General features: G+C 39.4%; 10 protein-coding genes and 1 long non-coding RNA gene across 30 annotated transcripts; 4 read left to right on the top strand and 7 right to left on the bottom strand.

Annotated features, from left to right (window-relative positions):
* Positions 1-41,441: 41,441 nt before the first annotated feature.
* On the bottom strand, positions 41,442-73,209 carry man1b1a (mannosidase, alpha, class 1B, member 1a). Of its 3 annotated transcripts, none has more exons than XM_057819388.1 (14): positions 73,139-73,209; positions 71,314-71,446; positions 66,705-66,813; positions 66,311-66,462; positions 66,025-66,155; positions 65,822-65,940; positions 59,811-60,002; positions 59,559-59,707; positions 59,288-59,476; positions 59,019-59,209; positions 54,065-54,185; positions 53,752-53,946; positions 49,300-49,431; positions 41,442-48,961 (listed from the first exon to the last, which is right to left on the bottom strand). In XM_057819388.1, the coding sequence occupies exons 2-14, from the start codon at positions 71,413-71,415 to the stop codon at positions 48,752-48,754; spliced, it is 1,992 nt and encodes a 663-aa protein (XP_057675371.1). In that variant the 5' UTR covers positions 71,416-71,446; positions 73,139-73,209; the 3' UTR covers positions 41,442-48,751. The 3 variants fall into 3 exon arrangements, with proteins under 3 accessions (XP_057675371.1, XP_057675370.1, XP_057675372.1); XM_057819387.1 differs by lacking the exon at positions 73,139-73,209 and adding an exon at positions 72,532-73,116; XM_057819389.1 differs by lacking the exons at positions 66,705-66,813; positions 73,139-73,209 and having other exon boundaries at positions 71,314-71,447.
* A 5,580-nt stretch (positions 73,210-78,789) lies between these two features.
* si:ch211-196i2.1 (collagen alpha-1(I) chain) lies at positions 78,790-286,422 on the bottom strand. The gene is made up of 68 exons (XM_057818339.1): positions 286,392-286,422; positions 276,742-276,889; positions 275,645-275,803; positions 270,669-270,861; positions 258,796-258,927; positions 256,302-256,382; positions 199,962-200,666; positions 184,644-184,688; positions 178,491-178,610; positions 173,795-173,833; positions 173,653-173,706; positions 173,529-173,582; positions 167,729-167,836; positions 165,132-165,185; positions 164,838-164,891; positions 163,410-163,454; positions 163,081-163,134; positions 162,854-162,898; positions 162,706-162,759; positions 157,188-157,232; positions 157,034-157,087; positions 155,258-155,302; positions 151,512-151,565; positions 150,879-150,923; positions 150,732-150,785; positions 149,212-149,319; positions 133,574-133,627; positions 132,187-132,240; positions 132,060-132,104; positions 131,752-131,805; positions 127,619-127,663; positions 123,211-123,264; positions 122,457-122,510; positions 120,644-120,697; positions 120,192-120,245; positions 120,037-120,090; positions 117,490-117,534; positions 117,271-117,315; positions 114,149-114,256; positions 113,959-114,012; positions 113,792-113,845; positions 110,790-110,843; positions 110,607-110,714; positions 110,343-110,396; positions 110,139-110,246; positions 108,555-108,608; positions 108,432-108,485; positions 105,400-105,453; positions 105,249-105,302; positions 104,993-105,100; positions 104,868-104,921; positions 104,722-104,775; positions 101,798-101,851; positions 101,424-101,477; positions 93,709-93,762; positions 93,572-93,625; positions 93,348-93,401; positions 89,044-89,097; positions 88,894-88,947; positions 87,071-87,124; positions 86,933-86,950; positions 86,736-86,789; positions 84,916-84,978; positions 84,594-84,759; positions 84,262-84,371; positions 81,363-81,443; positions 81,066-81,248; positions 78,790-80,136 (listed from the first exon to the last, which is right to left on the bottom strand). Exons 1-68 carry the CDS (start codon positions 286,420-286,422, stop codon positions 79,987-79,989), a joined length of 5,421 nt encoding a protein of 1,806 aa, XP_057674322.1. The 3' UTR covers positions 78,790-79,986.
* A 57,252-nt stretch (positions 286,423-343,674) lies between these two features.
* On the bottom strand, positions 343,675-754,887 carry cacna1bb (calcium channel, voltage-dependent, N type, alpha 1B subunit, b). 8 transcript variants are annotated; one of them, XM_057818687.1, is made up of 52 exons: positions 754,751-754,877; positions 745,857-746,009; positions 745,575-745,743; positions 744,426-744,723; positions 730,484-730,779; positions 720,338-720,444; positions 708,118-708,257; positions 591,343-591,434; positions 585,912-586,064; positions 560,951-561,138; positions 541,429-541,532; positions 537,469-537,584; positions 537,301-537,390; positions 524,040-524,129; positions 520,251-520,469; positions 520,038-520,150; positions 519,827-519,939; positions 517,311-517,442; positions 501,157-501,229; positions 500,780-500,897; positions 497,991-498,058; positions 497,820-497,926; positions 491,199-491,261; positions 481,514-482,215; positions 481,188-481,372; positions 480,355-480,484; positions 479,900-480,029; positions 474,754-474,813; positions 474,523-474,629; positions 458,463-458,559; positions 453,136-453,296; positions 447,944-448,093; positions 442,820-443,021; positions 442,298-442,462; positions 435,887-435,997; positions 430,832-430,915; positions 413,397-413,513; positions 403,360-403,425; positions 393,916-394,007; positions 393,673-393,823; positions 393,422-393,549; positions 388,736-388,832; positions 383,358-383,463; positions 380,947-381,054; positions 380,682-380,791; positions 380,432-380,607; positions 373,350-373,479; positions 373,144-373,254; positions 365,126-365,164; positions 360,609-360,876; positions 347,384-347,607; positions 343,675-344,842 (listed from the first exon to the last, which is right to left on the bottom strand). In XM_057818687.1, exons 2-52 carry the CDS (start codon positions 745,857-745,859, stop codon positions 344,297-344,299), a joined length of 7,605 nt encoding a protein of 2,534 aa, XP_057674670.1. In that variant the 5' UTR covers positions 745,860-746,009; positions 754,751-754,877; the 3' UTR covers positions 343,675-344,296. The 8 variants fall into 8 exon arrangements, with proteins under 8 accessions (XP_057674670.1, XP_057674668.1, XP_057674667.1 ...); XM_057818685.1 differs by lacking the exon at positions 388,736-388,832 and adding an exon at positions 392,472-392,568 and having other exon boundaries at positions 745,575-746,009; XM_057818684.1 differs by having other exon boundaries at positions 745,575-746,009.
* A 9,081-nt stretch (positions 754,888-763,968) lies between these two features.
* On the bottom strand, positions 763,969-829,625 carry ehmt1b (euchromatic histone-lysine N-methyltransferase 1b). 4 transcript variants are annotated; one of them, XM_057819335.1, is made up of 26 exons: positions 829,542-829,625; positions 802,458-802,545; positions 801,681-802,192; positions 800,633-800,861; positions 800,397-800,545; positions 800,110-800,265; positions 792,252-792,323; positions 792,037-792,139; positions 791,687-791,818; positions 791,037-791,314; positions 788,617-788,849; positions 785,974-786,189; positions 785,809-785,891; positions 785,610-785,716; positions 783,464-783,586; positions 783,243-783,344; positions 780,729-780,833; positions 780,495-780,649; positions 778,898-779,068; positions 778,606-778,750; positions 778,437-778,514; positions 772,657-772,772; positions 772,424-772,510; positions 768,815-768,893; positions 768,531-768,709; positions 763,969-765,126 (listed from the first exon to the last, which is right to left on the bottom strand). In XM_057819335.1, exons 1-26 carry the CDS (start codon positions 829,560-829,562, stop codon positions 764,937-764,939), a joined length of 3,909 nt encoding a protein of 1,302 aa, XP_057675318.1. In that variant the 5' UTR covers positions 829,563-829,625; the 3' UTR covers positions 763,969-764,936. The 4 variants fall into 4 exon arrangements, with proteins under 4 accessions (XP_057675318.1, XP_057675314.1, XP_057675317.1 ...); XM_057819331.1 differs by lacking the exon at positions 829,542-829,625 and adding an exon at positions 829,302-829,497; XM_057819334.1 differs by lacking the exon at positions 829,542-829,625 and adding an exon at positions 829,302-829,497 and having other exon boundaries at positions 778,931-779,068.
* A 7,203-nt stretch (positions 829,626-836,828) lies between these two features.
* LOC130905897 (microtubule nucleation factor SSNA1-like) lies at positions 836,829-854,133 on the top strand. The gene is made up of 4 exons (XM_057819675.1): positions 836,829-836,956; positions 837,040-837,213; positions 848,000-848,199; positions 854,069-854,133. The coding sequence occupies exons 2-4, from the start codon at positions 837,162-837,164 to the stop codon at positions 854,123-854,125; spliced, it is 309 nt and encodes a 102-aa protein (XP_057675658.1). The 5' UTR covers positions 836,829-836,956; positions 837,040-837,161; the 3' UTR covers positions 854,126-854,133.
* On the bottom strand, positions 838,859-842,053 carry LOC130905898 (uncharacterized). Of its 7 annotated transcripts, none has more exons than XR_009061169.1 (10): positions 841,882-842,053; positions 841,262-841,360; positions 840,697-841,196; positions 840,468-840,567; positions 839,801-839,861; positions 839,679-839,730; positions 839,414-839,482; positions 839,191-839,304; positions 839,038-839,107; positions 838,859-838,909 (listed from the first exon to the last, which is right to left on the bottom strand). It is a non-coding gene; the product is annotated as an uncharacterized LOC130905898 (long non-coding RNA). The 7 variants fall into 7 exon arrangements; XR_009061168.1 differs by having other exon boundaries at positions 839,801-840,567; positions 840,697-840,744; positions 841,090-841,196; XR_009061170.1 differs by having other exon boundaries at positions 841,090-841,196; positions 841,882-842,048.
* A 2,137-nt stretch (positions 854,134-856,270) lies between the features above and the next one.
* On the top strand, positions 856,271-882,546 carry ssna1 (Sjogren syndrome nuclear autoantigen 1). Its single transcript, XM_057818065.1, has 3 exons — positions 856,271-856,381; positions 874,635-874,834; positions 880,813-882,546. Exons 1-3 carry the CDS (start codon positions 856,330-856,332, stop codon positions 880,903-880,905), a joined length of 345 nt encoding a protein of 114 aa, XP_057674048.1. The 5' UTR covers positions 856,271-856,329; the 3' UTR covers positions 880,906-882,546.
* Positions 882,547-884,643: 2,097 nt separating this feature from the next.
* On the bottom strand, positions 884,644-950,623 carry tprn (taperin). The gene is made up of 4 exons (XM_057818919.1): positions 948,360-950,623; positions 896,017-896,218; positions 890,381-890,505; positions 884,644-890,304 (listed from the first exon to the last, which is right to left on the bottom strand). The coding sequence occupies exons 1-4, from the start codon at positions 950,415-950,417 to the stop codon at positions 890,242-890,244; spliced, it is 2,448 nt and encodes an 815-aa protein (XP_057674902.1). The 5' UTR covers positions 950,418-950,623; the 3' UTR covers positions 884,644-890,241.
* A 7,649-nt stretch (positions 950,624-958,272) lies between these two features.
* tmem203 (transmembrane protein 203) lies at positions 958,273-963,353 on the bottom strand. Its single transcript, XM_057819274.1, has 2 exons — positions 963,215-963,353; positions 958,273-959,757 (listed from the first exon to the last, which is right to left on the bottom strand). Exon 2 carries the CDS (start codon positions 959,572-959,574, stop codon positions 959,158-959,160), a length of 417 nt encoding a protein of 138 aa, XP_057675257.1. The 5' UTR covers positions 959,575-959,757; positions 963,215-963,353; the 3' UTR covers positions 958,273-959,157.
* Positions 963,354-963,574: 221 nt separating this feature from the next.
* Positions 963,575-985,012, top strand: alad (aminolevulinate dehydratase). Its single transcript, XM_057818114.1, has 12 exons — positions 963,575-963,665; positions 964,266-964,391; positions 964,507-964,557; positions 967,849-967,945; positions 968,162-968,297; positions 971,904-971,987; positions 972,320-972,408; positions 972,488-972,543; positions 974,504-974,591; positions 974,797-974,883; positions 981,735-981,864; positions 984,410-985,012. Exons 2-12 carry the CDS (start codon positions 964,273-964,275, stop codon positions 984,466-984,468), a joined length of 996 nt encoding a protein of 331 aa, XP_057674097.1. The 5' UTR covers positions 963,575-963,665; positions 964,266-964,272; the 3' UTR covers positions 984,469-985,012.
* Positions 985,013-992,514: 7,502 nt separating this feature from the next.
* Positions 992,515-1,153,202, top strand: npr2 (natriuretic peptide receptor 2). Of its 2 annotated transcripts, XR_009061042.1 has the most exons (23): positions 992,515-993,648; positions 1,032,050-1,032,231; positions 1,037,377-1,037,490; positions 1,037,613-1,037,748; positions 1,045,408-1,045,502; positions 1,062,288-1,062,423; positions 1,067,697-1,067,781; positions 1,092,068-1,092,188; positions 1,098,881-1,098,955; positions 1,105,138-1,105,215; positions 1,118,089-1,118,193; positions 1,121,796-1,121,867; positions 1,125,224-1,125,383; positions 1,125,458-1,125,613; positions 1,128,750-1,128,918; positions 1,135,924-1,136,070; positions 1,139,203-1,139,326; positions 1,143,927-1,143,995; positions 1,144,069-1,144,243; positions 1,145,432-1,145,530; positions 1,146,479-1,146,570; positions 1,146,915-1,147,402; positions 1,152,741-1,153,202. XR_009061042.1 is itself a non-coding variant. In XM_057818207.1 (22 exons), the coding sequence occupies exons 1-22, from the start codon at positions 992,949-992,951 to the stop codon at positions 1,152,801-1,152,803; spliced, it is 3,153 nt and encodes a 1,050-aa protein (XP_057674190.1). In that variant the 5' UTR covers positions 992,518-992,948; the 3' UTR covers positions 1,152,804-1,153,202. The 2 variants fall into 2 exon arrangements, 1 of the variants encoding a protein (XP_057674190.1); XM_057818207.1 differs by lacking the exon at positions 1,146,915-1,147,402 and having other exon boundaries at positions 992,518-993,648.
* Positions 1,153,203-1,153,433: the final 231 nt, after the last annotated feature.

Raw genomic sequence — 1,153,433 nt, 5'->3', positions numbered from 1 at the left:
GTAAAAAAAAAAAAAAAAAGAGAAAGCCCTGGTCTCATTATAAGCACTAATTAAATGCTGTGATCTGATTTTTTTTTTAAAGATATATATGAAAGTATACTATTTTCATTTGACTTCGACCAGGAGTGACACAAGAGCCAATAAAAAGTTGTTTAATGTCTGTTCGCTTGTGTTGGCTCATGATTCACAAAAAATATGCTTTGCTTTAGAATTCTAATGCAACCCAGGCTTTAAGGCTTCGCAATGCATTGCCGAATCGAACCGAATTGAATCGTGACCCTCTGAATCGAATCGAATCGAATCGTGGCCTTCCGAATCGTAATCGAATCGAATCGTGAGGGCGGTGTCGATGCACACCTCTAATAGGTACCCCTGAATGTACTCTAAATCTCAAAATAGCGATCCAAAACCATGTATTATACGTCATTGTATTTTCCTCACTGGAGTTGGAGTTAAGTCCTATCATAGACTTTGTAATATATTGAGGGGACACGGGGCGCGGGGCCAATTAATAGGGGCCTATCTCCGTCAAAGCTGACCGCGTGGAAACACAGACAGAGCTTTTTATGTTGAAAACTCTTGTGAATGAATGTTTAAATCCCTGTATGCTTTATAGATATGGACGTAAAACAGTCTCGACCAGTGGTTAAAAGAGCAAAAAAAATAAACAGGCAGTTAGCATTTATTTTAAGTAAATATGTCGAATGTGCTGCTAGTCTTTAAGCCACTGCAGTGCCGCCTTATCACAACAAAGAGCTTTTTAGGTTGAAAATTCTTGCGAATAAATACATAAATCCCTAAATTCTTTATAGATTTGGATGTAAAACAGTTTTGATTCTTGGTTAAAAGCAAAAAAACAGGCAGTCAGCATTTATTTTAAGAAAATATGTCGAATGTGCCGCTAGTCTTTAAGCCACTGCGGCGCCGCCTTATCACCATAAAGAGCTTTTTACATTGAAAATTCTTGTGAATAAATGCTTAAATCCCTGAATTGTTTATAGATTTGGATGTAAAACAGTCTCGATTCTTTGTTAAAAGAGAGAAAAAAAAAAAACAGGCAGTTAGCATTTATTTCACGAAAATATGTCCAATGTGCTGCTAGTCTTTAAGCCCATGTGGCACAGCCTTATCACCACAAAGACCTTTTTACGCTGAAAATTCTTGTGAATAAATGCTTAAATCCCTAAATTCTTTATAGATATGAATGTAAAACAGTCTGGATTCCTGGTTAAAAGCAAAAAAACAGACAGTTAGCATTTATTTTACGTAAATATTGCAAATTTTGATACCAATGCCGTAGTGGTTAAATATTCCCATTGATTTTTTTCACAACATTTCAAGATGCATGCATTGTACGTAAAATATAATTACCTTGAAGCCTCGAACAAATCACTCCTGAGAAAATCCTTCCTGTTTGTATGTGGTACAGCTTTCGTACTTTTTCAACCTAAATCCGTCGGTGGATTGCTGCATGTGTTTGAGAATAACTGCGAGTGACTTTTACCGACTGAAGCGGAGTGTGGGACGGCCCCCTACTTGAAGGTGTGGCGAAGTGTCTTAGGAATGTGTCCCGTCAATATCACTGTGAAGTCTTGGTCCTAGATAGACAGCGAGCTAAGCTCTAATATGACGATGTCAGATGTCCGTGTGGTTTGCTCACTTTATTCAGCTGCTCATGACATCAACACTTGTATAATGAAAGTAAAATAAAAAATAAAATTAAATTTGTTTCATTTCAACAACAGCAATTCAAATTTGCGCTTATAACTAGCTGCTGATACAGCAATAAGAATCCACATGTAACAGTTACACTAAGGTGCGTTATTGACGCAGTGGTTAGCATCCCTACCTGCCGAGTGGAAGCGTCGTGGCACGCGGCTTCGCGTCCCGGCCTGGTCAGAGATGGGAGCAGAACGCGGTGCGGCACTGACACAAAGGTTACATTAGTGCTGTGACCCGGATCGGCAGCGAAGGTTTCAGGGGATGAGTGTAAGAGGTACACACAGGTCCGTAGCGGAGCGTGGAACCCTCCCTGCCGATTCCTGCATGTAGGGACGTTGCTGGCTGCGAGCTTTATTGGCGCAGTGGGCAGCGTCTCTACCTGCTGAGTGGAAGCGTTGCGGCGCACAGGTTTGCATCCCTGCCTGGTCAGAGGTGGGAGCAGAACACGGGGCGGCGTTGACACACCAGTTACAAACGATTAGCATGTATTAGTTAGCCTATACACATCATCAAAAACTATAGAGATAAAATAGTGGCAAATGAAGCGAAGTTGTAAAATTAAAATTGTACCCGTAAAATGACAAATCTTCTAAGACAAACTAAAAAAAACAACTTCTATTCCCAAATTTTGCGTAGTGAAATAAACATGAAAAAAACCCACATTGTAATAAATTGTTACACAAGTTGGTTTTTTTTGTTGTTGTTGTTTGCAAGTGATTTTTTTATTTGCTCAAGGTAAGAAAATGAACAATTACAAGTGTGCAAGTTTTAGCATATCCTGGTCGAGTTTTTGGAGACAAAAAGTCATTTGTAACCACAGACAACAAAAAAAACCTACTTGTACATCCAAATGGCATGTTGTAAAATAAAATCAGTAAAGAAAAATTACTTTAAGTTAAATAATTAGAAGAAAAAACATGATGTAGTAATTTGTTCGTTGCTTTTTTTGTTCGTTTGAAAGTGATATTTTACTCCCTGTGGGTTGAGTGCACGAGTTTTGTCTCACCCTTGTCACATTTTTAGAGACAAAAGTCACTTGTAACCACTGATGAAAAAAAAAAACGACTTGTACATCCAATTAATCTGTTGTAAAACACAACAACAAAAATATTACTCCAAGTCACGGCTGGAAAAAATAGACGTTAAAAACACAATCTAATGAATAGTTCTCTCTTATATTTCACTCTGGCATACTCAGTCAGGACGGGGGCCATACAGTCCTGAGCCGGCTCCCCCTTGATTTTAATGCATCACATGCCAAGGTTGTGGGATGGATGGAACCTGTTGGAGGGGGTAACATCACTGTTACCTCCTTACGGCAGGCCCCGCCATTCCTGCACCTCTTTTAACGCACCACATACATCATATTCCACGATCTCGCGCCGCCCAGCGGGTGCTTCTCGACATTCTCCTGCAACCGCCTTCCCCTCTCCTCTCTGCCTGGGTATCCGACCTGAGCTCCACCGTGGGTCGCTGGCTGGATGCCTGCGGGTTGGCTGGGTATCGTCTGCTCCGGCAGGGGCTCCTGCCCTGCCCTGGGCTTGGTGGGCAGTTGGGGGTCCCATGATGTACAATGCGGGTTGGGGGGCTGCGGCTGTGGCTCATTGGCCGGGTGGGCAGACGGGGGTGGGGGTGGGCATGGTGGTGCATCCCCTTATCCCATCCCTGAAGTCTGGTTGATGGGGGCGTGGCTGGCCTGGGGGGCCACCCTGGAACCCTGGGGGGTGACGATGGCCCTTTTGCTGGGCTTCATAAGGATGGATGGGCGGCACGGGCACGCACCCACAAGGCATCTCCACTCGTCTGCGGGACTATCACATGTTAGGAGACTTACACATGAGTGGTTGCAATTAGACACGCTCGAGTAAAAAACCTCAGTGTCAGGTTTAGCAATGAGACAGCATAGAGTAGGATGCCAACATGCTCACACTCAGAAGGGATTCACACAAATACTGTGTTCTAGACCAAATGGCTGATTTATGCACACTTCACCCCTCCCAATCAGTTATCTGTCAGACCCCCCCCCCCCACCTGTTTTCTTGCTTATCAGCCCCCCCCCACACACACACACACACACACATGGTGTCAAGCACAAATATAACCAGCTAACGATAGTGTCACGACTGGACTCAAGGCAGGACCCAAATGCAGAGTTTTCTTGGTTAACAAAAATGATTTATTTAACAATGTCTCTCTCAAGGTAAAAACAAACAAGGCAGGTTCTTAAAAATTCACTTCACCAAGGAAAGCAAAAATGTTATCAAAAACACAAAGTAGCAAACAAACTCAGAAATTCTTACAAAAGATTCACAATCAGAAGGCAGGTTCTTCAAAAATTCACTTCACCAAGGAAGGCAAAAATGTTATCAAAAACACAAAGTAGCAAACAAACTCAGAAATGCTTACAAAGGTTTCAAGATTGGATTTTCTTCTGTGGCTGTTGACAAGTGAGCTGGGGTGACACGACAGCAGACGATGACACTCTGGCACAAAACAAAGAGGAGACTGATTATATACAGTATATATATACACACAGAAGGTAATGGGGAACCAATAGGTGATTAGGTTACAAGGAGGGTGAAGTCTTCAAAATAAAACAGGAAATGACATGACATGACAGATAGCACCAACATATTCACATATAGCACAACAAGTTAACATATAGCACAACAAGTTAGAGTAGGTGTTTAATGTATTTGTTGTTGTTTGTGCTTTTTCTGTTTTTCTCTCCCTCGTTTCTTCTGTTCCCCCATAACCCCTTCCTGTTCGCTGCTTTCTCCTAATAAACAAGGTACGTTGAATGATCACAATGGATGTATGTCATACTCCCATGTGATATATTAAAACTGTTCAGATCAATCGGATACTCAGATCTCCATTCTCCGTGTCAAGCAGCTGAACAGGACAGGTTAAAAAAACTAAACAAAACAAAAACACAATCTAATTAAGAGTTCTTCAGGGTTTTTTTTGGGTTTTTTTTTAAGTTATGTACAAGTATTTTCTGAGCATTTACAAGTGGATTTCTGGAGAAACGCATGTGTGCAATAATTTGTGTGTGGAAGTACTATCTTCTCTGTGCTGCTCTATACGTCTTAACCCGGGGACTACCGGTAATGAAGTCAAATGAAGGAATAAAACATCAAAGCACATTGTAATGTATAGTTTAAAAAAAAAAATGTAACCCTCAAACAAACTGTTATCTTATGTACTCTCTACCATTTCTGGAAATATTTGTGTGAGAGTTGCAACTTGCAATCGCAAAGCTACAGATAGACAGTATTAACATATTTCCCTACACAGATGGAAGTCCACACACAAAAATGCGCATGCAAGCAAACACACACTCTGTGACTATCTATACAACCAGCTGCAGAATGTCTAGGCATGGCCATCAATCATGAAACACTGCGGTGTTTACAGTGTTTTAAAAGTACATTTTCACATCACTGCCCCCCAAATGCTGCAAAATTACATGCACTCTACACTCCTCACTCTGGTCGTTTAGCTGGGAAAAGGACCATTTTTGGGGTATGTAAGACTTTTTTTGGTGTTAAAATAAAAATTGAAAACAATAATTAAAAGAAAAATCATGATGGGAAAAATTTGGTTCAGCTACAGTTTATGGGTCCTCCACCAAGATAATGATCATTCTTTTGAACCCTTGATTAAATCTTTGGGGACATCTGTGGGATGAATTAGTTTTAGATGTTTCAACTTCACTATTCAGTTTTGGGTTTTCACGCATTTCTCCACATCTATTTTGTATATGGTCAGTATTAGATACTGTCATTACAGTGAAGAAAATAAGTATTTGAACACCCTTCTATTTTGCAAGTTCTCCCACTTAGAAATCATGAAGGGATTTGAAATTTTCATCATAGGTGCATGTCCACTGTGAGAGGGATAATTTTTTTAAAAAAAAACAATTTATTTGTGTGTTGCAGCTGCAAATAAGTATTTTAACACCTGAGAAAATTAATGTTAATATTTGGTACAGGAGACTTTGTTTTCAATTACAGAGGTCAAACGTTTCCTGTAGTTTTTCACCAGGTTTGCACACACTGCAGGAAGGATCTTGGCCCACCCACCCACAGGTTTCTGGCTTCCTCCAAAGATTTTCTATTGGGTTTAAGTCTAGAGACCGGCTAGATCACACTCAAAAAAAAATGGGGTGTTGAACTGACATAAAAAATTATGGAAAGAATTTGCACCTGATAATATTGCTTTCCTTCAGCATTTAGCAGTTGTGTCCTTTTAACATAAAGCACACATGTCTAGCCAACATTAGGCACTCATGTTCACCCCAAATTACATGTTGAACCGACATTAAAGAAATACATAATTTGCACCTGATTAAATTGATTTCCTTCAGTATTTAGCAATTGTGTTCTTTTAACATAAATCACACATGTTGAGCAAACATAAGGCACAACTAGGGCTATCAAATTTATCACGTTAACGGGCGGTAATTAATTTTTTTAATTAATCACGTTAAAATATTTAACGCATGCACGGAACAAACCACTCACGCATTGCCGCAAACAGACTACAGTGGCACCGTTTTATGTATATACAGAGCTAAGAAGCAGTGACAAGTGAGTGGAGTGTATACAAGCATTCATTTGAACCGTGCTTTCAATTGCCAAAAGCTTTGACATCTCTTCCACAACAATTATAACTATTGAGGCGAGCGACGTGGGGAAGACTAACAGGAGTTGATCTTTTTCTTAACACCCTGCATTGTACACAACACAGAGAAGATATAGCATTTGCAGCCACCACACACAGTCATGGTTGCCCCACTTCCCATCATGCATTTGGGCAGAGCAGTTTAGTCCCTACAGTATTATTTACTGAAAGCTCAACAAATACACTAGATGGCAATATTTAGTCACAATATACAAACTCACATTTATCCTTTAAGAATCTATCCGTGGATCCCTTTCACAGAAAGAATGTTAATAATGTTAATGCCATCTTGTGGATTTATTGTTATAATAAACAAATACAGTACTTATGTACAGTATGTTGAATGTATATATCCGTCTCGTCTTATTTTTCCATTCCAACAATAATTTACAGAAAAATATGGCATATTTTAGAGATGGTTTGAATTGCGATTAATTACGATGAATTAATTTCTAAACTGTGATTAACTCGATTAAAAATTTTAATCGTTTGACAGTCCTAATTTTAACGTCAATGGCATCGATTTATATATGCCTCAATGGAATCCAGTACATTGGCATCAATAGTAGCGACATTCATGATAGTCAATGGCATGGACGTACATAGCTGTCAGTGGTATTGACTTAGGCGCCAGTTCAATGTCAATGGGCTGTAATGGTAAGTGGTCAAAAATCACAACCATCTATGTTTTCCTGTCTTTGAAAATGAAGGGAAAATGCTTGCCATTAAAAATGAATGGAATTCCGGTCATTTTGATATTTAAACGGTGCCGGTCGGTCAAACGGTTTGGAGTCTCCAGTGCGTGGATAATAAGATCATGAAAGTAAGAAATAAAAATAAAGTTGAGGAATTTTACTAGCTGGGCCTGTGCCTTGCAAAACCCCATCTAGTAAAGAAAAATCACTTTTCACGAACAAAATAATAATTAAATGGTGACGGTTATTGGGCCGGCCAGCTCTACCAATGAGGTGTCGCTTACTTTTTCAGGGAGTTGGTAACCCTACTTTTAAATCTCGCGAGAAATGACAAGACTATTGCATTTGGTTGTAATGTCACATTAACATTATGTTGCATCAACATGATCTAATCTAGCTACTCATTCATTGTTCATGTTTATGTATGGACTACATGATTTAATCATGCTCACCTTGTAAACATGATGTGTTCTTGCTGAAAATGCACATTGTCTTTTAGTAAACTTTACAACCTACCGGAGTCATTTTTTTGAGTGAACCTTGTTATGCTTCTTACCCAACCCAGCCACTCCTTGTTTTTTTCTGGCTGTGTGCTTCGGGTCATTGTCATGTTGGAAGACCCATGCACGACCCATCTTCAATGCTCTGACTGAAGGAAGCAGGTTGTTCACCCAAATCTCAAAATACAGGGCCCAAGTCATCCTCAATTTAATACAGTGCCCCCGTCCTGTCCCATGCGCAGAAAAACACTCCCAAAGTATGATGCTCCCACCCCCATGCTTCACAGTAGGGATGGTGTTCTTGGGATTGTACTCATCATTCATTTTCCTCCAAACACGGTTAGTAAAATTATGACCAAAAAGTTCTAATTTACTCTCATCTGACCATAAAATATGCTCCTATGACTCCTCTGCATCATTCAAAAGGTCATAGGCAGACTTAAGACAGTCTTTAATATGTGCTGGTTCAAGCAGGGAAGCCTTCCGTGCCATGCATGATTTCAAACAATGGCGTCTTAATGTATTATCAACAGTAACCTTGGAAACCGTGGTCCCAGCTCTTTTTTTAGGTCATTGACCAACTCCTGTTGTGTAGTTCAGGGCTGATTCTTCCCCTTTCTTACGATCACTGAAACCCCACGAAGTCATATCTTACATGGGGCTCCACATCAATTGAGTTTGACCGTCATGTTTAGCTTCTTCTGTTTTCTAATGATTGCTCCAACAGTAGACCTTTTTTCACAGCGGTGCTTGGCAATTGCTCGGTAGCCCTTTGCAGCCTTGTGGATATCTCCAGTGTCTTTGGACAGCTCGGTGATGTTAACCATGTTACAAGTTTAAGTCTTACTGATTGTATGGGGTGGACAGGTGTCTTTATGCTTCAATCGACCTCAAACAAGTGCATCTGATTCAGGATAATACATGGAGTGGAGGTGGACTTTTAATAGGCGGACTAGCAGGTTTTTCAGGGTCAGAATGTGAGCTGATAGACAGGTGTTCAAATACTTATTTGCAGCTGTATCACACAAATCAATTGTTAAAAAAATCATTCATTGTGATTTCTGGATTTTTCTTTTTAGATTATCTCTCTCACAGTGGACATGGACCTACTATGAAAATTTCCGACTCCTCCATGATTTCTAAGTGGGAGAACAAAATATCCGGGTGTTCAAATACTTATTTTCTTCACTGGATAAAATCTCATAAGCAAGCAACGTAAAATTCATGGTTGACCACTGCTACTCATGAATGTATGGACATTTTGCCACTCATCTGTAATGACCTGGGTGAAAACAAACAAACAAATTAGTTGAAACACTGCATTGTAAGTGATTATACAGGCTGTGGACTTCTCATCTCTTATGACTAATACCTTAAGTCCCTGTCTTTTCTTTTAATCCCTCACAGAGGAGACAACAGGGTTGCATTTGGCCTTTTGCTGACTGATAAGATCTCATCGCACAGTCTGGTGCATGCCAACTTCTCCGCAGCATCTTTGATCGATTCAGCTTTCCGTGAGCATGAGTCATGTTAGCATGCAGGGGGCATCGTCTGAAATATAAAGAAAATAGTCCATGGTTGTGTTCTACATTAACTACTTTCCATGGTAGAATATATGATATGATATAGAAATATGCTTGATTTTTTTATTAGACTTATTACACAACTATTAATGTTTTTTTGAAGATTTGACATGAGTACATGGAATCATGGGCTTCACCAGACGTTTTTCACTGGGGCACATCTACAGAATGTGCCTATTTAATGTGGTCATATTCAGTGTTGGGCACGTTACTTTAAAAAAGTAATTAGTTATAGTTAGTCACTACTTCTTCCAAAAGTAACTGAGTTAGTAACAGAATTACTCTATAGTAAAAGTAACTAGTTACCAGGGAAAGTAATTATTTCCGTTACTTTAAAAAGAAGTTGTGTTATGTCAAAGCATTTGAAATTTTCTGAGCAGTATTCGAGTCAGTTGAATAGAGAAGAACAGACAGGTACTTGTGTTATAGAACCTTGTAATATTTATTGCACCTCACCAGCAACAGATTTATCCTACACTTGAAGTGCAACAAAAATAAACAGTTAACAATATAATAAAATAACAATCAGCAGTAAACAATATAAAGTGAATTTAATCAATTAAATCTAACTCTCACAACCTGAGACAACTGGCCAAGTAGACATAGCCTACTGTACTTCAAATATTTTGACTTGAAACAGTGTTTATATCGCCACCTCATAAAGGACAAATTTTCCCCTGAATGCTCTGCCATCTTATCCCTCTGCATCTGTTGTGCGTGTGTGTTTTTGCCGCACGCGCTGTTTCGGTTTGCGTGTGAAAACACCGGCTCTGATTGGCTTACCATGACACATGCCTCTAACCCTCAGCCAATCACAATCACTTCCATCGCATCTCTCCAGGTGGTGTATTCAGGTAGCCTCGTTCCCCCTACTCCTCCCGTCACCCTCAAAGCGTCTGCCGTCCTCAAGATGGAAGCAGCATTCTTGCTGGCTGACAGTGGGGGATGGGAACGAGGCTAGCATTCAGGTGGAGCAAAAACAGAAACGTTAGCAAGCTGTGAAAAGCATTGTCTAATTCCTTGGCCCTCAATTAGCGGACCGCGGTCTACGACCGGACCACGGCACACCTCTCTGCGGACCCTCTGATGAACGAAAAAAAAAAAAAGGGGGTTTCGACATATATAATTTGTATGAATCGCCAATCTATCGCTATGCGCTACTATTCTATCGCTAAATTCTATTTCATTTTTAATCAAATATCTTATATGTTCTCTCTTCTGTTGTTATCTCTATGACAACGATGCGCTGATTGACTGATAGTGCGTGCATGGATGTGCTGATTGGCAGATCTTGTCAATTATGTAGTGTACATGTGTAAACATTGTACTTGCATGTTTTTATTTTAAGTCCAAAAAATGTTGTTTTTTATTTATTTATTTATTCTATTATTGTTTATGTATTTTATTTATCATTTAATCAGAATGTACATTGTACTTTTGTTTGGTCAAAAGAAAACCACCTTTATCACCTTCAACCTGCCTTGTACTTCACTGACATTAATAAATGGACCCATGCTTGTATGAAAAAAAATAATTGTGGACCTTCAAGATTTGTATTTGAGGACCCCTGGTCTAATTGAATGAGGAGGGACAAACAGCCTGGAGTCATAAGAAGTACGTGCTTTAATATTCTGATACAGAATTATCCGAGGCACCCTAAAGTGCACTCGGCACCAATATTGTTTTGTTCACACGAAGCGGGTGTGTGTTAGAGACACGGCTTACCAAGAGCCGTACGTGTGTGTTGATGTTGAAGTTATATGTGCTATTAAAGAAACAGAGTGCCAGCAAGTCCTGTGTGGTATATCTTTGCTAAGAAAAAGCACAAAACAAAACACGTGCGCTATTCTCGAACCTGAACGCACCCCAAGTCTTGGATGACAAATAAACAGAGCAGAGCAGACTCGCTACGGCTGGTAGTTTATTCAGTTTATTCAGAGTAAGTAACGCACCCCTTTTGGCCATCAGTAACGGTAATGGCGTTATAACGGCGAAAAAAATAATTAGTTAGTTACTGAAAAAATAACGCCGTTATGTAACAGCGTTATTTATAACGGCGTTATTCCCAACACTGGTCATATTACTCTATTCACTCCTCATTAACAATCTGCACATGGCTCCTTAGTAAAGTAATTTATGCACATAACTTTGGCTGTGATGGGCATATGAGTTTAAACTTCCGAGAAGAACCTTCGGGAAATATGCTGCGTTAAGGTATGTTGGGAAATCTGAGTGTAAAAATCATTCTGATATGTTGTCAAGTCATAATGCAGGATAAAACCATGGTTGCTACAAAGAGGAGAAGCTTATTTTAATGCTCCAACGATACATCGAAAGTTGAGTGCCTGTTTGGTGCTTTTTATAGACACTGTGTAATAGAGAATCTTTTTTTTTTCTGATTTCTCCAACAAGATGTGAATACGGCATCAATATTACGCTGCGTGTGTCAAACTGCCAATCATACAGTCAATGGTGCAAATGACACCCTCCCAACTGCTGTACAGGTTAGTGCCAGATAAACTTCCCATCCTTGGCAGTTAACTGTGGTAATTTACTCTGCTGGCAAATTAAAGTGACAGATTAGCTGCCATCTTTTAGCCTACTGGCATTGAATACAATGACAATCAAATGCGATTTGAATGAGAGGCTCTCACTCAAGAGCTTTGTCTAATATTGTGTGAATATAGTATGTGGTATTTGAACTGTATCAATACTGATGCTAATTATTGCTATTGTTGGAATTTTACCTTTTAGCCAGGCTACCAGAATCACACAAGCCAAACCGCCAGAACCACGCTAGCACAATTCCAACGACCAACAAACTGGCCGAAAGGCCAAATTCCACGCGTTCACCGAAGTTTTAACCCCTTGTACTGACTCCATTTTAAAAGCTGGAACAAGGCTTGAGAGGATGTTCTTTCATTTTTCTGGACTGTCCATTGCTGGTTACCAGAAGAGCTCATGGTGGGATCTGGTGGTCCAGACGTGGGCTTGTAGATCTCTTGGTATCCCCTGCTTGTCTCGCTCCGTCAGCGTCAATTTCGCTCAGTCAGCTGCATGACATGCGTTGGGCTTCTGTAATCAGCAGGCATCCTGTAGTTGTTATTACCCTTATCTGCCCGTTGTCGTATCATTTAAATGCTATTTATCAGGGCCCGAGCACTAAGCGGTAGAAGGCCCTATTGTTTTGCAAAGGATTTTTTTTTTTTTTTTTTTTTTTTTTTATCAGGGCAAATGAAAACGGCCAATTTGGAGGCCTGAACATGCACGAAAAGTCACCAAAATTTGCACATACGTGCGGAAAATTGTAAATTTCGATAATTTTGCAACGTTGCAAAAAAATATAACAAAATGGCTCAGTGGCGCCCCCTTGAAATTTTAAAATTGGCCTATAACATTAGGGTCTGTCGGCGTAGAGCAATGAAATTTGGGGGGTCTATACCTTATCCAAAACCGCTCCAAAAAATCATTTACACCCATATTCCAAACCCAACAGGAAATCGGTTATTTTGGATCAAATATGAATTTTTTATCGATTTACAGGGTGCACATTTGAGACCTTTTCGCCGAGGGAGTTAGTTGGATCATCTTCAAAATTGGTGAGACTGTTCAGGAGACATATGAGGTCTCAAGTTTTTAAAATGGTGCGTTTTCATTCACGGGTCTGACCTGGGCGTGGTGCCAAAGTCGGCCATTTTTTCGGCAAAATGACAAATTCAGTAAATGACTAATAGTTCCTTGACACAACGTTCAATCTTTTTCATATTTGGCATATATGTGCGGTATCCCACCCTTAACACGAGTGCATTGAAATATTACCCATTAGGCCTAGCGCCCCCTAGTGAGAACAGGAAATGCCTTTTTTTGCGAGACAGGTTCCTCCTCCAAGGGAAAAAAATCTGTTGACCTCAAACCTGCATCAGGGGAGCCTCAAGACCTGTGTTCAGGTACCTGATGAAAAATATTGAGGTTTCGTTGAGGCGGAGGGGTCCAAACAGGAAAGTGAAAATGACCGTCAACAATTTGTCACGCAAAAAACTTTGAACAGTCATAACTCAGCAGATATACAACATATCTGCGCCAAACTTCCCGTGCTTGTTGAGAGTCGTACCCTGAAGGGTCTTGTAGGGGTCATTTGCATCAACTCTACAGTGCCAACTAGTGGCGACAGAAAGGAGTTTTAAAAAAGGCCTTTGCTATTGGGTTTTTTCAACATAGAGCAATGAAATTTGGGGAGTCCATACCTTATGCAAAACTGCTCCAAAAAGTCTCTTGCACCCATTTTCCAAATCCAACAGAAAATCGGGTATTTTGGATCGAATGTGAATTTTTTTTATCCATTTGTAGTACAGTTTACATTTGGAGGCCTGAACATGCACGAAAACTCACCAAATTTTGCACATACATGCGGCTTTGCGTGTATTTCGATAATCTTGCAACGTTACAAAAAAATGTAACAAAAGGGCTCAGTGGCGCCCCCTTGATTTTTTCAAAAAGGCGTTTCCTATTAGGTTTTTTTAACGTAGAGAAATGAAATTTGGGGAGTCGATACCTTGTGCAAAACTGCTCCAAAAAGTCTCTTGAACCCATATTCTAAACCCAACAGGAAATTGGGTATTTTGATCGAATGTGAAATTTTTATCAATTAACAGGGTGCACATTTGAGACCTTGTAACAGAGGGAGTTAGTTGGATCATCTTCAAAATTGGTGAGACTATTCAAAAGACATAAGAGATCTAAAATTTTCAAAATGGTGCGTTTTTATTGACATGTCTGACCTGGGCGTGGACCTAAGTCGGCCATTTTTTCGGCAAAATGACAAATTCAGTAAAAGAGTAATAGCTCCTTGACACAACGTTCAATCTTTTTCATATCTGGCATGTATGTGCGGGATCCCACCCTTAACACGAGTGCATTGAAACATTACCCATTAGGCCTAGCGGCCCCTAGTGGGTACAGGAAATGCCTTTTTTTTACTAAACAGGCTCCTCCTCCAAGAAAAAAAATATATTCACCTGAAACCTGCATCAGGGGAGCCATAAGACATGTGTTCAGGTGCCTGATGAAAAATACTGAGGTTTGGTTGAAGCAGAAGAGTCCAACAGGAGAAGTAAAAATGACTGAAGCCATTTCGTCTCACCACAAGTTTTGAACAGTCATAACTTCTACAACATATCTGCGCCAAACATCTCATGCTTGTTGAGTCATACTCTGAAGGGTCCTGTAGGGGTCATTTGCATCAACCCTACAGCGCCAACTAGTGGCAGTAGAAAGTCACTCATTTTTCTAATATATGTCCAGTTCTTTTCAGGTTGGTCATTGTAGTTTCAAGACCTTTTAAAATACTTATTTTACGACCCATGTCCACATGTCTCTGTCTGTTGCAGTGACGACCCTTTATTCGCTCCTTTTTTGTAGAACTCTCTCCAAGAGGGGTTTTTATCTCTTAGGTGTGTGAATGTAAAGAGGCGACTTTCGAGCATGTTAGGTTCTAATGAGATGATTAGAGAGGACGATCTGCCACCACCCTGACCTGCACACTGTCCGAGTTGCGCTAGATTGCGAGGGCCCGTTCAGTCCTGCTTGCAGGCCTAGTTTTATATTGGGTCTGTTAGAGTAATACAAACAGTCAAACAGTCAATATGGGAAAAGTATACTAATTCCTTCCGTTTATATGTCCCAACTTTGATTTTGAATACTGATGGCTGAAAAACAAAAAACAAATGTCACTGTTATACAGACACATGTATTTTGGTTTGATTATACGTATATAGTTGGATAGGGCTTTGTCAGGCAGTAGAATTCCTTGTTTTTCTTTTTGAATGGCGCTTCCTCGGCGCGCCTCACAGTCAAAGCAGTTTGATTGACCGACACCGTTCAAATATTAAAATGACCAGAATTTTCGCGAGACAAAAGTTTCCAAATGACCCCCCATAAATTTTCCATTTGCCCGTAAACGCAGGTTTTTTTGAAACTTTTTTTTTCAAAATGTATGTAGTCTTACAATTTTTAACCAAATTGCATAATGTACACATCAAAAACTCCGCGATGGTAGGGGGCATAAAATGTATATAAAGAATTCGCCAAAAACTGTCCCAATCATTTCATTGACATTTTCATTGACAGCCATGTACGTCCAAATTTCCCATTTATTTTCAGTGGCAGGAAAACATAGGCCCTTGTGATTTATGACCATTTACCATGACAGCCCATTGACATTCAACTGGTGCCCAAGTAAGTCTATGCTATTGACAGCCATGTATGTCCAAATGTCCCATTCATTTACAATAGCAGAAAAACCTGTGTGGTTGAGATTTTTGACCAAAAACTTACCATTACAGCCCATCAACATTCACCTGCCGCCCAAGTAAGTCGATGCCAATGACAGCCATGCACGTCCATGCCATTGACCACCATGTATGACCAAATTTCCCATTCATTTACAATGGCAGAAAAACCTGTGTGGTTGATATTTTCGACCAAAAACTTACCATTACAGCCCATCGACATTCCACTGGCGCCCAAGTAAGTCATGCCATTGACAGCCATGTATGTCCAAATTTCCCATCCATTTACAATGGCAGAAAAACCTGTGTGGTTGAGATTTTTGACCAAAAACTTACCATTACAGCCCATCGACATTCAACTGGCGCCCAAGTAAGTCGATGCCATTGACAGCCAATGTCCCCGAATCAATAGGAAGTGACATGATATCAACAGGATGTGTACCTGAAATGTCCCCAAATCATTAGGAAATTACCTGATATCAACAGGACGTGTCCCCGAAATGTCCCCAAGTCCGTATCTACCACAGCAAAGCCCTATCGTAATTTTTCCAGAAATTGCTTTTTCTAGTTCAAAGTGCTATTTCTTTTTGTGCAATTTTTTTGGGGGGTGACGTCCCTGCGTGAAATACACTGCATTTTCACATTACCGCACTCAATTTCCACCTTCATCAAATCAGTGTTTACAGCTGTAGGTTTTTGTTCTAATTTGTTGGCCAGAGCATACGGACAGCTTCAGGGTTTTCAAAGAAAATCTCACTAAACTCCTCCTGGGAAACAATTAGTTTCAGAAAACTTATTTTTGTTTCCATCTGTGGGAGAGCTGCAGCTTTAAGCCTCAGGCAAAAGCTGCCAGCCTAACCAGAACCCATCGTTTTATAATACTCCTAACCGAGTATCCCATGAGTCATCAATATCATGAACCTGAGAAAAACACCGACCTAATTATGCACAATCCGAAAGTGTTAGCTTATATTTGGAGGCTATGGAAGTACGGTAAATCCCACATTGCCCAATTTCCAAGTCAATATAGAGCAACAGTGTATGTAGTCACTTCTAACTGTTGCTTGAACAACTTTCTTGAATTGAAAAACACTACACAGATAAGGTTAATTCAGTTCTACTTGGGTCACAATTCAGACCATTAAAATGCATACAATGAAAGCAAATTTGGCCAATTATACCGCTCAGAATGATAAACTGGCCTGTGTTTATCTTTTGTTTCCATACATTCATTGACTACATTTTCATGTACAACTGCTCTTTTTATTACACAGTGATACCTATTTTTACGGGCACAAACAAACGTAATTTTCAGATTACGACACGTTTATAGGAGACAATATTGCTTCTTGTTATGAAAGACATTTAAAGTTACCAGAGGCAAAAATACTATACAATACTGTAAAAGATACGTATGTACAGTGGGGCAAATAAGTATTTAGTCAACAGTGTTGGGCACGTTACTTTAAAAAAGTAATTATTATAGCTACTCACTACTGCTTCCAAAAAGTAACTGAGTTAGTAACTGTATTACTCTATAGTAAAAGCAACTAGTTACAAGGGAAAGTAACTATTTCCGTTACTTCAACGGAAGTTGCTGTATGTCAAAGAATTTGAAATTTTCTGAGCAGTATTCGAGTCAGTTGAATAGAGAAGAACAGAAAGGTAGTTGTGTTCTAGAACCTTGTAATATTTATTGCACCTCACCAGCAACAGATTTATCCTACACTTGAAGTGCAACAAAAATAAACAGATTTGAATTGCTTACCACAGTTTTTTTATATGGCATGAAAAATGTTGATGATGCTTACGAATACTTTTTACAGGAATTTATATCTTTATGCAACAAAAACTGTCTAATAAGAAGAAATAAGTTTAATTTGAAAAATGATGATAAACCATGGATCACAAAGGGTCTAAAAAATGCTTGTAAGAAAAAGAAATTGCTACATAAACAATTTATAAAGCAATAAACAAAAGAGTCAGAGCTCAAATATATAAAAATATAAAAATAAATTAAATAGTATACAGAAATTATCTAAAAAAGACTATTATACTAAAGAGTTAGAAAAACAAAAAGATAACATAAAGGGTATGTGGAAATTAATTAATAATTTAATCAGGAACACTACAACTAATCAAGACCATCCAAACATTTTCCTTAGTGAGGACGAACACATTAGCAAGACGGAAGACATAGTTGAGGGATTCAATGACTATTTCGTAAGTGTTGGGGAGAAGCTGGCTGCGAATATTGGGGAAAATCAGATCATTGATCCAACTGCTTTTAAATATATCTCAAGAAATCCAAATTCAGTATTTCTAAGCAAGGTGAAAAACAAGGAGGTTATTGATACAGTAAATATATTCAAAAACAAGACTTCAACTGATTGCAATGGGATTGACATGACAATTGTAAAAACTGTAATACATAGTATAGTAAATCCACTAACCTACATCTGCAACCTCTCTTTTAGTACTGGAGTTTTTCCACAGAAAATGAAAATGGCCAAAGTCATTCCACTTTATAAATCAGGTGACAGCAAATTATATTCCAATGATCGCCCGATGTCTTTATTGTGCCAGTTCTCAAAAATACTAGAGAAACTGTTTGAAAAGAGACTTAAAATTTTCTTGGAAAAATTCAGTATTTTGTCTGAAAGCCAGTTTGGGTTCAGAGAACAAAGATCAACTGCACTTGCATTGCATGACCTTACTGAAGAAATATCTAGTTGTATTGACAAAAGTAATCACATAGTTGGTGTTTTTATGGATTTAAAAAAGGCATTCGATACTATTAACCATAATATATTACTTGGGGAAATGGAAAGATACGGGTTTAGAGGCATTGTTCTGGAATGGTTAAAAAGTTACATGGGATATCGCAAACAGTACGTACCAATTGGTGATTACAGATCATCATTATCGGACATTACAGTTGGAGTACCACAGGGCTCTGTATTGGGTCCAAAACTCTTTACACTATTTATCAATGACCTATGTATGACATCTAAAAAATTAAAATTTCTACTCTTTGCAGATGACAACAGCATCCTATGTTTAGGAAAAATTTTTAAAGAATCTGATGCATGAGGTAATGACTGAATTAACATATCTGAATCACTGGTTCACGCTAAACAAATTATCAATAAATAGGGAAAAAACTAAATATATTTTGTTTGGAAATAAAAAGACAAACTGAAGAAAAGATAATTACATAATTAATAATTAATTAATTAATTAATTAATTATTTTAATTAATTAATTGCGAAATTGAGTGAGTAACTGAGACTAAATTTTTAGGTGTAATACTGGATGAACAGTTGAATTGGAAGTCACAAATAAAGAACATAAAAGCAAAACTGGCAAAAAGTGTTGGACTACTGAACAAAACGAAACCCTTTTTAAATTATAAAGCACGCCATATTTTGTTCTCTTCATTAGTAATGCCATACCTCAGCTACTGTGTGGAGGTTTGGGGCAATACATATCCCAGCAATTTACAGTCACTTGTGGTACTTCAAAAAAAAAGGCAATAAGAATAGTGCACAAGGCTAAATACCTCGAACATACAAATAGACTGTTCTTGGAATCCAAGCAGTTAAAATTCCTGGATGTAGTCAAATTCAAAATGGCTATAATCATGTTTAAGGCACGGAAAAACGCATCACCTGGAAATATACAAGTTTTGTTTTCAAATAGACAAGGAGGGTATAATCTGAGAGGGGAGTTAAACTTCAAAAAGCAATATCACCGTACAACAAAAAAGAGCTTTTGTCCTTCAATTTTAGGTGTGGACTTGTGGAACAAACTTACTGAGGACCTAAAGAAAAGCGCTAATTTGAGCGTGTTTAAGAGAAAATACAAAGATCTTGTTTTCTGTAATTAAAGAAATGAATTATAGTATTTATGTTGAGAAAATGTTGAGTGATACCAACCATTGTTCTTCAGGCATTATTGAACTGTTGTGAATTGTATTTGTTTTGTCTGATTCATGCTGATGAGGATGTAGCGGACAAAGGGGTAGGATTCATATAGGTTTTTTACTTCTTCCTACTCCTTTTCGAGTCTTATGTTTTGTTTGTATTCTTGTATATCCATAATGTGATGCATGTTTTCGAAATAAATGCAATCAATCAATCAATCAATCAATCAATCAATCAATCAATCAATCAATCAATCAATCAATCAATCAATCAATCAATCAATCAATCAATCAATCAATCAATCAATCAATCAATGTCGAAAAAAGCTTTGCCCCAGGTCATAAATTACACTTTACATGCCGGTTCTTTCCTTTAATTTCGACCAACTTGAAATAGTGTTTATATCTCCACCTCGTAAAGGACATTTTTTTTTCCTCTGAATGCTCTGCCATCATATCCCTCTGCATCTATTTTGCGTGTGTGTGTGTGTGTGCGCGTGTGTGTGTGTGTGTGTGTGTGTGTGTTTGCCACACGCGCTGTTCCGGCTTGTGTGTGAAAACACCGGCTCTGAATTACGTCCGCTATTAGGCTCGAGCGTTTACGTCACAGAATGGGAGATCACGTGAGATTTGACATAAACGCAGCCATATTGGAAGCAGGTCTGGCTTGCAGGACAGTAAACTGGATGTGGAAAAGGATGTGAACAATGTTGACCCTTACGAGCAAGCTGAAGTCAAATGGACTAAAGATGTTGAGGGGCTTCCACACTTACGCGAAATGGACATTCTGCTTTATTTATTGCTTGGTGTATGTTACTAAACTCATCAGCGATTCCGAAATTACAAATCGATGGGTGCAGGACCTGCACATTATGACCGTATCAAACGGCAACTCCATCATTCTTGCAAAGGTAGGCTATGTGGGTTTACTATTTTCATTGCCATAAACCTGAACGCACCCCAAGTCTTGGATGACAAATAAACAGAGCAGAGTAGACTCGCTACGGCTGGTAGTTTCTTCAATTTATTCAAAGTAAGTAACGCACTGCTTTTGACCGTCAGTAATGGTAACAGCATTGTAACGCCGGAAAAAATAGTTAGATTACCCCGTTACTCTCTATCTCTACTCTCTCTCTATGGCAACCGTCTGTCTCAAAAGACAATGGTGAATGCGCCGTTACTATAACCACGTTATTCCCAACACTGTTAATCAACCACCAATTGTGAAAAGGAAGCTGACGATGTCTTCGGCGATGTTACAATAATAACTGTCACCTTAACTTAAGAACGGAGGAGGACCGCCGAGATCATAGATTTAATTGAGTAAAGATTTTAGCTCCTCTTTTCACCCCTGGCCAATAGGAGAGAAGAATCCCATTATGGAAGCATGATGGGAAAGATTATGACCAATTAGGGCAGCAGGATCTTATGGCGCGACATTTAACAGCAGGAAATACAGTGGGGCAAATAGGTATTTTGTCAACCACTAATTGTGCAAGTTCTCCTACTTGAAAAGATTAGAGAGGCCTGTAATTGTCAACATGGGTAAACCTCAACCATGAGAGACAGAATGTGGGAAAAGAACAGAAAATCACATTGTTTGATTTTTAAAGAATTTATTTCCAAATTAGAGTGGAAAATAAGTATTTGGTCACTTACAAACAAGCAAGATTTCTGGCTGTCAAAGAGGTCTAACATCTTCTAACGAGGTCTAACGAGGCTCCACTCGTTACCTGTATAAATGGCACCTGTATTAACTCATTATCTGTATAAAAGACACCTGTTCACAATCTCAGTCAGTCACACTCCAAACTCCACTATGGCCAAGACCAAAGAGCTGTCGAAGGACACCAGAGACAAAATTGTAGACCTGCACCACGCTGGGAAGAATGAATCTGCAATAGGTAAAACGCTTGTTGTAAAGAAATCAACTGTGGGAGCAATTATTAGAAAATGGAAGACATACAAGACCACTGATAATCTCCCTCGATCTGGGGCTCCATGCAAGATCTCACCCCGTGGCGTCAAAATGATAGCAAGAACGGTGAGCAAAAATCCCAGAACCACACGGGGGGACCTAGTGAATGACCTACAGAGAGCTGGGACCACAGTAACAAAGGCTACTATCAGTAACACAATGCGCCGCCAGGGACTCAAATCCTGCACTGCCAGACGTGTCCCCCTGCTGAAGCCAGTACACGTCCAGGCCTGTCTGCGGTTCGCTAGAGAGCATTTGGATGATCCAGAAGAGAACTGGGAGAATGTGTTATGGTCAGATGAAACCAAAATAGAACTTTTTGGTAGAAACACAGGTTCTCGTGTTTGGAGGAGAAAAAATACTGAATTGCATCCGAAGAACACCATACCCACTGTGAAGCATGGGAGTGGAAACATCATGCTTTGGGGCTGTTTTTCTGCAAAGGGACCAGGACGAATGATCTGTGTAAAGGAAAGAATGAATGGGGCCATGTATCGGGAGATTTTGAGTGAAAATCTCCTTCCATCAGCAAGGGCATTGAAGATGAGACGTGGCTGGATCTTTCAGCATGACAATGATCCCAAACACACAGCCAGGGCAACAAAGGAATGGTTCGTAAGAAGCATTTCAAGGTCCTGGAGTGGCCTAGCCAGTCTCCAGATCTCAACCCCATAGAAAATCTGTGGAGGGAGTTGAAAGTCCGTGTTGCCCAACGACAGCCCCAAAACATCACTGCTCTAGAGGTGATCTGCATGGAGGAATGGGCCAAAATACCAGCAACAGTGTGTGAAAAGCTTGTGAAGAGTTACAGAAAACGTTTGGCCTGCATTATTGCCAACAAAGCGTACATAACAAAGTATTGAGATGAACTTTTGGTATTGACCAAATACTTATTTTCCACCATGATTTGCAAATAAATTCTTTAAAAATCAAACAAAGTGATTTTCTGTTTTTTTTTCACAGTCTGTCTCTCATGGTCGAGGTCTACCCATGTTGACAATTACAGGCCTCTCTAATATTTTCAAGTGGGAGAACTTGCACAATTAGTGGTTGACAAAATACCTATTTGCCCCACTGTATTTCCTGCTGTTAAATGTTGCGCCATAAGATCCTGCTGCCCTAATTGGTCATAATCTTTCCCATCATGCTTCCATAATGGGATTCTTCTCTCCTATTGGCCAGGGGTGAAAAGAGGAGCTAAAATCTTTACTCAATTAAATCTATGATCTCGGCGGTCATCCTCCGTTCTTAAGTTAAGGTGACAATTATTATTGTAACATCGCCGAAGACATCGTCAGCTTCCTTAAGTTATTAATCATTTTTTAGCAACTTCCTGTCAAGTTCAAATACAAATCCTTAGGTAGTCATTTATGTTACCCAAAATAAGGAGAGAAGGCACTCAATTTGGTTGAAAAGCTTGCAGGAAGAAAGAGGGGAACTATCCAGCTTCCGCAATCATTCTAACTAGCCCCTCCTTCACCTCGCTTTTTATTTGGGATGGCCCTAGCACAGTGCTTCTCAATTATTTTCTGTTACGCCCCCCCAAAGGAAGACATAAATGTTTCGCGCCCCCCCCAAACTCTCTGCCGCCACTGTAAATAGTATCATTTGTCTATAAAATTACTATTATAAATACGCATCTGCCTAACATTGTGTCCTTTTTTTTCTACTAAAGAAAAAAAGTAACATAGATCAACTTATAATAAAGCATAACTTTATTAACATTGTTTTGTTTGTAACAGAGAAGACTTGACGCGCATCAATTTACCTAAATTTTAAAAAAAAGTCACATCCAAAATGTATAAATACACTCAACGTACATTTTTGACCATTTGATACAGAAAAATAAAATGTAATAAAATCAGTAAATAATAACAAATTCAAATTCATTAGAAACATTCACTCATGAGGACAATATGCCAAAAAAAAATTGACCGAAAAAACAAAACTGAATAAAAGAAAAAAAGGTGTCCTTGGACAGAAGGACAGTTTTTATTTTTGCTACTCACACCTCCTTTGCAATGGTGTGGAGTTATTTTGCAATGAGCATGCTAACAATGCTCACTGGTTTACTGATATAACACTGACAAAGCAGGACGATTGTTGGCAATATTCCGGCACGTTTTCGCTGAAAAACAATCAAGCGGCTTATCAATGAGATTGGGATCTAATATCTTTAAGTGGTGTCTTAATTGATTTGGCTTCTGGCTGTCCGCTATAATTATTTTTTAGACACAGTAAACAGTGGTCTTTCCTCATCACCCACTGCATTAAAAGTCAAAGCTAAAAGGCAAACGGCACGGAAAAAGCGCATTCTCGGCGGCCGAGGTAGAACCGTAGGTGAGGGCGGTCGTCGTGACGATCCCAAGCCGAAAATGGCACTTCTTGGGCAGCGACGTGAGAACCGGACAAGACAGTGGGTCGCTGTGTGAGTGAGTCCGGTCGGGAAACGGCTTTCGAAAACGGCAGCGGCGCACTGCTCTTCATATCTGTTTTCTGTGTGCTGAGTGCTCTTCCTTAGTTCAAAAATACTGCGCGCACTCTGAAAATGAGAGCGCCACTGCCACCCACTGAGTGGATGTACAAGTACACTTTATTCCAGTACGGCAAAAAAAAAAAAAATCATGTTAACCGAGGTCACATGCGCCCCCCCCCCTGGCATCGCCCCACTATTTGAGAAGTACTGCCCGAGCAACAGACGGGTGTCTTGCCCTAAAAGGGAAAAGCGGAAACAAGCTGGCGACACTCCTTGTTTTTGTTTGGCTATGTAGATGGAATTATATACATGTGTGTCAGCACATTTCAGCAAAGCAAAACTGCCTCTTCTCCCAGTCCTCGAACAGGGAAGAGGCCTCCTCAAGGCTTCTTCAAGACAAAACATTAACAAATGAGCAATAGCATTTCTTCATTGCGAGCAGCACTAGGCAAAAGCATTTCTTCATTGCGAGCAGCTATTGATTAGAGCAATTATATAACAAACATCTCAATAACTATCACATCAAATACAATTCATGAAGCAATAGCATTTGGCAAGTAATAATTTGCAACAATATGATTTCTGAAATGTCCCAGACAGTTTAGATCTCAATGTCTGTGGCTTGTCCTTGAAGTTGGCCTGTGGAACCTGGGCCAGTTTTAACCGGTCAGAATGACAAGGCAATTTTATCAAGAGCTAAACAGGTCTATAGTTATCAATCACAAAAATGTCCCTTACTGCAATCAATCATGGAACATCCTATTATAGCAATCAATAGTTCATTATGAGACTTCATTGGTAAAAGCAAATATTTGATAACCATTTAATAATTATCATATCACTTCCGTCTCAGCTGAACATATAAAGTGAAAGTAAAACGTCCTCCCTCACTCTGACACGTCAACCACGCGGTGCGTTCAGGTACACCATGCAAAAATACATCTGCCACATTAGAACCCAATTCGTTACATTATTACAGGTATTATAATTATTATTAGTATTATTAGATTATCATTCCGATTTTTATTCATAATTTATTTGTTTTGCTCTGTGTAATTGCTATTTGCAATAGTACCAGCAGTGTTTATCAAGGGCGTAGATTTGGTCTCAACATTGGTAGGGACGATATAACAGCATAACCTGCATGTACACTTTCGACTGGGGACGGGACATTAATAAGACCAAACAGACTGGGTGAAAGGGGGTTCAGGGATACTTTTCTCACGAATATGAACCTAATTAATTGATAGGCTAAATGATCTATGCAAAATACATCTGTATTCACTTATACTAACTTTCATATGTGTTAGTTCAAGTAATACATCGTTCGATTCAAACCTTATTGTTCAAAAACTACTAAGGTAACATTTTGAAAAATAATATATTTTTATAAATGTCAGATTTTTTTTTTGTTTAGCAACTTTAAATTGCAATATTTGAAAATAATTTAAATTATATTAACACGCACCGTAATCTCTTAACTATCCAGGGATGCAAAAAAAAAAATGAACAATTGTCTTAAGACCACTCAACATTGTCCGTCTTAAAAAACAAAAGAAATTACATACAATTGAAAAAAACGTCTCAGTTAGGGAATACTAAAAATAAATAAAAATGGAATCTTCCTTCGGGTAAAACATTACTGCTTTTGTCCACAAAATGAAAGCTCCTTTGGGATGCTTTAAGGCCACATAAATAAAATAAAAATGAAAATTGGGGAGAAGGGGGTGAACCTCGGTTCCCTACATTTCTCACAGTTTAATTAATGTTAACAGTAGAAAACATCCTGAAGGACACTTCTCTCTAAGCAGCTTCCTTCTCGATTTTTGGAGGTTAGCAAATTCATACAGTTTGATGTTAAGCTAACTCTGATGCAGATCGGACTTTATGTAGCAAAACTAGTGGTGTGTTCCCTACCTCCACAAAATTGACGTCTTTTTACATTACTTACAGTGGTTGCTGCTGCTGCAGGCCGAAAAAAAAATCTACTATCCCTCGTCTTTGAAGGGGACGGAGGAGGCGGCATGTTCTCGACATGTTGTATTTCTATCTGGGCTGTGGAGTGCGCGCGTGTGTATGTGTGTGTGTGTGTGTATCAGGTTGGGGGGGTTGGGTTTCATGTCATCAGCCAATCAAACGTGTGTTTGAGGGGAAAAATGGACTGGAACATTCAGCAAGTGAAAAGGGGCAAATGCCAGCCTGAACATAATGAAAGTAATTCTCTTAATAATGGTAGAGTCAATTACATACAAGATATGGAAAGACAATCTAATTACCTATATAACTGAAGTAATTATATAATGCAAATAAGGTTCTTCAAAAGTTGGTGGGGACAATTTGAGCATGCTGAAAAGTTGGTAGTGTCATGTCCCTACTGTCCCGATGCAAATCTACGCGCTTAGTATTTATTAATGATTTGTGTAGGTTTTAGGGCTGTGGAACGAATTAATGGAATTACAATGCATTCTTATGGGAAAATCCTGCTCGACATACGACCATTTCGACCTACAAACAAGGTCCTGGAGCGAATTAACTTTTTATGTAGAGGTACCACTGTCATTTTTTCCCAGCACATCATCGACAGTGAACCCTCATTTTTCTCGGTAAATGAGGACTAGAAACCGCCGCTGTCATTGTTTCAATGCTATCCTTATTAAAACATGAAAACCTATCAATGTCTCGGTGTTTTTTGATAAAGCAGACACTGTATTTTCATCTGTGTGATTATGACAAAGATCAGATCACATTTGATGATGATTTAATGCAGAAATGTGAGAAATTCCAAAAGGTTCAGATACTTTTTCATACTACTGTATCGCCATATCGTGACATCGTTATCCTGAGCCTGGAATCACAAATCATTTCGTATTGCCAGGTACCCAGACGTTCCCATCCCTAATTTGAAGCCACTTTTTTTTTTTTTTTTAATGAGTCATAACAATGACTCATAATTTATTTGGTAGTTAAATAGTTTACAAGCATTAGCCATGCCTTAATCACAACAGTTGTTGTTTTTGTAACGTTAAAATGTGTAGTGTATGCTTTATATAACGCATTCTCTTATATTTGCTTGTGTCTAATTCATTCATAGAATCTCTAAGTGAAATAAACAAAGTGGCTGTTCATTTGAATTTGGAAAAAACAGTCACGAATACTTTCCTCGGCATATGTCATAAATTAATTTGTGCATTTCTCAACTGATGCTTTTCCTCCAATCTAATTTTCATTCCATTTGCATTACATTTAATGGAACCGTCAGGTCTGATTTTGGTTATGAGTGCCTTTAATTTGTCAGTAGCTCCAAGTCCGTATGTGTTCCCACTTACCCATCCATCCATGGGACTCCCTGTGTCGCCCTAATCTAATGCATCAGCATCTGGATGCTTTGGCAGCTATATTTGCCCGGCCTAAAAATACTTTAGGGTTTGCATTTATGGTCGACGGCCATCCTTGTTAAAGTTGTATTCACACTGTTAAAATTCAGAGCATGCCACCTTGTGAGGTCAATGACCCCAAAATGATTTGGGCTAGCACTGCTTTAACCACATAAACCGACTACATGACCAGGAAGAAGAAAAATGTTATCCTGTGGCTCAATAGTATGTTTTATTATTTTACTGAAATGCAGTTCATATGATTAAATCTATCTAGCTAATTGGCCTTTTGACCAAATGAGTGTCTAGCACCACCTACTGTGCATTGCCTTACAGATTAAAACATGACGTTCACCAATTCTTGGTACAGTATTCAATTCGGTGAAATGAGAAAACTACATTGATAGAAGATTAAATGGCTAATTACATTTCGATCTACGTTCCATTATAATGTGCTGATGAAGACAATTGGATTATTGAACACTTACTTAGGGACATTACAAGAAACTTGAATAAAATCAATATCAGCAGTAATTTACATTGCACTGTGAACTGAAATGTGTGTTTGAGCCATGATATTTTTTTTTCTAGGTAACCTTGGGAGCAAAAAAAACAGCAAAACAAAAACAAGAAATTAACCAAGGAGGCCCGTCAATAAAATATATAAATGTACAATACTGGGAAAAGAGTTTAAAGAGCTTGGTGACTGTGATTTTTTTTTTTTTTTTTTTCTCAAACGGACGCATTAAAGACATTTCAAAACATTTCATTTGTTTTTTTTGACAAAAGATTCCATGTCATAATTCATATATAGGGTAACCATATTTTGATTTCCAAAAAAGAGCACTTGGCTCGGTCCCACGATACTTAAATTTTACACAAAGTTCGCTCAAAACGCCTGATCACTTAAATATATTTAAAGTGTGCCTCCTCTGTCTGGATAGAAAACTAAGCTTTTTAACAAAAAAAATATCTATATAACCAAAGAAACAAATTCTAAGAGGTTACTCAACCAGCTTTATTATTCCTAAAATAATGGAACAATAAAAACGTTTAAAAAAAACTGGAATTAAATACTGATTTTTAAAAAATAAAGCCTCTTCTGTATTAACATATCGTCCTTGAACAAAATAATAGCTGTCTTTTCAAATCTTACAATACAAATAAATAATCTGAAATAATGTTCTAAATAAGACCTCTTCTGTAGCTCTCTGGCTGTTGTGGCTGACACCCCTCTACGACATCGCGTTGACATCGGGGACAGTGCCTCCTACCAAGCTCCTTGGTAAGGGCTGTTCGGTCCCTGTACGACCGGTGTCAGAGTTTGGTCCGCATTGCCGGGAGTAAGTCGAATTCGTTCTCAGTGAGCGTTGGACTCCGCCAAGGCTGCCCTTTGTCACCGATTCTGTTCATAATTTAAGGACAAAATTTCTAGGCACAGTAAAAGTGTTGAGGGGGTCCGGTTTGATCACCTCAGTATTGCATCTCTGCTTTTTGCAGATGATGTGGTGCTGTTGGCTCCATCAGCCCATGACCTCCAACTCTCACTGGAGCGGTTTGCTGCCAAGTGTGAAGCGGTTGGGATGAAGATCAGCACCTCCAAATCCGAGACCATGGGCCTCAGTCGAAAAAGGGTGGAGTGCCCTCTCCGGGTCGGGGATGAGATCCTGCCCTAAGTGGAGGAGTTCAAGTATCTTGGGGTCTTATTCACAATTGAGCGTATGAGGGAGCGGGAGATCGACAGGTGGAGCGGGAGATCGACAGGCGGATCGGTGCAGCGTCTGCAGTAATGCGGACTCTGCACCGGTCCGTAGGGGTGAAGAAGGAGCTGAGCAGAAAGGCGAAGCTCTCGATTTACCAGTCGATCTACTTTCCTACCTTCACCTATGGTCACGAGCTATGGGTCCTGACCGAAAGAACAAGATTCCGGATACAAGCGGCCGAAATGAGTTTTCTCCACAGGGTGTCCGGGCTCTCCCTTAGAGATAGGGTGAGAAGCTCAGTCATCCGGGAGGGACTCAGCGTCGAGCCTCTACTCCTCCGCGTTGTGAGGAGCCAACTTAGGTGGCTCAGACATCTGGTTCGGATGCCTCCTGGACGCCTCTCCGCCCCATGCTAGAGAGACTATGTCTCTCGGCTGGCCCGGGAACGCCTTGGGATCCCGCTGAAGGGAGCTGGTTGAAGTGGCTGGGGAGAGGAAAAGCTGCAACGAATACAACAATGGATTCAATCATTTTAAAAACACAAAGCTAATGTGTATATACAATGAAAAACATCTATTTAAAAGATAAAATAATGCATGTGCATTTTTTGAGTGTACCGTAGTATTTTGTGCAAAGCGTCAGTCAATTTCAACACACACTGATTGGTCCCGTTAAAAATAATGAGAACCAGTCATTTTCATGAGTTTATAAAACTCCGCCTGGCGCCGCCCCGGACAGGATATAAAAAGTGGACATGACCGGGAAAAAGAGGACGCTTGGTCAACCTAAATTCATACACATTAGGCAAATCAGGTGGATAGTAAATTAGAATTGAATAGAGTGTGCTATATTCATAATGGCGCTTCCTTTTCTTTTAAAAATGATTCCAGATATTAATTCATGTTTAAATAGATATTACAAATCTCCTATGAAAAGATGAAAGGCTATATTGAATTCACCCCCAGCTAGAGAAAAAAAAAAACAACAAATTCAGCTTGGGGAAGTTAATTCTATTTCCTGTTAAATCGCATTCACGTGTTACTAGGCAGAATAGCAGTCGTATAACCATGTGCGCGTACGCGTCTTAAAATGTGAGTGAGCCAAGGTGAGCACCGATGATAATGATAAAAGGTAAAGGTGACACTAAGTCTCCATGTCCTTAGCCCACCAACTAGCTTGCAAGCTGAATAAATCAATCCCATTAACACAAATAATATGGATTTTTGTTTTTAACCACACTCACTCCAAGAAGCTGATTGAACTGCATTATTGTCTGAATCATTTTAAACGAACGTCTGCATTTTGGTGCCTCAAAGCCACATTTTAACAAATGGGCTGAATCACCATGGCAACTGGAAACATTTTTAAAATAATCAGTTTGCCATTTCTGACTGTTGTTTACCAGTATTCTATTTAACTATTTGTAGTTATTAAAAATATCAACATGAAGAGAAGCAGATGGCGGAAAGCACTCAGGTGACTTGAAGTTCCGATCAGAGACCCCCAATTTCGGCATACTCAAAATTGTCCTATATGCATGTGTGATACATCATTGGAAAGCTTAAAATTTAAATTTTCTGGGGGAAGAAACATTTTGAACAGGAGGGCATTTAAGAGAAAAAAATTTAAACAGCAAAACCCTAAATGGAGGTGAGAGCGTGAGAGAGCATAATTAAAGACGTTACAATTTTAACGAGATTTATCGCGCACTTACCTCTTTTCGATGCAAAAACTCCAATTAGCATGTATCACCGAGTGTGAAGACACAGCTGTGAATAGCCACAGCTGGATTTTCTGGGGATTTTCTGGGTGAAACATGGTCATATAACAAGGGTCGCGATACAGAAATCGCAGACATCAAGGAGTGGTTGAGATTTTCTTTTTCATGTATTTACCCTTTTAAACGTTTTGTTTTTCAATTTTTCTTTGTTTGGAATGATTATTTATCATCTAAAATATTTAGGAAATGCGACGGTAACAAAAAAAAAATACAATTAAGCGATAGTTATGAGGTAGATATCCGTGACCTTTTTACAGACACCATTTGTTTCATTGTGATGTAATTTGTTTAAAAGTTTAAAATATGCGAGTGAATAATATTTTAAAGTTTTTTTTTTTTTTTAAACTAAATATTAGACATCAGTTAATTATTCTAAACTAAAAAGGACAGACATTTCGAATAATACATATAATTACTGAGCTTCTTTTTATGGCTGGTTTGAAACAAAAGCAGTTGCGCGACGTCTGTACACAGGGGTTTCCAGGGTAAAACGGAAAAATTATCTAACGCTTAATGCGCCATGAATCAGCATATAGACATATTTTTGTAACAAACACAACAGTTCTTTTGGCTTAAAATACAGCAGTTTATTTTAAAGAGGGGTGCAAGAGCAGAAACTGCTTTTTCAGCCTTGTCTGTGTTTTTTGCCATATATTAATATACAAACTACAGTGTATCACAAAAGTGAGTACACCCCTCGCATTTCTGCAGATATTTAAGTATATCTTTTCATGGGACAACACTGACAAAACGACACTTTGACACAATGAAAAGTAGTCTGTGTGCAGCTTATATAATAGACTTATTATTTCCCCCTCAAAATATAGCCGTTAATATCTAAACCCCTGGCAACAAAAGTGAGTACACCACATGGGAACTACGTACATCCCTACACGTCAAAATTGTTGTTCGATAATTTGCGACCTATGGTATACAGGGGACGGGATTTAATAAGCTTCGACTTTACCGTCAGCCCTTTTTCTTTTCGGGTTTAATTGAATGTAAACCCAAATTAATGCTGTACTTTTGGATTGTTGCCTGTCCATGCCTGAAAAGGTGAAAAAAAAAATAATAATAATAATAATTAAATAAAAAAAATGTCCAAATTGAGTACTGCTTGTCATTTTCCCTCCAAAATGTCATGTAACTCGTTACTGGAGTGCTGTCAGCATTGCTGCGGAGGGAGATTGAAGGGGTGGGGGGTCAGCACATGGATTACTGGAACCATGTCCTATGGTCTGATGAGACGAATATTCTTTTGTTTGGTTCCGATGGTCTCAAGCATGTGTGGCGGCGACTAGGTGAGGAGTACAAAGATAAGTGTGTCATGCCTACAGTCAAGCATGGTGTTGGTAATGACCCCCCCCCACTTCTTCAATATCTGCAGCAATGCTGACAGCACTCCTGTAACGAGTCACATGACATTTTGAAGGGAAATTGACAAGCAGTACTCAATTTGGACATTTAGAGATGTACGTAGTTCCCATGCGGTGTACTCACTTTTGTTGCCAGGGGTTTAGATATCAATGGTTATATTTTGGGTTATTTTGAGGGGAAAAATAAATGAACTCTATTATATAAGCTGCACAAAGACTACTTTTCATTGTGTCAAAGTCTCATTTTGTCAGTGTTGTCCCATGAAAAGATATACTTAAATATCTGCAGAAATGCGAGGGGTGTACTCACTTCTGTGATACACTGTAGTTCTTTAATTACTGGGATGCCTGGGAGCTATTTTCAAATGGGCATTGAAAGCTTGCATTTCATTTTTGTATGATTGTTACATCTGGACAAAACTGGCCAATAATGTGGAAAGCATTTTGCCATTTTATCACTTCATTGAAGTGTGCTAAATGATGAAAATGGGTGATTTTTTGGCTCTTCCTGACTCACAATTAGTTTGTGCCAAATATAAAAAAGATGAATTCCTCATCCCTAATATTTAAAGGCCTATTGCAAATATCCATGAGTAGAATATGAGTCATGTTTTCTTTTTTTTGTTCAGTTTAAGATCCTTTTTCCCCTCCCTAAAAGGTATACAATATGGCATGCAAAGCATTACTGCATGCTATCTATTTTGATCGCGTTCTATCAGAACAACCTATGTTCATTTATTAATTTTCTCTATTTCATTAAGGTGTCACTTATAAATGACAGATTTATGAAGTAATCAGACATATTACATTTGCCCATTTATCACGCTGATTAGAATAGTTGCATCAAAGTGCTCATGCAGGATTGATGGGCTGATGTTTTTTTTTTTTTTTTTTTAATGTGCACTCCTTTCAGAAAAGGACAACTGTAAACACAAACATGAGCTCAAATGTAGTAAATGTGGGCATACCTATTTTATCGGAAGGTCACATTGACAATTTTAGACATGATGCACTGCTAACATGGGGTGGCGTGGCTCAGTGGTAGAGTTGTCGTTCACCAACCGATTACCTGGTCTAAGTATCCTGGTGCTGCATCACCAATAGGTATATGGGGATATAGTAAGGATAATCGATAATCGGCTGCACACAACTGCGGTCCGCAAGCTCCGTCCCATCGTGAGCTCTTGCGTGATCGCGAATGATAATGTGGCATTAAAAGCAATGACAGACGAAGTCTGTACTCAACAGAGAAGCAGAGAGGTGGACTTGATTTTTTTTTTTCCCAAAATTTATTTTTTCTTTTACCACTACCATATCAACAACCCCGTTCTCCACTATTTACTGTTTCAAATGACATAACTTGCCTCATAGTTTTTTCTAAGGCGTTCCATGCAGCTTCCTTTTTAATGTTGTCCTTACTAAAAGGATCTGCTGCATCATAAATGACTTGTGACTTACCACCTCTATAATGAAGCGTTTATCGTCCATGTTTGCTGGTGTTTAAACCGTGAATAAGCACCTGGCCTGTTGACTGCAGGCCTGGGTCCGCCCAATTTGACGAACGCGTCTCTGGCAGAAATAGAAAATAGCCCAAATCATCTGACGGGCTCCGGCACGTCAGAGATGGTTGCAGTCAATCCGTAGCGCATATGCAGCCGGAATAATTTGAACAATATGATATAGAAATAATAGAAACGGATTGGCTCTGTCCCTATATTTTGGCGGAGCCATACCGCAAACGCGTCCAGTATAATTTGGCCTGTAGTTTCCTCTGCAGTTCCACTTCCTTCCCAGAGAGGGCGCCGTCCTAAAATACTAGGACAACAACAGATGACTACCGCTACTTTTGCCCAGCCAATTTTGGACACAAATTGCATAACGCCATGAGTAAGTGTATTATCTCATGATATACTTAAAGTATTGTATATGTAAAAGGATTGCAGTCCATTGTCAATTAAAACACGCAGCCCTGAAACGTTCAAGACTTCCACATTTACTTCATCGGCACACTTTCATGTACAACACAACGACAAACAGTAATGTAGTGCCACATCTGGTTGAGTTTATACAGTATTGCACTATACCACACTAGTGACGGGATAAACTGTTCACTTGAGGGAATGAATCTATTCCGGTTCGTTCAATAAAAAAAAGACTCGTTTAAACGAATCGTTCACACCCCTCATCACCCTACCCACACCCCACTAAAGTTCGTTTAGTGAACAGGAAGTGACGTTGCGAATGAATCACCAAAGACTGCTTAACAATGTAACTGAACTGGAAGCGACATTGTTTGGTCCCGCCCCCTCTTGCACACAGCCGCTCGCTGTAGATTCAGAAGTGAGTGTCACTGAGTGACGGATGTCGTGGGGTTGGTGGTGCGTCCCCTCTTTCCATCCCTGAGGGCCGGTTGATGGGAACGCGGGTGGCCTGGGGGACCACCCTGGATCCCGGGTGGGGGCCGTGGGTTGGCGCCTGCGCGGTGGCTCCGCTCGTCTGTGGTGGGGTTCCCGTGCGGCTGGATGTGATTGGGCTCGCTTGGGAGGGGGGGTCCCGGTGTCGTGACTGGCAGTGGGGCGGCGTATGGTCGGTCGTCAACGGGCTTACACTCACAAGGGATTCACACGATTACTGGGTTCTAGATCAGAGCTGATTTGTGTACACTCTACCCCTCCCAATCACTTAGCTTATAGACTTCCCCACCCCTCTCCCCTCCTTTCCCTGGCCCCCCACATGGTGTCAACCGGAAATACATCTAGCTGATAATAACACCATCATATTAATAGTTAGTGTAGGCGTTCAATGTATTTTTTGCTGTTGTTCGTGTTTCTTTTCTTTCTTCTCCTGTGTTTCTTTTTTTCTGTCCCCCCATAACCCTTTGCTGTTCGCTGCTTTTTCATAATAAACGAGATATGTTGAATGATCACAATGGGAGAAAGTCAAACTCTCAATGTGAATTGAATTGAATTTATGAATTTATTGTCATTCTAGTCATCATCAAAATCATTGACAGTTTCAGAGTGTGGAATTTTACCCGAAGGAAAGACGAAGACAGACAAAGGAAAGACGGGAAAAGCAGATTAAACATGAAACATTAAAACTGTTCAAACCAACCGGACACTTAGACTCCAATTCTCAGTGTCAAACAGCATATTTCAATAAAGATGAAACGACCAACACATTGTATTTACCTCATGCTCTACATTGTTTTTTTGTTTTTATGCTCATCACTATTATTTTTGGTAACTTTCATTAAAGCTAAAATGTTATAGCAGGTTGTCAAATTTGTTGCTCTGAAATGAAAACAATGAAACAACACCAAATTTTGATATAAAACAGTTTCATTGCAAATCAGGAAGCTCCCCTGTCTTCCCTTCATCTCAGATCGTCAAATGCTCACGAAAAATAATCGTTTGCTCTTTACAATGTCACCTTTCCACTCCCATTAGTCTTAAGAAAATTGAGACATATTCTAGATCCCGCGTGCGTTGCTTTTGAGCACTTGAGTAGAACAGGATGGATGGACGGACTCCACATTAGTTTGTCAAACCAACCAACACTCGACACGCTCGGACACTGAAAAAAAAAAGAATAAAACACTCGAAAAATAAATGGACATGAAAATACTCTTTCATTGCAAATCAGTATTATTGTGATCGTACTAAATTTCCTGGACTTTCCTGTCCACAGGTGAGGTAAATATCGCTGCCGTGAAGTCTCCTTAGACTGACAGCCCCCCTGCGGTGCCGTGCCGTGTCCGCAGCTAAGCTTTTGCTTGCCTTGTAGCTACTGGCGAAAGTGTTATGAACTATTGTAAAGTTGATAGTATGTCGTCATATGTAGTCTCGAGTCTGATGAGAAAAGTCGTACACTAAACCATGTTCACTACAATACTAGTATGTTTGCGTGGTGTTTTTATGTGTTTGAGTAGCATATGATAGGCTCTACATTAAAGAATATGTGACACATCCCTTTCCTTTCAGTTTTTCCATTTGTTCACTGAGTGACTTGGGAGTCAAGTTATGTGTCGTGTGCAGCAATCTCGGTTATGACCGAGTAGGTGAACGGGAAGTGACATAACTCTCTTGCCCCTGTCTGCACGCTGGCTGCTTATTGGCCACACGAAGAAGTGAGTGACTGATGCTCTGCTGGCGTCTGAGTCTTCCGTAAGAACTAATCAGAGCAGAAGGGGATTAGTTCGGTCTCGTTCCTCCAAACAATTTGTTCAAAAAGAACAAATCATTCACGACAGACTCAACACTAGCGTGTGTTTGTGTCTGTCAGTCTCACTGTATGTGTGTGTCCGTCCTCTGTCTTCTTTTCCTGTCAAGATTGCTGCTACTAGATTACAGTAACGGTTGTTTTTGTTTTAATACAATTTTGGCAAAATGCATTTGAATATTGAATATACACTCACCGGCCACTTTATTAGGTACACCTGTCCAACTTCCCGTTAACACTTAATTTCTAATCAGCCTATCAAATGGCGGCAACTCAGTGCATTTAGGCATGTAGACATGGTTTAAGACAATCTCTTGCAGTTCAAACCAAGCATCAGTATGGGGAAGAAAGGTGATTTGAGTCACTTTGAACGTAGCATGGTTGTTAGTGACAGAAGGGCTGGTCTGAGTATTTCAGAAACTGCTGATCTACTGGGATTTCACGCACAACCATCTCTAGGGTTTACAGAGAATAGTCCGAAAAAGAAAAAATATCCAGTGAGCGGCAGTTCTGTGGGCGGAAATGCCTTGTTGATGCCAGGGGTCAGAGGAGAATGGCCAGACTGGTTCGAGCTGATAGAAAGGCAACAGTGACTCAAATAACGACCTGTTACAACCAGGGTAGGCAGAAGAGCATCTCTGAATGCACAGTACGTCGAACTTTGAGGCAGATGGGCTACAGCAGCAGAATACCACCCCGGGTGCCACTCCTTACAGCTAAGAACAGGAAACTGAGGCTACAATTTGCACAAGCTCATCGAAATTGGACAATAGAAGATTGGAAAAACGTTGCCTGGTCTGATGAGACTCAATTTCTGCTGCGACATTCGTATGGTAGGGTCAGAATTTGGCGTCAACAACATGAAAACATGGATCCATCCTGCTTGTATCAACGGTTCAGGCTGGTGGTGGTGGTGTAATGATGTGGGGAATATTTTTTTGGCACCCTTTGGGCCCCTTGGTACCAATTTAGCATTGTTGGAACGCCACAGCCTACCTGCGTATTGTTGCTGACCATGTCCATCCCTTTATGACCACAATGTACCCAACTTCTGATGACTACTTTCAGCAGGATAATGCACCATGTCATAAAGCTGGAATCATCTCAGACTGGTTTCTTGAACATGACACTAGGCACGTTTACATGCTGACTTTTATTCATACCGATTCAAATCATTCCGAATGGAAATTTCACATCAGCTGTTTACATGTCACTTCATCTATTCCGATCCAGCGTTTACATGTGTCTGCCTTTATTCCGAAAGGACGTTTGACAACTGCCGTCTGACATGCGCAGATTAATCAAAACAAAGCGTCACGTTGCAAAACATGGAGATCGATCGTCAGATCAGCTGCTGTTTTAACTTTTCGAGTGGAAACAAAACAGAATGATACGCCGTTCATTTAAAAAGTTGTGTGGGTGCGCTGTGCATGTGCTTGGAAGCCATGTTGCAAGTGACGTTACTTACGTCACCAAGTGACGTCACCACGTCAGTACGGAGCATGTGCAGAAAGAACGCAACCAGACACCATTCCGCTTCCCTGTTTACATGATATAATTTTACTTCCAATCGGTTTGGGAAAAAGGAATATTCCACCCCTGTGAATCGGAATGAAATTCCATTCGGTTTGGGCCTGTTCATTCCGAATGAGGTGTTTATATGGAACACATTTATTCGGCTTGAACAAATATTCCGATTGTAATTGGAATATCTGGCTCCATGTAAACGTGGCAACTGAGTTCACTGTATTCAAATGGCCTCCACAGTCACCAGCTCTCAATCCAATAGAACATCTTTGGGATGTGGTGGAACGGGAGATTCGCATCATGGATGTGTAGCCGACAAATCTGCACTGTGTGATGCCATCATGTCAATGTGGACCAAACTCTCTGAAGAATGCTTCCAGCACCTTGTTGAATCTATGCCACGAAGAATTGAGGCAGTTCTGAAGGCAAAAGGGGGTCCAACCCGTTACTAGCTTGGTGTACCCAATAAAGTAGCCGGTGAGTGTATATGCACGGTGTTCATTGGCCCATTAATGTGTTTGACGTGACGTCTTTTGTAAAGGTGAGGAGCTCATAAACCTGAGGGATCATTCTGTTTGTTACCTTCACTGGGGTTTGTTTAGACAAGGTGATTGCCACCTTGCATATTGTTATTATTGAGTGAGTTCTGCACTGATCATTGATTTATGCAAGTAAGACCAGAGAAAAATGTGCAAATCACCTTAAGCCTGGCTGCCTTCCTACTTCACCTGACTGACTTGATTGACTGACTGGATAGCTGGTTGGCAGACTGACTTGCTGACAGACTATTTGGTTTCCAGACTGACTACCTTTTCTCATTATTTTGTTTGAAATGGTATATACACTTTCTTGTTTTATTATCACTTTAATTAAGAACAGAGCTAGAGTGTTATGTATAAATAAAATAATCTTAATCCCAGGGAATTGTTCTGAGTGTATTAACAGAGTTAAATTCACTGGTAGTTTCAGAGAAAAAATTAAGTTTAAATAGATGACATTCCAAAAAATTATTTTTGGGTTCGAGAGAAAACAATCGGTATTTTCTTGTTAAAATTGAACAGCCGTAGGATGCAGTGTGAAGCACTTTAAGGGTTCTTGAAGGTGGAAAGGCGCTATACAAGTATAACTCCATTTACCAACATACTTATAATCACGAGTCAATCTCAAGGTAAATTCAGAAAGTGATCTACATTGTAAATTAATGAATTTCATATGACCTTGAAATTTTCCATTAGGGGCAATTATATGACGCACAATGGGATAAAATAACTAGATATACAAAGTATTTTTTTAATTAGTCATTTACAATTTCCCCACAAACAAAATAAAAAATGGATCACTTATTAAGCAAACATTAGTCGAACTTTTCTTCTATAAGTGTAGAGAAAATGAACTCAATACAACAAGCAAACATTAGTTCAAGGTAAAGCAGAAGGCATTTCTATGTAACAATAGACTTTACCAGATATATGGCAAATATGGCAGGGGATTTTGTGATAAAATCAAATACTAGGACTTAGAATGAATGGTGGAGGGGGTGGAAATACAAGTTGAAAATCAAGTATACAAAATATGTAGTCACTTCACGAGCTGCATTGATAAGAAAAGAACATGGAGACACAGGAGACTGCAGGTAACTTTAGTGCACAATCTGCTGTGTGCAGACCGCTGTCCTATCAGCAATATATCTTTAACAATCCTAAAATGGTAAGTAAATGCCCTTAACTCAAAATCCAAGTGCAATCCAGGCAGCACGGTGGCAAAGTGGTGAGCACATCCGCCTCACAGTTCTGAGGTCAAGGGTTCAATCCCTGGCCTTCTTGTGTGGAGTTTGCATGCCCTGCATGGGTTTTCTTCGGGTACTTTCCCACGTTCTAAAAAGCATTGTAGACTGATCAAACACTCTAAATTGTCCCTTTGTATGAGTTTGTGAGTGAATGGTTGTTCACCTTGTACCCTGCAAGTGGCTGACAACCGATTAAGGGTGTACCCCTATTGCCCATAGTTCTTTGGGATTTGCTCCAGCACCACCCTTGTGAGGATAAGCAGCTCGGACAATGAATCCATTCCACCTGGGAGGGCTTGCACACAGGTCCAAATGGCTCTCTAATGGCATTGAGACATGCTCATTAACTGCCAGCCCTCTCAGTTCAAATGGAATACACATTAATTTTCAATGTGAACAGAGGATGTGGTGTAGGCTGGCAAGTACAATACAGTGATCCCTTGCTATATCTTTGCACCATCAGTTGGATCAGCGGATTGTTTTCAATTAAAAACAGTATTTTATTTAAAAATGTTGATATATGCATGTAAACCTGTACAAATCATTCTTTTCTTTCATATATCTCATTTGTATCATGATTTGCAGTACTTTAAAAACAATTGATTAGAGGGAACCTTGGACTTAAAGAATTGTAGACTCTAAAAGCCACAATTGTTCTCTTTTACAAAATATGTTATTAGAAACACATTTTGCCATTAATTTAACAATCAATAATATTTAGTACGTTTTGACCTACGGACGCCGCCATGTTTTACATGCACAATGCACTCTGGGGGTGATGAGGCGGTTGGGCTGGACTGGGAGAATAGCTGTGCTAGCTAGCAGGAGAAGCTTGTATGACGACAGGCATGATTTTGTCACATTCTGCTGCTGGTCAGATTTTTTCGTTAGAGAGATGTGGGATGAGTTCCCAACGTCGTACCTGTATCCAATTCCAGCTCATCAGCAGTGTCTTTAAACCGATCCTGGGAAGCTTGCTGAGATATTGACTTACTGCCATTTGAGTTTGTGTACCCCTGTGGTGCTAGTTGCATCATTTCCTTGTTTTTTTTTTCCGTTTGTCTGCCTCTAACCACAGTTTTCCTTCAGTTTTTTTTTTTTTTTTTTTTAATTGATCGCGATTGATTTTTCTGTGCTTCCCTTTTTGAGATCATGTGTTTTTTTTGTGTGTTCAATAAACCCTTTTACCCAATCCCCTATGTTATTGTTGTCTGCTAGCTGTCTGAAGTGAGCCACGTTTTCTAATTCTGTGGTCAAGCCAACAGCACTCTTTTCAGTTGCGTTTCCCTTTCAGGGTTTACCACATGGAGACAAAGCATGTGGGTTGTGATTGCTTTATAAGGAAAATCATGACTCATGTCATGCAAAGTATAGTCCTGTGGTCTATGAGCTCGTCTGTTGCACAAGAAACAAGGGTTCGAATCCCGCTGGAGACCTTCATTTAATTGCTTTTGCTGCTCGTTTTGTAAAATATTGACAGTGCTGTCCTGCTTTTCACTTTTCCGCTCTGGTTCTAATTGGAAGGGCAGAACCGACGACATGTTTATTAGGGGTGCAATGGTTCAGTTAGCCTACGGTTCGGTTTGAACCTCGATTTTGGGATCACGGTTTCGGTTCGGTTTTGCTTTTTTTTAATAAAAACTGCCTATATTTTGCTTTTAAAAAATGAAATAAACACTTAAAATGTAAACATTTTCAACTGTTAAAATGCCTCTTAGCTCTTTGGCTAGTGTAGTGACTGACTACCGAAATACACACACAGTAATAAAAAAGTTACTTGGCAACTGGTGATACCTTTCATGTTTTTTTTTCATTTAAAAAAAAACAAACAAACCCAAAAACATAGTAACCTTTGCTATGTTTGGAGGTCATTTAATGTTGTGAATCAACCGTTAAAGTTGATAAAAATTGCTCCCGTTTTTGCATTAGTTCCCTTCTGTCTACTTTCGACATGTGAACATTTTAAAACTGTTTCATCCTTTAAAGATACACTCAAGTCAAGATTTTGTCAATTTAGGAGTATTTTAGAAAAAAAGTTGCTTAGGTTCGCTCGGAAGGTTTACTACAACTGAGCCTTTCTGAGAAGTTTACTGCTCTAAAATGGCGGCTGTTTACTAACGCTACCGAGTGTCATTTCGCATGTAGTTCTATATGCATGAGATATCTAGGCGTAGATTGTATGCTGTCGGCTACAGCCAGGAAATATTGGAGCCACCTAGCCTACCATCGCGTTTGCTACAGCGTCTCAACAAACACTCTTTCCTCTCCGTGTCTGACTTTTGTCGCGTCATTCAATCAACGTATTAACGAACATTGTCTCGTTGCAGAAACGGTGAGAAAATCTGAACGGATGAAAAAAAAAAAAAAAAAACGTAATGCACGAAAAACGTGCAGATTTTGAACGTAACGTACGGCGTACGCATTTAAAAATCAGTGCTCACTTATACAAATTACGACGAGACCGTACAACTTGACAGGTATGAATTAAAGTGGACCATCACAGTTAGGTAGTAGCACTCCGTAGCATGGGACGTCTATCAGTGGTCAGGGTGAAACTATGTGCTTTAGCGAAATCATCTTCGATGGCTTTGCGTGCCATTTCATAAATGTCGGGGATTATGTTAATGGAGAAATATGTCCACGAGGGAACAATGTAACGCGGGTCAAGCGTTGCAAATAAATTAACGAAGCCCGCCGTGTGTTTTCACTGGTGTCCTCTTCGGGGTAGTCCTGCTCTGAGAAAGTGATATCTGTGGGTGATGCCAGCCGGCCGAGATGCCGGAGTCATGTTATAAGTGTTGCCATTAGCATAGGGAACAAGCGCTGAGCAATGCTTGAAAAATTGTTTTATTTATTTTTTTTCCCAGTATTTTCTCTCCCTCCACATTGTAGTCCACGGGGAAACCGAAATGTTGCCACACCGTAGATTTGAAAGAGGCCGGTGCTTCCTCAAAATTCGGTCTCTCCACTCCTCCGCTCGCCATAGCATTTTGTTTTCTTTGTTTCACTTTCACTTCACTCATAAGCGAGAGAGGGCGTTTCTCTGCTTCTATTACACAGCTGCTTGACAGCAATCCGACATTTACAGTGGGGAGAACAAGTATTTGATACACTGCCAATGGGTTTTCCCATTGACTGTGTATCAAATACTTGTTCTCCCCACTGTACTTGCGGGGCAGGAATTTCTCCACGGCGGTGCTTCACGTCACACACAGGCACACAGAGCTCGAGCAATTCATTCCACAAGCGTTCGGAATACATTAATTGCAAAACTGAAAAGGCGCGGTTCATAGAGGCGTATTGAACCGTACAGGGCGAACTGTACGGTTCGGCTTTGAACCGCAAACCGTTGCACCGCTAATGTTTATGTAGCTAAAGAGTGACACTGTGGTAGCTAGGCAGCGCCACCCAGTGACGTCGCCGCCCAGAGTGCATTGCGTCATCAACAACATTTTATGAAACGTTTTATTAAAACGAAAACATTAAGAGGGGTTCTAATATCAAATTATTATAACTCATACTAACATTTATCTTTTAAGAATTACGTTTTTCTATCCGTGGTTCCCTTTAAAATGTAAACATTTAAAATATAAAAAAAAAAAAAAAAAAAGGGGAAAAAAAAGGGGGAAAAAAAAGGAAAAACAGCTTATATGTATCTTTCCAATGCTGTTAAACCTGAATAAATACATTGAACACACATTCCCAATTTTAAATATTTTTTAAAATCTACTTCGCAGATTTTCGAGGTCCCAATTAACCGCGAAAAAACAAGGGATCACTGTACAGTAAACTAAACTCCTGCACACACTCACAAAAAAAGGGAGAATCACAGTCAGTGTGTGTTGAGAGGCACATATCCGGAAATGTTAGATTTCACATTTTCCTTTTGTTCACGCTGCCCCACATAATTACAGAAACAACAGTTAGTTCTTTAAGAAGGGGGGAAAAACAAAAAACAAACAAATGTTACATTAAAACCGACTCATATTTCCTTGTGGAACATCTCATCCACATTACCAAAAAAAAAAAAAGGGATCAGGAGTACTCACTTGTATACTAGTAGAGGCTTTCCTCCTAAATAAATATCACCGAAAATTTTAAATATCAGCCAAATACTGCGCCTCTGAAGGGAATTTATGACATTGACAATAAAATCATCATGTCTTGTTGAATAAGGTTCACACTCACCGGTCCACAGCCCAATTACTGGTCCACGAACCATTTGTTACCGAGTCTCACTGAGAAAAATTAATTTTCTAGTATATGGCGGAAAACACAGACAAGACTGAAAAAGCAGTTTCTGCTCTTGCACCCCTCTTTAAAATAAACTGCTGTATTTTAGGCCAAAAGAACTGTTGTGTTTGATAGAACAATATGTCTATATGCTGCAATAGCAGATTCGTGGCACATGAAGCCCCCAAACTATTTTTAATTTGTCCGTTTTACCCTGGTAACCTCCGTTTACAGACATCGCGCAACTGCTTTTGTTTCAACCTAGCCATAAAAAGAAGGTAAGTAATTATATTACTTATTCAAAATGTCTGTCATTTTTAGCTTGGAACCATTAATTGATGTCTAATATCTAATTTAAAAAAAAAAAAAAAAAAAAACGACTTTAGAAAAATATTCACTCGCATATTTTAAACTTTTAACCAAATTACGTCACAATGAAAAAAATCGTGTCTGTAAATACGTCACGGATATCTACCTCATAATTATGGCTTCATTTCATTTTTTTTGTCACTGTCGCATTTTCCCCGATGTTAGATGATAATCGATCCAAACAAAGAAAAATTGAAAAAAAAAAAAAAAAAGTTTAAAAGGGTATACATAAGAAAAAGAAAATATCGACCACTCCTTGATGTCTGCGATTTTTGCATCGCAACCCTTGTTATATTACCATGTTTCACCTATAAAATCCCCCAAAAATCTGGCTGTGGCCATTCACATCTGTGTCTTGACACTCAATGATACCTTGTTTCGATCTAAAAACTCCATGTAGCATGTAAGTACGCAATAATATCTCGTTAAAATCATGGCGTCTTTAATTCTGCTCTCTCGTGCTCTCACCTCCAGTTAGGGTTTTGCTGTTGAAAAAAAAAAAATTTTTTTTAAATGCCCTGTTCAAAGTTTTTCTTCCCCCAGAAAATTTTAAGCTTTCCAATGATGTATCACACATGCATATAGGACAATTTTGAAATTTGGCTAAATCGGGGTCTCCCAGCGGAACTTCAAGTCACCTGAGTGTTTTCCGCCATATGCTTTCTATTCTAATGATTATTAGTCATAAAAGGTGCTTTTTTGGCAAAACAATCAGGATTTTCTAGGAAGTCACATTGGCCTAGGCCTTCTGGGACATCATGCTTGTATTGGTGACGCAACAAGTCAGTATGCATAATGTGAGGCCACAAGTACGGTCACAAAGCTTTCATAATTGCTTGGGCAAAGGCAAGCACCTAGGATCAAAAGAGAAGCTTTTAGAATTTTTGGAGGAGAGAAGAAAATAATGTGAGCAAGAACATAAGCTATTACTGAGGGTCAACATATTAAAATACAAGTGCAGGTGCCTCGCCACTGACGTAGAATATTCTTTGATAATCGAAATCCTCTGGCTTTTGATTGGCTGATAACTATCCCTCTCAGCTGAAATTAGTATTTAAATGCAGCCCTGTAGTGTGTGAACTACCGTAAAACAACCTAATGTTACCTCACGAAAATTAAAGTGAACCATAGTGAATGCACAATGCCAAAACAGTACGTGACCAAGTACAAAATGAAAAAACGCACATCTACATTCATCAATGGTACGAGCTTTTGTGATGTTTATTAAGGTGCCTTGAGACATGAGTGACTTGACCTTTTTTTTTCTTTTAACTTGAGCGAAAACTAAAAGTGCAGGCTTGGTCACAGCGAAAGCACATATATCACAATGCTAACATTTGTAGTACATTCTTTATCCTCGGAGAATGCTAAATATTCCTGCCTCACTCAGAGCAGAGAACATCTCCATATATTAAAATTTTGTACGTCTGAATTAACTCATTACCAGCACCAGCCCTTAAAGTTTAAATGGATTGGACATCTATCACCGTAATTGGCTGGCAATGAGAAATAACAAAAGGGCGAATTCAATTGGAAAAATATGATGTTATACAAGTGTTCAGTTAGGAAGCATGGTCATGGAATGGAATAAACTCGCATCTCAAGGCACCACTGTGGTATCACTGTCAAATATTGTACCTGTAAATTGTCTTTTTTTCCCCCACAGGAACAATACAAAAATTAATTTTTGAAAAGTATACGGAGGCCCTCTCGTTAGTTACGGAATTGTCATTTCAGCACATTTTGGACGGTTTAATTCTCCCTGGGAACAACTTTTGTTCCTACACTGCTGGCCAAAAGTATTGGCACCCCTGCAATTCTGTCAGATAATGCTCAATTTCTCCCAGAAAATGATTGCAATTACAAATGCTTTGGGAGTAATATCATCATTTATTTTGCTTGCAATGAAAAAACACAAAAGGGAATGAGGAAAAAATTTTTTTAATCATTATCCTTTTACAGAAAACTCCAAAAAAGGGCCAGACAAAAGGTTTGGCACCCTTTGAAATATCATGTGATGCTTCTCTAGTTTGTGTAATTAACAGCACCTGTTACTTACCTGTGGCACATAACAGGTGGTGGCAGCACCTAAATCACACTTGCTGCCAGTTAAAATGGATTAAAGTTGACTCAACCTCTGTCCTGTGTCCTTGTGTGTACCACATTGAGCATGGAGAAAAGACCACCAAAGACCGTTGAGGACTTGAAAAGCAAAATTCTGAGGAAGCATGGGCAATCTTAAGGCTACAAGTCCATCTCCAAAGACCTGAACATTTCTGTGTCACCCGTGCGCAGAGTCATCAATAAGTGTAAAGCCCATGGCACTTTGGCTAACCTCCCTAGATGTGGGCGGAAAAGAAAAATTGACGAGAGATTTCAACCAAAGATTGTGCGGATGGTGGATGAAGAACCTCGACTAACTTCCAAACAAGTTCAAGCTGTCCTGCAGACCGAGAGCACAACAGTGTCAACCCATACTATCTGTCGGCGTCTGAATGAAAAGGGACTATGGTAGGATACCCAGGAAGACCCCACTTGTGACCCAGAGACATTAAAAAGCCAGACTGGAGTTCCAAAAACGTTTTGGAAGAATTTCCCCTGGTCAGATGAGATAAAACTAGAGCTTTTTTGGAAAAGGCAACAACATAGTTTACAGGAAAAAAACACAAAGCCTTCAAAGAAAAGAACATGGTCCCCACAGCCAAACATGGTGGAGGTTCCCTGATGTTTTGGGGTTGCTTTGCTACCTCTGGCACTGGACTGCTTCACCGTGTGCAAGGCATTATGAAGTGTGAAGACTACCAACAAATTTTTGCAGCATAATGTAGGGCTCAGTGTGATAAAGCTGGGCCTTCCTCAGAGGTTGTTGGTCTTCCAGTAGGACAATGACCCAAAACACACTTCAAAAAGCACTAAAAAATGGTTTGATAGAATGCACTGGAGACTTCTAAAGTGGCCAGCAATGAGTCCAGACCTGAATCTCATAGAACATCTGTGGACAGATCTGAAAATGGCACCCTTCAAATCTCAGAGACCTGGATTAGTTGGCCAAAGAAGAATGGTCTAAAATTTCAGCAGAGCCTTGTAAGAAACTCATTGATGGATACCAGAAGCGGTTGTTCACAGTTATTTTGTCTAAAGGTTGTGCTACCAAGTATTAGGCTAAGGGTGCCAATACTTTTCTCCGGCCCATTTTTAAGTTTTGTGTAAAATGATAACTATTTAATTTTTTAAAAATTCACTCTTGTGCTTTTTCATTGCAAGCAAAATCTATGAAGATATTACTACCAAAGCATTTGTAATTGCAATCATTTTCTAGGAGAAATTGAGTACTATCTGACAGAATTGCAGGGCTGCCAATACTTCTGGCCATCAGTGTATATTAATGTGCCTTGCACAATAGAAGGTCCTTAAATTTTTGTTATGGGACCTCAACTAGTCCTGGCCTCCACCTTGGCAAACACTTTTGTAAGAAGTGAAATTAAAAAAAAAAAAAAAAAAAAATTAAATTAAATGTGAATCAAGTCACATTGTAAGGATACAAACCTGCTTTTTGTGGACTTTTGTGGATCTTGTCAAGTTTCACTTTAGTTTTACAGCTCATGTTTTGGTTTGCTGGGTTCTCTCAACCATTTTTGTAATCAGAGAACCCCCCCAAAAAAGACAACACGAGGAATATGTACATGGGAATTGGGCGACTTAAATAATCACATACAGTAAAATCCCATCTTGTTTCTGTACAGTGAGGCCCTGATATTCCTTGGTGATGATCTAGAGTAGAGATGGATAAACTCAACGTTCTTCTGGATTCATAGGCGAAATGAGCAGACTGCTAGATAGAACTGCAAAAGAGCTACAACTCACCGCTTGAAAGTCCAACAGCAATGATCCCAACACTTACATTCTTTGTCTTCACAAAACATGTGAAATTGAAGGTCATCTTTTACCGTTTGCAGTTCTCCAAGTCTGAAAGCCTCGTGGGACTTCTCAGCTCTTTGGCATCTAATCTTGGTGCCATTCCAATATTACATAATTAACAAAGTGGTCTTGCAAACCTTTCGAAAGCCTGCAGTGGTGTGGTACCCTTGAACACAGTGCAGTAATTTATTTTACTTTATGCCAAGAATATGCCTGTATGAGTGACATGGCTAGCATTGGACATTCTGATACCTGAACCTTCAAAATGAAAAGGTTCTGAATTTAAAAAAAAAAAAAAAAAAACTTCACAAAAGTTCTTATTGTCAAAAATGCTTATCAAACAATTGTTCATTCCTGCCTCCCACGTCATGACAAGCCTCAGTTCCAATTTTTAACCTTCTTATTCACAGCAGAGACCAGCTCAACCCTTTTTTCCTTAGGAAACATTTAAACAGAAATTCCTCCACAAGGAAAATGTACCAAAGTACAGGTGGCCTGCACTGACCTGGGTCACCGGCCTTCACAGTAATCCAGTCCTTTATGGAACAGCTACAAGTCTTATAAGGAACCCACAGCATGATCTAAGCACACTTCTCCTGCATGGTGACATCACTTGGGTGGAGATGGCCAGATGGGGAGTGGGTGAGCCTCAGTGTTGAAGACATATTTATCCAGACTGAGAAGCTCAGTGTCGTCAGAGAAGAGCAAGTAGAAGTACTTCAATGTCTCGCCGAGGAAGAAACTCTCCATCTTGTCTCTAGGCTCCGGGTTCTCAGGGTCACGGACGTTGTTGATCGACGTGTAGCCCCCATCGGCAACCTAGATTTAACAAGGTTAATGGTCTGGTGTCTTAAATATGAAGTGGAAATCAGAAATAAAAAAATCCAGACACTATTTTTTTAAATAGCCTAACTCAATAACTTCCATTGATGGTGATAGACATTTTATCCTCAACACAACTGCATGCATCAAATACAGTATATCAATCATTACTCATAAAGTACCATTTATAAGTAATACATAAAACAGCAAAAACATTTGTTGTTTCGCAAACTATAACATTGTGATACTGTAATAAACATTTAGAACCCAGGGTATATTGTCACATAATTAAGTAGTTCAGTCACAACCCACTAGTAGATGTGAAAACATTTTACCTTTGTATACTTGTTGAAACTCTGCAGAATTTCCCATCCCCACTCTCTGTATTTGGGGTCTTTTGTGAACCTATACATGTAGAAAAGACTTTCAACAGTCTCCGGCCTTAGCAGGTTATGTCGGTCTGCAGACTGTAATAAATACAAAAATAAGTAAATTGTCAGTTATTATCTGGTATGGAACATGACATTTAGTAATGTACAGTAGCAAGATGAAGCATGTGAACTCTTTGGTCGCATTCAGATCCACACAGTCCACTTGTAGAGCAACATGTTTAACTCGAGCTAGGAAAAAATATCTGGCGATACATCGCAATCCTTTATGTCACGATCCGAGTATTGATACTTTTAGAGTATCAATACTTCTTCATGAGTATCGATCGATACTTTAGATACTTCTAATGTGCTGCTCAAACGCAGGGCCGGCCTCACGCCAACAAACTAGAGATGTCCCGATCCAATCACTCTCCGTCCTGCTGCTTGTCTTGGTCCGCAGAACTCAAGATTGCTTGTTAACTCATTCACTCCCAGCCATTTTCACCAGAGCAAGGCCCTTCGCTCCCGGCCGTTTTACTGGATTTTGACTGATTTTGCAAGGCCCACAGAAAATTCTGTTCTATTGCTATGTAGACATGGAACCCACCAAAAGTAAGCTTAGACTCTCTTCTTTCAGCAAAAAAAAAAAGTTCATATCTTTTTCCATTCTTTCGAAATCAGCATTAGAAAATAGCTTAGTTTGAGCAATTTTCCAATTTCTGATGAAAAAACAGAGAAATTGAGCTTTTTGTAAAAGCATACATTTCAAACATAACTTTGACTTTAACACAGCTATTTTCGCTTTTGTGACATCCCAAACATCTAAATAATGTTTTCGTTCAACAAAATAACATAAACAAGACAAATAGAGCTATTGATTGCAAAGTAACAATTTATTTACACATAACTAAACTATTGAACTGTTGAACTTTTTGCGCACATAACAACGGGGAAGGCTCTCGGCTGTTCCCGGTTGAATGAGGTGGTTCCCAGTATTCTGAGGAGTCCGGATCAAAATCGGTCTCACTTTTTTCATCACCTTCATCGTTGGTTTCAACCTTGGACAGAACGAGTGTGAAACCTGACGCTGCTGTGGCCGTCACGGTCTGTCTCATCATGATATAATTTTTTTTAATCCTTCTTTGAAGATGATTTCGTTTTCTTTTCAAAACACTCCTCCAGTGCCGTTTGCCTCTTATTTCCCCCAAATGTTCTCCACATTTTTCTCAAATTCTCATGTGCCTTCACAAGATCCCTCCAACTTAAGTTTCATGACTTTTTCTTCACTTCCTTTCTTGGCCCGAGATGAGTTCTTACAAAATACGCTACTGCCCTCCAGTGGCCAGTTAAATTGCTTTAAAATGAGTTGTGAGCATTATGCATTGCAGTTTAGGTGCAACAGAACCTAGAGATGCCTCTTGTAAAAAGAAAAACGCAAAAGACAGATAAATATATTTTTGGGACACTGAAACAATTAAAAATAGAACATCTTTATACATTTTTGGGAGCAAATGAGTTAAAGATAACAATAAGTGACAGCTGTTGAGGCTTTGATGTTGCTAGAGAAGCCTGGGAGCGCTATACTTGAAAGATGCCGCATCGTTGAGCTTATTTTTACACTTGCGGCAGTGTGAGTGGCAATTCATTGAGAGGTGTGTGTGTAAGTGAGTAGCGTGAGGGAATTTGAGTGAACTGACTAAATGAAGCATTTAATAAAGACAAGTATTTTTCTAGCTTATTCTTGTTTAAAAATAATTCAGTGGGACAGTAAAATGTTTAAAAAAACATTTTTCAACAAATTATTTTCGGTGTCGGATTGGGACTCTGTATAATATGTAATGTGTTTTTAGAGTTTTTGTTTTATTTTACACAGGAACAGTTGCTGAGATACTTAATGCGCTTTTCTATGTGAAAAAAAGAATATTGTTATCCCTCGCAACTTCACGCTTCAAACTTTGCGACCTCACTCCATCGCAAAGTTTTTTCCCCCCCAATTAGAAAATTAAATAATTAAATACGGATGAACTGTCCCGATCCGATCACGTAGTCTCCCTCCTGCTGCTTTTCTCGGTCTGGCAGTGCACTGAGTTGCTTATCACATTACTTGGACCACTTTTCTATTTATCGAATTCTTTGCACAAATGACGCTGCTTAAATTAGGACAGCATTGCACGATGTCCTTCATGGACATATTTCATTCTAAGTCAGTTATAATTATGCACTTATAGCTCTATAGCATATATTTTTCTATTTATTTATTTTATTTATCAAATACATACTGGAGTGCCACGTCCAATTTCGTTGTTCACAATGTTCTGTTGTTGACAATGACAATAAAGACCTATTCTTATTCTTCTTATTAAAGTTAACGAGGATTGATAGACATTAAGGCTTGATCTTGCCAGAGACGCTCGGAAGCCGAAACTTCGAAGCGCAGCTAATCCGATCTGGATTACTTTCGTATGTGGTTTAAATCTGACTTGGGGCACATTTTTCCAGAACGTAGCGGCGGTCTGAACTGCCAAGTCTCCCAATTACGTCAGAAAAGAGCGAGAGAGACAGGGCGCTACAGGTGCGCATTAACGTTATTAGTTTGATTGCGGCTTTTGGGGAAGGAGCGGGCTTGACAAGTCATAAAAAATAAAATGGGTGGAGGATAGGCCTCAGAATGCTCGGTTTTCTCTCTACTCCAAATGAGCAATATTTAAAGATTGCTTACATGGCCGGGAGTCGGGGCAAACTGTCCGTCCGTATGTGTGTTTGTGTGTCATGTGTAGTCATTTGTTTTGATGCTGCTGCGCATGCGGTTACAGTGCGAAACAGCCCCACAGCATCACTGACCCACCCCCATACTCCACAGTGGGTATGAGGTGCTGTCTACACGCCAACAATCTGTTTGGGAGGCATGCACAAAGAAAACCTTTCCTCACTCACAATCATAAACGCAAACGTCTGGAGTTCGCCAAGCGGTATTGGGGCTTCAACTGGGACCGTGTGCTTTGGTCAGATGAGACGAAGATTGAGCTTTTTGGCAACAAACACTCAAAGTGGGTCTGGCGTGCCACGAAAGATGCGCTTGCTGAAAAGCACCTCATACCCACTGTGAAGTATGAGGGTTGGTCAGTGATGCTGTGGGGCTGTTTCGCTTCGAAAGGCCCTGGGAACCTTGTTAGGGTGCATGGCATCATGAATGCTTTGAAATACCAGGACATTTTAAATCAAAATCTGTTGCCCTCTGCCCAAAAGCTGAAGATGAGTCGTCACTGGGTCTTTCAGAAAGACAATGACCCTAAACATATGGCCAAATCTACACAGAAATGGTTCACCAGACACAAAATCAAGCTCCTCCCATGGCCATCAACCCCAGACCTCAACCCCATTGAAAACCTGTGGGGTGAGCTGAAGAGGAGAGTACAGAAGAGAGGACCCAGGTCTCTGGATGATTTAGAGACATCCTGCAAAGAGGAAGATCCCTCTTTCTGTCTTTTCCCATCTTGTGAAACATTATAGGAGAAGATTAGGTGCTGTTTTGTTGCAAAGTATTAACACCACGGGTGCTAATAATTGTGACACACATTATTTGATGTCAAATAATTATTTCTTTATGTGGGATTTTTTCCCCACTGAATAAATGCACTTGTATTGAAGGTTCGATTTTTCTCTTTTTTTCCATTAAGGTCCCATATTATTTAGACAAAAAATATTAGAAGCTAAAAAACACATAATTATTATAAATCCAATAATTATGGAGGGCACTGTAGTTGCTCAGTGCGTTTCGGACTGCGAATTAGTGCGCATGCATGATACTTGAACGGGCTCAATGGACAAAGGCAGTCTGAACGGGCACACCAAAAAAACATGACAAAAAAATCGGAATTGTGCATTAAGACCTGCGGTATGAACCTAGCATAAGAGTTCTTGAAATTAGAAAAATAGCTAGCTGAAAATAAGCCTAACAGACTTATTTTAAGCAATAAATTTGTATATTTAATGTTAATAAAAGCTTGCCATAAATGTTCTTAATTCAACAATAAATATTGTTCAAAACATTATTTGAAAGCAAATATTTCTTAAGTGAAAAATTACCAACTTAGATGCATAAGCTTAATCAAAACAAATATATACTTATTTAAAGTAGACACATTAATCTGCTAAGCAGTCTTTAACACTCAAAACAAGATTAAGAAATTCATTTGACTAGATTGAAGAAATATTATATTATCTGATTAAAACGCTATAAATTTGCAGTGTGGGTATTGGCACTGGATCGGTATCGGCAAAACATATCGAGAAATAATCGGATCAGATCTTAAGTCAAAAAATCAGCACCAGGAGATCCCTAGTCACCGTATGCATTTTGTTTTGACTGTCATCTCCAACTATGGGTAAAAATGTACTTATATTATGGTGACGCACCTTAACAATAATGTCGTTACTGTCAGTGGCGTGCAGGTTAAAGTGTGCTATCTCAGGGCTTAGCCCTGTTTCCATCTGTATGTACATTTGATGACACGTCTCCATCAACTGTGCAGCTAAATCCATGTGGTCCCCTGGAATGTCATTGTGTGCTCCCAATGCCAGAGTTCCTGGCAGGAAGCACACCAGGTGGTCCTGAAAGAAGAGGAATTTGATAAGAAGAAAAAGAAACATCATTTCAAATAGATGTTTTGTGAAACAAAGACAAGCTATGCAAATTCAATACTTGGCAAGTATTTTTGTGCATTTCTACCATTTTAGGGTTGAAGCGATTATGGGACAGCTCTCCAACAAAGGTCAATTTGCGTGGCCCCGTCTGCCTCACAAGGTGCTTTTTCACTCCATTGATTGCTTCAACGTAGTCCTCCAACAATCTAACACAGTACAACAGCAAACATAAAACCAAGTGTTGTTTTCATCAACGATGACGATAACGAAAATATTTAGTCAACAAACAATTTTTTCGTGATGATGACGAGCTAAAAACGTTTCTTGGGAGACTAGAACATAACAAGATTCGCCAGTTTTCGTCTGACGAGAGGAAAACGACATATAAATTTGCCATAGTTTGTAATTCAGTAATTCAGTGTTGTTTTTGGCAGCCCTTTTAAATTTCGTCTTCGTCTTTTGGACGAAAATACTTTTAGTCATTTCAAAATGTGTTCGTCTTCGTCTAGTTTTAGTCAACGAAAACGCAGACAAATTTCATCTAGTTTTAGTCCACAATTACTTAAAAGTTTTCCATTCATAAACTTCAAAAGTTTTATTCCATGAATAAATAAAGGTTTACAACAATTTGAAAGGAACATTGACAGACGAACACACAGGGCAGGCCCAGGCCATTTGGGGGCCCTGAACAAAATAATGCAAAGGGGCCCATATTTTTGGCCCACCATTTGGTCACAGTGTACTGTGAAACCCATACATGCAATCCAGCCCATACGTCCATATTTTGTATATTAATCAGATTTTGTTGCACTGCATACTTCAAACTTCTCACCCCAAATGATTGTCAGTACTTACAGTAGATAACGCCAAACCTTTTACTAAAAGAGGAAAGAAAGAAGTTAAAGTGCCTGTGACACGAAAAAGCATGTTTATTTCATAATACACGCGGTATTTTATGCCCCTGAATGATATGGGCCGCTTGGATGTGTGTGGAAGCGATCGCTATTTTTATTTAGTTTTTTTAATCCCGCGCCATGAAAATGAGCGACATCCTGTTTTGACGAGGATTGCTAATGTGACGTCAGCGGGATAGCCATCTTCAGTATACAACCAATACTACAGTACGCGCTCTCCTAATGCTCATTAGCAGCAGCACGTTAGCTGCACAACAACTCCAGCCACCCTCCTCCGGGGAACGAACTGTAAATTGCTCTCCGCCGGGCGGTTTGCCGATCCGCGATGACAATCGACAACCGGGTCGTCATGTCAAATAATGCAGGATAGTTATGTGTGATTTTCCGCTTCGAAGACTTTGAAACATCACTCGGTTCGGGTTAGCATGTCAGCTAGCTGTCACGCCTTCTGGTTTGTTTACATTCTCCGAAGCCGGGGAAGGGAAATGACATGTCCGATTTAGGTGTCATAAAATATCGTTCGGGAGGTGCGACAGTAAAGGTGAAGTCGACAATTTTGACCATTATGGAGTAATTTTGCCATGTCGTCCTGAATAAATGCATTTTTATTATTTCATATTCCATTCAGCACAGGACTGTTATTTGTCATGACCATGCCATTTATTTAGCAATTGGGGAAAATACTTGGATAAAAAGAATATCCTGTAAAAATATTGAAGTAAAGAGAAACAATGACATTTTGCCGCTCTCTTCGTTGCGTTTTCCTCGTTGTGAATAGTTCCCCTTCGACGGGCTGACTGGTCCTTCTCAAGCCATTTAAATAGCTATTGGGGAAAAATACTTGGATAAAAAGAATATCCTGTAAAAATATTGGAGTAGAGAGACTGACACAATGACATTTTGCGGCTCTCTTCGTCGCGTTTTCCTCGTTCTGAATCATTCCCCCTCAATGGGCTGAATAGTAAAACCGATGAGCCCAGTCTACCGCTGACGTCATCCACCTGTTGGGGACGCTAAAGCCCTATAATGGTAGGCGTGGCTAACCGGCAGATTAAAAGACTAATTTCTCGTCATCTGTGCTTTGCTAAATTGTTGTATATAGTCGAATCGTCTCAAAATATGATTCTAATTCACATAATAATGCCATTTAAGACTTTTTTTCTCGTGTCATATGCTCTTTAAGGAAGAACTTTTATTTTTTTAAGCTTGTAATCAAGTATCAAAACTCACAAAAGTCAAATAAAGCAAACTGTAGTAAACAAAATAGAATATAAATTAAACAATTGCCAGATTGGGGGCCCCCTAGTGGTCAGGGGCCCTAAGCAGCTGCATAGTCTGCGTATAGGCTGGGCCGGCCCTGCGAACAAATAACTGTAGAGGCTACTACGACATCATCAATTAAGTGATGAAAATATACACTCAACAGGAAAACACCACATTATTTTCAATTAATTAAACTCACCTGGATGCCACAAACAGTATAACATAGTTTTCCACCAGAGTTTAAGACAATACTCACTACACTAAATGCTAATGTTTTTTTCGTCAATGATGACGATAACGAAAATATTTAGTCAACGAACTATTTTTTCGTGATGATGACGAGCTAAAAACGTGTCTCGGGAGACTAAAACATAACAAATTCGCCAGTTTTCGTCTGACGAGAGGAGAACGACATATAAATTTGCCATAGTTTGTAATTCAGTAATTCAGTGTTGTTTTTTGGCAGCCCTTTTAAATTTCGTCTTCGTCTTTTGGACGAAAATACTTTGTCATTTCAAAATGTGTTCGTCTTCGTCTAGTTTTAGTCAACGAAAACGCAGACAAATTTCATCTACCGGTAGTTTTAGTCCACAATTACTCAAAATGTTTTCATTTATAAACTTCAAAAGTTTTATTCCATGAAAAAAAATAAAGGTTTCCAACAATTTGAAATGAACATTGACAGACGAACACCTAACTGTAGAGTCTACGATGACATCATCAGTTTCGTGAGGAAAATATACACTCAGCAGGAAAACACCACCTTATTTTAAATTGATTTAACTCACCTGGATGCCACAAACAGTTAACAGTATGTAAAAAGTTTTCCACAAGAGACAATAGACCCTTCTCACCTACGTCACAAAATGACGTGTCGCTGTATCCGGCCGCCATATTGTCCGTATTTTTTAGACTTATTCTCATTGTTTTCAATTAGTCGTGCAAGTTATAGAGCAATTCATGGAAGCCCCGGTGTTATCAGACGCTGTGAACTCACTGGATGCGTTGCATAAAAGACGTTATGTGGAAAAGCTTCAGTTTATCCATTTGCCAGATCCATATTTGATGCCTAAATCGATGTTTTTCGACCCGCTGTCTTCGCCGTCTTTGCCTGACATCTGCTAGCTACCCTGATATTTACAACTATCTTGTCCACACAAAATCAGCCTATTCTCACGAAAGTTTGAAAAACTTTAAGAGCTTGGAGGCTTATAAATACTTCGTTGCTGGTTAGGTGAAACAGGTCCTCGTCCACGAAAATTCGGCAGGAATCTATCGTGTGCTCGGGAAGGTGAGCTACGAAATTTTCAATTCAAAATCTTTTGTTCTTGCTAACATCCACTGTCAAGTCTAATGTATTTCATGTCATTTGTCAATGGAGCTAGGGCTTTTAATGTTTATATGGTTTAGCGATAGCACTCTCACTACATACATATATAACATGTCATAAATATGAAGTGCGATAGCACTACTCCAGATTGTCCCTAGTTGAATTTATTTTTTGGCTTTTGACCTCAATAGTGAAATTGTAAATTAATTGTATGACAACTGTCTGATTATCCCCTTATAATTATATATTTTCAGGTAGTTCATTCACAACGTCTGAGTGTATGTTGTCAGCGATTAGCCTAGAAATGATCTTAATTGTGGTTGTCAGCCCGAAACCCTCTAAATATATATTAAATGCATCTTACCAAATATAAAATAACTACTACATAATCTGTGGTAGTCGTTTGGAGCCCAGTTTTCTCGTCGAATTGCAGCAGTCAATCTCGGTCTCCTCTCCGGGTCTCTCGGAATACGGTAAAACTTCAAGTCTCTCCGTCTATCTTCTCTGTTTTTGCAACCGACCGCCACACACGACTTCACCATTTTGATTATTAATGTTAACGAGCAGAAAAACACGCCATAATAGAAGGGATTTACGAAGCGCTAATGCATTAACATGACGAGTATACGGACAACATGGCGCGGGGGCGTGGCTGTGACGTCACGTGAGTAGGGTCTATACTCACTACGCTAAATGCTAATGTTAACGTGAATGCTATGCTAATGTGATCGTTATGTTAACGCTACAAGTTACGTAGTATGTGATGATCACTCAGCACAGACCTTTAAAGGCTAAAGGAACATGACATACAGTATCTAGCCAAGATAAGAAAACAAAACTTACCAGGCAGTACCTGACACGTTCTATAAAAGGAGCCTTGAGTGTGCACAAGCTTACTAAACTGGCATCCATCTCGTTATGTTTTACTCTCCTAAGACACTTTTTAGCTCATCAACATTATGACAAAATTGTTCGTTGACAAAATAGTTTCGTTATCGTCATGGAGTGTGCACAATCTTACTCACCCGCCGATGAGTAAGCGTGTGTTTAAGGCGCAGCATGTCACATGAGTGACACGACCAAACACTGCTAAGATGCGTGCCAACTACACATACGGTAAGAAAATGTCACACATTGTGAACTTCTGACAGAATGTTCATCTCGTTCTCGTCTAGTCAGACGACAACCCGCATCCATTTCGTTATGTTTTAGTCTCCTAAGACACTTTTTAGCTCGTCAACGTCATGAAAAAATTGTCCGTCGACGATCTACTTTCGTTATCGTCATCGTTGAAGAAAATTTGGAATTGGAATAATTGTCGACTAAAACTAGAAGAAGACATTTTAAATGACTAAAATATGACTAATAAGTATTTTTACTATTAAGTATTTATAAGGAGAAAATAAAAAGGGCTGCCAAAAACAACACTGATAACACCCAATCTCTTGTTTAAATTAGCAGTGTTGCTAATAATTGTATTTTCAAAACAATATCTAAGTAACCATCACACACAAAGTTAAAACAAATCTTACTCGTCTTCGGTCTTGCCGCCCTGAAGCCATTGCTTGAGCAGGTATTCATAGTAACTGTCTGCTCTGGCGCCCAGGGTATAGATGCCTCTATGAGAGAACTGGCCGCTGTTTGTGTTGATGAACATTGGTATCAGACCATCGTGCTTGCCCGGAAGGTTGTGGACCTGCTTCATCACCTCGTCTACAGCTTCCTGAAAGACAGAACGTTATATGGATGCATCAGTGTAAGGCATGATTTGACTGTTATGGTGGTGGTCCTGTTTTCTTGCCTTGAACTGTGGTTCCTGAGTGAGGCGGCTGAGCTCTCTAAATTCCAGCTGAATGCTTGTGACCTCAGCCATGGAACTGTCAGACGTCCATCTTGGCGGGTGAGCTGTTCCCTTACCGATATTTACGTCAGAGAAAGGAATCTTAGAGGGTGTTTTGAAGGCAGGCATCAACCGGGACCCGAGGTCTTTCTGTAAGCAGGTATGTGTAGTTTTCTTTTAATGTACAAGCTTTGTGTGATTATGTTATTCTTGTCTTCAAAATTAAACTTACAGCTTTATTCAAGAACAGCTGGTCTCCAGTTAGATGGTAGGTACTCAAAAGACCACCCAGGACACGTATGGTTGTCTCGAAAAGATTCACGTCCACATTTTGGTTGAAGGAGAGCTCCTTTTCTATCCATTGCTTGGCCTCTGCGAACTCTGTGACACACGACACAATGTAAAGCTTTAAACAATAAACAGCTCAGTTCATTGTTTAGGAACTGAATCGTTATACACCTTCCAGGTCAAAAACATACAATACCTTCTTTCAGGTTCATGATCCACATTGTGTCGAGGGAATCAATGAGGGTCAAACCCAGACCAAACCACTCGCTAAAAGACTTTGAAATAGGCTTTAGCTCATCGTGACCCCAAGCGTTGTCCTTGTAACCCTTCCATGCATGTCTGAAGGCATCTCGCACAGCCTCAAGCCTGTTCACAGTTCCAGTTGAAGCTATTGGCAGAAAAGGAGGGGCAAAACTATATGTTCAGTGAGTGTAGGAGACATAAAATGCACGTACACTGCAAAAACACACAAGTCCCTTGTTTTCAGTGTAAATTTACTGAAAATAAGTAGGGCTGTCAAACTAAAGTTAATTAAAATTTTTAAACGAGTTAATTACAGCTTCAAAATGAATTAATCACAATTAATTGCAATTCAAACCATCTATAAAATATGCCATATTTTTCTGTAAATTATTGTTGGAATGGAAAGATAAGACACAAGATATATACATTCAACATACTGTACATAAGTACTGTATTTGTTTATTATAAAAAATAAATCAACAAGATGGTATTAACATTATTAACATTCTGTTAAAGTGATCCATGGATAGAAAGACTTGTAGTTCTTAAAAGATAAATGTTAGTACAAGTTATAGAAATTTTATATTAAAACCCCTCTTACTGTTTTCATTTTAATAAAATTTGTAAAATTATTAATCAAAAAATAAACTAGTAGCTCGCCATTGTTGATGTCAATAATTACACAATGCGCATGGTGCTGAAATCCATAAAATCAATCGCACCCAAGTGCCAGCAGAAAGCGACAAAGCACCAAAAAAACACAAGTAACAAGTGTTTGAGCGGGGCATGTGCGTTAAATCCGTCAAATATTTTAACGTGATTAATTTTTAAAAAATTAATTAACGCCCGTTAACGCGATAATTTTGACAGCCCTAGAAATAGGTGAAATTATCTGCCAGATTTCTTGAAATAAATTAGGCTTTCATTAAGATGAAAATAAGCTTAACAGACTTATTTCAAGCAATACATTAGTATATTTAATCTTAAAAAAAACTCTTAAATGTCAAAAATGTTCTTATTCAAGAATATATGTTGTTCAAAACATTATCTAAAAGCAATGTTTTCTTGATTAAGGTGAAAAATCACCATCTTTTAGATATATGGGCTGAATAAGAACAAATACAGGTAGTCCCCAGGTTAAGATGTACCCGTGATTTTGTGATTTCGACTTTACAACTCAGAAGTTTGTGGTCGGCCATTTTGTCTCCAGCAGTTTTTTATTTATTTATTTTTTTTATGTCGCGTAACAGTGTCTCGCCCGCCACATCTCAGCATTGATGGTAAGTAAAGATACACGATAATATCGGCTACCGATAATTATCGGCCGATAATGGCAATTATGACGTCACACAGATAATACAGATAATAAAAAAATCAACCGATAATGCAATCCGATAATTATATACTTGATTTAGCCTCCAAATGTGCGCAACCAAGCAGTTTTCTCCACTTCTTCACTGCCGCCTGCTCAACCCCTCCCCTCTCTGAAGCCCCTGTGGGAGGAGGGGTTTAGGAGTACGGCGTCATAGAGGAGGCGGTGTTACACATCAGTGTTGAGGCGCTCTCACTAGCGTGCGTTGCTTTTCCAGTGTGGCTCTCGCCATCTACAAAAACAGTTCCTCAAGACCTAAAGAAAGCATCCTCATTGAACACCACTAGCACTAACCCAGCAGCCATTTAAAACTGCATCACAATGATTTTTGGAACGAATATGAGGCTGCTGCTAGCACGAATGCTAAAGCTATTGTTAACAAATAAACTATAAAGGAAGCTACGGGGCTTGTGACAATACAGAGACGCTGCGGTCCTCCCGGAGTCGGGGTGTTTGGGAATGCAGCCCAAAGCGAGTGGTAAACTCCCATCTATGGCTAAACACCTCACGAGATCGACAGTTGACAAGTAGCTCTCTTCCGACGGAGCCCGCTGGTCCAGCAGGCCGCCGCCGCCTCGCCCTAGGCGGGTAGAGCATGAGAGCAGAGCCATGCACCGAATGCGCCGCAGCGAGCCGGCCGGGGCGGGCGGATATCCGGTACGAACTTAGCTGCCGCCGCCACTCCGGTTCGAGACAGAGGCCTGGCGCGGGTGCTAATTTGGCAGCCGGGCGGACTGAAGGGCACAGGCGGGAGGAAATTCCCGAAATGACCCGATAGCCAAACCCCTGGATGAAAAAATAATGCAGTTTATACGACCACGATTCTTCGTGAAAGACATGCCGATCACATCAGTTTTACCGCGGACATTTACACAGGTGAAGTCAACAAACCATGTTTATCATGACGGCACAGTGGTTAGTTGATAATTGTAACATGCACCAAACGACGCAAAGAAGTCATCCAGTCAGTAATGCATTCAGTACGCTTTAAATTTATGACGTCTTAATCAGATCATTCTTCTTAAATCTAGTCAAATAATTTTCCCCATCTTGTTTGAGCGTTGAAGACTAGTTGAATGCGCCAGATTATTCCACTTACTTGAACTAAATATTGCAATTTGTTCTTATTAAGCCCAAACATCTAAAAAAATAAGGTCATTTTTCACCTAAATCAAGAAAAAATTGCTTTCAAATAATGTTTTGAACCATACATATTCTTGAATAAAGAACATTTCTGACAAGTTTTTTTTTTTTTTTTTTTTTAGGATTATGTATAATCATTTATTGCTTAAAACAAGGCTGTTAATCTTATTTTCAGCTGGCCATTTTTCTTCAAGAAATCTGAGTGAAATGTACTTGAAGTGCTGGCAGTTAATTTAACTTATTTCCAATAGATTTACACTGAAAACAAGGGACTTTAACTAGTCTTAAGGAGCTGTGTTTTTGCTGTGTAGTAATGTTATACTTTAGGAATGGCATACTTTTAAAGCCATTTTTGTGCAACTTATGTATTTACTCTGTAAGTAATTGTTGCCAAAAGTTTACCATTACACAATGTCAGACAATCTGTCTTTATTTAGATGTTGGAATTTACTACTACTACTACTTGTTCACATTTGATGTTGAAAAAAAAGAGCAATATTATTTTTGCACAGCAATATTTTCTCTTGAGTATACTTTAAAATTTTACATAAATCTTTAATAAAATTATCGGCTTGACATTATCGGTTATCGGTTGGAACGAGGAGGAAATTATCGGTTATCGGTATCGGCTGAAAAATGCATTATTGTGCATCACTAATGGTAAGTGCAGTATATTATTTGTCAGGTAATTTTGTTATTTATTAGGTCGAATTAATCTAAATGGTTGATCTGTAATTGCTATACCTATCTGGTATTTCATTACACACTGCAAAAACACACCTCCTTAAAACTAGAAAAATTCTATAGAAATAAGTGAAATTATCTGCAAGTACTTCAAGTAAATTATACTCATCTAGATTTCTTGAAATAAGAAAAATAGCTGTCTGAAAATAAGCTTTACTTATTTTGAGCAATAAATTAGAATATTTAATCTTAAAGCTTTGAAATGTCAGAAATGTTCTGAATTCAAGAATATTGTTCAAAACACTATTTGAAAGCAAATTTCTCCTCATTTAGGTGAAAAATGACCGACTTTTAGTCTGACTGAATAACAAGTAACATTTACTTAAAGTGGAATAATCTCACACATTAACCTGTTAACTAGTCTTTCACACTCAAAACAAGACAAAGAAAATTATTTGACTAGATTTAAGAAATATAGTCATAATAAATTTGCACTGTACTACATGAGCAGTCCCCTTTCCTTTGTTTGAAATTTCTTCTTCTCCTCCCGTTATTTTGTTGTGTGAATGCTTTTATAATTCTCATAAATATATGTAGACTATTTAAATATTGAGTAAACTTGCGTTTTTTTCCTGCCAACTGAGAATTCGTTACGAAAGACACTTTTATTCACGCACACAAAGGCAAATGTGATCCTTTTGAATCTTCTCCTCTGTGTGTCTGTAAAACCGTGTTTTTTTTTTTTTTAATCAAACTTTCCCAGCGTTATTTCGTTGTGTAAATGCTTCTATAAATGTCATAAAAATATGTAGACTATTTAAATATTGAGTAAACTTGTGTTTTTTGTCTGCCAACTGAGAATTTGTTAGGAAAGACACTTTTATTTATGCACACAAAGGCAAATGTGATCCTTTCGAATCTTCTCCTCTGTGTGTCTGCAAAACCGTGTTTTTTTTTTTAATATTAAACTTTCCCAGCGTTATTTCGTTGTGTACAGGATTTTATAACTCTTATAAAAATATATAGACTATTTAAACAGTAAGAAAACTTGAAGAAATGAGAATAAATTGCTGCTGCTGCGGTTTTTTTTTCCGCATCACTCGCTCGGGCATGCAAATCTATAGTTAATTGATCTGGCCGGTCGGGCTTCAATACCAACGGGCCGTGTCGGGTTGGGCTGGAATTTTTTAGGCCCGATCTAACCTCTACGGGCTTGCTTTGAATGTAAAGAAGCTCTCTCTACAGGTAAACATGAGAATAACAATACAAATGGGGAAACCAAATCCATTGCATCACCGGAATTGCGCAGGGAAGATTTTTGAACGTACTTATATATTTTAAAATGCGCTGAATCGATTCAGCGTGTTGCCCGCATCGAATCGAATCGTCCCTGCCCCGCATCGGGATGCATCGCCGCATCGATTATTGTTGACACCCTTAATTACGACCGGCCCAAACGTCAGGACGGCCCACCGGGAACTGTCCCGGTTCTCTCGATTAGCCACTCTGGGCCTGGTACTGTGCGATTGCCTGATGTTGATGCTAACGGCGCGCACGCACGAGGTGCAGTGCATCGTAAAATTCTACGCGTCATCTTCGTTATGGATAAAAAAAAAAATTGTTTTAAACTTTGTCACGGATATAATTTAGGTTGCACTGAGATGTTCTTGAAAATTAAAACCATGGTGAAAAAAATTCCAGACTTACGACAGTTAATTTAATACTTTTAATACCTTTAATAATGGAAAACTAAATTCAATGCCTTTTTAATACTTTTAATAACCCGCGGGTACCCTGTGTAGTATATTTACTTAAAGTAAGTGGAATAATCTGACAAATTTTTCTGTTACCTAGTGTTTAACACTCAAAAGAAGATGGAGAAAATTATTTGACTAGATTTAAGAAAAATAGTCTGATTCAAAGGTTATAAATTTGCGGTGTAATTGTGTGCAGTTGTCAGGAGAAATAATTTCCATTATCGGAGGACATTTTATGCACTGCAAAAAGACACCTCCTTAAATCTAGGTAAATTCCCTTGTTTTCAATGTAAATCTACTAGAATTAAGTGAAATTATCTGTTACTGCTTCAAGTAAATTTTACTCATCGAAAGAAAAACACCTAGGCTTTCATTAGGCTGAAAATAAGCTTAAGAGACTTATTTCAAGCAATAAATTAGTATGTTTAATCTTTTTTTAAGCTTTAAACACTCATTTTAAGTAACATTTTGTGTATAATGATAAAAAATCCCATATTTCAAACAACAAATCTAGGAAATGAAACCTTAAAAAGTTTAAATCACTCATTCTAAGTAACAGAAAAACTCAATTAAATCGTTAAATAAACTTGAAGCACTTGTTTTCTAAGATTAAAATCAGTTATTTGTTACTTGTTTTATGATTTTTAAAAATCTGTTTGAAAGTTTAAGATGAACTCTGTCAATAGAAGTGATTTGTTACAAGTTCTATTCGAATGTTTCATATTTTAGGTGGGGGGGGAGTAAATGTATCAGAAATTTTCTCAATTCACGAATAGGTGTAGTGCAAAACATTATTTGAAAGCAAATTTTTCTTGATTTAGGTGAAAAATGACAGACTTTTCAGTGTATTGGCTTAAGAACAAATAGTAACATTTACTTAAAGTTAGTGCAACAACCTTAGACATTATTTGACTAAATTTAAGAAAAATAATCTCATTAAGATGTTATAAATTTGCAGTGTAGTTGGAACGAGCCAAAAATTTCCACAAAAGGAAGTTCAGCACTAACCATTGCCTGGGACAGCATCAACTCGAACCACTGGTGCAGGGATGGCCGCAGCAACCTTCTCATTGGCTGAAGGTGGAGGCTCAGTGATTTGATCAGCTTCAATCATTGCTCCTCGCCAACTAAATAACAAGAAAAGAAAAGCAAGTACTGTAACGAACCAGTCAAAAGATGATATCACCACTTTCAAGTGAAAACAAACTTACCTGACTAACGTTTTTTGCTTTTCCCCATTTTCCGCCTCTTCATCTCGTGGTTGATCTTGTTTTCCGACGAGATTTGAAACATTCAAATTTTTCTGAAGGCTTGGTGGCCCTCTCTTGTTTGGAAATTTTTTCTGTAGTAATGTAAAACAGACATTTTTAATTGGCTTGAAAAAGTAGCTGAAGACAATTACACACATAAATGAATGTCTGAATTATTAACTTCACCCATAAACAACAATACTCATACGTGCGCACATGCTCACATATGTTTATCAATGTTTCTCACATTTATAGGAGGTTTTTGAAAAACTGGGACATTTATTCCTTTCATGTCAGTCACGGAATCGGGATTGACAACTGGTTTAAGATTTACATCAGGAAATGGAGGCTTTAACCTGCCACCATTCATTTGCAGCCATTCTTCAGTTTCTGACAAACCTACAAAACAGACAAATGCATACGCTGTTGAGCAATATAAACCATAAAATCAATGTTTCAACAAACATTTTTCTACATTTCAAATGGCAAACAATTTAGTTTAAGTCATTGGCTGCCATGGATGGTGGTCGACGTCCAATTCATGTTTCAGTAAAAGAGAAATCCAGCTCAGTAATACTAAAGATACGACCAAATTACCGATTGGTGTGTGCATGCTGACTTGACCTGATAGTAGCACTAACCTGTCCTTGGCTTTGATATGCGGGAATAAGACAGTAGTGCCAAGACTAGTGAGAGAGCAAGTAGGAAGAGGATAAGGCTTCGCTGGAGCCGAGACAGCTGCTTCCATTTCTGTAGAAACATAACCTGAAGTTTAAGAAATGGTCAAGTTTGGCTTACGCTGCACATTGGGGGTGGGAACCTCTGTGCACCTCACGATACAATACAAAGCTCACGATAACGATGATCTCACGATATGGCATACAATTATAGATACATGGATTAGAAAATCATTCTACAATCAACAATGTATTGATTTTAGGTCACTTAAGGCCCTTTCAGACAAACACTGAACTCCGTTTTTAATCCCAGGATTTAAATGGGCAGCCCATATGTCTCAAAGCAATTTCCCGGGTCGACTGACACCGAGATTAGGGCTACCCAATCCTTGTGCACCAAAAGCGAGAGTTGTCTCTGTGTCCTCGGCAGTAAGTCAGACTTGTTCCAAGAGGGTGTTGGCATTTGCCAGGGTTGCGCTGTGTCACCAATTCTTTTCGTGATTTTCATGGAGAGGATACCGAAGCGTAGTTGTGGTGGAAAGGTTTACAGTTTGGTGGGCTGAGGATTGCATTGCTGCATTTCGCCGATGATGATGTCCTGTTTGCATCATCAGCCTGTGACCTGCAGTACTCAATGGACCGGTTTGTAGCACAGTGTGAAGCGGCAGGGATGAGAATCAGCAGCTCCAAATCTGAGGCCATGGTTCTCTGCAGGAAACCGGTGGATTGCCTCATCGGGTAGGGAATGAGGTGCTGCCTCAAGTGAAGGAGTTCAAATACCTCGGGTTCTTGTTCATGAGTGAGGGAACAATGGAGCGTGAGATTGGACGGCGAATTCGGGCAGCAGGAGTGGTATTGCAGTCGCTTTATAGCAATATTGCAACAAAGAGGGAGCTGAGCCAACAAGCAAAGCTCTCCATATACCGTTCGATCTTTGTTCTTCCCCTCACCTATGGTCATGAGCGATGGATCATGACCAAAAGAACAAAATTGCGGGTATAAGTTGACGAAATGGGTTTTAACAGGTGGATAGGAGGCATCTCACTTAGGCTAGGTTCATACCGCAGGTCTTAATGCAGAAATCCAATTTTTTGTCATGTTTTTTTGGCATGCCCGTTTAGACTGCCTTTTTCTATTGACCCCGTTTAAGTATTATGCTTTATGCAGCAGGACCTGGCCAGCTCACAATCGTAGAATCCACCATGAATTCTATCATGTACCAGACGGTGCTTGAGGAACGTGTCAGGTCATCTGTGAAAAAAATCAAAGCTGAAGCAAAACTGGGCCCTGCAACATTACAATGACCCAAAACATACCAGTAAATCCACCACAAAGACTGGCTGAAAAGAAAGAAATGCAGAGTTGTGGAATGGCCGAGTCAGAGCCCAGATCTTAATCCCATTGAGATGCTGTTGGGTGACTTGAAACAGGCTGTACATGCAAGAAACTCCTCAAACATCTCACAGCTTAAAGTATTCTGTGTTGAGGAGTGGGGCAATCTTTCTTCAGACCAATGTCGAAGACTGGTAGATGGCTACAAAAACAGTCTCACTGAAGTTATTTCAGCCAAAGGGGGTAACGCAAGAAATTAGGTGGTAGGGTGTTCTAACTTTTTCCTCAGAAGATGCATTTTTGTTGATATATTGAATTAAATGAGTAAAACAATGTCAATTTTTGTTGTTTACCTGCACGTAAATTACATTCTTTTCCAGAGATAAAGAAAAACAAGATCCGACATTGATATGTGAACATTTCTTAATTAAGAACTGAACATTTAATGGGGTGTCCTAACTTTTTCACATAACTGTATGTTACTTTTTTTCTTTAATATGAAAAAGGACACAATGCTATGCAGAGGTGTACTTATAATCATAATTTTATACACAAATGATACTATTTACAGTAGCAGCAGAAGGTTTGGGGGGGTGTGAAACGTTTACGTCTTCCAGGGGGGGGGGGGGGGGGGGGGATCAAGGAGCGTAACAGAAAATAACTGAGAAGCACTCCATTATGGTAACAAGTCATCATAGTAAGAGTGTTAACAATATGTAATCAAACTATTCATATTCAAGGACTACAAAATCTCAGGAATAGCAGACAGAACACCCAAATTTTGGTAGCATTTAGGTGTATTGTGGTTGCCATTCGACATAAAGCAGAAAGTTATATTTTAATTCTTAACACAGCAATATGAATGGGAAAGGTTGTTTGTTTATGAATTGCAACCCGGGTCACATGTTAATAAACAAGGGAATATGCTGACATTTGATGTGGCGCACTGAATAAAAAGCCATCACCTTTGTTTTTTTTATCTTTGCAATAGGCAAGAAGCAGATTTAAGAAATGAATAAAAAAATACTAAAATGTCAGACAACTGTGAATAATGAGTTCCTGGACCTTTTACACAACAAAAAAAAGAGAAAAAGAAAAGGAAATACAAACACTTCCTTTAGGGTGCATAAAACAAATAGTTTGCAGAACTGGAAGTGGAATTGCTGAAATGCACATAGGTAGGTAGGGCAAAGTCCTATTTGTGAAGCGCAAATAAAATAACGAAAGGTCACTGAACATATAATTCAATAGTATTTTTTTAACCATAGGCAAACCTCTGAGATGTGAAAACCTAATTATATTTCTGTTATAATATTTTGTTCAGTGAATTACATGTTCTTATATACTGCTAAAACTAGATTGAACAGACGAAGGATGTTGGGTAGGGCTGTCCCAAACGACTATTTTTGTCTCATTAGTCGACTAATCTATTTTTTTTTCTTTTTACTAATTTAGGAATTAAATTTTTGTTGACGCTTATTAATTTGCAAAAACCATTTTGAAACACTTAAATTCTTTACTAACATACAAATAAACACGTAAATAGCAACAATAAACCACAAATAAACAGTAAGGTAAAATGCTGATAGCATTTACATGTGCAAAAGAATGGAATGTAAACAGATTCAGAACACTGACTTCGCCTTTCTAACATGATTCAAAACAATTCATAAAAAAAAAAAAAAAAAAATAAAAAAAATAAAAATAAAAAATAGCATTATTTTATAGCCAGTGTTGGGCACGTTACTTTAAAAAAGTAATTAGTTACTCACTACTCCTTCCAAAAAGTAACTGAGTAACTGAATTACTCTATAAATAAAAGTAACTAGTTACCAGGGAAAGTAACTATTTCCGTTACTTTAGAAAGAAGTTGTTGTATGTCAAAGAATTTGAAATTTTCTGAGCAGTATTCGAGTCAGTTGAATATAGAAGAAGACAGGGAGTTGACTTTTAATGCAATATAGTAATATTTATTGTAATATTTATACCAGCAACAGATTTATCCTACACTTGAAGTGCAACAAAAATAAACAGATTTGAATTGCTTACCACAGATGTCGACAAAATCTTTGCCCCGGGACATAAATTACACTTTAGATGCACGTTCTTTCCTTTAATTTCGACCAACTTGAAATACTGTTTCTATCTCCATCTCGTAAAGGACAAATTTTCCTCTGAATGCTCTGCCATCATATCCCTCTTCATCTGTTTTGGGTGTGTGTGTTTGCCGCACGCGCTGTTCCGGTTTCTGTGTGAAAACACCGGCTCTGAAGTACGTGCGCTACTAGGCTCGAGCGTTTACGTCACAGAATGGGGGAATCATGTGAGATTGGACAACAACGCAGCCATATTGCAAGCAGGTCTGGCTCGCGGGACATTAAACTTTAACTTGCCAGTTCGATAAAGAGACAAACTCGTTACTAAGGCGAAGAACAGATATGTGATCAAACTTAAAGATGTGAACAATGTTGACCCTTACGAGCAAGCCAAAGACAAATGGAGTAAAGATGTCAATGGGCTTCCACAATTACGCGAAATGGACATTCTGCTGTATTTATTGTTTGGTGTATTTTACTCATCAGCGATTCCGAAATTACAAATCGCTACAAAGCTACGAACAGTTTTGCTGTGGATGGGTGCAGGACCTGCACATTATGACCGTATCAAACGGCAACTCCATCGTTCTTGCAAAGGTAGGCTTTGTGTGTTTACTATTTTCATTGCCATGAACCTGAACACACCCCAAGTCTTGGATGACAAATAAACAGAGCAGAGTAGACTCGCTACGGCTGGTAGTTTCTTCAATTTATTTAAAGTAAGTCTTTTGACCGTTAGTGACGGTAACGGCGTTGTAATGGCGGAAAAAATAGTTAGATTACCCAGTTACTGAGAAAAAAAACGCTGTTTTGTAATGGCGTTATTTATAACGGCGTTATTCCCAACTCTGATAATAGCATACTCCTACATATTACAGTATTATAATAATTATCTATTGTCAATCATATTTTTCATAAAGGGTGCCATTTTAAAGCTTTTCTTACTGTAGAATCTGAATTCTGAAGTATGTGGGATTAACTCCAGAAATCGTTATTTATATGACGACGATGACGTGCATCTATTTTGAAATGTTAACCGGAAGTAAGTTCGCTAAACTGCTAACTGTAAGCTTTACACTCCGCACAAAAAGCACTTTTCATTGCATGTGGTGTCTGTAAAAGATTTTTTTCGCTTGACTACTCACCCTCCAGCACGACTGTTTGCGATGTTTCCCGTTGTTGTAAATGTAGCAGTTTGGGTCAGTCAGGCTTAGAGAGATGAAATCCTTTCTGGTTGGCGGATACATCTTATCAATGGATTGAAGATGGTCATCGACGCTACATTCAGAAACCAGACAGAAAATAAGCCTCAAAATATTGTTAAAATACACAATGTTTATCTAATACGGGTAGGCTATTAAGACACATGCAAAAATGTTACTAAAACGTGAATGCTTTTAGATTAGTTTGAGAGTTTTTGTTGTCATTTTTAGGTAGCTTTCAGCACATTCTGGGCAGCCTTTTTTTTTTTTTTTTTTTTTAATCTTAAAAGGTCAATGGGACTGCAGCATATCATTTAAATTGATTACTATTTGGCCCGCCCTATTTATTCTCCCAAATTTGGCACATTTAAGAAAATATCCTCAACAACTCCACATTGTATATGGGTGTACTAGGAACACCATTTAAAAAATAAAAAAACACACTGATGGAAATAAAATTTTGATAATCCAACAACAATTGTCTTGTCATTTATTTAACTTCCCATAAATGTAAACTTTATATGCAAGAGCCGAACAATTAAGACAATTTAAGCTTTATTAGTCTGCCAGAGTGGGAAATTTGCCAAATGTAAAGATATGACAACTGTGTTTATATGCCGAGCCTGGAATATGTAATGTCCATAAATTATTTACTAGTAAGATGTCTAGTAGTGAATCCAACTGTTGAGATTGATATTGATTTTTGACCACCACTCCACCGGAATGTGTCACTTTAGTCAAAATCTTTATTGTCCACGGATGTGGAAGGAATGATGGAAAACAGACTGCGGAATGCATCTGCACTCAAATCAATGTAGTCTTAGCATTACTATCCTAGTAAAATTTGAATTGCCAAACTCTCAATCGCAATGTGTGTTATTGATAGCCTCAACTAGTATGGGTAATGAGTGAAAACATTTTCACAATCTCTGTTTACAACTGAGTGACATGCTGACAGCCATAACTTAGAAGGAATGTTATTTTGGTATGTTATATTGATAGAATTCATAAACATCTTATCGTCTTTCCATTAGCAGGTGCTTGGACCAAATGAAACAATGCATTTGGATTCTACAATCGATGTGACATTGCTTGACATCTTCGAGTAATATGATACAGTCGAAAAGCCCAAAATAGTTTATAGGTAAACAGACTTCTTACCTTTTTGTCTGTTTGACTCTTCACGTAAATGTTGTTCTCAAAGCTAACAAACCACTGTATTAGCTTGCTCATAGATCACGAATATATGGCAAGATGTCTAAAGGCGGAATCGGCGGCGTAATAACCTGGCGGCCATGTTACGTCGGAGCTAACTTGTGGAGCGGACGTGAAAGGGGTGATATTCTCAACGAAAAATGCTGTAAACTCGTTGATTTCTTCACTGATTTACAAAACTGTGGTTTATAACTAAGAGTTATTCAGTAAAAATGATTCGGATATACTTTTAGTTAATTTACTGCACTTCTGATGTTTAAGTCAACCAAGCAGATTGCCAAATTTTAAGTTATTTCAACACACACGGTTGCTACTGCCCCGACGTAAAATGGCCGACAGGTGACCATGCTCATCCCCACCGGCTCACAGCGCGTATTAGACATCTAGTTTTATATATACATTATCTATGAGCTCTCCGTCCTGGCTAGTGTCTTGTCACAGGACTTCTCAAAGAACGAACCCAAAAGTTTCAATCAATGAATTCCATGACTGCGATATAAAACAACGACTAAAAGGTGAACATTTGAAAAGTAAAGAAACTTAAGCTACGAACTGTTATGATGAAACACGCTACAAAGGATTCAGGAACCGGACGTGTTGTATCATGTGACGTCACGTGCCCAGTGCCCACTTGTCTGTCCTTCGCCCACGTAAGAAATGAATGTACTTGCACCCCCTTGAATTTTTTTTTTATCAGGGCCGTTTTTAGGAAAAAGACAAAGAAAAACGTGAACGTATATAAATAGCAGGGCCGCGCAGAGACCGATGGAGGGGCAGGTGCTCATAGATCAAAAGGGGCACATGAACAAAAATTTAATAAACCTCACAACAATATAACTTCCAGTTTAACCAGCTTTACAGTATAATTGGCTTTGACTGTGCCAGACTTTAACTCATTCACTCCCAGCCATTTCCGGAGCAACCCCCTTCGCTCCCGGCCGTTTTACTGGATTTGGACTGATTTTGCAAGGCCCACAGAAACTTCTGTTCTATTGCTATATAAACATGGAACCCACCAAAAGAAAGATTAGACTCTCTTCTTTCAGCAGGAAAAAAAGTTAGTTCATATCTTTTTCCATTCTTTCGAAATCAGCATTAGAAAATAGCTTAGTTTGAGCAATTTTCCCATTTCTGATGACAAAAAAAAAACAGAAAATTGAGCTTTTTGGAAAAGCATACATTTCAAACCTAACTTTGACTTTAACACAGTTATATTTTGCTTTTGTGATATCCCAAATGTCTGAATATTGTTTTCCTTCTACAAAATAACATAAACAACCTGAAAAATAGAGCTTTTGATAACAAAGTAACAATTTATTTACACATAACTAAACCATTGAACTGAGAGATGACGCTGTTGTGGCCGCGGCTGTCTCGCCAGGTGGGGTAAACCTTTCCCTCATCACCGACTGTCTCATCAAGATAGTTTTTTTTTTTTAATCTTTCTTTTGTAGTGACCACTACCTCATTACAGAATTCACCTAGGGAACTTGTGTGGGGCATGTTGTGTTCCTGGGGGGGAACTAATTTAGCCGTGTGCGTTTCCGGCTGAGTCACGAGACACTAGAGAGACACGAGCGGCCGAACACGGCAACGCGAACTGTACTCAACGAGCAACACAGACTCAACATCATGCGCTACACTGGTGATCCCGATTGTTCTGCTCGGTCGTCCAACGCCTGGCATCCCGGACGTCCTCCCGATTGTTCTGCTCAGTCGTCCGTCGCCTGGCATCCTGGACGTCCTCCTGATCGTCGCACTTGGTCGTTCATCACCTGGCATCCCGGACGTCCTCCCGATCATCCTACTCGGACTTCCCACACCTGGCATCCTGGACGTCCTCCTGATCATCCATTCGGACGTTTTCCACCAGCGCCCCGGCCGTGCAACCCGACCATTCGTTCCGTTAAATCTCCTCACTTCCTTTCATGGTCCAATATGAGTTCTTACCAAATGCGCTACTACCCTCCAGTGGCCAGTTTTATTTCTTTAAAATGGATTTTGAGCATTGTGCTTTGGAGCGAAGTTGCATCAGAACCTAGAGATGTCTCTTGTGAAAAAAAAAACGTAAAAGATGTATAAATACGTTTTTTGGGACACTGAAACAATTAAAAATAGAACGTATTTATACGTTTTTGGGAGCAAATGTGTTAATTGGGAGGGGCGAACAGTGAATAGAAATCAACACTGTCATCAACACTTTCTGGTTGTGACTTAGTCAGTCTTTGCCTCTTTTCTTCCTTCAGCCTCTAAATCAAAACTTCCTTACTCAACTTGTTGTTTATCTGAGAACAAAAACATAAATATAAAGCAAAAGCAAAAAAAAAAAAAAAGCCCAGTCAAAAGGGGCACTTTGGGCATGTCGCGGCAAAGGGGCAGGTGCTCAAGCACCCCCTGCTCCTGCCTGATATATAACATGATTAGTGCAAGTCAGTAAGCATAGGAATTTTCATAACCTGATTCAAATCCTCAAGACTCATCAAAGTATTTAAAGACTGTTAAAATGACCAATTGAAGATATTTATTTCATGCCGAATGATGTAAACCTGTTGAACAAGAAAAAGTATTTGACAAAACGTAAACATTTTGCACCGTCAACTCATTTTTAGTGTACACACAGAAAAGGTTACAACTTAGAACACTTGATTTACAGCACAACATTCTTTATGGACTGCTTAAATTAGGAGTTGAAATTACAGTGGTACCTCTACTTACGAATGTCTCTACATACGGAATTTTCAGGTTAAGACATGCCTCAACAGGAAAATATTGCCCCTTGTTAAGAAAGAAATTTCAGGATACAAAAGGCAAAAATACAGTATGGTTCGTACTCGCAGCTCCCAGAGTTTACTTACGTAACATACTTATAGGTGCTCTGCCATCGGCTATTGCCTAGCATTCCTGACATCATATTGGCTAAGGGGGACCTCTACTGTATGTGTATGTGTGTATTCCAGCGTCCTTTTCATCTGCCACACGTGTTCCGACAGCTTTACATTAGGGTATTAACTTTTTTTTAGGGCTGTCAAAATTATCGCGTTAACGTGCGTTAATTAATTTTTTTAATTAATCACGTTAAAATATTTGACGCAATTAACGCAGATGTCCCGCTCAGACAGATTTAAATGACAGTACAGTGAAATGCTCACTTGTGTTTTATGGAGTTTTGCTGCCCTCTGCTGGCGCTTGGGTGCGACTGATTTTATAGGCTTCAGCACCCATTACATTGTGTCAGTAATTATTGACATCAACAATGGCGGGCTACTAGTTTATTTTTTGATTGAAAATTTTACAAATTTTATTAAAACGAAAACATTAAGAGGGGTTTTAATATAACATTTCTATAACTTGTACTAACATTTTTCTTTTAAGAACTACAAGTCCCTCTATCCATGGATCGCTTTAACAGAATGTTAATAATGTTAATGCCATCTTGTTGATTTATTGTTATAATAAACAAATACAGTCCTTATGTACCGTATGTTGAATGTATATATCCATCTTGTGTCTTATCTTTCCATTCCAACAATAATTTACAGAAAAAATATGGCATATTTTATAGATGGTTTGAATTGCGATTAATTGCGACTAATTAATTTTTAAGCTGTAATTAACTCGATTAAAAATTTTAATCGTTTGACAGGCCTACTTTTTTTCTTTATACTTGTTTTTTTACATTATGCACAACTCAGATTTTATGTCTATTGTGCAATAATAATAATAATATAGGGCAGGGGTCGGCAACCCAAAATGTCCAAAGACCTAATAATGACGGCAACACATGCTGTATGTATCTGTATTTGCTATATTAGCCTACTATCAAAATGATGAAGTCGGCTAAAAAAACATTGAGCCTGCATGATTTAATGTTTATTTTCCCTGCAGTGCATCCAACGCACCACGTGACTACTGTGCTGTATGACGCCACCTTAAGTTTAAATTCATTTACAATACTAATGAATTGTTTCATTGCTTTTATGAAATTATAGAAATGCAATAAAGAAATCCGATTTTTGATGTCGATTTTATTTTGAGGTTTCAAAAACAACAAAATGGAACGTCTCATGTATTATTGTCACATGTACTTTCGTGATTGTAATAATTACTGATGTCGCGCATGACGGTAGTAGCATGTGCTCAGTTGAACACGCAGAGAAAAAAAATTGATGCGTGCAGGAGTCGAGAAATTGAGCAAGAGCAGGAGGTATGGTCAAAATCCATTATTGCTCGCTAAGGATAGAGGCGGCAGCAATATAACGCCATAGCATTCAGCCCTGCTGATAGAAACGTGTGTTGCAGGCTATGACGCAAATCTTCGTTGACAGAAATGTTGAAATTTAATATTCTACACATTTTTTACAGCATTGGAAAACGTTAAGAATGTTGGTGTAATTTTTGTCCTCCTACAGAAACCATATCAAAAACAAAAATATTGTAGCGTCACCGGGGGCTGTCATTGGCACGGAAATTTATGCGGGGCTCTTATTGGTGTAATGGTGCGCCAGCGCAACGCTCCGATTGGTAGACTGCATAGCCGCCAGTGTATATGCAGTGGGGCAAATAAGTATTAATCAACCACTAATTGTGTTTAAAAGTTCTCCCACTTGAAAATATTAGAGAGGCCTGTAATTGTCAACATGGGTAAACCTCAACCATGAGAGACAGAATGTGGGGGAAAAAAAACAGAAAATCCCATTGTTTGATTTTTAAAGAATTTATTTGCAAATCAATAAGTATTTGGTCAATACCAAAAGTTCATCTCAGTACTTTGTTATGTACCCTTTGTTGGCAATAACGGAGGCCAAACGTTTTCTGTAACTCTTCACAAGCTTTTCACACACTGTTGCTAGTATTTTGGCCCATTCCTCCATGCAGATCTCTAGAGCAGTGATGTTTTGGGGCTGTCGTTGGCAACACAGACTTTACACTCCCTCCTCACCCCGTGTCGTCAAAATGATAACAAGAACGATGAGCAAAAATCCAAGAACCACACGGGGGGACCTAGTGAATGACCTACAGAGAGCTGGGACCACAGTAACAAAGGCTACTATCAGTAACACAATTAGTCGTTGACTAAATACTTATTTGCCCCGCTGTAGTTGTTGTTTTGCACTGGTGTGTTGGCGCAACGAGGAATAAAAAAAGGAGGTAAAAAATGTTATGGCTCCTGTGTTATTGTAGCTGTCAAGCTTTCACTTAGCTAGCGTTACATTATATTTCCCGCAACCATCTTTGTCCATTTTCAAACATTTTTGGAAATGCTCCAGGGAGCGAATAGGGGCGCGCTACAGAGCTGTGCAGCTCTCAAAACACGGATTGCCGACCCCCGGTACGGGGTGACCAAACATCCTCCTTTGCTCGGACAAGTCCTCGTTTCACATACTCTCCGTAGCGTCCGGCCGGGTTTTATGATTTTTCAGGGGACCAATTCGAGGAGAATCCCAGCGCCTGCCTGCGTTGACGTGGCTCCTACTAGTAGGGAGGGAAGGAGTTGTTCTTCTTGTTTTTGTTGGCAGGTTACCCCTTGTATCATTGGGCATTACCACCATCTACTGGGTTGACGGTTTGGCAAGAGATCAGGCAGTTACAGACTACAATAAGTTGTAGTTCTAAGAGATGTGGTTCCATACACCTTTCTGTAAGTTTTATCGTGTCGCATCGTTGCGCTGCCAATGACTGTAAACTTTTATAGCAAAGTTTGATTTTGCCTCTGCTCCCGGTACTCGCTAATTGGGTAGCTATCAGTGAGCTAAGCCACGCTAGGCATTATGGGAAATGTAGTTTTGAACTGCTGCATTTGGAAACATGCTGGTTGAATAGTTTGTCAGTTAATTGTGGGTTATTGTTTGCGTGCAATCTAAAACATTGAATGAGAATTACAATTGAGTGGGAATAACAATTTGTTAACAACAATTGTCGTGATAGTAATTTATAAAAATGTTTAGATGGCACATAGCCTACTGTGTGTGTGTATTGACTGGACTACATTTCCATGGGTCTGCATTATATACATATTTTTATCATTATTTAATTCGTTTATATATATATATATATATATATATATATATATATATATATATATATATATATATATATATATATATATATATATATACAGTACATGTATATACTGTATATAAAACTGAATTTTTCTATCCAGACGGAGGAGGCACACTTTAAATATATTAAAGTGATATAGGCATCTTTGAGTGAACTTCGAGCAAAATTCAAGTATCTTGAGGCTGGGCCGAGTGTCCTCTTTTTTGAAACTCAAAATATTGTCACCCTGTAAATGGTAACATGTAATTATTACATGTTTTGATGCATTTTTATGAATTATAAAAGAATTTTGGGGATCTTGGAACAGATTTAGGACATTAATATGGAAAACGGGTCTCTACTTATAGAATTTTAGAGTTAAGTAACTATTTCCAAAACCAGTTAATTTTGTAAGTAGAGGTACCACTGTAATTTGTCAAAAGTCTGGAGATGTCACAAGAACAGCAAGAAATTGGGTCAGAGATATACCATTATGTACTCTATGAATAGTAACCAGAGTGTACATCATCATTCTTCCGTTGCATTTGTCTTTACTAACAGGGTTAGGGTCTTTACCAACACATTTTTTGATTTGGGGAAATCCTACATCAATGTAAAAGGCCAAAAGAATATAGTGATGTTGATATAAGGTAATTACCATTTTGAAAGTTAGCCATTGAGGTTTATTGCAACACAAATGTGTGGTAGTGAGCGAGTCCAAACCTTCTGAATAACTGTTAACCGCAGGTTTCAACAGTCACTTCAATTTGGTCTTTGACAATGCCAGCATGGATGTCATTTATATTACCATCATTGGAAAATAAGCGGTGTGACATATGAAAACAAAAGTGGCTTCAGTGCCCATGTGTACAGAACACAGTACACCCTACCTGAGACGTAAAGAGGTTGTGTTTAAATGAAAATGAAAAACACATGAACTAACTCTTTGTATGCCTGATAAAAGTAAGCACCAATATCACTTAAAAAAAAACAACAACAACAACAACCCTGCCCCACATATGGTTTTGTATGGACTCCAGACATGTGGAACTGTTGAATAAATTGTGATCACCACTTTGAAAAGTGGCCATTATCTCACCAATATCCATTTTCCAAATACTGTACTAAATGGAAGTGTTTTTACACAATCAGAACTGTATTTACATCATAAAAGTGTCTGTAAACAGTGTACCTCTTAGTAATCTTGAGTACACGACAGTCATTTAACTTCAACACCCCAACACACACAAAAAAAGAAAACAAGGGCATCCTTGGAAGTTAGTGAAAAGTAGGAATCTGTCTTGTGTTCATGTCCAGGACCTGAAACGAATGAATCTGGGTTGTCCCAACCGATGAGCAATTTCAACTAAAACAGACGGGTCCAACACTGAGGCCAAACTCATGTGTAAAGTTTCTACCCCCCATTAGTGCCACATCTCTCACAGGAAGTAGATGGAGGTCCTCAAACTCAAATACCGACTCCCGGGGTCCTGACAGCATCTTATCTCCAGGCTGATGATGACACAGAAAGAAAATTAAATGGGATTCATCCACTCTACTGCAGTTGTAAGCGATCGTGATTGATTGATGGGTATTGAACAGTATACAATGCAGTGTGATACTGTACATCAGGGGTCTGGAAACTATATCTCTCGAGCCATATTTAGCTCTTTTGATGAGTGCATCTTGCTCTACAGCGTTTGTTAAAATAACCTCCAACCACAAATTAAAACCCAGCTCACTTGAAGATTAAGCCTAATGTCAAAAATTCTTAACTTGCCCTTTAAGTCTCCGCTGAGCTAGTAGTGGGGCTGGCTCCTCCCAACTCAAAGCCGAGTGAACTGGAGTATATTAAAAAATGCGTAGAGGAAAATTAAACCACGAAAGTGAACTGCATGGTACCCCAACAGTACAATCAGTTTAACTTTCATAACTTTTTCACCTGTCAAAATTGTCGCCACTTCTTGGAGATTGAGACTCACGAAACGGCTGCTCTGAGAGGCTCCACCTGTCTCAGCCACTGTTATGCACACGCCCCCCTGCTTGGGGTTTTCTCTTCCAGGAAAAATATACGCAACGCCACACCATTTTTCTATTTGTTATTTTCCAAGTGGTGAGTGCGCAACTGAGCAACGATTGTAACATCCCAAGTAACGATGCCAGGCTTTCATTGTTGTTTTCTACAGATTTATTTCAATCACAACTCAGCGACTGCTTGTAAAAGCAGAGCATACTCTCGCTCCAGCATGATGCATTCAAATGCGCTCATGAAAAAGCCAGTGCCCACAGTGTATGGCTCTCGTGGAATCATATTTTAAGATATGTTGGGTGTTTTGGCTCTCTCAGTCAAAAAGGTTCCTGACCCCTGCTGTACATGATTTTTCAATTCCAAAGTTTTGGGTCGTGAAGTCTAATTAAAAAAAATTGAAATGTTTCCATACCACACAATCTTGAATTGCTCCAAGGAAACTTTGCTTTCTTGTGTCAGTGAGGAATTTGATGTCGCGTTCTGACTGGCCTAACTTGTGTCCTGGGTGGCAGGAGTAAGTCATCTTTTGCACGGCTGTGCTACTATGTAATCTGAGAAAACGCATCTGAACCAAGTTGGCACCTGGATAAATAAACTGAACAAGAGAGACATGAAATGATGTTAATTACTGTAATTCCAGTTAAATATTACAAATAAAAAATAAGTTGTCTTTTTTTTGTTTGTTTTAACAATATGGTCATTTTCCCACCTGAAATCCTTGGTCCAACCTGCTGAGCCACTGAAATGAGCCATCTGCAGTAGATTCTTCCATCCAGGCTTTCATTGGCAACTGCAGGCAGCACAAAAAAATGCCCATTTGTACATACAGGACTGGGCAATGTCATTGCAAATTCTGTTACAGTCAGCAGCGAATCACAGTAAGGAGAACTGTTTCTTTGAGTAAACTGTAAGCCATTTGGGAACATGCCACATCATGCTACATTAAAAGCTGAACAAAACATTGCACAACATTTGTTTTCGTTTCATTGTACAGGTAGTCCACGGGTTACGATCGAGTTCCGTTCCTACGCTGGCGAGGTAAACCAAATTCACGCGAAAGTCGTAATTAACCCTTTAAGTACGCCTAAATCTCAAAATTACTATCCAAAAGTCCAAAAGTATTAATGATGGAGGATACACTGCCCTCTGGTGGCAGCGTTGGGTCTGGCTGGACTGTCGCCTTGTCCATCTGGGGAGCAGACTCAGATGTCTGACATGGATAAAGGGCAGCTGTGCTCTGATTTGACCTACATAATGCTATAAGTTGTTTCAACTAATATACAGTGAATTGAAAAAATTAGGACACCCCATTAAATATTCAGTTCTTTATCAAAAAATGTTCACATATCAATGTCTGAGCTTGTTTTTCTTTATCTCTGGAAAATAATTGATTTTATTGTACGCAAACAACAAAAATTAACATTGTTTTACTCATTAAACCAAATTTATCTTCAAAAATGCATATTCTAACTTAGGAAAAAGTTAGGACACCCTACAATCTAATAGCTAGTGTTAACCCCTTTGGCTGAAATAATTTCAGTGAGACGCTTTTTGTAGCCATCTATCAGTCTTTGACATCGGTCTGAAAAAAGTTTGCCCCACTTGTCAACGCAGAATACTTTCAGATGTGAAATGTTTGAGGGGTTTTTTGCATGTACAGCCTGTTTTGAGTCACCCCAAAGCAGCTCAATAGGATTAAAATCTGGGCTTTGACTCGGCCATTCCAGGACTCTCCATTTCTTCCTTTTCAGCCAGTCCTTGGTGGATTTACTGGTATGTTTTAGGTCATTGTCATGTTGCAGGGTCCAGTTTCGCTTCAGCTTTAATTTTTTTCACAGATTATCTCAAATGTTCCTCAAGCACCCGCTGATATGCGATAGAATTCAGATGATCTCACATGTTCCTCAAGCACCCTCTGATACACCATAGAATTCATGGTGGATTCTATGATTGTGAGCTGACCAGGTCCTGCTGTAACAAAGCATCCCCAAACCATGACACTTCCACCTCCATGCTTCACAGTTGGTATGAGGTTCTTTTCCTGGAATGCTATTTCACACAAACTACACCAAACATGTTCTCTGTTCAGGTGTCCAAATACTTCCAATTTTAGATTCATTTGTCCAAAGAACATTATTCCAAAAGTCCTGGTCTTTGTCTACATTCACTCTGGCAAACTTCAGTCTGGCCTTCATGTTCTTCTTGGCGAGCAAAGGTTTCCTGCTTGCACACCTCCCATGAAGGTTAAACTTGTGAAGTCTCTTTTTGATTGTAGAGGCATGCACTTTCACATCAACAATAGCAAGAGCCTGCTGTAGGTCCCGTGATGACATTGTAGCGTCTGCTCTCGGGGTGAATTTGGAGCTTGGACGGCCAGACCTGGGCATGTTGGCAGTTGTTTTGAATGTCTTCTACTTGTAGACTATTTTATGGACAGTGGAATGGCAGATTTTATATTCTTTTGGGATCTTTTGAAATCCCTTACCAGACTCATAAGTGTCTACAATTTTCTTTATGAAGGCCTGAGACAGCTCCTTTGATTTAGCTATGGTGTTTTCTCTCACTTCAACAGTCAGTCACTGTTGAAAGTAATCTGCATTGAGGAGTGGTGCAAACTTTCTTCAGACCGATGTCAAAGACTGGTAGATGGCTACAAAAAAGCGTCTCACTGAAGTTATTTCAGCCAAAGGGGGTAACACAACAAATTAGGTGGTAGGGTGTCCTAACTTTTTCCTCGGTTAGAATATGTATTTTTGTTGAAATATTTGGTTTAATGACTAAAACAATGTTAATTTTTGTTGTTTACCTGCAATTAAATCACTTTCTTTTCCAGTGATAAAGAAAAACAAGATCAAACATTGACATGTGAACATTTCTTAATAAAGCACTGATTATTTAATGGGGTGTCCTAATTTTTTCACATCACTGCATGTTTGTATGTGCAGTTGTAATTAAGTTTAGAGCTACAGTTTGTTGAGATATGTGTGAGCGATTTGCTATGAAAATTCTAAACACGTTAGCATGTTTAGCATTTAAGATAGCGGACTTTTGTTAGGCAAATTAGGCTAATTTACTTCACTAAATTTACATATTGATCAGTATAGATGGATGTTTGAACACCAATTGTTTTGTGTGTGTGTTTTACTGGTAAAATGTGTGTCATTTTGAACATAGGTGGACATATGTGTGTTACAGCTTTATAAATTGTTAAAAGTGAAGGAAGTAAAAAGTTTCAAAATGCACAATTGCCTTGTTTGCTGTCTGTAAAGCTGAACAACTTCAAGTTTGATGAGGACAGAACACGTAATATCAATAAAGTAAAAAAAAAAAGATACTGTGAGGTACAATAAGGTACTGTTTATACCAGTACTATTAAAAAAAAAAACACACACACACACACACACACACAAAAAATGACTGGAGACAAAATGGCGGACGAGACTACGGTTTCGTAAAGTCGAAATCATGTAAGTCGAGTACGTCGTAACCTGGGGACTACCTGTATTTAGTTTTGAGAGTACAAATGTGCGGCAAGTAGCATCAATGATTCAAGTACTAACAGTAACTGGTGTGACTATACATAAAGTTTATGTTCTTGTGTTTTGGACCTGAGAATGTTGAGGATGAAGGCATGTCTGTATTGATGTGCTGGAGAAGCTGCAATAGGCCAGCAGAGCGTCAGCAGGGCTGCCTTGGTTCGGGTCGATGTAATATGTTCCTGAAGAGACCAATTTGTCAGTCGTCAAGATAAAAAAAAAAAGTAAAAAAACAACAACAAAAAATCAACCGCAAAGCTGAATGCGGCCACCATCATCCTTCACTGTTGGTATGCCATTATTGGGAGAAACAATGTTCAGTGTCTACCAAATATACAAGATTGATTAAAACGCTGCAGTTAAATTAAAGTGTTCCATCACACGTTTTGTGGTTGCAAACTGACCACTCTTGTATTCCGGGTGGCAGAACCAAAGTTCTAGACAGGTGGTAGCAGGGTGCTCTTTGGTGCCATCAGGAGGATCCATTAGTAGTCGGAGCTCCTGCTCCAGGGACTCCAGAAGAGGTTGGATCAAAAAGTAATTAGGCTTGTCGGACAAATACGTTAGCTCCTGGAGAAACAAAGAAAAAAGTATGCATTTGTGCATTCCAATCATTTCTTAATAAATGCGTCGTGTTATACTCTCTCATGTTCTAAAAAGGTCAAAACCGCATCCTGGAATGGATTGTGTTCTATAGATTCCCTTGCAAAGGGGTTCAATACATACCTTGAGTTCTATCAATGTCATGTTTAAAGATGGTCCCGGAGGGCCAGGAACACCAGGTGGACCCTAAAGATACGGATGGGAAAAAAATGTTGAGACAAATCATAAAATCCAACTACGCAGTACGCACCGTTTCTGTTAATTTGTGGTGATTAATTTACAAACTGCTCCCTTGCATGCAGTGGTAAAAAGTATATGAACCTTTAGGATTTCTCACATTTTTGCATAAAATCACCATCAAATATGATCTGATCTATGTCAAAATCACACAGATGAAAAAACAGTGTCTGTTTCAACTAAAACCACCCAAACATTTATAGGTTTTCATATTTTAATGAGGATAGTATGCAAACAATGACAGACGGGGGGATAAGTAAGTGAACCATCACATTTAATATTTTGTGCCCCCCCCTCCTTTGGCAGCAATAACTTCAACCAGACGCTTACTGTAGCTGCAGATCAGTCTGGCACATCAATCAGGAGTAAACTTCCCATTCCTACAGCCCATTCCTTTCTACAAAACTGCTGTAGTTCAGTCAGATTCATGGGATGTCTGGCGAATCGCTGTCTTTAGGTCATGCCACAGCATCTCAATAAGGGTTCAAGTCTGGACTTTGACTTGGCCACCCCAGAACCTATATTTATTTCTTCTGAAACCATTCTAAAGATTTACTTCTGTGTTTTGGATCATTGTCTTGTTGCAGCATCTATCCTCTTTTTTGCATCAACTGTCTGACAGATGGCCTCAGGTTTTCCTGCAAAACATCTTGATAAACCTTTGAATTCATTCTTCCATTAATGATTGCAAGTTGTCCAGGCCCTGAGGCAGCAAAACCGCCTCAAATCACGATGCTCCCTCCACCATGATTCACGGTGGGGATGAGGTGTTGATGTTGGTGAGCTGTTCCATTTTTCCTCCACACATGACGTTGTGTGTTACTCCCAAACAATTCAACTTTGGTTTCATCAGTCCACAAAATATTTTGCCATAACTTCTGTGGAGTGTCCACGTGCCTTTTTGCAAACATTAAATGAGCAACAATAGTTTTTTTAGACAGCAATGACTTCCTCCGCGGAGTCCTCCCATGAAGACCATTCTTGACCATAATTTTACATAAAGTTGATGTGTGCACATAGACATAGGACTGTGCCAGTGATTTCGGTGTCTTTAGCAAACACTCTAGGGTCCTTTTTTTTAACCTATCTGAGTATTCTGCGCTGAACTCTTGGCGTCATCTTTGGTGGACGGCCACTCCTTGGAAGAGAATCAACAGTGCCAAACTCTCTCCATTTGTAGACAACTTCTTTGACTGCCGATTGATGAACATCCAGATTTTTAGAGATGGTTTTGTATCCTTTCCCAGCTTTATACAAATCAACAATTCTTGATCGCAGGTGTTCAGACGGTTCTTTTGACTTAGCCATGATGCACATCAGACAATGCTTTTTATCAAGACAATTTTTACCAGGCGTGTGTTTTGTAGTGGGCAGGGTAGCTTTGAACCACTCAGCAGTGATTGGGCACACACCTGACTTAAATTGTTTGGTAAAAAGTGGTACAGTTGCTCTTTAGGTCTACTTAGGTAGCGGCTTCTTTTCCCCCCTTCTATCATTGTTTGCATGCTAACCTCATTAAAACATGAAAAACTATAAATGTTTGGGTGGTTTAAGTTAAAGCAGACACGATTTTTTCATCTGTGTGATTTTGACAAAGATCAGATCACATTTGATGGTGATTTTATGCAGAAATGTGAGAAATTCCAAAAGATTCAGATACTTTTCCATCACAATGTAGGAGCAGGTACTGTATTTTATGAACTTACTGGGAGGCCTCTTTTGCCGGGTTGACCAGGCAAACCTGGGTAGCCTTTCATACCCTTTAAGGAGAACAAAACATTATAAACTTAATAAATATTATTCCACAAAGACTTTCCCATTATGTTGTATTTATCAGCCTCATAAAATATCCCTATCCCTCAGAACTTAAGTTAACTCAACGAAAATGTATAATTTTTCTTACCTCTAATCCAGATGTGCCCTGTCACATGAGTGAGAATGGATTACATTTGAACCATACACAAATTCTTGGCAATTTTTGTGCTTTCCAGTACGTTACTGTAATGCTATGTATAAGTTTTAATGACATAACTATACTTACAGGAAATCCAGGCATGCCTGATGTTCCTCTTGGCCCTGGTGGACCAATAGGACCCTATGCAAGTTAGAGAGGAGGCAAACAAAGATGCACGTGAGTTTATGTTTGCGAAACAGGTGAAGACATTAATAGGTTTTATTCCAACGACTTGGTTGTCAACCAAAGATTATAATTAACCTAATGTCGCACTACAGTGACTCACTTTGACTGCACTTTGACGTATATGCTGCCTCTTGGCAATATCATCAGAAAACATAGCATTAAATTTCATTGTTACACTGACGACACACAATTGTATTTATCAATTAAACCTGATCAAATCAGGAAAGTGGATTAACTAACTACCTGCGTCCGAGATGTAAATACCCGGATGAGCACTAATTATCTCTTACTTAACCCTGAAAAGACAGAAGTCCTTATAATAGGCCCTAAAAGTGTGAGAGACTCTCTAACTGCCCAGATAGTCACTCTGGACAATGTGAGTGTAGCACCACAGTTAAAAACCTAGGAGTTCTATTTGACCGAGACCTATCATTTAAGGCTCATACTAAACAAACCTGCAGAACATCTTATTTTCACCTGCGCAACATAGACAAAATTAGAAATATTCTGTCAAAAACGATGCAGAAAAATTAATTCACGCGTTCGTTATATCTAGATTGGATTACTGTAACTCCTAACTCGCAGCTTTTCCTAAAAGTTCCCTAAAAGGTCTTTAGCTAGTCCAGAACGCAGCAGCAAGACTTTTAACAGGAACTAATAGAAGAGAGCACATAACCCCTGTGCTCCAAGCACTTCACTGGCATCCAGTAGAGTTTAGAATGAAATTTAAAATCCTCCTTCTTACATTTAAGACAATTAATGGTATGGGGCCATCTTATCTAACAGATGCTCTGGTTCTATACCGCCCCAACAGAATACTTCGTTCTCAGAATGCAGGTCTACTGGTAGTTCCCAGGGTCTCTAAAGTAGGAGCTAGAGCCTTTAGTTACCAAACTCCTGTCTTATGGAATCAGCTTCCAGCTAATATTAAAGAGGCAGACACAGTCTGTACATTTAAGATTAGACTAAAAACGTTCCTATTTGACAAAGCTTATGATCAGGCTAGTTGAAAACTGACTGGACTCACAGTTCAGTCTAAGCTGCCCTAGGAGCTATAATGCTGGGGGAAGTACAGCCACTGAGTCCTATCTCCTGTTTTTCACTCTACTTACCACTGTTCTTACTTTATTTCTCTTTTCTAATTCTAATATCTAGACGACTAGTCTTTTCATCACTAGGCACCCGGTGTCCCCTTTCCCCCCTCTCCTCTGGGGGAGGGGCTATTTTTTCAGCCGCAGTCGCCTGACTATCCTTACCCCTGGCTGGATGGACGTCCTCGTTGCCCCACCCATCTCATCTAGCGAGATGGACCCCCTCATGTTCCCTCACCCGATTGCATCTCTACAAACTGGAACTCCTTCTGCTAGTATCCATCATCAGTCCTGGTGCATCTATATCCTGTCCGTCCTGGGAGTGGAGCTCTCCTGACTGTGGTTCTACCCAAGGTTTCTGTTTTCCCACTGGGTTTTTGGAGTTTTTCCTTGCCGCCATGGAGGGTCTAAGGATGGGGGATTCCCAGAACATGAACTCATCTCATTCATCTACTGTATTTGACTGTGTATCAAATTGACTCTGTAAAGCCCTCTGAGACAACCTTGTTGTGATATAGGGCTATACAAATAAAATTGAATTGAATTGAACTTTGTTAGCCCACAGGCGCACAAAATATTACTTATAAAATCTACTTGCGTTGTTAGTTTCGACACATCAGTTTCCAGCACTACCTTTTCTCCCTTTGGACCGACTTCACCTGGCAACCCGGAAGGTCCTCGGATTCCCTACAGAAATAAGTGGGAGTCAAGCATGACTTTAGTGGCCATTCGTCAACCAAAAAAAAAAACCCAACCCAAACCCTATAATTATGCAAAGACTACCTTGGGGCCATCAAGTCCAGGAACTCCTGCCAGCCCCATTTCACCTTTCTCACCCTGAAAAAAAAATTAATAATAATAACCCTCACAAACAAACACAATGCAATTTGTGTCAAGGATTTATGGTAATGATATTTCAAAAAGTACAGCTTTATAATGAAAAAAATAAATACAATGTGACTTTTTCTGCCTTCCAGAAACTTTTTTGGCCGATTTTTATGATCCCAGGAGCCTAATGTCCTTTTCTACATTATGAAAAATACCATCTACTGAATATTGGGGTCATTTTACATCTGGGACACAAACCTGCTTCCTGTGGACATAACAGGTATGCATAGTAGGGGTGTGACAATATATCAAAATGGTGACATGTCGCAACACTTTGTGCTCCTGCCAAGAATTGATATATCGTTTTAAAAAGGTGTCACAGTTACCATTTTGACAGTCATTGACACTGAAACCAGAGCATCTTTTGTGGGCATTTACTTGAACTTCCTGTTCATTTCAGGACATTTACCTGTTACTTCCTGTTGATTTTGAGTCACTTCCTATTCATTTGGGGACATTCTTCCTTTTCAGTAACCCAGAATCAATAGAAAGTAATCCGTAAATGCCCCATAATCAACAGGAAATGACCCAAACATGCCACAAAATCAACAGGAAGGGACCACAAATGCTCCCACTAAGAAAATATATAAAGCTTTGCAAATGTGTCACAGTTTAAAAAAAACGGGAACCAACAAGTTGCTACCAAATTATTCCACAAGAATTGTGTCTACGTCACCTCAGTGGCTGCAATTTACGGCACAAGACGCCCAATCTATTCAGACTAGAGATGTCCCGATCCGATATTTGGATCGGATCAGACGCCGATATGGGCAAAAAAATGCGCATCGGTATCGGATCGACCGACACGGAAAAATTCCGATCCAGACTTCCGATTCAGTTTTTTTCGTGAGTCTGGTCCGGGTTTTCCAGCGTATCGATTTACATAATCCATTTCAGTTTTTGCTTCGGTTTCCCTAAAATGCGGTCCGCATTTTACGGCACACCTTCAACACACTACATTACCGTCTCCCAATTTACCGAGAGACTTTATCGGTAAAAATGTCAGCTCTGTGGGATCATTTCACCTTAAAGGACGACAAAGACGAAGAGGCAGAGTGTAACATATGCCATAAAGTCACGCGTGGTGGTAAAGCTGTAAGAAGTTTTAATACAACCAACCTCATCAAGCATTTAGCGACATACCACCACAAACAATATAAGGAGTAGGTTAAGAAAACCGAAGACAAAAAGAAAGGTCCTACGCAACTAACACTGGCAGAAACGTTTGCTATGCGTGACAAACTGGCACTCGACAGTCCCAAAGCCCAGGGAATAATAAGAGTCATTGCAAGAAGAAGAATCAAGAATTCATTCTGGATGACGAGAGTATCTCTCGTGAGTAAAGACGCACCATCAAACACATTATGCTGCATTCCAGAGAAGTGGGAAGTCGGATTTATCCCACTCGGATGGTACCAGTTCCGACCTCAAAGCGTTCCAAGCAAATGTAAACAACAAAGATGGCTGATCGCGACGAGGTGTTTTTCATATTGGCCATCCAAAGACATTTTGACCTCCAGCGAACCTACCTTCCTGTAAGCGATCAAATAGTAGAGCAAAAACGACGGCTGCGTTATAGCCCACACTGTAAACTGCCTTTTTTTAGTTACATCCTTTGCTGATCGTCAATATAAAAACATAGCACAACAAAGATAATTCACTGTATGAGGAAAAAAATCCATGGCGTCTCAAGTAAACTTGATTTACTTCATTATTGTGTTATCATTCGTGTTCTTGAGCGCCATTTTGTCCAGTGACGTCAGATTGAAACAACTTGGAAGTCGGGGTAGTTATTTTTTCTCCGACTTCGCAACTTGTACCTCCCAGTTCGAGTGGTGCTCCAATGATATTTTCCTAGTCGGAGGTCGGAAAAGTCCGACATCCCACTTTTCTGGAACGCAGCATTAGAACCACGGTACAACATGCCCAGACGTCATTCCATCCTTGAGCGATTCTGCCGTGGAAGATTCGAGAACGATTCACAAACATCCAAATTCCGATTATTGAAATATGTCAAGTAAAGCGAAACTAATACACAGCGAGGTCTTCGCATTGCGTCCCGAGAGTAAACGTGCTTGTCTAATAGATATCATATGTATGTAGAACTAGATGCACAATGACAGACTCGACAGCGTGCGTAACAATTTTTGTAACTAATGCACGAAACATTAAAAACATCTAATAGCATGGGGGATTTGTGGAATTTTCCACTGACAGTTTACAATATTATTTGCACGTTTTACTGACTGACTATGCCATTTCTGTTTGTTATTTATAATCTTTTGTGTTTGTCACTGAATAAACAGGTCAGTTTCTTGTTACCAACCATCGTGTGTTATTCAAACTCACCTAATTCAGCTGGCTAGTTGTTATAAAGAGTACTAAAACCCTTTTTAACATGAGTCTGACAACTAAGTAAGGAGGCTAAATAACTTAAAACTTTAATACATGCTCAGATAGGCCGGCATCGGTATCGGCCAGTATCGGTATCGGATCGGAAGTGCAAAAACCTGGATCGGGACATCCCTAATTCAGACTAGGGGAGGCGAATGAAGGCAGCAGGGCCGAGAACAAAAAGTGGTATTTAGTATGTGGCAAAATATATTTTGGCATGTGTCATTTTTGTGCCATGGTGAATTTATTTTTTGGTATGTGGCAAAATGTATTTTGGCATGTGGCATTTCTTTTGCCATGTGATTTTTTTTTTTTGGTATGTGGCAAAGTGGATTTTGGCATGTGGCATTTCTTTTGGCATGTGGCATTTCTTTTGGCATGTGGCAAAGTGGATTTTGCCATGTGGCATTTTTTTGGTTTGTGGCAAAATGTATTTTGGCATGTGGCATTTCTTCTGCCATGTGGGATTTTTTTGGTGTGTGGCAAAATGGATTTTGGCATGTGGCATTTTTTTGCCATGTGGCAAAGTGGATTTTGGCATGTGGCATTTTTTTGCCATGTGGCATTTTTTTTTGGTATGTGGCAAAATGTATTTTGGCATGTGGCATTTCTTCTGCCATGTGGAATTTTTTTGGTATGTGGCAAAATGGATTTTGGCATGTGGCATTTTTTTTGCCATGTGGCAAAGTGATTTTTGGCATGTAGCATTTCTTTTGCCATGTGGCATTTTTTTGGTATGTGGCAAAATGGATTGTGGAAATATACTGTAATGGTAAGTTTGTGGTCAAAAATCACAGCCACACATGTTTTTCTGCGATTCAAAATGAATGGAAAATTTGGACGAGCATAGCTTTCAATGGCATAGCCTTACTTGGGTGCAAGTTGAATGTCAATGTGCTGTAATGGTAAGTGTATGGTAAAAAATTACAGCCACATATGTTTTACTGCCATTTAAAATGAATGGAAAATTTGAATGTGCATAGCAGTCAATGGCATGGACGTGCATGGCCTGCAAAAATGCCAAGTACCCCCCCAAAAAATGCCACATACAAAAAACAAACAAACAAAAAAAAAATGCCATATACAAACATTTATTTTGCCACATACCAAAAAAATGCCACATGGCAAAATTCATTTTGGCACATACCCCAAAAAATGCCACAATGGAAAAAAATGCCACATGCCAAGATCCATTTTGCCATATATCAAATCCCACTTTTCGTTCTCGCTGTCTGTCGATGAAGGTTTTTTCATTCAAAACCAGAGCATTTGCAGCCAGTCTTTCTCATTTTGAAGGAATTAACAAGTCACTTTCTGTTCATTTTAGGGCATTTACAGATTTCCTGTCCCGTTTATTGATAATTGTTGTATCGCCATATCGTGAGATCATCGTTGTCGTGAGCCTTGTATTGCAAATCCTATCGTGAGGTACCCACCATTAATCCATAGCCAACGTACCTGCTCTAAAAATAGTAATTGTGACTTGGAAACGTTGTAGAAGTTACCATTCGAAAATGCAAACACTGAGAGAGATGTAGCCATTTTGTCATTGTTCATAATTTATTTTCAGTAATCATTAACATGTAGAGGAATATTCTTAATGATTGATAAAATTTAACAATGGTAATTGGAATATTTATTTGTTTGAACAGTCTATAATTATAGCCTGTTGCATTAATCAGCACCAAAGTACTGTAGATCTCACTTTAAAAATTTAAAAATATTAATAATATCAAGCACTTTTCCTGTTCAGGATGACAGAAACCATGTATCTTAATACAGTATGAAGCCAATACAGCGTTTACCTCTTTTCCTTTTTCACCTCGTTCCCCCATCTCACCACGTAAACCTGGGTTACCCTTGAAGTATAAAGAACATCCATTAGGTGGTCAGAACATTTTAAATGATTAGTGATGATTGAGATACTGTACACTTGATAATTCTGCTGAAGTGCAATAAACAAAATTACACGTTAATTTTTGCGGAAGACCACACAACAACAACAAAAATCAAAGAATAAGACCCTTACAATAGTGCCTGACCAGCCAAGGTGACCTGGTGGTCCTGTTTCTCCCTTGTCACCCTGCACAGAAAAAAAAAATTACTGTGAACTCATTTTCCGAAGAATGTGAACAGAACAAGATGTGATGTTTCCAGATAACCTACTTTTGGTCCTCTGATGCCCCTGGTTCCTCGGGTTCCAGCTTTCCCTCGTTTCCCCTGTTACCGGGATTGCCGTTATTATGAAAGAAGCAAAACAATGGTGGATTGGAGAAAAACAAGTGGCACCGAATCAGTGCTGTTTTCGTCAACAATGACGATAACGAAAATATCTCGTCGACAAACAATAATGACGACGAAAAGCTAAAAATGTGTCTTTGGAGACTAGAACATAACGAGTTGAATGCCAGTTTTCATCTGACAAGACCAGAACGAGATGAAAATGTTCCATAGTTTCCGTCATAAGTTCACAATGTTTGACATTTTCTAATCGTATGTGTAGTTAGCATGCATCGAAGCAGTATTTTGTTGTGTCACTCATGTGACATGTTGACCCCCCCACCGTAAACAGACTTACTCACCGGTGTCCTCTCCAGGCCCTAGACTTGCTTGTTTTGAAAACACATAGTAAGATTTGTTTTCTTATCTTGGCTACTCAAAATATGCCATGTTGCTTGACCATTTACCACTACACTAAATGTAACTTGTAGCATTAGAATAGTGTTTCCATTAGCGTTAGCATTTAGCGTGGCGAGCGTCATCTTAAATTCTTGGACAATTTTATTTTACATCCAGTTCGTGGCGTCCAGGTGGGTTTAATTAATAAAAAAATAAGGCACTGGTTTCCTGCTGAGTGTGTATTATCATCACGAAGGTGGTGATGTTCTTGTAGACTCGACAATTATGTGCTCGTCTGTCAATGTTCATTCCAAATTGTTGGAAACCTTTTTCACTTTATTAATTTTAACTATGATTAACTTTTGAATTTTACAGATGAAAACATTTTGAGTACCGTATTTTCAGGACCATAAGGCAGACCTAAAAGTAAAAAAAAAAAAATTCTCCAAAATGGACGGTGCGCCCAATAATGTGGTGCGCCTATTGTGTCTGTCTGTCTGTGCAATTTTTGAAAAGGCGGACTTTTGTGAGAGCAACATAAGAACCTTAAAGGGAGAAGGTTGAGTGTGAAAGGGGGCGTGCCCCCAGTAGCTATAAAGTTCGAGTGTGTGCGCTTGGCTGTTCAATTGATACAGAGGATGAGGACTTTGATGGATTTGTAGTTTAAGATTGATGTGAGTACTTTGTTAAATTCTTTAATAAAGTACAATTGAAATTGAACAGTTTTGCAGCGTCAGCCTTTAAAAAAAAAAAAAAACGCTAGCGCGCAAGCTAGCATGCATGCTAGCGAGAATGCTAGTGTATGTTTTTCATCCGCCCAATAATGTAGTGTGTGTTGTGGGTAGGGTGACCTCTTCCAGCAGGTCAAAATGGAGGACATAAAAAACATGACATGAAAAAATGAATTCATCAGACTTGCGGTGTATTTTCATAAACAATAAAGTTTTGTACGGTGTATAGACAATGTTTCTGTAACTAATAATTGTGTAATTGTGGTGGGCCATGGCGCAGTTGGTAGCTGGAGTTGTCCTTGGACCGAAGGGTCAGTGGTTTCGATCCCAGGCTACGACTGCCCACTGTCAAAGTGCCCTTGGGCAAGGCACTAAACTCTGATTTGCCACCAATGGGTTGACAGCGCCTTGCATGGCAGCAGCCCCATTGGTGTGTGAATGTGTGCATGAACGGGTAAATGTGTGCTAATGTAAAGCGCTTTGGGCATGGTAACCATGCAGATAAATGCGCTATATAAGTACTGTCCATTTAACTAAATAATTAAAAATACCAATTAAAGTTTAGGCTTTTTTAGGGCCCGAGCACTAGGCGTGCGAAGGCCCTATTGTTTTGCAAAGGATTATTATTATTTTTTTTTTTCAGGGCAAATGAAAACGGCCAATTTGGAGGCCTGAACATGCGCGAAAAGTCACCAAAATTTGCACATACGTGTGGAAAATTGTAAATTTCGATAATTCAACAACGTTGCAAAAAATTGTAACAAAATGGCTCAGTGGCGCCCCCTTGAAATTTTAAAATTGGCCAATAACATTAGGGTTTGTCAGCGTAGAGCAATGAAATTTGGGTAGTCTATACCTTGTCTAAAACCGCTTCAAAAAAGCATTGGCACCCATATTCCAAACCCAACAGGAAATCGGTTATTTTGGATCGAATATGAAATTTTTATCGATTTACAGGGTGCACATTTGAGACCTTTTCGCCGAGGGAGTTAGTTGGATCATCTTCAAAATTGGTGAGACTGTTCAGGAGACATATGAGATCTTAAGTTTCTAAAATGGTGTGTTTTCATTCACGGGTCTGACCTGGGCGTGGTGCCAAAGTCGGCCATTTTTTCGGCAAAACACCGAATTCAGTAAATGGCTAATAATTCCTTGACACAACTTTCAATCTTTTTCATATCTGCCATGTATATGCGGTATCCCAGCCTGAACACGACTGCATTGAAATATTACCCATTAGGCCTAGCGCCCCCTAGTGAGAACAGGAAATGCCTTTTTTTACGAGACAGGTTCCTCCTCCAAGGGAAAAAAATCTGTTGACCTCAAACCTGCATCAGGGGAGCCTTAAGACCTGTGTTCAGGTGCCTGATGAAAAATATTGAGGTTTCGTTGAAGCGGAGGGGTCCAAACATGAAAGTGAAAATGATCGTCAACAATTTGTCTCGCAAAATACTTTGAACAGTCATAACTCAGCAGATATACAACATATCTGCGCCAAACTTCCCATGCTTGTTGAGAGTCATACCCTGAAGGGTCCTGTAGGGGTCATTTGCATCAACTCTACAGTGCCAACTAGTGGCGACAGAAAGGAGTTTTAAAAAAGGCCTTTCCTATTGGGTTTTTTCAACGTAGAGCAATGAAATTTGGGGAGTAGATACCTTATGCCTAACTGCTCAAAAAAGCCTCTTGCACCCATATTCCAAATCCAACAGAAAATCGGGTATTTTGGATCGAATGTGAAATTTCTGTCAATTTCTCGTACAGTTTACATTTGGAGGCCTGGACATGCACAAAAACTCACCAAATTTTGCACATACATGCGGCTTTGTGTGGATTTCGATAATCTTGCAACGTTACAAAAAAATGTAACAAAATGGCTCAGTGGCGCCCCCTTGAATTTTTCAAAAAGGCGTTTCCTATTAGGTTTTTTTAACGTAGAGCAATGAAATTTGGGGAGTCGATACCTTGTGCAAAACTGCTCCAAAAAGTCTCTTGCACCCATATTCCAAACCCAACAGGAAATCGGGTATTTTGGATCGAATGTGAAATTTTTATCAATTAACAGGGTGCACATTTGAGACCTTGTCACAGAGGGAATCAGTTGGATCATCTTCAAAATTGGTTAGACAATTCAGGAGACATATGAAATCTAAACTTTTCAAAATGGTGCGTTTTCATTCATGGGTCTGACCTGGGCGTGGTGCCAAAGTCGGCCATTTTTTCGGCAAAATGACAAATTCAGTAAAGGACTAATAGCTCCTTGAAACAACGTTCAATCTTTTTCATATCTGGCATGGATATGCGGCATCCCACCCTTAACACGAGTGCATTGAAATATTACTCATTAGGCCTAGCGCCCCCTAGTGGGAACAGGAAATGCCTTTTTTACGAAACAGGCTCCTCCTCCAAGGAAAAAAAATCTATTCACCTCAAACCTGCATCAGGGGAGCCTTAAGACATGTGTTCAGGTGCCTGATGAAAAATACTGAGGTTTGGTTGAAGCAGAAGGGTCCAACAGGAGAAGTAAAAATGACAGAAGCCATTTCGTCTCACCACAAGTTTTGAACAGTCATAACTTCTACAACATATCTGCGCCAAACATATCGTGCTTGTTGAGTCATAGTCTGAAGGGTCCTGTAGGGGTCATTTGCATCAACCCTACAGCGCCAACTAGTGGCAATAGAAAGTCACTCATTTTTTAAAATATATGTTCAGTTCTTTTCAGGTTGGTCATTGTAGTTTCAAGACCTTTTAAAATTCTTATTTTACGGCCCATGTCCACATGTCTCTGTCTGTTGCTGTGATGACCCTTTATTCGCTCCTTTTTTGTAGTCCTCTGTCCAATAGGGGTTTTTATCTCTTAGGTGTGTGAATGTAAAGAGGCAACTTTCGCGCATGTTAGGTTCTAATGAGATGATTAGAGAGGACGATCTGCCACCACCCTGACCTGCACACTGTCCGAGTTGCGCTAGATTGCGAGGGCCCGTTCAGTCCTGCTTGCAGGCCTAGTTTTTTTTGCATTGTGTTTTCTTGTAGTAGCTTTAAAGCAATGTTTATCTGTTGAACATATTAATCACGTGGTGTATTTAAACCACCCTTATTTGATATTATTAGGGCCCGAGCACTAGGCGTGCGAAGGCCCTATTGTTTTGCAAAGGATTTTTAAAATTTATTTATTTATTAAAAAAAAATTTTTTTTTTCAGGGCAAATGAAAACGGCCAATTTGGAGGCCTGAACATGCACGAAAAGTCACCAAAATTTGCACATACGTGCGGAAAATTGTAAATTTTGATAATTTTGCAACGTTGAAAAAAAAATGTAACAAAATGCCTCAGTGGCGCCCCCTTGAAATTTTAAAATTGGCCTATAACATTAGGGTTTGTCAGCGTAGAGCAATGAAATTTGGGGAGTCTATACCTTGTCTAAAACCGCTTCAAAAAAGCATTGGCACCCATATTCCAAACCCAACAGGAAATCGGTTATTTTGGATTGAATATGAAATTTTTATCGATTTAGAGGGTGCACATTTGAGACCTTTTCGCCGAGGGAGTTAGTTGGATCATCTTCAAAATTGGTGAGACTGTTCAGGAGACATATGAGATCTTAAGTTTCTAAAATGGTGTGTTTTCATTCATGGGTCTGACCTGGGCGTGGTGCCAAAGTTGGCCATTTTTTCGGCAAAACACCGAATTCAGTAAATGACTAATAATTCCTTGACACAACTTTCAATCTTTTTCATATCTGCCATGTATATGCGGTATCCCAGCCTGAACACGACTGCATTGAAATATTACCCATTAGGCCTAGCGCCCCCTAGTGAGAACAGGAAATGCCTTTTTTTACGAGACAGGTTCCTCCTCCAAGGGAAAAAAAATCTGTTGACCTCAAACCTGCATCAGGGGAGCCTTAAGACCTGTGTTCAGGTGCCTGATGAAAAATATTGAGGTTTCGTTGAAGCGGAGGGGTCCAAACATGAAAGTGAAAATGATCGTCAACAATTTGTCTCGCAAAATACTTTGAACAGTCATAACTCAGCAGATATACAACATATCTGCGCCAAACTTCCCATGCTTGTTGAGAGTCATACCCTAAAGGGTCCTGTAGGGGTCATTTGCATCAACTCTACAATGCCAACTAGTGGCGACAGAAAGGAGTTTTAAAAAAGGCCTTTCCTATTGGGTTTTTTCAACGTAGAGCAATGAAATTCGGGGAGTAGATACCTTATGCCTAACTGCTCAAAAAAGCCTCTTGCACCCATATTCCAAATTCAACAGAAAATCGGGTATTTTGGATCGAATGTGAAATTTCTGTCCATTTCTAGTACATTTTACATTTGGAGGCCTGGACATGCACGAAAACTCACCAAATTTTGCACATACATGCGGCTTTGTGTGGATTTCAATAATCTTGCAACGTTACAAAAAAATGTAACAAAATGGCTCAGTGGCGCCCCCTTGAATTTTTCAAAAAGGCGTTTCCTATTAGGTTTTTTTAACGTAGAGCAATGAAATTTGGGGAGTCGATACCTTGTGCAAAACTGCTCCAAAAAGTCTCTTGCACCCATATTCCAAACCCAACAGGAAATTGGGTATTTTGGATCGAATGTGAAATTTTTATCAATTAACAGGGTGCACATTTGAGACCTTGTCACAGAGGGAATCAGTTGGATCATCTTCAAAATTGGTTAGACAATTCAGGAGACATATGAAATCTAAACTTTTCAAAATGGTGCGTTTTCATTCATGGGTCTGACCTGGGCGTGGTGCCAAAGTCGGCCATTTTTTCGGCAAAATGACAAATTCAGTAAAGGACTAATAGCTCCTTGAAACAATGTTCAATCTTTTTCTTATCTGGCATGTATGTGCGGGATTCCACCCTTAACACGAGTGCATTAAAATATTACTCATTAGGCCTAGCGCCCCCTAGTGGGAACAGGAAATGCCTTTTTTACGAAACAGGCTCCTCCTCCAAGGAAAAAAAAATCTATTCACCTCAAACCTGCATCAGGGGAGCCTTAAGACATGTGTTCAGGTGCCTGATGAAAAATACTGAGGTTTGGTTGAAGCAGAAGGGTCCAACAGGAGAAGTAAAAATGACTGAAGCCATTTCGTCTCACCACAAGTTTTGAACAGTCATAACATCTACAACATATCTGCGCCAAACATATCGTGCTTGTTGAGTCATAGTCTGAAGGGTCCTGTAGGGGTCATTTGCATCAACCCTACAGCGCCAACTAGTGGCAATAGAAAGTCACTCATTTTTTAAAATATATGTCCAGTTCTTTTCCGGTTGGTCATTGTAGTTTCAAGACCTTTTAAAATACCTATTTTACGGCCCATGTCCACATGTCTCTGTCTGTTGCTGGGATGACCCTTTATTCGCTCCTTTTTTGTAGTCCTCTGTCCAATAGGGGTTTTTATCTCTTAGGTGTGTGAATGTAAAGAGGCAACTTTCGCGCATGTTAGGTTCTAATGAGATGATTAGAGAGGACGATCTGCCACCACCCTGACCTGCACACTGTCCGAGTTGCATGACGTCCGAGTTGCGCTAGATTGCGAGGGCCCGTTCAGTCCTGCTTGCAGGCCTAGTTATGTTTAGGTTTTTTCTTAAAGCATTTTTGAGTCCATTCTTCTTGTATCCATCTAAATAAAACAAGCTGCATAGTAGTACTGAAGGTGTCAAATTTGCCATTGGTAGACGTTTCGGTGGTGTAGGATTTTTTTGGCAGAACAGCAGTATAAACAAGGAACATTTGTAACAAACAAGAATTTTTTTGTGTAAAAACAATGTGAGCATTGAACTGCTCACATTGATTAATTGAACCCTTTATATGAGGAACAACTTTACAAAGTTCAGCTGCAGTTATTTTGTTATCCAGAGGCGCTATATATATATATGTATACAGTATATCTTTCTGTCTCCATCCATGTACCCGTTTATAATGCGCACCATGATTTTACAAGTTGATTTTGGAGAAAAAAAGTATGCGTTATATTCGGGAAATTACGGTAACGTCCGGCTAATGGGTTGTGCCGGACACCGGACACATTACTGAGTGTTCGGGTTGTCACCCTAATTCTAGCGTATGTTTTTCATATCCCCAATAATGTGGTGCGCCTTGTGTGTGCGCACAATACTAAAATATCACCTGAAATTAGCCTGCGCCTTTTTATTCGGTGCACCCTATGGTCCCGAAAATACGCTAATTGTTGACTAAAAGTAGACCAAATTTGTCTGAGTTTTCGTTGACCAAAACTTGACGAAGACAAACACATTTTGAAATGACTAAAATATGATTAAGACTAATAAGTATTATTGTCCAAAAGACTAAGATTAAAAGGGCTGCCAAAAACAACACTGCAGTTAATCCACATGAAGAACATATTGTATCGAATACAACACAAGTCATAAACCTTATAATAAGAAATGACAACAAGGTGATAAACAGAAAAATGCCTTCTCTTGTTGCGGTCATGCTTAAAAACAGATCTGCAACATGCAGTGTATACAAAAAAAAGATAAGGTTTTACCCTTCGCCCATTATGACCCGTCTTTCCTGGTAAGCCAGTCTTCCCATCAACTCCCTGTAAGGGTAAAAAAAAGTTCTTACAGATAAAAAATAAATGCATTGTTTAGGAAATATTTGACAATGTCGCAAAAGGCTCTGGGAAAAACTAATGTATTCAAAATTTGAATATTTTTGGATTCAAAACAAGAATAATATGTTTCAGTGGTGATACTGTAGTACAAACAGAACTCCCACAACTGCGTTAAATTTTGATTACAATCCAGATGTCCAAACTTGATCGAACACCTATTTTCTATACTGATTTAGTTCAACACGTATCATGAGGAACTCAGCAAATACAACATGATCAAAATATGAACATTTTATTTGTTTTACCTTTTCACCCTTTATGCCCTGTTTCCCCTCCGGTCCTGGTCTTCCTTGTCCTCCCTGCAAAGTCATATTTACTGATTCCAAAACGTGACATCTGTTGCAAAGGTAATACAGTGATCCCTCGTTTTTCGTGGTTAATGGGGACCAGAACCCGCAGCGCTAAGAGAAAAACCGCGAAGTAGCGCCCCGCCCCCTCAAAAAAACAAAAACAAAAAAAAAAAAATCTTTTTTTGTGTGTGTGTGTGTGTTCAATTTATTTATTCAGATTTAGCAATGGAAAGAAACACATACAAGACTTTTTTTTATTTTTTTTTTTTTACTTTTTTTCCCTATGTATAATAAAAAAAACTTATATGCAGTATATATATATATATATATATATATTAGGGCTGTCAAAATTATCGCGTTAACGGGCGTTAATTAAATTTTTAAATTAATCACGTTAAAATATTTGACGCAATTAACGCACTCGGCCCGCTCAGACAGATTTAAATGTCAGTACAGTGAAAGGCCAACTTGTTAATTGTGTTTTATGGAGTTTTTCCGCCCTCTGCTGGCGCTTGGGTGTGACTTGCATATGTTATGTGGCGTAATGTCGCCCTCTCCTGGCGATTCAGTGCAGCTGATTATTTGGGTTTCGGCGCGCTTTTCTGACGTCATTATATGTCGACGCGAACTCACACTAATAGACAGTGCTCTTCAGACCAGGTAACGTCCGCATCCAGTATTCACTGGCAGTTCTCATAGCCCCATCACACTGTTTGTGTCTAATATATGCATCGCTTGTGAGTTATATTCCTCCTTTGTTTATATTCATGAGCATTAGATAGTTATTGATGATGTGTATTTGAATTTGTTCACATATATGGTGAAATGCAGTTACATTGTTAGATGCTTGTGAGCTAATTGGCTAGTGCTACTGCTCAAATGGACACGTGTGTGTACATTTTATATTATTTTGTGATTTATGCCAGTTATTGACACATTGCCTTGTTATTTTCAGTTTTACAAAAATACAAGAAACGTGCTCCTGTCAAAAAGAGATGACTTCAGTAAAGCCCAGGCAACTTTGCCACACCGTCTGATTTCTTTTTGGAACTTATGTTCGCTATCTGTCAATTTGTGTACTCAAACACATTGAGGTCAGAATAGGGCTACTAGTTTATTTTTTGACTGAAAATTTTACAAATTTTATTAAAACGAAAACATTAAGAGGCGTTTTAATATAACATTTCTATAACTTGTACTAATATTCATCTTTTAAGAACTACAAGTCTTTCTATTCATGAATCACTTTAACAGAATGTTAATAATGTTAATGCCATCTTGTTGATTTATTGTTATAATAAACAAATACAGTCCTTATGTACCGTATGTTGAATGTATATATCCATCTTGTCTTTTCTTTCCATTCCAACAATAATTTACAGAAAAATCTGGCATATTTTATAGATGGTTTGAATTGCGATTAATTGCGATTAATTACGATTAACTAATTTTTAAGCTGTAATTAACTCGATTAAAAATTTTAATCGTTTGACAGCCCTAATATATATATATATATATATATATATATATATATATATATATATATATATATATATATATATATATATATATATATATATATATATATATATATATATATATATATATATATACACATATACAGATTTCTCTGTAAATTATATATATATATTCTGTAAACTAAATTGTTGGAATGGAAAGATAAGACACAAGATGGATATATACATTTAACATACGGTACATAAGGACTGTAGTGGGCATTTCACTCTACTGTCATTTAAATCTGTCTATGCTGTCCTCACTCCGAAGCGTCTACTTTTTCCAAAGCTAGACAGCTAGTGAACGATTCCTTAATAATCAGACTTCTTCCTTTTTCATCTGATTTATTAATAAAATGGCCTCAAACCATTGTCCTCTTTAGACCATCGTAAAACTACAAAAAAAAAGTACACAAGCATTGCATTAGCAACAACGTTAGCTTAGCACGCTATACAGGTTCACTAAACATAAACAAAAAGCTTCTCATACAAAAAATATAACATTTCGCTTACTAACATAATATGTACATTCTTTACAACAACCATACTTATGGACAAATCTTGTCCAAGGATCATATAAGCACAACATTACAACGTAGGCGTCAGCCCGAGACGTCGTGCAGCCATATTGAACTGGCAAGAAGACAATAAACCATGTCACAAAGCGACCACAAGAGTTCGCTGTTAGACAGCACAAAAAGCCTTGCTGTAAAACTTACCAAAAGGCAGAATACTGTCTGAGCGGGACATGTGCGTTAATTGCGTCAAATATTTTAACGTGATTAATTCAAAAAATTAATTACCGTGCGTTAACGCGATAATTTTGACAGCCCTAATATATATATATATATATATATATATATATATATATATATATATATATATATATTAATAAAAATTTTTTAAGCACTTCAAAACAAAGTTTTAAACATGTTACCGTCCCACCCAAATATTTTTAAACAAGAATAAATTATAAAAATGTTTGTCTTTATTAAATGCGTCATTGATTGAGTTCACTGAAATCCGTTCAAGCTGCTCACTTACATACAAGATAAACGATGCTTGGTGCATGCGGCGCTTTGAAGCTTCGGGTTCCAGGCATCTGTGGCAAGATCAAACATTAAACGTCTGTCAGTCTTCGTTAACTTTCATTAGCAACTCCAGTGCACTGCTTGACCAACAAAGAGCATGGCGAGGGAGGGAGAGGGAGACTACGCGATCGGCTCGGGGAAAGTCATCTGTATGTTTTTTTGTTTTTTTTTAATTGAAAAAAAATCCGCTATGGACTGAGGGCGCAAAGTTTGAAGCGCGAAGTAGCGAGGGGTCACTGTACCATGATCTGCTATATAGAAATTGACATACAGTTTTCCCAACAGGACCTGGAGGGCCTTGGGGTCCCATTTCTCCAGGAGCCCCCTGTAGGAAATGGGAAAAAAATGAGTTGAAATTGAGCATACAAAAAAAATAAAGGCTCTAAGCAACAAAATATTTGGTAAATTTGCTTTCACCTCTAAGCCAGGAAGAGCTGAAGGACCTTGGATTCCTGGTAAGCCGTCTTCTCCCTGCAGGTAATAGAAAATCAATTGTCAAAATGATTTTTAATAATAACTTAAAGGTTATTATATGCAATAACCTTCTGCCCTGGTGGGCCTGGGGCTCCTAGCTGTCCTTTTGTTCCTGGTTGCCCTGGTTCACCTTTAGCTCCTTGGTCACCTTTAGGGCCATTCTTTCCAAGTTGACCCTTTGTCCACCACAAAAGAGGAAAATTGGAACATTGATTAAAGCTATTAATTTCTACTATCTTGGTGCCTTTTTAATATCCCCCATGTTTTGTTACATACATATTTATAGTACTGTTGTACATAGTGGCGTTAATGTATGGCACTTACATGTAAACCCAGTTTTCCACTGTCCCCCCGAACACCTCGCACTCCAGGCATTCCCTTTTAATAGGACACACACAAGTCAGATACATTTACATACAGTTGATGTCTATCTGCACATGTTGTGCAAAAATATTGAATAGAATTCAGACTTTACCATGGGGCCACCTGTCCCTTCAGGTCCGGGTATTCCAATATTCCCAGTTTCACCCTAGAGAAGTAATTAAAAGTAAAGCACGTGACTAAAACTGGGTGGTACAGAATGAAAATAAGTAGATACTTTAATAATGCAGCTCAACCATGGACAACACATTTTTTGTCACGTCATATATTTTACAGCAGTGTTTGGCCCCCCAAAAAATACACAATTAAATAAAGTTAGATTTATCATTGTAATCAGGGGCGCCGTATAGGGGTGAAAAGTGATATTGATTCTAAGGGCCCATGCCCTGATGGGGCCCACAAAGAAAATTAGAACATTAGGTTATCGTTTGCAAATTTAAATATTAATCATTCTAATTTTAATAGGTATAAAACGAAGGGTTCCTTTCTCTTGTTTTGTTTTTGGCAAAAAGTGAACACCCAGAGAGCATATGTATTGCCAGCCAACCCCCAACCCCTGAATTTTTATTAAATGGTTTGGTCCGCCCTTCCTTCGATCAGACCGGGAGCAGCGGTGCGCATATACACCAGTCAATGACTCAGAGTGCGCGCAGCTACAGAAATGTTTTGAAAACAAAAATCGGGTTATCAAAAGAGGAAAGAAAAGAAAGCAAAACAGGAGAGGGGTAGAAAAGGCCAACAGGATGTGACAAAGTACTTCATTAAAAAAGGTTGGTGTCTTGTGTCAGTGTAGTGCTGAAAATTAACCTATTATCTTAGCCTACTCCAGCCCCATCTGGAACCTCGAGATGTCTATTTTCCCGGCCTCAATGAGCGATATTCACCTATTCAAAAACAATGGATTCCAAATAATTAAGGCATTTTTTGGTATCCAAAAGATGTTGAAAGTTGGTGTGGAAATTTTCTTTTTTTAAATCGGTTTGAATCCAGTTTGTCAAGCATTTATTGAATTTAGTTTGTCATCAATTGAATTTAGTTTGTTAACAAGGGACCTCGCTTCGGAGCTGTAGCCTATAGTGGAGATCGCGAGTTTCCAGATGGGGCTAAGCCTACTCTATAATGAAATACTGTAATGGTTTGCTAGCTAGTGTTTGCTCCATTTTAGCTTACATTTAATCAGTACAGCAGGCAAACCCTTAGCAAGCTCTTCATACTAAAACAGTTATATACTCTATGCTGTAATGCATACTGTAGTATAGTTAAGTTAAAACAAAACATTTATTCTAAGTTATTCATTATGGTATTTGCTTTGAGAATATTTCTAATAAAAATATATTTAGATTGTAAAAGATGGCCTTCAGTACATTTCTTATATAGATGATATCAGTCTATTCATTAGTGCTCTATATGCTGTATGTTTACATAAATATATTTTCATCTTAAGTTAATGCAGAAAATGCACAAATCAGTGTGTAAAGATTCACCAGAATGCAGAAAATTACGTAGTTGATATTTTAAATACAGTGGGGCAAATAAGTATTTAGTCAACCACTAATTGTGCAAGTTCTCCCATTTGAAAATATTAGAGAGGCCTGTAATTGTCAACTTGGGTAAACCTCAACCATGAGAGACAGAATGTGGGGGAAAAAACAGAAAATCACATTGTTGTTTAAAGAATTTATTTTCAAATCATGGTGGAAAATAAGTGTTTGGTCTATACCAAAAGTTCATCTAAATACTTTGTTATGTAGCCTTTGTTGGCAATAACGGAGGCCAAACGTTTTCTGTAACTCTTCACAAGCTTTTCACGCACTGTTGCTGGTATTTTGGCCCCTTCCTCCATGCAGATCTCCTCTAGAGCAGTGATGTTTTGGGGCTGTCATTGGGCAACAAGGACTTTCAACTCCCTTCTCACCCCGTGGCATCAAAATGATAACAAGAACGGGGAGCAAAAATCCCTGGAACCACACGGGGGGACCTAGTGAATGACCTACATAGAGCTGGGACCACAGTAACAAAGGCTACTATCAGTAACACAATGCACCGCCAGGGAATCAAATCCTGAACTGCCAGACGTGTCCCCCTGCTGAGGAAAGTACACATCCAGGCCCGTCTGCGGTTCGCTGAGAGCATTTGGATGATCCAGAAGAGGACTGGGAGAATGTGTTATGGTCAAATGAAACCAAAATAGAACTTTTTGGTAGAAACACAGGTTCTCTTGTTTGGAGGAAAAAGAATACTGAATTGCACCATACCCACTGTGAAGCATGGGGGTGGAAACATCATGTTTTGGGGCTGTTCGTCTGCAAAGGGACCAGGACGACTGATCAGTGTATCAAGAGATTTTGAGTGAAACTCTCCTTCCATCAGCAAGGGCATTGAAGATGAGACGTGGCTGGGTCTCTCAGCATGACAATGATCCCAAGCACACAGCCAGGGCAACAAAGGAGTGGCTTTGTAAGAAGCATTTCAAGGTCCTGGAGTGGCCTAGCCAGTCTCCAGGTCTCAACCCCATAGAAAATCTGCGGAAGGAGTTGAAAGTCTGTGTTGCCCAACGACAGCCCCTAAACATCACTGCTCTAGAGGAGATCTGCATGGAGGAATGGGCCAAAATACCAGCAACGGTGTGTGAAAAGCTTGTAAAGAGTTACAGAAAATGTTTGGCCTCTGTTATTTCCAACAAAGAGTACATAACATAAGTATTGAGATGAACTTTTGGTATTGACCAAATACTTATTTTCCACCATGATTTGCAAATAAATTATTTAAAAATCAAACAGTGTGATTTTCTGTTTTTTTTTTCTTCCATATTCTGTCTCTCATGGTTGAGGTTTAACCATGTTGACATTTACAGGCCTCTCTAGTATTTTCAAGCGGGAGAACTTGCACAATTAGTGGTTGACTAAATACTTATTTGCCCCACTGTATGTGTGTGTGTGTGTGTCCCAGCACTGGTGGTGGGGCCCAAAGTGATATCCTTTCATGGGGCCCCAAATCTCTGGCAGCGCCCCTGATTGTAATTGTGCCTACTTAACATAGTAGTGTTGCAAATTAATGCTAATTTTAGAGTTTTTGCTCAAGAGTACATGTTTGCTTTTTGGCTGCCGTTGTTTTATTTCTTATTACCTTTTGTCCTTGAAGTCCTGTTGGTCCTGGGGGTCCAGGAGTTCCTTCACTTCCCTTGGAGTCAAACAAACGCATTGATTAAATACAGCCATTGTGAACAACTTGTCATTGATACAGACTCACCTCTAACCCCACAAGACCTGCAGGGCCCACTTCCCCGACCAGACCAGGTTCACCCTATTTATCAGATATAAACAGATCAAACCAAGCATTTCCTCTGTAAATAATCAGCTTGCAAATCTTTGCCAATCCATCTACATTTAACCATAGACTTCACTACCAGTTGACAGGACACGGGGCTCTGGGCCGATCTGTAGGGGGCCTATTTTCAAAAACTTGAAATTTAAATATTTTCAAAACTAAAGCAGCTAGCGACCTAAAACCAAAACAGGCACCTCCCTTAGGCATATATGAGTCTCCATGAGCAGCGACATCAAAATATTCAAAAGTCCTAATTAAATACCAATTAATTATTTTTTATACAAGTATAATAAAACATAAGATGGCTCTAAAATTCTCATATTTTACGCTAGATGCACAAAAAAATCACCAAATGCAGAGGTAATCACCTATATTTTCAGGATCAATAGCAATATTTAAACATATCATTTACGTTTTTACCCCTAAATAGTAACTGACACTTTTTTTCCCAACAGCTAATAAATCACTCAATTTTCACATAGAAACTTGCATACAGAATCATCTTACTTTTACTCAACAGAATCAAAATTTGCATTTTTCTAAATACAGTCAACACTTATTTACCCCATTGTGTAGAGATACAAAATCCAACAGGGCGGCCGTCACAAAACAAAGAGCTTTTTAAGTTGAAAATTCTTGTCTTCTTCTTAAATAACGGAATTTCTATCGATAGGAAAATAGAACAGTCTAGATGCATGGTTAAAAGCAAAGAAATGGGCAGTGGTTGTTCCTTTTAAGTGAATATTTCAAGCAAAAGTTACGGTATTGTGTAATCCAACATGGACAAAATGAAACAAAGAGCTTTTTAAGTTGAACATTCTTGTATATAAAAGCTTAAATCGCAGAATTTCTATAGATATGAGCAAAAAACAGTCTAGATTCTTGGTTAAAAGCAAAACATAAAATAAAAACGGGCAGTTATCATTCATTTCACGTAAATATTTCAAGCCAAAGCTACACTAATTTTATCCGTTCATTTGTTTCACAACGTTTCAAAGTGCAGGCATGGTGCTATTTAATATAATAATTACCTTAAATCCTCAACCAAATCACTCTTGAGACACTCCAGCCTGCTTGTATGCAGTAAAACCTTTGTCCTGTTTCCACCTATATCCGGCGTTTGAACGCAGCATGTGTTTGAGTTTATCACAGTGACAGCCAACTCAACGTTCTGCATGGGTCGGCCCCTACGGGAAGGCGTGGTGCAACGTTTGTGGGAGCTGTCTTGTCAACTGATGGTGGAGTCTATGATTTAACACATTAGCACAGTAGGCTACTTACAAACAAATGTTACTTTAACTACATTGTTCCTGTTATTCACCTCAACAGTAATTTCCATGCCTAGGCCATTGGTAAATTTCCACAGACTAGATATGGACACATATGTGGTATTCCCATAGAAATTCAACAGCTTTCACCTTTGAGGAATCCATTGTGCACCACATTTCTAAGACCATGATAATAAGCACATTGCAAAAAAAACTAAACAAGAATAACTGGGCTCACCAATAATCCAATATGACCTTTCTCCCCCTTTGGACCTCTTTCACCATGTTCTCCAACTTCACCCCAAGCGCCCTCAGGTCCAGAGAAGCCATGAGGTCCGACCACACCCTAACATGAATAATCAACTATTATCAGTTATAAACATACATTAAAGGTACCATTTACCTTCATTACATATTTAAAAACATCATTCAAAAAAATGACCTTCTCTCCTTTTAATCCAGGATCGCCTACTTCACCGGGTAGTCCAACATCTCCCTGCAGAGGACGAGTACATGACACGACTGACATAAATACTTGGGAGTGTTCATGCTAATCGTCATTATTAATCGTTTGATTGTTGGCTATAAATAACCATAAAAGACCAACAAATGGGTATTTTTATATAATACATTGCATACAAAGTTGTAAAACAATGCTTGTCTTGACAAAGTAAATAGAATTGAATATTAAAAAGAATGTACCAACCTCTTTACCAACAGGTCCAGGTGGACCCTGTAGTCCTTTAAGGCCCTGAAGTCCTCTTTCCCCAGGTAATCCTGGAGCACTACGTTTCCCTCGAGGCCCAGGGTCTCCCTGTCATAAATATTGGCAATAAGTTAACATTATTCCAAGATAATGATTCACAACAAATCATCAATGTTGACCAACCGGGTCTCCTTTTGAGCCAGGCGGTCCTTCATCTCCTGTGTGCCCCGGTAGACCCTAATAAGTAAAAGAATAACGAGTTATATTTCAAGAGGAATAAAATGCCTATGTAATCCAAATATTAAAGCGCAAGACAAGAGTCAAGTGTATCCCAGTGGAAAGAATCTTTTTTAATAAAGGGAAAAGACAGTATTTCATTTTTCCCATGTGTAATAGTAGGGATAATTTTAAATAATGGCCAATATTTCGCGGAAGAAAAAAAAAAGCCAGTGTCGGATACAGTGGTATGAAAAAGTATCTGAACCTTTTGGAATTTCTCAAATTTTTGCATAAAATCACACAGATGAAAACACAGTCTCTGTTTGAACTAAAACCACCCAAACATTTATAGGTTTTCATATTTTAATGAGGAAAGCATGCAAACAATGACAAAAGGAGGAAAAGTAAGTAAGTGAACCCTCTGCCTAAGGAGACTTAAAGAGCAATTGAAACCCATTTTTACCAAACATTTTATGTCAGGTGCGTGCCCAATCACTGACGAGTGGTTTAAAGCTGCACTGCCCACTATAAAAAACACACCTGACAAGAAGTATCTTGATGAGAAGCATTGTTTGATGTGCATCATGGGACGGAAAGCACATCCGAACTATGGCTCGGACCAAACAAACGAACTCTGGTCCGCTCATAAATCGTGGGCCCCAGTCCGCTTGAAGTGCACCCTGCTTTGCTTGTGAATGCAATGAAAGCATGGTGCGCTTTTGCTACTTAATGTGCAGCATCACAGCGTGGAGCTGTGATGCTCCAGGCTATGACGCTACACTCCGGCCATCCTTGGAAGCGGAAGTACAGCGCGCACCAGGGCCATGCAGAGACTGATGGAGGGGCAGGTGCGCATAGATCAAAAGGGGCACATGAACAAATATAAATATATATATATATATATATATATATATATATATATATATATATATATATATATATACACACAATTAAGATTCCAGTTTAACCAGCTGTACAGTATAATTGGCTTTGACTGTGACAGACTTTAATTGAGAGTGGGGAACAGTGAATAGAAATCAACACTGTCATCAACACTTTCTGGCTGTGACTTAGTCAGTCTTTGCCTCTTTTGTACTGTGTTTAAAAGTTGTGAGACACGGAATCTGGTTCTAAGGTGGCGGTTGTGTTTTGCATGTTTTTCTTGAACGGACCGTCTGAGAGTGACAGTGGTCAAGACAGACGAAGCCTCTCGGGGCGGCTGTTTCATGAGTCTCGCTCTCCTGAATGTGGCGACAATTTGACTGTCCAAAAAGTCACGAAGGTGAGAGTGATAACACGCTTGGGGTACCACACGACTCCCTTTCGTGATTTAATTTCCCCTATGCATTTTTTTATGTATTTCAGTTTGCTTGGCATAAAGTCGGGAGGCAGCGACCCCGCCGTTGGCCACGCGGTGACTTCATTTATGCTGCAATATGTGCATCTTAGGTTCTTCTTGCTCGGGTTAGTCTATAGACCCTACCCACGTGACGTCACAACTCCGCTCTCCTGACTGGTGCCGCCCACTTGTCCGGCAACACATCGTGTTGACCTGTTACGGCTACGTACATTCCTCCTATTTACGACGTGTTTTTCTGCTCGTTAACATTAATAATCAAAATGGTGAAGGCGTGTGTGGCGGTCGGTTGCAATAACAGAGAAGATAGACGGAGAGACTTAAAGTTCTACCGGATTCCGAGAGACACGGAGAGGAGAGAGCGAGATGGGCTGCTGCAAATCGACGAGAAAACTGGGCTCCAAACGATTACCACAGATTATGTAGTAGTCATTTTATATCTGGTAAGATGCATTTAATATATATTTAGAGGGTTTTGGGCTGACAACCACAATTAAGATCATTGCTAGGCTAATCGCCGACAACATACACGTATGTATGTAGTGAGTGCTATCGCTAAACCATATAAACATTAAAAGCCCGAGCTCCATTGACAAATGACAGGAAATACATTAGACTTGACAGTGGATGTTAGCAAGAACAAAATATTTTGAATTGAAAATTTCGTAACTCACCTTCCGAGCACAAGATTCCTGCCGAATTTTCGTGTACGAGGACCTGTTTCACCCAACCAGCAACGTAGCATTTATAAGCCTCCAAGCTCTTAAAGTTTTTCAAACTTTCGTGAGAATAGGCTGATTTTGTGTGGACAAGATAGTTGTAAATATCAGGGTCAGGCAGAGACGGTGAAGGCAGCCGGTCAAAAATCATCGATTTAGGCATCAAATATGGATCTGGCGACTGTATAGAACGAAGCTTTTCCACATAACGCCTTTTATGCAACACATCCAGTGAGTTTACGGCATCAGAAAGCACCGGGTCTTCCATGAAATGCATTTTAAATTCCTCGATCAATTGAAACCAATGCTAATACAGAGACAAAATGACGGACAAGAGGGCGGAACCATACAGCGAGCACGTGGTTTTATGACGTCGGTGGGTAGGCTCTATAAACATGAAGAAGTAAACAGTAAAGTAGGCCTCATCTGAATCTCAGACGGAGAAAGACAGAGACATTGTACAGGTACAGAATGTATAAAGAGTGCGTGCATATTTTCTTAGCTACTTTTTAACCTGTTTCATATGTATCAGCAATTATCTGCTGTACACTCGTGTCTTGACAGAAGACATGTTGGTCACATAATGACTGCTGAAGCGGTTTTCTCATTTATTTCTAATTTATTCTAAGTCTTTCCCTTCAATTCATTGGCTGCCATTGACAATGATAGACGTTCAATCCATTTGAACTGGGAGGGCTGGCAGCAAATATTTGAACATTCAAACTCATTTAAATTCACAGCAGAAGGATGAAAAGAGCCACACGATTGGGTGTCTATGATCGTCAAAGGCACTGAAAGTGTTAAGATGACATACACACATACACACTACACATCACACATTTCAATATATATCTTTTCATCTATTTTTTATTTTTAAACATAAAACCAACCTGTTGCCCATCAAGTCCAGTAGGGCCTTCATCACCAGCTAAACCAGGTAAACCCTAAAGGTATCAGAAAACAACTTCATAACATAAGAGGTGGCTTAATCACCACAAGATAACAGGTGGTAATTTTGTTTTGCTGTTGTTAAAAGAATCTCAAAACTGCAGGTGACCTTGTCTCCTGTTTCTCCTGCTGCTCCTATTAATCCAGCTGCACCTTGAAGGCCCTGTGGTAATCCAAAAATTATACTTGTGACTCAAATTTAAATTATGAACACATATTTGTTACATTTCTAGACTAACAGAAGCAACATGTACAGTATAGTGCTTTCAAATGGTAGTTGATAGTAAATACCCACTCACTATGATTCCTGCTGGCCCTTGTTGCCCCTGAGTTCCAGGAGACCCATTACTTCCCCGTGGACCTGGTTTCCCAGCGGCTCCAGTAGCACCTGCAAGACCCGGAGCACCCTGGATATAAAGATAGGAATCAATATTTATGACGCAAAATTGTTACAAAGTTACATTTAATATAAACACATGCCTTTTGGAAGGGTATTCCACAAGCTTTGAACATGCTTTCGTCACTCAAAACCTTTTTGTGTAGAGTTTAAAATGATTCTTCTTGTAACACCCAGTTTTGTTCCAGTTTCAGCCATCTAGCCTTGTCTATAGGTGAATTGGGGTACCGTATTTTCCGCACTATAAGGCGTAGCTAAAAGCCTTTAATTTTCTCAGCGGTGCGACAGTGCGCCTTATATATGGATCAATGTTAGTTAATCATGGCATGACATTCCCTTTAGCGCAGCGTAATCTAGTGCAGGGGTCGGCAACCCAAAATGTTAAAAGAGCCATGATGTACCAAAAAAAAAAAAAAAAAAAAAACCCCAAATGTCTGGACCCGCAAAAAATTAAAACCTTTATACAAGCCTAATAATGAAGGCAACACATACAGTATGTATTTATATTAGCTTACTCATAGACTTCATAATTATATTGACGGGACACCTTCCCTAGACACTGCGCCACGCTTTCAAGTAGGGGGCTGTCCTAGACTCCGCTTCAGTCTATCAAAGTCGGTCGCAGTTATTCTCAAAACACATGCAACGATCCAACGCTGGATTTGGGTTGGAAAAGTACGAAAGCTGTACTGCATACAAAAAGGAAGGATTGTCTCAGGATTGTTCAAGGATTCAAGGAAATTATTTTATTTTTCGTACCATGCATGCATTTTGAAACGTTATGAAAAAAATTAATGGGATAAATTAGCTGCTACAGCATTGGCGACATAGTTCGCAATATTTACGTAAAATAAATGCTAACTGCGCGTTTATAGACTTCAAGGATTTAAACATTTATTCACAATAATTTTCAACGGAAAAAGCTCTTTGTTTTCATAAGGCCGCCTCTACATTTGCTTAATGAATGCTAACTGCACGTTTCTTTTGCTTTTAACCAAGAATCGTGACAGTTTTTCGTCCATATCTATAAAGAATTCAGGGATATAAGCATTTATTCACAAGAATTTTCAACGGAAAAAGCTCTGTTTTCACTAGGGGGCCTCTACATTTGCTTACTGACTAGCATCATAGTTTGCAATATTTACATAAAATAAATGCTAACTGCACGTTATTTTTTGCTTTTAACCAAGAATCGAGACTGTTTTACGTCCATATCTAAAAAGAATTCAGGGATTTAAGCATTTATTCACAAGAATTTTCAACAGAAAAAGCTTTTTGTCTGTGATTCAACTTTGTCAGCTTTGACAGCCAGGCCAACAATGCAGGCCCCAATTAATCGCCCCCACATCCCGTGTCCCGTCAATATATTATGAAGTCTATGGCTTCCTATCGAAATGACAAAGTTGGCTCCAAATACTAGTACATAATGAGCCTTCATGATTAAATGTTTATTTACTCTGCATCTACTCTGTTGTATGATGCCGCCTCAAGTTTAACTTCGTTACAATATTAATGGATGAGAAGAATGTTTGTGTCATGTTAGTCCTCCTACAGAAATTACATTGAACCAAAAAATTATACAGTGCCTTGCAAAAGTATTCGGCCCCCTTGAATCTTGCAACCTTTCGCCACATTTCAGGCTTCAAACATAAAGATATGAAATTTAATTTTTTTGTCAAGAATCAACAACAAGTGGGACACAATCGTGAAGTGGAACAACATTTATTGAATAATTTAAACTTTTTTAACAAATAAAAAACTGAAAAGTGGGGCGTGCAATATTATTCGGCCCCTTTACTTTCAGTGCAGCAAACTCACTCCAGAAGTTCAGTGAGGATCTCTGAATGATCCAATGTTGTCCTAAATGACCGATGATGATAAATAGAATCCACCTGTGTGTAATCAAGTCTCCGTATAAATGCACCTGCTCTGTGATAGTCTCAGGGTTCTGTTTAAAGTGCAGAGAGCATTATGAAAACCAAGGAACACACCAGGCAGGTCCGAGATACTGTTGTGGAGAATTTTAAAGCCGGATTTGGATACAAAAAGATTTCCCAAGCTTTAAACATCTCAAGGAGCACTGTGCAAGCCATCATATTCACAATGCAAAACGATATGTTTGGCGTAAAAGCAACACAGCTCATCACCCTGAACACACCTCTCCATCCAACCTCACTGAGCTCGAGCTGTTTTGCAAGGAAGAATGGGCAAGAATGTCAGTCTCTCGATGTGCAAAACTGATAGAAACATACCCCAAGCGACTTGCAGCTGTAATTAGAGCAAAAGGTGGCGCTACAAAGTATTAACGCAAGGGGGCCGAATAATATTGCACGCCCCACTTTTCAGTTTTTTTATTTGTTTAAAAAGTTTAAATTATCCAATAAATTTTGTTCCACTTCACGATTGTCTCCCACTTGTTGTTGATTCTTGACAAAAAATTTAAATTTTATATCTTTATGTTTGAAGCCTGAAATGTGGCGAAAGGTTGCAAGGTTCAAGGGGGCCGAATACTTTTGCAAGGCACTGTATGTGAAAACTGTTGTAAAATAGGCCATTCATTGAAGGTGTGCCTTATTTTCCAATGCGCCTTATAGTGCGGAAAATAGGATAATTTGGAAAGTCGTGCTTCATTATTACATTAACGTTTTGCAATGAACGCAGCCCCAGAACACAATGTTTCCAGTCCACCACATTGCTAGACAGTTTATACAATGTTGTTTGTACATAAACTAGATAAAGTGATACAACAAAATCAGACGACAGTAGTATGTCACAACAACCAATGAGCATTCATGAAGGCTTGGCCTTGTCAGTTTAAAGGGTGCATTAGATAAGAACCTTCAGACAAAATATCAAAAGACAGATGCTGTATATTTTCTGTCTGTATGTCTATATCAACTATTTATCTCCAATACTCATTGTAGATCCACCCATCTTCTATATAGCTTATCAGTTTCAGGCATGTCCATAAAAATTCAGTTCCCTGATGAGCCTTCATTTCACTTCATCAGAGCTGTGACTTACTGGTGCACCCTGAATCCCTTTGGGGCCATTATCTCCTGGTCGACCCTATGGAAAAAAAGAAGAAAAAAAAAAATTACGCTTGATGCAAATCCAGTACACGCAGGAAAAGCACATGAACACAATACGCACATTCACTTATCAACAACAATATTTTTAATGACAGCGTATTTCGCTAAATATTCTCTTCTTTTTTGGGTTAAAAAAAAAAAAAATCCTTACCTGAGGTCCCTGGGGGCCTCTCTCCCCTGGGGATCCTGACAGACCCTAAAACAATTCAAAACAGGCAATGTAAAAAATGTTTACTCCATCTTCAACTTACATAAAACGCTCCAAATATACCATATTTTCCTCATCATATGGCGCAGCTAAAAGTGTTAAATTTTCTCAAAAGCCAACAGCGCACCTTATAATCAGACAAGTCTTATATATGGATCAATATTGGTTACTCATGACATGACCCAAAACTGATAAAGCTACCACAAATACAACAACAGGGTGACCCAAAAACAAGTTTTAAACAATCCAATAAAACCAAGAGTGATGGAATAAATAAATACATAAAATATTAATAGGAACTGAAACTTTAAAAGATGCCATTTAGAAAATAATTATGCAATTTTACCATAATTTAAAAAATTATGTAATTTAAATGGTGTCCTCCTGCATGAATGCATTCTTGAAATCTGCAGGTGACCACTTAAAAATGAAAAAAAAAAAAAAGAAAAAAATGGAATGTTTGCGTATTGGCAGACATGAGCAAGGGGCAGCACTGCTAGACAGTGACCTTGATGTGAAGTAGACAATGTGTCCATTTAATAACCATGGTGAAATCAGGATGAAATTCACAGTATTACAGCTCATATGAGAAATCAATGAGGAATCTCAACAGCAGATTTCATGAATGCATTCATAAAGGAGGATGCCTTTAAAGAATATCATTTTTTTTAAAAGTGAAAATTCCAACATTGCTTGTTAATTGGCATGTTTTAAGGCTTCAATTCTGATTAATATTTTCTATCACTCTTTGTTTTATTGGACTGTTAAAATGTTCCGTTTTTTTTTTTTTTTGGGGGGGGGGGGGGTCTCCCTGTATATAGATCAATACTGGTTACGCATGGCACCTTATAATGCGGTGTGCCCTATATATGAAAGCAGTTTTAAAATGGGCCATTCGTTGAAAGTGCGTGTTATAATATAGTGCGGAAAATATGGTATACACAATATTCATTTATATATTACAGAAAACACAGACAAGAATGAAAAAGTAGTTTTTGCTCTTGCACTCCTCTTTAAAATAAACTGCTGTAAAATAACAACTTTAACATTTTTTTCACTCACATATTTTAAACTTTTAAACAAACTATGTCACAATGAAATAAATGGCGTCTGTAAACAAGTCACAGATATCTACCTCATAACTATCGCTTAATTGTTTATTTATTTATTTATTTTTTTTGTAACTGTCGCATTTTCTCCGATATGTTAGATACTAAATAAAACGTAAATATATGAAAAAGAAAATCTCGACCACTCCTTGATGTCTGCGATTTCTGCATCGTGACCCTTGTTATATTACCATATTTCACCCATAAAATCCCCCAAAAATCCAGCTGTGGCCATTCACAGCTGTGTCTTGACACTCAGTGATACATGCTACATGGTAAGTACGCGGAAATATCTCGTTAAAGTCATGGCATCTGTAATTCTGCTCTCGCGTGCTCTCACCTCCAGATAGGGTTTTGCTGTTTAAAAAACATTTTTTTTTTTCAAAATGCCCTCCTGTTGAAATTTTTTCTTCCCCCAGAAAATTGAGATTTTAAGCTTTCCAATGATGTATCACACATGCATATCAGACAAATTTGAAAGTTCGGTGTCTCAGAGCGTGTTTTGCGTCAGAGAGTGTTTTCCGCCATATATTGAATTTGTACCAGGGTTATATATAATTACTTTGATCAAAGCACACTCAAACACACACAAAGGGTTCTTCTTTGCATCATGTTCAGTCAATCCCCTCCACATTTCAGGAAAAATCCCAGAAAAAGTTTTCAAATACAACCGAAAATCAAACAACGGACCACGACAGATAGCGAACAAATAAGGTTTCTAAAGAGAAGTGAGACGCTGGAGTAAAGTTGACTTGGCGTTACTGTGGTAATACTACTCTTGACAACAGCACTGATATTTTCTTGTAAAACCGAAAACAACAAAACAATGTGTCAATAATTTGAAAAAAAAAAAAAAAGTCACAAAAAAAAGCAAGTATACAGCAATCAACAGCTGTCACTTTCAATAGCAACTGTTAGTACAGCTTGCAAGCAATTAAAAATGTAACCACATTTCACCACAAATGCAAGCAAAACGAAATATGCACATAGTTTAGTCAATATACTACACAATGCTCTTGAATATAAAACAAAGGAAAAATATAACTTACACGTGATGCTTGTATATGGCACAAACAACATGGTGAGATGGCAAGAACTGCTATTGTACATTGTTTGCAAACGTTAGCTCGTCCGTTTAGCCTCTCTATTTGCAATGAGCTCACGTCGACATATGATTATGTCAGCAGAAAGTGATGGAACTCATCAAAACTAATTACACCTAAGCGCCAGCAGGGGGCAACAAAACCCATGACATGACAGAACACCCTATGCATATTGGTCCAAAACCAATAATGAAAAACCGATGTCAATTTTATCCGATATATTTTTAAAATGCTTTTATCGGTCGATATTGTCGATATTACTACTGGTATAAACTTACTGGAGGTCCTGGTTTCCCGGCAGGGCCAGGAAATCCTCGCATACCTGTTTCACCCTGGAGCAGAAGACAAAGATTTTTTGGGGGGGGGGGGGATACTGTCTTTCACAGTTTTAAATAAACATTATGAAAGAAAGCACTGGGGAACACTGGTTTACCCTCTCTCCCATGTCTCCTGGATGCCCACGCATGCCTACTGTACCAGGGATACCCTGATGGTTGAAGCAATGACATGGAGAAAAATGTCAATATTAACTAAGACATGTCAAAAAATCTATTATCTTTTATATAACTCAATAGCTGCAAGAGATAATCTTACAATACTGCAACAATACCACTAAAAGTTCACGTTTTAACTTGTTTTGGTTTGCGTGTAGTCCTTTACAAAAGAGTAACACTACTAAGGACTCTTCTTTTGTTGTTGTTGAAAGTGGAGATGATGAAGAAATACTAATTTAGAAATTAACTCAACTAAAATGGTTATTAGAATATTGCCAAAATAGTATCATTTATTTTGCTGGTTGAAGTTCACATTCGATTGCCACGCAGCTTACAATTGAAATTCAAGTTTCAATAGATATAATATTTAATATGTTGGAAAATCACTTACATACATGCCAACTGGACCCTGCGGTCCCTCTGTGCCGGGCTTTCCTGTGAAACCCTGAGACAACACACTTTATATTATATAGTATACTGTACCTGTATGCAATGTTCCCTCTAAACTTTCATGTGTCTGAGCAGACACACAAGCTCCCTGAGCACACTGAGGACCACTGTTAGCACCATCAAATGTGTATGCTGTGGCCACTCACCGGTATCACGCCTGTTCAAAACTTTGGATCCTAGCACGTTACATGGCTTATTAAAAGAATGAAATTACAGCAAGTTTCATTAGTTATCTTTAAATATAATTGATTTGGACCACTTAAAATGAAAAACACAAAAATTCGTTCATGAGATGTGTACTATGTTATATGTGAGAGTCCTGCTTTAACCATAGGAAGAGTTTGGCCTGTTTTGGCTTTAGTAAGGTCCAGTTGTAGCATGGGTGAGTTGATAAATAATGATAATGATATTGACGGGACATAGGGTGCGGGGCTGTTTAATAGGGGGGGCCTATCTCCGTCAAAGCTGACCGAGTGGAAACAGACAAAGAGTTTTTTACGTTAAAAAATTCTTGTCAATAAATGCCTAAATCCCTGAATTCTTTATAGATATGGATGTAAAACAGTCTCGATTCTTGTATAAAAGGAAAAAAAAAAAAAAACGGGCAGTTAGCATTTATTTTACGTAAATATGTCGAATGTGCTGCTCGTCTTTAAGCCACTGTGGCAACACCTTATCACCACAAAGAGCTTTTTACGTTGAAATTTTTGTGAATAAATGCTTAAATCCCAGAATTCTTTATAGATATGGACGTAAAACAGTCTCAATTCTTCGTTAAAAGAGCAAAGAACCGGGCAGTTAGCATTTATTTTACATAAATATGTTGAATGTGCTGCTAGGCTTGAAGCCACTGTAGCTCCGCCTTATCACCGCAAGGAGCTCTTTACGTAGAAAATTCTTGTGAATAAATTCTTGAATCCCCGGATTCTTTATAGACATGAATGTAAAACAGTCTCGAATCTTGGTTAAAAGCAAAAAAAACAAAAAAAAACCCCAGCAGTTAGCATTTATTTCACGTAAACATTGCGAATTATGATGCCAGTGCCATAGCAGTTAATTTTCTCCCGTTGATATTTTTCACAACGTTTCAAAATGCATGCATGGTACAAAAAATATAATTACCTTGAATCCTCGAACAAATCACTCCTGAGACAATCCTTCCTGTTTGTATGCGGTACAGCTTTTGTACTTTTTCAAGCTAAATCCAGCGTTGGATCATACCGTGTGTGAAAATAACTGCGACCAACTTCGACCTACTGAAGCGGGTGTGGGACACGGAATCCTACTTGAAGGTGTGGCGCAGTGTCTGGGGAAGGTGTCCCGTCAATATCATTATGAAGTCTGAATCAGCACAGGAATGTTGCTCACTTTTTACTCGTTATTTTTCTCCGCACGCATCCAGGTCATGCACCTCACAGCTATGTACAATCGTGCTGTAGTAACCCACAAATAGGAGCGTCGTGTTGCTGTATAGAATGAAGCAATAGGAACGTTGCGTTTTCATATCGAACACACAAATAAGAGCGTTGCTCTGACACATCACTGCGGCTCTGACAGTCCTAGTGATGCTATAATACGTTTCTGTTGAATTTGTGTGCTGCATAGATTTTCTTGTGAGCTGAGGATGAGGTTGCGCGATTGCGCACGCGCGCAGCTTAGAGGGAACATTGCCTGTATGTATTGTACATACACATTGCACCATAACTGTTGCGTATGTTATGTAATTTTATTTAATCCCAACACTATGAACCTACCTTTTCGCCTGGGGCTCCAGGCATGCCCTGAGGTCCTGGAGACCCTTGAAGGCCCTTAAGAGTAAAATGCACATCATCATAATGCTATGAGATCGACAAATACTTCTCAGTCAGTGTCTTTAAAAATGTATTTCAAATAGTGTATATGTATACAGAATAGGGCTGCAGCTATCGAATATTTTAGTAATCGATTAATCGATGGACTAGTTAGTTCGAATAATCGAGTAATCGGCTAAGGAACATGAAAATTAAAATATCTGAGCTGAGCCTCAAACGTTATTATTATTGTTATTATTTTTAATGAGGATCTATGTACAACAAAGGAACAATTGGCTAACTTACATAGAAAAGTCCGCTAGCTTAAATGCTATAAAATGCTAAAGTTTTTTTTTTTTTTTACAATGCTCTTAACAAATGGTTCAGACACGTATTCCCACAAAAAATGGCTAAATATACCAATAAACTAAATTATGAATGCATTAAAAAACATTAGCTCAAACAAAAACTGTACTCTACATTGGTCTTAACAGGGAGCAGTTGGATTCAGACATGTGAAACCATAGGGCAGTGTATCCACCCTAATCAATAAAACTAAATGCAAACACTTTCAAAATAAACATGACAACGCCACTTTAATCAAACGAATACTTGAAGCAACAAAATTTAATTCGACTATTTTTTTTCTAATTGAATACTCGAGTTAATCGATTAATCGTTGCAGCACAAATACAGTAAATGGTATACTGAGGCATACCATCGAACCCAGTGGTCCATCAGGTCCTCTTTCTCCAGAAACTCCCTGAAAACCCTAAAAAGAAGTCCCAAAGAAGAGAAGAAAATTCACCGACTGTTTATCAGACTTCAACAAAAAAATTAGAAAATGACAAGTTTACAAGTGTAAATGAAATTATAATTCCGTGCTATTAGAAAATGTGGATGGAGATGTCAAATCACTGGTTGAACTGTAATTTGTAGCATTAAATAGGAGTTTATGAGGATATTCATGAAGCATTGGTGTCAAACTAGCGGCCCGGAGGCACTAGTTTGACACCAATATAATATTAATTTAATATTATTAATATTAAAATTAAAATGTTATTATTTTTTAAATTAAATTCCATAATGAAATAAAATAGTGATTTGATATCCGAGGGATATTAGAAGTCGTTTTTGGCCAGCAGCAGCCTCTTTAAGAAATGTAAAAAGATGTCACTGTTGTGGAGATAGGGAACACACGACTAATTTTGCTCCTGAAAGTCCGACTTGCATCTGAGTTAGCATAACAATAAACACTGTGAATTTGCTAAAGTGCAAAACTCGAGTCGGAAGCTGCTTAGACAGAAGTACTGTCTTCCTGTATGTTAACGTTAACTAAACTGTGAGAAATGTAGTGAACCGAGGTTCTCCTCAACTTTCATTTTTATTTTATTTATTTGGTCTTAAAGCACTCCTCCGTCAGTCATCACCTTATCGTGGTGGAGGGGTTTGCGTGTCCCAATGATCCTAGGAGCTATGTTGTCTGGGGCTTTAAGCCCCTGGCAGGGTCACCCATGGCAAACAGGTCCTAGGTGAGGGGCCAGACTAAGCATGGCTCAAACTGACCCCTTATGATGAGAAAAAGAAATGAACTCCAGTTTCCCTTGCCCGGACGCGGGTTACCGGGGCCCCCCTCTGGAGCCAGGCCTGGAGGTGGGGCTCGAAGGCAAGCGTCTGGTGGCCGGGCCTGTCCTCATGGGGCCCGGCCGGGCACAGCCCGAAAAGGCAACATGGGTTCCCCTTCCCATGGACTCACCACCTGTGGGAGGGGCCAAAGGGGTCATAGTCGGACTCTCCTCCACACACAGCTTGGGTTCTGGTACCAATCCTCTCGAGAGGGGTTGGACTCTCTTCCATTCTGGAGTTGCCCACGGTGAGAGGCGCCGAGCAGGTGTGGGCATACTTATTGCCCCCCGGCTTGGTGCCTGTACGTTGGGGTTTACCCCCGTAGACGAGAGGGTAGCCTCCCTCCGCCTTCGGGTGGGGGGACGGGTTCTGACTGTTGTTTGCGCTTATGCACCGAACAGCAGCTCAGAATACCCACCCTTTTTGGAGTCCTTGGAGTGTGTGCTGGAGAGCACCCCCTCTGGGGACTCCCTCGTTCTACTGGGGGACTTCAACGCTCACGTGGGCAATGACAGTGAGACCTGGAAGGGCGTGATTGGGAGGAACGGCCCCCCCGATCAGAACCCGAGTGGTGTTCTGTTATTGGACTTCTGTGCTCGTCACGGTTTGTCCATAACGAACACCATGTTCAAACATAGGGCTGTCCACATGTGCACTTGGCACCAGGACACCCTAGGCCACAGTTCAATGATCGACTTTGTAATCGTGTCATCGGACTTGCGGCCACATGTTTTGAACACTCGGGTGAAGAGAGGGGCGGAGCTGTCAACTGATCACCACCTGGTGGTGTGTTGGCTCCGATGGTGGGGGAAGTTGCTGGCCAGACCTGGCAGGCCCAAACGTATTGTGAGGGTCTGCTGGGAACGTCTGGCAGAATCCCCTGTCAGAAAGAGTTTCAACACCCACCTCCGGCAGAACTTCTCCCTTGTCCCGGGGGAGGTGAGGGACATTGAGTCCGAGTGGGCCAGGTTCCGCACCTCGATTGTTGAGGCGGCCGATCGGAGCTGTGGCCGTAAAGTGGTTGGTGCCTGTCGTGGCGGCAATCCCCGAACCCGCTGGTGGACACCAGCGGTAAGGGATGCCGTCAAGCTGAAGAAGGAGGCCTATCGGGCCTTTTTGGCCCGTGGGACTCCGGAGGCAGCTGACAGGTACCGGCTGGCCAAGCGGACTGCGGCTTCGGCGGTCGCCGAGGCAAAAACATGGGAGGAGTTCGGCGAGGCCATGGAAAACGACTTCCGGACAGCTTCGAGGAAATTCTGGTCCACCATCCGGCGTCTGAGGAGAGGAAAGCAGTGCACCATTAACACTGTGTATAGTGAAGATGGTGTACTGCTGACCTCGACTCGGGACGTCGTGAGTAGGTGGGGAGAATACTTCGAAGCCCTCCTCAATTCCACCGACACGCCTTCCTTTGAGGGAGCAGAGTCTGGGGACTCTGAGGTGGGCTCTTCGATCTCTGGGGTTGAAGTCACTGAGGCGGTTGGTAAGCTCCTCGGTGGCAAGGCCCCAGGGGTAGATGAGATCCGCCCGGAGTTGCTAAAGGCTCTGGATGTTGTGGGGCTGTCATGGCTGACACGCCTCTACAACATTGCGTGGACATCGGGGACAGTGCCTCTGGATTGGCAGACCGGGGTGGTGGTCCCCCTTTTTAAAAAGGGGGACCGGAGGGTGTGTTCCAATTATAGAGGGATCACACTCCTCAGCCTCCCCGGTAAAGTCTATTCAGGGGTGCTGGAGAGGAGGGTCCGTCGGGAAGTCGAATCCCGGATTCAGGAGGAGCAGTGTGGTTTTCGTCCCGGCCGTGGAACAGTGGACCAGCTCTACACCCTCGGCAGGGTCCTCGAGGGTGCATGGGAGTTCGCCCAACCAGTCCACATGTGTTTTGTGGATTTGGAGAAGGCGTTCGACCGTGTGCCTAGGGGAGTCCTGTGGAGGGTGCTCCGGGAGTACGGGGTACAGAGCCCCTTGATAAGGGCTGTTCGGTCCCTGTACGACCGGTGTCAGAGTCTGGTCCGTATTGCCGGCAGTAAGTCGAATTCGTTCCCAGTGAGGATTGGACTCCGCCAAGGCTGCCCTTTGTCACCGATTCTGTTCATAATTTTTATGGACAGAATTTCTAGGCGCAGCCGAAGCGTTGAGGGTGTCCGGTTTGGTGGCCTCAGCATTGCATCTCTGCTTTTTGCAGATGATGTGGTGCTGTTAGCTTCATCAAGCCGTGACCTCCAACTCTCACTGGGGCGGTTCGCGGCCGAGTGTGAAGCGGCTGGGATGAAGATCAGCACCTCCAAATCCGAGACCATGGTCCTCAGCCGGAAAAGGGTGGAGTGCCCTCTCCGGGTCGGGGATGAGATCCTGCCCCAAGTGGAGGAGTTCAAGTATCTTGGGGTCTTGTTCACGAGTGAGGGTAGGAGGGAGCGGGAGATTGACAGGCGGATCGGTGCAGCGTCTGCAGTGATGCGGACTCTGCACCGGTCCGTTGTGGTGAAGAAGGAGCTGAGCCAAAAGGTGAAGCTCTCGATTTATCGGTCGATCTACGTTCCTACCCTAACTTATGGTCACGAGCTGTGGGTCGTGACCGAAAGAACAAGATCCCGGATACAAGCGGCCGAAATGAGTTTCCTCCGCAGGGTGTCCGGGCTCTCCCTTAGAGATAGGGTGAGAAGCTCGGTCATCCGGGAGGGGCTTGGTGTCGAGCCGCTACTCCTCCGCGTTGAGAGGAGCCAGTTGAGGTGGCTCGGGCATTTGGTTCGGATGCCTCCTGAACGCCTCCCTGGAGAGGTGTTCCGGGCATGTCCCACCGGCAGGAGGCCCCGGGGTCGACCCAGGACACGCTGGAGAGACTATGTCGCTCGGCTGGCCTGGGAACGCCTTGGAATCCCGCCGGAGAAGCTGGCTGAAGTGGCTGGGGAGAGGGAAGTCTGGGCTTCCCTGCTAAAGCTGCTGCCCCCGCGACCCGACCCCGGACTAAGCGGAAGATAATGGATGGATGGATGGATGGTCTTAAAGCAGCCAAAGTAGCTTTCATTTTCTGTTGAGTTTGGCTGTGCTTGTGGACAAAATCAGTAGTGTATTACCTAAAGGAAGGCTCCCTTATTTATTCTCAAATATTGAATTTAAATTTGCTTAAAAAATCCAGACATTTCTTTCAAGACAAGTTTTCAAAATGTTTCTTTCGTAGCTTTTGAAAAAAAAAAAAAAAACAACGTTTAAATCGAACGGTGTATCACCTGAACCAATACATATGGAGGTTAGTGTAAGTCACTACAGATTTATTTTGCATTGTTCATTTAGCCAATCAATTAATCAGGTTCATATTGATGAGACATGCAGACCTGACCCCTGTTCACCCAAACTCTCGTCTAATTAATGCCCCGTCCCCAGCAAACTGTACATGCAGGTTATGCAGTTATATTGTCCATACCAATGTTGAGACCAAATCTACGCCCTTTCTAAAAATTCAAACAACCACAATTATGTGATCAAGTAAATCATGCTCTTACCATGAGCCCTTTACCACCCACAGGTCCAGTTGCACCCGAGGGACCCTAATGAAGAAAAAAAAAAAAGTTTTTCCTCGCAGCCTCGGTTAATAAGTGCATGGACTTAATATATTTCTGAGCATGTTTATTAGGACTGTTTTTGTCCCACAAACAGTACGAAACAATGTAAATGTAAGCTTTCCCCCCTCCTTTTTATGTGGAATCGGGGTGGAGAGGTGTACTGTATATCTTTACTAATACTACTGAATCTTGCATATTAGCACAACACTTCTGGTATTTTGGATACTACTCTATAAAACAAAGCTCACATCTTACATCATCTGAAGATCATAAAAGGTAACAGTGGTATGAAAAAAGTATCTGAACCTTTTGGAATTTCACACAGTTTTGCATGAAATCACAATCAAATGTGATCTGATCGTTGTCAAAATCACACAGATGAAAAAACTGGTTGCTTTTACTAAAACCACCCAAACAATTATAGGTTTTCATATTTTAATGAGGATCGCATGCAAACAATGACAGAAGGGGCAAAATAAGTAAGTCAACCATCACATTGAATATTTTGTGCCCCCCTCACCCCTTTGGCAGCAATAACTTCAACCAGTCTGGCACATCGATCAGGACTAATCTTGGCCCATTCTTCTCTAAAAAAGGTCATGCCACAGCATCTCAATGGGGTTCAAGTCTGGACTTTGACTTGGCCACTCCACATGTATTTTGTTCTTCTGAAACAATTCTGAAGTTGATTTACTTCTGTGTTTTGGATCGTTGTCTTGTTGCAGCATCCATCCTCTTTTTAGCTTCAACTGTCTGACAGACGGCCTCAGGTTTTCCTGATAAACATCCTGATAAACTTCTGAATTCATTCTTTTATTGATGATTGCAGGTCGTCCAGGCCCTGAGGGAGCAAAACAGCCCCAAATCATGATGCTCCCTCCACCATGCTTCACGGTGGGGATGAGGTGTTGATGTTGGTGAGCTGTTCTGTTTTTCCTCCACACATGACATTGTGTGTTACTCCCAAACAATTCAACTTTTGTTTCATCAGTCCACACAATATTTTGCCAAAACTTCTGTGGAGTGTCCAAGTGCTTTTTTGCGAACATTAAACGAGCAACAATGTTCTTTTTTAGACAGCAGTGGCTTCCTCCGTGCAGTCCTCCCATGGACACCATTCATGGAAACGATAGTTGATGTATGCACAGAGATATTGGACTGTGCCAGTGATTTCTGCAAGTCTTTAGCAGACACTCAAGGGCCTTTTTTTTTTTTTAACCTCTCTCAGCATTCTGCGCTGAACTCTTGGCGACATCTTTGGTGGACGGCCACTACTTGGGAGAGAAGCAACAGTCACAAACTCTCTCCATTAGTAGACAACTTCTCTGACTGTCGATTCATGAACATCAAGACTTTTAGAAATGGTTTTGTATCCTTTCCCAGCTTTATACAAATCAAGAATAATTAATTGCAGGTCTTCAGACAGCTCTTTTGACTGAGCCATGATGCACATCAGACAATGCTTCTCATCAAGACAATTCTCACCCGGCGTGTGTTTTATAGTGGGCTGGCCAGCTTTAAGTCACTCATCAGTGATTGGGCACACACCTGAATTAAATTGTTTGGTGAAAATTGGTTTCAATTGCTTTTTAAGTCTCCTTTGGCAGAGGGTTCACTTACTTATTCCCCCCCCCCCCCCCCCCCCCCCGCCTCTGTCATTGTTTGCATGCTATTCTCATTAAAATATGAAAACCTATAAATGTTTGGGTGGTTTTAGTTGTGGCAGACACTGTTTTTTCACCTCTGTGATTTCGACAACGATCAGATCACATTTCATGGTGATTGTATGCAGAAATGTGAGCAATTCCAAAAGGTGCAGATACTTATTCATACCACTGTAGTTTGAATCTGAAAAGTAACACTCAGTTTAAATGGCATCTGTCTTGACATATGTAGGATAACATTTTAAATTAGAAAATGCAATTTCTGGAGGCATTGCAATAGTAGTTTTTTTTTTTTTTTTTCACTTCCTGTTGATTTTGAGGCAACTCCGACTTCCATTATATATCGGGTCATCCTGTTGATTTTGAGGCATTCCAGGGTCAATTCCTGTTGATTTGGGGGCAATTTAGAGTCACTTCCTGTTCATATTGGGTCACTTCCTGTTGATATGGGGGAATTTCAGGGTCACATCATGTTGAATTTGGAGAATTTCGGGTTCACTTTTTAGCAAAAACTGAAGCACACTTTTGTGTCCGTTAGTTTTTTCATGTATAAATGATGTGATTTGGACAAAAATGAAATTTCACTTTTTCAAAAAAACACGCATTTTTTGGGCGAACAGCTATTTTTGGGGTGTCAAACGAAAGAGCTCTCGTTGCATGAGAATGTTGGTGTCTCGGTGAGTCAAATGGTTTTGGCTCTGGAAGAAACACCATTAAAAAAAAAAAAAAAAAAGATGGTTGCTTTTGCATTATATGCAAAGCTACCATCAATCAGTAGCAGCGATGATTAAGGAGAATTACAGTCATCGTATTATATACAGTGCCTTGCAAAAGTATTCGGCCCCCTTGAACCTTGCAACCTTTCGCCACATTTCAGGCTTCAAACATAAAGATATAAAATTTAAATTTTTTGTCAAGAATCAACAACAAGTGGGAGACAATCGTGAAGTGGAACAAAATTTATTGGATAATTTAAACTTTTTAAACAAATAAAAAAACTGAAAAGTGGGGCGTGCAATATTATTCGGCCCCCTTGCGTTAATACTTTGTAGCGCCACCTTTTGCTCTAATTACAGCTGCAAGTCGCTTGGGGTATGTTTCTATCAGTTTTGCACATCAAGAGACTGACATTCTTGCCCATTCTTCCTTGCAAAACAGCTCGAGCTCAGTGAGGTTGGATGGAGAGTGTTTGTGAACAGCAGTCTTCAGCTCTTTCCACAGATTCTCGGTTGGATTCAGGTCTGGACTTTGACTTGGCCATTCTAACACCTGGATACGTTTATTTTTGAACCATTCCATTGTAGATTTGGCTTTATGTTTTGGATCATTGTCCTGTTGGAAGATAAATCTCCGTCCCAGTCTCAGGTCTTGTGCAGATACCAACAGGTTTTCTTCCAGAATGTTCCTGTATTTGGCTGCATCCATCTTCCCGTCAATTTTAACCATCTTCCCTGTCCCTGCTGAAGAAAAGCAGGCCCAAACCATGATGCTGCCACCACCATGTTTGACAGTGGGGATGGTGTGTTCAGGGTGATGAGCTGTGTTGCTTTTACGCCAAACATATCGTTTTGCATTGTGGCCAAAAAGATTGTGGCCAGATTTGTGCAGTGTACGACTGATTGTTGTCCTATGGACAGACTCTCCCACCTCAGCTGTAGATCTCTGCAGTTCATCCAGAGTGATCATGGGCCTCTTGGCTGCATCTCTGATCAGTTTTCTCCTTGTTTGAGAAGAAAGTTTGGAAGGACGGCCGGGTCTTGGTAGATTTGCAGTGGTCTGATGCTCCTTCCATTTCAATATAATGGCTTGCATAGTGCTCCTTGAGATGTTTAAAGCTTGGGAAATCTTTTTGTATCCAAATCCGGCTTTAAACTTCTCCACAACAGTATCTCGGACCTGCCTGGTGTGTTCCTTGGTTTTCATAATGCTCTCTGCACTTTAAACAGAACCCTGAGACTATCACAGAGCAGGTGCATTTATACGGAGACTTGATTACACACAGGTGGATTCTATTTATCATCATCGGTCATTTAGGACAACATTGGATCATTCAGAGATCCTCACTGAACTTCTGGAGTGAGTTTGCTGCACTGAAAGTAAAGGGGCCGAATAATATTGCACGCCCCACTTTTCAGTTTTTTATTTGTTAAAAAAGTTTAAATTATCCAATAAATGTTGTTCCACTTCACGATTGTGTCCCACTTGTTGTTGATTATTGACAAAAAAATTAAATTTCATATCTTTATGTTTGAAGCCTGAAATGTGGCGAAAGGTTGCAAGATTCAAGGGGGCCGAATACTTTTGCAAGGCACTGTATAATAAATAAGTGAGAACACCAGACTGGTATTGATTATATAACACAAACACACATGATTTACAGGTGATTAAAATATGACAGAGAATGGGAACCTGTGTACCAGGCTTTCCTTCTGGTCCCTCTGGTCCCGGGTGACCCGCCAAACCCTGAAATGTGTCAATCAAATACATAAACGGACATGCATGAATAGTGAAATTGGAGATGTCGAAATTTAAACAACTGCGATTGATGACTGTCAACATCTGTAACTGTTCAAATAATCTTTTCAAGCATGACATAAAGGATGACAACTGAACAAAAATGATGACCTTTTCCAATGATCGCTATCTTTAATACACAGCCTGACCTTTTAAGCAAACGACTGTCTGCATGTAAACAGATTTTTGAAGGGCGAGATTACCGGTGGACCTGGCTGGCCAATGGGGCCCCTTTGTCCTGTCCGACCCTGGAGAAAAAAAGTTAGGATGACGAAGGTGCAATTATTTTTTGTATAAAAAGGCTCATGATTTTCAGAAAAAAAGGTGTACCCTGTTTCCTCGAGGTCCTGCTTTACCATTTCGTCCATCTGGTCCTCTGTTGCCCTTCAGGAAAGTTAATATAATAATAAAGGCAAGTATGGCACTTTATCTGTGGTTATTGCATTTGCATTTTGTGTTTTGACTTCTTTTTCTGTTTTGTAAATATTCCGTAATATCAACCAGTGTTGTTTTCGTCAACAATGACGATAGCAAAAATATTTCGTTGACAATTTTTTCACGTTAATGATTTCACGATGATGAGCTAAAAATGTGGCTTGGAAGACTAGGACATAATGAGACAAATGTCAGTATTCGTCGGACCAGACAAAAATGTGACAGTTTTTGTCATATGTTCACAATGAAATTTTTATGTTTTACGTGGAGTACTTCAGCTTGCATCACTCATGTGAGCTGTGCGGCACCTCTCCCTCACTCTCCACACTAGAGTTTAGGATGTGTCCAAAGCTAGGCTGCGCTCCATCCTGCTTGTTTGGAAACACGATGAGATTTGTTTTCTTATCTTTGCAAGAGAGAATATGCAAGGCTGCTTTAGCTTTTGAAGTCCTGTGCTGAGGGATCATCAGAGGTTAAATGTAACTCCTAGCATTAGCTTAGCATTCACATTTCTGTTAGCATTAGCTTGAGAATAGTGAGTGTCCTCTTAAAGCACTGGCCAGTCTAAAACAGAGCTACTTGGTTTTTTCTGGTCAGCAAGTCTAGAGAGCCAGTTGGTGAAATGGCATTTAGCTATTGGCCCGCTTTTTTTTTTTTTTTTTTTGTAAAACGGGAAATACTGATTGCTTGCAACTTCTGGCTAGACTCTAAGAATAGCAAGAAAAAAAAACTTCCCAGTGTTAATACACATTTTTTTTGACATACAGTTCGTGGCTTCCAGGTGGGTTTAATTGAAAATGATGTACTGCTTTTCCTACTGAGTGTGTATTATCAGCACCAAGTTGGCGTTCTCCTTGTTGACACTACAATATGTGCTCATCTATGTTCATTTGAAATTGTTATTTATTTTTGGACCAAAACCTTTGAATTTCACAGACGAAAACATTTTGAGTAAATGTCGACTAAAACTAGACGAATTCACATTTTGACTGAAGTATGACTGAGACAAATAAGTATTTTTGTCTAAAACCAAAATTAAAATGGCTGCCAAAAACAACATTGACATTAACAACATTCAGAAACACTTGCTTAAAACTGCTTTTGTTCAGCATGAACACAAATTCTTATTAAAAATGCATAAATAATTTATCATTTTCCACTATAGTAATCACCATAACGTGTTCCAATTTAGGCATTTTTTTGCAAACTAGTAATGTAAATCCCAGCTGGTTTATGTTATAGAAAGTCATTGTGAATTTTAGAAACCCAAGTGCCCACTGACCTTTAATCCAGTACTGCCCTGTTTTCCCTGACGACCCGTTTCACCATTCCCTCCCTGAATGAGAAAACACAAGTAAGTCAAGACAACATAAAGATTGATGTATCATGGTGCTTTAAAAGGTCAGTGGCTGGTTTAAACTTGATTAAAACAACTTGTTGTACCATGAAAAGCAGGTGTGTGTACCTTTCGATAAATTAATAATTGTCCTGACAAAACTAAATTAGGGGACAGCTAAAATATCAACTACCGTAATTAATCACCCCACAATTGTTAATCATGCAGTAAGTTGTCTATTCATCAAAAATTGGAATTATGATCTTATTATAAACCTAAAAAGTACTTCAACCGCATTACAATATTAAATTGCCCTTCTCATCAGTATTATATATTATGTTAAACAATTTACTTAACTAATGAACAAGTCAAATAATGAATGGTAAATTTACCGTATTTTCCAAACGATAAGGCGCACCTAAAAGTCTTCAGTTGTCTCAAAAGCAGACAGTGCGCTTTATAATCCGATGCGCATTATATTGTATATGGATCAATATTGGTTAATCATCAATGACATTCACTTTAGCGCAGCACCATCTAGTGGATGTATAATGCAACCGCAACCTCTACTACTACTGCACCTTTTAATGCGATGCGCCCTATACAGTGATACCTCTACATACGAAGTTAATTTGTTCCAGGAACCTGTTTGTAAGTTGAAATGATCATATGTCGAGCAGGATTTATCCATAAGGATACATTATGATTCCATTAATTCGTTCCACAGCCCAAAAACCTACACCAAATTCTTAATAAAAACTGATGTTACTATAGACCCCAATCATGTGATGTAACATATTTATGTCACACTGCTGTTGCCATAGTGTGCACTTCCTGTGGGTGTGGTATTACAGTATAAAAGGGGATCTCTGTTATGTCTCTGTGATATATATGATGAGAAGCACACTGAATAAAGAAGTGTTGTTCCATTCAAGTCTCGGCCTTACATGTACTTAGATCAGGAAGTACATAACAAAAGTGGCGACGAGGACGTCTGGACCTGCGTCAGCTTGGACGTGCTGTTTTTGGAGTTTACTGCGGGTCGCGGTGCTCCTGGGGACAGACGGCACCGACCTCAGCTTCCACGTCGTGACTTCGTGGGGAGGACGAGCGGAGTTTTCAAAAGGAGCTTGAAGGTGCTGTATAACCAGGCGCTATGGCGGGAGTTATCGGCTCTGTTGGTCTTTTTGATGAGCTTGTGGAACAGTGGAGCTCGTACACAGAGCGGTTCGGCTATTTCGTGGAAGCTAACGAAATAGCGGAAGAGAAAGTGGTGCCCACGTTTTTGAGCGTTATTGAGCAAAAGACTTTCAATTTACTGAGAAAGTTGCTTCAACCCGATAAACCTGGTAGTAAAACGTACAGGGAAATCGTGGAAACTCTTAATGGACATTTTTCACCCAAGCCCCTTGTGATAGCAGAGAGATTCCGATTTCACAGGAGAAATCAGGAAGAGGGGGAATCTGTCACTATGTTCGTAGCGGCGCTGCGGAAGCTGGCTGAACATTGTGAGTTTGGTGATGTTTTAGAAGACACATTAAGAGACAGATTGGTATGTGGACTGAGAAATGAAGCAACACAAAATATGTTACTCTCAGAAAGTGGACTGACATTAAAGAAAGCCTTTGATGTAAGTGTGGCTATGGAAATGGCTTCAAAGGAGGCTCAACAACTGAACATTACGAGCAGAATACACCAAGTGACAAGTACCCAAAGCAATGTTGCTGGTCCCTGTTTTAGGTGCAGTAAAACAGGGCACCTTTCCTCCACCTGCTGGTGCAAAGAAATGAACTGTCATCATTGTGGGAAGAAGGGTCATGTTGAGCGTGCCTTTCGGAAAAAAACAAGCACAGACAAAGATAAGGAAATGAATGACAAGAAGAAAACAAAGAAATATGTCAAAGCGGTAGAGAGTGCCTCTACTTCCGAAGATGAAAGTGACGTGCACACCGTGCATGTAATGAGCATAGACGGGAAGTCAGGGTGTTACTGGGTCACACCAAAGTTAGAGGGTCACCCAGTCAAAATGCAGATAGATACTGGATCACAGGCATCGCTTGTGTCTTACCAAGTCTATAAACAGTGTTTGAGACACCTTCCATTACGACCGTCAGACACTGTGTTCAAAGCGTACACTGGACACAAAGTGCACATGAAAGGAATGACTGAGATGACTGTGCAATGCAAGGATTAAACTGTTAAACTTCCAGTGTATGTCACAAAAGGGAATTTTGCTTCCATCATGGGACGACTGTGGATTAATGCACTTCGTGTAAATTGGCTAGAAGTTCGGCAGCTGTCAGACGGTTCTTCACAACTACAAGTCATCCTGGACAAGAATGAAGAGGTTTTCCGTGAGGAATCGGGCAGCCTGAAGGACATTACAGTGAAATTGCACATTAAACCAGGAAGCAAACCTGTGTTTATGAAGGCTAGGACAGTGCCGTATGCTATTCGTGACAAAGTCGAGGCTGACCTGGATGCGTTGGTCAAAAGTGGTGTTTTGGAACCAGTCACCACCAGCGAATGGGCGACACCAATTGTGCCGGTTCCGAAAATGAATGGCGGAATTCGCACATGTGGCGATTTTAAAGTGACTTTGAATCCGGTGCTTTGTGTGGAGCAGTACCCACTTCCATTGATCGATGATTTGTTTGCAGGTCTGAGTGGTGGGCAAAAATTCAGCAAAATTGACCTCAACCAAGCTTATCTGCATATGCATGTGGACAAAGAATCACGGGAGTGGCTGACAATTAACACGCACAAGGGACTTTTCAGATATTGCAGATTACCTTTTGGCATCACATCTGCTCCTGCTCTGTTTCAACGGGCTATGGATCAAATTTTGAGTGGATTGCCAGGAGTACAATGTTACTTGGATGACATTCTCTGCACCGGTGCCAACAATGAGGAGCATCTTCGCAACCTGGATGCTGTCTTAAAAAGGCTAAGGCAGTATGGTCTTCGAGTGCGCAAGGAAAAATGTGAATTTTTGAGACCATCGGTGGAGTATCTCGGGCATGTGATAGACCACGAAGGACTACACAAGGCTCCATCAAAGACAAAGGCAATTGTGGATGCACCCGCCCCAGAAAATGTGAGTCAGCTTAGATCTTTTTTAGGTCTATTGAACTATTATGGACGGTTTATTCCCAATTTGGCATCACTTCTTAAACCATTGCATGAGCTGTTGTGCAAAGATGTAAAATGGACATGGACGAATGAGTGTAACAAAGCTTTTCGAAATGCGAAAAACGCCCTGATTTCATCAGAGGTTCTCACTCATTTCAACCCTTCATATCCAATACAGCTGGCATGTGATGCTTCACCCTATGGGGTGGGTGCTGTCATCTCCCATGTGTTCCCGAACGGAGATGAAAGACCAATTGCTTTCGCGTCGAGAACACTTAACAAAGCAGAGTCAAACTATGCTCAATTAGAACATGAAGCATTGAGCATTATTTTTGGTGTGAGGAAGTTCCACCAATATTTGTATGGAAGGAAGTTTACTCTGTTAACGGATCACAGACCACTGACAACGATTTTGGGACCTCATGCAGGAATCCCTTCATTGGCTGCTGCACGTCTTCAGAGGTGGGCTTTGTTGTTGTCAGCTCACTCATACGACATCAAGTATCGTAAATCTGATTTGCATTGCAATGCTGATGGACTTTCGAGGTTGCCGCTTCCTGTCACAAAACATGAGCCAACCTCAGTGGAAATATTCTATTTCCGAAATGTTGAACATGCACCTATTTCAGCGTCGCAAGTGAAACGTGCAACTCGGAACGACCCCAACCTGTCAGTCGTCATAGACATGGTAATTAAAGGACAAACCAAGTGTGATAACACCGCTCTCATACCTTTTTTGGATAGGAGGTGGGAACTTTCTGTTCAATCGGGTTGTTTACTGTGGGGGAGGAGAGTGATTGTGCCACAGTCATTGCGTGCTAAAATGCTTGCGCAACTGCATGCAGGTCACAGTGGTATTGTTAAAATGAAACAAATGGCGAGAAGTTATTTTTGGTGGCCAGGATTAGATAAACAGATCGAAGAGATGGTAAAAAGTTGTTCATCTTGCCAGAAGATTCGCAACAATCCACCTGCAGCCCCACTTCATCCTCGGGATTTTCCTCAGGACCCTTGGCACCGCTTTCATATTGACTTTGCGGGGCCTTTTGAAAATCAAATGTTTCTGGTTGCTATCGATGCCCATAGTAAGTGGCCAGAGGTAGCTATCATGAAATCAACCACATCGGAAAAGGCAATTGAGAAGTTAGGGGAGATGTTTAGTCGTTTCGGAGCCCCTGCACAACTCGTCTCAGACAATGGGCCCCAATTTGTGTCAAAAGAAATGGTTGAATTCCTGCAAGCCAATGGGGTTCGGCTCCCTATCACCCGGCAACCAACGGCTTGGCAGAGAGGTTTGTGCAGACCCTCAAACATGCTCTCCAAGCATCACAAGGGCAAAGTACACTCCATCAGAGACTACACGAATTTCTCCTCAAATACCGAACATCTGTGCACGCAACTACCAAAGTATCGCCAGCGAGCCTCATGTTTTCTCGAGAGATACGAACTGGCATGGATCTTCTGAAACCACCAACCCAGAGCGAGATTGTTCAAATGGATCAACGGAAGTAAGTCAGGTACAGAGACCTGCATTCCAAGAACCGAGTTTTTGCACCTGGTGACTCTGTTATGGCCCGGAGTTACCAGAGTAAGGAAAAGTGGGCCCCTGCCACCATCATTGCTCAAACTGGGCCTGTTTCCTACACAGTTCAGACAGCTGATGGTGTTTGGCGTCGCCATGTGGATCAATTGTTGGGAACACCAGACACTACTCCAGAACTGTCTCTTGATTGTGATGATGCTAGCAGTGTAATTATACCAGAAATGTCTAGCTTACCGGATGTGTCAAAAATACCAGAAATGTCAAGCTTACCGGATGTGTCAAACCCAAACAATCCTGCTGTAATTGTGTCTAATTCAACCAATGCACAAACGGAACCTGAAACGGTATCGGAACCTGTTTCCACAAGTGGAAAATCGGAAGAGACTGTTGAACATCGTTATCCTGCCAGGCGACCGCCTGATAGATTGGATTTATAGGTAATAAGTAATGAGGGAAAAACAGAAGGTATTTTTGTGTTTATTTCTGGGACATGTTATGTAAGGGGGGAGGAGATGTGACATATTTATGTCACACTGCTGTTGCCATAGTGTGCACTTCCTGTGGGTGTGGTATTACAGTATAAAAGGTGATCTCTGTTATGTCTCTGTGATATATATGATGAGAAGCACACTGAATAAAGAAGTGTTGTTCCATTCAAGTCTCGGCCTTACATGTACTTAGATCAGGAAGTACATAACATGTGACGTCACAACTCCGCCCCCCTGACTGGTGCCGCCATATTGTCCGTCAGCTCATCGTGTTTACATATTACCGCTACATACATTCCTCCTATTACTGCGTGTTTTTCTGCTTGTCTAAGGAATCACTGCCTAGTAAACGAACCCTAAAACCTTCCTGACAATCGTTAACATTGATTAATCAAAATGGTGAAGGCATGTGTGGCGGTTGGTTGCAGTAACATAGAAGAGAAACGGTCATTTTAGTAGTTGCTGTGTGCCCATTGTTAAAAGGGCAAATCTCGAAAGCAGCACGGTTTGTTTATCTTGGTCCATGATGCGTTTGTGTTGACAGCCGTTAGACAGCAGCGAAAACATCAATATGATGCCAACACGATCGCAGACATCATCAGACGGAGACTACGAAGCTCGTCGCCACGGTCGCGCAGCAAGAAGGTGAGTGCAACATCAGGTGTTGTGCCGAAAAATAGCCGCCCTGCGTGAAATGTCCCCCCTGACAGGAGCGCACACACGGAAACGACTTTCTTGTACCGTGAATATGTATTATTTTACTTTGTTTGAACTAATAAATGTCATACCTGTGTGATTGTCATTGGGATATGGTCATGAAAACCTGTAGACTAATACATTTCTGTTCAACGATGGTTATGTGGCCCAGTCCATGATTTGTCACTAAAATACAGTACTAATATTTTGTGTAATTTAATTATTTAAAGCTGATCTTACAGTTGTAAATCCATTACTGTAATGCGTCCATGAAAATATTTGATGTTTTCACGTCAATAAATAAAATAAATGGTAAATGGTGTTATACTTATATTGTGCTTTTCCACCTTTCAATGAATAAAATAAATAAATGATTGGAAATTTTGTGGTCTCAGGACGAGCTCTGACGCACGGGACGGGACCGGATGGGAGGAAACATCGGTTTGGGCATCAAATATGGATCTGGCGACTGGATCGACCGAAGCTTTTCCAAATAACGGCTTTTATGCAACTCGTCCAATGAGTTTACAGCGTCTGAAAGCACTGGGGCTTCCGTAATTTGCTGGTGAATCCACCTTTAGAAACTACGATCAATGACAATACGGAAACATAATGACGGACAATATGGCGGCACAATATAGCGATCACGTGATTGTGTGACGTTGGTGATTGGGGTCTATTGCTAATATCAATTACAAAGAGCAAAAACAAATACATTATGAATAAAAATTGGAATAATAATAGTAATAATAATAATGCTTGTTATAATGTAAAATAACGGGTTCGAATGTGGCGAATGTGTTTGCGCAGTGTACCTAAATGCATCGCGCGGCTGACATGATAGAGTGAGCCTTAGTTTCACTTTGCCTACTTACTGTGGGAGACATTAGGAGTGTTGTGTTGCACAAGTTGATGGAATAAATGATTAGAAACCTGACGAAGCTGGCGATTTCTTTGGCGATGTTACCACAATAATAATTGCCACCTTAAAGTGTGTATCACAGCAAAAAGCATGCTTATTTCATAATTTGCGCGGTGTTTTATACTCCTGAATGAAATGGACCGCTTGGATGTGTGTGGAAGTGATCGTTATATATATTAAATTTTTTAATCCAGCGCCATCAAAATGAGTTACTCCTGGCTCCAGTCTCTCTGCTGCTTCGCTACTGTGCAGACGTCTCTCTGCTTTGCTCCTGCTTCTCAAGCTTCAATCATCTTTTTAATCATTTTTAATCACCTCTAAATTACTCAGTAAGTCTTGGAATTTTCTTTTAATCTTGTTTATATTCAAACAAAGGCTTTTTGAGCATTTTTTAGCCTTTTAAAATGCTTTTTTGTCATTACTGGAACACAAGTCTGCCTTATCGGAGCTGAGGAATTCGGCTAACGAAAGCTAAGTAGCAGCAACATGCCTCCCCTGTCAATGGATGATTACCACAAACTGATCCAGAAGATAGCAGTACTGGAAACAAAAATCTACCGGCTTGAAGTGAATATGGAGGTAAATGGACAGCTCGGGAATGAAACCACTCTGCCGATCTCCCAAAACAGCGAGTGGGAGCGGACCCACAGAATGCAAACAAACACCATCGAGACTCAACGGGACCCTGGCAGAACCCAGCACTGGCAGATTTACGATGAAAAGGAATGGCCACCTCTGCAGAAGACAGCGTCATCTACTCCGGCACCAGAAAGAAAATTATCACAGATCAAGGCAACAACAAAGGCTCAAAGCAAAGTGCCTCAAGCTGCTGGAATTCTACTGGAAAATAGATTTACGCCACTCTCCGAGACTCCTGACCCAGGGAAAGTTGGAACACCCAGCTCGAAAGAGAGGTACGATGCTAATGCATGTGCTAGCAGGCTACAGAGAAAGCGACCCAATGGGCCCCGCACTCTGATAGTGGGCGACTTTGCTGTGAATGGGATGAAACACTTTTGTAGCAACAATACCAGAGTATGTTGTTTTAACAAAGCTACCATGTCTGTTATCTCTGATAATATCCTGAGCATTGCTGCTCAGCATCCAACAGCCACTACTCTGATAATACACACAGGAGCCCTCGATATTGCGAAGCAAAAATCAGAGCTTTTAAAGCAAGACTTCACTGAACTGATAAACAAAGTCGGAACTTTAAATACTGAGGTGTTTTTCAGTGGACCCATACCCGCGCCCAGTCTGGGGGATGAAAGTTTCAGCAGAGTGATGATGCTCAACAAATGGCTCAAAGCAACATGCGCTGGACAATCGATGTACTTCATTGACAATTTCAACATATTTTCAGGGCGCAGGCATCTCTTTAAGAACGATGGCCTTCACCTAAATAAGTCAGGAGTGCGGTTACTAAGCAGCAGCATGTTTTATCTCTTGAGGCACAGACAGTCTGCTTATCTCGAGGAAAGGAGGCAAGCTGTCCCAAAACATCGGATAAACATGGTGGCTGGGATGAGTGCTGAATCAGACAGTGTGCATGCAGGATCAATGTCTCCTCCAAAAATGGAGCCGATAGTCGCTGAAGGGGAGGTGACTAAGCCAGCCCTGCCAGGCTGTGACCAACCCTCCTCTGCTGAGGCTCCACTGCCTCAACGGGAGGAGACCCTGGTAGCAGGTGATCGACCCCCTTCAGACGAGACTCAAGAAGTGGCTCCATCAGCTCAACAGGAGGAGAACGACCCGACCATGCAATCCTCTGCTGTCGAGGCCCCATCCAGCCCCAAATCCTCGCACTCCAAGACGCCACCACGCCGCCGACTCCAGGATAAGGCCCCATCCAGCCCCAAATCCTCACACTCCAAGACGCCACCACGCCGCTGACTCAGTCAGGCTAAGGCCTCATCAAGGCCTAAATCCCCACAGTCCCGGAAGCCACCCCGCCGACGACTTAGTTTGGATGAAATAATGAGTCAACCTGATCGGGACTCCATGGATCTAGATAGCAAGGTTAACCAGTCTCTTGATCTCCTCAAGTTCATGTCTTCGCTTCCACCCTGGACCTGTCACACCCGACAGGTGCCAGGGGAAGATGGCAAAAACCAACCAGCCTCCCCTGGAATTCTCTCGGGGCAAAGCCAAAGCACTACAACTCTGGAACTACACCGTATTATCCTTCTATGGAGGAAGCCATGTTTGCGACACCAATATGATGTGCACCGGGTCCAGGCTGTGACAACATTACAAAGACTGTTCTGTCCCAGCAAAAGCCGGGGCCTTATGGAGTACAGTATGTATGCTCAACAATCCCAGTGGTGATAAACAACAAAAAAAGGGCTAGACTGGTGAGAAATAAAAAACGCTCAATCAACTCTGCCAACCTGTTAAGCATAGTAAGTCATTCCCAAAACTCACCAGTGAATCCAGTCTGGCATCTCCAATTGGCTCTGCTAAATATTAGATCTTTAGCTGGCAAATCTTTCTTAATTAATGATTTTATCAGCAAACATAACCTTGACATGTTGTTCCTAACAGAAACTTGGTTAGATCAAGATAAGAGTTCGACAGTTCTGATTGAGGCAACCCCCACAAACTTCAATTTCTTTAGTGTGCCAAGAACCCATAAGAAAGGAGGTGGGGTTGCCAGTCTGATCAGGGACAGTTTTCAATGCACGAATATTTCATGTGGTCAGTTTGATTCCTTTGAATATATTGTCATTCAGCTAAAAAGCCCTAGCAGAGCTGCCTTGGTAACAATTTACAGACCACCGAAGTATAACACAATGTTTTTTGATGAGCTTACCAAAATACTGTCTTCCGTCTGCATGGACTTTGATTGTGTTGTTTTAGTGGGTGACTTTAACATTCATGTTGATAATCCTGAAGAAGGATGTGCTAGAGAGCTTTTAAATATTTTGGATACATTTGGTTTATCTCAGCATGTCACAGTTCCAACACATAACAGAGGGCACATACTGGACTTAATAATATCCAAAGGTCTTAACATCTCTTAGGTCACAGTGAATGATGTTGCTCTGTCTGATCACTACTGCATTATGTTTAAAATGACCACCCCTGTCCATCCTCTGAAAAAGGGAAACAGAGGTGATTAGGAAGCGTTACATAAGTGATAACACATGTGCGTTATTCACACAGGCCTATGCCTCATCATTAACCTCTACAATAGCTCCAGTGGAAGAACTTGTGAATAGTTTCAGTTCCAGTGTGATGACTGTAATGGACACTATTGCCACGATTAAGACAAAATCTTTGTCAAGAAAGAAGAGGTCACCCTGGAGAAATGCCATACTAGCTATAAAACAAAAACAAGTTTGTAGACGAGCAGAACGCAGATGGCGAAAAAACAAACTCCTAGTTTTTTATGATATCTACAAAGAGAGTCTTCGCAAATACAACCAGGAACTGAAAAATGCTAGACAATCATATTTTTCAGAGATCATTAGTAGAAACACCAACAATACTCGCACACTATTTTCTGTTGTTGACAAACTGACAAACCCACAAGCATCAATACCTCAGGAATTGGCATCTGAGGTGTCCTGTAATAATTTTCGCAGCATTCTTTACACACAAAGTACTAAAGATTAGACAGGCTGTGTGCAACTCCGGATTAACAAATGTTACACTAAACAATTGTGTCGAAATTAAAGCCCACAACATGCTGCCTTGACATCCTTCCTTCAAACTTTTTCAAAACTGTTTTTCATTGCATAGCCCCAGACATACTTCAGATTATAAATACTTCCCTCCAAACAGGAGAGTTTCCTCAGACTTTAAAAACTGCAGTAATAAAACCTCTCCTAAAAAAACCTAATCTGGATGCCTCAACCATTAGTTGGTTGGCCAATATCAAATCTGACATTCCTGGGGAAAATTATCGAAAGGGTTGTGTTTGAACAGATCCAGACTTTTATGATGCAAAACAATCTTTTTAACTCATTTCAGTCTGGATTTCGGCCACAACACAGCACCGAGACCGTGCTTATCAAAGTCCTAAATGACATTCGTCGGAATACCGATGCAGGCAAATCATCTGTTCTGCTACTATTGGATCTCAGCGCCGCATTTGACACGGTTGATCACAACATACTACTCAGCAGATTGGAACAGTGAGTAGGGCTTACTGACACTATTCTTCAGTGGTTCACATCCTATTTACATGATAGAGATTTCTTTGTGTCAATTGGAAACTATCAGTCAGAACGAACCAAATTCACGTGTGGAGTCCCTCAAGGGTCAATTCTTGGACCACTCTTATTTAACATCTATATGCTTCCGTTAGCTCAGATAATGGAACAGTATGACATCAGCTATCACGCCTATGCAGATGACACACAACTGTACATTTCTGTATCCCCACATGATTATAGTCCCTTAGTCTCCCTGAGTAAATGCATTCGTCAAATCAATGAATGGATGTGCCAGAATTTTCTCCAGTTAAATGTAGAGAAGACAGAGGTGATCATTTTTGGGCCAAAAAAGGAAAGGTCAAAGATAAGCAGCCAACTTAGCACAATGTCACTAACAGCTACAAATCAAGTCAGAAAACTTGGCGTAATTATTGACTCAGACCTAAAATTTGATAGCCATCTAAAGTCCGTCACTAAATCCGCTTATTACCACCTAAAAAATATAACCAGAATTAAGGGGCTTCTGACTCAACAAGACATGGAAAAACTTATGCATGCCTTCATTTTCAGCAGATTGGACTACTGCAACGGTATATTTACAGGTCTTGATAAAAAATCAGTCAGGAAGCTGCAGCTAGTACAGAATGCTGCAGCCAGAGTCCTCACAAATACAAGGAAGCTGGACCACATTACACCGGTTTTGAAATTGCTACACTGGCTTCCAGTGAGTCAAAGGATAGACTATAAAATACTACTGCTCGTCTACAAAACACTTAATGGCCTTGGACCAAAATACATGCTTGACTTGTTAGATTCCTATGAGACATCTAGACCCCTAAGGTCGTCTGGAACGGGTCTTCTGCATGTTCCAAGAACAAGAACCAAGCAGGGTGAGGCAGCATTTAGTTATTATGCTCCTCACCTCTGGAACAAGTTACCCGAACGTCTGAAGTATGCTCAAACTGTTAGCTCCTTTAAATCAGGGCTAAAAACGCTTTTGTTTGGCACTGCATATCCATAACTGTCTATATATTTCAACCTACCTGCCTTCTATTCCTCTTGTGCTTATCTCCATTGCTGATTTCAATGATTATTAGTAGTAGTATTTTTTGCTTTATTTTTATTTTTGTTTTATTTTTATTTATTTATTTTTATTCTGTGATTAAATGCGATCATTTGTCTTGGTTTTTACGTTTTGTTGATTTAAATGTGATTTTTATGGTCTTCATGTGATGTAAAGCACTTTGAATTGCCTTGTGTTGAATTGTGCTATATACAGTGCCTTGCAAAAGTATTCGGCCCCCTTGAATCTCGCAACCTTTCGCCACATTTCAGGCTTCAAACATAAAGATATGAAATTTAATTTTTTTGTCAAGAATCAACAACAAGTGGGACACAATCGTGAAGTGGAACAACATTTATTGGATAATTTAAACTTTTTTAACAAATAAAAAACTGAAAAGTGGGGCGTGCAATATTATTCGGCCCCTTTACTTTCAGTGCAGCAAACTCACTCCAGAAGTTCAGTGAGGATCTCTGAGTGATCCAATGTTGTCCTAAATGACCGATGATGATAACTAGAATCCACCTGTGTGTAATCAAGTCTCCGTATAAATGCACCTGCTCTGTGGTAGTCTCAGGGTTCTGTTTAAAGTGCAGAGAGCATTATGAAAACCAAGGAACACACCAGGCAGGTCCGAGATACTGTTGTGGAGAAGTTTAAAGTCGGATTTGGATACAAAAAGATTTCCCAAGCTTTAAACATCTCAAGGAGCACTGTGCAAGCCATCATATTGAAATGGAAGGAGCATCAGACCACTGCAAATCTACCAAGACCCGGCCGTCCTTCCAAACTTTCTTCTCAATCAAGGAGAAAACTGATCAGAGATGCAGCCAAGAGGCCTATGATCACTCTGGATGAACTGCAGAGATCTACAGCTGAGGTGGGAGAGTCTGTCCATAGGACAACAATCAGTCGTACACTGCACAAATCTGGCCTTTATGGAAGAGTGGCAAGAAGAAAGCCATTTCTCAAAGATATCCATTAAAAGTCTCGTTTAAAGTTTGCCACAAGCCACCTGGGAGACACACCAAACATGTGGAAGAAGGTGCTCTGGTCAGATGAAACCAAAATTGAACTTTTTGGCCACAATGCAAAACGATGTTTGGCGTAAAAGCAACACAGCTCATCACCCTGAACACACCATCCCTACTGTCAAACATGGTGGTGGCAGCATCATGGTTTGGGCCTGCTTTTCTTCAGCAGGGACAGGGAAGATGGTTAAAATTGACGGGAAGATGGATGCAGCCAAATACAGGAACATTCTGGAAGAAAACCTGTTGGTATCTGCACAAGACCTGAGACTGGGACGGAGATTTATCTTCCAACAGGACAATAATCCACAACATAAAGCCAAATCTACAATGGAATGGTTCAAAAATAAACGTATCCAGGTGTTAGAATGGCCAAGTCAAAGTCCAGACCTGAATCCAATCGAGAATCTGTGGAAAGAGCTGAAGACTGCTGTTCACAAACACTCTCCATCCAACCTCACTGAGCTCGAGCTGTTTTGCATGGAAGAATGGGCAAGAATGTCAGTCTCTCGATGTGCAAAACTGATAGAAACATACCCCAAGCGACTTGCAGCTGTAATTGGAGCAAAAGGTGGCGCTACAAAGTATTAACGCAAGGGGGCCGAATAATATTGCACGCCCGACTTTTCAGTTTTTTATTTGTTAAAAAAGTTTAATTTATCCAATAAATTTTGTTCCACTTCACGATTGTGTCCCACTTGTTGTTGATTCTTGACAAAAAATTAAAATTTTATATCTTTATGTTTGAAGCCTGAAATGTGGCGAAAGGTTGCAAGGTTCAAGGGGGCCGAATACTTTTGCAAGACACTGTAAATAAATTTGCCTTGCCCTGCCTTGCCTACGTTAAATACTGGGATTATGGCACACGTTTTAAGACCGAGGTGACTCGCATTTTGTGGCTGACATGCTACTTGTCCACCGGAGGCTTTCACACATCTCCCTGCCGGGAGAGCACTATACTCTGCTTATTGCCCTCTTCGTGTGCCCAGTGTTCTGTCAAATTTTCCAACGGATCAGAAATTGTAACTTTAACTGTGTTAAAAATACAGCAATTACAAAGTAAACACTATAAACTTAAAATGAAGGACTATTTACTTGCGTTTGCTTCCGAGATCAGACGAGAATCAACCTTTGTGCTGCACACACGTAGATATCCAGGTGCTAAGCACCACCCTCTGGCGGTCAGGAGGAATGAAATAGAACAAGAGTTACTTCTGTAACTGGGGTTCTATGAATTCCGGATGACCGCCAGAGTTGCCTGTCACTCAGACTCCCTGCGAGTACATTCCGAAAAGAAACTAGTGCTGGGTGAGCGGGTGCCTTATTGGCCTGTGACGTCACCCAGGTCATGCCCACTGGAGTGACTTTGTTGGCATTTTATTCTCGACCTTTGTGCTGCACACACGTAGATATCCAGGTGCTAAGCACCACCCTCTGGCGGTCAGGAGGAATGAAATAGAACAAGAGTTACTTCTGTAACTGGGGTTCTATGAATTCCGGATGACCGCCAGAGTTGCCTGTCACTCAGACTCCCTGCGAGTACATTCCGAAAAGGAACTAGTGCTGGGTGAGCGGGTGCCTTATTGGCCTGTGACGTCACCCAGGTCACGGCCACTGGAGTGACTTTGTTGGCATTTTATTCTCGACCTTTGTGCTGCGCACACGTAGATATCCGCGATCATGGATGGGCGTGCAGAAAAGCTCTCCTGACACATTCTGCCATGTGAACTGCACAACAACTGCAGTCGTTCTTCTATGACTCGCTCGCTGTCTTCGCCGTGTAGTAAAGCATTATTTTGCCAGCTGGGGACACTAGAGCGCTAAAATGACAGGCAGGGCTAAAAGGCAGATTAAAAGACTAATTTCTCGTCATCTGCGTTGCCAAATTGTTGTAAATAGTCGAATTGTCTCTAAATATGATTCTAATTCACATAATAATGCTATTTAAGACTTTTTGTCTCCTGACGTACACACTTATAAAAACTGGCGAACGGAGGAGGACCGCTAAGATCATGCTGTCTATGGCTGTATTGTTGAGCCATATCACGGATGCGCACCCCATGCTCATATTTTTCTATCATCTAGCCATCTTAATGTCAATGGTAAGCATCACCTTTTCCCTTTTTTTCACCACCTCCACTAACATCGTTGGAACCCATGTTGATATCTCTCACAAGAAAATCTGCCGTGCGTCCATCTTGCGGGAAAACAAAGAAACTGCGGTGCTGTCATAGATGGTCGTATTTAGAGCATGTCGTCGGATGTAGAAACAAATGGCGAGTCAAATTTTACGTCGGATGCCGAAAAGATCGTGTGTCGTAGCGATCCTATGTCGAGGTACCACTGTATATGAAAACAGTTTTAAATTAGGCCATTCATTTAAGGTGCGCCTTATACTCTGATGCACCTTATACTGCGGAAAATATGGTAACTAGAATTGAGAAATGATTGCCTTTCGCTTGAATAGTTTCATTACTTATCTTATCCTTTCACGTGTATAACATTGACAATATATTAGTCCGAAATGTAATATGTACAGTACATTGTACCTCAATGCCTTTAGGACCAGGTTGACCCTTGGCTCCAAAGTAACCTGGAAACCCAGAAGGACCCCTCTCTCCCTGAGGACCTCGAATACCAGTTGCCCCTTGAAAACCCTAAAACAAACATCAAAAACCAATTTCATGTCAAATTTGTTATTCTGACATTTACTTTACTAAGTCCCTGACAAAAGTCTTGTCGCTTATCCATTTTGTAGAAACAATTGTTAATAACCTGACTTTTTCATAAATGGCTCATAGGAAAGCTAAGACCCTCCCAAATTATGTTGAATGTACAAAAACATATTTGTTTCACTGAAAAAAGATTTATCATTTAATGAAGACATAAAGGTCAAATTTTGGCAAGACAAAGGTTTTGTCGCCTACAGAAAATAGTGTGAAAATTGAACAAAAGATGTACTTCAAATACAAAAATATGTTACATAACATAAGCGAATTAAGTAGTGGTGCTGTGAGATCCAAATTTAATATTCTGTCTGACTTCCATGGGCTTCGGCAAGGATTCATACAATTTATTGATGAAGTCATCAGGAACATCAAAGAAAGCAGTCTTGCATGACTCCCAGAGTTCATCAACATTTTTGGGTTTCGTCTTCCATGCTTCCTCTTTCATCCTACCCCAGACATGCTCAATGATGTTCATGTCTGGTGACAGGGCTGGCCAGTCCTAGAGGATCTTGATCTTTTTTGCCTTGAGGAACTTTGAGGTACAGATTGAAGTATGCAATGGAGCACCATCCTGCTGCAGAATTTGTCCCTTTTTATGGTTAGGAATGTAAGAGGCAGCTAAGATTTGTTGATATTTCAGATTATTTATGTTGCCTTCCACCCTGCAGATCCCTCGCACACCCCAGACTGGATGTAACCCCAGACAATGATTTTGCCACCACCAAATTTCACTGTTTTCTGAGTGAATCTCAGATCCATCCGGGCACTGTTAGATATTAGTGTGCAATTTATTTTATTGTTGTGAAAAGGGGGTGTTAACCCAACCTTATTGGACCTTTTAGTTTTCAAATGTGTTCGTGTGTCATTGCGCTGTCTAGCTGCAGGGATTTGCATTATAATACACGGGCGTTTTTTTTTCCATTACAAAACTCTAACACATATTGTCAGTGAAATAGAACGCTGTCTTTGTAGTAGCCTAGTAGTAGTATATCAACTATCCAGCATGTGTGGGTACTGCCATTGAGTTCTTCTATGGAAAAAAAGCGTGATCATGACAAATTTGGACTGAAACGGCTGTTTTGGAATGGGAAAAACAAAATAAAATCCTCAGCACCCCATGCTGTGAGTGATTTCTAGTGTCCCTGTACCATGAGGTCAGCCCTGAAAATCAGATTTGAGTAGGAATCCGATTGAAATCAGATATTCCTACAGTCTGAACGTAGCCTTTATGGTTATTATTTAAAGGGCAGATATTAAGAATAGTTTTCATGTCCCGTTATAGAACCTGCTTTCATTACGATACACAATAGTATTTAGAAATATGGAAAAGCATTTCCTACTTTATCTCCTTTAGGACCTGGAATCCCTTTGTCCCCATCCGTTCCCCGGATGCCCTGCACATCACAACAGGCTTTCAATATTATTGTTAACCAGTAAAAATAGCTGTACAAAGTGAAAATGGTCATGATATAGGTTGTTTTTCTTACCGTAGCTCCAGGGAAACCTGGTTCACCGGGTTCTCCGGGTGCACCCTGAAAAGATCAATAAGGTGAATCAATCCATCAAATGTCTTTTGTTTATCCAATAATAAAAACTGTTTCTTGAAGTCTTTAAATGGTTTGTGACAATCTTCAGTTTAAAAAGAAAACTAAACGAAATATAGGTATTGCCGGTATTCACACTACAGAAGAGACAATTGAAAGAAAAAAAAACAAAAAAAAACATGAGCTGCACAATCAATATTTAGATGTATTTTGGACCTATGTGATGCTGCACCGTGGACAGAAAGAGTAAAAACATTTTAGTGGTTTATTGCCTAACAGCTACCGTAGACCCTGATAAGTAGTCAACCAGTAGATGTCACTGTTGGGTTGTAGATGTCACTGTTGGGTTGGCCACTGTTTCAAATAAAAAATAAGCAGTGGTTCGGTTTCATGCCATTAAAATCTTACAAAGGACATTTCAAAATGCTATCCACGCAAAAAAAAAAAAAAAAAAAAAAGAAAGAAATTATGCAGCATACTTAATTTCTTGTCATCAATGAATTTTAGTGTAGGTCATACATATTCAAAATATCAATAAGTAATAAAATCCCAGGGGAAAATCTAAGGGTAACTCACCACTGGCCCTTCAAAGCCGGGTTCACCCCGCAAACCCACTGTGCCTGCAGGCCCCTAGGGTGAAAACAAATTGAGAGCAAAAACACAAAAGGACAAATTAATACTGTGTATGACACTGTGTTAACCTGCAGTAATTTCGAAGTTGTGGTTCACTAATGTCAATCCAACCATTGTACAGTAATTTTAACCCTTTCAGTGACAGTGATCGTCTATTCAAATGTTTTCATTAGCTTAACTCATTCACTGCCAACCAGGTTACTGAGTATGTGTTCTAGAAGTTAGTAAACGTGGGACATCAATGTTGAAAATACCTATTGATGGCAACAGACGTCCAAATCCATTTCAACTTGGATGGGCTGGAAGCAATCGAATGATTACTTAGCATGATTTGTTTATTTTTTTCACTTTTAGCCAATTCGTAATGTCAAATGCTCATGGACCACACTTCCTCCTTTTTTCCTATTGATTGCATTTTGTTTTAATAATTGTATATAGAACTATTTATATTTTTTTAATTGCAAATGGCTTTTTTAATTTAGGGGTTGTTTTTTTTAATATGTATGACTATTTTTTCAAATTGAGTCTTCAATTAATTCATTTAATTTAAAAATACTTTATACAGTATACTGTATATATACCGTATATAATACAGTGCCTTGCAAAAGTATTCGGCCCCCTTGAATCTTGCAACCTTTCGCCACATTTCAGGCTTCAAACATAAAGATATGAAATTTAATTTTTTTGTCAAGAATCAACAACAAGTGGGACACAATCGTGAAGTGGAACAACATTTATTGGATAATTTAAACTTTTTTAACAAATAAAAAACTGAAAAGTGGGGCGTGCAATATTATTCGGCTCCTTTACTTTCAGTGCAGCAAACTCACTCCAGAAGTTCAGTGAGGATCTCTGAATGATCCAATGTTGTCCTAAATGACCGATGATGATAAATAGAATCCACCTGTGTGTAATGAAGTCTCCGTATAAATGCACCTGCTCTGTGATAGTCTCAGGGTTCTGTTTAAAGTGCAGAGAGCATTATGAAAACCAAGGAACACACCAGGCAGGTCCGAGATACTGTTGTGGAGAAGTTTAAAGCCGGATTTGGATACAAAAAGATTTCCCAAGCTTTAAACATCTCAAGGAGCACTGTGCAAGCCATCATATTGAAATGGAAGGAGCATCAGACCACTGCAAATCTACCAAGACCCGGCCGTCCTTCCAAACTTTCTTCTCAAACAAGAAGAAAACTGATCAGAGATGCAGCCAAGAGGCCTATGATCACTCTGGATGAACTGCAGAGATCTAAAGTTGAGGTGGGAGAGTCTGTCCATAGGACAACAATCAGTCGTACACTGCACAAATCTGGCCTTTATGGAAGAGTGGCAAGAAGAAAGCCATTTCTCAAAGATATCCATAAAAAGTCTCGTTTAAAGTTTGCCACAAGCCACCTGGGAGACACACCAAACATGTGGAAGAAGGTGCTCTGGTCAGATGAAACCAAAATTGAACTTTTTGGCCACAATGCAAAACGATATGTTTGGCGTAAAAGCAACACAGCTCATCACCCTGAACACACCATCCCCACTGTCAAACATGGTGGTGGCAGCATCATGGTTTGGGCCTGCTTTTCTTCAGCAGGGACAGGGAAGATGGTTAAAATTGACGTGAAGATGGATGCAGCCAAATACAGGAACATTCTGGAAGAAAACCTGTTGGTATCTGCACAAGACCTGAGACTGGGACGAAGATTTATCTTCCAACAGGACAATGATCCAAAACATAAAGCCAAATCTACAATGGAATGGTTCAAAAATAAACGTATCCAGGTGTTAGAATGGCCAAGTCAAAGTCCAGACCTGAATCCAATCGAGAATCTGTGGAAAGAGCTGAAGACTGCTGTTCACAAACACTCTCCATCCAACCTCACTGAGCTCGAGCTGTTTTGCAAGGAAGAATGGGCAAGAATGTCAGTCTCTCGATGTGCAAAACTGATAGAAACATACCCCAAGCGACTTGCGGCTGTAATTGGAGCAAAAGGTGGCGCTACAAAGTATTAACGCAAGGGGGCCGAATAATATTGCACGCCCCACTTTTCAGTTTTTTATTTGTTAAAAAAGTTTAAATTATCCAATAAATTTTGTTCCACTTCACGATTGTGTCCCACTTGTTGTTGATTCTTGACAAAAAATTAAAATTTTATATCTTTATGTTTGAAGCCTGAAATGTGGCAAAAGGTTGCAAGGTTCAAGGGGGCCGAATACTTTTGCAAGGCACTGTAGTTGTCCATCGCAAAATACATGCGGGCAACACATAATAATATTGTCCCTTAGGCCGCAATTGGCCCCCGTGCCGCAAGTCTGAGCCCCCTTTCCGATATGAATGTACGAGCGTACCACATAAATGCTATTTTTAGACCATGACGTCGCCATCGTAACCTGGAAGTGGGTCAACATCGACACTCCCTTGCATACAATCAATGTTATTACAGCTTGTTTTCTGCCGAGAATCTTTAAAATAAGAACATGCCGAGTAAACACTGCTGCTATGGAACCACTCTAGACACTGCGACATATGAAGGATGTTTTCTTCATACATGTTCCAAAGCCAAAAACTCAGAGGAAAAAATGTGAAGAATGGATCAACTTGCTCGGACGTCCAAAACACCAGTTTAACTCCAGCAAGGTGAAGCCATTCACATTTCATATGCAGTAAACATTTTGTTGGGGGGCATGGTCCTACAGAGGATGGAGAGGTAAGCCATTTTGATATTTTTAGTCATTTTTTAGTGTGGCATTTTGCTGTGCTGCTTCTGTCTGACAATGAATGACCTGAAAAAAATCAAAATGGTATCTGACTGCCACTGTTGTTACCTTTTCTGTTGTAAAAAATCAACTTTAGTAAGGAGGAAGTGTAAATAAATTATACAATTAAGATTTGTTATTAATTAAAAAATTAAATGTTTGTTGTCTGTCACTGAGGAGCATTTGCGATCCCTACACAAAAATAGCGATGTAAATTACTCCCAAGAACGGTCAGAGACGTAAGACAACCAGATGATATAATATATAAAAAAGAGAGGGCATATGGTGGTAAAGGATAGATTGTTGAAACAAGAGAATGTCTTCATCAGTGGCGTAAGGCAATTCACACATGAAAAAGGGGTCGATAAAAAAGCTACCTCTGGATCAGGTCGGCTCTTTTTCAGCCCTGGACACTCAAGCCATCTCTTTAATTGAACATTTGTATGTTCTTTCATATCTTTACCGGTGAATTTGGCACCAGGAACATCATTTTCGGACAGAATTGGTAGGTTTAGCTCAGTAAACATCTCGTTCGTACACTATTTAGTTAGCATTAGGGACAAACGCCAGCTTGACCCGTCTAGCAACAATTGCTAACATCATGAATATTAATGAGCAAAAGTGACGTGTTGCATGCGGTAGGCCATTTAAACATTTAAGACAAACAAAAAAAAATCATACTTAGTACATGAAAGGGTTAAAATCATGAATTTGGAAGTACAGTTTTAATAATGACAAATAAAGATTGAAGAAAGAAAATTTCAAAAATAAAGAAAACTAATTATACATATTTTCATTTTTATCCACACCAGAAGCAGCCAGGACACACATGCAGGCATGCACAAAGAGATTCTAAAGTCAACTACCAACTTTTTTTCTTTTTAAAAATAGAACTTTGAAAAGTTAGAAAAGAATGAACAAATAAGCCAACAACATACTCACAGGATCTCCTTTAGGCCCTTCTCCACCACTTTGTCCTGGGGTTCCCTACAAACCAATGTAAACATGTAAACTTTTTATTTTAATAGTCAAGTTTTACACTGCTGGCCAAAAGTATTGGCACCCCTGCAATTCTGTCTGATATTGCTCAATTATCATTTTACACAAAACTCCAAAAATGGGCTGGACAAAAGTATTGGCACCCTTTGAAAAAATCATGTGATGCTTCTCTTAATTTGTGTAATTAAAAGCACCTGTTACTCACCTGTGCCACATCATACCTGCAGCCAGTTAAAATGGATTAAAGTTGACTCAACCTCTGTCCTGCGTCCTTGTGCTTTGTGTGTACCACATTGAGCATGGAGAAAAGAAAGAAGACCAAAGAACTGTCTGAGGACTTGAGAAGAAAAATTGTTAGGAAACAGAGGCAATCTCAAGGCTACAAGCCCATCTTCAAAGACCTGAATGTTCCTGTGTCTACGGTGCGCAGTGTCATCAGTAAGTGTAAAGCCCATGGCACTGTGGCTAACCTCCCTAGATAGGGACGGAAAGGAAAAATTGGCGAGAGTTTCAACGAAAGATTGTGCGGCTGATGGATAAAGAACCTCGACTACCATCCAAACAAGTTCAAGCTATCCTGCAGTCCAAGGGTACAACAGTGTCAACCCATACTATCCGACGGCGTCTGAATGAAAAGGGACTCTATGGTAGGATACCCAGGAAGACCCCACTTCTGACCCAGAGACATACAAAAGCTAGGTTGGAGTTTGCAAAACTTACCTGAGAAAACCAAAAACATTTTGGAAGAATGTTCGCTGGTCAGATGAGACAAAAGTAGAGCTTTTTGGGAAAATGCATCAACATAAAGTTTACAGGAAAAAAGACCTTCAATGAAAAGAACACGGTCCCCACAGTCAAACATGGTGGAGGTTCCCTGATGTTTTGGGGTTGCTTTGCTGCCTCTGTACTGCTTGACCATGTGCATGGCATTATGATGTCTGAAGACACCAACACATTTTGCAGCAAAGTGTAGGGCCCAGTGTGAGAACGCTGGGTCTCCCTCAGAGGTCTTGGGTCTTCCAGCAGGACAATGACCCAAAACATAATTCAAAAAGCACTGGAAAATGGTTTGAGAGAAAGCACCGGAGACTTATAAAGTGGCCAGCAGTTAGTCCAGACCTGAATCCCATAGAACACCAGTGGAGAGATCTAAAAATGGCAGTTTGGAGAAGGCACCCTTCAAATATCAGTGACCTGGAGCAGTTGGCCAAAGAAGAAGGTCTAAAATTCCAGCAGAGCATTGTAAGAAACTCATTGATGGATAACGGAAGCAGTTGTTCGCAGTTATTCTGTCTAAAGGTTGTGCTACCAAGTATTAGGCTGAGGGCGCCAATACTTTTTGGAGTTTTGTGTAAAATGACAATGATTTTTTTCCTTTTCTTTAATTCTCTTTTGTGTTTTTCAATTGCAAGCAAAATAAATGAAGATATTACTACCAAACCATATGTAATTGCAATCATTTTCTGGGAGAAATTGAGCATTATTTGACAGAATTGCAGGGGCTCCAATACTTTTGGCCAGCAGTGTACGGTATATAATATTATAGATGACACATTGTACTAAATTATCTACTTTGCGCCCCACTTCATTTTTGTTTTGGAACAATGCTAATATATGACAGTCAAAGTTGAAATAATCTTGAGAATTAAAACTCTGGTTTGGGGTACTCATTGCCATACGTCTAATGAGTACTATACTACACATAGCTACTTTGCTCACTTGGGGTCCTCTAGGTCCCGGAGGCCCGAGCTGTCCCTCTAAACCTGGGGGCCCCTGTTCAAAAAAACAAAAGAACATGAAATTCGTGAAACATAGGTAAAACACATCTAAAGAGCAAAAAGCCCAATTACGATCATGTAAAATGATTATGTACCTGTGGGCCTTTGCGGCCTACATTGCCTGCAGGGCCAATTTCTCCCTAAAAATAAACAAATCATACAAAGTAATCAACCAGTACAGAAGCATCTCAATGGGAAAATGAATGTGCTTATTTAAAGAGAAAAAAATAACCATCAGTCACTGTAAATGTAGTTATTGCTGGTTGGCCACATACACAGTTGTGCTCCTAGGTTTACATACCCTGAGCATAATTTGTGAAATTTTCAATGTCGAAACTCTGCTAGACACCTACACAAAAAAGTTGTTTAAAAAAAATAATAAATAAAAAAGTGAAGGTGCTAGTGAAGTTATCAGTCTTCAATCAGAGTATCACTGAGCCAATCTTGGACATGCCAAACGTGCAGTTCATGTAAAGCAACCCAATAATTTGCGGTCAGGACCTGAAGGCTTTTTTTTCCAAAAACAATGAACGGATTTACATCCTGAGAAGTTTTTGGCATCCCCCACGCCTGACATTGTTATGTTTTAGTAATATTTGCACTTAAATTGCTTGGACGTGAAAGAGTTGAAGTCTTACAAGATTGTATTGATATCTTATATGGTGACATGTTTAATAAAGATGTTAAACCTGCAAGACTGCAAGAAAAAGTAATTGCGCAATGGATTAGAACAAGGGTGCATGATTGGTCTCAACACTAGCAGGGACGATATAACAGCATAACCTGCATGTACCGTATTTTTCGGACTACAGTCCCTGACAAAAGTCTTGTCGCTTATCCATTTTGTAGAAACAAGTGCTAATAACCTGACTTTTAATGATTCAATTGGTTTAAAAAATGGCTCAAATGAAAGCTAAGACCCTCCCAAATCATGTTGAATGTACAAAAATATATTTGTTTCACTGAAGAAAGATTTATCATTTAATGAAGACATAAAGGTCAAATTTTGGCAAGACAAAAGACCTTTTGCCACAAAACAGTGAAGTTTGGTGGTGGCAAAATCATGGTCTGGGGTTACATCCAGTATGGAGGTTTGCGAGAGATCTGCAGGGTGGAAGGCGACATAAATATTCTGAAATATCAACAAATCTTAGCTGCCTCTTACATTCCTAACTATAAAAAGGGACAAATTCTGCAGCAGGATGGTGCACCATCGCATACTTCAATCAAGATCCTCCAGGACTGGCGAGCCCAGTCACCAGACATGAACAGGATGAAAGAGGAAGCATGGAAGACGAAACCCAAGAATGTTGATGAACTCTGGGAGGCATGCAAGATTGCTTTCTTTGATGATCCTGAAGACTTCATCAATAAATTTTATGAATCCTTGCCGAACCGCATGCATGCAGTCCTTCAAGCCAATGGAAGTCTTACAAAATATTAAATTTGGATCTCACAGCACCACTACTTAATACGCTAATGTTATGTAACATATTTTTGGATTTGAAGTACATTTTTTGTTCAATTTTCACACTACTTTCTGTAGGCGGCAAAACTTTTGTCTTGCCAAAATTTGACTTTTATGTCTCCATTGAATGATAAATCTTTTTTCAGTGAAACAAATATGTTTTTGTACATTCAGCATCATTTGGGAGTGCCTTAGCTTTCATATGCGCCATTTCTGAAACCAATTGAATAATATAAAAGTTAGGTTATAAGCAATTGTTTCTAAATAATGGATAAGCGACAAGACTTTTGTCAGGGACCGTATAAGTCGCACCTGAGTATAAGTTGCACCAGCCCAAAAATGCGCAATGAAGAGGAAAACAACACATAAGTTGCACTGGAGTATAAGTCACATTTTGGGGGGAGATTTGCTCGCTCGATAAAATCCAACACATAGAACAGATATGTCATCCTTAAAGGCAATTTAAAATAAAAATACAATAGAGAACAACATGCTAAATAAGTGTATGACAATGTTACATGATGCATGAACAACGAAATGCGTACGTGGCCGGTATGTTAACGTAACGTAGCTATTAAGAGTTATTTAGATAACGAGAGCATAAAGAACATGCTAAAAAGTTTACCAAACCATCAGTGTCACTCCAAAACACCAAAATAACATGTGAAATGATATAACAATGTGTTTATAATTTCACTCATAAGTCACTCCAGAGTATAAATCGCACCCCTAACCAAACTATGAAAAAAACTGCGACCTATAGTCCGAAAAATACGGTACACTTTTTTACGGGACATTAATAAGACCAAACAGATTGGGTAAATAGAGGTCAGGGCTACAGTTCTCGCGAATATGAACCTAATTAATTAATAGGCTAAATATTCAATGGAAAATACAGTTGTGGTCAAAAGTTTACATACACTTGTGAAGAACATAATGTCATGGCTCTCATGAGTTTCCAGTTATTTCTACAACTCTGATTTTTCTCTGATAGAGTGATTGGAACAGATACTTCTTTTTCACAAAAAACATTCATGAAGTTTGGTTCTTTTATGACTTTATTATGGGTGAACAGAAAAACAGTGATCAAATCTGCTGGGTCAAAAATATACATACAGCAGCGCCAGTATTTGGTAACATGTCCCTTGGCCATTTTCACTTCAATTAGGCGCTTTTGGTAGCCATCCACAAGCTTCTGGCAAGCTTCTGGTTGAATCTTTGACCACTCCTCTTGACAGAATTGGTGCAGTTCAGTTAAATTTGATGGCTTTCTGACATGAACTTGTTTCTTCAGCATTGTCCACAAGTTCTCAATGGGGTTTAAGTCAGGACTTTGGGAAGGCCATTTGAAAACCTTAATTCTAGCCTGATTTAGCCATTTCATTACCACTTTTGATGTGTGTTTGGGGTCATTGACCCAACTGCGCCCAAGACCCAATCTTCGGGCTGATGACGTTAGATTATCTTGAAGAATATGAAGGTAATCCTCCTTCTTCATTATCCCATTTACTCTCTGTAAAGCACCAGTTCCATTGGCAGCAAAACAGCCCCACAGCATAATACTACCACCACCGTGCTTGACGGTAGGCATGGTGTACTTGGGGTTAAAGGCCTCACCTTTTCTCCTCCAAACATATTGCTGGGCAATGTGGCCAAACAGCTCGATTTTTGTTTCGTCTGACCACAGAACTTTCCTCCAGAAGGTCTTATCTTTGTCCATGTGATCAGCAGCAAACTTCAGTCGAGCCTTAAGGTGCCGCGTATGGAGCAAGGGCTTCTTTCTTGCACGGCAGCCTCTCAGTCCATGGAGATGCAAAACACGCTTGACTGTGGACACTGACACCTGTGTTCCAGCAGCTTCTAATTCTTGGCAGATTTGCTTTTCGGTGATTCTCGGTTGAATCTTCACCCTCCTGACCAATTTTTCTCAGCAGCAGGTGATAGCTTGTGTTTTCTTCCTGATCGTGGCAGTGAAAAAACAGTGCCATGCACTTTATACTTACAAACAATTGTTTGCACTGTTGCTCTTGGGACCTGCAGCTGCTTTGAAATGGCTCCAAATGACTTTCCTGACTTGTTCAAGTCAATGATTCCCTTTTTCAGATCCATGTATGTATATTTTTGACCCAGCAGATTTGATCACTTTTTCTGTTAACCCATAATAAAGTCATAAAAGAACCAAACTTTATGAATGTTTTTTGTGACAAAGAAGTATCTGTTCCAATCACTCTATCGGAGAAAAATCAGAGTTGTAGAACCAAACTTTATGAATGTTTTTTGTGACAAAGAAGTATCTGTTCCAATCGCTCTATCGGAGAAAAATCAGAGTTGTAGAAATAACTGGAAACTCAAGAGAGCCATGACATTATGTTCTTCACAAGTGTATGTAAACTTTTGACCACAACTGTAAATCTGTTTTTAATTATACAAACGTTCATGTTTTAGGTGATACACCGTTTGATTCAAACCTTTGTTTTAAAAAACTACTAAAGAAACATTTTGAAAACATCCAGAATGAATGTCTGGATTTTATTAGCAAATTTAAATTGCAATATTTGAACATAAATTATATCAATACACACAATAAATACAAACTTATAAAAAATCTCTTAACTATCCAGGAATGCAAAAAATAGACATTTGTCTTAAGACCACTCAACATTGTCTATCTAAATAAATCAATTAAATATAACTGAAAAAACTTCTTAGTCAGGGTATAACAAAGATAAATAAAAATGGAGCCTTCCTTCAGGTAAAACACTGCTGCTTTTGGCCGCAAGCACAGCTAAACTCAACAAAAATGATGAAGTTTTACTTTGACAATGATTAATGTATGATTATCTGAAAAATGTCTGCATATAAATATTTTTAAATAATAAAGGGAATGGTACCTTTTGTCATTTTTACCGTTTGACTGTTTGTATTACTCTAACACACCCAATATAAAATAAATAGCATTTATATCATAGTTTAAGAAAAACAAGCAGAATATATTTGATATTATGGACTTGGAATGATTGGAAATTGCTGTGCTAGACAACAGGCAGATAAGGGCATAATAGATACAGAACGACGTCTGGCCATGGAAGTCCAACGCGTGCGTCATGCAGCTGACTGAGAGACATTGACGCTGACAAACAGGTGATAGGCAAGACATCTACAAGCCCACGTCTGGACCACCAAAACGCCGCCATCAGCTCTTCTGTGGGGCCAAATATGGACTGTCCAGAACAAAGGCAGGGCATGCTGCCTTACCACAAGGAACGCCTGATATCCAACTGATAACACAAGAAGACCAAGGCTGAGAACTTGAACACTCAGTGCCTCTTTGGCGCTGAGGTGGCCAAAACCTCCTACTACTGTGACGCACGAACTATACAGCCCAATCTGCAACAGAAGATTATCCTAAACAACACCCTTCTTCAGGCCCACAGCCCGCCCTGCGAGAGGCTTCAAAATGACTGAATGTTTAACTAATTGTTGTCATTTTTCTCGGGAATCTTTTGTTGACTTGTGATTTGGTGACCCTGGATCCAGTTTGCCTCCTCGCCTGGTTCTCTCTGTGCTATATGATTGCTGCCGACTTGGATTAAATTGTCAACTTGTGTTTGGAAGTCTTTTTCCAAATTTTAATCAAGTCAGTATAAGGGGTAAAGATTAAGGTGAACGCGCGGAGTTCGGCCTTTTGGCCGGGTTGTGGGGATTCTGCTCTGTGGAATTGCGCAAGTGCGGTTCCAGCGGTTCGGCTGGCGTTATTCCGGCAATCTGGCTAAAAAGTCGGATTCCTTCAATAAATAATGTCGACAATACATAAATACATTTTAAATCAATTCGGGTCATCAGCCAATCAAATGTGCGTTGGAGGGGAAAAAGGGGACCGGCACATTCAGCAAGTGAAAAAGGGTAAATGTAAGTCTGAACATGATGAAAATAATTCATTGAATAATGGTATGGTCAATTCTATCCTTATAACATATGGGAAGACAATCTAAAGGACGTATATAACTGAACTCATTATATAATGCAAATAAGGTTGCTTATAAGTTGGTGGGGACAAATTGAGCATCCTGAAAAGTTGGTACTGTTATGTCCCTAACTAAACCTACGCCCATGGATTGGAATTTGTGTCATAAATAGCATTTTACCCTTGAGCCGTTAACTCCTTGAGCACCAACTTGTCCTGTAATGCCTGGTGCACCCTGTCAGTGACAAGCACACAAAAACATGTAAAATGCAAGTATTTTATAATATACTGTATTCTATAATCTCAATATTCGATTATCCGCATCTTACAGTCAGACCCGGTAAACCTGGAGCGCCGTCCAATCCATGCTCTCCCTAAACAGAAGTAAAGATCACCAAATGCACTGAGATTAAACACCACCAATAATAGTAATATCACGCTAAGATAGATGTATCTTCAAAATGATTTCAAAGAAAACACTCAGGCAGTAATTTTGTGTAACACTGATCAAAGTTCGATCAGAGCAATAAAAGAAATCTGATTTTTAAATACTCACGTCAGGTCCACGCGGGCCCTCTGGACCATAGCCACCTCGGATCCCAGGAGGCCCCTGCATATTATATACAGTATAAACAGTATAATAAAGTAATATATAATAGAAGACAAAAAAATGTTTTAAGTGCTATTTACCATTGACAATGATAATATTGAATTTAAATTACTTTGTCACTAGGAGACATCCAATCCATTTGAATCAGACATTTCAAATGGATTGGACATTCGTTGCCTTCAATGACAGCCAAAGGGTTAACAACAACAGAAAAGAAGACTTCGCTCTCAGTTTTGCAATGCTTAGTACTTAAAATTGTGATAAATAGAACTCACCCTTGGCCCGACAGGACCAGGTGGTCCGGGTAAACCAGTTGAACCCTGGAATGCACAAAGACATCGCAAAATAATTAGTTAGACATTCTTGCATTTCTCATCAAATAAAAATGTGATCTATAATCATGACCACAGGTCCGTCAGACTTTACATATACAGTGGTAAAAAAGTATCTGAACCTTTTGGAATTTCTCACATCTCTGCATAAAATCACCATCAAATGTGATCTGACCTTTGTCAAAATCACACAGATTAAAAAAGGTGTCTGCTTTAGCTAAACCCACCCGAAAATTCATAGAATTTCATATTTTAAAGAGGATAGTATGCAAACAATGACATAAGGGGGAAACATAAGTAAGTGAACCCTCTACCTAAGGAGACTTAAAGAGCAATTGAAACCAATTTTTACCAAACAATTTAAGTCAGGTGTGTGCCCAATCACTGATGAGTGGTTTAAAGCTGCCCTGTCCACTATAAAACAAACACCTGGTAAGATTTGTCTTGATGAGAAGCATGGTATGCTGTGCATCATGGCTTGGTCAAAAGAGCTGTCTGAAGACATACGATCAAGGATTGTTGATTTGAATTGTTTGGGAGTAACACACAACGTCATGTGTGTATGGAACAGCTCACCAACATCAACACCTCATCCCCACCGTGAAGCATGGTGGAGGGAGCATCATGATTTGGGGCTGTTTTTCTTCCTCAGGGCCTGGACAACTTGCAATCATTAATGCAAGAATGAATTCAAAAGGTTATCAGGATGTTTTGCAGGAAAACCTGAGGCCGTCTGTCAAACAATTAAAACCAAAAAGAGGATGGATGCTGCAACAAGACAATGATCCACAACACAGAACTAAATCAACTTCAGAATGGTTTCGGAAGAACAAAATACATGTTGTGGAGTGGCCAAGTCAACATCCCGACTCGAACCCCATTGAGATGCTGTGGCATGACCTAAAGACAGCGATTCATGCCAGACATCCCACCAATCTGACTGAACTACAGCAGTTTTGTAGAGAACAATAGGCCAAGATTAGTCCTGATCGATGTGCCAGACTGATCTGCAGTTACAGGAAGCGTCTGGTTCAAGTTATTACTGCCAAAGGGGGAGGTGGGGGGCACAAAATATTAAATGTGATAGTTCACTTACTTATTTTTCCCATCTGTCATTCTTTGCATACTATCCTCATTAAAATATGAAAACCTATGAATGGGTGGTTTTAGTTAAAGCAGACACAGTTTTTTCATCTATGTGATTTTGACAAAGATCAGATCACATTTGATGCAGAAATGTGAGAAATTTCAAAAGGTTCAGATACTTTTTCATACCACAGTACATTGAAAAATTTACCCAATAGTTTTTTTTTGTTTTTTTTTTTAGATAAAGACCATGTAACAATTTTGCACATCAACCGAGAATTGTACCTTCTCGCCAGTTTCCCCAGTGTTCCCTCTTGGACCTTTACGACCAATGAGACCCTATGAGTGGGGATATATGTACATTTCAGTGTATAAGTTCCTAACAGGGCAAACACTCCAAGCATTCCATATGACAAATGAGAACACAATTCTAACTCAAAACTAAATAAATGAAATGCAAGCCAAAAAGCCAGACTTTTTAAACGACTCAAGTTCAAAATAATATACAAAATTGCACTAATCATTCCTAAATTGGGTAATACTACAGCCAAAAGCAGCTGTGATCACTTCAACCCTCACCTCATCACCTTTTTCACCTTTGGAACCTCGCTCGCCACGGTAGCCCCACGGGCCCTGAGGTCAATTAGATATGGGACATTAGAACACATAATTCAGTTTGAGCTGAGTATACCTCACATGCTATGTAGACTGTCATGTCATTTCAGACCATTGGCTTGACCCTCCCAGTCAAAATGTCTAGCGGCCGCAATGGCAGCTAATGTGTTAAAAAACATACTGGCATACTGGCATAAATGGCTTTAATAAGCACCATTCAGAAACTGAGGATGAACATGGTGACTGCCAGGTCTGTACACAAACTCATATCTTGACAACATTCGGCTTTTTATCAGAGGTGGGTAGTAAAGTCATAGACTTCATAATGATATTGATGGTTCAGATTTGACCTTCAGTGTGCCACGTCTTCAAGTAGCGGGCCATCCCACAATCCGCTTCAGTTATTCGCAGTCGGTCGCAGCAACACATGCAGCGATCCAACGCCGGATTTATGTTGAAAAAGTACAAAAGCTGTACCGCATACAAACAGGAAGGATTGTCTCAGGAGTGATTTGTTCCAAGATTCAAGGTAATCATTCTATTTTTCGTACCATGCAAGCATTTTGAAACGTGAAAAAAATCAATGGGGGAAATTAGCCGCTACGGCATTGGCATTATACTTCGCAAAATTTACGTAAAAAAATACTACCTGCACATTTTTTTTGCTTTTGAAAAATAATTGAGACTCTTTAACGTCCATATCGGTTATGCAATAGGTTATTCTACAGTATAATAATAACAGTTCATATAGGGCTGAAAACACAGACAATGCTGAAAAAGTAATTTCTGCTCTTGCACCCTTCTTTAAAATAAACTGCTGTATTTTAAGCCAAAAAAAACTGTTGTGTTTGATAGAACAATATGTCTGTTAGGGCTCCTTGATTGCAGGCTGGTGAACAGACGGGGGGAAACGGCGACAGCTGCAAGCCATCAAAATCAGCCGTCTACAAAAGCATGATCGTCGTTGCCGCTCGTTGCCAGACAAACGTTTTCGCATTCCTGTCAATCAAGTCCGGCACTCAGGTATTCTCGACATATATACACCCGGCTAACTTGACCTTTGTTCCGTCCCAGGATTCCCGTGCCTGCTACCGATCTGTACCATTGCCTGATATCACGCCTACGCTTGCCAGTGACCACACGATGTGCACGTGTGCTGCTACGACCCTCTACGCGCTCCTGAAAATAAACCTTGTAAATAATAAAGGAATTCTCCCTTGTCTGCTTTGAGGACCAATTCCCAGCGCACCATAACAATGTCTATATGCTGTGATAGCAGTTTCATGGCGCATTAAGCCCTTGAACTATTTTTAATTTGTCCGTTTTACCCTGGAGACCCATGTTTACAGACACCGTCATTACGTCACAATGGAAAAATAGTCTCTGTAAATAGGTCACAGATATCAACCTCATAACTATCACTGAATTGTATTTTTTTATTACTGTCATATTTTCCCCATCCAAAAAAAAAAAAAACAAAAACAAAAAAACAAGCGTTTCAAATGGTAAATATATCAAAAAGAAAATTTCGACCACTCCTTGATGTCTGCGATTTTTGCATTGCGACCCTTGTTATATTACCATGTTTCACCCATAAAATTACCAAAAAGTACAGCTGTGTCTTGACACTCGGTGATACATGCTACACAGAGTTTTTGGATTGAAAGAAGTTAAAATCATGGTGTCTTTAGTTATGCTCTCTCATGCTCTCCCCTCCAGTTGAGGTTTCGGGGTTTAAAACAATTTTTTTGAATGTCTTCCTGTTCAAAATGTTTCTTCCCCCAGAAAATTGAGATTTTAGGCTTTGCAATGATGTATGACACATTCATATAGGACAATTTTGAAATCTGGCCAAATTGGGGATCCCAGAGCGGAACTTCAAGTCACCTGAGTGTTTTCCATGATAGATAACTTTTTGCTGAGAAAAAAAAACAAAAAAACAAATCAAACATCGTAAGCAGTTACTCACAACGTTACTCATTACTGAAGTATTCTTTTCACCGAATACTTTTTTACTTGAGTACATTTTTTGGATGACTACTTTTACTTAAGTAAGTTATTTTGAAGTAACGCTACTCTTACTTGAATAAAATTTTTGGCTACTCTACCCACTTCTGTCAAGTATACAGCCTCTGAATTTAACAGCCGGAATTATTGTGTGCCAAAAACACAACACATGGTATCTTTTGTAATTTTCCAATTAAAAGGCAAGTCAACCTTAAATTAAACATTAAATATTGTATTTAACTGCATCTAGAATATAACCTCCTATCCTACCGCAGAGCTGAAGTCATAATTACAGTGAATTTCAGTGAACTTGTATAAAAACATGAAGTTGGTGCTGTCTCATTAAAAATTGTATTGTCAAGACCATACAAAGTGAGCATATGATGTATTCCTAAAATATGTTTTACTGTCGTGTGTCAGTATCCTTGTAAACCGACTCTGAGTAAAGTTTTACTGCAAACTATCCATAATGGCTTTGTAACCCACTTTTACGCCCCACCCCACCAATTAAGAAGCTCTGTTCCAAAGCTTTTAGAAAGAATCCAAGTACCCACCTGAGATCCAGCAACACCAGGTGACCCCTGCACACCGTCTTCTCCATTTTCGCCATCTCTTCCTGGGACCCCTGGTTTTCCAGGAGGACCCCTCGGTCCCCGCTCACCCTTTCAGACAAATGCATGATTACAAATCGAGTTGTCTGACATTACTGGTTTTCAGTGGTGAAATGTTACAAAGCAAAAGTACTTCATTGCTGTACTTACTGTAAGTACATTTTTGTGTATCTGTACTTTACTTGAGTACAAATATAAAGTGGTACTTTTTATTTCACTAAAATTTACAGCGCATATCTGTACTTTTACTCCGCTACTTTTCAAATTGTCACTTGCTTTACATGTTACTTTTGCTTTTATGTTTTGTTCCCCGCATTGTGAATTGATAGTTTCGTTTTCATGCCGCCAGTGCAATCGATAAGCCCCGTGCAACTATACCGTAATCGAGCACTAGAGGCAGCTTAGGCAGGTGAACGAGATACTGACCAACAGCGAGCAGCGCGCCTTCAGATGGTTGGGTGCTACACTCTTGTACAGTAGGTGGGAGTATGCACTTGACTAGGGCATGAATAATTTTGGAAAGATCCAGCGAGCCACGGGACAGGAATAATAATCAACGGGAGCAGGAACACCTAAATGGATTTCACCTGTGTTAAAAAACCTAGAAGACCGAAGTGTCCATTTACGTAGTTTTATTTTCGTGGCTAAACAGCAGATTGAAAGACTCATTTCTCGTCATCTAAGCTTTGCCAAATTGTAGTATATAGTTGAATTGTCTCAAAATATGATTTTAATTCACATAATAATGCTATTTAGGATTTTTTATGGTGTCACAGGCACTTTTAAAGGTATTTAAAAACACGGGAGTGGGAGTAATTTTGACTGGGAGCAGGATGTGATTCACTTTTTGACTTAACTTCGGGATTGGGATGGAATGGCAGTGAAAATGTACTCCCGATTCATGCGGTAGTATACACCTGATAGTTGCTTGCAATCCAGCATAAAGCTACTGTAAATTTTGAGCTTGTTAAGCTTCTGTTTATAGTGCAGTCGTTCTTTTTGCTTGTGTTTTTTCCATTTTGCACAGTTTTACATAAAATTAAGGAGTCAATGAATTTTCTGGTTCTTATGTTGCATATTGGCCCAGATCTCATATATCACATTTTTGCATTGGGAGAAAGTACTCTTTTTTTTTGGACTTGTAAAGTAAATTCTATGGGAATTACTTTTGTACTTTTACTTGAGGATTTGTTTTCTTATATACTTAGTAATTTTTTGCCTCTGTATTGTACTTATTGTATTGTACTTTGCCTCTGTACTGTATTTACTTGAGTTAAAAAAAAAAAAAAAAAATGCTGGTTTTGGGCCAATATGCATGTTGCCTTCAAAGGAAAATGTCTTCTGCATTTGTACAAGGGCTGGTCACAGTTTAGCACAGCAGTTATTCTTATTGTCCATTAGATGTTTCCAGACTACGATGCTTGGGATTTGTTATGTAAGCAGACTGTTTTCAACAATAAACATAGCGCTGCAATTTTGGCACTTTTCCCATAACTTCAGTTGAAGTTGTTCTTTTATTTTACACGGAATGTTTATTTAGAAAACCTTGAAGTTGTTACATTTATCATTATTAAAGCATCCGTTGGGGCATCGTAACACAAATCGCTATAAAATGTTAAGTCCCAGACTGCATATATCGGTATTGGTTTGATATTGGTAACAGATTTTTGGAGTTGCACTGTATCGGGATACAGTGGTATCCAAAATGTATCTGAGCCTTTGGAATTTCTCACATTTCTGCATAAAATCACCATCAAATGTGATCTGATCTTTGTCAAAATCACACAGATGAAAAATGTGTGTCCACTTTAAGTAAAACCAAAACATTTAAAGGTTTTTATATTTTAATGAGGATAGTATGAGTACAATTCCAGAAGGGGGAACATAAGTAAGTAAACCATCACATTTAATATTTTGGTCATAGTTCTACATATAGTTGATGTGTGCACAGAGATATTGGACTGTACCAGTGATTCCTGTCAGTCTTTAGCAGACACTCTAGGGTTCTTTTTTACCTCACTGAGTATTCAGCGCTGAACTCTTGGCATCATCTTTGGTGGACAGCCACTCCTTGGGAGGGACACAACTTTCTCCATATGTAGACAACCTCTCTGACCTTTGATTGATAACGTCCAGACTTTTAGAGATGGTTTTGCATCCTTTCCTAGCTTCATACAAATCAACAATCCTTAATCTCAGGTCTTCAGACAGCTCTTCTGTCCGAGCCATGATGCACATCAGACAATGCTTCTCATCAAGACAATTCTTACCAGGTATGTGTTTTATAGTGAGCAGAGCAGATTTAAACCACTCACCAGTGAGTGGGCAGCACCTGACTTTAATTGTTTGGTAAAAATTTGTTTCAATTGCTCTTTAAGTCTCCAGGCAGAGGGTTCACTTACTTATTTTTCCCCCTTCTGTCATTGTTTGCATGCTATCCTGATTAAAATATGAAAACCTATAAACGTTTGGGTGGTTTTAGTTATAGCAGACACTGTTTTTCATCTGTGTGATTTTGACAAAGATCAGATCACATTTGATGGTGATTTTACGCAGAAATGTATGAAATTCCAAAAGGTTCAGATACTTTTCCCATACTTCTATCTTTTTAAAGATCATTATCGAACCACTGTAATTTCAAGTACATTACAAGCTATTTAGGAAAATCGTAACATTTAACCGATGGAGAGCAAGTTGTAACAGATATCTTGAATGAACTACTGAGGCAGGGGGAAATATCGTTTATACTACCGCTAAGAATGAGGAACGCAAGACTCGACTATAAATTATATTTGTGTGAGGACGGAGGGCCTCTTAGACTCAGTGGAACCGTATTTCACACAGACAAGGCATCACCTGGGTCACAACATCCTGACATGTAAATTGTAGGTAGCAATAACTCAGCTTAGAGACAGGAGGTGAAGAAGAAATGATTCACAGGGTTTGAGAAAAAAAAAAATCACTCAGGGCCACTACATTATATTCCACACTGTTGAGGATGATTGATGTCATGGTTTTTTGCTGAATGCGGCATGATGGATGGATTGGAATATATTTCTTTTGGGATGTGTCATTTGAGAATACTGTATACATTTATACTATAAGCACACGCTCGCAAGCACAAATTCACTTAGGAGTCTGATTCAATGTATTAAGATGTCATCCTGCAGATGGTGCTGTTCTCCATTCTTTGTAACAGTCTTTCCCCACTCCAGTATAACATGTGCCTTGACTTGAAATGTAATTTTTTTTTTCTTGACCAGTGCCCTTTTTTGGTCAACTTTAGAAAATAATTTCTATTTCGTCCAAATGTCATCTCCTCAAGTGCCGCCATGCTTATTGGCTTTGAGAATCTCAATTAACAAGATGGAAAAATGCTAACTTCGCCTTATGTCTCAGTGAAGGCTTATGAAGTCAGCATGATTAAAACTAATTCATAATTGGTTCGGATTGATAAACAAAAAAAAAGTTTTAAAAGGAGGTCAAAAGCCATTTATAGTCTACTAGAGGTTAATGTATTGTGAGATTCAGGGTGGCTTCACCAACAGAGACTTCGAAACAGGGCCGGTAAACCAGGTTATATTGCCTAAGGTGATGGGAGACGGCTGACATTAGATCATATCAGTGATAAAGCACCGCTTAGATCCTGCAACAACATTGTGTTGCCTGTCTGGAATCCCTTTCATAGGGCCCCTTGCTAGCTGTTGCTGGCTTCGAGTGATGACTGATATCCATATCAACTACGCAACTGATTCACTTAGTTTTGTTTTTTTCCATGGTTCTTACTCCTTTGGATCCCCAGGGGGTCTAAAATGCCCCTGTTCACCACACACACCAAATTTTTGATTTAGAATTATGCTACACTGTCTGGACTTAAACACTAGACATGGAAGTCTGCCATCTCTAGCACGCTTCACACTGCAGTGTTTCTAATGAACGTCAGTGTTTGCGCAAGTGCTGTTAGTCAGGCAATTAACGTAAGATCTTCCAAATACACAAAGACAAACCTATTTCCATTAGGTCGCCAGGTCTTCCAGGAATTTTGTTTCATCTTACTTTACATTTTTTTGCACCCATTAATCAAAATTATGATATGTTCATATAACTGTTCATTCATTTTAATTTAAAATACATTCATAATGCAGTGGTACGTCTACATACAAATTTAATTCGTTCCAGGACCTGGTTTGTAAGTCAAAATGGTCAAATGTTGAGCAGGATTTTCCCATAAGAGTACATTATAATTTGATTAATTTGTTCCACAGCCTAAAAACCTATGGTAAAGCCTTCAAAGATACTGCAGGTACCGTCGAGATCGTAGACATATTCGGGCTGTATTGTCGAGCTTGTCGAGGCTATTGTAAATCGTCGTAATTCGAGCATGTCGTCATATGTCGAGACTACGCATGTGCCGGTATGATTTTGACTGTATGATAACCATAAGCAAAAATACCGTGATTTCCCGGTATTGCAATTATAGCTATAAAATGTGTTATTTTGAGATGTACGGATTAAAAAAAAAAAAAAAAATTCCATTGAACAGGATTTTTTATTTTTCACAACATATTTGCAAATTGGAACATCAACATGAATATAATGTTAAAATAAGTACATTTAAAAATGACTGAAATATTTTAAGTAAAATTGAAATAAATAGAATTTACAGACTAAACCCATAGCCACAGCTCAAATTGCTTAACATTAGAAAAAAAAAACAAAAAAACAAAGAACTGGACTTAAACAATATATGATCAAATTGATTTGATATTGAAAACACCCTATGACTACTACAATTAATATTTATTATTGAATATAAATGGAAAGCGAGAGTAAAAGACGGAGCGCGTGTGTATGACTCGTATCATTACGTACACCATTACGCACACCCACCAAGCCTCTCTCAATACAGAAAGTCACAAGAGAGAAAAAACACCATAGGCTGTATTATAAAATTGTTATTTTGAACAAATGTTTACAATGGCGAAAAACTTTACAAAAGTAGGTTAATGGTAGAGAGGAAACTAGTTAGCCGTCTTGCCATACTAAGTAGCCAGTTATCGGCCTAGTTAAAAAGCTTACGTTATAGTATTTATTTTACCATCGCGACATACCATAAACACGTTGGAGTGAACTCGTTCATGACAGCGTTTACTTACGTTAAATTTTGTGTCAAGTAACAAATGATGATCACGTAAATGTAAAATCATGTTGGAGGTATTGCCTCCCCTGGCAACCACCCTCCGCAAGCATGTCGGCTATCCTTCCTCCTCTATGCCGCGGCCGTCTGTTTCTTTTCGGTAGCCGAAGTACTCCCATACGCGTGACTTTGGTGTCTTTTTTGATGGGGGGAAAAAGCTCAGGTGTAGTGTCACCGACAGACACAGGACACAGCAACAACCGGAGGTGTAGGGCTGAGCGCTGCCACTCCAAGCCTCGGATTTCTTGCTTCATTTTTGGGACATAAAAAAAAGCTAATACCGCACTACGGTATGATGTAAAATTTTAGGGGTTTTGAAACCGTGATGTTTTCATAACATGGTAAACCTTGAAACCGGTAACCGGCACATGCCTAGTCGAGACAAATGACGAGTCAAATTTTACGTCAGTTGTTGAAAGGATCGTATGTTGAAGTACCACTGTAAGTGTAATTTGTATGCATATTTTACCACAAAACTACATTATTTTAAAGAGAACGGATGAAAAACTGCCATATTCTCGATCAAATTATGGTTTTGGCGCTCACCATTTCGCCTGGTATCCCTGGTCGCCCACGTTCCCCAGGTTCCCCAGGTGGCCCCTGAGAGGAAAGATCAGCAAACAATTAAAAAATGTGATTTAACGATCGATAGCTTTTGCTAATTCCTAACCTGCATGCCAGTCTTGCCCATTTCTCCAGGTGGTCCGCCAGGGCCATCTTTACTCTGAAAGCTCACAAAAAGGTGAACAAGGCTGAGAATAAAATAATCACGTGACTTTTTCATGTGTTATCAATCTACACTGTGTACTTACAGGCCAACCAGCACGAAGCAACTGGTAGAAATTGGTTTGCTAAAAGTAAGCACACAGAAGATTCAACAAACAATGAAACAGTGAATCTACAAGATTCTTCAAATGACTAAATAGCATGGACTCCAACTTCCCTCTGTCAGTCATCTCTATTATTGTAACTTATCTGCAATTAATTTCCTTACTTTGTCATTGAAAGTCCTCTTGGGGGTGACTGCAGATAAGTTCAAAGCATGTCTAATAACAACCCACAAACCACTAACAGATTCATTTCTCTCATCTTCTCCTAACATAAAAAACCTTCCATCATTCTGACATGCTGGGGGTGCATTCCATGACATGGACTGAAATCATTGTACAAAGAATAAGCAGATGAACGCAGATGTTCTTCTTGCACGCACTGACTGTGTGTTTGGTCTTCATTTGTGGTCTGCTTCAAGGGACTTAGCTGGTTTCGCACATGAAGATAATCTGGGTGATTTCAGGACGGATTCCATGCTTCCACCCACAGACTGCTTATATGGGGCAATTGGAAAAAAAAAATAGGGCTGCAGCTATTGATTATTTTAGTAGTCGATTAATTGATGAACTACTTATTTTGAATAATCGAGTAATCGGATAAGGAACATAGAAAGTTAAAATACCTGAGCAAACAGTATTAAAAAAAAAAAAAAAAAAAGGATAAGTAAAACAAAAGAAAAACTGGCTAAGTTAAATAGAAAATGACCGCTAGCTTAAATGCTAAAAAATGCACTTTTTTTAAACAATGCTCTTAATAAATGGTCCCAACGCATATTCCCACAAAAAAAAAAAAAAAAAAAAAAAAAAAAAAAGACTATATATACCATTAAACTACCGTAATTTTCGCTCTATAAGGCGAACCTAACTATAAGCCGCCAACCACCAAATTTGACACGAAAACGACATTTGTTCATAGATAAGCCACACTGGACTATAAGCCACAGCTGTCCTCACTGTTTAATGGGATATTTACATCAAAAGATATTAACCGGTAACATTTTATTTGACAGCGGCATCATACGACTGTAATAAGACCAAATGAACCACCATGAAGCTTTGAACCAATTGGCTGTAAAGCTTTTTGGTTTCAAGAAGCTTCATTTCATTTGGCCATCACTGCTTGCTTGGGGGAGACAGTCAACCTCTGCTGCCACCTGCTGTCAGCACTGTTGCTGTCCAACATGCCTCCTAGCATGCATTGCAGCGCTAAAGATGTAAATAACAATAAAAAAAAAAATCATGTTCTGTGCTAATTATTTTTTCAGTTACAGTTGTTTCATTAATTGCTAGTTATGGTATTTGGTAAGACTTTATTTGACAGTGACGTGCTAAGATTATTATAATTATGGCATGGCACTACCATGAGCATTAATGAATGCTTATGACAGATGTCATATTGTGTCATCCGGCGAATTATCTCTTTTGAATGGATGTAAAACATCTGAGCTGGACATATTGACATAATTTGCCGGATGATACTTAACTCATTCACTCCCAGCCATTTTCACCGGTGCAACCCCCTTCACTCCCGGCTGTTTTATTGGATTTTGACTGATTTTGCAAGGCCCAAAGAAAATTATGTTCTATTGCTATATAAACATGGAATCCACCAAAAGAAAGATTAGACTCTCTTCTTTCAGCAGGAAAAAAAGTTAATTTATTTTAGCAATGACGAAATGCTTTTGCTTATTGCTGCCCGCAATGAAGAAATACTTTTGCTTATTATTATTGTTCACAAAGAAAGAACGATTTGTCTTGCCTGGTCAGGGGCAGAAGAGACCGCTTTGCTTTGCTGAAATGTGCTGACACATATGTATGTAATTCCACCTAAATGCACACATAGAGCCAAACAAAGACAACGGGTGTCGCCAGCTTGCGTCCCCATTTTCCCTTTTAGGGCAAGACTGTTGCTAGGGCCATTCCAAATAAAAGAGGTGAAGGAGGGGCTAGTCAGAACGATTGCGGAAACTGTATAGTTTCCCCTCTTTCTCCTTGCAAGTTTTTCAACTAAATTGAGTGCCTTCTCTCCTTATTTCGGGTAATATTATAAATGTCTAACTAAGGATTCACATTTGAACTTGACACTTATTTGGTCCTTCGAGCCGTCTTGCGAACTACCTGGAGTTTCGGGAAGCGGAGAGGTTATGCAGTCAGGTCCGTGCACGGCCTCAGTTTGCGAGGGGTACTGGACTCACCTTCACATCTGGGAGCCGAGGGTTGATGCAAAGCCAAAGAACTGAAGGCATCTCAGGTAGGAAATTCGTTCACCCAAAGGTATGATACAATTTGTGCGGCTGACTAATTGAAAGGGCGACGGAGTCCTGTGTACACTTAATTTCCGTGAAGGCACGCGGTGCTGGTTAAGGGCGTAGGTTTGCATTTTGATAACAAACCTTTGAATCGAACAGTGTATCACCTAAACCTATACATATACACTGCAAAAAAACAGCGGGCTCGCCACTAGGGCTGAAATTTTCTCTCCCTTTTCTTTTCATATCGGATTTTACTTTCCCTCAACTCCTCCAATGACTTTCTCTTTCTTAAGTTGTCTTTTTTCCCTGGTACTTGGCCGGGTGCTGGGGGTTTCAGAAACATGTCTTCTTGTAGTAGAACGTTAGGTGGGTACTGAGATACTGACAATCAATCAGCAGCAATTAGGATGCGCGTGTTCATGCAGGAGCGAGCGAACGAGGTGTGTGTGCGCCCAATGGAGAGCAACGGCTGTAGAATAGACTGGGTAACACTTTACAATAAGGGTCCCTTAATTAACATTAGTTAATGCATTTTTAAACAATAACTAATGTTTAAGTAACATTATAATAATTCATATAATCTCTTATCTAACATTAATTAACATACACTGTAAATTAACATGAGTTTATGCAGTAACTGACGGTAAGTGCCGAAGTTATTTTTTTGCATGTAACTGTTGAAGTTAAGATGTCACCTATTATAATGTTTCACTGTTTTCAATAAAATATGTCTGTGGTTGTGATTGCTTCAACTTCACTTATCTGAACTATTATTGGTTCAGTTTATCTGCTACCCAAGAGTTACATGTAGTCCACTTTACAATAATGGTCCAAAAAGCATTTAGTAATGGGTAATTAAGGTTAAATATACTTAAGCATTTAAAAATCTTTAGTTAAGGGACACATGTGCTACAAAAAGGGTCCAAACAGTATTCAGTAGTAGCTAGCTATGGATAAATAATACTTATGAGGCACCTGTATGCATATTTTAAGATTAATATTAGGTAACTAGTTAAATAATACCGTACTGAAAATTAGGTTTGCAGCACCCAATGGCTGACAGAGCAATGTTTCAAATTTGGAAGAATAGATTCACTTACTTGGACCAGTATACATTAATAACTGTGTGTTATTGCACTCATGTACTGTATATGTGAATTTTTGGTAAATATTGCATTGTATTCATTTTTTAAATGGTACTTAACCATTAGTTTAGCTACTGTCTGGTTATGCATTAACTAAGGGTAAAAAATACATCAACTAATGTTAGATCCTCATCTTAAATTGTTACCACAGACTGTAAGGTTGTCTTTGATCAGGATAGCGTAACGTCATCAAAATATGGAACCACTGGGAATTAATGTAAAATAAGATTTTTTTGTTTTAAAAAAACGTACGGGCCACTGGGCCATTTATATTGTCGACTCCTGGAATGGATTGAAAATATAGTGGAGCGAAGCATTCAATAACACACTAGGGGTGTGACAAAATATCGAAATGGTGATATAGCGTGATACTTTGTATCCCAAAAGGTTATCGATATGCTCCTGCCAAGAATCGAGATATCGTTTTAAAAAAGTGTCAAGGGCTATTTGTAGGCCATAAAATTGACTGGATGAGTCTGTCTCCAAGGAATGCTTTAACAGTTTTAGGTCTTTGGCATGATGCATTGTCATCTTGGAAAATGACAAACATATTTTCAACTGAAAGGTTAAGAAAGCTGTCTAAAATTTCAATGTAAATTTGTGCATTTATTGAAGATTTAACCACAGCCATCACCCCAGTGCCTTTGCCTGACATGCAGCCCCATATCAACAAGGACTGAGGGAATTTTGATGAATTCTTCAGGCAGTCATCTTTGTAAATCTCACTTGAACGGCATCAAACAAAAGTTCCAGCATCATCACCTTGTCAAGAATCTGCATCAGATAAGGTGTCAAAAGTCAAGAATGTGCATTGGACAAGGTGATGATGCTGGAACTTTTGTTTGGTGCTATTCCAGTGAAACCTTAAATGGCCCGAAATTACCTAATTGCCTGGCATTGACTGCCACTGACAGCCATAGACGTTCAATCTGTTTGAAGTGGGAGGGATGGCAGCGAATGAATGAATGTTCATTCGCTGCCACCCTCCCAGTTCAAATGGATTGGGCGTCTACTAGTGATAAACTCATTCCAATTCACACTAGATGCTTGTTTTTCTGTTAATTAGTTGTTTGTAGAATATCCTAGAATGATTTCCTGACCAATGTATCGATAATCGTCGTATCGCCATATCGTCGCATCATCGTTATCGTGAGCTTTGTATCGCAAATCGTATCGTATCGTTAGGTACCAAGAGGCTCCCACACCTATAACACACTGTATGTGGGTTTACCTTGCTTTACCCAAACAAAAGTATTTCATTCTATTAGGTGTGTATTTTACCTGGAAGGCAGCCCATTCCTCAGCAGTGTTCCTCCACAAGTACAGGGTAGGTAAACCTGGTGGTCCTGGAGGTCCACGGTCACCCTGATTTCCTGAGCTCCCTTCAGGGCCAAGCTTACCCTTTATGAATCACAATTCATTTTACACAGATCAGCATTGATACCAGTGTACCAATGTACCAGTGTACCAGCTTGACATGGTGCAGCCCCCGACTCTCTACCGCCACTGTAAATAGTAGCGTTGGCTATAAAGATTATTATTATTATAAGTACACCTCTTCATAACACTGTGTCCTTTTTAATATTAAAGAAAAAAAGTAATATAGACCAACTTAAAATAAACTTTATTACATTGTGTTGTTTGTAACATAAAAGCACATCAATTTGCCTGAATTAAAAAAAAAAAAGTCTCATCCAAACTGTAAAATTACACTCAAGGGACATTTGACCATTTGATACTGAAAAATAAAATGTAATCAAATCAATAAATAATAATACATTCAAATTGGTTAGCAACATTTACTCATGAGCAATGTTTCCTCTAATTTTTCATGTGTCTGAGCAGACACACAAGCTCCCTGAGCAAACTGAGGACCACTGTGAGCAACATCAATTTTGTACACTGTGACAACACACCAGTATCACGCCTGTTAAAAACCTTGGATTGTAACAATTTACTAAAGGAATGAAATTACAGCAGCAATTTTCTTTGGTTTACTTTTAATTAGGGCTGTCAAACGATTAAAATTTTTAATTGAGTTAATCACAGCTTAAAAATTAATTAATCGTAACTAATCGCAATTCAAACATCTATAAAATATGCCTTATTTTTCTGTAAATTATTGTTGGAAAGGAAAGATAAGACACAAGACGGATATATACATTCAACATACTGTACTGCTCAACAATCCCAGTGGTGATAAACAACACAAAAAGGGCTAGATTGGTGAGAAATAAAAAACGTTCAATCAACTCTGCCAACCTGTTAAGCATAGTATGTCATTCCCAAAACTCACCAGTGAATCCAGTCTGGCATCTCCAATTGGCTCTGCTAAATATAAGATCTTTAGCTGGCAAATCTTTCTTAATTAATGATTTTATCAGCAAACATAACCTTGACATGATGTTCCTAACAGAAACTTGGTTAGATAAAGATAAGAGCTCGACAGTTCTGATTGAGGCAACCCCCACAAACTTCAATTTCTTTAGTGCGCCAAGAACCCATAAGAAAGGAGGTGGGGTTGCCAGTCTGATCAGGGACAGTTTCCAATGCACAAATATTTCATGTGGTCAGTTTGATTCCTTTCAATATATTGTCATTCAGCTAAAAAGCCCTTGCAGAGCTGCCTTGGTAACACCTTACAGACCACCAAAGCATAACACAATGTTTTTTGATGAGTTTACCAAAATGCTGTCTTCTGTCTGCATGGACTTTGATTGTGTTGTTCTAGTGGGTGACTTTAACATTCATGTTGATAATCCTGAAGAAGGATGTGCTATAGAGCTTTTAAATATTTTGGATACATTTGGTTTATCTCAGCATGTCACAGTTCCAACACATAACAGAGGGCACATACTGGATTTAATAATATCCAAAGGTCTTAACATCTCTGAGGTCACAGTGAATGATGTTGCTCTGTCTGATCACTACTGCATTATGTTTAAAATGACCACCCCTGTCCATCCTCTGAAAAGGGAAACAGAGGTGATTAGGAAGCGTTACATAAGTGATAACACTTGTGCGTTATTCACACAGGCCTATGCCTCACCATTAACCCCTACAATAGCTCCAGTGGAAGAACTTGTAAATAGTTTCAGTTCCAGTGTGATGACTGTAATTGACACTATTGCCCCGATTAAGACAAAATCTTTGTCAAGAAAGAAGAGGTCACCCTGGAGAAATGCCATACTAGCTATAAAACAAAAGCAAGTTTGTAGACGAGCAGAACGCAGATGGCGAAAAAACAAACTCCTAGTTTTTTATGATATCTACAAAGACAGTCTTCGCAAATACAACCAGGAACTGAAAAATGCTAGACAGTCATATTTTTCAGAGATCATTAGTAGAAACACTAACAATACCCGCACACTATTTTCTGTTGTTGACAAACTGACAAACCCACAAGCATCAATACCTCAGGAATTGGCATCTGAGGTGCCCTGTAATAATTTCGCAGCATTCTTTACACACAAAGTACTAAAGATTAGACAGACTGTGTGCAACTCCAGATTAACAAATGTTACACTAAATGCCTCCCAAAATGTCCCCCACGTCAATCTTAGACAGTTTAGCCTCTTGGACTATGCCACTTTAACAGAAATTGTGTCGAAATTAAAGCCCACAACATGCTGCCTTGACATCCTTCCTTCAAACTTTTTCAAAACTGTTTTTCGTTGCATAGCCCCAGACATACTTCAGATTATAAATACTTCTCTCCAAACAGGAGAGTTTCCTCAGACTTTAAAAACTGCAGTAATAAAACCTCTCCTAAAAAAACCTAATCTGGATGCCTCAACCATTAGTAATTACAGGCCAATATCAAATCTGACATTCCTGGGGAAAATTATCGAAAGGGTTGTGTTTGAACAGATCCAGAATTATATGATGCAAAACAATCTTTTTAACTCATTTCAGTCTGGATTTCGACCACAACACAGCACCGAGACTGTGCTTATCAAAGTCCTAAATGATATTCGTTGGAATACCGATGCAGGCAAATCATCTGTTCTGCTACTATTGGATCTCAGCGCCGCATTTGACACGGTTGATCACAACATACTACTCAGCAGATTGGAACAGTCGGTAGGGCTTACTGACACTATTCTTCAGTGGTTCACATCCTATTTACATGATAGGGATTTCTTTATGTCAATCGGAAACATCAGTCAGAACGAACCAAATTCACGTGTGGAGTCCCTCAAGGGTCAATTCTTGGACCACTCTTATTTAACATCTATATGCTTCCGTTAGCTCAGATAATGGAACAGTATGACATCTCCTATCACGCCTCTGCAGATGACACACAACTGTACATTTCTGTGTCCCCACATGATTATAGTCCCTTAGTCACCCTGAGCAAATGCATTCATCAAATCAATGAATGGATGTGCCAGAATTTTCTCCAGTTAAATGTGCAGAAGACAGAGGTGATCATTTTTGGGCCAAAAAAGGAAAGGTCAAAGATAAGCAGCGAACTTAGCACAATGTCACTTACAGCTACAAATCAAGTCAGAAACCTTGGCGTAATTATTGACTCAGACCTAAAATTTGATAGCCATTTAAAGTCCGTCACTAAATCCGCTTATTACCACCTAAAAAATATAACCAGAATTAAGGGGCTTCTGACTCAACAAGACATGGAAAAACTTATGCATGCATTCATTTTCAGCAGATTGGACTATTGCAACGGTATATTTACAGGTCTTGATAAAAAATCAGTCAGGAAGTTGCAGCTGGTACAGAATGCTGCAGCCAGAGTCCTCACAAATACAAGGAAGCTGGACCACATTACACCAGTTTTGAAATCGCTACACTGGCTTCCAGTAAGTCAAAGGATAGACTATAAAATACTACTGCTCGTCTACAAAACACTTAATGGCCTTGGACCAAAATACATGCTTGACTTGTTAGAGTCCTATGAGACATCTAGACGCCTAAGGTCGTCTGGAACCGGTCTTCTGCATGTTCCAAGAACAAGAACCAAGCAGGGTGAGGCAGCATTTAGTTATTATGCTCCTCACCTCTGGAACAAGTTACCCGAACGTCTGAAGGATGCTCAAACTGTTAGCTCTTTTAAATCAGGGCTAAAAACGCTTTTGTTTAGCACTGCATATCTATAACTGTCTATATATTTCAATCTACCTGCTTTCTATTCCTCTTGTTTTTATCTCCATTGCTGATTTCAATTATTATTAGTAGTAGTTTTTGTTTTATTTTTATTTTATTTATTTATTTTTATTCTGTGATTAAATGCGATCTTTTGTCTTCGTTTCTACGTTGTGTTGATTTAAATGTGATTTTTATGATCTTCATGTGATGTAAAGCACTTTGAATTGCCTTGTGTTGAATTGTGCTATATAAATAAATTTGCCTTGCCTTGCCTTGCCTTGTACATAAGTACTGTATTTGTTTATTATAACAATAGATCAACAAGATGGCATTAACATTAACATTCTGTCTAAGCGATCCATGGATAGAAAGACCTGTATTTCTTAAAAGATTTTAGTACAAGTTATAGAAATTTTATATTAAAACCCTTCTTAATGTTTTTGTTTTAATAAAATTTGTAAAGTTTTCAATAAAAAAATAAACTAGTAGCTCGCCATTGTTGATGTCAATAATTACACAATGCTCATGGTGCATAAAATCAGTCGCACCCAAGCGCCAGCAGAGGGATACAAAAAACACAAGTAACAAGTGGACATGACACTGCTGTCATTTTAATCTGTTTGAGCGGGGCATGTGCGTGTAATTGCGTCAAATATTTTAACGTGATTAATGAAAAAAAATTAATTACCGCCCGTTAACGCAATAATTTTGACAGCCCTACTTTTAATATCATTGATTTGGCCCTCTTAAAATGAAAGAGACAAAAGTCTCATTGTTCATGAGATGTGTACTATGTTATATGTGAGAGTCCTGCTGTAACCATGGGAAGAGTCCTGCTCTGGCCTGAAAAACCCACTCAGTTTCACCGCTTGTTCTTCTATTTGCACATACTGTACTCTGACAGCCATTATATCTTAAAAGAACCACATATCTTTTTTACTTAGGCTTGATGAGTGTAGTATGGCTGCCCATTCCTTTTGCCATGATAAAGGGTTAGCATTGCGTCTCTACTCCGCTGCACTGTTGTTGGCTAGCTAACCTGCAAGGCACCTATGGGCTGCGTAGCGTAAGTGAACTGTGTCACATTATTGGCTAGATACCTGTTACTCAATGAATTACGTTACAAAATGGTATAGAAAACAATTTTATTTGGTGTAATTAATTAGATTATGTCAGTTCTAAAATTAGATATGAATTAATACTCTAGCGCTCGCAAAACTGACAGCGGAAGTTTACTTCTGTAAATCAGCACAAGATCCTAGCTCACTTTTCATTCTAATATTTTTCTCCGCCCGCTCCCAGGTCATGCACCTCACAACTGTATACAATCGTGGTGTAGTAACCCACCAATGGGAGTGTCGCGTTGGCATATGGAATGCACCACTCAGAGTATAGCGTTGGTGTATAGAACGCACCAATGGGAGCGCTGCGTTGCCGTATCAAACGCACCAATAGGAGCGTCGTGCTGCGTCGTCGACAGTAGCCTTAGAGACACTACAATACGTTTCTGTTGATTTTTATTTTGTGCGATGCATTAATTTTCTTGTGCGCTGATTCTGTGCAAGTAGTGCGCGATTGTGCACGCGTGAAGCTTAGAGGGAACATTGCTCATGAAGACAATATGCCAAACAATTTGACCGAAAAAACAAAAAATACAAGAACAAAAACGGCAGTGTCATTGGACAGAGGGACAGTTTTTATTTTTGCTGCAGGCAGTATCAGTTCCTTTGCTATGGTGTTGGGTTAATTTACACGAAGCAACTTGGTATGCTAACAGTGCTCGCTGGTTTACTGATTTAACACTGACAAAGCTGGACAATTGTTGGCATTATTCGGCACGTTTTTGCTAAAAAAAAAAAAAATCAAGTGGCTTATCAATGTGATTGGGGTATAATGTCCTTCTTAAGTGACGTCTTAATTGATTTGGCTTCCTGCTGTCCGCTGCAAACATTTTTAGACACGGTAAACAGACTGTTCTTTCCTCGTTTCATACTGTATTAAAAGTCAAAGCCAAAAGCCAAAAGCCAAACGCTACATAAGCTTTGTCATATTTCCTCATCTAAGCTCGCCATATCTCTAGTGCTCTTTGCTGTGTGCTCTTGTTTGGTTAAAAAATACTGCGCACACTCTGAAAATAAGAATGCTACTGCCACCCACTGAGCGGATGGTCAATTATACTTTATTCTAATACGGCAAAAAAGTATGTTCCCCAAATTCACATGCGCCACCCCGGTATCGCTGTGTGCCCCACTATTTGAGAAGTACTGCCCTAATGAGTCACGCGAATTCATGTCAACACATCATTGCTAATTATGTTTGTCTTACCTTGTCACCTTTAAATCCAGGCCATCCAGGTTCTCCAGTACAGCCCTGGGGATAAATTAACATTGTGACTATTTAAAAAAACACAAAAGACATCAAACAAAATAGGTATTTATCATTATTGGTAATGATACATGGTGTATACCTTACACAGAGTCTGGACATCATATACTCTATTAAGCCAAAACAGCTCCAGGTTAATGAATTTTCCTCAATATTTTACAGTAGGTAAGTTGCACTTTCTGTTACCACTGTGGCTTGAACAGATGTGTACCAACACTTTTGACTGCTGTATCTGTGTAAACCCGAAAAAAACAAAACTGAAATGCTATCAAGGTAATTGGGGGGTTATTTGGGGGGGATTGCGGCGAGTCCCCCAGGGTGACGATGGCCCCTTTGCTGGGCTGTGGGAGGAGTGATCGGCTGCCCTCCTTCCCCGGGCTGCCTGGGAGAGGGCCGTGGCTAACTCCGGTGGCATAAAATACCGTTCGAGAGGTTTCAGAATTTGGCAGTTTTGACCATTATGCAGTAATTTTGCCCTATCGTATTGAATAAATGCAATTTTAATATTTCATATTCCATTTATAACAAGATTGATATTTGTCACGACCATATCATTTATTTAGCAATTGGTGAAAAATACTTAGATAAAAAGAATATCCTGTAAAAATATTGGAGTAGAGAGATTAAGACAATGATGACATTTGGATTCTCTCTGTCGCATTTTCCTCGTTCTGAATCTTCCTCCTCAATGGGCTGAATTCTGAATCAGCTGAAATCGTTACTCTGCCGACATCATCACCTAGCTGGAAGCGCTAGAGTGCTATAACGACAGGTGTGAAGAACCTTAGTCTTCTTGTGATGACATAATCAAAACACAGTGAGCGAACACTACTGGGTCACCGCCAACATGTCCACGGTTTGGAAGTATTTTCAAGTATCAAAGAAATATAGAAATTGTAAAATTAAGGAAAGTAAAATAAATTTCCTTTATCACTGCTACACGCTCCTTCTGAAGTTGCTTTCCATTAATGTCCTGCATCATATCGAGTACAGTGCATTTTCAGTTTAATCAAGCAAATAGTATACAATTCTGTCGTAAAATTTATACAGAGTTATGAAAAAGTAAACCTTTTGGAATTTCTCACATTTCTGCATTAAATCACCATCAAATGTGATCCGATCTTTGTCAAAACCACACAGATGAAAAAACAGTGTCTGCTTCAACTAAAACCACCCAAACATTTATAGGTTTTCATATTTTAATGAGGATAGTATGCAAACAATGACAGATAAGGGAAAATAAGTAAGTGAACCATCACATTTAAGATTATGTGGCCACCCCTTTGGCAGCAATAACTTCAACCAGACACTTCCTGTAGCTGCAGATCAGTCTGGCACATCGATCAGGGCTAATCTTGGCCCATTCTTCTCTACAAAGCTGCTGTATTTGAGTCAAATTCCTGGGATGTCTGGCATGAATCGCTGTCTTTAGTTCATGCCAAAGCATTTCAATGGGGTTCAAGTCTGGACTTTGACTTGGCCACTCAAGAACGTGTATTTTGTTGTTGTTCTTCTGAAACCATTCTGAAGTTGATTTACCTCTGTGTTTTGGATCATTGTCTTGTTGCAGCATCCATCCTATTTTTAGCTTCAACTATCTGACCGACAGCCTCACATTTTCCTGCAAAACATCCTGATAAACTTTTGAATTCAGTCTTCCATTAATGACTGCATTAATGAAGTTATCCAGGCCCTGGGGCAACAAACAGTCCCAAATCATGATGCTCCCTCCACCAAGCTTCTCGGTGGGGATGAGGTGTTAATGTTGGTGAGCTGTTCCATTTTTCCTCCACACATGACGCTGTGTGTTACTCCCAAAAAATTCAACTTTGGTTTCATCAGTTCACAAAATATTTTGCCAAATCGTCTGTGTCAGCAGTGGCTTCCACCATGTAGTCCTCCCATGAACAACATTCTTGGCTATTGTTTTACATATAGTTGATATGCACACAGAGATATTGGACTGGGCCAGTGAGTTCTGTAACTCTTTAGCAGACACTCTAGGGTACTTTTTTACCTCTCTGAGTATTCTGCGCTGAACTTTTGTCGTCATATTTGGTGGACGGCCACTCCTTGGGAAAGAAGCAACAGTAACAAACACTTTCCATTTGTAGACAACTTCTCTGACTGTCGAGTGATGAACATCCAGACTGTTAGAGATGGTTTTGTATCCTTTACAATCCTTGATCGCAGGTCTTCAGACAGCTCTTTTGACCGAGCTTTAAACCACTCATCAGTGATTGGGCACACACCTGACTTAAAATGTTTGGTAAACATTGGTTTCAATTGCTCTTTAGGTCTCTTTAGGCAAAGGGTTCACTAACTTATTTTTCACCCTTCTGTCATTGCTTGCATGCTATCCTCATTAAAATATGTTTGGGTGGTTTTTGTTACAGCAGACACTTAATTTTCATCTGTGTCATTTGGATAAAGATCAGATCACATTCGATGGTGATTTTATGCAGAAATGTGAGAAATTCCAAAAGGTTCACATACTTTTTCATACCACTGTATTACAATACATTTGAATGCAAACTAGTACAGATTTAACCAGTTTTTAAATCAACGTCCTGTTCCCACCTCACATCCCACTATGAATGGCTGCCTTTATTAAATAACACAATGATACACTCTTCTAAAGACTTCAAAACCATATTGATCCCAGTGCTACACTGTAGATCAAAGACATTTTCTGCGCGTCTGTGACATGTTTGTGTAGCGTAACATCCACTAATCAGGCTCAGATGGTGGCTGAGAGAAAGCAGTTCTCATCAGCTGTAAAGCATAAATGCGTGCCAAACAACCTCTGCTCCAAGGATTATCGTGAAACTTTGCCTTTTCATTCATTTGCAAATCGTGACGTCAGATTAAGCCCATATGGACACAGGTATCATTAAAAGATATCTTCGTCACATGTGAGTGATAAAGCCAATTTTGTTCTTTTTTGACCTGGGAGGTCAAACACTACAGTATCTTGCGTTCTACAAGATTATCCCCCATGACTGAAGTGTTTTAAGGGTGGATTTGTTGGGATAACGGAGTCCAAAACCGGTAACGGACGATTAAATTACATAATGACTGTGTTTACAACTAATTTCATATTGTGTGTGGGGAACTGACGTCACAATGCAGTGAACTCTGAGGTGGAATGGAACGCAGCTAATCAAAGAAGTGCCTTGACTGGCGAACTAGAAAGTGTCCATAAATAAAACCAAGACCTTACTCGATGTCATTTTTTGGTATTAAAGTGGCTTCCCCAGATGGCAAAAAGTATTTTCTAAAACGAGTTGTTTTTGTGACATCATATGTGATCACACAAGATCTATAGCTCAGGCACCTGTTTCTAAGCTAGGTGAAGGAATTCTATCTTTTGTTGCGACTGTCAGTGCACGCTACACTAAACCTGTTAAACACCTAATTTTATTTCCGTCTATGTGTGGGGTCTGCCACAGAGAAAACGGCTTTTCATCATTCATTCAGATTTGGAAAATCTTTATTCATCTTAAATCTTACCATCATTTAATCAGTCAGAAACTTGGAAAAAGAAATTTTCCACCTTAAAGCTAATAAACAACAAGCATTTTTTGTGAAATTAGGGGTTGATTTTTCTATGAGTATTTATAAATAAAAAAATTAAAAAAAATTAAAAAAAATAAAAAAACAGTTCAAACATGACTCTTGTATACATTTTTATTCCGAAATCATCAAAGGATTATGTGATGTTCTGTTTTACATTTTTGAAAATGTCATAACCAGGGGTGAAAGTGGCTAGAAGCTAGAAATGTTATTTATTTATTTATTCATTCATTTTCGGGGGGCTCAAACCTCCTAAAATTACTGAAATGCAAAGAAAACTGTTTTGGCACATTTGTTTCTATAACACATACAAAAACTGATTTTCATTCAAAGTTGTATTTTTTTCAATGATTTGCAAAATAAAAACAGCAATAATCCCAACCTCCATCTCCTAATTTTTATTTCCCCTCATTTCCTCACATACTAAATGCCAAATCTCAATTTTAACTACTTAAGAACATAGGATGTTTATTAAAATTGAAGTTGATGTAAACATTTACTTTTTAAAAAAATAATAAATATATAAGCAACATACATTCAGAAAAATAAGTACAAATGACTTATATTATGCAGAGTCAAATGGAATATATTTTGAAGATCGCGCGCAAACATTGACTTTTTAAAATCATAAGGAAATGAATACGTCGCCTAACATAATGTACTAAATGAACAAATATACTGTAAGTCCAAAGTGCACATTGACAGCTAAGATGTTCTAAACCACCCCATCAGAGTAAAAAAACTAAATATGATAAATAAGCCACCTCAACTCCTTCCTTGCTCTTAAAGATTTGATCTATTTCCTCTTGCATTGCCCTTTTTTAGTCGCATCAATCCAACAAACTTTTTTTTTTGTTGTTCATGGAAACATGCACATTTCAACTAATCAGAGCTAACTATCTCTGCTGATCACATGTCAGTATGTCATCTAATTGAACCGATAAATTAGTCCAGGCGTTTTGCTTTGCTGCGTGCATTCGCACATTGACATGACTCGTCATCGTCAGACTCCGATAACTGCAGCAGCTGGGGAAACCTCCATGCCGTCCGTAGAATAAAATAAAAAATATTGGTGGAAACGGATTACGCTACACAAGCAATTTATTACACTTGTTGTTAACACTTGTGTATGTAAATCTGATGTTTGTAGATTGTTTTCTTCTTGGAGATGAAATGCATGTGTGGCAGCTTAGCTTTTTTTTTTTTACATAGCGTTTTTACAGTTGCCGTCACATTTTCGGAATGAAAGCAACATACACCAGAACAGCGTTTCGGCCCTGCATCTTATACCGGAAATGCGTTCCTGACCGTTCCGGCCCACTTTCACCCCCGGTCATAACAAGTCAAAGTTGGTAAAGACGTAAAGAATTTCAAATGCCAAATATAGAAAATTCCACACATTGCTTGATTACTGATAAACTATAAATTTCAGTAAAAGGTTTTGACAACTGATAAGTAAGGTCTTAAGAGGTTGCGCAAATGTGCACAGACTAATTTACATTCCAAAAATGGCACATTTTGACAATAGTTTGTAAACAATAGCTATTATTGTCATGAAACTTGAAAAATAACATTTTCTATAGACAAGTTTCCGAGGTACTTCCGCTTTACGTCCTATGTCTGCCAGTAACTTCCATTTTAGAATTTCTCAGCTGGATCCCGAGATCAAACTACGAACTTTTTAACTGCAGCAACTTTAAGATATGCTATTGGAGCAAGAATTATCGAAGACATCGGGAAAAAGCATGTCTGAATGCCGCCGAGGGTCTTGTAATCTCGGGTGACAGTTTGGCTCCCTTAACCTCTACTGTCTGATAACACATTCCTCGTATGCTCAACCTTCGTTAATATTTTTCTAATCGTTTTATAAATTGCGATTCATTGACCTGTTTTGCACCTAACCCTAACCCTAAAACAAGAAATGGAATCATGTTGTCCAAATGTTTTATTGCGATCAATATCTGCAATAAAAAAGAATGACATACTATTTTGGTTTATATGTACATACCTTGTAGTATTTCCTTATCACAACAAAATCCGTGTCAGCCCTCATGCATTCGGCAAATGTAATCTAATTTGTAATTTCACCTCATTTTGGTCACTGAAGTGGCAGGCGTATCAATCTATACCTCACGTCAACACAGGCTGATAGGTTGTTATAATTTTGTCCATGAATGATCAACGAAGTGATGAGAAAAATCATACAATCTCATCTACGTCGTGCTGAATCCAATTTTGGAGATTCCTTGAGTTCCTCTACTTAAATTTGACAGTTTTACCTCTCTCAACACACACTTCAATCGTAATTCATGTTGTTTTTTCTGAACCGGAAGTTCGGGGCAGACATTGTCCATGATGGTGCCGCTCATATTTCACTCAGGAAACTTGTCTAAACAATGAGCATTTTTTCTGAAATTAGGGGTTGATTTTTCTATGATTATTTATAAACAAACAAAAAACAACAGTTTTAACATAACTTATTGTACATATTTTTATTATAAAGAGTCATAACCAGGTAATAACCCCTTCAGGCCCGCATTTTTTCTACTGGGCAAAAAAAAAATACATCTTCACTGATTTTTACTCTACTCAAAAAACAGAACAAAAGTGCATTTGCTAAATCTCCTGATTTGATTTCAATGGGTAAAGTCTCGTCCAATCGTTCTTCCAGATGTGGAAATAGCAACTAAATTCAATGTATTTATTGGTTTAGAGACGTGAACGTGTCATGTCTTTCAGCAGCATGCTCAAGTCTGAAGGGGTTAAAGGTAAAGAATTCAGAAATCAAATGCCAAATATGGAAAATCCCATACGTTGCTTAATAACTAATAAACTATAAATCTCAGTTGTCATGTATTAATGTTTCAGCCAGGGGCGGACTGGTAATCTGTGGGTTCTGGAGGATCACAGAACGGCCGGTGCCCTGGACGGCCGGCGGCCACCATTTATTATACATCACTGTTTTTATCCCCCCTAGCCTCTGATTATCTACAATTCACATTCAATCCGACATGTGGCAGCAATGCGCCTGCTGTTCATCGCCAGTCTGATAGAAGAACGAAGAAAGCACAAAGTAGCCTTCATTGGTTCTTTGTGGAAGCAAACTAGCGACGAGCGTCAATGCCCAATATGGATGGTGGTGGCAAAAAAATAAAGAAAAGGGTGGCGTGGAGAAAGTTAGGGAGAAAAAAAATAAAAAAACTGGAGAGCGAAGCATTCAAATGTCATAAGTTGACAAATATTTTCGCAAGCAGCAGTCCATACAACGGCCACGTCGGGTAACAGCAGCTCAGCCCCCGGCGATGGTGAGAGGGGGAGCGGGAGCCGCTCTGACGTGCAGCCGGTGCAGGGAGAGAGAAAGGAAGAGGGAGGGTGTAATGATAAGCTGGTGGAAGTTCCCCAGACAAGCGCAGGGCAAGTAAAAAGGGATGAAGAGGGTCACTTGCTCGGTATACTGGCAATTGTTATCCACCAGGTAGTTACATTTTAAATGAAATAAATGACAAAGGGTTAGTGCCAGCTAGTCCGTTTGCAATCGTGTCAAGTTACAGTATGCTAGTCCTACAACACTCGCCTTAGGAAAAATATTTTAGCTGTAAAACAACGTATGCTCACACAGCAGCAATATTAATTAAGAAGAAATATAACAAAATATTAATAAAATGAATGGTTTTACTTTAAAGTTCAGTTATTTAAATTGATACTTTTTTTTAATCATCTTGTTTTCTGGTTAATACTTTCCAATGAAGGTTATGTATCCAGGATTTGTCTTGAAATGTTTATTGTATTTTCATTGAAATGTATTATTTGTATGGCAAGATTAATTATGGCAGGGGTCTCCAAACCAATCCTCAAGGGGCGCTGTGGGGCCTGGTTTTTGTTTCAACCGATCGAGTACCGACAGTTTAACCAATGAAGTTTCTGCTAAAACAAGCAGCACCTGACTGCAATCAACTGATTACACTTGTAAGACACCAGATTGGTGCATAGGTGTTGTCTTGTTTTGTTGGAAAGAAATCCTGCGCCCGCTGCGGCCCTATGTGGAATGGTTTGGAGACCACTGAATTATGGCATAAACAATGAAATCATTTTATATATAGAGATATATTGTAATCAATTGGATACATAAAACTTGCTTTGAAAAATAAAAATTCTTTGTTTTTTTCAGGTTGATCATAGAGCTAGTACAGAAAATGAACCCAACTCCAGTTCAGCCTTGCAATACTTTGAGCGCCCCAAGTCAGACAGTCACAGTCTAGACACATTTTCTTCATTTTCTCTCGAAGTGCGCGAAATTGATGCATATTACAATAAAATGTAAAAAAAAAAAAAAAGTCTCTCGGGGGTATGCCCCCGGTCTGTGTTTCCCTTCGTATAGCAATTCTTGTGGGCTGGGCCGAGTCAAAGTCCAGGGCTGCTTTTTAGTCCCAGTCCGCCCCTGGTTTCAGCTATTAATGTTTCATCATATTGCATGTATTAATTTTGCAGATATTAATGTTTCAGCATATTGCATCATACTCATGCATCACAAAGCTTTCATCACATGTTCCTGTGTACCCTTTATAATGTCACAAAGAACAACTGAGAACACTATATAAGCCTCGAGCAGACAACATCCAGTGTCAGGTCGTACTGTCATGTACGAGACGGGGAAACCAGTTGCGTATCGCAGACACAGGATTTTATTGATTTTGACAGGCAAAGGAAACAATCAGGTTAAGCAGTAATGGCTAGTTGGCATGCAGACATATGCTGAATCGCTGACGACGTATTAATCACGTCCGGCAGGTTCTGCGCCGTCTCCTGGAAAACTCCCTGTTTGTCAAAGCAGAGAAATGTGAATTTCACGCAAGATCGGTATAATTCCTGGGACAGATAGTGGCAGAGGGAAGGCTTCAGATGGACCCTGCAAAAGTGACGGCAGTTACATCCTGGCCTGTACCGGAGAACCGCATAAAACTGCAACAATTCCTGGGCTTTGCCAACTTCTACCGACGATTCATCCGGAATTACAGCACAGTGGCATCTCCCCTCACTGCGCTTACCAGCACAAAGGTTCCCTTCAGGTGGACTCCGGCAGCCAATAAGGCCTTCGAGACGCTCAGGGCATGCTTCACTTCTGCCCCAATCCTCCAAATGCCCGACCCAGAGCGACAATTTGTGGTCGAGGTGGATGCCTCTGACGTGGGGGTCGGGGCAGTGCTTTCACAGCGCGCAGCATCGTACGGCAAGTTACATCCGTGCGCCTTCTACTCTCGCCGACTGTCCCCGGCAGAGCGGAATTATGACATTGGGAATCGCGAGCTGCTGGCTGTCAAACTGGCTTTGGAAGGATGGCGACATTGGCTTGAAGGATCAGCCGTTTTGTTTTTCGGTGTGGACCGACCACAAGAACCTTAAATACATAAGAACAGCTCGGCGGTTGAACCCTCGGCAGGCCATGTGGTCCCTATTCTTCACACGTTTCAATTTCACCCTCTCTTACCGCCCGGGTTCCCGGAATGCAAAGCCCGATGCCCTCTCTCGAGTATTGCAGAAGGATGAAGCACTAGCGAAGGATTTTGAGCCCATTCTCCCGGATTCCTGCCTAGTTTCCACGCTGACCTGGGACATTGAGGAGCAGGTTAAAGAAGCCATCCGGGATTAGCCTAGCCCCAGCGCCTGCCCCACAGATCACATCTTTGTTCTTGATAATCTGAGGTCCCAGGTGATCCAGTGGGTCCACAACTCCCACCTGGCTTGTCACCCTGGTGTCACACGCACAATCCACCTGCTCTCCCAGCGATTCTGGAGGCCATCGTTGAGAGCAGATGTCCAAGACTTCGTGAAAGCCTGCCCCACCTGTAGCCAGAACAAGACCACCAGCCATTCCCAGCCGGCCTGCTCCAACCCCTGCCAGTCCCCAAACGCCCCTGGTCCCATATATCAATGGACTTTGTAACTGGACTACCTCCTTCTGAAGGAAACACCGTCATCCTCATGGTTGTGGACAGGTTCAGCAAGATGGCCCACTTCATCCCGCTGCCAAGATTGCCCACTGCTAAGAAGACGGCACAGGTGGTTATGGAGCAGGTGTTCCGAATTCACGGACTACCGAGGGATGTCGTATCTGACCGGGGTCCGCAGTTTGCATCCTCCTTCTGGAAGGAGTTCTGCCACCTCCTGGGAGCCACAGCGAGCCTCACGTCAGGCTATCAACCCCAGTCTGACGGCCAGACGGAAAGGCTCAACCAAGAGCTTGAGACATCCCTCCACTGCATGGCTTCACGCAACCCCCATTCCTGGGCGCAACATCTGCTGTGGGTGGAATACGCTCACAACTCCCTTCCCAGCTCTGCCACCGGCCTGTCTCCCTTTCACACTGTCTTCGGCTATCAACTGCCCCTGTTCGCCAGCCAAGAAGGAGACGCTTCCTGCCCTTCCGCCCAAGCCTGCGTACAGAGATGTCGCCGAATCTGATCTCAAGCTCGTACCGCTCTTTTAAAGTCTGTTTCTGGTTATGCCATCAGAGCCAACTGACGACAGACTGCAGCCCCTGCATACCAAGTGGGCCAGAAGGTATGGCTTTCTTCCCGGCATCTGCCACTCCAAGTGGAATCACGTAAACTGGCACCCAGGTTCGTTGGTCCGTTTCCCATCGAGAAGATCATCAGCCCATCAGCTATCCGACTCAAACTACCCAGGTCTATGAAGGTTCACCCAACCTTCCATGTCTCCAAACTAAAGCCAGTCTATGAGAGCCCCCTGGTCCCCAATGCAGCACCACCTCCCCCTCCTCGCCTGGTGGACGGGGGTCCTGTCTACACAGTTTGTCGCCTGCTCAAGTCACGCCGCCGGGGCAGGGGTCTCCAATATCTGGTGGACTGGGAAGGATATGATCCTGAGGAGAGGATGTGGGTTCCAGCTGGGCGGATTGCCGATCGGACCCTCATATCAGACTTCCACCGCCTCCATCTGGACCAACCGTCCGCCCGGCGGGGTCGACCTGGAGCGGCTTGCTCTCAGCCCATGCATACATATGACTCTGACTCTGAACCCGACCCTGTGCCATCGGTAGTTGATTCCTCCACTGGCGAGGAGGAGATTGAGCCAATGCCCTCAGTGGATGAGGCCATGGACTCTTGAGATTGAGCCAATGCCCTCAGTGGATGAGGCCATGGACTCTGATTAGTAGCCCTTGGTGGGCTCAATTCTTGGGACTTCGGGAGCCGTCCCTTGAGAGGGGGGTTCTGTCATGTATTAATGTTTCAGCTATTATTGTTTCATCATATTGCATGTATTAATGTTGCAGATATTAATGTTTCCGCATATTGCATCACACTCATGCATCACAAAGCTTTCGTCACATGTTACTGTGTACCCTTTATTATGTCACAAAGAACAACTGAGCACACTATATAAGCCTCGAGCAGACAACATCCAGTGTCAGGTCGTCAGCGATTCAGCATATGTCTGCATGCCAACTAGCCATTACCGCTTGACCTTATGGTTTCCTTTGCCTGTCAAAATCAATAAAATCCTGTGTCTGCGATACGCAACTGGTTTCCCCGTCTCATACATGACATTAGTAAGGTTTTGACAACTAATAAGTAAGTTGATAATAGGTTGAGCAAATGTGCACGGAGTAATTTTCATTACAAAAATGGCACTTTTCTACAATAGTTTGGAAACAATGGCCAATATTGTCACAAAACTTGAAAAATAACATTTTCTATTCATTTCAATGAAACTTCATCTTCTACATATGTTCATGCCTTTGGCTCTGCCTCTTTTGGGCCCTGGCAGGGGGTCGATCTAAAAAGTAAAAAAAAAATATATATTTATTAAATTCATGTATTTTCAGTATTATATAAAACTAAAAATATAAAAAAGCAATCTCATAATCTATCAATGTATTTTTAGTAGGGCTGTCAAAACGATTAAAATTTTTAATCGAGTTAATCACAGCTTAAAAATTAATTAATCATAATTAATCGCAATTCAAACCATCTAAAAAATATGCGTTATGTTCCTGTAAATTATTGTTGGAATGGAAAGATCAGACGCAAGACGGATATATACATTCAACATACTGTTCATAAGTACTGTATTTGTTTATTATAACAATAAATCAACTAGCTGGCATTAACATTAACATTCTGTTAAAGAGATCCATGGATAGAAAGACTTGTAGTTCTTAAAAGATAAATGTTAGTACAAGTTATAGAAATTTTATATTAAAACCCTTCTTAATGTTTTCGTTTTAATAAAATTTGTAAAATTTTCAATCAAAAAATAAACTAGTAGCTCGCCATTGTTGATGTCAATAATTACACAATGCTCATGGTGCATAAAATCAGTCGCACCCAAGCGCCAGCAGAGGGAGACAAAAAACAAGTAACAAGTGGACATGACACTGCTGTCATTTTAATCTGTTTGAGCGGGGCATGTGCGTTAATTGCGTCAAATATTTTAACGTGATTAATGAAAACATTTAATTACCGCCCGTTAACGCGATAATTTTGACAGCCCTAATTTTTAGGTTTCTAAAGGATCTTAGCATCTTACAAACACAAAAACACATTTTTTGTCATTGTTTACGTGGGCAATTATACGAGATGTTATTGATTCAGCAGTGAGGGTCACTGTCTTCAAGGTAGGTCTCGAGGGTTCAAATCTTATCTAATTTAACTGGATCTTTGATTTGTTCATGATCAACGGCAAAAATGTTTTATTTTATTACCTTCTTTGCAGGGATTAATGCCATTGTTTATCAACTCCTCTTCCTCCTAGTCCATGTCCCCTCTTTCTGGAGACTCCTCATCAGACTCGGCATAATTTACTGCTTGCACTTGCCTCCTACGGACTGGATGGTCTTCTCTTGGTGCTCCACACATTCTTCTACCCCTGCCTTGTCATTGTGATGCCATATTTCCAATATAATTGTGATCAAAATTCCAGCAGAGAGAGGATATAAAACTTTGCGGATGCAAAATAGCAGCTACTGACGAGAACTCCGGCTGGAATCACCTCGGGAAACTAATGTAGTTACGATGCAACAGTGCTACCATCTGGTGTTGAATGAAAGACCTACTATTCGTCTATATACTGGACAAAAATGATGTTTATGACGAGTACAATACACGGTATAGCCCACAGAAATCAAGGGGACGCCGGCGATCTTTGAGTTAGCATGGGTTTAATTAGTTGGTGGAGTCTGTTTCCACAAATTCTGTGCAGGTTGTTAGTTGCAGGACTCAGAGTGGCTAAGCTAGCGCATGTCAATGGTGCTTGCTAGCATGACCAAGAAAAAAACGATGTTAACAGATCTAACATAGTTGAATAAATTCAAAATGCAGATCATTGTTCGAAATACCTATGTGGCCAAAACAATCTCACACCAAACTGCCGTAATTCATTTCATTCTGCAGCACTATTCTTTTTTTTAGATGTGTAATGTGACCACAATAGAGAGGAGTGCTTCGGCCACTCGTCCCTTTGCTTCCCATCAAAAAAATCAGCAGTGAAAAAAGCTCTGCTATCACTCCACCCTGCTTTCCAAGACAGCCTGCTCCTTGCAGAGCTGCTGGATTACAAATGTTGCTATTCATACTTCAACTATTGACATGCAATGGTAAGTTTTAACAACTTCATCCTGAAAACATAACCAACACTATTGATTTCATGTGTCATAGGTGATTCTCATGCGTGAATATGTTGTTTTTTATTGGCATGCTAGCTAGCACTATCGACTCGCGCTAGCTTAGCCACTCCAGAGCCCTGCAACTAACAAATAACTAACAAACTGCACAGAATTTGTTGATACCAACGCCACTGACTAATTATACCCCCATTAACTCGGAAATTAAAGTGCCTATGACAGCCAAAAGCATGTTTATTTCATATTTCAAGCGGTATTTTATGCTCCTGAATGAAATGGACTCCTTGGATGTGTGTGGAAGCGATCGATATATTTATTCAATTTTTTTAAACCCGCACCATGAAAATGAGTGACTTCCTGGAATGACGAAGTATGCGAATGTGGCGTCAACGGGCTAATACTCTTCAGTATAAAGCCAATACTACAGTGTGCAGAATGACTGCAGATTCAGCTGATTTTGTGGATTATTTTGTTTATCTTCCACATCACGCCAGCCCAATGCGCTGCAGGCTTTTGTTGCTGTAGCAGGGAGAGACGTGTGAGCCTTTTTGGGTTTCAAAAAGTTCCTGTACACTGTGGAGAATGGCCAAAACCAGTGAGACAACTGTGGGACCATTGGACTGACGAGGAAGTGAGTAAATGACATGTTTTGTATTATGTCAAATACTGGGATCATGGGACACGTTATAATAAGGCTTGCATTATGTGGGTGACAATGCTCCTTGTCCACCGAGAAGGCCACTCGGCCGACGATTGACGGCTTGTCACACACACCATGGTAACTTCCGCCCCCTCAGTCCTCTTTGTGTGCCCGCCATTAGACCACTATCCACGGCTTGGTACCGAGCAGCCCCTGCTTTGACGTCGACTGTCCACCGAGAATGGGCTATTTTCGGTGTTCATTCCCAGTGACAAGCACTGCCAGCCCCCCGTGGCCGCAACAGAACGACGAGCCGTAACTTGCTCGCCGCCGGGGGCTGGCCGATCAGTGAAGACAATCAACCCCGCTGCCGTGTGTGACATAAGTCAGGGTAGTTTTGTGTGATTTTTCGTTGTCGAAAGGCGAGTATATGACTTGAAAAAGCTGCTCGGTTCGGGTTAGCATGTCGGCGTGCTGTCAGGCGTCCTGTTTTGTTTACGCTCTTTCCTCCGTCTTTGAAGCCATGGCGGGGGAATGACAAAAGCCAGACTAATTCCGATGGTACAAAATACTGTTCGGGAGAAGAAGTCGGCAGTTTTGACCATTATGCAGTAATTTTGCCCTGTTGTACTGAATAAATGCATTTTGTAATATTTCATATTTCATTTAGCACAAGACTGTTATTTGTCACGAGCATACCATTTATTTAGCAAGTGGTTGAAAAAACTTTGATAAAAAGAATATTCTATAAAAATATTGGAGTTGAGAAATTGAAACAATCATGACATTTTGCTGCTCCTTGTCGTATTTTCCTCATTCTGAATCTTCCCCCTCAATGGGCTGAAGTCATGACGAAATTGTGACCCTGCCGACGTCATCATTCAGCTGGGGATGCTGGACAGGCGGGGCTAAATGGCAGATTAGAAAGACTAATTTCTCGTCATCTGCGCTTTGCTAAATTGTTGTATATAGTCGAATTGTCTCAAAATATTATTCTAATTCACATAAAAATGCTATTTAGGATTTTTTTTTATGCTGGCACCGACACTTTAAGCGTAATTTCAAAAAGTCTGAACTTTCCCATTAATAATGTACAAGTATACCGCAATGTAGTTTCTCAGAGTAGGTAACATTATCACTTGCAGTGCAGTTGACCCCAAGGCATTATACTCCTCAACATGTCTGTCTGACTTGTTCGATTGAAAATTTATGGTCATGGTCTTCCCCTCTTGTTCTGGTGTAGAGATATATTGCAGCCCATATTTTTTTAAATCTACACTTCCTCCATAGCCAAAGAATTCGTCTTTAGGGACCCCTAGTTTGCATATGGACCCAAACCCAAGATGTGAATAGGACCTTTAGCAACTACTTATGCAATGCCGTATCATTTCAGTTTACTTACCTCTGGTCCAGGTGGACCCATTCTGCCTGGTCGTCCAGGTTTGAGACGATACATTTTGCCATCTGATCCAAGCAACATATCTCCATCTCTAGAAATAATTCTTATGGTGCCAAATTTGTCTTTGTTTTGAAGTTCTACTTTGCGTTTAGCTGTCAGGTCAGTGTATGTCATGTTCTGTGTAGTAACCTGTCTGCTTCGCTCATCTGACTTTTTGACAGATGGACTTTGGCCGATGACATGAGATGGAGGTGAGGCAGAGCTAGCCCATTCATCAGTGTACCTTCTTTGTCCAATAGACTCAAAGGTCGGTTTGGGTTCTGTGGGCAACCTAGGCGGAACAGTAAATTCCACAACAGGGTTTTTGCGTGTGTTTCTACTGTCAAGATTAATGATGTCATCAGTTGGTTTTCCAGGGAATGTTAATGAATTCCTCCCACCAGGGTCAACCTTTTTATCAGTAGTGATGTTGTCCTCCAAGTGCTTTGACGACTCTTCAGATTTCCCCTTCTGGTTTTCTCTAACTCCATTTTTGAAAGGCTTCCACTGCGGATTGATTTGTCCACCAATTTGCAAAGTCAGATCCAGCAATTCGGTGTCCTCATCCACAACAAAGACATCTCCATGTCCAACTGCACCCTTACGTCGTGTTCCTGAAGGCAAGGTCCCGTCTCCTCGGGCTGCACCTCGTCGCCATATTGCATTTTTCTGACAAAAAAAAACAACATTGGTGAGTTAGACACACATACATACAGTAAATAACTGATGGTGATACAGTACAATACAGGTAGTCCCCGGGTTACGAATGAGTTCCGTTCCTACACTGGCAACGTAACCCAAGTTTTTGCATAAATCGGAATTAAACCTTCAAGGACCCCTAAATACCCTCCAAATTTCAAAATAACTTTCCAAAAACGTATTTATTGCTAATCAATGTACTGTCCTTGCCAAGACGTTGGAGCTAAGCCCTAACTAGACAGCGAACTAAGCTCCGAAATGACGATGTCAGACGTCCATGTGGTTTGCTGACTTTAGCTGCTCATGACAGCAACACCTGCAGAATAACACAAATTTTTTTTTACCATAATACCGTACTGTATAAGCCGCCACCCACCAAATTTGACACGAAAAGGCATTTGTTCATAGATAAGCCGCACTGGAATATAAGCCACAGCTGTCCTCACTGTATAATGGGATCTTTACACCAAAAGGTATTAACTAGTAACACTTTATTTGACAGCGGCATCATACTACTGCCATAAGACCAAATGAACCACCACGAAGCTTTGAGCCAATTCGCTGTAAAGCTTCATCGCATCATTTGGCCATCACTGCCCCTTGGGGGAGACAATCAACCTCTGCTGCCACCTGCTGTCATCACTGTTGTTGTCCACACATACCTCTTAGCATGCATTGCAGCACTACAGATGTAAATAACAACCAAAATTCATGTTCTGCACTAATTATTTCTTCAGTTACTCATCCAGTTGTTTCATTAATTTCTAGTGATGGTATTCGGTAACACTTTATTTGACAGTGGCGTCATAAGACTGTCATTAGACAATCATAATGATGACATGAGACTGACATGAGCATTAATAAATTCTTATAACAGATTTCATTTAGTGTTATCCGGCTAATTATCTAACTTTTGAATGGATGTAAAAGATCTGAGCTGAACATAAATGGAGTTAGAGACATAATTGGCCGGATGACACTTAATTAATCTGTCATAAGCATTCAGCAATGCCCATGATGCTGTCATGTCATAATTATGAAGGTCTTATGACGCCGCTGTCAAATAAAGTGTTACCTATTAACTCAAATAAATGAACAAATAAGCTGCACTGGACTATAAGCCACAGGATTCAAAATGAAGGAAAAAAGTAGCGGCTTATAGTCAGAAAATTACGGTATATTAAATCAGTTTCATCTTCAATAACAGAAAATCAAATTTGTGTTCATAACTAGCTGCTGATACAGCAATAACAATCCACAGAAACGATTAGCATGTATCATTTAGCGTCCGCACATCATCAAAAACAATCACATAAACTCGCTCCAAGTAGTTAACCACAATTGAAAACGCACAATTAACAGTACAGAAAGTGTTATACAGTATATAGGTGTTGCATCTGTGGATCATTCACAAACAACAAATGTGCACGCAGGTTTGCAGCTGTAAACTATCTCCTCTCTCTCACTCAGCTGCGCGACTTCTTCTTAGGAGCAAATACGCTCTTCCGGTTGTGTGCACGTGCGCTCATCTTCGTGTGCGCAAATACATTATTCTTTGCGTGTACATGCGCTCTTACTTGCGTCTGGAAGTACTACCTGCTCTATGCTTCCTGTGCCAAGACAAAAGCATGCATAGCTAGACAAAAGTTAACATTATTGAAAGAAAAAAAACAACAACTGGAGACAAAATGGAGGACGAGACTCCGGCATTGTAAAGTTGAAATTATGCAAGTCGGGTACGTTTTAACCCAGGGACTACCTGTAGTTATGTTATTGATTGCCAGTTTGGAGTTTTGTTGTTATCCATGGCTAATAATAGTGAGTTCATCATTTATCGTCAATAGTATGAATACTGACTTAAAAATATCCTGCAGATCAGTGGACATGCCTTAGAACAGAAGGGACATGAGAGACGACAGCTCTGAACTGACAAGACTGAACAAAAACTAGCTGAACAAGGGGAGCAAAAACAGCCGATTCATGGAAACAGAATGACTGACACATAACGAGAGATACCGTAGGGCATGGTCAAATTAGCATATTTAAGCCAAGCACAAATCCATAAATCAAGATAAGAAGATGATACTTTTTGAAACGTGAAAAGGGTCGGCATAGAAACATTTGCGATTTTACTCATTTTTACATCATCACTTGAAGCAACACTTTGTAGCTTTTCAGTTTGGTTGATTTTAGCGACGCCCGTGGACAAAAGTGGTAATGTTTTGCCTTAAGGAAGACTGCCTTTCCCATGAGGACCAGTGCACACCCGAACACTGTCGTAAAATCAGGCATGAAAATATATTACCTTTCGGCGAAATTCGCCGTTTTGAATTCAAATAGGGTGACCTACGTGAATTGTGTATTTTAAGGGGGGGGGGGGGGCTCGGGTTTTCGGGAGATTTTTTTTAATGTTGGATGCTTGGTATGCAAGCGGGGAGAGCGGCACAAAGCCAAAAAAGCGCACCAGAGTGGCCAGAACATTGACTTATTTCAACGAAAGAAAGGAGGGTACACTGTTGTGTCATGCCTCTTCAATGCCATGCTTGGCTGCACGTCGGCCGTGAATGAACACCTAAAGCACCGTCAACCATTTTGGAAGACGACAGGAGACAATTACAAGCTGGCAGATTGTAAGTCCATCTAACTAACTAACGACATGTTTGATTGAAGTTGCTAAGCCTGTCGTGATATGCAATGAGTCCATTTATCGCACGGTAAATAAAAATGACAGCGATAATTTTCACGGCTGCATTTTATCGTTGTGTGCTTGCGTGCGTGCATACATTTGTGTGTGCTTGTACACGTGCGTGTTGATGGCATATGAGACTCCGGTTCTTTTCACAGATGTTTATTGGTCATCAACACGCCGTAGAATTAAAGTTCAGACATACAAAACAAGAAAACACATCTATATTAAACACTGTAAATGTTAGCATTGCTACATTGAGGCTCATGGGGGGAAAAGACAACCTACTTTAGCCTGCTATAAAACATTGGCTGTCTTCTCCAAAACGCAAACTTGCGGTTAAAAGGTGACACTTCAAAGATGAAAAATCGCTGGTTAACAGCATTTGCAAACAAAAACAAACATACAAAAAATGATTACTGATGCCACATGCAATGACAAAAAGAGCTATTTTTGTGGAGTGTAAGGCTTCCTGTTAGTGGTTTCGCGAACGTACTTCCGGTGAAAATTTCAAATTAAAAGCACGTCATGTTCGTCATATAAATAATGATTGCTGGAGTTAATCCCACATACTTCAGGATTCAGATTCTACACTAAGAATAGCTTTAAAATGACACCCTTTGTGAAAAATCTGACTGGCAATGATTATAAAACTATTATATACTGTATACTATAATATTAATGCTAGATATTTTTTTTAAAGAATTGTTTTGAATTATGTTGGAAAGGAGAAGTCAGTGTTCTGAATGTTTACATTCCATTCTTTTGCACTAGTTAATGCTATCAGCATTTGACCTCATTGTTTATTTGTGATTTATTGTTGTTTATTTTTACTTTAATAAAGAATTTAAGTGTTCCAAAATGTTTTGTAAATTAATAAGCGTCATCAAAAATTTCATTGCTAAATTAGTAAAAAGGGAGAAAAAATTATTAGATTACTCGACTAGTCGTAAAAATAGTTGGCTGACTAATCGGGAGAAAATTAGTCGTTTGGGACAGCCCTAGTTGTACAGTGTACCGGAACATATTTCTTCCACACCCTTCTTACCTTTTTAAGCCCTGACCCATTTTCATGTCTGTATTAATATGTACTGGTCCGAGTATGTGAATCTATTCTTCCAAATTTGAAACATTGCTCTGTGAGCCATTGGGTGCTGCGAACCAAACTTTCAGTGCGGTATTATTTAACCTTAGTTACCTAATATTAATATTAATATATGCATACAGGTGCCTCATAAGTATAATTTAACCATAGTTACTACTACTGCTACTACTACTACTACTACCTACTACTGAATACTGTTTGGACCCTTATTGTAACACATGTGTCCCTTAACTAAGGGATTATAAATGCTTAAGTATACTTAACCATAATTAACCATTACTATATGCTTTTTTGACCCTTACAGTAAAGTAAACCACATGTAACCCTTGGGTAGCAGATAAACTGCAAATGGATTAAACAACATTTCTTTTTCCAGCGGCTGTGTGAAGGACTAATAGTAATAAGGTAATGAATCTAGTTATGGCTAAACAATATCAGCATATGATGGTTAGCAACTGTGTGGCTAATATAAAAAATGTTATGAAAATATTTTATAAAGGTTGAAAAGTTACTAAGTTGCTGCTTTAACTATGATAATGAATTATATAATTTACAAAAATGAACAAAAACAGAAAATGTAATTTTATCACATCAATTAAAATTAAGCTGTAAGTGATATTAATAGAATGGTAATTTACTGATAGTTTGGCTTTATACCTTCATTACACTTCTCCATGTATAACCAGTGTAGATTTTGATATTAGTCTTGTAATATCAGATGATTGTTTTCTTTTGCCTTCGTTTGGATATGAAGGATCTAAAGTTCATGATGACCCTGTCATGATACTGCTGCATAGATCTTGTTTTGTTATTTTTGGATACTCGTGTTCATATAAGGAAATTTACATTGGCTTAAACGTAATCCTTTCTTTAAATCTAATATATCATGATGATATATTATATTATGGTACTTCCCAGCAGTTATTTCTTCTCTATTTTTATTCATTTGTATTTAGATAGTGTATTCCAATTCAGTATAAGTCTCATAGCACTTCATGAGAACTCCACTCATCAAATGGAATTAGCGGTATAATAATCCATTCTAAAAATATTAAATAGTGAAAGGCCTAATCCTAAGGGTAAAGACTGCAGCCAGTCACAGCAAAGATTTTACAGTCCGGCTCATTTCACCTTTTGGCATTATTTTACCACCCAAGATAAAAAATGAGAAATAACAAGCTACATAAATTGACATCCACAAGTCCACACAGTGTAGAACACAAACATGTTTATTATTAAACTGAAACCATTGTTTGGATGATAGCAATTTATGATTTTGAAAGAACTGTTGTTTTCTGTGCAACAATTTTACTGTTACTTATACACCGCTTCTTTTGTTAGCCGTTGAGTGGTATATGAAATTTAGCTGCAGCCACATATGATAGAGATTAAGGGTGTGACAATATATCGAAACTGTGACCAATAGCGCGGGAAGTGGTGTGCTGAGGGTGCTGCAGCAACCCGTGATGTTAGGGAGAAGAAAAAGTGTTTTGGTAGATTTTTTTTTTTTGGTGTTGAAAATAAATCAATAAATGAAACATATTAAAACAATAGCACATTTAACTTTGGGGATAAAATAAAGTGGGCCCAATAAGTATTTAGTCAACCATTAATTGTGCAAGTTCTCCCACTTGAAAATATTAGTCGGGCCTGTAATTGTCAACATGGGTAAACCTCAACCCTGAGAGACAGAATGTGGAAAAAAAAACAGTGCTCTTCTGAGTCAAAATCAGTGGTCTTGTATGTCTTCCATTTTCTAATAATTGCTCCCACAGTTGATTTCTTTACACCAAGCGTTTTACCTATTGCAGATTCAGTCTTCCCAGCCTGGTGCAGGTCTACAATTTTGTCTCTGGCGATGCTCAGCGCTGCCCATCCCTCCTCCTGCAGCCCAGCAAAGGAGTTAGACGTCTTTGACAGCCAGAGATTTTGCTTGTTTGTTGGTGACCAAATAATTATTTTTCACTCTAATTTGGAAATAAATTCTTTAAAAATCAAACAATGTGATTTTCAGTTTCCTTTTCCACATTCTGTCTCTCATGGTTAAGGTTTACCCATGTTGACAATTACAGGCCTCTCTAAAATTTTCAAGTAGGAGAACTTGCACAATTGGTGATTGACTAAATACTTATCTGCCCCACTGTATATGCTCGCTACCAGGTCACGTTGGCTAAGGCGCTATTGGAACAGAAAAGTTACCTGTTGACAGACGAGGCGTTTACATGGCGCAAAAACGAATTAGCGATTTTTTCTATACAAAAACAGCAAAATTTTCTAAAATTCAATTTGAAAATGAAGATTATTATGATAGTTATTTGTGATAGTGGCGAGTGAGGAAAAGTTAGCTGCAGATTTAGACCATGGAGAACTTCAAATAGCTTGCATTGTAGCCATATTATTGTTTGTTGTTACTGTTGAGCTGCTGCTATGCAGAGTGCATTTGCATATTCGTGTGCAATTTATTTGAGTGTTGTGCAAAGTGTGCGTTAAACTGAGGCTTATTGGACCTTTTAGTTTTCAAATGTGTTTGTGTGTCATTTGCATCGTCTAGCTGCAGGGATTTGCATTATAATACAAGGGCGCTTTTATTTCCAATACCAAAACTTCAACACACACTGTAGGTGAAATTGAAAGCTGTCTTTGTAGTAGCCTAGTAGTAGTACGTAAACTATCCAGCATGCGTGTGTACTGCCACTGTGCACGCTTTGCATGGAGAAAAAGCGAGAGCATGACACATTTGGACTGAATCGACTGTTTTTGGATGGGAAAAACAAAACAAGATCCTCAGCACCCCCTGCTGTGAGGGACTTCCACTTTGACCATTTTGACTGTCATCGGTATCTTCTGTGGGCATTTACCATTCCCTTCCTGTTCATTCTACTGGTTGCTTCCTGTTGATTTTGAGTCACTTCCTATTCATTTGGGGACATTCTTCCTTTTCAGTAACCCAGAATCAACAGGAAGTGATCCGTGTAGCCCTTATGTCTGAAAGCAATGTTCCTGGTCGACTGACACGGAAATTTACCGGGGCGTGTCCTAGTATAATGTCACTTTCCCGGGACGCTGCATGTGTGAAAGCAGGCGTTTAATTCTCGGGTCACAGCGCAAAGGATGATGACATAAATATCATGTCCTCATTCAAAATCATATCGTCATTTCCTCTTTCTTCACCGTGAAACGAAAAGCGGTAAACAAACATCACAATTATCAACATGGCAAGCTTGAAATCAAGCAAAATTAAACTGGAAAAATAACAAAATGAAATTGCTACTGGATCGTAGAGCCGTGGAAGAGACAGTCCATCTTTGGCAATGCGTTGTTTATTTTGTTGTCGAAGCAAATAAAAAATGACATAAAGTCCGTGTCATAAAATCCCGCTGACCACCCTCGCCAGACAGAGTGTCAGTCGCCAACAAGGGACAAGTCTGACAATGTCCAACTCGGGTCTTTCCCGGGATATCACAAAATGTCTGAAAGCCATGACATGGGTAAATCCCACGTCAACTTACACGGGAATTTACTGGGATATACGTCTGAAAGGGGCTCAGGTTGCTCCCAAAATCTTCCACTAGAATAGTGTCTACGTTAACTCAGTGGCTGCCATTGACGGCAATTGACGCTCGATCCAGACTGGGAAGGGAAAATGAAGGTTTGTTCATTTGAAACCATAGCATTCGCAAAAGAGATCGACCAATATGAGTATTTTTGGACCGATACCGATTAGCAGTAGTTAAAGAGGCCGATAAACATTTTTTGGAGCCGATATTCATTTGAGGTAAAGAGTAAAAATTGGCGTAAAAATTTGAATAATTAAAACACTGAACTTCATTGACTTGCCTAAAGCATGTTTATTGAATGACACAGATAAAATATAATAGCTCCATACTCCATTGAGTGAGTCCCTTGAAATCTGCTCACTGCTGAGAACAGCCGCGCACACACACACAATGAGTTGCCACGGCACACTGGTGTTTAACAAGCTAAATGATGATTGACACATTCTGCGTCTTTGAAGGTAGCGCTGCCAAGCTTCTCTGGCACGATCAAAGTTTCAACGCCTGTCAATAATCATTAACTTTAACATGCAAAACTTGCTATAATCAGCAGGAGGGAGAGCAAGGCCGTGCGAGCATAGAGCAGAAAAACATAAATATATTTATTTTAATTAAAAATCCGATCCTTTTCATCCGATTCGGATCCTCTGAAAAATGGAGTGATCCCTAGTCCCTTTCCCTAGATTTAAAATGACTTTTTCGTATCGGCCGGTCGGACTAAAAAAAACTGATACCAATATACAGTACTGTGCAAAAGTCTTAGGCAGGACACCTGCCTAAAACTTTTGCACAGGACTGAATATATATTTTTTTAATTATTAAATTTATTAGGATCATGGAAGCTTCCACTTGGGGAAAAGATATACATACAGTATATCCTGTATATACATAACATAATAAAAATATACAGTACTGTGCAAAAGTTTTAGGCAGGTGTCCCGCCTAAGACGTTTGCACAGTACTGTACGTCACATTTCCAAATATCGGCCCGATATATCTTGCCTGGCACGGCCAGACTGTTCTCCATGTATTTTTCAAACACTGAGAGAAAAGTCTGGTCAACCAGCCCATTAACGGCCTCTCGAGCAGGTACAAAATCAATCGACAAATCAGATTCGTTTATTTGCGTGACGTGTTCTTAACGAGCAACGTCACTCTTGCGCGTCGAAATTCGTCTCCACAACAACACAGATGGTGAACAGGAGAGCCGAGAATATGTTCCAATCCACGGTAAAATCAGTTTTAAATTACCAAAAACACACCGACACGAGTCTTTGACAACAGTCTGTCTCGCGCTAGCCATGTTGAATAAACTCCGCTCTCCTCGTATGTTTATTTCCGCACGCAAGTCCCTCGTCCTGCCCTCGTTGTTTTAGTAACATCACGTCTGCACGTCGCTGATTGGTCCACTCCGCTGTCTGTTTGCTGTGGCTTGCTCCGCCCTGGAAATGGTATCCGCTGAATGGTGGCCAGACTCAATAGCTGGAACAGCGGTGAGTCTGGTGTACCAGGCAACGATATATCGGCCAGCTGATATTTCTAATTCTAATTTGTATTGTAGAATATCGTAGAATGATTTCCGGACCCATGTATCGATAATTATTGTATCGCCTTGTCGTGACATCATCGTTATCACTTTGTATCTCAAATCGTATCGTGAGGTATGCAGAGGTTCCCAATTCTAAAAGAAATCATGTTAAAGCTCAGGAAGCAGTAGCAGAGCAAGGGAGGCCGCTCAGGACAAAGTGTTGTAAATTATGTTAGATAATAATGGTTTGACAAGGAAAGCACCGAAAGACATGGAAATTAGGGGGGCATGTGGAGGGGAAAGCGTGGGAGAAGCTCCTCCCTGAGAAATTGAAGGGCAGAGCATGCTATGGAGAACATCATGTTGCAGCGCATACTATTATATCTGATCTTACAAGTCATTACTCCTGACCCGTTGCATAATGTCAGAAAACTGGAACATTTAGAACAAATGAACTTTGATGGCCAGGTGGGACACAGACATCCTATAGGGGAGCAATTAAAGAAAGGGAAGATAGAACAGCTGCAACAGTGAGTGAATTTCAATTTTCAGGTGAGAGCTGCGCAAGCAAAAACGAGGATGATTTATTGATAGTTTGGAAAGTTTTTTTGTTTTTTTTAAGTAACCTACTTGACTCTCGCAGCTTTGTGGTATACGTTTCATAGAGTAGGGCCGCAAGAAAGACTTAATGAAATTGCTAGAAGTGTTAGCAACAAATGTAATTGATTGAAATGCGAGATTACAGTGCGATGAAAAAGTATCTGAACCTCTTGGAATTTCTCACACTTCTGCATAAAACCATTAAATGTGATATGATCTTTGTCAAAATCACACAGATGAAAAAGCAGTGTCTGCTTCAACTAAAACCACCCAAACATTTATAGGTTTTCATATTTTAATGAGGATAGCATGCAAACAATGACAGAAGTAAGAAAAATAAGTAAATGAACCGTCTGCCTAAGGAGACTTAAAGAGCAATTGAAACCCATTTTTACCAAACATTTTAAGTCTGTTGTGTGCCCAATCACTGATTAGTGGTTCAAAGCTGCCCTGCCCACTATAAAACACACAGCTGGTAATAAACGTCTTGAGAAGCATTGTCTGATATGCATCATGGCTCGGTCACAAGAGCTGTCTGAAGACCTGCGATCAAGGATTGTTGATTTGTATGAAGCTGGGAAAGGATACAAAACCATCTCTCAAAGTCTGGATGTTCATCAATCGACAGTCAGAGAAGTTGTCTACATTTGGAGAAAGTTTGACACTGTTGCTTCTCTCCCAAGGAGTGGCCGTCCACCAAAGAATATGCCAAGAGTTCAGCGCAGAATACTCAGAGAGGTAAAAAAGAACCCTAGAGGGTCTGCTAAAGACTTAATGAAATCACTGGCACAGTCCAATATACGTATCTGTGCACACATCAACTTTATGTAAAACTATGGCCAAGAATGATGTTCATGACGCCACAGAAGAAGCCACTGCTGTCTAAAAAAAGGCATTGGTGCTCGTTTGATGTTTGCAAAAAGGCACTTGAACACTCAATAGAAGTTTTGGCGAAATATTTTGTGAACTGATGAAACAAAAGTTGAATTGTCTGAGTAACACACAACGTCATGTGTGGAGGAAAAATGGAACAGCTCACCAACATCAACACCTCATCCCCACCGTGAAGCATGGTGGGGAGAGCATCATGATTTGGGGCTGTTTTGCTGCCTCGGGGCCTGGATAACTTGCAATCATTAATGGAAGAATGAATTCAAAAGTTTATCAGGATGTTTTGCATCTGTCTGTCAGACAGATGAAGCTAAAAAGAGGATGGATGCTGCAACAAGACAATGATCCAAAACAGGATGGTTTCAGAAGAAGAAATTACATGTTCTGGAGTGGCCAAGTCAACGTCCAGAATTGAACCCCATTGAGATACTGTGGCTTGACCTAAAGACAGCGATTCATGCCAGACATCCAAGGAATCTGACTGAACTACAGCAGTTTTGTTGAGAAGAATGGGTCAAGATTAGTCCTGATCGATGTGCCAGACTGATCTGCAGCTACAGGAAGCTTGCCTGGCACGGCCAGACTGTTCTCCCTGTATTTTTCAAACACTGAGAGAAAAGTCTGGTCAACCAGCCCATTAACGGCCTCTCGAGTACGTACAAAATCAGTCAACAAATAAGATTTGTTTATTTGCGTGACGTGTTCTTAACGAGCAACGTCACTCTTGCGCATCGGAAGTCGTCTCCACAACAACACAGAGGGTGAACAGGAGAGCTGAGAATATGTTCCAATCCACGGTAAAATCAGTTTTAAATTACCAAAAACACATCGACACGAGTCATTGACAACAGTCTGTCTCGCGCTAGCCATGTTGAATAAACTCTGCTCTCCTCGTATGTTTACTTCTGTGTGCAAGTCCCTCGTCCTGCCCTCGTCGTTTTACTAACGTCACGTCTGCCCGTCGCTGATTGGTCCACTCCGCTGTCTGTTTGCTGTGGCTTGCTCCGCCCTGGAAATTGTATCCGCTGAATGGTGGCCAGACTCAATAGCTGGAACAGCGGTGAGTCTGGTGTACCAGGCAAACAGGAAGCATCTGGTTACTGCTGCCAAAGGGGGGCTTACAAAATCTTAATAATGATGGTTCACTTACTTATTTTACCCCCTTCTATTATTGTTTCTATCCTCATTAAAATATGAAAACATATAAATGTTTGGGTGGTTTTAGTTGAAGCAGACAGTTTTTCATCTGTGTGATTTTGACAAAGATCAGATCACATTTGATGGTGATTTTATGCAGAAATGTGAGGAATTCCAAAAGGTTCAGATACTTCTTCATACCACAGTATTACGTCAGTTGTGCCATGTGATGCATTGGGGAGTGTCCGAATTTGCGACTTGAGTAAATGCACCAAATAAACATAATCTGGATCATGCGTGTCGTACTTTAAATTTTGGTTTACTGTTTTATGGAGATTTTTTTGCAGGGATTCTGATGATGTGTTTGAATGTGGTGAATGAATAAACCTGCATTTATTACAGTTATGGTAATAAATTCATAACTATGTGTCAAGTGTTACTGTGGTGAAATAATCCTTCCGCTGTACTGTAGTTCATAGAGTTTATTCCAAGTCTTTCTTTCATGAAAGCCTATACGTGAATCTGACAGACTGGGAAAAGATAAGTTGGGAGGAACTTTGATGAGGAGAGCAGGCGGCCTGACTTTAGATCTGGATTGAAAAAAAAAAAAGAATGAAAGGGGCTTTGTTTTCTCTTGGGGAACCTTATTAGGCCTCTTGCTTGCCTTCACCCTTTCAGTTGCCTCACATTGACTTGCGGTCTTACAGCACGTACGATTTTTAAAACATATCTTGTAATGGTTATTTTTATTTCATGGTATTAATTCATTGGCTGCAATAAAGGTCCAATCCATTTGAACTGGACGGGGCTAGCAGTCTTCCCAGTTCAAATGGTGAATGACCGCCAGTGAGAAAATTAAATTTCATGGTTCATTTCATGGTATTTAATCGAATTATCACTTTTTTCACGAAGTTCCGGAATATTAAAGTGCAGTCTAAACCTAAAAAAACATCTTGTTGAATACATGAAATAGTTTTATCTTCCGAAATTGTAATAATAACAATAATAATCGGGTACATACAATAGACTTTCTTTCTCTCTCCCAAATTTATTCTGCTGAAAACAATTAGCGCTACCCGCAGTGGAGTGCAAAAATTCTTTCGCAATCTGTTAAAAGTGAGTGAACACATAATTTAGTGTCTGCCATTTGCCATTTTTAAAAGATCACAATCTAAGTCGATCATGCATAACACAACCTCCAAGAGTGCATGCAATCTTTTGGTGTTATAATAAAATGTAGACTTCTCTATTAACTCTTTGGCTGCCAATGACCGCGCTAAAATTCATTTTGAGATGACGGGGTAAATGAATAAATGTTCATCCGCCCTTTCAAGGATAAAACCTTAAATCAGAGTCATGAAAAGATTAATGACTAGTGTTATATAACTAACAAATAAATGTTCCTTAATGGGAGGACAAATGGGACAGAATACAATAGATGAATACACATTTAAATTAGAGCTGAAACGATTACTCGAATAATTCGAGTAACTCAATTTAAAAAATTGATCGAGGAATTTTGTCCGCCTGGAGGAATTGTTTAATTTTGCCAGCTCTAAGCATGATGTTTTGCCCGGACTACTTTTATTGCGGCACAACGCTCTAACGTCACGTGTGTTCAAGAAGACAGAGGTGGCGGATACAGTGCTGGCAAGAAGTATTGGCACCCCTGCAATTCTGTCAGATAATGCTCAATTTCTCCCAGAAAATGATTGCAATTACACATGCTTTGGTAGTAATATCTTCATTTATTTTGCTTGCAATGAAAAAACGAGAATGAAAAAAAAAAAAAAAAATTAAATATTTATCATTTTACACAAAACTCCAAAAAAGGATCGGACAAAATGCACCCTCAGCCTAATACTTGGCTACAACCTTTAGACAAAATAACTGCCAAAAACCGCTTTCGGTATCCATCAGTCAGTTTCTTAAATGATCTGCTGGAATTTTAGATAGGGTTGTTCCGATCATGTTTTTTTGCTCCCAATCCGATCCCGATCGTTTTAGTTTGAGTATCTGCCGATCCTGATATTTCCCGATCCAATTGCTTTTTTTTTGCTTCCAATTCAATTCCAATGATTCCCGATAATTTTTCCCGATCATATACATTTTGGCAATGCATTAAGAAAAAAAATGAATAAAACTCAATTCAATTTCTCCAAGTATCTTTTTTTATTGTCCAACATGACATTGTTCCACTGCTTTGGATCAAAACAAAGTTTATCAGCACTGTGCCATAAAATATGTAAACAATAAACATGTTAAATAAACAGTCTTTTTCGGTGCCACACTTTGTGAGTGCGACAATAAATGGCAGGGGAGGATGTTTGATGTTATTATGAACCAATCTTTAAACCAAACTTAAAGACTCTGGATGAGTGTAAGACATTTGGTCTGTAACGTTAAATACAATTAGAAAATGATTTAATTAAAATATATTTATATTTAAAAAAGGCATGTCTGATATTTTTTCGCCGATTCCGATACTTTGAAAATGACGTGATCGGACCCGATCGATCGGGACATTTAATTTTAGACGATTCATCTTTCGCCAACTGTTCCAGGTCTCTGAGATTTGAAGGGGGCCATTTTCAGATCTCTCCACAGGTGTTCAATGGGATTCAGGTCTGGACTGATTGCTGGCAACTTTAGAAGTCTACTGTGCTTTCTCTCAAACCATTTTCTAGTGTTTTTTGAAGTGTGTTTAGGGTCATTGTCCTGCTGGAAGACCCATGACCTCTGAGGGAGACCCGGCTTTCTCACCCTGGGCCAATATTATGCTGCAAAATTTGTTGGTAGTCTTCAGACTTCATAATACCATACACACGGTCAACCAGTCCAGTGCCAGAGGATGCAAAGCAACCCCAAAACATCAGGGAACTTCCACCATGTTTGACTGCGGGGACCGTGTTCTTTTCTTTGATGGCGTCGTTTTTTTTTCCTGTAAACTCTATGTTGTTGCCTTTCCCCAAAAAGCTCTACATTTGTTTCATCTGACCAGAGAACATACTTCCAAAACGTTTTTGGCTTTCTCATGTAAGTTTTGGCAAACTCCAGCCTGGCTTTTTTATGTCTCTGGGTCAGAAGTGGGGTCTTCCTGGGTATCATACCGTAGAGTCCCTTTTCATTCAGATGCCGACAGATAATACGGGTTGACACTGTTGTACCATTGGACTGCAGGACAGCTTGAACTTGTTTGGAAGTTAGTCGAGGTTCTTTATCCACCATCCGCACAATCTTTCATGGAAATCTCTCGTCAATTTTTCTTTTCCGTCCACATCATGGGAGGTTAGCCACAGTGCCGTGGGCTTCACACTTCAGGGTTTCCCCTACACATTAATTATTGTGGCGCACTGCCACACCAAAATAAAAGCCGCCGCACCATGCAAAAGAGAAGAGAAAAAAAAAAAAATTAAGGCCGTTTCAAACTAGCGGCAGCCTGGTGTAAAGGTTTCAGCGGCAAGCTATTCATTGTGTATTGTAATGTCTGTAACTTTGCGAGGCCCCCTTAACAGACATTCGGACGAGGAGCTGTGACGTAGAGGGAAACGAGATAGCGGTCGCATGTCACGGAAGCCCTGTTATTTTGTTATTGTTTTTAAGTGGGTAAGCCGATACAGAATCCTCCCCTTCTTCCCATCATCGTGGGCATTACAGTATTTTGGATCGGACTTTTCGGCAAAAATAAGCAGTGGACGGCCATCTTGGACGGAACGGCAAGTTTGAATGAAATTGTGCCCAGAGATCTGACAGAATTGCAGGGGTGCCAATACTTTTTTGCCAGCAGTGTAGCTTGACACAAATGTAAATTCAAGCAAAACACGTTGAAAAAACCCCAAACTTTTAAGTTATGTGTGTTATCAAGCATAATTACATTTTTAGGTAAGAAATAAGATATGTTTTTTGTTTTTTTGTTATAAGATGTGAATATGAAGTGAATTTGTTTTTTTTTTGTTTGTTTTCTAGTCACATCTGAGATGCAATTGTTGGCTGTTTTCTATAATGTACATCTAAAATAAAGACAGTGATTGTTTAAAAATGGTTCAAAATTAGGTGAAATGTCTTGTTTTCATGTCTGTTTATAATTGCTCCATACCTTTAAAAATAGATGGAATTTTGGAGTACTATATTATTCGATAGCTGCAGCCCTACATTAAATGAATATTTTAACGTGTCATTAATTACCACATTTTTTACACTATAAGGCACACCTAAAAGCCTTCAATTTTCTCAAAAGGACACAGTATGCCTGATCATCCTATGTGCCTTATATATGGATCAATGCTGGTTAATCATTGCATGGCAATCACTTTAGCACACCTAATGGACTATAACTCAACCCCAACCACGACTACTACTACTACTACTACTACTACTACTCCTGCTGCTGCGGTGCACCCAATACAGTATATGAAAACAGTTTTAAAATAGGCCATCCATTGAAGGTGTGCCTTATAGTGTGGAAAATATGGTAATTAAAATGAGAATTAAATAAATAAAAGTGTGATATTAAATTTCCATTTGGTTCTCCATACATTTGTCCATGAAATAATTAGTTAAACCCTGAAACAAGTTTAATTTTAATTTTTCATATGCATTTAAATTGTTTTGTTCTTTATTTAAATTTTAATGATACATTTAATTATTTAATTCCCACTTTAATTTTTTTAATGACACATTTAAGTATTTATTTAAAGATGTATTTATATATTTGATTCTGTCCCATTTGGTCCTCCTTACATATCGCACAAAGAAGAAACTAAGTGCTTAAACATGTCACGACAGAAACACTATGAACATGAGCCATTTTAAGTTCATTCATCACGGTCATGGTAATTTTTGTGGTTTGATAAAAAAAAAACAAAGATAACTTAACCTGTTCCAGCCTGCGTTTGAAAATGTATTAGACGTTTGACAATCAAATAATTATCCATTTGTCATATATCAACACCATAGTTCTATTCTTCCCTTTACCCTCATGGAAAATTAAACCTGTGCAGACTTGAAGCTTAAGCCTAAGACTGTACATACTTTATTTTCTGTCTCAGAAGTATGGCATATACACCACGGTACATATAACAAGAAATATACTGTAACTGAGCTTCTGAGAATGCATACATGCTGACTGAAAAGAAAAAAAAATTGGCTCTAGTGCGACTTTCTTAAAGGCATTACATGGCACCAGCCTGTGATAAAACATACCAGAATGATCATTACACGGTGTCTGTGCAACTCTCAACAGGGAAAGTCACTCCTTCAGAATGAAGGCAGATGTTGGCAGACTACACCTGGATTGTGTTAATGGTTATTACTGTGTCCCTCCATCAGCCTGCTTGGGAGTCTGTCTGCATTTATAGCTGACAGATAGACTGTTACGCGTGTTAAGGGCAACGAGAACTCAATGGCAGCCGTACCGAATGACAAAGTGCTGTAAGCAAATCACACACGCGCACTATGAAAACTTGCTCTTACAAAGGCCTAATCAAATTGCAAGGTCCGTAAATCTAGCCAAGACACAGGTATGCAAACATTTTCAGACTGGCTGGGTCTTGTATACAGCAGTGGCTGACCTGGAAAATTAGACCAAAGGCCTGATAGTTTAGGACCGTGGCTCCTAATCTGAATTGAATAAGGCACTTATCTTAAATTGGAAAAACTTCAAAGCAAAAACGTCAAAAAAAAAAAAAAAAGTAGGAGTACTGCAACTTGACGTTTTCATCTGAATTTACTCAAAAGGAATGTATGGGCCTGTATGGTGGTACCTGTACTGACAAATGTCTCTACATACAGAATTTCCAGGTTAGGATATGTCTCAATGGGAAAATGTTGCCCCTCGTTACAGATATTTCAAGATACATAAGACAAAAATACAGTATGGCTGGTACTCGCAGCTCCTAGAGTTTACTGAACGAAACATACTTATAGCTGCTCTGCCATTTGTCTAATGTCAAGCATTCCTGGCATCCAATTGGCTAAGAGGGACCTTTACTTTATGTGTGAATCCCAGCATCCTCTTCATTCGCCCCTCATGTTTTGACAGCTTTACAAAAGTGTACAGTGATCCCTCGCTACTTTGAGCTTCAAAACATGTCTTATGTGTATCTCTTTCAAACGATAGTTCTGAATAAATACATTGAATAAAAAGGGAGGGGGGCGCTACTTCGCGGTTTTTCAGTTATCACAGCCAGTTCTGGTCCCCATTAACCGCGAAAAACGATGGATCACTGTAATCCTAAATGTATGTCATTTTCATCCAAAAATTAAAATTATTCTTATATTTTTAACAAAAAAAAAAAAATTAATTAATTTATTTATTTTTAATCCGCAATGGACTGAGGGCGTGAAGTTTGAAGCACGAAGTAGCATGGGATCATTTTTTACTTTTCAATTCAAAAAGTAAGGTTTTGTTGAGAAGCTGAATTTTTATTAAATATAAGCAAAGCCCTTTCAGGGTGAAAAATACTTTTGTAAAAAGAAATTTTAAGTCAAAAAGATACAATAGCAAAATTTTATGATGAACATGGGAAGTTGAAATTTTTTTCAACTTCAAAACAATGGATTTGTTGCAAAGCTCTGTTTTTATGAAACAAACTTTCAAGGTTAAAGACATTTTGTAAAAAAAAAAAACATATATATATATATATATATATATATATATATATATATATATATATATATATATATATATATATATATATATATATATATATATATATATATATATATTTATATTAGGGCTGTCAAAATTATCGCGTTAACGGGCGTTAATTATCTTTTTAAATTAATCACGTTAAAATATTTGACGCAATTAACGCACCCGCTGGCATATTGCCTCAAACATTACAATGAGACCGTTTTATGGACATTAAGAGTGAAGAGAATGCCACCGGCCGCTTGAGGGCAGCGCTGTTCCATACTCATGTTATGTCTTCTAAACTTGGGAGAATTAGTAGTTGTGAGACGTTTATGCTGTATTCACAATACAATGCAAATTGCTATTTGTGCTCCACACGTATTTCGGTAAGTTTTCTTTCTTTTAGTGGCAATTATGTGTCTCTTGTTTTATTTTGGGTAAGATATGTACAGGTACAGTGGGGAGAACAAGTATTTGATACACTGCTAATGGGTTTTGGCAGTGTATCAAATACTTGTTCTCCCCACTGTATATGTTATACAGTAAAGGCGAGTGGACACAGGCGCACCGTTTATTGACATAAGCTTCTCCTTCACAACAAACATAAGTATCGTTTAGTGAAAGCACAACAAAAATAATATTCCTATCTCTCAAAAAAAAAAAATAATGTTCTCAAAAAGAAAAGCACTTCAGTCTATAGTAATGAGGCCCTATTCCGACACACAGTTAAACAACAATGCTAAATAAACTGGCATTCCATATCAATTTAGCTATGCAAAATACACGTAAAACTTTTCACTCTATTTTTATTATTGTTATTTTTATTCTTATTATTATATTAACTCTACTTTTGATTGAAAATTTTACAAATTTTATTAAAACGAAAACATGAAGAGGGGTTTTAATATAAAATTACTATAACTTGTAACTATAACATTTATCGTTTAAGAACTACAAGTCTTTCTATCCGTGGATCACTTTAACAGAAAGATTGTTAATAATTCCATTTGTGGATTTATTGTTACAATAAACAAATACAGTACTGATGTACAGTATGTTGTATGTATATATCCGTCGTGTGTCTTATCTTTCCATTCCAACAATAATTTACATAAAAATATGGCATATTTTAGAGATGGTTTGAATTGCGATTAATTGCGATTAATTACGATTAATTAATTTTTAAGCTGTAATTAACTCGATTAAAATTTTTAATCGTTTGACAGCCCTAATACATATATATATATATATATAAAATAGACAAATAAACAAAACCTTACTTTTTGAATTGAAAAGTAAAACATGCATACAGTGATCCCTCACTACTTCGTGCTTCAAACTTCATCGCAGATTTTTTTTCAATTTAAAAAAAAAAATTCCTCCCTTTCTCTCCCTGCTCTTTCTTCGTCAGAGACTGAACTGGAGTTGCTTATTAAAGTAAATGATGATTGACAGACGGTTAAGTTCTGATCTTGCCGGAGACTCGACCTTCAAAGCGCCGCATGCGTCAATCATCGTTTAACTTGTTAAACAGCTGCTGTGGCAACTCATTGTGTCTCATTGTCATTAAACAACTTATCATCAGTATTACATTTAAAGAACTTAAAAAACATTTATTAAATTATATAGAGACATAAAAGTTTGTTAAATTATAGTTTGGGGAAAAAGGTAAAAAAAAAAAAAAGTCTTATAAGTATCTATTTCCAATGATAGATCTAAATAAATACATTGAACAAAAAAAAAAAAAAAAAAAAAAAAAAAAAAATTCACATGAAAAATGAAAAAAAAAAATGTTTTGGTTTTTTTGGGGATGGGGGGGCGCTACTTCGCAGTTTTTCACTTATCGCGGTGAGTTCTGGTACCCATTATCCGCAAAAAAACAGGGATCCCATAATTGTACTGGCAAGTTCACTGCCCCTCTCCTGTTCTGCTTTCATGCTATTCAGTCCTGTCCTATCCTAACTTGTGCTGTACTCGCCTCACTCTATTGTAATTCTGAAGTATTTGCATGTAATTTGCTGTTTATTTGTTTTGTTTTTTTCAACAGCTCTTTTTTTAATTTTCACTATGTCCTCCTATTTCAAACCTTTGTTTTTGACTGATATTACATTTCAGTGAATATCCAACAGCAAACCAAAACAACTAAAAACAATATCATTTAAATACTGATGTTGTAAAAAACATCCATTTACTTGAACAGAAACTTAAAGGGGAAGTTCTGAACTTTTGACATTAGGCTTAATCTTCGAGTTAGTGGGGGTTTAATTAGTCGGTGGGGTTGATTTAAAAAAATCCATGTAGTTTGTTGTTAGGTTTCCACCTAGTGTGGCTTGTCCCTGTGATTACCCATTGATTTCACCTGTTGTGCCTGCTCCTTGTGTGCTGACCTATCTGCTGCCTCTTGTGTCACCCACCTGTGCCCTATCGTCTTGTTATCCCATGTCTGTATTTAAGTTCCCCATGTGCTGTCTGTTCTTGTTGTGTCATTGTCTTTTTGTACGCCCAAGCCCCCTCGTGTCCAAATCTCCGTACAGGTAAGTTTTGATACCGCTTTGTTCGATTCACTGGTCTTCTGTTTTGAACTCTGTATTTTGTTAGCTGCTATTAAAGCATTTTCAGTTCCCACATACCTTGCCTTTCCTTTTATTTTCCCTGAAATTGGGTCCACCTCATCCCTAAAACCTGACATTTCTCAGATATTTGTTAGTTTCAGGGCTCAGGAGTGGCTAAGCTAGCACAAGTCAATGGTACAATCTTAGCATGCCAATATAAAACAATGTTAACAGATCTAAAATAGCCAAATAAATTCAAAATGCAGATCATTTTTCAAAATACCCATGTGGCCAAAACAATGTCACACCAAACTGAACTTCTGCAGGAGTATTTTTTTTATATGCATAATACGACCACAGAGAGAGGTGTGCTTTGGCCACCCATGCTCATGCTGCATTTGTGGAAGGTAGGAAGTTGGACTTATCCTACTTGAATGGAATCAGTTGTGACTTGATAGCGTTCCAAGCGCATGTAAATAGAAAAGATGGCTGATCGCGACAAGTTGTTTTTGACCTCCAGCAAACCTGCCTTCCAGGGGTTAATTTGTGCCAGATCCTGCCGAAACAAGATCCGGCACCTCTTGATTTTGGCCTCCCTGTATTCCGGGACTTACTTGGGTAGATCCGGCTCCTCTCGTGTATAGAAAATAATAATATTAAAACGTTTTTAAATTGGAATTGTTGTCAGAACATTTATACCATGGATATTATCTGAAATTTAGTCTTGTAAGTCCCACAGCATGGTAAGTGGGCATGTGCGTGTTGTTTTCAGCACCATTTTTAGCCTATGTTCCGGGACCTGTGCTTTTCTCGTCATCCCTGCGCTGTCATATGTACTTTGCATTCCGGCACCTTATGATTTACAAATTAAGCACTGCTGCCTTCTCGTAATCGATCAAATAGTGGAGGAAAAACGATGGCTGAGGTAAATAGCAAACACTGTAAACTGCCTTCTTTGGTTTGACTATTGACGGTGTGCTTTTCGAGGGCAGCGCCATTTTGTCGAGTGATGTCAGATTGAAGAAACTCGTGATGTCTGGGTGCTTTTTTTTTTTTTTTTTTTTTTTTTTTTGACTTCGCGACTAGGACCTCCCAGTTCGAGTGGCGTTCCACTGATATATTTCCAGGTCTGAGATTGGAAACTCTGACTCCGAAACTCAGCAGTGAAAAAACACTATGTGATATCACTCCGCCCTGCTCCTTGGCGAGCTGCTGGATTCCAAATGTTGCTATTCATACTACAATTATTGATATGCAACGGTAAGTTTCAACAACTTTAACCAGAAAATATAGCCAACATTATTGATTGCATGGGTCATCTGCGATTTTCATTTGTGCATATTTTTTTTTTTTCACACTTTGTGGATTGTACCACTGACTCGTGCTAGCTTAGGTAATGTCAAAAGTTCTGAACTTCCCCTTTAAAGATATTCATTCGCTAAAGGTTTGCGTGTGACTTTCTGTTATGACTCTGCTGAGCCTGGCATTAATGCTGTCATGTTTTTTTTCTCATTTTACTCCAAGGGACCACCCATGTTACAAATCCCACTGTTGGTTGGGATCAAAGTGCAAACCCAAATCTCCAGTGGTGGTCTGGGAATATAAGATTGTGAAGCATGCATGGCTGAGAGGTGTAGGACCTCAAAAGACGTTTATTACTTGTATATATAAATTGAGCTGACTTTCACCTAAAGCCAATGTTCTATACAAGCTCAAGTAAAATAGTAGAAACAACTGACAGATTACCGGACTTGTGAGTTCAGCTCATATCCCAACAGTAGCCATGTATACATTTCAACCACATCACCACTCTGCTGACTACTGATAGACATTACTGCTCAAATATAAGGCCTTTGTTTGACACTATAACAGCAAGGTATAGGAAAATTTAAGTTACAACAAAAATATTCTCGGTTCTTGTCACATAGTGTTCAGAGTGACGTCAGCAGAGACGGCTGTATCCCTGCAGAACATGCTTTTAAACAAGTATTTGGCAGTGACATTCTCATTTTCAGAAATTGCGCAGGGATAATCAGATCTGTGTCACGTTTTTATGCAGCGAGCACATGTACACACAGCACAGAGCGGGAGATTTAAAGTATAGTGAGCAATCATTCTCGCTCGACTTCAACGTCACTATGGTGAATCTCAAATTTGAAGCGTACCTATGTTGAAAATTACGGGCCTCTTGCATTTCTTTAAACATGACACCTCGCAAAATAGTTGGCAATAACTGAGGAAATTTTGAGAACTCAAATAAATAAAGGCAGCATTTGATCATATTGAGTAAGATTTACTTTTTTCCCCTCCATGATAGGACCAAATCCATATATGACAAGCCAACAAGTTCATCAGTCAAAACTTGTGTAACTGATAACTTATCATGTGAAACAGCAACGCACTGCGAATGGCATGCAAAGAAGTATTCTTGGAGGAAATCTAAAGTATGTCACTCAGTGGGAACGGCTGCACCGAAGTCGGGCAAATCTACCACAATATCATCAGTAACTAAGTAGCAGAAGAATTTTGCATTGCACTTTTCTTGGAAGTGAAAGTCGCTTAAGCTCAATCGGCCTGTCTCTACATGTAGGATACATTATTTTAATCCACAAGGCACTAATATTCAGTTGTTAGCTGCACCTGCAAAAATCACAGGAGACAGAGAAGAAGAGCAGTATTATCAGACCTGCCCTTACATGGCGCATGATGCTTACTTCAATCGATTCTGATTCAATGATGTTTTAAGTAGTGGTGGGACACCTTTAAAGTGCCTATGACAGGATAAAAAAAGTCTTAAATAGCATTATTGTGTGAATTAGAATCATATTTTGATACTATTCGACTATATACAATAATTTGGCAAAGCACAGATGACAAGAAATTGGTCTTTTAATCCGCTGTTTAGCCATGCCTACCATTATAGGGCTCTAGCGTCCCCAACAGGTGGATGACGTCAGCGGGAGAATGGTTTCATCTGATTTAGTATGCAGCCCATTGAGAGGGAATTATTCATAACGAGAAAAATGCGATGAAGACAGCCGCAAAATTTCATTGTTTCAGTCTCTCTACTCTAAATTTTTAAAGGATATTCTTTTTATCTAAGTATTTTTCCCAATTGCTAAATAAATGGTATGGTCATGACAAATAACAATCTTGTGCTAAATGGAATATATGAAAAAATAAAAATGCATTTATTCAGTACGACATGGCAAAATTACTCCATAATGATCAAAACTGTCGACTTCACCTTTACTGTCGCACCTCCCGAACGATATTTTATGCGACGTCGGGCTTTTGTCATTTCCCTTCCCCAACTTTGGAGAATGTAAACAAAACAAGAGGCGTGACAGCGCGCCGACATGCTAACCCGAACCGAGTGATTTCTCAAAGTCTTATTTTTGCATTTTGAAGCGAAAAATCACACAAAACTAGCCCGGAATATGTCACACTGCGGTAGGGTTGTTGATTGTCTTCGCCGATCGGCAACCCCCACCCCCGGCAGAGAGCAAGTTACATCTCATTTCCCTGCTACTATGGACAGGAGAGCTCGCCGGGGAAGCAGCTGGAGAGTACCGCCGGACAAACTGGCCAACCGGCAATTTGAGAGCCTCAAATTGTCATTGTTTCAGTCTCTGTAGTCCAGTATTTTTGCAGGATATTCTTTTTATCGAAGTATATTTCCCCAATTGCTAAATAAATGGTATGGTCATGAAAAATAAGTCTTGTGTTAAAAGGTATATGGAATATTAAAAATGCATTTATTCAGTACGACATGGCAAAATTACTCCATAATGGTCAAAACTGTCCACTTCTTGCACCTCCCAAACAATGTTTTATGCAACTTGGTTCACAACGATTCTCAAGGTTCTCGTCTTGGAGGTCACTGATTCGAGCTATTACTCGACTTATACATATAGCTCGTCTTTTCAACACAACTTTCAGAGGCAACAAATTGTGTCAAGGTTGGCATTATTGCAAATCAGAGTGCACGGTGGAAGAATCTACACAAGCAGTACACGTGATTATGCAGACGGTGCAGCATGAAACCTACTAGTGACGAGATTTGTCGTTCACTTGAGTAAACGAATCCATTCCGGTTCGTTCAGTAAAAAGATTCGTTCAAACAAATCGTTCAACGAATCGTTCGCCCCCCTCATCTCCCTCCCCGCCCAAACGAATCGTTCGGTTACTGAACGGGAAGTGACGTTGCCGAACGAATCACCAAAGACCGCTTCGCAGTATAACTGAACGGGAAGTGACATTGCTTGGTCCCTCCCTCTCTTCCACATTGACCACTCGTCGTAGTTTCAGAAATGAGTGACAGGCGGTATCATTCTGCTTTCACAGACAGCCTCGTCTCCCTCCTGCTGCTGCAAAAGCGAGGGAGAACTTCCGCGTCGTCTGTCATAGTTCTATGGGCTCAAAGTCATGGCTCGTGCTTGCATTTCGATTTAGGACACGGTTAAACATTTTCCTTTTGTGAGGGGAGTAGGGGGCGGGGGCGCACGGACTTTCTTTAGCAGGTTCTTGATCACACATACAATCACATATACAGCATGTTTGCTGTCACGAAAACAAAAATACATCGAAAGTTTAATTTCTGAATATGGAACGACCAACACATCATATTTACATCTCGCTCTGTTGTATTTTTGTTTTTTAGTATTAAGATGATCGTGTTGAATTTTTGCACTGGTATTAATAAATAAAATAATCCGGACCCCGCATCTCAGATCGTCAAATGCTGACGAGAAATAATTGTTTGCTCTTTACGATGTCGCCTTTCTACTCTCATTAGTCTGTTAAGAAAAATGTAGACATATTGCGACATCTCCCGTGTCCGCGTGCTTTGTTTTTGGGCGTTTGAGTAGCACATGATGGACGGATTGACATAATTTGTCAAACCAACCAACACCTGACACGAAAAAAAAAAAAAAACACTCGGAAAAAAATTACATGTATATACAGTTTCATTGCAAATCAGTATTATGGTGATCATATTGTTTTGTTGCTCTGGTATTAATAAATAAAATAATCCGGTCAGCTCCCCTGTCATCCCCGCATCTCAGATCGTCAAATGCTGACGAGAAATAATTGTTAGCTCTTTACGATGTCGCCTTTCTACTCTCATTAGTCTGTTAAGAAAAATGTAGACATATTGCGACATCTCCCGTGTCTGCGTGCGTTGTTTTGGGCGCTTGAGTAGCACATGATGGACGGATGGACATAATTTGTCAAACCAACCAACACCCGACACGCTGACACGAAAAAAAAAATAAAACACTCGGGAAAAAATTGACATGTATATACAGTTTCATTGCAAATCAGTATTATGGTGATCATACTAAATATTTTTTTCTGTGCACATATGAGGTAAATATCGCTGCCATGAAGCCTCCATATAGTGACAGTTCTCTGCCCGCTTCACTGCCGTCACGCGACCGCAGCTCAGCTTTTGCTTGCCTCGTAGCTACCCGTGTTTTAAATTACTGTAAATTTGATAGTATGTCGTCATAGGCAGTCACGAGTTTGTTGAGAAAAGTACTACTCTAAACAATGCTCGCTAGATTTGTGTGGTGTTTTTGTCTGTTTGAGCAGCATTTGATAGGTTCCACGTTAACAAATATGTGACAAAGTCATTTCCTTTCATTTTCTGATTCGTTCACCGCATAGTCATTACTGGAAAATCAAGTTAGCAGCAAGCTAGGTCAGGAACCGGAGGACCGAGTCACTGAACGGGAAGTGACAAAACTCAGTCTTGCCCCCCTGCCTGCACGCTGGCTGCTTATTGGCCACACGTGGACGTGAGTGACAAACGCCCTGATTCTGTTTCCGCTCCCTCCCCTGCCCGCGATGAGGCTGGCGTCTGATTGGTCGTGTGCGATGTCAGAAGACGCTGCCGCTTGCTCAACGCCCTCCCACGCAGCGAACAAGCACCACCTTCATAGAACGAATCAGTGCAGATGATGATTAGTTCGGTCTCGTTCACCAAAACAATTCGTTCAAAAAGAACGAATCGTTCGCGACCGATACAACACTAAAACCTACAGCCAAGAGATCCAGTGCATCCAAAAACGTGAGAAAATTCCTAAGAGCAGTCCTCTCAAAAACCTGGATCCATTCCTTGACAAGCACAACCTGTTGAGAGTTGGTGGCCGCCTCCACAATGCAAACCTCGATCAAGTTGAAAAGACTCCGTTGATTGTTCCCGGTAAGCATCATGTTGCCGCCTTGCTTGTAAAACATTACCATGAACAAACTCAACACCAAGGCCGACTGTTTACGGAGGGAGCTGTCCGTACAGCAGAGTTTTGGATAGTTGGTGGCAAGAGAAAGGTGAGCAGCATCATTTACCAGTGTGTGACCTGTCGAAGACTCAGAGCTCCTCTCACTGTTCAAAAAATGGCCAATCTACCTGCGGATCGCCTCTCGACAGATCCTCCCTTCACAAATGTTGGATTGGATGTCTTCGGCCCTTGGAATGTCTGTTCCCGTCGAACAAGAGGAGGTCTTTCACACAGCAAACGGTGGGCTGTCCTTTTTACATGTATGAGTGTCAGGGCAGTTCATATTGAGATCATAGAATCTCTTGACACGTCCAGCTTTATCAATGCGTTAAGGCGCTTCCTTGCGGTTCGCGGTCCTGTGAAACACATTCGTTCCGATAGCGGCACCAATTTTGTCGGTGCTTGCAAAGACTTGAAGATACCATCAAACATTGATGGCACAACACTGAAAAACTACCTATCAAACCGGGGTTGTTCGGCTTTTGTCATTTCCCTACCGCGGCTTCGGGGAGCGTAAACAAACCAGGAGGCGTGACAGCTAGCCGACATGCTAACCCGAACCGAGTGATGTTTCAAAATCTTCGAAGTGAAAAATCACTGAAAACTACCCGGGATCATATCACACGGCGACGGGGTAGTCGTTTGTCTTTGCCGAACAGCAACCTGACCGGCGGCGAGCAAGTTACAGCTTGTTGTTCCCCTGCTGCTGGCAGGAGAGCTCGTTTGCCAGGGAAGCAGCTGGAGAATGACGGCCGGACAAACCGGCCGACAGTGGAGGAGCGCGTAGCTGCCACATGGTCAACACGAATATGGCGTACATTAATGCTCAATTACACGACGAAGACGTAAACAGTGAGAGAGTGGCGTGCAGTTGTTGTGCAGCTAACATGGCAGGATGTGTCTGAGGAGAACTTTTCTACATGTCCGTCATATGATCAAACGTAAGTAAATAGTTCTTTATTTAAAGGAAGTTTGTAGTGTTTACTTTGGAATCGCTGTATCCACGGCCATTTTTAACACAAAGTTATAATTTCTGATGGGGTGGAACATTTGACAGAGCACCGGTCGTCGGCTGAGTGGCATTCTCAGTGGACAAGGAGCATTGTACGCCACAAAATGCAAGCCACCTCCGCATTAAAACGTGTGCCATGATCCCAGTATTTGACATAATACGAAATACGATGTTTACTCGCTTCGTCGTAAGTCCAATGGTCCCACACTTGTTTTGGCCATTTTCCAAGGGTGAACGGGAACATTTTGAAACCCAAAAAGGCTCACACGCCTCTTTCTGGTGCAGCAACAAATCCCTGCAGCACATTTGGCTGGCGTGATGCGAAAAATAAACAAATTAATCCGCAAAATCAGCTGAATCCGCAGTCCATCTGCATGCTATAAAGCAATGGTGTATTGCGAGATGCTGACCAAGGTGACGTCACATTCGCATTCCTTCTCAAAACAGGAAGTTATTCATTCGCATGGCACTGGATTAAAAAAAAAAAGAATGAATAAAATGATCGCTTCCACACACATCCAAGCGGTCCATTTCATTCAGGAGCATAAAATACCGCGTGAAATATGAAATAAACATGCTTTTTGGTGTCATCGGCTTTTTGGTGTCAAACTACACACAACTTTTGTCAGAGCACAATTTTCCAATGCACCGATTGACGCATGCATTAGAAATCTCAATAAATTAGTACATTATCTACATTTTGTTTTTTTACTTTGATAAGAAAATGTGGGTTTGTGAAAATGTATCCATAATGGGTGTTATAAGCAGTGTTGTTAATAACTGCGTTAGAGTATAACGGCGTTTCTAACCGTGTTGTTTTTTTCAGTAGTGAGTAATCTAATTCATGACTTTTCCCATCCTTGCAACGCTGTTACTGTTACGAAAGATGTGAAGGGGTGCGCTACTACAATTTGGTTGAATGAAACGTGAGTTGTCTGATTTTGTCACAGCTTCCTGGGAGAGAGCAGAGTTGTATGTGGGAGGAAGGAAGGGAGTGGTGACTGAAAGGAATAGTATCTTTTCTCGTAATTACTGTTTGACTGTTTGTATTACTCTAACACACTTAATATAATCAATCAGGGAATAGTATCTTTTCTCACATTTACTGTTTTACTGTTTGTATTACTCCAACACACTTAATATAATCAATCAGGGAATAGTATCTTTTCTCACATTTACTGTTTTACTGTTTGTATTACTCTAACACACCCAATATAAAATAAATAGCATTATTATCATGGTTTAAGAAAAACAAGCAGAATATATTTGATATTATGAACAGTTGTACTTGAAATGATTAGAATTTGCAGCGCCAGGACAATGGGCAGATAATGGCAGAACAGATCCAGGACGCCATCTGACCACGGAAGCCCATCGTGTGCGTCATGCAGCTGACTAAGCAAGATTGACGCTGACAAGCAGGTGATAGGCAAGATACCTACAAGCCCACGTCTGCACCACCAAAATCCGCAATTAGCTCTTCTGAACAGTCCCGAACAAACGGCGGGACATGTTGCCTTGCCACAAGGAACATCTGATACGGAGGAACCCGCGACCAAGAAGTGAACACTCAGCACTCATGTGGCACTGAGGATGGCAAAATCCTTAACTCTCGCTGCCCTGACAACAGTAATGCCCGAATTCTTCTGTCCAAGTTGTGTTTGGAAGCCTTTTTCCAACTTCTAAAATTAAGTCAGTACAAGGGGCTAAAACTAAGGTGACCGCGCTAAGTTTGGCCTTTTGGCCGTGTTTTCGGGATTTCGCCAGCCTGGGTCATTTGAATTGCGCTAGCGCGGTTCCGGTGGTTCAGCTGCCGTGATTCCGGATATCATCACCAAGTTGGTGTTGTGCTTGTAGACGCTACAATATAATATGTATATATTTTTTATGGGGCTGTAAAAATTATCGCGTTAACGGGTATTAATTAATTTTTAAAAATTAATCACGTTAAAATATTTGACACAATTAACGCACATGCCCCGTTCAAACAGATTAAAATGACAGCAGTGTAATGTTCGCTTGTTACTTGTTTTTTGGTGTTTGGCGCCACCTGCTGGCGCTTGGGTCCAAATGATTTTATGGGTTTAAGCACAATGAGTGAGCATGGTGTAATTATTGACATCAACAATGGCGAGCTACTAGTTTATTTTTTTTATTGAAAATTTTACAAATTTTATTAAAACGAAAACATTAAGAGGGGTTTCAATTTAAAATTTCTATAACTTGTACTAACATTTATCTTTTAAGAACTACAAGTCTTTCTATTCATGGATCGCTTTAAGAGAATGTTAATAATGTTAATGCCATCTTGTTGATTTATTGTTATAATAAACAAATACAGTACTTATGTACCGTATGTTGAATGTATATATCCGTCTTGTGTCTTATCTTTCCATTCCAACAATAATTTACAGAAAAATATGGCATATTTTATAGATGGTTTGAATTGCAATTAATTACGATTAATTAATTTTTAAGCTGTAATTAACTCGATTAAAAATTTTAATCGTTTGACAGCCCTAATTTTTTTATTACCAAAAATAGTCACTTGCCCAAAAAGTTTCTTGAATGATGTTTCCATGAACCTTGTGTGAGGTTTTTTTTTTTTTTTTTTTTTTTTTTTTTTTTTTTAAAAACAAAAACATCAACAAAAAAAACAAATAGAGAACTGATACGAGAGGCAGAGCCCCATTCAGATTCATAGCCTCACCTGAATATTGAAAAATATATCTATGTATATTAGGGGTGTGATGATATACACAAGTCATGGTTCAGTATGTACCCTGGTACGGGGATCACCATTCGCTGCGGGTTCAGTACAGGCTTTTTTCTTACATCATTTGAATTTAAGTTATAGTTTGTATAGCATTGCACTACTATATAGGTGAAATTTAAATTAAAAAAAAAAAAAAAAAAGTAAAAATGGTGACCTATGTTTTTTTTTTAATACATGAAAAAAATCAGTTTAATTCAATCAGGTAAAATAAAGATCTTTGATGTGAAAGATGTTCTAGAATGAAGAATGTAAGTAGGTGTAGAACATGAAAAGTAACATCACTTACTTTGCTGAGTAACTAATTACTTACAATGAGTTGACTGTGTTACTAACTCAATTACTTTTTGGGAGAAGTAATTTGTAACTGTAGTTAGTTTTGAAACGTAAGACTAACAACACTCGTTATAAGCCTCTCAAAAAATAGTTTATAATCGAATGGCGTGCACTTGCTGCCCCCCAACCATTTAAACGTCTTAAATTGACACTTCAACTTAAGATCTTCTAGGTTTTTGATACGGTAATGGTTTTCCAACTGTTTTGTTTTGAAACTCAATTAATTACATATTCGAATCTTTCAAATAAAAAATAAGAGCTTTTTGGGACAAATTTTTCAATAAAATTAAAATGTGATTAATCAAGTTTAATTAATCATAAAGCCTCTAATTATTTAGATTCATATTTCTAGTTGAACCCCACCCCTAGTTATTAGTCATGTAGTAGTTTAGTGCAGTTTTTGTTTGCAGATCATCACACTGGTCAGCGGTTGTACTGTAGTTTCTAATAGAAATCTTGAGAATGTTTCAAATCATTTGACTGTCTTGTATATCTAAGATTGCACAATAAGATAGAGCAACACAGTTCCAATAATGTTAGAAATAAATGCTGACATACAGATTTGACATTTGTAAATGTTGGAGTAGATAACATTTACAATAGAATTTCCTTATTTAAGTAAAATAAGTTAACCAAATACTGTAAATAGAACTTTTGTAGCCAATAAACTCTATTTCGAAAGAGTACATGTATGAAGGTATAAATGACATTAAAGGAATTCCCCATTCCCCAAATTGTGCTGCATTACAAAAAAATAGATTGCACACAGCTGCAAAGATAACATTCCATGAAAAACACACAGAAATATTTCAGAACAGTTTACCTCCTCTCTTTCTTTCTCTCTCCATAAAGAGGGGAAATTAACCATCACCGTTAACTATAAGCAGTAAAACTTGTACCTGTTGTTTTTGTCTTCTTTGACCATGCGCACACCACCCATTTAAATCCAATAGCAAAAATCCCAGCAACAGACACCATCCAAGATGATAGAACATGACTGTAGAGGAGACACTGCAGATCTGTTTGCAGTTCAGCTGTGTTCCATTCATACCAACGTGCAGACCTCTCAGCGCAAGAGCTGATCCAATGCGCAGCTAACACACTCACACAAGGTGCACACCCCTCTTCACTGGTATCAACTATACATCTATTGCACACAATATGCTTAAAAAGAACAACCTTTGAACTCTTTTGCATTTTTGGCCACCGCGTATAAGAATAGAAAATGATTTGTTTTTACACTTTTCAAGAAGAAAAAAAGAAAAATAACATCCCAAAAATACAAAAAACATCACCTTAATTTGATTAATTGATAGATATATAGATTTTGGAAGTCCAGTTCATTTGGACTGGGAGGGATGGTACGAATCGTTATCCAGTGGTACCTCTACATACGTATTTGATTCGTTCCAGGACCTGGTTTGCAAGTCGAAATGGTCTTACGTCGAGTGGGATTTTCCCATAAAAATACGTTATAATTGATTAATTCGTTCCACAGCCCAAAAACCTACGCTAAATCTTTCATAAATGCTGCAGCTACAATGGACCTATCGCAAAACCACGCCCCCAAATAACAAAATTCTGTCACCTAGCCGTATTGTTGCATAGAAATACTATGTGGTCGTGACTTAAAAAATCTTTTTTCTAACTTTAAAATAGCAAAATCCCGATGGTTTAATGCAGCGGACCTGAAATTTTTTTTGTGCCTTCGCCAAATTTTCGCCATGGATAAGGCTATGTCATCGACCACGTAAACAACTGAATGTCAAGACAGTCACCCAAGGACATTTATGCTTGCTCAAACTCAAAGGTAAGTTAATAGTTGATTTGTTTAAAGAAAAAAAAAAAAAAATCATATTTGATAACATGTAGTAAAAACGTAGATTTAATTATTAATGTTAGTTTGCTAAATTTGACTGCCTACTTGTTTAGTAGCATGTCACTACACAAATGGAATAAAAAATAACTAATCTAAGCCGTCAAGACCCCAGCACTGAAAGTCCAAATTAAACACCACAAGTTTTCCATAAAAAAAGGAAGATCAACTTATGTTTTGTCACGGACGCACACGAAGGAAAGTCCTCCCCACGCACACACCATTTGGCTGCGATCAACTCGAATGCACGCCTACTCTCTTAAAGTTGAGCATTACATCGTATTTATCTTGCACATGTATATTTATAATATAAGTTGTTTATTTAGCACCTCTGGATAATATGGAGAATCCAACTGATTATAAAAGACAGCATATTCATCGCCACAAAAGCTTCGGGAAAAAATTCTGACAGAACACATGACATATTGATACTAAGTAGCTAATGTTATATCTAGATAGATATACTGTATGGCCCGTGGGATTTCTCGTTTTTAAGTTGCGAGTGATAGCATTTAATATTAATAGCAATAATGGTCTGCTCTCTTTAAAGTTGAATACCATGGACAAACAGTGGCATAAAAAAGTATGCTTTCATATTTTCCTCCTTCTATCATTGTTTGTGTGCTATCCTCATTAAAATATGAAAACCTATAAATGTTTGGGTGGTTTGAGTTAAAGCAGAAACTGTGTTTACATCTGTGTGATTTTGACAAAGATCAGATCACATTTGATGGTGATTTTATGCAGAAATTTGAGAAATTCCAAAAGGTTCAAATACGTTTTCATCCCACTGTACCTCTCCACCTCATACTGCAACACTCTCTGTCTCGTTCTAAACAAAAAAAAATTGCCAGTTGTGGTAGTGCAAATTCAGAAATTTGAACTCCTGGCATCACCCATCAATCGTGCGTTTACTGTTTACTGTTATTGTCACTGAGAGAATTTGGCCGCGCCTTGGATTGACAGAGCTTTGCCATAAATCCATTACAAATAGCAATTGCACATAGCAAAACAAATAAATTATAAATACAAATCGGAATAATAATAATATTATCAATAATAATGTAACGAATCGAGTTCTATTATTATTACCTTTTCTTTTCATGTTCTGTTGTCGTTGACGTTCGCTACGGCGGACAATAGCCGTGTTGTGTTGCAAAAGTTCTGAAATAAATGATTAAAAACCTGACTAAGCTGGCGACTTCCATGCCAATGTTACAATAATACTAATGATAATAAACTGGAAATTAAAAAGCGTTTTTATTGTCACCTTAAGAGACGGCGGGTGGAGATAAAGGAGGAGGACCGTCAAGATCGTAAACATATTCCAGCCGTATTGTCGAGCCAGTTCGCTGACGCGCACACCACGCTTATATTTTTCTCTCATTTACATCTTAATTTCAATGATGTCACCTTTTTCCTTTTTTCACCACCAGCACTAACGTTCTTGGGACCCATGCCGATTTCTCTCACACGATCATCTGCCGTGCTGCCGTCTTGCGGGAAAACAATGAAATTGTGATGCTGTTGTTAATCGTCGTATTTCGAACATGTCATCATGTGTCGGGACAAATGAGTCAAATTTTATGTTGGGCATCAAAATAATTGTATCTCGAGGTACCACTGTATGTTGGGAGCTTTGTAATAGCAGCTACAAGGGGTGTTCTGGTAGAGATACTGTATAAATGAGCCATAACAGAGGGAGGTTGATTCAGGGTGAAAAGCCCATTCGTGAATGGTTTGGCATTGCCAAGGCAGACAGCAAGACAAATCAGTGCTCTCTGTTGAATTCTCAACAACTTCCCAGCGCAGAGTCTTCCTTAACCTTTAAAAGTTAATGGCTTCCAGAGCTGTCTGACACATGCAATAAAACTCCTCATTTACGTTTTTAAAGGCAGATGCAACATGCAGTGAAGTAATGTCTCTCTTTATGAAGTGTAAATTGCTGATATAGAAGAATGTGTATGTTCATAAGCATAATATCAAAAGCTAAATGGAATCATTTTGATGGTACACTGAGTATGAACTGTATTGTTTGATTTTGATTGTCGTGTTTTTTGGGGTGAAACAAGTATGAGGCTGAGCAAGTCAGGCATTTTGCACAAACATGACATGGCGTGTACAATAACCAGAGTTCAATGATAACATCCATGACTTGTAGGCTGCCAAGGGATGACCACAGGCTTACTGCTCTATCACACTCTCCTTAAGGCCCAGGTATATTTCTATGACCTGGCACTGACCTCAGCTTTTTCAGATTGCCCCCTCAGGCAAAATGGCTACTTAGTTTAAAAAAAAAAAAAAAAAAAAAAAGTATAAAGGAGGAAGAAAACAGTACAGGAAAACATAAATGACAGCCCCCATTATGATTGCTTGTGAAAAAAAAAGTATCCTATTCAGAGGCGGTTAGTGTTACATTTACTCCATTACATTTTATTGAGTAACTTTTTGAGAAAAATCTACTTCAAAGAGTGGTTTAACCACATGATACTTTCTACTTTTACTTGAAGAAGAAGAAACACTACTCTTACTCTGACACTTTGGGCTAAACTAGCGTCGTTACATTATTCCTCTTCATTTTACATATTAGATTTTACTTTATTTTTGCCAGAGAATGGCTCTATCAATCTCACCATTCAGACGTCGCAACAATTATCACATTCAGGGGTAGACAATGAGAGAAATTAGGGCCTTTGAAGTTCACTGGCCCCACTATCAAAAAACACCGATCAAAGCCTCAGTTATTAAACTCATTAATCCTGAAAAAGAACAATTGGCTTGAATAACATGCATATTTGTATACTATTATATTTGTATGTAATATATGAAAGTTTTTTGTGTAGATTTAATGAAAAGTGCAGCAAAAACATGAATCTAGTGCAAATAATCCTATTTCAATTCCATAATCACATCCATAATCACTCCAAGTATAGCCAGTTCTTCATCCATCTCCTTCTCCTTCTCAGTTGGCTTTTGCACCCTGATGTCCAAGTAGTGTATCCTGAATGTCTGCTTCTGGGCCCTATTTGACACCATCTCAAAACAGCCCTCTCAATATTTAAGTTTTCAAGATTTGGCCCCTCGATAATCAGGTACCTAAGACGGTTAAGGGTCTGTGTTGAGAGGTTTGAAGAGATGCCTAAGGCAATTATGGCTAACGATTTTAAAGCTAGAATGTTGTTATGACAATATTATTTTCTTTGTAGTCACGTTCAGTGTTGGGCACGTTACTTTAAAAAAGTAATTAGTTACATTACTCACTACTTCTTCCAAAAAGTAACTGAGTTAGTAAGTGAATTACTCTACAGTAAAAGTAACTAGTTACCAGGGAAAGTAACTATTTCTGTTACTTTAAAACTTTTTACTTGTTGTATGTCAAAGAATTTGAAATTTTCTGAGCAGTATTCGAGTCAGTGGAATAGAGAATAACAGACAGGTAGTTAACTTGTTAGGTGCTTCAGCAGATTTGAATTGCTTACAGCAGATGTCGACAAAAGCTTTGCCCCGGGACATAAATTACACACTACATGCAGGTTCTTTCCTTTAATTTCGACAAACTTGAAATAGTGTTTATATCTCCACCTCTTAAAGGACAATTTTTCTTCTGAATGCTCTGCCATCCCGACCCTGTGCATCTGTTTTGCGTGTGTGTGTTTGCCGCACGCGCTGTTCTGGTTTGCTTGTGAAATCACCGGCTCTGATTGGCTTACTACGACACATGACTCTAACCCTCAGCCAATCACAATCACTTCCATCGTATCTCTCGAGGGGCCGCATTTAGGTAGGCTCGTTTCCCGACAACTCACGTCACCTTCAAAGCGTCTGCCGTCCTCAAGATGGAAGCAGAATTATTGCTGGCTGACAGTGGGAGATGGGAACGAAGCTAGCATCAGGTGTAGCAAACAGAGAAACGTTACCAAACTTTGGAAAGCATTGTCTAATTGAATGAGCAGGGACAAAGAGCTTGGAGTCAGAAGTACGTGCGCTGTTCTCGAACCTGAACGCACCCCAAGTCTTGGATGATAAATCAACAGAGCAGAGAGTCGACTCGACACGGCTGGTAGTTTCTTCAGTTTATTCAGAGTAAGTAACGCATCGCTTTTGACCGTCAGTAACGGTAACGGGGTTGTAACGGCGGAAAAAGTAACTATTTAGATTACACCATTACTGGAAAAAATAACACCGTTACGTAATGGCGTTATTTATAATGGCGTTACTCCCAACACTGGTCACGTTTATATAAATTATCACGTTATGGTAATACCATAGGTCTCATACTTGTTAACTTTTCTTGAATTTACTTGTCTGCATATGTGGGTATTGATCTGCACACCTCACAGTAAACCTCGATTTTTTTGTCTCATCGTCGCCGAGCCAATAGCGTACCGCATTAATGCTATTTTGAGACCATGACGTCACTATCGTAAACCAGAAGAGGGTCAAGCGCCCTTGCATACAACCCATGTTAATACTGCTTGTTTTCTGCTGGTATTCTTTCAAAAAAGAACATTCAGAGTAAACACTGCTGCTATGGAACTTGTAGAAACAACTCTAGACATTACGACATATGAAGGATGTTTTCTTCATATGTTTCCTGAAGCCAAATACTCAGAGGATGACTGTGCAGACGTCCAAAAGAGCAGTTTTACGCCACCAAGGTGAAGCCATTCAGCTTCATATGCAGTATACATTTTGTTGGGGGCCATGGTCCTACAGATGACAATGCTGATCCATTGCCTGCCACAAGAGCTAAGCCATTTTGATAGTTTTACTTATTTTTACTTATTTGTTTTGCAGTGCTGCTTCTGTCTAACAATGGATGACCTGAAAAAAATTGAAATGGTATCTTACTGCCACTGTTGTTACCTTTTCTGTTGTAAAAAAAAACACCTTTAGTAAAGGGGAAGTGTAAATAGATTATAGAATTAAGATTTGTTCTTAATGAAAAAATGAAAAGCGTTTGTTGGCTGTCAGGGAGTAGCAATTGCAATCACTACACAAAAATAGCAATGTAAAGTACCCCCAAGAACGGTAGACAACTAGAGACGTAAGACAATTAGAGGATATAAGAAAAGGCAGGGCATATGGTGGTAAAGGATAGCTTGTTGAAACAGGAGAATGTCATTGTCAATGGCGTAAGGCAATGCACACCACAAAAAGGCGTCGATAAAAAAGCTACCTTTGGACCAGGTCTGCTCTTTTTTCCCTTGACACTCAAGCCATCTCTTTAACTGAACATTTGTATGTTCTTCCACATATTTACCAGTGAATTTGGCACCAGGGACTTCATTTTCGGACAGAATTGGTAGGTTTAGCTCAGTAAACATCTCGTTCGCGCACTATTTACATGCATTTAGCATGAGGGAAAAACGCAAGCTTGACCCGCCTAGCAACAGTTGCTAATATCATGAATATTAATGAGCAAAAGTGACGTGTTGCGTGCGGTACCCTATTCCAGGGGTCTCACAACTAGGGCTGAAACTTTCTCTCCCTTTTCTTTTCATCTTGGATTTCATCTTTCCACACCTCCTCTGTAGCGTAACGTCATCAAAACACGGAACCACTGGGAATTAATCGATGCATTATTTCTACTGGCCCCGCTGGGTTAGTGGTTGGAGCATTCTGGTGGCCCTGATGGTTTTAAAAGTACGTTCGGGCCACTGGGCCCATGACTCCATTATACCAATCAGATGTAACAATAGGTGACATGACCACCCACAAGCTTATCGTTGGAAGTCCTTTGATTACGCCGGCCTGTTCAACCACGTGGTTTTCTTTAAAGCGCTGTTGAAATTAAACTATTTAACATAGAGTCAACATTATTCGAACACATGTATTTCAACCTGTCTCCCAGTTTTTATTTGGCACTGTTGGATCGCAGAAAAACAAGAGACATGATTGTTTTAAGTTCATGCTAGGAAATATGTTTTCTCCACTAGAGAGCACCTGTGCTCTTTGGAAGGATTGATATTTTGTTTTTGGAGGGGGTGGGGGGGGGGGGGGGGTAATGTGGTAATTTATGGTTTACAGTACTGTAAAATAACAGCTAATTTTGATAATGCTGCACTGAGAAAATTTTTTTTTTTAGCATTGTTTAAAAAAAATAGCAGCCATTTGCTTTACCATTTACTAATTTTGATGTTACTCATTACTGAAGTATTCTTTTCACCAAATACTTTTTGACTTGGACTTGAGTACATTTTTTGGATGACAACTTTTACCTGAGTAATTTTGATTTGAAGTAAGCCTACTCTCACTTGAGTCCAATTTTTGGCTACTCTACCCATATGGAAAAGATATAAATAAATAAATATAAGGCATACACCTTTCACCGGGTGGATTGGGGTTCGAATCCAGCAGGGACCTACATAATTATATCTTCCAGTTGGGTCCTGGGGCAAGACCCTTTGTGCCACCACCTAACTGCCTCATTTAAATCACATGGCATATACCGAAGCTATACGAAGTATAAAAAGAAAGCATAATCTCCATGCAAAATATATACATTTTACATGCAAAAAAAAATACAATAAATATAATGGGATATATTGATATATGAAAGGAGTCTGTCTTTAAAACCGACATACAGTATAGTTAAAAACTTCAAAACATACGAAACATCAATGGGAACTATAATTTGACATATATTTTCTTTTTATACCTTAAACTATTTGTATGAAAAGAATAAAAAAGTGGCCACTTTCAAGAGCAAATCATGGTATGAGACTTATTACTGGAATTGATTTAAATTCTTATGTTTTTCCTATTTCTTTTCCAGATGGGTATAAGTAACACATGACGCTGTTTCTTCACAAAGTGATAAAATGAGCTATTTTTGCATTTAAACGTATGCAAAAAAAAAAGAGTCAGCCTAAAAGCAGAATATGTTTAACCTCTCATTTACCAGGGGTTAAATACAACAAGCAGGCAAGGGGTACTCCAGAACAGAAATTCATCTAACCCCTCTCAAGAGGAGTGGCACCAAATCCCAAACCGAGAGTTGAGACCAAAGTGATAATGTATATTTAATCCACCTTGTACACCATCTGTGCTAGAGACCTCTTGGAGCTGGTTTTAACTTCTTAGTCCGCACTGGATGAGCGTGAATTAGCTGCTCAAGCCTTGCGTCCCAACAGAGAGCACCTGTTCAAAGAGCTGGTGGCCCCATACACAATATGCATCAAAGTCAGGAAAACCCAAGAATGTGGCCCCGTGTCAGAAATGTTACGCACCAATGATTAAAACAGCAGAGCTTAATGGAGGAGAAATATTTCTTGTTAATATATAGTAGTTGTATTTTTTTCCCCAGTGAGCAGACACTGAGGAGAGCCAGCGACTGGATGACTGCACCTCTATAGGTCACATCTGTATGGATTTAATGAGAAGCAGGCAACACAGAAACATGGGAATCCCACCCGCTTTCCTTGCTGCAAAATGATGAGTTGAAATTCAACATTATTCCAAATGGTCGTTTGTCATTTTTAACCACTTCCCTGTGTTTAGAAAAGGGGAAAGGTAACACTTTACAATAAGGGTCCCCTAATTAACATTAGTTAAAGGGTATGAAAACGCAAAGGGGGTGTGAGACATCAATAGAACCGTTATGTGCCAAGATAACAAATATTGATAAAGTTAACAAAAAATCAATCACATTAATGAGCAATTATCGAAAATAGATCGAAAATGATGAACATTTCCGAAAGTGTTCCGGAAACAGCCGAATGGGGCGGGGACGTCACTACAAGTGAATGAAAGTCGAGGCGGAGCCAGATGCCATTGTTTTTTATCGACGAGAGAGTAGTGTTGGGGTTTGTTTGACCAAATCATCACTAAAATGGTTCAAAACTGCTGTGCTATTTGCTGTACAAATAGTTATTTATCGGAATATAATATCCATGAGTTCCCGAACGCGAAAAAAAAAAAGCTGGACTACACAGACAATGGGTAAAGTTGGTCTGTGCAAAGAGGGCTAATTTTCTAGACCCAGCCTCCGGCCCAGTTTTCTGTGGTGCGCATTTTCCACCTGAAAGCTTCTCGAACTATGCACAAGTGAAATCGGGTTTTGCTAAAAGATTGCTGCTCAAAGCAGATGCGCTGCCGACCATACACGCCCAGCCACCTAAATGTCCCGAGATATCAAGAAAGAGGACGATGACTGGCAAAGGAGGCTAAGGCTAAGCAAAGGAGGGAAGCAGCCAAGCTCGAATGGCCAGAGTGAGTACTCTTTTGTAATAAAAAAATATCACGCATTGGATACAAGACTGGACACATGTATAAATTATCGCTCGTAAAATATATAGAACAAATCCTCTGATCCCATTCATATTTGTGTCTGTTGGCAGGGCGAAAATGTTAGGTTTTGTGTTTGGTTTCTCCTTGTGTGACTTGTCCCTGTGATTACCCATTGCTCTCACCTGTGTGTGTTTTCCCAGTGTATCCTGCAATCTGCATCCACCTGTGTTACCCAGCTGTTCCTCGTCTCGTTACCCCTTGTCTGCGTATATAATGACCCAGTTTCTTGTCACTCCTTGTTGCGTCATTGTCTATGTCAATGTCAGCGTCCATGTCCGTGTAAAAGCCAAGATCCTGTCCAAGCCCTCGTGTATCCGTCCCTCCGATTTAAGTAAGTTTTGTTTGAACATTGCCTTTTGAGCCATAGCCCTTTTGTTTGTACTTTGTGATTTTGTTAGTTATCATTAAAAGGTTTTTTTTTAGTTCACTGCCACCTGCCTCGCTGCATTTTTTGTTTCCCTGCATTTGGGTCCATACAACCTGCCTGCCTGCTCATTCCTGACAGAAAAGCTGTGATTATTCTATACATTACTTTATTTTGCGGTCACGGTGTATCAGCTTCACAAAAAGAAATGCAAAACAAATCATTCGGTGTTTCCGACACGATCTGCTGCCGATGTTTCATCAGTGTTATTGCTCCCCTCAATGACCGTTTCATTACGCTGCATTGGCATTCGTTTGGACTCAAATTGGTAACCTAAAACACCAATTAAAGCTTCGTAACTTTCCTAGTCACCATTAGATGAACATTTGTCACGTCCTTCTACGTCGGATTCGTCGGAACTAGAAACGAAATTGTCTGACATCATTGCCGCCATTCAGTATTAAAGCACTGAGCCTTTTTCTTGTTGAAGAAACACCCCTCACTGTCAATTCTGAATTCTCTTTTATTGACAATGAGAGGTGTTTCTTCATGAGGGAACCTGGAATATGTGCAGGACGAACACAATGCAACAGCATAAACAGCTCAAAACACCCCTAATTCTCCCCTCACTAGAAGGAATTATATTGATGCAGACAGGCGCTGCCCCCCTAGTGGCCGGTGGCACTCTCTTCACTTGTAATGACGTCACGCACACAATCTACCAGATCTCGGGCGCCGGTCGTTTTAGCTTGACAATCGATCCAAATTTCTCTCATTTTCTTGTGTGTAATTACACGAAGTGGCATGATATGAATACAAAAAGCATGCGTTTATGGATAAATGATGGAATATTAACATTTCCCCAGGGGTTGACATACCCTTTAATGCATTTATAGACAATAACTGATGTTTAAGTAACATGACAATAATTAATTTAATCCCTTATCTAATATTTATTAGTATATTGATTAACATGAGTTAATGCATTAGTTAATGCATTTTAAGACAATAACTAAGGTTTAAGTAGTATTACAATAATTAATATAATTGCTTATATAACATATTACTTAACATGAGTTAATGCATTAGTTAATGCATAACCAGACAGTAACTAATAGTTTGGTAAAATTAAAAAAATATAGGCCTGTATAGGCTTAGAGTTTAGGGTTAGGCTTTGTTAACTGGAGCATTTCTAATTTCTTAGTTAAGGGACACATGTGCAACACTTTACAATAAGGGTCCAAAAAGCATTCAGTAATGGCTAATAAAGGTTAAGGGGTCAGGGGGAACTTAAGCACTTATAATTTCTTAGTTAAGGGACACATGCGCTACACTTTACAATAAGGATCCAAAAAGCACCCCTAGGTAACGTACCTCATAAGTATTACTTAACCTTAATGAACCATTACTGAATGTTTTTTGGACTCTTTTTGCAAAGTGTTGCACACGTATAGAGTCTCGAGTCTTCCTGTGAGCAATTCATCGCTACACATCGAGATGGCATGACGAATCTCGCGAGTAAAACCCAGAAAATGTTTGCAATATATGGCGAGGATAGCGTGGTGCTATATTTCCGTGTTCAGAGTGGTGGCGAGGCTCCCTGGAAGTTACGTCATCAGGTAGCGGTCGGCAGGGTGGCGCGTCCCTCGTTGCTATGGTGTTGCTATGGCCATAACTCAAAAACTACGCGGTCAATTATTATTATTTTTTTTTCATGTGACTTTGTGAGACAGCAAATGATGCATTTAATACAATTCAACTGAGTAAAACACTCAAGAGCGAAATCCGAAAAGCTCTTCAGTTGCCCTTTAACTAAGAAAGTATAAATGCTTAAGTTCCCCCCACTTAACCTTTATTAACCATTACTGAATGCTTTTTGGACCCTTATTTTAAAGTGTAGCACATGGCACTATATAGGCCTATATATATTTTTAATTTTACCAAACCATTAGTTACTGTCTGGTTATGCTAATGCATTAACTAATGAATTAACTCATGTTAATTAATAAATGTTAGATAACCAATTATATTAATTATTGTAATGTTACTTAAACATTAGTTATTGTCTAAAAATGCATTAACTAATGTTAATTAAGGGACCCTTATTGTAAAGTGTTACCAGTGGAGAAAAAAATGTGTTTTGCCCCCCCCCCCCAAGTTTTTCCAGCAGTGAAGCACTAAACATTTCAACTGCCGTAAAGTTTTGTTCGAAAAGTGATTACAGTTTTTCTCAGTTGCTTTAGTACGTTTCTCTACTCAGAGAGGGGGATTGAAATTCTCAAAACTACACTGTAAAAAATTTCTGTAAATTTACAGCCAATTTTGAACACTAAAATACCGTTTTTGAGTTTTTGCATTGTGGGTTACCAACATTAAAACAAGACAAATGCTGTAAATGGTATGTTAATATTTTGATTACATGACACTACCATAGTTTTTGGAAACTGAGTTTTGACTGGAAAATTGGAGCATGGTCAGAAATCTGACATCTTTTACATTGTGGCTATATAGACTATGGTTTTTGGCAATTTAAATTAAAATAACTAGACACTGCAAATAATTTGCTATCAAATCCTGGAGGACCTAATTACCCATAATTTGGATGTTGGAGACTCTTCAGAGGATGACCTTAGATGACATATGCTGCTCTTCAGTGCTTGTTCTTCAACTTATATTGGGATTTATGTGTACCACTTTATAAATGGTAAGTTAATTAAGTCTTACTCATATTACCTAAAATATTTTATATTAAACTAAAGTTCAGAGGATTGCTGGATAGCAATATATAATATTGACGTTTATTTGTCTGGTGTGCTAGTAGAGGGCAGTTTTCTATTGTTTTGCAAAATATGCTGCTGAGTAAATGTTTTGGGGAAATAAATAAAAGGTGTTTGCCGGTGAGTGGTTAAAAAGGCAAAATCTGAGTGTCTCATAGGTATCCAACAGTGGAATTATAATATGATAAACAGATTTTGTCCCCACGTCACACATGACACCAATGTTTACATTTGGAGTAAATTAGACAGGTGCTTTTTTGCTTTAATTTTTTTTTTTTTAGAAACTTGCTTCTTCATATTGAAGAACCCATGCGAAGAATAGGGGTATTATGGACAATTATTTTTCGCGCATTGTTATGAATGTACTTAAAAATGAATGAATATGATTCGCTGTGGAAGGTTTTTGATTTTTTTAACTTTAATTTTTTTTTACAAATCTGCAGGTGTGGACGTAATTATTTATTCCCGACGTAATAGGGCAGGATCCTCTGTCTTAGGCCATGTCCACACGTAGCAGGGTATTTGGCAAAAAGAAGATATTTTTCTACAGTCTGACCTATCATCCACACGCGCACGCAGATTTAAACCAGGGTTCTTAAAAACGACGGGGAAGGTGAAGATTTGCGAATTCTGCGTTTGTGGCTCCATCATGTGGACACTGATAACCGAAGATTTACGTCACTGGCTGCGACAAATTTTGTCCTCACGTCATACATGAGACCAATTTTTACATTTGGAGTATAACAAATAGGCGCTTTTTTGCTTCCATTTTTTTTGTTTGTTTGTTTTACAAAGTCTTGCTGTGCTTCTAATTGAATAATGGGTATTCTGGACAATTATTTAATTGTTTTGAATGCATTTAAAAATGAATGAAGGCTGTGGAATTTTTTTTTCTTTTTCTACACAAACGTGCAGGTGTGGACGCAATTATTTTTCCCCCGACGTATTAGGGCAGAATCCTCGTTTAAAAAAAAAAAAAAAACCTGCTACGTTTAGACATGGCCTTAGAAATACCCTGCTAGGTGTAGACATGGCCGCAGAAGCATAAATCGGCCTTTAGCCTGCTGCCACTCCACCTATCAGGGAATTCATCTTTCAATCACACCTACTTACCACCACCCGCAACTTGTTACCAGCTGCGCATTTAAGGCACGGCCTCCCAAAGTCAGTATCACTTCGTCAACGATTCAGCACACTCTGCCAACACGATGAAATAAAACCTGTTCTGTTTCGCACCTGACATCAGCATTTTTTCTGTACTAGATGGAAATAAATGCATTCATAGACTGTAAAGTCATTTTCCCCAAAAATACGGCTAAAACACAGTATATCGTTAAAAACGCATTATACTGCAGCTCCTCAGTTGCCTGCTCTTTACTGTGAATTCTAGTAATACAGGAATATACAGTTGTTCCTGGATTACAGACTACTGCTGTTAAATATTTTTACATTGTCAAGACTGTAAAATAACAGTCTGGTGATGGCAATCCTGCTGACAGACTTTTACCGTACTTTCTATAAATACAGGAATCAACAGTTTTTCTGGATTACAGACTATTACTGTGAAACATGTTTACATTACCAAGACTGTAAAATAACAGTATATAAATGGCAACCCTGCTGCCAGCTCTTTACTGTTATTTTACAATGACATTTTTTGCAATGTACTTGTTCAATCCTCACAACATTGTATCACTAGTGCACATAAATTTTTTTTTAAAAAATCTGTATGTCATTTCTTTCAACACGTTGCAGATGTTTTAGTACAGGGGTCATGAATTAAAAATCCTCTGGGTCCGAAATTAAAAAATTACAACAATCTCGGGTCCGGAAATATTTTTAATGCTTTTTTTTCCCAAAAAAATACAAACGTATATTTACGTGGCCATGCTGATAATTACAACATTCAAAAATGTAAATAAAATATAAAAGGTGCATAAAACTAAAAAAAGTGCTTTAATTGAATCATTAAATAGCAACATAAGAGCATGTTCAAGACTTCTTTTTTTTTTTTTAATTGTGGATACTGACAGGGGGATTTGCTTTATTTTTTGACAGACCTCTTCTTTTTGCTTTCCATCAACAACATTGCAGCAACTACACTCATACAATCTTTGACAATCGGTGCGTCACTGAAAGACTTTTTGTTTTGACCCACGCTATTCAGAGGGAAAATTCATTTGCGCGTTACTGTGCAGTGAATAAATGAACCATGAGCCTTGAGGTGCGATCATATTGAGCCCTGAATTCCGCTATTTTTTGAGAGCGGATGGCAGAGTTCATAGGTCCGCGGTTCCGTGACCTCTGTTTTAGTACATCTATGCAAATGATTTGTGCAATTCTCTGCTGCTTCCTACATTATCAGCTGCATCTGTCATGATTGTCAAATGGATTATCAAGGGTCTCAATTGAATAGTCTCACAACCCACAATAGTTGGTCATTAGTTAATTGCATAAGTCTTTACTTGCAAAATGAATTAACATTTTGTCAGAATATATCAACATGCGTGTGCTTTTCTCTAAGCATTTTCGTTACTTATTTTACATAAGTCATTTTAACCTGCCAAAATTTGTAATAGTTTGGGACAATGTGAATTTCCACCACACCACCTACCATACGCCCCATTCTTCAATCCCATTGAATAATTTTTCTCCACATGGAGATGGCAAGTGTATGATCGCCAGCCTCACTCTCAGATGACTCTCCTGGATGCCATGAATGCAGCATGCTGTGACATTACAGCAGATGCCTGCAGAGGCTGGGTAAGGCATTCAAGAAGATTCTCTCCATGATGTATAGCAAGAGAGGACATTTGTTGTGACGTGGAAAAAAATTTGTGGCCCAACAGAGAGGAACATCAAGATGTGTAGAAAGAATGGGGAAAAAATCATGACAGCACTGAAGTATAGTTGTGCTGATTGTCTTATGTTCACATTTCTAATTTTGCTTTCATGTGTTTTTTTCTTTGTGATACTCGGTGCTGTCCTTTGCTTTCTGTATCACAATGACATGGTCCGTCAAGACATTGTAAAAACAGTAAAAGTGTAAACTGAATCTTGACCATTTTTTGCAATAAACCGCCCACACTCAAATGTGTAACTTTTCATCAAATTTTGGTAAACCATCTTCAGCATCAGTCTTCCACTACAGTAACTGTTCAGTTGAGAGCAAGACTAAGAAATTTGACTGTCGTCTGTACACAATGAAACAAGGATTTGTCATTCTGACAGCAATGACATTTTTATTGACTCAGAAATTTAATTTTGAGAGATAGACTAAGAATTTTGCACAAAAACTTGGCTTTTGCTGATAATCCATGTAGTTTTGCTACTTGCACGACATGTTTTGAAAAAGGCACAAACTCTTTTGAGAATTTTATTGTTGATCTGAGAAACGTAGCAAAGCAATTGAGAAAAACTAAAAAAAAAAAATAATAATAATAATCCATTATTACACCAAGGGTCAGGGTGTAGATATACTGTAGAAAATTATTTTCATGATCTCCTTAAAATTAATATTTGAAAAAAATGACAGTTTAAAAGCCTTACTTATTATAAATCTAATTTATCATATGTTAAAGCTGCCACGATGGTCCTATTTGCTACTACTACTGTTGCACCGATACCATTTTTTTGGCTCCCGATACCGACACCTGGCTGTGTGATATCAGCCGATGTCTATATTGTGCTGATTCCACATTTAAAAAAAAAAAAAAAAAAAAAAAGAATACCCCACGCATCTTTGACATCAATTAACTGCATATTTTCTTGACGGTAAAGAAAATGCCGTCATGGTCAGACACTGCTTAACTCATTCCCAATCCATTTGTAGTGGGAGGGTTGGCAGTGAATGTCACCCTCCCACTTCAAATATATTGAATGTCTACTGATAAACTCATGTAAATTCACAGCAGAAGGATGATTGGACACCATATGATTGGATACTTATCACCATCTTGAGAAGAGCGACCAACAGTTGGAAACTCGATCTCGAAAATTACGTATTGCACAAGCACCGGCATGTTATTTCTTAGCACTCCTCAATACCGATGACAACATTTTAGACCTATATCGGTACCTATACTGATATTAGTATCGGTGCAACACTAGTTTCAACAATGGGCGTCGCCAGACATATTTCACAGGGGCATGGGCCCCAGTATTGATCTGCAGTGTCCCCATATAAATTTGAACGGTTAAAAAAAAAAAAAAAAAAAACTTAATTTTTAACTTAGTTTTAAGTCTATATAACATAATCTACAAAATGTGCCCACTTAATATGGTCATAATACTCTATTCACTCCATATACAGTGGTATGAAAAAGTATCTGAACCTTTTGGAATTTCTTACAATCCTGCAGAAAATCATCATCAAATGTGATCAGATCTTTGAGATGACAATAACAGCAAATAGCTTTCTAATATCCATTTGCAAGTGTAATGCTGTTTGGGTCACACAGAAATAAAAAAATAATACATCTTGTTACAGATTACAGGGACTAAAGTAACAAATAAAATGTTAAAGATTACATCCCAAAGACCGGCAATTCATTCAAACAATGGTATGAAAAAGTATCCAAACCTTTTGGAATTTCTTACATTTCTGCTTAAAACCACCTCAAATGTGATCAGATCTTTGTCAAAATCACACAGATGAAAAACAGTGTCTGCTTTAACTAATACCTCCCAAACATTTATAGGTTTTCATATTTTAATGAGGATAGTATGTAAAGAATGACAGAATGAGGGAAAAAAAATAAGTCAACCATCACATTTAATATTTTGTGCCATAATTGCCATAGCCATAGGCCATAGTATTACATATTGTTGATGTGTACACAGAGATATTGGACTTCTTTTTTACCTCTCTGCGCTATTCTGCGCTGAACTCTTGGCAACATCTTTGGTGGAAAGTCACTCCTTGGGAGAGAAGCAACAGTGCCAAACTCTCTCCATTTGTAAACTTCTCTGATTGTCGATTGACGAATATCCAGACTTTTAGAGAGGGTTTTGTATCCTTTTCCAGCTTTAAACAAATCAACAACCCTTGATCACAGGTCTTCAGACAGCTCTTTTGACCGAGCCCATGATGCACATCAGATAATGCTTCTCATCAAGACAATTCTTACAAGGTGTGTGTTTTATAGTGGGCAGGGCAGCTTTAAACCACTCATCAGTGATTGGGCACACACCTGACTTAAATTGTTTGGTAAAAATTTCTCTTTCAGTCTCCTTAGGCAGATGGTTCACTTACTTATTTTTCCCCCTTCTGTCAATGTTTGCATGCTATCCTCATCAAAATATGAAAACCTATAAATGTTTATGTGGTTTTAGTTAAAGCAGACACTGTTTTTACATCTGTGTGATTTTGACAAAGATCAGAGCCCATTTGATGGGGATTTTATGCAAAAAAAATCATCATAAAAAAACAAAAAATAACAAACAACAAAAATTAATGAAATGAACAAAAAAAAATTTTTTAGAAAGGGTCAAAATTATTTTTCGTACAGATCATGTGACTAGCACCTTAGACGGTCATTTGCTTTGCGTATAAAAAAAAAAAAAAAAAAGCGGAGGGCAATATTATTTTTAAAATGATTTTTTTCTTTGATTGAATATATATATATATATATATATATATATATATATGTATATATATATATATATATATATATATATATATTTTTTTTTTTTTTTTATTGAAGCAACTTTTTGGGGGATTGAATGATTTAGACACGTGTCCTACCCATAATATGGCCCAAACACAAAAAGGTTTGCTTCAATCAAAGAAAACTTTTTCAATGAAAAATTAAATGTTCAAATGCAAATTTTTTAATTTTCGCATTCGAAAATGTCTTCTATGATTGATTTTTTTTGGTTTTTTTAATTGAAGTGATTTTTCTTTTTGAAAATTATATATAGATATTTTTTAGCAACTTATTTTTTGATTGAATAATAAAGACAAAAACATCCTAGCCAAAATGTGGACTAAACACAAATCGACATTACTTCAATCAAAAATGTTGCTTCAATCAAAAAAAAAAAACAAAAAACAATCAAAGAAAAATAGCTTTCACATGCATTTTTTTTAGTTCCAAATTTATTTTTGCATTCAAACACATTTTTTTTTTTATTGAAGCGACTTTTTTTTTGATTGAAAATATACATTTTGATTGAAGCAACTTTTTGTTTTTTGTTTTTTTTACTGAAACAACTTTTTTGGACTGAATAATAAAGACACAAATCTACCTTCATATGGCTCTGCCCAGGGGATACAATTTTTGACTGGGGTAACTACATTGGCACGACACAGGCGGGCGTACCATATTCAATGGATGACGATCTTGGTTAAAAGTATTGCCTAAGCAGCCTGATTTAGAATTCCCCTTAAGAATGATGGGAACCAAAAAAACACTCATTGTCAACTTATTATTATGAATATTCATGTAAGTTAATTTTACTGCTGACACTGCGTTTCGGGGTCATCAACATGTTGTGCCCCCCCTGACCCAAAAGTCAAACTCCCACTATGGTTGCAACAGGAATTTTGACTTCCGATACATTGCCGGCCATAAAACAACATGAGCAGAGTACAAAGCATCTTATCCATAACATTCAACATATGGTGCCTATACAAAGAACCAAACAGTAATACATTTCGAATTCAAGATCTGCACATAAACGTCAAGATTAAAAAGACAGCAGGAAATGCACAGAGCAGTAGAGAAATGTAGAGGAATAAAAGCATTTACAAAGAAGAGTAGCTTACAAACAAAAAGATGGATCCTGTGAAAACAGTCAACAGATGTAGACTCAGTCACATTAAAAATGGGAAAATAGAAACACATGAGCAGAAAAGAACAAGACAAAGTCAGCAGATGGAGATTTTATGAACTATTGTGCTGATTCTTCCTCCATTTTCTCCAAAACAAAACAGGCAACTACATCAACCAAAAGGCTTCTCAATGCCATCATAATGGACAAGCTGTTCTTTCAGGACTTGCACGTCATGCTGCAGTTAATATCACATTCACTAAAGTATTTTCAGAAAAGAAAAACTCATCATGTGCATTGGTTTTCACTTGTGCGTGCAAATAATTTAGTTTTTATTTGTAGTAGCTTTGCGTTTTGTTTGATCTCTGCAGGTGGTTCTAACCCGTATTCCCGAAAAATGGACATATGTAAGTGTAAACATACATTTCAAGAACTAATTGTGGTTTGTTTTATTTGTATATGAACTAATTGGCTACAAGCAGGGCCGGGACTCATTTTCAGGCCGGGAGTTTCATGCCAAAGACCGGCCCACTTTATATCATTGACCTACCATATTGAAATATTGGAATGATAATCGTGCTGTCAAGCGATTACATTTTTATCACGATTAATCGAATGCTATCAATAGTGCTATCAATAGTTAACTTGCGATCAGCGGAATTTTTTTTACTGCAAAAATTATGTATTTAATTTTTTTTTCACAAGAGTTGACCAATGAGCTTACCTTGCATCATTCAAATTTAAGCCCCATTAGAAACAAGACTTGCATAGATGAATTAAACATAAATTTTCACAAAATAACTTGCAAGAAGGAAGGCACCGATGAAGAGTGGTTAGCATGTCCGTGTGGAGTTATAGTTTTATTTTTGGTGTACTATCTATAATTTTATTTTATATGTTAGACATATTAGATATATTAGACTTTTTCAAGGCTCAGGAACCTTTTGCAGGTGTTTTCAATTACACATGTGGCAACAGTGAACAAAACTGAAGCTTTTCATAGTATTCAATCTTTTTTTTTTTTTAATTTGTGGTTAGAATAAGCTGAAAAATCTTAATCAAAAAAGTTGAAAAAGGCTGAAAAAGCAGTTTCTGCTCTTAAACTGCTTTATTTTAAGCCAAAAGAACTGTGTTTGATAGAACAATATGATATGTCTATATGCTGCCATAGCAGATTCATGGAGCATTAAGCCCCCGAACTATTTCTAATTTGTCCATTTTACCCTGGAAACCCCCTTTTGTTTCAACCTAACCATAGAAAAAAGGTAAGTAATTGTATTTAGAATTCAAAATGTCTGTCATTTTAAGCGTAGAATCATTAATAGATTTCTAATATTAAGTTAAAAAATAAAACGAATTTTAAAAATTATTCACTCGCATATTTTAGACTTTTAAACGAATTACGTCACAATGAAAAAAAAATAGCGTCTGTAAATAAGTCACAGATACAGTATCTACCTCATAACTATCCCCATATTTTAGATGATAAATAATCAATCCAAACAAAGAAAAAAAAATGTTTAAAAGGGTAAATATATGAAAAATTTAAATGTCGACCACTCCCTGATGTCTGAGATTTCTGCATCCCGACCCTTGTTATATTACCATGTTTCACCCATAAAATCCCCCCAATATCCAGCTGTGTCTTGACACTCGGTGATACATGCTACATGGAGTTTTTGGATCAAAAAGAGGTACGTATGCGATAATATCTCGTTAAAATCATGGCGTCTTTATTTATGCTTTCGTATGCTCTCACCTCCAGTTAGGGTTTTGCTGTTTATTTATTTTTTTTTTTTTAATAATGCCCTCCTGTTCAAAAATGTCTTCCCCCAGAAAATTGAGATTTTAAGCTTTCCAATGATGTATCACATATGCATATAGGACAATTTTGAAATTTGGCCAAATTGGGGGAACTTCAAGTCACCTGAGTGTTTTCCACCATATACAACTCAGTTGGTTGGATCTTTTATGTTAAATGCCCAAAAATATCTTTAAAAATATTATTATTGGAATTAAAATCATATTTTGAGACAATTCAACAATGTACAACAATTTGGCAAAGCGCAGATGATGAGAAATGAGTCTTTTAATCTGCCGCTTAGCTCCTCCTGTCATTATAGCGCTCTGGCGCCTCTATCTGGATGATGATGTCGGCGGAGTAGCAATTTCAACTGGTTTATTATTCAGCCCAATGGAGGAGGAAGCGTTTATCAACGATTCTGGTTCAAGTGTGGATCATTCAAGTTATTTTGTCGATCCAGAGGAAGCCTGTGGCATTCAGCCATATAAATTTGAGTCATATTTGGAGGAGGAGGAATATTCAGAGTGAAAAGAAATGCGAGGCTGATGACTAGAGCTTACTGTAAAGTGTCATCATTGTTTTTTCTCTCTACTCTAATATTTTTACAGGATATCATTTGTATATAAATATTTTCTCTGATTGCTAAATAAATTGTATGGTCATGACATATAACAGTCTTGTACTAAATGGAATATGAAATATTAAAAATGCATTTATTCAGTAGGACAAGGCTAAATTACTGCATAATGGTCAAAACTGCCGACTTCTTATGCCACCGGAGTTAGTCCAGCTCTTGCTATTTCCCTGCAGGGACTCGGAGACCAAGAGGTAGGCTACATGCTACCCCAAACCGAGCAGCTCTTCCAAGTCTCTTCCTCGCCTTTCAAACACGAAAAATCACTCAAACTACCCCAACTTATCCATCTGATCCATCAGCTGATAAAGACGCGTCATGCCAACACCAGTGACTCTCTGATGAAGGCGAATGTGTTGCCGAAACATGTCAGGTATTTAAACCACCTATAACTATTGTCTGAAAAGAAGAAAAATTCGACTAATACCCCAAATTATGTCACACACGGCGGCGGGGGTGATTGTCTTCACCGATCGGCCAGCCCAGGGCGGCGAGCAAGTGTCGGCTCGTTGTTCAGGCAGTGCTCGTCCCCGGGGACTCAGTAGGGGAATAAACACGTACATTCTCGGTCAACAAACCAGCCGACGTTGGAGTGCGTGTCCGAGAGGGGTGGAAGTCTCTACACAATCGAGAACCACAGACGACAGCAGGGGGCTCCCCAGGCCCAAGCCGAGAATAGCACTCTCTTCGCGGGCACACGAAGGGGGCCGAGAGGGATGGAAGTCTCTACACAATCGAGAACCGCAGACGAGAGCGCGTGGCTGCCCGAGCACGGGCACTCATCTGCCGGTGACCATGGTGCACGCCAAGCCACTAGTCGTCGGCCGAAGGAGGCGACCACTCCCGCCTTCTCGGTGGACAGGGAGCATTGTCACCCACAAAAAACAAGCCACCTCCTTATTAAAACGTGTCCCATGATCCCAGTATTTGACATAATATAAAACACATAGCTTACTCACTCATCCGTCCCACGGTTGTTGGGCTTGTTTTGCACATTCTTCGCAGTGAACAGGATCTTTTTGAAACCCAAAAAGGCTCATACACCTCTACCTGGTGCGGCAAAAAAAGCCTGCAGCGCATTGGGCTGGCGTTATGCGAAAAATAAACGAATTAATCCACAAAATCAGCTAAATCCGCAGTCCTTCTGTATACGATAGTATGGTTTATAGTGAAGATAAGGAGTCCGCTGATGTCACATTTGCCTTCTTCCTCAATCCAGACCGGAAGTCGTTCAATTTCAAAAAATAGAATAAATGTATCGATCGCTTCCACACACATCCAAGCGGTCCATTTCATTCAGGAGCATGAAATACTGCATGAAATATGAAATAAACATGCTTTTATATGTCATAGGCACTTTATGGTATTGTTGTATTTGTAGAAGGGTTGAGGTACCACTGTACACTGAATGACTATCCATGACATTATGCGCACTAGTTTTTTATAACCAATTCAGCTTTTTATCATCGCCTCTTTTACATGTCTTTTACAAGTCTTTTGTTGAACTTCATTGCCGTTTTGGCAATTTGGGTTTCGAGCCTTATCAAACTCACTGTGAATCTGAACAGGATAAACTGTAAAGAATATGTTTATTTACTGCATGTCAGGCTTTCACAGTGACACAAAGTGGGCCAGTAGCATGCGTTTAAGTGGTTGATTTGGTCCCAATGGCTAGAGACTCCACATTGCATTAATGAGACACGCTGGGCCATTGGGTTTATTGAGTCAAGCTGATGAAAGTGCAAAACCACTGAAACGAGACAAATGGTACAAAACTCCAGCCTATAAACAGCTGGAAACAATCACCCTAGTGACATGGAGGTCAGCTTGCCACATTATCAGTGCCGACCACAGAACAACTGTGGACTCAGGCAACTATTATTTGTTTATTTCTTTTGTTTTACACGTTTTTATTTCAAAGTCAAGTATAAATTTGGAATACAACAGCTATTTCGCAAGACTTTCATTAACAAAAGAATATTGACTTACAGTGCTGTGTGGGGCAAAAAGTAACTCATCATCTGGGTACCACATCAAGTCGTTGGGGTCATTTGAGGACATTGGTAGAATCTGTGAGGAAACAGATTCAGTTAAAAAAAAACAATTACAACTGGCTTAATAAGTAGCAAAGTTCCTGTATATAGTAAAACTCAAGTTACGTTTTCATTTTACAGTGGTACGTTGACTTATGAATGGTTCAGTTTATGGGTTTTTCTTGTTATGAGCTGTTGCCTGTTTGATTTGTTGTTGCTGTTGGAGAATCAAGCTTCCAATGCACCTTCAGGTGTTTATTGAACAGTTATGAACAGTCAAACATAAATACGAAATGACAACACTCGCAACCAGCTACAATACATAGCAAAACTCAGGTTTGGATCCTTACACTAAGACTAACTGGCCATGTTCCTTATGGTGTATCATTCGGTAGGCCGTTCCCTCTTAAAGGCACTTTATGAAAGCTGTTTATTTCAAAACATAATTGTTTAATATGTTATATTTATAATGTGTAAGGGTCTGCTGGGAACATCTGGCAGAATATCCTGTCAGAAAAAGCTTCAAACCCTACCTCCGGCAGAACATCTCCTTGTCCTGGGGGAGGTGGTGGAAATTGAGTTTGAGTGGGCCATATTCCGCGCCTTCATTATTGGGGCGGCTGACTGGACCTCTGGCTGTAAGGGTGTTGGTCCTGTCGTGGCGGCAATCCCTTAACCCACTGGTGGACACCAGTGGTAAAGAATGCCGTCAAGCTGATGAAAGACGCCTACTGGGCCTTTTTGGCTTGTGGGACTACTGAGGCAGCTGAGAGGTACCGGCTGGCCAAGCGGAAAGCAGCTTCGGTGGTCTCTGAGGCATAAACTCGGGCATGGGAGGATTTGGCAAGGCCACGGAAAACGACTTCCGGGCGGCTTCAAGGAAATTCTGGTCCACCATCCAGTGTCTTAGGAGAGGAAAGCAGTGCACCATTGAGGCTGTTATTGTAAAGATGGGGTACTGCTGACCTCGACTCGGGACGTGAGTCTGTGGGGAGAATACTTCAAAGACCTCCTTAATTCCCCCGACACGCCTTCCTTTGAGGAAGCCTCCTATCTCTGGGGTCAAAGTCACTGAGGTGGTTGGAAAGCTCCTCGGTGGCAAGGTCCCGGGGGTGGATGAGAGCTGCTAAATGCTCTCCTATAGGATCTGGATGTTGTGGGGCTTTCGTTGCTGACACGCCTTTACAATATCACGTGGGCAGGAGGGTGTGTTCAGATTACACTCTTCAGCCTCCCTGGCAAAGTCTATTCAAGGGTGCTGGTGAGGAGGGTCCGTCGGGAAGTCGAGTCTCGTATTCAGTAGGAGCAGTGGGATTTTCGTCCTGGCCGTGGAACAGTGGAACAGCTGTGGATGGGAGTTCGCCCAACCGGCCTACGTGTGTTTTGAAGATTTTGAGAAGGCGTTTGACCGAGTCCCTCGGGGAGTCCTGTCGGGGTTATTCGGGAGTACGGGGTACCGAGCCCCCTGTTAAGGGCTGTTCAGTCTGTGTTCGACCAGTGCCTGGTCTGCATTGCCGGCAGTAAGTCGAATTCATTCTCAGTGAGAGTTGGACTCCGCCAAGTTTGCCCTTTGTCACCGATTCTGTTCATAACTTTTATAGACAGCATTTCAAGGCGCAGCAAGTGTTGAGTGGGTCCGGTTTGGTAGCTTCAGCATTGCACTTCTGCTTTTTGCAGATGTTGGCTTCATTAAGCCGTAATCTCCAACTCTCACTGGAGTGGTTCGCAAGCGAGTGTGAAGCAGTTGGGATGAAGATCAGCACCTCCAAATCCGAGACCATGGTCCTCAGTCGGAAAAGGGTGGCGTGCCCTCTCCGGGTCGGGGATTAGATCCTGCCCAAAGTGGAGCAGTTAAAAAATCTTGGGGTCTTGTTCACAAGTGAGGGCAGAAAGTATACGGATGTCGACAGGCGGATCAATGCAGCATTTGCAGTGATGCAAACTCTGTACCAGTCCATAGTGGTGAAGAAGGAACTGAGCCAAAAGACGAAGCTCTCTATTTACAAGTCAATCTACATTCCTAGAGGAGCCAGCTGAGGTGGCTCGGGCATCTGTTTCGGATGCCTCCTGGACGCCTCTCAGACGAGGTGTTCCCGGCATGTCCTACTGGCGGGAGGCCCTGGGGACGACCTAGGACAGGCTGGAGACATTGTCTCTCGGCTATCTTGGGAACGCTTTTGGATGCTGCTGGAGGAGCTGGTTGAAGTGGCTGGGTAGAGGGAAATCTGGGCTTCCCTGCTAAAAATGCTGCACCCGCAACCCAACCCCAGATTAAGTGGTAGATAATGGATGGATGGATACGTATAATCTCTAATTGCTTGCAGGTTTTTCATTGGCAGCACTACATACAATATGGGTAAATTGTATTGAGAGCTTGAAACATGAAAGTCAAGTTATCACTGTATTTTTAGGTTTAGTTGTTTAAATAGTGTCATAGTTCTTTTGCTCACTTCAAAACCAGCGTTATGTTGGGAGAGTGGAGGCTTGAAAGCTGCCTCACCACAGCGCGGCGGGTGGTGGGTGCAGTGTTGCTGAGCAGCATCCGGGTTGTCCATCAGGAAGGTGAGTTGTCGCAGATGGCCCTACAATAACACCCAGCAACAGAAATATAGAATAAGCAGCGTACGCAGAGTATGAAGTTTGAAGATCACTTTGAGACAGTGTGCGGCATGTGTGATGAGTGCTTACTGCAGAGCAGATGTTGTACTGCAATTCATGCGTGTAATTGACAGCATAATTTACCCATCAGATAATATTTAAAAGGCTCAGTGTGTTTACAGGAATCAGGGCAAGAAGACTGACTGACTGTGTGTGTGCTGTTTATATAAGCATTGATAAGCATCAGTTTATGGCAAAAGGCATTTCAAATACAGTACTTTCTGCATATAATGCCAGAAAAAACTCTCCGGTAACACTTTATAATAACTATCTGTTATAAGTAGTTATTACATTATTACTGACCTGTTAATAAATTATATATTGTTGACTTGTTAAGTGTTTGTTAACGGTTTGCTGTGATGCATGGACGTCCAATTCCCCTCCTGAATTCAGTTTATCTTGTGTTTAGCTCTCAAAAAGTGTCCCAAACTCATGGGTTTGTACCACACTGTTGTATTTTGTTCTTCTGACATGGGAAGGCTCAGTAGGTGTGTTTCCATGCATTAAACATAATATTCAAATTTTATCTGTAGTGTTTCTTCACCAAAGTACAGCACACAGAAAGACCTATGCATGGAACAATCCCAAAAATACCCAAAAAATTGATATTTCAAGTATAACAACAAATTTCTGTACCTTGAACTTATTCAACGTATTTGCTGATCTTCAAAGTTTAGCAAACCATTAACTACTGATCTTTAAAGAGTGAGTTAATATATTAAGCATTAGTTATAAGCTTATGTTTGTTATTGGGACGTTATTCTAAAGTTGCACTTATTTCTCATTTACTAACAATAATGAATGAAGAGTAGTTGCAACTTTAGAATAACGTCCCAATAACAAACATAAGCTTGATAGTTTGATAGCTTGATAGCTTGATAGTCTTTGTTATTGGGATGTTATTCTAAAGTTGCACTTATTTCTCATTTACTAACAATAATGAATGAAGAGTAGTTGCAACTTTAGAATAACATCCCAATAACATAGACTATCAACCAATACTTAACAAGTCATTAGTAAGTTACTAACACTGTAGCTTGTTAATGGTATATTATTCATCTATAAGCTGTCGGCATAAATAATTGACATACAGTTTACAGGTAATTTATTACTTATTAACTATCAGTTAAGTTATGATATTTTAAATATCCACAAGGCATCATTATTTAATCATTAACAAACCAATAACAAACACTTGACAAATCAACCATCATTTATCATAAATCATTTATTAACAGTTTACTAATGATCTATAAACTAGTTTTAACGAATAGTTATCATAAAATGTTACCAAGTCTCCCAAACAAGTACACTTATACATCTTGGTTATTGCCAAATTTAAAAAGCAATACATACATTATACTGTAGAAGATTTTAAAAAAAGATTAGAACTCAGGTTTTTTTTTTTTTTTTTTTTTTTTTTTTTTTAAACCTTTTAAACGGGGCATATGATAAACCAAATATTAGAAACATGTCTACACAGGGCAGGTCAACTGAAGAACTGCAAAATATTAGCGCAGTTATATACTTAGTGTTAACACATATGTTATTTCAGTACAACTCCAACAGTGTCAATCTAAATTTAATTGTAGTACTTTGGAGAAAGCACAATGTAATGTTCTAATTTAGGATCCCACAAGATTGCGCAGGTGCACAGTATCTAATATTGTGGTTCATGAAAGTACATTTCCACTCCTGGAGGAGTCTCATGGTTCTGCCAAGCTCAGGCATGCTTGTGCATGCCATGCAGCTCATAAGTCTACAAAACATATTAAATGAAAAACAAATTCATTTGACAAAGTGTGAGCAGGAGTCGTGCATGAATGTCTCCCTGCAGCTTCACCTTTGAGCAGCGCTGCACTGGGGAGTAACTCAAAATCCTGCGTTTTCGGTAAAGTTCCATGCGAAAAATAAAAGTGACCCCACAGCATGTCTTTTCCATGGGTGTTTACTCAATAAGTTGATTTTATACACAAATGCAATTTAATCTGCAATAAAATGACATATGTGTTAACAATGAACATGATGCAGCAACTGAAACAACCGTAGAAAAGATTGGTTGTTTTATTCATGAACTGCAAAGCATCCCATAAATCAAATGTCAACACAATGTACAATGATCTCATTTATACTTTTCATGTTTAGAAATACATATACAGTAATGGCTAACAATCGGAAACCAATGTTTAAGCAACACTACTGTGAATATTTAAAATAAATAGAACTGTATTCAATTCAGTACCGCCTTCAGCAAGAGCTGCCCTATTAGCAAAAGGGATTGTTTGTGTTTTTTCCACATCTGTTAATTAGGTTGCACTCTAGTTCTTGAAGGAAGAAAAATAGACATTTCAGTTTTGTTATGGGGAGTGGAAAGTTCCATAGATTTCATGTACTCATGTGGATATTTGCACCTTCAATCAGGTGTTCACCAAAATGTAACTTGCTAGCATTTTTCTTGATAAAGACAGTGCTCAAGATTATCTCAAGATTGTTAGGGTCAACAGTTTAAACATGTAAAATGTTTAAAACGTGCCTGTGACATAAAAAAAAATTTAATATTACACCCAGTATTTTATGCTCCTGAATGAAATGGACAGTTTGAATGTGTATGGAAGCGATCGATATGTTTATAAAAAATTTTTAATCCCTCGCCATGAAAATGAGTCTGGATTGAGGAAGAAGGCGAATGTGAAGCCACCGGATTAATCACTTTCACAATACAGCCATTACTATAGTTTGCAGAAAGATTGGGGATTCAGCTGATATTACGGATTAATTAATTTATTTTTTTGCGTCACTTCAGCCCAATGTGCTGCAGGCTTTTGTTGCTACACCAGGGAGAGTGGTGTGAAGCTTTTTGGATTTCCAAAAGATCCCATTCACCACGAAGAAAGGGCAAAACAAATCCGACAATCTAGAGACCATTGGAGGGATGACGAAGTGAGTAAGCTACGTGTTTTGTGTTATGTCAAATACTGGGATCATGGCAAACGTTTTAATAAGGAGGTAGCTTGCATTTTGTGGGTTACAATGCTCTATGTTCACCGAGAAGGCTACTCGGCCGAAGACTGGTGGCTTGTCGAACACCGTGGTCGCCGGCCAATAAAGGCGCGCTCGCCTACGGAGCGCTATACTCGGCTTGGGCCCGGGGAGCCCCCCGCTCTTGTCCCTGGTTCTAAATTGTGTCGAGAATTCCACCCCCCTCTGTGCTCTTTGCGTGCCTGTCTAAAGCGTGCTATTCTCAGCTTGGGCTCGGGCAGCCACGCGCTCCGTTGGGGCCGGTTTGTCCGTCGAGAATGCGCAATTTTCGGCGTTCATTCCCCTTTGTGTCCCCGGCGATGAACATTTCCTGCCTGCCGGGGCCGCAGCAGAAGAGCGTGGCCGAGCATTGAAGACAATCATCCCTGCCGCCGTGTTTGACATGAGTCGGGGTAGTTTTGTGTTATTTTTCTTTTTTGAAAGGCGAGGAAGAGACTTGGAAGAGCCACTCGGTTCAGGTTAGCATGTCACCTAGCTCTCACGCCTCCTGTGTTGCCTCCGTCTCGGAAGCCGAGACATTGCTGCATCTCAGAAACCATTTTCTAGTGCTTTCTGAAGTGTGTTTTGGGTCATTGTCCTGCTGGAAGACCCATGACCTCTGAGGGAGACCCAGCTTTCTTACACTGGGCCCTACATTATGCGGCAAAATTTGTTGGTAGTCTTCAGACTTCAAAATGCCATGCACACGGTCAAGCAGTCCTGTGCCAGAGGCAGCAAAGCAACACCAAAACATCAGGGACCCTCCGCCATGTTTGACTGTGGGGACCGTGTTCTTTTCTTTGAAGGCTTCTTTATTTTTTTCTCTAAAATTTATGTTCAGCCTTTTCTCAAAATACTCTACTTTTGTCTCATCTGACCAGAGAACATTCTTCCAAAACGTTTTGGGCTTTCTCAGGTAATTTTTTTGGCAAACTTTTTTTTTTGGGCTTCTTTTATGTCTCTGGGTTGACACGGCTCAGAGAACAAACGGACCCAATAATGCAGTGCTCAGAGCAGATTTATTAACAATGGTTCTGAGAGGAAGAAGTCTTGGCCCTTGGAGAAGCACGGAAGGCTGTTCGAGCAGGAGGGGGACGAGCAAGGCGAAGGCCCAGGCAGGATGCGTCTAGATCCGGTCCTGTAGCAGGGTTCAGGTCACAGAGAAAAGGCAGAGGCACAGACGAGGAGCAGGCTAGAGGCAAAAATCCACAAGGTCAAAAAGGTGTATCAAAGGCAGAGGCACAGACGAGGAGCAGGCTAGAGGCAAAAATCCACAAGGTCAAAAAGGTGTATCAAAAATCCGGCAAGACAAGGTAACTAGAAACGCTCGTAAGTTGCAGTGAAGGCTAACAAACTCGCAATGGAGCAGAGGGCTGTGTGTGCTTATGTAGGGAGGCTGTGGTAATGACCAGGTGTGCAGGACAGGTGTGTGGAATGAGTGCTGATTACTGGGAGAGTAGGAAAAAAAAAGGAAAAGGCATACAGGCCTGCTGTGGGGCTTTAACAGAACCCCCCTCCTAGGGACGGACTCCGGACGGACCAGGCGCGTCGGGGTGGAGTCGATGGAAGTCCCAAATGAGGTCAGGGTCCAGGATGTGGGAGGAAGGGACCCACGAACGTTCCTCGGGGCCATAGCCCTCCCAGTCCACGAGATACTGGAAACCACGACCCCGCGGTCTGGACTTTAGGAGTCTCCTCACCGTATAGGCCGGACCACCGTCAATCAATCGAGGAGGTGGAGGAGGCGGCGTGGGGGGAACAAGAGGGCTCTCACAGACCGGCTTGAGCTGTCCGACATGGAAGGTCGGATGGACCCTCATGGTCCTGGGGAGTCGCAACCGTACAGCCACTGGATTGATGACCTTGGAGACTGAGAAGGGGCCAACAAACCGGGGAGCCAGTTTGCGACTCCCAGCCCTGAGAGGCAGATGTTTGGTAGACAGCCACACTTTCTGACCCACCTTGTAATTGGGGTTGCTCGACCGATGGCGATCTGCAGACTTCTTCATACGGGCCGTGCTTCTGATGAGACTGGCTCTGGCTTGGCTCCACACCCTCTTCTTGCGGCGGATCCACAACAACGCAGAGGGCACTCGGGTGGGTGTCTCTGTCTGTGGGAATAGAGGGGCTGGATACCCAAAGACAACGTGAAACGGGGAAAATCCCGAGGAAGAGCAAGGCAGACAGTTGTGTGCGACCTCGACCCACATGATGTTTCTGGCCCATGTGGTGGGCTGTTTGGAACTCAAGCAGCGCAGGGTTGTTTCCAGCTCTTGGTTCATCCTCTCCGCTTGCCCATTGCTCTGAGGATGGTACCCTGACGATAGGCTGACTGTGGCACCGATGAGCCCACAGAATGCCTTCCAGAAACGAGCCACAAATTGTGGCCCTCTATCAGACACTACGTCAGACGGAAAGCCATGGACCTTAAATACCTCGTCAAGCAGAGCGCTGGCAGTTTCTTTAGCGGTGGGTAGTTTAGGGAAGGTGATGAATCGGACCATCTTTGAAAATCTGTCCACCACCGTTAACACGGTGGTCTTCCCCTGTGAGGGAGGCAGTCCGGTAACAAAGTCCACCGAGATGTGTGACCAGGGTCGCGTCGGAACCGTCAAAGGGAGCAGTTCGCCCGCAGGTGACCTCCTAGGCGTCTTGTTGGTGGAGCAGACCACACACGCCGCCACATAATCCCTGACGTCATTCTTCATGTGCGGCCACCAAAATTTTCGGGCCAGGATAGCCAGCGTGCGTCTGCTCCCTGGATGGCCTGCAAATCGGGATGTGTGGCTCCAATGAATGACCTCCCCTCGGAGGCCCTGCGGCACAAACAGCGACCCTGGGGGGGTACCAGGTGGGTTGGTCAATCCCTTGGTGGCCTCCTGGACCTTCTTGATGATCTGCCACTGGAAACCCCCCACCAAGCATGACTTGGGAAGGATGGGTTCGGGTTCCTCCATGTGTCCCTCCGAGGGAAACACCCGGGAAAGGGCGTCTGGTTTGGTGTTCTTGGCACCGGGTCTGTATGACAAGATGAAATTAAAGCGTGTGAAAAACAAGGACCACCTGGCTTGACGGGCGTTGAGTCTTTTGGCTGTTTTGAGGTGCTCCAAATTTCTGTGGTCGGTCCACACAACAAATGGCTGTTCAGCCCCCTCTAGCCAGTGTCTCCATTCTTCTAAGGCCACTTTGATGGCCAATAACTCCCGGTTTCCCACGTCATAATTTCTTTCTGCATTGGTTAGTTTCTTGGATAGGAACGCACATGGGTGGATTTTTCCTGTAAGGGGAGATCGCTGGGATAGCACAGCACCAACTCCGGTGTCTGAGGCGTCGACCTCGACTATAAATTGGAGAGCTGGATCAGGAAATCTGAGGATCGGAGCGGAGGTAAAAAGCCGTTTCAGTCTACAGAAGGCCGCCTCGGCCTTGGGGTCCCACTGAAAACGACACTTGAGAGACGTCAAACAGTGTAGCGGTGAAGCCACCGAGCTGAATCCCCTTATGAATTTTCTGTAGAAATTTGCAAATCCCAAAAAGCGTTGTACCTCCTTACGTGAACTGGGCCTCGGCCAATCCTGGACAGCTCGAACCTTTTCTGGGTCCATGCGTATTTCCCCTTCTGCAATGACAAAACCTAGGAACTGAACAGATGGTTTGTGAAATACACATTTCTCTGCCTTGACAAAAAGGCCGTTTTGTAATAATTTTTCAAGAACTGAGCGAACATGTTTGATGTGGGTCTCCAGGTTGGGGGAATAAATCAAAATGTCATCCAAATAGACGAAAACAAAGACATTCAAAAATTCCCTCAGAACATCATTGACCAAGGCTTGGAAGACAGCCGGGGCATTTGTCAGGCCGAACGGCATGACCAAATATTCGAAGTGGCCAATGGGTGTGTTAAAAGCGGTCTTCCACTCATCCCCCTCCTTTATGCGGACAAGGTGATATGCATTGCGCAAGACAAGCTTTGTGAAGATTTGGGCATCTTGGAGCATCTCAAAAGCAGATGACATTAACGGTAGTGGGTACCGATCACGGACAGTTATTTCATTGAGCCCCCTATAATCAATGCAGGGACGGAGTGACTTGTCCTTCTTTTCGACGAAGAAAAACCCAGCACCGGCAGGAGAGGAAGATCTCCTGATGAGCCCTGATGCTAACGACTCATTTATATACTTTGTCATGGCCTGGGTTTCTGGGCCGGACAACGAGTACAAGCGACCCCTGGGGGGGATTGAGCCCGGTTGTAGGTTTATGGCGCAGTCTTGAGGACGGTGTGGGGGGAGGCTAGAGGCCTTGAGCTTATTAAACACCTGCTTGAGGTCATGGTAACAGGCCGGGACCTTATCGAGGTCAGGGAACTCAGCTTGTTTTTCTTTCTTCGTGATAAATGTGGTGGAGGCTATCTGGGCTGAGTGAGTCTTGTCCGTCTTCGCCGTACCGTCTGTGATGCACGTTCCGTCACACGACAGGCTCCAGGAGACCACCCCCCCGGTGTCCCAGTCAATGTGGGGGTTGTGTCTTTTCAGCCAAGGCAATCCGAGGACGAGTGGTTCGTTAGGGGAATGGTACACATGAAAACTGATATTTTCGGTATGACGACCCGGAAATTCCATTTGGATAACGGGTGTGCGGTGCGTTACCCGCCATAGAGGGCTTCCGTCCAGGGCCACGGCTTCCAGAGGAGAAGGTATTTCGATGAGCTGCAATCGAAGTCGTTTAGCCAGATCCATGTTTATCAGGTTGGTGTCTGATCCCGAGTCAATCAGGGCTTCCTGTTGGAGAGAGAAGGCATGTGAACTTAAAACCACTGTGGGTTGAACCCGTGAAGTTATCCCCAAGGAGATGGCGCGACTGATGGACACTTTGTGTTTGTGTATGGGACTATGCCTCTTGTTGGGGCAATTAAGAGCGAAATGCCCGGGTCTCCCACAGTACAGACAGAGCCTTGTCGATAATCGGTGATTGCGCTCCTCTACGGACAACCTAGTTCTGCCAATCTGCGTCGGTTCTCTCTGGGTGGGGGATGTGGCCTCAGCGCCCCCACGGATAACTGGGGTCACAACAGGGGAGCTGGCGGAACGAGGCCTCCACTGGGCGATTTGATCAGACACCTCTATGGCGGTATTGATGACCTCATCTAGTGTTGAAAAACGGCACCTGAGTGCTATCTCCATTCCAATTTCTGGGTCAAGTCCAGCCTTGAACGACGATAACAGGGCCTTGCTACCCCAGCAGGATTCGACCGCCAGAGAATGAAACTGACTGACATACTCCCTGATGGGTTTTCGGTCTTGCCTCATCTGAAGGAGGAGTGTGCCGGCTTCCTGTTCGCGTAGTGGGTGGTCATAAATTTTCTTCAGCTCCGCTGCAACGAGTTCATATGTGGCCAGAAATGGAGAATTCTGCTCCATTAGGGCATTGAAGTAGCCCAACGGCGCACCCTCCAGGAGATTTGCTAGAAAGGCGATCTTGGCTGTCTCCTGGGAAAAACGACAGGGCTGAGAAGCAAAAATTAGTTTCAACTGGTTAAAAAAGCTTCTACACGTTGTTGGGTCACCTGAGTATCTTGAGGGTGGTGGGATGTTGGGCTCTGACCACATTTGTGATTCCCTTTCAGCAGCGGGTTGATTGTGGTATGAGGCAGCCATGTGGGAAAGCTGAGACACACTTTGGGTCAGAAAAGACAGGAGCTGCTCATGCTCACCTAATCGTTGGCCTTGGTACTTGATGGCCTGCTCATACCGGGAAGAGTCTGCTGGGTCCATGTTATGGCGAGTTTGTTCTGACACGGCTCAGAGAACAAACGGACCCAATAATGCAGTGCTCAGAGCAGATTTATTAACAATGGTTCTGAGAGGAAGAAGTCTTGGCCCTTGGAGAAGCACGGAAGGCTGTTCGAGCAGGAGGGGGACGAGCAAGGCGAAGGCCCAGGCAGGATGCGTCTAGATCCGGTCCTGTAGCAGGGTTCAGGTCACAGAGAAAAGGCAGAGGCACAGACGAGGAGCAGGCTAGAGGCAAAAATCCACAAGGTCAAAAAGGTGTATCAAAGGCAGAGGCACAGACGAGGAGCAGGCTAGAGGCAAAAATCCACAAGGTCAAAAAGGTGTATCAAAAATCCGGCAAGACAAGGTAACTAGAAACGCTCGTAAGTTGCAGTGAAGGCTAACAAACTCGCAATGGAGCAGAGGGCTGTGTGTGCTTATGTAGGGAGGCTGTGGTAATGACCAGGTGTGCAGGACAGGTGTGTGGAATGAGTGCTGATTACTGGGAGAGTAGGAAAAAAAAAGGAAAAGGCATACAGGCCTGCTGTGGGGCTTTAACATGGGTCAGAAGTGGGGTCTTCCTGGCTATCGTACCATGGAGTCCCTTTTCATTCAGAAGCCGATGGATAGTACGGGTTGACACTGTAGTACCCTCGGACTGCAGGACGGCTTGAACTTGTTTGGATGTTAGTCGAGGTTCTTTATCCACCATCCGCACAATATTTCGTTGAAATCTCCTGTCAATTTTTCATTTCCGGCCTTTGGAAATGTTTTTGTAGCCTTGAGATTGCCCATGCTTCCTCACAATTTAGCTTCTCAAGTCCTCAGACAGTTCTTTGGTCTTCTTTCTTTTCTCCATGCTCAATGTGGTACACACAAGGACACAGGACAGAGGTTGAGTCAACTTTAATCCATTTTAACTGGCTGCAAGTGTGATTTAGTTATTGCCACCACCTGTTCTGTGCCACAGGCAAGTAACCGGTGTTAATTATAGAAATTAGAGAACCATCCACTGATTTTTCAAAGGGTTCCAATACTTTTGTCCGGCTTATTTTTTGGAGTTTTGTGTAAAATGATAACGATTTAATTTTTTACCATTCTCTTTTGTGTTTTTTCATTGCAAGCAAAATAAATGAAGATATTACTACCAAATCATTTGTAATTGCGTTCATTTTCTGGGAGAAATCGAGCATTGTCTCACAGAATTGCAGGGGTGCCAATAGTTTTGGACAGCAGTGTATGTATGTACATATACGTATAATACATTTTTTTGCTTTGGGAGAAAATACAGTGGTACCTCTACATACGATCGCTTCGACACACGAACTTTTCGACATCCGACGTAAAATTTGACTCGCCATTTGTTTCTACATCCGACGACAATGGCAGCACCGCAGACGAATGCACTGCGGATTTTCTTGTGTGACAAATCAACACAGGTTTCAGAAAAGGTTGGTACAGGTGGTGAAACAAGGAAAAAGTTGACGCTTACCTTCTAAATGAAGATGAAAATGACAGAAAAATATGAGCGTGGGGTGAAATGGCTCAACAATACATCTCCACGGTCCTCCTCCGACCATCGTTCGCCAGTCTTTATGAGTTAAGCTGACAATTCTTATTGTGGTAACATCTCCAGAGAAATCGCCAGCTTCGCCACGTTTTCATCATTTCTTTCACAACTTATTCAACACAAAACGCCTGCTGTCTGCTGCAATTGACGATGTTCTCAAGAAAGCATTGAAAGCGAAAGTAAACTCTCACCCGCTCCCCTCCCTCTTTGTCACGTCAGCCCCGCGGTGCCTTCAGGTACAGAAAAAAACGTCCGCCTTATTAGAACCCGTTTCGTTACACTATTACAGGAGAATTACCTGTATTATTATATTATTAATCCGATTTTTATTTATTTGTCTTGCTATATGTAATTGCCATTTGTAATAGTACCAGCAGTATTTTTTAAGGATTTAGTGCAGGTTTTTGGGCTGTGGAATGAATTAATGGAATTATAATGTATTCCTATGGGAAAATCCTGCTCGACATACGACCATTTCGATTTACAAACAAGGTCCTGGAATGGATTAACTTCGTATGTAGAGGTACCACTGTACTTTTACTTTTTACGTGTGAATTTTAAAGCAAGTACTTTTCCATTTTTAATTGGGTAAATTTTTTCTTAGATATTTGCACTTTTACTTACTGTAAGTAATTTTTGCACCTGTATCTGTACTTTTTTTGAGTTAAAAAATGTGAGTAATCCACCACTGGCAACTACACCGTTTTCATCTTTTAAGACAAGGTGTAAAACCCAAGCAACATCAAGACAAATCTTTTGCATGAGCATTTCCCTTGTTTTATACAACAGATATGCTATCGTTAGCTTGTTAATAATGCTATGTTTTTACTGCACACTAATACCTGGAAGGTAGTTAAAATTGGAGGCCGTCTTAGGTATTCTTGTGCATATTTTGCCAAAACAAACATGTGGTTTCTTAGCATTGCAGCTGTGTGTCAGTCTATCAAATGAATAGGGAATGGGTTTGGACAGGGCCACAAATAACTTCTTGGAAGTTTCTTCCCCGTCTGTGTGGACTTGTATCAGGTGAGAGAAAATTGATGGTTTATTGCACTACAGTGTATTTTTACAGTAAAGCAATTCCTAGGAGTAGAGATATGTGTGTGCCAGTGCATTGTATTTGGCGTGTTAATGTTTATTAAGGTTAATTAATGGCTGATAGTTAATCATGTCAGCACATTTGTTATTAATGTGAATTCAAAAGTATGTTACATTAGGACTGCACAATGTCGACGTCCCGACAGTCAGTCAAATTTTGAAGGTTCTATCATCAACTCTGAATATGATCAGGTAGATGTAGACAACTTACTTCAAATGGAGTCTCAAAACCTTCAATGATTCCTCCAATGATAAACAGTCCATCAGTTTTGATCCCTAGCCCTTGGTTGACCCAGTCCACACTCTCCAGCAGAGTGCAGTCCACAAATATTGCCACACGCTTGCCAGACACACTGATTGCTAAATGATGCCACTTTCCATCGGTCAGATTGCTGAATGGGAATCTGCGGAAGAGAGTGTTTTTCAGACTGTTGCTATAAAAGAAGAGTGGAAAATTTGCAAATGTACTAAAACTGTGGATGCAATATTCACATTAAAAAAGCATTTTTTAATAATTCAAATGTTCATTACAAACTTGTGGGCCAAATTGAAATGTTTTATTTTGTCTGAAGGAATATGAGTTGGGTAGGATCATGTTAAATTTAATCGTATGACAACAGATTTGAACAGAAGACTGACATATCTCAAAATTGGTAAGAAAAGGTGATAAATGAACTTTACCAAAATGCAAAGTTTAACACTTTCATGCATTAATTATATTTTTGTAACCCTTACAGAGCACTCATTTAACTAATTAGCTGCCTCTGACGATCCGTTTTGACTGGGAGGGGCGAAACAATTAGCCCCTCCTGGTCAAAATAGATTGGACGTCTAGCGCAGTTAATAGCACTGAAACATGAGCTTTCACAACAAGTCTTCCTAGTTTAAATGAATTGAAAGGTCTAGTTCCATCATTGTCATTCAATGAGTTAAATACAGGTACCGTCATTTTGGGACTATAAGCCGCTACATTTTCCCTTCATTTTGAATCCTGCGGCTTATATAGTCCTGTGGGTCTTATTTGTTGATTTATTTGGGTTGATAGGTAACACTTTATTTGACAGCGGCGTCTGAAGACTGTCATAAGACCATCAGAATTATGACATGGCACTAACATGAGCATTACTAAATGCTTATGACAGATGTCTTTAAGTATCATCCGGCAAATTATGCCATCCATCCATCCATCCATCCATCCATCCATCCATCCATCCATCCATCCATCCATCCATCCATCCATCCATCCATCCATCCATCCATCCATCCATCCATCCATCCATCCATCCATCCATCCATCCATCCATCCATCCATCCATCCTCCGCTTAGTCCGGGGTTGGGTCGTGGGGGCAGCAGCTTTAGCAGGGAAGCCCAGACTTCCCTCTCCCCAGCCACTTCAGCCAGCTCCTCCGGCGGGATTCCAAGGCGTTCCCAGGCCAGCCAACTGACATAGTCTCTCCAGTGTGTCCTGGGTCGTCCCCGGGGCCTCCCGCCGGTGGGACATGCCCGGAACACCTCTCCAGGGAGGCGTCCAGGGCCATTAACTCCCTTTAAGAATAAAAGAGTAAACGCAAAAATACATAAAGGGCCATTAACTCCCTTTATGTATTTTTGCTTTTACTTTTATTCTTAGTCTTTTTATTTTTTTACATGGTAATGTGCACTTTGTGATTTGTTTTTGAAATGTAAAGTGCTTTATAAATAAAATGTATTATTATTATTATTATGTCCAGCTTGGATCTTTTACATCCATTCAAAGTGAGATAATTTGATAACACTAAGTGACATCTGTTACAGGCATTCATTAATGCTAATGACAGTCTCATGCCATAAGTATGATTGTCTAATGACAGTCTTATTGCGCCACTGTCAAATAAAGTGTTACCAAATACCATAACTAGCAATTAATGAAACAACTGGAACAGTAACTGAAGAAATAATTAGCACAGAACATGAATTTTTATTATTATTTACATCTGTAGCGCTGCAATGCATGCTAGGAGGCATGTTGGAAAACAACAGTGTTGATAGCAGGTGGCAGCAGAGGTTGAATGTCCCCCCCAAGGGAGCAGTGATGGGTAAATGAATTTTCTTAAAGCGATGAAACTTTGCAGCCAATCGGTTCATAGCTTCATGGTGGTTCATTTGGTCCCATGACAGTTGCATGGTGCCGCTGTCAAATAAAGTGTTACTGGTTAATATCTTTTGGTGTAAATATCACAGAACACAGTGAGGACAGCTGCAGCTTCTAGTCTAGTATGGCTTATCTGTGAATGCCGTATCCCTACCAAATTTGATGGGTGGCAGCTTATAGTCAGGTGCGCCCTATATTGCAAAAATGACGGGTAGTCCCCGGGTTACGAATGAGTTCCGTTCCTACGCTTGCGACGTAACCCGAATTTACGCGACCTAAGCTTAGCCTTAGCTTTTTTATCGACACCTTTTTCTTACGCCATTGACAATGACATTCTCCTGTTTCAACAATCTATCATTTACCATCATATGCCCTGTCTATCTTATATATTATATCCTCTGGTTGTCTTACGTCTCTGACCGTTCTTTTGGGCAATTTACATTACTATTTTTATGTAGCGATCGCAAATGCTACTCGTTGACAGCCAATGAACACTTTTAATTTTTTCATTAAAAACAATAATTAATAACATCTTAATTCTATAATTTATTTACACTTCCCCCTTACTAAAGTTTTTTTTTTTTTTTTTTTTTTTACAACAGAAAAGGTAACAGTGGCAGTCAGATACCAATTTAATTCTTTTCAGGTCACTCAATGTCAGAAGAAGCACGGCAAAAAGCCACGCTAAAAAATAAGTAAAAAAAAAAAAATCAAAATGGCTTACCGCTTTGTCCTCTGAAGGACCATGCCAACCCAACAAAATGTTTACTGCATATGAACTGTGAATGGCTTCACTTTGCTGGCGTTAAACGTCCGCGCAAGTTGATCATTTCTCACATTTTTTCTTTCGAGTTTTTGGTTTCGGGAAACGTATGAAGAAAACATCCTTGTCGTCCATGTCGTAATGTAGAGTTGTTTCTACAAGTTCCATATCAGCAGTGCTTTATATAATGGGCGGGTCTATAATGTCCCATGATGCGACGTCACGGTCTAAAAATAGCATTCGTGCGGTACGCTATTGTAAATTTTAGCATTCATAGCATTTCAGCTAGCAGACTTTGGTTAGGCAAATTAAGCTAACTTAATCTACTAAATTTACATATTGATCAGACTAGATAGGTGTTTAAACACCAATTGTTTCGTGTCAAGTGTCTTATTGTTAAAATGCGTGCCGTTTTGAACAAAAGTGTACATATGTGTGTTACAGCTTTACAAATAGTCAAAAGTGAAGGAAGTTAAAAGCTTCAAAAGCACAATTGCCTTGTTACTGTCTATAAAGCTGAACAACGTCACATTTAGTGATGACAGAACACGTCATATTTATACAGCATAATAAAAAATAAGATACTGTGAGGTACAATAAGGTATTGTTTATGTGACTGAAAAAAATAAAATAAATAAACAACTGGAGACAAATTGGCATATGAGACGTAAAGTCGAAATCACCTAAGTCAAGTACAGTGGGGCAAATAAGTATTTAGTCAACCACTAATTGTGCAAGTTCTCCCACCTGAAAATATTAGAGGGCCCTGTAATTGTCAACATGGTTAAACCTCAACCATGAGAGACAGAATGTGGAAAGAAAAAAACAGAAAATCACATTGCTTGATTTTTAAGTAATTTATTTGCAAATCATGGTGGAAAATAAGTATTTGGTCAATACTAAAAGTTCATCTCAATACTTTGTTATGTACCCTTTGTTGGCAATAACGGAGGCCAAACGTTTTCTGTAACTCTTCACAAGCTTTTCACACACTGTTGCTGGTATTTTGGCCCATTCCTCCATGCAGATCTCCTCTAGAGCAGTGATGTTTTGGTACTGTCGTTGGGCAACATGGACTTTCAACTTTCAAGATTTTCTATGGGGTTGAGACCTGGAGACTGGCTAGGCCACTCCAGGACCTTGAAATGCTTCGTACGAAGCCACTCCTTTGTTGCCCTTGCTGTGTGTTTGGGATCATTGTCATGCTGAAAGACCCAGCCACGTCTCATCTTCAATGCCCTTGCTGATGGAAGGAGATTTTCACTCAAAATATCTCGATACATGGCCTCATTCATTCTTTCCTTTACACAGATCAGTCATCCTGGTCCCTTTGCAGTAAAAACAGCCCCAAAGCATTATGTTTCCACCCCCATGCTTCACAGTATTTCAGTAATTCAGCATTCTTTTTACTCCAGACAAGAGAACCTGTGTTTCTACCAAAAAGTTATATTTTGGTTTCATCTGACCATAACACATTCTCCCAGTCCTCTTCTGGATCATCCAAATGCTCTCTAGCGAACCGCAGACGGGCCTGGACATGCACTTTCTTAGGCAGGGGGACACGTCTGGCAGTGCAGGATTTGAGTCCCTGGCGGCTCATTGTGTTACTGATAGTAGCCTTTGTTACTGTGGTCCCAGCAACCTGTAGGTCATTCACTAGGTCCCCCCGTGTGGTTCTGGGATTTTTGCTCGCCGTTCTTGTTATCATTTTGACGCAACGGAGTGAGGAAAGAGTTGAAAGTCCGTGTTGCACAACGACAGCCCCAAAACATCACTGCTCCAGAGGAGATCTGCATTGAGGAATGGGCCAAAGTACCAGCAACAGTGTATGAAAAGCTTGTGAAGAGTTACAGAAAACGTTTGGCCTCCGTTATTGCCAACAAAGGGTACATAACAAAGTATTGAGATGAACTTTTGGTAATGACCAAATATTTATTTTCCACCATGATTCGCAAATAAATTACTTAAAAATCAAACAATGTGTTTTTCTGTTTTTTTTTTTCCCACATTCTGTCTCTCATGATTGAGGTTCACCCATGTTGACAATTACAGGCCTCTTTAATATTTTCAAGTGGGAGAACTTTTAGAACAATTAGTGGTCGACTATATACTTATTTGCCCCACTCCATGTTGTGACCCGGGGACTACCTGTACTATGAAAAAAATATCTTGAGTGTCAACAGTGTACACTGTAATCCACTGAAAGGGTTCAAGTCTTTTATGTTTTTAAACTTGGACGTAACAACAGCAACACCTAATGCAAATTGATGCGCCGTTTGAAAGTAATCTCACTCATAGTGACGTTGTTGTGCTCCGGTGAAGATAATTGTGAAAGCACTGATTCGGAGCTGCAGCATGATATGGCGGTTTGGGCTCAGTATGGTGAAGATGCTGCTTTCAACTCTCTGAAGACTCTTCAGCTGCACCAGGAGACTGAATTCGTCAGCAAACCTAAACACAGACATTTACCATCATTGGCACTGATCCTATCTAATCATAGTTGCATTTGATATAGAGAATAAAGATGATAGCTGCTCGTCCATTCCGAAAAATCCCCCCTTTAGTTTGTTGGTTGTTGTCAAAGTTTTCAAATGGTCGTGGGAATTTGTGTTAATATAATTTCTAGATCATAGTATTTCTTATAAGTAACAGTATACAGTCGAGTCACTATGATATACAGTATCAGTTGTACGCGTGTAAATGACAACAAATTCATAGAATTGTCAAAATTGCTCTCATTTTAGTTAAATTTGTATTGCTGTTTAAACAAGAACATTAATAAAGGTCATTAAAACCAAAATTTCAGCCTACATGAGCTTAGTTTGCCATGAATGTCGTGATTTACTACTGTGTTTCTACTTATGTACAAACTCACTTACATCCCAACTGTAGCAACTGAAGGAATAATGTTTTATACAAGGTTAGTACACCTTTGTCATGGCCAAATTCTAGGGCTTTTAAAACCAATTTTCCAGGTTTTCCAGTACATTTTAAACGTTAGCCCAGTTTTTATTTTTTTAACAATAAGGCAGAAATAAAATATGGGGCCCTTTCACCGGTACGCTAACGTCTTTATAAATGCAGTACGATCCCGGAGGCTAGAGAAATTTAGTATGAAAGATGCCGATTCTGGCGGCCGTGAGCGTTTTGTGGCAAACTCTGAAAGCATCCTACAACAGAGGTGCTGTTTTAGTGAAGGCGTTTTGGGACATTTGTAAAATGGCTCACACAAATCCAATTGCTAAACTAAATTATTTCATGATGTATGTTTGAAACTGTTGTTAACTGAGTACACACTGCATGTGTCTTGATTTCAGAAAAGAAAAAGCGAGTTAATGGAGACAACGTTAACGGTTCAAAAAGACACTTGGCTATAGATTGAACCATACCCTTCAGTGAAGAGCTGCGTGACAGGGAGAGCCAAGATGGAGTACTGTCCCACCTGAAGGACTGGACACCGGTCATCCTCCACAATCAAAGAGGTGTTTGGACTGTTGGGCAAGTGAATGGAAAACTCCTGCAGAATGTTCACCTCATCTGAACAAACACACACAGTTGGTCATGAAAATTGGTTCCAACATGAATACTTATACACATAGGCGTCACCAGACATATTTCACTGGGGCAAGTGTATTGATCTGCAGTGCCCCAGTATAAATTTCACCGGTAAAAAACAAAACAAAAACAAAACAAAAAACTTTTTGAGTTTTAAATCTACATAGCATACTGTACAGAATGTTCATGTTTTATATTGTCAAATGACTCTATTTACTCCATATACATAATCTGTGTATGGTTCCTTAACTCATTTGCTCCCAAAAACCTATAAATATGTTCTATTTTTAATTGTTTTAGTGTCCCAAAGACATATTTATACGTCTTTTACGTTGTTTTTTTTTTTTTTTTTTTAAAGACGTCTCTGGGTCAGGATTCAAAAATCTGAAAATCCATTTTAAAGCAATAAAACTGGCCAAAGGAGGGCAGTAGTGCATTTGGTAAGACCCGCAACCCTATTCAACGGCAACGAACGGCCAAGCCGCACGACCGGGCGCCGGCGGAAGATGACCTTAATGGATGCCAGGCGGCGAACGACCGAGCAGAACAACCGGTAGGACGCCCGGGATGCCAGGCGCTGGTCGACCGAGCAGAATGACCGGGACCACTAGTGCAGCGGACGATGCCTTTGAGTCCGTGCTGCTCGCGAGCAGAGCCCCCAGAGACACAAAAAAATTCATCTTTATGAGACAGACGGCGATGAGTGAAAAGTTTAAACGGCTGTCACGGCAAGTACAGCGTAATCTAGTTATGTTATTTATGTTAGCTATGTGTAAATAAATTGTTACTTTGCTATCAAAAGCTCTTTTTGTCTTGTTGTTTATTTTATTTTGTAAAAGAAAAACAATTATTCAGATGTTTGGGATTTACAGTAACTAAAGCAAAAAAAAAAAAAAAAAAGCTGTGTATAAGTCAAAGTTATGTTTGAAATGTATGCTTCACAAAAAGCTCAATTTCTCTGTTTTTTCATTAGAAATTGGAAAATTGCTCAAACTAAGCTATTTTCTAATGCTGATTTCTAAAGACTGGAAAAAGATATAAACTAACATTTTTTTTCTGCTGAAAGAAGAGAGTCTAAACTTTCTTTTATTGGGTTCCATGTTTATATAGCAATAGAACAGATTTTTCTGTGGGCCTTTCAAAAACAGTAAAAATCCGGTAAAACGACCGGGAGCGAAGGGCCTTGCTCCGGTGAAAATGGCTGGGAGTGAATGAGTTAATATGGTTATTTATGCACCTAACTTTGGCTGTGATAGGCATCTGAGTTGATAATTTTGCGAAGCACCTTGGGGAGTTATGCTGCGTTCATGTGTGTTGAGAGATCTGAGTTCCCAAGTTGGAAAATCGTTCTGATGTGTTGTAAAGTTGTAATGTGGGATAAAAACATGGTTGCTAAAAAGAAGAGTTGACTATTTTAATATTCCAACGATACATTACAAGTTAAGTGACTGTTTGGGGCTTTTGATAGACACTATGTAATAGAGAATCATTGTTTTGATTACTCTAACAACTTGTGAATGCAGCATCAATATTACAGTGTGTGCGCCAATAATACAGTCGATGTTGCAGATGACACTTTCTCACCTGCTTTACAGGTTAGCGCCAGATAAACTGCCCATCCTTGTTGTTAGTTTTTACCTCTGTTGATGTTTGTTTGGTCACCTATTCCCATGAACTGTGAATTTCAATGATTCAACTTTACTCTTTACATATCAGGCAGTTAACTGCGGTAAACTACTCTGGTTGCAAACCGAAGTATCATATTAGCTGCCGTATTTTAGCTAACTGGTTATGAATACAATGTCAATTAAATGTGATTTTAATGGGAGACTCTCACTCAAGAGCTTTGCCTAATATTGTGTTAATACAATATGGCTAGGTTCATACTACAGGTCTTAATGCAGAAATCCGATTTTTTGCCATATCTGTCTTTTTTGGCATGCCCGTTCAGACTGCCTTTGTCCATTGAGACCGTTCAAGTATCACGAATGCGCACTAATTCGCAGTCTGAGATGCGCTCAGCAAAGAGGCCCGCATGCGCAGAAGCATCAAAACAAATTAGACATGCTAGCTGTATGTCATTCCAGAGTGATCATATTTTGATTTCCAAAAAGAGGACACAAATAACACATTAATAATCCCCGTTTAGTCTTATATTGTAAATTTATATGGACTGATAGAACGCATACACGCACACACATGAGCCTTGACGTGTGTGCGTTAAATGACGTGGGTGCGTCGATTTGCCCCGACTTGGTCATGTGTGCAATAATGAAATATTGCTCATTCGGCGCACAGAATGAAAATCGAAAATTCTATGGCCTATTCTTTTCTTCATTTTATTTTTTTATGACTGTAGTCAAGCCCGCTTCGTGCTTAAAAGCAGAGTTCAAGCTAAGCGCTAATGCCTACATGGCTGCCGTCCTCCTTTCCTCTTGCTCTTTGGTGACGTAATTGCTGCATGATTTCCGATTTGGGAGTCTTGACAGTTTAGACCGCCAGTCACGTTCTGAAAAAATGTGGCCCAGATCGGATTTGAACCACATACGAAAGTGACTCAGATCGGATTTGAAATGGTCCACTTCTATGCGACTTGTCCCTTTCAGACCGTCAAGTTAATGCCTGACTCAGGTCGGAAAAACACGAAAAAATCGGATTCGTGCATTGAGACCTGTAGTATGAACTTAGCCTATGCTATATTTGAACTGTGTCATGTACTGATGCTATTTGTTTATATGACCAAAATGAATAGAATCAATCTGTATGAATGAATTGCCTATCTTTGGGATATAACCTCTAACAATTTTGTATGTGTGCTCCTCATACTTTCCAGCTGTTTTACAAGTATTTTATTTGTTACTGCAGTTGCTGTAGTCTGTAACAGAATGTATTATTTTTCATTTCTATTTGACTCAATCAGCATTGTTCTTGCAAATGAATATTAGAACGTTATTTGCTCGCAGCAAGGATAAATTAGCAAGGAGGAATGAGAGAGGTAAGTTAGGTAACCCATCTAGGCAACATAAACCGCTTTCAGGTCACAACCTCCCAGTTGAGAAACACTGATTAATTGCATCACACTTACAGTGATATATCCCAATTTCTGTCCAGAGAAAGTGGCGCAGCAGAGTGTAGGAAGAGGTGAAGGAGAGATGGTAGCTGATGAGCATGAGCAGAAGTGAATTGACCATTAACAAGGGGTGTTCAAATTTTGATTTTGAAATACTGACGGCTGAAAAACAAAAAAGTCACCTTTTTTTCACTTTTTTTTTTTTTTTACGTAAACTTGTATTTTGGTTTGATTGTTGATTGGTTAAAGTGCCTATGACTGGAAAAAGCATGTTTATTTCTTATTTCACACGGTATTTTATGCTCCCGAATTAAATGGACCACTTGGATGTGTGTGGAAGCGATCGATTTATATATTCAACTTTTTCAATCCTGCGCCATGAAAATGAATAACAGCCTGTGTTGGGGAGAAATGCGAATATGACGTCACCAGGGTCAGCATTTCACAATCCACCATTGCTTTACAGCATGAAGATGGAGTGCGGATTCAGCTGATTTTGCGGATTGATTTGTTTATTTTTCGCATCACGCCAGCCAAATGTGCTGCAGGGTTTTGTTGCTGCACTAGGGAGAGGCGTGTAAGCCTTTTTGTGTTTCAAAAATTTCCTGTTCACCCTGAGATTGGCAAAAACAAGTCCAACAATTGTGGGACCATTGGACTTACCAGGAAGTGAGTAAACATCGTGTTTTGTATTATGTCAAATATTGGGATCATGGCACACATTTAAATACAGAGGTGGCTTGGATCTTGTGGCTTGTCCACCGAGAATACCACTCATCCGATGACCGGCAGTTCGTCACACACCTCCTTTGGTCCTCTTCGGGTGCCCGCTGGGAGAGCAATATACTAGGCTTATGCTCGTGCGGTTCTTCATATCGTCCAGACTTCCAACCCCTCTGCCCTCTTCGTGTGCCCGGCTATAGACAACTATCCTCAGGTTGGGCTTGGGCAGCTATGCGCTCTTCCGACGTTGGCCGGTTTGTCCAACGGTCATTCTCCACCTGCTTCCCCGGCAAATGAGTTCTCCTACCCGCAGCAGTGTAACGACGAAATGTAACTTGCTCATCGCCGGAGGAGTTGCCAATCAGTAAAGACAATCGACAACCCCAAATATGATCCGGGGTAGCTTCGTGTGATTTTTCGCTACGAAAGGCAAGAATAAGGCTTTGAAACGCCGCTCGGTTAGCATGTCGGCTAGCTGTCACGCCCCCTGGTTTGTTTACACTCTCCGAAGCCAGGGCAGGGACATGACAAAAGCCGGACTAACTCCTGTGGCATAAAATATCGTTCAGGAGGTGCAAGAAGTTGAGAGTTTTGACCATTTTGCCATGTCGTACTGAATAAATGCATTTTGAATATTTGATATTCCATTTAGCACACGACTGTTATTTGTCATGACCATACCATTTATTTAGCAATTGGGGAAAAATACTAAGATAAAAAGGATATCCTGTAAAAATATTGGAGAAAATTAAAATAATGACATTGTGCTGCTCTCTTTGTCACATTTTCCTCATTTTGAATAATTTCCCCTCAATGGGCTGAATTCTAAATCAGATGAAATCGTGACCCTGCCGACGTCATCCTTCAGCTGGGGATGCTAGAATGCTATAATGACAGCTAGGGTTAAACAGATTGAAAGACTTATTTCTCATCATCTGCGCTTTGCCAAATTGTCGTATATAGTTATATCGTCTCAAATATGATTCTAATTCACCTAATAATGCTATTTAAGATTTTTAAAATGCTGTTGCAGGCACTTTAAAGCACTATTTCTTACTTTTTTGATAGATAAGTGCTATTTTTTTTTTAATTGCTCGCTTGCCAGTGCCCCGGTGTATTGTATTAGGTCTAGTGACTCCCCTGCTTCTACAGCATTTTTTAAACTTCGCTCTGTATAGTCAGACTCATTACAGAATCTTAGAAACCATTCAGCTTGTTTCCTGAAGTAAAAGAACAAAAAGGGTTAAAGTTTTAAGTTGAACTATAGTTCATGTTCAATTGTGCGTTCAATTGAAGTGCAGGTTTTAAAGCAATCTGCTGAATTTCACAGTCATGAGATCCAGGTGGCAAACATATGCAGAAACCACCTCCTTCATTTGTGGGCAATTACAACATACTGTCGAGCTTAACACACAGTGAACAGACCACTTACTGATGCCATTACTAAGAAGCGGAAAACCACTTATGGACCCATTGACTTTAGAAGCACAGAGAGCGCAGACAAATTTTATCCTGTTCAGTGTTTTTTTCTTTCCCCTGTTGCCTAGGAAGGTCACAAAGTTGTATACCATTTAGCATAAATAATGGTTAGGCTAGGCTCTGAGGTGAAGCTTTGTGAAAAACGTCTCAGTCAGGATTATGCAAAGTGTTTCTGATCACATGGAAGAAAGTGAGAGAGGACTGGGATGATTTAATGGTGAACAAAGATGTGTGAATGAAGGGAATAATTAACATAACATGAACATCAATTCCAGCTGTGAGGATCCATTTTTTAAAAGGTTTTGTTCCAACACAGTGGTTGGCAACGCAACAAGGCATAATACATCATCATTTAGTAATCAGGCACCCTTTGTTAGACAAGCTCTGTAACCTGGATGATAGTAGATGATTCCAAATCGGACAGCAGTGCAACACATGTGTTTTGTCTGTGCTATGATTTTTTTTTTGCTTGTAAATTTGTTTAGTCTTTTGCTGGCTGAATAAAAGCTTTCTAGAAGTGTTTTTCCTGTCCAGTTTGTTTGTGTATTACTTCCTGTACTTTATGATATTGGAAAATTTAGATTAAAGACTATACAACTAGCCACCGGGTTCTAAACAGGTTCTCTTCCTACGCTGGCAACGTAACCTGAATTTCCGTGTAAGTCGGAATTCACCTTTTTGTATGCCTAAATCTCAAAATAACTGTGCAAAAGTCCAAAAGTATTGTATTTTGTTTAATGATGGAGGATACACTGCCCTCTGGTGGCAGCGTTGGGTCTGGCTGGAATGTCACCTTGTATGACTGAGGAGCAAACTCGTCTGACATGGGTAAAGGACAGCTGCGCTCTGGTTTGGCCCACATTAAGCTGTATGTTGTTTTAGCTAGTATATGGCGGAAAACACAGACAAGACTAAAAAAGCAGCTTCTGCTCTTGCACTCCTCTTTAAAAGAAACTGCTGTATTTTAAGCCAAAACAACTGTTGCGTTTGATAGAACAATATGTCTATATGCTGCCATAGCAGATTCATGGGGCATTAACCCCTCAAACTATTTTTAATTTGTCCGTTTTACCCTGGAAACCCCTGTTTACAGACATCGCGCAACCGCTTTTGTTTCAACCCAGTCATAAAACGAAGGGTATTTAATTATATTTATTTTTCAAAATGTCTGTCATTTTTAGCATTGAATCATTAATTGATGTCTAATATTTCGTTTAAAAAAAAAAAAAAAACTTTAAATCATTATTCACTCGCATATTTCAAACTTTTAAACAAATTACGTCACAATGAAAAAAATGGCGTCTGTAAAAAATTCAAAGATATCTACATCATAACTATCGCTAAATTGTATTTTTTTTTTTCTTACTGTCGTATTTTTTTCCGATATGTTAGATGATAAATAATTTATCCAAACAAAGAAAAATTGAAAGAAAAGTTTAAAAGGGTAAATATATGAAAAAGAACATCTCGACCACTCCTTGTTGTCTGCAATTTCTGCATTGCTACCCTTGTTATATTACCATGTTTCACCCATAAAATCCCCCAAAAATCCAGCTGTAGCCGTTCAAAGCTGTGTCCTGACACTCGGTGATACATGCTACATGAAGTTTTTGGATTGAAACAAGGTGAAGACGCGATAATATCTCGTTAAAGTCATGGCGTCTGTAATTCTGCTCTTGCGTGCTCTCACCTCCAGTTAGCGTTTTGCTGTTTATTTATTTATCTTTTTTAAATGCCTTCCTGTTCAAAAGTTTTCTTCCCCCAGAAAATTGAGATTTTAAGCTTTCCAATGATGTATCACACATGCATATCGGCCAATTTTGAAAATTGGCCAAATTGGGGGTCTCAGAGCTAAACTATAAGTCACCTGAGTGCTTTCCGCCATGTTTGTGGATGCATTTGTATTTAAGTTTAGCGCTACAGTTTGTGGAGTTATGTGTGAGCTATTTGCTATGGGAATTGTAAATACGTTAGCATTCATAGCATTTAAGATAGCGGACTATTGTTTGGCATATTAGTCTTATTTAAGCTACAAAATTTACATATTGATCAAACTAGATGGACGTTTGAACACCAATTGTTTCGTGTCAAGTATTTTATTGTTAAAATTTGCATCGCTTTGAACATAAGTGTACAAATGTGTGTTACAGCTTTACAAAAAGAAGTAAAAAGATTCAAAAACCACATTTGCCTTGTTTGCTGCCTTGTTTGTTTGTCTGTCAAGCTGAACAACTTCATGTTTAGTGAGGACAAAAGACGTCATATTAATTAAGTAAGGTAAAAAAAAATATGATACTGTGAGGTACAATAAGGTACTGTTTACTTGAATATACTACTGCTACTACTTCTTTAAGAATTGATTTCAAACTTTTACTGTTTTGTTTTAAATTCTATTAATAGCCAGGCTCCTTCTTATTTATCAAAAATTTTAACCCTCCGTAACCTATTTGTTGTCTGACTTTTATCGCGATGCGCCGTATTTGTTTCATTTCGTTTTTTCTTAATGTCATTGTATAATAATTCCTGTCTTTAATTTATCTTGAGCCATGTTTGTCTTTGTTGTAAAGCACTTTGAGGACCTTTCGTGTTTTGTAAGGGGCTATACACCATATTTTTCGTACTATAAGTCGCAGTTTTTTTTCCATATTTTGGCTCGGGTGTGACTTATACTCTGGAGCGTCTTATTTGTGAAATTATTAATATATCAACATGTCATTTCACATGTTATTTTGGTGTTTGGTGGTCACACTGATGATTTGGTAAACTGCATGTTCTCTATGCTATAGTTACCTGACTAACGTAATAGCTATGTTACGTTAACATACTGGCCATGTTCGCATTTTGTTGTTCATGCGTCATATAACATTATCATACTGTACACTTATTCAGCATGTTGTTCTCTATTGTATTTTAAATTGCCTTTCAAGATGACATATCTGTTCTAGGTGATGGATTTTATCATGTAAATTTCCCCCAAAAATGCGTCTTATACTCCGGTGCAACTTATATATTTTTTTTTCCTCTTCATTGGGCATTTTATGGCTGGTGCAACTTACAATCAGGTTTGAATGATTGACTAAAAAATTTTTTTAAAAAATGGGCAGATAAGACTCCGGCGTTGCAAAGTCGAAATTACGGAAGTCGAATATGCCGTAACTCGTAACCCGGGGACTACATGTATTTCTGTTCTTATCTATATTCAAAGAATAAAACTCAGCACCGTTCAGTAATTGTCAACACTGGTAGTTTAATGTACATTACCTCTTTAAAAAAAAGAAACAGTACCAGCAACTTTTGACCTCAGAGAAGCCACCATTCGTAACTGAATCCAAATCTGTCAGCTATTTACTTTTTATACATCCTGGCAGCCTTGCCAGAAATATGCCTTCAACACATAGGTCTCTCTGTGGTCACAGTCTGCAGCCCAGAGGAATGGCATTGACAGAACATATTTTAGGTCACAATAAAAATTCCTCATACTAACTTACCAGGAATTTTCAAAGGGCTGGATGAGGAGCAAGGAATAGAAGAGAGAGATTTTAAGGCATCATACAAAGAGGATGTGGGGTGGCTGTGACCGGTTTTAGGGGGGTTGCCTCCGTGCTGCCGGCTCCGCCATTAACACACAACATACATTATACTCCATAAGGGGTCCTCAGCGAGGGGCAATGGGATGTGGGACTGGGAAGAACCTCCATGCGGCGGTCCCACTGCCCTCACCCGGGCTCTCCTATTTTAGGCCATACACTGCACTTCCCTCCCCACACAATCCCATCACAGTGCTGGGTAATGGCTGCCAGGCATATCACCTCATCTCTTCCCTGAAGGCTGGTTAATGGTCATGCGGATGGTCCACCCTGGGTCCCAGGGGGATGATGGCGGCCCCCTTGCTGGAGCTGCAGGAGAAGGTATGGGCTGACTCACCCCCCCCGAATGGCTGCGGAGAGGCCTGGCCCTGCGGCAGCCCCCGTGCAGCATTTCCACTTGTCTGCAGGACTATAACAGGTCTGATGGGATTCATACATGAATAGGTGCAATTATACACACTCAAGTAGAGAGAGTGTCGGTGCCAGGATTAGCGCTCAGGCAGCATAGAATAGGATGGCAACATATCCACACGTACAAGTGATTCACATAATACTGGGTTCGACACCTCACATATCTGATTAGTGTGCGCTCCACCCGACCAAAACACATCTCTTTTTGACTCACCCCACTCCTCTTTCTCCTCAGCCCCCCACATGGTGTCCACGGGAAATACAATTAGCTAACGATGGCACCACTATAGAAAATTTCCGAGGTTCTTCCGCATGTCTCCTCGCAACTTCAGTTTTAGAATTTCTCCATCCAAAACAACAGTGGAGCTGGAGTAACATCAATCTGCCATCATCACGACAGAGGAGGACAACATGTTCATGAAGGCAGATGTGGCAGATGTGGAACTAAGCCCGTGCCACGACAAAGACCGGGTGTTTTTGTAGCCATGTTGCCACTGCGTTATGGAAGGCATGTTTTTCCTATTTCATGAGTCCGGTGCTCAAGAAATACTAAAGCTAAAATCTTGCGCATGAAAAGACTTGTTGCCTTAAATATTGTTATTATGATGATGATAGTAATTGTGATGATCTTTAATTTTATTCATTGCAACTACTGTATCTGCTGCTAGCCTGTTGCTAATCAGTACGTGTTGGATAGCACAATTATGTCAATGCATAAATGCAAGTGTTACAAGTTTTTTGTTTGTTTATTTACAGGTGGAAGCTGTTAGGCAAGCGAAGACAAGTTGATGTGCCTCACAACAACACTTACTGTACGTTGACAAATATCGAGACTATGTGTGTTCTACCCGAGGTCGGCCGAGAGGCTGGGCCTGGGAGGCGCGGTGGACCGCCAGCTCAATCCCGAGATCCAACTGCGAGCTTTTTAACTGCAGCAACATTAAGACACGCTATTGGAGCTGGAATTACGGAGGACAGCGGGAAAAAGTCTGTCTGGAGGCCGCCGAGGGTCTCTGTAATGTCGGGTGAAAGTTTCACATCCTTAACTTCTTGTCTGCGGCTGGTTTCGATTAAGGCGTTTGGCGAGATAGATCCATACTGGCGCGTTGAAGCTGGAGGCTGTTCAAAACATTCCATTTCAAACCATATATATATAGGCGCTTCCAGGAGTTGACGCACAGCACAGAAAGTCTCAGAGTGTCATCTACGTTGTGCTGAATCCCTTTTTGGAGATTCCGTGGGGTTCTCTGGTTTGATTTTGCAGTTGTAACTTTGTCAACACACTGCTTACTTCAACCGCAATTCATGTTGTTCTTTCTAAACGGATGTTCGGAGCAGACATTTTCAGAGATGGCGCCACCCATATTTTGCTCAGGAAACTTGTCTATATTCATAGGTATTGTAGGCATTCAATGTATTTCTTGTTGTTGTTTGTTCTTATCCTCCTCTGTCTCTCCTCTTCTATTTTCCTATCTGTCCGCCCATAGCCCCTTCCCGGTCGCTGCTCCCTCCTAATAAACGAAACACAATTAATAATCACAATGGGAGTATAACATACTCCCATGTGATATATTAAAACTGCTCAGACCATCAGGACACTTAAGATTCCCATTCTCCGTGACAAAGCAGCAGAACAGGACAGGTTTAAAAAAAAGGAATAATGGATGGAGAGCATTGTTTTAAAATGGTAAATTAGAGGTTTATTGTAGGACTGTCAAACGATTAAAAATTTTAATCGAGTTAATCACAGCTTAAAAATTAGTTAATCATAATTAATTGCAATTCAAACATCTCAAAAATATGCCATGTTTTCTGTAAATTATTGTTGGAATGGAAAGATACAGTTGTGGTCAAAAGTTTACATACACTTGTGAAGAACATAATGTCATGGCTCTCTTGAGTTTCCAGTTATTTCTACAACTCGGATTTTTCTCCGATAGAGTGATTGGAACAGATACTTTGTCACAAAAAACATTCATGAAGTTTGGTTCTTTTATGACTTTATTATGGGTGAACAGAAAAAAAGTGATATACATTCAACATACTGTACCTAAGTACTACATTTGTTTATTACAACGATAAATCCACAAGATGGAATTAACATTAATAACATTCTTTCTGTTAAAAGGATCCACGAACAGAAAGTCCTGTAGTTCTTAAAAGATAAATGTTAGTACAAGTTATAGTAATTTCATATTAAAACCCCTCTTAATGTTTTCGTTTTAATAAAATGGGTAAAATTTTCAATAAAAAAATAAACTAATAGTTCGCCATTGCTGACGTCGCCATTCTTCCATAGTGTCTTTAACTACGTAAGATAGTGATTGAAATACACCACAAGGTGTCAATGGCGAGTTTTAAATTACTTAGAATTCAAGCCAATGACTGCGTTTTGTCCCTCGACTGACGCCGTAGTTCCCTGTCTACTGGTCCATACATTGTACACAGTCATTTGAGTGCTTGGCTTCACAACGTACGAGACCTCTGATAGTTTGTATATTATGACTAAATATTACCATCCAGTGTATTTGATGTGCTAAACGAAATGTTTGAATAGAGTTTCACCAAAGTCTGAGTAAGTTTTATGTGTATTTTGCATAGCTATTTTAAATGGGAATGAACTTTTTTTTTTTTTTTTTTTGAGAGATAGGAATATTATTTTTGTTGTGCTTTTACCAAATGATACTTATGTTGTCGTGAAGGAGTTGCCGAAGCTTATGCCAATAAATGGCGCGGTTCATTCATTCAGATCATTCTGCTTCTTAGCTGTCAATGTGCAAAAAAAAAGGCGCCATTGTAATCTGTTTGAAGCAATGCGGGTCATTCCGCGCATGCGTCAAATGTGTCAAATATTTTAACGTGATTAATTAGAAAAATTAAATACTGCCTGTTAACGCGATAAATTTGACAGCACTAATTTATTGATGAATAAACTACTCCACAATTGTTAACAACATAGACAAACGGGATTGTTGACGATTGAGAAACAGATAAAGTAATTGAGTGTTATTTCAAAGCCTACAACACTTGAAATAAATAACAATAACTTATGTGAATGGTGCAGGTTATTTTCACAAAGCACAACCCACATAGCACAATTCCTGAATGAGCATTTCGTCACCATGGCCCTTACGGAAGAGACTTGTGCTTTTCCTCAAGCGTAAAAATCAAAGGATCAAGCTATTAAGATGAAAAGAAGTAAAATGTGATGGGACAGCGGAGGGTCTGCCAGTCATGTCTGTTAAGTGTTGTTGTAAAGTAAAACAGATGTGGTACATGGGTGAGATCTGTGAAGATAGGAATTTTCAGGACCGGTCTGTTTTAATTCTGATTCATACACATAAAGTACAAAAACACTGGTTACTTTTTACATGCATTTAATATTCAGATTCATATTAATATTTTGAAAACGTGTCACAGTAAAAAAAAAAAAAAAAAAAATGGAGTAGAATAGAATAGTTTCTATGTTAGCGCACTGGCTGCAATTGACAGCGCAAGACATCCAGTTCATTTTCACTGGAATAGACATCTAGTGCAGCCAATGGCACTGAAACCAGAGCATTCACAGCCAGTCTTTTGTGGGCGTTTACAGGTAACTTCCTGTTGATTTTGAGTCACTTTGTATTCCTTTGGAGGAATTCTTGAGTCACTTGGACTATTCGCTGCCACCCTTCCAATTCAAATGGATTGGACATGTACCACTGATAAACTCATTCCAATTCACAGTAGAATGGCTTGTTTTTCTGTTTATTAGTTGTTTTGTAGAATATACTAGAATGATTTCCTGACCCATACAGTATATAGATAATTGTTGAATGGCCATATTGTAAGATCATCATTATTGTGGGCCTTGTACCGCAAATTGTAACTATAGTGAAGTACCCAGAGGTTCCCACTCCTAGTTGTAACTCAGTCACCGATCCTTTTCACAAATCACTTCATTTCCACACACCAATAAACCTGCAAACTCGTAACTTTTCACTCTTCTTGTTTCTCGCTATCCCAGTACAGTGATCCCTCGCTACGTCGCACTTCAAACTTCGTGCCCTCAGTTCATCGCAGATTTTTTTTTAATTAGAGAAAAAAAATATAGATGAGCTGTCCCGAGCCGATCACTTAGTCTCACTCTCGCGCCCTCCCTCCCTTGCTCTCCCTGCTCTTTGTTCCCCAGGCATGCAGTGCACGTGCACAAGAGTTACTTATTAAAGTTAATGATGTTGACAGATGTTTGATCTTGCGAGTCATGGGCTACAAAAGCGCTGCATGCGTCAATCATCGTTTAACTTGTTAAACATTTCCTGTGGCAACTCATTGTGTGTGAGTGAGAGGATTTAAGTAGACTCACTCAATGAAGTGCTGCCTTGGAAGAGACAGGCACTTTGTGCGCATTGCACAGGCGGGGGGATAAGGAAGCACGCTGGAATGAATGTGTGTGTGTCGGGATGTTCGAGGCAGCCGGACGTGTTGTGTTCACGGCAATAAACACTACATGTTAAAAGTGATCCTAAGAAGTTTGTAATTTCCACATGTCACTCTAAGAGTCACAGCTAAGGGAGATAATAGAAGCACTTAATAAAGCCCAGCATTTTTGTACTACAATACAGTAGTTTATTCTTGTTTAAAAATAATTCGGTAGGACAGTAATATGTTTAAAACCTATTATAATTATTACATTTGAAGTGCTTAAAAATCATTTATCAAAACAAATATATAACTATACTTTTCTTTTTAAATTATACTTTGGGTAAAAAAGTGAAAATGTATGTCTTATCTGTATCTCTTTCCAATGCTAAATCTGAAAAAATACATTGAACACAAGTTCAAAAAAAAAAAAATTCTACTTCTCGGTTTTTCACTTATCGCGGCGGTTCTGGTCCCCATTAACCGCGAAAAACGAGGGATCACTGTACTTCTTATTGACTTAACGACTTAATCGTTCACTACACAGATGAAGTAATTGATTTTCTCCTCACTCCAAAAGCGTTTTGCATTCCTCCTTCTTTCCATTAAATGGAGAATGCACAGAAAGCCCTTTTCAAAGTGTGTACATTGCCGGACATTTGCCTAAGAAATGGGTAACTAGGGGTCAACAATACAAATGGCCCGGACATAATTTTAAAACCCTCAGGGCCACCAGAATGCGCCAACCAAAATAATGCGTCGATTACAAATAAATAAATTAATAAATGTTATTTCACATTAATTCTCAGTGGTTCAGTGTTTCCACCATGTGACGCTATCACGATCAAAGACAACCATACAGTCTATGCTGCAGCCGTTGTTCTCCATGGGATGTAAAGACACCTCGTATGCTCGTTCGCTCCCGCATGAACGTGCGCAACCTGATTGCTGCTGCTGATCGATTGTCAGTATCTAAGTACCTACCTAATGTAGTACAAGACGGCATGTTTCTGAAACCCTCAGCACCTTGCCAAGCAACGGCGAAAAAAATACCACTCAAGAAAGAGAAAGTCACTGGAGGAGTTGAAGGAAAACAAAATCCAATAAGTAAAAAAAAAAAAAAAAAAAAAAAAAAAAAAAAAAAAAAAAAAAAGGAGTGAAAGTTTCAGCCCGAGTTGCGAGACCACTGGAATTGACTCGGCTACAGTGATACAAAAAATGAGGTTTACTCTGAGATGAGCAGATCAGTTTGAATGAATTTTATTGTCATTGTCATCATCATCAAAAAATCATTGACAGTTTCAGAGTGTGGAATTTTACCCGAAGGAAAGACAAAGACAGACAAGGAAAGACGGGAAAAGCAGATGCTTATCGAAACCCGTCCCCCATGCCAACAATGCCAACATATGTGACATGTGATAATTCATCTGTGTGACTATGAATAAAATAATACCTTCATAACGATGTTCTAGCTTGAAAATTGTTAGCTTTAATTGCCATCTCTTTGACTTCCAAATGGTTGCCAAAACGCCCGAGCCGGGGGAGGCTACCAGAGGGTGGTAAGGGGAAGACAGGAAAGCTTCGCCCAGGCACAGGGCTCTCCCGCAAGGCCGCCTCCCCCTGAAGCTCCCAAGAAAAATTGTTGGTTATCCTGGAGTGATTATGGTATTGGAAAATGATTATTTGCATTAGATTCATGTTTTTGCTCAGTTTTGCTGCACTTTTCATTAAATATTTCTAACAAAAAAAAATTATTCAAGCAAATTGATCTTTTTCTTGATTATTGGGATCACTAACTGATGTGTTATCGTGGGCCACTGGTTTTGATAGTGGGGCCGGTGAACTTTAACTAATTTCCCTTTTTGTCTACCCCTGTTAACCCATTTGGAGTATACTATATATATGAGTATTTTTAAATGTGTTTTTCATATGTTATGCATCAATAGTTAATGTTGAGACTGAAAACTTTTTTCCATGAGCGCCCAAACACTTTCGGCCAGACATAATACAGCAGTCATAAAACAGGAGAACCGCGTTAGCTTCCATTCCGTCCTGTGGCAAGATATTCTTACTCTAATAGCCTGCATGATGGAGTGACAGATAATGTCGTTACAGTGCTGGTCCAATTAGTGGACCCTGCTTGGAGAGATGAAGGAAACCCAAATGGGAAGATGATTAATGACTTCCACCTACTCGGATGGAAAAAGATCAGCATCCTCACCAAGTATCACCAGCTCAGATAAGAAGGTATTGTACATCAGTATCACCACTAAAGCTCTTAGTGATGAACACAGCTACGGCCATGTTGAGTTTTACTTAAAGAAAACACTCTAAATCACTTACAGATGCCCCACCTCATCACTGTACATGATATACCTTCTATACAGCCTTAGACGTAGTGTTGCCACAGTGTGTCCCTACAAGGGGAGTGTATATAAAAACCTGTGAGGACATACCTATTAAATGAATATCACAGCTGTTTCTTGTAACAAGGCCCAGTGAATCTATTGGCACCAGGCGGAATGTACCGTTGCCTCGAAAATCTTCAAAATGTACTCATCCACAACATCACAAAAAGTAACTGTCCTACAGGGAGGAAAGGGCTTCATTTGTGTCCAGTAAGATAACGGCACACACTATCAAAGGTGGTCCTGTCATGTTTTGATTGATATGCGGTAAAGGAATACAAATCCAATAAGCATTAGACATCTGCCAAGAGGAATGTAGAGTGAACTGATGCATCAGCTATATCCTGTCAAAGCAAGTCTGACATAGTCAAAATATTTTAATCTGTGATGTATACCCATCATTGCATACATAAAAAGTGCACACACAAACATTTAAAAGGTACCACGGATAGAGAGACATGTAGTTTTAACATTGGAAGTCCCGATCTTTTTTTGGCTATAAAGAAAGACCAGAAAGGCGTCAAATGACCCCAAAACCAAACTGATTACTCGGTTTTGTCAAACATTAGACCACTCAAACAAGGAATCACGCAGACAACCCCCCTTCACACTCCTGTGGAGTCGCTGCCTAGGTGTGAAGGGGGGGCGTTTCACTCTGGATAGCTGCAATTAGTATCTCAAATATTTGCAAATTCAGGGCTCCCTTGGCTTTGTCAAACACGGAGATGGCCAATATGATTGACATGGCAGAACTTAATGCTTTTGTGTTGTATCAGGCATGCACTGGAAGGCAAGAGAGACGGGTGGACTTCTTGGTGGGTCTTACTTAGGCTCACTCTCATATGGGCGCAAAGAAGGTTCAGAAGGAAAAATTGCTTCGGCAACAACCTCCAACACCTAGCCGTAGGAAAAGTGGAAGTGTCATATGTCACCACATAAAAAATGTTTTGTTTTTTTATTACACCATCCCTTGTAGTAGGCAAACTGCAGCTTTTGGAATACGTAAAAAAGGTTGTCCGCCCGATTGCCTGCCTGAGCGATCCATTGTCCGACAAAGCCAAGGCAGCTCTGCCCTGCAAACACTCGAGATGCTAATGATACTTATGTTTAATTGTATGTTGTGTTAGGTTTTGTGTTTGGTTTCTCCTAGTGTGACTTGTCCCTGTGATTACCCATTGCTCTCACCTGTGTGTGTTTTCCCAGTGTATCCTGCAATCTGCATCCACCTGTGTTACCCAGCTGTTCCTCGTCTCGTTACCCCTTGTCTGCGTATATAATGACCCAGTTTCTTGTCACTCCTTGTTGCGTCATTGTCTATGTCAGTGTCTATGTCCGTCTTTGCCAAAGTCGAGTCCGTTCCACGCCCTCGTGTACCAGTCCCTCTGCTTAAGTAAGTTTTGGTTTGAACATTGCCTTTTTGATCCCTAGTCCTTTTGTTTGTACTTTGTGCTTTTGGTTAGTTGTTATTAAAACGTGTTTTGAGTTCTCCTCCACCTGCCTCGCTGCCTTTTTTGTTTCCCTGCAATTGGGTCCACACAACCTACCTGCCTGCCCGCTCATTCCTGACATGTTGTGAAGGAGTTGCCGAACCTTATGCCAGTCAACGGAGCGGTCCAAGCTACGAATCTGACGCCTGTGTCCATTCACCTTTCTCTGCCTCTTAGATCTCAATGTGCAAAATAAGGCATCATTATAATCTGTTTGACCGAAAATGATATGAACAGCCAGCAATCAAACGAAGTTGAATACATTTATATGTTTTCCGTGTCGCTTATTCACCGGAAAGCAACACTAATAAATATGAGAACACAAGCAAGACGATGATCGAACTGGACAGCGCTTTTACGTGACAAAAATAAGGTAAGACATCTTTAGACGCTATTAGACGTCTCAGTAAAGACAAACTGCATCAACGTTTTTGTATGCTGTGATGCACCAATAATCAAACTGTTGTGTTTCACTGTAAAGCACACGGCAGCTCTGGATGCTAACTATCTTTATAATAATATTGGAATAAGTTGGATGGCACAATAGTTTACCGTGAAGATCTGCAAACAGTTTTTGACATCAAACACTCTACTGCTCTAGTGACGAGAGCAGGAGAGTGCTGTCACTAACGAACTTGACACATAAATGCTACTTGTCTCATCCCGTCTTTCCTGTTAATTTTGCGTTTGCTGTCCTTCTCATTAATGTTCCACTCGGGTTCAAATTGAAAGGGCAGAACTGATGACATGTTTATGTAGTTAAAGACTGACACTGTGGAAGTCCGGCAGCGTATGCATGTGTCGTCACCGCCCTGGGACGTCAAAAACAATGCTGACCTACTAGTTAAGTTAGAATAATTTTACAAATTTTATTAAAACGAAAATATTAAGAGTGAGTTTAATATCAAATTATTATGATTCGTACTAATATTTATCTTTTAAGAACTAGTCTTTATATCTGTGGTACCCTTTAAAATACGTGAGGTGTAGCGTTCAACTACTGCAATTGTTTTTTTCAAATCAAACTTTCCTCAGATGTTTTCACCGCTCGACATCAACACCTTTAATTAATGTGAAATTTGAGCATCTAGACATCATAAGTATACAAATACAATTCACTGATTAAGCTATCTTTATATTAAGCCAAAGACCCATTAAGTATCCAGGCAATAAAGTGAAGTCATTGGACAAGCATTATTTGCAACTCTCTGATGTCCTTTAATGTTAAAGCCCATTTACTTATATCCATTATTTTTTGCCATGAAGTCATGACTAATATGAAATTAAATGAAAAACAGAAATGCCTCGCTCAGTTATGTTTGGCCGTAGCTCACTCCTATGTATGCAGGACATGACTAATATCTTTCTCATTCCATGTTAAAGGTTTTTTGTTAAATACAATGGCACCTCGACATACAGTGCCTTGCAAAAGTATTCGGCCCCCTTGAACCTTGCAACCTTTCGCCACATTTCAGGCTTCAAACATAAAGATATAAAATTTTAATTTTTTGTCAAGAATCAACAACAAGTGGGACACAATCGTGAAGTGGAACAAAATTTATTGGATAATTTCAACTTTTTTAACAAATAAAAAACTGAAAAGTGAGGCATGCAATATTATTCGGCCCCCTTGCGTTAATACTTTGTAGCGCCACCTTTTGCTCCAATTACAGCTGCAAGTCGCTTGGGGTATGTTTCTATCAGTTTTGCACATCGAGAGACTGACATTCTTGCCCATTCTTCCTTGCAAAACAGTTCGAGCTCAGTGAGGTTGGGTGGAGAGTGTTTGTGAACAGCAGTCTTCAGCTCTTTCCACAGATTCTCGATTGGATTCAGGTCTGGACTTTGACTTGGCCATTCTAACACCTGGATAAGTTTATTTTTGAACCATTCCATTGTAGATTTGGCTTTATGTTTTGGATCATTGTCCTGTTGGAAGATAAATCTCCGTCCCAGTCTCAGGTCTTGTGCAGATACCAACAGGTTTTCTTCCAGAATGTTCCTGTATTTGGCTGCATCCATCTTCCCGTCAATTTTAACCATCTTCCCTGTCCCTGCTGAAGAAAAGCAGGCCCAAACCATGATGCTGCCACCACCATGTTTGACAGTGGGGATGGTGTGTTCAGGGTGATGAGCTGTGTTGCTTTTACGCCAAACATATCCTTTTGCATTGTGGCCAAAACGTTCAATTTTGGTTTCATCTGACCAGAGCACCTTCTTCCACATGTTTGGTGTGTCTCCCAGGTGGCTTGTGGCAAACTTTAAACGAGACTTTTTATGGATATCTTTGAGAAATGGCTTTCTTCTTGCCACTCTTCCATAAAGGCCAGATTTGTGCAGTGTACGACTGATTGTTGTCCTATGGACAGACTCTCCCACCTCAGCTGTAGATCTCTGCAGTTCATCCAGAGTGATCATGGGCCTCTTGGCTGCATCTCTGATCAGTTTTCTCCTTGTTTGAGAAGAAAGTTTGGAAGGACGGCCAGGTCTTGGTAGATTTGCAGTGGTCTGATGCTCCTTCCATTTCAATATGATGGCTTGCACAGAGCTCCTTGAGATGTTTAAAGCTTGGGAAATCTTTTTGTATCCAAATCCGGCTTTAAACTTCTCCACAACAGTATCTCGGACCTGCCTGGTGTGTTCCTTGGTTTTCATAATGCTCTCTGCACTTTAAACAGAACCCTGAGACTATCACAGAGCAGGTGCATTTATACGGAGACTTGATTACACACATTTGGATTCTATTTATCATCATCGGTCATTTAGGACAACATTGGATAATTCAGAGATCCTCACTGAACTTCTGGAGTGAGTTTGCTGCACTGAAAGTAAAGGGGCCGAATAATATTGCACGCTCCACTTTTCAGTTTTTTATTTGTTAAAAAAGTTTAAATTATCCAATAAATGTTGTTCCACTTCACGATTGTGTCCCACTTGTTGTTGATTCTTGACAAAAAAATTAAATTTAATATCTTTATGTTTGAAGCCTGAAATGTGGCGAAAGGTTGCAAGGTTCAAGGGGCCCTCTCCTATTGGGTTTTTTCAACGTAGAGCAATGAAATTTGGGGAGTCCATACCCTATGCAAAACTGCTCCAAAAAGTCTCTTGCACCCATTTTCCAAATCCAACAGGAAATCGGGTATTTTGGATCGAATGTGAAATTTTTATCAATTTATAGTACAGTTTACATTTGGAGGCCTGAACATGCACGAAAACTCACCAAATTTTGCACATAAATGCGTAAATTTTGATAAACTTGCAGCGTTACGAAAAATGTAACAAAATGGCTCAGTGGCGCCCCCTTGAATTTTCCAAAAAGACCTCTCCATTTAGGTTTTTTCAACGTAGAGTAATGCAATTCCGGCAGTTGATACGTTGTGCAAAACTGCTCCAAAAAGCCTCTTGCACGCATATTCCAAACCCAGCAGGAAATCCGGTATTTTGGATTGAATGTGAATTTTTTTATCGATTTACAGGGTGCACATTTGAGACCTTGGCACCTGGGGAATTAGTTGGATCATCCTCAAAATTGGCGAGACTGTTCATGAGGCATATTAAATCTTAAGTTATCAAAATGATGTGTTTTCATTCACGGGCCTGACCTGGGCGGGGTGCCAAAGTCGGCCATTTTTTCGTCAAAACACCAAATTCAAATGACTAATGACTCCCTCATACAACTTTCAATATATTTTAAATCTGGCATGTGTGTGAGGTATCCCAGCCTGAATAGGACTGGATTGAAATATTACCAATTGTGCCTGGCGCCTGCGAACAGGAAATGCCCTTTTTTACGGGACACACTCGTCCTCTGAGGGAAAAAAATCCATTGACCTCAAACCTGCATAAGGGGAGCCTTAAGACATGTGTTCAGAGGCCTGATGAAAATTATTGAGGTTTGGTTGAAGCAGAAGGGTCCAACAGAAAAGTGATAGTGCCTGTCACCATTTTGTCTCTCCACACATTCTGAACAGTCATAACTTGGCAGATATACAAGATATCTGCTCCAAACTTCCTGTGCTTGGTGAGAGTCTTACCCTGAAGAGTCCAGTGGTGGTCATTTGCATCAACTCTTTAGCGCCAACTAGTGGCAGCAGAATTTGGGGCCTTTACATGCTCGTAAACTCAAAACAAATTCTCATCCCAAAAAAGAGGCGAGTTACAAGCATGTTAGGTTCTCATTAGATGATTAGAGGGGGGCTGTCTGCCACCACCCCGACCTGCGTGCTGTCCAAGTTTGCGTGACGTCCGAGTTGTGCCAAAGTGCGAAGACCCGTTCTTATTGTAATATAGGCAAGGGAGTCGCCAGCTTCTTCAGGTTTTGAACAATTTATTTCAATCATAATACTAACCTCAGTGATAGGCAGAGAGCCGATAAGACAACAAAACAAATACAGTACACGCAAATACTAGCACAACATAGGGGATTTCAAAACAAGGGCGGCAGAGGTGTCGTATAGCGCCCAGCAAGTAATATCTGCACACCCTTCTCTTGGATCACCTGGGCTTAAATACAGTCATGATGAGCTTGAATTGGCTGCAGTTACGACGTCGGGAACGCTCACTCTGGAACAAAACGCGATTTGACCAACACTGTGACAACCGATGCCGACCAGAAACACTGAGAGCCAGTGTGCCCACAAGTCTATGAAGGTGTCCAACCCATGTCATTCTCTGGACATCTCTACATGTGTGAAAACAATTACGCGAGTAAATCCTGCGTCACCTTACATGGGAATTTCCCCGGATATGAGTGTGAAAAGGGCTAAATTCACTGACGATTTGACGCTCACATTGCCGAGAACAGCCTCTCACTTACACAATGAATGAGTGGGCAAAGCACACTTCAGACTGGGCCACAAGTTTAACGATGATTAACACATTTGCACCTTTGATCGTAGAGCTACCGAGGCTTCTCTGGCCGGATCAAAGTTACAAACTTGTCAATCAACGTTAATGTTTAGTACCAAACGCCAGCTGCACTGGTGACCAAGAAAACAGTTTGGTCGCACTGCTTAGCAGGAGGGAGAGTGAGAGGAGTGGTACTGTACGAGCACTAAGCAGAAAAACAAATATATTTTTCAAATTAAAAACTTGATTATTTTCACTCGATTACGATCCTCTGAAAAATGGCGCAATCTGCCAGATTTCTGATCGCATGATTGGATCAGGGATTAATCCAGGCTTGCTGTAGATGAAAATGATCCAAGATCTGTGTACTTGCTGCTTTTATGAAGTAAAACTAAACATGTTAACATGTTTAAAAAACTAAACATGTTAACATGTTTAAAAAAATAAATAAAAAACAATTGCACAATGAAGGAATTGTATCTTTTCTCGCACTTACTGTTTGACTGTTTGTATTACTCTAACGTACCCAATATAAAATAAATAGCATTTATATGATAGTTTAAGGAAAACAAGCAGAATATATTTGACATAGGGCATATGAGATACATGACGCCTTCTGACCACGGAAGCGCAATGTGTGCGTCATGCAGCTGACTGAGCAAGATTGACGCTGACTACCAGGTGATAGGCAAGACATCTACAAGCCCATGTATGCAAAAACAAATCCCGCAATCAGCTCTTCAGGACAGTCTAGAACATATGGCAACAATAAGAACTACAAGTTTGATAGCTCGGCGCCTCTCAAACGGTGAGGCGTGCCGAATCTTCTACCTCAGTTGCCTCAATAACCATGACCCAGCAATGGTGACACATGAACTTGACTGCCCAAATCTTCCTGCCCACGGCCCGCTCCGCAAGAGCCTTCAAAAAGACTTGATGTTTAACTACTTGTTGTCATTTTTTCACTGGAATCTTTCGGTGACTTTTGATATGGCGACCCTGGAACCAGTCTGTTTCCTCGCCTTGGTCAGTTGCAGTTTTTCCATGCCGTTTGATCGCTGTTGGCCTAAATAAATTGTCAACTTGTGTTTCGGAGCCTTTTTTCAGCTTTCGAAATGGAGTCAGAACAAGGGGTTAAGACTAAGGTGAACGCACAAAGTTTGGCCTTTTGGCCGGGTTGTCGGGGTCTCGCTGGCCCGGGTCGTTGGAGTTGCACCAGCTTCGGTCCAGTGGTTCGGCTGGCGTGATTCCGGCAATCTGGCTAAAAGGTCAGATTCTTTCAACGTCCTGCAATGTGACTATTGCGCATGCGTACAATGCGATGGCGATTTTCAAACAATACTGGACTGTCTCAGGAAATTAGAATACACAATATTCTAATTTCCTGAGACAGTCAGGAAATTAGAATATTGTGTATTCTAATTTCCTGAGACAGTCCTGTATATATACACAGGACTGTCTCAAAAAATTAGAATATTGTGTATTCTAATTTCCTGAGACAGTCCAGTATATTGTGCAGGCCTACCATCTGTCATATTGTTATGTTGTTTGGTTATCAATCCAATCCATTAACAATATCATTTAAGACCACTTGAACAGTTACAAGAAAAATAAACATGACCTAAGTATTATCCACACAGCTTTATTGCTCAAAGTAGCATTGCATTTGCAGGGTCGAAGTAATGAGATGTGCATATGTGGGTTCACCTCTAAATTTCTTTTACATGTCACTCACTGTATTTTATATACAGTATACTACAAGTCTGGGTTACTGTAAAATATTCAATGTTTCGGGGATTAAACAATTAAATGAAGGATTTAAAGCCAAAACCAGAACCATTTATCTTATTTGCTAATAAGTAATCACCAAGTAAATTTGTGATAATTTACCAGGTAAGGGTGTGGTCAGATCAGGAAACTATCCTTTATTTTTATTCAGGCAGCCAGCAAGTCTAAAAGCCAGGATGTGCCAGCATTTCTGCCTGTGTGTCTTTGAAAATAAAGCCCATCATGTCTAATCATTTACAGTTGCTGTGCAAAAAAAAATCTCACCAATTTCTATTGTAGCATAGTGTTCACTGTTCTACTGAAATGGAAAACTGTCAGAGTGCAACTTTGCATCTTCATTAATTCACATTGAAAAACACACCTCCTGAATTATTTTCCAATCGGTAAAAAAAAAAAAAAAAACGTGAAAACCTGCTAGAACTTCAGAAAGATGAACAGCAGAAGAGTGCCAATCAACACTTGCCTAGGTCTGTTCAACTCCCCAGTGTGGAAATTCAATAGAAGCACTCAAGAACTGAATAGCAGTAATCATATGATGAAAGATCAGAATCGCTTCAGGCATTTTGAACCCCACAGCAGACAGTGGCTGCCATTCAAGTTGGTTATTTATCTCAATTAGGCTGTCTGTGTTCATACTAGTTAAGCAAATCCATAACAGTACGAAGGAGCTGTGGACTGATCACATGGGCAAGAAAGATGGGTTTTTCATTGACCATCAAACCAATTAACAAGTCACTTTTAAAGTGAAGCTGCTCAACTCTTCAAAGTTTTACATTCTTCAAAATGCCACAGCCCCTTCACCCCCACAAAATTGAGATCTTGACCAGTTCAAACCATTCCAATTTAAAACTGTTAACAAATAGCTGTCATTGACGGCACTACACGTCCTTTCCATTTGAAATGCGAGTATGGCAGCGAATGAACATTTGTTTATTCGCTGGACATCTACAAGTGGCATGTGAATGTAAATTCAGAGAATAAGGACGAATCCAACCGCATGACTGGACGCCTATCACTGTCAATTACAGTTGTTCAATATTATCAGGTAGACGATAATATCGGCCAATAAAACCATTTTAAAGTTATATAGACAAGTTTCTTGAGCAAAACATGGGCGGCCTCATCTTGGAAAATGTCTGCTTCGAACTTCCGCTTTAGAAAAACAACATCAATTGCGGTTGAAGTAAGCAGTGTGCTGACAAAGTTAAAACTGCAAAATCAAACCAGAGGAACCCACAGAACTTTCAAAAATGGATTCAGCACAACGTAGATGAGACTCCGAGACTTACTGTGCTGTACGTGAACTCCTGGGAGCGCCTATACATATGTTTGGAATATAGTGTATCACAAAAGTGAGTACACCCTTCGCATCTTTTCATGGGACAACACTGACAAAATGACACTTTGACATAATGAAAAGTAGTCTGTGTGCAGCTTATTTAATAGAGTTAATTTATTTTCCCCTCAAAATAACTAATATCTAATATCTAGCCAATAATATCTAAACCCCTGGCAACAAAAGTGAGTACCCCTTAGAAACTGCGTAGGCCTACATCCCTAAATGTCCAAATTGAGTACTGCTTATCATTTTCCCTCCAAAATGTTACGTGACTCGTTACAGGAGTGCTGTCAGCATTGCTGCAGAGATTGAAGAGGTGGGGGGGTCAGCCTGTTAGTGCTCAGACCATACGCCGTACTCTAGATCAAATTGGTGTGCATGGCTGTCACCCCAGGAGGAAGCCTCTTCTGAAGACGGTACACAAGAAATGAAACATGGTTTCAACATGGAAACATGGTTGTTTTGAACAGCGTCCAGCTTCAAAGCGCCAGTGTGGATCTAACTCGCCATACGCCTTAAATCGAAACCAGCTGCAGACAATAAGTTAAGGATGTGCTTTCAACCTACGGATATACCAAAAAGATTGTATCTATGTTCTTATGACTTCATTGATCATTCGTGGACAAAATTATAACAACCTGTCAGCCTGTGTTGACCTGAGGTGTAGATTGATATGCCGGCCACTTGCGTGACCAAAATGATGGGAAATTACAAATAATAATACATTTGCCAAATGAAGAAGGGCTGACACTGATTTTGTTGTTACAAGGAAATATTACAAGGTATGTCAATATAGACAAAAATAGTATGTCATTCTTTTTTATATTTAAATGCAGATATTAATCACAATAAAACATTTGGACAACATGATTCCCTTTCTTGTTATATTTAAAACGATTGGTGCATGTGCAAAACAGGTCAATGAATCATGAAGGGGAAACGATATCGTCATCGCACACACCATACAACTGTTTGCATTAGTCTAACACATATATAGTCTAACACATACATATGGTACAGGTTTTCGTAGGCACCTTCTAACTGTTTGCATTAGGCTAACACACGTAATATAATTAATCAGGAAATAGTATCATTTTCATATTTACGGTAGGACTACACTACTAATATAAAATAAATAGCACACCATAGTTTAATGAGAAGAAATAGAGATACACAATGCCGTCTTATCACAAGAGTGACGCACATACTCGGGTAATCTGCTCTCCCAGCAAACTCCAAGGACAAAGCGCTTTGTCCTAAAACAAGCTCAACCAGCCCGGACAGCAAAGTTGATAGCGGGCGTCCCAATCCGCGCACGAACCTAAGCCGCCTCAAACCGGCCAACAAGGGGTGGACCAAAAGCAACGCCCAGAAACGCCTTCGACAAGACCCGCGTCAGCAAAGACTTCAAAAAGACTGAACACTGAGATAAGACAGATTTCTTCTGCTCGGAAACATGTAGCCTTGTTTTAGATCCAGAATTGTCCCTCCGTCGTCTGTTTTTGCCTTGTTTTTTACCATTGTCGACGAATAAATTGTCAACCTGTTTTCGGCGAGTGTTCTTCAAGGTTTTGAAACATGGAGTCAGTGTGCAAAGGGTTAACACAGGAACGCGCGGAGTTTAGCTTCCTCCCGCCTGGCTCTGCGGGGGCGTCAGCGACGGAGCACATTTCCGTTCTGTTGCCGGCCTCCCCGTGCAGTTTGGGCTGGGAGGACTAAATTCCTTCAATCACAATTTATAAAATTATTGCAAAAATACGAGAATGTGATATCAGAGAGCAGAGCTCCGGAGCCTCGCCAAACTTTAACCCGATATTACGACAATTCCAGCTCTATTAGCGTATCTTAAAGTTGCTGCAGTTAAAAAGATCGTAGTTGGATCTCGGGATCGAGCTGACGTTCCACTGCGAGGAGAGCCACTGCCTCCAGCCCCTGCCACTCAGTTGCCCCCAGGTAGAATGCACGTAGTCTCAATAATGTCCATCAACGTACAGTATGTGTTGCTGTGAGGCACATCAACGTATCTTCCCTTGCCTAACAGTGTTTTCCACTTCTTAACAAACGAACAGAAAACTTGAAACACCTGCATTTATGCGTTGACATAATTGTGCCATCTACACGTACTGATTAGCAACAGACTAGCAGCAGATACAGTAGTTGTAGTATATAATATTAAAGATCATCATAATTACAATCATCATCGTAATAACAGTATCAAAGGCAACAAGTCGTTTCACGCGCAAGATTTTAGCTTAAGTATTTTTTGAGCATGAAAATACGGGGATAGGAAGAAAATACCTTCCATAACACAGCGGCAACATGGCTATAAAAACACCCGGTCTTTGTGGTGGCATGTGCTTGGTTCCACATCTGCCTTCACAAACATGTTTTTGTCCCCTGTCGTGATGATGGCAGATGGATGCGGTATTTCCAAATTGTCTTTTTTTTTTAGGGATTTTGATGAGTAATGTTATTCCAGCTCCACTGTTGTTTTGGATGGAGAAATTCTAAAACGGAAGTTGCTAGCAGACATAAGGAAGTAAAGTGGAAGTACCTTAGAAATTTGTCTATAGCTAGATAGATATTCAGCCTGTTGGGTTTCTCGATTTTAAGTTGTGAGTGTAGAATTTCGTCTCGATTATAATAATGGCCTCCTTTCTGTAAAGTTCATGACCATGGACACACCGCTGTAACGCATACTGCAACCCTCTCTGTCTGCTTCTAGACGAAATTCATTAAAAAATGATAATAAAAATAAAAATAAATAAAAAAATAACCGTACAAAACCCATTTCATTAAAAAAAAAAAAAAAAAAAAATATGAATCCCTGCCATTAGGGATGGGAATTGATAAGACTTTTATGATTCCGAATCCATTAATCGATATTGCTTAACAATTCGATTTTTTATCGATTCTTTTATCGATTCTAATTTGGACTAATGGATTGTATGAGGTTCTAGGTTCAATATGTTTTATGGTTCATTCGCCTCGGGGTGTCAGTTAGAACACAATGAGCGGAAAGTGGAGTTGGTCTTTGGCACTTTTTATCCAACTTGGCAACAGGCACAACTACGTATATTCAGGCAATGGCACTTGATATGAGAATCACTCAATGAGCAGATGAGATCATGCGTGGAAAGATTTTGATGTATTTGTATGTGTGTGGAAGAAGACTGGCATGTGTGGGTATACAGTATGTGTGGTTCTGAAAGGAAAGAAAATTACACCATATTAGTGCTGATGCAATAAACAATGCAAATAGACTGTAAAGCAGTCAATAACACACATGCGTGACTCGCACAGTATAATGAACACAAAAGTGGGGAGGGCGCAAGTGCACACGCACAACCCGGAAGCACGCTGCGTGCACGTGTGGTCATCTTGGCCATAGAAGTGGTGAAAACTAAGCACTTTACACTCATATTGATGTACAACATCATCTTAAGATGCTAAAACACATTCCCTCTTCACAAATTGTGCAACGCAAATATAATGTAAACAACGCGAGGACGAGGGGGAGACGCAGCGAGGACGAGCGGGAGCAACCAGCCGACGTAACAGTAAAAACACGAAACGGTCGCGCTGATTACGGCTCTAACTTAGCATAAGAACTTTATGACATGAAGAGGAAATACATTCGTTCATGGACGCACACAGATTAACACTTCCTCGCACACATTATACCAGGTGGCCGCACTCTGCTCGAAATGCGCATTTGCGCACCTTTTGCCAATTCTTGGTCCCAGAATACGCAGCACGTGTAATGTAGGACATTAACAGGAAGTAACTGACTGGTTGCTATGGGAACAAACGCATACTCAAGCAACCTTTCTAACAGGAGCAAAAAAATTGCTAATAAAGTCATTTAGGATTATTTTAGATGCATATACTGTATGTTATATTTTTCTTATAGAGTATTCGACGAGGAATATGATAGACCCATTAATAAACTTTTTTTTGGAAAAATTGCCATTTCTTTAAGTGGTCTCATGAATAATGACGACATCGCCTGTGAAAAGCAATGCAAAATCACTTGGCGATGATTCTCCAGATTATACTTAGTGCGTGATCCCTCTTTGAGTAATCATCTAGTCTTATTCGCTGAATCGAATGTGTGTAACATGCGTATGTTACGTGACGTAAATTGTGTTGGTTGGAATCTATAAGAGAATCGTTAGATAAACTGCCAAACGATTCCGTGGAATTGAAACACATGGAATCGGTTCTTCATAGGAACCGGTTCTCGATTCCCTTCCCTACCTGCCATCATCCCTAAATCATTCGCTTACTCAATCACTGTCACAGAGAATATGACAGAGCCTTAGGTTGACTGAGGTTTTTTGCGATAGATCCATTATGGCTAACGATTTTCAAGCAAGACCATGGTTATGACTACATTTTTTTCTCTGTAATCACTCGGATTAATTATAAAGTCAAGTTCATACCATCGGTTTCATACTCGTCAACTTTTCCTCTGTAATCACTCAGATTAATTACAAAGTCAATTCATACCATCGGTTTCATACTCGTCAACTTTTCCTCTGTAATCACTCGGATTAATTATAAAGTCAAGTTCATACCATCGGTTTCATACTCGTCAACTTTTCTCTAACTTACTTGTCTGCATACGTGGGCATTGATTTGCACACCTGACAGTAAACCTCATTTCTTATCTCATCATAGCCGAGCCAATTCCAGCGGTCTCGCCACTGGGGCTGAAACTTTCTCTCCCTTTTTTTTTCATATTGGATTTCACTTTCCCTCAACTCCTCCAGTGACATTCTCTTTCTTGAGTGGTCTTTTTCTCCCCGGTGCTTGGGCGGGAGCTGGAGGTTTCAGAAACATGTCGTCTTGTAGTATAACATTAAGTGAGTACTGAGATACTGACAATAAATCAGCAGCAGTAATCAGGTTGCGCATGTAAAATGGCTGGCTGCGTAGACATTAAGATGGTCTTTGATAGCGTAACGTCATCAAAACACGGAACAACTGGGAAATAATGGGAAATAAGTATTTCTTTTTTTTTTTTTTTTTTTTTTTTTTTAATCAACACATCTACTTGGCCACACCGCACCAGTGGTTGAAACAGCATTCTGGTGGCCTTGACGGTTTTAAAAGAATGTCCGGGCCACCGGGCCATTTATATTGTCGACACGAAACACTGCTAACTTCAGGCCCTTCAAAGGAAAATCTGGACAAAATATCATATATAAGTATTAGCGGTGCAACGGTTTGCGGTTCAAAGCCGAACCATTCGGTTCGCCCTGTACGGTTCAATACGCCTCTATGAACCGCACCTTTTCGGTTTTGCAATTAATGTATTTCGAACGCTTGTGGAATGAATTGATCGAGCTCTGTGTTCCTGTGTGTGACGTGAAGCACCGCTGTGGAGAAATTCCCGCCCCGCAAGTAAATGTCGGATCACTGTCAAGCACCTGTGTAGTAGAAGCCGAGTAACGCCCTCTCTCGCTTACGAGCGAAGTGAAAGTGAAACAAGAAAGAAAACAAATAGCGAGCGGCGAGTGGAGAGAATTTTGAGGAAGCCCCGGCTTCTTTCAAATCTGTGGTGTGGCAACATTTTGGTTTCCCCGTGGATTACAATGCGGAGGGAGAGAAAATATTGAAGAAGAAAAAAATTGCAAGCATTGCTCAGCGCTTGTTCCCCATGCTAATGGCAACACTTTTATAATATGACTCCGCCACATCAGCTAGCATCACCCACATATATCACTTTCTCAGGGTAGGACAACCCCGAGACGGCGGGCTTCGTTAATTTATTTGCAACGCTTGACCCGCGTTACATTGTTCCCTCACGGACATATTTCTCCAATAACGTAATCCCCGACATTTATGAAATGGCACGCAAAGCCATCGAAGATGATTTCGCTAAAGCACATAGTTTCGCCCTGACCACTGATAGTTGGAAGTTGGACATCCCGTGCTACAGAGTGCTACTACCTAACTGTGACAGTCCACTATAATTCATACCTGTCAAATTGTACGGTCTCGTCGTAATTTGTACAAGTGAGCACTCATTTTTAAATGTGTACGCCGTACATTACGTTCGAAATCTGCGCGTTTTTTGTGCATTACGTTTTTTATTTTCATCCTTTCGGATTTGGTCACCATTTCTGCAACGAGACAATGCGTTGGTTGAATGACTCGAGAAAAGTCAGAGACTCGGAGAGGGAAGAGTGTTTGTTGAGACGCTGTAGCAAACGCGATGCTAGGCTAGGTGGCTCCAATTTTACCTGACTTAGCCAACAATATACAATCTACGCCTAGATATCTCATGCATATAGAACTACATGCGAAATGACAGACTCGGCAGCGTTAGTAAACAGCCGCCATCTTAGAGCAGTAAACTTCTCAGAAAGGCTCAGTTGTAGTAAACCTTACGAGCGAACCTAAGCAACTTTTTATCTAAAATACTCCTAAATCGGCAAAATCTTGACTTAGGCTATGTTCATACTACAGGTCTTAATGCACGAATCCGATTTTTTCGTGTTTTTCCGACTCGAGTGAGGCATTAACTTGACGGTCTGAACGTGACAAGTCGCATAGAACGGGACCATTTCAAATCCGATCTGGGTCACTTTCGTATGTGGTCTAAATCCGATCTGGGCCACATTTTTCCTGACTGTCGCGGCGGTCTGTACTGTCCAGTCCCGCAAATCGGATTTCATGCAGCAATTACGTCATCAAATAGCGAGAGAGCCGTTACCGTAGCGATGCACCTGTGCGTTATTAGCGCCTAGCTTGCAGTGAACACGGCTTTCGGGGAAGGGCTGGGCTTCACAACAGTCATAAAAAATAAAAATGGGTTGAGGATAAGCCTGAGAATGCTCAGTTTTCTCTGTTACAAGTGAGCAATATTTCAACATTGCTTACACGGCCGAGAGAGAGTCGGGGCAAACTGCCCATATGTGTGTGACGTGCACGGACAGTGCGTGCATGCTATCGATCCATATAAACTTTGAATATAAGCCTAAACGGGGATTATTTATGTCTGTTATTTGTGTCCTCCTTTTGAAAAGCAAAACATGATATCCCTGGAATGACGGATGACGTGTGTCATTTGTTTTGATGCTTCTGCGCATGCGGGTCTTCTTGCTTAGCGCGTGTCGGACTGCGAATTAGTGCGCATGCGTGATACTTGAACGGTCTCAATGGATAAAAGCAGTCTGAACGGGCACGCCAAAAAAACGGATATGACAAAAAATCGGATTCGTGCATTAAGACCTGTATTATGAACGTAGCCTTAGTCTATCTTTAAAGGATGAAACAGTTTTAAAATGTTCACATGTCGAAAGTAGACAGAAGGTAACTAATGCAAAAACGGGAGCAATTTTATCAACTTTAACGGTTGATTCACAACATTAAATGACCTCCAAACATAGCAAAGGTTACTATGTTTTTTTTTTCTTTTTTTTTTTTTTTAAATGAAAAAAAAAAAAAACACACACAAAGGTATCACCAGTTACTTTGCCCAGTAACCTTTTCACTACTGTGTGTGTATTTCAGTCACTACACTAGCCAAAGAGCTAAGAGGCATTTTAACAGTCGAAAATGTTTACATTTTAAGTGTTTATTTCATTTTTAAAAAAAAGCAAAATAAAGGCAGTTTAAAAAAAAGAAAAAAAAGCAAAATGCAAACCGAAACCGTGATCCCAAAACCGAGGTTCAAAAAGAACCATGGGCTAACTGAACCGTTGCACCCCTAATAAGTATGCTGTTTTGTTTTACACTTCTTTGTGGGAAGCATGGCATTAGTGTTTAATTTGAAGGCTGTGAAGTGACTAATAGTGGGCGGCGCATGCCTCCATTGAAGCATCGACCAATTTGATGCATGTGAGGCTGCAATTTACAATAATTTTAGTAATTGATTGATCTGTTTTGTCATGTTCGTGAATTGTTGATGGAAAAAGCATCGATACTCAAGTATTTGTTTGTTTTTTTGCACTACAACAAGCAGAAATGTGTTATCATGGGGCAAATTTGATTTAATACTCAGAATAGGGACAGTAATAGAGGAACATTTTTGGGATTTTCCTTAACTCATAGGCTGCCAGTAGCCACGTTTACATGCTGACTTTTATTCATACCGATTCAAATCATTCCGAATGGAAATTTCACATCAGCTGTTTACATGTCACTTCATCAATTCCGATCCAGCGTTTACATGTGACTGCCTTATTCCGAAAGGACGTTTGACAACTGCCGTCTGACATGCGCAGATTAATCAAAACAAAGCGTCACGTTGCAAAACATGGAGATCGATCGTCAGATCAGCTGCTGTTTTAACTTTTCGAGTGGAAACAAAACTTCAGAATGATACGCCGTTCATTTAAAAAGTTGTGTGGGTGCGCTGTTCGTGTACTTGGAAGCCATGTTGCAAGTGACGTTACTTACGTCACCAAGTGACGTCACCACGTCAGTACGGAGCATGCGCAGAAAGAACGCAACCAGACACCATTCCGCTTCCCTGTTTACATGATATAATTTTACTTCTAATCGGTTTGGGAAAAGGAATATTCCACCCCTGTGAATCGGAATGAAATTCCATTCGGTTTGGGCCTGCTCATTCTGAATGAGGTGTTTATATGGAACACATTTATTCGGTTTGAACAAATATTCCGATTGTAATTGGAATATTTGGCTCCATGTAAACGTGGCAACTGACGGCGCTAGACGTCCAATTCATTTTCACTCTACGAATGTTCATTCGCCCCTACCAGTCAATGAAATGGAAGTCTAGCGCCGTCAATGGCAACTGAAAGATGAGCATTCACAGCCAGTCTTCCAAATTTGAATGAATTGGAAATCTATTGTGAACAATTGGAGGCAATCACTTAATTTTGGGCACTTCCTTATGTTTTTAGGGTACATACTGGTCACTTCCCAACAATTTTGGATCACTTGCGGGGTCACTTTCTGTCCATTTTGTATATTTTCTGATGGTTTTAGGGCATTTCAGAGGAAATTTCTAACAATTCTAAGAACAAGAACAAGTCACTTTCTGTCGATTTCAGGTCACTGTTCATTTTGTGGCCCTTACAGGTCTGTTGATTTTTTCTCTTTTTCACTTCCTTTTACTTGTGGGACAATTCGGGTTTTTTTTCCGTTAACAACAACAATAACGTTAACACTAAAAGTTTTTATGTATGTAATATTTAAAATGGTATCGAGTATTGTTTTTTGTATCGATATTAAGTTCAAAATTTCAGTGTCCTGACAAGAGTAAACTACATAACTATCAGGATTTAAAACACGGTAATTCGTACACGTGATTAAATAAATGAGGCGAAAACACACACACATACACAAGCACACACCCCCACATCCCTAGATCGTAGACCAATGACCCAGTCTGCCTTGGTTACAATATACCACATACTACAAGTATATTATTATGAGTTAATGAGCTGCAGATCACCGCTTTGCGGTGAAACAAGAATTACCATTCCATCATTTCATTGGATGCAGATGCCTATACATGCAGCTGGCATTATACTGGCAATGACATCATAATCACACTCTGCTTGGGGGGAATTGTGTGTCGCTGAGTTTTTGATCTGGTTTGTCTTGGCTTCCAGCCTTTCATTTCAATGTCAACGTTTAAAGCGAGTCAAAATTTTCTTTTTAGACTGACTTGACATGTCAAAGATTGTCAAAATGTATTTGAGTCCACAGTAATTAAGTGTGTACATATCCACATATTTAACAATTTGAATGGTTAAGGTTAATCCCACAGCTGTCCTATATTGTACAACTCAATTGGGGGAAAAGCAGTAAATACAGAGGGTTTAACATTTTTTTTTTTTTTTTTAAACTCAACACAAAACCATATTAAATGAGAGTCAATATACCCCTATAGTGGTAAGAAAAAGTATCTGAACCTTTTGGAATTTCTCGCATTTCTGCATAAAATCACCATCAAATGTGATCTGATCTTTGTCAAATCACACATTTCAGTCAGTTAATATAAACATATTTGATGTCAAAAATGTTATAGAATGTTGACGTGAAAGATGTTATAGAATGTAACATCTAATAATATGTAGAACATGAAAAGTAATGTCAGTTCCTTTGCTGTGTAATTAATTACTCTTACAATGAGATAACTAAGTTACTAACTCAATTACTTTTTGGGAGAAGTAACTCGTAACTGTAACTAATTACTTTTTTAAAGCAAGATTAACAACACTGTACATAACACCTTTTGTACTGTTTATTGTGCGTTTTCAATTAAGGTCAAATACTTGGGGCAAGTTTAAGTGATTGTTTTTGATGATGCGCGGACGCTAACTTATACATGCTAATCGTTTGTGTAGACTGTTATTGCTGTATCAGCAGGTAGTACTAATGGCACGTGAGTAAGAGCACATGTACACGCGAAGAAGAATGTATTTGCTCCCCCGAAGAGGTCGTGCAGCTGAGTGTGAGAGAGAGGAGAAAGAATACAGCTGCAAGCCTGAGCACACATTTGTTGCTTGTGAAGCATCCACAGAGGCAACACTTGTATATAACACCTTTTGTACTCATAAGCGGATTTTCAGGGGGGGGAGCCCCCCCGGTGGCCGAAAAAGGGTCATTGCATGTAACTGACTTTCCTATAGACCCTACCCACCTACGTCACAAAACCACGTGCTCGCTGTATGGTTCCGCCCACTTGTCCGTCATTTTGACTCTGTATTAGCATTGTTTTCAATTGATGGCGGAATTTAAAATGCATTTCATGGAAGACCCGGTGCTTTCTGATGCCGCAAACTCACTGGATCTGTTGCATAAAAGGCGTTATGAGGAAAAGCTTCGTTCTATACAGTCGCCAGATCCATATATGATGCCCAAATTGATGTTTTTCGACTCACTGTCTTCGCCCTGTCTGCCTGACATCTGCTACGCAGATATTTACAATTATCTTGTCCACACTAAATCAGCCTATTCTCACGAAAATATGAAAAACTTCAAGAGCTTGGAGGCTTATAAATACTTCGTTGCTGGTTGGGTGAAACAGGTCCTCGTCCACGAAAATTCGGCAGGAATCTATCTTGTGCTTGGAAAGGTGAGTTACGAAATTTTCAATTGAAAATCTTTTGTTATTGCTAACATCCACTGTCAAGTCTAATGTATTTCATGTCGTTTGTCAATGGAGTTAAGGCTTTTGATGTTTATATGGTTTAGCGATAGCACTCTCACTACATACATACGAGTATGTTGTCGGCGATTAGCCTAGCAATGATCTTAATTGTGGTTATTTGTCAGCCCCGTAGACGAGGCCAGTTTCTTTCACTTGGTACCAGCTAAATATTATTCAAAAAATAACAATGGTGGAAGAAAGGGAAGTCACAAACATCTTGAATTTGAAACTATGTCGTACTACGTCGTATGTTGTCGGCGATTAGCCTCGCAATGATGTTAATTGTGGTTATTTGTCAGCCCCGTAGACGAGGCCAGTTTCTTTCACTTGGTACCAGCTAAATATTATTCAAAAAATAATGATGGTGGAAGAAAGGGAAGTCACAAACATCTTGAATTTGAAACTATGTCGTACTACGTCGTATGTTGTCGGCGATTAGCCTCGCAATGATCTTAATTGTGGTTATTTGTCAGCCCAAAACCCTCTAAGTATATCTTAAATGCATCTTACCGGATATAAAATGACTACTACATAGTCTGTGGTGATTTTTGGTGCCCAGTTTTCACGTCGAATTGCAGCCGTCCATTTCGCTCTCTTTGGATCCCTCGGAATACGGTAAAACTTCAAGTCTCTCCTTCCATCTTCTCTGTTAGTGCAACCAACAGCCACACACGCCTTCACCATTTTGATTATTAATGTTAAGGAGCAGAAAAACACGCCGTAAATAGGAGAAATGTACGTAGCCGTAACAGGTTAACACTATGTTTTGACGGACAAGTGGGCGGTACCATTCAGGAGAGCGGAGTTGTGACGTCACGTGGGTAGGGTCTATACAGTACATGACTTCAAAATTAAGAATTTTTCGGTAAAATATTGTCTATAAAAGTTATAACGCAATAAAACAAACAACAAAATGAATGGAATTAAGAAAAAAAGATATTTTTATAATGGATCAGAATTATTTTTCGAACAGATCATGTGACTAGCACCTTAGACGGTCGTTTGCTTTGCTTAGGCAAAACCGCCCAAGGAGTGAAGAGGAAAGATGGATATACGTAATTTTTTTTCAAACCTAAGCTTGAAGGATTGAAAATGTGGACCATGAAACGCTAGAGACCACCGACAAAATGGTGAGTTTCAATTAGCCCCACTAAAGAAACTAATTGTATAACAGAGTCTTGCCAATGTAGTTACCCACATCAAAAATTACATAAATTATATAGTTATGTTGACTTAAACAATTAATTGAAGCCAGAAAATAACCACAGTTATATATTTTGGACATCGACGTTTATTAAACTGGAGAAACTCCAAGCAGGACTTCAATTACAGTAATAACAGTTATGGGTCATCATACGAGTAAAACTGTGAAACATTGCCTTTTTTACGTTCTTTACGTTAGTTACGTTACACGACAGAAAAAAAAAGGTTGGGTTTTTTTTTGATGGATGTGCCATGTTTTAAAATCTCGTAGATAACTACATCACCAAAACACGGAAATCAAGCAAATCAGTGCAGCGCAGTGGTTCCGCCTAGGGGGACACAATTTTTGACTGAGGTTACTACATTGGCACGACACCGGCGGGCGTACCATATTCAATGGATGTTGATCTTGACGAAAAGTATAGCCTAAGCAGCCTGACTTGGAATTCCCCTCAAGAATGATGGAAAACAAAAAAAAATGCTCATTTTCAACTTATTATAAATATTCTTGTAAGTTAATTTTATTGCTGACACTGCGTTTTGTGGTCATCAACATGTTGTGCCTCTCTTTCCCCAGAGAGGGGAAAGAATACAGCTGCAAGCCTGCACACACATTTGTTGCTTGTGAAGCATCCACAAAGGCAACACCTGTATATAACACCTTTTGTACTGTTTATTGTGCATTTTCAATTGTGGTCAAATGTTTGGGGTGAGTTTATGTGATTGTTTTTTATGATGTGTGGACGCGAACTATTACATGCCAATCGTGTGTGTGGATTGTTATAGCTGTATCAGCAGCTAGTTATAAACGCAAATATGAATTGCTGTTATTGAAGCTGAAACTGATTTAACTTTATTTTTATTTTAGTTTCATCCTGCAAGTGTTGATGTCATGAGCAGCTGAATGAAGTCAGCAAACCACATGGACGTCTCACATCGTCATTTCGGAGCTTAGCTCGCTAGCTAGGGCTTAGCGCCAATGTCTTGGCGCTAACATGTTTTTGGATAGTCATTTTGAGATTTAGGGAGGTATTTCAGCGTACTTAAAACCTCTAAGTGCGTAGGAACGGAACTCTTTCGTAACCTCGGGACTATGTGTATTGTCACCGCAACAGTTTTAAAACATTAAGTTCACATTAATAATGGAAAAAGAATCACAAAAATCTGTTGTTTTAACAGGCATAAGAAGACTATTCATGTCCACTTCATGATTTACAGAGCTTGTCTAATAATTTTTTGACAGACCATTAAAACTCTCATGCTGCGGTTTGCCAATAATGACAAACTTGTTGTCATTGGCTTGATTTGCAATATAGCCATTTGATAAAGTGTAGAATATATCCACCAATCTTAAACTGTCCCATGTGGGGTTTTCATATCTGATAAGAATGTGAGGTCATGGATTATGCTTAACAGAAAAGAAGGATATGAACTTTTCAGATCGTGAGAATTGTATTTCTTTGAAAGTTTTTGGGGGTCTGCATTTCTATCTGACAAAATGTTTTCTAAGGTTTCTACTGAAAAATAACTCTCCACATATGTTCTGACTCTTGTTGATACTGTACCTCACAGAGGCTCGAGAAACTTCAGACTCACTCCAGATGAATGAAAGACAGGAGTGGTTTGTTGATTGTTGTACAGTTTTATATTAAGCCCAGTCAAAGCTGTTTTATTACCGCAATGCTTAAGGTAGAGTAAATCATGGCGGTGGAATATTTCTTTAAGAGTCCACAAGTAAATGGTCTTAATCAATTTTATTAACACAGAGTGAATAGAAATACCTAGTGTAAAGTTGGGATTTCTGTTAGGAATAGCTAAAGTTTTTTTTCCTAGGATTGCATTATTTGTCCAAACAATTTCAGGGTGTCCATTTTCTTCTCCTATCTTCCTAAAATTCTTTTTTTTTTTTTTTTTTTTTTTTTTTAAACCTGTCCTGTTCAGCTGCTTAGACACAGAGAACGGAAATCTGAGTGTCCTTTGGTCTGAAGAGTTTTAATGTATCATGGGAGTTTGATATACTCCCATTGTGGTTGTTTATTGTTTTATTCATTAGGAGAAATCATCAAACAGGAAGGGATTATAGGGGGACAGCAAGGAAGGTGGCAGACAGAAGAGGAGAAGAACAAACAACAACATGAAATTAGGCATGTGCCGGTATGAGATTTTGACGGTATGATAACCGTAAGCAAAAATACTGCGGTTTCACGGTATGATGTTATTGGAGTTATAGCTCTAAAATGTGTTATTTTGAGATGTATGGGATTTAAAAAAAAGCAATTGTACAGGATTATTTTTCACAACAAATTGGAACATCAACATGAATATAATGTTAAGGTAAATACAAAAACAAAAAATAAATAACTGAAATATTTGAAATAAAATTGAAATAAATAGAACTTATAGACTAAACCCACAGCCAAAGCTCAAGTTGCTCAACAAGAAAAAAAAAAAAAAAGAAAAAAAAAAAGAACTGGATTTAAACAATATATGATCAAATTGATTTTATGTAAAACACATACCACTACTACTATTGATATTAATTAGCTGAATATTAATGTAGAGCGAGAGCAAGAGACAGCGCGCATGAGTATGACTCGTATCATTATTTACATATTATATACCGTAATTTCTGGACTATTAGGCGCACCTGATTATAAGCTGCCACCCACCAAATTAAACAAGAAAACGGCTTTTGTTCATAGATAAGCCGCACTGGACTATTAGCCGCAGCTGTTCTCACCGCTTTATGGGTTATTTACACCAAAAGATGTTAGCCGGGAGCACTTTATTTGTCAGTGGCATCCGAAGACTGTCATAGGACCAATTGAACCACCATGAAGCGTTAAACCAATTGGCTGCAAAGCTTAATTGTGTCAACAAGCTTCATTTGGCCATCACTGCTCCCTTGGGGGAGACAGTCAACCTCTGCTGCCACTTGCTGTCAACACTTTTGTCATCCAAAGACAGTCAACCTCTGCTGCCACCTGCTGTCAACACTATTGTCATCCAACATAATAATAATAATAATACCTCAAACTTGTATAGCGCTTTTTTGGACACTCAAAGACGCTTTACATAACATAACACAAAGACAGAATCAAGAATTAAGAGGTGGGAAAAGCTAGTTTGAACAGGTGGGTTTTAAGGAGTGATTTGAAGTTTTGTAATGAGTCCGAGTTCCTGATGGGTTTTGGGAGTGAGTTCCAGAGTGAGGGAGCAGCAGCAGCGAAGGCTCGGTCCCCCAAGGTTCGGAGCTTAGTGCGAGTGATGGGTGTGAGGAGATTGGAGTCGGCAGAACGTAGGCGGCAGGAGGGACAGTGCTGCTGTAGAAAGTCAGTGAGGTAGGAAGGGGCCAGGTTATGGAGGGACTTGCAGGTGAGGAGGAGGAGTTTGTACTGAATCCGGTATGAGATTGGAAGCCAGTGAAGCTGTTGGAGGATGGGGGTGATGTGCTCTCTGGAGCGGGTGTGGGTGAGGAGGCGGGCGGCAGAGTTCTGCACGTATTGCAGCTTTTGGAGATGAGAAGATGGAAGACCATAGAGGAGACTGTTGCAGTAGTCGAGTCTGGATGTGATGAAGGCATGAATGAGTATTTCAGCTGTGGCTTGGGAGAGGGAGGGACGGATGCGGGCGATGTTGCGGAGATGAAAGAAGGAGATTTTAGTGAGGTGCCTGATGTGTGATTGGCATGCCTCCTAGCATGCATTGCAGCACTACAGATGTAAATAAGAATCAAAATTCATTTTCTGTGCTAATTACTTTTCAGTTACTGTTCCATTTGTTTCATTAACTGCTAGTTATGGTATTTTGGGAAAACATTTGACTGTGGCCCATAAGACCATCATAATTACGACAGGACACTGCCATGAGCATTAATGAACGCTTTATGACAGGTGTCATTTTGTGTCATCCGGCAAATTATCTCACTTTTCAATGGATGTAAAAGGTCCAAGCTGGACATAAATGGAGTTAGTGACCTAATTTGCCGTATGATACTTAATGACATCTGCCAGACATCTGCCATATACATTCATTAATGCCCATGACAGTGGTAGAAATAAATTAGGGCTGTCAAAATTATCGCGTTAATGGGTGGTAATTAATTTTTTTTAATTAATCACGTTAAAATATTTGATGCAATTAACGCACATGCCCTGCTCAGATTAAAATGACAGCAGTGTAATGTCCACTTGTTACTACTGTTTTTTGTTGTTTGGCGCCCTCTGCTGGCGCTTGGGTCCAAATGATTTTATGGGTTTGGGGAGTGAGCATGGTGTAATGTCATCAACAATGGCGAGCTACTAGTTTATTTTTTGATTGAAAATTTTACAAATTTTAATAAAACGAAAACATTAAAAGGGATTTTAATATAAAATTTATATAACTTGTACTAACATTTATCTTTTAAGAACTACAAGTTTTTCTATCCATGGATCGCTTTAAGAGAATGTTAATAATGTTAATGCCATCTTGTTGATTTATTGTTATAATAAACTAATACAGTACTTATGTAACGTATGTTGAATGTATATATCCGTCTTTTGTCTTACCTTTTCATTCCAACAATAATTTACAGAAAAATATGGCATATTTTATAGATGGGTTGAATTGCGATTAATTACGATTAATTAATTTTTAAGCTGCAATTAACTTGATTAAAAATGTTAATCGTTTGACAGCCCTAAAATAAATACATAAATAAGTAAATTAGTAGTCGTCTTATGGCAGTCTTCTGATTTCGCTGTCTAATCCTGGCACTAACAAGCTCTCTACCTAAATGTGTCTAATTGCATCTAGTTATGCGTGAACCCCCTCCGAAGTGTGATTGTCCTGCAGAAAAGATGAAATGCTGCATGGGTGCCGCCCCAACCAATCTGGGGAGAGCCAGCGCAGCCCACCTCTCCTCAAGCAGCTGTGGCAAATATTCTAATAAGGATAGTATGCAAACAATGACAGAAGGGGGAAAATAAGTAAATGAACCATCTCATTTAATATTTTCTGCCCCCCGCCCCTTTGGCAGCAATAACTTCAACCAGACGTCATGCTTTATGTAGCTGCAGATCAGTCTGGCACATCGATCAAAACTAATCTTGGCCCATTCTTCTCTCCAAAAGTGCTGTAGTTCAGTAAAATACCTGGGATGTCTGGCATGAATAGCTGTCTTTGGGTCATGCCACAGCATGTCAATGGGGTTCAAGTCTGGACTTTGACTTAGATACTCCAGAACGTGTATTTGTTCTGCTGAAACCATTCTGAAGTTGATTTACTTCTGTGTTTTGGATCATTGTCTTGTTGTAGCATCCATCCTCTTTTTAGCTTCAACTGTCTGACAGACAGCCTCAGGTTTTTCAGCAAAACATCCTGATAGACTTTTGAATTTATTCTTCCATTAATGATTGCAAGTTGTCCAGGCCATGAGGAAGCAAAACAGCCCCAAAGCATGATGCTCCCACCACCATGGTTCACGGTGGGGATGAGGTGTTGATGTTGGTCAGCTTTTCCATTTTTCCTTCACACGTGACGTTGTGTGTTACTCCCAAACAATTCAGCTTTGGTTTCATCATTCTACAAAATAATTTGCCAAAACTTTTCTGGAGTGTCCAAGTGCCTTTTTCCGAACAACAATGTTTTTTTAAGACAGCAATGGCTTTCTCCGTAAAGTCCTCACATGAACTATTCTTGGCCATAGTTTTATATATAGTTGATGTGTGCACAGAGATATTGGATTGTGCCCTTGATTTCTGCAAGTCTTTCGCAGATACTCTAGGGTTCATTTTTACCTGTCAGAGTAATCCGCGCTGAACTCTTGGCGTCATCTTTGGTGGACGGCCACTCCTTGGTAGAGAAGCAACGGTGCCAGACTCTCTCCATTTGTAGACAACTTCTCTGACTTCCGATTGATGAACATCCAGACTTTTAGAGTTGATTTTTCCTAGCTTTATACAAATCAACAATCCTTGATCGCAGGTCTTCAGACAGCTCTTTTGACCGAGCCATGATGCACATCAGACAATGCTTCTTATCAAGACATTTCTTACCAGGTGTGTGTTTTATAGTGGGCAGGTCAGCTTTAAACCACTCATCACTGATTGGGCACACACCTGGCTTAAAATGTTTGGTAAAAATTGGTTTCAATTGCTCTTTAAGTTTCCTTAGGCATAGGTTTCACTTACGTATTTTCCCCCTTTTGTCATTGTTTGCATACTATCCTCATTAAAATATGAAAACCTATAAATATTTGGGTGGGTTTAGTTTAAGCAGACACTGTACTTTCATCTGTGTGATTTTGACAAAGATATGATCACATTTGATTGTGATTTTATGCAGAAATGTGACAAATTCCAAAAGGTTCAGATACTTTTTCATACCACTGGATGTCAATTCAGGAATTGTGCTGGCCAGTGCAAAGTGTTTATTTGCATTGACAAATTATCACTAACCAAGTTATATCTGGTCAGCACAGACCATTGGAGGCAATTACTCTACATTACATAACCATCAGGTTGTCGTTAAACTGAAGACTGTAATGTTCAATCGAGGACATAATAGTTCTGAATCTTATTCCATCTGCTGGCTTTCTAACAAAAGATGACACGAAAGATGAAATGTGCAGCAAAGCAAGCGGCAAAATAAACAGTGTGCTGCTGTGGAATTCAGACGTAACTTACTCAGGCGCCTGGCACAGTGCCAATCTGAGATCAATTTCAGCAGGTCATGAAAGGATTATAGAAGTTCAACACAATGTAAACCCAACAGCATGTGCTCTTCTGTCACTCTATCAACAATCCTGAGAAAACAAACGCTGATGAGAGAGTAAAGCCGCTGGGATGTTGTGTTTAACTTAGTCTAGATGGCACATGGAAATCCTTGCGTGAGATCTAATACGTATAGATTGGATTTGAATACAGTTGCTATTGTGCCTGTTTCTACATTTAGGCTATGCAAATGAAAAGTGTGCATACAGAGCAAAAAAGAGGACAACTCACTTTTCGCTTGACTCATGATCATTCATGTAAAATAATTTCCAAAGACACGGCGTATAAAAGACTATCAGGCACTTCTTCCACCCAAATGATTATACGGTACTGTATATTGCGATGATTAATTTGCAAGCCACCTTATAATATTTTACAAATTGGATACCAAAGATTAAAAATAAATAAATATTTTGTATTTGAATTGATTTTTTAATTCTATTCCAATTTTGAATTAGTCATTATTGAAAGCTTTATGTAATGTTAGGACGTATTAACTAGTGCAGCAATGATTAATCGATTAACTCAAGTAATTCGATTAGAAAAGAGCTTTCAGGTTGAATTGGAATAGTGTTGTAATTGATTGTTTTGAAAGTGTTTGCCTTTAGTTGTATTCATTTGAGTGGCAACAGCGAATGATGTAACTCATCTAACATGGCTGGATCCAGCTGCTCACGGTTAAGACAAACATCAGGTTGTAAGTTTTTGTTTGAATAATATGATTGTTTTATAATATTGTTAATGCATTCGTTATTTAGTTTAGAGGTATTTTTAGCAGTTCTTTTTTGGAATATGTTTTTGAACAATTTGTTGAGAGTATAGTTTAAAAAAAAAAAGTTTGCATTTTATAGCATTCAAGCTAGCGGACTTTTCCTATGCAAGTTAGCCAATTGTTCTTTTGTTGTACTTCGTCTTCATTTATTAATATTTAAAATATTAATTAATATATTTCCTTTTGAAGCTGGGCTCATGTATTTTAATACATTTTTAAATGCACTTGTTGCTCTTGTGAAATGAAAGTGCAATTCTGCATAGCATTGTTGTTTTTGACAGCCCTTTTACTTTTCGTCTTAGTCTTTTGGACGACAATACTTATTAGTCTTAGTCATCTCAAAATGTGTTTGTCTTCGTCTAGTTTTTGTAGACGAAAAGTCAAGACTAATTTTGTCTAATTTTAGTGGACGTTTAATAAAAATGTTTTCATCTGTAAAATGAAAAAAATAATAATTGTACCCACCTGGACTCCACGAACTTTAGGTAAAAAAAAATAGTTGTCTGACAGTTTAAGAGGACGCTCGCTGTTAGCAATAACCTAATACTAACTTGAACGTGAATGCTATGCTAACACTAATGTGTGATGATCACCCGGCAGACCTTTCAAGGCTAAAGCAACATTACAAATTCTCCCTTCTTGCCAAGAAAAGACAAATCTCAAGGGGAAGACTAGAGAGGACACTAGCAGGTGAATTGGCGTGGGGGGGGGGGGGGGGGGTATTCGCAGCATGTCACATGAGTGACACAACCAGACACACATTGTGAACATGTGACAAAAACTATGGAGCATTTTCGTCTCGTTCTCGTATCGTCAGACGAAAGCTGGCATTTGCATCATTATGTTTTAGTCTCCCAAGACACGTTTTTAGCTTGTTATCGTCTCTTCATCGTCATGAAAAAATTGTTTGTTGACGAAACATTTTCGTAATAGTCATCATTGACGAAAACAACACTGCTGAATGGTTTGAAAAAACACTCGGGAATTTTATTTCTTATTCGCATGTAATGCTCTTTTGGAAGTGCGATTTTAGAGGGCCTTTGTTTTACATCTCCTAAAATTTATTCTGCAACGTTCCTTACCCAATAACTCGAACTAATTGATAGATTAATCGATTAGTTAAATAATCGATAGCTGCAGCCCTAGTGTTAACTCATTGGCTGCCATTGATGGCGAAAGACGTCCAATCCAATTTGACTGGAAGTGATTGAACAATAAAAAAAAATAACCTCCTAAATAGTGATCAATACAAAAAAAATATCAAGAAAATTAATCAAACTCAATGGCTGCCATTGATAGTGATCAGAGGTGGGTAGTAACTAGGTATGTGCCAGTTACCAGGTTGAAGGTTTACCAAGGTATGAAAATGTCACGGTTTCGAAACCACAAAAATTTTCCGTCATACCGTCGTACGGTATTAGCTACTTTTTATGTCCCAAAAATGTAAGGAGAAATCGGTAGCTTGGTGTGGCAGCGCTCACTCCTCCCCCTCCGGTTGTTGCTCTGTCCTGTGTCTGCCGGTGACAATACACCTGAGCTTTTTCCCCCCTCAAAAAAGCCAAAGTCGCTAGTATGGGAGCACTTCGGCTAGCGAAAAGAAACAGACGGCTTAGAGGAAGAAGGAGAGCCGCCATGCTTACGGAGGGTGGTTGCCAGGGGAAAATCCTTCATCACTTAACACAAAATTTTAGGTCAGTAAACGCTGTCATGAACATTTTCCACCAGATATGAGAGTTCACTCCAGCATGTTTAGTGTTTCTAGCGATAGTAAAACAAATACTATCACGTAAGCTTGTTATGAGGCAGATAACGTGGTTAATAAGCATGCAATATGGCTAACTAGTTTCCTTTCAACCATTAGTCTCCCGCCATTGTAAACATCGGTCCAAAATAACATTTTCATAATGCAGCCTGTGCGGATTTTTTCTCTCTGGCGATTTTCTGTGTTGAGAGAGGGCGTGTATAACTTGTAAATAATGATACGAGTCATACACACACGTACTGTTTTTCTCTCTCTCTCTCTCTCTCTCTCTCTCTCTCTCTCTCTCTCTCTCTCTCTCTCTCTCTCTCTCTCTCTCTCTCTCTCTCTCTCTCTCTCTCTCTCTCCATTATTATTCAACTCATAAATATTAATAGTAGTCGTGGTATGTGTTTTACATAAAATCGATTTGATCATATATTAAGTCCAGTTCTATATTAGTAAGGGTTCTTGTTTTAAAGTTGAGCAACTTGAGCTGTGGCTGTGGGTTTAGTCTATATGTTTTATTTATTTCAGTTTTATTTAAAATATTTGTCAATTATTTTTTGTTAATTTATTTATTTATTTTAACATTATATTCATGTTAATATTTCAACTTGCAAATATGTTGTGGGGGAAAAAAAAATCCTGTCCAATGGAAAAGTTTTTTTTTGTTTTTTTTAAACCCTTCTCAAAATAACACATTTTGGAGCTATAATTGCAATACCGTGAAACCATGGTATTTTTGCTTAAGGTTATCATACAGTCAAAATCTCATACCTACACATGCCTAGCAGTAGAGCGTTACATTTACTCCATTACATTTACTTGAGTAAGTTTTTGAGAAAAATGTACTTCTTAGAGTAGTTTTACCATGCAATAATTTTTACTTTTACTAGAGTAGATTGGTGAAGAAGAACCAATACCCTGCTACTTTGGGCTAGTGAAGCCCAAAGTGGCGGAGTATTGCTTCATCGTTACATTTTTCCTCTTTATTCTACATATTGACTTTATTTTTGCCAGAGATGCCGACAGTGGCTGTCTGTCTCACCAATGAGGCATCGCAACAATAACCATGACTCCAGTGTACCATTCAGAAGTAACAATGTTAATTCTCCACTAGAGAGAACTCATGCTGTGTTGTTCTGGCCTGATTTAGATGATTTTTGTGTCATCTTTTTGGCCTAATATGGTAATGTAATGTTATAATACAGTATAACAATAACAGTTCATATAGATCAGGGGTCAGCAAACGGCGGCTCTTTAGCGCTGCCCTAGTGGCTCCCTGGAGCATTTTCAAAAATGTTTGAAAATGAAAAAAGATGGGGAAGGGAAATATATATATTTGACTCCTTTTAGTAGGCTGAGTGATAACCGTGACTTTACACAGTTGGTGAATTTATGAGCTGCATTACTAAACTATGTAGGGTCACGATTCCTATTCCACAAGTCCATACAAGTCCTATACCCACAGGTCTTTGCTCCTGTGAATGGTGCAAAGACGTACACTTTCCGAGTTGCAATTGTTAACTTTACATAGTTGGTGGATTCATCCGTGAGTGTTCTAGTAACAAACACACAAAACGGTCCTGTCCTGATCTGCCTACTAAAAGGAAGTTAAACTGCTTACTTAAATCTCGCAAGCACCAGAATAAATTTGAAACAAATAATTATTTATTCAATATAATACTGAGCCGCATCAGAGGGTTTAAAGAGCCACATGTGGCTCCAGAGCCATGGGTTGCAGATCCCTGCTCTATAGGATGCACTGCAGGGAAAATAAGCATTTAATCATGACGGCTCATTATGTATTTGTAGCCAACTTAGCCATTTTGACAGTAGGATAATACAGCTAATACAGATACATAAACCATGTGTTGCCTTCATTATGAAGCTTTTAATTTTTTGCGGCTCCAGACATATTTGTTTTTTCTGAGTATTCTTTTCAACAAATACTTTTGTACTTGTACTTGAGTAAAGGTTTTGATTACTACTTTTACTTGGGTAATATTTAGAAATAAGGCTACTCTTACTTGAGGAAAATGTTTTGGCTACCCACCTCTGACAGTGATAGACGTCTAATCCATTTTTGATTAGGGGGCTGCCAGACCTACCCATCAATAAAGGTGAAACGATCACTCACTGCCAGCCATCTAAATTGTAACATATTTGATGCCTATCACCGCCAATAACAGTGAATGAGTCAAAACTCATTGGCTGCCATTGACAGAGATAGACGTCCAATTCATTTTGACCGGGAGAGGCTTTCAGATGACTTCTCACGCCGTCACCGGTATTGAAAGATAAGCATTCACATTCTCCCAGATTACAGAAATTGTCTGTCATTGTCAAATACGGTCATTGAGATTAGGCAATGCAATTTTTAAAGGTGTACCGCGCTATAAACTAGTGAATGAGGCTCCCCTTACCGGTTTGAAGCATCCCGGAGCCGGACTCGCCTTCGTCTTCATCATTTTGACGGGTGCCCGCTGCGCACGTGATAATTAACCCGAGGAGGCAAAGTGTCCACTGAGACCACCAGCACATAATCTTCCTCATGAATTATGTTTCCAATGTGCGTTGAGGAAATTAATGTGTTTATCAGTAATTTAAAAAAAGTCACTCTTCTTTTTCACCTGTCCTCCTCGTCCTCCCCCATTCAGTTCGCATGCATTGTCGGACATCAAATCATGAAGCCAAACCACAAAAATGACCCGCCTGCTCGTTTCTAAGTGGCCAATCAGAACCCTGCTTTTTTCCCCTTTTTTCGCTAATTTAACTACGGGTCAGTTCAGGATTTCAGAACATTTGTCACTATTAATAATTATGTAATAGTACATTTGTGTGAAACACTAAAAATGCTAACTAATCTGTGCTTAATTCAGTAAATGGAAGAATCAGGAAAATACTAAAGTAAAGTGTGAATGCATGAAAAAACGTTTAAAAAGTTTACAGTTCAGTACATCTGAAATCAGTGGCGTGCACTAACAATTTGGAGGGTAGGTGCTCAGAAGGGGAAAAATGGGGTACCTTTTGCAGTGTATTGTAGATATACTGTATATTTCCATAGGCGGAGTTTGACTTTGTAACAGGGGGGCAAAAATGTTGATGACCCCGAAACGCAGCGTCTATAGGCGGAGTTTGACTTTTGGGGCAGGAGGAGCACAATACGTTGATGACCCCGAAACGCAGTGTCAGCAATAAAATTAACTTACAAGAATAGTTATAATAATAAGTTGAAGCTGCTTAGGCTATACTTTTCGCCAAGATCATCATCCATTGAATATGGTACGCCCACCGGTGTCGTGCCAATGTAGTTACCCCAGTCTGGGTGGAGCCTCTGAACTGCACTGATTTGCTTGATTTCTGTGTTTTGGTGAGGTTTTAAAACATGGCACAAACATAAAAAAAAAAAAAAAAAAAAATTCTGCCATATAACGTAACATGCATACTGAACGTTAAAAAAGGCAATGTTTTACTGTTTCCCGTAGGCTGACCCATAACTAGGGTTGCCGCCTTTCAGAAATAGAAATAAGAGACGCCCCCCTCGCGCCTTAAGCCTTACGGGCGGAAAAAAAGGGGCATCCCCAAAACTCCTAAATTGCATAGAATTGTATCTATTTTTAGATGAGAAAACTGTATTGTGCACTATGTGGGCATGGCAGTTTCCTTGCAGCAGATTGTTTTGGTTTTTTCCGCAGGTTAGTGAAAACGAAGTTGTGAATATCGTAATCAACATTTGTGTTGTCGGCACTGAATCCGGTCACGTGATCCATTGACAAGCCAAATTTCTTAAGGGAATGTTCCAGGAGAGCTACAATTCCAGCAGCTGACTCGTCTGCATTATCAATGAAGTCCAGCATTTTGTTGGTGACCCCAGACTCTGGACAGCAAGGGGAAGCATCTTCCTGCTCAATTTATTCGAGGCATCGGTCTGTATGGAGAATGGGATGGGTGACGTTAAGATCTTGAGCACATCACCCATTGCGTTTGGACCCAGGACTTATTTCAACAGTGCCTCTTGCTTTGTTCTCCCCAAAGTCATTTTCTTCACCATTTTGGAATCACATAAAAATCTTCTGATTGAGCCTGTGTCCACAGTCAGCACTATTGTAGCTCTGGCTGGCTGCGTTTTACTGTGTGGTATACCTGTATCACCTCAGCTGCAGTAATTTAGAGGGTAGGAGTGGGATGATGTCAAATTCACTATCAATCAATCAATAGATAGTATATATCCGCAGTAGGACTATTTATTCACTGTTTATTTGCTGTTAATCTATTAGGAATAATTCCAAATGAGTAGCATTAGTTAGCGTAACAAAATAACATGTTCTTTATGGGTACATAAATTCATTCCATATTGATTGATAATAAATGCATGTTTCACAAAAAAAAAAAAATCTACATTCCTAAAAATAATCACCCATAGTAGCAACTGAAATAGCCTAGCTATGCTCCTATCAATGCAAGATGTATGAAGGTAAATATAAATATAGCCTATATGTTATTCATATACAAGAGCATAATAACATACCAAATCAAGCTCAGGGGATGTTTCAGGTACAAATAATTGTGACGAAGGCTCTTCTGGGATCTTATGTTCCGTTTGTGGAGGTCCCCTGCAGCATGCTGTTTTACACTTCCGTGAGACGCTGCAAAAACTTTCCTGCCTGCGTTGCAGTTCGCTTTATAATCATCATCAGTGACTCTATCGAGCCACGGGTTCCCCTCTTCCCACTCCACTCTATTTTTTGGAGACATTTCCCCTTTTGAGGATGAGGTGGGATGTCCTGAGCTTCTGCTGCTGAAGAAGAAATTTTTGTTTTGAAAACGCGCAGGGCAGACAGAGCGAGCGAGGTAACTAGGCAACGAACCCGGAAACTGAGCGCAGTGCAGGGCAGACAGCCGTGGGCAGGCAGATAACTATTTTGCTGTCTTTAATATCTCCTGCCCTTTTTGTTCATTATTGTTGGCTCAGTGGTCACTCATGAGCACAGGAGGTGTTTGTTTGTGTGTGACAGACGTGCATGGGCTGGGCGCACCGCCGCCCGCCACCGGAGCCGAGGGTCGCGCAGGGTCGCCCCATGGGACAATTGTGAAATACGGAATAAACGGCGTTACGTATTGGTTCAATACGGAACGCAACTTTTAATTCCCAATTACGGAATGATTCCGTATTTCAAGGGATGGGGGGGGCAAGCCTACCCATAACAGTTCTTACTGTAATTCAAGTCCTGTATGGAGTTTCTCCAGTTTAGTAAACGTCGATGTCTAAAATATATAACTGTGGTTCTTTTCTTGCTTCAATTAATTGCTTAAGTCGACAACCCTCATAACTAATGTGTGTGTGCACGCTCCCGCAGCCAGGGGACACAATTTTTGATGGGGGTAACTAAATTGGCAAGACACCGGTTGTGGCTCTGTTGTATAATTAGCTTCTTTAGTGAGGCAAATTGAAACTCCGATCACCATTTTGACAGTGGTCTCTAGCGTTTCATGGTCCACATTTTCTATTCTGCGTTCTTGCTCAGTAGTTGTTGTCGCTTTTGAAAGCTTAGGTTTGAAAAAAATTACGTATTTTCATCTTGCCTTTTCGGTCCTCGGGTGGTTTTGGCTAAGCAAAGCAAATGACCGCCTAAGGTGCTAGTCACATAATCTGCTTGAAAAATAATTTTGACCTCTTATAAAAATACCTTTTTCTGTACATGTTACTCTTTTTTTTTGTTTTATTGCTTCACACCTTTTATAGACAGTATTTTACTGGAAAATTCTTCATTTTAAAATCATATACTGTATAAGAAAGTCAATTACATGCAATGAGAGTTTTTGGCCACCGGGGGTGCTGAAAATCCGCATGTTTGTGCGTGCATGCTTTTTACTATCTTAGCTAGTGGAAGAGTAGACGCCACATCCATTTTGACCGAATATTCCAGCCAGGAACATTTATAATGATACGTTGAAAATCTGTGTTTTTTTTTTTTGTTTTGTTTTGTTTTTGTTTTTTTGTTTCCCATCATTAATTTTTGAGGGTTAACAATTTTAGTGGAGCAAACAGATTCTCCGCTCACCATTTTGGCAGTGCTCTCCGGCGTTTCATGGTCCACATCTTCAATCTTTGGTTCTCGCTCAGTAGTTGTCGCTTTTGAAAGCTTAGGTTTGGAAAAAATTACATATGTGCATCTAGCCTATTTTGTCCTCAGGTTTTTTCTGGGGGATCTAAGGGGCTAGTCCCATGATCTGTTTGAAAAATAATTTTGACCCATTACAGAAAATATTTTTTGTTCCTTGCATTCATTTTAATTGTTTGTCATTTTGTATGGCTCTGGCAGTGCCCATCCTGTTTCTGCTTGAACAGAGCAGCATCCTGCTGAGGTTTTAATGACCTACTACGGTCCTCTTCAGCTCTCATGGAGTAACTACCCATCTCCTGGAAACTCCTACAGACCGCCAGGTGGCTCAGCGGACTGTCCAGGAGGTCAGTGATGCCCTGGTCCAGATTTGGGAAGAGATCCTTCAAAAGAACATTCGCCACCTCATCAGGAGCAAGCCGAGGCTTTGTAGAGAGGTCATACAGACACGTTGAGGCCACACACACTACTGAGCCTCATTATGACTTGTTTAAAGGACTTTACATCAAAGTTGGATCACCCTGTATTGTGTTTTTCCACTTTCATTTTAGGTATATCTCCAAATCCATACTTTCCTAGTACATTTGATTTTCATGGATAATTTATGTGTGACTTTGTTGTCAGCAGTATATATATATACATATATATATATATATATATATATATATATATATATATATATATATATATATATATATATATATATACAGTGCCTTGCAAAAGTATTCGGCCCCCTTGAATCTTGCAACCCTTCTTACTTACTTACTTTTAGAGCAGCAAACTCACTCCAGAAGTTCAGTGAGGATCTCTGAATGATCCAATGTTGTCCTAAATGACCGATGATGATAAATAGAATCCAAATGTGTGTAATCAAGTCTCCGTATAAATGCACCTGCTCTGTGATAGTCTCAGGGTTCTGTTTAAAGTGCAGAGAGCATTATGAAAACCAAGGAACACACCAAGCAGGTCCGAGATACTGTTGTGGAGAAGTTTAAAGCCGGATTTGGATACAAAAAGATTTCCCAAGCTTTAAACATCTCAAGGAGCACTGTGCAAGCCATCATATTGAAATGGAAGGAGCATCACACCACTGCAAATCTACCAAGACCCGGCCGTCCTTCCAAAATTTCTTCTCAAACAAGGAGAAAACTGATCAGAGATGCAGCCAAGAGGCCCATGATCACTCTGGATGAACTGCAGAGATCTACAGCTGAGGTGGGAGAGTCTGTCCATAGGACAACAATCAGTCGTACACTGCACAAATCTGGCCTTTATGGAAGAGTGGCAAGAAGAAAGCCATTTCTCAAAGATATCCATAAAAAGTCTCGTTTAAAGTTTGCCACAAGCCACCTGGGAGACACACCAAACATGTGGAAGAAGGCGCTCTGGTCAGATGAAACCAAAATTGAACTTTTTGGCCACAATGCAAAACGATGTGTTCGGCGTAAAAGCAACACAGCACATCACCCTGAACACACCATCTCCACTGTCAAACATGGTGGTGTCAGCATCATGGTCTGGGCCTGCTTTTCTTCAGCAGGGACAGGGAAGATGGTTAAAATTGACGGGAAGATGGATGCAGCCAAATACAGGAACATTCTGGAAGAAAACCTGTTGGTATCTGCACAAGACCTGAGACTGGGACGGAGATTTATCATCCAACAGGACAATGATCCAAAACATAAAGCCAAATCTACAATGAACTGGTTCAAAAATAAACGTATCCAGGTGTTAAAATGGCCAAGTCAAAGTCCAGACCTAAATCCAATCGAGAATCTGTGGAAAGAGCTGAAGACTGCTGTTCACAAACACTCTCCATCCAACCTCACTGAGCTCGAGCTGTTTTGCAAGGAAGAATGGGCAAGAATGTCAGTCTCTCGATGTGTAGAACTGATAGAAACATACCCCAAGCGACTTGCAGCTGTAATTGGAGCAAAAGGTGGCGCTACAAAGTATTAACGCAAGTGGGCCGAATAATAATGCACGCCCCACTTTTCAGTTTTTTATTTGTTAAAAAAGTTTAAATTATCCAATAAATGTTGTTCCACTTCACGATTGTGTCCCACTTGTTGTTGATTCTTGACAAAAAAATTAAATTTCATATCTTTATGTTTGAAGCCTGAAATGTGGCGAAAGGTTGCAAGATTCAAGGGGGCCGAATACTTATATATATATATGAAAGAAAGTGATTTAATTGCTGGTAAACAACAAAAATTAACATTGTTTTACTCATTAAACCAAATATATCAACAAAAATTCTAACATATAGCATAGCATAGCATATTCTAACAGAGGAAAACGTTAGGACACCATACCACCTAGTAGCTAGTGTTACCCCCTTTGACTGAAATAACTTCAGTGAGACATTTTTCGAAGCCATCGGTCTGAAGAAAGTGCCACACTCCTCAAGGCAGAATACTTTCAGCTGTGAGTTGTTTGAAGGGTTTCTTGTATGTACAGCCCGTTTCAAGTCACCCCACAGCATCTCTATGGGCTTAAGATCTGGGCTTTGACTCAGCCATACCAGGACTCCATTTTTCATTTTTAGCCACTCCTTGGATTTACTGGTATGTTTTGGGTCATTGAAATGTTGCAGGGTCCAGTTTCGCTTCAACTTTAATTTTTTCACAGATGATCACATGTTCCTCAAGCAACCTCTGATACACGATAGAATTCATGGTGGATTCTATGATGGTGAGCTGGCCAGGTCCTGTTTTAGCAAAGCATCCCCAAACCATGACACTTCCCCCTCCATGCTTCACAGTTGGCATGAGGTTCTTTTCCTGGAATGCTGTTTTGGGTTTACGCCAAACATGTCCTCTGTTCTGGTGTCCACACAATTTTAGATTCATCTGTCCAAAGAACATTATTCCAGAATTCCTGGTCTTTGTCTATGTACTCTGGCAAACTGGCCTTCATGTTCTTCTCGGAGAGCAAAGGTTACCTCCTTGCACACATTGAATTGAATTTGAATTTATTGTCATTGTCATTTGTCATCATCATCATCACATCAACATCATCATCATCAGCATTAAATCATGTAATAAGGGAAGAAATGAAAGGAAGAAAAAAAGATAAAAAATATTGTTTCTCCCAGAAGATGAAAAGAGACATGACAAAGGGAACGGAAAAAAAGCCAAAGCTTATCGGGACCCGTCCCCCTTCCACCAAGGTCGCACAAGCAACAGCTCATGATCAGTCCAATGACAGTCTAGCGCCTATTGTTCAAAAAGTCATTAATTTGCATGGCAATTTCACAATTAAATTTATGTAACTTCAATCAGTCCATGTCCTTGATTGGTGAGTGGTGACAGCTAGGGGTGTTGTGGAGGCCCGCCTGAGTTGCGTCCACGTTGATTTGTTGTCAGCATCCCCTTAGGAGTTTAGTCATCGTCATCTCTGGCCCGGTTGGCACGAGCGAATCTCTCTTGATCACGCAGCTCCACGTCAATCTTTGCGGCCAGTCGTGTGGCAGCGTCGCTTAGCATCGCCTGTTCCTTCATTAACTGGGCCAACTGGTCGCCGTTGCGTCGAACAATCTCAGCTGCGTCGTGGAGTTGGTTTTTCATCCTGATCGAGAAGCGACGAACCCAGAGAGCAGCCAGTAGCATCAGGAAGGCAAGCGCCAGCAGTGTGCCAAAGATGTACACATCTTCAGCGTCTTCTATCAGGAGGGACGTTAGGCATAGCGGTCTCCATTTACCCCAAGCGTCCTCCACATTCAATGAAGGTTAAACTTATGTATCTCTTTCTGATTGTAGAGGCATGCACTTTCACATCAAGTGGAGCAAGAGCCTGCTGTAGGTCCCTCGATGACATTTTAGGGTTTTTGGAGACTTCTTTTAACATCTTGCATTCTGCTCTCGGGGTAAACTTGAACATGGAAGCTTGGACGGCCAGACCTGGGCATGTTGGCATTTGTATTGAATGTCCTCCATTTGTAGACTATTTTCTGGACAGTGGAATGACTGGTTTTATATTCTTTTGAGATCTTTTAAAATCCATTACCATACTCATAAGCTTCTACAACCTTCTTTCTGAAGGCCCCAGACAGCTCCTTTGATATCACCATGGTGTTTTCTCTCACTTCAACAGTCAGTCACAGTTGAAAGTATTCTGCTTTGAGAAGTAGGGCAAACTTTCTTCAGACCCATGTCAAAGACTGGTAAATGGCTACAAAAAACGTCTCACTGAAGTTATTTCAACAAAAGGGGGTAACTAACTTTTTCCTCAGTTAAAATATACATTTTTGTTGATACGTATATTTGGTTCAATGAGTAAAACAAATATTTTTTGTTGTTGTTGTTTACCTGCAATTAATTCACTTTCTTTTCCAGAGATAAAGAAAAACAAGAGCAGACATTGATATGTGAAGATTTCTTAATAAAGAAGATGACTATTTCATGGCGTGTCCTAATTTTTTCACATGACTGTATATATAATTACTAATATATAAATTTTTAACAACCAAAAATGCCTGCCCTATATATTGTTAAAGTGCCATCTTTTGAATAGCTTTCCACTGTAGTGGGGTAAACCAAAGGGTTAAACCAAAAATGTAAATTACAGCTGGTGGTGCCTGCCGTTGGGTCTCCTTTCAGTTTACCTCATGTTGCATCCTCACCCATATTCAAACTAGGAGACGCCCGTACACCTTCAAACAAGAAAATCTGTCATTGAACTTTGACTGATGGAATAAATGTGATCTTGCCATCTGCAGGAATTTAAGTCGGCTATTTCGTAATCATTCTTTATTCAAGGATTTATACTCATACAAAATTGGTACAGTTAGACTGACCGTCTGAGCAGGAGACAGTCAAGTAACAGATCAGGCAGCAAAGGATTGAGACACTTTAGAACCACTCTGCAAAAAGATTTCCACTTTTTTGGGAGGGTGGGGTCGTGTGGAAACCTTGTGACAATGGTATTCAAGTTCATTAAGTTTACACTCCGGTTGTGTAAAGTGTCAGAAATACAACAGGCAAATTATCAAAGTCATGGACTTATTGTAGTCAAACTTTTTTTTTTTTTGTTTTTAAAAAAAATTGCACATGCACATTTTTTTCATAACATGCAAACAGTAAATGTCCAATGGGAAAGCCGGAGGAAATGATGATTAAAGACATTTGGCACGGGCTTCATATCTGAGGTCGAAGTATCTTTGAAGCACAAATCCAACACAACCTTGGATCCTTACTGGGTGACAGCCAATCTTTGTAAGAAGGAGACGGGCGTTTCTGACTCAGCACAACTCCCAACACAGTCAGTAATGATAAACACATAATGTATGAGATTGATTTCTGGGGTGGTGACATGGTAAAATGTGATATTACACCCAAACAAATCTTTTTCTTGTGGTTTCTCACTATAAACACATCCATTGCGCATTATCCAACAGTGTACTGCATCCTGCAGTTTTGTCTTGCTTAACACAGTAGCTTTTACTATATAATTTTTTTTTTTTTTTAATTGGGGGCGCTGGCACTTATCATACAGCTCAATTTTCCTAAACTTTACCACACATTTGAATATTCTCACAGAACAGGTCAAAAGTTAAATATATTAAGTCATTAAACTAACGTGGCCTATTCCAGTGTTTGTCTTGATGGAGTTTTCGTTTAGCCGGGCAGTTACTGAGGAAGGTTACGCTAATTCTTAAAATGGGCTTTCGCTACGACTGATTCGAGTCAGGGGTTGACAATATAAATTGCTTAAGCGTACGCATCCTGATTACTGCTGCTGATTGATTGTCAGTATTTCAGTACCCACGTAACGTTATAGTACAAGACAACATGTTTCTGTAACCCCCAGCACCTGGCCAAGCACCGGGGAAAAAGAAAGTCACCAGAGGAGTTGAGGGAAAGCGACATCCATTATCAAACGAAAAGGGAGGGAAAGTTTCAGCCCCAGTCGCAAGACCGCTGGAATTGGCTCAGCTACAGTGGCACGGGAAGTGGGTTGCTGAGAATGCTGTAGCACCCCTGGTGTTGGGGAGGGAAAAATTATGTTTTGGAAGATTTTTATTTTTAAATAAATGAATGAAACATATTGTAACAAAAGAACATTTAACTATGGGGATTAAATATATGTTCAAAAAGCTTTTTTGTTAATAACATCTACTTTGCTTCCTGCCGGGTCATGTTGAATAAGGCTCCATTGCCATGGAAAAGTAAACTGTTGACATTGGAGAAGTTAACATGGCGCAAAAATGAATTAATGATTTTTTTGCTTTACAAAAACTGACATTTTCTAAAATTCAATTTGTGTTCGAAAAATCAAGATGATTGTCCTTTGTTGTCTTCAAATAGGTAAGACATGCTTGCTTTGTAGCCAAATTGTTTGTTGATGCTGTTTAGCTGCCGCTGTGCAGAGCGCTGTTGGATATTTGTGAGCAATGTATTTTAGTGTTGTGAAAAGATGAACAGAAGCTTAGTAGCCCTTTTAGTTTTTAAATGTGATTTCAAATGTGTTTGCACCGTCTGGTTGCAGGGGATTTGCATGGTAATATTGCATGGTAATCAGTGTTGTTAATAACGGCATTGGAGTATAATGGCGTTAATAAGGCGTTATTTTTTTCAGCAGTGAGTAATCTGATTAATTACTTTTCTAATCTTTGCTGCACCGTTACCGTTACTGAAGATGTAAAGGCGTGCTTTACTATGCGTTACCACGTTGGTTGAATGACGCGAGAAAAGTCTAGAGACACTGACTCACGGAGAGAGCAGCGCGGGAGTGGGAGGAGGGAAAGGAGTTGTGACGCCGTTGCAAACGCGACTCTAGGTGGCTCCAATAATACCTGACTGTAGCTGATAGCCTAAAAACTACACCCACATGATGCTACGGTAGATATCACATGTACAGTATATAGAACTAGATGGGAAATGACAGACTCGACGGCGTTAGCACATGTATAGAGAACTAGATACAAAATGATAGACTTGCTGGCATTAGTAAACAGCCGCCATCTTAAAGCAGTAGACTTCTCGGGAAGGCTCTGTTGTAGAGGACCTTCCTAGCGAACCTAAGTAAATTTTTTATCTAAAATACTCCTAAATAGGGAAAATCTTGACTTGAATTTATCTTTAAATGATGAAAGAGTTTAAAAACTTTCACATGTCAAAAGTAGACAGAAGGGAACTAATGCAATAACGGGAGCAATTTTTTTATGGTTACTCTGACGTAACTTTTACTTTAATGGTTGATTAACAACATCAAATGACTTCCAAACATAGCAAAGGTTACTATCTAGTTATCGCAATATCAGCAATAACCCTGTGTCTAGTTAAGTTTAGGGTAAAGAATTGGGCTAGGGTCAGTTGTCCCAAAAACCCTTTGAACTTCACATAGTGTGACCTATGTTTTTTGAGGGAATGAAAAAAAAGATTAACAACACTGATAATACTGTAGGTGAAATAGAATGCTGTCTTTGTAGTAGCCTAGTACTAGTATGCAAACTATCCAGCATGCATGTGCACTGCCATTGTGCACGTCTTATTTGAAGAAAATGTGCGAGCATGACAAATTTGGACCGAAACGGCTGTTTTTAGATGGGGAAAAACTAAAGAAGATCCTTAGCACCCTCTGCTGTGAGTGACTTCCAGCGCCCTGCTTGGCTACGATGAGAAAAAAAACGAGGGTTACTGTGAGGAACGCAGATCAAAGCCTACATATGCAGACATGCAAGTTAGAGAAAAGTTAACGAGTATGACTTGACTTGACCTGGTGTTATAATTACGTATATAGCGCTTTTCCACCTTTCAAGAAACTTATGGTATGAACATAACATGTGGTAAGTCATATGTGCGTGACTACGGAGAAAATAATATCGTCATTACGATGGTTTAGCTTGAAAATTGTTAGCCATAATTGCCTTAGTCATCTCTTAGACTTCTAAATTGTTGCCACGTCAACGGAGCCGGGGAGGATTTAAGAGGGCGGTAAGGGGAACACACGAAAGCTTCGCCTAGGTACAGGGCTCTCTCGCAGGTTGCCTCCCCCTGGCGTTCCCAAGAAAATACGTATTTTTTGTGTGTATGTGTTTGTGTCATGAAAAGATTAAAATTTGATATGTGTAAGTGGTCAGTGGAGTCCATTTGGGTTCATTCATGTTTCTGGTTGGGTTTTTCGTGTTCTGGGTTGGTGCACCCTGTAAAGTTGAAAACGGGTAAATGCTTACCCCACATGTTAGTTTGTTACACGCCGACATTACACAAAAATACTAAGAATTATAAACATCATTTTAGCACAAAAACTCCCTGGTCACGTGACCAATGGATTCAAAATCTTGGTGGGATGACAGCATTCCACTGGCTGCATGAGTTAGGCTACGCCTCTTGTTTGTACATTTTACACCTCTTTGGAGCAAATGTCTGTTAAATATTAAAACTGTATGCTATATCAATGTTTGAAATGATATTTTTATTAATATCTTGGGATTATTATGATACAATTTCTAAATAGGTAATCAACTATAGTCACTTTCTTTATAGAAATGTAGTTATTAGTTTTATATATTAACAAATAATCATCAGCAGATGTGAGATTTGCTTATTTAAAAAAATGTTTCTTGTTCATCATCTACTATACTATACTATACTATACTGTAATATACTACACTATACTATACTATACTATACTATACTATACTATACTATACTATACTATACTATACTATACTACAGTGATCCTTCGCTATATCGCGCTTCAAACTTCACGCCCTCAGTCTATAGAAGTCCTGAATTTTTTTTATTTTCAATTTAAAAAAAAACAGTATTTTATTTAAAAATGTTCTGATATATGATTGTATACATGTACAAATCATTGTTTTCTGTATATATCTCATTTATATCATAAGTATTACATTTGCAGTGCTTAAAAAAACATTAAACTATACATTTACATACTGTATAAGGATTTTTGTTGTTAATTTTACTTTGTTTATTATACGTTGGGGAGAAAAGAGGAAAAATACTTTTTTGTATTTCCTTTCAATATTGTTGAATCTGAATAAATACATTGAACACACACCCCAAAAAATGAATAATAAAAATACGCTCCGTCTCTACTTTGACGATTTTCTATTTTCACCTGGTTGTGTGTGTGTGTGTGTGTGTGGGGGGGGGGGCGTTCCCCCCCTTACCGCGAAAAACAAGGGATCACTGTACTATATACTATACTGGAGTGATTATGAATTATGGCTGTGATGATGGAATTGGAATTTGGATTATTTGCACTAGATTCATGTTTTTGCACTGTTTTTTCTGCACTTTTCATTAAATCTACCTTTAAAAAATGCTATTCATGTTATTGAAGCAAATTGTTCTTTTTCGTGATTATTGGGATAGATCACTGATGTGTTTATTTGTAGTGGGACCAGTGGACTTCAAAAGAGCTAATTTCCCTTATTGTCTACCCCTGTGAGTTGATGTGCCTCATTTACCCTGAGAATTCTTGACAAGATTCAGTATGTTATAATGTGACAGAAATAAAGTGGAACAAAGAACTATTATCCAATGTTTATATACCCATAATGACAAGTTAAAGATGAACAACAGTCATTTTAAAGAAGTTAGAGATTTGCAAAGGTGGATGCATGCAACATAATTACACACATAAACTGATAAAGCATTTTTCTTTCTTTCTTTTTTTTTTAAGGATTTGAAAAACATTTTGTGATTGAAATTCTACTAAGACACTGGATCCTTTGGATCTTTGTTTAAGGTCCTGACATACTGTACATACAATACCTAACATTCAACAAAACAATCAAAATTTGATGGCTCTACAAATAAAAAAACAAAACAAAAAAATAATCCACATCATACTGAGTCGTTAGTTTGGGTGCTATATCTGAGAATGCCTGCAGATTCATAAAGACTGCATATTCCTGTAATAGACCAAATATTGTATAAATTAGGCTTTAAAATTTCTGAGGAAATGGATGAATAAAGAAACCTAACTTATTCAGGGTAATGTCCCAAAAATATTACGATCAGGGATGCACAGAATTTGCCCAAATCATAAAGATCTGACCTACAGCACTTGTCTTCATTTCCTACTACGCAAAATACACTCTTTAATTAAACATGTAAATTTTTGGAATGCAGGAGGAAACCCAAGTACGTGTGGAGAACTCTGCAAAGAGGGGAGTAATATATCTTCAGTGTTTGCCAGAGGTGGGTAGAGTAGCCAAAACGTTTACTCAAGTATAAGTAGTGTTACTTCTAAATAATCTTACTCAAGTAAAAGTAAAAGTAGCCATCCAAAAAATTCTCAAGTACGAGAATACTCAAGTAATGAGTAACATTGTGAGTAACTGCTTGCATTGTCTTTGTTTTATTGTTTTCTTTTATAGTACACAGTGGTACCTCTACTTTCAAAATTAGTTCTGGAAGTAGTTTCTTTACTTGAAAATTCTGTAAGTAGAGACGCTTTTCCCATGTAAAATGGCCTAATCTGTTCCCAGCCCACAAAATTCAGACATCTTTTATAATGCATCAAAATGCATCAAAACGTTATAAAAATACATGTTACAATGAGATAATAGCACAACAAAAATAAAATCCAAGTTGTGCATAATGTAAAGAACAAGAATAGAGGAAAGAATAAAAGTTAATACACTCATAAAAAGCTGTCGGATCACGAGGGGTGAATGGAGAGGATGCTAGGATACACACATACAGTACAGCTTGGTAAAACTAATCTAAGAAGTACATTTTTCTCAAATAGTTACTCAAGTAGCATTTCTACCCACCTCTGGTGTTTGCATGAAACAGTCAGGGTCAATCCTTGATAAGCTGCAATTCAATTAGTTGTTTCAGGAGTTGTAGTTGGTATGTTTGTTTCATCAGTGTTTAGAAAGTGCACGTACTCTGTGGCTTCAAAGACTTATTGTTTAGTTGCATTGATTGTGTGGAAGTGTTCCTGTATTTGTTTTATTTTGTTCATCCTGAGGGCATTACTTGAAGGTATTGAAGAATGAAGGATAATGAGGACTAAAAGCAAATCAAAGGTATTAGAGCTAGAACATATAAAAACAACAACAGTTTTGTGCATCCTTGAATATAAATCACTTCTTTTTGAGTTAAATGTTGATATATATATATATTTTTAAATGGCACTTTTATCCATATGGAGGCTGTTAATTAGCAATGGACTGGCAGTGTATCTGAAGAAAAAGGCAAATGTTGAGCACACACCCTTAAATAAAGTACTGACACCTTTTTTTTCTTTTTTTTTTTACATGTTCAACATCTCGGCATGCACTACATTGCTGACTTTGGATTTTTCATTTGGATTCAGCAACAACAAGACTCAGTATATCAAAAATTATCTTCCTTTTTCTGGATTTTTTTTTTTTTTTTGTTAACTTTTCATTTATACCATTATGACTGCTCAGACAGCTTTATGTTGTCCAGTTTTTCTCAGCTGTGTACACACTTACATGCTTGACTGTGTCGACACAGACCACCCACTCAATAAGCCAGACTCCGGCTCACATCTTGTAAAATGAGGCACTTAGTATTCGGCCACATGTTGTTGTAAAATTGTTGTCTTAGTCCCTGCGTGCATCCCCCAATCCCCAATTTAAACAAAACTTGGCCATGAAAATGGCTTGGGTTTGCTTCTTTCGCCTCAAAGTGACACTTGTTGATCTTTGTGTTAATCAGAAAAGTTCCAAGACAGACAACAAAAAATTTATCTTAATCAATCAGACGTTTTGGTGCTAGCAACATCGAAACCGCTGACCTATAGGTCCAGGATAGAGGTCAACCGATATATTGGGCCGATATATGGACTTTTTTCCAAACTTGGCCATCGGCCAATTAACCCCAATAAATACGCCGTTGTTTGACTGAAGTTTTTTGATCAGGCATCTGTGCGGGCAATAGCGTACCGCGTGAATGCTATTTTTAGACCCCAAGGCTGCGTGACGTCACCTTCGTAAAGTGGAAGGGGGTCAACATAGAAGCGCGCTCGCATACGACCCATGTTAGTACTGCTTGTTTTCTGCCAGTAACCTTTCAAAAAAGAACATGCCGATTAGACACTGCTGTTATGGAACTTTTAGAAATGACTCTAGACATTACGACCGTCCACATATGAAGGATATTTTCTTCATACGTTTTCCAAACCCAAAAACTCAGAGGAAAAAATGTCAACAATGGATCAACTTGTGCGCACATCTAGAAGATGAGTTTAACGCCAGTTAGGTGAGGCCATTTACCTTCATATGCAGTAAAACATTTTGTTGGTGGCCATGGTCCTACAGATGACAATCTTGATCCATTGCCTGCCACAGCCTGCCCCGAAGGGGTGATCCATTTTGATATTTTTACTTATTTTTTTAGCGTGGCGTTTTGACGTGTGTTGACTCAAATATCCATCATCATATTTATGAACAATCTTTTTATATATACATATTATATGGCCTCCTACCTAGTTACTTGAAGGTGGTACTACTGCTTTGACTGACATTTATATATCGCAACAGTCATGTAGGCCTATTTAATACGGATATTTAAATAAATTAGCCATGTTTGGCCTTGGTCTTTTTTTAGTAAGCCTGTTCATGCCTACAGGTCGGCTCTAGATCTAACAGCTTTTTTCTTTTTTTTTCTGTTGAAAATAAAGAACCTTAGTAAGGGGGAAGTGTAAATAAATTAATAGAATCAAGATTTGTTATCAATGGAAAAAATGAAAAGTGTTCCTTGGCTGTCACTGAGTAGCATTTGCGATCGCTACACAAAAATAGCAATATAGATTAACCCCAAAAACGGTCAGAGACGTAAGACAACCAGAGGATATAAAATATAAGAAAGACAAGGCATATGGTGGTAAAAGCTTGTTGAAACAGGAGAATGTCATTGTCAGTTGCTTTAGGCAATGCACACAAGAAAAAGGTGTCGATAAAAAAGGTACCTCTGGATCAGGTCGGCGCTTTTTCCCGTCTTTTTCAGCCCTCGACACTCAGGCCATCTCATTAACTGAACATTTGTATGTTCTTCCACATCTTTACCAGTGAATTTGGCAGCAGGGTCATCATTTTCGGACAGAATTGGTAGGTTTAGCTCAGTAAACATCTCGTTCGTACACTATTTACATGCATTTAGCATGAGGGATGAGTTTGACCCTCCCTAGCAACAGTTGCTAACGTCTTGAATATTAATGAGCAAAGGTGATGTGCTACGTGCGGTACGCTATTGTGGCCGCCGCTGACTGACGGTCGGACTCCGGAAAGACCCTGCAGCAGCTTGAAGGCAGGCTACAACAGGAAGCTTTGTTTTGTAAAAATTGTAAGATTTTTTCAATCTTGCATGATAGAATATGTAATGTTGTTTTAAGCTTTTAAGGTGTTTACTGATGAGCCTTAGACTATAAATGTAACTCATAATTAGCGTAGCAATCACGTTAGCTTTAGGTTTAGCATGGCAAACATCCTATTAAACTCACTCTCACTTGTTTACATCTTGTCGTGACGTCCTGGTGCGTTTAATAATTTGAAAATGATGTACTGTTCTTGCTGAGTGTGTGTGCTGTGTTTGTTGGTTTGCTAGCACTACAATAATCCTATGTCTGAGGTCATGTTGAAGTATTTTTTTTTTTTTTTTTTGCCTTTCATAATCTACGTGCTTAAAAAAAGTATATCGGCCTCAAATTTTGGCTTACAAAACCAGCTTTGGATATCGGCAGTCAGTTGAAATTTTTTTGGGATATCGGTATCAGCCTTGGCATATGAAAATCCCATATCGGTCGACCTCTAGTCCAGACTAAATAAAGCATCCAGGTAGATCGAGAATGAGGCAAAACATAGCTCTTCAAGATTTTGGCTTTAGTCTTCAACACCACTGGCCAAGGCAAAAAAAATACTGCAGGGGTTTCCAAACGCATTTGGGTGCGAGGGGGGTAGAAAAAGTCAGCATTCCGTTTCCTTCAACAGTTTTTTGCGTGTGAAGGAGAGTAACATTAGAATGCAGCGATGGACCCCGTTGATAGCACTTTCAATCGGCTACTTCTCCACTTTTGACCAGCTCAAGCGACCTGACATGAGCAACACAGGCAAGCTGCTTCTTCATCAGTGACTCAGACAAACCTCCTAATTTTCTCAACATGTTAGCACCAGTCCTCATCATCTCTCTCCCTGAGGCTTCCTGTTCCTCTGCTGTTTGATGCAGAATTTACCCCAAAAGTGAAGTGGTACCCATTAGGTACCACATCTGCACGCCCTTGTGTGGCCGCCGCTGTGACGGGCACAGCAGTGGGATCGTGTGAAGATGAGGATGTTGAGGAGGCACCCGCTCTGTGTGGCAAAACTTGGCTGCTAACGGCATCCTGGAAGTCCTCTGTCTCTTCGATTAGCGCTTGTTGAGAACTTCCCTGCAGTTGCCGGTTTAAATTTGGGTCAGAACCAATGCAGGTGACCGGTATCGGGGAGCGGTCGTTGTCCCCGTGCAAGTGCTCGTGTTCTGAACAGCCGCGACTGACACGAGCGTGTTGTCCGGCTATGGTGGTGCTGGCTGCAGAAGAGAGAGGGGAGGAGTTTGCAGTCTTGTAGGCCACGGCAGGACGTGGGGTGAGGGGCGTTTGGGGGAGTTGTCTGCGACCACGGACGGGTGTGCTTGATCCAGAGGGGGCAGGTTTACCCCCAGTGCTACCATGCTGAAAATAAACAAAATTATATTTACAGTCAGTTAATACACAAAAACAAAATAAATACAGGTAGTCCCTGGGTTACTATGTACCCGATTTATGCGAGATCGACTTTATGACGCCGAAGTCTCGTCCGCCGTTGTCTCCAGTTGTGTTTTTTTCTTTTCTTTTTAGTTACGTAAACAGTACCTAGTTCTTCCCACGTCTACTCCCCCAGTAGCGTCAGCACCGTCCATCAGTTCCTGACGGCGTCAAGTCCCACCCGCTGTCATCTTCAGTTCTCAAGTGTCCACCCGAGAAGCGCACTATTCAGCTTGGGAGCGGCATGACGCCTGCCTCAACCTCCGGTTCTCCTCTGACCGATGACAAAGCGCCTTTTCAGACTGGGCTCAAGCAGCCACCTACTGTCATCTCCAGTTCTCATGTGTCTGCCCGAGAAGCACCCTTTTTTACCTGGGAGAGTCATGATGCCTGCCCAAACCTCCAGTTCTTCCCTGGCCCCCGACAATGCACCTTTTTTGGACTGGGCTCCAGCAACCATCCTCTGTCATCTGTGGTTCTCATCTGTGTCTCATCTCATCTCATCTGTGTCTGCCCGAGAAGCGCCCTTTTTGGCTTGGGGGATTGATGACACCCACCCCAACCACCGGTTCTTCCCTGGCCGAGTCCCTATCCAGTTTTCTGAGCTCGAACGGCGGGCTCGCGTTTAGAGAGGCGACCTGAGTGGCCATGATATACCCCCTCTCTCGCCTCCCTTCTCTTTCTCAAGCGCCCTTTTGTCTCGGTAAAGCGACTCACTCACGAGTAAAACCCAAATATATATATTTTTTAAAGCCCAAATAGTCATTCAATATAACGACATTTAACACAAGGTACCTCACAGTATCTTATTTTTTACTTGATCTTATTAATATGATGTATAATGCATGTTTTTGGACAGTTCATTTGTATTTAGAGGTACTTAAAGTGTTATTTCGACCAACGCGGAAATTGTGGTTTCATCGCCAACCTAGGAACGCAACTCGTTTGTAACCTGGGGACTACCTGTATTAACAATTTGAAATTGGTCCTGGTGACGCATTGACTGTAGTGAATTTTTTTGGCCTTACAGGGAGTCCTCAAGTTATGAACGAGATTGTTTCCTACGCTGGCGACGTAACCCGAATTTCCACGTAAGTCGGATTTTACAATTAAATTCGAAATACAGTGGTACCCTTAAATACAGATTTTAATTCGGACCTGGTTTTTATGTCAAAATGGTTGTATGTCGAGTAGGATTTTCCCATAAATACATTATAATTCGATTAATTCATTCCACAGCCCATAAACCTTCACCAAATCTTTAATAAATACTGCAGATACAATTACACATAGCAATTACACATAGCAAAACAAATAAATTATAAACACAAATCAGAATTATAATAATAATGTAACGAATTGGGTTCTAATGTGGCGGTTGGTTTTTGCATGCTGCTCCTGAACGCACCTGGTGACTGACGAGATAGTGAGAGAGGTGCATTTTTACTTTCTCTTTCAATGTTCTGTTGTTGTTGGCGTCGACTATGGCGAACAGTAGCCGTGTTGTGTTGCACAAGTTCCGAAATAAATGATTAAAAACCTGACGAATCTGGTGACTTCCTTGCCAATGTTACAATAATAATAATAATAATAATGATAACAATAATAATGAGAGTCATCTTTGAGATTGTAGACATATTACGGCCAGTTTGTTGAGCCAGTTCACTGACGTGCACACCACGCTCATATTTTTCTATCATTTCCGGCTTAGTTTCCTTTTTTTTTTTTTCTTCTCCCCCTTTTTTTCACCACCTGCACTAACCTTCTTGAGAACGATGTTGATTTCTCTCACAAGAAAATCCGCCGTGCATCTTTCTTGCGTGAAAACAATGAAATTGCGACGCTGTCATAAATTGTCGTATTTAGGCATGTGCCGGTATGGGATACTGACTTAATGATGACCTTAAGCAAAAATGTCACGGTTTCACGGTATCACAGTATTGCAATTACAGCTCTAAAATGTGTTACTTAAAGATATCTGGGTTAAAAAAAAAAAAAAAAACGAACAGGATTTTTATTTTTAAAGTTAAAAAATAAAAAATAAATAAATAAAAATACAAACTATTCTAAATAAAATAAAAATAAAAGCAGTCCTTTAGGTGAGCGTAAACCCACAGCCATAGCTTAACATTATCATCAGAATAAAAATATCTGAATTGTTTTCCATTTAAAGCGCGTGTATATGACTCGTATCATGTTTACATTACACACACACTCTCTTTCTCAACAAACAGTTGTCAGAAAGAAAAAAACGTTTTACCACTGCAATGCAGGCCCCCTATTAATCGGCCCCGCCAATATCGTTATGAAGTCTATGCTGCCCATTAGGTTGCATTGGGTTGCCCATTTGCTTATACTCCTTGTTAGCAAGGGTGTGTCAACCTTCTACTGGGCAAACAAGTTTCTCGTCTTTCAGATAAACGTTGAGCTGCTCTAGAAAGCGTGTTTGGTGTCTTACAAGTCACTCACTTGTTTAAGTACAGAGGTGTCTTGTTCCTCCCCAGGAGACGTAGATCGGCTTGGACCGGCTGACTTGGCATGGCCTGTCTCCTGGGAGCCATAACGCTCACAGGAGTAGTAGCGTTGCTTTTCCCCTGCAGAGGAATGATGCCTTCTCTCGTGTGGGCGACTCCGGTCACGCTCCCTTGCTCGTTCTCTAGACATACCTTCAGCTGAGGGGTCTGTGAATGAGCCTAAGGGAAGAAACACACACAAAAAAAATACAAAATAGTAGCTTCATCTCATGTCTTTTGAAAGTATCCCAGTTTTCTTCTTAGTTGAGCTCGGTCACTAAACCCAGTTTCCAACAAAGAACTTGTTCCGTTTCATTCTCACAATATTATGACTTGAATCTCACTGTTTAAATGTTATCTCCCTTTTATTAGTTAGCAATGTCCCTCCTTTACTCTAAATTGTGAAAGAAAGAAAAAATAGAACTGTCTACACCAATAGTTTATTAGTAGATTTTTTTGTTTATTTCACTGAATAACAACTAAAACACTTTAGAACATAAAAAAATGAACTGTGGAATGTGAACACTTTGAAAGCTAATGATCCTCAGTAGAATTTTATTGGTTCAAAGATGGAGAGCACAAGTCAGTTTCCTAGTAAGCATATTGGACGTCTACCCCTGTACTAAATCGGCCAAAAGGTACAGACATGTGGTCGTAAGAACAATAACGAAACTGACAGCAAAGTATACGACTGGAAACCACAAAGGTCCAGACTTGTACCAGACTGTCAAATTAGCAATATAACTTAACAGTGAAGACCCAGAAAGGATGTTGACTAGGCTTTCATATTGTAATTTTGACCTTGCTGTAAAATATGTACGTTGGACGAGCAGTAAAACATTCCGGTTCTCCAAGGTAATGCCCAGTAACCGATGATATCGAGAAACAAAACAGATGTCCTGCACACAGCTGATGTCTTACGGTTCTATACACAAACAAGGTCTATATCATATGTAAATAATTTCACGCAGCACAAAAAAAAATATCTATACACTGCTGGCCAAAACTATTGGCACCCCTGCAATTCTGTCAGATAATGCTGAATTTCTCCCATGAATGATTGCAATTACAAATGCTTTGGTAGTAATATCTTGCAATGAAAAAACAAAAAAGAGAATGGGGGAAAAAAATCATTATCATTTTACACAAAACTCCAAAAATGGGCCGGACAAAAGTATTGGCACCCTTTGAAAAATCATGTGATGCTTCTCTAATTTGTGTAATTAACAGCACATGTTACTTACCTGTGGCACATAACAGGTGGTGGCAATAACTAAATCACACTTGCAGCCAGATAAAATGGATTAAAGTTGACTCAACTTCTGTCCTGTGTCCTTGTGTGTACAACATTGAGCATGGAGAAAAGAAAGAAGACCAAAGAACGGTCTGATGACTTGAGAAACAAAATTAGGCGGAAGCATGGGCAATCTCAAGGCTACAAGTCCATCTCCAAAGACCTGAATGTTCCTATGTCTACCGTGCACAGTGTCATCAATAAGTGTAATGCCCATGGCAATGTGGCTAACCTCCCTAGATGTGGACGGAAAATAAAAATTGACGAGAGATTTCAACGAACGATTGTGCGGATGGTGGATAAAGGACCTCGACTAATATCCAAACAAGTGCAAGCTGTCCTGCTGTCCAAGGGTACAACAGTGTCAACCTGTACTACCCGTCGGCGTCTGAATGACTATGGTAGGATACCCAGGAAGACCCCACTTCTGACCCAGAGACATAAAAAAGCCAGGCTGGAGTTTGCAGATAAGAACACGGTCCCCACAGTCAAACATGGCGGAGGTTCCCTGATGTTTTGGGGTTGCATTGCTACCTCTGGCACTGGACTGCTTGACCGTGTGCATTGCATTATGAAGTCTAATGTAGGGCCCAGTGTGAAAATCCTGGGTCTCCCTCAGAGGTCATGGATCTTCCAGCAGGACAATGACCCAAAACACACATCAAAAAGCACTAGAAAATGTTTTGAGAGAAAGCACTGGAGACTTTGTCAGTGGCCAGCAATGAGTCCAGACCTGAATCCCACAAAACACCTGTCGAGAGATCTGAAAATGGCAGTTTGGAGAAGGCACCCTTCAAATCTCTGACACATGGAGCAGTTGGCCAAAGACAAATGGTCTAAAATTCAAGCATATAATTGGAGGAAACTAATTGATGGATACCGGAAGCGGTTGTTTGCAGTTATTTTGTCTAAAGCTTGTGCTACCAAATATTAGGCTGAGGGTGCCAGTACTGTTGTCTGGCCCATTTTTTTCCTTTTTTTATGTAAACTGATAATGATTTATTTATTTATTTTCATTCTCTTTTGTGTGTGTTTTTTTTTTTATTGCAAGCAAAATAAATAAAGCTATTAGTTTCAAAGCATTTGTAATTGTAATCATTTTCTGGGAGAAATTGAGCATTATCTAACAGAATTACAGGGATGCCAGTACTTTTGGCCAGCAGTGTATGAGCATCACCAAGGTAAGGGTCATTTCGAGGTAAGTTAAAAAGTCTCGGCCCGCATACCAATGACCACCTGTGATGACAGAATGACACCTTATTTATCAGCCTCAACATCCTATCCAGGTCACTCCCCTCCCTGCACCTTCATATAGTGCATAAAAGAGTCTCTGTTTTATGTCTTCCCAACCTGATAAATGCACATCCCTATTTACAAAGACAAAACCAGCAGTGTTATGCACTAAGAACAATAACTAGACTATTCAAAAGTGAAAGCCTAAACCGGTGTTGTTTTTGGCAGTCCATTTAAATTTTGTTTCAGTCTTAGTCTGTTGGACGAAAATACTTATTAGTCTTAGTCATATTTTAGCAGAGATGTTGATAACGGCTTTAGAGAATAACGGCGTTATTTTTTTTTTCAGTAGTGAGTAATCTAATTACTTTTCCCATCATGCAACGCCATTACCGTTACTGAGGATGTGAAGGGGCGCGTTACTACAATTTGGTTGAATGAACTCGGTTTGTCTGATTTTGTCACAGCTACCTGGCGAGGAAAGAGTAGAGTGGGAGGTGGGGGTTGGCAGGGGTGGTAGTGACACCATTACAAACGCTAGGTGGCGTGAAGCGTTAGCACAGCATCCGCGTTCTCGTGAGCATTAGCATTTAGCGTTGTATTAAACTCTCAGGCAACTTTTTTTACATACGGTTCATGGCGTCCAGTAGAGCAGGGCGGTAAACCGAAAATTTACCGTCACAGAAATTCTTGACAATGACCGAGGTAATTTTGACCATGTCGGTAAATTCGGTCATTTAATATAACAAGAAAAAAAAAGTCTTTCATCCCACTTTGTGTTGTTCGTCTATGTTCATTCCCGTTTAAGAAAGCAGTCAGCGTGCCTAAGTAGGGAGTCACGTGGTTAACAGGAAGCCAAACAAACAGAAGCCCGGTAGGCTAACGCTAGCGGCTAACGCTACAAGCAAACGTGATGGAGTGTGGCTTAAGGGAGGTTTGCCAAACTTTAGCCCGACATTAAGTCGACTCTTGGCGGCATCCAGACGGGCTTTCACCCGCTGTCCTCGCTTGTTCTCACGCTTTTCGGAAAGGGTGCTTTCAGTGCTTTCTACGGTAGCCAGGCCACATGCTAACGCTAGCGGCTAACGCTAGCTGTTCACGCTACGAATGAATGTGATGAAGTCAGATAGCGGCTCTAACCTTGTCGAAACGGCTGAACTTAATGAGTGGATTGGGCACGTACTGCACCTAGCAATTAGTATGTTGCGTTGTTTTGTATCTGTCTGTGTGTGATTTCTCTGATAGCTTTTGTGATGGTAATGCATTCAGCATAAAGTACAATCCAACAGTGAAACTTATAATATGACCGTTTAATAGCCCCAGCTATTTTTCTTTATGTGCTTAATTCTGTGTCATCACTGCCATCATAAAATCTTAAATGTTTCATTTGCAGAAGATAAATATAGCTTTCATGTGTGTGTGTCTGTTTGGGGGTTCATGTGTGCGTGCATGTATTAAAAAATGCACGGGGGTGGGGGTGGGGACCTGAAACCATGAAGTAAACACTTGTGTTGAGTAATTATGTCACAGCAGCCATTAACAATAAGTTGTCTTTTTGAAGTGTACTGTTCAAGCTGTAAGTCATTTGTGTTAAAATGACATGTTTGCACAGGCATATTGATTTTGACAATGTACATTGTTCAAGCCATACAAGCTGTTATAAATATTCATACTTGAATTCTTATTGTTTACAATAAATTTTTATATACTTAATGTTTAGACTGCATGTACAATTGTTAAATATATTACATTGAAAGCCGGTAAATAAATCAACGAGAAACAGTTAATCTGTATTTCATGTATTGATTCAGATTTTCAAATTATATAACAGTCCGCTTGGGCGAATTTATCGTCATTTATCGTTAGCGAGGTAAATCTGCTCAATTTATCGTGATACGTGCTTAAGGCCATACCGTCCTTCCCTCGCGTGCAGGTAGATACGATTAATTGAAAATAATGTACTGTTTTCCTGCTGAGTGTGCATTATCGTCACCAAGTTGGCGTTGTCCTTGTAGACGTTACAATACAATAATATATATATATTTTTTAATTACCAAAAATAGTCACTTGCCCTAAACTTTTCTTTGACAACATATCCATGATATGTTAAATCAAAACAACTAGTGCAAAGATAGGAGAGGCAGGAGATTCAGTGCCTCGCCCGCATATCAAAAAATATATCTATATACTGTATATTAGGGGTGTGACGGTACACACAAGTCACAGTTCTGTATGTACGTAAAATCAGTTCAATTCAATCAGTTAACCCTTTAACACGGAACGTGTCGGTAGCGACGCGTTTACGCATATCGTTTTTTAAGCTTTGTCACGTTGTAATTACGTCACCCACTTGTCGATCATTGGTCTGATTTGAAAGTGTGGAAGTTGATGTCCACACCAGTTTTTATTTGAAGTCAATCGACCAAGAAAAACTGGAGATAATGTCATTTGAGTTTTATAGTTTTATTGCACTCATAAATATGCATTAAAACGCTGCATGGACAATGTATCTATCTCCATATTTCCATCATTTCTTGTCTTTTTTCAAAACCGAAAGCAGCACAAAAGACTACATATCCCAAGAGCCGTTGTCTTTACAAGAAGGACGAACCGAATGTGATCATTTTTAATAAATTTCCGAGCGAGGCGCCAACTAATGAAAGGGAGGCATGCGAAGCAAGCAACGGCCGGTTGGTTTGAGCGAGCGACTTTGAAACGTGCAGAATGAATCTAAAACTACATTTAGCGCAAGCTAATGCATTATTTCATTAACTCAAGGAAGAAGATGAGCCGTATTTGTCCTTGTTTTCTTTGGATGAGTCGGGGTCTCGGCGAGTAGAAGTGACAGCAGCGCGCAAACGGCGAAAGAGTAGGCTGTGTGATGTTGTGTGTGACGCAGCTCCGTGACCTGTTCAAGAAGCTTTATTGAGTGCACAAAAAAAAAAAAAAAAAAACTTTATTGGGTCGCATGCCTGAAAAATTAGAATTGAACTGAACTACTTGTCAATATTTTTTAAAATACTTTTTTTCAATTTATATATATTTTTTCTTCACTATAATCTTTTCAATTTTTATGTAGATGTGTGTTCGAGAAGCTTGATTGCATGTACGTATATACTTTTGATAAGGTGATGGTACAACACCTAACTTCACAAAGAGTTATCCTCCAAACCAAATGCGAAAAGTAACGTCAATTACTTTGCTGAGTAACTAATTACTCAAACAATTAGGTAACTGAGTTACTAATTCAATTACTTTTTGGGAAAGGTATTTTGTAACTGTAACGTACTACTTTTATAAAGAAAGATTACAACACTGTATTTCAGTCATGTCAAAATGCGTTCGTCTTCGTCTAGTCTTAGTCGACGAAATCTCATAAAAATTTTGTCTAATTTTAGCCGACAGTTACTTAAAATGTTTTCGTCTGTAAAATTCAAAGGTGTTCGTCCAAAAATAAATAAAGGTTCCAACAATCATGAATAAACTTAGACGGACGAGCACATATTGTAGCGTCTACATGGACAATGCCAACCTGGTGATGATAATACACTCTCACCGGGATAAGCAGGACATCATTTTCAATTAAACCCACCTAGAAGCCACGAACTGTATGTTAAAAAAATGTTTTCCGAGCGTTTAACACAGGGAAGTCTGTGATTTCTTTTGCTATTCTTAGAGTCTAGCCAGAAGTCACAAGCAATCAGTATTTCCCAGTAATTGCTCATTTACCAAACAAACAGCCGACGCGTGCTATGAGAAAAATGCCATTTCACTAACTGGCTGTCCTTTAGATTTACTGACCAGAAAAGCCAAGTGGCTCTGGTTTAGACTGGCCAGTTTTTTTAAGAGGACGCTCCCCATTCTGGAGCTAATGCTAACGTGAACACAAATGCTAACGCTAGAAGTTACATTTAACATCTAATGATAACTCAGCACTCTGAAAGCAGGACTGCATATTCTCTCTTGCCAAGATGAAAAAAACAAATCTTACCATGTCTACAAGAAAGATGGAGCGCAGCCTAGCTTTAAACACATCCATAAATCCGGTGAGAGTGAGGGAGAGGCGTAGTACATCTCGCATAAGTGACACGACCCAAACACTGCTACGATGCAACCTGACGTACTGGATGTAAATGTGAAAATGTCACGCATTGTGAACATATGACAGAAACTATGTCGCATTTTCGTCTCGTTGTCGTCTCGTCAGACAAAAACTGGCATTTGTCTCATTATTTTCTAGTCTCCCAAGCCACGTTTTTAGCTCGTAATTGTGACGTCAACGTCATGAAAAAATGTCGACGAAATAGTTCCGTTATCGTCATTGTTGACAAAAACAACACTGGCCTAAACTATGATTGGGAACAAGAAAGAAATGCTGCATCATCATGCCAAGCAGTCAATCAAATGGAGACAAGTGAACAAAATTTATCAAACTATATTTGAGTAATATATGAATTCTTATTCATGCATTTAACGTAATACTCAAATTCTAATCCATGTTTCGCCTGTTACAAGATAAATTGTCTTCTAGATTTCGTTTTTTTTTTTTATATAGGCATGAATTGTAAGGTACAGATTTGGGGAGGGAAAACATACGCTGTAAGTACAATACCACATGTAAAAATTTGGCTTGTGTTCTTAAAGTTTATTGACCTTTACTGTCTGGTGTTTGTTGACGATGTTAACATTCATGCTGGTGTCCCTCAGGACAGCCGTGCTGAGAACCACAATATACTGTATAGACGACAATGCTATAAACTTACTCAGCAAGTGCAGAACAGACCACACAATATGCGTACTTGAAATAAAGCAGAGGTTATGACAAAAAAAAAACAAAAGGGCTATTATCAGTTTTGTAATTTGGTTCATTAGATAAAGTGCAGAATCCATATCAACAGTGCCATGAACCCCCTCCCCTCCTTTTCAACTATTCTTTTGCATTTAGTCCCTACTTTAATGTTGAAGATGATCAAAGAAATATAACTCAGGCAAAGATAAACATACATGGAATGCATTTTTCAAATGGTAATTTCGAAATGCTGTTACATTAATGGCAGATTTAATAAGAGTACTGTCTGCCTGTTAGTCTATCTATCTATAAAATATAAGATAGATAACATTATGTAATACTACTCCGACAACTAAAATTGTAAAGTCAATATTGCCACCAAGGTTCACAGTTCGCATCAACTGCACTTTATTACCTCTGCATTAGGTATTGTCTGTTTCTCTATATTGTTTAGTTTATATCTTTGTATTCAAGATAACTAAAAAGCAAACAAAGGGATTATTATCAAACTTGAAGGATTTAAAAAAAAAAATGAAACAAAAGATTGGTTTTCGTCCAGGCAGTGGAACAGCCACCAGCCACCTCTACTCCTTCTGCACGGTCCTCGAGGGTGCATGGAAGTTTGCCCAATCGGTCTACATGTGTTTTGTTGATTTGGAGAAGGCGTCTGACCGTGTCCGTCAGGGATTCCTATGGGGGGGTGATTCAGGAGTATGGAGTACCGATCCCTCTGGTAAGGGCTGCTTGGTCCCTGTACAACCAGTACCAGAGTTTTGTCCGAAATGCCAGCTGTAATTCAGATTCGTTCCCAGTGAGGGTTGGACTCCACCAAAGTTGCCCTTTGTCAACGATTCTGTTCATAACTTTTGTAGACAGAATTTCTAGGTGCAGTTGAAGCGTTGAGGGGGCCCGGTTTGATGGCCTCGGCCTTGCATCTATGCTTTGTGCAGATGTTGTGGTGCTGTTTGCTTGATTATGCTGTGATCTCCAACTCTCACTGGAGCGGTTCGCAGCCAAGTGTGAAGCGACGGGCTGAAGATCAGTGTTGTTAATCTTACTTTACAAAAGAGAACATGCAGTGCTGCTTTAACCTTTTAAAGGTCTGTGCTGAGTGATCATCAGACGCTAAATGTAACTCCTAGTGTTAGCATTCTTGTTCACATTAGTATTAGCTTCAGAATGGCAAGCTTCCTCTTCAAAAACTGGCCAGTCTAAAGCAGAGCCACTTGGCTTTTCTGGTCAGTAAATCTAGAGAGCCAGTTGGTGAAATGGCATTTTGCTAATAGCCAGCGTCAACTGTTTTGTTTGGTAAATGAGCAATTACTGGGAAATACTGATGCCTTGCAACTTCTGGCTAGACTAAGAATAGCAAAAGAAATCCCAGACTTCCAGTGTTAAACCCTCGGACATTTTTTTTAACATACAGTTTGAGGCTTCCAGGTGGGTTTAATTGAAAATTAAGTCCTGCTTTTCCTGGTTAGTGTGTATTATCATCACCAAGTTGTCCTTGTAGACGCTACAATATGTGCTCGTCCGTCTATGTTTATTCAAAATTGTTGGAAACCTTTATTTATTTTTGGACTAAAACTTTGGAATTTTACAGACGAAAACATTTTGAGTAACTGTCGACTGAAACTAGATGAAATTTGTATGAGATTTCGTCGACTAAAACTAGACGAAGACAAACACATTTTGAATTGACTAAAATACAGTGTTGTTAATTTTTAAAAACGTGATTAGTTACAGTTGCAAATGACTTCTCCCAAAAAGTAATTGAGTTAGTATCTCAGTTAACTGAATGTAAGAGTAATTAGTTACTTGGCAAAGTAACTGGTGTTACCTCTCAGGTTTTTTTTTCATCAAAACATAGTAACCTTTGCTTTGTTTGGAAGTCATTTAATGCTGTGAATCAACCGTTAAAGTTGTTAAAATTGCTCCCGTTATTGGATTAGTTCCCTTCTGTCTACTTTCAACATGTGAAAGTTTTAAAACTGTTTCATCATTTAAAGATAGATTCAAGTCAAGATTTTGCCCATTTCGGAGTATTTTATACAAAAAGTTACTTATGTTCACTAGGAAGGTTCTTTACAACAGAGCCTTCCTGAGAATCTACAGCTTTAAGATGGCGGCTGTTTACCAACGCCGGTGAGTCGATCATTTTGCATCTAGTTCTCTATACACGTGCTAACACCACCGTGTCTGTCATTTCGCATCTAGTTATATACAGTGGGGCAAATAAGTATTTAGTCAACCACTAATTGTGCAAGTTCTCCTACTTGAAAATATTAGAGAGGCCTGTAATTGTCAACATGGGTAAACCTCAACCATGAGAGACAGAATGTGGAAAAAAAAAACACAGAAAATCACATTGTTTGACTTTTAAAGAATTTATTTGCAAATCATGGTGGAAAATACCAAAAGTTCTTCTCAATACTTTGTTATGTACCTTTTGTTGGCAATAACGGAGGCCAAACGTTTTCTGTAACTCTTTACAAGCTTTTCACACAATGTTGCTGGTATTTTGGCCCATTCCTCCATGCAGATCTCCTCTAGAGCAGTGATGTTTTGGGGCTGTCGTTGGGCAAAACGGACTTTCAACTCCCTCCTCATCCCGTTGCGTCAAAATGATAACAAGAACGGGGAGCAAAAATCCCAGAACCACACGGGGGGACCTACTGAATGACCTACAGAGAGCTGGGGCCACAGTAACAAAGGCTACTATCAGTAACAGAATGCGCCGCCAGGGACACAAATCCTGCACTGCCAGACGTGCCCCCCCTGCTGAAGAAAGTACACGTCCAGGCCCATCTGCGATTCGCTAGAAAGCATTTGGATGATCCAGAAGAGGACGGTGAATGTGTTATGGTCAGATGAAACCAAAATAGAACTTTTTGGTAGAAACACAGGTTTTTGTGTTTGGAGGAGAAAGAATACTGAATTGCATCCGAAGAACATCATACCCAGAGTGAAGCATGGGGGTGGAAACATCATGCTTTGGGGCTGTTTTTCTGCAAAGGGACCAGGACGACTGATCTGTGTAAAGGAAAGAATGACTGGGCCCATGTATCGAGAGATTTTGAGTGGAAATCTCCTTGGATGACTAATTTTGAGTGAAAATCTCCTTCCATCAGCATGGGCATTGAAGATGAGACGTGGCTGAGTCTTTCAGCATGACAATGATCCCAAACACACAGACAGGGCAACAAAGGAGTGGCTTCGTAAGAAGCATTTCAAGGTCCTGGAGTGGCCTAGCCAGTCTCCAGGTCTCAACCCCGTAGAAAATCTGTGGAGGGAGTTGAAAGTCCAACGACAGCCCCAAAACATCACTCTTCTAGAGGAGATCTGCATGGAGGAATGGGCCAAAATACCAGCAACAGTGTGTTAAAAGCTTATGAAGAGTTACAGAAAACGTTTGGCCTCTGTTATTGCCAACAAAGGGTAAATAACAAAGTATTGAGATAAACTTTTCGTATTGACCAAATATTTATTTTCCACCATGATTTGCAAATAAATTCTTTAAAAATCAAACAATGCGATTTTCAGTTTTTTGTTTTTGTTTTGTTTTTTTCCACATTCTGTCTCTCATGGTTGAGGTTTAACCATGTTGACAATTACAGGCCTCTGTAATATTTTCAAGTGGGAAAACTTGCACAATTAGTGGTTGACTAAATACTTATTTGCCCCACTGTATACATATAATATCTACCTTAGCATAATTTGGGCGTAGTTTGTAGGCTATCGGCTACAGTCAGGTATTATTGGCATTGGCGCTAGCATCGCGTTTGCAACGGCGTCACAAGCATAGTAACGCATGCTTTTACATCCTCAGTAACGGTTACGGCGTTGCTAAGATGAGAAAAGCCATTAATAAAATAACTCACTACTGAAAAAAATAACGCCATTAGTAACGCCGTTATTAACAACACTGCAGAAGATCAGCACCTCCAAATTAAAGACCATGGTCCTCATTCAGAAATGGCTGGATGGATGGATGGATGGATGAATGGATGGACGGACGGACGGTTAGATGGATGGATGGATGGATGGATGGATGGATGGAACAAAAGAGCTGATCAAGTTTAATGTCATAATGTTGAAGTTCAAAGAGGTCACAAAAGGAATTTCGCAATAACTTGATAACGGATTAGCCTATTGAACCTAGATTTGCAGGTTAGATGATATGATGAGAACCTTAAGTTTGGTATAATAGACAACATGTCTACTAAATTTGAGAATCTTATGGAATGCATTACAATTGAACTCCTCTCAAAAGGTGAAAATAGAATCATAAGTTGTATTTATCGCGCTCCCGACTCCAATGTTGAACTTTTCACTGAATGTGTAGGAAAACTTCTGTTGAAAACTAATAATAAGCATGTCTTTGTTTGTGGAGACTTGAACATTGATCTTTTAAATCCTAACAAGAATTTACATATTGAGGATTTTACTAGTACTATGTATACATTAGGGCTGCATCCACTAATAATTACGACGCACAGTGCGACCTATTAGACAGTATCTTTACTAATGTCATGCTGAGTGAGACCCAAAGTGGTAATTAATGATATTATGGACCACCTACCAATTTTCACTAATTACACTCTGCACTCAAAAACCACAACTCAAACTCAGACAATTTATGGGAGGCTTAGATCTGAGCAAAATATCACAGAATTAAAAAGACTTGTTAACTCAAAGCTGGGACTGTGCCTGTCATACAAATGATGTAAATACAGCGTATGGCTGTTTCATAAAAAAACTAGAACAACTATATGATAAACTCTGTCCTATGAAGTTAATTCACAGACAACGAAATTCTCAAAATAAACCTTGGATGACTAAGTCTCTTATAAATTCTTGCAGAAAAAATAATATTTTATACAAAATTTTCATTACCCAAAAGACAAAACAGGCAGAGGTTAGGTACAAAAAATATCGAAATAAATTAAACTCTATTTTGAGAGCTTGTAAAAAACAGTATTATACAAAATTATTGGAAGATAACAGAGACTACACTTGCAGATTATGGAAAATCATGATTGAAATTATAAAAAACAAAAAGTTTGAACCATCGTATTCAGATTACTTTTATGCTAATGACTTGGAGATAACTAATATAGATGACATTGCAAATAATTTTAATGAATTTTTTGTTGCAATTGCTCCTGGGTTAGCGGAAAACATTCCACAGGTGCACTACAATAACAAGCAGCAAAGGGCTCTGCACTCCATGCTTTTGCATCCAGTGAAGGACACCGAGATAAGGCATCTGGTTTGGTCTGGAACTTACTTTTTTCTGCTGAAAGAAGAGAGTCTAATCTTTCTTTTGGTGGGTTCCATGTTTACAGTATATAGCAATAGAAAATAATTTTCTGTGGGCTTTGCAAAATCAGTCAAAATCCAGTAAAACGGCTGGGAGCGAAGGGCCTTGCTCTGGTGAAAATGGCTGGGAGTGAATGAGTTAAGATAACTCAAGGGCAAAAATGGGGCAATTAGACATAAAACTTACAAGATATGTTTGTAATATGGAATTTTGGGATATTGAGGTGAAAGGTTAAAGGTCACAAAGGTCAGAGAAAGAATTTTGAGAAAACCTGATAACGTATTAGCCTATTTAACTGATATGATGGAAAGAGAATGGGTCTCGGGTAAAAGGTCAGAAAATGGCGATGATTTGAATTTTAGCTGCTTAGGCAGTTGGGACATGTACGAAGTGTCTGCCAAAATTGCTCGTTCTTGCTCTCTACTTTTGGAATTGATTATTTTGAATGGAAGAGGTTAAATCTTCCACAAACAAAGGAATTCAAACTATTCTCATTAAAACAAAAAAAGAAAGGAAGAAAACAATCTATATTTTTGACTTACCAACAGCACTCTGCTGCTGCGCTGAAGTTGCTCTATCAAGGGATTTCTGCTTTTTGTCTTTATCCTTGTCCTTGTCCCTGCGTCTGTGGCAGCGGTGGTGGTGATGATGGTGATGGACACGGTCCTGGCCTTGGACTGGTCCAGTACCCGCTGATGATTGATGCTGGGTTGGTCGTATCAGGTTATATTCCTGAAGAACAACCTCCTGGTTGTGCTGTGGGGTCAGTGACGAAGCTGAGCGTCTTATGGGACTAAGGTCAACAATTGGCTGAAAATGGAAATGGTGCAGATACCATTTAGAGAATGTAGAGTGATGGTGTGTCAAATAAATGTCTGACTACCTGGTGGGCACTGATTTTTCTTTCTTTTATTACAGTGGTACCTCTACTTAGGAATGTCTCTACATACAGAATTTTCAGGTTAAGACACGCCTCAACGGGAAGATATTGCCTCTGTTACGAAAGAAATTTCAGGATATGATAGGCAAAAATACTGTTTGGCTAGAACTCGCAGCTCCCAGAATTTACTGAACATACATACTTATGGCTGCTCTGCCATTGATTATTGCCTAGCCTTCCTGATATCCAATTGGCAAAGAGGGACCTCTACTGCATGTGTGTATTTCAGTGTCCTCTTCATTCGCCCCTCGTCTTCCGACAGCTTTACCTGAGTGTATTAACTTTTATTCTTTACTCTATTCTTGGTTTTTTACACTATGCACAACTCTGATTTTATGTTTATTGTGAAATAATCTAATTGTAACATGTACTTGTTACATGTTTTGATGAATTTTTATGCATTATAAAATATTTATGTCTGAATTTGTGGGGCTTGGAAATAGGGTTGGGCATTATTTTTAATTTGAACGGTTCCGGCTCCTATTCCGATTCCACGTTTCAATTTCGGTTCCAAACGATTCGCGATTCCAATTCTTTTAACAGGCAGGGTCAAAAAATTGCATCGATTATATTAATATCTTAACTTCTAACTTGTATATAAATATCAGTCTTTGAACTTGAATATGATGAAGTTTCTTTCCACAGGAGTGCACTTTCACAAAGATGTTTATTTTTCAAAAGCTAACGGTGAAAACATTTACACATATTCTTTTGCCTATGTTTTAGAGTGTCTTATGCTGCAGGCATTTATTGCATTGCATCGTTTGTTTTAGGTGATATTTCTACAAGTTAGTTAAGGGCTGAGGCTGGGAGTGTTTTGTCCCTCGATCTTAAGTTGACTACTTTTTAAGTCTGATTTCTGTCTAAATTGATATATTGTTCATCTGTCCACAAGATGTAACTATTGTAACTCTGGACTCTACAGTTTTCTTTGGTTTTGCTATGTGCGCTTGGCTCTCGGTAGTGGTCATTAACTGGAAGCATCAGGCAAAAAGAACTTATTACTTTAGTTTAATATAATTTCAGTGTGTGTATTCTGTTACTATGTTGTCATTTATGTAAAGCGAAGCAACACGTTTTTGTACTTAGCTAAATTAGCCACTTCATATGATTTGCTCATAACGCAGCTAGTCTTCACGTGGCTGCTTCTTCGTGGTGTTCGGCAGCTATTTTTTTCCGGTCGAAGGGTCAGGGCATTGAAACTTAGAATCGAAATTAAAAAATTCGAAAGGTTCTAGGCAAACTGGAGTGTTAGTCCAGGATCCCGTCAATCCTTGATGCACAACCCTACTTGGAATGGATTAGGGCATTTACATAGAAAACCCGTCTCTACTTACAGAATTTTCAAGTGAACTACGTCCAGAACCAATTAATTTCGTAAGTAGAGGTTCCACTGTACTCATTATATTTCAATATAAGTTTAACGATAAGTTTCACCCGCAGATCAGATCAGGTTAATTTAATGAAACTTCTTAAAATAGCAAACATGGTTCTGATTAAGTGCATGACTGAGAGTAGTGGATTTGCTTTCAATCACTTGCACAGTGCTGACTTATATCAAAATGGACTCTAGGGATATATTTTAGATTTTTCAATATACAGACAGAAACAGTTTATTATTTAAACTCTTAAAGAAGAAGTAATGGTAACAGAATTTTAACAGCTGATATGTACCAAGTCATTTCCAAGCACAAACACAAAAATACAGTGAAAATGAAAAAGTATCTGAACCTTTTCGAATTGATCACATTTCTGCATAAAATCACCATCAAATAAGATCTGATCTTTGTCAAAATCACACAGATTAAAAAAAAATGTCTGCTTTAACTAAAACCACCCATATATTTATAGGTTTTCATATTTTAATGAGAATAGTATGCAAACAATGACAGTAGGGGTAAAAATAAGTAAGTGAACCATCACATTTAATATTTTGTGCCCCCCACCCCCCACCCTTAGGCAGCAATAACTTCAACAAGACGCTTCCTGTAGCTGCAGATCAGTCTGGCATATCGATCAGGACTAATATTGGCCCATTCTCCTCTACAAAACTGCTGTAGTTCATTCAGATTCCTGGGATGTCTGGCATGTATTACTGTCTTTAGGTCATACCACAGCATCTCAATGGGGTTCAAGTCTGGACTTTGACTTGGCCACTCCAGAAAGTGTATTTTGTTCTTCTGAAACCATTCTGAAGTTGATTTACTTCTGTGTTTTGGATCATTGTCTTGTTGCAGCATCTTTCCTCTTTTTAACTTCAACTGTCTGACAGACGGCCTCAGGTTTTCCTGCAAAACATCCTGATAAACTTTTGAATTCATTCTTCCTTTAATGATTGCAAGTTGTCCAGGCCCAGAGGCAGCAAAACAGCCCCAAATAATTGATGCTCCGTTTACCATGCTTCATGGTGGGGATGAGGTGTTGATGTTGGTGAGCTGTTCCATATTTCCTCCACACACGACGTTGTGTGTTACACCCAAAGAATTCAACTTTGGTTTCATCAGTCCACAAAATAATTTGCCAAAACTTCTGTGAAGTGTCCAAGTGCCTTTTTGCGAACCTTAAACGAACAACGTTTTTTTGTTTTTGTTTGTTTGTTTTTTTTTAAGCAGTGGCTTCCTCCGTGGAGTCCTCCCATGAACACTTTCTTAGCCATAGTTTTACATATAGTTGATGTGTGCACATAATATTGGACTGTGCCAGTGATTTCTGTAAGTCTTTAGCAGACAATCTCGGGTTGTTTTTTTTACCTCTCTGAGTATTCTGCGCTGAATTCTTGGCAACATCATTGGTGGACGGCCATCCCTTGGGAGAGAAGCTTTAGTGCCAAACTCCATTTGTAGACAACTTCTCTGACTGTCGACTGATGAACATTCACACTTTTACAGTTGGTTTTGTATGCTTTCCCAGCTTTATTCAAATCAACAATCTTTGACTACAGGTCTTCAGACAGCTGTTTTGACCGAGCCATGATGCCCATAAAAAAACGCTTCTCATCAAGACAATTCTTACCAGGTGTGTGTTTTATAGTGGGCAGGGCAGCTTTAAACCACTCATCAGTGATTGGGCACACACCTGACTTAAATTGTTTGGTAAAAATTTGTTTCAATTGCTCTTTAAGTCTCCTGAGGCAGAGGGTTCGGTGACTTATTATTCCCCCTTTTGTCATTGTTTGCATGTTATCGTCATTAAAATATGAAAACCTACAAATGTTTGAGTGGTTTTAGTTGAACCAGACGCTGGTTTTTTTCATCTGTGTGATTTTGACAAAGGTCAGATCACATTTGATGGTGATTTTGTGCAGGAATGTGAAAAATTCCAAATTATTCAGATACTTTTTCATTCCACTGTATGTCTCTATATTCCTACAAAATAAACTTTATGGTCACTTATATCCTCCCAAAAATAAAATAAATACTGTACAACACCTTGTTTTTTGGGAAGGTGCGTAATGGTAATTTAATGTTGAATATTCCATACAGTGCTTCTAGTATATATACTGTAGGTACATTTGTTTTTTTCTGTTTTTCCAAATGTTCCCAGTCCAAAGTACAACCAGTACAGACATTCAGGGACAACAATAGTACAACACAGAGAAACATAAGTAATTATACCTTCAGTGTTGTCTAAAATGATTCTACTGGGAAAACACATAGATGCACGGTCACAAAATTCGGAATGAACTTAAATGACTTTTTGTTTTATGTTGCAGAAAAACATGATTTAAAGAAAGATCAACTTTGCCTGCTTACTGAGCAGTAAATTAGAGGAAATTGTTATTCCAAAGCAGGAAAGCAGGGTCACTGCCCCTGCTTTGGTTCAGTCACACACAAATACACAAAAGATTCACAGAAAACTACATGCTACTATTTTCACACACACCACCGCGCACACATACCTCAAACAAAATTGCACTATTGCAGTTAATTGCTGAAAACCAGCACAAATGGCTGAAGATTAAGTCTTAAATGTATTTGTTGGTTGTTTTTCTGTATGCTATCAGGGCAATAATGCTGCAAATAGCCGTGTCACTGGGATGACAAAAGCTTACAGACACAAAGACAGACATTAGAGGAGAAAGGAGAGGAACAGAGAGGTGGCACAACAGGTGGTACATACTGCCAGGTGGGTCCCAGGGGCGTGGCGAGGGTGGCTCCGCTATCAGACAGCACACACAAAAGGGAGTTGGGCAAAATATTAGCAATGAGCATCCAAATTAGGGAAAAAGCGAAAAGGCAGAGGAGGAGGGACTGATGAAGTTAAAGGTTGGCAGTAGCTCATGTTTTTTTTTTTTTTTTTAAAGATAAATGACGACCATGTGAAGTTCTCAATGTGTAAAGCCTGAAAAGTCACTTCCCGTCATAGAAGTACACACACACCTAATTAGGCATGTTCATTTGCTAGTATAACAATCTTACAGATTCTTATAAGATTAAGATATAATTTATCGACCTGCAATGGGCTGGAGTGAGCATAAAGCGGGTACAATGAGAGACAAATGATGCAAAAATAATTTCAATGTAGTGTAATTATAAATACTGTATGATCTTTGTATTCAATCCTTGGCTCTGTCTTACACTCTTTTTCCGTTTCCCATACAATGCCAACCTCCTCTTCCAACAAGCCCAAATGCAACATAAACATAGGAAACGTGCATGTAAGGTGACGCGGGAGAGCAGGGAGACAGAAAGCGTAATATGAACTAGCTAGAGAAAATAAATAAATAAATCATGCATTTTCACGACCATAAGGCGCACCTAAAAGTAAAAAAAAAAAAAATCTCCAAAATGGACGGTGCATCTGAAAATGTGGTGCGCCTATTGCAGCGGTTGAATGTAGCGAAGTACTTCATTACTGTACTTACGGTAAGCACATTTTTGTGTGTCTGTACTTTACTTGAGTACATATATAAAGTGCTACATATTACTTTTACTTCGCTACATTTTAAAGCAGGTATCTGTACTCTTTACGCCACTACTTTTCAAAATGTCGCCTGTGTTACACATTACTTTTGTTTGATTTGTTTTTTTTCCTCATTGTGAATTGATAGTTTCGTTTTCATGCCTCTGGTGCAAACGAGCGGCAGCAAAACGAGTACAAGGTTTTTATCTCCTTGCAATTAGCTGGGAACCAATGGGAACTCCGCCTGCTGGCCATAGTTATCTGGGATTGGCTCCAGCAACCCCGTGACCCTCGTGAGGATAAGTGGCTCCAAAATGAATGAATGAATGAGTTATTGAGCTTGTTAAGCTTCTGTTTACAGTGCTGTCAATTTTATTGCTTGTATGTATGTACAGTGTATCACAAAAGTGAGTACACCACTACAGATATTTAAGAATATCTTTTCATGGGACAACACTGACAAAATGACAATTTGACACAATGAAAAGTAGTCTGTGTGCAGTTTATATGATAATTTATTTTCCCCTCAAAAGAACTAAAAATATAGCAATTAATCTCAAAACCCTTGGCAACAAAAGTGAGTACACCCCTTTGTGAAAGTTGTCAATATTAACATTAAACATGTCAACTGTCGATATTTTGTGTGGCCACCACCATTATCCAGTACTGCCTTTTACTCTCCTAGGCATGGAGTTGACCAGAGCTTCACAGGTTGCCACTGGAATGCTCTTCCACTCCTCCATGACGACGTTGCGGAGCTGCCGGATATTTGAGACTTTGCGCACCTCCACTCCCCCAAGATGTTCTATTGGGTTCAAGTCTGGAGACATGCTTGGCCAGTCCATCACCTTTACCCTAAGCCTCTTCAGTAAAGCAGTGGTCATCTTGGAGGTATGTTTGGGCTCATTGTCATGCTGGAACACTGCCCTTCGATCCAGTTTTTCGAGGGAGGGGATCATGCTCTGCTGCAGTATTGCACAGTACATGGCTTAGTTCATGTTTCCCTCAATGTAATGTAACTCTCAAACACCTGCAGCACTCATGCAGCCCCAGACCATGGCATTCCCACCACCATGATTGACTGTAGGCATGACACACTTATCTTTGTACTCCTTACCTGGTCGCCGCCACACATGCTTGAGACCATCGGTACCAACCAAATTTATCTTCGTCTCATCAGACAATCGGACATGGTTCCAGTAATCCATGTGCTTTGTTGACATGTCTTCAGCAAACTGTTTGGGGGCTTTCTAGTGTACCGTCTAAAGAAGAGGATTCCTCCTGGGTTGACAGCCCCGCACACCAATTTGATGTAGAGTGCGGCTTATGGTCTAAGCACTTAACAGACTGACCCCCCACCTCTTCAATCTCTGCAGCAATGCTGAGAGCACTCCTGTGACGATCATTCAAAGAAAGCATTTGGATGTGACGTCTTTAGACGACCAACCTGAGGCCTGTTCTGAGTGAACCCCGCTCTTTTAAAACGTTGGATGATCTTGGCCACTGTGCTGCAGCTCAGTTTTATGGTGTTGGCAATCTTCTTGTAGCCTTGGCCTTTTCATGTTGCGCAAAAATACGTTTTTTAAGATCCACAGAGAGTTCTTTGCCATGTGGCGCCATGTTGGAACTTTCAGTGACCAGTATGGGAGATTGTGAGAGCTGCACTACAAATTTGAACACACCTGCTCCCTATGCACACCTGGACCTAGTAACACTAATGGGTCACATGAAATTCTGGAGGGAAAATGACAAGCAGTACTCAATTTGGACATTTAGGGATGTAGTTTCTAAGGGATGTACTCACTTTTATTGCCAGAGGTTTAGATATTAATGGCCATATTTTGAGTTATTGTGAGGGGAAAATAAATTAACTCTATTATGTAAGCTGCATACAGTTTACTTTTCATTGTGTCAAAGTGTCACTTTGTCAGTGTTTTCCCATGAAAAGGTATACTTAAATATCTGCAGAAATGTAAAGGGTGTACTCATGTTTGTGATACACTGTATGTTAGGTATGTAATGTATGTTATACAACGGGTAAAGGGTGAGAAGCTCGGTCATTCTGGAGGGACTCGGTGTCGAGCCGCTACTCCTCAGCGTTGAAAGGAGCCAGTTGAGGTGGCTCGGGTATCTGGTTTGGCTGACCCCTGGATGCCTCCCTGGAGAGGTGTTCTGGACATGTCCCATCGGCGGGAGGCTCGAAGGATGACCCAGGACACGCTGGAGAGACTATGTCTATCGGCTGGCCCGGGAACGCCCTGGGATCCCGGCGGAGGAGCTGGTTCAAGTGGCTGGGGAGAGGGAAGTCTAGGCTTCCCTGCTAAAGCTACTGCCCCTGCGACCTGAATGCGGATTAAGCAGTAGATGATGGACGGATGGATGGATGGACTGTATGTTATGTATGTACTGTACGTATGTATATATGTATGTATATTATGTATGTACTAGTATGTATATTACATTTTTGCATTGGGAGAAAATATTTTTAAAATTTACTTGTAAAGTACATTTTAAAGCAAGTACTTTTGTACTTTTACTTGAGTAATTTTTTTAGATACTTGTAATTTTACTTCAGTATTTTTTTGCACTTGTATCTGTACTTTTACACAAAGTGAAAGTGAAAAAAGTGAAAACTTAATCCATCGCTGGCCTATTCTGTGGACTTAGTACTCAGTTGAAAGGGCGGACATGAGCGCCGCATTACAACCTGAAAGGGAGAATGTTCTGTGTGATGGGGGGCGTGCCCCAGCAACATTGGTTTGGTGAAAGACCCTCCAAAATGGCATCTACTGAGAAGAGACGCGCTAACAAAGCCTAGTTGTTCTGTCAAATTTTTCACTCTTATAATATTTTCCTCCTAAAGCTGTTGTAACGGTGAATAAGCCCTCTTTTACATTCAGTTGGACTCTCTATGCTATCCAAAGGGGCTATATAAACAAGCTACATCTTAAACATACATGTGCAACACGAATACGGTGTAAATTAATGCTTAACCACACGGCAAAGATGTCAACAAGTAAATATTCCTTTCTTTAAAGAAAGTTTGTAGTGTTTACTTAGGTGTTTACTTAGGAACCGCTGCATTCACGGCCGTTTTTAACACTACGCACATGTGCAGAACCGGAAACTTGCAATTTCTGAAGGGGTGCAAATATTTGTCAGAACACCGGATGTTTTTTTCCACGCATCTCTGAGTCCATGCCCGCCCATTTCACAGCCACTGGGGAAAAAGTGCCTCTGAAGAACTCGGAGCTTGCCATCATTCAGTGAGGCTTGACGAAGGAATTCCAACCGCTGGACGTCGGTAAAACCGGGCATTCAAAGTCAAATTGCGAGCGGCGTGGCAGCATTGGATGACGAATGGCGAACACAGCTTTACATAGACTGGGAGGCAGTGCAGGGCGAGTTACGCCACAATTTCTGAATGGATTGTGGATGCCTGGGCTAAGGTATCCGCTTGCGCTGTTGTTTGTGCTTTAGCCAAAGCTGGAATCAATTCTGAGGAGTAGGAGACGCACGGCAAGGAGACTGACTCTGACAATGATTAGAGGGTACCTGTCATGCTTGATGAAGACCTAGCCCAGCTGTTCAATTCGGATACAGAAGATGAGGACTTTAATGGATTTGTGGATTGATTAAGATTGATGTGATTACTTTGTTACATTCTTTAAAAAAGTACAATTTAACTCAGTTTTGCTCCCGCTGCCTTTCTAAAAATTAAAATACTGTAGCGCACATGGTAGTCTGTTTTTCATGCCCCAGGTTTTGTGGTGCGCTTTGTGTGTGTGTTTAATACAAAAATATCACCCGAAAACGAGCCTGCGCCTTTTAAAACGGTGCGCCCTGTGGTCGCAAAAATGTACATAAAAAAATACATCTAAATGTCTCCAGCAAAGAGAAACGCTATTACAATTCAAAGAATGGCATTAATAATCAAACAATTCAAATTGATGAAAAGACAGGAAATGACAAATAAAATGCATAGCTTGCTTGCGGTAATGAAAACTTGTAATACTGTACTTGAGTACTTGAGTTTTCAGTATGAACACTTCCTTGCTACTTCCAGGAAAAATATGAATATAAAATAATTAAGTAGGGAATTAATATTGGAGAAAATGTTCCTTATCTGTCTGTGCATTCCAAAGACGCTCAAATAGTGCTAGCTTACCTTCATGTTGTTTAATATTTCAATTAATTTGCAACTGTAAATTGAACACGTTTTTAACTCTTTTAGTGCCAGTGACAGTGATAGACATCCAGTCATGTGGCTCTTCTCATCCTGCTGTGAATTTAAATGTGATTGTCACTTTAGATGTCTATCAGCGTCAATGGTAGTCAGTCAGTTAATTTATGGATTTTCACCAAGAATTCTTGCAGTCAAACTAAGCTTCTCTATATTGTATTGAAACAGTGAGGTGAATCCCTTCATCTTTTTAATAAACTGAAAATAGTAATTGATTGATTCTCATCTTTGAGAGTCTTTGAAGGCAGGTAAATTTCACGCTAAAAAAGCGCTCATTACGGTGTCTTCTTCAACAACAACAAAAAAACGCAGCCAAACTGATTTAGAATCCCTTCATCATTTGACAAGATAATTACCTAAAGCACACAAAGAGTTGAAATGGGTAAAGAAGTGGAACCTTTGAGACTGGCTAAGTCAATATCAAGAGTTAAAGCCTATAGACCATGCATTTGACCTTCTAAATAGGACACTTAATGAAGTGACATCCTAAAACAAAACCTACTCAAAGAGCCAGAGATAAAAGCCTTGAATAGCATCAAGGAGAATGGTATAGTTTGGTAATGTAATTGATCGCAGGCCTAATAAAGTTGTTAAAACGACTTGTAACAAAGTAATCTGCTACTGTATCATATCTAGATATATATATCTTGATGCAAGGGCGTAGGTTTGCATAGGGACAGTAGGGACATAACACTACCAACTTTTCAGGATGCTCAAATTGTCCCCACCAACTTTCAAGCAACCTTTATTTGCATCATATAATGACTTAAGTTATATAGGTAAATTAGTCTTCCTATATGTTGTAAGGACAGAATAGAACCTACCATTATGAAATGAATTATTTTCATTATGTTCAGACTTACATTTATCCCTTTTCACTTGCTGAATGCGTCACTCCATTTTTCCCCCCTGAAACGCAGATTTGATTGGCTGATGACTAGATCCCCCCCACCACCACCCACCTTCCGCCACACAGACACACACACATTCACTCAGCCTCGGCAGATACATGTCGACAACCTCCTCCGCCCCCTTCGAAAAGGAGTGAATATTAGAAGATATTTTTCGGCCAGTACCAACCACTGTAAGTAATGTAAAAAGACGTCAATGTTGTGGAGGTGGTGGAAGCACCACTAATTTTGCTACTGAAAGTCTGACCTGCATCAGAGTCAAAGGTGGGTAGTAACGAGTTACACGTACCCCGATACATTTAGCTGAGTAACTTTTTGAGGAAAATGTACTTCTAAGAGTAGTTTTACTAAGCTATACTTTTTACTTTTACTTGAGTAGATTTGTGAAGAAAAAACGCTATTCTTACTCCGCTACTTTGGGCTACACAAGAGCAGTTAAATTTTTCCTCTTTATTCTACATTTTAGATTCTTTTTTTTTTGCTAGTGATGACAAGAGTAGAGACGTGCCTGGTGTATTTCCGGGGTAGCGCTACCGATTTCACCAATGAGACGTCGCAACAATAATTACATGATTCCATTATACTAATCAAACGCAAGCTTGCCGTTCTTTACACCAGCCTATTCAATCATATGCTGTCTTTTTAAAGCGCCGTAAAATGAAGTATTTGATAAAGAGCGCTGCCCTCAACGTGATTCGAAAGCGCCGATTTTAACCTCTCTCCCAGTTTTTATTTGTCAGCGAATGACCACGGCAAACCGGATCCTTTTAATTTCAAGATAGTAGTTATGAAGGAACGCCTCACTATTCCAACTCGAACCTATTGTCTCCACCAGAGGGCAGTCATGCTCTTTGGACGAATAATGCTTCATTTATTTAATTTTTTATTTCACTCGTCTTGGAATTCAATGTTTTTTTGTTTTGGCTGAATGTGGTTATTTGATGGGTTTTAGTACAGTATCATTGTAACAATAGTCCATATAGATAAGTTTGTGCTCAGAAAAAAATACCATTGTTTAAAAAAAAAAAAAAAAAAAAAAAAAAAAAAAGGAAATCTTAAGCGGTTACTCATAATGTTACTCATTACTTGAGTATTCTTTTCACCAAATACTTTTTTTACTTGTATTTGAGTACATTTTTTGGACGACTAATTTTACTTTTACTTGAGTAATATTATTTCAAAGTAACGCTACTCTTACTTGAGTAAAGGTTTTGGCTACTCTACCCACTTCTGATCTGATCTGAAATTGTGTGAAATTGCTAACCAGCTAAACTACTTCAGTCAGGCCAGCCTCCACAAGAAACAACAAAGTCAAGCTAGTGTCCCTCATTTGGATCATTGTTTGCATTATGTTGCAAGTCCCTTTATTTAAAAAAAAAAAAAAAAAAAAAAAAAAAAAACGGGGAGCTATCCAAGAACAGGTCCACATCAGGGGAACACTGACATGAACATGAACTGACAATAAAAAAAACAACAACAAAAAAAACTGTGAAATGAAATAACTCATCAGAATTTGGAATACTTTGGTTCGAGTCTTGGGGTTGTCCAGTTTGCCCAGAAGTGGACCCATTCTTGGATAGTGCTCCGTTTTTTTAATAGAATTGCACTTCAAAATGTTTCTTTAGTAGTTTTTGAAAATAAACATTGTAATCAAACGTTGTATCACCTGGACCAATACACATTAAAGTTAGTATAAGTCAATACAGATTTATTTTGCATTGATCATTTAGCCCATCAATTAATTAGGTTCATATTCGTGAGAACTGTAGCCCTTACGCCCGTTCACCAAATCTGGTCTTATTAATGACCTGTCCCCAACAAAAGGTGTACATGCAGGTTATGCTGTTCTATCGTCCCTACCAATGTTGAGACAAAACCTACGCCCTTGCCTGGATGTAAAAGTTCAAATTTTTACCTCTTCACTTATGATGTCAATAGCATTACAAAGGAACTGACCTCACTGTTCCCAATATCTTTAGAGGAAAATGTCACCTAGTAGCCACAGTGGCTACCTTTTCACATTACTGATATTGCTAACATAATGAGTGAAGAAATATTGTCCTGAATAGTGAGGCGCTTACGTAGTATTCTGCATTGAGACGAGGCAGAGAAGCTGCTCTTCCGTGACCTTCCAGGCTTGGGTACATCTCTGTGTCTGAGATGTTCTCAACTGGCTTCATTTCAACCACTTCCTGAAAACACAATGACACATGCGTTACAAAAGCAGGCTCTTTATTTATCTATTTTTTTGGGTGATGATGTTTTTTTCCATTAAGCGTGTGTAAACCTGAGGTCTTGTAGAATACTGCACATCTTCAGATTGGCCTCTCTGTAGTTTCCTCCGCCCTTTGGGCCTTAGCGCTACTTGACAAACATCTCCAGACTGGGAATGTTTTATGTAAGTCTTTTGGTCAAGACTATAAAACAAACAAAAATAAAATGTTGTTTCAATAACATTTTGTTTGGCAGCATCACATAATGTTGCCTACCCGTCATATGTTGTAAATCGGTGACTGGAATAGGATATTTTGTCAATAAGTTCTTGAGTGTTCATCAGAGCAAAAATCAGATTCGCATCATTGAATATTTAACACTGAAAACATGATCGCATATTTTACAAATAAACCTCAAGCAAGCAACAGCTCACTTGTAACTGTACTGTACTTCCTAAGAAAAGCAGGCAGCTACTGTACCCGTGTAATGAAGACAAGCAGTATAGAAAATGACTGTATGAATAGTGTGTGGGTTGTAAAAGTGGAATGTGATTCATGGCCCTGCGCTCTCCTTCTGATTCTCATTTATCCACATATTCACACACATCACAGCTTGCCCCATTTATCTCTGAGGTCATTTAAATTTTATCTCTGACACTCCTGTGGAAAACTTGTACAAAACAGAACAGTTTAAGCAGGTGGTCATCTGTTTATTATTTTTCCTACTTACACATTAATATATAGTATGAAAGAATGTGTACAATTTTGCTGTTTTAAATCCCCCTTTTTGCGCTTCTAATTAGGGATCAGTCAATGGTTATTACAAGGACAATTGCTTTACTCACAAATATAGTCTGTCTAGTAATGAGTTACCATGTCTTGCTACATTGATATACGCTGTTGGTAGTTATCTTTAATCGTGCGACGCTAAATGCTTCCAAAGCTACTACAGCCGTGTCCTTTTTCAATACATATCAGATGATATGAGGAGCTTCAGAATGTAAATGAATATACCGTGCTAGTAAGTACACCTTTGGTCAAATGGTTTAAGACACTTCACTATTCAGTAGAATGAGGGAGTGTCTCAAAACTTTTGACCTTAGGTGTAAAGCATCCTTGGAGTAATATTGGACTGAGCATCATTTTACACCCATGTTAACTATATAAATGGCATAGGACTATTTTTGGTAATTAAAAAAAAAAAAAAAGCTATAACATACAGTGCTGGCCAAAAGTATTGGCACCCCTGCAATTCTGTCATATAATGCTCAATTTTTCCCAGAAAAATGATTGCAATAACAAATGTTTTGGTAATAATATCTTCATTTATTTTGCTTGCAATGAAAAAACACAATAAGAAATGGGGTGGGGGGGAGGGGGGGGTGAAATCATTATCATTTTACACAAAACTCCAAAAATGGGCCGCACAACAGTATTGGCACTCTTTGAAAAATCATGTGATGCTTCTCTAATTTGTCTAATTAACAGCACCTGTTACTTACCTGTGGCACATAACAGGTGGTGGCAATAACTAAATCACACTTGCAGCCATTTAAAATGGATTCAAGTTGACTCAACCTCTGTCCTGTGTCCTTGTGTGTACCACATTTAGCATTGAAAAAAGAAAGAAGACCAAAGAACTGTCTGAGGGCTTGAGAAGCAAAATTGTGAGGAAGCATGGTCAATCTCATGGCTACATGCCCATATCCAAAGACCTGACTGTTCCTGTCTACCGTGCGCAGTGTCACCAATAAGTGGGAAGCCTATGGCACTGTGGCTAACCTTTATAGATTTGTACGAAAAAGAAAAATTGAAGAGAGATTTCAACGAAAGATTGTGCGGACGGTGGATAAAGAACCTCGACTAACATCCAAACAAGTTCAAGCTGTCCTGCAGTCCGAGGTTACAACAGTGTCAACCCATACTATCCGTCGGCGTCTGAATGAAAAGGGACTCTATGGTCGGATACCCAAGAAGACCCCACTTCTGACCCAGCAACATACAAAAACCAGGCTGGAGTTTGTTACCTGAGAAAGCCAAAAACGTTTTGGACAAACGTTCTCTGGTCAGATGAGAAAAACGTATAGATTTTTGGAAAAAGGCATAAACATAGATTTTACAGGAAAAAAAAAACAAGGCCTTCAAAGAAAAGAACACGGTCCCCACAGTCAAACATGGCAGTGGCTCCCTGATGTTTTGGGGTTGCTTTGCTACTTCTGCCACTGGACTGCTTGACCGTGTGCATGGCATTATGGAGTCTGAAGACTACCAACAAATTTTGCAGCATAATGTAGGGCCCAGTGTGAGAAACCTGGGTCTCCCTCAGAGGTCATGGATCTTCCAGCAGGACAATGACCCAAAACACACTTCAAAAAGCACTAGAAAATGTTTTGAGAGAAAGCACTGGAGACTTCTAAAGTGGCCAGCAATGACTCCAGACCTGAATCCCACAAAACACCTGTCGAGAGATCTGAAAATGGCAGTTTGGAGAAGGCACCCTGCAAATCTCAGAGACCTGGAGCAGTTGGCCAAAGATGAATGGTCTAAAATTCCAGTATAGCATTGGAGGAAACTAATTGATGGATACAGGAAGCGGTTGTTTGCAGTTATTTTGTCTAAAGCTTGTGCTACCAAATATTAGGCTGAGGGTGCCAATACTTTTATCTGGTCCAGTTTTTTTTTTATTTTTTTTCATTCTCTTTTGTGTTTTTTTCATTGCAAGCAAAATAAATGAACACATTACTACCACAGCATTTGTAATTGCAATCATTTTCTGGGAGAAATTGGGCATTATCTGACAGAATTGCAGGGGTGCCAATATTTTTTGCCAGCAGTGTATGTACACATTAAGAAATACTTAATATAAATTAAAATCATACAATTAAAATGAATACAAACAGCAATGGTTATTGCCAGAATTAACACTCTAAATGAATTACTATTGTGAAAAAAATTATATAATCTTTGACAAATAATGCTGACATTAAATGTGACATTCCCATATTTTCATTTATTACTGTATCACCAGCTTGTCTGAGTTCTCAAAGACCTATTGCAATTTCAAAAGCAATGCTTTCCTGTACATCTAAGACCAGGGGGACTCTTGCAATTAGCAACCAAGCAATTTACCCATGTTTGTTAAATTACACAATTAGGACCTTGTGCAGTAACCATTTATCTGCATTAAGAACTGTTTAACACAGCATGTCTGTACTCTGATCACACTAACCTCAGCTTTTATCATTAAAAGCAATGGCGTAGGTTTGCATAAGGATGGTAGGGAGATAACACTACCAACTTTTCAGGATGTTCAAATTGTCCCCCACCAATTTTTAAGCAACCTTATTTGCATTATATAATGAGTTCAGTTCCAAAAGTTTGGACACACCTCATTCAATGCAACACAAATGAAGGTCCCAACCCCATTGATAAAGCAATAAATTCTACTAATCAATCCTGAAAAGGCATAAATGTGAAGTCAAAAGCCATTTAGGTAACTCCCTCTTGAAGCTCATCAAGAGAATAACAAGAGTGTGCAAAAAAGTAATCCGCTAAAAGATGGCTACTTTGAAGATTCTAGAATATTATGCATGATTTTAGTTAGTTCACCTTTTTTTTTTTTTTTTGCTAAGTACATAGTTCCACATGTTTTCTTAGTTTTTTTTTTCCCTTCAGTGAGAATTTACAATATAAATAATTATGAAAATAAAGAAAACGCACCAATGAGAACGTGTGTCCAAACTTTTGGCCTGTACTGTAGGTAATTTAGATTGTTATCCCATATGCTGTAAAGACAGAATAGACCCTAACATTATTAAGTGAATCTTTTTCATTATTTTCAGACTTACATTTAACCCTTTTTACTTGCTGATTGTGACAGTCCACCCCCCCCCCCCCAACACACGTTTGATTGGCTGATGACACACACACACACGCATGTACTCACATCCCCGACAGAAATACAACATGTCGACAACATGCCGCCTCCTCCGCCCCCTTCAAAAACGAGGGATATTTAAAGTTTTTTCGGCCAGCAGCAGCCACTGTAAGTATCAGGAGATTGAAGACTAGGTAAACCCAAACACAGGACAAGGAGGCAAGGCCGGGTGGTGATAAACTCAAAAATGTTTTAATTGTAGTGACAAAACTCAAAGGAGTCCAAAAAGCAAAGTACAACCAAACTCAAGAGGCGAACAAAAGACTGGGTCAAAACTGACTTATTTGGGGAACAAGAACCCGAGGGCTGGACGCTGAAATCGACAGTGGGCTTAACAACAAATTGACAATGACGCTACAAGGACTGAAGAGAAACCAGGATCTTAAATAAACAGACAATGTAAGGAAACAATGGGGCCCAGGTGGGTGGCATGAGAGGACGCAGATAGGGGGATACACAAGGAGCAGGCAAAACAGGTGAAATCAATGGGTAATCACAATAACAAGGCATGCTAAGGCACAAACTTGACAGGACTTAAATGAAGGCATGACAGGAGGCAATGTAAAAAGATATCAATGTTGTGGAGGTTGGAAACAAACCATTAATTTTGCTACTGAAAGTCCAACCGAAAGTCAGAGTTAGCATAACATTAAACTGTGTGAATTTGCTAACCTGCAAAACTCGAGTAGGAATCTGCTTAGAGAGAAGTGTCCTTCAGTATGTGTTTTCTACTGTTAACGTTAATTAAACTGTGCGAAATGTAGTGGACCGAGGTTTGCCCCGTTCTCCCCAATTTTCATTTTATTTTATTTATGTGGTCTTAAAGCAGCCCAAAGGAGCTTTCATTTTTAGTTAAGTTTGACTGTGCTTGTGGACAAAAGTCGTGTTTTACCTGAAGGAAGGCTCCATTTTTATTTACGTTTGTTATTCCCTGACTAAGAAACTTTTTCAGTTATATTTAATTCATTTATTTGGAAAGACAATAATAAGTGGTCTTAGACAAATGCTTATTTTTGGTGTTGTTGTATAGTTAAGAGATTATTAACGAGTTTGTATTTATTATGTATGTTAATATAATTCATGTTCAAATATTGTAATTTAATTTGCTAATAAAATCCAGACATTTGTTCTGGAAGTTTTCAAAATGTTTTAGTAATTTTTGAAAACGAAGGTGTGAATCGAACTTTGGATCATCTAAACCAATACACATGAAAGTTGGTATAAGTCAATAGATTTATTTTCCATTATCATTGAGCCAATCAATTAATTAGATTCATATTCGTAAGAAATGTAGTCCGAGCGACCCCAAACTTTTGAACCGTGAATTGTATGTCGAATGTGCTGCTAGTCTTTAAGTCACTGTGGCGGCCCCCTAAGTACAACAAAGAAATTTTTCCGTTGAAAATTCTTGCGAATAAATTAGGGCTCTCAAATTTATCTCGTTAACGGGCGGTAATTAATTTTTTTAATTAATCACGTTTGCCTACTGCCCGTAGTTTGCTGGGATAGGGTTCAGCACCTCTGTGACCCTCGTGAGGAAAAGCGGCATGGAAAATGAATGAATGAATGAATAAAATATTTAACGCAATTAACGCATGCGTGGCATGACCCACTCACGCATTGCCGCTAACAGTCTACAATGGCGCCGTTTTACTTATATACAGAGCTAAGAGGTAGCGTCAAGTGAGTGGAGTAGATACAAGCATTCATTGGCACCGTTCTTTTAATTGGCAAAAGCTTTAACGTCTCTCCCACAACAACTATAAATATTGTGGGAAACGTCGTGGGGAATAATTACAGGAGTGTTTCTTAACACCCTGTATTGTACCCAACACAGAGAAGATATAGCATTTGCAGCCACCACACACAGTCATGGTTGCACCACTTCCCATCATGCATTTGGGCAGAACAGTCAAGTTGCTACAGTATCATTTACTGAAAGCTCAACAAATACACTAGATGGCAATATTTAGTCACAATATACAAACACACATTTATCCTTTAAGAATTACAAGTCTTTCCATCCGTGGATCCCTTTCACAGAAAGAATGTTAATAATGTTAATGGCATCTTGTGGATTTATTGCTACAATAAACAAATACAGTACTTATTTACCGTATGTTGAATGTATATAGCCGTCTTGTCTTATCTTTCCATTCCAACAATAATTTACAGTAAAATATGGCATATTTTAGAGATGGTTTGAATTGCGATTAATTACAATTAATTAATTTTTAAGTTGTGATTAACTCGATTAAAAATTTTAATCGTTTGACAGCCCTAGAATACATACTTAAATCCCCGAATTATTTCTAGATAAGGACATAAAACAGTTTCAATTCTTGGTTAAAAGCACAAAAAAAAAAAAAAAAAATGTGCGGTTTGCATTTATGTTATGTGAATATTGCAAACTATGATGCTAGTCAGTAACCAAATTAGCGGCCGCCATATGTAAACAAAAAATCCCTGAATTCTTTAGAAATATGGACGTAAAACAGTCTTGAATCTTGATTAACTGCAAAAAAACATGCAGTTAGCATTTATTTTACGTAAATATGTCGAATGTGCTGCTAGTCTTTAAACCACTGTGGCGCCGCCTTATGAAAACAAAGGGCTTTTTCTGTTGAAATTTTTTTTGAATAAATGCTTAAATCCCTGAATTCTTTATAGATATGGACATAAAACAGTCTCAATTCTTGGTTAAAAGAAAAAAAAAAAAAACATAAAAATGTGTGGTTAGCATTTTTTTTCATGTAAATATTGCAAACTTATGATGCTATTCAGTAAGCAAATTAGCGGCTGCCATATGCAAACAAGCTTTTTGCGTTGAAAATTATTGTGAATAAATGCTTAAATCCCTGAATTCTTTATAGAAATGGACGTTAAACAGTCTCGATTCTCGGTTAAATGAAAAGAAAAAAAAAAAAAAGAAAAAAAAAAACTGCAGTTAGCATTTGTTTTACGTAAATATGTCGAATGTGCTTCTAGTCTTTAAGTCACTGTAGCGGCCCCCTCAGAACAACAAAGAGCTTTTTGCGTTGAAAATTCTTATAAATAAATGGTTATGTAATAAATTAAGCGGCGTGTGGGACGTCCGCCTTCGGGAAGGTGCGACGCAGTGAATGGGGAATGTATCATGTCAATACATTATGAAGTCTATGGCCCATTTAATATCTATGACACCATATGTAAACTATGTTACTGACTGCAAACACTCACACTGTGTCCCTGTTTATCGAGCTGGTAGCTGTAGTTGTGATAGGTGGAAGAGGTGACGTTTCTGCTTCTGATTCAGGATGGAGAGGCAATAGCTGTTTGGGACTGGGTAATGGAGGCTCTACTTCTTTGATATGACCAAGAGGAAGTATAGGGCGAAACAATGCCCCTAATTTACTCTGGAAGACATCCAAACATGATAATAAATAGATTATAAATAGGTAATAAATAAGATTAATTTTCACCTACATACCTGAACCCCTCCTGAAGGATGCTGCTGCTGGAGTCTCTTGGCACGATTCTGCTTATAGTAGTCAAAGATCATGAGAGCAGCATATACTTTCCCCACAGTCAGCTCATTGTCTGGAAAAGAGTATTTTAGCAGTAGATGGCGCCAGAATACAAAAAAAAAAAAAAAAAAAAAAAAAAAAAAAAAAAAAAAAAACTAACACGTCATTGACTACAGTATTTTTTTTTAAACATGTTTCCTAGGAATCAGAAAAAGGAACTGGTCTTACATTTATGCGGCGTCACCAGAAGGTCAATAGTCTTCTGTGACAAACTGGGCCATACTCTGTTTAATTCTCTTTTCAGGTCAATATCACATAAATGCTGTGCCAAAACTCCTGTCAATGAAAAATGTTTACATGAAATGTATTGTACATTGTCAGTGTAAATAGTAGTAGTATTATCATTATTAATATTATACAATGCTGGCCAAAAGTATTGGCACCCCTGCAATTCTGCCAGATAATACTTTTTCTCCCAGAAAATGATTGCAATTACAAAATGCTTTGGTAGTAATCTCTTCAGTTTTGTTTTTTACTTGCAATGAAAATACGCAAAAGAAAATTGGGGCAAAAAAATGAAATCATTGTCATTTTACACAAAAATGGGCCGGACAAAAATATTGGAACCCTTTGAAAAATCATGTGATGCTTCTCCTGTTACTTATTTGTGGCACATAACAGGTGGTCACAACAACTAAATCACACTTGCAGCCTGTTAAAATGGATTAAAGTTGACTCAACCCTGTGTCCTTGTGTGTACCACATTGAGCGTGGTGAAAAGAAAGAATACCAAAGAACTTTCTGAGGACTTGAGAAGCAAAATTGTGAGGAAGCATGGGCAATCTCAAGGCTACAAATCCATCTCCGAAGACCTGAATGTTCCTGTGTCTACCGTGCACAGTGTCATCAATAAGTGTGAAGGTCATGACACTGGGGCTAACCTCCCTAAATGTGGACGGAAAACCAAAACAGATGAGATTTCTATGTAAGATTGTGCGGATGGTGGATAAAGAACCTCAACTGACATCCAAACAAGTTCAAGCTGCCTCACAGGCCGAGCGTACAACAGTGTCAACCCGTACTATCCGTCGGCGTCTGAATGAAAAGGGATTCTATGGTAGGATAGCCACGAAGACCCCACTTCTGACCCAGAGACAAAAAAAGCCAGGCTGGAGTTTGGTAGCACAACCTTTAAATAAAATAACTGCGAACAACAAATTCCGGTATCCATCAATAAGTTTCCTACAATGCTCTGTTGGAATATTAGACCATTCTTCTTTGGTGAACTGCTCCAGGTCTCTGATATTTGAAGGGTGCCTTCTCCAAACAGCCATTTTCAGATCTATCCACAGGTGTTCAAAGGGATTCAGGTCTGGACTCATTGCTGGTCACTTTGAAAGTCTCCAGTGCTTTCTCTCAAACCATTTGTTAGTGCTTTTTGAAGTGTGTTCTGCGTCATTGTCCTGCTGGAAGACCCATGACCTCTGAGGGAGACCCAGCTTTGTCACACTGGGCCCTACACTATGCTGCAAAATTTGTTGGTAGTCTGGTAGTTGGTAGACTTCATAATGCCATGGTCAAGCAGTCCAGTGCCAGAAGCAGCAAAGCAACCCCAAAACATCAGGGAACTTCCTCCATGTTTGACTGTGGGGAACGTGTTCTTTTCATGGAAGGCCTCGTTTTTTCCCCCCTGTTAACTCTATGTTGATGCCTTTTCCCAAAAAGCTCTACTTTTGTCTAATCTGACCAGAGAAAATTCTTCCAAAACCTTTTTGGCTTTCTCAGATAAGTTTTGGCAAACTCCGGCCTGGCTTTTTTACGTCTCTGGGTCAGAAGTGGGGTCTTCCTGGGTCTTCTACCATAGAGTCCCTTTTCATTCAGACGCCGACGGATAGTACGAGTTGAAACTGTTGTACCCTTGGACAGTAGGACATGAACTTGTTTGGATGTTAGTCGAGGTTCTTTATCCACCATCTGCACAATCTTTTGTTGAAATCTCTCGTCAATTTTTCTTTTCCGTCCATATTTAGGGAGGTTAGCTACAGCGCCATGGGCTTTACACTTATTGATGACACTGCGCACGGTAGACACAGGAACATTCAGGTCTTTGGAAATGGATTGAGATTGCCCATGCTTCCTCACAATTTTACTTCTCAAGTTTTCAGACAGTTCTTTGGTCTTCTTTCTTTTCTCCATGCTCAACGTGGTACACAAAAGGACGCAGGACAGAGGTTGAGTCAACTTTAATCCATTTTAACTGGCTGTAAGTGTGATTTAGTTATTGCCACCACCTGTTATGTGCCACAGGTAAGTAAAAGGTACTGTTAATTACACAAGTTAGAGAAGCATCACTTGATTTTTCAAAGGATACTAATATTTTCGTCTGGCCGATTTTTGGAGTGTTTTTGTGTAAAATGATCATGATTTAATTTTTTCCCCAGTCTCTTTTGTGTTTTTTTCATTGCAAGTAAAATAAATGAAGATATTACTCCCAAAACATTTGTAATTGCAATCATTTTCTGGGAGATATTTAGCATTATCTGACAGAACTGCAGGGGTTCCAATACTTTTGGCCAGCACTGTATATGCGTTATTCCAGCTGCAAAAAAATGTGAAATGTTGAACTACTGGTCTCTTACCCGACGCAAGTTTGATCTCCAGGGCTGTGCGAATCAGGGCCATCAGTGTGGAGGTGAAATGCACTGTATTGTCATCTGCAATAGGCATGTTCATCCTAACCAAACGCTAATAGGAGTGGCAGAAAAAGAGAAGGGAGGTTTATAAACACTGAATTTTTTTTCAATTCTTTTAATATTAAAAAAAAAAAAAAAAAAAAATTACCCATGAGTTGCAAATTATTAGGCAATACAGTTTAACTGGACAGTGAAAATGTCTGAATTAGCAGTTATTGATAGACCGCAAAATGTTTTAAAAAAAATATATATATATTTTTCTGTTAGAAATACAACAATTTACAAATCCTAAAATCACAGAATATTTGACAATAAAATATGAGTTGAGTCCAAATTATGTACATTGTACTAAAGCATTGTACTGGTCATGCAGATTTGAAATCGTACAGACATTGACATTGAGGCAGGCAGGGTGGGACATGCATATCTGCATAATGATCCTTGAAGCATTAGAAACAGGCGGGGAAAAGAATAAATAAAAGACAATGAGAGAGATAAAGTGAAGTGAGGTGGGAAATAATGAGAAAGAATGTATAGTGCTGAGTATGTATGGAAAGTCTTGCACTTCTTTCTGAGAAACAACAGCAGAGTGTCAGTTGAGGACACAAGTGGCAGATAAGAAAGAAATGCATCATGCAAATGAATAAGAAGACCCACAATAAAATCACATGGGATATTCCAAAACTGCCTAAAGCAAGCAACACGGTATTTGATTCAAAATCAAAGACCAACTTTCTGTTAAACTTCTTATTATCTGTTCCATATTTCTGTTTTGCTGCCCAGTAGTCACACTAGTTCATTCCTCTTTTTTCTTGAGATTCTTCACTAGTGAGCTATGTCTACACAAACTGCTAAAGTCATACTGTCTAGATATTTGGTGCAGGTGTTCATGTAACTGTTCAAAGTGAATTATTGCTAAGAGGGTCTTTATTTGAGATGCAAGTAACCTGCAGCCTATCAAAATTGACTGAGCAAATCCTGGTAAACACAAAGAAAATCAGCTTGCTTTTGTCCCAAAATTGCCCCTTTCAGATAAAGGGCAAACAATAGGATATTCCATGCCTCATAAAATCATGAAACAATCCTATGGTCTAAAGGTTTTAACAGTGAATTGGTTCTAATAATAGAGTCCATAACTGGTCGGAGCCAACAATTTTGGATGCTAAACATCCAAACTTGAGTCTTTTCGAGTTGGGACCTCTAACTTTAAATATTTTCAGATTTGTATAGTCTTTGATATGTAACCGGTCTGCAGGACTTGTACCCGAACCGCACGACACGTCCAGCATGGCAGGCGAGCGCGCTAACCACTTAGCCAAAAGCTCAGGCCAGTAGCTTTAGATGCCAGTATGCCCTGTTGAAGACATCAGGAGGGCAGTTTATATGCACTGCAAACAACGGACCTGCGTGCAACCGTTACCCCCCCCCCAAAACCATCAATGCTAATCCAGGTCACGGCACCAATGTAACCGGTGTGCACGGAGAAGGGCTGCACAATGCAATACATCCCCCTCGTCCAGGTCAGGACTCGTACCCACACCGCACGACACGTACAGCACGGCAGGAGAGCGCACTTACCACTAAGCTAAAAGCCCAGGCCAGCAGCTTTGGCTGCCAGCAGCTTCTATGCACCACATACAGCAGACTCAATAGAGCAGTTCGCAGGCAAGTGTGAAGCGGTTGGGAAGAAGATCAGCAGCTCTAAATCCGAGACCATGGTCCTCAGTTGGAAAAGGGTGGCGTGCCCTCACGGCGTCGGGGATGAGATCCTGCACCAAGTAGAGGAGTTCAAGGGGTCTTGTTCACCAGTGAGGGTAGTAGGGAGCAGGAGATTGACAGGGGGATCGGCGCGGCGTGACGTCCGCAGTGATGCGGACTCTGTACTGACCCGTTGTGGTGAAGAAGGTGCTGAGCCAAGAGGCAAAGCTCTCGATCTACCTGTGGATCTACGTTCCTGCCCTCACCTATGGTCACGAGCTGTGGGTCATGACCGAAAAAACAAGGTCCCGGATACAAACAGCCAAAATTAGCTTCTCCACAAGGTGTGCAGGCCCTCCCTTAATGATAGGGTGAGAAGCTCGGTCATCCGGAAGGGACTCAGGGTCAAGCCGCTGCTAGTTCACGTTGAGAGGAGCCAGCTGAGGTGGCTCGGGCATCTGTTTTGGATGCCTCCTGGACTCCTCCCTGGAGAGGTATTCCGAGCATGTCCTTCCTGCGAGTGGCCCCGGGGATGACCCAGGACATGCTGGAGAGTCTCTCAGCTGGCTTGGGAACGCCTTAGGATCCCGCCGACAAGCTGGTTGAAGTGGCTGAGGAGAGGCAAGTCTGGGCCCTGGGCTTCCCTGCTAAAGCTGCTGCCCTCGCGACTTGACCCCAGTTTAAGCGGTAGATAATGGATGGATGGATGAAGTGGACACACATGATTTACTTTTGAGGACCACAAAAAATGGACCGTGATTACATGTCTTTAAAGGGTAGATGAAGAGTTCAATTCTTGAGTGTTTTACCCAGTTAAATTGTATTGAATGCATCATTTGCTGTGTCAAAATGCATATTACAAATAAAACCATTGAACTGACCACGTTATTTTTTGAGTTACTGCCATAGCAACACCTTAGCAACGCGAGACGCACCTCGCTGCCGGCTACTACCTTATGACGTAATTTACAGAAGACCTCGCCAACACTCCAATATGGAAGTATAGCACTACGCTATCCTTGCCATATAATGCAAATATTTTCTGGGTTTTTCTTACAAGATTCATCATGCCATCTTGATGTCTATCGATGAATTGCTCAGACGAAGGCTAGAGACACAATCAGTGGCCCAAAAAACATTCTTCTGCAACGTTTGGACATCTTTGCCCGGCTTATCGATCACTTTTTTTATTTCAACATTTCAGCGACGACAGCTTTGAAACCCCAGGAGAATAAAACCCTTGTTTTTCAAAGACTTAAGTAGACCCTTACCGGCTTTTCGAATTCTAAAATTTGCTGCAATTCTGTTGATGTAGGAGGGCAAATCCTACTGCCTGTTCATTGAAGTGCGACCTGTTTTTTGTTGTTGTTGTCCGCTAGTCATAAGTAGATAGGACAGCTGACAGGTTGTCTACTCATGTGAATTTTGATACGTTTATTACTAGATCTATGTAACTACTCGTCTGTTTTTACAATTACTGATAATTATATCACAGAATGACTGTTGAAAGAAAGGTTCAGAAAGCAATCACGATGCTAGACATAGGCTTACTACTATGGGTGTAACGGTACACAAAAATCTCGGTTCGGTATGTACCTCGGTTTTGAGGTCACAGTTCAGTTCATTTTCAGTACAGTAAGAAAAAAAAATGCAAAATCTAAATGTGCTAGTTGTTTATTACATACCTTTGTGCTTTCAACAATAGGAACATTAGCCTATACAAAGCTAGAATTCTGCTCAAAAAGTAGTGGGTATTTAAAGATAACCAAAAACAATTTCCCTTTCAGACCCCGCGTATTGGTCAGCTTTCTTTCTGAAAGAAAGAAGAAAAAAGAAGTCCTGTGCTAAAGAGAAAAGCAATCCCAATGACAAAGATTTTAACATGTATTTTACAAATAAAATGCCTCAAAGTATCATATTTTTTTTCTTACGAACGGTTTTCAAAAGCTTTATTGGTGGATTTTCTCAAGTTAAAGCGCCACACAGAAATTAATAAATTTAATTGTGTAAGCTGAATCTGTGTATTCTTATTATTTAATTACAGGTGTTTTAGCTCATTTATTATTTAAATGGGCTATTGTTTATTTTATGATGTGTTTATATTTTACAAATGTGATGTAGTATTAATTTATATTGTATATTTTATGTTGTATAACTTTAGTTCCTATGTGAATATTAGTTCCTACTTGTTTTGTTGTGGTAGGAGGGTTTTGTATTGAACACGGGGTCGTGTTGGTTATTATTATAGCAGAGAAGACAGCAGTAAATCAACAAAGACAAGTCAACTGTGCCCTGATTTACCACTCAAGAGATCTGATGGACTCAAAAAGTGGGTTACGATTGCATATTAGTTTGAAAGTCGACCGGATCTACCGTATTTTTACACGAGTGACTTCCGGTCTGCCCGATCCTACTACTAGTAGTATTGACGCAGGAGGGTTGCGTCTTGCGTCAAATAATAAACTCTGCCGTTCTTTTCACGTGTGTTGTGGTGAGCCGCTTCTGGGAAGCGTCTAACACACGGCCGCACTGCGACTGGTGTGCATTGGCTGATTGATACCGTGTTGGTCCTAATTATAGTAGAGAAGACAGAGTAGTTATAATCTACACAAAGAAACTGTAACCCGATCGACTCACAGCCTCGAAAAGTAAGGGTTACATTACGTCAGAAATTCCTTTGGTACGCCTCCGTTCCGAAACGAGCACCACGTACCGAAACGGTTCAATACAAATACATGTGCCGTTACACCCTTACTTACTACTCTTCCTTTCATGAGGTGCGGATCTGCCAGTCGGCATCATCACAACCGTCTGCTTTGACGAGTAAATTGTCATCATCTGATGCCTCAGGTTCAAACATGTAAGGATTAATTGTAGATAATTTTTCCTGGGAGCCCTTGCATTGCTAACGTCAGGAAAAAGTAATCCTGAACGGATATTTTCGTTGGAAATATCACTATTGCTGGTGCTGCTATAGATAAAGTCCGCCTTCTGTGCCTTCTGTAAATGACGTCACATTTCCAGATTTGGGAAGGCAGAATTGAGGGAGTGCTAAAAAACAAAACAAAAAAAAAAACAAAAAAAAACGCTAATTCTTCTCACATTTACGCGTTAGAAATGACATAGTCGTTTGGACGAACTCGTCCAGTGTTTAAATTCGTCAAATTACACTGAAATGGGACAAACTCTTCATCTGCCCTTTAATGCACAGTACCTAAAACTCATTTATTTTGAATGTGAGAGGAAGTACTTGCAGCAAACCCATGCAAGTAGAGATAGATCACGCAAACATCACACAGGCTGACTATAGTCAGATTTCCAAAATCCCTCAACTGTTCTAGTCAACGCTTCCTAAGATTTTTCTTGTTCCTTCCCTGCTCAATATTAAAAACCGAGGATAATCTATACAGAAACGATTCTTTTCAAACTAAACATAGCTGGATGTCAAACCCTCACGAAGAATGACAATGCCATGAGGCCTCACGGGAAAACACGATACATCAGCAGCCCAGAAGATTCTGAATGTGACACACTGACAGAAATTGGATGGTGCTTGACAGCTAGAAGCAGGAAACCAGCAGTGACTGAACGAGGCAAGGAAAATATGAGGGGGGGAGGGATTCTACCTTATAGGCGATGCGGGGTGGGCATTTCTTTCCCAAACCTAGAGGAGGGGACATGTCTCGAAGCATCTCGTACATATCACGATAAGTCATACGCCCACTTTCCGTAGACAGGATAGTAGGAGGCCATGGAGGTAGGAATGGAGGTTTCCCATGTGTGAGATGATAACAGCAAAGAAGGAGCGGGGAAAGTTTCACCAACAAAACAAAATGAAAAATGGCAAAAAGAGTGGGAAGGGGAAGAGAAAGGGACACAGAAATCCTTGTTAATAAGATTTCCAGGATATCATGATGTAGAATCCTTGTCTGATTGAAGGATTCAGAAATGGATCCCAGAGGTGAACTTTAGGGAGAAGGTTCTGGAGAACTACCTGGATGGAGGGATACCATTGAAAGTTATGCATTGCGAAGATAGAGTGCATTTTGTGCTAAATGAATACTCCAATGTTTTCAGAAGAAAATGTGTAAACCCAAGAACTTAATTTATTTGCGAAACTGCTCATTCAATTGTTAATTTGCCCAGATGTTTGCTGGCTCACCACCATATCACTCGAAGTCAGTGTGTGTAATAAACAGATATTAATCAACTGCAGTTTCATTAAACACAGAGAGTTTATTGTTTCTGGCGTGTACTTTGTATTTGCTTTGCACTTTTCAGTTCATGACGATGGATGTCCAATCCATTTGAACTGGAAGGATTGGATTGGACGTCTTTCACTGCCATTGGAAGCCAATGAGTTAAAATCGCATATAACCATTTCGGAACTGTGTTGTTTTTCGAAAACGATGACTATAACGAAGCTATTTTGTCAATGAACCATTTTCTCATGATGACAACGAGAGGATAACGAGCTAAAAACGTGTTTTGGAAGACTAAAGCATAACGAGACAAATGCCAGTTTTCATCTGACGAGACGGGATGCAATAGTTTCCGTCACATGTTCACAATGCGTGAGATTTTATGTGCAGTTAGCTTGCATCATAGCAGTGTCTGGTTGTGTCACTCATGTGATGTACAGCGCGTGTGCTTGCACACACGGTAAGATTTGTTTTCTTATTGTGTCCAGAGAAAATATGCAATGTCGCTTTGGCCTTTAAAGGTCTGTGCTAAGTGATCATCACAAACTAAATGTAACTTGTAGCGTTAGCATAGCATTCACATTAGTATTACACTTATGCTAACTGCGAGCCTCCTCTTAAACTTAGACAACTTTTTTTACACACAGTTTGTGGCGACCAGGTAGATATAATTAATGATGTACTGTTTTTCCTGCTGAGTGTGTATTATCATCACAAAGTTGGCATTGTCCTTGTGGACGCTACGATATGTGCTTGTCTTTCAATGTTCATTTGAAATAGTTGGAAACCTTTATTTATTTAATCATTTTTGGAGTAAATTGTTTTAATTTTACAGACAAAAACATTTTTAGTAGACGAAATTAGTCTTGAGTTTTCATCAACAAAAAACTATACAATGACAAACGCATTATGATATGGCTAAAATATGATTAATAAGTACTATCGTCCAAAAGACTAAGACGAAAATTAAAAGGGCTGCAAAAACAACACTGCTTCGAACGTATGGTCTTTAACCCTTTCAGAAGCACATGTCAAATACTGCAGCTCAAATCAGGGACATCCAGATCACATATTTTTTCGTATGACTCTGAGTTTGAGGATCTGCTGATACCGAGTTCCGATCCAATGCCTCAGAAATGTATCAAGGACGGGGAAGAAGCACATCTAAATACGTTTTTTCCTAATTTGTACAAAGCTAGCCCAACTACAAAGCCATATAAAAGGATTATTAGTGGTGGTTTCAATGAAGCCAGAAAAAAAATAAAAAATAAATAAATAAATAAAAAAGCTATGTTTAAATATTTTATTATTTTATTTTATTTTATTTATTTATTATTTATTTTTGCAATACAGTGATCCTTCGCTACTTCGCGCTTCAAACATCGCGCTCTCAATCCATTGCAGATTTTTTTTTTTTCAATTTAAAAAACAAAAGCAGGATTTTATAGTGATGTCCCATCCGATCATGTACAGCCTCTCACTCTCCTTGCTGAAGCGTTTCTTTTTCACCAGGTAGCTGCAGCTTGTTAAAGTAAATGATGAGTGACAAGGGAGGTGCTTTGAAGTGGCCAAACAACTACCTTTCAAAGGCCGCCGCCTCGTTAACTTTTCAAACATTGGCTGTAGTTGCTATGGCAACTCCTTCACAACAAACATAAGTTTCATATAGTGAAAATACAACAGAAATGATATTTATGTCTCTCCAAAAATGATGTCCACAAAAAGAAAAGTGATTCGATCTGTATTAATGAGGCCCTATTCTCACACAGTTAAGCATCAATGCAAAGAGAACTGACATTTACAAATACACAATTAAAATAGATATGCAAAATACATATAAAACTTACTCAGACTTTGGTCAAACTATATTTAAAGATTTTAGCAACTCTTTTAACTCAACAAATACACTGGATGGTAATATTTAGTCACAATATACAAACTATGATGCTGGGAACCATTATGAGGAGTCTTGTTTGTTTTGAAGACAACACTCAAATGAACGTAAATCACAATGGACCCGTATTAAAAAGGAAACTACGGTGTCAGTTGAGGGTCAAAACAAACTCATTGGCTTGATCTCTTATTAATTTAAAACTGGCCATTGACACCTTGCGATGTATTTAAATCACTACCTTACATAGTTAAAGTGTGACACTGTGAAGTATGGCAGTGTGGCCATGTGACGTCACCACCCGGCGACATCAACAACAATGGCGAGCTACTAGTTTATTTATTTATTTATTTTTATTATTATTATAACGAAAACATTAAGAGGGGTTTTAATATCAAATATTATAACTTGTACTAACATTTATCTTTTAAGAACTACATGTCCATCTATCCGTGGTACCCTTTAATAAAGAATTATACTTTGGGGGAAAAAAAGGGAAAATTCATGTCTTACATGTACCTCTTTCCAATGCTAAATCTGAATAAATACATTGATTTGGGACGAGGGATCACTGTATCCTCATACATTTGCATTATTTTGCTGCTTGAAGCCTTTAACTCATTCACATAGACATCAAATTCATTTCAGCTCTGAAGGCTGGCATTGGGTTATGATTTTCCACTGCCATTGATGGCAACAGTGACGTCCAATTCAATTTTGACTGGCAGAGCTGCAATCATTCGAGCACTGCTAGCAGCAATCTTTCGATTGAACTAAAGAAAGGAATTTTAAACACAGATTACCCAGAAACCCAGATTTTTACCCGATTCCGATCATCTGAAAATGGCTTGATCGGCCCCAATTTCTGATTACGTCATCAGCTCGGGGACATCCCCATCTGAAATATCAGTTTGCTGGTGGAGTATTCATTCAAGATGCCCTCTTTCTCCTAATGCCCAAATACAATAGCAATTACCAAAGTGGAAACAAAGCTCACAAAGCTCAAATACCAGTGTAAGAATTCACTCCCACCCCCCAACCCAAAATATTTTAACATCACATTTGAGGCCTTTTTATGAGCTTGTATCGTGGCGTTGTTTCTTACACTTGCCATGGTTAGCTACATGCTTGTTAGTAAAAGGTCAATGCATATTTGTATGCATGTGTGCCCATGTCGTTCTTTGGCACCTCAGGAAATAAAAACAGACTTTCACAGTCCAAATCATCACAGCCCTTTTGAAAACAAAAGGACTGTGATGTAGTGCAAACCTTATAGGCCACCCTGTTTGGGCACTTCTTCCCGAGCCCAAGTGGAGGTGAGATAAAACGTAACAATTTGTACATATCTTGATAGCATATCCTTCCACTGAAAAAGATAAGAGATGATCAATGATGTTAGGTCAGAGGCCATTTCAATGTAACCAGCTGTTCAGAACGTCAACGGTGACGCAGAAAATATTTTACTTGACATGCTTCTATATTTAACAACAGTTTTTTTCTGAAAGATATTGCAGCAAACGGTTCGAAGGAGCAAGTTTTACACGCACTCAAAAATCAGGTGCTGCACCTCAAGGAGCTATTCCAAATGAATTTAAATTACAAACTGACTTTCAAGTAGGGACGTATCGATACAGTCCCTGTAAAATAATACACATTGGGAGTTTAGAAAAAAATAAAAGAGGGTATGATATACAGCAAGAGCTTGATTTGAGTGTTTTGATTGCCAAATTTACTGTAGCCTAAGCGGGAAAAAAGGGTGTCACTGGTATCAAACAGTTTAAACTAGACAAAATAAGAATTACAAAATAACCTTACTTCAATAATTTCCGTCAGATGATGGCAGTTTTACAGCTCACTTAGCTGTTGTCATGACTCATAAACAAGGCTCTTATAAATCTAGTTGAAATTCACCTCTAAAATATGTTAAGTTGAAAATGTCTTCCCTTCAAACTGCTACATATTTCGAGGCACTTGGTTTAGCACGAAGGAGGGGATGTTTGCTGGATTTACATGCATCAGGCGAGCTGGCTGGGGGCTTGTCACCCCTCTCAGTTGGCACAGGGCTCAGGCTGTCACTCACCCTGCTGCTCTTGCTAAGATGGGATTTTTTTTTTTCCACACTCAATAGCATTGAATCATTCAGCTGTAACACTGAGATCCTTAGCACAGTGGCCTGTTGAAGCACATCCATATAACAGAGATCAACTGAAGTTACCTACCAGGCAGCGGGGTCATACTCTGCCCATACACGGATGAACTCATCGAGGTGATGAGGACCCAAGATGGAGGCATCCCTGGTCAAATACTCAAAGTTGTCCATGATGACAGCAACAAATAGGTTTAACATCTGGTCAAGGGGAAACATATACAGTACAGGAGGTTTACATATGCTATGAAGGGTAAGCTTGCATTTAAATCTGTTTTGGATGACATTATGTTAGTGTGATGAACAAAGGAAAAGAGTACTAACCAAAAAGGAGCAGAGAAAAATGAATGAAACAAAGTAGAAGTAAGCAAAGTCACTTCCACACTCCTTCCCTGTAGTTCCTGAGAGTTTGTCACATGATCGATTACTGAGACATGAAAGCATGATCTCATGCCACGCTTCACCTGTGGCACTCCTGCAAAATTAATCACAATACAAAACACAGATGCAGAATGTGAACACTTTGCAGCATTTACGATTACGTCAGCATGTCTACAGTATGTTCACCTGAAGAGAAGGGTTAAAGCCTGGAAAAAGGTCTGGAAGTTGTTGTGGTGATTTATTGCTGTGTCCTCGTTCAGCTCGATGTTACCAAAGACCTGGAATAAAGTGAATCTGCTGAACTGTACAGTTGCTTTCAGAGTAGCATTTGGATTACCGTAATTTTCGGACTAAAAGTCACAACAGCCCAAAAATGCACAATGAAGAGGAAAAAAAACATATAAGTCGCACCGGAGTATCAGTCACATTTTTGTGGGGAAATGTATTTGATAAAATCCAACACCAAGAACAAACTTGTCATCTTGAAAGGCAATGTAAAATAAAAATAGAATAGAGAACAACAAGCTGAATAAGTGTACGGTATGCTAACATTACATGACGCACAAAGAAATAACTGAAAAGGGTGCCCGGTATGTTAACGTAACATAGCTATTGAGTTATTCAGATAACAAGAGCGTCACAGAAAATGCTAACAAGTTTACCAAATTATTAGTGTGAAGGGGATAGTTACCTTTCTCCCAGACACCGTATAACTGTTTGCATTAGTCTAACACATTCATTATAGTAAAGCATTTAACCATAGTTTAGGCAGACTTCACTCCATGCCCTTTGACACAGTAAAGGGGACCAACTTATCAGCCCTCGCCTGATAAGCGAAGGAAAAGATGTCAGCATCTCTTTGGACACCCTCGCCATACCAAGGCAAACAAGTTGATAGCTCGGCGCCTTAGACGTCAAGACATGCCTTAGTTTTCATGGCAACCACAACCCAGCCATGAAGGATGACACATGAACTTGACCGCCCTTTCGCCCTGCCCACTCCATCGCAGCAATCACAAGACTGAACACTTAGCTAGCAACTGTCGCTTCTTGGGGACATTTCAATGTATCTGTTGTTTTGCTGACCCTGGATCCAGCATTGCCTCTCCGTCATCTGTTTTTGCCTTGCTTTTTGATCACTGTCGACAAATAAATTGTCAACCTGTTCTCGGTAAGCTTTCTTTAACTGTTCAAAATGGAGTCAGTACAAAGGGTTAACACTGGAGTGAACGCACGGAGTTTGGCCTTTCTGGCCGACTTGCTGGGGCTGTGCCAGCGGGACGCCTACTGGTTCAGCTGTCGCGGTTCCGGTGGCTTGGCTGGGAGCCCGAATTCCTTCAAGTGTCACTCCAGATTCAGCGCTTCTCAGTTGTTTTTCATAAGTTACCGCGGATTTTGAAACACAGGCCTTGAGTGCCCTCTTCCGGTTTAATGTGAAAATATCATGATAATGTGTTAGCGATTTTACACATAAGTCGCTCCAGAGTAGGCATGTACCACTATGAGGGACGGTATGATAACCTTAAGTAAAAATAAGTTAAATAAGTTTCACGGTATCGCAGTATTGCAATTATAGCTCTAAGTCTAAAATGTGTTATTTTGAGATGTATGACTTTAAAAAAATAATTCAAATGAACAGGATTTTTTTTTTCATTTTTCACAACATATTTGCAAATTGGAACATCAACATCAACTACACACAAAAAAAATAAATTAAATGAAATATTTTAAGTAAAATAGAAAAAAATAGAACTTATAGCCTAAACCCACAGCCACAGCTCAATTTGCTAAACATTCCAACAAAAATAATTATTTTCCATAAAAAAGTAAACACACTTCTGAATAAAATTTTAAATTGTAAAATAAATATATTGCAGGGACTTCACTGACTTTAAAAGCTCCATCTCAATATTTTTAGAGACTTGCTCATTTTCTACATATTTCTCTCTCAGTCCAAGTTATGATGCAGGAATGTGAGTATGTTCACCTTTTCTGGGTTAATGTACACGGTGTCCATAAAGTCTCTTTACCATTTCAAAAATTTACTAAAAATGCAATTGATCAGATATTTTTTCAGATATGTTCTATTGTATTCAGCGTTTATTGAAGTTTTTTTTTTTTTTACCTCTTTTAATACACTTCTACATGGGCACCATTAGTTGCACGAAGCACATCAAGACGGTACTCGATTTCTTGCCATGTTCGCAGTAGCATAGCCTCATTAATTGTGGCAATGGCATCAGTAATCCTTCGCTTAAGGTCAGTAATGTCCCTTATCTTTGTTCGATACACGATATCTTGAACATAGCCCCATAGAAAGAAGTCCAGGGGAGTGATATCTTGTGAACGTGGCGGCCAAGGAATTGGCCCATTCCTTCCAATCCATCTGTCTGGAAAATGTTTGATTGAGGACTCCACGAACATGCAGCCCCCAATGTAGTGGTGTACTATCTTGCTGAAAAATGATGGTTGGTTAAAGGTCATTTAGTTGTGGTGCCACGTATTCAGTTAAAAGGTCAAGGTAAACATTTGCAGAAGCGTCATTTGTGCTTCGTGCAACTAATGGTGCCCAGGTAGAAGTGTATTAAAAGAGGTAAAAAAACCGTCAATAAACCCTGAATACAATAGAACAAATCTGAAAAAATATCTAATCAACTGCATTTTTAATACATTTTTGAATTGGTAAAGGGACTTTATGGACACCATGTAACACTTCTACTGTTAATTTTAATTAATTGAATATTAATGGCGAGGGAGAGCATGAGACAGCGCATGTGTATGACTCGTATCATTATTTAAACATTCTACACACACACTCACTCTCTCTCAATACAGAAAGTCGCTAGAGAGAAAAAACACCACAGGCTGGATTATGAAAATGTTATTTTGAAATGATGTTTACAATGGCGTAAGACTTTACAAAAGAGAAAAACTATTTAGCTATCTCAGCATGCTCACTAGCCACGTTAACAGCCTCATTAACAAGCTCACGTTATAGTATTTGTTTTACCATCGCGAGACATACAAAACACGCTGGAATGAACTCTCGTAGCTGGTGAGAAACGTTCATGACAGCGTTTACTTACCGTAAATTTTGTGTAAAGTGATGGATGACGGTCAAATAAATGTTAAATCATGTTGCCTGCATGTCAGCTGTCCTTCCTCCTCTAAGCCGCGGCTGTCTGTTTGTTTTCGGTATCCGAAATACTCTTAAGCTAGACTTTTTGGAGGGGGTTTTGAAAAAGCTCAGGTGTAATTTTGACAGTGACAGCAGTGTCACCGACACACAGGACAGAGCAACAAGTGGGGGGGGGGCAGGGGTAAGTGCTGCTGCTCCAAGCCATTTCTTGCTGGATTTTTGGGACAAAAAAAAAGTAGCTAATACCCTCCTACGGTATGCCGGAAAATTTTAGTGGTTTTGAAACTGTGACGTTTTAATACCACTGTAAACCTTGAAACCCACAACCGGCACATGCCTCCTCCAGAGTAGGGATGTGAAATTTGACTAGTCTCAGATTTTATTAGCGACTAGTCGACTAGTCTATAAGCAATAAAACACACAACTTAATACACATATTAAATAAAGTTTAAAATGCAAAGGTGTATTCATAAGCTATTTTAGCCCAAACATTCTGGAAAAGTTGTTCATTTAAATTCTATTGATGTAACAAAAACTGACTGAATAAAAGTAAATACTTGAAAGAGAAATACATTTCTGATAGGATCACCAGAGCTACCCCAAACTTAGGTGTGTTAGGGAGGCATTACTCTCCCTGGCTGCACAGCCTGTTTACAAAGAGGCAGAGGCGCGAAGACTAAAGCCCCTTTCATGTTCATATCCTGCTAAATTCCTGTGTAATGTGACGCGGGATCTACCCGTGTCATGGCTGTCAGACATGGGGACATGTACACGGGTTGGACACTTTCAGACTTTTTCTGTGTTGGCGACTCGGCTCGGACTGTGAGGGACAGGATTTAAAAAATCTATATCACGTCATTTTTGGTCGGCATCGGCAACAAAATAAACCACAACTTTACAAAGATGGATGATGGGCTTTTTCTTCCTCGGCTCTAAGATTCAGTAGCAAAGTAATTGGTAAGACTTTACAATAAGGGTCCCTTAAACAACATTAGTTAATGCATTTTTAGACAATAACTCATGTTTAGGTAACATGACAATAATATAATTAATCCCTTATCTAACATTTTTAACATATCAATTAGTGTTGCACCAATACCATTTTTTGGCCCCGATACCGATACCTGGCTGTGCAGTATCGGCCGATACCGATACCATACTGATACCACCCTGTTTATATATATATATATATATATATATATATATATATATATATATATATATATATATTAGGGCTGTCAAAATTATCGCGTTAACGCGCGGTAATTAATTTTTTAAATTAATCACGTTAAAATATTTGACGTAATTAACGCACATGTCCCGCTCAGACAGTATTCTGCCTTTTGGTAAGTTTCACAGCAAGGCTTTTTGTGCTGCAGCACAACAGCGAACTCTTGTGGTCGCTTTGCGACATGGTTTATTTTTTTTCTTGCCAGTTCATATACGTTGTAATGTTGTGCTTATATGATCCTTGGACAAGATTTGTCCGTAAGTATGGTTGTTGTAAAGAATGTACATATTATGTTAGTAAGCGAAATGTTCTATTTTTTGTATAGGACGCTTTTTGTTTATGTTTAGTGAACCCGTATAGCGTGCTAAGCTAACGTTGTTGCTAATGCAATGCTTGTGTACTTTTTTTGTTGTAGTTTTATGACGGTCTAAAGAGGACAATGGTTTGAGACTATTTTATTAATAAATCAGATGAAAAAGGAAGAAGTCTGATTATTAAGGCGTCGTTCACTAGCTGTCTAGCTTTGGAAAAAGTAGACGCTTTGGAGTGAGGACAGCATTGACAGATTTAAATGACAGTAGAGTGAAATGCCCACTACAGTCCTTAAGTACCGTATGTTGAATTTACAGTGGGGAGAACAAGTATTTAATACACTGCCAATGGATTTTCCCATTGGCAGTGTATCAAATACTTGTTCTCCCCACTGTATATATCCATCTTGTGTCTTATCTTTCCATTCCAACAATTTATTTTACAGAATATATATAATTTACAGAAAAAAATGGCATATTTAATGGATGGTTTGAATAGCGATTAATTGCGATTAATTACGATTAATTAATTTTTAAGCTGTAATTAACTCGATTAAAAATTTTAATCATTTGACAGCCCTAATACATATTTATATATACATATATATATACATATATATATATATATATATATATATATTATACATCTATAAAATATGCCATATTTTTCTGTAAATTATATATATTCTGTAAAATAATTTGTTGGAAAGATAAGACACAAGATGGATATATACATTCAACATACGGTACATAAGGACTGTAGTGGGCATTTCACTCTACTGTCATTTAAATCTGTCTATGCTGTCCTCACTCAGAAGCGTCTACTTTTTCCAAAGCTAGACAGCTAGTGAACGACGCCTTAATAATCGGACTTCTTCCTTTTTCATCTGATTTATTAATAAAATGGCCTCAAACCACTGTCCTCCTTAGACCGTACTGAAACTACAAAAAAAAGTACACAAGCATTGCATTACCAACAACGTTAGCTTAGCACGCTATACAGGTTCACTAAACATAAACAAAAAGCGTCTCATACAAAAAATATAACATTTCGCTTACTAACATAATATGTACATTCTTTACAACAACCATACTTACGGACAAATCTTGTCCAAGGATCATAAAAGCACAACATTACAACGTAGGCGTCAGCCCGAGACGTCGTGCAGCCATAATGAACTGGCAAGAAAGCAATAAACCATGTCGCAAAGCGACCACAAGAGTTTGCTGTTAGACAGCACAAAAAACCTTGCTGTAAAACTTACCAAAAGGCAGAATACTGTCTGAGCGGGACATGTGCGTCAAATATTTTAACGTGATTAATTAAAAAAATGTATTACCGTGCGTTAACGCGATACTTTTGACAGCTCTAATATATATATGTATATTTTTTTCCCCCCCAAAGAGCTACATAATTGGATGTGAAATCATTGCTATCAAGGCTTTGTCAGGCTGTTGCTTACCTTTGCAAAATAGGAAAAAGACTAGTACAAAGTATAATACTAGCCCAACAGTAAGAAAATAAAAATAAGTTCATAATAATAATGATAAACTCTGAATGAACTGAGTAAACTTTTTTAAACCTCTCAAAGGCCAAACAGTGCAACTTTCATGAAATTATTGTCACATTCTGCTGCTGGTTGGATTGTGTTTTGTTGCTGGGCTGTTAGTGGGGGCGTTCCTGACGTCGCACCTGAAACCAATGCAGGCTCATCAACGCAGCATTTAAGCACGGGTGATCTCAGAGAAGGCTGCCGAGATATTTGCTTTGCTGATCGCCATTTGACATCTCGCACTATAGTCTCGCTACATTTGCTTGTTACGCCCCTGCATTGGGTTTTTTCTGTTAGTGTGCTGCACTCGTTTGTAACCTCTACCCTGTGCAGGTATTTGAGTGTTTTTATTTTGGCTTTTTGGCTCGCTGCCTATCGTCTTAGTTAACCTTCGAGTTTGTAGTATTGAGCTCCGTCGACCTGCTGTCACGGATCCTTTTGTTATTTCTACTATCCCGCGATAGCGTGTTATGTTTTTGTTTGCAATCATTAAACCCTTGTACGTATCCCCCGCTTGTTGTCCGCTTCGAGGTCCAACCTTGTTTCCGCATTTGCAAACGCTAACAATTATAAGTAATAATAATTGACCACAGCATCCCGTCTCTCTATTAGCCTCCTTTTTTCGGGAGGGGGGGGAGTCCCTTATTTCTATTTCTGAAAGGTGGCAACCCTACTTTGGAAACAGTTCCCAAATTACTGCAGCATTTCTTTAAGTAAAAGACAAAGTAAAGTTGACGTAGTGAACTGACCAGAGATTGTTGCACCGGTCCAGCGCCCTTCCTCTGGATAGCAGTCCTGCTCTTGCAGGCTCAAACTCGTTGTGTTCATTCACGTTTCGTCTTCAAATGTTTTATCAGGTTCGAGGTATTGAAACTGGCCGATTTAACTCCACATCTCGAAACTTTTAGGCCTCAAATCTTGCATGCAGCCATTGATTTTTATCGACGGGATTTCTATTTTGAAATATTTCCCGACCGCCCTCATTTCTCCTGGTTTATTTTTCCTTCATATGAAAAAGCAGCCTTGTCATTGGTCAGGAGTGGCTATTGGCCCGTTTTCATTGGTCTGGAGCAGGCCAATAGCGATAGCTGCTTGGTGTTCACGTGTCATCACACAACACAGAGACAGAGTGTAGTGAGCGCCAGGAGAAAAAAAAAAGGCTGCGGTCAAATGTTATAATAATGGACCGGTAAATGGTATCGGCGCCGTCTTTGTTGGTACTCGCCGATACCGATACCACCATTTCGGGCCGGATCGGCGCCCTCTGCTGATACTAGTATCGGTATCGGTGCATCTTTAATATTAATTAACATGAGTTAATGCATTAGTTAATGCATTTTAAGACAATAATTAATGTTTAAGTAAAATTACAATAATTAATATAATTGTTTATCTAACATTTATTAATATATTAATTAACACGAGTTAATGCATTAGTTAATGTATAACCAGACAGTAACTAATAGTTTGGTAAAATTAAAAATATATATACGCCTATATAGGGTTAGGGTTTGTTAACTTAAGCATTTATAATTTCTTAGTTAAGGGCCACATGTGCTACACTTTACATTAAGGGTCCAAAAAGCATTCAGTAATGGTTAGTAAAGGTTAAGGGGGGGGGGGGGGGGGGGGTAACCTAAGCATTTATAATTTCTTATTCAAGGGATACGTGTGCTACATTTTACAGTAAGGGTCCAAAAAACATTTAGTAATGGTTAATTAAGGTTAAGGTTAAGTAACTCGTATGAGGTACGTTCATGTGAAATAATACCATACTTAAGGTTAGGTTATAATATATAATATAAATAATACATTACTTAACATTAATTCACATATACATTAGTGCATTAATAAATAGTTGTTAATGAATACTGGTACTAGTAAGTGATTGTTATTTTAAAATGAGAAACATTGCTCTGTTAGTCCTTGGGTGCTGCTAACCTAACCTTAAGTATGGTATTATTTCACGTGAACGTACCTCATAAGTATTATTCATTCATTCATTCATTTTCCATGCCGCTTTTCCTCACGAGGGTCGCGGAGGTGCTTGAGCCTATCCCAGCTAACTACGGGCAGAAGGCAGGGTCCACCCTGAACTGGTTGCTAGCCAGTCACAGGGCACAATGAGACAGACAGCCATTCACGCACACACTCATACCTACGGACAATTTAGAGTGTTCAATCGGCCTAGCGTGCATGTTTTTGGGATGTGGGAGGAAAACGGAGTTCCCGGAGGAAACCCACGCAGGCACAGGGAGAACATGCAAACTCCACACAGGAAGGCCGAAGCCTGGGCTCATAAGTATTACTTAACCTTAATTAACAATTACTGAATGTTTTTGGAGCCTTATTGTAAAGTGTAGCACATGTGTCCCTTAACTAAGAAATTATAAATGCTAAAGCCCCCCCCCCCCCCCCCCCCCCCCCCCCTGTCTTTATTAACCATTACTGAATGCTTTTTGGACCCTTATTGTAAAGTGTAGCACATGTGTCCGTAAACTAAGAAATTATAAATGGCTAAGTTAACAAACCCTAAACTCTAACCCTATATAGGCCTATATATTTTTTTAATTTTACCAAACCACTAGTTACTGTCTGGTTATGCATTAACTGATGCATTAGCAAATGCATTAACTCAATTTAATTAATATATTAATAAATTTTAGATAAGCAATTATATTAATTATTGTAATGTTACTTAAACATTATTGTCTAAAAATGCATTAACTCATGTTAATTAAGGGACCCTATTTGTAAAGTATTACCAAGTAATTTCCTTGATTTCAATTTAATTTTGCTGTCTTTTCAGTTTGCCATGTGATAATCGTGATGTTTGTTTACTGCTTTTCGTCTTACTACGAAGAAAAGGAAAATTATTATCTGCCCGCCATGATATTTACGTCATCAGCATTCGCACTGTGACCGGGAATTAACTGGCTGCTTTCATGCATGCCATGCCCCGGTGAAGTCCTAAACATTACACTAGGACGTGACCCAGTTAATGTCCATGTCATCTCCGTGTCAGTCAACCCGGCAAATTGGCTTTTAGACATCAGGACTGCCACTTTAAATCCCGGGACTTAACCGGAGTTCAGCGTATGTCTGAAAGGGACACAAGATTGTATGGTGCTGCGTTTAACTGACTAGTAAAATTCGAAACGTTTAATTATGGGTAAGTGGTTAAACAATAAGCTGCGCAGATCCCTACTCCAGAATATAAATCGCACCCCCAGTCAAACTATAAAAAAAACTACGCCATACAGTATTATCCAAAAAATATCGTACATGCTTGCACTTTAGATAAGTTTGACAATTTCCTCTATGCATTTGTGAGGAATAAACCTGGCATTTTTAAGCATTAGTGATTTCAAGCACAACACAAGTATAACAACTCACCTGCATTCCAATGATGGCATAGATGAAGAAGAGCATTGCAATGAGGAGGCAAACATATGGCAGGGCCTGGAAACAAAAAAATATATATATATAAGATGGCATTAAGTAAGGTTCATCACATTTATGCATACAGTGTATCACAAAAGTGAGTACAGCCCTCGCATTTCTGCAGATATTTAAGTATATCTTTTCAGGGGACAACACTGACAAAATGACACTTTGACACAATGAAAAGTAGTCTGTGTGCAGCTTATATAATAGAGTTCATATATTTCCCCCCCCAAAAAATTAAAAATATAGCCATTAATATCTAAAAATCTGGCAACAAAAGTGAGTACACCCCTTAGAAACTACATCCCTAAATGTCCAAATTGAGTACTGCTTGTCATTTTGTCACTCAGCATTGTTGCAGAGATTGAAGAGGTGAGGGGTCAGCCTGTTAGTGCTCAGACCATACTCCGCACTCTACATAAAATTGGTGTGCATGGCTGTCACCCCAGGAGGAAGCCTCTTCTGAAGACAGTACACAAGAAAGCCTGCAAACAGTTTGCTGAACAAATGTCAACAAAGCACATGGATTACTGGAACCATGTCCTATGGTCTGATGAGACGGGCATACTCACTTTTGTTGCCAGGGGGTTTAGATATTAATGGCTAGATTTTGAGTCTTTTTGAGGGGAAAACAAATTAACTCTTACTATACAAGCTGCACACAGACTACTTTTCATTGTGTCAACATGTCATTTTGTCAGTGTTGTCCCATGAAAGATACACCTAAATATCTGCAAAAATGTGAGCGGTGTACTCACTTTTGTGATACACGGTATATTGTCTGCCACCGCTGGACTGGCCATCGGGCATACCGGGCATTTGCCCGGTGGGCCGATGGCGATTTTGGGCCGGTCCTGAATTTTTTTTAAATTTTTTTTTACCTAACAGCATTAATCACATTGGTACACAAAACTGGTAGATCGGCCCATCAGTCAAGATTGGTTATGGGCTGGACCAATTACAAACGAGGGCCGATGCCCCCTCCCTCTTGATCAGAGGTATCAGATATACATTAATCAGACATACAGAGAGAGGAGATAAACAAAATGGATAACTACAAGAAAAGGAAAGGAGGCGCGGAAAAAATTAGAGATAGAAAGAGACAAGCCCTTCATGCGGATGCCGCTAAATGTTGCCGGTGGCGGAGCTTCCTCTTCAGCGACAGCAGCAACCGCAGGTTACGATGGCGGGGGTGGCCGTCAGGTGGATGAGGGGAAGGGGAGGCAGGAGGAGAGACCCGCGGCCGCCGGCGGTCCGAGTGGAGGGGAATCTGAACTTCAGGTAAGAAGTGTTGAACTGCAGTCTATCTGGTTCAGATATGAATTAAGCGTGGGTGTAGTTTATTTTCATTGCGCTCGCTAACTCTTAACACCGCCAGTAGTTATAATTAGGCCATTAAGCAATTTAGCTAGCTGTGCATGCAGACTAACATGATGGGGTTTCTCTAATGCTGGACGGTTTCTATGATGCTATTCTAGTTGTAATTATGTTAGTGCTTAAGTAACTTTATTTTATTAATTTAGTTAGTTAAGTATTATCTCTATTTGTTAGGTAGTTAAAAACTTTATAAGGTCGAGCGGACGCGCCGGCGCGTCCGAGCACATAACTTTTTTTTTTTTTGTAAGACAACACAGGCAAGATCTAGCCTGGTAGTTTCCATTCAAACTTCTGTCAAAAGTGCGAAATCTCAACTATATGACAGTTTATGAGTGGTCTCAATTGGCCAAGTTAAACCATATTTATGATAAGTCGATCACTCCATGCAGACTTTTGGATTCCTCTAAGTACTGTATAGAATACATGATTCAACTGAGTAAAAATACCAGCACTGTGATCATCAGAGCAAGTCCATCAGGTGACATTCTTTTTCACCTCTGTCTCCTTTCACTTTGAAGGTTCCCATGTTTGAGGAAGCATTTGGTGTTGCTGTGCAAAGTGTTGCTGCAGTGGAGGTTCAAGGTTACTGTTTATTGATATGGTAAGTACATTAGTCTGTGAAAATATCACTTAATTACTTCTGCTAAGTTGGTTTGTTTGTGTACGGTATAATTCAAAAAGTTATGGACGGATCTTAGTGACATTTTCAGGAAACGTCCACTCTGGGACAAGGAAGAGATGATTCAATTTAGATTTAGAGGTGATCCGGATCACTGTCTTGATCCAGGATTTTTTTTGAAGGATTCTTTATCATTGCAGGATAGGGCGATTTTCAGCATATGTGTATGCAACTCCCAAGAAAATTGCCCAGATTGCTTGTAAAAAAAAAAAAAAAAAAATACAGGACATGTCCATGGTAGTTGCTAAGAAATGACACATTATGATTTGAATTCTGCCAATATTCTGGGTACTGTGATCCAGTACATGAGAAAAATAGGGGCTTATCACATTTTTTTGACACAGTGAGGTAACAGATGAGGGTACAGACATACAAACAGGTCTGTGCTCTCTGAGTGTTTTTATAGTTACAGTCTGTAATTTACACATTTTAATATTCATCTCAACTCTGTGTCCTATTTTTCAGGATCCCATCATACTTTGTTCATTGTTTGTTCAGGATTTTGCCCTAAGTAAGTACTATATGGAGGATATGATGCAACTATTTTCCCAGATTTTTCTAGAAACCAGTACTGTGATCATACAAGTCCATAAAGTGTTATTCTTTATCACTTATCTTCCTCTGTCTCCTTTCACTTTTTAAAGGTCTCCGTGTTTGAGGGCCTATTCTGTGGATATATTTATTTGCACTTTTATTGATGCAGTAAATAAATAGTCTATGAAAAAATTACTAAATCTGTCATTTATTCATTTTAATATATTCATCAATGATCATGTCTCACCTCTATTCCGTATTAATCCCTGTCCTAATTTCAGGATTCCATCATACGTTGTACATTGTTCAGGAGGTTAACTAGACCATGCAGCCTTTTGATATCCGCTAAGTACTGTATAGAATATTGGGACTGGAAGGATGGTGTATGTTTAAGTCTATGTTAAAGTATATATACACCAACAAGACAGTGTGAAAGCATTGTCACAAGAAAGTTTGTTTTCATTCATAGGCTTAATTGTCTTTCCATCAATACCTGGTGGGCCGGTCTCGGCTCAAAATGCCCGGGCCGATTTTTTGTCCCAGTCCAGCCCTGTTGTCTGCCAATGACACTTACACTGCCACTCATTCTCTTGTTGTTCTTGCGTTGTTTTCATCAACAATGATGATAACAAAAATATTTAGTTGATGAACAATTTTTTCATGACAATGATGTGACGATAACGAGCTAAAAATGTGGCTTGGGAGACTAGAACATAACGAGACAAATGCCCGTTTTCGTTTGACGGGACGAAAACGAGACAAAAATGCGACATCCTTTCTTTCATATGTTCACAATGCGTGATATTTCCATATTGTATGTGGAGTAAGCCAAAATGATACATCGTTTAAACATCGCCATCGCGATGTGCGCATGCGCAATCGTCCCATCGTAAGAACGTGCAATAGTTTTTTTGTTTTTTTTTTTTATCTCACAAACGTCTTGCACTCACAGCCTCCCTCCCTCTCCCAGCTCTTTGTTCTTTAGTCACTGTGGCACTCGATTATTAAATTTAACGATGTTGACAGATGGTTGTCTTCGATCTTGCCAGAGAAGCCGACTTCACATGCGCCTGATACATCAATCATCGTTTAACTTGTTAAATAGTTGCTGCGCAAGGAAGCGTGCGCTGGAATGAATGTGTGTGTGTCGAGACGTTCGAGGCAGCCGGACATGTTATGTCATGGCAATTAATGCTAGAAGTGATCTTGAGGAGTTTTTAATCCATACATTTCACTCAATCAAAGACAAGGTAGGTAAACAGAAACATTTAATAAAGCCAAGCATTTTTCTACTACAGAACTTTATTCTAGTTAAAAAATGATTCGGTGGGAGAGTAATGTTTAAAACTGATTATAATTATTAAATTTGAAGTTCTTAAAAACCATTTATTAAAATAGATAATATACTAGTATATACATTTTTTTAAATCATACTTTGGGGAAAAAAGTGAAAAAACTTGTCATATATGTATCTCTTTCCAATGCTAAATCTAAATAAATACATTGAACACACACCAAAAAAAACTTTTTTTTTTTTTTTTTTTTTGGGGGGTGCGCTGCTCTGCGATTTTTCACTCATCGTGGCCGGTTCTGGTTCCCACTAACTGCGAAAAACAAGGGATCACTGTACACTGTGGTCATGGTGAATCATCCAAAGTCTTTCCAAACTCCTATTTAAGTCATCTCTGTTTTGTGAGAAAAAAAAAAGAATTTCTGAAAATAAAAAAAAAAAAAAAAATTACTCACTAATGCAGTGCTTCTCAATTATTTTCTGTTACGCCCCCCCAAGGAAGACGTAAATGTTTCGCGCCCCCCCCCCAACTCTCTGCCGCCACTGTAAATAGTATCATTCGTCTATATTACTATTATAAGTACGCCTCAGCCTAACATTGTGTCCTTTTTTTTCTATTAAAGAAAAAAAGTAACATAGATCAACTTATAATAAAGTATAACTTTTTTAACATTGTGTTGCTTGTAACAGAAAAGACTTAATGCGCATCAATTTGCCTGAAGTTAAAAAAAAAAAAAAAAAAAAAAAAAAAAAAAAAAAAGTCACATCCAAACTGTAAAAATACACTCAAGGTACATTTTTGACCATTTGATACTGAAAAATAAAATGTAATAAAATCAGTAAATAATAACAAATTCAAATTGATTAGAAACATTTACTCTTCAGGACAACATGTCAAAAAATTTGACCGAAAAAAAACAAAACTGAATAGAAGGGGGGAAAAAGGTCTCTGGACAGAAGGAAAGTTTTTATTTTCGCTGATTCACCACAGTGCTCACTGGTTTACTGATATAACACTGACAAAGCGGGACGATTGTGACAATTGGCAATATTCGGCACATTTTCGCTGAAAAACAATCAAGCGGCTTGTCAATGAGATTGAGGTCTAATGTCTTTAAGTGGCGTCTTAACTGATTTGGCTTCTCCGCTATAATCATTTTTAGACTCAGTAAACAGTGGTCTTTCCTCATTTCCCACTATATTAAAAGTCAAAGGCAAACGGCCCGAAAAAAGCGCATTCTCGGCGGCCGAGGGAGAACCGTAGGTGAGGGCGGTGGTCGTGACGATCCCAAGCCGAAAACGGCACTTCTCGGCCGGACACGTGAGAAAGACAGTGGGTCGCTGCGTGAGTCCAGCTCTGCATGAGTCTCTTCCGTGTGCTCTTGCTTACTTCAAAAATACTGCACGCACTTTGAAAATGAGAGCGCCACTGCCACCCACGGAGTGGATGTGCAAGTACACTTTATTCTAGTACGGCAAAAAAAAAAAAAAAAAAAAAAAGCATGTTCCCCGAGGTCACTCGCGCCCCCCCTGGCATCGCTCTGCGCCCCCCTGGGGGGGCGCGCCCCACCATTTGAGAAGTACTGCACTAATGCGAGATGTGCTGCACCTCTCCCTCACTCTCATCACCGGTGTTAAGGATGTGTCTAAGGCTACGTCCACACTAGGACAGATAATTTTCTCTGGGATATTTTTATACCTGTCCACACTACGTTTAAGGTGTGTTTAAGCCCCCCTTGCTTCTGCAAGTTACGCCTGCATTTGCACAAACTACAGTGGGGAGAACAAGTATTTGATACACTGCCGATTTTGCTGGTTTTCCCACTTGCAAAGCATGTAGAGGTCTGCGATTTGTATCATAACTTCTCTTCAACTGTGAGGGACGGAATCTAATACAAAAAAACAGAAAATCACGGTGTATGATTTTTAAATAATACATTTGCATTTAATTGCTTGAAATAAGTATTTGATACATCACAAAAATCGAACTTAATATTTGTTACAGAAACCTTTGTTTGCTATTACAGATACCAAACGTTTCCTATAGTCCTTGACAAGGTTTGCACACACTGCAGCAGGGATTTTGGCCCACTCCTCCATGCAGATCTTCTCCAGAGCCTTCAGGTTTCGGGGCTGCTGCCGGGCAACACAGACTTTCAGCTCCCCCCATAGATTTTCTATCGGGTTCAGATCTGGTGACTGGCTAGGCCACTCCAGGACCTTAAGATGCTTCTTACGGAGCCACTCTTTAGTTGTCTTGGCTGTGTGCTTTGGGTCGCTGTCATGCTGGAAGACCCAGCCACGACCCATCTTCAGGGCTCTCACTGAAGGAAGGAGGTTGTCAGCCAAGGTCTGGCGATACATAGCCCCATCCATCCTCCCCTCAATACGGTGCAGTCGTCCTGTACCCTTGGCAGAGAAGCAGCCCCACAAAATGATGTTTCCTCCTCCATGTTTCACGGTTCGGATGGTGTTCTTGGGGTTGTACTCATCCTTCTTTTTCCTCCAAACATGACGAGCCGAGTTTAGACCAAAAAGTTCAATTGTGGTCTCATCCGACCACATGACCTTCTCCCATTGCTCCTCTGGATCATCCAGATGGTCAGTGGCAAACTTCAGACGTGTCTGGACATGCACTGGCTTCAGCAGCGGGACCTTGCGTGCGCTGTAGGATTTTAATCCATGACGGCGTAATGTGTTTCCGATGGTTTTCTTCGAGACTGTGGTTCCAGCTCTCTTCAGGTCATTGACCAGGTCCTGCCGTGTAGTTCTGGGCTGATCCCTCACCTTCCTCATGATCAGTGATGCCCCACGATTTGAGATCTTGCATGGAGCCCCAGAACGAGGCAGATTGACCGTCAACTTGAACTTCTTCCATTTTCTAATAATCGCTCCAACAGTTGTTATCTTCTCACCAAGCTGCTTGCTTATTTTCCTGTAGCCCATCCCAGCCTTGTGCAGGTCTATTATTTTATCCCTGATGTCCTTACACAGCTCTTTGGTCTTGGCCATTGTGGAGAGGTTGAAATTTGTTTGTTTGAGCATGTGAGAACAGGTGTCTTTTATACAGGTAACAAGTTCAAACAGGTGCAGTTACTTCCGGTAATGAGTGGAGAACAGGAGGGATTCTTAAAAAAGAACTAAGAGCCGAAATATTTACTAGTTGGTAGTGTATCAAATACTTATTTCAAGCAATTAAATGCAAATTTATTATTTAAAAATCATACACCGTGATTTTCTGTTTTTTTTTGTATTAGATTCCGTCCCTCACAGTTGAAGAGAAGTTATGATACAAATCACAGACCTCTACATGCTTTGCAAGTGGGAAAACCAGCAAAATCGGCAGTGTATCAAATACTTGTTCTCCCCACTGTATGCATTCATAAAAAGGAGCAGCCTAATGTGTTACGTCATTGCCCGTGCGGTTTACCTCTGAACCGGAAACCTATTACTCGCCGGCAGGAATTTTAAAGAGAAAATTAAATTACTGCACGTTCAAGACCAGGGGTCGGGAACTCCATTTTGTGATCACTGTTTTTTTTCGTGAACGCAGTTGAACACATCACACGAGAGCAAAGGGAGAGCATGCTCAGCTTTTACGAGCAGTCGCGGGGTTGTGATCGAAATAAATCTTTAGAAAACAACAACGAAAGCCTGACTTCATTACTTGAGATGTTACAATTGGTGCTCAGTTGCACTTTCACCACTTGGAAAAAAACAAATAGAAACATATGGTGTGGTGCTGCGTATTTTTCCTGGAAGCCGCAACTAGGAGTGCTTCTGCATCACAGTAGTGATCCTGGATGTGGCGAAAGAACTGTAAGAAAACAATTATCTCCGCATAATCAGCAATGGGAGGACCACAAATGGGCACTGAATTGAAGCATATTATAGCGACGTAGTTTGAAGGTTCAAGAAAAATGTGTGGAAAAGAAAAGTGGAGCAGGAATGGCACGTATTGATCGTCCACCTCCATTGTTTACGATGCCATCATGCTGCACTAAAAATGGCGACAGCATGACGTCACTTCCTTAGTATCCGATTCTTGCACGGATAAAAGGCAGATTAGTGTAGCCGACATGCCTGCATGTCTGCTCCTTTTTTTTAAATGGGATTTCAGCCCGAACCGTTTGACCGATCGGCACAGTTCAAATATCGAAACGACCGGAATTTTCACACGACGCAGAGAACTTTTCGAAAGACCCGGAAACATTTTCTGTCTACCCGTAAACGTTGATTTTTAACCGATTTTTGGAAAAAATCAAAATGTATCTAGTCCTACAATTTTTGACCAAATCACATAATTTGGGCATCAAAAATTCCGTGACGGTGAGGGGCATAAACGTTGTATACAGAATTTGGAAAAAATTGACGGCTCCCTGGAAATTTGCCAAAAACCATGCCCATTCGCCCATTCATTTTTCATGGGAAAAACGTTACACCGCACAGCCCAAACCGTTTGACCGATCGGCACCATTCAAGTATCGACACGACCGGAATTTTTGTGCAACACAGGGAATTTTTCAAAGGTCATGTCCCTGAAATGTCTCCAAATGACCTGATATGACCAGGCCATGCAACCCCAAATGTCCCCAAATGACCTGATATGACCAGGCCATGCAACCCCAACTGTCCCCAAATTACCTGATATGACTAGGCCACGCCCCCCAAATGTCCCCAAATGACCTGATATGACTAGGACACGCCTGCCAAATGTCCCCAAATGACCTGATATGACCAGGCCACACACCCCAATGTCCCCAAATGACCTGATATGACCAGGCCACGCCCACCAATTGTCCCCAAATAACCTAATATGTCTAGGCCACGCCCCCAAATGTCCCCAAATGACCTGATATGACTGGGACACGCCCCCCAAATGTCCCCAAATTACCTGATATGATCAGGACACGCCCCCCCCCAAATGTCCCCAAATGACCCGGACACATCCCCGAAATGTCCTCAAATCAACAGGAAGCGACATGCTATGACCAGGACGTGTCCTCCAAATGTCCCCAAATCAACAGGAAATGACCTGATATTGTTCCCGAAATTTCCCCAAACCAACCTGGGCAGGGAAAAGATCTGTATCTCCACACAGCAAAGACCCAGAAAAATTTCTCCAGAAATTGCAATTTCTAGTTGAAAATGATTTACTGTTTTTCCTGCTGAGTGTGTATTATCCTCACCAAGGTAGCGTTGTCCGTGTAGACGCTACAATATGTGCTCGTCTGTCTGTGTTCATTCAGAATTATTGGAAACGTTTATTTATTTATTTTTTTTTACTAAAACCTTTTAATTTTACAGACGAAAACATTTTGAGTAACTTTCGACTAAAACTAAATTTGTATGAGATTTTGTCGAGTAAAACTAGACGAGGACGAAGAAATTTTGAAATGACTAAAATATAACCAATACTAATAAGTATTTTCGTCCAAAAGACTAAAACTATAACAAAAATTAAAAGAGCTGCCAAAACAACCCTGCTCTACATGCATCTTTTTTCGCACATACAGTAAATTTGATCCTACTTTCTCGGCAGGTTACCAGGAATCTATTCTGCACATGACCATTCTTCGTTAACAATCCAAACATTCACTCTTACCTGCCTTTTTAAATCTTTTCAATATACATTTAGGAAAAGGGAGACATTTGCTGTAATTATTAGTGCAGCTTCTGTCCATTTATATTCAGCATAAAAGCCGTCACCGCCGACATTAAACCTGCTATAAATTCCCTCAGCTGTAGCCATGCACTTTGCATTTAACTTCCTCAGGGATTTAAAAGGGAAAGCTACCACTGACTGAAAATCCAGCTGTAGTCTTGTCAAAACTAGTTTGTGACTTTATAAGGTGAACATAGCTTGCAGTGTGCCTCTGCAAGCTTTTAGCCTTCTATTTCTCTGTTACTTGTGATGTTTATCTGTATAAGAATCACAATGGGTACATAAACTGGTGGAGTTGCTTTCTTATCTTTAGGAAACATTCATCTTCCTTGTATCTCTATTCTGAATGTCATGAGAGAAACATCATACAATCTGCATTTCCTCTCCGTTTAAAATGTGGATGTGATATAACTGATTGTTATTTGGGCTTGTTTGCTCACCTTGAAGGACTGAACAAACGTCCACAGCAAAATGCGAATGGTGTAGCCCTGCCGTAGCAGTTTGATGAGCCGAGCCGCTCGGAACAGCCTCAGGAAGCTCAGGTTAATCATCTTGTCCTGGAGGAGATGAATGGGAAAAGGAAAATGTTTACAGAGAAACAACCTTAGGACAAATACATTTCCCTTTATTTGTAAAGTATGGATTACCTTCAAGCTACTGAAAATAATATAATGAAAATAAACGGAGCATTTTAATTCGGAAATACTTAGAAGCTGGGCAATGACATGACATATACAGTGTTATGAAGAAGTATCTGAACCTTTTGGAATTTCTCACAGTTCTGCATAAAATCACCATCAAGTGTGATGTGTTTTTTGTCAAAATCACACGGATGAAAAAACGGTCTGCTTTAACTAAAACCACTCAAACATTGATAGGTTTTCATATTTTAATGAGTGTAGTATGCAAACAATGACAGAAGGGGGAAAATAAGTACCGTATTTTTCGGACTGTAAGTCGCAGTTTTTTTCATAGTTTGGCTGGGAGTGAGACTCAGGAGCGACTTATGTGTGGAATTATTAACACATTATGATATCATTTCACATGTTATTGTGGTGTTTTGGAGTGACACTGATGGTTTGGTAAACGTGTTAGCATGTTCTTTATGCTATAGTTATTTGAATACCTCTTAATAGCTATGGCCGTGTTCGCGTTCTGCCTTTGGCAATGTGTGTTGTATTGTATTATTGACTTTTTTTATATTGAAATGCATGCTTTTAGTTTGTGGCACTTTCACACCCACGTGGGGGCGCACTTGCACTTGTTTACGTGAAGAAGAGCGCTCACATGCCAGAAGAAGACCGACAGCTACGTAGCTCTGCCTGAGTGGGCGAGTTAGCGAGAGAGAAACACTGCTGCGAACCTACGTTCTTTGTAAATGCTTGTAAAATATCTCTACAGTGGCAACGCCTGTGTGTATCATCTTTTCTGTTGTTGTTGTGTGTTTTCCACCCACGATCCGACACTTGGAGCCAATTGTGTGGTTGTTTGAACCATGTGCTAATGCTAGCGAACGCATGCTACCCGTTTGTGTCATGTCATTGCTGTAAAAGCACCTAATTATCATTTATTTACTTCGATGCGAACCTGTTTGGTATCGAGGACGAAATTGATTCAGCAAATTATACGGACATCCAGCATCGTCATTTGGGAGTTTAGCCTGCTGAATAGCCAGGATCGAGCCGTAGCGTTCTGGTGAGGACAGTATATTCGCATTTCGTTGTTCATGCATTGTACACTTATTCAGCATGTTGTTCTCTATTGTATTTTTATATTAAATTGCCTTTTAAGATGACATGTCTGTTCTATGTTTTGGATTTTATCAAGTAAATTTCCCCCCAAAATGCGACTTATACTCTGGTGCGACTTGTATATGTTTTTTTTCTCTTCGTTGGGCATTTTATGGCTGGTGCGACTTATACTCAGGTGCAACTTGTAGTCCAAAAAAATACGGTAAGTGAACCATCACATTTAACATCTTGTGGGTTTAACCCTTTGGAAGGAATAACTTCAAACAGACGCTTCCTGTAGCTGCAGATCAGTCTTGCACATCAATCAGGACTAATCTCTGCCCATTCTTCTCTGCAAAACTGCTGCAGTTCAATCAGACTCCTGGGATTTCTGGCATTAATTGCTGTTTTTAGGTCATGCCACAGCATCTCAATGGGGCTCAAGTCTGGACTTTGACTGGCCACTCCAGAACGTGTATTTTGTTCTTCTGAAACCATTCTGAAGTTGATGTACTTCTGTTTTTGGATCATTGGCTTGTTGCAGCATCCATCCTCTTTTTAGCTTCATCTGTCTGACAGACGGTCTCAGGTTTTCCTGCAAAACATCCTGATGAAATTTTGAATTCATTCTTCCATTAATGTTTGCTTATTGTCCAGGCCCGGAGGTAGCAAACAGCCCCAAATCATGATGCTCCCTCCACCATGCTTTACGGTGGAGATGAGGTGTTGTGTTGGTGAGCTGTTCCATTTTTCCTCCACACATGATGTTGTGTGTTACTCCCAAACAATTCAACTTTGGTTTAATCAGTCCACAAAATATTTTGCCAAAACTTCTTTGGAGTGTCTCTTTGCGAACATTAAACGAGCAATAAAGTTTATTTTAGACAACAGTGGCTTCCTCCGTGGAGTCCTCCCACGAACACCATTCTTGGCCATAGTTTTACATATAGTTGATGTGTGCACAGAGCTATTGGACTGTGCCAGTGATTTCTGTATCTCTCTTGCGGACACTCTAGGGTTCTTTTTTACCTCTCTGAGTATTCTGCGCTGAACTCTATGCGTCATCTTTGGTAGACGGCCACTCCTTGGGAGAGAAGCAAAAGTGCCAAACTCTCTCCATTTGTAGACAACTTCTCTGGCTGTCGATTGATGAACAACCAAACTTTAGATGGTTTTATATCCTTTCCCAGCTTTATAATTATGGGGGTGGCGTGGCTCAGTGGTAGAGTAGTTGTCCCCCAAACCAGAGGTTGTGGGTTCGATTCTCCGCCCTGATGAACTCGTCTAAGTGTCCTTGAGCAAGATACTGAACCCCACGTTGCTCCTGGTGCTGCGTCACCAGTAGGTAGATGGCGAGATAGTGTAAAGCGCTTTGAGCGCCTTGAAAAGGTGGAAAAGCGCTATATAAGTATAACACCGCCACCATTTATAAAAATCAGCAATCCTCTGTAGCAGGTCTTGAGACAGCTCTTTAGACCGAGCCATGATGCACATCAGACAACACTTCTCATCTAGATATTTCGTCTCAGGTGTGTGTGTTTTATAGTGGGCAGGGCAGCTTTAAACCACTCATCAGTGATTGGGGACACACCTGACTTAAAATGTTTGGTAAAAATTGGTTTCAATTGCTGTTTAAGGCTCCTTAGGCAGAGGGTTCACTTACTTATGTTCCTCCTCCTGTCATTATTTGCATGCTATCCTCATTAAAATATGAAAACCTATAAATGTTTGGGTGGTTTTAGTTAAAGCAGACACTTTTTTCATCTGTGTGATTTTGACAAAGATTAGATCACTTTTGATGGTGATATTAGGCAGAAATATGAGAAATTCCAAAAGGTAGATACTTTTTCATCCCACTGTAAGCTAAACACTAATAACACCATGTTACAAAAAAAAATTTTTGTTCCTGGCTTGTAATCATTTCATTTATGTTGCTTGGGTCTAACATAAATGAAAAAGTAGCACTAAAGGGAAAACATTGATTTTGCTAAAATTAGAGACTATTTCCAAAATTTCCCATTTTACGTCCTAGTTGGGCAGAAAATGTTTGTTAAATGTAATTTCTTCGTGTTTCAGGTCAAACTAAGTCCATAAAACAAGGAGGGAAATCTACATGTATACACATATACAGTAAAAGCATTCGAAAGTACAACAGTAAAGAAAAGTAGAAAATAGAAGTTCAAAGTCATGACCACAAAACCAAACTTTTGGAGGAAACAAAAGTGGTTTTATATGTCAATGCAACGTAACAAACTAGGAAATACCACCTAGAACCTGGGAACAAAATATGTGTTACATGGTGTAAATCGGGGTGCCCAAGTCCGGTCCTCGAGAGCCCCTATCCAGCTTGTTTTCCATGTCTCCCTCCTTGAACACACCTGAATCAAAATTATCAGCTCATCAGCAAGCTCTGAAGGAGCCTGATAATGATTCTGATTATTTGAGTCAGGTGTGTTGGAGGAGGGAGAAATGGAAAACAAGCTGGATAGGGGCTCTCGAGAACTGGACTTGAGCACCCCTGGTGTAAATAGTACGGAATTTCTACCAGGGCTTTCTCGTTTCAACGTGTTGCCAGCTCCTTTCAAACTATTGACAACTCATTTCAACCTATTGCTAAACTTGTATTAATGTATTGCTAACCTCGTTTTAATGTATTAACATCTCATTTTAACGTATTGATAACCTCTTGTTAATGAAGTGCCAACCTTGTTTCAACATATTGGTAAACTGGTTTCAGCGACTAGTTAGTAGCGAATGCTAAATGCTAAAAACATTACCTTTTCCCATAGGTTTTCAGGGTTTGGGCAAACGCCGTTGTACACAGCAGGTGCAGGAAAAATATTGCATTCAAGGAAGGTGGGAAGTGCGACCTCAAAGCATGCCAGGCAAATGTAAACAACAAATATGTTTGATCGTGACATGTTGTTTTTTATCTTGGCCATTAAAAGACATTTTGATCTCTGGGAAACCTGCCTTCTCGTTAGTGATCAAATAGTTCAGGAAAAATGACCGCTGAGATAAATAGCACACACTGTAAACTGCTTCTGTACTTACATCCTTGCTGAAAGTCATTATAAAAATATCTGTAAATTCTTTAAGCTGATTCACTGTATAGGATCTCCCTGTTCGAGTGGTGTTCCAATTATATTTTTCCTGGTTGGAGGTTGAAAAACTCCGGCTTTCCACCTTCCTCGAATGCAGCATGCTTATGACAACATGACGGAGAGGCGCTACCTTAACTGAGTACAACTGTGCATGCCCAAATCCTGAGGAACTATGGGAAAAGGTAATGTTTTTAGCATTTAGCCTTCACCACTAACTAGTCGTTGAAACAAGTTTGCAAATATGTTGAAACGAATTGGCTCTTCATTAAGACGAGGTTATCAATACGTTAAAATGAGGTTAGCAATTGGTTGAAACGAGTTGTCAATACGTAAAAATGAGAAAGCCCTGGTAGAAATGTTTTACTAACACTGGCAGCTCTGCGCTTCCGTAAATTAGAGTTGTTGATAAATTTGATTAAAGCACTTTAAAATGACGTTGGATAATATCAACATCAGTTTTTCATGATCAGTTTTGGGCCAATATGCACGTTGCCTTCAAAGTGAATGTAGAGGCCTTCTGCCTTTGTACAACATCTGGTCACAGCTTAGCACAGCAGTTATGATTAGTGACAATTAGATGTCTACAAACTAATGGGATTTGTTATGTGAGCATTATCATTATTAAAGCATCTACTGGGGCATCACAGTACAATCAGGTATAATAATATGTCCATGACCACATATATCGGTATCGGGTTTTTGGAGTTGGATATCGGTTGTCGGTTGAAAAGTAATTATCGGACAACTATATTGATAATGTAATTCTATATAATAAACGCTGTGCATGGAAAGTTTAATATAGCTTCGAAAACCCTGGCATTAGCACTATTGCTAGCTAAAAGATTAGTTAAATCGTCTTTTCTTTTTTATTCTCTTTTATTCTATTCTCTTTATTTTATTTTTTTTAAGAATGCACATCCAGTGGTACCTCTACTTACGAAATTAATTGGTTCTGGAAGTAGTTTCGTAACTTCAAAATTCTGTAAGTAGAGACGCGTTTTCAATTTACTGTATATGCCCTAATCTTTTTCTAGAACCCCAAAATTCAGCCATACAGTCATGTAAAAAATTAGGACACCCCATAAAATATTCAATTCTTTATTATTAAGAAATGTTCACATATCAATGTCTGATCTTGTTTTTCTTGATCTCTGGAAAATAAAGTGATTTAATAGCAAATCAAGTGATTTAATAGCATGTAAACAACAAAAATTAACATTGTTTTACTCATTAAACCAAATTGATCAACAAAAATGCATATTCTAACTAAGGAAAAAGTTAGGACACCCTACCACCTAGTCGTAGTAGCTAGTGTTACCTCCTTTGGCTGAAATAACTTCAGTGACACGCAGTTTGTAGCCATCTGCCAGTCTTTGACATCAGTCTGAAGAAAGTTTCCCCCACTCCTCAACGCAGAATACACTGAGGGATGTTTGAGGGGTTTCTTGCATTTACAGCCCGTTTGAAGTCACCCCACAGCATCTCAGTAGGATTAAGATCTGGGCTTTGACTCCGCCATTCCAGGACTAATTTCTTCCTTTTCAGCCAGTCCAGAGTGGATTTACCGACATGTTTTTGGTCATTGTCATGTTGCAGGGTCCGGTTTTGCTTCAGCTTTAATTTTTTTCACAGATGATCTCTCATGTTCCTCAAGCACCCTCTGATACACCATAGAATTCATGGTGGAATTTGTGATGGTGAGCTGGCCAGGTCCTGCTGTAGCAAAGCATCCCCAAACCATGACACTACCACCTCCATGCTTCACAGTTGGTATGAAGTTCTTTTCCTGGAATGCTGTATTGGGTTTACGCCAAACATGTCCTCTGTTCTGGTGTCCAAATAATTAAATTTTAGATTCATCTGTCCAAAGAACATTTATCCAGAAGTGCTGGTCTTTGTCTACATTCACTCAGGCAAACTTCAGTCTGGCCTTCATGTTCTTCTTGGAGAGCAAAGGTTTCCTCCTTGAACACCTCCCATGAAGGTTAAACTTGTGAAGCCTCTTTTTTAATAGAGGCATGCACATTCACATCAACATTAGCAAGAGCCTGCTGTAGGTCCCGTGATGACATTTTAGGGTTTTAGGAGAATCCTTTTAGAATCTTGCGGTCTGCTCTCGGGGTGAAGTTGCTTGAACGGCCAGACCTAGGCATGTTGGCAGTTGTTATGAATGTCCTCCACTTGTAGACTATTTTCTGGACAGAGGAATGGCTGATTTTATATTCTTTTGAGATCTTTTGAAATCCCTTACCAGACTTATAAGCTTCTACAATCTTCTTTCTGAAGGCCTCAGACAGCTCCTTTGATCTGACTATGGTGTTTTCACTCCAACAGTCAGTCACCGTTGAAAGTATTCTGCGTTGAGGAGTGGGGCAAACTTTCTTCAGACCGATGTCAAAGACTGGTAGATGGCTACAAAAAGCTCACTGAAGTTATTGCAGCCAAAGGGGGTAACAATAGCTAATAGGCGGTAGGGTGTCCTAACTTTTTCCTTAGTTAGAATATGCGTTTTTGTTGATAAATTTGGTTTTATGAGTAAAAAATGTAAATTTTTATTGTTTACCTGCAATTAAATCAATTTCTTTTCTAGAGATAAAGAAAAACAACATCAGACACTGATATATGAACATTTCTTCATAAAGAACTTAATATTTAATGGGGTGTCCTAATTTTTTCACATGACTGTAAATCTTTTATAATGCATAAAAATGCATCAAAACATGTAACAAATACATCTTACAGTCAGATTATTGCACAATAAACTAGTGCTGCCAAATTTATCACTTTAACGGGCAGTAATTAATTTTTTAAATGAATCACGTTAAAACATTTGACACATTTAATGCGCGCGTGGAATGACCCACTCAAGCATTGCCTCAAACAGATTACAATGACGCCGTTTTTTGCACATAATAAGACGCATAGAAAGGCGAGTGGACACAGGCATTCATTGGACCGCTCCATTTATTGGTATAAGCTTCGGCAACTCCTTCACAACAAACATAAGTATTATTTAGTGAAAGCACAACAAAATAATATTCCTATCTCTCAAAAAAATAAATAAAAATAATGTTCACAAAAAGAAAAGCGCCTCAATCTGTATTAATGAGGCCCTATTCTCACACAGTTAAACAACAATGCAAAGTGAACTGGCATTCCCAATCCAAATAGCTATGCGAAATACACATAAAACTTACTCAGACTTTGATCAAATTCTATTCAAACATTTCGTTTAGCTCAACAAATACACTGGATGGCAATATTTAGTCACAATATATAAACCGTCAGAGGTCTCGTACGTTGCGAAGCCAACACTCAAATGAACGCAAGATACAATGAACCCGGGAACTACGACGTCAGTCGAGGGGCAAAACGCACTCGTTGGCTAGATCTCTAACTAATTTAAATTTCGCCATGTACACCTTGTGGTGTATTTCAATCTCTATCTTACGTAGTTAAAGACACTGTGGAAGAACTGCACGGAGCCCATGTGACGTCACCACTCGGCGACGTCAACAATGGCATGCTACTAGTTTATATTTTGATTGAAAATTTTACAAATTTTATTAAAACGAAAACCTTAAAAGGGGTTTTAATATAAAATTACTATAACTTGTACTAACATTTATCTTTTAAGAACTACAAGTCTTTCTATCTGTGGATCCCTTTAACAGAAATAATGTTAATATTGTTAATGCCATCTTGTGGATTTATTGTTATATCAAACAAACACAGTACTTATGTACAGTATGTTGTATGTACGTATATATCCGTCTTGTGTCTTATCTTTCCATTTCAACAGTAATTTACAGAAAAATATGGCATATTTTAGAGATGGTTTGAATTGTGATTAATTACGATTGATTAATTTTTAAGCTGTGATTAACTCGATTAAAAAATGTAATCGTTTGACAGCCCTACAATAAACATATAATCAGAGTTGTGCATAATGTAAGAAAAAAAAGAATAAAGAGTAAAAGTTAATACACTGATGTAAAGCCGTCGGAACACGAGGGGCGAATGAAGAGGACGCTGAGATACACACATACAATTACAGTAGAGCTCCCTCTTAGCCAAGTATATGCCAGGAATGCTAGGCAATAGTCAACGACAGAGCAGCTATATGTATGTTAGCTGCGAGTACCAGCCATACTGTATTTTTGCCTTTCGAATCCTGAAATTTCGTCCGTAACAAGAGGCAATATTTTCCCGTCGAGGCATGTCTTAACCTGAAAATTCTGTATGTAGAGACGTTCATAAGTAGAGGTACCACTGTATGTGCCATCACTAGTCATAACACAGTACTCTGATTCATCCAAATTTAATAATTCATCAGTGTACAGGCAATGTCATTTTGGGCCAAAACATTCTCAGCAGCAGACTGGAAGTGATGTGAAAACAATGCCTGCTGTAGTTGAGTAAAATGGATTTGTTGGGACTTCAACTGTGTCAGACTGTCATCGTCAAAGGTAAGTGTGTAGATTCACATAAGTACTCATCCATCTGTCGCGATCCTACTGTGCACGTGGAGCGAGCCGCTAATGTATTTTTTTCTCCCTGATCATCATATATCGAGTGATTCCCCTAAAATGTATTTCACATTTTAATTTCAGTGTTAATTTTTCTAAGTTTTAAACAGAACAAAATAAATATGAGACTTGGCCAACTGTCCTTTTGCAATGCTTTTTAGTTGGCCTTCCATAGCTCGCTTATTACGTTCATCAAATTGGGATCCATCACATTGTCATCTCTTATTTCTCAGTAATATCTCACACTGAGAAAACACTTGACTTTTTAAAGCAAGATAAAAACAAACCACTGGAAGAAAAATTGAAGCGCCAATAGCTGACAAGAAAAGCCACTTACCGTCTGTGTCAGTTGTGACAGGGAGGGCAGAGTGAAGGCACAGGCGCCAGGAAAGACGTAGCAGAGGATGGATAGAGTGACAAAGAGAAACGGAGAAAGGAATGGGAGGGAAAAGAGACAGAGTGCAGACCACAATCACATGATGAGAAAGGCACACAAAGATAGAAACTGCATTTGCCACACAGAAAGCCACAATAAAGTCCTCCAATCCATTAATCGGTCCAAAAATTGGTTCAGTTCTAATATACTGCCTTTCTTAACTCAGTGAATTAGGGGAGACGGCCATATTGAAATACACATATGATGAATGCTAAAAGTGGTTATTTTCAACAAGTGGCCAAAAGGAAGATTTTAAGAGTTGACATGGTCCAATTTATAGAAAACTTCTGTAGGTGCATAGTTCAGACCATGTTGATATGCTTAGTAAAACATATACAGTATCAAAATAAAATGCAATGTTGAATAAATGCAACCCAACTATACTGCTAAAAAAGGGAACACTAAAGCAACACATTGTAGATATGAATGAATGAAATATTTTTATGAAATACGTTGTTCTTTCCATAGTTGAATGTGCTGACAAAATAATCACACAAAAATTATCAATGAAAATCAAATGTATCAACCCATGGAGGTCTGGATTTGGAGTGCTACTCAAAATGAAAGTGGAAAAACACACACCAGGCTGATCCAACTTTGATGTAATGTCACACAAGTCAAAATGAGGCTCAGTGGTGTGTGTGGCCTACGCGTGCCTTTATGACCTCCCTACAATGTCTGGGCATGCTTCTAATTAAATGACGGAGTGTGTCCTGGGGCATCTCCTCCCAGATCTGGACCAGGGCATCACTGAGGTCTTGGACAGTCTGAGGAGCAACCTGGCTGTGCCAGATGGACCAAAACATAAGGTCCCAGAGGTGTTCCACTGGGTTTAGATCAAGTGAACATGGGGGCCGGTGAATGTTATCAATTCCTTCTTTCTTCAGGAACTGCTTGCAAACTCCAGCCACATGAGTAGGACATTGTCATGGACCTGGAGGAACCTAGGTCCCACTGCACAATGGGTCCAAGGATTTCATCCCGAAACCCAATTGCAGTAAGGGTGCATTTATCTAACCTGTAGAGGTCTGTATGTCCTTCAAGGGATATGCCTCCCATGACCACTGACCCACCACCACACCGGTCATGCTGAATGAAGTTGCAGGCAGTGATGTGGCGATTATTGAGATGTTTATTATGTATTTGCTTTACATCAATTGCTGCACGCAATGAATAATACTTTGCTTGTCTTGCCTCGCAATGAAGAAATGTTTTGTTTTGTTTTGTTTTACCAACTGGCCTGCTCAGGACCAGTCTCGCTATGTCTAAATCAGGGGTGCCCAATCCCAGTCCTCGAGAGCCCCTATCCAGCTTGTTTTCCATGTCTCCCTCCACTTAACACACCTGAATCAACTAATCAGAATCGTTATCAGGCTGCTCCAGAGCTTGCTGATCATTTGATTCAGGTGTGTTAAAGGAGTGAGACACGGAAAACAAGCTGGATAGGGGCTCTCGAGGACCGGGATTGGGCACCCCTGGTCTAAATGCTTTGAAACGCCTGTATTAATTTCACCTATAGCACACACATAAGCCACTTTCACACAGATATCCAGGTAAACTCCCGTGTAAGGTGACGAAGGATTTATTCGCGTCATTGATTTCACGTATGGAGAGATATCCCGGAAATGACGCGGGTTGGACACTTTCACAGAATTGTCCCGTATAGCCCACTGGCTGTTTCTTTGCTGGGAGGGCTGCTAGCGTTGTAGGAGCACTCCCGACGTCTTAACTGCAGCCAATTCAAGCTCATTGAGCCTGTATTTGAGCCCAGGCGATCCAAAAGAAGGGTGCCGACATATTAACTTGCTGGGAGCTATTCGACACCTCTCGAATTTCGTGCATTTGCAAGCGTGTTCGTCTGGCCCCCTTGTTTTGAAATCCTCTACGTTGTGCTGGTATTTGAGTGTATTTGTTTTGCTGTCTTATCGGCTCTCTGACTACCGCTTAGGTTATTAATATTGATCCCCATCGACCTACTGTCACAGACCCATTGTGTTGTTCCCACTTTTTCTCGATCACGTGTATTTTTGTTTGTATTTATTAAACTTAAATGCATCCCTCTGTTGTTTTTTGCTTTGAGGTACAACCTTGTTTCCGCATTTGCGGACCCTAACATCGGCAACAAAATAAACCACACATTTCCAAAGATGGACGATGGACTCTCTTCCTAGGCTTTACAATCCATTAGCAATTTAATTGGGTTATGTTTTCAGTTTGATTAAGCTATTTCCAGCTTGCTATGTTGATAATTCCCAGATAGCATCAACATTCCACTGTCGACCTTATATCGTGGAATAAACGTCACTTTTGCACCCTCATTTAATGTTGTTTCAACATTGAAATCCTTACAAAACCTAAACGTCATTTCGATTATTAATAATATTGGAACAACGCTGAGTAAAGGCTATGTTTTCGAACAAAACGCCCGCTCATCCATAATTCAATGACTTTTCAATCATATTTCCCGGTCAATCATAAATCTACTATTTGTCAACATGAGTTCATCAACTATAAAACAATGTTAACTCAACCATCGCCTGACATATCATAGAACAACGTTGTTTCAACGTCACTTGACGTCGAAAATTTCGATGTCAACCATATTGATGATTTTGATAGAAAATCAACGTTTATTCATCATATATTATGCATCGTATAGCTTCCCTCCGCTCTCCTTGCAACCTGTTCAATTAATTTGAGTGCCTTCTCTCCTTATTTTATGTAATGTGTATAAATGTCCTCCGAAGGATTCGTATTTGAATTTGACAGGCGGCATAACGTTCTCCCAGGGCATCTCTGGACCCTTTCACGTCTGTCGCATGCGCTCAGATTGAACCTACTTTCATCGGTTAAGAGCACAGAGCCAGTGGTGTAGTTGCAAATTCTGGTGGCCTATGGCCAATGCCAATTGAGCTCTACTGTGATGGGCAGTGAGCATGGGGCTCACGACAGGATGTCAGGCCCTCAGGCCATCCTCATGGAGCCCGTTCCTAATTGTTTGGTCAGAAACATTCACACCAATGGCCTGCTGGAGGTTATTTTGTAGGGTTCTGGCAGCGCTCACCCTGTTCCTCCTTGAACGAAGGAGTGGATACTGATCCTACTGAGGGTTCAAGGACGTTCTATGGCCCTCTCCAGCTCTCCTGGAGTAACTAACTGTCTCGTGGAATCTCCTACAGGCTGCCAAGTTGCTCCTTAGACTGTCCAGGAGCTCACTGATGCCCTCGTCTAGATCTGGGAGAAGATCCCTCAGGAGAACATCCGTCACATCATCAGGAGCATACCAAGGCATTTTAGGGAGGTCATACAGGCACACGGAGGTCATACACACTACTGAGTGTCATTTTGACTTGTTTAAAATCCAAAATCGGGAAATGGTATATGTTATTTCATTTCTCGTTTCAAATCAAAAATCAGAATACAAATAACGGCGGCCTATTTTTCGCTGTCTTGATTGTGTTTTTAAATTAACCCTCCTGTTCAGTGTTGTTTTCGTCAACGATGACGACAGTGAAAACATTTCTTTCATGATGACGGACCGAAAACGCGTCTAATGTGACGAAAAGATTGCCAATTGACATGAAAATGTGCTGTATTCACAATTTGTGACACTTGATAGTTGTGCATGTTTTTTTTTTTTTTTTGGTGCTGTCAGCCTGCTTTCGAGCCATCATTCACGTGATTTGTGCACGCCCCCCGGGGGGAGAAAATACCTAGAGGTAGACTTTAGATGGTAAAAAAAACTTCCAGAAGCTTCCAAGTAAGTTGTCTAAGAAAAATAACACTCCCTGATAATTTAACGTCAGTCATTCACATTTTATTTTAAGCTAGAAGGTGTTAGAGACGAGTCCAGTGCGTATTGAGCTAAGGGGAGGAAAGTTTCCTGGTGAGTTTCCTATATGTGCTAAATTGAGTTCGTGTTTGATGTGCGCTAAACAATGTGGAAAATTCCACACGTAAAATTACTAAACCAGCCAGGACAATACTGTTATGGACAAAGATTTGTGATAAGAGTTCTGTTGTTATTTCAGTTATGTTGAAGAGTGGTGGGAAAAAAAAGTGTTTTAGTGAACTTTTCAATTTAGCATTAGCACATGAACTGTGCTTGTAACAGTAATAATAGTGTTGACTATAGTCGAGTCCAATATATATTCTTGTTTTTTTTTTTAATTCGGCTAGCCCATTACTGCTGTGTATATTGTATTGTTTTGCACTTTGCGTAACGACCCTTCACGTTTCATGCAGGCTGTTTTTTTTTTCACATGGGGAGAAGGGTTACACAGTGCAATTCAATTTGGATGTGTTCTAAGTGGGCCAGGGATTGGTTATTAGTTTTGTGATGTTTTACAGTTTTCGGGGCTTAGCCCATTTTAATTTCCAAACATGTTATGTAGGTATGTTTCCTTAAGTTCTTTATAAAATTGTAAGCTACGTACATATGACTTGTACCTTCCTGCACAGCAGGAATATTATTTTACTGCATTCATTGTGTAAATCTTACTAAATAAAGCTAGTGTTGTGGAAAATAAGTGCTTACTTTTGACTGCCAATGTTCATTCGAAATTGCTGGAACATTTTTTTTTTTTTCTTTTTAACTTTGTGTATCTGTCAACCAATACTAGTCTTAAATTTTTTGAGTTTTCGTCTACTAAAACTAGACTAAAGCTAATACATTTTGAAATTACTAAAATATGCCTAAGACTAATAAGTATGTGTGATTTTGTCCAAAAGACTAAGACTAAAATTAAAATGGCTGCCAAAAACAAAACTGCTCCTGTTACATCGAATGGTCACATTGATCCGTTTTAAATTTGAACACATCTTTTAAAGTGAAAATGCTAGCTGTGATTTTTTTTTTTTCATCTGGACGTTTACTCACAGAGATCAAATTGAGCTGTTTTTTTCCTGTTTTAAATCATCTTTTTTTTTTATTTATTAAACATAGTAACACATTTTTTTTTTTTTTTAAATGAAATTATTAGCGGGGTTATTTTATATGAGGATATTTAATGCTAGAAGTCAAATTGACCCAGCTTTTTGGAAAGAAAAGTAGGTATTTTTGGGTATTAAAAATGTTGTTCTTGGCTTAATCAAGGTTAGTGGCACAATTAGATTAAAGTTTTAAAAATTTCGCTTCTGACACATTTAACTTTCATTTCCAATAATGGCCATAGACGTCCGATCCATTTTGACAGTCAAAATGGATCGAACGTCTATTGCCGTCAATAGCAGCCAATTAGTTTGAGCTTAACCTTTTAAATATTTTTTTTACACTTGCACATTGCGCATCCTTGGTTCAAACTGACCCGGCAAAATTCGGGTAACAGGAGGGTTAAAAATAGAATATGAGAGAATTATTATGGTATGATGGTATTTTTTTTTTTCTATTCGTTCTTGTTCTGTATCATTTTCAATGTGTTGTGACCCGGAAGTTGTTGACTTGTTTCTTAGTGAGACCAGTCTTTAACCCTGCGGCTCTTGAACACTTCCGCAATCCTTGACAAAAACGTGAAGTAATAATAACTGTAAAATGTTAGCTACGGTGGTAAAAAAGTATCTGAACCTTTTCAAATTTCTCACATTTCTCGAGAAAATCACCATCAATCTGATCTTTGTCAAAATCACACAAATGAAAAAACAGTGTCTGCTTTGACTAAAAACACCCAAATATTTATAGGTTTACATATTTTAATGAGGATACAATGTAAAAAATGACAGAAGGGGAAAAATGAGTAAGTGAACCATTACATTTAATATTTTGTGCCGCCCCCCCTTTGGCAGCAATAACTTCAACCAGACGTTTTCTGTAGCTGCACATCAGTCTGGCACATCGATCACTACTAATGTTGGCCCACTCTTCTCTACAAAACTACTGTAGTTCAGTCAGATTCCTGAGATGTCTGGCATGAATCTCTGTCTTTAGCTCATGCCACAGCATCTCAATGGGATTCAAGTCTGGACTTTGACTTGGCCACTCCAGAACGTGTATTTTCTTCGTCTAAACCCATTCTGAAGTTGATTTACTTCTGTGTTTTGGATCATTGTCTTGTTGCAGCATCCATCCTATTATTAACTTCAACTGTCTGACAGACTGTCTCAAGTTTTCTTGCAAAAATACCAGATCAACTTTTGAATTCATTCTTCTATTAATAATTGCAAGTTTTCCAGGCCCTAAGGCAGCAAAACTGCCCCAAATCATGATGCTCCCTCCACCACGCTTCAAGGTGGGGATGAGGTGTTGATGTTGGTGAGATGTTCTATTTTTCCTCCACACATGTCGTTTTGTGTTACTCTCAAACAATTTAACTTTGGTTTAATCAGTCCACAAAATATTTACAGTGCCCTCCATAATTATTGGCACCCCTGAAAAAGATGTGTTTTTTAGATTCTAATATATTTTCTTTTTATTCAAATAATATGGGACCATAATGGAAAAAAAGAGAAAAATCCAACCTTCAATACAAGTGCATTCATTCAGTGGGGAAAAAATCCCACATAAAGAAAAAAATATTTGACATCAAATAATGTGTGTCACAATTTTTAGTTAATACTTTGTACAACCACCTTTTGCCAACAAAACAAGATCTGGGGACTGAGATGGCCATGGGAGGAGCTTGATTTTGTGTCTGGTGAACCATTTCTGTGTAGATTTGATCATATGTTTAGGGTCATTGTCTTGCTGAAAGACCCAGTGATGACCCATCTTCAGCTTTTGGGCAGAGTACAACAGATTTTGATTTAAAATGTCCTGGTATTCAAAGCATCCATGATGCCATGCACCCTAACAAGGTTCCCAGGGCCTTTGGAAGCGAAACAGCATCACTGACCCACCCTCATACTTCACAGTGGGTATGAGGTGCTTTTCAGCATGTGCATCTTTCGTGGCACGTCAGACCCACTTTGAGTGTTTGTTGCCAAAAAGCTTAATCTTGGTCTCATTTGACCAAAGCACACGGTCCCAGTTGAAGCCTGAGACCGTGTGTATTTTTGTGTGGCCAGTGATTACTGTAAGTCTTTAGCAGACACTCTAGGGTTCTTTTTTACCTCCATGAGTATTATGCGCTGAACTCTTGGCCTCATCTTTGGTGGACGGCCACTCCTTGGGAGAGAAGCAACAGTGCCATAATCTCTCCATTTCTAGACAACTTCTCTGACAGTCGATTGATGAAAATCCAGACTTTCCGAGCGTTATACAAATCAACAATCCTTGATCGCAGGTCTTCAGACAGCTCTTTTGACCGAGCTGTGATGCATCAGACAATGCTTCTCATCAAGACATTTCTTACCAGGTGTGTATTTTATAGTAGGCAGTGCAGCTTTAAACCACTCATCAGTGATTGGGCACACACCAGACTTAAATTGTTAGGTAAAATGTGTTTCAATTGCTCTTTAAGTCTCCTGAGAGAGAGGGTTCACTTACTCATTATTCCCCCTTCTGTCATTGTTTGCGTGTTATCCTATATAAAATATGAAAACCTATAAATGTTTGGGTGGTTTCAGTTGAAGCAGACACTGTTTTTTTCATCTGTGTGATTTTGACAAAGATCAGATCACATTTGATGGTGATTTTGGGCAGAAATGTGAGAAATTCCATAAGGTTCCGATACTTTTTCATACCACTGTATCGTGCAACTCGATTCACCCGTAAATGGAATCATCCGGTAGACCGGCTGACCTTCCTTAACTCAACTGAAAAGGACGAAGAATATTCCATATAGTGTATATGAGGTGTTATATTCTGTGGTCTCTGGGCAAAGGAGGAAAAGGACCATCCAGATTGTTATCAGTTTAAAAGCCATCCTTTGCAATGGTACGGTGGGGGGGGGGGGGGGGGGGGGGGCAGATGCCCATGGCAGGGGTAACTTGCACATCTGCGAGCGTACTATTAATCCTGAAAGGTTCATACAGGCTTTGATGCAACATATGCTGCCATCCAAGATGAACAGCTATCTACATTTCATGTACATCTTTCTGCAAAGGGCGAATTTCTACTGCAGACAGGCATAGTATACTAATAAGTCACCATTGAGGGATTGGTGATGCTGATAGAATCACACGATGTGGTGCAGGTCTTACCTTAATCTCCGTCACCAGGATGTCTGTTATGCTTCCCAGGACCGTCACAAAGTCAAACACATTCCAGGCTGCTTTCAGGTAATTCTATAATTGAAACAATTTTGCAGTGAACAGTTAATCTAGAAAGAGTCACATTGAGTATTTAATGGCTGAGTATGACAGCTCCCAACTGAAATCTTTATTAATGTTTTCATAAGAGTCTCATTCAGGTTCGGTTGGTGACTCATAATAATAATAATAATAATAATAATAAAAATAATTTTCATACAAAATGATTCGTAAATGCTTCGAGCAAAATGAAAGTGGAGACTGCCATTGTAGATACAGTCCCTGGAGGGAGAGGCTGAATACATTCCGCAAACTAAAGTCTAACAAAACAGGTGGAGCTAAATGATGTGTAAAAAAAATAAAATCTAATTAAGAAATGGAACTACGCTTGAGATGAAACACCTTGTGCAGACCAGATGGCTCCATGTGGTGTCTGACTCCTACTCTTAAATGTGCTTATTAGCAGAAGTGGGTAGCAACGCGTTACATGTGATATTTACTTGGATAACTTTTTCAGAAAAATTTACTTCTAACAGTAGTTTTACTAAGCCATACTTTTTCCTTGATTAGATTTGTGAAGAAGAAACGCTTCTCTTACTCCGCTACTTTGGGCTACACCAGTCATGACTAGAGTTCAACCGATATGGGATTTTCAAATGCTGATGCCAATACCGATGCCAAAAAAAAAAAAAAAGCTGACTGCCGACATCCAGAGCCGATTTTGTAAGCCGATATTTGGGGCAGAAATACTTTTTTTAAATTACATTTTTTATTAATTTTTACTTTTTACATTTTTTTTTTAAAGCTCCTACATTATAAAAGGCAATTAAAAAAAATCTTCAACAGTGTTGTTAATCTTACTTTTAAAAAGTAATTAATTAGAGTTACTAATTACTTCTCCCATAAAGTATTTGAGTTAATAACTCAGTTAACTGGATGTTAGAGTAATTAGTTACTTGGCAAAGTAACTGATGTTACCTCTCATGTTTTTTTCCCATAACACAAAAAAAAATAGTAACCTTTGGGAAGTTTGGAAGTCATTTAATGTTGTGAATCAATCGTTAAAGTTGTTAAAATTGCTCCCGTTATTGCATTAGTTCCCTTCTGTCTACTTTCAACATGTGAAAGTTTTAAACTCATAGAGTCAAGTCAATGTCTTTGCCAATTTGGGAGTATTTTAGATAAAAAGTTACTTAGGTTCGCTAGAAAGGTTCTGTACAACGGAGCCTTTCCTGAGAAGTCTACTGCTCTAAGATGGCAGCTGTTTACTAACGCCGGTGAGTCGATCATTTCGCATCTAGTTATCGATACATGTGCTAACGCCGCCTTGTCTGTCATCTAGTTATAGTTCTATATATATGTGATATATACCGTAGCATCATCTGAGCGTAGTTTGTAGGCTATCGGCTACAGTCAGGTATTACTGGAGTCACCTAGCATCGCGTTTGCAAACGCGTCACAAGTCCCTTTCCTCCTCCCCACTCCCGCTCTGCTCTCTCGTCTCCGTGAGTCCGTGTCTCACACAGACTTTTCTCGCGTCATTCAGCCAACGTAGTAGCGCATAACGCACGCCTTTATATCCTCAGTAACGCCGTTGCCATGATGAGAAAAGTAATTAGATTACTCACTACTGAAGAAAATAACACCATTAGTGACGCCGTTATACTCTAAGGCCGTTATTAACAACACTGTTTTTCAACAGCTTCAAATTTACAATGATGACCTGAGACTTAAAGGATTAATCTGGTCTAGTGAAACCAAATCAACGAACACCACACTTCTTTTTATGATTATCCAGACTCAGCTAGAACTGTATTTTCAAATAATTAAACCCAACAGGATGTCACGACGAGATGAGAGTAAGAGTTTAAGAGGATGCTCGTCATGCTAATGCTAAAATGAATGCTACACTATGGCTACGAGTTACATTTAAAGTGTAAGGATAACTCAGTGAACACCTTTGAAGGCTCAAGCCACGTTGCATATTCTCTGATGCAAGATTAAAAAATAAACATTATAATATTTACAAAATAGGCAATCCTGAAGCTTCTTATAGCAGCTTGCCTTCAAGCTGCTGCAGGGTCCTTTTGAGGTCCTACCGTCAGTCAGTGGCGGCCACAGTTGCCCACACAGATCTTTTTTATCGGCTTATTTTCTTTGTTAATTGGTCAATGGTGGATGTTGGAAAAAATGTCCAAATATCGGCCTGATATATCGGTCGACCCTAGTTATGAGATTTGTCCTCGTTAGTCTCCATATTAGATTTAACCTTTTTTAAAAAAAAATTGCCAAAGACACTAACAGTGGCGCTACCAGTTTCACCAATGAGCCGTCGCAACAATAATCATGTGACTCCATGATACCAGTCGGACTCAAGCTTCTAAGCAAGCCAATCTGTGATCAGTATGCCGACCTGTTCAATCACATGGTGTCTTGAAAACATCTTAAAAAATGTATTATTTGACATACAGTGCATGCCAAAAGTTTGGACTCACCTTCTCATTCATGCATTTTCAGTACATTAAATAAATATTGGTGCTGTAAAATTTATCGCGTTAACGGGCAGTAATTATTATTTTTTTAATTAATCACGTTAAAATATTTGACGCATTTAACGCATGCGCGGAACGACCCACTCATGCATTGCCTCAAACAGATGTCATCGACGCCGTTTTTTGCACATTGAGATCTAAGAGGCAGAGAAAGGCAAGTGGACACAGGCGTTCATTGGACCGCGCCGTTCATTGGCATAGGCTTCGGCTTTCTGTTCACCCATAATAAAGTCATAAAAGAACCAAACTTCATGAATGTTTTTTGTGACAAAGAAGTAACTGTTCCAATCACTCTATCAGAGAAAAATCAGAGTTATAGAAATAACTGGAAACTCAAGAGAGTCATGACATTATGTTCTTCACAAGTGTATGTAAACTTTTGACCACAACTGTAAGTATTGTGGCGAGCGACGTGGGGAAGAATGACAGCAGATGATCTTTTTCTTAACACTTGCTGCACTTGTGCCCCATACATTGCACGACTCCAAGATATAGCGCGCTTTATTGAATTCAATGCAGAACATATACCATTTGCAGCCACCACTGACAGTCATGGTTGCCCAACTTTGCATCATGCAGTTGGGCGGAACAGTTAAGTCGCTACAGTATCATTTAGTGAAAGCACAACAAAAATAATATTCCTATCTCTAAAAAAAAAGTAATGTTCACAAAAAGAAAAGCGCTCAATGCAAAGAGAACTGGTATTTCCAATCAAATTAGCTATGCAAAATACACATACAACTTACTCAGACTTTGGTCAAACTCTATTGAAACATTTCATTTAGCTCAACAAATACACTGGATGATAATATTTAGTCACAATATACAAACTATCAGAAGTCTCATACATTGTGAAGCCAGCACTCAAATGACGTGGATGGACCAGTAAACAGGGAACTACTGCGTCAGTCGAGGGACAAAAACACACTCATTGGCTTTATTTCTAAGTAATTTAAAACTCGCCACTGACACCTTGTGGTGTTTTTCAATCACTACCTTACGTAGTTAAAGACACTGTGGAAGAACGGCAGGGAGCCGTTGGGAGCCGGGAGTGTGACGTCACCGCTCGGCGACATCAACAATGGCGAGCTACTAGTTTATTTTTTGATTGAAAATTTTACAAATTTTATTAAAACGAAAACAATGAGAGGGGTTTTAATATAAAATTACTATAAACTTGTACTAACATTTATCTTTTAAGAACTACAAGTCTTTCTATCCGCGGATTCGTTTAACAGAAATAGTGTTAATAATGTTAATGTCATCTTGTGGATTTATGGCTATAATAAACAAATACAGTACTTATGTACAGTATGTTGAATGTATATATCCGTCTTGTGTCTTATCAGAAAAAAAACGGCATATTTTAGAGATGGTTTGAATTGCAATTAATTACGGTTAATTATTTTTTGCTGTGATTATCTAGATTAAACATTTTAATCGTTTGACAGTCCTAATAAATATACAGTGAATGAATATACAAAATATACAATAAAACTATGAATGAACACATGTGGAATTAAGTACTTAGAAAAAAAAATGGCAAAATAACTAAAAGTACGTATAATATTCTAGTATCTTCAAAGTTGCTTTGTTCGGATTACTTTTTTGCACACTCTTGCCATCCTCTTGATCAGCTTCTAGAGGAAGTCACCTAAAATTGTTTTTGACTTCACGGGTATGCCTTATCGGAGTTCATCAGGGAATTTATTGCTTTATGAATGGGGTTGAGACCTGTATTTGTGTTGCGTTGAATAAGATGTGTCCAAACTTTTGGCCTGCTCTGCCATCAACATGACTCGAAAGCATGGATTTTAACCTCTCTCCCGGTTTTTATTTGGCACCGATTGGCCACGGAAAAACGAAGATATGATCCATTTAGTTTCATAATAAGAAATATGATTTTCTACTAGAGAGCACTCATGCTCTTTGGATGAATGACGCTTCATTTCTGTTTTTGTATTATTTTTTTTCTAACCGAAATTAAATGATCCCCCCAACCCCCTTTGGCTTAATGTGGTTATGTTTAGGTTTTAGTCTTCTTCTTCAAAGTATGATAATAACAGTTCACATGTATAAAAATATCATTATTGAAAAGAAAAAAATCAAACATCAAACAACAATTACTTAGAATGTTACTCATTACTTGAGTATTCTTTCAACCAAATACTTTTTTTTACTTGTACTTGAGTACATTTTTACGATGACTACTTTTTGTAATATTATTTAGAAGTAGCGCTACTCTTACTTGAGCAAACATTTTGGCCACTCCTCTCACCTCTGCTTATTAAATCTAAGTGCAGTATTTTAAAATGATGTTTCCCCAAGTAGCGGAATCCTCATCTGCTAAGTTGTTTTAAAATTCAGATTCAAAAGAGCTGATTTTATTAAACACAAGGATTGCTGTAAAAAACTTGGATAAGTGTTTGCAGAAACCAAAAAAGCACATACTCACCAATGGACCGAAGGCAATAATCTTAAGGATGCACTCCAGTGTGAAAAGGGCAGTGAAGACGATGTTCAAGTATTTCAGCATGGACTCATATAGGTCTGGGGCTCCATAAAACTGTGGAGAAAAAAAGGCAAAGAGCACAAACACTTAAAGAAAGATTTCAAGGGACAACTGCTCTGCCACATTACGGCAGAAAGTAGGTAACTCAATCTGGACATTAACTGCAACATTCTAACATATCATTTTTGTGAGGTATGTTCTATACTGCATATTCTAGTGTACGTTCTTAATCTTCACTCACACGCTCTTATATATAACTGTAGTAAAAAGTTTGTGTGATGCACCGTATTTTTCTGACTATAAGCCATACCAGCCAAAATGGACAATGAAGAGGGAAAAAACATATCCATTCAAGTCTTTATCTTCAGTATCACTTGAACAACTGCACCAAATCTAAATAGAGGGCATGCCTCGATTATACGTACAGTGACACCTCTACTTACAAAATTAATCGGTTCTGGAAGTAGTCTCGTAACCCCAAAATTTCGTAAATAGAGATGTGTTTTACATGAAAATGCCCTGATCCGTTCTTAGCACTACTGACACGCAACATTAAATTTTATAATTGGGGTAAAACACGAATAAAACAACAGCCAACACATTTGAATCATTCCATATACCTAACTTAACTGTTAATACCTATAATGAAGTAGATACCGTAATGGCCCGAATATAAGATGTTTTTTTGCATTGAAATAAGACTGAAAAAGTGGGGGTCGTCTTATATTCGGGGTCTAGACATTATATCCATTCACAACCCTAGATGGCGCCAGATATCATTGAAGTGAATGCTGAACTTAAGGAGTAATGTTCTGCCATGACAGATCTCGGCTACTCTCAAGTTTAACCAGTTTGTATTATTTTATTGCAATGTTTTTCCTTATTCAGATTTGTTTCAAAACTACAGTTACAGTTAGACTTCACTTTGATTGTTAATGCAATTATTGCAATTTTGTTGTTTTATCACAATAGATTGGTTTATTTACATTTCAAAAACCAGAAGCCATTCATGTACGAATGTGATTGCACTTTCAATTTATTTGTATAGCCCTCAACTTTAGTTTACATATCTAAATGTTCAGATATTAAGATTTGAATGAGGCAAAATAACATGCTTTTTCTCTCAAATATATTGTTATAATCATTTACTACTGTAGTTATTTTCTGTATAAAGATGAATTTGGTGTTCAAAAAGTCTTCTTTCAAACTTGAGTCTTGAAAAAGAGGGGGTCGTCTTATAATCAGGGCCATCTTATATTCGGGCCAATACGGACGGTAATACAACAAAATGCAAATAAAAAAATAATTATATCTTGCTTGTCGAGTGAGTGAATGTCCTCTTTCACGAGATCGATGGTGCCTATCGCTTATCTCACTCTATGTGACACAAAAACGTGAGGAAACCTGTGCTCTAATGTCCTACAAATGTAATGAAAAGTCTGTGGGCTTAAAAAAAACTCTTTGTGAGACAAAAACACTAGGAGCCTTGTGCTAATTGGCTCAGACCCGTTATATACATGTAGCCCCCGTTTTACGACGTACCCAACATAAGTGATTTGGACTTTAAGACGCCAAGGTGTCGTCTGCCATTTTGTCTCCAGTCGATTTTTTTTCTTTTTAGTCACGTAAACAGTACTGTATTGTACCTCACAGTATCTTATTTTGTACTTTATTTTATTAATATGACGTGATCTGTCCTCGCTAAACGTGAAGTTGTTCAGCTTGACGGACAGCATACAAGGCATTTGTGGTTTTTGAAGCTTTTGACTTCTTCACTTTTGACAATTTGTAAATCTGTAACGCATATGTACACTTATGTTCAAAACAACACACATTTTAACAATAAAACACTTGACAAGTTGACACAAAACAACTGGTGTCCAACTAGTCTGATCGATATGTAAAATTAGTCGATTGAATTAGCCTAATTTGCCTAACAAAAGCCCGCTAGCTTACTTGCTACGAATGCTAATGTATTTACAATTCTCATAGTTGCTATTACATAGCAAGTCGATTACACATAACTCCACAAAATGTAGCTCTGAACTTAATTAAAATGCATACACAAACATACATAAGCTAAAACAATTTACTGCCATATGTGGGCCAAATCAGTACGCAGAGTCTGCTCCTCAGTCAATATGAGACGAGAGTCCAGCCCGACCCAACACTGCCACCAGAGGGCAGTGTATCATCCATCATTAAACAAAATACAATACAGTACATTCACACAAAGAGATATTTTGAGATTTAGGGGTACTGAAAGGGTTATATCCGACTTACGCGGAAATTCGGGTTACGTCGCTTGCATAGGAACGGAAGTCGTTCGTGACCCGGGGTCTACTTGTAAACAATAACACCGTCGCGCCTGTGCACGTTATTATACTGTGACACCCAAATTAAAATGTCATCAACAATAGGCCAATAGGAGAGCGTAAAGCAAGATAGGAAATTTTATGACCAATAGGGCAGCAGGATCTTATGGCGCGAAATTTAAAGCAGAGAGTAAAAAGTACATACATATTGTGTACACTATTGTATAGTATTTTGCCTCTCGTAACCTGAAATTTCTTTACAAGAAGCAATATTCTCACGTTTAAACGTGTTGTAACCTGAAAATAACATTTGTAGAGACGTTTGTAAGTAGAGGTACCACTGTATCAATATATAAGTCGCACCTGAGTATAAAGGCGATTCAAACTAGCGCCAGCCTAGAGTGAAGGGTTCAGCCTCAAACTACATACACCAAATTGTGTATGTAGTAGGGGAGTGGAACGGCAAGTTTGAATGAATTTGCGCCAAGAGGTGGGGCCCAGCGCCGCTGCGCTGACGTTAACAATGCATCCAATAGCAGAGGGGCAGGCGTACTCATATCTGTGCTATCAGGCTGCTTCGGCAGACGGATACACACAAACCACGGCCGACGAAACCGTGATGAATGCTTAATAAAAAGTTTCGCAAGCTCTGGGACACTCGAAAAATGACTCATACCTTTCCTTGCTCAGCTAAATGGTGCCTCGATGTGCCTTGTGTGGAAATGGAGTTCACGAACAACATAAAAAAACTATTCACCTTCTCACCGAAATTAGTATAACTACACGGCTATTATAATTCAACTGCCTGAAATAGGAAAAGTTGTTTTCTTTTGCAACAATGAAAAACAAACACATTGGTGCTTGGGACTTCAGTAAATTTGCTTGCCGCTTTTCACTTCCTGACAGTGTCTACGTCAGGCCACGTGGCTCCTCCCATTTTGCGCTTTGCAGTGGACCGCTCTTCACACTGGGCTGATGCTAGTGTGAAAAGGCCATAAAGAGCAGCTGAAGAGCTTTTCGGTTTTCGGTGTAATTTAACGAATACAAACTTTGGACGAGTTCGTCAAAACAACCATGTCATTTTTAACGCATAACTGCGAGGATAATTTGCATTTTTTTTTTTTTTTTTTTAGGTTTTGTGCAATCCGTTAATAGGCCCTTCCCAAACCCGGAAGTGTGACCCAAATTTCCCAACGCAACCGAAGACTATCCACAGCAAGCATAGCGGCAACAACGATATCAGGGATATTTCCACCTAAAGTAACCATTCCGGATCGGACTTTCGTGACACTAACGATGGCCAAGGCTGCCAGGAAAGATGATCTCCAATTAATTCCTACATGTTTGGACCTGAGGCGTCAGATGACGACGATTTATTCAGCACAGCAGACATTTGTGATGATGCCAATTGGGAGCTCGACACTTCTCGAAAGAGTGGTAGGCATCTAGCATCGTGATTTCTCTCTGAACCTTTCTTTCCCCAGTCAGTGTGTGATATAATTATCAGTAATTGCAAAAAAAAAAAAAACTAGTAGTTATATAGATCTACTAATAAATGTATCAAATTGACATGAATAGACAACCTGTTAACTGTCTTATGACAGGCAAGAAACAACAACAAAAAAACAGGTGGCGATCAAGTAATAAACGTATCAAATTGTCAGTAGGGGTCTACTTACGTTGTATCCTCTTAGACTAGTCTGTTAGGGCTCCCCGATTGCCGGCTGGAGGTCAGACGGGGGAACGATGTCAGCTGCGACCCATCACAATCAGCCACCTTAATAAGCCTTCTTGTCATTGCTGCTTGTCGCCAGACCAACACTTTCGGCATACCCGTCATTCACCTCCAGCATTCAGGTATTTCTCATATTATATCGCACCCGGCTAATTTGACTTCTTGTTCCATACCTGTCAAGTTGTACGGTTTTGGCGTAATTTGTACAAGTGACCACTGAAATATGTTTAAATGTGTACGCCGTATGTTCAAAATCTGTACGTTTTTCGTGCATTACGTTTTTTTTCTCCATTCGGATTTTGTCACCGTTTCGGCAACGAGACAATGTGCGTTACTATGCGTTATGTTGGTTGAATGACGCGAGAAAAGTCAGAGACACGGAGAGAGAAGAGTTTGTTGTGACGCTGTAGCAAACGTGATGCTAGCCTAGGTGGCTCCATTTTTTCCTGACTGTAGCCGACAGCCTACAATCTACGCCTAGATATCACATGCATATAGAACTACATGCAAAATGACAGACTCGGCGGCGTTGGAAAACAGCAGCCATTTTAAAGCAGTAGACTTCTCAGAAAGGCTCTGTTGTTGTGAACCTTCCTAGCTAACCTAAGTAACTTTTTATCTAAAATACTCCTAAATCGGCAAAATCTTGACTTGAATCTATCTTTAAAAGATGAAACCGTTTTAAAACTTTCACATGTCGAAAGTAGACAGAAGGGAACTAATGCAAAAACTGGAGCAATTTTAACAACTTTAACGGTTGATACACATTAAATGACCTCCAAACATAGCAAAGGTTACTATGTTGTTTTGTTTTGTTTTTGTTTGTTTTGAAAAAAAATTTTAAATTAAAAAAAAAATTTTTTTTTAAAACATGAAAGGTAACACCAATTACTTTGCCGAGTAACTAATTACTCTTACATTCAGGAAACTGAGTTACTAACTCAAAAACTTTTAGGTAGAAGTAATTTGTAACTGTAATTAATTACTTTTTACCAGTAAGATTTACAACACTGGTTATGAAGTTGAAGTCTGCAGAATGAAAAGTGACAAAAGCGGAGATTTTATTCGCCAATTTGTTGCCGAACACAATTTGCTCACAACTATTGCTGATCACTTCTCAGAATTAGCAAAAGAAATGTTCCCTGACTCAAAGATTGCATCGGTAAGTTAATTTTATCAATTGACCTTTTTAATTTATAATTAGACAAACTAACGAACTACCTTCAAGTCAAACTGAATTGCCATGAAGTGCAGCCATCAAAAGACATGATAGAAATTGCCAAAAGTGCTACATACATTTATAACAAAAGTCACTATTAAATTTTAGTAATCATGATGTAGCTGAAGATATTGATTGTTCTTTGATTGTACCAGGTTATATGTGACAATATTACCAATATTTTCTTATTATTTTAAAAATTGAGTTTTATTTTTGTTTCATATTGCACGCAATATACGACGTTGTAAGATTAGTCACCAATTTGTAAGGGCATACGTCACTATTTGTAAGATTGCCAATGGCCTCGGGTTGACAGGTACAGTATGTTGTTCCATCCCAGGATTTCCCGTGCCTGATCCCGAGCTGCACCGTTGCCTGATTGACCGCCCGTCAACTGAAAGCTACAACCTGGCGTTCACGTGCCCTGCTCCAAGCCTCGTGCGAAATAAACGTTGCATACCAGCACAGTTATTCTCTTTGTCTGCTTTGGGGTCCACTTGCCACCGCACCCTGACATCGTCACTGAAATGTTGTGAACAAAGACGCGATCGAGGACCCTGGGAGAATATTTTTCGCTTGACTCTCACAAAAGATGTCCAAATCCTTGCAGAAGAAGGTTTTTTTTTGGGCCACTTATAGAGTCTCGTGCCTCCGTGTGAGCAATTAATCGCTACACATTGAGATGGCATGACGAATCTCCTGAGTAAAACCCAGAAAATGTTTGCAATATATGGCGGGGATAGCGTTCTATTCTTTCGTATTGGAGTCCTGGTGAGGTTTTGAGGAAATGACATCATCAGGTAGCAGCTGGCAGCGAGGCGCATACCTCATTGCTAAGGTGTTACTATGGCAGTAACTCAAAAGGAACATGGTCAATTCCAAAAAAATTTGGGTAATGTGAGTTTTGAGGCAGCGAATGATGCATTCAGGCCAATTTAACTGAGTAAAACACTCATCAGAAAAGCTCTTCAGCTGCCCTTTAAGTTGCAGGCCCAGGCAAATTATGAAAAAAACATGCGAACTATAGTCTGGAAAATACGGTAACCGTTTTCTCTCTGATGAGTACAGTGTAACATATAACTCACCTTCATCATCAGCACCACGGTGTTGAGGGCAATTAAAGTCATAATGGCATATTCAAATGGAGGCGACACCACAAATTTCCACATCTTATACTGGAAGGATTGCTTGTTCTCTGGCATGTATCTTGTCAGCGGCTTGGCATTAATGGCGAAGTCAATGCAAGCCCTCTGTTTGATAGGGAAATAAAACAGAAATAAACTGCTATTCTTTTTACACAGCAGGAGCTTTATCCCTATTCAGCATTTCAAAACAAGAGAAGCAAATAATTGGCTCTTTTTTTTTCCATATGTTGTTATATAAAAGACAAAACTGCAAATACTCTGTGATCACAAGACAGTAAAGCAGAAACAAAAGCGCTTCTGTACAAGCAAGGTCTTGTGAAGAGAGGATGAGAGCACAGAAGCGAACCTCATTTTGTGATGTGGCTTATGTGCACAAATTGTAACAGTCCAATACATTGTACTGCGCATTTTTGTTTGTTTGTATTACTTTGGACAAGCAGATCAAAACATTCACTCGTATACCTCATTCTTTTCCAAGCTACACTCAGACATGGCTTTGTCTCCCTGCTCCTGGAAGGTGATGATAATCAAAGCGACAAATATGTTGACAAAGAAGAAAGGGAAGACCACAAAGTACACCACATAGAAGATGGACGTCTCCATGCGGAAACCTGGGCTGGGCCCCTGGTCTTCATAGGTGGCATCCACTGAGTGCTTCAGCACCCTAAAAGCAAGTCATGGAATTTAAAGTGAGGATTCATACACACTAGCCATGTAGAAATAAACTGCACATAGACAGTGGTATGAAAAAGTATCTGAACTTTTTTCTCACATCTTTGCATAAAATTATCATCAAATGTGATCTTATCTTTGTCAAAATCACACAGATGAAAAAACAGTGTCTGCTTTAACTAAAACCACCCAAACATTTATAGGTTTTCATGTTTTAATGAGGGTTGTATGCAAACAATGACAAAAGGGGGGAAAATAAGTAAGTGAAACATCATATTTAATATTTTGTGCCCCCCCCCCCCAATCAATGTGATGCTTCCTGCAGCTGCAGATCATTCTGGCACATCGATCAGGACTAATCCTGGCCCATTCTACACTACAAAACAGCTGTAGTTCAGTCAGATTCCTGGGATGTCTGGCATTAATCGCTATCTTTAGGTCATGCCACAGCACCTCAATGGGGTTCAAGTCTGGACTTTGACTTGGCCACTCCAGAAGGTGCATTTTGTTCTTCTGATTTACTTCTGTGTTTTGGATCATTGTCTTGTGGCATCCATCTTCTTTTTAGCTTCAACTGTCTGACAGACGGCCTCAGGTATTCCTGCAAACATCCTGATAAACCTTTGAATTAATTCTTCCATTAATGATTGCAAGTTGTCCAGGCCCTGAGGTAGCAAAACAGCCCCAAATCATGATGCTCCGTCCACCATGCTTCACGGTGGGGATGAAGTGTTGATGTTGGTGAGCTGTTCTATTTTTCTTTCACAAATTACATTGTGTGTTACTCCCAAACAATTGAACTTTGGTTTCATCAGTCCACAAAATATTTTGCCAAAACTTCTGTGGAGTGTCCAAGTGCCTTTTTGAAAACATTAAACCAGCAACAATGTTTTTTTTTTTTTTTTTTTTTTTTTTTTACACAGCAGTGGCTTCCTCTGTGGAGTGTTACAATGAACACCATACTTGGCCATAGTTTTACATATACTAGTAGTTCATGTGTGCACAAAGATATTGGACTATGCCAGTGATTTCTGTAAGTCTTTAGCAGACACTATGGTTCTTTTTTTTTTTTTCCTTTTTTAACCTCTCTGTGTATTCTGCGCTGAACTCTTGGCATCATCTTTGGTGGACGGCCACTCCATGAGAGAGAAGCATCAGTGCCAAACTCTGTCCATTTGTAGACAACTTTTCTGACTGTCGATTGATGAACAGCCAGACTTTTAGAGATGGTTTTGTATCATTTCCCAGCTTTGTACAAATCGCAGGTCTTCAGACAGCTCTTTTGATCAAGCCATGATGCACATCAGACAGTGCTTCTCATCAAGACATTATTTTACCAGGTGTGTGTTTCATAGTGGGCAGGACAGCTTTAAACCACTCATCAGTGATTGGGCACACACCTGACTTAAAATATTAGCTAAACATTGTTTTCAATTGCTCTTTAAGTCTCCTTAGGCAGAGAGTTCACTTACTTATTTATCCTCATTAAAATATAAACCTATAAATGTTTGGGTGGTTTTAGTTATTGCAGACATTGTCATCTGTGTGATTTTGACAAAGATCAGATCACATTTTATGGTGATTTTGTGCAGAACTGTGAGAAATTCCAAAATGTTCAGATACTTTTTCATACCACTGTACTTATACGTCCAAATAATTTCAATAAATGACTATACACGTTCCTGTTAAAATTACTAGATGTATGGAATTTTCTGGTTTCATACTAGAGCGAGACTGATTATTGGCAGCGATATTTGGAAATTTGAAGGATATCGGTATGGGCCTTTATGTTAATGCGACCAGTCGATATGAAATAATCCATTTAAAAAGGGGTTATTACGGCTCAGATGCAGCAGCACCTCTTTCTCCTGCACTAGTATTCATCCCATCCTCTGATTGGTTAAAAGGTAATGGTAAATGGAGTTACACTTGTATTGCGCCTATCCACCTTTATAAGGCCCTCAACACTTCACACTATATCCTCCTTTAACTACTAGTGATACAGCACCAAGAGAAACGTGGGGTTTAGTATCTTGCTCAAGGGTACTTAGACGAGGTCATTGGGATTTTCTTTTCTGTAAAAAAAAATCTGAGAGCTATCTATTTAAGCTTTTATTCAACTTTAAAAGAAATGTTTCTGAGTCTGGGAAATTCAGGCACTTCTGAAGTTACTATTTTCTTTTTGTGTGATTCAATAAACATGCTTCAAGCCTGAGTTATGCTTCTGCCTTGCGGTGACGGCGTAGCGACTATGTAGACCCTACGGCATCAAAGAGCATTTGATAGTTCTGTTGCAGGGGAACGCGTTGCAATGTAATTCACTGCCAAGCCACTAGAGGGGTGTGGTGTTGTGTTTGTACGGTTTTGGGGGACTCTTGTCGACTTCCTTTAGTTTTCTTTCGGTTACACAACAATGCCAACGGAGGTGGAACGCTTGAATGTGGATCTTCATCATCTTCATCAACATTGAACAACAAATGTTGATCATACAATTGTTGCGGCGCAGAAGACGGTCGCGGAGGTGGTCCGTCCGTCTGCTGATGCCACACAGAGACTGGCAGTCACATTACGAATTCTAGCATCGGGTGGAAGCCAGCAAGCTGCGTTGTCCAGCGTTTTGTCTGATTTCTTTCCCATGTCCTACAACCAGCCAGTGGGAAGCCATAGCAAATTTCTGACGGCTATGAAACTTTCCAAACTGCATTGGAAGCCTTGATGGTAAACACGTTATCATAAGAGCACCGAGGCACTCTTGGCACTTTTGACAACAAAACTGTGCTTTATTCTTCATATACTTGAAGTGTAAAATATATAAGTCATAGACTCACAGCAAACATATGTACACACAAAATGATAAAGTGCACCAAGCAAAAATATGACACCATGTGATAAAAAGCTGGCAGTTTTTGGCCGGCTGGGTCACCGCTTCGTGTGGCAATTCGCTTCCGAACACGCACATAGTTATCTCGGAGATTCTTCCATTTTTTTATGCGTTCACTGACCTCCAGGCCTATATTTTCAGCAATCTCCTTCCACGAATTGCTTGCCATTTGGCAATCTTTATAATGTCTTGATGAGACATTGTAGAGGTTGTCATACTTGCGGACCTCTTCGATGATGCGTGTAGCACAACAATGTTTGAAAACGGCGGTGATTTCGCGCTGAACCGGAAACAACAGTCTGAGCGGACCAATCACAGTCCATTTGCGTCACGTCACCACGTGTTGACATGACGCCCAGTTCAAGATTCTGTGGAGATGCACGTCAGGCTACGGCGGAGGGTCGTAAATCGGGTCTGCCTTGACGGCGTAGGTCTGCCGCAGAAGCATAACACAGCCTTTAGGCATTTCAATGAACTTCAGTGTTCGCATCATTCATTCATCATTTTTTGACCCCAATTTTTACACTTTTACTGCAAATGAATATCGGCTCCAAAAATCGGTAATCAGCCCCTCTAACTACTAATAATCGGTATCGGTCCTTAAAAACCCATATGTTTATTGGCCCATTAATGTGTTTGACGTCTTGTGTAAAGATGAGTTGCACATAAACCTATGGGTCATTCTGTTTGTTACCTTCACTGAGATGCATATTTGCGTTTGTTTCGTGATTTAGGTGATTGCCACCTTGCATATTGTTATTATTCTGATCACATTGGCTACCACTGACAGCAATAGACACGCAATCCATTTGATCTCGGAGGTCTGTCAACCCTCCCACTTCAAATGGATAGGACATCTACTGATGACAAACGAATTTAAAATAATAAATCCTGTAATGTCAGAACATTTCTTAGACGCAATTTCACAGGGGCGCAGGAAGTCACTCACAGCAGAGGGTGCTGAGAATCCTTTTAAGTTTTTCCCATCCAAAAACAACCGTTTTGGTCCAAATTTGTCAAATTTTCCCCATACAAAGCGTGCACAATGGCAGTACACATGCACACTGGATACTTTACGTACTGCTACTAAGGTACTACACAGCATTGTACAGTATTTCACCTACAGTGTGTGTTGGAGTTTTTGTAATGGTAATGAAAGAGCCTGTGTATTATAATGCAATTCCCCGCTAGATGCCGCAATGAGACACAAACACATTTGAAAACTAAATAGTCCAATAAGCCTCGGTTTAACGCCCCCTTTTCACATATACTGCCTTATTCAACGTGACCATTTATATATATATATATATATATATATATATATATATATATATATATATATATATATATATATATATATATATATATATATATATATATATATATATATATATATATACATATACATATACACATATATACACACACACATATATATATATATGTGTGTGTGTGTATATATATGTGTGTATATATATATATATATATATATATATATATATATATATATATATATATATAAAATCCCTAAGGTTAAATACACTATTTTTTCAATATGTTTTATTTATTTATTTTTACCCTCCACTGCAATTTCATGCATTGTCGTGCAATTTAAGTTTTAAGAAATTAAACAATTACCAGATTAAATGTAGTTTTTTCAAGACACTATCAAGAGTCATATATTAAAGACTTTAAATTTGAGTAGAGTCTATGACAGATAACTAATAAATTCATTGCTTGTAGTTCAATTCATTATGTACAATTCAGGCAAAGAATCCATTATGGGGAAAAAAAAACAAATCCCATCAAAAACATACTCTAGCAAACAACTTTTTTGTTTTGGCCTCTAGTGACTGTACTGCCACTGTCTATTATTGAGAGTGTGACTTTAGGTGATTATGACAACCTAAATTAATTAAACTTATTACTATTTCCATCATGTAACAAAAATCGGAAAATAAGCAAGCAGCCTTGGGTGATTTTTGATGCTTGATTGATAGGAAATAATGAAAGAATGATTTAAATTCACTTACAGGGGCCAGCCCTCTCCTGTGGAGACGGTGAATAGTGTTAAGAAGGCCCAAAGAACATTGTCATAGTGGAACTCGTATTTCTTCCACTCTCTGGGCTGAGCTTCGACATCACGTCCACGTTCCACTTTGTCATAGTCCAAAAACTGACCCCTTTGAGAAACGAGAGGAGAAAGAAGACAGGAGGTAAAAATGCTTTTCAGGAATGAGTTGGATGACATGATAAAGAGTGTAAACTGCATAAGTGGGTAGTAAAACGTTACATTAACTTGAGTTTCTTTTTGAAAAAAAATGTACTTGTAAGAGTAGTTTTGCCACACAATACTTTTTACCTTTACTTGAGATGATTTGTGAAGGAGAAACACTAGTCTTACTCTGCTAGTTTGGGCTTCACTAGAGTTGTTATATTTATTCTACAAATTAGATTTAACTTAATTTTTGCCAGAGATGACCACAGTTTCACACATTTTCACCAATTTCACAACCAGTGTTGATTTCGTCAGCAATGACGATAAAGAAAATATTTCATCGACGAACAATTTTTTTCATGACGATGACAAGACGATAAGAAGCTAAAAACGTGTCTTGGGAGACTAAAACATAACTAGACAAATGCCAATTTTCATCTAATGAGACGAGAATGAGACAATAATGCGCCAAATTTTCCGTCACATGTTCACAATATGTAACATTTTTATATCTGTGTGTTTGCTCCTCTCCAAGCTTGTTTGTTTTGAAACACATGATAAAATTTCTTATGTTGGCAAGAGAGAATACATAATGTTTTCTAGTTTTGAAAGGTCTGTGCTGAGTGATCATCACACACTAAATATAACTCGTAGCGTTAGCATAGCGTTCACATTCACATTAGCTTTAGGCTAATACTAACGGCGAACATCCTCTTAAAGTCACATTGTTTACATTTAGTTTGTGGCATCCGTGTGGGTATAGTTAATTGAGAATAATGTACAGTTTTCCTGCTGAGTGTGTATTATCAAGTTGGTGCTGTCCTTGTGGACGCTACAATATGTGCTTGTCTGTCAATGTTCATTCGAAATTGTTAGAAACCTTTACTCATTTATTTTTGGACTAAAATGTATTGAATTGAATTTTAATGAATTTTAAGCACGAAAACATCGTAAAAAACCTTCAACTAAGCCTAGAGTTTTTGTCAACAAAACCTAGACGAAGACAAATACATTTTTAAATTACTAAAATATGACTACTACTAATAAGTCTAAGACGAAAATTAAAAGAGCTGCCAAAAACAACACTGGTCACAACAATAATCACATGACTCCATTATACCAATCAGATGTAAAAATACGATCACATTACCACACACAAGCTTGTTGTCAGAAGATATGATCATGCCGGCCAGTTCAATCATGTGGTGTCTTTAAAGCACTGTAAAAATAAACTATTTCAAATAGAGCGCTGCCCCCCACATTATTCCAAATCGTGAATTTCAACATCTCTCCCAGTTTTTATTTGGCACCGATAGACCGCGGGAAATCACATGACTCCATTATACCAATCAGATGTAAAAATACGATCACATTACCACACACAAGCTTGTTGTCAGAAGATATGATCATGCCGGCCAGTTCAATCATGTGGTGTCTTTAAAGCACTGTAAAAATAAACTATTTCAAATAGAGCGCTGCCCCCCACATTATTCCAAATCGTGAATTTCAACATCTCTCCCAGTTTTTATTTGGCACCAATAGACCGCGGGAAATACAGAGATATGATTATTTTAATTCCATGGTAGGAAATCTTTTCTCCACTAGAGGTCACTCATGCTTGATGATATTTCGTCAACAAACACTTTTTTCATGGCGATAACGGCACAATAATGAGCTAAAAATGTGTTTTGAGAGACCAAAACATAACGAGACAAATGCCAGTTTTCTTCGGATGAGACGAAGACGAGCAATAATTTCCGTCACACGTTGACAATGTGTGACATTTTATCTGTAGTTAGCTGCATCCTTGCAGTGTCTGGTTGTGTCACTCGTGACAGGCTGCACTTCCTCCCCCACCTTCCCGCTTCAAAAAGGTGTCATCTGCCATCTCCATGCAGGCTTGTACACATGGTAAGATTTGTTTTCTTGACTAGAGAGAAGATGCAATGTTGCTTTAGTCTTTAAGGTCAGTGCTGAGTGATCATCACACACTAAATGTAACTCGAGCGTTAGCATAGCATTCGGGTTCGCGTTAGGCCAATGCTTCCTCTTAAACTCTCGGACAACTTTTTTTACGCAGTTAGTGGCGTCCAGGTGGGTATAATTAATTGAAAACAATGTACTGTTTTCCTGCTGAGTGTGTATTATCAGTTTTAAACCATTATTTACTTATTTTTGGAGTACATTTCTGAATTAACATTTTTATTACACGTCGACTAAAACTAGATGAAATTAGTATTGAGTTTTCATCAACAAAAACTAGATGAAGACAAACACATTTTGAGATGACTAAAATATGACTAATAAGTATTATTGTCCAAAAGATTAAGATTAATATGGAAATTAAATGGGCTGCCCAAAACAACACTTCATCAAAAGCATACAAATCGGACAAAATAGGCCCAGAGTTCTGCAATTACTTTCTATGCGGCGAGACGTGCTACATAAAGCTCAGTGCGCTTGCACATGCATCCGCACGCATGCGTACATCGGTTAAAAGTGGCAAGGACCGACTATTTTTGTTTTTATTGAGTTTCTTATTACCTTTTCATTGTCTCGACATAGACTTCATAATGTATTGACAGGTCAGATCGGTCATGCACTGCGCCTCGCATTCAAGTAGGAGGGCCGGCCACATCAAGAGGAGCTATTCACAAACGCACGCAGCGACCTAACGCCTGATTTCTCTAGAAAAGTACGAAAGCTGTACTGCATACAAACAGGAAGGATTGTCTCAGGAGTGATTTTTTTGAGGATTCAAGGTAATTATTATATTGTTCGTACCATGCATGCATTTTGAAACGTTAGAAATTAGCCGCTACTGCATTGGCATCATAGTTCGCAATATTTACGTAAAATAAATGCTGCACTTTTTTTTTGCTTTTAACCGAGAATCGAAACTGTTTTACGTTCATATCTATAAATAATTCGGGGATTTAAGCATTTATTCACAAGAATTTTCACCGGAAAAGCTCTGTTTACATCAGGGGGCTGCTAGCTACGTATATTCACTAACAGACTAGCATTGTAATTTGACATATTCACGAAAAATAAATGCTAACTGCACGTTTATTTATTTTTTTTGCTTTTAACCAAGAAACGAGACTGTTTGACATTCATATTTATAAGGAATTTGGGGATTTAAGCATCTATTCACAAGAATTTTCACCGGAAAAGCTCTGTTTACATCAGGCAGCTGCTAGCTACAGTACATTCACTAACAGACTAGCATTGTACTTCAACATATTTACATAAAATGTATGCTAACTAGGGCTGTCAAAATTATCGCGTTAACGGGCAGTAATTAATTCTTTTAATTATTCATTCATTCATTTTCCATGCCGCTTTTCCTCACGAGGGTCACGGAGGTGCTGGAGCCTATCCCAGCTAACTACGGGCAGTAGGCAGGGGACACCCTGAACTGGTTGCCAGCCAATCGCAGGGCACAAGGAGACATACAACCATTCACGCACACACTCACACCTACGGACAATTTAGAGTGTTCAATCAGCCTACCATGCATGTTTTTGGGATGTGGGAGGAAACCGGAGTTCCCGGAGGATACCCACGCAGGCACGGGGAGAACATGCAAACTCTACACAGGAAGGCCGAAGCCCGGGATTGAACCCTTGATCTCAGAACTGTGAGGCAGACGTGCTAACCACTCAGCCACCGTGCCGCCTTCTTTTAATTAATCACGTTAAAATATTTGACGCAATTAACGCACATGCCCCGCTCAGATTAAAATGACATCAGTGTAATGTCCGCTTGTTACTTGTTTTTTGTTGTTTGGCGCCCTCTGCTGGCGCTTGGGTCCAAATGATTTTATGGGTTTGGCGAGTGAGCATGGTGTAATGACATCAACAATGGCGAGCTACTAGTTTATTTTTTGATTGAAAATTTTTCAAATTTTAATAAAACAAAAACATTAAAAGGGGTTTTAATATAAAATTTCTAAAACTTGTACTAACATTTATCTTTTAAGAACTACAAGTTTTTCTATCCATGGATAACTTTAAGAGAATGTTAATACTGTTAATGCCATCTTGTTGATTTATTGTTCTAATAAACAAATACAGTACTTATGTACCGTATGTTGAATGTATATATCCGTCTTGTGTCTTATCTTTTCATTCCAACAATAATTAACTAAAATAAAAATAAATAACTGAAAAATATGACATATTTTATGGATGGTTTGAATTGCGATTAATTATGATTAATTAATTTTTAAGCTATAATTAACTTGATTAAAAAATTTTAATCGTTTGACAGCCCTAATGCTAACTGCACGGTTTTTTTTGCTTTTAACCAGGAGTCGAGACTGTTTTATGTCCATGACTATAAAGAATTTGGGGATTTAAGCATTTACTCACGAGAATTTTCATCGGAAAAGCTCTGTTTACATCAGGCGGCGGCTAGCTACATTCACTAACGGACTAGCATTGTACTTCGATATATTTGCGCAAAATAAATACTAACTGCACAGTTTTTTTTTTTTTTTTTTTTGCTTTTAACCAGAATCGAGACTGTTTTATGTCCATATCTATAAAGAATTCAGGGATTTAAGCATTCAGGGGTTCATTCACAAGACTATTCAACGAAAAAAGCTCTTTGTTTGTGATTCCACTCAGCTTTGACGGCCTCGCCAACAATGCAGCACCCCTATTTATTGGCCCCGCGCCCCGTCAATAAATTTTGAAGTCAATGGTATAGTATAATAATAACAACTATTCATATAGATGATGTTGTGCTGATGAAAAAAAAAATATACAGCACCTTTAAAAAATCAGACATTGTAAGCAGTTACTTTTTTACTTGTACTTAAATATTTTAGGGGGATGACTACTTTTATTTGACCAATATTATCTTGAAGTAATACCACTCACCCTTACTTGAGTACAATTTTTGGCAACTCCTACCTTTGGTACACTGTCAATTAAGAGTCGTGGAAACCTTTTATTAGCTGGTATCAAAGGTATCTCACAGAAACTGCAAATGGCGTACCTGCAGTCTTTCTCAAGGCCCTTGGACTCATCAGTGCAGTAGAAGAATTTCCCTTTAAAAAGCTGCACAGCGATAACCGCAAAGATGAACATGAAGAGAATGTACACAATGAGGATGTTGAGAACATTCTTCAGGGAATTCACCACACAGTCAAACACAGCCTGGAAAATAGACACAAACATCAGTAGTAAAGAGATAGCCCGGCTTTACATTATAGTCCATCAATGTTTGTCTTTTTCCTTTGAGTTATGCTAAGCTTGTGCTATGTTTTTTGTGAGATTAAGTGCTTTGTGAATACAATGTGACATATATGTGATCCAACCTATAAATGGTCTAATATGGATGGATAATCACAATCAAGTTTTCTTTCCTCCCAAGGAGCGAGTCAAATAAATTACTCCCGTCTTCTAGCCTGCCCATCATTTTGTTATCGGGAAAACCATGTCAGCCTGTCAGCCTGCCAGCCTTCATTTTTCATTTTTCTATTACTTCTCTAATCATCTTCTGTAAAATAAAATTTTTTCAACATTCACGATCCTGACTCACACTATGATGTGCATGTTATACGTTGTTCTCTAAAACAGAGCATTTTTTATCAAGATGCTCTATGGAGGACACACAGTATGTAATAATTTTCTTCATAGCATGAATCTATCTTGGGTTGGATATCTACTGTACTTCAAGCTGAGGGAATGGAGCAAACAAAGGTATGGGGATGTGATAAAGACACCAACCTACTGAGGTGCTTACTTTCTGCAAGGACATAAAGAGCAGCTTCAGCACAAATTGCTACTGGTTCTAAAATGTTCCCTGATCAAATCGAAACACCTAGCCCCCCTCCAGCCCCTTACAAGAAATGCAATCAATGGCAGAAAAAATAACATTACATCCTACTTGGAGAAAACAAAAAAACATCTGAAAATTGCTAAGTAATTGGTTTAATTATTAATACTCGTCTGCATGCATTGTGTATGCAGTATACTGGACTGTCTCAGGAAATTAGAATACACAATATTCTAATTTTTTGAGACAGTCCTGTAAGTAATTATTGACATCAACAATGGCGGGCTACTAGTTTTTTTTTTTGATTGAAAATTTTACAAATTTTATTAAAACGAAAACATTAAGTGGGGTTTTAATATAAAATTTCTCTAACTTGTACAACATTTTTCTATTAAGAACTACAAGTCTTTCTATCCATGGATTGCTTTAACAGAATGTTATTAATGTTCATGCCATCTTGTTGATTTATTGTTATAATAAACAAATAGTCCTTATTTACCGTATGTTGAATGTATATATCCACCTTGTGTCTTATCTTTCCATTCCAACAATAATTTACAGAAAAATATGGCATATTTTATAGATGGTTTGAATTGCGATTAATTGCGATTAATTACGATTAATTAATTTTTAAGCTGTAATTAACTCGATTAAAAATTTTAATCATTTGACAGCCATATATATATATATATATATATATATAATTTTTTATAAGATATAGAAGTTTTTTGAGTGAAAGCAGTCAATTAGTCTTTTTTTTTTATTCTAGTCACATCTGAGATGCAATTGTTGGCTGTTTTCAACAATGTACATCGAAAAAAAAGACATTGACTGAAAAGAGTTCAATATTAGATGAAATGTCTTGTTTTCTCATGTATATTTATAATTGCTCTTTAACTTAAAAAAAAAAAAAAAAAGTTTTATTTTGTTTCGATTAATCGATAGAATTTTCAGTCAATTACTAAAATAATCGATAGCTGCAGCCCTAATCCATGGTATAAATGTTTTGACAACAGATTACGTAGGAGCGACGACGAACGAGCCACGGAAATCGCCGGTCCACATATTATTATTTTCTATACACGAGGGGTGCTGGATCTGCCCAAACAAGTCCCGGAACACAGGGTGGCTGAAATCAAGAGGTGCCAGATCTTGTTCCGGCAGGATCCGGCACAAATTAACCCCTGGAGTAGAGAGATTTAAAACAATGACATTTTGCTGCTCTCCGTCACGTTTTCCTCGTTCTGAATCTTCCCCCTCAATGGGCTGAATTCTAAATGAGCTGAAATCGTTACTCTGCCGACGTCATCACCCAACTGGAAGCGCTAGAGCGCTACGATGACAGGCGAGGCTAAACTGCAGATTAAAAGGTTCATTTCTTGTCATCTGCGCTTTGCCAAATTGTTGTATATTGTTGAATCGTCTCAAAATACTGTATGATGTTAATTCACATAATAATGCTATTTAAGACTTTTTTTATCCTGTCACAGGCACTTTAAACGCCCATCTTTCAGTGCTATTGTGTTTTCAAATAGCATACTGGACTGTCTCAGAAAATTAGAATACACAATATTCTAATTTTTTGAGACAGTCCTGTGTATATATACAGGACTGTCTCAGGAAATTAGAATACACAATATTCTAATTTCCTGAGACAGTCAGGAAATGTTCCCTGATCAAATCGAAACACCTAGCCCCCCTCCAGCCCCTTACAAGAAATGCAATCAATGGCAGAAAAAATAACATTACATCCTACTTGGAGAAAACAAAAAAACATCTGAAAATTGCTAAGTAATTGGTTTAATTATTAATACTCGTCTGCATGCATTGTGTATGCAGTATACTGGACTGTCTCAGGAAATTAGAATACACAATATTCTAATTTTTTGAGACAGTCCTGTACTCAAAGCTCATGGATGCCTATAAAATCAGTCGCACCCAAGCGCCAGCAGAGGGCGGCAAAACGCCATAAAACACTACAAGTGAGCGTTTCAATGTGTACTGTCATTTAAAACTCTCTGAGCGGGGCATCTGGTTAATTGCGTCAAATATTTTAACGTGATTAATTTAAAAAAATAATTAACGTCCGTTAACGCGATAATTTTGACAGCCCTAAAATATATATATCTTTCCTAAAAATGTCATTACGCTTGATAACACACATCACTTAAAAGTTAAGTGTTTTTCCCACGCATTTCAGTTGAATTTCCATTTGTGTCAAGCTATTTTCAGTTGTAGTTAAGTTTTAAGTTAGTCTAAACTGTAAGTCCTGATACGATTTTGAGTTTTTGCAGTGTCCAAAATAAATGTAGGATATCTGCTGTATTGGTGCACATTAGGGACCAGTGCTACTTAGTGTTTTATCCAGCAATGACTACTGAGCTAAAATTGACAGTTAGCATTTTTAAGTTTTATTTTAAACCCTAATCACTCTACAGCGCTATGTTTTCACAGATTAAATAAAGCCTGTATATAAGAGTTAGCCACACATCGACAGTGGTCATAATTAACAGAATCCTAGCCCTCCGCAGGGCTAATGTTACGTGAGTAAGTGACAGTTAATCCTAATTATTAGCGCTGAGAAGTCTACTGCTTTAAGATAGCGGCTGTTTACTAACACGTCTGTCAGACTAACGAGTCTGTCATTTCACATCTATTTCTACATACATGTGATATCTGTGAGACACATCAGACGCTACCTGCTACCACCGTAGCATCACGCGGGCGTAGTTTTTAGCAACGTCGGCGTAGTTTGTAGTGGCTGTCAGCTACAGTAAGGTATTTTGTTTTTTTTGATTGCTTCTTCCTCTACGTATGTGACGTCAGCGCCTTGTCCGGCATTAAAAGTAGTCCGAGCAAAATGTGATGCTTAGAGCTGGTAAAATTAAACGATTCCTAGAAGTGAATAAAATTACTCGGATCAGTTTGTAGTCTCAAGTTACTCGAGTTGCTCAAGTATTTGTTTCAGCTCTACAATGGATATTATCTGAAATTGACGCTTATAAGTCCCACAGCATGGCAAGTGGGCATTTGCGTGTTGTTTTCAGCACCATTTTCTGCGTATGTTCCGGGACCTGTGCCCGTCTCGTCATCCCTGCGCTGTCATATGTACTTTGTGTTTATGCACTTTATGATTTACAAATTATGCACTGCTCTACGCCAATATTTTTAAAGGATATTCTTGTTATCTACCGTTATGTATTTTTCCACAATTGCTAAATAAATGGTATGGTCATGACAAGTAACAGTCCTGTGCTAAATGGAATATGAAATATTAAAAATGCATTTATTCAGTACGACAGGGCAAAATTACTGCATAATGGTCAAAACTGCTGACTTCTTAAACCTCCCGAACGGTATTTTATGCCACTGGTTTTGTCATTTCCCTGTCCCTGCTTTGGAGACAGAGGAAAGAGCTTAAACAAAACAGGAGGGGTGACAGCTAGGCGACATGCTAACCCGAACCGAGCGGCTTTTTTAAGTCTTTTCTTTGTCTTTCGAAAAACAAAAAAATCACACTTAACTACCCTGACTCATGTCACATAAACCGGCGGGGTTGACTGTCTTCACCGATCGGCCATTTTCGGCTCGTCGTTCTGCTGCGGCCCCGGCAGGCAGGCAGTGCTCATTGCCGGCGCTCAAATTTTGCAGTCCCAAAGCTTTGGTGGCCATGAATAAGCCCACTTTTACGTTCAGTTGGAATCTCAATGTTATTCAAGGGTGCTAAATAAACAACTTACATCATAATTATACATGTGTAACACGAAAATGGACAAAAACAAGAACCTGAGACGAGAGCATGGGGCTCCCCGAGCCCAAGCCAAGGATATTGCTATCTCAGCGGGCACGCAAAGAGGACTGAGTGGGGGCTGGAAGTCTGGACACAATCGAGGACTGAAGACGAGAATGGTGAGCTCCCCGGGCCCAAGCCGAGGAACGCCTTTATCAGCCCGCGACCATTCTGTGTGACGAGCCGGTCGTCGGCCGAGTGGCCTTCTCGGTAGACAGGGAGCATTGTCACACACAAAATGCAAGCCATCTCCTGATTAAAACGTTTGCCATGATCTCAGTATTTGACATAACATAATACACGTAGCTTACTCAATTAGTCATCCGTCCAGTGATGAACAAGATCTTTTGGAAATCCAAAAAGCCTCACACTACTCTCCTGGGTGTAGCAACAAAAACTTGCAGCACATCGGGCTAGCGTGACGCAAAAAACGAATTAATCCGCAAAATCAGCTGAATCCGCAGTCCTTCTGCATTCAATACTAATGGCTGTAATGTGAAGATGGTTAGTCCGCTGACGTCACATTCACCTTCTTCCTCAATCCGAGGCCGTGGCCGGAAGTCATCATTTTCGTAGCGCGGGATTAAACAAATTGAATGAATATATCGATTGCTTCCACACACATCCAAGAGGTCAATTTCATTCAGGACCATAAAATATCACGTGCAATATGAAATAAACATGCTTTTTTGTGTCATAGGCACTTTAAAGCTAGTCCGCCCAGTATGTTGGGTAAGAAATAGGACTACTATACCTTTAATTTGGGCAGACGTTTAATGGTTTTTAGTGGCCGCAAGACTCTGAGGACCCTCAGAGACTTAATGGTGTTGATGTCCTTGCCTTTTGTCCCTCTGTGGAGATTGAGATGACATTAGGTTTTAGGAGCTGTTGAGTTGAGCTGTTGACATTATCATTAAACCCTCTCACGCTTCCAATCCTTTAAGAGAACCTGACCGCGGTACATCAAGTCAATGCTTCACATACGAAGAAATATATGCTCTGTTAGTAGTGAAATACAATTGAGTGGGTGTTAGACAATGTTATTCTACAGTGTCCATGCTTGTTTAAAATACTGTACATTTTGGACGACGATGTAAACGACAATTTTCATGTTGCCGTTTGGTTTGCTCTTGGAATGTCAGAAACCGATGCTGTATGGTTGTCGTACTTTTCTGTAATACAAGAGGCAGTTCACCAAACTGAAAACTATAAAATTTACGGTAAGTTAAAGAGCCCATTCATTACCATGTTTTTACTACATATAGTAAATGCTGAAGAATAAAATTTTGTATTTACACTCCAATGGATTTTGCAAACATGCATTTGCAAACACTTGAATAAAGGGCCTGTAGAATAACATTTAAATGTTCAACAAAAAACACAAAAATAGAGTAAATGAGCAAAGAATCAACCTCTTGACGAGGTAAAGACTTCTTTGCAGGAACCACTACCGTAAGGCTGGGCTTAATGTTGCACCCTTTAATCTACAAAGATGTCCAACCATCACCCACTCAAAAATTGATGTCAAATAACAGAGAGAGAGAAAGAGGTTTAATTAAAATTAGATTAAAAAAAAAAAAAACAACAACAACAACCCTCCAACAGTGTTTGGTTGCAAACGAGACCTTATTACAGATATGAATTTATTGTCTTTATATCGTTTATGTGGACTTGTGTATAACTGTGTTTTAATTATTTTTATACACTGTATACTGTTTGTATGTCCTTGACCTGCCTGAGCCCAATGGATGTGAATTAGCAGCTATGCTAACTCCAGCATACAGGTAGTCCCAGGGTTACGAACGAGTTCAGTTCCCATGCTGTCGATGAAACCCGAATTTCAGATTGAACCGGAATTAAACTTTTAGTATCCCGAAATACCCCCTAAATCTCAAAATAACTATCAAAAAACATATACAGTGGCACCTCGACATATGATCGCTTCGACGCACGATCTTTTTGACATCCAAGGTTAAAATTTGACTCGCCATTTGTTTCTGCATCTGATGACATACTCGAAATACGACGATTTATGACAGCGCAGCAATTTCTTTGTTTTGCCGGTAGATGGACGCACAGCGGATTTTCTTGTGAGAGAAAACACGGGTTCCAAGGTTAGTGCAGGTGGTGAAAAAGGAAAAAGGTGAGGCTTACCATTGAAATGAAGATGGAAATGATAGAAAAATATGAGCGAGGTGTACGCATCTGTGAACTGGCTCAACAATAAGGCCGTAGAATGTCTATGATCTCGACGGTCCTCCCCTGACCACCGTTCGCCAGTCTTTATAAGTTAAGGTGACAAATATTATTATGGTAACATCGCCAAAGAAATCGGCAGCTTCATCAAGTTTCCAATCATTTATTCCATCAATTTGTGCAACACAACACACCTACTGTCCGCCGCAGTTGACGCCAGCATTACCACAGTGACGTCAGCCACACAATGCATTCAGGTACAGCACGCAAAAAACGTCCGCCACGTTAGAACCTGATTTGTTAAATTATTACAAGAATTATTATTATTATTAGAATGTTATTTATATTTTTATTTATATTTGATTTGTTTTGCTATGTGTAATTGCCATTTGTAAAAGTACCAGCATTATTTATTAAGGATTTAGTGTAGATTTTCAGGCTGTAGAACGAATTAATGGAATTATAATGTATTCTTATGGGAAAAAACTACTCGACATACGACCATTTCGAGTTACAATCAAGGTCCTGGAACGAATTTACTTATGTAGAGGTACCACTTTATACGTCATTGTACTGTTCTCGCCAAGACATTGGCACTAAGTCCTACCTAGACAGCGAGCTAAGCTGTCACCTTTCCCCTCTCTCTCTTACTCGGCTGCTCGACTTCTTTGGGGGAGGAAAGGCACTCGTCCTCGTGTGTGCACATGCGCTCTTCTTCGTAGACGCAAATACGTTCTTCTTCGTGTATACATGCGCTCTTACTCGAGTGCTGTAGTACCACATGGTTTACGCTTCCTGCGCCAAAATAAAAGCATGCATCACAAAACAAAAGTCAACATTAAAATTAAGCCAAGGGGCAGAACATGTCATATTAACAGAGTAAAGTAAAAAATAAGACACTCTGAGGTACAATAAGCAGTAGTGGGTAGTAAAGCGTTACATGTACTCCGTTACATTTACTTGAGTAGCTTTTTGAGACAAATGTACTTCTAAGAGTAGTTTTACGAAGATATACTCCTTACTTTTACCCGAGTAGGTTTGTGAAGAAAATACACTACTCTTACTCTGCTACTACGGGCTACACAAGAGTCGTTACATTTTTCCTCTTTATTCTACATATTAGATGTATTATTTTTTTATGCTAGCGATGCCAAGAGTGGAGACGTGCCTGGTGTATTACCGAGGTAGCTCTACCCATGACTCCATTATACCAATCAGATGCAAGTATGCCGTTCTATCTTCACGCCAGCCTATTTTAATAATGTGGTGTCTTCAAAGCACCGTAAACAATGAAGTATTTGATAAAGAGTGTTGCCCTCAACATGACTCGAAAGCGCAGATTTTAACCTCTCCCAATTTTTATTTGGCACCGATTGACCACGGAAAACCGGAGATATGATCCTTTTAATTTTAAACAAGTAATTATGAAGGAAATCTTCACTATTCAAGTTCTAATCGGAACTATTTTCTCCACCAGAGGGCAGTCATAGTCTTTGGACCAATAATGCTTCATTTATGTAATTTTTTTGTGTCTCGTCAGAATTCAAAGATATTTTTTTTGCATTTCTTTGGCTTAATGTGGTTATGTAATGGGTTATTGTACAGTATCATTATAATAATAGTCCATATAGATAACTTTGTGCTAAAAAAATACCATTGTTTAAAGAAAAAAAGAAAATCCAACAAAAATATAAGCAGTTACTCACAATGTTACTCATTACTTGAGTAGGCTTTTCACCAAATACTTTTTTACTTGTACTTGAGTAAATTTTTTGGACGACTACTTTCACTTGAGCAATATTATTTTGAAGTACCGCTACTTTAACTTGAGTAAAGTTTTTGGCTACTCTACCCACCTCTGACAATAAAGATATCGTTTCTGTGACTAAAAAAAAAAAAAAAAAAAAAAAGGACTGGAGACAAAATGGCGGACGAGACTCCGGCGTCGTGTAGTCGAAATCACGTAAGTCCGGTACGACGTAACCCGGGGGACTACCTGTAATTACATTGATGATTTGGGCTGACTTGTTTATTAATGTGCAATGTCCTAATCAAACAAACAAACAAACATGATCAAGTAAAAATATATGAAGCACTGAATAACGGCTACTACATGTGACGTAGTAGTAGGAAGTGTAATTATGAAAACACTGATCCATATAACCTCCAATCTTTCTGAATAATCTTACCAACAGCACTACAATAATACGTAAGCAATCAAAGATGAGCATCTTTCCCTGTGTCGCAACACATTGTCCAAAGATAGGATCAAAGAAAGGGAGAAACATGGTTCCATTATTTTACTCCCTCGGTTACAGTCTAACTAAATGACATGCACCTCGCATGCTCACATTACTCGACTACCCGGGCATGCAAGCTGAAAAGACAATGCCAGCTCTTGTTATTGAAAGACCTTAACACGCTGAGATGGCAACAACAGTCTCCCAATAGCTTTCAGGAGGTCAGCAGAGTTTTCTAATGGAGTTGAGGATCCAGGTGTATAGCATTGTTGTCACTATTTGAGACTGTGGACTACTCAACAGCCTTTAACTCATTTGTGACATACTCCTTTAAATTCACAGCAATAGGATAAAAGCTGAAAGGGTTAAAAGTGGGAGCACTTTTTGATTGTTTGACATACTGTATTTTCCACACTATCAGAGTATAAGGTGCAATGAATGGCCGGTATTAAAACTGTTATAAGACGCAGTAGCAGTAGTAGTAGTAGTGGTGGTTGGGGTTGCATTATACATCCACTAGATGGTGCTGCACTATGAGGAATGTCATGTCATGATTAACTAATACTAATCTATATATAAGGTACAGTGGTATGAAAAAGTATCGGAACCTTTTGGAATTTCTCACATTTCTCACATTTGTGCAACAAATCACCATCTCATTATCTTTGTCAAAATTACACAGATGTAAAAACAGTGTCTGCTTTAACTAAAACCACCCAAACATTTATAGGTTATCATTTTTTAATGAGGATAGCATGCAAACAATGACAGAAGGGGGAAAAATAAGTAAGTGTACCATCATATTTAATATTTTGTGCCCCCCCCCCCCCTTTTGGCAGCAATAACTTCAACCAGACGCTTCCTGTAGCTGCAGATCATTATGGCACATCAATCAGGACTAATCTTGGCCCATTTTTCTCTCCAAAACTGCTGTAGTTCAGTCAGATTCCTGGGATGTCTGGCTTGTCTTTAGGTCATGCCACAGCATCTCAATGGGGTTCAAGTCTCGACTTTGACTTGGCCATTCCAGAATGTGTATTTTGTTCTTCTGAAACCATTCTGAAGTTGATATACTTCTGTGTTTTGGATCATTGTCTTGTTGCAGCATCCATCCTCTTTTAAGCTTCAACTGTCTGACAGACGGCCTCAGGTTTTCCTGCAAAACATCCTGATTTTGAATTAATTTTTCCATAATTAATTGCAAGTTGTCCAGGCCCTGAAGTAGCAAAACAGCCCCAAATCATGGTGCTCCCTCCACCATGCATCACGGTGGGGATGTGGTGTTGATGTTGGTGAGCTGTTCAATTTTTCCTTCACACATGACATTGTGTGTTACTCCCAAACAATTCAACTTTGGTTTCATAGGGTTAGGGTAGGTAGGGTTAGGGCAAGACTTCTGTGGAGTGTCCAAGTGCCTTTTTGCGAGCATTAAACGAGCAACAATGTTTTTTTTAGATAACAGTGGCTTCCTCTGTGGAGTCCTCCCATGAGTACCATTTTTAGCCATAGTTTTACATATAGCTGATGTGTGCACAGAGATATTGGACTGTGCCAGTGATTTCTGCAAGTCTTTAGCAGACACTCTAGAGTTCTTTTTTACCTCTCTAAGTATTTTGCGCTGAATTCTTGGCGTCATCGTTGGTCGACGGCCACTCCTTAGGGGAGAAGCAACAGTGCCAAACTCTCTCCCTTTCTCGACAACTTCTCTGACTGCCGTTTGATGAACATCCAGATTTTTAAAGATGATTTTGTATCTTTTCCCAGCTTTATACAAATCAACAATCCTTGATCGCAGGTCTTCAGACAGCTCTTTTGACCCAGCCATGATGAACATCAGACAGGCTTCTCATCAAGACATTTCTTACCAGGTGTGTGTTTTACAGTGGGCAGAGCAGCTGTAAACCACTCATTAGTGATTGGGCACACTCCTGACTTAAAATGTATGGTAAAATGGTAAAAATTGCTCTTTAAGTCTCCTTAGGCATAGGGTTCACATACTTATTTCCCCCCCTTCTGCCATTGTTTGCATGCTACCCTCATTAAAATATGAAGCCCTATAAATGTTTGGGTGGTTTTAGTTAAAACAGACATTGTAATTTCATCTATGTGATTTTGACAAAGGTCAGATTACATTTACGGTGATTTTTTTGCAGAGATGTGAGAAATTCCAAAAGGTTCAGATACTTTATCATACCACTGTACATCGTATTATAAAGCGCACTGTCTGCTATTAAGAAGAATGAAGGCTTTGAGGTGAGCCCTATAGTGCGGAAAATACGGTAAATTTTTTTGTCTAGTGTCAGAACTGTCAGCGAAAACTGCATGTTGACCTTCTGAAAGCTAGAAAATGTAGCTCCCAATATTGTCTTCTCGTCCTGATGTCCAAATATTGGGACAGGAGCTTTTTTCTACAAGGGAAAAGGGACACATGGTCATATCCCAAGCACCTTGGGATTGAGGCCAACATAAAATACACTATCCGAATAGGTGGATAAGTGAAGCAATCTTTGCTTCACATATAGGAAAGAAGGGAAGGAGTGAGGACAGGCAAAAGATAGATAAGGACTGTTCCCACCTGGCCACGCTTTGTTGCGATCTGATGAGAAAAAGCAATGATAAGCAGACAAACACACACATTGCATTAACACCCAAACCCTAAAAGGCCTTAAACCAACAGCAGGGAGAATGGATGTTTGAAATAAGTACAAACAAGCCAAACAAACTACACTAAAAGAGGTGAAAAGCTGTTCAAGTGGATGAAAAGGCAAATGTGAAACTTTTCACACCCATGTGTGATTTACATGAAATGGTGACAGAGAGCAGATGCGATGACCCGAATTAGTTGACAATGAAAGGACAGTGTGAAGGAAAAGCATGTGTGGCATGACCAACTACATTCACACTGCAAGTAAGAGTAAATTCAGTTTGTAACGCCACTGTCTGGTTAGCAGACACCTTTCCGCCTCAGCGCCGCACTCAACACCCCTCAAACTGTTAAATCAATAATTTGACTCCAACTGTTAAATCAATAATTTGACTCCAAAATATTTAGCTGTTTAGAAACACTTTATATTTTAGTTTTGTTTATTAACACATCACCCAAAAAATACAATACATGGTGTAGACCAGTAATTCTCAAATAGGGGGGCGCAGAGCGATGTCGGGGTTGACGCATGTGACCTCGGGAAACATTTTTTTTTTGCCATACTATATATAGTTTAATTGCACATCCACTCACTGTCAGCATCATAGACGGTGGCATCCCAAGTTGCTTAGTGCAAGATAACACCACACCATAGCAAAGGAGCTGATACTGACTGCAACAAAAATCAAATCAAAAAACATATATATATATATATATATATATATACAGTGGGGCAAATAAGTATTTAGTCAACCACTAATTGTGCAAGTTCTCCCACTTGAAAATATTAGAGAGGCCTGTAATTGTCAACCATGGTTGGTAAACCTCAACCATGAGAGACATAATGTGGGAAAAAAAAACAGGAAATCACATTGTTTGATTTTTAAAGAATTTATTTGCAAATCATAGTGGAAAATAAGTATTTGCGCTATACCAAAAGTTCATCACAATACTGTTATGTACCCTTTGTTGGCAATAACGGAGGCCAAACGTTTTCTGTAACTCTTCACAAGCTTTTCACACACTGTTGCTGGTATTTTGGCCCATTCGTCCATGCAGATCTCCTCTAGAGCAGTGATGTTTTGGGTCTGTCGTTGGGCAACACGGACTTTCAACTCCCTCCACAGATTTTCTATGGGGTTGAGACCTGGAGTTTGGCCTCCGTTATTGCCAACAAAGGGTACATAACAAAGTATTGAGATGAACTTTTGGTATTGACCAAATACTTATTTTCCACCATGATTTGCAAATAAATTATTTAAAAATCAAACAATGTGATTTCCTGTTTTTTTTCACATTCTGTCTCTCATGGTTGAGGTTTAACCATGTTGACAATTACAGGCCTCTCTAATATTTTTAAGTGGGAGAACTTGCACAATTAGTGGTTGACTAAATACTTATTTGCCCCACTGTATATACTGTATATATACAGTATATATATACAGTATATACATATTTATACATGTACATACATATATATATACACACACTTCTGTTCCGTAGACTGCGGTTCAAAAGTTTGGGGTCACTTAGACCCCAAACTTTTGAACCGCAGTCTACATAATGAAAAATCCCATATGATACACTACGGTTCAAAACTTTGGGGTCGCTTGTGCTTATGGGTTGTGCACACGCGCCCCCCACCTTTGTGTCATTGTAATGTGCGAGTCGTGTATGTGTGTTATTGACTGCTTTACAGTCAATTTGCATTGTTTATTGCATCAGCACGAATATGATGTAATTTTCTTTCCTTTCAGAACCACACATATGCCCACACATTCCAGTCTTCTTCCACACACACACAAATATAACAACATCTTTCCACGCATGCTCTCATCTGCTCATTGAGTTATTGTCATATCAAGTGCCATTGCCTGTATATAGTTGTGGCTATTGCCAAGTTGGATTAAAAGTGCCAAAGACAGTCTCCACTCTCCGCTCCTTGTGTTCTAACTTATCCAAAACTGTCTGGCGAATGACCTATAAAACATATTGAACCCAGAAACGCATACAGTCCATTAAACCAAATTAGAATCGATAACAGAATCGATAATGAATCAAATCGTTAAGCAATATCGACAATGGAATCGGAATCGGAAAAATCTTATCAATTCCCATCCCTAGGTGTGGGGTTATTTTGCACTGAGCAACTTGGTATGCCACCTTATAACATGCTAACTAATTGCTGGTTTACTGATGTAACACTGACAGAGAGGGACGATTGACGCTGAAAAAAAACAAAATCAAGCGGCTTATCTACTTGTTTGGGGTCTAATGTCGTTAAGTGACGTGTTAATTGATTTGGCTTCCTGCTGTCCACTGCAAACATTTTTAGACATTGTAAACAGACTGGTCTTTCCTTGTCTACCACTCTAATAAAAGTCAAAGCCAAGCGTTACATACGGTTCGTCAAATTTCCTCGTCTTAGTTATTCATATCTCAAATGCTCTTTGCTGTGTGGTCTTGTTTGGTTCCAAAATACTGTGTACACTCTGGACGGGAGAGCACCACTGCAATGCACTGAGTATATGTGCAATAATACTTTATTCTAGTACACCAAAAAAGTATCTTCCCCGAGGTCACATGTGCTATCCCCAGCATCGCTCTGCGCTCGGGCGCCCCACGATTTGAGAAGTACTGCTCTCCAGCAAAACGAGATGAGTCATTGGCTGAAAAGGCTGGATTTATCCGGCCCATCGGAAATTGTGCCTTTCCGGGGGTCTATGGGTAGTGGGCTGGACTCGTCTTGCCCAGACACACTCGTTCTCAGCAAGATGATTGGATGATATGTCTGTGGCTGAATCCCTTTTCGATTGAGAGCGAAATGAGCGAATAAATGATCTTGTGTCATTAACATCCACAGGAGTCATTTTTCAATTTTCATTATGTTGTTCTGAGTTCTGAGAACTGGAGATTTTCATAATCATCCTAGCGACCCTAGCGAAAAATTGAGCTTCTATTTCAGGTGTCTTTTTTTTTTCAGCTGCTCGTGTTTGGTGACATGATTTCTGGCATTCTAGTTTCTTTCCCTACAGAGCAGCGGGTGCTGCTCCACCGTCACAAAGCACTCACACCACACTTTGAGCGTTCCCTCATTTTACTGCTATGCTACATTAGGACAGATAATTTTCTCAAGGGTATTTTGCCGACTACATTTATACCTGCCGCATTTACGTTTAAGGTGCGTTTAAGGCCCCCTAGCTTCTACAAGAACCGCATGCATTTGCGCAAACAACGCATGCGTTGACAGGAGAAGCCTCATACGTTACATCATTACCCGCGCGGTTTACCTTTGAACCTGAAACTCATTACTCGCCAGCGTGAAATTCCTACACCTTCTAGACCAGGGGTCAGGAACTCCGCTTTGTGATGACTGTTTTTTTCGTGAACGCATCACATGGGAGCGAGAGTGAAGGGAGAGCACGCTCGGCTTTTACGAGCAGTCGCCGAGTTGTAATTGAAATAAATATTTAGATAACAACGAAAGCCTCACATTGTTACTTGGGATGTTACATTCGATGCTCAGTTGCGCTCTCACCACTTGGAAAATAACAAATACAAATACATGGTGTGGCGCTGCGTATATTTCCTGGAAGCTGCAACCAGGAGTGCTTGTGCATAATAGTGGCAATCCTGGAAGGTTCGACAGTTTTGGCAGGCAGAAATGTCATCGCGTGCCTCTTTGTCTAGTGTACCACGCAGGTCACTTTTCGGGGTTTAATTTTCCTCTACGCATTTTAATGTTGTTTGTTGTTGATTGTTATGTTGTTTTATGTTGTTCATGTTCGGTCGGCATTGAGTTGGGACCAAAAAGATGATTTAAACTAAAAATATGTTTTAATCTACTTGGAAGTGGCACCTAACAATACCACAACTGCCACTATCAATGCTGTTGGTTTTTTAGTTTTGATGATGACACAATGCGTAGGTCAGAAATTCAAGTCTTATTTCAAGTCTTGCAACGTGAAAGCAGACGGTTACATCATAAAAAGGATTTTGTGAGGTAAGTTATGATGACCAGACAAGTACTGAAAAGGAATGGAGGCTGGTTAATGACGAGGAAATGAATGGGTCTGATCACCCGCATGAGTGATTTAGAAATTTACTAATGATACTATGTGAGGGCAGGGCTGTGCATTAGTAGTTACAGAGATACTGACAAAACCCTAAAATTTGCATATCATACGTTTATGTAGTGTTGCACAATGCCTTTTTTTTTTACTCCCGGTACCATTTCCGTATGGTTTCAGCCAATGCTGATAATGTAGGATACCGATACCATGATTTAATATACATTTTTCCCTTTTATTACTAAATTATTGCATACACACTTGAATGTAAAGTAAATCCTATCATGGCTTGGTCAGACACTGGTTAACTCAATGGCAGAAATGGACGTCTACTCATAATGAACTTAAAATTCACAGCAGAAGGATGACAGGATGCCACACAATTGGATTTCTATCATCATCTTTGGAAGGGCGACATGCATTCTGTTTTAGTTTTTTAAATGCCATTTTGGTTAGGTTAACATATTCCGCAGCTGCAGCACATTATTTCTGTATTATACTGAATGATGTCATTTTAGTGTGGTATCGGTAAATCAGTGCAACACTACGTTTATGCTATTATAAAAGGCTTAACTTTTAACATTGCTGCCAGCTCAGCCAGTAAGAATAAAAACGAAAGAGGTGAAATGCTCTTTTAGAACACAACTAAACGCGCGCGTGTGCCAGTATCTCTGGTTGTGACTGATATGAGTCAGACTAAAACATTCATTCAGCTGTAAGGTTGCACAAGATAAATTGATTCTATCTGCAAGTGATAGTCAGGAAGGAAAACAAATAATCCAAAGAGCACAGACAAGCACACTGAAAGACTGAAAGTTCAGGCATTACCCCATTAGGCTCCTGAAAGCAATCCAAGGCAGAAACCGAGGACAGAAGGTGAAACGTAGAAAAGGGGACACATACACAAGAGTCAGCAACATGTATAAGACAAAGAAACATCAATTTACAGTCAGGAAAAAAATAAGGCCAAAGCAGAGTGACAGAGAGCACAAAAAGAAAATTATAAAGGTAAGAATCTGCAAGGAGTTTGGGCATAAAGCCCAGGAGAAAACAATGGCAGATGTGCAATAACTGACAAGAAAGAATGAAAAAGAATAGGAAATCAGCTTGGTACTTGTGAGAGCCAATTTTCAGGTCTGTAAGAGCTTCAAGGGGCTCATTAACTCTTGTTTTCAAGGTCTCAAAAACATTCTGAGAGACGGTAGAAATTCAGGGAAACAATTCTGATTGGTGTACAGGTATATCCAGTGGCGTGCACAGACAATTTGCGGGGCAGGTGCTCCGAGGGAAAAAAAAGGGCACCTTTTGAAGCATATATAACTGACAGCCTGGCTGTCTTGTTAGAACAACAACAATTCCAAACTAGCAAAGGTCAACAAAACATTCCAACAGTCTCAATAAAATACAAACAGTGCAAATGAGGTTTATTTCAGCTTTAAGGTGCTATCTCGACAATATGATCAACAATATACTGTATGAATAAGCCTGCTTGGTGGCATTACAACACGGCGCACACAAACAAAACAACTAATTTTGGGTTTGGCATTTAGCAAATAAATGTTACTAATAGCCTGCTTTTAATTTGTTGTCATAACAGTATCTCACCTCTGTGAGCCTACACTCAAACGAGGGAGCCTAGTTTTTTGGGAGTATATTAGTTACTTTCTACTGCACAGACTCAGTTTTACTTCCTCCAGGTGAGTTTCAAATTGTATACTGTAATGTAAGTACAGTGTATCACAAAAGTGAGTACACCCCTCACTCACATTTCTGCCGATATTTACGTATATCTTTTCATGGGACAACACTGTCAAAATGACACTTTGACACAATCAAAAGTTGTCTGTGTGCAGCTTATATAATAGAGTTAATTTATTTTCCCCTCAAAATAACTCAAAAATTAGCCATTAATATCTAAAGCCCTGGCAACAAAAGTGAGTACACCCCTTAGAAACTACGTATATCCCTAAATGTCCAAATTGAGTACTGCTTGTCATTTTACCTCCAAACTGTCATGTGATTCGTTACAGGAGTGCTGTCAGCATTGCTGCAGAGACTGAAGAGGTGGGGAGTCAGGCTTTTAGTGCTCAGACCATACACCGCACTCTACATCAAATTGGTGTGCATGGCTGTCACCCCAGGAGGAAGCCTCTTCTGAAGACGGTACACAAGAAAGCCCGCAAACAGTTTGCTGAAGACATGTCAACAAAGCACATGGATTACTAAAACTTTGTCTTATGGTCTGATAAGATGGGCAGGCTTTCTTGTGTACCGTCTTCAGAAGAGGCTTCCTCCTGGAGTGACAGCCATGCACACCAATTTGATGTATGGTCTGAGCACTAACAGGCTGACCCCCCCACCCCAACTCTTCAATCTCTGCAGCAATGCTTACAGCACTCCTGTAACGAGTCACATGACATTTTGGAGGGAAATTGACAAGCAGTACTCAATTTGGACATTTAGGGATGTATGTAGTTTCTACGGGGTGTACACCCTTTTGTTGCCAGGGGTTTAGATATTAATGACTATATTTTGAGGGGAAAATAAATTACCTCTATTATATAAGCTGCACACAGACTACTTTTCAATGTGTCAAAGTGTCATTTTGTCAGTGTTGTCCCATGAAAAGATATACTTAAATATCTGCAGAAATGCGAGGGGTGTACTCACTATTGTGATACACTGTAAGTATGTGCGGCCCCTTTATGAGACACTCAGGACTTGTGGACTGTGAGAGAAAACGGGCTGGGAGCTGGTGATATCGGTCGCACTCCGCAGCAGCCCGCTATTTTATGTTTATTGTTGCTACATTAAAGTGAGTAAAGCCATTCCTGACTCCTCTTCTTCCTCACCCTCAGCCAGGGGTATTACATTATATTTTAGTAGCTGTAGTTTTAGTAGTCAACGTCATCGATGACGTAAATGCGTTGAAGAGCACAACATCCAGTCGGTGGTTAATGAAGGGTTAAAAAATGCGCGGAAAGTTGAGGATGGCGGTCGCCCGGTATGCAAGCGGCGAAAGCGGCACAAAGCCAAGAAAGCGCACCAGAGTGGCCAAAACGTTGACTTATTTCAACGAAACAAAGTAGGGTAAACTGTTGTGTCCTGTCTCTTCAATGCCAAGCTTGCATACCAGGCTGCCGTGAATGAACATCTAAAGCGCCATCACCTAGTTGTAATTTTGGAAGACGACAGGAGACAACAAGCTGGCAGATCGTAAGTCCATCTAACTAACGATATTTTTTTATGAAGTTGCTGTCGCGATATGCAATAAGTCCACTTATCGCACGGAAAATTAAAATGAGGGCGGTAATTTTCACGGCTGCGTTTTATCGCCACGTGCATGCGTGCATACATTTGCGAGTGCGTGTTGGTGGCATATGAGACTCCAGTTCCTTTCACAGATGTTTATTGGTCATCAACACGCCGTAGAATTAAAGTTCAGACATATACAATAAGGAAACACGTCTATATTAAACACTATAAACGTTAGCATAGCTAAATTGAGGCTAATGGGGAAAAAGACAACCTACTAACCATTTTAGCCTGCTATAAAACCTTGTCAGTCTTCTCCAAAACGCAAACTTGCAAACAGCGTTTGCAAACAAACAAACAAACAACAACAAAAAGTATCACTGACACCTCATGCAATGACGAAAAGTGCACTTTTTTGCGGAGTGTAAAGCTTACGGTTAGCGGTTTAGCGAACGTACTTCCAGTGAAGATTTCAAAATAAAAGCATGTCATGTTCAACATATAAATAACGATTTCTGGGGTAATCTCACGTACTTCAGAATTCCGATTCTACACTAAAAATAGATTTTAAATGACACCCTTTATGAAAAATCTGATTGACAATGAATAATCATTATAATTATTATATTACTATCACTTTATATATAGCATTATACTATAATATTAATGCTAGATATTTTTTTTTTATTAAGAATTGTTTTGAATCATGCTGGAAAGGCAAATTCCATGTTCTGAATCTGTTTACATTCCATCCTTTTGCACTAGTTAATGCTATCAGCATTTGACCTCATTGTTTATTTGTGATTTTCTATAGTTATGTACGTGTTTATTTGTACTTTAAGAAAGAGTTTAAGTGTTCCAAAATGTTGTTGTTAATAAATAAGTGTAAAAAAAAACTTAATTTCTAGATCAGTATAAAAAAAAAAAAAGAAAAAAAAAAGTAAGTAAAAATAAGCCTACTGACCAATCGGGAGAAAAATAGTCGTTTGGACGGAGACAAAGGCTATTTCACAAGAAAAATAGTTAAACAACTGAGGTGGAGGGGGCACACACATACACTCGAGATTTGATTCATTATGTGTTACCTCTGCAAAGGGGCTGCAGGCCTTGGGCGAAGATGCCAGATACTGCACGTGCAGGTCCTGATGCAATTAATGTTCCGCCTTCGTAAGTTTGTGTTTGCGTTGCGCTTTCACATGGACAAATGAAGGGCGGTACGGACCTCACAGGAGGGCGTGTGTTTGCGCGTTTGGAGGACAGATGGTGCTCTAACAGTGATTCTGACTGCGGCGCTTAGGAAGGCACATGCATTACCAACATAATAATAACCATGGCTTTAGAACTTTGATAAGGGCACTTGGTCGGTTAAGAGCCTGAGCACCACCTGGCATCTATGTGTGCACGCTACTGGGTATATCTAACATGGGTGGATTACAATTCATACAAAACATGTTTGTGTCAAAAAAAAAAAAAATCACCTACAGGATAGGTCACTGTAATGACAAACCTTTTTGGGGTGACAAACTTAAATCAATCTATTACAAAACAATATTCCATTATCTGTGCTCCAAATGTGGGCCTTGTAATTTTAACAAATAAACACAACTATTGAATTTTATATTTATAACATTAAATATATTATTCAATTTCCGAATTTTCTGCACTATAAGTCCCACTGAAGGATAAGGCCTTCAATGAAAGGCCTAGTTTAAAACGGTTTGTATGTATAGGGCGCACTGCATTATAAGGCGCAGTAGTAGTTGTAGTGGTTGAAGTTGTGTTATACATCCAGTAGATCGTGCCGCGCTAAAGGGAATGTCATACCATGATTAACCAATGCTGATCCAAAAATAAAGTGCATCGGATTATATGGCGCACTGTCTGCTTTTGCAAAAATTGAAGGCTTTTAGATGCGCCTTATAGTGCAGAAAATACGGTACTTACATATGTCTTTATTAGAATATGCAAGCATGTCACAGCTGGATTTCAATTGTTTTGTCGGCAGTATTGAAGTTTGGAATCTAAAATGTGATATCAAATTTACAAGTTTATTAAAATGGAAAATGACACAATTTTTTATTATATATTTTCCACAATCACTTCTTGATCATGCAAACCTAACTCTAGAGTATCTGAAATGTGGGTCATGGCGGTAAACATAGGAGCCAAGCAGTTGGATATCAATGTTAGCAAATTAACTCGAGGTCGCATGAAAGTCTGACGTGAGGCAACTTATGCCCAACAAGTTGAAAGTTTTCCACTTCATATGTGATTTCTAACACAAAACTGTGATGATACAATTTTTTATACAAAAAAATCATATGAATACTCAATATAAAATAACATTGAACTGTATATACTGTACATGCACACAAAACAACAGCAGGAGAATAAAAGATGGCTACTTACGAGCAGGCGAATGCCACAAGAGCGCCAGTGACTACGATGAAGTCAAGAATGTTCCAGAGATCACGAAAATAGGCGCCGGGGTGGAGGATCAGTCCTAAGTCAATCATCTTGAGAATGAACACAAGTAAATGTATGCAAAATGAATAACTAAATGGACAGCTATCTTGGAACTTTGTCTCATTCCATGGACAACGAACAAAACCGACAATTTTTAAGACAAAATGTTGTTACCTTAATCACCATCTCAAATGTAAACACACCAGTGAAGACATAATCAAGATACTTGAGGACCTACAAAACAGAGCGAGTTAGAAATAAAATACTGTAATAGGAAATATTTGAACATCCTATGTCACAGGTGCCCATTACGTTGCCATTACTACCCACACTAGCGTTACGATCAACCAGTAGCTCGTGGCATCAGAAAAAAGCAACATAACCTAATATGTTGCTCACTGGTCAAAAGTATTGGCACCCCTGCAATTCTGTCAGATAATGCTCAATTTCTCCAAGAAAATGAATGCAATTACAAATGCTTTGGCACTAATATCTTCGTTAATTTTGCTTGCAATGAAATAACACAAAAGAGAATGAAAAAATATGAAATCGTTATCATTTTACACAAAACTCCAAAACTGGGCCGGACAAAAGTATTGGCACTTCAGCGTGGTAGTACAACCTTTAGACAAAATAACTGAGAACAATTCAGACTTCATAATGCCACGCCCACGGTCAAGCAGTCCAGTGGCAGAGGCAGCAAAGCAACCCCAAAACATCAGAGAACCTCTGCCATGTTTGACTGTGGGGACCGTGTTCTTTTCTTTGAAGGCCTTGTTTTTTGTTTTTTTTTTCCTATAAACTCTATGTTGATGCCTTTTCCCCAAATCCTCTACTTTTGTCTCATCTGACCAGAGAACATTCTTCCAAAATGTTTTTGGCTTTCTCAGGTAAGTTTTGGCAAACTCCAGCCTGGCTGTTTTATGTTTCTGGGTCAGAAATGGGGTCTTCCTGCGTATCTTCCCAACAAGTCCCTTTAGATTCAGACGTCGACGGATAGTACAGGTGGACACTGTTGTACCTTCAGACTGCAGGACAGCTTGAACTTGTTTGGATGTAGTCAAGGTTCTTTATCCACCATCCGCACAATCTCCTTGAAATCTCCCTCGTCAATTTTTTTTTGCGTCTACATCTAGGGAGGTTAGCCACAGTGCCGTGGGCTTTACACTTATTGATAACACTGCGCATGATAGACACAGGAACATTCAGGCCTTTGGAGATGGAGTTACAGCCTAGAGATTGCCCATGCTTCCTCATTATTTTGCTTCTCAAGTTCTCAGACAGTTCTTTGGTTTTCTTTCTTTTCTCCATGCTCATTGTGGTACACAAAAGGACACAGGACAGAGGACAGAGGTTGAGTCAAATTTAATCCATTTTAACTGGCTGTAAGTGTGATTTAGTTGTTGCCAACACCTGTTATGTGCCACAGGTAAGTAACAGGTACTGTCAATTACACAAATTACAGAAGCATCACGAGATTTTTCAAAGGGTGCCAATACTTTTGTCTGGCCCGTTTTTGGAGTTTTGTGTAAAATGATAATGATTTTTTTTTTCCCACATTCTCTTTGTGTTTTTTCATTGCAAGCAAAATAAATGAAGATATTACTACCAAAGCATTTGTAATTGCAATCATTTTCTGGGAGAAATTGAGCATTATCTGACAGAATTGCAGGGGTGCCAATACTTTTGGCCAGCACTGTAGGTAACTATGTATATTTAAAAAGTAATAATAATAATTTTTAGGACCCCACATCCCCCCTCTGTTATGGTAGATCGTGGGAGGTTGTCTCCTTGAAAAGTAGGTTTTGGAGCAAAAAACAATGAGCACCCCACCTTTTACATCACCCGTTCGCTCCCTCCAGGTGGGTTGATCATGTGAATGTCAATTCTCACTCTCAGAAAAAGGACTCCAGTGTGTACTCACATTGAGGCCCCTGGGCCCAAATTAGGAGTTCTATATGGCTCATTTTCAAACCATTTTTGCTACATGTACTCATAATAAAATGAAAGTTTGGTGCCTTTTTACATATTTTATAGCCAATGACAAAATATTGGGGTGTAGCTAAAATTAGAGTGCACCGGTTTTGTGGCTCAACAGGTGTCAATCAACTTGGATAGCAGTTGCTGCAAGATTATAGTTAATTGTGCGTAAAAATAAAGAAGCCATTTTTGTGTGCGTTGGCCCGGAGAACTGTGGCATGGCATCGATTTAAAGCCACACTAGGTCACTTTTCGGGTTTGGTAGATTTTAGCGACGCCAGTGGACAAAAGCGGTAGTGTTTTGCCTTTAGGAAGACTGCGTTTCCCATTAAGACCAGCGCACGCCCGTATAGTGTCATAAAAGGATGATCTCCCGGTTGCCTGCAGATGGATTAAACAACATTTCTGTTTCCAACGGCTGTGTGATCTAGGAATAATAATAAGGTAATGAATCAAGTTGTGACTAAACATTAGCATATGATGGTTAGCAACTGTGTGGCTTAGTGTCGCTAAAAACCCGTCAGCGCAGACGAGTTCGGTTGAGGGGATCGTCACGTCAGCGAGTGAAAGCCGCAGAAGTCGCACAAAAGTATTCGCATTGAATACAATGGAAGGGCTAAGTGATGTATGCTGTAAAGCAGTTTGCACATTTGCGTTTTTTTTTTTTTGTCAAAGTTAATTAGTGTTGATGAAAGCAACACAGACCCACTCAAGTTATCAAAGAGGTGTCATTCAACTAGTTGCCAGTCGACATATCATCACATGTTATGAAAATATTTTATAAAGGTTGAAAGTAAAGATACACGATAATATCGGCCACAGATAATTATCGGCCGATAACGGCAATTATGACGTCACACAGATAATCCAGATAATAAAAAAATTCAACCGATAATGCAATCCGATAATTATATACTTGATTTAGCCTCCAAATGTGCACAACCGAAGAATTCAGCACGCCGCCTCCTCAACCCCTCACCTCTCTGAAGCCCCTGAGCCCATAAAGGAGGAGGGGTTGAGGAGGCAGAGTTACATGACAAGAAGTAGTTAAATATTATGGCGGCTGTTACTAAAAAAACCACGCTCTCGCCATCTGCGAAACATGTACCGTAGAAGTTCCACGAGGCAGAAAGAAAGCGTCCTCATTCAAAACAACTAACCCATCAGCCATATAAAACTGCATCACAAAGATTTTTGGAACGAATACGAGGCTGCTGCTATCGATAATGCTAAGGCTATTGTAAACACAAGCTAAACTACGGGGCTTGTGACAATACAGAGTCGGACTGTTTGGGAATGCAGCCCAAGGCGGGTGGTAAATTCGCATCTAAGGCTAAACACCGGCACGACTGGAGACCGATAGTCGGCAAGTAGCCGTCTTCCGACGGAGCCTGCCGCTCTGGCCGGTCCGGCAGGCCGAGCCCGGTTCCCCGGCTTCGGGACCTCCCTCTGGCGAACACCCCGGTTTCTCGAGCGTTCCCCCACGGCGTACGAGGAGAGCCAGGACCCGAATACGCCGCGGCGAACTGGCTGGGGCGGGCAGATTATCCGGTACAAACGTATCTGCCGCCGCCGCCGAGACAAGACACGTTTTTTTTTTTTTTTTTACCTAAATTACCCGAGAACCAAAGCCCTGGATAAAAAAATAATGCAGTTTATACGACCACCGTTCTTCATGAAAAAGTGATGTCCAGTAAGCAAGCTTATCATGACGGCACAGTGGTTAGATGATAATTTAAACATGGAGAAAATGAATTCAGCCAGTCAATAATGCATTCAGTATGTAAAATGACGAGCGGCCTTTATTTTCGGCTTAACAAAACTCAGGCACAAAACAACACGCACGCGGATGCGAGCTCCAACTCCATCCAAATAGTACTGCAGTGTATCAGTTTAGCTGCTGTAAAGCAAATGTCGTGAAAGCCGCAAATGTAAACAAAGCGCTGCAGAATGGGTACATGACATCTCTCTCTTTTGAGTTAATCATTTTCACAGTGTGCAACAAAGCATATAAGTTAATCACTTTTCAAATTATTTAACTTATTTCTCTGATCTATTACAGTAACAGTAGATAATCAAATTCTTAAATCAACATTCTGTAGCCACAAATATTATTCAAAATCTTTCCTTCTTCCAAGTTTTTTTTTTTTTTTTTTTAGGATTAAGTATAATAATGTATTGCTTAAAACAAGGCTGTTAAGATTATTTTCAGCTAGCTATTTTTCTTCCAAGAAATCTGAGAGAAATACACTTGAAGCGATGGCAGATAATTTCACTTATTGCCAATAGATTTACACTTAAAACTGACTAGTTTTAAGAAGGTGTGTTTTGCAGTGTATTAATGTTATATATGTTAGGAATGGCTTACTTTTAAAGGCATTTTTGTGCAACTTAGGTATGTACTCTGTAAGTAATTGTTGCCAAAAGTTTACCATTACACAATGTCAGACAATCTGTCATTATTTAGATGTTTGAATTGACGACTTGTTCATATTTTATGTTGAAAAAAAGAGCAATAAATTATATTTTTGTACAGCAATATTTTTTTTGTGTATACTTTAAAATTTTACATAAATCTTTTAATAGAATTATCAGCTTGACATTATCGTTTATCGGTTGGCATGAGGAGGAAATTATCGGTTATCTGTATCGGTTGAAAAATGTATTATCGTGCATCACTAGTTGAAAGGTTACCTAGTGATTCTTTAAGCTATTTTTTCGTTATCGCTAAAAACGTGTCTTGGGAGACTAAAACATAACGAGACGAATGGCAGTTTTTGTCTTAAGAGACGACAACGACATGAAAGTGGAGTTTCTGTCATATATTCACAATGCGTGACATTTTCATATGGTATGTGGAGCATGTCAGCCTGCATCAGAGCAGTGCTAGAATGTGCTTCAAACTTTGCTCCAGGCTTGCTTGTTTTGAAACACGGTAAGATTTGTTTTCTTATCTTGGCAAGAGAAAAAATGCAATGTTGCTTTAGCCCTTAAAGGTCTATGTTGAGTGATCATCACACACTAAATGTAACACAGTGTTATCATAGCATCCACGTTAGCAATTAGCATTTAGCCTGGCGAGCGTCGTCTTAAATTCTCGGCTAATTAATGAAAATAACGTAGTGTTTTCCTGCTGAGAGTTTATTATCATCACTAAGTTACCGTTGTCCTGTCCTAAATGATATATTTAGAGGCCCACAAATAAGACGGGAAACTACACATGCATGACTTTACCAACGAGACTCTATAGACGTTTTAGGCTGCACATTCAGTTTATTCTCCTGTATCATGGTTAAAAAACGATATATATAAAAGGAGAAATAGGTTGCCACAAACTCACGTTGTTGCGGGGTGCATTAGACTGCACAGGATCCTCAGCTGCCAGGGCAATGCTACTCATGGTAATGACCATCAGGATGCACATTTCAAAGTAGCGTAGGTTGACCACGTAATGACACAGCCGCCGCACCCTGCAACAACACACGCATGGAATTTCCGTGAGTATACAATGAAGAGACAGCTAATGTTCAAGCGACACGTTCTCAGACGAGCCATGAACTATAAGCATTTTACTTGCTGTCAAAATGATTCATCCGGTCTGTCACGATATCTATGAAGCATTTAAACAAATTAAGAAGCAATAGACTGCATGATTCTTATGTACCATAAAGACATTAAGTGTAGCAAAAGAATTGCAAATTGTTGATTGAAAAAAAAAAATCTAATTATATTAGCTAACAAACTACATTTTTAACCCAAGTCCAATATCTAGCCAGTTATTACCCAATGACTTACGGATTTGTTTGTCCAAAAATGAACATGGAACTATAGGGGAGAATCTGCCGCGGCCTATTTGCAGCATCGTCCTCTTCTAGGGCTTTCTTCTCCTCGTTGACTGTTAAGTTGCTGCAGTCAATGTTGTTCACTAGTGCAGAAAATACATCATAGCTCTCACAACTGAAATACTTTCACTGTATCAGAGGTTCTCAAAAAATTTACAGGAAAAACCATGATCAGGGCGAATATTAAAATACGTTGGAGTAGTAAGCCAAAGGTTATCACACTTTGAGGTTGCTCCTAAATATTTGAAAAGAAATGGTTTCCCTACTTGATATTTTATCTATGGTGTCCATGAACGCGTTCAATGAACAATCGTTCATGGACACATTCATATTTTTGGCGAACGTGAACTGAACGCATCATATTTTTGTCTCATGAATGTTACTGTGAACGCATCTATTCTAGCTGTTGTGAGCAGTGTTCAATAGTCGTTCATTCTCAAGTACTGATGCTGTTCAGTTGGACTTTGTTTAGCATCTTTAACCCTATTTAAACAAGTTGCATCATAAACATACTTCTGCAACATGAATACAGCGTTTAAAAAAAAAAGGGAAAAAAATGGCACGGGGAAGATGCGCTGAGAGAGAACTTTCGTGTGCTGCATCATTTTTGTCGCAGTAATTTCTTGCAAAATATGTGGTTATTTTCAGCAAAGGATAAATTTGCCATCATGTTTACTTCAAGCATTCATTACATCCTTGACCAAACCTTCACTCAAAGTGCCTATTTCTCACACCATAATGTTACTAGAAAAATCTACGTAATAATGTGATAAAGTTTCTCCTCACTGGGAATCACGGTTGTCTCTCCGGGTGGGGCTGTTATGGTGACAGGGATGTGAATGGTGTTGCTGTTAAGGCCAGCCTGGCTGGCTCTAGTGGAATTCTTTTGGTTGTCAGCATCCTCCTGCTTGTCTCCAAGACTCAGAGGACTGGTAGCAAGAACCTCTTCCTCACCATCAGACTGCATCTCCCTGGAGAAAAAGGTGTAGATTTTATCCGATGGGACCATACTTTCGAGGTGCTTTTTACTTTATTCATTGGTGGCCATTGCCATTGGTTGGACCCTCAACCTGACGCATCCTGCAACACAATTGCTGATATCGTATTCTTACCTATGATTTTTCTTGCACTTTTTGCTTTCATCCCCATCCAGAGTCGACTGCGCTCTGACCATTCGAGAGCATCGGCCTTTCCTTTCTCCATTACCCTCGCCTCCTCTTCCTCGGCCCCTGCGCTCTCCATGGGAACCATTCGCTAATGTCCCATTTCCCTCTTTTGGCGTCCGGTGTGAATGGTGATGGCGATGGCCCCTCTCTTCCCCTCCTGCCCGTACATCAGAGACGTCTTCTTCCGGGGAGCCTGTATGATGATGCCGCCTGCGTCTCTGACCCTCATCTCGGCTGTGACCGCAACTCTCCCCTCTTCTCTCTTTAGTCTGACCTCCATTGCTATTATGATCTTTGCTCCGGCTGTGATGGGTGTGATGCCTCGCTGGACGGCCGTCACCTCCATCCCTGCCCTCACCGTTCCTGTCCCGATGTCTGTGGTGCTTCCTGGTGTGCGAATGGAGGATGTCTCCCGTGCCGTCTTGCTGACCTTCCTCGGGAGGCCTGTTGGACTCCACCACAAGGGGCCTGTCCAGGTGGGTCTTCATGTCAGGATGAAGATGGAGGGCAGAGGACAGTCGTAGGCGCTCCTCAGGGTCGAGCTCGTTAAACAAAGCTTCACTGCTTGCTCTCACGTTGTGTCTCCTCAGCTGGTTTGTCCTTTGCTCCCACACTGACATGGTTTTGGCTGTCCGTTGCTGTTCCTTGCTGAGACACAAAAAACCCCACACGAAAATGTCACAATTAACACAAAATCTTTCAATTTTTCTCCCTTTTTCTAAATTTCCGATTCATTCTGCTTTGAACAATTTTCATTTGACACAAAGCAAGGTTAACTGCTATTATTTAATTTATTATGATCCATATTGAATACTACTTAGAATCCCATCAATAACCTAACATACAAGCATGTCACTAAATGATCTGTGATGCAGAGCACAAATATCCACCATGATAGTGTTGAGTAACCATGCTTGTATAAAATGTCAATTAGTGTTGCACCGATACCGATATTACCAATACAGCAGGGAGTATTAAAGTGGCAGTTGTGCTTCTGCGTTGCGGTGATGCCGTATGTAAGATGTGCTTTAATGCTTTTGCACACTAACAGTATTTACAATAATTAAACCAATTATGTGTGTTTAAAACTAGGTGTTATGATTATGTTTTCTCATGTAACAGTCTATTCGCTTGTGCTTTAGTGCTTATACAATGAAAAGAGTAAGGTTTCTGTTTTCAGTAAACGTCACCATAATGTTTCATTCACGGTTTCTGTTCTCAGTAAACGATACCATAACAGCTATCTCTCGGTAAACGAAACTTACGCATGTGCAATGAATGCTCTCCCACTTGTCAATAAAACACACGACCCCCAGGGAGGGGGCTGAGAGAGACACACTGACCTTGCGAACGAGCGTATTACCCTGTCAGCTCTCTCCCTGGTGGCCGCCGGTGAAACTCAAGATTCCGTCTCCTGTCTGATCCTTGCCTTCGTCCTCCTCTAGGTCTGTGTTATTTTGCTAGATACAAGTAAATTTAGACCTAACACCGTAGCTACGCCGTCGACGGTGTACTCTGCTTGGACCCTACGCCGTAGCCTTGCGTAAGCCTCCCAAAAATCCTCGCCGCGGTGATGAATTGCTACGTGAACAGCAAGGACCAGTCCACAAAAAACGACGCTAGCTTGTAGCTAGCCGCCACAACTTGTTAGCTTCTACCAAAGGCTGAAATACTTAACATCGCCATCAATCTCTGGGCAACATCAACAGGCATGCTGTGTGTTTGCTGGTGTGATATTAAAGGTTGAATTTGGCAAAGATTGTCAAATCTGCCCCCTGACATCTGAAAATATCGAATGTGCATCTAATTTTCCATGCTCCTCCGTGGGTGAACTAGCCCGGGAAACAGGGGTCGCGTTAACCGAATATTTTCCGTCGTTGAACGGTTTTTTAAAACGGTGACGGAAAAAACTGAAGTCCGTCCGTCATTTTGACAGGTTGCAATTCACACCCCAAACCACAGGGTGGCGAGTGAACATATTAATTAGCTATTGTCTCTCTTAATGCATGACGTCGTTGGCTATTCTGTCAGAATATTGTAGCGTCACCGGGGTCTGGCGGCGGCACCGTGATTGACACATCAACGCGAGGTTCTTATTGGTGCGCCCGGTGTGCCAGCGCATCATCCAATTGGTGGACTAAATTGCCGCCTGTGTATAGACCCCAATCACATGACGTCACAACTACGCCCCCCTGACTGGAGCCGCCATATTGTGTGTCGGCTGTGTTTACACATTACCGCTACGTACATGCCTCCTATTACGGCGTGTTTTTCTGCTCGTTAACATTAATAATCAAAATGGTGAAGGCGTGTGTGGCGGTTGGTTGCAGTAACAGAGAAGATAGACGGAGAGACTTGAAGGTCTACCGTATTCTGAGAGACCTGAAAAGGAGAGCGAGATGGACTGCCGTAATTCGACAAGAAATCTGGGCACCAAACAATCACCACAGACTATGTAGTAGTCATTTTATATCTGGTAAGATGCATTTAATATATATTTAGAAGATTTTGGGATGACAACCACAATTAAGATCATTGTGTGACGTTGGTGATTGGGGTCTATATAGTTGCCTCTTTTTCTTTGGGGGCGGAGTTGTTGTTTTGTTGGTGTTGGTGGTAAGCAGAGTAAAAAGAGGGAGAAAAATACCACGACTTCCGTGTCTAATTTTTCTACGCCAAGCAAGCGTTACAATATTAATTAAAAATGAATGAAAACTAAATACTATTGAATATGTCATAATTATCATTTTAAAAATTTAAGTGACGGGTAAAAATAGGTTATGACCGGATTTTTATGACCCTGTCAGTCAAAATGACAGACAACGAAAATGTCTAGCGCAACCTCTGCCGGGAAACTACACAAAGATAAGGATACACCACTTAGTGACTGGGCGGCGCACTAAAGCGCAATGCATTACTTTTTCGCTGAGCTTCAAATGCCAATCGCTGGTGTAGGGTTGATGGCGACGGGTCAATGACATAGGGTCGAGGGCGCATCTTATGCCGTCAGCCCAACACAGAAGCACCAGCAATGCATTAAAAATAATGTGCCGATACTGTGCAGTATGTACTATGTGAGGTCTAGTTTCTTAAATGCTGGTCGCCCTTTATAATGTTTATGTATATATGCATATACAGTGCTGGCCAAAAGTATTGGCACCCATGCACTTCTGTCAGATAATTCTCAATTTCTTCCAGAAAATGATCGCAATTACAAATGCTTTGGTAGTAATATCCTCATTTATTTTGCCTGCAATGAAAAAACACAAAACAGAATGAAAAAAAAAATCATTATCATTTTACACAAAACTCCAAAAATGAGCCGGACAAAAGTATTGGCACCCTCAGCCTAATACTTGGTAGCACAACCTTTAAAAAAAATAACTGCAAACAACTGCAACCGGTATCCAGCAACGAGATTCTTACAATGCTCTGCTGGAATTTTTGACCATTCTTCTTTGGCCAACTGCTCTAGGTCTCCGAGAATTGAAGGGTGCCTTCTCCTAACTGCCAATTTCAGATCTCTCCACAGGTGTTCTATGGGATTCAGGTCTGGACTGGCTGGCCACTTTAAAAGTATCCAGTGCTTTCTCTCAAACCATTTACTAGTGCTTTTTGAAGTGTGTTTTGGGTCATTGTCCTGCTGGAAGTCCCGTGACCTCTGAGGGAAAACCAGCTTTGGTGGGCCCTACATTATGCTGCAAAATTTGTTGGTAGTCCTCAGACTTCAGAATGCCATGCACATGGTCAAGCAGTCCAGTGCCAGAAGTAGCATAGCAAACCCCAAAACATTAGGGAACCTCTGCCATGTTTGACTGTGGGGACCGTTTTCTTTTCTTTGAAGGCCCTCTTTTTCCCCTGTTGATGCCTTTTCCCAAAAAGCTCTACTTTTGTCTCATCTGACTAGAGAACATTCTTTCCCAGGTAAGTTTTGGCAAACTCCATCCTGGCTTTTTTTATGTCCCTGGGTCAGAAGTGGGGTCTTCCTGGGTATTCTACCATAGAGTCCCTTTTCATTCAGACGCCGACAGATAGTACGGGTTGACACTGTTGTACTCTCGGACTGCAGGACAGCTTGAACTTGTTTGGATGTTAGTCGAGGTTCTTTACCCACCGTCCGCACAATCTTTCGTTGAAATCTCTCGTCAATTTTTCTTTTCCGTCCACATCTAGGGAGGTTAGCCACAGTGCCATGGGCTTTACACCTATTGATGACACAGCGCACCGTAGACACAGGAACATTCAGGTCTTTGGAGATGGACTTGTAGCCTTGAGCCTGCCCATGCTTCCTCACAATTTTGCTTCTCAAGTCCTCAGACAGTTCTTTGGTCTTCTTTCATTTCTCCATGCTCAATGTGGTACCACATAGGACAGAGGTTGAGTCAACTTTAATCCATTTTAACTGGCTGCAAGTGTGATTTAGTTATTGCCACCACCTGTTATGTGCCACAGCTAAGTAACATGTGCTGTTAATTGCACAAATTAGAGAAGCATCACATTATTTTTCAAAAGGTGCCAATTGTGTTGTCAGCCCCATTTTTGAAGTTTTGTGTAAAATGGTAATTATTTTTTTCCCATTCTCTTATGTGTTTTTTCATTGCAAGCAAAATAAATGAAGATATTTCTACCAAAGCATTTGTAATTGCAATCATTTTCTGGGAGAAATTGAGCGTTATCTGACAGAGTTGGAGGGGTCCCAATACTTTTGGCTCGCACTGTATATAGAGTATATACTGTACAGTGTATATATAATTATTTACAGGTAGTCCCCGGGTTATATCGTACCTGACTTACAGTATGTCATTTCAACTTTATGACTTTATGGGCGGCCATGGCGGAGTTGGTAGCTTGAGTTGTCCTGGGAACGAAGGGTCAGCGGTTCGGTTCCTGGCTATAACTACTTAAAATGCCATTGGGCAAGACACTGAACCCTAACTTGCCCCCAATGGGTTGGCAGCGCCATGCATGGCGGCAGCACCATTGGTCTGTGAATGTGTGCGTGAAACGGTAAATGTGTAAAGCGCTTTGGGCATTGTAACAATCAAGATAAATGCACTATATAAGTACTCTCCATGATACCGGAGTATTGTCCACCATTTTGTCTTCAGTCTTTTTTTTAGTTGAGTAAACAGTACCTTATTGGACTTACCAGTTCTTTTAATTTATTTAATTAATATGACCGTTATGCCCTTTGGCGAGACTTGTCTTTGATTGTAATGTTGGCGCAGGAAGTGTAGAGCAGTAGGTACGCATGCGAGGAAGACCTCATGTACCTACAAATTCATGAACACAAAGAGGAGCGCACGCGCACACACGAAGAAGAGTGCATTTGCTCTCACAAAGATGTCGCGCAGCCAAGTGAGACAGAAGAGAAAGATTACAGCTTAGTCTAGGTAAGACTTAACTCCACCATCTTGGTGAGGACAGTACAACAACATACAATACATGTTTTTGGATACAGGTAGTCCCCAGGTAACAAATGAGTTCCGTTCCTACGCTGGCGTCGTAACGCGAATTTCTGCATGAGTTGGAATAAACCCTTTAAGTACCCAAAATAACTATCCTAAAACATGTACTGTACGTCATTGTACTGTCCTCACTAAGATGTTGGAGCTCAGTACTGGCTAGACAGCGAGCTAAGCTGCGAAATGACAATGTCAGACGTCCGTGTGGTTTGCTGGCTTTATTAAGCTCCTCATGACATCAACACTTGTAGAATAAAATTAAAATAAAAATGAAATAAAATGAGTTTCATCTTCAATAACAGCTATTTAAAATTGTGTTTATAACTAGCTGCTGATACAGCAATAACAATCCACACAAAAGATTAGCATGTATCAGTTACTGTCCGCACGTGCGGAAGTACTATCTGCTCTATGCTTCCTGCACCAAAATAAAAGCATGCATTACATAACAAAGTCAACATTATTGAAAAAAAAGAAACGACTGGACACTCCGGCGACGTAAAGTCGAAATCACGTAAGTCTGGTATGTCGTAACCCGAGGACTACCTGTAGTTATTTTGAGATTTAGGGGATATTTAGGGGTACTTAAAGGGTTAATTCCGACTTGCACGGAAATTCAGGTTACGTCGCCAGCGTAGGAACAGAACTCATTCGTAACCCGGGGACTTACCTGTATTTATTTAAAAATCTGGTATCGGTATAGTATTGGCTTTGGCTAATACCACACAACTGGTTGTCGGAATCAGGATTATAAAAAATAGTATTGGTGCAACACTAATGTGAATACAACACTGCTAAGAGTGTAAACCGCACCTAACCTGAATGCATTGAAATGAGAGCATATACTGCCAAACTACAGCGTATGTGCATGCACCCAGGATGCCATGGTCGTACAAACACCTCTTTTTGGCCGGCTTTTCCATCTTCCCCCAGCCATTGGAAGTCTCTCTTTCTTTAGCAAACAATGTGTACTCATCAAAACACACAGCACTCACTCTTAGACATTCCTCCTGCCCAAAAAGATCCACAGCCTAGTACAATAACATAGTAATTTACTGCCTGAGGGTCAAATTTAAGTTTACGGTGTAAGTATTTCAGCTTGAGATTTTTATGAGTTTAAAGCAAATCCAATTGCCTTCACTTTGCCTCGAATTGTGTTGGTTAGGGAAAGCTTGGACTATTTCTCCAAATAGCTTTGTTCAGACACTTTGAGAGTGAAGCGAAGCGAGGACTGTTCAAAAGGCATTCACAAAGCCTCCCAAATACAAATGTTTATCAGACACTGCATAAACCTGCTCCTATAATTAACTCATTGCCAGCCATTGACAACAATAAATGTCAAATTCATTGAAACTGGGAGGAATGGCTTTGAATGTTCATCTTTCAACCAATGAGTTCACTATATGAACCACAAGGGCCTAGGTTTGCATAGGGACAGTAGGGATATAACACTACCATGGACTTCAAAAGTCTATTGACCTGACACTTCGTCATTCTTTGCGCAACGCTTTATCAGGGGGCCGAGCTTCATTTAGTAATAGCCAAAGACGCACACGCTCATGTCGGATTTAAGCTTGGATTTACTTAAGATTGGATATAACTACAAAAGCTGTACCGCATACAAACAGGAAGGATTGTCTCTGGAGTTATTTGTTCGAGGATTCAAGGTAAATATTATATTTTTCGTACCATGCATGCGTGATTGAGGCATTTATTCGAAGGAATTTTCTTCTTTGTTCACACATGGAACTGACTAGCCTCATAGTTGATAATATTAACATGAAATAAATGCTACCTGCACGGTTTCTTTGCTTTCAACCAATAATTGAGACTGTCTTACCTCCATATCTATGAAGAATTCAGGGATTTAAGCATTCATTCACAAGAATTTTCACCAGAAAAGCTCCCTTTACGCAAGGCGGCCGCTAGCCTCATTCCCTGATATAGTAGCATTGTACCTTGTCAATATAACTGTATGTAAAATAAATGCTAACTTCACGGTTTCTTTGCTTTTAACCAAGAATCGAGATTGTTTTACCTCCATATCTATGAAGAATTCAGGGATTTATGCATTTATTCACAAGAATTCGCTAACATAGTAGCATGGTTCTTCATCAATATACGTCAAATAACCGCTAACTGTACGTTTTTTTTTGCTTTTAACCAAGAATCGAGACTGTCTTACGTCCATGTCTATGAAAAATTCGGGGATTTATGCATTAATCACAAGAATTTTCGCCAGAAAAGCTGCTTTTACGCCAGGCGGCCGCTACCCTCATTCGCTAGCATAGTAGCATGGTACTTTGTCAATATACATAAAATAAACGCTAACTGCATGGTTTCTTTGCTTTTAACCAAGAATCGGGACTGTCTTACGTCCATATCTATGAAGAATTTGGGGATTTAAGCATTTATTCACAAGAATTTTCACCCGAAAAGCTCTGTTTACGCCAGGCGGCCGCTAGCCTCATTTGCTAACAGCATATAGTGTATATTGATAATAAAGGGATATTGTATTCTACAATAAGTTGTGATTGTATAAAGAATTTATCAGTTATCGATTTACATATTATTTAAGATTGATTCTGCATGTTTTCCTCAATTATTAAGTTTCTGATGTTAAATTGGGCCCTACGAATCGGCCGCGTTTCCCGTGTCATGTCAATAGGTTATGAAGTCTATGTATAAAACTATTTAGTCTTATTTTTTCTGTTGAATGTTTATCCTAACAAGTTGAATAAATATTATCAACCTTCAAAACGGTTTGTGGATTTGTTTTTTTTTTTTTTTTTGTCTTTTTGGGTCCAAAATGTTGATTATAATTAGTCAGTGAAGAAAACAATTGTTTGGACATGTAGGTTATGGTGTTCTGAAAACCCAACCAGGCCATTGTGAACAATTATTTCTTTGAAATATGAAGGCAACATAAAAGGCATGCAAGTTCAGACAAAGTAGGCTCAGGTGTTAAATGGTTAATTAGGTTGATATTTGTGAGAAATATAGCCCTGACCCCCATTCAATAATCTGTTTGGTCATATTAATCCCATTCCCAGCAAAAAGTGCTGGCATACAGTACATGCAAGTTATGCCGTTATATCATCCGTCCTAATGTTGAGACCCAACCTACACCCTTGATCAACTATAACAAACATTCATTCATTTAATTGCAGTCCTCCCAGTTCAAATGGATTGGACATCTACTAGTGATAAACTCATTTTAAATTCACAACAGAAGGATGAAAGAACCACATAATTATAGACGTCTATCATCATGAATGGCACTGAGTTATATCTTATATGTCAACAGTTGCAGACATGGCATTCTGTATTCATCATGAGTGATAACACAAATGGATGAAATTATTTATAAAAGGTGTTTTTGTGTGTTGTCTTTTTTATTATGTACACCCTCCAAGCTATGCTAACTGTGTCAATATAATTTATTTATGATCATTTACTGGTTAGTTAAGTTTGTTCCATCCACCTGTACCTCAAGATTCGGCGAGCAGGGGAAGAGTAGAGACTATAAGTCCTAAGAGACAGACAGAAAAGACAGACAGACAGACAGAAGACACGAAGGGACAAAGGATAGAGTTCCACACGAACACACGAGAGCAACATAGAAAGGTTGCACTTTCCAGAAAGGGAGGTAACAAAGACACTGATGAAATTTAAAAAATTCATGTGATTTTCAGTCCTCGTGTAAAAGAGGTTTTTAGTTTAATTTTCTCAAAGAGTGGTCAATCAGCTTCATTACCGTAACACATTCAAAGAGCTTAATGTTTTTTTTTTTTTTTTTTTTTTTTTTTTTTTTTACACAAAAAGCAATAAGCAGGCTAGAATTGGAAACAATGCTGCATTAAAAACATTTTCAAATATTCCAAGAGAAATATTTGTTTGATTTCACAGTCCTGGCCATTATATTTTATAGGGTGGGAAAGCCATTTTATATCCTTTTTTTAAATAATGTGGCTTGAAATAATGTATTTTAAAAAGCACAGACTAATTTTCCAAAGGGGAAAAAAAGGACAAGGCAGACAGTTGTGATTTGGGAAGCCCCGGAGAAGAACAGGAGTAAGTTAATTATATAAAGTCATAATTAAATCTGAATGGGGAGCGCAGAGGAGACAAGGAGGAGAATATTGTAACAGAGAGTGATAACTCACAGTGACTGAATGCTGTTGATGGACGACCTGCGAGAGAGTGCATCTCGATTTTGCTTTACAAAACTGTACATGCAGAACAAAAAAACAAAAGAAAAATGAGACACAAATATGAAGGGAACAGGTGGAACCAATGTTTATCCACCTGTTTCCTTCTAATTTACTCAAAAGAACAAATCTGTGCAACTACTTAGCAAACACCATCACTACTGTGTAAGCAGAAATTTGCAGGGGGGAAAAAAAGCAAAAACTGAACCTTAAAACCAGTCAGGAGTTTCATTCCAAAGACATTTTAACTTACATAGAAAATTGGAATGGTATGTAAAAGATTCAGATTGGAATTTTATTGGAATTACTTCATGCCATGACATGAAACCCTGAGTTTGCAAATGAAAACAGTAAATTTCAAATGAAAACAGTTGTTTATGAGTCAGCAAACCAATGTGTTACCACAGTATTCACTTTCAAACATTTGGCGGATCATGGATGAAAACGGACAGGAAAATAATGTGGTGATAAGGTAGGGAGAAGTCAGCTAACCAGTGTTTACTCTAGTTGAGCTGGCGCATTTCTTTGTGAGATGGATGGCAATTAAGGAGAGGTTGTGGCCCAAAGAACATCACATTGTCTGAGGTAATGCTTAATAGGCTAGTAGTCATCCAAAAAACGTACTCAAGTGCAAGTAAATAATATTTGGTGAAAAAAATACTCAAGTCATTTCTAAGATTGTGAGTAACTGCTTACGATGTTTATTTTCTTTTTCTTTTGAAGCAATGGTATAGGAACTATTATTATTATACTGTACAATAACCTTTTTTCATAACAACATTTAGCCAAATGAATACTAAAAAAAAAATCATTGAATTCCGGTGAGAGAAATAAAATTACAGAACTGAAGCATAATTCGTCCAAAGAGCATAAGTGCTCTATAGGGGAGAAAATAGTTCCTAATCTGAATAGTTGAATACAGGTAATGCCCGGGTTACGAACGAGTTCTATTCTTACGCTGGCGGCCTAACCCGAATTTCCGTGTAAGTCGGAAGTTCCCCTAAATACCTTTCAAATCTCAAAATAACCATCCAAAAACATGTATTACACATCACTGTACTGTCGGAATTGACCCTTTAAATACCCCTAAATCTTGAAATAACTATCCAAAAAGTCAAAAAGGATTGTACAGTGGTATGAAAAAAGTATCTGAACCTTTTGGAATTTTTCACATTTCTGCATAAAATCCCCATCAAATGTGATCTGATCTTTGTCAAAATCACACAGATGAAAAAACAGTCTGCTTTACCTAAAACCAACATTTAGAGGTTTTCATATTTCACTAGTAATATGTAAGCAAACAATAACAGAAGGGAGAAAAATAAGTAAGTGAACCATCGCATTTAATATTTTGTGCCCCCCCACCCCACCCCCAACCTTGGCAGCAATAACTTCAACCATGCTTCCTGTAGCTGCAGATCAGTCCGGCACGTCGATAAGGACTAATCTTGGCCCATTTTTCTCTACAAAACTGCTGGAGTTCAGTCAGATTCCTGGGATGTCTGGCATTAATTGCTGTCCAGAACATGTATTTTGTTCTTCTGAAACCATTCAGAAGTTGATTTACTTCTGTGTTTTGGATCATTGTCTTGTTGCAGCATCCACCCTCTTTTTAGCTTCAACTGTCTGAAAGATGCAAGATTCCTGCAAAACATCCTGATACACTTTTGAATGCATTCTTCCATTAATGATTGCAAGTTGTCCAGGACTCTGAGACAACAAAACAGCCCCACCTCATGATGCTCCCTCCACCATTCTTCACAGTGGAAATGAGGTGTTGATGTTGTTGAGCTGTTCCATTTTTCCTCCACACATGACTTTTTGTGTTACTCCCAAACAATTCAACTTTAGTTTCATCAGTCCACAAAATATTTTGCCAGAACAAAGTGTCCAAGTGCCTTTTTTGCAAACAATAAACAAGCAACAATGTTTTTTTTTTTTAGACAGCAGTGGCTTCCTCTGTGGAGTCCTCCTATGAACACCATTCTTGGCCATAGTTTTACATGTAGTTGATGTTTGCACATAGATATTGGACTGTGCCAGTAATTTCTGTAGGTCTTTAGCACACTAGGGTTCTTTTTTACCTCTCTGAGTATTCTGCGCTGAACTCTTAGCGTCATCTTTGGTGGATGGCCACTCCTTGGGAGAGCAACAGTACTAAACTTGGAGACAACTTCTCTGACTGTCGATTGAGGAACATTCAGACTTTTAGAGATGGTTTTGTATCCTTTCCCAGCTTTATACAAATCAACAATCCTTGATCGCAGGTTTCAGACAGCTCTTTTGACCGAGCCATGATACACAACAGGTAATGCCTCTCATCATGACAATTCTTACCAGGTGTGTGTTTTTATAGTGGGCAGGGCAGCTTTAAACCACTTTAACACACACCTGACTTGAATTGTTTGGTAAAAATTGGTTTTAATTGCTGTTTCAATCTCCTAAGGCAGAGGGTTTACTTACATATTTTCCCCTTCTGTCATTGTTTGCATGCTATCCTCATTAAAATATGAACACCTATATATGTTTGGGTGGTTTTAGTTAAAGCAGACACAGTTTTTTTTTTTTATCTGTGTGATTTTGACAAAGATCAGACCACATTTGATGGTGATTTTATGCAGAAATGTGAGAAATTCCAAAAGATTCAGATACTTTTTCATACCACTGTATTTTGTTTAATGATGGCGGATATACTGCCTTCTGGTGGCAGCGTTGGGTCTGGCTGCCTTGTATGACGAAGAATTAGACTCAGAAGTCTGACATGGATAAAAGATAGCTGTGCTCTAGTTTTGCCCACATAAGGCTGTAAGTTCTTTCAGCCAATATATGTTTGGGTATGCATCAATAATTAAGTGTATAGCTACAGTTTGAGGAGAGATTTGTGAGCGATTTGCTATGAGAATTGTAAATGCGTTACCATATGTAGCATATAGGCTATCGGACTTTTGTTAGGAAAATTTAGGGTAATTTAATCCACTAAATTTACATATCGATAAGACTAGATGGACGTTTGAAAACCAATTGTTTTGTGTCAAGTGTTTGATTGTTAAAATGCGTGTCATTTTGAACATAAGTGTACAGATGTGTGTTACAGCTTTACGAATTGTCGGTGAAAGAAGTAAAACGCTTCAAAAAGCACAATTGCCTTGTTTGCTGTCTGTCAAGCTGAACAACTTCACGTTTAGTGGGGACAGAACATGTCAGATTTATAAAGTAAAGTAAAAAAATTGACACTGTGAGGTAAAATAAGGTACTGCTTATGCGACTAAAAAAACAAACAAAAAAAAAAGACTGGAGACAAAATAGCGGCCGAGACTTTGGCGTCGAGAAGTCAAAATCGCGTAAGTCGTAACCCGACGACTACCTGTAGTTCCCATTATGAAATTAAAAGGATCATATCTACAGTTTTCTGTGGTCATTTGGCATCGAATACAAACTGGGAGAGGTGAAAATCCGCACTTTCGAATCATGTTGACGGCAGCACTCTATTTTTAAATACTTAAATTTTTACGGTGCTTTAAATACGCCACTTGATTGAACAGGCTGGCGTGATCATAGAACGGCAAGCTTGAGTCTGATTGATATAATGGAGTCATATGATTGTTGTTGCGACGTCTCATTGGTGAAATTGGTAGAGCTACTGTTTGCATTGCTGGCAAAAAAAAAAAGGAAAATCTAGTATGTAGAATAAAAAGGAAAAGAGTTCAGACTAGTGTAGCTCAAAGTAGTAGAGTGAGAGTAGTGCTTCTTCACAAATCTACTTAAGTAAAAGTAAAAAGTGTGGCTTAGTAAAACTACTCTTAGGATTACATTTTTCTCTAAAAGTTCCTCAAGTAAATGTAACTGAGTAAATGTAACGCGTTACAACCCGCCTCTGCATATGAACAACAACATAGTATATTTACATGCTATGTGTGTGTGTGTGTGTGTTTGTTTTCTTGTCAGGAACGGGTTAGAAAAATCACATCCTTGAAAGTTCACACACTCCCGAAAGTGAAAAGATAAAAATAGCACATGCTGATGAAGAGTTTGCACATTTGAATAATTAAATTGGGTTTTGTTCCCGTTTAAATGAGGGCCAGGATCACATGTGCTATTTGATGTCGAGTTAAAGTGCAGATCTTAGGCAACACGGGGAGGTTGTCCAGTGACTGAAGGGTCAATGCATAAATACGTGTATGTGAAAGGGTGAATGTGAACCACTGTAAAGCACTTTGGGGACTATGATTGTGTAGATAAAGCTTGATATAACAGCAATTAATTGAATTTGACTTTACGACGCCAAAGTTGCGTTCGCCATTTTGACTCCAGTCATTTTTTTTTCTGTTTTGTTACGTAAACAATACCTTGTTGTACCTCACAGTATCTTATTTTTTACTTTATTTTATTAATATAGTTGCCTGGCCCTTTGGTGAAATGTGTATTTGATTATAATTAGGGCTGTCAAACGAATTTTTAATGGAGTTAATCACAGCTTAAAAATTAATTCATCGTAATTAATTGCAGTTCAAACCATCACTAAAATATGCCATATTTTTTTGTAAATTATTGTTGGAATGGAAAGATAAGACACAAGACGGATATATACATTCAACATACTGTACATAATTACTGTATTTGTTTATTATAACAATAAATCCACAAGATGGCATTAACATTATTAACATTCTTTCTGTTAAAGGAATAGAAAGACTTGTAGTTCTTAAAATATAAATGATAGTACAAGTTATAGTAATTTTATATTAAAACCCCTCTTAATGTTTTAGTTTTAATAAAATTTGTAAAATTTTCAATCAAAAAATAAACTAGTAGCTCGCCATTGTTGACGTCGCCGAGCGGTGACGTCACATGGGCTACCTGCCGTTCTTCCACAGTGTCTTTAACTACTGTACATAAGATAGTGATTGAAATACAACACAAGGTTTTAAATTATTGAGAAATCAAGCCAATGAGTGTGTTTTATCCCTTGACTGACACCATAGTTCTATGTTTACTGGTCCATCCACATCATTTGAGTGCTGGCTTCACAACGTTTGAGACCTCTAATAGTTTGTATATTGTGACTAAATGTTGCCATCCAGTGTATTTGTTGGGCTAAATGAAATGTTTGAATGGAGTTTGATCAAAGTCTGAGTAAGTTTTGCATTGCTATTTTGATTGGGAATACCAGTTCTCTTTGCATTAAGCGCTTCTCTTTTTGTGAACATTATTTTTTTGAGAGATAGGAATATCATTTTTGTTGTGCTTTCACTAAATGATACTTATGTTTGTTGTGAAGGAGTTGCCGAAGCCTATGGCAATAAACGGCGCAGTCCAATGAATGCCAGTGTCCACTCGCCTTTCTCAGCCTCTTAGCTCTCAATGTACAAAAAACGGTGTCATTGTAATCTGCATGAGGCAATGCATGAGCGGGTCATTCCGCGCATGCGTTAAATGTGTCAAATATTTTAACATGATTAATTTTAAAAATTAATTACCGCCCGTTAACGCGATAAATTTGACAGCACTAATTATAATGTTGACTTTTGTTTGTGATGCACGCTTTTGTTTTGGCACAGGAAGCGTAGAGCAGGTAGTACTTCCGCACGCGAGTAAGAGTGCATGCACACACAAAGAAGAACGTATTTGCGCACACGAAGAAGAGGGGACGCACACACACGAGGAAGAGTGCATTTGCTCCCATGAAAAAGTCGCGCAGCTGAGTGAGTTAGTTGTGAAGAAAAAAGTTAAAAGAGCTGCCAAAAACAACACTGATTTTAGAAATATCTCAGAAACTGCCCCAAGGAAGCTAAGCTTTTACTTTGCTTTGTTCTCTCTGTTTAGGGGTTTTATATTTCGGCGTATTTGTTTTAATGTTGCTCTTTTTTATTTGTAGTACTCTTTTACTGTGACTACTTAGGGGAATTGCAAGAATGTGTTTTAAGTCCCTTCAGTTCAAAGTTGTGAAAAGTCCTGGTAATTTAAATCTCTGTAACAATGACTATAAAATGTTATTCATTCACTTAAAAATGACTTGAACCTGCAAGCCTTCATCTGGCATTTTCAGACAACTGACTCACAAGCAATATCATTATTATAATGTTGACCTGTTGTATTTTGTCCATAATTGAAGCTGATAAAGGAAATTTCACATTGCACAAACCCTCTCTGGAAACTCTCGTGAAACAAAATATAACATTATAAATATTGTTTAAAATTCTGAAAGGTAATGTTTTTTTTACAACTGCTACCTATGAGCAAGGTTTGTTTGACAAGTGCATCTTCAATTGACATAACAAAATTAATTATATTGTGTTGTTGTTCAACAAAGGTGTTGTGGGATTCAGTATTTCAATTAAGAAGAATTTCAACAAAAAGAGACAACTCTAAACAGGAAAAAAGTGGCAAACTGCCACGCACTATTGACAGGTGAGTCCTTAATTGCCTGACATTTAAGAAGGTGGACAGTGGGTATGTGTCAAACCAGTCAAAACACAAATTCACACAGAACATGAGAGGGAATGGAAAACAGTCAATGAAAGTTTCATTGGACTTATGGTTGAGATGATAACATAAGGTTGATGTTCAGAAACTTACGCGGCTATTGATATGTTTGCTGCAGACATGGGACTGACTTCCTTTACTTCCAGAGCCTTCTGCAGGGCAAGCTTCTTATTGGCTGCCTCTTCCTGCTCTTCTTCATCCTTTAGCCAAGTTACTGTATTATGTGAAGCATTTATTCATCGTCTTTAAACAGACTGAACCTACCTTTGTTAGCTCCTGTGCATTTGCAAGGTTATCAACAGCGATAGCCAAGAAGACGTTCAGAAGGGTATCTGAAGAACAACATGACTCAGGAAATACTACAGATTTTTTCATTATACTTATCACAAAAAGCGGAAGTTCAGAATGTTTTACTTTATGCTCAACGTGCCTATGACAGAAAAAAGCATGTTTATTTCATATTTCACCTGGTATTTTATGCTCCTGAATGAAATGGACCGCTTGGATGTGTGTTGAAGCATAGATTTATATATTAAATCTTTTTGGTTGTTTTGAGGAGGAATGCGAATGTGACGTCACCCGGGTCAGCTTCTCACAATTCAGCATTGGACTGCAGATTCAGCTGATTTTGCGGATTTTTTTTTTTTTTTTTTTTTTTTTTTTTGCATCAATCCAGCCAAATGTGCTGCAAGGTTTTGTTGCTGCACCATGGAGAGGTGTGTGAGGCTTTTTGGGTTTCAAAAGGTTCTTGTTCACCTCGAGATTGGCCAAAACAAGTCCGACAACTGTGGGACCATTGGACTTACGAAGAAGTGAGTAACCATCGTGTTTTGTATAATGTCAAATACTGGAATGATGGCACACGTTTTAATATGGAGGTGGCTTGCATTTTGTGGCTGATAATGCTCCTTGTCCACGGAGAATGCCACTCGGCCGATGACCAGAGGATTATTGCACATCCCCATCGGTCCTCTTCATGTGCCCGCGTGCCCGGCTGAGGGTGCTATACTAGTTTTATTCGGTTCTCCATATCATCCAGACTCCCAGCCCCCTCTGCCCTCTTCGTAAGCCTGGCAATAGACCACTTTCCTCGGGTTGGGCTCAGGCAGCTACACGCTCCTCCGACATCGCCTGGTTTGTCCACCGGTCATCCTCCAGCTGCTTCCGCGGCAAACCAGCTCTCCTGCCCGCAGCAGGGGAACAACAAGCTGTAACTTGCTTGCCGCCGGAGGAGTTGCCGATCAGTGAAGACAATCAACAACTCCGTCGCCGTGTGACATGGTCAGGGGTAGTTTTGTGTGATTTTTCGCTTCGAAAGGTGAGAATAAGGCTTTGAAACGCTGCTCGGTTCGGGTTAGCATGTCGGCTAGCTGTCACACCTCCTGGTTTGTTTACGCTCTCCGAAACCTGGGCAGGGAAATGACAAAAGCCGGTCTAACTCTGGTGGCATAAAATATCGTTCGGGAGGTGCAAAATGTCGATAGTTTTTACCATTCTGGAGTAATTTTGCCATGTCGTACTGAATAAATGCATTTTCAATATTTCGTAATCCATTTAGCAGAAGACTGTTATTTATCATGACCATACCATTTATTTAGCAATTGGGGAAAAATACTTTGATAAAAAGAGTATGTAAAAATATTGGAGTAGAGAGATTGAAACAATGAAGCACAGTCTTCCTTGAGGCATAACACTACCGCTTTTGTCCTAGCCTGGTACTCCAGACTCACCGCTGTTCCAGCTATTGAGTCTGGCCACCACTAAGCAGATAAAATTTCCAGGGCGGAGCAAGCCACAGCAAACAGGCAGCGGAGTGGACCAATCAGCGACGGGCGGGACGAGGGACTTGCGCGCGGAAGTAAACATACGATGAGTTTATTCAACATGGCTAGCGCGAGACAGACTGTTGTCAATGACTTGTGTCGATGTGTTTTTGGTCATTTAAAACTGATTTTACCGTGGATTGGAACATATTCTCGGCTCTCCTGTTCGCCATCTGTGTTGTTGTGGAGACGACCTTCGACGCGGAAGAGTGACGTTGCTCATTAAGAACATGTCACGCGAATAAACAAATCTGATTTGTCGATTGATTTTCTACTTGCTCGAGAGGCTGTTAATGGGCTGGGTCCCAGACTATTATCTCAGTGTTTGAAAAACACAGGGAGAACAGTCCGGCCGTGCCAGGCAGCTTTTGTCCGCCGGCATTGCTAAAATCGAGCAAAACTGAAAAATTACATAGAGTAGCTTTACGTCCACGACCGCATATATCGGTATTAGTTTGGTATCTGGATCAGATTTTTCGAGATGAACAACATTGGGATATCGGTTATCAATTATAAAGATATTATAATTATATCAGTTATAACAATTACATCAGACAACTCTACTTACGATTTGTGTGTGTGAAATAGGACTGCAGCTATCGATTATTTTAGTAGTCGATTAATCGATGAACTAGTTAGTTCAAATAATTGAGTAATCAGTTAAGGAACATGAAAAAATACCTGAGCTCAACCTCTAACAGTATGAAAAAAATAAATGAGGATCTATGTACAACAAAAGAACAATTGGCTGACTTGCATAGCATAAGTCTGCTAGCTTAAATGCTAATGTTTTTTTTTTGTTGTTTTTTGTTTTTTTATAAGGCTCTTAACAAATGGTTCAGACACATATTCCCACAAAAAACAGCGAATGCATTTAAAAACACATTAGCTCAAACAAAAATTTAGCTCTTGTTGATCTTAACAGGGATTAGATGGATTCACCCTTGTGAAATGAGAAGGACCAGAGGGCAGTGTATCCACCCAAATCAATACAACTAAATGCAAACACCTTCAAATTCGATTACTCGAGTTAATCGATTAATAGTTGCAGCCGTAGTGTGAAACTGTGCAGTCGGGCATGGGCATTAAATTTTTATAAAAAAAAAAGCATTGAAATGAGTTAAATGAGATTTTCTGATACCTGTAGGAGCCCTGATATCGCGATAAAGCACCTTTTCGATATCTTGGCACACCTCTATTTGTAATACAGTTTTTCTTCTCAGAGGATACAGTTTCCAAAAAGTGTAAGGACAATGAAGTAAACAGAAGAGAACATCCCCCGGCGGACACCTCCTTGTGACTCGATGCCATGGTACATCACGGCGTTCCAGTCCTCCCCGGTTAAAATCTAAAAGAGTCAAGAGAACTCTAGTTACACTTGGCTTGTCAGAACTTAATTAGTTGGCAGCATAAAGGGTTGTGAACACAGGCTAATTAAGGGATTATAAGTGAGCTTGTCAGGAGGCAAAAAGGTACACAGAGCAGTAATTTCTTCTTATTAGCATGACTGATAATTATCTTACATCTTCCACGAAGTCGAGATTTTCTCATTTTCAAGATTAACTGTGTGTGTGACTTTTACTGCTGTTCTACTTGGGCTGCCTCACCTGAAACACAGTGAGAATGGCTGCCGGGAAGGTATCGAAGTTTGTTGTTGGTGTTTCGTCCTCAAAGTTAAACCTAAAAAAAGAAGAGAAGTCGGACCTGTCATCACACCAAGCATTGAAAAATCAAAATCGACCACTAGCGATACTCATTTAATTTCACAGCAGAAGGATGAAAAGAGCAACATGATTGGACTTCTATTATCGTCACTAGCATGAAAGAGTTAAGATTAGAGAATCAAATATAGCTACAGTGGTATGAAAAAGTATTGGAATTTAGTGGTTGAATTTCTCACATTTTTGCATAAAATCACCTTTAAATGTGATCTGATCTTTGTCAAAATCACACAGATGAAAAAACTGTGTATACTTTAACTAAAACCACCCATTTATATGTTTTTATATTTTATTGAGGGTGGCATGCAAACAGTGCAGAAGGGGGAAAAACAATTAAGTGAAACATATTTATTATTTTGTGCCCCCATCCCCCCTTTGGCAGCAATAACTTCAATCAGACGCTTCCTGTAGCTGCAGATCAGTCTGGCACATCGATCAGGACTAATCTTGGCCCATTCTTCTCTAGAAAACCGATGTGGTTCATTCAGATTCCTGGGATGTCAGGCATGAATCACTGTCTTTAGTTCATTGCACAGCATCTTAATGGGGTTCAAGTCTTGACTTTGACTTGGCCACTCCAGAACGTGTATTTTGTTCTTCTATAACCATTCTGAAGTTGATTTACTTCTGTGCCTTGTCTTGTTGCAGCATCCATCCTCTTTTCAGCTTCGGCTGTCTGAAAGACGGCCTCCAGTTTTTCAGCAAAACATCCTGATGAAATTTTGAAATCATTCTTCCATTTATAATTGCAAGTTGTCCAGGCCCTGAGGGAGCAAAACAGCCCCAAATCATGCTCTCTCCACCATGCTTCACGGTCGGGATGAGGTGTTGATGTTGGTGAGCTGTTCCATTTTTCCTTGACACATGACATTGTGTGTTACTCCCAAACAATTCCACTTTGGTTTCATCAGTCCACGAAATATTTTGCCACAAGTTCTGTGGATTGTCCAAGTGCCTTTTTTGCGAACATTAAATGAGCAACAATGTTTTTCTCAGACAGCAGTGGCTTCCTCCGTGGAGTCCTCCCATGAACACCATACTTGTTTTACATATAGTTGATATGTCCACAGAGATATTGGACTGTGCCAGTTATTTCAGTAAGTCTTTAGCAGACACTATAGGGTTTCTACCTCTCTGAGTATTCTGCGCTGCACTCTTGGCGTCATCTTTGGTGGACGGCATCTCCTTGAGAGAGAAGCAGTGCCAAACTCTCTCCATTTGTAGACAACTAATCTGACTGTGGATTGATGAACATCCAGACTTTTAGAGATGATTTTGTATACTTTCCCAGCTTTTATACAATCAACAATCCTTGATCACAGGTCTTCAGACAGCTCTTTTGACCGAGCCATTATGCACATAAGACAATGCTTCTCATCAAGACATTTCTTACCAGGTGTGTGTTTTATAGTGGGCAGGGAAGCTATAACCACTCATTAGTGATTAGCCACATACCTTACTTATTTTCCCCCTTCTGTCATTGTTTGCATGCTATACTCGTTAAAATATGAAAACCTATAAATGTTTGGGTGGTTTTAGCTAAAGAAGACACTGTTTTTACATCTGTGTGATTTTGACAAAGATCAGATCACATTTGGTGGTAATTTTATGCAGAAATGTGAGAAATTCCAAAAGGTTCAGAGACTTTTTCATACTACTGTATAAGATTATATTAGACATACAGTTGTAAGATTCTCTATGTGTGGGAGATGTGTGGATGCGAATGAATCTATAAAAAGCAAGAGAGGATGTGTTGCACTTTGTTACCACAAGATCACTTTGGCCATTAGCCCCAAATTGCAGCCGGCCTAACCCTTCCTCTCAAGAAGATCTTGCCATGTTAAGTGCATATAGTACATTCATGTAAACTCTCATAGAATTGCGATAAATCTATAACAACCCAGAAGCACCCAGCATTGATCAGCCAGCCATAAAGGCGTTGCTCTCATGTGTAATGTACATGCATCACATGAGGCAAATGAGGGAAAAAGGGGTGTAGGGAAGTGAATTAGAGGGGAGTGGGGAGGGGCATCTAATTCAATAAGCTTTGCCTCTCTTGGTATGACATCTCATTGTCTCTCTGAATTCTCGTCTCCTTCTAGCATTGTTCCCCCTATGTTTGATTACGACATCCTCCACCACACTCTCTTTTGCTCTCTCTGTTTTGCTTATACTTATGCAGATGACACACAACTCTGCATTTTTCTGTGCCAGAATTTTCTCCAGCTAAATACAGGAAAGGCAGAGGTGATCATTTTTGGCTCAAACAAGGAAAGGTCGAAGATCAGAGCTCATGTTCTCAGTGTTATTGACAGTGATAAATCAAGCTAGAAATATTCAAGTTCAATCGTCATCTAAAGAAGAGTTGTCCGATATTTTCGGGTAGCTGATAATACCGGCCGATGACAGCATTTTAAAATGATATCAGATATCGACATCGGTTATGGACCAATATGCATGTTGCCTTCAAAGTGAATGTGGAAGCCTTCTGCCTTTGTACTAGGGCTGGTCACAGCTTAGCACAGAAGTTATGCTTATTGACCACTAAGATTCTTGGGATTTTATATGTGAACATTATCATTAGCAAAGCATCCAATGGTGCATCACTACACAATTACAGGTAGTCCCTGGTTTACAAACGATTTCCATTCCGATGCTGGCGACGTAACCCGAATTTCTATTTCAGACGGAATTTACCTTTAAAGTACCTCTAAACACCTTCCAAATCTCAAAATAATCATTCAAAAACATGTACAATAAATCATTGTACTGTCCTCGCCAAGACCTTGGCACTGAGTCCTAGCCAGACGGCGAGCTAAACCCTGAAATGACGATGTCAGACGTCCGTGTGATTTGCAGAATTCATTCAGCTGCTCCTGACATCAACACTTGAAGAATGAAATTTAAATAAAAATGAAATCAAAACAGTTTCATCTTCAATAAAAGCATTTAAAATTTGCTTTTATAACTAGCTGCTGATACAGCAATAACAATCCGCACAAACGAATAGCATATATCAATCAGCATCTGCACATCATCAAAAAAATCACATAAAGTTGCCCCAAGTGTTTGACCACATTTGAAAATGTACAATAAAAATTACAAAAGGTGTTATGTACAGATGTTGCCTCTGTGGCTGCTTCACAAGCAACAAATGTGTACACAGGCTTGCAGCTGCAATCTATCCCCGCTCTCTCACTTGCCTGCGCGACAGAAGCAAATGCGCTCTTTTGCGTGCGTGTGCTCCTCTTCGTGTCCACAAATACGATCTTATTTGTGTGTACATGCGCTCCTACTCGCGTGTGAAAGTACTACGTGCTCTATGCTTCCTGTGCCAAAATAAAAGCACGCATCACAAAACAAAAAAACGACTGGAGACAAAATGGCGGACGAGACTCTGGCGTTGTAAATTCGAAATCACGTAAGTCGGGTACATCGTAACCTGGGGACTACCTGTAGCCATACAGTGCCTTGCAAAAGTATTCGGCCCCCTTGAACCTTGCAACCTTTCGCCACATTTCAGGCTTCAAACATAAAGATATAAAATTTTAATTTTTTGTCAAGAATCAACAACAAGTGGGACACAATCGTGAAGTGGAACAAAATGTATTGGATAATTTAAACTTTTTTAACACATAAAAAACTGAAAAGTGGGGCGTGCAATATTATTCGGCCCCCTTGCGTTAATACTTTGTAGCGCCACCTTTTGCTCCAATTACAGCTGCAAGTCGCTTGGGGTATGTTTCTATCAGTTTTGCACATCGAGAGACTGACATTCTTGCCCATTCTTCCTTGCAAAACAGCTCGAGCTCAGTGAGGTTGGATGGAGAGTGTTTGTGAACAGCAGTCTTCAGCTCTTTCCACAGATTCTTGATTGGATTCAGGTCTGGACTTTGACTTGGCCATTCTAACACCTGGATACGTTTATTTTTGAACCATTCCATTGTAGATTTGGCTTTATGTTTTGGATCATTGTCCTGTTGGAAGATAAATCTCCGTCCCAGTCTCAGGTCTTGTGCAGATACCAACAGGTTTTCTTCCAGAATGTTCCTGTATTTGGCTGCATCCATCTTCCCGTCAATTTTAACCATCTTCCCTGTCCCTGCTGAAGAAAAGCAGGCCCAAACCATGATGCTGCCACCACCATGTTTGACAGTGGGGATGGTGTGTTCAGGGTGATGAGCTGTGTTGCTTTTACGCCAAACATATCGTTTTGCATTGTGGCCAAAAAGTTCAATTTTGGTTTCATCTGACCAGAGCACCTTCTTCCACATGTTTGGTGTGTCTCCCAGGTGGCTTGTGGCAAACTTTAAACGAGACTTTTTGTGGATATCTTTGAGAAATGGCTTTCTTCTTGCCACTCTTCCATAAAGGCCAGATTTGTGCAGTGTACGACTGATTGTTGTCCTATGGACAGACTCTCCCACCTCAGCTGTAGATCTCTGCAGTTCATCCAGAGTGATCATGGGCCTCTTGGCTGCATCTCTGATCAGTTTTCTCCTTGTTTGAGAAGAAACTTTGGAGGGACGGCCGGGTCTTGGTAGATTTGCAGTGGTCTGATGCTCCTTCCATTTCAATATGATGGCTTGCACAGTGCTCCTTGAGATGTTTAAAGCTTGGGAAATCTTTTTGTATCCAAATCCGGCTTTAAACTTCTCCACAACAGTATCTAGGACCTGCCTGCTGTGTTTCTTGGTTTTCATAATGCTCTCTACACTTTAAACAGAACCCTGAGACTATCACAGAGCAGGTGCATTTATACGGAGACTTGATTACACACAGGTGGGTTCTATTTATCATCATCGGTCATTTAGGACAACATTGGATCATTCAGAGATCCTCACTGAACTTCTGGAGTGAGTTTGATGCACTGAAACTAAAGGGGCCGAATAATATTGCACCCCCCACTTTTCAGTTTTTTATTTGTTAAAAAAGTTTAAATTATCCAATAAATGTTGTTCCACTTCACAATTGTGTCCCACTTGTTGTTGATTCTTGACAAAAAAATTAAATTTCATATCTTTATGTTTGAAGCCTGAAATGTGGCGAAAGGTTGCAAGATTCAAGGGGGCCGAATACTTTTGCAAGGCACTGTAATATGATAAATCCATGACCGCATATATCGGTAACGGACTTTTGGAGTTGCACAATAAAGGGATATCGGTTCTCGTAAAAAAGTAATTATCACACAATTCTAATCTAATATTTATCACTTAATCTGCCGATTACCATCTAAAAAGCTTAGCCATAATCAAAGGGCTTCTGTACAAAAAAACCTGTGGAAAATGTATCTGTGCTTTCATTCCTCGCAGAGTGGATTATTCCAATAGCATTTTTACAGGTTTAACAAAAAATCAATCGGGATGCTTCAACTAATCCAGAAGGCTGCTGTATGTGTCCTCACAAATACAAGGAAAATGGACCATATTAGACATGTCATGAAATCACATCACTGCATAATCAAATGATAGAATTATCTGAAGATCTGAGAGGTGTGCTGAATTTTTTTGGTCCTAAATACTCATTTGTTTACGATTGCATATCCCTGTCTGCTTTTACTGCTCAAACCTGCAATGTATGACTTTTGCTGTTACTTTATTATTATTTTTTTAGGGATGTTTTTGTTTTGTTTCTTGTTGATTTTAATATGATGCAAAGCACATTGAATTTCTTTTGTTGGATTGTGCTATTTAATTCGCCTAGCCTTTCTATCTTCCTGCTTTCTTGTGGATAAGCAGGTCCACTGCAGGCAGTTCACTGCTGTGCATGAGAGTTCTGACCTCTGTTTACTATGATAATGGGGATTGGGAGCGCTCATCCAAATGGCACCCACTGAGACTTCATTAAATCAAATGGGGAATTACAAGTCATGAGAGTGCAAACCGTGAGTATTAAATGGCTGTATAGTGCATTTACTGTAAGTTTGTATGTATATAAATCTTGTGTGTATACATAAGAATGATCACATTTTCTTTAAATCATGGGATTTAACTTCAAAATCTTTAGCACTACACCTTTACACTTTTTTGTTTTTCTATTTTTTTTTAGGAATTCATGCCTGCAAAATTGATGAAATATTCAAGCATGCCTTCTCTTGCAGAACCAGGGGTTAATTTGTGCCGGATCCTGCTGCTCCAAGATCCGGCACCTCTTGATTTTGGCCTCCATGTGTTCTGGGACTTATTTGGGCAGTTGTGGCACCTCTCGTGTATAGAAAATAATAATAATACAAAATTATATATAATAATTATATAAAATATATATGAATATATATAAAATTATAATAATTATATAAATTTATGATATACATAAATTCATTTACAGAACAAATCCCAAAAATTGCATGTTGTTTATAAAAATTTAACATCATATGAAAGAGTGGAGATTTGTTGATGCACTGAAAAGCTGGACCAACAAATCACGCCCCTGACATTAAAAAAAAAAAAAAAAAAACTTTGGAAATGTGCAGCATCTGAGGAGCAAGCAGCCAGGATTAAACAGTATTTCAACATGCCAAAAAGACAGTTGCATTTACTGTCTTGATTCAAAAAGAAGGAAGATGGTTCAAAATGAGTCAGAAAAGCAACAACCGGCGATGAGGGCAGCTGCAGCCAGTACCCTTTGGGTTTGGACTGCACAATTTGTGGGTCTGAGGGAACTTTGGGGCCAGTGAAGACCGGGGGGGATGAAACTCGCAAAGGAATGGGTTTGTGTTATTTATCGTAATCTCTGATTGATTTTTTATTTTTTTTATTTATTTTTTTACAAATTAGACCTGTTGAGAAAATAATTGCTGACTGTGTACTGTGCAGAGTATAGTCTAAATAAAAATCTGAAAATGAGGCTTATAAGTCCCACAGCATGGCAAGTGGGCATTTGCGCGTTGTTTTCAGCACCATTTTCTGCGTATGTTCCGGGACCTTTGCCCGTCTGGTCATCCCTGCGCTGTCATATGTACTTTGCGTTCCGGCACCTTATGATTTACAAATTAAGCACTGTGCAGAACCACTATTTTTTTTCTAGCAATGGCTGAGCCTAAAGTTTAAATGTCAAGTGTAACAATAACATACAGGTGCAGGAACAGCTTTGAAAGCTATTAAAACAGTTATATACAGTATGAAGAATGACACCACAGACAGGCAAGGGTGCTAGAACAAATGTAAACAGGTATACTGTAGAAGGGAATAAATACATTTACTGTGTTGTTCCTTTTTTTAAAGCATCTTCACTCTGTCTTTCTAAAGGATGTACTGTATGTTTATTAAAATGAGCAAAATAAGAAAAACTGCTTTTCTAGTCGTTACTGTAAAGGCTGCATTTTTCGTCAAAGCTTATCACAAACAGACGTGATGTCCTTTGAGTCTCAGCAGGGAGACGGTCCACTGCCTCAAGCTGTTTATCTTTTAATTCACAATTTTACCAAGAGACGTTTGGTGTTTTGGGAAGACGAACATAATCTCTGAACCAAAAATAAATTCAGGATAAATAAGTTCTTTATTTGCTTTTGATTGTGCCATCACATTTTCTTGAGGGTGGATGGGTTTGCTCATATAGCAAAGAGAACCTTTGTTGTCATCATTTTCGTAAAGAAGCTTAGAGTGCTGATTATTTTAATCGTAGAAATTTTAAAACTCACATGATTCGCAATTGTTTTCTGCCTGTTGTGCTCTGCTGGCTGAAAGCCCCGAGTGGACGTCAGACTCATCTCACACTTGTCCATCACACGAGACTGATGCGGCGCTAATGATGGCATAGACTGATATAAGGCCTGATGCCATGGCAACAGCCTGCTGCTTTCAAGCCAGCCAGACGTGGTGTTTGTGAGAGCTGTCAGTCCAAGGGGAACTGAATACATGGCTGCTTTACACACACTCTAGGTGTGAATACTATACTAACTCCGCATGAGCAGTATGTGGCCACGTATACAACAGTGAGTGACCACCGAGGAATTTTTGACATTAGGCTTAATCTTTGAGTTAGCGGGGCTTTACTGTAATTTCCCGAATATAACGCGCACTTTTTTCCCCCCAAAATCAACTTGTAAAATCATGGTGCACATTATAAGCATTATAAACGGGTACATGGATGGAGACAGAAATATATATATACATATTACATATATATATATAAACCGATTTTTTTTCTATTGACACGGCCACGTTGTGTTGAAGAAACATATGCGGAGACCTGTTGCCGACCATTATGGTATGTGACGTCACTGTTTCGGTAATACTTCACTCTAATCGGCCGAATGATTTTGTCTGTGTTAAATTCTCCTTTTTTCACTCTTCATAAAGCACAGAATTTAGTTTCTTGAACTCATTTGAATCTACGTTTATTGCAGCTCCGCAACTCGGACCGTAACAAACGTAAGCACACACACTTCCTGTGTCCGTCAACTATATCGGTCCTTCGGGAAACTCAAACCCAAATAACAATAGTTCCTATTGTTACTGTCGTGTTGACAGCGATGAACTCTCACGGATTTCCGACTTACGTTCTCACTTTCATTTTACCGTAACATTCCATGGAAGAAACATTGATTCATCATGATGAAACGAGCAAGTTATACAGCAGCCTTTAAAAGAAAAGTCACATCTGTTTTGTTTTCTCCTAGATTCTGGTAAGTTGGAGAAGTTGTCAAATCATATTATTACTGTAAATATTGTCAGTTTATGGTAATGTTTTGAACTACCAATGTGCTATGCTTGTGCTGTGTTTCACCAGTCAGTAAAATGACATTTCTGTATCTGTACACGTACTCTGTTTTCTTGTATTCTTCTATTTATTGGTGCTAAATTTAGGGTGCGCGTTATAAACGGGTACAATAATTTCCCCTAGATTTTTCAAGTAAATTTGGGGTGCGCATTATACACGGGTGTGCCTTATATTCGGGAAATTACGGAAATTAGCTGGTGGAGTTGATTTCAACAAATTCCATGCAGTTTGGACGTTATTTATTAGTTTCAGGGTTCCGGAGTGGCAAAGCTAGCACGAGTCATTGGGACCAACTTAGTATGCCAATAAAAAACGATACAGATCTACGAACAGATCCGACATAGTCAAATAAATTCCAAAATGCGGATCATTGTTCCAAAACACCCATGGGGCTAAAACAATGTCACAAAAAACTGCAGTAATTCCTTTCATTCTGCAGTACTATTTTTTTTTAGATGCGTAATACGACCACAATAGAGAGGAGTGCTTCGGCCACTCGTGCTAATGCTGCATTCGAGGTGGGAAGTTAGATTTGGGGTATGAATAGGATAATTACCTATCTCGCAGACACCGTATAACTGTTTGCATTAGTCTAACACATTCATTATAGTACTGCATTTAACCATGGTTTAAGGAGACGTTACTCCGTGCCCTTTGACACAGTTAAGTGTACCAGCTTATCAGCCCTCGCATGATGAGCGAAGGAAAGGACGTCAGCATCTTTTCGATGGGGTCAGAACACCCCCGCCCTACCAAGACAACAAGTTGATAGCTCGGCGCCTTAGCCTTCAAGACATGGCTCAGTTGCCGGGGCAACCACGTTCTAGCCACAAAAGATGCCAAAGAAGGATTATTTCAAGACAACACCCAGGCATGCCTTCCGCCCTGCCCACTCCGCAATAGTTTGCAAAAGACTGAACTTTTAGTGAACAAATGTCGCTTCTCGGGGGCATTTCGATGTATCCGTTGTTTTGCTAACCCTGGATCCAGTATTTTGTCTCCGTCGTCTGTTTTTGCCTTGCTTTTTGATCACTGTCGACCAATAAATTCTCAACCTGTTCTCGGTGAGCTTTCTTTAAACCGTTTAAAATGGAGTCAGTACAAAGGGTTAATGCTGGAGTGAACCCGCGGGGTTTGGCCTCCCAGGCCGACTTGCTGGCGCTGCGCCAGCGGGACGCCTATTGGTTCGGCTGTCGCGGTTCTGGCGGCTTGGCCGGGAGGCCGAATTCCTTCAGGTTCAAGTTGCAACCTCGAAGCGTTCCAAACGAATGTAAACAGCAAAGGCAGCTGATCGCAACAGTTTTTTTTATTTTTTTATTTTTTTATTTTGGCTATCAAAGGCATTTTGAACTCCAGCAAACCTGCCTTCTCGTAAGTGATCAAATAGTGGAGGCGTACCAATGATATTTTTTTCAGATCGGCGGTTGGAAACTCCGCATCACTCTGCAGAGTTAACTAACGGCTGGCAACATGGTGAAATGTGCATTTAGAGGCTGTGGAAACAGACAGAAGAAATGGGCAAAGGAAAGTTTCCACAAATTCGCTATGTAGAATGAGGAACAATACAAACTGGTTACTTGCTGCTGGCTACGACATAAAAAATCAGCGGTGAAAAAAAACGATGTGATATCACTCCGCCCTGCCCCTTTGCAGAGTTTCTGCATTACAAATGTTGCTGTTAATACTGCAATTATTGACAAGCAATAGTAAGTTTTAATAACTTTATCCTGAAAACATAGCCAACACTATTGATTGCATGGGTCATCAATGAGTTTCATGTGTGCATATGTTGTTTATTATTGGCATGTTAAGTCGGCCCCAGGGGTCGCGTTAACCGAATATTTTCCGTTGTTGACCGATTTTTTAAAACGGTGACGGAAAAAACTGAAGTCCATCCGTCATTTTGACCGGTTGCAATTCACACCCCAGACCACAGGGTGGCGAGTGAGCATATTAATTAGCTATTGTCTCTCTTGATGCATGACGTCGTTGGCCTTACTCTGAAAATTGTCAAGGCAACTGAGTGTCCGAAGTTTCTTCAAAAAGCCCCAAAACGACGATGGTGTTGATGAAAGAGGTGAAAAAACAGGGACTGTACAAGCGGGCACCCAATTCAAGTCCATGCGCACCAGGAGGAAAGTGTGAGACTACGTTCAGGCCACAGCAGGTGAACTATTAATTTCATTGTTCCATATGCTACATATGGTAGGCTACCTAACTACTGGGGCCACAGTCAGCTGTTTTTGTCACTGCGGAGAAAAAGTTACATATTCATCTGCTTGATGTGTGATGGCACGGTGTGGATTCTCTGTTAAGCTTGTTCGGACAGAATATTAATTTTAAATGAATGAAAACTAAATACTATTGAATATGTTGAAGCGGTATGCAATGTTAAGAGTCTTGTTAGCTGTAGGCGCACTATCCTAGACCCCTCACTATCCACTCGTGGGGGCCTGCGCTTGTCAGTGACGTTCCTTATTCTCGCTAGATGATTATACAACTTTAACATTTGTTAATAATACGCTCTGTGTGTAGTATCATCCATCGCTTTTCCTTTTTAAATGGGCACTTATAAGCGAACGCAAGAAGTAACAACGAGAACATTTTTAAACAGGCAGTTCACGGGAGAGCATTTCGACTCTTCGGCCAATCATATAGCGAGAGCGAGTGGATAGTGAGGGGACCGCGCGCGGCTCTTAAAGGCTCAAACACACCAGCAACGTGAACGTCGCGTCAACGATCTCGCCGCGATTACGCTTCGAAACGCGGCCGTTAAAGTCAATCAGCCAATGCACACCAGTCGCAGTGTGTCCGCGTGTTAGACGCGTCCCAGAAGCGCTAAAGGCGACGCACGCGAAAAGAACAGCAGAGTTTGTTTTTTGACGCGAGACGCAGCCCCCCTTCGTCAATACTACTAGGTAGGATCGGGCAGGCCGGAAGTCACTCGTGTAAAAATACGGTGGATCCGGTCGATTTTCAAAATAATATGCAACCGTAACTTCCTATATAAATATAATAAACTGAAATGAGCTAAAACACCTGCAATTAATACGAATAATACACAAATCCTGCTACACAATAAAATTAATTCCTGCGTGGTGCTTTAACTTGAGAAAAAAACATCAATAAAGCTTAGAAAAATGTTCATAAGAAAAAAAATGTTAAAATCTTTGTCATTGGGATTGCTTTTTGCTTTAGCACATGACTTCTTTTTTCTTCTTTCAAAAAGAAAGCTCGCCAATACGCGGGGTCTGAAAGGCAAAGTGTTGTTGTTTTATTACCTTTAAATACCCGCTATTCTCGCGCGATCTTGCAATCCTCGCGTGAACAGATCGGGCGCTTCACAGACGCGCTGCTCGTGAAACGCGTCCTATGGAAATTGACGCCGAGCGTCACTGGTGCGTAATCGCGGCGAGATCGTTGACGCGACGTTCACGTTGCTGGTGTGTTTGAACCTTAAGTGTCTCTGTCACGTGACTGTCGTAGCCGGGAACGCGCTCGGCCAAATGGACACACAAGTACGGAAGGTGAATTATGCCAAACAAAGGGTCACCACAATGTCATTATCATCATTTTAAAAATTTAAGTGACAGGTAAAAATAGATTATGACCGGATTTTTATGACCCTGTCAGTCAAAATGACAGACAACGAAAAAGTCTAGCGCAACCTCTGGTCGGCCCAATTGACCCACGCTAGCTTAGCCACTCCAGAGCCCTGAAACAGACAAATAACTCACAAACTACACAGATTTGTTGAAATCAACTCCACCGACTAATTAAACCCTCGCTAACTCGAAGATTAAGCCTGATGTCAAATTCCGAAATACCCCTTTAAGCATTATTCGTCCGTAGAGCATGAGTGCCCTCTAGTGGAGAAAACACATTTCCTATTATGAAACTAAAAGGATCATAGCTCCGGTTTTCTGTGGTCAATCAGTACCAAATAAAAACTTGGAGAGGGATTACAGACTGCGCTTTCGAGTCATGTTGACAGCGGCGCTCTATGTCAAATACTTTATTTTTTACGGTGCTTTAAAGACACCGCCTTAATAAACAAGCTGGCGTGATCATAAAACGGCAAGGTATATTTTGTTTAATGAGTCGTGATTATTTTTGCGACGTCTTGTTGGCGAAACAGGTTCAGCCACTGTCAGATGTCGAAAGGATTGTACAGGTATGTCGATGTGATTGTATGTCGAGGTACCACTGTAAAATCTTATATGCAAAATGTAACCACGAGTGTTGCCCAAATTAGCGGAGTAAGAGTAGTGTTTCTTCTTCACAAATCTACTCCAGTAAAAGTAAAAAGTACATTTTTCTCAAAAAGTTATTCAAGTAAATGTAACGGAGCAAATGTAATGCTGCGTGCATGAGCAATCGCACAATGTTTGCACATACTCTGCACAAATGAAAATCTATGCAGCGCACAAAATAAAATTCAACAGAAACATATTGTTGTATCACTAGAACTACTGTCAGCGCAGCAATGATGTGTCAGCACGACACACCTATTGATGCATTCGATACAGCAACACAACGCTTGCATTGGTGGGTTACTACAACACCATTGTATATAGTTGTGTAGGTGCATGATCTTGATGGGGGCGGCGAAAAATAATGAGTGAAAAGTCAGTTAGACTCCTGTGCTGATTTACTGAAACAACATTCCGCTGCCAATTTTTGCAAGTGTTACAGTATTAATTAATATCTAATATTAGAACTGATATAATCTAGTTAATTACACCCCCAAAATATTTTCTAAACCATTTGCAACGTAACTCAATGAGCAACAGGTGTCTAACCAATAATGCGATACAATTCGCTTCACTTACGCTACGAGCCAATCATAGCAGTGACTCTGTTGTGCATATGTGCCATACCCAAAGACGCCGTGCACGTTAGCTAGCTAACAACAGTGCAGCGGTGTTAAGTGACTCAAAAGCTAATCCCTTATCATGGCGAAAGGACTGGGCAGCGATATTACACTCATCAAGCCAGAGTAAAAAAGAAATGTGGTTCTTTTAAGAAGGTGAAACAAGCGGTGAAACTGAGAGAGATTTTATCTTATTTCATTTTTTTAACCTGTCCTGTATAGCGGTTAGGACACAGAGAATAGGAATCTTGTGTGTCCTTATTGTCTGAACAGTTTTAATGTGGGAGTTTAATGTACTCCCATTGTGGTTGTTCATTTTTTTTTTTTTCAATTAACTCACCCGTGCCACAACTGGACCTTAACCAGACCAAAGCAAGACTTTTCCTATGGTTAAAGCAGGGCTCTCACATATAACGTAGTACAAATCTCATGAAAAACAAGATTTTTGTCTTTTTCAACTTAAGTGGTAAAAATCAATTATATTAAACTAATGAAAATTGCTGCTGTAATTTCCCCAATAGCAGGCGACTGCGTGCCGGATCTGGCCTCAGCTAGCCAGATCCGTACAGCAATCACAGCCACTTAACGTCAGTGCGCCAGATGCTGCCCGGATCAGCATTATGACAGTTTTGCCTTATTTATCAGCTTTATTGCACATATGGGTGAGCATGGGACCAGGTGCCGCTGATCATCGTCAGCAGCTTACTTAAACCGGTCCTTGGCCTCACATCATCGCCAGATCAACAACTCACCTACAAGTATGTGACTTTCAGCTAACAAACAATCTTGTAAGTCTGATACTGAGCTCATTTTTGTGTTTTTCCCCCCATAGATCCTGTACTGCTTGTCTGGCAAAACATATTATGTTGTTGTTATATGTTGCATTAATATTTTAGCATTACTAAATGGCATTAAAAAGAAGTGTTATCATTACTGCTTTTACTAGACAAATTTAATTTACAATTACATTACAGTATGATACATTGAACAAAATGGACTCCAAATGTAATACTGTAAACAGTTTTGATACAAATCTGGCCCATATTGGGTAACATGTGGGCCATATCCGGGCCATACATTAATGTGGTGTCTGCTACTTTGAACCAATTCTGGCCCAAAACTGGTTGCTGATCCGGCAAGTGACTCCTTACTGCGTTTGTGCCATTGTTCAAAAAGGCACTGGGGTGGATCTGTTTTACGAAGTTGGGCCAAAATTTGCAGTACATCTGGCCCACGTCCGCTCCAGTTATATTTTGCCATCTGGGTTCATTCTTTGAAAAAGCCATGTAACTTGGTATGATCCAAGGTTTTGAACAGGCGTGATACTGCATGTTGCTCACAGTGGTCCTCAGTGTGCTCAGGGAGCTTGCTTGTCTGCTCAGACACATGAAAAATTAGAGGGAACACTGCTCAAGTACGATTCATAGTCCGAAAAATACGGTATATGGTTTGTATAGTTGTTTGTTGCCTTCATCCATAATTCAAGGAGAATAGGAAAGGGAATCTGTACTTGTGACATACAATCCAACTGATTTAGACATTTATTGCCATCGATGGCACTGAAACACGAATATTAAAAAAAAAATCAAATAAAAAATACACTCACTGCACCATTGGCAAAGCCTTAAATAGAGAGGCTGGGTATTGCTGACTTTGATTGGCTGACTGAATGACAGACCATAATTGTTTATTATGCAAGAGTGTGACAGACTCAGGATTGAGTAGCTTTGGAAGTGCCACATTTCATAATACGTACTTTAGAAGTAAACCGTGGACTTGTTTACGACCACTTTCCCTCATCACTTGTTAGATCATAGGTATTTATTGGTGTACTTCATTGAACTAATGGTGCCATTCTCTCCATCATCAATATCGTTTCAGAATGTAATTCATCAAGGACCTAAAAGCTGTAAGAAAAAAAGTATTTTGGGGGCTTTTTGGAGAACAATTAGGTTTTTAGCAGTCATTCTAATTGAACTGATAAAATTACTACTATTTTCGCAAAAGCTCTCACCATTTATTTTATAGCTGTTCAAGACTATACAAGTAGAACAACGTGTGAGTTGAGTTATTCAAGACCAAATGCCAGTTGGATTATAAAATGCTCTTATCACTAGAAAGCATGGAGCCCTTGCTGAGATTGATATCAAAGAGCTACAGTTAGTGCGACTACTTTGCCAGCTTCCTACTGTGCCAACATGTCTGTCACCAGCACCATGCAGGGCCACTGACTGTGCGCAAGAAGGGTCAGGTGGGGGATTTGAGCACTTGTGTACGTGTGACAGTTATGTGTGTGGATGTATTTGTGCATGGGGCAAAGAAAGAGCTAATTGGAACTCAAGAGGAGCCAAGCACAGTCTGTATGTCTATTAAATCAAGCACTGGATGGAAATGAAAAAGAAAGATGAGTCAAGCTGTATGAGTGGGACAGGTTAAAGGTATTACTCACTGTCCTCCAAAAAGCTGCATGCCCAGCAGAGCGAAGACAACGATGAAGAGGAAGAGGAGGAAAAGCAAACTGATGATTGACTTCATGGAATTGAGGAGGGAAACCACCAGGTTCCTTAGAGAGTTCCAATACCTTAAAAGTTAAAGGACAAGGACTAAAATGAGTAAAGGTACAACAAAAAGATGTATTTTCAAAATACTGTAGAAGAATAACATTACAGATTTATTGACCAAAAGTGGAAGATCATTCGATCTTGCCCAAGCAAAATGGATTGGAGTATCATTAATGGGTGTTTTGAATATAAAATATTCTTATTTGACTAACTACCACACAAATCATGAAGGAAGAGGTAAGTTGTACTGTAATTTTTACGTGTCTTCCTGATAAATCTATACGACAATCAGTCTTTAGACATTAATTTATCGGTTGATCTCTACTAGTGACAAACTGATTGAAATTCACAGCAGAACGATGAAAAGATCTACATAATTGGATGTCTATCATTGTCACAAGGGTGTAGGTTTGCATAGAGACATAACACTACCAACTTTTCAAGATGCTCAAATTGTCCTCACCAACTTTTAAGCAATCTTATTTGCATTATATAACTAGTACAGTTAAATAAATAATGTAGATTGTCTTCACATATGTTGTAAGGATAGAATTGACCCTACTACAGTATTATTAAGTTCATTATTTTCATTATGTTCAGACGTACAATTCCCCCTCTTTACTTGCTGAATGTACCGGTTCATTTTTTCCCTCAAACGCATGTTTGACCGGCTGATGGCTTCGACTACCCCCCCCCCCCCCCCCCCCCACACACACACACACACCACCACCACCACACAAACACATACACAGCCCCGACAGAATTATGTCATGCCACCTCCTCCACCCCCTTCGAAGAGAAAGGATATTAGAAGGTTTTTTTGGCCCAGCAAGCAGCAACAGTAGCAGCAGCCACTGCAAGTACCGTAATTTTCAGACTATAAACTGCTACTATTTTCCCTCATTTTGAATCCTGCGGCGTATAGTCCAGTGCAGCTTATTTGTTGATTTATTTGCGGTAATAGGTAATGCTTTATTTGACAGTGGCGTCATAAGACTGTCCATCGACTTCACCATTCAATACGGTGAAGTCTCTGCACCGTCATAATTATGACATGACACTATCATGGGCATTACTGAATGCTTATGACAGATGTCATGAAGTATCATCCGGCAAATTATGGCACTAACACCATTTATGTCTAGCTTGGCTCTTTTAAATCCATTCAAAAGTAAGATACTTTGCCCGATGACACCAAATGACATCTGTAATAACCATACACTAATGCTCATGACAGTTTCAAATCATAATTATAATTGTTTTATTACAGTTTTATGGCACCACTGTCAAATAAAGTGTTACCGATTACCATAACTAGCAATTAATGAAACCAGTTGAACAGTAACTGAAGAAATAATTAGCGCAGAACGTGAATTTGAATTGTTATTTACATCTGTAGCGCTGCAATGCATGCTAGGAGGCATGTTGGACGACAAAAGTTGACAGCAGTTGGCAGCAAAGGTTGACTGTCTCCCCAAGGGAACAGTGATTCATTTGGTCTAATGATATCGCTGTCAGGTGTTACCTGTCAATATATTTTGGTGTAAATATCCCATAATACAGTTTGGACAGCTATGGCTTATAGTCCAGTGCAGTTTATCTATGAACAAATGTCGTTTTCGTGTCTAATTTGGTGGGTAGCGGCTTATAGTCCGAAAATTAAGGTAATACAAAAAGACGTCAATATTGTGGAGGTGGGGAACACACCACTAATTTTGCTACTGAAAGTCTGACCTGCATCAGAGTGAGCATAACATTAAACTGGCAAACTTGCTAACGTGCAAAACTTGAGTAGGAAGCTGCTTAGAGAGAATTGTCCTCATGTATGTGTTTTCTACTGTTAACGTTAATTCAACTCCAGTGGTGTTTTATCGGAAGGAAGGCTCCATTTTAGTTCATTTTTGTTATTTCCTGACAAATAAGTTTTTTTTTTTTCAGTTAGATTTAATTTATTTATTTATTTATTTATTTTTGCATTCCCGGATAGTTAAGAGATGATTAACAAGTTTGTATTTATTTTGTATGGTAGTATAATTTAAGTAATGTTCAAATATTGCAACTTTAATGATATTTTTTCTGGAAGTATGTAGACTGTTTCTTTAGTAGTTTTTGAAACGAAGGTTTGAATCGAACGGTGTATCACCTGAACCAATCACATGAAAGTTAGGATAGGTCAATACAGATTTATTTTGCAACGATCATTTAGTCTATCAAGTAATTAGGTTCATATTCTAGATATATGTAACCCTGAACCCCGTTCGCCCAAACTGTTTGGTCGTATTAATGTCCCGTCTCCTGAAAAAAGTGTTCGTGCAGGTTATGCTGTTATATCGTCCCTACTAATGTTGAGACCAAACCCACGCCCTTGCATTGTCAAAGACATTAAAAGAGTGAATAAACTCACTTAGTAACTTTGAAGATTCTCAGCAGTCTCAGAGCTCGCAACACACTTATCCCAAACGATGCTCCTGGTTTGATCATGTCCCAGATCACCTCAAAAATACTTCCCACAATCACCTACAAGTTAGAGAAGAGCAGCATGGTTCAATGTTCCTTCATTTCAACAAGTGGATTCAATCATTATCTCTTAAGACTTTAAAACTGCATCATTTTACCCCGAAATCAAAGCAGTTAAAGGAGGAATGGAAATAATTCCTTGGTCCAAGGCCATACATCTTTAAGGTCATCTCAGTGAGAAACAAACCCAGGAATACAAACTCTGCTGTGTCTGTTGCAAACATGGACGAAATCATACATTTTAGAACTAAAAAGCTGATATGTTTCTGCATGTAGCTTTCATTTGTAGGAAAAGTCCATGCGTGACTTACACAGGGCTGTTGTAAGCCACTCTGGTTGATCATAGTGGACTATGGCCACGCACATAGTGTTCAGGCCAACCAGACAGAGAACGATCCAGTAGAAACTCTGTGCTTTTACCATCCGCCGGATAAAGAAACGAATTCTCTTCTCTTTACGACGAAAGTAAGATGAGCTATCCATCTTCGTGCTGCTTTCTCTGACCCCACAAAACCGAGAACCAGGAGGACCTAAAACAATAACATGAAAAGGTTAATGCATTTTTTTTAAGTTTTGATGCAAGGGAAAGCTCATCTTCCCCCAAAATGTAAAAAATAAGTGATCAATTGTATACTGTTATGTGTACATGTTATTGACTAAATATACGCTACAATGTGCTCAACTTTTGTTCAGAATTAGCTTCTTATTCCTAGATAGGATGCGGCTTGCTTTTCATTTATTCGTGCATCTTCACAGTCCTTTAAATAGGGTGGACACTGTGCTTCTCCAGAATTAAGAATTAATCCACTTTTTTCACTAAGGCGAAACGAGACGAATCATTGGCTAAAATCTGGGTTTATCCCGCCCATCGGACGACGTGCGTCTCTGGGGGTCTATAGGCATTGCCTAGCTCAGCTGGCCCGAATGCTGTGGTTTTCTGCATGATGATTTGATGATCTGTCTGTGGCGGAATCCCTTTTTGATTAACAGCGAAATTAGCAAATCAGTGATCTTGTCGTATTGGAGACTTTTATGATCATCCTACCTTTTTTTTGTCAAAAACAACTCGCGAATAATCGTTCTGGTGGGTGTTTTTCTATTGTAGCTGCTTGTGTTTGGAAACTTGACTTCTGGAACTCTAGTTTCTTTCCCCTACTGAGCAGCGGGTGCCACTGAGCCCCTCTACCTTCACAAAACACAAAGTCGGACACACTTTGACCCTCCCCTCATTGAAAGACCAGAATTTGCCACTGGTAAGTACAAGTTAAACTTTTTAGTAAACTATACCTGCACTCAAATGACTGCACAAACATAGACGAGTGAGCTCTGAAGGCATTAAGAGTGAGCATAGGGTTATGTTCACACATTCCTCCCCCCCAACACAATAAATATTTAAAGTAAGGACAATTTAACATCTCAAGTTAGCACAATAGCGTACAACACAAATGGTATTTTTAGATCGCTAGGCTGCGTAATGTCACGATCGTAAAACCAGAAGAGGGTCAACATAGAAGCGCGCTCACACACATCCCATGCTAGTACTGCTTGTTTTCCGCCGGTAAACTTTCAAAAAAGAACATGCCGAGTAAACACTGCTGCTAAGGAACTTTTAAAATAGCCTCTAGACATTACGACCGTCCACATATGAAGGATGTTTTCATCATACGTTTCCCGAACCCAAAAACTCAGAGGAAAAAATGTGAACAATGGATGAACTTGTGCGGACGTCCAAAGAAACAGTTTGACGCCAGCCAAGTGAAGCCATTCACCTTAATAAGCATTAAACATATTGTTGGGGGCCATGGTCCTACAGAACACAATACTGATCCATTATCTGCCCCGAAGAGGTAAGCCATTTTGATATTTTATTTTTTAGTGTGGAGTTTTACCGTGCTGCTTCAGTCTGACAATGAATGACTTGAAAAAAATGAAAATGGTATCTGACTGCCACTGTTGTTACCTTTTCTGTTGTAAAGAAACAACTTTAGTAAGGGGGAAGTGTAAATATTGAATTAAGATTTATTATTAATGAAAAAATTAAAAGTGTTCGTTGGCTGTCACTGAGTAGCATTTGCGATCGCTGCTTAAGACAACCAGAGGATGTAATACATAAGAAAGACAGGGAATATGGTGGTAGAGGATAGTTTGTTGAAACAGGAGAATGTCATTGTCAGTGGCGTAAGGCAATGCACACAAGAAAAAGATAAAAAACATAAAAAAGCTACCTCGGGATCAGATCGGCTCTTTTGCCCGTCTTTTTCAGCCCTCGACACTCAAGCCATCTCTTTAACTGAACATTTGTATGTTCTTTACCAGTGAATTTGACACCAGGGACATCATTTTCGGACAGAATTGGTAGGTTTAGCTCAGTAAACATCTCGTTCGTACACTATTTACGTGCATCTAGCATGAGGGACAAATGCAAGCTTGACCCCCCTAGCAACAGTTGCTAACGTCATGAATATTAGCAGGCAAAAGTGACGTGTTACGTGCGGTACGCTATTTACATTTCCAATTCAAGTAGCTAGCAGGTATGCTTACGCCGGTATTTTTGCATTGATGCTTTGGGCTGACATTTTGATTAATGTGCAATGTCCTAATCAAATAACACATCGAATAAAATAACATTCCACTTCCTGAGAATTGTAGGTTTGTCCTAAAACTTTTTAATTTTAGTTAGCGTGACTCATTTTATCAAGTTCATTGAGTTATGAACACTCAAAACAAGAAATTAATAACAAAACCTTTCAGTTGTGCTGAATTAAAATCTGAATTTAGCGCATCTTTTTGGAAGTTTAGGATGTTTTTTACCTTGTATGTACATTATGTTTTAACATAACTCCCAAATTTCAACATTCTTAATGAGAGCATCAGCAGTTTCACTCGCTCTCAATTTAAAAGACACCGCCTGTCATGCTTGTCATCAGTTGCGAGTTGCAGGTTTCCGATAGTTTCTTTTCTTCTCTACCTGATGTGCATTATGCATACATGAGACCAAGGTATGTATGACGAAACCAACAAATGTGTTCTGTTGCGGTATGTGCTCATATTATATATAGCTGCAGGCTTTGATTCACTTCAACACTGCTGGAAATCCACGCAAAATGCTCGAAACCCACCCTACTTCTTTTATCCCGATTTGTAACTTTTGAATCATGATATTGGAGTAATTTCCTGTGTTTGGCTGACGATGTCCCTGATGGTTATTATGACCCCGCCACAACACATCTGAAGTAAAACCAACATTAAATTCATTCATTCATTCATTTTCCATGCCGCTTATTCCTCACGAGGGTCGCGGAGGTGCTGGAGCCTATCCCAGCTAACTTCGGGCAGTAGGCAGGGGACACCCTGAATTGGTTGCCAGCCAATCGCAGGGCACAAGGAGACACGCAACCATTCACGCACACACTCACACCTATGGACAATTTAGAGTGTTCAATCACCCTACCATGCATGTTTTTGGGATGTGGGAGGAAACCGGAGTTCCCGGAGGAAACCCACGCAGGCACGGGGAGAACATGCAAACTCCACACAGGAAGGCCGAAGCCCGGGATTGAACCCTTGATCTCAGAACTGTGAGGCAGACGTGCTAACCACTCAGCCACCGTGCCGCCCAACATTAAATTTTAATAGGAATAACAAAATTTCCAATTATCACGCTTTACCTAGCTCTAAGGCAAAGACAATAAACCATAATTCGTTTTTCGTTCCCCTGAAGACAATTTATTTGAACATTCAGATTCTAATATGCTGCAGAACATACTCATTAAAAAAGTATTTTAATCACATAGTCCGATCAAAAATGTTAACTATAATTCTTTTGTCAAATGGTAAAACTACAGCCAGATGGTACTAAAGCGCTTAAGTGATGCTTACAGGTTTGGCGGGGGGATGATATTTAACCATGTTTTATCGTGTTGACATGACATGCCACCTCAACCCTCATAAACAAAGATCTGAATAAGCCAGTTCGGGTACATTTATTGCCATAGAAAGGCTTTTATGGTGACTTTTATCATAAAAGGTCATCTCTGTAAAGAGACAGCATGTGAAGGTCAGAGGTGAGCTGCCAGTGGACAAAAGGATGTTGAGCTTACCTACAGAGGAGATTTCAGCGAATGGCTCTTCCCCTTCCTCAGCACCGATCAGATCATTTTTACCCTTCTTGTTTTTGCTTCGTTTCAGGACTGCAAAGATCAATAAAGACCAACGGGAAAGGGAAATAATCAGAATTTGTGTATTTTCTGTTCTCAAACAATATACTGTATACCTGTGAGAGTGTGTGTGTTTGCGTGTGGTGGGTGAGGGTGAGGTGGAGAAAAAGCTAATTACAAGTGTGAGTTAATGGGCAAGTCTGACTAGAAGACATCAATCTTGTTTTAATTTTCTGCCTCTCAGCTAGCCTTAGAATGGAAAAATTGCCAGTCTGAAATGGATTTTAATTGACTCGTGGCCTGCACGTGGCCGCAGTGTTGAGGTGTTTTTTTTTGTTTTTTTTGCCATTCAAACTTTTGTTCTTTTTGTGTACATGAAAATGTGTTAGTTTTTTGGGGGGAAGCTTGCAACTGGAACTGATTGATTGCACACTATTCCAAGAAGCATTGAGTCGAGAGATAAAAATAAAACATAATAATAATGATGTTGCATTTGCTGAAATTATTTCCGAACCCGTGTCGTATTCGTCAATGATGACGAATACCTTTTCATAATGATGACGAGATGATAACGAGCTAAAAACTTGGGTAACACTGTACAATACGGGTCCCTTAATTAACATTAGTTATTGCATTTTTAGACAATAACTAATGTTTAAGTAACATTACAATGAATAATATAATTGCTTGTCTAACATTTATTAATATATTAATTAACATGAGTTAAAGTATTAGTTAATGCATTAGTTAATGCATAACCAGGCAGTAACTAATGGTATGATAAAATTTTTAAAATATATGGGCCTATATAGGGTTTAGGGTTAGGGTTTGTTAACTTAACCATTTATAATTTCTTAGTTAAGGGACACATGTGCTACACTTTACAATAAGGGTCGAAAAATCATTCAGTAATGGTTAATTAAGGTTAAGTAATACTGAGGTACGTTCACGTGAAATCATACCATACTTAAGGTTAAAAAAAAATACCATACTTAGGGTTAGGTTAGGACTCACAGAGCAATGTTTCTCATTTTAAAATTACATAATCACTTACTAGTACCAGTATACATTAATAACTATTTATTAATGCACAATGTATATGTGAATTAATGTTAAGTAATGTATTATATATACTGTATATTATATATTATAACCTAACCTTAAGTATGGTATTTTTTCACGTGAACGTACCTCGTAAGTATTACTGAATGTTTTTTGGACCCTTATTGTCAAGTGTTATTGTAAAGTGTTGTAAAGTGTTGTACATGTGTCCTTAACTAAGAAATTCTAAATGCTTAAGTTAACAAACCCTAACCCTATACAGGCCTATATATTTTTTTAACTTTAACAAACTATTAGTTACTGTCTGGTTATGCATACTAATGCATAAACTAATTTTAATTAATATATTACTAAATGTTAAATAAGGGATTATATGAATTATTGTAATGTTACTTAAACATTATTGTCTTAATGCATTAGTTAATGCATTTTAACTTAATGCATTAACTCATGTTAATTAATATATTAATAAATGTTAGATAAGTGATTGAATGAATTATTGTCATGTTACTTAAACATGAGTTATTGTCTAAAAATGCAATAACTAATGTTAATTAAGGGACCCTTATTGTAAAGTGTTACCAAAACTTGTTTTGTCAGACTAAAACATAATGAGCCTAATGCCAGTTTTCGTCTGATGAGACGAGAATGAGACAAAAATGCGCAATAGTTTCCGTCACATGTTCACAATGTGTGACATTTTATATGTAGTTAGCCTGCATCGTAGCAGTGTCTGGTTGTGTCATTCATTTGACCCCCAACTCGCCAGTGTCCTCTCATCTTAAGGTTTGCACACACAGTTTGTTTTCTCATCTTGGCCAGAGATAATATGCCATGTTGATTTAGCCTTTAATGTGCCTATGACAGCCAAAGCATGTTTATTTCATATTTCACGCGGTATTTTATGCTCCTAAATGAAATGGACAGCTTAAATGTGTGTGGAAGTGATCGATTTATTCATTCAATTTTTTTGAATACCACACCATGAGTGACTTCCTGGATTGAGGAAGAATGAGAATGTGACATCAACCGGGTACCCATCTCACAATACAGCCATTACTATATAGGATGCAGAGGGACCGCTGATTCAGCTGAATTTGCGGATTCATTCGTTTATTTTCGCATCACGCTAGCCCAATGTGCTGCAGGCTTTTGTTGCTGCACACGGGACAGGCGTGTGAGCCTTTTTGGGTTCCAAAAAGTTTCCGCTCACCGCAGCGAACGGCCAAAACAAGTCCGACAACTGTGGGACCATTGGACCGACAAGGAAGTGAGTAACCTGCGTGGTTTTTATCATGTCAAATACTGGGATCATGGCACACGTTTAAATAAGGAGGTGGCTTGCATTTTGTGGATTACAATGCTCCCTGTCCATCGAGAAGGCCACTCGGCCGACGACCAGCGACTTGTCACACACACCATGGTCACTTCCAACCCCTTGGTCCTCTTCGTCTGCCCGCCAATAGACCACTATCTTCGGCTTGGGCTCGGGAAGCCACGCACTCATTCGACCTCGGCCCGTTTGTCCGGCTGTCATTCTCCAGCTGCATTCCCGGCAACGAGCACTCTTTGCCGGTGCCGCAGCAGGAGAATGGCACACCGAAACCTGCTCGCCGCCAAGGGCTGGCCAATCGGTGAAGACAATAAACCCCACCGCCGTGTGTGACTTGAGTCAGTGTAGTTTTGTGTGATTTTTTTTTGTTTTCAAAAGGTGAAAAAGATTGAAAGAGACGCTCTGCTGCGGGCCCGGCAACAAGCACTCCTACCGGCGCCGCAGCAGGGGACAACGAGCTGAAAATTGCTCGCCGCCAGGGGCTGGCTGATCTGTGAAGACAATCAACCCCGCCGTCGTGTGTGACATGAGTCAGCGTAGATTTGTGTAATTTTTTTATTTTCGAAAGGTGAGGAAAATACTTGGAAAAGCCGCTCGGTTCAGGTTAGCATGTCGGTTAGCTGTCATGCCTCTTGTTTTGTTTACACATTTTCCTCCGTCTCCGAAGCCAGTGCAGGGGAATGACAAAAGCTGGACTAACCCCGGTGAAACAAAATTAGAGGCGCGTGATAATTATCTGTCCGATAATAAGAATTTATGACGTCATCCCAATAAATCCAATAACAATATATGTTATCGGTCCTTTTAATAATGTTTTTGGTTTCAGATTGGGGTGTGTGCGTTTGTTTCCACTCCTGTTTTGCCAGTATGCAAAGTTTTGTTATTGTTCTAGAGGCCATATTTTTCCTTCACTGAGTTACGTATAAACCTTTCTATAGCAATTAGCAAATGTTTGCATTTTACAGTGTTATGTTTACAAGTTATTGAGAGGCCTTTTGGTTATTGATAGGCTTGCTGTTCTATAATTGCCAGGCTAAGAAAGTTGTTTCATGGACCAAGATCACAAAAGTCTCTTCTCCCGTTGCACCATATTTTTTATCTGCTGACAAGGCACAATACCTGTTGGGTTTATGTTTGTTTTAGATCAGTGCTCATCGTCAACTATATTGACTGATTGATATACATTAAAGAATTATATATATTATTGGTTATCATATCGGTGTCAGCCTTGAGGAGGAGGAAGTTATCGATATCGGTATCATTTTCAAAAAATGGATATCGTGCATCCCTAACTAAAATACCATTTGGGAGGTCGGCAGTCTTGACCATTATGCTGTAAATTTGCCCTGTCGAACTGAATAAATGCATTTTGTAATTTTTGATATTCCATTTAGCACAAGACTGTTATTTGTCAGGGCCATACCATTTATTTAGCAATTCGGGAAAAATAGTTGGATAAAAAGAAATATCCTGTAAAAATATGGGAGTAGAGATATTGAAACAATGATGACATTTTGCTGCGCTGTCGCATCGTTCTGAATCTTCCCCCTCAATGGGCTGAATTCTATCTAAATCAGCTGAAATCGTTACCCTGCCAACGTCATCATCCAGCTGGGGACGCTAGAGCGCTATAATGACAGGCGGGGCTAACGGCAGATTAAAAGACTAATTTCTCATAAGACTAAGACGAAAATGGGCTGCCAAAAAACAATAATGGGTAATTTAATTAATTAATTTATTTATTTATTTAGTTGAATGTAAGACCTTTAACCCTGTTTAGGACACGTGATTATTTTTGGTCATTTAAAAACACTTGTATAAGGGCAATTATTATTAATATTATTTTATTAGCAATTCATTTATGAATTAATACAGAGTTAAAAACTTAATTCCATTAAAATTAATAAAAGTAATACACTCTGGTTACGGCCCAGAGTAACGCTCTAATGTTTGGGGTTTTTTTCACAGTATTTTTCTTAGTATTTAACTCTTCGCATGCCATTCAAACAAGGCCAGTCTTGGCTGTGAATGCTCATTTTCAATGCAGATAAAGGCGCTAGACGTCCCATCCATTTTGAATCTCAATCAAATAGCCAATGAGTGAAATAGGTGTCCTGAGTGTTTAAAAAAAGTCATAATTTATGCGCAGAAAGGGCTAAACAGAGCATGATTTCAGCTTCCAGCTTCATCACTCAATGTGACACTCGTTTCACTTCCAACCAATGATAACCTTTAAACTTGTCGGCCAGAAAGTGAAACCTAAAAGATTCTAACAAGGAGTTGTTTCGAAGCATCAACACATTCTAATTCCTTTATTTCCCCTCATCCTAGGATTAGTAGATCAATAGCAATTGACATTTTTACCTCTCGCTACTTAAAACTGGCATTCAAATTCTGAATAACAACATCTGAGAGAATTTTCTACAAAGAGAGACTCAGACACCTTAATCCTCTTCATGTAAGTAAAGGCGAAATAAGGCAACACTGCTTTCATTCAATTTGGTCAGTCAATTGGTTTTTACACAGTAGTTTGGGAATTGTTAGTGTTACAAAGATACTGTTTTTTTGTGTCCCGATACCCATTCCGACACCCTGTCGTGCGTATTGACTGATGCTGATACTGTATCGATACTAGGGTTGGGCATCGTTTGAAATTGAACGATTCCGGTGCCTGTTCCGATTCCATGTTTTGATTCCGGTTCCGAACGATTCTCGATTCCGATTCTTTTAAGAGGCAGGATTAAAAAAAAAAAAAAGAGGCAAATAATAGTTTAAAAATGTATTAGTTTATATTAATGTCTTAACTTCTCAATTTTTGTTTTTAAATTATATGAATTTAAAATGTATTATTATTTGATTATTTACTATTAATACACTTAATATGCAATTTATTAATTATATGAAGTTCTCACAGGGCTATTTTTAACTTATATAAATATCATTTTTGAACGTGAATGTGATAAAGTTTCTTTCCACAGAGTGCACTTTCACAAAGATGTTTAATTTTTCAAAAGCTCACGGAGAAAACATTTACTCATATTCTTTTGCCATACAGGTACCTTAGCTGGGAGCAACGACAAAGTATTAGTATAAATTCTTCTATTGATTATAATTAAATTTAGATGAGGCAAAATGATGAGATGTCCTTATTTGCAAAACCGATTATAACTTGTGTTTACAGACACATGCAATGTTTATGTTGTGACAATACCAGTTAGGCCAGTGAGAGGCGCTGTAGGAGTGTGTACATATAATGCGGAGAAGAAGAGATGAGAGCGTCTGGCTAGGATGCTATGTGATGCTATGTTAAAAAAGTAATCGAATGCTTCATATGGCTGCTTCTTTCTAAATAAGCAACACAACAAATTCTAAAACAACAAGGCTTTAAATACTGTTGATTTTAACGGAGGCGTCTACTGCTTTAAGATCGGGGCTGTTTACTAATGCCAGCGAGTCTGTCATTTCGCATTTAGTTCTTTTTAAATGTTTTAACACCGCCGAGTCTGTCATTTCGCATCTAGTTCTATATACAGTACATGTGATATCGACCATAGCCCAACGTAATAATACAATTTATTCTTGTAATATTACATCCATCCATCCATCCATCATTTACTGCCTAATCCAATGCACAATCAAACGCTTCTTGTGGCGTCTTCTTCTTCTTGGTTTTTGGCAGCAATTTTTTTCCGATCGGCGGTCAGGGCATCGAAACATGGAATCGAGATTTAAACATTTGAACGGTTCCGGGAGCATCGGAATGTTAGAACCAGGTCCCATCGATGCTCGATTGTTGATGCCCAATCCTAACCAATACTATGTTTTTTGAGAAAAAAAACAATGGATATGGCGGAAAACACAGACAAGACTGAAAAAGCAGTTTCTGCTCTTGCACTCCTCTTTAAAAGAAACTGCTGTTTTTTAAGCTAAATCAACCGTTGTGTTTGATAGAACAATATGTCTACTGGACTGTCTCAGGAAATTAGAATACACAATATTCTAATTTTTTGAGACAGTCCTGTGTATATATACAGGACTGTCTCAGGAAATTAGAATACACAATATTCTAATTTCCTGAGGCAGTCAGGAAATTAGAATATTGTGTATTCTAATTTCCTGAGACAGTCCTGTATATATACACAGGACTGTCTCAAAAAATTAGAATATTGTGTATTCTAATTTTCTGAGACAGTCCAGTATATGCTGCCATAGCAGATTCATGGCACATTAAGCCCCTGAACTATTCTTAATTTGTCCGTTTTACCCTGAAAACCCCCGTTTACAGAGGTGGCGCAACCGCTTTTGTTTCAACCCAGCCATAAAACAAAGGTAATTATATTTATTATTCAAAATGTCTTTCATTTTTAGCTTAGAATCATTCATTGATGTTTCACATTTCTTTTAAAAAATTATTCACTCACATATTTTAAACTTAAAAAACAAATTATGTCACAATGAAAGAAATGGCGTCTGTAAAAAAGTCACGGATATCTACCTCATAACTATCGCTTAATTGTATTTTTTTTGTTACTGTCGCATTTTCTCCGATATGTTAGATGATAAATAATTGATCCAAACAAAAAAAAAGTTGAAAAAAAAAAAAAAACTTTTAAAAGGGTAAATATATGAAAAAGAAAATCTCGACCACTCCTTGATGTCTGCGATTTTTGCACGCGACCCTTGTTATATTACCATGTTTCACCCATAAAATCCCAAAAAAATCCAGCTGTGGCCATTCACGGCTGTGTCTTGACACTCAGTGATACATGCTACATGGAGTTTTTGGATCGAAACAAAGTAGGTACGCGATAATATCTCGTTAAAGTCATGGCGTCTGTAATTCTGTTCTCGCGTGCTCTCACCTCCAGATTGGGTTTTACTGTTTAAAAAAAATATATATTTTAAATGCCCTCCTGCTCAAAATTTTTCTACCCCCAGAAAATTTAGATTTTAAATGTTCCCAATTATATATCACACATGCATATCGGACAATTTTGAAAATTGGCTAAATTGGGGGTCTCAGAGCAGAACTTCAAGTCACCTGAGTGTTTTCCACCATACATAGAAAGAGTGTAACGATATTTGTGTTTAGGCATCACAGTTTGGTCCACGTAGTCAGACGGCAAATATGTTTGAGTGAAAAAATAATTTAAAAATCTATGTCAGTGCTAGTCCTCCTGCACTCCAGGGGGCGGTAGAGGTAATGGTCCTAAACCAACAACCAACATTGCGGGAAAAAGAAGAAAAACTCTACTGGGGAAGTTACCAATTACCAAAGTTGCCAGCTGGTGAGTGCTACCTTTAACTGTTGCCTCAGTCAGTCCCTGCAGAAAAGGGTGTGTTGCCTATTTTTGCACATAAACTGTGAATTAAAGAATGTGACAACAATAAAAACAAAGTCACACGTTTGATATTTTCATATTTATTTTGTACTTTAATAACAGCTGCTTTTTACTAAATAGAAAAAAATTCAGCTTTCAAACGTTGTGATAAAACTTACTGTTTTTCCTGTTGTACCGCACCCGCATCGAAACGTGACCTCCGAATTGAATTGAATGATGTATGTACCAAACTTTTGAAGTGGCTAAACGTCCAATCCATTTGAAGTGTGAGGGCTGCCAAAAAATGAACGTTCATTCGAACCAGGTATGCACCATACAGTATATGTATGAACATTTTTAAGAGTGGCCAGACTACAGCTTTATGCATTTTTGTGTGTGTGCGTTAAATTGGCATTACGGGGCTCTTGGTATTCCAGAGACCTCAGCAGAAAGCACCAACTGTGTGCATCAGAGCCAGATACATGAACTAATTGTCTCATATGTTTGCATTGCACAATAAAGATATCAACAGAATGAGTTAATATTGCTTATTCCTGCATACTGCTGAAGCTTACGTTTAATTTACCCTTTCATTACGTTCACTACGGATGTGCAATGCTCCCTTTTTTAATTGCAGGGTATAGTTCACTGTAGGCCTTAACAATATTGGGGGGGAAAAAACTATCATTGCGATTTTTAGGTGGGTTTGCAATATTATTGTGATATTGTATTGCGATATTAAGAGTAGAAGATTTTTCAACAGATAACTTGAATAGCTCTGTTTGGGATAGGCCTGAACGATATTAGAAAAAAATAACATTGCGATATGTACTGCCAAGGCTCCACATTTACTTTTTGCATTGGTTGCACTGGTTGCACCTAACTTTCTTTTCAAGGTGCACCAGCACAAAATGTGGTGTACCTACATTTTTCATTGTAACACGTTTAACGCTATACCTTTAATCAAACATTTAAATAAATAAATACAAATTTAAATAAGTAAATAAAATTTACATAAATAAATATATACTGGAATAAATAAATGTTGAAATAAATAAATATGGAAATAAAAATTGAAATAAATAAAAAATTGAATAAATAAATAAATGTTGAAATAAATATATAGTGAAATAGAAGCATTTTAATGACACTTTTAATTATTTGTTTAATTGTGTATTTATTTATCTAATTTCTGCACACCTGGTCCTCCATAAGAAAAAGGCTTGTCTATATTAAATGCTTCATTGAGGGAGTCCACTCAAATTCACTCACGCTTTGACGCTGCCGCTGCCGAGAACAACCTCTCAATTACATAATAAAAGAGTTGGCACAGCACACTTCAGACTGGGTTGCACGTTTAACGATGATTAACACATTCGTGCTTTTGATCGTAGAGCTACCGAGGCTTCTCTGGCCCGATCAAAGCTACAAACCTGTCATTCATCGCTAAGATTATGTACCAAATGCAGGCTGCGCTGGTGATCTAGAAAAACAGTTTGGTCGCAGTGCTTAGGTGGAAGGGTGAGAGGCTGTGGCGCTGTATGAGCATGAAGCAGAAAAACATGAATATACTTTTTAAAGTGATCCTCTAACTTAAATACATGTAGGCTCTAATAAACCACAATTGTTCTCTTGTACTAAAATATGTTGTCAGAAACACATAAAATGTTAAATCAATAGCAAAATTTTATAATATTTAGTACATATTTTGACTGTTAGTTGACGCCATGGTTTGCGGGCTCGCAGTGATGACGTCAATGGCATCTTTCCAAATGTGTAGTGTGTTCAATAATTGCTTATTGCTGCCTAAACTTGCGAAGTAAAATAGAGATGTCCCGATCCGATATTTGGATCGGATCGGACGCCGATATGGGCACAAAAATGCGGATCGGTATCGGATCAGCCGACACGGAAAAATTCCGATCCAGACTTCCGATCCAGTTTTTTTTTAAATCCGGTCCGGCGCACCAATATACATAATCCATTCCAGTTTTTGCTTCGGTTTCCCTAAAATCTGGTCCGCATTTTAAGGCACACCTTCAACACACTACATTACCGTCTCCCAATTTACCGAGAGACTTTATCTGTAAATATGTCAGCTGTGTGGGATCATTTCACCTTAAAGGACGACAAAGACGAAGAGGCAGAGTGCAACATATGCCACAATAAAGTCAAGCGTGGTGGTAAAGCTATAAGAAGTTTTAATACAACCAACCTAATCAAGCATTTTAGCGACATACACATGCATTGAAAACTAGGTGCGTTAGTAAACAGCCGCCATCTTAAAGCAGGAGACTTCCCTTGTAGGCTGTTGTAGTGAACCTTCCAAGCGAACCTAATTAACTTTTTATCTAAAATATTACTTGTTCTGCCCTTCATTTCGCGATTTACCATGTGCATTTTTCGTTTCTGCTGTTATTTTGACAGCCGTCGGACAGGAAAGAAGTAGCGCGGCGGCCATGTTTGTAGTCGTTTCGTCAGTCCACCGTTTGACGAGAGCTTGGCAGCATTGTTTACTGTGCTCACGCTATCCTAAACTTGTCGTGTTGTTTGCGCCTTCGAAGGCATCGTCTGTAAGTACAACATTTTTTATATCTAGTATTTAGCGATTTATGTGCCATATTTGGAGCGTTTTGACCACTTTGTAAACTTTGGCACCTGGTGCATGCTTCATTTGCATATTAGAATATTGAGAGGCATTGTATGGGAATTGGCTTCGTATATATTTGACATATATAGCATATGGATAGTCAAACCTGTTAATCATTTTCGTTCTGTACATTCTATTTCTTTTAGTTTCACCTGGGTTCATTTTTGGATGTGACAGTGCAGCTAAATAAAAGCACCTGGAGCTTGGATGCTATTTCCTGACTCCCGCGTTCATTTTTGAATGGAGTTTGGCTTGCTGTGAACTTGTGTCCGCTTACACACACAAGGGGAGCAGTATACTCCTAAATCGGCAAAATCTTGACTTGAATCTATCTTCAAAACAGTTTTAAAACTTTCACATGTCAATAGTAGACAGAAGGGAAATTATGGAATAACGGGAACAATTTTAACAACTTAAACAGTTGATTCGCAAAATGAAATTAATTGAATGTAGTTCAAAGGTGCCGACACAGAATGGGGACTGGAGTATTTTATTTACTCTTTTAAAATGTAAACTTGATACTGAAATAGTCGTTTATTTAAACCTGAGAGGCTTTTTATACAATTTTTGTAACTAATGCACGAAACATTAAAAGCATCTAATAGCTTGGGGGGTTTGTGGGATTTTCCACTGACAGTTTACAATATTATTTGCACGTTTTACTGACTGACTATGCCATTTCTGTTTGTCATTTATAATGTTTTGTGTTTGTCACTGAATAAACAGGTCAGTTTCTTGTTACCAACCATTGTGTGTTATTCAAACTCACCTAATTCAGCTGGCTAGTTGTTATCAAGAGTACTAAAACCCTTTTAAACATGAGTCTGACAACTAAGTAAGGAGGCTAAATAACTTTAAACTTTAATACATGCTCAGATAGGCCGGTATCGGTATCGGCCAGTATTGGTATCGGATCGGAAGTGCAAAACAATATCGGTACCGGATCAGAAGTGCAAAAACCTGGATCGGGACATCCCTAAAGTAAAATGCCACGATGTGCTGCTTTTGGATATAATTTCCAGTCAAATGGAAACAAGGGGAGTGAAGTGAGTGGGCAAGGTGGAATTATTATTTTTAGTGAATAAATGTGCATAAGTGGAAGGTTCTCCCCCTTTTTGGTCCCTGTATGCACGTATCCTACCCACCACCCGTTGCAACTGGCGCCCGAACATGTATCCTGGATCCTCAGTCAAGCGAGGTCCCACTGCGTCTGCAATACTGGTTTCGGATCTGTCCATTGTTTTGATTCGTCGGTCCCACCGCGGCTTTTCGGATCAGTCTATTTTGTGGAATCGACGGCCTGATCGCGGCTGGAACATTGCCATGGGATCGGTCTAATTCCTGGATCTTCGAGTGAGTAAAAACGCGGATTTGGATTACTATTGCGATCTTTTTTGTTGACTATTCTTCGTGGGGGTTGTCACCAAATCATACTATATAATTAAAGCACTATGGCACGCTACAGTGACGACAGTGACTGACATGGACCTTCCAACAATGTTGGAGTTCGTCAGGGAACACGAGTTTGCGTACTGCTGAGCTCCCCAGTGAAGAGTGGTCAAAGTGGAAATATTATTTTTTGTGAATAAATGTGCATAAGTGGACGCTTCTCCCCTTTTTGGTACTTATATACGTATCCTACCTACTACGCATTACAATGTACAAGACATGGATTACACAAGGTGTGCTCTTTGGCCTGTACTGTATGTAAAGCACACGTCAGCTCTGGATGCTAACAATCTACATAATTATATTGGGATGTTTGAAAACGCAATACGCTTACCTTGAATATCAGCTAATAAAACCGGAGTTCCCAACACTCTGCTCCCAACCCGAGTTCCCAATAGCACTCTGTCGCTCTGTTGCCATTGAGACAGCGAGTGCATCACCAGTTTTGCCCAACTTTTGTCTGATCAGGTATTTGCTGCACGCATTTTTCCCTGAAGCTCGTCTTGTGAACGACCGACAGTGCTGTCCTGCTCTTCACTTTTCAGATCTGGTTCAAATAGGAAGGGTAGAACTGACGACATGTTGGGAAAGCTAACTAGTGCCACGCTGGAATTTCGGCATCGGGGCCAGTGACGTCACGCACTGCGACGTAACAACAATGGCGACCTATCACTTAAAATAATTTTACAAACTTTATTAAAGCAAAAACATTAAGAGGGGTTTTAATACCAAATTATGATAACTCATACTAACATTTATCTTATAAGAATTACTTGTCTTAAAAATAGAGGATCCCTTTAAATTAAAAGCCCGATCCTTTTCACCCGATACCGATCCTCTGAAAAATGGCGCGATCGGCCTGATTTCTGAAAACATGATCGGATCGGAGACATCGCGAATTTATATGATGCTGTTTAATCCAGGCTTCCAAATATAAAAGGGATCCAGGATCTGCACACTTGCTGCTTTTATGAAGTAAAACAAAAATTAACAAGTCAAAAAAAAAAAAAAAAAATTGCACGTCCTGCGATGTGACGATTGCACATGTGCACATTGCGATGGCGATGTTAAAATGAAATTTTGTGTGCAAGCCTAGTTCAGTCTCATTCCTAAAAGCTAATAATGTAAATATACTTAATTGTTGGTAATATTCATGTAAACTCTGGTATGGATTGTGTTTCCTGTATGCTGCATAATAAATTTAAAAAAATATTGAGGCTATTAAATGGCAAATATTAATCTAGTACACCAAGTTATTTCTACATGATCTTTTTTTCCCCTTTATTTTATTTTATTGTAGGCTGCTGTGCTAGGCCATATGATCAGCTACGTGTTCCTGGTAATATTGGTGTGAAAACCCTAAAATAAATGTTGCAGTGTTGCTTTCACCTGGCAGATTTTTTTTCCTCTTGTACCACGCACCATCCAGTGGTGACTTCTCTACTGCATTCTCATACTCTTCCTCCAGCAACACCTCCTCTACAGAAGGAACAAACGGAATGTTTTCAACATTTTGGGTTATTTCATAAGTAGCACAGGTAGAGGGACAGAGCCAACCAGCTTTGCAGATCCATTCCAGGTATCCGGTGAGCTCTCTTTCAATTTGTTGCTGTCTTCGAAGCTTCAGAAATTCTTGTCTCTTCTCCACACGCTCTCTTTCTTTGGCGAACTCTCTGTCGGAATGACATTGGTGCTTTAATAACCACAAAAGTTAAAGAAATTCATTTGGCGTTTCCTGTTTTTTAAATGCCTGGTGCATGTTCATGCCAGCTTGTTTTTACCCTACAGCTGATTCAAATCTGACACCTCTGTGAAGTAGCACACGTCAGACCCCAACTGATAAAATTATAATTAACTGAGCACTAAATTTGGCAGCTGTTTATGGCAAGGTAATTGAAACAGCTCCTTGTTTATGGGTATTCTGGTAATTATTTGGATTATATGCGTGATTTTATGATTGTGTTTGCTACCATTGAAAAGACTGCCCTCACTTCAAGGTTTAACCCATTTACAGATGTTTATCTGCAGTACTAAATTGGATATAATTGAAAAAAAATTGACAAGGAAAAAGATCATATGACCGATTTTAAAAAGCTAGTTAAAACCACAACGAATACAAGCATACATTATGATTAGAGAAGGGGTGAAAATGTTGGTAAAAATGCAAATCCTTCAAATTTTGTTCCTTCATTTCCGGCAAACTGGATTACCATAATGGTCTCTTAACAGGACCATCTAAAAAGAGCATCAAACGGCAGCAGCTCATTCAAAATGCTGTTGCTAGAGTTTTAACTAGAACTAAGAAGTCCGAACACATTACACAACTTCTGAGATTCCTACATTCACTGACTTCCAGTCAACCAGAGAATAGATTACAAAACCCTACTGATTGTCTACAAATCCCAGAATGATTTAGGACCAGAATACATTTGTGACTTGTTCGACTTTGAATTGGCTCAGAGTCCAGACCAAACATGGAGAATTATTTAGCTGTCACGTTGCAAATAAATGGAATAAACTGCCAATAGAGATAAAAATATCCCTAACTTTAGACAACTTTAAATCCATGCTGAAAGCATTTCTTTTTTCAGGGAACTTACACAATGTTTTTACCATATTTTCCAGACTGTAAGTCGCTCTTTTTCACAGTTTGACTGGGCCTGTGACTAAAACACAAGTGTGACCTACATGTTTTTCTTCCCCACTGACCACAACCTGCTTGTTATGTTATGTTTTTTAGGACACTTATCTTAAAAATTTACATTCCGGACCCTAACAAGTACTGCATTAATCGATGCCTATTTTGCCTGTTGTTCTACATTTTAATACTATTATGTTAATATATAACATTTGTTCTTGGTTTCTGAAAAAAATTTAACAATGCCCCCCAAAAATGCGACTTATACTCCAGTGCGACTTATACAGGTAGTCCCCAGGTTATGAACGAGTTCCGTTCCTATGCTGGTGACGTCACCCGAATTTCCGCGTAAATCACAATTAACCCTTTAAGAACCCCTAAATACCCCCTAAATCTCAAATAACTGTTTGAAAGTATTGTACAATAGTACCTCTACATAAAAAGTTAATTCGTTCCAGGACCTTGTTTGTAAGTCGAAATGGTCGTATGTCAAGCAGAATTTTCCCATAAGAATACATTATAATTCCATTAATTCATTCCACAGTCCAAAAACCTACACTAAACCCTTAATAAATACTGCTGGTACTATTACAAATGGCAATTACATATAGCAAAACACATAAATTATTAATAAAAACTGGACTAATACAATAATAATAATTCCTGTAATAATGTAATGAATCGCTTCTAATGTGTCGGCCGTTTTTTGCTGTACCTGAACGCACCGCGTGGCTGACTGGCGCGGACAGTAGGCATGTTGTATTGCGCAAATTCTGAAATAAATCGCGCGAAAGTGCCGCGGTTCGCGGGTACGGGGCCCCCTCGCCCGGCGGACTAAGGCTTCTTCCCCGGCGGCTTTCGGGCTGGCTCTCCACCGTGGCCGGCTGTCTTTCATTGCGCCTCTGTGTTTTGACACTGGGAGGTGCCCTCTGGGTAAGCATAACCTTTTTCCCTTCACCACCTGCACTAGCCTTCTTGGAACCTGTGTTGATTTCTCTCACAAGAAAATCCGACGTGCACCCGTCTTATGTCGTCGTATTTGGAGCATATCGTCGGATGTAGAAACAAATGGCGAGTCAAATTTTACGTCGGATGTGGAAGCGACTGTATGTCGAGGTAACACTGTATTTTGTTTAATGATGGAGGATACACTGCCCTCAGGTGGCAGCATTGGGTGTGGTTGGACTGTCGCCTTGGCTTCTACGACTGATAAGAATAGTAGACTTATCTGACATGGCTATAAGGACAGCTGCACTATGGTTTGGCCCACATAAGGCTGTAAATTGTGTCAGCTAATATATAGGGCTGTCAAACGATTAAAATTTTTAATTGAGTTAAACACAGCTTAAAAATCAATTAATCATAATTAATCGCAATTCAAACCATCTATAAAATATGCCATAATTTTCTGTAAATTATTGTTTGAATGGAAAGATAGAAATATACACAGATATATACATTCAACATACTGTACATAAGTATTGCATTTGTTTATTATAACAATAAATCAACAAGATGGCATTAACATTATTAACATTCTGTTAAAGCGATCCATGGATAGAAAGACTTGTAGTTCTTAAAAGATAAATGTTAAAAGTTATAGAAATTCTATCTTAAAACCCCTCTTAATGTTTTCATTTTAATAAAATTTGTAACATTTTCAATCAAAAAATAAACTAGTAGCTCGCCATTGTTGATGTCAATAATTACACAATGCTCATGGTGCTGAAACCCATAAAATCAGTCGTACCCAAGCGCCAGCAGAGGGCAACAAAACACAAGTAACAAGTGGACATGACACTGTGCTGTCATTTTAATCTGTTTGAGCGGGGCATGTGCGTTAAATGTGTCAAATATTTTAACGTGATTAATTTAAAAAATTAATTAGCGCCCGTTAACGTGATAATTTTGACAGCCCTACTAATATATGTTTGTGTATGCATTTTTAATTATGTTTAAAGGTACATTTGTATGCGTGATTTGCTATGAGAATTGTAAATACGTTTGCATTCGTAGCATTTTAGCTATCAGACTTTTGTTAGGCTTATTTGGCTAATTTAATTTACTAATTTTATTTATTGATCAGACTAGTTGTACGTTTAACACCAATTGTTTTGTGTAGAGTGTTTTTTTTTTGTTTTTTGTTAAAATGTGTTTCATTTTGAACATAGGTGTACATATGTGTGTTGCAACTTTGCAAATTGTCAAAAGTGAAGGAAGTCAAAAGCTTCAAAAACCGCAGTTGCCCCGTTTGCTGTCTGCCAAGCTGAACAACTTCACATATGGTGAGGACAGAACAAGTCATATTAATAAAATATGGTAAAAATATAAGATACTGTCAGGTATGATAGGTAGTCCGGAGACTAAAAAAAAATAATTTTAAAAAAAAAAAGAAAAGAAACACGACTGGAGACAAAATGGCAAACGAAACTTCGGCTTCGTAAAGTCGAAATCACGTAAGTCGGGCACGTCGTAACCCAGGGACTACCTGTATAGGGTTTTATTTGGGCATGTTTTTGCTAGTGCAACCTGTACTCAGGTGCGACCTATAGTATAAGATAGCAAAATATGGTAATTTAATTAGCTCCTTTTAGTTGTTTCAATCTCAGTATTATTTCAATGTGATATTGATTTTACCTCTCATTTCTTTTTGTATTTTACAGTTTATTGTAAAGCACTTTGAATTGCCTTGTACACAAAATATGCTACAAATAAACTTGCTGGCTTGCTTCTTTTTCTTAAAAGTACATCATTCCAAATCACCTACCACCCAGACCCTTTCGAGACTTGAAATTAAATTGTTGTAAAAGCTAATTAGTTCTCAATCAGATGCCAAAGTCAATGCTGCATATCTATTTTTGTTCTTTCAGTGCTCTTACCCTGACAGGACACCAAGTACCAAGTTGAGCATAAAGAAAGAGCCGATGATGATTAGAGGGATGAAGTAGAGCCAGTTCCATGTGTTTCCTGCCACGTCGTTGGTCTGAAAACAGATGACAGCAGGACGATTTTTAGAAATTTGTGAAAAAAAGTCAAGGCCTTATTCTCAGTCTTTTCAGAGCATAACACATGGTGGAAAAGCATTTTTTAATGAAACATAAATCAGTTATTATTTCTTATAAAGAACAAAATGTTTAAACAACATGTCAATCTCAGAACATAATGTGAAATCAGAAATTCGTTTTTAGAGTACCGTATTTTCCGCACTGTAACACGCACCGAAAATCCTTCAATATTCTCAAAAGCCGATTGTGCGCCTTATTATCCGATGCGGTTATATATGAATCAGTATTAGTAAATCACGGCATGACATTCCCCTTAGTGCAGTTTCATTTTGTGGATGCATAATGCAACCCCAACAACTTCTACTACTGCGCCATAGAATGCAGTGTTGCCCTATATATGAAAACAGTTTTAAAGGGACCCACGGATAGAAAGACTTGTAGTTCTTAAAAGATAAACATTATTATGAGTTAAAATAGTTTGATATTAATACAATTTGTAAAATTTGTTGAACTAGCAGGTCGCCATTGTTGTTGATGTCGCAGGGCAGTTACGCTGCCGGGCTTCCAGAGTATGACTAGCGACATAAACACGTCACCTGTTCGACCCTTTTATTTTGAACCCGAGAGGAACATTAATGAGCATGACAGCACTGTCCATATTTCACAAAACGAGCAGCAAAAGCTAAATGAACAGGAAAGACGGGGTGAGACGAGACGACAGTAGAAACCCTGTCTGCCAAAATATGCAACTCCGTCGAAACGTGCTACAAGAAGCGAATTTGACACCCAAAGTACTACCGTGCGCTTTTAGCTTGTTTTGTTTAGATGAATACGTACAGAACATACTAAAGATGTCTTGAGAAAATACTTAAATGTAGTAATATCTGCTTCAAAGCTACCACAAGAAAACATTGACTGTTTGTATTTCTATAACACACCCAATATAAAATAAACAGCATTTATATCATAGTTTAAGAAAAAAAAAGCAGAATATATTTGATATTATGAACAGTTGCACTTGGAATGAGTAGAACTTGCAGCGCCAAGACAACTTGAAGATAAGGATGCTTTCTGACCACGGAAGCCCAACGTGCGCGTCATGCAGCTGACTGAGCAAGATTGACTCTGTCGAGGCAAGACATCTACAAGCCCACGTCTGCACCACCAACTCCCGCAAGCAGTTCTTCCAGACAGTTCAGAACAAATGGCAGGACATCTTGTCTTGACACAAGGAACATCTGATAAGGAGGAACCCGCGACCGAGAAGTGAACACTCAGCAGTCACGTAGCGCTGAGGTGGCAAACTCCACAACCCTCGTTGCCCTGACAACAGTCCCTAATCCTCCTGTCCAATCCACAAACAGACTATAATCCTAAACAACGCCCAAACACACCCTTCTTCCTGCCTACAGCCGGCCTCGCGAGAGCCTTCAAAATGTTTAACTAATCATTGTCATTTTTCTGAGGAATCTTTTGTTGACTTGTGATATGGTGACCCTGGAGCCAGTCTGCCTAATCGCCTGGGTCTATTGCTGTTTTGCCTTGCCATTTGATCACTGTCGACCTGGATGAATTGTCAACTTTTGTTTCAAAGACTTTTTCCCACTTTCAAAATGGAGTCAGTACAAGGGGTTAAGACTAAGGTGAACGCGCGGAGTTTGGCCTTTAGTGACAAACTATGCCATAACCCTGAGCGTCCATTTTGCACGTAAAACATGGCGTCATCTGTAGGTCAAAACATGTATTAAATAATATAGATTTTTAAATCAATGGCAATAGTGCACATGTTTCTAACAACATATTTTAGCAAAAGAGAACAATTGTGGCTTATTAGAGGATACAACTCTTTCAGTCCGACATTCCCTTTAAAATAAGCCATTCATTGAAGGTGCACCTTGAAGGAATCTGACCTTCCAGTCAGACCGCCATAATCACGCCAGCCGAACTGCCGGACCCGCACTAGCGCAGATCCAACGAGCCAGGCCAGTGGGACCCCGGCAATCTGGCCAGTATGGCAAAATCACCTTAGTCTTAACCCTTGGTACTGACTCAATTTTGAAAGGCTTAAAGAAGGCTCACCGAGAACAAATTGACAATTTATTCGGGTTGACAGCGATCAAAACGGCAAGGCGAAACAGAAACACTCAGGCGGGAGGCAAGGTCACCCTGTGACATGTCAACAAAAGGTTCCTGAGAAAAATGACAACCGTTAGATAAACACTCAGTCTTTTGAAGGCTCTCGCGGAGCGGGCCGTGGCCAGGAAGAAGGGTGTGTTTGGGATTATTGTCTGTTTGTGGATTGGACAGAAGGATTCGGGAGTTACTGTTGTCCGGGCAACGAGGGTTGTGGATTTTGCCACCTCGGCGTCAAAGGGGCTCTTGGAGTCTTGTCAATTGTGTTACAGTTGGATATCGGGTGTCCTCCGGTGCTCCTTGTGTTGGGACAGAGCGTCCCGCCATTTGCTCTGGACTCTTCAGGAGAACTGATTGCAAGTGTTGGTGCGTCAATCTTGCTCTTGACGCACACGTTGGGCTTTCGTGATAAGAAGGCGTCGTGTATCTGTAATGCCCTATATTCTGCTTATTTTCCTTAAACAATGGTATAAGTGCTATTTATTTTATATTGGATGTGTTAGAGTAATACAAACAGTCAAACAGCAAATACGAGAAACGATACTATTCCCTGATTAATTATATTAAGTGTGTTAGAGTAATGCAAACAGTTAGACGGTGCCTACGAGAAAAGGTACTATCTCCTTCAACCTTATACTCTTATGCGCCTTATAGTGTGGAAAATGCAGTAGTGGCATATTGTTATGCAGTTTGTGGTTCTGTACTTTATGTTTTGTCACCCTTAAAATTATTGTGTGGATCGCAATACACTTGAAAGAAATATGCATATATATGCGCGAAAGAGGATAAACAGCATAAATATTAAAAGGGATGATCGACATTATTTCAGCTCATCATACTTTAAGTCATATCTGAATGTAGGGTTTGTGTATTCGATGTCACAAACAGCCTTTGGCATCAACATCTGTGATTCCGCCTGCATTGAAATTGGTGTGTGTGTCTGTGTTTGTGTATTTGCACATGTAGACACATTTAGTAAAACCTTTCAACCTCTCTGCATCATTCTGCATCATTTAGTGCATTATGTATCATTAAAAGTACTCTATAATCTACAGGTAAATGTTCAACATCTCCTACGTGAGCACGACGTGTACAAAACCTGCGGCCAATGTTTTTTTCATGCTCTCCAGACAAACTCAAAACATAGAGGACAGTTTCAATGCCCCATTTTTAAAAAAAAAAAATTCTGTGACAAAGTGTGACCAAAGGCAAATGTAGCATCTGTGTCATTTAAACTGATCTGGGGCAATGAGCCGAGTCTCCTTTTAAGTGCAAGGGCCATGGACTCGTAGTCCACACTATACTGTGCTCCCAACGGAGAGGCACCTTCGAAGCATTTGGCGAAGGAGCCCGCTGGCAATACTCATGTTGTTCATTACAAAACTGCTGATGCGCTAAGTTGCTTTGAGCAAGGTACTTCAAATGACCCCATATGTTGTCTAACTACAACATGAGGATAGGAGTAAAATTATCCCGGAGTTATTTTGTAAACACAAGTAAGAATCTTGTGCCATGAACTAGTGTTACACCTATAGCATTCTTTGGCTCCCGATACCAATTTCGACATTCGACTGTGTGGTATCTGCTAATTTTAGAAAAAACAAAATTTTAATACTAAATTACTAAGGCTGTAACGGTACATGTATTTGTATTGAACCGTTTCGGTACATGGTGCTCTGTTCAGAACGGAGGCGTACCGAACGGGTTTCTGACGTAATGTAACCCTTACTTTTCGAGGCTGTGAGTCGATCAGGTTACAGTTTCTTTGTTTAGATTTACTCCGTCTTCTCTACTATAATGAGGACCAACACGGTACGACAGTAGCGGGCGGTAAAATCAATCAGCCAATGCACACCAGTCGCATTGCGGCCGCGTGTTAGACGCGTCCCAGAAGCGGCTCAACATGACGCATATGAAAAGAACGGCAGAGTTTATTATTTGACGCGAGACGTGACCCTCCTGCGTCAATACTACTACCGGTAGCTAGGATCGGGCAGACCGGAAGTCACTCGTGTAAAAATACGGTGGATCCGGTCGATTTTCAAACTAATGTGCAATCGTAACCCACTTTTTGAGTCCATCAGATCTCTTGAGTGGTAGATCGGGGCACAGTTGACTTGTCTTTGTTGATTTACTGCTGTCTTCTCTGCTATAATAATAACCAACACGGCCCCATGTTCAATACAAAACCCTCCTACCACAACAAAACAAGTAGGAACTAATATTCACATAGGAACTAAAGTTATACAACATAAACTATACAACTGATATAACTGAATACGATATCACATTTGTAAAATATAAACACATAATAAAATAAATATTAGCCCATTTAAATAAGATAAATTGAAATGAGCTAAAACACCTGTAATTAAATAATTAGAATAATACACCGATCCTGCTTGCACAATTAAATTTATTAATTTCTGTGTGGCGCTTTAACTTGAGAAAATCCACCAATAAGGGAAAAAAATGATTAATTGAGGCATTTTATTTGTAAAATACATGTTAAAATCTTTGTCATTGGGATTGCTTTTCTCTTTAGCACAGGACTTCTTTTATATTCTTTCTTTCAGAAGGAAAGTTGACCAATACGAGGGGTCTGAATGGCAAATTGTTGTTGGATTATCTTTATATACCCGCTACTTTTTGAGCAGAATTCTAGCTTTGTATAGGCTATTGTTCGTATTGTTGAAAGCACAAAGGTGTGTAATAAACAACTAGCACATTTATATTTTGTTTGCATTTAGTTTTCTTACTGTACCGAAAATGAACCGAACTGTGACCTCAAAACCGAGGTACGAACCGAACCGAGATTTTTGTGTACCGTTACACCCCTAATTACTGCACTTGAAGGTAAACTATTTGCTATCATGGCTTGGTCTGCTTGTCTCATTGTCTGATCCATTTGAAGTGGAAGGGCTCACAACTAATGAACGAACAGTCATTCTCTGCCACCCTCGCATGTCTACTCTTGATAAACTTCAAAATTCACGACAGAAGGATGATTGGATGCCAAACAATTGGATGTCTATTATCATTAGAGTGACAAGCGCACCTTTTTTACATATTTTTTTTTTACATACAGTACGTGACGTGTGTAGTGTAACGCGTGGCAGGGCAGGATGAGTGCATAAAAAGTAAAAAAGGGAGCAGACTTCCACTTATGAACTTTTAATACACAAAAAATAAATAAATCCAGCTCAACCACTCGTCACTCGGGAGTACAACGGACCACGCACACATGATCACACTTGACTCCCCAAAAATTAGGTAGCAACTGAGGAAGAAAGTGAACATAAAGAGACACCACCGTGTGGTGGATGTCCTAAGGAACAAAGAGGATTACAGAAGTGACCGTCACAGTAGCTGGCAGCCATCTTGGGTACGGCGACCAGCGGTTGGTAAAAAGATCTCGAAAAGTACATATTGCACAGCATCGGCATGCTATTCCATAGTACTCGAAGATACCAATGATGTCATTTTAGTCCCATATTGGAAACGATATTGACACCAGAATCGTTTTTTTTTTTTAACAGATCCAGGCTTTTATGATACAAGACAATCTTTTTAACTCATTATGGTATGGATTTCGGCCACGGTTCAGCACCGAGACCGAAGAAGTGAACGTTACCTGATGAGAAAAAGGCTGTCCATAGCCGTACACAGCTGAAGATGAACCATAAAACAGCTAAATACCGTATTTTTCGGACTACAAGTCGCACCTGAGTATAAGTCGCACCAGCCATAAAATGCCCAACGAAGAGAAAAAAAACATATATAAGTCGCCCCGGAGTATTAGTCGCATTTTTGGGGGATAAAATCCAACACATAGAACAGATATGTCATCTTGAAATCATCATCATCATTTAATATAAAAAATACAATAGAGAACAAAATGCTGAATAAGTGTACAGTGTACATTGCATGAACAACGAAATGCGAATATACTGTCCTCACCCGGACGCTACAGCTCGGTACTGGCTATTCAGCGAGCTAAACTCCCAAATGACGATGCTGGACGTCCGTTGCTGAATCAATTTCGTCCTCGATACCAAACAGGTTCGCATTGACGTAAATAAATGATAATTAGGTGCTTTTACAGCAATGACATGACACAAACGGTTAGCATGCATTCGCTAGCATTAGCGCATCGTTCAAACAACCACACAACTGGCTCTAAGTGTCCGATCGCGGGTGGAAAACACACAACAACAACAGAAAAGATGATACACACAGGCGTTGCCTCTGTAGAGATATTTTACAAGCATAAACAATGAACGTAGGTTCGCAGCCGTGTTTCTGTCTCGCTAACTTGCCCACTCAATCAGAGCTACGTAGCTGTTGGTCTTCTTCTGGCGTGTGAGCGCTCTTCTTCACGTAAACAAGTGCAAGTGTGCCCCCACGTGTGCGTGAAAGCGCCACAAACTAAAAGCATGCATTTCAATATAAAAAAGTCAATAATACAATTGAACACACATTGCTAAAGGCAAAACGCGAACGTGGTCATAGCTATTAAGTTATTCAGATAACTATATCATAAATAACATGCTAACAAGTTTACCAAACCTTCAGTGTCACTCCAAAACACCAAAATAGCATGTAAAATGATATCATAATGTGTTAATAATTTCACACATAAGTCGCTCCTGAGTATAAGTCGCACCCCCAGCCAAACTATAAAAAAAACTGCGACTTATAGTCCAAAAAATACGGTAGTATCCTATACATAGACAACTGTAAAGGCTGAAAGGCAAATAGGGCAAAGATTATATGAAAAAAAAATTAATGCACAGTAAAAAAATTCTCTTTGAACTTTAAAAGCTTTGAAAAACATGAACATCAATTTCAACAACAAACATGGGCAAATAAGGTAACCAAATCAATCAACACATGACAAACAAAGAAGAGCAGCACAAAACATGGCCAACGGCCAGAAACGGCTCACTCCAGGTCAAGTCTGTCAGTGTGAAAGGCATTGGTCCATTTACGATTAGCCCAATCAGACGCCATTCTGGGGCAACATCTGGGTCTGAGGTCGTATCGCCTTGAAGATCCAGGAAAAAGTTGGATCCCAAACCAATGTTGAAACAGCGGTCGACCATCACATGGAAAAAATAGACGGATGCCTCGCACGTCAATGTCGCAGCCGCGGTCGGGAAAACTCTGACCCTCAAAGGCACAGTGATCGCCAACAACCTCACCCTCGGATCCAAAACTTGACTGAGGTCCAGGGAAAAAATGTTCAGACGCCATTTGTAACGCGTGGCAGGGCAGGATGAGTAAAAACAGTAGTAAAAGAAAAAAAGTAAAAAAGGAGCAGACTTCCACTTATGCATTTTTAATACAAAAAAATAAATAAATCCAGCTCAACTGCTCGTCACTCGGGAGTGCAACGGACCACGCACACGTGATCACACTTGACTCCCCAAAAAGTAGGGAGCAACTGAAGAGGAAAGTGAACATAAAGAGACCCCACCATGTGGTGGATGTCCTAAGGAACATAGAGGATTACAGAAGTGACCGTCACAGTAGCTGGCAGCCATCTTGGGTAGGGCGACCAGCGGTTGGTAAAAAGATCTCGAAAAGTACATATTGCACAGCATCTGCATGCTATTCCATAGTACTCGAAGATACCAATGAAGTCATTTTAGTCCCATATTGGAAACGATATTGACACCAGAATCGTTTTTTTTTTTTTTTTTTAACAGATCCAGGCTTTTATGATACAAGACAATCTTTTTAACACATTTCAGTATGGATTTCGGCCACGGTTCAGCACAGAGACCGTGCTCATCAAATCATAAATGATATTTGTCGGAATAATGCCACAGGCAAACCATCTGTTCTGTTACTATTGGATTTCTGTGCCGCATTCGACACGGTTGATCACAACATACTACTCAGTAGATTGAAACAGTGGGTAGGGCTCACTGACACTATTCTTATTTACATGATAGGGATTTATTTGTGTCAATCGGAAACCATGAGTTGGAACGAACCAAATTCACATGTGGGGTTCCTCAAGGGTCCATTCTTGGACCACTTTTTTTTTTAACATCTATATACTTCCTCTAGCTCAGATCATGGAACAATGCGACATCGCCTATCACACCTATGCAGATGACACACTCTACATTTCAGTGTCCCTGCATGATTATAGTCACTTAGGCAAAAGCACAATTCCGATTTTTTTGTCATATCTGTTAAAATCAATGTCAAATCCACTATACGCCTTGTTAGAACAGACACACAAATATAAAAGATCCATTCATCCATCCATCCATCCATCCATCCATCCATCCATCCATCCATCCATCCATCCATTATCTTCTGCTTATTCCGGGGTCGGGTCGCGGGGGCAGCAGCTTTAGCAGGGAAGCCCAGACTTCCCTCTCCCCAGCCACTTCAGCCAGCTCCTCCGGCGGGATTCCAAGGCGTTCCCAGGCTAGCCGAGAGACATAGTCTCTCCAGCGTGTCCTGGGTCGACCCCGGGGCCTCCCGCCGGTGGGACATGCCCGGAACACCTCTCCAGGGAGGCGTCCAGGAGGCATCCGAACCAGATGCCCGAGCCACCTCAACTGGCTCCTCTCAATGCAGAGGAGTAGCGGCTCGACACCAAGCCCCTCCCGGATGACCGAGTGAGAGCCCGGACACCCTGCGGAGGAAACTCATTTCGGCCGCTTGTATCCGAGATCTTGTTCTTTCGGTCACGACCCACAGCTCGTGACCATAGGTGAGGGTAGGAACGTAGATCGACCAGTAAATCGAGAGCTTCGCCTTTTGGCTCAGCTCCTTCTTCACCACAACGGACCGGTGCAGAGTCCACATCACTGCAGACGCTGCACCGATCCGCCTATCAATCTCCCGCTCCCTCCAACCCTCATTCGTGAACAAGACCCCAAGATACTTGAACTCCTCCACTTGGGGCAGGATCTCATCCCCGACCCGGAGAAGGCATGCCACCCTTTTCCAGCTGAGGACCATGGTCTCGGATTTGGAGGTGCTGATCTTCATCCCAACCGCTTCACACTCGGCTGCAAACTGCCCCAGTGAGAGTTGGAAGTCACGGCTTGATGAATCCAACAGCACCACATCATCTGCAAAAAGCAGAGATGCAATGCTGAGGCCACCAAACCGGACACCCTCAACGCTTCGGCTGCGCCTAGAAATTCTGTCCATAAAAATTATGAACAGAATCAGTGACAAAGGGCAGCCTTGGCGGAGTCCAATCCTCACTGGGAATGAATTCGACTTACTGCCGGCAATGCGGACCAGACTCTGACACCGGTCATACAGGGACCGAACAGCCCTTACCAAGCGGCTCGGTACCCCGTACTCCCGGAGCACCCTCCACACGACTCCCCTAGGCACACGGTCGAACGCCTTCTCCAAATCCACAAAACACATGTAGATTGGTTGGGTGAACTCCCATGCACCCTCGAGGACCCTGCCGAGGGTGTAGAGCTGGTCCACTGTTCCACGGCCGGGACGAAAACCACACTGCTCCTCCTGAATCCGAGATTCGACCACCACCCCGGTCTGCCAATCCAGAGGCACTGTCCCCGATGTCCACGCGATGTTGTAGAGGCGTGTCAGCCATGACAGCCCTACAACATCCAGAGCCTTTAGGAACTCCGGGGCCTTGCCACCGAGGAGCTTACCAACTGCCTCAGTGACTTCAACCCCAGAAATTGAAGAGCCCACCTCAGAGTCCCCAGACTCTGCTTCCTCAAAGGAAGGCGTGTCGGTGGAATTGAGGAGGGCTTCGAAGTATTCTCCCCACCGACTCACGACGTCCCGAGTCGAGGTCAGCAGTACACCATCTTCCCTATACACAGTGTTAATGGTGCACTGCTTTCTTCTCCTCAGACGCCGGATGGTGGACCAGAATTTCCTCGAAGCCATCCGGAAGTCGTTTCCATGGCCTCGCCAAACTCCTCCCATGTCCGAGTTTTTGCCTCGGCGACCGCCGAAGCCGCCGTCCGCTTGGCCAGCCGGTACCTGTCAGCTGCCTCCGGAGTCCCACAGGCCAAAAAGGCCCGATAGGCCTCCTTCTTCAGCTTGACGGCATCCCTTACCGCTGGTGTCCACCAGCGGGTTCGGGGATTGCCGCCACGACAGGCACCAACCCCCTTACGGCCACAGCTCCGATCGGCCGCCTCAACAATGGAGGTGCTGAACATGGTCCACTCGGACTCAATGTCGCCCACCTCCCCCGGGACAAGGGAGAAGTTCTGCCGGAGGTGGGTGTTGAAGCCCTTTCTGACAGGAGATTCTGCCAGACGTTCCCAGCAGACCCTCATAATACGTTTGGGCCTGCCAGGTCTGACCAGCATCTTCCCCCACCATCGGAGCCAACACACCACCAGGTGGTGATCAGTTGACAGCTCCGCCCCTCTCTGCACCCGAGTGTCCAAAACATGCGGCCGCAAGTCCGATGACACGATCACAAAGTCGATCATCGAACTGCGGCCTAGGGTGTCCTGGTGCCAAGTGCACATATGGACACCCTTATGTTTGAACATGGTGTCCGTTATGGACAATCCGTGACGAGCACAGAAGTCCAATAACAGAACACCGCTCGGGTTCTGATCGGGGGGGCCGTTCCTCCCAATCACGCCCCTCCAGGTCTCACTGTCATTGCCCACATGAGCGTTGAAGTCCCCCAGCAGAACGAGGGAGTCCCCAGAGGGGGCACTCTCCAGTACACCCTCCAAGGACTCCAAAAAGGGTGGGTACTCTGAACTGCTGTTTGGTACATAAGCAAAAACAACAGTCAGGACCTGTCCCCCCACCCGAAGGCGGAGGGAGGCTACCCTCTCGTCTACTGGGGTAAACGCCAGCGTACAGGCACCAAGCCTGGGGGCAATACGTATGCCTACACCTGCTTGGCGCCTCTCACCATGGGCAACTCCAGAGTGGAAGAGGGTCCAACGCCTCTCGAGAGGACTGGTATCAGAACCCAAACTGTGTATGGAGGAGAGTCCAACTATATCTAGTTGGAACTTCTCTGCCTCACACACCAGCTCGGGCTCCTTCCCCGCCAGAGAGGTGACATTCCATGTCCCAAGAGTTAGCTTCTATAGCCGGGGGTCGGACCGCCAAGGCCCCCGCCTTTGGCTGCCACCCAAGTTGCTACGCACCCGACCCCTTTGGCCCTTCCCACAGGTGGTGAGCCCATGGGAAGGCGGACCCACGTTGCCTTTTCGGGCTGTGCCCGGCCGGACCCCATGGGAAAAGGCCCGGCCACCAGACGCTCACCTTCGAGCCCCACCCCCAGGCCTGGCTCCAGAGGGGGGCCCCGGTAACCCGCGTCTGGGCAAGGGAAACTTGGATCCTGTATTTTTTTCCATCATAAGGGGTCTTGTGAGCCATTCTTTGTCTGGCCCCTCACCTAGGACCTGTTTGCCATGGGTGAACCTGCCAGGGGCTTAAAGCCCCCAGACAACATAGCTCCTAGGATCATTGGGACACGCAAACCCCTCCACCACGATAAGATGATGACTTAAGGAGGAGAAATATAAAAGATATAAATGTTTATTGAATATCCTTTTAATTTCAATAAATATTTATTCAATAAATGTTTATTGAATATCCTTCTTAGTCTTGATTAACTGGGAGAATTCGTTACAAAAGACAGGCTTTAATTTGTTATCCTAATGCATATATACAAAGGCATCGTCACAAACGTGATCACACAAAACGCAACCACGCATCTCACAAATAAAACAGAATTTCGTTTTTCGTTTTTTGGGGGGGTTTTTTCGGGCTCGTGCCTTCAAATAAAACATAAAATTTTGGGGGGGGGGTTTGGGCTCGGGCCTGCAAATCGAGTTAATTGATCGGCGGACCGGGTCGGTGTTTAATACCCGCGGGCCGATCGGGTCGGGCTGGATTTTTTAGGCTCGATTTAACTTCTAACGTCATGTAATGTTAGCATACCGTACACCTATTCAGCCTGTTGTTCACTATTGAATTTTAAATTGCCCTTCAAGATGACATGTTTGTTCTTGGTGCTGGACTCTATCAAATAAATTGCCCCCCCAAAAGTGCGACTTATACTCAGGTGCGCCTTATATATGTTTTTTTCCTTTTCATTGTGCATTTTTTGGCTGGTGCAATTAATACTCAGGTGCGACTTATAGTCCAACAAATTATTATATTTTTTGTACCATGAATGCATTTTGAAACGTGAAAAAAATCAATGGGTGAAATTGCCACTACTGCATTGGCATCATAGTTCGCAATATTTACGTAAAATAAATGCTAACTGCACATTTTTTTGCTTTTAACCAAGAATCGAGACTGTTTTGCGTTGATATCTATAAAGAATTCGGGGATTAGGGCATTTATTCACAAGAATTTTCACTAGAAAAGCTCTGTGTACATAAGGCGGCCGCTAACTACATTTACTAACAGACTAGCATTTTACTTCGACAAATTTACGTAAAACAAATGCTAACTGCACGGTTTTTTGTTGTTGTTTTTTTTTGCTCTTAACCAAGAATCCAAAACTGTTTTACGTCCATATCTAAAAATTCGGGGATTTAAGCATTTATTCACAAGAATTTTCACTAGAAAAGCTCTGTGTACATAAGGCGGCCGCTAGCTACATTTACAGACTAGCATTGTGCTTCGACATATCTAAGTAAAATAAATGCTAACCGCACGTTTTTTTTGCTTTTAACCAAGAATAGAGACTGTTTTACGTCCTTATTTATAAAGAATTCAAGGATTTAAGCATTTATTCACAAGAATTTTCAACGAAAAAAGCTTTTTGTCTGTTGTCTGTGTCCGCCAACATAGATCCTAGTTCGGGCCTAAAAAATCCAGCCCGACCCGACACGGCCCGCTGGTATTGAGGCCCGACCCGGCCCGAGCTCGATCACTTAACTAGATTTGCAGGCCCGAGCCCGAAAAACCCGATTTTTTTTTTTTTTTTTTTTTTTGAGTGACGCGGAAAAAACGCAGCAGCAGCAATTTATTTTCATTTCTTCGAGTTGGCAGAAAAAAACGCAAGTTTTCTTAATGGTTAAATAATCTACATATTTTTTTGAGAATTATCAAAGCATTCACACAACGAAATAACGCTGGGAAAGTTTGTTAAACATATTTCTGAGTGTGTGGGATATTGTTCTCACATGGACGCGCCTCTCTGACAAGGAAATGAAAATGAGGGCGGCGCCTCGGCCGTGCGCAAACGGTACAGCGGGAGGACAAGAATAAAGAGCGGCCGGCGCCACGGCGTTCGTGCACACGCACAAGCAAAAGCGCAATACAGAGAGCCTGCTCTCCATTTTTTTTTTTTTTTTTTTGAGTGACGCGGAAAAAAACGCAGCAGCAGCAATTTATTTTCATTTCTTCGAGTTGGCAGAAAAAAACGCAAGTTTTCTTAATGTTTAAATAATCTACTTTTTTTTTGAGAATTATCAAAGCATTCACACAACGAAATAACGCTGGGAAAGTTTGTTAAACATATTTCTGAGTGTGTGGGATATTGTTCTCACTTGGACGCGCCTCTCTGACAAGGAAATGAAAATGAGGGCGGCGGCTCGGCCATGCGCAAACGGTACAGCGGGAGGACAAGAATAAAAAGCGGCCGGCGCCACGGCGTTCGTGCACACGCACAAGCAGAAGCGCAATACAGAGAGCCTGCTCTCCATTTTTTTTTTTTTTTTTTAAAATAATTTATTAGTTCGGCATGGGGCCCGACCCGAACTGACCCGAACGTGAATGCTTAAAATGTGGGCCCGACCCGACCCGAATGTCGGGTCGGGTCGGGTCGGGTTCGGGTTCGGGCACAAAATCTAACCTCTACCAATGCAAGCCCTCTATTTATCGGCCCTGCGCCCGGTGTCGCATCAATACATTATGCAGTCGTTGGCCTGAAGGTCTGAAGCATGCTCAAACTGTGAGCTCCTTCAAATCAGGCATAAAAACGTTATTGTTTACCACAGTATATTATTAACTGTCTATACATTTCAAATTTCAAGTTATTTGTTTTTTATTTATTTTTGTTTTGTTTCCATTCACGATTGCAATTATTTTTTAATTCTCTTGATGATTTAATGTGATTTGTATGTATCATTCTATTTCTTGTTTATGTATCATTCTATTTCCTATCTCAATTGTCTTTGTTTTTAAATTTCTTTTTTATTTAATGTGTTTTTTAGGAATAATTTTATCTCCTTTTGTGGATCTTCATGTGATGTAAATCACTTTGACTTGCCTTGTGTTGAATTGCACTATACAGTTGGCAACACTGCCAAGAACACCGACTAAGAATGTCAGTTTTGACCAATTCCATTTAGGATTCAAAAAGAATGGCGCTTCTTTAATACCCGAAAATGGAATAAAAAATACATGGCATGAAATGAAGATTGGCACATTTCCTGCACTTCAAAAGCACCCAAATATTAATCTGCTGCCAAAAGAGTGTCAATTTTATGCTTACTGATTCAGAGCAACAGTATTCACAGTTTATTTGTCTAGCTTTGGTGCATCAGTGTCATTTTGCTGAATGGGGGCACAAATGAGGAGATAATGCCAAAATGCACTGGTGGCATACATCGTAATGCTTATCAGGAGGTTCAAGTCTCTCAAGAGGAACCTAGTGTACATCATTAAGGATAATTCCAGTTGGGTTTATTTCGTCAATGTGGCAGGACTCAATGTAAGGCAGAGACAATCATCCTCAAGCCTGAAACAGCACATCCAGACGAAATAAAACCGTGTAAGTGGTGATGCTTAAACCACTGATTGCTCCAACAGTCACTAGATAACATGAGATTGTCGCACTTGCATTTTAATGACTCGGGAATTACCCACCAAAGAGAGATTAGGATGCAACCGTTTTAATTTAAGCCCCTTTTCAAGTAACATTGGGAAAGTGTATAGTAGGAGAGGTTTCATCTGTATTTATGAGGCACAACTAAAGTGTATTGCAACACAACAGCATGTTTCAACTCTTGGGGATAAATGCTCTATTAATTGGAATGGAAAAAGGCAGTCTAAATGCCCACTTTAAAAAAAAAACAGATATGAAGAAAAATTGGATTTGTGCATTTAAATCTTTGGTATGAACCTAGCTAGCGGGGCCGGATGTATGGGGGGGCCGGGGTGGGCACGGCCCACCCAGACATGAGTCATGCCCACCCAATCAAAATGTCATGAATATCTATTATCTATTCTATCTATTATATAGAGAACGCACGGAGAGTTGGTCTCACCTACTTTTTTTATTGCAGGATTAACGGTTACTGTTGGCTGCAACCACGCCGAACAAGCAATCACCAAAACAAGCTGTTTTTCTAAACTCGTTTGTTATCCGCACACTTCCTCTCTCTCCTCCAGACACATTCTCGGAGTCAGACATCCGGGCATTAATGACGTCACCAGCCACAACAAAGCGTCGCCATATTGAAAACGGGGCAAAAGACGAGTCACGTGCAGTTGCTCTGTCGTGCATTGTAATACAAATGTGTTGAACTTTCGTCTTTTTGCGCTCTTTTTTCCGTCGGAATGACTAAAAGTTGCTGTGTTGCGGGTTGTCACACAAGGAAGAGTTCGGAGCCGCATTTGAAGTTCTTCATTCTTCCTCATGAGAAGAAAAGGACAAGCAAATGGCTGAAAGCAATCAATCGAGGAACAGTAAAAGAAGACGGTTCCATTGACCATTCTCACCAGTGGAAACCTAAATCCAGGCACATTTACGTTTGCAGCTGACATTTTATTACTGGTGAGTAAACTTTAATAGAATTTTTTGCCCCAATTAGCTGCTAGGATTCAATAGACTAGGCAGTGGTTATTATTACCGTAACCGAGAACTCGCAAAGCATTATTTTTCTTTTGCCGTGAACTGCTCTGATCCGTCAATCGGTATATTATTGGCCAGGTGGGAATTGGTTATTTTGCCGTGACGTGTTCACGGCTAAGTAACGCTTGGAGGCGAATTACCGGTTACGGCAGAAATAATCAGTCCTATACTACCAGTTTTCTTAGTTCCACACAGTACATACAGTATTCTACGTAATTGATAAAGGTCAACTTACTGGGTGACTTTATGAGGTAGTTGTAGATGTTTCCGAACTCCACTGCAGGCAATTCCTTTGGATTGTTTATCCAGCTATCAGCTGCGACTTTGTATGGGTAGATTTGCAGGCCAATACACGCTAATTTTAAGTTGTATCGCCTCCTCGTGTCTGTCGGTGTCTGTCGGCAGTGACTCGTGATAATAATAAGTCATGTTTAAGACGTTTTTATGAAAAAAAGACGCAAACCACAGCTGAAATATATGAATTTCAGACAACGTTTGACTACAGATGTTTACCTGTGCGTGCCTCCATCTCAAAATGGCGACACGTTGCTATGCGAGATGAAGTCATCGTGACATCACGCCGACTGCGAGAATAAGTAGATAGATGAATGAAAAAATAAATAAATAGATAAATAAATAAATAAATAAATAAACCTCCAAAAAATTAATGCAGCCTCAACAGGACACAAGCCAGTGTCCTACTTGCGCCGATCCCAAGCCCGGAGAAATGCAGAGGTTAAAAAAAAAGCCTGCATTGGGGGTGCCCCCTCAAGATTTCTTAGTGCCCACTCTGGTGGGTAAACCTAGATCCGGGCCTGAGCTATAGATTATTTATTTATTTATTTACCAAAAATAGTCACTTGCCTAATAAGGTGTTAAAATACAATTTAGTGTATCATCAAATTACTTAATTACTGCAGATTATAGTTGACGTCTTTCATTGTTATCCCATTGTCTTACTACAAAAACAATTGTGTATGCAGTCTTGATACTCTTGGGCCACGGCGTATGATCCACTATTGTTGAACTAACCCTATTGTTCATAGCTCTGCCGATCTTAGTTCCATTTAAGGTCATCCCCATCAACAACACAAGCTGCTTTTTGCATGATAAGGTTGATTTATCTTTTCTGTGTTGGTGCATTATTCACTGACAACTTTTTGTCGACGAAGCACTTGTGAAAATACTTCTGTTTTTGTGTATGTAATGAATAAACGATGCAAAATTAATGAGACTACTCCAATTATAAAAGCAAATTACATATCATTGCTGCAATGATAAATGGAGTATTCCGTCATTGTGGAATTGTATTATTTACTGTATATATTTTAGAAACCAGGAGCTGTATCACTGCAAAGAAGAACTACAAAAATATGCAAAAAATAATGTCTGACTGGTTAGAAGGTAATCTGTGATAAAGCCCCTTCAGAAAGAAATAGGATGAAATAGTTCTGAGAAGCCGTAAGAAGGAAACAGTAAGAATAAAAATGGAAAAGTATCAACAGAATGAAAATGCTGTCCTGGATCAAACCACAGAGACAGCAAGCGCTTAGCATAATGAACCTTAAAAAGCCACAGAAGATGTTGGGAGTGAAATGGAAAAGAGCAGGAAGGAGGAGGAAAGATGGCTTAAATTGTGGTGTCTAAGAAATTGCTCACAAGGAAAAGGATCAGATTTTAATTGAGGAATGAATGAATGAATGAATGAATGAATGAATGAATGAATGAATGAATGAATGAATGAATGGGTAGATAGACATACATACATACATACATACATACATACATACATACATACATACATACATACATACATACATACATACATACATACATACATACATACAGTGGTATGAAAAAGTATCTGAATTTTTTAGAATTTCTCACATTTCTACATGCAGTAAAATCACCATCAAATGTGATCTCATCTGTCAAGATCACACAGATGAAAAAACTGTCTGTTTTAACTAAAACCACCAAAACATTTATAGGGAAAGGATCTCTAAAAGTCTGGATGTTCATCAGTCGACAGTTGGGGAAGTTGTCTAAAAATGGAGTTTGGCACTGTTGCTTCTCTCCCAAGGAGTGGTCGTCCACCAAAGATGATGCCAAAAGTTCAGCGCAGAATATTCAGAGAGGTAAAAAAGAACCCGACCGTGTCTGCTAAAGACTTACTGAAACCACTGCCACAGTCCAATACCTCTGTGCACACATCAACTATATGTTAAGCTATGGCCAAGAATTGTGTTCATGGGAAGACTCCACAGAGGAAGCCATTGCACTCTAAAAAAAACATTGTTGCTCGTTTAATGTTCGCAAAAAGGCACTTGGACACTTCACAGAAGTTTTGGCAAAATATTTTGTGGACTGATGAAACCAAAGTTGAATTGTTTGGGAGTAACCCACAACGTCATGTGTTGAGGATAATGGAAGAGCTCACCAACATCAACACCTCACCCCTACCGTGAAGCATGGTGGGGGGAGCATCATGATTTGGGGCAGTTTGCTGTCTCAGGGCCTGGACAACTTGCAATCATTAATGGAAGAATGAATTCAAAAGTTTATCTGGATGTTTTGCTGAAAAACCTGAGGCCGTCTGTCAGTTGAAGCTAAAAAGAGGATGGCTGCTGCAACAAGACGATGATCCAAAAAACAGAAATACATCAACTTCAGAATGGTTTCAGAAGAACAAAATACACTTTCTGGAGTGGCCAAGTCAAAGTCCAGACTTAAACACTATTGAGATGCTGTGGCATGACCTAAAGACAGCAATTCACGCCAGACATCACAGGAATCTGACTGAACTACAGCAGTTTTGGAGAGAATCTGCAGCTACAGGAAGTGTCTGGTTGACGTTATTGCTGCCAAAGGGGGTGGGGCACAAAATATTAAATGTGATGGTTCACTTACGTAGTTTTCCCCTTTCTGACTTTGTTTGCATAATATCTTCATTAAAATATGGAAACCTATATATGTTTGGGTGGTTTCAGTTAAGGCAGACAGTGTTTTTTCATCTGTGTGATTTTGACAAATATCAGAACACATTTGATTGTGATTTTATGCAGAAATGTGAGAAATTCCAAAAGGTCCAGATACTATTTCATACCACTGTACAAGTGTACATACATACGGACACAACAATAAACAAAACTACTTATCATTATTTCATAAAGCACACTAAGCGAATACCTATTGTATGTTAACCGTGAGTTTATCTATTTCATAAAGGCGGATAAAATATATTATAACACAGTAATCAAGGTATAAAAATATCTGAACCGAGGACGCTTGCACGCATGGAGATATTATATCACATCAACTACATTTTGCTTGTTGATATAAATAACACATGTGGTCAAAAATGGATCAGTTGTTGTCGGTGACTTTTTGCATAATTTCATAGAAACTCCACCTAAAGACACATTGCAAAATGAATCAACTTACACTATAGAGGATATCCACCCAGCCCTCCATCGTGATGCACTGGAACACCGTAAGCACAGCAAACAGGATGTTGTCGAAGTTGGTAATACCAAAATTGGGTCCGGTCCAGTACTCCGTGCATTTAGTCCCGTTTGGACACAACCTGGCTGGGGGATCCAGACCACAAGGCCATTCTGCTGCTTTTTCACCTGAAGGAAAAAGAGAGAATACTTCTTGGTATGTATTTTTTATACGAGGAATATTCATCTCTTTTGCTTTTCCACATAGAGAAGCAGAATTTCACCATGACCTGTCTCAATACAAGCCTGGGAGCCCTTTTCCAAGCAAGTTCCTCTAGCCACCTAATGCTGCCGTTACAGTGTGTTTCATGATCGGTACACCATCAGTTATCATCAATTAAGGGCTCTAAAGGCATCCATCCCTGGTAAGTGCTCAGTCCACTTCAAATGATTTTTCTCAGTGACCTTGCTAACCCTATCATTCAGAGTGGTGCTACAGCCTCATTCTGTCCATCAATACAGCATGTGTCACCACAGGTTGAAGGCCTGTACAAAGAATATAAAGGTTGGTCGGTTCAGCAGATCACCTTCCAGCAATCGACAGGCAAGTGACTATTTTTGGTCATTTAAGGGAACGTAACCTCATAAAGACCTGGTGTCCACACATGGACATCACATTTTGGGTCATGTAGGCCACAATTGGATACCAACACTTGGCCTATGCAATCCAAGGTTTGATGTCCACATACAGTATATGAATGCCAGGTCTCACTATACAGTATATACTGTGTATATATATATATATATATATATATATATATATATATATATATATATATATATATATATATATATATATATATATATATATATATATATATATATATATGTGTGTGTGTGTGTGTGTGTGTGTGTGTGTGTGTGTGTGTGTGTGTGTGTGTATGTATATATGCCAGAAAACACAGACAAGACTGAAAAAGCAGTTTCTGCTCTTGCACTCCTCTTTAAAAGAAACTGCTGTATTTTAAGCCAAAAGAAATGTTGTGTTTGATAGAACATTATATTTATTATTCAAAATGTCATTTTTAGCTTAGAATCATTAATTGGTGTCTAATATTTCATTTCGTTAAAAGAAACGACTTTAAAAAAATTATTCGCTCGCATATATTTTAAACTTTAAAACAAATTACGTCACAATGAAAAAAATGGCGTCTGTAAAAAAGTCACAGATATCTACATCATAACTATCACTTGATTGTATTTTTTTTTTTGTTACTGTCGCATTTTCTCCAATATGTTAGATGAGGAATAATCGATCCAAACAAAGAAAAATTGAAGAAGAAAAAAACATTAAAAAGGGTAGATATATGAAAAAGAAAATCTCGACCACTCCTTCATGTCTGCGATTTCTGCATTGCGACCCTTGTCATATTACCATGTTTAACCCATAAAATCCCCCAAAAATCCAGCTGTGGCCATTTACAGCTGTGTCTTGACACTCAGTGATACATGCTACATGGAGTTTTTGGATCGAAACAAGGTAAGTACGCAATAATATCACGTTAAAGTCATGGCGTCCGTTATCCTGCTCTCGCGTGCTCTCACCTCCAGATAGGGTTTCGCTGTTTAAAAAATGTTTTTTAAAAATGCCCTCCTGTTCAAAATTTTTCTTCCCCCAGGAAATTGAGATTTTAAGCTTTCCAGTGATGTATCACACATGCATATCGGACAATTTTGAAAGTTGGCCAAATTGGGGGTCTCGAAGCGGAACTTCAAGTCACCTGAGTGTTTTCCGCCATATACTGTATATATTTTGGTCAATAAAACAAATCACAAATTAAAATAAATGCTAATTAAAATGTACTGTATTTTCCACACTATAAGGCACATCAGAATATAAGGTGCACCTTGAATGAATGGTCTATTTTAAAATGTTTTTTCATACAGTATATAGGGTGCAGCGCAGCATAAGGTGCAGCAGTAGTAGTAGTAGTAGGGGTTGGGGTTGATTTATGCATGTACAGAGGGAATTTCATGCCATAATTAACCAATATTGATCCAAATGTAAAGCACATTGGATTATAAGGCGCACTGTCGGCTTTTGAGAGAATTGAAGGCATTTAGGTGCGCCTTATAGACCCCACTCACATGACGTCACAACCATGCCTCCGCGCCATATTGTCCGTCAGCTCGTCGTGTTTACGCATTGCCGCTACGTAAATTCCTCCTCTTATGGCGTGTTTTTCTGCTCGTTAACATTAATAATCAAAATGGTGAAGGCGTGTGTGGCGGTTGGTTGCAGTAACAGAGAAGATAGACGGAGAGACTTGAAGTTCTACCGTATTCCGAGAGACTCGGAGAGGAGAGCGAGATGGACTGCTGCAATTAGACGAGAAAACTGGGCACCAAACGATCACCACAAACTATGTAGTAGTCATTTTATACTTGGTAAGATGCATTTAATATATATTTAGAGGGTTTGGGGCTGAACACCACAATTAAGATCATTGCGAGGCTAATCGCCGACAACATACAGTTTCAAATTCAAGATGTTTATTTCTTCCGTCATCATTATTTTTTGAATATTTAGCTGGTACCAAGTGAAAGAAGCTGGCCTCGTCTACGGATCATCAGTTAAACAGGGGTGTCCAAACTTTTTGCAAAGGGGGCCAGATTTGGTGTGGTAAAAATGTGGGGGGCTGATTTACGTAGAACAATATATTTAAACAATTTTTAGCAAGCCCTTCTGTGTGTCACATTTGCTTTATTATTTTTTATTTTTTTATTCATAATTTCAATAATCTCGCCTTTGTGGCGTTCTCTTTCAACACTCGGGCTCTTGCGAATAATGCTGCTGTGAAATTAGATTAGCTTCAAGTTGCTATAATTTCTCACTGCGTATCTTCCTTGTAATGTTGTCGTACATGCCAGCGTGTCTTGTTTGGTAATGTCGCGTCACATCGAACTCTTTGAAAACAGTGACTGTCTCTTTGCAAATGAGGCTGACACAGTTGTTGCGTATTGTATTGAAGAAATAGTCCAATATCCACCTATCCTTGAAGCGTCGGCCATCACAGTCAACTTTTTTTTTTATTGATTGTCGCCATTTTAGAAAATTGAAAGTAAAGGGTCACATGGGGTAATGTTGCTTAGAGTGCTGCGCTTAAAGTTTTTCAAAGTTTTGTGAGAATAGGCTGAGTTTCTGTGGACAAGATACAGTGCCTTGCAAAAGTATTCGGCCCCCTTGAACCATGCAACCTTTCGCCACATTTCAGGCTTCAAACATAAAGATATAAAATTTTAATTTTTTGTCAAGAATCAACAACAAGTGGGACACAATCGTGAAGTGGAACAAAATTTATTGGATAATTTAAACTTTTTTAACAAATAAAAAACTGAAAAGTGGGGCGTGCAATATTATTCGGCCCCCTTGCGTTAATACTTTGTAGCGCCACCTTTTGCTCCAATTACAGCTGCAAGTCGCTTGGGGTATGTTTCTATCAGTTTTGCACATCGAGAGACTGACATTCTTGCCCATTCTTCCTTGCAAAACAGCTCGAGCTCAGTGAGGTTGGATGGAGAGTGTTTGTGAACAGCAGTCTTCAGCTCTTTCCACAGATTCTCGATTGGATTCAGGTCTGGACTTTGACTTGGCCATTCTAACACCTGGATATGTTTATTTTTGAACCATTCCATTGTAGATTTGGCTTTATGTTTTGGATCATTGTCCTGTTGGAAGATAAATCTCTGTCCCAGTCTCAGGTCTTGTGCAGATACCAACAGGTTTTCTTCCAGAATGTTCCTGTATTTGGCTGCATCCATCTTCCCGTCAATTTTAACCATCTTCCCTGTCCCTGCTGAAGAAAAGCAGGCCCAAACCATGATGCTGCCACCACCATGTTTGACAGTGGGGATGGTGTGTTCAGGGTGATGAGCTGTGTTGCTTTTATGCCAAACATATTGTTTTGCATTGTGGCCAAAAAGTTCAATTTTGGTTTCATCTGACCAGAGCACCTTCTTCCACATGTTTGGTGTGTCTCCCAGGTGGCTTGTGGCAAACTTTAAACGAGACTTTTTATGGATATCTTTGAGAAATGGCTTTCTTCTTGCCACTCTTCCAGGCCAGATTTGTGCAGTGTACGACTGATTGTTGTCCTATGGACAGACTCTCCCACCGCAGCTGTAGATCTCTGCAATTCATCCAGAGTGATCATGGGCCTCTTGGCTGCATCTCTGATCAGTTTTCTCCTTGTTTGAGAAGAAAGTTTGGAAGGACGGCCGGGTCTTGGTAGATTTGCAGTGGTCTGATGCTCCTTCCACTTCAATATGATGGCTTGCACAGTGCTCCTTGAGATGTTTAAAGCTTGGGAAATCTTTTTGTATCCAAATCCGGATTTAAACTTCTCCACAACAGTATCTCGGACCTGCCTGGTGTGTTCCTTGGTTTTCATAATGCTCTCTGCACTTTAAACAGAACCCTGACACTATCACAGAGCAGGTGCATTTATACGGAGACTTGATTACACACAGGTGGATTCTATTTATCATCATCGGTCATTTAGGACAACATTGGATCATTCAGAGATCCTCACTGAACTTCTGGAGTGAGTTTGCTGCACTGAAAGTAAAGGGGCCGAATAATATTGCACGCCCCACTTTTCAGTTTTTTATTTGTTAAAAAAGGTTAAATTATCCAATAAATGTTGTTCCACTTCACGATTGTGTCCCACTTGTTGTTGATTCTTGACAAAAAAATTCAATTTTATATCTTTATGTTTGAAGCCTGAAATGTGGCGAAAGGTTGCAAGATTCAAGGGGGCCGAATACTTTTGCAAGGCACTGTAGTTGTAGATATCAGGGTAGCAGATGACCGGCAGAGACGGCGAAGACAGCAGGTTGAAAAATATCGATTTAAGCATCAAATATGGATCTGGCGAATGGATAGACTTAAGCTTTTCCACATAACGCCTTTTATGCAATGCATCCAATGAGTTTACAGCGTCTGAAAGCTCCGGGGCTTCCATGAATTGCACTATAAATTGCACGACAAATTGAAACTATTGAGAATACAGATAAACAAAGACGGACAATATGTTGGCCGGATACAGCGACACGTTATTGTGTGACGTTGGTAAGTGGGGTCTATAGTGCGGAAAATACGCTAATAAAACAAAATGAATTCTAAAGAAATACACTCTTATGGCCCACTCATATGATGCTTATAATTCCCACAGCATGGCAAGTGGGCATTTGCGTGTTGTTTTCAGCACCATTTTCTGCGAATGTTCCGGGACCTGTGCCCGTCTCGTCATCCCTGCGCTGTCATATGTACTTTCCATTCCGGCACCTTATGATTTACTAATTAAGCACTGATTAATACAGATGCTATTTATTGCTATTTGTTTATATGACCAAAATAAATGGAATCAATCTGTATGAATGAATTGCCTATCTTTGGGATATAACCTCTAACAATTTTATATTTGTACTCTTCATAATTTCATAATTTTCCAGCTGTTTTACAAGCATTGTTACTGCAGTCCCGATAATCAGTAACGAGATGTCTTATTTTTTATTTCTATTTGACTCAAACAGCATTATTCTTGCAAATGGATATAAGAAAGTCATTTGCTCGCACCAAGGATTGGCAAGGAGGAATGAGTGAGGTAAGCTAGGTAACCCACCTAGGCAACATAAACCACTTTTAGGTAACAACGTACCAGTTGAGAAACACTGATTAATTGCATAACAGTTACAGTGATATATCCTCAAATCTGTCCAGACAAAGTAGTGCAGGAAGAGGTGAAGGAGAGAAGGAAGTTGATGAGCATGAGCAGAGATGAATTGACTATCAACAAGGGATGTCCCAATTTTGATTTTTTGCACCCCTTTATTTTTTTTTTAACAGAAAGTTGTTGGTATTTTGGTTTGATTATATATAAAGCGCTATTCCTGACTTTTTATGATAGATAAGTGCTTTAAAAAATGTATTAGGTCAAGTGACGCCCCTGCTTGAATTGTTCACGTTTTGTACTAAAATCCATTCTCACAAAATCCACTCCAGCCTAAATAATAAGTGTATTTATTTGTACCCTAAATGGCTTTGTCGCCAGCCCTACTTTGTATTTTGTGATGCATCATGTCCCCAGTAAGCGCAATATTTGCCATGTCATCGGCTACTAAAAGGATGAAGTGATGTGTTATTGATGTGTTGCTACCACGCAGAAAATCATTATAGTGACTACTATATGCATGCATACTGCATGACTGCAATTTGAAAAGAAACCAAGCTGAGAAGCAACATGAATTTTCCATTACGTTTCTTTATGTTGTATTGTGTGCATGAATTTATATCCAATAAAATATTTCCCAGTGACTGTTTTTCATTGCCAATTGCCAGAGACAAACAAGAAAATGTCCTTTTTGTAACACATTCAGTTACAAACATGCATACAGTCTTCGCCATTGTTTCCACTTTCACTTGAAGTGATGTCACATATTGAAACATGCAGTAAAGTTTCTTAGCAACATGTTGAAGTTTTGAGTTTTTTAATTGCACTGGACTGAATGGAAGGTGCTGAGAGATGACTTACAGGTTCTGCAGGCGCACGTCAAACAGTCTAGGATGAACAATGATTTTGCTGAGTCTAACAGATGCTTCCGAGGCCAACATTTCTTGCCTCGATCAAGTTTTAACAATGATGTGCAGAGCCACTTTGCACAGCCAACATGCCTCTAGTGCCACTCCTGTAAAATGGGTCCTTTGCTTCCCGCTGACAGATGCTGTGTCAGCCAGACTCAGTGCCCAAGTATTACGTGGGAACATCTAATGTCCTTATTTGCTTTTACAAAGTGCATACCCCTTGTTCAATCAATCCATTGCACAGATATTTTAGATTGTCGTTGCATTGTTTTGGACTCTAGAGAAAAGAGTAAACAGTTTGAACAACGAAACATATTTACTTTAAAGTGCGTATGACACCAAAAAGCATGTTTATTTCATATTTCACACCTGAATGAAATGGACCGTTTGAATGTGTGTGGAAGCGATAGTTTTATATATTTAAATTTTTTTCTCAGGTTTAGGACGAATGCGAATGTGATGTCACCTGGGTCAGCATCTCACAATACAGCATTGCTTTATAGCATGCAGATGGACTGCGGATTCAGCTGATTTTGCGGATTAATTTGTTTATTTTTCGCATCATGCCAGCCAAACGGTTGCAGAAAATTGTTGCTGCACCAGGGAAAGGCGTGTGAGCTTTTTGGGGTTTTAAAAGGTTCCCGTTCACCGTGGATATTGGCCTATGCAAGCCCTACTACTGTGGGACCATTGGACTTATGAGGAAGTGAGTAAACATCGTATTTTGTATTATGTCAAATACCGTATTGGCCCGAATATAAGACGGCCCTGATTATAGGACGACCACCTCTTTTTCAAGACTCTAGTTTGAAAAAAAGACTTTTTGAAGACCAAATTCTTTTTTGTACAGAAAATAATTACATCGGAAACAAATGATTATAAAAAATATATTTGAAAGAAAAAGTATGTTATTTGCCTCATTCAAATCTTAATATCTCAACATTTAAATATGTAAACTAAAATGCAATCACATTCCTAAATGAATGGCTTCTGGTTTTTGAAATTTAAATAAACCAATCTATTGTGATAAAACAACAAAATTGCAATAACTGCATTAACCATCAAAGTGAAGTGTAACTGTAACTGTAGTCTTGAAACAAATCTGAATAAGGAAAAGGATTGCAATAAAATCATGCAAACTGGTTAAACTTGAGAGTAGCTGAGATCTGTGATGACAGAACATCGCTTCAATGATATCTGGCACCATCTAACGTCGTGAATGGGGAGAGTAGCTGAGATCTGTCATGACAGAACATCGCTTCAATGATATCTGGCGCCATCTAGCGTCGTGAATGGGTATAATGTCTAGACCATGAATATAAGACAACCCCCTCTTTTTCTTATTTCAATGCAAAAAACACCGTCTTATATTCGGGCCAATACGGTACCGGGATCATGGCATACGTTTTAATACGGAGGTGGCTTGCATTTTGTGGCTGATTTTCCACCGAGAACTCCACTCGGCTGACGACCGGCGGCTTGTTTGCACACCCCCCTTTTATATTTGGTTTAAATGCCCTGTTCGTGTGCCCGGTGTTCTGTCAAATTTTCAACCCCATCAAAAATTGCAACGTTGCATTAAAAATGGCCGTGAATACAGCGATTACAAAGTAAACACTACAAACTTTATTTAAATAAAGGACTATTTACTCACGTTTGATCATGGACGGACACGTAGAAAAGTTCTCAGAGAAATCCTGCCATGTTAGTGGCACAACAACTGCATGCCAACTCTCTCACTGTTTACGTCTTCGCCGTGTAGTAAAGCATTGTTTTACGCCATATTTGTGTTGATCATGTGGCAGCTATGCGTGCCTCCTACGTCAGCCGGTTTGTCCAGCTCTCTCTGTCGGCTCTCCAGCTGCTTCCCCGGCGAGCTCTCCTGTCTCTATCAGGGGAACGAGCTGTAACTTACTCGCCGCCGGGTGGGTTGCCGATCGGCGAAGACAATCAACATGATCCGGGCTAGTTTTGTGTGATTTTTCGCTTCAAAAAGCGTAAATAAGACTGAGACATCACTCGGTTCGGGTTAGCATGTCGGCTAGCTGTCACGCCAATTGGTTTGTTTACATTCTCCGAAGCCGGGGCAGGGATATAACAAAAGTCTGACTAACTACGGTGGCATAAAATATCGCTCAGGAGGTATGACAGTAAAGGTGAAGGCGACAGTAAAGGTGAAGTTGACAGTTGTGACCATTATGGAGTAATTTTGCCATGTCGTATTGAAGAAATGCATTTGTATTGTTTTATATTCCATTTAGCACAAGACTGTTATTTGTCATGACCGTACCATTTCTTTAGCAATTGGGGAAAAATACTTCGATAAAGAGAATATCCTGTAAAAATATTGGCGTAGAGAGACTGAAACAATGCCATTTTGTGGCTCTCTTCGTCGCATTTCCCTCGTTGTTTCCTGTTGTACATAGTCGAATCATCCCAAAATATTTACAATATAGACTTTTTTTATCCTGTCGTACGCATTTTAAGGTTGGGTAGTATTGTATTTTTTCATGTATATAGTATTCTACAACTCATTTAAGTAACATTTTTTCTTGAATTGATTTGCAATAGCTAAATATTCCATACATGACTGCCCTGCATCATGGCTGGCTCAAACTGCTGCAAATGGGCCTGAGCTTTTGTTTTGGAAGCAGCCCTCTATAAAATGCCTTACACAAACATAGCTCATCTTTTGGAGGAGGGTTGTTTCCAAAAATAAAGTCCAACCATTTCTGAAGAAAGTGTGAACTGAAAAGAGGACACTCTGCATCTGAATTTACATTTCCTAGCTGAAATTTAGAAAATCACTCAATTAAAAAAGTTGGTGTGTGTGTTGCGCGCCGACTAAGTAGTCAGCACATGTGCTAAGTGTTAGCTCAGTTGTCGCATTATCGGTACTTCTCTTGAGGGTTGGGGTGCTGTGCATCAGGGCAAGTAGCTGTACAGTGTGGAGTGGCGCAGGAAGTGGGGTGCTGAGGGTGCTGCAGCACTCCCTGGTTTTAGGCTGAAAAAAAGTGTTTTGGTAGATTTTCTTTTTGTGTGTTAAAAATAAATAACACATATTGAAACAATGACGTATTTAACTTTGAGGATTAAATATATATGTTGAAAAAGTTTTTTCTATTGTTAATCATCGACTTTATACTATATTGACTAGACATGCGGGCCGATTCTTTGGGAGCCTATATCCGTCAAAGCTGACCGAGTGGAAACACACACAAAGACCTTTTTCCGTTGAAAATTTTTGTGAATAAATGCTTAAAGTGCCTGTGACACGAAAAAGCATGTTTATTTCATAATACACGCGGTATTTTATGCCCCTGAATGATATGGACCGCTTGGATGTGTGTGGAAGCGATCGCTATATTTATTTAGTTTTTTGAATCCCGCGCCATTAAAATGAGTGACTTCCGGCTTCGGTCTTGCATTGAGGAGGAGGGCGCTGTGACGTGTACGGTAGAAGACGTTCTCTTCACTATACAGTGTACTGTTGTGTATGAAGACGAAGGATTCAGCTGATTTTGCGGATTAATACTTTTATTTTTTGCATCACGCCAGCCAAACGGCTGCAGAAAAATCATTCTGTGTGCGGGAGAGGCGTATGCACCTTTTTGGAGTTTCAAAAGGTTCCCATTCACCATGGATATTTACTGTGGGACCATTGGACTTACAAGGAAGTGAGTAAACATCTTGTTTTGTATTATGTCAAATACGAATACAGTGATTACAAAGTAAACACTATAAAATTCATTTAAATAAAGGACTACTTACGTTTGATCATTGATAGGCATGTAAAAAGCTATCCTCATGGTCATTAGCAGTTAGCTGTTAGCACGTTAGCTGCACAACAACTCCAGCCACCCTCCTCCAGGGAACGAACTGTAAATTGCTTTCCGCCGGGCGGTTTGCCGATCCGCAAAGAAACTCGACAACCGGGTGGTCATGTCAAATAATCCAGGCTAGTTATGTGTGATTTTCCACTTCGAAGACTTTGAAACATCCCTCGGTTCGGGTTAGCATGTCGGCTAGCTGTCACTCCTTCTGGTCTGTTTACATTCTCCGAAGCCGGGGAAGGGAAATTACATATGTCCGATTTAGGTGTCATAAAATATCGTTTGGGAGGTGTGACAGTAAAGGTGAAGTCGACTGTTTTGACCATTATGGAGTAATTTTGCCATGTCGTCTTGAATAAATGGATTTTTATTATTTTATATTCCATTTAGCACAAGATTGTTATTTGTCATGACCATGCCATTTATTTAGCAATTGGGGAAAGTACTTGGGTAAAAAGAATATCCTGTAAAAATATTGAAGAGACAGAAACAATGACATTTTTCCGCTCTCTTCGTCGCGTTTTCCTCATTGTGAATAGTTCCCCCTCGACAGGCTGACTGGTCCTTCTCAAGCCATTTATATAGCTATTGGGGAAAAATACTTGGATAAAAAGAATATCCTGTAAAAATATTGGGAGTAGAGAGACTAAAACAATGACATTTTGCGGCTCTCTTCGTCTCGTTTTCCTCGTTCTGAACAATTCCCCCTCAATGGGCTGAATAGTAAAACCGATGAGCCCAGTCTACCGCTGACGTCATCCACCTGTTGGGGACGCTAAAGCCCTATAATGGTAGGCGTGGCTAACCGGCAGATTAAAAGACTAATTTCTCGTCATCTGCGCTTTGCTAAATTGTTGTATATAGTCGAATCGTCTCAAAATATGATTCTAATTCACATAATAATGCCATTTAAGACTTTTTTTCTGGTGTCATATGCTCTTTAAATCCCTGAATTCTTTATAGATATGGACATAAAACAGTTTCGATTCTTGGTTAAAAGCAAAAATACCGTGCAGTTAGCATTTATTTTACGTAAATATTGCGAACTATGAGGCTAGTCAGTAAGGAAATTAGCGGCCGCCATATGTAAACAAGGAGCTTTTTCCGTTGAAAATTGTTATGAGTAAATGCTGAAATCCCTAAATTCTTTATAGATATGGATGTAAAAGAGTATCGATTCTTGGTAAAAAGCAAAAAAAAAACGTGCAGGTAGCAGTTATTTTACGTAAATATTGCGAAGTATAATGCCAATGCTGTAGCGGCTAATCCCTCCCATTGATTTTTTTCATGACGTTTAAAAATGCACTCATGGTACGAAAAATATAATAATTACCTTAAGTCCTTGAACAAATCACTCCTGAGACAATCCGTCCTGTTTGTATGCAGTACAGCTTTCGTACTTTTTCAACCTAAATTCGGCGTTAGACCGCCGCATGTGACCGACTGCTAATGAATGAAGCGGAGTGTTGGACGGCCCCCTTCGGGAAGGCGTGACGCAGTGAATGGGAAATGTGTCATGTCAATATATTATAAAGTCTGTGTTAATAACACCAGACACCTTGCTTTCTACCAGGTCACGTTGAATATGGTGCTATTAGAACAGAAAAGTGAACAGAACAGAACAACAGTACTGTTGTCAGAGTAGGTGTTAACATAGTGCAAAAATGTTTTTTTTTTCCTTTACAAAAACAGCAACAAGTCAATTTGAGGTCAAAAATGAAGATGATTATGATGATAGTTTTATAATAGTGGCCAGCGAGGAAAGGTTAGTTTTAGATTTAGACCGTCAAGATGATGTGAATAACTAGCCCAAGGGGGAGCAACGTATCGCTGACACCTGAGCCCTATGCCTTTGGTGTCTTCAAATACAGTAAGTACAGCATTGTAGCCATATTAGTGTTTGTTGTTGTTGTTGAGCTGCCGCCATGCAGCGCTCTGATGGATATTTAATGTATTAGTTTATTTTTTGATTGAAAATTTTACAAAAATTTTTAAAACGAAAACATTAAGTCTTTCAATCCCTTTAACAGAAAGAATGTTAATAATGTTAATGCCATCTTGTGGATTTATTGTTATAATAAACTAATACAGTACTTATGTACAGTATGTTGAATGTTTATGTCCGTCTTGTGTCTTATCGTTCAATTCCAACAATAATTTACAGAAAAATATTGCATATTTTAGAGATGGTTTGAATTGCGATTAATTACGATTAATCATTTTTAAGCTGTGATTAACTCAATTAAAAATTGTAATCGTTTGACAGCCGTAATATATTCATATATGTATGCTAAAACGATGTATGGATGTTAAACTAAGGAATACTTGTTATAAAATAAATAATTTGGATAAAAAAGAGAAGGCGCTGTATGGTCATTGCAGAGCCAGAGCGTGCCATGCGCCCTCATTTTTAAGCTTTAATACCCGCGGACCGGGTCAGGTTTGGTCCTTTTTTAGGCCCGATTTTACCTCTAGTTAAAATGCAGTCTTGATGAGCTTAAATTGGCTGCAGTTTCGACGTCGGGAACGCTCTCTCCGGGAAAAAAAAAAAACACGATTTGACCCACATTATATTAAACAAACTTTGCCAGCATTATTTCATTGTGTAAATGCATTTATAATGATCATAAAAATATGGAGACGATTTAAACATTAAGAAAACTTTTTTTTCTGCCAACTGAGAATTCCTTGCAAAAGACAGGCTTTTATGCACAGGCATCGTCACAAATGTGATCACACAAAACGCAACCAGTCCGTTTTCCCAAGCAGCAAGCAGTGCTCTGTCCAGGTCTGACAGGCGCATCCCTTCCCTTTCCTCCTTCTCTTGAGTCCTTACAAATAAAACATAGAATTTCAGGGTTTTTACCCGTGCTCAGCCCTACAAATAAAACGTAACATTTCTGGGACTTTTTTTGCGTTCGGGCCTGCAAATCAAGTTAATTGATCGGGCTCAGGTCGGGCTTTAATACCCAAGGACCGGTGTTCGGCCATTCCTTACTATGCGGCGAAACGTCCTACACAATGCTCAGCGCGCTTGCGCATGCATCCACACGCATGCGCACATCGGTTAGAAGCGGCGAGTACTCACTATTTTTGTTTTTATTTAGTTATTTAGAACCTTTTTACTGCCTCAAAGATACTTTTTGCATGTATTACCCTCTCATACTTTTAACCATTGTTTTTTTGTGTTGGCTTTGAAGCAGTTGACCACATTAGTCACGTAGCGTATTTAAACTGTCCTTATTTTATATAACTACATTTCAGTATTATCTGCAGGCATTTTTTAGTACGTCATTCCTGAATGCATCTAAACAAAACAAGTTTAGCGCGCACGGTAGTAACTTTGGGTGTCAAATTCGACTAATGTAGGACGTTTCGCCGATGTTGGAGATTTTGGCAGAACACCGGGTTGGGTCTGGCTGGATTTTTTAGGCCCTCTAGTTTAAATACAGTCTCGATGAGCTTAAATTGGCTGCAGTTACGACGTCAGGAATGCTCCCTCTGGAAAGAAAACACGATTTGACCAACATTGTGACAGCCAATGCCGACCAAAAATGGTTATAAAATCACACCAGCAGCCCTCCACGCACAGAGAGCGCCTGTAGGCAACACGGGTCAAGTCTGTGACAACTTTTTGTGCGTGACAGCAATGACGCGGGTAAATCCCGTGTCACCTTACACAAGAATTTCCTTGGATATGTGAGTGAAAAGGGCTATAGTATCGAAATGTTGATACAGTGGTGCAAAAAGGTATTTAGTCAAACACCAATTGTGCAAGTTCTCCTACTTGAAAAGATTAGAGAGGCCTGTAATTGTCAACATGGGTAAACCTCAACCATGAGAGACAGAATGTGGAAAAAAGAACAGAAAATCACATTGTTTGATTTTTAAAGAATTTATTTCCAAATTAGAGTGGAAAATAAGCATTTGGTCACCTACAAACAAGCAAGATTTCTGGCTGTCAAAGAGGTCTAACTTCTTCTAACGAGGTCTAATGAGGCTCCACTCGTTACCTGTTTTAATGGCACCTGTTTTAACTCATTATCAGCATAAAAGATGCCACTCCACAATATCAGCCAGTAACACTCCAAACTCCACTATGGCCAAGACCAAAGAGCAGTCGAAGGACACCAGAGACAAAATTGATGACCTGCACCAGGCTGGGAAGACTGAATCTGCAATAGGTAAAACGCTTGGTGTAAAGAAATCAACTGTGGGAGCAATTATTAGAAAATGGAAGACATACAAGACCACTGATAATCTCCCTCGATCTGGGGCTCCATGCAAGATCTCACCCCGAGGCGTCAAAATTATAACAAGAACGGTGAGCAAAAATCCCAGAACCACACGGGGGGACCTAGTGAATGACCTATAGAGAGCTGGGACCACAGTAACAAAGGCTACTATCAGTAACGCAATGCGCCGCCATTGACTCAAATCCTGCACTGCCAGATGTGTCCCCCTGCTGAAGCCAGTACACGTCCAGGCCCGTCTGCGGTTCGCTAAAGAGCATTTGGATGATCCAGAAGAGGACTGGGAGAATGTGTTACGGTCACATGAAACCAAAATAGAACTTTTTGGTAGAAACATAGGTTCTCGTGTTTGGAGGAGATTGAATACTGAAATGCATCTGAAGAACACCATACCCACTGTGAAGCATGGGGGTGGAAACATCTTGCTTTGGGGCTGTTTTTCTGCAAAGGGACCAGGACGACTTATCTGTGTAAAGGAAAGAATGAATGGGGCCATGTATCGAGAGATTTTGAGTGAAAATCTCCATCCATCAGCAAGGGCATTGAAGATGAGACGTGGCTGGGTCTTTCAGCATGACAATGATCCTAAACACACAACCAGGGCAACAAAGGAGTGGCTTCGTAAGAAGCATTTCAAGGTCCTGGAGTGGCCTAGCCAGTCTCCAGATCTCAACCCCATAGAAAATCTGTGGAGGGAGTTGAAAGTCTGTGTTGCCCAACGACAGCCCCAAAACATCACTGCTTTCGAGGAGATCTGCATGGAGGAATGGGCCAAAATACCAGCAACAGTGTGTGAAAAGCTTGTGAAGTTACAGAAAACGTTTGGCCTCCGTTATTGCCAACAAAGGGTACATAACAAAGTATTGAGATAAACTTTTGACCTCACTACTTTTGACCAAGTACGTATTTTCCACCATGATTTGCAAATAAATTATTTAAAAATCAAACAATGTGATTTTCTGTTGTTTTTTTTTTTCCCACATTCTGTCTCTCATGGTTGAGGTTTACCCATGCTGACAATTACAGGCCTCTCTAATATTTTCAAGTGGGAGAACTTGCACAATTAGTGGTTGACTAAATACTTATTTGCCCCACTGTATATCGTGATACTTTACATCCTAAAAGGTATTGAAATATTGTTTTAAAAAGGTGTCAATGTTTAAAAATAAAATAAGGAACAAACAAGTTGCCTCCAAAATCTTTCACCACAATAGTGTCTCAGTTAACTCTATGGCTGCCATTGACGGCGCTCGATGCCCAATCCATAAAACTGGGAAGGGCGAAAAAACGTTTGTTCATTCGAAACCAGAGTATCCGCAAACCGTCTTTCCGATTTTCGGGGCATTTACATGTAACTTTCTGTTCATTTTAGGGTGTTTACAGGTCAATTCCTGTTGAGTTTGAGTCAATGCCTATTCATTCCCAGGTCATTTCCTGTTCTGGAACCCAAAACCAACAGGTTGTAACCCATAAAATGCCCCAAAATCAATAGGAAGTGACTGAAAAGTCATAGGTATTGCCTGAAATGGCCCAAAAAGACCGTGTTGCCTGCCATTGGCTGCCACTGACAGCCACAGAAGTGGGAGGGGTTCATTTGCTGCCACCTTCCCAGTTCAAATAGATTGGAGGTTTTTCTGTTTATTAGTTGTTTTGTAGAATATCCTAGAATGATACCCTGACCAATGTATTGATAATCATTGTATTGCCATATCGTATATACTGCTAACACCTTCCGGACCAATGAGAAGGATTTTCTTGCATCCTCTTTAACAACGATATATTTTTTGGGCACAGCTCGTCCTGTACCAGATGGATGATGAAACTAGCTTGATCAGTGGAAGGTTGATGTCCGCTTGAAATGAGGATTTACAGAGGATCACATGAGCTTCAGCTGCAGGATCTGTACAGTGAAATGGGAACTTGGAGACTGCCTGTCAACAGATTACTCTGGTCCTTTTGTGACTTGGTTTGCAAAGCACTGTGTTCTTACAGGAACAGCATTGATACAAAAGTTGATGTAGTGAGTGGTATAGTTAGAAACCACATCCAGGTCAATTTTTCTGTCTTCTGCTTTTTACAGTGTTTCATCTTAAACTATTAAAGTCCCCACAGATGACAATAAACAAGCCATCTTCATGTCTGTACATGCTGGGACAAAACCAATGACCACAATGACATGTCCAAACATCCTGGACAAATTGAAAGGATGCAGACAAGCAACCAAAAATTTGGTATTCCTGCAGTAGTTTTTCATCTTTACGCCCATGGTTTGACGACCTTTTGTTCAGCAGTACAATGCATTAGATGCTTGATTTAGAATATGTCACAGGCCTCTGATTACTTTGGAAATACCCTTTCCTTATCAAGATGGACTATATTTCAGACATACACAATATGTAAAGCAGAAACAGCGCGCATCTGTCCTCTTGTAGGCAGTTCTTACAAGTGCTTCAGGTTTTAATCAAATCCTGCTGGGTCTCTGGGACTAAAATAACCTTACAATTTAGCAAGGCGTTAGAACTGCTCACACTACTTTGAACACACTGATTGGGTGGGGACTTTATCTCACACACACCTGTGCATACACAGGTGACATCTAACCTGCTTAGGCAATAGTCCCTGATGAATTAAACATTATACGCACTCAAGACACAAGAAGTGTTTATAGGGTTCTCTCATTGTTACCGCTCCACAATAGCACATTGAAGCTGTCGGATATGATTTATTATACACTACTGTATTTATATACAGTATGTCACAAAAGTGAGTACACCCCTCGTTTTTCTGCAGATATTTTTAAGTATATCTTTTCACGGGACAACACTGACAAAATGACACTTTGACACAATGTAAAGTAGTCTGTGTGCAGCTTATGTAATAGAGTTAATTTATTTTCCCCTCAAAATATCTCAAAATATAGCCATTAATGTCTAAACACCTGGCAACAAAAGTGAGTTCACCCCTTAGAAACTATGTACATCCCTAAATGTCCAAAGTGAGTACTGCTTGTCACAAGAAAGCCCGCCCGTCTCATCAGACCATAGAACATGGTTCCAGTAATCCATGCGCTTTGTTGACATGTCTTCAGCAAACTGTTTGCGGGCTTTCTTGTGTACCGTCTTCAGAAGACGCTTCCTCCTGAGGTGACAGCCATGCATACCAATTTGATGTAGAGCATGGCGTATGGTCTGAGCACTACCAGGCTGATCCCCCACCTCTTCAATCTCTGCAGCAATGCTGACAGCACGAGTCACATGACATTTTGGAGGGAAAATGACAAGCAGTACTCAATTTGGACATTTAGGGATGTACGTATTTACCAAGGGGTGTACTGACTTTTGTTGGCAGGGGTTTAGATATTAATGGCTATATTTTGAGTTATTTTCAGGGGAAAATAAATTAACTCAATTATATAACACACAGACTACTTTTCATTGTGTCAAAGTGTTATTTGGTCAGTGTTGTCCCAAGAAAAGATATACTTAAATATCTGCAGAAATGCGAGGGGTGTACTCACTTTTGTGATACACTGTACACTGTACATGCATTATATTCTAAGGCTGATTAACCTACCTATACTGAACAATAATCGATAACATTCAGAAGTGGGTCGTAACGCGTTACGTTTACTCCATTACATGTACTTGAGTAACTTTATCAGAAAAATGTACTTATAAGAGTAGTTTTACTATGCCATAGTTTTTACTTTTACTTCAGTAGATTTATGATGAAACTTTTTTTTTTTTTTCACTCATGCTCTTTGGACAAATAATGCTTTATTTCTGTAGATATTTTTTCTCTCGACAGAATTCAATGTTTTTTTTGTTGTTGCATTTCTGTGGCTTAATGTGGTTAGGTAATATGTTAGGTTTATACAGATAACTTTGTGCCGGGAAAAAACATTATTGTATAAAAAAATAAAATAAAATCAAACATCTTAACCAGTTACTCACAATGTTACTCATTACTTGGTATTCTTTTCATCAGAAACTTTTTTACGTGTACTTGAGTACATTTTTTGGACGACTACTTTTACTTTTACTCGAGTAATATTATTATGAAGAGACATAGAGGTGGGTAGTAACGCGTTAAATGTACTCTGTTACATTTACTTGAGTAGCTTTTTGAGAAAAATGTACTTCTGAGAGTAGTTTTACTAAGCCATACTTTTTACTTTTACTTGAGTAGATTTTTGAAGAAAAAAGCGCTACTGTTACTCCGCTAGATTGGGCTACGTAGGAGTCGTTACATTTTTTCTTTTATTCTACATATTAGATTTATTATTTTTTGCCAGCGATGCCAAGAGTAGCTCGACTTATTTGAACCATGAGACGTCGCAACACTAACCACATGACTCAATTAAACCAATCAGAGGCAAGCTTGCCGGTCTATGATCAGGCAAGCCTGTTCAATCATGTGGCGTTTTTAAAGCACCGTAAGAAATTAAGTATTTGACGTACAGTAGAGTGCTGCCGTCAACATGACTCAAAAGCGCAGATTTAAACCTCTTTCCCAGGTGATATTTGGCTCCGATTGACCACGGAAAACCGGAGATATGATCCTTTTAATTTAATAATAATAACCATGAAGGAACTATTCAAACTAGGATATTTTCTCCACTAGACTTCACTCATGCTCTTTAAACGTATAATGCTTCATTTCTGTCTTTTTTTTCCCCCGCCGGAATGCCATGATTTTTTTTTTTTAATCTCTTTGGCTTAATGTGGTTATTAAATGGGTTATTGTACAGTATCATTATTACAACAGTTCATAAAAAATAATTTTAAAAAATACCAAAAGAATATAATTGTTAAAAAAAAAAAATAAAAAAAATCAAACAAATACAAGCAGTCACTCCCAATGTTACTTATTACTTTTCAATGGAAACTTTTGTACTTGTACTTGAGTACATTTTTTGTATGACTACATTTATTTTTACTTGAGTTATATTATTTTGAGGTAACACTACTCTTACTTGAGTACAATTTTTGGCTACTGTACCCAGCTTTGGTGACATCCAAGCATGTTAATTAATGCATTTAATGTTTTAGGACAGAGAATAACGCACTTCACATACTAACAACTAGTAATTCAGTCACACTGATTTAAAAAATACAGTATATCTAGATTAATTACTGCATTTTTGGTTAAATATTATAGGAAATATTGGATTGAGACAGAAGTTCTCAATGACTCCCCTGTTTTACTAAAGAATTTTACATTTATGCGTAGCTGTACTGTATTTCTGCTTTTTGTGACAGGTTGTGCAATATCAGATGAGGACGGCTGCTTGCTGCTGAAATTACATCTCACCCATATATTTGAACAGATAACACAGAAACTCAGAGTTTGAAAAAGAAAAATATTGTATTTTTGTTTTCTGCTCTCCACCTCAAGCCTCGGCTTCCCGTTCCGGCACATCCCCGCATTAGACATGGAAGGTTAATTTCCAGTCTGTGTCACTGGCAGAGGTGCTGACACAAGATCTGAATTCCTTCCCCAGGCTTGACATGGTTGTTGTCCACTGCTCCTGAGGGTATGGTTTAACTTGCAGTGCAGTGCCAGGGAAGGTGTTTGTGACCCCGAAGAACATGCTTCCTTTTTAGTTTTATTTTACTCTAAATGATAAAGTGTAATTGCACACCCACTGGCAGACTGCAAGTAGGAAATTGAGTTGCTGATGATGACTTTTTAACCGATAACTTATATCCCGATATTGCAAACTGACACACACGCATAAGGCTTTTATATGTGCGTCATGCACGCACAGTGCGTGCATATGTTCTATCAATCCTTAAACTTTGAATATAAGACAAAACGGGGATTATTAATGTCCGCTATATGTGTCCTCTTTTTGTAAATCAAAATACGACGACCCTGGAATGACGTACAGCCAGAATATGTAGTCATTTGTTTTGATGTGTCCTCTTTTTGGAAATCAAAATATGACCACCTTGAATGACGTACAGCCAGAATATGTAGTCTTTTTTTTTTTTTTTTTTTTTTTTTAAACCTGTCCTGTTCAGCTGTTTGACACAGAGAATGGAAGTCTAAGTGCCCGGGTTGTCTGAACAGTTTTAATGTTTCTCATTGAGAGTCTGATATACTTCCATTGTGATCATTCAAAATACTTTTTTATTATGACAAAGTAGCGAACAGGAAGGGATTATGGGGGGACAAAAGAAAAGCAACACAAGAGAAGAAAGAAAAAAACACATACACAAACAACAACAAGAAATACATAGAACATCTAGACTGATTATTAATATGCTGGTGCCATCATCAGCGAGGTGTACAGTGGGGAGAACAAGTATTTGATACACTGCCAATGGGTTTTCCCATTGGCAGTGTATCAAATACTTGTTCTTCCCACTGTATTTCCGGTTTACACCATGTGGGGGCCTACGGGCCAGTGAAAGAGGGGGACGGGGGTGGGGGTGTCCATAGACCCTACCCACCGACGTCACAAAACCACGTGCTCGCTGTATGGTTCCGCCCACTTGTCCGTCATTTTGTCTCTGTATTAGCATTGGTTTCAATTGATCGAGGAATTTAAAATGCATTTCATGGAAGACCCGGTGCTTTCTGATGCCGTAAACTCACTGGGTGTGTTGCATAAAAGGCGTTATGTGGAAAAGCTTCGTTCTATACAGTCGCCAGATCCATATTTGATGCCCAAATCGATGTTTTTCGACCCACTGTCTTCGCCCTGTCTGCCTGACATCTGCTACGCTGATATTTACAATTATCTTGTCCACACAAAATCAGCCTATTCTCACGAAAATTTGAAAAACTTCAAGAGCTTGGAGGCTTATAAATACTTCGTTGCTGGTTGGGTGAAACAGGTCCTCGTCCACTAAAATTCGGCAGGAATCTATCTTGTGCTTGGAAAGGTGAGTTACGAAATTTTCAATTCAAAATCTTTTGTTATTGCTAACATCCACTGTCAAGTCTAATGTATTTCATGTCGTTTGTCAATGGAGTTAAGGCTTTTAATGTTTATATGGTTTAGCGATAGCACTCTCACTACATACATATGTGTATGTTGTCGGCGATTAGCCTAGCAATGATCTTAATTGTGGTTATTTGTCAGCCCAAAACCCTCTAAGTATATCTTAAATGCATCTTACCGGATATAAAATGACTACTACATAGTCTGTGGTGATTTTTTGGTGCCCAGTTTTCACGTCGAATTGCAGCCGTCCATTTCGCTCTCCTCTTTGGATCCCTCGGAATACGGTAAAACTTCAAGTCTCTCCTTCCATCTTCTCTGTTAGTGCAACCAACAGCCACACACGCCTTCACCATTTTGATTATTAATGTTAAGGAGCAGAAAAACACGCCGTAAATAGGAGGAATGTACATAGCCGTAACAGGTTAACACTATGTTTTGACGAACAATTGGGCGGTACCATTCAGGAGAGCGGAGTTGTGACGTCACGTGGGTAGGGTCTATAAGCTAAGTGATTGAAAGAGGTAGAGTGTACACAAATCAGTTCTGTGATCTAGAATCCAGTAATTATGTGAATCTCTTATGAATGTAAGCCCGTTGGCGACCAACCCTACGCCGCCCCATCGCCAATCCCGGCATCAGGACCCCCAACCCGAGCAGGCCCTACCGCATCCAGCAGCACGCGAGCCCCACCGGATGCGCGACAGCCACGCAGACGGGCGGAGAAGCCGCGCGGGAGCCAGCCCAGGGCCACGGCCCCCACCCAGCCAGCCCGGGGAGGGAGGGTGGGCGGGGGGTTGGGGGGTCAAGCGCAGCCCATCCCTCCTCCCGCAGCCCATCAAAGGAGCCATCACCCCCCCCCGGGATCCAGGGTGGTCCCCCGGGCCACCCGCGCACCCATCAACCGGCCTTCAGGGATGGCAGGAGGGGACGCACCACCAACCCCACGTCTACGTTTGTTTTGATGCTTCTGAGCACGTGGGTCAGTTTGCTTAGCGCGTGTTGGAATGTGAATTAGTGCGCATGCATAAGTTTCTTTGCTAAATCTCCACCCTGAACTCCCATTTGTTACAACACATCACCCAATGTCCAATATTCTATGTGCAATACTTACTCACGTGCAATATTATTGTGCAATATTCAATGCCTTCATTGTCAAACTGCTGCTACTTCACTTCTGACAAGGATACACCAAGGACCCAAATGCTCGATAGTTGAGCTCAAACAAAAGTGTTTATTCTCCAGTTAGTAAAGTTAAAAAAATGTTAACAAAAATTCACAGCAACAGCTGGACATCAATAAACTGAGTTACTTCTTCAAGAAGCAAAAGGCATGGGTTCAAAAACATGAATCGTGGTCGAAAAAGGGCTTACACAAGGATGTGGCGTAGGACGTAGCAGGATAGCAGACAAACCGACACAAGTTTAGAAGCTGGCTATTTATACAGAGGGTCACAAGTGGACGCAATCAGCCTGATTGGCAAGGGCAGGAAGTACAGTTAACTGTAGGAGGCACGCCACTACCAAAGTAAAAGAATCTGACATGAATCAACACAAAACATTAACAAGACTTCCGAGACGTGACAACTTCTATTTACACATATTCTATGTGCAATACTTACTTACGTGCATTTAACGTGCAATATTGAATGCCTTCGCTGGCATACTGCTGCTACTTCAATTTGATTATTTGCATTGCCTAAACATAAGACTGTGTCTTACACATTTAATATTATTATATTATTTTATATTTATTTAGATTTTATACATTTGCACTTGCAAGTCACTTTTGAGATTTTAAGTTATCCTGCACTGTAAAGAGAGATGCTCCACAATTTCACTGTTCAACTGTATAATGACGATGACAGAGCTATTCTATTCTATTCTATTCTATTCTATTCTATTCTATTCTATTCTATTCTATTCTATTCTTATTGAGCAGGCTCAATGGACAAAGGCAGTCTGAACAGGCACGCCAAAAAAAACAGATATGACAAAAAAATCGGAATTCCGCATTAAGACCTCAGTATGAACCTAGCCTTAGTTTGGAGACATCTAATGGTCAATAAGCATAACTGCTATGAAAAGCTGTGACCAGTCACCAGCCCTAGCACAAAGGATAAAGGCAGAAGGCATCTGCATTTACTTTGAAGGCAACATGCATATTGGCCCAAAACCGATAACGAAAAATCGATGTCGATATTATCTGATATCATTTTAAAATGCTTTTTCTTCTATGCACCGAGCATGCACTCACACAGCACTGACACACAAAAAGACAGATAATTAAGCAAAAACAAGACAAGTCTGTTCACGAATGAGGGTAGGAGGGAGCGGGAGATTGACAGGCGGATCGGTGCAGCGTCTGCAGTGACGCCGACTCTGCACCGGTCCGTAGTGGTGAAGAAGGAGCTGAGCCAAAAGGCGAGGCTCTCAATTTACCAGTCGATCTACGTTCCTACCCACGTGACCGAAAGAACAAGATCCCAGATACAAGTGGCCGGTCATCCGGGAGGGATTCGGTGTCGACCCGCTACTCCTGCAGAAAGGAACCAGTTGAGGTGGCTAGGGCATCTGGTTTGGAGGCCTCCTAGACACCTCCCTTGTGGTGTTCTGGGGATGTACCACCGGTGGGAGGCCCCGGGGACAACCTAGGACACGCTGGAGAGACTATGCTTCTCAGCTGGCCTGGGAACGCCTTGGGACGGACGGACGGATGGATGGATGGATGGATTGAAGGAAGACAAGTCTGACAAGACTACCAGGGAAGACACCAGTTTCATAGAGGAAAAAAATCATGCCACATCTGTGTTATGGCTGATTAATTTGCAACCCATCAATCTACATGATTTGACTAAAAGGACGTGTTGTGAATTCATCAACAGCACAACACAGCGCTCAGGGTGGACTTGCCAGATGTAACGTCAGTGTGACCTCCATCAGTGATACACACTTCTGAGAGTAGAGTCTAACTTCCCTGATACTTACTGTCTAAGGTTGACTTTTATCATGGGTCTTAGCAGAAGCTATCTATCACAGCCTGAATAATATGGTGTCATAAATCTTAATCAAGACGTGACAACAGGCTGTCAAAAATTTTACTATGTGCCTGTTTGTTATCTTATTGGTGAAAGCATATTCTCTTAGAGCACCTGCAGTGTTAGTCACATGTACACACAGATGCTATAAATAATTTATGTGCATAAATATGTAATGAAATATACTGTAAAAGAGAAAAAAAAATCAGCGTCGTACAAAAACACCAGGGGTGTTTCTACTCACCGGTGTCGATGTTGAAGCAGGTGGTGTGAAATTTGCCCATGTAAAACTCCACACCGATGATGGCAAACATGACAATGGCGAAGAAAAGCAGTAGGCCGATCTGAAGTAGGGGCACCATGGCTTTCATTATAGACTTCAACACTACTTGAAGGCCTGTAGAACATGAAACAGATATTTGCTTCAATTGTGCACACAGACGAGTGTTGTTTTGGTCAACAATGTCAATAACAAAATATTTAGTTAACGAAAAATTTTTCGTGATGACAACGTGTCGATGACCATCGTAGAGATGTCCCGATCCGATATTTGGATCGGATCGGACGCCGATATGGGCATAAAAATGCGCATCGGTATCGGATCGGAACACGGGAAAAATTCCGATCCAGACTTCCGATCCAGTTTTTTAAAAAAGTCTGGTCCGGGTTTTCCAGCGCACCGACTTACATAATCCATTCCAGTTTTTGCTTCCGTTTCCCTTAAATGCGGTCCGCATTTTACAGCACACCTTCAACACACCACATTTACATTACCGTCTCCCAATTTACCGAGAGACTTTATCGGTAAAAATGTAAGCTGTGTGGGATCATTTCACCTTAAAGGACGACAAAGACGAAGAGACAGAGAGCAACATATGCCACAATAAAGTCAAGCGTAGTGGTAAAGCTGTAAGAAGTTTTAATGCAACCAACCTAATCAAGCATTTAGCGAAATACCACCACAAACAATATGAGGAGTATGTTAAGAAAACCGAAGACAAAAAGAAAGGTCCTACGCAACTAACACTGGCAGAAACTTTTGCTATGCGTGACAAATTGGCGCTCGACAGTCCCAAAGCCCAGGGAATAACAAGAGTCATTGCCGAAGAATTCATTCTGGATGACGAGCCATTATTTTGCGTGAGTAAAGACGCACCATCCAACACGCGATTAGGCCGCTGAAGATTCGAGAACGATTCACAAACATCCAAATTCCGATTATTGAAATATGTCAAGTAAAGCGGAACTAATACACAGCGCGGTCTTCGGGACGCAAACATAACTCGTCTTAGACCCGGGTCATGCCAATGCTCAACTCACGGCTTTAGCTCAACTCATGCCACTGGATAAAAAACACAAGAATACCTGACTTCTGCTGACAGCCGCAACAAACTACGTCAACGTCGTTTTACTGGAGATAATAGATATCATATGTATATAGAACCAGATGCTACACGACAGACTCGACTGCGTTAGCAACATTGAAGTATTGAAAACCAGACGCGTTAGTAAACAGCCGCCATCTTAAAGCAGAAGACTTCCCTAGTAGGCTGTTGTGAACCTTCCAAGCGAACCTAATTAACTTTTTATCTAAAATACTCCTAAATCTGCAAAATCTTGACTTGAATCTATCTTCAAAAGAGTTTTAAAACCTTTAAATGTCGAAAGTAGACAGAAGGGAAATCAGAAGGGAAATTATGGAATAACGGGAGCAATTTTAACAACTTTAACAGTTGATTCGCAAAATTAAATGAATTGAATGTAGTGGCGGCACGGTGGCTGAGTGGTGAGCACATCTGCCTCACAGTTCTGAGATCAAGGGTTCAATCCCGGGCTTCGGCCTTCCTGTGTGGAGTTTGCATGTTCTCCCCGTGCCTGCGTGGGTTTCCTCCGGGAACTTCGGTTTCCTCCCACATCCCAAAAACATGCATGGTAGGCTGATTGAACACTCTAAATTGTCCGTAGGTATGAGTGTGTGCGTGAATGGTTGTATGTCTCCTTGTGCCCTGCGATTGGCTGGCAACCAGTTCAGGGTGTCCCCTGCCTACTGCCCGTAGTCAGCTGGGATAGGCTCCAGCACCTCCGCGACCCTCGTGAGGAAAAAGCGGCATGGAAAATGAATGTAGTTTAAAGCTGCTGATACAGAATGAGGACTTGAGTATTTTATTTACTGTTTTAAAATGTTAACTTGATACTGAAACAGTCGTTTATTTAAACCTGAGAGGCTTTTTATACAATTTTTGTAACTAATGCACGAAACATTAAAAGCATCTAATAGCTTGGGGATTTGTGGGATTTTCCAATGAGGTTGTTGGTGTGATTTGCTTTTTTAAGACAGTTTACAATATTATTTGCACGTTTTACTGACTGACTATGCCATTTCTGTTTGTTATTTATAATGTTTTGTGTTTGTCACTGAATAAACAGGTCAGTTTCTTGTTACCAACCGTTGTGTGTTATTCAAACTCACCTAATTCAGCTGGCTAGTTGTTATCAAGTGTACTAAAACCTTTTTCAACATGAGTCTGACAACTAAGTAAGGAGGCTAAATAACTTTAAACTTCAACACATGCTCAGATAGGTCGGTATCGGTATTGGCCAGTATCGGTATCGGATCGGAAGTGCAAAACAATATCGGTATCGGATCGGAAGTGCAAAAACCTGGATCGGGACATCCCTAGACCATCGTCATTTATCGTTATTGAGGTATATCTGCTCAATTTACCATGATATGTACTTTAGACTTTATCGCCCAGCCCTAGAATAAAAGTGTGCTAAGCATGCTAAAATGAAAAGAAATACATGCTAATCACGATTTTACCAGAACGATTTAGTATGTATTGGGCTTTGTTTTGTGATAGTCACTCCTTGATGTGTTCCAAGTTCTTGTCTTGGCCCGATTAGGTTTATCCCTCAGCCACTTCTGCCCTGTCCTGATGCTCATTGTTGCCTTGTCACTTTGTTTTGTATTTAGTCCCCTGCTTTCTTTCAGTACTTGTCAGTCTGTTGTCATTGTCGCTGTTGCTGTCATGTTGTCCCTGTGTCCCAAGTCTACATTGTACGCAATCCTGTCTTCCTGACAAGTGGAATTTGTTGTCTTTTATCCATTTTTTCTTTGTTAATCTATTCTTTTGGTCATTTGTTGTAGTGCTTTTTTTTCAACCTGCGTGTTAACTTTTCATTCCCCATTTTTCCTGTTTCTGTGATGTTTTGTGTTTAACTGGACCCCAAGGCAGCAACAAAACAATTTGGTTAAACAGCTTTATTTTAAAAGGGTATACTGTATTTTTCGGACTATAAGTCACACTTGAGTATAAGTCGCACCAGCCAAAAAATTCGCGATGAGGAGGAAGAAAACATATCAGATGCCCTGGAGTATAAATCATTTTATTTAATGAGAGACCAAGCACAAATATTATTCAGGTAGTCCCTGTGTCACGACGTACCGGACTTACGTGATTTCGACTTTACGATGCTGGAGTCGTATGGCATTTTGTCTTCAGTGTTTTGTGTTGTTGTTTTTTTTCTTTGTTTTTGTTTTTAGTCACTTAAAAAGTACCTTATCTTACCTCTCTGCAAGGGCGTAGGTTTGCATAGGGACGGTAGGGACATAACACTACCAACTTTTTAGGATGCTCAAATTGTCCCCACCAACTTTTAAGCAACCTTATTTGCATAATATAATGACTTCAGTTATATAGGTAATTTAGATTGTCTCCCCATATGTTGTAAGGATAGAATTGACCTTACCTTTATTAAGTGAATTATTTTCATCATGCTCAAAGTTACATTTATCCCTTTTCACTGCTGAGTGTGCCAGTCCATTTTTTGACTGGCTGATGACTTGAACCCCCCACACCACACACACACACAGGCACACTCACAGCCCCATGCCGCCTCCACCACCACCTTCGAAGAGGAGTGATATTAGAAGGTTTTTTTTCGGACAGCAGCAGCTGCAGCCGCTGTATTTAATGTAAAAAGACGTTAATGTTGTGGAGGTGGGGAACACACCTCTTATTTTGCTACTGAAAGTCCGACCTGTATCAGTGTTAGCATAACATTAAACTGTGTGGATTTGCTAACCTGCAAAACCTCATTAGGGAGCTGCTTCTTTTCTACTGTTAACATTAATTAAACTGTGAGAAATGTAGTCAACCGAGGTTTATCCCTTTCTCCCCAATTTTCATTTTTATTTTATTCACGTGGTTTTAAAGCAGCCAAAAGGAGCTTTCATTTTTTTGTTGAGTTTGGCTGTGTTTGTGGACAAAAGCAGTTGTTTCTTGCCTGAAGGAAGAATGAATTTTTATTTGTTTTTGTTATTGCCGGACGAAAAGGTTTTTTCAGTTATATTTAATTTATATATTTTTGTATTATATATATGTCATATTAATTTCTGAACAATGTTGAGTGGTCTTAAAGAAATGTTTATTTTTTTGCATTCCTGCATAGTTAAGAGATTATTCACAAGTTTGTGTTTATTGTGTATTTTAATATAATTTGAGTTATGTTCAAATATTGAAATATAAATTTGCTAATTAAACCCGGACATTTATTTTGGACGTTTTCAAACTGTTTCTTTAGTAGTTTTTGAAAACAAAGGTTTGAAAGGAACAGCGTATCACCTGAACCAATACATATGAAACTTAGTACAGTATAAGTCAATACAGATGTATTTTGCATTGATTATTTAGCCTATCAATTAATTAGGTTTATATTCGTAAGAAATGTAGCCCTGACCCCCGTTCGGCTGATCTGTTTGGTCTTATTAATGTCCAATCCCCAGCAAAAAATGTGCATGTAGGTTATGCTGTTATAGTGTCCCTACAATTGGTCGACCAAACCTACTGTACGCTCTTGCCTCTCAGTACTTTTTTTTTTTTTTTTTACTTTATTGTATTAATATGACTGCTCTGCCCTTTGGTGAAATGTGTATTTGATAATAATGTTGACTTCTGTTTTGTGATGCATGCTTTTATTTTGGTGCAGGATGCGTAGAGCAGGTAGTACTTCCGCACGTAAGCAAGAGCACACACACACACACACACACGAGGAAAAGCGCATTTGCGCCAATAGAGAACTTGCGCAGCCGAGTTAGAGAGAGGGGGGAAAAAATGACAACTTAGCTCGATGTCTAGCTAGGACTTAGCTCCAACGTCTTGGTGAGGACAGTACAATGACGTATAATGCACGTTATTGGATAGTTATTTTGAGATTTAAGGGTAATTAAAGGGTAATTAATTCTGATTTACGCGGAAATTCAGGTTACGTCGCCAGCGCAGGAACAGAAGTCGTTCATAACCCAGGGACTACCAGTACATTAAAGTAGTAATAAAACGGTAAATTAGGTGCTTAATAGGTATCTATTAACATAATTTCAGACCTCTACCTATTTTCTAAGTGGGTAACTTGCTAAATCTCAATGGGTTTAAATACTTCTGCTCCTCAGTGTAAGTCTAAAAGGAGCTTTATAGTCTGGGAAAATACGGTACTCAAAATATACACACAAATTAAAGTAAAATATTGTGGAAAAAGAAAATTGGATGACTGACCGACAGACTGGTTGGCTGTCATGGCAGACTGTGATACAAACTTATTGCATAAATTTCCATTAATGATCAAAACAAATCAAACAAACTTCCTAACTCTGTGAACGTGTTTAGAGAATGACTTACTGGGAATCCCTGACACAAGTTTGAGGGGTCGCAGCACTCTCACAGCCCGGAGTGTCCGCAAGTCGAAGTCGGAGCCTACTTTTGCCAGGATCCTGTGTATAGACACACACAAATATATATAAGCACATCTGTGAAGCAACATACTGTCCATGCTTTAAAGTTGGATGTTTAACTCAACAATAACTCCAGTTTTAAGATGAAAATAGATAATAATTGTCACATTAACACTCAGTGAACAAACGACCTGTATTTTTATCTAAAGGCAAACAGACACAACCACACACGTGCGCACACCGCTTCCCGCACACAATTTCATATACAGTGCCTTGCAAAAGTATTCGGCCCCCTTGAACCTTGCAACCTTTCGCCACATTTCAGTTTTCAAACATAAAGATATAAAATTTTAATTTTTTGTCAAGAATCAACAACAAGTGGGACACAATCGTTAAGTGGAACAAAATTTATTGGATAATTTAAACTTTTTTAACAAATAAAAAACTGAAAAGTGGGGCGTGCAATATTATTCGGCCCCCTTGCGTTAATACTTTGTAGCGTCACCTTTTGCTCCAATTACAGCTGCAAGTCGCTTGGGGTATGTTTCTATCAGTTTTGCACATCGAGAGACTGACATTCTTGCCCATTCATCCTTGCAAAACAGCTCGAGCTCAGTGAGGTTGGATGGAGAGTGTTTGTGAACAGCAGTCTTCAGCTCTTTCCACAGATTCTCGATTGGATTCAGGTCTGGACTTTGACTTGACCATTCTAACAACTGGATATGTTTATTTTTGAACCATTCCATTGTAGATTTGGCTTTATGTTTTGGATCATTGTCCTGTTGGAAGATAAATCTCAGGTCTCAGGTCTTGTGCAGATACCAACAGGTTTTCTTCCAGAATGTTCCTGTATTTGGCTGCATCCATCTTCCCGTCAATTTTAACCATCTTCCCTGTCCCTGCTGAAGAAAAGCAGGCCCAAACCATGATGCTGCCACCACCATGTTTGACAGTGGGGATGGTGTGTTCAGGGTGATGAGCTGTGTTGCTTCTACGCCAAACATATCGTTTTGCATTGTGGCCAAAAAGTTCAATTTTGGTTTCATCTGACCAGAGCACCTTCTTCCACATGTTTGGTGTGTCTCCCAGGTGGCTTGTGGCAAACTTTAAACGAGACTTTTTATGGATATCTTTGAGAAATGGCTTTCTTCTTGCCACTCTTCCATAAAGGCCAGATTTGTGCAGTGTACGACTGATTGTTGTCCTGTGGACAGACTCTCCCACCTCAGCTGTAGATCTCTGCAGTTCATCCAGAGTGATCATGGGCCTCTTGGCTGCATCTCTGATCAGTTTTCTCCTTGTTTGAGAAGAAATTTTGGAAGGACGGCCGGGTCTTGGTAGATTTGCAGTGGTCTGATGCTCCTTCCATTTCAATATGATGGCTTGCACAGTGCTCCTTGAGATGTTTAAAGCTTGGGAAATCTTTTTGTATCCAAATCCGGCTTTAAACTTCTCCACAACAGTATCTCGGACCTGCCTGGTGTGTCCCTTGGTTTTCATAATGCTCTCTGCACTTTAAACAGAACCCTGAGACTATCACAGAGCAGGTGCATTTATACGGAGACTTGATTACACACAGGTGGATTCTATTTATCATCATCGGTCATTTAGGACAACATTGGATCATTCAGAGATCCTCACTGAACTTCTGGAGTGAGTTTGCTGCCGAATAATATTGCACGCCCCACTTTTCAGTTTTTTATTTGTTAAAAAAGGTTAAATTATCCAATAAATGTTGTTCCACTTCACGATTGTGTCCCACTTGTTGTTGATTCTTGACAAAAAAATTCAATTTCATGTCTTTATGTTTGAAGCCTGAAATGTGGCGAAAGGTTGCAAGATTCAAGGGGGCCGAATACTTTTGCAAGGCACTGTATGTCTAGATATTGAACATATTCAATCATCCATACATATTTGCTTAAAAATATATTTAGATGGGGTTTTCAATGTTATTCTTTTGAATGGCGTTCCTTCGGCGCGCCGCACAGCCCAAAGTATTTGATCGACCATCACCATTCAAATATCAAAATGATCGATAAATTGCGCGACGCAGGGAATTTTTCGAATGACCCCCCCCCCAAATTTTCCATTCGACCATAAATGCGGATTTTTTGAAAAAATAAAATGTTTTTATTTTTAATGCATCTACTGCTATATTTTTTTTACAAATTCGCACAACTTAAACATAAAAAATTCCACAACGGTAAGGGGCATAAAAGTTGTACAGAATTTGGCAAAAAATTACAGATTGCCCAAAATTTGCCAAAAACTGGCCTATTTATTTCTAATAGGATGCCACTGACGGACATGTACGTCATTCCATTCATTTCTAATGGTAAACATTTCCCCTTCATTTTCAATGACAGGAAAACAACAGGCGTTTGTGATATTTGACCGCTTACCATTACAACCCATTGACACCCATTGGCCTAAAATGTCATTGCATATAATTGAATTTCCAATATATGAATATAAAATTAAGACTTTGCCGGTAAAATGTTGTCTATTAAAGTTGTAAAGCAATAAAACAAACAACAACAAAAATAAATGAAATGAACCAAAAAATTATAATGGGTCAAAATTATTTTTCAAACAGATCATATGACTAGCACCTTAGAGACGGTCATTTGCTTTGCTTAGGCCAACAAAAACTAAAAACTGCGGCTGTTGGGTTTGTGGCGCAGGTGGCCCGGGAGACCACCCTGGGTGCCGGGGGGGGTGACGATGGCCCCTTTGCTGGGCTGCGTGAGGAGGGACGGGTTGCACTGACACCACCCTCACCACCCACCTTCCCTCCCCAGGCTGGCTGGGTGGGAGCCAAGGCCTTGGCGCCCACTCCGTCTCCGGGTTGGTGTCTCCACTCGTCTGCGTGGCTGTCGCGTGTTTAATGGGGCTCGCGCACGGCTCGATGTGATTGGCGACACTCAGATGGGGAGCCTCGGTGCCGGCATTGGCGATGGGGCAGCATAGGGTAGGTTGCCGACAGGCTTACACTCACAAGGCATTCACACGATTACTGGTTTCTAGCTGACAGAGCTGATTTGTGTACACTCCACCCCTCCCAATTACTTATCTTCTAGACTCTCTCCCCCCCGCCCCCCTTCATTCCCTGGTCAACAGCCCCCCCCCCCCCCCCCCCCATGGTGTCAACTGGAAATACATCTACCTGACGATAGCACCAATGTATTAATAGTTAGTGTAGGCGTTCAATGTATTTCTTGTTGTTGGTGGTGTTTCTTTTCTTTCTTTTCTTATTTCTTTTCTTCTGTTCCACCATAACCCCTTCATGTTCGCTGCTTTGTCTTAATGAACGAGATATGTTGAATGATCACAACAGGAGTATGTTATACACTCAATGTGAAACATTAAAAGTTCAGACCAACCGGACACTTAGACTTCCATTCTCCCTGTCAAACAGCTGAACAGGACAGGTTTAAAAAAAAAAAAAAAAAAAAAGAGATGGATATATGTTTTTTTTTTTTTTCAAACCTAAGCTTTCAAAAGCGACAACTACTTAGCAAGAACCAAGGATTGAAGATGTGGACCATGAAACGCCGGAGAGCACTGCCAAAATGGTGAGCATGAGTTTCAGTTTGCTTCACTGAAGACCTTAACCCTAAAAAAATGATGGGAAACAAACAAAAAAAAAAAAACCTCAAGCTCATTTTTAACGTATTATTATAAATATTTCTAGCTGGAATATTAAGTCAAATGGATGCAGTGTCTATTTCTCCACTAGGCAAAACAGAAAAACGCGCGCGCTCACACTTGCACGCACACACAGACACTTGGGATTCCTGTATGTACGAGCATGGGCTAAGCTACTATCCGAGCATATATCTTGTAAGTTGATTTTATTGCTGACGCTGCGTTTCGGGGTCATCAACATTTTTGCCTCCCCCCCGGGCCACAAATGTATAACTCCGACTATGCCACTGACATTCAACTGCCCCAAAAGGAAGTGACCAGATATCAAAAGGACGCCTACCCGAAATGTCCCCAAATCAACAGGAAGTGACCTAATCGATCGGTACCTACCACATCAAAGCCCTATCGTAATTTCTCCAGAAATTGCAGTTTTTAGTTTATTCATGAGATTCCTTTTTTATTGTTTTGTTTTGGAAGAGATAAGCCTCAGTAGTACAATAGCTTCAAATTGATCTGAAGTCCTCACTACTAACATTTTCTTCCACTGAAAGAAATGACTCCCACTCGACAAGTGTGGTAACAGAAAAGGTTGAGAGCAATAAAGGTCATTACTCCCCAGTTATCGGTTGCCAAGGTAACCAGTAAAGCATATTTCAGCTTTCCGAACCCCATCATAACGAGTGGAATCAGTCTGATGGAATGAAAATGACTGTTCAATACCATAAAACGTCAATTTATATAATTCATGCACGCCCTTTATATTTCATCAAATAATTGATTTGGAAAAGTTTCCTTTTATATTTGGCTCATTGCTTCATGATATTTAGATGGGAGTTTTGCAAGGCAGAGGCCCATCGAATAAAATTCCTCAATTTTATTTTTTTCCTTTAACATCTTTTTCTCCGTGTTTTTTTCAGCATGCCACACAGCCTAACCCCGTTTGAACGACTTGCACCTGAAGACTGTATCGTAGCATATATTGTGCCATGCCCATATTTGGCCATGTTTGAGTGCTTTAATGTTGCTTTGAACAATCACAAAGGGTATCTGTTGACCGGCTTATCAGAAACTGTGCTTATGACTCACTGTTCGTACCAGCTAGGACCAGGCTCTCAAGGTTTCAACTTAAGATGTTTTTCTGATGGAAAATCCCCAGTTTGGGCCAGAGTTTTGGCAACGCCCTTCAAGCAGTATAAAAGACTTGCCTCGTATTGTGTTTTCTTGTACTTTTGCAAGATCACAGCTCTTGTCTGTATCACATTTGTACCCAGAATATTCTGCAATAAAAACCTTCGAAGGAATACTGTTCATCTTCAGCCTCTAATTTGCCAGCATTCTCACAACCTGAAATTCAATGAACATTTGAAGGACGAAGGGGGAAGACGGCATCCTTCAACACACCAAATATCAAAATGACCAGAATTCTTGCGCGACGCAGGGAAATCTTCCGTTCGCACGTAAATAAAAAGAAAATTTCTTAAAATGTATCTAATCCTACAGTTTTTGACCAAAACACATAATTTATACATCAAAAATTCCAGGAAGGTATGGGGCATAAACATTGTATACAGAATTTTCTAAAAACGTACGCTTCCCCCAAAATTTGCCAAAAATGTCGTCATTTATTTCTAATGGGATGCCATTGACGGCCATGTATGTCCAAATTCTCTGTTTTATTTTCAATCGCAAAAAAAGTGTGTGCCCAAATTAACAGGAAGTGGCCTGATATCAACAGGACGTGTCCCTGAAATGTCCCCAAAACAACAGATAGTGCAACAGGACGTGTTCCCGAAATGTCCACAAATTAACAGGAAGTGACCTGATATCAACAGGAAGTGACTTCAAAATGCCCCCAAATCAATTGGGTGGGTCTTAGATCTGTATTTACCACAGCAAATCTCCCTGTGCAATTCCTCCAGAAATTGCAGTTTCTAGTTATTCATGATATACAATACATTTTACTCAAGTGAGGGTTGCGTTACTTCAAAATAATATTACACAAGTAAAAGTAAAAGTAGTCATCCAAAAAAATGTACTCAAGTACAAGTAAAAAGTATCCAGTGAAAAGACTATTCAAGTAATGAGTAACATTGTGAGTAACTGCTTATTTTTGTTTGATTTTTTTTAAACAATGATATATTTCTTTTGGTATTTTTTTCATGATTTTTTTATGAACTGTTGTTCTAATAATACAGTACAATAAAGCATTACACAACCACATTAAGCCAAAGGGGGGGGGGGGTCATTGAATTCCGGCCAGATGTAAAAAAAAAAAAAAAAAAAGTTCAGAAATGAACCATTATTCAGCCATAGATCATGAGTGTCCTCTAGTGGAGAAAATAGTTCCAAGTTTGAATAGTTCCTTCATAGTTACTATTATGAAATTAAAATGATCATATCTCCGGTTTTCCGTTGTCAATCGGTGCCAGATAAAAACTGGAAGAGAGTTTTAAATCCACAATTTTGAGTCATGTTGAGGGCTACGTTAAATACTCCATTTTTTACGGTGCTTTAAAGACGCCACGTGATTGAACAGGCTGGAGTGATCATAGAACGGCAAGCTTGCGTCTGATTGGTTTAATGGAGTCATGTGATTATTGTTGCGAAGTCTCATTGGTGAAATTAGTCGAGCTACTCTTGGCATCGCTGGCAAAAAATAATAATAATCTAATATAGAGAATAAAGAGGAAAAATGTAACGACTCTTGTGTAGCCCAAAGGAGCAGCGTAAGAGTAGCGTTTTTTCTTCACAAATCTACTCAAGTAAAAGTAAAAAGTATGGCTTTGTAAAACTACCCCTAGAATTACATTTTTCCCCAAAAAATTACTCGTTACTAGTAGTAACGTGTTACTGACAACATTGGTTACTACCCACTTCTGCCCATTGTGCAAGCGAGGTCACCAAAAGCGAGAATAAAAATAATAAGTCCCTTCACAATACATCAAGTTACTGTGACCCGGCCAGGAATGCAGGAATAAAACGTGGGCAATGAAGATAAGTCAAGAATCCTCCCCCAATGCCGCTCTTATCCAAAATCAATAACTCACTTTGCTCTGTTAAGTGCACGTGTGCGTATTTGTTCATCCATGTGTGTGTGTGTGTGTGTATGTGTGTGCCTGCACATTTTCCTGTGAAAGGCTGATTTGATGGCTGTGTAGACAGACAGTCTGGGCAAGGATTCGTCGGAAGAAGGAGCTATAGAATTTTAATATTCTTTTATCATCACTACAATATGTCCGTGTGGGCGCCAGACAGCGAGACCGGAAATATGTTGCGTGATTGCATCGTCTGTCAAGTACACACAGTCGCGTCACTTCCCTCTAGTGATGAGTGCATAGTGAAAACATTCTGAGCAGCCATGGTTAGTCTTTTTAAACAGAAACATAAAATGTTTTGGGATTTTCTTTTTTTTTTTGCGTGAGTACTTACTAATAAAAAGATGACACTCTTATTAATATTGCATTCGCAGGTTATGAAACAAACAGGATACGTGATCAACTTTTAGGACGTAAACATAGTTTGCATCTACCGTTTAAGTCGGCCCAGCCGATGATCCACAATGAATAGGAAAAAATTGAAAAAGTGAAGGAATTCGGCCCCACGGCCAAGCTGCAGAAACAGCGACAGCCGAACGAAATGGGTGTTCCGCTGGCACTGCTCCAGCAAGTCGGCCGGAATGGCCAAAATTCCACGCATTCACTCCCGTGTTAACCCTTTGTACTGACTCCATGTTCCAAAAGTTTGAAGAAGGCTCACCGAAAACGGGTTAACAATTTATTCGTTGACAGTTGTCAAAAAACAAGGCAAAAACAGACAAGGGAAAGACCCTGCTGGATCCAGAGTCGGCAAAACAAGGCTACATAGAAATGTTCACGAGCAGCAACCGTGTTATCTAAATGTTCAGTTCTTTTTGAAAGCTGCGGTGGAGTGGGCCAGGCCGAAGGCGTGGCTGGATGTTGTCTTGGGATCCTCTTTCTGTGGCAGATTTGGGCGGTGAAGTTCATGCGTCATCCTTTGTGGCTGGGACGTGGTTGCCACGTTGACCGACGCAGGTCTTGACGTCCCAGGCGCCCGCTATCAACTTGTTATCCTGGTTGGGCAAGGGGGTTCTCCGTTGCTACTTGTTTTAGGACAGAGCGCCCTGCTCTTTGTCCTGCAGTGCCCAGGAGAACTGATTAAGAGAGTTGGTGCGTCAATCTTGCTCGTGATGCACACATTGGGCTTCTGTGATAAGATGGCATTGTGTATCTTTTATGTCCTCTATTCTGCTTCTTTTCATTAAACTATTGTTTTAGTGCTATTTATTTTATATTAGGTGTGTTAGAGTAATACAAACAGTCCTACAGTAAATCTGAGAAACGACACTATTCCCTGATTGATTATATTAAGTGTGTTGGACTAATGCAAACAGTTACAGTGCCTTGCAAAAGTATTCGGCCCCCTTGAATCTTGCAACCTTTCGCCACATTTCAGGCTTCAAACATAAAGATATGAAATTGAATTTTTTTGTCAAGAATCAACAACAAGTGGGACACAATCGTGAAGTGGAACAACATTTATTGGATAATTTAACCTTTTTTAACAAATAAAAAACTGAAAAGTGGGGCGTGCAATATTATTCGGCCCCTTTACTTTCAGTGCAGCAAACTCACTCCAGAAGTTCAGTGAGGATCTCTGAATGATCCAATGTTGTCCTAAATGACCGATGATGATAAATAGAATCCACCTGTGTGTAATCAAGTCTCCGTATAAATGCACCTGCTCTGTGATAGTCTCAGGGTTCTGTTTAAAGTGCAGAGAGCATTATGAAAACCAAGGGACACACCAGGCAGGTCCGAGATACTGTTGTGGAGAAGTTTAAAGCCGGATTTGGATACAAAAAGATTTCCCAAGCTTTAAACATCTCAAGGAGCACTGTGCAAGCCATCATATTGAAATGGAAGGAGCATCAGACCACTGCAAATCTACCAAGACCCGGCCGTTCTTCCAAACTTTCTTCTCAAACAAGGAGAAAACTGATCAGAGATGCAGCCAAGAGGCCCATGATCACTCTGGATGAACTGCAGAGATCTACAGCTGAGGTGGGAGAGTCTGTCCATAGGACAACAATCAGTCGTACACTGCACAAATCTGGCCTTTATGGAAGAGTGGCAAGAAGAAAGCCATTTCTCAAAGATATCCATAAAAAGTCTCGTTTAAAGTTTGCCACAAGCCACCTGGGAGACACACCAAACATGTGGAAGAAGGTGCTCTGATCAGATGAAACCAAAATTGAACTTTTTGGCCACAATGCAAAACGATATGTTTGGCGTAAAAGCAACACAGCTCATCACCCTGAACACACCATCCCCACTGTCAAACATGGTGGTGGCAGCATCATGGTTTGGGCCTGCTTTTCTTCAGCAGGGACAGGGAAGATGGTTAAAACTGACGGGAAGATGGATGCAGCCAAATACAGGAACATTCTGGAAGAAAACCTGTTGGTATCTGCACAAGACCTGAGACCTGAGATTTATCTTCCAACAGGACAATGATCCAAAACATAAAGCCAAATCTACAATGGAATGGTTCAAAAATAAACATATCCAGGTGTTAGAATGGCCAAGTCAAAGTCCAGACCTGAATCCAATCGAGAATCTGTGGAAAAAGCTGAAGACTGCTGTTCACAAACACTCTCCATCCAACCTCACTGAGCTCGAGCTGTTTTGCAAGGATGAATGGGCAAGAATGTCAGTCTCTCGATGTGCAAAACTGATAGAAACATAACCCAAGCGACTTGCAGCTGTAATTGGAGCAAAAGGTGGCGCTACAAAGTATTAACGCAAGGGGGCCGAATAATATTGCACGCCCCACTTTTCAGTTTTTTATTTGTTAAAAAAGTTTAAATTATCCAATAAATTTTGTTCCACTTCACGATTGTGTCCCACTTGTTGTTGATTCTTGACAAAAAATTAAAATTTTATATCTTTATGTTTGAAACCTGAAATGTGGCGAAAGTTTGCAAGGTTCAAGGGGGCCGAATACTTTTGCAAGGCACTGTATATTGTGTGCGTGAGAAAAGTAACTATTCCCTTCATAGGGCACTTTCACATTGGGCCAAGAGGACCAGGCTCCGGTTGGAGAGCTACCTCGCAACAGAACACAGAAAGTGAAAGTATCCCGCACTTCTCTCAACCCTCACACAGGAACAGCATGCAAAACACAACCACCACAGAAGAACCTGATTCTGTGTATCAAATGCAACTGCTTAGCAACATTTGGCAATGGTTGATCGTCTGTCCTCTTGCCATCGTTGATTTTGAATAGCATGCATGCTGTACTTCCTCTCCAACGCTGTGACGCTGCATCTAAAGTACCAAAAGTGCACCCTGCTTGCTTTCACAAGCGAAGCAGGGTGCGCTTAAAGCGGACAACAGCTCGTTTGTGTGGTCCGAACTCGAGTTTGGATGCGCATTCACATTTACAAAACAAAGCAGCAATCGGAGAAAAAGAACTCTGATCCGTTTAAAACGGACCAAACAGTGCTAGTGTGAAAGCACCCTAAGTCGCACTGGACATAGACACCACCATCAGTTGACAAAACAGCTCCCACAGACATTGCGCCACACCTTCCCATAGTGGGCCAACCCAGGTGGAACGTTGAGTTGGTTTTCACTGTGATAAACACGCGCTGTGTTCTAACGCCGGATTTAGGTGGAAACAGGACGAAGGTTTTATTGCACCCAAGCAGGCAGGAGTGTCTCAAGAGTGATTTGGTCAAGGATTCAGGGTAACTATTATATTAAATAGCACCAGGCATGCACTTTGAAACATTGTGAAAAAAAAAAAAAAACAATGGATAAAATTTGGGTATTTTGGGTATACTTGAAATATTTACGTAAAATGAACGATAACTGCCCGTTTTTTGCTTTTAACCAAGTATGTAGTATGTATGTTTTATGTTCATATATCTATAGAAATTCCATTTGTCTTCAAGAATACTGAACTTAAAAAGCTCTTAGTTTCGTGACGGCCGCCATGTTGGACTGCACAATACCGTAAAGTTTGCTTGAAATAATTATGTAAAATGAACGATAACTGGCCATTTTTTGCTTTTAACCAAGAATCTAGATGGTTTTACATTCATATCGATAGAAATTCTGCGATTTAAGCATTTATTTACCAGAATTTTAAACTTAAAAAGCTCTTTGTCTTGTGACGGCCGCCATGCTGGATTTTGTATCTCTACACAATAGCGGAATTTAACCTGAATAAGTTGTGATTGTATATAGAAAAATGCCAAATTTTGCTTTTGTTGAGTAAAAGTAAGATGATTCTGCATGCAAGTTTCTGATGTGAAAATTGAGTGATTTATTAGCTGATTATTTTTATGCTGACGCTATTTTGGGCAAAAACTTATATGATATATTTAAATATTGCTATTGATCCTGAAAATATAGGTGAGTATCTCTGCGTTTGGTGATTTTTTTTTTTTTTTTTTTTTTTTTTTGTGCATCTAGCATAAATTTTAAGAATTTTATAGCCATTTAAAGTTTTCTTATACTTGTGTAAACAATAATTAATCGGGATTTTATTAGGGACTTTTTTTTATGTTGCTGCTCATGGAGACTCGTATATACCTAAGGGAGGTGCTTGTTTTGGTTTTAGGTCTCTAGCAGCTTTGGTTTTGAAAATATTTGAATTTTAAGTTTTTGAAAATAGGCCCCCACCAGATCGGCACCGAGCGCCGTGTCCCGTCAACTGATAGTGAAGTCTATGCACCTATTGATTTCTGATATAATAGCATGATAAGTGTGTAAAAGCATGTACAATACTATTAACTGTTATATAGTTATTTTAATTGATTTAAACATTTAATGACAATAGTATGACATTTAAACAGCCAAATGAACAAACTAGACACCATCTGAGGTACCTTCTTACACTATCAATTAGTTGATCACGTAAAGACATAGATTTAAGAGTAGCTCCCCCAGTCAAGGTAAAGACTTTTAACATTTATTGTACATAATCGGGGTAAAAATACAGGGAGGGTAAAAATCTTTTTTGTGTAGACAAACCATCACGCACTGCGGAAAATGGGCTTCACCATTAGACAAGAGACATTTCATGCCAATTAGACCTACAATCTTGTAAAGGGAAACGAGCAAACTAATCATCAGTTCAGTATGTCACATCCTGTTTGTGATGCTGGGTGTATGTGTGTGTGTGTTTTGGCGGCCCTGATGTCATGTGATACGAGCGGACAGCTGTGACAGAGGCAGGAGAGGCCACAATGCACATGAGCACGGTGGAAGTGGGTACACATGAAGTCATTGAAGCTGCCAGAGTCACTTGCCGTCAAGCATGGCTGCTGTTGTATGGTTTTGGTTTTGAATTGACACACCCAGCCTGGCGGATGTTCACCAAGGCTTGCTGTCAAGTCATGGGCAGAGGAAATTTGTATTAAGGCATTTATCATTATTATGAAGCCCTACAGCAAATTCCAATGATTTTTTATACAAACACATTTTCAGAAATGGGCAGCTGACCAAAAAAATAATGATGAGTGGGTAGGCCTCAAGAGACACAATTAAGAGTTTTCCCGATCCGATCACGTAATCAGAAATCGGGCCAACTGCGACATTTTTCAGAGGATCGGAATCAAGTGAAAAGGATCGGATTTTTAATTTAGAAAATATATATTTACTGTATGTTTTTCTGCTTCATGTTCGTACAGCGCCACAGCCTCTCACCGTCCCTTCTGTTAAGCAGTGCGGCCAAACTTTCCAGCTTGCGTTTGGTACTTAAAATTAACGATGATTGACAGGTTTGCAGCTTTGATCTTGCCGGAGAAGCTTGGTAGCTCTACGATCAAAGGCACAAATCTTAATGATTTTCTTTCAAAGTTTAGTCGGGCTGCTACCATTGATTCAATGGGTTTAATCTACAAACAAATCCATAGACAGTTCAGTTGCCAGCTGCTGGGAAGTTTATGTATTTTTGGGACACCCTATTTATATAAATAACCAGATCAATAACAAATAAGGAACTAAGTTTAATGCGTTAGTGGTGCATCCCCTCTTTCCATCCCTGAAGGCCGGTTGATGGGGACACGAGGCCCTGGGGACCACCCTCGATACCTGGGTGGTAACGATGGCCCCTTTGCTGGGCTGCGGGAGGAGGGATGGGCTGCGCTGGCTTGCCACCCCACCGGATTGGCTGGGAAAGGGCCATGGCCCTGGGGTGGCACCCACTCGGCATCTCCACTCCTCTACAGACACACTCAAGTAGGAAACCTCGATGTCAGGATTAGCAATGAGACAAGAATAGAATAGGATGCCAACATACTCACACTCGCAAGGGATTCACACAAATACCGGGTTCTAGACCACATGGCTGATTCAGCCCTTCCCCCCTTCTTCACCCCTCCCAATCACTTATCTCTCAGACCCCCTCCCTTCCCCACTTTCCTTGGTTATCAGGCCCCCCACATGCTGTCAAGCGGAAATACAACTAGCTAACGATAGCCCCAACATATTTCTAGTTAAAGTAGGTGTTTAATGTATTTCTTGTTGTTGTTTGTGTTTTTTCTGTCTCTCTCTCCCTCTTTTCTTTTGTTCCCCCATCTACCCTTCCTGTTCTCTGCTTTCTCCTAAGAAACAAGGTATGTTTAATGATAATAATGAATGTATGTCAAACTCAGTGTTGTTAATCTTACTTTATAAAAGTAATTTCTTACAGTTACAAATTACTTCTCCCAAAAAGTAATTGAATTAGTAGCTCAGTTACCTGAATGTAAGAGTAATTAATTACTTGGCAAAGTAACTGTTGTTACCTTTCTTTTTTTTTTTTCATTCAAATAAAAAACATTAACCTTTGCTATGTTTGGAAGTCAATTAATGTTGTGAATCAACCGTTAAAAGTTGTTAAAATTGCTCCCGTTATTGCATTATTTCTCTTCCTGAGAAGTCTACTGCTTTAAGATGGCAGCTGTTTACTAAGGCCGGCGAGTCTATCATTTCGCATCTAGTTATCTATACTAAGCCTGAACGATATATCGTTTAAACATCGCCATCGCGATGTGCGTGTGTGCAATAGTCCCATCGCAAGCACGTGCGATAGTTTTTCTTTTTTTTTTGATCCACATACGCCTCACTTTCTGGTCTGCACACAGCCTCCTACCCTCCCTCTCCCAGCCTTTTGATCCTCTCAGTCACTGCGGCACAACGATGGCTTTGATCTGGCCAAAGAAGCAGACTTCACACAGGCATCTGTCAATCATCGTTTAACTTGTTAAACAGTTGCAAGGAAGCCGCGCTGGAATGAATGTGTGTACTGTGGGGACGTTGGAGACATTTAAATGCCAGAAGTGATCATGAGGAGTTTGAAATTTCTACATGTCACTTCAACGGTCACAGCTAAAGTAGATAAACAGAAGCATTTAATAAAGCCAAGCATTTATCTGCTACAGTACTTTATTCTTGTTCAAAAATGATTTGGTTGGACAGTTGTTTAAAACATCATAATTATGACATTTTAAGTGCTTAAAAACCATATATACATTTTTTAAATCACTTTGGGGGGAAAAGTGAGAAAAAAACATGTCTTATATGTATCTCTTTCCAATGCTAAATCTCTATAAATACATTGAGCACAAAAAACACACAAAAAAAACAAACAAACAAAAAAAAAAAAACAAAGTGGGGGAGGTGCGCTACTTCGCGGTTTTTCACTTATCGCAGCGGGTTCTGGTCCCCATTAACCGCGAAAAACAAGGGATTACTGTACACTGTGGTGATGGTGAGTCATCTAAAGTCTTTCCAAACAGCTATTTAAGTCATCTTGTGTAAATTTCTTGAAAGAAATATATATACATTTTTTTTAATATCGCAATATATCGCAAACCCAAAAAAAATCGCAGCAATAGTTTTTTCCAATATCGTTCAGGCCTAATCTATACATTTGATATCAATCGTAGCATCATATGGGTGTAGTTTGTAGGCTATCGGCTACAGTCAGGTATTATTGGCGCCACCGAGCATCGCGTTTGCAACAGCGTCACAACTCCCTTCCCTCCTCCCAACTCCCGCTTTACTCTCTCGTCTCCGTGAGTCCATGTCTCTCAGACTTTTCTCGCGTCATTCAACCAACGTAGTAACGCATTGTAACGCACGTCTTTACATGCTCCGTAACGGTAACAGCGTTGCCAAGATGAGAAAAGTAATTGATTAGATTATTCACTACTGAAAAAAATAATGCCGTTAGTAACGCTGTTATACTCTAACGCAGTTATTAACAACACTGGTCATACTCCCATTTGATACATTAAAACTGTTCAGATCAATTGGACACTCAGATCTCCATTCTCCGAGTCAAGCAGCTGAACAGGAGAGGTTAATAAATAAATAAATACAATAATGTACAAATCTGTCAGTCATCGTTAAAGTTGCAAAAGTGTGCTGGGGCAACTCATTGTGCAAGTGTGCTGTTCTCTGCAGCGTGAGCATCAAAGTGTGAGTGGACTCACTCAGTAAAGCATTTAATAAAGACAAGCCTTTTTCTACGTTATTCTTGTTTAAAAATAGTCAAGTTAAGTCAGCTTTATTGTCATCTTCGTATGCACATGTCATACAAAGAAAACAAAAATGTGTTATCCCTATGAAAGACACATAACACAGGATTAACTTAAGTGAGATATACATACATTGGAACACAAACATTGACTGGTAACAATAATAATAAAGTGATGTAGTGACAGCCAACAATTGAGACAGTCCGTTGTTGTGTATTGTCAGGCCTAATCTGTTCTTATGAGCAGTGTTGTCACGGATTACTTAAAAAAGTAATTTAATTACTGATTATTGATTACACCTCAAAAAAGTAATCTAGTTACTTTACTGATTACTTTATTATCAAAGTAACTTAGTTACTTTAAAAGTAACTTATCAGTTACGTTTTACCATTTTTTTTCCCTTTTGCTCCCTCAACATAAAAATAACAGAAAAATGTAATCGCGTTTAATTGAGTTTTTCACATAAGTCATAAATTAATTAGTCGACCACCATTGACTCGCCCTTGCTTAGCCATTCCGGAGCCCTAAAACTAACAACTAACTGACAAACTGCACAAAATTTGTTGAAATCAACTCCAACGACTAATTAAACCCCTGCTGACTCCAAGATAAAGCCTAATGTAAAAAATTCTGAACTTCCCCTTTGAAATAAAGACCTAGCTGTTAAAATGTTGTTTCTAAAAGTTGTAAAGCAATAAAACAAACAACAAAAATTAATGAAATGAACAAAAATCCTACAACGTAAAATTTTCATAATGGGTCAAAATCATTTTTCGAACCGATCACGTGACTTGCACCTTGGAGACTATCCTTTGCTTTGCTTAGCCAAAACTACACCAGAGGAGGCAAGATGGATATTTAGAATTTCTTTAAACCTAAGCTTTCAAACGCTGCCAACAACAACTTGAACAGTTGATTGAACTCGAACAGTGTCGAGATGTGTATATGTATATATATATATACAGTATTGGCCAAAAGTTTGGAGACACCTCAAAGATGGATACTTTGAAGAATGTAGAAAACAAAACCTGTTTTCAGTTATTTCACTTTTTTTGCCATTCCACATGTTCGTTCATAGTTTTGATCTCTTCAGTGAGAATATATAATAGTAGTAAAAATATATAAAACGCAAAATGTGTGTCCAAACTTTTGACTTTCGTTTCAGTCTTCAACATGCTTCTCCCCCCAGTCCCACAAATGTAAAACTCCGCCTATGATTACAAACTCTAACTATAAAATGTACATAATTACACATATTATAAAGGCTGGTTACAAACTGTAGAAGAGCTGGCTGTCTCGTTACCTGTCGGCTTTTTTTTCGCGACACGTTGTGCTGTAATTCCAAGTGCTTCCTTGTTGAATTGGATGTCGGAGATATTTTTGTCATCTTTACTCGACGGATATGTGAAGTAATGGCTGTATCTCCAGTGAGCAAATGCAGCCGTTTATTGTATCTCTCCGGATCCATTACTGTTAGCATCCTGATAGCTAGCAGGCTATGTTGTTGACCGCCGTGGCATACGGCGCGCGCATAGGCAGCATGGCATTACACGTGACCCCCCCCGATGAGAAAACGTGAGATGTGATGTCACTCCCAAACTCAAGCGCAGTATTATCTTTTCAAATGCTCTGCGTACATGACTACAATATTCTTCATTCTACATACAGTATGAGGCAACAACAAAATAGTAACGCACAGGCACCGAGGAAACTAACTTAATCAGATTACCCGCCTGCAAATATGAACGCGTTAGATTGCTCGTTACTGAAGAAAGTAATGAGATTATAGTAACGCGTTACTGACAACACTGCTTATGAGGTAGTACAAAAAAGATTCAAGTGCTCTGTGCATGTATGTGTGTGTGTGTATGATGTGTGGAAGCCAATAATGGAGGAAAGGGAGGGAGTTCAACATCCTGATGGCCTGGTGAATGAAGTAATATGTTGGGAACTTTTGTTCAGGAAAAAAAAAATACTTTCATTTTTTTTATTTATTTATTTTTTTTTTTTATCGGTAGCGGATCGGGACTCTGTATCGGCAGATTCTCAAAATCAGGTGACATTTTTTTTTTTTGTGTCAAATACATCTATTTTTTAGGGCTGTCCCAAATGACAAATTTTCTTTCGATCAGTCAGCAGACTATTTTTATGATTAGTCGACTAATCAATTTTTTTTTTTTTTTTTAATTTTTTTTTACTAATTTAGCAATGAAATTTTTGTTGAAGCTTATTAATTCCCAAAAACATTTTGGAACACTTAAATTCTTAATAAAAGTACAAACAAACACTTAAATAATAATAAATCACAAATGAACAATGCTGATAGCATTAACTAGTGCAAAAGAAAGGAATGTAAACAGATTCAGAACACTGACTTTGCCTTTCCAACATGATTCAAAACAATTCTTAAAAAAAAAAAAAATCTGGCATTAATATTCTAGTATACTACTACATATAAAAGTATGATAATAATTATAAAAAATATTCATTGGAAATCAGATTTTGAAGAAAGGGTGTCATTTTAAAGCTTTTCTTAGTGTAGAATCTGAATTCTGGAGTTTGTGGGATTAACTCCAGAAATTGGTATTTATATGACGAACATGACTTGCTTTTATTTTTTAAATGTTCACCGGAAGTATGTTCGCTAAACCGCTAAACGTAGGCGTTATACTCCCACAAAAACAAAAACACTTTTCGTCATTGCATGTGGTGTCAGTAATATTTTTTTGTTTGTTTTTTCATTTTTTTCTTTTGCAAATTCTGTTAACTAGCAATTGTTCATGGGTGAACTGTCACCTTTTAACCTTTTAAGTTTGCGTTTTGGAGAAGACTGCCAATGTTTAATAGCAGGCTAAAGTAGGTTGACTTTTTTCCCTATTAGCGTCAATGTAGCAATGCTAACGTTTACAGAGTTTAATATAGATGTGTTTCCTTATTTTGTATGTCTGAACTTTAATTCTACGGCGTGTTGATGACCAATAAACATCTGTGAAAAGAATTGGCGTCTCATATGCCATCAACACGCACTCACAAATGCATGCAAGCACGCACGCTGCGATAAAACGCAGCCGTGAAAACTACTGCCCTCATTTTTATTTACCGTGCGATAAATGGACTTATTGCATATCGCGACAGGCTTACAAACTTCAATAAAACATGTCGTTTGTTAGTTAGATGGACTCATGATCTGCCAGCTTGTTTTCTCCTGTAGTCTTCCAAAATTACAACTGGGTGACGGCGCTTTAGGTGTTCATTCACAGCCCTGGTATGCAACTGAAGAGACAGGACACAACGGTGTACCCTCCTTTGTTTCGTTGAAATAAGTCAATGTTTTAGCCACACTGGTGCGCTTTTTTGGCTTTGTGCCACTTTCCCCGCTAGCATAACGAGCATCCCACATTATCAACTTTCCACGCATATATTTTTTTAACCCTTCATTAATCGTCGACGGGAGCTTGTGCTCGTCGACGCATTTACGTCATTGATGATGTTGACTATGTCAACAAGTCGGGACAGCTCTAACAGTTTCTTATTTTTTTAAGGGCTAAAAAGTAACACAATAATCCAGAAATACAATAGCATTGCCAAAAGAAACAAAAATAAATGGCGGAAAACACAGACAAGACTGAAAAAGCAGTTTCTGCTCTTTCAACCCTCTATAAAATAAACTGCTGTATTTTAAGCCAAAAGAACTGTTGTGTTTGATAGAACAATATGCCTATATGCTGCCATAGCAGATTCATGGCCCATTAAGCCCCTGAACTATTAACGTGTCCCTTTTACCCTTGAAACCCCCGTTTACAGACGTCGTGCAACCGCTTTTGTTTCAACCCAGCCATAAAAAGAAGGTTTGTATGAGGTAGGTAATTATTATTTATTATTCAAAATGTCTGTCATTTTTAGCTTAGAATCAGACAAAAAAATTATTCACTCGCATATTTTAAACTTTTAAACATATTACGTCAGAATGAAAAAATTGGTGTCTGTAAGAAAGTCACGGATATCTGCCTCATAACTATCGATTGATTGTAGGGTTGTTCCGATCATGTTTTTTTGCTCCCGATCCCGATCGTTTTAGTTTGAGTATCTGCCGATCCCGATATTTCCGGGTCCGATTGCTTTTTTTTTGCTCCCGATTCAATTCCAATCATTCCGGATAATTTTTCCCGATCATATACATTTTGGCAATGCGTTAAGAAAAAAATGAATAAAACTCGCACGAATATATATATTCATCATACAGTACATAAGTACTGTATTTGTTTATTATGACAATAAATCCTCAAGTATTTACATTATTAACATTCTTTCTGTGAGAGGAATCCACGGATAGAAAGACTTGTAATTCTTAAAGGATAATGTGACTTTGTATATTGTGACTAAATATTGCCATCTAGTGGATTTTTATGAGCTTTCAGTAAATGATACTGCAGCCATTTAACTTCTGCCCAAATGCATGATGGGAAGTGCAACTATGACTGTGCGCAATGGTACCAATTGATATATCTTCTCAGCGTTGGGAAACAAAATAGGGTGTTAAAGAAAAGATCAACTACTACCTTTCTTCCCCACATTGCTTCCCACAATATTTTAATCATTGCGGGAGGGATTGAAAGGCTTTAGCCAATTAAAAAAAAGGCTTCAAAGGCTGCCAAAATTCTCTCTACTCGTTTTACGTTGCCTTTTAGCTCTATGTATATGTGATACGGTGCCATTATAGATTGAACGCGACAATGCGTGAGTGGGTAGTGCAGCGCATGCGTTAATTGCGTTAAATAGTTTAATGTTATTACCGCCGTTGACGCGATAAATTTGACAGCCCTACTTTAAGCCAAAACTAAAGACTCTGGATGAGTGTAAGACATTTTGTCTGTAACGTTAAGTACAATTAGAAAATGATTTAATTAAAAAATATATATATATACTAAAAAAGGCGTGTCCGATATTTTTTTGCCGATTCCGATACTTTAAAAATGACGTGATCGGACCCGATCGCCCGATCAATCGGGACATCTTTAATTAATTTTTTTTTTTTTTTTTTTTTGTTACTTTCGCATTTTCCCCAATATGTTACATGATAATTGATCCAAACAAAGAAAAAAAAAAAAAACGTTTAAAAGGGTAAATATATGAAAAAAAACATCTTGACCACTCCTTGATGTCTGCGATTTCTGCATCACGACCCTTGTTATATTACCATGTTTCACCCATAAAATTCCCAAAAAATCCACCTGCGGCCATTCACAGCTGTGTCTAGACCAGTGCTTCTCAATTATTTTCTGTTACGCCCCCCCAGGAAGACGTAAATGTTTCGCGCCCCCCCAAACTCTGCCGTCACTGTAAATAGTATCATTTGTCTATAATATTACTATAATAAGTACGCCTCTACCTCACATTGTATCCTTTTTTTTCTATTAGGGAAAATAACAGATCAACTTATAAAGTATAACTTTATTAACATTGTTTTGTTTGTAACAGAAAAGACAACGTGCATCAATTTGCCTGAATTAAAAAAAAAAAAAAAAAAAAGGCACATCCAAACTGTAAAAATACACTCAAGGTACATTTTTGGCCATTTGATACTGAAAAATAAAATCAGTAAATAATAACAAATTCAAATTGATTAGAAACATTAACTCATGAGGACAATATGCCAAAAAATTTGACCGAAAAAACAAAACTGAATAGAAGAAGAAATTTTTTAAAAAGTGTCATTGGACAGAACAACAGTTTTTTATTTTCGCTGCTCCCAGTGTCACCTCCAGTTTGCAATGATGTGGGGTTATATTGCACCGAGCATGCTAACAGTGCTCACTGGTTTACTGATATAACATTGACAAAGCGGGATGATTGTTGACAATATTCGGCACGTTTTCGCTGAAAAACAACCAAGCGGCTTATCAATGAGATTGGGGTGTAATGTCTTTAAGTGGCGTCTTACTTGATTTGGCTTCCGGCTGTCCGCTATAATCATTTTTAGACACAGTAAACAGTGGTCTTTCCTCGTCTACCACTGTATTAAATGTCAAAGCCAAAAGGCAAACGGCCCGAAAAAAGCGCATTCTCGGAGGCCGAGGGAGAACCGTAGGTGAGGGCGGTCGTCGTGACGATCCCGAGCCGAAAATGGCACTTCTCGGGCAGACACGTGAGAACCGGAGAAGACAGTGGGTCGCTGCGTGAGTCCGGCCGGAAAGCTTTCGAAAACGGCGCACATCTCTCCAGCTCTTCATGAGTCTCTTCCGTGTGCTCTTGCTTACTTCAAAAATAATGTGCGCACTTTGAAAATGAGAGCGCCACTGCCACCAACTGAGTGGATGTACAAGTACACTTTATTCTAGTACGGCAAAAAAAAAAAAAACATGTTCCCGAGGTCACACGCGCCACCCCTGGCATCGCTCTGCGCCCCCCTGGGGGGGCGCGCCCCACTATTTGAGAAGTACTGTCTTAACTAATGATTCAAGACATTGTCCTAATATGATTTAGAAAGAGAGAGAGGGGTAATAATTCATGTTAAGAATAATCTGTTTAAATTATATCAAACCAATGAAGTAAATTGATAAGCTAAATGTGAGGACTAAAAAGTTTTTAATGTTGCATTTTGAAAAGATTAGGGCCAAACATTTTGAAATTAAAAAAAACAGAGGACTCTGCTGGCTGCAAATCATGATAGTTATGTTATCAATACTAATATGTGACTGGAAAAATTAGTACATCGGTATGCAGTGGCTTTGCATGAGCAAACAGTATTTAAACTAAAAGAAAAAGGGCTATATTTTATACTGCATGATAGCCATTGTCAATCCATTGCCAAGAGTTTGACAAAGGAGAGACGAATATGATGTTTTGTGATTTATGTCTTGGAATGCTATCAAGTTAAAGCTGCCTCATTGGAATCCTTTTAGAAACAGTAAAGATTCAAACATTAGGATTCTGTAGAACATTCCCATTGCATCTTTGTGTAGAGAACATGGACATACAACTAAAACTATTGATCCAGTATGTCTCACTTTCTGGTCTGGTCTACACCGCATTATAATTGTGCTGAGTATAGAAGAACAAAGTTCATACCTTTCAACAGTGTTTCTCCAAAAATATGAAATAAAAATTGGCAATAAAGGTATGCAAGCTATGAACACATAGCACCGACACAAACATACCAAGTGGGATTAATATAAAGCCAGACAGTAAGGATATTGTTATTGACTTTTTGTGTGTGTGTGTGTGTCTAAGTTAGAAGCAAGTAATCATATTAAATGACATATAAAATAAGTGAAGTGTCTCGCCGCCTCACAAGAATCAACAAAGACCAAGGAACTTTTATCATGTCCTATTTAATCTATGAACAATATTCAACACTAAAAAAGGCAATTCCAAGAGAAGTTGCATGGAGGTTTCTTTGCTTTACTGGTCAGCAGTGTTGCTTTTGACAGCACTTTTAATTTTCATATTAGTCTTTTGGACGATAATACTTACTAGTCTTAGTCTTATTTTAATCATCTCAAAACCTGTTTGTCTCTCTCTCGTATTTGTTGACGAAAACTCAAGACAAATTTTGTCTAGTTTTAGTCAACGTTTACAAAAAATGTTTTCGTCTGTAATTTTTTGTTAATTATTTTCAAAAATGATTGATTGAATAGGTTTCCAGCTATTTCCAATGAATATTGACAGACGAGCACATTTTGTAGCACCTACAAGGACAACGCCAACTTAGTGATAATACACACTCAGCAGAAAAACAGTACATTATTTTCAATTAACTGTGTTTAGGAAAAGTTGTCTGAGAGCTTAAGAGGACATTCACCATTAGCGTTAGCCTAATGCTAAAACGAATGCTATGCTAACGCTACAAGTTATATTTAGTGTGTGATAATCACTCAGCACAGACTTTTAAAGGCTAAAGCCTGAGTTATGCTCCCGCGTTGCGGTGACGGCGCAGCGACTACGGCGTCATTCGACATTCGGTGGTTCTCCGGCAAGGTGACACGTTGCTCTCTAATTCACCGCCAAGCCACTAGAGGGGTGTGGCGTTATATTTGTACGGTTTTGGGACATGCTTGTTGACTTCCTCTTGTCTAGTTTACCGGAGAAAAAATAAACAATGGAAGATGGAACGCTTAAATGTAGATCTTCAGCTCATCAACATTGAATAAATGTTGATCCTACAAATGTTGAGGCGCAGGCGATGGTTTCGAGGCAGTCTGTCCAACTTTTGATGCCGCATAGAGAGCTGTGGACGCTAGCTTCAAACTGGCATCGAGCACTGCGTCCAGCGTTTTGTCCAAGGTCTGCAAAGCCCTCCAGTCCGATTTGTTTGCCGTGTTCTACAACCAGCCAGTGGGAAGCCATAGCAGATTTCTGGCATCTATGGAACTTCCCAAACTGCGTTGGAAGCCTTGATGTTAACATTATCATAAAAGCACCGAGGCGCTCTCAATCAGTCATGATGTATCATGTGTGAAATGTCTGTTGTTGAAAATTAAACATCAAAACAACTCTTTTGGCACCAAACCTGTGTTTTATTCTTTAGATACTAGAAGTGTGACACCTAAATAAGTCGCAGACTCAACTCAAATATGTACACAATAAATGATGAAGTGCACCAACCAAAAATACGACATAAAGTGATAAAAAGCTGACAGTTTTTGGCCGACTGGGTCACCGCTTTGTGTGGCCACTCCATTCCGAACACAGACATCTCGGTGCTTCTTCCATTTTTTTATTCTTGCCATTTGGCAATCATTATGATGTCTTGACGAGACTTGTTCTTCGATTATACTCCCGTCTGCTTGGTCCATTTTTGCGTGTAGAAAAATAATGTTTGGTTCTATTCTACAATGGCGGTGATTTCGCGCTGAACCGGAAACAACAGCCTGAGCGGACTAATCACAGTCCATTTCCACCACGTCATATGCGTCGCTAGGGTTTGAAAATTCAATAGGCGCACGTCAGGCTACAGCGCAGGGTCGTAAATCGTGTCTTCTTTAATGGCGCAGGTCAGACGCGGAAGCATAACTCGGCCTTAAAGCAACATTGCATATTCACATATTTATCATGTGTGCCTAGAGAGTAGAGAGCACACTACACTGGGGAGGAGGGGCTTCACGTCACATGAGTGACACAACCCGATACTGCTATCATGCAGGTTAACTACACATAAAATGTCACACATTCTGAACATGTGACGGAAACAATTGCGTATTTTTGTCTTGTTCTCGTCTCATCAGATAAAAACTGGCCATAGGCTCATTATGCTTTAGTCTCCTAAAATAGGATTTTAGCTCGTTATCGTCTCGTCATCGTCACGAAAAAAGTCTTCGTTGACAAAATATTTACGTTATTGTCATTGTTGATGAAAACAACACTGCTGGTCAGTAGCTTGTTGCCAATTCTCACGCGAATTGACGGAAATTGCCGTCATCGGTACTTAAAGATACACAGTAGCGTCATTGGAGTTGACTGGTGTATCAAAATTTCAAATTTACAAAATGCATTTTGTAGTTTTTCACCGACTCACATCATTTACACATCAAAACATTTGTAAAGTCCAACCGCATAAAAGTGCTTTTGGAGCAAATGTACGATTCCACAAACATTTACTGTAATTTTCGCACTATAAGGCGCAACTGACTATAAGCCGCCACCCACGAAATTTGACTCGAAAACAACATTTTTTCATTGATAAGCCGCACTGGACTATAAGCCGCCGCTGTCCTCACTGCATTATGTGATATTTATACCAAAAGATATGAACTGGTAACACTTTATTTGACAGGGGCATCATACGACTGTCGTAAGACTAAATGAACCATCATGAAGCTTTGAACCAATTGGCTGCCAAGCTCCATCGCTTCGACAGGCTTCATTTGGCCATCATTGCTCCCTTGGGGGAGACATTCAACCACTGCTGCCAACACTGTTGTTGTCCACATGCCTCCGAGCATGCATTGCAGAGCTACAGATGTTAATAACAATCAAAATTCATTGTTCTGTGCTGATTATTTCTTCAGTTACTGTTCCAGTTGTTTCATTAATTAGTTAGTTATTAGCGCCTTAAGACTGTCATGAGACAATCAAAATTAATTGTTTTGTGCTGATTATTTCTTCAGTTACTGTTCCAGTTGTTTCATTAATTAGTAAGTTATTAGCGCCTGAAGACTGTCATTAGGCAATCATAATTATGACATGACGCTGTCATGAGCATTAATGAATGCATATAACAGATGTCATTTAGTGTTATCCGGCAAGCAATACCACTTTTGAATGGATGTAAAAGAGCCGAGCTGGACATAAATGGAGTTAATTAAATGACGGTCTTATGGCGCCGCTTTCAAATAAAGTGTTAATCAACCCATATAAATCTACAAATAAGCCACATTGGACTATAAGCCACAGGATTCGAAATGAAGGAAAAAAGTAGTCCGAGCCACGCTAAATGCTAATGCTAGTGAGAACGCCAATGCTATGCTAACAATCCGAATCACCTGGCTTCGCGTTTGCAATGGGATGACATCCCCCCTTCCCTCCTCCCCCTCCCGCTCTTTCTTGCGTCATTCAACCAACGCATTAACACGTAGGAACGCACGCCCTTACATCCTCAGTAATGGTAACAGCGTTGCAAAGATGGGAAAGGTAATTAATTAGATTACTCAAGACTGACAAAAATAACGCTGTTAGTAACGACATTATTCTCTAACGCCGTTATTAATAGGGGTGCACGATATCCATTTATTGAAACCGATACCGATATCGATAACTTCCTGCTCCTTAAAGCCGATATCGATAACCGATAATAAATATATAATTTTTAAATGTATAACCTGAGTTTTTGAACACCTGGAGGTTTAAAAAAAATAGTGGTGGATTCAACATAGATTTGCCTTTGATCTCATCAGATTTTTCATAATGACATGAACAAAACAGTGTGTTTCACTTCTGCACTGCCCGACAGCCAGCTATGAATGAATGCACTTCCATAAACCACAAGGCTTGGTCTTTTCTTGCTTTTATGGGAAGACACTCGCCTTAATATTGTGAAAGTACAACAGAAAAATACACATATTCAATACTCAATATAAAACAAACTGCACAATACACTTATATACACAACTATTATATGTATAGCATAGCACACTAGCTTGAGCTACTAAAGCATTGGCTGGCTTCTATAACACAATTTATGAAGTTCTGTACATATGACCCTTCACCACAGAAGTAAACATATTTTGCACATCCATATGTAATAGTAAACATAAAATACATATATTTCCGAGGCGGAAACGAAACAAAGTATTCACGACTGTCAATGCTACTGCTAGACACCGCAATGTGTAAGTGATTGAACCAAACTACTGTAACAAAAAATAGGTGCATTGAATTATTCTGACCAGCAGGTGGGAGCAATGCCCCGCAAATGGTCAACTGATTTCCCATACTATTGTGTAAACTGCAAAGCCAGAACAGTACATATTATCGGTCCTATTATAAATGTTATTGGATTTATCGGGATGGAGTCATAATTCCTATTATCGGACCGATAATTATCGGACCAATAATTATCGTGCACCAGTAGTTATTAACAACACTAACTCTGATGCAGGTCGGACTTTCGGTCGCAAAATTAGTGGTGTGTTTCCCTACCTTCACAACATTGACGTCTTTTTACATTACTTACAATGGCTGCTGCTGCTACTGGACGAAAACAACTTCTGAAATTACCTTTCTTCGAAGGGGGCGGGGGAGAGAGAATGTTGTCGACGTAAATCTGTCTCCATATGAGTGTGCGTGTGCATGAAAATAACTCACTTAATAATCTGTTCTACCATTACAACATATGGAAGACAATCTAAATTACCTATATAGCTAAACTCATTATATAATGCAAATAAGGTTGCTTAAATGTTGGTAGAGACAATTTGAGCATCCAGAAAAGTTGGTAGTGTTATGTCCCTACCGCCCCTATGCACACCTACACCTATATGTTGTTATAAAAACTGTGGAAAAACACTAGGAACACATCAGGAAAGGTGAAGAGAAGAGAAACTCGCTGACCATATTTGTCAACAACCTTGAACAAAAGACGACTCCTTGTAAGAAAGCAGTATTTGTCCCTGGTGTACACAAAGTAGACAAAACACAGTGCTATGGGGACAATAAATGATTATGTTTGACGACATGAAAGGAACAGATATATATTTTTATGTGATAAAAGGACGTATAGATGTACAGTATACAATCTCAAATAGTGTTTTTAAAACCAGCATTTTCGTTTCAGCTACACTGTTGAAACAACAAATTCTACTTCTGTTCTCTGAGCACTGCTGATAAGGTCTAAACATTGATCGCATATATTTGGCACACATCTCCTGGAAAATAATATTGGTCCAGTCATTTTAATGTCATTCCCTCAAGCTAATGTTTTCTGTATTAATCAAATGAAGGACTTAAGTGTGCCTTGCTGTGCTAACAAGGAGTCTGTTTACAAAAGCGAGCTCTGTGGTAGTGTGACTCATTTGCTGAGGTAATACGCTCTGCTTTAAACCACTCAACTGAGATTATGTGTGTTTATGTGCGCCAAATTGTACATTACATCCTCACGGGGTTGGTTCTGGATTTATGTTTTCAAGAGACTTTCAGAACATTAGCTTCACATTAATTGGTGCTGACTAATGACTACCCACACTTGTTAAATCACCTGGATTTAGGTGATGATTTGATGATTAAGAATGTTTGGTCTTAAATGTTTTAACTGCAATTAGATCTTTCTCGTGTCATACACGAAAAACGTATAATAAAGGTAATACAGTGGTACCTCTACATACAAGTTTAATTAGTTCCAGGACCTGGTTTGTAAGTCAAAATGGTCATATGTCGAGTGGGATTTTCCCATAAAAATACATTATAATTCGATTAGTTCGTTTCACAGCCCAAAAACCTATAGTAGTATGAAAAAATATGTGAACCTTTAGGAATTTCTCACATTTCTGCATATAATCACCATCAAATATGATCTTATCTTGGTCAAAATCTCACAGATTAATAAACAGTGTCTGCTTTAACTAAAACCGCCCAAACATTTATAGGTTTTCATATTTTAATGAGGATAGTATGCAAACAATGACAGAAGGGGGAAAAATAAGTAAGTGAACCTTCTGCCAAAGGAGACTCAAAGAATAATTGAAACCAGTTTTTACCAAACATTTTAAGTCAGGTGTGTGCTCAATCACTCATGAGTGGTTTAAAGCTGCCATGCCCACTATAAAACACACACCGGATAAGAACTGTCTATATGAGAATTGTCTTGATGAGAATTGCCTGATGAGCATTGTCTGATGTGCATCACGGCTCGGTCAAAAGAGCTGTCTGAAGACCTGTGATCAAGGATTGTTGATTTGTATAAAGCTGGGAAAGGACACAAAACCATTTCTAAAAGTCTGGTTATTCATCAATCGACAGTCAGAGAAGTTGTCTACAAATGGAGAGAGTTTGACACTGTTGCTTCTCTCCCAAGGAGTGGCCGTCCACCAAAGATGATGCCAAGAGCTCAGCGCAGAATACTCAGAGAGGTCAAAAGGAACCCTAGAGTGTGTGCTAAAGACTTACAGAAATCACTGGCCCAGTCCAATGTCTCTGTACACACATCAACTATATGTAAAACTATGGCCAAGAATTGTGCTCATGGGAGGACTCCACGGAGGAAGCCACTGCTGTCTAAAAAAACATTGTTGCTCGATTAATGTTCGCAAAAAGGCACTTGGACACACCACAGAAGTTTTGGCAAAATTTAAAAAAAAATGTGGATTGACGAAACCAAAGTTGAACTGTTTGGGAGTAACGCACAACGTCATATGTGGAGGAAAAATGGAACAACTCACCAACATCAGCACCTCATCCCCACCGTGAAGCATGGTGGAGGTAGCATCATGATTTGGACTGTTTTGCTGCCTCAGGGCCTGGACAACTTGCAGTCATTAATGGAAGAATGAATTCAAACGTTTATCAGGATGTTTAGCAGGAAACCCTGGGGCGGTTTGTCGGACTGATGAAGCTAAAAAGAGAATGGGTGCCGCAACACGACAATGATCCAAAATACAGAAGTAAATCAACTTTACAATGGTTTCAGAAGAACAATATATGTTTTCTGGAGAGGCCAGGTCAAAGTACAGACTTGAACCCCATTGACATGCTGTGGCATGACCTAAAAACAGCGATTCATGCCAGACATCCGAGGAATCTAACTGAACTACAGCAGTTTTGTAGAGAACAATGGGCCAAGATTAGTCCTGATCGATGTGCCGGACTGACTACAGGAAGTGTTTGGTTGAAGTTATTGCTGCCGAAGGAGGGGGGGTCAAAAAATATAAAATATGATGGTTCACTTACTTATTTGTCCCCCTTCTGTCATTGTTTGTGTACTATCCTCATTAAAATATGAAAACTTGTCAATGTGTGGGTGGTTTTAGTAATAGCACACACTGTTTTTTCATCTGTGTGATTTTGACAAAGATCAGATCTAATTTGGTGGTGATTTTATGCAGAAACGTGAGAAATTCCAAAAGGTTCACATACTTTTTCATACAACTGTATTTTTTAAGAGAAGTTATTTGTAACTGTAACTAATTACTTTTTTTTTAAGTAAGATTAACAACACTGGTCATGTGTCGAGACAAATGAGTCAAATTTTACCTCTGATGTCGAAAGGATCATATGTCCATGCGATTGTATGTCAAGTTACCACTTTACTATATATAAAAAGTAGGGCTGTCAAACGATTAAAATTTTTAATCGAGTTAATTACAGCTTAAAAATAAATTAATCGTAATTAATCGCAATTAATCGCAATTCAAACCATCTATAAAATATGCCATATTTTTCTGTAAATTATATATATATATATTCTGTAAAATAATTTGTTGGAATGGAAAGATAAGACACAAGATGGATATATACATTCAACATATGGTACATAAGGACTGTAGTGGGCATTTCACTCTCCTCTCATTTAAATCTGTCTATGTTGTCCTCACTCTGAAGCGTCTACTTTTTCCAAAGCTAGACAGCTAGTGAACGACGCCTTAACAGTCAGACTTCCTCCTTTTTCATCTGATTTATTAATAAAATGGCCTCAAACCACTGTCCTCTTTAGACCGTAGTAAAACTTCAAAAAAAAAGTACACAAGCATTGCATTAGCAACAACGTTAGCTTAGCACGCTATACAGGTTCACTAAACATAAACAAAAAGCGTCTCATACAAAAAATATAACATTTCGCTTACTAACATAATATGTACATTCTTTACAACAACCATACTTTCGGACAAATCTTGTCCGAAGATCATATAAGCACAACATTACAACGTGGGCGTCAGCCCGAGACGTCGTGCAGCCATATTGAACTGGCAAGAAAGCAATAAACCATGTCGCAAAGCGACCACAAGAGTTCGCTGTTAGACAGCACAAAAAACCTTGCTGTAAAACTTACCAAAAGGCAGAATACTGTCTGAGCGGGACATGTGCGTTAATTGCGTCAAATATTTTAACGTGATTAATTAAAAAAATTAATTACCGCGCGTTAACACGATAATTTTGACAGCCCTAATAAAAAGAGAAAATATTATTACTCGGTGCATTGGTTTAAATGTGTTTCATAAATTTAAGTAATTCTTTTGTATGCAGCCTTCGAGGGAAAGAGGTTTTGAGCCACCGAAAGGCCTCAGGATGGAATGGTTCCTGATAAATCAGGCATGGGATGTGGCTGAGAAAAGCGAATTAACTGAAGTGAGGTTAAATGAAATTTGCTTTGCTTCAGGCATGCAGTGATTTACGGGTGACGGACGCTCTGATCTATGCAAATTAATTTACTCTCTCGTGTCAAATTGGACTTCTCAGTACACCTGGCAATCAGGAAATGACATCCAAGTCCTAAAGATATACAAACTAATCCTAGGAGTCCATACAAGAACTGTTTGCTCATGATTAGTTATCACCAACTGCATTTATAACATGTAACAAAACAGACTACAACAACTGTGTTCAGTTTAAATTTTTAACACTGAAGTAACCTAACAAAATATTACAGGTGGATCATTTCAGACATCCAGTGCAACTCATATAATACAAGGGGAAAAGCCAACAGAAAATATGTGGCGGGATAACAACTAAAAAATTACTAACAAAGCCACAGCCTGACAGTCATTTTTAACACTTCATTTTGAACTCTTTGAAAAATTTACTGTTAGCTGTGTTTAGTTGCTTGAAAGTGTAGAATGAAATATGACAATGTCGTCTTTCTGGGAGACGTATGAAACAACGTTTAAAGCTAGAACACAGGTTGTTGTTTGCAGTCTGAATTTTGACTGTATTGTTTTCTAACCAATCCATCTACTTTTAAATTTTGCAAGTCATTGGTGCTATAAGGTAAAACACATTCATTGATGAATGTGCTTTGACGAGCAACATTGCTGCTTTCATTGTATTGAATGGCAGTGCCCTAGCAACAGCGCAGACACCATTGCTCAATTTACAACACATTAATGGAATGCAAAACATTAGACCACGTGCTGACAGAATGATTAGCACTTTTACCTCAAAGTAATAAGGCACAACATGTCCTTGATCATGATAAGCAGAGCTGAAAAATTGAAGGGGCGCCATTCAAGCCAGGACTGCTACTGTGCGTCCCCACTACTACTACCACTCACAACAAGAACACACGCATATAGTGTATGCAGGCAACAGCTAATCAATGTTGAAATGAATCTGTGGTCAACTCATTTCTGAACATCACCCACCCATAAATCATCGAGCTATGTAAGACTATTACTGGGAGCAATTAAAAATCCAGTAATCAGCCTTCCACTCATTTGCAATGACAATCATTTTAGCATAACAATAACGGTGACACAGTTATAACAACCTGGAGAAAACGTTTCTATTTAAAAGGGAACCACAGACTTTAAGACTTGTAGGCTCTAATAAGCCAAAGTTGTTCTGTTTAACTGAAATATGTTATTAGAAATACATACACTATTGCCATTGATTTAAAAAGTCTATAATATTTGGTACATGTTTTTACCTTCGGAGGGCGCCATGTTTTAGGCCTGCAATGCACACTGGGGGTGGTGAAGCAGTTAGGTTATACTGAGAGAATAGCTGTGCTCTATACTAGCCAAGATAGTATGTCGATTGGCATGATATTGTCAAAATCTGCTGCTGGTCAGATTGTTTTGTTACAGACCTGTTGGATGAGTTCCCGACGTCGTAACTGCATCCAACTCATCAGCAGTGTCTTTAGACCGATCCTAGGCGGGTTGCCAAGATATTGACTTGCTGCCATTTGACAGTTTGTTTTTGTGTGTGTGTGTGTGTGTGTGTGTGTGTGTGTGTGTGTGTGTGTGTGTGTGTGTGTGTGTGTGTGTGTGTGTGTGTGTGTGTGTGTGTTCAATAAACCCTACGCAATCTCTCTTTTATTGTTATCTGCTTTGCAGTCCAACCTTGCTTCTGCATTCGCGGACCGTAACAGTTTTGTCGATTTTCATCTGAGGACTTGAGTTATTAATTGTAGCTTTTAGATTAATAAACAATACTCGCACTATCGATGTAGAAAAAAAATAACATGACTTTTGTGGTGTTAGTTAATGTTACTAAGTGTGGTCTTGAACGCTACCTGCATGAAGCGAACATGCTTTCAGTACAAATAAAGTACTCTTATATCTCAATCTATATCAACCTACAACTGCAAAATAAGGCGTCATTATAATCTGTTAGCCAGCAATCAAACTAAATTTGATACATTCATTCATTCGTTTTCCGTGTCGCTGATCCGTCTTAAGCATTTATTTATTAAGCCGTATTCATGTTGCATATGTATGTTTATGATGTAACTTGTTTATTTAGCACCTTTTGGATAATGAGTTGTTTTGTGCTGTGATACACGAGCTATCTGCAAAAATAATCAAACTGCTGTTTTTTACTGTATATCCTAATCATATGTAAAGCACAAGATAGCTCTGGGTGCTAATAATATCCATAATAATATCCATAATAATATTTGAATAAGTTTGATCACACAATAGTTTACCATAAAGATTTGCCAACAAAAACTGGAGTTCTTGACAGCAAACACTCTCCTACTACGTCACTAGAGTAGGAGAGTGTTTGCCGTCACTGTCACTACACGAACTTGCCACATGAACATTACCGGTTGTCCTACTCTCGTCTCAACCCGTCTTTCCTGTTCATTTTGCTTTTGCTGCTTGTTTTGTGAAATATCAACAGTGCTGTCCTGCTCGTTAATGTTCCTCTCGGGTTCAAATTGAAAGGGCTGAACAGGTGACATGTTTATGTCGCTAGAGTCATACTTTGAAAGCCCGGCAGCACAATCTGTGGACGTCACCGCCCACAATGCATTGCAACATCAACAACAATGTCGACCTATTAGTTTAACTAATTTTTCAAATTTTCTATAAACAAAAACATCAAGAGGGGTTTTAACATCAAATTATTATAACTCATACTAACATTTATCTTTTATGTCCGTGGATCCCTTTAAATTAAGTAAAGTGGTGTTGCCTGATGAAAATATAATTCCAGCCCATATTTGATTTGGCAGGGGGAAAAAATTGCAGCAGGGCCGAGAACGAAAAGTAGTATTTGGTATATGGCAAATTTGATTTTGCCATGTGGCATTTTTCTTGCCATGTAGCAAAATGTATTTTGCCATGTGGCATTTTTTGCCATTTGGCAAATTGATTTTGCCATGTAGCATTTTTTTGCCATGTGGTAATGGCTGTAAAGGTAAGTGTATGGTGAAAAATCACAGCCACACATTTTTCTGCTATCTAAAATGAATGAAAATTTTTGGTATGCATAGACGTCAATGGCATGGACGTGCACGGCCTGCTACGATGCCATATACCAAACAAATAAAGCCATTACCAAAATCCGTTTTGCCACATACCAAAACAATGCCACATACCAAAATCCATTTTTCCACATACCCAAAAAAAAAAAAAAAAATTGCTAAATGGCAAAATCTATTTTGCCACATGGGGAAAAAAAGCCACAAGGCAAAAAAATGCTAAATGGCAAAATCCATTTTGCCACATGGCAAAAAAAAAAAAAAAAATCCACATGGCAGAAAAAAATTCCAAATGGCAAAATCCATTTTGCTACATGGCAAAAACAATGCCACATGGCAAAATCCATTTTGACACATGGCAAAAAAAATGCCACATGGCAAAATTCCTTTTGCCACATGGCAAAAAAATGCCACATGGCAAATACCATTCTGCCACATGGCAAAAACAATTTTGCCACATGGCAAAAAAAATGCCACATGGCAAAATCCATTCTGCCACATGGCAAAAAAAATGCCACATGGCAAAAAAGAACAATGCCACATGGCAAAATCCATTCTGCCACATGGCAAAAAAAATGCCACATGGCAAAAAAGAACAATGCCTCATGGCAAAATCAATTTTGCTACATGGCAAAAAAAAATGTCAAATGGCAAAATCCATTTTGCCACATGGCAAAAAAATCCACATGGCAAAATCCATTTTGCCCCATGGCTAAAAAATGCCACATGGCAGGATCCATTTTGCCACATGGCAAAAAAATGCCACTTGGCAAAAAATATTTTGCCACACAGCAAAAAACAATGCCACATGGCAAAATCTTTTTTGCCACATGGCAAAATCCCTTTTGCTACATGGCAAAAAAAACACCACATGGCAAACTCCATTTTGCCACATGGCAAATATCACTTTTAGTTCTCGCTGTCTGTCAAAAATTCACTGGGGGCAAATTTAGTTGCCTTGACTAAGGCTGCTATCAGACTGCAGTCATATCTGATTCCAATCTAATCCCTTCTTCAAATCTGATTTTTAGGGCTGACTATTCACACTACTTTAAGCAAGTGTCCAAATCAGATCCGGGCTTGTTTGGAATGGGCTGCATTATTGACACACCTGGCAGATTATTGTGGCAACGAAGCGGTCATCCAGCATAGAGTGACATCACGGACAGTCAAAACCCATCTACCCTGTCCAGGCAGAGAAGCATCTTGTCCATATCTGATATGAAACTACTCTGATTTGTGTGCTTTGTGACTGTTCAGATGACAAAATAGCCTTTCCACTTTCAATCTGGATGGGCTAAAAATCAGATTTTGGCTGCCAGTCAAGAACAAGGCCTTAGACTAACTTATTGTGGATTGGTGCTTTTTATAACAAAAGCAAATCAACATCATGATTAATACCACTTCATACTCAAGTAGAAAAGGCACAACGTGCACACAGGATTGCATTAGTAAGAACCATATGTGCACTACAAAAACATGGTAGTGGCTCGTCCCCTGTGATGTAAGCCTTTCTCCTTCCCTCCCACTCTTAGACTATGTTGTGGTGTTATTGTGTTGGTGAAGTGGAGCTGAAGAGAGAGCGGGAAGACTCACCACAGAGTTACTAATGCACGGTGTAACACATTACATGCACGCTCCCCATAGACAGTGATACTGACACTTTTACTGCTTCACTCAGGTCTAGAAATCTTAACACGTCTTTGTCTTTCTAATGTTATGGGGCCACCTTCCAGCTATAACTGTACTGTAGTCGAGGGGTTTGTATCTCAATAATTCAAGAGGCTAAGTTTAAAGGGGCATTATAGTCCTGGTAGGGTCACTGAAGTCAAAGAAAACCATTTTCTTTTACACATTGCCACCACGCTGATCTCTGTAGCCACGTATGCTTGCCCCCCTTATACGGGGTCACTGCAGCTTTGGTTCTGGGCTTCTATTCTTCGATTGCTGCCACGACAATTTAGCCCCTAGAAAAGAAATAGAATGGATGGATGGACGGCGAACGGACAAGAAATGTCATCCTTAATTAATGAATTAAATAAGAAGACAATCGGAAAAATGAAGGTAATATAGCTTTTGTCATGAAGGGTACATTTTAATGGATGTGGGAAGGAGTTCATTACCCCAACTCTAAAAGATAGTGAGATAGAGTCAGTGAGATGTTGCTCATTTCCAATTCGAGAGAACTGTTGTGATAAAAACCCTGTATGCATGCTACTCGTTGCATACATAATACAAAAGGAGTAGGAGGACTATATCAGCTCTGATGCCATTAAAATTTCAAAGTTATCTGACTGCAGATTGTGCCTTATTTGTAGAACTTTTGTCCTCTCGGATGCATTCAACCGAGACTTAAATGCAAACTAAGGGCATAGCATAGTGGAAACTGAGAACACCTGCCTGGTAATAATAATTGAGGGATCACAAGGTTCTTGAAAAAAACAAGTGCAATAACATAAAAAAGGCAATCAAGCCAGTAGAAGTTGCAGCAGTTATAATTCAATTAAACGAGCTTTTGAGAGTACTTTTTACCGCGTGATGCCACTTCCATCCTTCAACCAAAAAAGTCATTCATTCATTCATTGTACAGCCACTGGAGACAACTATGAGCAACGATTAGGGCGAAATGGAAAGCACTGAGAAGCTAGAGGACTTTAAAGTGCGTACAACAGGACAAAAAAAAGTCTTAAATAGCATTCTTAAGTGAATTAGAATTATAATTTGAGACGATTCGACTGTATACAACAATTTGGCAAAGCGCAGGTGACGAGAAATTAGTCTTTTAATCCGCCGTTTAGCCACGCCTACCATGAAAGGCCTCTAGCGTCCCCAACAGCAGGATGACGTTGGCAGGGTCATGGTTTCATCTGATTTAGAATTCAGCCCATTGAGGGGGAATTATTCAGAGTGAGGAAAATACAACAAAGAGAGACGCAAAATGTCATTGCTTCAGTCTCTCTACTCCAATATTTTTACAGGATATTCTTTTTATCGAAGTATTTTTCCCCAATAGCTAAATAAATGGTATGGTCATGACAAAAAAAGAGTCTTGAGCTAATTGGAATATGAAATACCGTAATTTCCCGAATATAAAGTGCACTTTTTTCCCCGTAATCAACTTGTAAAATCATGGTGCGCATTATAAACGGGTACATGGATGGAGACAGAAATATATATATATTATATGCTGTATATATAAAAACCGATATTTTTTTTAATTGACATGGCCATGTGGTGTTGAAGAAACGTATGCGGCGATCCGTTGCCGACCATTACGGTACGTGACGTCACCATTTTGTTCGGTAATACTTCACTCTGATCGGCCAAATGATTTCGTCTGTGTTAAATTCTGCTTTTTTCATTCTTCATAAAGCACAGAATTTAGTTTCTTGAACTCATATGAGTCAACGTTTATTGCAGCTCTGGAACTCAGACCATAACAAACGTAACAACACAGACTTCCTGTGTCCGTCAACTATATCTGTCCCTCGGGAAACTCAAACCCAAATAACAATAGTTGCTATTGTTACTGTCGTGTCGACAGCGATGAGCTCTCTCGGATTTCCGACTTACGTTCTCACTTTCATTTTACCGTATCAATCCATGGAGGAAATATTTATTCATCATGATGAAATGAGCAAGTTATACAGGAGCCTTTAAAAGAAAAGTCACATCTGTTTTGGTTTTTCCTGGATTCTGGTAAGTTCAAGAAGAAGTTATCAGATTTTATAACTACATATCGTCAGTTTACGGCAGTGCTTCTCAATTATTTTCTGTTACGTCCCCCCCCAAGGAAGACGAAAATGTTTCGCGCCCCCCCAAACTCTGCCGCCACTGTAAATAGTATCATTTGTCTATAATATTACTATTATAAGTACCTCTGCCTCACATTGTATCCTTTATTTTCTATTAGAGAAAATAACAGAGATCAACTTATAAAGTATAACTTTATTAACATTGTTTCGTTTGTAACAGAAAAGACTTAATGCGCATCAATTTGCCTGAATTAAAAAAAAAAAAAAAGAAAGAAAGTCACATCCAAACTGTAAAAATACACTCAAGGTACATTTTTGACCATTTGATACTGAAAAATAAAATCAGTAAATAATAACAAATTCAAATTGATTAGAAACATTAACTCATAAGGACAATATGCCAAAAAAAATCGACCGAAAAAACTAAACTGAATAGAAGAAAAAAAAAAAGACTGTCTTTGGACAGAAGGACAGTTTTTATTTTTGCTGCTCGCTGCTCCCAGTATCACCTCCAGTTTGCAATGATGTGGGGTTATATTGCACTGAGCATGCTAACAGTGCTCACTGGTTTACTGATATAACACTGACAAAGCGGGACGATTGTTGGCAATATTCGGCACGTTTTCGCTGAAAAACAATCAAGCGGCTTATCAATGAGATTGAGCTCTAATGTCTTTAAGTGGCGTTTTAATTGATTTGGCTTCCGGCTGTCCGCTATAATCATTTTTAGAGACAGTAAACAGTGGTCTTTTCTCGTCTACCACTGTATTAAATGTCAAAGCCAAAAGGCAAACGGCCCGAAAAAAGCGCATTCTCGGAGGCCGAGGGAGAACCGTAGGTGAGGGCGGTCGTCGTGACGATCCCGAGCCGAAAATGGCACTTCTCGGGCAGACACGTGAGAACCGGAGAAGACAGTGGGTCGCAGCGTGAGTCCGGCCGGAAAATGGCTTTCGAAAACGGCGCACAGCTCTCCAGCTCTTCATGAGTCTCTTCCGTGTGCTCTTGTGCTTACTTCAAAAATACTGCGCGCACTTTGAAAATGAGAGCGCCACTGCCACCCACTGGCGCGCCCCACCATTTGAGAAGTACTGGTTTACGGTAATATTTTGAACTACCAATGTGCTATGCTTGTGCTGTGTTTCACCAGTGACATTTGCCAAATGTCATGAAAATGACATTTCTGTATCTGTACACGAGCTCTGTTTTCTTGAATTCTTCTATTTATTGGTGCTAAAATTAGGGTGCGCGTTATACACAGGTACAATAATTTTCCCTAGATTTTACAAGTAAATTTTGGGTGCGCGTTATACACGGGTGCGCCTTATATTCGGGAAAGTAGGTAATAAAAATGCATGTACTCAGTACGACAAGGCAAAATGACTCCATAATGGTCAAAACTGTCGACTTCACCTTTTCTGTTGCACCTGCCGAATGATATTTTATGCCACCGTAGTTAGTCAGGCTTTTGTCATTTCCCTGCCCCAGCTTGACAGAATGTAAACAAACCAAGAGGCGTGACAGCTACCCGACATGCTAACCCGAACTGAGTGACGTTTCAAAGTCTTCGAAGCAAAAAATCACACAAAACTAGCCCGGGATCATGTCACACAGTGGCGGCGAGCAAGTTAGACCTCGTTGTTCCCCTGCTGGGGGCTGAGGGCTGATTTGCAGGGAAGCAGCTGGACAACGACAGCCGGACAAACCGGCCGACGTAGGAGGAGCCTGTAGCTGCCACATGGCAAACACGAATGTGGCGTAAAATAATGCTTTACTACACTGCGAAGACGTAAATAGTGACAGTCATTAGAGAGCGGCTGCAGTTGTTGTGCAACTAACATGGCAGGATGTGTCTGAGGAGAACTTCTCTACATTTCTGTCCATGTTCAAACGTAAGAAGAAAGTTTGTAGTGTTCACTTTGTAATCGCTATATTCGCAGCCATTTTTAACACGAAGTTGCAATTTCTGATGGGGTTGAAAATTTGACAGAACACTGGGCACACGAAGAGGGCAATAAGCCTAGTACAGCGCTCTCCTGGCGGGGGGGGGTGCAACAAAATGCCGGTCGTCGGCCAAGTGGCATTCTCAGTGGACAAGGTACATTGTCAGCCACAAAATGCAAGCCACCTCCGTATTAAAACGTGTGCCATGATCCCAGTATTTGACATAATACAAAACACGATATTTACTCATTTCCTCATAAGTACAATGGTCACGCAGTTATCGCACACTTGTCTTGGCCGATCTCGGGGTGAACGGAAACTTTCTGGAACCCAAAAAGGCTCACATGCCTCTCCCTGGTGCAGCCACAAAAGCCTGCAGCCGTTTGGCTGGCATGATGCAAAAAATAAACAAATTAATCCGCAAAATCAGCTGAATCCGCAGTCCATATGCATGCCATAAAGCAATGCTGTATTGTGAGATGCTGTTCCGGGTGACGTCACATTCGCATTTATCCTAAACCCGAGACTGAAGCCGGAAGTCACTCATTTTCATGGCACGGGATTCAAAAATTGAATATATAAAACGATCGCTTCCACACACAAACAAGTGGTCCATTTCATTCAGGAGCATAAAACACAGCGTGAAATATGATACAATATGAAATAAACATGTTTTTTGGTGTCATACGCACTTTAACATCAAGAGCTTTTAACAGAGTTCCCGAGGCTTTACTTCCGCATGTCTGCTAGCAACTTCTGTTTTAGAGTTTCTCCATTCAAAACAACAGTTGAGCTGGAGAAACATTACTCATCAAATTCCCTTAACAAAGACAATTTGGAAATACCGCATCCATTTGACATCATCACGACATGTTTATGAAGGCAGATGTGGAACCAAGCCCGTGCCACCACTAAGACCGGGTGTTTATGTAGCCATGTTGCCGCTGACGTTATGGAAGGTGTGTTCTTCCAATCCCTGCAATTTCATGTGTCCGGTGCTCAAAAAATACCAAAGCTAAAATCTTGCAAATGAAACGACTTGTTGCCTTTAATATTGTTATTAAGATGATGATTGTAATTATGATGATCTTTAATATTATTTACTACAACTACTGTGGATGCAACACATGCTATCTGCTGCTAGCCTGTTGCAAATCAGTATGTGTAAATTGCACCATTATGTCAACGCATGAATGCAAGTTTTTTTGTTCATATGTTTACAGGTGGAAAACGCTGTTAGGCAGGGGAAGATAAGTTGATGTGCCTCACAGCAACAATTAATGAACGTTGATGGACTTATATTGAGACTACGTCATTCTACCCGAGGGCGGCTGAGAGGCTGGGACTGGAGGCGGTGGCTCACCTCGCGGCGGACCGTCAGCTTAATCCTGAGATCCAACTATGAGCTTTTTAATTGCAGCAACTTTAAGATACGCAGGAATTACCGAGGACAGCGGGAGAAATCCTGCCTGGAAGATGTGATTTCAGGTGAAAGTTTGGCGAGGCTCCGGAGCTCTGCTGTCTGATATCACATTCTTGTATTTGATTTTTTATAATAATTTTATCAAATGTGATTTATTAACCTGTTTTGCACATGCATCAATCGTTTTAAATAAAACAAACGGAATCATGCTGTTCAAATGTTTTATCGCGATCAATATCTGCAATAAAAAAGAATGACACACTATTTGTGTTTATATGTAGTACATACATTGTAGTATTTCCTTGTAACAACAAAATCTGTGTCAGCCCTTCTGCATTTGGCAAATGTAATATAATTTGTAATTACACCTCATTTTGGTCACTCAAATGGCCGGCGTATACAGCTATACCTCATGTCAACACAGGCTGACAGGTTGTGATAATTTTGTCCACGAAAACACCACAAAAACACCGATGATCACAAAACATGTTTTTTTTTTTAACGGACAGTCTGTGCCCTTTGGGCATGAACACAGCCAACTCCACACGTGAGCAACCAAAGCAGCTCCTCACATTCCCTTTAAATATGTTACACTCAAATCTTTCGTGGAGAAATCTCCTCACAGCAATGTCTGTTCTATTCTAGTGCGGCAACAGAAAACATAAGTGGGTACTCTCATTAAATCCAGAGTGAGTGAGTTGACGACTTAAATATGTACATGGACCTCATGTATCTATCCACTCCCCAGATTGTTCGTGTGACAGCGGTAGAACAGCAGGCATCTTCAAGAGAACCAGTGATGAAACAGAAGCTTGCAAGAGTGAATCAAATCAATTAGTAGGCCCTGTTTACCATCTGGCACTGTGCCTGGGAGCCAGTCTCGGACAGAATTTGTTTCAGTCTGTTTGCCAGGCAGTGTGAAAAAACACTGACGTATGTGATATGCGTACACAAAGGTTTTTTTTACTTTTGTACTGCAAAATCATCAATAGTTAGAGGAAAACAATGTGTTGCACAAAATGGGAGGTGGAATAAACGGTCGATACTGTTACATTCAACATTACATGGAAAAATAGTTATACACAGTAAAACAGTGTTTAGTTTCAAACTATTGATTGCGTGAAATTAACTTTAATAAAATACTAAAAGATAAGCCCAGTGCAGTGATATGTAGCATAATATTACATTGTTGTCAATTGATTTCAGTGTTGCTGAAACATTTCAGCTATTTCATTGTCTGATCTCTGTATAATCGTTGTAGCTCAACACCTGGTTTCTCAGTGGGGCCATTTCAAGGGTACCTCGGACTTGAAGACTTGTAGGCTCTAATAAGCCACAATTGTTCTCTTTTACTAAAATACGTTATTAGAAATACCGTATTGGCCCGAATATAAGACGGCCCTGATTATACGACGACCCCTTCTTTTTCAAAACTCAAGTTTGAAAAAAGACTTTTTGAACACCAAATTAATTTTTATACAGAAAAAAAATACAGTACATCTGAAACAAATGATTATAACAATATATTTGAGAGAAAAAGCATGTTATTTTGCCTCATTCACATCTTAATATCTGAACATTTAAATATGTAAACTAAAGTGCAATCACATTCGTAAATTAATGGCTTCTGTTTTTTTTTAATTTAAATAAAACAATCTATTGTGACAAAACAACAAAAGTGCAATAGCTGCATTAACCATCAAAGTGAAGTCTAACTCTAACTGTAGTCTTGAAACAAATCTGCATAAGGAAAAACTTTGCAATAAAATAATGCAAACTGGTTAAACTAGTAGCTGAGATCTGTCATGACAGAACATCGCTTCAATGATATCTGGCGCCATCTAGCGTCGTGAATGGGGAGAGTAGCTGAGATCCATCATAACAGAACATCGCTTCAATGATATCTGGCATCATCTAGCGTCGTGACTGGGTATAACGTCTAGACCACGAATAAAAAATGACCCCCTCTTTTTCATTCTTATTTCAATGCAAAAAACACCATCTTATATTCGGGCCAATATGGTACATAAAATACTGCCATTGATTTTTTTTTTTTTTTATTAATATTTAGTACATGTTTTGACCTACAGAGGGCGCCATGTTTTGTGCACACAATGGAAGCTCGGGGTGATGACGTAGTCTGTCACTCACTAGAAGAACCAGTCTTCTGCAATTCGCGGCAAGACGTCCAACACATACTATTTTTGTTTTTATTGAGTCTTTTATTGCCTTTTAATTGCTTCAAAATACTTTTCGCATGTGTTTTCCTCTCATACTTTTAAGCATTGTGTTTTTTGCGGTAGCTTTAAAGCAGATTGTTGATCCGTTGACCACATTTGTCACATAGCGTATTTATGCCACCCTTATTTGATATTACTACGTTTAAGTATTTTCCTAAGGCATCTTTAGTATGTTCTGTCCTTATGAATCTAAAGAAGCTGAAAGTGCACGGCAGTACTTTGGGTGTCAAACTTGCCTCTTGTAGGTGTTTTGCCTGTGTAGCACATTTTGGCAGAACACCGGTTTTGTCTTACTCTCGTCCCGTCTTTCCTGTTCATTTTGCGTTTGCGGCTCATTTTGTGAAATATCGACAGTACTGTCATGCTCCTTTCGGGTTCAAATTGAAAAGGCTGAAAAGATGACACGTTTATATTGCTAAAGTTATCCTCTGGAAGCCCGGCAGCTTAGCCCAGTGACGTCACCGCCCTGCGACATCAACAACAATGGCCACCTACTAGTATAACTAATTTTACAAATTGTAGAAAAACAAAAACTTCAATATGTGTTTCACCATCTAATTATTTTAACTCATAATAGTGTTCATCTATCATTGGTTCCTTTTGACCACTTAAATGCTGAGGCAAACCTTTACAAGGAATTTTGGCACGTAGAGCCATGATTGATTCAGTGGTTACACTGTGTGAAGACTTTTAGGTTACGAACTCCATATTTGGTACAGCACATATTTAAAAGAATTTAACAATAATTCTTTTGAATATATGTTTTTAGTAAAATTAAAATAAATATAGATTAGGTAATTCCGTTCCTACAATAGCAACCTGTAATGCAGCCCAGGATTTTAGCTCAGCAGTCAGCACACTCGACTTCCATATAAAGTGAAAATAAGAAGGAAGTGCAGTGATGCATTTCTAAACTACAGGGGCACCATAGATTGTAGTACACTGTACAATATGTTGACTGTATTTTTTTTGTTTTTTTGTTTAATGCAACCTTGCTGCTTCAGTAGCTACTTTATGTTACTTCCATTAATTAGATATGATTTACTTAATTATGTCAAGTTTTAACAACTAAAATTAACCTTAATAATTGGATTACAGTAAATTGTTTATTTTGAGTTTGTAGTACTCAAATTAACTAGAATGAATTAGATTACAGTAATATATTTATTGTTAGCTACCAGTACTGAAGTGATACCACAGTTAGCTTTAGTGCTGTTCATTCATCATATGCAGGTGAACTTCATTTTAACACATGAGATATTGGCACTTGACACGGTGCGGAATATATATATTTTTTGTTAATGCTTGGTTTGTAATGAACAATCAGTTGTAAAACCTTATATGTATAGATAGGAATGGGAATCGAGAACAGGTTCCTATAGAGATCCGGATCTGTGTGTTTCAATTCCATGGAATCGTTTGGCAATTTATCTAACAATTCTCTCATTAATTCCAACCAGCACGAATTACGTCACGTAACTTCTGTGTTCTCCACTGCTGGAGACAACATAAGTCCAAAAATGATAGCGTATCCTTCCTGAAAAAGTAGACATGCTTATTTTTCAGCATTGTTAATTTTGCACGATTGCACTATGCACTGTTCTGTTGTATTTGACAGTATTTATATTTTTTTTGTTATTTTTGAGTGCTTTCAGCTCATATGTCCTTTTAAAAAGGAGGATTTTTTATTTCTATTACAAAAATGTTTCAGTCAAATGTTACACATTCTTGTGTATTTGCCACAGTTACAGAATGCCACAGTTAAAATTCAGGCTTTGGACCTCTTTTGACCTCGTTGTGAGTTTGTAAGGTGGTGACTTCTGATTAAACAAACTCGACGCCAATCAAAATATTTGTTCTTCTTTTTCCCCAAATTAGAATCGATAAGAGAATCAATAAAGAATCAAATCGTTAAGCAATATCGATAATGGAATCTGAATTGTAAAAATCAATTCCCATCCCTACGTATAGATTAATCAGAGTATACGTATAGAACAATTACAATAATCATGATCATTATTATATTAGTAATGCATGTGCTCCCCAAGTGCCGCAGCCATCGTCACTGTGACAGCGCCCTGTCCTCGAAATGTGGAAACACGCCGCAGCACAGTACAATAGCCTCCATCTGTGCCCCTCTCAACCTCAGTTGCTTAACTATTTGTCTCGTGAAGTAGTCTGTCTCTGTGCAACTCTCTAAATTAGCCGAATGCACAGTCCCACCGGATAAACAAGCTAGGCAAGCCGCTCGCCGTAAATCAATTAATAGATGTAATGTGGCAACCAGCACATAACCAGTAGCCGTAGGAAAATTACATAAAAACAATATAAAACAATGTGACAACAATGAAAACAATAATACAGCAGGCTGCTGCAGAGTGAGCCTGCTATCCCTAGTTCCTAGCCCGTTCTCTCTCACTCCACTTGCTCGCTTCCTTACATCACAGCCCATGCATCCAGAGTGTCTCTTAAAGGGGCCACACAAAGTTATGGACATTACATTATTATAGCTCAATATTTAGTCATGTGTTTGCATGTTGAGTACTAGCACTACTACTTCGGGAGAATGTTGCTCCTTAACAAAAACCAATAAGAATCAAAATGCACACAAAAAATATACAGTGGTATGAAAAAGTATGTGAACCTTTTGGAATTTCTCACATTTCGCCATAAAATCACCATCAAATGTGATCTGCTCTTTGTCAAACTCACACAGATGAAAAAAAGTGTCTGAACTAAAACAACCCAAACATTTATAGGTTTTCATATTTTAATGAGGATAGTATGCAAACATGACAGAAAGGGGACAAATAGGTAAGTGAACCATCACATTTAATAATTTGTGGACCCCCCTTTGGCAGCAATAACTTCAACCAGATGCTTCCTGTAGCTGCAGATCAGTCTGGCACATCGATCAGGACTAATCTTGGCCCAGTCTTCTCTACAAAACTGCTGTAGTCCAGTCAGATTCCTGGTATGTCTGGCATGAATCGCTGTCTTTGGGTCATGCCACCGCATCTCAGGAGTTCAAGTCTGGACTTTGACTTGGCCACTCCAGAACATGTATTTCGTTTTCTTCTGAAACCATTCTGTAGTTGATTTACGTCTGTGTTTTGGATCATTGTCTTGTTGCAGCATCCATCCTCTTTGTAGCTTCAACTGTCTGACAGACGGCCTCAAGTTTTCCTGCAAAACATACTGATAAACTTTTAAATTCATTCTTCCATTAATGATTGCAAGTTGTCCGGGCCCTTAGGCAGCAAAACAACCCTAAATCACTATGCTCCGTCCACGATGCTTAATGGTGGGGATGAGGTGTTGATGTTGGTGAGCTGTTTCATTTTTCCTCCACACATGACGTTGTGTGTTACGCCCAAACAATTCAGACAACTTCTCTGACTGTCGATTGACGAACATCCAGACTTTTAGAGATGGTTTTGTATCCTTTCCAGCTTTATACAAATCAACAATCCTTGTTCATCACATCGGACAATGCTTCTCATCAAGACAGTTTTTACCAGGTGTGTGTTTTATAGTGGGCAGGGCAGCTTTAACACTTGAAGTACGAGGGGTTTTGGTGCTCCCTAATCTTATCAAGGGTGTCCCATTTTGGGACACCGTGGGATCCACCCCCAAGCCTAGCCTAGCCTTTGTTTTGTAAATGAGGCCATTAGTTATGCACCGCCAGCCGCATCCCATTTGTATATTTCTACTCCTACCCCTTGGCTCTTCAAACGGAGCAACAAGTGGTAGGCCTTGAAACATCAGCCCTACAAATTGGGACACCCCTTCACTCTCACGTACGTCAGAAGTCTGTTCAGCCAGTTGTTACGTAACCAAAAGCGACGATAAAAAGTGCACTAAGTGCACTTGTGCGTTTAGCAAAACTGAAAAACAAAACAAACATTACAAATGAAGAAACAGAATGAACAATGAACTAACATTACAATTAGTGGTGTCCTTATTTATTACACCCCTAATTAGTGCAATTTTTATCGTCAATAATCTTTTATAACTATTACTTATCTGACTGAAGAAAACACATTGAGAGTTGATAATACTGGTCATCAGCTGTTAGAATATTATTTGGATGTATCAAGCTTGTTTCATTTAAATTAAGCAAAGCAAACAAAACAAACACTGGCAACTAACGGAAGGGTCCACAACACATGCACATAGATGTGGAGCACTAGTTCAGTTTAATTGTATTTGGTTTCAAATTAAATGCAATATTTACACCATTGTATGAAACCTGAATGATAGTTTGTTTCTGAACCAAGAGTGGTATTTACTAATCTTGCATATTTTTTTCCAGCAATTTCATGTGAGGTGCTTTTCTTTTTACCACTGTTGCTTGGTGTGCTTAGTGGTAGTATTTCTAAATATCTATGTACAGTGCCTTGCAAAAGTATTCGGCCCCCTTGAACCTTGCAACCTTTCGCCACATTTCAGGCTTCAAACATAAAGATATAAAATTTTAATTTTTTGTCAAGAATCAACAACAAGTGGGACACAATCGTGAAGTGGAACAAAATTTATTGGATAATTTAAACTTTTTTAACAAATAAAAAACTGAAAAGTGGGGCGTGCAATATTATTTGGCCCCCTTGCGTTAATACTTTGTAGCGCCACCTTTTGCTCCAATTACAGCTGCAAGTCGCTTGGGGTATGTTTCTATCAGTTTTGCACATCGAGAGACTGACATTCTTGCCCATTCTTCCTTGCAAAACAGCTGGAGCTCAGTGAGGTTGGATGGAGAGTGTTTGTGAACAGCAGTCTTCAGCTCTTTCCACAGATTCTCGATTGGATTCAGGTCTGGACTTTGACTTGGCCATTCTAACACCTGGATACGTTTATTTTTGAAACATTCCATTGTAGATTTGGCTTTATGTTTTGGATCATTGTCCTGTTGGAAGATAAATCTCCGTCCCAGTCTCAGGTCTTGTGCAGATACCAACAGGTTCCTGTATTTGGCTGCATCCATCTTCCCGTCAATTTTAACCATCTTCCCTGTCCCTGCTGAAGAAAAGCAGGCCCAAACCATGATGCTGCCACCACCATGTTTGACAGTGGGGATGGTGTGTTCAGGGTGTTGAGCTGTGTTGCTTTTACGCCAAACATATCGTTTTGCATTGTGGCCAAAAAGTTCAATTTTGGTTTCATCTGACTAGAGCACCTTCTTCCACATGTTTGGTGTGTCTCCCAGGTGGCTTGTGGCAAACTTTAAACGAGACTTTTTATAGATATCTTTGAGGAATGGCTTTCTTCTTGCCACTCTTCCATAAAGGCCAGATTTGTGCAGTGTACGACTGATTGTTGTCCTATGGACAGACTCTCCCACCTCAGCTGTAGATCTCTGCAGTTCATCCAGAGTGATCATGGGCCTCTTGGCTGCATCTCTGATCAGTTTTCTCCTTGTTTGAGAAGAAAGTTTGGAAGGACGGCCGGGTCTTGGTAGATTTGCAGTGGTCTGATGCTCCTTCCATTTCAATATGATGGCTTGCACAGTGCTCCTTGAGATGTTTAAAGCTTGGGAAATCTTTTTGTATCCAAATCCGGCTTTAAACTTCTCCACAACAGTATCTCGGACCTGCCTGGTGTGTTCCTTGGTTTTCATAATGCTCTCTGCACTTTAAACAGAACCCTGAGACTATCACAGAGCAGGTGCATTTATACGGAGACTTGATTACACAAAGGTGGATTCTATTTATCATCATCGGTCATTTAGGACAACATTGGATCATTCAGAGATCCTCACTGAACTTCTGGAGTGAGTTTGCTGCACTGAAAGTAAAGGGGCCGAATAATATTGCACGCCCCACTTTTCAGTTTTTTATTTGTTAAAAAAGTTTAAATTATCCAATAAATGTTGTTCCACTTCACGATTGTGTCCCACTTGTTGTTGATTCTTGACAAAAAAATTCAATTTCATATCTTTATGTTTGAAGCCTGAAATGTGGCGAAAGGTTGCAAGATTCAAGGGGGCCGAATACTTTTGCAAGGCACTGTATATCAATGTATATCCACAACAAATTGTCAATTGATGTTTTCAAAAATCTTTTAACATGTAGAGGGTATTCAAACAAATACATTCGAATAAAGTAGAATTATTAAAATACTATTATTAAAATATCCTCATAAGTTCAGCAGTTTAGTGTCAAGTAATAAGTAACAGTGTCTGAAAGTAGTCTGACTGAGGAAGGTTTCGCCCAACCCCCTCCTGAGCTAATGGCTGAATTTGCAAGTAAAGAGAAAGTAGGGCACCCTTGGGGATGATCCCAGGATGTCCCAAAATGGGACACCCGTGGGACTTTTACTGTTAAACCACTCATCAGTGATTGGGCAAACACCTGACTTAAATCGTTTAGTAAAGTCTCCTTGGGCACGGGGTTCACTTACTTATTTTTCCCTCTTCTGTCATTGTTTGCTCACTATTCTCATTAAAATATGAAAACCTATAAATGTTTGGGTGGTTTTAGTTAAAGCAGACAGGGTTTTTTCACCCGTGTGATTTTGACAAAGATCAGATAACATTTGATGGTGATTTTAAGCAGAAATGTGAGAAATTCCAAAAGATCAGATACTTTTTCATACCACTGTATGTTTGAAATTCACCTGAAGGAAGTGAAATTGAGTGTGTGTGGTAGAAAGTGAATAAGCTCCAAGAAAACTGTAGGCTCCCTCGTTTGAGTATGGGCATACAAATACTCTGTTATAAAAACAATGCACGTTTAAAGCAGGCTATGAGCATCATTTATTTGCTAAATGCCAAACATAAAATCAGCTCTGTAGTAATGTCACCAAGCAGGCTTTTTCATATTGTTTTTTATATTTACCACTTGCAGCAGCAATCATGTCTCGAAAAGGTTGTTGAAAGGAAGTTGACCCTTGCTGTTTGGAATAGGTTGCTATTTATTAAAACAAATCAATGAGTATGTAATTACGTAATACATCTGCAATGTTCTTTCTTTTTATTAATTCACATTGTTCTCACAAGTTAGCCGGACTGGCAGGTAAATACGCTGCAAAAGTTGCCCATTTTTGGCCCTCTGAGCACCTGCTCTGCAAATTGTCTGTGCACGCCACTGTTTTTGAGGAAGACAAGCAAGCCACATGTGCTATGGCACCATCCTTATCAAATCTGGACTCATCTGTCCTTTAATTGTAAGAAACTGAAGAAATTGTAAAAGCCAACTTACTATATGTGTGCATGTTGACGAATGCATGTGTAATGCTTTGTGCGCGTGCATTGGCACTTTGTGTTTTTCGATAAAATAACAACTGCACTTGAGCTAATCAGTCTGGGCCCAGCTGCCTGCAACACCAGCTGGCCAAGTAGCAGTGTATTATATTCCAAAGTGGTTTTGCAACCCCCTGTCTGGGAGGGAGAGCAGGTGTGTGCTGGTACATGTACATCCAGCAAAAAGGGCACATGTTTGGAAATGGGCCTCAAAAGCATTGATTCAATCAAAGCACGGAGAAAGTGATTTCTTGAGGGTTTCGCTTCAAATATGCACTGGTGGCACAATCTAATGAGAGCTAATCTAAGAGCTGCCTTTGCAAATGATCAATTTTGACTGAGAATAACAGAACAATATTAACATTTCATTTAATTGTGGTTGTAGGTTGACAGGAAGTTGATCTGCACCGATGAATCAGTGGAGAACTCATTTGAATAAGAACTATCTGATGTAGTATGGCTTTTTTCCACTATTTGTGTGAATTAACATACTGTACACCCTTCTTCATACCTAACAGGGAAGTGCATACATTGACTTTATAAGAGGAGAAAATATATTACAGGATTGTATTAGAAATGTCGTATAGTATTTGCATAGTGCTGTTTTTCTACCCCTCTGCACAGTACAGACAGTAATGAACAGCTTACTGTGGAGAATAGATGAAAATTAGGGTATAGTATTGGTGTTGGCTATTTACACAGTACAGTAATTAGCATATTCAGGAGTTGGTTTTCTTTTTTTCCTTCTTGCACCCATAATTGGGATGCCGAGTGGCGACCTGTCAGTTCTCCTCTCCCTGTACTTAGTGTCTTTTTTGTTTGCTCCCTGGGCACATTAAAAGAGGAAAATAATACCTTGTTTGTTTCCAACATACTTGACTAATAAAGATGATTTAAGTAGGTTATTCACATGTTTGGGAAGACTGTTTGGGCATTAAATACATTAACCACATCAATGTATCTAAGATTGCTGAGAGGAAGAAATACCTCTACATACAACCCCTAGCAAAAAGTATGGAATCACCAGTCTCGGACAAGCACTCACTCAGACATTTTATCATGTAGAACAAACTCAGATAAAAAGCTTGAAAAAATATTGAATTAGTTCAAAAGTCCAATGCAGATTCTTGACTCTTGACAAGGTGATGATGCTGAAACCTTTATTTGGTGTTGTTCCAGTGATATTTACAAAGATGACTGCCTGCAGAAAACATCAAAATTCCCTCAGTCCTTGATGATAAGGGGCTGCATGTCAGGGAAAGGCACTGGGGAGATGGCTGTGGTTAAATCTTTATTAATTGCAAAAGTTTACATTAAAATTTTTGACAGCTTTCTTATCCCTTCAACTGAAAGTGTGTCATTTTCCAAGATGACAATGCAGCATTCCACAGAGCTAAAACTGTTAAAGCATTTCTGGGAGAAAGACTCATCCAGTCAATGTCATGGCCTGCAAATAGCCCAGATCTCAACCCTATTGATAACCTGTGGTGGAAATTGAAAAGAATGGTCCACAGCAAGGCTCCAATTTGCAAGGATGATCTGGCAACAAATCAAAGAGAGTTGGCACCAAATTGATGAAGAATACTCATCAGGTCCATGCCTTACCGACTGCAAGCTGTCATAAAACCCAGAGGTAGTGCTACTAAATACTAGAGGTGTGCTTTGATTGTTTTTTCTTTGTTTGTTTCTCATGATTCCACATTTTTTTTCCTCAGAATGGAGTGATTTCCTATATATTTCCCTGCACTTGCTCTATAAAAGTAACATTTACTGACCACCAAAATGTGTTTTATTCATTTCTTTTAGTATTTCTGAATGCTAAAGAGTTGCAGTTTTGAACTAATTCAGTATTTTTTTTTCAAGTGTTTTATCTGCGTTTGTTCTACATGATAAAATATCTGAGTGCGTGCTTGTCCAAGACGGGTGATTCCATACTTTTTGCTAGGAGTTGTAGTATTTGCAGGGGTGAAAGTGGCTAGAATTTCTTGCTGGACCTACCTGAGATAAAAATCGCTATGGAACCACTTTTTTTTTTTTTCTTGGGGGGGATTCAAACCTCCTAAAACCACAGAAATGCAAAAAAAAAACTGCTTTTGGCAGTTAAACCTATAACACCAAATAAAACCCAACAGGTTTTACACTTGCATTATACTTACTGTAACAAGGCACACATGAGAAACTGATTTTCTTTTTCGGACCATTCTCTGTAAACCCTAGAGATGGTTGTGCGTGAAAATCCCAGTAGATCAGCAGTTTCTGAAATACTCAGACCAGCCCTTCTGGCACCAACAACCATGCCACGTTCAAAGTCACTCAAATCACCTTTCTTCCCCATACTGATGCTCGGTTTGAACTGCAGGAGATTGTCTTAAACCATGTCTATACATGCCTAAATGCACTGAGTTGCCGCCATGTGATTGGCTGATTAGAAATTAAGTGTTAAAGAGCAGTTGACAAAAGTCAAAAGTTTGGACACACCTACTATTGTAACTATGAAAAACTGAACGAACATGTGGAATGGCAAAAAAAAGTGAAATAACTGAAAACAGGCTTTATATTCTACATTCTTCAAAGTGTCCACCTTTGAGGTGGACACTTTTGGCCAAAACTGTAAAACTGTTCAAGCTCAGTTATTATTGGTTGCGTTTGAAAGCTTAGGTTTACAGAAGTTCTAAATACCCATCTTGCCTCCACAGGTGTAGTTTTGGCTTAGCAAAGCAAAAGCTAGTGTCTTAGGTGCTAGTCACATGATCTGCTCGAAAAATGATTTTGACCCATTATAGAATACGTTGTAGGATTCTTGTTCATTTCAATAATTTTTGTTGTTTGTTTTATTGCTTTACAACTTTTATAGACAGTATTTTAACAGTTAGGTCTTTATTTTAAAGGTGAAGAATTTTTGACATGGGGCTTTATCTTGGAGTTAGCGGGGGTTTATTTAGTCGTTGGAGTTGATTTCAGCAAATTCCATGCAGTTTGTCAGTTATTTGTTAGTTTCAGGGCTCCGGGGTGGCTAAGCTAGCGCGAGTCAATGGTGGTTGAAATCAACTCCATCAACTAATTAAACCCCCGCTAACTCAAAGATTAAGCCTTAGGTGAAAAATTAAATTACATACGATGACATTTTTTGTTGTCATTTTTATTTTGAGGCAGCAAAAGGAGAAAAATTGGTAAAAAGTAACTCATAAGTTACTTTTGAAGTAACTTAGTGACTTTGATAATAAAGGAATCTGTAAAGTAACTAGATTACTTTTTTGAGGTGTAATCAGTAATCAGTAATTAAATTAATTTTTTAAGTAATCTGTGACAACACTGTCAATAGGTTATGAAGTCTATGGTCGGCCCCTGAGTATTTGTATTTGTTTTCTCCATTTCAGTAACACGAATCAACAGTGCTGCCATTTTAAACAGTCAGTAAATATTCGGAGGTTCTTGGTTGACTAGGACCCGTGTCACCGAAGAAAAGCTTTTATTTACAACTTCCTCTTGTTCACCAGGCACTTCAAAAATGCAGAATTCAAAACAATGAGTCTACTGAATTCATTTTTATTTAAATTAAACTGTCTCTACACTATTAACTTCTAAATAGTTGTTAGTGAGCACTTGCTTAGTGACGTTTGTGCAAGAGTGGATGCGTGAACTGGCTTACACCTATGCGAGAGTGGAAATGCTTGAAAGTCACTGGAGCAAAAGAGGAGTGCCGAAGCAAAAGACTCACTGGAAACAGATCGCACCTCGTCACCATAGAAACAGGAAGGCGACATGACAATGACTCCACGGAGCCTGTGGAAGTGCACCGCAGCAGTGGGGGGATGACGAGTCAGAAAGAGATGGGAGTGGGAGAAAGGAAGGAGGAGGAGCTGGAAATTACTCACACCAATCTGTTTGTTTTGTTAATTGTACTGATGATCACATGTGGGAATATTAAATACATACAGTTTAATGAGTAAAATCGATGATATTCCAAGTTGAATGCATTTAGGTGATATCCTTGTGATGAGGTCGTAAATAATCAGCAGTGTGTTTGTTAAAATGGCCATAAAACAGTCGCTTTAATCCACAGTTCTAAATCACTTGTACTGGCTGGTGCCAGTGCTACAAAAGAAATTTACAGTAATAGATTTTGTTGCCAAATTGCTGTGTATTCCTCAATGTTGCGAAATACTTTCCATAGTTCTTACTCGTAATGATACAATACTGTTGTCATGTTCTGTCTGAGTTGTGTTTGTTCTTTCTGACAGTGTTTTTTTCTGTTTCCCATAAGGGGCGTGTTGAGGTTGGAGCTGAGAGCAACAACATTCACACCTGGAAGCATTGGCGTTGCCAGACATATTTCATATTGATATGCAGTATTTCAACGGTATAAAATAAAATACTTTGGAGTTATAACTCTACATAGCATAATCTACAGAATGTGCCTATTTAATATTGTCATATTACTATATTCTCTCCATATACACAATTTGCACATAGCTTCTTAATATGGTAATGTATGCACGTAACATTGCCTATAATAGTTATAATTGCCTAAATATAATCCGTGAAGCACTTTCGAGAGATATGCTGCGTTCATGTGTGTCGGAAGATCTGAGTTCCGAAGTTGGAAAATGTTCTGATGTGTTGTAAAGTCGTAATGTGGGATAAAAACATGGTTGCTACAAAGAAGAGCAGCCTATTTTAATCCTCCAACAATAGATCACAAGTTGAGTGACTGTTTGGTGCTTTTTATAGACACCAGGAAATAGAGAATCATTCCCCAATAGCAGGCGACTGCGTGCCGGATCTGGCCTCAGTTTGCCAGATCCGCATAGCAATCCCACCCGCTTAACGTCAGAATTATGACAGTCCCAATGATAGGTTACGCACTGTTCCGTGGGCGGACATTGCAGACCTGACGTGGTCAAACTCCTGCTTAATATCAGTGCGCCAGATGCGACCCGGATCAGCACTATGACTGTTTTGCCTTAATTGTCACCTTGATTGCACAGATGGGTGAGCCTGTGACCAGGTGCCGCTGATTATTGTTAGCAGCTTAGTTAAACCGGTCCTTGGCCTCACATCATTGCTAGATCAACAACTCACCTACAGGTATGTAACTTTCAGCTAACAAACAATCTTGTAATCCTGATATTGAGCTCATTTTTGCGTCCCCCCCACCCCCGCCCCCCCTAGATTCTGTACTGCTTGCCTGGCAAAACTCCTGCCTGCCTGTTCACCTGTTCAATCACCAAACTGCCCACTAGATTCTTCGGACACTAACACACTAACACTCCCTCTCATCATCAATGAATTAGGTCCCCCGTTACCCCAGAACCTTAAAGTGATCATCTAACTTAAATACATGTAGGCTCTAATAAACCACAATTGTTCTTTTGTACTAAAATATGTTGTTAGAAACACATAAAATGTTAAATCAATGGCAATATTTTATCATATTTAGTACATATTTTGACCGTTAGTTGGCGCCATAATTTGCGGGCTCGCAGTGATGACGTAATTGGGATCTTTCCAGTTGTGTAGCGTGTTCAACAATTGCTTATTGCTGCCTAAACTCGCGAAATAAAATGCCACGATGTGTTGCTTTTGGATGCAATTTCCAGTCAAATGGAAACAACGGGAGTGAAGTGAGTGGTCAAGGTGGAATTATTATTTTTAGTGAATAAATGTGCATAAGTGGAAGCATCTCCCCCTTTAGGGTCCCTGTATGCACGTATCCTACCCACCACGCGTTACAACTGGCGCCCGAACATTTTTCATGGATCCCCAGTCAGGTAAGGGATCCGTCTATTTCCTGGATCCGACAGTCCCACCGCGTCTGCAATGTAAGTTTCGGATCTGTCCATTTTTTTGATTCATCGGTCCCACAGCGGCTTTTCGGATCAGTCTATTTTGTGGAATCGACGGCCTGATCGCAGCTGCAACAGTGCCATGGGATCGGTCTAATTACTGGATCTTTGAGTGAGTAAAAAACGCGGATTTGGATTACTATTGCTATCTTTTTTGTTGACTATTCTTTGTGGGAGTTTTCCCCAGATCATAGTAAATAAGGAAAGCACTATGGCACGCTACAGTGATGACAGTGTCTCTGACGTGGCCCTTACAACAATGTTGGAGTTTGTCAGGGAACGCGTGTTTGCGTACTGCTGAGCTCCCGAGTGAAGAGTGGTCAAGGTGGAAATATATATTTTTTGTGAATAAATGTGCATAAGTGGAAGCTTCTCCCCTTTTGGGTACTTTTATACACGTATCCTACCTACCACGCATTACAATGTACAAGACATGGATTACACAAGGTGTGCTCTGTATGTAAAGCACACGACAGCTCTGGATGCTAACAATCTACATAATTATATTGGGATAAGTTTGAAAACGCAATATTCATACCTTGAATATCTGCTAATAAAACAATAGCATACACTCTCTCTCCCAACCGGAGTTCCCAACAGTACTCTTTCGCTCTGTTGCCATTGCCATTGCCATCACATGCAGCGAGTGCATCACCAGTTTTGTCCAACTTTTGTCTTATCAGGTATTTGCTGCACGCATTTTCCTCGTCTTGTGAACGACCGACAGCGCTGTGCTGCTCTTCACTTTTCAGATCCGGTTCAAATAGGAAGGGTGGAACTGACTACATGTTGGGAAAGCTAACGAGTGACACGCTGGAATTTCGGCAACGGTCCCGGTGACGTCACGCACTGCGACGTAACAAGAATGGCGACCTATCACTTAAAATAATTTTACAAACTTTATTAAAACAAAAACGTTAAGAGGGGTTTTAATATCAAATTACTATAACTCATACTAACATTTATCTTTTAAGAATTATTTGTCTTGAAAATAGAGGATCCCTTTAACAAATACAATATTTTGTTTACAGTCTAAAAAAGGGTCATCTTTAATTTGGAGTTGCTTGCTCGAATTAAGATATTTTGTGTAGAAAAAACAATGTTGTGTTGTGTTGTATGTTGCATTAATATGTTAGCATAAATAAATGGCATGAAAAAGAAGTGTTGTCATTATTAATTTTGATAGACAAATTTAATTAGTAATATAAACACACTAGAGTATGATACATTGAACAAAATGGACCCCAAATTTAATACTAAAAATGGTTTTGATACACACCTGGCCCAGATTGGGTAACACGTGTGCCATATCCAGGCCATACATTAATGTCGTGTCTGCCACTTTGGACCAGTTCTGGCTCAAAACTGGTTGCTGATCCGGCAAGTGACTCCTTACAGAGTTTGGGCTATTGTTCAAAAAGATACTGGGGCGGATCCGTTTTACAAAGTTGGGCCGAAATTTGCAGTACATCTGGCCCATGTCCGCGCCAGTTATATTTTGCTATCTGGGTTGTTTCTATTACTCAAGCAACATGTGAATGCAGCATTATTATTACAGTGCGTGTGCCAAACTGCCAGTCATACAGTCGATGGTGCGAAATACATCTTCCCACCTGCTTTACAGGTTAGTGCCAGATAAACTGCCCATTCTTGTTGTTCGTTTTTACCACTGTGGTGATTTTTGTTTGGTTGCCTATTCCTGTGAAAGGTGAATTTAAACGGTTCAACTTTACTCTTTATGTATCAGCCACGTAACTGCGCTAAACTATTCTGGTCGCAAATTAAAGTAGTAAATTAGCTTCCGTCTTATAGCTAACTGGCAATGAATTCAATGAAAATTAAATGCGATTTGAGTGAGAGGCTCTCACTGAAGAGTTGTCAAATATTGTGTTAGTATGATATTTGGTTTTTAACTGTATCAAAAATGATCCTATTCATTGCTATTTGTTTGTATGACCAAAAAGACTATCTGGCTGCCTGCTTCAGGCCATTTTGAAAGACCCAGTCACGACCCATTTTCCAACAGAGGGAAGGAGTTTATTACCCAAAATCTCATAATGCATGGCCCTGGTAATCCTCTCCTTAATACAGTGCAGTCGTCCAGCCCCATGTGCAGAAAAACACCCCCAAAGCATGATGCTACCACCTCCATGCTTCACAGTAGGGATGGTGTTCTTGGGATGGTACTCATCATTCTTCTTCCTCCAAACACTATGAGTGGAAGTTCCATTTTGATCACATATGGCCATATGACTTTGTCCCATGACTCTTCTGGATCATCGAAGTGGTCATTGGCAAAATTAAAACGGGCCTGTACATGTGCTGCTTTAAGCAGGGGAACTTTCCGTTCCATGCATGATTTTACACCATGGCATCTTAGTGTATTACCAACAGTAACCTTGGAAATGGTGGGCCCAGCTCCTTTCAGGTCATTGACCAGCTCCTTGTGTGTAGTTCTTGGCTGATTCAAGATCCTACGAGGTACAGTGCTGCTCGAAAGTTTGTGAACCCCACAGCGATGGTCAGATTTTTTGTAAAAAAAACTAAAATAACCTTATTAAATGTTAAGTTATACCCAAATCCACAATACTGACATTCCAAATAATGGACTGAAACAAAAGAAATAGTTATACTGTCATTCTTTATTTAACAAAAGTGGTTGATTTAAGAAAAACTCAGATATCATGTGTGCAAAAGTATGTGAACCCCTTCAGTTAATAGGATATTGCGCCTCCTTTTGCAGAGATTACCTCAACCAAACGGTTTCTGTAGTGACTAATCAGCCTCTCACATCTACTTTGGGGGATTTTTGCCCATTCTTCCTTGCAGAACGCAGTCAGTTGAGAGAGGTTTGATGGGCATCTGGCATGAACTGCTCGCTTCAGGTCCCGCCACAGCATTTCAATGGGATTTAGGTCAGGACTTTGACTGGGCCAGTCCAGAACACGAATCTTCTTCTTTTTCAGCCATTCCTTGGTTGTATTGCTGGAATGCTTTGGATCATTATCATGTTGCATGATCCACCTTCTGCCAAGCTTTAACTTCAAAACAGATGGCGTCAGGTTATGTTCTAGGATTTGACAATATTCCTCAGAATTCATGATTCCCTGGACTATGTGGAGTTGTCCAGGTCCTGAGGATGAAAAGCAAGCCCAGATCTTGACATTCCCACCTCCATGCTTCACTGTTGGGAGAAGGTTCTTTTGGTGGTATGCAGTGTTGACTTTTCGCCAGACATGGCGGTTTTGGTTGTGACCAAACAGTTCAATTTTGCACCTACATCAGTTGATGAAAACTCTTTTTAATTTAGTCTCGACAACACAACTGTTAAAAAAACAAACAAAAAAAACTACTGAATTGATTGATTAGGAAATCAGGTTGAAATCATAGAAAATTCCAAAATGTTGAGGGGGTTCACAAACTTTTGAGCAGCACTGTAGATCCTGTATGGAGCCCCAGTCCGAGGGAAACCGACAGTCATGTTTGGCTTCTTCCATTTTCTAATAATTGCCCCAACGGTGGATCCTATATCACCAAGCTGCTTGGCAATTGCCCTGTAACGCTTTCCAGCCTTTTAGAGGTCTACACAGGGCCGGCCCAGCCTATACGCAGACTATGCAGCTGCTTAGCTGCAATTGTTTAATTTATATTCTATTTTGTTTACTACAGTTTGCTTTATTTAACTTTTGTGAGTTTTGATACTTGATTACAAGCTTAAAAAAAAAAGTTCTTCCTCAACTTCTTTCTTTCCTCTTTTAGAAAAAGGTTTGGCGCTATCTACTGTAAGTACTGACAATAATTTGGGGTGTGGGGTGAGAAGTTTGAAGTATGCAGTGCAACAAAATCTGATTAATATACAAAATATGGACGTATGGGTTGGATTGCATGTATGGGTTTCACAGTACATTGTGATCAAAATGGTGGGCCAAAAATATGGGCCCCTTTGCATTATTTTGCTTAGGGCCCCCAAATGGCCTGGGCCGGCCTTGGGTCTACAATGTTAGTAATTAGAGTTTTCCTGATTGTATGGGGTGGATTGGTGTTTATATGCAGCTAACCGCCTCATACATGTCAAACAGTCACACCCAAAAAGTCTACCTCCGCTCCACCTATTCGTCTGACTTTTTAAAGGCGGTTAAGAACAGGTCTTTGAGGCTCACAAATCTAGCTAATAGACAGGTGTCCAAATACTTATTTTCAGCCGTATAATAAAAATAAATTGTTAAAAATCATACACTATGATTTCTGGATTTTTTTTCTTAAGATTCTCTCACAGTGGACAAGCACCTACCATGAACATTTCAAACCCGCCCATCCTTTCTAAGTGGGATAACCTTCAAAATTGCAGGGTGTTCAAATGATTTTCCTCGCTGTATCCCCATTTTTGTCCAGACAAAGTAAAGCAGCAGAGTGTAGGAAGAGGAGAAGGAAAGTTGATGAGCATGAGCAGAGGTAAATTGACTATCAACAATGTCCCAATTTTGATTTTGAAAACTGATGACTGAAAAAACACCAAAAAAGTCAGAAAATAGTATTTTGGTTTGATTTATATATAGTTTAAAGTGCTCTTTCTGACTTTTTGTGATAGACAAGTGCTAATAAATGTTTTTTGCTCGCTCACCAGTGCCCCACTGTGCCCCAGAATTGGTCTAGGTCTAGTGACGCCCCTCCCTGGAAGTGTAAAGTGTAAGATATCAGGCACCAAGTCTCAAGCTCTGTATAGACACCAGATGCCATACTGTTGCGCCTGTTTTTTTTTTTGTGTGTGTTTTTTTTTTTTTGTTCCTGTCTATTATATCAAACCCTATATCACCCCTAATATTTAGTAATGCACCCAGTAGGCTATATTCTTTGTTAATTAGTCCTGTTTCCATCAAGAAAATGATGTTCTCCACATAAAAAGCTTGGAATGCCTAAACGGTACGTTCTTGAGAAACCTTTTAAATTAAGCATAAAAGCCTCCACATCATTAAAACGTATTACAACTGCATTAAAACATGTTACAACTGCATTTCAAATTCATTAGTTGTGTGTGATTGCAAAATAAAAATAAAATGAACTGTCAGAGCCCTGTTACTTTTGGTCCAATCTGTCATATGATCTGAGATATAGAAGATAATAACTTTGATGTAACATAGCAATAACAACAAATTCCCTTAGGAGCCATTCTAACAGAAACAACTGATTCATATCATAAAAACACAATGTTTTTTTTTTTTCTACCAGCACTATGGGCTGTGCCATGGAAAAGGTTTATTAAAATGCATTTTGATGTACAGTATATAATGTTTACTGACATATTTTTTACATGATGTGATATTCTAAATCTAAAGGTCTTAGTGATCTTACAGCACATTTCCTTCCATTTGCTGATAAGTGAACCTGAAGAACGTCATCCCCTTTGCTATTCTGGATGTTCCTGCTTTTGCTTTGATTGAGCTCTCTCCCAGTCTCACCCATTACTGCCTTCCCACTCTCCCATCTGTCTCTTTATGGCCTTTTTTTCTGCTGTAGCTTGGATACACAGCAGAAAAGCAGTTGGCTGAGTGACTAAATGGCCTCTTTTACATTAAACATTGTTTATATTTATTTAGGCAAATGTAAAGGGGGAAAAAGAGATGATTGTAGAGTGACGAGCAGGGTAGCACACCGAAGAAATACAAAACAATAATGAACAATGTGGACAATAATTTGTTCTCCCTTAAATCACAAAAGGACAAACAAAGCTACATGTCAAAAGAATGTCCGTCTGGTGTTTGTTGTTCCCCAGTGAGACAATCAAAATATTAGAAATGGCTTGTTATTAAAATCGACCTTTAAATTTGCTTCCAAAACAGAAGCAATCACAGCTGCAGTATTGTCAGAAAGCTCGCAACCTTGTATGAAACTAGCTATAAAGTAACATGTTCTGTTTGATTTGGTTGTAATAGAACTAGGGTTTTCGAGTACTGATTCGATACCTTGGCAATTTATCAAGGGAAAAAAGTGCATCCAAATGTAAATATTTCCATATTTGAGACATTGTCACTTTTGTATGATGCTATCTTTTGTTTTTTATGTCTTTGTTTTTTACTTCGCCAGTCCTGTTCAGCTGCCTAGACACAGGGAATGTGAATCTGAGTGTCCTGTTAGACTGAACAGTTTTAATGTGCCACATGGGAGTTTGATGTAATCCCATTGTCGTTGTTCATATTTTTTTATTATGAGAAAGCAGTGCACAGGAACGGGGAAAAGAAAGAAAGGAAGCAAACAGAAGAGGACAACAAACAAATGAGAAAAATACACTAACACAGAGCGGAAAACACAGACAAGACTAAAAAAGAAGTTTCTGTTTCACTCCTCTTTAAAAGTAACTGCTGTATTTTAAGCCAAAACAACGGGTGTGTTTGCTAGAACAATATGCTGCCATAGCAGATTCAAGGCGCATGAAGCCTCCAAAATATTTTTCATTTGTCCATTTTACCCTGGAAAACCCCGTTTACTGACGTCGTGCAACCACTTTTGTTTCAACCCAGCCATAAAAGGAAGGTAATTAATTATATTTATTATTCAAAATGTCTGTCATTTTTAGCTTAGAATCATTAATTGATGTCTAATATTTCGTTTAAAAATTTAAAAGAATTATTCACTCGCATATTTTAAACTTTTAAAAAATGACGTCACAATGAAAAAAATGGTGTCTGTAAAAAAGTCAATCAATCAATCAAATTCATTTATATAGCCCTTTACAAAACCCGAAAGGTCCCCAAACTGCTTTACAAAAAAGACAAACATGGCTCATAGTAAATAAAAGGCAGGAAAGTATTATACAATGACGTTAAGAAAAAAAACAAAAACAAAACACCACATCACGATAAAAGTCAGACAGCAAATAAAACAATAAAACAGATAAAATCCAAAAACATTAAAAACCCTTAAGAAATAAAACCAGGCTAAACTAATCTGGGGGAAAGGAAAGTCTATAAAGTCTATAAAGTGTGTCTTTAAACGAGATTTAAAAAGGCCCAAATTCGTAGTGGTGCGGATTTCAGGGGGAAGACTATTCCATTAACCTGGGGGGAGCAACCGCAAAAGATCGGTCTCCCCACTGTTTGAGTTTGGACCTCGGAACGTGCAAATGAAGTTGGCCGGTAGAACGAAGAGTCCTGCCAGAATTACGGATGGTTAAAATTTCCGATAAGTAAGAAGGAGCCTGGCAATTAATAGAATTAAAACCAAACAGTAAAAGTTTAAAATCAATTCTAAAATGGACTGGAAGCCAGTGGAGCGATAATAGCACGGGGGTAATATATTCACGTCTAGGTGTATCTGTTAAAAATGGAGCAGCAGCATTTGCATTTTGAACAAGTTGGTGACGAGAAATTGAGGACTTGGGAAGACCAACATAAAGTGCGTTGCAGTAATCCAGCCTTGAGCTTATATAAGCGTGAATTGCTTTTTCAAGGTCGTGGCGAGTAAAAAGAAGCTTCACTTTGGCCAAGAGACGGAGCTTGAAAAAACTTGCTCTTACAACAGAACTAATCTGTTTTTCAAAGTTGAGCCTGCTATCGAATATCACTCCGAGATTTTTAACTTGTGTTTTTAAAAAACAGAGCCAAAGTGTCAAAAGTCACAGATATCTACCTCATAAGTATCACTTAATTGTATTTTTTTGTTACTGTCGCATTTTCTCCGATATGTTAGATGATAACTAATCGATCCAAACAAAGAAAAATTGGAAAAAAAAAAGTTTAAAAGGGTAAATATATGAAAAAGAAAATCTCGATACATGCTACATGGAGTTTTGGGATCGAAACAAGGTATGTACACGATAATATCTTGTTAAAGTCATGGCGTCTGTAATTCTCCTCTCGCGTGCTTTCACCTCCAGATCGGGTTTTGCTGTTTGAATTTTTTTTTTTTTTAAATGCCGTTAAAAAAATTTCAGAGCGGAACTTCAAGTCACCTAAGTGTTTTCCGCCATAGACATATGCTACTTATGAACATAGCGTCGTGTGACCAAGTCCATGAGGTCAAAATGGAGGACATATTTGAAAAACAAAATAATACAGTGATCCTTTTTTTTTGCGGTTAATGGGGATCCCCCGCGCGCGATAATCGGAAGGTAAGTCTGCATCTGCCCAAACTACGCATGATGGAAAGGAGCAGCCTCGTGTTTTTCCGTCGTCTGTGCTGTCTACCTCTGAACCAGAAACTCATTAATCGCCGGCGGGAAACTTTGAAATTACTACACCTTCTAGACCAGGGGTCGGGAACACGTTTTGTGATGACTTTTTTTTTCGTGAACGCATCACGCGGAACCTGGAGTGAAGGGACTGAGGGCACACTCGGCTTTTACGAGCAGTCGCCGAGTTGTGATTGAAATGAATCTTTAGAAAACCACAACTAAAGCCTGACATCATTACTTGGGATGTTACAATCGATGCTCAGTTGCACACTCACCAGTCGGAAAATAACAAAAACATATGGTGTGGTGCTGGGTATATTTCCTGGAAGCCGCAACCAGAAGTGCTTGTGCATAACAGTGGAGATCCTGGAAGTGGCGACAGTTTTGACAGGCAGAAATGTCATTATAAAACTGATCGCGCACTTCTGTGACTGGGGGTACCATGCAGTTCAATTTTCGTGGTTTAATTTTCACCTACGCATTTTTATATACTCCCGTTCGGTCCACATTAAATTGGACGGGGCCAGCCCCGCAGCTGGCTGATCGGAGACGAGCTCTGTAATAAAATGCTCATCTCCATATAATCCACCATGGGAGGACCGCCAATGGGCACTGAATTGAAGCATATTATTGCGACGCACGTTTGAAGGTTCAAGAAAAATGTGTGAATGCATTATCAGCTCTTCACGTCGAGCGAGCCGGCCGGTACCAGATTTAAAATTACAGGTTGGCAGGGAGGCAGATGCACTCATCAAAAGAGCCAGAAATGACTCGCGAAGACATAGGTTTCTGACACTTGTTCTACACTCTACATGATAAATTGTAAACAACGACTGTGGAAAAGAAAAGAGGAGCAGGAATGCCACGTCTTGATTGTCCGCCTCCATTGTTTACAATGCCAGCCTGCCGCACTAAAAATGGCAATGGTACACTCCATGACATCGCTTCCTAAGTATCCGATTCTTGTACAGAGACAGCAGTCTATACTAAGTGGTGGGTAATAATACCCGCCTACATTATCCGTGTAACAACTAATCCGGATAAGCGGTATAGTAGTGTAGCCGACATGCTGTATAGTCTAATTAATTACATGTTTAAGGCCATTAGCCATCCTAGTGAATACGTAGAGGCTGTACATGATCGGATGGGACATCTCTATAAAATCCAGCATTTATTAAGCATTTACTGAGGGCGCAATGTTTGAAGCGCAAAGTAGCGAGGGATCACTGTATATCATACTTGCAGTGTATTTTCATCAACAATAAAGTTTTGGACAGTTTATAGATTAAAGTTGTGTAACTAAAAAGTAAAAAATATCAATTAAAGGTCAATCTTTTTCAGACAATTTAGTTTAGGCTACACTGTTTTCAAAATGCAACTTGCCCCAGAACATAACATATTTTGAAAAAGTATTAACATTTGGAACAAACAAAATTCTTAAGAACGAGAATTTTTTTGGTGTAAAAACATTGTGAGCATTGAACTGCTCAAAAGAAGTGAACTCTTTATAAGCGGAACAAGTTTCCTAAGTTGCAGTTATTTTATTATCTAAAGGCGATGAGGGTTCTTATAAAATCTTATAAAAATGTTTTCAATGTCGATGCACCTGCTTCTCGCCTCATACTTTTATGTTTCTTGCTTTCCGCGTGACGTCCTACGATTGCCTTGCCCCTGATGCTCACACCCACGTCACATCGGCAAAGCATGCAGTAGCCGTGGAACGAGTCTCGACTGCTTTTGGCGAGGAAACCGGACTCTTTTCTTCAATTTAATATTAAAAGAAGTTTTTGGCCTGCTTGCTGCTTACTGCTGTAAAACGTCAGCGAGGAAAGAATGTTGTCACACAGCCACTCATGGAGCTTTGTTTACCTTTATTAAACCAATAATATAGGACATTTTTAAAAGAAGTCACTCTTGGCTAATCACAGACCAGTTGTGACAACCATAGGGCTTGAGTTGCGTCACATACACTTAACCTTGGCTCATTTCCTTTAAAAGCCGGACAAACAGCGTCTGGCTAATGGGTTGTATACTGACTGAGCCCTGTGCCCAGTCAAGTACTGGATGATAGTTAGGAGTTATGTGATGACGTGCGCCCAGTGCAGTTGAAGAAGTGACGCAAACACAGCGAGTCCATTTCTCTGTTCCAATACTTTATTTTAAGTGGTGTCTACTAACATAAATTCCTAAACATCATCCAGTACTTGACTGGGCACAGAGCTTAGTCAGTACAATTTAGGTGAAAAACTGTTTGCCCTCCTAAACTACCAACCCCTATGTCATGATTAGCTGTCATTTTATGCCCACCGGGGCTGACTCCAGGTCAGTAGACACACGCGATTGACAGCCTCCAGTGGCAAAGAGTAAAATTACAATTAATAAGACAAATAAGGAATATGGTTCCTACAGGTTGTGCCGGACACATCCCTGAAAAGGCTGAATGTCCAATCTAAAACCGGACTGGTGGTCACCCCAATGTAGCGGTGCTATTGTGATCTAATTGTATTAACAGTGGACTACGTGTGCTTGTGTGGGGGCAGGCTGGAAACCGAGTAGAGGAAGGTGGGGAGGTCAGAAGGTGACATGATAGGGCAAGTTCAGGCTTACACATTTCCGACAATGTGGGATTGGGAATCCAGTTATATGAGAATCATCTATAAGTCTTAAAGGTTGCAATCGTATTCTTTGCTATGTGATCACTAATCCTAGCACCAACAATCTCATTTACCTTGCTTTGCCTTGTTGCACCTAGTCATGCATGAACGTATTATCTCCCTACAACAGCTAGCATACCGTCTTCTACCAGTGGTGTTTACATCCACTTCTGCTGTTTCCAGTTGCGTTGTGTTGTTGCATTGTACAAAACATACTACAGGTAGTCCCCAGGTCACAAAGGCGTTCCATTCCTATGCTGGCAACGTAACCCAAATTTCCACGTAAATTGGAATTAACCCTTTAAGTATCCCTAAATACCCCCTAAATATCAAAATAACTATCCAAAAACATGTATTGTACGTAACTGTAACATGGCACCCTCCGCAGGTCAAAACATGTACTAAATATCATAGATTTTTAAATCAATGGCAATATTTTATGTGTTTCTCATAACATATTTTAGTAAAAGAGAACAATTGGGGCTTATTAGAGCATCCCATTCGTTAAGTCCATGTTAGATGTTTTTTACCTGATTCATATCAGAAATGACTTCCGAAATGATTACGTGATCAGATCAGAACTTTTTTGTGTTGAACAATAGGTTTATGTTGTAACTGTTTTTGTGTGTGGTCTCTTAACTAAACTCACTCATGTATGTTGCCATTGTAAGTGAGCCTTCATAGTCTAATTTATGGCAACATTTTGAGTGTGTATGACGGTAGGTAAAATTTTGTTCACTCGGGTGTTCCCTAAATACTTATGTGCGTTTGAATAAACAATATTTTCAGACAGATCAACCTTTGATTCAATAAATAACCACTAATTTTTGGCATGGTCACCAGAATGTTTCAGGCTGAAGATGAGGATGATTAGATGTATAATGCGATTGTCGTGTCGTCTTCCTGTGAGGCCCAAAGCTTTCAGATGCTTTCAGTTGCTCTGTGTATAACTATATAACACATAATTTACAATCAATCCAAAGTCTACCAGTAAATGACTCTGCAAAGGAACGTTGTGTCCCTTTAGTTTTCACTGGATGATTTTTCAGGTTATTGAGAAGAAAATTGCAAAAGTTGGGTATGGTTAGTGGAGTTGAATCTTAGCGTGCAAAGGCTCAATTATCAAATGTCTATTAGAATATGTTGAACAATTATCCTGTGTTGTGGGCAGTGTTGTTAATAACGGCGTTAGAGTGTAACGGCATTTCTAATGACGCTATTTTTTTCAGTAGTGAGTAATCTAATTAATTACCGCTCCCATCTTTGCAACGCCGTTACTTTTACTGAGGATATGAAGAGGCGCGTTACTACAATTTGGTTGAATGAAATGCGAGTTGTCAGAGTTTGTCACACATCTGCCTGCCTGCTCTGGAGAGAGCAGAGCAGGAGGGGGGAGGAGGGGAGGGGCTGGTGGAGAAACGGCGAGAAAAAAAAGTGGTATTCGCCAAGTGGGAAAATTGATTTTGATATGTGGCATTTTTGCCATTTTTTTGGCATATGGCATTTTTTTGCCATGTGGCAAAATTTATTTTGCCATGTGGCATTTTTTGCCATTTGGCAAAATTGATATTGCCATGTGGCATTTATTTTGCCATGTGGCAAAATGGATTTTGCCATTTGGCTTTTTTTTTTTTTTTTTTTTTTTTTTTTGCCATGTGGCATTTTTTTGCCATGTGGCAAAATTGATTTTGCTATGTAGCATTTTTTGTCATGTGGCAAAATTGATTTTGCCATGTGGCATTTTTGCCATTTTTTGCCATTTGGCATTTCATTTTGCCTTATGGCATTTTTTTTTTGCCATATGGCAAGATTGATTTTGCCTTGTAACATTTTTCTGTCATGTGGCATTTTTTTTTTTTTTTTTTTTTTTTTTTTTGCCGTGTGGCATTTTTTGCCACGTGGCAAAATTGATTTTGCCATGTGGCAATTTATTGCCATGTGGCATTTTTTTTGCCATGTGGCATTTTATTGCCATGTGGCTTTTTTTTGCCATGTGGCTTTTTTTTTTTGCCATGTGGCAAAATTGATTTTGCTACGTGGCATTTTTGGCGGTATATGGCATTTTTGCAGGCCATGCACATCATGTCATTAACAGCTATGCATGTCCAAATTTTCTATTAATTTTAGATGGCAGAAAATTGTTAGGCTGTGATTTTTGACTATACACTTTCCATTAGAGCGCATTGACATTCAACCCACACCCAAATAAGGCTATGCCTTTGAAGGCTATGAACGTCCAAATTTTCCATTAATTTTAAATGGCAGAAAAACATGTGTGGCTGTGATTTTTGACAATACACTTACCATTAGAGCGCATTGACATTGAGCTGGTGACACTGTTGCCAACGCGTTGATGTTTGGCTAGGTGGCCAAGCATTCTAGTATAGCGTTCTCATTAGCATTAGCAGTTAGCGTGGCGAGCGTCATAGTAAACTCTCGGGCAATTTTTTAATTGAAAATACTGTACTGTTTTCCTGCTGAGTGTGCATTATCATCACCAAGTTGGTGTTGTCCTTGTGGCACTGTGGTAGCTCGAGTTGTCCTGGGAGCAAAGGGTCAACGGTTTGATTCCCGGCCATGACTGCCAACTGTTGAAGTGCTCTTGGGCAATGCACTGAACCTAATTTGCCCCCAGTGTTGGCAGCACCATGGATGTGTGAACCTTGCCTGGCACGGCCAGACTGTTCTCCCTGTGTTTTTCAAACACTGAGAGAATAGTCTGGGACCCAGCCCATTAACGGCCTCTGGAGCAAGTACAAAATCAGTCGACAAATCAGATTTGTTTATTTGCGTGACGTGTTCTTAACGAGAAACGTCACTATTCCGCGTCGGAAGTCGTCTCCACAACAACACAGATGGCAAACAGGAGAGCCGAGAATATGTTCCAATCCACGGTGAAATCAGTTTTAAATTACCAAAAACACATCGACACAAGTCATTGACAACAGTCTGTCTCGCGCTAGCCATGTTGAATAATCTCCGCTCTCCTCGTATGTTTACTTCAGCGCGCAAGTCCCTCGTCCCGCCCGTCGCTGATTGGTCCACTCCGCTGTCTGTTTGCTGTGGCTTGCTCCGCCCTGGAAATTTTATCCGCTTAATGGTGGCCAGACTCAATAGGGCTAGTGTGAACCATGTAGATAATTGCACTATATCAGTGTTCTTCATTTACGTAAATAGGTGGACTGGAAAGCTCTAAGTCTGTCAAAATATAAAAAAATAAATTACAGTACTTAAATTTACTGTAATGTCAATTTACCTACTTCAAATGAAAAAAAAACGACTAGATGATTTTTCTCAGCAATTTATAGCTGGAGATAGAAATGACAATAAACAATGGCGTGGGAAGTGTGGTGCTGAGGGTGCTGCAGCACCCCCTGGTCTTATGGTAGATTCTTTTTTTTTTCTTTTTTTAAATTTTTTTTAGTAATTTAATTTTTTTTTTTAAACATATTGAAACAATATAGTATTTAACTTTGGTGATTAAATATACGTGTTGAAAAAGTCTTTTTTTTTTTTTTAATCACCATCTGACCCTTTGCTTGCTATTGGGTCACATTGAATAAGGTGCTATTGGAAAAGTTAACTGTTGACAAAGGAGGCGTTAACATGGCGCAAAAATGAATTTGCGATTTTTTTCTTTACTAAAACAGCAAACTTTTCTAAATTAAATTTGAAATTAAAAACGAAAATGATTATGATGATAATTCTATCTAGCTTTGGTGTCTTCAAATAAGTAAGACAGGCTTGCATTGTAGCCATATTATTGTTTGTTGTTGCCGGTCAGCTGCTGCTATGCAGAACGCTGTTGGATATTCATGTGCAATTTATTTTAGTGATGTGAAAAGGGTGTGTTAAACTGAGGCTTATTGGTCCTTTTAGTTTTTAAATGTGTTCGTGTGTCATTGCGCCGTCTAGCTGCACTGATTTGTGTTATAATACACGGGCGCTTTTATTTCCAATACACAAACTCTAACGCACACTGTCGGTGAAATAGAATGCTGTCTTTGTAGTAGCCTAGTAGCAGTATGTAAATCCAGCATATGTGTGTATGGAGGAAACACGCGAGCAAGACAAATTTGGACCAAAACGGCTGTTTTTGGGTGGGAAAAACAAAATAGGATCCTCAGCACCCCCTGCTGTGAGTGAGTTCCAGGGCCCTTGACATTAAATAATTATGATCTGTAATTATTCAATCTTTCATTTTTTTTAATCTCTTGACAATTCTAGAAAAAAAAGATCTGTCTGAACCTTTCCTCAAATATATATTTGAATGGAAGAACCAGACATATCAAGACAGGAATATTTCCTCAACATTAGGTTTTATTCATTGGAGAAAGACCTTGATTATAACTACAGTAGGACAAATCAACATAGAAAGTTCCCATTCACACTCTGTGGCTCTCCAGAGAGCACCGTGAGTCACAGATCACAAAGCACACCTGCTTCTCCCGGGAAGTTCAGCCTCAATCACAACTTGTCACTTTTCAACCGGTTTCTTATTCTCAATTCTATCTTTGGAAAGGAAGTCACAAAGGTCAGATAAGACAGTACAGGTGTTGGAATCAAGGAGATAGCAGCAATCATATGGGTGTGTGTGTATATAGAGTGGTCATATTTTGATTTCCAAAAAAATTGACACTCAGCCCAGCCTCGTAAAAAAAAAAAAAACTTTAAGAAGGCATGGTTTCCTCCCACCAACCCCCCCCCCCCCACAACAAACATGCATGGTAGGCTGATTGAACACTCTAAATTGTCCGTAGGCATGATTGTGTGCGTGAATGGTTGTATGTCTCATTGTGCCCTGCGACTGGCTGGCAACCAGTTAAGGGTGTACCCTTCCTTCTGTCCGTAGTTAGCTGGGATAGGCTCCAGCAAAAGGGGCATGGAAAATGAATGAATGTATGAAGTTATACATCAAATTTCTTACTAGCGCCTTAAAGGTGGGTAACCCGAACTAAGAAATAATTGGCTAGTACTTAGGGGTGTAACGGTACACAAAAATCTCGGTTCGGTATGTATCTCGGTTTTGAGGTCACGGTTCGGTTCATTTTCGGTACAGTAAGAAAACAAAATGCAAAATATAAATGCTAGTTATTTATTATACACTTTTGTGCTTTCAACAATAGGAACATTAGCCCATACAAAGCTAGAATTCTGCTCAACGGCATTTGTTATTGCTTTAGCCGGATCCGACCCTGTTTAAATGCAGTTGGGAGCTGTGTTTGTACAACGCTCGTCTTTCTCTTCATTGTAGCAATATTCACGCTGGGGTGGTGCCGTTTCAAATAAGTTAACAGGTTTGACGTGTTACCAGAAACATACCCGATCTCGGATGAACAATGGCAGCAAACCACTTTGCTTTTATCAACCTGTCTTTGTCCCTGTTAGGTTTATTATTTCACCGGGAAGCCGAAGTGTTCCCAAACGGGAGACCTTATTGTCGCGGGAGGGTCCTCAAACTCTGGCTTATCGCCATTGCTAGCGGCATTAGCCATGACGTCCACTACTGCTGCTGTTTACTGTTTTTGTTTGTTTCGGTGTGCGCGGCTGCAGCTTGCTCTGCTCCACGTGCAGTCCTTATTACTGTAAGCAGGAATCATGTATTATTATTGTTTTGGCTCATTTCAGTTTATTTTATTTATATGGGTTATTATTTATCTTATTATGTATTTATGTTTTGAGATGTGATGCAGTAGTCATTTATACTTAATATTTTATGATGTGTAATTTTAGTTCCATTTGAATATTACAGTAGTTCCTAGCTGTTTGTGTTGTTGTAGGATGCTTTTGAGTTGAACACGAGAGTTCCTGCGCATGGCGCAAGGAAATAAAGCAGAGTTATACTGTCCTGCCATGTTGGTCCTCATTATAGTAGAGAAGGCGGAGTAAATATAATCTACACAAAGAAACTGTAACCCGATCGACCCACAGCCTCAAAAAGTAATGGTTACATTACGTCAGAAACTCGTTCGGTACTCCTCCGTTCCGAACTGAGCACCCCATACCGAAACGGTTCATTACAAATACATGTGCCATTACACCCCTACTAGTACTGTATTAACTACAGTAGGCACACATGTACTGTGTACCACTCAGGGTTTGATATTTACACCTAAAGTCATACTTTATACCCTCAATAAATGTACTCTACTTTTACTTTTAAGATAAATGAGTTAACAGAAAAAAGTTACATCACTTAAATATCTGAAATTGTGTATTACGAGTTCTGTTCCTGCGCTGGCAATGTAACCCAGACTTCTGCGTAAATCGGAATTAACCCTTTAAAACGTAAAAACACCCTCTAAATTTAATTTTTAAAAACTATCCAAAAACATGTCTGTCCTCGCCAAGATGTTGGAGCTATGTCTTAGCTAGACAGTGAACTAAATTCCAAAATGACGATGTAAGAAGGTTTGCTGACTTTATTCAACTGCTCATGACATCAACACTTGCAGAATGAAACTAAAATAAAATGAAATTAAAACAGTCTCATGTAAAATAACAATTCAAATTTGGGTTTCCAAGTAGCTGCTGAAACAGCAATAATAAACAATTAGCATGTATCATTTAGCGTCCGCACATCGTCAAAAACAATCACATAAACTCGCCCCTACTGAAAACGCACAGTAAACAGTATAAAAGGTATTATATACAGCCGTCGCCTCTGGATGCTTCACAAGCAACTAATGCGCACGCAGGCTGTCACCTCTGAACACTCGGCTGCTCTGTGCGTGTGTGGGGTGGGTGGGTGCATCTGTACATGTGTTCGCTTCCTGTTCTACGCTTCCTGCGCCAAAATAAAAACATGAATCACAAAACAAAAGTCAAAATTAAAAACAAAACAAACAAAAAAAACACAAGACACAGGCGTCGTAAATTCGAAATGGCGTAAGTCGGGTCTGTCGAACCCTGGGACTACCTGTATTTACAAAAGTGACCAACATTTGCAACACCTGTAGTCTAAATATGCTCAAATATAAAATATGCTCCAAATATGCTTCCGCTATGGATATAAGACAAATAATATCAATCATTTTAAAACAGAATAAATATATATATGTCAGATTTTTCACCTTAGACTTTGCTATACAGTGATCCCTCATTTTTCGCGGTTAATGGGGACCAACCCCCCCCAAACGAAAATCTGCGCAGTAGAGGCAGAGCTTATTTACATTTTTCTTTCACGTGTTCAATGTATTTATTCAGATATAACCCTTTAACACCGGACGTGTTGGCGGCGACACCTTTACGCATATCATCTTTAAAGCCTCATAACGCTGTAAATACGTCACCCACATGCCGCTCGTTGGTCTCATTTGAAAGTGCGAAAGTTGAGGTCCACGACCGTTTTTACTTGAAGTCAATCGACCAAGTAAAACGAGAGATGTCATTTGAGTTTTATACTTTCATTGCTCTCATAAATAAACATTGAAACGCTGCATGGACCATGTGTGTATGTCCATATTTCCATGATTTCTGGTCCTTTTTCAAAACCGAAAGCACCCACAAAAAACTACATATCCCAGGAGCCATTGTGAGGTCACGAAGGACGGACGTAATGTGAACATTTTTATTAAATTGCCGAGTGAGGCGCCACCTAAAGGGAGGGAGACGAGCTAGCGAGCGACGACCGGTTGTATTGAGCGAGCGACTTTGAAACGTGTGGATTGAATCGAAAACTAAATTTAACATAAGCTAATGCATTATTTCATCAACCTGAGGAAAAGAATGAACCATATTTGTCGTTATTTTCATCGGATGAGTCGGTGAGTGAGAAGAGACACAGGCTGACAGCAGTATGCAAACGGCGGAAGAGTGGGCTGTGTGACGTAGTGTGACACTAACAAGTTGAATAAATATGGTCAAGCTTCAAAATAGTTTGTCGAGCATGTTTGGTTGTCAATTGGACATCAATATTTTTGGGCCATAAAAGGAAAGGTCAAAGATAAGCAGGCACCTTTGCACAATGTCACTTACAGCTACAAATCATGTCAGAAATCTTGGCGTAATTATTGACCCAGACCTAAAATTTGATCGCCATCTAAAGTCCATCACTATATTTGCTTATTACCACCTAAAAAATATAGCCAGAATTAAGGGGCTTCTGACTCAACAAGACATGAAAAAAACGTATGCATGCATTCATTTTCAGTAGATTGGACTATTGCAACGGTTTATTTACAGGTCTTGATTTAAAAAAATCAGTCAGGAAGCTGCAGCCAGAGTCCTCACAAATACAAGGAAACTGGACCACATTACACCGGTTTTGAAATCATTACACTGGCTTCCAGTGAGTCAAAGGATAGACTATAAAATACTACTGCTCGTCTACAAAACACTTAATGGCCTTGGACCAAAATACATACTTGATTTGTTAGATTCCTATGAAACATCTAGACCCCTAAGGTCGTCTGGAACCGGTCTCCTGTATGTTCCGAGAACAAGAACCAAGCACGGTGAGGGAGCATTTAGTTATTATTCTCATCACCTCTGGAACAAGTTACCTGAAGGTCTGAAGTATGCCTAAACTGTTAGCTCCTTTAAATCAGAGCTAATAACGCTTTTATTTAGCAACTGATATCCATAACTGTCTATACTGTATATTTCAAGCCCTTTGCTTTCTATTCCTCTTTTGCTTTATCTCTATTGCTGATTTCAATTATTATTAATAGTAGTAGTAGTAGTTTTTTTTTTATTCTATTCGTGATTAAATGTGATTTCTATGTATAATTTTCTGTTTCGTTTGTCTTTGTTTTTACGTTCTATTGCTTTAATGTCATTTTTATCATCTTCATGTGATGTAAAGCACTTTGAATTGCCTTGTGTTGAATTGTGCTATATAAATAAATTTATAAATTTGCCTTGCATTGCCATTACAAATGTAGACAAATAATTTTGTGATTTTTTTTTTTTTTTTTTTTTGTCTTTTTGGGTTCAAAATGTTGATTATAATTGGTCAGTAAAGAAAACAAAACTGTTTGGACAAGAAGGTTATGGAGTCCTGGGAAAAAAGGGACCCAACCTTGCCATTGTGAACCATTTTTTCTTTGAACTATAAAGACAACATCAAAGGCATGCAAATTTGGACAAAATCGGCCCGGGTGTTAAAGGGTTAACAGCATTGGAAAGAGATACATGTAAACATTTTTTTTCCCTTTTTTCTCCCAAAGTATAATTAAAAAAAAAAAAAAAAGTTAATTTGTCGATGTAATCTGGAGAAACTTCACTCCACACTTCCAGAAGCACCTCCCACAAGTTGGATTGGCTTGATGGGGCACTTCTTGCGTACCATACGGTCAAGCTGCTCCCACAACAGCTCAATGGGTTTGAGATTTGTTAACTGTGTTGGCCGCTCCATTACAGATAGAATAACAGCTGCCTGCTTCTTTCCTAAATAGTTCTTGCATAATTTGGAGGTGTGCGTTGGGTAATTGTCATGTCGTAGGTTGAAATTGACTCCAATCGAGGGTTGTCCACAGGGTATGGCATGGTGTTGCAAAATGGGGTGATAGCCTTCTTTTTTAAAATCCCATTGACCTTGTACAAATTTCCCACTTTACCAGCACCTAAAACAACCCCAGCCCATCACATTACCTTCACCAGGGTTGACAGATGACATCAGGCACTCCTCCATTATCTTTTCAGTTGTTCTGCATCTCACAAATGTTCTTCTCTTTGATCCAAAATCCAAACACCTCAAACTATGATTCATCTGTCCATAACAATTTTTTCCAATCTTTTTCTGTCCAATGTCTGTGTTCTTTTGCCCATATTAATCGTTTCCTTTTATTAGCCTGTCTCAAATATGGCTTTTTTTTTGCCACGCTGCCCTGAAAGCCAGCATCCCAGAGTCGTCTCTTCACTGTCAACATTGACACTGGGGCTTTACGGGTACTATTTAATGAAGCTGCTAGATGAGGAATTGCTATTTCTCAAACTAGACACCCTTATGTACTTGTCTTCTTCCTTGGTTGTGCAGCGGGGCCTCCCGCTTCTTTCTACTCTGGTTGGATCTTGTTTGTGCTGCTCTCTGAAGGGAGTGGTACACAGCGTTATAAGAAATCTTCAATTTCTTGGCAATTTCTCTTGCGGAATAGCCTTCATTTCTAAGAACAGATTGTCAGGTTTCACGTGAACATTGTCTTTTTCCGGCCATTTTGAGAGTTTATTCAAACTTTTGAACTTTTGAGTTTATTCAAAGATGATGCTCCAGACCCCCAACCAGCTCAACGGAAGATCAGTTTTATAGATTCTCGAACCACCTAAACTATTTTGAGCTGGGCCAACATAATTGCACAAGGTTTTCTAATCATCTATCATCCTTCTAAGGCAACTAGGAAGCACGATGTACCATTAGAACACTGGACTGATGTTTGCTGTAAATAGGCCTCTTTACAAAACTACGTAGATATTGCATTAAAACCGGACGTTTTTAGCTAGAATAGTCATTTACCACATTACTAATGTATAGAGTGTTTTGATTAGTTTAATGTTATTTCCATTGAAAAAAACTGCTTTTGTAACTTTTGAATGGTAGTGTATATAAATGAAAACAATGATTTGTACATGTACGAGTATACATGCATATATCTTAGTATTTTAAAATGAAATATTGTATTATTCTTTAATTTTTTTAATGGAAAAAAAAAACCGCGATGACTGTGGGGAGGAAGTTGGAGCGCGAAGTAGCGAGGGATCACTGAAGTCAAAATAGGTAACTCATTGGCCGCCATTGACGGTGCTAGATGTCCACTCCAATTTGACTAGGAGGGGCGAAATGGATTGGACGTCTCCCTCCGTCAGTGGCACTGAAAGTCGAGCATTCACAGCCAGTCCTTCGGGTTTAAATGAATTGAATGTCCATTGTTGTCAGTAGCAGTTAATGAGTTAAAATTGTACATAATATATGTTTTAACATTTACATCAGTTTTTAAGATAACACATTTAATTATTAGATCATAACTTGACATTCCTATATTCTATATTAAACTGTGGTTTACTGATTCTTTGCATTTGCTAAGGGGTTTGAATGTGTCTTATCCTGTGCGCTATTAAGTAAAGGACTGCAATTTTCAAGGGAATTTAAGTGTCTCTAATGCCAACGTACAGTTGATTTACTTCATTAAAACTAGCTGAGACCACAAAGAGAATTAATTCTCCTCACATGGGTAATGGTGGAAATCCAATAATTGTATAGAAGTGGTGAATTTACTGTGTGTCAGAAATTCCAAATAAATGACCAATTAGCGTAGTGCAGCATACAGTAGTATGTACAATATAAGGTGTGGAAAGTGTACCATCAGTACATGTACCTGCACTCTAATCTTATTGTGTGTCCTATCTTGCCTCTTACTGTGTTGCCTTGTTATGCTTTTAAACTATTGATCGTGACAGCGCAGTCTATTGATATGGTGACCGCATTGTGCTTCTCTAAAGATTCCTTGTTATTCACACACCAGGACCCAAAGATTGACCCTGTTTTGGCCTCCTTAGTTGTACTACTGTTTATCTTTTGTTTATTTTGTACGCTGACTTTTGCAGCGATGTGTTTGTAATTCACATCTAGAATAGTTTTTTTGTTGTTGTCAAAATAAGTATCAAAAGAATTTTGCTCAGAAACTTCAGGGTTAGCCCTGCAGCTATCAATTATTTAAGTAATCGATTAATCTATCAATTAATTAGTTCGAATAACCGGCTTGCGAACATTTACTGCGGTGCAGAATACATTTTAGGATATGTAAAACAAATAAACAAGTGTTTATGCTTGCAATAATATTTATTTTGGCTTGCTAAGATTACACTTTCAAAAGATCTTTAAATGCGAATTCAAAATAAAATTCCTGAGTGTTTCTTCAAACTATGCAGGATTGCACTTTCATTTCAAAAGAGCAAAAAATGTGTTTAAAAGTAAAATAAAAATAAAACATTAAGAAAAAAATTAGGACTGTCAAACGTTTAAAATGTTTAATCGAGTTAATCACAGCTTAAAAATTAATTAATCATAATGAATCGCAATTCAAACCAGCTCTAAAATATGCCATATTTTTCTGTAAATTATTATTATTATATAAGACACAAGACGGACATAAACATTCAAAATACTGTACATAAGTACTGTATTTGTTTATTATAACAATAAATCCACAAGATGGCATTAACATTAACATTCTTTCTGTTAAAGGGATCCACGGATAGAAAGACTTGTAGTTCGTAAAAGTTACATTTGAGTACAAGTTATAGTAATTTTATATTAAAACCCCTCTTAATGTTTTCATTTTAATAAAATTTGTAAAAATTTTCAATCAAAAAACAAACGAATAGCTCGCCATTGTTGACGTCGCTGAGCGAGCTCCCTGCCGTTCTTCCACAGTGTCTTTAACTACGTAAGATAGTGATTGAAATACACCACAAGTGGTCAATGGCGAGTTTTAAATTAATTAGAGATCTAGCCAAGGCAAAATCTGAGTAGGTTTTATGCATATTTTGCATAGCTTTTTTGATTGGGAATGCCAGTTCTCTTTGCATTGAGCGCTTTTCTTTTTGTGAAGTTTTTTTTCTGAGAGATAGGAATATTATTTTTGTTGTGCTTTCACTAAATGATACTGTTGCGACTTAACTGTTCCGCCCAAAAATGCATGTTGGGAAGTTGGGCAACCATGACTGTCAGTGGTGGCTGCAAATGGTATACAGTATGTTCTTCGTTGTGTTCAATTAAGCGTGTTAAGAAAAAGATCGTCTCCTGTGAGGGATAGGAATATTAATTTTGTTGTGCTTTCACTAAATGATACTGTAGCGACTTAACTGTTCCGCCCAAATTCATGATGGGAAGTTTGGCAACCATGACTGTCATTGGTGGCCACAAATGGTATACAGTATGTTCTGCGTTGTGTTCAATTAAGCGTGTTAAGAAAAAGATCGCCTCCTGTCATTCTTCCCCATGTCGTTCGCCACAATGTTGTGAAGGAGTTGCCAAAGCTTAAGGCAATAACAGGTGCGGTCCAATGAACGGCTGTGTCCACTCGCATTTCTCTGCCTTTTCGCTCTCAATGTGCTAAAACAGCATCATTGTATACTGTTTGAGGCAAAGAATGAACGCGTCAATTGTGTGCATGTGTTAATTGTGTGAAATATTTTAACGTGATTAATTAAAAAAATGAATTACCGCCCGTTAACGCGATAAATTAGACAGCACAAAAAAAAAAAAAATATGGATCTAAGCACAACAAAAGAACAATTGGCTAACTTGCAAACCAAAAGTCTGCTAGCATAAATATTATTAAAATGCTAACTTTTTTTTAAACTGCTCTTAACCAATCGTTCAAAAACATTACCATAAAAAACTGCTAAATATACAGTGGTACCTCTACATACGAAGTTAATCCGTTCCAGGACCTTGTTTGTAAGTCGAAATGGTCGTATGTCGAGCAGGATTTTCCCATAGGAATACATTACAATTCCATTAATTCGTTCCACAGCCCAAAAACCTTCACTAAATCCTTAAAAAATACTGCTGGTACTATTAAAAATGGCAATTACACATAGCAAAACAAATAAATTATAAATCAAAATCGGAATAATAATAATAATAATAATTCCTGTATTAATGTAATGAATCGGGTTCTAATGTGGCGGACGTTTTTTGCTGACCCTGAACGCACCGCGGTGCTGACGTGCCAGAGGCAGACCGGTGAGCTTGAGTTTCACTTTCACTTTGAATGTTTTCTTAACACCGTCAATTGCGGCAGACAGAAGGTGTTTTTGTTTTGAATAAGTTGTGAAATAAATGTTAAAAACGTGGCGAAGTTGGCGATTTCTCTGGAGATGTTACCACAATAAGAATTGTCAGCTTAACTTATAAAGACTGGCGAACGATGGTCGGAGGAGGACCGTGGAGATGTATTGTTGAGCCATTTCACGGATGCCCACCCTACGCTCATATTTTTCTGTCATTTGCATCTTCATTTAGAAGGTAAGCGTCAACTTTTTCCTTGTTTCACCACCTGTACCAACCTTTTCTGAAACCAGTGTTGATTTGTCACACAAGAAAATCCGCCGTGCATTCGTCTGCGGTGCTGCCATTGTCGTCGTATTTCGAGCATGTCGTCGGATGTAGGAACAAATGGCGAGTCAAATTTTACGTCGGATGTCGAAAAGTTCGTGTGTCGAAGCGATCGTATGTAGAGGTACCACTGTATTTCTAAACTAGATAATGAATGCATAAACAAACATATTAGCTCAAATTTAAAAAATCTTAATTTGGTTTTAACAGGGAGCAGCTGGATTCGGCCATGTTAGACAAGTTGGGGCATATTCACTGTTGCCTCTTGAGGGCAGTGTATTCACCCAAATCAATAAAACTAAATGCAACTCTTTCAAAACAAACCATTACAACATCACTCTGATTAAAAAAATCTTCGAAGGAACAAGATTTGTTTTGAAGATTTTTTTTCTATTTGAATTACTCGATTTAATCGATTAATCATTGCAGCACTAATCAGGATTGAAAAAAACTGAAAAAAATAATGCGGGAGAAACAGCGTTATACTCTAACGCCGTTATTAACACTGAAATTGTCACATTCTGCTGCTGGTTTGATTATGTTTTGTTGCAGAAGTTATTGTGGGGGTGTTCCCGACATCGCACCTGCATCCAATGTTGGCTAATCAAAACGCCATTTAAACTCGGGTGATCTAAGAGAAGGGTGCCGAGATATTGCCTTGCTGATCGCCATTTGACACCTCGTACTCTAGTCTCATTGCATTTACTTGTTTCGCCCCTGCCTTGGGTTTATGTTCGTGTGCTGCTCTCATTTGTAATCCTCTACTTTGTGCAGGTATTTGAGTGTTATATTTGTCATTTTGACTTTCTGCCAATCGCCTTAGGGGCAGTTTACGTGGTGACGCTCCAAGAATATGAAAAACTTCATGTTTGCATTTATATGGTTCCATCATGTTTCCGTCTCCATTCGAACTATGTCGCAATTCCCCGAGAAAATGATGTAGTATTCATGACAGGCCCTAGAGCTGGGGCCGAGAACCTATGGCTCGCGAGCCAGATCTGGCTCTTTCGACGGCTACATCTGGCTCACAAAAAAATCTTTCATTTAAAAAAAAAAAAAAAAAAAAATGTTATACTCCTTTGCGCATTGCGCGAAACTGCGACGATCGCCGGTCATACACTGGTGTTATGCAGTAATGAGCAGACGTGACTTCTGCAGCGTGTGTTAACTTTTTTAATGCTCCGACAACACTCGTGCACTTCGCACTAGATTTAATCAAATAGCAACCACAGATGTGCTCCGTTAGATCCCCTGAAGGGAATAGTTACACTTCTCGCACACACCATATAATTGTTTGCATTAGTCTAACACATTCATTATAGTAAATCATGTAACCATAGTTTAGGCAGACTTCACTCCATGCCCTTTGACAAAAGTAAAGTGAATCACTCTATCAACCCTCGCCTGATAAAACGAAGGAAATTACATCAACGGCTCTTCGGTGGGTCAGAGCACTCTTGCCCTACTGAGGCAACAACATGTTGATAGCGTCGGTAGCCGTGGCAACCACGTCCCAGCCACGAAGGATGATGCACAAACTTGACCGCACAAACCTACCACAGAGAGCGGATCCCAAGACAACACCCAGGCACGCCTTTCGCCCGGCCCACTCCACCACAGCTTTCAAACGACTGAACCTTTAGATAACAACTGTCGCTTCTAGGGGACATTTCTATGTAACCGTTGTTTTGCCGACCGTGGATCCAGCATTGTCTCTCCGTTGTCTGTTTTTGCCTTGTCTTTGACCATTGTCGACGAATAAATTGTCAACCTGTTTTTAGTGAGCCTTCTTTAACCCGTTCAAAATGGAGTCAGTACAAAGGGTGAACACCGGAGTGAACGCGCGGGATTGGCCCCTCCCGGCTGACTTGCGGGAGCGATGCCAGCGGAACACCATTTGGTTCAACTGTCGCTGTTTCCACGGCTTGGCCGGGGGGCCAAATTCCTTCACCCCTAAGTCCCATGCCACTGTCTGCGTGAGCCCAGGATGATCATGGGACACGTAGTCCATATACTACAACTGGCGACTAGAAAGCTGGTTCGCACTAATTTTAGTCAGAAAGTGGCAAGCATACATGTCGTTGTGTCTATCTATTTATCTATCAATCGCATAGGCAACGCAGATGAGGCAGAGACACTGTTCAAATGGGGTTACCGTATTTTGCTGTCGAAAATAGCCTATGTGCGCGTGTGCGTGAGATCAGGAAGTAAACTTAAGTAAACCTCGTTTTCAGTTTCGTTTTTCGCGTTATCTAATTTTAGAAACCATTTTGAGAAGTCGGCAAAAAGAAGAAAAGACTAGGAGTATCGTACTTCAGCAGGACATAAGGACATAAATGCACCACCGTTTTTTCTCCAGCTTTGGATAAGTCAGTAGACGTGAGCTATTTATCTCACTTCAGTGGGATTGCAAGGTTTTGACTATGAAAGGGACAACAAGAAGGACTGATTTATTCAAGTCCTTCACTGAGTTCGCTAAAGAAAAAAAATCTACCGATGAATAAACTTGTTTCGGTGTGCATTGATGGTGCTCCGTGCATAAGTTTCTCAATGCCTGCATGAAGCTTAATGTCACCAAGTATCAACCAGACTACAATGCCATCAGCAAAACCATGCAGCACCAGCATTAATGGTGAGAAATACTCATCATTGATGAACAAAAGCATAACAATGTTATTCAAAAGAGTTCAGAGACTTATTGTATTTTAAAAGTGTTGAAATTACATAAAATGCACACATCACTTGTATTTTTAGTTTTAAACATATTGTATGGCTCTTACAGAATTACATTTAAAAATATGTGGTGTTCACGGCTCTCTCAGCCAGAAAGGTTTCCGACCCCTGCCCTAGAGGGCAATGCAATTTAACAAGTCGATTGCCAATGACAACAAAGCTCCTCAGCCCAGAAGACAACATACCTGCACACTTGAAGCAATGACGTTTTTTTTTTTTTTCTCCCCATACATTTTATTTTACAATTTTAATCACTGTTTTTCTGTATATTTAATTTTCATCTCGTATTTCTTGTCTGTTTGCTGTTCTTCACTAGTTTAAATGATTGTATAACATTGCTCGTGAATAATAAAATATGTGACATGAGTCAGGGTAGTTTTGCGTGATTTTTCGTTTTCAAATGGCGAAAAAGATTGGAACACCCGCTCGGCGGTCATTATCCAGCTGCTTCCTCAGCAACGAGCACTCCTGCCCGCACCAGGGGAACCGCGAGCCGAAACTTGCTCACCGCCAGGGGCTGGCCGATCGATAGTTTGGTGTGATTTTTCGCTTTCGAAAGGCGTGAAAAAAGACTTGGAAAAGCCGCTCCGTTCGGGTTAGCATGTTGGCTAGCTGTCTGGCCTCCTGTTTTGTTTACACTCTTCCCACCGTCTCCAAAGCCGAGGCGGGGAAATTACAAAAGGCGGAGTAACTCCGGTGGCGCAAAATGGCAGATTAAAAGGCTAATTTCTCGTCATCTGCACTTTGCCAAATTGTTGTATATAGTCCAATCGTCTCAAAAAAGGATTTTATTTCACATAATAATGCTATTCAAGACTTTTTTTATCCTGTCACAGGCACTTTAAAAGTCATCCGGCAAATTATGTCACTAACTCAATTTATGTCCAACTTGGATCTTTTACATCCATTCAAAAGTAAGATTATTTGCCAGATGAGACAAAATGACATCTTTCATAAGCATTCATTAAAAGTAGAACTACCATGGATGGATTAGTTGATACAAATCACTTTTGTTACCAGAGAAGGGTCATCTGACTCTAATCAGCATATCTTTTGTGAGCATTGAGGTCCTCATTAGTCATTCACATTCATACTCGCAAAACCACAGGGTTAGGTTGCTCCAATTAGCATCTTGAGTGTTTGCAGGGCAGGGCTGCCTTGGCTTTGTCGGACAGTGGACCGCTCAGGCAAGCAATCAGGTGGACAACCATGTATGTACTGTATGCTGAAGCTTGTGTTTGCTGAGACAAAACAGCTGTTTCAGCTGCTGTGGAAAGTTCTTTGGTCATTGTGTGCTTCAACATAATAAACTGTGAACCTTGAAACTCAATGATGGACTTGTCCAGACAAAGTAAGTTACTTGATGGGATTTTTCCCAGATGTTCTAACACTCAATTTTCTGAAATGTGGAGAGTCTGGTTTAGCTACAGTTCTGGATGCTAGTCTTAGTTTCATGCCACATGGTCCTCTCATCATTTTTACACTAACCCAGGAGTTAACAAGTCTGGATTTGCAAATATTCAAGATGCTAATTGCAGCTATCCAGAGTGACGCCCCCCCTTCACACCTAGGCTCCTTGATTGCTTGTTGAGTGGTCTATTGTTTGACAAAGCAAAGTAGTCAATTTGGTATCGGGGTCATTTGATGCTTTTCTGGTATTTCTTTATAGCCAAAAAAATCTGGGACTTCCAGTGTTAATGCTTATGGCATTGTCATTTCATAATGATGATGGTTTTATGACAGTCTTATGACGCTACGGTCAAATAAAGTGTTACCAAATATCATAACTAGCGATTAATGAAACAACTGGAACAGTAACTGAAGAAATAATTAGCGCAGAACGTGAATTTTGATTGTTATTTACGTATTTTTTTATTTATCTGTTGCGCTGCAATGCATGCTAGGAGGCATGTTGGGCGACAACAGTGTCGACAGCAGGTGGCAGCAGACGTAGAACATCTCCCCCAAGGATATGGTCCAGTGCGGCTTATCCATAAACAAATGCGTTTTCGTATCAAATTTGGTAGGTGGCGGCGTATACTCAGGTGCGCCTTATTGCCCAAAAATTACGATACTACTAATACTTCAAATTCCGAGCTGCCTCACAAAAATGCCAAAAGAACAAATGGCCAAACAATCTTTAAAGGAAAACTTTTTGCGAAGCCTCTTTCTAAATGAACGAATACATGTTTCCTTCTTGAATCCCAGTTTTATCCCTTCAGCTACTTTGGAGTCCACCTGCCAGCGAAAGGTCACTATCACATACAGAGTATATTTTGTCAGCCAACACTTCAGCCTCTCTTATCACTTTCCCTCCTCTCTGTTGTGCTGTACACCTCTTTGTGTAGGACTATGTTTTCCACAGTGAGAGCGCTTACGGGGGGAGGGCGGACAAACAGAGCGTCTCTCCACTGAGGCGAGACGAGGATAAGACGGGGTGGAGAGGAGGAGGACGTGATGAGTGCTTCAGCAACAGAAAGCAGCATCCTCCACGTAGACCTAATGAGACTAAAAGGCAGAAACCAGGGGAGGAATGCCTTTTCTCTCACTGAACACACTAAAGCCCCCACGCCTTTTACTGGGTGTGAAGCCAGTAGAATTCGTTCCATTACGCAAATGCTGGGGAACAGGAGGGGATGCCACAAAGAGATGCTTCCAGGCCCTTTTAGGAATGGTACGTTCAGCTTTGAAGTCAGCAAACATAAGTGTGCATTCCCATAATTGTCAATTTGAAAAGCCTGTGTGGAATTTAATGGAGTTACTGCAGCATTACGCCATCGTTATCTTTCTGTATTTCCTACAAATTATGAGTGTAATTAGCGCTGGACTGAGTTGTGTGCGAGAAGATGGAAACCTGCCCGTCTGCCACATCAGCTGTGGCGTGGTGCACATGCTCTGCTTGCAGGAAATGACAAGCATTACTTTCCTGACACCTGCCTGGAGGCTGAGTAGCCAAATCCAACAGGCACAAAATGTCTTGTTTGTTTGCCAATTTCCTACCGACATAATAAGAAGTCATTCATCTAAAGCTTTCAGTCAGAATGCCACACTTTTTAACCTCAAGTTTGGTGTCACATTTCTAGCAGATGAAAGCGGCTGCCTAAGAATGTGCTAGTTACAGTACAAATGTACAGTATACAACATATAAAGGCATGACTGTATGGGAGACACATCAAAACCTGCGGCGTGTTGCATAAAATCGTGCAAATTCAATTTGCATCAATATTAATGAGCTGATAGGATCGACTGCTTGTTAGCATCAGCTTTGACTTGTCAAGACCAAACATATCAGCAAGCTAAATAGACATAATGCAAAATTTGCTCATATGTTAATTTCATTGTCAAAATCACACAGATGAAAAAACAGTGTATGCTTTAACTAAAACCACCCAAACATTTATAGGTTTTCATATTTTAATGAGGATAGTATGCAAACAATGACAGAAATAAGTAAGTGAACCATCACATGTGATATTTTGTGCCCCCCCCCCCCCTCCCCCCATGCCAGCAATAACAACCAGAAGCTTCCTGTAGCTGCAGATCAGACTGGCACATCTATCAGGACTAACCCTGGCCCATTCTTCTCTACAAAACTGCTGTAGTTCAGTCAGATTCCTGGGATTTCTGGCATGAATCGCTGTCTTTAGGTCACGCCACAGCATCTCAACGGGGTTCAAGTCTGGACTTTGACTTGGCCACTCCAGAACGTGTATTTTGTTCTTCTGAAACCATTCGGAAGTTAATTCACTTCTCTGCTTTGGATCATTGTCTTGTTGCAGCATCCATCCTCTTTTTAGTCTCAACTGTCTGACAGCCGGCCTCAGGTTTTCCTGCAAGACATCCTGATAAACTTTGGAATTTATTCTGCCATTAATGATTACAAGTTGTCCAGGCCCTGAGACAGCAAAACAGCTGCTTCAGGGACAGTGATTCATCCCGGACATCCCAGGAATCTGACTGAACTAAAGCAGTTTTGTAGAGAAGAATGGGCCAAGATTAGTCCTGATCGATCTGCAAGATTGATCTGCAGCAACAGCAAGCGTCTGGTTGAAGTTATTGTTGCCAAAGGGGGGTGGGGGTGCACAAAATATACAATGGTATGAAAAAGTAAATGAAACTTTTGGAATTTCTCACAATTCGGCAATTTATCACCATCAAATGTGATCTGATCTTTGTCAAAATCACACAGATGAAAAAACTGTCTGCTCTAACTAAAACCACCCAAACATTTGTAAGTTTTCATATTTTAATGAGAATAGCGTGCAACCAATGACAGAAGGGGGAAAAAATAAGTAAGTGAACCATCGCATTTAATATTTTGGCCCCCTCCTTTGGCAGCAATAACTTTAACCAGACACTTCCTGTAGCTGCAGATTAGTCTGGCACATCGATCAGGACTAACCTTGGCCCATTCTTCTCTACAAAACTGCTGTAGTTCAGTCAGATTCCTGGGATTTCTGGCATGAATCGCTGTCTTTAGGTCATGCCATAGCATCTCAATGGGGTTTAAGTCTGGACTTTGACTTAGCCACTCCAGAACATGTATTTTGTTCTTCTGAAACCATTAGGAAGTTAATTCACTTCTCTGCTTTGGATCATTGTCTTGTTGCAGCATCCATCCTCTTTTTAGTTTCAACTGTCTGACAGACGGCCTCAGGTTTTCCTGCAAAACATCCTGATAAACTTTGGAATTTATTCTGCCATTAATGATTGCAAGTTGTCCAGGCCCTGAGACAGCAAATGCCAGACATCCCAGGAACCTGACTGAACTACAACAGTTCTATGGAGAAGAATGGGCCAAGATTAGTCCTGATCGACGTGCCAGACTGATCTGCAGCTATAGGAAGCAACTGGTTGAAGTTATTGCTGCCAAAGGGGGGCCACAAAATATTAAATGCGATGGTTCACTTACTTATTTTTTCCCCCTTCTGTCATTGTTTGCATACTATCCTCATTAGAGAACGAGATGAAAATTTGCCATAGTTCCCGTCACAAATTCACAATGTATGATATATATATATTTAATTGTATGTGTAGTTACTAGCAAGCATTTAGCAATGTTTGGTCGTGTCTCTCATGTGATGTGCTGCACCTCTCCCCCGACCCCTCCGCCCCACACACATGCTTAGATGAGTAAGCCTGTCCACGTTCCAGGCTCCTTTTGTGATACATGTGTCAGGTGCTGCTTGGTAAATTTTGCTTTCTTATCTTGGCTAGATATGCCATGTTGCTTTAGCCTTTAAAGGTCTGTGGTGAGTGATCATCACGCTCTAAACTTACTTAGTAGCATTAGCATAGCGTTCTCGCTAGCATTAGCATTTAGCGCGGTGACTTGGTGTCTTCTAAAATTCTTGGAAAATATTTTACATACAGTTCGTGGTGTCCAGGTGAGTTTAATTAATTGCAAATAATGTGCAGTTTTACTGCTGAGTGTGTATTATCATCATGAAAATGGTGATATCCTTGTCGACTCTGCAGTGATGTGCTCGTCTGTCATGTTCATTTGAAATTGTTGGAAACCTTTCAGTTATTAATTTATTCATGGACTAAAACTTTTGAAGTTCGTAGACTAAAACATTTTGAGAATTGCCGATTAATACTAGGCGAAATTTGTTTTCGATGACTAAAACTAGACGAAGACGAACACATTTTTAAATGACTAAAATATGACTAAGACGAATAAGTATTTTCGTCCAAAAGACTAAGACGATAATTAAAAGTGCTGCCAAAAACAACACTGGTTAGCATAGCATTCGCGTTCGTATTAGCATTAGGCTAATGCTAACAGCGAGCATCCTCTTAAATTCAGACAATTTTAGATACAGTTTGTAGCGTCCAGGTGGGTATAATTCATTGAAAATAATGTACTGTTTACCCGCTGAGTGTGCATTATCACCAAGCTGACTTTGTCATTGTAGATGTGCTCGTCTGTCAATGCAATGTTCATTCGAAATAGTTGGAAACCTTTACTTATTCATTTATTCTTGAAGTAAATGTGTTTTTCAAATTTTACAGACCAAAACATTTTTAGTAAACGTCGACTAAAACTACATGAAATTAGTCTTGAGTTTTCGTCAACAAAAATTAAATGAAGACGAACACATTAAAATATGACTAAGACCAGTGTTGTTAATCTTACTTTTAAAAAAGTAATTAATTACATTTACAAATTACTTCTCCAAAAAAGTAATTGAGTTTGTAATGTAAGAGTAATTAGTTACTTGGCAAAGTAACTGGTGTTACCTTTCATGTTTTTTTTTTCCATTCACAAAAAAAAAACATGGTAACCTTCGTTATGTTTGGAAGTCATTTATTGTTGTGAATCAACCGTTAAAGTTGTTAAAACTGCTCCCGTTATTGCATTAGTTCCCTTCTGTCTACTTTCGATATGTGAAAGTTTAAAACTGTCATTTAAAGATAGATTCAAGTCAAGATTTTGCCGATTTAGGAGTGTTTTAGAAAAAAAGTTCCTTAGGTTCGCTAAGAAGGTTCTCTACAAAAGAGCCTTCCTGAGAAGTCTACTGCTTTAAGATGGCGGCTGTTTACTAACGCGGGTGAGTCTATCGTTTTGCATTTAGTTCTCTGTACATGTGCTAACACCGCCATCCATACATATACGCATCCAGTTATATACATGTGATATCTACCTTAGCATTATGTGGGCATAGTTTGTAAGCTATCTGCTACAGTCAGGTATTATTAGAGCCACCTAGCATCACGTTTGCAACGGCGTCACAACTCCCTTCCCTCCTCCTCACTCTGCTCTCTCGTCTCCGTGAGCCTGTGTCTTTCACTTTTCTCACGTCATTCAACCAGCGTAGTAACGCATTGTAACACACGCCTTTACATCCTCAATAACGGTAACAGCGTTGCCAAGATGAGAAAAGTAATTAATTAAAAGCCTCACTACTGAAAAAAAATAATGCCGTTAGTAACGCCGTTATACTCTATTGCCGTTATTAACAACACTGGCGTTAGCATTAGTATTTAGCGCAGTGACTAGGTGTCTTCTTAAACTCTTGGAAAACATTTTACATACAGTTCGTGGCAACCTGGTGAGTTTAACTGATTGCAAATAATGTGCTATTTTTCTGCTGAGTGTGTATTATCATCATGAAAATGGTAATATCCTTGTAGACTATACAGTTATGGGCTCGTCTGTCATATTCATTCGAAATTGTTGGAAGCCTTTGACTAAGACTGATAAGTATTTTTGTCCAAAAATCTAAGACTAAGACGAAAATTAAAATAGCTGCCAAAAACAACACTGGCTAGCATAGCATTCACCTTTGTATTAGCGTTAGGCTAATGCTAAGAGCGAGCATCCTCTTAAACTCGGACAATTTTTTTTTTTTTTTTAACATACAGTCCCTAGTGTCCAGGTGGGTATTAATTTATTTTAAAAAAAGGTACCGTTTACCAGCTGGGTGTGTATTATCACCAAGTTGGCGTTGTCCTTGTAGACCAGGGTTCACTAAATCCGGAACTTGGTGCCCCTTTTCCTGTCGTGTTTTCCACGTCTCTCTCCCCTAACACACCTGAATCAAATGATTATGTCATCAGCAACCTCTCCAGAAGCCTGATAATAATCCTGATGATTTTGATTCAGGTGTGTTGGAGGAGGGAGACATGGAAAACACGACAGGAAAAGTGGCACCGAGGTCCGGATTTAGTGAATCCTGTTGTAGACGCTACAATGCGTGCTCGTCTGTCAATGTTCATTCGAAATAGTTGGACACCTTTATTTTTGGAGTACTATTTTTTTTTTTTTTAGATTTTAAAGACCAGAACATTTTTAGTAAATGCCATATAAAACTAGATGAAATTAGTCTTGAGTTTTCAAAAACTAGATGATGACATACACATTTAGAGATGACTGAAATATGGCTAAGACTAATAAGTATTATCGTCCGTAAGACTAAGATAATAATTAAAAGGGCTGCCCAAAACAACACTGCTGCACAGGAAACTTTTTACGTCAGTCTTCCTGCACATTATTAACTACTGAATCAATCTCAATCTATAAAGGAAACATTTCGGAGGGATGCTGAAAGGCAGCCTAAAACTGAGTGTGCCTTGAGGCTCATAAACAACGGTGTGCATAACCTAGTGGCTTTTGCGAGAAAATAATGATATCCATCACTAATACAACATTCGAGCAGAGCTGAAACTAACGATGTTCTTAATTATTCATGAAAATACGACGCTTTTTAATGAATCCTTCAATCATTTAGTGGATAAATGGTCGCAAAAAGCAGAGTGAGACGGACAATTACAGAGGTAGAGCCAGTTTGTAAACAGCTGAATATTGTGAGGCCTTCAGCAAATAGTGGGTCAACAATTCACTGCTGCTTTGACGTACTTTTTTTTTTACAGCATTGTGAATTTACTAGACATGTAAACAATCAGTTTGCTTAGCTTCGTCGGTTTAAAATGTGATGGATGATGTTCAGTGGTATGAGAAAGTATCTGAATTTTGTGGAATTTCTCACATTTATGCATGAAATCACCATCAAATGTGAACCAATCTTTGTCAAAATCACACAGATGAAAAAAACTGTCTGCTTTAACGAAAACCACCCAAACATTTTTAGGTTGTCGTATCTTAATTTTTCTGGATCATTTTGTTCCTTTTTAGCCCTTAAAAAGTTAACAAATCTATAAATTAGGCCTGATTGATTTTGAAAACAGATTTACATTCAAATGTGCTGTATATTGCCAAGGCTCCACACTTTCTTTTCTCATTGGTTGGACCTAACCTTTTTCTTCAGATGCACCAACACAAAATATAGGCGCATAGTACTGCGAGGTGGACGGGCTAACCACTGTCCCACCGTGCCGCCTTCATAATATGAGTTATTTTAAAACAAGAATATCATAGAAAAATGCTTGTGTTTATTAAATGCTTCATTGAGTGAGTCCACTCAAATTCACTCATGTTTTGACGCTCACGCTGCTTAGAACAGCCTCTCACTTGAATGAGTTACCACAGACTGGTGTGTCACAAAGTAAATGATGACTGACAAATTTGTGCCTTTGATCGTAGAGCTACCGATCCTTCTCTCGCTTTATCAAAGCTTCAAACCTGTCAGTCTTCGTTAACTTTAAATACCAAACACCAGCTGATCACCAGGAAAAAAAAACAAGTTTGGCTGCACTACTTAGCTAGCAGGAGGCAGGCGAGTGACTGCATGAACCTCTGTGAAGTTGGCCTCCCATTAGATGCAAATTTATAGGAAAGTCATGTCATTTGTTTGTGCTAGGTTTGTGCTCGTTTGTGCTGAAAACATTTTCGTTTTTGAGAAATTAACAATTCTTTTGTAGGTAAATCTGAGGTCAACCAGCCCGATTTTGATTAAAAATGGTAAAAATGGTGTCAATCGTTTGTGCTATGTTTGTGCTGCAACCTTTTTTGAGATAGAGATATTAATTTCAAGTGACGACGTGACTCACAGCCCCCCATTTACTGCAAAATGGACCCAAAGGGGTGCGATTCGCTTGTGCTACGTTTGTGCTAGTTTTTGAGACACCCCTCTGTTACTGAGAGAGTTGGTACACTTCGTCAGCTGCAACGGAGGAGCTGCGATTAACGTCATTACTCGAAATTAATATCTCAATATCTATAAAACGATAGCAGCACAAACAAATTTCTTACGCCACAAATGTAGCATAAACGAATGGCACCATTTCGGGTCAGTTTTCCAATAAATGGGGGGGCTGCGTGACATCATCACTCAAAATTAATAACCCAATTTCTAAACAAACGATAGCAGCACAAACATTTTTTTTAGAGACCAAACCAGCACAAAGGTGGCAAAAACAATTGACACCATTTTTCGCCATTTTTTTATCAAAATGGGGTGCTTGTTGACCTCAGATTGACCTATAAAAGAATTGTTAAAGGGATCCACGTTTCGAAAGACTTAAATCTTAGTTCCAGTTATAGTAAATGTATATTAAAAACTCTCTTAATGTTTTCGTTTTAATAAAATGTTTTAAAATTTTCAGTCAAAAAATAAACTAGTAGCTCAACATTGTTGACGTTGCCGAGCGGTGACGTCACATTGGCTCCCCTGCCGTTCTTCCACAGTGTCTTTAACTACGTAAGGTAGTGATTGAAATACACCACACGGTGTCAATGGCGAGTTTTAAATTACTTAGAAATCAAGCCAATGAGTGTGTTTTGTCCCTCAACTGACGCCGTAGTTCATTGTTTACTGGGTCCATCCATTGTATTTCACGGTCATTTTGAGTGCTGGCTTCACAAGGTACGAGACCTCTGCTAGTTTGTATATTGTGACTAAATATTGCCATCCAGTGTATTTGTTGAGCTAAACGAAATGTTTGAATAGAGTTTGACCAAAGTATGAGTAAGTTTTATGTTTATTTTGCATAGCTATTTTGAATGCCAGGTCTCTTTTCATTGTTGTTTAACTGTGTGAGAATAGGGTCTCATTAATACAGATTGAAGCGCTTTTCTTTTTGTGAACTTTTTTTTTTTTTTTTTGAGAGATAGGAATATTATTTTTGTTGCGCTTTCACTGAATGATACTTATGTTTGTTGTGAAGGAGTTGCCGAAGCTTATGTCTATAAACGGCGCGGTCCAATGAACGCCTGTGTCCACTCGCCTTGCTCTGCCTCTTCGCTCTCAATGTGCAAAAAACGGCATCATTGTAATCTGTTTGGCATTACTACATTTATTCGTTTTTTGTGTCACCACGAAGCAACCGGCAAGATGATCAATAATCTGGACATCTGCTTTTAGGTGAGAAAAATAAGGTAAGACGCCATTAGGCATGGCAAAAAAATTTTGAGCACAAAAGAGCACAAGCCAAGCACAAACAAATGACATAATTTTCCATAAATTTGCATCTAATGGAGGAGGGCAACCAAAGTGATAGGTGCTGTATGAGCATGAAGCAGAAAAAACAAATATATTTTTAAAATTAGAAACCCGATCCTTTTCACACGATTTCGATCCTCTGAAAATTGAAAAATGATTTCCGATCACATGATCGGATCGGGACATCCCTACTTTTTATATATTACTTCATTTGCATCAACCTATTTGCTTCTGTAACATGAATGTGTCCCAGGTGTTTGTGTTCTCTCTCGGAGCTTCCCTGGTGGTTTTGTGATTGATGCATCTCTCAATATCTAATCAGCTGACTGATGGTCATTGACCTGACAGGCGTCAGCTGTGTGTTGCTTTTCTATGTTTATGTGGGAGTCATGTTCTTGGTACAGACTGTTCTGATCAATGTCTCTGAGCGTGTTTGAAAGCCTTCCCCCCCCAACGCCTGCCACCCTGCGGTGAACATCATTTTGGAGCCGCCTGATACCAGCTCTGCTTTTCCCATCGGTGGTCACATTACGTGGGAATTCCTGTGACGCTGACCATCCCAAAGGTTTTGTCATCGAGATTGGGAGTTCCAAAATAATGTAGATATACATTTATTAAGCATATTAAAACCACATTTTTCACAAAGCAGTACTGTTATCTTCAGTTTGGAATGGAAAATCCCTAACTGTCTTGTGTTTGCATGTAGGCTGAATGTTGAATTAGCTACCTAAATAGTTGTACATTAAAGCAGCATGATACAGCAGAACCCACCTGTGAATTGAATAAAGAAGCACAAAAAACACAGTAAACAAAGGACAACAATGGAGGACATCCAGCATGAGGTGATCTTTCATTTTGACATGTCCGATACAAGTAGAGGATGAGCTTTCACAAAGAAGTGGGTTTGGTGTTCTTTCCATCCTCTTAAACGTTGCAAAAGTCCAAAAAGACACAAAAGGATGTCTGGTCACGTAGGCTTGAATGCATAGAAATCAGAAAATAAAATAAAAAAAATGTTTAAAGTCTTTGTTAGCAGAAATAGAATTGCATTGCCAAAAGATACAAAAAATATATACGTTTTATACTCTGCAACACTCCTGGAAACAGCAGAAGAGGAAGTATTGTAAAGTACTGCAACATGTTTGGAACGTTTGTTCAAAAAAAACATTTGCTGTTTCGGATCAGGACTCACCACCAATCACCTTGTGAAGAGTCAAGAATCTGCATTGGACAAGGTGTCAAGAGTCAAGAATCTGCATTGGACAAGGTGATAATGCAGGAACATTTGTTTGGTGCTGTTCCAGTGGGATTTACAAAGATGACTGCCTGAAGAAAACATCAAAATTCCCTCAGTCCTTGATGATATGGGGCTGCATGTCAGGCAAAGGCACTGGGGAGATGGCTGTGGCAGAAATACAATGGCATTGCCAAAAGATACAAAAATATATACGTTTTATATTCTGCAACACTCCTGGAAACAGCGCAAGAGGAAGGTGATGGTGCTGGAACATTTGTTTGGTGCCGTTTCCAGTGAGATTTACAAAGATGACTGCCTGAAGAAAACATCAAAATTCCCTCAGTCCTTGATGATATGGGGCTGCATGTCAGGCAAAGGCACTGGGGAGATGGCTGTGGTTAAATCTTCGATAAATGCACAAGTTTACATAGAAATTTTAGACAACTTTCTTATCCCTTCAATTGAAAATATGTTTGTCATTTTCCAAGATGACAATGCTTAATGCCATGGAGCTAAAACTGTTAAAGCATTCTTTGGAGAAAGACTCATCCAGGCAATGTCATGGCCTGCAAATAGCCCAGATCTCAACCCTATTGAAAACCTGTGGTGGAAATTGGAAAAAAAAAAAAAAAAAAAATGGTCCACAGCAAGTCTCCGACCTGCAAGGATGATCTGGCAACTGCAATGAAAGAGAATTGGCACCAAATAGATGAAGAATACTCATCAAGTCCATGCCTCAGAGACTGCAAGCTGTCATAAAAGCCAGAGGTGGTGCTACTAAATACTAGAGATGTGTTTTGATTGTTATTTCTTTGTTTGTTTCTCATGATTCTATATATTTTTTCCTCAGAATGAAGTGATTCCATATACTGTATATTTCCCTGCACTTGCTCTATAAAAGTAACATTTACTGACCACCACATTGTTTTTTATTCATTTCTTTCAGTGTTTCTGAATGTTACAGAGTTGCACTTTTGAACTAATTCATTATTTTTTCAAGCTTTTCTTCTGAGTTTGTTCTACATGATATAAGTAATGTCTTAGTGAGTGCTCGTCCGAGACTGGTGATTCCATACTTTTTGCTAGGGGTTGTATTTACTACAACTACTGTATCCGCTGCTAGCCTGTTGCTAATAAGTTCGTGTAGATGGCAAAATTACGTCAACACATAAAAGCAAGTGTTACAAGTTTTTTGTTCGTTTGTTTAGAGTTGGACAACGTTGTTAGAAAAGGGAAGATAAGTTGATGTGCCTCACTTACTGTACGTTGGACATTTATCGAGACTACATGCAGTCTGCCTGTGGGCGGCCGAGAGGCTGGGGCTGGAGACGGGGACTCGCCTCGCGGCCGACCGTCATCTCAATCATGGGATCCGACCACGAGCTATTTGACTGACATTATTGTTGCTGGAATTACCGAGGACAGCGGGATAAAGCCTGTCTGGATGCCGCCAAGGGTCTGTGTAATGTCGGCCTGGTGTCTGTTTGGTGGGGCTCGCACATGGCTGGATGTGATTGGGCGCGCCCGGATGGGGGGCCTTGGTGCCGGGATTGGCAATGGGGCGTCATAGGGTCAGTTGCCAATGGACTTACACTCACAAGGGATTCACAGAATTACTGATCTCTAGATCACAGAGCTGATTTGTGTACACTCGTGTACACCCCTCCAATCACTTATGTAATAACCCCCCCCCCCTTCTTTCCCTGGTCAACACGCCCCCTACATGGTGTCAACCAGAAATACATCTAGCTGACGATAGTACCAACATGTTCATAGTTAGCATAGGCTCTTAATGTATTTCTTGTTGTTGTTTGTGTTTCTTTTCTTTCTTTTCTTGTGTTTCTCTTCTTTTCTTCTGTTCCCCCATAACCCTTTCCTGTTCGCTGCTTTTTCTTAATAAACGAGGTAAATGTTGAATGATCACAATGGGAGTATGTCATACTCTCAATGTGAAACATTAGAACTGTTCAGACCAACTATACACTTAGACTTCCATTCTCCGTGTCAAACAGCTGAACAGGACAGGTTTAAAAAATAATAACAATAATAACTATATGCAAACACACACCACTTTAATTAAACGAGTGCGCGAAGCAGCAAAATTGAATTTGAATATTTTTTCTTATCGAATTACTTGAGTTAATCAATTAATTTTCTGCCACAGATTGCCAGTCCATGGTGGAAAAAAGCTTTTTGGATGACTACTTTTAATTTTACTCAAGTAACAATAGTTTTGAAGTAACGCTACTCTTACTTGAGTAGAATTTTTGGCTACCCTACCCTCCTCTGTACTTCACATACTGTAGCGAGTTATCGTGAAACTAGACAAGAGGCAGCAGAAAATGGAAAAAAGCCTGCAAAGGAGGGTGATCACACAAGCAATGAGAGAACAACTCATTAAAACAAGATCACTTTAAAGGAGAACGAGAGAGCAGCAAAAATGAGACATTATACTCGTTACATCATCCGTTTTGTATGTTGCGTTGCCGTGTACAGTGAATATTATTTCTCACCAAAAATTCAAAATAGTGTCTTTGATCAACTCCAACATGTGAATGATCAACACAATCCGGAATGCTGTTTAACCCGACTCCAAGCCCAAGCTCAATGTGCATCCGCTGAAAACACACACAAACACACAGTGCACATATACAGTATATAGCCCTTCATGATCAACGGTATTTGGTCATAGTTCAAAAGGGGCATTTATTGATGTAGCCGGATGTAAGTAAATGTGAACCCACCTCTGCACTCTCTGGGACCCTACTTTGAAGCTTTCAATTGTGTTTGCCCCATTGCTCGAGACGCACATGAAAGGACTTGACAACTTTGAAGTCGACACAAGCGCCGAGTCTCGCCCCGACCACTTAAGGCCGGGGCTCCTGAATCAAACATACCTATAAATAAACGAATACAAATGACTGTCCTGGCTTTGTTTCCGTGGTGATGACAGCAGGGTTATTGTTCTCGCCGAGTTAAAACAGGAGCTTTAGATTGTGGTTGCCATAGTGTTTGCAGAGGCACCAAATGCTCAAATGTGGCTTCAGTCTCTCGCAGCAATGGCTGGACGACAAAAGGCAACATAAGGTTAACCAGGAGAATCACACACCCATTCACATGGGCAGAGGTGGGTAGTAACCAGTGTTGTTCATCTTACTTTAAAAAAGGAATTAGTTACAATTACTAATTACTTCTCCCAAAAAGTAATTGCTTTAGTAACTCAGTTACCTCATTGAGTAATTAGTTACTTAGCAAAGTAAAGCTGAACAGTGACTTACTGTGACTTACGATACTGTGTATCGTAACACCCCTTATATACCTTTTTTTTTTTTACTTTAAGCCGCTACTTTTTTCCTTCATTTTAAATCCTGCGGCTTATAGTCCAGTGGAGCTTATTTGTTGATTTATTTGGGTTATTAGGTAACACTTTATTTGACAGCGGTGTCATAAGACCTTCATGATTATGACATGACACTATCATGGGCATTGTTGAATGCTAATGACATCTGTTATAAGTAGGGTTGTTCCGATCATGTTTTTTTGCTCCCGATCCGATCCCGATCGTTTTAGTTTGAGTATCTGCCAATCCTGATATTTCCCGATCCGATTGCTTTTTTTTGCTCCCGATTCAATTCCAATCATTCCCGATAATTTTTCCCGATTGTATACATTTTGGCAATGCATTACGAAAAAAATGAATAAAACTCAGACGAATATATACATTCAACATACAGTACATGAGTACTGTATTTGTTTATTATGACAATAAATCCTCAAGATGGCATTTACATTATTAAATTTCTTTCTGTGAGAGGGATCCACGGATAGAAAGACTTGTGACTTTGTATATTGTGACTAAATATTGCCATCTAGTGTATTTGTTGAGCTTTCAGTAAATGATACTGTAGCCATGCCCAAATGCATGATGGGAAGTGGAACCATGATTGTGCGTAGTGCTACCAATTGATAAATCTTCTCTGCGTTGGAAAATAACATAAGGTGTGAAGAAAAAGATCAATTGCTACCTTGCTTCCCCACATTGCTTCCCATGATATTTCTAATCATAGGGAGAGGGATTGTAAGGCATTAGCCAATTAATAAAGGCTCCAAAGGCTGCCAAAATTCACTCTGCTCATTTTACACTGCCTATTATCTCTCTATATAGGTAAATCCGGCGCCATTACAGATTGAACGCGATAATGCGTGAGTGGGTCGTGCAACGCATGCATTAATTGCGTTAAATATTTTAACGTAATACTTTTTTTTTTTTTTATTAATTACCGCCGTTATCGGGATAAATTTGATAACCCTACCTTAAGCCTAAACTAAAGATGAGTGTAACATATTATGTCTGTAACGTTAAATACAATTAGAAAACAATTTAATTAAAAAAATATATATATATTTAAAAAAGGCATGGCCGATATTTTTTTGCCGATTCCGATACTTTGAAAATGACGTGATCGGACCCGATCAATCGGGATGACAAGCGATCGGGACATCTCGAGTTATAAGCATTGATTCATGCTCACGACAGTGTCATGTCATAATTATGATTCTCTAATGATAGCCCTATGGTGCCATTGTCAAAGAAAGGGTTACCAAATACCATAACTAGCAATTAATGAAACAACTTGAACAGTAACTGAGGAAATAATAAGCACAGAACATGAATTTTGATTGTTATTTACATCTGTAGCGCTGCAGTGCATGCTAGGAGGCATGTTGGACAACAATAGTGTTGACAGCAGGTGGCAGCAGAGGTTGATTTTCTCCCCCAAGGGAGCAGTGATGGCCAAATGAAGCTTCTTGAACCACAATTGGTTCAGAGCTTCATGGTGGTCCATTTGTTCTTATGACTTGAGTCTTATGATGCCGCTGTGAAATAAAGTCTTATCAGTTAGTATCTTTTGGTGTAACTATCCCATAAAACAGAGAGGACAGCTGCGGCTTATAGTCCAGTGCGGCTTATCTATAAACAAACGCTGTTTTCGTGTCAAATTTGGTGGCTGGCGGCTTATAGTGAGGTGCGCGTTATAGTGCGAAAATTACCGTACATATTTTTTTCAAAATGCAAGTGAGGCTCTGAGTCGCTCCTATCTTTGATGTAGTTGTTATGAAAAAAAAAAAAAAAAACATCACACCAGGTTCATGGATATGTCATTCAAGAAATGTTTAGGGCAAGTGAAAAAAAAAAGATGATATTGTAGCGTGTACAAGGACAACTCTAACGTGGGGATGATAATGCACACTCAGCAGGAAAATAGTACATTATTTTTAGTTAATTGAACCCACCTGAATGCCATGAAATGTATGTTAAAAAATAAATTTGCCCAAGAGTTAAAGAGGACGCTCGCCACGCCAAATGCTAATGCAATAGGGAACACAAATGCTATGCTAACGCTTCGAGCCACCTAGCCAATCATCATCACATTTAAAACAGCGTCACAACTACCGTGCTGCTCTCTTCCAGGTAGCTGATGTGTGACAAAATCAGACAACTCGCGCTTCATTCAACCAAATTGTATTAACGCGCCCCTTCATATCTTCAGTAACGGCGTCGCAAAAATGGGAAAAGTAATGAATTACAATAATCACTAGTGAAAAAAATAACTCTAACTCTAAATAACTCTTAAACTCTAATGCCATTATTAACAACGCTGGTAGTAACATTTTACATTTACTTGAGTAACTTTTGGAGAAAAATAAGAGTAGTTTTACAAAGCCATATTATTTACCTATACTTGAGTAGATTCGTGAAGAAGAAACGCTGTCCTTACTCCGGTACTCTGGGCTACACGAGTCATTACATTTTTTCTTTGTATTTGACATATTTTACTTTTTTTGCCAGAGATACTGTGACAGTGGCTCTACCAGTTTCACCGATGAGACATCGCAACAATGATCACATGACTACATTATACCAATCAGACACAAGCTTGCCGTTCAATGATAACGCCGGCCTTTTCAATCGCGTGGCGTCTTTAAAGTGCCTGTGACATGAAACAGCATGTTTATTTCATAATACACACGGTATTTTATGCTCCTGAATGAAGTGGATGTGTGTGGAAGCGATCGCTATATTTATTTAGTTTTTTGAATCCCGAGCCATGAAAATGAGTGATTTCCGGCAACAGTCTCGAGTTGAGAAAGAGGGCGCTGTGACATGTACGGAGGAAGGAGTCCTCTTCACTGTACAGCCGTACTGTTGTACAAGAAGGACTAAGGATTCAGATGATTTTGCAGATTAATACGTTTATTTTTTGCATCACGCCAGCCAAACAGCTGCAGAAAAATCTTACTGTACGAGAAGGAGGCGTGTGCGCCTTTTGGGGGTTTCAAAAGGTTCCCATTCACCGGTGGATATTGGCCAAAACAAGCCCTACTACTATGGGACCATGGGACTTACTAGGAAGTGAGTAAACATCGTGTTTTGTATTATGTCAAATACTGGGATCATTTTAATACGGAGGTGGCTTGCATTTTGTGGCTGACATGCTCCTTGTCCACTCTGACGACGACCGGCGGCTTGTCGCACATTCCCCCGCCGGGCGAGCACTATACTCGGCTTTTGCCCTCTTGGTGTGCCCAGTGTTCTGTCAAATTATCCAACCGATCAGAAATTGCAACTTTGTGTTAAAAATAGAGCCGCAAATACAGCGATTACAAAGTAAACACAACAAACTTTCTTTATATAAAGGACTACTTACATTTGATCATGGATAGGCATGTAAAAAGCTCTCCTCATACACATTAGCTGCACGTTAGCTGCACAACAACTGCAGCCACCCTCCTCCACTGTTTACGACTTCGCTGTGTAGTAAAGCATTATTTTTGCCATATTCGTGTTGACCATTTGGCAGCTACACTCTCCTCCGACGTCGGCCGGTTTGTTGGGTGGTCATTGTCCAGCTGCTTCCCCGGCAAGCTCTCCTGTCCGTAGTAGCAAGGGAACGAGCTGTAAATTGCTCTCCACCGGGTGGGTTGCCGATTGGCGAAGACAATCGACAACCCAGTCATGTGAAATGATTTCGGCTAGTTATGTGCGATTTTCCACTTCGAAGACTTTGAAACATCACTCAGTTCGGGTTAGCATGTCGGCTAGCTGTCACGCCTCTTGGTTTGTTTACATTCTTTGAAGCCGGGGAAGGGAAATGACTTAAGCCCGATTTAGGTGGCATAAAATATTGTTCGGGAGGTGCGACAGTAAAGGTGAAGTCGACAGTTTTGACCATTATGAAGTAATTTTGCCATGTTGTCCTGAATAAATGCATTTTTATTATGTCATATTCCATTTAGCACAAGACTGTTATTTGTCATGACCATGCCATTTATTTAGCTATTGGGGAAAAATACTTGGATAAAAAGAATATCCTGTAAAAACATTGCAGTAGAGAGACTGAAACAATCACGTTTTGCGGCTCTCTTCATCGCGTTTTCATCGTTGTGAATAATTCCCCCTCAATGGGCTGCATACTAAATCAGATGAAATCGTGACTCCGCTGACGTCGTCCACCTGTTGGGGACGCTAGAGCCATCTAATGGTAGGTGTGGCTAAACGGCAGATTAAAAGACTAATTTCTCGTCATCTGCGCTTTGCTGAATTGTTGTATATAGTCGAATCATCTCAAAATATGATTCTAATTCACATAATAATCCTATTTAAGACTTTTTTTCCTCCTGTTGTATGCACTTTAAAGCACCGTAAAAAAATAATAAAAAAAGGGGTAATTTTGACATTAGCACTGGTTGACCACAGAAAACTGGAGATATGATCCTTTACATTTCATAATAGGAATGATGCTTAATTTCTGTAGATTTGTTCCTTTCGCCAGAATCCGGTGATTTTTAGGGGGGATATTTACTTGGCCTAATGTGGTTATGTAATAGGTTGTAGTGCAGTATAATAATAACAGTTGTTGTTGTTTGAAACAAAAACACAAACATCATTTGCAGTTATTCTCAATGTTACTCATTACTTGAGAATTCTTTTCACCAAATACTTTTATTATTTGTATTTGAGTACATTTTCTGGATGACTACTTTTACATTTACTTGAGTATATTATTTTGAAGTAATGCTACTCTTACTTGAGTCAAATTTTTGGCTATTCTACCCACCTCTGCACATGGGCGAACGAACAATCTCTAAAATTGTCTCATTTTCAACGTACTTATCAGAAAGCTCTATTCAGACGCATAAAACCTTACACCAGCAACCATCTAAATGTGATTTGTCACTTTAGTATTTTACCCAACAGTTGAGTAAGTGGAATCAGGGCTTATTATTTAAGGGGTAGGAGGGGAAAAACCATAATTGAGTGACAAAGTCAGAACCAAAAGGAAAAAAGAAGAAAATTACAAATTTTTACTACACAACAAGATGGAGAAAATCATAATTGCACCAGGAAATGGTTATAAGGCATATGTATTTTTAATGAGCTCATGTGACGCATCGGTCTGAGCTCAGCAGCTGTCCTTTGCTAAAGACTTTCAATACAGCACATTTAGCAGGAATTATGAATATTTTTTCATAAAAATATCAAGGTGATGAGCTGTGTTTGTATTGCAGCACTTTTGTAATTAAAATCAGTTAGATTTTAACAACATACCATCATCAGAGTTCACTGTTCCTGTGCTGCCAAGTTCCACATGTTATCTATCGATTAGGCCTTTGGCAACTCAGCCAGATTCATTCTTTTATTACGAGCTTCTAATGTCTGGTCAGAACAGATTAAAGGTCTGCCACTGCCTCTGGCAACACTATCATTTAGACCCTTTCATTAGGGTTGGATGGCTGTACAAACAGAATTATCCTAAGGACTACTGGTATTAGACTCAAGGACAGACTATTTCTAAGTGGAGGTATCAGAGTTGCCTTGCATGGAAAATAAAACGACGAGAGAATGCTCACAAATATTTTTCCCGTGACATGATAGCATATCACGCTTGTTATGGCAATCCCCATACATCAAGAAATACATCCCTTAGGGATTGTACGCTGAAAGCATTAGTGATGTGCTCATGCATATTTATTGAAGGCATGCAAGAGGAAAGCCCCTTTCACGCTGGGTATCCACAAAACTAGAACATTTGTACTACTGTACATACAGTGGGAGAACAAGTATTTGATACACTGCCAATGGGTTTTCCCATTGACTGTGAATCAAATACTTGTTCTCCCCACTGTAACTGTAGAGTTTGTTTATTTTTGTTCTTTTTTAGCATGCAAAAATGATTTTCATCACCTAGAGTTGTTTTCGTCAACAATGACGATCGCGAAAATATTTTCGTCTGAGAACAATTTTTTTTTATTAAGATGACGGGACAATGACAAGCTAAAAACGTGGCTTAGGAGTAGGCATGTCCCGGTATGAGATTCTGACGGTATGATAACCTTCAGCAAGAACTATCACGGTTTCAGGGTATCACGATATTGTAACTACATCTCTAAAATGTGTTACTTTGACATATGAACAGGATTTTTATTTTTCAAAAAATAATAGCAAATTGGAACATAAGTATAATGTTAAGTTAAAACAACATTTATAAATAACTGAAATATTCTATATAAAATGAAAATAAATGCAGTCCTTTAGGTGAGCATACAACCACGGCCACAGCTAAACATTACTATAATGAGAACAAAAATAATTGAATTATATTTACACAAAAGCACGGGGCCAAGACTCGTATCATGTTTACATTATACACACGCTCTCTTTCTCAACACAGACAGTTGCCAGGGAGAAAAAAACACGTTTTACCACCACTAGACACACTAAACACACTTGAGTTAACTCTCGTAGCTGATGGGAAACATTCATGACAGTGTTTACTAACCTTTAATTTTGTATAAATGTGAAATCACATCGGAGGTTTTGCCTCCACAGCAGCCACCCTCCGCAAACATGTTTTACATGTCGGTTGACCCTCCTCCTCTACGCTGTGGCATTTTGTAACTTTTCTGTAGCCGAAGTATTCCCATACCAACGATTTCATTTTCTCCGATGGGGAAAAAGTTCAGGAGTTTCACCTCCTCCAGCCATCATGTAGCACAGCTAACTCACTGACACTGAGCAACAACCGGTGGGGGAGGGTTGAGCCTTGCAGCTGCAAGCAAGGGATTTCTCCCTGCATTTTTGGGACATAAAAAGAAGCTAATAGCGTAGGGACGGTATTAGCTAGTGACATTTTCGTACCACGGTATATCTTGAAACTGGTATCGGCACATGTCTACTTTGGAGACTAGAATAAAACGAGAGGAAAACCAGTTTTTGTCTGATGAGATGACTTCGAAACGAAAATGCGTTTCTGTCATATGTTCCCAATCTTGCATCGTGGCAATGTTTGGATCATGTCACTCATGTGAGATGTGCTGCGCCGCTCTCTCCTCACCAGAGTTCAGGATGTAGCTCAAGCCAGGTTGAGCTCCATCTTGCTTGTTTGGAAACATGGTAAGACTTCTTATCTTGGCAAGAGAGAATATGCAATGCTGTTTTAAACTTTACATGTCTATGTTGAGTGATCATCAGATGCTAAATGTAACTCCTAGCGTTAGCATAGCATTTGCATTAGCATTAGATCTGGAATGGCGAGCGGCCTCTTAAAACACTGGCCAGTCTAAAATAGAGCCACTAGGCTTTTCTGGTCAGCAAATTTGTGTTGAATAAATATGCCCTTAATTTGTTTTACACTCTTGAAGTGATGTGACTGAGAATTGTAATTGTGACAATCAGTCCAGGCTTTAGGTGCATTTGTTTAATATTACTGTATTATTTCTTCATTCTTTTCATTTCTATGCAAGCCAATTCTTACTTTGAGACATTATATTTTTTCTATAAGATATTATATTTTTTCTATAACGCTTCATGAAGTCGAAACGACAAACCAACAAGTATCAGGTTAAATCAGTTTAATCCCCTCTGCTTCTCTCAAGGCTTACTGAATGTCCCATATGGTCCAATGACTTTTACATCTTAGATCATTTGAAGATGAGCAGGGAAAGCTCACAGAGACTCCCGATCCCAAAGGACCATGTCAAGCACAAATAGAAGTTTTATAAAAACACACACACACAGACGTTAACTTTAGTGTCAAAGGAGTGGGATAACCACTGAGCGGGTTGCCCGAGGTGTTTGACAGTGGACAATCCTCGGTTTTAAAGGCAACAAAGTAGGAAGCAGGTGTCTTACCAACATGTCGTCAAATTTCCTACAGAGATTGGTGCACTTGCCTCCATTAAGAGGAGGCGATATTGTATCACAGACACTATTTACATGGTCCTTGAGCCTGTGTTGTCACCATCTATAAAGAATTTGACGGTAAAACAGGGATGGGAGCAAAAGTGCCTGTTGAGCAGGGGACATGTCACCCATGTCCACCGTATAGATTACACCTAAGCACACACAAACACACACAGACAAAACCCTGATCAGACTAAGGTACATTATCTACCGTGGTTGCCAGGCAACCAAAGGGAGACACACAATATAATTGTTCATTTGTATCCAGCTGTGTCAGCAATGGCTCGCCAAGTAGGAAAAGCTGTTTCTCTCTTTGTATGATTGAGGAAACAAGCAGTCCTGATATAGTCCAGCGTTTTACACAACACTATGTATTAAAAAAAAGAGAAGAAACAAACAAAAAAAACATTGGGGTTATTTTTTTGCAACCATACTAACTTATGGATTTGATCAGGTCTTATTCAATAGTTAAATAAGTCATTTTTATATATACAACCCCGACCAAAAAGTATGGAATCACCAGTCTCGGACAAGCACTCATTCAGACATTTTATCATGTAAAACAAACTCAGATAAAAAGTTTGAAAAAAAATAATGAATTGGTTCTAAAGTGCAACTCTTTAGCATTCAGAAACACTAAAAGAAATAATAAAAAACATTGTGGTGGTGAGTAAATGTTACTTTTATAGAGCAAATGCAGGGGAAATATATATGGAATCACTCCATTCTGAGGGGAAAAAAATATGGAATCATGAGAAACAAACAAAGAAATAACAATCAAATAACATCTCTAGTAATTAGTAGCACCACCTCTGGCTTTTATGACAGCTTGCAGTCTCTGAGGCATGGACTTGTTGAGTATTTTTCATCAATTTGGTTCCAACTCTCTTTGATTGCAGTTGCCAGATCATCCTTGCAGGCCGGAGCCCTGCTGTGGACCATTTATTTCCATTTCCACCACAGGTTTTCAATAGGGTTGAGATCTGGGCTATTTGCAGGCCATGACATTGACTGGATGACTCTTTCTCCAAGGAGTGCTTTAACAGTTTTAGCTCTGTGGCGTGATGCATTGTCATCTTGGAAAATGACAAACATATTTTCAATTAAAGGGACAAGAAAGCTGTCTAAAATTTCAATGTAAACTTGTGCATTTATTGAAGATTTAACCACAGCCATCTCCCCGGTGCCTTTGCCGCACATGCAGCCCCATATCATCAAGGACTGAGGGAATTTTGATGTTTTCTTCAGGCAGTCATCTTTGTAAATCTCACTGGAACAGCACCAAACCAAAGTTCCAGCATCATCACCTTGTCAAGAGTTAAGAATCTGCATTGGACAAGGTGTCAAGAGTCAAGAATCTGCATTGGACAAGGTGATGATTGTTATTTCTTTGTTTATTTCTCATGATTCCATATATTTTTCCTCAGAATGGAGTGATTCCTTACACTTGTTCTATAAAAGTAAAATTTACTGACCACCACAATGTTTTTTATTCATGTCTTGTAGTGTCGGCCGTGAATGAACACCTAAAACGCTGTCACCCATTTGTAATTTTGGAAGACGACAGGAGACAACAAGCTGGCAGATCGTAAGTCCATCTAACTAACTAACGACATTTTTATTAAAGTTGCTAAGGCTGTCGCGGTATGCAATAAGTCCATTTATCGCACAGTAAATAAAAATGTCGGCGGTAATTATCACGGCTTCATTGTATTGGTTCGGGCGTGCGGGTGTGCATGCATTTGTGCATGCATGTACACGTGCGTGTTGATGGCATATGAGACTCCAGTTCCTTTTACAGATGTTTATTGGTCATCTACAGGCCGTAGAATTAAAGTTCAGACATACAAATAAGAAAACCCATCTATATTAAACACTGTAAATCGTTAGCATTGCTACATTGAGGCTAATAGGGAAAAAAGACAACTGACTTTAGCCTGTTATAAAACATTGGCAGTCTTCTCCAAAATGCAAACTTGTGGTTAAACGATAACACTTCAAATATGTAAAATCACTGGTTAACAGTAGGGGTTAATTTGAGCCGGATTTTGCCAGAACAAGATCCGGCACGTCTTGATTTTGGCCACCCTGTGTTCCGGGACTTATTTTGGCAGATCCGGCACCTCTCGTGCATAGAAAAAAAAAATAATAATATAAAAAAACTGGGGGGAAAGAAGGAGAGGAGTCGTTGATGGCTTTGTCCACTTTATTGTGTCAACAATAAGAACACAATAAACAAAATAATAGCGGACTGCCGCCACATTCGACAGCAAACTTTTGCTTTTCGCCTGTCTCCCCCTCGCTTCCCACTACTCACAGATCTCCAGTCCCAGCGTCTCTTAAACGGACCATGCTCAGTGTCTTGTTTTGAGCTTTTTCTTGTCTAACGTATCTAACACATGACGTGCTGACAACTTTGTTTCTTTATTAACACATGGAGCTAACAGCACGAACATAGCTTGGGGCTCTCGGCAGGCTGTGCCTCTCTATCTCATTCCCGCATCACGTGACCAAAACAACTGTAACGTTGCATGCACTTCAGGGTGTCTCAGAAAACATTATATCAGAATATTACGCATAGTTACGGACATTACAGTATAAAATAAAATAATAATATCCATAAATCCATCTACAGAACAAATCCCAAGAATTGCATGTTGTCTATAAAAATTTAACGTCATTTCAAAGAGTGGGAGATTTGTTGATGCACTGAAAAGCTGGACCAACAAATCACGCCACTGACATTAAAAAAGTAAATAAATAAATAACTTTTGAAATTTGCTGCATCTGGGGAGCAAGCCGCCAGGATCAAACGGTATTTCAACATGCCAAAAAGACAGTTGCATTTCCTGTCTTTTTGCAAAAAGAAGGAAGATGGTTCAAATCGAGGCAGAAAAGCACAAGGAAGAGAAAGAAAAAAAGAAAAGTCCCACAGCATGGCAACTGGGCATTTGTGTTTTGTGTTCAGCACCATTTTCTGCATATGTTCCGGGACCTGTGCCCGTGTCGTCATCCCTGCACTGTCATATGTACTTTGCGTTCCGTTACCTTATAATTTACAAATTAAGCACTGGTTAATAGCATTTGCAAATAAAAAAATGAAAAAAAAAATCCATTACTGACATCACATGCAATGACGAAAAGTGCCCTTTTTTGCGGAGTGTAAATCTCACAGTAAGCGGTTTAGCAAACATTTCAAAATAAAAGCACATCATGTTGAACATATAAATAACGATTTCTGCAGTTAATTTCACATACTTCAGAATTCAGATTTTACACCAAGAATAACTTTAAAATGACACCATTTATGTAAAAGCTGATTGGCAATGAATAATTATTATAATACTATTATTTATAGTAGCATACTATAATATTAATGCTAGATAGTTTAAAAAAAAAAAAAAAAAAAATTAAGAATTGTTTTAAATCATGTTGGAAAGGAGAAGTAAGTGTTCTGAAGCTGTTCACATTCCATTCTTTTGCACTAGTTAATGCTATCAGCATTTGACCTCATTGTTTACTTGTGAATTATTAGTGTTATTTATGTGTTTATTTGTACTTTAATAAAGAATTTAAGTGTTCCAAAATGTTTTTTTTTTTTTGTGAATTAATAACTGTCAAAAAAAACGTAATTGCTAGATTAGTAAAATAATAATAATAATAATGAAAAAAATATTAGATTAGTCGACTAATTGTTAAAAAAAAAAAAAAAAGTCTGTTAACTAATCGGGAGAAAAATAGTCGTTTGGGACAGCCCAATGCAACAGACTATTTCATCAAAATGACAAAATTTTTCAAGCACCCAAATCAAAGATCTAATTTGAATTACCTATTGACACTGAACTTAGAAAATACACCCTGATCTTTTCAAAAAGTTATTCTTGTTTCTCCTATGTCGATGTGATTGCCATCAGTTGATAAAAGTAACAACATCCTGCTCTTGAGACAGAACCTATATTGGAATCCCACCGGTAATTGCTAAGAACTATTGACCTGAAGATTGCTTCATTTGAGAGGCAACGTCTCTTCACTTCTTCTCTGATAATAGGAAACCTTGCCTGTATGTGAAGACCCAGAGTGTGCTTGGCAGCCACTCCAAAAGGAGCTTAATGGACACTCAAATTAAGAAAAATAAATAATATTCCACCTTTTACACAAAAGCATCCATTCATTCTTAGTACTGTACTTGGCTTGCAGATATTCAAGTTGAAGGGTCAAATGTAACTGATAACTATTGCATGTCCTTGTCTTAATTGTTGAATAATACGTTACCTTTGACACTTGAAAGTAAAAAACTGGGTGGTTTGGTTTTTCACTTATAACCATGCCCCTTAACTGATTTTCCTTTTAATTTCACAAATGTGATCTAACTAGGCATGTGCCGATATGATATTCTGACGGTATGATAACGTTAAATCAAAATATCACGGTTTCACCGTATTGCAATTGCAGCTATTAAATGTGTTACTTTGAGATATCTGGGTTTAAAAATTGAACAGGATTTTTATTTTTCAAAACATATTAGCAAATTGGAACATACGTATAATATTAAGTTTAAAAATAATTTAAAATATATATATATACATATATATATATATGTATATACTGTATATATATATATATATATATATATATATATATATATATATATATATATATATATACAGTATATATATTCTAAATAACATTTAAATGAATGCAGTCCTTCAGATGTGCCCACAGCCGCAGCTCAACATTATTATCATCAGAAAAAAAAAAAATAGAATTATTTTCCATAAAAAGCACGTATCAGGTATACATTGTACACACACTTTCTCAACACAGACAGTTGCCAGAGAGAGAAAAACACCGCACACACGTTTTACCACCCCTAGACACACTAAACACGCTGGAGTTAACTCTTGTAGCTGTTGGCAAACGTTCATGCATAGAGTTCATAATTGTATTGACGGGTCACATCCGTCAGCGACTGCGTAACGCCTTCAAGTAGGGGGCTGTCCGCTTTAGTTATTTGCAGTCGGTCGCAGTTAGTCAACACATGCAGGGATCCAACGCCGGATTTAGGCTGAAAAAGTACGAAAGCTGTACCGCATACAAACAGGAAAAGTTGTCTAAGGAGTGATTGGTTCGAGGATTCAAGGTAATTATCATATTTTTCGTACAATGCCTGCATTTTGAAAAGAAATCAACGGGAGAAATTAGCCGCTACAGCATTGGCATCATACTTCACAATATTTACGTAAAATAATTTTTTTTTGCTTTTAACCAAAAATCGAGACTGTTTTACTTCCATATCTATAAAGAATTCAGGGATTTGAGCATTTATTCACAAGTATTTTCAACGGAAAAAGCTCTTTGTTTACATATGGCGGCCAATAATTTCCTTTCTGATTAGCCTCATAGTTCACAATATTTACGTAACATAAATGCTACCTGCACGTTTTTTTTTTTGCTTTCAACCAAGAATCGAGACTGTTTAACATCCAAATCTATAAAGAATTCAGGGATTTAAGAATTTATTCACAAGAATTTTTCACCAGAAAAGCGCTGTTTACATATGGCAGCTGCCACATTGACTGACAAACAAGCATCGTACTTCAACATATTGATGTATAATAACTGCAAACTGCACGTTTTTTTTGCTTTCAACCAAAAATCAAAACTGTTTTACTTCCATATCTATAAAGAATTCAGGGATTTAAGCATTTATTCACAAGAATTTTCACCGGAAAAGCTCTGTTTACAAATGGCAGCTGCCACATTGACTTACAGACAAGCATCGTACTTTGACATATTAACGTAAAATAACTGCAAACTGCATGTTTTTTGTTGCTTTTAACCAAGAATCGAATATGTTTTAGGTCCATATCTATAAAGAATTCAGGGATTTAAGCATTTATTGACAAGAATTTTCAACGGAAAAAGCTCTTTGTTTACAGATGGCGGCCACTAATTTCCTTACTGACTAGCCTCATAGTTCGCAATATTTACGTAAAATAAATGCTACCTGCACATTTTTTTTTTTGCTATTAACCAAGAATCGAGACTGTTTTACGTCCATATCTATAAAGAATTTAGGGGTTTAAGCATTTATTCTCAAGAATTTTCAACGGAAAAAGCTCTTTTTCTGTGTTCCACCTCGGTCAGCTTTGACGGAGAAAGGCCCCCTATGAATCCGCCCCGCGCTCAGTGTCCCGTCAATACATTATGAAGTCTATAGTTCATGACAGTGTTTAATAACCTTTAATTTTGTAGGAATGCGAAATCATATTGGAGGTGCCCCCTCAGCAGCCGCCCTCCGTAAACATGTTTTACATGTTGGTTGGCCCTCCTTCTCTAAGCCGCTTCCATCTCTAACTTTTCTGTAGCTGAAGTAATCCCATACCAACAATTTTGTTTTCTTCGATGTGGATAAAGTTCAGGAATTTCATCTCCTCTAGCCATCGTGTAATCCAGCTGACTCACTGACACTGAGCAACAACCGGAGATGGAGAGTTGAGCCTTGCAGCTGAAAGCCAGGGATTTCTCCATTCATTTTTGGGACATAAAAAATAGATTAGGGACGGTATTATGAAAATTTTCGCAGTTTTGAAACCTTGATGTTTTTATACCACGGTATACCTTGAAACCGGTAATCGGCACATGTCTAGATCTAACAAAGGTAAAGAGCAAATATTAACCATGTTTGCTGTTCTTACAACTTGTAACGTATTTTTCGGACTACAAGTCGCACCTGAGAATAAGTCGCACCAGCCATAAAATGCCCAACGAAGAGAAAAAAAACATATATAAGTCGCACAGGAGTATAAGTTGCATTTTTGGGGGATAAAATCCAACACATAGAACAGATATGTCATCTTGAAAGGCAATTTAATATAAAAATACAATAGAGAACAATATGTTGAATAAATGTACAGTGTACAGTGCATGAACAACGAAATGCGAATATACTGTCCTCACCAGGACGCTACGGCTCGGTGCTGGCTATACACCGAACTCACAAATGACGATGCTGGACGTCCGTATAATTTGCTGAATCAATTTGGTCCTCGATACCAAACAGGTTTGCATCAATGTAAATAAATGATAATTAGGTTGTTTTACAGCAACGACATAAACGGTTAGCATGCGTTCGCTAGGATTAGCACATCGTTCAAACACCCACACAACTGGCTCTAAGTGTCCGATCGCGGGTGGAAAACACACAACAACAACAGAAAAGATGATACACACAGGCGTTGCTTCTGTAGAGGTATTTTAAAAGCATAAACAATGAACGTAGGTTCGCAGCCATTTATCTCTCTCGCTAACCCACTCACTCAGAGCTACGTACAGTAGCTGTCCGTCTTCTAGTGATGTGTCGGTCGCGAACGAGCCGGTACAAAGAACCGGCTCTTTGAAGTGAACGATGAGAGCCAGCACCCTCCCTCGAGAGCTGGCTCTGTCATTTTCCCTCCCCTCTCTCTCTGTCCCTCTCTATGTCGCTCTCTTTTCACGTGTCTGAAGCGAGGTTTGGCAGTGGCTCAGCTGCCGTGCTCAGAGAGGGAGAGAGGAAGAGAAAGGGGAGGGGCGAGGGGCTTGGTACTTGGTACTGCACGGAGTGCACGCTGAGCACATGCTCCGTCGCGTCTGAGCAGCCACAAACAGACACAAGAGGAGGAAAAGACGACACACGAACGCGGTTTGTAGGCCTTCAAAATGAGCCAAAAACGCAGTAATGTTTGGAAACATTTTAATTGGTCAGATGACAATAGGGCAGAATGCTGTGTCTGCAAACTTAACCAATAAAGCCAATGTATCACATTTGTGTATCACTTAGAATTTCATTATTTTGAGACTCTAATGTAGACATTTTAAATTTATTTTTTTTAAATGATGGATGCAAGCATGCATCTGCAGGTTCCATGAGAAAAACTAATCTGGATTTAGCTAAAAGACAAATAATTACTGAGAGAAGGAGCCGGATCTGCCCATCCAAGTTAATGTATTTAGTTTTCTTGAATGCAAATTTAAAATAAAGCAAGGAGTAGCTTATGTTTGTTAAAATAAAGCAAGTGCTAGCTTATGTTTGTTTTGTTCGCTGCTGCTGTTGCAGTTACTACTCACTATTTTGTTATGATGCAGCATGTTTGATTGTTGTTGGTTAAAGTTTAATTTTGTTGCCTGTTTATTGTTTGGAGCCTTTATGCCTTTTTAATGTTCAAGTAAGTAAAAACCCTTTTCTTTGCTTGATAATTGTTGCTATTTGCAGTCAGTAGAGTGCAATATGTAGTTCACCAAGTCATCTATCAAAATATATGCTAAATTTATCATAAATATTTAAAAGAAAAGCTAAAGTTAAAAGAGCCGTTTGAAAGCCAAAAAGAGCCAGGTCTTTTCACTGAACCGATCCAAATGAACCGGATCACCGAATCCCATCACTACCGTCTTCTTCTGGCGTGTGAGCGCTCTTCACGTTAACAAGTGCGAGTGCGCCCCCACGTGGGCGTGAAAGCGCCACAAACTAAAAGCATGCATTTCAATATAAAAAAAAGTCAAAAATACAATTGAACACACATTGCCAAAGGCAGAACGCGAACGTGGCCATAGCTATTAAGAGTTATTTAGATAACTATAGCATAAAGAACATGCTAACAAGTTTACCAAACCATCAGTGTCACTCCAAAACATCAAAATAAATGTGAGATGATATCATAATGTGTTAATAGTTTCACACATAAGTCGCTCCTGAGTATAAGTTGCACCCCCAGCCAAAATATGAAAAAAAAAACGCGACTTATAGTCCAAAAAATACGGTAATTATAATGTAGTCAACATCTGTTGAATATTTTAAGAGAAAATTATTGGATTGTGGGGTTTTGAAAGCCCAAAACTCTAGCGGGTCCATCAGACCCATTGACAATTTATTAACATTAACACTGGCAGAGTAACAACAATACTAATACCACACAAGGGTTAAAAACCTTGATATTGGTCACTTAAAATGAGGGAAGAACAAATATTGCCAGACATTTTTCTGTTGGCAAGTGTTTCTTAAAATCGATTCAGTACTTTTTCTTTGTTGTCCATTTTTTGCAATAGATCTCCAAAATCACATTTTCCAATTATTTCATTGAATAATTGACAAGATGATGAATTCTAAAAAATATCCGGTAGTGAAAGCTCTATAACTAATGTTCGAAAGGTGATGCCAATAATTTCGCTCACAAACAAACAAAAAAAGCCACATTTTCACTTATGATACCATATACTGCCAACACCCAGCGGGCAAAGGACTCACCCAGTGAGAACGACCACGAAGTCCATTACATTCCATCCGTTACGGAGGTAGGAGCCTTTGTGGAATGCAAAGCCCAGGGCGATGATCTTAATGGCTGCCTCAAAACAGAATATTCCAATAAAGTAGGGCTCTGTGTCGTCCTGTAGTTGGAGAAATCAGAGCAAGGGAGAATCTATGAGAGGAACAGTGTAGGGGGCATTTAAATTAAAAAATAAAGTCAGAGAGAAGTTAATGAAGCATAAAGTGAAAGAAAGAGGGGTAAGTAGCATGGAGAAAGAAAAGATGACCCCTTTTACCTCTTCGTCAACCTAAGCAAAAGTGCAAGAAGTTGAGCCCTGTTCTTTGAAGTGGCGGAAAAATAGCAAAAACTAGGAACAAACATATTTATGCCCATAGCATGAGGTTATTAATAAATGAAAGGCCATGTATGCTTATTAATGCATAAGATGCGTCATAAAAGTGAACCAAAACAATTTAAACCGTATTGTTTCGGACAATTTGGATATTTGCACAAAAGAAGTATGCAGATCATTGTCTGTAAAAGTCACCCAAAAAAGCTGTCCTGTTCAGCTGCTTGACCCGGAGAATGAGAATCTGTGTGTCCTATTGATCTGAACAGTTTTAATGTCACACATGAGAGTATGATAAACACCCATTGTGATAATTATTCATTGTGTTTCGTTTATTAGGAGAAAGCAGCGAGCAGGAAGGGGTTATGGGGGGACAGAAAGGAAAATAGAAAAGGAGAGACAGAAGAGAAAAACAAACAACAAGAAAACATTCAATGCCTCCACGAACTATGAATATGGTAGTGCTATCGTTAACTAACTATATTTCCGGTTGATACCATGTGGGGGGCCTGATAACCGAGGAGAACAAGGATGGGGGGTGGAGGCAGAAAGTGATGTGATTAGGTGGGGTAGAGCGTACACAAATCAGCAATGTCAGGTGCAGAACTCAGTAGTATGCGGGTCACTTGTAAGTGTGGATATGTTGACATCCTATTCTATGCTGCCTGATCGCTAATCCTAGCACCGATAGTTTCTCTACTTGAGTGTGTCTAATTGCACTCAATCATGTGTAAATCCCATCAGACATGTGATTGTCCTGCAGACAAGTGGAAATGCTGCGTGGGGGCCGCCCCAGGGCAACGGGCCCTCCCCAGCCAATCGTGGGGATGGGGGTGAGCAAGTAGAACATCCCTCCTCCCGCAACTCCAGCAAGGGGACCATCATCATGCCCCCGGGATCCACGGTGGTCCACCGTACCATCCACGCCCTCATTAACCGGCCTTCAGGGAAGGGATGTAGGGACGCGACACCGCCACCATGTGCGGTGCAGTGAATGTATTAAAATAGGAGAGCCCAACTGAGGGCAGTGGGACTGCCGCATGGAAGTTATTCCCAGCTGCACATCCCACCAGGCCTTGCCAAACGCCCCCCCCACCCCCCAAACCCCGTGGAGAATAATATATGCGGTGCTTTAAAAGAGGTGTGGGAATGGTTGGAACTGTGCCAGGGAAGCAACTATTATGTCAGCCACTACCCCCCACCCCCAAACCGGTCCCGGTTCCGACTCTCCCCGAAGACATGAATGAGTGTGAAAGTGGCAAAGGTGAAAGATATTTACAGTGCAAAGTGAAGAGTGCATGGGTTAAGAGGCTGGCTCCCGCAGATGGGGCCTGCCCGCCAGAACCACCGGCCGCAGGATGAGAGAAGCACCAGGACCCTGACCAACCCCTGCCCCTGTGCATCTATCCTGCATCCCCAAATGGGCGCCATACCAAGTGCCGGAGACCAGGGGACAACCAACCCCTCGCAGGGGACAACAAGCCCCACCCCAGATCCCATGGGATCCAGGAGGGCCCGCCTATGACCCCGCCAATAGAAGGGCAGTGGGAGCCGCTGCAGCCTCGAAGAGGCAGGCGGAGTCAGTGACAGGACCGAGGCGCATCAACCCCACCACACCCCGGGGGCCAAGAAGGGTGCGTGGTATGATACTGGGAAGCACCCGGGAGGGCACTGTGCCACCGCCCCCACCAAACCCTGGAGAGGGGGGTGGGCCCGACCCACAGTGGCCCCCACGCAGCACTTATGAAGGTGTTATAAGAAGAGAGGTTTATCGAGAACCCATAGATGTGTGCCGGGACCAGTGAAGGGCATTATTTACACATAATTCTCTATTTGTTATTATTTTGGTTATTTACATATACAGTATAGGTATTTATAAATGTATGATTACATTTTTGTTATTTTTGTTATGGCATGAGTTCGCAGGCATGAGAGAATCCCTATTCTATTCTTTTCTATCTCCCACCGGCGGGATGCCCAGGGGACGACCCTGGACATGCTGGAGTCTTGGCTTCCCTGCTAAAACTGCTGGCCCCGCGACCCGACCCCGGATTAAGCAGATGGATGGATGGATGGATGGATGGATGGATGGATGGATGGATGGATGGATGGATGGATGGATGGATGGATGGATGGATGGATGGATGGATGGATGGATGGATGGATGGATGGATGGATGGATGGATGGATGGATGGATGGATGGATGGATGGATGGATGGATGGATGGATGGATGGATGGATGGTGAACTGACAAAGACTGAAAAAACCCAGAATCAAATACAAACAAAATGAAAAGACATCATTTAAACACCTGGATAAGACAACAGTGTTTAGTCAATATTGGAAGGGCTGATAAGCGCGAGTGGAAAAGACAACCTCATAGGCACAAGAAAAGAAATGAAAGCACAGGAAAATAAGGCACAACTAAACCTTAACAAAAACCAAGACCATGAAAAGCAAACCATGGTCCTTCTTTAATGCAATGCAATGAAACATGGCAATGTTTTAAAGGGAATGTAGAGACGCCTGCTTATTGGTGCAAGGGTGTCGGCGGTTTTCACGCCTTTAAGTAACAACCAGTGTTGTTAATCTTACTGAAAAAAAGTAATTAATTATAGTTACAAATTACTTCTCCCAAAAAGTAATTGCGTTAGTAACTCAATTACCTGAATGTAAGAGTAATTAGTTACTTGGCAAAGTAATTGGTGATAATTACTTTTTTTTTTTTTTTCCTAAAAAAAAAAAAAAAAAAAAAAAAAAAAAAAAACACATTGGCCACACTATGTGAAGTTTTTTGTGAAGGTTTTTGGCACAATTGGCCCGAGCCCAATTCTTTACCCTAATTTACTCTTTACCCTGAATGAACTGTTAAAAGTTGTTAGAATTGGTCCCATTATTGCATTAGTTCCCTTCTCTCTACTTTCGACATATGAAAGTTTTAAAACTGTTTCATCATTTAAAGATAGATTCAAGTCAAGATTTTTCCGATTTAGAAGTATTTTATATAAAAAGTTACTTAGGTTCGCTAGGAAGGTTCTCTACAACAGCCGTCCTAAAAAGTCTACTGCTTCAAGATGGCGGCTGTCTACTAACGCATTTAGTGCCATGTCTGCCATTTTGCATCTAGTTATATCTATATATAGTATATGTGATATCTACCATGTCTACCATATCTACCATAACATACGGGCGTAGTTTGTAGGCTATCGGCTACAATATGTATTATTGGAGCTACCTAGCATGGCGTTTGCTCGGCGTCACAACTTTTTTGCCTCTCCCCACTCCTGCTCTGCTCTGTCGTCTCGGTGAGTCCGTCTCCCTCAGACTTTTCGACCAATATAGTAACGCATAGTAACGCATGCCTTTCCGTCCTCAGTAACGGTAACGGCGTTGCCAAGATGAGAAAAGTAATTAATTAGATTACCCACTACTGAAAAAAATAACGCCGTTAGTAACGCCGTTATATTGTAACGCCGTTATTAACAACACTGGTAACAACACTTTCGCTTTTAAAAGCACATGATTGCACCTGTCCACAAAATTCCTGGCCATGTCCCTTAGGTGACAGGTTAAGCAAAGTCTTTTCTCAATAAATGAGGAAGTGAGCTGGTAGAGATGATGACTTTAATACATGATACATCTTTTCCTATGGTTCAGTGTTTACGCACAGGAGGCCTGCAGGCACTGTACAGGGCTTGAACAGCGGATATCTCACGCCTACACTCACCCTTCTTCCACCCTCTTTGGTTTTCCTCACTCGCTTCCAGCATACTTCAACCTGACAGACACTGTCCCCAACCCCCTGAATCCTGCTGCAGTTTCCAACATAAATAATCATATAAAGGCAGTGTGACGGGCCATAGCACTATAAAGAAACGTGACCTTTTCTATAACGGCGTCTGCCCACGCTAAAGCAAGAGTGATAATAGACATGTTAGACAAGCATTACTGTATCACAAAGCAAGGTGTTTCGATACGGCAACATATGTTATTCAGAGGTGTAGAGACTTTAATTGCAAGTCTTTCTACCAAAATGATGGTTTTATCACAGTGTGACTGTTAGCAAGATTGCGCTAAAATAACGTTGTGGATGAGCCAAAAAAAAATCGCATTAACTCTTGATAACGATCTTGGAAAATATGAGGGGTGGGGGGGTTCCACTCATTGCCTGCTTCATTTCGACTGTCAAAATGGATTGGTTACTGTATCTCGCGCAATAAATGGCAGCCAATGAATTAAGACAATTTCATATTTTTTGAGTCGCTAATATTGCACGCCATGTTTTTTTTTTTTTTTTTTTTTTTCAATTCTGAGCTCAGAAATGATAAACCTCTCTTTTCCGTAACAAGACTTTCACGCAGTACTGTATCGCTTTATGGTTATTGAACAACTTCTGATCCATTAACTCCATTAACTTGCTCTCATTAAATGGCTGCTGTTTCTTTACATCAGCAAGGTGAAGGAGACACTGAGATCCAATATGATCCCATATGGAAATGAAATAGAAAAAAAAAACCTAGAAGAATTTACATTCATTTCAGTAATACGTGTTTTTAAGTCTCATTCCATGATTTATTCTTGAAAGTGGCCACTTTCATATTCTTTTCATGCAAAATAGTTAAGGAATTTCACTATGAAACTAGAAACTGCAATTTCTGGAGAAATTACTGTGGGGCTTTGCTGTGGGGAGATACAGATCTTAGCCCCGCCCAGGTTGATTTGGGGACATTATGGTGACAGGTACTATTAACAAATGAATAGTAAATTTGTACGTCCATGGCCGTCGACGGCATCGACTTACATATACATCAATGGAATCCAAATACATTGGCATCAATAGAATTGACATGCATGGCTGTCAGTGGCATTAACCAAAGTAAATGCCATTGGAAATGAATGGGAAATTTGGAAGTCCATGGCTGCCAATGGCATAGACTTTCATATGCGTCAATGGAATCGGGGACATTTGGGGGACACGCCCTATTTATATCTGGTCATTTCTTGTTGATTTGGGGACATTGTTTTTTTTTTGTCATTGAAAATAAATGTATAATTTGGACGTCCATGGCTGTCAATGGCATCGACTTCCATATGCGTCAATGGAATCGAGGAAATTTGGGGGACACGTCCTATTGATATCTGGTCATTTCCTGTTTATTTGAGGAAATTGTTTTTTTTTTTGCCAAATAAAATGAATGGGAAATTTGGACGTCCGTGGCCGTCAATGGCATCGACATACATATGCGTCAATGGAATCCAAGTACATTGGCATCAATAGAATCGACGAGCATTGCCATCAATGGCATCAAACAAAGTAAATGTCTATGGAAACGTCCATGGCCGCCAATGGCATAGACTTTCATATGCGTCAATGGAATCGGGGAATTTTGGGGGACACGCCCTATTTATATCCGGTCATTTCTTGTTGATTTGGGGACATTGTTTTTTTTTTTGTCATTGAAAATAAATGGGAAATTTGGACGTCCATGGCCGTCAATGGGATCGACTTCCATATGCATCAATGGAATCGGGGACATTTGGGGGACACGTCCTATTGATATCTGTTCATTTCCTGTTTATTTGGGGAAGTTGTTTTGGGGTTTTTTTGCCATTGAAAATGAATGGGAAATTTGGACGTCCGTGGCCGTCGATGTCATCGACTTACATATGCGTCAATGGAATCCAAGTACATTGGCATCAATAGAATCGACGAACATTGCCGTCATTGGCATTAAACAAAGCAAATGTTTATGGAAATGAGTGGCAAATTTGGACGTCCATGGCCCTCTATGGCATCGACTTACATATGAGTAAATGGAATCCAAGTACATTGGCATCAATAGAATCGATGAATATTGCCGTCAATGGCATTAAACAAAGTAAATGCCTATGGAAATGAATGGGAAATTTGGACGTCCATGGCCGTCAATGGCATTGACTTACAAATGCGTAAATGGAATCCAAGTACATTGGCATTATTAGAATCGACCAACATTGCCCTCAATGGCATTAAACAAAGTATATGCCTATGGAAATGAATGGGAAATTTGGACGTCCATGGCCGTCAATGGCATTGACTTACAAATGCGTAAATGGAATCCAAGTACATTGGCATCAATAGAATCGACGAACATTGCCCTCAATGGCATTAAACAAAGTATATGCCTATGGAAATGAATGGGAAATTTGGACGTTCATGGCCATCAATGGCATCGACTTCCATATGCGTCAATGGAATCCGAGTACATTGGCATCAATAGAATCGAGATACAGGCGAACGGAAAATTTTTCGGGGTTGCTAGAAATATTCCCTGCATCACGCGAACATCCCGGTCGTTTTGATATTGGAACAGTGCCGATCGGTCAAACGGTTTCGGCTGTGCGGCGCGCCAAGGAAATGCATTTAAAATTTTTTTTTGAATTTTACAATCTGGGCCTCTGCTATGGCAATGCCCCATATAACAAGTAAATATTATGTATGTGGTACAAAAGGGAAGTATTTGGCAAATGAATATTTAGTAAGTTTTTTTTAACTACATGTCAGTTTTATAGACGTACTACTTACATATATGAATATATAGCATTATGTTTTCTGCATGTAAAGTGTATATATTTTGCAGATTATGCATTCTTTATGTACTTCATATAGATTCATTATAAGTCATCTGATTAAAATATAAACTCTATATATATATATATATATATATATATAGTGCCTTGCAAAAGTATTCGGCCCCCTTGAACCTTGCAATCTTTCGCCACATTTCAGGCTTCAAACATAAAGATATAAAATTTTAATTTTTTGTCAAGAATCAACAACAAGTGGGACACAATCGTGAAGTGGAACAAAATTTATTGGATAATTTAAACTTTTTTAACAAATAAAAAACTGAAAAGTGGGGCGTGCAATATTATTCGGCCCCCTTGCGTTAATACTTTGTAGCGTCACCTTTTGCTCCAATTACAGCTGAAGGTCGCTTGGGGTATGTTTCTATCAGTTTTGCACATCGAGAGACTGACATTCTTGCCCATTCTTCCTTGCAAAACAGCTCGAGCTCAGTGAGGTTGGATGGAGAGTGTTTGTGAACAGCAGTCTTCAGCTCTTTCCACAGATTCTCGATTGGATTCAGGTCTGGACTTTGACTTGGCCATTCTAACACGTGGATACGTTTATTTTTTAACCATTCCATTGTAGATTTGGCTTTATGTTTTGGATCATTGTCCTGTTGGAAGATTAATCTCCGTCCCAGTCTCAGGTCTTGTGCAGATACCAACAGGTTTTCTTCCAGAATGTTCCTGTGTTTGGCTGCATCCATCTTCCCGTCAATTTTAACCATCTTCCCTGTCCCTGCTGAAGAAAAGCAGGCCCAAACCATGATGCTGCCACCACCATGTTTGACAGTGGGGATGGTGTGTTCAGAGTGATGAGCTGTGTTGCTTTTACGCCAAACATATCGTTTTACATTGTGGCCAAAAAGTTTAATTTTGGTTTCATCTGACCAGAGCACCTTCTTCCACATGTTTGGTGTGTCTCCCAGGTGGCTTGTGGCAAACTTTAAATGAGACTTTTTATGGATATCTTTGAGAAATGGCTTTCTTCTAGCCACTCTTCCATAAATGCCAGATTTGTGCAGTGTACGACTGATTGTTGTCCTATGGACAGACTCTCCCACCTCAGCTGTAGATCTCTGCAGTTCATCCAGAGTGATCATGGGCCTCTTGGCTGCATCTCTGATCAGTTTTCTCCTTGTTTGAGAAGAAAGTTTGGAAGGACGGCCGGGTCTTGGTAGATTTGCAGTGGTCTGATGCTCCTTCCATTTCAATATGATGGCTTGCACAGTGCTCCTTGAGATGTTTAAAGCTTGGGAAATCTTTTTGTATCCAAATCCGGCTTTAAACTTCTCCACAACAGTATCTCGGACCTGCCAGGTGTGTTCCTTGGTTTTCATAATGCTCTCTGCACTTTAAACAGAACCCTGAGACTATCACAGAGCAGGTGCATTTATACAGAGACTTGATTACACACAGGTGGATTCTATTTATCATCATTGGTCATTTAGGACAACATTGGATCATTCAGAGATCCTCACTGAACTTCTGGAGTGAGTTTGCTGCACGGAAAGTAAAGGGGCCGAATAATATTGCACGCCCCACTTTTCAGTTTTTTATTTGTTAAAAAAGTTTAAATTATCTAATAAATGTTGTTCCACTTCACGATTGTGTCCCACTTGTTGTTGATTCTTGACAAAAAAATTAAATTTCATATCTTTATGTTTGAAGCCTGAAATGTGGCGAAAGGTTGCAAGATTCAAGGGGGCCAAATACTTTTGCAAGGCACTGTATATATATATATATATATATATATATATATACATAAATAAACAAAAAAAAAATTTTTTTTTTTTTTCTAAATTTTTGGTCAAAAACAATATAAACCCAGTGAAATGAACTGATACGAACCGTTTTCTGTCTTTGCCATTACACTTTGATTATTTACAAAAAAAAAAATATTTAAGTAAAACAATTTTTAGGTCTTTTTATTTGATGTACAGTAATGCCTCATTTAGCTAAGGCCAGCCGCATCAGGTGATTTTCCGCGAAGTAGGGACATTGTTTTTGCGGGATCTATTTACATAATTTTAGCACCATAAAGCGCATCTATTCCACCTAAATGCACCAATTTTTTTGTGTGCTATAAATTAAAATGTGTTTTCCTATTTTACGTTTGTTTTGTTGTTCATACACAGTGATCATGTCTGCTATACTGGATAGATAATAGTATTAACTGTAATTTAGATTTCCATATATGTACAGTACCATTTAATAATTTTAAGAAATTCAATTGGTTGAGAATGACCTACCTGTCTATGAGAGAATGCAAACTTTCACGTGTCAAAACAAAAAATTATTTTTAGTAATCTGTGTTTTTCCATGTGATTATGTTGCTGTTTGTTTCTCAATGTATCATGTATGTGACATTGCACCGATTGTGTTTTCTATAATAGTTGCAAGATTTTAGTTTCTCTGATGGTTTTCTAACTCATGTAAGTTTGATTTTACACATGCCATAATTTTCGGACTATAAAGCGCACCTGACTATAAGGCGCTACTCACCAAATTTGACATGAAAACGACATTTGTTCAAAGATAAGCTGCACCGGACTACAAGGCGCAGCTGTCTCCCCTGTGTTATGGGATATTTACACCAAAAGATCTTATCGGTACCACTTTATTTGACAGCGGCATCATAAGACTGTCATAAGACCAAATGAACCACCATTGCTTCAAAAAGCTTCATTTAGCCATCACTGCTCCCTTAGGCGAGACAGTCAACCTTTGCTGCCACCGGTTGTCAACACTGTTTGTGTCCAACATGCCTCCTAGCATTCATTGCAGTGCTACAGATGTAAATAACAATCAAAATTCATGTTCTTTGATAATTATTTCTTCAGATTCTGTTCCAGTTGTTTCATTGATTGCGAGTTATGTTCGAGTTATGTGATCTGGTAACTCTTTATTTGACGGTGGCGCTATAAGACTGTCATAAGACGATCAGCACCCCTGCAATTCTGTCAGATAATGCTCAATTTCTCCCAGAAAATAATTGCAATTACAAATGCTTTGGTAGTAATATCTTCATTTATTTTGCTTGCAATGAAAAAACACAAAAGAGACTGAAAAAAAATGTAAATCATTATCATTTTACACAAAACTCCAAAAATGGGCCGGAAAAAAGTACTGGCACCCTCAGCCTAATGCTTGGTAGCACAACCTTTCAACAAAATAACTGCAAACAACAGCTTCCACTATCCATCAATGAGTTTCTTTCAATGCTCTGCTGGAGTTTTACACTATTCTTCTTTGGCCAACTGCTCCAGGTCACTGAGATTTGAAGGGTGCCATTTTCAGATCTCTCCACAGGTGTTCAATGGGATTCAGGTCTGGACTCAATGCTGGCCACTTTAGAAGTCTACAGTGCTTTCTCTCAAACCATTTTCTAGTGCTTTTTGATGTGTGTTTTGGGTCATTGTCACCTCTGAGGGAGACCCAGCTTTCTCACCCCGGGCCCTACATTATGCAGCAAAATTTGTTGGTAGTCTTCAGACTTCATAATGCCATGCACACGGTCAAGCAGTCCAGTGCCAGAGGCAGCAAAGCAGCCCCAAAACATCAGAGAACCGCCACCATGTTTGACTATGGGGACCATTTTGTGGGGACCATGTTCTTTTCTCTGAAGGCCTCGGTTTTTTTCTCTATGTTGATGCCTTTTCCCAAAAAGCTCTACTTTTGTCTCATCTGACCTGAGAACATTCTTTCAAAACATTTTTGGTTTTTTCAGGTAAGTTTTGGAAAACTCTAGCCTGGCTTTTTTATGTCTCTGGGTCAGAAGTGGGGTCTTCCTGGGTATCCTACCATTGAGTCCATTTTCATTCAGATGCCGACGGATAGTACGGGTTGACACTGGTGTACCCTTGGACTGCAGGACAGCTTGAACTTGTTTGGATGTTCGTCGAGGTTCTTTATATACCATCAGCACAATCTTTCGTGGAAATCTCTCACCAATTTTTCGTTTCCGTCCACATCTAGGGAGGCTAGCCACAGTGCCATGGGCTATGACTCTGCGCACGGTAGACACAGGAACATTCAGGTCTTTGGAGATGGTCTTGTAGCCTTGAGATTGCCCATGCTTCCTCGCAATTTTGTTTCTCAAGTCCTCAGACAGTTCTTTGGTCTTGTTTCTTTTCTCCATGCTCAATGTGGTACACACAAGGGCACAGGACAGAGTTTTAGTCAACTTTAATCCATTTTAACTGGCCGATTTAGTTATTGCCTCCACCTGTTATGTGCCAAAGGTAAGTAACAGGTGCTGTTAATTACACATATTAGAGAAGCGTCACATGATTTTTTAAAGGATGCCAAAACTTTTGTCCGGCCCATTTTTGGAGATTTGTGTAAAATGATAATGATTAAAAAAAATTCCATTCTCTTTTGTGTTTTTTAATTGCAAGCAAAATAAATGAAGATATTACTAAAAAAAAAAATTTTAAAAACATTTGTAATTGCAATCATTTTCTGGGAGAAATTGAGCATTATCTGACAGAACTGCAAGGGTGCCAATACTTTTGGCCAGCAGTGTACATGGTAAATCAACAAATAAGCCGCACTGGACTGTAAACCGCAAGTTTAAAGGATTATTGTCCAAAAATTACGGTATCTACTAAGGATATTGTATGTGCAATTCCTGTCAACTATTGTTCTTTTAAGTTCCAAATTGTGAGTCGTATTGTACAAATTTACGAAGGATCGTTAATGTGGTTTGAGTGTCACATACTTTACATACAAGTTCTGGATAAAACAGATATGAACTTTATAAATATTATATATATCTTTTCCATACGGGATCATTCTTTGTCTTAATAACTCTTGCTACTTTCCAGGCTCCCGACTGTTAGTTGTTTTCCTCGTCATAACAATCTTGTGTGCTGAATACACGTCGCAGCTGTGGAGACCATTTGAAGCAGGTGGGTGAATGTGACAGGAATTCATTAAGTTAGTCACACAAAGCTGTGGCTCTTTGTAACACCTGCTATTTTAAACTATAATGTGCAACCGAAAGAAAACAAGCAGCTAACCTATAACAATGCTATTTCCTTTTTGCCCAATATTAATAGACAATTTTTCAACGCTCCTATGCAGTCCCAAGTTTTTGGCACTTTAACAAACACTTGTACAACCATTGTCACTCTTCACCAAAGAAACATTGCATAAAATATTTCAATCCAATGAGGAAAATGATTTCTTTAAAGTAAAAGTAGCAGCTGCTCATCCGGTGGTCTAAAAGTAGAGTGTGAGAACAGATCACACTTACCAGGCGCTCCGACATAGGCGTCTTGTCGCTGGCAGGTAGATGTTGCTCCAGGGCCAAGACGATACAGTTGGCGATGATTGTTGCCAGGATCATGTATTCAAATGGAGTGTGAGGATTAAGGAGCACTTGAAAGTCAAGCAGCATTCATTTCATTATAACATGAATCATTCAAACAACATCTAATGGAGTTTAAAGTACACTATATGGACAAAAGTCAATTCATTCATTAGTCTAGAGTCTAGACTACACCCATTATTTCATACACTCATTGTTCATTCTTAAACTAGATACAAACTTTTTTATTATCCCGCAGGAAATTCAAGTATACTAACATCCATTTTCGTCTGCATATCAGCATTAGGTTCATGGGCAAAGTACACCCCGAATTGGTCACTAGTCAATCGCAGACAAGTGAAGAAGATAGTCGCTTTTCTCGTAGGCACCGTCAAACTGTTTGCATTATTCTAACACACTTAATATAATCAATCAAGGAATATTATCGTTTCGTATCGACTGTTTGTATTACTCTGACACACACAATATGAAATAAATTTTAAAAAATGATAATAATAAAATAAAACAAGCAGAATATAGGGCATAAGAGATACATGACGCCTTCTTATCACAGAAGCCCAACGTGTGCGTCATGCAACTGACTGAGCAAGATTGACACTGACAGGCCCCCATCTGCACCACCAACTCTCGCAATCAGTTCTCTCGGGTAGTCCAGAGCAAATGGCGGGACGCCCTGTCCCGACACAAGGAACACCGGAGAACAGCCGATATCAAACTGATAACACAACTGACAAGACTCCAAGAGCCCCTTTGACGCCGAGGTGGCAAAATCCACAATCCTCGTTGCTCTGACAACAGTAACTCCGGAATCCTCCTGTCCAATCCACAAAGAGACAAAAATCCCAAACACACCCTTCTTCCTGCCCACGGCGCATCCCGCTATAGCCTTCAAAAAACTGAATGTTTAACTAAGCATTGTCATTTTTTTTCTCGGGAACCTTTTGTTGACTCATGATATGGTGACCTTGAATTAACGCCAGGGTCCCTCTGTGCTGTATGATTGCTGTCAAATTGTGTTCCAAAGCCTTTGGCCTTTTGGCCAGGTTGTCAGGTCCGGCGGTTCGGCTGGCTTGATTCCGGTAATCTGGCTAAAAGGTCAGATTCCTTCAAAAGCAACCATTCAATGTCACATTCTCAACTAAATTTATAGTGTCTTCAATTAACCCCGTACTTCTCAAATAGTAGAGGGCAAAGAGCGATGCCAGGGGTGGCGTATGTGACCTCGCGAACACTTTTTTTTCCCACTACTATAAGTGTGATTGCACATCCACTCAGTGGGTGGTAGTGATAGTGCCGCTCTCATTTTCAGAGTGTGCGCAGTATTTTTGAATCAAACAAGAGCACACAGCAAAGAGCACTGGAGATACGAAGAGCTAATATGAGGAAATATGACAAAGCGTATGTAGGGTTTGGCTTTGACTTTTAATACAGAGGGAGACGAGGAAAGACCAGTCTGTTTACTGCAGTGTTTTTCAACCACTGCACCTCGGCACACTACTGTGCCAGGGTGTCATGTCTGGTGTGTCGTGGAAAATACTCCACCATCGACTTCATAATGACATTGACGGGACAAATTCCCCAAACACTGCGCCAAGCCTTCAAGTGGGGGGCGGTCACACACTCTGCTTCAGTCGGTCGAAGTCGGTCGCAGTTATTCTCAAACACATGCAGCGATCCAACGGCAGGATTAGGTTAAAAAAAAAATACGAAAGCTGTATCGCATACAAACAGGAAGGATTGTCTCGGGCTTGATTTGTTCAAGGATTATATTTTTCGTGCCATCCATGCATTTTGAAACGTGTCGTTGCATCATATGTCGCAATATTTAAGTAAAATAAATGCTAACTGCCCATTTTTTTGCTTTTTAACCAAGGATCAAGACTGTTTTACGTCCATATCGATAAAGAATTCAGGGATTTTAGCATTTATTCACAAGAATTGTCAAAGTAAAAAGCTCTTTGTCTGTGTCTCCACTCAGTCAGCTTTGACGGAGATAGGCCCCCTATGAATTTTTGCCAGTAAAGATCCTGTTACGCCAGGCGGCCGCTAGCCTCATTCACTATCAGTATATAGCGTATAATGATAATAAAGGGCTATTCTATTCTATAAATTGTGATTGTAGTATATAGAATTTATTAATAATCTATTTACATATTATTTATAATTGATTCTGCATGCTTTCCTCAAGTATTAAGTTTCTGATGTTAAATTGATTTTTGAGTTATTTTTGTGCATCTACTGCAAAATCTGAGACTTTTATAGCCATTTTAAGTTGTGTTATACTTATATAAAAAAAATAATTAATCTGAATTTTATAAGGGAACGGCTGAATTTTTTGATGCCGCTGCTCATGGAGACTCATATATGGCTAAGGTAGGTGCCTGTTGTGGTTTTAGGTCAGTAGCAGCTTTAGTTTCGTAAATATTTGAAGTTTTTGAAAATAGGCCCCCTACGAATCGGTCCCATTTCCCGTGTCATGTCAATAGGTTTTGAGGTCTATGCCTCATAGTTCGCAATATTTACGTAAAATAAATGCTACCTGCCCATTTCTTTTCTGCTTTTGACCAAAAATCAAGACTGTTTTACGTCCATCCATAGCTATCAAGAATTCAGGGATTTAAGCATTATTCACAAAGATTTTCAACAGAAAAAGTTATTCATTTACATTTGGCGGCAGCCAATTTCCTTACGGACTAGCCTCATAGTTAGCAATATTTACATAAAATAACTGCTAACTGCCCGTTTTTTGTTTTTTGTTTTTTTGCTTTTAATCAAAAATCGAGACTGTTTTACATCCATATCTATAAAGAATTCAGGGATTTAAGCATTTATTCACAGACATTTTCAACGGAAAAATATTTTTTTACATAGGGCGGCCGCTAATTTCCTTACTGACTAGCATCATAGTTTGCAATATTTACGTAAAATAAATGTTACCTGCACGTTTTTTTTTTTTTTTTTTTTTTTGCTTTTAACCAAGAATCTAGTCGTAATAGAAAATGAGAAGCCCAGAATGAACCTAAAATACATACTTCTGAGATTCAAACAGAACACTTCAAATATAAAAATATTTTAGAAGAGTGAATAAAAGAGTGTATTTTCTTTTGCTCCTCTCATATAGTGATATAATTTTTATTCCAAAATGTACTACTGTAATGAAATACAAGGATTTCCTGATGTATTCTCGAGAAACGACAGTGCCTGCATGTCGCAGAATGACTAATGCCGTTACATTTTAACTTGAGTCCATTAAAGCAGAAACCTTCAATAATACCCTGGTTGAAGGCTTTCTGGAAAGAAAGAAAGCATCCTATACATGCGCTCATGATCTTTCCACATGGTTGATCATTTCTAACTATTTTCAATGGCTGGCTCATTCTGCGATCCATTTTCACTAGGTCATTGCCTACGGGTCAGGTCTTATTGAGGGGTCGGTTATGAAATGCTAAGAAATAACAAGTTTATGACCCTTAATGCTAAGATGTAGTTTAAATACTCATAAAACACTGGAAGCTAACCAATATAAAATTCTGTCATATCATTTGAAAGGGGTCTGATTCCATTCACAATATTGACAATATTTTTGACAAGCAAGCCATTTACTGTAAACCAACAGTTTAGATTTCAGTTATGGACAACATTTTATGTCCAGGGGTCAACTATATTTGAAAACTATCACAGCCACCAGAATTCTCCAACCACTGGCCCGGTGGGGCCAGAAAAATGTGTCGATTTAAAGTATACACATATTTCACATTAATTCCCAGTGTTTCAGTGTTTCGATGATGTTACGCTATCCCGATCGAAGACAACTTTACAGTCTATGCAGCCAGCCACTGCTCTCTGTAAGTCGTTAACACACCTCGTTCACAAGCTACCTGATTACTGCTGCTGATTGATTGACAGTACCCCGGTACCCAGCTAATATTATACTACAAAACAAAATGTTTCTGAAACCCCCAGCACTCAGCCAAGCACCGGGAAAAAAAGGCCACTCAAGAAAGTCACCGTCGGAGTTGAGGAAAAGCAAAATCCAATATGAAAAGAAAAGGGAGAGAAAGTTTCCGCTCCCCTGACGAGACCGCTGGAATTGGCTCGGCTACGATGAGACAAAAAACAAGGTTTACTGTGAGGTGTGCAGATCAATTCCCACATATGCAGACAAGTAAGTTAGACAAAAGTTAACGAGTATGAAACCTATGTTATGAACATAACGTGTTAATTAATCCGCGTGACTACAGAGAAAATAATAGTCATAACGATGGTCTGGCTTTAAAATCCTTAGCCATAACTGTCTTAGTCATGTCTTTGACTTCTAAATCGTTGCCACGACAACCGAGCAAGGGGAGACTTCCAAGGCGGTAAGGGGTTAGAAACAGGAATGCTTCGCCGAGACATGGGGCTCTCCCATGGGCCGCCTCCCCCTGGGGCTCCCAAGAAAAAAATGTCGCTATACTGGAGTGATTGTGGAATTATGGAATTGGAATAGGACTATTTGCCCTAGAATCATGTTTTTGCACTGTTCTGCTGCACTTTTCATTAAATCTACCTATTAAATCTATGCTATTCAAGCAAATTGTTTTATTTTTTTCGTGATTACTGGGATTAATAACTGACACGTTGACCTGGGCCAGTGGTTTTGATAGTGGGGCCAGTGAACATCAAAAGCCGGAGTCAATGAACCCGTCATAGACTTCATAATGATATTGACGGCTCAGATTCGACTTTCACTGCCCCACGCCTTCAAGTAGGGGGCCATCCCACAATCCGCTTCAGTTATTCGCAGTCGGTCGCAGCAACACAAGCAGCGATCCAACGCCGGATTTATGTTGAAAAGGTACGAAAGCTAAACTGCATACAAACAGGATTGATTGTCTCAGGAGTGATTTTTTTCGAGGGTCCAAGGAAATTATTATATTTTCATTTTATCACAAGAATTTTCAACGTAAAAAGCTTTTTGATGTAAAGCTGTCGCCACATTGTCTAACAGACTAGCATCATATTTACCTAAAATAAACGCTAACTGCACTTTTTTTTTTTTTGCTTTTAACCAGAATCGAGACTGTTTTACGTCCATATCTATAAAGAATGATGGGATTTAAGCATTTATTCACAAGAATTTTCTCCGGAAAAGCTGTGTTTACATATGGTGGCCCCACATTGACTGACAGACTGGCATCGTACTTTGACATCTTTTGGTAAAATAAATGCTAACAGCACTTTTTTTTTTTTTTTTTTTGCTTTTAACCAAGAATCGAGATAGTTTTACGTCCATATCTATAAAGAATTCAGGGATCTAAGCAATTATTCACAAGAATTTTCACCGGAAAAGCTCTGTTTACATATGGTGGCCGCCACATTGACTAAAAGACTAGCATCGTACTTCGACATATTTACGTAAAATAAACGCTAACTGCACGTTGTTTTTTTTTTTTTTTTGCTTTTAACAAGGAATCAAGACTGTTTTGCATCCATATCAGGAATCAAGACTGTTTTGCATCCATATCTATAAAGAATTCAGGGATTTAAGCATTTATTCACAAGAATTTTCATTGAAAAAAGCTCTTTGTCTGCAATTCCACATGGTCAGCTTTGACGGCCACGCCAACAATGCAGGCCCGCCATTAAGCGGCCCCGCGCTCCGTGTCCCGTCAATATTATTATTATTAATATCTATGGGCCAGTGGCGAATTTCCCTTATTGTCTACCGCTGATGTCATATCACTATTTGAATATATTCTGATGACCGCCACATTTACATACACCTTCACACAAGTCAAAATAGTGTCATAAAGTTAGATTAAGGTGTTTATTATTAGGGTATAGCATTGGTGTGCAGGTGCACGCAGCTTTTTTTCTCACGGACTGGATATCTCATTAAGCTATATGGCAAAAAAATGAGGAACAGCAGTTTGGATGAAGCACATTACTACACCAACACAATAATAAACATACAATGATCCCTCGCTATATCGCGCTTCGGAATAAAGTAACATTCCAAGTTGCTGAGTGAAAAAATAACTCCACATTATTGCAAATGAACTGATACTGTCAAGCCTGGGTGAGGGTTGTCCTGTCTAGGTTTATTGTCCTGTGTCTTCCTGTTTTATTTTGAAGCCTCACCAACCTGTTTCCAGCACTCACCCTTCCTGCTGCCTCACCTGTGTCTGATTAGGATTATCTTTTGTTTCCACCTGTGCCTCATTCCTCATGTGTTTAAAATGTTTGTCCCTCCCTAGTCTCTTGCCAAATTGTCTTCGCCCTTTGTTGCCACCAAAGCTAGTATTCATAGCCAATGGTATTCTACGTTTTAAGTAGTTCATAGTGTTCTGTCAAAGCTCTTTGTTATTTTCTTCCTCATGCCTAGCCCTTTGTTGCAGTTGTCTAACATAATACATTTTGCCTGGCTCTCTCGTTTCTCGTTTGTTTCATTTTTGTTTCATAGCCCGTTATTTCCTCCTTCTGGAGCAACCTCGGTTTGTACCTGCCTCTGACCATTTATGTTAATAAAAGACTGAATTCTGCATCTGAGTCCGCCACATGTTGTCTAAGGCTACGTCTACACTAAACAGATAATGGCCTTAAACATCTAATTAGTTGGACTATACGGCATGTCGGCTACACTGGTATGCCTGTTAGCCGGATTAGTTGTTAGACGGATAATGTAGGCGGGTAATATTACCCGCCGCTTAATATGGACTGCTGTCTCCGTACTACTATCGGATACTAAGGAAGTGACATCATGCCGCACTAAAAATGGCGATGGCATCGTAAACAATGGAGGTGGACAATCACGACGTGCCATTCCCGCTCCTCCTTTCTTTTCCACACATTTTTCTTGAACCTTCAGACTACGTTGGAATAATAAGCTTCAATTCACTGCCCATTTGTGGTTCTCCCATCGCAGATGACGCGGATATGTGCGTTTTTTACAGACCTCGTCTCACGCATTGTCTCCGAGGGGCGGTCCCTCCCAACTCAATGCTGACCGAATGTGATTATATAAAAATACGTAGAGAAAAATTAAACCCTGAAAAGTGAACCGTGTGGTACCCCCAGTCAAAGAGGCATGCAGTTTTTTTCCATGACATTTCTGCCTGTCAAAACTGTGGCCACTTTCAGGATCGCCACTGTTATGCACTAGCACTACTGGTTGCGGCTTCCAGGAGATATACGCAGCGCCACACCATATGCTTCTATTTGTTATTTTTGATGGGGTGAGAGTGCAACTGAGCATCGATTGTAACGATTTATCTCAATCACAACTCGCCGACTGCTCGTAAAAGCAGAGCGTGCTGTCCCTTCACTCTCGCTCCTGCATGATATGTTCAATTGCGTTCACGAAAAAACAGTAATCACAAAATAATGACAGTGTAGAAGGTGTAGTAATTTCTAAATTTGCTGCCGGCGAGTAATGAATTTCTGGTTCAGAGGTATACCGCGCGGGCAATGGTGTAACATATGAGGCTGCTTTTTTCAACGCATGCGTAGTTTACGCAAATGCAGGCGAACCTTGCAGATGCGGGGGTAAGGAAGCCTTAAACGCACCTTGAACGTAAGTGTGGGCAGGTACAAAAATAGTCGGCAAAATATCCTGGAGAAAATTATCTGTCCTAGTGTAGACGTAGCCTATGTGTGACAGATACTGCCTGCAGCAAAAAAAAAAAAACTCTCCCTCTGTCCAATGACACGGTTGTTTTGTCTATTACGGTGTTTTTCAATCAGTGTGCCGTGAGAGATCTCCAGGTGTGCCGCGAGAAATTATCCGATATCGCATCTTTTTAACGTCATTGGCGGATTTTCAGCACAAAGGAAAGAGTAGGTAGAAGGTTGAGGATGAGCAAGGTATTTCTTGTGTCGCGTTCAAAAACTGCTCAGATTTTTAGCCATCAGCCACCTTGCTGTTTGCGAAAATGTGGACCCCCAGCACGTCTACCATACATCATTTCATTAGACTCGTCAAGTGTCGTCCTTTCCATTTTATCAATATGTGACGACCGTCAATGCTCCTGTGGATTATTGCAACACATTGACTAGGACAGCAAGGTGGCTGATGGCTAGAAATCTGAGCTGTTCTTGAACGCAACACGGGCAACTATCCAACAGCACCATGGTGCCTAGCAAGCTTTAATGACATCTCCAAGCGAAACACCCATCGCTTCAAAACAAGTCGATGGATGTTTTTGTTAGCCTTCGTAAAAACAAAGAGAAACGGGCAACGTTTTTTTGAAAAAGTACAAAGGGCAGTGAGAAAGCCTTTAAAGCCAGTTACCTTGTTGCTGAACTTGATAAAATGTCCCACACTATGGCCGCAACATTAATACTACCTGCCTGCAAAGCTATTGTCATTGAGATGTTGGGCCCCGATGTGGTTAAAGACATTGCTTAGGTCCCCCTGTCTGTTAAGTTAAGACTTTTCAAGCAGAGAGCGATTGAGAGCTGTTGAAGAACATTACTGCCAGGATATCGGCTTTGTGTTCATCTAAACAGGCTCAAGTTTAACACTGAGTAAGTATAAATATTGAGAAACTGTTTTATGATTAAATATACTGTACAGAGCATCATTTTAGAGCATTTTTGGTTTGTGGTGTACCGCGAGATTTTTTCCAATGTAAAAACGTGCCATGACTCATAAAAGGTTGAAAAACACCGGTCTAATAATTTTTGTTTATTCGGTCAAATTGTTTGGCATATTGTCCTCAGGGGTAATGTTGCTAATCAATTTGAATTTATTATTTATTGATGTATTAATTTTCTTTTTTCAGGATCAAATGCTCAAAAGAAATGTACCTCGAGTGTATTTTTACACTTTGGATGTGACTTTTTTTTTCCCAAATTCAGGCAAATTGATGCGCTTTGTCTTTTTTGTTACAAACAAAACACTCTTAATAAAGTTATACTTTATTGTAAGTTGATCTTTACGTTCTTCCTTTAAAATGTTAAGCAGAATGTTAAGCAGAGGTGTACTTATAATAATAATAATTTTATAGACGAATGATACTATTTACAGTGGCTGCAGAGAGTTAGGCGGGCAAGAAACGTTTACGTCTTCCCGGGGTGGGGGCGTAACAGAAAATAATTGATAGGCACTGCATTAGTTAGACATGAAAAACACGTCTTTGGCACTGAGTGGGTTGAATAAGTAATAGTAGTAGTAATAATTATAATAATTAATTAGTAATAATAAATTAATAAGTAATAATTAATAGTAGTAGTAGTTTTTGGAGTTTTTCCTTGCCGACATGGAGGGTCTAACTATGGGGGATGCCCAGGACTTGAGCTTTATTTATTTCATTTGCTGTTTCTGACTGTGTATCATATTGCCTCTGCAAAGCCCTTTGAGACAATCTTGTTGTGATATAGGCCTATACAAATAAAATTGAATTGAATAAGTAAAATGACTAAAACACTAAGGAAGCTGAATAGGTATGTTGGTTTTTTTTGTTGTTGTTGTTATTGTTTTGTTTTGTTTTTGCAGCCCTCGTATCGTGGCGCGGAAGGCGGCGTGGGCGATTTCAGCACCATGGAGAGGACTTGTAACTCTGCTTCTGCGCATCAACTCCTAGTTTGTTTGCCTTTTCCATCCCGATTCAACACACTACATAAGGACGTCACGGAGGGGGCCTATTCTTACACTGACAAAAATAACTGGTGGATTTACTTGATAAAATCATTGTAACAATTTGCACTTTTACTATGTGAAATTTACTTGATTAAAGTGCAAATTGTTACAATGATTTTATCAAGTAAATCCACTAGTTTTTTTTTTTTTTTTTTTTCAGTGATACGCACTGCTCTTTTACGCAAGTAATGTTTCATTATTTAAAAAATTGTTTAATAATACCACATTTAGCGTCTGTATTGTATTATATTGTATTAGGCGTGCGTGTCCTCCTATTCAGGCACCATTTACGTTGTTCAGAGATAAGCCCTGGAGCGACAGGTGCAACCATTGCTTCCCGGACAGGAATCAAGGTATACTGTTGATAGACATTTACTATCTCGTGTGACGAGCATTATCACAAAGCTTGCCAATAAGGGTCTGTGTATTTCTATTCTGCAAAGGATATGGCCACTCTGTTATACGTTTGGCATACTTCCTGATGAGGTTGTCCTCCCGGAAGATGAAGAGGGAGCGGTTGACAGTCAAGAAGTTTTGCTTGACGGGGTTCGGGTTGTAAATGGCCATTGTCCTGGCTCTCTGAGCCATCGACTGCTTGTACATCCTTTGGCCGCCGCCCGGAGCGCCTCCGCCGCGGGCACCCCCTCTCCCGGCACCCGGCGCGCCTCTGCCTCCTCCGCCGCCGCCGCCGCCGCTTGTGCTCCCTCCATAGCGGGTGGGGAGATCTTCAGTAATACGAGCCATTCTGAAAATGCAAAATCCAAATCCGAAGTGGTTTCAGTGGAAATGGAGGAGAGACGCATCACAACAAAACGCACTTCATCCAAAAGCACAAATGTTTTTGTTTTTTGAGGGATGATTTGAAAGAGCACTATAGGCTCAATTCTTTCCGCTGATTCATCCTTCGTAAAACGTCAAAATGTAAAAGTTGGAAACAAAAAAAGATAATGACTCCAGTTGTAGAGATGAGATCACTTCATTGAAGCTGTTGCATCCACGGAGGGGAGAAATTATGTCTCCACATCATGTCAGCATCGTGGCTGCAGCCAAACACCAGTTGAAATGCCGGTTTCTTTTCTTTTTTCCCCCCCGACAGAGAGGGCTGGGTCAGTCCAACAGCACGGTCGACCCTCTTGCGCGTTCTTCCTGCCCGAGAGCAATAATAACACAAGCAAATCTGACGCGAACCTTCGTCCGGTGGATTGTATTTGAGCACTCCCTGGGTGGGGGTGTAGTGTATGAAGCGGCTCAGGTCTCCACGAGTCCCCCCAGTGGAATAAGGAAGAGCTCATGTGATCGATGAGGGCCTATCACTGAGCGGAACGCTCAGTGCTCTTTTCCTTCCACGTCTATTGCCTGACTGGAGAACAGACAGGTCTACTAATGAATTTCTAGCTGTAGTGGGAAGGAACAAAGTAGAAACATTTGGTAGGTACTGAACCAAAATTTTCAAGTATTCCTTATTTGCAAGGGCGCAGGTTTGCATAGGGATTGTAGGGACATAACACTACCAACTTTTCAGGATGCTCAAATTGTCCCCACCAACTTTTACGCAACCTTATTTGCATTATATAATGACTTCAATTATTTAGGTAATTGGGCCCGAGCACTAAGCGTGCGAAGGCCCTATTGTTCTGCAAAGGATTTTTTTTTCCCTCGGCAAATGAAAACGGCCAATTTGGAGGCTTGAACATGCTCAAAAACTCACCAAAATTTGCAAATACGTGCGGCAGTATTTAAATTTCCATAATTATGCAATGTTGCAAAAAATGCAACAAAATGGCTCAGTGGCGCCCCCTTGAAATTTTAAAATTGGCCTAAAACATTAGGGTTTTACAGCGTAGAGCGATGAAATTTGGGGAGTCTATACCTTGTCCAAAACTGCTTCAAAAAAGCATTGGCACCCATCTTCCAAACCCAATAGGAAATCGGTTATTTTCGATCGAATGTGAATTTTTTATCGATTTACAGGGTGCACATTTAAGACCTTTTCGCTGAGGGAGTTAGTTGGATCGTCTTGAAAAATGGTGAGACTGTTCAGGAGACATATGAGATCTTAAGCTTTTAAAATGGTGCGTTTTCATTCATGGGTCTGACCTGGGCGTGGAGCCAAAGTCGGCCATTTTTTCGGCAAAATTCAGTAAATGACTAATAGCTCCTTGACACAACGTTCAATCTTTTTCATATCTGGCAAGTATGTGCGGTATCCTACCCTTAGCATGAGTGCATTGAAATTTTAACCATTAGGCCTCGTGCCCCCTAGTGGGAACAGGAAATGCCTTTTTTATGAGACAGGCTCCTCCTCCAAGGGAAAAAAATCTATTGACCTCAAACCTGCATCAGGGGAGCCTTAAGACGTGATCAGGTGCCTGATGAAAAATATTGAGGTTTGGTTGAAGCAGAAGGGTCCAACAGGAAAGTGAAAATGAATGTCATCATTTAGTCTCGCCAAAAATTTTTGAACAGTCATAACTCGGCATATAAACAACATATCTGCGCCAAACTTCCCGTGCTTGTTGAGAGTCATACTCTGACGGGACCTGTAGGTGTCATTTGCATCAATTCTACAGCGCCAACTAGTGATGACAGAAAGGAGTTTTAAAAAAGGCCTCTCCTATTAGGTTTTTTCAACATAGAGCATTGAAATTTGAGGAGTTGGTACCTAATGCAAAACTGTTCCAAAAATTCTCTTGCACTCATATTCCAGATCTAACAGGAAATTGGGTATTTTGGATCAAATGTGAAGTTTTTATCGATTTATAGTACAATTTATATTTGGAGGCCTGAACATGTACGAAAACTGACCAAATTTTGCACGTACATGCGGCTTTGTGTAAATTTCGATAATCTTGCGACATTACGAAAAACCGCAACAAAATAGCTCAGTGTCGCCCCCTTGAATTGAGGCGAGTTTCATGAGATTACGAGAGGGGGACAATCTGCCACAACCCTGACTTGCGAGACGTCCGAGTTGCGCCAAACTGCGAGGGCCCATTAGGTCCTGCTTGCAGGCTTAGTTTAGATTGTCTGTCCATGTTGTAAGGATAGAATTAACCCTACCATTATTAAGTGAATTACAATACTTTCAATATGTTCAGACTTACATTGACCCCTTTTCACTTGCCAAATGCGGTAGTCCATTTTTCACCCCTCAAACACACGTTTGATTGGCTAATGACTTGACCCCCCTCCCGACACACACACTCACACACGCGCGTTCACAGCCGGTGTACCGTCAAATTTTTCAGCCTGATATTATATTGCTGCTGAAGCTTTTGTGGTGGTGAATAAGCACTCTTTTACATTCAGTTGGACTCTCAATGTTATCCAAAGGTGCTAAATAAACAAATTACATCATGAACATACACTTGCAACATGAATATGGCATAAATAAATGCTTAAAGACACGGCGAAGACGTTAACAGTGAGAGAGCGGCTTGCAGTTGAATTGTGTTCAGCCACATAGCAGGAGGTGTCTGAGGAGAACTTCTCTATATGTCCGTCTATGATCAAATGTGAGTAAATATTGCTTCTTTATCGAAAGTTTGTAGTGTTTACTTTGGAACCGCTGCATTCGCAGCCATTTTTAACATCATGCGTATGCGCAGAACCATTTGTTGTTGTTGTTGTTGTATTCCTGGATAGTAAAGAGATGATTAACAAGTTTGTATTTCTTGTGTAAGTTAATATAATTTCATTCATTCATTTTCCATGGCACTTTTGTGTTCAAATATTGAAATTTAAATTTGCTTATAAAATCCAGACACCTATACTGTAAGTTTTCAAAATGTTCCTTTAGTAGTTTTTGAAAACAAAGGTTTGAATTGAACGGTGTAACACCTAAACCAACACATATGCACTTCAAAACCCCACCTCTTTAAAACTGGGAAACAGAAAAAGAAAAAATTGAAATTCCTTGTTTTCAGCGTAAATCTACTAGAAATAAGTGAAATTATCTGCTAGCGCTTCAGGTAATTGAAATAAGAAATAAGAAAAATACCAAGCTGAAAATAAGCTTAACAGACTTATTTTAAGTAGGGCTGTCAAAATGATCGCGTTAACGGGCGTTAATTAATTTTTTAAATTAATCACGTTAAAATATTTGACGCATTTAACGCACATGACCCGCTCAAACAGATTAAAATGACACCAAAGTGTCATTTCCACTTGCTACTTTTGTTTTTTTGTTTTTTGCCGCCCTCTGCTGGCGCTTGGGTGCCACTGATTTTATTGGTTTCAGCACCATAATTATTATTGACATCAACAATGGCGAGCTACTAGTTTATTTTGTTATTGAAAATTTTACAAACTTTATTAAAACGAAAACATCAAGAGGGGTTTTGATATAACATTTCTATAACTTGTAGTAACATTTATCTATTAAGAACCACAAGTTTTTCTATCCACGGATCACTTTAACAGAATGTTAATAATGTTAATGCCATCTTGTTGATTTGTTGTTATAATAAACAAATACAGTACTTATGTACAGTATGTTGAACGTACAGTATATTTTCGTCTTGTGACTTATCTTTCCATTCCAACATTAATTTACAGAAAAATATGGCATATTTTATAGATGGTTTCAATTGCGATTAATTACGATTAATTAATTTTTAAGCTGTGATTAACTCAATTAAAAATTTTAATCGTTTGAAAGCCTAATTTTAAGCAAAAGGTTTGTATATTTAATATTTCAAAAACTTGTCAGAAATGTTCTTCAGGAATAGATATTGTTCAAAACATTTGAAAGCATTTTTTTCTTGATTTAGGTGAAAAATGACCAACTTTTAGATGAACGGCCTTAATAAGAACAAATACTGGAGTATTTACCTAAAATAAGTGGAAGAATCTGACACAATAATCTGATAATTAGCCTTTAACACTCAAAACAAGATGGAGAAAATTATTCGACTAAATTAAAAAAAAAATGATCAGATAAAGACATTAAAATTACATTTTTAATTAATTAAATTTACAGTGTGAAAGTATAAGTCAATACACATTTATTTTGCATTACACATTTATTTTGCATTAATCATTTAGCCTATCATTTAATTAGGTTCATATTGGTGAGAAATGTAGCCCTGACCTCTTTCACCCCATCCTGTTTGGTCTTATTAATGTCCTGCCCCGGCAAAAAGTGTACATGCAGATTTGGCTGTTATATCGTCCCTATTGAGACCAAACCTACGCCCTTGCTTATTTGTATTTTACTTGAGTAAATATTTTTCGTATGTCTAAAACTGACTTGTTATGTAGTTTTTTTTTTTTTTTCATTCTAAAAAGATTTTAAAAAAAAAAAAAAAAAAAAAAAAAAAACAGAGATCCGTAACTCTAATATATTTAGAGACCAGGGGCGTCACTAGGTTGTAAGAACAGTAACGTGTACAGGATGTAAGTGAACGTAAAGTACAACCACAAAACTTCACAAACAGCTAATATTCTAACCAGTTGTGCTGTTCAAGCCAGCTGTGGTGAAATGCTCACTTCGGCATACCAAAACTATATTGTGGGTAACCTGTCTGGGTCCTTTCAGAAATATGCCATTGGTGTAGTCACTTGTCACTCAAACATGTCTGAATCAATCAAAAAAAAAAAAAAATTTTTAAAAAAGGAGTTTAATTTTTTTTTAAACTTCAATCAAAAATAATAATAAATGAAAAAAAGGAGTTCTTTTTTTTTTTTTAACTTCAATCCAAAAAAAAATCCATAGTACTTAATACATAATAATATATCAATGTTTTTTTGTTTTTTTTTGGGGGGGGGGGGGGGGGTATTTTTGCATATGCATTTTTTTCTTTGCTTGAGAATATATTTTTTGATTGAAGCAACTATTTTTGGAATTGAATGATTTAGACACAAATGTCCTATCTATAATACAGCTCAAACGCAAAAAGGATTGCTTCAATAAAAGAAAACATTTTCAATGAAAAATTAAGTGTCAAAATGCAAATTTTTGTGTCCCAAACAAATATTTTTTTGCTTTCAAAAAATTTTTTTCAATGATCAAAAAAACCATTTGTTTTTTTATTTACTGTAAGTGAATTTTCTTTTAAAATTGAATTATAAACACAAAAATCTCCTACCGAAAATGTGGTCAAAACATAAAACTACAAATAAATAAAAAAATAAATAAAACTTTCCTTAAAAAAAAAAATAATAATAATAATAATAATAATCAATCAAAGGAAATAGTGTTCAAATGCTTTTTTTTAATGCCTCAAATGTATTGTTTCATTTAGCACTTTTTTTCTTTGATAAAAAATGGGGGATTGAAATGACTTTTTTTAATCGAAAAATAATAATAATAATCTACCTCCATCAGATGTGCGTAGAGATTGTCTGCAGTGTGCAAGCCAGGTTTTTATTTGTCAAACACAGAGCATTTGGTTTATTAACTACCTAACTAACTGTTACTATCAGCAGTGATAAATGCTCAATTTTGTGAAAAACCTTTCCTATGTCCATCCTTCATCCATCTATCCACGCTCTGCTCTGTGTGCGTCAGAGGTACACACACATACACGCTGCTGGAACCGACTGCGAGCCAGGTAACAGGGAAAACGTGGAGTGGGTTAGCAGTGATGTGTTCGTTCTCCATATGAACAAGTGGACTGGATTGGATAGCGACGAACTGATTGGCTCTCTACCTTACTCTATGTATAAACTGAAATTGACAGATTTTTGATTATTTTTAAGTTAATAATGACAGGTTATATGATTATTGACAAACTAATATTCTGGCAAGTTCATAGTGAATATTTCAGCATTTTTTTAATTTTTTATTTTTATTATTATTATTATTATTTTTTAATAAAACAACCCAAATTATTTAAGGGGACTTAAAAATATTTTAGGGGGGCTGAGGCTTAACGATGTCAATGTTACAGACGCAACATGTCCCCATAAACTAAGGGCATTGGTTTGGTCTCAACATTGGTAGGGACGATATACAGTGGGGAAAATAAGTATTTTGTCACTTCTTCCACTTGAAAATATTAGAGAGGCCTGTAATTGTCAACCTGGGTAAACCTCAACCTTGAGAGACAGAATGTGGGAAAACAAAAATAAAACAAAAACAGAAAATCACATCGTTTGATTTTTAAAGAATTTTTTTGCAAATCATGGTGGAAAATAAGAATTTGGTCAATACCAAAAGTTCATCTCAATACTTTGTTATGTACCCTTTGTTGGCAATAACGGAGGCCAAACATTTTCTGTAACTCCTCACAAGCTTTTCATACACTGTTGCTGGTATTTTGGCCCATTCCTCCATGCAGATCTCCTCTAGAGCAGTGATGTTTTGGGACTGTCATTGGGCAACACGGACTTTCAACTCCCCCCACAGATTTTCTATGGGGTTGAGATCTGGAGACTGGCTAGGCCACTCCAGGATCTTGAAATGCTTCACACGAAGCCACTCCTTTGTTCTCCTGGCTGTGTGTTTGTGACCATTGTCATGCTGAAAGACCCAGCCACGTCTCATCTTCAATGCCCTTGCTGGTGGAATGAGATTTTCACTCAAAATCTCTCGATACATGGCCCCATTTATTCTTTCCTTTACATAGATCAGTCGTCTTGGTCCCTTTGCAGAAAAACAGAGTCGACAGCTCTTCGGTCTTGGCCATGGTGGAGTTTGGAGTGTGATTGACTGAGGTTGTGGACAGGTGTCTTTTATACCGATAATGAGTTAAAACAGGTGCCATTAATACAGGTAACGAGTGGAGCCTCGTTAGACCTCGTTAGAAGTTAGACCTCTTTGACAGCCAGAAATCTTGCTTGTTTGTAGGTGACCAAACACTTATTTTCCACTCTAATTTGGAAATAAATTCTTTAAAAAAATCAAACAATGTGATTTTCTGTTTTTTGTGTTTTTTCCCACATTCTGTCCCTCCTGGTTGAGGTTTACCCATGTTGGCAATTACAGGCCTCTCTAATCTTTTCAAGTATGAGAACTTGCACGATTGGTGGTTGACTAAATACTTATTTGCCCCACTGTAACAGCATAACCTGCACATACGCTTTTGCTGGGGACGGAACGTTATTAAGACCAAACAGATAATTCAACGGGGGTCAGGGCTACATTTCTGACGAATATGAACATAATTAATTGATAGAAAAAATGATGAATGCAAAATAAATCTGAATTGACTTATCCTAACTTTGATGTGTATTGGTTCAGGTGAGACAACGTTCGATTCTAATCTTAGTTTTCAAAAACTAATAAAGAAACATTTTGAAGTGTCATAACGTTAAACTATGTGAACTTGCTAACCTGCAAAACTACTGCGGTCACACCAGCCTCCACAAGGAACAGCGAAGTCAGGCTCGCCATTCCTCATTTGGATCATTGTTTGCATTATTTGCATTACGGTAATGCATCGCGTCCCTTTGTTAAGAAAAACCTGGAGCTATCCAAGAATGGGTCCGCTTCTAGGGGACATTGGAGTACCCTTGCACTCAAACTAAATTTTTGTGATATAATAGTGATTTGGAAAAAAAATTAATTAAAAAAAAAAATCTGAGATATCCAAGAACCGATCTATACCTGATGCATACTAGACTATCCCAATACTTGAACCAAAGTACTCTCATGAAATTCTGATGTGTGATTTCATGTCACAGATTTTTTTAAATTTGTCATGTCAGTTCACGTTCATGTCAGTGTCCCCCTGAAGTGAACCCATTCTTGAATAGCTCCCCTATTTTTTTTTTTTTTAATAAAGGGACTTGTACTCCTAAACCACTGCGATGGATTACCGTAACGCACATAATGCAAACAATGATCCAAATGAGGGACGGCTAGCTTGAATTCGGTGTTCCTTGTAGAGGCTGGCCTGAACGCATTTGTTTTTCAGGTTATCAAGTTCACACAGTTTAATGTTATGCTAACTCTCATGCAGGTCGGACTTCCAGTTACAAAATTAGTGTTGTTTCCCCCACCTCCACAACATTGATGTCTTTTTTTACATTACTTAGAGTGGTTGCTGCTGTACATTTTTTTTAATATCACTCCTCTTCTAAGGGGGTGGAAGAGGCAGCATATTGTTGACTTAAATTTGTGTGTGCGTGTGTGTCTGTGTGGGAGGGGGATGGGGGTCAAGTCATCAGCCAATCAAACGTGCATTTGAGGGGAAAAAAGTGGACCGGCACATTCAGCAAGTGAAAAGGGATATATGTACTGTAAGTCTGAACATAATGAAAATAATTCAGTTAATAATGGTAAGGTCTATTCCAGTGTTTTTCAACCGGCGTCGTCATGTGTGCCGTGAGAAATTATTCAATGTCGCTTTTTTTTTTTTTCACTTTGTCGGGCGTAGTTGCCACCTTGCTGTTTGCAACAATGTGAACCCCAGCACATCCACTGTACATCATTTGATTAGACTCGTCAAGTGTCGATATACACAAAAGTGTCCTTTCCATTTTATCCATATGAGACGACCGTCATTCCTCCCTCTGTGTTTTATTCCAACACATTATCAAGGACAGCAAGGTGGCTGATGGCTAAAAATCTGAGCAGTTCTTGAACGCGACACGAGCAGCTATCCAGCGCCATGGTGCCAAGCAAGCTTAAACGTCAACTCCAAACGACACACCCGTCGCTTCAAAACAAGTCGATGGAATATTTTGTTTGACTTGGTGAAAACGCAGAAACGGGCAACTTTTTGGGGAAAAACTTCAAAGGTAAATGAGAAAGCCCTGATAGCCAACTACCTTGTTGTCGAACTTGTTGCTAAATCCAAAAAGTCCCACACTGTGGCAGAGATATTAATACTACCTGCTTGCTAAGCCATTGTAAGTGATTGAGAGCTGTTAAAGAAGATTCCTGCCAGTATATCGGCTCATCTGAACAGGTTCAAGTTTCACATTGAGTAAGTACTGATATATATATATATATATATATATATATATATATATATATATATATATATATATATATATATATATATATATACACATGATATAATGATATAATACTGAGAAATTATTTTATAATTTAATACATTGTACAGAAAGTAATTTTTGAACATTTTGGTGTGGTGTACCGCGAGATTTTTTCCAATGTAAAAACGTGCCGTGACTCAGAAAAGGTTGAAAAACACTGGTTTATTCTATCCTTACAACATATGGCAAGACAATCTCAATCACCAATATGAGTGAACTCATTATATAATGCAAATAACGTTGCTTCAAAGTTGGTGGGGACAATTTTAGAATCCTAAAAAGTTGGTCGTGATATGTCCCTTGCCGTAAACCAGTTGTGCATGTTCAAGTAAACTCTAATAACAAATTTCACACCCAAAAAAAGGTGCAAAGAAGATGCAAATAGAAGCTACAGTGATTGAATCTCCGTGGGGGAACACAACAACAAGCCAGCTAAAGGTGAAATTAACACATCGCTTGATTATTTATATTGAATTAGTCTTCTTTTTTTTGTGTGTGTAGTTTTTTCCCTCCTTTTGTGAAGCATAGAATGATGTATCCGTTTAGTAAAATGCGCTATAGAATTATAACCTCAGTCAATGCAGTGTCTATTACCATTTATAAACTGGTGGCATACTTTGAAACATGCAACCGATTCATGCTATCTTTCACTTCTGAATATGATTACTAACAATGTAGTTATCAAACCTATGCAGCAACATATCAGGATGTCAAAGAGAATTAGCTAAGGTTATGAAAGAGGGACACACAACAAAAACAACCCTTTTATTATGACTATTCTATTTCATTAGTGTCATGATAAAATTAAAATATTTCTCAAGTCTAGTTTGGAGTGAAGGCACGTACTTTGTGAATGTTTTAATTTTCTGTGCAATGCCCAGGCATAGACTTCATAATTATATTGACGGGTCAGATTCGACCTCTAGTGCGCTACACTTTCAAGTACAAAGCAGCGATCCAAAGCCGGATTTATGTTAAAAAAGTACAAAAGCTGTACTGCAAACAAACAGGAAAGATTGTCTCAGGAGAGATTGGTTCGAGAATTCAAGGTCATTATTATATTTTTCGTACCATGCATGCATTTTTTAAACACTGTTGGAAAAAAATCAATGGGAGAAATTAGCCACTACAGCATTGGCAATCTACTTCCCAATATTTACGTAAAATAAATGCTACCTGCACGTTTGTTTTTTTTTTTTGCTTTTAACCAAGAATCAACTCTTTTACGCCCATATCCATGAAAAATTTGGGGATTTAAGCATTTATTCACAAAAAATTTCTACGGAAAAAGCTCTTTGTTTACATATGGCAGCTGCTAATTTCCTTACTGACTAGCCTCATAGTTTGCAATATTTACGTAAAATAAATGCTACTTGCACGTTTTTGTTTTTTAATTTTTTGCTTTTCACCAACAATCGATACTGTTTTACGTCCATATCTATAAAGAATTCAGGGATTTAAGCATTTATTCACAAGAATTTTCACAGGAAAAGCTCTGTTTACATATGGCGGCCGCCATGTTGACTGACAGACTAGCATTGTACTTCGACATATTTACGTAAAATAAATGCTACCTGCACTGTTTTTTTGCTTTTAACCAAGAATCGAGATAGTTTTACGTTCATATCTATAAAGAATTCAGGGATTTAAGTATTTATTCACAAGGATTTTCACCGGAAAAGCTCTGTTTACATATGGCGGCCGCCACATTGACTGACAGACTAGCATCGTACTTCGACATATTTACGTAAATTAAATGCTACATGCGCTTTTTTTTTGTTTTTTTTTGTTTTTGTTTTGCTTTTAACCAAGAATCAAGACTGTTTTACGTCCATATCTATAAAGAATTCAGGATTCAGAAAACAAGAATTTTCAACGAAAAAAGCTCTTTGTGATTCCACTCGGTCAGCTTTGATGGCCACGCTAACAATGCAGGCCCCCTATTAATCGGCCTTGCGCCTTCAACTTTTTACTTTTGATTCATTTTCATTGAATAAATTCATAGCGTGATACAACTTGCAACTTCGAAATGTGCAAGACAATCTAAAGGGTGGAATTGTTACTAGAAATCTGCACATTCCAAGTGTATACCTAACAGTGAGGCCAAAGGACACATTATTCTTCTGTAGTCTTACAATAGTAAAATGCAGCATAACAAAGCCCTTGTACACCACTACGAACCAGGCCTGTTTATGGGATATTAATTACAAGCGGGAATTGTTTCATGCATGCTGGTTACCGGAGATGATGCTGATGCTTTTAGAATTAGATTGTAAAGAAGTAAATCTCATTTACAAGTAATTGTTAGGGATAATGACAATAAAGACTATTCTATTTGCTGGGTTTGTGTTATTCAAACATAAAGGATACATTAACATGAATACATTAATGTTTTTTAAATACATTCATATTTTTGTGACCCATTACCTAAAGATGGTGTTATAATCACTTTAGTATATATTGCATATCATGTTTGACTTTTTAGACAAGCCACGGACTCAATTTCACAAGATATTGCATGACAGTCATCTAGTGGTGCATTTCACACACTGCAACATTTGAATTGTATTTCAGTTTGAATTGTATTCTGTACTTTACAATTATCACTAAACGTTAAATATATATGTATATACAGTCAAGTGAAAAAATTAGGACACCCCATGAAATATTCAGTTCTTTATTAAGAAATGTTCACTTATCAATGTATGATCTTCTTTTTCTTTATCTCTGGAAAAGAAAGTGATTCAATTGCAGGTAAACAACAAAAAATAACAATGTTTTACAAATTAAACCAAATATATCAACAAAAATGCATATTCTAACTGAAGAAAAAGTTAGGATACGCTACCACCTAATAGCTAGTGTCACCCCCTTTGGCTAAAATAACTTCAGTGAGACGCTTTTTGTAGCCATCTACCAGTCTTTGACATCGTTCTGAAGAAAGTTTGCCCCACTCCTCAACGCATAATACTTTCAGCTGTGAGATGTTTGAGGGTTTTCTTGCATGTAAAGCCTTTTTCAAGTCACCCCACAGCATCTCAAAAGGATTAAGATCTGTGCTTTGACTCGGCCATTCCAGGACTCTCCATTTCTTCCTTTTCAGCCAGCCCTTGCTGGATTTACAGGTATGTTTTGGGGCAGGGTCCAGTTTTGCTTCAGCTTTAATTTTTTCACAGATGATCTCATATATTCCTCAAGCACCCTCTGATACACGATAGAGTTCATGGTGGATTCTCTGATGGTGAGCTGGCCAGGTCCCGCTGCAGGAAAGCATCCCCAAACCATGACACTTTCACCTCCATGCTTCACAGTTGGTATGTGGTTCTTTTACTGGAATGCCTTATTAGGTTTACGCCAAACATGTCCTCTGTTCTGGTGTCCACATAATTCAGTTTTAGATTCATCTGACCAAAGAACAATATTCCAGAAGTCCTGTTCTTTGTCTACATTCACTCTGGCAAACTTCGGTCTGGCCTTCATGTTCTTCTTGTAGAGCAAAAGTTCACTCCTTGCACACCTCCCATGAAGGTTAAACTTGTGAATCTTCTTTTTTAATAGAGGCATGCACTTTCACATCAACATTAGCAAGAGCCTGCTGTAGGTCCCGTGATGACATTTTAGGATTTTTGGAGACTTCTTTTAGCATCTTGCAGTCTGCTCTCGGGATTAACTTGCTTGGACGGCCAGACCGTGTCATGTTGGCAGTTGTTTTGAATGTCCTCCACTTGTGGACTATTTTCCGCACAGTGGAATGGCTTATGTTATATTCTTTTGAGATCTTTTGAAATCCCTTACCAGACTCATAAGCTCTACAATCTTCTTTCTGAAGGCCTCAGACAGCTCCTTTGATCTCACCATGGTGTTTTCTCTCACTTCAACAGTCAGGGGCACACCAAACTTGTAAGGTTTAAATAAGGCAAGCCTCCTTCAAAATATTGGGTAATGATGTTCTAATCATGTGCACCTGTTGTGATACTGTGTGTGATTTTAGCCATTTTAAGTGGGATTGAATGTGGGGGTTTCCTAATTTAGTCCTCAACAAAAATTGCATTTATTTAAAATTACATTTTACAGAAAGTTATTATTTTTTTCCCCAGTTTTAATTGTTTAGTTCCATCACTTGAATCTCTCAAGATATTTAAAATGGATATTGAATATCCATATGACCAAATATGTTAGAAAACACAATGGCTTCCTTCCATAGGGTGTCCTATTTTTTTTTCCACATTACTATATATATATTGCTTAATTTAGATAGTTTTCTAATCATGAGATTTTATATTACTTATTGTACTTTAATAAAACCATTTTAAAATATGCTAAGGGATTACAAAGATTAAGAATATACTGTAAATACACTTTTTTTGTTGGATAACATTGCTTTTGGAATTGTTCACAGCTTTTCACCATAACTGTATTTTTCTGTACAAAGGTTCGAATTACCTGCCAGGCCACCCTGTGTTTGTTGCCATCTCATGCTTCTGGACTAAGTCACATAAACCTTCTCTGGTCGTTACTTCGATCGCTCCATCCAAGTGTATAACTGTGTCATAATTAGTAATCGTCTCACAGTGTTTCCAGGAAGGCTCTTCTTGCTTTACAGTTGCGGCATGTGTGCGCCCAGGAGGCTCCTTTGCCTGTTGTCTGGGTCGACACTGGTCACGTGCCAGGGCCCAGGTGTCCTCGTACTCTGCCCCCAGGGTGAGCATCCGCCATGAGCTAAATGTGGCTGAACGCAGTGCTGAAGAACAGAATAGACACTATATAATATTGGTGGAAAGTAGAATGTATTATTTGACTATTGGATCATATTTTAAATATTTGACAATACTGTGATTGGCTGTTGGCTGGCATGTCATACAACAAATTAATGTTTTTATTAATTTATTCGTCAGAAGTCTAACTATAGACCCTACCCACCGACGTCACAAAACCACGTGCTCGCTGTATGGTTCCGCCCACTTGTCCGTCATTTTGTCTCTGTATTAGCATTGGTTTCAATTGATCGAGGAATTTAAAATGCATTTCATGGAAGACCCGGTGCTTTCTGATGCCGTAAACTCACTGGATGTGTTGCATAAAAGGCGTTATGTGGAAAAGCTTCGTTCTATACAGTCGCCAGATCCATATTTGATGCCCAAATCGATGTTTTTCGACCCACTGTCTTCGCCCTGTCTGCCTGACATCTGCTACGCTGATATTTACAATTATCTTGTCCACACAAAATCAGCCTATTCTCACGAAAATTTGAAAAACTTCAAGAGCTTGGAGGCTTATAAATACTTCGTTGCTGGTTGGGTGAAACAGGTCCTCGTCCACGAAAATTCGGCAGGAATCTATCTTGTGCTTGGAAAGGTGAGTTACGAAATTTTCAATTCAAAATCTTTTGTTATTGCTAACATCCACTGTCAAGTCTAATGTATTTCATGTCGTTTGTCAATGGAGTTAAGGCTTTTAATGTTTATATGGTTTAGCGATAGCACTCTCACTACATACATACGTGTATGTTTTCGGCGATTAGCCTAGCAATGATCTTAATTGTGGTTATTTGTCAGCCCAAAACCCTCTAAGTATATCTTAAATGCATCTTACCAGATATAAAATGACTACTACATAGTCTGTGGTGATTTTTTGGTGCCCAGTTTTCACGTCGAATTGCAGCCGTCCATATCGCTCTCCTCTTTGGATCCCTCGGAATACGGTAAAACTTCAAGTCTCTCCTTCCATCTTCTCTGTTAGTGCAACCAACAGTCACACACGCCTTCACCATTTTGATTATTAATGTTAAGGAGCAGAAAAACACGCCGTAAATAGGAGGAATGTACGTAGCCGTAACAGGTTAACACTATGTTTTGACGGACAATTGGGCGGTACCATTCAGGAGAGCGGAGTTGTGACGTCACGTGGGTAGGGTCTATAAGAATGATGAGTCATGCATTCAGAATGCGGGTCTTCAATATTTGACCAATGTTGCCGTTGTCTCTCGACTTCGTACCCACAATGTCGCGCGTTTTCTGTTCTGGAGATCTTAAGAAAAACGGAGTCGACACACAAGTTTGAGAGTCTCAGGGTGCAGTCAAACAACAAACAAAAGCTTTAATGAATGAGGCACACACGTTTCAGAATCTTCTTACGTTTTACAATCTAGTGGGCATTTACGTTTATCATTTAAGCCACTGGTTAACAAGGAACAGTTCTGGGGGTTGTCTATGACTTCCCCTGATTTGATTATCAAACACTTGAGTTGACTAAGGAGTATCATGTTATTCCTTTGTGTTCTTCAAAGGATTGAGATAAGAGGGCTTACTTCGATGACACCAAATGGTATATGTCAAAACTAAGCAGAATGTGAATGCGTGATTTCTTTGACTCAAAATAAAAGGCTACATAATGCATAAATGTGAGTACATAACACCAAGTAGATGAATTAATGTGGCTTTAAAACACCTGTCAATCGACACTAAGGTTTAAAATAATGAATGCTTTCTGTTTTGGAAAATCTGAAAGTGTGCAAGTCAAAATGGCGAATAACACTGTGGAACCAAGAAACAGTCGTGCCTTTTGACTTTTATGTAAATCCAAAATATGAAAGCTGTTCTTTATACAGTGTAAAATATGATAAGTTGAGTTTTTAGTTTTAAAAAAAGAGAAAAGGAAAACTTGCGGCCTTAGAAAATGTAATTTATGTTACTTATATTAATTAGATGCAATTTCATTAATTATTTCAAGTTTTTGGGCCTCAAGTTAACCTTAATTGCATTATGGTAAATTATTTGAGTTTGCAGTACACAAAATAACTTGAATGAATTAAATTACTGCAATTTATTTAGTTTGTAGTACTCAAAATAATGAATGAATTAGAATACAGTGACTTATTTATTGTGAGCGTCCAGTACTGAAGTTATACCTTAGTCAGCTTTAGTGCTGCTCATTTATCACATTTATCACCTGAACTTCAATTTTTTTTTACATGAAATAGTTCTACAATATAAACTGCACCTGCTAATTGAATTAATAATCCAAAAACATGTAGGCTACTATATGTCATTGTACTGTCCTCGCCATGACGGTGACGCTACATTGCTGGCCAAAAGTATTGGCACTGCAATTCTGTCAGATAATGCTCCCAGAAAATGATAGATATTACTACCAAAGCATTTGTAATTGCAATTTATTTTGCTCGCAATGAAAAAACACATAAGAGAATGGGAAAAAAAAGATTAAATCATTATTATTTTACACAAAACTCCAAAAATGGGCAACACAAAAGTATTGGCACCCTTTGAAAAATCATTTGATGCTTCTCTAATTTGTGTACTTAACAGCACCTGTTACTTACCTGTGGCACATAACAGGTGGTGGCAATAATTGAATCACACTTGCAGCCATTTAAAATGGATTCAAGTTGACTCAACCTCTGTCCTGTGTCCTCGTGTGTACCAGATTTAGCATTGAAAAAAGAAAGAACACCAAAGAACTGTCTGAGGACTTGAATTGTGAGGAAGCACGGGCAATCTCAAGGCTACAAGTCCATCTCCAAAGACCTTAATGTTCTTGTGTCTACCGTGCGCAGTATCATCAATAAGTGTAAAGCACATGGCACTGTGACTAACCTCCCTAGATGTGGATGGAAAAGAAAAATTGAAGAGAGATTTCAACGAAAGATTGTGCGGATGGTGGATAAAGAACCTCGACAAACATCCAAACAAGTTCAAGCTGTCCTGTAGTCCGAGGGTACAACAGTGTCAACCCATACTATCCATCGGCGTCAGTATAAAAAGGGACTCTATGGTAGGATACCCAGGGAGACCCCACTTCTGACCCAAAGACATGCAAAAGCCAGGTTTGGGTTTGCCAAAACTTCTCTTAGAAAGACAAAAACGTTTTGGAAGAATGTTCTCTGGTCAGATGTGACAAAAGTCAAGCTTTTTGGGAAAAGGCATAAACATAGCGTTTACAGTGGGGGAAAAAAAACGAGGCCTTCAAAGAAAAAAACGGTCCCCACAGTCAGACATGGCAGAGGTTCCCTGATGTTTTGGGGTTGCTTTGCTGCCTCTAGCACTGGACTGCTTGACCGTGTGCATAGCATTATGAAGCCTGAAGACTACCAACAAATTTTGCCGCATAATTTAGGGCCCACTGTGAGAAAGCTGAGTCTCCCTCGGATGTCATTGGTCTTCCAGCAGGACAATGACCCATAACACACTTCATAAAGCACTAGAAAATGGTGTGAGAGAAAGCAATGGAGACTTGTAAAGTGGCCAGCAATGAGTCCAGACCTGAATCCCATAGAACACCGGTGGAGCGATCTGAAAATGGCAGTTTGGAGAAGGCACCCTTGAAATCTCAGAGACCCTGGAGCAGTTGGCCGAAGAAGAATGGTTTAAAATTCCAGCAGAGCATTGTAAGAAACTCATTGATGAATACCAGAAGCGGTTTTTCGCAGTTATTTGCAGCTAAAGGTTGTGCTACCAAGTATTAGGCAGAGGCTGCCAATACTTTTGTCGGCCCATTTTTGGAGTTTTGTGTAAAATGATAATGATTTTTTTTCCCCATTCTCTTTTGTGTTTTTTCATAGCAAGCAAAATAAATGAAGATAATACTACCAAAGCATTTGAAATTGCACTCATTTTCTGGGAGAAATTAATCATTATCTGATAGAATTGCAGGGGTGCCAATACTTTTGGCCTGCAGTCTATGTCTTAACTAGACTGCGAGCTAAACTCCGACAAAAAAATTGTGGTGGTCAGTAAATGTTATGTTTATAGAGCAAGTGGAGGAAAGTAAATATAGAATCACTCAAATCTAAGGAAAAATGATATGAAATATGGAATCATGAGAAACAAACAAAGAAATAACAATCAAAACGTATCTCTAATATTTAGTTGCACCACCTCTAGGTTTTATGACAGCTTGCAGTTTCTGAGGCATGGACTTAATGAGTGACAAACAGTATTCTTCATCAATTTGGTGCCAACTCTCTTTGATTGCAGTTGCCAGATCATCCTTCCAGGTCGGAGCCTTGCTGTGGACCATTTTTCCCCCCATTTCCACCACAGGTTATCTGAGCTATCTGTGCTATTTGCAGGCCATGACATTGACTGGATGAGTCTTTCTCCAAGGAGTAATTTAACAGTTTTAGCTCTGTGGCATGATGCATTGTCATCTTGGAAAATGACAAACACATTTTCAATTGAAGGGATAAGAAAGCTGTCTAAAATTTCAATGTAAACTTATGCATTTATTGAAGATTTAACCGCAGCCATCTCCCCAGTGCCTTTGGCTGACATGCAGCCCCATATCATCAAGGACTGAGGGAATTTTGCTGTCTTCTTCAGGCAGTCATCTTTGTAAATCTCACTGGAAAAGCACCAATCAAAAGTTCCAGCATCATAACCTTGTCAAATAAAGCGGAACTAAAACACAGTTATCGCGGTCTTCCGGACGATATGAGGAACGGACTGCATTGCGTCCCGAGAGTAAACATCATGCTTGTCATTACACGGGTAATGACAAAGCTCAACTCACGGCTCTGGTTCAACTCAGGCCGCTAGTTAAAAAAAAATAAAAACAATAATACCCGACTGCTGCCAACAGCCGCTACAAACTATGTCCACATCATGCTACGGTAGGTAATAGATATCATATGTATATAGTAGGGTTGTTCCGATCATGTTTTTTTGCTCCCGATCGTTTTAGTTTGAGTATCTGCCGATCCCAATATTTCCCGATCCGATTGCTTTTTTTTTGCTCAATTCCAATCATTCCCGATAATTTTTCCCGATCATATACATTTTGGCAATGCATTAAGAAAAAAATGAATAAAACTCGGACGAATATATACATTCAACATACAGTACATAAGTACTGAATTTATTATGACAATAAATCCTCAAGATGGCATTTACATTATTAACATTCTTTCTGTGAGAGGGATCCACGGATAGAAAGACTTGTGACTTTGTATATTGTGACTAAATATTGCCATCTAGTGTATTTGTTGAGCTTTCAGTAAATGATACTGTGGCCATCCCAAATGCATGATGGGAAGTGCACCCATGACTGTGCGTCGTGCTACCAATTGATATATCTTCTCTGCATTGGGAAATAACTTATGGTGATAAGACAAAGATCAATTGCCACCTTGCTTCCCCACATTGCTTTCCATGATATTTCTAATCATAGGGAGAGGGATTGCAAGGCTTTAGCCAATTAAAATATGGCTCCAAAGGCTGCCAAATTTCACTCTACTCATTTTGCGCTGCCTTTTATCTCTCTATATAGGTAAAACGGCATCATTACAGATTGAGCGCGACAATGAGTGAGAGGGTCGTCCAGCGCATACATTAATTGCGTTAAATATTTCTTATATTTATTAATTTTTTAATAAATTAATTGCCGCATTTTCGGGATAAATTTGATAACCCTACCTTAAGCCTAAACTAAAGACTCTGGATGAGTGTAACATATTATGTCTGTAACGTTAAATACAATTAGAAAACGATTTAATTAAAATATACAGTGGGGAGAACAAGTATTTGATACACTGCCAATGGGAAAACCCATTGGCAGTGTATCAAATACTTGTTCCCCCCACTGTATATATATATATTAAAAAAAGGCATGGCCGATATTTTTTTGCCGATTCCGATACTTTGAAAATGACGTGATCGGACTCGATCGATCGGCATCCCCATCGATCGGGACATCTCTAGTATATAGAACTAGATGCAAAATGACAGACTCAATGGGGTTAGCAGCACATGTATTGAAAACTAAATGCGAAATGACAGACTTGCCGGCGTTAGTAACCAGCCGCCATCTTAAAGCAGGAGTCTTCTCTAGAAGGCTCTGTTGTAGCGAACTTAATTAACTTTTTTTATCTAAAATACTCCTAAATCTGCAAAATCTTTAAAACAGTTTTAAAACTTTCACATGTCTAAAGTAGACAGAAGGGAAATTTTGGAATAACGGGAGCAATTTTAACAACTTTAACGGTTCATTCACAACATTAAATCAATCAATAATCGATTTATAATCGAATCGTAGCCTCTGAATCGTAATCAAATCATTAGGTGCCAAATGATTCCCACCTCTAGTCGCTACAATATTTTACTTATTTATAAACTGTCACGTTGCCATATACAACAAGGCAACTCAACAGTTTATAAAACTAACTAAAACAGTAAACTACTTCCCAAATCAATGTGAAGCAATGCGTTCCATCGTGGACCTGTGCGGGGGAATGTTTTGGTGTCAGAAAAGCGCAAAAATAGACGAGGCAGATCTGTGCAAGTCTGAATTAATTTGACTTACCTGAGATACATCAGGTTAGGCATGTTTTCCGTTCCCAAATAACTACTTATTAAAAATGAGTGTTCACAACAGGTTGATAAAAAATGAGTTTGGTCCACCTACCATATTTAATTAAGCTGAATATTAGTATTTACAGTGTAGTAAGATACAGTACTCGTAATGACCTGCATGTTGTATGGCTGGAATTTGCCATCTTTATTTTTATGTATTGGAGTTCTACATCCTTGACAGCATCAAAGAACGGTACTTTGCAGACATCCAACTGTGCTGTGCCTGTCAGGAAATTGCATCATCCTTGCAACAGCTTGAGTTAAGCTTTGCTTGAAAGCACGTATCATATTAACCATCTTTTTCATTGCAAACTACTACAACATATATGATTGAAACCATGTAGCGTCATCACTAAATGCTATATTTCTGCACCCGAGATAGTAAGATCACATCTGACCAGAATCAGCAGTTCCTTCCTCCACTTCTATTGCCTGCAACCATGACAGCCATCATCTCCAAAAGGGATGTTAATTGGTTTCAGAGGGCCCACTCTGGCTCTCCCCTTCTATGAACTAACATTGTACTTGACTGTATGTTACAACAGGTACAACAACGTTGCACAGTGGCAGTCAGGGAATTACTGATGCCACCTGCGCAGTGTTTCACATTTTTTCCACACGGGCTATTGATTTATTCTCCCCACTTTGTTAATATTTAAAGGATACCTTGAATAGAATGACATGTAGTTCTTAAAAGATAAATGTGAGTATGAGTTACAATTTTTTTAATGTTTTCGTTTTAATAAAATGTGTAAAATTTTAAATCCAAAAAAAAAAACTTTTATCTCGCTATTGCTGTTGACGGCGCAAGGCGGTGACGTCAGATGGCCACGTTGCCGTACTTCACAGTGTCACTCTTTAACAATGTGAGGTAGTGATTTAGATACACCACAAGGTGTCATTGGCGAGTTTTAAATTAATAAGAGCTCAAGCGAATGAGTGCATTTTATATGATACTTATGTTTGTAGTGAAGGAGTTGCTGATCCTTATGCCAATAAACACGGTCGTCCGAGTTACGATTCTGGACTCCTGTGTCCACTCGCTTTTCTGCCAAGTTACACCCCATTGTGGATTAAAGGAAATCAACAGAATCAGTCAAGGGACAAAACGCACTCATTGGCTTGATCCCTAATTAATTTAAAACTCGCCATTGACACCTTGTGGTGCATTTAAATCATTCGCTTACATAATTAAAGAGCGACACGTGGAATTCCGGCAGCGTGGCCATGGGACGTCAATAGCAATGGCGACCTACTAGTTAAAATAATTTTACAAATATTATTGAAACGAAAACATGAAGAGGAGTTTTAATATCAAATTATTATAACTTGTACGAACATTTATCTTTTAGGAACTACATGTTTTTCTGTTCGTGGTACCCTTAAAACTGCTGCACGACATAAGAAAATATCAAGAGGGAGGCAAGTAGGGCTGCAGCTATCGATTATTTAAGTAATCGATTAATCTATCAACTAGTTAGTTTGAATAATTGAGTAATCGGGTTTGGAACCTTTAATGCCTTGCAGAATGAATTTTAGGAGATGTGCAATTTTAACAAGCCTTTGTTTTACTTTCAAAAGAGCATTAAATGTGAATACAAAATAACATTTCTGAGTGTTTTTTTCAAACGATGCAGAATCGCACTTTTATTTCACAAGAGAAATAAATTCATTTTAAAATAAATTAAAATACCTGAGCTTCGCCTCAAACAATAAAATAATTATAAATTAGGATCGAAGTACAACAAAAGAACAATTGGCTAACTTGCATGGCAAAAGTCTGTTAGCATAAAAGCTAACATTTTTTTTTTTTTTTACCATGATCCCAATAAACCGTTCAAAGACATTTTCCCACAAAAAAAAAAAAAAAAAGCTCAATATACCTCTAAACCTAGTTTCGAATGCATAAACAATCATATTAGCTTGAACAAAAATGTTGCAAACTTATGTTGGTTTTAACAGGGAGCAGTTGGATCCAGCCCTGTTAGATGAGTTATTTCATATTCAGTGTTGCCACTAGAGGGCAGTGTATCCACCCAAATAAATAACACTAAATGCAAACACTTTCAAAACAAACCATTACAACGCCACTCCAATTAAACAAATCCTCGAAGTGGCAAAATTTAATCCAAAGCTGTTTTCTAATCAAATTACTTGAGTTAATCGATAATCGTTGCAGCACTAGTTGCAAGGGAAAAATGGACGACCACAAGACCATGAATACCCTTACTTCTAATTGGGGATCACTGTGTACAGTAGTATGAAAAAGTATCTGAACCTTTTGGAATTTCTCACATTTCTGCATAAAATCACCATCAAATGTGATCTGATCTTTTGTCAAAATCACACTGATGAAAATACAGTGTCTGCTTTAACTAAAATCACCCAAACATTTATAGGTTTTCATAATTTAATAAGGATAGCATGCAAACAATGACAGAAGGGGGGGGAAATAAGTAAGTGAACCCTCTGCTTAAGGAGGCTTAAAGAGCAATCGAAACCATTTTTTACTAAACAATTTAAGTAAGATGTATGCCCGATCACTGATGAGTAGTTTAAAGCTGCCCTGCCCACTATAAAACACACACCTGGTAAGAAATGTCTTGATGAGAAGCATTGTCTGATGTGCGTCATGGCTCGGTCAAACGAGCTGTCTGAAGACCTGCGATCAAGGATTGCTTATTTGTATAAAGCTGGGAAAGTATACAAAATCATCTCTAAAAGTCTGGATGTTCATCAATCGACAGTCAGAGAAGTTGTCTACAAATGGAGAGAGTTTGGCACTGTTGCTTCTCTCCCATGAAGAGGCCGTCCACCAGACGATGACGATGCCAAGAGATCAGTGCAGAATACTCAGAGAGGTAAAAAAAAAAAAAAAAGAACCCTAGAGTGTCTGCTAAAGACACTCTAAGGTTCACTGGCACAGTCCAATATCTATGTGCACACATCAATTATATGTAAAACTATGGCCAAGAATGGTATTCATGGAAGGACTCCACAGAGTAAGCCACTGCTGTCAAAAAAAAAAAAAAAAAAAAATTGTTGCTCGTTTAATGTTTGCACAAAATATTAAATGTGATGATTCACTGACTTACTTTCCCACTTCTGTCATTGTTTGTATACTATCCTCATTAAATTATGAAAACCTATAAATTTTGGATTGTTTTTTTCATCTTTGTGATTTTGACAAAGATCAGATCACATTGCATTGCATTGGGATTTTATGCAGAAATGGGAGAAATTCCAAAAGGTTAAGATACTTTTCCATACCACTGTATGTCTAATGATGACTTTTTCTGACAAATAAATGAAAGCAAAACACTAATGAGAGACTGATCATTGTGGCGAATCACTTTGTGGTCTAATCTTTCAAAATACAAAAGTAACAAATTAAGATCTTACCATAAACCACAGCGGATCGGGTCTCAGCCCATTTGGAGGAGTGAGGAGGTTTTCTCTTCATGGCTGTTCCAAACATACAGTCAACCGAGGAGGATCGAATGAATGCTGGCAAGTGACACAATTTCTTAAGTTCTGTATGTATGCATGCACAAAGCTTCAGTACCAGCTCATTTGGATACACACACACACACACACACACACACACAGACCAATGTCTACCACTGTGGAATGCGGAAAGGCTGCATCCTGTCAAGCCGTGTTTTGAGGACTTTATCATCAGATTCCTGACTGAAATTGCCTTTGGATTTGCTTATCAAATGCTTTCAAGTGTTTCTTTTGGTAGTCAGGAAGGGAGTGATCATCAGCCCATTTGTAAAAACCAAGGGGCGTACACCATGAGGTTTTTTCAATCGGCTCCAAAGCATTTTGAATCAGGTCCAAATGATTTTTTAAAACTAGCTGATGAGCTTCCCGTTTCTTTAAAAGAAGAATTGAACAAAGATTTGTTCCCACGTAGAGGAAATAATTAGTAAGGATGTTTCGATTGTATATTCCTGCACCTGAGTCAGTCACCTGATTTTGAGGATCTGTCGATACAGAATCCGGATCCGATACAGAGAAAAAAAAAGTTGTTCAAAAAAAAAGTTTAAATATGTTACTGTCCCACCGTGTCGCCTTCATAATGTAAAATATTTTTAAACAAGAAGAACATAGAAAATGTAATTCTTCATTGATCGAGTCCACTCAAACTGACTCACACTTTCACGTTCACGCCGCTGACAACAGCCTCTCAATTACACAATGAGTTGCCACAGCACACTACTATGGAGGACCAGGAGTGCAAAAATTCAATAAATAAATACACAATTAAATAAATAATTAAAAGTGTCATTAAAATGCTTTTATTTCAATATTTATTTATTTATTTCAATTTTTATTTCAATTTTTATTTATTTCAATTTATATTTATTTATTTTGATTTTTATTTATTTCAATTTATATTTATTTATTTCAATTTTTATTTATTTCGATTTATATTTATTTATTTCAATTTTTAATAATTTATTTCAATTTATATTTATTTATTTCGATTCATATTTATTTCAATTTTTATTTATTTCAATTTATATTTATTTATTTCAAAATTTATTTCGATTTTTATTTATTTATTTCAATTTTTATTCTTTTATTTCAACTTTATTTCAACATGTTAGATTTCTCAGAACAAATTGAAGCAGGACATTTGGACCCTGAGTACGTGTCCTACAAAACAGAGCAATTAATTAACGTTATTGGCATCATCTCGGCTCTGTCAGATCAAGATGTTGATCGAAGAGTTTTCGATAGTTTAGAACTGCGGTCAAGCCAGCCTCCACTCGTAAAAACGAAGTCAAACCAGCCGCCCCTCGTTTGGATTATTGTTTGCATTATGTGCATTACGGTAATGCAATGCGCTGGCTTCAGAATGCAATGACGTGGCTTCAGAGCGCAAGTCCCTTTATTAAATATATGGGGAAAAAACGGTGACCTACTCGATAACGGGTCCACTTTAGAGAGACACTGGAGCACCTCTAGACCCAAACTAAATCATTATAATGTAAAAATGATGTCGGAGTTCAGAGTAAAACTACTTAGAAAACTGCTAGTCATTTCTGTCATTTAGCCTTATTTCAAAACTTGATTAAAATAAATAAATAAATAAATAAAATCAGGTAAATATCCAAGGACCGTTCCACTTCTGCGTTATACTAGAGTTTCCCGTATGCAGACATCAGCTCGTTTAAAGGCGCTGGCCCGCGCGATGTAGAAGCCACAGACTGGACTCCACCGTGGGCTGCTGGTGGAGTTCTCCTCAGAGTGTCCTCGATTAAATTTGCTGCTTCTCTGAGCAGCTCTGGGCACATTTTGGACATATGTATGTTTTGCTTGGACAACACGCGAAATGCGTCAAAGCCTACTACCGCTACACTGACCACGCTACTAATCTTCGTCGTCTTTGTGATTTTGAGGGAGCAATTATTTTTCAGATTATACGGATCTACACTGCCACCTTATGTATCGGGTGTACATAAAAATTAGCCAATGCCTCAGGCGTCAATCTATTATCTGAGATCGACTAGTTAAGACTTGCTTTGCTGAGCAACCAATCAGACGTTAGAAACTTTGACGAGCAAACGTGACAGATAAAATTATTTCATGGTTGCACCTCCAGAGGAACAAGAGTGCAAGAATGAAATAAATAAAAAGTGAAATAAATAAAAGTTTAAATAAATAAATAAATGATGAAATAAATAAATAAAACTTGAAATAAATAAATCTAGACTGAAATAAATAAAAATTGAAATAAATGAATAAAAACTGAAATAAATAAAAATTAAAATAAATAAATAAAAGTTGAAATAAATGAATAAAAATTGAAATAAATAAAAATCGAAATAAATTTTGAAATAAATAAATGTAAATTGAAATAAATAAATAAAAATCGAAATAAATATAAATCGAAATAAATAAATAAAAATTGAAATACATATTGAAATAAATAAATAAATATTGAAATAAAAGCATTTTAATGACACTTTTAATTATTTATTTAATTGTGTATTTATTTATTGAATTTTTGCCCTCCTGGTCCTTCATACACTACTATTGTTTAACAAGCTAAACGATGATTGACAGATGTGCGCCTTTGATGGTAGAGCTACCAAGTTTCTCTGGCAAGATCAAAGTTACACCCATGTCAATCATCATTAACTTTAAATAGCCCTCTCCTGGGCACTGCAGACCAAGAAAAGCAGCAGGAGGGAGAGTGAGCAGCTGTAGACAAGTTTCCAAAATACTTCCGCTTTACTTCTGCATTGCTACAAGCGACTTCTGTTTTCAATTTTTTTACCACTGACTTCAATAGCACTGGAGTGACATCACTCAGTAAAAACCCTGAAAAAACACGATTTAGAAATACCCCATCCTTCTGCCAGCTCGACATGGGAAGAAAACATTAAGAAATCGCCAAGGGTGACCATAAGTAAAATATTATCGTATTTTATTGACTATGGCAGTGGATGGAAAAGCCATCAGGAACCTGAAAAGCTCCGAGGCATTCCAGTACCTGCACCGGTGTCCGGTGCTAAAAAAGTAAAGCTAAAATCTTGTGCATTAAACTTTTACCTTTGATATTATTATGATGATTGTAATAATGATGATCTTTAATATTTACAGCTACTGTATCTGCTGCTTGCCTGTTGCTAATCAGTACGTGTAGATGACACAATTATTTCAAAGCATAAATGCTGCTTTTTTCATTTGTTTACAGGTGAAAAACACTGTTAGACAAGGGAAGATACAGGCATGCAAACTGGTTAGGGGTGAAAAAGGTGACAAAGTAACATGGACACATGGCATGCACGGAAAAGTGCATTTCATAGTGCAACCAGAGACATCTCGAATTAAACACAGTACATACTTATTTAACATATACAAGTCTAAATCTCTCCTCCTGAAATCAGAACATATAAGACGCATTAAGTAGCAAATTATACAAAATCTATATGATAAAATATACAGTATGTCCCATTTGCATTAAGCAGAGAACAGCTGTACTCCCGTCTCTCACTATTGTCAGTCATTTGTTGTCACGAGAAGAGAGTGGCGGTGATAGGTCTAGGTCATCGGACTAAAGCAGGGGTCCCCAACCTTTTTTGCACCACGGACCGGTGTTATTTGGGTCTTTTTTTCACGGACCGGTGTTCTGACAATTTTGCAACCCATCAAAAATTGCAACGATGTGTTTCTGCGCATGCGCGTAACGTTAAACCTAGCCGCAAAATGCACAAATGCAGCGATTCCAAAGTAAACACTACACAAACTTTCTTGAAAGAAAGGAATATCAACTTACGTTTGATCATGGAAGGACTTGTAAAAAAGTTCTCCACAGATACATCCTGTCATGTTAGCTGCACACAAAAACTGCACACCGCTCTCACCATTAACGACTTCGCCTTGTTGTTAAGCATAAATTAAGAAGCCCGCTTCACAAGGATACAGTGTTGGAAATTGCAGCAAGGTTTTCAATAGCCACGTTTACATGCTGACTTTTATTCATACCGATTCAAATCATTCCGAATAGAAATTTCAGATCAGCTGTTTACATGTCACTTCATCTATTCCGATCCAGCGTTTACATGTGACTGCCTTTATTCCGAAAGGATGTTTGACAACTGCCGTCTGACATGCGTAGATTAATCAAAACAAAGCGTCACGTTGCAAAACATGGAGATCGATCGTCGAAGTGCTGCTGTTTTAACTTTAACCCACTTGTTGTGTTTGTGGGGTCGTATCCGCTTCTGCTGTTTTGCTCTTTTGCCCTGTAGTAGCCGGTTTTCCACCAGTTTCTAATCTGGTCAACGCTCCGGTCTATTCCGGCTTCGTGTAACCTCTCGTGAACTTTTTTAAATAGTTCACTGTTCCTCGTTTTACGCCCGTCTAAGCGAGCAATTATATTCAATTCTTTTAAAGTTTGAATTAAATACAATCTTTCCGCCGGACTCCAATTAGGTGCGCTGTGCTTGGAAGCCATGTTGCAAGTGACGTTACTTACGTCACAAAGTGACGTCACCACGTCAGTAGGGAGCATGTGCAGAAAGAACGCAACCAGACACCATTCCGCTTCCCTGTTTACATGATATAATTTTACTTCTAATCGGTTTGGGAAAAGGAATATTCCACCCCTGTGAATCGGAATGAAATTCCATTCGGTTTGGGCCTGTTCATTCCGAATGAGGTGTTTATATGGAACACATTTATTCGGTTTGAACAAATATTCCGATTGTAATTGGAATATTTGGCTCCATGTAAACGTGGCAAGTGCTCTCGTAGCGATGTCAGGATATTCCGGAATGACTTTAATGCAGAACCTCGGTAGTGTTGTTGTCTCAAATGTACGTTTAATAGAGGTGTGCGAAATTTCTGATTCTTGGATTATTCGCGATTCGGCCGTGGAAGACTCGAGAACGATTCGCAAACATTCAAATTCTGATCATTGAAATATGTCAAGTAAAGCAGAAGTAAAACACACTCAGCGCGCCGTGCGGTCTTCGGGGCGCAATGAGGAACGGAGCGAGAGTAGCTAAACATAATGCTTGTCATTAGCCGGCCCCTCGGGTAATCCACATAATACTACGGTAGATATCATATTTATATAGGACTAGATGCAAAATAGACTCTGTGGCGTTAGCAGCACATGTACAGAAAGCTAGATGCGGACGTTAGGAAACGGCCGCCATCTTAAAGCAGTAGACTTCCCTGAGGAACGGAGCGAGAGTAGCTAAACATAATGCTTGTCATTAGCCGGCCCCTCGGGTAATCCACATAATACTACGGTAGATATCATATTTATATAGGACTAGATGCAAAATAGACTCTGTGGCGTTAGCAGCACATGTACAGAAAGCTAGATGCGGGCGTTAGGAAACGGCCGCCATCTTAAAGCAGTAGACTTCCCTGCAAGGCTTTTGTAGCAAACCTTCCAAGCGAACCTAATTAACTTTTTATCGAAAATACTCCTAAATCGGTAAAATATTGACTTGAATCTATCTTTAAAATAGTTTTAAAACTTTCACATGTCGAAAGTAGACAAAAGGAAAACTATGGAATAACGGGAGCAATTTTACCAACTTTACCGGTTGATTCACAACATTAAATTAACTGAATGTAGTTTAAAGCTGCTGATACAGAATGGGGATTTGAGTATATCATTGTTTTTAACTGTTAACTTGATACTGAAATAGTCGTTTATTTAAGCCTGCGAGTTTTTTTTTTTTTTTTTTTTTAAACAGTTTTTGTAACTAATGTACAAAACATTAAAAGCAGCTAGTAGCGGGGGGCAGGGTGTCATCAATAATCGATTTATAATCGAATTGTAGCCTCTGAATCGTAATCGTAATCGAATCGTTAGGTGCCCAAAGATTTCCATCTCTAACGTTTAATAAAGTCGCCGTCATTTGCGATCTCTACAAGTTGATCCTCCTGTTTCACAGACATGCTCGAATCACTCGGTTTATTCACAAAATGGTCACGAATCCACTCCTTCGCCGTTCGTGGGTCTTCGAGGTTGTAGGCTCGTCAGGTGCCCTTTTCGCCGTAAAAATATCTCCAAAGACGTCTTTTTTCCAGTCATCTTCGCTCGTCTGGGGGCTAATTATTTCAGGGAAAAAATGTGCTGCGCCCGCGGCCTGGTAATACGTTATTATCAAGGACAAGCGCACATAGATATATTATACACACAAACAAGATGTACTGCTAGCAGTCCAATCAATGGATTTCTATGACATTCTAATCTATCTCGTAGTATTATATCTAGAGTAGACAGGGATATTGGTGTGTTAAGCAGGGGCACAGGCAGGGGCGGACTGGTAATCTGTAGCCTCTGGAGGATCACAGAACGGCCGGTGCTCTGGACGGCCGGCGGGCGCCATACATACTTCACTGTTTTTATCCCCCCTATCCTCAATGATTATCTACAATTCGCATCCAATCCGACAGGTGGCAGCAATGCGCGTGGCTGTTAACCGCCAATCTGATAGGAGGAGAACGAAGAAGTGGGCCATTGCCGCAAGGTGCTGTATAACTCTGAAAGACTTGTTGTGGCCCACGAAGAGGCAGGATAGAGCGATAAGAGCTTTGGCGGACTTTCTAGTTTCCACCGGGCTGAGATGGAATGAAGAGGGTTACTTGCTAGGTATATTGGCATTTGTTATCCACCAGGTAGCTACAATTTAAATGAAATAAATGGCAATTAAAGGGCTAGTGCCAGCTATTCCATGTCCTCGTTTGCAATCGTGTCAAGTAACAGTATGCTAGTCCTACTATCCCTCTCCTAAAAAAAAACATTTTAGCTGTAAAAAAAAAAAAAGTATGCACACGCAGCAGCAATATGAATTCAGAAGAAATATAATAAAATATTAATAAAATGGTTTTACTTTAAAGTTTAGGTAGTTAAATTGATATGATATATATTTTTAATCGTTTTTATATCATTTTTGTTTTCAGGTTAATACTTTCCAATGATGGTTATGTATACAGGATTTGTCTTGAAATGTTTATTGTATTTTCATTGAAATTTATTATTTGTGTGGCAAGATTAATTATGGCATAATGAAGTCATTTTATAGACACAGGGGATAGGTGTTATTATAATCAATTGGATACATAAAATTTGCTTTAAAAAATAAATTTGTTAATTTGTTTATTCAGGTTGATTATAGAGCTAGGGCAGAAGATGAATCCAACTCCAGTTCAGCCTTGCAGTACTTTGAGCGCCCCAAGTCAGACAGTCACAGTAGACACATTTTCTTCATTTTTTTCTCAAAGTGCACGAAATTGATGCATTTTACAATAAAATGTAAAAAAAAATATATATATATATATATATATCACGGGGGGGCATGCCCCCGGACCCCCCTAGAGGGTCTGTGTTTACCCTTCATACAGTGATTCTTGTGGGCTGGGCTGAGTCAAAGTCCAGGGCTGCTTTTTAGTCCCAGTCCGCCCCTGGGCACAGGGTTAATTCGGCCAGAATGCGGTCGTTATTAAATTATTTCTGTGCGGCCCGGTAGTAAATGCGCATGGGAACCGGTCAGCGGCCCGGCAGATGGGGACCCGTGGACTACAGTGTAGTTTTGAGCATGGACTACGGTTTTGAAGTTAACAGTTTCACTCGCTCGTTGACAGACCGCCCCCCCCCCCCATCCCCGCCCCATTTTTTCTCCTCGGATCTACGTGATTCAGACGAATGACCCATTTTGATTTCAAAACAGCGAAATTTCGCCGAAAGGTGGCAAGTTTGCATGCCTGAATAAGTTGATGTGCCTCACAGCAACACTTACTGTACGTTGATGGACATATATTGAGACTACGTCGTTCTAACCGGGGGCGGCCGAGAGGCTGGGGCTGGAGGCGGTGGCTCGCCTCGCGGCAGACCGTCAGCTCGGTCCCGAGATCCAACTATGAGTTTATTAACTGCAGCAACTTGAAGATACGCTATTGGAGCTGGGATTATCGAGGACAGCGGGAGAAAGCCCATCTGGAGGCCATAATGTCGGGTGAAAGTTGGCGAGGCTCCTGAGCTCTGCTGTCTGATATTCTCGTATGTTATTTTCCCAATAATTTTATAAATTGTGATTTATTGACCTGTTTTGCACATGCACCAATAGTTTTAAATAAAACAAGAAATGGAATCATGTTGTCCAAATGTTTTATTGCGATCAATATCTGCAATAAAAAAGAATGATATACCATTTTTGTTTATATGAACATACCTTGAGTATTTCCTGGTGACAACAAAATCCATGTCAGTCCTTCTGCATTCGGCAAATGTAATATAATTTGTAATTTCACCCCATTTTAGTCACTCAAGTGGGTCAGGGTTAGGGTATCAATCTATATCTCACGTCAACACAGGCTGAAGGTTGCTATAATTTTGTTCACAAATGATCAACGAAGTGATAAGAACAATCAAAATCTCATCTACATCTCATGTACGTCGTGCTGAATCAATTTTTGGAGATTCCGTGGGTTCCTCTGGCTTGATTTGCAGTTTTAACTTTGTCAACACACTGCTTACGTCAACCACAACTCTTTTTTTCTAAAAAGGAGGTTCAAAGCAGAAATATTCCAAGATGGCGACGCCCTTGTTTCGCTCAGGAAACTTGTCTATAAGAGCATGAAGCAGAAAAACGTGTTTTAAATTAAAAACCCGACCCTTTTCACCAGATTGCGCGATTTTTCAGAGGATCACCATCGGCACGATTTCCAATCACGTGATCAGATGGGTACATCCCTCATAATTAGTATCGTAAATCCCTGATGTAAGTGAAAATCAATCTATTGCACTAGATAGCATAGGTTTACTGCCTAACCTCTGTTAACCTTCTGTATTAAAGCTAATCAAGCGCATAGCTACTCATAGTTTGGTCTTTTTTAAGTTCATCAAATCAAAGCAATTTGCACAGGCAAACCGAGCGTGACAAATATCGTCCAAGTCTTCACTCAGTCCGAACTTCCCGCAGGCTCCTGTTGGGAAATGTTTCGGTAAATTGTATGTGTTTAAATGAGAGGAGCAAGAAAGGGATTTCTTTAGAGGAAATGCATATAGTATTTAAAACCAAAATATTATTGACAGTGTTGACTCCAGAAAGGAAACGCAACAAGGGAAGTCGCTCAGAAGAAATTCATTAGTAGTAAATTTATTGAAAAACATACAACCAATTCATATGATGTTTCACAGTCCATGAATATGTAACAGAAAATAACAGGAAGTGCATTTTTGGAACTTTCTTTTTCTCTAAATCCGTGATTTTGAACAGCGGCCACTGCTTCACTACAAACACTTAAAAAGATATGTTGGCAAAATTGTGGAAGGAAATTATAAACGGAACTACTGGTACTACAAATATAATTACAAAACTGGAATTAAAACTGAGCATTTTAAAACTGAGCATAAAAAACAACAACATATGGTTCTCTTATCTTACAAACTATGTTCAATTGGGTAATGAGCACGTAAAGTTGAAAAAAAAATTATAAAGGAAAGAGCACCATTTTTGTTACTCCTTATGTGTCAAAATCTGTTCTTCATCAACTGTGGGAAGTCCTAAAAGACAATTAGGTTCCCCTTAAACATACAAGCTAGACAAAACGTAATTTTCTGCACCTTAGAAAGGAAGGACGCAGCCTCTTTTTTTGTTGTGTCTTTACCCACAAACTGAACCACGCTGTGATGATTTGTCCTTCTCAATATTTTGGGCAATTGTCAAACATTAGTCTTTCTAAACACTCCACGAAGCAGACGTGATGCAATACCTTCAATTTACATACAGTATGTAGCAAATTTTGGTGGAATGGTTCTCGATATACTCACAGCAAAAGGCCAAGTTCATTTTCCCAGTGAAGTTAAATATGAAATGGAAAGACTGTTTCATTGTCCTTCTTTCTGGGGACCACTGCTGCAGCACTACATTCTTCTGAGGGTCCAATTGTGCAGCTAGTTCATCATGATAAAAAGTTTTCCCAAGGGTCAAAGGTTCATGTTACTATACAGTACGAGTTCATTTGTAAAAAGTTACTGGACGTTGAGACCAGTGCCCTCGTGTCCAGGAGACGTGTGTGTAATAAGACGAGTGCGAGGCACCTTCTAAGAGGGGCTGGAGAGACCGTTGGAGGAGCTGGTGTCAGGGGAGGCGCTGAGCTGCTGGCGGTTTTCCGGCGTGCTGTCTGCCTGCAGCGACGTCATGGCTGCCGATGAGTATTTGCACTTGGAGGAGCCACATTCACAGCTGAACGCCTTGCTTTTAACTTCCCAAAAGTGGTCGCCATAGTTAAATCTGAGAATGAGGCAGAAAGCAATGGATAGTCAAAAGATGTAGATAACCTGAAAGTTGCCTTTCAATTAAATGCATGATGTGTCATTCAATAAGCTAACATTGCAGTCTCTGCAATTAAGAAGTATTGTAGAACTCAGTTGCAAATGTTGATGAGACATTTTGATCCTGCAGTGGCACGTTATGGCATTTCCGGCTTTGTTCGAAGAGCGTTTTATTTCCTCTTTGTTTGTTATAACGATGGTGTAAGTAAAATATAACAATATCATGTGGGCCTTAAAGGAGCATTCAAAATCTATTAAACCGGCTGGTAATGTAGGTATTTTTGTGTAAATGGCTGGGACTGAATGAGTTAAATGTGACTTTTAAACAAAAATGATTCTTAACCCTATACAAGCAGTGCTGTCCAATCGGGGACGCGGGCGGTCCCCTTGATTTCTGTGCTTCATAATCTCTGTTGTATTACTCATAAAGACGTCATTTTGGACAGTACATAGACGAATAGTAGCTCTTTCATTCAACAGCAGATGGCAGCACTGTGCCATTGAAACCAAATGAGTTTTTTCGAAGCGACTGGAAAAAATCCAGTCCAAGTTCGCGTAAATTTTATATCCTCTGTCTACTGGAATAATCAATCTTGATCCCAATTATATAGGAAATATGGCATCACAACGACAAGGCGGGGTAAAAGAAGGTGTGGAACACCAGGAGAAGACCATCCAGTCCGTAGGAGGAGAGTACAAGCAGTAAATTGCCGAGTCTGATGAGGAGTCTCCAAAAAGAGGGAATGTGGATTTGAAGAGGAAGAAAGAAGAGTTGATCAATAATGGCATTTATCCCCTCAAAGAAAGTAATAAAATTAAAAAATATAGCCATTTATCATGAACAGAAGGTGTTCCGGGAGTCCTGTGGGTGGTGCTCTGGGAGTACGGGGTACCGAGCCGCTTGGTAAGGGCTGTTCAGTCCCTGTACGACCGTTGTCAGAGTTTGGTCCGCATTGCCGGCAGTAAGTCGAGTTCATCCTCACTGAGGGCTGTGCTCCGCCAAGGTTGCCCTTTGTCACCGATTCTGTTCAAAACTTTTATGGACAGAATTTCTAGGCGCAGCCGAAGTATTGAGGGTTTCTGGTTGGAGTTCAAGTATCTTGGGGTCTTATTCACGAGTAAGGGTATGGAGGGACCGGGAGATCGACAGGCGGATCGGTGCAGCGTCTGCAGTGATGCGGACTCTTCACCGGTCAGTAATATTGAAGAAAAAGCTGAGTTGTATGGCGAAGCTATCGATTTACTTTACTACCCTCACCTATGGTCACGAGCTGTGGGTCATGACCGAAAGAACAAGATCCCGGATACAAGCAACTGAAATGAGTTTCCTCTGCAGGGTGTCCGGCTCTCCCTTAGAGATAGGGTGAGAAGCTCGGTCATCCAGAATGGACTCGGTGTCGAGCCGCTACTCTTCCACGTTGAGAGGAGCCAGTTGAGGTGGCTCGGGCATCTGGTTCAGATGCCTCCTGGATGCCTCCCTGGAAAGGTGTTCCGGGGCAAGTCCCACCAGTGGGAGGCCCTGGGGACGACCCAGGACACGCTGGAGAGACCATGTCTCTTGGCTGGCATGGGAACACCTTGGGATCCTGCCGGAGGAGCTGGTTGAGTGGCTGGGGAGAGAGAAGTGTAGGCTTCCCTGCTAAAGCTGCTGCCCCTGCGACCCGACCCCGGATTAGGCGGCAGATGATGGTTGGATATCAAATCAGTTAAAGTGAATAAGACTTGAGCCCTCCAGACCTACCTACATCTTTACTTATTGCCCATCTAAAACAATGACAAAAATGTGTTTTTTTTCCTGTTTGTAAGCTGCTAAACTCCATTAGAAACCTAAAAATTTATTGATTATGAGATAATAAGTAGTCCCCAGTTTACGGACGAGTTCCGCTACTGTACTGGCGATGTAACCCGGATTTCAGCTTAAATTATAATTAACCCTTTAAATACCTCAAAACACCCTGTATTAAAAAAAAAAAAAGAAAAAAAAAAAAAGAATATCCAAAAACATTTATTATACGTCCTTGTACTGGCCTTGCCAACATATTGGAGCTAAATCCTTGCTAGACAGTAAGCTAAGCTCCGAAATGACGATATCAGACGTCCGTGGGGTTTGCTGACTTTATTCAGCTGCTCATTACATCAACACTTGCTGAATGAAATTAAACTAAAATGAAATTAAACCAGTCTCATCTTCAAGAACAGCAATTCATTCAATTTTGTGTTTACAAGCAGCTGCCGATACAGCAATAGCTAACAATTAGCATGTATCAGTTAGCGTCCGCACAATAACCATTACAAAAGGGTTATATACAGCCGTCGTCTCTGGATGCTTCACAAGCAACAAATGTGTGCGCAGGCTGTCACCTTTGTCACACGGCTGCTCTGTGTGTGCGTGTGTGGGTGAGGCGTCTGTACATGTGCTCGTTTCCTGTTATATGATTCCTGCGCCAAAATAGACGCATGCATCACAGAAAAAAAGCCAACATTTAAAATAAATATATAAATAAATAAATAAAAAAAACGACGAGACTCAGGCGTTGTAAAGTCAAAATCGCATGAATCGGGTCGTCGTAAACTGGGGACTACCTGTATTATATTTTACTTTTACATGATACTCATGTGTGAATTTCAAAATGGCTATTTGTAAACAATAGAATATATATAAAAAACAAAAAAATCACTTTTCAGATCGACCCTTTGCTAGAGCTCCAAGGGCGAAAGGTAGAGCCAGAGGCATGAACAGACCCCTCCTAGATGTAAAAGATGAAGTTTCGTTTCATTGAAATGAATAGGAAATATTATTTTTCAAGCTTCATGACAATAATGTCTATTGTTTACAAAGTGTTGTCAAAAAGTGCCATTTTTGGAATGTAAATTACTCTGTGGTCATTTGTTCAACCACAATGTGCAATATGTCAAATGAATGCTAAATGTTAAATCTTTATGATCAGTTGTCAAAACCTAAGATTTATACTTCATTGGTAACCAAGCAATGTGTGTGATTTTCCATATTTGGCATTTGAAATTCTTCAACTTTAGCTGGTCACGACATGTTAAAAAATGTACACATTTTGGAAAAAAAGTTCATGACATAATCCTTTGGAGATTTAAATAAATAATATAATAAAAATAATATATAATATAATATATATGATATAATAATAAAAATGTGCAACAAGGCATGTGTGCTTAGTTTATAAATACTCATAGAAAAATACGCCCCTAATTAAAAAAAAAAATGCTCAGAGTGTATAGAGTTAATGCCTTTTTTTATTGTCATGAAGTTGAAATTTAAAAGTGAATCCAATTGAGCAAGAGTCACCACGGAGCAGAATTTGAAACTATGAATATAAATGAGTTCGTTACCCAAGTTCTTCTCCCGCCTTGATGTTTTCACTGGCAAAGAAGGCAATGTGTGGGAAACGCAGGTCCTGGTGTGTGGTGAATACTCTGCAGGCAAACAAGTTGGGCTCGCACATGTGGTTGAGAAACCGGCTGATGTTTCCATAGAAACGAGCATCGATGCAGTAAAGATCTTGTGGTTGCTAGAAGGATAAAATAAACATGTTGACAAAACATAACAGATGGATCACTTACATTGTAGTACAGCTACCAACAACAATAAGATAAAACATCTTCAGCCAAGTTACCTTATCATCTAAACTGAAGAGATAAGAATCGTTTTGCCTCATCTCAGCTTCTGCTTCAGAGATGATCTCACCAACATACCTGTTTGAAAGCATAAGTAAAAGTCACTCAAATGATAATGCTGTTACAATACACTTCACTGATAACAAGACCGTTCACTGTAGGCCTGAACAATATATCGTTTGAACATCGCCATCGCAATGTGCGCATGCGCAATAGTAACATGCAATTGTTTTTTTTAACAGGTAAACTTCTGTTTTACTTCATACAAGCAGTAGGTGTGCAGATCATCGATTCCTTTTACATACAGCAAGCCTGGATAAAACGGTATTATATGAATTAGGGATGTCCCCGATCCGATCATGTGACCGGAAATCGGGCCTATCGCGCCATTTTTCAGAGAATCTGAATCAGGTGAAAAGGATCTGGTTTTTAATTTTAATAATCATTTTTTCTGCTTCGTTGCTCATACTGCACCACAGCTTCTTACGCTTTCTTGGTCATCAATGCAGGTGGCGTTGAGTACTAAACTTTAATGATGATTGAATGGTTTGTAGTTTTGATCTGGCCTGAGAAGCCTCGGTGGTTCTACGATCAAAGGTACAAATGTGTTAATCATCGTTAAACTTGCAGCCCAGTCTGGAGTGTTTAATGATGATCCTGCAGAGTGTGTATAATCACCAAGTTGCCGTTGTCTTCTGAGATGCTACAATAGGTGCTCCTTAATGTTCATTCAAAATAGTTAGAAATCTTAATTTGTTTAATTTTGGAGTAATTTTTTAAAAATTTTACAGACAAAAACGTTTTTAGTAAACGACGACTAAAACTAGACGAAATTCGTCTCAAATTTTCGTCAACAAGAACTCGACAAGGACAAACACATTTTGAGATGACTACAATATAACTAAGACTAATAAGTATTATCATCCAAAAGACTAAAATGAAAATTAAAAGGGCTGTCAAAAATAACACTGCTGGCAACCTGTTCAAGGTGTACCCCGCCTTATGCCTGGAGTTAGCTGTGATAAGCTCCAGCACCCCCACGAGGCTAAGCGGTTCAGAAGATGTATGAATGGAGGAATCATATGAATGTTATGGAGAGTGATTAAAAGTATGGCGTTAAAGGTGATGCAATGAAAACTGTAGGTGCACCTACATTTTGTGCTGGTGCACCTTAAAGAAAAAAGTTAGGTGCAACTAGTGCAGCCAATACAAAAAGTGTGGAAGCCTTGGCAATATACAGTGGGGCAAGTAAGTATTTAGTCAACCACCAATTGTACAAGTTCTCCTACTTGAAAAGAATGAGAGGCCTGTAATTGTCAACATGGATGAACCTCAACCATGAGAGACAGAATGTGGGGGAAAAAAGAAAATCACATTGCTTGATTTTTAAATAATTTAATTCCAAATTAAGTATTTGGTCACCTACAAACAAGCAAGATTTCTGGCTGTCAAAGAGGTCTAACTTCTTCTAACGCGGTCTAACGAGGCTCCACTCATTACCAGTATTAATGGCACCTGTTTTTACTCATTATCGGTATAAAAGACACCTGTCCACAACCTCAGTCAGTCACACGCCAAACTCCACTATGGCCAAGTCCAAAGAGCTGTCGAAGGACACCAGAGACAAAATTGTAGACCTGCACTAGGCTGGGAAGACTGAATCTGAAATAGGTAAAAAACGCTTGGTGTAAAGAAATCAACTGTGGGAGCAATTATTAGAAAATAGAAGACATACAAGACCACTGATAATCTCCCTCGATCTGGGGCTCCATGCAAGATCTCAAAATGATAACAAGAACGGTGAGCAAAATTCCCAGAACCACTCGGGGGGACCTAGTGAATGACCTACAGAGAGATGGGACTACAGTAACAAAGGCTACAATCAGTAACACAATGCGCCGCCAGGGACTCAAATCCTGCACTGCCAGACGTGTCCCCCTGCTGAAGAAGGTACACATCCAGGCCAGTCTGCGGTCCGCTAAAGAGAATTTGGATGATCCAGAAGAGGACTGGGAGAATATGTTACAGTCACATGAAACAAAAATAGAACTTTTTGGTAGAAACTTTTTGGTTCTCGTGTTTGGAGGAGAAAGAATACTCAATTGCATCCGAACAACACCATACACACTGTGAAGCATGAGGGTGGAAACATCATGCTTTGGGGCTGTTTTTTTGCAAAGGGACCAGGACGACTGATCTGTGTAAAGGAAAGAATGAATGGGGCCATGCATCGAGAGATTTTGAGTGAAAATCTCCTTCCATCAGCAAGGGCATTGAAGATGAGACATGGCTGGGTCTTTCAGAAAGACAATGATCCCAAACACACAGCCAGGGCAACAAAAGAGTGGCTTCGTAAGAAGAATTTCAAGGTCCTGGAGTGGCCGAGCCAGTCTCCAGATCTCAACCCCATAGAAAATCTGTGGAGGGAGTTGAAAGTCAGTGTTGGCCAATGACAGCACCAAAACATCACTGCTCTAGAGGATATCTGCATGGAGGAATGGGCCAAAATACCAGCAACAGTGTGTGAAAAGCTTGTGAAGAGTTACAGAAAACGTTTGGCCTCTGTTATTGCCAACAAAGGGTACATGACAAAGTATTGAGATAAACGTTTTGTATTGACCAAATACCAATTTGAAAATAAATTCTTTAAAAAAAAAAAAGTCAGACAATGTTATTTTCTGTTTTTTTTTCCCCACATTCTTGTCTCTCATGGTTTGATGTTTACCCATGTTGACAATTACAGGCGTCGCTAATATTTTCAAGTTGGAGAACTTGCACAATTAGTGGTTGACTAAATACTTATTTGCCCTACTGTATATCGCAATGTTATTTTTTTTCTAATTTCGTTTAAGCCTATTCCAAATAGAGCTACTCAAGTTATTGGTGAAAATTATTCAAATTTTAATATTGAAATATATCGCAAACCCCCCAAAAATCGCAATGATCGACCTTTCCTATATAGTTCAGGCCTAGTTCACTATTAAAAAATACACACAAACCAGTCCTGAAAAAAATCGCAATGACCATGTATGATCTTGTTTAATAACATACTTATATTTTGTAACATTATTCAAATGGGAAGTTTGTTGGGTTTTGTGTTTTTGTGTCTAAGAAGCCACCAAAGAACAGGTTTCTTCTATTTATTGATAATGTGATTGCTGACCAAAGCAGCTTGACGATTTATGTAATCTGCTCATATTCCACCGAATGCTTTACAACTCACTGGATAGTGGCAATGAGCAATACTGTAACCCAAAACATACTGCGTCATCAACATTTTTGTTTTTTAAATCAGAGAAGTCAACGTTATATTAAGGCCAAACCAATCACCTGACTTGAAATCTATTGAGCTTGATGAAGGCAAGACTGAAGGAAAAGAACAAGCAGGAACTTAGACAGTTAAAGTAAAAACTTGGCATTTGCATCACCAGGGATGAAATCCAGCATATTCCATGTTTAAAAATCACATTCATGGACCTCAGTTAGTGGTGTGGCTTTGGTCAGACATGAGGGAGATGTGGAGAAATATGAATGAGGCTTCACTGGAATCTTGCAATTTTAAAACTGGAAATTCTCCATGTAATTTATTAATTTATTGAGAGACTTACTCGCATACAAAGGTCCCTTGTGGTATGTCTTGCAGTGTTCGAACACCCCAGCCCTTCTTTTTAGTCCTGAAGAGCTCAAGCCTGGTTCTGGAAAACATGGTATATAGTTGGCTCACCCTCTTTACATGTACATTTCAGTTGTGTTTCCTACTGGAACAATCCTATTCTCCAACAAGCCAAAAGTAATTGTTTTCACAGTTCTAATTAAAGAAATGCTACAAAAACCTCTCTACCTGAGTCCGTTTTGCACCACCCTGTTTTTGCAGGTCCTCCAACAAGAACAAGCATGGTTACACTCAAAGATAAGAGGGGGCTCCTCGCGGCAGAATTCAGGTAGGAGACAACCACCCTAAAAGTTTAAGATGATTGATTTTAGTAGGGTAAGGTGAGGGCTAAACATATATTTTTTTAAATACTACTTACTCCAAATGTGACATTCCTCAGCAGACCAACTCAGACTAAGACGTTTAAAAAGTAATGATTGTATGTTGTCTTGTTATATGTTTTATTGGAAAAACTCAAATATTCCTTAAGTATGAAAGTGAATGGCAGTAAGTAGAGCTGAAATGATTACTCGAATAATTCGAGTAAAGATTGATCGAGGCATTTTCTCCGCCTCGTAGAATCGTTTAATTTGCCAGCTCAAAGCATGACGTTTTGCCTGGACTACTTTTAATGTGGCAAAGGAAGAAAGGAGAGGCCGCGGAGAGATTTGATTTCAACCACACATGAATAGAGGTAACGACTAAGAATCAGACGAATGCAAAGAGAAAGACAACAAGAAATAGCAGAAAATGTCAAAAGTGTTGGAGCATTTCAAGCTGGAGAACAAGGCGAACACTTTCATATATTCACTGTAAGACAGCGCTTGCATAACAGTACCCCCACCGACGCTTCAGTACCCCCAGCTGGATCCCGTGAACGATGACCGCCCCCGAAACCCGGGCCGGGCGCCACAGCGCGACCCGCCCACCTAGCCCCTGCTCCAGCGAAGGCACCACGGACGAGCGATACTTGGGACAAGGTAAAATTAAGTTAACGTAGCGCTAATAAATAACATTAACCTTTCTGTACCTTTCTAACGTAACATAGGTTTCTATTAATTATGACTACTGTATATGTGTAACTTGTCTTTCATACAGGCTTTATTTAATCCGTAAAAACACAGCGCTGTAGAGTGATGAGGGTGTAAAATAAAAACATCATAAAGCTAATTGTTAATTTCAGCTCGGTAGCAATTGATGGATAAAACACCAAGTAGCACTGGTGCCTAATGTGCTCCAGGTATCATACATTTATTTTTAACACTGCAAAAACTCAAATTGGAAGGGCAGAACCGACCACGTTTACGTAGTTCACGAGTGACACTGTGGAAGTCCAGCAGCGAGCCCAAGTGACGTCACCGCCCTGCGACGTCAACAACAATAATCGCGATGTACTAGTTAAATAATTTTAAAAATTTTATTAAAACGAAAACATTAAGAGGTGTTTTAATATCAAATTAGTATAACTCGTACTAGCATTTATGTTCAAAGAACTATATGTCTTTCTCTCCTTGGATCCCTTTAAACCTTAAACTTAACTAGAACTTAAAAATAGCTTGACACAAATGGAACTTAAATTGAAACATGGAAAAAAAAACACCTAACTTTTAAGTGATGTGTGTTATCAAGTGCAATGGCATTTTTAGGTGAGAAATAATATTTTTTTTTTTTTTTTTTTTTTTTTAATAAGATCTTAAATTCTTTTGAGTTAAAGCAGTGAATTTGTTGTTTTTTAATGTCTAGTCACATCTGAGATGAAATTGTTGGCCGTTTTTTAACAATGTACGTACATCTAAAATTGATTCTCTAAAAATAGTTCAATTTTAGGTGAAATGCCTTGTTTTCTCACGTATATTTATTAATTTCTCTTTACCAAAAAAAAAAAAAAAGTTTTATCCCTTACTTAAAAGATACATCTCCTGGATGCACTGGGACACATCATCAGTGATGTATCTAGGATTCATTGGGTGTTTCGGGTCTCGCAACATCAGACACCCTCGTCCTAGCGACCCAGCCGGGGTGGATCAAGTCCCAGCTTGTGTCCCAGTAGCAACCCACGGATCTGCCCTCTTCAACCACAACCACCTTGTGGCTTTCTCTGCAGCTTCACTTGCAGACTGAATGGCCCTCTTCTTGGCCACCCCTGTGATTCCCAGGCGGTCAAGGACTTTACAGAGGGAGCGTCCTGCGAAGCCTCGACAGCCGACTTCTATGGGCTCATAGAAAGTCCTCCAGCCCCTTCCCCTGCACTCCTCCACTAGTTCCTGATACTTGGCCCGTTTCCTCTCGTTGGCTTCCCCAATCTGCTCTTCCCAGGGCACGGTGAGTTCCAGCATGATCAGGTGTTTTGAAGCCTCTGAGAGGATGATCATGTCTGGCCGGAGCGATGTTGTTGCTATGTGCTGGGGGAACCTCAGCTGTTTTCCCAGGTCAACGTGGAGCTTCCAATCAGGGGCTGTGTGGAGGAGTCCTGTTGTTATCTATGGACGTGCACGGGGTCTCTCTCCAGCTTTGATGAAGGGGATGGCCTTCTTTGGAGCATGATGGTGTTTGCTAGAGCTGATGGTGGAGGCTATACTCTCGGCAACTGCTTTGAGTACCTGGTCGTGGCGCCAGCGGTAGCGACCATCAGCTAGGGACTTTGGGCAGCTGCTGAGGAGATGTTCCAGGGAGCCTCTTCCGGAGCAATGGGAACAGGAGGGTGTCTCGCTCTTCCCCCACACATGGAGGTTTGCTGGGCTGGGGAGGGAATCGTAGACTGCCGCTACGAGGAACCGGACGCGGTGGAGGTCTGCCTGCATGATGTTCGACCAGGTGACTTTGCGCTGCAAAGTGCCCTCCCATCTTGTCCATGCTCCCTGTTGCCGGAGTCCCAATGCCCTGCCCACTCGCTCTTCCTCCAGGCCTGCACGGACCTCCTCCTGGAGTAGTAGTTGTCTCTCCTTGCCCCGAGCCTGGCTGACCTGGGTCTTTGGGATGTAGCCCAATCCTGCTCTCCCTGTGCCACAGTCCCAACCAGTGCCTTTTGCCTAAGGCGTGACTCAGCCACCTCCACTGCCTTTTGTGCCTTCCACTTCCTTCCTGTCCTCACTTCAATGCCGGCTGATGACACCTTGCAGTCCCTGGATTCTCTGTACTGTAGGGCTTCTCTTGTGCGTGCCACCTTGAATTCTTCAGTGAGCCCACTGAAGGGCAGCTGCAGGTTGTTGCTTGTCCCGTACAGGGCAGCGATGTTGAGGCTGCGAGGAAGACCCAGCCATTTCCGCAGAAAGCTGCTGATCTTCCTTTCAAAGGACTCCACCGTCGTTACTGGGACTACATAGACGAGGAGAGGCCACAGGATTCTGGGAAGGATGGAGTGCTGGTAGATCCAGGCTTTGAATCTGCCAGGCAGGCCAGACTTGTCCACCTTGCTGAGCCAACCACCAAGCTCTTCAGTAGACCTCCGAATAGCAGCAGAGTCCTTCAAGCTGGAGTCAAAGAGCTTTCCCAGGCTCTTGACTGGTTGCTCTGTGATCGATGGAATCACGGTTCCTGAGATTGAGAACCGGAATTTATCGACTACCTTCCCCCTCTTCAGAACCATGGACCTTGACTTGGCAGGTTTGAAGCTCATCCTGGCCCATCCGATGAGTCTCTCCAATCCCTGCAAGATCCACCTTCTACCTGGGACTGACGTTGTTGTAATGGTCAGATCGTCCATGTAGGCTCTTATAGGGGGCTGTCGAACACCTGATCTGGACAGAGGCCCTCTGCATTCCACTTCAGCAGCCTTTACCACCATATTCATCGCCAGTGCAAAAAGAACAATGGAGATGGTACATCCTGTTATTATTCCTTTCTCAAGGCGATGCCAGTCTGATGTTACTGACCCAGAAGTGACCCTGAGCCTGAAATTACCGTAATAATCCAGGATCAAGTCCTTGATCTTGCTGGGAACATGGTGGAGGTGCAGCGCAAGCTCAACTAGCTTGTGTGGGATGGACCCGTAGGCGTTGGTCAGGTCCAACCATAGCACAGCAAGGTCGCCTCTGTTCTCGTGGGCTTTTCTAATGAGCTGTGTCACTACACCGTTGTGCTCATGCTGGCAGACAGCCAGGGACTCTGGGGATCCCACCCTTCTGCACTGAAGTGTCGATGTAGTTGTTCTTGAGGAGAAACTCGGTCAGTCTTCGGGAGATGATGCTGAAAAACACCTTCCCTTCCACACTCAGTAGTGAGATGATCCGAAACTGGTTGATGTTTTTCGAGACCTCCTCCTTGGGAATCCACACTCCCTCTGCACACCTTCACTGGTCGGCCACTCTCCCCCTTCGCCAGATCACCTTCAAGGCCCTCCACAGAAGCCGAAGGAGCTTGGGACAGCGCTTGTAGACACGGTAAGGTACACCACTGGGGCCCGGGGAAGATGCCGAGCGGGCTGCCTTGATGACCTCTTCAACCTCCTTCAGACTCAGCTCTGTCAACTGGAACTCTGCCGTTGGTGGGGCAGGGCTGATGAGTGCTCTGTTGGGCCCTAGCTCTTGTCCCCTCAGTGGATCGCTTATGGTGTTCTCGAGGAAATGATTCACTTCCTCTTTAGCGCACTCAAGCCAGCCACTGCGATTGTCCCCGAGCAGCTGTTTCGCAAAACGGAAGGGGTTGGCGATGAAGGCTGCTCGCTTCCTAGCCCTCTCTCTTCCGCGCCTCCTGTGCCACTCTGCTCTGCGGAGGGTTGTCAGCTTCTTCCGCAGGATGTTACGCAGCTTTTCTAGTGGTGGCTTGTCCTTCTCAGCAGCTATCTTGAACGGTTTCTTCAGGGTTCGAAGCTCCTGGCGCAGTTGGTGGATCTTGGTGGCCCTGCGGTTCATGGTGTAGGGGGTAGCCTCAGTGTTGCCCTTCTCCATCCGTCCAAATCTTTTGGAGCCATAGCTGACGATGCTTGGAGTCTGCTGTTGACGTCTCCTTTGGCTGTGGCTTGTATGATGGTGGATACGTCCTCATCAAACTGCAGCCACTCACTCTGTCTGCTTGCTGGGGGCCACTTAATCCGCTGCTGTGAAACTACTCTGCTTTTACTTTTATCCGATTACTCAATGGAATTTTCAGTAAAATACTCCATTACTAAGGGTGTAACGGTACATGTATTTGTATTGAACCGTTTCGGTACGTGGTGCTTGGTTCGGAACAGAGGTGTACTGAACGGGTTTCTGACGTAATGTAACCCTTACTTTTCTTTAGCACAGGACTTTTTTCTTCTTTCTTTCAGAAAGAAAGCTGACCAATACACGGGGTCTGAAAGGCAAACTGTTGTTGGATTATGTATCAATACCCGCTACTTTTTGAGCAGAATTCTAGCTTTGTATAGGCTAATGTTCCTATTGTTGAAAGCACAAAGGTGTGTAACAAACAATTAGCACATTTATATTTTGCATTTTATTTTCTTACTGTACCGAAAATGAACCGAACCGTGACCTCAAAACCGAGATACGTACCGAACAGAGTTCTTTTGTGTACCGTTACACCCCTATCCATTACTAAAATATAATATATCACTATTTGAGAAGTACTGCTCTAGCCTAAAGTCAGCTGGCATATGTTCAGCTCCAGTTCACCGACGACCCTAACGTAGATAAGTGGTATCGGAAATGGATGAATGGATTGTTTTATTGACGATCAGTAGCCTATTTCAAACAGTTTCCTGAAAATGGGTCTATTAGAGCCATTCACAAGATGCCTTTCAGATGCATCTCAACAAGATCAAGTATTGCTGTGTTTGTGTGCACATTCAAATAGCTAATGCAGCTTGCCATTAACAGATAATTAGATGCTTTGCAGCATCTAGTGTGACGTATTAGAAATGTCTGACTACAACTTTGCTTTCAAAGCAGAAGGGTATGTTTGACTTGACACCATTTACAATCATGTGCAAACTTTTTGGAAACGTCCTAGACATGAAAAAAGTTCTCTTTATTATGGGATCATCTTACCGTATCATACCAGCAGCGCAAACTCAGCTGTCCGCACATACATACGCTTGAAGAACAGTCTTCCTTGCAAACGCAGTACTGAGTTGTCATGAACACACAGAACAATAATATTGGTGAATTCAGAATCAAAGAGGGACTCCCAACTTGAAATGACAAGGAATACCCTTACTTGCAAATGTGTTATGTTTTTATCAATGTTCATTGGGGATGTGACGCAGTTTTCAAGGATGTACTTGTAGTCTTCTGGGTATGGTTCACTGTCAACAGCATTGACACAGGGAAGGGGAATTCTCTCTTGCCCCAGAGCAATGTCACTGCACGTAGACCAAAAACAAACAAGGTTTGAGCAGCATTTCATTCATTCATTCATTCATTTCATTAACACTCCGCCCTCTGCTCCCACTACCATTAATGTGAAATCTTAACGGCTCAAATAACAAATGCAACACGTGAATTTGAACCTGTGAAGGTATTTTTCCTTTGCTTGAATGAACCTGACATTCTTGGCGTCCTTTTCTCTCCTGTTGGCCTGAAGGGCGGCAAATGTTTTTGTGTTGTGACTGCAGCAGTCTGAAGGGGCTTCTCCTTCCCGATTCTTTTGGGAAACATCTGCTCCTCGAGAAAGGAATAGCCTGAAGGGCAGGACAGTTATATTACATTTTGGAGTTTGCATTATACTTCTTGCATTGTAGAGCTGTCCCGACTAGTCGACGCCATCGATCACGTACAGTTAATGTGTCGACGAGCATAACATCTCGTTGACGGTTAATGATGAGTTATAAAAATATATGTGTGGAAAGTTAAGGGCTATCGGTATGAAAGCGGGGAAAGCGGCACAAAGCCAAAAAAGTGCACCAGAGTGGCCAAAACATTGACTCATTTCAACCAAACAAAGGAGGGTATACTGTTGTATCCTGTCTCTTTAATGCCAAGCTTGACTGCACGTCGGCCATGAATGAACACCTAAAGTGCCATCACCCAGTTGTAATTCCGAAAGACGACAGCAGACAACAAGCTGGCAGATCGTAAGGTATCTAACTAACTAACGACATGTTTTATGGAAGCTGCTAACACGCCGTAGAAATAAAGTTCAGACATACAAAATAGGGAAACACATCTATATTAAACACTGTAAACGTTAGCCTCAATGTAGCAAATCTAATGGGGAAAAAAGACAACCTACTTTAGCCTGCTATAAAACATTGGCAGTCTTCTCCAAAACGCGAACTTGCAGTTAAAATGTGACAATTCAAACATGAAAAGTCGCTGGTTAACAGTATTTGCAAATGAAAAAAATGGGGGAAAAAATCTGTTACTGACAACACAAGCAATGACGAAAAGTGCTTTTTTTTTTTTTTGCAGAGTGTAAAGCTTACGGTTAGCGGTTTAGCAATTGTACTTCCAGTGAACATTTCAAAATAAAAGCACGTCATGTTCATCATATAAATAACGATTTCTTGAATTAATCCCACATACTTCAGAATTCAGATTCTACACAAGAATAGCTTTAAAATGACACCCTTAATGAAAAATCTGATTGGCGATGAATAATTATTATAATACTATTATATGTAGTAGTATACTATAATATTAATGCTGGATATTTTTTTCAAGAATTGTTTTGAATCATGTTGGAAAGGCAAAGTCACTGTTCTGAATGTTAACATTCCATTCTTTTGCACTAGTTAATGCTATCAGCATTTGAGCTTATTGTTTATTTGTGACATATTATTTTTTTTATTTATGTGTTTATATGTACTTTGATAAAGAATGTAAGTTTTCCAAAAGGTTTTTGTGGATTAATAAGCGTCAACAAAAATTTAATTGCTAAATTAGTAAAAAAAAAAAAAAAAATCTTAAAAATTAAAAAATTAGTCGACTAATCATAAAAATAGTCGGGTGACTAATCAGGACAAAATTAGTCGTTTGGGACAGCCCTACATTGTAATTTAAACAACAAATTAAGAATTTTAAAAAAATCAGAGAAACATGGAGTTCATAGCAATCCCCAAATAACATGTTCTTTGACACAGCCTTCACACAACTATAACAACTTACACGACACAATCCAAGCGATTCTCCCGAGAAGCTATGTGTAGCGGAGAGTCCCCGTGAATATTTACAGCCTGGAGATCACAATTTGCATTCAGGAGCAGCGTGGCTATCTCAACACTCCCAGAGAACGCTGCCCAGTGAAGACAGATGTTTTCTTCCTGAAATGTCCACCAGCAAAAAAATAAATGTTTAATTTATTTGTAAAATGTCGAAAGGTGTTGTGTGTTTTAGGCCAACCTTGTCTCTGATGCTTATGTCAGCTCCTTTAGAGAGAAGTAATTTGACCTGGTCCACATGTTTATACTCTGTGGCCCAAATCATGGCTGTCCAACCTCCATCATCCTGACGGAAAAATCAAACTGATCATCCACAGTCAAGCTGTGTAACTATATTAACACGTACACAAAAACACATGCCGACATGCCAGATTGGCATGAAATGGGCTATTGTTGCAACATTTTGGATAGTTTCAATAATGGCGTTAGAGTATAACGGCATTATTTTATCAGTATTGAGTAATCTAATTTTCCCATCTTTGCAACGCCGTTACCATTACTGAGAATGTGAAGGGGTGCTTTACTACAATTTAGTTGAATGAAGCGCGAGTTATCTGATTTTGTCACACATCAGCTGTCTGAGAGAACAGAGCGGGGGGAGGTGGTGACGCCGTTGCAAACGCGATGATCATTGGCTAGGTGGGCGGATGATGCCCTGCTTCACTCCACACTCTGGCAAACACAAGACAGCGATAATGGTCCAGGGAATTTCAAATGTAGCGTTCATAAACTTGAATTATTTTATACAATATTTTATACAATATTGCTACTTTTCGGAATATTTAAGAAGAGTGTTCTGCTTATTGTGCAGTATACCTAACATAGTTTTAGAGATTTGCACTGGTTAATGGTCAGTTTCAGGGTTACCCCAACATATAGGAGATTGTGGCGCACCGCCACACTAAAATAAAAGCCGCCTTGCAAATGAGATGTATTTTATTTTATTTATTAATTTTTTAAGGCCGTTTCAAACTAGCGGCAGCCGAGTGTGAAGAGTTCAGCAGCAACCCATACATTGTGTATTGTATTGTATTGCCATAACTATTCGCGGCCCCCTAAAGAGATGATCGGACTTGGAAGCTGTGACGCATGGGGAAGCGAGTAGGAAGAATTGGAGAACAGGCGAGATAGCGAGAGATAGCGGTCGTATGTCGCGGCATATTTGGTTATTGTTTTTCTTTATTATTGTTACCAAAATAAAGTGGGTAAGCCAACACCGACTGCTCTACTTCTTTCCCATATCCGGGGCATTACAGTGGTTTGGATCGGACTTTTCGGCAAAAGTGAGTGGTGGGCGGCTGTCTTGGATGGAAGGCTAAGTTTAAATGAATTTGTGCCGAGAGGCGAGGCCCAAAATAAAGCCTTGCTCTATTTTCAGTGCGCCCGCCGCGGTAACCTCAACAACAAGGGGCAGGCGTACTTATATCTGTGCTGTCAGGCTGTTTCGGCAGACGGATATACGCAATCACGACTGACGAAACTTGGATAAATGCGCTTTTTTCCGAAGTTTCGCAAGCTCTGGGACACTCAAAAAAATGACTCTCATACCTCTCCTTGCTAAGTTAATGGTACCTCGATGTGCGTTTGTGTGGAAATGTAGTTCACGAACAACAACAAAAAAACTATTCACCTTCTCACCGAAACTAGTAAAACATGGCAATTAGAATTTCCCCCCTACTCCTTGAAATGGGTCTGTTAACAGAAGAACTTATTGTTGAGGTAATGTAGTACGTATTAGGGCAAAATAAAAGGAAAAAGAATGGACTACTTTAGCACTGTTCAGTTTGTTTTTAGGTCAAATATGGCTTTCAACATTTTGGGTGGCTGACCCCTGGGTCACCATGAAATGCAAGTCGTACTATTGCTACAAGGAAAAAAGTGGTATTATTACGTAGGGTAACGTAGCTGTAATCAGCTACGCATTTTACGTACATGTAACGTAGCTGAGAGCTACGACAGTAGCCTGGCTAATGAAATATTTCAAATATATCTTTTTATCGTTCTTCTTGGGGGAAAAAACATGAAAAAATTTCACTGTGGCACAACATCGTGAGGCTGCAGCCCACCACCTCAGCTTCACAAAATCCTTTGTTTTCTTATCAAACTAATATATTTCATCCACATAAATACTTTACTGAGTAACTAATTACTCTTACACTGAGGTAACTGAGTTACGAACGCAATTACTTTTGGGGAGAAGTAATTTGTAACTTTTTGAAGTAAGATTAACAACACTGATAATGCAGTTTTAAATGAGATTGTCAGTCACTTGCCACATTTTGAGATTCACAACTTTAAACAAGGAAAGTTCGACTTCAACCACCAAAAAAATGGTTTTCATTTTCTGAAAACAACAGTTTTTCCCCATCAAAGCTTGACAAAAAGAACATGTTAAGGTTTGACCGAACTTTCTGAAGTGATGGGAGCTCAAACAAGAACAGGACTTTGTTGTGATGTAATATACAGAACCACAATATCTTGTAATGCACAATGCACAAATATTAGTGACGATTATTTCTTGCAATTCTATGCAACTATAAAAGCACAAATACAACTCATTATATCAGTATGTTTTCAGGTAGTACTTCAATTTAAAGTCAGGTGAGTTTTGAAAGTGTGTAAGCATAAACATACACTGAATATTTTTGAGGCAAGTATGAAATAACGTCATAATTACATTAGAAGTTTGACTGACCTGACAGTTTATGTTGACGTGTCCTGTGCAAAGAAGGTACTCAACAATGTTGTAATGACCAGACTTGGCCGCTAGGTGGAGACATGTGAACCCTTCAACATCCTGAGAGGGGCAGAGAAATCAAAACTAGAACATAAGGGGTTCTGTAATCAAATTAAGTTGTTTTGTTTAGGGTTTTTTTTTTTTGCTATGCTATGTGCCAGCAAGTGATAGAGACAGACCTTGTGCATGGCATTGGCTCCAGCTCTCAGCAGGTACATGACAGTTTCTAGGTGGTTGTTTTCACAGGCATCCATTAGCGGTGTTCGATGATCTTCGTCGCATGTTTCCAAGTTTGCACCAGCCTTTGAATGGAGAAACATCGATGTGGATGAAACTCAGCTTGACATGGAATAATTTAACTCTACACATACAAATCAAATTCCTTCCAATTCAATTGAGGTATGGCAAACACATATCTTTAAGGCAGGAGTCCCCAAACTCTTCCAAATCGGGCAACAGTGGGTGCTGGATTTCTTTCCAACAAAACAGGACGACACCTTTGCACCAATCTAGGGTCTTACAAGTGTAATCAGTTAATTGTGGTCAGGTGCTGCTTGTTTTAGCAGAAACCTCATTGGTTAAACTGTCTGTTCTCGATCGGAAGGAGTGTTGTTTTCGTCAACGATGACAATAACGGAAATATTTCGTCAACTAAGGGCCCAAATACACCAGATGCATCATCGTTCCGGTTCCGTTCCGGCTCAGTGTTGACTGCGTGCCACGCAGTACGTCAAAAACAGGCAACTCATACCGGCTGCGCACGGCTGCGGTCCACCAACTCCGTTCCCTCGTGAGCTCTCACGTGATCGCGCGCTATAATGTGCCATTTAAAACTACGAAAAACACACGAAGTCTGTACTCATCAGAGAAGCAGAGAGAGAACACATTTTTTCTTTGCAAAATGATATTTTAGTTGTGGCTGTCTCTTAATTCCAGATGCATCATGTTGCGATCGGGGCTCCGTGTGTGGGGGCTAAGGGGGCAGGGGCCTATTATGCCCTTGGTTGTGTCGGTGGGGGTTATACCTGTGTGCAAATTTAAAATTTATGGCACATAACATCTAAAAGAGCTGTTTTAAACAACTGTTAAATAAGTTTTTCTATGAAAGGTCAAGTAAAATGTAGGAAAGAAAAAAGAGAAACGTCTCGAATAGACCACCAGGTCGAAACTTGTGGGTGTCTCTTTATTCTCTATTGTACTTTTCCCCCTCGACTCTGTATACAAACCGACATTGTGTGTGCGCCGGACATGAGAATTTCTGCAGTGGAACCACTTCTAGATACGCTGCATTTTTTTTCCCCTCAAAGTTGTCAGCACGTCGTGTGTTTAATATCATTGCCAGAAAAACACACATAATAGGACACCTTGCAGCTTCCTTTTTAATGCTGTCCTTATAATAACGATTTGCTGCATCGTAAATCACTGCGACTTTTCACCTCCACGATGAAACGTTCTTCATCCATGTTCGCTGGTGTTTGAACCGTGAATAAGCAACTGGGCTGTTGACTCCCAGCTCGTCTCCGCCCATTTTTGTCGGATAAGTGTCCGGCAAAAATAGAAAATACTCTAAACCATCTGGCGGGCAGCGACACACCGGAGATGGTCCGCAGTCAATCCGGAGCACTGTCGCGGCGTTGAACAATAGGATATAATTGGAACGGGTTGGCTCCGGCGCTATTTTTTACCGGATCCGGACCGGAACCGGAATGATCATGCATCTGGTGTATTTGGGCCCTAAAACTTTTTTTTCATGATGATAACGAGACAATAATAGTGACGGGATAAACAGTTCACTTGAGGGAACGAATCCATCATCCCTGCGATGAGGCTGGCGTCTGATTGGTCGTGCGCGTTGTCAGACACTGCAGCTTGCTCAACGCCCGCCCACGCAACTCCTAATCAGTGCAGAAGGTGATTACTTCGGTTTCGTTCCTCCAAACAATTCGTTCAAAAAGAACGAATCCTTCACAACCGACTTAACACTGGACGAAGCAAGCTAAAATCATGTTTTGGAAGAAAACCAGGACCCACAGCGGCTCTTGAGGACCGGTTTGGACAACCATGCTTTTAGGAGTTGATGTTAAGGATTTACAGACATTTTAAATTGAACATAAACAGTTCTGGTTGATATTTAACGACAAGGCACACACAGAAATAGGAAAAACCCAAGCTGATGATTAAAAAAAAAAATAAGTCAGTAACCATACTGAGAAGCTGTATTTAATACTTGGTTACCCATGGTTGCTATTTATCATTTTCAATGTGTAAGTAATGACTTCCATCAAATCCGTTTTCAATGCGAGGACTAGCGGGAATGGTACATACTTGCACAAGCATGTGGCAGATTTCCTTGTGTCCTCCCTCCGCTGCAGCATGAAGAGGGGTGCGTTTGTTCTGCGATTCCATCTTAAAGTTGGGGTCAATACCTTCCACTGCACATCGAATGACGACGGAAATAATTTTAAAATACTTGGATGAAAATAGTAGGGTGATGTCTGATGGAAAGATAAAAGTTGAGACTTACCCAGCATGAGCACAACTTTTTTAAGCTCTCCCTGTTTGGCTGAGAGGTAAAGTTGCTTTGGGTGAAAACGTAGCTTCTTGGGTCTAAAAATAGAGATACATATTTGAAACAGTGGGTCTTACAATTGCTGGTGAATCATTTCATACTAAGGCAATGAAAACACACTTTTCTGTGTCAAGAGAAGCCAGAATGCTTTCAAGAGTTTCTCTTGGTGGTCCCTGAAGAACTGGAGATGCAGCTGTTGCTTCGATGTCGGCCTGCAATTCTGAGCTGCTGGAGGATCTTGGAACGGCAAGCAAATCTAGCTCGGGTGCCAAACCAGCGCTAAGCGAGCTGTCCGCTCTGCCATTGCCATCACCCGCCGCATCGGGGCGTAATGAGCTAGAGATAAAAACAAGAGAGGGTCAAACCATAATTTCCTTCAATAAAAAATAGACAAAACACAGGGGACACTGACTTTTTTAGGAATACAGTAGTACCTATATTTCTGGTATATTTGGTTCCGTGACAAAAAGTCTGCAACTTAATTCACACACACTGTATATTAAACAGTTTTCCCCATTATGATGAACGAAGATGCAATTAATCTTTTCCAGCAAAACTTAAAAACTTTAAATAAAAAAAATAAATATACAACTATCAGTCTATTGTAAAATATAAAAACACACAAAAAAAGAACACAAGGAATTTAAATGCAGTGTGGTCAAGTGGGTGACACAACCTTTGATTCCTCAATGCTCTTTGCATTGAATCTGTGGGTTTTATTTTTTGGGCACATTTCATAAGCAGCTCAAAGCGCATGAGTGACCGTCGCTCTTGACTCAAAATTTGGTTTACAACACAAAGCAAAGCAACGCAGAAACTACTGACCAAACGACTGTTCATTACGTTAAAAACTTCCAAATTGGGACATTAGTAGAGCAGCAAAAAATATCGTTTGAACACTGCCATCACAATGTGCGCGTGCACAATAGTCCCATCACAAGATATGCGATTGTTTTTTTAACGTGAACTTGTTTTTCTTCAAAAAAAGCAGAAATTGTGCAGAGGCATGGCTTCCTAGGTCCCTTTTATAAACACCAATCTTCATCATTCACAAATAAACTCCCTTAGCCTGGATTAAATGGTGTTATATGAATAGTTAGGATGTCCCGATCGCATATTTTTGCACCCGAGTCCCGGTCACCTGATTTTAAGAATCTGCCCATACGGAGTCCCGATCCGATATCGAAAAAAGTTATTTTTTCTTTGACGCTCGCGCTGGTGGGAACAGCCTCTGACTTAAACAATCAGAGTTACCACAGCACACTTCCTACTTTGTACCAGGCTTAACGATGATTACCACATTTGTGCCTTTGAACGTACAGTTACCGAGGCATCTCTGGCCAGATCAAAGCTACAAACCTGTCAATCATCGCTAACGCCAAGTATGGACTGCACAATCAGTTGCCGGGAAACGGGGCGCGGGGCCGATCCGTAGTAGGCCTATTTTAAAAAATTCAAAATTCAAATATTTTCAAAACCAAACCCCCAAGGGACCTAAACTCAAAACCTCCCTTATGCATATATGAGTCTCCATGCGAGCTCCATCAAAAAATTCAAAGAAGTTCCCAAATAAAATCCTGATTAAATGTTTTTATGTACGCATAACAACACTTAAAATGGCTATGAAATTCTCAGAATTTTCGCTAGATGCACAAAAATCACCAAATGCAAAGATAATCACCTATATTTTCTGGATCAATTGCAATATTTAATATATCATATAAGTTTTTGTCTGAAATAACGACTTAAACTTTGTTGCAATTTTGACGCAAGTTTTCAACAGCTCATAAATCACTATTTTCACATCAGAAACCTAATACTTGAGGAAAGCATGCAGAATCATCTTAATTTTGTTCAACAAAGGCAAAATATGCATTTTTCTATATACAATGACAACTTATTTAGGTTGAATTCCAATGTCACAATTGCTTCAGCAAGTTTTTTCAGCTATCTGGCCCTCGTCTTTCAACAATCACTTTAGCCTCTTGACCTTGCCGTCTCCTTCCTGCCCTCCTCAACACTGCTCCTCTTCCTGCCGGTTGGCCACTCCAAGACCTTGTTTTTCCTCGCTCCTCAACTCACATCCTTGGAGAAGTTGGCACCAAAAAAGTTGAAAAGGGACCTGCTAATGTGCGGCAAAATGGTGTTGGCCAGCCTGTGCCGCCCCTGGCACCTGTACCCCTGCAAGGTCGGGTCTGAGGCCGCCAGGAACACCAGCAGGTGCCTGAAGCAGTCCCTGTGGTGCATGGCAAAGGAGAGGAACCTGACCCTGCGCTCCTTCTTGTTCTCCCTGCACATTAGTCTGTAGGAGCTGTCTCATCAACTGATAGTGAAGTCTGTGCTCTAAATGCCAAACGCCAGCTGCACTGGTGACCAAGAAAAACAGTTTGGTCGCACTGCTTTTCAGGGAGTGAGAGGCTGTACGAGCCTGAAGCAGAAAAACATAAATATATTTTTTAATTAAAAACCCGATCCTTTCACCCGCTTCCGATCCTCTGAAAAATGGCCCGATGGGCCCGATTTTCGATCATGTGATCGGATCATCTCTAATTAATATAATGTGGTTATAATGAGTCAACCAAAGTCTTTCCAAATAGAGCTATTCAAGTCTGGTAGAAATTCTTCTAGTTTTAATATCGCAATATATTGCAAACCCCCCCCAAAAAAAAATCACAATGTCATTTTTTTCCAATATTGTTTAGCTCTGGACACTAGGTACTATTATCTAAGCCAGTCCAAAAAGAAACGCAACAGCTTATTTACCTGCCAGTGGTTGTGTCCGCTCGACCCTCAAGGGCTCCGGGCGGAGCTGGTCCGTGAGCAAGTGTTTGGGGTACAGTGGAGGTTGTGTCAGCCTTGGCGATGGTAACCTCTTTGGCCTTGCTGGCCTCCTCACCACAGTGGGGGCAGAAACTTTGACCTTTTAGTACTGAAGCACAGGCACGGTGGAAACGATGTGAGATGTTAATGTCTGGTTGGCACTCCATGAAGGTCCCCTGTACAGCCAAAGATAACATGATTTAACCTTTTGGTTGTCATTGACAGCAAGAGATGATGTCTAGTGCAATCACTGGCAATGAAACATGATCATTCATGGCCAGCATCTTTCTGATTTGGGTCTTGACTTGAACAAAAGTTATGACACACAATATCCCCGATGAGTAGCTGATTAGAGATGTACTTGACCGTATGTCCCAATTGATATGAGGGGTATGAGAAAATATCAAAATGGTGATATATCGTACCGATTCAGGGTGTACCCTGCCTACTGCCATAGTTATCTAGGATTGGGTCCACCACCCCCACAACCCTCGTGAGGATAAGCGGCTTGGCAAATGAATGAATGAATGAATGAATGGATGAATGGATGGATGGATGGATGGATGGATGGATGGATGGATGGATGGATGGATGGATGGATGGATGGATGGATGGATGGATGGATGGATGGATGGATGGAAGATATATATATCGTGATACTTTGCAGGCCAAAAGGTAATAGATATGCTCATGCCAAAAATCGAGATGCTACCCAAATCTTCCATCATAACAGTGTCTGAGTGAACTCTATGGCTGCCATTGACAACGCTCGACGCCCAATCCATTTAGACTGGGAAGGGCGAATGAATGTTCATTCATTTGAAACCAAAGCATTCACAGTCACACATTCCAATTTTCAAGGCATTTACAGGTTACTTTCTGTTCATTTTAGGGTATTTACAGGTCAATTCCTGTTGAATTTGAGTTGATGGCTAATCATCTGGGACATAGCCGGGTCAGTTCCAGTTCTTAAACCCAAAATCAACATGAAGTGACCCATAAAATGCTCCAATATTAACAGGTAATGACCTGAAATGGCCAATAATTACCTTGCTGCCTGGCATTGGCTGCCACTGATGGCCATAGAAGTGGGAGGGGCCTGTTTGGAATAGGAGGGGTTCATTTGCTGCCACTAGGCATGTGCCGGTATGATATTCTGGCGGTATGATAACATTAAGCCAAAATATCCCAGTATTGCAATCCAGCTCTAAAATGTGTTACTTTGAGATATCTGTGTTTAAAAAAACACAGCCTAGGGTCGGTTGCCGACGGGGCTTACACTCACAAGGGATTCACACAATTACTGGGTTCTATGGGAGTTAACTCATACTCTCAATGTGAAACATTAAAACTGTTTAGACCAACCGGACACTTAAGACTTTCATTCTCCATATCAAACGGCCGAACAGGATAGGTTTTTATTAATAAAAAAAAAAAAAATCCATTAACAGGATTTTTATTTTTCATATATATATTTTATATCTATTATATTTTCTGTATAGCATATTAGCAAATTGGACCATCAATATAATGTTAAGACAAACTATACTTAAAAAAAATAAATAACCCACAGCGCAACATTATTAACATCAGAACAAAAATAATTGAATTATTTTCCATAAAAAGCACGTCTGTATGACTCGTATTATGTGTACATTGTACACACTTTGTTTCTCAACACAGACAGTTGCCTGAGAGAAAAAAAAAACACGTTTTACCACAGCTAAACACACTAAAAACGGAGGAGTTAAATCTCGTAGTTGGTGGGAAATGTTCATGACAGTGTTTGCTAACCTTTAATTTTGTATAAATGCAAAATCATATGGGAGGTATTGCCTCCTCAGTAGCCACCCTCCACAAACATGTTTTACATGTCGGTCTGTAATTTTTCTTTAGCCAAAGTATTCCCACATCAGCGATTTCGTTTTCTTCGATGGGGAAAATCGTGTAGCACAGCTGACTCACTGACACTGAGCAACAACCAGTGGGGGAGGGTTGAGCCTTACAGCTGTAAGCGAGGGACTTCTCCAAGCACTTTTGGGACGTAAAAAATAGCTAACACCTTAGGGACAGTATAACAGAATTTTTTTGCGGTTTTGAAGCCTTGACGTTTTCATACCACGGTATACCTTGAAACCGGTAATCGGCACATGTCTACCTGCCACCGTCCCAATTCAAATGGATTGGACGTCTACTAGTGATAAATGTATTGATAATCATTGTATCGCCATATCGTGAGCTTTGTATCGCAAATTGTATCGTATTGTGAGGTACTAAGATGTTCCCACCCCTTGTTGATATAATGGCATAAATTGGCAGTCCAGTAAATGGATCATCGGAGGAGGAGGAGTATGGGTACTCACAGCCCTGCAGAAGAATCCGCAGCCGGGGCAGCACTGGTGCTTGACCATGCCGTTTCTGTGTTCCTCACATAAAACTAGCAGCTGAACAGAGTTGGAGGGCCGCATCATTTCTTGTTTCAAGACGCCACCTTGGCAACGGGTCAGTTGGCCATCAACACTCTCTGTAGCCATGCACTTCCTGTCTGCTAGGATGAGAATTTCTCGACTCTTGGGGGTCTCCATACGGCAGCTGCACAGTGGTAGCTCTTGAGCCTCCTCCATTGTTGAACTTGAAGTCTCTGCAAAGACAAAAAGAAATTTCTATCTCATTGAAAGAAAACAGTTTTGAAGGGTGAAGCAAACTCAACGTTTACCAGGAACAGTGATTCACAGCAAAAATAAATAAATAAATTACTGTCTTTTAACAGCCTTAGTTCAAAGTGAATAAATTATATCTCCTCTAAGCTTCTGCTTGGACTTTGGAACATCCAGAAGAGAATGGTCACAGCTGACCTGCAGCACCAGGAAAGGGCATAGGATGGAGCAACGCTATATATAAAACTGCATATGCAACTTTCTGTCCAATGTGATTATTCATATGAGTGAATGAATCAATAATGTAATATTTTAAACAGCAAGTTTCATGGAGGCCTTTAGTTTTACAAGCTCACCTTTTCCGTTTAAAGTGGCATCAGGCTCAAGGAGATTACCGAGTTTGTCAGGTGGCGTTATCTGGGAGTGTTCATTCCTATCGTCTGTGCGTGTCAGAACTGAATCTGGAGACTCAGAGAAGGCCTCCGATTCTGGATAAATCAATCAAAGACAGTTGAAGAAAAAGATGTACTATATCTTCAAGCATCAACTATTGGCTCTTTGGGAGCAATGAATGTTCCATGCTCATTTTCGAAGGCAAGGGGAAGAGCGAACAAGAGACAGACGGAAACAGACAAGCCCAAACACTGTGCAAAGGATAATGAGCAGGGTCACAATAATGTACAGGCGTGAACCCATCAGTTCTTACCTTTGTCCTTTACCCTCCTCTTGCGTTTCCTGGAAGGCCTGAGCCATGCATTGTCTCCTTTTATTTTCCTCTTTAACTTTTTCTTGAGACTAGACTCCGTGCTCTGAGGCAAACAGAAATTCAATGATGTGGCAATTTCAGTCCCAGACAAAGAATACATTATTTGATGTTTTATAGATTAACAAAACATTTTGTTGCCTTTCAATTGATCTTACCAAGTCTGATTCTGTGCCCTCCTCCTCCTCACCATCTTCTCCAGATACTTCAGAATCTTGCTCATTCTCCACCTAATGACAATTGTAAACCACCACCATTTAACACATACACTGCTAGCCAAAAGTATTGGCACCCCTATATTTCGGACAGATAATGTTCAGTTTCTCCCAGAAAATGATTGCAATTACAAATGCTTTGGTAGTCTTATCTTAATTGATTTTGCTTTCAATGAAAAAACACAAAAGAGGATGGGGGGAAAAATCATTATCATTTTACACAAAAGTCCACAAATGGGCCAGACAAAAGTATTGGCACCCTTTGAAAAATCATGTGATGCTTCTCTAATTTGTGTAATTAACAGCACGTGTTACTTACCTGTGGCACATAACAGGTGGTGGCAATAATTAAATCACACTTGCAGACATTTAAAATGGATTAAAGTTGACTCAACCTCTGTCCTGTGTTCTTGTGTGTACCACATTGAGCATGGAGAAAAGATAGAAGACCAAAGAACCGTCTGAGGACTTGAGAAGAAAAATTGTGAGGAAGCATGGGCAATCCCAAGGCTACAAGTCCATCTCCAAAGACCTGAATGTTCCTGTGTCTACTGTGCGCAGTGTCATCAATAAGTGTAAAGCCCATGGCACTGTGGCTAACCTCCCTAGATGTGGACGGAAAAGAAAAATTGATGAGAGATTTCAACGACAAATTGTGCGGATTGTGGAAAAATCCAACAAGTTAAAGCTGTCCTGCAGTCCGAGGGTAAAACAGTGTCAACCCATATTACTGTCGGCGTCTGAATGAAAAGGGACTCTATGGTAGGATACCCAGGAAGACCCCACTTCTGACGCAGGCACACAAAAAAGCCAGGCACGAGTTTGCCAAAACTTACCTGAGAAAGCCAAAAATGTTTTGGAAGAATGTTCTCTGGTCAGATAAGACATAAGTAGAGCTTTTAGGGAAAAGGCATCAACATAGAGTTTACAGGGAAAAAAATTAGGCCTTCAAAGAAAAGAACACAGTCAGACATGGTGGAGGTTCCCTGATGCTTTGCTACCTCTGGCACTGGACTGCTTGACCGTGTGCATGGCATTATGAAGTCAGAAGATTACAAACAAATTTCGCAGCATAATGTAGGGCCCAGTGTGAGAAAGCTGGGTCTCCCTAAGAGGTAATGGGTCTTCCAGCAGGACATTGACCCAAAACACACTTCAAAAAGCACTAGAAAAGGGTTTGAGAAAAAGCATTGGAGACTTCTAAAGTGGCCAGGAATGAGTCCAGACCTGAATCCCATAGAACACCTGTGGAGAGATCTGAAAATGGGAGTTTGGAGAAGGCACCGTTCAAATCTCAGGGACCTGGAGCAGTTGGCCACAAAGAATGGTCTAAAATTGCAGCAGAGCATTGTAAGAAACTCATTGATGGATCCCGGAAGCGGTTGTACACAGTTATTTTGTCCAAGGCTGAGGGTGACAATACTTTTGTCTGGCACATTTTTTGAGTTTTGTGTAAAATGATAATGATTTTAAAAATGTTTTCCCATTCTCTCTTGTGTTTTTTTATTGCAAGCAAAACAAATGAAGATATTATTACCAAAGCATTTGTAATTGCAATCACTTTCTGGGAGAAAAGATTGAACATTATCTGACAGAATTGCAGGGGTGCCAATTCTTTTGGCCAGCAGTGTACCTTGTTGATTATAATACAGTGCTACCTCTACTTAGGAATTAAGTGGTTCTGGAAGGAGTTTCGTAACCTGAAAATTCTGTAAGTAGGGACGCGTTTTCCATATAAATGCCCAAATCCGTTCCCAGGCCCAAAAATTCCAACCTAAATCTTTTATAATGCATAAAAATGCATGAAAACATGTAACAAATACATGTTACAATTAGATTATTGCACAATAAATATAAAATCAGAGTTGTGCATTATGTAAAAAAACGAAGAATAGCATAAAGAATAATAACAATAAATAATAAAAGTTAATACACTCATGTAAAGCTGTCGGAACACGAGGAGGCAAAAGAAGAGTACGCTGGGATACACACATACAGGACAGGTCCCTCTAAGCCAAAGGTGCATTCACCGAAACCTTCGAAATTTCATATTAACACCATAATTTTATTAAATCAAAACCTAGAAAGCTAACATCTACGTGAATTCCTGTTAAAATTTCTTCCAGATTTCAAATTTACGACAAATAATTTCGCCTTCTGCTGTTGATTTTTTACGTTGGTAAAAGAAATGAAACTCATTTCATTTCACTTTCCCTTTTTTTGTATTCATGCCTACGTTCTCATTTTATTGTCGCATCCTTGCATCACATACTATTGTCATGGCGTAAAATGATGCAATTTTTTTTTTTTTAATTATCCACGCAGTTCATGCTGTCTGTAGGTATGTTATACTTCCTCATACCAAGTGCCAGTCAACCTTCCTCTGAGCAAACCAATTTCTCCTGCCATTTGATAGAGAGTTACCATTTAAAAGAAAAGAAACATCATAAAGCCTGTAAATTGAGGGCAAACCAGTCCAAAACCCGGTCTAAAATTCCACTTTGCCTAGATTTAAGGCTGGTTTATGCTTCAACGGCGGATGTACGCCGTCAAGGCAGACCCGATTTATGACGCTCCGCCGTAGCCCGACGTGCACCTCCACAAAATCCTGACGACGCGTCACGTCAGTGCGTGGTGACGTGAAACAAATGGACTGTGATTGGTCCGCTCACCAAGGTCCATAAATACAAACACCTGTATAATGATTCGTCAAGGTGTTATAAAGGTTGCCAAATGTCAAGCAATTTGTGGAAGGAGATCGCTGAAAATACGAGGCTAGAGGTCAGCAAATACATAAAAAAAATTGAAGCACCTCCGAGACAAGTACTGTATGTGTGTGTTCGGAAGTGAATGGCCACACAAAGCGGTGACCTAGCCGGCCAGAAACTGCCAGTTTTTTATCACTTTATCTTGTTTTTTGGGGTTGGAGCTCTTTATCATTCATGCTGCACATATGTTTGCTGTGAGCCTGTGACTTATTTACATTTTACACTTCAAGTACATGAAGAATAAACTGATGCTAGAATTCGCAATGTGACTGCCAGTCTCTGTGCGGCATCAAGTCGGACAGACCACCTGCGCAACAGTCTTCTGCGTCGCCTGCGCCTCAACATTTGTATGATCAACATTTGTTGTTCAATGTTGATGAGCTTAAGATCCACATTCAAGCATTCCATCTCCGTTGCCATTGTTGTCTAACCGGAAGAAAACTCAAGGAATTTGACAAGAGTCCCCCTAAAACCGCACAAACACAACGCAACACCCCTCTAATGGCTTGGCGGTGAATTACAGAGCAGCACGTTGACAATGTAGGGTCTACGCCGTCGCTACTCCGTCACCGCAACGCAGAAGTATAACTTAGGCTTTAGTCAGCATACAAAATAGGATCTGCATTTCTTAAAGGGATCCTTGATCTTAAAGACAATTCTTAAAAGATAAATGTTAGTATGAGTTCTAATAATTCTATATTAAAACCCATCTTAATGTTTTCGTTTTAATAAAATTTGTAAAATTATTTTAACTGATGGGTCGCCATTCTTTTTAACGTCGCGGTGCGGTGACGTCACTGGGCCTGCTGCCGAACTTCCAGCGTGTCACTCGTTAGCTACCCCAACATGTTGTCGGTTCTGCCCTTCCAATTTGAACCAAAGCGGAAAAGTGAAGGGCAGGACAACACTGTTGGTCATTCACAAGACGAGCAGCAAAGGTAAAATGCAGAGCAGGAAATACCTGATAGGACAAGTGATGGGCAAAACTGGTGATGTACTCGCGGCAAGTGCATCTCAATGACAACTGAGAGAGAGAGTGTATGCTGTTGAGAACTCTGTTTTTTGTTAGCAGACCTTCAAGGTGAGCTATTGCGTGATCAAACTTAATCCAATATAATAATGGAGATTCTTAGCATCCAGAGCCGTCGTGTGCTTTACAGGCCAAAAGTTTGAACACACCTTATCATTCGTGCATTTTTATTTTCATGACTATTGCTATATAAGTGTAACACCATTTACCAACACCATTATAAACTCTCACTGAAGGTAATAAAACTATAAATGCACACGTGTGATAGTCAGGGTCGGAGTCATGTCATGGCTGACTGTCCTCATTAAATTCATCATCTGACGGGAACAAATCATGGAATCAAGTGTCCTCCATGTCTTGTACATCCAACTCACGTTTAGCTACGTAAGGGTGGTCCATATTAAGTGCTCAGCGCGCATCAGCTGGCCACTGTACCGCTGCATCGGACGTGTCTGGATCAGTTTGAGTGGCAGCATCACTCATATTAGGCGAACACTGAACAGATACTTACTGCCTGATGAAATGACAGTAGAGGTGAATTATTAGCTTCCTCTGTTGCCACGTTTACATGGAGCCAAATATTCCAATTACAATCGGAATATTTGTTCAAACCGAATAAACGTGTTCCATATAAACACCTCATTCGGAATGAACAGGCCCAAACCGAATGGAATTTCATTCCGATTCACAGGGGTGGAATATTCCTTTTCCCAAACCGATTAGAAGTAAAATTATATCATGTAAACAGGGAAGCGGAATGGTGTCTGGTTGCGTTCTTTCTGCGCATGCTCCGTACTGACGTGGTGACGTCACTTGGTGACGTAAGTAACGTCACTTGCAACATGGCTTCCAAACACAGCGCACCTAATTGGAGTCCGGCGGAAAGATTGTATTTAATTCAAACTTTAAAAGAATTGAATATAATTGCTCGCTTAGACGGGCGTAAAATGAGGAACAGTGAACTATTTAAAAAAGTTCACGAGAGGTTACACGAAGCCGGAATAGACCGGAGCGTTGACCAGATTAGAAACCGGTGGAAAACCGGCTACTACAAGGCAAAAGAGCAAAACAGCAGAAGCGGAAACGACCCCACAAACACAACAAGTGGGTTAAAGTTAAAACAGCAGCACTCCGACGATCGATCTCCATGTTTTGCAACGTGACGCTTTGTTTTGATTAATCTGCGCATGTCAGACGGCAGTTGTCAAACGTCCTTTCGGAATAAAGGCAGTCACATGTAAACGCTGGATAGATGAAGTGACATGTAAACAGCTGATCTCAAATTTCCATTCGGAATGATTTGAATCGGTATGAATAAAAGTCAGCATGTAAACGTGGCTAGTGACTAGCAGTACGCCCGAAGGTTCGCCTACCTTCGGGCGACAGGAGCGGCTTGCCTGCTTAAGAGAGCGGCCAGCAGTTTCTTGTCTTTGGCGCTTCATTGCGTGCATTTCACTCGCTATCCGAGCGCGTTGAGGCTTCTTGTGAGGGAAAATAGTTGGAACAGCATTTCATTTTAGTCTCCGCTTATATCAAGCCGCTCCGGTGAGCTCTTTCATAAGATGTCGTCGACTAAAAGCCTCAAAGCGGTAGAAGTAAAATGAAGAGAAAGAAGCCTTGGGTCTTTGGGAAGTTTTGTCAGTCTACAAGCATTTTCCCAAACCTTTCTCCTCTTCTTGTCAAGAGGAAATCTGTAGAGACTCACATCACTCCCATTGTTTCCATTTGACTGGAAATTGCATCCAAAAGCAGCACATCGTGCCATTTTACTTAGCGAGTTCAGGCAGCAGTACACAAATATTGTACACAATTAGAAACGTCCCAATTACGTCATCACTCCGAGCCCACAAAACATGGCGCCCACTATCGGTCAAAATATGTACTAAAAATTATCAAATATCGCCATTGATTTAACATTTTATGTGTTTCTAACAACATATTTTAGTACAACAGAACAATTGTGGTTTATTAGAGCCTACGTGTCTTTAAGATCGAGGATCCCCTTAACCTTCACCGAACCCCTGAAGCTTACGCACCGAACCCCTGGGGTTCGTTTGAACCCCAGTTAAGAACCACTGCTCAAAGTCAATTGAATGTCAGGAATGCCAGCCAACAGCCAATGGCAGAGCAGCTATAAGTATGTTACGCTCAGTAAACTCTGGGAGCTGTGAGTACCAGCCGTACTGTATTTTTGCCTTTCTTATCCTGAAATTTATTACGTAACAAAAGGCAATATTTTTCCATTGAGCAGTGTCTTAACCTGAAAATTCTGTATATACCGTAGGTATGTTCGTAAATAGAGGTACCACTGTACTTGGAATATATACAGTGCATTGCAAAAGTATTCGGCCCCCTTGAATCTTGCAACCTTTCGCCACATTTCAGGCTTCAAACATAAAGATATGAAATTTAATTTTTTTGTCAAGAATCAACAACAAGTGGGACACAATCGTGAAGTGGAACAACATTTATTGGATAATTTAAACTTTTTTAACATATAAAAAACTGAAAAGTGGGGCGTGCAATATTATTCGGCCCCTTTACTTTCAGTGCAGCAAACTCACTCCAGAAGTTCAGTGAGGATCTCTGAATGATCCAATGTTGTCCTAAATGACCGATGATGATAAATAGAATCCACCTGTGTGTAATCAAGTCTCCGTATAAATGCACCTGCTCTGTGATGGTCTCAGGGTTCTGTTTAAAGTGCAGAGAGCATTATGAAAACCAAGGAACACACCAGGCAGGTCCGAGATAATGTTGTGGAGAAGTTTAAAGCCGGATTTGGATACAAAAAGATTCCCCAAGCTTTAAACATCTCAAGGAGCACTGTGCAAGCCATCATATTGAAATGGAAGGAGCATCAGACCACTGCAAATCTACCAAGACCCGGCCGTCCTTCCAAACTTTCTTCTCAAACAAGGAGAAAACTGATCAGAGATGCAGCCAAGAGGCCCATGATCACTCTGGATGAACTGCAGAGATCTACAGCTGAGGTGGGAGAGTCTGTCCATAGGACAACAATCAGTCGTACACTGCACAAATCTGGCCTTTATGGAAGAGTGGCAAGAAGAAAGCCATTTCTCAAAGATATCCATAAAAAGTCTCGTTTAAAGTTTGCCACAAGCCACCTGGGAGACACACCAAACATGTGGAAGAAGGTGCTCTGGTCAGATGAAACCAAAATTGAACTTTTTGGCCACAATGCAAAACGATATGTTTGGCGTAAAAGCAACACAGCTCATCACCCTGAACACACCATCCCCACTGTCAAACATGGTGGTGGCAGCATCATGGTTTGGGCCTGCTTTTCTTCAGCAGGGACAGGGAAGATGGTTAAAATTGATGGGAAGATGGATGCAGCCAAATACAGGAACATTCTGGAAGAAAACCTGTTGGTATCTGCACATGACCTGAGACTGGGACGGAGATTTATCTTCCAACAGGACAATGATCCAAAACAAAGCCAAATCTACAATGGAATGGTTCAAAAATAAACATATCCAGGTGTTAGAATGGCCAAGTCAAAGTCCAGACCTGAATCCAATCGAGAATCTGTGGAAAGAGCTGAAGACTGCTGTTCACAAACACTCTCCATCCAACCTCACTGAGTTTAAGCTGTTTTGCAAGGAAGAATGGGCAAGAATGTCAGTCTCTCGATGTGCAAAACTGATAGAAACATACCCCAAGCGACTTGCAGCTGTAATTGGAGCAAAAGGTGGCGCTACAAAGTATTAACGCAAGGGGGCAAAATAATATTGCACGCCCCACTTTTCAGTTTTTTATTTGTTAAAAAAGTTTAAATTATCCAATAAATGTTGTTCCACTTCACGATTGTGTCCCACTTGTTGTTGATTCTTGACAAAAAAATTAAATTTCATATCTTTATGTTTGAAGCCTGAAATGTGGCGAAAGGTTGCAAGATTCAAGGGGGCCGAATACTTTTGCAAGGCACTGTACATCTCTTTTTCAAGTTCTAGACAAGCATTTTCTTGGCAAATCAAACCTGTGGTATGGACTCAGATGATGGACTCGCTAGTTGGACAGAAGTGCCAAGTTCCGCTCCTTGTGACTGCTGCTCTTCCTCAGAATCCACTTCTTCTGACTCTTCTTCCTCCTCAGATACATGATCCATCTTCTCTCCATTTACATTTATAGTTGTCTAGGAGGAAAGACACCAAAAAATAGAAATTATATAACTGAAATATCAGCATTAGCAACATTGGACACAAACAACTGGTTGTGAAGTTCTACAAATTGCTGTGATCTATTTTTTATGTAATTAGCACTGACCTCTGGATTTTTGGGATTCGATTGTACAGCCTTAAACATTTCCAGCATTGTTGTCTGACGAAGAACTTTAGGCTTCTTCTTGGGAACTAGGCTGTAAATCCCCATTCGTCTCTTCTTCTTACGGAAAGACAATGCTCCTGTGAACAAGCCTATATCAAAAGACAATAAAAACAAAAAAAATAAAAATTAAAAAAAATCCCCAAATATCGCAATGTGTGGTTATTTGTGTCTGGAACCTGTGTGACCATGTTGGAGCTTGGCTTGCGTTGAAGTGAGCTGAGGGGAAGAAACAACAGTATTTGCTGGTGAAGCCAATGAAGCGGTTTGTGCTGAAGCCGGCGAATCCAAAAAATTCTGAGGTAGATGGTTTTCTGTTGAGCACAGCTGCGAAGGTTCCGGTGTGTCAGATGAAACCAAAGTTTCCAATTTGGCATTCTTTGCTTCTCTTAATTCCTTCTTGAGAAGCTGTCATTAACAACAACAACAAAATGAAAGTATAAGTGTCTAGAATGGTGGTGGGAGGACAAGCTCAAGACTCCCAATTTATTTTATGAGGAGCACACTTGCCACCAACCTAAAATCTAAGGGGCAAAGCAGAACATTTGTTTTTTTATTAATAAGCTCACTTTGAAACAACGAAAAAGGTATTCATTTTTTCAAAATATCCATTTGTTTTGGAGCAATTTGTAAAATAATCAATTGCAATGGTTATTTTGAAATAACCAAAATCTTGGGTGATGTCATCGGTCTCTAGAGCAAAGATACACTGAAAATCCATGCATGTTGCTATACTCAGAAACTCGAGTATTGTTTAAATCTATCATTGGGTTGCTCAGAATGCCATTCACATCAAGCCAACACCACTGCGCACACATATAAACAGACAAAGCAGCACCTCAAAATGTGTTCAATCGCTAGTTTAAACCCCTGCACCTGCTGGGCCCAATGTAAGTGGACCTGGCTATCAGGCACTTGATATCTAGCACAACCTCCAGGCCTGGCTCCAGTGGGTGGGCCCCGACGATCCACATCCAGGTGAAGAAAATGATATCCAAATGACGTGTTTATCAAAGGGAGGGGCTTTGAGCCCTGCCTTGTCAGGACCCTCACCTAGGATGCCTTGACAACTTAGCTCTAGGATCATTGGGACACACAAAACCCTCTACAATAATAAGGTAACGATTCAAGGAGGAAAGATATAACACAAATATTGCTATATGTCCATCGCACGGCTAATACCCTAGTACAAAAGTAAAAATAAGAAAACATTCTGGAATATTTTACCTTTTGTTCGAGAGTGACAGCAGGCCTGGACATGGTTTTGCGAGCTCTGTGCACCATGAGAGGTGTTGAAGCTGTTATAGCTGGGGCTGTGCCATTTTTAGAGTCCATTGTCTCCTGCCCTGACGTAATAGGGTCAGTCCTTAGTGCACCTAAAGTCTGAGGAGAACCAGAGGCTGATGGAGAGGAAGGTTTGGTCACGTGTACTCCTGTAGAGGCATTCGAAATTGGCCGGTTAGTCCTGTGAGGGGAAACTGCCAAAGCAGGCGTGGTTTGAGAGCTTTCCTCTTGTTGTGGCTTGACAAGAATGAATCCATTGCTTCCTGTAACAGAACCGTGTGGTGTCTCCATGTCCGACGTACCATTCTCATTTACTAATGATGGTGCTTTGCTGTGCCCTGTTGAAGAACAGTATGTCGGGCTGTTGTGCCTTGAGTTGTCAGATTCAGTTCCATTAAGCACTGGTTCAGCAACAGGAGCCGAGGCCAGCTTGTCCATTTCCACTCTTTGTTCATCTATGAGCCATACCCAAAGGTGCATATTAGATTGGAAACAGAAACATGTTTATGTTGGGTGTTTAGTTTTGTTTTATTGCTTTGCTTTTCTGAACTGCTATCCTGCCTCAAAGTGGGCACATGGAGTAATTATTAAGGTAGTGTATGCGTGCTACGCCCCCACCAATAAATAGCACAGACATCCCTTTTCGAAATCTTTTTTTGTTTGTTTGTTTGTTTGAAATGAAGTAATATTACATCGCTTTAAATAACAGACAAATTATACCTGTCTTTCCATTGGTTTCCAGGTTTAGCCCCTCTTTATTAGATGGTTCCTCAGCTTTGTAAACGGTTCCTTTGGCAAGACCACTGGGCTAATGGAAAAAGATCAATGTATTCATGATAACATTCTAGATGTGACAGATTCTATTTATGAATTTATCAAGTGTTTTTGTAAATTATAGTGATTGGAATACAAATCTGTGAAAAACTAGTAGACTGTATCTTCAGACAGTCCATAAAGTAGATTATTTGACAGATCATAACATTGAAAATAACACATGTAATTAGATTTTTTTAGGAGACACAAAGGATTACAGTTAGGATCAGTAAACACTTCGACAATATATTTGGAAAGAAACAAACAGTACATTGTCAAAAATCACGTATACTCCTAGGAGGATTTACAGAACCATATTCCAATGAGTCGCTGAGCCAAGGCTGAACGCAAGGCTAAGAGCCAGACCTAAAGTGTCTTCTATAGAACATCTAGATTGAGACATTTCTCAAAGATCAATGACCCAAATGACCCAGGACTGATTTTGTGTATAAGAAAGTAAGATTCATACAGTTCACTATTTCCCTGGATTGAGGACAACCAGTTATGAAAGTCTTTGTGCTCCTCCCTCCCCCTAGTGGTTGACAGTTGAACATCTGCTATATCAGGAGGGAAGAGGGGGAAGGGAGGCAGAGAAGCCTGTCTGCAGATCTCCGCCATTTCGCAACTGGATTGTTTACCGCTACCGTGCAGCCATTGCAGCAGTTTAACACTAAATGGGGAAAAGAGAGATCTGAAAACCAATGCCTGAGTTCATAGAGGCTCCTTAATTAAGTTGCAATTCCCGGCCCAAGCAAAAATACATTTTGCATGCTTCCATGAGAAGTGGTAAGATTTCTAAATTCAACCTTGTTGCTGGAGCAACATAAATGCTTGACTATTAACACAATGGAGCTTCTAGACCACAAAATGAAGAACAATACTGAAGTACCGAATAAGATGGGTAATTACATATTGTACTATGTTGCTTCTATTGCTCAAATCAGATTCCTACAACAAACAAAAGAACTACCTTAACAGCATGACAGGGTGTGACAACCATTACAATTCATTTGTTTTCAGTGTCTGATGAGATGAACGTATCCAGCATTACAAAAGGACAAAATCACAATGAGAGCATGACTTAATATTTTATCTGAAAACAGAAGATTCCATCATATCTGAATCTAACATGTTGACAGATTGACAGTAAATCTCTGCTGCGGTACATTCAATAACATTACTTCAATGAACATATCAACCCTTGGGACCTAGGAAAGAAAAAAAATAGACAAATGTGGTACTGATATGACATCAAATTTTCAATGCAGCCATTGCGCTGAGAACAGAGCCAGGGCTTTAAGCCACAAAACTGCTCCTCTCCTATAACAAGATCCAACACTGCAGGCTCATAGCTGCCTTTTCAACTGTAGCCCTACACCCAAAATAATGACTACTCCTCAATATTCGTATATGAGGTCATGTTAAAGATTTAAAGAAATAGGAATAAAAAGAACCAGTGCATTTCTAAGGAAGAACACTTTGCAGAGACAATCTGGATGCAAAGACAAGCGGTTCAAGACATTGACTTCTGGTTTTAATAGGCTATGAATCTTTTCTGACTATTCAAAACCAACCAAGTACAAAGAGGTCAAAGCTAGCTCGCGTGTCTTTTGCCTTGTGTGCCTCAATGAAGCATCATACCTGCTTTCTTCCCATGGCCTCCACTAAGAAGAGGGAGCCAAGAACAGAAGATAGAGCAAGGTTGAGAGATAGAAAGACAAGAGAGAGAGAACGAGAGCATGTGAAGAGATTGTTCCTCTTCTTCCTTTCCTTCTCCACATGCACATTCACCTAGGCGACCATGTGGCATGGTGGCTCCCTCTGTTGGAACTATTCTTCAGAGGTCTCAACAGACAATGCTCAGTTAATTTCCCAATATTTCCTTGACATCACAAGATCTAATTGAAAACATTCTTTGAGATTGGCTTCTGCCCAGTCGAAATAACAACCGTATCTAATATTTCAAAACAAATGCAAGCTGTTTCATGATAATATGAACTTGCTATGGCCGCAACTCATACAGTATAATCTACTTTTAGATCACTGGGACATGAAACCGGAACTTGTTCCGATGAAAATGTATGGGTACAGCTCCCTTCTTTTGCAGCCTGTGACCCTCTGGAGTTGAAGGTTCGATGATGTCACAGTTTTGGAAATGACTGACACATACATAACCTCTACTTAAGTTGTCTAGATAGATGTTAGCAATCCATAGCTTCTGTACATCTCAGTCACTAGAAAACTTTTGGAAACTTAAAGCAGAGTCCAGAATCTAGCTCAAGCTGAAAACGACTGTGGTACTAAGCAGTAGAGATTGACCGACATTGGTTTTTCAGGACTGATACCGATACTGGTTATAAATAGTTAGTAGGGCCGATAACAGATTTTTGGAGCTGATATCCATTTGCAGTAAAAGTGTAAAAATTGGTGTAAAAAAATGGAATAATGAAAACACCGAACTTCAATGAAATGCCTAAACCAGGTTTATTGAATCACACAAATAGAAAATAATAGCTCCAGAAGCGCCTGAATTTCCTAGACCAGTGTTTTTCAACCAGTGTGCCGCGGCATAATACTGTAGTGTGCCGTGAGAGATAGTCAGGTGTGCTGCGAGAAACTATCTAACATCGCTTTTTTTTTTTTTTTTTTTTTTTTTTTTTTTAATAAGATTGTTACGGTGGCCCCTGGCGGTATTTAATGGACAGAATAATTTCTACACTTGACGAATCTAATGTCTAAGTGCTGGGGTCCACACTGTCGTGGACAGCAAGGTGGCTGATCGCTATAATTCCGTGCAGTTATTGAACGCAAGACAAGCAATTAACCCGCTTGCCCGCACGTAACCAAGAACGAATGTGACGCACATGGTAGCTGTGGCGTAGAGGTAAGATCTTGGCCCGAGTCCGAACCCGACCCGGCCCTCGGGCCAAAATGTCAATTATTACGTTCGGGTCGGGCCAAGCTTCTCTCTTGCCAACTTTTTTAAAATAAATATATATTTATATATTATGTATACCAAAACGATGTTAAAGTGAGGAATACTTGTTATAAAATAAATAATTTGGATAATACAGAGGTGCTGTACATATGGTAATTGCAAACAGGAGCAGCAGAGCCAGAGCATGCCCTGCGCATGTGAACGCTGTGGCCCCGGCCTCTTTTTAATATTCCCCTCCGCATCCATTACATACTTTTGACCTGGTATTTCAATATGGAGCAGCAAGAAGTTAAAAACACACTAATGACAGGGGAATTGAATTGAATTGAATTGAAACGCACGCACCGGTAAGAGTGGGGTGTGGAATGGCTTCAAATTGATTGTTGAAGATGCTACAGAAACCTGTGTCGGCTTCGCTGAATGTAACGAATGTGGCGCTTTGCTCTCATACGAGAGCAGAGAGAATGGCACCTCGACACTGAGTAGGCATTTAAAAAACTGTACTGGCAGAAATGATGATTGTCAAATATCTGTAATAAGACAGGATTTTAATTTTAGTGATGCAACGATTAATCGATAAACTCGAGTAATTCCATTAGAAAAAAGATTTCAATGAAATTTTGCTGCTTCGAGTATTCGTTTAATTTAAGTGGAAGTGTTTGCATTTAGTTTTATTGATTTGGATGGATACACTGCCCTTTGTGTGAACAGTGAATATGACATTTCATTTCACATGGCTGAATCCAGATGCTCTGTTAAGACCAACATAAGCTAAGTTTTTGTTTGAGCTAATTTTTTTTAATGCATTCGTAATTTACTTTATAGGTATACTTAGCCGTTTTTTGTGGGAGTATGCTCTTAAAAAATGGTTAAAACACATTGTTAAAGAAAAAAAAAATTGCATTTAAGCTAGCGGACTTTTGCTATGTAAGTTAGCCAACTGTTCTTTTGTTGTACTTAGATCCTCATTTATTTATTCTTTTAAACCGTTTGAGGCTCAGCCCAAGTATTTTATTTTTTATGTTCCTTATCTGATTACTCGATTATTCGAACAAACTAGTTCATCGATTAATCGACTACTAAAATAATTCATAGCTGCAGCCCTATTTAATTTGTTAACATTATACACAGGCATCGTCACAAATGTGGTCACACAAAACGCAACCAGTCTCTTTTCCCAAGGAGTTCTCTGTCCAAGTCTGACTGACGCATCCCCTCCTTTTCATCCGTCTCCAGAGTCCTCACAAATAAAACATTAAATTTCGGGTTTGTTTCGGGCTCGGGTCTGCAAAATCAAGCTATTTGATCGGGCTCGGGCCGGGATTTAATACCCGTGGACCTGGGTCGGGCTGGATTTTTTTAGACCTGATCTTACATTAGTATGAGTCGTGCTAAAAACAAAAAATAAAATAAAAAAAATAAAAAGCGAAGCCAGAGAGCTCAAAGGCAAAGCAATACAGTAAAAGCTATGTTTCGTTCGGAATTACAATCACCGGGGATGAGACGAAACCTACTCTGTTGTGTTTCACGTTCCATCAAATATCACACTGCGTAAATATAAATATTGAGAAATTATATTATAATTAAATATACTGTTCAGTAATGTACTGTGTGTTTTTGCACTTCTACCTTGCAAAGTTCTCATGATGAACTGTAGAATATGCGCAAACTTAAAATGCAACTAAACAGTAGGAGAAATCTTTGCACCAGGTGACGTGTCAGTAGCTTGAAACTAACTAAAGACTGAAAACTCATCCACAACCAAAGCGTTCCCCTGAAACTGCTTATTGTGTTGAAGTAGATATGATCCATTGTATGTTATGAAACATTCTTTAAACGTTGGACTATTTGCTCATGCAGGTGTTCACAAAGTGATTTACCTGACACCATTCTTTCCTTGTGATCAATTCGTCTTTCAGGGATAGTTCTTTTATCCCCAATCATGACACATTTCAAAAGTTTTCAATCAACCACATGTGTTTTTCGAGCATTCATTAACTTTCCCAATCTGTTGGGAGATCTGTTCTTGCTTAATATATTAGCTGCCAACTATTTTGATAATCGATTTTTGCCGGCAGCACTGCGCAGTCCCATTTGGGTCCTTTTTTGTGTGTCATGTGAGGTTGCGCGCGCCAGTGTTTACTGCATGAGCGAGAAAGAGTGTTCACTGCTGCACTTAGGTTGAGTTGCTGAATCAATAAAATAATATTATGAAGTATCGAAGTTAGACTGCCTTTTGTGTTGTTTGATCCAGTGTGCCTCTGTCAGAAGTGAGTAAATGAAGCCAATTCTATTGTTTGTATTCTTAGCATTGAGCGCTGAGCTAGTTAACAGTTATGCTAATCACTGTCTTAAGTGTCCGTTTGTATTGTGTTTTGGAGAAGTATATTAGCAATTGAGTTACTTTTAGATAGTAAAGTTGTCTCATTTATTTTATAAACAAACCACACACATAAACCCATACATACAGTATAACAGCTTAGAGTTGCCTTTCAACACAAGCTCCCATTCAAACTGTAAATTTTCATACAAGACAGTGCTTTAAAATTGGATTGAATTCATGCACAACTGTTTGATAAAGAAAACTGATTCATTACAGTCTGCATCCTCCTTATTCGATTTTGTTGTTTAAATTAAACAAATGAGTCATTGACACAATTTATATCAGCACTTTGCACACAAAAGACCAAAACATCCATCGGCAGCACATTTTTTGTATTTGAATGAACAGAACTTCTGTACTGAGATTTTTTTTTTATGTTTTGTACTCAGAACCTTCATTTAAAACTTTAACAAGTTTCATGTACCGTAATTTTCGGACTATAAGCCGCTACTTTTTTTCCCGTTATTTTGAATCCTGCGGCTTATAGTCTAGTGCAGCTTATTTGTTGATTTATTTGGGTTAATAGGTTACACTGTATTTGACAGCAGCGTCATAAGACTGCCATAAGACCATCATAATTATGACATGACACAAGTGCTGCAACGATTAATTGATTAACTCGAGTAATTTGATTAGAAAAAACATTCAAATAAAAGTATGCTGCTTCGAGTATTCGTTTAATTAAAGTGGCGTTGCAATGGTTTGTTTTGAAAGTGTTATTTAGTTTTATTGACTTGGGTGGATACACTGCCCTCAGTGAATATAACTCATTTCACATTGCTGAATCCAGTTGATTTCTGTTAAGACCAACATAAGCGAAGTTTTTGTTTGAGCTAATGTTTTTTAATGCATTCATAATTTTGTTTATAGGTATATTTAGCCGTTTTTTGTGGGAATATGTGTTTGAACCAATTGTTAAGAGCATTATTTTTAAAAAAAAAATTAAATTAAAAAAAAGGTTAGCATTTTATAGCATTTAAGCTCGCAGACTTTTGCTATGTAAATTAGCCAATTGTTTAGATCCTCATTTATTTATTTTTCATTCCATTTGAGGCTCAGCTCATGTATTTTATTTTTTTATGCTCCTTATCCGATGACTCGATTATTCAAATTAACTACTTCATCAATTAATCGACTACTAAAATAATCGATAGCTGCAGCCCGAGACTATCATGCGCATTAATGAATGCTTATGACAGATGTCATTAAGAGTCATCCGGCAAATTATTTCACTAACTCCATTTATGTTCAGCTCAGATCGTTTACATCCATTCAAACGTGAGATAATTTGCCGGATGACACAAAATGACATCTGTCATAAGCATTAATTAATGATCATAGCAATGTCATGTCATGATTAAGATGGTCTTATGACATTCTTAAGGCGCCACTGTCAAATAAAGTGTTTACAAATACCATAACTAGCAGTCAATGAAAGAACTGGAACAGTAATTGAAGAAATAATTAGCAAAGAACATACATTTTGCTATTTACATTTGTAGTGCTGTAATGCATGCTAGGAGGCACGTTGGACTACAACAGTGTTGACAGCGGGTCGCAGCAGAGGTTGTCTGTCTCTTCCAAGGGAAGGGAGAGATTACATTGAGCAATGATGGCCAAATGAAGCTTTGCAGCCAATTGATTCAAAGCTTCATGGTAGTTCATTTGGTTTTATGACAGTCTTATGATGCCACTGTCAAATAAAGTGTTACCGGTTAACATTGTTTAGTTTAAATATCCCATAATACAGTCATGACAGCTGCGGCTTATAGTCCATTGCGGCTTATCTGTGGAGAAATGCTGTTTTTGTGTCAAATTTGGAGGATGGCAGCTTATAGTCAGGTGTGCCTAATAGTCCTGAAATTTACAGTATTTAAGATTGTACAGTTAAGTCAGGAAGCTATTATTTTTGAAAGAAATAGTCATCCATTTTGTCTTCATTACATACAACATGTCTAAAACAACTTCAAGTTAAATTGTGAAGGTAATTGAAACATTTATCAGATGAATCGAACAATCGTTTAAATAATCGTCCGACTAATCGATTATAAAATAATCGTTAGTTGCAGCCATATAACATGTACATACTATATATCTTCAGTAATATATGTTGACCCTATCTTAAATAATTCAATAAACTCCAACTTGAACATTAAATATCTGTTCTTTGTAGTGTTTTCAATTGAAGATAGCTTCGAAAGGGTCTGAACTTACTTGACACATAAACTTTATTTGAAATGGTGTTGTTTTAAGCTGGAAGGCAGTAAAGTAATCATCTGAATTTGAAAGCAAATAAAAACAATACAAATACAATATAAATCCTATATTACATCGAGGACTATTCCGCTATACCTGCTTGTACAATTTATTAAGCTACCATGACAGGCAGAGAAGACCAATATCGAACATGAACAGCAATACACAAACAGCATTATTTGCCAATCTACCCCAGTGCTTGCTTTGGCATTTTATGAATATACAGTACAGTACAGGTATCGTAAGGCTAGTAAACTATTTGGCAAATATTTCTATGCATACAATAAATATAAAATCTATGCAACCCTTTTTTAATGAACATACCTTTTGGAAATATAGCCAAAATGTTCCAACTAGGTTTCATCGGATCATAACCCATTATTCCTCATTAGTGTGGAAGATTTTGCTATGCTCTACCTACTAAGAGGAATGATGAATAATTGTGGTGTATTTTGTCTCTTAAAAAAAAACTTGCCATTTTTCCAATATAACATACTCTCAATATGACGTTCAGTTCAATTTCGTACACAACTTTCATGGAATTTCTTTTCAAATTTACAGGACCAAACTAACTGGTATGCAGCGGTGGGAAGTAACTGGAGCTGTCCCGACTAGTCGACGTTGTCGACGTCATCGATGACGTAAATGCGTCGACGGGCAAAACATACAGTCGATGGATAATGACGGGTTAAAAAAATTACATGCAGATAAAGTTTAGAATGGCGGGCGCTCGCGATGCAAGCAATTGCTACCTGCACCCCCAAGGAGGCCGCTGTTATTATCAATGTGACCGGCATTGTCAGATTGAGCGGAGAGAAAGAAAGTGGGCGAGCGAGAGAGAGGGAGGGAACGAGATCCGTGAGAGTTGGAAAAGTGCGTGGGAAGCGCGGAGTTAAGTGGCTGCATCTATCACGTTTTTGTTTTGGTCAATAAAAGTATCCATAAAAAGCCATCTGACGCCTCTCAGTGTTTTTATGCACGCCGCCGCCTTGCTGAGGAGGAAATCGGACGAACTGACAAAAATGAATCAAGTGAATCGCCAGTTCACTCCTCACTGCAGTGAGCAGTTGAAAACACCGCCAATTACCAAGAAGGGCAGAATTGGTAACACGGTGAAAGCGGCATAAAGCCAAAAAAGCGGACCAGACTAGCCAGAACCTGAAATTATTTCAAGGAAAATATGGAGGGTGCCACCACTGTGTGTACTCTTTTTGCTAAACTGAGCTCGCACACCACGGTAGCACGTCGGCTATGAACGAACACTTGACGCGCCGTCACCCAGGTGTATTTCGGAAGACAACAGGAAACAACAAGCTAGCGGATTGTAAATCCATACAACTTTCTAACGATTTTTTTTAGGGCTGTCAAAATTATCGCGTTAACGCGCGTTAATTAATTTTTTTAATTAATCACGTTAAAATATTTGACGCAATTAACGCACTAGGCCCGCTCAGACAGATTTAAATGTCAGTACAGTGAAAGGCCAACTTGTTAATTGTGTTTTATGGAGTTTTTCCGCCCTCTGCTGGCGCTTGGGTGTGACTTGCATATGTTATCTGGCGTAATGTCGCCATCTGCTGGCGATTCAGTGCAGCTGATTATTTGGGTTTCGGCGCGCTTTTCTGACGTGATTATATGTCGACGCGAACTCACACTAATAGACAGTAGGCCTGAACGATATATCGTTTAAACATCGCCATCGCGATGTGCGCATGTGCAATAGTCCCATCGCAAGGACGTGCGATAGTTTTTTAATTTCATTTTTTTTAATCCACAAACGTTTGTTTTGAGGAAGGAGAGGGGAAAAAAAGCGCACAGTTTCTCTTTCTCTCCAGCAAGTCATCGGCTCCTCCCCCTCCCCCTGCAACAGCGGAGTGGAGGGAGGAGGGGCCGAACAGCAGAGCGGAGGGAGGAGGGCCCGTTCTCAAAGTGAAAGCAAGCAATCAACACGTTGGAGGAGCAAGGAAGACTGTATCCAAAAGGAGTTTTGGAAGTATTTTGGCAAGAACAAGACTATAAGGGACAAAAAACAGCCCTGTCGACAGTGCCTCGCCATGGTTGCCTCAACAAGAAGTAATCTGTCAAACATGAGGGACCATTTAAAACGCAGGTATCTATGCATTCCTGCTACGAGCTCCCCATCAGAGGCTTTTTAGCACAGGTGGGAACATTGTTAAATGCCAACGTTCTTGTCTCAAGCCTGCTATAGTGGATAAACTAATAGTCTTGGCCAAAAACCTATGAGACCCAGTTGAGAATTGCTGAGCAAGGAAGGTGGACGATATGCAGACAAATACATAACACAGCTGAAGGAATGTCTTTTCTTCTTTTAATGTGACAGCTATCAGGAAGGCAGGAAATTTGGGAGTTAAAATGGTTCTGTTATTCATCACAGTTATTTGCAGTTATTCAGTTCAATTATTTACAAGTTCAATTGAGTTTGTTTCTTTTATATTTAAATTTATTGTAAACCGTATTTTTCAAATAACTATATATAGTGCAGCTGCACATAAAGTTTTGATACTTAATATTTTTGTTGAAATATTTTTACAACTTTGTTGCCGTTTTGCAGTTTTATATTGTTATATTTTGTGTAAACAACTCAGGGGACTAATGCACTTGCACTTTTATTAGTCAGATTTAATATTTAAGTTCAAATATGTTGACAACTTTGTTGTTTAACTGAGGTTTTTATGTATTGTTATAGTTTGTGAACTCTTTTGTCATATTTAATATTTTTGTTCAAATATGTTGACAACTTTGTTGTTTTACTGAGGTTTTTATTTATTGTTATAGTTTGTGAACAACTCTTTTATTTGTCATATTTAATATTTTTGTTCAAATATGTTGACAACTTTGTTGTTATTTTACAGAAGTTTTTATTTATTGTTATATTTTGTCAAAAACTTAGGGGACTAATGCACCTGCTCTTTTATTTATCATTTAATGTATTTGCTGCTGTTGAAGTGTAAAATATTGTATTCAATAAATGATCTATTTTGTGCAGACATGACTTCCTGGATACCATCATACAGAAATCTTCATCATTCACAAATTAAACGGTATTATATGAATACACTGTGGTCACGGTGTGTTATGTAAAGTATTTCCAAACAGCTATTCAAGTCATTTAGTGAAAATTTCTTTAAAAAAGATAGATCTTTTTTTTTTTTAATATCGCAATATAATATCGCAATATATTGCAAACCTAAAAAAAATCGCAACAATAGTTTTTTCCAATATCGTTCAGGCCTAATAGACAGTGCTATTCAGACCAGCTAACGTCCGCATCCAGTATTCAGTGGCAGTTCTCATAGCCCCATCACACTGTTTGTGTCTAATACATGCATCGCTTGTGAGTTATATTCCTCCTTTGTTTATATTCATGAGTATTAGATAGTTATTGATGATGTGTATTTGAATTTGTTCACATATATGGTGAAATGCAGTTACATTTAGAGCTGAAACGAGTACTCGAGCAACTCGAGTAACTCGAGTTTAAAAACTGATCCGAGTAATTTTATTCACCTCGAGTAATCGTTTATTTTGACAGCTCTAAGCATCACGTTTTGCTCGGACCACTTTTAATGCGGGACAACGCGCTGTCACGTGCGGAGAGGAAGAAGGGGGAAAAAAAAAAACTTACTGCAGCCGACAGCCGCCACAAACGACGCCGACGTTGCTAAATACTAGCCCGCACGATGCTACGTTGGTACAGGTAGCGTCTCATGCGTCTCATAGAGATCACATGTATGTTGAACTAGATGCTAAATGACAGACTCGGCCGCGTCTGGGCAGCTTTAGTGAACAGCCGCCATCTTAAAGCAGTACAGCGCTAAGCGCTAATAAAGAGCGCTAAGCGCTAATAAATAAGATTAATGTTACTGTTCTGAAGTAACGTTAGCCCTGCGGAGGGCTAGGTTTCTATTAATTATGACCACTGTCGGTGCTTGGCTAACGTGTCTTACATACAGGCTTTAACATAACATAACATAGCATTGTGGAGTGATGAGGGTGTAAAAAAAAACTTAATCATGCTAACTATCAATTTTAGCTCAGTAGTCATTGCTGGATAAAACACCAAGTAGCACTGGTGCTAATGTGCTCCAATACAGCCTGTATCACACATTTATTTTGAACACTGCAAAAACTCAAAATCCTATCAGGACTTGCAGTTTAGACTAACTTAAAACTTAACTAGAACTTAAAAATGGCTTGACACAAAGAGAAATTCAATTGAAAGACGTGGGAAAAAATCCAAACTTTTAAGTGATGTGTGTTATCAAGCATAACGGCATTTTTAGGTAAGATATATATAATTTTTTTTGTAATAAGATCTAAAGTTTTTTGAGTGAAAGCAGTGAATTAGTCTTTTTTTTTTCTTCTTTTTTTTTGTAGTTCTAGTTCCATCTGAGATGCAATTGTTGGCTGTTTTCAACAATATACATCGAAAATAAAGACATTGATTGACTGAAAATGGTTCAAAATTAGATGAAATGTCTTGTTTTCTCATGTATATTTATAATTGCTCTTCACCTAAAAATATATTTGTTTTATCCGATTACTCGATTAATCGATAGAATTTTCAGTCGATTACTCGATTACTAAAATATTCGATAGCTGCAGCCCTAGTTACATTGTTAGATGCTTGTGAGCTAATTGGCTAGTGCTACTGCTCAAATGGACACGTGTGTGTACATTTTATGTTATTTTGTGATTTATGCAAGTTATTGACACATTGCCTTGTTATTTTCAGTTTTACAAAAATACAAGAAACGTGCTCCTGTCAAAAAGAGATTACTTCAGTAAAGCCCATGCAACTTTGCCACACCGTCTGATTTCTTTTTGGAACTTATGTTCGCTATCTGTCAATTTGTGTACTCACACACATTGAGGACAGAATAGGGCTACTAGTTTATTTTTTGATTGAAAATTTTACAAATTTTATTAAAACGAAAACATTAAGAGGCGTTTTAATATAACATTTCTATAACTTGTACTAATATTCATCTTTTAAGAACTACAAGTCTTTCTATCCATGGATCACTTTAACAGAATGTTAATAATGTTAATGCCATCTTGTTGATTTATTGTTATAATAAACAAATACAGTCCTTATGTACCGTATGTTGAATGCATATATCCATCTTGTCTTATCTTTCCATTCCAACAATAATTTACAGAAAAATATGGCATATTTTATAGATGGTTTGAATTGCGATTAATTGCGATTAATTACGATTAATTAATTTTTAAGCTGTAATTAACTCGATTAAAAATTTTAATCGTTTGACAGCCCTAATTTTTTTTTTAAATTGAAGTTGCCTTTATGTGCGTCATATCAACGTGCATTTTTATTTAATAAATCATGGAAGGTCCCACTTGGGGGGAAAAAATTATCCTGTATATACATAAAAATAAAAATATATATGGAAACACAGCACTGGCCTGCTTACTGTAATCCATGACTGCACTAATGTTAGTTACTTTATATTATAAAGTCTTATTGTATTATTGTGTAAATACATAGTATAGTAGTATACTATAAAATTAATACTATATATTTAATTTTTGTTACTTTGACTATGTGTGCCTTTCATTCAAAATAATTGTGGTAATATTTCAGTGTGCCCTCTGCTTTATCTATTTTTAGGTTAAAACAAACAAAAGTTGAACAGTTTTCCCCTCCCCAAAAAATGCGGAATGCACACCAGAAAGAGCATCCGAACTCACACAAAGTATTCTGAAAATGATTGTCCGGGACATTGCAATTCATTTTAACATTTAGAACAATATAGACAATGACATACCGCAAAAAGAGTAAGAATTGTTTTGACTCCTGTTAAAAAGGTGAAGTCACAGTGTTTCCGTTTACATTTTTTTGCACCAGTTATCAGCAGCATTTGACCTCATTGTTTGTGATTTATTATTGATATGGGACAGCCCTAGAAGTAACGCGTTCCATTTACTCACATTTACTTGAGTAAGTTTTTGACAAAAATGTACTTTTGAGAGTACTTTTTAGTTTTACTTGAGTATATTTGTAAAGGCGAAACGCTACTCTTACTCTGCGTTACACACGAGTCGTTACATTTTTCCTCTTTAATCTTAATATTAGATATGACCTTATTTTTGCCAGAGATGCCGACAGTGGCCCTACCAGTTTCACCAATGAGATGTCGCAACAACAATCACATGACTTCATTATAACAATCAGACGTACCAACGCAGGTTTGCAGTTGGAAGTCATATGATCACGCTAGCCTGTTCAATCACGTGGCATTTTTAAAGTGCTGTAAAAATTAAAACAATTCGACATTAAGCCAAGATTACGCGAAAGCACAGATTTGTTTGAACCCTTCTCCTAGTTTTTATTTGGCAGTGAATTGATTTGACACCATTAGACTTGTTTTCAATTCATGGTGGGAAATATTTTTTCTAATGTAATGTAATGTTTCATTTTCTGTAGTTCCACTAACATTATTTAGTTTATTTTTTTGCCCTAATATGGTCTTCTAATAGGTTATAGTATAGTATAATAATAGCAGTTCATAAAGATTACGTTGTGCTGAGAGTAAAAAAAATAACATTGTTTAAAAAAATATCACACTACTGTAAGCAGTTACAAGTCACAAAGTTACTCATTAATTGCATATTCTTGTTCCCGGATAGTTTTTTTTTACTTGAACTTGAGTACATTTTTTGGATGACTACTCCTACTTGAGTAATATTATTTTGACGTAACACTACTCTTACTTGAGTAAAATTTTTGGCTACTCTAACCACCTCTGCTGGTAGGTCATACAATTCGGTACACATTCAACGGTACAGCCCTTATTTACCCTTCAGATGCTGCATTAAGTCGAAAGAATTGTCGCGTTTGTATGATACAGTGTATCACAAAAGTGAGTACACCCCTCGCATTTTTGTAGATATTTATATCTTTTCATGGGACAACACTGACAAAAGGAAACTTTGACACAATGAAAAGTAGTCTGTGGGCAGCTTATATAATGGAGTTCATTTATTTTCCCCTCAAAATAACTCAAAATATACAGTGCCCTCCATAATTATTGGCACCCCTGAAAAAGATGTGTTTTTTTAGCTTCATCTTTTTCAGGGGTGCCAATAATTATGGAGGGCACTGTAGCAATTAATATCTAAACCCCTGGCAACAAAAGTGAGCACACCCCATAGTGAAAGTTGTCAGCATTAACATACAACATGTCAACTGTCAATATTTTGTGTGGCCACCACTATTGTCCAGAACTGCCTTTACTCTCCTGGGCATGGAGTTGACCAGAGCTTCACAGGTTGCCATTGGAATGCTCTTACACTCCTCCATGATGACGTTGGGGAGCTGCCGGATATTTGAGACTTTGCGCACCTCCACCTTCCGCTTGAGGATCCCCCAAAGATGTTGTATTGGGTTCAAGTCTGGACACATGCTTGGCTACTGGCCAGTCAATCAACTTTCCCCTCAGCCTCTTCAGTAAAGCAGCGGTCATCTTGGAGGTGTTTTTGGGGTCATTGTCATGCTGGAACACTGCCCTGTGACCCAGTTTCTGGAGGGAGGGCATCATGTTCTGCTGCAGTACTTCACAGTACATGTTGGAGTTCATGTTTCCCTCAATGGAATGTAACTCTCCAACACCTGCAGCACTCATGCAGCCCCATACCATGACATTCCCACCACCATGCTTGACTGTAGGCATGACACTTATCTTTGTACTCCTCACCTGGTCGCCGCCACACATGCTTGACACCATCGGAGCCAAACAAATTAATCGTCTCATCAGACCATAGGACATGGTTCCAGTAATCAATGTGCTTTGTTGACATGTCTTCAGCAAACTGTTTGCGGGCTTTCTTGTGTACCGTCTTCAGAAGAGGCTTCCTCCTGGGGTGACAGCCATGCACACCAATTGATGTAGAGTGCGGCGTATGGTCTGAGCACTAACAGGCTGACCCCCCCACACACACCTCTTCAATCTCTGCAGCAATGCTGACAGCACTCCTGCGACCATCTTTCAAAGAAAGCATTTGGATGTGACGCTCAGCACGTGCGCTCAGCTTCTTTGGACGACCAACCTGAGGCCTATTCTGAGTGGACCCTGCTCTTTTAAAACGCTGGATGATCATAGCCACTGTGCTGCAGCTCAGTTTCAGGGTGTTGGCAATCTTCTTGTAACCTTGGCCATCTTCATGTAGCGCAACAATACGTCTTTTAAGATAATCAGTTTTTTGTCATGTGGTGCTATGTTAGAACTTTCAGTGACCAGTATGAAAGAGTGTTTGAGCTGCACTGCACATTTGAACACACCTGCTCCCTATGCACACCTGGACCTAGAAACACTAACGAGTCACATGACATTTTGGAGGGAAATTGACAAGCAGTACTCAATTTGGACATTCAGGGATATAGTTTCTAAAGGGTGTACTCACTTTTGTTGCCAGGGGTTTAGATATGAATGGCTATATTTTGAGTTATTTTGAGGAGAAAATAAATGAACTCTATTATATAAGCTGCACACAGACTACTTTTCATTGTTTCAAAGTTTCAACTTGTCAGTGTTGTTCCATGAAAAGATATTCTTAAATATATGCAGAAATGCGAGGGGTGTACTCACTTTTGGGAAACACTGAATATACTACGGATAGACCAATTATCAAATGGCCAGATTATTGAAGTCAGTATACATCTCGCCTAATGCAATCTTCTGATATGCTTGCAAGCATGACCAGTTGTTTTTCATTGAAACTGCTGATAGTTAGTTTTGCCTCAGATAATCATATAACTGCCAACAATAATCATGGACTTTTAACTGCCAACCAGCAAGGCTCATGACCTACTTTGCATGATAAATTAATCACCAAACAGACACACCTCCTTTTAAGTACAGTATATAAGCAACGCCGAGCTCTCTGTTCGGCGTGCATTTTATCTACACAGCTTTGTTCTGTCATTGAATGCACCCAGAAATTTCTGAAATTAAAACTGCGCAGTAATGATCTCTTGCCTCCAGTCAGTCTTTTACTTTGCAATCCAGTCTAGCCGTCTCATCTGAATTGAAAATGAACATGCGGAGGACCTGACAGACCGCCTCCAACATTATCAACGCCGATATTTAGAAATTTGGCATATATCAGTATAGGCCTTTTTTTTCCGACCGGGCGATATAAAAAAATCCATTTAAAACTGGTTTATTTCGGCTCAGTTGCAGCCGCGCCTCTCTCTCCTGCGTGCTGTCCAATGCACTAGTATTCACCCCGTCCTCTGATTGGTTAAATGGTAATTGTAAATGGAGTTACACTAGTTTGGCGCCTTTCCACCTTTGTAAGGCCCTCAAAGCGATTCATACTATATCATCATATACCTACTGGTGACGCAGCACCAGGAGCAACATGGGGTTTAGCATCTTGCTCAAGGATACTTAGACAAGGTCATCAGGGCAGAGAATTAGACTCACAATCGGACTACTCTACCACCAGTGTTTTCGCCAACGATGACGATAACGAAAACATTTAATGAAGGAACACTTTTTTCATGACGACGACAAGACGATAAGCTGTCGTGTTTTCAGAGACTAAGGGGCAGTTTACATGGCGACTTTGCAACACCAAGACGCAATGACTGTGTTGCGGAATGGCCTCGCCATCATATGGTATCGGCAAAAATGGAAGGCGAAGACGCAAACTGTTGAACCCGCGCTCCAAAGTGAAAGGATTCGATGGCAGGGGCTTGAGGGGGCTTTCTCCGCATCCATATCAATGGAAAGCTCCAGCGCCGATTACATCAGCAGTCACACGTCACATTGGTTGTGTGCAGCGGTGCTACTAAACATTAAAAAAAACAAAAAAAATTGCGGAACGTCGGCTCTAATTTACCGTTTTTATGTTTTTATTTTAAATATGTGGAATGTTTCAATTTTTGTGCCTTTTAGAGCAAAAGAAAAATGCCATTGCTTGGAGTGGGCGCATATGTTGTCTTCCGGGCTGAGGAGGTTGTTGGGGTCAAAGTGCATCATTGTCTGTCGCCTTGTAAATCTGCACTGCCCCCTAGGGCCTGGCATGAACACTACATCGTTTTCACACGGAACTGCAACATTGTTTGAATGGAGACAGAACCATAGAAATGCAAATTTGAAATTTTTCGTATTCTCGGAGAGTCACCATGTAAACGGCCCCAAAATATAACGAAAGGAATGCCAGTGTCCAACTGACGACACGAAAATGCGACAAAATGCACAATAGTTTCCGTCACATGTTCACAATATGTGACATTTTACGTGTAGTTAGTCTGCATCGTAGCAGTGTCTGTTTGTGTCACTCATGAGATGTGTTGCGTCCCTCCCTGACTCACCAGTGTGTCGTCTCCAGTTTCCATGCAGGCTTGCACACACAGTAAGAATTGTTGTCTTATCTTGGCCATAGAGTACCGTATCATCAATGTTGCTTTAGCCATTGAGGTCTGTGCTGAGTGATCATCACTAGGGCTGTCCCAAACGACTAATTTTCTCCCGATTAGTCAGCCGACTATTTTTACGATTAGTCGACTAATCTAATAATTAAAAAAAAAAATTTTTGTTTTGTTTTTGTTTTCTAATTTAGCAATGAAATTTTTGTTGACGCTTATCAATTCACAAAAAACATATTGGAACACCTAAATTATTTATTAAAGTACAAATAAACACGTAAATAACAATAATAAATCACAAATAAACAATGAGTTCAAATGCTGATAGAATTAACTAGTGTATCATCCCGATTGAAAAGATGGTCTCTTAAACTGATGGTTTACAACTTTTATTCCATCCTTGATGTAATCACACTGTAAAAGCTATGGTGCACACAAATAAAACAACACAATTAGAAATTAACGAAAACTTTTCACCTTTTTCCTTTTAAACCTTATTTATATATCAATGAATTGCCTATATGAATTGCCTTTACCTTAATTTATTACCTTATCATTGACAATCTCTCCCTTAAGTGCAATCACTGTATATATTGTATATATTTATGACCTTTTAACCTTATATAATTTTCTATACCATAAAATAAACCATAACATGAAATAAACCTTTCAGTTAGCATTAAGAACAATACTAATAGCACTTATACGCCCATTGTCAATGAAACATTATTATTTAGTAAGGCGACAGCACCCTCTGGTGTACAAAAAATAAAAAATAAAAAAAAAATTTACAAACTGGGTTACGGCGCTTGATGTGTTTATTCACGGCCGACGTGCAGCCAAGCTTGGCATTGAAGAGACAGGACGGAAGAGTGTCCGCTCCTTTGTTTCTTTGAAATAAGTCAATGTTTTGGACACTCTGGTGCGCTTTTTTGGCTTTGTGCCGCTTTCCCCGCTTGCATACAGAGCATCCGACATTCTGAACTTTCCGCGCATATATTTTTTTAACCCTTCATTAACCGTCGACGGGATGTTGTGCTCGTCGACGGATTTACGTCATCGATGACGTCGACTATGTCGACTAGTCGGGACAGCTCTAATCATCACACACGAAATGTAACTCGCAGCGTTTGTGTTAGAATTAGGCTAATGCTAACAGCGAGCATCCTCTTAAACTCTCAGACAACTTTTTTATTTTACTTACAGTTCATGGCGTTCAGGTGGGTACAGTTCATTGAAAATAATGTATTGTTTTTCCTGCTGAGTGTGCATTACCATCATGAAGTTGGCGTTGTCCTTGTAGATGTTACAGTATGTGCTCGTCTGCTAATGTTCATTCGAAATAGTTGGAAACTTATATTTCTTTATTTTTGGGGTCAAATTTTTTTTTTTTTCAAAGACAAAAACAATTAATTAAACGTTAACAAAAACTAGACGAAGACAAACACATTTTGAGATCACTATAATCAGTGTTGTTAATTTTACTTTAAAAAAGTAATTAATTACAGTTACAAATTACTTCTCCCAAAAAGTAATTGCGTTAGTAACTCAGTTACCTGAATTTAAGAGTAATTAGTTACTTGGCAAAGTAACTAGTGATAATTTTTAGAGCTGAAACGAATACTCGAGCAACTCGAGTAACTCGAGTTTAAAAACTGATCCGAGTAATTTTATTCACCTCGAGTAATCGTTTATTTTGACAGCTCTAAGCATCACGTTTCGCTCGGACTACTTTTAATGCGGGACAACGCGCTGACGTCACGTGCGTAGAGGAAGAAGCAATAAGAAAATATAAAACAACATTTCCGCAGCCGACAGCCGCTCCAAACTACGCCGACGTTGCTAAAAACTAGCCCGCGTGATGTTAAGTTGGTAGCAGGTAGCATCTGAGGAGTCTCATAGAGATCACATGTATGTTGAACTAGATGTAATATGATAGACTCGACCGCGTCTGGGCAGCGTTAATAAACAGCGGCCATCTTCAAGCAGTAGAGCGCTAAGCGCTAATAAAGAGCGCTAAGCGCTAAAAATAAGATTAACGTTACTGTCTGATTCACTAGCTCACGTAACCTTAGCCCTGCGGAGGGCTAGGTTTCTATTAATTATGACCACTTTCGATGCGTGGCTAACGTGTCTTACATACAGGCTTTAACATAACATAGCTTTGTGGAGTGATAAGGGTGTAAAATAAAAACTCAATAATGCTAACTATCAATTTTAGCTTAGTATTCATTGCTGGATAAAACACCAAGTAGCACTGGTCCCTAATGTGCTCCAATACAGCCTGCATCATACATTTATCTTGAACACTGCAAAAACACAAAATCCTATCAGGACTTACAGTTTAGAGTAGCGTAAAACTTAACTAGAACTTAAAAATGGCTTGACACAAATAGAAATTCAATTGAAACAGGTGGGAAAAAATCCTAACTTTTAAGTGATGTGTGTTATCAAGCGTAATGGCATTTTTAGGTATAAATATATATATATTTTAATAAGATCTAAAGGTTTTTTGAGTGAAAGCAGTGAATTTGTCTTTTTTTAAATTCTAGTTACATCTGAGATGCAATTGTTGGCTGTTTTCAACAATATACATCAAAAATAAAGACATTGATTGACTGAAAATGGTTCAAGATTAGATGAAATGTCTTTTCTCATGTATATTTATAATTGCTCTTCACCTAAAAATATATTTGTTTTATCCGATTACTCGATTAATCGATAGAATTTTCAGTCGATTACTCGATTACTAAAATATTCGATAGCTGCAGCCCTAATAATTTTCATGTTTTATTTTTTTTCTTCCTCAAAAAAAAGGTCACACAATGTGAAGTTTAGAGGGTTTTTGGGACAATTGGCCCTAGCCCAATTCTTTACCCTCCACTTAACTAGACACAAAGGTATTGCGATAACTAGATAGTAACCTTTGCTATGTGTGGAAGTCATTTAAAGTTGTGAATCAACCGTTAAAGTTGTTAAAATTGCTCCCGCTATTGCATTAGTTCCCTTCTGTCTACTTTCAACATGTGTAAGTTTTAAAACTGTTTCATAATTTAAAGATATATTTAAGTCAAGATTTTGCCGATTTAGGACCATTTTAGATAAAAAATAAAATAAAATAAAAAAGTAGGTTCGCTAGGAAGGATCTCTACAACAGAGCCGTCCTGAGAGTTCTACTGCTTTAAGATGGCCGCTGTTTACTAACGCATGTAATCCTTAAAACATGTTGCCAATGCAGCCATGTCTATCATTTGCATCTAGTTCTATAATATGTGATATCTACCGTATCATGTGGGCGTAGTTTGTAGGGTACAGTCAGGTATTATTGGAGCCACCTAGCATCGCGTATGCAACGGCGTCTTCCCCACTCCTGCTGTGCTCTCTCGTCTCCGTGAGTCCGTCTCTCTGACTTTTTTTATTCAACCAACTTAGTAACGCATAGTAACGCACGCCTTTCCCGCCTCACTAACGGTAACGGCGTTGCCAAGATGAGAAAAGTAATTAATTAGATTACTCACTACTGAAAAAAATAACGCCGTTAGTAACGCGTTATTAACAACACTGACTATAATATGACTAAGACTCCTAAGTATTATCGTCCAAAAGACAAAAAGACAAAAATCGAAAGGGCTGCCAAAAACAATACTGTCTACCACTGAACCACGCCCACGCCTATAATTAGCTATTATTTTCCATTTGTGTGATTCAATAAACATGCTTTAGGCATTTCAATGAAGTTCAGTGTTTGCATTAGCATTATTCAATTTTTTTACGCCAATTTTTACACTTTTACTGCAAATGAATATCGGCTCCAAAAAACGGTTATCGTCCCCTATAACTAATAATAATCGGTATCGGTCCATAAAAACCCATATCAGTCTATCTCTAATATGTACCGTATTTTCCGCATTATACGGCGCACCTAAAAGCCTTAAATTTTCTATAAAGTTGACAGTGCGCCTTATAATCCGGTACGCCTTATATATGAATCAATATTGAGCCGCAACAGTTTTTTTTTTGACAGATTTATACAAATTTGCAAACAAAAACGGGCTTATAAAATTGCACCATTATAATAAGAAAATCACAAATAACACTCTCCATCATAATATACAAAATCTTACTTGCTTGCCATGTTTGTATTCATTCACGCACACACACAAAGCCGCCGACTCCATTTTCCCCTGAAGAAGAAGTACTGCGCGGTGCATGCTGGGATATATGAAACGGCGTTTCATTTCCATTTGTGTGTTTGTGTAAAGACCCTGAAATGGCTCCTATTAAGAGATACGCTTATAAATGTTGTACTACATGTTTTACCTTGCTTTTGTGTTGCTGTTTTGTTGACATTCCCTGTAGCGCAGCACCGTCTAATGGATGCATAAAATAACCCCAGCCTCTACTGTAGCGTTTATTCTATGCGCCTTATAATGCGGTGCGGAAAAAGTTTTAAAAACTATGTCATTCATTGAAGGTGCGCCTTATAATCCGGTGCGTCTTATAGTGCAGAAAATACGGTACACTTTTTTTCACTCCAATGTTAAGAGAAAAGAACACAGTTGTTCTTGTTGTCTTGCTTTGTTTAATATTACACTACACTTGCTTACAATTAGGGGTGTGACAAAATATCGAAATGGTGATATATCGTGATATTTTGTATCCCAAAAGGTTATCGATATGCTCCTGTCAAGAATCGAGATATCGTTTTAAAAAGGTGTCAATGTTTTTAAAAAAAAAAAAAAAAAAAAAAAAAAAAAAGGAACCATCAAGTTGCTACCAAAATCTTCCACCGTAATAGTGTCTCAGTTAACTCTAAGGCTGCCATTGACGGTGCTCAACGCCCAATCCATTTAGACTGGGAACATTGGTTCATTCGAAACCAGAGCATTCACAGTCATTCGGTCCGATTTTTGGGGCATTTACAGGTCACTTGCGGTTCATTTTAGGGCATTTACACGTCATTTCCTGTTGAGTTTGAGTCACTGCCTATTCATTTGGGTGATTCCCAGGTCACGTCCTGTTCTGTAACTCAAAATAAACAGGAAGTGACCCATAAAATACTAGAGGTGTGCAAAATTTCCGATTCTTAGATTATTCGCAATTCGGCCGTGGAAGATTCGAGAACGATTCACAAACATCCAAATTCCGATTATTGAAATATGCCAAGTAAAGAGGAAGTACAACACACTCAGCGCGCCGCGCGTTCTTCGGTACGCAATGAGGAAGAACGGAGCGAGAGTAGCTAAACATCATGCTTCTCATTATCCGGCCCCTCGGGTAATGCCAATGCTCAACTCACGGCTCTAGCTCAACTCATGCCACGAGATAAAAAAACACAACAACATACCTGACTGCTGCCGAAAAGCTGCTACAAGTACATCCACATAATGTTATGGTAGATATCATTTATATAGGACTAGATGCATTATAGATTCGGTAGCGTTGCAGCACATCTACAAAAAGCTAGATGCTGGCGTTAGTAAACGGCCGCCATCTCAAAGCAGTACACTTCCCTGCAAGGCTGTTGTAGCGAACCTTCCAAGCAAACCTAATTACCTTTTTATCTAAAATACTCCTAAATCAGTAAAATATTGACTTGAATCTATCTTTAAAATAGTTTTAAAACTTTCACATGCCGAAAGTAGACAAAAGGGAAATTATGGAATAACAGGAGCAATTTTAACAACTTTAACGGTTGATTGACAACATTAAATTAATTGAATGTAGTTTAAAGCTGCTGATACAGAATGGGGACTGGAATTTTTTATTTACTGTTATTTTTGTATATTTGTTTACTGCTATATGTTAACTTGATACTGAAATAGTAGTTTGGTTTAGCCTGAGAGTATTTTTGAACTATTTTGGAACTAATGTACAAAACATTTAAAAAAAAAAAAAAAAAAAAAAAAAAAGGAGGGGGTGCATCAATAATCGTTTTATAATCGAATCGGAGCCTCTGAATCGTAATCGAATCATTAGGTGCCCAAAGATTCCCAGCTCTATAAATTACCCTAAAATCAACAGGAAGTAACTGAAAATCAACAGATAAATGATCTTAAATGGCCCAAAATTACCTCATTGCCTGGCATTGGCTGTCAATGACGGCCATAGACATTCAATCCATTTGAAGTGGGAGTTCAAGTGGGAACTTCAAATAGATTGGACGTCTACTAGTGCTAAACTCATTCCAATTGACAGCAGAAACTTGTTTTTCTGTTTATTAGTTGTTTGTAGAAAATCCTAGAATTATTTCCTGACCAATGTATCGATAATCGTGGTATCGGCAAATCGTCAGATCATAGTTATCATGAGCTTTGTGTCGCAAATCGCATCGTATCTTGAGGTACCAAGAGGTTCCCACTCCTACTTACAATTCACTAACTAAATAAGATGGTATGATGGATGGGATTGAAATTTAAAAGATACAAAAAATGCTCCCTTTTGCATAGGGCAAGAGGTTTATGGAGGTAGATTTGTGTCTTTATTATTCAATTAAAAAAAAAGTCACTTCAATCAAAATATTTATTTTCAATCAAAGAAAAAGTCACTTCAATCAAAAAAAATGTGTTTGAATGCAAAAATAAATATGAAACTCAAAAAAATTTATTTGGAACCTATTTTTCTTTGAATTTTTTTCTTTATTTAAGTCAAGTTTTTTTGATTGAAACAACTTTTTTGATTGACGTAATGTAGTTTAGGGTTTGGACCACATTTTGGCTAGGACATTTGTGTCTTTATTATTCAATCAAAAAATAAGTTGCTTCAGACAAAAAAATATATATTTTCAAAAGAAAAATCACTTCAATCAAAAATTTTAAAAAATTCAATCGTAGAAAAAAAGTTTTTGAATGTGAAAAATTATTTGAGACTCAGAAATTCGCATTTGAACACTTCATTTTTCATTGAAACTGTTTACTTTGATTGAAGCAATCCTTTTTGTGTTTGAGCTATATTATGGGTAGGACATTTGTGTCTAAATCATTCAATTCCAATAAAAGTTGCTTCAATCAAAAAACTTTTTAATCAAAGAAAAAAAATCACTTGCTCTGCTCGAGTCCAAGCAGAGATCCCGATGTCACACCGCCGTACCGGTGCCCTATTTTCGTTAATGATTCAATCGAAAAAAAGTGCCTTCAAAACTTTTTCCACTTCAAAAAAAAGTGCATCCAAAACTTTTTCCAATTAAAAAAAAAAAAAAAAGTTTAAAAATTTTTGCTTTTCAAAAAAGTGACACTTCAATAAAAATATATATATATTTCAAATAAAAAAATATTTTCAAAAGAAAAATTATTTTTGCAAGTGATTTTTTTTCTTTGATTAAAAAGTTTTTTGATTGAAGCAACTTTTATTGGGATTAAATGATTTAGACACAAATGTCCTACCCATAATACGGCTCTAACACAAAAAGGATTGCTTCAATCAAAGAAAACAGTTTCAATGAAAAATGAAGTGTTCAAATGCGAATTTCTGAGTCTCAAATAATTTTTCACATTAGAAAACACTTTCTACGATTGATTTTTTTTTTTAATTTGATTGATTTTTCTTTTGAAAATATTTTTGTTTGTTTGTTTGAAGCAACTTATTTTTTGATTGAATAATAAAGACACAAATGTCCTAGCGTGGACCAATGTGGTCCAAACCCTAAACTACATTACGTCAATCAAAAAAGTTGTTTCAATCAAAAAAAAAAAAAAAAACTTGACTTGAATAAAAAAATAAATCAAAGAAAAATAGGTTCCAACTACATTTTTTTGAGTTTCAAATTTATTTTTGCATTCAAACACATTTTTTTTTTGATTGAAGTGACTTTTTCTTTGATTGAAAAGAAATATTTTGTTTGAAGCAACTTTTTTTTTTGATAGAATAATAAAGATACAAATCTCCCTCCATAGAGGTTTACATCAGTCGAAAAATTACCATCTACTAGTATGTGTTGCAGGAAACAAAAGCCACCAGACGAAGCCCACACCTTCACCTTCATCCAATCGATCATCACAGTGTAAATTAGCGACCCCTGCTGTACTACACCATAGCATCCCAAGGCCCAAAGAAAATTATACATACACGAACATCAATGAGTATAAATGTGCTTATAAAGGATTCCTCACATTGTGAGATTGCTTTTTTTCAGATAACGTGTTGCCAGAATGAGAGTATGTTGTTGTAGCAGAGTTAAATTATCTGGCGGGTCTCGGGAAAGCTAGAAGGCATTCCAGTAAACAACATTCCAAGCAAAGTCCGACAGTGCAGGAGAATACCGTACTTAAGGATGAACAAATAAAGTGATAATTTTAATGGAACGGAGCTTTTGAGCCATACCCTTACAGTATGTTTACAATGTAACCTGCTCAGCCAACCCTTGTCTTCACTGTTTATGAAGCTAGCATAGTGCTGTATACGCTACATAGAATAACACAGGCGAACAATAGTTAGTTCTTCCAAATATTAAAGCGTAATTACAGTTCAAGTAGGTTAACAGAGGATGCTAGCCCATAAATAAAACATTTTAACGTCGCTTTGCTGGTATTTGTGCACAGTCTGCTAACTAGCAAAAAGCTAAAGTGCAGAATGCAATTAGCCGCCACAGACCGGCAAAATTAAATACAGTCAAAACGAAAACGACGTTGGCTCGAGGGGTGAGTACCAATCCAGTTTTGGTTTATTTTGAAAGATTAACACTGACAGGGGTAAGATATTGCCATATACATGGACCATGTATGAAAGAGACAGTGTGCTTAGCATAAAACGCGCCCTCACACAGCATTCAGATTCCGGGGCGCAGCATCTTCCTACACGTTCAGCTGCCCTCCGGTAAGCACAAAAGCAGGAGAAGAGAGGCTGGCAGCGGGAAATGAACAACAACCCGACGCCTACACTGAGACAATTATCCAGCTTTGCCAAGGAACCTTCGCTAGTCGTGGAGTAATGCATTTTTGAAAACAGAAAAAGGAGCGAAAAGTAGAACAAGCTTGCAGAAGATAAGGTTCACTCACTCACCTCGGTCTCTACCGAAGCCATGGTGCCTGGACCTAAACTCCGCCCATGTGAGATGACGTCACGTATATTCCCTCTTCTCCAGGAGATACATCACACCTGAGTGTCTGCGTGTCTCGATCTATTTATTAGCTTTATTTATTTTTTATAGTCGAGGTCCTCAGGCAAAGAAAAAAAACACCTTTTTTCATTGATTTAATCAGACATGGACAATTATTTTCAACAGGGCCAACATGGGAAAAAAAACTTGTGATTGAGGGCCATACCAACAATAACTTATGTGTTTGTAGTATACATCTTTCATTGTTATACAAAAAAATCTTTGATAACCTGCTAATTACCCAGGCACAAAATGTTCATTCTCATTTACTTTCAAAAATACGGTAAATTGTGATGAAGTGCTGTATTTTAGGCAAGCCCGTCGACGGAGGGTTGGGGGCAAGCGGGTACGTTGTCCCGGGCCTCAGGACCATAGGGGGCCCCTGAATGACCCTTAATTTATTTTACTTTACATTCACATATTTCTTTTTTATTCACATCATTGTCTGATTAAATATTATGTTGTAGTCTATACAGTGTATCACAAAAGTGAGTACACCCCTCGCATTTCTGCAGATATTTAAGTATATCTTTTCATGGGACAACACTGACAAAATGACACTTTGACACAATGAAAAGTAGTCTGTGTCCAGCTTATATAATAGAGTTAATTTATTTTCCCTTCATAATAACTCAAAATATAGCCATTAATATCCAACTAAACTAGGGCTGTCAAACGATTAAAATGTTTAATCGAGTTCATCCCAGCTTAAAAATTAATTAAGTGTAATTAATCACAATTCAAACCATCGCTAAAATATGCCATATTTTTCTGTAAATTATTGTTGGAATGGAAAGATAAGACACAAGACGTATATAGACATTCAACATACTGTGCACAAGTACTGTATTTGTTTATTATAACAATAAATCCATAAGATGGCATTAACATTATTAACATTCTTTCTGTTAAAGTGATCCCTGGATAGAAAGACTTGTAGTTCTTAAAAGATAAATGTTAGTACAAGTTATACTAATTTTTATATTAAAACCAAACTCAATGTTTTCGTTTTAATAATATTTCTAGAATTTTCAATCAAAAAATAAACTAGTAGCTCGCCATTGTTGAGGTGGGACGTCACATGGGCTCCCTGCCGTTCTTCCACAGTGTCTTTCACTACGTAAGATAGTGATTGAAATACACCACAAGGTGTCAATGGCAAGTTTTAAATTAACTTAGAAATCAAGCCAAATAGTGTGTTTTGTTCCTCGACTGACACCGTAGTTCCCCGTTTACTAGTCCATCCATTGTAATTCACGTCATTTCAGTGCTGGCTTCACAACGTGCGAGACCTCTGATAGTTTTTATATTGTGACTAAATATTGCCATCCATTGTAATTGTTGAACTAAACAAAATGTTTGAATAGAGTTTGACCAAAGTCCGAGTAGGTTTTATTTGTATTTTGCATAGCTATTTTGATTGGGAATGGCAGTTCTCTTTGCACTGTTGTTTAACTGTGTGAGAATAGGGCCTCATTTATACAGTTTGAAGCGCTTTTCTTTTTGTGAACATTTTTTTTTTTTTTTGGAGAGATATTATTTTTGTTGTGCTTTCACTAAATGATACTTATGTTTGTTGTGAAGGAGTTGCCAAAGCTTATGCCAATAAACGGCGCGGTTCAGTGTCCATTCGCCTTTTGTAATATTCTCAGATAGAATTATCCGAGGCACCCTCAAGTGAGTGAGTTAGAGTTACGGCTTGCCAAGAGCCGTTAGCTGTGTTAATGTTGAAGCTGAATGTGCTAATAAAGAAAGTGCCAGCACGTCGCGTGTCGTATACCTTTATTAAGAAAAAGCACAAAACAAGACACCTAAATGTCCAAATTGAGTACTGCTTGTCATTTTCCCTCCAAAATGTAATGTGACTCATTACAGGAGTGCTGTCAGCATTGCTGCAGAGATTGAAGAGGTGCGGGGTCACCTGTTCATGTTTAGACCATATGCCGCACTCTACATCAAACTGGTGTGCATGGCTGTCACCCCAGGAGGAAGCCTCTTCTGAAGACGGTACACAAGAAAGCCCGCAAACAGGTTGCTGGAGACATGTCAACTAAGCACATGAATTACTGGAACCATGTCCTATCGTGTGATGAGACGGGCGGGCTTTCTTGCGAGGGATGTACTCACTTTTGTGATAAACTGTACATAAAAACTACTTTAAAATTGTACTTAAAAACTTACATATTTTTAAATATTAATATTGTTAAACATATTAAATATTTCAAATATATATATCCCCCCGTCTTAGCAGAGAATGGTTTGACCCGCTCTGGCGCACTCAAGTGCTACAGATTTTGTTGTCTTTGCCAGTGACTGTAGCTGGAAGAGCGAGCCTTCAGTAAGATGAAAAAAATAAATAAAAAACTACCTACGCTCCCCCATATCACAGGGCAGGCTTAACAACCTACCAAACTGCACTTTATGGTAAGTTGCAGTGCTCTCAACTGTGCACCGTAGTGTGGAGTGGACGGGAGGACGGCTCGTTTGTCGTCTGTTCGTCCGGGTCTTCCTTCAGGAAGGTGGTAATGTGCATAAAAATGCAGAGACACGTCGGATGGCTTTTTGCTGGAACTTTTATTAACAATGGAGGACTCACAGCCACTCAACTCAGCGCTACAGCGCAAAACCATCACTGTTTGAGGGCTTGATAACCCCAGAGATGTAGAGGGGCAGGCACAGGATGTTTAGTTATACTGTTTTGTTGCTTCACAAGCAGGCATAGCACTCTCAGTTGTATTGTATTGTAGCCTACATGGGACAATAGATGGAAATTGTTTGTTTATATTGTGTCACATCACATTACGGTCTGTTAAGTTTAACGGTCCATCTCAAATAATTTTAAAATTTACTCTGTCATTGCTTGCAAAGCATTAAAGTACTGCATATGTTGTCGTGACAAGCCGGTGGCATGGGTTGGGTGGGGGGCCCTATAATGGTCTCTTGTCCCCGGGCCCCCACAAATCTGTTGACAGCCCTCCTGATTTTAGGGTTGGCTATATCCATCGTTGGGTTAAGGCAGTACTTCTCAAATGGTGGGGCGCGCCCCCCCAGGGGGGCGCAGAGCGATGCCAGGGGGGGCGCGAGTGACCTCGGGGAACATGCTTTTTTTTTATTTTATTTTATTTTTTTTGCCGTACTAGAATAAAGTGTACTTGCACATCCACTCCGTGGGTGGCAGTGGCGCTCTCATTTTCAAAGTGCGTGCAGTATTTTTGAAGTAAGCAAGAGCACACGGAAGAGACTCATGCAGAGCTGGACTCACGCAGCGACCCACTGTCTTCTTCGGTTCTCACGTGTCCGGCCGAGAAGTGCCGTTTTCGGCTTGGGATCGTCACGACCACCGCCCTCACCTACGGTTCTCCCTCGGCCGCCGAGAATGCGCTTTTTACGGGCCGTTTGCCTTTGACTTTTAATATAGTGGGAAATGAGGAAAGACCACTGTTTACTGAGTCTAAAAATGATTATAGCGGAGAAGCCAAATCAGTTAAGACGCCACTTAAAGACATTAGACCTCAATCTCATTGATAAGCCGCTTGATTGTTTTTCAGCGAAAATGTGCCGAATATTGCCAATTGTCACAATCGTCCCGCTTTGTCAGTGTTATATCAGTAAACCAGTGAGCACTGTGGTGAATCAGCGAAAATAAAAACTTTCCTTCTGTCCAAAGACTTTCCCCCCCCCCTTCTATTCAGTTTTTTTTTTTTTTTCGGTCAAATTTTTTGGCATGTTGTCCTGAAGAGTAAATGTTTCTAATCAATTTGAATTTGTTATTATTTACTGATTTTATTACATTTTATTTTTCAGTATCAAATGGTCAAAAATGTACCTTGAGTGTATTTTTACAGTTTGGATGTGACTTTTTTTTTTTAACTTCAGGCAAATTGATGCGCGTTAAGTCTTTTCTGTTACAAGCAACACATTGTTAAAAAAGTTATACTTTATTATAAGTTGATCTATGTTACTTTTTTTCTTTAATAGAAAAAAAGAACACAATGTTAGGCTGAGGCGTACTTATAATAGTAATATAGACGAATGATACCATTTACAGTGGCGGCAGAGAGTTGGGGGGGGGCGCGAAACATTTACGTCTTCCTTGGGGGGGCGTAACAGAAAATAATTGAGAAGCACTGGGTTAAGGCATGTGCGGGTATGAAATTCTGACGGTATGATAACCTTAAGCCAAACTATCACGGTTTCACAGTATAACGGTATTGCTATTACAGCACTAAAATGTGTAGCTTTGCGATATCTACATTTAAGAAATAAATAGAAATACTTTTTTCCATTGAACAGTATTTTTATTTTTCAAAACATATTAGCAAATTGGAAGATAAGTATAATGTTGAGTTAAAATTAATTTTAAAAAATGAAAAAAAATAAATAAATATTCTAAATTAAATTAAAACTAATGCAGTCCTTAAGGTGAGCCTAAACCCACAACTCAGCATTATTACCATCTGAACAAAAATAATTGAATTATTTTCCATAAAAAGCACGTGTGTATGACTCGTATCATGTTTACATTATACATGCACTCTCTTTCTCAGTACAGACAGTTGCCAGAGAGAAAAAAAAAAACACGTTTTACCACCGCTGGACATACTAAACACGCTGGAGTTAACTTTCGTAGCTGATGCGAAACGTTCATGACCTACAAGGGCATAGGTTTGGATAGGGACGGTTGGGCCTTAACACTACCTTTTCAGGATGCTTAAATTGTCCCCACCAACTTTAAAGCAACCTTGTATGCATGATATAATGAGTTCAGGTATATAGGCCAATTAGATTGTCTTCCCATATTTTGCAAGGATAAAACTGACCATACCATTATTAAGTGAACTATTTTCATCATGTTTAAACTTACATTTACTCCTTTTCACTTGCTGAATATGACGGTCCATTTTTCCCCCTCAAACGCACATTTCATTGGCTGATGACAAGACCCGCCCCGACACTCACGCACGATCACACTCACACAGCCCCAACAGAAGTACGCACATGTCAAAAAACATGCCGCCTCCCCCACCCCCTTCGAAGAGGAGGGATATTAGAAGGTGTTTTTTTTCGGCCAGCAGCATCCACTGTAAGTATTTTAAAAAGACGCCAATGTTGTGGAGGTGGGGCACACGCCACTAATTTTGCTACTTAAAGTCTGACCTGCATCAAAGTTAGCATAACATTAAACTGTCGGTTAAGCCGGTTAAAAAGAAGTGTCCTCCTGTATGTATTTTCTACTGTTAACGTTAATTAAAATTGAGAAATGCAGTGAACCGAGGTTTATCCCTTTCTACCCAATTTTCATTTTTATTTTATTTATGTGGTTTTAGAGCAGCCCAAAGGAGCTTTCATTTTTTTGTTGAGTTCGGCTGTGCTTGTGGACAAAAGCAGTAGTGTCTTATCTGAAGGAAGGCAGAATTTTTATTTATTTTTGTTTATCCGTGAGTAAGAGGTTTTTTGTGTTATCTCTAATGTACTGTATATTTTTGTATATTATATATATATATATATATATATATATATATATATATATATATATATATATATATATATACATATATATATATATACATATACATATATATATATATATATATATATATATATATATATATACATATACATATATATATATATATATATGTTATATTAATTTCTGAACAATGTTGAGTGGTCTTTAGACAAATGTTTATTTTTCACATTCCCGGATAGTTAAGAGATTATTAACAAGTTTGTATTTATTGTGTATTTGAATATAATTTGAATTATGTTCAAATATTGAAATATAAATTTGCTAATTAAATCCAGACATTTATTCTGGAAATTTTCAAACTTTTTTTTGTAGTTTTTGAAAACAAAGGTTTGAATACAACAGTGTATCACCTGAACCAATACATATGAAAGTTAGTATAAGTCAATACAGATGTATTTTGCATTGATTATTTAGCCTATCAATTAATTAGGTTTATATTCGCGAGAAATGTAGCTCTGACCCCAATTCGGCCGATCTGTTTGGTCTTATAATGTCCTGTCCCCAGCAAAACATTTTCATGCAGGTTATGCTGTTATATCGTCCCTACCAATGTTTCGACTAGTTGTTCTTAACCTGGGTTCGATTGAACCCCGGGGGTTCGATGAGTCAGTCTAAGGAGTTCGGTGAAGATTAAGACACGCAGGGCCCTATTTTTGGACACTGAAATCTAGGCAAAGTGGCGTTTCAGACCAGGGTTTAGATAGGTTTGTCCCCAATTTACAGGCTTTATTCCAACTCTTTCAACTACTAGTCCTCTATCTGATAGGAGAAGAATAGAATAGAATAGAATAGAATAGAATAGAACGCCTTTATTGTCATTACACAAAGTGTCATGAGATTCAAAGCTGCCCCATAGAGTGCACACACAAAATTGGTTTGCTCAGTGGAAGGTTGACTCTCAAGAAGTACAACAGACCGATGGGTAACGTGCACTGTGTTTACATGAAAAAAAAAACGTAAACGTAAAACGTAAAAATGTAATAGAATGAGAATGTCGACATGAAAACAAAAGTAGAAACAGTGTGAAATGACTCACGTTTAATTTCTTTTTCATATGAGAAAAGCAAATCAAATGGCTAAATTATTTGTTGTAAATTGAAACTGTTTATTGGATTTGTTGGAAGAGTCATGTTTATTTATTTTTTTTACATAATGACTGTGTACAAATTTGATGATCATTTTGTGCCGTTTTTTTTTTTTTTTATTAAATTTGATATAATTTGAAATGTAAACATGACAGAAATGCACAGTCAAGGTTAATGCAACTAAGCAGGTTTGATATTGAACAATATAAGATATATTCCTCCAAATTTGAATGAAAAATTCCAAGATATGCGGATTGGGCCAGTTTTGGTTTAGCGGTCTGATGATGCTGCAGGTATAAAGATAAAAACATACATTATGGCCAGCTTAAAAACATGGTGTCTAAATGAGAAGACATTTGAATGGAAATTCACCTAGGTTTTAGCTTTCTAGCTTAGATATATTGATTTGGAATTTGAAAAAAAAAAACTTAAGATTTTTTTTTTTAATTCCAAAGGGTTCGGTTAATGCGAGTGAGAAACTCATGAGTTTCGGTACCTTTAGCAAGGTTAAAAACCACTTTTCTCATATAATGCTTTATCTCAATACTATTGTAGTTACCATTCCGGGTCAATGGGTGGCGAACATGTACTAAAAGACTTTGCGAGCGACATTAAATTAAGAAAAAAAGAAGAGGATAAGGAAAAGGAAACAGCGGGCAGCAACCAGCAACAGAAAAATACTGAACAGCTCTCCTGCGGAAATGTAAATGTTTTTGAGTAATGTCGATTGTCAGGCAGACACGTCTTGGACACTAACCAAAAATTTTTTTTTTTATTTCTTTCAAGTCACATTTGCTGGTGCTCCGTGAGACACATCTAAGGTTCGGCGGAACTCCGCCCCATGCATTGAGTTTGAAAATTGCAAGACAACTTCGTCCACACTGGAACGACTGATATCTGACTCCAACATGTCTCAACAAGCAGCTGCTCTACAGACCTATAACAATGAACTCGTCAAGTGTAAGTGCTTTCATTCATTTGGAACATCATTAGGAAGTTTTTGTCAAATGCGACGATGCACGCTGTTGGTGCACCCTTTTTTTGGTAGACGAAGACCGCATCTATTTAAAAACATTGGTTAAAAAAAAAGTCCAAAGTTTCTAATAAACTTGACTAATGTAGTCATTATATTATACGTTATTACGTCCTCCTGGACAATGCGACTTTTATGAAGTCCAACAGCTTCTTTTTCTTCCAAGGGTAGAACTATAAAGAGAAAAAAAACATGAAGGGATTCACGGGCCACCCTGAAATTCATCTTTGATTTATATCCAACTATCTTCACTCATTGGGTGCTATTGACGGCGACAGATGAACCGGTTACTTAAAAAAAAAAAAAAATCTGCTATTTTTACACAGACAACAGAGTAACTGTAAAATTACCACTTGCAAAACTGAAAATAAGAAAAGTTAGAAAACACTCTAACAACCTTCTGACTAGAGATCGACTGATACGGGTTTTTCCAAGAGAGTCTGGCTGCAGCCCGCCTCTCTCAGTACCCTGCGCCGCTCGTCTCAGTACCCATCCCACAGACAGGAAGTGACGCAATATCGCAGCTCTCAGACCGGAAATGACAACATGAAACAGCGCTCGAGCTCCGAGCTTCCGGTTTTATCGTAATAGTTAGCGTCCATTCGAACGTAAATACTAGTTTACTTTCCTTTTCGCACGTCTTTTATTTTCGGTTTCAGCATCACTCATTATTATTTAAACAATAATTTATTTCCATGCTCCTTAAATTGATTTGGTGAAATCGGGAGATTAACTCTTTAAGCGCGGTCAGTTTGTTAAAGCCTGCTGATTTTACCAAAATGAAAAACACGGTTACAGTACATCAAAATTAAAATACACACTACTGCAATAAAGGTTTAATTGGTGACTGAGAGATCGCATATGACCTATCACAGTGTGTACTTTAGTTTGTCAATTGTAAAATATACTCCAATTGAGAATTATTAGAAATTGCTGTCATCCTTACATTTTTATGAACGGACACATTAATATAGCTTCATTACAATTTAATGTATCAAAAACGTAATATTCTCTCAATGTTGCAACCAAACCAATTTTGTCTTTCATTTTGCTACTTAAATTCATTCATGTGGGTGAAGATCCTAATTAACTAATTCAGAAACTATATTAAACTTTCTGCTCCAGGAAAGGCACCTTTATTTCAAACAGAAATGACAAAATAGTTGTCAATGTGTTAGTTGTTCTTTTCTTTTATCCCAGACAATAGTTGTAGGTTGTTTTAATTACCTGACATTTTTCGGCAAGCCTTCATCACAGGTAATTAAAACTACCTACAACTAACATCTGGGATAAAAGAAAAAAAACAACTAATTTATAAGTGTAGAAAAATGAACTCAATACAACCAGTTCTAATATGGTAAACTTTATTTTTATTATTTTTTTTATTATTATTGAGAGAATACCAGATATTTTCTTTGGTCAACAATCTCCTCAAAAAAGGTAAATCCATCTTCCAGATGGTTGAAACAGAACTTGAATGGCTCCAAGACATTGTAGTTCGTGCTCATCCTCTTCCATCTGCAGGATGCTTGGGAACTCCTACTGCATTGATCCCCCCCCCCCCCCCCCCACCCCACCCTGTCCGAGGCTTTTGTGCTGTCTTGCACAATCCTTTTACCAAAACTGTTCATTGGAAAAGAGAAAGAAAACAGCTATTTGAATATTACATAATAAAAATGATGCTTTGTTAATTTTATGCTTGATTTTTCTTTTCAGGCATTGCATTAAACTAGATATATAAACAATCTTACCATTTTTTCCCGCCATATCTTTTTGGAGTGGGCCACCACTAACTTGAAGGAGCTGTGGTTGCACCTCTTCCTAAAAAAAAATCAGTGAATAAAGGGGGACATGTTCAAAAGTGCGTCAGAGTAATGGACACTAAAAAGTCTTTAAAAGCTGACCTCAGCAATTATATTCAAATTTCACTTCTGTAGCTGATAGACTGGTGGCACTTCACCCTGCAGTAATGCTTTTGCCTTATCTGTCCAATGGGCAAACTCTTTCCTGTGGCTCACCTAAGTTGAAAAAATACAAAAATAAGTATTCCACATTTTCCAACAAAGAATTAAGGTGCTGTGCACCTACTTTCCTATGAATGCCATATCAACAGTTTCAAAGACTTACCATGCACCCAAGTTTGAAATTGTCCACTAGCAATATACACCACCACTTCCTCAGAGTTGGCATATCAGTCTAACAAAAATTAAAAACAAGTGTAAATAAAGAATAACGACAAGGATATTTTGTAGCCCAATTTGAATGATTCGGTGAACTTCATTTTACAATGGTTAAACTCAAAGAGAGCATCCAGAACAGTGCAAAGAGCATACTACAAATGGATAAATGAATACAAATATAACAGAGGACAAAATTGGACAGTTAAACTCACCTACCAACATGAAGATGCCACAGTCCTTCCCCTATGGCTGTCCCGAAAAACCCTAACGTAAGAATTTAACCGAGTCACTTCCTTCAAGTTTTGAATCAATGAATACACACTTTTACAAATACCTCTATTTCACTTCCAATCCTCTCTTTCCATGTCCCCCTGTTGATTGACTGTCAACGTTTTCTGCAATTGAAAATATAGGTTTATATTAAATACAGTAGTTAAACAATTACAAACGTGTTTCCATGCATAAGAACACCAACCAGTCAGGTTTAAATGATTCATGCAAACAAAACAAGGGCGTAGGTTTGCATAGGGACGGTAGGGACATAACACGACCAACTTTTCAGGATGCTAAAGTTGTCCCCACCAACTTTTGAGCAACCTTATTTGCATTATATTCGTCCCTACCAATGTTGAGACCGGGCCAATGCCCTTGAAACAAAACATTCGCAATTTTAGAGTGGCATTTTAGAATTTTGCTTCAAATGATTGGATGAATCATCTGGAGTGCAATTCTGCTTTAATTGAAGGGGCAAAATAAAAGGATCGACTGGAACATACCTTCAAAACCAAACAAGGCTATTCTGGATCATCATGGAAACGCCATGCCAATATGAATGGTTACTGAATTTCATTAGAGATAACAATAGTTCTCTGATCTCAAGATTGGATCTGTTTTTCTTCCCACAAATAATTGGAATTTGGATCATTTAATTTGTTATGATTTGACTGTTCTTTGAAAATGAACCAATGCTCCAAGTTGTAGTTGTTACTAATCAGCCTTACAGGCAGATGCATGTGTGGGTCACATCCTGTAGGCTTTCACCATGTTGCAACAACATAGGGGTCAGCCACAAATATGGTCCTTCCCTGAAAAATACATAATCTATACACACGGACATATGTTATATAAATACAAACGTACGCAGACACCTACATGAGCCCATACAAGCATTCTGTAGGCTACATAGTTAAAATAATACCCTACACACGCCAAAAAAATACTTTTTTATACCTTTGAATGAGCTACTTGTTAGACAAGTTATAAATATGCATTTCATATCTGCAAAAAAACAAAAACAAAAAGTTACATTTTACTTAATTGTACAAGTGACATTATGTTCTTTAGAGAAACTAAATCCTCAAAATTCACAGTTGATTCCATTTCATTGTTCAGGCCAACGTTCCAAAAGTCAGCACGTGTCAATCAAACTTTCTTTTTTTAGACAATCAACACCATTTCTGGCCTCTTTATATTCAAGATTTGCATAAGCTAATGAGAATGTTGATTGGTTAAATAAACAAAGAGTAAATAATCAATTATGTCCAATTGTTAACTAATATAAGGAATAATAAGCCTATCCAGATTTCCACTGAGCACAACATTTGTCTCAGACATAAAACATACCAGCCGTTCCTGGGCAGGATGAGTTTGAACCGTCCATGAAGCTCGGCATGGTCTTATATTGTCACCATTGGTCCTGTCTGCACAGTGGGTTTTACAGTGTTCGATGTCTATCAAAAAAAAAGTATTCAGCACAGTCCAAAATCTAAAGTACATTAATATTTATGCTACTTACTTCCATTTGGATCTGTGTGACATCCCTGTATCTGCATGGGAAGACTACCATTTGGGGGTCGTGATTTAGTTTCTTCCCAATGGGGTGGTGATCTTGCAGCTAGTAAAAAAAAAACAAAATAATGAAAAAATATATAGCTAAGCAGAGTAACAATATCAAGAAAAAATTACAACCTTGTCCTATTTGGATCATGTGACAACATTCAAACTACAAAGGACCAGACAAAACAAATGAAGGCAAAACAACAATACCATACAACAACAAAAACAGCGAGCTGCAAATTGCAGGCATGTACATAATGAAAAATAAGAGTGCAATATAATGAAAACTACACAAAGAAGACTGTTCATTGTGAAAAAAAAATGTAAAAAGCATTAGCAGCATTAGCGAATTCGCTGCTGAATTCATCAGTACGTATTAAACAATATAAGTAGAGCAAAGTCACATGCAGTTAGTAAAGGAAGACATTATTTAAATTACATTAAGAATACTAGATATAAGTACGGTCTTTTCAACTCAGAATAAACACTTCATATTTTCACCGCAAGTCTTGTTTAACTATTTAACATTTTTAAACATGCATACGCTTTTAAAAACTTTTTTCCAGTGCGGCCACTTACCGTGTTTTTTTCGCGAGAGGTGAAATAACGTAACTTGTTTTCGTCGCAAGGGTTGACGACATTTCCGGTCTGAGGGGACTGAGAGCTGCGGTGTTGCGTCATTTCCTGTCTGCGGGATGGGTACTGAGAAGAGCGGCGCAGGGTACTGAGAGAGGCGGGCTGCAGCCAGACTCCTCTCGGTTTTTCAGGACCAATACCGATTATTAGTAGTTCGTGGGGCCGATAACCGATTTTTGGAGCTGATATTCATTTGCAGGAAGTGTAAAAATTGGCGTAAACAATCAGAATAATGCAAACTAGGGCTGTCCCATACGAAAAATTTTCTCCCGATTAGTCAGCCGACTATTTTTATGATTCGTCGACTAATCTAATATATATATATATATATATATATATTAGGGCTGCAGACTGAAAATGTTATTGATTAATCGAGTAATCGGATAAAACAAATATATTTTTAGGTGAGTCAATCAATGTCTTTATTTTCGATGTATATTGTTGAAGACAGCCAACAATTGATAGATGTAACTACAATAAAAAAAAGACTTATTCACTGCTTTCACTCAAAAAACCTTTAGATCTTATTTAAAAAAAAAAATATATATATATATATATATATATATATATATATATATATATATATATGTATATGCTGTTATGTTTGTCACTTAAAAGTTAGGATTTTTTTCCCACGTGTTTCAATTGCATTTCTATTTGTGTCAAGCCATTTTTAAGTTCTAGTTAAGTTTTAAAGTGCCTGTGACACGAAAAAGCATGTTTATTTCATAATGCACGCGGTATTTTATGCCCCTGAATGATATGGACCGCTTGGATGTGTGTGGAAGCGATCGCTATATTTATTTAGTTTTTTGAATCCCGCGCCATGAAAATGAGTGACTTCCGGCTTCGGTCTTGCATTGAGGAGGAGGGCGCTGTGACGTGTACGGTAGAAGACGTTCTCTTCACTATACAGTAGGCCTGAACGATATTGGGAAAAACTATTGCTGCGATTTTTTTGGGGTTTGCGATATATTGCGATATTATATTGCGATATTAAAAAAAAATTATATATATTTTTTTCAAGATATTTTTACAAGATGACTTAAATAGCTGTTTGGAAAGACTTTAGATCACCACAGTGTACAGTCAGCCCTTGTTTTTCGCGGTTAATGGGGACCAGAACCCGCCGCGATAAGTGAAAAACCGCGAAGTAGCCCACCCCCCCATTTAAAATTTTTTTGGTGTGTGTGTTTTTTGTGCCCAATGTATTTATTCAGATTTAGCATTGGAAAGAGATACATACAGGTTGACCCAAAAAAAAGTTTACACTCAGTTGACTGCTTGTTTAAAAGCCATTGAAACATATCTAAATAGGTTGTCATGCTTAAGTGATTCATTAAGGTCACTCAATGCAGCTGGTAATCTCTCGTCTCTACAATTCCTGTGCTTCTGCTGAAAATGAAGAAAACTTTAGCTGTACCTGAATTGCTGCGTGCCGGTCTGACACCTACTGAGATTGCAGCAAATCCGAGAATATCCAGATGTGCAGTCTACAAAGTTAAAAAGAAGCTGAAAGATATTGGAACAGCCTCACGAAAACCTGGGTCTGGAAGTGCCGATCTGTGCGGACCAAAAAATTGATTGACAAGGTGATATGTGGCCACCCCAGAGTCCAGATCTCAATCCCCTGGATTATAGCATATGGGCAACTGTGGAGGACAGTGCCTGTAAGAAGCCACAAACTTCTGTGGCAGCCTTGGAGAGGTCCATTGTTAGATCTTGGGAAAAGATGACAGCATCCTACATAAAGAAGCGTTCCGCAGGCGCCTGGAGGCTGTTGTGACACTTAAGGGAGGGCACATTGAAAAATAGAGTGTACTGTACATGTTCTTTACAATAATGTATAATTTGTGATTCAATTCTAATTCTAAACTGAATAAACATGGCATTTAAGTTGTATTATGGCAGTGTAAACTTTTTTTTGGGTCACCGTGTATAAGACATGTTTTTTTCTCACTCCCCCCACCCCCCAAAGTGATTTAAAAAATGTATATAAATAAATGGTTTTTAAGCACTTCAAATTTCATAATTATGATAAGTTTTAAACATAACTGTCCAACCAAATCATTTTTGAACAAGAATAAAGTACTGTAGCAGATAAATGCTTGGCTTTATTAAATGTTTCTGTTTATCTACTTTAGCTGTGACCGTTGAAGTGACATGTAGAAATTTCAAACTCCTCATGATCACTTCTGGCATTTAAATGTCTCCAACGTCCCCACATTACACACATTCATTCCAGCGCGGCTTCCTTGCAATTGTTTAACAAGTTAAACGATGATTGACAGATGCCCGTGTGAAGTCTGCTTCTTTGGCCAGATCAAAGCCATTGTTGTGCCGCAGTGACAGAGACGATCAAAAGGCTGGGAGAGGGAGGGTAGGAGGCTATGCGCAGACCAGAACGTGAGGCGTATGTGGATCAAAAAAAAAGAAAAACTATCGCACGTGCTTGCGATGGGACTATTGCGCACACGCACATCGCGATGGCGATGTTTAAACGATATATCGTTCAGGCTTACTATACAGTGTACTGTTGTGTATGAGGACGAAGGATTCAGCTGATTTTGCGGATTAATACTTTTATTTTTTGCATCACGCCAGCCAAATGGCTGCAGAAACATCATTCTGTATGCGGGAGAGGCGTATGCGCCTTTTTGGAGTTTCAAAAGGTTCCCATTCACCGTGGATATTTACTGTGGGACCATTGGACTTACAAGGAAGTGAGTAAACATCTTGTTTTGTATTATGTCAAATACGAATACAGTGATTACAAAGTAAACACTATAAAATTCCTTTAAATAAAGGACTACTTACGTTTGATCATTGATAGGCATGTAAAAAGCTATCCTCATGCTCATTAGCAGTTAGCTGTTAGCACGTTAGCTGCACAACAATTCCAGCCACCCTCCTCCAGGGAACGAACTGTAAATTGCTCTCCGCCGGGCGGTTTGCCGATCCGCAAAGAAACTCGACAACCGGGTCGTCATGTCAAATAATCCAGGCTAGTTATGTGTGATTTTCCACTTCGAAGACTTTGAAACATCCCTCGGTTCGGGTTAGCATGTCGGCTAGCTGTCACTCCTTCTGGTCTGTTTACATTCTCCGAAGCCGGGGAAGGGAAATTACATATGTCCGATTTATTTATAAAATATCGTTCGGGAGGTGTGACAGTAAAGGTGAAGTCGACTGTTTTGACCATTATGGAGTAATTTTGCCATGTCGTCTTGAATAAATTTATTATTTTATATTCCATTTAGCACAAGATTGTTATTTGTCATGACCATGCCATTTATTTAGCAATTGGGGAAAGTACTTGGGTAAAAAGAATATCCTGTAAAAATATTGAAGTAAAGAGACAGAAACAATGACATTTTGCCGCTCTCTTCGTCGCGTTTTCCTCATTGTGAATAGTTCCCCCTCGACGGGCTGACTGGTCCTTCTCAAGCCATTTATATAGCTATTGGGGAAAAATACTTGGATAAAAAGAATATCCTGTAAAAATATTGGTAGTAGAGAGACTGAAACAATGACATTTTGCAGCTCTCTTCATCGCGTTTTCCTCGTTCTGAACAATTCCCCCTCAATGGGCTGAATAGTAAAACCGATGAGCCTAGTCTACCGCTGACGTCATCCACCTGTTGGGGACGCTAAAGGCCTATAATTGTAGGCGTGGCTAACCGGCAGATTAAAAGACTAATTTCTCGTCATCTGCGCTTTGCTAAATTGTTGTATATAGTCGAATCGTCTCAAAATATGATTCTAATTCACATAATAATGCCATTTAAGACTTTTTTTCTGGTGTCATATGCTCTTTAAGTTAGTCTAAACTGTAAGTCCTGATAGGATTTTGAGTTTTTGCAGTGTTCAAAATAAATGTATGATACAGGCTGTATTGGAGCACATTAGGGACCAGTGCTACTTGGTGTTTTATCCAGCAATGACTACTGAGCTAAAATTGATAGTTAGCATTATTGAGTTTTTATTTTACACCCTCATCACTCCACAACGCTATGTTATGTTAAAGCCTGTATGTAAGACACGTTAGCCACACATCGACAGTGGTCAGAATTAATAGAAACCTAGCCCTCCGCAGGTCTAACGTTACGTGAGCTCTTAACAGTAACGTTAATCTTATTTATTAGTGCTTAGTGCTCTTTATTAGCGCTTAGCGCTCTACTGCTTTAAGATGGCAGCTGTTTACTAACGCTGCCCAGACGCGGCCGAGTCTGTCATTTGGCATCTAGTTCAACATACTTGTGATCTCTATGAGACTCATCAGACGTTACCTGCTATCAACGTAGCATCGTGCGGGCTAGTATTTAGTAACGTCGGCGTCGTTTTTAGTGGCTGTCGGCTGATGTAAGGTTTTTTTTTTTTTTTTTTTTTTTTTTGCTGCTTCCTCTACGCATGTGACATCAGCGCATTGTCCCGCATTAAAAGTAGTCCGAGCAAAACGTGATGCTTAGAGCTGTCAAAATAAACGATTACTCGAGGCGAATAAAATCACTCAGATCAGTTTTAAAAACTCGAGTTGCTCGAGTATTCGTTTCAGCACTAATATATATATATATATATATATATAATTTAAACTAGTTTAGCAATAAAATTTTTGTTGAGGCTTATTAAGTCACAAAAACACCTTGAAACCTAACCTAACCTGAGCAGAGGGCATACTGAAATATTACCACAATTATTTCCAATGAAAGGCACACGTAGTCAAGAGTCAAGAATCTGCATTGGACAAGGTGAGGATGCTGGAAGTTTTGTTTGGTGCTGTTCCAGTGAGATTTACAAAGATGACTGCCTGAAGAAAACATCAAAATTTCCTCAGTCCTTGATGATGGGCTGCATGATGTCAGGCAAAGGCACTCGGGAGATGGCTGTGGTTAATTCTTCAATAAATGCACCAGTTTACATTGAAATTTTGGACAGCTTTTTTCAGCTTTTTTTTTTTTTTTTGAGCTGATCCTCAAACAGTATAAAAAAATAAATATATGAGGATCTATTTACAACAAAAGAACAATTGGCTAACTTACATAGTAAATAATAAATGTATTATACCTGCTCTATTGGAGCACATTTATTCAGTAATGACTACTGAGCTAAAACTGAGTTAGCTTTATTATGTTTTAATTTTACACCCTCATCACTCTACAGTGCTGTGTTTTTACAGATCAAATAAAGCCTGTATGTAAGACATGTTAGCCACGCATCAACAGTGGTATTAATCAATAGAAACCTAGCCCTCCGAAGGGCTAACGTTACGTGAGCGAGTGAAAGTAACGTTGTATTTATTAGCGATGAGAAGTCGACTGCTTAAAGATGGCGGCTGTTTACTAACGCTGCCCAGACGCGGCCGAGTCTGTCATTTCGCATCTAGTCTTAAATGCATCTATGAGACGCATCGGACACTACCTGCTACCAAACTAGCATCATGCGGGCGTAGTTTGTAGCGGCTGTCGGCTGCGGTAAGTTTTAAAAAAACTTTTTTTTTTTTTAATTGCTTCTTCCTCCTATGCACGTGACTTCAGCGCGTTGTCCCGCATTAAATGTAGTCCGGGCAAAACGTGATGCCTAGAGCTGGCAAAATTAAACGATTCCTCGAGGTGAATAAAATTACTCGGATCAGTTTTTAAACTCGAGTTACTCGAGTTGCTCGAGTATTCGTTTCAGCTCTAGTACCGTTACACCCCTAGTATCTACACACTCGCTGCTTTTATGAAGTAAAACAAAAGTTTACATGTTTAAAACAAAAAACAGCTGCACGTCCTGCGCTGTGACTAGTGCGCATGCGCTATGTTCAAACAATATTCTGTGCAGGGCTAATTTGACGTCTTCTGCTGTCGATGGCAACAAAGTAGTTAAAATACATTATTACATTTTGACACTATTTGCGACCCTCGTGAGGAAAAAGCGGCATGAAAAATGAATGAATGTCATTTTTAACATTTGTGCATATTTCTTAAAGTGGCTTCATGTCTTCAAAATTTGCTGCTGTCAAGTTGACAAACATTCAAGGTTTTCCAATCACACCATTTTTCTTCTTTTTCCCTCTCAGGTTTTGATGACTTGTTTTCCAAGAGGGAACGGTTGAGGAATCAGATCAAGCAAGAAGAAGAGATTAAGGAACAGCTCCATTGTGACATCCACAATCTCTCGGAGAAGCTGAACAAAGTTAATAAAAGCCTGGCACAAAAAACGGCTGCATATGACACCATCGAACGCACCATTTCAGAGACGCAGTCCGCATACACAAAGGTGTTTTTCCTGTTTTCCAAGTAGCTTGAATAGCGAAAAATCGAATTCTAAACTGAAACTGTTTATGGTATTACATCAGTGGTTTTACAGTCATGTGAAAAAATTAGAGGACACCCCATATATTGTTCTATATTAAGAAATGTTCACATATCAATGTCTGATCTCGTTATTTTTTTTTTTAACTCTGGAAAAGATGATTTAATTGCAGGTAAACACCAAAAATTAACATTGATTTACTCATTGAACCAATCATATTAACAAAAATGCATATTCTAACTGAAGAAAAAGTTAGGACACCCGACCACCTACAATCCCTAGCAAAAATTATGGAATCATCAGCCTCGAACGAGTACTCACTCAGACATTTTATCATGTAGAACAAAGTCTGATAAAAAGCTTGCAAAAAAAATAAAAATTAATTAGTTCAAAAGCGCAACTCTTTGGCATTCAGAAACACTGAAAGAAATGCATAAAAAAACATTGTGATGGTCAGTAAATGTTACTTTTATAGACCAAGTGCAGGGAAATATATATGGAATCACTCCATTCTGAGGGGGGGGGGGGGGGGATGGAATCATGAGACACAAACAAAGAAATAACAATAAAAACACATCTCTAGTATTTAGTAGCACCTCCTCTGGCTTTTATGACAGCTTGCGATCTCTGAGACATGGACTTGATGTGTATTCTTCATCAATTTGGTGCTAATTCTCTTTCATTGCAGCTGCCAGATCATCCTTGCAGGTCGGAGCCTTGCTGTGGACCATTTTTTTTTTTTCCAATTTTCACCACAGGTTTTCAACAGGGTTGAGATCTGGGCTATTTGCAGGCCATGAAATTGCCTGGATTAGTCTTTCTCCAAAGAATGCTTTAACAGTTTTAGCTCCGTGGCATTAAGTATTGTCATCTTGGAAAATGACAAACATATTTTCAATTGAAGGGATGAGAAAGTTGTGTAAAATTTCTATGTAAATTTGTGCATTTATCGAAGATTTAACCGCAGCCATCTCCCCAGTGCCTTTGCCTGACATGCAGCCCCATATCATCAAGGACTGAGGGAATTTTTATGTTTTCGTCGGGCAGTCATCTTTGTAAATCTCACTGGAACAGCACTAAACAAAAGTTCCACTATCATCACCTAGTCCAATTCAGATTCTTGACACTTGACACCTTGTCCAATGCAGATTGACAGTTGACAAGATGATGATTTGCTGACCACCACAATGTTTTTTTTTTTAATTCATTTCTTTTAGTGTTTCTGAATGCTAAAGAGTTTGCACTTTTGAACTAATTCATTTTTTTTTTCAAGCTTCTTTTCGGAGTTTGTTCTACATGAATGTCTGAAAGAGTGCTTGTCCGATACTGGTGATTCCATACTTTTTGCTAGGGGTTGTATGATGGTGAGCTAGCCAGGTCCTGTTGCAGGAAAGCATCCCAAAACAATGACACTTCCACCTCCATGCTTCACAGTCTGTAAGAGGCTTTTTAAAAAAAACTTTTGCTGTATTAGGTTTACGCCAAACACCTCCTCTATTCTGGTGTCCAAATAATTCCATTTTAGATTCATCTGTCGAAAAATATTATTCCAGGTCTTTTTCTACATTCACTCTAGCAAACTTCAGTCTGGCCTCCGTCCCATGAAGGTTAAACTTGTCTCTTTCTGATTGTAGAGGCATGCACTTTCACATCAACAGTAGTAAGAGCCTTCTGTATGTCAAATGATGACATTTTAAGGTTTTTGGAGACTTCTTTTAGCATCTTGCAGTCTGCTCTCGGGGTGAACTTGCTTGAACGGCCAGACCTAGGCATGTTGGCAGTTGTTTTGAATGTCATCCACTTGTATACTAGTTTCCGGACAGTGGAATGGCTGATTATATATTCTTTTGAGATCTTTTGAAATCCCTTACCACTACCAGACTAGTAAGCGTCTAGAATCTTCTTTCTGAAGGCCTCAGATAGCTAGCTCCTTTGATCTCACAATGGTGTTTTCTCTAACTTCAACAGTCAGGGGCAAACCAAATTAAATGTGAAGGCAAGCCTCCTTCAAAACACTGGGTAATGATGTTCTAATCATGTGCACCTGATGTGATGCACCTGTGTGTGATTTTAGCCATTTTAAGTGGAATTGAATGTGAGGGTGTCCTAACTTATACCTCAACAGAAATTGCATTTATTTACAATTACATTTTATAGAAAGTTTTGTTTAGTTCTATTACTTGAATCTCTTAAGGTTTTTTAAAATTGATATTAAATATCCATATGAGCAAATATATTAGAAAACACACAGGCTTCCGTGGGGTGTCCTAATTTTTTCACATGACTGAAAGTCCTTGAGGAAGACTTGATTGAGGAACCTTGCAGGTTCAGAGTTCTTATTAACCACTTTTGCACTGTAGGAACTAGTTCCTAGAACCTTGAGGCCAGGATTTCAAGTTCCGAGAACCATTTTAATCCATACTCTAAGATAGGGACTTTCAGTGGGACTGTAGGAACTCTAGTACGTAACCTACACTACCCTGTATTGAATTTGTGTGCTTTTCCCGTCTCGTCGTTAGAGGTTGGATTTGCTCGCCGATTAAAACTCTTCCCTTCAAACATGGAAGAATTGCCGCTGTGTCCTCAACGGTCTTTGTTTTGTTGTTTTCTGTAATTTTCGGATTATAAGCGGCTACTTTTTCCCTTAATTTTGAATCCTGGAGTTTATAGTCCAGTGCAGCTTATTTGTTGATTTGTTTGGGTTAATAGGTAACAATTTATTTGACAGCGGCGTCATAAGACTGTCATAAGAACATCATAATTATGATATGACACGATCATGGGCTTTAATGAATGCTTATGACAGTTGTCATTTAGTGTCATCTGGCAAATTATGGCACTAATTCCATTTATGTCAAGCTTGGATCTTTTACATCCATTCAAAAGTGAAACTGCTTGCTGAATAACACTAAATAACTTCTGTTATAGGCAGTCACTAATGCTCATGACAGTTTCATGTCATAATTATGACAGTCTAATGGCGCCACTGATATATAAATTGTAACCAATACCAAACCTAGCAATTAATGAAACAATTGGAACAGTAACTGAAGAAATAATTAGCAAAGAACATGAATTTTGATTGTTTTTTTGTTTGTTTTTTTTTTTACATCTGTAGCACTGCAATGCATGCTAATAGGCATTTCCGACAACAAGTTGTCAGCAGGTGGCAGCAGAGGTTCACTTTCTCCCAAAGGAGCAGCGATGGCCAAATGAAGCTTCTTGAAGCAATAACGCTTCATGGTGGTTCATTTGGTCTTATGACAGTCGTATGATACTGCTGTCAAAGTGTTACCGGTTAATATTTTTTGGTGATAATATCCTGTATTACATAGAAGACAACATGGCTTATAGTCCAGTGCAGTTTATCAATGAACAAATTCTGTTTTCGTGCCAAATTTTGTGCGTGGCGGCTTATAGTCAGGTGAACTTTTTTAGTGCAAAAATTTGTCGTTTTTGCGGTTTTATTTTGCCAGAGATGGTTGTGGGGAGTAAATATTGCATCACTTGCACAGACTATGTCACAGCAGTTTGTATCAGGCGCAGTACCCGTGTGCGAACACGACTGCCTGGCGAAGGGTGGTTCTGATAACTACTAGGGAGGCCTATAGTTGTTGGAACTACAGTGGGGCAAATAAGTCTTTAGTCAACCACTAATTTTGCAAGTTCGCCACTTGGTAATTGTCAACATGGGTAAACCTCAACCATGAGAGACAAAATGTGTGTGTGTGTGTGTGTGTGTGGGGGGGGGGGGGGGGGGGAAGAAAATCACATTGTTTGACTTATAAAGAATTTATTTGCAAATCATGGTGGAAAATAAGTATTTGGTCAATACCAAAAGTTCATCTCAATACTTTGTTATGTACCCTTTGTTGGCAATAACGGAGGCCTAACGTTTTCTGTAACCCTTCACAAGCTTTTCACACACGGTTGCTGGTATTTTGGCCCATTCCTCCATGCAGATCTTCTCTAGAGCAGTGATGTTTTGGGGCTGTCGTTGGGCAACACGGACTTTCAACGCACTCCACAGATTTTCTATGGGGTTGAGACCTGGAGACTGGCTAGGCCACTCCAGGACCTTGAAATGCTTCTTACAAAGCCACCCCTTTGTTGCCCTGGCTGTGTGTTTGGGATCATTGTCATGCTGAAAGACCCAGCCATGTCTAATCTTCAATGCCCTTGCTGATGGAATGACATTTACACTCACAATCTCTCGATACAAGACCCCATTCATTCTTTCCTATACACAGATCAGTCGTCCTTTGCAGAAAAACAGCCCCAAAGCATGATGTTTCCACCCCCATGCTTCACAGTGGGTATGGTGTTCTTCGGATGCATTTCCGTATTCTTTCTCCTCCAAACACGAGAATCAGTTTTTCTACCAAAAAGTTATATTTTGGTTTCATATGACCATAATACATTCTCCCAGTCCTCTTCTGGATCATCCAAATGTTCTCTAGCGAACCGCTGACGGGCCTGGACGTGTACTTTCTTCAGCAGGGCGACACGTCTGGCAGTGCAGGATTCAAGTCCCTGGCGGTGCATTGTGTAGCCTTTGTTACTGTGGTCCCAGCTCTCTGTAGGTCTTTCACTAGGTCCCCCCCGTGTGGTTCTGGGATTTTTGCTCACCGTTCTTATCATTTTGACGCCACGGGGTGAGATATTGCATGGAGCCCCAGATCGAGGGAGATTATCAGTGGTCTTGTATGTCTTCCATTTTCTAATAATTGCTCCCACAGTTGATTTCTTTACACCTAGTGAAGAGTTACAGAAAACGTTTGGCCTCCGTTATTGCCAATAAAGGGTACATAACAAAGTATTGAGATGAACTTTTGGTATTGACCTAATACTTATTTTCCACTATGATTTGGAAATAAATTCTTTAAAAATCAAACAATGTGATTTTCTGTTTTTTTTTCTCCACATTCTGTCTCTCATGGTTAAGGTTTACCCATGTTGACAATTACAGGCCTCTCTAATTTTTTCAAGTAGGAGAACCTTCACAGTTGGTGTTGACTATATACCTATTAGCCCCACTGTAAGCACTCGGGTTTCGACAGTCCGAAAGCGGCGTTAGTGACCTCAGCAATCAAGCTGATGCAAAAATAAAAAATAAACAAATAATAGGGCTGTCAAAATTATCGCGTTAACGGGCGTTAATTAATTTTTTAAATTAATCACGTTAAAATATTTGACGCAATTAACGCAGATGCCCCGCTCAGACACATTTAAATGACGGTACAGTGAAACGCTCACTTGTTAATTGTGTTTTATGGAGTTTTGCCGCCCTCTGCTGGCGCTTGGGTGCGACTGATTTTATAGGCTTCAGCACCCATAAGCATTGTGTAAGTAATTATTGACATCAACAATGGCGGGCTACTAGTTTATTTTTTGATGGAAAATTTTACAAATTTTATTAAAATGAAAACATTAAGAGGGGTTTTAATATAAAATTTCTATAACTTGTACTAACATTTTTCTTTTAAGAACTACAAGTCTTTCTATCCATGGATCGCTTTAACAGAATGTTAATAATGTTAATGCCATCTTGTTGATTTATTGTTATAATAAACAAATACAGTACTTATGTACCGTATGTTGAATGTATATATCCATCTTATCTTTCCATTCCAACAATAATTTACAGAAAAATATGGCATATTTTATAGATTAATTACGAATAATTATATTTTTAAGCTGTAATTAACTCGATTAAAAAATTTAATCGTTTGACAGCCCTAATAAATAAATAAAACAACAATAACAGCACACATAGCTGGGCAAACAGCTTTTGGTCTTGTTTCATTTTCTTATTTTTGCTCTTCTCCCACAGATCTTGGAGAGTTCACAGTCTTTACTGAGTGTCATGAAGCAGGCTGGCAACCAGTGAAAACTTTTTTTTTTTTTAAATTAATATTTTTGTCAATTCGTTGAAACTATTCAGCTTTTATTTGAATTAGTTGAAGTTGTGTACAAATGTTCTTGAATTGTCTAATGGCAATGTATTTTAATAAAGTTAAAGCAGCACACCAGCAGCTGGTTATTATTGAGTAATATTTATTGTAATGTAAACATTTTTTCCATTGAATGCTTTTAACTGTTGAATTGAAATTTTAAATATGTCCAATGACATTCTGTTCAAGAATTAATGTGATCAAGTTGGACAGAATAGTTAGTAGTCTGAAGATAAAATTACATTATACTGTAAATATTTCCACGTAATGACAAGTTGTACAGTATACATAGAATTATCTTTCTGGTCAAGAGAAAACAATAACAATAGAAACCAGGACTGAAGGGGCCCTCGCAGTTTGGCGCAACTCAGACGGCATGCAACTCAGGGTGGCGGCAGATCGTCCCCCTCTCATCTCATGAAAGCACGTGCTGGAAACTGCTTTTTTTTGTGTGTGTGGAACCTCTTTTGTGTTGTGGGCATGACTGACGGAAATGCATTGGTGGAATGTAACGTACTGAAGTACATTTGTGTATATCTGTACTTGAGTACAAATATGAAGTAAGTTTTTACTCCACTACATTTTAAAGCGGGCATCTACTTTTAACTCCACTACTTTTCAAATCGTCGCCTGCGTTACACATTACTTTTGTTTGTATTCTTTTATTTTCTCATTGTGAATTGATAGTTTCGTTTTCATATCTCCGTCGCAATCGATAAATTACAACTACACGAGTACAAGCAAGATTAGCCAGGTGAACAAGATATTTACCAATAAAACCCACCACACTCTTGTACAGTAGGTGGCGGTATGCACCTGATAGTTGCTTGCAATCTGCCATTAAGCTAAGTCTTGGACTTATTGAGCTTATTGAGGATCAGTTTACTGTGTAGTCAATTTCATTGGTTGTTTTTATTCCATTCTGCACAGTTTTCAATAAAACTGAGCAATGAATTTTCTGTTTTTTTTTTTTTTTTTAATATTGACTCATCTCTGTATGTTTGTATGTATATATATTTGTATATAACATATATACGTATATTAAATTTTTGAAGCGGGAGAAAATACGTTTATTTTTTACTTGGAAATTTTAAAGCAAGTACTTTTGTAGTGTTACTTGAGTTTTTTTTTTTTTTTTTGAGATACTTGTAATTTAAGTCAATTTCGCACTTGTATCTGTACTTTTACTTAAAAGAAGAAAAAAAACTTCATCTACCACTCCAGAGATTTTTTTGTATATCCTGTGTATGATAAATACATTCAGATACCAAGGTGAAAGAAACCTTATTGAAGAGGGTCCTACAAAAAAGGAGGGGCTACTGAACTTTTCATGTCGGGTTTGAGATATGGGTCCAACAGACTTTTTGGTTTTGCACAAGGTCTCGACTTTCCACTTTGCATTGCTCTATGTTGGAAAAATAACTAATAGGAGGGGCTTTTTTGAAAAATTCAAAGAAGCGATGTTGCGTCAATTTTTTTACTTGTTTTCGCAAGGTTGCAAAATTATTGAAATTTACGCCAAGCCCGATGTATCTGCAAATTTTGGTAAGTTTTCAAGCATGTTAAGGCCTCCAAATTGTCCGTTTTCATTTGCCCCTAAAAAGAATACAATAACAATAATTTGCATTACAATAGGACTCTTGCACCACTTGGTGCTTGAGCCCTAAATATTTAAAACGCTTAAAATATAACGACACTACTAAGACCTATAATATTTTGCATTACTCACTGCACTCACGACAGATGAAAATCAAGACATATTTGCCGAAGGTTTGCAATATTTGCATGTAAGCACGTGAGAAAAGCCACTAACTCACGTCATGTGCGAAATTGCAGGATGACATCATCGCGCATTACGACGTCACAAATGGACCCGCCTCAACTCCTGCAACACGAGTTGGCAGTAATTTTATCATACCCTCTCACCAATGCGTTATCGAATTAAAAAAATAATAATAATTTTTTTTAATTTCATATATGTATGCATCTATTTTTGCAGGTATGAACAGTCGCTGATATGAACCCACTGGCTTGCGTAACTCTCTGATGAATGACATCAAACAGCTCCGTCACCAGAACGAAATGTCATGCATGATTCGCGTTTTACTCGCACTTAAAGCGGTGAGAGAAACTCGCCACCATGAGCCAACAAGCTGCTGCTTTGCAGAATTACAATCATGAGCTCGTTAATTGTAAGTATTTGCCTTTTCTTTTGCTACAGTGTGTGTCCATCAATGGCGTTAACTTGTCCGTTGGCGGTAGACGTCCAGTCCATTTGAACTGGCAGGGCTACAAGTGGCCATTGCCCCGCCCTGTGAGACTGCTGTGCCCGCCCTAGCTCGATTATACTGTACTGTGTAAAAAAAAAATAAAAAAAAATGTAATCTTCCACAAAAAAACACACACACACGGAGAGGACGAACCCTCTATTCCAGTGTTTTTCAACTGATTGTGCCGCCTCCATGAGAGAACGTCAGGTGTGCCGCGAGAAATTATCCAATGTCGCTTTTTTTTTTTTTTTAACATCGTCGGGCAAGGAAGGAGTGGGCAAAAAGTTCTCAATTGTGTGCAGATCAGCGAGGCATAGCTCATGTTGCGTTCAAGAACTGCTCGGATTTCTAGCTATCAGCCACCTTGCGCTCTGCAACAATGTGGACCCCAACACGTCTACTGTTAATCATTTGACTCGTCAAGTGTCGATATACACAAAAGTGTCCTTCCCATTTTATCCATATGTGACAACCGTCAATCCTCCCTCTGTGTTTTATTCCAACACATTATCAAGGACAGCAAGGTGGGTGATGCCTAGAAATCCGATTAGTTCTTGAACGCGATACGAGCAGCTACAGTGTAATGTTTTTGAACATTTATTAGACACTTTGGGTTCTCAAGAACACGAGCTTTATTTTGTAGAACACGCCACAGTCACATTAATCAAAACTATCTCCCCTCAAAGTCTCTTCTCACTCACGTAGTAGTGTTTTATCGGTCGCGAACGATTCGTTCTTTTGGAACGAATTGTTTGGGTGAACGAGACCGAACTAATCACCATCTGCACTGATTCGTTCTATGAAGTTGGGCCTTGTTCGCTGCGTGGGAGGGCGTTGAGCAAGCGGCAGCGTCTTCTGACATCGCACACGACCAATCAGACGCCAGCCTCATCGCGGGCAGGGGAGGGAGCGGAAACAGAATCAGGGCGTCTGTCACTCACTTCCACGTGTAGCCAATAAGCAGCCAGCGTGCAGGCAGGAGGGCAAGACTGAGTTATGTCACTTCCCGTTCAGTGACTCGGTCCTCCGGTTCCTGACCTAGCTTGCTGCTAACTTGACTTTGCAGTAATGCGGTGTAGTGACGGGATCTGTCGTTCACTTGAGTAAACGAATCCATTCCGGTTCGTTCAGTAAAAAGATTGATTCGTTCAAACAAATCGTTCAACGAATCGTTCGTCCCCCCCCCCCCCCCCCCCCCCCCCCCCCATATCCCTCCCCGCCCAAATGAATCGTTCGGTTAGTGAACGGGAAGTGACGTTGCCGAACGAATCACCAAAGACCGCTTCGCAGTATAACTGAACGGGAAGTGACATTGCTTGGTCCCTCCCTCTCTTGATCATACTAAATATTCTTTTTTTTCTGCGCACATATGAGGTAAATATCGCTGCCATGAAGCCTCCATACAATGACAGTTCTCTCCCCCCGCACTGCTGTCACGCGACCGCAGCTCAGCTTTTGCTTGCCTCGTAGCTACCCGCGAAAGTGTTTTAAACTACTGTAAATTTGATAGTATGTCATTATATGTGGTCCCGAGTCTGTTTAGAAAAGTAGTACACTAAACCATGCTCGCTAGGTTTGTGTGGTGTTTTGTCTGTTTGAGCAGCATTTGATAGGCTCCACATTAACAAATATGTGACAAAGTCATTTCCTTTCATTTTTTGACTCGTGAAAATGTGACAAAGTCATTTCCTTTCATTTTTTGACTCGTGACAACTAGCTATTTACGCTTTAGTTTTAACAATAGTGACCAAAAATAATAGTGATGAGCATAAAAACTAAAATACAACAGAGCGAGAGGTAAAAATGATGTGTTGGTCGTTCCATATTTAGAAATTAAACTTTCGATTTATTTTTATTTTCGTGACAGCAAGCATGCCGCGTCGGCTGATAGCAGCAGCATTGTATATGTGATCAAGATCATGCTAAAGAAAGTCCATGCGCCCCTGACGCCAAACCCCCACTCCCCCCACAAAAGGAAAATGTTTAACCGTGTCCTAAATCGAAATGCAAGCACGAGCCATGACTTTGATCCCATTGAACTAGGACAGATGACGCGGAAGTTCTCCCTCGCTTTTGCAGCAGCGGAAGGGAGACGAGGCTGTCTGTGAAAGCAGAATGATATCGCCTGTCACTCATTTCTGAAACTACGACGAGTGGTCAATGAGGAGCCTGTGTGCAAGAGAGGGAGGGACCAAGCAATGTCACTTCCCGTTCAGTTATACTGCGAAGCGGTCTTTGGTGATTCGTTCGGCAATGTCACTTCCCGTTCACTAACCGAACGATTCATTTGGGCGGGGAAGGATATGAGGGGGGGGGGGCGAACAATTCGTTGAACGATTTGTTTGAAGGAATCTTTTTACTGAACGAACCGGAATGGATTCGTTTACTCAAGTGAACGACAGATCCCGTCACTATTACGTAGATCCTCACGAGATCTCGAGTGTGCACTTCAAGTGACCTGGGAATTTCCATTCATCACATCTCCTTTTTTTCAATGAAAACCCCAGATACATTTAACTGAAAATCAATTGACCAATGATATAACAAAGGTTACCATTTACTGAAACATTCTTACTGTTGTGATGCTATGACAAAACAAACTTATATTTCTTCAGTATAGAAAATATTTCAATAACTTTTCCAAACATTCCTAAGCGTGCATATTTCCAACATTGTTTTTTTATCTTCTTCACATAACCATTACAAGTTCAACCTTGCTGCTGGTTTACCCACTCTTCCTGAGCGAGTAACGGTCACTGTCATTGGAGTTTTTAGATGTAGTAGAAGATGTTGGAGTAGCTCTGTATGTCATTAAAGCAGTGCTTCTCAATTATTTTCTGTTACGCCCCCCCCCCCCCCACAGGAAGACGTAAACGTTCCGCCCCCCCCCAACTCTCTGCCGCCACTGTAAATATACTGTTGTATCATTTGTCTATAAAATTCTTATTATTATAAAAGTACACCTCTGCATAACATCATGTCCTTTTTAATATTAAAGAAGAAAAAAAAATAAAGTGTTAAAAAAAGCACCCATCCATACTGTAAAAATAGACTCGATACAATTTTTGACCGTTTGATACTGAAAATAACAATGATAAAATAAAAAAATGATCATAAAGTCAAATTGATTAGCAACATGCCAAACCATTAGACTGAAAAAACAAAAATTAATAGAACAAAAATGACAGTATAATTGGACAGAGAGACAGTTCTTATTTTTGCTGCAGGCAGTATCAGCTCCTTTGCTGGGGTGTTGGGTTATTTTGCATTGAGCAACTTGGTATGCCACCTTATGCGATGCTGACAGTGCTCGCTGGTTTACTGATGTAACACTGACAAAGCGGGTCGATTGTTGGCAATATTTCGTCACCTTTTGGCTGGAAAAAAAAAAAAAAAAAAAATCTGTCCGCTGCGAACATTTTTAGACAAAGTAAACAGACTGGTCTTTCCTCTTCTCCCACTGTACTAAAAGTCAAAAGCCAAATGCTACATACGCTTTGTCATATTTCTTTGTCTTAGCCTTTCATATCTCCAGGGCTCTTTGCTGTGTGCTCTTGTTTGGTTCAAAAATACTGCGCACATGCTGAAAATGAGAGCGCCACTGCCACCCACTCAGCAGGCGTGCAATTACACTTTATTCTAGTTTGGCAAAAAAGTATGTTCCCCAAGGTCACATGCGCCACCCCTAGCATCACTCTGTGCCCCCCTGGAGGGGCCCGCCCCACTATTTGAGAAGTACTGCATTAAAGCAAGGAGAGGATCTTTCTGTTTAAGAATTGATTTGGCAATTTCCACCGCTCTCTCTGCCTGTCCATTACTTTGAGCATAATATGGACTCGTTGTGTGGATGAAGTCAAATTCCTTGCTAAACTGATTGAACTCCTTGGAAGCAAGTTGAGGTCCATTATCGCTCACCACTACTTCCAGAATTCCATAACAAGCGAAGGTAGCTTTCAGCTTCTCAATGACTTGCCTACTTGTGGTATCTAGTACATGCAAAATTTCAAGATACCTCGAATAGTAATCACACACCACTAGGTATGAGTGCTTCTGGTATTCACACAGGTCTATGCCTACCTTCTGCCACGGTCTTGATGGTAACTCACTTGGCATTAAGGGCTCTTTTCTCTGTGTACTTCTGTTCGCTCTGCAAAAGTCACATTACCTGGCCACCACACAGACTGATTGGCTCTTTCTCTGCATTTTACCAACCCTTGGTGTCCATCATGAATTCTGTCTATTATCTCCATTCTCATTGATATAGGGACGACAATGCGATTTCCACGGGTAATCAACCCATCTACCACGGACAGCTCCCCTCTTACTTGGTAAAAGTCCTTAACAGACATTGATATCTGTTTTTCATACTCTGGCCACCCCGACTGGATGAACTCCCTCACTACCTGAAGCTGGGGGTCATCAGTGGTGGTCTCTCGGATTTGTTCCGACCTCTGTGATGAAGCTGGAAGATGCTTGAAGACAGAGTCTATGTGTGCAGCCACATCACTGCTGTACTCATCTCCTTTATCCGCTTGAATTGGACCTCTGGAAAGGGCGTCCGCCACTGCCAAGGTCTTTCCTGGAGCATATACCGCTTCGGCATTAAATCGCATCAGCCTCATAAGAAGTCTTTGACATCTTATGGGAACATTGTCCAAGTCTTTACTGTTCATTAATGGTACCAAGGGCTTGTGATCTGTCACAAGTTTGAAATTTTCCAGTCCAAATAGGTACTTTTCAAAATGTTCACATGCCCAAACACTGGCTAAACATTCTTTCTCTATTTGGGCATACCTTGTCTCAGCATCCCGCAGTGTTCTGGAACAGTAAGCCACTGGTTTCAAATCCTCACCGTGTTGATGAGGGAGGACAGCTCCCAATCCATAACTGCTTGCATCTGCCGACACCACTGTAGGTCTGCTTGCGTCATACAACGTGAGAACAGGTGATGAGATCAAGGCTGCCTTCATCTTCTCAAAAACTGATTGTTATGCAGGCCCCCACAGCCATTCCACTGTCCCTTTTAGCAGCTCGAACAATGGTCGACCTGTGGTGGACAAGTCAGGGATGAACTTTGCCATATAATCCACCCTTCCAAGAAACCTCTTGAGCTCAGGCACATTTTGAGGTTGTGGAAAGTCTTTTATGCCTGCTATTTTCAATGGGTCTGGTTTGACACCATTTCCGTCAAAAATGTGTCCCAGAAAACAAATCTGCGCTGCTTGAACTTGCACTTGGCTTGGTTTAATTTGAGTCCTTCTATCTCAATCACACTCAGCACCTTCTCCAAGCGTTTGTCATGGATCTCCTCTGTTTCAACATGAACGAGAATGTCATCCATGTAGACCTCGGTTCCTTCCAACCCCTGCAGGGTCTCCGCCATTTTCCTTTGGAAAATTTCAGGTGCGCTGGTTATCCCAAATGGGAGTCGTCGGAAGGCATACCTCTCAAATGGTGTAATAAATGTCGGTAATTTGCGACTTTCTTCATGCAATGGAATCTGGTAGAAACCACTTGCAGCATCCAGCGACGTAAACACCTTTGAACCTGAGAGTCTCAGCATAATTTCCTCGATGGTTGGAAGAACGTATTTTTCACGTTTCACAGCCCGATTCAGTTTTCTTAAATCCGCACAGCATCGAACCGCCTTTCGGTTTGGCTTTAACACAGGAACCATCGCCGCACACCATTCCGTTCACTGTGTTACTTTCTCTATGATGCCTTCACTTTCTAGCCGTTGAAGCTCCTTTTTCACTAACGGCATCAGCGGGAGGGGTACTCGTCCAGCACTATGTATGCATACGGACTAGCCCCTTCGCTGAGTAGGATTATAACCGGCTCCGTCTTTAGGAGACCACTTGTTCCGAAGACAGCTTTCACCTGGTCTACTCTGTGGACAAGACCCATTTCAACCGCTTCGGGTCGGCTGAGTAAGCTGCTGCAGTTGCCTTTAATGACATAACACTGGGAACGTGTAGTCTTTGCCCTTGTATTCTGTGTTGGCTGTGAAGCAACCCAAACATTTGAGTTTACCTCCAGGGCCAATAAAAGGTTTTTCTGTCGGCCTTAAATGATGAGATGCAGGAAGTTTGTTGAATGTCTTTTCATTTATTACGGTCACGTCCGCTCCGGTATCAATCTTGAAGCTCAGCGGTGTGTTTTGTATTTCCAGTGTGACAGTCCACTTGTCTGAGTCAGTGTCTTTACTAACTTCTCCCAAGAATTGGAATAGCCCCATGCTTTCAGTGACTTCATTCACCATTTTAGAATGACACATTTGGGCCCGATGTCCTATTTTGTTGCACTTTTTACTAGGTCTGTCAAAATTATCGCGTTAACGGGCGTTAATTAATTTTTTAAATTAATCACGTTAAAATATTTGATGCAATTAACGCATGCACTCAGGGCCGGCCCAGCCTATACGCAGACTATGCAGCTGCTTAGGGCCCCTGACCACTAGGGGCCCCCCAATTGTTTAATTTATATTCTATTTTGTTTACTACAGATTGCTTTATTTGACTTTTGTGAGTTTTGATACTTGATTACAAGCTTAAAAAAATAAAAGTTCTTCCTAACTTCTTTCTTTCCTCATACCTCAGATGCTTACAGACGAAACATAGTAAAGATACCTCAAGAAAATACCTACCGTATTTTTCGGACTGTACGTCGTACCTGAGTATAAGTCGCACCAGCCAAAAAATGCGCAATGAAAAAGAAAAAAAACATATATAAGTCTCACCGGGGTATAAGCCGCATTTTTGGGGGGAAATTTATTTGATAGAATCCAGCACCAAGAACAGATATGTCATCTTGAAAGGCAATTTAAAATACAATAAAGAACAACAGGCTGAATTAGGTGTACAGTATGCTAACGTTACATGACGCTAGAAGTTAGATCGGGCCTAAAAAATCCAGCCCGACCCGACCGGCCAGCGGGTATTAAAGCCCGACGCGGCCCGAGCCTGATCAATTAACTTGATTTGCTTGCCCCGGCCCAAAAACCCCCGAAATTTTATGTTTTATTTGTAGGCATGAGCCCGAAATAAAAAAATATATTTGTGAGGACCAGGGCCGGCCCAGCCTATATGCAGACCATGCAGCTGCTTAGGGCCCCTGACCACTAGGGGGCCCCCAATCTGGCAATTGTTTAATTTATATTCTATTTTGTTTACTACAGTTTGCTATATTTGACTTTTGTGCGTTTTGATACATGATTACAAGCTTTAAAAAAAATAAAAGTTGTTCTTTAACTTTTCTTTCCTCTTTTAGAAAAAGGTTTGGCGCTATCTACTGTAAGTACTGACAATCATTTGGGGTGAGAAGTTTGAAGTATGCAGTGCAACAAAATCTGATTAATATACAAAATATGGACGTATGGGTTGGATTGCATGTATGGGTTTCACAGTACACTGTGACGAAATGGTGGGCCAAAAATATGGGCCCCTTTGCGTTATTTTGCTTAGGGCTCCCAAATTGCCTGGGCCGGCCCTGCATGCACTGAATGACCAGCTTGCGCATTGCCTCAAACTGATTACAATGAGGCCGTTTATGGACATTAAGAGTGAAGAGAATGCCACCGGCCGCTTGGGGGCAGCGCCGTTCCATACTAATGTTATTTCTTCTAAACGTGGGAGAATTAGTAGGTGTGAGATGTTTATGCTGTATGCACAATGCAATGCAAATTGCTATTTGTGCTCCACACATACTTCGGTAAGTTTTCTTTCTTTTAGTGGCAATTATGTGTCTCTTGTTATATTTTGGGTAAGATATGTACAGATATATATATTTTATAAAGGCGAGTGGACACAGGCGTTTTTTGGACCGCGCCGTTTATTGGCATAAGCCTCTACTTTACAACAAACATAAGTATCGTTTAGTGAAAGCACAACAAAAATAATATTCCTATCTCTCTCAAAAAAAATAATGTTCACAAAAAGAAAAGCACTTCAGTCTATAGTAATGAGGCCCTATTCTGACACACAGTTAAACAACAATGCAAAATGAACTGGCATTCCATATCAAAATAGCTATGCAAAATACACGTAAAACTTACTCAGACTTTGGTCACTCTATTCTTATTATTGTTATTTTTATTCTTATTATGATCATTTTAACTCTACTTTTGATTGAAAATTTTACAAATTTTATTAAAACGAAAACATGAAGACGGGTTTTACTTTTAATATAAAATTACTATAACTTGTAACTATAACATTTGTCTTTTAAGAACTACAAGTCTTTCTATCCGTGGATCACTTTAACAGAAAGAATGTTAATTATGCCATTTGTGGATTTATTGTTACAATAAACAAATACAGTACTTATGTACAGTATGTTGTATGTATATATCCGCCTTGTGTCTAATCTTTCCATTCAAACAATAATTTAAAGAAAAATATGGCATATTTTATAGATGGTTTGAATTGCGATTAATTGCGATTAATTACGATTAATTAATTTTTAAGCTGTAATTAACTCGATTAAAAATTGTAATCGTTTGACACCCCTACTTTTTACACATACTTTTGAAAGCAGGACATTTGCCTTTTTCTTTGTGCTGATTTCTAAACCGACCGCAATTCGTTTCCTTTTTATGGTCTGTGGCTCCCTCTGGTGGTCTTATAAGTACTGCGCGTTGCTCCCTTCTCCGGCTGCAATCTTTTACGTTGTTCACGGACAGCTCTGCGCCTTGGGCTTGAAGGCTGATCTGTTTTGCCACCTCCTCGGCTTGGCGTACTTGTTGGATGACTTGTGCCATCGTAAGATCTACTGTGAGCTGGAGTTTTTGGGATAATTCCTTGTCTCGAATACCGACGACAAGCCTATCTCGGATGTGTTCATCCATTTTATCACCGAACTCGCAGTTTTCTGCCAAATCGAACAGGGCTTGGATGTAAGCCTCCCCGACACACCCATGTGCAGTAGAACATCATGCCTCAGCCGACCTCCCACCCTGAGGATTCCCTGTTGGTCTTTCTCAAATCGTCTTTTCAGACACTGGAGTCGATGATCTGCGTGATTCAAGTTATTAGGCAGACACGGCTTCGGTTCCTTGAATGCCTGTGGCATTTCACTCTGCCCATTAGCTTTTGTCTTCATGCCCTTCTCCATTATAGAATTGAAACAAAAGTCATCTTGAGAGAAATGATCATCTTCCACATTCCTCTTGCTGAAATCTGATTCAAGTACCTTCTGCACATCTGCAGGAACAATGACTTCCTTGACTTGAGTTCTGCAGTGCACCAGGTGACTGTAAACTTGGTGTGACCTCTCTTACAACACTTCTGTGGCTGCTTCCAATGGTGTCGCTTCTGTCGCCATAATCAACACAAGAGTTGACACAGCCAACTATGCTCCAGCCAAGGTCGGTCCTTATTGCGAACGGCTCATCATCCTTGCCTGATACAATTTCTCTCGGTAACAGGGCTTGAGAACAGTTGTATCCTATGAGTAAACCAACGTCGCATTCTATTAGAGGAGCGATTTCTTCAGCAAGGTGCTCTAGGTGAGGCCATTCTCTTGCCGTTTTAGCTGTGGGAATATGGCCTAGACTAGCCAGAATAAATCCTCGTGAATACGTCACGGGAAGAAGAATTTTCTTTGAGGAATAAAAGCCTCTGACCTGCAACCCAACTAACTTGTGACTTGGGAATACAGTTTGCTTGGATGCAAGGGTTGAAAGCTTTAATTGCACAGGCTCAGTTCTGTGATTAAAGGCCCGTAAAAGAGAAACAGCTTGGTTCGTGATTTCGACTCGAGAGGGAATTACAGTGAGAACTCATTGGCCGCTTACTCCAGAGGAAATTAGTTCAGCTTCAATTTTTCGATGCACTATGCACTTGAGATGTTTCCTTGTTGATCTTAATCAGAGGTACTGAAAAGTTGTCTGTACTCTAATAGTGTTCATCAGATAATAAGCCGATGTAACGCTTAATAGTGCCCCTGTCAACTCGCGGCAGTGAACTTTAGTTCCCACCCCATATCAAAGAAACTAAATACTTAACATTACACCCCCAGATCAAAGAGTCAATTATTTATTTCTTTATTCTGCCGTAATGGCAGCTACACACCCACCAAATCACTTGTGATTTCACTCTAACCTATGTAACACTGGATGATCATAAACATTGCAAGGAAATGTGATTGCATTACCCCGCTTCAATCAAAGTGACCGTCTTATGGATGGGTCTCTCCAAGTAGACTGGCTTTCCAGTGCGTTTCCCTTGTTTCTCCAATGTCAAGTTACTGGTCAGCAATCACAGCTCCCCGACACACCCATCTGCAGGTAGAACATCATGCCTCAGCCGACCTCCCTTCCTGAGGATTCCCTGTTTGTCTTTCTCAAATCGTCTTTTCAGACACTGGAGTCGATGATCTGCGTGAGTCAAGTTATTAGGCAGGCACGGCTTCGGTTCCTTGAATGCCTGTGGCATTTCACGCTGTCCATTTGCTTTTGTCTTGATGCCCTTCTCCATTATAGAATTGAAATGAAGGTCATCATGAGAGAAATTAACATCTTCCACATTCCTCTTGCCGAAATCTGATTCAAGTACCTTCTGCACATCTGCAGGAACAAAGACTTCCTTGACTTGAGTTCTGCATATGTATTGTACTTGCCCCGATAAGTTGGCTCCGCTGATAAAAACATGCCCTTTCATGAATTGCATTCCGTCTTGGAATGAAATAGTCATCGAACTTCTTCAGTACAACGTCATAGTCCTTTTTATGTTCCTCATTGTCGAATTCAAACGAACTGAATATTTTTTCTGCTTCACTCCCATAGCATAAATGAGTGAACAGACCTGGACCTCTCCGTCCTCTTTGTTCAGCTTCGTTGCCGTCCTGAAGCGGGAAAATCTTGTTTTCCACTCCGGCCATTCTCCCGGGCAGGTGAATTTGAACTCGTCCGGCGGACTAAACTTCGACATCTTGCTCGTCTATATCGATAAAGAATTCAGGGATTTAAGCATTTATTCACAAGAATTTTCACCGTAAAAAAGCTCTTTGTCTGTGTTTCCACTCGGTAAGCTGTGATGGAGATAGGCTCCCTATTAATCGGCCCCGTGCCCCATGTCCTGTCAACATATTATGAAGTCTATAGTTCAGACTTACATTAATCCCTTTCACTTTATGAATGTGGCGGTCCATTTTTCCCTTCAAATGCACGTTTGATCTGCTGATGACTTGGCCCCCCTGCCCCTTCACCCGCCACACGCACACACACACTCACACAACCCCGCCGACAGAAATACAACATGCCGCCTCCTCCACCCCCTTCGAAGAGGAGGGATATTAAGAAGTTTTTTTCGGCCAGCACAAGCCACTATAAGTAATGTAAAAATACGTCAATGTTGTGGAGGCGGGGGAAACATCACTAATTTTGCTACTAAAAGTTTGACCTGCATCAGAGTTAGCATAGCATTAATCTGTGTGAACTTGCTAATTTGCAAAACTACTGCGGTCACACCAGCCTCCACAGGGAACAACAAAGTCAAGCTAGCCATCCCTTATTTGGATCATTGTATACATAATGTGCAATAATCGTTTAATAATCTGATTGGTCTTAATGTTGTCCCCTCCCTATCAAAAAGTGTACATACAGGTTATGCTGTCATAGCGTTCCTACCAATGTTGAGACCAAACCTACGCCCTTGATTCAACCGGGAAGACTGGCTGTGAATCACGGGCATCACTAGATTTTAAGAACAAGGGGGCTTAGCCCCCAGGAGTTACACTGGATGTAAGTGAACGTTGCGTATGAGCACAAAACCTACCAGCTAACAAAGACTGACAATGCTTATATATGGCATAGAGCACTCATGTGACTTGAAGTTCCGCTCTGACACCCCCAATTTGGCCAAATTTCAAAATTATCCGATATGCATGTGTGATACATCATTGGAAATTTGGAAAAGTTTGAACAGGAGGGCATTTGAAAAAAAAAAAAAACAGGAAAACATTAACTGGAGGTGAGAGCACGTGAGAGCAGATTTAAAGACGCCATGATTTTAACGAGATATTACCGCATACTTATGTCTTTTCGATCCAAAAACTCCATGTAGCACGTATCACCGAGTGTCAAGACACAGCTGTGAATGGCCAGAGCCGGATTTTGGGGGGATACTATGGGTGAAATATGGTCACATAACAAGGGTCGCGATGCAGAAATCGCAGACATCAAGGAGTGGTCGAGATGTTCTTTTTCATATATTAAACCTTTTAAACGTTTTTTTTTTTTTTTTTTTTTTTTGGGGGGGGGGATTGGATTGATTATTTATCATCTAACATAACGGGGAAAATGTGATGGTAACAAAAAAAATACAGTTAAGTGATAGTTATGAGGTAGATATCCATCTAATTTACAGACACCATTTTTTCATTGTGATGCAATTTGTTTAAAAGCTCAAAATATTCGAGTGAATAATTATTTTTAAAGTCTTTTTTTTTTTTAAACGAAATATTAGACATGGATAAATGATTCTAAGCTAAAAATGATAGATTTCTCATCATAAATATAATTACTTACCTTTTTTTTATGGCTGGGTTGAAATAAAAGCGGTTGCGCAATGTCTGTAAATGGGGATTTCCAGAGTAAAACTGACAAATTAAAACTAGTTCGGGGGCTTATTGCGCCATGAATCTGCTATGGCAGCATATAGACATTGTTCTATCAAACACAACAGTTCTTTTGGCTTAAAATACAGAAGTTTATTTTAAAGAGGGGTGCAGGAGCAGAAACTGCTTTTTCAGTCTTGCCTATATTTTCTGCCATATATATGTATATGGCGGAAAATATATAAACACTCAGGTGACTTGAAGTTCCGCTCTGAGACCCCCAATTTGGCCAAATGTCATAATTGTCCGATATTAACGTGTGATACATCATTGGAAAGCTTAAAATCTCAGTTTTCTGGGGGAAGAAATTTATGAACAGGAGGGCAATTTAAAAAAAAAGAATTTTAAACAGCGAAACCCTATCTGGAGGCAAGAGCACGCGTGAGCAGAATTAAAGACGCCATGACTTTAAGGAGACATTATCTCGTACTTACCTTGTTTCGAACCAAAAACTCCATGTAGCATGTATCACTGAGTGTCAAGACACAGCTGTGAATGGCCACAGCTGAATTTTTGGGGGATTTTATGGTTGAAAATATAAAATATAAAAAGGGTCGCGTTGCAGAAATCGCAGACATCAAGGAGTGGTCGAGATTTTCTTTTTCATATACAGTGGGGCAAATAAGTATTTAGTCAACCACTGATTGTGCATGTTCTCCCACTTGAAAATATTAGAGAGGCCTGTAATTGTCAACATGGGTAAACCTCAACCATGACAGACAGAATGTGGGGGAAAAAAAACAGAAAATCACATTGTTTGATTTTTTAGAAATTATTTGCAAATCATGGTGGAAAATAAGTATTTGGTCAATACCAAAAGTTCATCTCAATACTTTGTTATGTACCCTTTGTTGGCAATAATGGAGACCAAATGTTTTCTGTAACTCTTCACAAGCTTTTCACACACTGTTCCTGGTATTTTGGCCCATTTCTCCATGCAGATCTCCTCTAGAGCAGTGATGTTTTGGGGCTGTCGTTGGGCAACACGGACTTTCAACTCCCTCCACAGATTTTCTATGTGGTTGAGATCTGGAGACTGGCTAGGCCACTCCAGGACCTTGAAATCCTTTGTTGCCCTGGCTGTGTGTTTGGGATCATTGTCATGCCGAAAGACCCAGCCACGTCTCATCTTCAATGCCCTTGCTGATGGAAGGAGATCTTCACTCAAAATCTCTCGATACGTGGCCCAATTAATTCTTTCGTTTACACAGATCAGTCGTCCTGGTCCCTTTCGCAGAAAAACAGCCCCAAAGCATGATGTTTCCACCCCCAATGCTTCACAGTGGGTATGGTTTTCTCTGGATGCAATTCAGTATTCTTTCTCCTCCAAACACGAGAACCTGCGTTTCTACCAAAAAGTTCTATTTTGGTTTCATCTGAGCATAACACATTCTCCCAGTCCTCTTCTGGATCATCCAAATGCTCTCTAGCGAACTGCAGACAGGCCTGGACGTGTACTTTCTTCTGCAGGGGGACACGTCTGGCAGTGCAGGATTTGAGTCCCTGGCGGCGCATTGTGTTACTGTTAGTAGCCTTTGTTACTGTGGTCCCAGCTTTCTGTAGGTCATTCACTAGGTCCCCCCCGTGTGGTTCCGGGATTTTTGCTCACCGTTCTTGTTATAATTTTGATGCCACGGGGTGAAATCTTTTATGGAGCCCCAGATCGAGGGAGATTATCAGTGGTCTTGAATGTCTTCCATTTTGTAATAATTGCTCCCACAGTTGATTTCTTTACACCAAGCGTTATACCTATTGCAGATTCAGTCTTCCCAACCTGGTGCAGGTCTACAGTTTTGTCTCTGGTGTCCTTCGACAGCTCTTGGCCATAGTGGAGTTTGGAGTGTGACTGACTGAGATTGTGGACAGGTGTCTTTTATACCGGTAATGAGTTAAAACAGGTGCCATTAATACAGGTAACGAGTGGAGCCTCGTTAGACCTTGTTAGAAATCTTGCTTGTTTGAAGGTGACCAAATACTTATTTTCCACTCTAATTTGGAAATAAATTCTTTAAAAATCAAACAATGTGATTTTCTGTTTTTTTTTTTCACATTCTGTCTCTCATGGTTGAGGTTTACCCATGTTGACAATTACAGGCCTCGCTACTATTTTCATGTAGGAGAACTTGCACAATTGGTGGTTGACTAAATACTTATTTGCCCCACTGTATTTACCCTTTAAAACTTTTTTTTTTTTTCTTAATTTTTCTTTGTTTGGATCGATTATTTATCATCTGACATATCGAAGAGAATGCGACAGTAACAAAAAAAGTACAATTAACCGATAGTTATGAGGTAAATATCCGTGACTTTTTTACAGACACCATTTTTTTTCATTGTTTTTCATTTGTTTAAAATATGCAAGTGAATAATTTTCTAAAGTTTTTTTTTTTTTTTTTTTTTTAATGAAATATTAGACATCAATTAATGATTTTAAGCTAAGAATGACAGACATTTTAAATAATAAATATAATAAATTACCTTCGTTTTATGGCTGGGTTGAAACTAAAGTGGTTGCGTGACATCTGTAAACGAGGGTTTCCAGGGTAAAACGGACAAATTAAAACTAGTTAGTGGGCTTATTGCGCCATGAATCTGCTATGGCAGCATATAGACATATTGTTCTCTCAAACACAACAGTTCTTTTGGCTTAAAATACAGCAGTTTATTTTAAAGAGGGGTGCAAGAGCAGAAACTGCTTTTTCAGTCTTGTAAGTGTTTTCTGTCATATATACACGGTATGTGTAGACACACATACAGTGCCTTGCAAAAGTATTCGGCCCCCTTGAATCTTGCAACCTTTCGCCACATTTCAGGCTTCAAACAAAAAGATATGAAATTTAATTTTTTTTGTCAAGAATCAACAACAAGTGGGACACAATCGTGAAGTGGAACAACATTTATTGTTTATTCTTTATTTGTTAACTTTTTTAACAAATAAAAAACTGAAAAGTGGGGCGTGCAATATTATTCGGCCGCTTTACTTTCAGTGCAGCAAACTCACTCTAGAAGTTCAGTGAGGATCTCTGAATGATCCAATGTTGTCCTAAATGACCGATGATGATAAATAGAATCTACCTGTGTGTAATCAAGTCTCCGTATAAATGCACCTGCTCTGTGATAGTCTCAGGGTTCTGTTTAAAGTGCAGAGAGCATTATGAAAACCAAGGAACACACCAGGCAGGTCCGAGATACAGTTGTGGAGAAGTTTAAAGCCGGATTTGGATACAAAACGATTTCCCAAGCTTTAAACATCTCAAGGAGCACTGTGCAAGCCATCATATTGAAATGGAAGAAGCATCAGACCACTGCAAATCTACCAAGACCCGGCCGTCCTTCCAAACTTTCTTCTCAAACAAGGAGAAAACTGATCAGAGATGCAGCCAACATGGCCCATGATCACTCTGGATGAACTGCAGAGATCTACAGCTGAGGTGGGAGAGTCTGTCCATAGGACAACAATCAGTCGTACACTGCACAAATCTGGCCTTTATGGAAGAGTGGCAAGAAGAAAGCCATTTCTCAAAGATATCCATAAAAAGTCTCATTTAAAGTTTGCCACAAGCCACCTGGGAGACACACCAAACATGTGGAAGAAGGTGCTCTGGTCAGATGAAACCAAAATTGAACGTTTTGGCCACAATGCAAAAGGATATGTTTGGCGTAAAAGCAACACAGCTCATCACCCTGAACACACCATCCCCACTGTCAAACATGGTGGTGGCAGCATCATGGTTTGGGCCTGCTTTTCTTCAGCAGGGACAGGGAAGATGGTTAAAATTGACGGGAAGATGGATGCAGCCAAATACAGGAACATTCTGGAAGAAAACCTGTTGGTATCTGCACAAGACCTGAGACTGGGACGGAGATTTATCTTCCAACAGGACAATGATCCAAAACATAAAGCCAAATCTACAATGGAATGGTTAAAAAATAAACGTATCCAGGTGTTAGAATGGTCAAGTCAAAGTCCAGACCTGAATCCAATCGAGAATCTGTGGAAAGAGCTGAAGACTGCTGTTCACAAACACTCTCCATCCAACCTCACTGAGCTCGAGCTGTTTTGCAAGGAAGAATGGGCAAGAATGTCAGTCTCTCGATGTGCAAAACTGATAGAAACATACCCCAAGCGACTTGCAGCTGTAATTGGAGCAAAAGGTGGCGCTACAAAGTATTAACGCAAGGGGGCCGAATAATATTGCACGCCCCACTTTTCAGTTTTTTATTTGTTAAAAAAGTTTAAATTATCCAATAAATTTTGTTCCACTTCACAATTGTGTCCCACTTGTTGTTGATTCTCGACAAAAAAATAAAATTTTATATCTTTATGTTTGAAGCCTGAAATGTGGCGAAAGGTTGCACGGTTCAAGGGGGCCGAATACTTTTGCAAGGCACTGTATATTTAATAATAGAGGCTAATGCTATGAATGTCGCTCACAACACGGTAATTGTTTGTTCCCAAATATTTGTTGATCGCACAGATTACATTTTGGGCACATATGATATATAACTCACTTTTTTTCTACTGTTTTGGACTGCTCACGTTTTGTGTGTCTTTTTGTTTTCAACTGTAAAGCGTCTTTGAGCATCGGGAAGCGCTCTATAAATATAATGTATTATTATATGTAACAAAAATGGCTGTAATTTCAAACCCTTAAAAATACTACTAAATACTTGAATTTAAGTAATATCTGGGTCAGAAAAATTCCATATGATACACTACGGTTCAAAAGTTTGGGGTCGCTTGGGGTCTATCTAAGCAGCTTCCTACTCGAGTTTTGCAGGTTAGTAAGTTCACACAGTTTAATGTTATACTAACTCTGATGCAGGCGGAGAAAATTAATGGTGTGTTCCCCACTTCCACAACATTGATGTCTTTTTACATTATTTACAGTGGCTGCTGGTGGGAAAAAACTTCTAATTTCCCTCCTCTTTGGAGGAGGCGGCATGTTGTTGACATGTTGTATTTCTGTCGGGCCTGTGTGTGTGTGGGGGGGTCATGTTATCAGCCAATCAAATGTGCTTTTAAGGAGGAAAAAATGGCCAGGCACATTCAGCAAGTGAAAAGGAGTAAATGTAAGTCTGAACATAATGAAAATAATTCTCTCAGTAATGGTAGGGTGAATTCTATTCTTACAACATATGGGAAAACAATCTGAATGACCTATGTAACTGAAGTCATCATGCAAATAAGGTTGCTTAAAAGTTGGTGGGGACAATTTCAGCATCCTGAAAAGTTGGTAGTGTTATGTCCCTATACAAACCTACGCCCTTGTATTTGCGTGCATGACTCTTTTTTTTTTTTTTTTTACACATATGAGCGAATCAGACTGTTATTAACATATCAAAGTTCAGATGGACTAAAAGGCAGGAAAGAGATTAAAAACCAGAACCTTGGTCTGCAAGGCAGATTGGCTAACCACAACATGACAAGCCAATCATGCTTTAGTTTTTCCTGTTGAGATTTACATTTGCCTTTTCTTTTGAATTCGCAAGTTCTTTACAATACTGTGTACAACACCTTACTTGCAGGTTTGCTTGAGTTTTCTCTCCCTCTCTTGAGGTATTGAGGACCTATGCTCTAAGCGGGAAGAATTAAACCGTCAGATCAAGCTGGAGGAAGAAGAGAAGGAACGACTGCAACACGACATCCGTGTCTTCTCAGGTAAACTGAGTAAAGTCAATGAAAGCTTGGCACAAAGAATGGCTGCCCGCGCTACCTTCGACCGCACCATCGCAGAGACTGAGGCTGCGTACACCAAGGTGTTTGTTATTTGTTGTCTTAAACATTTTCATCAAGTAGTTGCATTGCATATGTCACAAATTACAGTACAAACTACATAGTTTTCAAAATATTTGATCTTTTTATAGGGTAACACGCAAGCGCGTAGGGTTAAATAGGGACGGTAGCGACAAAACCAGGAACAGGAAAAAGGATCTGACACATTTGTAGGTTTAATAAAAGGCAAATAAAGTAAAGAAACAAAAATTTGTTTGTTATTGAACAACTTAAATATGCAATTCGTCAAGAAATTACGGCTATTCCAAATGAAATGACCCGCCGAGTTATAGATAACTTTCTTGAACGCCTTCAAAAGTGTGTGGACGACAACGGATCCCTTTTGACTGATTTAATTTTTAAAACCTAATGAAACAGAATGGCATTATATGTACTTTTCGCAAATTAAAACACTTTTTTTGTTTCTTTGTTGGGCTTTTATTAAACCTACAAATGTCTCAGATCATTTTACCTAGCTCACTTACATCGGTAATTTAAATGGTCTTACTATATGTTGTAAGAATAGAAGAGACCCTACCACTATTATGTGAATTATTTTCATTATGTTCAGACTCACAGTTATCCCTTTTCACTTGCTGAATGTGCCGGCTATATTTTTTCCCCTCAAACGCACGTTTGATTGGCTGATGTAAAAAGACGTCATTGTTGTGGAGGTGGGGGAAACTCCACTAATTTAGCTACTGAAAGTCCAACCTGCATCGGAGTTAGCATAACATTAAACTGTGTGAACTTGCTAACCTGCAACACTACTGCAGTCAGCCCAGCCTCCACAAGGAACAACAAAGTCAAGCTAGCCATCCCACATTTGGATCAATGTTTGAATTATGTGCATTATGGTAATGCAACGCGGTGGCTTCAGAGTGCAAGTCCCTTTATTTAAAAAAACAAAAAACAAAAACAAACGCGGCCGGTGGTTCTGGCAGATGGGGCCACGCCTGCGGGAGCCTGCCTCTTAATTCACGCACTTCTCACTTTACATTGTAAATATCTTTCACCCTGGCACTTAAATACTCATTTATCCCTCTAGAGAGAGTTGGGACAGGGCCACACAGTCCCAGCCCGGCTCCCCCTTGATTTTAACGCATCACACACCAAGGTTGTGGGATGGATGGGACCTGTTGGGTGTGGTGACATCACGCAAAAACAAATTAAAAAACAAAACGCCAAATAACATAACAAAAAAAGAATTAAAAAACAACGCCAAATCACATATAAAAAAAAACCAATATAAAAAACAAAGGCAATTCAAAAACACAATAGCAAAAAACATAACATGCATTTTGAAACATTGTGAAAAAAATTAATGGGAGAAATGAGCTGGCATCATAGGTCGCAACATTTACGTAAAATAAATGGTAACTGCGCAGTTCTTTTGCTTTTAACCAAGAATCGAGACTGTTTTACGTCCATATCTATAAAGATTTCGGGGATTCAAGCATTTATCCACAAGAATTTTCACCGGAAAAGCTCTGTTTTTAGAAGAGGTCACCCTGGAGAAATGCCACACTAGCTTTAAAACAAAAGCAAGATTGTAGACAAGCAGAACGCAGATGGCGAAAAAACAAACTCCTAGTTTTTTATGATATCCACAAAGAGAGTCTTTGCAAATACAACCAGGAACTGAAAAATGCTAGACAGTCATATTTTTCAGAGATCATTAGTAGAAACACCAACAATAGTCGCACACTATTTTCTGTTGTTGACAAACTGACAAACCCACAAGCATCAATACCTCAGGAATTGGCATCTGAGGTGTCCTGGAATGATTTTGCAGCATTCTTTACACATAAAGTACTAAAGATTAGACAGACTGTGTGCAACTCCAGATTAACAATTGTTACACTAAATGCCTCCCAAAATGTCCCCCATGTCAATCTTAGACAGTTTAGCCTCTTGGACTATGCCACTTTAACAGAAATTGTGTCAAAATTAAAGCCCACAACATGCGGCCTTGACATCCTTCCTTCAAACTTTTTCAAAACTGTTTTTCATTGCATAGCCCCAGACATACTTCAGATTATAAATACTTCTCTCCAAACAGGTGAGTTTCCACAGACTTTAAAAACTGCAGTAATAAAACCTCTCCTAAAAAAACCTAATCTGGATGCCTCAATCATTAGTAATTACAGGCCAATATCAAATCTGACATTCCTGGGGAAAATTATCGAAAGGGTTGTGTTCGAACAGAGCCAGACTTTAATGATGCAAAACAATCTTTTTGACTCATTTCAGTCCGGATTTCGGCCACAACACAGCACCGAGACCGTGCCTATCAAAGTCCTAAATGATATTCGTCGGAATACCGATGCAGGCAAATCATCTGTTCTGTTACTATTGGATCTCAGCGCCGCATTCGACACGGTTGATCACAACATACTACTCAGCAGATTGGAACAGTGGGTAGGGCTTACTGACACTATACTTCAGTGGTTCACATCCTATTTACATGATAGGGATTTCTTTGTGTCAATCGGAAACCATCAGTCAGAATGAACCAAATTCACGTGTGGAGTCCCTCAAGGGTCAATTCTTGGACCACTCTTATTTAACATCTATATGCTTCCCTTATCTCAGATAATGGTACAGTATGACATCTCCTATCACGCCTATGCAGATGACACGCAACTGTACATTTCTGTGTCCCCACATGATTATAGTCCCTTAGTCTCCCTGAGTAAATGCATTCATCAAATCAATGAATGGATGTGCCAAAATTTTCTCCAGTTAAATGTGGAGAAGACAGAGGTGATCATTTTTGGGCCAAAAAAGGAAATGTCAAAGATAAGCAGGCAACTTAGCTCAATGTCACTTACAGCTACAAATCAAGTCAGAAACCTTGGCGTAATTATTGACTCAGACCTAAAATTTGATAGCCATCTAAAGTCCGTCACTAAATCTGCTTATGGTGTTGTACTTATATAGCGCTTTTCCACCTTTCAAGGCGCTCAAATCGCTTTACACTATCTCGCCATTCACCTACTGGTGACACAGCACCAGGAGCAACGTGGGGTTCAGTATCTTGCTCAAGGATACTTAGGCGAGTTCATCAGGGCGAAGAATCGAACCCACAACCTCTGGGTTGGGGGGACAACTACTCTACCACTGAGCCACGCCACCCCAGCTTATTACCACCTAGAAAATATAACCAGAGTTAAGGGGCTTCTGACTCAACAAGACATGGAAAAACTTATGCATGCATTCATTTTCAGCAGATTGGACTATTGCAACGGTATATTTATGGGTCTTGATAAAAAATCAGTCAGGAAGCTGCAGCTAGTACAGAATGCTGCAGCCAGAGTCCTCACAAATACAAGGAAGCTGGACCACATTACACCGGTTTTGAAATCGCTACACTGGCTTCCAGTGAGTCAAAGGATAGACTATAGAATACTAATGCTCGTCTACAAAACACTTAATGGCCTTGGACCAAAATACATGCTTGATTTGTTAGATTACTATGAGACATCTAGACCCCTAAGGTCGTCTGGAACTGGTCTTCTGCATGTTCCAAGAACAAGAACCAAGCAGGGTGAGGCAGCATTTAGTTATTATGCGCCTCACCTCTGGAACAAGTTAGCCGAACGTCTGAAGTATGCTCAAACTGTTAGCTCTTTTAAATCAGGGCTAAAAACGCTTTTGTTTAGCACTGCATATCCATAACTGCCTATATATATCAATCTACTTGCTTTCTATTCCTCTTGTGCTTATCTCCATTGCTGATTTCAATTATTATTAGTAGTAGTAGTTTTTGTTTTATTTATTTTATTTATTTTTATTCTATTTGTTATTAAATGCGATTTTTATGGATAATTTAATTTCCGATTTTGATTGTCTTGGTTTTTACGTTGTGTTGATTTAAATGTGATTTTTATGATCTTCATGTGATGTAAAGCACTTTGAATTGCCTTGTGTTGAATTGCGCTATATAAATAAATTTGCCTTGCCTTGCCTTGCCTTTACATCAGGCGGCCGCTAGCTACATTCACTAACAGACGAGCATTGTACTTTGACATATTTGCGTAAAATAAATGCTAACTGCACGTTTTTTTTTTTTTTTTGCTTTTAACCAAGAATTGAGAATGTTTTAAGTGAATATCTGTAAAGAATTTGGGGATTTAATCAATTATTCTCAAGAATTTTCACCGGAAAAGCTGTTTACATCAGACAGCCACTAGACATTCACTAACAGACTAGCATTGTACTTTGACATATTTATGTTTTGCTTTTAACCAAGAATCTAGACTGTTTTACATCCATATCTATAAAGAATTCGGCGATTTAGGCTTTTATTCACAAGAATTTTCACCAGAAAAACTCTGTTTACATCAGGCAGGCGCTAGCTACATTCACTAACAGACTAGCATTGGACTTTGACATATTTGCATAAAATAAATGCTAACTGCACGTTTTCTTTGCTTTTAACCAAGAATGGAGACAGTTTTACGTCCATATCTATAAAGAATTCAGGGTGATATTCCACTCAGTCAGCTTTGACGGCCTCGCCAACAATTTAAGCCCCCTATTTTTCATTATGAAATCTATGCTAGGAACTTATTCCGCGTCTGGTGTGGTATTTGAAAATGAGCATTACCAATGACGCGAACGTGGCTTCCGATATAAATCCATCCATAAATCTTCTACCACTTTTAATATTTTCATTTGAGACATACGTATGAAGTACAATATGCCAGCGCCTCGATGGTGTGTCCTATTGGTGCGTTCGATGTGCCAAGGCCATGCTCCCATTGGTTGTAAATAGCTGTTAATTGCATGACATGGGTGAGTGCGGTGTAAATAAAGTTTGTGTGAAATGTGAGCTCGACTCTTGTGTTCAGTTCAGGCAAGCATATTCCCGCTGTTAATCCTTGCTATTTACCATCGTGGTCTCAATTAACACACAAGTTTTTGTGCCTGTGAATCCAACCCATGGGAGTGTCGCTTAATTTGTTTTTTTGTTATGTTATTTGGCGTTGTGTTTTGCACTTCAGGGCCACCATAATAAAGCAATACAGATTTATTTTGCATTGATCATTTAGCTTATCAATTAATTAGGTTTAGATTCGAACTCTAGCCTGACCCCAGTTCAATAATCTGTATGATTCCCCAGCAAAAAGTGTACATGCAGTTTATGCAGTAATATCATCCCTACCAATGTTGACAAACCTACACCCTAGGTAACACGGAAGTAAGGACAATTAACTTAGCTGTTATATTAAACTAGGGCTGTCAAAATTATCGCGTTAACGGGCGGTAATTAATTTTTTAAATTAACCACGTTAAAATATTTGATGCAATTAACGCACATGCCCCACTCAAACTGATTAAAATGACAATGTCATGTCCATTTGTTACTTGTGTTTTTTGGAGTTTTGTCGCACTCTGCTGGTGCTTGGGTGCGACTGATTTTATAGGCTTCAGCACCCACGAGCATTGTCTAAGTAATTATTGACATCAACAATGGCGGGCTACTAGTTTATTTTTTGATTGAAAATTTTACAAATTTTATTAAAACGAAAACATTAAGAGGGGTTTTAATCTAAAATTACTATAACTTGTACTAACATTTATCTTATAAGAACTACAAGTCTTTCTATCGATGGATCGCTTTAACAGAATGTTAACAATGTTAATGCCATCTTGTTGATTTATTGTTGTAATAAACAAATACAGTACTTATGTACCGTATGTTGAATGAATATTTTATAGATGGTTCGATTTGCGATTAATTACGATTAATTTTTAAGATGTAATTAACTCGATTAAAATTATTTTATCGTTTGACAGCCCTATATTGAACCAATTGCATTAAGTGATATAACCCCTAAAAATTTGCTATAACAACTGAGCTTGCATTTATTGTTGCCAATTTAGCAATGCACTTCACAGTTCATTCAGGTGAAAGTTGTGTTGTATGTTTCATTTTTTTCCCTTGTCTTTTCAGATTTTAGAGAGTTCCCAATCACTCTTGAGTGTCCTGAAGCACGAGGCCGGAAACCTCACTAAAGCCTCCGAGCCGCGCAAAAAAGAACACTAATGCTAAGCACGTGGAATTTGAGTGTTGCATTGAAGCTGATAAAAACAGGCCCTATGCTTTCCTCTTAACATTATGACGCCAATCAATAGTAATGGAGGATGTAAGGTGTCAGAAAATGTACTGTATGTTTGTAATTTTCTTGTTCTGTACAATTGCTTTGCATCATATTGATAAATGTCAAATTGTTGAAAAAAAACCAAAAAAAATCAACATGTATTTACATTCCACACATAATGTTTGCTCCAGCTTTATATTTATTTAGCATACATCTGTACATGTATGACATCACTTAATTTCTGCTCAAATCATCCACAGTAACTTTACACAGCTGAGGCAATGCACAATTATACCGTCGACAAAGAAAAGGAAAAGTAAAGCATTAAAACTGGAGTGTTTTACTATTGTATGTGCCCAACACAATCTGCCCATTTTGCAACATTGGGGTGGAAAACATCAATGTATGTGTGTACAATTTATGGTTTGTTTGGGAATTGCCACTTGAAGTTGTTGCTGGTGCTGGCTTCGGTCCATTATGTCACGGATGAACCAAGGGACAAAAAACAGAATCTCAAAAGTTTAGTAGGTCTTTGTGGAAGGCAGCAGTGAACATTGTGTTGTCAAAATGGGTAAATGTTGATTTACAAAAAGACATTTGGACAATTTCTCTTGCATGAATTTTGACTATAGCCATCCAGACAAAACATCGTAAAGGATTTGATCATTTCAGTTTGGCAATGTTGTAAGTGGGCATTTTGTATCTGAAGAGATTTCACATTTACAGTGGTATGAAAAAGTATCTGAACCTTTTGGAATTTGTCACATTTCTGCATAAAATCACCATCAAGTGTGATCCGATTTTCATCAAAATCACACAGATGAAAAACAGTGTCTTTAACTAAAACCACCCAAAGATTTATAGGTTTTTATATTTTAATAATGAAGATAGTATGCAAACAATGACAGAAGGAGGAAAATAGTCAACAATCACATTTTATGTTTAGTGTCCCCCCTTTGGCAGCAAAAACTTCGAGTAGACGCTTTCTGTAGTTGCAGATCAGTCTGGCACGTCAATCAGGATTAGTCTTGGCCCATTCTTTTCTACAAAACTGCTGTAGTTCAAGTCAGATTCCTGGGATGTCTGGCATGAATCGCTGTCTTTAGGTCATGCCACAGCATCTCAATGGGGTTTAAGTCTGGACTTTGACTTGGCCACTCCAGAACGTGTATTTTGTTCTTCTGAAACCTTTCTGAAGTTGATTTACTTCTGTGTTTTGGATCATTGTCTTGTTGCAGCATCCATCCCCTTTTTAAGCTTCAACGGTCTGACAGACAGCTTCCTGCAAAACATCCTGATAAACTTTTGAATTCATATTCGTCCATTAACGATTGCAAGTTGTCCAGGCCCTGAGGTAGCAAAACAGCCCCAAATCATGATGCTCCCTGCACCATGCTTTACGGTGGGGATGAGGTGTTGATGTTGGTGAGCTGTTCCATTTTTCCTCCACACATGATGATGTGTGTTACTCCCAAAAAATTCAACTTTGGCTTCATCAGTCCACAAAGTATTTTGCCAAAACTTCTGTGGCGTGTCCAGGTGCCTTTTTGGGAACATTAAATGAGCAACAATGTTTTTTTTTTTTTTTTTTTTTTTAGACAGCAGTGGCTTCCTCTATGGAGTCCTCCTTCTTGGCCTTAGTTTTACATATAGTTGATGTGTGCACAGGTATATAGGACTGTGCCAGTGATTTCTGTAAGTCTTTACCATACACTCTAGGGTTCATTGTTACATTTCTGAGTATTTATGCGCTGAACTCTTGGCGTCATCAGCCACTCCTTGGGAGGGATGAAGCAGTGCCAAACTCTCTCCATGTGTGGGCAACTTCTCTGTCTGTCGATTGATAAACATGCAGACTTTTAGAGATGATTTTGTATCCTTTCCCAGCGTTGGTCCTCAAACAGCTGTTTTGACCGAGCCGTGATGCAAATCAGACAATGCTTTTCATGAAGACATTTCTTACCAGGTTTGTGTTTTGTAGTGGGCAGGGCAGCTTTAAAACACTCATCAGTGATTGGGCACACACCTGACGTGAAATGTTAAAATGTGTTTCAGCTGCTCTTTAAGTGTCCTTAGGCAGAGGGTTCATTTATTTTTTTCCCGCTTCTGTCATTGTTTGCATGTTATCTTCATTAAAATTTGAAAACCTATAAATGGGTGGTTTTAGTTAAGCAGACACTGTATTTTCATCTGTGTGATTTTGACAAGATCAGATCACATTTGATGGTGATTTTTTACAGAAATGTGAAAAATTCCAAAAGGTTCAGATACTTTTTCATACCACTGTATAAAGTCTTAATCATATTATGTTTCTTAAATGTAGTCAATTAATTTTCTCCATTTGTTTTGTGTTAAAAACAGATGAATGTATCAGATTATTCTGCTTACTTTCAGCATATATTACTATTTGTTCTTATTAAGACCGTACATTTATAAGTTTAATTTTTCACCTAAATAAAAAACAATTGCCTTCAAAAAAACAATATCTATTCTTGAATTAAGTCCAATTGGGTATAAATTCACTTAATTCCAATAGATCTACACTGAAAACAAGGGAATTTGACTAGTTTTAAGGAAGTGTGTTTTTGCAGTGTAGTTGTTCATCTTGTAGGAGAAGGATTTAAAAAATACATTCATTCATGAGAAAAGACTGTCATGGTATGTAAACTAATGTACAGTGGAACCTCCAAACAGCAGTGATTTATTTTGAAATTAAAAATGAGTATTGGGGAATGTTTTTGATTTTGGAGGTTCCACCGTATATAACTGGTATTTAAGAGGCGACAAAACCTGACCATACCTGCGAAGTGAGCTATGAGGCCAACAATCTATAGTTCCAAGTCAAGGCCGTGGCAAGGGTACAAAAGTGGACATTGCATCCATCGGCAGTGCGTTTGTTAGTGCACAATTTTGTGATTCGTTTCTTTCTTTTAAGTATAGAAAAACATCAATTTCAGCATTCTAGTCTGGGAATGGGAAAATGTCATTTTGTTGACAGCCAGCTACTGTGTGATGTACAACTACAGTATATGACAAACAGCTGAAATAAAGGAAAACCCCTCTTTTAAGTGCACATAATAAGAGGTCGACCGATATATCGGGCAGATATGCGGATTTTTTTCCAACATCGGTTGATTACCAGAAAAAAAAAAAAAAAAGAAAAAAAAAAAGCTAAACAAATTGGATTTTTTTTTCAGGCATCTTTGTGGTAAACTGTGGCTGCCTTTGTCTGACAGTAGAACCCCAGAAGGACCCTGCCACACATGAAGCTTAAGGCTTCAATAATACCGGACTGCAGCCCAGATCCAAGCAACAGCCGCTACAAACCACGCCTCGTATAAACCACTTTCTGACAAACTACACCAACATGATGCTGTGGTGGTTGTGTCTGATGAGTCTCATAGAAATCATACGTATAGAGAAGTAGATGCGAAATGACAGAATCTGCAGCGTTAGTACATGAATATCAAACTAGATGCGAAATGTTAGACTCGGTGGTATTAGTAAAGAGCAGCCATCTTCAGGCGGGCTCTGTTGTAATACGGTCGGTTGCAGACAGGCTTACACCCACAAGGGATTCACACGATTACTGGTTTCTAGATAACATAGTTGATTTGTGTACACTCCAACCTTCCCAATCACTTAGCTTATAGATCCACGCCCCCCTCCCACCCACCCCTTCTTTCCCTGGTAAACAGGCTCCCACATGGTGTCAACCGGAAATATATCCACCTGACGATAGTACCAACATATTCATAGTTAGTGTAGGCGTTCAATGTATTTCTTGTTGTTGTGTTTCTTTTCTTCTGTTCTCCCATAACCCCTCTCTGTTCACTGCTTTGTCGTAATAAACGAAGTATGTTGAATGATCACAATGGGAATATGTCATACTCTCAATGTAAAACATTAAAACTGTTCAGAGCAACCGGACACTTAGACTTCCATTCTCCGTGTCAAACAGCTGTACAGGCAGGTTAAAAAACAAAAAAACTCCTAAATCTGCTAAATTTCGGCTTTTATCTTTAAATGCTGAATAGACATGTGTCGATGACCAGTTTCAAGGTATACCGTGGTATGAAAACATCAAGGTTTCAAAACCGCAAACATTTTCCATCATATCATCCGTAAGGTGTAAGCTATTCTTTTTTTTTTTGTCTCAAAAATGCATCGAGAGATTCCTTGCTTGCAGCTGCATGGCTCAGCCCTCCCCCACCGATTGTTGCTCAGTGTCACTGAGTCAGCTTTGCTAAACGATGGCTGGAGGAGGTGAAACTCCTGAACCCCCCCGCCAAATCGAAGAAAACGAAATCGCTGGTATGGGAATACTTCAGCAACAGAAAAGTTACAGACGGCCGCGGCTTAGAGGAGGGTCAACCGACATGTAAAATGTGTTTGCGGAGGGTGGCTGCCGAGGAGGCAATACCTCTAATTTGATTTCGAAATCATACTAGGGCTGTTAAACGATTAAAATTTTTACTCGTTAATTACAGCTTAAAAATTAACTAATCGTAATTAATCGCAATTCAAACCATCTATAAAATATGCCATATTTTTTGTAAATTATTGTTGGAATGGAAAGATAAGACACAAGATGGATATATACATTCAACATACGGTACATAACTACTGTATTTGTTTATTATAACAATAAATCAACAAGATAGCATTAACATTATTAACATTGTGTTAAAGCGATCCATGGATAGAAAGACTTGTAGTTCTTAAAAGATAAATGTTAGTACAAGTTATAGAAATTTTATATTAAAACTCCTCTTAATGTTTTCGTTTTAATAAAATTTGTAAAATTTTCAATCAAAATATGAACTAGTAGCCCGCTATTGTTGATGTCAATAATTACACAATGCTCATGGGTGCTTAAGCCCATAAAATCAGTCGCACCCAAGCACCAGCAGAGTGCAACAAAAAACTCCAAAAAACACAAGTAACAAGTTGGCATTGCACTGTGCTGTCATTTAAATGTTTGAGCGGGGTATGTGCGTTAATTGCGTCAAATATTTTAACGTGATTGATTTAAAAAATTAATTACCGCTCGTTAACGCGATGATTTTGACAGCCCTTATTTATACAAAGTTGAAGGTTAATAAACATGGTCATTAACGTTTCCACCAGCTACGAGTTAACTCCAGCGGGTTTAGTGTTTCTAGCGGTGGTAAAACGCTTTTTTTCTTCCTCTCTGTCAACCGTTTTGAGAAAGAGTGTGTATAAAGTAATCATGGTACGAGTCATACACACATGGTTTTTATGGAATATAATTCAAATATTTTTGTTCTAATGTTAAGCTGTGGGTTTTGGCTCACCTAAAGGACTGCATTTATTTTAATTTTACTTAGAATATTTGTTATTATTAATATTTAAGTTAACATTATACCTATGTTCCAATTTGCTCATGCTTTGAAAAATACTATTCAATGGGAAAAAAGTTAATTTATTTTTTATCCTAGATATCTCAAAAGTAACACATTTTAAAGCTGTAATTGCAATACCATGATATTTTGGCTTAAGGCTATAATACTGACACATGCCAAAATTGCTGAACCAGTTTTAACCCTTTCACATGTCGAGAGTAGACAGAAGGGAAATAAAGCACTAATGCAAAAACGGGAGCAATTTTATTAACTTCAACGATTTATTCACAAGATTAAATGATTTCTGAACATAGCAAAGGTGACAATTACACACACCCCTGTGTCTAGTTAAGTTTGGGTTAAGGAATTCCTTAAGGTTAAGGAAAACCCTTTATGTGGACAAATTCCTTGTGCTACCGTACCAACAGCAGGCGTGGTTTGTAGCGGCTGCCGCTTGGCTCTGGGCTGCAGTCAGACCCTTCTCTCAGGCTTGCCTATTTTGTAAATATTGTCAGATTTTTTTAAATCTTGCATGAGCTAATATGCAATGTTGCTTTAGCCTTTTTTAAGGTATTGTACGTAGTGATCCTTACACTCTAAACCAGTGGTTCTTAACATGGGTCCAATTGAATCCCAGGGGTTCGGTGAAGGTTAAGGCATACAGGGCCCTATTTTCATACTCTGACTAGTGGAAGGTCGACACACACTTGGTATGAGTTAAGTATAACAGACCTACAGGCAGTGTGCACTGCGCAGACAATAATAATAAAAAACAAAACAAAAAAAAAACATTTGCGTCACATTTTACGCCATGAAAATTGTTTGAGATGCAAGGATGCGGCCATAAAATGAGAATGTAGACATAAAACTTCATTTTCCAGCATGAAAATTGACTGCAAAACACCAAATGTATTTGTAGTAAATTTAAAATTTGAATACATTTCAACAGGAATTTGCTTGCTAGCATTGCTACATCGGTTTTTGGAGGGAAAAAAAAAAAAAAACCCTTCGTAATTAAAATCCGCGTGGGGTTCGGTACCGTTAGCAAATGTAAGAACCACTGCTTTAAAACTCGTAGCGTTAGCATTAGCTTTAGCATGGCGAGCATTCTCTTAAACTCTCACACTCACTTGTTTACATCTTGTGACGTCCTGGTGGGTTTAATTATTATATAGGGCTTTGCATTGCAAAGGCCCATATAGTAAAATTCCTTTTCTTTTTGAAAGGCGTTTCTTTGGCGCGCCACACAGCCCGAACCGTTCGAATATCGAAATGACCGGAATTTTCGCACGATGCGGTGACTTTTTTGAACGGCCCCAAAAAATTATTAACGCCGATTTTCGAGGATACAAAAAAAAAAAAAAAAAAAATCGAAACGTAATTTGTCCTAGTTCTTGACCAAATCACATAATTTGGACATCAAAAACTCCCTGAAGGTGAGAGGCATAAAAGTTGTGTACAGAATTGGGAAAAAACGTATGGTTCCCCCAAAATTTGCCATAAACTGTCCCATTCATTTCTAACGGGATACCATTGACAGCCTTTTGAGTCCAAATTCCCCATTCATTTCCAATGCCACTTACTTTGCATTGATGCCCATGTACACAGACACCAATGAGCACGATGCACATCAATGCCATTGACAGCCATGTAGATTCTATTGATGCCAATGTACTTGGATTCCATTAATGCATATGTAAGTTGATGCCATTTATAGGCCTCAAATATCGGCTTTGGATATCAGCAACAGACTGGAAATTGTTTTAGATATCAGTATAGACTTCATAATGGTATTGACGGGTCAGATCGGTCATGCACTGTGCCTCGCCTTCAAGGATTCAAGGTAATTATTATATTTTTTTGTACCATGCATGCATTTTGAAACGTTGTGAAAAAGAATCAATGGGAGAAATTAGCCCCTACCACATTGGCATCAAAGTTCTCAATAATTACGTAATATGAATGCTAATTGCCCTTTTTTTTTTTTGCTCTTTAACAAAGAAACAAGACTGTTTTATGTCCATATCTATAAAGAATTCGGGGATTTAAGCATTTATTCACAAGAATTTTCACCGGAAAAGTTTTCATAAGGCGGCCGCTAGCTACATTTACTAACAGACTAGCATTGTACTTCGACATATTTACGTAAAATAAATGCTAACTGCACGGTTATTTTTCGCTTTTAAACAAGAATGGAGACTGTTTTACATCCATATCTATAAAGAATTCAGGGATTTAAGCATTTATTCACAATAATTTTCACCGGAAAAGCTGTTTACATTAGGCGGCCGCTAGCTACGTAAAATAAATGCTAACCGCACATTTTTTTTTTTTTGCTTTTAACCAAGAATCGAGACTGTTTTACGTCCATACCAATAAAGAATTCAGGGATTTAAGCATTTATTCACAAGAATTTCCAACGAAAAAAGCTCTTTATCAGTGATTCAGCTTTGACCAACAATGCAGGCCCCCGATTTGCCGGCCCCGCGCCCCATCAATACATTATGAAGTCTATGATATCGGTATCAGCATCAGCATTTGAAAATCCCATATCGGTCGACCTCTACGCATAATCGGTCACTTGCTATTCCTTCACATGTGGTGCAAAACTAAGCGAAAAGCATGACATGAAAAGTAAAAACGTTTCACATCCAAGACTGCATATTATCAATAACATTGAATGACCACAGAAATATTTATAAAATATCATTGAGTGAGAATGAGCACAAAAATCAATGTTCATAATGATAATCTGGAGTTACAATCAAACTACAACAATACTGGCCAGGGTTGAAAGACTTCGGCCATTACAGCAACACTTTTTCACTTGGCATTACGAGTTTTAAAAAATGGAAAGGTGGTGCATTCAAAATCATTCAATCTTTTCACACACGAGCCAAATATCACCTTCATTTACGCGTTTTTAGTGGACCGGCTATTCCCCGTGGAATGTGAGAGTATGTGAGGTCCGGTGAGGCCTATCAGTCTGAAATCACCCTCCTGCTTCTTCACAACTTTACACAGAAAACATGTTACAAAATTGTACATAAGCAGGTCTAAGACATGCAAACTTCAACATTGAGAAGCAATAAATACACAAGAAGCTCAGGAGGAGGCTGCAGAAACATTCGGCCGGCAATACAGACATTTTTTGGCAAAGGTCACTTTTTCAAGCATTTATCAAAAAAATGAGCATTTGCTACAGAATGACAAAAACTTGATCCAGAGTGCATGTTGACTAAGTTTACACTTGGCCTCCTCAATGTGAAGAATGGTATGGAAGTTTGCCCATCCTACAAACCGTCCAGTATCTCCTATACGGTTTGCCAAAATCAAAATAAAAAAGGCAAATAGAAGCTTTAAGTGGTTTTAACTGAAACCATGCATGTACAAAAACAAAACTATGAGTGGCACCATTAGAGATACTGTTTTACTGCAAGCGAGGAGATATAACCTTAAGGTCCGAGATTTGTTTCTGGAGCTGTCTAACACTGTGGCGTCACCTTCATATGGGAATTGGCAGCTTTTTGCTCTATAAGGGGTTCGGCCCATTTCGCCCAGATGAAAGTGTAAACTAGAATTGACGAAAATCACCGATGTGCTGGAGAGATGGTGAAGAGCAATTCGTGGATCGGATGTTTTTGACAGATCAACTGCCCAGGATCTTTGGGGAAAAGACAGTCCAGCTGCTTTTTAGGTCTGTCAACCAAAATGAAGTTTGATCCGGAGAAGTCTCAACTATTCATCATGTGGCGATAGTACCGTGGCTTGTGCTCCCTGCAGGTGTCAGGGACACGTGTGCTTGGGCCCGGCAACGTTAGCAGTGGTTCAGGTCCAGGTGCGGCAGTCCTCACTGGCGTCTGGTGTCGGTCCCATTGGGTGAGGTGCTACTTTAGTGCTGATTAGACACAGTGATCAGAAGTAGAGAGCGGGCTCGCTACTGTAGTCTGACAAGGATGAACTGTCTGCTGGTGTTAGCTGAGGGGGAAAAAAGATACGCTATAAGCTTAATGATAAAGATGCATATGAAAAATAAAAATTGTTATTCTCTCACCATGACCTCCTCTGTCATTTGTGTCTGCTTGGAAGTGGCTGCCGTCTTATTAACACTGTCCTCTTTTTTGTATTCCTGCCAAGCGCTGAAATCCATTGAGTGCTTTGGAATGTAGTTAGAGAGGTCTACACATAGAAACATGGTCATATTATGAATGGTGATACTCCAAATCCTAGCAAAAAGTATATAAACACCAGTCTCGGACGAGCACTCACTCAGACATTTTATCATGTAGAACAAACTCAGATAAAAAGCTTGAAAAAATAATGAATTAGTTCAAAAGTGCAACTCTTTAGCATTCAGAAACAATAAAAGAAATGAATAAAAAACTGTGGTGGCTACCACTACCACCGCAATTTAGTGTTTCAAGATTTAGTTAATTAATGGTGCTTTTTGCAGACGACACCAATATCTTTTTCTCAGGTAACGACCTAAACAGAATGACCCAACAAGTGAATGAGGAATTAGGCAAGCTACAAGAATGGTTCAATGCCAATAAACTCTCACTAAACTTTAGTAAAACTAAATATATGCCATTTGGCAAAAAAGGACTGAAAGAAATTCCAGACATTCAAGTAAACCAGGTGGCTATTGAACGTGTTAGACAACACAAGGTAGTAGGTATAATACTTGATGATTCATTAACATGGAATGCACATATAAGACAATTGAAAAATAAATTAGCTAGGAGCGTCTCCATTCTTTACAGAGCTCAAAATCTACTAGATCACAGGGCCCTCCAAATAATTTATAGTGCACTGTTTTTGCCGTATTTGACTTACTGCGCCGAGATTTGGGGAAACACCTACAAATTTCGATTATACCCTCTGTTGGTCATCCAAAAAAAAGCAATACGGATTATTCATAAGGCAAAATACACAGCACATACACATGAGTTATTCATCAAATCCAAGTTATTGAAGTTGTATGATTTAATAAATTTCAAAACGGGACAGATGATGTACAAAGCCTCAACTAATAGCCTTCCGTATAACTTGCAAAGTCGTTTCCAGGCTAGGGAATCGAAATGCGATTTGAGGGGAGAAAATGTGTTTAAACGTAACTACGCTAGAACTACACTAAAATAATTTTCGGTTCCTTACTCTGGTGTAAAGCTTTGGAACAAACTAGATTCTGCAGTGACCAGCTCAGGGTCATTGGCCGTTTTTGAGAGGAGGTATAAACAAACCTTATTAAATAATTATGCTGCTGACCCAAGCTAACTATTGGACATAATAAGAACTGTACAAATGTTAAATAATGTCTGGTTTGTACAAATGTTAAATAATGTCTGGGTGGCAACTCAAAACTGGAAGCAAAACCGAGTGTACCCAAAATAAGAATAAGAAAAACAAAAACAAAAACAAAGGAGACTCAAAGCCAATCCTAACAGAACTCACAAGGACATATCATCTGTTGGCTGTAAATGCAAAGACAATTGACTTCAAATTCAAATTTGTAACGACATGGAACTGGTCGATTGGCCACTGTCCTGCCAGAAGCTGGACAACGCGCCTGCCTGGAAAACACCTTAAAGTCTGGATATTGTGGAGGATAGCTGGGGTAGATGGCAGCCGCTGTGTCTGACCACACTCGAAGAGGAACGATATGGATGTTTCCTTTTGGTGCGCTGCTGGCAGCTCTGATTGTGCCAGGTGGGACAGTGATCGCTGGGACGGTCCTTCTGAAGGACCTAGCGACGCCAGTCCCCCAGGCCATGAGTCCACAACCGAAATGGCGATGCAACCTACAACGAAGCTGCGCAACCTTGAGATGAATGTTCGTCGGGAGTCAGCAAGGAACGAAAACTGCGACGAGGATTAAAACAACAAAAGGAGGGTGGTGGACACGGCCTACCATCGGTCCTCAGCTATTCCCTATCTTCTGGATCGAATCCACTGAATAAACTAATTACTAAATTATGAACTAGTCTACTGGATCTAAACAACATAATGAGCACATCGATCGACTATGGACTATTGGGAAAATGAACAATCAGAGGGGATGGTTATTATAAAAATTTTTTTAAAAATTTAAAAACTTGTAATCATTACGAAATTTGAATGTCAAAAATTGATATTTGATATTTTCTGCGTCCTTTATGGTATACTGGGGACGGGTTTCAATAAGCTTCGGCTTCTCCCGTCAGCCCTTTTCTTTTCGGGTTGAAGTAATTGTAAACACATATAAATGCTGTATGTTTGTTTGGATTTGTCATGCCTGAAGGGAAAATAAATAAATAATAATAAATTATTTATGTGATTTTTTTGGACATGTATTTTGTAATGGTGCACACTTTAGTTAATATTTGTCTGAATGCTTATTAGATTTTATTTGCCAATTTGAGGTAACGACCACAGCTGGTCACAGCTACCATTTTGAAGGGGGGTTATTTAAATTGATTCAATTATGATTGTTTGGAGTAAAATTTTCACTGTTTGTTTAAATTCACATTAGTTATTGTTTGAGTATATGTATATTTTCCATATGTTGTTGTTTTATTAAGTTGACAATGTTTGGTCAATTTGTCATACCCCCTTCAGGTGGTCATTAGTCGAGTCCGCCCTGATTTAAACGGCCACAGAGATGTGTCTGGAGGCAAGGTCAGTTTGGTTGAAGCCTTTTTGTTATGTTGGCCTCTTTTATGTTGGGCCCAAGGTTTGTGTTAAACTGTTTGTTTTGTGACTTTATTAAATGGAATTTTTACCTAAGTTGAAACACCAGTGTCCGCGTGTATGTTGGTCCACTACAAAAACATTGTGGTGGTCACTAAATGTTACTTTTATAGAGCAAGTGCAGGGAAATATAGAATCACTCCATTCTGAGTAGAAAATACGGACCTAGTTAATTTCCTTTCCTTAATTGGGCCCGTGCCTCAGATTAGATTTGATTGTTAGTCAGCAGTTAAAAACAGTGCAGTTATCACACCTTGGAGGGCTGCTGGACCAAGTGGATTCATAAGAATCATGCCTCCGACAAAAGAGATGTCTCTTGAGACCAAGGAGAGGATTATCAAACTTCTTGAAGAAGGTAACATTACACGTATGGTTGCCAAAGATGTGGGCTGTATCAAAAATCTGGACCAAGTACAAACAGCATGGCAAGGTTGTTAAAGTTAAGCATAATGGTAGACATCCAAACGTCATGGCAAACAACTAAAGGCCATGTGTCTTGAAAACAGAAGATGTACAACAAGAAAAATGAAGAAATGGGAAGAAGCTGGAGTCAAGGTATGTGACAGAACTGTGCAAAATCGCCTAAATGGGATTTTCATACAGGAAAGCTAAAAGGAAACCATCATTGACACTTAAACAGAAAAGAACAAGACTGCAATGGGCTATGGAAAGGCAATCATGGACTGTGAATGATTGGATGAAGGTTATTTTCAGCGATGAGTCAAGAATCTGCATTGGACAAGGTGATGATGCTGGAACTTTTGTTTGGTGCCGTTCCAGTGAGATCTACAAATATGACCATCAAAATTCCCTTAGTCCTTGATGATATGGTGCTGCATGTCAGGCAAAGGCACTGGGGAGATGGCTGTGGTTAAATCGTCAATAAATGCACGAGTTTACATTGAAATTTTAGACAGCTTTATTATCGCTTCAATTAAATATAAGTTTGCCATTTTCCAAGATGACAATGGACTATGCCACAGAGCTAAAACTGTTAAAGCATTCCTTGGGGAAAGACTCATCCAGTCAATGTCATGGCCTGCGAATAGCCCAGATCTCAAAACCCTATTGTAAACCTGTGGTGGAAATTGGGGGAAAAAAAAAAAAAAGGTCCACAGCAAGGCTCCGACCTGCAAGGATGATCTGGCAAATGCAATCAAGGAGAGCTGGCACCAAATTGATGAAGAATACTCATCAAGTCCATGCCTCAGACACTGCAAGCTGTCATGAAATCCAGAGGTGGTGCAACTAAATACTAGAGATGTGTTTTTATTGTTCTTTCTTTGTTTGCTTCTCATGATTCCATATTTTTTTCCTCAGAATGAAGAGAATCTATATTTATTTCTCTGCACTTGCTCTATAAAAGTAACATTTACTGACCACCACAATGTTTTTTTATTCATTTCTTTTGGTGTTTCTGAATGCTAGAGTTGCACTTTTGAACTAATTCATTATTTTTTCAAGCTTTTTATCTGAGTTTGTTCTACATAATAAAATGTCTGAGTGAGTGCCTGTCCGAGACTGGTGATTCCATACTTTTGCTCGGGGTCGTACACTTTGTCTACCTATTTAAAAGGAATCATTTTTTATTCAATCAAAAAATAAGTTGCTTCAAACAAACAAACAAATTTTCAAAAGAAAAATCATTTCTATCAAAATTTAAAAAAAAAATTTCAATCATAGAAAAAAAGTTTTTGAATGCGAAAAAATATTCGAGACTCAAAAATTTGCATTTGAACACTTAGTTTTTCATTGAAAATGTTTTCTTTGATTGAAGCAATCCTTTTTGTTTTTGGGCCATAATATGGGTAGGACATTTGTGTCTAAATCATTCAATCCCCCCAAATTTTCTTTAATCAAAAAAAATATATATATATATTTTCAATCAAAGAAAAAATTCATTTGCAAAAATAAAATTGCCAGGGAAAATATTTTTATTTGAATTTTTTTTTTTTTGTAATTGAAGTGTCACTTTTTTCCTCTTCAATCAAAAAAGGTAGTTCAAAACTTTTTGCACTTCAAAAAAATTTACATAATTTATATAAGCGCTTTGCCCACAAATTAAAAAATATCAATCAGAAGCACTTTCCTTTTTTTTTTTTTCCAATGTGAATGAACAGGACTTTTGTCTTATTCGTGTACAGAGAAATTCTTTTTATGTTTTACACTCAGAAGCTTAAATAAAAACTTTAAAATGTTTTCTGTACTTAACATAGTCCAGTTGTAGACTACAGTTGAGTCAGGAAGCTGTGATACAATATTTTTGAAGGAAAAGAGTCATCCATTTTGTCTTTGTTACTTACAACATGCCAAAAACCACTTCGAGTTAAATTGTGAAGGTATTTGGAAAAAAGTGACATTTAATCAATTACTTGTTTAATTAACCATCCGATTAATATATTATAAAAATAATAATTGGTTGCAGCACTACTGCTTAGTTTGATTTTTAACTAATTTGTAGTCAATAAGGCCAATAGAAGTCCAATCCATTGGAACTGGCTCCACACTCAAAATGGATTGGACGTCTATCTTAGTCAATGGAAGCGGCAGTTTTTGTTGTTGTTTTTTTAATCCAAATACAAGGCTAGATGAATACATTTTCAATGGCAAGAAAACATGCCGACCATTTTTGTTTTTGTTATTGGGAATTGCCTGTCATTTTCACAATGTAGTGCACAAATATTCCACTTGAGGGCCCTGTACTACCACTTATTGCCTCTCTACTACTCTCTGTAATTCACATTACTTTAAATAAGATATAAAATGCAGGCATCTTCAGTTCAGTTTCACTTGGAGACAGTATAGAAAATGGATGGATTCATGAAATTCTAAATCTCTTAAGACGTTTTAAAAAGTTTGATTTTTTTTCCACATCTGCAGAAGTCCGATGTCTACCAACCTAGCAATGTTTTGCAATCCAATAACATCTCCCTTTACATTCACCCCCTCTCAGTTTCTCACCGTTACTGCTCTTCGTGTGTGTGGGGGAGTTTGTGAAACTAGGTCGAGGGATGTGGATACGTCCCACCATGCTGGGTGCTTCTTCAGTGACCTTCCCGTCCCGTTTGTCTTCGTCCGCTTCATCGCCGCTGTCCCACGCGCAGCTTTCTGATGGATACTCGTAAGTGCTGTGGAGACTTGACTCATTGAAGGAGATCTTGAGCTGGAAGAGACGCAAAGAAAGAAAGGTGAACTCATAGCAGTGTTGGACAAACTGGTCCCACAAAAAAAAATATATTCGATATTGGACATGTGTAGGTTATATGTGAATTTTTGGTGTGCCAGACAATGCATCCAACAATGGACTGGCACCATCTGATAATAGGTAGTAACTCGAGAAGAAGAAAATGTGAATTTTCGGTCACATATCTTATTTTGTGACTTTATTCAGCATTGTCATGCTGAAAGACCCAGCCACGTCTCAGCTTCAATGCCCTTGCTGATGGAAGAAGATTGTCACTCAAAATCTCTCGATACATGACCCCATTCATTCTTTCCTTTACACAAATCAGTCGTCCTGGTCCCTTTGCAGAAAAAGAGCCCCAAAGCATGATGTTTCCACCGCCATGCTTCACAGTGGGTATGGTGTTCTTCGGATGCAATTCAGTATTCTTTCTCCTCCAAACACGAGAACCTGCGTTTCTACCAAAAAGTTCTATTTTGGTTTCATCTGACCATAACACATTCTCCCAGTCCTCTTCTGGATCATCCATATGCTCTCTAGCGAACCGCAGACTGGCCTGGACGTGTACTTTTTTCAGCAGGGGGACACGTCTGGCAGCGCAGTGCTTTTGAGTCCCTGGCGGCGCATTGTGTTACTGATCATAGCCTTTGTTACTGTGGTCCTAGCTTTCTGTAGGTCATTCACTAAGTCCCTCCGTGTGGTTCTGAGATTTTTGCTCACCGTTCTTGTTATCATTTTGACGCCACGGGGTGAGATCTTGCATGGAGCCCCAGATCGAGGGAGATTATCAGTGGTGTTGTATGTCCTCCATTTTCTAATAATTGCTCCCACAGTTGATTTCTTTACACCAAGCGTTTTACCTATTGCAGATTCAGTCTTCCCAGCCTAGTGCAGGTCTACAATTCGGTCTCTGCTGTCCTTCGACAGCTCTTTGGTCTTGGCCATAGTGGAGTTTGGAGTGTGACTGACAGTTTGTGGACAGGTGTCTTTTATACCGATAATGAGTTAAAACAGGTGCCATTAATACAGGTAACGAGTGGAGCCTCGTTAGACCTCGTTAGAAGATGTTAGACCTCTTTGACAGCCAGAAATTTTGCTTGATTGTAGGTGACCAAATACTTATTTTCCACTCTAATTTGGAAATAAATTATTTAAAAATCAAACAATGTGATTTTCAGTTTTTTTTCCACATTCTGTCTCTCATGGTTGAGGTTTACCTATGTTGACAATTACAGGCTTTTCTAATCTTTTCAAGTAGGAGAACTTGCACAATTGGTGGTTGACTAAATACTTATTTGCCCCACTGTAAGTCGTGTTAATTGGAAAAAGTCCCTAGTGTTGCATCTATCAGAGGTGAGTACACGAACCCTCTTGTACTGTTTAGCCTTTATTGTTGTTGTTTTTGAGATGTTACTAGTTAGCGCCGAGCGCTATGCTAATTAGCGACTTCAATAATATGTATTGCCATGTCAAGTTGCGCGTTGTTTGGTGGTGTACATAAATTATTCCTGATGCAGAACGTTTAAAACCAGGATTAGGTACAGCAGTAACACTATAACCATGCAAAATAGTACAGACATCTGTGAAAACAAAGTATATTGGTTAAAAGAAGTCTTATTTCCAAAGACGCATTGTTTCCAGAAAATGTGGAGTTCATTCCACCAGTGTAAATTTTAATGTATTGTTGAAATAAGTACTGCCTTTCAAACAGCTGATGTTTTTGCACCTTCTTGTGAAAAAGCGCCTCTCAAGGTCAGCTGTGTGTTGTATGGGTGTGCTGGCTTTAAAATGGTTCATGTGTTTGCACTTAAGGGCAGCTTTTTGTTGTATGGGCAGGGCATGTTTCCATCGTTCCTGTTGATTCATTACGATATTTTAAATAAATAATGGAGATAAATTTGTTTGGCTACTTTATTAGTAATGTACCATGCACAGATAATCGTCGAATTGTGGGGTGCCCAAGATGGCACACCCCTAAACCCAACAACAACATCCCTACTGTGAAACATTGGGGTGCATCGTGCTTCGGAGGTGTTTTTCTGCACATGGGACTGGACGACTGCACTGTAGTAAGGAGAAGATGACCAGCTCCATGTACTCTGAGATTTTGGGGAATTACCTCCTTCCCTCAGTTAAAGCATTGAAAATTGGTCGTGACTGGGTCTTCCAACACGACAATGGCCTAAAGCAGACAGCCAGAAAAACCAATGAGTGGCTTCGAAAAAAGCATATCAAGGTTCTAGCCAGTCTCCAGACCTAAACCCAAAAAATCTTTGGAGGAAGCTCAAACTCCGGGTTTCTTAGTGACAGCCAAGAAACCTGACTGATCTAGAGAAGATCAGTGTGGAGCAGTGGTACAAAGTCCCTGATGCAGTCTGTGCAAACCTGGTGAAAATATACTGTAAACGTTTGACCTCAGTACTTGTAAGCAAAGGCTATACTATACCAAATATTAACACATATTTTCTCAGGTGTTCAAATACTTAATTGAAGCAGTATAATACAAATAAATTGTTTTTTAAAAAATCATCCTTTTTCTTTCTGGCTTTTTTTTCTTTAAACTGTCTCTCACAGTGGACAAGCACCTACTGCAAAATTTTCAAACCCACCCATCATTTCTAAGTGGGAGAACTTGTAAAATCGCAGGGTGATCAAATACTTATTTTCCTCGCTATATAATAATTTAAAAAAAAAAAAAAAAAAAAAAAAAAAAACTGCCTCTGCAGAGACATTATAGGCACACTGTATTGCAAAAATGTTCAGTGGGAAGCAGTGGCACTTTGCTAAGAAGCACTGGCAATAGCATACAATAGTAGACGATATATAGGTAAAATGTTTTTTTTCCCGTGTACATGCATGCGAGTTTTATATTTATTGTCTGTGAATGTTCCCAGGTGTTTTTTTGCCAATATTCATTGTTTTGATGAATAGTTGATACAACATTCCCTGCTTTGGTGCCTTTAGTTTTACAGTTTACCTCTGTAATAAGCCTTCTACATTGGACTCTTTTATTAATCTTTTTCTCAATCCACGACCTCGATCATAAAAAGTCTTATTCATTAATGGCCCAAAAAGTTTTTTAATTTGAGCTTTCAGATCTAGTTCCAGAGGAAATTTATTCTGGCAAATTCTAATCCTCTATTTAGTGGCTCCACGTGTCCTCTAATCTACTACAGACAATATTATGAAAGTAACATCAGCGCATGTTTTGTTGTTGCATAATCAATCCATTTATCCATTTTTCGAGACAGCGTGTCCTAATCGTCCTTGTCTCCCTCAAGCTTGTGCCAGCTAACTCTGGGCAAATTGTAGCAGCGTGGTCAGCGGTCAATTCCTGGGCATTGTCTAACCCGTGGACAATTTAATGACATGCATGTTTTTGGAATATGCGGGGGTGGGGATCCACTGAGATTTGGAGCCACCATGTTGCCCATTCCATTATGTAATTGTCAATGTGTCATAGGGCTGGGCGATATGGCCTTAAGTACGTATCACGATAAATTGAGCAGATTTACCTCGATAACGATAAATGACGATAAATTCGCTCAAGCAGACTGTTATATAATTTGAAAATTTGAATCAATGCATGGAATACAAATTAACAGTTTCTCGTTAAATTTATTTACCAGCTTTCAATTTAACAATTGCACATGCAGTCTAAGCATTAAGTATTAAAAAAAATCTTGTAAACAAAAAGAATTCTAGTGTGAACATTTATAACAGTTTGTATGACTTGAAAAATGTACATTATAAAAATCAATATGACAACTGTGCAAACATGTCATTCTAACACAAATGACTTGCAGCTTTAACAGTACACTTCAGACAACTTATTGGTAATGGCTGCTGTGACATAATTATGAATGAAACCAATGAAGCCAATGAAACATTTAAGGTTTTATGATGGCAGAATAAAGCAAGCACATAGAGAAAAATAGCTGTGGCCATTAAACTGTCATATTATATATAGGCTTCACTGTTGGATTACACTTTATGCTGAGTGCTTTACCATCATGAAAGCTTCCAGAGAAATCACACAGAGATGCCAAATAACGCGACATAATGATTGCTACATGAAGTCCGTGCCCAGTCCACTCATTAATTTCAGCCGTTTCGAGAAGGTTAGAGCCGCTATCCCACTCTTTCACGTTCATTTGTAGCTGCTGTTAGCAGCTAGCGTTAGGCTTTGGCTTGGCTACCAGAAGAAAGCACTGAAAGCATTCTTTCCTGAAATCGTGAGAACCAGGGAGGACAGCGCGTGAAAGCCCGTCTGGAACCCGCCAAGAGTTTACTTAATGTCGGGTGAAAGTTTGGCGAAGCTAACTTAAGCCTGACTCCATCCCGTTTACTTGTAGCGTTAGCCGCTAGCGTTAGCCTACCGGGCTTCTGTTTGTTTGGCTTCCTGAAAACCATGTGACTCCATACGTAAGCACACTGTCTGCTTTCTTAAAGGGGAATGAACATAGCCGAACAACACAGAGTCAAAGCGAGATGAAGAGACTATTTTCTTGTTTTATTAAATTACCGAATTTACCGACTTGGTCAAAATTACGTCGGTCATCGTGAAGAATTTCGGTGACGGTAAATTTTCGGTTTACCGCCCTGCTCTAATGTGTCAATCAAAAACAATAATGTGTGGCTTTTCGAAAGCAGATGGGCTGAGGTACTCTTAAGCCCACCTGCAGCTGCAGACTGTTCACTTGCTGCACTAAAATGTGTCAGGTGTCTTTTCATTTGACTTGTCCTGAATGCTGACATTTTATCTCTTACTTTCAATACAGCTACCAAGAACAACAGTTTATTACTTCCTTACAACACTGTGATTGGTCTTATCGCACGGCACAGCCCTTTGCTCAAGGCATTTACTTGCCAGGTGTTCTTTTTGGACTCTGCTTTTCAAATCGGGTGTCCAATGTGCACTTTGTTCCGTGTGTCTGGCTCCACCGGAATATATGCAGAAGGTGGGTCAGGTGGTTGTCTAGTAGGTGCAGGTTAGACCCCGCAACGGTGTGCGCTATATGACATGGCTGACTTGCACAGTTTAAGTGGTCTGCAAACAACACTGCAGGTAAAGTGGCTCTTGCACCTGAGTAAGATAATGAATGGCTCTCAGGGGTTTTAGAGCTGCCTGAGCACAAAGTTGGTCTGATAGTTTCAAAGGTATAAATTAGTGCTGCAACGATTAATCGATTAACTCGAGTAATTGGATTAGAAAAAAAGCTTCGAATCAAATTTTGCTGCTTCGAGGATTCGTTTAATTAGATGAATTAGTGACTATGACATAACTCATCTTATGTGGCTGAATCCAGCTGCTCCCTGTTAAGACAAACATAAGGTATGTTTTTGTTTGAGCTAAAATGTTTCCATTTCTATATTTTGTAGTTTTTTTGTGGAAATATGTGTTTGAACGATTTGTTAACAGTATTGTATAAAAAAAAAAAAAAAAAAAAAAAAAAAGCATTTTGTAGCATTTAAGCTACCTGACTTTTGCTATGTTCTTTTGTTGTACTTAGATCTTCATTTATTTACTTTTTTGTGTATGGATATTGTTTGAGCCTAAGTTCAGTTTTTTTTTTTTTATTTTAAAATGCATTTATTGCTCTTGTGAAATGGAAAGTTTGAAGAAACATTCAGGAATTTTGTATGCACATTTAATAGGGGTGTAACGGTACACAAAAATCTCGGTTCGGTATGTACCTCGGTATTGATGTCACAGTTCGGTTCATTTTCGGTAAAGTAAAAAAACAAAATGCAAAATATAAATGTGCTAGTTGTTTATTACACACTTTTGTGCATTCAACAATAGGAACATTAGCCTATACAAAGCTAGAATTCTGCTCAAAAAGTAGCGGGTATTTCAAGATAATCCAACAACAATTTGCCTTTCAGACCCCGCGTATTGGTCCGCTTTCTCTCTAAAAGAAAGAAAAAAAAAATCCTGTGCTGCAGAGAAAAGCAATCCCACTGACAAAGATTTTAACATGTATTTTACAAATGAAATGCCTCAATGAAACATTTTTTTTTCTTATGAACGGTTTTCAAAAGCTTTATTGGTGGATTTTCTCAAGTTTAAGCGCCACACAGAAATTAATAAATTTAATTGTGTAAGCAGGATCTGTGTATTATACTTATTATTTAAATACAGGTGTTTTAGCTCATTATAATTTATTTTATTTAAATGGGCTATTATTTATTTTATTATGTGTTTATATTTTACAAATGTGATGTAGTATTCATTTATATTGTATATTTTATGTTGTATAACTTCAGTTCCTATGTGAATATTAGTTCCTACTTGTTTTGTTGCAGTAGGATGGCTTTGTATTGAACACGGGGCCGTGTTGGTTATTATTATAGCAGAGAAGACCGCCGTAAATCAACAGAGACAAGTCAACTATGCCCCGATCTACCACTCAAGAGATCTGATGGACTCAAAAAGTAGGTTACGATTGCATATTAGTTTGAAAGTGGACTGGATCCGCCGTATTATTACACGAGTGACTTCCGGCCCGATCCTAGCTAGTAGTATTGACGCAGGAGGGCCGCGTCTCGCTTCAAATAATAAACTCTGCCGTTCTTTTCGCGTGTGTCACGTTGAGCCGCTTCTGGGATGCATCTAACACGCGGCCGCACTGCGACTGCCGTTGACGTTTCTGGACTGTCCTACCGTGTTGGTCCTCATTAGAGTAGAGAAGACGGAGTAAATATAATCTACACAAAGAAACTGTAACTGATCGACTCACAGCCTCGAAAAGTAAGGGTTATATTACATCAGAAACTCGTTCGGTACGCGTCCGTTCCGAACTGACTACCACGTACCGAAACGGTTCAATACTATTACATGTACCATTACACCCTTAGCATTTAATGCTCTTTTGAAAGTGCAATCTTAGCAAGTAAATACTATTGCAAGTATAAACACTTGTTTATTTGTTTTAGATATCTTAAAATGTGTTCAGCAGAGCATTAAATGTTCGTAATTGGATTACTCGATTATTCGAAATCATAATTGACAGATTAATCGATTGCCTAAATAATCAATAGCTGCAACCCTAGTGTTGATACTTTTTCCACAATGAGTTCTTAACAATTCATGAGGTTGATGTAATTTACAAATTTCTCCATAAATACGCAACAAAAATATTAAAGATGGTATGTACTAGGCATGTCCTGATATTTTTTTCAACCGCGTCCAGGCACCTGATTTTGAGAATCTGCCGAGTCCAGACCCTATCCCGAGAAAGTTTTTTTTTTTTATATTTGAACTAAACTTCCAAACATGGAACAGTACTGTACTTTTGACAGTACTTCCTCTTCCGCTTTTTGCAGGAGGGTTGCGGATTATAAAATGTATAGATAAGTTTCCGAGGTACTTCCGCATGTCTGCTCGCTACTTCCGTTTTAGAATTTCTTCATCCAAAACAACAGTGGAGCTGGAGTAACATTACGAATCAAAATCCCTTAAAAAAGACAATTTGGAAATACCGCATCCATCTGCCATTATCACAACACGGGAGGACAACATGTTCATGAAGGCAGATGTGGAACCAAGCTCGTGCCACCAAAAAGACTGGGTGTTTTTGTAGCCATGTTGCCGCTGGTGTTATGGAAGGTATGTTCTTCCTATCCCTGCATTTTCATGTGTCCGGTGCTCCAAAAATACTAAAGCTAAAATCTTGAGCATGTTGTTTTTGATATCGTTATTATGGTGATGATTATAATTATGATGATGTTTATGATCATTAACTACAATACTGCTGTGGCGTCAACAGAAGCTGTCTGCTGCTAGCCTGTTGCTAATCAGTACGTGTATGATGGCACATTTATGTAAACGGATAGATGTAAGTGTTACAAGTTTTTTGTTCATTTGCCTACAATTGGAAAATGCTGTTAGGCAAGGGAAGACAAATGATGTTTCCTCACAACACTTACTGTACGTCGATGGACATATATCGAGACTACGTGTGTTCTACTTTAATGAGGAAAGGCTCGACTTATGCTCTACCTTTGTTAATATTTTCTAATAATTTTATAAATTGTGATTTATTGACCTGTCTTGCACATGCACCATTCGTTTGAAATAAAACAAGAAATGGAATCATGCTGTCCACATGTTTTATTGTGTTCTATATCAGCAATAAAAAAAGAATGACCTACAATATAATAAAATCCGTGTCAGCACTTCTGCATTCGGCAAATGTAATATTATTTGTAATTTCACCTCATTTTGGTCACTCAAATGGCCGGCGTTTCAATCCACACCTCAGATCAACACAGGCTGATAGAATTTTGTCCATGTATCATTAGGTTTAAATCACATCCTTAACTTGTTGTCTGAAGGTGTATGGCGAAGTAAATCCACACTGGCGCTTTGACACTGGACACTCTTCAAAACATTCCACTTCAAACTATATATATAGGCGCTTCCAGGAGTTTACGAACAGCACAGAACGTCTCGGAGAGTCATCTATGTCATGCTGAATTTTTTGAGATTCCGTGGGTTCCTCTGGTTTGATTTTGTAGTTTTAACTTTGTCAACACACTGCTTACTTCAACCACAACTAGTGTTTTTTCTAAACCGGAAGTTCGCCGCAGACATTTTCCAAGATGGCGCTGCCCATATTTTGCTCAGGAAACTTGTCTATAAATTTTTGTACCTTTTGGCAATGCCATTGTATTTCTGGGTTATTTTGTTACTTTTTAGCCAAGAAAAAGTAAATTACATATACCCTACCGTTCAAAAGTTTGGGGTCGCTTTGACCCCAAACATTTGAATGGTAGTGTATATATGTAAATTAGGCCTGAATGATATTGGACAACATTGCAATATATATATTACCAAGGCTCCACACTTAGTTTTGCATTGGTTGCACCTACCTTTTTACTTCAGGTGCACCAAAAAAACAATGTAGGCACACCCACATTTTTCATTGCATCACCTTTACCACCACACTAGTGATCACTCTCCATAACATTCATATAATTCATATGAGTGAGTCCAATCAAATTCACTCATGCTTTGACGCTGCCGCTGCCGAGAACATCATCTAGACAATGAAGATTGACTAAACAATGAGTGACACATTTGCGCCTTTGATCACTCGCCAGATCAAAGCTACAAATCTGTCAATCACCGTTAACTTTAAGTAGCAAACTCTAGCTGCCTGCTGACCAAAAAAGGAGCAGGAGTGATAGTCAGAGGCTATATGCACATGAAGAAAACATAATTTTCTAATTAAAAACCCGATCCTTTTCACCCGATTCCTATCCTCTGAAAAATGGTGCGATCGGCCTGATTTCTGATGACGTGATCGAATCAGGACGTTCCTACCATGTACGTAAAACAACATGGATCTAAAACTCTTATAATATGATCATATTTTTGGTGTAAGGATTAAAGTTTTCAACAGCCAAGACACCACTTTGAGTCATACTGAAAGGCAATGTGTCGCTATGTGGGCCAGACTACAAAGGGTGGATGAAGATTTACCAATTGAAAATTTGTTCAAATGTTATCAGAATTCATTTACTTATTTTTAATGGCTATAAAATGTACCTTTTCACTCTTTGATTATTTGTATTGACAGCCAAAGACATCAGCTGACTGCTCTTGTATTGCCATACTTTACTCTGCAACCAAGACCTAAATCTGCTCTAATCTCCATCACAAGGCCACAGGCCAACAAGAGTCTTTCATATTTCACACCATTCATGGTTAAAACTTAAGATAAAATATGTATCATAAGATACCTGTGTTACAAATCACAGAGAATCCCCCAACTTGCACAACCTGTCAATTTCTGAACACATTTGACATTTGTACAAATTTAATTGATGCAGAATAAGATATGTTGACCAAGTGGCTTTCAACGTCCAAATTGCAGGACATTATTCTGTCCTCTACAAAACATACACACGGAGGTGCTGGAAGTCACACACAGTAGGGGGTGCTGAGGATCTTATTTTGTTTTACCCATCCAAAAACAGCCATTTTGATCCAATCCAAAATTTCTCCATACAAAGCGTGCACACACAATGGTAGTACACAGGCATGCTGAATATATTACCTACTACAACTAGGCTACTACGAAGACAGCGTTCTATTTCACCTACAGTGTGTGTTGGAGTTTTTGTATTGGAAATGAAAGTGCACGTGTATTATAATGCAAATTCCCGCAGCTAGACAGTGCAATGACACAAAAACACATTTGAAAACTAAAAGGTCTAATAAGCCGGGCTTTAACACCCACTTTTCACAACACTCAAATAAATTGCACACGAATATCCAACAGTGCTCTGCACGACGGCAGCTCAACTGCAACAACAAACAATAATATGGCTACAATGCACGCTATTTTAAGTTCTCCACGGTTTAAATCTGCAGCTAACTTTTCTTCACTGGGCACTATTATAAACTATCCAAATTATCTTCATTTTCGACCTTGAATTGAATTTTAGAAAATTTCACTGTTTTTGTAAAGAAAAAAGACGCTAATTCGTTTTTGCACCATGTTAACGTCTCCTCTGTCAACAGTTAACTTTTCCATTCCTCGGCACCTAATAGTAAAGCAAGGTGTCAGGTGATGATCATGTTATTAACAATAACAACAAAAAACGAATTTTCAACAGATATATTTAAAGTAAGCGTATATATACTTTTAATTAGGGCTGTCAAATCTATTGCGTTAACGGGCGGTAATTACATTTTTAAATTAATCACGTTAAAATATTTAACGCATGCGCGGAACGATCCACCCACGCATTGCCGCAAACCGAATACAATGGCGCCGTTTTAGTATGCATATTGAGAGCTAAGAGGCAGAAACAAGCGAGTGGAGTAAACACAGGCATTCAACACCCGGTATTGAACACAACGCAGAGAAGATATACCATTTGCACCCACCATTGACAGTCATGGTTGCCCAACTTCCCATCATGCATTTGGGCAGAACAGTTAAGTCGCTACAGTATCATTTACTAAAAGCACAACAAAAATAATATTCCTATCTCTCTAAAAAAAAATATTGTTCACAAAAAAAAAGCGCTCAATGCAAAGAGAACTGGCATTCCCAATCAAAATAGCTATGCAAAATAATTAGGGCTGCAGCTATCGAATATTTTAGTAATCGAGTAATCGACTGAAAATTCTATCGAGTAATCGAGTAATCGGAAAAAACAAATATATTTTTGGGTGAAGAGCAATTATAAATATACATGAGAAAACAAGACATTTCATCTAATCTTGAAACATTTTCAGTCAATCAATGTCTTTATTTTCGGTGTATATTGTTGAAAACAGCCAACAATTGCATCTCAGATGTAACTAAAATAAAAAAAAAGACTAATTCACTGCTTTCACTCAAAAAACCTTTAGATCTTATATAAAAAAAAAATATATATATATATATATATATACACCTAAAAATGCAGTTACGCTTGATAACACACATCACTTAAAAGTTAGGATTTTTTTCCCACGTGTTTCCATTGAATTTCTATTTGTGACAAGCAATTTTTAAGTTCTAGTTAAGTTTTAAGTTAGTCTAAACTGTAAGTCCTGATAGGATTTTGAGTTTTTGCAGTGTTCAAAATAAATGTATGATACAGGCTGTATTGGAGCACATTAGGGACCAGTGCTACTTGGTGTTTTATCCAGCAATGACTACTGAGCTAAAATTGATAGTTAGCATTATTGAGTTTTTATTTTACACCCTCATCACTCCACATCGCTATGTTATGTTAAAGCCTGTATGTAAGACACATTAGCCAAGCATCGACAGTGGTCATAATTAATAGAAACCTAGCCCTCCGCAGGAATAACGTTACGTTAATCTTATTTATTAGCGCTTAGCGCTCTTTATTAGCGCTTAGCGCTCTACTGCTTTAAGATGGCGGCTGTTTACTAACGCTGCCCAGACGCAGCAGAGTCTGTTGTTTCGCATCTAGTTCAACATACATGTGATCTCTATGAGACTCATCAGACACTACCTGCTACCAACTAGCATTGAGCAACGTCGGCGTCGTTTGTAGTTGTAAGTTTTTTTTCTCTTCTTCTTCTTCCTCTACGTATGTGACATCAGTGCGCCCCGCATTAAAAGTAGTCCGGGCAAAACGTAATGCTTAGAGCTGTCAAAATAAACGATTACTCGAGGTGAATAAAACTACTCGGATCAGTTTTTAAACTCGAGTTACTCGAGTTGCTCGAGTATTCGTTTCAGCTCTAAAAATAATACTCAGACTTTGGTCAAACTCTATTCAAACACTTCGTTTAGCTCAACAAATACACTAGATGGCAATATTTAGTCACAATATACAAACTACAACAAATACACTAGATGGCAATATTTAGTCACAATATACAAACTATCAGAGGTCTCGTACGTTGTGAAGTCAACACTCAAATGTGAATCCCTTTCACAGAAAGAATGTTAATATTGTTAATGCCATCTTGTGGATTTATTGTTATAATAAACAAATACAGTACTTATGTACAGTATGTTGAATGTATATGTCCGTCTTGTCTTATCTTTCCATTCCAACAATAATTTACAGAAAAATATGGCATATTTTAGAGATGGTTTGAATTGCCATCAATTACGATTAATTAATTTTAAGCTGTGATTAACTCGATTAAAAATTTTAATCATTTGACAGTCCTACATTTAATATATAAAGTTAAAAATGATATTGTTTCAATATAGTTTATTTATTGATTTATTTTTTACAAAAAAAATAAATAAATATATATATATATATTAGGGCTGTCAAACGATTAAAATTTTTAATCGAGTTAATTACAGCTTAAAAATTAATTAATCGTAATTAATCCCAATTAATCGCAGTTCAAACCATCTCTAAAATATGCCATATTTTTATGTAAATTATTGTTGGAATGGAAAGATAAGACACACGACGGATATATACATACAACATACTGTACATCAGTACTGTATTTGTTTATTGTAACAATAAATCCACAAATGAGATTATTAACATTCTTTCTGTTAAAGTGATCCATAGATAGAAAGACTTGTAGTTCTAAAACGATAAATGTTATAGTAATTTTATATTAAAACCCCTCTTCATGTTTTCGTTTTAATAAAATTTGTAAAATTTCCAATCAAAAGTAGAGTTAATATAATAATAAGAAGAATAAAAATAACAATAATAAAAATAGAGTGAAAAGTTTTACGTGTATTTTGCATAGCTATTTTGATATGAAATGCCAGTTCATTTTGCATTGTTGAATAATATAATAATAATAATGGAATATTATTTTTGTTGTGCTTTCACTAAATGATACTTATGTTTGTTGTGAAGGAGAAGCTTATGCCAATAAACGGCGCGGTCCAAAGAACGCCTGTGTCCACTTGCCTTTACTGTATAACATATAACAAGTATTTGATACACTGCCAATTGGCAGTGTATCAAATACTTGTTCTCCCCACTGTACCTGTACATATCTTACCCAAAATAAAACAAGAGACACATAATTGCCACTAAAAGAAAGAAAACTTACCGAAATATGTGTGGAGCACAAATAGCAATTTGCATTGCATTGTGAATACAGCATAAACGTCTCACAACTACTAATTCTCCCACGTTTAGAAGACATAACATGAGTATGGAACGGAACTGCCCCCAAGCGGCCAGTAGCATTCTCTTCACTCTTAATGTCCATATACGGCCTCATTGTAATGTTTGAGGCAATATGCCAGCGGGTCATTCATTGCATGCGTTAATTGCGTCAAATAATTTAACGTGATTAATTTTAAAAATTAATTAACGCCCGTTAACGCGATAATTTTGACAGCCCTAATATATATATATATATATATATATATATATATATATATATATATATATATATATATATATATATATTTATTATAGTATATTATATTTATATATATATATATATCAAAACACTTTTTTTCTCCCCAACACCAGGCGGTGATGCAGCACCCTCATCACCCCTTTTCCCGCGCCAAAGCATTCACATCTTATTACACACATCCATTAGATGTTTGTTCAGCCTCATTTCAGTGTTAAATAAAGTGCAGTATATAGTAAAACAGCACACTAACATAGACACTGTTAAATGAACCATTTTTACATGCCAACACATTACTTTACACTCCACAATGGGCTTGTCATTTGTCAATCACCATGCACAGGCACTAAATTACTGAAAGCGATCAGCTCACATCCCTGGTTACATGAAGGTCTGCTAAGCAAGCAGCTACACCATCTGTAGCAAACAAAACCATTAGTCAATTACAAATGTAAAATATAATGACTTCCAGTTTGAGGTTGGCACTTAACTACTTCCCCGAAGAAGCAATTGCTAATATGTGACTAGGACTAATTTGACGCTCATAAAGATAAACACATGTCTACTAAGATAATCGAAAACAGGCCATTTTATTTTGCTTCCACATTGCGCTACAAAACAAAGGGTAAAGTTTCAGTCCCAATTTGACAAATAACTTTCCTTTAAAGTTTATTTTCCCACCAGTTGCTTAAATGGTTAATAGAGAATACTTACAGTATATAGCACATTTTATGGTTACCATGCCCAAAGCGCTTTACATTAGCACACATTTACCCTTTCACACACCAATGGTGGTGCTGCCAACTCAATGGGGGCAAATTAGGGTTCAGTGCCTTTGACAGTGGGCAGTCGGAAATCGGACTGCTGACTAGACATGTGCCAATTACCAGTTTCAATGCATACCGTGGTATGAAAACATCACGGTTTCAAAACCACAAAATTTTCCGTAATACCGTCCCTACTGTATTCGCCAATTTCTCTAATGTTCTAAAAATGCATGGAGAATCCGTCGCTTGCAGCTGCAAGGCTCAACCCTCCTCTACCGGTTGTTGCTCAGTGTCAGTGAGTCAGCTGTGCTACATGATGGCTGGAGGAGGTGAAACTCCTGAAATTTTTCCCCCCATCAAAGAAAACAAAATCTCTGGTATGGGAATACTTCGGCAACAGAAACGTTACAGACGGCCAAGGCTAAGAGGAGGAGAGCCAACTGATGTGTAAAAAAAATTAAAGGTTAGTAAACACTAGGAGTGGGAACCTCTTGGTACCTCGGTACCTGATACGATACGATTTGCAATACAAAACTCACGATAACGATAATCTGACGATATGGCGATACAACGATTATCAATATATTGGTCAGGAAATCATTCTTGGATATTTTACAAACAACTAATAAACAGAAAAACAAGCTTCTGCTGTGAATTGGAATGAGTTCATCACTAGTAGACGTCAAATCCACACTTTACCAGGCAATGAGGTAATTTTGGGCCATTTAAGGTCATTTACCTGTTGATTTTCCAGTTACTTTCTGTTGATTTTGGGGTATTTTATGGGTCACTTCCTGTTTATTTTGAGTTACAGAACAGGAAGTGACCTGGGAATCACCCAAATAAATAGGAAGTGACTCAAACTCAACAGGAAATGACATAAAAATGCCCTTAAATGAACATCAACTGTGAATGCTCTGGTTTCGAATGAACGAATGTTCCCAGTCTAAATGGATTGGGCGTTGAATGCATCCTTAGAGTTAACTGAGACACTATTACGGTGGAAAATTTTGGTAGCAACTTGTTGGTTTCTTTTAATTTTTTTAGACATCGACACCTTTTTAAAACGATATCTCGATTCTTGGCAGGCGCATATCGATAACCTTTTGGGATACAAAGTATCACGATATATCACCATTTCGATATTTTGTCACACCCCTAGTAAACATTATCATGAACGTTTCCCACCAGCTACGCAAGTTAACTCCAGCGTATTTAGTGTGTCTAGCAGTGGTAAAACATAGTATAACGTAAGCTTGTGAATGAGGCAGATAACGTGGCTATTTAGCATGCCAAGACGGCTAACTAGTTTCCCTTCAAACTCGCCTACTTTTGTTCGAGTCTTCCGCCATTGTAAACATCTGTTCAAAATAACATTTTCATAATACAACCTGTAGTGTTTTTTTCTCTGGTGACTGTCTGTGTTGAGAGTGTGTATAATGTTAACATGATACGAGTCGTACACACGGGCTTTTCATTGAAAATATTTCAATTATTTTTGTTCTGGTGGTAATAATTTATGTACCAATTTGCTAATGTGTTTTGAAAAAAATTCAGTTCAATGGAAAAAAGTTTTTTTTCTCTTTTTGAACCTAGATATGTCAAAGTAACGTGCATGTAAAAGCCTTCAATTTTCTCAAAAGCCAACAGTGCGTCTCATAATAACCACTACTACTGCTACTGCTACTGCACCTGATAATGCAGTGTGCTTAAAATATGAAAAAAGTTTTAAGATAGATAGTTTTAAGATAAGATTCATTGAAGGTGCGCCTTAGTGTGGAAAATACAATAAATTCGTTTGTCCTTCAGGTCAGTGGTCTCCAACCCGGTCCTCAAAGGCCCGCTGTGGGTGCAGGAGTTCATTCCAACCAGATAAATGACAACACTTTTTCACCAATCTGGTGTTTTACGAGTGCAATCAGTTGATTGCAGTCAGGTGCTGCTTGTTTTAGCAAAACCCTCATTGGTTCAACTATCTGTGCTGGATCGGCACTAACAAAAACCACGACCCGCAGCACCTTTTGAGGTTTGAGACCACTGCTTCAGGTGGTGACATAGCATATGGTTTTGAATGGAGGTCGCCCGATATACTGACTTTTTTCCAACATTGACCATTGGCCGATTAACCGTCTTACATAAATAGGCTGATACAAAAGGATTTTGATCAGGCATCTGTGTGGGCAACTGTGGCTGCCGCTGACTGATGGTAGGACCCAAAAAGGACCCTTCAGCAGCTTGAAGGCAAGCTGCTACATGAAGCTTGAAGCTTGCCTGTTATGTAGATATTGTATTTTTTTTTATCTTGCATGAGAGAACATGCATTGTTGCTTTTTAGCCTTTTAAGTTGTTTACTGAGTGATCCTTACACTCTAAATGTAACTTGTAGCATTAGCGTAGCATTCGCGCTAGCATTAGCTTTAGTTTGGCGAGTATCCTCTTGAGCTCTCACTTGTTTATATCTCGTCATGTCGTCCTGGGGGTTTTAATTTTTCGAAAACAATGCACTGTTTTTGCTGAGTGTGTATAATCATAAAAATAAAAAGAAGTGCTGCGTTTGATGGTTTGGTAGCACTAGTTTTAGTCCGAGGTCATCATTGTAAATTTGAAGCTGTTGAAGCCATTTAAAAAAAAATGCCTTTCATAATCTACATGCCTAAAAAAAAGTAAATTAGCCTTAAATATGGGCTTACAGAATTGGCTTTGGATATGGCAATCGGCTGATCTTTTTTTTTTTTTTTCTTTTTCGGTATCGGCATTTGAAAATGCCATATCAGTCGACCTCTATTTTTGAAGCACATATGTATCCTACAACTTGTTGTTTGGTGTTATTTTGATGGCAGTACATATTCATGCCCTCGTCGTAGTTGGTATTTTGATTCTGACAGTGATACCATTTTCTAGCTTCATTGCAAATGGACATCCTCTTTTAGAGGAAGTTTTAAGCAAACAGACAGTCTATGAATAAATCAGGCTCTCCGCTGAGACCACTTCCTCATTCAGATTTCCTTTTATCTGGTTTGCTAATACCGCTCTCACAAGAGACAAAAGTCAATTGTCACGTTATATTATACCAATGAAACCACATTGGGGAAGTAAATATTAATATTCCTGAGTTTTATGGGGGAATTGTGTGGCAAAGTCTGCCTCATGGAGGCAGAAGTGGGGTTATTTTTACTGTGGGACACAACAAGCAGAGGGGGGCAACTTTGAAGGACTCTTCATTCAGAACAGTGTGCTCAGTCAGTGAGCTGGGACATGGGCTGACTAACAACTCTTTCATTGTGTCACTTTTGTTTCATATTTATCAAAGACTGGATTCCTCAGTGTGAGCATGAGTGGAAGTGGTAACTAATGTGTCAGTTCAACCTCCTTCCTATATGAAGTGGCTTCAAGCACGGTACAGAACGCATCATTAAGCTTCATTCAAATAAAAGAAAAATCGACTTTTAAGGCAAAATTAAAACATCCTACTACAGTAGTTCAGTGCTTATGAATTATTTTCTGTTATGCCCCCCCGCCTCCCCCCACCTTCCAGGAAGACAAATGTTTCACGCCCCTCCAACTCTGCGCCACTGTAAATAACAGTATCACTTGTCTCTAAAATTTTTATTATAAGTACACCTCTGCATAACATTGCATCCTTTTTTATATTAAAGGAAAAATGTAATATAGATCAACTTAGAAAGAAGTATAACTTTATTAATGTAATTTTCGCACTATAAGGTGACTATAAGCCGCCACCCACCAAACTTTACACGAAAACGACATTTCTTCATAGATAAGCCGCACCGGACTATAAGACGCAGCTGTTCCCACTGTATTATGGGATATTTACACTAGGGCTGTGAAACGATTAAAATTTTTAATCGAGTTAATCACAGCTTAAAAATTAATTAATCGTAATTAATCGCAATTCAAACCATCTCTAAAATATGACATATTTTTCTGTAAATTATTGTTGGAATGGAAAGATACGACAAGACGGATGTATACAATTAACATACTGTACATAAGGACTGTATTTGTATAATATAACAATAAATCCACAAGATGGCATTAACATTAAAAACATTCTTTATGTGAAAGGGATCTACGAATTGAAAGACTTGTAATTCTTAAAAGATAAATGTGAGTACAAGTTATAGTGATTTTGATAGGGTTTGTATATTATGACTAAATATTACCATATAGTGTATTTGTTGAGCTAAACGAAATGTTTGAATAAAGTTTGACCAACGTCTGAGTATTATTTTGCATAGCTATTTTGATTGGGAATGCCAGTTCTCTTTGCATCGAGTGCTTTTCATTTTGTCAACATTATTTTCTGAGAGGAATATTATTTTTGTTGTGCTTTCACTAAATGATACTGTAGCGACTTGACTGTTCTTAACTGCCCAAACGCATGATGGGAAGTTGGGCAACAATGACTGTCAGTGGTGGCTGCAAATGGTATTTCTTCTCTGCGTTGTGTTCAATACAGGGTGTTAAGAAAAAGATCATCTCCTGTCATTCTTCCCCACATCGCTCGCCACAATAGTTATAATTGTTGTGCAAGAGATGCCAAAGCTAATATCAATAAACAGCGCGGCTCCAATGAATGCCTGTATCCACTCCACTCGCTTGTCTCTGCCTCTTAGCTCTCAATATACATAAAACGGTGCCATTGTACGCATGCGTTAAATATTTTAACGTGATTAATTAAGAAAATTGATTTTCGCCCGTTAACCCTATAATTTTGACAGCCCTAAGAATGAATGAATAATTTACACCAAAAGATATTAACCGGTACTGGACTCATGAGACCAAATGAACTACCATGAGCTTTTAAAGAGCATACGACACCAGAAAAAAAGTCTTAAATGGCATTATTATGTGAATTAGAATCATATTTTGAGACGATTCGACTATATACAACAATTTAGCAAAGCGCAGATGACGAGAAATTAGTCTTTTAATCTGCCGGTTAGCCACGCCTACAATTATAGGGCTTTAGCGTCCCCAACAGGTGGATGACGTCAGCGGTAGACTAGGCTCATCGGTTTTACTATTCAGCCCATTGAGGGGGAATTGTTCAGAACGAGGAAAACGAGACGAAGAGAGCTGCAAAATGTCATTGTTTCAGTCTCTCTACTCCCAATATTTTTACAGGATATTCTTTTTATCTAAGTATTTTCCCCAATAGCTATATAAATGGCTTGAGAAGGACCAGTCAGCCCGTCGAGGGGGAACTATTCACAATGAGGAAAACGCGACGAAGAGAGCGGCAAAATGTCATTGTTTCTGTCTCTTTACTTCAATATTTTTACAGGATATTCTTTTTATCCAAGTATTTTTCCCCAATAGCTATATAAATGGCTTGAGAAGGACCAGTCAGCCCGTCGAGGGGGAACTATTCACAATGAGGAAAACGCGACGAAGAGAGCGGCAAAATGTCATTGTTTCTGTCTCTTTACTTCAATATTTTTACAGGATATTCTTTTTACCCAAGTACTTTCCCCAATTGCTAAATAAATAGCATGGTCATGACAAATAACTTGTGCTAAATGGAATATAAAATAATAAAAATCCATTTATTCAAGACGACATGGCAAAATTACTCCATAATGGTCAAAACAGTCGACTTTACCTTTACTGTCACACCTGCCGAACGATATTTTATGACACCTAAATCGGACATATGTCATTTCCCTTCCCCGGCTTCGGAGAATGTAAACAGACCAGAAGGAGTGACAGCTAGCCGACATGCTAACCCGAACCGAGGGATGTTTCAAAGTCTTCGAAGTGGAAAATCACACATAACTAGCCTGGATTATTTGACATGACGACCCGGTTGTCGAGTTTCTTTGCGGATCGGCAAACCGCCCGGCGGAGAGCAATTTACAGTTCGTTCCCTGGAGGAGGGTGGCTGGAATTGTTGTGTAGCTAACGTGCTAACAGCTAACTGCTAATGAGCGTGAGGATAGCTTTTTACATGCCTATCAATGATCAAACGTAAGTAGTCCTTTATTTAAAGGAATTTTATAGTGTTTACTTTGTAATCACTGTATTCGTATTTGACATAATACAAAACAAGATGTTTACTCACTTCCTTGTAAGTCCAATGGTCCCACAGTAAATATCCACGGTGAATTGGAACCTTTTGAAACTCCAAAAAGGCGCATACGCCTCTCCCGCATACAGAATGATTTTTCTGCAGCCGTTTGGCTGGCGTGATGCAAAAAATAAAAGTATTAATCCGCAAAATCAGCTGAATCCTTAGTCCTCATACACAACAGTACACTGTAGCGTGAAGAGGACGTCTTCTACCGTACACGTCACAGCGCCCTCCTCCTCAATGCGAGACCGAAGCCGGAAGTCACTCATTTTCCTGGCGCGGGATTAAAAAAACTAAATAAATATAGCGATCGCTTCCACACACATCCAAGCGGTCCATATCATTCAGGAGCATAAAATACCGCGTGTATTATGAAATAAACATGCTTTTTCGAGTCACAAGCACTTTAAACCAATTGGGTGCAAAGCTTCATTGCTTCAAAAGGCTTCATTTGGCCAAAGTCAAAGCCAAACGCTACATACGCTTTGTCATATATCCTCCTCTACCTCTTCATATCTCCAGTGCTCTTTGCTGTGTGCTCTTGTTTGGTTAAATAATACGGTGCACACTCTGAAAATGAGAGTGCCACTGCCACCCTCCCTCAGTCACATGCACCACCCCACAATTTGAGAAGTACTGATCTAGTGCAAATAATCCTATTCCAATTCCATAAGCACATCCATAATCCCTCCAGTATAGCTAACATTTTTTCTTGGGAGCTCCAGGGGGAAGTTGGCCCACGGAAGAACCCCACGCCGGGCGAAGCTTTCCTGTCTCCCCCTTACCGCCCTCCGGAAGTCTGTCATGGCAGAGATGGAAATGATGGCTAACGATTTCCAAGCTAGACCGTAGTTATGACGATATTATTTTCTCCGTAGTCACCTGGATCAATTATGACGTTATGCTCATACCATAGGTTTCATACTCGTTAACTTTTCTCTACCTTACTTGTCTGCATATGTAGGCATTCATCTGCACACCTCACAGTAAACATTGTTTTTTTTTGTCTCATCGCTGAGCCAATTCAGAGCAGAACAGAAAATAATTGAGAAGCATTGACCAAAGCACCAGAATAAAAAAATGTTCCATGATGGAAAATAATTGTGGGTTCGCATGACACCTTGACCACCTCTACCATTTGAAGGTGGGTGTTAGGAATTTTCTAAAGGTGCGACTGTAAGTAGATGTTTACCTCTACCCTGAGATTACTGGTAGTCAATCCAGGATGTCTGTCATATCAACTGGATAGATGAGCGCTATGCAGGGAATTCCCTCCAGGCCAACCAATGTCGCATAAATATTGTTCTTAATGAGTACAGGTGCATGCAAATACACAAATGACGACATGCACTCTGGCTCAAATTCCTTGTTAATCGGGTTGAACTGCTACAGTAGAATCTAACACAAAAGCAGGTCTACTTGGCAACTGGCTATTGTGTTGTATTTAGATGATTTTTTTGATCGGCTCGGTGTGCAGTGTCCAAAGACATGATTCAAAATGATGAAAGCAATGGAATTTTGTCTTTATGTCTCAGTTGGTGGCATACAAGGAAAGTATGGATATTTTCAAAAATTAAAATAAAGTAGGGCTGTCAAACGATTAAAATTTTTAATCGAGTTAATTACAGCTTAAAAATTAATTAATCATAATTAATCGCAATTCAAACCATCTATAAAATATGCCATATTTTTCTGTAAATTATTGTTGGAATGGAAAGATAAGACACAAGACGGATATATGCATTCAACATACGGTACATAAGTACTGTATTTGTTTATGAAAACAATAAATCAACAAGATGGCATTAACATTATTAACATTCTCTTAAAGCGATCCATGGATAGAAAGACTTGTAGTTCTTAAAAGATAAATGTTAGTACAAATTATAGAAATTTTATATTAAATCCCCTCTTAATGTTTTTGTTTTATTAAAATTTGTAAAATTTTCAATCAAAAAATAAACTAATAGCTCGTCATTGTTGATGTCAATAATTACAACATGCTCACTCATGGTACTAACGCATAAAATCAGTTGGACCCAAGCGCCAGCAGAGGGCGCCAAACACCAAAAAACAAGTAACAAGCGGACATTACACTGTACTGTCATTTTAATCTGTTTGAGGGGGGCATGAGCCTTAATTGCGTCAAATATTTTAACGTGATTAATTAAAAAGATATATTTACCGCCCGTTAACACGATAATTTTGACAGCCCTAAAATAAAGTTACCAATCTTCTGACCAAGGAAGTAGGTTTGCATAGGGAGGATTGGGATATAACACTACCAACTTTTCTGGATGCTCAAATTTTCCCCACAAAATTTTAAGCAACATTTTTTGCATTATGTAATGACTGCCGTTCTATAGGTAATATATATTGTCTTCCCATATGTTGTAATTGACCTTACTATTATTAAGTGATTTTCATTCCCGTCCCCAGAAAAAAAGTGTACAGGCAGGTTATGCTGTTATATTGTCCCTAGCAATTTTGAGACCAAACCTCCGCCCTTGCCCCGACATATGCATGCAGCACCTACAGTAAATCGAATCCAACATACCTTGCTTTTGCTGGCACATAAAGGTGTATGGCAGATTAGAAGAGATGGGCCCATCAATGTGATTAGAGCTAATCTCCTGCCTGGTAGATTATATAAGACTAGCAAAGCATGTACACCAGTTGACGAATTTAAATGCAGCTGCATCAATGCCTGAGGTGAACAATAGTAAAGCATGCATGTACTCATACACAACACATGCAGCAGTATCAGTGTAAGACTTGACTGTAAAACCAGGGGCGCTGAAACCTGTACACTAATGTGGTGCTTAACAATAGATAATAGGGGTGAGAATCTTTGGCTGCCTCCCGATAAAATTTGCGATACTAAGCTCACGATAATGAGATGTTCATACATTTCTCAATAAATATGGGGTTTGATCAGATAGGAGCACATTTTGTTTCACTAAGCAGTCACTATATTAGGTTCCACAACACTGATTTCAGAGTGTGGTGGCTCACTCAGGCATTACATGTCAGATGTTCGCAGATCTGACACCCAGCGAAGGCAGCGAGCATCTGTGTTTACACTGTCAAGTCTCGAGGTAGTGTGAGCTGATGCTCTAGTAGTATTCTCTGAGGGGAAATGTGTGAGTGTTTGTCTAGATTAGATCTCTTTTCCTGGATAAAAATATGAGAAAATGTGGTGGGGCATTGGAATGCTTTCTCTTTGGCAAATGGATTTATGGAGTAAAAGGTACTCTCCAAAATCTGCTAAAAACCATTAAAGCCTGGTTTGTGGTGTGGAGTCCACTCTCCAAGAAAACACCACACTCCCACCAAGTATGCGTCATATACTAGTACATTGGTAAACCTTCGTGTAATATAAATTTTACAAGATCTTATTTGTGTAGTTTCTATATTTAAACTTTTATATCTTAACTATATAGCTACAGTATAAGCATTTAACAATACAGCTAAATTAATAAATATAGCTCACTTATGCACTATTTGCATACAGCTAAATTAATAAATATAGCTCACTTATGCACTATTTGCCAGAAGTCGTATAATAATAAGAATTTTTCCTTTACACCCTTTATTTTGAAAAATCACGTCAGTTGTCTTGCAAACTTGTGCCTGACTACGTTGGCGCGGAGTAGCACACCAGGAGAAAAATCCACAGAAAGGTGGTCTCACGCGATCTGTTGCTACAAATACTTAGATAAATACAAATGTATCTGTATCCCTACTGTATTTACAAGTTACCGTAATTTTCGGACTATAGGGCGCACCTGACTATAAGCCGAGACCCACCAAATTTGAAACGAAAATGGCATTTGTTAATAGATAAGCTGCACTGGAATGTAAGCTGCAGCTGTCCTTACTGTATCATGGGATATTTACACCAAAAGATATTAACTGGTAACACTTTATTTGACAGTGGCATCATAAGACTGTCATAAGACCCAATGATTCACTGCATCAAGAAGCTTCATTTAGCCATCACTGCTCCCTTGGGGCAGAAAGTCAACCTCTGCTGCCATCTGATGTCAACACTGTTGTCGTCCAACATGCCTCCGAGCATGCATTGCAGCACTACAGTTGTAAATTATAATCAAAATTCATGTTCTGTGCTCATTATTTCTTCAGTTACCGTTCCAGTAGTTTCATTAATGGCTAGTTATGGTATATGGTAACACTATTTGACAGTGGCGCCATAACATTGTCAAAAGAGCATCGTAGCTAAGATATGACACTGCCGTGAGCATAAATGAATGTTTATGACAGATGTAATTTTGTGTCATCCGGCAAATTATCTCACTTTTGAAGGAATGCAAAAGATCCGAGCTGGACATGAATGGAGTTAGTGACATAATTTGCCGGATGACACAAAATTACATCAGTCATAAGTATTCATTCATGCCCATGATAGTGTCATGTCATAATTACGAGATCTTATGGCAGTCTTCTGATGCTGCTGTCAAATAAAGGCTAAAAAAATTATAATTTGGTGACTTGACTATAAGCCGCCACCCGCCAAATTTTTGACAAGAAAACGGAAAATGTTCATAGATAAACCGCACCGGACTATAAGCCGCAGTTGTCCTCACTTTACTATGAGATATTTACGCCAAAAGTTATTAACTGGTAACATTTTATTTGACAGCAGCGTCATAAGACCGTCATCATTATTACATGACACTGTCATGAGCATGAATGAATGCTTCTGAGAGATGTCATTTAGTGTCACCTGGCAAATTATCTCACCTTTGAATGGATGTAAAAGATCCGAGCTGGATATAAATGGAGTTGGTGACAAAATATGCCAGATGACACGTAATGGCATGTGTCATAAGCATTCGTGAATTACCATGACAGTGCCATGTCATAATTATGACGGTCTTATGACAGTCTTATGACCCCGCTGTCAAATAAAGTGTTACATATTAGCCCACATATTGCCCATTGAACTGCTGTTTCGAATATTGAAGCTGAATGATCGCGAATTACAGATTCTCTGATTTGTAACTATAATGTCCCACCAAAAGACTGATACATTCTATAGTATTTCGAGGGCTAGGACCCCATCTTGGCACAAGACCAGATTCGCCACACACCAAGCAGCATTAAGTTGGGGCTAGCAAGACCCTGAACAAACAACATGTTAATGAACATACATTACAAGCATGCTCTTGGCATTTCAGTATTAGGCGAGACGTTACGTCAAATTGCGACTCATGACAATTTTTTTTTCATTGCGACATCGACACTGACGTAACAGTGGGTGTGAGTCAGACGAGAGTGTGCGCCTTTATCCGGGAAAGCTAATGGCTTGAATGTCCACAGCCTGCGTTGTCGTGGCGACAGGCGCCATGGTTATGTGACAAGGGGAAATGAGAGAGTAGAAGAGGAGGCAGACCCTCAGGAGGAAGATAAACAGCAGAATAGTCGATGCCAATCATCATCAAAACAATGTTTAAAAACATCCACGCATCAGATGAAATTAAACAAATGCAGAAATGCCATTTGCGAAATGTTCAAAGGGCTAAAAAGATGAAATTCAAGGAGATATGCAATTGCAGTTGTTTTACACTAAAAATAGATAAGATAAATTTTGCTATCATATATTCTAAAAGGTGTTCATCAAAGTCACATATGTTGATTCAGTTCTGTATAACTCAAGATTTGGCATTCTAATTATCAATATACCGGTAGTAATTGATTTAGCGTACAGTATGCATGCGTTCAATCAGAGATGAAATAAAGGGGTCAGCAGCTTCCCACACTCAACAAGTGGATTTTTTTCCCCCCAAAATCCCTCGCCATGAAAATCAGTGACTTCCGGCAACAGTCTTGAGTTGAGAAAGAGGGCGCTGTGACGCGTACGGAGGAAGGACTCCTCTTCACTATACAGCCGTACTGTTGTATAAGAAGGACTAAGAATTCAGCTGATTTTGCTGATTAGTAAGTTTATTTTTCGCATCACGCCAGCCAAACGGCTGCAGAAAAATCTTGCTGTATGAGGGAGAGGCGTGTGCGCCTTTATGGGGTTTCATTCAACAATGATATTGCCCAAAACAAGCCCTACTACTGTGGGACCATGGGACTTATGAGGAAGTGAGTAAACATCATGTTTTGTATTATGTCAAATACTGGGATCATTTTAATACGGAGGTGGCTTGCATTTTGTGGCTCCTTGTCCACTCCGCCGACGACCGGTGGCTTGTCGCACATCACCCCCGCCGGGCGAGCACTATACTCTGCTTTTGCCCCCTTGGTGTGCCCAATGTTCTGTCAAATTTTCCACCCGATCAGAAATTGCAACTTTTTGTTAAAAATAACTGCGAATACAGCGATTACAAAGTAAACGCTACAAACTTTCTTTAAATAAAGGACTACTTACGTTTGATCATGAATGGGCATGTAAAAAGCTCTCCTCATACACATTAGCAACATTGTCCAGCTGCTTCCCCGGCGAGGAACGAGCTGTAAATTGCTCTCCGCCGGGCGGTTTGCCGATCGTCGAAGACAATCGACAACCCAGTCGTCATGTGAAATGATACGGGCTAGTTATGTGTTATTTTCCGCTTAAAAGACTTTGGAACATCACTCGGTTCGGGTTAGCATGTCGGCTAGCTGTCACGCGTCTTGGTTTGTTTACATTCTCCGAAGCCGGGGAAGGGAAATGACATAAGCCTGATTTAGGTGGCATAAAATATCGTTCAGGAGGTGCGACAGTAAAGGTGAAGTCAACAGTTTTGACCATTATGGGGTAATTTTTCCATGTTGTCTTGAATAAATGCATTTTTATTATTTCATATTCCATTTAGCACAAGACTGTTATTTGTTATGACCATGCCATTTATTTAGCTATTGGGGAAAAATACTTGGATAAAAAGAATATCCTGTAAAAATATTGGAGTAGAGAGACTGAAAAAATGACATTTTGTTGCTCTCTTCGTCCTGTTTTCCTCGTTCTGAATAATTCCCCCTCTATGGGCTAACTGGTCCTTCTCAAGCCATTTATTTAGCAATTGGGGAAAAATACTTGGATAAAAAGAATATCCTGTAAAAATATTGGAGTAGAGAGACTGAAACAATGACATTTTGCGGCTCTCTTTGTCATGTTTTCCTCGTTGTGAATAATTCCCCCTCAATGGGCTGCATAGTAAATCAAATGAAATCGTGACTCCGCTGACGTCATCCACCTGTTGGGGACGCTGGAACCCTATAATGGTAGGCTTGGCTAACCAGCAGATTAAAAGTCTAATTTCTCGTCATCTGCGCTTTGCTAAATTGTTGTATATAATCGAATCGTCTCAAAATATGGTCTAATTCACATAATAATCCTATTTAAGACTTTTTTTCTCCTGTCGTACGCACTTAAAGTACCAAACGCCAGCTGCAATGGTGACCAAGAAAAACCGTTTGGTCGCACTGCTTAGCAGGACGGAGGGTGAAAGGCCGTAAGAGCATGAAGCAACAAAAAAAAAAAATCCAAATCTGTATAATATATAGTGACAAAATTTGCCAGATGACATCTGTCATAGGCATTCATTAATGCCCATGAGATTGTCATGTCATAATTGTGACGGTCTTATAACAGTCTTATGATGCTGTCAAATAAAGTGTTACCTATTAACTCAAATAAATCAAGAAATAAGCCGCACTGGATTTTAAGCCGCAGGTTTTAAAATGAGGGATAAAAGTAGTGGAATATAGTCCGAAAATTACAGTAATAAAGCTAACTGAGTTGTCATTTTGAGCTCAGTAGTGATTGATAAATAAAACACCAAGTAGCACTGGTGCCTAATGTGCTCCAATACAGCAGGTATCATACATTTATTTTGAACACAACAAAAAACTCAAAATCTTATCAGGACTTACAATTTAGAGTTATACTAAAGTAGAACTTAAAACTAGCTTAACACAAATGGAAATTCAATTCAAACACGTGGAGAAACTTTTAAGAGATGTGTGTTATCAAGTGTAATGACATTTAGGTAAGAAATCAATTTTTTTTAAGTAAAAGCAGTGAATTTGGTTATACTTTTTTCTTTAGTCATATCTAAGATGCAACTGTTGGCGGTTTTCAACAATGCATATCTAAATCAAAGACATTGTCTAAAAATGGTTCATTATCTTGTAAAATGTTTTGTTTTCTAATGTATATTTATAATTGCTCTTCAAATAAATACACATTTTTTTTATTAGATTACTCGATTAATCAATGGAATTTTCAGTAGAATACTCGATTAGTAAATATTCGATAGCTGCAGCTCTAATTCATATGCGTGTACACATTCAAACACACACCCTGAATTAAACATGCCTGTAACAGAAGGGCTTTGCTATTGAATTCTAATCACACTGACATTGCAGTTTTACATGTGTCCGAGTACTCAAAAATACTTGTGCTAATAGTACATACGTATTCCTATTTCACCAGATTTATAATGGCTTAGGTATGGATTGTGGTAAATCCGAAAGCAGTGACAGAATCTATAAGAAGAAAGGCCACCCAGTATTAGCCAGAAGCCAGCATGTTTCCAACAACGAGTGGATATTTCTCATTTGTCTGCAGCAAATAAACCCGATGCCCCGCAAGCTATCGTAAAAAGTTCTCAAACTCGAAGTCATCATAGTTGTCCCCATTTATAAACAATCACAGTAAATATGTGCATATCATATGTAACGGACATATTGTACGTATTGGTGACTACTTACTGAATCTGAACAAGATTACAAATTTATTCAATATCGGTCTCAAACTAGACGATATTGATATTATTGAAATATTTAACAAGCCCCGAAACGAGTATACTACCATCTAATAAATAAAAATATATACAGTGGTACCTCTACATACGAATTTGTTTTGTTCCAGGACCTGTTGTAAGTCGAAATGGTCTTATGTAGCAAAACAAATACAGTGCTGGCCAAAAGTATTGGCACCCCTGCAATTCTGTCAGGTAATGCTCAATTTCTCCCAAAAAATGATTGTAATTACAAATGCTTTAAAAGTAATATCTTCATGTATTTTAATTGCAATGAAAAAACACAAGAGAATAGGAAAAAAAAAATCAAATCATTATCATTTTACACAAAACTTCAAAAATGGGCCAGACAAAAGTATTGGCACCCTTTGAAAAATCATGTGATGCTTCTCCAATTTGTGTAATTAACAGCGCCTGTTACTTACCTGTGGCACATAGCAGGTAGTGGCAATAACTTAATCACACGTACAGCCAGTTAAAAAGGATTAAATTTGACTCAACCTCTGTCCTATGTCCTTGTGCGTACCACATTGAGCATGGAGAAAAGAAAGAAGACCAAAGAACTGTCTGAGGACTTGAGAAGAAAAATTGCGAGGAAGCATGGGCAACCTCAAGGCTACAAGTCCATCTCCAAAGACCTGAATGTTCCTGTGTCTACCGCAGTGTTGTTAATAACGGCGTTACAATATAACGGCGTTACTAACGGTGTTATTTTTTTCCGTAGTGGGTAATCTAATTAATTACTTTTCTCATCTTGGCAACGCCGTTACCGTTACTGAGGACGGAAAGGCATGCATTACTATGCGTTACTATATTGGTAGAAAAGTCTGAGGGAGACGGACTCACCGAGACGACAGAGCAGAGCAGGAGTAGGGAGGAGGCAAGAAAGTCATGACGCCGAGCAAACGCGATGCTAGGTAGCTCCAATAATACATGTTGTAGCCGATAGCCTACAAACTACGCCAGCATGTAATGGTAGATATGGTAGACAATTACTTTTTGGGAGAAGTAATTTGTATCTATAATTAATTACTTTTTTCCAGTAAGATTAACAACACTGGTCTACCGTGCGCAGTGCCATCAATAAGTGTAAAACCCATGGCACTGTGGCTAGACGGAAAAGAAAAATTGACGAGAGATTTCAACAAAAGTTTGTGCGGATGGTGGATAAAGAACCTCGACTAACATCCAAACAAGTTCAAGCTGTCCTGCAGTTCGAGGGTACAACAGTGTCAACCAGTACTATCCGTCGGCGTCTGAATGAAATAGGACTCTATGGTAGGATACCCAAGAAGACCCCACTTCAAACCCAGAGACATAAAAAAGACAGACTGGAGTTTGCCAAAACTATGGTAACCTGAGAAAGCCAAAAACGTTTTGGAAGAATGTTCTCTGGTCAGATGAGACAAGAGTTTTGGGGGAAAAGGCTCAACATAAAATTTAGAGGAAAAAACTAAAGAGGCCTTCAAAGAAAAGAACACGGTTTCCACAGTTAAACATGGCGGAGGTTCCCTGATGTATTGAGGTCGCTTTGCTCTGCCTCTGGCACTGGACTGCTTGAAAGTGTGCATGGCATTATGAAGTCTGAAGACTACCAACAAATTTTGCAGCATAATGTAGGGCCCAGTGTGAGAAAGCTAGGTCTTCCTCAGAGGTCATGGGTCTTCCAGCAGGACAATGACCAAAAACAAATTTCAAAAAGCATTAGAAAGTGGTTTGAGAGAAAGCACTGGAGACTTCTAAAGTGGCCTGCAATGAGTCCAGACCTAAATCCCATAGAACACCTATGGAGAGATCTGAAAATAGCACCCTTCACATCTCAGACCTGGAGCAGTTGGCCAAAGAAGAATGGTCTTAAATTCCAGCTTGTAAGAAACTTATTGATGAATTCCGGAAGCGGTTGTTCGCTGTTATTTTGTCTAAAGGTTGTGCTACCAAGTATTAGGCTGAGGGTGCCAATACTTTTGTCTGGCCCATTTTTGGACTTTTGTGTGGAATGATAATGATTTTTTTTCATTCTCTTTTGTGTTTTTTTTTTTCATTTCAAGCAAAATAAATGAAGATATTACTACCAAAGCATTTACCAAAGCAGTCATTTTCTGGGAAAAATTTAGCATTATCTGATAGAATTGCAGGGGTGCCAATACATTTGGCCAGCATTGTATGTCGAGGTGTTCATAAGTCGAAGTATTATTGTATATTAATTTTTGTAACATAGCAAAACATGCAGGCTATATGCAATTCTGATTGAATTCATTTAAAAATGGAACTCTGCTTTGGGATATTAAATAGGCTTTACTCAATATAATTTATTTTGCTCATATATTTAAGGTCAATTCTGAATGTCCAACTTCAATTAAAGCCAAACGTTTTCAACAACGCATTAAACACATGTATAATTTTATCGCAGTCTTCGCGATGCACATTTTGCAAAGGCCGTTAGAGCGATTAGTGCTACAGCAATTATTCGATTAATTTAAGTAATTTGATTAGAAACAAAGCTTCGAATAAAATATGGCTGCTTCGAGTATTTGTTTTGAGTGGCATTGTTATGGTTTGTTTTGAAACTGTTTGCATTTACTTTTATTGATTTAGTTGCCCTCTAGTGGCAACAGTGAATATGACAGAACTTATTTAACATGGCTGAATCCAGCTGCTCCCTGTTAAGACCAACATAAGGTAAGTTTTTGAGTTAATGTTTTTTAATGCATTTGCAATTTTGTTTATAGATATATTTAGCCGTGCTTTTTGTGGGAATGTGTTTGAAGGATTTGTTAAGAGCATTATATAAAAAAAAAAAAAAATTAGCATTCTATAGCATTTAAGCTAGCGGACTTTTGCTATGCAAGTTAGCCAATTGTTCTCTTGTTGTACTTAGATCTTCATTCAATTTATGTTTTTACTGGCTAAGGCTAAGCTCAAGTATTTTTATTTCTTTTTAAATGAAAGTACAATTCTGCATAGTTTGAAGAACCACTCCGGGGTTTTATTTTGTATTCGCATTTATTGCTCTTTTGAAAGTGCAATCTTAGCAAGCCTTTGTTTCACATCTCCTAAAATTGATTCTGAAACGCATTAAACGTTCCTGATCCGATTACTCGATTATAAAAACTAACTAGTTGATAGATTAATCAACTATTAAAATAATCGATAGCTGCAGCCCTAACTGCGATGTTGACAAAACTTTCTGTACACCACATTTTTGCAAAAGAATTCTGTATATCTAATACAAACACCTTTCATTATCAATACCACAATACAATAGTGCCAAATTTCTCCCATTGAAGGTTATTTTATGAAAATAGGGGAGCTAGGTGCAATGTTTCAGGAAATGTAAGGGAGGAGAGATGGGGAATGTCTGCTGGGTGGTGAATAATTAAACACAATGGACTTTCACACCTGTAGACCTGCCGCACAACATAAGTACACCAGCGTGCCCTTTTGTCAGCCTTCCTGTGTTACATGGGGGTTTTAAACAATTAAGATTATGTCTATTTTTAACTGGGTGTAGACATGGCATTTAAGTTCAACTTAAAATACGCAGAGACGAACAATGGCTTGTGCAAACACAGCCAAGACCAGAGACAACTCACTAACAGCAATGTTAGCCAATGTGAGGATTGAGTCACTGGCATATTCAGTAGTTGGCGTACAACGCCCATTTTTGGACTAACATCATAAGCTGCATGATTTACAGGTAATGGTTTATGACTACAAGACGGTGCACACACATGCAATTATCAAATCAGGATGTCGTCTCTGTATTAGCATGCCAATAAAATCTGCCAGAGAAAGTGCTGATCCATGACACGTAACTTCCATTATTAGATTCGAAGGTTATCTTAAGGCCTGTGATATGTGACATGTACCTGGGTTCGAACATAAAGGAGTCAAGCCCACTTGACATCCCATCCAGTGATTTACATTCATTATGGGATTGTCAGAATGAGTCTGGATGTACATGGGATGACTAAACTCTTACATTCCGCTGCATGTTCCAGTGGCATGCAAAAGCAGGGGTACCCTAAGTATGCCCAAAATTCTTCATACTAGTTTTTGTGGGGGGCTTTACAGCGGTATATAATAAGGGACTAGAGCTGAAACGATTACTCAAATAATTCGAGTAACTCAATTTTAAAAATTGATCGAGGAATTTTCTCCGCCACGAGGGATCGTTTAATTTTGCCAGCTCTAAACATGACGTTTTGCCCAGATGACTTCTTATTTGATTAAAACCATGCATGAATATAGACGTTACGACGAAGACGCTGACGAAAGCAAAGAGTAAGACAGTGCTTGCATACCACCACAGCACGTCTTCAATGCTGCAGCTCCACCAAAAGCACCCCATTTACTCGGAGAGTGGAGGAGCGATACTTGGTATGAGGTAAAATTAAGTTAGCGTAGCACTAATAAATAAGATTAACGTTACTGTAGCTTGCTAGGGAGGGCTAGGTTTCTATTAATTAGGACTTCTGTCGATGCGTGGCTAACGTGTCTTTCATAAAGGCTTTATTTAATCTGTAAAAAAACAGCGCTGTAGAGTGATGAGAATGTAAAATAAAAACATAATAAAGCCAACTGTCAATTTTAGCTCAATAGTCATTGATAGATAAAACACCAAGTAGCACTGGTAGCTAATGTGCTCCAATACAGCAGGTATCATACATTTATTTTGAACACTGCAAAAACTCAAAATCCTATCAGGATACGATTTAGACTAACTTAAAACTTAACTAGAATTTTAAAATGGTTTGACACAGATGAAAATTCAATCGCGTACCGCACGAATGCTATTTTTAGACTGTGACGTTGCCATCGTAACGCGAAAGTGGGTCAATATAACACACGCTCTCGCATACAATCCATGTTTTTTCTCTGGTAATCTTTCAAAAAAGAACATGACGATTGAACACTGCTGCTATGGAACTTATAGAAACAACTCAAGACATTACGACATATGAAGCATGTTTTCTTCATACCTTTCCCGAAACCAAAAACTCGGAGGAAAAAATGTGAAGATTGGATCAACTTGCATGAACGTCCAGGGATGTCCAAAAAAACAGTTTAACGCCAGCAAGGTGAAGCCATTCACATTTCATATGCATTAAACATTTTGTTGGGGGCCATGGTCCTAGAGAGGACCAAGAGGTAAGCCATGTTGATATTTTTACTTATTTCGTAGCGTGGCGTTTTGCTGTGCTGCTTCTGTCCTACAATGAATGACCTGCATTTATTGATAAGAATTTTCGATGGGAAAAGCTCTTTGTTTACATTTGGCGGCCGCTAATTTTCTTACCGACTAGCCTCATAGTACGTAAAATAAATTGTACCTGCTTGGTTTTTTGCTTTTAACCAAGAATCGAGACTGTTTTACGTCCATATCTATAAAGAATTCAGGGATTTAAGCATTTATTCACAAGAATTCTCTACGGAAAAAGCTCTTTGTCTGTGCTTCCACTCGGTCAGTTATGACGGTGATAGGCCCCCTATGAATCAGTCCCGCGCCCAGTGTCCCATCAATATATTATGAAGTCTATGAGTGAAATGTCTTGTTTTCTCATGTATATTTATAATTTTAAAAAAAATTTTTTATCCGATTAATTGATGAAATTTTCAGTAGAATACTTGATTACTAAACTATTTGATAGCTGCATCTCTATAAGGGACAGTGGCTTTTCAACTTCACTGGCCCCACTAATAAAAACCACTGGCCCAAGTCAATACGTCAGTTGTTGGATCCCAACTATCATGAAAAAGAATAATTTGCTTGGATAACATGAATAACATTTTTAGGTAGATTTAATGAAAAGTGCAGTAAAACGGTGCAAAAACATAAATGTAATGCAAATAATCCTCTTCCAGTTCTACAGTATAATCTCATTCATAATCACTCCAGTATAGCCAACATTTTTTCTAGAGAGCTCCAGGGGGAGGCGGGCCCACGGGAACTTTTCCTGTCTTCCCCTAACCGCCCTCTGGAAGTCTACCCTGGCTCAATTGTCGTGGCAACGACTTAGAAGTCAAAGAGATGGCAATTATGGCTAACGATTTTCAAGCTAGACCGTCGTTATGACGATAATATTTTCTCCGTAGTCACGCAGATGAATTATCACATTATGGTCATACGATAGGTTTCATACTCGTTAACTTTTCCCTAACTTACTTTTGCATATGTGGCCATTGATCTGCACACCTCACAGTAAGCCTCGTTTTTTGTGACATCGTAGACGAACCAATTCCAGCGGTCTCGCCATTGGGACTGAAACTTTCTCTCCCTTGTCTTTTCATATTGGATTTCACTTACCCCTCAACTCCTCTGGTGACTTTCTCTTTCTTGAGTGGTCTTTTTCCCCCTAGTGCTAGGCCAGGTGCCGGGGGTTTCAGAAACAGGTCGTCTTGTGGTATAACGTTAGTTGGGTATTGAGATACTGACAATCAATCAGCAGCAGTAATCAGGTTGCGCGCGTTCACGCGGGAGCGAGTGAACGAGGTGTGTTTATGCCCGACAGAGAGCAACGGCCGCAACATAGACTGTAAGGTTTTCTTTGATCAGGATAGCGTAACGTTGTCAAAACACTGAACCACTGGGAAAAAGATTTTTTTTTTTTTTAATTGACGGATTATTTTTACTGGCCCCAGCGGTTGGAGCATTCTGGTGGCTCTGAAGGTTTAAAAAAGTACGTCGTGGCCAGCGGCCCATTTATATTGTCAAACTCTGCCTTTACCCAATAGCTACAGTGGGGCAAATAAGTATTTAGTCTACCACTAATTGTGCAAGTTCTCCCACTTGAAAATATTAGAGAGGCCTGTAATTGTCAACAAGGGTAAACCTCAACCATGAGAGACAGAATGCGAAAAAAAAAAAACCAGAAAATCACATTGTTTGATTTTTAAAGAATTTATTTGCAAATCATGGTGGAAAATAAGTATTTGATCAATACCAAAAGTTCATCTCAATACTTTGTTATGTACCCTTTGTTGGGAATAACGGAGGCCAAACATTTTCTGTAACTCTTCACAAGCTTTTCACACACTGTTGCTGGTATTTTTGCCCATTCCTCCATGCAGATCCCCTCCAGGCCACTCCAGGACCTTGAAATGGTTCTTACGAAGCCGCTCCTTTGTTGCCCTGGCTGTGTGTTTGGGATCATTGTCATGCTGAAAGACCCAGCCACATCTCATCTTCAATGCCCTTGCTGATGGAGATTTTCACTCAAAATCTCTCGATACATGGCCCCATTCATTCTTTCCTTTACACAGATCAGTATTTATGGTCCCTTTGCAGAAAAACAGCCCCAAAGCATGATGTTTCTACGCCCATGCTTCACAGTGGGTATGGTGTTCTTCGGATGCAATTCAGTATTCTTTCTCCTCCAAGCACGAGAACCTGCGTTTCTACCAAAAAGTTCTATTTTGGTTTCATCTGACCTAACACATTCTCCTAGTCCTCTTCTGGATCATCCAAATGCTCTCTAGCAAACCGCAGACGGACCTGGACATGTACTGGCTTCAGCAGGGGTACACGTCTGGCAGTGCAGGACTTGAGTCCCTGGCAGTGCATTGTGTTACCGATAGTAGCCTTTGTTACTGTGGTCCCAGCTCTCTGTAGGTCATTTACTAAGTCCCCCCATGTGGTTCTGGGATTTTTGCTCACCGTTCTTGTTATCATTTTGACGCCACGGGGTGAGATCTTGCATGGAGCCCCAGATTGAGGGAGATTATCAGTGGTCTTGTATGTCTTCCATTTTCTAATAATTGCTCCCACAGTTGATTTCTTTACACCAAGCGTTTTACCTATTGCAGATCCAGTCTTCCCAGCCTGGTGCAGGTCTACAATTTTGTCTCTGGTGTCCTTCGACAGCTCTTTGGTCTTGGCCATAGTGGAGTTTGGAGTGTGACTGACTGAGGGTTGTGGACAGGTGTCTTTTATACCGATAATGAGTTAAACCAGGTGCCATTAATACAGGTAACGAGTGAAGCCTCGTTAGACCTCGTTAGAAGAAGTTAGACCTCTTTGACAGCCAGACATCTTGCTTGTTTGTAGGTGACCAAATACTTATTTTCTACTCTAATTTGGAAATAAATTCTTTAAAAATCAAACAATGTGATTTTCTGGTTTTTTTTTTCCACATTCTGACTCTCATGGTTGAGGTTTACCCATGTTGAAAATTACTGGCCTCTCTAATCTTTTCAAGTAGGACAACTTTCACAATTGGTGGTTGACTAAATGCTTATTTGCCCCAATGTATGCCAAGGCCAAATTATTCATTGCCAATCAGATTTTTCATAATCGGTGTCATTTTAAAGCTATTCTTGCAAATGCTGTAAACCAGCAAATTTTTATGTCTGAAGTGTCACTTCCTAACAGCCATTTTGCATTTAGTAAAAGCCTGCCAATTTTTATAGCAGGCTAAAGTGGTTAGTACATTGTCTTTTTCTCCATGAGCCTCAATGTAGCAATGCTAACTTTTTACAATGTTTAATATAGATGTGTTTCCTCATTTTTGTATGTTTCAATTTTAATTCTACGGTGTATTGATGACCAATAAATATATGTGAAAGGAACTGGAGTCTCATATGTAACCAACAAGCACGTGTCGCAAACACACACATGCACAAATGTATGGACACACGCATGGGGCGATAATCGCAGCCGTGAAATTTACCGACCTAATTTTTATTTACCGTGCATGCATATCAAGACAGGCTTAGCTATGCCTAAATTGTGTATATTAGAGCTTTCCCGACTAGTTGTTGTTGTCGATGACGTACCTAAATGTGTCAACAAGCACAACATCCCGTCGACGGTTAAAGGAGAGTTTAAAAAATATATATATATGATATGGTAACGTCAACAAAGAGTTTAGCTTAGTCAGGTTTGCAGTTCTTTAGTTTTGGAACTTGTGCGAACAAAACGGCTCCCGTCTGCCGCAGCCAGCCCAACAACGACCAGCAACAACCGGAAGACGTCTTTCTCTGTTGCACCTCACTCATATACGTCAGCGCATTTAGGAATGCTTGCAACTACACCCACTACATTACAACCAGATTCATTACAATATATTCATGCATGGAAAGTTAAGAATGGCGGACACTCAAGAGGCAAGTGGGGAAAGTGGCACAAAGCCCAAAAATCAGACCAGAGTGGCCGTAGCATGGATTTCTTTTGACGAAACAAAGGAGGGTGTCATTTTCGTGTGGAGCAGGGCGGCAGCACGTTGGCCATGAATGAATACCCTAAGCGCCATCGTTCAGGTATAATTTTGGAGAACGACAGGAGACAACAAGCTGGCCGATCGTAAGTCAATATCACAACATTTTTTATTAAAGTTGCCTTTATTTATGTGCGTCATACGACGGCGTATTAGGGGCTAATGTCAATGTGTAATGATGTAGCTGAATAAGCAGCTACATACTTTACATAGTGTGTTGCCGCCTCCGTTAAAATCAACAATATTGAAAGCATCTTGTGTTTTAGAATCGGTTTTACAAATAAGGAAATCCTTATTATTTTTGCTTCAGCTACATCAAATTATTATCAATAGAAGAATTTATACTAATGCTTCGTCCTTGCTCCCAGCTAAGGTACGTGCATGTTAAGTGTGTAGTGGCTCACAGCTACATTACCCCTATGTAATAATGAGACATTTTTTCCCCTCATAGCAATAGTACAACTTTAAATTCCTTTAAATTCGTAGTCGGTTTTTTTTTAATTTTTTTATTTACTTGGCCCTAATACTCCATCATAGTGTTGTATCAATGTGCATCATTAAGTTTTTTTCATGTACTTCAGTGATACATGACATTTATTTTATCTATTCTGCTGGAGCTCTCTCTTAGACCAATACAATATACCACAAAAAGAGAAAGTATGAATTGTTTTGAATTCTGTTGGAAAAGAAGTCATGGTGTTCTGAATGTTTACATTCATTATTTTGCACGAGTTAATGCCATCAGCATTTGACCTCATTGTTCATTTGTAATGTATTATTGTTATCTATGTATTTATTTTTACTTTAATAAAGAATTTATGTGTTCTACAATGTTTTGTGAATAATAATTTTAGCAAACATTTAATTGCAGCATTATTTTAAAAAATAAAATAAAATTAAAAAAAGTTTAAAAAAAAAAAACTGTCAGACTAGTCAATTTATTGTTAAAAAAGTCTGCTAATCGAGAGAAAAATAATCGTTTGGGATAGCCCTAGTGTATCTACTAATCAAAACCCTAACCTAAAAGTACTGCTTGGTAGAAATCGTTTTACATTTACGGCTTCCTGCATTTCATTTGGTTAAAAAAAAAAAAATCACAGTAATATAATATACCTGTAGGTTTCCTAAAATAAATACTCAAAAACTACACAAAAGTACATTTCTCTTTCTGTTGTCCTGGTAGAGAGTAAACGCCTCTTCTTTCCCACGATGACCACTCTAGAAAAGCAAAACAATCAAACCAAACCACTCCACCCACTGCATTATTGTCAGACGCATCTTGACACCAATTAACCAGAAGGGGGTAAAAACTGGTGGGAAAAAAAGCCAAATCAACCAATAACATTAAATGAAAAGTGACTCAATCCTGTCCTATAATTTTCACTAGAAAGCCTTAGTTGATTTTTATGCATACGTGAGCATATCTTTGTACAAGCTGCACTTGACCTACATAGCTTCCCTCGCCAATGAAAAAAAAAGATCACAGGAAGCTTGATGCCAGGGGACAAGCCTTATTAACTACTGCTACAAAGAGAAGAACAAAATAAGGGTGGTGCTTGGGCAGAGATGTGGTTAAAAAGCAGGACATTTTGAGCTCTGGATGGCATACCAGTGCAGTAAGAAGTGAATATACAGCAGGATGGGAGAAAATTATGTGGAAAGTGGACACATTAAAATGTCTGGAAAGTATACAGGAAAAGCTCATGTTCTTTGGTAAAGCCCATAATGTGTGGAACATTCTTTTTAAGCTTTATAAGAAATGGTCGGTTTTGCTGGAAAAACACGACCCAACCTACAGCCCTTAACTGAGGCAATGTTCGGGGGTTGCTTTAACGCAGGGGTAAAAATGAACCAAAATTCCACACAAATTATACCGGTCAAAGCTCCCTTGATGCTTCTATAATTGCTTGTACTGTCCAGCCAACAGAAGAAAAGGACGGGGAAATTGCCCAAGAGGTGAAGAGAGCCAACACAAAAGAAGAGGCACACTGAGAGAAATCGGTTAATGTCACACTGCTTGTACATTTTGCATATTAGTTTGGCAGTCTTGCACCGCTAAATACATAATTATTTTCCAAACAAAAGCTATTCCTAGATGCCGTTTTAGCTGCATTGTAGAATGGAATCAGGAGGAAATAATAAAATAAGGGAAACTGAAGTTCACTGGCCCCACTATCAAAACCATAGGTTTGACTTTTGGGGAAGGGGGGGCACAACATGTTGATGACCCTGAAACGCAGTGTCACCAATGAAATTAACTTACAAGAATATTTATTCCAATAAGCTGAAAATGAGGGGTTTTTTTTCTGTTTCCCATCATTTTTGAGGGGAATTCTAAATCGGACTGCTTAGGACAGCTATACTTTTTGCCAAGACCCATTGAATATGGTATGCCCGCCACTGTCAAATTTTGCACCCCATCAGAAATTGCAACTTTGTGTTAAAAATGGCCTCGGATACAGCAGTTACAAAGCAAACCCTGCAAACTTTCTTTAAATAAAAGGAGTATTTGCTGACATTTGATTATGGATGGACATGTAGAAAAGTTCTCCTCAGACACATCTTGCCATGTTAGCTGCACACAACAACTACAAGCCGCTCTCTCACTGTTTACGTCTTCGCCATGTATTCACTATATTCGTGTTAAATATGTATGTTTACGATGTTACTTGTTTATTTAGCACCTGTGGATAACATTGAGAGTCCAACTGAATGTAAAAGAGGGCTTATTCACCGCCACAACAGCTTTGGGAGCAAAATATAAGGATGCAAAATTTGGCAGAACAGATCCTCAGGTGGTTTTGGCGAAGCAAAGCAAATGACCATCTCCAAGGCGCTAGTCACATTATCTGTTTGAAAAATAAATTTGACCCATTATAAAAAAATTGTTTTTGTTCATTTCATTCATTTTTGTTGTCTGTTTAATTACTTTACAACTTATAGATAATCCTTTACCGGAAAACTCTTAATTTTAAAATCATTTATGGAAAAGTCAATTGCATGCAATGACACTCTTCGGCCACTTGGGGGCGGGGGGTCATGCCCCCCCCCCTTAAACTCTGCGTATGATCAAAACCACTGGCCCAGGTCAACGTGTCAGTTATTGAACCCAATAACCTCGCCCTGTGGAAGTCTGCCCCAGCTCGGTTGTCGTGGCAACAATTTAGAAGTCAAAGAGATGGCAATTATGGCTAACGATTTTCAAGCTACCGTAGACCGTCGTTATGACGACATTATTATCTCCGTAGTCACGCGGGTGAATTATCCCATGTTAATTTTCAGTGCTGCAACGATTAATCGATTAACTCGAGTGATTCGATTAGAAAAAAGCTTCGGATAAAATTTTGCTGCTTCGAGTATTTGTTTACTTAAAGTTTGTTTTGAAAGTGTTTGCATTTATTTTTATTGAGTTGGGTGGATACACTGCCCTCTTGTGGCAACAGTGAATATGACATAAATCATTAAACATGGCTGAATTCAGCTGCTCCAAGTTAAGACCAACTTAAGGTAAATTTTTGGTTGAGCTAATATGTTTTTAATGCATTCACAATTTAGTTTTTATGTATATAGTATATAGCTGTTTTTGTGGGTTTATGTGTTTGAACGATTTGTTAAGAGCATTTTATAGCATTTAAGCTAGCGGATTTTTGCTATCCAAGTTAGTCAATTGTTGTTTTGTTGTACTTAGATCCTCATTTTTTTTTTATACCGTTTGAGGCAGAACTCATGGAATTTTTATTTTTAATGTTCCTAATCAGATTACTTGATTTTTCAAACTAATTAGTTCATAGATTAATCGACTACTAAATATAGCTGCAGACCTATTATATTCATACCAGCTGTTCATACTCGTTAACTTTTCTCAAACTTGTCTTCATATGTGGGTATTGATCTGAACCTTGTTTTTTGTCACATCGTAGCCGAGCCAATTCCAGCAGTCTCGCCACTGGGGCTGAAACTTTCTCTCCCCTTTTCTTTTCAAATTGGATTTCATTTTCCCTCAACTCCTCTGGAGACGCTTTTCTTGAGTTTTTTTTTCCCCCCACAGTGCTTGGCTGGGTGCTGGGGGTTTTAGAAACATGTCGTTTTGTAGTCTAACGTTAGGCGGGTACTGAGATACAAACAGTCAATCAGCAGCAGTAATCAGGTTGCGCGCATTCACGTGTGAGCAAGCGAACGAGGTGTGTTTACGCCCCAGGGAGAGCAATGGGTGCAGCATAGACTGGAAGTTTGTCTTTGATCGAGATAGCGTAACATTGTCAAAGAACGGAACCACTGGAAATCAAAGCGAAATAGCATTTTTAAAAAATTTTTTAATCGACGCATTATTTTTACTGGCCCCACCGGACCAGTGGTTGGAGCATATTGGTGGCCCTGAGGGTTTTAAAAGTACTTCCAGGCCACCGGGCCACTTATATTGTCGACCCTGTAATTGTTCAGATTCAGGCATGAAAATGGATCAGGGGTAAAAAAGGTGAGAAGGGTGTGGAGGAAATATGTTCCGGTACACTGTACAACTAGAGCTGTCACAAACGACTAATTTTCTCCTGATTAGCCAGCCAACTATTTTTATGATTAGTCGACTAATCTAATAATCCCCCCCCTCCCCTTTTTTTTCCCCTTTTTTTTTCTTTCTTTTTTTTTTTAACTAATTTAGCAATGAAATTTTTGATTACGCTTATTAATTCACAAAAGCATTTTGGAACACTTAAATTATTTATTAAAGTACAAATAAACATGTAAATAACAACAATAAATCACAAATAAAAAATGAGGTCAAATGCTCATTGCATTAACTAGTGCAAAAGAATGGAATGTAAAAAGATTCAGAACATCGACTTTGCTTTTCCAACATGATTTAAAACAATTCTTGAAAAAATATATAGCATTAATGTTATAGTATACTACTATATATAATAGTAGTATAATGATTTTTCATTGCCAATCAGCTTTTTAATAAAGGGTGTGAGTAAAGAATCTGTATTCTGAAGTATGTGGGATTTACTCCAGAAATTGGTAATCATATGATGGACATGACGTGCTTTTATTTTGTAATGTTCACCGGAAGTACGTTCTTCGTATGTACTAACATGAAGCTTTAAACTCCGCAAAAAAAAAAGCTCTTTTTGTCATTGCATGTGGTGTCAGTAATCATTTTTTCAAATTTCAGTTTTTTCGTTTGCAAATGCTGTAAAGCAGCGACTTTTCATGTTTGAAGTGTCACCTTTTAACCGCAAGTTTGCGTTTTGCAGAAGACTGCCAATGTTTTATGGCGGGCTAAAGTAGGTTGTCTTTTTTCCCCATTAGCCTCAATGTAGCAGTGCTAACGTCTAAATTGTTTAATATAGATGTGTTTCCTTATTTTGTATATCTGAACTTTGATTCTACGGCGTGTTGATGACCAATAAACATCTGTGAAAAGAACTGGAGTCTCATATGCCATCAACACGCACCTGTACACGCACGCACAAATGTATGCACGCATGCACGCGACAATAAAACGCAGCTGTGAAAATTACTGTCCTCATTTTAATTTACCGTGCGATAAATGGACTCATTGCATATCGCGACAGGCTTAGCAACTTCAATAAAACATATCATTAGTGAGTTGGATGGACAATCTGCCAGTTTGTCCTGTCGTCTTCCAAAATTGTTCATTCATGGACGACGAGCAGCCAAGCTTGGCACTGAAGAGACAAGACACAACAGTGTACCCTCTTTTGTTTTGTTGGAATAAGTCAATGTTTTGGCCACTGTTGGGCCTGTTTGGCTTTTTGTGCCACTTTCCCCACTTGCATACCAAGCGTTCGACATTAAAAAAACAACAACTCCCGAACGCCCGCCCCCCCCCCAAAAAAAAAAAAAAAATATATATATATAAATTCTCCTCAGATCTACACAATTGAAGTAGGTCACCCTTTTCGGCTTCAAAACGGAAAATTTCGCCAAAAGGTCAGGGATTTTCATGTCCTGCGGGTGTGACATACTCAACTACCACTACTCTGCTTCAAATTTTTGGGGAAAAGCTGAAACATTTAACATTACTTGTGTTTTGCTGTTGATTACTAAAAAAAAAAAGAGAAAAAATCAGCTGGATAAAAGATATTTGATCGAGAAACTTTACACTGTTAGGAGTAGGTTTTGTTTATTTCCCTGCTCATAAGAGACTGGCATGGGAAAGCCGAGGATTACAGCATGCCAGGTCAAGGAAACTCTAAACCAGGTCAGCGTCTGAGAGGCTGAGACACCCGCCTTGATCTATTTGTAGTAGGGGTGTAACGGTACACAAAAATCTCGGTTCGGTACGTACCTCGTTTTGAGGTCACGGTTCGGTTCATTTTCGGTACAGTAAGAAAACAAAATGCAAAATATAAATGTGCTAGTTGTTTATTACACACCTTTGTGCTTTCAACAATAGGAACATTAGCCTATACAAAGCTAGAATTCTGCTCAAAAAGTAGCGGGTATTCAAAGATAATCCAACAATTTGCCTTTCAGACCCCGCGTATTGGTCAGCTTTCTTTCTGAAAGAAAGAAGAAAAAAGAAGTCCTGTGCTAAAGAGAAAAGCAATCCCAATGACAAAGATTTTAACATGTATTTTACAAATTAAATTCCTATATTAATCTTTTTTTTTTTTCTTATGAACGGTTTTCAAAAGCTTTATTGGTGGATTTTCTCAAGTTAAAGCGCCACACAGAAATTCATAAATTTAATCGTGTAAGCAGGATGTGGATATTATTCTTATTATTTAATCACAGGTGTTTTAGCTCATTTCTATTTATTTTATTTAAATGGCCTATTATTTATTTTATTATGTGTTTATATTTTACAAATGTGATGTAGTATTCATTTTATGTTGTATAACTTTAGTTCCTATGTGAAAATTAGTTCCTACTTGTTTTGGTGTGGTGGGAGGGTTCTGTATTGAACACGGGGCCGTGTTGGTTATTATTATAGCAGGTGAAGACGGCAGTAAATCAACAAAGACTAGTCAACTGTGCCCCGATCTACCACTCAAGAGATCTGATGGGACTCAAAAAGTGGGTTACGATTGCATATTAGTTTGAAAATCGACCGGATCCACTGTATTTTTACACGAGTGACTTCCGGTCTGCCCGATCCTAGCTACCGGTAGTAGTATTGACGCAGGAGGGTTGCGTCTCACGTCAAATAATAAACTCTGCCGTTCTTTTCGCGTGTGTCGTGTTGAGCCGCTTCTGGGACGCGTCTAACACGCGGCCGCACTGCGACTGCTGTGCATTGGCTGATTGACTTTAACGCCCGCGTTTCACTGCGTTCTCGCGGCGGCCACGTTCTCGCGCCGTTGACGTTTCGGGGTTATACTTTCCTACCGTGTTGGTCCTCATTATAGTAGAGAAGACGTAGTACATATAATCTACACAAAGAAACTGCCTCACAGCCTCGAAAAGTAAGGGTTACATTATGTCAGAAACTCGTTCGGTACACCACCGTTCCGAACCGAGCACCACGTACCGAAACGGTTCAATACAAATACATGTACCGTTACACCCTTAGTTTGTAGACAAATTAGCGAAATGATGCAACTAAAATAAATCTATAGAAAACATATATATAGTTCGCGCTTTACAAATCACAACAATTATCGATTGCTCTAGTGATCTCTCCATCTAAACTTAAACCTGTATTGCCATGGTTACATTTTCCTTTTTCACCATGACATGCTGAGGTCTGCTACAGATATGTGTGTCATATAAAGATGCACAAAACGAATCCTTGACATGTACCGAAGGCTGATTCCGTGAAGCAACTGCCTGATGGTCATAAACTCCAATAACAACTCATTAATATCAATTTAATGCCTTGTAAACATTATGTAAACACTCAGCTGCAAGCTTCTCTTGCCAGACAAGACTTTCCAATCATCTAATTATGATAAATTGTGACGTGAATTTCTCAGCTGGACAGACTTGCTGTCTTTCTGCCCTACACTTGCTGAAAGAAGACACTGCTCAGCCAGCTTTTACTTTTAACATGGTTGATGAAAACACACCTTTCTGCACTCTACCACAAAGGGCAAGACAAGTGTGAACCTCCGGATACCTTCAGATATGTTGCGATTTGAGATACAAGACTCACGATAACGATTAGCTCTCAAAACAAGAATTTTAATCTACAATATTCTACAATACTACTAGAAAAATAAGCTATTTCTGAATAGAAAAATAAACCATTTTTAGTTTTTGCGCTGTCACGGACAATCTGTCAGAAGCTTTTGTCTACTTCAAAGACTAGAAGAAAATTATACTGCAACATTTTTTTGTCAATAAATACAGTGACAAGTGTTGTTAATCTTACTTTTAAAGTAATTTGTTACAATTTACATCTCCCAAAAAGTAATTGAGTTAGTAACTCACCTCATTGTAAGAGTAATTAGTTACTCAGCTAAGTACAGGTAAATGACGTTACTTTTAATGCTCTACACATTATAACTAGGGCTGTCAAAATTATTGCGTTAACGGGCGATAATTATTTTTTTAAATTAATCATGTTAAAATATTTGACGCAATTAACGCACATGCCCCGCTCAGACAGATTTAAATGACAGTACAGTGAAACGCCCACTTGTTAATTGTGTTTTATGGAGTTTTGCCGCCCTCTGCTGGCACTTGGGTGCGACTGATTTTATAGGCTTCAGCAGCCATGAGCATTGTGTAAGTAATTATTGACATCAACAATGGCGGGCTACTAGTTAATTTTTTGATTGAAAATTTTACAAATTTTATTCAAACGAAAACATTAAGAGGGGTTTTAATATAAAATTTCTATAACTTTAACTAACATTTATCTTTTAAGAACTACAAGTCTTTCTATCCATGGATCGCTTTAACAGAATGTTAATAATGTTAATGCCATCTTGTTGATTTATTGTTATAATAACCAAATACAGTCCTTATGTACCATATGTTGAATGTATATATCCATCTTGTGTCTTATCTTTCCATTCCAACAATAATTTACAGAAAAATATGGCATATTTTATAGATGGTTTGAATTGCGATTAATTTTTAAGCTGTCATTAACTTGATTAAAAATTTTAACCGATTGACAGCCCTAATTATAACATTATCCATTCTATAACATCTTTCAGATCAAAGATGTTTATATTTACTGATTGAATTAAACTGATTTTTTCATTAAAAAACAAAAACGTGGGTCACTTTGTACATTTTTTTCTTAATTTTACCTATATAAGAGTGTAATGGTAAACTTTCAAATGCTATGAGGGAAAAAAAAGCCTTTTTGTTTTTCCTGTTGTACTGAAGTCACACACACCGAACCGTGACACCCGTACCGAGGTATCTACTGAACCATGACTTGTGTGTATCCTCACACCCCTGATATATAGATACTGTAGATATATTTTTCAATATGCAGGAAAGGCTCAGAATCCCCTGAATCTCCTGTCTTTGCTCTAGTTGTTTTGATTAAAAAAACATCACACAAGGTTCATGGATACGTCATTCAAGAAAAGTTTAGGGCAAGTGAGTATTTTTGGTAATAAAAAAAAAAAAAAAAAAAAAAAAAAAATCTTCACCCATTTACCGTTCAAAAGTTTGGAGTCAAAGTCCCAAAGAACTCAAACTTTTGAACCGTAGTTTATCATATGGGATTTTTCATTATGTACACTCCGGTTCAAAAAATTGGGGTCAAAATGACCCTTAACTTTTTAGAAGGACAACGCCAACTTGGTGATAATAATGCACAATCACCAGGAAAAAAGTACATTATTTTCAATTAAATGGACCCACCTGGACGCCAAAACTGTATGTAAAAAAAAAAAAAAAAGTTGCCCGAGAGTTTAAGACGCTAAATGCTAATAAGAACGCAAGTGTTATGCAAACGCTCTGGGCCACCTAGCCAATCATCATAGCGTTTGCAACGGTGTCACCAACCCCTTTCCTCTTCCCCACTCCCGCTCTGATCACTCTCAGGCATCTGTGACAAAATCAGACAACTTGTGCTTCATTCAACCTTTTTGACCGCCCAAAGCCGTACAGGTGAAAAAAAAAAAAGGGATATCCCCAAAACTCCTAAAATGCATAAAAAGTATCTATTCATATACTGTATATATATATTCCGTATTGATTCAATACAAAACGCAACTTTTAATTCCCAATGCGGAATGATTCCTTATTTTAAAGGCCGGGTGGCAAGCCTATTCGAAAGTGCTGTAGAAATAAGCTATGCTAAGTGTGTGTTGCTGCTGGTGCACAGAGAGGGAGGCTAATAGAGAGACAGGATGCTGTGGTCAATTATTACTTATAATTTCATGAAAGTTGCACTGTTTGGCCTTTAAGAGTCAAAACTCAGAGTTTTAAAAAAGTTTATTCATTTAGTTCATTGTATTTTAACTTTCTTACTGGTGGGCTAGGAATATACATGTTTTAATTTCAAGAATTTAGCACTATTTTGGCCTTTGAGAGCCAAGGGTTTATTTACTCTACTGTCACCCATACCAGGTATGCAATAAAAAGTTCTACTGGATTCACTTTGTGTGTGTGTGTGTGTGTGTGTGTATATATGTATATATATAAAATTCAAACGAAGTGGTATCGGTATGGTATTGACCGATACTGCACAGCCAGGTATCGGTATCGGGGCCAAAAAATGGTATTGATGCAACACTAGCGTGTGTGGTGTGTCTAGCAGTGGTAAAACATATTGTAACGTAAGCTTGTTAAAGAGGCAGATAACGTGGCTAATTAACACATCAAATTAATTTTATTTTGAATATTTCATTCATTTATTCACTTATCATCCAATTTGCTAGTAAGTTGTTTTGAAAAATAAAAATCATGTTCAATGGAAAAAAGTTTTTTTTTTTTTTTTTTTGTAACCCAGAAATCTCAAAATAAAACATTTTAGAGCTGTAATTGCAATACCGTGAAACTGTGATATTTTTGCTTAAGGTTATACAGTCCGAATCTCATACCGGCTCATGCCTATTGGCAACTAAAAAGCTAGTTTAGACAGTAATATATCTGAAAAATGGCAAAAATGTGAATTGTTGTTTTCAAAAGTAAAAGCAGATTTTTGTTAATGTCCTACATTGACTTAACAAAAATATAGCGAAGAAATCTGATCATGTTTTCAACTGAGAAGTTATATGTATGTTATAATTTCAAGAATTTAGCCAAGTTTATGGTGAAGAAGGTCCTAAACGATTAACTGGTTATTAGAACAAGTTTTGATCAATTTACTAATCGATTAGTTTTCGATTCATCGATTAATGGTTGCAACTCTACTGTAAATCAACAAGTCGTGACCTGAAATAGCACAAAATTACCTCGTAGTCAGGCAGTGGCCATCACTTGCCACGTTTACATGGAGCCAAATATTCCAATTACAATCGGAATATTTGTTCAAACCGAATAAATGTGTTCCATATAAACACCTCATTCGGAATGAACAGGCCCAAACCGAATGGAATTTCATTCCGATTCAAGGGGTGGAATATTCCTTTTCCCAAACCGATTAGAAGTAAAATTATATCATGTAAACAGGGAAGCGGAATGGTGTCTGGTTGCGTTCTTTCTGCGCATGCTCCGTACTGACGTGGTGACGTCACTTGCAACATGGCTTCCAAGCACACGCACAGCGCACCCACACAACTTTTCAAATGAACGGCGTATCATTCTGAAGTTTTGTTTCCACTCGAAAAGTTAAAACAGCAGCTGATCTGACGATCAATCTCCATGTTTTGCAACGTGACGCTTTGTTTTGATTAATCTGCGCATGTCAGACGGCAGTTGTCAAACGTCCTTTCGGAATAAAGGCAGTCACATGTAAACGCTGGATCGGAATAGATGAAGTGACATGTAAACAGCTGATGTGAAATTTCCATTCGGAATGATTTGAATCGGTATGAATAAAAGTCAGCATGTAAACGTGGCTAAAGACGGCCAAAGTGGGAAAAGGCCGTTTGAAGAGGGAGGGGTTAGTTCGCTGCCACCCTTCTAGTTCAAATGGATTGGACGTCTACTAGTGATAAACTTACAGCCAGAGGTGGGTAGTAACACGTTACATGGACTACGTTATTTACTTGAGTAACTTTTTGCGAAAAATGTACTTCTCAAAGTACTTTTACTAAGCCATACTTTTTACTTTTACTTGAATAGATTTGTGAAGAAAAAAACGCTACTATTCCTCCGCTACTTTGGGCTACACAAGAGTTGTTACATTTTTCCTCTTTATTCTACATATTAGATTTATTTTTTTTTTTTGCTAGCGATGCAATTGCCAAGAGTAGCGCTCCTAATTTCACCAATGAGACATCGCAACAATATTCACATGACTCCATTACACCAATCAGACGCGAGCTTACCGTTCTATGATCACGAAAGCCTGTTTAATCATGTGTCTTTAAAGCACCGTAACAAGTGAAGTATGTGACAAAGAGTGCTGCCCTCAACATGAATTGAAAGCACGGATTAAATACTCTCTCCCAGTTTATATTAGTCACCGATTGACCACGGAAAACCGCAGATATAATCCTTTTAATTTCATAATAGTAACTATGAAGGAACTATAGTATTCACTATTCAAACTATGGACTATTTTCTCCACTAGAGGGCAGGACACTCATGCTCTTTGGACGAATAATGCTTCATTACTAGTTTTTTTTCTCTTTAAATTAATGATTTTTTTAAAAAAAATATTTATTTGGCTTATTAATGTGGTTATTGTACAGTATCATTATAACAATAGTTAATATAGATAGGTTTGTGCTAGGAGAAAAAACAATACCATTGCTTAAAAATGAATAAATAAATAAAAAATAAGCAGTCAAAATGTTACTCATTACGGTACTTGAGTATTCTTTTCACTGGATACTTTTTTACTTGTACTAGAGTACATTTTTTGGATGACTACTTTTACTCTTACTTGAGTAATATTATTTTGAAATAACGCTATTCTTACTCAATTTTTTTGGGGGGGGCTACTCTACCCACCTGCTTACAGCAGAAAGATGAAGATAAACTGAAAAACAAGCTGTTTTGTAGAATGATTTCATGACCAATGTATCGATAATCGCTGTATGTAATCGCATATTAATAGAGCGTCGTTATCTTGAGCTTTGTATTGCAAATTGTATCGTATCGTGAGGTACCAAGAAGTCCTATTCTGGTGGAAAACTTTGGTAGCATTTTTATTTTTTTTATGAACGTGACATTTTTTATAAACAAATACTGTGACGCCATTTTTCAAACTTGATAGGATATGTCAAAATTTAAATAACACGCTTTAAGATTCATTCATTCATTTTCCATGCTGCTTTTCCTTGAATACTACTATACAACCATACAAGACAAAGTTGCACATGTATATATTTAGTTTGTGTATACTGATTCCGTTTCTATATGTTGCACATTTGTGTTTTTTGTGAACATACCTTTTTGCCCAAGGAGCCCTTCTTGGAGAGGCAAGATTTCCCCAGGGAAAGGTACCCACCGATGACCTCAATCTCCTCTACGGCAGGGTAGCGTTTCTTGAGCAGCGAGCCCAGCTGACTGTACGGGGCCTGAGGGTGTGCGGTCCCAGGTGATGTGTCGCTTGAGGCATCCTGCTGGGGCTCAGGTGAACTGGGCTTGGCCTCGGGCTCCACCCGTCGTTTAGGCACCACGGTAAAAGTGTTCACCTTTCTCCTTGGTGCCATGGGGCTGTGTCCGGCGACACGATGAGGGGGTCCCACGTCGATGTCATCAATGTTTGTTACAGGGAGATGATCGGCAGGAGTGACTCCAGGTGTGGAGGGCGGTGAAGGGTCTGGTGAGAGGGAACTTCGAGAGATAGTGGGTGATGATGGAGCTGGAGAAGAGGGAGGGGAAGTCAAGGCAGGTGGAGAAAGGGTGGTGGGAGATGGAGACAGATTCTTTGAGGGCATAGACAGAGAAGATGTGGCAACAGGGGAGAAAAGGTGGGACTTGTACGGCCGTACCGCTTCCTTTTCCTCCTGCTTTTTTACATCCTTTAGTTTCTGGAGCAGTATGGCAGGTGTGGACGTGTGAGTAGATCCTGACACAGGGTGCTCTGCCACTTTGTGAGAAGGGGACGTTTTAGCCGGACTGGGCGGTGCCGTATGGCCGCTTTCAAGTGAAGATGTAATATGTCGCTTGGGAATTACAGTGAAGGAGTTTTTGGATTGTAGGCGAAGATTTGCCAGGGCCCGTGCCTGAATATCTCTGTCAGGAATTTGAGAGAGGTCGGGTTTAGGAGAAGGCCGGATCTCAAAGTCGGGTGACGTGTGCAACATTTTGGATGAGAGGGACTCGGTACGGGCGTTAGGACTTTGCGTTAATGATGGCACCTTAGAGTTGAGGGGCACCTCAGGGGTTAACTCGTGCGCCCTGTCTGGTTCATCTCTTGGCGTGACAGTTGTCCCTCGGTCTTTATTCTCCTCAAAACGATGGCGGACGGAGGCTACTGGTTTAGAGGATTCAATTGTGTGCTGAGGGCTGCCCGTTTCAAGTACGGCAGAATGTGGTTTCTGTCTAGGAGAACTCTGGAAGACAGATGATGGTGCCTGCTTGTGGCCCAGGTTCTTGACCCAGTCAGTTCTGGGCTTTGGCAAAAAATCCATCTGGGGTGGGGCCCAGGTTCTTTGCCTTCTGCTGGCACTTCCATCTAGATCCAGCAGGTTCTCAGTGCTGTGGGACTTTTTATGCAGCTTCCCATAGTTGGAGTCAAACTTTTGCAGGATTCGGCTTACCATCCCTTGACCTTCACTTGCCTCATAAGATGTGTCTTTGTGGTTTGGACGACCGATGGTGCTCAGATTTTCCTCACTTTTGCTTAACGTGGTGTCATAAATGACCACTTCCTTGGCTCTTATCTCAGTTACAGCGTTCCCTCTCCTGTCCAAGAGATCATTCACAGAGCTATAACCGTTTTGTTGCCAAATAGGACTTTTGACTTCTTCGCCGTCTTGAACGTAATCGGGATCCGACTCGATTATCAGAATATTGTCTGCTCTGATAGTCCGTATACCGGGAACATTACCGTACAGCTCTAAAATGTGTTGGATAGGACGAGTAGAGTTATCCCGGTCCTGTCTCCTCCTTCGCTCCTTTTCAAGCTTGATGAATGGATTCTCCTCCAACGGTCCCAGACTTTCCTGGAGCACCAAGCTCTCCTGTCCGTCCAAAGGAACCCTCGTCGTCCCCTCCGCGGCCACCGATGTTGCCTCTTTGTTGTTGGCGAAGTGTTGGCTTGCCGACGTGATGGAATAGTTCCGTGAGGTGTGTGCGTCGTCTCGAACGTTGCCACCGTTAATCGTTTGTTCCACGTTGCTTCGTTTCGGACTCCCACTCGCCCCATTCTCCGCCGTAGCTACTCCGCTTTTCGCCTTCCTCCTTTCCAAGATCTCTCGCTTCCAGGCCGGCATCTTCGGGCTCTCTTGCCCGGTCTCTTTGCGGACGTACCTTACCTCTCCTCCGCCAGACATTGCCATTGCCGGAGCTACGAGGAAGGGAGGTGAGAGTTGGGGGCTTCTTGCCGCGGCCCGGTGCGGCTACGTAACCTGCGTCCGACTGTACCTGCAGTATCGTTCACAGTGCAGTCTCACACATCTCTCCACCCTCTTTTTTTCGTGTCTCTAATCTCACCGCTTCCGTAGTTTCGCTGTTTGCATAGCCTCTGAACACCGCCCCGCCTCTCCGCAGCAGTAAAGGCGATTTCTAGGTTGCTATTCTCTTCCTGATTGGCTGCTTTGTCCTGCAGACACACCCATTTCGTCACTGTGGCGCAAACCACTCCTGTTTCTATTGTTGACTAGGCCTGTGTGACCTATCAATCAAACGATGTGGCGTTCACGTTCACCTGACGTCTCCCCGTGAAAAACGGAGGCAGTCGTAATGAACCGGCTACGAGCTTCAAAACTAACCGCACCTCCTTTGAAAATCGAGAGCAAAGTACAAGAATGCCCACTAAACTTTTAGTTTGCGTCTTGTTTGTTCTCATCACTGTTTTTATTTATTTATTTATTTTCAGTATTACCAAGGGCGTAGGTCTAAACATTGGTAGGGATGATATAACAGCATAACCTGCATGAACATTTTTTGCTGGGGACGGGACATTAATAAGTCAGGTCAGGGGTCAGGGCTACATTTCTCACGAATATAAACGAATATAAATAGGCTAAATAATCAATGCAAAAAAACATCTGTATTGACTTATATCAACTTTCATATGTATTGGTTCTGCAAGGGCGTAGGTTTGCATTGGGACGGTAGGGACATAACACTACACACTTTTCAGGATGCTCAAATTGTCCCCACCAACTTTTAGGCAACCTTATTTGAATTCTATTATCATTTCAGTTATATGAGAAATACAGATTGTCTTCCCATATGTTGTGAGGATAGAATAGACCCTACCATTATTAAGTGAATTATTTTCATTACGTTCAGACTTACATTTATCCCTTTTCACTTCACAAATGTGTCGGTCTATTTTTTCCCCATCATATGCACGTTTGATTGGCTGATGATTTGACCCCCACCCCTACCCGCTACACACAACATGCACACCACCCCAGCCCCGACAGATTCATGTCGACAACGCCCCTTGGGAAGAGGAGGGATATTAGATGTTGAGCACGAGTAAGTAATGTAAAAAGATGTCAATGTTGTGGAAGTGGGGGAAACCCCACTAATTTTGCTACTGAAAGTCCAACCTTCAGCAAGAGTTAGCATAACATTAAACTGTTTGAACTAGCTAACCTGAAAAACTACTGCAGTCAGGCCAGCCTCCACAAGGACCAACAAAGTCAAGCTAGCTGTCCCTCATTTGGATCATTGATTGCATTATGTGCATTATGGTGATGCAACGCAGTGGCATCCGGGTGCAAAAAGAAAAAAAAAAACGGGGCTCTATCCAAGAATGGGTCAACTTCAGGGGGACACAGACATGGAAAAAAAAAAATATGTGAAATGAAATCACACATCAGAATTTCATAGATGCTGTGATATCGTCCCTACCAATGTTAAGATCAAACCTACGCCCCTGGGTTCAGGTGATACACTGTTCCATTCAAATCTTTGTTTTCAAAAACTGCTAAAGAAACAGTTTGAAACTTCCAAAATAAATGTCTGGATTTAACTAGCAAATGTATATTTCAATATTTGAACATAACTCAAATTATATTAAAATACACAATAAATACAAACTTGTGAATAATATCTTAACTATGCAGGAATGCATTAAAAACAATCATTTGCTTTAAAACCACTCAACATTGTTGAGAAATTAATATAACAGATAATACACAATAAACAGAATATATAAATATATAAATGAAATATAACTGAAAAAAACTTTTTGTCCAGGAATAACAAAAACAGATAAAAATTCATTCTTCCTTCTGGTAAGACACTACTGCTTTAAGTGCTTTTGTCCACAAACACAGCCAAACTCAACAAAAATATCAGCTCCTTTGGGCTGCTTTAAAACCACATAAATAAAATAAAAATGAAAATTGGGGAGAAAGGGATAAACCTCGGTTCACTACATTTCTCACAGTTTAATTAACGTTAACAGTAGAAAATACATACAGGAGGACACTTCTCTTGAACAGCTCCCTAATGAAGTTTTGCAGGTTAGCAAATTCACACAGTTTAATGTTACGCTAATGCTGATACAGGTCAGACTTTCAGTAGAAAAAATTAGTGGTGTGTTCCCCACCTCAACAACATTAACGTCTTTTTACATTAAATACAGCGGCTGCAGCTGCTGCTGGCTGACAAAAAAAACAACAACTTCTAATATCACCCCTCTTCGAAGGTGGTGGAGGAGGCGGCATCGAACCGGGGCTGTGTGTGTGTGTGTGTGTGTGTGTGTGTGTGTGTGTGTGTGTGTGTGTGTGTGTGTGTGTGTGGGAGGGGGGGTTCAAGTCATCAGCCAATCAAACGTGTATTTGAGGGGAAAAAATGGACTGGCACACTCAGCAGTGAAAAGGGATAAATGTAAGTCTGAGCATAATGAAAATAATTCACTTATAATGGTATGGTCAGTTCTATCCTTACAACATATGGGGAGACAATCTAAATTACCTATATAACTGAAGTCATTATATAATGCAAATGAAGTTGCTTTGAAGTTGGTGGGGACAATTTGAGCATCCCGAAAAGTTGGTAATGTTATGTCCCTACCGTCCCTATGCAAACCTATGCCCTTGAGTATTACTAATAGCTACTACAATTATGGCATATCATTCAAATAACAGGAATATATTGAGAATCCAGAGCTGGGTGGAGGTATGACTTCATTCAGCATGTCACCAATCCCACCTTTCGATAATCCAGTTGAAGAAAACACGTGACGTGAGATAGGGATTGGTTTGTATGAATCAGCACGCTAAGGACTGTACACAAGTGATTACGGTACCTCATTAAAGTTTCATCACCAAGCCTTTGTGGCATAATGGGTGCAGTGACAAAGTGGACAAAGAGCGCACATTTCATTTAACTTCAAAGAGAAATCTTAAAGGCGAGTCGTTCCACCAGCTACTTGTTGATAGTCACACCTTTGTCTACTCTTGGTCTGATTTCAGACATATTATGAATACCAGAAGTGTCAGTAGGTTTTAAGAACGGGGGGGGGGGGGGGGGGGGGGGGGGGGGGGGGTTTAGCCCGCAGGAGATGCACAGGATGTAAGTGAACGTAGCATGCAAGCACAAAACTTCGCAAACGGCAAACAAAGTCTGATAATCTATTCATTATTATTATTATGTTCCTGTTGTTTCAGTCTATTTTTAGAACAACATTGGAAAAAATGGCTGCAATTGCAAGGAACTACTTGGCAGGGCTGTCAACAGACTTGCAGACATACGCAGTACTTTTAACGCTTTGCAAGGAACGAAAGTGTAAATTTTCAAATTTAATTTGAGATGGACAGTTAAATTGAACAGCCGTAATGTGAATGAGACAACATAAACAAACAATATCCATCTATTGTCCCATGTAGGCTACAGTACAATACAACTGAGAGTGCTATGCCTGCCTGCCAAGCAACAAAACAGTATAACTAAGCATCCTGTGCCTGCCCCCTCCACATCCCTGGGGTTATCAAGCCCTCAAACAGTGATGCGCCTAGATTTTTGACAGCAAAGTCATACATAACAGCAGTGAAATCCAGTTTTTGAGCAAGCTCACGCTCAATGGAGAGCATGCTCGGTTGATAAGCCTGCCCTGTGATATGGTGAAGCGTAGTTAGTTTTTTATTTTTTTCCATTTTACTGAATGCTCGCTCACCCCCCAGCTACAGTCACTGGCAAAGACAAGACTGGTAAACCCAAGATAAATCCAGCCGCCGGACAAGTCTGCTCAGCCTCGCGCACCTTCTCCCTACAGACTAACATATATCTCTGATCTCCAATCACCTTCTCTCTCTTCGGCTCAACGCGAGCAGCATGTCTTGTCATACCGCAGCTCAATAGGCTACAAGCAGCTGGTGACAGACTCGAATCGGGCTTTGGTCACGTCGATCGCGAATGTAAACGTTTAGTGTTAGCGGCTGTTGTTCACTTACCGACATCACCGTCCACAGCCAACTCTAGACCTAATTCTCTGGCTTCTTGTCCCCCTTTTAAAAACTTCATTATTTTTCTCGTTCACCTCTATGATCTTCATCTCTTTTTTTTTCTTTTCTGCGCACCCGATTCATGACGACTCGCCATGTTAGAGTTTATAACAATGACAGATTTTAATTTCCCGCTTCAGGGCATGTACGTAATGTGGCCTTGAGTGCGCCAGAGCGGGGTCAAACCATTCTCTGCTAAGACAAAGGGTTGTGTGTGTGTGTGTGTGGGGGGGGGGGGGGGGGGGGTTGTGCAAAAAAAGGAAAAAATATATATTTGAAATATTTAATATGTTCAAGTTTTTAAGTATATATCGAGTAGAACATAATATTTAATCAGAAAATGATTTAAATACAAAAGAAATATGTGAATGTAAAGTAAAATAAATTAAGGGTCATTCAGGGCCCCCTTGGTCCTGAGGACCGGGACAAAATACCCAGTTGCCACCCCCTGTTGACAGGCTTGCTACTTTGTAGATGGAAGCATCAAAGAATGGTGTCTGTTTTTTAAGGGTGGCAAATCGGTCTATCACTCTGCTCTGACTCCTACAGGTCAATAAAGGTGGTGGAGTGATTATTATTATGATTATCCACTGATGATAATCATATGTAAATGAGCTCAGCTCCTGTACTTATCTATGCGTAAAGTGAGGAACACAACTGATACTCCAGAAGGAAGTCACCCCAAAGATAGCAGTAAAAAGGGTGCACACTTAACTCTACTAGGACCTTCACAATGCATTTCAGACTAACTAGCTAGCAGCAGCTAAGTAGCAGCATTATTTTAGAGCTGGGATGTAACTTTCGACCACAAAACAACAAAGGTAAAACGTCCATAAAGAATATCTGTAGTGTGTAAACTAGTGCTGCAACAATTAATCGATTAACTCGAGTAATTCGATTAGAAAAAAGATTTGAATTAAATTTTGCTGCTTCGAGTATTCGTTTAATTAAAGTGGCATTTGGAAAATGAATGAATGAATGTAATGGTTTGTCTTTAAAATGGCGTTTAATGGTTTGAAAGTGTTTGCATTTAGTTTTATTGATTTGGGTGAATACACTGCCCTCTAGTGGCAAAAGTGAATATGACATAACACATTTCACATGGCCTGAATCCAGCTGCTCCCTGTTAAGACTAACATAAGTTTTTGTTTCAGCTGTTTTTTTTTAGATGCATTCATCATTTAGTTTGAATGAATTTATTGTCATTGTCATCATCATCATCAGATCATCATAAACAAGAAAAAAAAAATCATCAAAAAAAGGATCATCATAAACAAAAAAATCATCAAAAAGGAAATCATTAACAGTTTCAGAGTGTGGACATTATCAGAGTGTGAATTTGTATACCCGAAGGAAAGACAAGATGAAGACAGACAGGGAAGACGGGAAAAGCAGAAGCTTATCGGAAACCAGTCCCCCTTCCACCCGGGTCGCACAAGCAGCATGTTGTATATCAGTCCAGTCATAGTCTAACACGTTTCGTTCAAAAGTCATTGATTGCCATGGAAATTTTGCATATAGTAGTTTGAGTGTATTTTATCAGTTCATGTCCAAGTAGGTGAAGGGAGGGAAGGCCTGGGGTGCTATGGAGGCTCGCATGTGTAGTATCCACTGTAGGAGATTTCTCGTCATCATCCCCTGCCCGGTTTAGGAGATTAGTCATCATCATCCCTAGCCCGGTTTGACCGAGCGAGTCTCTCATGATCACGCAGCTCCGCATCGATTTTAGTGGCCAGTCGTGCAGCGGCGTCACTTAGCGTTGCTTGCTCCTTCATCAACAGTGCCAATTCGTCAGTTTATAGGTATATTTAGCAGTTTTTTGTGGGAATGTGTGTTTGAACCATTTGTTAAGAGCATTGTAAAAAAAAAAAAAAAAAAAAAAAAGGCATTTTATAGCATTTAAGCTAGCGGACTATTGCGATGTAAGTTAGCCAATTGTTCTTTTGTTGTACTTAGATCCTCATCTATTTATTTTTCTATACAGTTTGAGGCTCATGTATTTTAATATTTTAAATGTTCCTTATCCGATTACTCGATTATTCGAATTAGTTCGATTAATCGACCACTGACATAATCGATAGCTGCAGCCCTAGTTTTAACCAGGTTTTTATGTCAAAAACGGAGCATTTGGTTTATTAGTTACATGGGGCTTTCTGCAGTTAGCTGGAGCTAACTAACTGTTACTACCAGCAGTGATACTCACTTTGATGAAAAACAATCTTATGTCCATTTTCCATCCATCTAGTCTGGCTCTGCTCTCGTTTGTGTGCGGCAGAGGTCCACAGACACACACAATGCCAGTACGAACTGCAAATTAGGGATGGGCGGATCGATACCAAAATATCGATATTTCGATCCAGTGCGTTAAATTTTCGGTATCGATCCCCAAGCAAAAGTATCGATATCTGGAATTAATATATTATATTTTTTTTGTCAATTTTTGGGTATATTTCTATGCACACTTTTTGTACTACTTTTCCCTTTCGCACTCTACACGCACGTACTGTAAGCAGTGCACACACATAAGCAGTGCACCGGCGTGTGCTCCTGCCCATTCACGTCCCTATCCTGTGTCGAACAGCATGCTTGTCCTCCGCCCCTCTCACACCTAATTTCTTACTTAACCTTATTATTATTTCTTATTCATTTATTATTATTTCTTGTGAATTTATGTTTCATATTTCTATTTTTTCATGAAAGGTTTTTCCATATTTTTTAATGTTACAATTAAATGCTTGATTTCTTATGTTTTGTTGCTACTTATTTTTATTTTGTTAAGGGTCTGTTTCAATTATTTCCAGATCTGTTTTCTTTTAAATTTCGAAATCTGTTTGAAAATTGTTAGTAAAATAAAATTCAAAAACGGAAAGTGACTATTGATTATTGGATTTGTTTTTAGTGATCTACCATTTGAGGGCGGTAACATGCTACTATTAATTCATTCTTTAATTAGATCAAAAATATTTAATAGATAGATATAGGTATTATATATAATAGGTAGATTAAAATGTGATCAAATACAATGTGTAGCAGCGAAATGTTCTGTGCATATGAATTTAAGGGTCATGGTTAAAGAGTGAGACTGACTAATCAGAGTTTGTTGTTGATGGATTGGTTTGTGAGTTTGAGGGAAACTGCTTTACTCGTTACTAAAAGCAGCAGTTTTCCATTGCAATGCATATTTGACACAAAGAGACTTTTATTAGTTTTTGAGTGCTTGCTGTAGTTGTACATTAGATATCATTTGATATGATAAGAATGGCTGAGAACTCTGCAGGTTTGTATATACTTATATAAAACATGAACTTCCGGCATCGATATCAGGATAGCAATATTTGGCCTTGGTATTACTTGGTATCGGATCGAATCCAAAATCACTGGTATCGCCCATCTCTACTGCAAATTGATGACGGAAAACTCGGACTGGATTTTCAATGATGTCGGCGGTCTCTATATAAAGAAGCGGGATGGATTTGATAACGAGGTACGGAAGGGGCTCTCGACATCTATGAAGTGTGGCGAAACAGACATTCATGATCATATTTAAGTTAATAATGACAGCTTATAGGAATATTGATTTAAACTAATGTCCTGGAAACTTCATAGTGAATATGTCAGAAAATAGGGATTCAACAGGAGTTGCTGCCAATGTTTTTCCACCTGGAAGCATATAGTGCCTCCCCGTGGCTAAAAAACGCAACACCTCCTGGTCGGCAACATTGTCATTCCTCACATTAGAAAGGTGTTTAAATATAGCTTTATTTACAACCTATGTACAGAAAAAGATGAAAAATAAATTGTCACATAGCGCATACTGTACATGTTCACATAACAATTCAAAAAAAGGTCTTAAATACATGCAGGACATACACAGCAAAAGAATTAAAAAAAAAAAAAAAAAAAGGAAATGTGAACACCGTGAAAAGAGTGCAATTTCAGACAAAGCTGCCTCCCTAAACATTCTTTTCATTTGCGTAAATACCATCGTAGACACCAAGCACAATTCTGTAAGAATATACCCACAGTCTCACATTAATATTTCCTTGACAAAAACAAATAACAATCGTGGTGCAACTGCTGCTTCCATGTTCCCGATTCTATGTTTATGTAGCGTGCAGATGTACATTTAAAGATATAAACCTACATATGCTTCTTTTAAGCTCAAAGTTTGTTTCTGATTGCACGATGAAGAGTAACATTTTGACCCAAATCCTCTTACTGATGTCAACGATGACTCTCACGACGTGCAGCCTCAAAAAGTCACGGAATGGTGAAATGTTTAAATGTGAAGGTAAAATAAAATCTATTTTTTTCATTTTCTCTAGGCCGCATTAACACAGAAGAACGGATTTCACCATAATAAAGCAGACATCTTTAAGTGTTGAACATCTAAACCACCATTGAATGTTTTTGTTCAATCAGAAACACAGATACAAATTTAAAAAAAAAAGTGTGCAATTCATGGAACACGGATATATAATGTATCTAATGTACGTTCACGAATAACAAGGGGTGCCAAAGAGCGAAACTAAAACATAACATTGTTATGTGTTGAATCTCTCAGTGGCAAATTTAAGACTCTCTTCTCACTTAAGATGATCCGACAACCTTCTCAGTTAACCCGGCATGCTCTAATCATCAGCAATTGCAGAAGGATGAACAGCGGTGAGATGATCAGTCCGTACCAAAGGTCTCTGGCTTGTTCTTGCTCGGCCAGCTTCTGACACAGCAGCACCTCGCACACCAGCTTCAGGCTGAGCATCGTCAGCACCCAGAGCAGCCGCAGCACCGCCAGGCGTTTCTCATTCTCCTGGTACAGACGGATGGATACTATGGCTGTGAAGTAGGTGCTGAGACCGTCCGCGGCAAACAGAGGAACAAACACCAGCCACCAGCTTAACATTGGGGTAAACATGTCTGCTCGCAGGGCAACTAGCATGCTGAAGACCAGCAAAGCAAATAAGTGGAGGAAGAGTTCGAAAGTGGCAAAGCCTAGCCACTGGACAAGTTCACGCAACGAGAACAGCATGGTGGAAAAATTTGGATGTTCAGCCAGGGATGGAGTGCTGAAGGAGATGTCACCTGACTTGCCAACTGTGTCTGGTCAGGGGAATTGATGAATATCATGAAGGAGACAATTCACAGTTGCTACATCTTTGAATCCACCCAGATGCCAGAAGTGCTCCCAGTGTTACCCAATCAGGAAACATTCCTAGAAAACAAAGGCATTACGCATTAAGAGGAAAGCAGAGGCCCTTCTTGCACTGCTTTAAAAGTCTAATTTCATGCTTTTTAAGACATTTTTAAGACCTTAAAAAGATCTTTTAAGACCAAAACGTGTCATAATAATTTCCGATGAAGGAAAAAAACTAATTCTATTTCACTGTAAGTGTGATTTTGTCCTCTTATGTCATGTGTGACTTGACAGCTTTGACCCTAACCCAAAATTCGAAAGTTTCACTGCAAAAATAAATTTAAAAAATTCAAAAGAACATTGACAGACAAGCACATATTGTATCATCTACAAGCATCTACAAATCTATCACATGATAATACACACTCAGCAGGAAAACAGTACATTACTTTCAATTATACCCACCTGGATGCCACGAACTGCATGTATAAAAAGTTGTCCGAGAGTTTAAGAGGACACTTGCCATTAACAATAGCCTAACGCTAACGTTAATGCTATGCTAACGCTACGAGTTACTAGAACCTGCTACGGTGCAGGCTAACGACACATCAAATGTCACACATTGTGAACATGTGACAGAAACTATGGGCATTTTTGTCTCGTTCTCGTCAGACGAAAATTGGCATTCGTTTTGTTATGTTTTAGTCTCCCAAGACAAATTTTTAGCTCGTTATCGTCTCGTCGTTATAGTCACCGTTGACGAAAACAACACTGCAACTAAAAAACAAAAACCTTTTCATTCATCTGCTGTGAATAATAATGAATATCACTAGTAGATGTCCAGTGTTTGAAGTGGGAGGGATCCAGCCCTCTAACTTCAAATACAGTGGTATGAAAAAGTATCTGAACCTTTTGGAATTTCTCACATTTCTGCATAAAATCACCTTCAAATGTGATCTGATCTTTGTCAAAATCACACACATGAAAAAAACAGTGTCTGCTTAACTAAAACCACCCAAACATTTATAGGTTTTCACATTTCAGATACTTTTTCATACCACTGCATCTTCATCCTTTGGCTGTAAGTTTATCACGAGTAGAAGTCTAGTCCATTTGAGCTGGGAGGGTGGCAGCGAATGAACCCCTCTCACGTCAAACAGGCCCCTCCCACTTCAATGGCCATCAGTGGCAGCCAGTGCCAGGAAACATTTTGGGACATTTCAAGGTCACTTCCTGTTGATTTTGGGGCATTTTAGTGGTTATTTGCTATTGATTTGGGGTTAAGGAAGATGAAGTGACCCCGGTATGAAAAAGCAGTGACTCAAACTCAACAGGGAGTGACCTGTAAATGCCCTTAAATGAACAGAAAGTGACCTGTGAGTGCCCCGAAAATCGAAAGTGACAGGGAATGCTCTGGTTTCGAACGAATGAACGTTCATTTGCACTTCCCGGTCTTCATGGATTGGGCGGGCGTCGTGCGCCGTCAATGGCAGCCATAGAGTTAACTGAGACACTATAATGGTGGAAGATTTTGATAGCTACTTGTTGGTTCCTTTTTAAAACATTGAAACCTTTTTAAAACGATATCTCGATCCTTGGCAAGTGCATATCGATAACCTTGTGCGATGCAAAGTATCACGATATATCACTGTTTCGATATTTTGTCACACCCCTAATTTTGGGGCATTCACAGTCCTGTTGGTTTTGGGTTGCCGAAAAAGGAAGTGACCCACGAATGTCACGTAATGAATAGGCAGTGAGTCTGAATCAACATGTAGTGACCTGTAAATGACCACAAACGACTGGCGGTGAATGTTCTTGTTTCACTGCTATTGACGGCGCTCGACGTCCAGTCCAGTCAAACTGATGTCTAGCGCCGTAAATGGTAGCCGGTGAACTAACACTATTCTAATTAGAGCTGAAACGAATACTCGAGCAACTCGAGTAACTCGAGTTTAAAAACTGATCCGAGTAATTTTATTCACCTCGAGTAATCGTTTATTTTGACAGCTGTAAGCATCACGTTTTTCTCGGACTACTTTTAATGCGGGACAACGCGCTGATGTCACGTGCATAGAGGAAGAAGCAAAAAAAAAAAAACTTACTGCAGCCGACAACCGCTACAAACGACGCCGACGTTGCTAAATACTAGCCCGCACATGCTACGTTAGTTGCAGCTAGGGTCTGAGGAGTCTCATAGAGATCACATGTATGTTGAACTAGATGCAAAATGACAGACTAGGCCGCGTCTGGGCAGCGTTAGCAAACAGCCGCCATCTTAAAGCAGTAGAGCGCCAAGCGCTAATAAAGAGCGCTAAGCGCTAATATATAAGATTAACATTACTGTCTCTACTAGCTCATCTTACGTTAGCCCTGCGGAGGGCTAGGTTTCAATTAATTAAGACCACTTTCGATGCGTGGCTAACGTGTCTTACATACATGCTTTAACATAACATAGCGTTGTGGAGTGATGAGGGTGTCAAATAAAAACTCAATAATGCTAACTATCAATTTTAGCTCAGTAGTCATTGCTGGATAAAACACCAAGTAGCACTAGTCCCTAATGTGCTCCAATACAGCCTGTATCATACATTTATTTTGAACAGTGCAAAAACTCAAAATCCTATAAGGACTTAGTTTAGACTAACTTAAAACTTAACTAGAACTTAAAAATGGCTTGACACAAATAGAAATTCAATTGAAAAACGTGGGGGAAAATCCTAACTTTTAAGTGATGTGTGTTATCAAGCGTAAAGGCATTTTTAGGTGTGTGTGTATATATATATATATATATATATATATATATATATATATATATATATATATATATATATATATATGTATATTAATCTAAAGGTTTTTTGAGTGAAAGCAGTGAATTTGTCTTTTTTTTTTTTTTTTTAATTCTAGTTACATCTGAGATGCAATTGTTGGCTGTTTTCAACAATATACATAAAAAATAAAGACATTGATTGACTGAAAATGATAAAATGTTTTGTTTTCTCATGTATATCTATAATTGCTCTTCACCTAAAAATATATTTGTTTTATCCGATTACTCGATTAATCGATAGAATTTTCAGTCGATTACTCGATTACTAAAATATTCGATAGCTGCAGCCCTAATTCTAATGAAAGATTTTGGTGGCAAACCAGGCATTAAATAAATCTTCTGGAAATTAATACCTACAACAATTTTCCATTTATTTTAGGATATTTTAATACCTCGATAATCGGGATTTTAAATTTAAAACTTTTAAAGGACCCGCGGCACCCTTAAGACAAACAAAACCGACATTTGCGCGAACATAAACATTTTAATAAGACATTTTATAAATTGGCTAGATTAGTTATTGTAAAAAACTGCACTGCAAAAACTGACTTATCCCCTACGTCGATATCTTAACATTGAAGCCAACTCGTAGCTTGCTAGCCAACTTAAGCTAACCACACAATACCAAAAATGATACAATTTTAAACGACTCAATAAGCTGACATGTATGGAAATGTAGTTGTGTGACTCACATTACCGCACCTTAATATGAGTTGAGTACTTTCTCTTCCATATAGCGCAATAGGGAAAGCAACATTGCACAATGCTAACAAGCCATTAGCGCTGCCATCTTCAGTGCACCGTTGTGAATGTATCGCGAGAATTCCAGTCTCGAGTATGGTGGCCGAAAAGACTACATAATGCTTGGTGTCCGTATATTAAAAACAACCTCCTTATTTTTCACTAATATAATTATTGCAATAAGATACTTTGTGTTTAAATTTTATCAAATTTAAAATTCAATACGCATCACAATTTAACAATCAGTGGTAACTAATGTGTTAGTTTTTCGCTCCACCTCGTCGCTAGGAGGCGATAGCAATATTTTGTGAAGCTTTGACAGTGTGATTAGAGGCTAAAGAAGAAACAACCGGCGGTCACCTCGCTGAAAGTGTCATCCACTTGGAAACTGTCTACTTACGACTCCCTACAGGTAAGTACAGTTTTATTTTGATTTACGAGTGTTTTAATGGGAATAGTTGTTTTGTCGACGTCTCCGTTATATTGCATATGTCCAAACATTTTTGCCTGGCTGATATGACAACTCAAGTGAGTGATTTCCCGCTGTTTTGCAACGTCATTAAACTGCACAAAACGTCAAAACAAGTGCACTTGTGCAAACCTGCGTTTGTGAAAGCGCATGTTTAGAGTTTTTGCACCTTCATATCTTAATTTAAAATTGATTTTCTTTTATTGTTATTACGTTTTAACAAATAAGTTGTCTTTTTTTCTAGCAACAGTAAATGCACATTAAATTAAAATATTTTGAAGCATTAATCAAAACAGATGTTTGTGACATAAACATGTCTGTCTTCATCTCAATAATATTAATAAAAAGTTATATATAACTAATAGTCACACAAACAACGTGAAAAGTTTAATAAAATACAATTGAAGTAAATATCTTCTGATCTGTATGTAAGCCGTTGTTTGAAAAAGCATCACACATTCTTTGCTAAAGGACAAAATCAACTAATTTTGACATTTTTTTTTCTTCTTTGCTCTGTCCCTATTAATGAATTGTCTGTCTCAGGGTCAAGATGCAGACGCCAGCACAGTCTATCATTCATAGTGGCTACTTCCACCCAACACTCAGATACTGGCAGACATGTGCTACAAATATAAGACCTGAAAACTTAATCTACCCAATTTTCATTACGTAAGTGACTATTTTTTCCCTTAACATGATATTTCATTTCTGTAGGTGACATTTGCACTGTACGGTAATTCTAAAGTATGTCTCGTTCTTACTTTGTCTCTTTTCACTCCGTTAGAGACAGTGCTGATGCAGTTGAACCCATTGGTAGCCTGCCTGGACAAGCCAGGTAAGGAACTTGTAAAAACATCCAGATCCAAGTATTTATTGTCTCACAGAATTGCATTTTCTATCCATACATACATATAAGGACAGCATTTGCACAAAAATGGCAACTGTTTTGGAGGGTGTAGTCCTAAGATAAATAAAAAAGATGGGGGGTGGGGCTTGTGTCAGGGTGGATCGAGTACCAAGTACTGTTTCTGGACATAGATAAGATGAGCATGTGTTAGACACAAAGTGGTTAAATTGCAGTTTTGAAACATGGCGGTAAAATTCACATCAGTGTAGCTTAACTATATCACAGTACATAAAATAGTTTTACCGATCCATAAATTTGGTCTGTTTGCATAGGTCAGAATGCTGTAATTGCACTTAAATTACAGGTGGGGATCATAATGAATTAAACCGATTATTTGACTGATAAAAATTGGGTTATGTGAATTTGATTTTTGTGTGCGCCTATCTTAAAACAATGGAGAATTGGTAGAGTACAGTAAGTGGTTGCAACCATCATGCTCTGCTTTACTCAATCCGAAGTAGTGTGTTGCAAATCTTTGCCAATTGATTGTGGAAAAAGTCAAATATGTATCCATATGCATTAGGTATTATTAACGATCAGAGGTGGGTAGTAACACGTTCCATGTACTCTGTTACATTTACTTCAGTAACTTTTTGAGAAAAATGTACTTCTAAGAGTAGTTTTACTAAGCTATACATTTTGAGTAGATTTGTGAAGAAAAAACGCTACTCTTACTCCGCTACTTTGGGCTACACAAGAGCCGTTACATTTTTCCTCTTTATTCTACATATTAGTTTTTTTTCTCTCTCAGCGATGCCAAGAGTAGAGACGTGCCTGGTGTATTACCGGAGTAGCTGTACCGATTTCGCCAATGAGGCATCACAACAATAATCTCATTACTCCATTATACCAATCAGATGCAAGCTTGCCGTTTTGTCTTCACGTGAGCCTGTTCAATCATGTGGTGTCTTTAAAGCACCGTAAAAAATGAATTATTTGATAAAAAGCGCTACCCTCAACATGACTCGAAAGTGTGGATTTTAACCTCTCTCCCAGTTTTTATTTAGCACCGATTTACCACGGAAAACCGAAGATATAATCCTTTTAATTTCAAAATAGTTATGAAGGAACTCTTCTCTATTCAAACTAGGAACTATTTTTTCCACCAGAGGGCAGTCATGCTCTTTGGACGAGTAATGCTTCATTGTGTAATTTTTTTTTCTCTCGTCGGAATTCAATGATTTTTTTTTTGTATTTCTTTGGCTTAATGTGGTTAAGTAATGGGTTATTGTGCAGTATCATTATACCAACAGTTCATATAGATAACTTTGTGATCAGAAAAAAACTTACCAGTGTTTAAAAAAAGATCCAACAAAAATATAAGCAGTTACTCACAATGTTACTCATTACTTGTGTACAGTGTTACTTCTGTAACCTCTGAAGTTAATTCGTTCCAGGACCTTGTTTGTAAGGTGAAATGGTCGTGTATCGAGCACGATTTTCCCATAAGAATACATTATAATTCCATTAATTTGTTCCACAGCCCGAAAACCTACGTTAAATCCTTAATAAATACTGCTATTACTATTGCAATTACAAAGAGCAAAACAAATGAATTATGAATAAAAATCGGAATAATATAATAATAACAATAATAATAATAATAATAACACCTGTAATAATGTAAGAAATCGGGTTCTAATGTGGTGGATGTATTTTGCGTGGTGTACCTGAACGCACCGCATGGCTGACGACAGAGTGAGTGCAATTGACATTTTACTTTCTCATTTAACGTCATTTTGTTGCTGGTGTCAACTGAGGCGTACAGTTGACGTGTTGTGTTGCACAAGTTCTGACATAAATGATTTAAAAAGCTGACAAAGCTGGCGATCTCTTTGGCATTGGTACCTCAATAATAATTGTCACCTTAACATATAAAGACCGGGGAGCTGAGGTCAGAGGAGTATTGTCAAGCAGTTAACAGATGCGCACCCCATGATCATATTTTTCTATCATTTCCAACTTCATTTCAATGGTAAGCCTCATCATTTTTTTTTTTTTTACCACCTGCTTTAACATTCTTGGAACCCATGTTGAATTCTCTCATAAGTAAATCCGCCGTGTGTCCGTCTTGCGGGAAAACAATGAAATTGCGGCACTTTCATAAATCGTTGAATTTCGAGCATTTCGTCGGATGTAGAAACAAATGGCGAGTCAAATTTTACGTCGGATGCCGAAAAGATCGTGTGTCGAGGTACCACTGTATTCTTTTCACCAAATACTTTCTTATATATGTACTTGAGTACATTTTTTGGACGACTACTTTTACTTGAGTAATATTATTTTGAAGTAACGCTACTCTTACTTGAGTAAAATATTTGGCTACTCGTCTCTACCCCCCTCTGTTAGCTATTATTTGTTGAGTTATAGTTTCAAGTAACTGAATCAAAGCAGACAGAAGCACACTAATTCCTGGTTTTATACGTAACAATTTATAGTGATTAAATTGGTGCTGCAACAATTAATCGATTAACTTTAGTAATTTGATGAGTTTAAAAGCTTTGAATCAAATTTTGCTGCTTCTAGGATTCGTTGAATTAGAGTGGCATTATACATTGATGGGTTATTGTATCTTACTCGAGTGGCAAATCTGAATGATATAACTCCTTTAACATGGCTAGATCCAGCTGCTCCCTGTTAAGAACAACGTACGTTTTTGTTTAAGCTAATATGTTTATGCATTCGTAATGTGGTTTAGAGGTATATTTAACAGTTTTTTGTTGGAAATTGTATTTGAACGATTTGTTTAGAGCATTGTCAAAAAAAGTTTGCATTTTATCGCATTTAAGCTACTGAATCTTTGCTATGCAAGTTAGCCAATTGTTGTTTTGTTGTATTTCGATCCTCATTTATTAATTTTTTAAGACCGTTTGAAGCTAAGCTCAGGTATTTTAATTTATTTTTAAAATCACTTATAGCGCTTGTGAAATGAAAGTTTGAAAAACACTCGGGGATTTTATTTTGTATTCACATTTCATGCTCTTTTGAAAGTGCAGTCTTAGTAAGCCTTTGTTTTACATTTCCTAAAATTAATTCCGCAACATATTAAATGTTCCTAATCTGGTTTCTCGATTATTCGGACAAAAATATATCTAGATTAATCAATTACTTAAATAATCGATCGCTGCAGCCTTAGATTAAATCACTATTAGAAGGAATCTACCCTATCATGTTGCATGATTTTGTGTTCTGTATGCTTTTGCATATTCCCGTTTGTAGATACGGGGTGAACAAGCTGGAGGGAATGTTGCGGCCACTTGTAGAGAACGGCTTGAGATGTGTGCTGGTCTTTGGGGTCCCTGCAAATATAGCAAAGGTTTGTACAGTAAATCGAAAAAGAGGGCTGGAGGGGGGAATAAAAGTGTCACTGTATTTGGAAGTAATTAGCTGCAAATAGACTCATATCCACAGTATCATAAGTTTGATGTCAACAATTTGGAAAGGTGAAAGTCCTTAGTATAAAGCTGAATTTATTTTGAGGGTGATAATATAGCTCTGAAGTATGTAGACACACTGTTCTTTTGTGCACTAGGATGAAAGAGGGTCAGGGGCAGACACTGATGACACGCCAGCCGTGATGGCCGTGAAGAAGATCAGATCCTTATTCCCCGACCTGCTGGTGGCTTGTGACGTTTGCTTGTGTCCATACACATCACACGGTCATTGTGGTCAGTGTCTTATTATATGATACACTTTGATTGGCCAGAACTTGAGTTTTAAGTACATTTCAAGATGACTCTGAACCGTTTCGCTGTTTGCTAATTTGACCTCTAAACATTTGAGTGAGTGCACTTTCGAATGTCTAGAGGTTTAAAGTGCCTGTGACACCATAAAAAAATCTTAAATAGCATTGTTATGTGAATTACAAATCATATTTTGAGACTATTCGACTGTATACAACAATTTGGCAAAGCACAGATGATGAGAAATAAGTCTTTCAATCTGCCTTTAGGCTACTCCTGTTATTATCGCTCTCTGGCGCCGCCATCTGGGTGATGACGCCGGCACAGTAACGATTTCAGCTGATTTAGAATTCAGTCCAATGGAGGAGGAAGATTCAGAACGAGGAAAATGCGACAGACAGCAGCAAAATGTCATCAATGTTTTTATTTCTCTTGTCCAATATTTTTACAGATTATTCTTTTTATCTAAGTATTTTTTCCCAATTGCTAAATAAATTGTATGGTCATGATAAATAACGGTCTTGGGCTAAATGGAATATGAAATATTAAAAATTCATTTATTTAGTACGACAGGGCTAAATTACTGCATAATGGTCCAAACTGCCAATATCTTAAACCTCCCGAACGGTATTTTATGCCACCGGAGTTAGTCCGGCTTTTGTCGTTTCCCTGCCCCGGCTTCGGAGACAAAGGAAAGAGCATAAACAAAACAGTAGGCGTGAGAGCTAGGTGACATGCTAACCCGAACCGAGCGGCTCTTTCAAGGCTCTTCCTCGCCTTTCGAAAATGAAAAATCACACAAAACTAACCCGACTCATGTCACACATGGCACGGCGGCGGGGGTGATTCTTCTAGGTGGACAGGGAGCATTGTCACCCACAAAATGCAAGCCACCTCCTTTTTAAAATGTTTGCCATGATCCCAGAATTTGACATAACATAAAACGCGTAGCTTACTCACTTCGTCATCCGTTCAATGGTCTCTAGATTGTCGGACTTGTTTTGCCAATTCTTCGCTTTGAACAGCATCTTTTGGAAATCCAAAAAGCCTCACACCACTCTCCCTGGCGTAGCAACAAAAGGCTGCAGCACGTTGAGCTGGCATGATACAAAAAAATAATTGAAATAATCCGCAAGATCAGATTAATCCACAGTCCTTCTGCATACTGTAGTAATGGCTGTATTGTGAAGATGATCAGTCCGCTGACATCACATTCGCCATCGTCCTCAAACAAGACTCTGGCCGCAAGTCACTCATTTTCATAGTGCGGGATTCAAAAAATTGAATGAATATATGGATCGCTTCCACACACGTCTAAGTGGTCCATTTCATTCAGGAGCATAAATTACTGTGTGTAATATGAAATAAACATGCTTTTTTTGTGTCACAGGCACTTTAAGGTTTCAAGACCTGTTCTTGATGTTCTCTAACAAGGAGTTGGGAGACATCTTGTTTGAGCCTCATAATGGCAAAATACTCAAAGCAAATGCCATAATGGGTGTAGATCATCTGGCCCACAATGGGGGGAAAGGGAGAAAGGGAAAATTTGTTGTTTTGTTGGTTGGGTTTGAAATATAGCGTACACTGCTGGCCAAAAGTATTGGCGCCCCTGTAATTCTGTTAGATAATGCTTGATTTCTCCCAGAAAATGATTGCAGTTACAAATGCTTTGGTAGTAATATAATCATTTATTTAGCTTGCAATGCAAAAACACACAAGAGAATGAAAAAAAAAATCATAATTGTTTTACACAAAACTCCAAAAACGGGCCGGACAAAAGTATTGGCACCCTCAGCCTATTAATTGGTAGCACAACCTTTAGACAAAATAACTGCGAACAATCACTTCCGGTATCAATCAATGAGTTTCTTACAATGCTCTGCTGGAATTTTAGACCATTCTTCTTTGGCCAACTGCTCCAGGTCTCAGAGCTTTGAAGGGTGCCGTCTCCAAACTGCTATTTTAGGATCTCTCCACCTGTGTTCTATGGGACTCAGGTCTGGACTCATTGCTGACCAATTTAGAAGTCTCCAGTGCTTTCTCTCAAACCATTTTCTAGTGCTTTTTGAAGTGTGTTTTGGGTCATTGTCCTGCTGGAAGACCCATGACCTTTGAGGGAGACCCAGCTTTCTCACACTTGGCCCTACATTATGCTGCAAAATTTGTTGGTAGTCTTCAGACTTCATAATGGCATGCACACGGTCAAGCAGTCTAGTGCAAGAGGAAGCAAAGCAACCCCAAAACATCTGGGAACCTCCGCCATGTTTGACTGTGGGGACTGTGTTCTTTTCTTTGAAGGCCTCATTTTTTTCTTGTAAACTCAATGTTGATGCCTTTTCCCAAAAAGCTCTACTTTTCTTCTTCCAAAACGTTTTCCGCTTTCTCAGGTAAGTTTTGGCAACTCCAGCCTGGCTTTTTAAAGTCTCTGCGTCAGAAGTGGGGTCTTCCTGGGTATCCTACCATAGAGTCCCTTTTCATTCAGACGCCGACAGATAGTACAGGTTGACACTGTTGTACCCCCGGACTGCAGGACAGCTTGAACTTGTTTGGATGTTAGTTGAGGTTTTTTATCCAGCATCCGCACAATCTTTTGTTGAAATCTCCCGTTAATTTTTCTTTTCTGTCCACATCTAGGGAGGTTAGCCACAGTGCCGTGGGCTTTATTCCTGAAATACCTGCAACATGAAGCAATTATCAGAGAAGCCCAAAATTTGAAAAATAAGGTCCTAATGAAACCTTTTTTTCATATTTGTAAAAAGTCAAAATGAATATGTGTAATAAGCGCTCTAATATCTATAACTGTTGCTAAATTCTGTTTCTTTTTCTCATGGAACCTGCAGATACATGTGTTGACTTGCATCCATCATTTTTTTTTTTTTAAAAAGAAATGTCAAAATTCTGAATTAGTCTCAAAATCATGAAATTTTAGGTGTATCAAATGTGTTACTCTTGGCAATAAAGGGTTATACTTATTGATGACACTGCGCACGGTAGACCCAGGAACATTCAGGTCTTTAGAGATGGACTTGTAGCCTTGAGATTGCCCATGCTTCCAAACAATTTTGCTTCTCAAGTCCCCAAACAGTTCTTTGGTCTTCTTTCTTTTCTCCATGCTCAATGTGGTACATACAAGGAAACAGGACAGAGGTTGAGTCAACTTTAATCCATTTTAGCTGGCTGCAAGTGGGATTTAGTTATTGCCCCCACCAGTTATGTGCCACGGGTAAGTAACAGGTGCTGTTTATTACACAAATTAGAGAAGGATCAAATGATTTTTCAAAGGGTGCCAATACTTTTGTCCGGCCCATTTTTGGAGTTTTGTGTAAAATGATAATGATTTTTTAAAAATCAGTCTCTTTTATGTTTTTTCATTGCAAGCAAAATAAATGAAGATATTACTACCAAAGTATTAGTAATTGCAATCATTTTCTGGGAGAAATAGAGCATTATCTGACAGAATTGCAGGGGTGCCAATACTTTTGGCCAACAGTGTATATCTTATGGCATGTTGCAGGTACTGCATACGACAGCAATTAAGTGTGCAGTGGGTTAGGTCTGAGAATCTCTCTTATCTTTTAATTTCTTCTCTAGGTATCTTGAATGAGGGTGGTTCTCTTAACAATGATGCTAGCTGTTTGAGACTGGCAGAAGTGGCACTGTCTTACGCCAAAGCTGGTAAAAAGTTTTCTTTTTTTTGATGGCTTTTAAAAGTCTATGCTTGGCTGGCCCTCTTTTATTTGTATGAACTCAGCAGATTTGTACTCGATGTGCAAACAAAAACTGGCATAAACGGTGGGATTCTTGAAACATGGTAATTAAAGCAACAATTTCGTAGCTTGACCTAAAAACGAAAAAGTCAAGCAATACCGCACGAATTGGAATATAGAACATTAAACTCCATAAACAACCATTTCAAAATGTAAACTATACCTGGGGAATCATGGGAGAACAATAGTTTTTCAGTGGTCAATAATTATTAACAATCTATTCATCATGTTTTTCTGCAGGTTGTCATATAATTGCTCCCTCTGATATGATGGATGGCAGAGTCGGGGCCATAAAACAAGCGCTGCTTGCTAATGGTTTAGGAAACAGGGTAAGTTGGGCAAGTAAACGATTGCAAACTGTTTCACATTCATTCAAACAATAAAGATCCGGTTTGCTTTTAACTACAGGTGTCAGTGCTAAGCTACAGTGCCAAATTTGCCTCATGTTATTATGGTCCTTTCAGGTAAGTAAAGTACAGGATGTGAACACATTCATGGACATTTAAAGCATATTAACCAGTGTTGTCTTTGGTCGCCCTTTCAATTTTTGACTTAGTCTTAGTCTTTTGGACGAAAATACTTAGTCCTAGACATATTTTAGTCATTTCAAAATGTTTTTGTCTAGTTTTAGTCGACAAAATCTCATGCAAATTTTGTCTAGCTTTAGTTGACAGTTACTCAAAATGTTTTTATTTGTAAATTTCCAGTTCAAAGTTTTAGTCCAAAAATAAAGGTTTCCAACAATTTAAAGCAACACTTGGTAACTTTTCAGTTTTGGTCGATTAGCGATGCCGGTGGACAAAAGCAGTAGTGTTTTGCCTTAAGGAAGACTGCGTTTCCCATGAGGACCAGCACATAGTGTCGTAAAATCCTCATCTACCGGTCGCCTGCAGATGGATTTAACAACGTTTCTGTTTTCAGCGGCTGTGTGAAGGTTGAATAGTAATGAGGTAATGAATCCAGTTGTGGCTGAAAAATAGCATATGACAGTTAGCAGCCGTGTGGCTGCCCTCTTTTCCCACACAACCCCGTCAGCACTGACGAGTTGGGTTGGTTTTGGCGTCACACCAGCGAGTGAAAGCCGCCAGTGTTGATTCTAGAGTGTCCTTTTATCCTTTTTTTTCCTCCTCAGACAAAACTTTTGTTGCTCTGCCATCTTTGCAGATTTCTCGTTAAAGCGTTCGCCTCAACCTCTGCCTTTAATGTATGGGGAAATTACGTATGCCGTAAAGCAGTCAGCACGTTTGTAGTTTTTTTGTGTGGCAGGCGTCCTGCCACCCTCCTCAAAGTTAAATAGTGCTGGAGAAAGTGATACAGACCCCCTCAAGATATAAAAGAAGTGTCATTCAACTAGTAGTTGTCAGTAAACATATCATCACAAATGTTATGAAAGTATGTAATAAAGGTTGAAAAGTTACCTAGTGTTGCTTTAAAATGAACATCGACTAGCACATGTTGTAGCGTCTATAAAGACCGCTAACTTTGTGATAATACACACTCAGCAGGAAAAGTAATACATTATTTTCAGTTAAATCTACCTACACTGCAAATTTAAGATGTCTTAATCAGATATTTTTCTTAAATCTTGTCAATTTTCTTTTTTTGACTATACTAAACTTTTAAATATACCAACTTGTTGCTTAAAATTAGTCCATTAAGCTTATTTTCCAGTTAGCTATTTTTCCTATTTCAAGAAATCCGAGTAAAATCTACCAGAATCACTGGCAGATCATTTCACCTTTTCCCAGTAAATTTACACTGAAAGCAAGGGAATTTAAGTAGGTTTAAGGAGGTGTGTTTTTGCAGTGTAGAAGCCACGAACTGTGTGTAAAAAAAACGTCCGAGCGTTTAACATCCTCTAAACTTAAACTGACCAGAAAGGCCAAGTGGCAATGGTTTAGACTTGCCAGTGTTTTAAGAAGACGCTCGCCATTCTAAAGCTAATGCTAATGCGAATGCTACGCTAACGCTATGATTTGAATTTAGCGTCTGATGATCACTCAGCAGTCAGCACAAACCTTTAAGGGCTAAAGCAACATTGTATAATCTGTCTTGCCAAGATAATAAGAAAACATCTTACAGTGTTTCCACACAAGAAAGATGGAGCACAAACTAGCTCAAGACACATCTTGAACTGTGGTAAAGAGGGAGAGGCGCAGCGCATCACACATGAGTAACACATACAATCTGAAAATGTCACGCATTGTAAACATATGACGGAAACGATGTCGCTTTTTCGTCTCATCAGACGAAAACTGGCATTCGTCTCATTATGTTCTAGTGTCCCAAGCCACATTTTTAGGATGTCATCGTCACGTTATCGTCACCATCACGAAAAAATTGTTCGTCGTCGAAATATTTTCGTGATTGTCATTGTTGACGAAAACAACACTGATATTAACACTTCCAGTGATGTCTATGCAGAGATGCTGCACAGTCCAAGCCAGCTTTTGGGGACAGGCGCTGCTACCAACTTCCTCCTGGAGCAAGAGGTCTTGCCATTCGGGCTGTGGTAAATTGCACTACTCACAAAACGTTAACGATATTGGGCTTTCCAGTAAAAAATGAACCCAAAATGAGGTTCAAGGTCATTTCAGTTCACCTTGATGTTTAACCAGAAAGCCAAGTATTACTAGCTTTTTGTCAATTGTGTATATCTGTCCATTTTATTTAAACATGTAAGATTCTGAAATTTGTAATACTGTTCTGTGTCTCAGGAACGAGATGTAAAGGAGGGAGCTGATATGTTGATGGTGAAACCAGGTCTGCCGTATTTGGACGTTGTGAGAGAAGTCAAAGACAAGGTTTGTTTTATTGATGACAGCATCACTATTTTGCATACTGGCAAACATTTGTAGGTTTTGAAAATTCACATTATTACCCGTAGGTGTAATGTAGGACGGGGCGGGGGGCATGTCACTTGCAGTTTTACTGTTACAACATCACATACTACTGTATACTAATGTATACACATACTATTGTCACATACTAACTGTTATTATGTGTTATCACTAGGGTTGGGTATTGAGCATCGATGGGATCAGGGACTAACACTCCGGTTCTCCCAGAACTGTTGGAATTTTAAAATTTCGATTCCAAGTTTCGATGTGCTGACCGCCGACGGAAAAAATAGCTGCCGAACATCACGAAGGAGAAGCCACATGAAGAGTAACTCCGTTATGAGCAAATCAAATGAAGTTGCTAATTTAGCTTAGCACAAAAACGTTTTGCTTTGGTTCATATAAATGACATCAAAGTAACGGAGTAAACACACCAAAATGATATCAGACCCACTGTTAAAATGTGCAAACTTGCAGACTTTGTTTTATCAAGGGTTCCCAACGATGTGTCGTGTAAAGGAGGTGTGTAACGTCTGTACACCTCAAGGATTCATTTCCAACTAATGTTCTTTTTGCCTGTTGCTTCCAGTAGGTCACCACTAGGGGAAGCCAAGCGCACATAGCAAAACCAAAGAAAAACTGCCGACTCCAGAGTTACAGTCATAGGCGGATATACTATTCAGGCGAAGTGGGCGATTGCCTTAGGCCCCCAACCAGTAGGGGGCCCCCAACCAGCTGCCCTTGCCCCAACGAGCAAGGGCTTGGGCCACCGGAGCCAGCAGCACCCCCAGCTATTCGTCATGTATAATAATGTCAGCATACCAAACAAACAAATAACAAGTGAAAAAAGAAAGCCATTTGAATGCTGCATTTATATTATCACTTTCCCCCACACACACTACAATGGACTATTCCACGACGAAGGACCGAGTATCAGTCGCTTAGCTTCATTTAATGCCGTTTAGCTTCGCTTAGCTCCGTTTAGCATCGCTTAGCTCCGCTTAGCTGTTTGTTAGCTTCACTTAGCGCTCCCGCGTTTTTCACGCCACTAAGCTTGCTATTTTTACAGCTCACTTGCTGCTTTGCACGTCGGCTATCGTTTATTTCGAACACATGAGCGAACGTGCTCTCCACGAGACCCAAAGTGCAGTGATGGAGAAGTTGAGAACAGGCCGCTAATGCCTCTTTAAACTTTCTTCTTCTTCTTCACACCGAACATAAAATACACGACAGCACACCCTGTGGCGAAACAATGCAGTACAGTTCCAATCAGTCATACAATAACACTCAACAGCTGGTTAACAGCATTTGCTAATGAAAAAAAAACTAAATCTATTAGTGACACCACAAGCAATGACGAAGAATGTTTTTTTACGAAGTGTAAAGCTTACCTCCGGTGAACATTAAAAAAAAAAACCAAAAAAAAAAACCACGTCATGTTCGTCATATAAATAATAATGAATTCTGGAGTTAATCCCACATACTTCAGAATTAATATAATATGTTAAGTAAATACTACAGAATACAGATTCTACACTAAGAATAGCTTTCAAATGACGCTCTTTATGACAAATATGATTGGCAATGAATAATTATTATTAAAGATACACGATAATATCGGTCACCGATAATTATCGGCCGATAATGGCAATTATGACGTCACACAGATAATCCAGATAATAAAAAAATTCAACCGATAATGCAATCCGGTAATTATATACTTGATTTAGCCTCCAAATGTGCGCAACCGAAGAATTCAGCACGCCGCCTCCTCAACCCCTCCCCTCTCTGAAGCCCCTGAGGGAGGAGGGGTTGAGGAGGCGGAGTTACACGACAAGAAGTAGTTCAATATTATGGCGGCTGTTACTAAAAAAACGACGCTCCCACCATCTGCGAAACATGTACCGTAGAAGTTCCACGAGGCAGAAAGAAAGCGTCCTCATTCAAAACCACTAACCCAGCAGCCATTTAAAACTGCATCACAAAGATTTTTGGAATGAATACGAGGCTGCTGCTAGCGGGAATGCTAAAGCTATTGTAAACACTAACAAAGTTAAACTTCAGGGCTTGTGACAATACAGAGTCGGGCTGTTTGGGAATGCAGCCCAAGGCGGGTGGTAAATTCGCATCTAAGGCTAAACACCGGCAAGACTGGAGACCGATAGTCGGCAGGTAGCCGTCTTCCGACGGAGCCTGCCGCTCTGGCCGAACAGGTGTCGGCACAACACCGGCAGGCCGCCGCCGCCTCGCCGTAGGCGGGCCGAGCAGAGCGGTTCCCCGGCTTCGGGACCTCCGGCGAACACCCCGGTTTCTCGAGCGTTCCCACACGGCGTGCGAGCAGAGCCAGGACCCGAATACGCCGCGGCGAACCGGCTGGGGCGGGCGGATTATCCTGTATCCTATCCTTTTTTTTACCTAAATGACCCGAGAACCAAAGCCCTGGATAAAAAAATAATGCAGTTTATACAACCACCATTCTTCATGAAAAAGTGATGTCCAGTAAGCAAGCTTATCATGACGGCACAGCGGTTAGATGATAATTTAAACATGGAGAAAACGAAGTCAGCCAGCCAATAATGCATTCAGTATGTAAAATGACGAGCGGTCAGATGACTTTGTAAACGCTGCCTTTATTTTCAGCTTAACAAAACTCAGGCACAAAACAACACGCACGCGGATGCGAGCTCCAACTCCGTCCAAATAGTACTGCCGTGTATCAGTTTAGCTGCTGTAAAGCAAATGTCGTGAAAGCCGCAAATGTAAACAAAGTGCTGCAGAATGGGTACATGACATCTCGCTCTTTTGAGTTAATCATTTTCACAGTGTGCAACAAAGCATATAACATTGGCAATCACTTTTCAAATTATTTAACTTATTTCTCTGATCAATTACAGTCACAGTAGATAATCAAATTCTTAAATCAATATTCTGTAGCCACAAATATTATTCAAAATCTTCTTCCAAGTTTTTTTTTTTTTTTTTCAGGATTAAGTATAATAATGTATTGCTTAAAACAAGGCTGTTAAGATTATTTTCAGCTAGCTATTTTTCTTGCAAGAAATCTGAGAGAAATACACTTGAAGCGATGGCAGATAATTTCACTTATTGCCAATAGATTTACACTTAAACTGACTAGTTTTAAGGAGGTGTGTTTTGCAGTGTATTAATGTTATATATGTTAGGAATGGCTTACTTTTAAAGGCATTTTTGTGCAACTTAGGTATTTAGTCTTTAAGTAATTGTTGCCAAAAGTTTACCATTACACAATGTCAGACAATCTGTCATTATTAAGATGTTTGAATTGACGACTTGTTCATATTTTATATTGAAAAAAAGAGCAATAAATTATATTTTTTCACAGTAACATTTTCTTTTTTGTATACTTTAAAATTTTACATAAATCTTTTAACAGAATTATCGGCTTGACATTATCGGTTATCGTTTGGAATGAGGAGGAATTTATCGGTTATCGGTATCGGTTGAAAAATGTATTATCGTGCATCACTAATTATTATAATTGTTATACTACTATTATACTGTATGTAGTAGTATACTATAATAATAGTGCTAGAATTTTTTTTTTTTAAAGAATTGTTTTGAATAATGTTGGAAAGGCAAAGTCAGTGTTCTGAATCTGTTTACTTACCATTCTTTTGCAATAGTAAATGCTATCAGCATTTAACCTCATTGTTTATTTGTAATTAATTATTGTTATTTACATGATTATTTGTACTTTAATAAAGAATTTAAGTGTTCCAAAATGGTTTTGTGAATTAATAAGCGCCAACAAAAATTTCATTGCTAAATTAGTAAAAAAAAAAAAAAAAAAAAAGAAAATTATTAGATTAGTCGACTAATCGTAAAGCTAGTCGGCTGAATAATCTGGAGAAAATTTGTCGTTTAGGACAGCCCTAGTGTACCGGAACATATTTCCTCCACACCCTTCTCACCTTTTCAACCCCTGACCCATGAAGTGGGCCCCTGGATATGTTCGCCTTAGGCCCCAAAATTGCCAAGTCCACCACTGGTTTCAATAATGATATCTTGTGGACGGATGAATAATATATCAGTTTAGAAAGAAATCAAACTTGAAAAGTAGTCAATTTAAGAACACGGGCCACAACACTCCACACCTGACATCTGCAAGATGTAGGCTCTTAACTAACTTGTAGAAATACCACCTAAAACAAACGATGCAATACAATAAATGCCTGCAGCATAAGACACTGTAAAACAGGGGAGGGGTGTCCAAACTTTTTGCAAAGGGGGCCAGATTTGGTGTGGTAAAAATGTGGGGGACTACCTTGGCTAATTTATGTAGAACAATATATTTAAGCAGATGTTTAGCAAGCCATTCCGTGTGTCACATTTGCTTTATTATTTTTTTTCAAGGGTTAACAATTTCGCAACTAGCCTTTGTGGCGTCCTCTTTCGACTCTCGGGCTCTTGCGAAATACTGCAGCAATGAAATTAAACTAGCTTCAAGTTGCTTCAATTTCTCGCTACGCATCTTCCCTGTAATCTTCTCATACATGTCAGCGTGTCTTGTTTGGTAATATCGCCTCTCATTGAACTCTTTAAAAACAGCAACTGTCTCTTTGCAAATGAGGCAGACACAGTTCTTGCGTATTTTAGTGAAGAAATAGTCCAATTTCCACTGATCTTTGAATCGTCGGCCGTCGCAGTCAACTTTCTTTTTTTTTTTTGTCGATTGTCGCCATATTAGAAAATTGGGAGTAAAGGGTCACACGGGGTAATGTTGCTTAGAGTGCTGCTGCCTTTTAGTGGGTAAATAAGGAGCAGCATTTAGTGTGCTACTTCATATGCTGGTAGCAGTACTGCTGACCAATTTTAAGTGTGTGGGCCAGACGTTATTGATTTTAAGACAGAGGCTGGGGGCCGGATGAAATTTGACCAAGGGCCGCATTTGGCCCCCGGGCCGGACTTTGGACATGTCTGCTCTAAAACATAGGCAAAAGAATAGACCCTACCCATGTGACGTCACAACTCCACTCTCCTGAATGGTACCGCCCACTTGTCCGTCAAAACATAGTGTTAACCTGTTACGGCTACGTACATTTCTCCTATTTACGGCGTGTTTTTCTGCTCCTTAACATTAATAATCAAAATGGTGAAGGTGTGTGTGGCTGTTGGTTGCACTAACAGAGAAGATGGAAGGAGAGACTTGAAGTTTTACCGTATTCCGAGGGATCCAAAGAGGAGAGCAAAATGGACGGCTGCAATTCGACGTGAAAACTGGGCACCACAAAATCACCACAGACTATGTAGTAGTCATTTTATATCCGGTAAGATGCATTTAAGATATACTTAGAGGGTTTTGGGCTGACAAATAACCACAATTAAGATCATTGCGAGGCTAATCGCCAACAACATACGACGTAGTACGACATAGTTTCAAATTCAAGATGTTTGTGACTTCCCTTTCTTCCACCATCGTTATTTTTTATATAATATTTAGCTGGTACCAAGTGAAAGAAACTGGCCTCGTCTACGGGGCTGACAAATAACCACAATTAAGATCATTGGGAGGCTAATCGCCGACAACATACGACGTAGTACGACATAGTTTCAAATTCAAGATGTTTGTGACTTCCCTTTCTTCCACCATTGTTATTTTTTGAATAATATTTAGCTGGTGCCAAGTGAAAGAAACTGGCCTCATCTACGGGGCTGACAAATAACCACAATTAAGATCATTGCTAGGCTAATCGCCGACAACATACACGTATGTATGTAGTGAGAGTGCTATCGCTAAACCATATAAACATTAAAAGCCTTAACTCCATTGACAAACGACATGAAATACATTAGACTTGACAGTGGATGTTAGCAATAACAAAAGATTCTGAATTGAAAATTTCGTAACTCACCTTTCCAAGCACAAGATAGATTCCTGCCGAATTTTCGTGGACGAGGACCTGTTTCACCCAACCAGCAACGAAGTATTTATAAGCCTCCAAGCTCTTGAAGTTTTTCAAATTTTCGTGGGAATAGGCTGATTTTGTGTGGACAAGATAATTGTAAATATCAGCGTAGCAGATGTCAGGCAGACAGGGCGAAGACAGTGGGTCGAAAAACATCGATTTGGGCATCAAATATGGATCTGGCGACTGTATAGAACGAAGCTTTTCCACATAACGCCTTTTATGCAACACATCCAGTGAGTTTACGGCATCAGAAAGCACCGGGTCTTCCATGAAATGCATTTTAAATTCCTCGATCAATTGCAAACAATGCTAATACAGAGACAAAATGACGGACAAGTGGGCGGAACCACACAGCGAGCACGTGGTTTTGTGACGTCGGTGGGTAGGGTATATACGTGTAAATGTTTTCTCTCTGAGCTTTTGAAAAATAAACAATCTTTGTGAAAGTTCACCACTGTGGAAAGAAACTTCATCATATTCAAGTTCAAAGACTGATATTTATATACAAGTTAAAAATTGAAAGTTCATATGATTTAAAAAATAATCGAGAAGTTAAGAAATTAATATTGATTATGCAATTTTTTGTATCCTGCCATTAAAAGAATCTAAATCAAGAATCGTTTAGAGCCGGAATCGAAACGTGGAATCGGAACCCTTCAAATTCAAACGATGTCCAAGTTATCACCTCCCTTCCCCACTCACAAAATGTTTGTTCCCACACCTGTCACACCAAATTTACACCACTGCACCTATCATGTATGCATTTAAAGAAATGAACAATCCCATTTTGTCAAGCATTTAAAACAATCACACGTTATTCAGCCATGTGTAGATGTAGTAACTTTTTTTTTTTTTTTTTGCTCTCAGTTTCCCACTCATCCCCTTGCTGTTTATAATGTGTCGGGGGAGTTTGCCATGATGTGGCACGGAGCGCAAGCTGGAGCCTTTGACTTAAAAGCCGCAGTGATGGAAGCTATGACCGGTTTCCGCAGAGCAGGTGAGCATAGGATGTGGGATGTTAAAGCCAGAGTCATTGCATTTACTGCATTGCAGTAGGTATAAAAGTACTGAGCAAGAACACCTAAAGGCATCAACTGAAAAGTTAATGTTTCAGTGTCATTTTGAGTTTTATCCAAGTCTTGGTGTAATATCCCTCCCTTCAAGGGAACATCACATTGGTATTTCCTCATCTCCTCGTTGGCTGCATTTACATGCAGACAATATGTGAATTAGGTTCAATATTCCATATTTTAGACATTTGGAATTAGAGTGGTAAGAAGAAGTATCTGAACCTTTTGGAATTTCTCACATTTCTGCTTAAAATCACCATAAAATGTAATCTGATCTTTGTCAAAATCACACAGTTGAAAATGAGGATAGCATGCAAACAATGACAAAAGGGGTAAAAAGAAGTAAGTGAACCCTCAGCCTAAGGAGACTTAAAGAGCAATTGAAACCAATTTTTACCAAACAATTTAATGCAGATGTGTGCCCAATCACTGATGAGTGGTTTAAAGCTGCCCTGCCCACTATAAGACACACATCTGGTAAGAAATGTCTTGTTGAGAAGCATTGTCTGATGTGCATCATGGCTTCGTCAAAAGAGCTGTCTGAAGACCTGCGATCAAGGATTGTTCATTTGTATAAAGCTGGGAAAGGATACAAAACCATCTCTAATGCCCCTTACCCACTGAAACTAGTGGGTCAACGCGCGTTTTTCCAAGCCGATGCAACCCACTAGCAATTGGCATTTGGCACCTTTCCCACGGACAAAAAAAAAGCCGTCTTTTTTTTTTCTTCTTCACCTGTCTAACCCCCCCCCCCCCATCCGTGCGTAAGGTTCATGACGTCACCACGCTAAGATGCGCTTCGACAAGTGCGACCGAATTCATTCAGTTCAAGGAAGTAAACAATGCAAAGCAACACAGAAGCCTCATTTCCGTTTGTGTTCTCTGTTTTCATGGTTTTTACTGCCCTCAAAATGGTCGAAATGCAGCAAAGGATCAACACTCTGCTTGTGCTGAGGCAACGTAGGCGACATGAATTTTGGCTTGAAATTGAAAGGAGTCGTGTACGTCACAGAAGGAGGAGAAGAGCCTTTGTTTCATCTGTTATGGCTATTGCTAACGCTGCTACACCGACTGTTCGCTGTATGTGGATCTGGGCTAGAGCACATGGTTTTTGTTTTTTGTCATGATGCATCACGTACTAGCCTACGTCACCATTAGCGTGTTGACTGTTGACCCGGGGTTTTGCTTTCACACTGCATGGCGAGCAGAGCCGAGGTGATTTTAACGCGGGTCGCTTGGCGGGTCGATTGACACGGGTCGCTGCACCTTTCCCACTGCCACCAAAAGCCGATTGTTAGCGGATTGACACGGGTTTTTTGGCCAGTGGGAAAGGGGTATAAAAGTCTGGCTGTTCATCAATCGACAGTCAGAGAAGTTGTCTACAAATGGAGAGAGTTTGGCATTGTTGCTTCTCTCCCAAGGAGTGGCCATCCACCAAAGATGATGCCAAGAGTTCAACGCAGATTACTCAGAGAGGAAAAAAAAAAAGAACCCTAAAGAATCTGCTAAAGACTTACAGAAATCACTGGCACAGTCCAATACTGCACAAATCAACTATATGTAAAACTATGGCCAAGAATGGTGTTCATGGGAGGACTCCACGGAGGAAGCCACTGCTGTCTAAAAAAACATTGTTGCTCATTTAATTTTCTCAAAAAGGCACTTGGACACTGTTTTGCTACCTCAGGGCCTGGACAACTTGCAATCAAGAATGGAAGAATGAACTCTAAAGTTTATCCAGGATGTTTTGCAGGAAAACCTGAGGCCGTCTGTCAGACACTTGAAGCTAAAATGAGGATGGATGCTGCAACAAGACAACGATCCAAAACACAGAAGTAAATAAACTTCAGAATGGTTTCAGAAGAACAAAATTACACGTTCTAGAGTGGCCAAATCAAAGTCCAGACTTGTACCCCATTGAGATGCTGTGACATGACTTAAAGACAGCGATTCATGCCAGACATCCCAGGAATCTGACTGAACAACAGCAGTTTTGTAGAGAAGAATGGGCCAAGATTAGCCCAGATCGATGTGCCAGATTGAGCTGAACCTACAGGAAGCGTCTGGTTGAAGTTTTTGCTGCCAAAAGGGGGCCACAAAGTATTAAATGTGATAGTTCACTCACTAATCCCCCCCCCCCCCCCCCGTCATTGTTTGAATAATATCCTTATAAAAATATCAAAACCTATAAATGTTTGGTTTTAGTTGAATCAGACACTGTTTTTTCATCTGTGTGATTTTGACAAAGATCAGATCACATTTGATGGTGATTTTATGCAGAAATGCGAAAAAGTCCAAAAGGTTCATTTTCGTACCACTGTATCTGTTAAGATGCACAAGTGTACAAGGTTGTAAATCAATTACTGTATTGCTACCGCACGGCCCCACAATTTTTGAAAGACTGCTTAAGTGTGATAACAGTTCTTCCTGTCTATTACTGTTGTGCCTTATTGTTTTTCCCCCGTTTTTAAGGTGCTGACATTATCATTACCTACTACACCCCTCAGTTGCTCAACTGGCTGAAAGAATGAGGATGTGAGTCTCCATTAAGAAGACATTGTCTCCTTTTAAAGCTAATGACCAAAAATCTGCAATTGAAAATCTTAGGCCTTTGGCAAATATTGTACATTTTGGCATTTATTCGCGTCTGTATTGGGAAAACTGGGCTATACATAAAAATGTGTGGCATTACTGTTTTTTTTTTTTTTAAACGTTGTTTTGAGCACCTAATATCCTAGTTAAACAGGTGCAGCTAATAAAAAAATTGATGTTTTGTCTTTTCTAGGCATTTCCAAAAGTCAAATTGTTATGTTATATACAGTCGGGTCCCTAAATACTGGGACAGTGACAGTTTTGAGCATCCCAGCTCTGTACCATACAACAGTGGATTTGAAATAAAGCTATTGAAAAAAATGTTTTTTTAATAGATGTAACCGTTATAAACCCCATGCATTTCAGCCTTCTGGTAATAATATTCTCCTAATGTATTAAATTTCAGGAACAATGTAATTCCAACCACAGTCAAGCAATGTTCGATACCTGTGACGTAGTGCTGTTTTATCCACTTGTGCCATTACTTCCCTTCAATGAAATGCATTTAAAAAAAAAAAAGTTTAAAAATTTTTATTTTTTATTTTTTGAGGTTATGTACTAAATTTTACTTTTGCAACCTCACGCGACGCGAGTGATCCTTTTATTTCAGTTGTAAACACTAGGCTTCTATTTATCTTTTTACTGTCAAAATTACAATAATTGAAAAACGGAAAAGTTGCACTGTTAGGACATTTATTCACAAATACACTAATTTGTAGAACTATAGTCATTGGGGATGTCCCCGATCTGATCACCTGATCTGAAATTGGGTCGATCGCGTCATTTTTCAGAGGATTGGAACCAGGTGAACGGGATTGGATTTTCGTTTAAATTAAAACATTTTAAAAAAATTTATGGGATAAAAATTAACAAAAGAATCAGGAAATACAATAGCATTGCCAAAAGAAACCTAAATTTATACATTTTATACCCCGCAAGACTCTCAGAAAAGTGGAGGAAGTACTGTAAAAAGTACAGTACTGTAACATGCTTGGAACCTTAGTTAAAAAAAAATATATATATATATAATATAGATGACCATCGTGTGCATTTTTTATTTGATATCTTTCAATGCATTGTAGGATGTGATATTTTTAAATAGATGACACATAAGCTTTTAGCTAAACTTACTATATACAGTGCCTCGCAAAAGTATTCGGCCCCCTTGAATCTTGCAACCTTTCGCCACATTTCAGGCTTCAAACATAAAGATATGAAATTTAATTTTTTTGTCAAGAATCAACAACAAGTGGGACACAATCGTGAAGTGGAACAACATTGATTGGATAATTTAAACTTTTTTAACAAATAAAAAACTGAAAAGTGGGGCGTGCAATATTATTCGGCCCCTTTACTTTCAGTGCAGCAAACTCACTCCAGAAGTTCAGTGAGGATCTCTGAATGATCCAATGTTGTCCTAAATGACCGATGATGATAAATAGAATCCACCTGTGTGTAATCAAGTCTCCGTATAAATGCACCTGCTCTGTGATAGTCTCAGGGTTCTGTTTAAAGTGCAGAGAGCATTATGAAAACCAAGGAACACACCAGGCAGGTCCGAGATACTGTTGTGGAGAAGTTTAAAGCCGGATTTGGATACAAAAAGATTTCCCAAGCTTTAAACATCTCAAGGAGCACTGTACAAGCCATCATACTGAAATGGAAGGAGCATCAGACCACTGCAAATCTACCAAGACCCGGCCGTCCTTCCAAACTTTTTTCTCAAGGAGAAAACTAATCAGAGATGCAGCCAAGAGGCCCATGATCACTCTGGATGAACTGCAGAGATCTACAACTGAGGTGGGAGAGTCTGTCCATAGGACAACAATCAGTCGTACACTGCACAAATCTGGGCTTTATGGAAGAGTGGCAGGAAGAAAGCCATTTCTCAAAGATATCCATAAAAAGTCTCGTTTAAAGTTTGCCACAAGCCACCTGGGAGACACACCAAACATGTGGAAGAAGGTGCTCTGGTCAGATGAAACCAAAATTGAACTTTTTGGCCACAATGCAAAACGATATGTTTGGCGTAAAAGCAACACAGCTCATCACCCTGAACACACCATCCCCACTGTCAAACATGGTGGTGGCAGCATCATGGTTTGGGCCTGCTTTTCTTCAGCAGGGACAGGGAAGATGGTTAAAATTGACGGGAAGATGGATGCAGCCAAATACAGGAACATTCTGGAAGAAAACCTGTTGGTATCTGCACAAGACCTGAGACTGGGACGGAGATTTATCTTCCAACAGCACAATGATCCAAAACATAAAGCCAAATCTACAATGGAATGGTTCAAAAATAAACATATCCAGGTGTTAGAATGGCCAAGTCAAAGTCCAGACCTGAATCCAATCGAGAATCTGTGGAAAGAGCTGAAGACTGCTGTTCACAAACACTCTCCATCCAGCCTCACTGAGCTCGAGCTGTTTTGCAAGGAAGAATGGGCAAGAATGTCAGTCTCTCGATGTGCAAAACTGATAGAAACATACCCCAAGCGACTTGCAGCTGTAATTGGAGCAAAAGGTGGCACTACAAAGTATTAACGCAAGGGGGCCGAATAATATTGCACGCCCCACTTTTCAGTTTTTTATTTGTTAAAAAGTTTAAATTATCCAATAAATTTTGTTCCACTTCACGGTTGTGTCCCACTTGTTGTTGGTTCTTGACAAAAAATTAAAATTTTATATCTTTATGTTTGAAGCCTGAAATGTGGCGAAAGGTTGCAAGGTTCAAGAGGGCTGAATACTTTTGCAAGGCACTGTATTTCAATGTGCTGAGTGCAAATCACTTAAGTTGAAGCGTATCAAGAAATTAGCTACATTTCTCACTCTCAATTCACGTATATGTACACAAAGGCACCAATATTTGTTGATGTGTTTATAACATTTTATAATGACTGTGTGTTGCCAGAATTAACATAGCATTTAGAACAAGCAAAAACAGCAGCACCACATTTTCAATTTTGGGTGTATCTCATAGAGACACGTTTCTGGCTGGTGACAATGTTCAGACAAATATTCTGAGTAGAACTTTTAACCCAGAGTCTAGAAGGGTGTTGTCTATTAAAAAATGCATTGGACACGTAGGTCCAGCGTAGTGGAGCGAAATTCACTTTACACAGTAATTCACAGTAATAGGGTGGTAGGTGGGTCCCACACTTTTTCCTTATGGCGTGGCTCCTGGGGTGTGGCCTCCCCTCTGCCTGGGCTGCCGGCCGCTGGAGTGGGATTGGGGGGTCGGGGCTCCAATCTTGCATCGCCCCGTAGCAGTTCCTCGATGTTCTCCTGCCTCCGCCTTCCCCCCTTCTCTGACTGGACATCCGCCCTGTGCTCCGTCGCGGGTCGCTGGCTGGGCGCTGGTATATCAGCGGGGTGTTGCCTGCACCGGCGGGGGGCCCTGCCCTGCCTTGGGCTTGGTGGTCCGCTGGGGGTCCCGTGGCGTGCCATGCCGGTTGGGGGGCTGCGGCTGCGGCTGTGGCTCGTGGCCCGGGTGGGTGGGCTGGGCTCCTTTGCTGGGCTGCGGGAGGAGGGATGTGCTGCGCTTGACCCCCCCACCCCCCCGGGCTGGCTAGGTGGGGGCTGTGGCCCTGGGTTGGCGCCCGACTCTCCACCCGACTACGTGGCTGTCGCGCGCCCGGTGGGGCTCGCGTGCTGCTGGATGTGGTAGGGCATGCTCGGGTTGGGGGTCCTGGTGCCTGGATTGGCGTTGGGGCAGCGTAGGGTTGGTCGCCAACGGGCTTACATTCATAAGACATTCACACGATTACTGGGTTCTAGATCACAGAACTGATTTGTGTACACTTTACCTCCTTCAGTCACTTAGCTTATAGACACCCCCACCCTCGTCCCCCTCTTTCACTGGCCAATAGGCCCCCACATGGTGTAAACTGGAAATACATCTCGCTGACGATGGCACCAGCATATCAATAATTAGTCTAGAATAGATGTTCTATGTATTTCTTGTTGTTGTTTGTGTATGTGTTTCTTTTCTTTCTTCTCTTGTGTTGCTTTTCTTCTGTCCCCCCATAATCCCTTCCTGTTCGCTGCTTTGTCATAATAAAAATGTATTTTGAATGATCACAATGGGAGTATGTCAGACTCTCAATGTGAAACATTAAAACTGTTCAGACAACCTGGGCACTTAGACTTCCATTCTCTGTGTCAAACAGCTGAACAGGACAGGTTAAAAAGGAAAAAAAAAATAGAAGGGTGTTGTCTATTAAAAAATACATTGGACACGTAGGTCCAGCGTAGTGGAGCGAAATTCACTTTCTAAGCACTTTTTCCCATGGTGCCAATCAAGGGCGTAGGTTTGGTCGCAACATTGGTAGGGACGATATAACAGCATAACCTGCATGCACATTTTTTGCTGGGGACGGGACATTAATTAGACCAAACAGATTATTGAACTGGGGTCAGGGCTACATTTCTCACAAATATGAACCTATTAATTGAGATGCCAAATGATCATTGCAAAAAAAAAAAAAAAATCTGTATTGATTTATTCTAACTTTCACGTGTATCCCATCTGGTGACACCGTTTGATTCAAACCATTGTTTTTAAAAACTGCTAAAGAAACATTTTGAAAACTTCCAGAATAAATGACTGGATTTTATTAGCAAATTGAAATTGCAATATTTGAACATAAATTATATTAACATGCACAATAAATACAAACTTGTAAATAATCTCCTAACTATCCAGGAATGCAAAATATAAAAAATTGTCTTAAGACCACTTAACATTATCAGTCTCAATGAAGAAATTAAATATAACTCAAAAAACTTCTTAGGGTATAACAAAAATAAATAAAAATGGAGCCTTACTTCAGGTAAAACGCTACTGCTTTTGTCCACAAGCACAGCCAAACTCAACAAAATATGAAAACTTTTTTACCTCGATTATGATTAATGTATGATTATCTGGAAAACAAATGTCTGCATAGGCTGCAAATAAAAATCTTTTATTTTTTATTTTTTAAATAAATATAGTAGAAAATAAATAGATGATTTTTAAATAAATCCAAGTCATCAGCCAATCAAACGTGTTTGAGTGGGAAAGGGGTAAATGTAAGTCTGAACATAATGAAAATAAGTCATTTAATAATGGTCGGGTCAATTATATCCTTACAACATAGAGGAAGACAATCTAAATTACCTACATTATAGGGTGATTCAAAATGAATTTGCCAAAATCATAACACAACATGTCAAAAATTAAAAAAACTTACTTCACTCTAGCCTGGGCACATGTGTTTAACATCATTTCAGGTTTTATTTCATGTTTTATAAGTGCTCAAACTACTACTACTTTACAAGTAAGTACTCAGTGTGGCCATGTACATGATAAATGTATGTCATGTCATATGCTCATTCGTTGCCGTTGAATTGGGTTTCGGGTCTTACCAAATGCGCGATTGCCCTCCAGTGGCCAGTTTTATTGCTTTAAAATGGATTTTCAGCTTTGTGCTTTGGAGCTCAGTTTAATCAGAACCCAGAGATGTCTCTTATGAAAAAAAAAAACGTAAAGGACGTATAAATACATCTGAAACAATTAAAAATAGAACATATTTATATGTTTTTGGGAGCAAATGAGTAAATCATTAAAAAAAAAAAAAATAAAATCGTTATACTCCTTTGCGCATTGCGGACAACAGGAAGAAAGCATTTCAAGAGCTACTATCAAGAGTTCAAGCTAGTCTGCAGCAACTACGTGTTTGACTGGAATTCGGCTAGCTTTGCTGGCGCTTTAGCAATTGTGAGAAAGCCATTCCCCCGATGGGAAGCATTCCAAAGTATTCATGATTGATGCTGTCAATGAACTTTTTGACGACTTTTCGGATAAAGACAAGATAATTAAATGGATAAAAGACATGCCTCTGTCGGCAAGAACTTTTCACGATTGTACGATCATGATGTCAAATCAAACTGAGGCAACGCAATTGAAGGACATAAATGTAGCTGTTTTGTCTTTTAACTTTGGATGAGTCAACAGATGTAAGAAATGTATCCCAGTTCAGCGTGATTGCAAGGTTTTGACTATGAAAGGTAAAATAAGAGGGGAGGATTTATTCAAGTCCTTCACTGAGTTAGCCAAAGAAAAAACTCTTCCAATGGATAAACTTGTTTTGATGTGCACCGATGGCGCTCCTGGTGGTGGTGGTGGGGAAATACAGGATTCGTGGCGCTTCGTGAACATGAAACGAGACGCATCCTAAATTTGTCAACGCCTGCATGAAGTTTAACCCCACCAAGTATCAACCACACCACAAAGCCATCAGCAAAACCAATCCGTCAATGAGTTTCTTACAGTGCTCTGCTGGTATTTTAGACCATTCTTCTTAGGCCAACTGCTCCAGGTCTCAGATATCTAAAGGGTGCCTTCTCCAAACTGCCATTTTCAGATCTCTCCACACGTGTTCTATGGGATTCAGGTCTGGACTCATTGCTTGCCACTTTAGAAGTTTCCAGTGCTTTCTCTCATACCATTTACTTGTGCTTTTTGAAGTGTGTTTTGGGTCATTCTCCTGCTGGAAGACCCTTGACCTCTGAGGGAGACCCAGCTTTCTCTCAAAGGGCCCTACATTATGCTGCAAAATTTTTTGGTAGTGTTCAGACTTCATAATGCCATGCACACAGTCAATCAGTCCAGTGCCAGAGGTACCAAAGCAACCCAAAAACATCAGGGAACCTCCACCATGTTTGACTGCGAGGACCGTGTTCTTTTCTTTGAAGGCCTCGTTTTTCCCCCCTGTAAACTCTATGTTGATGCCCTTTCCCAAAAAGCTCTACTTTTGTCTTCCAGAACATTATTGGCTTTCTCACGTAAGTTTTAGTAAACTCTAGCCTGGCTTTTTATGTCTCTGGGTCAGAAGTGGGGGTCTTCCTGGGTATCCTACCATAGAGTCCCTTTTCATTCAGATGCCGACGGATAGTACGGGTCGACACCGTTGTACCCTCGGACTGCAGGACAGATTGAACTTGTTTGGATGTCAGTGGAGGTTCTTTATCCATCCTCCGCACAATCTTTCGTTGAAATTTCTCATCAATTTTTATTTTCCGTCCACATCTAGGGAGGTTAGCCACAGTGCCATGGACTTATTGATGACACTGCGCACAGTAGACACAGCAACATTCAGGTCTCTGGAGATGGACTTGTAGTCTTGAGATTGCCCATGCTTCCTCACAATTTTGCTTCTCAAGTCCTCATACAGTTCTTTGGTCTTCTTTCTTTTCTCCATGTTCAATGTGGTGCACACAATAACACAGGACAGAGGTGAAGTCAACTTTAATCCATTTTAACTGGCTGTAAGTGTGATTTAGTTATTGCCACTACCTGTTATGTGCCATAAGTAAGTAACAGATGTTGTTAATTACACAAATTGGAGAAGTGTCACATGATTTTATAAAGGGTGCCGATACTTTTGTCCGGCCCATTTTTTGAGTTTTGTGCAAAATGATAATGATTTTTTTTCCCATTCAAGCAACATAAATGATAAAGATATTACTATCAGAGCATTTGTAATTGCTATCGTTTTCTGGGAGAAATTGAGCATTAGCTGACAAAACTGCAGGGGTGCCAATTCTTTTGGCCAGCAGTGTGGATACTCAAAATCAGGTGACTCGGACTCAGGTGCAAAAAAAATACGATCGGGACATCCCGAATATGGATACTTGATTCATAATGCACCACTCTGATGAGTGACCAGCAGAGGGCGACTGGCGTCCACATTGTAGGCTTTTTTTTATTTCACAAAAAGGACAAATCAGTACAGAATAAATTATATTTATTCCGCTATATAAAAAAAATATATTTATATAATAATAAGAGTTTGTCGTATAGTGATCATCCCTCAGGGTCATGAATAAGTAATTATTAGGTAAACACGCGTATTAAGCGCCTATTAAGCATATTGCCTGAATATTAATATATAGAATCAACCTTAAAACATATTTATTTGATGAAATACACCAATTTTAGTTAAGTCTATTACAATGACTGACTGAATAATTTGTCGTTTATTTGATTTAGCCCGCATGCACTTCTTAAGGAGTGTATGACGTGTAGGGGCCGAGCATTATGAGGGCTGCTCTCATTTAAGTTGGAGTCATCTGGATGAATGCTTTCACTCTCCCACACACCATCATTTGGAAGACGACGCATTGCCGGAGAGAAGTCCATCTTTGGGCGCGCAATAACTCGTTTTGACGTGGATTTTACGCGGTACGAACGCATGGCGCAACTGTCCGACAACGCCAACATGACGACACTGCTGATTTTTTGTCACATTTGAGACAAGGGAGAAAAACGGGAGATAAAGAGAAGGAAAGGGAGACTTATGTACGGCGTCAAGGAGGGAACAACCGGTCGTTTCTCCACTCCAACCGGTGCTCTACTCGGCTTTTTGGGACGAGCGTCATGGGCTGCGGAGAGGCGCTGGGATGTTGTTGGCTGTTGTTGGCCGTATCCTGCTGCCTTTTTCCCGCGTGCCGAAGCAACATAACAGTGGCGGTGATGCTGCCGGACAACCACCACAAGTATCCGTGGGCTCTGCCGCGCGTCTTCCCGGCCATCCTCATGGCGCACGAAGATCTCCACGGCAAACACGGGCTGCTCCTCGGCCGCTCCATCAACATCCTCAACTACAGCACCGAGGACCCGGCGGCGGGTTCGTGCGCCGAGAGCCGAGCCCAGGTGGTGGCGGTGGACGCCAAACTCTACTTCCGCCCGGACGCTTTCTTCGGGCCGGGCTGCGTGTACCCGCTGGCCTCCGTGGGCCGTTTCGCTTCCCACTGGAAACTTCCGCTCATCACCGCCGGTGGACCCGCGTACGGTTTCGATAAGCGGGAAGAGTATCGAACCATCGTGCGCAGCGGGCCTTCCACCACCAAGCTGGGGGACTTCACCAACATGCTGCACACTCACTTCAACTGGACGTCCCGCGCTGTGGTGATCTTCCATGACTTGAGGCACGACGATCGGCCGCACTACTTCCTCTCTGAAGGCATCTACCTGAAGTTGAAGGAGGAGATGAACGTCACGGTGGAGGCCCAGCCCTACGAAGACGACTTTAAGTTCTACAAGGAGCTCATTGCCTTCATGAAGGAGCGAGGCAGAAGTAAGCGCTCGTTTCATTTTCCTGTTGTAAAGCTTGAAGTCCATCAAACTATGTTGTTATATAGTTAGGGGTGAAAGTGGATACAATTTCTTGCCACGGAGCCAGAATTAATTAATTAATTATTTAATTTATAATAATAATGATAATAAAAAAGCATCCTAAAACCACAGAAATGCAAAGAAAACTGCTTTTTGGCAGTTATAACTATAACACACAATAAAACACAACAGGTTTACACATGCATTAGGCAGAAAACGATTTTTATTCAAAATTGTGTTTTTTAAATAATGTGCCACCATACAGTAGCCCAAGGGCGTAGGTTTGGTCTCAACAAAATTGGTATATAACAGCATAAGCTGCATGTTCACTTGCTGTGGACGGGGCATTAATAAGACCTAACAGATAGGGTGAACGGGGGTCAGGGATACATTTCTCACGAATAGGAACCTAATTAATTGATAGGCTAAATGATCAATGCAAAAATAAATCTGTTTTGACTTATACTAACTTTCATATGTATTAGTTAAATTGATACATCGTTCGAGTCAAACCTTTGTTTTAAAAAACTACTAAAGAAACATTTTAAAAACTTCCGGGATAAATGTCTGGATTTTATTTTATTATTTTTTTTGTTTAGCAAATTTAAATTGCAATATTTGAACATAATTTAAATTATATTAACATACACAAAAATCACTTAACTATCCAGGAATGCAAAAAACTAAACAATTGCCATTAAGAACACTCAACGTGTCTATCGAGATAAAGAAATTAAATATAACTGAAAAAATGTCTTCGTTAGGGAATACCAAAAATAAATAAAAATGGAACCTTCCTTCAGGTAAGACACTACTGCTTTGTCCACAAACACAACCAAACTCAACAAAAAAATTAAAACTCCTTTGGGCTGCTTTAAGGCGACATAAATAAAATAAAAATAAATATTAGGGAGAAGGGGGTAAACCTCGGTTACCTACATTTCTCACAGTTTAATTAATGTTAACAGTTGAAAATACATAGAGGACACTTCTCTCTAAGCAGCTTCCTACTCGAGTTTTGCAGGTTTGCAAATTCACACAGTTTAATGTTGTGCTAACTCTAATGCAGGTCGGACATTCAGTAGCAAAACTAGTGGTGTGTTCCCCACCTTCACAAAATTGACGCCTTTTTAAATTACTTACAGTGGTTGCTGCTGCTAGCCCCCCCAAAATTCTAATATCCCTCGTCTTCGAAGGGGGCGGAGGAGGCGGCATTATGTAGACATGTTGCATTTCTGTCTGGGCTGTGAGTGCGCGTGTGTGTGGAGGGGGGTCATGTCATCAGCCAATCAAACGTGTGTTTGAGGGGGGAAAATGGAGTGGCACATTCAGCAAGTGAACATAATGGAGGTAATTCACTGAATAACGGTAGGGACATTTCTATCCTTACAACATATGGAAAGACAATCTAAATTACCTATTAAACTGAGCTCATTATACTGTATAATGCAAATAAGGTGGCTGTTGTGCATTTGAGGGGGAAAAAATGAACTGGCACACCTAGCAGTGATGAGGGGTAAATGTGAGTCTGAACATAATGAAAATAATTAACTTAATAATGGTAGGGTCAAATCTATCCTTACAACATATGGGGAGATAATAAATTACCCCTATAACTCAAATCAATATATAATGCAAATAAAGTTGCTTAAAAGTTGGTGGGGACAATTTGAGCATCCTGAAAAGTTGGTAGTGTTATGTCCCGACCAGTGTTGTTAATAACGGCGTTACAATATAACGGCGTTACTAACGGCGTTATTTTTTTCAATAATTAGTAATCTAATTAATTACTTTTCTCATCTTGGCAACGCCGTTACCGTTACTGAGGCGGGAAAGGCGTGCGTTACTATGCGTTACTAAGTTGGTTGAATAAAAAAAAGTCTGAGAGAAATGGACTCACGGGGACGAGAGCAGGGCAGGAGTGGGGAAGACGCCGCTGCAACCGCGATGCTAGGTGGCTCCAATAATACCTGACTGCAGCCATAGCCGACAAACTACGCCCACATGACACGGTAGATATCATATTATAGAACTAGATGCAAATGACAGACACTGCTGCACTGCCAACATGTTTTAAGGACTACATGCGTTTGTAAACAGCCGCCATCTTAAAGCAGTAGACCTCTCAGGAAGGCCCTGATGTAGAGATCCTTCCTAGCGAACCTAAGTAATTTTTTAAAATCTAAAATGCTCCTAAATCGGCAAAATCTTAACTTAAATCTATCTTTAAATGATGAAACAGTTTTAAAACTTACACATGTTTAAAGTAGACAGAAGGGAACTAATGCAATAACGGGAGAAATTTTAACAACTTTAACGATTGATTCACAACTTGAAATGACTTCCACACATAGCAAAGGTTACTAGCTAGTTATCGCAATACCCTTGTGTCTAGTTAAGTGGAGGGTAAAGAATTGGGCTAGGGCCAATTGTCCCCCAAACACTTTAAGCTTCACATTGTGTGTGTGTGTTTTTTTTTTTTTTTTTTTTTTTTTTGTTGAGAAAAAAAAAAAAAAATCACTAGTTACTTTGCCAAGTAACTAATTACTCTTACATTCAGGTAACTGAGTTGCTAACGCAATTACTTTTTGGGAGAAGTAATTTGTAACTGTAATTAATTACTTTTTTAAAGTAAAATTAACAACACTGCATGGCACTAAATGCGTTAGTAGATAGCCGCCATCTTAAAGCAGTAGACTTTTTAGGACGGCTCTGTTGTAGAGAACCTTCCTAGCGAATCTAAGTAACTTTTTATCTAAAATACTTCTAAATCGGCAAAATCTTGACTTGAATCTATCTTTAAATGATGAAACAGTTTTAAAACTTTCATATGTCAAAAGTAGAGAGAAGGGAACAAATGCAATAATGGGAGCAATTTTAACAACTTTTTACAGTTGATTCAGGGTAAAGGGTAAATTAGGGTAAAGAATTGGGCTCGGGCCAATTGTACCAAAAACCTTCACAAAAAACTTCACATAGTGTGGCCAATGTTTTTTTTTTTTTTTTTTTTTTTTTTGTTTGTTTTTTTTGAGGGGGAAAAAAAAAAGTAATTATCACCAATTACTTTGCCAAGTAACTAATTACTCTTACATTCAGGTAATTGAGTTACTAACGCAATTACTTTTTGGGAGAAGTAATTTGTAACTATAATTAATTATTTTTTTTTTCAGTAAGATTAACAACACTGGTCCCGACCGTCCCTATGCAAACCTACGCTCTTGCAGTAGCCCCAACGACCAGCTCTTAATTCATTTTTTCCCCTCATTTCCTCACATTTAAATGCAAAAGCTCACTTTTAACTACTTACATACGAACATATGATACAGTCCATTAAAATTGAAGATAATGAAAACATTGACTTAATATGTATATATATATTTTAAAAGTAACACATTCAAAAAAATAAGTGCAAATGACTTTCATTTTGCACAGTGAAATGGAATATATTTTGAAGATAACACAAACATTGACTTTTTTATATTATAAGGAAATTAGCCTAACAAAGGTACTTGAACAAAAATAAGTCCACAATGCACATTAACTATATTGCCAAATGTATCCAATTTGAGACTAGCATTTCTGGACCTCATTGCAGTAAATTATTTTGTTTCAAACCTAATTGTGTTCAATCTCACTTTAGTTATATACAGTATGTTTTATCCCGAGAACTGCTGGTCATGCTTAATGTATCATTTATGATACAAATTAGAGAACATTTATAAATATTAATTAAAAAAAGGTTTTAAAAAATATACTATGTTTAAGGAAAATATGAAGCTTTCAAATTTAAAATTTTCTGTTCATTATTTCTGGGTTCAGGCATTATAACATGGAAGATGTTCTGAACATCTCCATAAGAGCAAATAAAATAAAATAAGCCTCTTTAATGCTTTCCTTTCTCTTAAAAATCTGATCAATTTTCCATTGCAACAAGCTTGTTCTTTTTTGGCTTTTCTTTTTGTCCCAGAAACATGTGCATTGGAACAAATCAGAGCTACAGTGGCATGAAAAAGTATCTGAACCTTTTGGAATTTCTCACATTTCTGCATAAAATCACCATCAAATGTCATCTGAGCTTTGTAAAAAAAATAAAGATGTAAAAACAGTGTCCACTTTAACTAAAACCACCCAAACATTTACAGTATAGGTTTTCATATTTTAATGAGGATAGCATGCAAACAATGAGAGAAGGGGGAAAATAAGTAAGGGAACCCTCTGCCTAAGGAGATGCAATGAGTAAGTACCATTGACGGCCCTAGAAATCCAATCCATATGGACTTTCTAGTGCTGTCAATGACAGTCAATGTGTTAAATGGTGCCCTGCAAAGGTAAACGAAAAAAGTCTTAATTTGCGCATGCTAATAAAATGGCCACCCAACCATGCCTACATTTTACTATGTCGTTAAATGAAAAAGGCCAAATTCATTGAAGTAAGACTTAATAAACTACTTGAACAAGTTAAGCAATTCCTATTCAAACCTTTTACATGAAAAATGTGAAACCACCTTTTTTTATCTTACGATAGGACTTAATTTAAATATTTGAAGTTATGTTGTTAATATTCTGGATGAGTGGGGGACCCTAGTGCAGAACATGGGCCTACCTCGTACCACACCGTTGCGCTCGCGAGAGGTAACACAGGGACTTTGCATCCTTTAAATAAGCAAAGACGTCTGGCTCACTATTACGTTTTCTTTTCAACTGAACACATTCCAGCTATTTACAGACAACATAACGTACAGTCATGGTGTCACTTCACCCATAAGTCTTTGCGCTTGCTTTGTTTTCTGACACGTGCACTTAAACTGGGTGTGGCTGATTAACTCTGCTCGTACATTTAACTCTTCCAGGGGTGTCTGTGTTTAACTCACATAATTTACACTGCAGCAAGAGCGATCTTAACACTGCTAGTGTTAAAACAAGACCCAAATCAACACCAATCAACTCAATTTATACAAAAAAATCAACTCCACAGATTATGCTGTGCACGGCATCCTCAGAGGGACAAAAGTCATACATTTTGTGCAATCACGTTAGATACAGTATATATTAAGCAATGCTTTTTCATAGGTATTTTTATTGACTTGTCTTACATGATAAATACAACAATGGGTTCAGTAGTCTGTAAAAATACAAAGCTAATATGTATATACAATGAAAAACGCCTATTTAAAATTTAATTTTATTTAAATTAAACACCTTACATATATATTAAAGTGCCTGTGACAGCATACATTTAAAAAAAAAAATAGCATTAATATGTGAAATAGAATCATATTTTGAGACGATTCGACTATATACAACAATTTGGTCAACAAGTCTCTTAGTCTGCTGTTTAGCCCTGCCTGTCATTATGACGTCAGCAGAGTAACGATTTCAGCTGATTTAGAATTCAGCCCATTGAGGGGGAAGATTCAGAACGACGAAAACATGACTGAAAGCAGCGAAATTTCATCATAGTTTTATTCTCTCTACTCCAATATTTTTACTGGATATTCTTTTTATCTAAGTAATTTTCCCTAATTGCTAAATACTAGTAAATGGTATGGTCATGACAAATAACAGTCTTGTGCTAAATGGAATATGAAATATTAAACATGCATTTATTCAGTACGACGGGGGAAAATTACTGCATAATGGTAAAAAATGCCGACTTCTTCCTCTTCCGAACGGTATTTCAAGCCACCGCAGTTAGTCCGGCTTTTGCCATTTCCCTGCCCTGGCTTTGGAGAGGAAGGAAAGAGTGTAAACAAGACAGGAGGCGTGACAGCTAGCCGACATGCTAACCCGAAGTGAGCTGCTTTTCCATGTTTTATTCCCGTCTTTCAAAAATGAAAAATCACACAAAACTACCCCGACTCATGTCACAGACGGCAACGGGGTTGATCGTCTTCACCGATCGACCAGCCCCCGGCGGTGAGCAAGTTACAGCTCGTCGTTCTGGTGCCTGGGGAGAGGGGAGAGAGGGGAATGAACGCTGAAAATAGCGCATTCTCGGTGGACAAACCGGCCGACGTCGGAGGAGCGCGGGGGGCTGCCTGTGCCCAAGCCGAGGAAAGTGGTCTATTGAGGGCCACATGAAAAGGACCGAGTGGGTGGAAGTGACCATGGTGTGTGACAAGCCGCCGTTCGTCGGCCAAGTGGCCTTCTCGGTGGACAGGGATCATTGTCACCTACAAAATGCATGAGCCCAGTATTGGACATAATACAAAACACGGTGTTTACTCACTTCCTCATCAGTCCAATGGACCCACAGTTGTCGGACTTGTTTTGGCCATTCTCGGCGGTGGATTAGAACTTTTTGATACCCAAAAAGGCTCACACTTCTCTCCCTGGTGCAGGAACAAAACTCTGCAGCACATTGAGCTGAAAAAATAAACAAATTGATCCGCAAAATCAGATGAATCCACAGTCCATCTGCATGGTATATAGTAATGGCTGTATTGTGAGATGGTGACCCAGCTGGTGTCACATTGGCATTCTTCCTCAATCCAGGAAGTTTCTCATTTTCATTGTGCCGGATTTAAAAAAATTAATAAATAAATCGATCACTTCCACACACATCCAAGCGGTCCATTTCATTTAGGAGCATAAAATACCGCGTGAAATCTGAAATAAACATGCTTTTTGCTGACATAGGCACTTTAAGCAATGCTTTTTCATAAGTGTTTTAATTGACTCTCTCACATAATTAATACAACAATGGATTCAGTAATGTGTAGAAACAAAGCTAATGTGTATGTACAATAAAAAAACACCTATTTAAAAGCTAAATTAGTGCATGTGCATTTTTTTGAGTGTATACGTCCCTGCCCCCAAGGTCTACTTGGGTACAAGACTGCCCCTAAATCTTTCGACTATAGGCACCTGTGTGACTAGTTATATATCTTTTTATAATTTCTTTCCTATTATTATTATTCCAGAATATATTTGGTTACTGACACATCTCTGCTCCACACTTTAGTCCAGTTGTTGGTGATAGCGGACAAATGAGCTGTTTAAGTATTAATCAGTAATTGTAACTTAAATACTAGGCCTGCAAGCAGGACTGAACGAGCCCTCGCACATTGGCGCAACTCGGACACCACGCAAACTCGGAGGGCACGCAGGTCGGGGTTGTGGCAGATTGTCCCCTTCTCATCATCTCATTAGAGCCTAACTTGCTCAAACTCACCTCTTTTTTGGGGGGGATTAAAATTTCATTACACACCTAGGAGAAAAAAACACCTATTCAAGAGGGTCCTACAAAACAGGAGGCGTTACTGAGTTCTGCAGCCATGCCCTTATTCAAAACCAAAATGTATTCACTCTCCGTTGAAAAAACGTAATAGGAGAGGCCTTTTTGTAAAAGACAATTGAAAAGGGGGGCGCCACTGAGCCATTTTGTTTTTTTTTGAGAGGTTGCAAAAATATTGAAATATACGCCAAGCTGCATGTATGTGCAAATTTTGGTGAGTTTTTGATCTTGTTAAGGCCTCAAATTCTGCTGCAACTAGTTGGCGCTACAGAGCTGATGCAAATGACCCATGCAGGAGCCTTCAGGGTATGACTCTCAACAAGCACATGAAGTTTGGCGCAGATATGTTGTATATCTGCCAAGTTATGACAGATCAAAATTTGTGGTGAGACAAAATGGTGAGTGTCTTTTCACTTTCCTGTTTGGACGCCACTGCTTCAATGAAAACTCAATATTTTTCATCAGGGACCTGAACACATGTGTAATGGCTCCCTCTGATGCAGGTTTGAGGTCAATTGATTTTTTTCCCTTGGGGGAGGAGCCTGTCTTGTAAAAAAAAGGGCATTTCCTGGCCAGGCCTAATAGGTAATATCTAAATGCAGTCGTTTTCAGGCTGCGATACCTCACATGCATGCCAGATATGAAAACGATTGAACCTTGTATCAAGGAGTTGTTAGTCATTTACTGAATTTGTTGTTTTGCCAAAAATGGCCGACTTTGGCACCCCGCCCAGATCAGATCCATGAATAAAAATGCACCATTTTGAATGTTTAAGATCTCATATGTCTCCTGAACAGTCTCACCAAATTTGAAGACAATCCAACTAACTCCCTTGGCGAAAAGGTCTTAAATGAGCACCCTGAAAATTGATAAAAATTTCACATTTGATCAGAAATATCTGATTTCTTGTTGGGTTTGGAATATGGGTGCAAGAGACTTTTTGGAGCATTTTTGCACAAGGTATCGACTCCTCGAATTTCATCGCTGTACCTTGAAAAAACCTAAATGGAGAGGCCTTTTTTAAAAAATCAAGAGGGGGGGGCACTGAGCCATTTTGTGACATTTTTTTGTAACGCCGCAAGATTATCGAAATTTACGCGAAGCCGCATGTATGTGCAAATTTTGGTGACTTTTCGTGCATGTTCAGGGCTCCAAATTGGCCATTTTACTTTAATACAAGGCTCATATTTTATATTTGAATAAAAATGTTACAAAAAGTACCAGTATGTGCGCTCTTGTAATTGCGACCTCATTTCAGTTGTTTCACAAATTGATTTATTGTGAGGCCTGTTTGGTTCAATACAAAGGTGTTATACTGGCAGAAACCATGACAATTCTATTATATGAATAGCACCCATGGGTGGACACAGGTCTATTGTACTTTTTGCCATCTAGTAGATAAGGCAATTCCTTTTCTCCATGTCACAATACAGTATTACCAACATAGATCAGTAGAGATGTTTTTAAAAGATTTTTCTGGTAAAACTAATTTTCAGAGCAATTATTTTTTTAAGCACATCTGATGCAGTCTCACACACATATTTTGTAATCACTGACTCTATTGCCTCTATAATGATATTTAAAATCGCTACAAGCAAAGCTGTCTAATAACTAGTCTGTAATTATTCTCAATCACAATATATATTTCCTTCTGTACAGGTGTACTCAATATTGGTGCAGCTTTGTTGAATCAGATTGTAGAACCATGATTTTTTTTTTTTATTAAAAAAATGATATTATGCTTGAGGCAGAATTGTTGACACAGTTCTTGTACTGGATCTTATTAGACTGCATGCTGTTCTGCAAAAGAAACATTTTGTCTGTTATGTCTCACACCAACAACCTTTTATATTTTCTTTTAACTGAAACTGATTTGACATTTTCTATAGGCTGAGAGCCAAAATAACTAACCATTTTAATGAAAAGTTTATTTTTCTTTAATGCGCTGCAGATGTAAACAACGCTTTCATGTATTTTAATGAGAAGAGCCACTTATTTGGTGTTATTGCAGTGGAAAGTTTAGGCTCCTGCTCTTGGGTTTTATTTGGGGACCACCACCTGAGGCAGACATAATTTGAGACGAATGTGATGTCCCTCCAGCCAAAACAGTTGAATGTGTTGGGGAAGAATCGTTCAACTTTCACTTGGTTTAAAATGGAGCCATGCCATTGACAATGGTGTAAACTCTAAGCGTCATATAAGACAAGACATTTGGGGGAATCCCCACTCACTTTTGGATATATACTGCTGGCCCCTTGCAATTATGCATAATGCTCAGTTTCTCCCAGAAAATGATCGCAATTACAAATGCTTAGGTAGTAATATATTTATTTATTTTACTTGCAATAAAAAAACTAATAGAGAATGGAAAATATAATTAAAAAAAAAACTCCAAATATGGGCCGGAAAAAAACAGGCACCCTTTGAAAAATCATGTGCTGCTTCTCTAATTTGTGCAATTAACAGCACCTGTTACTTACCTGTGGCACATAACAGGTGGTGGCAATAACTAAATCACACTTGCAGTCAGTTAAAATGGATTAAATTTGACGCAACCTCTGCCTGTGCCCTTGTGTGTACCACATTGAGCATGGAGAAAACAAAGAAGACCAAAGAACTGTCTGAGGACTTGAGAAGCGAAATTGTGAGAAAGCATGAGCAATCTTAAGGCTACAAGTCCATCTCCAAAGACATGAATGTTCCTCTGTCTACCGTGCGCAATGTCATCAACAGGGGTTTATTTGTGCCGGATCCTGGCGAAACAAGATCCAGCACCTCTCGTGGTTAGAAAATAATAATAATATCAAAACATTTTTTTTTAAATGTGTAAAATAAAATAATAATACACATAAATTCATTTACAGAGCAAATCACAAGAATTGCATCTTGTTTATAAAAATATAACATCATTTGAAAGAGCCAGAGATTTGTTGATGCACTGAAAAGCTGGATAAAGAAATCACGCTCCTGACATAAACCAAAAAAACAAAACAAAAACAAAAACAAAAAAACTTTGCGGCATCTGGGGAGCAAGCAGCCAGGATCAAACGGTATTTCAACATGCCAAAAAGACAGCTGCATTTACTGTCTTTTTTCAAAAAGAAGAAATATGATTCAAAATGAGTCAGAATAGCAACAACCGGCGATGAGGGCAGCTGCAGGGATCAGGCTAACGAGCAGGACCAGGTGCAGCGGGAGGCTAGCGTGGCAGCAGCTAGCCAGGTTCAGGAGGCTGCTACCGTGGTAGCACCTGGTCAGGTTCAGCGCCAGCAGTCAGCCAGGTGGACCACCAACAGCCGGAGCAACAGGCCATTACCATTATGGGAAATTCGGGTTTGGGCTGCACAATTTGTAAGGCGGTGGGAACTTTGGGGCCAGAGAAGCTGGGGCGGGGGGATGAAACAATAAAATGTAAAAATTTAAAAAATGTTTTACAAGTTAGACCTGTTGAGAAACTAATTGCTGACTGTGTAGTGTGTACTCTAAGTCCCACCTGTGGTTTTGTGGGCAATTGCCCGTGCTGTGCAGAGTATAGCCTAAATAATTGTAAATTGTTGTCATGACATTTATACTATGGATATCATCTGAAATCGAGGCTTGTAAGTCCCACAGCATGGCAAGTGGGCAGTGTTGTTTTCAGCACCATTTTTTGCGTGTGTTCCGGGACCTGTGCCCGTCTAGTCATCCCTGCGCTGTCATATGTACTTTGCGTTCCGTCACCTTATGATTTACAAATTAAGCACTGGTCATCAATAAGTGTAAAGCCCATGGCACTGTGGCTAATCTCTGTAGATGTGGTCCGAAATGAAACATTGACGAGAGATTTCAACAAAAGATTGTGCGGATGGTGGATAAAGAACCTCGACTAACATCCAAACAAGTTCCAGCTGTCCTGCAGTCCGAGGGTACAACAGTGTCAACCCGTACTATCCGTCAACGTCTATATGACAAGGGACTCTATGGTAGGATATCCAGGAAGACCCCACTTATGACCCAGAGACATAAAAAAGCCAGGCTGGAGTTTGCCAAAACTTAACTGAGAAAGCCAAAAACGTTTTGGAAGAATGTTCTCTGCACAGATGAGACAAAAGTACAGGTTTTTTGGAAAAGGCATCAACATAGAGTTTACAGGGAAAAAGGCCTTCAAAGAAAAAAACACGGTCCCCACAGTCAAACATGGTGGAGGTTCCCTGATGTTTTGAGGTTGCTTTGATAACTCTGGCACTGGACTGCTTGACCGTGAGCCTGGCATTATGAAGTCTGAAGACTACCAACAAATTTTGCAGCATAATGTAGGGCCCAGTGTGAGAAAGCTGGGTCTCCCTCAGAGTTCATAGGTCTTCCAGCAGGACAATGACCCAAAATACACTTCGAAAAGCACTAGAAAATGGTTTGAGAGAAAGCACTGGAGACTTCTAAAGTGGCCAGCAATGAGTCCAGACCTGAATCCCGTAGAACACCTGTGGGGAGATCTGAAAATGGCAGTTTGGAGAAGGCAACCTTCAAATCTCAGAGACCTGGAGCAGTTGGCGAAAGAAGAATGGTCTAAAATTCCAGCTGATCATTGTAACAATCTTGTCGATGGATACCGGAACCGATTGTTCGCAGTTATTTTGTCTAAAGGTTGTGCTACCAAGTATTAGGCTGAGGGTGTAAATACTTTTGCCCGGCCCATTTTTGGAGTTTTGTGTAAAATGATAATGATTTTTTTTTTTTTTTTGGTCGTTTGTGTTTTTTCACTGCAAGCAAAATAAATGAAGATATTACTACCAAAGCATTTATAATTGTAATCATTTTCTGGGAGAAATTGAGCATTATCTGACAGAATTGCAGGAGTGCCAGCAGTGTAGCTACCGTCTTAACATACCATAGCATATAAACATTTAAAGTGAGAAGAATATCTCACTACAGATGCAGACAAAAGACCTGTTTGTGCTATAAGTTAGTAATGTAATTAGAGATGTTAGGAAATCGGCTTCTAACGGTTTTTGTCATGAATCTTAATTACGTGTGACTCTACTAGGCGTGCACTCACTGACGTCTTTGCATTACAGCAGTGCTTCTCAATTATTTTCTGTTACGCTGCCTCCAGGAAAAAGTAAATGCTTTGCGACACCCCTCCCCCCAACTTTCTGCCGCCACTGTAAACAATATAATTTGTCTCTAACATTATTAAGTACACCTCTACATAACATTGTTTCCTTGCTAACAGAAAAAAGCAATAAATTTTAATAAATCAATTTACAACAAAGTATAACTTAATTGACATATTTTTTGTGACAGAAAAGACTTCAAGCACATCAATTTGCCTGAATTTAAAAAAAAAAAAAAAAAAAAAAAAAGTCACATCAAAACTGTAAACATACTTTCAAGCAAGGGCATAGGTTTTCACAGGGACGGCAGGGACATAACACTACCAACTTTTCAAGATGCTCAAATTGTCCCCACCAACTTTTAAGCAACCTTATTTGCATTATGTAATGACTTTAGTAAAGTTATATAGGAAATTTAGGATTGCCTTCCCATGTTTTGAGGATAGAATAGACACTACCATTATTAAGTGAATTACTTTCATTACATCCAGACTTACATTTATCCCTTTTCACTTGCTGAATGTGCTGGTCCACCCCCCACCCCCCCAAACGAACGTTTGGTTGGCTGATGACTTGAAGCCCCCCGTCCCGCCACAAACACACATACACGTACTTACACAGCCCCGACAGATACATGCCGACAACACGCCTCCTTAGCTCCCTTTGGAGAAGAGGGATATTAGAAGTTTTTTTGGGCCAGCAGCAGCCACTGTAAGTCATGTAAAAAGATGTCACTGTTGTATAGGTGGGTGAAACACCAGTAATTTTGCTACTGATAGTCTGACCTGCATCAGAGTTAGCATAACATTAAACCTGCAAAACTACTGCGGTCAGGCCAGCCTCCACAAGGAACATTGAAGTCAAGCTAGCCGTCCCTAATTTGGATCATTGTTTGCATTATGTGCATTACGGTAATATCGTCCCTACCAATGTTGAGAACAAACCTACGCCCTTGCATTCAAGGTACATTTTTTGACCATTTCATAAAGAAAAATAAAAACTTAATAAAATCACTAAATAATAATATATTAAAATTAGGGCTGTCAAAATTATCGCGTTAACGGGCATTAATTAATTTTTCTAAATTAATCACTTTAAAATATTTGACGCAATTAACGCACATGCCCCGCTCAAACAGATTAAAATGACAGCAGTGTAATATGCGCTTGTTACTTGTTTTTTGGTGTTTGGTGCCCTCTGCTGGTGCTTGGGTCCAAATGATTTTATGGGTTTAAGCACAATGAGTGAGCATGGTGTAATTATTGACATCAACAATGGCGAGCTAAGAGTTTATTTTTTGATTGAAAATTTTATAAGTTTTAATAAAACGAAAACATTAAGAGGGGTTTTAATATAACATTTCTATAACTTGTACTAACATTTATCTTTTAAGAACTACAAGTCGGTCTATCCATGGATCGCTTTAAGAGAATGTTAATATTGTTAATGCCATCTTGTTGATTAATTGTTATAATAAACAAATACAGTACTTACAGTGCCTTGCAAAAGTATTCGGCCCCCTTGAACCTTGCAACCTTTCGCCACATTTCAGGTTTCAAACATAAAGATATAAAATTTTAATTTTTTGTCATGAATCAACAACAAGTGGGACACAATCGTGAAGAGGAACAAAATTTATTGGATAATTTAAACTTTTTTAACAAATAAAAAACTGAAAAGTGGGGCGTGCAATATTATTCGGACCCCTTGCGTTTATAGTTTGTAGCGCCACCTTTTGCTCCAATTACAGCTGCAAGTCGCTTGGGGTATGTTTCTATCAGTTTTGCACATCGAGAGACTGACATTCTTGCCCATTCTTCCTTGCAAAACAGCTCGAGCTCAGTGAGGTTGGATGGAGAGTGTTTGTGAACAGCAGTCTTCAGCTCTTTCCACAGATTCTCGATTGGATTCAGGTCTGGACTTTGACTTGGCCATTCTAACACCTGTATACGTTTATTTTTGAACCATTCCATTGTAGATTTGGCTTTATGTTTTGGATCATTGTCCTGTTGGAAGATAGATCTCCGTCCCAGTCTCAGGTCTTGTGCAGATACCAACAGGTTTTCTTCCAGAATATTCCTGTATTTGGCTGCATCCATCTTCCCGTCAATTTTAACCATCTTCCCTGTCCCTGCTGAAGAAAAGCAGGCCCAAATCATGATGCTGCCACCACCATGTTTGACAGTGGGGATGGTGTGTTCAGGGTGATGAGCTGTGTTGCTTTTACGCCAAACATATCGTTTTGCATTGTGGCCAAAAAGTTCAATTTTGGTTTCATCTGACCAGAGCACCTTCTTCCACATGTTTGGTGTGTCTCCCAGGTGGCTTGTGGCAAACTTTAAACGAGACTTTTTATGGATATCTTTGAGAAATGGCTTTCTTCTTGCCACTCTTCCATAAAGGCCAGATTTGTGCAGTGTACAACTGATTGTTGTCCTATGGACAGACTCTCCCACCTCAGCTGTAGATCTCTGCAGTTCATCCAGAGTGATCATGGGCCTCTTGGCTGCATCTCCGATCAGTTTTCTCCTTGTTTGAGAAGAAAGTTTGGAAGGACGGCCGGGTCTTGGTAGATTTGCAGTGGTCTGATGCTCCTTCCATTTCAATATGATGGCTTGCAAAGTGCTCCTTGAGATGTTTAAAGCTTGGGAAATCTTTTTGTATCCAAATCCGGCTTTAAACTTCTCCACAACAGTATCTCGGACCTGCCTGGTGTGTTCCTTGGTTTTCATAATGCTCTCTGCACTTTAAACAGAACCCTGAGACTATCACAGAGCAGGTGCATTTATACGGAGACGTGATTACACACAGGTGGATTCTATTCATCATCATCGGTCATTTAGGACAACATTGGATCATTCAGAGATCCTCACTGAACTTCTGGAGTGAGTTTGCTGCACTGAAAGTAAAGGGGCCGAATAATATTGCACGCCCCACTTTTCAGTTTTTTATTTGTTAAAAAAGTTTAAATTATTCAATAAATGTTGTTCCACTTCACGATTGTGTCCCACTTGTTGTTGATTCTTGACAAAAAAATTAAATTTCATATCTTTATGTTTGAAGCCTGAAATGTGGCGAAAGGTTGCAAGATTCAAGGGGGCCGAATACTTTTGCAAGGCACTGTATGTGCCGTATGATGAATGTATATATCCGTCTTGTGTCTTATCTTTCCCTTCCAACAATAATTTACAGAAAAATATGGCATATTTTATAGATGGTTTGAATTGCGATTAATTACGATTAATTAATTTTTAAGCTGCAATTAACTTGATGAAAAATTTTAATCGTTTGACAGCCCTAATTCATATTGATTAGCAACATCAACTCAGAGCAAAGTATGCCAAACAGTTTGACCATAAAAACTAAAATTAATCAAACAAAAACGATGTCATTGTACAGAGGGAGTTTTTATTTTTGCAGCACTTGTATCATCCAGGGTATCAGCTGCTTTGCTATGGTGTGAGGCATTTTGTACTGAAAAACTTAGTATGCCACCTTATTGATGCTTACAGTGCTCTCTGGTTTACTGATGTAGCACTCACAAAGCGGAACAATTGTTAGCAATATTCGACAAGTTTTTGCAGAAAAAAAACCAAGCGGCTTATTAATGTGATTAGGCTTTAATGTCTCTAAGTGGCGTCTTAATTGATTTGACTTTATGCTGTCCGCTGCCAACATTTTTAGACACCGTAAACATACCAGCCTTTCCTTGTCTCCCACTGTATTAAAAGTAGGGAAGTCCCGAACACATATTTTTGCATCCCAGTCCGAGTCACCTGATTTTGAGAATCTGCCGATACCAGTCCCGATCCAATACACAAACACACACAAAAAAAGTGTTCCAAAAAATAAAAAAAATAAAAAATTCAACATGTTACTGTCCCACTGTGCCGCCTATATTACGTGAAATATTTTTAAACAAGAATAACGTAGAAAAATGCTTGTCTTTATTGAATGCTTCATTGAGTGAGTCCACTCAAATCCATTCACACTGATGAGAACAGCTTCTCACTTGCAAAATGAGTTTACACAGCACACTACCGGGCCCAGGGATGAAAGTGAGCCGGAATGAGGTGGAACGGTGTACCGGGATGAACTATTCAGGCGGAACGCTGTTCCGGCATTCAGTGCTTTGATCCCGAAAATATGACGGCAACTGTCAAAACCCTATGTTTGAAAAAAACCCCGCCACGCTGCCACACATGAATCTCCAATAAGAGCAATCTACTAACGTCAGATTTACATACACAAGTGTTAACAACAAGCATCATAAAGAGCTTGTGTAGCTTCATCCGTTTCCACCGATATTTATCATTCATTTATTTACTCTCCGTAGGTCGTCCCAGCGTCTCTCTGTATCTGACAAGTAGGGTTAGATCGGGCCTAAAAAATCCAACCCGGCCCGCAGGTGTTAAAGCCCGACCCGGCCCGATCAATTAACTTGATTTGCAGGCCCGAACCCGAAAAAATACCCCGAAATTTTATGTTTTATTTGTTAGGACTCAGGAGAAGGAGGAAATGCGGAGATGCGATGCGTGGTTGCGTTTTGTGTGATCACATTTGTGAAGATTCCTGTCCATAAAGATAACAAATTGAAGTCTGTCTTTTGTAGCAATTTCTCCCATTTAAACAATGAACATTTATGTCTTTTATATTTGTGTGTCTATTCTATCAGGTGGATAGTGGATTTGACATTTATTTTAATCTCTCCGAGTTGGCAGAAAAAGCGCATGTTTTCTCAATTTTTTAATAGTTTATATATTTTTATGATCATTATAAATGCATTTACACAACGAAATAGTGCTGGAAAAGTTTGTTAAATATATTTCTCATATGAGAGCAAATCGTCACATTCGTTTACATTCAGCGAAGCCAACACAGGTTTCTGTATAGCATCTTCAACAATCAATTTGAAGCCTTTCCATGCCCCACTCTCCTTTTTTATATTCCTTAGTTTAACATTCATACATTGTTTTAGTATACATATATTAATATATATTTATTTAAAAAAAAAAAAAAAAAAAAGTTAGTGAGAGAGATGTTCGGCCCGACCTGAATGAAAACAATTGACATTTGGGGCCTGACCCAGTCTGAAATTGGGGTCGGATCGGGATGAGTTCGGGCTTAAGATCTATCCTCTTTAATAATTAAAAAAGAAAAAAAAAAAAAGCTTGTTGAATCAAACTTGCAAGCAATGCAACGGAAAATTGATCAGATATTTAAGAGAAAGGAAAGAGTTTATTAAGTTTGTTTTGTATTATTTCATTTTATTTTATTTGGGTGGATCAGAACACCTTCCATGTAAATGTGCACTTATTTTTGTTCATTTATTTAAGGCTACTTATTTATTTCCTTATGATTAAAAAAAGTCTGTTTGTTTTGTCTTCAAAATATATTTCATTTCACTGTGCATAATAGAAGTAATTTGCACTTTAAAAAAAAAAACAATTCATTTTACCTATATCTTTATCATAAAAAAAAAGCCAGTGTTTACAGTATATTATCTTCGAGTGATGCACAATAATGAATTTTTCGCCCGATATCGATAACCGATAATTTCCTGCCCCTTCCACTCGATAACCGATAATGTCACGCCGATAATTCTATTCAAATATGTATGTAAAATTTTAAAGTATACAAAGATCAAATGTTACTGTGCAAAAATGTAATTTAGTGCTATTTTTTTCCACTTCAAATGTGAACAAGTAGTAAATTCCAACATCTAAACAATGGCAATGACATTGTGTAATGGTAAGCTTTTGGCAACAATTACTTCGAGAGTAAACACCCAAGTTGCACAAAAATGCCTTCAAAAGTAAGCCATTCCTAACATATATCACATTACTACACTGCAAAAACATCTCCTTAAAACTAGCAGAATTGGACAAAACTGTTGATTGCGCAGATTTGGAGACTAAATCAAGTATATAATTATCGGATTGCATTATCGGTTGAATTTCATTTTATCTGGATTATCTGTGTGACGTCATAATTGACATTATCTGCCGATAATTATCGGTGACCGATATTATTGTGCATCTCTATTATCTTCAATTTTAAAGTATATCCTATGTTCTTGAATAGTTAAAATTGAGGTTTTTCTTTTAAATTTGAGGATATATAAGGAAATATATGAGAATCCCACTGCCACTCACTGAGTGGGTGTGCAATTACACTTTAATATAGTACGGCAAAAAAAATGTTCCCCGATGGCATTGCTTTGCATCCTCCTGGGGGGGGGGGGGGCACTCCACTATATGAGTAAGACTGCATTACAGTACATGTACAGACTACATTTTGTGTAATGTTACTTATCTACATTTATGTACAAAGATTGTACGTTAATGTTAAACACTCACATGTCAAATGTTTGTTTACGTTGCTCATGTTATCGTTTATGATACTCATGTTATATTCATGTTATCTGTTTACTTAATTGATAATTACTTTTTTGATCTCACTACCTACAGTGGTATGACAAAGTATCTGATCCATTTGGAATTTCTCACATTTCGGCATAAAATCACCATCAAATGTGATCTGATCTTTATCAAAGCACACAGATGAAAAAACAGTGTCTGCTTTAACTAAATGGCCACCCAAGCATTTATAGGTTTTCATATTTAAAGATGATAGTATGCAAACAATGACAGAAGCGGAAAAAATAAGTAAGTGAACCATCACATTTAATATTTTTGTGGCCCCCCTCTTTGGCAGCAAGAACTTCAACCAGACGCTTCCTGTAGCTGCATATCAGTCTGGCACATCGATCAGGACTAATCTTGGCCCATTTTTATCTACAAAACTGCTGCAGTTCAGTCAGATTCCTGGGATGTCTGCCATGAATCATTGTCTTTAGGTCATGCCACAATATCTCAATGGGGTTCAAGTCTGAACTTTGACTTGGCCACTCCAGAACGTGTATTTTGTTCTTCTGAAACCATTCTGAATTTGATTTACTTCTGTGTTTTGGATCATTGTCTTGTTGCAGCATCCATCCTTTTACCTGCAAAACATCCTGAAAAACTTTGAATTTATTGTTCCCTTAATGATTGCAAGTTGTCCAGGCTATGAGGTAGCAAAACAGCCCCAAATCATGATGCTCCCTCCACCATGCTTCACAGTGGGGATGAGGTGTTGATGTTAGTGAGCTTTTCCATTTTTCCTCCACACATGACGTTGTGTGTTACTCCCAAACAATCCAACTTTGGTTTCATCAGTCCACAAAATATTTTGCCAAAACTTTAGTGGCGTGTCCAAGTGCCTTTTTGCGGACATTAAACGAGCAACAATGTTTTTTTTAGACAGCAGTGGCTTCCGTGGAGTTCTCCCATGAACACCATTCTTGGCCATAGTTTTACATATAGTTGATTTTGTGCACAGAGATATTGAACTGTAGGGTTCTTTTTTCTCTCTCTGAGTATTCTGCGCTGAACTCTTGGTGTCATCTTTGGTGGACGGCCACTCCGTGGGAGAGAAGCAACAGTGCCAAACTCTCTCCGTTTGTAGACAGCTTCTCTGACTGTCGATTGATGAACATCTAGACTTTTAGAGATGGTTTTGTATCCTTTCCCAGCTTTATACAAATCAACAATCCTTGATTGCAGGTCTTCAGACAGCTCTTTTGACCGAGCCACAATGCACATGAGACAATGCTTTTCATCAAGACAATTCTTACCAGGTGTGTTTTATAGTGGACAGGGCAGCTTTAAACCACTTGTCACTAGTAGTCAGTGATTGGGCACACACCTGACATAAATTGTTTGGTGAAAAATTATTTCAATTGCTCTTTCAGTCTCCTTAGGCAGAGGGTTCAATTACTTATTTTCCCCCCTTCTGTCATTGTTTGCATGCTATTGTCATTAAAATATGAAAACCTATAAATGTTTGGGTGGTTTTGGTTGAAGCAGACACTCTTTTTTTCATCTGTGTGAATTTGACAAAGATCAGGTCACATTAGATGGTGATTTTATGCAGAAATGTGAGAAATTCCAAAAGGTTCAGGTACTTTTCATACCACTGTATGGAGCAAGTAAAAGGAAATGTGCCATTCATTTTCACTTTTTTTTTTCATTATATTGTGGCAGAAAATAACAGAACAGAAAATGTTCACTGTATTTTTATTTTAAAGAGGACCTGTAGCAACCCCGTGTGCTTTCTGCATGGAAAACAGGCAATGTCAGGCCAAAGTTCTAATAGTCACTTGATCGTGGAACTGCTGCTTTGAAAATATTTTGATCCCGAACATTGGGTTGGGTTATTGTCATAGCTTTGGTGATTAATATCAGAGCAGACTGTTGCATTTTAATGATCCTAATGAAAATTCACATATTCACCTCTTCCTGGTGCAAAGAGCAGAATGAAAAACAGACTGAGCACGTCATTACTTTTCTAGCAGAAAGACTGTTTCATCAATATGATAATGAATACATTATTCTGACTGCTTTACATACAGTAATCTCTAGCTAATTGTTGTTGTCTTAGTATATATTAGTTTACATAAAAAATAAATGACTACTCTAAAAAAGGTCATTTAAGTAAGCACTGCAGGCCAACGCAAATCTCTGGCGCCGTAATGGAAAATGTGTTTGAGTCTTAATGCAAAGCTTGTTACTATGCCATGAGTTTGGCTAAACTATACTTAGTGAGCTTGTGCAATGCCAGAGGCATCCTTATTACAGTTTAGAGCTTTGAAGGCTGGAGTCCATCTAAGCTGTCTAGATAACACACAGGATTTTGAATAGGCCAGGTCACAATTGAGAATGAGGTGAAGAGTGTTTTAAACATCTTGCAGAAATGTGTCACAGCAGCTGTTCAGTAATCCACCTTCCACCTAACCTCCCAACCCCTTTTACGCATTTACTCGCACTGCACTCCGGTGTTCATAAGAAAGAGAGTGAGAATAAGTGAAAGAACGTACACTCGCATTCAAACGTTTTTAGACACCTCATTCAGATGAGAAATCGGCACAAAGCCCAAAAAGCAGACCAGATTGGCTGAAGCATGGATTTATTTTAATGAAACAAAGGAGGGTGTCACTGTCGTGCGGATCAGGTCGGCAGCACGTTACCATGAATGAACACCTGAAGCGCCGTTACCCAGGTGTAATTTTGGAAGACGACAGGAGACAACAAGCTGGCCGCTCGTAAGTCCATATAACGACATTTGTTATTGAAATTGCCTTTATGTGCGTCGTACGACGGAGTATTAGGTGCTAATGTCGGGCTAATGTAGCTGAATAAGCAGCTACGTACTTTACGTAGCGCGTTGCCGCCTCCGTCAAAATCAACAATATTGAAAGCATCTTATATTTCTCCGTCCCCTCTTGCCATCCCTGAAGGCCGGTTGATGGCCCGGAGGACCACCCTGGATCCCAAGGGGGGGGGGGGGGGCCTTTGCTGTGCTGCGGGAGGAAGGACGGGCTGCGCTGACCCCCCCCCACTCCCCCCAGCCTGCCGTGGCCCTGGTTAGCGCCCGCGTGGCGTCTCCGCTCATCTGCGTGGCTGTCGCGCGCCTGGTGGGTCTGGCGTGCGGCTGGATGTGATGGGGCGCGCTCAGGTGGGGGTCCCGGTGCCGGGGATTGGCGATTGGGTGCCGTAGGGTCGGTCGCCAATGGGCTTACACTCACAAGGGATTCACACGATTACTGGGTTCTAGATCACAGAGCTGATTTGTGTACACTCTACCCCTTTCACTCACTTAGCTTATAGACTCCTCCAACCCCATCCCCCTCTTTCCCTGGTCAACAGGCCCCCCACATGGTGTCAACCGGAAATACATCTAGCTGATGATAGCAACATCATATTAGTAGTTAGTGTAGACGTTCAATGTATTTCTTGTTGTAGTTTGTGTTTCTTTTCTTTCTTCTCTTGTGCTTCTTTTCTTCTGTTCCCCCATAACCCCTTCCTGTTCGCTGCTTTGTCATAATAAACGAGGTATGTTGAATGATCACAATGGGAGTATGTCAGACTCTCAAACTGAAACATTAAAACTGTTCAGACCATCCGGGCACTTACACTTCCATTCTCCGTGTCAAACAGCTGAACAGGACAGGTCTAAAAAAAAAAAAAAAAAAAAAAAAAAAAAATCATTCACCAATTAGTTATTATAAGTATGCATTATAAATGTAAATATCACAAATACCCTATTATTTCATTTTTTTATTTTAGGATTTACAATAATAAATGAAGCAATAATCGAAAATGAAAAAAAAAAAAAAGAAAGCATCTTATGTTTTAGAATCGGTTTTACAGATAAGTAAATTATTATTATTTTTGCTTCAGCTACATCAACTTATAGAAAAACAATAGAAAAATTTATACTGATGCTTCGTCGAAGCTCCATTGCAGATTCTTGACTCTTGATACCTTGTCCTATGTAGATTCTTGACTCTTGACAAGGTGATGATGCTGGAACTTTGGTTTGGTGCTGTTCCAGTGAAATTTACAAAGATGATTGCCTGAAGAAAACATCATAATTCCCTCAGTCCTTGATGATATGGGGCTGCATGTCAGGCAAAGGCACTGGGGAGATGGCTGTAGTTAAATCTTCAATAAATGCACAAATTTACATTGAAATTTTAGACAGCTTTCTTATCCCTTCAATTGAAAATATGTTTTTTTCCAAGATGAGAATGCATCATGCCACAGAGCTAAAACTGTTAAAGCATTCCTTGGAGAAAGACTCATCCAGTCAATGTCATGGCCTGCAAATAGCCCAGATCTCAACCCTATTGAAAGCCTGTCGTGGAAATTGAAAACAATGTAAGGCTCTAACCTGCAAGGATGAGCTGGCAACTGCAATCAAAGAGAGCTGGCACCAAATTGATGAAGAATACTCATCAAGTCCATGCCTCAGAGACTGCAAGCTGTCATAAAAGCCAGAGGTGGTGCCACTAAATGCTAGAGATGTGTTTTGATTGTTATTTCTTTGTCTCAGAATGGAGTGATTCCATATATATTTCCCTGCACTTGCTCTACAACATTTACTGACCACCACGATGTTTTTTATTAATTTATTTTAGTGTTTCTGAATGCTAAGGAGTTCCACTTTTACACTAATTCATTATTTTTTCAAGCTTTTTACCTGAGTTTGTTCTACATGATAAAATGTCTGAGTGAGTGCTCTTCCGAGACTCCATACTTTTTGCTAGGGGTTGTAGACAAAATATCAAGGATTTCCTATTTGTAAAACCGATTCCAAAAAACACAGGATGCTCTCAGTATTGTTTTAACGGAGGGGGTAACGCGCTAAGTGAAGTACAAAGCTACTTATTCAGCTACAATAGCCCTACGTAATAATACGACTTTTATTCTCGTAGTAATACAGGGTTTGCCCTAGCATTTTTTGAAGCTGTGGTAGTGGGCTGCATCGGAGTCGGAAAGCCTCACTATGTCGTTGCATGACGCTTCATATCATGACAAATGAGATTTTTTTTCACATTTTTTTTGAAGAACCATAACAAAGATCTATTTGAAATATTTCATTAGCAAGGCTAATGTTGTAGCTCTCAGCTACGGTACATATATGTAAAATGTGTAGCTTATAACAGCTACTTTACTCTACGTCATAATACGACTTTTTTTGTCGTAACAATGGTACGACTTAAATCTCGTAGTCCTTTTTTCCCTTTTTTTGGCCCTAATTTGGAATGAGCTCGACAATAAGCTAAAATGTTGAAAATGAAATCCATCTCCATGTTTGAAATGATGCTAAAAAGTATTCTGATCAGTAAATAAAAAAAATTCCAACATACCTAGGTTATAAATTCTCTTCTAGCGAAGTATTTCTTTATGTGTGTGTGGGTGTATTTAGTATTTAATGTTATTGTTTGCCAGTAAGTTATCGCATGAGGATAATATAATATGTGACAATTCACCCTTTCTGCTCTTCCTATATTTTTTCTTATGATTGTCTTAATGTACGCAGGCTTCTGGCTATAAGCTTTGAGTAGCTTCTTAAGGAGACCTGACTCACACATAATCCTAGCTCAGCATTGATGATTTACAATGATTGTAAATCAATCAAAAAGATGATTAACACTATGTGAATATGAATGTGTGTGTGAATAAATTGAAATTAATACGTACTACATTACCACAACAATAATAGCCCTTTTGTTAACTGACCAATTCCAAGGAGTAGGGGGAAATTCTAACAACAGTGTAAAGAGTTTTACTAGTTTCAGTGAGAAGGTGAATAGTTTTGTTTTGTTGTTTGTGAACTACATTTCCACATAAACGCACATCAAGATACCATTTAGCTTAGCAAAGAGAGGTATGAGAGTCATTTTTCGAGTATCCCAGAGCTCGCCAATTTTGAAAAAAGCACAATAATCAAGGTTTTCTTCAGCTGTGATTGCCTATATCCGTCTGCCATTAGATGTGTTGTTGACGTTAGTGCGGCGGCGTTCTAAAAAAAATACAGCAAGGCTACATCACAGCTCTCTTAAGGGGGCCGCGGACATTACAATACATAATTAATTGGTTGCTGCTGAACCCTTCACACTAGGCTGCCGCTAGTTTGAACCGGCCTTAAAAAAATAAAAAAAAAACATCTCATTTGCAAGGCGTAGCAGCTTTTTTTTTGGTGTGGCGGCGCGCCACAGTCTTTATGTGTAGGGGAAACCCTCTAATAATATGAGAAAAAAAAGTATTACTACGAAAATAAATTAGGGCTGTCAAACGATTAAAATTTTTAATCAAGTTAATTACAGCTTAAAAATTGATTAATCGTAATTAATCGCAATTCAAACCATCTATAAAATATGCCATATTTTTCTGTAAATTATTGTTGGAATGGAAAGATAAGACACAAGACGGATATATACATTCAACATACGGTACATAAGTACTGTATTTGTTTATTATAACAATAAATCAACAAGATGGCATTAACATTATTAACATTGTTAAAGCGATCTATTGATAGAAAGACTTGTGGTTCTTAAAAGATAAATGTTAGTACAAGTTATAGAAATTTTATATTAAAACCCCTCTTAATGTTTTTTTCATTTTAATAAAATTTGTAAAATTTTCGATCCAAAATAAAGTAGTAGCTCTCCATTGTTGATGTCAATAATTACACCATGCTCACTCAGTGTGCTTAAACCCATAAAATCATTTGGACCCAAGCGCCAGCAGAGGGCGACAAAATACCAAAAAACACAAGTAACAAGTTGACACGACACTGTGCTGTCATTTTAATCTGTTTGAGCGGGGCATGTGCGTTAAATGCGACAAATATTTTAACGTGATTAATCAAAATTAAAATTAATTACCGCCCGTTAACGCGATAATTTTGACAGCCCTAGAATAAATGTCAAATGAATCGCTTTCTTTAGTTGTCTGTTTTCCCCCGGTGCTTGGCTGGGTGCTGGGGGTTTCAGAAATATGTCGTCTTGTAGTATAATGTTAGCTGAGTACTGAGATACTGACAATCAACTTGTGCATTGGAGCGAGCGAGCGAATGAGCAAGGTGTGTTTACGCCCCACGGAGAGCAACGGCTGGATGCATAGCCTGTAAGGTTGGAATAGCGTAACGTCATCAAAACATAGAACTACTGGGAATTAATGTGAAATAAGATTTTTTTTTTTTTTTTCTTAATTGACACATTATTTTTAGTGACCCTAGAGCCAGTGGTTGGAGCATTCCGGTGACCCTGACAGTTTTAAAAGTGCATCTGGGCCACCCGACCATTTATTTTGTCGACCCATGTCTATGTTGCAAAACTATTTATTAATCATGGATCATTAAATTCACTATTAATGAGTTCTTCCCAATTAATTTGTTTTTACTGCAGTGTGAAGCATACAGGTTGCAGTCTTTTCAACCATGTCAAGCAACTGTACAATACAAATATGTCATATGCTAATTAAAGCAAAGAAAAACCACGGCCCTTGTTGGAAGAATTATGATGCAGCTGCATTGAGCTGGAGGTCATGGAAGCTAATGGTTTTGTCAAGGCTTGCTCGGCATTCATTTTATCCCAGCAGATAACCTCGAGGCTATCAGCTCTGCCAACTGGCCTTAGATGACAAGAGGCTAAGACTGAGGAGACGAGTCCTGAACTATTGTGATGAGTCACGTCATTTGAGCTTTTACAGCTGACAAAGTGATTGCGTGCAGTTGCACAAACTCCTATCCTCCGCAGCCTTCAGTTGCCCAAATTCTTCCGTGTAATTCCTGGCAAATGGTGATGTGGGAAGTACATTTACTGAATCAGATGCATACTATTTTCCATTATTAGACCAAAACATGTCCTGATGGTTAAGATTCTATGTAAAGTCCCCCAGTTTATTTAACAATAGACTCTCTTGAATTTCTGTTGAGAGCTTGCCTCAAAATCTCTAGTTCTTACAAATGTGTTTGATGGTGTTGAGGTCAGTGCTTCGTGGGGTGAGTCAAGTTCTCCCTCACCAAACTCATCTAACCGTGCCTTTATGGGCCTAGCTTTGCGGAGCTGGGTTTAGTCATTGTGGGATACGACATGGTCTTGCTTATTCTATTGTATCTACTGATTTAAAAAAAGCACAAAATAAACTTTTAAAATCAAACTGATCAAAACTGCCTTTCATTGAATTGTGTGGCAGCACTCCTGTAAAATATCAAAGATAACCTAAGTGAAAATGCATGCTTTAAAATGGTGATTTTATTTATGTGGCAGAAAAAAAAACATTCAAAGCTATCTGGACCCGTGTGAAAAAACAATTACTCCTTAAACCTAATCAATCATTTAAGAATCGGTTCACTTTTGAAAGGTCAGACAGTGAGCAGCAAACAATCCACTTCTATGTATGTTTAAAGGCTGTCAAAACTCAAGTGAGGAGCACGACCGAATTATTGTAGCAGTTAACACTGACAGATGCTGAGCAGAAATGCTGCTCTCCACAGACTCAGAAGATAAAACTCCTGTTGAGAAACAGACGTGAGGTAATCATTTTGCATCATTATACTTACATATGACAAGAAGCCTGGTGATTGTCAAAGTCAAGCCGCTTATCCACAGAACTATATAATAAAAATAACATTTCTTTTAAATATTAGTGGCTACAAAACAACAAAATAATCTTGATGTACAAAGATATTGTCGAAAGAAACTATATGTCATTCAGTGAATAAACATAGCCAACTGGAAAATGTTATGCTAGCTGTCAGAGAGCGATAATGTCTGACGTATGGAAATATTTGACATTTTTTTGTGCTTTATTTTCACTTTAATAAATTGCCAAGGTTTTGGCTCAGGACTCCTCAAACTTAGGTGACTCAAACTCAAGTCAAAATATATGTGTCAATTAAAAAAAAATCTTATTTAACTTTAATTCCCAATGGTTCCGTGTTTTGATGACGTTATGTTATCCCTATCAAAATATAAATCAATGATAATAATAAATAAATAATAAAGACATTTTGGTTTGGTTTTTGAAGTGCTCGATTCAGTTATGTGTCCGTACAAAAAAGGTAGGAAAAATATACTTAGCGCTTTTATTTTTAAAATGTAAACAATAGCGGCGTGCGAAATTTCCGATTCTTAGATAATTCGCGATTCGGCCGTGGAAGATTCGAGAACGATTCACAAATAACCAAATTCCGATTATTGAATTATACCAGGTAAAGTGGAAGTAAAACACAGTCTGCGCGGTCTTTGGGACGCAATGAGGAACGGACCAAGAGTAAATATCATGTTCAACTCATGCCGCTAGACAAAAAAAACAATCATACCTGACTGCGGCTGACAGCCGCTACAAACAACGCTCAGTTGCTAGTTGCTACAAACATACGGCTACAGTAGATATCATATATATGTAGAACTAGATGCAAAATGACAGATGACGTCGGTGTTGGAACATGTATTATTGAACAGAGATGCGAAATGACAGACTTTCCGGTGTAAGTAAACAGCCGCCATCTTAAAGCAGTAGATCTCTCCAGAAGGCTCTGTTGTAGCGAACCTAATTAACTTTTTATCTAAAATACTCCTAAATCGGCAGAATCTTGTCTTGAATCTATCTTTAAATGATGAAATAGTTTTAAAACTTTGACAAAAGTAGACAGAAGGGAAATTATGGAATAACGAGCAATTTTAACAACTGTAACAGTTGATACACAACATTAAATTAATTGAATGTAGTTTAAAGCTGCTGATACAGAATGGGGACTGGAGTTTTTTTATTTACTGTTATTTTTGTATATTTGTTTACTGTTATATGTTAACTTGCTACCAGACCCGGCTGCAGAAAGAAATTACGGGGGGGGCATTACATTTTTTGGGGGGGGCACACTTCTTCAATGTAAATTTAGCCGTAACAGTGGCGTTTTTACCCGTTATATTTTCTGATGATAGTGTCAGTCAGTGAAACTGCAGGAGGTGGCAGCGCTATCCCTTCATGTTGACTTTCGGCCGCGTCTTTGTCATGGCTTGAGTTCGTCTTTAGTTTCTTGAAAAAAAAAACACGGATGTCCATTCCAATTTGAATTAGCAACGGAGGAGCCGCTCAATCGCCATTTCTGTAACCGGAGCAATCCCTATCCAATCGCAGTACACAATAGCAGTGTTGTGCCGAAAAATAGCCGCCCCGCGTGAAATGTCCCCCCTGACGAGAACGCTTATTTATAACGCTTTATTGAGGTGAAAACATCAAATGTTTTCATGGACTCGTTACAGTAATGGATTTACGACTGTAAAATCACTTTTAAATAAATAAATTAGACAAAATACTAGTACTATATTTTACTAACAAATCGTGGACTGGGCCACATAACCATCTTTGAACATAAATGTATTAGTCTAAGGTTTTCACGACCATATCTCAATGACAATCACACAGTTATGACATTTAGTTCAAGCAGAGTAAAATAATACATATATTCACGGTATAAGAAAATCGTTTCCATGTCCATCGATTGGTAAGAAAAAGCTGTACGAGTGACGTGTGGGCGCTCAACAATAAAATAAATAAACAAATAAATCAAATAAACGCTCAATAAAGCGTTATAAATAAGCGTTCCCGTCGGAGGGGGACATTTCACGCGGGGCGGCTATTTTTCGGCACAGCACCGGCTACTCAGCCCGCCCCCCTTATCTGTGATTGGCTAGAAATTGCCTACATTCGCTGCTGTGATTGTGACGACAGATCAAGATAGGATGACTAGAGCAGTGTTTTTCAACCTTTTCTGAGTCACGGGATGTTTTTACGTTGGAAAAAATCTCGCGGCACACCACACCAAAATGTTCCAAAATTACTTTCTGTATAGTATATTTAATTATAAAATAATTTCTCAGTATTTATATTTACTCAGTGTGAAACGTTTAGCAATTAGGCTTGAAAAACTATCAGACAGGGGACTTGAGCAATGCATTTAAGCACATCAGGGCTGGTCGTCTCGCTGACAATGGCTTTGCAGACAGGTAGTATTAACGTCTCTGCCACAGTTTGGGACTTTTGGGATTTAGCAACAAAGTAACTGGCTTTCAGGGCGTTCTTATTTACCTTTGTAGTTTTCCTCAAAAAAGTTGCCCATTTCTCTGTGTTTTCACGAAGGCGTACAAAATAATCGACTTGTTCTGAAGCGACGGGGGTTCATTTAACCTTGTATGGCGCCATGGCGCTAGATAGCCGCTCGTGTCGCGTTCAAGAACTGCTCGGATTTCTAGGTATCTCCCACCTAGCTGTCCTCGATAATGTGTTGGAATAAAACAAAGAGGGAGGATTAACGGTCGTCACATATGGATAAAATGGAAAGGACACTTTTGTATATATCGACACTTGACGAGTCAAATAATGAACAGCAGAAGTGCTGGGGTCCACATTGTTACGGAGAGCAAGGTGGCTGACGGCTAGAAATCCGAGCAGTTCTTGAACGCAACACGACTCATCTGCACACAACCGAGAACTTTTTCCACATTCCTTCCTTCCTTCCTTCCTACTGCAACTTTGCCCGACGATGTTAAAAAAAAGCGACATTGGCGAATTTCTCGCGGCGGCGGCACAATCGATTGAAAAACACTGGAATATAGGGTTCATTCTCCCCGTGTGTGTGTGTTTTTGTGGAAGATTAAAAAAAAAATTTAAAAAATTACACAGTACAGTTTAATCGAGCTAGGGCGGGCACGGCCCCCTAATGCCCGCCCATGCCGCCGGGTCTGCTTGATACTGAAATAGTAGTTTGGTTTAGCCTGATTTTTTAACAATTTTGGAACTAATGTACAAAACATTAAAAAAAAAAAAAAAAAAAAAAAAAAAAAGGAGAGGGGGGTTCATCAATAATTGTTTTATAACCGAATCGGAGCCTCTCAATCGTAATCGTAATCGAATCGTTAGGTGCCCAAAGATTCCCAGCTCTAGTAAACAATAAAATTTGTGAAAATAAATAAAAGTGACACTTTTGGATGATATTTCAAATATATTACATTCCGAGTTCATCAAATTAAAACTTATTATTAACAAATTAAAGCTTGCTTTTTATCCTTCATGAAACTGAGAAATATTGCTCGCCTTTGGATCTGTCGTCTTCTAACGAAATGTGTGTGCGCTTCCACTCTCGTCGTTATACGTTGGATTTGCTCACCGATGGAAACTATTCCCTTCAAACATGCGAGGCTGCTGGGTGTGGCGAGTAAATAATGCGTCACTGGCGCAGAATAAAACGTAACAGCCGTTCGTATTGGGCGTATTACCCATGTGCGAACACGACTGCCTCACGAAGGATAGTTCCTAGAACTACTGGAGGGCGGGGTAGTTATAGGAACTAAGTACCCAGGTTCCTACAGTCCGAAAGCGTAGGAACCTTAGCATAAACACACCCCGTAAACGTATTCAACCTGATTACTGCTGCTGATTGATTGTCAGTATCTCAGTACTCACCTAATGTTATACTACAAGACGACATGTTTCTGAAACCCCCAGCACCTGGCCAAGCACCGGGGGAAAAAGACCACTCAAGAAAGAGAAAGTTGGAGGAGTTGAGGGAAAGTGAAATCCAGTATGACAAGAAAAGGAGAGAAAGTTTCAGCCCCAGTAGCGAGACAGCTTTACTTGGCTCGGCTACGCTGAGACCAAAAACAAGGTTTACTGTGAGGTGTGCCCACATATGCAGATAAGTAAGTTTGAGAAAAGTAAACGAGTATAAAACCTATGGTATGAACATGACAAGATAATTCATCTGTGTGACGACAGAGAAAATAATATTGTTATAATGACGAAAATAGCTTGAAAAGTGTTTGAAAATTGTTTGCCATAACTGCCTCAGTCATAGACTTCATAATGATATTGACGGGACACGGGGTGAGGGGCCACTTAAAAGGGAGCCTATCTCTGTCAAAGCTGACCGAGTGGAAACACAGACAAAGAGATTTTTACGTTGAAAATTCGGTAACACTTTACAATAATTAATGCAATACAATAATTAACATTAGTTAAAACATTTTTAGACAATAAATAATGTTTAAGTAACATTACAATAATTAATATTTGCTTATCTAACATTTATTAATAAGTTAATTAACATGAGTTAAAAAAGCAAAGCATTAATTAATGCATTAGTTAATGCTTTAGTTACTACATAACCAGACAGTAACTAATGGTTTGGTAAAATAAAAAAAATGCATAGGCCTATATAGGGTTAGGGTATGTTAACTTAAGCATTTATGATTTCTTAGTTAAGGGACACATGTGCTACACTTTACAATAAGGGTCCAAAAAGCATTCAGTAATGGTTAATAAAGGTTAAAGGGGCGGGGGGAACTTAAGCATGTATAATTTCTTAGTTAAGGGACACATGTGCTACACTTTACAATAAGGGTCCAAAAAACATTCAGGTTAATTGAGGTTAAGTAATACTTATGAGGTACGTTCACGTGAAATAATACCATACTTAAGGTTAGGTTATAATATATAATATATATAATACATAACATTAATTAACCTATACATTAGTGCATTAATAAATAGTTATTAATGTATACTGGTACTAGCAAGTGATTATGTTATTTTAAAATGAGAAACATTGCTCTGTGAGTCCTCGGGTGCTGCTAACCTAACCTTAAGTATTGTATTATTTCACGTGAACGTACCTTATAAGTATTACTTAACCTTAATTAACCATTACTGAATGTTTTTGGACCCTTATTGTAAAGTGTAGCACATGTATCCCTTAACGAAATTACAAGTGCTTAAGTTACCAAACCCTAACCCTAAACCCTAAACCTATATAGGCCTTTTTTTTTTTTTTTTTTTTTAAATTTTACGAAACTATTAGTTACTGTCTGGTTATGCATTAACTAATGTTAGTTAATATACTACCAAATGCTAAATAAGGGATTATTTGAATTATTGTAATGTTACTTAAACATTAGTGATTGTCTTAAAATGCATTAACTCATGTTACTGAATATATTAATAAATGTTAGATAAGGGATTAAATGAATTATTGTCATTTTACTTAATCATTAGTTAATTTCTAACAATGCATTAACTAATGTTAATTAAGGGACCCTTATTGTAAAGTGTTACTGAAAATTCTTGTGAATAGATGCTTAAATACCTGAATTCTTAATGGATATGGATGTAAAACAGTTTCGATTCTTGGTCAAAAGCAAAAAAATAGAGCAGTTAGCATTTATTTTACGTAAATCGTATATGCTGCCAGTCTTTAAGTCACTCTGGCGGCCCCCTTAGTACAACAAAGAGCTATTTGCATTGAAAATTCTTGTGAATATATTCTTAAATCCCAGAATTCTCTGTACATATGGATGTAAAACAGTCTCGATTCTTGGTTAAAAGCAAAAAACCGGGCAGTTAGCAAGTATTTTACGTGAATATTGCAAAGTATAATGCCAATGCAGTAGCGGATAATTACTCCCACACGTTTCAAAATGCACGCATGAAACGAAAAATATAATAATTACCTTTAATCCTCGAACAAATCACTCCTGAGACAATCCTTCCTATTTGTATGCAGTACAGCTTTCGTACTTTTTCCAACCTAAATCCGGAGTTGGATTGCTCCATGTGTTGAATAACTGCGACCGACTTCGACAGACTGAAGCGGAGTGTTGGCCGGCCCCCTACAAAAAGGCGTGGTGCAGTGTATATGGGAGGGACCCGTCAATATCATTATGAAGTCTATGCCTAATCATCTCTTTGATTTATAAAATGTTGCCACGAGAACGGAGAAAGAGGAAAGCTTCGTCCAGGCACGGGGCTCTCCTGCGGGCCTGCCTCCCCCTGGAGATCCCAAGAAAAAAATTTGTCTTTTTGTGTGCGTTTGTTTTCTGAAAACATTAAAATATGTGTAAGTAGTCAGTGGAGTCGATTTGGTTTTATCCATGTAAACTGGAGTGATTATGGAATGATTATGGAATTGGAATAGGATTATTTGCAATAGATTAATGTTTAGCACCGTTTTGCTGCACTTTTCATCAAATCTATCTATTAAAAAAAAAAAAAGTTATTCATGTTATTCAAGCAAATTCTTCTTTTTCATCATTATTGGGATCAATAACTGACGCGTTGACCTGGGCCGGTGGTTTTGATAGGGGGGCCAGTGAACCTCAAAAGCCTCAAAACCTCAAATTTCCCTTAATCCCATATTTCCCTTATTGTCTACCCTTGGTAATTAATCAAGTGACAATACGTTGCTTTTTACCCTAATCTGGAAATTTAGATACTGTGCCATGACAGTAGTAGCTCTTAACTCATTGTCTGTCTTCTACAACCCGAATTCAATAGTGCTAGACATCCAATCCATTTTGACTGGGAGGGCTAGTAGCAATCATTCGCTGACAACTTCTCCCAGTCCAAATGGATTGGACATCTAGTGCCGCCTAGGGCAGCTAATAAGTTGAGTGCTCATATTTTACGTACGTACTGTAAATTATGATTTTGTATGACGCAATGCATGTAGTTTAAACTTTTAAAAATGTTTTTTCTCCTTTAGTGACACACGATCTCGAATGTGGATTATAAGTAGGAAAGGGAAAAATAGAGGTGTATGGGCTATGATCTTGCAGAGTAAGAAGTGGAACAACTTGAATGTGCATTTGTGTGCTAGTCTGTCGACTTTAAGGCCGCCACAGCACACAAGGCCATTTTGCCCCCGACTGTTGGGGCATTTATATTGGGCGCAATCCAGGAGACAGCAGAACTACTTGGCATGGTAAACCGTGATGGAACAGATGAGGTTGGGGTCCAACATAAGTCTAACCAATGAGGAAATGTCTGCTAAGTGGCCTCTGAGCTGTGAGCCTCCGTTCCAGCATATGTCTGGAATGAAAATAATGTTGGTTATATATTTTCATGGCCCTAAAGCAGGCAAGTGTAGGTGGCGGGGTGAAGGTTTACCGTAAACAAGGGAGCCTGAGGTCGATTCTTTTAGAGAAGACAATGAAGTGTTGGTATATTTTTCACCACACCTTTGAATGTTAGCAGATCACTGATGGCAAAAATAGTGGAAAAAAAGCACCATCGACAAAGTTGATTTGGAACATTTTATAAAACATAACATTTACTGTTAAGGGTATAAGAGAGCTTAGCTGTGTCTGTAAAAAAAAATATACAATGCTCACTGTAACAAACAAAATAAAAAGAGAAGGGCCCAAGTATAAATCTTAGTTTAACATTACAAGATATACTGTTGAACAAGTATACAGCGGTTTGAAAAAGTATCTGAACCTTTTGGAATTTCTCACATTTCTGCACAAATCACCATCAAATGTGATCTGATCTTTGTCAAAAACACACAGATGAAAAAACAGTGTCTGCCTTAACTAAAACCACCCAAACATTTATAGGTTTTCATATTTTAATGAGAATAGTATGCCAGAAGAGGTAAAAATGAGTACGTGAACTATCACATTTAATATTTTGTGGTCCCCCCTTTGGCAGCAATAACTTTAACCAGAAGCTTCCTGTAGCTGCAGATCAGTCCGGCACATCGATGGCACATTGTTCAGTCAGATTCCTCGGATGTCTGGCATGAATCGCTGTCTTTAGGTCATGCCACAGCATCTCAATAGCGTTCAAGTCTGGACTTTGACTTGGCCACTCCAGAACACGTATTCTGTTCTTCTGAAACCATTCTGAAGTTGATTTACTTCTGTGTTTTGAATCATTGTCTTGTTGCAGCATCCATCCTCTTTTTAGCTTCAACTGTCTGACAGACGGCATTAGACGACATTTTCTGCAAAACATCCTGATAAACCTTTGAATTCATTCTTCTATTAATGATTGCAAGTTGTCCATGCCCTGAAGCAGGAAACAGCCCCAAATCATGATGTTCCCTCCACAATGCTTCATGGTGGGGATGAGGTGTTGATGTTGGTGAGCTGTTCCTCCAAACTTTACTCCCAAACAATTCAACTTTGGTTTCAGTCCACAAAATCTTTTTCCCAAAATTATGTGGAGTGTCCAGGTGCCTTTTTGCAAACATTAAACGAGCAACAATGTTGTTGTTTTTTTTTTGTTTTTTTTTTTTTACAGCAGTGGCTTCCTCCGTGGAGTCCTCCCATGAACACCATTCTTGGCCATAGTTTTACATAAAGTTGATGTGTGCCTAGAGATACTGGACTGTGCCAGTGATTTCTGTAGGTCTTTAAGACACTCGAGGGTTCTTTAATACCTGTATGAGTATTCTGCGCTGAACTCTTGGCGTCATCTTTGGTGGACGGCCACTCCTTGGAAGAGAAACAACAGTACCAACCTCTCTTCATTTTAGACTACTTCTCTGACTGTCGATTGATGAACATCCAGACTTTTAGAGATGATTTGGATCCTTTCCCAGCTTTATAAAAATCAACAATCCTTAATCGCATGGTCTTCAGACTGCTCTTTAGAGCGAGCCGTGATGCAAATCAGACAATGCTTCTTATCAAGACAATTCTGACCAGGCGTGTGTTTTATTGTGGGCAGGGCAGCTTTAAACCAGTCATCAGTGATGGGGCACACACCTGACTTAAATTGTTTGGTAAAAATGGGTTTCAATTGCTCTTTAAGTCTTCTGAGGCAGAGGGTTCACTTACTTATTTTCCCCCCTTCTGTCATTGTTTGCATGCTATCCTCATTAAAATTTGAAAACCTATAAATGTGGTGGTTTTAGATAATGCAGATAGTTTTTTTTTGTTCTATCTGAGTGATTTTGACAAAGATCAGATCACATTTGATTGAGTTGTTATGCAGACATGTGGGAAATTCCGACATGTTCAAATACTTTTTCATACCACTATACGTGAGGTATATGTTTGACTTTGTATCAAAGGTTAGAGACACTTCACTTCTGTCGGACATGAGCAGCACCTCTGTTTTCAAGGGAATGTAAAGACCACAAAATTACTAAAACTTGGGTCTTAAACGACCATTTACCTGGCACAGACTTGCTTTGGTCCAGATATGAAAGACATACGGAAATAGAGCCCTTTAAGAGAATGGTCAAAAGTAGAGTCATAAGAATGATAATAAAAGTCCATTGCTGATCAATAGGACTGACTGCCTTGATTCCTTGGAACTACTATGTAGAGTAACAGATGCACAGACGCCAATAAAACCTAATGACATATGACAGCATATAAATGATCAATTATGGGTAGTTAATATGTAGCTAATCTGAGAAACATGACACTACACAGTGATTTGCAGTTTGTACAGGTTGACTAATCTTTTAAAAAGGCAAATTGTTGTGTGCCTGGCCCTTCTCTACTAATTGTCAGCATATTCCATCACACTCAAGTAGGCATGTGACGAACATAAAACTGTCTCGATTCTTGGTTAAAAGGAAAAAAAAAAAACAGGTTGCGAGCATTTATTTTACATAAATATTGCGAATTATGACGCCAATGCCGTAGCGGTTAAATTCTCCCATTGATTTTTTTTCACGTTTCAAAATCCATGCATAGTATGAAAAATATAATATTTACCTTGAATTCTCGAACAAATCACTCCCAAGACAATCCTTCCTGTTTGTATGCGGTACAGCTTTCGTACTTTTTCAAACTAAATCTGGCGTTGGATCGCTGCATGTGTTGAATAACTGCGACTGACTGCGAATAACTGAAGGGACGGCCCACTACTTAAAGGCGTGGCGCAGTGTCTGTGGTGTGTTTCCCGTCATTATCATTATGAAATCTATGGATAGGCTGGGAGGGTGGGCATCTCATCCTAAACTAGTTAATACTCAATTAAATGGATCTTTTTTCTGGGGTTGTTGGCGCCCCATTCTGGTTTATTATGTATTTGTATCTGGTGTAAAATGTAAAATCTTTCCTTTCTCGTTGCTACTTAAGCTACCCAGAACTCTGCCTGTCTTGAGGTGGATTGTCCACGCTCTACAGCGAAACCATTGCTCAGTACGGATTTTATTATGACGAATAAGGATTGAATGAGGGTGTTGAACAAGGCAAGCAGCTTCTGCCTGCAGAAGCAGAAGCTGAGCCCAAAATTTAGGGAAGGAAAAAAAGCAAACCCCTGTAAAAACAATCAAAACATTTTCATTTGTAGAGGCAACAAAGAGCTCTTCATCAGACCAGCACTCACAGATAAATACCAAACAAAACATTTACTTGGTAATTAAAATGATGGGTTGGCAGGCAGGCATTCCAGACGCTCAATTAGTTACTTGCTACAAACATTTCTGACAATTTAACGTGACAGTAGTTCATTGATCAATCAAAACAGCAGACCAGCAGCATTATGTCTGCTCCACCTGCCCCGTATATTTTCTGCAGAGGTAATTTCTCATAAAATAGAGGAAAATTATGGCTATGAAAAGATGTATTAATTTCCAGCACAAAGTTGAATTCACCTCGAGACAGAGTTTCAGTCCTATAAGTTTCTCACATTTTGTTAATCCAGAAAACCTCCTTTACTGATTTATTTTTGTTTTTTGTTTTTAATTATCATCAAAGGAAAGTCAGAAATGGCGATCTCACGATAACATAAATATGTTAGGTCTTAAAACCTAATTTAGAATGATATGCCTTAAAATGATAAGTCGTTAAAACATTGTATTTAAAAATGGTTGTTTGCCTTCTCCCCCCACTGCAGTTGTGTACATTTGCGGCCCCTTGGACACGTTCCTGAACATCATGAAACTCTTCCACAGCGAGATCCCAGACCCAGAAAACTACGCCATTTTTTATCTGGACGTCTTTGCAGAGAGCCTGACAGAGCGGAAGCCTTGGCAGAACTCTGACCTTAACTGGGACAATCCCATCAAAGTCTTTAAGGTACATTGAACCCACATCACATGCACGCATCCAGATCATCTCAGGGCACATTCACTATGGTATATACACATGAAACCATTTAAAAACACACTACGCAAAATTTGGAATTCATTCTTCAATTGACCCAACAAGGATGTTTCTGGAATGTGGGAGGAAGTTGAAATACATTCCTGGCCAAAAGTATTGGCACCCCTGCAGTTCTGTCAGATAATGCTCAATTTCTCCCAGAAAATGATTGCAATTACAAATGCTTTGGTAATAATATCTTCATTTATTTTGCTTGCAATGAAAAAACACAAACGAGAATGGAAAGACAAAAAAATGGGCCTGACAAAAGAATTGGCACCCTTTAAAAAATCATGTGATGTGCCTCTAATTTGTGTAATTAACAGCACCTATTACTTACCTGTGGCACATAACAGGAGTGGGATTGACTAAATCACACTTACAGCCAGTTAAAATGGATTCAAGTTGACTCAACCTTTGTCCCGTGTCCTTGTGTGTACCACATTGAGCATTGAGAAAAGAAAGAAGACCCAAGAACTGTCTGAGGACTTGAGAAGCAAAATTGTGAGGAAGCATGGGCAATCTCAAGGTGACAAGACCATCTCCAAATACCTGAATGTTCCTGTGTCTACCATGCGCAGTGTCATCAATACGTGTAAAGCCCATGGCACTGTGGCTAACCTCCCTAGATGTGGACGGAAAAGAAAAATTGACCAGAGATTACAACGATAGATTCTGCAGCTGGTGGATAAAGAACCTCGACTAACATTCAAACAAGTTCAAGCTGTCCTGCAGTCCGAGGGTACAACAGTGTCAACCAGTACTATCCATCGGCGTCTGAATGAAAAGGGACTCTATGGTAGGATACCCAGGAAGACACCACTTCTGACCGAGAGACATAAAAAAGCCAGGGTGGAATTTGCCAAAACCTACTTGAGAAAGCCAAAAACGTTTTGGAAAAATGTTCTCTGGTCAGATGAGACAAAAGTAGAGCTTTTTGGTAAAAGGCATCAACATAGAGTTTACAGGGGAAAAAAAACGAGGCCTTCAAAGAAAAGAACACGGTCCCCACAGTCAAACATGGCGGAGGTTCCCTGAGGTTTTGGGGGTTGCTTTGCTGCCTCTGGCTTGACCATGTGCATTGCATTATGAAGTCTGAAGACTACCAACACATTTTGCAGCATAATGTAGGGCCCAGTGTGAGAAAGCTGGGTCTCCCTCAGAGGTCATGGGTCTTCCAGCAGGAAAATGACCCAAAACACACTTCAAAAAGCACAAAAAAATTGTTTGAGAGAAAGCACTGGAGAAAGTCACCAGCAATGAGTCCAGACCTGAATCCCGTAGAACATGTGTGGAGAGATTTTAAAATGGCAGTTTGGAGACGGCACTCTTCAAATCTCAGAGACCTGGAGCAGTTGGCCAAAGAAGAGTGGTCTTAAATTCCAGCAGAACATTGTAAAAAAACTCTTTGATGGATACTGGAAAAGGTTGTTCGCAGTTATTTTGCCTAAAAGTTGTTGTTGAGTTAATTATCGAGGGTTGATTGAATATTTGCTTGATTGATTGAATATCTGCTTGTGCTCATACATACCTAATACATGCATAATACTATTGCATAATAATATTTTTCTTATTGATATAACCAGTAAATGATTAATATAACCAGTAAAGGATTATTGCTTGCTATACTAGGGTGTAGTATAATGTTTAAGTGTTGCAAAGAGTAAAGAGGGTTGGGATGACAACTGCCTTGCTTCATGGCCGCAACATTGCGTAACTAGACCTTCTAGGACATCTTAAACGTCTTACGTCTAGACTTTCGTCTAGACCTTCGAGGACAATTTTCCATCCGAGGACATCTTCCATGGCCGCAGCGTTGCGTAACTGAAGTGTCTGGGTCATTTTGACCATTGTTTACATAAGCCTTTGCTTACATACGTGTACTCACTTAGTTCCACCTACATGCTCACACATATCCAATCAAAATCACATGGGTGTCTCCAGCTTGCTTCCCCCTCCCTCAGGGCGGCACCCATTTTGTGTTAGGACAAACCCCTAAATAAAAATACCAAGGAGGGTTTTTCTTTAGATCAATTTTGGTGGACATTTGGTGTAATCTAAAATTTCACTATATGTCTCTCTATTTTTGCTCTCCTTGGCCAAGAAAACGAAAACTGAGTGTCTTCTCTCCTTATTTTTGGGTAATTTTACAATGTCTACCTAAGGATCCATTTTTGAACTTGACAGTTGTGCTACCAAGTATTAGGCTGTGGGTGCAAATACTTCTGTCCGGCCCATTTTTGGAGTTTTGTGTAAAATGATAATGATTTCTTTTTTTCAGTCTCTTGTTGTTTTTTCATTGCAAGGAAGATGTTACTACCAAAGTATTTGTAATTGCAATGATTTTCTGGGAGAAATTGAGAACTATGTGACAGAACGGCAAGGTTGCCAATACTTTTGGCCAGCAGTGTATGTAAATGGGGAAAACCCACATAAAGAAAGAACGAGTATGGCAATTCTTCCTGTTTGACATTGTACTTAAAATCACTATAATGGTGAAAGATATAAGATCCATTCACCTGGCTTGTTTAGTCAGTATTAGGTTCTCCCTGTTGCTTTATGTTCAGACTTATGTCCCTTTTACACATGCCTGAACTCCAGCTAATTCCCGGGATTTAAACAGGTAGCCCTTATGTGTGAAAGCAATTTCCCGGGTCGACTGATACGGAGATGACAGTTATTTACCGGTTCATGTCCTAGTATAATGTCCGGGACTTACAGTGCTGGCCAAAAGTATTGGCACCCCTGCAATTCTGTCAGATAATGCTCAATTTCTCCCAGGAAATTACAAATGCTTTAGTGGTAATATCATCATAATATAAAATTCATTTATTTTGCTTGCAATGAAAAAACACAAAAGAGAATGAAAAAAAAAAATTAAATCATAATCATTTTACACAAAACTCAATAAATGGGCCGGACAAAAGTATTGGCACCCTCAGCCTAATACTTGGTAGCACAATAATAAATGTGAACAACGGCTTCCGGTATCCATCAATGAGATTCTTACAATACTCTGCTGGAATTTCAGACCATTTTTTTTTGGCCAAATGCTCCAGGTCTCTGAGATTTGAAGGGTGCCTTCTCCAGAATGCCATTTTCAGATTTCTCCACAGGTGTTATATGGGATTCAGGTCTGGACTCATTGCTGGCCACTTTAGAAGTCTTCAGTGCTTTCTCTCAAACTACTTTGTAGTGCTTTTAGAAGTGTGTTTTGGGTCACTGTCCTTCTGGAAGACCCATGACTTCTGAAGGAGACCTACCTTTCTCACACTGGGCCCTACATTATGCCGCAAAATTTGTTGGTAGTCTTCAGACTTCATAATGCCATGCACACGGTCAAGCAGTCCAGTGCCAGAGGCAGCAAAGCAACCCCAAAACATCAGGGAACCTCTGCCATGTTTGACTGTCGGGACCGTGTTCTTTTCTGTGAAGGCCTCACTCTACTTTTGTCTCATCTGCCCAGAGAACATTCTTCCAAAACGTTTTTGGCTTTCTCGGGTAAGTTTTGGCAAAGTCTAACCTGGCTTTTGTATCTCTTTGGGTCAGAAGTAGGGTCCTCCTGGGTATCCTACTATAGAGTCCCTTTTCATTCAGACGCCGACGGATAGTACAGGTTGACACTGTTGTACCCTCAGACTGCAGGAAACCTTGAACTTGTTCGGAATCGGATGTTAGTTGAAGTTCTTTATCAACCATCAGCACAATCTTTCGTTGAAATTTCTCTTCAAGTTTTTCCTTTCCGTCCACATCTAGGGAGGTTAGCTACAGTGCCATGGGCTTTATTGATGACACTGCGCATGGTAGACACAGGAACATTCAGGTCTTTGGAGATGGACTTGTAGCCTTGAGATTGCCCATGCTTCCTCACAATTTTGCTTCTCTTGTCCTCAGACAGTTCTCTGGTCTTCTTTCTTTTCTCCATGCTCAATGTGGTACACACAAGGACATAGGTTGAGATAACTTTAATCCATTTTAACTGGCTGCAAGTGTGATTTAGTGTTTGCCACCACCTGTTATGTGCCACAGGTAAGTAACAGGTGCTGTTAACTACACAAATTAGAGAAGCATCACATGATTTTTCAAAGGGTGCCAATACTTTTGTCCAGCCCATTTTTGGAGTTTTGTGAAAAATTATAATGATTTTGTTTTTCCCATTCTCTTTTGTTTTTTTTTCATTGCAAGCAAAATAAATGAAGATATTCCTACCAAAGCATTTGTAATTGTAATCATTTTCTAGGAGAAATTGAGCATGATCTGACAGAATTTTAGGGGTGCCAATACTTTTGGCCAGCAATGTAAGTCTGAACTGGGCTTTAGATTATTAGCTCATTAGCCTCTATTGACAGCGCTTGACGTTCAATCCATTTAAACTGGTAGAGACCAGCAGTGAATGATTACAATTGAGAGTAGCATTGTCCGATAATGAGTTTATACCAGGAAACGATATTGTGCAACTCCAAAAATCTGATACCGATATCAAAACGATACCGATATATGCAGTCGTGGACTTAACATATTATGGCTAATTGTATCATGGTGCTCCACTGAATGCTTTAATAATGATAATGCTGACATAACAAATCCTAAACATCTTACATTGGTCAATAAGCATTACTGCTGTACGAAGCTGTGACCAGCTCTTGTACAAAGGCAGAAGGCGTCTACATTCACTTTGAAGGCAGCATGCATATTGGCCCAAAACCGATAATGAAAAGCCAATTTTGATATCATCCGACATCATTTTAAAATGCTTTTATCGGCCGATATTATCGGCCAGAGTTGATGAGCCGATATTATCAGGTAGCCGATAATATCGGCTCATCAACTCTAGTTGAGAGGTTAGAGGTTACATAAACACGTTATCATTTTCATCAACCACTGAAGCCCATCATAGTAGATAGTAGAGGCGATTCACTGTTGCCATGACAATGGACGTGTTATTCTGCTTATTAAAAGTTAGTGTATCATCAAAATGATTCTGTTGGTTTTGTATATCTTTACATAAGATGTTTAGACTAATACATTTCCTGTAGCACATTTATGCTTACTGAACCTCATTTTTCTGTGCCTTTTTAGTCTGTTTTCATCATAACATACCGACCTCCCGATAATCCTGAGTACAAAGAGTTTCAAAGACGACTTCATGCAAGAGCACAACAGGATTTTGGTGTGCAATTGGAACCATCACTGGTATGTTATATCATATGCACCTCATTTTTTTCCGAGTTAATCTTCAATGTCATGACTCATGACCAGACTATCTTTGCTCTTTGTTATTTTAATGCTTCAACAAAAACATTGTCCTCTTGCAGATGGACTATATCGCAGGCAGCTTTTATGATGGGTTTGTGCTATACGCAAAGGCTTTGGAAGAAACACTGGCAGAGGGTGGAGCTCAAAACGATGGTATCAACATCACAATGAGAACACAGAACCGTCAAATATGGGGTGAGCAAATACTGGATATGATATTCTTGTTGCTGAAAGTGAAACTTCAGAATTTTTGACATTAGGCTTAATCTTTCAGTTGGCGGGGATTTAACTAGACCGTGGAGTTGATTTCAACAAATTTCGTGCAGTTTGTCAGATATTTGTTAGTTTCAGGGCTTCAGAGGGGCTAAGCTAGCGAGAGTCAATGGTGCAATCTTAGCATGCCAATATAAAACTATATTAACAGATCTAAGATATTCAATTAATTCAAAACGCAGATTGTTGTTCTAAATATCCATGCGGCCAAAACAATGTCACACCAACCTGGAGCTGTCCCGACTAGGCGACGTAGTCGACATCATCTATTACGTAAATGCGTTAACGAGCACAACATCCCATCGACGGTTAATGAACAGTTAAAAACATATGCGTGGAAAGTTGAGAATGTCTGACGATGCCAGCGGGGAAAGTGGCACAAAGCTAAAAAAAGTGCACCAGAATGGTCAAAACATTGACTTATTGCAACGAAACAAAGGAGGGTACATTTTGGGGTCCTGTCTCATCAATGCCAAGCTTAGCTGCACGTCAGCCGTGAATAAACACCTAAAGCGCCGTCACCCAGTTTAACTAACTAACGACATTTTTTATTGAACATGCTAAGCCTGTCGCGAATGCAAAAAGTCCATTTATCGCACGGTAAATAAAAATTAGGGCGGTCATTTTCACGGCTGTGTTTTATCACCGCGTGTGTGCGTGCATACATTTGTGCGTGCGTGTACACGTGCGTGTTGATGGCAAAAAAACCTCCAGTTCCTTCACATATGTTTATTGGTCAGCAACACGCAGTAGAATTAAAGTTCAGACATACAAAATAAGGAAACTTATCTACAGTATATTAAACACTGTAAAAGTTAGCATTGCTACATTGAGGCTAATGTAGAAAAAAAGACAACCTACTTTAGCCTGCGATAAAACATTGGCAGTCTTCTCCAAAACGCGAACTTTCGGTTAAAAGGTGACACGTCAGACATGAAAAATCGCTGGTTAACAGCATTTGCAAACTAAAAAAAGAAAACAAAAAAATCTAGTACTGACACCACATGCAATGATGAAGTGCTTTTTTTGCGGAGTGTAAAGTTTACATTAGCGGTTTAGCGAACGTGCTTCTGGTGAACATTTCAAAATAAAAGCACGCCATGTTCCTCATATAAATAACGATTTCTGGAGTTAATCCCACATACTTCAGAATTCAGATTCTACACTAAAAACAGCTTAAAAATGAAACCCTTTATGAAAATTCTCATTGGCAATGAATAATTATTATAATTATTACAATACTATTATATATAGTGGTATACAATAATATTAATGTTAGATATTCTTTTTAAGAATTGGTGCGAATCATGTTGGAAAGGCAAAGTCAGTGTTCCGAATCTGTTAACATTCCATTCTTTTGCACTAGTTAATGCTATTAGCATTTGACCTCTTTGTTTGTTTGGGATTTATTATTGTTATTTCTGTGTTTATTTGTACTTTTATAAAAAATTTAAGTGTTCCAAAATATTTTGGTGAATTAATAAGCGTCAACCAAAATTTCATTGCTAAATTAGTAAAAATAAATAAATAAATACATTTTTTAGATTAGTCGACTAATCGTAAAAATAGTCTGCTGACTAATCAGGAGAAAATTAGTCGTTTGGGACAGCCCTACACCAAACTGCTGTAATTCATTTCAATTTGCGGGACTATTTTTTAAAAATGTGACCACGGTAGGGAGGAGTGCTTTGGCCACTCGTGCTGATGCTGCATTTGAGGAAGGTGGGAAGTCGGACTTATCCTACTCGGATGGTACCAGTTGCGACCTCATTGTGTTCCAAGTAGGTGTAAACAGCAAAGATGGCTGATCGCGACAACTTGTTTTTTATTTTGGCTATCAAAAGATATTTTGACCTCCGGCAAACCTGCGTTCTTGTAAGCGATCAAATAGTGGAGGAAAAAACGACTGCAGAGGTAAATAGCACACACTGTAAACTGCCTTCTTTAGTTTTACTATTGATGGTCTTCTTTTTGACGGGCAGCACCATTTTGTTGAGTGACGCCAGATTGAAGCAACTCGTGATGTCAGAGTACTTTTTTTTACTTCGCGACTAAGACCTCCTAGTTCGAATGGCGTTCCAATGGTATATTTCCACATCAGAGGTTGGAAACTCCGACTTCCCACCTTCCTCGAATGCAGCATCATTCTGCTGAGTTGACTAAAGGAAGGCAACATGAAGAAATGTGCATTTAGAAGCTGTGGAAACAGACAGAAGAAATGAGCACAGGAAAGTTTCCACAAATTTCCAATCAAGACAGAAGAAAATGAACAATATAAACTGTGGTTACTTGCTGCTGGCTAAGATATAAAAAATCAGCGGTGACAAAAATTGTTAAATCACTCCACCCTGCTCCCTGCAGAGCTGCTAGATTACAAATGTTGCACTCCATACTGCAATTATTGTCATGCAATGGTAGGTTTTAATAACCTTATACTGAAAACATAGCCAACACTATTGATTGCATGGGTCATCAGTGATTTTCACGCGCGCATATGTTGTTTTATATTGGCAATGCTAAGATTGTACCATTGACTCGTGCTAGCTTAGCCACTCCGGAGCCCTGAAACCAACAAACAACTAACAATAACTGCACAGAATTTGTTAAAATCAACTCCATCGACTCATTAATCCCCCGCTAACTTGAAGATGAAGCCTGATGTCAAAAATGTCAAAAAGTCCAAATAAAGAAATCTTAATAAAGACTGTTACTTTTCCAGGTAAAAAAAAAGTTCTTTATTTTTTATTCTTAATAAGGGATACATGTCATCAAGCAGCTGCTGTATTTATATTTGTGTGCAGAAAAAACTGTAAAATGTAATATTTTATAAGTTTATACATGTCAGCATTAGTAGGATAGAGCATCGCATTTGCAGAGATACAAAAATGGTCTCCGTAAATTCTGAAAACAAATTCTTATTCCAAATCAGTGTGCACGTGACTCCATAAAAAAACTTAAATAGCATTATTATTATTATAGGTAGATTTCAGGATGACGCTGAAACTTTTACTCGTTTGCTAATTTGACCTCTAAACATTTGAGTGAGTGCACTTTCGAATGTCCAAAGGTTTAAAATGCCTGTGACACCATTCCTTTCATTACCGCGCCCTAAGGCCGCCATCTGGGTGACGCCGTCGGCAGGGTAACAATTTCAGCTGATTCCGAATTCAGTCCAATGGAGGAAGAAGATTCAGAACGATGAAAATGCGACAGAGAGCAGCAAAATGTCATAATTATTTATATCTTTCTACTCTAATATTTTTACAGGATATCCTTTGTATCTAAGTATTTCCCCCAATTGCTAAATAAATTGTATGGTCATGACAAATACGTTTTGTGCTAAATGGAATATGAAATATTAAAAATGCATCTATTCAGTACGACAGAGCTAAATTAGTGCATAATGGTCAAAATTGCCGACTTCCTAAACCTCCCAAACAGTATTGTATGGCACCGGAGTTAGTCCGGCTCTCATCATTTTCCAGCGGGGACTTGTAGACTAAGAGCTAGGTTACATGCTAACCTGAACCGAGCGGCTCTCCAAAGTCTCTTCCTCGTCTTTCGAACACGAAAACTCACACAAAATTACCCTGACTCATTTCACACACGGCGGCGGGGGTGATTGCCTTCACCGATCGGCCAGCCCCCGGCGGCGAGCAAGTTTCGGCTCGTCGTTCCCCTGCTGTGGCCCTGGCAGGCAGGGACATGGCAGGGGAATGAACGCCGATAATGGCGCAATCTCGGTGGACAACCCGGCCGAATCTAGCGCTCTCTCGGCGGGCACGTTAAGAGGGCCTAGGGGAGTGGAAGTTTCGACACAGTCGAGAACTAGACACAAGATCGGGGGGCTGCCGGGCCCAGGCCGAGGATAGCGCATAGACGGGCATGTGAAGAAGGCCGAGAAGGGTGGAAGTCTTGACACAGTCGAGAACCAGGGACGAGAGTGCAAGGCTGCCCGAGCACGGCCACTCCCGCCTTCTCTCTGGACAGGGAGCATGTCACCCACAAAATGCAATATTTGACGTAAAATAAAACATGTAGCTTACTCGCTTCCTCATCCATCCAATGGTTACTCTGTTGTCTGACTTGTTTTGCCCATTCTTCGCGGTGAACAGAATATTTTGGAAACCCAGAAAGGCTCACACCACTCTCCCTGGTGTAGCAACAAAAGCCTGCAGGACATTGGGCTGGCGTGACACGAAAAATATACGAATTAATCCACAGAAGTATCTGGATCCGCAGGCCTTTTGCATACAATAGTATAGTTGTATAGTGAAGATGATGTCACCTGTTAACGTCACAGCCGCCTTCTTCCTCAATCTGAGATCGTGGCAGGAAGTCTCTCATTTTCGTAGTGAGGGATTCTAAAATTTGAATCGATATATCGATCGCTTCCACACACATCAAAGTGGTCCATATCATTCAGGAGTATAAAATACCGCGTGTTATATGAAATAAACATGCTTTCTTGTGTCACAGGCACTTTAAATGTTATTATCATGTTTCTATTTTTTATTATCCTCTTTTAATCCACGTTTTGACGATGTTTAATGAAATTATAATTGTAATATTTATCCCTGCGTAAAGACAGCTGTTCTCCCCTCCCCCGACAAATGTCTGCACCTGTACTTAAAAATGATTTAGCTACGGAGCTGCTCTAGCCACTCAAATACCACTCTAATAAGCATGAAGTGAGGTCAAATGATTGTTGACTCAATCAGCTCTAGATTACTGGCACGCTGGAAAGCCAAATGATTTGATGATATGCTCTGTAAAAATAACAATGATTGTGTTAGTAAAGTGTTATGACTCAAGTCTTCACTAAAATGCTACATTAGTGTTTGATGTGACTGCCCACACAGCTTCCCGTTTACTCTATTTTGCTTGCACGTGTGCATTCGCATCACTTTGCAGTCACAGTAGACTTGTTGTTGCTTTGACTTTTGAACATTTTTTAAAAACTGCTCTGAAAGAAATTTTATGCCTTCAAGGCTCCATTCCAGTTTATGATTTTAATGACGTGTCATCCTGAGTGTATTCTCCAGTATTAGAGTAAAAAATATGTTTTCTTTCTTCCTCATCCGCAATCCTCATATAGAATCGACCAAACAATTCTGACATGGGATTTAGGAATCATTGTACAGTTGGTACCTTGACATACGATCGCATAGACATAAAACCCCTGGCAAAAAGTACGGAATCACCAGTCTTGGACGAGCATTCACTCAGAAATTTTATCATGTAGAACAAACAGATAAAATGCTTGAAAAAATAATGAATTACTCTTTGGCATTCAGAAACACTAAAAGAAATGAATAAAAACATTGTGGTGGTCAGTAAATGTTACTTTTATATAGTAGTGCAGGGAAATACATAAAGAATCACTCCATTTTGAAGAAAAAAATATTGAATCACTCCATTTTGAGTAGAAAATACAGACACACCCAGTCAATTTCCTTTCCTTAATTGGGTCCCTGCCTCAGATTAGATCTGCTCGTGAGTCAGCAGTTAAAAACAGTGCAATTATCACACCTTGGAGGGCTGCTGGACCAAGTGGATTAACAAGAATCATGGCTCCAGCAAATGAGATGTCTCTCGAGACCAAGGAGAGGATTATCAAATTTCTTGAAGAAGGTAACGCTACACACGTATGGTTGCCAATGATGTGGGCTGTTCACAGTCAGCTGGACCAAGTACAAACAGCATGGGAAGGTTGTTAAAGTTATGCGTACTGGTAGACTGAGGAAGACATCCAAACGTCATGACAAACAACTAAAGGCCATATGTCTTCAAAACAGAAGATGTACAACAAGACAAATAAAGAAGAAATGGGAGGAAGCTGGAGTCAAGGTATGTAACAGAACTGTGCAAAATCCCCTAAAGGAAATGGGATTTTCACACAGGAAAACTAAAAGGAAACCATCATTGACACTTAAACAGAAAAGAACAAGACTGCAATGGGCTGAGGGGAGGCAATCATGGACTGTGAATGACTGGATGAAGGGTATTTTCAGTAATGAGTTAAGAATCTTCATTGGACAAGGTGATGATGCTGGAGCTTTTGTTTGGTGCTGTTCCAGTGAGACACCTGACTGCCTGAAGAAAACATCAAAATTCCCTTAGTCCTTGAAGATATGGTGCTGCATGTCAGGTAAAGGCACTGGGTAGATGGCTGTGGTTAAATCTTCAATAAATGCATTGCAGTTTACATTGAAATTTTAGACAGCTTTCTTACCACTTCAATTGAAAATATGTTTGGGGATAATGAAATCATTTTCGAAGATGACAATGCATCATGCCACAGAGCTAAAACTGTTAATGTTTTTTATTCATTTCTTTTAGTGTTTCTGGATGCTAAAGAGTTACACCTTTGAACTAATTCATTATTTTTCAAACTTTTTATTCGAGTTTGTTCTAAGGTTCTAATGTGCCTGCTTATCTTTGACCTTTCCTTTTTTGGCCCAAAAATGATCACTTCTGTCTTCTCAACATTTACCGTATTTTTCGGACTATAAGTTGCACCTGAGTATAAGTCGCAGAGGAAAAAAACATATATACAGTAAGTTGCATTTTGGGGGGAAATTTACTTGATAAAATCCAACACATAGAACAGATATGTCATCTTGAAAGGCAATTTAAAATAAAAAATACAATAGAGAACAACATGCCGAATAAGTGCACAGTATGATGATGTTACATGATGCATGGACAACGAACTGCAAACGTGGTCGGTATGTTAACGTAACGTAGCTATGAAGAGTTATTCAGATAACTATAGCAAAAAGAGCATGCTAACAAGTTTACCAAACCATCAGTGTCACTCCAAAACACCAAAATAACATGTGGCATGATATAATAATGTGTTAATAATTTCACACATAAGTCGCTCCTGAGTATAAGTCGCACCCCCAGCCAAACTATGGAAAAAAACTGCGACTTATAGTCTGAAAAATACAGTAACTGGAGAAAACCCTGGCACATCCATTCATTGATTGGATGAATGCATTCACTCAGGGAGACTACGGGACTATAATCATGTGGGGACACAGAAATGTAGAGTTGTGTGTCATCTGCATTGGTGTGATAGGAGATGTCCTACTGTCGTAATCTGAGCTAGGGGAAGCATATAAATGTTAAATAAGAGTGGTCCAAGAATTGACCCTTGAGGGACTCCACACGTGAATTTGGTTCGTTCTGACTGATGGTTTCCAATTGATACAAAGAAATCCCTATCATGTAAATAAGATGTGAGCCACTGAAGAACAGTGTCAGTAAACCCTATCCACTGTTCCAATCTGCTGAGTAGTATGTTGTGATCAACCGTGTCAAATGCGGCGCTCAGATCCAATAGTAGCAGAACAGATGATTTGCCTGCATCGGTATTCCGACGAATATCATTTAGGACTTTGATAAGCACGGTCTTGGTGCTGTGTTGTGGCCGAAATCCAGACATAAAATACACACAAATAATCCTTGAGTTTTTATTATTCAAATCCCCAAGAGTTACAAGTGACATCATTTTAATAAAGAACAAAGCATCACACTGTCTGACCAGTATTTCAATGTGGATGTTGTTGCTAGGGGTGACAGGTCTTGTGACTACCGACCACAAAAATGCCAGGGATATAGACATCAACCTTTGGGCCATGACCAACCAGGACACAGGGGAGTATGGGGTAAGTGTAGTCATTTTATTCTTTCCTTTGTGCTACCGCAGGTCTCACTGTATATCATGGTCAGGACAGCCAAATTGAAAATAAAAAGCAGAATTCCAGATTTATAGAAGCTTGCCAAAAATTCAGTTGAAAGGCTGTGCATAAATATATGTTCTCTTCTCCTTTTACTCTTACCTTGTAAATGTATTACGGTTAACCTATTTGTTCTTATTCAACTTTTGAACGGCTTATAATGTGCTTTTAAGACAGAGAGAATAAATGGTCGTGTAGGTCAAAGCCACATCCTTTGGCTGATAGTATCTTTAAAAAATACCGGGGTCCTGACTTCTCTAATGATAACGTGCTTAAAACCTCAATTTTCCACCACAGTTTGAGGAAAATATTTGTGTGTTGTGATCTGTAAAACATTTCCCTTTTTTTCTTTGAGTGCAAAAGAAGTGGGTGAGCCACATTTGACTTCAGTCAGAATTTCATCAAAGTCCTCTGAGGCTGTCAGCAGGAGCTCTTGCTCTCATTTATCCTTGGCTTTAATTGGTGCACTTCTGTGACCGATTGACCTGGGTAGCCGGTTTGGTTTTATATTTCGCATGCAGGTTCTAAGGCCATGCTGCAAAAACACACCTCCTTAATACTAGTTAAATTCCCTTGTTTTCAGTGTAACTCTACTTGAATTAAGTGCAATTATCTGCTAGTGCTTCAAGTAAATTTGACTCACTTAGGATTTCTTGAAAAAAAAAAAATAGTTTGGCAAAAAATGAGCTTGACGGACTTATTTCAAGCAATAAATTAGTATATTTAATCTTAAAAAAAACTTAAAACACTCATTTTAAGTAACATTTTGTTTATAATGAGTGAAAAAAAAACTTATTCTAAGCAGCAAATGAAGGAAATTAAACCTTAAAAATAAACTCACTCACATTTCAAGCAACAAATCAAGTATATTCAATCTTTTTGGGAAAAAAAAGCATTAAACTAACAAGCAACATGTTGCATAGAACAAGCAAAAATAACAACAAGAAAAAAATTCTACACTGCAAAAACACCTCCTTAAAACTACAGTGGTATGAAAAAACATCGGAATCTTTTGGGATTTCTCACATTCCTGCATAAAAATCACCATCAAATGTGATCTGGTCTTTGTTAAACTCACACAGATGAAAAATCAGTGTCCCCCACCCCCCTCCTGGCAGCAATAACTTCAAACAGACACTTCCTGTAGCTTCAGATCAGTCTGGCACATCGATCAGGACTAATCTTGGCCCATTCTTATCTACAAAACTGCTGTAGTTCAGTCAGAATCCTGGGATGTCTGACATGAATCGCCGTCTTTAGGTCATGCCACAGCATCTCAACTGGGTTCAAGTCTGGACTTTGACTTGGCCACTCCAGAACGTGTATTTTGTTCTTCTGAAACCACTCTGAAGTTGATTTACTTCTGTGTTTTGGATCGTTGTCTTGTTGCAGCATCCATTTTCTTTTTTGCTTCAACTGTCTGACAGACGGCGTCAGGTTTTCCTGCCAAACATCCTGATAAACTTTTCATTTCATTCTTTCATTAATCATTGCAAGTTTTTCAGGCCCTGAGGCAGCAAAACAGCCCCAAATCATGATGCTCACTCCACCCTGCTTCACGCTGAGGATGTGTTGTTGATCTTGGTGAGGTGTTACATTTTTCCTCTACACACGACGTTGTGTGTTACACACAAACAATTCAACTTTGGTTTCATCAGTGCACAAATATTTTGCCAAAACGTCTGTAGAGTGTCCAACTGCCTTTTTGCGAACATTAAAAGAGCAACAATGTTTTTTTTAGACAGCAGAGGCTTCCTCCATGGAGTCCTCCCATGAACACCAACCTGGCCATAGTTTTACATATAGTTGATGTGTGCACAGAGATATTGGACTGTGCCAGTGATTTCTGTAAGTCTTCAGCAGACACTGTAGGGTTCTTTTTTACCTCTGAACTCTTGGCGTCATTTTTGGTGGACGGCAACTCTTTGGGAGAGAAGCGACAGTGCCAAACTCTCTCTAGACAACTTCTCTGACTGTCGATTGATGAACATCCAGACTTTTAGAAATGGTTTTGTATCCTTTCCCAGTTTTATACAAATTACCAATCCTTGATTGCAGGTCTTCAGACAGCTGTTTTGACCGAGCCATGATGGACAATTCTCATAGAGACAATTCTTACCTGGTGTGTGTTTTATAGTTGGCAGGGCAGCTTTAAACCACTCATCAGTGATTGGGCACACACCTGACCTAAATTATTTGGTAAAAATTGGTTTCTATTTCTCTTTAAGTCTCCTTAGGCACAGGGTTCACTCACTTATTTTAGATCTGAAAACCTATAAATGTTTGGGTGGTTTTAGTTAAAGCTGACACTGTTTTACATCCATGTGATTTTGGCAAAGATCAGATCACATTTGATGGTGATTTTATGCAGAAATGTAAGAAATCCCAAGAAGTTCCGATACTTTTTCATACCGCTGTAGTTAAATTCCCTTGTTTTCAGTGTAAGTCTACGAGAAATAAGTGAAATTATCTACCAGTGCTTGAAGTAAATTTTACTCAGATTTCTTGAAATAAGAAAATTAGCTCGCTGAAAATAAACTTAACAGATTTATTTTAAGCCATACATGTATCTATTTAATGTTAAAAAATGTCAGAAATGTTCTTAATTCTAGAATAGATATTATTCAAAACATTATTATATAAAATCTTTTTTGATTTAGGTGAAAAATGACCAACTTTTAGATGTATTGGCTTAATAAGAATACATAGTAATATTTAAAGTAAGTGGAATAATCTGACGCAGTAATCTGTTAACTGGTCTTTAACACTCTAAACAAATTGGAGGAAATTATTTGACTAGATTTAAGAAAAATAATCTGATTAAGACGTGATAAATTTGTATTTTAAGCAACAAATCAAGATTTAACCTCAAAAAAAAAAAAAAAACGTAAATCACTCATCAACTCAGTTAAATTGTGAAATAAACTTTTGTTTTCTAAGATTAAAATGTTTTATTTGTTTCTTGTTTTAACATAAAAATCAATTCTGTACGAACGTTTAAGAGAAAGTACATTTTTCAGAAATGTTCTTAATTTAAGAATAGATATTGTTCAAAATATTATTTGAAGGCAAATTCTTCTGACTAACGTATACATGTAGGGGCTTAATAAGAGCACATAGTAATATCTACTTAAAGTGGAATAATCTGACACATTAATCTGTTAACTTGTCTTTAACACTCAAAACAAGATGGAGAAATTATTCGACTACATTTAAGAAAATTTATCTGATTAAAACGTTATAAATTTGCAGTGCAGCGATTGGCCTCTTGCTCAAAGTTGACCACACTGCAAAAACACACCTCCTTAAAACGAGTTCAATTCCCATGTTTTCAGTGTAAATCTACTCAACATAAGTGAAATTATCTGCCAGTGTTCAAGTGAATTAACTCACTTCAATTTCTTGCTATAAGAAAAATAGCTAGCTAAAAATATGCTTGACAGACTTATTTTAATTAATCTTAAAAAAGCTTGGAAATGTCAGAAATATTTTTAATAAGATATTTTTCAAAACATTATTTGAAAGCATTTTTTTCTTGATTTAGGTGAAAAACAGCCAACTTTTAAATGTATAGACTTCATAACCTATTGACATGACATGGGAAACAGGACCGATTCATAGGGGGCCTATTTTAAAAAACTTCAAATTCAAATATTTACAAAACCAAAGCTGCTACTGACCTAAAACCAACACGGCCACCCCCTTTAGCCATATATGAGTCTCCATAAGCAGCGGCATAAAAAAATTCAAAGTCGTTCCCTTATAAAATCCTGATTAATTATTTTTATATAAGTATAACACAACTTAAAAGGCTATAAAAATCTCAAGATTTTACACTAAATGCACAAAAATCACCAAATGCAGAGATAATCACCTATATTTTCAGGATCAATAGCAATATTTTACATATCATATAAGTTTTTGACCAAAATAGCAACTTATTTTTTTAAAATTTACTGCAAGTTTTCAACAGCTAATAAATAACTCAATTTAACATCAGAAACTTAATACTTGAGGAAAACATGCAGAATCAATTATAAATAATTTGTAAATAGATTATTAATAAATTCTATATACAATCACAACTTATTATAGAATAGAATAGCCCTTTATTATCATTATAAACTATATACTTTTAGCGAATGAGGCTAGCGGCCGCCTGGCATAACAGGAGCTTTTTAGGCAAAAATTCTTGTGAATAAATGCTTAAATCCCCGAATTCTTCATTGGTATGGACGTAAAACAGTCCCGTTACTTGGTTAAAAGCAAAGAAACCGTGCAGTTAGCGTTTATTTTACGTATATTAACGAAGTACAATGCTACTATGTTAGCGAATGAGGCTAGCGGCCGCCTGGTGTAAAAGTGTTGTGAACGGCAAGCCGTTGAGGCGGATCCAAATCACAGACCAAGAAACAGAAATAGTGAACGTTTGTATTTAATAAGTACAACAAAAGGAGCACGCCAAAAATGCGGGTTTAACAAACTGAGAGAGCACGCCAATAAACGCGAGTGTAATAATAAAGTACAACAAAGGGAGCACGCGAAAAATGCGGATATAACAAACTGAGAGAGCACGCCAATAAACGCGAGTATAATAATACAGTACAACAAAGGGAGCACGCGAAAAATGCATGAATATAACAGTACAAGAATCTAACTACCAAGCCCAAAAGAGCACTAGTGTAAAGATGACCAAACCAAAAATACGACCGTAGAACGTCGGGAAACTCGAAGGCTGACGGTGAACACACAGGCGGTAAGCAAGGCAAGTAGCAAGCAAACAAGCAATAGTCCGACACTCGCAGACTGTGGCCGGAGTCCTTAAATAATGAGCGCTCCAAATGCGCCACAGGTGTGTTGCAACGGCCCCGCCCATCCAGCTGAATCAGATGCTGGAATGAAAAAAGAACTGAGAAGGCATACAGATATGACAGAACCCCCCCCTCAACGGACGCCCCCTGGCGGACCACCTGGTTTCGTGGGATGACGAGAGTGGAAATCCCGCAGCAGCGACGGATCGAGGATCCAGGAGCGGGGGACCCATTGGCGTTCCTCAGGGCCATAACCTTCCCAGTCGACCAGGTACTGCACCCCCCTACCCCTCCTCCTTGAGTCGAGAATGGCACGTACCGTGTACACCGGCCCACCGTCGATTACGCGAGGAGCAGGAGGAGGCACTGGCGGAGGGTTCAGGGGACAGGTGGATACTGGCTTGAGCAGAGAGACGTGGAAAACTGGGTGAACCTTCATCGAGCTGGGAAGCTTCAGCCTTACAGTCACAGGGTTCACCACAGCATCAACAGCAAAAGGACCCACGAACCGAGGGCCCAGTTTCTTTGAAGTCCCAGCCAGGTGTAAATCCCGCGTTGACAGCCAGACCATCTGGCCTGGGCGATAGACTGGAGCGGGCCGTCGGTGGCGATCAGCTATCTGCCGGTTGCGGGCCGCCGTGCGGACTAGTGCAGCCCTTGCGTCCCTCCAGACCCTATGGGCCCTCCGCAGGTGCACCTGGACAGATGGCACGATGACTTCGGCTTCTTGGGAAGGAAACAGTGGAGGCTGGTACCCATATGCGGTCATGAAAGGTGACCTCCCAGTAGCAGAGGAAACAAGGGTGTTGCGCGCATACTCCACCCATGGGAGGTGCGATGACCAGGAGGCCGGATGCAGTTCACAAACACAACGGAGGGCGGCCTCTAGCTCCTGGTTGACCCGTTCCGTCTGCCCATTGGATTGTGGGTGGTAACCCGAAGATTTGCTTGAGGTGGCCCCCAAAGCCTTGCAGAACGCTCCCCAGACCTGTGAGACAAACTGGGGCCCTCTATCAGAGACGAGGTCGCACGGGATGCCATGAGCCCGAAAAACATGTGTCACCAGCAGGTCAGCGGTCTCCAGGGCTGAAGGCAACTTGGGAAGTGCGACGAAATGCGCCATCTTGGAAAACCGGTCCACCACCGTCAAGATGACCGAACAACCCCTGGATCGTGGAAGACCAGTGACAAAATCGAGCGCAACATGTGACCAGGGGCGAGTTGGAACAGGTAACGGATGGAGTAAGCCCGCTGGAGCACGATGGACTGGCTTGCCCCGAGCACAGACGGAACAAGCAGAGACATAGTCAGTGACGTCCTTGCGCATGCCTGGCCACCAAAACCGCTGGGAAACGAGGAAGAATGTGCGGGACACACCCGGGTGGCAGGCAAACTTCGAGGAGTGGCCCCACTTCAGCACTCCTGCGCGCTGAGCAACTGGGACGAACAACTTGCCGGCAGGGCAGCCCCCAGGTACCCTAACCCCTCGTAAGGCTTCTTCCACAAGACGCTCTACTTCCCAACGTAGGGCGCCAACGATCAGATTCTCGGGAACAATAGACTCCTCTGAAGACCCCTCCTCCGCTGCCTCATGGAGCCTTGACAGCGCATCGGGCTTCCCGTTCCTTGACCCTGGACGGTAGGTAATCTGGAAGTTGAAACGGGTCAGGAACAATGCCCAGCGGGCCTGGCGAGAGTTGAGGCGCTTGGCTGCACGAAGGTATTCCAAGTTCTTATGGTCTGTGTATATCTGGAACGGTACCTCAGTGCCCTCCAACCAGTGTCTCCATTCCTGCAATGCCTGGACTATAGCGAGCAGCTCCCTGTTGCCAACATCATAATTCGCCTCGGCCGGGCTGAGGCGGCGGGAGTAGAATGCACAGGGGTGCAGCCTCTGGTCGACTGCAGACCTCTGGGAAAGGATGGCCCCCACTCCGGAACTCGATGCGTCAACCTCGACCACAAAAGGGAGATCTGAGTCAGCATGAACAAGGACAGGTGAGTTTGTGAACGCTCGTTTAAGGCTTACAAATGCGGCCTCTGCCACAGAGGACCACACAAATGGTCGCTTGTTAGAGGTCAACCTGGTAAGGGGCTCGGCCCTCATACTATAATTGCGGATAAAACGCCTGTAAAAGTTAGCAAACCCGAGGAAACGTTGTAATTGTTTACGTGAGGTGGGGGTGGGCCACTCTGCCACCGCCTGGATTTTTGCTGGATCAGGCCTTAGCTGCCCTTTTTCCACAACAAAACCGAGAAACTGCATTGACTCACGGTGAAACTCACACTTCTCGGCCTTAACAAACAACCGGTTTTCCAACAGTCTTCGCAGAACTATCCGGACATGTTGGCGATGTTCTTGCAAGCTTCTGGAGAAAATTAAGATGTCATCCAAATAAACAAAACAGAACACATTTAGCATGTCCCGCAATACGTCATTAATGAGGCTCTGAAACACTGCAGGCGCATTTGTCAGACCGAAAGGCATGACCAAGTATTCAAAATGCCCAAGCGGGGTTTTAAATGCGGTTTTCCACTCGTCTCCTTCACGAATCCTGACCAAGTGGTAAGCGCTGCGCAAGTCTAATTTGGTGAAAATGGTGGCAGATTTTAGCGGCGCGAAAGCCGAATCCAACAACGGTAACGGGTATTTATTTTTAACAGTAATCTCGTTGAGACCCCGGTAGTCGATGCACGGTCTAAGTCCCCCATCTTTTTTGCCAATGAAGAAAAACCCCGCCCCCAAAGGAGAGGACGAAGGGCGAATAAGGCCCGAAGCCAAGGAAGAGGATATGTATTCCCTCATAGCTTCCTGCTCCGGTCTAGAGACCTTGTATAATCGCGAACTGGGCAACGGTGCATTGGGCAGCAGATCAATGGCACAGTCGTAAGGACGGTGCGGGGGCAGGGTACCAGCCTGCTCTTTACTGAATACACGCTGGAGATCATGATACTCGGCGGGAACATTTTTCAAATTAGCAGGCTCGGTAGCAGTTCTTTCTTGACCGGGAAGTAGACAGGCCGAACGTAAACAGTGCGCATAACAGAACGTACTCCAAGCAACTATTTGAGTCTTCGCCCAGTCAATATTAGGATTATGCACTTTCAACCAGGAGAGTCCCAGCACAACCGGAGCCGATTTGCACGGCATAACCCAGAAGCTACGGGCCTCAAAATGATTCCCGGACAACTTTAATTTGACCGGGGGCGTAATAAACTTCACGTCCGCCAGAGGGCGCCCATTGAGGTCTAAAACCCTTTTGGGCCTAGCGAGTCTTATTAAAGGACATTTAAGCGCGTCAACAACACTCTGGTCTATAAAACAGTCATCTGCCCCTGAATCAATTAGAGCAGTAAAACTAAAGTGAACCCCACCGTGCGACACTTCTCCCGGCAATTGCAGTCTCACCACACCTTGGGAGTCTCTTTGTTCCTTCAACTCGTCCCGAGGCAACTCACTTGAGGGATTGCTGTCTTGTACGAACCTCGTACTAGTACCCCCTCGGGCGAGGGGAGCCCCAGGCAACGAAGATTCCAGTCGATGCGAAGGGGCGGCGTCACAAGCGGCGACACGGTGCCCCGGCAAGCCACAAAACAGACACAAGCCTGCCATCATCCGTCTTCGTCGCTCCGCCGCAGAAAGATGTCCGCCGCCGAGTTGCATAGGCTCCTTCCCCGTCGGTACCGGCCTCCGTATCGACGTAGAGACCAACGGTGGTTTGATGAAGCCGTCCGGACCGGCCGCCGTCGGGCTGCTCTGCGGCGTTGACCCGCGACGTTCCCGATGCTCCGCAGCTCTCTCTCTCTCACGCTCTTTTAGACGATGACCCAAATTTACGGACAACTCAATCAGCTCCTGCAGATTCGATGAGTCATCCCGGGCCGCCAACTCGTCTTTAACCGCCGAAGACAGCCCGCGCCGAAAAATACCACACAGTGCTGCTTCCTCGAAACCGCACTCCGCGGCCAAAATGCGAAACTGAATAGAGTAATCCGCTACGGTCAGATCGCCTTGGGAAAAATCCAGCAGGCGGCTGGCTGCCTCCTTGCCTTTAACCGGATGATCGAAAACTCTCACGAGCTCAGTCTTAAAAGTTTCAAATGAATGACAGATCGCGGGTCTTGAGTTGCTTACCGCCATGGCCCATGTTGCAGCTTTACCGGCAAGGAGGCTCATTGCATACGCTACACGGGATCTATCACTCGCAAACGTTTGAGGTTGTTGGTCGAACACAAGGGAGCACTGGTGCAAAAATAGTTGGCAAGCACCTGCCTCTCCCTCATAACGATGGGGGTGTGGCAACAACGGCTCCCGAAAAGCTGCCGGCGAGCCCACTGGAGACGGGGTGGATAGATCGGGCGCCGCGGCAGCGTCAACGGGCTGTACAGGTGACGTCATATTCTCAATTCTTGTAGTTAGCGAGCCGATCACATTCACTAATGCACGCAATGACTGATCATTCCTGCTGATCATATGCCCGTGTTCCGCGAGCACATGTCGAATACTTTCCGAGTCTGTGGGATCCATATGGTCGGACTATTCTGTTGTGAACGGCAAGCCGTTGAGGCGGATCCAAATCACAGACCAAGAAACAGAAATAGTGAACGTTTGTATTTAATAAGTACAACAAAAGGAGCACGCCAAAAATGCGGGTTTAACAAACTGAGAGAGCACGCCAATAAACGCGAGTGTAATAATAAAGTACAACAAAGGGAGCACGCGAAAAATGCGGATATAACAAACTGAGAGAGCACGCCAATAAACGCGAGTATAATAATACAGTACAACAAAGGGAGCACGCGAAAAATGCATGAATATAACAGTACAAGAATCTAACTACCAAGCCCAAAAGAGCACTAGTGTAAAGATGACCAAACCAAAAATACGACCGTAGAACGTCGGGAAACTCGAAGGCTGACGGTGAACACACAGGCGGTAAGCAAGGCAAGTAGCAAGCAAACAAGCAATAGTCCGACACTCGCAGACTGTGGCCGGAGTCCTTAAATAATGAGCGCTCCAAATGCGCCACAGGTGTGTTGCAACGGCCCCGCCCATCCAGCTGAATCAGATGCTGGAATGAAAAAAGAACTGAGAAGGCATACAGATATGACAAAAAGGAGCTTTTCCGGTGAAAATTCTTGTGAATAAATGCTTAAATCCCCGAATTCTTCATAGATATAGATGTAAAACAGTCTCAATTCTTTGTTAAAAGCAAAGAAACGGTGCAGTTACCGTTTATTTTACGTATATTGACGAAGTACAATGCTACTATGTTAGCGAATGAGGCTAGCGGCCACCTGGCGTAATCAGAGCTTTTGTCGCAAAAATTCTTGTGAATAAATGCTTAAATCCCCAAATTCTTCATAGACATGGATGTAAAACAGTCTCAATTCTTGGTTAAAAGCAAAGAAACCATGCAGTTAGCGTTTATTTTACGTATATTGACGAAGTACAATGCTACTATGTTAGCGAATGAGGCTAGCGGCCGCCTGGCGTAAACAGAGCTTTTGTGGCGAAAATTCTTGTGAATAAATGCTTAAATCCCCGAATTCTTCATAGATATGGACGTAAAACGGTCTCGATTCTTGGTTAAAAATAAACTATTAGGCTATTCAGTTACAAAAATTAGCCGCTTCCATGTGTAAACAAAGAATAAAATTCCTGCAAATAAATGCTTCAATCATGCATGCATGGTATGAAAAATATAATATCTACCTTGAATCCTCGAACGAATCACTCCTGAGACAATCCTTCCTGTTTGTATACGGTACAACTTTTGTAGTTAAATCCAATCGGAAGTAAATCGAAGCTTAAATCCTACATGAGCGTGCGCCGTCTTCGGCTATTACTAAATGAAGCTCGGCCCGCTCTGATAAGGTTTTGCGCAAAGAATGACGAAGTGACACGTCAATAGTGATGATGTCTATGGTACGGGCTTAAAAAAAACAAATAGTAATATTTACTTAAAGTAAGTGGAATAATCTGACACATGAATCTGTCCTTAACACTCAAAACAAGAAAATTATTTGACTAGATTGAAGAAAAATAATCCATCCATTTTCTACTCTGTTTGTTCTTATACCTTTCAATATACTGTATTTTGCCACTGTAGTAAAAGTAAAATGATTGAAAGTATTATTTAACCACCCAAAGTAAAATCTTAGTCTTAGTAATGCATAAATACCCGGAAATGTCAATCTCTTATGAGCACTGCAATTGAACCTCTAAGGTGCAACACAATCTATTACAGGAAACTGGTTGACCTCCTATTTCTTTGGATTTGAAAACAATTTTCCCCATAGGAAGTAATGAAAATAGAAATCAGGCTGAGAGAAGCATGTATGCCCTCATTAAACCTTCATTAACTGGACAAATACTTTTTCTGTGTTCCATCCAATAAGCACTTAGCCATAGAACTTTTATCAAGATCATTATCTAAAGTGTTACACATGAATGGAACTATTCCAGGGGTAGACAATAAGGAAAATTGGGGCCAGGGGCTTTTGAAGTTCACTTGCCCTACTATCAAAACCACTGGCCCAAGTCAACGCATTAGTTATTGATCCCAATAATCACGAAAAAGAACAATTTGCATGAATAACATGAATAACACTTAATTTTTTTTTAGGTTGATTTAATGAAAAGTGCAGCGAAACGGTGCAAAAACATAAATCTAGTGCAAATAGTCCTATTCCATGATCACTCCAGTATAGCCAGTTCGTCCTCTATCTTCTACTCAGTTTGCAGATTTTTGCGCCCTGATGCCCAGATAGTGTATACAGGGGTCTATTTTTGTGTAACATCGGCGTGTAACAAACTAGCGTGTGGCGTCAGCATTTACCCGTTTTCAACTTTACGGTGTGCACTAACCAGGAAAACGAATAAGCCAACCAGAAACATGAATAAACCTAAATCGACTCCACTGACCACTTACAGATATTTTAATGTTTTTCGGAAGCACACACAAAAACAACATTTTTTCATTGGAGCTTCTGGGAGAAGCGTTCCCACCGGAGAGCCCCGTGCCTGGGCGAAGCTTTCCCGTCTTTCCTTTACTACTCTCTGGAAGTGTCCTCTCGGTTGTCGTGGCAACAATTTAGAAGTCAAAGAGATGACTAAGGCAATTATGGTTAACGATTTTCACGCTAGACCGTCGTTATGACGATACTATTTTCTCCGTAGTCATGTGGATGAATTATCACATGTTCATACTATAGGTTTCACACTCGTTAACTTTTCTCTAACTTACTTGTCTGCAGATGTGGGGATTGGTCTGCACATCTTACAGTAAGCGCTCCCTCTGGGGACTCCCTCGTTCAGCTGGGGGACTTGACTTTATTGCTCACGTGGGCAATAAAAGTTAGACCTGGAGAAACGTGATTGGGAGAAACGCACAGATTGTCCATAACGAATACCATGTTCAAACACAGGGGTGTCCATATGTGCACTTGGCACCAGGACACCCTAGGCTGCAGTTCGATGAACAGCTTTGTAATTGTGTTATTGGATTTGCGGCCGCATGTTTTGGACACTCGGGTGAAAAGAGGGGCGGAGCTGTCAACTGATAACCACCTAGTGGTGTGTTGGCTCCAATGGCGGGGAAAGATGCTGGCCAGACCTGGTAGGCCCAAACATATTTTGAGGGTCTCCTGGGAACGTCTCGCAGAATCCCCTGTCAGAAAGAGCTTCAACACTCACCACTGGCAGAACCTCTCTCTTGTCCTGGGGGAGGACATTGAGTCCGAGTGGGCCATGTTCTGCACCTCAATTGTTGAGGCGGCCGATCAGAGCTGTGGCCGTAAGGTGGTTGGTGCCTGTCGTGGATGCAATCCCCGAACCAGCGGTAAGGGATGTCGTCAAGATGAAGAATTAGGCCTACCGGGCCGTTTTGGCCTGTGGGACTCCAAAGGCAGCTGGCAGAAACCGGCTGGCCAAGCGGACTGCAGCTTTGGCGGCCACTGAGGCGAGAACATGGGAGGAGTTTGGCAAGGCCATGGAAAACAGCTTAAGTACGGCTTTGAGGAAATTCAGGTCCAGCATCCGTCGTCTGAGGAAAGAAAAGCAGTGCACCATTAGCACTGTGTAAAGTGGAGATGGGGTACTGCTGACCTCAACTCAGGACATCAAGAGTCGGTGGGGAGAATATTTCGAAGGCGTCCTCAATTCCACCGACATGCCTTCCTTTGAGGAAGCAGAGTCTGGGGACTTCGAGGTGGGCTCTACTATCTCTGGGGTCAAAGTCACAGAGGTGGTTGGAAAGCTCCTTGGTGATAAGGCCCCAGGGGTCGATGAGATCTGCCTAGAGTTCCTAAAGGCTCTGGATGTTGTGGGGCTTTCATGGCTGCTACGCCTCTACAACATCGCGTGGACATTGGGGACAGTGCCTCTGGATTGACAGAATGGGGTGTGGTCCCCCTTTTTAAGAAGGGGGACTGGAGGGTGTGTTCCAATTATAGAGGGATCACACTCCTCAGCCTCCCCGGTAAAGTCTATTCAGGGGTGCTGGAGAGGAGGGTCTGTCGGGAAGTCGAATCTCGGATTCACAAGGAGCAGTGTGGTTTTCGTCCCGGCCTTGGAACAGTGGACTATCCCTACACCCTCGGCAGGGCTCTCAAGGGTGCATGGGAGTTCGCCCAACCAGTCTACATGTGTTTTGTGGATTTGGAGAAGGCGATTTACCAGTCGATCTACGTTACTACCCTCACTTATGGCCACGAGCTGTGGGTGGTGACCGAAAAAACAAGATCCCGGATACAAGGGGCCGAAATGAGTTTCCTCTGCAGTGTGAGATAGAGATAAGATGAGAAGCTCGGTCATCCGGGAGGGACTCGGTGTTGAGCCGCTGCTCCTCCGCGTTGAGAAGAGCCAGTTGAGATGGCTCGGGCATCTGGTTCGAATGCCTCCTTGACGCCTCCCTGGAGAGGTGTTCCGGGCACGTCCCACCAGCGGAAGGCCCTGGGGACAACCTATGAAATGCTGGAGAGACTATGTCTCTCGGCTGGTCTGGGAGCGCCTTGAGATCCCCCTGGAGGAGCTGGTTGAAGTGGCTGGGGAGAGTGAAGTCTGGGCTTCCCTGCTAAAGGTAGTGTGCCCCCGCGACCCGACCCCGGATTAAGCGGTAGTTGAAGGATGGATGGATTGATGGGCCTCACAGTAAACCTCGTTTTTTGTCTCTATTCCAGCTGTCTCGCCAATAGGGCTTTAACTTTCTCTCACTTTTGTATTCATATTTGATTTCACTTTTGCTCAACTCCTCCAGGACTTTCTCTTTCATGAGAGTTTATTTTTCCCTGGTGCTGGGCCAGGTGCTGGGGGTTTCAGAAACATGTCTTGTAGTATAACATTAGGTGGGTACTGACATACTGACAATCATTCAGCGGCAGTAATCAGGTTGCGCGCGTTCAAGCTAGAGCGACTGAACAAACACGGTGTATTTTTACGCCCCATGGAGAGCAAAGGCTGGCTGCGTAGACTGTAAGGTTGTCTTTGATCTGGATAGCATAATGTCGTCAAAACACAGGACCACTGGGAATTCATGTGAAATTATTATTATTATCATTCTTTTTTTAAAATGAACACATTATTTTACTGGCCTCACCGGGCCAGTGGTTGGAGCGTTCTGATGGCCCTGACGGTTTTAAAAATGCGTTCGGGTCACAGTGCCATTTATATTGGCGACCACTGTATTCACAATTCCTCAGCAGCGCACAATCTTTGAATAGTGCCCTGGAGTGATAACCAACTTAAGGCCTACAGCTACTATTTCACCTATTTTAGTCTGTGCTGGCCCTGCCCCCACAGCCACCACCATCTGCATTGTTTTGAAGAACCTCCACAGGGGTGATGATCTTCAGAGGACACAGCATGCTATAAAAGGGGTCTGCAATCTGCGGCTCTAGAGTCGCATGTGGTTCTTTTATACTTCTGCTGTGCCTCTTATTGACGTAAGTTAACCCTAATTAGTTTATCACTAGTAGACGTCCATTCCATTGGAAGTGTGAGGGTGGCAGCGAATAAACATTCATCCGCTGCTACCCTCTTACTTTCAATGGATTGGACGTCTATCGGCTTCAATAGCAACCAATGAGCTAATGACCGTTTGATTTGAATTTAAGATAGAGTGGACATTTTTCCAACGTAATTCCAAATTTGAAGATGATAGTGCTGTAATCTAAAGAATTAAAAGTAAAAGTCCTTCCAAATATTCAAAACTATTTGGCCCCTTTAGAGAAACTAAAGATAAAGGTTTGTGTTCTCCGTTGCAGTTCATTGAATGTCAGATGGCAAAGGACTTTTGTGGCCCCTGGTACTGTGGTACCTCTACTTACGAAATTAATTGGTTCTGTCAGTAGTCATTTAATTTCCTGAAAATTCCGTAAATAGAGAAGCGTTTTCAACGTAAATGCCCTAATCCGTTAAAAGCCCCCCTCCCCCCCAAATTTAGACATAATCCCTCTATAAAGCAAAAAAAATGCAACTAAATGTGTAACAAATACATGTTACAATTAGATTATTGCACAATAATCTTAAAACGAGAACTGTGCATAATGTTAAAAAACAAAGAATAGCTAAAGAATAAAATTTGATACAGGTAGTCCCGAACGAGTTTCATTACTACTGGTGACGTAACCCGAATTTCCGTTTGAGTTGGGATTAACTTTTTAAGTACCCCTAATTACCCTCTTAATCTCAAAATAACTATTCAAAAACATACATAATACGTCATTGTACAGTCTACGCCAAGGCGTTGGTGCTAAATCCTAACTACACAGCGAGCTAAGCTCCGAAATGACGATTTCAGACATCCGTGTGGTTTGCTGACTTTATTCAGCTGCTCATGACATCAACACTTGCAGAATGAAACTAAAATAAAAATTAAATTAAATCAGTTTCATCTCCATTAACAGCAATTCAAATTGGCATTAAAACTAGCTTCTGATACAGCAATAACAATCCACACAAACAACTAGCATGTATCAGTTAGCATCATCAAAAATAACCACATAAACTCGCCCCAAGTATTTCACCACAATTGAAAACGCACTATAAACTGGACAAAATATGTAATATACAGGAGTTGCCTCTGTGGATGCTTCACAAGCAACAAATGTGAGCGCAGACTTGCAGCTGTAATCTTTCACCTCCCTGTTTCTCACTCGGCTGAGTGACTTCATCGTGGGAGCGAATGCGCTCTTCTTCATGTGTGCGCATGTGCTCTTCTTCGTGTGCGCACATACGTTCTTCTTCATGTGTACATGTGCTCTTTCTCCAGAACCTGTATTTATTCAGATTTGGCATTGGAAAGAGATACATGTAAGATACATATAAGACATGTTTTTTTCACTTTTTTTCACAAAGTATTATTAAAAAAACTTTGATGTGTATATACAGTGGGGAGAACAAGTATTTGATACACTGCCAGTGTATCAAATACTTGTTCTCCCCACTGTATATTGAATAAATAGTTTTAACCACTTCAAATGTATTAATTATGATTTAAAAACGTTACTGTCCACCAAATTATTTTTTTAACAACAATAACGTAGAAAAATGCTTGCCTTTATAAATGCTTCATTTAGTGAGTTCACTCAAATCCGCTCAAGCTGCTCACCCATACACAATGAGTTGCCACAGCAAGTGATTAACGAGCTAAATGATGACTGACGCATGCAGCGCTTTGACGTTTCAGCTTCCAAGCATCTCTGGCAAGATCAAACCTTCACGTCTGTCAATCATTGTTCACTTTAATAAGCAACCACGATGGACTTAGGGCATGAAGTTTGAAGCTCGAAGTAGCGAGGGGTCACTGTATGTTAATTCATTTCAGTGGTTGTTATGGTTCCTGTGAACAAAGCATGGCAATGTTAAAAATAAAAAAAATACTTTATCGTGTTTTTTCAGCTGGTCGCATACTACAATGGGACTATGAAAGAGATCATTTGGTCCCAGACGGAGAAGATCCATTGGCCCAGTGGGGGCCCACCGCTGGATAATCCGCCCTGTGTGTTTTCCACAGATGATCCCTCTTGCAATGATGGTATGATATAATCCATTTCCATCTCCCCTCTATTTGAAATTATTAATTAAAAATAATGAGGTGTTCCTTAATGAATTTATATGTCACCATCAGTTACGTAAGATTTTGCACAATTCCCACAAGATGTTAGAAACAATGTAGTGTGATCATATCTTTTGATTTCTTCACTTTTATGCAGCAGCATATTAGAAGTACAGTAAAAGTTGGGTGGGGATGTTAACGTTGGCAGTGTGAAGGAGACAATCCATGATTCTTGAAGTAAAAAAGAACCAAACATCTGCACTCGTGACCGCTTCATTAAGAAAACATTTCTGAAATGGGAAACAGTAAATGCCAACCAACCTGGGAAGAAAATGTATCTTGCCATTCCATTCAGCTGTGTACAAACTCTATTATCTGTTGCTGAACATTTTCAGACTGAGCCAATGAACTGTTTACGGGATAAAATTCAATCAAAATGGATCCATAGCATTTTGGAAAGGAACCTGAGAGTCTTGTGCAATCTTATGAGCTCCAGCAGTATCTGTCAGAGGGATATGAATTTAATAGTGTTACTGTACAGTGCTATGAAAAAGGACCTGAACCTTTTGGAATTTCTCACATTTATGCATAAAATCACCATCAAAATTTGGTCTGATCTTTGTCAAAATCACACAGATGAAAAAACAGTGCTTTAACTAAAACCACCCAGACATTTAAAGATTTTCATATTTTAATGAAGATAGTATGCAAACGATGACAGAAGGGGGAAAAATAAGTAAGTTAACCACCACATTTAATATTTTGTGGCACCCATTTGTGCGCAAAAACCTCAACCAGACGCTTCCTGTGGCTGCAGATCAGTCTGGCACATCGATCAGGACTAATCTTGGCCTATTCTTCTTTACAAAATTGCTGTAGTTCATTCAGTCAGATTCCTGGGATGTCTGGCATAATTCGCTGTCTTTAGGTCATGCCACAGCATCTAAATGGGGTTCAAGTCTGGGGTTAAAGTCACTTTTACTTGTTCACTCCAGAACTGGTATTTTGTTCTTCTGAAACCATTCTGAAGTTAATTTACTTCTGTGTTTTGTATCATAGTTTTGTTGCAGCAACCATCCTCTTTTTAGCTTCAACTGTCCGGTTTTCCTGCAAAACATCCTGATGAACTTTTGAATTTATTCTTCCATTAATGATTGCAAATTCTCCAGGCCCTGAGGGAGCAAAACAGCCCCAAGTCATGATGCTACCTCCACCATGCTTCACGGTGGGGATGAGGTGTTGATGTTGGTGAGCTGTTCCATTTTTCCTCCGCACATGACATTGTGTGTTACTCCCAAACAATTTAACTTTTGTTTCATCATTCCACAAAATATTTTGCCAAAACCTCTGCAGTGTCCAAGTGCCTTTTTGCGAACATTAAACTTTAAAAAAATTTTTAGTCAGCAGTGGCATCCTCCATGGAGTCCTCCCATGAACACCATTTCCTCCATAGTTTTACATATAGTTGATGTGTGCACAGAGGTATTGGACTGTGCCAGTGATTTCTGTAAGTCTTTAGCAGACACTCTGGGGTTCTAGTATTCTGCGCTGAACTCTTGGTATCATCTTTTGTGGACGGCCACTGCTTGGGAGAGAAGCAACAGTGCCAAACTCTCTCCATTTGAAGACAACTTCTCTGACTGTCGTTTGATAAACATCCAAACTTTTAGAGATGGTTTGGATCCTTTCCCAGCTTCATACAAATCAACAATCCTTGATCGCAGATCTTCAGACTCCTGTTTTGACTGAGCCTTGGTGCACATCAGACAATGCTTCTCATCAATACATTTCTTACCAGGTGTGTGTTTTATGGTGGGCAGGGCAGCTTTAAACCACTCATCAGTTGTTGGACACACACCTGACTTCGTTTGGTTAAACGTTGGTTTGAATTGCTCTTTAAGTCTCCCGAGGCAGAAGGTTCACTTACCTATTTTTCCCCCTTCTGTCATTCTTTACATGCTATCCTCATTAAAATATGAAAACCTATAAATGTTTGTGTGGTTTTAGTTAAAGCAGACCCTGTATTTTCATCTGTGTTATTTTGACAAAGATCAGATCACATTTGATGGTGATTTTATACAGAAATGTGAGAAATTCCAAAAGGTTCAGATACTTTTTCATACCACTGCATCTTGCCATTCCATTCAACTGTGTACAAACTCTATTATCTGTTGTTGAACATTTTCAGACTGAGCCAATGAACTGTTTTACAGGATAAAATTCAATCAAAATGGATTCATAGCATTTTGGAAAGGAACCTAAGAGTCTTGTGCAATCTTATGAGCTCCGCCAGTATCTGTCAGAGACATATTAATTTAATAGTATTATTATAGGGGTAGTTTGCCGTGCAGTGGTGTATAGCTGCAATGAATTATAGCTGTAGGTGTTTCTAATATTTTGTTTATTGCAGGATTGAGTAAAAATATTATATGCAGTAAAATATTGCACAGTTCTACACTAAGAAAGATTTTCAGCAGTCATCAGCTAAAAACTGTAAAGATAAAAAAATGACGAAAACGAAAATATTACGTCGAAGAACACTTTTTTCATGTGCTAAAAATGTAGTTTGAAAGGCTGGAACATAACGAGACAGATGCCAGTTTTCGTCTGACAAGATGAAAATGCAACATCGTTTCTGTCATACGTTCACAATGGTTGACATTTTCATATTGTACGTGGAGTACGTCAGCTTGCATCGTGGCAGTGGAGTAATCGTGGCAGTGGAGTAAGATGGGCTGCGCCTCTCCCTCCTCACCAGAGTTTAGGATGTGTCTAAAGCTAGGCTGTGGTCAATCTTGCTTGTCAGAAACACTGTAAGATTTGTTTTATTGTCTTGGCAAGAGAGAATGTGCAATGTTGCTTAAGCCATTGAAGGTCTGTGCTGAGTCATTATCAGACGCTAAATGTAATCCTCATTCGTACAATTCGCGTTCGTGTTAGCAATTAGCATTAGCTTCAGAATGGCGCGTGTCCTCTTTTAACACTGGCCAGTCTAAAGCAGAGCCACTTGGCTTTTCCGGTCAGTTAGTACAGTTCGTGGCTTCTAGGTAGGTTTAAATGAAAATACAATTAATCCAAGGTTTACGAACGGGTTCCGTTCCTACGTTGGCGACTTACACGAATTTCCGCGTAAATTGGAAATAACCCTATAAGTACCCTCCAAAGAACGATCCAGAAATTCCAAAAATATTTTACTTTGTTTGATGATGGAGGATACACTGCCCTCTGGTGGCAGCGTTGGGTCTGGCCGGACTGTCGCCTTGTGTGACTGAGACGCAGACACAGATGTCTAACATGGATAAAGGTTAGCTGCACTCTAGTTTGGCTCACATGAGGCTGTAAGTTGTTTCAACAAATATATGTTTGTGTATGCATTCGTACCGAAGTTTACAGCTACAGTTTGTGGAGTTGCACGTGAGCAATTTTAAATTTTAAATAGGTTAGCATTTGTAGTATTTAAGATACCAGACTTTTTTTAGGCAAATTAGGCTAATTTAATCTACTATTTTGATCAGACTAGATGGACGTTTGGGTACCAATTGTTTGGTGTCAACTGTTTTGTCGTTAAAATGCGTGTTGTTTTGAACATAATTGTACCTACAGTGTATGTGTGTTACAGCTTTACAAACTGTCAAAAGTAAAGGAAGTAAAAAACTTCAAAACCCACAAGTGCCTTGTTTGCTGTGCGTCAAGCTGAACAACTTCACGTTTAGTGAGAACAGAACACGTCTTATTAATGAAGTAAAGTAAAAAATATTTTGAGGTACAATATGGTACTGATTATGCGCCTAAAAAACTCGAGACAAAATGCCGGACGAGACTCAGAATATGTCGTAACCCGTGGACAACCTGTGAAACGCCTTGAGGGCCTTAAAAAGGTGAAAAGCCACAATACAAGTTTCACTCCATTTACCATTACCATTTAACCAATCAGAGGTGCTAGTGCAGGATTAGAGGTGGGTAGTAACTAGGCATGTGCCGGTATGAGATTCTGACGGTATGATAACCTTAAGGCAAAATATCACAGTTTCACGGTATCACGGTATTGCAATTACAGCTCCAAAATGTGTAACTTTGAGATATCTGGGTTAAAAATAAATAAATAAAATAAACTTTTTTCCATTGAATAGTATTTTTATTTTTCAATACATATTAACAAATTGGAACATAAGTATAATGTTAAGTTAAAATAAATCTAAAAAATAACGCAAAATGTTAAATGTTCTAAATGAAATTAAAATAAATTCTGTCCTTTAGGTGAGCCTAAACCCACAGCCACAGCTCAACATTATTACCATCTGAACAAAAATAATTGAATTAATTTACATAAAAACCACGTGTGTATGACTCGTATCATGTCCACATTATATACACTCCACTCTCTTTCTCAGCAGACTGTTGCCAGAGAGAAAAAAACACCATGTTTTACCACCGCTAGCTAGACACACTAAACACGCTAGAGTTAACTCTTGTAGCTGGTGGGAGATATTCATGACAGTGTTTATTAACCTTTAATTTTGTATAAATGTGAAATCATATTGGAGGTATTGCCTCCTCGGCAGCCACCCTCCGCAAACATGTTTTATATGTCGGTTGGCACTCGTCCTCTACGCTGCGGCCGTCTAGTAATTTTTCTGTAGCCGAAGTATTCCCATATTAGCGATTGAGTTTTCTTCGATGGGGGAAACATTTTCACCTCCTCCAGCCATGGGGTAGGACAGCTGACTCACTGACACTGAGCAACAAACGGTGGGGGAGGGTTGAGGCTTGTAGCTGCAAGCGAGGTATTTCTCAATGCATTTTTGGGACCTAAAAAATGGCTAATACCTTAGGGACCGTATGACGGAAAATTTTTGCGGTTTTAAAGCCTTGACGTTTTCATACCACGGTATACCTTGAAATCGGTAATCGGCACATGTGTCTCGAAATTTTTTTTGAGTCACATTTTGTCTGCATCCAAATAGGAATTCATTTCTGAATGTTTCAAGCTTGTTCAAATGCTTTTTTTTTTTTTATTATTATTATTTTTTTTTAAATTTACTGGATTATCTGGAAGCGAAGCATGTTTTTGAACTGTTTAAAAGAGCTGTTGATGTCTAACAATCTTGTGCAGCTCTTCTTCCGGGTGTGACAGCTGTGTTTTTAATAGTATCCCCCCTCCCCTTTTTTTGTTCCTTTTCAAAGATATGAATGTGGACATCTGTTGAACATATGAGAGACAACTGAGTGTGGAATCCTTCTCCTGTTTCCAGGTCAGCTGCCAGTTCTGGGAATTGTGGCGGTGGGATCTGGCTTGGCGCTAATCATTTTTGGAATCTCCAGTTTCCTCATTTACAGGTGAGTTCGAAAGCATTTTGCTGACGCAGTCTGTCCAAAGAGTAGAAATTTAAGGTAATTAGGTGGGAAGACGAAGCGATATGTGATTGAAAAAGGATTTATGTTTGGTACTGCAATGAGTGCCAGTGTGGTATTTTGACAATTGTTACCACAGAAACAGCTCAGCGGGTGTTGATCTTAAAGCAGTGGGTGGACATGTTTAATTTGCCACTTAAACCTGTACGCAGGGCACCAACACGCTTCTTTCTTTCTGATCATTTGCTTTAGATTAAATTGAAATGCCACACAGGTTAATGTAGGGGTGTGACAAAATTTTGAAATGGTGATATATCGTGATACTATACGTATATCCCAGAAATTTATTGATATGCTCCTGCCAAAAATCGATAATCGTTTTAAAATGGTGTCAAAAAAACAAAAAACCAACCAACAAGTTGTTACCAAAATCTTCCTCTGTTAACTCAATGGCTGCAATTTAAGGCCCTAGACGCACAATCTCTCCGATTTTTGGGGCATTTGCAGGTCGCATTCTGTTAATTTTCGGGCATTTATAGGTCACTTCCTGTTGAGTTAGAGCCACTGCCTATTCATTCCTGAGTCAATATCTGTTCTGTAACCCAAAATCAACAGGATGTGTTCCAGGAATGCCCCAAAATCAACAGGATATGAGTGAAAATCAACAGCCAATGTCCTAATATGCCCCAAAATTAAACTCATTGGTTTCCATTGACCGCCACAGATGTCCAATCCCGGATGGCAGCGAATGATTGAATGTTCATTCGAAACCAGAACATTCGCAGCCAGTCTTTACAATTTTTAAGACACAGTCTGTTCATTTTAGGACATTTACAGGTCACTTCCTGTTTAGTTTGAGTCACTGCCTATTGATTCCCGGGTCACTTGCTGTTCTTTAACCACAAATCAGTAGGAAGTGACCCAAAAATGTCCCAACAGCAACAGCAAGTGACCCAGAAATGCCCCATAATCAGTGTTGGGCACACTACTTTAAAAAAGTAATTAGTTATAGTTACTCACTACTTCTTCCAAAAAGTAACTTAGTAACTGAATTACTCTATTGTAAAAGTAACTAGTTACCAGGGAAAGTAACTATTTCCGTTACTTTAAAAAGAAGTTGTTGTATGTCAAAGAATTTGAAATTTTCTGAGCAGTATTCGAGTCAATTGAATAGAGAAGAACAGACAGGTAGTTGTGTTATACAACCTTGTAATATTTATTTCACCTCACCAGCAACAGATTTATCCTACACTTGAAATGCAACAAAAATAAACAGATTTGAATTGCTTACCACAGATGTCGACAAAAGCTTTGCCCCGGGACATATATTACACTTTACATGCACGCTCTTTCCTTTAATTTCGACCAACTTGAAATATTGTTTATATCTCCACATCGTAAAGGACAAATTTTCCTCTGAATGCTCTGCCATCATATGCCTCTGTGTCTGTTTTGCGTGTGTGTGTTTGCCACACGTGCTGTTCCGGCTTGTGTTTGAAAACAGTGGCTCTGATTGGCTTACCATGACACATGACTCAGCCAATCACAATCACTTCCATCGCATCTATCCAGGGGGTGCATTCAGGTAGCCTCGTCTCCCTACTCCTCCCGTCACCCTCAAAGCGTCCTCAAGATGGAAGCAGCATTCTTGCTACCTGACAGTGGGTGTTGGGAACGAGGCTAGCATTCAAGTGTAGCAAACACAGAAACGTTAGCAAGCTTTGGAAAGCATTGTTTACTTGAATGAGCAGGGACAAACAGCCTGGAGTCATAAGAAGTACGTGCGCTATTCTCGAACCTGAACGCACCCCAAGTCTCGGATGACAAATAAACAGAGCAGAGTAGACTCGCTACGACTGGTAGTTTCTTCAATTTATTCAGAGTAAGTAACGCACCGCTTTTGACCGTAACCGGTATCGGTAACGGTGGAAAACATAATTAGTTAGATTACCCCGTTACTGAAAAAAATAACGCCGGAATGTAACAACAACATTTTTACAAGAAAGTGCAAGGACATTAACTATTTTAAAGATAGTACTTATTTCTCTCAACAATACAATAAAATTTACAAGGTGGAATGAATTTCACATTTTCTGGAAACAAAGTTTCTTTAGAAATAAGACTTCTTTTAACCAATATACTTTGTTTTCACAGATTTCTGTACTATTTCGCATGTTTGTAGTGTTACCACTGTACTTAATCATGGTTTTACACATTCTGCATATGAAATACACATTAGCGAATTAGCTAATTAGCTTAGCGCTCGGCGCTAACTCTTACCACCTCAAAAACAACAACAATAAAGGCTAAACAGTACAAGAGGGTTCGTGTTCTCACCTCTTATAGACGCACAAGGGTCTTAGCAACACACTCAGGACTTTATTCAATTGACATGACTTGAAACTACAGCGGGACATTTTAAAGACAAGGAGCAACGAACGATCTCTCTTCCCCTCTCGCTCTAAAAAATAACGTGCGCACAGAAGCACGCTTCTGTGTCTGCCTGTCTCATACACAATTTTTTTCCCCAGTCTTTTGAAAAGGAGTAAATCTCTCACTCAGTTACAGGCAGCATCCATCATAACGTTGTGCGTGCGTCCGTTAAAGGTGTCCGGGCGGCCGACGTGTCTTGAATTTCGTTCCGCTACGAGCGGCTGTCATAAAGTTATGAGGGAAAAATCATTGCTTTGAACCTTTATGAATCGTAATCGAATTGTCACGTGTCGAATCACGATGCATGTAATAATCGATTTTTTGGAACTCCTCTACAAATCGTATCGTAGCGTGAGGTACCCAGAGGTTCCAACTCCTAGTTTAATGATTCACCACAGTAGTTTATAAGTGTGAAAAATCCATTTGCTCATGTGTTTGCAGGCTTCCCTAAACTGTGAACTATTTATACAGTTTTATTGTCAAGTCTTTTTGTAATGAGTAACATAATCTGCTATTGCGGTAATTCATTTTCTCTCTAGTAAACTTGTATTATAGCTGTTATAAAGCAGCAGGATTAAGGCTTCACTGCCATGTTTTTTCTAAATTGGGATTTAATGAGAGAAGAGGGGCTGAAATGGTGACAGGCTCCTGCCATGTTTTAGTTTTTGCTCATTTGAATACATTTCTGATTTATGATCGTCAACATTTACCTGCTAGGAAAACGTGTTGCTTATGTCAACCACTGAATTGTGTGGGGTTAATTTGAATTGAATAAAAATTTGGGCTGTCAAACGATTAAAAATTTTAATTGAGTTAATCACAGCTTAAAAATTAATTAATCGTAATTAATCGCAATTCAAACCATCTCTAAAATATGCCATATTTTTCTGTAAATTATTGTTGGAATGAAAAGATAAGACAAGACGGATATATACATTCAACATACTGTACATAAGTAATGTATTTGTTTCTTATAACAATAAATCCACAAGATGGCATTAACATTATTAACATTCTTTCTGTGAAAGGGATCCACGGATAAAAAGACTTATAACTCTTAAAGGATAAATGTGCGTTTGTATATTGTGACTAAATAATTGCCATCTAGTGTATTTGTTGAGCTTTCAGTAAATTATAATGTAGCGATTTAACTGTTCTGCCCAATGCATGATGGGAAGTGGTGCAACCATGACTGTGTGTGGTGGCTGCAAATACTATATCTTCTCTGCGTTGGTTATAATACAGGGTGTTGAGAAGAACTCCTGTCATGGCGTTATCAGGTCAAGCAGGACATGTTGAGGTCAATGGAGAGCTGGCATGCAGGACAGGCTGGGTAGGTTGATTGGGCTGGAGAGCTGGTGTAGTCAGGTCAAGCAGGACAGGCTGAGCAAATTGATTGGGCTGGAACTCTGGCGTAGTCGGGTCAAGCAGGATCAGAAGTGGTGATCGGTCAAGGACAAAAGACTAGCAGGAGTGTGCTGAATCGTTGACAAACTGATACTGACTTTGGGAGGCCGTGCTTGAAATGCACAGCTGCTAACACGTTGCAGGTGGCGGTAATTAGGAGTGATTGAAAGATGAATTCCTTGATAGGTGGAGTGCCAGAGGTCCGATTTATGCTTCTGCGGCCATGTCTACACCTAGCAGGGTTTTCTAAAACCGAGGCTCCTGCCCTAATACGTTGGGAATAAATAATTACGTCCACACCAGCAGGTTTGTGAAAAAATAAAAACAATAAAATAAAAAACCTTCCACAGCCAACCACATTCATTAATTTTTAAGTTCATTCATAACAAGGCCTGAAAAATAATTGTCCATAATACCCCTATTCTTCACATGGGTTCTTCAATATAAAGAAGCAGGTTTGTAAAAAAAAAAAAAAAAAAAAATTAAAGCAAAAAAGCACCTGTATAATTTACTCCAAATATAAACATTGGTCTCATGTGTGACGTGTGGACAAAGTTTGTCGGAGCCAGTGACGTTTCTACAGTAATTCATGCCATAGCACTCGATGGATGTGACTTTGTCTTTGTATGGTTTTGGTGGACTCTTGTCGAATTCCTTTCATTTTCCTCCGGTTATTGACAGCAATGGCAATGGAGATGGAACGTGTGTATTTGCAGCTGCAGCTAATCAATATTAAACAACAAATGTTGTCAATACAAATGTTGAAGCGATGTTGAAGGAGACACAGAAGTCATGTACGAACATTTGAAAATTGTGTTGTTGTTGTACTAAACTGGAAACAACGTTCTGAGCGGACCAATCACAGTCCTTCAACATTCACGTCACGCGCGTTGACGTGATGTGTAATCAGGACTTTTTGGAGGTGCACGTCAGGCGATGGCGTAGGGTTGTAATCGGGTCTGCCTTAACGGCGTAGGTGCGCCATCACCGCTACGCAAAAGCATAAATCAGCCTTCAGGGTGATGGAATACTACAATTAGTGGAGAAAGGCCAGTTTAGATCAGAGAGGGGATACAACAAGAAACATATAACATATGAGTAGAATAGAATGGAGGCGACATCAAATAAAACAGTAATATAGCCTATGGGCCAACAAAACATCCAGTCTGGTGTTTGCGTCGATGTGTGTTGTAGTCTGATGTTCAACACCCATACATCTTCCGCTACAGCTAACGCTAATGCATTTAGCTAACATTTGTAACATCAAAATTTAAAACTACTACCATAATCAGAACATAAACATAATAAATTTATTTTATAAATAATAATATAAATAGAGAAATAATTAAAAATACCTTTTATCGTATTATAACTCAACTGTTGGATACAAATGGGACACTCGGATTTTGCCTCTTTAACCGCTCACCGGCAAACACCTTTTATTTATACCCCCAAAACATTCAGACATTCAAACATTACACTCAGCAGCATCTTTAGCAAAACAATAGAAAACTGCCCTCTACTGGCACTCCAGACGAATAAACATAAATATTATATATTGCTATCCAGCAATCCTCTGAACTTTAGTTTAATATAAAATATTTTAGGTAATATGATTAAGACTTAATTAACTTAACGTTTATAGATTGGTACACATAAATCCCAAATTAAATTGAAGCACAAGCACTGGAGAGCAGCATATGTCATCTAAAGTCATCCTCTGAAGAGTCTCCAACATCCAAATTATGGGTAATTGGGTCCTCCAGGATTTGATGGCAAATTATTTGCGGTGTCTAGGTATTTATATTTAAATTGGCAAAAAACATAGTCTGTATAGCCACAATGTAAAAGATGTCAGATTTCTGACCATGCTCCAATTTTCCAGTCAAAACTCAGTTTCCGAAAAATACTGTAGGGTCATGTAATTGAAATATTAACATACCGTTTACACTATTTGTCTTGTTGCTTTAATGTTGGTAACCCACAATGCATTGCTAACTACAGTATTAAACAGTTTAACACAAAAACAGTATTTTAATGTTCAAAATTGGCCGTAAATTTACAGCAATTTTTTACAGTGCACCCTCTCTCAACACCGAAATTCGCCCGAGAGAAAAATCACTACCGGCTGTAATATGAAAATGTTATTTTGAACAGTACAATGGCGGTAGACTTTGCAAAAGTACTCTTATAGTGAGGAAACTACTTAGCCGTCTTGACATGCTAACTAGCCATGTTAACAACCTCGTTAAAAAGCTTACGTTATAGTATTTGATTTACCATCGCTAAACACACGAAACACCCTGGAATGAAGTCTTGTAACTGGTGGGAAACATTTATGACAGCTTTTACTTGCCTTAAATTTTGTATAACGTACAGGATTATGGTCACGTAAATGTGAAATCATGTTGGAGGTGTTGCCTGTACGTCGACTGTCTTACCTCCTCTAAGCCACGGCTGTCTCTTTCTTTTAGTTAGCCGAAATACTCCCATACCAGACTAGACTTTTATGAGGGAGTTTTAAAAAAGCTCAGGTGTAGTTTCGACAGCAACAGCGGTGCCACCTACGGAGCAAAAACCGGAGGGGCAGGGGTAAGCGCTGCTATTCCAAGCCATTTTTGGGACATAAAAAATAGCTAATACCGTACTACGGTATGACGGAAAATTTTACTGGTGTTGAAACCTTGACGTTTTCATACCATGGTAAACATTGAAACCGGTAGCCGGCACCTGCCTAATCGCCATATCGTGAGCTCTGTATCGCTAATCGTATCGTATTGTGAGGTACCAAGAGGTTCCCACCCCTAGTATACCAAGTTGTATACAAAACATTCTAGGCTGGAATTAAACTGTTATTAGAACCACACGTTAAACGCAAACTCTTTGTTTCTTTCTGAATACCATTACCATTTCCTCGAACTCCTGCCAGTTGGCTGTGTTCCCGCAGAGACAACCTTCGATTGAGTCTTGTGACATGACACCTCTCTGAGTATTGTCTTGCAATGATACTTGAGGTCATGGTTATTAATAGCGCTCTTATGGAATTGTGTGTGTTCCTGAAGATAACACCATTTGATTTCATCATGCTGACTTTGTTAGCTCACAACCCAAAGACTCAAAGCAAGGTGATTATTGGAACTAAAGTAATTACTGTAATTTTCAGCTATAAGCCGCTACTTTTTTCCTTAATTTTGAATCCTTTGTTTGCAGTCCAGTGCGGCTTATTTGTTGATTTATTTATGTTCATAGGTAACACTTTATTTGACAGCGGCGTAATAAGACTGTCATAAGACCTGTTACATCCCACAGACAGCTTGCTAAGGGCGTAACATAAAACGAGCCACACGTGTACAAGTGGACACAAATCGATTTATTTACACAAACAAAGTGAATACAAAATACAAAAGAAGCTGGTTTCAGGGTAAACCCAGGCCAAAACAACAAACAAAAGGAATCGACACTTAAACCCCACCCGCTAACTAAAGCCTGATCGTAAAAAGTACATAACAAAAAGACGGCCACTACCCAAGCTTCCAACAATAAACAAAACAGGAGAAAACGGGTTGAACAAAAATGACAGCTTACCCCTACTGCTTCGGTGCTCTTATGTACAGTGTGAACAAAAAAGATCCAATAATGGCAAAACACAGAAGACCTCACCGAAAAAGCGGGAGTGTAGCAAACTAGCAATCAAATGCGAAGGCGAATGTATGGCGAGCAAACCGCTGGCGAGGAGGAATGCGGCACGAATGCTGTCAATGCGACCTCCCAGAGCGTTGACAGCGGCTGGTTTTTGAAGTTGGCGTCCTTCAGTGGTCATTCAGCGGCGGCCACGACGTCTGCCCATTCGTTGTCGATCAGCACACGACACGTTACGCTGAGAGGGGAGGCAGCCAGCTGGCGGAGGTGACGATCAGTTGACTGGAGGTCAACGATCTGTAGTGCTGTCATGCATGTTGGGCAGCAAGAGTGTTGACAGCAGGTTGCAGAGGAAGTTGACTGTCTCCCCCAAGGTTAGCAGTGATGGCTAAATGAAGCGTCTTTAAGCAATGAAGCTTTGCAGCCAATTGGTTCAAAGCTTCATGATAGTTTATTTGGTTTTAAAGTGTCACCGGTTAATATCTATTGGTGTAAATATCCCATAATACAGTGAGGACAGCTGCAGCTTATAGTCCAGTGCGGCCTATCTATGAACAAATGCCGTTTTTGGGCCAAATTTGGTGGGTGGAGGCTCATAGTCAGGTGCGCCTAATAGTGTGAAAATTACGGTAAACCGCCAAATAAAACATATATGTCTTCCTGCATGGTCAAAAAAATGATCCTCTGGTTTTGATTATTTCACGGGCACATTTGAAAGAGTGTATATAGTTAATGCTGCTATGGGCATTGCAACAGCCAGCTCTGACGCTGCCAATCAAAACCAATCGTTTAATTCTCTTTGAATACAGCACCCATATTGCTATATCCTCAAGTCTGCAAGGTTGATATGCGCTAACTGTGTCTCTTAGGAATCATTAGCAAACCTCCAGATGATGTAAAATTGACTCAAATCAGACTGCCTTTCTACTTAATCATTTATGTCCATGCTAGCTGCAGTAACACGACCCTCAGCAAACCAAACTGAAACATTATACGGACTGATTAATCCTCCACTTCAGTCAATACTGCAACATTCAGTGACCGTCGTAGCCGGGGTGCAATATGCTCAGACCATAGACTTTATAATGCATTGACGGGAGACGGGGCGTGGGGCCGATTCATAGGGGGCCTATCTCCATCAAAGCTGACCGAGTAAAAACACAGACAAAGAGCTTTTTCCTTTGAAAATTCCTGTGAATAAATGCTTAAATCCCTGAATTCTTTATAGATATGGACGTAAAACAGTCTCGATTCTTAGTTAAAAGCAATAAAAAAATAAAAAAATGCCGTTAGCATTTATTATACGTAAATATTGCGAACTGTGATGCTAGTAAGCGGCCGCCATATGTAAACAAAGAGCTTTTTCCGTTGAAAATTCTTGTGAATAAATGCTTAAATCCTTGGATTCTTAATAGATATGGACTAAAACAGTCTTGGTTCTTGCTTAAAAGCAAAAAAAAAAAAAAGTGCAGGTAGCATTTATTTTATGTAAATATCGCGACCTATGATGCTAGTCAGTAAGCAAATGAGTGGCCGCCATATGTAGACAAAGATTTTTTTCCGTTGAAAATTCTTTTAAGTAAGTGCTTACATTCATGAATCCTTTATAGATATGGACGTAAAACAGTCTCAATTCTTGGTTAAAAGCAAAAAAAAAAAAAAAAACCAAACACAACAAAACAAAAAACAGGCAGTTCGCATTTATTTTACGTAAATTTTGCGAACTATGGTGCTAGTCAGTAAGCAAATTAGCAACCTCCATATGTAAACAAAGAGCTTTTTCCGTTGAAAATTCTTGTGAATAAATGCTTAAATCCCTGAATTATTGATAGATATGAGCGTAAAGCAGTCTCGATTATTGGTTAAAAGCAGAAAAAAAAGGGGCAGTTTGCATTTATTTTAAGTAAATATTGCGAACTATGATGCTAGTCAGTAAGCAAATTAGCGGCCTCCATATGTAAACAAAGAGCTTTTTCTGTTGAAAATTATTGTGAATGAATGCTTAAATCCCTGAATTCTTAATAGATATGAACGTAAAACAGTCTCGATTATTGGTTAAAAGCAGAAAAAAAGGGGCAGTTAGCATTTATTTTACGTAAATATTGCGAACTATGATGCTAGTCAGTAAGCAAATGAGCCGCCGCCATATATACAAAGAGCTTTTTCCGTTGAAAATTCTTGTAAAAAAAAAAAAACGTGCAGTGAGCATTTATTTTACGTAAATATTGCGAACTATGATGCTAGATGCTAGTCAGTAAGCAAATTAGCAGGCACAATATGTAAAGAAAGATCTATTTCCGTTGAAAATTCTTGTGAATAAATGCTTAAATCCCTGAAGTCTTGATAGATATGGACCATTACAAGCTGGCACATTGTGAGTCCATCTAACTAACGACATGTTTTATTGAAGTTGCCACGCCTGCTGCAATATGCAATGAATCCATATATCGCACGGTAAATAAAAATGAGGGCGGTAATTTTCACAGCTGCATTTTATCGTCGCGTGCGTGCATGCGTTTGTGCGTGTGTGCGTGTACACGTGTGTGTTGATGGCATATGAGACTCCAGTTCTTTTCACAGATGTTTATTGGTCATCAACACGCTCATACATACAAGTTCATCAAGTTCATACACACAAAATAAGGACACACATCTATATTAAACACTATAAACGTTAGCATTAATTGCTACATTGAGGCGAATGGGGAAAAAAGACAACCTTCTTAGCCTGCAATAAAACACTGGCAGTCTTCTCCAAAACGCAAACTTGCGGTTAAAAGGTGACACTTCAAACATGAAAAATGGCTGCTTAACAGCATTTGCAAACGAAAAAAAAAAATGCAATGACAAAAAGCGCTTTTTTTGAGGAGTTTAAAGCTTCCTGTTAGCGGTTTAGCGAACGTACTTCCGGTAAACATTTAAAATAAAAGCACGTCATGTTCATAATATAAAAAACGATTTCTGGACTCAATCCCACATACTTCAGAATTCAGATTCTACACCAAGACTACCTTTAAAATGACACCCTTGATGAAAAATCTGATTGGCAATGAATAATTATTATACTACTATTATATATAATAGTATACTATAATATTAATGCTAGATATTATTTTAAGAATTGTTTTGAATCATGTTGGAAAGGCGAAGTGTTCTGAATCCGTTTTACATTCCTCTCTTTTGCACTAGTTAATGCTATCAGTTTTTGACCTCATTGTATATTTGCGATTTATTGTTGTTATTTACGTGTTTATTTGTATTTTAATAAAGATTTGAAGTGTTCCAAAATGTTGCTAAATTATTTAAAAAAAAAAAAAAAAGGGGGGGGGGGTGATTAGATTAGTCGACTAATCGGGAGAAAATTTGTTGTTTGGGAGAGCCCTAGTTGTATGGTGTACCTGAACATATTTCCTCCACACAGTTCTCACCTTTTTTACTTCTGACCCATTTTCATGCCTGTACAACAAAGAGCTTTTTGCGTTGAAAATTCTTGTGAATAAATGCTTTAGTCCCTGAATTCTTTATAGATATGGCTGTGAAACAGTCTCGACTCTTGGTTAAAAGCAAAAAAAAAAAAAAAAAACGGGCAGTTGGCAGTTATTTTATGTAAATATTGCGAAATATAATGCCAATGCTGTCGCGGCTAATTTGTCCCATTGATTTTTTTCACGTTTCAGAATGCATGCATGGTACGAAAAATATAATAGTTACCTTGAATCCTTGAACAAATCACTCCTGAGACAATTCTTCCTGTTTGTATGCAGCACAGCGCTCGTACTTTTTCAACCTAAATCCAGCGTTAGATTGCTGCATGTGACCGACTTCTAATAAATTAAGTGGAGTGTGGGACGGCCCCTTTCGGGAAGGGGTGAATGGGGATTCTGTCACGTCAATACATTATAAAGTCTATGACAGACATTTAAACAATGATAATTTCTCTACAAAATAAGGAATTCCATTTATCTCATGAACATTCCATTCAAAATATACTGGACGTCTCGCAGCTGATGAATTAATTACATTTGAATCAAGTTTCTTCTGAACTAGACTTTTTTTTTTTTTTTAATTAATGACATACAGTAGTTTTGGTTAAATCTGATGCAAAATCAATTAAAATACCCTCGCTATATTAACTCATAGGTTGTAACATATTAATAACACTATAAATTTGATCATGCTTGCACTACTCAATATTAACACTAACAAGTGTTAATCACCAGTCAATCAGAATGGATTTTGATCAGAGGAATGATGGAAGAAAGACAGAGGAGCAGCTTTCCCCCTCAGGTAACTCCACTACATCTCAGTTAATCAAGTTCACTATCAAACGTCTCATATTATTCAGATTGTGTGGTTTACTCGGGATGAAAAAGCTAACGTTCACTGTTTTTGCTTTTTTTTCCAGCACACAGTTCAACAGGCACAGAGCAGTTTCCTGATGAACTAGTTGACCTGGAATATTGGCCGGTAAATGTTATGAAATGTCCTCTACTTTTGGAACACTTTTATTTGACTCATTAAAATTGTTGAATACATATCTATTTCTGTAATGGGAACCCAAAAGGGGGTGTGAGAGTGCGTTTTTGGTTCTGACCTAGAGGTTTTTACTCTCTTACACCAATGGGACAATTACACACTGTAGTACTGTACTGTGCAAAAGGCTTAGGGATTGCTACCGGCACACCTAAAGTCTGTTTTGTCTGATTAGTGTGAGCAACCTGTGCAGCACAGAATTATGGTACATTCAGTGAGATGGGTGTGAGTGTTGTGGTCTAGCTCATGCTTGGACCCTCAACATGAACAAGTTTCAGTAACAGTCTAGAAACTAGGTTTTTGAACACCCCTGCTATCTTGCAAGTTCTCCCACTTAGAAATCATGGAGGGGTCTGAAATTTTCATCGTACAGTGTGTCACAAAGTGTGTACGCCCCTCACATTTCTGCATATTTAAGTATATCTTTGCATGGGACAGCACTGACAAAATGACACTTTGACACAACATAAAGTAGTCTGTGTGTAACTTATATAATACAGTTAATTTATTTTCCCCTCAAAATAACTCAAAATATAGCCATTAATATATAAACCCCCTGGCAACAAAAGTGAGTACACCCCTTAGAAAGTACATCCCTAAATGTCCAAATTGAGTACTGCATGTAATTTTCCCTCTAATGTCATGTGACTCGTTAGTGTTACTAGTTCCAGGTGTGCATAGAGAGCAGGTCTGTTCAAATTTGTAGTGCAGCTCTCACACTCTCTCATACTGGTCACTGAAAGCTCCAACATGGCACCACATGGCAAAGAACTCTCTGAGTAGCTTAAAAGACATATTGTTGCATTACATGAAGATGGCCAAGGCAACAAGAAGATTGCCAACACCCTGAAACTGAGCTGCAGCCCAGCGTTTTAAAGGAGCAGGGTCCACTCAGAATAGGCCTTGGGTTGGTCGTCCAAAGAAGCTGAGCGCACGTGCTGAGCGTCACATCCAAATGCTTTCTTTGAAAGATCGTCGCAGGAGTGCTGTCAACATTGCTGTGGAGATTGAAGAGGTGGGGGGTCAGCCTGGTAGTGTTTAGACCATAAGCCGCACTCTACATCAAATTGGTGTGCATGGCTGTCACCCCAGGAGGAAGCATCTTCTGAAGACGGTACACAAGAAAGCCTGCAAACAGTTTGCTGAAGACATGTCAACCAAGCACATGGATTACTGGAACCATTTCCTATGGTCTGATGAGACGAAGATTAAATTGTTTGGTTCCGATGGTCTCAAGCATGTGTGGCGGCGACCGGGTGAGGAGTACAAAGATAAGTGTGTCATGCCTACAGTCAAGCATGGTGGTGGGAATATCATGGTCTGGGGCTGCATGAGTGCTGCAGGTGTTGGAAAGTTACATTCCATTGAGGGAAACATGAACTCCAACATGTACTTTGAAATACTGCAGCAGAGCATGATCCCTTCCCTCCAGAAACTGGGTCGCAGGGCAGTGTTCCAGCATGACAATGACCCCAAATACACCTCCAAGATGACCGCTGCTTTACTGAAGAGGCTGATGGTAAAGGTGATGGACTGGCCAAGCGTGCCTCCAGACTTGAACCCAATAGAACATCTTAGGGGGATCCTTAAGTGGAAGGTGGAAGTGCGCAAAGTCTCAACTATCCGGCAGCTCCGCAACATCGTCACGGAGGAGTAGAAGAGCATTCCAGTGGCAACCTGTAAAGCTCTGGTCAACTCCATGCCCAGGAGAGCAAAGACAGTTCTAGATAATAGTGGTAGCCACTGGCCACACAAAATATTGACCGTTGACATGTTGTATGTTAATATAGGCAACTTTCACTAAGGGGTGTTCTCACTTTTGTTGCCAGGGGTTTAGATATTAATGGCTACATTTTGAGTTATTTTGAGGGAAATATAAATGAACTCTATTATATATGCTACACATAGACTACTTGTAATTGTGTCAAAGTGTCATTTTGTCAGTGTTGTCCTATGAAAAGATATACTTAAATATCTGCAGAAATACAAGGGGTGTACTCACTTTGTGATACACTGTAGGTGCATGTCCACTGTGAGAGAGATAATCTAAAAAGAAAAATCCAGAGATCACAATGTATGATTTTTAAAACTATTTATTTGTGAGATACAGCTGCAAATAAGTATTTGAACACCTGTCTATCAGCTAGAATTCTAACACTAAAAGACTTGCTATCCTGCTTATTAAAAGTCCAACTCCACTCCATGTGTTATCCTGGATCAGATGCTCCTGTTTGAGGTCGCTAGCTGCTTAAAGACACCTGTCCACCCCATACTATCAGGAAGACTCAAACTTGTAACATAGCCAAGACCGAAGAGTTGTCCAAAGACACGGAGACAAAAATGTAAACCTCCACAAAGCTGGAAAGGGCTACGGAGCAATTACCAAGCAACTCTGTGAAAAAAGGTCCATTGTTGGAGAAATCATTAGAAAATGGAACACACTAAACATGACAGTCAATCAAGTGGATGCGATGGTGGAGCAAGTGGCCGCAACAATTTTTGAACTGCCAGCAGGAATTAAAACTGATCTCCAACCGCGAACCTTTACTAAAGCGCTTTTTGGACTCTGCACCTCAGCCTTTTGGCATAACTGAAAAGCAGGTAACCAAGAAGTCAAGGTGCACAATATGGATGTGTTGGATAGCAAACAGTCGGATCGGTGCGTGAAGATTGTGGTGAGGGTGATTGCATAGTGGCCAGGGCCTGTGTAATCTGTGCTAGCTGTTCCTGTTGTTTTTGTACGAGAGCAGAGAGGGCTGCTAACTTTGGGTAACAGTGTCAGTAGGACACGTGCTTGGCAATGGTAAATTGGCACTTTGAGTGGCACATAAACGTAGGCACAGAATGGAAATTTGCCCTACTCTCCACATCTCCCTCACGTTCCCAGTTAATAGTGGCCGCCCGAACATCTAGTAAAGTCTTCCCGAACTAACCATTTTAGCTCTCTTCTTAAGTTAGCATTGTGCCCATTTTTTACAAATAGTGTAAGGTACCACCTCGGGTGGTGTCAATGATCGTAAGAAAGGTGAGGAATCAGCCCAGAATTACACGACCGGAGTTGATCAATGACCTGAAAAGAGGACTACCGTTTCCAAGGTTACTGTTGGTAATACACTAAAATGTCATGGTTTGAAATCATGCATGGCACGAAAGGTTCCCCTGCTTAAACCAGCGCATGTCAAGACCCATCTTAAGTTCGCCTATGACCATTTGGATAATGCAGAGGAGTCATGAGAGCAAATTTTGTTGTCAGATGTGACCAAAATATAACTTTTTGGTCAAAATTCCACCAAGAGTGTTTGGAGGAAGAAAATTGATGAGTACTATCCCAAGAACACCATCCCTACTGTGAAGCATGGGGGTGGTACCATCATACTTTGGGGTTTTTTTTCTGCACATGGGACAGGACGAGTGCACTGTATGGAAGAGATGATGACTGGGGCTCTGTATTGTGAGATTTATGGGAATAGCCTCCTTCCCTCAGTCAGAGCATTGAAGATGGGTTGTGCCTGAGTCTTTCAACATGACAATGACCTGAAGTACACAGCCAGGAACACCAAGGATTAGCTCCATAAGAAGGTTCTAGCATGTCCTAGTCAGTCTCCGGACCTAAACTCAATAGAAAACCTTTGGAGGGAGTTCAAACTCCGTGTTTCTCAGTGACAGCCCAGAAACCTGACTAATCTGGAGAAGATCTGTGTGGAGGAGTCAACCAAGATCCTCCTGCAGTGTGTGCAAACCTGGTGAAAAACGACAGGAAACGTTTGGCCTCTGTAACTGCAAACAAAGGCTACTGTACCAAATATTAACATTCGTTTTCTTAGGTGTTCAAATACTTATTTGCAGCTGTATCACACAAATAAATAGTTTAAAAAAATCATACATTGTGATTTCTGGATTTTTCTTTTCAGATTATCATTGGCATGCATCAACGATGAAAATTTCAGACCCCTCCATGATTTCTAAGTGGGAGAATTTGCAAAATAGCAGGGTGGTCAATTACTTATTTTCTTCACTGTATGATCAATGCGATCAATTTTAATGACAAGAGCCATCAAATATTTAAATTTGCCACATTGCCAAAATTCAATATAAAGTCGGGAAAGTTTCAATAATGCGGTTTTTGGTCAAAAAATTCTAAAATACTTATACAACTATACAACTATTCTGATAACTAATTAATCGTTTTGAACCTTCTTCACCTTAAACTAAATACTTGAAATTATAACAAACATATAACTTCTCAGTTGTAAATATTATTAGATATATTTGTTATACTGTATTTTTGTCAAGTCAAATTAGGACATGAACAAAAATCTGCTTCACATTTTTGCCAATTTTCGGACATCTTACTGCCTAAACTAGCTTCTGAATAAAAAAAAAAAAAAAAAAAAATCACATTTATCCGATTAATCGTTTCATTAATCATCCAATTAATCGATTATGAAAATAATCGTTAGTTGCAGCCCTAGTGCTGAAGCACACATAACAACAGAGGCTTACAGCAACACATTTGGGAACCTTTTTAAGTTACTAATATGGCTATTGTTTAGGTGATAAAAATATAAATATATTTAAAAAGACTGCTTTCATGATAATACAAAGAGAAAAATAATTAGAGCAATGTACAAGCATAGACTTCATAGTATATTGACAGGAGACGGGGCGCAGGGGGGCCTATCTCCGACAAAGCTGACCGAGTGGAAACACAGACAAAGACGTTGAAAATTCTTGTGAATAAATGCTTAAATCCCTGAATTCTTTATAGATATGGACTTAAAACAGTCTCGATTCTTCGTAAAAAGCAACAACAACAAAAAAAGTGCAGTCAGCATTTGTTTTTTTGTTTTTTACTTTTTCAACCTAAATCTGGCGTTTGATCACTGCATGTGTTTGAGAATAACTGCGACCAACTTCAGCCGACTGAAGCAGCGTGTGGGATGGCCCCCTACTTGAAGGCGTGGCGCAGTGTCTGGGGAATGTGTCCCGTCAATATCATTATTAAGTCTATGTTAAAAGGTACCATGTCTTCACTGTAAGGGCAATAGCAGGAAGCTGCCTTTTACAGTGGAATGGAACACATCGTCGTCTATCTGTGTCTTAATATTTACTGTTTCACAATGTTAAAATGGCTTTACTGTTTGACAATCTTAAAATGCCTTGTATAAAAAATGCCAGAAAAACAATGGATTTTGTGGTCACTTAAGACTTTTGCACAGTCCTGCAAATCATATATCGAAAGCTATTTTTTGACAAAAGAGCATTTTAGTGACCATTCAGCACTTGACCTTGAGACAATAATCAGAAAGCTTTTCACATCAAGGGAAATGCACCACTTCTAGACCCATGTTTTAATGGCAAACGCTAACAAGTGGCTTCCTGTTATTGCAGACACCAGTGGAGCTTTGCCGATGGACACAGATGTGCACAGCACTGTGGCCTACCACCATCATGCGAGACCAACAAGCTGCTGTCTTCACTACTTGACCTATAAATCACCACTAAAATGCTTTATTTTGGTTATTCTCTTATCAGCCAGTATAAGCCAGAGTTTCTATTCCTAAATATTTATTTCACATATATTTTAATTAAAACAAAGAATAAAAAGAGTACAGTATATGGAATCATTTATATTCGTTATGCATTCGATGCTGCTGTTTGTATTTTAGTGAATGTAACAAAAATATTTTTTTATACTCATAGTTCTAATTGCTGGGGTCACGCAATTTAGGGGATTGACTGCCCATTAGGATCATAGTAACAATACAATTTCCTATACTGTGAACTATGTAAAAGTATATTTTGGTTACTTGGTTGGGTATTTGTTGATGAAGAAATTATTATCTGTGTGATATGTATGCAAAAGTGAGATTATTATCAATTTAATAAAAAGGATATTTTCGGATTTGAAATAGTTCCTTTGTTGTTTTTTGTTGTTGCAAACAACAGTAGGGCTACAACTAACGATTATTTTTATAGTCGCTGAGTTGGATGAATGTCACTTTCAATTACCTTCACAATTTAACTTGAAGTTGTTTTAGGCATGTTGTAAAAAAAAAAAAAAGAAAATCGATGACTCTTTCCTTAAAAAATAATATTTTATTACAGCTTGCTGACTTAACTGTACTCTACAGCTGCAGTACTGTTTTAAGTACATAAAACATGTTAAAGATTTTAATAAACAATCTGAAGATAAAACATAAAAATAATTTCTCAGTACACAAATCAGACAAAAGTCCTATTCATACAAATACAAAATAAGTGCTGCTGATTGACATTTTTTTTTTGTTGTTGTGTGCAAAACGCTCATATAAATTGTGTCCAAAACTCGCATAAGGAGGAGGAAGACAGTAATTAATCCGTTTTCTTTATCAGACAGTTGTGTTTAAATACAATTCAAAACCAATTTCAGAGCACACTCTCTTCTATGACAACTTACAGTTTGAATTGGAATCTGTCTGGAAAGGCGTTAAAAAGAAATGAAACATCTTTACTATCTAACAATAACTCAAGTGCGAATATGCTTCTCAAAACACAATACAAACGGACTGATTAGCATTATCGCTAACTAGCTTAGCACTCCGTGCTAAATAGTAACATTTCATCAAAAAAGATCTGGATCTAACAACACAGAAGACAACTCTATCTCTCGACACTTTGTGATATTACGGTATCGATTCAACAACCAAACTTGAGTGTGGCAGGGAACTCTCTCTCTCTCTTGCACTAATTACTGGCGCTAGTGCAGCCTCACATGACGCACAAAAAAGGACCCATACGGGACTGCTCCTAGCTGCCGGCAAAAATCGATTATCAAATTTAGCGCTGCAACGATTAATCGATTAACTCGAGTAATTCAATTAGAAAAAAGCTTCAAATTAAATTTAGCTGCTTTCAGGATTCGGTTAATTAGAGTGGTGTTGTAATGGTTAGTTTTGAAAGTTTCCATTTAGATTTACTGTTTTGTTTGGATACACTGCCCTCTAATGGTAACAGTGAATATAACATAACTCATTTAACATGGTTGAATCCAGCTGCTCCCTGTTAAGACCAACATAAGGTTTTTTGAGCTAATATAGTTTTTAATGCATTCGTTATTTAGTTTAGGTATATTTAGGTATATATTTTTTGTGGTAATATGCGTTAGAATGATTTGTCGATAGCATTGTTAAAAAAAAATCAGCATTTGATAGCATTTGAGTTATTTTTGTTTTCTTGCACTTAAATCCCCAATTATCTTTTTAAGTACCATTTGAGGCTAAGCTCTTATATTCTAATTATTTTTTAAATGAAAGTGCAATCCTGCATAGTTTGAAGAAACACTCCGGAATTTTTATTTTGAAAGTGCAATCTTAGCAAGCCTTGGTTTCACATCCCAACACTTTATTCTGCAACGCATTAAATGTTACTAATTAGTCGATTATTCGAACTAACTTGTTGATAGATTAATCTACTACTAAAATAATCGATAGCCGCAGTGCTACTCAAATTAGTTGGCAACTAATTTATTAATCGGTTTTAATCAATTACAGTAGGTGTTGCAGCCTGAAAAAACAACAACCTAATATTTTGTTCATTTTTACTATATTCTCATGAAACAGGTGATAAAACTGCTTGTGAAAAGAGGAAGCGGTTTTTTTTTTTTCGTTATAATAACAAAAAAATAAAGAAACATGCTTTGGTAAAAGGAACCGTTAAATAAGTCAAAAGAATTAACCAGGTGGCTCTTCCACGACTCTCAGTTGGTTTTGGAGTGTGTGCAACAGCGGTGTTAGGGGACGTAAAGCAGAGCTGCTCTGGCTCTGATGTTTTAATGGAGGGGCTGGTCCAGCAGAGGTATTCACATATGGGACCTATGAAACAATAGGCCCACTGTGGAGCTCCACAGTTTGCTCTTCGGCCTGCCAGAGGTCTCTGAGCGAAGCTCTTTAAATAGAAAAATCTATATTTTTTTTCGTGGTGTTGGATGGGGCGAGGGGCGCACCGCTTGTTTGATGGTGTTTCCTGTCCTCAAAATCTCAAAATGCGCTCATACAGGCAGCGTCTGCAGTATTTGTAGACATAAACACGCATCAGAGAACTGATGTTTTCGAGACGAACTGTCTAATACCGCAAAAAAAAAAAAAAAAGCATAAAGGAAGAAAAAACAAGGTTGGAGAGAAGCTAGAACACAATATGCAAGCGCTGCAATAATTTCCTGCAGCCATCTGGAAGTGTTTTACACCTTTTAGACGGTGTCGGAATGTGTGGGCTCTGCTCGTTCGTCATTTTTTTGAGGGAAAAGGATTTTTCTCGCGTCTGTCGAAACACAAATAGACACACGTATAAAAATGTAACTGGAAGGCTTTGGACTAATCGCTGGAAAGCTGCTTAACCTCTGCGGTGCTCCAATGTGCCAAAACTGATGGTGAAAAATAACATCAGACCTGTCGCAATTCTTAAGGATTAATATGTCTAGTTAGGTGGTGCAGACATTTTGTGGTCACGTGCTCTTTTGCGTCAACTTTTGTTTCTTTAACTTATTGGCCAATCTCTCTCAGCCAAAGATAAATTTCATTATGCTGATCGTATTATTTTTCGCATAGAAAATGATTTCAAATAAATTACTTTACTCCAGGGTCGAACTGCCAACACAGTGAAGCCTTTATTTAATTGTTCATTAATGTTCACGCATTTTTTGGGGGGTAGTATTTTAACAATTTCCAGATCCTACAATTAGAGGTACAGTAGTTAATTGAATAATTAACTAATCATCGAGTATCAAAGTAATCGACAACTGTATTGACAATCAATTAATCATTTTGAGACCTTATTTAATTCACAATTGTCCAAATTAATTTCGTTTTGGAGCATTTTTTGCATTATTTTCTATCTTAACGCAACACTAGGTAACTTTTCAATCTTTATGCAATATTTTCAGAACATTTGCAATAATATGCCGACTGACAACTAGTTGAATGACATCTCTTTTACATCTTGAGGGGGTCTGTACCACTTTCACTGGTAATTAACTTTGAGGAGGGGGCAGGAACCATTCCACACACAAAAAACTACAAATATGCTGATTTGCTCCCTTTCCCCATTCATTTTTAAGATGGAAGTCGATGCGAACGCTTTCGGGCGAATTCTGCAAAGGTGGCAGAGCAACAAAAGAGACTAAAAGTTTTGTCTTAGGAGGGGAAAAAAAAGAGGTTAACAGGATATACAGAATAAACATTGGCCTGGTTTTCCCGGCTTTTAGCGCCGACGAGTTCGGGTGGATGGGGGGGATGATCCACACGTAGCCGCACGGTTGCTAACCGTCATATGGTAAATTTTCGCCACAATTGGATTCATTACCTTTTACTATTCATCCTTCACACAGCCGCTGGAAACAGAAAAGTTGTTTACAGTGGTATGAAAAAGTATCCGAACCTTTTGGAATTTCTCACATTTCTGCATAAAAGCACAATTAAGTTTGAGCTGATCTTTGTTAAAACCACACAGATGAAAAAAACGGTGTCTGCTTTATCTAAAACCACCCAAACATTAATAGATTTCCACATTTTAATGAGGATAGTATATAAACAATGACAGAGGGGGGGGGGGGGGGGGGGAGTAAGTGAACCATCACATTTCATATTTTTTGCCCCCCCCTTTGGCAGCAATAACTTCAACCAGATGCATCCTGATCAGGACTAAACTTGGCCTGTTCTTCTCTACAAAACTGCTGTAGTTCAGTCGGATCCCTGGGATGTCTGGCATGAATCGCTGTCTTTAGGTCATGCCACACCATCTCAATGGGGTTCAAGTTCGGACTGAACCTTGGTCACTCTAGAACATGCATTGTGTTCTTCTGAAACCATTCTGAAGTTGATTTACTTCTGTGTTTTCGATCATTGTCTTCTTGCAGCATCCATCCTCTTTTTTAGCTTCAACTGTCTTACAGACGGCATCAGATTTTCCTGCAAAACATCCTGATAAACATTTGAATTCATTCTTCCATTCATGATTGTCCAGTTGTCCAGGCCCTGAGGTAGCAAAACAGCCCCAAATCATGATGCTCCCTCCACCATGCTTCACGGTGGAAATGAGGTTTTGATGTTGGTTAGCTGTCTGGATGTTCAACCTAAATCCGACGTTAGATCATTGCGTGCGTGTGTTTGAGAATAACTCCTCTTTTGTGGGCAGGGCCCCTACTTGAAGGCGTGTTGCAGTGTCTGCAGGAGGGTGTAACGTCAATATCATTATGAAGTCTATGCTGTACACTTCCGGTTGAGGCCTGTCTTAACCTGAAAATTCTATGTGTAGAGACATTCGTAAGTAGAGTACCGAAATTTTCAGACTATAAGGCGCACCTGACTATAAGCCAACACCCACCAAATTTGAAACGAAAACGGCATTTGTTCATAGATAAGCCACACTGGGCTATCTGCCCCAGCTGTCCTCAATGAATTATGGGATATTTACACCAAAAGATATTAACACTGGAAATCCCAGGGTGTTTTTGCTATAAAGAAAGACCAGAAAGGCGTCAAATGACCTCAAAACCAAACTGACTACTTGGCTTTGTCAAACAATAGACCACTCAAACATGCAATTGAGCAGACAACCCCCTACACACTCCTGTGGAGTCGCTGCCTAGGTGTGAAGGGGGATTTCACTCTGGATAGCTACAATAAGCATCTTGAATATTTGCAAACCAGGGCTCCCTTTCCTTTGTCAAACAAAGAGAAACACGGAGATGGCCAGTCGCTGTGTTCTACAATATGACATGGCAGCACTGAATGCACATGTGTTGTATCAGGCATGCACCGGAAGGCAAGAGAGATGGGTGGACTTCTTGGTGGGTCTTGCAAAGGAATTGTCTCACTCTCGTGTGGGCGCAAAGGAGGCGCAGAAGGAAAAATTGCTTCGGCAACGACCTCCAACACCTAGCCCTGGGAAAAGGGCGAAGTGTCATATGTCACAACAAAAAAATGTTTTGTTTTTTATTACAACGTCCCCTGTACGTAGGCAAACTACAGCTTTTGGAAGATGTAAAAAGGTTGTTCGCCCGATTGCCTGCCTGAGCGGACCACTGTCCGACAAAGCCAAGGCACCCCTGCACGCCCTGCAAACACTCAAGATGCCAATTGAACCAATCCAACTCTGTGGTTTTGCGAGTTTGAATGGGAATGACTAATGATGACCTCAATGTTCACAAAAGATATGCTGATTAGGGTCAGATGAGAGATTTGTATCAACTGATCCACCCTTGGTAGTTCTAGCTAACCGGCAACGCGGCATCATAAGACCAAATGAACCACCATGAAGCTTTGAACTAATTGGCTGATAAGCTTTATTGTCCCCCCCAAAAGAATCTCTTGGGGGAGACAGTCAACCTCCTGCTGTCAACACTGTTGTCGTCCATCATGCCTCCTAGCATGCATTGTAGCGCTACAGATGTAGATAACAATCAAAATGTATGTACTCTGCTAATTATTTCTTCAGTTACTGTTCCATTTGTTTCATTAACTACTAATAATGGTATTTGGTAACACTTTATTTGACAGTGGCGCCATAAGACAATGATGATTATGACATGACACTGTCTGTGAGCATTAATGAATGCTTATGATAAATGTCATTTAGTGTCATCTGGTAAATTATCTCACTTTTGAATGGATGTAAAAGATGCGAACTGGACATAAATGGAGTTTGTGACATAATTCACTGGATAACACTGAATGACATCTGCCATAAACATTCAGTATTGACCATGATGGTGTCATGTCATAATTATGACGGTCTTATGACAGACAGTCTTATGATACCGTTGTCAAATAAAGTTTAACCTATTAGGCCAAATAAATCAACAAATAATCCGCACAGAACTTTATGGTGCAGGATACAAAATGAGGGAAAAAAGTAGCGGCTTATAGTCCGAAAATTATGGTACATTTATGAATTAATACAATGTTTATGAAAGCTAAGTTAATTAAATTAAAAATGAATAGAAATAGAAATCCATTGGTTATAGCACCAAGTAACATTCTAAACTACTTTTGTCCAGTGTCTCATTGCCTGCAATTGACGACGTCCAATTCACTTATACTGGAAAGACTGGGAGTGACGAAACCCTAGCGCTGTCAATGATGCCCTGTGAGCGTCAAAAAAAAAAAAAATCATAATTCGTGCTTGAAAGTTTTAACGAAGAAAGTTTTTCATCAGATCTTTACGAAATGTTTCGTCTCTTCCATGTTTTACTGCTGGTTACACCACTTTTCCTCTTTTGCAGGAAACTAAAGTTGGAGAAAGAATTAGCTGGAATGCTGTGGAGGATTCGGTGGGAGGACCTACAGTTTGAGAGCCCCAATAAATATCACAAACGAGCCGGCAGTCGCCTAACACTCTCACAGGTAAATGATCGTCTCATAATATACTGCATAATTTAATCACAATAAAGGCAACAAACAAACTAATTGTCCACACGAGTTTAAAGAAAGCGAAAGCTCCAAAGCGCAATTGTTGTGAGGCTGTGTTACACCCACATAAGCTCATATTAATGCTGGCAGATGTCATAATAATTCTCTACTTTATATTGCCTTCTCTGGAAATGTTACTGGCACAGCCTCCACTGTGCAATTAACAAGTTGTTGCTCTTCTGGCAGCTTCTAGAAAACACAACGCCAACATCCAACTGCTTTCTTTAACACTAGCTTTACTGTCAGTTTATTATTGCTCTGCCGGGAATGGAAAAATGATCATTTTTACTAGTGCTACAACGACTAATCGATTAACTAAAGTAATTTGATTAGAAAAAAGCTTTGAATGAAATTTTGCTGCTTCGAGGACTCGCTTAATTAAAGTGGCGTTGTAATGGTTTGTTTTGAAAATGTTTGCATTTAGTTTTATTCATTTTGGGTGGATACACTGCCCTCTAGTAGCAAAAGTGAATATGAAATAACTCATCTAACATGGCTGGATCCAGCTGCTCCCTGTTAAGACCAACATAAGTTTTAGTTTGAGCTAATATGATTGTTTGTATTCGTAATTTTGTTTAGAGGTATGTTTTGCAGTTATTTTGCGGGAATATGTATTTGAAAGATTTTTTAAGAGCATTGAAAAAAAAAAAAAAAACTTTAGCATTGCATAGCATTTAAACTATCTGACTTTTGCTATGCAAGTAAGGAATTTGTTTTTTTTTTTATTATCATTTATCACTCTTTTGAAACTGCAATCACAGCAAGCCTTTGTTTTACATCTACTTAAATTTCTTCTTCAACGCTTTAAATGTTCCTAATCGGAATACTCGATTATTCGAACTAACTAATTGATAGATTAATTGATTACTTAAATAATCAGGGTTTCCCCTAAAATTTTTTTGAAGCTGTGGTGGTGGTATTGCCTGGTACACCAGACTCAACGCTGTTCCAGCTATTGAGTCTGGCCACCATTCCCACGGATACAATTTCCAGGGCGGAGCAAACCACAGCAAACAGACAGCGGAGTGGACCAATCAGTGACGGGCAGACGTGACGTTATTAACTGACGACGGAAGGACGAGGGACTTGCGCACAGAAGTAAACATACGAAGAGAGCGGAGTTTATTCAACATGGCTAGCGCGAGACAGACTATTGTCAATGACTCGTGTCGCTGTGTTTTTGGTAATTTAAAACAGAATTTACCGCGGATTGGAACATGTTCTCGGTTATCCCGTTGACCATCTGTGTTGTGGAGACGACTTTCGGCGCGCATGAGTGACGTTGCTCGTGAAGAACACGTCACGCAAATAAACGAATCTGATTTGTCGATTGATTTTGTACCTGCTCGAAAAGGCCGTTAATGGGATGGTTCCCAGACTATTTCTCTCAGTGTTTGAAAAATACAGGGAGAATAGTCTGGCAGAGCCAGGCAAGTGGTGGTAGGCTGCATCGGGGTCTGATATTTTTCAGACATTTTCCAAGAAGAACCATAATATGGATCTATTAGGAATATTTCATTAGACAACTAATGAAATATTTCGGAACCGGATGGTCTACATTTGCAATGGAGTATTATGGCCAAATTAAAAAAATAAATCAAAGGACTACGAATCATCCTATTGCTACAAGAAAAAAAGTCGTGTTATTACGTAGGGGTAATGTAGCTGTAAGCCGCTACGCACTTTACGTACATGTACTGTACGTTAGCTGGGAGCTACGACGAATCATTAGTATAAATCATTCTATGGATAATAATTTGATGGACGTGAGGCAAAAATATTAAGGATTTTCTTATTTTTAAAACTGATTCTAAAACACAAGATGCTTTCAATATTGGTGATTTTAACCGAGGCGTCAATGCGCCACGTAACGTACGTACAGTATTTCGTCAGTGTTGTCGTTCTCTATTTGTCCAAGCTAACATCCTTTCAAGTAAATTTGGTCAGTGCTCTGATGAGGTCAAGGTGGCCCTGTTTAAGGCCTATTGTACACCCCTCTACACTGCACATCTGTGGTCTAATTATAACAAAGAAAGTTTTCAGAGACTTCAGGTGGCACATAATGACTCTCTGAGAATCTTGTTGAAAAGACACAGATGGAGTAGTGCCTCAGATATGTTTGTAGCAGCTTGCGTGAATACCCTTCAGTCTGCCTTAAGGATACTCATGTTTAATTTTATTGGTAGTCTAAATGCTTCAAAAATGTGATTGTGTTGGGCCTGACTAAGATTTTGCACAGTTTTACACGCTACTTATCACGGTTTTGGAAGCACTGGTATATATGCCTATTAAAAATGGGTCACAAAAAGACCCAGTGTTGTTTATTGTAGTCCACTTGTTATTGTTTTATTGTTTTTATTATTATGTTTTGATCTCTTGTGTTGTGTTGTTGTGATTTGGACATTGAGTCTGGTAAATAAAACTAATCTATCCGCCCGTCCGCCCGTCCATCCAACCCACCCACCCACCCACCCACCCATCCATCCATCCATCCATCCATCCATCCATTATGTAGGGCTAATGTTGCTGAATAAGCAGCTACATACTGTACTATGCATGTTGCCGCCTCAGTTAAAATCAACAAAATTGAAAGCGTGTTATGTTTTAGAATCAATTCAACAAATAAGGAAATCCTTAATATTTTGCCTCATCGAAATCAAATTATAATCAATAGAAAGATTTATACTAATGCTTTGTCGTAGCTCTCGGCTACGGTACATGTACGTAAAAAACTTCCTTTCTCGTAGCAATTGTACGACTTACATCTCACAGTCCTTTTTTTTCTTGTTCTTCCTTTTTATTTGGCCCTAACACGTACACCATAATAATACTTCTGTTAACGGACTCTCGTCCGTTGACATCTTAAAGCTTTTCGAAATACTTACTTCGAAAATACTCATCTCAAATTACAACCAGTGACATCAGCAACGAACGAATGCTATGCTAGGACGCAACGATTTGGGTCAAACACACGTCACTTGTCAATGTCAACAACAATATTAAGGTCGTTTTCACAGGCTTAAACCAGAACTACATTCATTAAGTTCAAATACCTTTCTGTGGATTCTTCTCCCGATTTCCAACTCCGCGCCAACACAGTCAGGCACAAGCTTGCAACAGGAGAACCAGTGTGATTTTCAAAATATAGCGTGTAAAGGAACAATTTGTATTTCAGACGACTTCTGGCAAATAGTACGTAAATAATTAGCTACAGGTAGTCCTCGGGTTACGAACGAGTTCCGCTCCTACGCTGGCGACATTACCCGAATTTCCGCATAAGTCAGAATTATGCCTTTAAAAATTCTAAATAACTATCCCAAAAGTCCAAAAGTACTGTAGTTTGTTTATTGGTAGAGGATATACTGCCCTCTGGCGGCAGCGTTGGGTCTGGCTGGACTGTTGTTCAATAATGCTTCCATACAGGAGCACTCAGACGTCTCATATGGATAAAGGATAGCTACGCTCTGGTTTGGGCAACATAAGGCTGTAAGCTGCTTCAGCTAATATACTATATGTTTGTGTATGCATTTGTAATTAGGTTTAGAGCTGCACTTTGTGGAATTACGTATGAGCGATTTGCTATGAGAATTGTAAATACGTTAGCATTCGTAGCATTTAAGCTAGCAGACTTTTGTGAAGCAACTTAGGCTAATTTAAGCTACTGTATTTACAGTACGTATTGATCAGACTAGATGGACGTTTGAACACCAATCTTTTTGTGTCGAGTGTTTTATTGTTAAAATGCGTGTCGTTTTGAACACACGTGTACATATGTGTGTTACAGCTTTAGAAGTTGTCAAAAGTAAAGGAAGTAAAAAGCTCCAAAAAGCCTTGTTTGCTGCCTGTCAAGCTGAACAACTTGGACAGAACAAGTCATGCTAATAAAGTAAAGTAAAAAAAAAAAAAACCAAAGAAGAAACCGTGTGATACAATTAAGCACTGTTTATGTGACTTAAAAAAAATGAGTACGTCGTAACGAGAGATGTCTTGGCATCCCGATCGATCGGGTCCGATCACGTCATTTTCAAAGTATCGGAATCGGCAAAAAAATATCGGACATGCCTTTTTTAATATATATATATGTATATATATATATATTTTTTTTTTATTAAATCGTTTTCTAATTGTATTTAACGTTACAGAAAAAAATGTCTTACACTCATCCAGAGTCTTTAGTTTTGGCTTAAAGTGGGGCTGTCAAATTTATGGCGTCAACGGCGGTAATAAAAATAAAATATTTAACGCAATTAACGCATGCGCTGCACGACCCACTCACGCATTGTCGCTTTCAATCTATAATGGCAGCGTATTACGTATATATAGAACTAAAAGGCAACGTAAAATGAGTAGAGAGAATTTTAGCAGCCTTTGAAGCCTTTTTTTAATTGGCTAAAGCCTTAAAATCCCTCTCTCAACAATCAGAAATAGCATGGGAAGCAATGTGGGGAAGAAAGGTGGTAGTTGATCTTTTTCTTAACACCCTATTTTATTTCCCAACGCTGAGAAGATATACCTATCAAATGGTACCATTACGCACAGTCATGGTTGTACTTTTTAGTCACAATATACAAAGTCACATTTGTCCTTTAAGAATTACAAGTCTTTCTATCCGTGGATCCCTCTCACAGAAAGAATGTTAATAATGTAAGTGCCATCTTGAGGATTTATTGTCATAATAAACAAATACAGTACTTATGTACTGTATGTTGAATGTATATATTCATCCGAGTTTTATTCAATTTTTTCTTAATGCATTGCCAAAATGTATATGATCGGGAAAAATGATCGGGAATGATTGGAATCGAATCGGGAGCAAAAAAAAAACCAATCGGATCGGGAAATATCGGGATTGGCAGATACTCAAACTAAAATGATCGGGATCGGAGCGGGAGCAAAAAAAAATGATTGGAACAACCCTAGTTGTAACCCAGGGGCTACCTGTATATACAGTAGTATATTCATTCAGTCGTATTGTTAAATTATAAAATTAAATAAATATAAACTTATATATAAAATATATAAATATAAAATATAAATAAAATAATATAATAATAAAATAATATAAAAATAAATTATCAATTAGAATGTATCTTTAAATCTTAAAAAAAAAGAAAAAAAAAAAAAGAAAAAGAAATTCTCATTTGCAAGGTGTGGTGACCTTTTTTTTTTTTTGCTTTTTTTTGTGTGGCTGTGCGCCACAATCTTTTATCTGTTGGAGAAACCCGGATAATCGATAGCTGCAGCCCTAATTTTTCCGCGTTCAATAATTAGTTATAGGCAGAGAAAATGCAAAGAAGCAGCCTCGAAAGAGTCAATATCTTTTGTTTGCACATTCCAGGTTGCTATGCCAGTGGTTTATTGAAGATGGCTGGGTTTGTGGTGGCAAAAACATATTAAGTGATCGTTAAAATAAGCTTTTGCCTGGCCCGCGTCCCTATATTTATAATACCTTGTCACGTTCTTCGAGTATCGGGTTCTGTTGTCTGAGGACTCATGCATCTTCTGCGGGTTGAGCTTCATCCAACATGCATTTGTAAAAAGCAACGTTTTCCACTTTTGTGTCCTTCAATCCCAGGATTACACTGTGCATTATTGTACACACGGGATTTTTATTATGTAGACATATAGTTTTCATTCATCTAGTGAAGTTTTTTTTCTGTCTGTTTTGTTTCTCTCTCTATTTTCATCACCGATTAGAATCTCAGGCATGTTTGATAATTCGTTTGCCAGGAGAGTCGCGTAAAAGAAAATTACTTAAAGGACCTGCTCCAAATCATCGGTTTTATGCACATTGGGGGAAAAGAGGATTGTTTGGACTGCCTTGGGGAAGAGATGAACTGGACTTTTCAAGAAAATGATCCAACTGTTAAATAATGTACTCCTGACTAAGTGAAAAAAATGTGTTTTAAGCGCAAGACTCCCAATTAAATTAATAAAGACTTTTTTCGGTGGAAGAGTAACATGTCTAAAACTTTTTTTTTTTTTTTTTAATTTAAATGACACTTTAGGCAAAAAAGGCACAAAAAAAAAATCTTATACTGGATATATCTTTCCAATGCTAAATCTCAAGAAATACATTGAACATACACAAAAAAACTGTACAGTCAAAGAGTTAAAAAGCACAGCATATCCACAACTATCCCTGACTACAACCCCATTGAGAACCTGTGGAGCTACCTTACAAAAATATTAACTTAATCAGGATATAAAATCAACATGTAAATATGACAGTGTACAGTGGATATGGCACTGTCATCCAAAATGTGATTCATTGCATGGTCTACAGTATTTTGGAAAGTTAGATCAGTTAAATAATTTGGAAATGTTATTTGTATGACTTTTCCAGATGTTATTTTCCATTGTGCTCCCAGTGTTTGCATTCTATCCAATTGTAAAAATGATGCTACTCAATCTCTGCACACACTGCCTCCGCAAAGCACTGATTCACTCTTTGAGAACATTTACTCAAGGCCTTGAGCTGCTGTTTTGAAGACCCGAATACACTTACGTTTTTTTATAAATTTATTTTGCGGCTAAGTGACATTGTCGAAAGTGGACAGAAATTTAATCCTCTTTGCACAAATTGACTCAAGGCTAACCACTCTTTTTCATCCTTTTCTCCTCAGAGAGGCTCTAGCTATGGCTCCCTGATAACTGCTCACGGAAAATATCAGCTATTTGCAAAAACGGGCTATTTTAAGGTAAGGCTTGGTGAGTTCTGACATTTTCAACTCTCTCTTTTGCCACCTACACATGTACATGCTTGCTGAGGAAGCGGAGAGGAGAAAGCGTGTGGGCGAATTTAGGTAGTCGGTTTTAACGTGAGCTGCAGAATGCGTCAGTAGTCAGTTGTCCCCCCCCACCCCACCCCACCGCCTGTCTATTTCGATGATCCCGCCTTGCAGTCTAGAGTTTCTGGACGTGACAATTAACTTGTTGCTGACGTTAATTTATCTGTTTATGGCAGAGGAGGTGTGTGGAAAAATGTCAAACATAAGTGGCTCAATAATGAGAACATTGATATTGTGTTTGTCTGCATGGCACTGGTTATTAAATATTTTCATACACTGTACGAAGGCAAGCAGTTACTAGCTGTATATTCAGTGTATATAAACACAACTAAAGCTCACACGCTCAGTTATTGCTGTACTTTTTTTTCATTTGATTGTTCAAATGTAATGCCCTAGACAGTGGTGGAATTTAAGTAAAAGTACTTTGTTACTGTACTTAAGTACATTTTTGTGTATCTGTACTTTACTTGAGTACCAATGTGAAGTGGTACTTTTTACTTTTGCTACACTACATTTTAAAGCACGTATCTATACTTTTACTCTACTACTTCTCAAATTGTCGCCTGTGTGCTAGATTTTGAGTTGGTTACCTCCTAGTGTGTCCCTGTGATTGCCCATTGATTTCACCTGTTGTTCCTGCTCCTATTGTATCCTCCAATCTGCATCCTCCTGTGCCACCCACCTCTTCCTCGTTGTCTCGTTACCCCTTATCTGTGTGTGTATATAAGCTCCCAGTTTCTTTTCACTCCTTGTCGTGACATTTTCACTGTGCATGTTCACGTCAGTGTCAATTCTTGCCCGTTTCTACTTTACAGCCCTTGTGTTCCTCAGCCTAAGTCAGTGCTTCTCAATTATTTTCTGTCACGCCCCCCCCAAGGAAGACGTAAATGTTTCGCGCCCCCCCCCAAACTCTCTGCCGCCACTGTAAATAGTATCATTTGTCTATAAAATTACTATTATAAATACGCATCTGCCTAACATTGTGTCCTTTTTTTCTAATAAAGAAAAAAAGTAACATAGATCAACTTATAATAAAGTATAACTTTATTGACATTGTTTTGTTTGTAACAGAGAAGACTTGACGTGCATCAATTTGCCTGAATTAAAAAAAAAAAAAAATCACATCCAAACTAAAAAATACACTCAAGGTACATTTTTGACCATTTGATACAGAAAAATAAAATGTATTAAAATCAGTAAATAACACCAAATTAAAATTGATTAGAAACATTCACTCATGAGGACAATGTGCCAAAAAATTTGACCGAAAAAACAAATCTGAATAAAAGGGGGGAAAAAAGTGTCCTTGGACAGGACAGTTTTTATTTTTGCTGCTCACAGTATTTACCTCCTTTGCAATGGTGTGGAGTTATTTTGCAATTAGCATGCTAACAATGCTCACTGGCTTACTGATATAACACTGACAAAGCAGGACGATTGTTGGCAATATTCGGCACGTTTTCACTGAAAAAATCAAGCGGCTTAACAATGAGATTGGGGTCTAATGTCTTTAAGTGGCGTCTTAATTGATTTGGCTTCTTGCTGTCTGCTATAATTATTTTTAGACACTGTAAACAGTGGTCTTTCATCATCACCCACTGTATTAAAAGTCAAAGCTAAAAGGCAAACGGCACGAAAAAAGCGCATTCACGGCGGCCGAGGTAGAACCGTAGGTGAGGGCAGTCGTCGTGACGATCCCAAGCCGAAAATGGCACTTCTTGGGCGGCGACGTGAGAACCGGACAAGACAGTGGGTCGCTGCGTGAGTGAGTCCGGTCGGAAAACGGCTTTCGAAAACGGCGGTGGCACACTGCTCTTCATATCTGTTGTCTGTGTGTGCTGAGTGCTCTTCCTTAGTTCAAAAATACTGCGCGCACTCTGAAAATGAGAGCGCCACTGCCACCTACTGAGTGGATGTGCAAGTACACTTTATTCCAGTACGGCAAAAAAAAAAAAAACATGTTCCCCGAGGTCACATGCGCCCCCCCGGCATTGCTCTGCGCCCCCCCAGGGGGGCGCGCCCCACTATTTGAGAAGTACTGGCCTAAGTTAAGTTTTTGATACCAGTCTTTTGTTAGTACCCTGACTTTTGTTTGACTTAAGTTTTTTGGATTCCCCAGTCGTTTTGTTTGTACTTTGTTTTTTGTTGGCTTTAATTAAATACTTTTTGCACCGTCTATCTGACTTGCCTCCCTTTCCCTGCATTTGGGTCCACACACCACCTGCCTGCCCGCAAACCTGACACTGCGCTACATTTTACTTTTTTTTTGTTTGTTTGTTTTTTTTTCTCATTGTGAATTTGTTTTCATGCCTCGTGCAATCGATAAGTCCTGTGCAACTATACCGTAAATGAGCACTACCCAGATAGCAAAATATAACTGGAGCGGACATGGGCCAGATGTACTGTAAATTTCGGCCCAACTTTGTAAAACTGATCCGCCCCAATGTCTTTTTGAACAATGGCCGAAACTCTGTATGGAGTCACGTGCCGGATCAGCAACCAGTTTTGGGCCAGAACTGGTCCAAAGTAACAGACACGACATTAATGTGTGGCCCGGATATGGCACATGTGTTACCTAATCTGGGCCAGATTTGTATCAAAACCGTTTTCAGTATTAAATTTGGGGCCCATTTTGTTCAATGTATCATACTGTAATGTGTTTATATTGCAAATTAATATTGTCTATTAAAAGCAATAATGAGAACACTTCTTTTTCATGCCATTTATTAATGCTAACATATTAATGCAACATACAACACCATAACACAACATTACTTTTTCACAAAATATTTTAATTGGAACAAGGAACTCCACATTAAAGATGACACATTTTTAGACTGCAAACAACATATTGTATTTAAGTTTTAAGTAAGCTGCTGACGATGATCAGCGGCACCTGGTCCCAGGCTCACCCATCTGTGCAATCAAGGTTACAATTAAGGCAAAGTGACACATGCTTTATGCAACAAATTTTGAATTGCGTTTGAATTAACTTGCAGACAGGGCAGATCACTTGAATACACCGGCCATTTTATCAACGCTCGATTGAATAACTTGTTTAGCAGTATTTGTTTAGTTGCAGTAGTAGCAGTTTAGTTGTTTAGCAGGAAACTATTTAGTTTCCTTTTCAGGTGCGGCCTGACAGTGACGTCACATGTCATCCATTATAGTTTGAGCGCGTCCAGTCTGCACAGTCGGCCCCGGAACAGTGTGTAACCTATAATTTGAAATGTCATAGTGCAGATCCGGGCAGCATCTGTCGCACTGATGTTAAGCGGGTGTGATTGCAATGCGGATCTGGCGAGCTGGGGCCGGATCCGTCATGCAGTCGCCTGGCTTTGGGATAGAGGCAGCAACACGAGTGTAGGAGCCTAAATAATGGTTTAGTTGATTGTTAATGTAGATTGTGATTTATTTGTTTTGATTTCATAGAACTAGCTTGTGACGTCATGTTTGCCGACGTACGATATACGTGGAAGTAGCTGTGTGTGTGGACAGTTGCGCTAAGGTATAAGACAGAGAGCCAAACAGTTTTTTTTACCTTTTTTCTCTCTCTCTCATGATTTATTTAGATTTCTCGATTTAACTCTCTCTCTCTCTCTCTCTCTCTCTCTCTCTCTCTCTCTCTCTCTCTCTCTCTCTCTCTCTCTCTCTCTCTCTCTCTCTCTCTCTCTCTCTCTCTCTCTACGTTTTTTTGTATATTAAAGGAACAAACTTAGAAAGAGCAGCAGGAGTATTTTTTTTTGTTTTTGGCCACTGTCCAGCGTGCGTGAGGAAGGCGAGTAAAGAGAGTGTCGAGCTGGGGCTTTTTGACGTTTTGGAACCTACAACGAGTACAAGCAAGATTAGGCAGGTGGACAAGATATTGATCAACAGCGAGCAGCGCACCTTCAGATGGGTGGGTGCTGCACACTCTTGTACAGTTGGTGGAGGGTTTGCACTAGACTAGAGCAGGAATTATTTCGGGAAATCCCGCAGGTCACAGGACGGGAATAATAATCAGCGGAAGCAGGCAGGAGCGGGAACATCTAAATAGATGATGATATTCACCTGTGTTAAAAAACCTAGAGGACCGAAGTGTCTATTTTTGTGGTTTTATTTTCGTGGGCCAGCACTGTCTGGACTTGCGGTGGCACGTCAAAAGAACTACACATATAATATCCCAAGTTTCCAACGCTTCAACCAATATTCCCTCAAAATTTTCATGTCTCTGAGCAGACACGCAAGCTCCCTGAGCCCACTGAGTACCACGGTGAGCAACATCAGATGTGTACGCTGTGGCCACAAACCAGTATCACGCCTGTTCAAAACCTTTGACCACATCAATATCAATAAATAGTCTTTAAGGAACTAGAACAGTAATAAAGTACAACAATCAGTAACACTTTATAATAACTATCCGTTATAACTAGTTAATAGATCATTAGTAAACTCGATAAATGATTTATTGTTGATTTGTTAAGTGTTTACATTTACAATGATGGGTATAGGGTTAGGGTTTAATAGAAATACTATGATAGTTAATGAGTAATAAATTACTTGTAAACTGTATGTCAATGATTTACTGTATACCTACACCTTAAATTAGTAATATACATTTAACTTTAGAATAATGTCCTAATAACATAGATAAACTATCGAATATACTTAATAAGTCGTTAGCAAGTTACTAATAGCTTATTAATGGTATATTACTAATTTAAGGTGTAGGCGTAAATCATTGACATACAGTTTACAAATCATTTATTACTCATTATCAGTGTATTAATGATATATTAACTATCTGTAAGCATCATTATATATGCTTAACAAAGAGTTAACAAACACTTTACAGATCAACAATAAATCATTTATTAACAGTTTACTAATGATCTATTAACTAGTTATAGCTGATAGTTATTATATAGCGTTACCGAAAAATCCTTGCAAAAGCCCATCAAAATGCATCTTAGGAATTGTCATTGCATTGTCAAGCCTTATGATTGCCTGCCTGTATTTGTAGTGCTTTTTTCCCCTGTTTGTGGCTCTTTGGGGTAACTACTGTAAGCATGATTTAAGTGTGAATAATTCCTTTTATTTAACTATGGTCATTTTGGCTCAATTCAATTTATATTATTTGTATGGGACATTTATTTTCTATATCCTCAGTTGAAGTTTTCTCTTATTTTTCACAGAATGTTTCTTTTATTTGAAAAATCTTGAAGTTGTTACATATATCATTGTTAAAGCATCCAGTGGAGCATCCCAGTACAATTAGCAATAACCGCATATATTGATATCGGTTTGTTTTGGTATGGGATTTTTGGAGTTCGACAATAATTATCGGTTATTGGTTAAAAAGTCATTATCGGGTAACTCAAATTGGATTATTACAGTGCAGAAATAATTACATCGTATGTCTTAATTTTAAAGACAAACAACAAAGAGATTGAAGGTGCAGTTACATCTCACCCATTATAAATTTTGGTCTCAGTTCTACTTCGGAGGCACTTTAGAGGTTCCAAGTTGTCTGCTGGCTTATTGCTTCATATATTTTACAGCAAGAGAGGAGACACAGAAGCCTTATATATGCTGTAGTGTACGTACTTAGATGAAACAATAATATAGTGAGTGGTTAAAAGTGGTGGACATTCACCGAATAGAAATTCCGAGTTATAAGGAATGTTATGGATAAGAAATGGTCACAAATGGAAATGAAACCAAGCCAATATATGCATGCGCTCGAGTTTCGAGATCTGAGCGTGCGCAAGCATCATGATTTGTTAAAAGCTCGGCCTGGTCCATTTTTTGGGGAGTCAAAGTTAGTAGCTCTGCACACAACTTTGAACAGTAATACTGTATTATACAGACAAGAGATGAGATGTGTTGCTATGGCAATAAGGTCCTAAGCCTTTTGTATTAGAAGCAAGTGTACCATCAAGCTGATTCTGAAGATGATATGGTTGGATAAAATTACCTCACATTTTTGCTTTAATCGGTTGCTGAATTTTCTCTCTTCATTTTTCCTCATCAGTTTGCGTGGTTGTTGTTCATCATCGTTTGGCAGAACTTGACCTTTATTCATGCGTGCCGTCGCTGTGTCTTGATTGCAGGGCAACCTGGTGGCTATCAAACATGTCAACAAGAAGAGAATCGAGCTCACCAGACAAGTATTATTGGAACTCAAACATGTAAGTATTGCTTACAAATGAGATTTGAATTTATTCAAAGTATATTATAGTCATATATCCAGTCAATGTATAGAAATGTATGACAGTAAAGTAGCTTTGTACAGGTAACAACCATTTGTTATTGGATAAAAACCAGTGGCACAAGTAGTAGTAGTAGTAGTAGGGGAGAAAAAAAAGTGTTTTGGTAGTTTTTTTTTTTTTTTTAATCGATCAATAAATAAAACATAAAAAAATAGAATACTGAATTTTGGAGATTAGGTATATATGTTGAAAAAGTGTTTTTTTGTTGTTGTTAATAGTGGAAGTCCCGGGTTTTTTTGGCTATAAAGAAAGACCAGAAAGGTGTCAAATGACCCCGATACCGAACGGACTACTTGGCTTTGTCAAACAATGGACCACTCAAACAAGCAATCCAGCTGACAATCCCCCTACATACTCCTGTGGAGTCGATGCCTAGGTGTGAAGGGGGGGTTTCACTCTGGATAGCTGCAATTAACATCTTGAATATTTGCAAATCCAGGGCTCCCTTGGCTTTTTCAAACACAGAGGAACACGGAAATGGCCAGTCGCCGTTTTCTATAATATGATTGACATGGCAGCACTGAATGCATATGTGTTGTATCAGGCATGCACCGGAAGGCAAGAGAGACGGGTGGAAATGTCTCACTCTCATACTGGCGCAAAGAAGGCACAGAAGGAAAAATTGCTTTGGCAACAACTTCCAACACCTGGCCCCGGGAAAAGGGCAAAGTGTCATATGTCACCACTAAAAAATGTTTTGTTTTGTTTTTAATTTCACCGTCCCTTGTACAGTAAGCAAACTGCAGCTTTTGGAAAATGTAAAAAGGTTGTCCACCCGATTGCCTGCCTGAGTGGTCCACTGTCCAACAAATCCAAGGCAGCCCTCCCCTGCAAACACTCAAGTTGCTAATTGGAGCAATTCAACCCTGTGGTTTTGCGATTGTCAATGGGAACGATGCTCAATGCTCACAAAAGATATGCTGATTAGGGTCAGATGACCCTTCTTTGTATACAAAATTGATTTGCATCAACTGATCCACCCTGGGTAGTTCTAGTTGATAACATGGTTACCACCTGACACCTTGCTTGCTCATGTCGGATAATGCGCTATTGGAACGGAAAAGTTAACTGATGACTAGTGCTGCAACGATTAATAGATCAACTCAAATAATTCGATTAGAGAAAGTTTTGAATCGAATTTTGCTGCTTCGAGTATTCTTTTAATTAGAGTGGGTTTTTAATGGTTTGTTTTGAAAGTGTTTGCGTTTAGTTTGATTGATTTGGGTGGCACTGGTGTGGCAATAGCGAATATGACATAACTCATATAACATAGTTGAATCCAGCTGCTCCCTGTTAAGACCAACATAAGGTAAGTTTTTGCTTGATCTAATATGTGTTTTTATGCATTCGTAATTTAGTTCACAGGTGTATTTAGCCTTTTTTTTGTGGTAAAATGTGTTGAACGATTTGTTAAGCGCATTGTAAAATTAGCCTTTTTTTTTGTGGTAATATGTGTTTGAACGATTTGTTAAGAGTATTGTAAAAAAAAAAAAAAAAAAAAAAAAGTTAGCATTTTATAGCATTAAAGCGAGCTGACTTTTGCTATGCAAGTCAGGCAGTTGTTCTCTTGTTGTACTTAGAGCCTCATTTATTTATTTTTTTTATACCGTGTGAGGCTAAGATCAGGTATTTTAATTTATCTTTAAATAAAAGTGCAATTTTGCATAGTTTGACGAAACACTCGGTACGGGAATTTTATTTTGTATTCGCATTTAATGCTTTTTTGAAAATGCAATCTTAGCAAGCCTTTGCTCTTTTTCTTTTATTCTGCAGCCTATAAAAGGTTTCTAATCCGATTACTCGTTCATTCGAAGAAACTAGTTAATAGATTAATCAACTACTAAAATAATTAATCGATAGCTGCAGCCCTACTGTTGACAGAGGAGGCATTAACATGGTGCAAAAACAAATTTGTGATTTTTGTCTTGACAAAAACTGCGAAATTTTCTAAAATTAAATTCTTGATCGAAAATGAAGATGATTATAATAATTTATAATAGTGCCCAGCGAAGAAACTACAGATTTAGACTGTGGAAAACTTCAAATAGCTTTTGTTGTAGCCATATTTTCTGTTTCTTGTTGCTGTTGAGCTGGCTCCGTGTAGAGTGCTGTGATATTCGTGTGCAATATATTTTAGTGTTGTGAAAGTGGGTTAAATCGAGGCATATTGGACCTTTGAGTTTTCAAATGTGTTTGTGTGTCATTGCGCCATCTAGCTGCGGGGATTTGCATTATAGACAAGTTTCCATGCAGGGCGCAAGCTTTGACATTTGTTGCTAGTTGTTGTGAGATATATCAAGTTGTTGTTTTCCACCTGTAAACGAACAAAAAACATGTAACACTTGCATTTATGCATTTAGGGTAAGAAGCCTGTGTATGACTTGTAGTAGATGAATGTTTTCCATTTCTTTATCATTGTATATCTACGTTTAGCTAAGCTAATGATGCTTCAGCTGTGACGCAAAACAGAATTGTAGTCAGATTGAAAATGATTGTACCATCTTTTACCATCCATACACGTACTGATTAGCAGTTGTAATAGCTTAATAGGTAGCATGTATTGCAGCCACAGCAGTAGTAGTAGTCAATAATATTAATCATCATCATAATTACAGTCATCATCATAATAATATCAAAGACAACAACGTTTCATGTGCAAGTTTTTAGTTTTAGTATTTTTGGAGCACAAGAATAGGAAGAACATACCTTCCATAACACAGCGGCAGCGTAACTGCCAAAACTCCAACACACACTGTAGGTGAAATAGAACGCTGTCTTTGTAGTAGCCTAGTAGTAGTACCTAAACTATCCAGCATGCATGTGTACTGCCATTGTGCACGCTTATATGGAGAAAAAGCGCGAGCATGACAAAGTTGGACCACAACGCCTGTTTTTGGATGGGAAAAACAATATAAGATCCTCAGTACCACCTGCTGTGCGTGACTTCCAACACCTCTGCATCTTGCAGTCCAATTTTTCATTGAAAATGGTCGATTTGTCCGTAATGTGTTTGCTCTTACCTTACATGTCCCCCACATCAGTTAACGAGAGTAGGGTGGTACAATGTCAGCCTTTTGGAAGGCCTAAAATCCTGCATCCGCCCGTCAACAAGAAAATGCGAAAACTATTGGCTTGTGCTTTCAGTTTGAAGACAGACATGTGCTGAAACCTTGAGTGTTGATTTGAGTTATAAACAAGTCTCCATTTGAAGGAAACATATTCAATAAACGTTTTAAATCCATCTGTAAAATGAAACAGCCATGAACTGACATGATGGTACTTATTGCCACTGCAGGTAAAAGACATTCCCACAAGGTTAAACCTCTCCTTTTTATTAAGAATATGAAAATGTTTTAAAATATAATACAGTGCCCCATCAAGCGATTCATTTTTCATTTAATATCTCAGAGCGTCACTGATGGGCTGTACATTTGCTTGACATTGGTGCGGGCAATGTGGGTAAAGTTCCCACTCAGTGATGGTGTGAATTAGGGCTGCAGCTATCGATTGTTTAGGTAATCGATTAATCTATCATTTAGTTAGTTGGAATATTCGAGTCACCGGATTACAAACATTTATACGAATTAATGCGAATACAAGATACTGTACCTGAGTGTTTTTTCAAACTGTCGGTATGCAGAATTGCACTTACCTTTCACAAGAGCCATAAATGCTAGGGCTGTCAAACGATTAAAAATTTCAATCGAGTTAATCACAGCTTAAAAAATTAATTGATCGTAATTAATCGCAATTCAAACCATCTATAAAATATGCCATATTTTTCTGTAAATTATTGTTGGAATGGAAAGATAAGACACAAGACGGATATATATATATCCAAGTACATAAGTACTGTATTTGTTTATTATGACAATAAATCAACAAGATGGCCTTTACATTATTAACTGTTAAAGCGATCGATGGATAGAAAGACTTGTAGTTCTTAAAAGATAAATGTTAGTACAAGTTATAGAAATTTTATATTAAAACCCCTCTTAATGTTTTCGTTTTAATAAAATCTGTAAAACTTTCAATCAAAAAATAAACTAGTAGCTCGCCATTGTTGATGTCAATAATTACACAATGGTGCTGAAACCCATAAAATCAGTTGCACCCAAGCGCCAGCAGAGGGTGACAAAACAACCAAAAACACAAGTAACAAGTGCACATGACACTGTGCTGTCATTTTAATCTGTTTGAGCGGGGCATGTGCGTTAAATGCGTCAAATATTTTAACGTGATTAATTTAAAAAAAATAATTACCGCCCCTTAACGCGATAATTTTGACAGGCCTAATAAATGCATTTTAAAAAATCAACTAAAATACCTTATCTTAGCCTCAAACAGTATAAAAAAATACAACAAAAGTTGAAAAAAAATTTGGCAAACTTGCATAGCAAAAGTCCGCTAGCTTAAATGCTATAAAATGCTAACACTTTTTTTTAATAATGCACTTACAAATCTTTCAAACACACATTCCCACAAAAAAAAATCTAAATAGACAAACATATTAACTCATACAAATACTTACAACCTTATGTTGACCTTAACAAGGAGCAGTTGGATACAGCCATGTTAGACGAGTTACGTCACATTAACTGTTGCCACGAGAGCGCAGTGTATCCATTCAAATTATTAAAACTAAATGCAAACACTTTCAAAACAAACCATTGCAACACCACTCTAAGCGAATCGTCAAAGCAGCAAAATTTGATTCACTTTCATTTTCTAATTGAACTACTCAAGTTAATCGATTAATCGTTGCAGCACTAGTGTGAATGTGTGTGTGTCTTGCTTTGTGAATGGTTGCATTGCCTGGGGACAAGTAAACAGTATAGTCTCCCAATACCTGAAGTAACCTGTGATGGGCTCTGGCTCCAGGTAGTGTTGTGTATGCAGTGGTATGAAAAAGTATCTGAACCTTTTGGAATTTCTCACATCTCTGCATAAAATCACCATCAAATATGATCTGATCTTTGTCAAAACCACACAGATGAAAAAACAATGTCTGCTTAAACTAAAACCACCCAAACGTTAACAGGTTTTCATATTTTAATGAGGATAGTATGCAAACAATAACAGAAGGAGGAAAATAAGTAAGTGAACATCACATTTAATATTTTGTGGCCCCCACTTTGGCAGGAATTACTTCAACCAGACGCTTCCTCGAGCTGCAGATCAGTCTGGCACATCGAACAGGACTAATCGTGGCCCATTCTTCTCTTCTAAATTGCTGTAGTTCAGTCAGATTTCTGGCATGTTTGTCATGAATCGCTGTCTTTAGGTCATGACACAGCATCTCAACAGGGTTCAAGTCTGGACTTTGACTTGGCCATTCTAGAACGCGTATTTTGTTCTTCTGAAACCATTCTGAAGTTGATTTACTTCTGTGTTTTGAATCATTGTCTTGTTGCAGCATCCATCCTCTTATTAGCTTCAACTGTCTGACGACAGCCTCAGATGACATTTCCTGCAAAATATCATGATGAGCTTTTGAATTCATTCTTCTATTAATGATTGCAAGTTGTCCAGGCCCTGAGGCAGCAAAACAGCCCCAAATCTTGATGCTCCCTCCACCATGCTTCACGGTGGGGATGAGATGTTGATGTTGGTGAGCTGTTCCATGTGCAAAAGTTTAGGCAGGTAACCTGCCTAAAACTTTTGCACAATACTGTATATATTATATTATGAATATACAGGATATACTGTATGTATATATTTTCCCCAAGTTGAAGCTTCCATGATCCTAATAAATTTAATAATTAAAAAAAGATATTTATTATATATTCTATATTATATTTATTTATTTATAAAATATAGCTAACTTTTGCACAGTACTGTATATATGTATATATATAATATATATATATTAGGGCTGTCAAAATTATCGCGTTGATTTTTTTAATTAATCCCGTTAAAATATTTGACGCAATTAACGCACATGTCCTGCTCAGACAGTATTCTGCCTTTTGGTAAGTGTTACAGCAAGGCTTTTTGTGCTGTCTAACAGCGAACTCTTGTGGTCGCTTTGCGACATGGTTTATTGTTTTCTTGCCAGTTCAATATGGCTGCACGACGTCTCGGGCTGACGCCTACGTTGTAATGTTGTGCTTATATGATCCTTGAACAAGATTTGTCCGTAAGTATGGTTGTTGTAAAGAATGTACATATTATGATAGTAAGCGAAATGTTATATTTTTTTTATGAGACGCTTTTTGTTTATGTTTAGTGAACCTGTATAGCGTGCTAAGCTAACGTTGTTGCTAATGCAATGCATGTGTACTTTTTTTTTGTAGTTTTACGATGGTCTAAAGAGGACAATGGTTTGAGGCCATTTTATTTATAAATCAGATGAAAAAGGAAGAAGTCTGATTATTAAGGCGTCGTTCACTAGCTGTCTAGCTTTGGAAAAAGTAGACGCTTCGGAGTTAGGACATCAAGCTGTAATTAACTCGATTAAAAATTTTGATCGTTTGACAGCCCTAATACATACATATATATATATATATATATATATATATATATATATATATAAGCAGTGGCTTCCTCCGTGGATTTCCTCCCATGAACACCATTGTTGGCCCTAGTTTTACATATAGTTGATGTGTGAACATAGATATTGGACTATGCCAGTGATTTCTGTATGTCTTTAGCAGACACTTTAGGGTTCTTTTTTTTTTTTTTTTTTTTTACCTCTATGAGTATTCTGCACTGAACTCTTGCCGTCATCTTTGGTGGACGGCCACTCCTTGGGAGAGAAGCAACAGTGCAAAACTCTCCATTTGTAGACAACTTGTCTGACTGTCGATCAGTGAACATCCAGACTTTTAGAGATGGTTTTGTATCCTTTCCAAGCTTTGTACAAATCAACAATCCTTCATCGCAGGTCTTCAGACAGCTCTTTTCACCCAGCCATGATGCACATCAGACAATGCTTCTCATCAAGACATTTCTTACCAGGTGTGTGTTTTATAGTGGGCAGGGAAACTTTAAACCACTCACCAGAGATTGGGCACACACCTGACTTAAATTGTTTGGTAAAAATTGGTTTCAATTGCTCTTTAGGTTTCATTAGACAGAGGGTTCACTTACTTATTCCCCCCCCCCCCCCCCTTCTGTCATTGTTTGCATGCTATCCTCATTAAAATATGAAAACCTATAAATGTTTGGGTGGTTTTAGTTAAAGGAAACACTGTTTGTTTTCATCTGTGTGATTTTGACAAAGCTCAGATCACACTTGATGGTGATTTTATGCATAAATGTGAGAAATTCCAAAAGGTTCAGATATTTTTCATACCACTGTACTAAAACCAGTGTTTTTTTGGCAGCCTTTTTAATTCTCATCTCAAGATAGACAAAAGCATCTGTCAGCCATGCCCACAACACAAAATAAGTGAGTTCCAAGCACAGTTTAGTTTGTCATGAAATTTTGAGAGGGGGACGATCTGCCACCACCCTGAGCTGCATGCCATCCGAGTTGCGCCAAACTGCGAGGGCCCGTTTCGTCCTGCTTGCAGGCCTAGTTTTTTTTTTGTTTGTTTTTAACTTAATGGTCACTGCAAAGATTGAGAAATCATGCATTTGAAGAATCATTAATAGCAACAGCAAAAGTGGCCACTCTTTTAGGTTAGTGTTGTGATACTGTCTTACTGATAGAAACTTTAAATTTTTTAGTATGCCGTGTGATTTTTGAACACTCATCACTCCACTTGTGTTTTAAATGGAAAAAGCGTGTGGGGCACCAACAACTTTTGAATTGTACATACGAAGAAAACTTTCAGTTCTCTGTTTTTTTCTGGTGTTACTTGCATGTTTTGGGGCAATTCACCATATAAATTAAACCTGGAGTTTTTGTAATAACTTCTTAACAAAAGTGAAAGTTGTACTGAAAATATCTTACAGCGGTGTTGATATATTGAGGGTTAGTCCAATATTGACTTGCTGACTTGCCCTCATGCAAAAACACAATTTTCCATACCCTCTTATTAAAAATTGTGTGTCTCTGTATGTACAGTTTTTTTTTTCTTTCTTTTCAAACTTGATTCACTGCCGGTTAGAGAAGATCAGTTTGGGCTTCCTGGAAGCCTGCTTGGCCTCTCAGTCACTCAGCAGGCCACATGGGAGATGTGCTGTCTGAACTGGCAACCTTTCAGACCTCCCTGAGGCCCGATCGCCCGTCAAACCTCAGCTCATGAAAAAGCCAACCAGATGAGGGCCGCCGGTGGAAACTTAACCACTTGTCTCCCAGCTCTCCTCCCCCCTTAGTCGTCAGTGTTCAGCAGGGGGAATTATATAGGGCAAAGGGTAGGCTAACATCTCCCTGGCAGTGAAACAGGAGCGAACGACTCCCTGGTTTTGCTGTGAGAACACTTGTCAGTCAGAATTTGCGGGAGAAATCTACCTGCCAAAATTGCAAATACCATCTAACCGGCTAGCTTTAGAAATATTTGCTGCTGCCACTTGGCAAGAGTCAGTCTAAAGACGCCGTTAACCCCTTGATGCCTTTATTTACATATAACAGATATATACAGGTAGTCCCTGGGTTACTACATACTGGATTTACGTGATTTCGACTTTACGACGCCGTTACGACACTCATTTTGTCTCCAGTTATTTTTTTTGTCATGAAAACAGTACCTTATTATACCGCACAGTATCTTATTTTATACTTTACTTTATTAATATGACGTGTTCTGTCCTCACTAAACGCTTGACAAACAGCATACACGGCAATTGTGGTTTTTGTGGCTTTTTCGCCTTCACTTTGACAATTTGTAAAGCTGTAACACACACACACACGTGCTGTTATGTTCAAACCGACACGCTTTTTAACAATAAAACACGTATCACAAAATGGTTGGTCTTCAAATGTCCATCTCGTCTTATCAATATGTAAATTTAGTAGATTAAATTAGCCTAATTTGCTTAACAAAAGTCCACTATCTTAAATGCTACGAATGCTAACGTATTTACAATAGCAAATCGTTCACACATAAATCCACAAACTGTAGCTCTAAACTTAATTATTAATGCATACATAAACATATTTTAGCTGAAACAACTTACAGCCTTATGTGGGCCAAACCAGAGCGCGTTTGTCCTTTATCCATGTCAGACGAGTCTGCGCCTCAGTCATACAAGGCCACAGTCCAGCCAGACCCAATGCTGCCACCAGAGGGCAGTGTATCCTCCATCATTAAACAAATTACAATATTTTTGGACTTTTTTTAATGTAGTTATTTTGAGATTTAGAGGTACTTAAAGGGTAGATTAATTCTGACGGAAATTCAGGTTACGTCACCAGCGTAGGAACGGAACTCGTTCGTAACCCGGGCACTACCTGAATATAGCTTTGGAGGAAAAAATAAGTACTTAAAAATAGCATTAATATTAAAAGAAAAACTAAATATAGAAAATTACATTGAAAAATACAGCTTAAAATGAGAAAATCCTAAAATAGAAACAAATAAAAACTTTAAACATAATTCATAGGGCAAGTGAAATTTAAAAAATAAAATAAAATAAAGAAAGAAAGAAAAAAGAACCTAACTTGATAGGAAATATCGTTGGTCGCAGGCATGAGATTCAGATTTAGAGATTTATTTGTCATTGACACCAGCTCTCACAAGATGACAACAGATGATAATGAAATTCTGTTAAATGAGTGAGCATCGGGCCGCTACAGGCGTTCCGCGCCGCCAACTTCTCTCTCTTCTTCAGAAATTACAGAGCAAGTTACAAGTAGACACCCATATATCATACAACATAGCAAGGATATGACACAACGCACAGGTCACGTGCAGGGATTTTTTGTACTAAAAAAATAGGAGAACTACCAGTCATGGCTGGAGAAAGAGGGCGGGGGATCAGTGATTGTAAGAAAAAGGTGGTGGCGGACTGCAGGGGGGGAGGTTGTGTGTGAGTGTGTGTATGCACAACTGTATCAGTATTTGTACGTGTCTGTAGACAAAATAAGAGTCGCTTGGCCCTGCGACCGGCCTTGGGAAGAGATCAAGGGCAAGAGATAGGGCTTTCTCTCTCCAGGAGAAGGGAGGGGTGGGGTAAGGGTGTTCGGGAAAGGCAAATGAAAATTATAATCGAATTAAGCCGGGTAAGTAATTTAATATGTCCAAATTCGGTTGGTCTTCAGTCAAATTCGCGCTCCTCATGGTGTAGGTCAGACCTCAGGTACCTTAAGTCATTGCCAATAGTCGCTGTCTGCCTCAACAGTTCAGTCACCTGCCCCGACAGTTACCTCACCTGGCCCAAGGTAGCATCCACTTTTCTCCATCCTCCATCCGTGAGTCCACAGGGCCAGTTCTCGATCCGAGCTTCGACGCGGTCTTCCAATGCCTTGAATCACACCATTTCATCCGTGGTCAATTTGTTGATTTCCTTGAAAGCTGTCATCTTGGAAACTTTCGGGTACAGCAGGGCACCTCCTAAGTCAAGCAGAAGGAACCCCACGACCGTCACGCCAAACAGCCAAATATCCTCCATATCTTCCACAGATAGGACAGTAAGACACGCTGGTTACCTGTGATCCCATGAATATCTCACATATCCAGCGGCGAAGGTCCCATCTGGGCAAGACGGCTCTCCTGGCGCACCGTGTCTTGTTAAAAAAATCTTGTCAATTGTGTTGAGAGACCAATTTTAGTATGAGAGACCAGCATTATTGATCCACAGAGGAAATACAAAAAGCAGACTGACAAAGCTGAAGAAAGAGTTCTCTAATTGTGAAAGGTTTCTGGGTTCCCCCAAAGGTATGATGCTCTCAGTGCAGTCACTTTATTATGCAAAATGGACTCCTCTGCTGACTCAGCCGGTGGCCTTTTTCCCATTAAAAAGCTGTCCAGAGATGTTTATTTTTCAGTCATCTTCGCTAAAGTGTGGGCTTATTATTTCCTGCAACAAATCTAATGCTAATAGCTAATCCTGGCGAAATGACCGAATGTACCCCTTCCGCCATTGCTGAGGTGTGCTGCCCGCAGCACACAGCCAATAGCAATTAATGTTACTGTTTATATTGACTGACGCTGGGCTTGTATAGGTGTGCAAACACACCAGTAATGGAGGGCAACCACTAGAGGGTGACGTAGACAAATCTCTATTCGGATTAGTCTATAGAGTGGACAGAAATATTGATACGTCAAGAGGCACAGGCCAGATTGCGGTCGTTAACAAATCAGTTATTATTTCTATGCGTCCGTTAGCAAATGCGCCATGGACCGGTACCGGTCCCAGCCCCGTGGTTGGCCATAACATTAACATTAACATAACTTCATGATTATTATCTATATCTTATTACTTATCATTATCTGTATGTAATTAATTTTTGTATGAATTCAGAAAATTATACATTGATAAAACATTAATAAAACTAAATCAATACAAGTAGTCCCCTGGTCACGACGTACCCGACTTAAGTGATTTCGACTTTACAATGCCAGAGTCTCATCCGCCATTTTGTCTCCAGTCGTTTATGTTGTTTTTTTTCTTTTTAAATAATGTTGACTTTTGCTTTACGATGCTTGTTTTTATTTTGGCGCAGCAAGCATAGAGCCGGTAATGTTTCCACACTCGAGTAAGAGTGCATGTACACACGAAGAAGAACATATTTGCACACATGAAGAAGTGCACACGCGCACACACGAGGAGGAGCGTATTTGCTGCCACGAAGAAGTCGCGCAGCCAAGTGAGAGAGAGGGGAGTACACATTTGTTGCTCGTGAAGCGTCCACAGAGACAACACCTGTATATAACACCTCTTGTACTGTTTATCGTGCGTTTTCAATTGGAGTCAAACACTTGGGCTGAGTTTATGTGATGATTTTTGATGATGCTAACTGATACACGCTAATCATTTGTGTGGATTGTTATTGCTGTATTAGCAGCTAATTATAAACACACATTTGAATTGCTGTTATTGAAGAATACACTGATTTAATTTCATTTTTATTTTAGTTTCATTCTGCAAGTGTTGATATCATGAGTCAGAAAAACCACACGGACATCTGACATTGTCATTTCGGAGCAGTACAATGACGTGTAATACATGTTTTTGGATAGTTATTTTGAGATTTGGGAGGTATTTAGGAGTACTTAAGGGGTTAATTACGATTTACACGGAAATTTGGGTTACGTCGCCAGCATAGGAACAAAACTCGTTCATAAACCAGGGACTACCTGCACAACTAAAATAGAAACTCAAATACACTCTAGCTTTGGCTCCCAATAAAAGTGAATTTATTTAGTTATTTATTTGTGATTAATGTTTTTTACTCATTGCCTGCCATTGATAATGATTGAAGAAGTGAACATTATTTGCGAGTCAAAATGGATTGGACTTCTAGGACCTTCAATGGCAGCCAATGAGTTCAAGGAGGGATTCATCAAAAGTTGTGTGATTGTGTAAGTCCTCCATACTGAGCAAACTTTTTCATTCTGATTCTACTTGGCCGTGGTGCTCCTGACTGTACATCCTCTCAGCACTTCTTATTTCACCCCCACCTCCTCTCTCCTTGCACACACTGCCTCATTCATACCAACCAAATTATGCACTAGCACGTTTCAGCAAGGTTCCCTGTGCAGGAATCAGCCGCGGCACGTAGAAATGGACATTGTGCCAACTAGCTGACTGCAAATACAAAATTTTGATGAAATGCTGGCAGGGGTGATCCCAACCCTGAATATAAATGAAGTGGCAGTCCTTTCCTCTGTCCTCTGTTTCCACAGAGTTGGAGAAATGTTAAGTTTGGAAAGTTTCACTGTTTTTGTCTGTTATTTTCAGATGAGGGATGTCCAGTTTAACCATCTCACACGCTTCATTGGAGCCTGCATCGACCCTCCAAACACGTGTATTATAACGGAATACTGCCCCAGAGGAAGTCTGCAGGTACAAAGTACTGTTTAAAACGGTCTTATCTGAACCATCTTATTATGTTCTTGGACTTGTGCAAAAAAAAAGAAAATCAAAAGTCTTACCAAGAATGTGTCTAGTTTCTAGTAAAAAAAAAAAAAAAAAAATTCTTCGCATTTAAAAGAAGATTAAATCCCTTAGGAAGTATAATTTCGGTAAGATATAAACTCAGGCTTATTTTGAGAGAATTAAAACTTCCATTAGCAGATTTTTCTTTCAGCATACTGCAAAAACACACCTCCTTAAAACTAGGTAAATTCCCTTGGTTTCAGTGTAAATCTACTAGAAACAAGTGGAATTGTCTGCCAGTGCTTCAAGTAAATTTTACTCACTTAGATTCCTTAAAATAAGAAAAGTAGCTAGCTGAAAAAAGCTTAACAGACTTATTTTAAGCAATAAATTCGTATTTAATCTTTAAATCAAAGCTTGTTTGTCCGACATGTTCTTAATTCAAGAACAGATATTGTATAAAACATTGTTAGAAAATATTTTTTTCTTGATTTAGGTGAAAAAGGTTTAGATGTATGGGCTTAATAGTAATATTAACTTAAAGTAAGTGGAATCATCTGACACATTCATTTGTAAACTAGCCTTTAAATATTAAAAAAAGATGGAGAAAATTATTTGACTAGATTTAAGAAGAATAATCTAAGAGACAGCTCCTACAGACAATGCGCCACAGCTTCCCTAAGGGGGCCGAGCCAGGCAAAGCGTCGCGGAAGCTTTCACTGCAATAAACTCAAACACACACTGTGTTATAACACCGGATTTTGGTGGAAACAAAACGAAGGTTTTAGTAGATACAAGTAAGCAGGAGTGTCTCAAGAGTGATTTGGTCGAGGATTCAAGGTAATTGTTATAAAATAGCACCATGCATGCGCTTTGAAACGTTGTGAAAACATTGAAATGAATGGGAAAAAAAATGCGTAACTTTAGCTTTGAATGAATGACATCTGCCTGTTTTTTTGCTATTAACCAAAAATCTAGAATGTTATACTTTCATATCTATAGGTATTCCAGGATTTACGCATTTATTCACAAGAATTTTCAACTTAAAAAGCTCTTTGTTTTGTGATGGCTGCCATGTTGGATTTTGTATACATATGACGGAAATACGGTTCCGCTCTGACACCGCCAATTTGGCCAACTTTCAAAATTGGTTGATATGCGTGTGTGATACATCATTGGAAAGCTTAAAATCTCAATTTTCTGGGCGAAGAAAAGTTTTGAACAAGAGGGCATTTAAAAAAAAAAAATTTGGAGGTGAGAGCATGAAAGAGCAGAATTAAAGACGCTATGACTTTCACAAGTTATTATCGCGTACGTACCTTGTTGCGATCCAAAAACTCCACGTAGCATGTATCACTGAGTGTCAAGACACTACTGTGAATGGCCAGAGCTGAATTTTTTTGAGATTTTATGGGTGAAAAATGGTAATATAACAAGGGTCGCTATGCAGAAATCGCAGACATCAAGGAGTGGTCGAGATTATCTTTTTCATAAATTTACCATTTTAAATCGGTTTTTTTTAAATCAATTTTTCTTTGTTCGGATCAATTACTTATCATTTTACTGTCAAACGATTAAAAATTTTAATCGAGTTAATCACAGCTTAAAAATTAATTAATCGTAATTAATCGCAATTAATCGCAATTCAAACCATCTCTAAAATATGCTATATTTTTCTGTAAGTTATTGTTGGAATGGAAAGATGAGACAAGACGGATATATACTGTACATTCAACATTCTGTACATAAGTATTGTATTTGTTTATTATAACAATAAATCCAGAAGACGGCATTAACATTAACATTCTTTCTGTGAAAGGGATCCACGGATAGAAAGACTTGTAATTCTTAAAAGATAAATGTGAGTATAAGTTATAGTGATTTTGATAGTTTGTATATTGTGACTAAATAGTGCCATCTAGTGTATTTGTTGAGCTAAACTTAATGTCTGAATAGAGTATTATTTTACATAGCTATTTTGATTGGAATGCCAGATCTCTTTGCATTGAGTACTTTTCTTTTTGTGAACATTATTTTATTTTTGAGAGATCGGAATATTATTTTTGTTGTGCTGTCACTAAATGATACTGCAGCGACTTAAATGGTCTTAACTGCCCAAATGCATGATGGGAATTTGAGCAACCATGAGTCACAGTGGTTACCGCAAATGGTATATCTTCTCTGCGTTGAGTACAATACATGGTGTTAAGAAAAAGATCATCTCCAGTTATCCTTCCCCATGTCCCTTGCCAAAATAGTTATAGCAGTTGTGAATTCTTAATAGAAATGGATGTAAAACAGTCTCGGTTCTTGGTTAAAAGCAAAAAAAAAAAAAAAACGTACGGTAGTGAGGTGAGGCTAGTCAGTAAGGAAATTAGCGGCCGCCATATGTAAATGAAAAGCTTTTTCCGTTGAAAATTCTTGTGAATAAATGCTTAAATCCCTGAATTCTTTATAGATATGGACATAAAACAGTCTCGATTCTTGGTTAAAGCAAAAAAAAAAAAAAAAAAAAAAACGTGCAGGTAGGGTTTATTTTACGTAAATATTGCGGACTGTGAGGCTCGTCAGTAAGGAAATTAGCGGCCGCCATATGTAAACAAAGAGCTTTTTCCGTTGAAAAATCTTGTGAATAAATACTTCAATCCCTGAATTCATATATAGATATGGACGTGAAAGAGTCTCGAGTCTTGATTAAAAGCAAAAAAAAAGGTAGCATTTATTTTACTTAAATTTTGCGAAGTATAATGCCAATGCTGTAGCGGCTATTTTGCATTTGCATGCATGGTATAAAAAATCTAATAAATACCTTGAATCCTCGAAAAAGTCACTTTTTAGACAATCCTTCCTGCTTGTATGCAATACAGCTTTCGTACTTTTTCAACCTAACTCCAGCGTTAGATCGCTGCATGTGACCGACTGCTAATAAATGAAGTGTTGGACAGCTCCCATCAGGAAGGCGTGACGCAGTGAATGGTGAATGTGTCATGTCAATACATTATGAAGTCTATGCAACAGGAATTGATTATTAATGAACCAAAATCAACAGGAAAATCAACAGCAAATGATGTGAAATGCCCTAAAATTATACTAATTGGTTGCCATTAACCGTTATAGACGTCCAATACGTTTGAAGTGGGAGTTTGGCAGCGAATGATCGTTCATACGCTGCCACCCTCCCACTTCAAACGGATTGGACGTCTACTCGTGATAAAGCCAATCACAGCAGAAGGATGAAAATAGCTTGTTTTTCTGTTTATTAGTTGTTTTGATAATAATCGATAATAATCTTGAGGAAATGCTGTCCATGATGTTTGAAGCCATTTTATTCCTGGCCTGTCTCCTGTCTCCCAGCAGCTTATTAAAACGGACGATATAGGGAATGATGAAAAATCCTGTTCAATTACTGTTAAACGGGATTTCTCTGTTGATCGCGGCAATTATTAGATGCGAGTGGCCAAAAATAAACTCTGAATCGTCTATAGTTCAAGCATAGCTCAGCCAATGGATGTTGTCCTCATCTTTTTTTAGAAGTTTGATAATGATGAGCTTTTGTTTGTACCTTGCAGGACATTCTGGAGAATGAAAGCATCAACCTAGACTGGATGTTCCGCTACTCATTGATCAATGACATAGTGAAGGTATATAGGTGGGAGGGGTGAAGTCGCAAAGGCATTTTCAACTGCAAAAAACTGTTATGTGAGCCACGAAGAAAGACAGAAACGACCTACCTTGTTGCCATGGTTTCACATGGATGCATTCTAAGAGACTACTGACAATCTGAATTGGCACGACACAGCATTCAGTGAATACTGCTATTACACGGCGTGTAGTGAGGGAGAAAACATCATTGTAAACGGTGTACTTTTCCCTCCAGCATCATCAAATCTAATCACGGATTTATTTAAAATGATTACTTCAAACCTCAAGAACACTGATGCTCTTTGTCACTAGATCCGACTCTTTGAAAGGTTCAATATTGAACTGCATGCATAATTAAGCGCTTCAGATGAATTGCTCCATACAGATAGCAGAGCCCAGTCACCTTTAAGGCTTGTTTCTACAAACTGACTCAAACTGTTTCTACAAAATATTAGAGGTCGACCGATATGGGATTTTCAACTGCCAATGCCGATATAGGCTGTATCGGGACCATGCAAAAAGTGCTTCGAAAATGAATTTCGTTCCACTCAAGTGGATCTACATGAGCTCTGCTTTATAATATACATACATTGCTAATTAGTACCAAAAAAAGAGTTTTACTCACGGTTTCCAGTCATTTTTTAGTAATTAGCGGTTTTTTGTGTCTGTCTTTTTTTCCCCATGGCGCAGCTGTCAGTGAAGGGTGTTTCAGTTCTGAAAAACACGCACACACACATAAACCATGTGTGAACTGTTTCATCCATATCATATTTACATAATCGTCCAGTTAAAATTATCTAGGCTTGTCTATTTTGGATTTTTTTCCTGAATAAAATGATCAAAAATGTTTTTGGAACCATAGTGAAACAAACTAAATACAGTACTATTTTGTTTGTCAATGCCTATTTTTTTTGTATATGTTGTACTAACCAGTTATTTAATGGATATGCTAGGCAAGTCTCAAACTAAACATTTTGCTCAATGTAAAACAATCTAACATAATATTGTTGACTTCTTAAAATGACATCACAGTTAAAGCCCACTAATATGTGATCTTTTTTTATTTTTTTATTTAATTAATTAATTTTTTAAAAAACCTGTCCTGTTCAGCTGTTTGACACGGAGCATGGGAGTCTAAGTGTCCTGTTGATCTGAACAGTTTTATTATTTCACATTGAGAGTATGAATTACTCCAATTGTGATCATTCAACATATCTCGTTTATTATGACAAAGCAGCGAACAGGAAAGGGTTATGGGGGAACAAAAGAAAAGAAAGAGAGAGAAGGAAGAAAAGAAACCCAAACAACAGCAAGAAATACATTTAACGCCTACACTATTAATATGTTGGTGTTATTATCAGCTACATGTATTTCTGGTTGACACCATGTTGGGGGGCCTGTTGACCAGGGAAAGAAGGGGAAGGGGTGGGGAAGTCTATCAGCTAAGTGATTGGGAGGGGTAGAGTGTACACAAATCAGCTCTGTGATCTAGAGCCCAGTAATCGTGTGAATCCCTAGTGAGTGTAAGCCCGTTGGCAACCGACCCAAAAGAAAGAAAGCCCGCAAACAGTTTGCTGAAGACATGTCAACAAAGCCCATGGATTACTGGAACCATGTCATATGGTCTGATGAGACGGACGGGCTTTCTTGTGTACCGTCTTCAGAAGAGGCTTCCTCCTGGGGTGACAGCCATTCACACCAATTTGGCGTATGGTCTGAGCACTAACAAGCTGACCCCCCACCTCTTCAATATCTGCAGCAATGCTGACAGCACTCCTGTAATGAGTCACATGACATTTTGGAGGTAAAATGACAAGCAGTACTCAATTTGGACATGGACATATGTTTTTTCAATGGGGTGTACTCACTTTTGTTGCCAGAGGTTTAGATATTAATGGCTATATTTTATAGTTATTTTGAGGGGAAAATAAATTAACTTTATTATATAATCTGCATACAAACTACTTTTCATCGTGTCCAAGTGTCACTTTGTCAGTGTTGTCCAATGAAAAGATATACTTAAATATCTGCAGAAATGCGAGGGGTGTACTCACTTTTGTGATACACTGTATTCTGTGGTGCATATTTGACATAATAAATGATTTTAGCCTCCTTTAACCATTTGGTATTTCACAAAGTCTTTTCCGCTGTGAATAGAGCAGAGACTTGTGAGTACACCTTCCCTCCCTGTTACAACCTTGACTTTACATAGTTGGTGAATTCATGTGTTGTGTTAGTGTTCTATTGATACACAAAACAGTGATCCTGGCTTGATCTGCCTATTAAAGGGCAAGTTAAACTGATCTTTTCCATATAAGCCCTGCCAAAAATTTAACCCCTGCCACCTAAAAAAAGATTATGAAAAAGAGTTTATGAAACTTGTACTTTTAGTTTTTATTGAAGAGGGTGAAATTGGGACATGTCATTAATAATTTGCATTTCTGTACCTTTGCCTCTAAATGAACTCACACAAGTAGCTGCCCACTAAAGATCGGTGTGTGCTGCATGTTAATCAAATATTCATTTATTTAATATAAAACAGAGCTGCATCAGAAGGTTCAAAGAGCGGCATGTGGCTCCAGAGCCGCGGGTTGCTGACCCCTGGTCTAGTGCTACCAAATCAACAAATGCAACACTTCTTTTAATGATTATACACACTCAGCAAGAAATTTACATTATTTTCAAATGATTAAATCCGTCGTGATCAGATGTAAACAAGTGAGAGTTAAGAGGATGCTCGCCATGCTAACAGAAATACTGCGCTAATGCTACGAGTTACATTTAGAACGTAAGGATCACTCAGTATACACCTTAAAAGGCTTTACCAACATTGCATATTCTCTCATCCAAGTTGAAAAAAAAATCTTACAATATTTAAAAAACAGGCAAGCCTGAAGCTTCCTTTCACAGCCTGCATTCAAGCTGCTTCGGGGTCCTTCTGGGGTCCTACTGTCAGTCACCAGTGGCCACAATTGTCCACACACATGCCTGATCTAAATCCTTTTTTATCAGCTTATTTTTTAATTTGTTAGTGGGCCGATGGCTGATCTTGGAAAAAAGTCCATATATCGGCCGGCCAATACTGTATACTGGTAGATCTCTAGAAAATATTGAACATGAGTGCCTCTCATCAGCCCCCTCCCAGAGGAATTAACAGTAGCTTTTACAGAACTTATCCCTGAGACTGATGTCTTTGAAACGTGGCGTCTATTCAAACCCTCGATGTACGTACAGTAGATCCACTTGTGAAAGCTTATTGTTTCCATATGTCCAGAGTTACTGTAATTGTCCTTATGAGAGAAAGGGGAAAAAAAGAGTTCTTTGATGCATGAATGAATGCTCCTCTTCTCTCTAGGGCATGAACTATCTCCACAACAGCTATTTTGGCTGTCATGGAAATCTGAAGTCATCTAATTGTGTGGTGGACAGCCGATTTGTGTTGAAAATCACAGACTATGGATTGGCCAGCTTTCGCTCATCCTGTGAAAACGATGACTCTCACGCTCTCTACGCAAGTAAGTTTCATTTGTGAAGATCAGACGTTATCACAATATTCTCGCCTCATTTTTGATGGTACTTCACTTTTTAGAGAAAATGTGGACAGCTCCTGAGCTGCTTATATACGACCAACATCCGCCTCAGGGGACACAGAAGGGTGACGTGTACAGTTTTGGCATCATCCTGCAGGAAATAGCCTTAAGAAATGGACCTTTCTATGTGGAAGGCATGGACCTCAGCCCCAAAGGTAACTAATACACTGCAAAACACGCCTCCTTAGAACTAGTTAAATTTCCTTTTTTTTCAGTATAAATCTACTACAAATAAGTGAAATTATCTGCCAGTGCTTCAAGTAAATTTTACTCACTTAGATTTCTCGAAATAAGAAAAATAGCTATTTTAGCATAACATTAACAGATTAATTTTAATAAATTAGTATATTTAATTTTTTAAAAATAGGTTTTCTGTCGGAAATGTTCTTAATTCGAGAATAGGTATTGTTTAAAACATCCTTTGTTAAGCAAATTTTTCTTAGACTTAATAAGAACCAATAGTCATATTTACTTAAAGTGGATTAATCTGACGCATTAATCTGTTAACTAGTCTTTAACACTCAAAACAAGATTGAGAAAATGACATGAGTAGATTTAAGAAAATAATTTGATTATGAATTGTGTGTCGTCATGTTCTGTTCATTTAAAAAAATAATAATAAAAAATAAAATAAAATAAAAAAAAAAACCTTTAAGAAGAGAAAGACGAATCTGGCTATCTTTGCCTTGGAATTTTTTCTCTTCACTCCAAAAAAACTGAGCGGTGAAAGCAACACGTCAGTTAACAATTCAGTTTGACACTAACAATAAACAAAAAAAAAAGATATTTTTAGACCTACTGCAAAGTGCTCAGACATTTTAAGAAGCGATTTGCAGAGCCCCAGGCCGGGCATTCCACAGCTGAGGGGCCCATGACCACAAAACCTCCACCACCTTTTTAGTTTTGAGGCATCAAGAACAGCTAATCGAGCCCTGTCTGCTGTCTTACACTGGAACTACTTTTCAAAAAATGGAGCTTGGGGCTGTGAATGTATTAAACTTGATTGGTAACATGATTTCAAAAAAGGACTAGTAATAAGTCTGGGCCAAAAACCGCGCCGATGGGATTTTATCCTCTGGTATGATTTAAAAGTAGAGCTGTTGCCATTTAACACAAACACAGAAAGAAAGAATCAAGAGTTTTGGGGGTCTTGGAATTAATGTTTCTTCTAAGCTGCACTCCTGTGCAATTGTGCACTGCTTGCACTGACTCAGTTTACAAGAAAATCTATGCAGCGCACCAAATAAAATTCAACAGAAACGTATTGTAACGTCACTAGGACTGCTGTCGTGGTCACAGTGATGTGTCAGCGCGACACTCCTGTTGTTGATTGTAGGATTGTATATTGTTGTGAGGTGCATGACCTGAGGAGTGCAGAGAAAAATAAAGAGGAAAAAGTGAGCAAGACTCCTGTGCTGATTTGATGAAGTCACATTCCACTGTTAATTTGCGCGAACCCTACTATATTAATTAATAGCTAAGTTTAGAACTGATATAATCTAGTTAATTAGACTAGGACTGCTGCTATTGATTATTTAAGTAGTCTATGTAGTTCGACTAGTCAAGTAATCGGATTAGGAATATTTAATGCATTGCAGAATAAATTTTAGTAGATGTAAAACAAAAGCTTGCTAAGATTGCCCTTTCAGAAGACTTTTAAATGCAAATAAATAAACAATATATGAATAAAATTCCCAAGTGTTTCTTCAAAGTATGCAGGATTGAACTTTCATTTGAAAAGGAAATTAAAATACCTGAGCTCAGCCTCAAACGCTATAAAAATAAATAAATGAGGATCTAAGTACGACAGGAGAACAATTGGCTAACTTGCATAGCAAATGTCCGCTAGCTAAAATGCTATAAAATGCAAATTTTTTTTTTTACAATGCTCTTAACAAATCGTTCAAACACATATTTCCACTAAAACAGGTAAATATACCTATTAACTAAATTACAAATGAATAAAAAAAACATTAACTTAAACAAAAACCTACCTTATGTTGGTCTTAACAGGGAGCAGCTGGATTCAGCCATGTTAAATGAGTTATGTCACATTCACTTTTGCGACTAGAGGGCAGTGTATCGACACAAATCCATAAAACTAAATGCTTTCAAAACAAACCTTTACAACGCCACTCTAATTAAACGAATACTCGAAGCAGTAAAATTTGATTCAAAGCTTTTTTCTCAAGTTAAACGATTAATCATTGCAGCATTACATTAGACAAATAATATTTTTTTTCTGTACCATTTTGCTTCTTTGGTTACGGATCATCTTAATAGAACCGTTTGGTTCTTTAAAGATGAATTGGCTGTCGGAGTATGTGCATTTTTTTTTTTTTTTTTTTTAAACCTGTCCTGTAAAGTTGCTTAGACACAGCGAATAGGAATCTTGAGTGTCATTATTGTCTGAACAGTTTTAATGTAGGAGTTTGATATACTACCATAGTGATTGTTCATTATGTTTTATTTATTAACTACTTATTAAGTCACCCATGCCACAACTGGACCTCATGAACAACGGGATTTTTGTCTTTTCCATTTTAAGTGGGCCAAATCAATTATATTACAAGTAAACTAATGAAAATGCTGCTGTAATTTCAATCTTTTAATAAGCCCTGTAACTTGCTATGATCCAAAGTTTTTAACAGGCGTGATACTGGTGTGTGGCCACAGGGTACACATCTGATGTTGCTCACAGTGGTCCTCAGTGTGATCAGGGAGCTTGTGTGTCTGCTCAGACACATGAAAAATTAGAGGGAACATTGCATGGCATTATTCTGAACACTGTAACACTAATACATACACCTGATATTATGATATAATGTATAACAATTCTGTTATGGTTGCATTCAACTCTAAAAGCCAACTGTTGCTTATAAGGTGATAACAGCAAAACCTCAATAGGAGAAAAAAAATCTTGAGAGCAATTCAAGAGCAAGTGTTTACCTAAACTACAATTTACATTCAAAATCCCCTGGGGGATTTTCGTCACAGCATGACGTTTGCTTGATTTTCATTCACAGTCACGCTCAGTGGTGATTATACAGGTGCCACTAATCCATGAACAGCCTCAAGCCTGTACCTTTCTCCAAGGTCTGGCAGAAAGGTTTAAAAAACAACAATAGACTACCTAAACACCATTCATAGCTATTTCCAAGCACTAATGAAACCAAAGTAAAAGCAGTGGCAATCACTGTTTGACTACAATGTGTCTAAAAACACTCAAAGTCTCCATTAGACTTAACTGCAGATGTCACACACACTAAAAATCTTTCCTCTCCTCTTTAGAGATTGTGCAGAAGGTCAGAAACGGCCAGAAGCCATACTTTCGGCCAACAACAGACATTAGATGTCACTCAGAGGAGCTGACCATCTTAATGGAGGGCTGCTGGGCCGAGGACCCTGCAGAGAGGCCAGATTTTGGCCATATCAAGATCTACATGGCCAAACTCAATAAGTAAGACACTGTTACTGTGCTAGTTGAGTGAAAACGAAGTGAAAAAATATGCAACATTTAGGAACAACATTACTATGTCTTGACATCTATTGTTTTATGGTTCGCAGAGTGCAATACATCACAATGGTGTGATGATATTCAATACTGTCTTGGTGTTTTTGGCAAGCTGTACTTAATAATTATCTATAAAAGTAACTTCAAAAGATTGGAGTTTTAGTACACTCATCTGTCCATAAAGCATATTACAGTGCTACCTCGACATACGACCCTTTCGACATCCGACGTAAATTCTGTCTCGTCATTTGTCTCAACATATGACGACATGCATAAAATACGACGATTTACGACAGCGTCGCAATTTTATTGTTTTCCTGAAAGACGGACGCACGGCAGATTTCCTTGTGAGAGAAATCAACATGGGTCCCAAGAAGGTTAGTGCAGGTGGTAAATAAAGGTGACGCTTACCATTGAAAGTGAGATAGAAATGATAGAAAAATATGAGCGTGGTGTGCGCATCAGGGAACTGTCTTGACAATACGGAGGGAATGTGTCTACAATGTCGACAGTCCTCCTCTACCTACAGGGGTCGTCTCATCAGATAATTGTTATTGTAAAATCAGCAAGTAAGTAGCCAGCTTCGTCAGGTTTTTAATCATTCATTTCAGAACTCGTGCAACACAACCCCGATAGCAGGTGACTGTGCACCAGATCCGGCGTGAGCTAACCAGATCCGCATAGCAATCACGCCAGCTGAACTCAGTGCACCAGATGCGACGGGGGATCATCAATCTGACAGTCCAAATGATGGGCTGTTACGCACTGGTCCAGGGCTAAAAACCTGATATTTAACGTTTGGCGTGTGACGTCACAACAGCGCGCACCCTAAACGCTGGCATCCGCTGCGACACGGCGGAGCGACTGCGTAAACCCTACGCCGTCATTGAGCATTCGAAGTTCTGCGTCAAGGGAATGCATTGCTCTGTAATTCACCGCCATGCCACTAGAGGGGAGTGGATTTGTCTTTGTACAATTTTGGGGGACTCTTGTCGAATTCCCTTAGTTTTCCTCCAGTCATTCACAGCAATGGCAACAAAGATGGAACGTGTGTATTTGCAGCTGCAGCTAATCAATATTGAACAAACAAATGTTGTTCTTCCAAATGCTGAAGCGTAGGCGACGCAGAAGACGTTTGCGAATGTTTAAAAATGGCGGTGTTGTTGTGCTGGACCGGAAATGTACTGAGCGGACCAATCACAGTCCTTCGACCTTCCCTTCTCGCGTGTTGACGTGACGTGTAGAGGTCTGCCTTAACGGCATAGGTCCGCCGTCACTGTTACGCGGAAGTATGAATCATGCTCTTTATGGATTATAGTTCTGCATTCAACACCATCATCCCGGACATTCTCATTCCAAAGCTGGTCATCCTGTGCCTCCACCTCCTCACATGCTCCTGGATCAAGGACTTCTTGTCCAACAGACCCCAGACTGTGAGACTTGGCCCCCACCATTCTTCCACCCACACACTGAGCACCGGCTCACAACAGGACTGCGTGCTGAGCCCCCTCGTGTACTGCCTCTACACCTATGACTGCAGTCTAATCCATAGGAGCAACTCCATCGTCAAGTTTGCTGATGATACCACTGTGATTGGACTAATCTCACAGGAAGATGACAGACCCTACAGAGAGGAAGTCCACAAACTCTCAGCCTGGTGCTCAGACAACAACCTTGCCCTGAACACCACTAAAACCAAAGAGGTGATCATGGACTTCAGGAGGAGTGGTACAGACCCGCCACCCCTGTACATCAACGGCAGGTGTGTGGAGAGGGTCCACACCTTCAGGTTCCTGGGAGTCCAGATCTCAGATGACCTCTCATGGACAGCAAACATAACAGCTATCATAAAGAAGGCTCAGCAGTGTCTGCACTTCCTGCGAGTCCTCAGGAAGAAAAAAGCTGGATAGGAAGCTGCTGCTGGCTTTCTACCACTCATCCATTGAGACCCTGATAACATACTGCATTTCCACATGGTACAGGAGCTGCACTTCCACCTGTTACGGGAGCTGCACTGCTGCAGACAGGTAGAGGTTTCAGAGGACAGTCAAGACGGCGCAGAGGATCATTGGCTGTCCTCTCCCCTCCCTGATAGACATCTACTCCTCTCGATGCCTCAGCAGAGCTCTAAACATCCTCAAGGACAGCTCACATCCTGGTTCCTGGCTGTTTGAACTACTCCCCTCTGGGAGACACTATAGGTGTTTAAAAGCAAGCAGCTCACATCCTCAAAAACAAACAGATTGAGGAATCGTTTCTTTGTTAAAGCCATCTCCACCCTGAACAGCCATATGTAGCACCAATGTCCAATATTCATTTACATGCAATATAACATGTGCAATACCTGCTGAGTGCAATACTTACTGAGTGCAGTATTCAATGCCTCATTGTCAACTTCTGCTACTTCTAGTCACACATATTTTATGTGCAATACTTATTTACGTGCAATATTAATCTGCAATATCCAATGCCTCACTGTCAACTTCTGCTACCTAACTTCTATTCACACATATTCTATGTGCAATAGTTATTTACGTGCAATATTAATGTGCAATATTCAATGCCTTCACTGTCAACTGCTGCTACTTCACTTCAATTATTTGCACCGCCTGAACATAGGACTACCTCATACATATTTTATATTCATTTAGATTTATACTTTCATTCTTGCAAACCACTTCGAGATTTATACCTATCCTGCACTGTAAAGGCAGATGCTCCACAATTTCATTGTACAACTGTATAATGACAATAAAGGGCTATTCTATTCTATTCTATTCTATTCTATTCTATTCTATTCTATTCTATTCTATTCTATTCTATTGCTTCTAATCAATTCATTCAATGATCTTGCGCCTTGTTGCAAGGCACAATACATACAGTAGTCCTCAATCAGCACTGGCTAGCTTGCACATGCACTTACTTTTTGAGGTTTTGTTGATCTGCTTCCCAACAGCAGCTGCTGTTCTAAGAGTGCTGACATTGAAATCTAAACATTTTTTCTGTTTTATTATGCTTGACAGACTTGGAGCCCAGTTACCTCAGCATATCTGTATAAATATATAATCCATTTTAATCAGCAGTGGTAAAACATGTTTTTCCGGGTTTCATCTTGAACTTCATCATGCTGATTGAATCGGCGCACCAAACATACACAATCAGTTTTTATTCTGCTTGTATCCTCTTCATGTTAATTTTGTCCAATTCCCAAATGAATTTGTGCCTCTGTTGCCTTTCATCTTGCAGTAATTGTGCAAAAAATTGTATTGCCTCTCGTCTCCTTGCTCTACAAGTCAAATGCAGGGTCCTTTGTGATGTATAGCTTTCCATTTGGCGTGGCCTGGAGTAGAAGGCTCTGCGATGATTGATAACCTTCAAACACTCAAGGATAATCCTGTCAGTGGCATGCACAGTCCCTCCACATTTTCACAAAGCCCTTCGTTACGCAAGCCAGCATGTTAGTGTGCTGTTTGCTTGTTATTTTCATTAAGTGAATGTATGTCGTTGACATGACGTGATGGATGTGCTGTTCTATTTGGCCTCCCCGTGAGTTTGAGCTGGAAAGGCACAGTAACAAGAAGGTTGTTCAGCACTAAATGGTTTGTTTAACCTGTACGGAGTTGAAACTTGCCCTGAAAAGATGACCTCTCACTGTGCAAGTCCAACTTTGTATACTACGTGCTCTGTAATACAAGTATGTTTAACCACTTTATAAACAAGAAAGCACTCAGGCAATCTTTACCAAAGTGCACACTTTACTCTACTAGATGCTGATTTTGTCTTATCTGCATCTAGATCTAGAGTTCTTTAATAATACATATTAAATACTGTGACTGGGCTTGTTGTTTTGCAGAAATTATCTAAATCCTGTGTGAAAAATAAGAGAGGAATTGTTTTTTATACCAAGGAACTCGACTGGCGCCTCTTTCAATCTGATATAGTAAGAGAGTATGAGGGCCACTCTGAAAAAATCAACATCAAGAGATTACCAAAACAAATACGGTTTTTAAAATGTTACACTTTTAAAAAGTTAATGTCAAAATGAAGATTGGAGACCAGTAGACGCCTCTTAATCTTGAGACCTGGCAAACATGTAACAGCTAATAACATTTTAAATATTTGTCTGGTTAGTTCAAACAACAACTACAGAGTTCATTTCAATCAGGTGTCATGAACAGACACAAATATGCACACTCACATTGACTACCATTAATGACGTTGATTTATCAAAAGTAGAGTTGTCAAATAATGACTTTTAACCGATATCACGATATTGTCTAACTCCAAAAATCCAATACCGATATCAATTCTATACCGATATATGTGGTCGCAGACTTAACATACTATGGCTAATTGTTTTGTGATGCCCCTCTAGAGACTTTAATAATGATTAATGTTGAAGGAATCTGACCTTCTCGCCAGACCGCCGGAATCGCGCCAGCCGAACTGCTGGACCCACGCTGGCACAGCTCCAACGGCTTGGACAGGCAGGAAACCGAAAATCTGGCCAGAAGGCCAAACTCCTTAGTCTCAACCCTTTGTACTGACTCCACTTTGAAAGGTTTAAAGGAGGTTCACCGAGAACAAGTTGACAATTTATTCGGGTCGACAGCGATCAAACAGAAAGGCGAAACAGACACAGACTCAGGCGAGGAGCCAAACTCGTTCCAAGGTCACCATATCAGAAGTCAACAAAAGGTTCCCGGGTAAAGAGAGAACGACTGGTTCAACATTCAGTCTTTTTGAAGGCTCTCGTGGGGCGGGCCGTAGGCAGGAAGAAAGGTGTGTTTGGGATTATTATCTGTTTGTGGATTGGACAGGAGGATTCAGGAGGTACTGTTGTCTGGGCAACAAGGGTTGTGGATTTTGCCACCTCAGTGTCAAAGTGGCTCTTGAAGTCTTGTCAGTCGTGTTATCAGTTGGATATCGTGCGTTCTCCGGTGTTCCTTGTGTTGGGACAGAGCGTCCCGCCATTTGTTCTAGACTGTCCGGGAGAACACGTAAGTGACACGACCAAACACTGCTAAATGTATGCTAACTACACATACAATATGAAAATATCACATATAGGGAATTTATGATAGAAACGATGGCGAATTTTCATCTTGTTCTCGTGTCATCTACTACAACTGGCATCCATCTCGTTATGTTTGAGTCACCCAAGACATGTTTTCTGCGCGTCATCGTGACGTCATCGTCATGAATAAATTGTTCGTTGATCAAAACAACACTGCTCAAATCAAAACATGTTATTTGTGAAAACTACGACAAACCGATTCGTTTAAACTGGCAGGACTGGCTGTGAATGCTCATCTCTTAGTGCCATTGGCGACGCAAGAGGTCCAGTTCATTTGGTCTCATCAATGGCAGGCAACGTGTTAAGAAAAACACTTTTTTTTTTACAAGAATGTTGCAATAATATATTGTTGCTGTATTTATTTAAAAAAAAAAAAATTGCACACAAATATTCTCATAGTCTGTGAGGATGAAAAATGTTTTTTTTTTCATTCAGCAGTAGCTTATTTCTCTCTTTAATAGTACATTATTGTAGACTGATTTAATGTCCCATGAACCAATAATTGCTGTATCGCCATATTGTGAGATAATTGTTATCATAGGCCATCTCAGATAGCAAAATACAACTGGAGTGGACATTGGCTAGATGGACTGCAAACTTTGCCCAATTTCGTAAAAGGATCTGCCCCAGTGTCTTTTTATGTTCACAAAATATTTTAATTGGAACAAGCAACTCCACATTAAACACCCATTTTTAGACTGTAAACAACATATTGTATTTGTTAAGGTTCTGGGCAACATGGGTTCTAAGCGCGGAGACGGGAGGCAAACTGGCAGTGGTAACGAGTTTATTTACGATTAGAGCGAGTGGCAGATAGTTTCTGAGGAATCCGGTGGGCAGTTTGGTGATGGAACTGGTGAATGGGCAGGCAAGCGTTATGGCAGGCAAGCAGTACAGAATCTAGAGGGGAAAAAACTAAATTGAGCTCAGTATCAGGATTACAAGATTCTTTGTTGACTGAAAGCTGGAGTCACTGACGTGTGGAGTTGAGTTGTTGATCTGGCAATGATGTGAGGTCAAGGACCGGTTTAAGTAAGCTGTTGGCGATGATCACCGGCACCTGGTCCCAGGCTCACCCATCTGTCTAATCCTGCAATCAAGGCAGTGACACACATGCACAAACACGAGAAGGAGCGGTGCTCAGGGGCCTAACAGTATTCCACATTTACATTCAAAACATTCATACATTCAAAACATTTACAGCAATGCTGAGTAAATGCTTTCCCCCTCCATATGTTGCTCTGCAACAAATTTTGAATTACTTAACTTGGAGACATGGCAGATCACTTGAATACACCGGCCATTTTTATTAACGCTCTATTGATTAACTTGTTTAACAGTCAAGCAGTGACTTAAAAATTTGCCGTCCACCGAGATACTGTATCCTGACTCCTACGTGTGTCGCAGCGTGGATGTCCGCCTTCATGGTGCGTACTGTTGTGACCGTCAACCGTTTTAAATTTCAGATTTTGAGCGGGTCTGGTCTGCATAGTCCGCCCTGGAACAATGCTTACCCTATCATTTGGACTGTCAAATTGAGGATCCCGATTGCATCTGGTGCACTGATGTTCAGCAGGCGTGATTGCTATGTGAATCTGGCGAGCGAATGCCGGATTTGGCATACAGTCACCTGCTATCGGGATTGTATCGTAAATCGTACTGTGAGGTGCCCATAGGTTATTCCGTAGTACTTGCAAACATTGGTTTAGATAAAACCCATATCGTCTCACAATATCTATTTGTTGAAATAAAGGGTTTTCATCCAAGATGCTTGATGTTGAAATGGTCAAAATTCATTAGTGCATATCTTCTGTTTTCTTACAATGAATATGCTACGTTTTTTTTATTCTGCTCTTTCGGGGTATTTTCCACAGGGAAGGCAGCACCAGTATTCTCAACAACCTGCTGTCACGGATGGAGCAGTACGCTAACAATCTGGAGAATCTGGTAGAGGAGCGAACGCAAGCCTACCTGGAGGAGAAAAGGAAAGCGGAAAATCTTCTCTATCAAATTTTACCACAGTAAGAAAAATAAGAAAACGCTCACAAGCACATTTGTGTACTTGCCTTCAAAGTCTGGATTTAAACTCTAAACTAATTTAAATTATCTTGCTTCTTTGTGTTTCCTCTTTTAAAGTGACCCATATACGGTACAATTTCACTGTTGTGTAATGCTTATTTGCAACAACATAAAATGCATGTTTGGGATATTAATCAGGCAAGATAAATGTTTCATGTCCTTGGACCCATTTATTCAGAGTAGCATCAAACAGAAAATGTAAGAATGGGACTTTTGCAGAATAATCTTTATATACAGTAAATAAAAATAAAATCTGTAAAATATTTTTGTACATTTAGCACACATTTATAAAGAGCCCCGTGGGTACCAGGGTTAAAAAGATTATTTATCATAGGTATCCTGACCCACTGTTTAGTAATCTGTACCCACTGTTTATTAATCTGTACCATCAATATAGTAATCTGTGGGTCCAGTTTAGTAATTTAGTAATGTATAGATTACGAAACTGGATCCACAGATTACTAAATTGTTGGTAAAGATTACTCAACTGTGGGTACAGAACACTAAACTGTACCCACAGATTACTAATCTGTGGGTACAGTTTAGAAATCTATGGGTACATATTATTAAACTGTGGGTACAGATTAACCGTTTAGTATTCTGTACCTACAGTTTAGTAATATATTATGTACCCACAATTTAGTAATCTGCGCGTATAGTGGGTAATGTGTGGGTACAGTTTATTAATTATTAATGTACTGATTAATAAATTGTATCCACGGATTAATACGTTGTTTCCGGGTCATTGCTAAACTGTAGGTAAATATTACTAAAATGTGGGTACAGATTACTAAAATGTAGGTCCAGATTACTAAATTGTGGGAACAGATTACTGAACCTTTAGGAACAGAATACTAAACAGTACCCTCAGTTTAGTAATCTGTGGGTAAAGATTACTAAATGGTTTAGTATTCTGTACCCACTGTTTATTAATCTGTACCATAAATATAGTAATCTGTGGGTCCAGTTTAGTAATTGGTAATGTACAGAACACTAAACTGTACCCACAGATTACTAATCTGTGGGTACAGTTTAGAAATCTGTGGGTACATATTATTAAACTGTGGGTACAGATTACTAAACCGTTTAGTATTCTGTACCTACAGTTTAGTAATATATTATGTACCCACAATTTAGTAATCTGCGCGTATAGTGGGTAATGTGTGGGTACAGTTTATTAATTATTAATGTACTGATTAATAAATTGTATCCACGGATTAATACGTTGTTTCCGGGTCATTGCTAAACTGTAGGTAAATATTACTAAAATGTGGGTACAGATTACTAAAATGTAGGTCCAGATTACTAAATTGTGGGAACAGATTACTGAACCTTTAGGAACAGAATACTAAACAGTACCCTCAGTTTAGTAATCTGTGGGTAAAGATTACTAAATGGTTTAGTATTCTGTACCCACTGTTTATTAATCTGTACCATAAATATAGTAATCTGTGGGTCCAGTTTAGTAATTGGTAATGTACAGAACACTAAACTGTACCCACAGATTACTAATCTGTGGGTACAGTTTAGAAATCTGTGGGTACATATTATTAAACTGTGGGTACAGATTACTAAACCGTTTAGTATTCTGTACCTACAGTTTAGTAATATATTATGTACCCACAATTTAGTAATCTGCGCGTATAGTGGGTAATGTGTGGGTACAGTTTATTAAATATTAATGTACTGATATATAAATTGTATCCACAGATTAATACGTTGTTTCCGGGTCATTGCTAAACTGTAGGTAAATATTACTAAAATGTGGGTACAGATTACTAAAATGTAGGACCAGATTACTAAATTGTGGGAACAGATTACTAAACTGTATGTCCTGATTACTAAATTGTGGGAACAGATTACTGAACCTTTAGGAACAGAATACTAAACAGTACCCTCAGTTTAGTAATCTGTGGGTACAGATTACTAAATGGTTTAGTATTATGTACCTACAGTTTAGTAATCTGTACCCACAATTTAGTAATCTGTTGATTCCGAGTCATTGCGAAACTCTGGGTACATATTACTAAACTTTGGATACAGAATACTAAACTGTACCCACAGTTTAGTCATCTGTGTGTAAATATTACTAAAATGTGCGCAAAGATTACTAAACTGTGAGTCCAGATTACTAGAGTGTGGTTACATATTGCTAAACTGTGGGTACAGATTACTAAACAAAGGGTACAGATTACAATATTGTGGGTACAGATTATTCAACTGCACCTAAAGATTACTAAACTGTACTCACAGTTTAGCTTTGAATTTTTTTTTCTACAGTGGCACCAGTTTTTTCCCCCAAATTTGGCAATAAAAAATGTTGAATTTCTTCATTCTTCTAATTTTATAAAATCATGTTGTTGGCGCTTGTGTTTGACTGTTGGCAATTTAAAGGTTAGTCATCCTGCCATCAGATTACTTGTCAAATGTCAAGTGTGACTCAAGGTCAGTCAAGGTCAACATACTGTAAACAACTCCAGTATGAACTTAGAAAATGGTGTCAATCTTTCCAATCCTGTTCAACAGACATTTAATAAACTGCAGTAAATCCATGTATTAATTAAAGACCCGTTATCCTCTTCAACACCACATTTATAATTTTCCCTGTGGTGCAATCGTTCTGTAGATGAAAGGGAACAGAAAGGCCTGACAGGCAACCTACTAATGAAGGTGAAGAAAAGACGAGATAGTGGGCTTCGGAGCCTGGGAAACACATTGCTAGGAAATCCCATCTTTCTCAGAAATTCTGCCCATTTTCCATCTAAAAAATGCTCTTGTACAAAGGCACCCAGTCAGCAAGAGATGAGCCTGAGAGAAAGGACAGATATTACTCTCTCAACCATTTCTTTCACATTAGTGTCCTCCCCCACAGACTTTGGTTTTGTTTGAGAGAAAGACGAGCAAAATTTGCAAAGATAAACTGCCATTTAATTAAAGCGAGCAGCCATTCGGTTTTAAGAAGTCTAACAAAGACTTTTAGATTGACCGAAAAGAACTGCAATGGCTCTTGCTGATTTTTCATTGCTGACTATTTTATTGAAGCTTTGAACTCATCTCTCTCTCTCTGTTCGCAGTTCAGTAGCAGAACAACTAAAGCGAGGGGAGACGGTACAGGCGGAAGCTTTTGACAGCGTCACCATTTACTTTAGCGACATTGTGGGCTTCACATCCATGTCTGCAGAAAGTACGCCACTTCAGGTACTTATTTATCTGGTTTTCTTAAAAATCTACCACTGTAATTTATGGACGATATATAAAACGGTATGTATTCATAAATACGCCACACTGGAATTATTTTAAGCCGCAGGGGTATTCACACCTAAAGATTACTGTTGTCTAAGGCTGCAGCTATAGATTATTTAAGTCATCGATTAATCTATCCACTTGTTAGTTCATATAATCGAGTAATCGGATTAGGAGCATTTCATGCGTTGCAGAATAAATTTTAGGATATGTAAAACAAAGGCTTGCTAAGATTGCACTTTCAAAAGAGCATTAACTGCGAATACAAAATAAAAATCCTAAGTGCCTCTTCACACTATGCAGAATTGCTCTTTAATTTCACAAGCGCAATAAATGCATTTAAAATTAAAGTAACTGAGTTTAGCCTCAAACGGTATAAAAAAATAAATAAATGAGGATCTAAGTACAACAAAAGAACAATTGTCTAACTTGAATAGCAAAAATCCACTAGCTTTAATGCTATAAAATGCTAACATTTCTTTCAAAGCGCTTAACAAATAATTCAAACTCGTATTCCCACAAGAAAAACCTGCTAAATATACTTCTACACTAAATAATGAATGCATAAAAAAACATTAGCTCAATCAAAAACATACAGTAGGTTATGTTGGTCTAAACAGGGAGCAGCTGGATTCAGCCATGTTAGACGATTTATGGCATATTCACTGTTGCCACTAGCGCAACCAATACAACGTCACTGCCATTAAACAAATCCTCAAATTAGCTGATTTGATTTGAAGCTTTTTTCTAATCTAATTACTCGAGTAAATTGATTAATCTTTGCAGCACTACTACAACACTACTATTGATATTAATACTGAAACAAGTACTTGATACTCGATGCCATTTAGAGTTGTTCATTCAATATAGGGCTGCAACTAATGATTATTTCTACAATCGATTAATCGGAAAAGTAATTAAATTAACGGAGGCACACTGGATCTAACAACACACACGACTCAAAACAAACTAACTATTGTTTAAATATCATTGATTCAACAACTAAACCTGAGTGGAGCAGTGAACTCTTTCTCTCTTGCTGTATTCTCTGGTGCGTGGGCAGCCTCACATTACACACAAACAAGGACGAACCGGGACTGCTCATAGGTGCCGACAAAAATTGATAATCAAATTTGTTGGCAACTAATTTATTCATCGATTTAATCGATTAGTTCGGTGGTTCTAACTTTGCTAAAGTTACCGAACCCCAAAGGTATCACCGGTGCATTCACCGAACCCTTGGAATTTTATAATAAAGCCATTTTTTTACGAATTCAAAACCTAGCAAGCTACCATCTAAGTCAGGGGTGGGCAAACTATTCCACAAAGGGCCGCCTTGGGTTGGGGATTTTATTCCAACCCATCATGGGGACAGGCTTTCACCAATCTGGTGTCCTACAAGTGCAATCAGATTTTCACATTGGTAAATTAAATGAAACTCATTTCATTTCACATTGTTCTTTTTGTTTTCATGTCTACATTCTCATTTTATCACATTCTTGCATCGCATACTATTTTCATGACGTAAAATGACGCAAATGTTTTTTTTATTTTTATTTTTTTATTATCTACTTGGATCACGCTGTCTGTTATACTTCCTCATACCGAGTGCAAGTCAACCTTCCACCAAGCAAACTGATTTCTCCTCCTATTAGAGAGAGGGCTAGCAGTTAAAGGAAATGGAATAAAATCAGGGCAAAGGAGTCCAAAACCTGGTCTACAATGCCACTTGTCTAGATTTAGTGAGCATACAAAATAGGGGTCTGTATTTCTTAACCTTCACCGAAGGTTAAGAATCATTCGCTGCCATCCTCCCACTTCAAATGGATTGGACATCTAGGGTCATCAATCGCAGTCAATTAGTCAATAAGAAAAATGCAAATATCATCCCCTAATGCTATCAGGAGTTATGCAAAATCAAAATTTCCCCATTGTGCCAAATTTCTGGTGACCTGTGCTTGTGCAAAATTAAATAGATAACTGAGTGTCGATGCTTTCAGTCAACATTTCAGTCACGATACTTCGATACTTATGACAACCCTACTAAAGACATCTAGTTCACTGGCCTGTAAAAATCCATATATGAGCCACCGCACTGGATAAGCCGCAGGGTTCAAAGCATTGGAAAAAAGTAGCAGTTTATTGTCCCAAAATTACGATACTTTAACTTTCAAAGCACTGAAAACCTTTATTAATGTTTAATCATGTTCCATGTACCAATTTCAACTCCCTATCCCTAGTAAGACTTATACTTCTTAGAGTGAGTGTTCCCACACACTGACTTCAAATCAGAATAGTACAACTGCCAGGGTACTCTGACGCAGATTTGAGTCATCGTGCACCACAACCACTACCTCCGTTTCTAGAAAGAGTTTTCTTTTCAGGTAAACGCTGTAATGATCGCCAACCAGAAATGGAGGTTCAAACAGTAATTTTTGGACACGTTTAAGCACTCATCCTCACTTTAGTTCCTTATGTTGGTTGTATTTCTCTGGTGCACTGTAAAACACATACCTGTCAAGTTGTACAGTTTCGGCGTAATTTGTACAATTGAGCACTGATTTTTAGATGTGTACGCCGTACGTTCAAAATTTGTACGTTTTTCGTGCATTACGTTTTTTTTTCTCTGGTCGGACTTTGTCACCGCTTTGGCAACGAGACTAGTGCGTTACGTTGGTTGAATGACGCGAGAAAAGTCAGACACAGACACGGAGAGAGAAGAGTGTTTGTTGTGACACTGTGGCAAACGCGATGCTAGACTAAATGCCAGGTGACTCCAATATTTCCTGACTGTAGCCGACAGCCTACAATCTACACCTAGATATCACATGCGTATAGAACTACATGCGAAATGACAGACTCGGTGACGTTGGTAAACAGCCGCCATTTTAAAGCAGTAGACTTCTTAGAAAGGCTCTGTTGTAGTGAACCTTCTTAGCTAACCCAAGTAACTTTTTATCTAAAATACTCCTATATCGTCAAAATCTTGACTTGAATCTATCTTTAAATGATGAAACAGTTTTAAAACTTTCACATGGTAAATGGTGTTACACTTGTATGTCGAAAGTAGACGGAAGGGAACTAATGCAAAAACGGGAGCAATTTTAACAACTTTAACGACTGATTCGCAACATTAAATGACTCCGAAACATAGCAAAGGTTAGTGTTTGTTTGTATGTTTCTATGTATGTTTGACGAAAGCCGAGATTTTATTCTGCCAATTTGCCGAACACAATTTGCCCGCAACTATTGCTGATCACTTTTCAGAATTAGCCAAAGAAATGTTCCCTGACTCAAAGATTGCATCTGTAATTTAATTTTTATCAATTGATTGACCTTTTTAATTTATAAATGGACACACTAACGAACTACCTTCAAGTCAAATTGAATTGCGAGCTGAAGTGCCATGAAGTGCAGCCATCAAAAGACATGATAGAAATTGCCAAAAGTGCTGCATACAATAATAACAAGTCACTGTTAAATTTTAGTAACCATGATGTAGCTGAAGATATTGATTGTTCTTTGATTGCACCAGGTTATATGTTACAATATTACCAATAAATTCATATTATTTCTAAAATTGAGTTTTATTTTTGTTTCATATTGCACGCTATATACGTTGTAAGATTAGTCACCAATTTGTAAGGGCATATTCACTATTTGTAAGATTGCCAACGGCCTCGGGTTGACAGGTATGAAAACACACCTCCTTAAAATAGTTAAATTCTAAATTTATTATTAAAATTTTAAATTTTCAGTGTAAATCTATTAGAAATAAGTAAAATTATAGGCGAGTGCTTCAAGTAAATTTTACTCAGATTTCTTGAAATAAGAAAAAGAGCTAGCTGAACATAAGCTTAACAGACTCATTTTAAGCAATAAATTTGTATATTAAATAGAGCTCGACCGATATGGGAATGTTGATACAGATATCTAACAAAATTTACTGATATCCAAAGCCAATTTTGCCAAAGCTAATGCTAACGCGACTGCTAGGCTAATGCTGAGAGTTACATTTAGAGTTTAAGGATCATTCAGTAAACAACTTAAAAGGCTAAACCAACATTGCCTGTTCTCTCATGCAAGACAAAAACATTTCTTACAACATTTACAAAACAGGCAAGCCTGAAGCTTCCTGTAGCAGCCTGCCTTCACGCTGCTTCAGGGTCCTACCGGGGTCCTATTGTCAGTCAGCGACGGTCACAGTTGCCCACACAGATGCTTGATTAAAGATCTTTTTTTTATCGGCTTATTATGTTTTGTTAATCGGCCGATGGACGATGTTGGAAAAAAGTCCATGTGTCGGCCCGATATATCGGCCGTCCGATATATTGGTCGACCTCTAATATTTAATCTTAAAAAAAGCTTTTTTGTCAGAAGTGTTCAGAGCAGATAGTTACTTGAAAGAAAATTTTCTCTATATAGATGAAAAATTGCTAACTTTTAGATGTATGGACTTAATAAGAAAAGAATGACAGTATACACAGTGCATTGGAATGCTAGGGAGATAAAACCAATATCATCAATATTCACAAGCTGCTCTGTTCCTCGCCAGGTGGTCACATTGCTGAATGACCTGTATACCTGTTTTGACGCCATTATAGACAACTTTGATGTGTACAAGGTAAATCAAAGTCTCTTACTACGACTCAATACAAAAAACATGTAATTAACCATGTGTCCAATCAATCCCTGAGGTGGAGACCATTGGTGACGCGTATATGGTGGTGTCAGGGCTGCCGGTGCGAAACGGGAAACTTCATGCAAGAGAGATCGCCGGAATGTCACTGGCATTGTTAGAGCAAGTAAAAACGTTCAAGATTCGACATCGACCCAATGACCAACTGAGACTTAGGATAGGTATCCATACAGGTGAGACTAAACATACTGTATGTGTAGCTACTGTATATGTGTATTTTCAAAAAGCGAATGCAGTCCTACGCCGAGCATGATTGCAAAATTGGCTGTTGAATACAATGTTTTTTGTTTTTTTTTCTTTTCGTGTAACATATACCAGATGAACAATCTTTTAAGATGTCATTAGCAGTGTTGTTAATAACGGCATTACAGTATAACGGCGTTACTATCGCCGCTATTTTTGTCAATAGTGAGTAATTTAATTAATTTCTTTTCCCATCTTTCCACCGCCGTTACCATTACTGAGGATGTGAAGGCACGTGTTACTATAATATAGTTGAATGACGCTCGAGACACGGAGAAAGCAGAGCGGGAGGGGGGAGAAGGTCCCAAAAATGCTGAGAGAAATCTCTCGCTTGGAATTGTATGACCCAACCCTCCCCCACCTGTTTTTGCTCAGTGTCAGTGAATAAGCTGTGCTACAGGTGAAACACCTGACATTTTTCCCTCATCGAAGAAAACGAAATAGCTGGTATGGGAATACTTTGGCTACAGAAAAGTTACAGACTGGCGGGGTAGAGGAGGAGGGCCAACCGACATGTAAAACATGTTTGCGGAGGGTGGCTGCCGAGGAGGCAATACCTTCAGTATGATTTTGCATTTATACAAAAGGTTAGAAAACACTTTTATGAACGTTTCCCACCAACTCCAGCATGTTTAGTGTGTTTAGCGGTGGTAAAACATGTGTTTTTTTTTTCTCTCTGGCAACTGTCTGTATTGAGAAAGAAATTGTGTGTATAATGTAAACATTTTTCAAACATTTTTTATGGAAAAATATTCAATTATTTTTGTTGTGATGATAAAAATGTTGCGTTGTGGCAGTGGGTTTAGGCTTACTTAAAGAACTACATTTATTTTAATTTTATTTGGAGTATTTTGTTATTTTTAAAAATTTATTTTAACAAAACATTATACTTATATTTCAATTTGCTAATATGTTTTGAAAAATAAAAATCCTGACCAATGGAAAAGTTTTTGTTGTTTGTTTGTTTGTTTTTTAAACCCAAATATCCCAAAGTAAACCATTTTTGCATATTTGCAATACTGTGATACCATGAAACCATGATATTTTGGTTTAAAGTTATGTTACCGTCAGAATATCATACCCCACATGCCTAAATCTAATAATATATTTTATTTTAGGTCCAGTCTGTGCTGGTGTGGTTGGTTTGAAAATGCCCAGATACTGTTTGTTTGGAGATACTGTCAACACAGCATCCCGAATGGAGTCAAATGGAGAGGGTGAGTGTCAGGATCCTTTATTCTTTGTTTTCTCATAACTCCCAAGAGTGTCCACCTGTCTGACATTACAACATGTTACACAAATATCCTGCTGGTAACAATTTAGGACTATTACTTGGTTCTTTCAGCTTTTTACCCATTTGCTTTTTTCTCTAAAATGACTTCAATTAGTCAATTTTAGGGTTTGATTTAGTGTTTCCATTATGTAAATTGCCTGATGTGAAACATTTTTAAGAGTCCAAAGCCAATAGTGTAATATAAATATTAATGATTTTTTTTTTTTTTTTTTTGCACTATCTCAGAACGTCTAGGCATACTTAGAAATAATCAGGTGTCCCTTCAGGAAAAACTCCCACTTTGAGACCCATTTTTGAATGTAACCCATTATTTTCCACTAAAAAATACACATATTTTGATAGCTTGATAACTTCTTTATTCTGGAGAGTGTAGTGCAATAATCTTTTACAATCTAAATATTTTCACGAACAACAAGCCTTAGTCATCCCTCATTAATGATATGTTAAAAAAAAGACATAGAGTATAAGCTTTTTATACTGATGGTTCTATTCTTAACCTGCAATGACAGGAACTTATGTCAGGACAGGAACTCAAGTGTGATGGGATATCACTGAAGCAAGTCATAGGACGTATTGATTAACTGCTAAGTCGCTTCCTGTGTTCTGCCTCTACTGGTAAATAATTGATAGCACTCAGAGCGTTGGGCCCTTAGCCAGCGATAAACTGGTGCCTGAAGCCGCCGTCAAGATGCGTGTCTCAAATATCGCTCAGAATAATACAGACTCATGAGGCTTTCAGCTACTCGTGTCAGACAAGATCGAGCATGACCTCGCAATCTTTTCAGTTTCTACTAAAGCCTCGGACAGACAACAAGCGGACAATTGAGAATTGAGTTATTTGTGGAAAATGATTTTAATGTGTGTTTTACAGCTCTGAAGATCCATTTATCCTCAGCTACCAAAGAAGTTCTGGATGAGTTTGGCTACTTTGATCTCCAGCTACGAGGAGATGTTGAAATGAAAGTGAGCAGTTCATATACAAAAAGCGTGATTAGTATTCTAACCATTTTTTAAAATATATTTTTTAATTTGCATGCACGCATTTTTAACATACATAACTGCATCTATAAAGCAATAAAAATCTATGTGATCTGACAGACGGTTAGGCAAGTAAAAACATTTGAGATATTTACAGTACATGTCAAATATTTTGACATGTGGCGGATATTCAATATCGACATGTGAGTAGATGTTTATCCTAATTCATGATATAATGTTTCATAGTATAACACAGCAAACATTTTTGGAAAATATATGTTGCTATAAAGCAGTGCTTCTCAATTATATTATGTTACGCCCCCCCACAGGAAGACGTAAATATTTCGCGCCCCAACCTCCTCCCCCAACTCTCTCTTCCGCTTGATCCGGGATCGGGTCGCGGGGGCAGCAGCTTTAACAGGGAAGCCCAGACTTCCATCTCCCCAGCCACTTCAACCAGCTCCTCTGGTGGGATCCCAAGGTGTTCCCAGGCCAGCCGAGAGACATGCGTGTCCTGCGTAATCTCCGGGGCCTCCCGCCGGTGGGACATGCCCGGAGCACCTTTCCAGGGAGGCGTCCAGGAGTCATCCGAACCAGATGCCTCAGCCACCTCAGCTGGCTCCTCTCGACACAGAGGAGTAGCGGCTCGACGCCGAGTCCCTCCAGGATGACTGAGCTTCTGACCCTATCTCTAAGGAAGAGCCCGGACAGGCGGACACCCTGTGGAAGAAACCCATTTTGACCACTTGTATCCAGGATCATGTTCTTTCAGTTACGACCCACAGCTCGTGACCATAAGTGAGGGTTACAAATAGAGGTGTGCGAAATTTCCGATTCTTAGATTATTCGCGATTCGGCCGTGGAAGATTCGAGAACGATTCACAAACATCCAAATTCTGATTATTGAAATATGTCAAATAAAGCGGAAGTAAAACACACTCAGCACACCGCGCGGTCTTCGGGACGGAATGAGGAACGGAGCGAGAGTAGCTAAACATCATGCTTGTCATTACCCGGCCCCTCGGGTAATGCCAATGTTCAACTCACGGCTCTAGCTCAACTCATGCCGCGAGATAAAAAAACAAAAACATACCTGACTGCTGCAGAAAGTGGCTACAAAGTACATCCACATAATGTTAAGGTAGATATCATATTTATATAGGACTAGATGCAAAATATACTCGGTGGCGATAGCAGCACATGTAGAGAAAGCTAGATATGGGCGTTAGTAAACGGCCGCCATCTTAAAGCAGTAGACTTCCCTGCAAGGCTGTTGTAGTGAACCTTCCAAGCGAACCTAACTAACTTTTTATTTAAAATACTCCTAAATCGGTAAAATATTGACTTGAATCTGTCTTTAAAATAGTTTTAAAACTTTCACATGTCGAAAGTAGACAAAAGGGAAATTATGGAATAACAGGAGCAATTTTAACAACTTTAACGGTTGATTGACAACATTAAATTCATTGAATGTAGTTTAAAGCTGCTGATACAAAATGGGGATTTGAGTATATTATTTATTGTATTTAACTGTTAACTTGATACTGAAATAGTCGTTTATTTAACCCTGTGAGGCTTTTTTAATTAATTTATTTTTTTTACAGTTTTTGTAACTAATGTACAAAACATTAGCAGCTAATAGCGGGGGGGGGGGGGGGGGGGGCTTCAATAATCAATTTATAATCGATTCGTAGCCTCTGAATCGTAATCGTAATCGAATCTTTAGGTGTCCAAAGATTCCTACCTCTAGTAGCAACCTAGATCGACAGGTAAATCGAGAGCTTTGCTTTTTGGCTCAGCTCCTTCTTCACCAGTACAGACCGGTGCAAAGTCCGCATTACTGTAGACGCTGCACCGATCCGCCTGTCGATCTCCTGCTCCCTCCTACCCTCACTCGTGAACAAAACCCCAAGATACTTGAACTACTCCAATTGGGGCAGGATCTCATCCCCGACTCGGAGAAGGCACTCCACCCTTTTCCAACTGAGGACCATGGTCTCGGATTTGGAGGTTCTGATCTTTATCCCAACCGCTTCACACTCGACTTCGAACCGCTCCAGTGAGAGTTGGAGGTCACGGCTTGATGAAGCCAACAGCACAACATCATCTGCAAAAAGCAGAGATGCAAAGCTGAGGTCACCAAACTGGACCCCCTTAACGCTTCGGCTGGACCTAGGAATTCTGTCCATAAAAAACACGAATAGAATTGGTGACAAAGGGAGCTTTGGCGGAGTCCAGCCCTGACTGGGAACGAGCCCTTACCAATGGGCTCGGTACCCCGTACTCCCGGAGCACCCCCTGCAGGACTCCCCGAGGCACATGGTTGAACGCCTTCTCCAGAACCACAAAACACAAGTAGACTGGTTGGGCGAACTCCCATGCACCCTTGAGGACCCTGCCGAGGGTGTAGAGCTGGTCCACTGTTCCAAGGCCGGGACAAAAAACCCATTGCTCCTCCTGAATCCGAGATTCGACTTCCCAACGGACCCTCCTCTCCAGCACCCCTGAATAGACTTTACCGGGGAGACTGAGGCGTGTGGTCCCTCTATAATTGTACCACACCCTCCAGTCCCCCTTCTTAAAAAGGGTGACCACCACCCCGGTCTGCCAATCCAGAGGCACTGTCCCCGATGTCCACACGATGTTGTAGAGACATGTCAGCCACATCCAAATTGTAAAAATTCAAGTAGTCCCGGGTTACGACATACCTGACCTACGTGACTCTGGAGTCTTGAACGCTATTTTGTCTCCCGTCGTTTTTAAAAAAAAAAATCTATATATAAAATGTTGACTTTTGTTTCGTGATGCATGCTTTTATTTTGACGCAGGAAGCGCAGAGCAGGTAGTACTTTCGCACACGAGTAAGAGCTCACGTATACACAAAGAAAGCACGCGCACACACGAGTAAGAGTGCATTAGCGCCTATGAAGAAGTGGTTGAGGGACAAGTGGGAGAGAGAGGGGATAGTTTACAGCTGGAAGCCTGTGCGCACATTTGTTGCTTGTGAAGCATCCACAGAGGCAACACCTGTATACAACACCTTTAATACTGTTTATTGTGCGTTTTGAATTGTGGTCGAATGCTTGGGCCGAGTTTATGTGATTGTTGTATTGAGTTCATTTTGTGTACACTTATAGATTAGTTGACATTTTTTTTTATCCCAGACAATATTTATCAGTTGTTTTAATTACCTGACATGTTTCGGCGAACACTTCCGCCGTCATCAGAGAGTCACTGCTTTTGGTGTGACGTGTCTTTATCGGCTGATGGATGAAGGTGTGACTCACTTGTCAGATTGAGTGGCGAGTCATGCCCTCTGCTGACCATTCACTCCTACAGGACGCTGGTCCAGGTAGTAGAGAGCGTGTAAGCCCCCTCAGGCCCCGCTTGCAAACCACACGCAACTCTCCGCCAGATATAGGTCTATCCAAAGGACCAAAATACACCCAGAAAACAAATGTAACTCAATATATGAAAATTCCATGCAAATCATGCAATAAATCATACATCCGGGAGACAGGGAGGAGCTTTATTACAAGAAAAACAGAACACAAGTAGGAGTGTGAGAAGGAGACAACAATAAGACAAAGAAGGGCAATAGAACAAGCACAACAGGAACATCACAAGTCAGCCATCACCGATCACTGCAAAAGGGAAAACCACATTCTGGACTGGGAAAATGCCAGAGTCATCTGCACCGAAGAAAACAAACATCAGTGCTGGATCAGGGAGGGCATTAATTCAATTCAATTAAATTTTATTTGTATAGCCCTGGATCACAGCAACGTTGTCTCAAAGGGCTTTGCAGAGGCAATATGATACACAATCAGAAACAGCAAATGAAGCAACAAAGATGAATAAATAAAGTTCAAGTCCTGGGTATCCACCATCCTTAGACCCTCCAAGTCGGCAAGGAAAAAATCCAAAAACTCCAGAGTCTTTGGGGGAAAATGAGAGACCTTGGGGAGTACCACAGTCAGGAGAGATCCACTCCCAGGACGGATAGACAGGAAGCCCAGGACTGCTAATGGGAATTAGCAGGCGAAGTTACAGTCCGTAAAGATGCAGTGGAGTAAAGGAACAGGGAGAGGTCCATCTAGCCAGATGAGACGGGGGTAGCAATGAGGACGTCCATCCAGGCAGGGGTCTGGACAGTCAGGAGGCTGCAGCTGAAAAATAGCCCCTCCCCACAGGGGAGGGGGGAAAGGGGACACCGGGTGACTAGTGATGAAGAGACTAGACAACTAGATCTTAACATTGGAAAATAGAAATAAAGTAAGATAAGTGGTAGGTAGAGTGAGAAAAAGGAAATAGAACTCAGTGGCTGTACTTTCCCCAGCTTTATAGCTTCTAGTGCAGCTTAGACTAAACTTTGAGTCTACTCCGACTTCAACTAGCCTGACCATAAGCTTTGTTGAATAAGAACGTTTTTAATCTAATCTTAAATGTGCAGACTGTCTTGGCTTCTTTAATATTAGCTGGAAGCTGATTCCATAAAACAGGGGCTTGGTGGCTAAAGGCTCTAGCTCCAACAGTACTTTTAGAAACCCTGGGAACTACAAGTAGACCTGCATTCTGACCTGCATTAAGATCCGCAAGCAGGGCCAGAGGGCCATCAACAGGGACCAGGGAGCTTCCACGCTCTCTACTACCTTGACCAGCATCCGGGAAGAGTGAATGGTCAGCAGAGGGTCAGATCTTCATCCATCAGCTGATAAAAACGCGTCACACCAACACCAGTGACACTCTAATGAAGGCGGAAGTGTTTACCGAAACATGTCTGGTAATTAAAACAACCTATAATTATTGTCTGGGATAAAAGAAAAATTCAACTTATTCATGTGATTGTTTTTGATGATGTGCGGACGCTAACTGATACATGCTAATCGTTTGTGTGGATTGTTATTGCCATATCAGCAACTAGCTCTATACGCGAATTTGAATTGCTGTTAGTGAAGATGAAACTGATTTAATTTCATTTTTATTTTAGTTTCGTTCTGCAGGTGTTGATGTCACGAGCAGTTGAATAAAGTCAGCAAATCACTTCGTCATTTCGGAGCTTAGCTCGCTGTCTAGCTAGAACTTAGCTCCAACGTTTTGGCAAGGGCAGTACAATGACGTATAATACACGTTTCTGGATAGTTATTTTGAGATTTAGGAGTATTTAAATAATTAATTCCGACTTACGTGGAACGTCAGTTACGTTCCTAGCGTAAGAATGGAACTCGTCCGTAACCCGGGGTCTAACTGTACACTCAAGGTACATTTTTTGACCATTTTAATAAAAAATAATAAATAATGATAATTTCAAATTGATTTGAAGACAACATGACAAACAATTTGACCGAAGGAAAAAAAAAAATTAATAGAAGAAAAACGACAGTGTCATTGGACAGAGGGACAGTTTTTATTTTTGCTGCAGGCAGTATCAGCTCCTTGGCTATGGTGTGGTGTTATTTTGCACTGAGCAACATGGTATGCCACCTTATATGATGCTAACAGTACTCGCTGGTTTACTGATGTAACACTGACAAAGCAGGACGGTTGTTGGCAATAATCGGCATGTTTTCGCTGAAAAAAATTAAGCGGCTTATCAATGTGATTAGGGTCTAATGTCTTTAATTGACTTCTTAATTGATTTGGCTTCCTGCTGTCTGCTGAAAACATTTTTAGACACAGTAAACAGACTGGTCTTATAAGCCAAACGCAACATACTCTTCGTCATATTTCCTCGTCATGGCACTTCAGATCTTCAGTGTTCTGTGCTGTGTGCTCTTGTTCGGTTCAAAAATACTGCGCACACTCTGACAATGAGAGCGCCACTGCCACCCACTGAGTGGCTGTGCAATTACTCTTTATTTTTGTATGGCAAAATGTATGTTCCCCGAGGTTGCATGTGCCATCCCCAGTATCGCCTTGAGATTTTATTTGAGAAGTACTGCTATAAGGAGTGAAATGTAAACTCTGTGGTCACCTATAACTCTTTCACTCCCTTTGACGGCGATAAGACATCCAATTCAATTTGACAGGGCAAATGGATTGGCTGACTATCAGCCAATGAGTTAAAGAAAGGAAAGCGAGGATATATAATCATAATTTTTACTCTTCCTCATCCTTTGTTCCTGTACATTAACATATTGATTTGTGGTTTCCAGGGCAAAGGTAAAATGAGAACCTATTGGCTACTCGGGGAGAAGTCTGATGTGTATGTCATCTGAGAGGTGGAGACGACATCAGAAGATCCGGTGGCCGAGCCACTTCTTTATTTGTTCTAGAATAAGTCTTTTGTGTGAGATTTCCATGCAGAGGAACATAAATCATAAACCAAAAACAGAGGAAATTCCAGGTATTTTTACGACCTGAATGCTGCAAATACAAAACAAAGTGTTTTTTGTATGAAGAAATTTTCTGTCCGCAGAGTACTTTTCACGGAAAATAACCTTTTTTTTGTGCTTTCTATATTACGATTTGTATAACGTGTTTTGAAGTCAATGATGTATTAATATTTCCTTGGAAAATCCTTTGGAGTGTTTGTGAACACTGCTGGCAGGCTTCGATTGTGTTCTACAGTAAAATGCAAGATGTGTACATATGTATATCCAAGATACTGTAAGATATTTTGTTCAATAAACTCATTAAAATATCCTTGGTTGAAATGTTATTCAGAAAAAAATAGTATAAGAATTTAAAATCCAGATTGTCTTCTGTAGGAGGATTTTTTTTCCTAATCAATTTGCTTCCCATTTCAGTGTATTTAATTTTGGACAGTTAAGAGGAAGTGAGGAGAAAGAGCGAGTTGTCAGCAAGCATCTGTGTTGTCATGACATCATTGCTCATTAGACGCTCAT

The sequence above is a fragment of the Corythoichthys intestinalis genome, chromosome 17 (genome assembly GCF_030265065.1).
Source record: "Corythoichthys intestinalis isolate RoL2023-P3 chromosome 17, ASM3026506v1, whole genome shotgun sequence".
NCBI lineage: Eukaryota > Metazoa > Chordata > Actinopteri > Syngnathiformes > Syngnathidae > Corythoichthys > Corythoichthys intestinalis.
The sequence above is the reverse complement of the archived record's forward strand: the minus strand, read 5'-3'. Positions and strand labels throughout refer to the sequence as shown.

Coding starts and splice junctions, on each gene's coding strand:
- LOC130905897 (XM_057819675.1), top strand. CDS start 837,162: ATGTCTCAACAAGCAGCTGCTCTACAGACCTATAACAATGAACTCGTC. Junction 837,214..847,999: donor TAACAATGAACTCGTCAAGT/GTAAGTGCTTTC, acceptor TTTCCCTCTCAG/GTTTTGATGACTTGTTTTCC. Junction 848,200..854,068: donor CGCAGTCCGCATACACAAAG/GTGTTTTTCCTG, acceptor CTTCTCCCACAG/ATCTTGGAGAGTTCACAGTC.
- man1b1a (XM_057819388.1), bottom strand. CDS start 71,415: ATGTATCCGCCAACCAGAAAGGATTTCATCTCTCTAAGCCTGACTGAC. Junction 66,814..71,313: donor GCAAACAGTCGTGCTGGAGG/GTGAGTAGTCAA, acceptor ATGTTTCTACAG/AAATGGAAGCAGCTGTCTCG. Junction 66,463..66,704: donor CATATCAAAGCCAAGGACAG/GTTAGTGCTACT, acceptor TCTGTTTTGTAG/GTTTGTCAGAAACTGAAGAA.
- npr2 (XM_057818207.1), top strand. CDS start 992,949: ATGGGCTGCGGAGAGGCGCTGGGATGTTGTTGGCTGTTGTTGGCCGTA. Junction 1,125,384..1,125,457: donor CTCTCACGCTCTCTACGCAA/GTAAGTTTCATT, acceptor TTCACTTTTTAG/AGAAAATGTGGACAGCTCCT. Junction 1,144,244..1,145,431: donor TAGGATAGGTATCCATACAG/GTGAGACTAAAC, acceptor ATTTTATTTTAG/GTCCAGTCTGTGCTGGTGTG.
- alad (XM_057818114.1), top strand. CDS start 964,273: ATGCAGACGCCAGCACAGTCTATCATTCATAGTGGCTACTTCCACCCA. Junction 971,988..972,319: donor ACTGTCTTACGCCAAAGCTG/GTAAAAAGTTTT, acceptor GTTTTTCTGCAG/GTTGTCATATAATTGCTCCC. Junction 972,544..974,503: donor TGTTATTATGGTCCTTTCAG/GTAAGTAAAGTA, acceptor ATGTCTATGCAG/AGATGCTGCACAGTCCAAGC.
- ssna1 (XM_057818065.1), top strand. CDS start 856,330: ATGAGCCAACAAGCTGCTGCTTTGCAGAATTACAATCATGAGCTCGTT. Junction 856,382..874,634: donor CAATCATGAGCTCGTTAATT/GTAAGTATTTGC, acceptor CCCTCTCTTGAG/GTATTGAGGACCTATGCTCT. Junction 874,835..880,812: donor CTGAGGCTGCGTACACCAAG/GTGTTTGTTATT, acceptor TTGTCTTTTCAG/ATTTTAGAGAGTTCCCAATC.
- tprn (XM_057818919.1), bottom strand. CDS start 950,417: ATGGCAATGTCTGGCGGAGGAGAGGTAAGGTACGTCCGCAAAGAGACC. Junction 890,506..896,016: donor ACACACGAAGAGCAGTAACG/GTGAGAAACTGA, acceptor TTCTATGTGTAG/ACCTCTCTAACTACATTCCA. Junction 890,305..890,380: donor AAATGACAGAGGAGGTCATG/GTGAGAGAATAA, acceptor TTTCCCCCTCAG/CTAACACCAGCAGACAGTTC.
- ehmt1b (XM_057819331.1), bottom strand. CDS start 829,475: ATGCATTACTCCACGACTAGCGAAGGTTCCTTGGCAAAGCTGGATAAT. Junction 778,515..778,605: donor AAAACATAACACATTTGCAA/GTAAGGGTATTC, acceptor ATGACAACTCAG/TACTGCGTTTGCAAGGAAGA. Junction 768,894..772,423: donor CAAGGGACCTTTGTATGCGA/GTAAGTCTCTCA, acceptor GCTTTCAAACAG/GTATGTTGGTGAGATCATCT.
- cacna1bb (XM_057818685.1), bottom strand. CDS start 745,752: ATGGTGAAGGCGTGTGTGACTGTTGGTTGCACTAACAGAGAAGATGGA. Junction 730,780..744,425: donor AACACAGGGTGGCCTGGCAG/GTAATTCGAACC, acceptor TTGCATTTTCAG/AATGGCTCGTATTACTGAAG. Junction 480,485..481,187: donor AGAGACAACCGTGATTCCCA/GTGAGGAGAAAC, acceptor TTTCTGCACTAG/TGAACAACATTGACTGCAGC.
- si:ch211-196i2.1 (XM_057818339.1), bottom strand. CDS start 286,422: ATGTGGGGGGCTGAGGAGAAAGAGGAGTGGG. Junction 184,689..199,961: donor TGGGTCCACCTGGACCAGAG/GTAAGTAAACTG, acceptor ATTTATCCCCAG/GGCTGTACTGGAGAACCTGG. Junction 89,098..93,347: donor GAGGTGAAAAAGGAAAAGAG/GTAAACGCTGTA, acceptor TTTTTTTTTCAG/GGTGAGAAAGGTGAAATGGG.
- tmem203 (XM_057819274.1), bottom strand. CDS start 959,574: ATGCTGTTCTCGTTGCGTGAACTTGTCCAGTGGCTAGGCTTTGCCACT.